Raw genomic sequence first — 1153433 nt, 5'->3', positions numbered from 1 at the left:
TTAGAACTACAGACTGGGCCGAAGTTTTTGTTTTTGAATGGCCCTGACTTAAACCCAATTGAGCATCTCTGGAAAGACCTGAAAATGGCTGCCCACCAACGTTCACCATGCAACCTGACAGAACTGGAGAGGATCTGCAAAGAGGAATGGCACATGATCCCCAAATCCAGGTGTGAAAAACTTCCCAAAAAGACTCATGGCTGTATTAGCTCAAAAGGGTGTGTCTACTAAATACTGAGCAAAGAGTCTGAATACTTATGGCTGTGTGATATTTCACTTGTTCTTTTTTAATAAATCAGCAAAAAGTTCAACAATTCGTTTTTTTCTGTCAATATGGGGTGCTTTGTGTACATTAAGGAGGAAAAAAATGAACTTAAATGACTTTAACAAATGGCTGCAATATAACAAAGAGTAAAAAATTTAAGGGGGTCTGAATACTTTCTGAATACTATCGCGGTAGTTAAAAAGCTCCTCGGTGGCAAGGCCCCGGGGGTGGATGAGATTCGCCCGGAGTTTCTAAAGGCTCTGGATGTTGTGGGGCTGTCCTGGTTGACACGCCTCAGCAACATCGCGTGGACATCGGGGACGGTGCCTCTGGATTGGCAGACTGGGGTGATGGTCCCCCTTTTTAAGAAGGGGGACCGGAGGGTGTGTTCCAACTACAGGGGGATCACACTCTTCAGCCTCCCTGGTAAGGTCTATTCAGGGGTGCTGGAGACGAGGGTCCGTCGGGAAGTCGAATCTCAGATTCAGGAGGAGGAGTGTGGTTTTCGTCCGTGCCGTGGAACAGTGCACCAGCTCTACACCCTCGGCAGGGTCCTCGAGGGTGCGTGGGAGTTCGCCCAACCAGTCTACATGTGTTTTGTGGACTTGGAGAAGGCGTTCGACCGTGTCCCTCGGGGAGTCCTGTGGAGGGTGCTTCGGGAGTATGGGGTACCGAACCCCCTGATACGAGCTGTTCGGTACCTGTACGGCCGGAGTCAGAGTTTGGTCCGCATATCCGGCAGTAAGTCGAAATGAGTTTCCTCCGCAGGGTGTCCGGGCTCTCCCTTAGAGAGAGGGTGAGAAGCTCGGTCATCCGGGAGGATCTCAGAGTAGAGCCGCTGCTCCGCCACATCGAGAGGAGGCTGATGAGGTGGCCGGGGCATCTGATTCGGATGACTCCCGGACGCCTCCCCGGTGAGGTGTTCCGGACCCCGGGGATGACCCAGGACACACTGGAGAGACTACGTCTTTCGGCTGGCCTGGGAACGCCTCGGGATCCCCTCGGAAGAGCTGGATGAAGTGGCTGGGGAGAGGGAGGTTTGGGCGTCCCTGCTAAAGCTACTTCCCCCGTGACCCGACCCGGATAAGCGGTAGAAAATGGATGGATGGATGAATACTTTCTGTACGGACTGTAGCTCCTTGGATCATTGGGACACCCAAACCCTCCACCACGATAAGGTGATGGCTCAAGGAGGGGGGCTAATAACTTCAATAAATAAATCATAACATTTGTAAGTTGGGGTCCTCATGGTACCACTGAATTTAAATTTTGAAGTGCCATCTGCTCCATTTGAAACAAACAAATCCAGTCGATCAAATTAGAATAACCACCAGTACTCAGTTATCTTTTTCTGTTTCTGTCTCACTTGGTAGAGTTTGCAGGGCGATTCTGAGTACTCCTCTCGTAGAACCTGGCAGAAGGCCAGAGCACTGGCAGCTCCCACAGTCAGGAAACCGGTACCATGCATCAAAAGCTTCTCTCCTGCTCCCCCTGTGATGCAGAGCAAACACATTAGCACACCGATGGGTTGAACGTTTAAGGAGTACATCACTTTTTTGAAAGGCTGCATCTCAGGTTCGGAAAAGTGGGTAGCTGCTATTATCGGTCCTGTTGCGTCACACATTGTACTTATTGCTTATGGGCTTCAGAATTCTTAAGTTTCTTTGGAATGGACGAAAGGACGGCATTGTCAGTAAGGTATCGGTGATGTCGTAAGCTCCCTCCTCTGCTAAGTCATGTTTCTTCCACCTTTGTGGACTGTATATGGCCTCTCTCACCCTTCTTTCAAGCCATCTCTCTTCCCTGTCCAAAATATACACATTTATGTCCTCAAAAGAGTGCTGTTTCTCTTTGAGGTGCAGGTAGACAGCTAAGTCTTGATCTGAGGAGTTTGCCCGTCTGTGCTGTGCCTTGCGTGGTTGCTTGGTTTCCCCAATATATGTATCTGTGCATTCCTCACTGCACTTGACCGCACACAAGTTAAGTTCATTTTTTTCCCTCATTAATGTACACACAGCACCCCATATTGACATATTGGCTGAGTGCTTTAGGGTCATTGTCTTGTTAGAAGGTGGACCTTCGGGCCGGTCTGAGGTCCTGAGCACTCTGGAGAAGGTTTTGGTCCAGGATATCCCCGTACTTGGCCGCATTCATCATCCCTTCAATTGCAACCGGTCGTCCTGTCCCTGCTGCTGAAAAACACCCCCACAGCATGATGCTGCCACCGCCATGCTTCACTGTTGGGACTCTATTGGACAGGTGATGAGCAGTGCCTGCTTTTCTACACACGAGCCACTTAGAATTAAGGCCAACAATTTCTATCTTGGTCTCATCAGACCAGAGAATCTTATTTCTCACCATCTTGGAGTCCTTCAGGTATTTTTTTTAGCAAACTCCATGCAGGCCTTCATGCGTCTTGCACTGAAGAGAGGCTTCCGTCGGGCCACTCTGCCATCAAGCCCCGACTGGTGGAGGGCTGCGGTAATGGTTGACTTTCTAGAACTTTCTCCCATCTCCCATCTCCCGACTGAATCTCTGGAGCTCAGCCACAGTGATCTTTGGGGTTCTTCTTTCCCTCTCTCACCAAGGCTCTTCTCCCCCAATTGCTCAGATTGGCCGGACGGCCAGCTCTACGTCGTCCCAAATGTCTTCCATTTGAGGCTTATGGAGGCCACTGTGCTCTTAGGAACCTTAGGTGCAGCAGAATTTGTTTTTCTTACTTTGGCCAGATCTGTGCCTTGCCACAATTCTGACTCTGAGCTCTTCAGGCAGTTCCTTTGACCTCATGATTCTCATTTGCTCTGACATGCACTGTGAGCTGTAAGGTCTTATGCAGACAGGGGTGTGGCTTTCCTAATCAAGTCCAATCAGTGTCATCAAACACAGCTGGACTCCAATGAAGGTGTAGAACCATCTCAAGGATGATCCGAAGAAACGGACAGCACCAGAGTTCAATATATGAGTGTCACAGCAAAGGGTCTGAATTTTTTTGTTTACTGTCAATATGGGGTGCTGTAAGTGCATTCATGAGAAAAATAATCAACTTAAATGATTTTAGCAAATGGCTACGTTATAACAAAGACTGAAACATTTAAGGGAGTCTGAATACTACCCACTGTGTATGTGTGTGTATATATATATATATATATATATATATAGATATATATATATATATCTATATCTATATATATATATAGATATATATAGTCTCAGGGCACTGAGGACTGAAGCTTCGAGCTGGGAGACCACTGGCATCCCAGACTGCCACAACCCAGAATACATTGTATGCAGAGGATAGGATACTGTATTGTATGGAAGTATTGATGAGGTCCTATAAAACCGGTTCTCACCTGTGATAAAGGTGTAGGTACATTTGGAATCATCCTTGACCAAAGGAAAGAAGGCCTTCCATGACACAAACGTGCTAAAGAGTAATGACTCAATGACCTGGAGATTTACAAAAACAGATAAGACAGTTGTTCACCAGTAATATTCAATATCATGCACCCTATAGACAAAAAGGATTACTGTCCCAAAAGGAAATGAAAACAGAAGAAATGAAAATAAAGCGTTTTTCCCCCCACCGGGCTCTTTAACCACTGCCTCTGTGTGTACATACCCAGTGCAGATCTTTGAGGGTCTGGGTATGCGGGGGTCCTCCCTGCCACCAACTGAAGCCCAGAGAGGAAACGACATCTGTAATCTTCCCCACCTTCTCAAGCAGGGCCTGCTTTGCCTGCTCCACTCCGTCTTCTGAGCCTGACACCGACAGATTTGTACCGGCATGACCAGAGGACTAGCAACCCGTTATCGCTCTGGGACAGTTTTTTTTCTTTTCTCAATGTCTTTCTGTCTCCAAAGTGTTCCCTGTCAATTGGCTGTCTCTTGTCGTACTAGAGCGGCTCCAAGTACCGGAGACAAATTCCTTGTGGGTTTTTTTTTTTGGGACATACTTGGCAAAATAAAGATGATTCAGGACACATTCAAGACTTCAGCAGCCCTAATCGGGTACATTCAAGTCTTCGACAAATGACAAAAGACAAATTTGTGACAGAAATCACTTGAAGGTTACAACTCTGCTGATCCTTTATACTCACTCATGACAATGTCCATCACAAAGCAATTCATGAGAATGAAAAGTTCTTCAAAGTCGGCACGGTGGCGGACTGGTTAGCAGATCTGCCTCACAGTTCTGGGGTTCGATCCCCGGCCCCGCCTGTGTGGAGTTTGCATGTTCTCCCCGTGCCTGCGTGGCTTTTCTCCCACTTCCCAAAGATATGCGTGGTAGGTTGATTGAGGACTCTAAATTGCCCATAGGTGTGAATGTGAGTGCGAATGGTTGTCTGTTTCTATGTGCCCTGCGATTGGCTGGCGACCGGTTCAGGGCGTACCCCGCCTCCCGCCCGAAGATAGCTGGGATAGGCTCAAGCAGCCCACTAGTGAGGATAAGCGGTAAAGAAAATGGATGGATGGATGGATGGATGGATGGATGGATGTTCTTCAAAAATTTTAATACAACCGTATGCTCCTCTCGCTTTCATTCCGACCGACCAAGGAAGGGCGCATTTGGAAATTCATCCTGACGCCCTAACTCTACTCTCAGTCCCGAGTGTAGCAGCGCAGCACTGGAGGATATTTCCGAACGGGTCACTTTTCTGTTTCTGCAAACATTTATGATAGTATTTTTTTTATTTCTATAAATGTTGCCCAATTTACGACAAAGTATCATACTTTTTCTGTATTAGCCCTATATTTCCTTTTTTTTTTTAAATCTTGCAGTAAAAACCCACAATAGATAATGATGGGTTAAGTTCAATCCAATGAAATGTTGTGTGACTCACCCACATCCCCCACTATTGTGATGAGGCTGTCTTTCACGTTGGCAGAGATGAATGATCTCAGTTTCTCCAGCCGGTTGCTGTCTCTCGAGATCACTGCAACTTTGAAACCTGCAGGAAGGAAACAAAAAAATGCCAACTGTACACACACACGCACAACTTTATTTCTAGAGCACTACAAACAACAACTGCAGCACAACTACATTTCTCTTTCTCTATTTCAGCCGCTTTTAAATTGCAGTATATATAGTACAACCCCAATTCCAATGAAGTTGGGATGTTGTGTTAAAGATAAATCCCAACAGAATCCATCCATTTTGTGAGCCGCTTCTCCTCACAAGGTTCGCGGGAGTGCTGGAGCCTATCCCAGCTGTCATCGGGCAGGAGGCGGGGGACGCCCTCAACTGGTCGCCAGCCAATCGCAGGGCACATACAAACTCACTTTCACACCTACGGGCAATTTAGACATTCATCATCATCATCATGAACTCGGAATTTGATGGCTGCAACACGTTCCCAAAAAGCTGGGCCAGGCTCATGTTTAGCGCCGTGTTGTGTTCCATCCCCTTTTCTTTTTAACGACATTCAATAAACGTTTGGGAACTGACGACACTTATTGTTGAAGCTTTGGAGGCGGAATTCTTTCCCATTCTTGCTTGTCCGGCCGGGGTCTCCGTTGTCGTATTTTACGCTTCATAATATAACGCGCCACACATTTTCAACGGGAGACGGGTCTGGACTGCAGGCAGGCCAGTCTCGTCCCCGCACTCTTTTACTACGAAGCCACGCTGTGGTAACACGTGCACAATGTGGTTCGGCATTGTCTTGCCGAGATAAGCAGGGGCGTCCTTGAAAAAGACGTCAGAATATGACCAAAACTGCATTTTTTCATCTTCGCAATATCGCTAAGATGCAGCTCCTCCTAGTCGCTCGTGAAGCAGCGATCACAGTCCACGCGGTCTACTGCGATGTGCCGCTTTCTGGTCTTCCCATGTCTTTTATCCAGACGTTTGACGAGGATGAGAAAGTATAATATGGTTTAGTACGATGCAAAAATAATGTGAATTGCAACTGCAAATTTCAAATACAGGTTATCTTGTCTTATGTACAGTGAAAGGAGAAAAGTAAGAGAGCATCAGCCCCGCCTGTATGTTTTACTTACGGCTACGGAAATTGGGAGGCGTACGCAACAACCCGAGACCTTCAGTCTCTTGGAGCCGTGCCTGCCATTTTGAATTGAACTTAACATGATGTCCCGTGCGGCACGGCGGACGACCGGTTAGAGCGTCTGCCTCACAGTTCTGAGGTCCGTGGTTCGATCCCCGGCGCCGCCTGTGTGGAGTTTGCACGTTCTCCCCGTGCCTGCGTGGGTTTCCTCCGGGCACTCCGCTTTCCTCCCGCATCCCAAAAACATGCATTCATTGGAGACTCTAAAAATTGCCCGTAGGCGAGAATGGTTGTTTGTTTGCATGTGCCCTGCGATTGGCTGGCGACCGGTTCAGGGTGTGCCCCGCCTCCTGCCCGATGATAGCGGAGATTGGCTCCGGCACATTTAACTAAATCCTCCAACAGATTTAACCCATCAAATTCTAACTTTGGGTGTTGCACCTAACATGTTGAATATGAAAACTTCTGACACGCTTTGAATTTTTGTTCAATGCTGCTGCCGTGATAACGCCACAAACTTTGTTTGGCCACGACAACAAAAGCTGTTTTAACTTGACCGCAGACGCTCGCATCTTTTCAATGTGACGAGTCTCGGCCGTAAGACAATGATTTATCCGGAATCATAGGGCGGGGCGGGGCGGCACGGTGCGCAACTAGTTAGCGCATCTGCCTCACAGTTCTGAGGACCTGGGTTCAAATCCGGCCTCGCCTGTGTGGAGTTTCACAACCCTAGTGAGGCTAAAGGGTATGGAAAATGGACTTTCAAACTTCAAACACACATGGAACGTTCTTGATGTTATTCCTCTAGGAACAATGCCTTGGAAAAGCATTCGAACGACTCACATTGGGTCACCTTATAATCACAAACCTCCATGTATTTTGTGAATATACCAACATATAGTAGCACAAAATGTTGACGCGGAATGACAATGATATCAACTTTTCAATCTGAAAAGTGTAGTTTGCATTTCTATTCCATGAATCCGCAACGTGCCAGTAGCCCAACGCGGCCAGGGGCTTAATAGCTGCTTGCTAGCGCTAGTATTGTATATTTATTGGGATATACATTTACCGGCAGTCGTCCGGTCGTATCCACATCTGCTTAATTATGATCGTATTGATCAGTTACAGTAAATCGCATTACTGGACGTCAATACAATTCAAAAACCTTTTGGCATTTATGATTGTCAAGTAACACGAGAACTAAACAAATACAGTATGTATGACTGCTGATACGTACAGTTCCAGTTGACATACCTTTGCAGAATCTGTCAAATATATATATATATATACTTTTTGAATATGACTGAGGCCTGAACAACGGCCATCTCGGTATTTTCTTTATTGTTGTGTTTTTGTGAAATGCCTTATAGTTGAATTTGAAATGGGTTTCCTTCATGTTTTCTTGGAAGAAGGGTGCACATGTTACAACTTCTGACCGGCGAATCAAACTTATGATCACCACTGCGTAATGCTCCCTCATTGACTAAATGAACACAGGGCTGCATTTCAAAATGAGAGTAAGTAGATAAAAAGTGAAAATGATACATGCTCAGATAAAGTGCTTCATTTCAGAAAACTAATGGAAAGCATTTGAGTTTCCCCTTTTCTCTTTATCATCGCAACACAACAGTTAAGTCTCAAACAATTTCATATTTTGCAATTTAACAAATCCTAACAATTGAACAGTTTCCGAGGTTGTGTTTGATGTTTTGTCTCAAAACTGGCAACCTAGGACAAAGCAACAGGTCATCTCCACGATGACCTGAAAAAGAAAAAGACAGCACGAGGTAATGAGATACCGCTAATAAAAATGAGTTTACAAATAAAAAAAAAAACCATAACAACTAATTCTTTTATAGTAAATGTGTACAGTCTCAGCATGTTGCTTGCTATAGTGAGCAGGAAGTTAATTTTACCCCAAAAAGTTGTTGAGCGTCCAATTGTAATGTCTTGTCATGTCGATGTCTCGATGCATATTCTACACCGTCTACAATGAGCACTTGAGCTGAAGAACATTCGAGCTCCGGAAAACTCCACAACCAGACCCACTGTGCAATGACAATGACATGGGAATTGTTCATTCTTTCTGCCTTTTAAACTTAGTATTAACCGGATACTATATTGGTATAGTAATCGAATCAAGTCCAAGAGTTGCCAATTGTGATGCTGTATTTGTTCTGAATTAAATTGCACCAATGTGCCGCAGGAACGTCAAATATTTCTATGAATCGTAGAGAATATACGAATGTACAGCCTACTGTCAACACAGCGTACATAAATCATGGTTGAGAATGTGTCTCAGTCAACTGGGTGTTACCTTTATCCAGCAGCGCTTTCACGATCCCAGAGCCGACTGCCCCTGCTCCCCCCAGAACCAGCACCACTTTGTCTGATTTTGACATGACTGTCGAGTTCGCCTTCTGGATCCGCGCAAGCTGTCAAGTTGCGAAATTGTCAGCAAAGTGGCTTGGAAATGAGCGGCTCATCGTTCCAGAAGCCACGCCCTATACCGTCTGACTGAGTTTTGAACCAGTTCTAGATGATGTACGTGCGCGTTGATATGGAAGCCCATTCCCGGGCGCCACGGTGGACGTCTGATAAGTAAAGTTTCTGGAAAAATCTTACTTGAGTAAATGTAGCGCATTACTACCCACCTCTGAGTTGAAGAAAAGTCGGGTTCCAATATTTCCTCTTAGAAATGTACTGAACACTGAGGAAATTCAGATCCAAGCCTAGTTTGAGTTTTGAAACGAAACAGGATTGACAAAGACAATATCGTCTAGTTTCTTTGATTTTGAAGTATTTATTTTGCTCCCTAGTCCTAGACATATGTACACTCCAGCACAACAGATGGTGGTAATGCATCTTGAACGTTTGATGCCACCCGCCCACAAACAAGAAGAAGAAGACGAAGAAGACGAAGACGAAGAAGAAGACGACGACGACTAAATACGGCTGGGAAACTTTGCATCTCTTTTTGACAAGCGTCTAAAGGGAAAACGTACAGGTGAGTTCGCGTTCTTTTTCTCTCTCCATCCAACCAACCACGTCTGTCGATATATGTGCTGCATAGCATAGCTGCGAGTCGGTAGCTAGCAAGCGTTCGGGCGAATACCTTGGAATGTAGTTTATATGTCTCGACTAAAAACCAGGAAATGCAACCGGTCTGGGAAAGGGCCACGCATTTAAATCTATCCTACTGTACAAGCAGTTGAACGGGACGAGGGTAAAAGTTGCCTTGGTTTTGGACGCATAAACTCCAACATATAATACTATCTCGGTGACAGTAGCTGTTTAATGCGCCGTCATACCTAAACCGTTTCTTTAAAACACCCACACACACGTTGTCAAACATTGTAAACACTAGCTGTTATTTCCCAAATTGGCTGAGGGGCTTCCTAAAATTATTATGTTTTATTTGTTTTTAAAGTGTTCCTTAACCAAAATGGAGAAAGACTTCGACCCTTCTTGAGGTCAACATCTATAGCACTGGAACCCAAACAGCAAGCAATGATGAGTAAAGGCCTCTTCATACTCCCCCGCCCATGCATCACGTGAGCGACGAATTGGCCCGTCTACGTCGCCTGACGCGCACACGTCAAAAATAGTTGCTGCGCGTCGAACGCCACGGAGTTCAACTCTCGTGATTGGTCCGTTTTAGTCACATGCTGTGATGACTTACTCAGCGTGCCCCTTGGTTCTTTCTACATACCATCTACGCCGCCGCCTTCTCGATCGATTTTGCAGCAAAATGAAACGTATCATTTGTTCTAGCAGACACTGTTCCACGGTCGCCATTGTTGTGGCTTTGTTCCTTGTTATGGAAAGGAAAGGAAAAACGGCTACCGGATATGGCCACAAAATGCAGAGGAAACTCCACGCTGTGGCGTCCTCGCCAATACCAGCCGTAGCGACACCCCTGACTTGGAGGAGAACTGCAGCACACTTTCGAAACAGCGCTCGAGTAGAAAGTCAAACTGCGTGCGGTATAGCCGCAGTGATAGCTTGTGTAGGAAGGGATATTCAGCAGGCTATGTCGCTGTAACTAGTTTCACTTTTGTTTTAAATACTAACAAATTATGCTTTCATTTTTACTTTTTGAGTGGATGGGTGATTCAAATTCATCCATCCATCCAATTTCCGTACCGCTCACCCTCACGAGGGTCGCGGGCGTGCTGGAGCCTATCCCAGCTATCTTTGGACGAGAGGCGAGGTACATCCTGAACTGATCACCAGCCAATCGAAGGGCACATAATAAACAAACAACAAACAATCATTCGCACTCTCATTCACACCTACAGGCAATTTAGAGTCTTCGATGAACCTACCATGCATGTTTTTGGGATGTGGGAGGAAACCGGAGTCTTCTTCTTCTTCTTTTCCTTTCGGCTTGTCCCGTTAGGGGTCGCCACAGCGCGTCATCCTTTTCCATGAGAGCCTATCTCCTGCATCCTCCTCTCGAACACCAACTGCCAACATGTCTTCCCTCACGACATCCATCAACCTTCTCTTTGGTCTTCCTCTAGCTCTCTTGCCTGGCAGCTCCATCCTCATCATCCTTCTACCAGTATACTCACTCTCTCTCCTCTGGACGTGTCCAAACCATTGAAGTCTGCTCTCTCTAACTTTGTCTCCAAAACATCGAACCTTGGCTGTCCCTCTGATGAGCTCGTTTCTAATTTGATCCAACCTGGTCACTCCGAGAGCGAACCTCAACATCTTCATTTCCGCCACCTCCAGCTCTGCTTCCTGTTTTCTCTTCAGTGCCACTGTCTCTAATCCATACATCATGGCTGGCCTCACCACTGTTTTATAAACTTTGCCCTTCATCCTAGCAGAGACTCTTCTGTCACATAACACGCCTGACACCTTCCTCCACCCGTTCCAACCTGCTTGGACCCGTTTCTTCACTTCCTGACCACACTCACCATTGCTCTGGACGGTTGACCCCAAGTATTTCAAGTATGCCACGCAGGCACGCGGAGAACATGCAAACTCCACACAGACCAGGCCGGATTTGAACCCGCGTCCTCAGAACTGTGAGGCCGCCGGGTCATTCAAATAATTAAATCAAGTTAATGACTTCCGTCAAGTAGTTGTACTTTGATGTAGTGGGTTTGCTTGCGTGCCAATTTGTGCAGTTTTTCCTAATCACGTTTTGGTGATTAGAATGGTATGAAGATTTCATCCAGATCTTATTCATAATGCACATCTAAACTGAACAAAAATATCAATGCTGAACACTTTTGCTTCTGCTCCCATTTTTCGTGAGCTGGACTCAAAGCTCTAACATACATAGAATATTTGAGGGAAATGGCCTTTTGTGCATGTAGAAATAGTTTTAGATCTTGGAGTCCAGCTCACGAAAAATGGGAGCAAAAACAAAAGTGTTGCATTTATATTTTTGTTCAGTGTGTATTTAACATTGCATTGCAAGCCAGCGTGACTTGTATCGGTTCAGAAGTCCATTCCCAGACCGCCAAATTCGGCCCGAATCCGTTCCAGTGTCTTTGAACAAGGGGCTGGATGCGCTCTGGGCAACGAGCCCTGGATCTGCAACAACTTTGCACCAGAAGTGGCCCAGAGCAACAAAAAACAAGTCCATATATGGCCCAATTGTGGTCTAGATTTGTACCAAAACTGTTTTTAGTATTGAAAATGATGGTCAATTTTTAATCCTACTTTCATCTAAATAGTCTTTTCAAAGCAATAATGAGAATATTTTTCATTGACGTTTCAATAAAGTGACATTTAAAACCGTATCATGACATTACATACAGCATGATAAATGCTTAAAATCAGTAAACACTTGAAAACTACAATGCTGCACTATTAACAAGTATTGAATTTTAATGAAGATGTAAACATGAGAATTGAAGTGGCGCATGTTCGCTCGATTCTCAATGCAAAAATGAAAAATCTTTTTAGAAGCCAAAAAAAGAAAAGCTCCGCAGACAGATTTTTCTATTTAAAGTAAAAATGTGCTTGCGATACGTGAAATGTATTGCAGAAAATAAGTTACTTTTTAGATCATGAATCTTTGTTTTCAATGGAATGAGTTCTGTCAAGAAATGAAACATTATTATAACATGACTTGTTCTTTTTCAAATGAATGTCTTATGTTTTTGATACAACACATGTCAAGTTCAAACTGTAATATATTTGTTTTATTTATTTGTTTGAAAGAATCAATCTTGTACTGTATTTATCTTTTTATTCACGTTATTTACCAATTGATCAGCACACAGCTCGGTTCTATTTGACATGATACCACATTCTTCTTCGTGTCCTTTTCTTCGCCTTTTTTGACATATTGTACACAGTGCCCCCTAGTGTTCCGACTGAGACACCACAGTTGGATACAATTGTGCCTTTATAACATGACTTGTTCTTAAAATGAATGTCTTATGTTCTTGATACGCACAAGAATTACCAAGTTGAAACTGAAATATATTTGTTTGAAATTGCCTCACTAGAAATGTTTGTAGACGAAAATACAGTTTCCTGCCGCAGGCACAATGTGACTTTACGAAAAATACTGTTATCTAAAAGAGGAAACCAATTGGTTGTTCATTATGAAGTGAAATGTCTCATTTTCTTTTGTGAATTCGTAATTGCTCTTTAACTAAGGCAAAATCTATTTTATCCGATGCGATACTCGATTACTAACTGCAGCACGACTGGATGTAAAATCTCATTTGTGACAGGTCTGTTTAATGTAACTTCATAAATCAAGTCATAGCGGAGCATTTTCATAGAATAACTGAAAACGAAAAAAGGCTATCATACATGTCACATGATGCACAATGATCAATATAATGCATATTGCACCAAGAAAAAAAAAAAAGATAATGACAATTGAGGGAATTGCTACCAAATTCCACTTTTTACCTGTACTATCAAATTTGAACACAAATTGTATGCACAATTTTACTATATACTAAAATACAAAAAATTAAGTCATTATAACTTGCTTCAACATGTTAAGTGCTCATGTTAGAATATTCCTAAAAATGTCCGAGGAAAATTGTAAAAATCTCCATTTTCTTTACCTTGATCCAGGGCGTTGGGAACTTTCGGAAGGTTGCCATATTGGATTGCCCCATGTACCGTGTCTGAATTGTTGTCGTGATGAAGGTATCAGACTGCATACAATCAGAATCAGAATCGTCTTTATTTGCCAAGTATGTCCAAAAAACACACAAGGAATTTGTCTCCGGTAGTTGGAGCTTTTCTAATAAACTGAGAAAAAGTAAGTCATAGCATAGCGTTTTCAGGGAATAACTGAAAACGTACGATCGATTTAATTCAATCAATCAAATAGTGCAGGATGAGACGGTGTGTACTGTTAAAATGCACTTTGGCACACCCTCATCTTGGATTGAAAGCACACACATTACAGTGCACAAAATGCTAGTCCTCTTTTTTAAATGCAGGGAGGAAAATAGCGTTCGGCAGTTTTCATTCAGCAGCAGATCATTTGGATCGGCTGATGCGCATAAAGTCAAAACCGCAACCGGACGAGGCCATCAACCTGGACAACGTGGACAAACAGACGGGAATATCATTGTGAATTCCCAAACGTTTTTCAATCCATTTGGAAGCGGGCTTTAAAATCGATAGTTGGCTTGGTTTGTATTTGTTCTGTAGTTAAAAGAAAACATTTGACTAATAGCTAATAATGAGTTGCTGTGACTGTCCGTGCAGTCCGAGTGTAATTGTTTTTCTCTTGATCTTTCTTTCATTCTCAGCCGATAGCCCGAGATGAGCATCTTTCAAGAAAGCGTGCGACATTTAGTGGCCGCTTACGATCACACATTGGAGCGGCAAATAGTGAGGCGAGGCTCCTACCTGGCATGCAGCGATAAGGAGCTGTGGAAGCAGGTGGGTGAGCTCTTGAGCGACAGAAATGCTCAAGAAACCCACTGCCTGAATGTGGACCCTCTGAGGGTTATGGAAGAGTCGCTCAAAGTGGAAGCGGCATTAAGAAAAGCAGCGAAAGCAGGTAGCGCCAAGCAAGTGAAAGCGAGAGGAGGACTGCGAGGCCTTGCCAAAGCGTTTGAGGTTCTCGAACAAGCCGCTTTGAACCTGTACCTGGGGCCCTGGAGGGAAGAGTACAAAGTTGTCAAGGTTCATTGATTAGCGTTATGTATTAGCCGTAGTAACTAATGCAGTATTAGGTTTTCCATAACGTTTGGTTCTCTCGTCTCCCAGATGTACTCAGGCATGTTCACACACTACATCAAGCCGGCGCTGTCCCAGGCACAGATCGAGAAACTCTTCGGTTTGCTAGGATACCAGTGCTCAACACGGCAGGAGCAGCTTCAGCTCCACTTCCTCACAGTCAGCCCATTGATTTTGGACGATTTCCTCTCCCTGTCGTGTGCCTTTTTTCTGGCACGCTGCGAGTGCCGCCTCCTTCTGACGGCCCTGGGGAATCACGGCGGCGATCCCCGGTGGGAGCTGTGTATGGTCAGGGAGAGACTGCGGGGATGCAGCATACAGGTATGTTGTAAAGGAATGCCGGGCTCTCAAACTCAATTTACCCGGAGGCGGAGTCTGGCCGAGGCCGGGGCGCAGCCTTGGGGCGCAATTTAAAATTAGAAATTTCAAAAAATCGTTTGAGCAATACTGTGCCACGCATGGCGTCTTGAACGCAGCCCTCGAGAGCTGGCCACCTTCATTTTATAAAATGATCCTTTTCAAGTTATTAGGAATGTTCCAGACCCGAGCAGTCTTTAGAGGATTGCTTAATAATGACCGAAAAAAGTGCATTTCCTTTGAAAGCTGCTTATGGTGTGTGCCTCCAGGTTGCGCTGGACAATACTAAAAGGACAGTGGGATTCAAGCAGCCACTGATGGGCTCTGATGAAGAATCAGATGTGGATCTGTATACGGACAAGCAAGTTAACGGGGGCCAGAGAGGGGTGCTTGTTCCTGTCGATGAGAGTTCCCGCTCGTTAGCGTGGGGGACTCTGCCTGTTGCAATGCACCACAACGGAGCACCGTCCTCATCCTCCCACGCCGCGAGAGAACGTGTTTGCGTTTCAACACTCGGCCGCCAGGTTACCAAAAGCTCAGAATCCGAACCGTGTGGGGAGACGACCGCTGATTTGGATCTAGAGCTTTCCAGCCGACAGGCAGATACGGTAGTGATGGGAATGTATGAGGTGGAAAGCAGCCACCTTTGCAGCTGCCTCCGATCTCCTCACCTCTACTTGAACCAGTGTCTCGAATGCAACACACTCCACAATATCTCCTGTCCCGTGGTTCAGCGCTGCTCCCAGGACGGGCACAAAGTGCTCTCGTCTGAAGAGATGAACGAATCGGACGCGACGTCACCTCAGAGCCGAAATGTCAGACCGCGAGCTTTGAACGCGTCCCCGACTCTCAGCGGCAGCGGTGCGGCGATGTCGTCTCTATCTTTGCGCGATAACACGAAATCACTGAGCCCCATTTATCATCCAATTAGTTATCACGACTGCTGCGACCTCAAGCGCCTTGATCCCCAGGTTTTATGCCTCAGTTGCAGCGTTTTCCACTCTGCTACCTGCAAAGGTTTAGACTTTTGCGTAAGTCAACACACACTCAAAACACTGGGTAACTGTTCCTGCGGGAGGTCTTGTTCCAGAAAGCCCATGGTTCTGTGCAGATATTGTGGAGCAGAGTATTGTAATGATTGTTGGTATCGAAATCCTCTCTCGTGCAGCTGCGGCCAAACATTTGATCAGGCATCTTCTCTGTGATTTGTCAGCACAGTAAGGCCAAGATCATTCGATTTACAGTGCCTTAAATATGCAGACAATGAAGCAAATGCGCAAATGTTGCCTTGACTTAATAAAAAAAAAAAAAAAAATTGTGTGCAACTTTATTTTTGTTCTTTTTATTTAGCTCCTCTGTACGACGACCTTTGTTACTCATTACCAGGCCACGGTATACATTTGGTTTTGAATATGTAATTCACGGCCATGCAAATTGTTGTTTTTGTTGTTTGTAGCCAGACCATATGACAGTACATTGTATGGTCCTGTGAACGGGGCACTACAAGTACCCAATTTGCATGTTTAATAAACTCAAAACTACATCAGACAGATCTGAATCCAGGATATGCACAACCTAGTTCCACATTTGGAAAAACTGGTAAAAGCACTTCTTCCTTGCTCGGGCGAATGGCGAAGGGGGCCGTAATATGGGGTAATGTCTTTTTTTTTTCCTTTTTCCTCCCCTCACCATAGAGCCAACAAATATGACAAGAGCTGGTTTAGACTTCAGTTGTGTTTACATACATCCTTTGTGTAAATCAAATATATACATGTATCTAACTTTTGTCTGAAGACAGCAGCCATAAAGAAAACAAAATTTGAGTTCAGCTTCAAACAATCATGCCATCAATCCTAATTATGCTCGCGAACATAGCATACACGGGAAGTCGGCTATTCCATTGTCCGTGTTGGTCACGTGACATTCCGCATATAGCGGCTTAGACGGGAAGACTTGAGATGGTGGCCCTCTTGACATATTTGGTTTGCCCAGTTGCGAAGGAAGATTCATTTACCATCAGAAAACTCATACTAACACAATGTTATTCTAGCAGTGTAATTGCCCACCAAATTTATGGGAACTTGAGAAAGATATTGGGGTATGATCACAGAACCATCAAATGTGTTTTTGTGAATAGTCAACATATTTGTTGCAAGAAAAAGATGCAAGTTAACTGCAAAGCATTTAAGAATCAAGCGTGAAGCTACCAGGAACCCATTCTCTTCAAGTTCTGTCCTATTTCAGAACTGCAACCTACCTGGAATACCTCAGTGTTCAGAGACATGGCGAAGGTAAGAAAAGCTGGAAAAACAATACCACCACTGAACAAGACACAAGATGAAGTGTCAAGACCGGGACAAGAAATATCAACACCAATTTGTCAATGTTGATTTGGACGGGGCCGTGGCTGTGGCTGTATCGCTAATGGACTCAAGACGGCAGGAAAGTGGAGGTGGGATACTGGCATTATTAAAGATGAGCTGGTTGCGTTGAAGGTGGGCTCAAAATAAACTCCCAAACATTCTGGCAGTTTTTGAAGATATTTTCTTCAGGCAGTGGTACAGGAAGAAGTCTGCATCTTTTCATGCAGGGCAACGCTCCATTACATGCGTCCAAGTACTCGTCCGCGTGGCTGGCCAGTCAAGGCTTGAAACACGAAAAACCGACGTGGCCCCCTTCCTCACCTGACCCGGACCCAATTGAGAATTTCTGGGCGGTTCTTAAACGGGAGTTATACAGCGAAGGAAAACGGTACACCTCTCGGAACAATGTCTGGGAGGCTGTGGTTTCTGCTGCACAAAAACTACAAATCAAGAAACCGACAGAATCGATGCATGGAAGGCTTATCGCCGATATCGAAAGCCATATCAAGCGTTTGCGATAACTTGCAATGAGTCTCCTACAGCGCTGTGGAGGAATTCTGTATCACCAGCGTTGTCAGGAATGTATGCGCAACGGGTTTGGTTCAAGAGAGCCCGAACTCCGCCCTGAGAAGCCAACAGAAGAAGATCAACTGTCATGCGCTTTTGGACGAATTGCATTCATTTCCACACAGAATGGTCAGGGTAGTGTTAACAAAACCCGACGAGCGACAACCTAGAGTTTCACATCATAACATCAATTTGCCCACCCCAATTTGAGGAAATAAGAGCCTCGGTACCGGTTCTCCAAACCTTGTGATCGGTGGGGACATCTGTGGCCCGAACTGGATGGCGCTCTTTAAATTGGGCCCGTCTGCGACGGCTGGAACGGGGCGTGGCGGAGATCATGTAGGAGTGGTCTGTCAAAGCAATAGCACTAAATCATACCACGTTGACCTAATGACAAACGTGCACAATTTAGTCTATATTGCTTCAATTGTCAACCCAAATAGGTGAATGTTCCATAATGAGTTAATTCATGTCATATTCTACGTTAAATGTTTGTAGAACAATCATCATATAGATCACTATGATAATGCCAATATCGGTGCTGTGTTTGCAGCCTGTCGAATTGGCTCTCAGCGAATCTATAAATTCAGATTTTGTGGCAATCAATTACGTGTGATGCAAGGCACAGAAATAAAACAATCCACACGCACACAGATACATACAGTAGCCACAGCGAACAACAGATCTTCCTGTAATCAAACACTTGGCCAGGATTCCAACATTCATCTCTCACAAAGGCATAAACATGCACGCAATCAGCGAAGTTCAACACGTCAGTCAGATCGTCTTGTCTTCAGTCTCAAATACCTTTCAAGCTTTTGTCATTTTAATTGCTGTGAATCACTTGGTGTCACATTTCAAATTGATTCAAGGTGCTATATAAATCCATTTGCTTTGATCGTTTGACAAACATGAACCTTAACACCGAGCGCAAACCAATCGTGGCTTTGAACTCAGCGCTGTGAATTGCGCATTTTCCCCAAACCGATACTCACCCCTCACAGTAAGTAGTTAACATTTTGCTCTTCACATTTGTGTTCATTTAGTTATAGCAGTGGAATTAACCCTGAGTTGAACCAGAATTGTCATTTATCGAGTACCAAAAAAAGAATAAACCTTGGTTTATTTAAAAATGACACTCATCCATTCAAGATATGCTTTTTTCATTCTTTTTCCCCACGAGCGAATCGTTTCTGGAAGGGTTGAAAAATTAACAAATCGTCTTCCATTTCGGGTGTTTGCTCGATCACCTTCCCTTCGTCCACCCGGGTGGCGCCCCAGCTATCTGCGTGTATATGGCATTGCTTTTTTTCGTTCCGCAACAACATTCTACGATGACATGTCGTCACTGATTGATGTTAATAGCTCGTTAATAGCTGTTTTTTCCCAGTTTAATTGAATTGTTTTCTTAGCGGTAGCTAACCTGACAAGTAATGATTGTGAATATTTATTGGGGATCACAGTTCCTTCGGGATTTCAATCCCTCCCGATATTTTTAAACATCTGTCGTCGCGAAGTTTGGGAATCTCAACCTTTTAGAATTTGCCAATGTTCGAAGATTCGTACCTTCAGCTGAATCTAAGGATTTGAACCTTTTTAGGCGGGAACGCCAGGGACTCGGACCCGAGGCTTTAACGCGTTTTTCCACACATAAAGACGCAGACCGACACACCTTTCCCAACCTTTTCAATTCTTGAAAACGTACCCTTACTTGTAATTTAGTTTGTGCCACTTAAATTTCAACAGCACTGGGAGAGAGCGAGGCGAGACTGTCCAGCAGAAATTTAGAGAAAGGCTTTCTGCTTACCTTTATTTTGCTGCAGTTTTCGGACAGCCTCTTAAGAATCCGGCTCACGGCACTATTTGTTCGAGGTTAGGAAAAGAGAACAACGAAAAGCCGCCGCCGGGCGTGCAAACCTCAATTGCCCGCTTCTTTTATTCTGACGTCGATGAAAAGTTGAACAATTTATTGGAAAATCCAAAGTCAAACAATAAGGTTGGAAACGGTTCAGCACTGGGCTTCGCCTCCATTTGGTTCAGAACAACGCCCACGGAAAAGTTTTATGGCCAAAACCGCTTCCCGTCGTGACGTCACGCAGCCGCCGACCGATCGTAGCTTCGGCCTGGTGTTTGGGGTCCATTCGGAAATTCAGAGACAGAGCGTGCGCCACTTCCTGTAACTTTACTCTTGAATGCGCCAGTACATCCGCCATATTGAATGTGCCAGTTCTACAGATATGGAGTGGCGCACACGCACTACCAACGCTCCGAGTTAGCGATGGTTCCGGGGAGCGGGAGTGAACTTCCCAACGCACCCTATGTGGATGTGGTGTGCGTTTGTTGTGTCGGTGCGACTAATTTAGAAGGATATCTGCATGTGCATCTGTAATAGGATGCATCAAATAAAAGTGTCTTTTCCGTCATTGTAAACGTATTCTTCTCACATATCGCTACGGTCAGCGGACATGGAAAGATTTTCTTCCCACTTGGTGATTGGTAAGCGTAAACTTGTACTTTGCGGGAGAAGCGTCACTATTTGCTTGGCATTTGCAGTTTGAGGGTGCTCTGGAGAGTTGGTATTCTTTGGGTATTGCTGCTTTAAATGGATTTCCGCCTGTTATTTGAAATTCCCGGAACACTTCATCCCGTGTCCTAAAAACGTGATCGTTAAAGAGTTGTTGTCGGTGGTCAATTGCATGGTGTTCCCATTTACTAAAGTGAAGGGGTATGTTATTCATTTTGAAATTTTGGGGCGAGCATACTGGGAGATTCTAAACGCCGCCACCGATTTTTTTATTCATTGTATGCCAGCCAGTTGACATTGATGAAAGTCTTGCTGTCCATGTGGTCAATGTAAAGGACCCCATCCAAGTGGTCCATCTCGTGCTGCAGGATTCGAGCTGGCCAACCGCTGCCTTGCCAAGTTGTATCTTCTCCTCTTTCATTCAGACCTAAGGGGGGTCACCACAAACACCACAAATGTTTTTCTCAGTTTTAGCAGATTATACTTCCAACAAAATTGACCTCATTTAGATCTCAAACGGTGTACCTGATACTTCCACAGACAGGTAACGTGGAACTGTGGCAGAAAAGCCACAGATGCTCTCACAGGCCTCTCGAAAGAGCACCGTCTGCCAATCTAGCACCCTGAGCTCGGGGTTGACAAATATTCTCAGCGGTTGAACGGAGAGTCCGTGAACTTTCCTCGACACAGGTGAACTCACATCCAACATCTTCTGAGGATACTCCAGGGCCAGGATTCGAAGTGGCACCCCAATCTGAGGAGCACTAATTCCAACACACTCAAATTTACGCATGACTTTGACCAGAGTGTTTATTACCTTCTGGACCTCAGGTCCCTTAATAGCTGCGCGGTCAACTGCCGCAGCTCTCGATCGCAGCACTGGGTCCCCTACCTGGCACACGTGATCGAACGGAGGACTGGGAGGAGCTATGATCTTTTGCTTAATGTACTGAAAGTAGGAACGCGCCTTGACGTTGGTGGAGTAAGCGTTTGCAACAAGTACGTGTGGAAAAGGAGTGGAAAGAGCTGCACAAAGTCTCAAACCTAAGTGAGACAGATGAAGTCTTGAAGAACATCGGGCCATAGCGGGGCCAGAGCCAGGAAAAGATGCCCGATTCTGCAAGAATAGGATACAGAGGAATTGATTTAGAAATATGTACTCCGTAAACGACTCGCGCCTATTTTCCCAGTCGCTGTATGGTCAGTCAGGCAAAGAACAATGTTCAAGCTCAAAATTGCTGAACCCCGGAATTCCTGTGAGATAGGGCCCCCCTTCGTAAAGTCGAATCTTTTCCCACGTTTCCTTCATCTTTGATGGAAAACTGTGCATCGGAAGGTCAAGGAGAGATGAAAAGGGTGCCTCCTTTTGAACATCAATTCCACTCCACTTTTCCTACACGATGTTATGGAGCGACGGAAAGTCTCTACCTTGCATAATTTACCTGCAAAATATTTGCTTAATGATAAACTGAAAGAAGCCTCTTTTAAAATATTGTAAAGTGTTCTACAATGATTACAAATTTACAACCCCAATTCCAATCAAGTTGGGACGTTGGGTTAAATATTAAATACAAACAGAATACAATGATTTGCAAATCATGTTCCACCTATATTTCATTGAATACACTACAAAGACAAGATATTGAATGTTCAAGCTGATCAACTTGATTGTTTTGAGCAAATAATCATTCACTTAGAATTTGATGGCTGCAACACGTTCCAAAAAAGCTGAGACAGGCGGCAAAAAAGACGGAGAAAGTTGAGGAATGCTCATCAAACACAGGTGAACTGGCTAATTGGGAACAGGGGGGTGCCGTGCCGTGATTGGGTAGAAAAGGAGCTTCCCTGAATTGCTCAGTCAATCACAAGCAAAGATGGGGCGAGGTTCACCTCTTTGTGAACAAGTGTGTGAGAAAATAGTCCAACAGTTTAAGGACAATGTTCCTCAACGTACAATTGCAAAGAATTTTGGGATTTCATCAGCTCCATCATATCATCAAAAGGTTGAGAGAATCTGGAGCAATCACTGCATGTAAGCGGCAAGGCCAAAAACCAACATTGAAGGCCCGTGACCTTCGACCCCTCGGGCGGCACTGCATCAAAAACCGACATCTATGCATAAAGGATCTCACCACGTGGGCTCAGGAACACTTCAGAAAACCAATGTCAGTAACTACAGTTCGGCGCTACATCCGGAAGTGCAACTTAAAACTCTCCTATGCAAAGCAAAAGCCATTTCTCAACAACACCCACAAACGCTGCCGGCTTCTCTGGGCCCGAGCACATCTAAGATGGACTGACGCGAAGTGGAAAAGTGTTCTGTGGTCCCACGAGTCCACATTTCAAATTGTTTTTGGAAATTGTGGACGTCGTGTCTTCCGGGCCAAAGAGGAAAAGAACCATCCGGACGGACTGTTATGGATGCAAAGTTCAAAAGCCAGCATCTGTGTTTGTGCCAATGGCATGGGTAACTTACACATCTGTGAAGGCACCATTAATGCTGAAATGGTACAGACAGGTTTTGGAGAAACATATGCTGCCATCCAAGCAACGTCTTTTTCACGGACGCCCCTGCTTATTTCAGCAAGACAATGCCAAACCACATTCTGCACGTGTTACAACAGTGTGGCTTCGAAGTAAAAGAGTGCGGGTACTAGACTGGCCTCCCTGTCGTCCAGACCTGTCTCCCATTGAAAATGCGTGGCGCATTATGAAGCGTAAAATACGACAACGGAGACCCTGGACTGTTGAACGGCTGAAGCAAGAACGGGAAAGAATTCAATAATGAGTGTCCTCAGTTCCCAGACGTTTATTGAATGTTGTTAAAAAGAAAAGGTGATGTAACACAGTGGCAAGCATGCCCCTGTCCCAGCTTTTTGGAATGGAGGAATAAAGTTGATGAGCCACACAGTGAAGATATGGGAAAGAGTAGTGGAGGCTAGACTCAGGACAGAAGTGAGTATTTGCGAGCAACAGTATGGTTCCATGCCTCGAAAGAGCACCACAGATGCATTCTTTGCCTTGAGGGTGTTGATGGAAAAGTACAGAGAAGGTCAGAAGGAGCTACATTGTGTCTTTGGAGATCTAGAGAAAGCCTATGAGAGGAACTGTGGTACTACATGCGGAAGTCTGGAGTGGCAGAGATGTATGTTAGAATAGTACAGGACACGTACGAGGGCAGCAGAACAGTAGTGAGGTGTGCTGGAGGTGTGACAGAGGAGTTTAAGGTGGAGATGGGACTACATCAGGGATCAGCCCTGAGCCCCTTCCTGTTTGCAGTGGTGATGGATAGGCTGACAGATGACGTTAGACTGGAATCCCCGTGGACCGTGATGTTTGCAGATGACATTGCGATCTGCAGTGAAAGCAGGGAGCAGCTGGAGGAACAGTTAGAAAGATGGAGGCATGCACAGGAAAGGAGAGGAATGAAGATTAGCCGAAGTAAGACAGAATATATGTGCATGAATGAGAGGGTTGGTGGGGGAAGAGGGAGGCTTCAGGGAGAAGAGATAGCGAGGGTGGAGGACTACTTGAAATACTTGGGGTCAACCATCCAGAGCAATGGTGAGTGTGGTCAGGAAGTGAAGAAACGGGTCCAAGCAGGTTGGAGCGGGTGGAGGAAGGTGTCAGGCGTGTTATGTGACAGAAGAGTCTCTGCTAGGATGAGGGGCAAGGTTTCTAAGACAGTGGTGAGGCCAGCCGTGATGGACGGATTAGAGACAACGGAAGCAGAGCTGGAGGTGGCGGAAATGAAAATGTTGAGGTTCGCTCTCGGAGTGACCGGGTTGGATCAAATGAGAAATGAGCTCATCGGAGGGACGGCCGAGGTTCGATGTTTTGGAGACAAAGTTCGAGAGAGCAGACTCGGATGGTTCGGACACGTCCAGAGGAGAAATCGTGAGTATATTGGTCGGAGGATGATGAGGATGGAGCTGCCAGGCAGGCAAGAGAGCGAGAGGAAGAGCAAAGAGAAGGTTGGTGGATGTCGTGAGGGAAGAAGACGTGAGGGCAGTTGGTGTTGGAGAGGAGGACGCAGGAGATTTACAGGCTTCCATGGAAAAGGATGACGCGCTGTGGCGACCCCAAAAGGGACAAGCCCAAAGCAAAAATTGGAAATATGTATCACTGATACGTAATTTAATCAACGATACGGTATCAGCGAGGTTTTTTTTTTTTTTCTGTTCGTTGGCACTATTTTCCCCATACAGTGCTAAGGTTTAATTTTGCGGTTCTGAGATCTGCTCAATAAATGTTCTCAATAAATCACATCTTTGTTTTTTTTTTTTAAATCAATTTAGCTTTGCTTACAGACTATATAACCCATTTTTATGCTTAAATTTATATTGCTATATATAATAGCACCATAAAGGGATTCCACTGATACCTTGATATTGCCCAGCCCGAGTGTCTGTAAATGGTGAAATAAGATTTTCTCCCTCCCACTTGTCTTGTTGCAGCCAAACACAGCACAGTATTCACCATTTTTTGACATTGCCATTACTGACATTGAAATTGTTATCGAAATCGAGTTAAACACTCAGGAAGAACCAGAACAAAACAAAGTGTCGACCTCCAACATGGCGGCTGCAAGCTTGTCCAGATAAGCGTGATAAGTTTTCATGGGAAAACTGTCTAGAATAAGAGCTTACTTGAGTGTAGAGCATTAGCAAACTAACACGTTGGCAGTAATTGGATACATTTCAAAACCTTTGATACTCACATATTGAAATACAAATACCAGCGACATCAATTTTCCATACATTACATTGTGGTGCGTTGTTTTTGTTTTTTTTTACACTTCCAGCCATGTCATTTGCAAAATGTGAAGGCATTCATTCATTACAAAGCAAGAAATAGTGGAGAACTGCCCTTGAAAAAACCAAGTACAACCGGGATCCATGAAATGCAAACCTTGAATGCAGTGATGCAGTTATGCAGTTCCTCAGTTCGATGGGAGGCCTTGATAGAGATCGAGCACAACGTGGGTTTTTTATTGTATTTTTTTTAAATCAATGCCTACCTGTTGTTTTCCTAATTTGCTGCTTGAAACAGCAGAAGCAACGAAGCTAACAAGTTCCGGGTTCAACAATGTCACAATAAAGGTGTTTGACTCGGAGCACCGTAGTTAGTGAAACCGCTTGACTTACTTTGACGAGAAGACGGAAGTGAAACTCCCGCACAGATATGGACCGAAAACTGATGCGGCAGTGCAACGGAGCAGCACCAGGCTGCCACTGCGGTCGAGCCAGCCTCCGCTCGGAAAGAAGTCAAGCCGGCCGCCCCTAATTTGGGTCAGACGAGGTCGCCAACGAGCGGCGAAGGCCACCTTCAAAATAAAAGCCTATCGAATAATAATAATAATAATAATAATAGGCCGACAGGGACGTCAATGCTTCAGATTTCAAATAATGACCTTAAAAAGCCTCTCTGTTATAACGCAACCGGTCCACTTCTGAGAGAACGTCAACTATGCCAAGATTGCAACCAGCAAGTTTAATTCGAATCTTGAGATGCATTAAAAAAAAAAGAAGTTTATTTGAAATCTGCATACATGACTGCATATATTTTTTGATTGATGATTTGCTCACCAGTCGTCCACCGTGCCGCAGCGATGAATCACTCGACAGCAATAACAATAATACTATAGTACTATATATAAAAATAATACGATAGTACTATATAGTAATATAGACCAGTTGAGTTAAAAACATATTTTAAAAAATCCTTTTGGGAACACAAGAGCAGTGGTTCTCAACATTTTCCTATTGTCACTCAGTCTAGACCCAATTTTATATAATTCAAGAACAATAAAGAAAATGTATTGTTAAAAAATTGCATTTGAAAATATGTGTATTGTGTCATATTTTAAACAAACACAATATCACAGTAGTAATAATTCCTAAAGTCCTAATTACATTAAATAAAGTATTTGTGTCATATGGCGGTACCGTCATAAACCAAGGACCCGCTATATATTTGTTTCCTATCTGTCCGCTACCCACCCATAACGGATCCATGACCCGCTTTTGGGTCCCAGCCCACCAGCCAATCGCAGGCCACATAGAAACAAACAACCATTCACACCTACGGGCAATTTAGAGTTTTGAATCAACCTAGCATGCATGTTTTTGGGATGTGGGAGGAAACCGGAGTACCCGGAGAAAACCCACACAGGCACGGGGAGAACACGCAAACGCCACACAGGCGGGGCGGGGATTTGAACCCCGGTCCTCAGAACTGTGAGGCAAATGTGCTAACCGGTCGCCCACCGTGCTGCCGGACAAAACTAAACTAAACTAAACTCTGACCGAATCAATGTAGGGATGCCATACCCGGGGATGAGTTCTTTGTTAAGCAATTTGATCACTTCTTTGGCTGTGGGGATTCTTCTTCTTCGTGTACTGTGTCTTCATTGTCCCCTAGCAAGCCTGCTAGGTTAGCTTGTGTCTTGCTTGGGAAATGTAGGTTGGTTTGTCTTAACAGATGTCTTTTGGGTGAGAGGAGTGTGAATCCTTTGCTGTTCAGGAACGATGTTACCACATGGTCGGTGTGTGTGTATGTGTATGTGTCGCCCCCTGTTGTTATGTGCCAGTGAGGACTTCCACAAGTGCTGACACTTCTCTTGCCCACGTGTTTGGCCTTTTGCAGCAGGTTCTAAAGATCCAGAGTTGTAACGAAGGATCTTCGTCCCTTGAGGACACAGCACAGCACTCACCATACCTTTGTTTTCAGACACATCAAGGTGAAAAGGACTCCTAAAAACCTCTCCAGGTGTGTACAGCATCATTTTCCTCCATGATATGTGATTTTTCTTCTTGCATTAATTATACGTGTGGCGGTGTGTACGACCGAGATTAAGAATCCACGGTAGCCATTTGTCAACGTGTTTTTTGTGACAATGTGTCAAAATCGGTTAACGTACCCCACCACATCACGCACCGGTCTCGACCAGAGCCTCCTCCGCGGCCACCTGCAGCACGCAGCGGCGGACCTTACCATTTGGGAAAATGATCTCTGTTGAAGATTTCTTGCAACACCACTGACGCCTGGAACTCATGAAGCAGCGCTTGGGCACACAAATGAGTTGGACAGCACTTGTTTGCAAGAAACTGATTGGTGTATATCATGGTATTAAAAGGACATTTCACTGGCAGTTTTCAGGTTTACCCGAAAGCCCAAACACACAGGATTTTCATAAAATGGAAAGAAAAAAAAGATTTGACTATACTAATTGAATAAGTTGCTCCCCGCAATTTCAGGTGTCACAGATAAGCTGCTTTCTTCCAAGCGGGCCTGCTGTTCGAGACAACCACTAGAAGACGCCTACTGGACCCTAAATTAATGAGCAGAAATCGAAATCTTGGTTTGCAGTCATCAAAGAGTCCTTTTCTTCGTTTGAACTGACAGTATGTACAGCAATGACACTTTGCCAGCCCCCGACAAACTTCATTAGGGTCTGTGAAATACAGTATTAGCCATAACTCTTACCGTGTCAATCTCAAATTTCCTCTTCCTGGAGATGCGGACGTTTGGTTGTCGAGATCCGTGACCATCTGGGCGCCTACCCTCACCTATGGTCACGAGCCGTGGGTCGTGACCGAAAGAACAAGATCGCGGATACGAGCGGCCGAAATGACTTCCCTCTGCAGGGTGTCCGGGCTCTCTTAGAGATAGGGTGAGAAGCTCGGTCATCCAGGAGGGGCTCAGAGGTGAGCCGCTCCTCCTCCGCATCGAGAGGAGGCAGATGAGGTGGCTTGGGCATCTGGTAAGGCTGCCCCCGGACGCCTCCCTGCGGTGGTGTTCCGGGCACGTCCCACCGGTAGGAGCCCTCGGGGACGACCCGGGACACGCCGGAGAGACTATGGCTCCCGGCTGGCCTGGGAATGACTTGGGATCCCCCCGGAAGAGCTGCACGAAGTGGCTGGGGAAAGGGAAGTCTGGCTTCCCTGCTTAAGCCGCTGCCTCCACGACCCAACCTCAGATAAGCGTAAGAAACTAGATGGATGGATGAATATGACCCGCAAATGTACCCAGCTAATGCAATATTCAAACATGACAACATTTTCAAAAATATAACTAGGTGACCTACGAGAGTAGCCATGGGTCAACAAAACATGTTGGTTGGCTTAGTGCTTGCCGGACACAAGCCTCCAGAATAGTGACCTTTTGAAATCAATACTGTAGCGGATGCGCCCGATGGAACATTGTCAACGGCAACAACTAAGAGTTGATAACCTTGCATTCGTCCCCTCTGACCCTCATCGAGCAGGTCTGTTTTCACAAGACACAGGAAATCTGGTTTATATCACCCGGACCATAAACTACTTAACAGTCCTCCCCCAGCCACTCTTAACGGTTTTTCCTACAAATACCTTCTTCTACGGACTGATCTAATGAGCAAGAATTTGGGAAAGCTTCTTTTCAAAGGAACTCAAATGGAGTACGATGAACCATTTTTATTGTCCCGCCGGACGCTCTGGGATCATTGGTGGAACACGGGCGACACCCACTGGCCTTTAAGAGTTACTATAAGCTGGGGACTATTGCCCACAGTTTTCACCAAATTTAAACGTCTGTTTTGATATTTTACGAACTTTGCACGAATGCTCCCGTCGTATATCATGACACCAATGTCACTAATGACTGTTTTCCCACAGGTCTGCTGCCAAATCTGTTTATTAACCGGATAAGTGGATTGTGTTTAGCTCAGACAACCCGGAGATGTTAAGTAACGGACCTTAAGTGTTATTAGCCACCAAATAAGGTTGAAACACTCATTGCATAGATTCACCATGGTGTGTGTGACAATGCAAAAGCTGGGAATTAATTTCTTATTCCACTGGTTTTAAACCACAAATAATTCTAGGGTGAAATTCAATACTAGAGGCGTGGGCTCTCTTTTCTGCTCTTGCCTTTGAGGGCAACCCCTTTTTTTTTTGCTACGCCTTTTGTTCTCTGGTCTCTTATTCTCCTTCTCCGCCGAAGATGCTGGCTCCTAGCCAGGAAGCCCCACCTCTCACCACAAGGTGGCGAAGGCGCACCGAAACGGGCTAGGCCCGGCCAAACCTTCCTTGCCGTTCCGACAACCGCTGACCGCAGAAACATTCTGCAAAATCCCAAATCACATTTTTGTGTGAGGGTGGGTCACCACCAAGAGGAACCAGGCAGGAAGACGTTTTCCCTGACCACGCGGCGAACAACAACAGCCAGGCGCTCGGCCAGTCTCCCTTGTTTTCCCTTTTTCTCCCTCTTTTTTCTTCAAACCAACCTATCGAAGTCCTCGCCCGAGAATCTGTAGCTGTAGATTTGTGTTTATTGTCATTCTAAACGTAGTGTTACCTATCTGTATCCAGTAGTTATGGTCAGCGGACATGGAAAGATCTTCCCATTTAGTGATTGGTAAGTGCATTGATTTCCATCCATCCATTTTCTGTCGCGCTTCTCCTCACGCGGGTCGCGGGCGTGCTGGAGCCCATCCCAGCTGTCATCGGGCAGGAGGCGGGGCGCACCCTGAACTGCTTGCCAGCCAATCGCAGGGCACATACAAACAAACAACATCCGCACTCACATTCACACCTACGGGCAATTTAGAGTCTTCAATGAACCTAGCGTGCATGTTTTTGGGATGTGGGAGGAAACCGGCGTGCCCGGAGAAAAGCCACGCAGGCACGGGGAGAACGTGCAAACTCCACACAGGCGGGGCCGGGGATTGAACCCGGGTCCTCAGAACTGTGAGGCTGACGCTCTAACCAGTCAGGTGCATTGATTTAGTGCATGAAATTAATTTAGAAACTCCGGCAGTTCTAGGGTACTCTGGAGTGTTGGTATTCTTTTTTTTTTATTGCTGCTTTAAATTGATTGTATTGAAGAAAGTTTCCGCCTGTTATTTGGAATTCTTGGAACAGTTCATCATCAGTTCATGTCCTAAAAACATTATCGTTACATAGTTGTTGTATGTGGTCAATTCCATGTTGTTCCCATGTCCTAAAATGAAGGGGTATATTCTTCATTTCGAAATCTGGATGATGCCAGATTGGGGAGAGCATGCTGCGAGATTCTAAACTTCGCCAGCGAGCCGCCCGGGGTGGATGCGATTATTGGGTTCTTGAAACATTTATGGCATTTAAGACTTGTGGAAAGAAATGGGAGTTTTGGGAGTTTGATTCTGTTCCAATTGTAGCCAAGAACGAGGCTCCTCATTGTGATGCATCCATTTGACGAGGCATTGGAATCGGTTAGCTAAATAACAGTTTGAAGTTTGAAGTTTGAAGTTGGGAGCATTTAGGCACAGTTTCACAGTTCCCTCCTGTTTCTGAAGAGTGGATAGACTAATTGTATTTTTCTTATTTTTTTGAATAAAAATGTATCACAAGCAGAGTCTAAGGTTTAAAACTATTTCCATGTAGTCTGAAATGGAATCATTGAGAATAAGTCATTGCTTTGAGGTAAGCTTTTCATTTTTATTTTCCCCTTTCCACACTGTCAGTCGGTGTTAGTCAGACATGCCCTTTTGACCACTCGCATGGAGTTACATCTGCTCGCTGTGCAAAGTTACGTTTATCTACCGAATCAGCCAATGAGCTTATTAGACCTCCAGTGGCTTCCAAACTGCATGTTGGTCGACTATTTGCACACAAACTGGTACATACGTAACTGTCCACTCACCAAGGGTCATCACTTCTAAACGCTTTCGCTCTGGTTGCGTCCATGTTTACAGAGTGCACATGCACGCAATCGTTTGGAAAAAAACAAGGTACCTGATCCAGGATAGACCGGCGGTTAGCCCGCCTGCCGAACAGCTCTTGAGCTTCCGAGTTTGAGTTTCTGCTCAGGCCTTCCTCTGTCAAGTTTGCATGTTCAACCTACCGCTAATTTTGAAAGGCCAACTCGGCACGCACGCACACACACACACACATTTACTTGAAACGTTTTTTTTGTAAGGCAGGAGACCAATTGAATTTCACCTTCAAGCTCATCAATTAAACAAGGGCGGGCAGCATTTATATCTTCCCCACCAAATGAGCTAGAAAAAAAAGTATCCTTCGTGCTCAGAACTCGCCAGCAACCTTGAAGTAAATCAAACTTAGTGACCTTCTTTGCAAAATCCCCCGATCGAGACAATCCTCCATACGGTAGAAAATGTGCTCTGTTTTGGATCTTGCTGTAAAGCTGCGTTTGCACAATGTTCCCGGCAGCCACGGCAGCTCTGGTTCAGGCCACCGTGGACAAACGGGATGGCCGTGACATTGCACAGCGATAGGACGGGCAAACATGACCGAGTCTTTCGATCGTCAACACAATCGCCGCTGCAGTCGCTGTGTTGGGTGAGAAAGCCGGTCAAACGGGGTGCACGCAATTCCATCTGTAATGTAATACGGCGTAACACAACTCGGAAGTGATCCGTAGTGTGGTGGGAAGCATTGTATTTCCCAGCATCTCAAACTTGCCGCCCCCCCCCCCCCCCCCCCCACAACTCTTCTAAAGAGAGAGAGAGCCAGAGAGACGAGCAGAGAAGACTGTTTATTAGTATTCCAATGACTATTTTTTTCATATTTACGTGAAAAAATAAAAAAATTGGGCAGCAGAAATTAGGGTTGTTTATTTTATTATTATGATCCCTTCCACTTTTGCTTTGATTCATCATATATCGTTTATCGTCAGATGTGATGCTTTTGTCACAGACTTCCCCGGCAAGTGAAATGCTTTTCTTTTCCAAACGTGGGAATGAAATTGAGAGAGAGAGAGAGAGAAGCTATTTTGAAGGAGCACGTCAAATAATCGTTAGTTTCAACCCTAATCGATAGAAGGAATATATCATTGAATATACTGTATTAGTACGGGCCAAAATGTTGCTGGTTCTCCCTCCCTTACTTGCAACGTGCGTTCAAAATATGAGAGCTTTGAAATCAATTCGGGTGACATACTCATTGCTTTGTGTCGCTGCAAGTGGCTCTGCCTCCTTAAGCCAAAAACACGATTCGCGACGAGTTGACGTCACGCTCGAAACATCATTGTAGAATAGCAAAGTCGCCAAATGGACCAGTTGACTTTTCGTCAGACCTTCCTGGGGGCCACGGACCGCGCACGTCCGACCCACATGTATGACAGAGATGCCATTTTACATATGGACACAACATGTGCATATGTCTGTTAATATATTTCATGCTTAAATGCATGTATAACAGATCCACTCTTCGACAACAACAAGAACAAAATATCCATGTATTGTGATTGTTTTTTTCTCCCAGTGCAAAGGGATCTCATGCATAAAAATGACCATTCAAAAATGGCACAAAAATGCTGGACAGGACACCAACATGAATTTTGCCCATGCTTGCACCAAAAACAACTCGTGACATTTCTCGTCATGACATGTCAGTACTGTTGGTGTCTTCACTATGGTAGTAGAGTGGCCGTCTCACAGGTTACTCGCCTGTCAAGACTTACACTCCACACTGTTTGTTTAACACAACTACAGCCTCGGGAGTTTTAAGATCATTTGACATGGAATAAATATTCATTCATTCATTTTCCATACCGCTTATCCTCGCTATGGTTGGAGCCTATCGCAACTATCTTCGGGCGAAAGGCGAGCTACACCCTGATCTGGTCGCCAGCCGATCGCAGGGGACATATAAACACACAGCTGTTCGCACTCACATTCACACCAACGGGCAATTTAGAGTCTTCAATTAACCGAGCACGCATGTTTCGGGGATGTGGGAGGAAACCGGAGTACCCGGAGAAAAGCCACGCAGGCACGGTGAGAACATGCAAACGCCACACAGGCGAGGCCGGATTTGAACCCCGGTCCTCAGAACTGTGAGGCAGATGTGCTAACCAGTCGGTCACCGTGCCGCCATGAAATAAATAAATAAATAAATAAACATGGGTAGCTTATGCCAGTCTCGTAGGTTGTAGCTTTGATCCTTCGTGCCCCCTCAGCATCCCTTGAAGCTGCGTACGAATGAGGTATGCGCATGAATGTATCATTACTCGGTCATTGTGCTGTCTTCTTCGCAAAATTGTGTGAATTAGTGAATTTGGTAAAATTGTAAATATTATTTCAAGTCAACAATTTTCGAGTGCGTATTCTGATGGATTTAAAATGCAGCCCTATGGGGGGCGCAAGCCCGGATAAATGCAGAGGGTTGCGTCAGGAAGGCCATCCGGCTTCAAACTTTGCCAAACAAATATGAGCGTTCATCCAAAGAATCCCATACCGGATCGGTCGGGGCCCGGGTTAACAACGTCCGCCACCGGGGCCGTCAACCTGCAGGGCGCCGGTGGAAATTCAGCTACTGTGGGTCCGAGTCGAAGAAGAAGAAGAGGTGGCTAGAAGTTTAGGGGCAGGGTTGAAATGATTTGACCATGGTGTAGATGGGAAGAGAAATGGAGTCGGGGTTATTTCAAAAAAAAGAGTTGGCTAAGAATATCTTGGAGGTGAAAAGAGTATCAGATCGAGTGATGAGGCTGAAACTTGAACTCGAGGGTGTTATGTGTCATGTGATTAGTGGCTATGCCCCACAGGTAGGATGAGACCTAGAGGTGAAAGAGAAATTCTGGAAGGAGCTAGACGAAGTAGTTCTGAGCATCCCAGACAGAGAGAGAGTCGTGATTGGTGCGGATTGTAATGGACAAGTTGATGAAGGTAATAGGGGTGGTGAAGAAGTGATAGGTAAGTACGGCATCCAGGAAAGGAACTTGGAGGGACACATGGTGGTAGACTTTGCAAAAAGGATGCAAATGGCTGGAGTGGACAGAAGAGGCAGGAACATAGGGTGACCTACAAGAGCGGAGGTAGAAGCACACAGGTGGATTACATCGTGTGCAGACGATGTCATCTGAAGGAGATTACCGAGTGTAAGGTTGTGGTAGGGGAGAGTGTGGCTAGACTGCGTAGGATGCTGGTGTGTAAGATGACTCTGGTGGTGGGGAGGAAGATTAAGAAGACAAAGGCAGAGCAGAGAACCATGTGGTGGAAGCTGAGAAAGGAAGTGTGTTGCGTGGTTTTAGGAGAAGAGATGAGACAGGCTCTTGCTGGACAGGAGGAGCTTCCAGAAGACTGGGCCACTGCAGCCAAGGTGATCAGAGAGGCAGGCAGGAGAGTACTTGGTGTATCTCTTCTGGCAGGAAAGGAGAGAAGGAGACTTGGCGGTGGAACCTCACAGTACAGGAAATCATACAAGGAAAAGGGTTAGCTAAGAAGACGTGGGACACTGAGAGGACCGAGGAGAGGCGAAAGGAATACATTGAGATGCGACACAGGGCAAAGGTAGAGGTGGCAAATGCCAAACAAGAGGCATATGATGACATGTATGGCAGGTTGGACACTAAAGAAGGAGAAAAGGATCTAGACAGGCTGGCCAGACAGAGGGATAAAGATGGGAAGCATGGGCAGCAGGTTAGGGTGATTAAGGATAGAGATGGAAATATGTTGACTGGGGCCAGCAGTGTGCTAGCTCGATGGAAAGAATACTTCGAGGAGTTGATGAATGAGGAAAATGAAAGAGAAGAGAGAGTAGAAGAGGCAAGTGTGGTGGACCAGGAAGTGGCAATGATTAGTAAGGGGGAAGTTAGAAAGGCATTAAAGAGGATGAAAAATGGAAAGGCAGTCGGTCCTGATGACATTCCTGTGGCGGTATGGAAACATCTAGGAGAGGTGGCTGTGGAGTTTTTGACCAGCTTGTTCAACAGAATTCTAGCACGTGAGAAGATGCCTGAGGAATGGAGGAAAAGTGTGCTGATGCCCATTTTTAAGAACAAGGGTGATGTGCAGAGCTGTGGGAACTACAGAGGAATAAAGTGGATGAGCCACACAATGAAGTTATGGGAAAGAGTAGTCGAGGCTCGACGTGAGTATTTGTGAGCAACAGTCTGGTTTTATGCCTAGAAAGAGTACCACAGATGCATTATTTGCCTTGAGAATGTTGATGGAAAAGTACAGAGAAAGTCAGAAGGAGCTACATTGCGTCTTTGTAGATCTAGAGAAAGCCTATGAGAGGAACTGTGGTACTGCATGCAGAAGTCTGGAGTGGCAGAGAAGTAGGTTAGAATAGTACAGGACATGTACGAGGGCAGCAGAACAGTAGTGAGGTGTGCTGGAGGTGTGACAGAAGAGTTTAAGGGGGAGATGGGACTACATCAGGGATCAGCCCTGAGCCCCTTCCTTTTTGCAGTGGTGATGGATAGGCTGACAGATGAGGTTAGACTGGAATCCCCGTGGACCGTGATGTTTGCAGATGACATTGTGATCTGCAGTGAAAGCAGGGAGCAGCTGGAGGAACAGTTAGAAAGATGGAGGCATGCACTGGAAAGCAGAGGAATGAAGATGAGCCGAAGTAAGACAGAATATATGTGCATGAATGAGAGGGATGGTGGCGGAAGAGTGAGGCTTCAGGGAGAAGAGATAGCGAGGGTGGAGGACTTGGGGTCAACAGTCCAGAGCGTGGACTGGAGTGTGGTCAGGAAGTGAAGAAACGGGTCCAAGCAGGTTGGAGCGGGTGGAGGAAGGTGTCAGGTGTGTTATGTGAAAGAAGACTCTCTGCTAGGATGAGGGCCAAGGTTTCTAAGACAGTGGTGAGGCCAGCCGTGATGGACGGATTAGAGACAACGGAAGCAGAGCTGGAGGTGGCGGAAATGAAGATGTTGAGGTTCGCTCTCGGAGTGACCGGGTTGGATCAAATGAGAAATGAGCTCATCGGAGGGACGGCCGAGGTTCGATGTTTTGGAGACAAAGTTCGAGAGAGCAGACTCGGATGGTTCGGACACGTCCAGAGGAGAAATCGTGAGTATATTGGTCGGAGGATGATGAGGATGGAGCTGCCAGGCAGGCAAGAGAGCGAGAGGAAGACCAAAGAGAAGGCTGGTGGATGTCGTGAGGGAAGAAGACGTGAGGGCAGTTGGTGTTGGAGAGGAGGATGCAGGAGATAGGCTCTCATGGAAAAGGATGACGCGCTGTGGCGACCCCAAAAGGGACAAGCCCAAAGCAAAAGAAGAAGACGGTGGATTCAGAATGTTATTGATCTAATTTACAATTATGAGCTGATCATAATCATGATTTTATGATAATTGTAATTTAGGTCAAGTAATTATGATCTGATTATAATTGTCCATCCATCCGTCCATTTTCTGAGCCGCTTCTCCTCACGCGGGTCGCGGGCGTGCCGGGGCCCATCCCAGCTATCTTCGGGCGGGAGGCGGGGTACACCCTGAACCGGTTGCCAGCCAATCGTAGGGCACCTACAAACAAACAACCATTCGCACTCACATTCACACCTACGGGCAATTTAGAGTCTTCAATGAACCTAGCGCGCATGTTTTCGGGATGCGGGAGGAAAGCGGCGTGCCCGGAGAAAAGCCACGCAGGCACGCGGAGAACATGCAAACTCCACACAGGCGGGGCCGGGGATTGAACTCGGGTCCTCAGAACTGTGAGGCCGACGCTCTAACCGGTCGTGTCGCTTGATTATAATTGTAATTTAGATAAAATAACATCCCGAGTCCATCAGAATAAGCACTAAAACATTGTTGACTTGAAACAATATTTGTATGTCAGCGTTTGTATTTTCTGTCTTCATGTCCAATTATCTTAATAATACTGTGTTATGTAAACTGCATATTAGAACAGTAACGCTTATTTACCTTGGTGTTCACTGTTTACAATTTTAGGGAATTCATGAATCCACACAATTTTGCGAAGAGGACAAACCAGTAACGCTCATCCCGCCTTCACACACAGCTTGAAGGGATGCCGCGGGGGCAACCTGCGAGACTGACACAAGCAACCCCGGCAGCTTTTTTATGGACTTATTTATTCCACGTCAAAAGATCTTCAACTCCCGAGGTTGTTGTTTTGTGAAACGTTTTGACAGTTTCATCTTCGAGGACAGGCCAGTTGAAAAATCTACTTCTGGAGACATTTGAACGACACGCTCCAGACACGAAGGTGCTTCATCCTTTTCAGTGTTTGGATGTTCCATCCATCCATTTTGTGAGCCGCTTGTCCTCACGCGGGTCGCCCATCCCAGCTGTCATCGGGCAGGAGGCGGGGTACGCCCTGAACCGGTCGCCAGCCAATCGCAGTGTTTGAATGGGTTAGTCAGCTAAAATAGAGGAATGATCTTTGGTATTTTTAGATGGTTTTGTGGCATTAACATCATGAGAATACTCTACACAAAATAAGAGTAATGCAAAGCAGATTTCATCATTTAGTTGAATGACAAGATATTGAGTTGAAATACCATGAACCTTTTGAATAAGAAAAAAAGATATATATTCATAATCTACTGTACTCAGTCACTGGTTTGACTTAAGTGGGCAATGTACGGCACCAAATATCTGAAGTAAATATGTATTAATGAGTCGCCGGTGAACATTTGTGTTTGATGCACTTCTTGCAAGAGCAACAAGCGTGCGGTCTGCGGAATCCACCCCCGCCCCCCCCCGTCGCGATAAGGTGCCGGTGAGGGTTGGAGGCGGTATGGTTCTGGTTAGTGATGTAAGGGGGGTGTAGCGGCACAACCCTCTCGGCCTCCACCAATGGTGATATGGGCTGGGCTCAACACCCATTTTCGGAAGGCTTGCTATAAAACGGGCCAATCAAATCCCTCTGCTCTCACGAGCGCAGGAGTCCCTAACTGACGCAATCGCTGCCTTTGGAAAGCGTAAGAGTCCATTTATCATGAGGTAAGAATATCTTGATTTTCCTGATATTGGAGTCACATTTTGTTGTTGCGTTAATAAAAATGAGGCATCGTATTATATTGTGCTGCTGCTGCAGATGATGATGATGATGATGATGATGCTCATCTGCATTATAACGAGTGCATTGAATACAAATATTTCCTACTTAAAATACTTTGGTGGAGGGAACTTTTATAGCTATCGCTTCAGGAAAAGGTACTACAATGGCTCCTATCATCATCATCATCATCATATTATTATACTGTTGACTCGGGAAACGACAGTGTGTTCATAAATATTATTTATTCATCCTTTTTTATTTATTACATGTACTTAAACAACTACTCCCAGTACTACAACTCCTACTAATTATAATAAAACAACACAAGTGCTGTTTGCATGCATTCAGAAGATGTTATCATCATTTTTGGTGAAGTAGAGTATATGTACATTTCTATTGTGTTCTGCTGGTTCATTTCAATCTATTATTAAATAACACTAATAGCATGGATGAAAAGCAAGTCAATAGATGAGATGAATGAATATAGGCCAACATCTATTTTATTGTTCTAACAATCATTCTCCACAACAGTGCCGATGATACCGAGTCTTACTCGGTTCAGAAGAACGAGAATGGCGTTCACAACAGAGCCAGTGTCAACGGCAAACCCCTGAATGGGAACGCAGTCGGCGGTAAGGGCCTCGACCGTGTCGGTGTCAGCGGAAACGGTGTCAATGGTGTCCGAGACAAAGCCCACAGGGAGACATGGGAAGTCAAGCCTTCCTCGATGGCTGACAACACCCTCAATCCCATAAGGGCCATTGTGGATGGGATGAAGCTCTCCCCAAACCCAGACAAAGCCATGATCGCCCTTTCGATAGGTGAGAAGCTTCAGATAGTACTGACATTCCATTCATGAAAAAGCAAACCAAAATCATTGCGTATTCCTAACAGAAGCGACTTCTAAAACTGGCTCTTTCTTTGAATCAGACACTGTCTGACTCTGTTAACGCGTTCCTGATTTCCACGTTCTCCTTAGGGGATCCCACTGTCTTTGGTAACCTTCCTACAGATGATCTGATGCTTCAGGCCATGAAAGATGCCATAGATTCGCAGCAGTACAACGGCTACGCTCCTTCTGTTGGTGAGTCTCACGTGTCGTAAAATGCATCCAGACCCGAGCAACATTGGAAATATGATCGGGCACAATGATTACAGACATGCAAACATTCACATTCACACCACCAGGTATATGATATATATGTGCGTATATATATACATATATACATATATACATATATATATATATATATAGTGACAAGCTAAATGAAAAAGGCGGGTCATGGGCCTGTTCTTAAAAAACAAGAAGCTTCTCTGCAGCCCTGATGTTCTTCTGCAGGCTGTTACATAAATGGGGTGCGTAAGACTGAAACAATGCCTCGATTTAAAAGATGATTCTTCTTCTTCTTCTTCTTCTTCTTCTTCTTCTTCTTCTTCTTCAAGGCCATAGGATCTTAGAGCTTGCGAGGTATAGCAATGTGCGAGCTCCAAATGCAGTTTGTTTTCTTTACGTCTGTGTAGATTGTCCGTCATCCAGGTCAGTAATCTGCAAAGGTTGAATCGAGGAAACTGGACTCTTCTTGTTAGTTGAACTTGCTGTGCTTTTTCTTTTGTCTGAAAATGATCAAACTCATCTTATTTATTTTTAAATAATTACCTATTTAAAAATTAAAATGAGTGAAGTTCAAAGGTCAATATTGCACTGCGTGACCACACCAAAGCATTCGTGGAGACAAGCTAGCGGCCGCAACGATGATGAGATTATTTACCCCCTAATAATTTGAGCAGGCGGCACGGCGGGCGACCGGTTAGCACATCTGCCTCACAGTTCTGAGGACCCGGGTTCAATCCCCGGCCTCCCGCCTGTGTGGAGTTTGCACGTTCTCCCCGTGCCTGCGTGGCTTTTCTCCGGGCACTCCGCTTTCCTCCCGCATCCCAAAACCATGCGCGCTAGGTTCATTGAAGACTCGAAATTGCCCATAGGTGCGAATGCTTGTTTGTTTCTATGTGCCCTGCGATTTGCTGGCAACCATTTCAGGGTGAACCCCGCCTCCCGCCTCCCGCCTCCTGCCCGCAGTTAGCTGGGATAGGCTCCAGCTTAGCCACAACCCTAGCGAGGATAAGCAGTGTAGAAAATGGATGGATCATTTGAGCAAATGTGTTATTTCAGAAGTGAATATCAATCTGCATGAATCAGTACACTGTCACTTTCAAAGAGGTTGGCTGCTGTAGACATACCGCCATTCACACTCACACTCACACCTGACGACAATTTAGAGTCTTCACGTAATCTAACACGTAGGATTTGGAATGTGGAAGGAAAAGCCGCACACGTAGAGAACACGCAACCTTCTAACAGGAAGGCCCGAGCCCGGATTTGAAACTCCCACCCCAGAGGCGGATGTGTGAACCGCTCTTCAACCCAAAACTACTTCTCCGTCTTGGTCATTTTACTCGTACCTGTGGCTAGAAGAGTGAATCGTGGAGAGTCTCTGTCACCGTAAAGCGCAAGTGCAGTCGATGAATCGGAGTTGTCGACAGCCTCTCAAATGTCCGCCGTTAGTTCCACTCTTTGTGTTATTATAATGTAGCTAACAATCCGCTTCTTCCTTGACAATTGTGTCATGTTGTTTGTGCGTCAATAAAATAACTACGTGCTGGCGCAAAAATGCGATTTCCTGATGAGAACACCAGAGGTCACAGTTTTTCCGTGCCGGGGCCGTAAAAATCCATCGTACTTTTTAAAAACATCTTTGTGATTTCAGGTAGTTATTATCACCCCAATCTATTTTGAAGAGTGCATTTGTCCAGCTGAGATGCTTTTCATGTGTTCTGTGACACACGTCCTCCTTACGTCCTCAAGCTTTTGTTTTGATGCTTCCGCTTATCGGCAATTAGCTAAATATTTAGATTTATAGCCAACATTTTGTATATGAATATTTCACATTTATGTTTAACATTTAAAATTTGGATTTTAGCATTTCATATACTGTATCTCTAAGTTCCCAAATGTGGTTGTAAATGTGCTGGCAAGGTGACTCTCCGAAATTCATTCCAGTTTTTTTCAAACTTAATTTGACGCTAATGTGGCAAAACGTGCCGTGAAACGCTTTACAAACGGCACCCCATCATATCTTCTCAAGAGTCATCGTTGTACCTGGTCAAAAGGATTTACTAAGTATGAATCATTGCAAGATCTGAAAACAATTCTTATTATTATTATGGGCGTACTTCTGTGAATTGTGAACATCAATGGCTCTCTTTCGTTTGCTTTTGCTTGCTGTTTCTTCGTCAAAGCGTCACTTTAAGATCTCTGTGTCATTTCGGGCAGGTTACCTGAAGAGCCGACAGGCAGTAGCCAAATTTTACAGCTGCTCCGAGGCTCCTCTCGATGCAGAGGTGAGTTCCGCCATCTTGTGACAGCGGTGTAAACGAAAGGTGACATCCTGATAAATACATGAATTATTAATAGGTCTGCAATGTGATGTCCTACTTGCGAATTGCTCCCCCCCCCTCTTATGCAGGATGTCATTTTGACCAGCGGCTGTAGCCAGGCCATTGACCTGGCGATCAGTGTCATGTGTAATCCAGGGGACAACATCCTAGTTCCACGTCCAGGGTTCTCCTTATATAAGACCTTGGCTGTTTCCCTTGGCATCGAGGTCAGACTCTACAACCTGTTGGTATGTTGGTTTTTTTTTTTAAAAAGGCCCCCAAATGTCCTTCAGATTTCAAAAATCTGTCCTTCAAAAATCACATCGATTGAATGGTTACGATAACAATAATGCACAAAAATAAATGCCGAAGGTACCCGAGTTTAATTGATTCGACCTTGATCGAAAAATACATGACTTGCAAATTCAAAGTTTGTGACATTTTCTCCTTCACTTCTTTCCTCGAATGCAATTGCTCTCTCTCTCTCTCTCTCTCTCTCTCTCTCCATGCATGTACAGTCTCCGAAGAAAATATGAGAGCACTTTCGTTCTTCAATTTCTCATTCATTTGAATGACTGGTGCACGGTATATTTCAGGACGTATACAATACACATGACAGCTAATTCCGTCATACTTTGCCCGATTTCATATGGTTTGCCATTTTGCTTTGCATCAAGAAAACCATGGGAAAGGGCCAGATAGCAACTCTTAAAATCAAACTATTATGAGCTATTTTTGTTGTCAGCATTACATTTGTCCAAACGACCAGGCATTCCAAATGAACTAAACACTGACAAAGCGAGGGTGGTCTAATATTTTTCCCCTTGGGTGCATGAGTAGTTGTGTGGGTGTGTCGTGTAGCCAGATGTGTGAGCAGTTGGCCTGAAACAACAAACGACTTTGCTGCCATTCGTACGTACAGTCTCACTTCGGACAGCCGACGCTCTGCACGAAGCGGTGAAGGGATTTGATTCGAGGCGGCGCAGCGTTTGTTTAAGGGGGCCGCGGCCCCTCTCGTATGGGCTCTCTTAAATCCAGTGGGGCGGGCGGCGGAAAAATCCTCTTGACGTTACCAGGATCATTTTTAGCCCCGCCCCTCAAATCAGGAACATTTAGAAGGCGATAAGAGTTTGAAGGCATGTCTCAACAATGCAGTACGATATTGTTCTTCGTCTTTGCACGCGTTTTCAGCGCTTATCGTCAAACATACTTACTGTATTTACAAACAACAAAAGGATTTGCGTTTTGGGGCACTTTATTTTCTTAACAGCGGTCGCCCGGTTAGCACATTCGCCTCACAGTTCTTCGGTCACGGGTTCAAATCTGGCCTCCCTGTGGGGAGTTTGCATGTTCTGCCCGTGCCTGCGTTGCTTTTGTCCTACTACACATCACGCGCGTCTCATCCCACATTCCAAAAAAACACGGTCAACTGAGGACAAAATGTTCCGTCGGTGCGAATGGTTGTGTCTCCGTATGCTGGCGACCAGTTCAAGGTGTATCCCGTCTCTCACCAGAGTCAGCTGAGATAGGCACACACCCGCGACCCTCGTGAGGATAAGGGGTTCGGAAAATGGATGGATGGATGGATTCATAATTTAGTTTTGTTGCGTGTACTGTGAGGGAATGTTCTATCGTGTTTATTGACGTCTCGTGTCTTGTGATTGGCGGCAATTAGCTCATCTGAAGTGCAGCAAAGCAAATGCGAGTCCTTCAATGTAGGAGCACAGAGTGACTTTGAAAAGTAACGTTAATAGGATGACTGATTTTGAAGGATTTGCCCTTGGGGATCAAAAATAATGAAACTTTCCAGGGCAAATGCAGCAAGTTATTTGTTTCTCGTGTTTGTAGCAGAGGTGATTGATTCATGAAGTCTTTTGAACTTGCCAGCCGGAGAAGTCGTGGGAGGTGGATCTGCAACATTTGGATGGCCTGATTGATGACAGAACATCCCTTCTAATTGTCACTAACCCATCCAACCCGTGTGGCTCGGTCTTCACCAAGGGACACCTACAAATGATTCTCGAAGGTCGGCAGAAATATCGCCACGACTCCTCCGCAAATCTATAAAATAAAGAAATATCTATTTATCGATTGTTCTTTTTCACAGTGGCTTCTCGAAACCGTCTCCCCATCCTGGCAGATGAAATCTACGGTAACATGGTGAGTCCGTTGTCGTAAAGGTCGTAAAGAGTCGCGTTAGGCGGCAAGTGGTCTTGGCGGACTCGACAGTGCCAACCGGTAAGGCCGTCCGCTTGGACCTTCCGGGAGTCTTGGTGTCAAAAGAGGATCCAAATGCACATTTAAAAGGCTTTCGCTCACAGGATTTATAACATACGTATATATATGCGGCTGCGGTAAAGTTGGTAGAGCGGGTCGTCCAGTAACCGAAGCGTCAGCGGTGCAAATCCCGGCTAAGACTGTCTGCTGTCCAACTGTCCTTGGGCAAGGCACCGAACACTGACTTGCTCGCTTGCTGGGCCTGGCGGTGCGGCGGCTGTGAGGCTTTATGAAGCGCTATAGAAGTGCCATCTATTTACCATGTAAAATGGCTGCAGCTCATCCATAAGGACGTGGGGCTTTGGAACCGGAAGGAGGGTTCGAGTCTTAATGAGGGATGTTACCGGCTGTGTGTTGCCTCATTTTGAGGGGGCACTAGACAGTATTTCCACTCTTATATAAGCTGTACACTTACTACTTTCCTTGAGTGCTGTTCCATGAAAATAATAACTGATATAGCACTTTTCGAGACACTCAAGGACCTTTTTGTAATTGCCTCCATTATTCATTCACTCCATAGTCACACCTAGCGGTGGTAAGTCTGACGCAAGCGCGGCTGCCATTCTGCACCTACGGCCCCTCCGACCACCACATCCGACCGCATTCATTCACGATTAAGTGTCTCGTGTAGGGTTAGGGACACTGTGACGACATGCGGTCGTGCGGGATACGAACCGGCAACCCTCCGGTTTCGGGCAACTTTTTTCTGTGAGGGGTGGACTCACTTTTGTCTCAACTGTCTGTTGTTCTGCATAGAATTTCACCGAAAATGCTCTCACAATAACATTGAATTTGATTTAATTCAATGATGTAGCCGTTTCAGCATCAACTTCGTCATACAAACTACCTATGAAGTGAAAAGAACGTGCCTTGTACCCTTGTTAAACTACTGTACATTGAAACACTGGTAATCATCCAACAAATGATTCTGTTCAAAGACTAATTGGGGTCTTTGACTCAAACATTTGAATAAATAATGATGCATATTATTTGACTGAACAGGTTCTACTCAATGGTATTTGGTGAGTTAAACAACAAGTCAAGGTTAATGTTAAAGACCCACAAAAGAGGCCAAAGAATGTCTTGTAAATTTGACACACCACAGAGGAGAGTGTTTTTAAAAAGCCTGCCAAATGTGAATGAATACAAAAATAATTTCTGTCAAATAAGGCTCTGCAATCATGAACAAACGTTGGGCTTCGAGCTGCCGGACTGCGTGGGCAAGAGACAGCTCTTCACCTGTCAATCAAATATGTTTGTTTGTATTTGGTCAGGCGGCGTCAGCCTCACTGTTCTGAGGACCCGGGTTCGATCCCCGGCCCCGTTTGCATGTTCTCCCCGCGCCTGCGTGGCTTTTCCCCAAAACATGCGCGCTAGGTTCATTGATTGAAGACTCTAAATTGGCCGTGAGTGCGAATGGTCGTTTGTTTGTATGTGCCCTGCGATTGGCTGGCGACCGGTTCAGGCCGTGCCCCGCCTCCTGCCCGATGACAGCTGGGATGGGCTCCAGCTATAGTTTTAAGCTATAGCTCAACAATTCAGTACTAAATTGTTTGTTATTGACTTGGGTTCGTCTTTAAAGACTAACATTGGTTAACATTAGTGAGTAAAAAGCGTCATTCACAGATAACTGCTCTGTGTACAATGATTTCTGCTAATATCACATCTTCATTTTCAATTCTAAACTTATGTTATCGTCCCTAAACCTTCTATTTTACCAGTTGAATACTGCAAATGTCACTTCAGAAAAGAAATATCCACAGATGTCGGTAAAATAAACGGACAGTTTTGGGTGAGAAAGGCGACTGCACAAATCTGTCACATAGCAGATGTATGCATCTCGTGCTGAGAAGGAATTAGCGGCAGTGGAAAGGTTGGGGTTGTCGGGTGCGTTCAGGAAACCTCCCCACACCGCCCGTCTGTAATCATTCGCCATTTTACAGCAGCAGAATGACTGTGCACTTTTCGCCTGCATGTGTTTGCAGTCAAAACATAGGTCGAGAAGAAACCGCTGAGGGAATTGGGGGTGGGGTGGTTTATTTGAATCGCTGAGGGGAGACGGTCAGCGAAGATCATCAGGTCGTCCGTGGGAATGTGCTCTCATTCTGAAGGCAGCGGATGTTATTCAGTGGTTTTCAAAAATGCAGTACGACACACCAGTTGGGTTACGTGCCTGATTTCAAAGGAGTATCGGCGTGTGACTTCAAGGTCAAACTTCTTCGGCGGCTTTTAAAAGGCATCATCGCTATGAGCCTTGTTGGGTTTGGCAGCTTTCTGTGCCTGCGTGACGGATATTGTATCGCTTTCTGAATGTGAAACTCACAATGGGGTAACCATACCGTCGGTCTCATTGTACTTTCACACTGCCTTTATTCTTCCAGACATGTTTCCTTCACCTCAACAATACATCGTAACAAAATAGACAATTCTCTGCTGCACTGGAATTGCAAATTTCAAATCCCAAAGCAGAATTTGCGATCTCATCGCCCCAACAGCCGAAATCCAGCAGCAAGGCGAAAAAATTTTAAATAGGATGGCTGCTATAATCCTCGACCCGAGTGGTATTATAACTAAGGTCAACTGGGAACGGTTTTAAATTGTGAATTTTTTTTGTCTTTAAAGGTCCGCTTCCATTATTTCTCTCTTTATTTTTTGGTATAGTCTTTGAAGATCCTTTTTTGGGTTTGAAAGAGAATTGGAGTTGGAAAAGCCCTTTTCGAGTTATTGTATTTTTGAGTTGGTCTTTTCCACCTTTCTCATGATTATGCGACATGCAAATGAGCTTTCCTGTGACTTGATCGCTGCTCATCTTCCGCAATTTAAATATGGAAAATGGCTGACCGCCGTGGGTCCCTCGGCGTGGGACGTGGCTGCTCTCAGGTCAATCGGTCCCGCCCCTCGATTGATCGAGCGGGGTCCTCGGCCTCCGTGGTGCAGGCACAGCAATTACAGGACACTTCTGTCAGTCTTTGTGCATGCGAAACGGTGTCAGGGTCCTGTTTACCACTGTGTTACATCACCTTTTCTTTTAACAACATTCAAGAAACGTTTGGGAACTGAGGACACTAATTGGCAGCTGACAGGCTGAGGATGACAGGCTGTAGGTCCTCACGTGAGAATCCACAGGCAAGGAACTCCTCCAGAGACCAAAGGTTTGATTGCGCCGCAGTGTCCGCAATGGTGGATATCTTCACCTCTCTGATAGAACCACGGCCACTGGTGCCGCCACCCCATTCGAACAGCTGGTAAAACGAGACGACTACTGACGCACGCGGGTGGTCTCTCAGCTTGGCGCGTTTCCACTCACCCTTAGAAAAGATGTGGTGCTCGAGTTTGATGGGCGAGTGTCCGTGGACCCCGTTCTGTTTCGTAGGGATGTGGCGCCGGCGGCTATGACATGGGCCCGGGTGGGCCCCGGATTGGATTGATTAAATCTAGGAGATAGGCGAGGACTCCATGGCGGCCTGTTGACTGTCCGTAGATGTCTGCTGTCGCTTCTGCCGCCAGCGGGACCTATAGCAGTCACTACAAACTTGGTGAGGCTTGGTGTTCCAACCACGAAATCCCTCTGCGAAGACCTTGAAGAAACGCTTACAGTCCAGACATGACGCTTGCTTAGCCTGGTCTGCTGGGGCCAGGGCAGCGCCCATCCGTGGAGTCGTCTTTTGGCCCCGAAATTACGACAATGCAGATAGGGTGGGCGATGGCAGAGCGTTACGAGCCATCTCTTTATTTTCAACGAGTGCAATCACATCGTTCACCGGTTGACATGGGACATCAGATATTCCCAGTGTTTTGCGGCATATGTTAGAGTCACAAATCCCGTTGATCAAGACATCACGGATAAGGTGGTCGGTACAGTCCACATTCCTGCCACGCTCACAAACCGCATTGTAGGCACATGTCTCAGCTTATCCCTGCACCCTGGCAGAGAAGGCACGGAATGCTTTATCACGTTTCTGATGCAACTGAAGCCGCTCGGTGCACAGGACGCATGTGGCCACTGGAATGACGGCAAACGCACGCATGGCGGTTATGAAATCCGGCAGGGGTCCGGAAGCGGCACTGGGATAAGCTTTCAACAGGCTGTTTCTAGATCGGGCCCAGCGCACTGAAATAGCTCGAAGGGGGCCTGGGCATCTCCTATGCAGAAGACATCCCAGCGACGGGCAAACACATTTTATTCCTCTATTGATATGCCAATGTCCACCCTAGGTCGATTGAGCTTCGGGGCTTGAAAAGTCTGGACTTGGGCCACTGCCTGGGCGGGCAGGGTCTCATGGGCAAATCCATGATTTGTCAACAGAGCGATCGCAAGGGCCTCAGACACAGCCTCAGACCAGCCAGGGACGCAGTATTTGACGACAACCGTGGCTCCGTCATAAAGAAATGTACTCCTTCATGTCAAGTTATATTTCTTAATGACAACGATGGAGGAGCCCTGTAGAGATACAACAACATACAGTGGGTATGGAAAGTATTCAGACCCCCTTAAATGTTTCACTCTTTGTTATATAGCTCAAATATATATATATATATATATTATCCACACAAGCAAGGCCCGATTTGAACCCAGGTCCTCAGAACTGTGAGGCCGACGCGATAACCAGTCAGCCATTGATTGTGCCGCCTGCAGTAGTTCAATAGTTTGTGTAAAAATGTTACACGGTTGTCTAAATGTATTATTTTGCCATCGAAAGCACTTTTTCATCTTTGTTGTTGGTGTTTTATAAAAGAAAACCACTGTTCAGAGATTTGAGGTGTCACTGAAAAAAAAATAATGACTAAGTCACTGTTGTGCAAAAATACAGAACCCATTTCACCAAAAGCTTCTTTTTATTTGTTTTGTTCCAAAATATTTGGGTGAAGCCAACCTATTTCTAATCTTTCATTTGATAGTGTCTGTGTGTTAAAAAAAAATAATAATAATACAAGATTCTGTGGGCCTTCAAAATGCTTTCAATCGGCTGGCACACAAGAGGTTGTCTTTTTGGCTGGTATTGAAAGAGTTAAGGTCATTCAAATTCATTTTTGTGCTCTTGGGGATAAACTCTTACATGCAAAAGATTTCAATAATATTTTGACCTTCTGTATCTAATTATGAAAAGCACTATTTGGCTTCTATCAGAAATGCAAAAGTGAACTAATATTGAATGACTTCTGTTTGTTTTTCTCAGGTTTTCCCAGGTTGTGACTGCCAGTCCCTGGCATCTCTCAGCAGCGACGTACCAATCATTTCCTGCGGGGGCCTGGCTAAGCGCTGGCTCGTCCCCGGTTGGAGAATGGGATGGATCCTCATCCACGACAGGAACAACATCTTTGGATCTAAGGTTAGCTATAGAGTATCTTATACTGTGTAATATACAGTCTTGAGTGGTCAGGGCCAACAAAACCTGGGCAAAATACTATTTGAAGCACTGACCTACATTTACAACCGAAATTCTAATGCGGTTCATGAACTTTTTTACCAGTCTTTATTTTCTAGCATTTGGAATAGTTCACAGGATGGCTTGAATGAGCTGAACACGAAGTTGAAACGGTTCGAATTGGTTGAGAAAGTGTAAGTAAATTAGTCCAAAATTTTGAATTTCAGGCTTTTATTTTGAAAATTTGGGAAATTTGGGGTGGATGAGATTCGCCCGGAGTTCCGAAAGGCTCTGAATGTTGTGGGGCTGTTCTGGGTGACACGCCTCTGCAACATCGCCTGGACACTAGGGACAGTGCCTCTGGATTGGCAGACTGGGGCGATGGTCCTCCTTTTCACCGAAGGGTGTGTTCCAACTACAGAGGATCACACTCCTCAGCCTCCCTGGTAAGGTCTACTCAGGGTTGCTGGAGAGGAGGCGCCGTCGGGAAGTCAAATCTCAGATTCAGGAGGAGCAGTGTGGTTTTCGTCCTGGCCGTGGAACAGCTCTACACCCTCAGCAGGGTCCTCGAGGGTGCATGGGAGTTTGCCCGACCAGTCTACATCTGCTTTGTGGACTTGGAGAAGGCGTTTGACCGTGTCCTTCGGGGAGTCCTGTGGGGGATGCTTCAGGAGTATGGGGTACCGAACCCCGATATGAGCTGTTCGGTCCCTGTACGACCGGTGTCAGAGTTTGCTCCGCATTGCTGGCAGTAAGTCTGACTCGTTTCCGGTGAGGGTTGGACTCCGCCAAGGCTGCCCTTTGTCACCGATTCTGTTCATAACTTTTATGGGCAGAATTTCAAGGCGCAGCCGAGGCGTAGAGGGGGTCCGGTTTGGCGAACTCAGTATTGCATCTCTGCTTTTTGTAGATGATGTGGTTCTGTTGGCTTCATCAAGCTGTAATCTCCAACTCTCACTGGAGCGCTTCACAGCCGAGTGTGAAGCGGCTGGGATGAAAATCAGCACCTCCAAATCTGAGACCATGGTCCTCAGTAGGAAAAGGGTGGAGTGCCCTCTTCGGGTCGGGGATGAGATCCTGCCACAAGTGGAGGAGTTCAAATATCTTGGGGTCTCGTTCACGAGTGAGGGAAGAAGGGAACGAGAGATCGACAGGCGGATCGGTGCAGCGTCTGCAGTGATGTAGACTTTGTATCGGTCCGTCGTGATGAAGAAGGTGCGAAGCTCCCGATTTACCGGTCAATCTACGTTCCTACCCTCCCCTATGGTCACGAGCTGTGGGTCAAGATCCCGGATACAAGCAGCCGAAATAATTTTCCTCCGCAGGGTCTCCGGGCTCTCCCTTAGAGATAGGGTGAGAAGCTCGGTCATCCGGGAGGAGCTCAGAGTAGAGCCGCTGCTCCTCCCCATTGAGAGGAGTCACATGAGGTGGCTCGGGCATCTGATTAGGATGCCTCCCTGGTGAGGTGTTCTGGGCACGTCCCACCGGGAGGAGACCCCAGGGACGACCCAGGACACGCTGGAGAGACTATGTCTCTCGGCTGGCCTGGGAACGCCTCGGGATCCCCTCAGAAGACCTGGAAGAAGTGGCTGGGGAGAGGGAAGTCTGGGCTTCCCTGCTGAGGCTGCTGCCCCCGCGACCAGACCTCGGACAAGCGGAGGAGAATGGATGGCTGGATGAAAAACTCTGCTTTCAACCGTATGTACAGTGAAGCATAAAAAAGCACATTGTATACACTGTGTAACATCTGCAGATTCGACATGGCCTTGTCAAGCTGAGCCAACGTATTCTTGGACCCTGCACCATCGTCCAGGGCGCCCTGGAGGGAATCCTCAACAACACACGTCAAGGTTTCTATGATGATACCATTCATTTTATCAAGGTAAACAGAAGGCAGATTAGCAACATGATGACATTTAAGGACAGTGGAACCTCCAAAGTTGAATGCCCAGGTTGTACAGTTTCAAAGCAGTCCAGGGTGTCAGATGGGTTAGGACCCGTAGGCCCTAATGAAGACAGCGGAGTGGACAATGAATAGAGGATATCGTCACAGTTTGACTCGCAACATCTGATTGAAATTGTAATGAATCCCTATGAGCGAGAGATCGTTGCGAAATCGATGAGTGTCACAAAATGACATCAATTTAGAGAGGTTCCACTGTATCTTGCACGCCATCCTGATGATGTCATATATGCATCTTGTTCTTCCGCAGTCCAACGCTGACATTTGTTTTAATGAGCTGTCCACTGTGCCTGGCTTGAACCCCATCATGCCCTCAGGAGCCATGTACTTGATGGTCAGTATAACAAATGGTTAGGATTGCTGGATGTGCAAAGAAGTGTTTTCATAATTTTGCAATCACAGTAACATTCCACTTAAGTAAGCATATTGTGTCAGAAGTCTCTTTTGTCAGAGAATTCAGTTTTGTCAGAATTATGGTACATTTACACTACTGTACTGTGAAAAACTGTTAGGTCACTACTAACTTTGTTTTAATGATCAATATTTTGTAAAACATTAACTAATAGAACAAAGGAGGTTTACACAAATGAATGGAGGACCAATGTGGACAATATTGATTGGTGCACGAAGGAACAACTACCGTAATTTCTCGTGTATAATGCACATTTTTTCCCCCCCAAAAAATTGTCAAAAGTGTGCGCATGGTACATAGATAGAGGGAGAAATGGAAAAAACGTTCCCATTTTATAAAGGTGTGCCACCATCTAGAGCTTATGCAAACGCTGTACACTTTCATTTCAAAATGCCACCGCCCCCGAGAGGTTATGAAAAAGTTGCACACTTTCATTCTCATATGCCACCGCCACCTAGTGGTTATAAAAAAGGTGTAGCCGACACTTTCATTCCAATATGACAGGGGTACGTACGTATGATATACGTACTGCATATATGTCCAGTTGTGCTCATAAATTTACACACCCTGGCAGAATTTGTGAAATATTGTTTTTTTTTAAATATATGACTGATTACTGAACAACAACAATCATTAATTTCTTTATGGTTATGTTATGTTTTTCTAAAATGCTTGACCATTTAATTTGCATTCCATAAAAATTGAATTAAATGTGTTTTGCCTGGCCTTTCATGTTTTCTTTAAAGAATTGTACACATCTTACAAATTCTAAATTCTAAATTGAGGGTCTGTCCTGACGTTTGGTTGCCTGCTTGTAAACAAGCATTCAAATGATCAAATCTATCGCCTCGCCTAATCGAGAATAAAATGTGTTTTTGGCTTTTCAGATTGGAATCGACATAGACAGCTTCCCAGATTTTCAGAATGATGTTGACTTTACTGAACGACTGGTGACCGAGCAGTCCGTTTTCTGTCTGCCCGCTACAGTAAGTTCTCACTTTCAACATCTTCGGATATGATTTGTCATAAAAATATCACAAAACCATTAGCAGCGTGACATTCCTTGCCTCTCTTCTCACAGGCTTTTGAGTATCCCAACTTCTTCCGCATTGTGGTGACTGTTCCAGAACAGATGATGGTGGAAGCGTGTGGTCGGATCAGGGAGTTTTGTCAGCGCCACTATTGGTCAGGCCGCTGTAACGAACACTCCCTACAAGATACATCTGTCTGATGGCATTCGGAGAGGCCTTCAAACCACCGGACATCTGTTTTAACTCAAGTGGGCCCATAAAAGTAGATAAAGGTCCTCCTTTGCGAAAACAAAGACCTTTCAGCGTGGAAGGCTGCAACATGACCAGACGTGGAAGTTCGGAATAATTGACAACAATGGATTTATTAGTTCAACTGGCCTCAATGAATTGAATAGTTTACCAACGTCCCCATGAACCCGCCAGAGGAATTCGAAGAGACCCTTTTGACATTCTTAACGTCTGCTCATGACCCCCGCCCGCAGCGTGATTGGGGGAAGGAATTGATTGATGACTGTTGAACCCTGGAACATGGTCACTTACTTGTCATTAATGGAACGTGATCACCCCCAGTGGTGATTGCAGACACTGCCAGTTGGACTCCTCGTGGTAGTGTACCATGCGGTGGCAGTGGACAATACAATGACATGAAAGAAATCTTACGTTTGTACCAAACAAAACAAACCTACATGAATATTCTAAATGTATACCTTGATTTTGGTGTCATTAACTCATTTACTGCTAGCTTTTCTCAGAAAAGAAAACCCCCTTGGTGCCGGCCGTTTTTGAAGATTGTGAACGACTTTCAAAGGCTTACAGAATATTTTGTTCAATTAATATATTCATACCAAATGCTCCAAATTAAAGGATAAACTCTCTTCTTTCAGCAGGAAAAAAAGCTAGCTCCTGCCCTTTTCTGTTCTTGAGTTGTGTGCAGTGAAACATACTGTAGGTAAGTTTTAGGTTTGTTGGTCGTGTCTCACAGGTTATGGAGATAATAAGCTTTTTGTCAAAAGCAGCATTTATGCAACAGTAACTTCGATGCTTGTATATTTTTTGGCTTATGTCACGTTACGTGTTTTTATTGCATAATCCAGCTAAAGCAACATTTAGGGATGGCTTTTGATTGAAAAATAATCACGTATTTGGCTATATAATCTGCCGTGAGTGATGCAAACTCACCGGATATCACGTCTGCCATGACACTTTGTGTCGTTTCCTGGCTGTTGACATGGCAACCGTGATCCTCGCCATTTCTGACACAAGCACACCATTGTGCTAACTACCGCAGTACATATTCTGTGAATACTTGACATCTACTTTTGTTTCTGAGTGTAAAAAAGTCCGACTTCCAGCCTGTCTGCACCGCTCAGCAGTGCCTATCAGGCTACAGGGTCAAATCTAAAAATGGTGCATCGCTGCCCTCGGCTGGGAGTTTCACTATTAGTAGGCTGTTGAATCTTTGTGGGGAGGTACGTCAAAGTGTCCGTGAAGAAACGGAAAGTATTCAAATGTGCTCGGCACCCAATATAGGCTTTTAAAACTACGCATTAATACGCGTTAGGCACTAAATGAGTTAATGTGTTGATTCTACAGGTCTAACTGCAAGACTGCTTGAGAAGAACTGTACCTCTTGGTTTGAAACCAAACAGTATTAAATGTTGTATTGCACAATAAGGAGTTGATTTGCCAAGACTAAGGTTTAAACAATCATTTTATGTGCTTGATCTCTGCGTGAGACAGTTTCAAAGTTGGGAACCGTTTATTAGAATATGTGCAGAGTTTCAACCCAATTTTTTGGGCGTGACTTACGCAGATAGAATGAAATTTAACATGGAAACCCGAGTCGATGGGTGTGGTCTCCTTCTCCGCCTCAGAAGATACAAAAAGCCTCGACATCCTTTCTTCTTGGCTCACTCTCTTCTTCCAGCCAACATCCCTTCAGTTCCTGCGCTTGGCTCCGGCCAACCCCCTCCCCCCTTTTCCTTTGTTTTGTCACCACGTCGAAGGCGCGCGTGACCCCGGACCCCGGACCACGTCGAAGGCGCTGTCAAGATGAAAGAAGCCTGCCACGCAGCTTCTGTTTTTTTTTCCCAGCCTGGACTTGTTCTCCTGGCATGAGCAAAAGTTACACCCGCAGTCTAGCGCAAGAGCGTGGCCTGCAATAAGTCCAAACGGCAGGAAACGTTACGAGTCCACCCGCGTGAACTGCAACTTTCTTTTTGTTGTCCCTCTTTTGTTTGACTTTTTGTGCACCTTCTTCTTCAACTAAACCGGCCTCCTTTCCTCTTGAGACAACTGAGAAAAGACCATCCCCGAACCATGGAATCCACGATCGTGAGTAAAACATTGCAGTGATTACTAGAAAGTACAAATTGGTGCATAGTAACTTGGGGTTAAGTTAACGACCTCACACGAGTCCCAACTTTATTCTCTCTCACTATGCTTCAAATCATTTACGAGGTCAGTCGTTCGCCCGATATCTTTTTCTTTACATACGTTTGCCTGTCATTTTTGTAGTAAAGTCCCTATGCATTTTCCCCCAAATTCCCCTGTAGGTTTCATTAAATTTTCTCTAAACGAAACCTCCTGTTGTGTACTGTGTGTTTGAGTGCAACATTTGACCGCTGAAATCGAGAATGATCATCCTTTTCGAATGTAGAGAGAGCAGAGATTGAGAGAGGTTTTTCGTCACTTTCCCTAAAAATTGAAAATATAAGAGACGTGGTGCCCTATACGAGACAAAGATAGCTTTGATTGTAACCTTCTAACGTTCGTTGAATTACCCCAGAAGTAGACTCGGGCGTTGATTGTCCGACCCTCCTTTCCAAATTAATTACGCTTTTATAGCAATAACAACCTGGGTTAGTGATGCAGAAGAGAGAGTCAGACTAATGTGATGGCATGAAAATGAAAGCGTATCCCACATACTGAGCAGGAATCTACATTTGACCTATTTTACGTGACTTACCCAAGATGTACAAATCAGGTGCTGTTTATTGTCATCACATTTTGAATGGTCCTCTAATTTGTCTTTTAAATCGTTTATACCTTATATTTAAATTATGTATGCACCTGATGTTTTTATATATGAATCTAATTGTTAGTTATACTTTTTTTTTTTATGTCAACGTAAGGACTGCAGACCACGCACATGGCAGTAAGAGCCTTTATATGTAACTTAAGAGTCTTAAACCTGAGTCACATGAACGTCAATGATCAGTTTCAGAGGATCAATATGATTACAAAGAAATCTTAAGAGAGCAACCTATAGACCGAGCTACAGGTCCATAAAGACCCCATTTATGATTGCGACTTCAGTTGATGGTGAGCACGTCACTCTGGATTTCGTGGTTGAGCTGTGCCTGCAGCTCACTCAGTTTCTTCTTCTGGGCGGCCAGTGCAGACATGACAACGGTCTCGGGTCGTACAAGACTCCGAATTGTAGAAGAACCCGCAGAGGGAAAAGTCAGACGATTTGTGAGTTGATTCTATGCTCAAATACGATCATTTTCCATAGGGTCAACCTCCTCAATTTCAGAATAGTCAATCATGGGCCTAGAATCAGCTTGGTAACAAAGCAGTCACTGAAAAAGCAGAACATATTGTAAGTATTCATCCAGCAGTACTAATGATGATGATTTTTCCATTTAGAAACTAGTAATGCAGCATTCCTCGGGTCAGATGTTCCTGAACACCTCCACCCCCGCAATGGATGAAAATGCGTCAAGTAACAACCATAAATGTACCTATTTTCTTTATACACAGTGCCTTCATACCCTACAAACTTCATTTTGTCATCTCACAATCACAAACTTTAATGTATTTTGTTGAGATGTTCTATGATATTTAATGTTTCTTTTTAAAAAGGTTTATTTGACTTTCTTTTATCTTCTGTTACATGGTTATACATTCAATAAAAAGGAACATCTGCTCACTCATAAATCTTCTTTTGCTTTGGGCCACAGCGCGTCATCCTTTATACATTCATTATATGTATACATTCAATAAAAAGCAATGAATTGACCAACACAAAGTGGCACAGAATTCTGAAGTGGGGGGGGAAAAAAAAGATATACATTTTGCACCCTTTTGAGTGTGCATTTGTATTCAGCCCCCTGTATTCCGAGAGCTCCACATACAATCCAGTGCCTTCAGAAGTCACCTAATTAGTAGAGTCCACCTTTGTGAAGGCCTCAGTGGTTTGTTTACAGAATACTATTGAACAACAGCATTATGAAGGTCATGACAGGTCAGGGATACAGTTTTGGAGGAGTTTAAAGCAGGGTTAGGTTATTAACAAAAAATGATCCCAAGCTTTGAACGTCAAGAGCGACATTCAATCCATCATCCATCCAGTCATGGGAAAAGTATGGCACAACAGCCAAGCTACCAAGACATGGCCGTCCACCTAAACCAGGGGTGTCCAAACTTGCCGCATCCAGAAAAACCAGAGGATGCAAGGGCCACTTTGAAATTCTTCAACTTTCCTTGCTTAAACACGCTTCAATCAATCCATCCAGTAGTAATTGTTTGTCCTTATAAATACTGCTGTATCGAACCGAAGCAAGGGCAATCTGGAGTAAGCTTTCACTCTTTTATTTATTTTTAAATAAATGTGATATGCTCACACATCGGACCTTGACATAAGAGCAGAAAGTGGAGGAAACCAATTTGGCTTTGGAACAGAATGATCCTTATTCACCAGCGCAAAATTTGCTTACAATTTCATTTGTAAATACACTAGCTTGTATCTTTGCATAGCTAGAAGAGTGTTGTGTATTCATGTACTCCTTTAACAACACTTGGTGCCGCTGGAACAGGCTAATAACTGTTTGTTGGAAGAAGAGGGGGGGGGGAAAAGGAGGTTGAATAAAGTTCCTGGTGCAGTCTTGCTGCCTTATTTCACACCGCTATTCCTCTTGATACTGAGAAGAGAAGAGCGCAAATTGGCGACGAGGATGGCGAATGTTGAGCCTTTCCCTGCATTGTTCCTGCCATCCGCCGCCGGACAACCTACTATTCCACAACTACGTGCTTGCTATTTGTGCACTGCCGGGCACCGAAGGTCAACCTGCATTTGACACAACGTATGATTCGGCAGCGACTGCATTCCGTGCACATTTCAGCCCAGCAGCAAATGTTGTAGTGGAGCGACGCAAGTTCAGGCAAAAAGTACAGAGACCGCATGAGACTGTTGGAGAGTACATGGGCGCATATAGCAAATGCTTATCAGGTGTCGCTGACAGAAGAGAGCCGGGACATAACTGCATTAATAACAAATGAAGGACTAGTCAGGGTCCGCCGAGTCCCATACGGACTGCGCTCAGCACCAAGTGCATTCTCCAAGCTCATGTTCCTCATGTTCCTCATTTGGCACGATTGTTTATGGCAGGGACCAGAAGGAACTTGACCACAATCTGCAGGTGGTGCTGACGGCACTGAAGGAAGCTGGTCTCCAGCTCAAGACAGAAAAGTGCCACTACAAGAAGAGAAGACTGCAGTTCCTTGGACACACAGTTTCAGCACAAGGTTTGCTGCCAAATGAGGATCACCCAAGAGCCATCACAGAAGCTCCACCACTCTGCGCTCATTCCAAGGGCTCACAGCATGCTATGCAAAGTTCATACAAAACTATGCGTCTCTGGTGGAGCCCATGCTAGAATGCCTACGTGATGACACATTCAAGTGGACTGCAGCGGGACAGTCAAGCTTTAACACATTGTACCCCTCCCATGGACTCCAAAAAGGGTGGGTACTCTGAGCTGTTGTGTGGTGCATAGGCACAAACAACATTCAGGACGCGTCCTCCCACCCGAAGGCGGAAGGAGGTTAACTTTTCGTCTACCGGGGTCAACATACATGCCAACATACAGGCACTGAGTCGGGAGGGCAATCAGTATGCCCACACCTGCTCAGCGCCTCTCACCGTGGGCAACTTCCGAGCGGAAGAGAGTCTCTCAAGAAGACTGGTACCGGAGCCCAAGCTCTGCGTTGAGATCAGCCAGACTATGTCCAGTCTGAAGTTCTCAACCTTGCACAGCAGCTCAGGCTTTTCCATGTCCCTAAAGCCAGCTCCCGTAGCAAGGTCCCTGCCTCACACAGGACGACCCCCTTGGTCCCTCTCACGGGTGGTGAGCCGATGGGAAAATTTCATGAATACTATGAAATCAACATATTCTTCATTTTTACCCCAGATAATTCGCATTTGAACGCACCGCACACATTTCTGAGTTTGTCATGTTGACAATCCTCGATCATTGGCTAGATTGCAAAAGTAATATTTTCTTAAAGTAAAACAAACACAGACCCAAAATATGGAATAATCATTGCAACTTACCATATTCTATCATCAGTACCTGTTCTGACACAGCCACTACAGCTTGGCTCATGTTGGCCCCACAGGGCCACCGCTCAATAAAGCCTCACGTTTGACGGTGGACAAGAAAATGTTGTCGGGGGGTTATGATCCTCAAGCAGTCTATTAAAGGGGCAAAAGGCTGATATAGCACTCAAAGACATGTTACAACTGTCAACAATTTTATTTCAATAAAATATGATGAACATCCAGCCAGTCTTAAATACAGACTCATTTCACTATTGAAGACGTATGGTCCGAATAGAAGAGTTAATATTGCTGAGTCGAACAAAACACAACAAAGCTACCTGTCGGGCAAATGACCATCAAGAAATAGGCAGACCGCAGGCCACATCAAATAAATATGAATGAATATTGAATAATCATTTTCATCTAATGTTAAAACAAGAGGATTTGGGATCGGTTTGGTTGTCTTGCATCATCGTCTCTGGTTTATTCCGGTGAGATTCTTCAGCTGCAGAATCAAGAACAATTTTGATCATTCGGTTACAATGAGTTGCAGTGAAAAAAAGGTGGACTTGAAAACGGGTGCTTTTTATGCAAATGGTATAAACATCATAGAAGACTTACAGTTACAGCTGCTCCCATGAGCCCTTGCAACACTGCTTCACCTGTTGATTGCACCTGCAGCACCAAAGAAAACCCCCCAGTTACAATTTATACATGTGTTATCCTCTCTTCTGAGCTCCTTTTTTTTTGCAGAGGCTGCATTTTTCTGAATGTATAAAAGACTTCCCCCTCCTGGAAGCTGTCCCCTTATCGTGGTGGAGGCGTTTGTGTGTCCCAATAATCCTAGGAGCTAAGTTGTCTGAGGCTTCACGGCCCTGGTAGAGTCACCCATGGCAAACAGGTCCTAAGCACGGCTAAAAGACCCCTATGAAGAAAAATATTAATGGATTAAGGTTTCCCTTGCCTGGACGCGGCTCACCGGGGCCCCCCTCCGGAGCCAGGCCTGGAGCTGGTGGGGCCCAGCCGGGCAGAGCCCGAAAGGGTAATGTGGGTCACCACCTCTGGGAAGGGCCACAGGGGTCGGGTGCGGTGTGAGCTGGGCGGCGGCCGAAGGCAGGGACCTTAGCGATCCGATCCACGGCTACAGAAGCTGGCTCTAGAGACGTGGAATGTCACCTCTCTTGTAGAGAAGGAGCTCGAGCTGGTGCGTGAGGCCGAGAGGTTCCGACTAGATATAGTCGGACTCGCCTCCACGCACAGCTTAGGCTGTGGTACCAGTCCACTCGAGAGGGGTTGGACTCTCTTCCACTCTAGAGTTGCCCACGGTGAGAGGCGCCGAGCAGGTGTGGGTATACCTATTGCCCCCAGGCTCGGCGCCTGTATGTTGATGTTGGGGTACACCCCAGTGGACGAGAGGGTAGCCTCTCTCCTTCCGGTGGGGGGGACGGGTCCTGACTGTTGTTTGTGCCTATACACCAAACAGCAGTTCAGAGTACCCTCCCTTTTTGGAGTCCTTGGGGGGCGGGGGGGTGCTGGAGAGCGCACCTGCTGGGGGACTTCAATGCACGTGGGCAATGACAGTGAGACCTGGAAGGGCGTGATTGGGAGGAACCGCCCCCCCGATCAGAACCTGAGCGCTGTTCTGTTATTGGACTCCTGTGCGGTGTGTTTTTCGTCCTGGCCATGGAACAGTGGACCAGCTCTACACCCTCGGCAGGGTCCTCGAGGGTGCATTGGAGTTCGCCCAACCAGTCTACATGTGTTTTGTGGACTTGGAGAAGGCGTTTGACCGTGTCCCTCGGGGGGTCCTGTGGGGGTGTTTTCTATCACTGCAAGGTCATTCATGTGCTGTAGCTAAAACTAATTCAACACCCTTCCAAAAGTTTAAACCTCCTATTTTAATGTCTCCGCTGAAGTCTGTGGGCGCACTATACCTGTTTGGCAGAAGAGGCCATGCTGATTATATCCTGAATACGGTTGTCAAGGAAGTTCCAACTGTCCTGGAAGTCTGGGGAGGAATCCTCAAGCATCACTAGCTCGGTGGTGTTATAGATGCCAGTCAGTGCTGCTCGTTTACTGTACCAGTTCATCTACATAGATGGAAATGGGAGAGAACTAAAAAAAAGGGAAATGTCTCAAAACAAAGATCACTCTTACACTGGGGAACACAATTTTTGTTGAGTTAGGTTTTTAACAAATTTTTGGGTGCGGAATCGAAAAGTTTTTCTCTATCACGTCAAATTTTTTAACTATAGCGCCCTGTTTTCTTAAAAAATATGAAAAATACTGTACTTAGCAGATATTTGCTTGCTTTGTAAAACTTTTCAAATATTGACATACAATGAAATATGAAAGAATGTTTATTTCACACTATTATCTTTTACAAAGGCTATGGCACAAATCCCCTTAATTCCTACTATGCTAGCTTCCTGTTTGCAATTATTGTTAGTACTGACCTATTGGGAGCTGCACACACCTCTCACCGCACTGCCTCAATTGTGACTGCACAAACAAGTTGCCACGTAGCTGTCAATGAGTCCAATCATAATCAGCTGGCAACTTTTACTATAGCTAATCAATGGAATTTTGCTTCTCTGGAGGGTAAGCTGTGGAGAAAAAACTTGATGTGCTATAAAAAAAAATAAAAATAAATAAAAATGACTGCAATTTTGGAATCAGCATGCCAATTTTAGTGTTAATCAGCATAAAAATCTAACTCCACAGAATTGTTTTTCTTCAAATTGTTAATAGTTTATGATTACGCCAAGAGGAACCCAATAGTCAGGTGAAGTGCTTTCCTTGCAGTAAATGGTGAGGACATAAGGGGTGAGCAAGGTGGAATGTATGGGGAGAAAAGGATGCACGGGAATCGACCCACTCACATCTATAGATCTGTCTCCAGCATGGTACCAGATGTCATCCACCAGGGTGGAAAGGTGTTTCAGACTTTTAGGGATGTTGTGAGGCAGGAGCAGAATGCTCATTGCCTGAGGACACAACAGCAAAGTCAAGAATCTAGTGGAAGAGTTACATTGGTCTGAAATTCTGATGTTATGAGGAAGGTAGCATGTCCCTACGCTTATTCATGCTATGACTTTACCTGTGGCCATGTTTCTATATAGGGGATTTGCATCCTCAGTCTCGTCTCGACGGCATCTCTTAGAAAGTCAGCGGTCTTCTTTGGTCTGCAAGAGAGCCATCAAATATTTCTGGAACTTTAAACTCAATTATTCAATTGTTACATTACAATAGCATTATACAACCCCAATTCCAACGAAGTTGGGACGTTGTGTTAAACAGAAATGAAAACAGAATACAATGATTTGCAAATCATGTTCAACCTAGATTTCATTGAATACACTACAAAGACAAGAGAGTTCATGTTCAAGCTGATCAACTTGATTGTTTTGAGCAAATAATCATTACCTTAGAATTTGATGGCTCCAAAAAAGCTGGGACGGGGGCAAAAAAGACTGAGAAAGTTGTGGAATGCTCACCAAACACCTGTTTGGAAGATCCCACAGGTGAACAGGCTCATTGGGAACAGGGGGGTGCCGTGCCGTGATTGGGTAGAAAAGGAGCTTCCCTGTATTGCTCAGTCAATCACAAGCAAAGATGGGGCGAGGTTCACCTCTTTGTCAACAAGTGCGGGAGAAAATAGTCCAACAGTTTAAGGACAATGTTCCTCAACGTACAATTTCAAGGAATTGAGGGATTTCATCATCTACAGTCCATATCATCATCAAAAGGTTCAGAGAATCTGGAGAAATCACTGCATGGAAGCAGCTAGGCCCAAAACCAACATTGAATGCCCGTGACCTTCGATCCCTCAGGCGGCAAAACATCAAAAACCGACATCAATGTGTAAAGGATATCACCGCATGGGCTCAGGAACACTTCAGGAAACCAATGTCAGCAAATACAGTTCGGCGCTACATCTTTAAGTGCAACTTGAAACTCGACTATGCAAAGCAAAAGCCATTCATCAACAACACCCAGAAACGCCGCCGGCTTCTCTGGGCCCGAGCTCATCGAAGATGGACCGATGCAAAGTGGAAAAGTGTTCTGTGGTCCGACGAGTCAGCATTTCAAATTGTTTTGGGAAATTGTGGCCGTCATGTCCTCCGGGCCAAATAGGAAAAGAACCATCTGGACTGTTATGGGCACAAAGTTCAAAAGCCAGCATCTGTGATGTATGGGGCTGTGTTAGTGCCAATGGCATGGGTAACTTACACATCTGTGAAGGCACCATTCATGCTGAAAGGTACATACAGGTTTTGGAGAAACATATGCTGCCATCCAAGCAACGTCTTTTTCACGGACGCCCCTGCTTATTTCAGCAAGACAATGCCAAACCACATTCTGCACGTTACGACAGCATTGCTTCGTAGTAAAGGAGTGTGGGTACTAGACTGCCCTGCCTGGAGTCCAGACCTGTCTCCCATTGAAAATGTGTGGCGTATTTTGAAGAGTAAAATATGACAGCGGAGACCCCGGACTGTTGAACGGCTGAAGCTGTACATCAAGCAAGAATGGGAAAGAATTCCACCTACAAAGCTTCAACAATTAGTGTCCTCGGTTCCCAAACATTTATTGAACGTTAAAAGACGTAATGTAAAAGAAAAGGTGATGTAACACAGTGGTAAACGTGACCCTGTCCCAGCTTGTTCTGAACATGTTGCAGCCATCAAATTCTAAGGTAATGATTATTTGCTCAAAACAATCAAGTTGATCAGCTTGAACATGAACTCTCTTGTCTTTGTAGTGTATTCAATGAAATATAGGTTGAACATGATTTGCAAATCATTGTATTCTGTTTGTATTTCTGTTGAACACAACGTCCCAACTTGATTGGAATTGGGCTTGGAGATGTGTGTGTGGTTACTTGCACCTACTCTTCTTGGCCCAACTGGACCTGCTTCTGTTGTTCTGCTAGTGTCTCTGCCAGTTGTGAATTACATTGAGCGATGAAATGTAGGACCAGGTCTCCAGCTCCATTATAGAACATACCAGTGGAAGCAGACGACAGGCCTAGGGTCTAGTACCAACATCCAACATAGAAGCCAGGACAAGTAGTCAAGTACAACATGATCAGTTATGGATCTTGCTCAATCATTTGAACTCATTCAGTGCCAGCTGTTTTCACAGCGGTCAACTCCTCAGCGCCAGCCCTTGTAGAGGATTTCCACTCATCTCCCGAGGCTGCACGATTTTGGCCCAAAAAAAACCTCACGATTATTTGGATCACGATTCTTTCTAATGTTAGGGGAAAGTATTTTTATCGCACTACCTTACGACAAACAATGACCCAAAAGAAAATCTACTTTCTACAATAAATATGGAATCACAAATGGAATGCAATTTAATGGAAGCAAATACTGTGAATCCATAAAACGCACTAACATTAATAAACAGCGACTTTTTCATTTGAACTCAAACTTCTGAATGCATCTCACCTCAGCACCAGCCGCAATGGCCTCCATAGTCCAGCCATGCTGTGGGACAAATTCCAAAGCAGCGTCGAGGATTTGAGCTTGAAGCTGCTCCTCTGTTTTATACTCCTCATCTTGCTCACCACCCTGATGCTGGTAACTTGCACATGAACAGGGAGGAATCAAATTCAACTCACGCAAATACCAGAAACATGAGCAAAATGAAGTGACAATAATAATAATAACAAACAACAATTTGAACTTCAGTGCACAGAAATCCTGCAATGTGTTCACGCACGAACATTTCCCATGACTCGCTCTTGCACCAGACTGACCTACTTCTTGGTCCGGTGGACTCATCCGCTACCGGCTTAGCTGCTGCGTCTCCCGGTGAAGCTGCTGCTGGGCCGTTACCAGCAAAGCGCGTGTATTCTTTTGATTTGGATTCATCTTGAAGCCTCAGAGCTGCACAGCTGAAGCCTCTTTTGGGACTGACGCGGTGACGTTTTGCCGTTGGTACCACCACGACTGCAATGAGCAATACCGTCAATGGACTACAAGGGATTTAGTTCGGGGAGACCTGACCATGACCTGCTGGCCAATGTCATAGTGGCCAAAATGGAATTTTCTTTAAATGCCGATATGGTATTTTTGGGGTGTGCACCTGGATCATGACGAGCATACTAACACGTGCATTTCAGTCTGAAACACTAAAAGAAGGCGATGATTTTTGGATCCGGTCTACACCCTGAATTGAAATATTTGTATATCTATATATATATATATAGAAGTGGCGTTGGTGACAGCCACATCTTACACAAGCAGTGAGCAGACCACCTTCTTTTGCACAAATTTGCCTGATTTAGCATGCAATCCGCACCACGCGATTATGAGCTGGGCAGCATATTTCGTTCTAGAATACCTTGATAGTCTTGGGATTTTATTGTACCCTGCACAGATTCAAGACACACTCTGTCAGATGAAGCAAAACAGCCCTCCTCCAGGTTTCACAGTACTGACAGTGTGCTTTTCTTAGCGCGCTTCATTTTTTCATGTGCGAACATAGAGCTGATGTGCCTCGCCAAAAAGTTCCAGTTTGGTCTTTTTATTGCACCAAAAGATTTGTGGTTTCTCAGAGAACGTCCTATTATAGACGAACAAAGCACATGAAACACACCAAGAAATGAACACTGTCCCTACTGTGAAAAACGCAGGAGGCTCTGTTATGTTCAGGGGCTGTTTTGCTGCATCTGGCACAGGAGGTCTTGAATGTGTGCAGGGTACAAGAAAATCTCAAGACTATCTAGGTATTCTTGAGAGAAATGTGCTGCTCGCTGTCAAAAATCAAAAAAGTCTCACTCGCAGGTCAGTGTAAGGACCCCAAAACACACAGCTAAAACCACACAAGAATGGCTGAGAGCAAAAGATTTGACTATTCTGAAGTGGCCTTCTTTGAGCCCTGATTGAAAATCTGCGGAAGGAGCTGAAACGTGCAGTCTGCTCCAGAGCGGGCCAAAATGCCTGCTGATAGGTGCAGAAGTCTCATTGAAAGTTGAAAAAAAGGCTTTGATAGCAATCATTGCCTCTCGATAGTTCGGGTACCGTCATTTTGGTCAAGGCCTGTTTCATGACTTTGTTTTTTGAAAGAATTCTGTTGAACCAAAATTCAAAAGCAAGGTCTGATTTTCATTGGTTCATTTTCATGACATTTTGATTCCTTCTTACTTTTGTCAGATAAAGTTATTTCTCTGACTACTGTGGGTTTTTCTTTCATTAACAGAGGGGTAATCAACAATTTTGTCCATGTGTGTACCCTAGCAGAGTCTGTGTAATTTTGGCAAATTTGGGGAAAAATATGACTGACGACTAAATGGGGACCATCTTATTTTTCTTTATGACTGTTTTGTTGAATGATGGTGTAGGTTTGTTAATAAATCCAGAAAAACAGCTGTAATTTTCTTTTCATTTGGCTGTGCCAGGTCTCGGGCACGTGAATTTAGCGGCGGTCCAACCAAAATCGAGGTAATACTTGTTCTTTTTACATTTCGTCGTTCGTTGTACCGAGTTCTTGACATGTTCAATTCAGTCGAGATCTTCTGTGGTTCTGACAAAGACGAAAATCTTCCTGGATTTCGGTGTCGAAAATCCCGTTCGTAGGATTCGTCGACGATAGAAGACTTTATGTCCACGACTCACTATTGTTGTTCTTGTTTTCTGTAAAGTTTGAAGTAATTCTGACGATGCGCTTGCTCTCCGTTTGACTCGGAAAATGAGACGCCATTGAAAACCTGAAAACGGACGTTTAAACATCATATTTTCATCTCAACTCATAAGAAACATATGAGCATTTTCTACCAAGGAGTCAAGGTTTCAGTGACAAATTTCCAAATGGTTTACAATTATTTCTGGGCAAGTGAATTTGGGCCAATTTGTGACATAAAAAGTGGCATAAAATCCTTAATCCTTATCTGATTCTTACAAACTATGGCTTGTTTTATTCGTGTAGCACTCCTCTGTTCAATGACATCGCCTATTTTGATATAGAGGTATTTTTTTAAATGTTAGTAACATATCACCAATACTGTGCTATTCTGAAATGCCTTATAGTTTAACTTGACTCCCATTGAAACAAAATAAATGTTGAGACCGATCACTTTTTTTCTTTTTAAATGGTACGCATTTACAAATTCTGCCAGGGTATGTCAACTGTAGCATAACGTTTACCTAAGCTATACTGCCCTTCACCATCAAGTAATGTGACTCTGCCTAGTTGGCAAGTATGAGCTTTGGACTCTGCCCCATAATAACCAACGGCATATCAAATATTTCTGAAAAGCTCCGTTTTAATCACATATGTGAAATATAGCATAATTACCGCTACGCAGCCCCCGAAATGCCCTTCCTGTACTTAAAGCTCGGAGAAGCGCCGCCATTTCTGGTCGTTTTTGTGCAACACAATGCTAACGCCATAGAAATAAGTACGCAGATACAACACGCCCCTTTGAGCTGCGTGCCCATGCTGATGCTGAGGTAGTAAGGGCAAAGTCGTCAGCGCATTCCGTGTAGTGCGAAAGAACAAGAATGCCGGCACGTTGTGCCACATACAGTTGCGCATAACGCTGTACAGTCACAACAAGGGAACTGGGAATAACTTTTCACACGTTAAAATAGTTTTTCCTTTTTCAATATATATTGATTGCACACGGCATTAATTGGCATTAACAACAACAACAACAACAAAAGTAACCCTAATGAAAAGTCACTGATGGTGTAGTGGTCCACTCACCTGACTTTGGTGCGGGCAGCGTGGGTTCAGTTCCCACTCAGTGACGGTGTGAATGTGAGTGCGAACGTTGTCCGTGTCGAGCTGTGCCCTGCGACCGTCTGGCGACCAGTTCGGGGTGTAGTCCGCCTTTCGCCCAAAATCAGCTGGGATAGGCTCCAGCGCCCCGCGACCCTAACCAGGATAAGAGAATGGATGGATGGAAACCGAATGAAAATCGGTTGAGAAATGAGCATGTTACGACTTACAACGTCCATGCATTACCTTTTAGGAACGTCGCCCTTGCCAACATGGCCGCCACGTAGGCACGTCGGTTAGCCTGGCTGCAATAGCGCGCTGGTGTATTTGAGGCGACTGGTACGTTAGGAAATTCACTCCAAGGGCGGCCCTCTGTACACTCGGGAACGGATTATACAGACCCGCACTCAGACCGTGGCGCTAATGCACCAAAAGTTGTTTGCCAACCGGAAGAAGAACATAGATTTGACAGCTAGATGAATCAGCTTTCTGTACCAACTCGGCAAGATCACGTGTCTACGTGGCGGCCATGTTGGAAAGGTCGACCTTCCCGTGGAAGGTAATGCACGGACATTGAAATTAAGCCCCAATTTGGTAATTTCTCAACCAATTTTCATGATGTTTACTTTTTTTGTCAACACCAAAGCTTATGCTACCAACTCGTTTTTTTTTCATAAAAAAAAAAAAACCTTGAGTAAATATGACTTTTCCGCGTGAAAGGTTACTCCCAGGTACTGCGTTGTATGAAACCATATGCAGCACAATGTACCGGCATCCTTGTTCTTACGGTTTCTTGTCGTCCACACACATGGAATGCGCTGACAACAATGACCTTCCTAGCTTAGTATTGTCGTCGGCACGGAGTTAAAAAGTTCAGTGATCAATTTACCTAGCCATGTCTGTGAGGAAGAAGCAGAAGACGAAGAAGAAGAAGCAGAAGAAGAAGAAGAAGCAGAAGAAGAAGCAGCAGAAGAAGAAGAAGAAGAAAAAACAAGACTTGACTGCAGTATAAAACCCTAAAGTAAGTCACTACGTGTAACATTTAAATTACTGTAACAATCACTTATTAAATATTTTTTTACAAATGTGTTAAACGTATTAATATTATATTTGTGTTTACAATTGAGTTGACTTGCCCTACCGCCGGTTAGTTTGTTCGTCATTACGGTTTGATGCCAACTATTATGTCGCATTAATAAAAAGGTTCGTGACATGATCTGGTAAAATATATGAGAATTGAATGGGTAGCTGGTTATTTAGGCACATGAGTTATACTGAACAAAAATATAAACGCAACACTTTTGTTTTTGCTCCCATTTTTCGTTAGCTGGGGCCTCATGTACAAAGACTTGCGTGGATTTCCTACTGAAACCTGGCGAATTTCAAATCAAGAAAACGTCGTACGCACAAAAACGTGGCGTCCGTTCTTTTTCACGGCAAAGTTCCGATGTATCAAGAGTGACATAACCGTGGAAATGTGCGGTGCCTCACGCCAACTGCGTACGCACGTTTCTGCAGCTTTTGGTGTTTTGGCAACACTTCGAGGTGATGCTGGGAAACTGAAAAAGATTTTCGATCTTAGGAGTTCAGGGGCCTCACGTATAAAAATGTGGTGTACGTTCTTTTTCCCAGCAAAGTTGAGCTGTATCAAGAATGACATGACCGTGGAAATGTGGCTGACGTACCCACGTTTCTGCAACTGTTGGAGCTTTGGCGACACTCAGAGGTGATGCTGGGAAACTGTTCTCATAAATCTGCGCATCAGAGACGCATGAATAATTAGCACTGATGAACAATTCATGCCCGGCAACATTTGATTTCAACAATGCAATTGAGGCAAGGACTGAGAATTCATTTGTTAACCAGCGTATTTAATGAACCACTGATATTTGTGAGGACAGCTATTAATTGATCGAGGCGATCATTTATGCCGCCTATTGCCCTCACGATCGCTTCGTGACTCCAGCACGTGCACTAAAAAAAAAAAAAAAAAAAAAAAAAAAAAAGGGTCCTTTTGAATTTACTTCATTTGAAAATGTACGTCGGTTGCACATGATTCAAATGTGTTCTCCGAAAAATCAAACATCATTTTTTTTTTGTCCGTGTCCGTGTCCTCTCCTGTGTATTCAAATAATAAAAGGAGTCCAAGTTTTTGATATCCTCGTTGATATGCTGATGTGCTTCTATTTGAATTCAAAAGATTTATTGCAAATACCACACACACAACATTTACGCATGAACCTTTTCTCACAGGGCTGAGTGAAGGTGGACACATTTGTTATGAGTTGTAACAATCCATAGTATTAACCTTGTGGGCTGATCATAGTGATTAGGCTCCGACAACCGGCTGGCTGCTGCACACGGCCGTGCAGACTGATAAAAAGAGTCCTTTGAATTGACTTCATTTGAACATGTACATCGGTTGCATTTGATTAAAATGTGTTCAAATGACATAATTTACCCCTCTAATTTTAATCATGTACAACCAATGTACATGTTCAAAGGACTCTTTGGAAGCGATTGTGAGGGCAACAGGCGGCATAAATGATCGCCTTGATCAATTAACAGGCGACCTCACGAATATCAGTGATTCATTAACTACACCGCTTAACAAAGGAATTCTGAGTCCTTGCCTCTATTACCTTCCTGCAATCAAATGTTGCTGGTCATTAATTGTTCATCAATGTGTCTCCGATGTACAGATTTATGAGAACAGTTTCCCAGCATCACCTCTGAGTGTCGCCAAAGCTCCAACAGTTGCAGAAACGTGGGTACGTCAGCCACATTTCCACGGTCATGTCACTCTTGATACAGCTCAACTTTGCTGGGGAAAAAGAACGTACACCACGTTTTTATACGTGAGGCCCCTGAACTCCAAAGATCGAAAATCTTTTCTACAGCCACAAAAGGCCGTTTCCCTCAAATATTGTTCACAAATCTGTCGAAATCCGCGTTGGTGAGCATTTCTCCTTTGCCGAGATGATCCGTCCCACCTCACAGGTGTGGCGTATCAAGATGCCGATTCGACTTAGACAGCGTGATTGTTGCACAGGCGTGCCGTAGGCCGGCCGCGATAAAAGGCCACTCTGAAATGTGCGGTTTTATCACACGGCATAATGCCGCAGATGTCGCAAGTTCTGAGGGAGCGTGCAATTGGCATGCTGAGTGCAAGAATGTCCACCAGAGCTGCTGCCCGTGAATGGAATGTTCATTTCTCTCCAAAGGCGTTTCAGACAAATTGGCAGTACAGCCAACCGGCCTCGCAACCGCAGACGAGTTGCACGAGCGTACTGACTGCAAGCAGCCAACCGTATTGCAGCTGCAAGTGTCCCGCTCGGGAGTCATAACAACATCTTGGAACTGGAACATTAGATAACATGGTCATGTTGAGTCATTGGCAGCTTTTGTAATGTTATTTTTAACCTCAAACTTGATGCCGTTTTTATTGTTGGCGTAAAATGATCTGAAAGGAAAGATGTTTTTCTTCCAGGAGCTCATGGCGGACCACGGTATCAGAATGGGGGATAAGGTGCTGTTGGTTTGGGCTCAGCCCTCATCACCTACCACCTTAAAACAGTTAGTAGAGGATCTTCATGCCATTGTTGGTGCAAAGGGCAGAGTGTCAGTGGAAAACATGGAAATGCTGCTGTTGTGTGAGTAGAACCTATGACTCTTCTTTTGCCTGATTGTCATGTCACTCAAGTTGAAATTGGATCTACCTCTCCTTAGCCTCCCATGCTCCATCCGCATTCGATTGGGTGCTCTCTTGTCTTCTTTCGGACAGCTTTTCTATCCACAATTCAGAGACTCTGGCAGAGATGGCCAGAGTCCTCAAACCCGGCGGGAAGGTCGTTCTGGATGAAGCCGTTACAGGTCAGATGCAATTCTCATGCTCTGTATTCATGTACGGCATACTGTGGGGCTGTGGGGGAAATAATTACAATGCCTTGAAACTAGGGGTGTCAAGATTTGTATTGACGATTCGATTCGATTCGATTCGATGCAAGGGGGATCTTGCTGCATCTAGAACGATACAATCTGTAACAATTCAGTGGCTTGAAATCGATTCGGTAACCTTTGAGCCAAAAATTCGACCAAAATTCTCATTGGGACAATGAAACAAATACCTCAATACTGGACATTTCTCCAATTACCTTTTGTTTCTTGTAAAGGTATCAGCTCAAATTAGTTTTGGATATAATAAACAAACCTTCACGGCAAATGTATGAACACTTCTATTTGACCAAAGAGCACGTAACATTTCTTCAGGTTGGATTAACAGTAGTGTTGGGAACAGTGAATCCATGCCACCGGATGTCAGTTCGTAAAGGCGAGAGGTACGACTGTATCAGACTCCGTTATCGATCCAAAACGCGCCAGGAATCCTCAGATACATCGGTTGGATATTGCGAGGATAAGAATCGCTTTATGGTTTATTAATATACAACCCCGATTCCAATGAAGTTGGGACGTTGTGTTAAACGGAAAGAAAAACAGAATACAATGATTTGCAAATCATGTTCAACCTATAGTTATTGAAATACACGACAAAGACAAGATATTTCATGTTCAAACTGATCAACTTGTTTGTTACGTTATGTTGTTTGTATGTGCCATGCGATTGGCTGGCAACCAGTTCAGGGTGTACCCCCGCCTCCCGCCCCCTTCCAAAAATTTAGAATATCATGGAACAGTTTATTCCATTCCAAAAGTTACACTTTCATAGATTATAGATTCACGGTCAACCATTTCAACTATTTGTTTATTTTTACATAATTTGGGCTTCCAGCTCATAAAACTTAGGAAATCAGGAATTAAAAAAAATTAGAATACTGTGACGAAATCAGCGTTTACTTGTCAGTTTTTGTAGAAAAAAAGAGAGAAATGAGGGTCACGAGTCAATGAAAATAGGACTTGGTTGGGAAGTCGATGCACTGCGCTGTGGCATTGCTCGAGAGTTATGGAAGCCCCGATTTCCTTGATGCTTGCTGTCCGTTCTTCTTTGTTTTCTCATTTTCCTCTTGATAATACCCCGTCGATTCTCAATGGGGTTTCGATCCGGCGAGTTGGCTGGATGGCATGGGCATCAAACCAGGTTTCGGTGCTTCTTCGGTATAGCATATAGCAGCCGCGCCCCCCTCTTCACCCGAGTGTCCGAGACACGACCGCAAAGTCGATCATCGAACTGCGACCTAGGGTGTCCTGGTGCCAAGTGCCGTAAGGGTGTGGACACCCTTATGCTTGAACATGGTGTTCGTTATGGCTCCTAGGATCGTTCCATTTTGCTCTCATCACTCCTCAGGGTTTTCTTGTGTATTTGAACTCTCTTTCTGTTTCAGGGGTTGATGCGCAGAGTGTGAGGACTGCTGAGAAGCTGACGTCCGCTCTGAAGTTATCAGGGTTTATGTCAGTGACAGAGGTGGGTATAGTTGGATGGAGATTGCAGTGCACAGTCACCAACCAATATACAGTAGTACCTTGAGGTTCGAACTAGACTGATGGGTTTGATCGGTACCATCTGATAATTAGCATTTTATGCTGATCGGCTTTGTCATAATTCGCTCATCTGATCAATGACGCCATTGATCGGCTCCGAGTAAAAGACATTTACTCCGCGTCCCCATCATGTAACCTACCGCCAATAGTCCATCCATCCATCCATTTTCTGAGCCGCTTCTCCTCACGCGGGTCACGGGCGTGCTGGAGCCCATCCCAGCTATCATCTGGCAGGAGGCGGGGTACGCCCTGAACCGGTTGCCAGCCGATCGCAGGGCACATACAAACAAACAACCGTTCACACTCACAGTCACACCTACGGGCAATTTAGAGTCTCCAATGAATGCATGTTTTTGGGATGTGGGAGGAAACCGGAGTGCCCGGAGAAAACCCACGCAGGCACGGGGAGAACGTGCAAACTCCACACAAGCGGGACCGGGGATTGAACCCCGCTCCTCAGAACTGTGAGGCTGACGCTCTAACCGGTCGGCCACCGTGCCGCCCCCGCCAATAGTCACTTTTGAAAAAGAACAAGTCGGTGGTGTGGGACTGTCTGAGAAAGGCAACACGTAATGCGTGGATCAGACTACAAGACAAATTTGGTCTTTCACGATCGCACTATGTCAGACTACTGCAATCAGAATCAGAATCGTCTTTATTTGCCAAGTATGTCCAAAAAACACACAAGGAATTTGTCTCCGGTAATTGGAGTCGCTCTAGTACGACAACAGTCAATTGACAGAGAACACTTTTGAGACATAAAAACATTGAGTAAAACAGTCACTGAGCAATAAAGGGTTGCTAGTTATCTGGTAATGCCGGTACATTCTTCTTCTTTTTTTGGTGACAATTGTGCAAAAAGACGCAGAGTCCTCTAGCACTTAGAGCAGTTCCGATGACTAATAAATATTGCAATAGTCCGCTGCAATGGCCATTGTGCAAAGGGCGCCGAGACTTCAAGCGAGTGGTACGATAGTCTGGGACAATGTTGATTGTGCAAATGTTGCAGATACTCCTCAGTCAGTGTGCAAATGGAGCAGATGCTACTCTGGCATGAATGGCCAGTATTGGTCAACAACAGATATGCAAACAGTGCAGCGTGTTGAAACTACTACAGTGAGTGCACAAGTAATATATCATTGGCCCCACAGAAATGTGACGACGAACTCAAGACAAAAGGACAAAAAATTGCCAGCATGTTGTGATGGAATTGTAGGTTAGCTGTTTAAGAAGTTGATTGCAAGATGGAAGAAGCTGTTGCAATGTCTGCTAGTTCTAGTTTGCATAGATCGGTAGCGCCTACCTGAGGGACGGAGCCGGTGACCGGGATGCGGAGGGTCCGAGAGGATTTTCCACGCTCTTGTCTTAGTTCTGGCAGCGTGAGAGTCCTCAAAAAGTCTGTAGGGGGGTACCGACAATCTTTTCAGCAGTTTTGATTGTCCGTTGAAGTCGGAATTTGTCCTGTTTTGTAGCAGCACCAAACCAGACTGTGATGGAAGAACACAGGACTGATTCGATGACCGCTGTGTAGAACTGCCTCAGCAGCTCCCGTGGCTCTTCTGGGGGGGGGGGATCACGAGACATTCCCAGGCAAGCCGAGAGACGTAGTCTCTCCAGCGTATCCCGGGTCGTCCCCGGGGTCTCCTCCCGGTGGGACGTGCCCCGAAAACCTCACCAGGAAGGCATCCGGGAGGCATCCTAAACAGATGCCCCAGCCACCTCATCTGGCTCCTCTCAGTGCGGAGGAGCAGCGGCTCTACTCTGAGATCCTCCCGGTTGACCGAGCTTCTCACCCTATCTCTAACGGAGAGCCCGGACTTCCTGCGGAGGAAACTAATTTCGGCCGCTTGTATCCGGGATCTCATTCTTTCGGTCATGACCCACAGCTCGTGACCATAGGTGAGGGTAGGAACGTAGATCGACCGGTAAATTGAGAGCTTCGCCTTTCGGCTTAGCTCCTTCTTTACCGCAACGGACCGATACAAAGTCCGCATCACTGCAGACGCTGCACCGATCCGCCTGTCGATCTCCCGTTCCATTCTTCCCTCACTCGTGAACAAGACCCCAAGATACTTGAACTCCTCCACTTGGGGCAGGATCTCATCCCCGACCTGGAGAGGGCATGCCACCCTTTTCCGACTGAGGAACATGGTCTCAGATTTGGAGGTGCTGATTCTCATCCCAGCCGCTTCACACTCGGCTGCGAACTGCTCCAGTGAGAGTCGGAGGTCACGGCTTGATGAAGCCGACAGAACCACATCATCTGCGAAAAGCAGAGATGCAATACTGAGGCCACCAAACCGGGCCCCCTCTACGCCTCGGCTGCGCCTAGAAATTCTGTCCATAAAAGTTATGAACAGAATCGGTGACAAAGGGCACCCTTGGCGGAGTCCAACCCTCACCGGGAACGAGTCCGATTTACTGCCGGATATGTGGACCAAACTCTTGACTCCGGTCGTACAGGGACCGAACAGCCCGTATCAGGGGGTTCGGTACCCCATACTCCCGAAGCACCCTTCACAGGACCCCCCGAGGGACACGGTCGAACGCCTTCTCCAAGTCCACAAAACACATGTAGACTGGTTGGGCGAACTCCCATGCACCCTCGAGGACCCTGCCAAGGGTGTAGAGCTGGTCCACTGTTCCACGGCCAGGACGAAAACCACACTGCTCCTCCTGAATCTGAGATTCGACTTCCCGACGGAGCCTCCTTTCCAGCACCCCTGAATAGACCTTACCAGGGAGGCTGAGGAGTGTGATTTCCCCCTGTAGTTTGAACAGACCCTCCGGTCCCCCTTCTTAAAAAGGGGGACCACCACCCCAGTCTCCCAATCCAGAGGCACTGTCCCCGATGTACACGCGATGTTGCAGAGGCGTGTCAACCAGGACAGCCCCACAACATCCAGAGCCTTTAGGAACTCCGGGCAAATCTCATCCACCCCCGGGGCCCTTCCACCGAGGAGCTTTTTAACTACCTCGGTGACCTCAAACCCAGATATAGGAGAGCCCGCCTCAGAGAACCCAGACTCTGCTCCCTCATGGGAAGGCGTGTCGGTGGAATTGAGGAGGTCTTCGAAGTATTCTCCCCACCGACTCACAACGTCCCGAGTCGAGGTCAGCAGCGCCCCATCCCCACTATACACACTGTTGGTGGTGCACTGCTTTCCTCTCCTGAGACGCCGGATGGTGGACCAGAATTTCCTCGAAGGCGTCCGGAAGTCTTTCTCCATGGCCTCACTGAACTCCTCCCATACCCGAGTTTTGGCTTCAGCGACCACCATTCCGCTTGGCCAGCCGGTACCCATCAGCTGCCTCAGGAGTCTCACAGGCCAAAAAAGGCCCAATAGGACTCCTTCTTCAGCTTGACGGCATCCCTCACCGTTGGTGTCCACCAACGGGTTCGGGGATTGCCCCCACGACAGGCACCGACCACCTTACGGCCACAGCTCCGGTCGGCCGCCTCAGCAATGGAGGCGCGGCGGGACATGGTCCACTCGAACTCGATGTCCCCCGCCTGCCCCGGAACATGATCAAAGTTCTGTCAAAGGTGGGAGTTGAAACTCCTTCTGACAGGGGATTCTGCCAGACGTTCCCAGCAGACCCTCATAATACGTTTGGGCCTGCCACGTCGGACCGGCATCTTCCCCCACCATCGGAGCCAACTCACCACCAGGTGGTGATTGGTTGACAGCTCTGCCCCTCTCTTCACCCGAGTGTCCAAGACACGCGGCCGCAAGTCCGATGACACGACCACAAAGTCGATCATCGAACTGCGACCTAGGGTGTCCTGGTGCCAAGTGCACGTGTGGACACCCTTATGCTTGAACATGGTGTTCGTTATGAACAAGCCGTGACAAGCACAGAAGTCCAATAACAGAACACCGCTCGGGTTCTGATCGCGGGGGCCGTTCCTCCCAATCACGCCCTTCCAGGTCTCACTGTTATTGCCCACGTGAGGATTGAAGTCCCCCAGCAGGACGATGGAGTCCCCAGCGGGAGCGCTCTCCAGCACCCCCTCCAAGGACTCCAAAAAGGGTGGGTACCTTGACCCGTCCCCGCACCCGAAGGCAGAGGGAGGCTACTCTCTCGTCCACCGGGGTGAACCCCAACGTACAGGTGCCAAGCCGGGGGGCAAGAAGTATACCCACACCTGCTCTGCGCCTCTCACCGTGGGCAACTCCAGAGTGGAGGAGAGTCCAACCCCTCTCGAGAGGACTGGTACCAGAGCCCAAGCTGTGTGTGGAGGCGAGTCCGACTATGTCTAGTCGGAACTTCTCGGGCTCCTTCCCTGCCAGAGAGGTGACATTCCACGTCCCTAGAGCCAGCTTCTGTAGCCGGGGATCGGATCGCCAAGGTCCCCGCCGTCGGCCACTGCCCAGCTCGCACTGCACCCGACCCACGGGTGGTGAGCCCATGGGAAGGGGGACCCGCGTTACCCTTTCGGGCTGTGCCCGGCCGGGCACCATGGGTGCAGGCCCGGCCACCAGGCGCTCGCCTTTGAGCCCCACCACCAGGCCTGGCACCAGTGGGGGACTCCGGTGACCCGCGTCCGGGCAAGGGAAAACGAAGTCCATTGTTTGTCGTCATCATTAGGGGTCTTTGAGCCGTGCTTTGTCTGGTCCCTCACCTAGGACCTGTTTGCCATGGGTGACCCTACCAGGGGCGTGAAGCCACAGACAACTTAGCTCCTAGGATCACTGGGACACACAAACCCCTCCACCACGACAAGGTGACGGCTCAAGGAGGGGGATTTTCAAACCATGACTTTTTAAAAACCGCAGTACAGTATACCGTGAAACCGGTATCCAGCCCTTGCCTACGTGCAACACATCTTAAACAATGTTGTGGATGCGCTTTGTAATTTTTTTTTGTCATCTGTTTTTTTAGAATGCTTGTTCTTTTTCAGTATATTAAATATTCAGATTCAAATGCAGGGTTTACAAAATAAACAATTCATTTTGTTGAGACTAAAACCTAAATTACAATCCTTGTAAAAATGTCATTTGAAATGCAACTTATGTTGATAATCGGTGGAATAATTGCTGTTGTTTGAATCTTGTCTCCCTCTAGGTCAGTAACACAAAACTGAGTTCAGAGGCTTTCAAGTCCCTCAAGACAGCTACGGGTTACCAAGAAAACACGCTGTCAAGAGTACGCTTATGTGCAGCCAAACCAAATTTTGAGGTGGGATCATCCACTTCAATCAAGTTGTCATCTGGGAAAATGACTCCTCAGCCAGGTATTGTAGATCAAGAACAAAAACTGAGCCTTGCCTACATATTGACATTAGTTCTTAAACATCACACAAAGGGTTATCCCTGGCTACTATTGTTCTTTGCTTTGCAACTGAATGGAAAGTGATGATTCTTAAAAACAGTGTGTCAGTCGTGGGTCAAATCTCACCCCAGGCTCCCCTGCACCTATGGCACCAAATGAGTCCTGACCGGCTCTCCGTTTCAAGGGTTAAAGCTCCCCGTTATCTTTGCATGTTACACAGTGGACCGTATACAGCGACAGCTCCCGTCGCTTAAGCTGGTGTCGGGAAAGATTCGCCGAGGTTCTCGCAGCTGCCTATGAAGCGCCAGCCCTACTTAAGTTAGCCCAGACCTCGACAGAGTAACCTTAGCACGCTTGGCTGGAAGCGTACCTGGTACCTTAGTAGCAGCTGCTCTGATCGCCAAGCGGTGGCCCACGGAGAGGCTGGGAAGCCGGGTCTCTATACCCAAGGCCCGCGATTACCGAGCCGTGTGCCCGAACAAAAAAATGGCAGGGGGGAGGGGTGGCCGAAGCTCGCCAGCCAGAACACTTATGAAGTCAGAGGAGAGGACGGTAACTCGGTTAAGTACGCCGGCGGCTCCAAAGCGTCTTGTTGTGGGAGTCTCACAGCAAGGCGGCTTTGGAGGATGCAGTTTATCAAACCGTGGGGAGTCACTGTGTCACCTCCGTTTGCGGGGAGCACGCCCTCTACATATCCCCCCTTTCGGCGGCTGAATCCGGCTCCATGGCGGGTCTAGGGTGACGACTCCTTGGAAGGTGGCACAGGTTGGCGGGTACACGCAGCAATGCAGTGACCAGAGTACAACATTAGTGCATACCAAACACCCCTTTGCGGCCTCCTTTGAATATAGCTGTCAATGTGGTCAGGTCAAGCGATTGCTCAGTTGAAAGAAAAAGGAAAAGGCTAATGCGAACGTTAACGGAGAGTCTTTGTAGCGTTCTCTAGAACAAGGAAAAGGACAAAAAGAAAAATAATTCAGCCCAGCTCCTTCCTAGCAAAACAGAGGGAGTCTTTATAAAAAAAAAAAAAAAAACCCCAAAAAAAGTACTATTAGGTGTGAAACCTATTCAAGGAGCAAACCAAAAGAAGAGGTGAAAGACAGGGCTTCTAGTCTGGGCAAATGAAAGAAAACTTAGCCTAAGTAAAAGAGGAAACAAGGAGGTCCGGGAAAGTTCGGTCAGAGGGGGGCCTCCTGCGTGGTTTGAGCTGGGTCACTTTCCAGCTCAGCCATTCCTTCCACCGGAAGACCTCAGGCAAGCATTGGAGTTTCGGTAGAGAAGATAGGCTATGCTGAAAATCATGTAGTGGTGGAGGATGGTGAGGGCCACTAAGTTAAGGTCTGTAGCAGTGGCGGAATGTGCAAAACAGGGGCGCTGGTGTCTTAGCATTGGTCATGTCAATTGCCTGAGTTCCTTCAAATTGAACTTGTTCAAGCCTTTTGGGGTCAAATTCAAATTTGTGCTGTTTGAAAAACTTGCCTGTCGTAACCGGGTACAACGGCAGGTTGTACCCAGATTGGAAGGAAAAACGCGAGGTGAGCCAGATTAGTGCGGCCTGTCAGGGCCGTAGACCGAATCATTTCAATTAAGACGAGGGTTCCCAAATGTGGGAAGATTTGATCTCTTGTTAATTTGTCGAGAAAGGGAGCAATTTCATCATTTCATATAGCCTGTTAGCAATCTGGGTGTGAGCATAAATCGTTAGGAGCACAGACAACAGCGTGGTTATGGCCTGACTCTTTTGGTTTGAAGTTACACAGCAGATGTCGAGAACGAAAATGGCTACTTTTAGCAGGTTGCTAAGCAACCAGGACTTGCCTACTTTGTTAGCCACGCGTTGTCGTGTGGTAGGGATTGTGCACCGCAATTCCAGAAGTTGTCTCTCGATAGTAGTAAGGCTACAAATGTCACCGGTGGGGGCGCTGGGGATGTGTTTTATTTCAGTCGTTATGTTAGCGGTTTGCGTCGGCGCAGCGCGTTCGGTTTCACCTGTGTCTTGGTTGAGCAGCAGCAGCTGCGTTGGCGGACTCGGTGTAGCGAGGATGCTGTCACGGACGTTGGACCTGCTTGACCGGTCCGGTCTCACTGTGTTGACCATCCTTTGTTTGGTGTATGGTGCATCGTAGCGGAGTCTCGTGTGCACTTTGCAAGGTGTAGGGAACAAGTGCACGGGAAGTCCGAGGTCTCTGATAAGTCCTCAATTAAAGTAAACGCATCCTCTGAGTTACCGTCACTAACTCCATCAAAGACGATGTCACGTTTAACCGTGAAGTTGTGGTCTGTGATTGGTGAGTGTACATCACCTCGCCATTCATTGTACAGCTACGTTGGAAATCGGACATGGACAGCCCTGAGTGGGTACTGTGCTGAACACTGTACACTGAGTACTTTATCACATTTGTTAAACCTTAAAAAATCAATAATTATGGAAGAGAGGACGGGCGAGAATTAAAGCAAGAGTGTTAGTCTCACTGACACCATGAATTTGAACGTGCGCTGGGTACACAAGCTTTGCTTTTTTTATCCACAGGCACTTGATAGATTATGAATAGAGTTATATATGATGTAAAACAATATCGGATGCTTTATATACTATTTGTATGGCTTAAAACCCGGAAATGGATTTTCAATGTTCTGGGCATTTAGCTGTAAGCTGTCGTTGGCTGTCTGCCAGCCTTGAGCTCGGCAGAGGGCGGCAATGTTTTTTCCTTTTTATTTTATTTTACTTTATTGCAACGAAAGATGGTTTGCAATACAAGTGTGAAATAAAATTGGGATTTAAAGATTTCACTCTTATAAGAGAGGGCAGCAAACGGCAACCATTATATGTCATCCATCACAAAACGCTTTGCGCACGCAAAAGCGGCGGCCACAAACAAAAACTCTTAAAGACTTGAAAGAATCATTTATAAATATATAACACTGTATTTCAAAAGTGATTGTATTTTAAGAAGTATATGTCATTACAATCAGGGTTCACTTTAATGTGGCTCTTTTTAACAGTACTATTATCATAGTAATAACAATATCAGATAGATACTCGAATTATTCTTAATGTTTTTTGTTTTAACTTTTGAGATTGTCCATGCAAACAATTGTGCATGGTACCAAACTCACTTTAACTGTACTAACCGTGGATGAAGTGGTTTATGTGCCACATCTGGAATTCTGACGGATTGTGAGCACTTGAATTTTATTTGCGATAAGTCATGAAGCTTGAGAGAATGGGAGTAATCATTGCCAATATTTTTCTCAGCAGCGAAATTAGCTCTGGATCCAAACACAATCAAAATGTGGACGCTGTCAGCCAACGACATGAATGACGACGATGTGGTAAGTCAGTTTGCTACCCTACGTGTAGAACATAGGCTACAAAAAACCAAATTGAAAACGGCACCATGCTTGGCCTGTGGTGTCCTTGAGCAAGACACTGATACCCAGAAATGCTCCCCGGGCGCTTCAGCTGCCCACTGCTCCAGTGTGTTCCACTAACGTGTGTATGTGTTCACTGTGATGGGTAAAATGCAGAGAACACATTTCGTGTGCATACATGCATGTTCATGACAATAAAAGATGATTCTTCTTCTTTCTTCTTTTTCTTCTTCTGAACATACTTGGCACTGCCACGTCCTCTCCTTTCTGCATCTGCCACATGTGTACTTGTAGCAATCAACACAGCGCATAGTGGCGTGATTATTCTTGCACCGAAAGTTCACCTGGGACGTTGCTCTTTTCCCTTGGCCGGGTGTGGGAGGTTGTTGTCGAAGAAGGTTGTCCTTATTCGCCTTCTTGGCTCCCACATGTGTCTGAATACTTATGGCTCTGTGATATTTCCGTTTTTCTTGAAAAGATCTGGAAAAATTTCAACAATTCCATTTTTTTTCTGTCAATATGGGGTGCTGTGTGTACATTAATGAGGAGAAAAAACGATTTTAGCAAATGGCTGCAATATAACAGAGTGAAAAATTCAAGGGGTTCTGAATACTTTCCATACCCTGTGTGTGTGTGTGTGTGTGTGTGTGTATATATATATGTGTGTGTGTGTGTATGTATATGTGTGTGTGTGTGTGTGTGTCTCAGAATTATCTTTATTTGCCTAGTATGTGAAAAACACAAGGAATTTGTCTCCGGTAGTTGGAGCCGCTCTAGTACATCCGCAATTCCAATGAAGTTGGGATGTTGTGTTGAACATAAAAAAAAAAACAGAATACCATCAATTTCTTGAAGTCTCTGCTCCCTTTATGTCTTTATGTCTCAAAAGTATTCTCTGTCAATTGACTGTCTGCTGTCGTAGTAGAACGGCTCAAACTACTGGAGACAAAGTCCTCGTGTTTTTTTGACATACTTGGAAAATAAAGATGATTCTGATTTACAGTGACCATTGTGCAAATGGCGCAGAGACTTCGAGAAATTTAAGCAGTTTAAAGTGACTAGCAGTGCGATAATCTGGAACAATGTCAATTGTGCAAATGGTGCAGATACTTCTCAAGCACATGAGTGACCAATATTGGTCAACAACAGATATGGAAATAGTGCAGAGTGGCGAGACGACTACAGTGAGTACACAAATAATGTATAATTGGCCCGACAGAGATTGGCGGCATGTTACAAAGGAATTGTAAGTTAACTGTAGAAGAAGTTAATGGTAAGAGGTAAAAAGATGTTGGAATGTCTGCTAGTTTTAGTTTGTTTTGTTCGATCGCGCCTACCTGAGGGAAGGAGCTGGAAGAGGTGTTGACCAAGATGTGGAGGGTCCGAGAGGATTTTGCATGCTCTTGTCTTAGTTCTGGCAGCATGCAAGTCCTCAAAGGTGGGTAGGGGGGTACCAACAATTTTGTTCAGCAGTCCTGATTGTCCGTTGCGGTCGGAGTTAGTCCTTTTTGTGGCAGCACCAAACCACAATGGGATGGATGAAAACAGGAGTGATTCGATGACTGCTGTGTAGAACTGCCTCAACGGCCAAAGCTAGCCCGTGGGGCTAACCCCAAAGGTCATAACGCCAGACGTGTGTGCTGGTCACCGTTTTTGCTTGTGTCATCGCAACATCCTATTTCGAAAGAAAGTCACTTTTGCCTCACCTCGCACCACACGATAATCGCTCAGGATAATCTTTCAGAATCATGATTTTGCTGACTTTGATCACAAGGGCAGGTAAATGCTAAAATGTAACTTGTGCTACACGCACGCTTTAGTAACTCTTGCGAACTGCTCGAAGTGCTAGAGGACTCTGCATCTTTTTGCACAATTGTCAAAAAAAAAAAATAATACTTGTACCGGCATGACCAGATAACTAGCAACCCTTTATTGCTCAGTGACTGTTTTTTTTTTTTTTTTCATTTTCCCCTCGAGCGGCTCCGACTACCGGAGACAAATTCCTTGTGGGGTTTTTTTGGACATACTTGGCAAATAAAGATGATTCTGACTAGCTGTCACTTTACTACAAATTGCACAGTATACTTTGCTTACTTAGTTTTTGAAATTAAAAAACAATTCAGTGGAATAAATTTCTTCCTCTCCTTTGTTGTTCATTTAACTTTTCTAAGGTGTAAGTAGACAGTATTTGTTGTTTTATGGTCAGTGAAATGTCTTTATATTGTCACTCCATTATATGTTGAGACTTGAATTTTGACTTGCCTGAGTTTTTGCCAAAGTAGCTTGGGACTTGCTTGAAACTTCAAGGTTAAGACTTGAGACATTCACGCACGTGACTTACTCAAACCTCATTTGCCGTGTTGTTGCCAGGACCTAGTGGACTCTGATGCTCTGCTTGATGAAGAAGATTTGAAGAAGCCAGAGCCAGTGTCTCTTAAAGCTCCCAGCTGTGGGACCCAAGCAAGCAAGAAGAAGAAAGCCTGCACCAACTGGTAAACGTTATTGCAGGGGTCCTCAACAAGTGAATTGCTGTCCAGATCCGGATACCTTTTTATACGAAATCATATTTGGTTTTTTTAGGCACGCTTCTATATTTAATGACAGCAACTTGTGGTGGATTTACCGCAGTCTTTTCCGGGATTTATAGTCGTAAATGTATGCACCCAGGAAATACATGTTTGCAACGTAACTCCTCCCACATGATTCAGCTTAGCTCCGACTCAGACTCAAAGACTCGGCCAATCAAAAAAAGTTTTTCAGAGCACCGAGAGGAGTAATGCAGGCAAGCGGTAAGGAAGGAAGTTCAGGGTGAACTTTGTTAATTTCATGTCATGAATAAACCTTTTTTTTTTTTTTTCCAACACGTCACTGTTTGATGAAAACAGAATTTTTTTTTTTTTTTTTTTTTTTTTTTTTTTGTAAAGAATGTTACGATCCAAATTTAAAGACCCTGTACAGTTAATTCAGAGATTTGGTTCTAAATACATAATATATGAGTATACTGCTGAAAACATGCAAACACTGAGAACAATGTAGTACTGAATTGTTGCGAAATAGCATAAAACTCTTTTTCACCATTTTAGTTGTCCTGATTTTTGGGGCGCGGCAATAACAAAGCCCAGTGATGGACTTGGGCTTGTCGCATTAACCGGCCCTACCTTACGATATAAAAACTTCTTCTCCTTTACCTTCTCACATGAGTGGTTTTCACGCACATTTGCGAGTTTTAATTTCAATTTTTTGTTGTTAATTTGTTTTTATTTCAAAGCCCTTTTCTACCACACAGCGTGCAATTAGCAAGGAAGCGACGCCCAACCCAAAAAATGCTTCTTCCCTGTATGCCACAATTTACAGAACAGTATTTTGTGTTATTCGGACTACCGTAATGTTTTGAAAAAATAATAAGAAAGGATAATGTGAACTAAAATGTCTTTGAAACCTGTGCTTTAGGGTCCCTGAAGGTGTGAAAACGACCACTGAAAATTTCTGACTGACCAGTTCCTCCATCGTACAAAAAGAACTGTGCCGCCTGTAACAAAATCTTCATGCATGAAAATATTTGGAGCATTCTCAAGCACAAAAGATCTGTGAGGGTGGGAGGCAGTAGCAAAAGATATATAATAGACTTTCCTTTGAGCTGCGTGCCTAAAGCGACGCTAAGCTAGTGGGGGCAAAGTATCGGCGCGTTCCAGTCTTGTGGACTCCACGGTCGGAAACCAAAGTCGCAAGAATTTCTGTGCTGCATACGGTTGCACACACGTCGTGCAATCACAATAATGGAACTCTGGACAAGGAATAATCTTTTATACGTAAGAATATTTTTTGGCTCTGTGTTTCAAAAGTGCCTACTAACCACGTTAGTTTTTTAGAAAGCTAGCTTGTTGAAGTGTGGCTTGCTGGCAGTAAATAATTTCACATTTGAGCATTAACATATAATATTTCCAACACATCATGGAAAGTACAGAGCCCTTATAGTGTGTCGTTATCCAATCCGTTCTACGTGTTCATGAAGAACACGGGTCACCAACCTAACAAATGAAAATCACACATCGCTTTTGAATTATGAATGAAACAGGCCTGTGCAAAAATGATGGTACCCTAAATGTAATATTTTGTTGCACATCACTGTAATCAATCCATTTTTGTAACTTTCAATGAGACTTCTTTACCTCTCAGCAGGTATTATGCCTCGTTCTTCATGAGCAAACTGCTCCAGTTTCTCAGGTTTGAAGGGTGTTTTCCCCAGATAGCAGGCTTCAGCTCCTTCCACAGATGTTCAATAGGATTTCAATACAAGCAGCACATCGACGGTCCTACCAGGGAAAATAACATTTTGGACCACTGCTATACTACGCTAAAAAACGCATCCCGTGCCATTCCTCGTGCAGCTCTGGGCTCGTCTGATCACTGCTTAATTCACTTAATACCGACATACAGGCAAGAACTTGAATGCGCGAACCCTACGGTGAAAACCGTGAGAAAGTGGACCAATGAAGCAAAGGTGGAACTTCAAAGGAGTCAAGACTGCACAGACTGGAGTGTCTTTTTCAAATTCAGCTGGCAGCCTGGATGAATACACGGACACCGTTACATCCTATATCAGTTTCTGTGAAGATGTGTGTGTCAAAAGAATCATTCGCAGTGACAATAGGTCTCGCTGCGAGGGCCCTAAAAAGACTTGAGTACATTTAGAGCGTCACCATGTACAACTATGATGTTCCAGACCTCGACTGAAAAAAATGTACCTAAATTGGACTTTTGAATTTGATTACCCCTTGTATGGTTGAAAGTCTGTAGTTGTGTTCTGCCCAGGCCTCAGTGATGTATCATGCTTATGTCTGTGCAGCACATGTGGCCTTGCAGAGGAAATGGAGGAGAGTCAAGGACAACAGAAGACAATTCTTCCCAAGTCTGCCTGTGGAAGTGTGAGTTCATTATGATAGTTTAGCAGGGAGAGTTTCAACATGTATCCCACTGCCATGGGTCCATGTTCCATTTGCTTTTATTTTATATTGTACCAATTGACAAGGGTTGGGGGTGGTCATAAAATGGACCAAACGGGTGGATATACTGTACAATGCATCCAGAAAGTATTCCATCTTTTTTCCTCAAATTCTACACACAACATCCCATAATAACTTAATTGGAGTCTACCGGTGGTAAATTCAGTTGACTGGACATGACTTGGAAAGGCGCACACCTGCCTATGTAAGGTCCAACAAGTTTATCCGTTCATTTTTGAAAGGGGACGATGCAATTTCATAAAACACATGAAGCACACATGGTTAAAAAAGCCAGAATTAGCCAGAAGGCGGGTTTTCATCTGTAGTCCCCTGGCCGTGATGGGCCCGCCGGCAGTTCTTTTGAGTGTACTGTATCATTCGACTCAGTTCATTCAAACGATTCGTGGAAGAGATTCGTTCACTGAATCGTTCAGTTCTTTTTCCCAAAATCATTCAAGTGCTGGCTGTAACAGAACAAAATGCGGAACAAGTGAAACACTGCGAATACTTTCCGGATGCACTGTGATAATGACTTAATTCTTAGTTCTTGGGCCTCCTTCGCTAATAAATGTGTAGAAATGTTCTTCATGTGAGCCAAATCACCCCCGTGCATACTGTATTATTATTGGAATACTGTATGTTATTTCGTCAGAATTCATTCTGAATGACAAGCATCCATTTGACGCATCGAATGCACGGAGGTTTAAGGTCGAGAGATGGCCCCAAAACCTGCATAATATACTTCATCTTAAAACATTATATCATCAGAAAGATGGGTAAACACAGAAACTGACAACATATAATAACAATGTTCATCAGAATTCCATCGTTAAATTAGAGAATGTGGAACAAAACATCCCTCTGTGAAAAAACAAATAAGGACCTGAGAAGGAACACTGCCTATCCATCCGTTTTGCATCCCACTTATCCTGACGATGGAGCCTTTCCCAGGTGACTCTGGGCGAGAGGCGGGGTACACCCTGAACCGGTCGACAGCCAATCGCAGGGCACATATGAAGCAACAAGCATTTGCGCACTCACATTCACACCTACGGGCAATTTAGAGTCTTCAATCAACCAAGCGTGCATGTTTTTGGGACGTGGGAGGAAAGCGGAGTGCCTGGAGGAAACCCACGCGTGCAAACTCCACGCAGGCGAGACCGGGGATTTGAACCCGGGTCCTCAGAACTGTGAGGCTAACCAGTCGTCCACTGTCTGGAACACTGCATAAGTTGTTAAAATACGTGGGAAGGAATACAGTAACTATAGCACATCAAAGAGGCATTTGTAGTTCATACAATTAATTAAATAAGCATTGGAAGTGACAGAAAATCGTCCAAAATCAATTTTGCAGAATCACAGAAAAACAAATCCTCATCGGGATTTGAACGCCTTTGGCCCGAAGATAGCTGGGTTAGGCTCCGCGACGCCCGCGACCCCACTGAGGAGAAGCGGAACGGAAGATGACTGATTTTGACGCATGTTTGTCAACTACACATTTCAGGAAATGTTCAAGACTTTTAGTGTGTGTGCTTGGCCGCCAGCCAAGCACACACACTAAAAGCACATACTTGCATTTGAACAGAAAGAGTGCAAGTTCATGTTTATTTAGGATATTAGTCAACCGTTTTTATAAATGACTTATTGATGACTCCGAGATTTGCGCGTCAAACTAGTCGTAATTAGTCTGTGATGAAAAGTGTGTCTTGCCTCTCTTTCGCTCTCGCAGTGTTACCTTGGGGACGCATTTCGATGTGCCAGCTGTCCGTACGTGGGGATGCCAGCATTCAAACCGGGAGAGAAGATTGCGTTGGAAAGCAGCACACTGACCGATGCTTGAAACTCCAATTGTCACACATCCAACTTAACACTTCAATATCGTTTCAATGTATCACAACACCCCCCCCCCCCACCCCCACCCCTCCCTCCAACCACCTGGTTCGCTTCTCAACTTGACAGAAAGCTGTTAAGTGGCCCATTGCTTGTTGAAACCGTGCCATGTTTTGGTTTGTTCCAACTGAACTCACTTTTGTTCTTTCTTCAGTGCTCTAAACAAATCGGATGACAATGTTTTGCCCGTTCATTTGTGCAAATCATGTTGAGTTGGGTGGAGGATCTATAAAAGGCCAAAAGGGAAAATGTTTTTGCAGTCGACAGCATTCAGAACTCCGATGTCTACAAGTGTGCAGCAAATAAACACTTTACCGTCTAAATTACATTTGTACAGCCCATTTCCGTGGTAATAATTTAAAGTGTTGCTTTCATCAATGAACCTTATGGAACTAACGGAAGCCTTTTTGTCACAGGAAAAGTGTTAGTTATCAGGATCTGTTCACTTTTTTACATTTAAAAAGTTTTGGCAAGTCTTGGAGCACAGTAGACAATTTATATAGTCCGAACCAAATCCTGCTGAGTTAGGTTTCTGCAGTGTCAGCATAAAGGCCACTTTAGTCTTTCCCCAACTAATATAAAACGATACAACATTTTACAGTCTGCACTGGCTCCATATCAATGAGACCGGATATTGACGTGCATCTTGATGTCTCCTGAACTTTAAAATACAACAGCTCAACAGCTCTGTCATTGCCTGAGCTCTCCCATTCTGATATGAAAAATACACTCCCTGTTTACTATGACCACTCCACTCACAGTGGCACGCAAGTGTTCAACTTTCCAACATCCTATATTTTGTGATCATAGTAAAAAAAAATATATATATACCTCTGACATACCTGCTCAGTGATTGGTTTTCATGTTTTCCCTGGTCTTCAAGTTCCAATCTTGCTTGGCTCGCCTCGGCTGAGGCTCCATAACCCCAGCATCGACTGGACCGTGTCCAAGAGCACCTCATGGAGCAATTTCTGTCATGAGAACTGCCCGCGAGCTGCTGCGGTGACCCCAAGTGGCCGAAGTCGGAGTAAACCCTCAATTTACCATGCCCTTGCTCCAGTATTCAGCAAACACCATGCCACTTCTCTACTCCCTCACAGGCCTTACGATTGAGCTATTGAACTACAGCCCGGTGCACCGCTACCTAGCGGCCGTCTTTTTAACATCTCTCGTCCTGACCGGGAGGCCATGGAGACCTACATCAGCGAGTCATTGGCCGTAGGTAGTATCCGGTGGGGGCAGGCTTATTTCTTGTGGACAAAAAAGACCAGACCCTCCGTCCATGTGTGGACTATCGTGGCCTTAATAACATCACCATTAAGAATAAGTACCCCTTGCCCCTGATTCACTCTGCCTTTCCCCCCATTCACGGGGCAAGAGTTTTCACCAAGTTGGATCTGCGCCTGGCCTACCACCTTGTCCGCATTCCAGAGGGAGACGAGTGGAAGACAGCATTTAACACCCATAGAGGGCACTACGAGTACCCCGTTAATGCCTTTCGGCCTGACCAATGGCCCTGCTGTCTTCCAGGCACGAGTCAATGACGTCCTGCGTGACATGATCCAAAAATGTGTTTTTGTGTACCTGGATGACATCCTGGTTTTCTCCCGTTCCGTCGCAAATCACGAACGACATGTTCGACAAGTAATTCAGAAACAAGCTCTTTGTTAAAGCGGAAAAGTGTGAGTTCCATGTTCCAAAGACCACCTTTTTGGGTTACGTCATTGCTGAGGGGCAGCTTGAAATGGACCCAGCCAAGATAGCTGCAGTCACCGAGTGGCCGACGCCATCCACAAGAAAGGAGCTGCGGCGATTCCTTGGCTTTGCCAACTTCATTCGAAACTGCAGTCGGGTGGCAGCAGCCCTCGCTGCGCTCACATCAGCCCTAACGTCCTTCTACTGGTCTGAGAAGGCCGACATGACCTTCTGTGAGCTAAAGAAACTTTTTTCCTCAGCTCCTATCCTCGTTCATCCGGAGCCACAGAGGCAGTTCATAGTTGAGGTCGATGCATCAGAGGCGGGGGTTGGTGCGGTGCTGTCTCAGCGATGGTAAGGTCCACCCTTGCGCCTTCTTTTCTCGCAAGTTGTCTCAGGCGGAGAAAAATGATGGGATCGGCGACCGGGAGCTCTTGGCGGTGAAGGTGGCGTTGGAAGAATGGCGGCATTTCCTGGAAGGCGCCCATTCATCGTGCGGACCGACCACAATAATTTGGACTACATCCGCTCTGCTAAGAGGCTGAGGTCCCGTCAAGCCAGGTGGGCATTGCTTTTTGACCGGTTCACCTTTACCTAGTCCTACCGCCCAGGGGCCCAGAACACCAAGGCGGATGCCCTGTCCTGTCAGGGCTGCTGTTTCAGCACCCTGAGCCCAGCCAGTGTGTGTGTGTGTGTGTGAGCTACAGTTTGTCATACACTGACATTAAAAAAAACTCAGGACAAAACAAATAGGGAAGTGAAAGATGCCTGTGAGTTGTCCTTCTGCTTTTCATTCAAAAGTCAATCAAAATGTACATACGATACTGGCGTGGGGAAAAGGGCGATACCCCCGAAACCAAATAAAGATCACACAAGTAGGGTAACCTAAAAAAATAAATAACATGCACAGCAATTAAATAAAGAAAATGAAAAATACAAATCTAATTTTCCTGAAATGTTGAACTGTCTAACAGCTCATTGATTTGAAATCTCCAATGGGCTGTTTTTAAAGTGAAAATACCTTGTGTTAAACGTTATAACATTTATTGGTTTCATATGGGGTATTTTATATATTATGGGGTGTTAACAGTATTTTAGAAGAAGGCAAGTGTTCATAAGTGCAAGGCCTGGGGGCCAGATCCGTCCCGCCACATCATTTTATGTGGCCCGTGAAAGCAAATTATGTGAATATTTATTTATTTTTGCTATCGAACCACTTTTAACAGATACTTGAACAATAGTTGAGCAAACTTATCCTTGTTTTATGATTTAAAAACTAGGTATCTTTCAATTTCTTGTGTCTATGTAATAATATGATGAGGTGATTAAACATTTATATGATTACACATTCATAACCGCCATCTGAGGGAAATCGCAATTCAAATATGGCCCGTGACAAAAATGAGTTTGACTCCCCTGCATTCTGATCGGCTATTTCACAGCTTCACAGTTTTTTCTCTGAGTTACTCACCGGTGGGGCGGCCGTCTTCTATGGTGAACGGAGGCGAAGGCGACAGCACAGACGGAAGCGAGCCGGAATCCAGGCCAACCTCCGTATGAGAGGACTCCGAATGCCGTGCTATCCGCGTGGGGCTCTGGGCTCGTTTGATCACTGCTTAAATTCACTTAATACCAACACACAGGCAAAAATTCAAATGTGTGAAGCCTGTGGTGAAAACAGTGAATAAGTGGACCAATGAAGCAAAGTTAGAACTTCAAGACTGTTTAGACTAAACCTCAACTGGCAGCCTAGATGAATATACGGACTGTGTTACATCCTATATCAAGTTTCTGTGAAGAAGTTTCTGTGTATGTACGAACAAAGACATTTCGCACGTTCAATAACAACAAGCTGTGGTTTACTGTTAAACTTCAGAAACTTCGCCAGGCTCCAGAGGACACCTATCGGAGTGGGGACAGAGCCCCGTACAATCGAGCTAGAAAGCAGTTGACAAAAGGAATTAACATCGCAAAGAGAAATTTATGCAGAAAAAGCGCTAACAACTCGAAGTCAGTCTGGCATGGATAACAACAGCGACCATCCTCCCAAGCAGAGAACAATAAAGGACTAGCTGACAACTTGAACACCTAATACTGCAGATTTGAAAAGGACACTCTCAACCACCCAGCCGCACCATCGACCACCATCACATCTCTGACTCCCCCTTCTGCATTGACCATCCATGAACAGGATGTGAGATGTATCTTCAGACAAAAAAAGATCAACAAAGCGGGAGACCAAGACCTTGTGTCCCCATCCTGCCTCAAAGTCTGTATGGACCAGCTCCCTCCAGTCGTCACGTGATCTTCAGTAGATGTCTGGAACTTTGTGAAGTACCATCCTGTTTCAAACACTCTACCATCATCCCAGTCCCCAAGAAACCTGTAATCTCTGGTCTGAATGACAACAGGCCTGTCACCCTGACATCTGTGATCATGAAGTCCTTTGAACGCCTGGAGCTGGATCACCTCAAGAGCATCACAGGTCCCCTGCTGGACCCCCTGCAGTTTGCCTACTGAGCAAACAGCTCTTTTGAGGACGCAGTCAACATGGGACTGCACTTCATCCTAGAACAGCTCGACGACGCGGGGACCTACGCGAGAATCCTGTTCGTGGACTTTAGCTCTTCGTTCAACACCATCATCCCCGAACTCCTCTCCTCCAAACTTCTCCAGCTCAGCGTCTCGCCTGCCATCTGCCAGTGGATTTACAGCTTCCTGACGGGCAGGATACAGCGAGTGAGGCTTGGGTACGCCACCTCATCCACACGCACCACCAGCACTGGGGCACCCCAAGGATGTGTCCTCTCTGCTGCTGTTCTCTCGCTACATGAATGACTGCACCTCAACACACCCAGGTGTCAAAACTCCTGAACTTTTGCAGAAGACACCACAGTCATTGGCCTCATCAAAGATGACGAGTCTGCATATCAACAGGAAGTGGAGCCGCTGGAGCCGTGATGCGGCTGACACAACCTGGAGTGCAGCTGAACACGCTCGAGACTTTAGAGATGATCGTGGACTTCAGGAAGCATCCTTCACCACAGTTGCCCCTCACGCTGTCCAACTGCCCTGTGTCAACCATCGATACCTCCAAGTTCCTGGGAATTACAGTCTCTCAGGACCTGAAGCGCGAGACTAACATCAACTCCCTCCTCAAAAAGGCCCAGCAGAGGATGCACTTCATGCTGCTTCTCTGGAAGCATGGCCTGCCACAGGAGCTTTTGAGGCAGTTCTACACAGCAATCATTGAATCAGTCCTGTGTTCATCCATCACAGTCTGGTGTAACGGACACGCCATCAACAAGATTGCACCAGCAGCCCCCCACCTCTGATAGTTCTGCATTCTCGCCTTCTGCCCCGCTGAGACAGACAGGCACAAGAAGCCTGGTTTATTTCACCACGACCCTAAACTAATTAACAGCTCCCCGAGAAACCCGGGGTTCCAGTCATCAAAGACCCCCCTTGGTGCGCAGGACAAAGATACCGAGCAAAGGTTTGAAAATAAAGATCAAAAAACCATTTGCGCCTTTGAAATGCATGCAAGACCCTCTGGGACAATTGATGGAACACAAGCGACACCCGCTGGCGGTGGAGAGTTACTGCCAGCCGCGACCTATGCCACAGATTTTTCCAAATTTGAATGTCTGTTTGATATTATACAAACTTTGCATGAATGCTCCCAGTATAAATCATGACACCAATGTCACTAAGGATTGTTTGCCAACCGTCTGATGTCAAATCTGTTTGCCAACTGAATCAGATGAGATGTTTCACCTCAAACAACTCAAATGTCACATCAGAAATATTAAAGTGCTCTCAATTGAACCACTCATTGCATAGATTAAACAGGGTGTGTGCGTGACAATGCAAAGCTGGGAATCCATTTCTTTATCTTAGATCCAATAATGAATCTGTTATTTCCACTGGTTTCAAACCACAAATAAAACCTAGGATGGGAATGAATACTAGGAGGCATGGTCTGTCTCCTGTTTGGTCCCTGGGCAAGCCCCCTCTCTCTCTCCTGTGCATAAAAGGCCAAAGCCCCTTTTTTTTTTTTACCCACGCTCGTTTTTTTTCCAGGCCCGCTTTCATTTTTCAACTTGCCGAAGAAACTGGCGCACAGCCGGGGAAGCCCGCCTCCTGCAAACTAAAACTAGCAGACATTCCAACAGCTTCTTCCGTCTCGCCATTAACGTCTTCAAGTTCATTTACAATTCCATTGCAGCATGCCGCCAATTTTGGTCTTGAGATTGTTGTCACATCTCATTCGGGCCAATGATGCATTATTCGTGCACTCACTGTAGTAGTCTCGACACGCTGCACTATTTGCATATCTGTTGTTGACCAATACTGGCCACTCATGTGCTTGTGAAGTATCTGCACCATTTGCACAATTGACACTATTCCAGATTATCGCACTACTTGTCACTTTAAACTACTCAAATTTCTTGAAGTCTTTGCACCCTTTGAACAACGGTCAGTGTACCAAATTATCGCTCTATTGGTCATTTCAAACTGCTCTAGTTCGCTAGAGGACTCTGCATCATTTGGACAATTGTCAAAATAAATAAAATGGATCGGCATTACCGCGTTCCCGGTAACCTTTCATCGCTCAGTTATGTCTCCAAAGTATTATTTTCTGTCAAATGGCCGTCTGTCGTCGTTCTTGAGCAGGCCCAACTACCGGAGACAAATTCCTTGTGTGTTTTGGACATATACAGTACTTGGCAAATAAGGATGATTCTGATTCTGATAGTCAAATCTTCTCTTCTAAAACTACGTAGCTGGTTGACTTTTTTCCTGAATGAGACTTTGAAAGACTGTCTGTCATGTCAAACGTAAGATATGCTGTCAGTGGTGGTGGAATTCCGCCGTGTTTTCCTTTCCCTCATCTGTTGGCCATTCCAAGACACTCACTGAATCATTGGCCATTACGTTTGTTGCAATCAAACAAACATTGTATATATGTTAGCTTACAAGGCTAACAAAAATGTTGACGTTCATCCATCCATTTGCACCAAGCAAAATATTCTGTTAGTTATCTTCCACGATTTTTGGGAATTCAAAGAATTTGAATAGTCTCCTATGATCTAAACCTATGAATGCATTCTTGATTTGACTGAAGACGAAGCGAAGACGGCGAAATCCACATGCAGGCGGCAGGGAAGCAAAGCCAGACAAAGCCTCTCCAGGTCGGAGAGAGTCATTGACTGTAACTGATTGTCATCCAAAATATACAAAATTAGGGTTTTGTATATTTACAATTGGGTCACTTTGTCCCAAAACGTTTTAGCTGCTCTGCATAAAAAAAAAAAAAGGTATGCTCTTAAATGGTGAATATTGAGAAGCATACTGCGCACACACCATTGCGAAGTACTCTCTGATGACACGTGACATGTAGGAGGTGAAAGTAAAGGTTGGTTTTTGTTTTCAGTCTGAATCCTACGCGGAGAAACAAGATTGAAAAGAGTACTTCCTCCTTTGCCATTGTTGAACTTATCCATTACGAGAAGTGAGATGAACTTGGATGAAATTCAGACAAAGAAAAGCCATACATGGTGGTAAACCCCCTAAGACAAAGAGAGAGAAATTCCCAAGATGAAGCTGGGGTCTTCCCCAGTCTCTTCTCTTCTCTTCATAAGGTGGATGCGAACGATGTACACTGACAGACCCAAGAAGGTTTAAACGCACCCACTTGACGATGACTTGTCGCCTTCCTCTGTCTGTGTTGGCGACGCTGCTCGTAGCTGTCACTTTGACTGAAGGTAAGGAGGCCTTTTCTACTCAACTTTTTGGGGGAGGGAGACAAGATCCCATCTCCAAAGTCATGCAGTCTTGATACTTTCTGGATATGGTCCAATCGGATTAGCATGTTCCAAAGGTAACAGTGCTGAATTATAAAAGGTAGCTGTTTCTATAGTTCATATGAAGTAAGACAATGTCAAAATAAGCTTAGGTTAAAGTAGTCGTAGTATGAAGTCAAGACCTGCATGTAGGGAAGGAGTCGCCGGCACCGGGCACCCAAATGGGTTTGGGTGGCCGTTAGACCCGACCGCCTCCGTCGACGAAGGTTTTTGGATCAGCAAAAATTCCTCAGCCCCCGTCGAAGATCAACGTTGTGTGGCACACCTTTGCACGCCGCTATACGTACCAGTCGACTTCTACCCAAAACCGTCTGCCTGCTAAAGCTGAAGAAGAACTTCTTTCACCTTTCAGCATTCCAATTCAACAACGGAATGGGGCCATCTGATGAAAATTCAAATCGGTCTTGATTTCACAAAATCAAGAGATACCCAGACGACCAAACCGATCTGGATTGCAATATTTATAATAAGAATATAGTCTGTGTAAAAAAAAAAAAAAAAGATTTGTGAGCAGTTTAAAAGCAACAAAGGACCACCTCTTTTTCAATTGAAGTGTACAAGTAATCGGTCACATTATTTTATTATGATGTTAAGGTTTTGAAAATATTGATCAAGATCTCTTACATTAGTAAAAAAAAAAAACGGTATCCTACTGTAAGTATCGGCTAAGTAAGTCCCTTGTGTTATTGAATTCTATGCTCTTCTTTGCTCTTAGGTCGTGAATTCTTCTATAATAGTGAGTTGTTCTCGTTTGTAGGTTTGCGAGGTTCTGGACCGAAGGGCTGCTGCTATCATTTCAACGAGAACCCTATTCTCCCAAAAAGAGTAGTCCGTTATGTTAGGACTCCTCAGCAGTGCCCCATCGCCGCTGTGAGGTCGGTACCCAATCTCGAAGACATTTAGCATTATCTATCATCACAGATGTGAATCACAATCAACCTCACCCGCCGTCTGGTTTATATGTTCTTCCAGACTGAAGACCGTGATGGGTCGTCACATGTGTGCGAGGTCTTCGGCCTCGTGGGTGAAAGACCTCATCGACCGTATTGATGCCAAAGTAATCCTAGGAAAGACAACTAACTTGTAACCTTCACTACACCCCGAACCGACTGTATTTTGAATATATTCTGGAAATGGAAAGTGTTTGATGATGATTACGCCGAGGCTGAAATCATTTTGCTATTATGTCAAAGTAAAAGAGATGAATAAATCAATCCAAAAGTGGCTCACAGCTTGGAATCATTCTCGCTGTTCTGGGGCGTAATGTTCTGAAATGGGGAATAACTCAACAAAACCAACAATACCCACAGTATGACAGTACTTGGCGTGTGTTCTTTATTCGCAATGAAATATCTATTTAGGGCTTCTTTTATGGACCTCGAGTTTCACTTCTTTCCATAGATTTTCGACCGGATTCAAGTCAGGTGATTGGTTGGGCCTTTCTAGCAGCTTTCTTTTATTTTGTTTTCTTTGAAACCAATCGGGCGGCTCAGTGGACGACTGGTTAGAGCGTCAGCCTGACAGTTCTGAGGACCGGGGTTCAATCCCGGCCCCGCCCGTGTGGAGTTTGCACACCTAGGGCCTCCGAATCAGATGCCCTAGGGGCATCAAGTTACTTTGTATAGCCCTTAATCACAAAAGAGTCTCAAAGGCCTTTAAAGGCCCACAGTTGACAAGGCCTCAGACAATTTTTGCCTTCGTGGACAGAAAGTCCATTTCGGATGCCCGAGCGCTGCGAATCCTTCCCCCGAACGTCAGCACCAAGGGCGTGGGACGCGGCGAGAGCGGCGCTAGCTGCGGGACGAGCGGCATCTGCGTGACGGGGGGCGCCGCCCGCGACAGGGCGTCCTCCAGCTCGACGCTCAGGACGATGGTGCTCCCGAAGCGGAGCAGAGCCGGCTGGCGGACGGACGGACGGCTCCTTACCTTACGCCCGACGATAACAACGAGACTCAAAAAAATTGATCAGAATCAACAGAAATATGAAAACACAGTATTCATTTATTCGCAACAGGCTGTTCTGGTCATTGTGTCGCATTTCTCTTGGCTGTCGTGCTTCCATTACGTGTATGTTTAAAAAAAAAATAAAAAATGTGTCGAATCAGATTTGAGTCTCTATGTGTAGCCCTGTCAATCTAATCTGCCCAGGGCCTTCGAAAAACAATGGGACTGATTCTCAAACTCAGAAACATGTGCAGCATTGATAGGTTCTGTACTAGTGACCCGATAGCGGCGGCATTTAAGGGGTGGATTCGTGTAGTTAAAGCAGGCGCAGGTACAAAATGTTCGCCCCGACGACGTTCCTGATCTTGCCGCTCAATCAGACCCTCAATCATCAACTACGCGAAACGATTCATCGATTATCAAGTGACAGTAGTTGCCGATTAACGGATTTACTGTTGCACCTCTTGAAAGCGCCGCATAATCTGTCGCACAGGGCTCGAAGCTCGGTGTAATACACTTTTCCAGTAGTCTTGAACGCACCACATCAGTCAGAACAGTATAACGAAGTCGTAGAATTTAGAAATTAGCTTCAAAATTTCTCTACAAAAATTCACATGCAATAATTCCACAATGCCGGCAATTGTCCAGACTTATTTTGACGACGTAAAACCCTGGCGATGAACTTAGCTTTCCGATATACTTGAACGCACCCCAAACCCTTCTGGGTTGTCTGAGCGGGAAGTTGGATTGTCGAGCTAAAATTGAACAAAAACCAAATTTAACGAACACGGCGGTGAATAGTATAGAATAGTACGTTAGTGCGTTCTAGGGGACTTCGTTCCATACGCGGCAATCTTACAAATGTTGTAGGAAGCTTTAAATGGTACACAAGTCAAATTCTTGCGTCGCTTCTTCGCCCACTTTTGTTAGTCATTGTTGGCTCGGTGTTGCCTCCTGTGGCCGTCGAGGGGACCTTTAACTTCTCGTAGAGTGTAGTTGTGTTATTCGGTGCGTTTCCCCTGTCTGCCGCAGAGGGCAGTCGTGAACTGTTCGCTGCGTATCAAGACGAAGCCCATGACAAACCGAAGAAGACGTCGCGGCGCTCTTCAATTTGAAAAATGTCGTTTTTTTGACCTGTAGCTTCACTCTTTCGAATTCGGCTTTTGTTGTTGTTGTTGTTGCGCTTTTAAAATGTCCAACATTTCCGAGGAGAGGAACGCTTCTCCCAAGCGCTTCGGCCAGGTACAAATAACGAGACGCGACAGTTTCTCCTTCCAAACTTGCATATCGCCATGCAGCAAATCCTGACTTATTTGTACGGTATGACGGTATGACGGTATTCTGTCTTTGTCCCACGCCAGTGTGCTTACACAGCCGAAGAGCAGCAGGCCGTTCACAGTGCACTGCGACAGAAGCTGGGGCCAGAATTCATCAGTAGCAGACTGGCTGGCGGAGGACAGAAGGCGAGTTTTGCAGCTTGGAAACCACTTTTCACGTAAAACCGAGACGTCTCCAAAGGTCAAGAATTGTAGGACAGAGCTCAAGAATCGCCATAGAGCTTGGATTGCATTTTGCCTCCGATCATACTCTTCGGAAATATGCGGCGCACGATATCGCACTCTATCACAAAAAGACAAATAGCCTCCACCGGCATTGGCCAACAATCGAGGACAGACAGATACTTTATTCATCCCACGGAGGAAATTAAATTTCACCCATATAAAGGGAATTTAGTGGGAGGTCTCTGGACGGCCTCAGAGACCCAACAGTTTGTATAAACGCTGTTAAAAGGTTTTCCCTTTTCCCCGAATGCAGGAGTGCCGAATAGCACATTTGACCATTTCATCGTTGCAGGTGTGCTACATCGAGGGCCACCGTGTGATCAGTCTGGCCAACGAGATGTTTGGATACAACGGCTGGTCTCACTCCATCTCGCGGCAGAACGTCGGTACTGTACGCCTCGGTCCCCGGCTGTTGCCATAGTAACACGTTTGCCAGCGTGCTCTGTATCCGGACCGACACGGCCTCGTGTTTGCTTTCCTAGACTTCGTGGACCTGGTCGACGGGCGGTTTTATGTCGGCGTCAGCGCTTTCGTCAAAGTGCAGCTGAAGGTGGGCAATCAAATGCAAATAGTCGGTCGTGTTGGGAATCACTCCCTGTTCCGATACGGTGAGTTTGTCCCATCCTTTGCCGACACGTTTTGGGAAAGAAGAAAAACGGCGCCGTACGGTACCGCGTACAATAATGAGCCTTTATCGACTCCTTCCGCTTCTGTGTCGTACGTGCCGTCGAAGTTCTACACGCGCATCTCACTCCTGTTTTTCCATCTTCAAATGAACTGACATCATCCGCTTCTGCTCAGCACCGATTGTCAACCAAAAGACATTGGAAATCTGAAACGCCAAAACTTTTCCTCTCGCTGCGAGGTAACCGCGTGAGCTGAGGCTCGGCGGGTGTCGCGAAGCTCGCTGCCGTCATGCCGTTCCAGTTTTCGCTTCGGACGCAAATACAAAAAAGAAAGTCAAGCAAGCGGCAGCTGGTAACTCCAAAAACTCCTGCTTATAATTCAAGGTCCCACCGTCCGCTCGGAAGCCCAAAGGTCTCCATTTATGACTGAGCTCAACCTGATGTATCGAGTACTTTCAAAACAACTAGAGCTGCAGCTCAGAGAGGCAAGGCAGCGGAAGACCATTTCAAGATTGAAAATAATGGCACACATCTTAAAATGACCTCTAACGTTAGTGCACAGGCAGCCAGTGGAAGGAATTGGAGTTAGGCGCTCCAATTCTCTTAGGCGTTCCAGTCGAGAGGCGAGGAGCAGCAGCGTTTTGAGCCAACCGGAGACGTTCGAGGCGGGGCTGGCCGACTCCAAAATAAAGCGGGTCACGGTAATCGAGCGGGGGATGTGATGATTTTCCGTTCGACTGAGGATTGCACTGCATAGTTTGCTGCAATCCGAATCTCTCTGGGTTAGGGTCAGAGTAGGGAATGATTCCCAACGCAGCCATTGGTCCTGTGACGCTCATCATAAATGGATACGTCTGCATGTTGTTTTGTGCCAGGACGGAGCGTTCCACGAGGATGTGGGCTACGGCGTGAGCGAGGGGCTCAAGTCCAAGGCTTTGTCCCTGGAGAAAGCCAGGAAGGAGGCCGTCACCGACGGCATGAAGAGAGCGCTCAAGTAGCGGAAGATGACCATTCCAGTCGGTAGCTGTCGTTGCAGATTTTACTCCGGTTTTTTTTTCTTTTTAAGGTGCTTTGGGAACGCCCTCGGAAATTGCATCCTCGACAAAGCATACCTTCAGGCTATTAACAAGATCCCCAAGCAGGTCGGAAGATACTGACAGTCGTTCAAACAAAGAAAGAAAGAAAGAAAGAGAAAAAAAGTCCACCATTGCGTTCGGAATCCAATTCAATCTTTTTCCACACGCGCAGACGCCGCCCGCTTTCGATCCGGCCCGGACCAAGTGCTCGGAAAGCGAACCCTCCGTGGAGAAGGCTCGTTTCGACAGTCTGGTCCGCCGGGCTCGACCGGCGCCCGCCGTCGCGCCGCCCGAGCCTCGAATCGACAACTCGACGGACGAAACGCACGCTCCTCACGCTGGCGACGTCCAGAGTGAGGACGCGGGCTCAAGGTAAACGCGATCGCGTCCGTATGAAACAAAGACACAATTTCAAACAACGCTGCCAAGTGCATCATCGAGAGAGCTTTAGCATTAATATCTCCATGGAAAAAAAGAAAACGTTGGAATGAACTACGTCAAACTCGCCCGAGATGGAATGTAGTGATTTGTGCACAGTGATCGCTACACGCCCGTTGTTGCTAGTCGTGGTTGAGCGGAACAGCTTTTGCTCTGATCGACGGAAACATTCCGACATCATGGAGGGGCGGCGCGCTGGCCCTGTGAGGACAAATTTGATTCCCAAACAAAAATGGAGATTTCATAAGATTTAGCACAATGTCAAGCACTTTCTTACAGCTGCGTTTATTTTCTTCAAGTTCCGTCGCAATGATTGTAAGCCAATGCAACAGTTTGAACATCAGCACTGCGCTTAAAAGAACGATTTCAAGGCAGTGTAAATACTTTTGCCGCGCTGATAGAAACCAGACATTCACGCCACATACATAAAGGATTTTCTTAAAATTTATTGCGCACGCGTTAAATAATAATCCAAAAAACTAAATGAACGCCTGAAAGCAAACCTTTCTAAAAGATTCAAGCGGCACTGAAACTGGAATGTAAATTCGACGCACCACAGAGAAGAGTCATGTTATCGAGCCTGCCCAATTTCAAGGAACTAAAAAAACTTGGAAGAATAATCATCATCATCATCATAATAATAATAAACTCGCCACCTCTCAGCTCACAGACGCTGTGGGCGTGTCCAATGGATGCGCCAAATAGGGCGATCGCTTATACGACCTAAAATCACATCGGGAGGCTCAACTTCAAAACTGAATGGCTATTGTGGACTAGAAGCAAAGAAATAATAACACTTGGAGAATCGACGGGTTACGTCGGCCTTGTGAAGACATCGGCACGGCAACACAGAGGCGCGAAACCGATTGGACCGAGAAACCAAACCAAACGAAATGAAATATCCTCATTCGCGGACTGAAAGCAGTGCAGCCAAGAAAAACGCTCCCAAAAGAAGAGAAGAGAATAAATGAATCCAATTTTTGTTGAAAGAAATCTTCAAAGTGAGGTTGTGCTTCTGCTTGTTCTCCCAGACAGGCGGCGGCGGCGGCGGCGGCGGACACGTCGTCCGAGTCGCACACGGACCTCAAGCAGCTGCGCAAGCTGCGGCAACAGCAGCTGCAGCAGAAGTTCCGCAGGGAGATGGAGGCCAAGAGGCTGCAGCAGAAGCAGGACGACGTGGAAGGAGGTGACGGATTCAGCTGACCTTCTTTGTCGCGCCTACATTTTTGAACTAAACTTGAACAGCGGAACTCATTATTTGGAACTCGACACCAAGCGATTATGCTCAAGTATATTTCCCCCATCTATATTTAAGCCAACCTTCAATCTGTTTATTCGCTTTAAGATGCCATAAAATGGCACCAAAGCTCATTGGGCAGTAGCAATTGGTATCAAGGAAGTACAGGTATGTTGAAGTGAGACATCTCGACTAATAGATTAACGTCTCTGTCTGTCAGGGAGGGTGTAAGTTTAGCCAGGGTTGTTAGTGGAAGGTATGGAGAGTCTTTGCTAAATGTGCACAATTCTCATCTGTAGGACTTTTTTTATGGGTAATGTAAGACGAGTTTGAAATCATGAGAATGCTTTAAGATCATATTGTTTGGTACATTTACTGTTGAAACCTTTTCAGGGAGGTTGTCAATGAATGCAGCAGGGCTCTCTTGTCAGCAGTCCCTTTATTGTAATAAAGGACCTTCAAAAACTGCAGGAGGCAGTATTGTGCATTTAGCTTGTGCGGGCTCAGGCATGGGACCTTCAAATTGCCGGATTTAATGCCGCCAAATGCATTACAATATGCTAGAAAAGTTCATTTAGCTGTTCCATCGGAAAGTGAAACACGAGAGAAACTCTTTCGGGACTATTTCTTAGAATTCTAGCCATCCATCCATCCATCCATCCGCTTGATCCTCACAAGGGTCCCACGCGGGCGTGCCGGAGGCTATCTTCGGGCGAGAGGCGGGGTACACCCTCAACTGGTCGCCAGCCAATCGCAGGGCACATAGAAACAAACAAGCATTCGTCAACCTACCTCGCATGTTTTTGGGATGTGGGAGGAAACGCACGGCGGCACGGGGAGAACATGCAAACTTCACACAGGTGAGGCTGGATTTGAACCCCGGTCCTCAGAACTTTGAGGCAGATGTGCTAACCAGTCGCCCAACTGTGCCTGTAACTAGATATTCAATAATACAGAAAATGGATAGATGGATGCATGGATAGCTTACAGCTACCAAAGACCCACAATTCACCATATGAAGAAATGACTTTTTGGCCTTGGACCCCGAAACCGAATGTTTCCAACCTCCATACTTGACGGGGGGGGGGGGGGGGGGGGGGGGGGGGGGGGGGGGATGGTGTTGTTCTTTGGGTTATAAACTTTGATTTCTTTTTGTAATCCTCCAAACACGGCCGGTGGAGTCGATGCTGAAGAGCTCCACTTTGGTTTAGTATATAACCATTGCACTTTCTCCCAAGCCTTCCGCGAGTCGTTTACAGCAGGAACGTCCCGACGTTTTCCACCCGAGGGCCACATACATACATACAGTTCCATGAAAGGAACCCGCTTCGTCTCGGTTCGGAAACATACTAAAACCAATCCAACATCTGCGAAGCAGTTAAACGTATTCAAAGAGAAGGAATGGTGAAAATCGCAGCTTAGTGTTTTCAGTGTGATATCCGAATGAAAAAAAAATTGGATATCTTGGATCATTCAAATGTATTTAAACAAAATCATGTGACATATTTTTGTATATACACGTGCACTTTTAGTAAAAAGTGTAACATTTGTGTTGCAGTTTTAATTTGGGAAAAAAAACAACTGTTCTCTGTTCATTTGAACTTTTTTTTTAATAACCTTTTGATGTGGCCTAAGATGAGCCCATAAAAGGGCCTTCTTCAAACCATTCCGGGGCCGTCCGTCTTCTTCGTGAGTTGAGCTAGTTTTCAATCTTTCACGTCCGGCCTCTTGTCCTCCACAGACGATCCCGAACTCTGGAATTTCCCCCTGAATTTTGAGGAGTCGGACACCCCCGACAGGGAGCTCAGGCCGAGCACACCCAACAATCACAAGATGCTGACGCGCAGCAAGACCCCGCAAAGGAGCTCCGCCACTGTGCCTGTGCCTGAGCAGCAGCCGCCGCATCAGGACAGACCAGGTCTGCTCTAGCAGAAACACTGCATTTGCCTTAAGCCACGTACCGTACACCATCATTTGAGCCGTCCTCTTTCCAGTTGAAGCCTCGAGTCCATACCGAGCTGGGCGGTCCATGAAGAGACGCAGACTGGATACATGACGTTGACCTCCTTTATTTCGATTTATTTTAGTGTTTTATCTGAATCGTTGCTGTTACTTGTATAAAGGTTGTCAAGTTTTTGCCGTATTTCCTCACTTAATTCTCCACTATTTTTTGTACGTGTTCGAATGTGATTTAATTCGGAGCACAGCCACATCACCCGTGTACACTTGTGTAACTACGGTACTTGACTCAAATTAATGTTTACTTTAACTTTAGCTGTACAGGTTGTAGGCCACAATAGTAGTAGAATCCTAAGTTGTTGTTTTTTTTTTTTTTTTTTTACAAAAACCTGGCATTTGAAAAGGGGTGCGTTGACTTAATGCTTGAAATTTAATGGTGACTCAATTCATAGAAAATGTTCCAAATGCAAAGACATTTGACACTATGGGCAATTTAATTCATATTTTTAATTTGTTTTTACATTTTGTACAATGTGAAAAACATACACAAAACCAGACACCAAATCACAGAAGTCAATACAGAGAGTAGAATTGTCAGTAGCCTCACGTGTTGTTTTGAGGTCCTTTGCGGATCTTTTAGGTTTGTGCTGTACAGTGGCTGTCAGATTGAACACCAGTGAAGCTGGCATGCAGAAAACACAGTTATATACGCCGCTATTCAACTTGTGCCTGTGACATTGGCGGATGCGGATGAGGGGAAACCTGACCCCGAAAGGCAAACAATCCTAAGTAGCGTTCCCCTATCAAAAAACTGAAGTCGGTAACCCTCGTCGTCAGGCAAAGACTCCACGAACCCTCTGTCCCTATAAAACTTTGCATATTCTGCATTGCAGGAACTTATTTTTTTCTCTAGAGAAGTTTTAACTAGTCGTCCAAACTATGAGCGGGCCACTGGAGCGCCTCTGTGAAATGGGTTTCATGAGAAATCCACCCAAAAAAAAAGCCAGCCAAAAGCACAAGAATGAGCCAAGTCAAAGCAGAAAATAACCAGGAGAACATTTCCAACCTCTACATTGTTCGCGGTGCATTCACATTGCGTACGGGGCCGACTTGGGACGTGCAGGGAAAGCCGTTTGAGCGTTTATTCCAAATCCTTAAGGTCCATGTACTAGTACACTCTTGGTCCTGACTAGTAAAACGACTGTTTCCTATTAGGGCGTTAACCTCAGTCCTTACTAGGACGACAATTGCAGGTTACTAGTCAGGCAAAACAACACGTGTCTGTCTACTAGTAGTAAGTTGACCGCTTTGTCCTCACTACGAGGGCAGCTGCATGCGTCTAGTGAGGCAAATTTGTGCACTAATTGACAACTGGATGCTACTCGGACTACTAGTGACATGATAACATCTAGCTTATCACTAGTAGTACTGGTAGCACATGCAGATATCAACTAATGCACAGTTTTGCCCCACTAGTAACAAGTGGTCGCCCTATTAGTATGTCAAAGTTGTTCTACTAGTGTGCAGAAATGTCATGCAGCAGTTCTACTAGTGCGGTCAATTAGTAGGGGACAAAGAGCGTACAAGTGCATGGACCTTAAGATGGATATAAAAAAAAACAAAAAATGCTGTTTGCCAAGAAGCCATTTGAGTATTTAGTTGACATGCAGTAGTACTTGTAGTGCTCAGATGTCAACATTTTCGCCCCACTAGTAAAATGTCATTGTCCTACTAATGAAGACAAAGCTTGTACTAGTACATGGACCTGATGCTGGTTCTCAAGGATATCGTATTCATTTGAGCATCTATCCGATATCCAACTTAAGGTCATACTAGTAGTAGAAACAACATTGCCAGTAAGACAGTTGTTCTTCTAGTGCGTTGTATTGCCTTCCTAGTGAGGACAAAAAGCGTACTAGTACATGGCCCATTCGGAATAAATGCTGAAGCGGCTTTTTCCGTAAAACTTATCAACAGTAAGGATGCAAGGCACTAAAGTCTTCCTCACGTTTTGCGGGGTGCGTGTGCGTGCGTTCTCTAGTCACGGTGCATCACATGTAATAAAAAAAAAAAAAAAAAAAAGTAGCAGCTAGCCGCACATTAAACTACAGTATGTACAATCAAATAGAAAGCCAGAAGCTAAAAAGCTTGTTGGTTGGGCAGTCCGAGATAGAAGAGCTTCATATACAGCAGGATGAGAGAGTACATTGAGATAATAATAATAATAATAATAATAAACCCTGCAATTGCACTTTTTTATATTCCTTTAACTACATGTTGTTTAACAACCTTTTAATAATTACAGTGAGACAACATCAAAATCTGATGGTTGAATACAGGTCCATAAAGAACATTTTTGTTTATTAAATAGATGTGTACAAAAAAAAAAAAAACGACCACAGAAAACGAGGGAACCCCACTAAAGAACTGGCTAATCATCGCATACGCTGTCTGAAAACTACAAACCCAAACTATTTGACTTGAGAGTTTGGTGGTTTTTGCGAGGAACCGATGTGGGATTAGTTCAATTCAAGTGTAAACCAACAAATAGAAAATAAGAGAAAAAAACAACACCCGAGCCAGATCGTGATCGACAGCAGCATCGCCTCCATTTCGCGGTGCTCAACACCGAGATGCCTTTTGTGGTTTTTTTCCTCATAGTCGTTCGTATATTCAACGCGTGTAGAAAACACAAAATCACAATTGACACCAGACATAAATATGCCGAATATCTATGTACAAAAACGTCTTCAGGGAATAAGGCCACAGTTACAAAAAGAGGGGGGGGGGGGGCAGTTGCTTCTCTTCTCTTCTCTTCTCTTCTCTTCTCCTCTCTCGTTAATTATTGCATTGACTTCACCGTGTACACATATATATATATATTTTTTTTTTTTGCAAGCCGCCGTCACACTCCTGCTCAACTTACCAAGTCTTTCTACTTGCTCTCTCGCCGACACAACTTAACCTCGTACAAGCACGTCAATATTGACTTCGTCCCGCTTTTGGCTTGGAATGACAACAACTTGCAGTACGCTACTGACAAAAAAGGGTTAGGGACGTTGGGCTTTCCGGATGAACCTGAAAATGCCCTCGAACCATGACACGTTCACTTACTTTGGACTTTGCCTAAACTTCTGAATGTTTCAGTACCTTTTGGCAGAATTTGCTGGACTAGAATAAAGAGCTGAACTGCAAAACTTCACAACGGTTTCCAAGGGGATGTCCACTTCTATGCCTTTGTGTGACTTCCAGTCTCTTTTTCTCTCTGTTGCGACCTGCTGGTGACACTCGAAGCTTTAATCCACGACGCGCCCAATAAATTGCCACTCAAAGGCCATCAACTCCCGATAGTCTGGCAATGGCGTGACGTGACGTGACGTGAAAGAGGCCGCTGAGCTTATGGCGTCATCAGCAGGTTGCGACAGCGAGACTGGAGGAGTCGCAGAAAGGCACACGAGAGGACGTCCTTGGAAACGTATCGTTAAATTCATCGAGCGAAGCGAGTGTCGTCAGAAGGTTGAAACGGATGCGGAGAGACTGGACGAGTCCCAGAACATTTAGTAAAGAAAAGTGGATTGCAGTGCATTTTCGGCTCATCCTGAAATGTTGCCCGAAAGCCCAACATCCGGAACTTTTTGCGAGCGGCGCACGTCTGCCCTCGACGACAAGAAAACAAAGACATCTTTGGCTGACCGATCAGCTCATCACAGCTCAATTTCACAGCTAGCGGGCGGGCCGAGTGGACGCCGTGTGTGTGTGTGTGTGTTCGTGTATTGCACGCTCCCTCCGAAGGGGCCCGGCAGACTTCAATCTGCCCGAGAGGACGACATGTAGCAATCGTAAAAAAGAAAACTCAAGTGGGAAGAAAATAAGCAGGAGAGAGCTCGTTGTTCCGCGTGCGCTTCGAGCTGGACCGGGCTACGTGGGCCTTAAATTGGATCCTCTCTGGCTGACCGATTTCTGGTTGGCCGACGCGGTCGTCCCCATGTTGTACCCTTGGTGCGTGGGCACCGGGGGGGTCACGGGCGGCTGGTACTGGGCGGGATTGAGCATGCCGACCTGGCAGTTGCCCGTGGGTCCCGCCCACTGAGGGGCGCCGTACGGCGCCGAGGCGTACCCGAAGCCCGGGCCCAGGGAGCCTTTCCGAGGGCCCAACGGGACGGAGGGGTTGGCGGGGTTGGGGAGGTGAGCGCTGGCGGCGGGGCTACCGGCGGCGGTGCCGGGAGGCGCGGGGAGGGTCGGGCAGAGGTAGCCGGGAGCCGAGAACTTGCGACCCATGTTGGCGGGAGGGATTACCTGGAATGGAGAAGCAAGAAAATGTGATCAGAGAAAAGCAATAAAGGTTATTACCTCGCTACCATCTGGTGGGAATCTTGCGCTTCTTGCTAGCTTGACTTCATTCACGGTGTTTGTTTCGTCTCTTCTGGAATGCGCACCGTCAAAAGTGAAAGGAAAAGCTTTCCCGATGCAGCTAACTGATATAACGGCCCGTGTGGTCTACTTGTGTTGCCATTTGCCTCAAATGGGCCACTGGGCCTCATTCATGAATTTGAATCCGATCTGGCACAATATGTGCGGTACACAATGCGTACACACAAATAATGCAGGATCAGCTTTTGAAAAAAGGCCAAACATCTTTTACCCGAGATGGACGTATTAGAACTACAGTCACTTTGCTAATGAGTTGACCGTCCTAAAGGACACTCTATCACTTTGAGCCCTGTTGCATTCAAGTGTGCGTGTCCAGTATGCGCATTAATGTGCGCCGCGGCCGTCTGCGTGCAATACGTCCAAGTTGTCATTCAACGAGCAGGAAGCGCAATCGGACCGCTTGCACTTCCTCCTTCCTCTTTCTTTCGAATCCATCAAATAATCAGGTTCATATATTTTTCTGTCATTTTGCATGCGCAAATGCGATGTCATTTGAGACACGCACACACAACCCCCCGACGCGGTTGAACTGCGACGCACTCCGGTCGGCATATGGCTCACTTCTTTTCTTTGCGCCTACAAACTACAAACTACAAACGCCTCTTTGCTCTGCTTTAGTTATTCTTTACTCTGGTGTGTTTTTTTTTTATTAACAACGTGTGCAGAGTTTGTTTGCGCTCCATACATTCATTGCTGTAACATGCGTCCATGAAAGTGTACATGCCGATACATGGTGTTGGTGCTTTATGGTCCTCTCAATTTGAAGTACTTTGCTCCCATCTTGTGGCAAATATATGAAATGACGAACCACTTTTAGGGGGGAGCGTCACTTAATGCCACATTTTCACCAACTTTTGGGGACATTTTCGTTTGGTGACAAATGTGCCGTGAGCTTTTTCTAACGAACGCTACGTGCCTTGGCTAAAAAAAATAACAAATAAAAAATCAACGGTTGGGAAACACTACTGGAATGTGTTTGGCCGTATAGGTTTCACTGTAGCAACACACACAAACTGATCCAAAGAGATGAAATGGTTGCATAGCTTACATCATGTCCCTGAGCTGCCTGCGCTCCGGTTTTAGGAGCCCTCTTGCCCTGCGAGAGACTGATGTCTTTGGCCCAGTTATCCACCAGCTGGTGCAGGTCATCTGTGAAGGTACCCTTGCACTTCTGGGTGTTAGCGGCAGCGACGGCGTTAGGCGCTCCGCTCGCACGTGTCAGGGAAGGCGAGTGGTTCCGGCAGGGGCCCGAGCCGTTTGTGGAGGTGGTCCCACTGGCTCCTTGGAATCAGAGAGAGAGAGAGAGAGAAAAAAAAATATGAGTTCGGGGGGGAGACAAGCAGCGGTGCGAAAAACAAAGCACGAATGTTTCATTATTGTCCTTTTTCAGGTATCTGTTCCTTTTACACCTCCCATTCGAAGAGAGAGAGATCTGGACTTTCAACTGAAACTTCCTCTCATGCCTTTTGTCCTTCTCATTACAAGCACCGTGTCAGTAAATACAAGGCAACTATTTTGTCCGCAGAGGTTTGTCATCGTGCCAAATGATCAAAATGGGTATTGTATACAATTGGCAGTCAAAATTCAGTTTTACTTTTGCACACTTTAGAGTCTCCACTTTTGTCCTATTATTTCCAAACAGGAGTTAAAGATTGCAAGTACTTCTGCCACCTCTGGGGACAGGGCATGTATGCAGCCCTCAGTAAGTGAGGGCTGTTTCAGAATTTTCACACACACACACACACGCACCTGTGGAGCAACTGCTGAGACTGGGCAAGGATGGAGAGGGTCTGAGCTCTGTTAAAGGCGTTTCCACTTCTGTTTGGGAAGCCTCCGCAGCCAAAGGTGCACTTTGTTTCGGGGGAGACTCGCAGCCGTCAGTACTGTGAGCTGAGGCCAGACATCCTGCAAGTCAGACGGTTTGTGCTTGAATAAGAACTGACGCACACCATTGTACAGGCTGTCCCAAGAGTCAGTTATCGTATCAACTTGACGGAAATCTTGCAAAGCGCATTCATCTTTGCTTCACAAATGTTGGAAAGCATATTGCAGATGTGATTTGTTCCTAATCCAACGGAATACAACGTTGACAATGTCATTTCTCCAAAATGTGCATTGTCGGAATGAGAGCGAGTGAACCATAGTTTGATGATGTATCCTGTATTATATTGTCTTGTAGATGTATTTTACATCATGGCCAGGGGATTACAGATGAAAACTTTTGGCTTTTTTAACCATGTGTACTTCATGTGTTTTATGAAATTGCATTGTCCCCTTTCAAAAAGAAACTGAACGGAACCCCGCACATTCCAATGACAAATGCTATTCTATTGACGAGTAGAAGCGTTGGCGTTTTTTGAAATGTGTCCAAAGTGTAGATGAGCTCACCTATCCAGCGGCGTGTTCTTTCTTACCGGAGAATAGGGGGCTGGGCTGGCCACTGCTGCGGGGGGATTTCTGGCTTTTGCTCTTGAGCCTTCGTCGCCCTCCGGCCATGGCCACAGCGGGTGAAAGGACGGAAGGAGGAGCGCTTTTCCCCAGCCGGGTAAAGAGCGCCTCGATTTCCTCTTTCTGACGGGTCTGCAGGGCTTGGACCTCCAGCATGTGTCTGTAAAAGCAGCACAGGGGCATTCGGCGGGATCAACAGAAAAGCTAGCGTAATACAGGGCGGGCAAGATGCCAAGTACCTCTCTCTGAGACGACTGACTTCTTTCTGCAACGCTTCGTCCTCCGTTCCCGAGTCGTCATCGTTGTCGCTGCTATACGGGGTGTGTGCTTTATGAGGGTCCGTGGAGGGCCCGTTTTGGACACCCGAACTGTGCGATGGACTCGAACCTGCCGCTGATGTCACTGAGAGTAAACAACCCATCTCCTTTACTGATTGAGGCGAGGTTGACCGCAATATGTACTGTAGATGAAGTAGGATCCATTTTTCAGGTCGTACTAATTGTGTCATTTACTCGACGGTGGGCCGTGCTTTCACGCATTTGGGGGACACGATGACAGCATTTGAAAGCAGAAAATGGCTTCATTTTTTACGGTTTTGACACCTTGTTTCATACACTTTGCAATTCAAATTTGATAGGGTTTTTAACAACACTTCTTTGGGATGTGTCCAAATTTTAAGGCATTTATTTGCACTTTACAGGGAGTTTAAATTGCATTTTTCTTTTGAAACTTATTTAGCTCGGCTGAGAGGTAAAATTCATAGCAAAAGCTATTAGTATGTGAGCCAATTAGGAAGTGGGACTCTTCCACAAGTCTGGATGCCCAATGACACCGTGCTGCCTCTCACAGGTCAGTCTGGGTACTACGGCTGACAATGAGTTTGAGGGAGGCGACTCCCAATTAATTGTCTGTGGAGACCTGATTGTGTGCGCGGTGTGCCGTGTTGGTCGTGCGGAGTATACAACACACACTAAAAGAGCAGTAAGCGCGCACAGACATTGTTCCCTTGTTGTGTTAAAAATCACTTAAGATGAAGACCAAGTAAAGCAAAATAACTCGTCAACGATGAAGCCGCTACACACCTGTGACTGAAAAGCGTCCCACTTTGGAGGGAGCCGTTTCTCCTGATGCGGCGTTGCTGCTGGTGGAAACCTGGAAGCGCCCTATTGCTATGGTGGGGGGTTGGCTGGCAGAAGTGGCAGGGAGAGACACGTCTCCGCCGTTGTGGTCCGTTTCACACACTGCGGCCGGCAGAGCGGACGAGCGGTGGAGGGTGTTTTCGGGGCTTGAGGGGGGGGAGGAAGAAGAGGAGGAGGAGGAGGAGGGTGTGAGGGAGGAAGAGGAGACGATGCCGGCTCGATCTGGAGCGACAGACACCTGGGCAGAGAGACGGTGGAATTTTAGTCAACCTTTTTTACGGGGTTTGATCACCTCCTTCTTTCTTGAGCACATTTGCCTCGCGGCAGTGAACTTACTTGGAAACGACCCAGAGTGAAAGCCGCTACGGGAGGCTGGACTGTGTTGCCACCCTGGACGGTCTCCGGGCTCAGAGCTCTCCTTAGCTGGGCATCCAAATTACCCAGAGGTGGCTGGGACTGTTGAGGCAAACAAGCAGGAGAAGATTTGACCATTTTTGGCATGTAATAGCATCTGATATAAAGTGGAAGAAAATCCAAGCGAGAAAGCAGCATTACTACGGATAGAAGTGCTCACCTGATTTGGTCCAGGGAATGGTGGTAAAGGGTCCGAGGGCAGAGTAGCAGCTTGGTCAAAACCAGTAGGTAACGTCTACAAAGAATCATCTATTATGATATATAGCATTTAACAGCAGAGAATGATTCAATGCATCTACGAATGTTTGAAATGATTGGATTGGCAATAAAAACACCAACTTGTTTGTTTTGAAAAATAGGACTATATTGTATAAAATCTCACACACACACACACAGTGGGCACAGTAAGTATTCAGACCCCCTTAAAAGTTTCACTCTTTATGTTGCAGGTTCATTTTTTCCCCTCAAATGTACACACAGCACCCCATACTGGCAAAAAAAAAAAGAAAAGTGAAATATCACACAGCCATAAGTATTCAGACCCTTTGCTGTGACACGCAAAATGCGGTCCATTTCTTCCCATCATCCTTGAGATGGTTCTACACCTTCGTTGGAGTCCAGCTGTGTTTGATGACACTGATTGGACTTGATGAGGAAAGCCACACCCGTCTATAAAGACCCCACAACTCACAGTGCATGTCAGCGCAAGTGAGCATCATGAGGTCAAAGGAACTGCCTGAAGAGCTTAGAGACAGAATTGAGGCAAGGCACAGATCTGGCCAAGGTAAGAAAAAAAAATTCTGCTGCACTTAAGGTTCCTAAGAGCACAGTGACCTCCATAATCCTCAAATGGAAGACGTTTGGGACGACCCAAACCCTTCCTAGAGTTGGCCTCCCGGGCAAACTGAGCAATTGGGGGAGAACAGCCTTGGTGAGGGAGGTAAAGAAGAACCCAAAGATCACTGTGGCTGAGCTCCAGAGATGCAGTCGGGAGATGGGAGAAAGTTCTAGAAAGTCAACCATCACCGCAGCCCTCCACCAGTCGGGGCTTGATGGCAGAGCGGCCCGACGGAAGGAAGCCTCTCCTCGGTGCAAGACGCATGAAAGCCTGCATGGAGTTTGCTAAAAAAAAATACCTGAAGGACTCCAAGATGGTGAGAAATAAGATTCTCTGGTCTGATGAGACCAAGATAGAAATTGTTGGCCTTAATTCTAAGTGGCATGTGTGGCGAAAACCGGGCACTGCTCATCAGCTGTCCAAGAGAGTCCCAACAGTGAAGCACGGCGGTGGCAGCATCATGCTGTGGGGACAGGACGACCGGTTGCAATCGAAGGTAAGATGAATGCGGCCAAGTACGGGCATATCCTGGACGACGAAAACTATAACTAAGCTATAACGTGTGCCTTTAAGAGGCGTTGCCTGGCGGTCTGCGTGGGAGCTTCTGGGCACGGGTTGTGGCCTACAGAAGTTCTGAATGAACTGCTGAAAGTGCCTCTCCTTGCCCACATGCCAGGGCGTTCCAGTCCCTTGTAACTTTCAAAACTCCCAAGTTGGGCCACTAGTCGGTGAACACAACCGGGTATATACACCGAGACTGATTTAATAGAAATTAAGTTTTGATGTCTTCTTTGGTTTAGGCTACAACTTCACTGAAATGAACCTTGTATATTGTGGCACAGTTCTAGAATGGCTATTCTGTACAACATAATCACGTTAGTAAATGGATTAGCAGTTGAGCAGCCACTAACCTGTGCCCTTGGCTTGGATGGAGGGGTCTGGGTGTGTCCCCCTGGGGTGCTTGTAGACAGTGGAGTGACGCCCTGTACCCCGGATGTGAGAGGGAGGTTTGAGGGAGGCACCAGAGCGGCACCAGGAGGAGGGGAGGATGTTCCGGCGGGAGGGGAAGAGGTCCCGGTGTTCTGACCGGGATCCACTGACGTGCTAGAGGAACTTGTACTCTGGTCTTTAAAAAGGGATCGCAGCTTCTTGTCGAGGGCTTGGATATCGTCTCTGCCCGCCGTTTTGGTCTGAAGCTCGGCGCCCTCAGACTCTACTGTCTGGGGCTGGTTCTGACCGGGCACGGGCTGAGATGCAAGTGCGGCTGAATTCATGGGTTGAGAAGACGTGGCGGCACTGTTAAAAGGTTGCGGCTCGACGGCAGGGACAGTGCCTGTATTAGCGCTCGGCTGGGGCGGGGGCAGCACGGGGGCGGAGGTCTGCGCGGCCGGTGCGGAAAGGGAGGAAGAGGAGGCGGGGACACCGACAGTGGGTGCGATCTGCGAGGGCGCCGTTTCATGGCAAGCGTGGGCCGGCGGAAGGGGCTCACTGGGGACGGGAACGGGAGCTGGAGCTGGAGCTGGAGCTGGGGACTGGGATGATACAGCTGGAGGAGAAACTCTTCCACTTGGGGGGCGGGGCTGAGGCGTCGCAGTTGAAACGAGCCCAATACGGGGGAAACTACAACTAGCGGTGGAAGGTACCGTTTCGAGAGGAGCCAGAGCACACTGGGTGTTTGGGACAAGTCCGGCGTCATTGGACGGGACCGTGCCGGCGTCCTGATCGGCGCTCGTAGATTCAATCGCGCTGCTGCCTCGCTCTGCGTGATCCTGCCTCATTTGGTTGAAAGCCTGCTGCAGAATCCCAGATGGAGCGGATAAAGAAAGGCCTGATGTCATAGTGGGCCCTGGAAAAAGAATCACTTTGTTCAAATGTGAGATCACAGTACATGCAGTTAACATGTGGTAAACATGGCTCCTCTCCTCCTGGTGTATATGAAATACACTGGAGTTTATTGGTGAACGTACTTTCCTATAACGATCATGGATGCCATGCCCCCCAAAATGAATTGAAATGTCAATCTGTTGCAGCCCCCCCATCTTTTTAACAAAGAAAAAAAATCCCTGTATTTTCTAAAAACATGAAAAAACAAAAGGCATTAACTGGTTTCACAAAGTGTAAATAAAATACTGTGTATACTGTCCACGAGGGCCGAGTAAGTCAGGTTGCCTGGTTAGTTCATCGTGAGCGTGAGTTGTGGCCTACAGCAGCTGCTTGTGCTTTGTTATGTATTTGTTATGTTTGACAGTGAATGTCCACAGGTGACTGTGACTTTCCATTCCAACACTAAACAAATCTACCAAAGCCACAGCTCATAACGCGAAAAACCTTTAAGTTTGAGCACTCGTAATTCAAGATACCGCTGCATACTTGTACCTGGGCCAGGCTCATCACCAACAGAGGTATTAGCCGAGGGTGCACCGAAAAACTGTTCTCTCAGACGGGATTCGGGTACTGGGCTGACAATGAACCTTCGTCCCGCTGAATGGACCACCTGGGCCGTAGTGCTCGGGGAGATTCCTGTGGGAAAGTGCACAACAAGTCAGATGTGACGTCGGAAAGAATGCACATTCGTATGGGAGCGAGGAAAGTTGGCGTACCAGGCAGCATGGGAACAGAAAGCTCTGGCTGCTGTTGAAGCTCACTCATCTGCGGACACACCAACAATTACATGAGCCCGGTGATGACCGAAAACCAAACTTTGGTCGGATTCACACATTTACATTGTTTGCACTTGGGAAATATGCACCATGGCACACAAACAAATCTCTCAGGCCTCTTCCAAATAAAGTGTCTAAAAATGAGATGGGTATCGGATATCTGCCAATGCGAGTAAACACAGATTGGCTGTAGCCCGTCAAAAACAGGCATTACATTGGAATTGGACATTTAGGCCTGTAGTGTCAATCGGGCCTTTTAACTGTCTGGCTTATAAAACCACAACATTACCTGAGGAAAGGCTTCCTTCATGCCCTCCCCTTTCTCATCAGCCATTTCGATGACTTCACGGACCTGCTCGATGAAGGATTCCCGCTCACTTTCGAGGATGAACTCACTCTCAACCTGAAGCAGCAAACAGTAGCCAAGTCATTTTTGTACCAGAGCTAAACTACCAACACGGACGCGGTTAAGCAAGGTCAGTGGCTTGGGTAAAGGAAAAATAAGTCACCATTATCTGTGCAATCTCTTCCGCATTATCGCCGTCCAAATCAAATCTGAAGGTCACCATCTTCCTGTTGTGCGTTTCCAGCTGGCACTCTGCAACTCTGTCGCCAGCATTTGAGATCTAAATGAAAAAAAAAAGGTTTACATTCAACTGGTACCACAACAAGTGGCTTAACAAGAAATACATCTGGAAATAGATTTGAGATGCCTACACTGAGAACATTCAGTTTGGCCTTGGCACCCTTGTCGTGCCGAGAGCGGCTGCGGACAGACCGCCGTTGGTACCGTTTCAGTGAGCGGCCTTCGTGGCGGCCTCCTGATGTTGAAGTGCCCTCGTTGCCGTCACTTAGGCCTGAAGCTGCGTCTGACAAACAGCTTAAGAGGGACACGTCCATTAGAAGAAAACTACAGCAGAAATGGCGCCGATTCAAAATGAATGAAAATCCCGCTCACCTTTCCACGGACGGCAGCACAAGAGAAGATGGCGCGGGCGACTGCTCGGCCGGTGTTGACTGACCGGCAGACGCCTGAAACAGAACACCACTCATTAAACCTCATTTCCCCATTAACACCGATGTTGTCTTTTAGCATTTATGTTCCAGTTATCGGGAATCGGCACAGGAGCCTTTTTGATATCCAGCGAAATTAGTGAGCGCTAATCAGAATTTTTAAATGATGATGATGATAATAATAATGGAGTTTGTAATATAGTGTTACTTCCATTGTATAGACCCAGTGGTCTGATTCTTTGGGTTGAGGTTTATTTGCTTAGTTCATTTCAAACTCCAAATACTCACCAAAAGCTACTTGCTTTTAAAAAGGGCAACAATAGAGGGCACAGCTTTCTTACCATTCGCTATTCATTCGACTTTACATCGGGCTGATCGGTATCGGCCGATATCGAGCATTTTACGCTGATCGGTTTTAGTGTCATAATTCGCAGATCCGATCAATGCAAGACATCGCCATCGTGCACAGTATATTTGAATCCAAAAGCTAGTTTATTTTTAGCCTTGTCGTGCATCTTTTGACGTAGTAGTGGACATATCTGACGGCCACTAAATTTTAAAAAAATCAGCAGTGTGGAACAGTCAACACGTAATGCCCAAAGCAGACTAGAAGACACATTTGCACTATATGTCAGACTACTGCAATAAAATAACCACCGCATCCCGTTTTTTACCATCATTGGGCTTTATCTTATCTTAACTCAAATGCGACCGGATACACTCGTTACCGTGGCGACGACAACAAGAGTGGAGCACACCGGCTTTGTCTTCAAAGGACAAAATGGGGAAAAATGTGTGTTGGTGGTCACCGGTGCTCAGCACAGGAGAGGACGTTGGTTTAAGGCATGCTCCCGTACTTTGAAGACGACACGCCTCGCAAGCAGGCAACAAAACATCATGTAGCCTAGCAAGCGAGCGGTACCACGAACGGTTGGACGGAAACATGCCGCCGTTCAGTCAAACCATGCTCTCAAGTTTTGGTGTGGGTGAAGTCATTTAATGCCAGTAAGTTAGCACCCATTATTTCTGTCATCTAATGTCGGTTTGATCTGACTGATGGGAATACACGATCTGACGAGAGCAGTGATTTGCAACCTTTATGGAGCCAAGGAACATATTTTACAATTGAAAAATCTCATGGAACACCAACAAACAAAAATGTCACAAAAAGTGGGTAAATTAATTACTGTAATAGAAGACCATTTATCATTTGTTCTGTCTATGCATAAATAGATGAATAAAGATACATTATTGATTGTAAATATACATTTTTGAGCAATTAAGTACACAAGTATATACAGTAAATGAACAGGTCATTTAAATAGACACATTCCTCCCTTTTGTGATCGGTTATGGTTTTTTTAGACTCGCCCAATCACACACTTTGACTTAATGCACCGGAGTACCTGCAGTGCAGAGGGGCAAGACGCCTGATAGAGGAAGAATAGGTGCTCTCCGTTGGGTGGTGGAGACAGGATGAAAGAATTTGGACTACTGGCCCAAGACTAACAGTCATGAAGGTAGCGAGCAGCGTGCGGAGATGACAAACAAGGAGGAGAAAAACCAAAAATAGGATAGCCATGGTAATGACAATTGTATACCCAGAGAAGCGCACAAACAAAAAATAGAGTGAGAGGAATATATGGAGCAGAATGAGGTGTGAATGAATGAATGCATAATGTCAACACTCTGACCTGCAACGGTTGAGTTCCAGCCTGTGCCTGCGGTAGAGAGGAGCCTTGAAGGACCGTGTTGTTCTCCGGTGGCTGCTGCTCTTGCGGCTGCTGTGGTGGTGGTGGTGGTGGAGGGGACGACTGAGAGGATGGAGGCATTATCACCTGCTGCTGGGTGGGAATCTGCGAGCCCAAAAGATATCAGGGATGAATTAGGGATGTCACTCCCTCGCTGCTACTTTCTCAAACGTTTGATTCCTTGAAAATTAAAGCTTTATATGCAGAAGCCACATTGACCGCACTTACCTGTTTTTATAAACACAGTACTCAAATCAGAATAGTTTGTCAACGATCCTGGACATTCAACAGGTATACAGGTTTTTGTGTACATTCACAGTTACCCGATTTTAAAACCTGTATTTCGAGACTGTAAATGGTTTCATGGAAAGCCCCCCCCCAAAAAAAAAAAAAAAACAAACAAAAAAAAAAAAAGGGCACCAAACATCAGTTAAAGGTATCCACAAAAAAAATGAAGGAAAATGGGACATTTTATGTACCTTAGGGGGAAGTGATGGTTGGTAGTATACTCCATACTATAAGAAACAAAACATAAGACAGGGTAAGCGTGGGAAAGTTGAAAAATGAAAGAAAAGAAAAAAGAAAGCAAACGAAGACCCTGCTCAATCACTGCCACCCGGCGCAGCGCACAGCGGCTTGAATCGTTAATGTAACATTCACCAGAAAAGCAAGAGCAGCAAAAGCGGACCCCCGCTTTCTGGAGTTATATGGACGTACTTATGACAACTTCCTATTGGTGCAATGGAGTGCTGGTATAATATGACTGCTGAGTGTGTTACTCGCAGGCTATTATTGAATGCTTTTCTTCTCAACTTGGTGTTAAGACTACCCAGAATGAAATTAGTATATACAGCCTTTGTATACCTGCTGCGGTGCCACTGGGAGAGACTGGCTGGTGGGAAGAGTGGGGACAAGTTCTGCCTGGACACCTGGCATCTGGGCTTGAACCTGTAACCCAAAAGAGAGAAAAGATGAGCATGAATTAGAAGCTCTGTTCACTCATGAGAGAGGGGTAAGAATTCAAGTTTATGCGGCTGCATGGTGAAATGCAGCTGGTTGAACAGGTGCGGAACACTGATTTAGCAGCGACACAGTCCACACACGGGGGGGAAAAAAGGGACAGGAATACAAAAATAGATATGGATCGGTGCTTGTGCTTCACCATCAGTGGAACAGAGCCTATTTGGAAAATGACTCACCATTGACACATGCTGCTGTTGCATTTGGTCATTTTGTGTCTGAGGGCATGCCACTTGGGGGTGAAGCTGTTGACTGGGAGGGGCGCAGTAGGACATTCCGGGCTGAGCGGGCTGAGCTTCGGCGAGCGCAGACGAACCAGATGCTCTGTCGCCTACGTGAGGGACTGTGAGACACAGAAAAACAATTGATTGATTGTGCGATGGCCTAAAATTCATATACACACACATTCTGTCTTATCGCATATACCGCACACCTCTACAGTGTAACATACTCATTTGCGATACACACCTCCGACACTGTGCTGATGCTGGTCAGCCTCGGGCTCCTCTGACTCCGGATGACTGGCAGCCAAACTCGGACTTTGAACAGGGACTTGCCCAGTCGACTGGGGGACATAAGAGACCCCCTGTGTCAAGCCCGTCAGCTGGGTGGGTTGAGAAGTGTTGTAGGGAGCGCTGGCAAGGCTCTGCTGAGACGCAGCTGGGATGGGTAAGCCGTGTTGGTTGGCTTGCGGAGCAGGAACATAGGCGGCTGGCTGCGGCACCGACTGGGACACGGGCGCCTCTTTGCTGGGCGGGTGGCTCGGTTGCTGGACTGTTTGTATCGGACCCTGTTGTTGTTCTTCTTCAATGATTCTCTTCTCCTGATCTTCTCTCACCTTTGAAGGCAATCGGCAGCAAAAGTATTACAATCCCTCACTAGGTATTTGAGCTGTGACTCTTGTGAGAAAATGTGTAAAGAAAAAACGGTGTTCAAAAACCAACCTGCTGTCGTTGTGCTCTCTTACGACTGATGAGAGACACTCTGTCCTTGATGGCCTTTGCAATAGTCTTGTGGTCACCTTCGCACACGTACCCAGACTCAACCTAGAGCAGACACACAGTCAACCTCGGTAAAGATAATTGCCGAGTTAGATTAGTAACAACAGTCAAATTCACCATTTCCTGAGCGACGTCATCCGGGACGTCCTTGGTAAGGTCGAAGGAAAACTCGATCGCTTCGTTGTCTTTGTACTTTCCCTTTAGCTTCTTGATGTCCTCAATTCTCAGCCACAACTTGATCGCTTCCATCTCTCCATCGTCCTCTTCAGCCAGCTCCACACGCACACCCGTGTCCTCCTGGAAGAAGGCGTGGTTCAGAAGGTCCTTGATCGAGTACCTAAATACACGAGAAAAGATGTGAATGTAAGAAGCCGATGTGGACCGTAGTTTAGAGAGAGAGCTTGTCCACTCTAAACGTTGCGTTGCGTGCTCTTCTTTAATGTGACACCTCTCATCCTTGTTCTGGCGAATACACCCCTCGATGATCTCTTTCACCTCAGGAATGGCTACTTTGTCGAAGCTGCCCGGCTTCACGCCCTACAGGAAACACAGAACATTGAATGAGAATCAGTCTCCCTCAATGAACTTCTTCTAATCTAGGAGACTACCCCATAGCTTTTCTTGGAACCCCTTTGTACCTCTAGATAATTATCTAGGGCCAGGCCAACGAGGTTATATTTGAACAGTAACAGTTTGATTGATTGGCCTTCCGTTACCAGCGTTATACAAACAGTTCAGGGCTATTTATAAATTAACCTGATGATCAAGGAGCACACTACTGTTTTTTTTTTGCTCTCCCAGTTGTTTTATGGTTAAAAATAGTCTATACCTGATTCTAACAACTGCACAACAGTGAGCAGCGTCATTATCGAGCACAAGTTGATGCAAAAATTAAGTTCATGGTAGCAGAATAGTGCCCGGCCGGAGTTGATCAACTTGAAATCGGTGAATGGAACAATGAGCTCCATCTCCTCAGGCAAGAGCAAGACAAATGTAACACTAGCCGCCACCTAAATGTGGGTGCAGCAACACGAGACTTTGTTTCTCGAGTGACTAAGCTGTCTTTGATTCCCCGAAGCCTTTTCAACTCGTTTTACTTTCAGATACTGCCAACAATAAATTGAGGACCAGGCATATTTCCTAGGTTATCGTGTGAATCATGGGACTGAAATATGACATCTTAAATTCTTCGGCTGTTACTACTTTTCAGTAATGCTGCCAACCGGAAGATTAGTCATCGGTACTTAACAAAACAGTGTTTGCCTCACGTTGAAAAGGGTTCAGCCTCTTATCAGTTATCCATGCCAAAAGTCTGCATACTTTTCCAACACACAACTATTAACTCATTCACTGCCAGACGTTTACAAAGCAGAGTTTCCCCATATAGCCAGGCGTTTAAGAGCATTTTGGCTCATCTTTAAAGACTCAAGACTGTGTTCTGTGACAATATAAGAACCAAACCTAGCAAAAGACTAGACGACTCTCTTCTTTCACCGGGGGTGGGGGTTGGGGGGAGGGAGTTTGTTTGTAGCTTTTTCCGTTCTTTAGTAAACACCAGTAGAACATGGGCTGGTTTCACCAAACCTCGGATTTCTGACCAAATAAAGAGAACGAGCTTTGTGTGAAAAGAAACTTGTTTAGCAGAACAGTGACTTTGAAACTTTTTTTTTTTGCTTTTGTGACACCTCAAACTACAAAACAACAAAAACAAGACTGAGAAATGACTTTTGGTGGCATAATTATGTTTTTCAGAAGAAAAAAAAACCAAGATACGCACTGTGAGCGACACAGACTTAAATGTCTCAAAGAGTGGCTTTTTTACATAGCGTTCGCCATTCACTCCACGAATTGCGCCATCTTCTCTGACAACCGTAACACATACAGTGGAACGCCGCATACTTGTGATTCGGCACCCGAGGATTCACCTAAATGATGAGATGCCTAAACTAGTCCGACTTTACACGTTGGCACCCCCCCCCCCCCCCCCCCCCCCCCCCATTTATAATCGGGACATTTCAGATACACCCTGTAATCTTTAATTTCAACTCAAAAGCTGTGCTACCCTCAAATTCAAAGTGATGCACTGTTGCCATCTACAGGTGTCTGTTGGTCATTACATTTTTGTAGAAGCTTCAATTTCACTGGCGAACTGGGCAAGACCCTCTTCCACACCTACCCAATGAAAAACGTACTTGACAAATACATTGGTCAGTGGCAGTAGAAGTTGGATTCCAGTTAAATATAAACATGGCAGTGAATGAGTTCAGAGGGGGAAAAACAAGCCAAGGGCTCGTTGGCTTCTCTAGGACGTACACAGGTTTGTGAGTCACTCAAACTCTGGAATGTTTATTCGTCTTAAAAGATACCGCATCACAATTCACTTCAGCTGAGAGATGAGATACAAAAGAAAGTTTCAAATGTAAAAAAACAATCTTGGTTGTGAAAAGACAATGATTCCAGAATGGGACATTTGCCTTCTCGGCACATGGGAAGAAGGCGGGGCACAGGGGGAGAGACGGAGCACTTAAAAAAAAAAAAAAAAATCTATAGATATTTTTTTTTTTTTTTTTTTTTGGGGGGAAAAAAGACTTACGCTGGTCACTCTGCGGTAGATCTGTGCAGCATTCTGGCACTCTGAGTAAGGGTACTCTGAGGTGGCCATCTCCAGCATGCACATTCCAAAGGCATACACATCCACTGACTCGTCGTACTTCTCCTCATACATCTCAGGCGCCATGAACTCAGGGGTACCTTAAATCAAAACAACTATTCAGAACTCTCTTCCTTACTGACAGAGTGGGCTTCTTAGCCCACTGCCCCTTCTCTGCTCCTCTAACCCGTGTTGGGTTGAGGAAGAGGAGGATGAGAAGAGTGACCAGCCCGGCGACATCTCCTGAGGTAGACCCTGCGAGGTGGAAGTTGGAAGAAAGAGGAGAGAGAAAAAGGGGGAAGGAAGGCAAAAAAGAGAAAAAACAAAAAAAGGAGGGAAAAGCTGAACTCAGTTAGACTGTAGAGTAGAGGGCACATGTTTGTCTGTGTAGGACCTTCAATTTTGGAACAGGAAAATGTGTTGGAGGTAACTGATGAGCAGAACGCCAAAGCGCCAGTGAAATGCCCTATTTGAAGCAATATTTGGAATCAAGCGGTTGACCCAAAATAGAATTTGTTCCAAGGCCATGTTTGAAAAACAACTAGCTATGGAAATAACTTCTGTCAAGAGTGTACCTTCAAACCACACGCACGTGGCATTTTATTCCTTACCTTATCTTACCTTACCTATTGAAGTCTGACTTACCAGCTGTACTCAAACTGCAGATGAAACACGTTATTTATGGTCAAGGCTGAGAGAAGCATCTCCCATAGCTAGTTACTGTTCTCAGCAATGGGTCTCTGAACATCAGCTCCTAGTTATTAACAGTTCACCCTCAATCTTAGGTCATACACAGAAAAACTCATTGACTTCATTGAATGCATTTTTGGGTTGTTCAAATTGATGTGTGTTCCAGCACACTGTCAAGACTTACCAGGCCCATAACAGTTCATACTTTTCTTCATTGACCAGCAGTACCCTATTTATTCCAAACAGCAGAATGGGGCACAGCTGTAGCTAGAGCCTACATTTTAAGCAAAAGGCTAACAAGAGAGAAAGTGGGGGAGAGCTCCCTGGAATACGAATGACAGAAAAAAAACAATCGGCAGTCCTGGAATATTTTTAAAAGACAAGACAAACGCTAGTTGGGAAACCTGTTGAGGCAAACCGATAAAGACAGATTTGTTAAACATGATGAGCCTGATTGGCAAACAGACCACATATTTCCAAACCACAGAACAAGACCAGTCAGTCAGTCAGTCTAAGACAGAAGCAACGGCCATACCTTTAGCCATGGCCAGGTTAGCCTGCAAGAAGGCATAACAACTATTATGGTAATATTATTGTCTAACAACAGAAGAATATTAGGCGCTACTTACATTCAGTAGGTGCCTGGGAAAAAAACTTTCTTTTGGATAAACATCGAAGTATTCTGTACAATGACCGATACTTGAATGGACAAAGAGTGAAATCCCTGTGGTGATCTATTTAAGATTACCACAGTAATTGGCCTCCAATTGAGCTGTGGTTTGAGAGACAGCTGAAACGCTGTGGTCTGTTTTTGAACCACATCGTCAAAAACAATAAGTCGTCAGGTCAAAAGACCCCCCCATTAGACACCATTTTCAGTATAACAACATTTCATGACCCCAGAAACAAGAGCTGCCCCCACAGCGACAGAAGCAAAAGTAGGTAGAAATGATGTCGGGGTCATACCTATAACACTCTTGGCGAAGGATGCGCGCTTTAGTGTGGCCAGTCCGAGGTCTCCAATCTTAACAGATCCCGTTGGGCCTGTGATGAAAATGTTGTCGCATTTCAGGTCCCGGTGGATGATGGGCGGTGCACGGGTATGGAGGAAATGGAGCCCCTTGAGGATCTGGCGACACCAGCTCCGCAGCACTTTAATCTTCATCACCTTGAACCTCTTCAGATACCTGTGAGAGAAATCGTCTTCACTTCAAATATGTTCGGCTTGTACAAAATGTCCATTGTATTTATTGTGTGTGAGAAAAAAAACACGTGCACCAGACCTAGTTTTAGTCTGTGATCATGTATGTTATTAACGCTAAGGAAAGTTTGTGTGTGTACATACGTTTTGAGTGTTCCAGAAGTCATGAGTTCAGTAACCAGAACAATGCATTTCTTGCCCTTGGAGGGTCCCTCCCAGGAGTCGTAGAAGCGGACAATGTTAGGATGTTGCAATCCCTTTAACATCCCCGCTTCCTCCTTAAAGCGCTGCCGCTCCGTCTTTGACAGTTTTCGGTCCTGCGGGAGTCAAAAAGAAAGCGTTGGAAGATTTGACCCAAGGCAATTAAGACAATTCATTCATCAAGCCAGTTGTACCAAGGCGCTTGGGATGGAATATTCATTAAAGCCGCTGTTCTATTATCAACATTTCACCAGTGTTTATGCACATTTTTAATCGCATGGCATGGTAAAGCAAAACAATGGCAACATTCACAACAGGCGTTTGATCCGTGAACATGTTCAAGGACGTCCACTTCCATCCCTTTCTGTGACTCTTCCAGTCTCTCTGTTGCGATCTGCTGATGACACGCTGACACTCCAAGCTCAGTGCCCGCTTTTGCAAGGCTTCAAACTGAATGTTTAATCGGAACATTCAAAAAGGGGAAATGCCCACTGAGCTGAGCGTGTCACCGAGTGTCAGCGGTTGCAAGAGAGACGTAGAGAGGCTGGGAAAGTCGCAGAAAGAACGCTCACAAATATTGTTAGAAACAAATATTCCATCCAACGATTACTGTTGTTCATTTGAACAAAAACACAAAAAACAAATATCATACGAGTCGGAGCGAGGTTGTACTCGCCAAACCTTTTTGAAAAAGAGATACTTCTTGCGTACTTATTCATGCGAAGGGCTACGAGTTTGAAATACACTTTCTGGGGCTTCTGAATTCTGCCGTTCAGTTCCTTGTTACAGAAAAGCAAGTTGTGCAAAAAGTACTAAAGCAGTGAAAAGCAGGGAATCAGCATTTTAGGTTCATCCTGAAATTTCAGCCCAAATATCCCAAACATTTTGTGAATAGTGTAGGTTGACATAAGCGCACAGAACCTCACATCATCAATCAAACATGTGAGTGAACATGGCTGTGGCTATTGTGCGCGCACACACACACAGAAAAACAAAAAACATTTCAATAAAATGCATTTTTGGTTTAGTCAAGGATTCCAAACAAACCAAAATGAGAGCAGTAACACACAGGATTTCTAAGAACTGGACAAGAGTGTAAAAAAATAATAGATAGATAAAAATGCGAGCCTTTAAAATATCCTTTGGATCCAGAGTTAAAGCTCTGGAATGCAAGTTATTTCCACAGCAAAAATGATGGTAGGGCGTGAAAAGATATAGTATGGCAGAGCTCCCAAGAAGCTTCAGACCTCGTTTAGACACAGCTATCCATGACAAAGCGAGGGACGAAAAGAAAATATTGTGTGAGCAAATGGGCTTGATAAAGCTTAATAGCTTCAGTGACGCTTGTAAACTTGTCAGGAATGGGAACCAAAAATATTACTGTCCATCGGACGCAGAGTCGGCAGTACACCAAAAATCTGGAACGCGTACAACCGCCCTTCTCAAATTTCCCGAGTAAGTCCCGGTGTGACCTACATTTACAACGTGCAGAACTTTAGTTTGAGGAACGCGAGTCCAGTAAGACTGGCCCACTGAATCCCCACTCCCAAACCCCCCCCCCCCCCGGCCAAACTGTCCAGGAAATTCAACCCACCGTTGAGAGAAGAATGAGTTCTGACCTGTATATGCATGCACGAGAAACACAAAACTTGGGATTGTGACTGATAGCGTATGGTATTTGATTGCAGTCATTTGGGTTTTTTCAAAGCTGAATGTTTGGAATGTCCATGGTACACAACTACTATGAAATTGACAAGTCAGAGATGACACTAATTCAAATATGCACCCAGACCCACTGACCTACTTTCTAGAGTGTTTATCTGGTGGCGATGCGGTGCAGTCCTTCCTCTTTTTGCACACCACGTGATGACAGCCATGTCAAACATCCACAGCGCACACAGGCTCAGGGTTCCTACATGAAGCCCAACAAATACCAACCTCGACCATTAATGGTCGCCTTTCTACTAACGGTGCACTTTTACAGACGCCTATAAACAAAACCTCACCAAGCCCCAAGCTTATATTACTGTCTAATGAGCCACAAAGCTGTGGTAATGTCAGGTTCACGAAAACATGCTCGTGGTCGGTAACGAGCCTTCCATTGGCAAAAGGTTTAGCCATTGTTGACCTATTGGAAGCAATTGTCCCGTGGTTAAGAAACATTAGCGCAGTAAATTTGAGTGCTGTGCTACTTTTCTGTACTCCCTGCAGGGCTGATAACTCCAATTGGATTATCAAAAAAGTTCAACCAAAATCTCTGCCTCAAAGCTTCGCAGTCAGCGTTTCTCTCCACTTGGACTAATGTTACTGCAGACTCGCTTAGAAATAAGTTGGTGTGAAAGAGATGATGTCCGAACTTATAAAAAAGATTAACTGCAATGTGTCTACAGCAAAGCAGAACTGGCTTACACAACAGCACATCTACGATAGCCCACATTAGGTAACGTAAACATCGTTAGCTAATCTTACACACAAGTTTTCCCCCTTAATGTGGGCCAGACAATCATCAGATCCTGCGGCATTTGCTTCGTTCAGTGCGCGAGAAAAGTTGAGGCAGAACATGCCTGTTAACAATCCAACAATTTCTCGCCGTGCCGGAGCAATCTCCCTCTTGCGATTCCCCCCCTTTCCCGAGCTGAAGCGGGCCATCAAAGGGACCGGTTTTGAAGACCTCAAGATGGCGTTGACCCAGAGCTGCGGAGGATTCCAAAAGAAAACACGTGGCAGACAAGGCTAGGAAAATGCGTGCAAAAACCTGCAGTTCGGATTTGAAATATGTCTTTTGTGAAACCGGTCTTGGAACCTTTTTTGAAGCACCTCGTTTGTGACTTAAGTTGGTAATACTATTGAAAACTAAAGCTTTGATTGTGACTGAAGCAGTGAATGAACCAAAGTAGCCAAACAGGAGTATCGATGGATGTAAAAATAAACTTCAGTTATTCAATAGATTCAAAAATTCACAAAAAGAGGAAAGATGAGTGGATGGGCTTGGGCTCGTGGATGAGCACGGACGGGCGGGTTGGTCGTTGGCTGTATCACATGGCAGCAGCCTAACCGAAGACAAGTGAATTGAAAACTTTCGCCACATATACGGTAACATTATCCGGGCTACAAATTGATTTGTTCTACTTACAGCTAACTGTAAGTACTTTCTGAAGAGAGTCAACCCCAGTAGAGCAGTACAGCAGAGCAGAAAATGCTTCTAGGCAAAGACCATCATAAATAACCCAACAACCCCTAAAAATAGATGGAGTGAGCAAAACGGATCATGCTGAGGGCTGGCTGTGTCAGGTCCTTTGCTCTGAGGTTGACACTGAGGGCTAGGACGAAGCCCTCGGGGTAGCAAGAGTTGGGTTCTGGCTCAGACGATGGGTTAAATAAAAGTTATGTTCCTCAGTGATTGCTTGTGTGCAACGTTGTCGTGGATGACACGTAGTGATGAGGTTTAAAGATGAGTCTAACGGTTAGTCAAACAGTCAAACGACAACATGACAAATCACAGCCATTTCACAATTGACACCATGAAATGGCGTCTGCTTATCATGGGGCAAGCACGCCTTCAACGTCAACAACATACGCCAGGCCTTACAATACAATCAAGTGTCAGATTTTGTCTTCCCCTTATTCCCCGCCCTTTATACATAACCCTTAATATGTTTGAACATTTTTAATGCTCAAACATGTAACATCAATACATTTGGATTTTTATAAAAACAAAAATGAAAGTGGTCAGCACCACACGTGAAGAAGGAAACGTGGTTCTCCAGCACATGTTTGAAACTTGGGTCAAATGGTTTCGACCGGCCTTCAGTGGAGATTTACCCAACTTCATCCGCAACTATCACGTCGCAATTCTACAAACCAAACGCTTAAAACAGTATACAATTGTGCCATGTAAACAATCCGGAGCAGTTCAAAAATCCGTTTATATAATAGCATGACGAAATACAAATATACATTACATACTCATCAGAGACGCTGAATATTAAATGTATCAATGTGAGCAGATGGCGATAGACATTCTGGCTAGTCAAAGTTGGCCGTAACAAATTTCTGCTTTTGACGTAGCAATATTGGCCTGCTCTCTGGCCTTGAGCAGATTAGAATGGCATGGCAGCACACGGAGGCTGAAATCTCATTGGGCAAAAACAAATAAAAGCACCTTTTGAAAGGCGCTAACAAGTGAAGAGAACACATTGTTGAGAAGAAGTAATTGTAGGAATGACTGTCCACCGCTGGGTTTCATCACATCATAAAATAAAAATAGCGCTGGGCCCAGCTGCATCTTGAGTCATTCTTCATCACATTATGACTTTGTCATTCGAAATTAAAGACTACAGTGTGTGTGTTATAGTTTTTAAGCCTAAATGTTGAAAGTGAGTATACTATTTCTGGACTTGTATGGACATTTTTTTTAATATATTACTTAAAACCTTTCCTGTACAGTTCATGTTTTCAGCTGGTGACAGTCATACAAAGGGATTATTTTAACCTTCCATTAGTTTGGTATTTCAGACAAAACAAATGCCAGATACTGCGTAATACAACTCTTGGACGGACGTGAGCAACCAGCTGGACAGGTGGCCATGAAAGCCTCTGGGGTGGATGCCTGGGGCTCTCTCGCTCATTTCTGAATGTTCGGCATTGGGTAGAGCTGGTGAGGAAACAGGTGGGAAGGGAGCAACTGGAAGACGACATAGATGAAGATGGAATCGGGAGTCCCCTAAATTCTATTCCTCCTACTGACTGATGTGACCTACTTACTGTAAAAGCGTGCCTGCAATGTGAAGTCCAAAACAAAATAGTGGGAGCTAAAAAGGGCGGAGGTCAAGAACCCTTCTCTCAAAATAGGTGTTTGCAACAGTTTTGAATGCAAGACGTCGGTTGACAAGTGCCATATTCCTTTCCAGTAAGTAGGCCTTTAAAATGCTTTACATTACTCCTGTCAACCGGCGTTTACTGAGGCGATTCAAGTGTTAAATTCATTCCTGTGGTTCTCCCTTTGGAGTCTTTGTACACAAGAGACATTTTCAGTGTCGTCATGTTTAATAAGCATGAAACACTCACACGCCTGCTGCTCTTTGACCGTTTGTTAAAGACAATTCCAAAGGATCGACGGAAGCAAAACCTGTCAGACTTGTTGAATTAGCATACAATCGCTAGGCCACTGCTTCCATCTGGCACCAAACTCCTAGGGAACAGCTCAAGCCGATTCGTTTCTGCTTCACGGACTAAGGCTTCAACAAGAACCGAAGCAACGAGCAAATTAGATGAGCGCCTAGCTTTTTAAGTCTTTAAAACTCAATAACCGGGTGTACGTTTTCCACAGTCAACATAAAGCTTGTCAAGTCGTACATTAAGATGTACATTGAATAAATAGCCCCGAGGGATGTGTAAAGATGGAAAAACAAGAACGTGGGTGTGTGATCACGGGACAGCTTTAACAATCATGTGAGAGGATTTTAGCTTCACATGTGCAACTGGAACGTTTCCAGTAAATGAAAATAATCAGAACAACCACAGGCATTTTGAATGTCATGTTTGCTTGTATGTTCAGAATAGGCCGAGCTTGCACATGATACACACCTGCTTATGATTAAACTTACAATTAAAACAATTAACACAATCAGTTGAGTGATTTTATCATGCCATAATAAAACACAAATGAGCAAAATTTGGCTTTTTTTTTTTTTTTATGTTGCAGTTTCCCTACATTTGTAGCAGTTCATCACAAAGGTATCTGCTCACATGAAATGGTACCTAATATGCATTGCGACTTATCACTCAATGCACAGATGTATACCGAGAGACGCTATGAGTGAGAGTGATTCAGGATGGCTCATGTACAAAAGAATAGGTTTAGCAGCACATATTTCAAGTGGGGGATGATGACAGATACATCTTAACCACAACGCGCAGAAGACAGGAAAATTGCCACAAATCACAAGTAGACAAAAATACATGCTTGAAATAACTTTAAAACCAAATACTTTTCTGTGGCATTGATGCTATTTTTAAGGTCATTGAAAATATTCCTTTTTTAAATAACAAATTATGTGGGATTACAACCTATTCTGTGGAAACGATATTTTTGTTCAAGAGTGACATTGCCAAATAAATTGAGGTTGTATGCCACCAGATTCTGGGGATGTGTAAACCTTCATATTTGTAAAAATAAAACAAAGCAAACAATATACCCAGAATTAATACTTCCACATCAGCAATAACAATCCAAAAATCACACATATCCACTCGCTGTAATAGAAAAACTGCAACCCCTGGTGCTCTTATTTGGAACACCGCCTCTTTTTGTCGGTCGGACGCGACAAACAACATCGTCAATCAAGTGCGCTTGTCAAGGAAGTGGATTTCCCTGGCTGCTGCTGTTCTATCATAATAATACAACAAAGAGAGGAAACAGGTGAGAAGAAAGAGACTGGCTATTTCAAAGACAGTTGGCTATGCTCTCGCCATTCATTGACTGCACTCGTGCGTTGCGGCACCAGAGACTCTCCCCGTGCCTCGCGTTTTTGCCATCGGTACATAAGATATTATAAATATAGTTAAGTATGATAGTAAAACACAACATACAAACTGTATTGGTTTGGCTTGGCAATGGCCGGCCGGATGTCGCTTGGTACCAAGAAGTTGTCATTTTTGTTGCTTAAGCTAATATGACGACATTTTTGATTGCCCGTCACGTATGCAATGTTGCGACGCCATTCCGCTGTAATTCAAATGTATTAAACCCAGTTGTAGAATCCCACACGTGACAGTTCGGTCACTTTGCTTTGGTATGCGGCAAGCTTCACCAGCCAACCGGTTTCCAGCTCCTGATGTCACTTACTCGGCCACGCCCCTTTAAAAGGCACACATGCAACAGAGGAATAGCAATCACACACTATGAAACCAGTTTATTTCGTCACATTTTGTGTTTGTTTACTATTTAGCTTTGTTTAAAAACAAAATGTGAATTTTTTGGGGGGGGAGGGCTGGAACAGATTAGTGGCATTTCAATTTGTTACGAGTGAATTGAGTTATGGGCTTGGTCACGGAACAAATTAAACTCACGAGTCATGGTACCAGTGTATTTAAATCAGTGTATAAGGATGACAGCATATTGCTGTAAAAACAACCCTTGACTTTGCTTGGTGTGAAATAGTTAAAAAAACGAAACGTGAACTGGGGCCATTCATGAGGAAGATGGGGGGGAGGACAGCTAGGCCGAAACAAGCCTTGGCAGGCCAGCCTGCTGTGCTTCACACAGGAGATTCTTCTGTCAGGAATGTGACCCATTTTACATTCACACAAGCATTCAGAGCTTGAGCCCAAACGAGCATGCGCGCCACTGGTGCTGTGTAGGGGGGAGGGGCACGTGCCTGTAATCTTCACATTGTTCCAAAGTGTGCATGTGAAGCTAAGGTTGCTATGTATGTATGTGTTGCTGTTGGACAGGCTGAGAGCGTGACAGGAAAAGCCAACAATCATGTGGCGAATGAGGTCAAACTTTGCTCAGGGCCATGGAGCGGCTTCAGCTGGACACACAGCAGAAAGCTACTGTTTTTTAATGTTTGTTCAATCTGTTCAGCATATTTGGCTTTGGCCACAGCTAATTGGGCGAAATCTAATTGAAAGCCAATCGCGCACTTGGCACAAAGAAAGAGAGCCATTACATGAAGTGCCCATTTAACAAATTTCCTAATTATATTCAGGGTAGGAGTAATTTAAGAAACTAACTTTGTCCAAGTTTGAATTGCTTTTGGACTTCTTCGGAGCACTAACTTTCATTTATGACATTCAATATTACCTTGTCCATTCTTTCCTTGGTTCCAAAAAGGAGTGCAAGTGTGTCAGTGTTCGTAAATCCTCATTGGAATTGGGAAATTGCAATGATGAGCAGATTGTGTACGCTATCAGTGCAACCGCTCTAAACTGGCTCCACTCCAAGGTGTTTCCCAATGACTTCATTGTAAGCAATGTTTTTGTCACAGGAACATTCATTGTACAATCATTTGGATAACATCCTGCTCCTACCTATCAGGAGGAAGTGACTTCAAGTGTGTATGGATCAGCACCAAAAGAAGAACACCATGGGGGGAAATGGCAGGTGTTCTTATGCTGCTCATCGTGTGAAACAATCCGAAAGGAAATGCGAGTGAGTGTGGTCTCCGAGAGGAAACGTCAGCGGATGTTACTCAGGTAACTGAAAAGAAATGGCATCGGCTGTATGCCAAAATACACAAAACTGGCTTGTCTAGGATAAATGTTCATTGTTGTATGAGGCCAGGAAAACAAAATCAATGTCTGGTTTTTGTACAAAAATATAGCCTCTCCAAATACAGAATACAATTAAGCCGTACCATGAGGCAAAACCGAGAGGCTGGCAATTCATCAGTGGACAAAGACCATTACCCCGCCGCCAACGGCAGCAGTTGAGTATGGCTATCTCCATAATGTATGGTTTTAAATGTGAGCGTAAAATATGGTCAGAAGATCAGGGAGCACTGGATGCAAGCAGCATGGAATCTTTTGCACATTAACCCCATTGGCGTCGCTCGTCATCATCAACTTTGCCTTTGACGTGGTTAGAAAAAAAGTCAATTGATCATTGAGTTGTATCATTTCATGAAATACATTCAACTTGTGATTAGAACTCCACTAGCATCACTGAAGAGATTATGGTGGACGTTGGAGGTTTCACTGTACAGGGTTAGGGTGAGTGAGACACAATGAACCCTAACCCTATACCGTGGTTCATCGTTCTCTCTCCCGCTTTTTTTCCTCAAAGACCACAGTGAAAATATTGTTGCCTACTTATTGTATGTGTTGATGCTCCGTGCATGTAAAACTAGCATTTGATTGAAGGTTTGTAAGGTAGTAACATCTATGCCAGTTTCCGTTAGCCCGTATTTCACATAATATCTTAGTATAAAGCTAGCGGACTTTTATTACATGAAATCATACAACATTTTGGTGTTTCAAAATACAATGTTTAATATTCTCTTTTGTTTTGTGTGTCAGTTTGAACTTACTGAAAGCGACAAATGGACTGAAGCAAACGCGCTTTCTCTCTTATTTAGAGAACTGAGTGAGAACAGGCACAAAGAAATACTTGAAAACTGCGCTTCAATAAGCTTCTTTTAAAAATGACGTGCTCTCTCTCTATATAATCTATCATATAAATCTATGACAGATTTTCCCCTGGTCTGGAACAAATGACAGTTCGCAGTCGTTTATCGTGTCATGTAAACTTGAAATGTAGCATGTCAGTACCGTGGTAAACTGTAGAGACAATATTAAGTGAGACAAACTAAAGATGCAAAAGAAATCATTTCTTACCTGCAACTCACACCAAGCCACCTCCACTGTGGTTTCCGTATCTAAGCCCTTGTAGACCGTCTTGAACGAGCCACGTCCAATTTCAATGTCGAACTTGAGGAACCGTCCGTCCGGCGATGTTCCCACTGCTTTGGTCTCGGCCTCTTCGATGTCCTCCTGCACTTTCTTCTCCGCTTCCCTCTGCTCCGCCTCGGCGCGAGCTTTGGCGGCGTCTTTGTCCTCTTCCTCCCCCTCTCCTTCGCGCGGTACCTTTGCGTCGGCAGAGTTGTCCAGCTCGCTCTGGCTCAAGTCTGGCGACGACTGGGTCTCCGCCACCAACTCCGCGTCACAGACATCTTGTAGGATGGCAGACGCCTGATGCGTAGGCACGATGTTCGCCTTGGCAATTTCCGGGTCTTTTCGCTTTCCCCTTTCCAGAGACTCGGCGGACTCCTCTTTACGAGGCGCGCTTTGTTCAACCTGCGGCGTGCGAACAACGGCGGCCTGTTGCCGCTGCGCCGGGGCCTCTCGCGACTGGTTCCGCTGAGCGGCGGGTATAGGGATCCTGCTGGGCAAAGGGAGGGCCAACGCCGTGGCATTGGAGTCGCTGATTACGCTGCGGCGCAAGAAGCGGTGCTCTGGGTTGCAGCGGTCACGCTCCATGGTGTGATGCCGCCGCCTCACCTCGGTCGGACGGGATTCGTTGACCATCGAATCTGAGCCAGAGCTGGGACCGTTTCCACTCTTTGGAGGGGGAGCCAGGAACTTCACCATTTTGTCATCAGGCTTTTCCGACATCCCACACAAAGAGTCCAGGAAGACTAGAACTGAAAAATTAAAATAAGGAGACTTCCATGACGACTAGGGGCTTTTGTTTGAGCGGTACCAGGGATCTAAGGTGAAAAAAGAAAGTCTCAAATTTCCTTTCCCTGTTGCTTAAAGTCCGTCTTCATACACATAGTGCAAAGATTGGGGGAGGTCGACGGGAGGCGTTCTTTTGGAAAAGGCTTGAACACCACAGCAGGGCACAGAGTTATGATGTTTGTATACAAATCTCTCTAAGCCCACACCACCCATTCTGTAAGACACGGGCTGCAGCTTCTGTCAAGCATAAGGACTCGCTGGTGAGGAACAAACGCACACAGCCTTCTTACAGATGCCCGACTTGACTTCTGAGCAAAGGCCCACTGGTAAAATAATCCAAATTTACTCTTGTCCAATTTCACTGCAAGAGAAAAGAAGAAAAAAAAAATGCTTCAGATTGGACAAAGAAAAACATAGCATAGCAACAAAACATAAAACTGAAGTATTTTGGCAATATTAAACAAACTGCATGATAGAAAACTGATCCAGCATGTTTTAAAAAGCCATGTGTGTGCAGAGCAATGAAATCACAATGCTGAGACGCTACTGTTGAACTCTTTGATCAGACTCTTGTATATTTTGAGCTTCAGCTTGCCACAGACAATTTGTTTCTCTTTGTTGTTGTTTCTGTTTTCGTGCTTTAATAATAAAGCGAGACAGACTAGTTACTACACCCACTCGTCACAACATTAGCTGCACATTCGCAATTAACTAGGATCCAATGCAAGAGCTGCATCTCCAAATCAGCCTTTACTGAGCTACGATAACATCACATTAATTAGAATAATGGCTGTGGCTGGAGTTGCCGGCGCTGCATTTTGATGATCAGATTCAACAACATCATTTGGCAAAAGTTATGATCCCGTGGCAGAGGGTTAGCAAATAACCATATCAACCAATCAATTAGCTTTATTATTTATCCAAGCATAGACAAAGACGATAGGATTAAATAACCAGGTACGAGTGTACAGATACACCAAGATAACCATCAGAAAATACATATTTACTAAAAAGCATCATACATGAAATAGGCAGCGGTACCAATGTCTCCAGATCAGGGACTGCTATTGTGTAGCACTTAACCATATGTTCGACAAGTACGAAATCATTCCATTGATTGAGTCCTTTATCCAACAGATACATTTGAACAATAGATGCATGCCTAGTACTGACTCTTGCACTTAAAATACATTTCACTTGTTGACTTAGTGGTACCGTATGGCAAATTCTTATATTTTAGCATAGTTTCCCCACTTTGAATGTTTAAGAACATCCACAATGTAAATATCAGACAAAGATAAGCCAAGTGAGCAATTGGTTTTTAAATGGTGGTTTTATTCATTCAGGAAAAATAACTATCCAAAGCTACCTGGCCGTGTGTGAAAAAGCAATGCCCCCCCCCCCCGTTAACTGTGGCTAATCACATTTTGGTTCACCCAAGCCTGATTAAGACAAAATCACTTAAACAGAACCTTTTTGACAAAATGAAGTCAGCGAAAAGAGCTCAAAATGCTGCAACAAACCGCCACGGTCCAAAGAAATTCAAGAACAAACGAGAAATAAAGTAATTGACATCCATCAGTCTGGAAAGGTTTACGAAGGCATTTTTAAAGCTACAGGATTCCGGCGAACCACAGTGAGAGCCATTACCTTCAAACGGAGAAAACATGGAACAGAGTTGAACCTTGCCAGGAACGGCCAACCTACAAAAATGACCCCAAGAGCAGAGCAACGACTCATCCAGGAGGTTACAATGTAACCCAGGACAACATCTGAAGAACCGCATTTCTCCTTTGCCTCACATAAGGTCACTGTTCATGACTCAACAATAAAGCCGAGAATGGGTAAAATGCCATCCATGACAGAGTTCCAAGGCAAAACAACTTCTGACCAAAAACAACAAAGGCTGGTCTTACCTTCTCCCCCAAAAAAGGGAGAATATTCTATCTTGAGTTCAGGCCTCTCTGCAGAAAAACATCTGGAACTCAGGAATGCGTGGACAATTTTAATTCATATTTCGCCTTTACTGAGGCACCAAAGAGACAATATTACCCAAATACTAGAAAAAGTTGCTTTGGCAAATAGGGGACCCTTAAAAAATAAATCCTTTAAAAACTGCATTTGATCTTTCCATATGTTTTATTATCTTAAATAAAGTAGGGAAACTGTGCAAAAAAAAATACTTTGAGAAGGTGGCCAATATTTTTTCACAGCACGGTAAAAATAATCTTTGCTCGTGTCAGTGATCACTCATCTTCTCAATTGAAATATGGAAAAAGGGTTTTCTCTGATCCTCGGCGCTATGGCGACGTCTTCTGGCTTGTGGCGGCCAATCATTTAAAGGCCTCTTTATACTCCAACGCCCGCATTGCCCCGCGCGGCCCCTCTGCGTAGCTTGCGGTGCGCACGGCAAAAATTGTAGCTGCGCGTTGAACGCCGCGGAGATCATCTCTCGTGATTGATCCGTTTTAGTCACATGCTGTGATGACGTACTCGGCGTGCCCCCTCGGTTCTCCGTACCATCTATGCCGCCACCTTCTCGATCGATTTTGCAGCATAATTAAACGTATCTGGTCATCTGGGTCCATTTGTTCTAGCAGACACTGTTCCACGGTCGCCATTGCTGCTTTGTTCCTTGTTACTGAAAGGAAAGGAAAAACGGCTACCGCCAAAAAATGCAGAGGAAACTCCACCCTGTGGTGTCCTAGCCAATACCGGCTGGAGCGACACCCCCGACTTGGAGGTGAACTGCAGTACATTTTCAAAACTGCGCGCATGGGTTGCACTCGAGTATAAAGGCAAACTACGCGCGGGGGAAAGCCGCAGTGACGTCAGCGTGGTCGCCGTCCGTGCGAGTATAAAGAAGCTTTAAAGCGACCTCGTGCTTTGATCATTCGATGTGGGGTCTTACTATCATTGTGAAGCAGAGGTCACCGAGTGTTGCATTGTTGGCCAAATATTCACAACCCCGCAGAGGGCACGCGCTTGAAATAAGAGGATATTTGGATAGGTGGGTCCCTTTCAATCACTGGAACAAAACCGGCTCACTGTGTTCATCTCTCAATGACCGCAAGCTCCGCTATTTAATCCAGCTATATTCCACATTGTAAATATAGTTAAGTATTGTTGTAAACCACAACAGATGTATGCTCGCATATACTGTATATGCCTGGCTTGGCGGCCAAACAGTAGAATTTTTTATTATTATTATTTTGATGGGAGGGAACCTTTTAAACACACCTCGTATGCAACTAGTTTCTCACACTGCCCCACCCCGACATCTGGATTTTGGCCTGTTTTACGGCCGCCCGCCCCCCCAGGAACTGTCCTGAGGTGCGCCACTTCCCTGAAGGTGTCGACTAACAGCATTTCATTTCATTTCATTAAATGGACTTTTAGGCTGTTTAAAATAACCCTGTATAGCATCACATCATCTGATTAATGTTGCCCACTCAACATCCTGATCATGATGGAAGGGGGATCACCCCATCTGTGATCCCTTCTCAAGGTTTCAACCCCCATAGTTTGTTTTCTCTGAGTTGTTTTCTTTCCCAGATGGGAGAATCTAGAGACGGGGATATCATTGATCTTTTGTGAAATGTAGCCTTTTGAGATGAAGGGCTATGTATATAAATACATTTACCCGGTCCATCTAGATCTACAGAGTATTAATCTCAGAGCATCATTACAGGATATTTTCATTTTCTGCAGGGCTAGCTAGTTTTACTATAATTTTAACGAAACTCTGCCGTATAGAGTGGAATTAAGTATGCGTGGAAGAAAGACAAATGTATATCATCTGTAGATGCACATTAAAGCCGCATCCAAACATTGCTTATATATATATACACACAACCCTACCATGTCTTCATCATCTGTCAATTGATGTCCAAGACACCTTATCTTAATACCTAATATACACATTGTTTAATTCATATTACTGACAGTGTCAGTAAAAAGTGCACGTTTGGCATTTTTGAAGAGGCAGAATCAAATAGAGGTCTGGGATGCATCTCATTACCTTGTGCACCTCGAGAAGTGCATACACATTTAAATGTAAAACTACGTCCGCTGTACAGAACATGAAATACACCAGCTCCCAAATCCCGACCATTTGTTGGTTTAACGTGCTCTGGCGTTTAACTAATTGACAGCTACTAGTAAGTAGGTCATCGGCTCAGATCTCAAACGAGGGAAGGTGTCATTAAAATGATCACGTTGCATTAATAGTCTCAGAACACTTAACGATAACGCCGCACTATAGAGGTAGAAGGGATTTAAAAAAAAAAAAAAAAGGCGTACTTGAGAGATCGTTATCGGTCACAGCAACCACCAACCATCAAGGCCGTTTTTAGTCCCGTAGTAATGCAGTCAGTGACCATCGATTCGGTTAATTAGGCATCCATCGCCTACCGTGTCCGAAGCACAACATACAACACCAACCGAACAGGGCGCAGTTTATGTCCGACCGTACACTCGAAAGGCACAATAATGAGTACAAGCGTTATTGTGTGTGTGCGTGTGTGTGTGTGTGTGTGTTGATAAACTGACACTTCACCTATTTGTCACTCGTCCGGTGCAACTACGTTTCCTCCCGGCTCTTTATATGACGACGAATGCACTTTAAGCGGCAACATTTTCAAAGACACAAAGCCTGAAGGCGCAACCGGCTCTTTGTTAGCGTCTGAGCACCGAGCTAGTTAGCTCCTAGGAGCTAATCCCGTTTTCCCGGCGGCCTAACCAGTCAAACGTCACGTCGCCTAGTTTAAACAGGATGCCCCCCGCCGTTAGCGTTCCACCATAGCCTAGCTGGCGTATGTACATCTATTGTCGAAAAGCGGACAACAACTATCGATGGCGTTACCGTATCGGGGTCCGGTTTCCATCCCTGAATGATTACCACGGCGAGCCGGGTACATCCGACCGGTGCAACGCCGGCTGGAAAGCTACCAGGTGGGCAGGCCGGCGGTGACAAGTAGCGTCACTTAGCTTAGCGTGCTAACCATTAGCGAGGCGGGTCTTGCAGATGGCCCAGAGCTATGCTAGACCCGCCCCCCTTTACATGCCCCCGCCCCCGCCCCCACCCCCACCACAGCACAGCACGATTCAACGTAGGCTCTATTTGAAATGTCAACAACAAAAATACTTGAATTTTTATAAGACACACGGTTACATTTCTACTGTATTCACGGAGCTGCTAGTCGAGTTCGTCTTAACGAACCGGTAGATAGACGGTGACCTACCTCGCATCCACCACACAAGCGGCATTGAAATGCTTCTCGCGGCGGGAGTCGTCTAAAAATGAATACATGGTCGGTATCCGAGTATTTGACAGAGAAACCGGCCCAGTGTACCAACAAACTAAGACATTATTTTGGTCCCCGAAAATCCCCCAGCAACGCAGTTCCTTCGTATTGACGGAGAAACGGGGGGGTTCCGTCTGCGCATGCGCGAGTGCCCAATGACCTCATAACCACCGCGCGTTCACATCCCGAATTGCAAGATGAGTTCAATCAAAACGTTTACATTCACCTCGTCACGGAGCATCGTTTACAAATGTTCAGTTGCCATAGTGTTGCTGCTACCATTATTTATTATTATTATGAGGAAAACGACCGCAAATCATCCTTTTTTTTAAAATGGGGGTTTCTTTGCTGCGTAGTTTCAAATGCACGCAATGGGCTTTTATTGCATGTGAGGCAATACTGGGAGAGCGGGTGACGTTATCTTTTGAAAATGCTTCGCAGAATTGACATGACGGTTATAACGTGCAGTCGAGATCAATAAAGGGGGCGTCTTTTTCTAGTTGAACACTACTCCCTGCTGGTGGATGTTTAATAAAACACGCTCCTTGTTTATTTTATTGAACGCAATAAATAGCACAGATGGTCAATGTTCAAAAGTGCATAAAGTTACAACTACTACTATTTTTTTTTATTCTAATACGGTAGGGTATATTTGTTGAGTACAGTTCACTTGTTGCTAACTTTTAAGTATAATACAATTGCATTTAACCTTTTCAAACTTTTCTTTACATACATTTTTTTCAACTTATGAGCAATACATTAATGTTTAAGTATTTTTTTTGCTATAAAACCACAGTGTTGATGTTCAAGATGTGGATAATGCTATAGTGGCTTAAACTTTTTTTTTTTTTTTTTTAAATCCAATATACCGGTAGTATATTTAAGTACAATTAAGTTGTATTTCACTTTTAAGGTCAATACAATTGGATTTAACCTTTTCAAAAGGTTTGTTTTCATTTCATTATATTTTAATTTCATCATTGTTTAATTCCAGGTTTTTATTTGTTGTGATGTTCAAACTCTGCATTACGCTACAGTGGCTTAAAATCATTTTAGATATATTTTGTATAATTAAAGCTTCCATCTCGTTTTTTATTATTAACACTTGGGGCTACTATGCTAATGATTTTTGATATTGGTCATGATGGTGGTACTCCACAATTTTCCACCAAGTGCCACCTCAAAAAATACTTAGCCTTCCAATATGACCAACATTAAAATACAGTAGCGTAGTAGATAAACAAGTCAGTTTATATTCTTAAAAAGTACATTGAATATGTTGTAATCCACTTATTACAACAATATTGGGGGGGGGGGGGGGGGGGGGGGGGTAAATCATCTCCACCTGCTAGCTTGTCTCAAATATAGACCAAAAATGGCATTTGGTCTTACCTTTATTTGAATATATAATATAAAGTCCACGCGCCTGTGCTTCTCCAAGAAGATCTCCGTCACTCAGTCATAAAAATCCTCCTTTGCCTTCATTTTTAAAAGTCTGGCTGCTTCAGTGGAGGCTTTGCAGTTTGGTGTCATGAAATGCTTTTGAAATTTTGGGCAGTCGACAAACCAGGAAAAGCTAGCTCAGCGAAATGGTGAAAACGAGCTTTCATCTGAACACTGATGTTGTCTGCAATGCTGCAATCTGAAACTTGCCTTGTATCTCTGTCGGCATGTATTATTACATCCACAGTGTCAGGTCAAGCGCGGTGCATTTTTTATTTCATTTTCTTGGGCTGAAATCGCTGCTAGAACGTGTCAAACGAGTCCTGCTGGGTTGCGGATTCGTTCACAGCAATATCCAATATCAAACACTTTGTTTTGCAGCGCTGAAAAGTGCAGCAGTTTTACTGAAAATGTTCTCATTGGCCATCATTCAAAAGCTTCGCGTTGTGGATGCTGATGCTGATGCTGATGCTGATGCTGATGTTGAGCCCGTGGATATCATTGGATTGAAATAGGAAATCAATATAAAGCATGCACCGGAGAATGAAAATGGAGAAGCATCTCATGTAATTCTTAAGGATTTCATTTAGGGAGGCTGAGCTTCCCCTGATTGCACATCCCTGCTGAATAATGTTATGGTTACTAAACAAGTTACCTTTTTCTTGTGTGTTTGTTATGTGGGGACCCATCTGCACGCACACAACAACGTTTTGAAACTACCCCGCTCGCTTTGCCTTGAGTGTCCCTGTTGTGCGGATGGCCGTGCGTTGCATGCAGCAATGCTGTGAATTGTTCTCAGTTTTTGGACACGTGTTCAGCACTTACATTCAAACATAGTTCATGTATTTGGAAGCAAAACACGAAAAGGACTTTGGTGCGACTTTGATTATTTTATTTTGTTTTTGTGTTCCCATGTCAATAATCGAAGCTACCCATGGCCTTCAGAATCCGCAGCGCTGGCCGATGTAACTTATACTACAGTACTGTGTATTTGTAATGGCGCTTGAACCCAGGAGATTTCAAATTCGTCCTCACAGGGCCAGCTCACTGGCTCTCAGTGACGTCGGCATTTTTCTGTCCTCTGGTTGGTTGGTCAAAACAAAACTTGTTACAGCCAATTTCGACTACACACATTAATAATAAGCATCTATGGTGAGTATGTATTATTCGCGACGGGATAGTTTTGGTATTAAGGGGTGGATTAAGCCGCGTGAGTCCCCAGTGAAAGACCGGAAACCAAAATACACCACCCGCCACTCATAAAATGACAGTAATGTACCTAATGTTGTGGCCGTCTCCTTCTCGTGACCGCGCACGTTGAAACAGAAGCGTGGCGAGGTTAGCGTGTCGGGAGCGCGCAGCGGAGGCTTGCTGACGTCACCGAAGCGCCCTGGCTGGCTCTTGTGAGAAGAAAAAAAACGAACAAAAAAAGATGGCAAAATCTGATAGACAACTGTCGAGCTACTAGCATCTAAAATCACGGCGTTTTGCCGTCGAATGCCCATTGTGTCAGCGTTAGGGAAGCGCTGCTGATTTTGGATGCTAGCAGAGGAAGAAAGCTAGTTTATTGCAGAGGTTCTCACCACTGGCTATTGTGTTGTTAGTAGCGAGGAAAAAAAGAAGAAGAAGAAGCAGAAGCAGCGAGCACCTACACGGATCACACCGGCCTCCATATGTCACAGTGAACGCGCGTTGACGGGAATGACAGGTATGTAAACGCCCTCAATGACAACCTAGCGCGTCTAAAATGATTCATACAAAATACTAAATGCTGCTTCGATTGTAAGGGCGGACCCGTCTTCGGTGTCGTGTGGGATTGTGCCAAATACAAAAAGCTGCCCTTCTGCTTTCATAGGACATTTAGAACGTGTGTTGACTTGAGATAAACTAACTCAACGACAGTCGAGTGTTTATGTATTTGTCCATTTGTACAAGGAGGGAGGTTATTTTTTTCCCTCCCCCCTCGCCCCCTTTCCCTCCCTTCGTAAACGTCAGCAAAGCACATCACGTTACATTTGGTTCCACCGCTTATCATCCATCATACCTAATGAGTTTTGAACACGAAAAAAACCCCAAACCAGCTAGTTGTGCGTTGATCAAAATGGGGGAAATGTTCCATATTTGCAAGGGAACTGTGGTTAGCCGCTAGCGAGGCCACGCAGGCTGAGGGGTGACACAAAATCCAAGCACACCCTGTCTCACCCGCTACGGATGGACGGGAGGATGCGGGAGAGGGTTGACGCTACCCCAAAAATGAATGCACTCTTGTCACATCATGCATCTTTGACCTTTGCTAGATGGACGGGGGAAAGAAAGGTGAAATGTGATCACACCCTCCTTAAACACAACACCGGGTCGGGTTCAGTTGCAGGACTCAGTTGCATGGATGCAGATTAGTAAGAGGAAGGTGAAGTAGCCCAAATTGTCGGGCCTGGACATAAAGGCACCTGAGATGCATTTTCTAGAGATGCATTTGAGTGTGGTACTTTGCCACTTGACATTCTTCACCTTGATTTTTCAAACAAATTCATCAGTGTAGTTAAAGGTATACAAAGCGTTTATAGATCGTTTGTATATGGAATATACGTGTAGAAAAAACAAAAGAAAAACAGCGAGTTGAGAAAGCAAAAAGGAAACTTGTGGATTGAACGGATGTTTGACTAAATGTGTCCTGCGATCGGCCGGCGGCCAGTCCGGGTTTGTACCCTGTGGATTGCGTAAAGTCAGCCGGGATAGACAGTGTTTCCCTTTTTGTGAGCGTGTGATTGCCTTGGCCACGGCTGGCCAATTGACATTGGAGCAGCGTTGCAGAAGTTGCAGCCTGGCAAGACGTTTTTCTGTCCCCGACTGCAGTTCAGTGACAATTTGAGAAGCTTTATGGCTGTTACGCTCCTCCAACGCGTAGTTCCGTTTGGTACAAAGTTCAGAGGCTTCAAGCGGAAGATTATGACGCTCAACAACCCGAAATCAGTACGGCTTAAACATTCTCAATGTCCGAATGGAGACATTCTGCAGAATGGAGCTTTTGTCGATGTAGTGTTCCAGTGCAGCCCTCCCTCCGCCTGCGCTAATAGTTCAACGTGTTCAGCAGCGGCGGTGGTGGTTAGGGGCAGGGCTTCCGCTGCACCATTTGTCAAGAAGAGAGCCCATTTCAGGAAACTTGCTGTGGATAGCATGCATTTTGCTACATTACACTAGTTGCAGCAGTGTGATGGCGCTGAACCGCAGTCGGGGACAGACACATCTTTTTTGCAACGCTGCTCCAATGTGAGTTTGGTGAGCCATGGACAAGGGAACGACACGCTTACAAAAAGTGCAACGCTTAAGCTGTCAAATGCTCATGGCCTCACGTCTGCCCGAATGATACCTGAAACGAAAGGAAGTTTATAGTGAATTTTGGGTCACCCTATATATACAAGTACTGTATTGAAATCATGACGATCTCGTCTGCCCGTACTCGCGATTCAGTGTGAAATCTGGGCCTGTTCAGTGGAACACAAAGCTATGATTCTGTTGTATGAACGGCAACAGGTGGATACGCGGGGTAATCGTAGCTCGTGACATCTAGTGGAAGCGCATTGACTTGTTCTGCCTGTCACTGTACGTTGTTGGCATAGATAGATGTACCGACATATATTATTCATATAAAACATAACATTTTTGGACACCAAAAAGTCCAATTGGATAACTTAGCAGTGGTTGGGAATGGATGCATGTACAGAGGTACCTAATGTTGTGACTGGTGAGTGTACATGCAATCACAATGCATACAAAAGCGCCATTTACAGGAAAGGACTGTTCCATCTTCTGCAGATCAGCGTCACATTTAGCATCGGCTCCTGTCGGAAACGGGACGTCTGCTTATGCCGCCTGTCGGTCGACGTGGAGAGACTTCTTCAATCATGAACATTGTGCCTTTGGCCTTCAGCTGAGCAACACCAATCCCAAGCGCAAAGCTGCGTGATTATTAGCAGACGCGAGGAAACCAAGCCCACTTTTGCTGCTAGCCTTGAGTCCTCTGTTCAGGAGAACATGTATGGTAGCGCTCGCTCTGTTGGCAGAGGCGATGCCAACCACAGCGGCGGGAGGGATGCAGGCGGGGGTGGAAATCAGGGATCCGGTCGCTCCCCTCGCCTCCCTCGCTCCCCCCGCATGGGTCACCGTCGCACCAACAGCACCGGCGGCAGCGGAGGAGGTCCCGGAGGCCCGGGAGGCAAGACGCTCTCCATGGAGAACATCCAGTCTCTCAACGCGGCGTACGCCACCTCAGGACCGATGTACCTGAGCGACAATGAGGTGGCCGTGGGGGAGCACGTCCCCAAAAGCGGAGGCGTGGCAATGACCACCATGGGACGGCAGCGAGTGACCTACGGATCGAGGAGCGGCGGCGGAAGCGGCGTGGTGGCGGCGAGCACGCCCAACATCTCCGCCTCGGTGCCTTCGAGCGCGGTGCTTCCCGTGGGCCTGATGGCGGGGGACGCTTTGGCTTTTGGAGACCACCACATGGCCTCCACGGTACCCCATTCTTTAAGGCAGGCAAGGGACAACACCATACTCGACCTTCAGGCCCAACTCAAAGAGGTATTTCTCCCCTTCTTCATCTTCATCAGATGCCCTCCCTTGATTCAATGCGGGTCAAATTAGCAATCAGCTAATCAATTGCAGGGGGTTCTCGATTTACGACGATACCGACATGCAACATTTTGTCGTATAGGGATTATGAGCGTATTTACTGTTTTTAAAAATGTCTTTCATATTTATGGCGTAGAAGTGTTTTTCATATAATTATTGGCTAGGAATTTGACCGAGGTTCCGAATGGCGCAGCGTGTCAACATTGTCACGTAAGAATAGAGAGAAGGAATGCTCAGGGGCCGCCATGCTTACCATAGTTTTCCATTTAGGGAGCACTTTTTTTCAGAGCCAGGAGAACGACAAATACTTTTCTTCAATATGGCCTAAGCTTCACTCAGATATAGAACCTTTGAGAGTAGCAACTTTTCATGACTGATATTTGAACATCCAATTGCATGTTTTTTCACTTAAATGTAGCCAGCAATCAAACACAAGGCCTTTTTTCGTTACGTGGCGTCTCAGTCTGAACACTAGTGGGCACTATGTAAAAGGAGTACCTAGAGAGATAAGAGGAAGACGAGCAGAGTCTGGTGGCTAGACTACCAGTAGAAAAACGGATGCCATGTTACCTCTGCGTGTTAACTACAAAATAGCGAGTCAAAAGAAATAAAGGACGTACCAAGTTAAACTAAACAACTGAAGTGATGCTTTATCACACCATCGCTGACTTCTCGTTATGCGATGTGCCACGTCGCCGTGCTTCGTCCGCGTCAGTGTTGTGACGGGACCGCGGCCGGCGCATTTCATCATCCATTTTGCGACGCATACAGTCATTTGCAGCCGGCTCCAAAAGGTGTTGTTATCCGTGTTTACCTTAAAGTATCTCCGCAGGACGTGCACAGTATGTCAGGCCGGTGAAGTGGTATTGGCGTCGGAGCATTTTTCCAAGTACAAGTACAAGTACAAGTATCGGCATTGATATTAGTATTGGTATCTGCGTCCCTAAATATTTGGATGAAAACCTCTTGTGGAATATAAATATGAAAGATTCAAATGAAGAACAGCAAGTTCAGGGTTAAGTAAGCGGATCTCCTGGTGCCGCGTGACCATTTTTCTTATCCCACTGCTCAAACTAGTTCACTGCGCGCTGTTCGGAACCTCGAAATGTCGTATATCGGGACCGTCGTAAACCGAGGACCCCCCTTTTACGTGCAATTATTGACATCTCGTGTGCTTTTATCTCCGTGTCTTAGGTTCTGCGAGAAAACGAGTTGTTGCGGCGGGAAGTGGAAGTCAAAGAGAGCAAGCTGAGCTCGTCCATGAATTCCATTAAGACATTTTGGAGCCCGGAGCTGAAAAAGGAGCGGGCACTCCGCAAAGATGAGGTGTCGAAGATCTCCGTGTGGAAGGAACAATACCGTGTGATTCAAGACGAAGCTCAGGTGAGTTTTCATACATTTCTGACTTGAATATCTTAGACCATGGGTATCCAACTCACTTTCATCGCAGGCCATTTCCTAGTTAGGGTTTCCTTCAGAGCGCCTTTATGACTGTGAAAATCAAATAAAGGCATAGAGGGTTGAAACAATTCATCAAATAATTTGATTACAAGAAAGGTCAAAGCAAAATCTCTGCATCGAAGCTTCGCAAGATCAAGCACCACTGCCTGTTGAAATCAGTTGGTGCGATGGCAGCGAACCAGTTCGGTGCTGCATCTACCATGCAAGTTGAAACTCTACCATGCAAAGCAAAAGCCATGTATCAACCACACTCAGAAACGCCGCGGGGTTCTCCGGGCCCGAGTTCATCTGAGACGGACTGACGCAAAGTGAAAAAAGGTGCTGTGGTCTAACGACTCCACATTTCAAATTGTTTTTTGAAATCATGGACGTCGTGTCCTCTGGGTCAAAGAGGAAAAGGACAATCCGGATTGTTATCAGCACATCGTTCAAAAGCCAGCATCTGCAATGGTACGGTGATATGTTAGTGCCCATGGCATGGGTAATTAATGGGCACCGTTAATATTGAAAGGTTTTGGAACAACATATGCTGCCATCCAAGCAACGACCCTTTTCTTGGATGTCCCTGCTTATTTCAGCAAGACAATGCCAGGCCACATTCTGCACCTGTTACAACAGCGTGGCTTTGTAGTACAAGGGTGTGGGTACTAGACTGGCCTGCCAGCAGTCCAGACCCGCCTCCCATTGAAAATGTGTGCGGGCACATTATGAAGCGCAAACTACAACAACGGACACTCCAGACTGTTGAGCAACTGAAGTTCTACATCAAGCAAGAATGGGAAATAATTCCACCAACAGAGCTTCGACAATTAGTGACCTCAGTTCCCAAACACTTAAAAGAGAGTGTTGTTAAAAGGAAAGTGACGTAACACAGTGGTAAACATGGCCGTGTCCGAGCTTTTTGGGAAGGTGTTGCAGGCGTCAAATTCAAAATGAGTGAATATTTGCAAAGAAACATGAAATATCTTGTCTTTGTAGTGTATTCAGGATTTGCAAATCATTGTATTCATTTTTTATTTTTAAACCTGACCATGCTTGTATTGCGTTTAGATTTCTAAATGAAATATGATGATGATGTTCTTGAGTTCGACACATTTCTGAGACAATGCGAAATGTACATTTCCTACAGCCAGCTCGAGCGTGCTTAACTGTCTCTTTGTACAGGTTGCAGGCAGTTTTGACGCATCTCGTTAGCGCTCTTCTATACGTATGCAGCGATATGCTCCTGCGGAATGGATGAAATAGGCTGCAAGTCTCATGCCTGCTTTAGCGTCTCTGTTTGTTATTGTTCAAGATGCGTTACTATTCCCCAAAAGAGTTAGTTCTCTGAACTTGAATAATATATGTTGGTACGTCTATCTACATCTCTCTGAATGATGGTAGAGCGAGCCAAGCGGAATTGAAAGGAAGTATAGCCATCTTTGTTGCGCTGGGATCCTTAATGAAAGGGCAGATGTCTCTAATTTACCCCCACTGAGCCGCAGATTCACTGTGGACTCGTTCCAGTGATGCCCGAGCAGCTGCGGTTGTTGTCATTTCAAGAGGTTTGCTTTCAATTGGCGGCCTCCCACCCTGACACACACGCACCTTCAAGGCGTTTCCCCCCCCTCTAATTACAACTGCTGTTTGTTTACTTTTCATTTGTTTTATCTTGACATTTTTGAAAAACATCTTTCATCTTCTCCTAAAGCATTTTCCTAGTAATCTGTACACTCATTCCTTTCCTCTTGTAATGTTACCTATTGGCACAATGATAAAATGAAATAAATGCTGTCTTTCTGTTTGGTGTACAAAACAGTTGTGGAATAAAGCATTGATATTTTTGGAGTGTCTGGCTATGAACGCTGAACTGCAGGGCAAGTTTGTTGTTGGGGACTAGCGGCGTCACAGCAGTGACTCAGCTGTAGTCACGGGATAGAAAAGGCGATAAAAAGGGAGGTTAGTGTGAAGATAGATGAAAAGTATCGGAGGTGAGAGATAAGGAGGAGGAGGCCGAACATTGTGCATTGATGGGATTGTTGGGGGCAAGGGGAGGAGGTGCAACAAACGAAGAGCGGAGGTTGAAAGAAAGGCAGACTTGTCGCTTTGTTGTGCCTTGTGAAATGGCTCACCGTGTCTTGGGACCAGCGTGCGACACGGCCTCGCTCCATTTACGACCTGGCGGCAGCGCCAAAGGCCGCAGACCACGCAACGCTACGTTGGCCTGATTGGGTTTCACCACCCGCCTCGCTCTGGGCTGCGCAATGTAACACCGCTCACAAATGCGTCACTCAGGGATGGCCCTGCTGCTGTCTGGATCCGAGGCCCGCATTTGCTCATGTTATGACCTCGCCGAGCCATTTGTTGAACGCTAAGGTAATTAGCAGCGCCTCATCCGCAGCACGACGAGAGCTCAGAGTCCAAGTCAAATGTCCGAAACCATTAAGAGCGTAACCGAAAGTTTCAAAAGAAATACACCTCTAAATTTACACAAGAACCATGAGAATTCTTAAAACAGAACCTGTAATGTTAATCAAAGGTATTATGATGGAAACAGTTTGACCCCAGTCATGGATCCATTTATTTTCCAGTATTTCCTTTGGAGAACATTCCTAAAAAATGGCTACAACTAGCATCTCTAGCAATGGATTGTGTTCGACTCTACTTTGTATATGAGAAGACTCAAAATGGTAGTCGGCCCCTGTGTTAAGCACTGCGTCAGCCTACATGAACCAGGAAGTGGCCGGCCAACTAATATTGCGATGGACAAACAAGTGCAAATCGTTATTAGTTGTGTGTGTGTGTGTGTGTAAAACAAAGTACACGCGGAGCAGCAATCGAGTGCTCATGCACAAAGCCTTGCGCAAAACACAAACCTGTGTCGTCTGTAATGGCCCTGCCAACTCCCATCGTTTGTGCCTCCGTTCCAGATACGGCCATATTGGCTTACAGTGCTACCAAACTTTATGAAATAATGAACATTATTTTTTTTACTTTTTTTCAAAAGTTACTAAAAACATCTAAGCCCTAGATGGGAAATCCCTTTCTTCAGCAAGCCTCATCCAACTGCGTGTCGTGACCACTTTCTCCAATGACGGTCGGCTAGCCGCTTGAGAACAGAGATGGAAATGGCTTAGGCCTGGTCCACACGTCATGATTTTTTTACTCTTAAAAGATGCAGATCAAGTTAAAAAATCGGCCATTGAACAGTTTTGGGCAGCTTTGGGTGTTGTCAGAAAGAGCGTTAAAACTAAGAGCAAATAGCTGAGGATAGGCTCCACAGAAGAAAACCAGAGCAGGGGAGTGCGCGAATATGCAAGGGATTACTGTACCCTGCTTTAGAAGGAAAGCTGGAATAGGACAAACAATCAGCTGCGTTAACCCGTGGTGAAAACGGTCGAACTGTTATCGCTCGTTGCGTCTGATGCATTGTATTTTTTCCCCTTCCCGCAGCATCTCCAGATGACCGTGCAGGCGCTCCAGGATGAGCTGAGGATCCAGAGGGACCTGAACCAGCTGCTCCAGCAAGACCCCGCCGGCCAAGGCCGGGACCTGGCCCTGGCGTCGGAACCGACAGAGGAGAACTTCAGACGGCTCCATTGCGAGCACGACCGGCAGGCCAAGGAGCTCTTTCTCCTCAGAAAAACTTTGGAGGAGATGGAGCTGAGGATTGACACGCAGAAGCAAACCCTGGGGGCCCGTGACGAATCCATCAAGAAACTCCTAGAGATGTTGCAAAGCAGAGGTGGGTGGGAGATGTAGAACACCACGTCGAGCTAAGCGTTGTTTACAGTGAAAGAATTGAATATCTGGCGTATTGAAGATATTTATGGCCAGGGAAAACACTTGCTCCCTACTGGTTAAGATTGCAGCTTTTATGCCTTCATGGTCTGTCAAAACCCAAAAAAACCCCACATTTGACGGCCTGAATTTATGGTGTTCTTCTATGAGTCTTGACAATATTTCCACCATATGTTGCTGCATGTGTATTGGAGACATTTAAAGCATCATCTCCTTCAATGATACAAAATCTCTCCTCGCCCACAGGGTTGCTGCCATGTAAGCGCTCCTATTACAATGGGCTGTGTTTTCAGGTCCATCTGCTAAGGCATCAGAGGAGGACCAGGAGCGCACCAGGAGGCTGGCGGACGCAGAGATGCACCGGCATCACCTTGAAAGTTTACTGGATCAGCGAGACAGAGAGACAACCGCATTGAGAGAAGTAATGCCATGTTCGACTTCGGGAAGCCAACGCTATACTGAACTTCCACGTTTGTTACTCAGAATAACGCTGCCGTACGTCAACATTTTGACAATCTTCAGTACATTGATACATCTGTGGCAGGTGAACATACTGTAGCTTTTTTCTCCACTAAGTGTGCCGTACATACACTATCTCTATTTTCCTCATAAAGGTGTTGATTTACTCAAATGCAGAGAGTGTGTGTCTATTAGGGCTTTACATATTTGTATTTCTCATCCTGACGGGAACAAAAGAGGTCTATTTTAATTTAGGTTTTCATTTATTTCAAGTCGATGACTCGATTCGAATAAGTTGTTAATGGAGGCGTGATTGGTGGCAACGCAAAGAGGTGTGAGCGTTAAGTACCATACGCTTGTTTGTCCCTATAAGTAACTTTATGCAGATTTGGTTACACAGGATTATGAAGTAAATCTTGTCTATCAACAGGAGCTGCATCGCAGATATGAGGGAACACCAGAGTCCACCAAAACTAAGGCTTTACAGACGGTCATCGACATGAAGGTGATGATCTTTTTGCATTAAAAGAACTGAATTCCGTGGATCCTGTCGTGCCACTTGTGTTGCACCCTCTTCGTCACCCCAGGATGCGAAGATCAACTCGATGGAACGCAGCCTGAGGGACATGGAGGAGGAGCTGCTCATGATGAAGTCGAACGGACTTCTGAGCTGTGAGGAGCGTCAGGAGGAGATGAAGCAGATGGAGGTCTACCGCAGCCACACCAAGTTCATGAAGAACAAGGTCGGACAAATTCCGGGGTTTTTAGTGGGGGGAAGTTAGAGAAGTGGTTTATGAGGAGAAGGGTTGCTCAATTCTGGGAATTTTCCAAGTTGGAAACTTTCCACGGGAGTTAACAATAACTCAATTGACTTTATTCCAAACCTTAACTTCCCAGCGCTTCGCAAAACTTCTAAGGAGCTGTTGTTGATTTTCCTGTCCACTCTCCACCCAGATGGAGCAGGTGAAGCAGGACCTCTCCAGGAAGGACACTGAGCTGCTGGGCCTGCAGACCAAGCTGGAGACGCTCACCAACCAGTTTTCAGACAGCAAACAGCACATTGAAGTCCTCAAGGAGTCCCTTACGGCCAAGGAGCAGAGAGCTGCCATTTTACAGACAGAGGTACAGCAGAACCACAATCAAAGCACGGCTTATGTTATCCGGCGTACGCACGTCATCGGCTGGCTAAAAATGTCTGAACTTGTTGAAAACGGAGCATGTTTTTTTTTTTTTTTTAAACATCTCCATGTGAGTGCTGCAGTGACAGCCACTTGTAAGCGCTCTATTCTTTCCTGGTCAGGTGGATGCCTTGCGTCTGCGCTTGGAAGAGAAAGAGGCCACTCTGAATAAGAAGAGCAAGCAGATCCAAGAAGTGTCCGAAGAGAAGGGCACGCTCAGTGGAGAGATCCACGACCTCAAGGACATGCTTGAAGTGAAGGAGCGCAAAGTCAACGTGCTCCAGAAGAAGGTGATTGGAGCTGAAGGTCCATAATGTGAACACTTAAAGGTTGCGCATTGGGGTGTCCAAGCTTTGTCCTCTGAGGGTAGGAAAAAAGGAAGGATGGAAGGCTCGCTTTGACATTCTTCACCTTGAATTTATTGAACAACGTTCAAACCAATCCATCAAGCAATTATGTGTATTTTTTATGTCCAAAAAAATGAACGGCAGGCCAGAAATGGCCCCCGGGGCAGTAGTTTGGACACCCATGTTCTCCACCTTTTGAAGACTGTATATGCTCCTCCCTCTGAAGATTGAGAACCTGCAGGAGCAGCTTAGGGACAAGGAGAAGCAGATGAGCAGCCTGAAGGAGAGAGTGAAGTCTTTGCAGGCCGACACTTCCAACACGGACACTGCTCTCACAACGCTGGAGGAGTCTCTTGCTGAAAAGGTAACGAATGAAGGCATTAGCACGCACCTGGACGCTAAATAAACACCCGCCGCCTGCATTAATACACCAAATAATCTATGAATACAGAAGCTGTGAGTTTATATTGGCATCAACATTGCACGCTGGAAAAGTGAAGCCTGCATGAATTTTCAAAGCCATATGTGATCTATTTTTATACGCGGATGTCTGGATCGGGCGGGTTTTATTACCGCTACCGTTTGTTGTAGGAGCGCATCATCGAACGACTGAAGGAGCAGCGAGACCGAGACGACCGAGAGAAGACGGAGGAGCTGGAGTGCACCAAGAAGGAGCTGAAGGAGCTGAAGGAGCGGTTGACCTTACTGCAGGGAGACCTGTCAGACAGAGAGGTGTGATAAATAAGCACAAATGCACTGAGAGGGGTGGTGGGGGGGGGGGGGGGGAACTGTTTCAAAGCAACAAAAAAAAAAAAACGTCTAAAAAAATCTTTGGAGTAATTCCTAACTTCTTTATGAGTCGTCATGGTTGCTGTGCCGGTTGAATCAGGTGGAAACGCTTTGCTTCGTGTGCTCAGACGTCTCTGCTGGACCTGAAGGAGCACGCGTCATCGCTGGCCTCCTCTGGCCTGAAGAAGGACTCCAAACTCAAGAGTCTGGAAATTGCCCTTGAGCAGAAGCGGGAGGAGTGTCTCAAACTGGATAACCACCTCAAGAGAGTAAGATGGCCATTTGCTGTTCTTTGGATTGACACCATTTGGTATCATGAGACCACGGCGGAGCGCAGGAAAAGGCACATCCCGTTTCTCTCTCTCTCTCATTCCCAGGCTCAGAATGCAGCTCTGGAGGCTCAGGCCAACACCGAGCTGGCGGAGCGCATTAAGAGCCTGCAACAGGAAGTGGTCCGCCACAAAGAGGATTCTGGGAAGGCGCAAGCCGAGGTGGACCGCCTCCTGGAGATCCTGCGGGAAATGGAAAATGAGAAAAATGACAAAGACAAGAAGATCAACGAGCTGGAGGGGTGGGTCTTTCGTTACATTTTTCAAATTCCCTCCCATGAACATTTCTGGGGGAGAACTTGGACTCACTTGCCGAAAAACCTTCGGTTCCAATAAGTGCGGTAGAAAAAAAGCCTGCCTTTTTCATTGTTGTATGTGTACTGTTAGTTTACAGTTGGGTAAATAAACACCTCCTTTGATAGATACATGGATTTGAGTCACCTCGTGAAGGAAACTAAATGGTCAGAGCGGCAATTTTCAGATGCATACTCTGCTTCTAATAATACAGACACAACCAACGCAGTAAAAACAAATAAAACGGCAGCATCACGGAGGAATTGAAAGAAAGAAAGAAAGGGTCATCTAATCCAAACACAGTCTTGGTTGCTATGCGGTAGTAACTTGATTGCGTCAATCACAATTGAGAATCAGCATCTTTTTGCGTTTTGTTTTGTTTTGTTTTTGAAAAATGCGGCCCTTCTGTGACTTCTCAATAGTTACTTGATGAAGTGTCCGGTGAGTAATGTCATTGGTCGGTCATTGTTTTTCGAAGGCAGTCTCTGTGTTGTTAAGCAGCTCAACCAAAGCTGAGAGCAATTCACGCGAAAGGGCAAAATGGGAAGACCCTGACCAACTTAATGATTTCTCACAATGATTATGGAACAGATAAATATCAACATGCAAGGCCTTATTTCTTTACATCGCTGCCAGTGTTACTATTTTCATTCCTAGCAAATCACAATGTGAGCTATTTTCAGAACAGCACATTGGCCGGCTGAACTCAACTTCCTACTGGCGCTTTTTCTATTTGACATGTTGTTGTCGTTGTTGTTGTTGTTGTTGTTGAGATCGTTAACACTAGAGCACAAAACGTGATTTTACTTCTTGTGCTTTCCTTCCCCTAATATGTACACGTCCTCTTTGAATTCTCTCTTTGCTTTTTCAATGGAAATCCTTCGCCGTGACAGTTTGGCCTCCAGGTTGGTACATCTCCTCACTTTGGTCTCACACCTTTGCGTCGTCATTCACAACAATGAATACCTTTTATTTTTTGTAGAACCTTGCCAAAGCATGACTTTTGAAAAGGTCTTTATGTGGACCAGTAGTTCTTGTCAAATCATGAAGAAGAGTTGCATCAAATGGATGCAATGTGAACTGAACCAAACTTTTTTGCTGGTATTGGACCCGCAAAGAAATGTATGTCCAACCTCCTTTCCTCACTTCAACATAGTGTTTAGGCACCAAGCTGCCTCAAGATGATAGCAAAGCACTACTTTTATATTAGACAGGGCTTTGGCCTGAGCACAAAATCTTCAAGTAGGCGACCTTGTGAGTTAAAAGGAGGATCCCGTCTCACGAACCCGCAAATGTACTTCCTCTGTTGTGGGAATGCTAGCAGGTGGTTACACAGGTAATGAGGTAGCTTTCACCATGTCGTAGAAGAGCTTTTATTCTCTGTTCCGCCTCTCGTTATACATTGCTGGCATCGATAGATTTGTTGTAAACTGGATCATTTCCCCCGGCAATCCTGCTGATCTCTGACACCCTAATGTTTCTCGCTCGGCACGTCGGTTGGGGATCACCGTTACGGAGAAAGCTGATTATCGGGGGGAAACGCTCATATTTGTGTAATCGGAATTTCCCGGGAGTAACCCAGCTGATGCCGTCGTTGTCCCTCTTTTGCCCCCCCCCCCCCCTGTAGGCAAATGAAAGACCAGACAAAGAAGGTCGCATCGCTGAAGCACAAGGAGCAGGTGGAGAAAAGTAAGAATGCTCGGCTGATGGAAGAGGCCCAGAAGCGCGAGGACAACATGTCTGAGAGCTCCTCGCTGGTGAAGGTGAGGCGCGTGCGTAACTCGGGCAACAAACCCTTCGCACGAACGCGCTTCGATCGCCGACTGCCGCTCGACAGGACTCTTTGCGTCAGAGGTCGGAGCGCATCGAGGAGCTGGAGGAGGCGCTGAGAGAGAGCGTGCGGATCACCGCCGAGCGAGAGATGGTGCTCGCCCAAGAGGAGGCTGCCAGGTCTCTGCAGGAGAAACAGGTACAGGCGCGGCTCGCGCGAGATCCGGCATCCCGAGGAAAACCGGCGGCGTGCTCGTCATCCTTTTTTTCAATTGACATCCTTCCTCTGTGCTGGCCGCCACTCCTCTTCTTTCAGTTCCTTTGTCATCTTTTTCTCTCTCCTTCTTCTCCCTCTCTCCGCTACTCACCGCCTGTCAGAAGTACTCACTCAATGCAATGCATGAGTCCAAGGTCGCCCACTTAAAGTGGTCCAAGGTATGAGCCCTGTATGTGTATGTGTATGTGAGAATCTCGTTCAGAGGTGACAGAGCAACAACACCTTCTGCACATATGCAGCCTGAAAGCGACTTCTAGGAGTTCTTTGTTGTACAGTGCCCCCCCATTTCACCATTTGTAAATGGCTTTTTTTGGGAACCTATTCTCTTTTCAGGCCGAAGCGCTGTCTAATATAAACGTATTTGTTTTCGGCGTCATCACGTGGCATCACTTGGCACCAAGGAAGCGAGTTGAAGTGAGGAGAAGCGTGACGTAGTAGTAAGTAGGACTTTGCCGCCATCTTGTGGCATACATAGGCAATTGTTAACCTTCTTCGGGGGAACGCTGTTATTGATTGACATTGTGTTGGACTTGTTGCTGTCTACTTGTCATGTTTGTTTACCTGCTGCTTGTTTATAAAACCTCCAGTGTTTAGGAGTCAGCCGGGACGCAAACGGAAAAGCAAAATATGAATTTTCTGGTCGTCTCACGAGTACTAAAACTCACTGAGCACAATGTTAGGTACACTAGGTACACAAAATCTAAGAAGAGCTACATCCCAAACATGTTCCCCGTTCGGGCATAGCGTTTGTTTGTACGGTTGTCGTTTGGGACTGTGAGGGCTTTTCCAACATTTTGTCCGTTAAAGCCAGTTGAATGTTCCACATATTTGAAATATCTCTTTGTAAGATGCAGTATTACAAACAATAACATAGTTTGATACATTTCACTTTCTGGGCGGGATTTACCCTACAGGTCCAAGTGCCCAATTCCGATTGAATGCATGCATCGGTCTATTTCCAAGCACATTTCAAGTGACACAAATCTGGTACGCGTCGCCTGTGTTTACGCCGACTGAACATGTTGAACAACCCGAATTTCAGTTGGGTACCGTGACTTACGAGTGACCCAACAGTTTGAGATTTGGTTTCGAGACAAAAATGTGAGTTTTATGGGCGATAATGGTGGCAGGCAACTTCACAGCAAAATAGAAGCCAAGTGCTTTTATCAAGTTGTTCATTGCCACTCACAGTTGAGGTCTACTGAAAACCGAAAGAAAGAGAATTACGCGTGTATTTAACCCGACACTGCATACCAATGGCTGACAAAAGTCCGCTGGCTCAATACTAACTAACACGTGCTCGAGACGGGCTAACGGAACTAGTAACGATGTCAGATTTATAACCTTTTAAGCAATGGATGTCTGAACACAAACGGTGCAGCAACACATGTAGACAGACCATAGAAAATAGCCACAGGCATGTATTCTTTCACTTAGTTGTGAAACTCTTCTATGTGTAGGCATGTGTTATGCTGCGGCAAAGGCACACACATCAGAATGGCCCGCACGATGAATGCATGGAATTGAGATGCACAAACTGGTTAAGTCTTTACATTCTATTTTATGTTATTACTCCATAGTGGTTATAAAGTACAACACTGTAGAGTGATTTTGTTATTAAGACATTCCAACGTGTTGTGTTGGTTTTTCATGGGGAGCCGGAATGGAGTCGTGGCATTTCCATTGATCGATTTCAAGGGAAAGCTGGGCGGCTGCCCTGACACGTCTCCCAACTGCGCGAACCGTGTGAGAAATGAACCATGTGGTGTACATGCAGCCTCATTTAGTGCCAATCTAATGCATCTTCCAATGATACAACAGATAACTAGAATTCAGCTATAATATGCTATTAGAGTCACTTTGTGCCTAATTAAGTGTCCGGTGAGCGTCTAGAAGCAGCAAACACCAGGTAAATACAACTTCCACCGTGACCGAATGCTACTTCGCTCACCCGTTCCACCTCCACACAAAACCAAAACCTGTCTTGTCAGAGCGGTTGTATAATTTCATTTTTAACTGATGTGTGTGTGTGTGTGTTTTTCAAGATGGAGGAGCTGCTAGGGGCCATGGAGAAGGTGAAGCAGGAGCTGGAGTCCATGCGGGCCAAGCTGTCGTCCACCCAGCAGTCTCTGTGCGAGAAGGAGGCCCACCTCACCACACTGCGAGCCGAGCGCAGGAAGCACCTCGAGGAGGTGCTGGAGATGAAGTAAGGACTCAGCGCAGAGCAGGTTATCGATTGGACAACGTTACCCGGTTCCCGCCGTCCCCAGCTGAGCTGGCCAGAGGGTTTTGGTGCCACGAATAACGCACCGGTCCCGCTGGACTTCCGTACTGTAATGTCCTCACGTGCGGGCAAGGAGAGCCACGGGCGCCGATGCCGGGGAGAACGCTCAAATGAAAACACAATGAGAACACTCACGCGCACACACGCGTGCACACAGACGCTACAATGCGTACACAATTTTAGATGCATTTTATGTTTCATGTGCGAGGTGTAAAGCTACACAAAATGTTCTCTATATATCGCAGGTATTTAAGTTGGCCGAATGGCGACACGGCAGACGGCTTGTTTCACTCTCTCCCCCGACAGGCAGGAGGCGCTGCTGGCTGCCATCAGCGAGAAGGACGCGAACATCGCCCTGCTGGAGTTGTCGTCCTCCAAGAAGAAGAAGACCCAGGATGAAGTGTCTTTGTTGAAGCGAGAGAAAGATCGACTGGTGCAACAGCTCAAGCAGCAGGTGGGTGGGACAAAGTCGGGATCGGTGACTCAAATCCACCGCGGATGAAACTCATTGCTCCATCAAAAATAAAACACAATTGAAAAGTCATACAATTCTAGTCATACAAATGTACGATTTTCTCATGAAAATATGCTTCTTTAAGAAACAAACACCGTGTTTCGACCCAACTGTCCCAGTCCTTGTGCCGGCGGTCTGATGGGATTTGAACGGACTCTCCGGCTCTCAGCGCAAAATGCGTAACACGGATCGGGTGCACTTTCACTCCCTCCAAAACATTCTGCTCCGTGTCGAAGGTTGTCGTCATTCTCGAGTGCTCATTCCAGCGAGACTTGACGAAGTTATGGAACAAATTCCACTTATTTGCATAGACTGTACTGTATTTGACATTATTACAAACAACCAAAATTGGAAACCTTCGCAAAGGGGTTACAAAATTGGTAAATTGAGGAATTGTATTCAGTCGGAACTGGTGACCTTTGGGCAATCTCTACACATTCACGTGTGGTTAATGCATTTTGTTCTATCTCCGGCAAAATCCATGAATAGCGTCCCTGCACTTGTTCTCAGGAGCCCCCGAGGACTCCTGCGGCAAGTGCCGCACTTGCCGAGCTAACTGGAATTGGATAAATAATCGGTGTAGAATTGACAGTTGAAGTGAATCCTATTTAGCCAACTGAAAGGTAGCATTTTGGGATGCCAATTGGGATGCGCTGTATTTTTTCCTTTGAATCGATCGCCGAGGTATCGGATTAGGACTCGATGTCGGCAGCTCCTCCAGATTCAATGCAAAGATGTTTGATTGGGACATGGCAAATCACGCAATTCCAATCTTCTTCTTCTTGTGTTTCTGCGGCTAATGGTCAGACTCAGAACCGCATGAAGCTGATGGCGGACAACTACGAGGACGAACACCTGCAGACGGCCCCCGACCAGACAAACCACAAGCCCTCCCCGGACCAGGTAGCGCACGTCGCCGGCGGCTTTCTGTTGTTTTGTTTGTCCTTGAGCGCAAAAGGTCACGATGTTTGCTGGTGCTCAACTTTGTTCCAAATGTTCCTCCCTAACGCTGCGCCTGGCTTACGTCACGGCCCAACAGGACGATGAGGAGGGTATTTGGGCATAGCCAACATTGTGCCCGCCCCACCCCACTCTCTCTCTCTCTCTCTCTCTCTCTCTCTCTCTGCCACTTTGTTCCGAAGGGTGAGCTCGTCTAAAAAAATTCTTCCAATTTGTCACTGCGTCGTTGCACCTTTTTACTAGCCATTCGTCTTGTTGTTTTATCCCGCCGTGAGCGTTGCTGGTCTCAAGTGCTTTTTCCGTCGATGATGCGCTCTGCGTGTCTGCATGCGCAAGGCTGCCTATGGCAAATAAAGAGGTTTCTATTCCTCGGGTTGGACAGAACACCCCGGATTTGCATGTCGATGTGACCCTCGCAAAAAAAAATGTTTGCCTTCTGATCAATAACGATGATGGTACCAGAACACCTAAGTTACTTATCGATAAATATTTTTATCGGTGAAACAAACATTGGCTCTGATAAAGATTCAATTGAAAAATCAAATACGTGTTTCCGGTCTCACTGTTTTTCAGTTGCAACTTACTCGTTTCTTTTGTTGACCTTCAACTTCATGGCGGTCGGTAGCAAGCTCAAATTGAAACAAAGCCCGGCGGAAAGGCGACCATCGAGCACAAGGGCGAAGGCTGACATCGCAACGCGGGGCTACCTCGACGTACGTTTTGCGAGTTACGAGCCATCGCTTGGCGTGTGCCAGAATTTGAGCTCCTGGCCCCTTAGACACACGTGATCCAACACGTGAATACTGCAGTATGTAAAAGCAGTTCAAAAAGTTGACGTTTATGTTCTATTATGTTTTGATGGCCTTTGTCTTGATTGACAACTCACTGGAGAAAAAAACGAATCCAAATGAATGATTGTATTTTACTTTTCCTATTTTCAGTGCCTCTACTTGTTTCGTCGCTAGTGTTCTGGCTCCATGTAGTGTTTTTAATTGGACGGCGCTCAAATAGTTTCTTGGGAAAACGGCGATGCTTACGTGGTCATCACGTTCGCCCGCTTAAACAGAAGCGTTAACATCTCCCCCCCGCCCCCCCCCTTACAGATGATAACCCCTGTTGTAGCCCTGTGCCAGAACCGCAGCAAGCTCAAGCTCTACATCGCCCACCTGACCGACCTCTGCCACGACCGCGACCCGAGCATCCTCGGCCGGCTCACGCCGCCCGCCCACTACCGCCGCGGCGACCCGGACGATTGGGAGGAGGAGCTCCCGAAGATGACGGCCGAACAGGTGGAGGAGGAGCGCCCGATCCCCGCCGTCATCTCGGGGAGGATTTACGCCGCGCGGCTCAAGTGACGCAATTCTGTTTTTTAACTTCGTGAAAATTGGATAGCTTAAGATTGGAATCAACCTTTTTCAGATGCGAGTGCAGCGTCACATTTTGTACATAATAAGCAATTAAGAGACTCATTTGGAAAAATCGAACTTTTATGGAAAAGGCCTTTGAAATATTGGAAACCCCTTCTCAGTACAAACTACGACCATCCCAAAATATCTGTAGTGCTCTTGGAATGGTTCTTATTAGATTTGGCAAGTGTACCTAATGTTGTGGCCAGGAAGTATATTCTTTTTTCAAATTCTCCCAAATGTTTGTGCGTCCAAGGAGAACACAGAAAGACTGTAGCTTTATAAGCCAATAGCAGGTCAAGTCCAAAACGATATGCACCAAATCACAATGGGCCGCTTGCGCCTGCAGTGTAAATCCGGCCGAAGAGCAGAATACGTGCGTTGAGGATAAAACCTGTCGAGACTGACCCTGTGCCTTCCGGTGTCCAGTTGGAGAAGGAGCTTGAGCTGTGCGAGAAGGAAAGCGCCGACCTGCAGGAGTACGCCAACTGTGTCCTGCAGCAGATCGCCGACCGCTGCCCTGACATCTTGGAGCAGGTCGTCAACGCGCTGGAGGAATCGTGCTGACCCCGCGGGAGCGGCTCGGAGGTGCTCGCGTTTCACCTCCCGCCTTTACGAGGCCAAACCCACCAAAACTCCCCTGAGACTGCTTTCCTGTCCCATTTCCGCACCTTCATGTGTTAAGACACAAGTGGGGGGGAAAAAAAAACCAGCCCAATATTTTACATAACACAACATGATTGCGCAATTTGAACTTCGAGGGTCAAACACATTTCATTTTTCTCCAGCGCTTGACTTCTTTCGCGTCGCAGGTAACCGGAGCACGTCCCGGATTGGACTTTGGAGTGCACCATTTAGACAAACACCCGCAGTCACGCCTACGGACAATTGAGTCTTTCAAGAATAGCAAGATTAGATGATGAAAAGCCACTAAAGGGAGTAGGAAGGACTGCCCCGACAAATACTTCGCTCTCCAAGTACCACCGTAATGAGCGACGTTAACCTAGCTTAGTCGCGTAAGTCATTTTAAACTTAGTGATCCCAAATCAATAAATACAAAATCATGTACTTGCTAGAAATATGACGAAATAAAGTAATGTCGTGGGTCAGGTGGTAGGTTTTATTCCTAAAATGTAGTTTTCATATTATTGTTCCTGTAACTTGTGCACAATTTGAACATTCAATGTTGAAAAAAATGTGCGCTTCCACGAAGATTCAATGCAAATGTTTCCTGCGTAAAAGTTGAAATGTAAACCAAGCTCTGTGACATTATGCGCACTTTGAACATTTCATTCAGTCATTCGTTTTTGTGCCACACTTTAAGAATGGCCGGTCCGAGTGTTGCAACAATCAACCCAAAAGAGTTCTCACTCACAAGGGCAATTCAAAGTCAAACTTTCACAGCGCATTTCCCGCAAAGTTGTGGCCCAATTCAAAATCTCCGCTGTCTTGAGATCTCATACTTGAGCACAAAGTCTGAAAGTTTACTGAATGGCGGCACGCACGGTGGAGTCGAGCACATTTCTGGGACCGTTACGCATCTATTAAGCTTTTGTTTTCCAAATTGTATTTTTGGAATGAAAAGGGCTCGATCGGTTGTTCACGCGGGACAGGAAAGCACTCCTGCGGGCTGCTGGCGAACCGTGGGAGTCAGAATTCCGCCGGTGGGAAAATCATTCCATCCGTGAGCTGCGGCTCGTTCGGATCGGATCCGCCGGGACTCGTCCGGCTCAGGGGCATGCCGTCCTTTTCGAGGAGACATATTATGCTTTTTTTGTTTTTTTTCCTCTCCACAATTGAAAAGGGGTCTTCATCGAAGCTCGCTGACATTCTTCGACTTTTGTTAAGATGATGACCACAGCGGCAGTTGAGCACGCGGGGAAGCAAGCGGCTATACGGCGACGCTTCGAGATGCGAGTTTAAAAAAAAAAAAAAAAAAAAAAAAGTCCTGACACTTGTATTTCAAATCCTCTTTCCCCTTTGAAATGAATGCAAATCCCTTGAATCCATTCCAGCCTCCCAAGCAAATTCAACAAAAAGGTTTCCATCCATCCATTTTCTTTACCGCTTATCCTCACTAGTGCGACAATGAAAACTTTGTAAAACCAAACAGTAAATGTATGACGCAATGAAATTTAAAGAAATGAGACAGTGTTTGCCACATTTTTAGCTTTGATTCAATGGACATTGTGCTGCTCCTCCTGGTGTGTGTGTGCCACCTGGTGGCAGTATAATACAGATATACAATACTGTGCATGGAGGCAGTCTCAACTCTTCTGTAAGCTGCAGTAATATTAGTTGATGTCTTCACATTCACTTGTATTATCTGATTGTGTCACCATGTTTTTGTCGGTGGCATTTTTCAGAGCTGGAACCGATTGAGGGCATTTGCCTTCATTTCACTGGGGAAATTAGATTTTAGATACCAGTCAATTGCGTTTCGAGCTTGGTCACAAAACAAATTCAACTCATAAGTCAAGGTTCCACTGTGTTTCTATACAAGACATTAAATCGTCAATTTTCATAATATGTCCCCTTCAATGTAAGGATGAGCGAGAGGGAGAGAGAGAGAGAGAGAGAGAGAGAGAGACAATTCAAGCATTTTGAATTTATTTTGTCAGTGGTTTTGCACATGGCGTCCACTTGTTATGTGGTATGCAATGTTTCTTTGGAGAACGTTCTAGTGGCCTTGGAGCATGCGAGGGACGGGGGGAGTCGGTTGCAGACCTAGCCTACGGATGTGTGTTCCTCTGTGCTATTGGTGCTATCAAGGCTTGATGTAAGAATTTGTCTCCGTTGTCCGTTGTGCATCAATCCAAAGTTCCTGTTCGAAGTCCCACAATGACCAATGTTCAGTTGGACAAAATCAAAACAAAAAAAGCAAGCAACGGCTCCCTACTTTTTTTTTTTTTTGTGATTTGATTTTCCAGTGATCTCTTCAGGGCTCTTTCAATTAGACTTTTTAAGATCCGTTTGTAAATAACGTGATATTTTACACGTGCCGTGACTGAATTGAGGTAATTAAGTGGGCCGTGTCGTGTGTTCTTTTTGGAGACTTTAAAAAGCAGTGCTGTTGTCTACTTTTGTCACAAAGACAAAACGTGTGTGAGTACTGCTGACTTAAGTATGGAGAATCTTCTACAGAAATATATGACTATAAATGCATAGATATGTATAAATGTTACCTGTATGGCTATACATTGAATGTCTGCACAGAATCCCGATGAGCGAACGGCTCCCGACAGAAAGTGACTTGGGGTCGCCGGGGAAAAGAACATTCGAAACGTTTCCAAACCGCGTGATTGTTTGATGGGGAGAGAGTACTTTTTGTGTTTTTGTTTTGAATCTTTCATGCTGATTGTCGCTGAGCTCCGTGTAAGCCTGACATTAGTGTCAAGCTCTTCAGTTCAAAGTCCCGACACCCCCCGAAAGGGGGCAGTTTGGACTTCAAACCAAACCGTTGTGTACGTTTTGCTTTTTTTTCTAGGGCTGCATTGATTCATTGAATAACGTGAGTCATTTGTTTTCCAAAAAAGGGCAAAGCTAAAATCTCTGCCTTGAAGCGTCGCACACGCGCTGCCGATGGCCAAAGGTCACCCCGAGTCACTCAACGTGGACTGGCTCATGAGCGAGGCACCTAACAGCCCGCCAACTTGACGCTCTGCACCTCACATGCAGGTTATTCTTTCATAATACAAAATCCATTTTTGGCCGATTACCCTATTAATCGTTGGGATCATTTGTTGAATACTTGATTCAAAAAATATTCCGTGGCTGCAGCCCTGCACAGAAGGGTACAAAGTGATGGGAAAAAACATAACCAGAAATGGAATTTCGGTTCTGTGAACAGCTTCCAATTAAAATATGTCAGGCATCTTCAATGAGTGGTTTGACGTCATTGTTGTTCTCCCCCCCGCCCACTGTGACAGAATGTTAGTGAAAACATTGCCCGCTGAGTTCCTGGAATAATAGTTGTTTAATGAGAAGTCTGCTATAGACTTTCTTCTGTGGAAATGACAAGTTCACTGTTGGACTTTGGACGTTCCGCTGTACTGTACCGTGTGGCAGGCCCGGGAAGAAAATGCGTCTCCATTCAACTACTTGTGTGTGCTTCATGAATCGGAAGGTGGACTCCCCACCACAGTGACCAAGTGTGTGTGTCCTTGCATTTGCCTTAATGTCTCATCTCGTCTGTTGAGGAATTCAAGTGACTTTATTTTTCAATTTTATATTATTACTCATAGGAATTCCTTTCTTTTTGGCATTTGTAGAATAAATGTGTTCTACTTTGGATTTGTTGATTTGCTCAAAAGAAAACCCGGCCATGTTTGTGAATTGTTTGGATTTTGTATGTATGTATATAAATAAATTATAAGCCTTGTTCATGTTTTTGCTGAAAAACACTTCCCTGTAATATATGTGTGTGTGCATATATACACACACACATATATATATATATATATATATATATATACACATACATACATACATATACACATATATATATATATATATATATAGATACATATACACACACACACTTGCATATATACACACACATATAAGTAAATATATATATATATATGCACAGGTATACATACATTTAAATTACATAATACACATGATGTAACTGTTCAAAAACTGCACATATGCAAGTGAAACATAATTGCCATCTTTATTCATAAATATCACTACAGTATGAATATAAAACATCTTAAATTACTGTTATGTTTTTTTTATTTAAAAACAAATACTATTGAGATTCAAGCTCTTGAGAAAAATCAACTGGTGAACAGTTTTGTTGTTTTTGTTTCTTTGTTGCATAAAGCCTTTGCAGCTGTCAATCACAAGGCCATAGTACTGTGGAACGGTAATTTTTCTTTTTCTTTTGGCGTGTCGTCGTCCTCCACCTGACACCGTCGTCGCCTTGTACACGTTAATGTGAAAACAACTTCAATTTGAAGTACAAAAATATTCCATACCCAAAAATATTGCTTGTTAAAAAAATACATCAGCCAGAAAAGGAGTAAAAATTCCAGCAGCTACGCCAGCCTTAAGAATGAAAATGCCTATCTATTATTATTAATATTATGACCATGATTTAATTTTTTTTAGTTTGTACAAAAAGCAGAATTAGTGCTGGAGTTGCAAAAATATGCAATGTCATTTCTGGTGTATTGCGCTGTAGGCACTGCTGTGTGTGTGGGAGAGGTAGCTAAACAACTATACACACAAAAGTCGCTCTGGCAGATTTTGGGCGAGAGGTGGGTACACCCTGGGCTGGTCGCCAGCCAATCGCAGGCCAGATAGACAAACGGGCATTCAGGTTCTCACCTCAGCACAATTTTGAGTCTTCAGTGAAGCGAATATGCAAGTTTTTGGAATGTGGGAGGAAGCCGGAGTACCTGCAGAAAACCCACACGAGCACATGGAGGACATGCAAACTCCACACCGGAAGGCAAGAGGTGGGAATCGAACCCTGAACATTTGACTGCGAGGCGGACCTGCTATAATCACGAGCGAATCGTGCTGCCCAATCTATTTTCCTTGCTGCGTTTACAGTTCAGGATCATGGGGAAGCTGGCATGGCAAGCCTTCTTCACATTTAAAAAGGTCAATTTGACTAACCGCGGCACGGTGGCCGACTGGTTAGAGCGTCAGCCTCACAGTTCTGAGGTGCGGGGTTCAATCCCCGTCCCCGCCTGTGTGGAGTTTGCATGTTCTCCCCGTGCCTGCGTGGGTTTTCTCCGGGCACTCCGGTTTCCTCCCACATCCCAAAAAACATGCATTAATTGGAGACTCTAAATTGCCCGTAGGCATGACTGTGAGTGCGAATGGTTGTTAGTTTCTATGTGCCCTGCGATTGGCTGGCAACCAGTTCAGGGTGTACCCCGCCTCCTGCCTGATGACAGCTGGGATAGGCTCCAGCACGCCCGCGACCCTAGTGAGGAGAAGCGGCTCAGAAAATGGATGGATGGATGGAATTTGACTAACCACATTTAACATACCGTAATTTCTCATGTATAATGTGCATTCCCCCCCACCCCCTCCCCCCCCAAAAAATGTCAAAAGTCAATAGTGCGCATTATACACAGGTGTAGGGGAAAATGGAAAAAAAAAAAAAAAAAAAAAACAACTTTCACATTTTATAAATGTATGCCGCCATCTAGCGGTTATGAGAAATGTGTACACTTTCATTCCAATATGACAGGGGAATGCATGTATGTATGACGGCATATACTGTTTGTACAGTTGTGCTCAGAAGTTTACATACCCTGGCAGAATTTGTGAAATATTGTTTTTTTTTTTTTTTATTATGACTGAACAACAACCATCGTTCATTTCTTCATGGTTATGTTTTGTTTAATGATAATGCTTTTCTGAAATGCTTGACAGTTTAATTTGAATCCAATTAAAATAAAATTAAATGTGTTTTGCCTAGCCCTTCATGTTTTCTTTCAAGAATTGTACCCATCTTACAAATTCTGCCTGGGTAATCAAACATATGAGCACAACTGTGTGTTTTCTCATTTACTAAATAAAAGTAAAGCTGTGAAGTTCAAAATAAGAGCAAGTAAATAAAAAATGTTCAAATAAAGTGCTTAACTTCAGGATAATTCTTTGAAAAAATACTTTGTTTTGATCATATGGGTAGAAGCAAAATCATGCATTGTAAAAATGCATTCTACACAGGTAGAAGGGTTTTCCAGAATTTTGAGGTCAACTTTGGGGGTGCGTATTATGCACGAGAAATTACGGTAGTTGATATCAACAAAGTCTTTCTGACCAGTCCTAGTAATTACATTTTGCAAAATTGGAATTAGAGAGCTCTGTCATGTGATTGTGAGTAGTTGAAACGTATTGTAGATTGCGGTTCTACAATTTGATTCTGACTCGTCATAATTCCAGTCACAGATATCGACAACTTCATTTCGCCTACTTAAAACGACTTAAGATATCTGAAAGGGGACGTGTAAATATCTTGAACCGGAATTAAAAGACTCAAATTGTAGCTATCTCAAACTAGCGTCAGATATCCGCAAATGAATTTTAGATATCTGTGACGACAAACGGCGTACACATGAATATGGAAAGTCTTAAAAAATGATAATCGGACATTTGAAATATTTTTTGGGGAGAGGCAAAACTGAATTAGATATTTGCAACACACAACTAGCATAGCTGTTCAGTGTTAACGAAGGCTTGCCATCTGCTGAAGCCTATCCCGGCGTACCAACGACCGCTGACACTCGCATTCTGAGACGTTTTCGAGCCTTCAATGAAGTTGATATGCCCTTTTTGGAAGAAAACCCACGCAAGCACAGGGAGAACCTGTAAACTCTACATGGGAAGGCCATAGTTGAGATTCAAACCCTGAACCTTTGACTGCGTGGCAGACGATCTCAGCAAATTTTTAACCGCGCTGCTGAAAATAGAAACATCTCTCTCCATTTTGTGCAGCGCTTATTCTGACTAACAGCCACTCAAATTCACACCTCTGGACAATTTAGAGCCTTCAATGAGCCCAACATGTTTTTGGAATGCGGGAGGGCGCCGGAGTAGGCGGAAAAAAAAAGCCACGCGAGCAACGGGAGAATCTCCGAGCTGCGCCAAAGTTCGCTCGGCATCCCCGGGAGATGCCTTTCACCTGACGCGCTCGCTGTCCGTCATCTGCCACAAGCCCAGATTGAGCACCTTGAGGCAGGGCAGCTGCGTGATCCTCTCCAGGCCCCTCTTGGTGATCTTGGTGCAGCCGTACAGGTCGATGCCCGTCAGCTGCGTCAGGTGGTCGGCGATGAGCTCCAGGCCCTTGTCGGTGATGCGCACGCACTGCCCGATGTTGAGCGTCTTGAGCTCGTGCATCTGCCTCACCATGCGGTCGATGCCGTCGTCACTCACGTGGCACGAGCACAGCGACAGCGACTTGAGCCGGTAGAGGCCCTGCGCCACGTACGCCAGGCTCTGGTCGCCGACTTTGTCGCAGAAGGACACGTCCAGGCCCGACAGGCGCAGCGAGCCCGTGGCCAGGTGCATGATGCCCGTGTCGCTGATGTTGTCGCACGAGCGCAGGTTGAGGCTGCCCAGTCGGCTCATGCGCGACACGTGGATCATGCCGGCGTCCGAGATCCCGCCGCAGAAGCTCAGGTTGAGCACCTTGAGCCCGCCCAGACCCTTGGCCACGTGCTTGAGCGACAGGTCGGTGAGCTTCTGGCAGTCCTGCAGGGTGAGCTTCTCCAGCGCCAGGCAGCCCTCGGCGGCGCTGCGCGTCATGCCCGACAGGTGCCCGATGCCCACGTCCGACACGTGGCGGCAGCTGCGCAGGTTGAGGCTCTTGAGCCGGTGCAGACCCCAGGCCACCAGGAGGAGCCCCGTGTTGGTGATGTTGCTGCAGCCGCCCAGCTCCAGAACCGCCAAGTTCTTCAGGTACTCGGCGATGCGGCCCAGGCTGGAGTCGCTGATCTGCTTGCAAAGGCTGAGGTTGAGCACCCGCAGCGACGGGATGTCCTGCACGAAGGCGTGACCCAGCCCGTTGTCGGTCAGGTTGAAGCAGCCGCACAGGTTCAGGCTCTCGATGTGGGGCATCCCTTGGATCACGTAGCTCAGGCTGCGTCTCAGGCTCAGGATCTGGACCTTTTTGATACCTCGGGTCTGCAGGCTAGGGAAGAGGGACGGGTTGGCCCGGCGGAGGTGCAGCTTGGCTTCCACCCCCCGCCACACAGACTTGTGGTAGGACGCGTCCCTCCAGGCCGCGCACACTTGGGCCACCCGGCCCTTGTCTTTCACGTCCAGGTAGCTGAAGATGATGGCCAGGATCTCGGGGAAAAGGCACGAGACGTGGGTCTCCATTTGGAACATGAGAGGGAGGAGGAGACAATGCGGCCGTTGTTAGCGACAAAAAAAAAAAAAAGAACAAAAACAAAAACACTTTAGCGTTAGAGCGTGTAAGTCAATATAAACCAGTCCATGTCACACTTCGCTGTGGCCCTTCGAGTAACAAAAGGCAAAAAGTGAACATTTACCAAGCCGGCTAGCGAGGCCAACACCACCGAGCTAGTTAGCATGTGGCGGCTAAGCGTTTCGAGAGCCTTCCTCGAAAAAAATATCCCTTATCCCGGCGCATAAAAAAAAAACAAACACTTTTCGGCTAGTGGAAATGCATTAATATTCCCCTTTCTCGTATGCCAGGCTTCTGTAATTTTGGGACCTCCGGAGGCATTCCCACTAGCCAGCCCGGAGTTCCATTGACTAAAGTCGGTTAGCTTGGGGCCAGGCGAGCCGCTTTAGCCAGCGACACCGAGTGGAGGAAAGGGACGCTACACCCTCACAGTCCGGGGAGTTAACGTAACTGGGGATACAGTACACTCGTGGCGAGTTTTTTTTTTTTTTAAACATTTTTTACGTTTACCGATTTTTTTTTAGAGGGGATAAAGGCGCGTTTTTGCTTCATGCTCTTATTGTGTGCGGCGTACTCCAGAGGAGCAACACACTGGATAACGATGTGTGTTGTAGTGCCAAGACTGACCTGTGAGTGGCAGCCCGGTACCACTGGGGGGGCTCAAGACTGCCGGGAAAACACAAAAGAAAAAGAAAGAGTTGTAGTAGAAGAAGAAAGAACGAGGCTGCTAGGCTAACTGTTAGCTTTTCTGGCAAGTACGTTGCGGTTGCAAACTCCTTTTTGACATTTTTGGTCTAGTGAATGTCTTTTTAGACACGTTCTACTATCAAATATATACCAATTACTTTTTATCAGTAAAATACGGCTGAATTATTTTGTTTAAAAAAAGTATTTTATTAATTTGTGAAATGTTTATAATTGAAATAGTTATAAATAATATTTAAAATGAGAATGATTCGAGCTATTTTTTTTACGTTATATACACATTTGCACTTAGAAAATATGTTTACCCAATCTATGAATGAAGTAGCCAATAAATAATAATAATAGTATTTGAAATTATATTCCATTTGGTTTATATACTGAAACATTTCTAATAAGCTAATGAAGAAATGTCTTCAGAGCTTATTTGGAAGCTCCATTTTCAAGTTACCACATGAACAACAACTTCTACATCTCACTGAATTGTATTTTATCGTATTTAACTTATACTATTATTGTTAGGATTATTATTAGGGATCAGTCAGTAAAACAGTACTAAGGAGCAGTCGGTTTATTTTAGTGCATCATAGTACTTTACACACAGGACCTGGCACCTTACAGTAAATATTGTATTTATTGTGTATGTCTTACCTTTTCTTACCTTATTTTCACTGCATTCATATTTCAAATGCTACAGCAACCTGCCAAGGGACGACAGATGGAAACTAGTATATGAGTATAATCTGTCATATTTACATGTAAATGTTCATTGATATGCACTGTCCCTTTTTAAATAAAAAATGGAGGAAAGAAAACAAACACTACTATAATACATATGAATAACAATAGATTTAAATGGTATATAAATTATGATTTTAAAAAGGTACTCCCAAAAATGAATTTGTACATTTAAAAAAAAATGCCTTTTTTAAGTAGCTGCCTCCGAAACACTTGGATTTTGTTGTTATTGTATAATGTTTTATATTATTATATTTTCTATTTACCATTGTATTTATTATATATATATTTAAAAACATTTATTTTCAAATTATTTTATCATATCAACGCTATAAAGGCTTTGCTTGACTTGTAGTTGCAGTCGTCACATTTGTCCACCAGAGGGAGGCAGAGCTCTGACCAACTGATGACAACTTTCTTCACCATATTCGGAGAAGAAAACACCCTCCACCTGTCCTCGGGGTACTAAAGCACTCTATTTAAAAACGGTTGAGTAGAAACTTCACAAGTCTTATAATAATAATAATGGTGGTGATTTTTATTTACTTATTTATTTTTGTAGCAATAAAAGGTTTGATACAGAGGAGGAGGAAAATGTGGGGAATGTGTGATGGTGTTTCCCTTGTGGCTGGACGACTTGTGTCTGCTAATGACCCTGTCTGCTACCGAGCTCAGCCAGATGGCCAATTAACTCCAATTAGCCCACTCTCAGCACATCTCCGTTAATGGCTCACCACACACACATGAACATCCGTAACTCTTTGGCCATTTAGCTTGTCTGCACTAAAATCAGTGGTGGCCCTAAACATTATAAGAAGAGCCGACCTACTTTTACAAGCTACATTCTTATATTTGTTCCAGGAAATTGTATTCATTCCCAACAGTCTGTGTACCCTTCATTTCATAGCATTTCTCTTGGCTGGACCGGTTCCAATAACAATGAGTGTGGATGTTTGATTTAAAAAATAAATAAATATATATATATATATATATATAAAATTTTTTTTTTGGCCCAATCAGATTTCAGCCTGTACGTGTGTCCATGTCAGTCTAATCTGCCCAGAGCCTCCAGAATCAGTAGTGCTGGCCCATGTAAATGAAGCTATTTTAGCAATGGGATTGTTTCTTTAACCGAATGGAATTCCCAGTTCGTCCTCACAGGGCCGAGCTCTGGCCCTTCGATGATGTCGGCATTTTTCCATCCTTTGATTGGTCGGTCAGAGCAGAACTTGTTACCGCCAACTTTGACTAGCAAAGCATGTCCGTTGCGATCTGCACGCATGAATACATTTAATAATCAGCATCTCTGGTGACAGTGATGTAGTTGATTTACATTTTTTGTTTTTGTACTTCGAAACCCTTGTTTAAAAAACCTAATCCAGGCTTGAAGCCATGATTAGAAAGCAAGGCTTTAAACTGTCATTTGAAACCCTAATCCTAGTTTAAAAGCCTAACCCTGTCTTTAAAACTCTTACTTGCAACCCCAACCAAGGCTAGAAACCTTATTTTGAAACCCGAACGCTGGCCTTGAAACTCTAATTTGAAACATTTACCCTTGTTTAAAACTCTAACCCTGGCTAGAAAACCTAAGTTGAAACGCTAACACTGGTCATAAAGAGTAATTTGAAACCTTAACCCTTGTTTAAAACACCAACCGTGGCTTGAAACCATGATTTAAAACCCTAACCCAGGCTAGAAACTCTGCTTTGAAACCCTAAACTGGTCCTCCAACCATGATTTAAAACTCTTAACTACTCACCTTTAACCCTGTCTCGAAACCCTACTTTGAAACCGTTCTCTGAAACCTTAACGGTGTCCATCAATCAGCCGGACTTGATTTCTGTAGCACTCTTCATACATTCAAATGTAGCAGAAAAAGTTATTCTTTACACAATAACAGCAAGGACAACAAACAAACCCACATGAAGAGACACACAGCCCTCTTCTCACACATAACACAGTATATGCGAGCAGTGAAAGGAATGCAACAGAAGCGCTACGTCTAACTCTAACTCAGCAATTGGCTGCTCCTGAAACCAGAACCCTGGCTTGACCCTAGGATTGGAAACCCTATCTACAAACCCTAACTTCTTAAAACCTCACTTTGGATCCCCAAGACTGGCTTGAAGCCCTTCTTTGGAACCCAAATCCTGTATTGAAACCTTGCTTTATTTCACGAGATAAAACAGCATTTAAATATACTTCTAGTAAATACATGTAATCAAATGCACATTTGTCTATACTTCTTTTTGTCCCACCCTGTATTGTGTGCATATTGTTAAGCAAATACCCCTTCATCAAAACAAGTGAGGTAATCTGTGCCGCAATAGGGCACAGTTCTCTCTGACTGACCTGGGATCAGCGCTGAGAGGTCAACTTGAAGCCAGCCTCTGCGTGCGCGGGCGCGTCTTTGTCGTGATGGCCGTGACACGGGGGTGAAAACACAAGTTGACACCGACTCGCAAGAGAGCGGCGCGAGTGCGAGCGATGGGCGAATAGCGGGGTGAGATTGGTGCGCGTGCGTGATGCCGTGACACGGAGGTGAAAACACAAGTTGACACCGACTCGCAAGAGAGCGGAGCGAGTGCGAGCGATGGGCGAAAAGCGGGGGGAGATTTGTGTGAGAGAGACAAAGATGGAGGCAAGTGTGACACAGCGCCGTTACAAAAGACTTTTGAGTGCTTTTCAACGGTATAAGCGAGCCAACATCATAATGACTAAGCATCCCGTTAGACAGCTTGTACACAAACAACCACCGCGATTTTCCTTTCCAAGGGTAAAGCCGCAAAGTGTCTGATGAGCGGCGACACGTCCTCCACTTTAACAACTTGGTGGTAATTCACATTTTGATAGAATGAGTCAGTTTGGCGTCATTGCGATCGCCTTCACGATGAGCTTTCAGCTGACGTTGGAACTCCTTCACTTACTTACTAATTACAAGTAACCCTGTTATTCTTAGTTCAAATATGGACAAGACTTTCGCTCTGATTGGTCCTTGGCGATACTGATTACTGTTGTTTGTTTAAGGACGAAACCAAACCCAATCAACAATGAATCAGTATCATATGAGCTTTTTGAAACGGAAACTGGCGACTTTCTGAGGCTGCTTCGGGTTCAACGACACGTCAGTTACACATTATTCACGCTATAGCTGCAAATAACGGTCATTTTGAAACGGATCTTTTTTTCCCCATAAATTCATTATGACTGGGTTATTGGTTCGGTTCGTAATGTGTCAGAAAATAGGGGGAAAATGTTGATCATTGTTTTCCAAAGTGAATGCAGATGTTGGCAAATGTCTTGTTTTGATTAAATACAAAGACAATAAGTCTGCCTTCATGGAGGTAGAAAACAAAGCTAAAATGATCATTCAAGCCTTTGAAGTTGTCTCAATTGCTCTGCCTTGTTCCAGCGACATGTAAGGATTTGTTTACGATACGAATGCATGAGCTATTGCCACCCAGAAGTTTGTGTGACATCATGGTGAAATGTTGTTGTTGTTGTTGTTGTTGTTGTTTTATTGTACTTCCCCCCCCCTCTTCTTCCCTCCTCCAGAGCCGACGCGCGTGATTTAAGGCGAGACGGACGACCGGCTGCCCGGCTGTCTGCCTGCCTGGCTGATGCGGGTTGTAACTCACGCTCCGTGCCGGCAGACGGGAAAAGCGGTGGGATATGAAGATTAACAGCTTGGGCTCATAAACATAAACGCATGTTGTGAGATAGATAGTAAAATGCAGTCGTAGGCGGTCTCAGCTGCCCTAAACTCAGTCAGAAGCACAGCAAATTCTAGTAATTCTAGTATCGCTTGCGTCCTAACAGTCAGTTCTCTTCATTTCATAACGTTTCTCTGATGGACATGAATGTTCCGTTTTATTGGCCAATCAGATTTCAGCCTGTACGTGTTGCCATGTCAATCTCATCTGCCCAGGGCCTTCAGAATAAACGGCAACTGTTGTAGCAATGGGACTGTTTCTTCAACCAATCGGATTTCAAATTCATCCTCACAGGGCCAAAGCACTGGCACTCAATGACTTCGGTATTTTGCGGTCCTCCGATTGGTTGATCAGAGAAAATGTATCTTCTTTACCTTTTTTTCACGGTTTTGTAGTTAAAAACCTCATTTTGAAACTCGACTTTGAAACCTCCCGCGACCCTTGTGAGGATACGCCGCTCACATAATGGATGGATGGATGGATGGATGGATACTTTGAAACCAGGACTTTGGCCTTAAAACTCGAATTTGAAACCTTAACCCTTGTTGACACCATGATTTTGAAACCCTAACCCAGGCCTAAAATAATAATAATAATAATTTAAAACCTTAACCCAGGTTTGAAACCCCAACTTTCCCCTTAAAACCCAAATCTAAAACTCGAACCCTTGTTTCAAACTAACCCAGGCTTGAAACCCAAGTTTGAAACCCTAACCCTAAGAACTTGAAACATTAACCCTTGGTTAAAAACCCGACCCTGGCTTGAAACCTCATTTTGAAACCCTAGCATTGGCCTTAAAATTCTAATTTGAATTCTTGACCTCTAGAAACGCTCTTTTGACGTTGAAACGCTGACATATGATCAAATTGAATAATCGACATTCCTGGTTAATTTATTTACGTTTTCATGTTTGTGTCACGTTGCAGTGTGATTATGGATTGCGTACTGCTGCAGATGACGTACGCGGCACAGTTTTTCGACCGTATTGATGGTTTGCATAATGGCGACGTAACGCCGATTAACTACGAGCCCACCGATGCCCTCCGCATTGGTTTAGTTCCCTGTGAAAAATCTCGTCTTCCTCTTCCTGCCACCCCCGCCACGCTCTCGCAGCCGTGCATTATGTAGACGTCAAATAATTCCACACGAGATCGGGGAAGCGCGCGCCTAACAACAGGTTACGACGCGGCCCGTAAAAGGCATCAAATCTGCATTTGTGAATAAAAGATGACTGCGAGGCGTTCAAAGCGGCCGGGAGCTGTCAAGGCTGCCGTTCGTGTGGTGACAGTATCGCGGCGAAAAAAAGTGACACTCGAAACGCTGGCTTTTGTTTTTATCTTGGCAGGTTTTCAATCTTTGCTCTATTTTGGCACGCGGCGTCATTCGCTAGCCGTTGTTTTGTAGACGCTCGTTTATCTGGCGGAGGGCCTTTTGTTGTTGTCGCCGCCGCCGCTGCTGACTTCCTCTTTTAAAACCTTTTTTTTTCTCTCTCTCTCTTAACACTGTTGTCACATGTTGTGAGCAACACGAGGCCAAAGATGATACTAACTGTGCTCAAAGCGCAAATGTCCTGCGTGGCACAGGACACCTGAATGCACCACTCCTACGGAAAGCCGCTTGAACATTTATTTCATTTCCTTGATATCCAGTTTAAGCTCCTTGTACTCACTAGTCAGACAATTCAGCACAGTAGTAGAATAACCTTGCCATACTAGTAGGACAACTGCATGCTACTGCTTTAAGACTCAGTCATTCGACTAGTGCGCTGAATCGTCTTACTAAAGAGGGCAAAGAGTGTACTAGTATAAGGACCTTAAGCTGTATTTCTTGGATATCTTAAAAACTCCACTATAGTTTATAGTTATAGTACTACTAACGAGGGGCTAGTTAACTAGTAGAATTTTATAATGGCAACACTAATACTAGTACCAGTACTTTCCCCCCACTTCTATTGCCATTTTGGCGTACTAGTAAGACCTTAAGCTGGATATAAGTGACATTCTCAAATTCTACTAGTTGACATCTAGCGCTTGACTAGTAGTACTGTTAGCGCATGGACTGGTTCACATTTACTAGTACATGGATCGGCTGCCTTTCCTTCCTTCCTTCCTTCCTTCCTTCCTTCCTTCCTTCCTTCCTCCTCACACTTTTCTTCCTTTCGTCTTTCAAACCTCCCTCTTCCATCCATCCCTTCACCTCCTACATCCCTTTTCCTTCCTTCCTTCCTTCCTTCCGTCCTCTTCCAACCCCTCCCCCCTACTACCTCATCCAACAACCCCCTCTTTTTTTTGATGCCACAGGCCTGCAGATCCTTCCTTTGTTCCTGACATCTGTTTTGCTGGGTGATTAATTGAGATGAGCATGTGGGGTGAAGGCCTGTATGGGGAGGGGGGCGGGGCTAGCTGAGACCCCCCCCAGGTAATGTGTGTGTATGCGTGTGATGATCAGGAGCATGGGAATAGAGGGAAATGTTTTTTGTAATAATTCAACATTCTCCTGCGATTGGCTGGCGACCAGTTCAGGGCGTCCCCCGCCTCTTGCCCGAAGATAGCCGGGATAGGCTCCTGTAGGCCCGCGACCCGAGTTAGGATAAGCGGAACGGAAGATGAATGGATGAATACTAAATCTTTTGCCAATTTCCATTTGGTTGATGCCTCAAAGCTGAATGACATGCGGCAGACACACATATCCCGTACGCGCAAATATATACTGTATATATCACGAGGAATGTATTTGAATCCATTATATGTGTTCATTGCATGGCATACGTTCTGGACAAAAGGTAAATATAGCCGCAATATGTAGAGACCATATTTCCAAAATAGTTTTAGCCCACACACATGCTTTAAACAACTTGATAAAAGATACTTAAGCTTGTTAAAATACACTTCTTAAAGAGACTCTTTCGCTCTCAAGAAATGGGGCAATTGTATAACATCACTTTGAGGAAACGAAAAGAAGACTCTCGCACAGTTCTCCAAATAAGAGGGAAAGTGTGCATGCTTCAAGTTGTTTATTTGTCACTCTCAAATAACGTGTAGTGTAAAACTGACACATCAAACCACAGAGAATGACATTTTTCATATATTAACACCCAACTCTTTCCACAAATCAAGTCATTTTGTCTCACGAAAGTCTTCTTGATTCATGCTAACATATAATATGAAACACCATAGACAGGCTAGCGAAAGTTAGCCGAGATCTTACTGTAATTCTAAACCTTCAAACAACTGCTACTTTAACACACGTGGCTATTTGAGCATACACCGAAAGAGCATTAAACGTTTTATGATGACACACCAAACTATTCAACCAAACTCATTTTGTTTCATGAAAGTCCTCTAGCTTAATGCTAACATATAACACAAAAGGCCATAGTTGCGCTAATGCAAATGAGCATCGGTGTTCCGGTCATTCTAAACCTTCAAGCAACTGCTCCTTGAACACACACAAACAGAGCACGCAGCACGCAGCAATGCTCACGGTCACATCTTCTTTCGGCTCGGCGGCGTCAACAAATATCACTTCAATTCCGACTTGCCTGTATACCGGCGAAAAAAGACGCTTAAAATGTGTGTGATGGCGATGGCGGGAAGGAAGATCTATGAAAATGTGTTGAGCCGATGAGACGTCGTATTGCGTCAAATCCAACTTAAGGAGAGACCTTTTTCCATATCTGCAATATCAAGTGAATTGCCTCATTTGGATTGAGGAAACCTCGCGCACGCGTGGAACAATTTGGCAGCGAGGAACAACTAGGACGTCTTCCATCCCGGCGATTTATGATGCGCCGAGGTCGCGAATCATCCGGCGGGACAGACGCGTGTTGAAAGGTCACGGAGCGGGTCGGAGGAGGTCGGGGGCGGGGGAAGTGCGCTGAGAGGAGTCGGAAGCTCAGCTCTGTCCGCCATGATGATGGTGCAGGTGGGGAAAATCAATGGATTGATCATCACTCACCCATCCGTCCGTATTCTATCAGCACTTGTCAGTCATTTCAAGAGGGATTTGAGTTCATTCGAACTTGGTCATGGAACAAATTCAACCTGCAAGTGAAGGCAGCGCTGTATTTTCTCGCATCTGATTCCTGTGTGTCCCTTTTCGTCTCTTCTCCATGAGGAAGAAGCGCGTGGTTGATTGTGTTACCGGCACATCAATACGAAATGGTGTGACGCGCCGGGCCTGCTGCTACACCTGTGGACAAAAGTGTTGGGACACATGTAAAAGCTATCAAATGGATGGCTGGGCCATTGGGCCCTTGACGTGGCTAATTTGCTTCAGAAAGTTGCAAAAGAAATATATTTTCAGGGATCGAAATGCAAAAGAAAATCTACCTGTCCATCCATCCTTCTATACAACTTATCCATCCATCCATCCATCCATGAAACAAACTGCCAGTTTCCACTCTGGCCCAACGTACACGTTGCAAACGGAAGCCGTCTGGTGATGCATTCATTTCGACATGATCAATAATACACCCATGTACCGCGACTGGTGTCAACCCGCCAATGTTTCATTGTTTTTCCCGCGCGGACCCACAAGCAATAACACGGCCATCCCAAGCGCAGCAAGTACTGCGCGCGCTTGCAGGGCTCTTCTTTGCGGTTTCTGCCTTGACTGCAACACCGTTTCGCGTTGGGTTTGAACGACTTTTTCACCTCCCTTCTTTGCATCTTTCCGAACACGTCAGTGTCGAATTAAATGTCTCACGATGCGGGCGACGGGGAGGATGATGAGAAAGATTGGGCTTTCTGTATCAAATATGTGCATCATGACCTCTGCTGACTATTTCTGATACAATGCAGTATCAGTACTCTCCCCCTCCTGTCATCCCTTGTCTCTCTGCCTTCCTTCCTCCTCCTCCTCCTCCTCCTCCTCTTTTAATCTCCTTTCCTTACCGCGCGTCACCTCTTTTTAATGTCGGCCGCGCTGACATTGAGAATGACAAATATTACTAACACGCACAAACACACACGGGTGATACAAGTGTGAGTGGTTAGGTAATGAGGCTCGCTCGCTCACTCGGGGGGTCACGGGGCTTACACGAGTGTGTGTGTGTGTGGGTAGCGAAAACAAAAAAAGGGAGGAAGTAGGGGAGGATGCGATGCGTTCTCTTTTTCTTCATCATTTGGCTGCGCGTTTTTGTCATCTTCTCTGTGCGGTCGGCGAGGGAAAGAGAGGAAGTGGTGGGTGGGGGTAGAAATGTTTAAGTGCCGATGGCAGCCCCCGGTTACTGCAGCGAGCGGGGTGTCGTCTCTTATTCCGCCACAGCGTGCATCTGACAGGCAAGTGATAGAGAGCCGAGGGAGGAGGAGGAGATGGAAGGCGGCTTCACAAGCCTGTGACGGCGTCTGTTTTGAAGGCGGGGAGAGCCGCTCCCCTTGGAAGGGGGGAAAAAAATGATTTCAAGGTTTTATTGACCTCATCATGAGACTCTCTTCTCCCCCTCCTCCTCTTCCTCGGGCTAGATTGACTTGTACGACTCCATCGGTGACAGGCCTTCCCTGCTGTTTCCACGGCGATGAGGTCAGGGGTGGCCGCTCGTTATTGGCTGTTGTCTGTAATCATCGCACGTCGCTCCGCGGCTTTGTCGGCCCTCCTCCTCCTCTCTTGACCTCGCCGCAGCAGAGCGTGACCCCACAGGGGGCTAGAGGGCCCAGACTGTGTCCAACTGGAGTTGAGAGGTCTCCAGAATCCCACTGGTCTTCTAGGCGGGACACGCTGCGCCGCCGTGTCCCGGCAGAACTCGCCCTACCGCTTCCGGATGGGAAAAGAAGTATGTGACTTCTGTGTGGCGGCGTTGATGTGAATCCCACTAACCCCAACCCTAGCCCTAAACCTCACCATAAGAAACTTCTTTGTTCCATCTGCGTCGCCTACCCTTCCCGCGATACGGGAGCCAATCATGTTGCAGCGGGGCGTGTGCTGCCTCGAACTTCAGTGGGATTCCTAATAACACGTCTCTTGGAGAAAAGAATTAAACGGATTTTATAAAGTGTAATTACTGTGTGTACTGTAGTATTTGTGTGTTGGGCGTATGCCTTTAAGGGGCGTGGCCTAGCGAGTGACATCAAGAGCTGGGGTCTGCGTGTGAGCGTCTGGGTGTGAGTTGTGGCCTACGGCAGCTCATTTGTTTGATGGTTTGTGGCTCTCCTTGCCCGCAGGCGAGGGCATCGCAGCGCCTCAATGATTTCCCTTCCACTTCACTCGAGCGGCGGCGGCGTATCTCAAGCTCGCTCGGAATTGGAAACACATTTTGATGTTTTTTTTTTTAACTTCTTAGTGAGAGCACTACGCAAGTTAATGAAAGATGGAAAATATTATGTTTAAAGAAGTTTTTGATGTTATAGTAACGTATCAAAATGGGTATTAAATGCAATTGAATTCATTTCTACTTTATTTCAGATGCAATTATTTTCACACAGAGTCAAATCTGCACCTCTATTTTTACCACACTTTTTTTTTTATATCTGTACTTCTATTTAAGTACAGCGTATGAGTCCTTCTGCCACCTCTTCACCACTGCTTCATCCTCTTTACCGTTTCCTCCCTTTGCTTTATCTCCTGTCCGCACACGGCCGCCATTGTCAGTTTGTGGTCGGCTAACGTGTCGTAACTGCTCCCACAACTGCTTATCAGCCCCTGTACTGTCATATGCAGAAAAGTGTTGGGACACGTGGCCGTTCGCAACCTACACAGGAAGTGAACATTGAAAAAAATAATAAATAATCACCTCAAGTGTCCAAACTCTTATCATTATCAAACGTTTAGCAATTGTCCGAGGTAAGAAAAGTACCGTACTCACACTCTATAAAGTCATGACTGTATTTAGCCATGAACGATTTTTTTCCCGATTGTCTGACTAAACCTTTCCTGTTTTAAGTCAATTAGGATGACTTTGGGGTCGTCCAATACAGCCGACTGTCCATTCCGGTGAAGCAAGGGCAAAGGGCACCCATATTACTGTACAGTCCAAAATGATGTTTTGTAGGTTTTTGTCGCGGCCTCAAACGCCCAGTATAGTACAAAGTTATTGCAAATGTGGGAAAGTTTCACATTTTTTTCCCCCAACTTACCACCCAGTGTGCTCGGTCATCATGACATTGTTGACGTACATTACTCATCATAGGCGAGTCGCTTTCATGAGCCGCAAGGAATTAGTGCGCTTCCTAGTCCCAAATCTGTTGTCAAAGGTGAACAGCTTTTTTGCTGTACCACAAATAGCATGTTCCATACTCCCGAACTTCTGCTTTGTACTCCTCAGAGTCTACCACGTGGCCTCCACGTCAATGTCCCACATTCAAGATGGCCACCATGTAGGCACAGGAGGATCTAGTATTATTGTATATCTGTAACCCGGAAATACGTCAGTCCCATTCTCCGCCTGCGTTGCGCTACAGCGCCAGTAAATTCTGGAACTAACGGACTTTGCAAACTATTTTCGGACACGTTGTTCAGTCCAGACGGTCCGTTTTATCCGATATCCGTCATATCGGGGTCGGTTGTATCGAGGTTCCACTGTATTTGCTAAATGCCAGAATAATAAACAGTTTTTTTTTTCAGACAAATAGATACAATACACAATACAGTCTTTGTTTTTACACTTTTATCTGTACTGAGTACAGCGTGTGAGGACTCTTGCCACCTCTGCGCAAACACAGTGACACACACAGGCATGCCCGCCCGCACTCACACACACACACAGGCAGACACGCACGCACGCAGTCACATGCTCCGATTGATTAGACAGACCTCGTACTGTATGACACATTCAGTTAGTCGGGCTTTCCGTCAATTACAGTCCACTCAGAACTCAGATCCCATCTACTGACAACGGGACTCCATTTTATCAGCATCAGACACGCGGCGTCGCCGGCCGGTGGGTCTGTGCGAGGCGGCGGTGGCTCTGAGACGTCCGGTGACACTGCGGAACCGCGGTCCCCTCGTCCTTGGCAGCCTAACAGAACCGGGCTGCTCCATCACTGTCTCCACCTCCATCTTCCTCCTGTGGAATATTTTCTTAACGCTTCTGTGTATCCTTTTTCAAAGAGCAAGATTGATTGCAAGGAGTCTGCGAGAGCTATCTATAACTCTCGTCTGTCACTGGTGGATCGATAACTGCGTGACTCACCGGGCCTGCTACGCGTGTGGGCAAAAGACTTTGGACACACAGCTTCATCAATCCAGTCAGGGGTCAGCTTCCCCGTGACCTTTCAGAGCAGGGTCGTCACATTAAATTTAGTCATGGGCCACATTGTAGTTCTCAAGTCAAGTTTGTTTATATAGACCGTCAACACAGAAGTGAATCAAAGGGCTTCACAGGCCCACAGTTCGCACAAATCCCCTGGTCCCCTTGCCATCCAGGCAAGGAAAAACTGGGGGGAGAAAATAGACGAAACCTTGACAAGGGATCCCTTTCCGCCCTCCAGAATGACCAAACTGGAATGGATGCCAAGTGGGCAACATTCATCCCATGGTACAGTATGATGAGAGCCCAGTAATGAAATGAAGCGGCGCTAGTAGACGCGTCAGGTTTTATTCCAGTAGGTCGATGCGGAATCTTCCACAGCAACCTCCTCCCCTCGCTCCTCGCCACTGAACCCTACTCCGCGAGCAGGATGGTGGGCGGGGGTGGGGTCGATGCGGCAGTAAAACAGGCCAAACTCCAGATGTGGGGGGGTGAGGCAGGGAAAGAGACGGGTTGCATAGTTGCAATTAGTTCCTCCATATTACGTAAAACAAAAAACAATTACTTGTAAGTCCAGCTGCAACTGTACCAAGTACAGATTCAATGAAATAATGAGGTTTTTGTATTTTCTTACTTTCCACCACTGTATGTGTGAGCGTGCGTGCGTGCGTGTGTGCGTGTGTCCCATCCAGCAGCAGCAGCAGTACACTGCAGGGAGGTCGGCACAGAAGAAGAAGAAGAAGAAGAAGCGAGCTGAACCAACTGAGTATGTACACGCTCACACACGCACACGCGCACGCACACGCTCCCGTGATGAATCAGCTGTCACTCAGGCACTAGTCCAATGTACTGATAATGAGAAGTGCATCAACAGCCTCACTCGATCGCTGCGCTTCCTCTCGCTCAACCTTTTCACACACAAACTCATTCATCTCTCCCTCACTGGTCCGTCTTGTGATTCCCTCCCTCTTTTCTCTTCCTCCTCCTCTTGGTTGCCCGCTGAGCTGAGCAGTCACTCGTGGGACCGAGGAGGCAAAAGCAAGGAGGATAAAGCAGAATTGAGGCAGAAGATACGGGGAACGGAGAACAAAAAAAGAAGCCGCTGAATGAATAGTAGCGAGGAAGGGATTGAGAGGAAGGAGAGGAAGGACCCAGCCTGGCAGAAGCCTCTTCACTTCCTTTTTCTCTCTATCCATCCATCCTCCCTTCCTCACAGACAGTCAAAGGGAGGAATAACCGCACGGCCGCTCGTTCTCCGATCAATTGTCCTCCGCCTTCTTTGGCCTCCGCGCAGGTTCGCTCTACCGGGGGGCAAAAGGGGAGTAGACGGCGCTTGACCTCTCACCTCCTCTGACCTCCTCGCCACCCCCGCGGGACCCGCAGTGTCAGAGGAGGAGGAGGAGGAGGGGAGGGAGGCAGGGGCGGATGACTGACGCCCGACGACGAGCTCTCTAACCTGACGCCCGCTTCCAGCCCGAGCGGAGGCATGTTCGGGCTAAAGGTGCCGCACTACTACCTCCCAGGTACGTCTCCTTCATTTTTTGGGCTCTGTCTGTATTCAGCGCACTAGTAGAACGACTGGGTCTTACTAGTAAAAACATTTTCCACTATTCCCCTACTGTATGATATTTCTGCACAACAGTAAGACAACTTTGGCATACTAGAAGAAGAAGAAGAATCACCTTTTATTGTCATGAACATGCATGCATGCACACAAACTTCATTCTCTCTGCATTTTACCCATCACAGTGAACACATACACATGTTAGTGGAGCAGCTGAAGCGCCCGGCGAGCATTTCGGGGTATCGGGTCTCGCTCAAGGACACCACAGCCGTGAGTCCGGGGGATGTCGGCGGACGGTCCGGTCGGGGTCTTGAACCTAGCTTTGGGCCACGGCTGCCCGTTGGCAGATGTGGGGAGTAACAAAGTACTTGTACTTGAGTATTTATTTTTCTGGCGACTTTTTGCTTTTGCTCCTTACATTTTTAAACACAAATATCTGTACTTTCGAATCAGTACATTTTAACAATGATCCCGCTACTTTTAAAACATTTTAAAGTTAGTGATGACGTGACATAAGAAACAGAAAGCCGAAAAAACGGAAATCGGAAGGAAGAAAGCGAGTCAAGCGCATTGATCATAGAGATCGTAGATACTTTTGAGCCGTGTGAATACGGCGACGCTAAGCTAGTGGGGGCTAAGTGTCGGCACATTCCATGTATGGAAGCATGTGGGGGCAAAGTGTTTGTGGACGACACGGTCGTAAACCAAAATAACAAGGATGCCCACACGTTGTGCTGTGTACATTTGTGTGTGTGTGTGTGTGCGTATGTGTGTGTGAGTGTGGTTGGTTGTATAAAGGAAGTTAGTGTACCCTAATAGGAATGCAGTTAGGAGACACTCTGCTGGATTATAATGAAGCATTTATTTGGACTCTTTTTGCATCTGGCATGGACCTCCTTCACACAGTATGTCTGGATTTGGTTGTTAAGATTGACGCATTATTCACTTGGAAAATAAGAAACGGTGTCTTCCGATGTCGTAATGTAGTTAGAGTCAATTGCATTTCATTGTAAAAGTATGCGCTATATCTTAGATCTTAAGATTTTTGTAGTCTTTTATTTTTTTTTACAGTATACAATTACAGGCAAGTACACATTTTAGAGTTGTGCACCGTCAGTGTAGTAGCGTGTTGTGCCGGAACATGCTGGGCAGCACTGAGGTCTAATGGAGGAGAAGCAAGAAGAAGAGGCAGAGAAGGTCTCCTCCTAATCTCCCGTAATACATGTTCCCACAGAGCAGAAAGAATATACGCTTGTGAGTATTGTTGTGTTCTCTGTTTGTATGCGTTGCCGCTTAGGTTGCGTTAAAATAGCAGTCGTTTCAAGCTTTATAATGAACCTAACATCTCTGCTCGTTTCTGTTAGCCCGTCGATGGCGTTTCACATTGTAAGTTAGCATTAAGATAGCTGACTCTTCAGTTGAAATGATATGGTCCCTTTTCTTGTCAGTGAGGGGGGGGGGGGGGGGGGTGAGAACAGCCGCTAAGGAATACTTAACTTTTTAATCCTAACTTTAGCTGTGTGGAAGGGGTAACCCTATAAAACAACATTTGCAGTACCGGGAGAACATTTCAATTCCGTACAGGAAGGCTTGAAGTGACATTCAAACACAGATTCTTAGAACTTTGAGGGAGACGTGCTAAGCCCAATGGTACCGAGCTGCTGGTAGAACGTCAGAAACTTTGATCTTAAGACACCAAGGGAACCCATCGAAGGGAGCCAAGAAATGACACGACCTCGCTCCGAGTCACGCCGGAGGTTTTCAACGCGACTCGTTGACGTGAAGCAGCAGCGTGCGAAAGAGCGGCTCTGTCACGCGCCGCCGTCCGTGTCTGCCGGAAAATGGCCACGTTGCAATTTTCAACCTGCCAGAACTCCACTTTGTGTGGTACAAAGTCAAGTTCGTGCAAGATCAAGTTGCCTCATTTATAAAGATAGAATATGTATTGTTTTACTTAACGTGACATTGTTGGGCAATATACAAGGTGGACATTCCTAGTTTATATTTTTGTCTATGTGAAACGTATGCTCTGATTAAAAAAATGTTTTTAATGAAAAATCCAAAGTTACTCACTGAGTACTACATACTGAAGTACTACTTTGTACTTTTACTTGAGTCCTATTATTCCATAACAGGGATGGGCAACTTCAATATTTTTGATCAGCGTATGACCGCGGATTTCCCAGCCGAGTATTTTGCCCACTTCTGGATGTTCCCCGCGAGAGGCGATCACACGGCGATCACAATCGTCTCGATAAGGCGAGAAGCAAAAGGGGGAAGGGGTGGAAAAAAACACTTGGAGAGCGATGACCGAAGAGGACCTTTATGATGCGTTTCCCTTTTGACGATGAAGCCCCCCCTGCTGTTGTACCAGGTGAGGCGTGCGCGTGCGCGTGTGCACGTGTGTGCAGTATGGGAGGTGGGCAGATGAAACAAATGTTGGGAATCTTTCATGCTGCTTTTGGAATTATGCATCTGCTGTCCTAAATGATTGAAGCGCTGTGATTATGTCAAGGTTTGTCATTGTTTGCATTTGTGTGTGCGCGTGTGTCAACTATCACTAGTTGACAATCATAGGCACTCCCTGCTTTCATCATTTCTTCCGGCATACTAGGAAACCGTTCAAGTGTTAATATCTAGCTCAACGTCCATGTACTAGTATACTCTTTGTCCTCACTCGTACTACTGCCTTGCACTGCGGTATGGCAGTTCTGCACACTAGAACCTCGGCATACCAGTAGAACTACTACTATGTGACTAGTGAGGCAAAACTGTGCACTTGTAGAATTGTATCACGTCACTAGCGGTACGAGTGGCACGTAGATGTCAACTAGTGCACCTTTTTGACTCACTATCGAAGTTTTTCCTACTCGGGAGGAGTCGTGCAACAAAAGAATTCGAGCACGCTTGTTTCTTTCGTGTTTGTTTCATTCCTTTTTAATGCCTCGTACGACGAAAGGTTGTTTTGGTGACAACCCAAATTGCTGCTAAGAATTGAATTGATGAGCTGATATCTCATATCATTTGTCCCTGTTTTTCTTGACAAGAATCCGATTGACTGGGAATACACGCTCAAGCATGTCAAATTGGACAAAGTATCACGGAATCGGCCGCATCTCTGAGGGTCATAAACCCTCAGTGGTGCGAGGCTTCAACATGAACACCGGAAGAACGGAAGAAATAAAGGGTGGCCTCATCATTTTTTTGCCCCCAAAGACTTTTCGATGGATATTGAATAAATGCTCAAAAACAACAATTACTGTATATTCTACTAGTGCGCTGAATTGTCTTACTAGTGAGGACAAAGAGTGTACTAGTACATGGACCCCATGGATATTGAGGATATGAAATCAATTCTCAAATGGCTTTATGGCCCGCCGATGGAGCGTTTCATTTGCTACTAGCTACTGTGTGCACTACTGCCTTTCACCACTATAGGACATTTCTGACTTTGGCATACGAGTAGGACGACTACATGTTACTTGTGCGGCAAAACTGTGCACTAGTTGACATGTCTTACTTGTGAAGACAAAGCACGTACTAGTAGATGGACCTGAGGCTGGATATCAAGAATAGAATATGATATGCTTCGACAGATGCATGTCTGTTACTACGTGTGTGTGTGTGTGCCTTAAGAGAGTCCGCTAGCTTACCGCTAACACACAACGCTAAACGCCATAGACGGGCTAACCAATAGCATCGATTGGCACACTCAACACACGCACGCCAAGTCAAATAACAGCATGGAGAACACATGCAGTACAGCAAAAGATGGGTTTGTTTGTCTTCTTTTTATGTATGGGGTATTATTTCAATCTATTATTATTTGGAGTATTCATCATCATCATCCTACAATATTGTCCTTTACAATTCCTCAGGGAAATGTCGGCAGACATTTATCATTTATCATATCCCTTTGGCCAAATAAAATAAGATACATAAACAATTTGGAATATTTGTGCTACTGATTTGAAGTATTTTTTTCCAATTGAACATGACTGAAATCTGTTTGTATTCATACTGTTATTCACCATATTGTCATTTGAATTCCTCGGTATCGTATCTTCCAATTATTAGTAGAACCCTTTCTGCAAACTAAAACAACATGAAATCAATTCAAATACAGTAAAAAAGCAGTGGACAGCCGCTACAGGAATTAGCATTATTATGTTAGTTTTTCAAAATCCTTTATTCATTGTGTATTATTGAAATCTATGATATTTCTATTCTTTTTAATTCCTCAGTATAATGCCTTCCCATTATTATCACAAGCCTGTACATGAGAAAAAAAAATCAAGGCAACACGGAAAAGAATTTTTCAAAATACATGAAAATGCCATTTGAGTTTGATTGCACGTGTGCGTGCGTGTTACTTGTTATTGTGCTGGCGGCTCCTCTTTATGGGCTGCCGTGCTGTTTTGCGCTTCTGGCTCGCCTCGTTCGACTTGACCTCCGCATTGATTTCTATGATATGTGTTAGCGCTGCAAGGGCACCGTGCCGTGTGATTTATGGCACATGTCACGTGAAGGCGCACACACACACAGACGCATTACACACTCGCCACTCCGCCTGAGGCTCTCACGCAACAAATTCTCTTCTGGTTGAACTGTAGTCGGCCGGACTCAAGCAAGCCACAATTCCTAAGCAGAGTCCGTCCTGCGGTTTGGAACCGCTGAAGTTTCGTTTAACAAGCAAACGGCGTCAAATCATAATGCGAAAGCGTCGATTGTTTTTTTGCGGCGCACGGCGACTAAAACAAGTGGTCAGGCTCCGTAATGATAGCGTGAGGATGCCACGCGGTGGATCGCTGACTCTCTCGCTTCCCACTTGCTGGTTTTCTTTGGCGTTTCGACTACAGCGTGAGGCGATGACAAATATCAGAGACAGAAATGAAAGCGATAATGTGCTGCCAGTTGCACGTGAACATCATACCTTCTATTACTCTCATATACTGTTGCGCACCCATATCAACACAATCACCATTTGAATTGGCAAAAAAAAAAACAAATCACGCATCTATTACACTTGATTACAATGTGACGAACACGTGGCCGTCAAAGTCTACGCCCCGGCAAGAGAAAAGGCTTCAATACAAACGCTAACGGCTGCGGTCGGGTCATGTTCCAAAGGTCGAAGAGCCGTGTTGATGCAATTAGGGGGAAAAACAGCAACAAAGAGCTGGTGTAAGCTAGTGTAAAAGGCGGAAATAAAGTTTACCTTTGTGGCTGACCACTTCCTTCTGCACAGAAGCATTGCATTGATCCATTTTTAACAAAGCAGGCGCACTCAAATGAATCTAACTTGACAATTTTCACTCGTTATTCTCTCTAAAACATCCAGACGCTGAATCTTGAGGCGACATAACGCAAAGTGAGGGCGAGGTTTGGTTTTGTGTCCGAGATAGTTCCTAGATTTGATCTCGAGTATTGCTTAATACTTTGTACAATCAAATAACAGACCGCGTGGCGACTGATTTGGGAACAACATCAACTCGACCGTATTTGGACATCGGAGGTTTCCGCCCGACAGCGACGACGTGGCCTCTCTATGTCATGGATTTTCACCTATTGTGAGTGGTTCATTGTACAAACATAACGATATATCCGCACCGGCAATCGTTCCATTTCATGTATTTGCCATCGTAAATATTGAACAGGTTTATCGACCCTCCCGTTTCTCGAGCAGATTGCGCTAGGAAAAAAATCGAAATCGCTCTTTACACATCCCACACCACAGGATAATCGCTCAGAGACATTGCTGAAATGTGGCCCAATTATCAGCATCAGGTGATGCCTTCCCGTGGCTTTGCAAGCGTTTCATAGGCACAAGAAAAGATGGCGGTGGGGTTGGAGTCTTGCGTGTGCGTGCGTGCGTGCGTGCCGACGAAAACAGGGTCACACTGTGCTTCACCTCAAGGGCACTGTTATTAATGAGATGAATACAACTCCATCTTGATAGAAGAGATTACAAACCAAACATAATCCATCCCAAAAAATCCTATCCTCTAGCGATGTGAAAGAGACTAAATAAAAGGAATAAATGAAACAATGTTTTGTCACTTTTTTTTTTTTTTTTTTTTCTAAAGCAAAAAACCAACAACAAAAATCGCTGGTCGACAGAGCTGGTGTCGCTAATGAGCTCTTCATGAGCAGCGGGATTCACTTACAGGCGCACGCTAATGACACACATGCTGCACGCTGCATTGTTTACATCCAATTACAAGAAGCACATACAGTGACTTTGTTGTGAAATCTCACGTGGGAAGCACACGCACGCACGCTCACACATACGGACACACATGCAGACAGGATGCGTGCTCACTGAGCTGCAGAGATTAGGATAAATGCCAGCAGATTTTGACCCGAGGTGATAACTCCTAGTCTATACGCACACACACGCACACACGCACGCACGCGCGCACATCCTATATGGGCTCATGCAAACGCACCTACACACACACATAGTAGGAAAAACAAATCTGCTGCATAGTGTGTGATAGCAAGCAGATGGCAGGAGGATTAGCCAAAAGGAAAGATTCGCAGCTCCGTCCAATGTGACGCCGTTAATATTATTAGTTCCAGGAAGTAAAGCGCTTCAACGACGATCACGTGATGAAAGTCGAGTCGAAGTCGATTCATCGATGATGTCGTTGATGTTTGTTCAGCACAGTTAAAAGCGGTCGCCGAGGTTTTTTTGGTTTGTTTCACGTAAAGACGCTTTTGAACAGACTGGCATTGAAACGAAAACAACTTATTGACTGCCAGCTGGTCACAGTTTTTTGACTCGTGGGATTTTTGTGTCGCGTGACAATAGACGCATCAATCCTACCAAAAGAACAGGGAGAGACTCTTTCATCAGAAAAGTCCATTCTTTAGTAATCAGCAGTAGAACATGGGTTGGTTTGACCCGAAATGCCGCTTTCTGACCAATAAGCGGCAAAAGATAATGTATATGTCAAGACTGAGAAAGGCAAAATAATCCTTTATTTCGAGATTGACTACTATGAAACGTGCCGTGAGTGACGCATGGCTCGAGTTGAGCGCCAGTGGCTTTTTTACGTGGCGGTCGTCATTCACTCGTACTTTGTAATCTTGTCATCTTCGGTTTTATCATACGAGTGTCCAGAAAAGGTCCCTCTGACAGTTACTGCTGTTTGACCCAGTTGTGTATCCGCTTTGTCCATATTTGGCTAGGACCACCCCTTTCCTCTGATTGGTTGACTCACTTGCGAGAGCGCCCGCGTTTGTTTATGTTGCTCGGGAGCGGAGAGGTAGGCAGAGAAGTCGGCGGGTGACGTGGACGAGCGCGAGAAATTCCAAGAATGAAATTCATTTGGGATTCAATTTCAGATTTCTGTGTAAAACAGGTTGACACCAAATCTATATTTTTTTGTTCATGAGTACAACATATACATCTGATCTGTTTATTTATTCATTACATATTTTGTTTTTGTATTGATTTGTATCACAAATGGACTTGAACATTTTTACATTTGATGTATTATTTATTATTTTTGGGAGATATTTGCACTAGTGGATGGGTATGCTATTCATTTTTGTATTTTATTTTTTCAGAGTGATTATTGAATTCTTAATTTAAAGCCACCGTGCTTAGATAATTATTAGAATACACTACTTAGCCGTTGACCTGTTAATAAACATTCAAATCTATCTCAATTTGAATATCATAATGACAATATAGGTGGCACAGTGGATGACTGGATAGCCTCATCTGCCTCACAGTTCTGAGGACCGGGGTTCAAATCCCGGCTCCGCCTGTGTGGTTGTTTGAAGTTCTCCCTGTGCCTGTGTCGGTTTTCTCCCCCAAAACAAGCGCGGTAGGTTAAACGAAGACTCTGACTTGGCCGTAGGTGCGAATGGTTCTTTGTCGTTATGTGCCCTGCGATTGGCTGGCGACCGGTTCAGGGCGTACCCCGCCTCTCGCCCGAAGATAGCCGGGATGGGCTCCGGCACGCCCGCGACCCGCGTGAGGAGAAGCGCGACAGAAAGTGGATGGATGGCTAAAGATAATATAATGACATTCCTCTGATATAATGTTTTTTTAACCCCGTAGTGAGGCGCGTCGGGTCCCTTTCGAGCAACCACACGCAGGATGCTGCTCTCTTGTCCACATGCACGTTTTACTTTGACAAATTACAATTTGTTGAATCAAAAGGGGCCGAGTCCGAAAAGTGATCTCCGCTGCGGTGTCGTTGAAGCAAATACAGCATGTCGTGTCTGGTGATCACCTGAATGTCCAAAATCCTGTTCATCAGCTCTGTGCGGACACACACACACACACACACACACTGACGCACTCAATCAATTATGTTTTGACATGGTTGGTGAGCATGCAGCTGGTGCAGCACCACTAGGGGCGGATGAGTTGAGTTTCCCACTCTCGAACTACTCCAGATATGTGTGTGCGCGTGTGTGTGTATGTGCGTGCGCGCGTTTAGCCTAAAGCGGGTACACACACATACCGATTTCCAAATCCGCCATAACACAGCCCGCACCACAGGAAAATCTTTCATGGACATCAAAGAATCGGGCCTTTCCCGACTTGGATCGCGAGGGAGGACAAATGCTCTAATTTGTGGCTACGCGGGTACTACGGGTCCAAGCGACCGATCGAGCGATCGATCGATTTGACTTGAAATGAAACTGACACTTTTCTACTAAGTCCATGTTAGCGGGTCACTCTATGGAGGTCTAAAGAGCCAAAATAGGGGACCTTTAAAGTCTTCTTTTCTTTTCTTTTCTTTTCTTTTTGGAGCGCAGCAACAGTAAAATCCAAATAAAATAAAAACATGAAATTGAATTTAAAACGGATTCAAAATCGCTGAAAATCTAATTCAAGATATGAATGAAATTGCCGGGATTGGCCCCGCGTGAGGAGAAGCGGAACGGAAGACGAACGAATGAATGAAATTGCCAATTGTGGCTCTCCTTTCCCACATGCAAGGCGATCACGGTGAGTATCGTACAGGATCGTGTAGTAGTGCTAGCATCGCGGGAAGTGAAATGGAGTTTCTTCCACTCTTTTATCTGTGATCGACACTCGACGAGAGAAGGAGGCCGATGTACTGCAAAAGACGGCGAGTTGCAGAACATAAACCCAGCCGTAATCCGCAAACGTCGCCGCCTTCTGTTGCACACGGTTCGCGCCGCGGGGGGCGCGCCTTCGCCGGGGCTCGTGCGCCCCCTCGTTCCGCTTCTGCCCGCATTTGCATAATCTGCATAATGATGCTGGCTTTAATTGCCTCCGCCCAGGTAAGGGATCATGTGGTTAAGTGGGAGATCATAATTATGTAAATAATTGGCCTGACCGCAGCAAGCTGCTCCTCTCTCCCGCCCATCTGGAGACAAACTGACACCGAGGAGGAGTGAGGAGTGAGGGATGAAGGAATGAGGGCAGGTTGAGGAGAGGCTGGACGCGGACGCGGACGCGGACGCAATCGGTGAAAATCCGGTTGCGGGCGCAAGAGCTGGAAGCCTGCTGCCGATTTTCTAAATCTGGTCGCGTTCAGTCGGAGGCGAAATGATTCTTGAGTGAAAACTAGGAATGCGGTGTCCTAAATGGCGGATGTCCTTTAGCAATTTCAACGCCAAGAATGAAAATCCAGCGCAGCAGACAGGCTGTCAAAGCGCTCCACGCTTCGCCTGAAGCGCGCTTCCAAACAGTCTCAACGGACGTGTCGCTCCGAAACTCCCCCAGGTCCGCTCGATTGGTCGGACCCTCTGCATCGTCTCCTCCCCCTCCTCGTAAATAAAACGGTGATATCCAAACTGAAGGGAAAATGCACCAAGCTGGAATAACACTTCCTGCGAACACGGGCACGCTCACGCCGCACCGGCATCGTGTCTGCACCGTGCGCCGCTCTACCCGCGACGGGTTGAACCGATGAGTTGACGCGTAAACTTTACCACCCCGCGACGATGGTTAGATCTTAAAGTCGCTAAGTTGCCCATCGCGCGCTTTGGCCTGAACAACACGGAGGCCTCGCTGAAACTAGCAGCGGTGCTTTCAGCGGGTGGGAATAGTTGACTCAAAATTAGACCAGTACCGTGGTCACTTGCAACATATGCAAGTCTAGCCTCAAATATAAGTATGACATAACATGTGCTTTGCTTGCCCATCTGAAAAAGTAGCCGCGTGGGAAAAAGTGTGTTGATTCGAACCACAGTAAGGAAAGGAGAGCCCCGGTCGCTGATGCATTTTATGATGTTTATTAAAGTGCTGCAATAACAGGAAAAGACATTTCAAAATGAGCACACTCACACAGGAGCTGCTGTCGGCCACCGCTCACACCCAGACCCTCACGCGCCTCCCCGCCACGCTTCCAGGCACATTATCTAAAATGCGCACAGTATCTGCTATAGATTTTATGCTTGTGATTTGATTTTTGGGGGGGGGGGTCCAAAACATTGTTTAAAATATGTTGAAAGCGTGTGGGAGGGGTAAAACTATAAGAAAAATATGTTTTGCATGACCTCTCTATATCGTCAGGAACATAGACTTGGGGTTCGCTCTCGCCCGGAACTGCGCACGCACACACACGCGAACATCTAGACGCGCACACACGCCGCACAGATGGCAAAGGCAGCGGCCCTTTCACACAGACAAAGGGAAGGTAATTCTCTCTGTAGGACGAGGCTGGAAAAGATCAGCGCGCATCTGCGCTCCCCTCGCTTCTCCCTCAGCTCAGCCTCCCGGGCCAACAAACATCGCGGGAGTGCACTGACACAACACGCGTGTGTGTGTGTGTGTGTGTGTGTGAACAATTTAATAGGCTTGAGGAGGAGACATAGAGGGGAGGTGTGTGCGCGTGCGTGTGTTTGGGGCTGGTAATAAGAGAAGGAGAAAATGAGCAAGCGATAAGATGCAAAGGGGAAAGTGCAGAGAGGAGGGGTCGTAATAAACAGGATTAGTGCTCATCTTTACAGCACTCTGCGCGTGTGTGCGTCTGCGTTATGCATACGAAAGCATTTACACGCTACGTATACTTTCTAAGCATGCACCGGAAGACAAAAGAATGCCAACACATGACCACCATGAGTACAGGGGTACTCATGGTGGCAATGAAGGCACCGGATGTGGCATGCCCTCGTGTGTGGGCGTTCGCCAATACTTTCGGCCATTTATGGGAGGGGACAGTCAGCCACGCAAACACAAAGTCACAACGCTCGCAAGTAGCCGCTGTAGGCCACAGCTCGCGTACGGGCGCTCGCACGCCAACCCGACTCCAGCCCCTGATGTCACTCACTAAACCACGCCCCTTAAAGGCACTCACACAAATACTTTCTCGCACGCAGTCTTTCAAAGAGGCACCGTGTTTGTCACGCCCACTTGAAGTTTTGAACTGTAAAACTGAATCACAAAACAAAAGAGAATGAAACATTCTCTATTTAAACGTCCGAATGTATACCTACCTTTTTTGCCTTCGAACCATTCATTTTTAATACATTCATTTGCTTTCAAACACACCCAACATTCCCTCCCGGTATACTCTCAAACGCTCAGACAACATCTGCGTTACACCTCCTGTCAAAAGTCAGACTTTCAAAACGAAAGTCCACATGATCATAGCACAGTTTAACCACATGTTCTTTGGCCGCATGCTGATGTTTTGTTTTTTTAGCAGTTGCACTCGGTAAACAAGCACAAAATCGTTTGAGGATGACTGCTAAATATGGCAATAAAGTGTGGCGAAACTTTTGTTGTACTGGTGTGCTTTTATTTTGAAGGCCTGACTTTTTACAGGATGTTAAACTGACGTTTCCCCAACTTTTCGAGTGCTGCCGAGCAGACCGGGAGACTTGTTGTTGCCTGAAGTTGTTAATAAAAGCCCGAATTGAGGACTACGCCACGCCCTCTGTTGAACGCTTTCTACACAATATGACGCAACGTTCCGAAAGAACTCGTAAAATGGCTTTCCGCTCTCACCTCCTTGCTGTATGGGTCATAAATAGTCCTCAATAAGAGGTGGAAGTGATTCATTACTAGCTTTATTTCTTTCACCCTGTTTTTGTATGTAACACTATAGTCATTCTCTAAAAAAAAAAGATTTGTTGTTAATATTTTTGGGTGTGTGGAACAGATTCAATGGATTGACAGTATATTATTTGCTCCGGGATCTTGTGCGATTCGGTTTCAGTCCGAGTCACGAAAACGGAAGTTCCTCTGTAAATCTGCTAGCTTAATGCTAATCTGATTCTGAACGCCGTTGATAGGCAAATGGCAATGAGCACCGATGTAACGGTAATTCCAAAACTTCAAACAACTCCTACTTGAACACACGGAGCAGCGACACATGCAAACGGAGAGTGCCACGATACTTGCATGCGTTTACGGTGTTCTCTCTGCTCCGTGGGAACAAGTATTATCTTATTGTTGTGGGGGCGCAACAAAGAAGCGTGATGTGGCGGGGGGGTTCGCTGTCGGCGATAGTGTACGGGCTCTCGAGTCTCTAAAAATATATGTCCACAAACTGGAGGTCGTCTACGTGTCCGCCGCGGTCTCCGTTGCGCCGCGTGCCCGTAAATTCCGAGTTCAACTGGCACGTCCGCCCACGTCTGCGGCACGGCCCGGTTTGTGATCTCCCGCCTGACCGGAGCGGCAAACAGGCGTCTCGTTTTCATCGGGGAAGGGAGGAATACATTTGAATAATCAGGGGCTGCGGTTCACGGCCCATCATATGCATCTGTGTGTTGGGGGGGGGGGTCCACATGCACAAGCAGCAAGTGCATCCTTTGTTTTTTGTTTTGTTGTTGTTGTTGTTGTTGAATTGCCGGAGCATCCTCACCTGACGTGAATGCAGCGTGTGTGTGTGGGTTGCATACAAATGTGTGCGTGCTCGCGTGTGTGATGGATAGAAGACTTTATGAGAGAGGAATAGGCTAATGAGCGGGTCTCCAGAGGCAGTAAAGAATCCTGCAGCTATTACTGCCACACTTCATAATAGCCTCTATGCTCGGCCTCTTTTATATGGAGGGGGGTCCGGGTCGGGGGGGGGGGGGGCCGCAGTGTTACCCACCCTGACAATGCACGGCGCTGTGCGTTTTGACCCACTTGAAAAACACACACGCAGGACAAAGCATGTTCCGTGGGTCTCTCGTGCACCTGCAGGAAATGTGCAAGCTCTTGTGTACATTTACAATCGATCAGTCGCTCTGAGAATTCTGTCGGACTCCTCGCACGCGCACACGCACGCAGCAGTCAATCTGGATAGGTCACAGAGGATGGAGGTGAGACACCGCCCACCTCAGAGTGTCTGCCTCTGCACAGCAAGACCATAAATCAAGTCAGGCTACACATGTCCCCGTAGACACACGCGCGCGCACACGCACACACAAACCCCCCCCCCCCCCTCCCCCTTTGTGTCGGTGCGAGCACAACAGCGACAGATAGGGAGGGATTACGAGATTGCCTCCTTCAAGGCGCGTCTGTTCATCTGGGAGTTTTTTGTGTGCGTTCATCGGAGAGAAGCCGATTGTCGGTTGCAGATGCAATATTTGCGAGTGGGGCGAGGTCGACTTGAGCTACCGGCTTCGTGTTCATTTCGACCGATTTCACTGAATTGGTCTGAAAATTTTGACGAACGCATTCGCTGCCATCGACGGCTTTCCAAGTCAAATATCCGTGTTGACTGGGAAGGCTGAATTACAAATGGTGCCAGTGACCAAAAGTGACGGACAGAACAATTACATGTTGTTCCACTAGATGGCAGAAGGTAGACATCATCTGTGCGTCCACCTGTTGCCATTCATAAAACAGACGAATCGCTGCGTTCAACGAAACAGGCCCAGATTTAAAGTCAGTTTGGGATTAAATTGAGACCAGATCATCATTCTCTATTTTTTTTGGGTGCCACCTATTCTCCGTTATTTACTGACAAACTGACTCATTCGCTCTTTTTGTGCACCATCTTGTGGTGTCTTGGTGCGGTAGGAAGCCGCAACTCTAAATGGGGCATATTATGAAAAACGGACATTTTAAAGGCTTACATTATCGAGTCTAAAATAAAACGACCGAGGAAATCTTTCCCTATCTGCTTATTTGTGAATGCGTGTCTATGAGCGACTCACTCTGCACTTCCACCGCACTCTTAGTTAATGGTGAGGCTAATTGGCATCGTAACCAGTTTCTCCGTCCATGACTTGAGCAGCTAGGCCGGGTGAAGCTCCAGAGCCACTTTCACGGGACGTCTGATAAGCAGCATATTTGCAATTTGTTGCAATTGTTCTAATGTACATTGCCTGGGTTCCCCTTTCTTTAACTGTAAGCAGCGGCTGATTGAAAAGTAACTCCCCATTTTGAAGTACTTTAAGCAGTGTATTTCTGAACTATCAAAGGAACATGGGAAGAAACTGGATGGGATGGAGTTGGATTGAAAATGAGATTTTGGGTCACCGGTTTCTCCAGCCGATTTCACAAGGAACTCTTGCGGGATGGAAGACGGAACTTCTCGTATTCGCCCCTCAGGGTCTTCCAAAGAATAGACTATAGACTCCTTTAAGCATGGAACATACACAAAAGAAATGGAGACAAATATTACAACATAGGAATAAATCCTAAGTATTTTCAAATAGGGAGTTACTTCTCAATCACCCCGTGTATTAGTTTTTCTCTTTTTAAATTCTTTGTAAAAGTGGAGGGAGACGAGCCAAATAAGAGCGCAGTGTTACTTTTGTGTTTTTATTGCACCTGACAAATGAACATGTTGAATCTTGACTCATTTTGAATGTATTTTAATAGCAAAAAGAAGTTAGCACGTTCCTGTAGTTTGACTTGTGCTTTTTTTACTGCGTGTAAATTCAAACCAGGATTATCACAGGATACATACAATATACTGCGCATATATAGATATAGATATAGATATAGAGAGAGAGATATATATACACAACTTATTCAAACATCCTCAGCGCCTGTTCTTACTCTGGCTGCCAAGAAATGAGAGACTATCAACAGAAGACAAGAATCTCCAAATAAGATGCAAAGTGCGCTTGCTTCAAGATGTTTGTTTATCAGTTCCCAGCCGAAGTTTACTGTGAAACGGACACAAAACAGAAGAGAACGAACGGAACATTGTAAAGTTAAACAGCACCATGCTAACCAAACCGTGCAATTTTGTCTCCTGAAAGTCTGATAGCTTAATGCTAACATATGTTGCAAAATGCCATATGCGGGCTAACAGAAATCAGCATAGATGTTCACAAGCACGTCGCAGCAGTGCATACGGCAATACTCACAGGCATTGATTCTCTCCGCTCTGTCTGCTTGCATTGACAGTAAACTTTCAAAGCAAAAGTGTGTGAGCACCGACACAGCGAGATGAGCGCTGACACCATGACGTCTCCGATGTCCTGCCGGCCCGTGTGAGCAATCGGCGGCGTGCGCGCGTGCATGTGGAGAGCGGAGGAGGAGGAGGAGGAGGAGGAGGGCGGGGCGCCGTCTTCCCTCCTCCCTCCATCCCTCCATCCCTCGTCCCCCCCCCGGGGAGCATCGGCGGAGCAGGTGCTCGCTTCCCCGCCCAAGTCTCTCTCTCTCTCTCTCTCTCTCTCTCGTCCTTGCCACATGCACGCCGCAGCCGTGTTTTGTCACAGTCAACAGCGAGATGGGCTAAAGCCGGGGACTGCTTTTGTTTCTCTCTTTTCTTCGAGGCGGTAAGTTGTTGGTTTCGTGTATTTATTTGTCCGTTTTCTTCCGAGCCCAATCTGAGGGTTCTCAGCGATGCCAATGCACAGCTTTGACTTGTCTGCTGGATATTGATCAGGGCTGCACTTTTCTATTGGAACAAAATCGATTGCTGCTCGCTTAAAGGGCATTTGGCTTTCTTTTTAGGCAGCAAGTTGTCTTTTTTTTATCGAAATGCTGCTTTTCCTATCTGAGGCCTCTTAATGATGCCTACACAGGGTTTCAAAAGGGAACAAAAGTAACCCAATTAGGAATAGGTACGACTTACTCCAAGTTTTCTTTGGACAGAAATTTAGATTTCATTTTATTCATACGTAACAAAAGTTCTATGTGGAGAAAAGTTTTGAAATTCTCTTAAGCAAAAAAAAAAAATAGAGGAGCCAAAGCACAAGCATATTTCCCCTCCATTTTCAATATTTCATTGTGGTTCGATTTGAGTTTTTGCAGGGAATGTAACAGCTTTTGTGTTTCCTGTGTTGACTCAAGTTCTTTTTCAGCGTTCTTTTCACTTTTCTCTTGCAACAATTTCACCCTAATGCGTATTGCTTCTGGTCGCTATTGTTGCGTTTTTGTTCCGTTGCAGTGGAAATGAAATCAGCCAAGCGCGACGTGTGTGATTTAACGAGTTGGAGAATATTCCGTAAAGACCGAATCCATTTCACGCAAGTGCGGGCACAGCAACAGGAAGTCGCTTGGAATCTGTCGACTGCGTGTGCCCGTCATAAATCTCGGAAAGAAAAAGCATACAAAAGAAGTCCGTCATATTTGGCCGTGTCTCCGAGCACGTCCGAGTGCGTTTCGAGCCCTAACTCGAGCCGCGCCGCTTTTATTGCGAAGTCACAACGCAGCGTGTGTCGGCTCGTCAGGCAGCTTCCGCTCGACGCCATCTTTCCCGTCCGACCTGTTGCTGAGCAAGCAAACGCTCCCGTTTTGGGCAAACCAAAGTTAACGGACGTGAAAAGGGCGACAGGGCCGGTGGTGTTACGCTTAGGTTAGTTACTGTCTTAGGGTTAGAAGTGAGGATTCTTTTAAGAAAAGGTTTTGGTTTTTTTTTTAATACATTCACATTCTTCTTTGCATTTTCACAAATTGTTCAACAATTTTCCCTTTTTAACCATTTCTTACTGATTTTCTTTTTTTTTTCTTCAAATTTCTAACGTCACTAATTGTTGGAAAAGTTTTCACTATTTTCGTCAAATTTCACTATTAACCGTTTCAATTTTCAATTTCATTTGTATTTTTTTTTTCGTCAATTTAGAAGCATTTTTGTGACTATGTTTTTTTTTTAAAAATGTTAATTTTCCCTTGTAATTGTAAAAATGCTTTCAATTTGAAGAGCGCTTTTGCTTGAAATTGAACCCGGTTTGTCCAATTCCCAAGTTTCGATGATGTCGGCGGTTTTGAGGCAGGAAGAGCAACGCAACTCAACTCGACTCGACTCGACTCGACTCGTTCGGCGTCCTTAACGCCTCAGTTTGTGTCCCTTTTTACCGCGTAAGTGCACAACCCCATCACGCGAGGGGTTAGGGTTCGGGTTAGTTACTGTGCACCGCATTTCCCCACCCTGGTGTCTGCGACGCAGGGTGTCATCCCGCCCGCAGCGGAGACCTTTAACAGCGACCGTATTGTCGGCATGACATAGACAGACGCCACCGGGTGCGTCAGCAGCAGCCGAGCGGATCACTTGGCTGCTGTGCGTGTTTGTGTGTGTGCACAGCCTTCAGGTGGAGTTGTGTGGCCCCCACGCACCATCTGACCTGCCACGGACCAGCTGCTCTGCAGGGGTTACCCAGTCCCCCTCCAATCTCCTTAATGATCCTCGTCTCATGTTGATATACTCACGCACGCACGCACGCACGCACGCACCCCTCCTCCTCGCTTTTGGCTGTCGTAGTAGTGCGTGTTTGTTAGGCATTCATGCGTTGAGTGGCGGTTTTTTTTAATTGACATAGCAGGAAAACACGTTTGGTGGCAACTTGTTGCTAGGCAGAATTTGTAGGACGAGACTCACCGCAGGTGGACAGGTGTTCATTTCCAGTGTGTTTGCTTTTGTGGTCTTCGTTTCTGGCATCCTCTCCTGAGAGCTGTTTCCAATATATATATATATAAAGATGACTCATACCCAGTGTCAATTAAAAGCGAGCATGACTATCTTTATAAAGGCTTTATTTGATTTGATTGGATCTCTTTCGGGTTTCAAACAAAGTGACCTGTTGTTTATGTACTGATGGGATCCAACTCAGCTTGCTTGGGGAATTCTGACCTAAGCTATTGTGATAAGTGACAAATAATAGCAGCACGTCTCGCAGTTCCGGGTTTGAATCTCTGCTTCGGCCGTCCTGTGCGGAATTTCCCCAAGCTTCATTCGAGACTTTAAATGTGCGAATGTCACAATGTGTTGTGCTGCATTTCAGCTGTTTTGAAATGCTTTGAAAACATGCAAAGCACATTGAGTTACCTTGTGTATGAAATGCGCTACGTAAATACATTTGCTTTGCATTTTAGTTCGTTTGACTGTTTTTTTGTTTTTTTTTACGTTAGTGTAAAACCTCAGAATTGTGAGGCCGCTGTGCTAACCACTAGTTCAAAGTTCACAAAACAGCCCAAAAAGGCCTCCAATATCCTCACCCACCATCTCCTCTACCGGTTTGCGTTGCGCTTGACGAAGGACACACCCCGGTTGACTCCGCGCGCCCCCCCCCCCCACCCCCGCCCAACACCTGCCTGCGTGCATCTGCTATTTTGCGTGTCTTGGGGCGCCCTCGTGTTTGTTCAGATGGTCGAGGTCAAGCCGCCGCGCTGTCGGCACCTGGCGTGCGGGGCGGCCCGGGGGCCGTAGGACGACGAAGACGAAGAGGAGCAGGAGGAGGGGGGGGGGGGGCACTGAGACTGTCCAACCTGCCTGTAAACAGACACATTGAAATGATGGGGCCGATTGGCGAAAAGCCACAAGATTCCTCTCGTAATAATAGCGTGGATTCCATTTTGGCAGGCATGCAGATCAGGTAGCGCAGACTTGCATGAAATGGTTCTTTTTGCTCTTAACAGTTTTGTTAAATGTGCGAATAAATGTATGAATTAGGGCTTGGACTCTAAAACCCCAGTGGCAAGTTTGATTCCCAATCAGAATCGAATCATTACTCCTTGTGCTAATCCAGTCAATGAAAAATCCAATTTGATGATTTGAAAACTATCCATTGAACTGGAAAGCGAGTACTCTGGCATGTTTTAGCTTCCGTGTCTCCCTCTGGTAAACGTTCTCGTTGTAGTTTGAACCGGGCGGGATCCCTTGCTCGCCGCAAAGCTGCCGCCTTTCTACTTAGCCGGCTCTCGTCATCTTTCACTCTGTGTTGGATAAACTTCCTCCCGTTCATTGTGCCACGGTCGCTGTCCACCTGGGTTGCGGCGCTGCCATGAATATCTGCGCGACTCGCCGGGGCTAGGCTACCGGACGCCTTCTTCCGCAGAGTTCTCGTTTTTTTCCCTTTTTTTTCTTTTAAACAAACTTTACGCGGAGATCTCTGTGGCGCTACAACGCGTACGTGCGTGGAAACTATGCGCAGTAAGTCCAAATGACGAAATGTGAAACATTTTGCATTTTTAAGTAAATGTGGCGTGGCAGCAGTTGCAGCACTGCTTGAGAATAAAGTTAGTAGTATATTTGTTCTTTGATTCGTTGTGATCTGAATCGAAAAATTCAGATTCGCCGTTCGTTTCCTTTTTCGAATACCAATTCGAGTCACCGCCGATTCGTGCACAGTCCAAGGACTTCAAGTCCCTGCACTGCAGTACCTTGACTTACAAGTGCCACAACGTATGAGTTTTGGGAGCCATTTTGCTTCGTGTTAGGAGGACAAATTCAGATATGCCGCCTATCGAGGGAAGTGACAAAATGGCGCACTTCAGGTACTTGTCATGCCCTTTCATGGGGGCGAGGAGAGCCACAGTCACCGATGAACTTTGCAAAGATTTATTGAAACCAGATAAACAATTAAACACAAAATGAAAACACTCGCAAGGAGCTGCTGTGGGCCACAACTCACGCCCAGACACTCACACGCAGACTAACCGGCCAATCTGACTCCACTGTCACTGACTCGGCCACGCCCCCACCAAAGCATGTACGTATAGTAATGACACTTCACAAAGCCCCTTTATTTCTTTACATTTCCTTTTAGAATTTATCATGATTTGTATTTGTCTTTTATTTTGGATTTTATTATGATGATTGTGCTGGGCAACAAGTCCATTTCTGTTCCATGGCGCTTGTCCTCATTTGTGTCACAGCCAATCCCGGCTGACTCTGAGCAAGAGGCGGGGTACATCCTGGACGGGTCGCCGGCCAATCACAGGGCATGGCATCCGTGGACCATTTAGGGTCTTGAATAAGTGTCACGTTACGACGGTATCATTTTTACTCTGGAGCCAGAAGCAAGCGGCGGCTGAGAGGGTTGTGGTGAAAGACTGCAGGGCACAGCTCATGACAATCAGCCCAAAATGGCTTTTGGGAATGTGAGAGAAAGAATCACCGCCCGAGGACAGTTCAGTTATGTTTAACTTTTTAGTACAATACATTTGCATCTAATGTTGAAGAAAATGATGATTCTTTTTTTTAAACTTTCGTTTTGGTGCCACTTTTTATTTAATACATTTGAATCAAGTCAAGTATTTTTTCCCCCCTAAATGGAAAGTTCATTAATGCTCAAGCGGTGCCTAATGTTACAGTGGCTTACAAGATTACGAAACATAGCCTATTTTTGAGGTGGTTGAAAAAGGAATAAATGAATTGAGAAGCGCTGACCTGACTTCTAAGTGGTTGATGATGAGCATGGATGAACCAATTCTGACTGTCCAATCCGATGTCATGGTGATACCGCTTACAGCCACTAGAGGGGGCATTTCGAAATAGTCGGTCGGAGTTGTGAGAACGCAAACTCGCAAGCGGCAAACTCGAGCCACTGATGCTTATTGTTGCGTACCGAACGCAACCGCTGCGTCCGCGCCTCCGCGACTCACCGCTTCCGAGTCCTAATTGTCTGCGCCTGTGCTGGAGGTGTTGCCTCTTACACTCCGTGCTTTTTCTGCTCCATTTATCCCAGCAGCACAAATGCGTGCTGGCTGTTTGGTCCCCCGGGGTCGCATGCATATATTTCACAGAGAGCAGCGTGTGCAAAGTCAACGTGTGTGAGTGCGTTGCAAAGGAAGATCGCCTTTCCTCGTGGATGTCTCGCTGCATGTTTTTTTTGGGGTGGCTTTTCCTTCTGACATTTATGTGCACTCGCGGGCCTGTTTGCGTGCGTGCGTGCTGAGGAAGTGTTAAGTGTTGCTGTGCGAGCGAAGCTAGTAAAGCCATTTAGCATCCCCGAGAGGAGTCCTGAGCGCTGAGCTGACGCCACTCTGATTGCTATTACAGACGACTTTAAGAGGCCATAAAACGTTTGGCTACTTTTCCTCTCATTCGCACTCAGTGCGTGCGTGCGTGCGTGTGTCGAATCCGTGCATGTCCGCCGGCTATTGTAACTGCTATTAGCGTCAGCTGCCAGAGGAGCAAATAACAAAGTGGAGAGCATGTGTACAAGCTAACTAGAATAGACTCGAGAAAGATTGTCGAGCTCAGCATTTGTGTCAGCGGACGCGTGCCCGCACGAAAAAAAAGCATTTTTTGTAGCGCACGCTAAGGCGATGACAGTCGAGTCGACGTCGACTCAACGACGACGTCGCTTACGGTTCTTGAGTTATCGACTCGCTATCGCCGCAGCCGTTTGCCTTCACTTTCCAAGTGCGGTGGCGCATTGACTGTTTTTATGACAGGAGCCATTCGGCGGAAATTTCTTCTTTGACGCGCACGCAATAATCGGACATACGAGCGCTGCGTGGTGCCAGTGAACTCAGCTCAACTCGCATGACAACAAGCGGCGGATTTCATCAAAAAGTGGCGTCAAGCTGTTTTTGGGTTTAAACTGAACAAAAGAAAGGGAATTACACGTGTATTCAAAACAACCGCACGACTTTGCCTTCCGCTAGCTTGTGCAAAACGCCATAGACGGGCTCACAAATCGCTTCGGGTGTCACAGTGTCGCAGATTCCGCCCAGTGTCCATTGAATTGAAGCAAACGTGGCAAAAAGTGTTTCAGTTGCAATTGAAAGAGCTCTCGGCCTCACGTTTTCACGCTAATAAACAAGCAGAGTGGATTGAAAGCACTCACCGATGTGTGCTGATGCCTCTTGAGTTGCAACCTGTCTTCCGTCCTAATGACCCATCCCTACACACACACACACACACACACACACACACTGGCTTCTTTTAACGAGCTGACGTAGTAGGTTATGCACCCCCACTGTCCTCATAGAGGGGGAGTCAGGTGACTGCGTGCGTGCGTGCGTGCGTGCGTGTTTGGAAGGAGGAGGGAGGGAGGACAGCAGGCTCGAACATGTCCTACTGTATGACATCACGCTGAGCTTTGCTATTGTTCACTTCGCTACTGTACTGCATATGTGTGTGTGTGTGCGCGCGCGCGTGCGCGTGAATGGAGGAGAAAAAGCGGTTACAATTACGGCTCACACGGAAGGCATTTTATTAGCTTGTGTTGTGGATTTATTTTTCGGCACTATCTATCTTTCATAGAGGCGTCCATCCATATCTTCATCCTTCATCCCTGCATGCATCTCTCCATCCACACATCCATGGTCACCGGCCAATCGCAGGGCACACGCAGACGATCTACCATTCGCACGCACATCCCTACGATGGAGTCTTCGATGCACCTGACATGCATGTTTTCGGTATGTGGGAGGAAACCGCAGTACACTGGTAGAAATTCCCCGCGAGCGCGGGGACGACATGCAAACTCGAACCCAGAACCTCAGAAGCTTCAACCGCTAGGCCGCCGTGCTCCCTCCATTCAAAGTACATTTTCAAAACCAAAACATTCATGTAGAGACTTTGACTTTTTCTATTGTTGTTTTTGTCCTCCCCAAACTTCCTGCTGGCTGTGGCAGCAAAGGTTAGAGGTGAGGGGTGAAAGGTCACTGTCAGGAGCCAACACACAACACCCAAAGCACCCCCCCCCCCCCTCCCCCAACTACCACCCTTTAACCCCCCCCCTCTCCTCGCATCCCTGTCCCGAAACACACGGGACTGACTGGAAGAGAAACAGAGTGATGGACGGACGGCAGCTTAACACACACGCACACACGCACACACGCACACACACACACACACACACACACACACACTAAAGCCCAAAGCAAAAAAGGATGATGAGAGCTCACTTTAAGGGAGAAAACTGGAAGGCCTAACGAGTGACAGAGACGACAAGGAGGAAGAAGAAGGGGAGGAGGAGGAGGGTGATATATAGTGTGGGAGGGAAAGGAGGAGGGGGGGTGCTAGTGGATGGAGAGGAGGAGGAGAAGGAAGAGTGGATAGAAAGGAGGTCACGTGACCACACGACAGCTGCAAGGCTGAGAGCGAGAGCGAGAGAGAGAGAGAGAGAGCGTCACAGAGGAGCGCATAGACGACAAACAGGCGGAAGAGCGAGCAGGAGGGTGAGTATTGGCGTGTTTGAATTACGCACACATGCGCGTGTTACTACGAAATGTGCATGCGTGTGCGTGCGTGGTTGGAGCGTCGAGGGAATATGGGCGGCAAGATCGTGGCGGGCAGAAAGAAAAGAAAAAGCAAGCGGCGTGTTGTCGTGGGCTTTTGTGAAACGAGCTCCCGGCGTGCCGAGTTAGATGAGAGCGAAGGGGGAGGAGTGGGCGCGAAGGAGGGATGGCGAGAAAGAGAGAAAGAGAAAGAGAGCGGCTCGTGACGAGATCCCATCGTCCCCGGCCTCCCCGTCCGTCCAAAAAATAAAGTCCAAATACTGAAGTAGGTTTGTCGGGCATCCGCATCCAGCTCCCGCGCACGCGCGACCTGATGATGTTCACTTGCAGGTTGACAGCGCATTTCGTGTTGCGCGTGAACTTTCGTACGCACACGCCGTACTTCAGTCGGAAAAAAAGGGAGTCCTAACGTAGAGCTTAGACATTTGCTCATCCAAAAATCCCAGCGTGTTTTTGCCTTGAAAATTTGAAGAGGCATTTGAACGTAAATGTATTCGTACGAAAAAGGTGACCTTCCAAAACGTCTTCATTTAATACGAATGACTCTACCGTTCGTCCAAAATGATGAAGAGACGTCGAGCCCAAAAGTCCTTTTCTTGCGTGCTGGTCGCTTTGAAGAATAGGGCCATTTGTCACGACTCCATCCGTACAAAAAAGACACGTTAACAAAATACACTTTACTACTAATTTCACGTCAAATCCTACTACAAACCTTTTTTAGCTTTTCAAATGTAAGCTTTTTATAAGGGGACAGTTTAGCTTAGGCTCTCACATTTGACATAATGTATATGCTGAGCGATAGATAGATAGATAGATAGAATGAACACCAAAATGTTCAACCAATGCATAAAATGTCATCAAACGAAGGTCTGCTAGCTTATTGCTAACATATACTGCGAAATTCCACAGACGGGAAAACAGGAAGGAGGTTAGTCGTTACGGTGACGATTCATCTTCAAAGAGTTCTCCTTGAACACACACGGAGAAGCAACACATTCACATACAACAATCCTAACAGGGATTTATTTTGTCCGCTCAGTGGGAATAATGACAATTACTTGAGCTTAGTTGGGGACCTTCTCTGCGTCTTCCTGTGCTGTTCTTCTCTCAACTCTAAATTCGGAATTGTCTGCACACTGTCAAAATCCATATCGGGCACCAAAGAGAAGCCCCAAATCTGCTCGCTACTTTCCCAATGTCTCTTCCGAACGCGGCAGCCCCATCTGCTGGCCCGGCATGCACATTACAGCCATTTTCCAATTTGAGAAAGAAAAGCAGGCTTGTTCGGCCTCGCTTAGCATGACCAAGAAAACATCGCATCGCACGGTGTCCGAGTGTTTACCGCCGTTTGTTCCTTGCGCGTGTGTGGCGGTAATGAGGTCATGGCTGTAGCGAGCGGGGCGGGGGGTAGGGCGCTAGTTGTGGTGTTGGGGCTGCTGGCTAATTCCAGCTGTAATGAACATTATTGGGTCAGTTAGAGTGTTAAGGGAGGGCTTCGCGGGGGGATTGGGACGAAGGTCGCTCCAGCCTATGTTTGCTCCGAGTGTGCCCGCAAATCAATAGATCCGAGATGCAAGATCAGCCTAATTGGCCCCGGGGAAATTTGGGTTTGGGCGTCGCATGAAAAGATACACGCAATTACGTTGCATTAACGGACACAAAAGCATCTCCGCGCACACGCGCCTCCTCGTGTTCGCCAGCTTTTCTGCGGGAAGCACCCAAATAGACTTCTTATTGCTATTCAGGGGTCTCGTATGCAATCAGAGACTTGGAGTGGTTACCTCAACGATTGATGTGGGCAAGCAAAAATGGCATTTGTAGCATATGAAATGCTACCTTGACATAAATCCAGTGGTTTTTTTCCCCTTTGAAATTGCTTAAAATGCCATTCATCTGTTTGCCCCCCCCCCCAAAAAAAACCCCCAAAAAAACAATCAAAAAGTCAATCCATCTTTTTTACCGCTTTATCCTCACCGGGGTCGCGGGCGCGTTGGAGCCTATCGGAGCTTTCTTGGGGCGAGAGGCGGGGCGCACCCTGAATCGGTCGCCAGCCAATCGCAGGGCACATAGGAACGAACGAACAACCGTTCGCGCTCACATTCACACCGACGGGAAAATTTAGTCTTCGATGAACGTACCGCGCGTGTCGCCCAATCAAAACATCATTAACATAATCAAAGAGAATGTAAAGAAAGAAGCTGGTTTTATAAAGTGAAGTTACATTCCAGACCAGACCCACCCACGGCCGAGGTGAAAATCCGCCATTCGCGAAACCAGACGAACGTTCGTTTGGATACTTTTGGATGGCCTAACCCTAACCCACCTGCTTTAAAGACATTTCAACCCTCGTGAAAAACACTTTGAGCATTGAGTTTTCCAAATAAGAGCCAAAGTGGGCTGGCCTCAAGCTGTTTACTGGAAAGCTGACAAATACAACAATTCAACATAGTTTCATATTTAAACAACAAAATCTTCAAAGAAATGTATATTTCACGTTAACGAAAGTCAGCCAGCTTAACGCTAACATCGGATTCTGGTTTACCGACTCTCCTCGAAGACAATGGAGAGTTTCACACCAGAGACTAAAAAAATAAAAGAGTTTATTTGAATAACCAAATAGTACGGAACAGTAAATATACAGAAAGCAAACACGGATCGAGGTTGCAGTCTTGCAGAACAATAGCAAAGTGGACGGCAAAATAGCTTCAATAATTGTACGACTAACATTACTAGCCTGGAGAAGTGAAGTCCAATTCCCGTGAAACGGCGCTCTCCTTTCCGATGTTTGAAAGGCAGCGGCTTTTCCTCTTGCCTTGACCCGGTGACCTTTTGCACAGAGGTCAAGGAAAGGCGCTTTTTCCGAAGAGGCGTAGACGGGCCGAGGGACGTTCGCGCGGCTATTCTAAACCTTCGCACGGCTGCTGCTTAACGCACGCGGCGCAGCGACACGTCCGGACAGAGCGTACGGCAACACTCGCCGTTGTCTCGGCTCACGATGTGGCAAAGCAGAACCTTCTTAGCACGATTCGGATCGTTTCTTCCCATTGCCAAACGTCCTTTCCGCTTCTTTCTTCAGCAGTCAGACACTTTGTAACAATCGGCCTTCATTTGCGATTGTCGCCCGTGTGCGTCAGTCGGGCTCGGTCAGTGGGCGGCGCTGCGTCGAACGGAGCGCTGACCCTAATAGCGAATCACGCACATGAGCGCACACGCGTCCCTTTCCTCCAGCGCGTGGGCCGACGGCGTCTTTAAGACACTCGGGATCGTCCGCTTTTACGTGCGAAGGCCTTCCGCCTTTCAAACGGATTTTCACATGCGGCTGACAAGCATTTATTCTTTGAAGAAGGGAGGTACGCTCATCATCGTATTCAGTTTGATGTCAGAGGAAACAAAAGTTTCGTGTTGGAAGTCCAAATAGATATCAGCAACATCAAATGGAGCGTCATCGGTTTTGGCCCAGTGTTGCACTGCTTTTTTCGTCTCTTCATATCTGCAAAGCTGGAGGTCGTTTTGATACAACAGAACAGTGCTGTTTGTCTTTCTTTCAAACACCCAACGGAACGTGTTTTGGAAGGGGTGGCTATCATAGAAGAATACATGCAGAACATTCATTCAGTTACTGCGAATTCGAGTGCATTACAAATCCTGCAAAATGTTGAACTCGATTCAATATGGGGCCGAGGGGACTTTGTGGGACTTTGTGGGACTTTTGGTTCAACGTTCTTCTCAATTCTCCAATGGCGCCAAATGGTTAACGCTTCTCCTCGCGCAGGCGTGAGCCATGACTCCAACAAGTCGGCGTCATTAGGAATGGTCTCCACGGCGACTCGCACCGCGGCCACCGTCAGTCCCCTCAGCCCTCTGACCAATGGGAGCGCGCTCGCCCCGTCTGCTAACTCCGGATTCGCCGCCGCCCTGCGCAAACTGGCCAAACAGGCTGAGGATCCCCGAGGTGAGTGGCGCCAGACGAGCCGTGTTTGACCTGTTCGGCTCTTTCAGATGCCTCTTTTTTACGAATGTCTTTTTGAAACATGTTTGTGTACCTGAGGGGAATTTCACTTATTCTTATGACATCCACAGGTGCCTTGACTTACAAGTTAAGTTAATGAAGTCATTCAAATCACTCATTGCACCATTGCAAATCATTGAAATCAATGGAAATGCCGTTCATCTATTTCAGGCCCCCAAAATTTCCAACGCCGTCGGAACATACGGTCGTAAGCGACGAGAACCGACGGCGGCCGGATGTCGCGAAGTTGGCCGCCGCCGTGCCGCGGTGCGCCGTTTGAAGCTCATCCTTCGGTCAAAAGCAAAAAGCAAAAGTGCGAATTGCGAATTCAACCGAGCGAGGGCTTGTCACTCGAATCATTCTGGAGCACTTGAAAGTCCAGGTACCGCTCTATTAGGAATTATTCCCAGCAGTTCTACATTAAAAAGAAAATGTCAGCTGTCCCTTTGAAAGGGGCTGTAACAGTAGCCCTCCGTCAGCGGAGCCATCCCGAGCGCTCTGTCGCTGGCTTTTTGGCTTTCCGTTCGTCTCCTAATAACAAGCGGCTTCAGCCCTCCGCCGCCTCGTTGCGGTCCTCCCTTTTGGGTTTTGCCGTGTGTACGAAGTTCAGCCGGCGTTGCAACACCTGCGTAGAGTGCGTGTCGCTTTTGTTGCCTTTGCTCACAATGCGACTTCTGACGTCTCAGAAGTCGCATTGTTTTTATGACAAATCCAAAAATAAAGAAATAATACATTTTCATCACTTTTCATTTCTTTTCAAATTTTGTTCAATGAAAAACGGATTTATTTCTCGAATATTTTCCATGTTTGAAATCACACTTTTCCAATACTATTTTCCCATTTTTCAGCACTGTCCATGAAAATCCAAATGTATTTTTTTTTACAATTTCTTTCAATTGAATTCATGTCCAATGAAAATTGTCTTTTTTTTTTTTTTTCTATTTCAATCTGAATTTCATCTTTCTTTTTCTTGCCAGTTCCCCCATTCCATTCCAATCTCAATCAAAAGCTTTGCCCTGGTGTTTGCCATTTTTCAATGAAAAGCGTGATTCTTTCAATGGTTTCCATCCCAAACCTGACAAAAAACGTAATTGTGGTTGCTTTTCCAACATTGTGCCAGCCACACATGGAAACACTGTGAATGTTTGGGTTTGGGTTTGGGTTTGGGTTTATCCATTTTCTTTCCATTTCTCATCACTGTCGAATAAGATTGTGCAATTTTTTCACTTTTCATGAAAATCCCCATTTTTTCCCCCCATTTGTTTTTCTCCATTTTGAAAACGGAGGCACGGTTTCTCTCGTGACTTGTCCGTCGCTCCCCCGCTCAGGTTCGGCCGTCAGCGGCGAGTCGTCGCCCGCGTCTTCGCCCGCCGCCGGCCGCGGCTCGCCGGTCGGCGCCCCCAAGCGGGCGTCGCTAGGGCCCCTTCCCGCCCAGTCCCGGGGCCACGCCGGCGTCCCCGGCGCCTCGCCCGCGGTCACCATTGCGCCCACCAAGACCAGCAACGGCCTGTGGAGGGCCGACGGACGACAGGTGAGAGAAATTTGGAACAATTCCGTGAATCCTTTGCGACGGCCCCAAAATTTCCGGGTCTATTGAATACAAATGCTGAAACGGATTCTAGTGGGTATTTTAGTGCGACTAGTAGAGTCCAGATGTCTAGTAGTGCACTAAACATACTAGTTGCCCCTTCTAGTGTTCCTAGTGCAGCACAGTATTGTTTTAGTAAGGTTGAATTGCCAAAGGTGGCACTAGTAGTGGACACAACATTACTAAGAAGACAGTCGTTCTACTAGTCACGTCACCTCGTCATTGGATTACTGCTCTGAATTTTCTTACTATTAAGGGCAGAGTGTACTAGTATTTGTTCTCTAAGATAGAGTTGAAGGTCCATATACTAGTACACTCTTTGTCGTCACTAGTAAGACAATTCAGGGCGCCGCTATAAGGACTGTGTTTTACGAGTCACCATTTTCCCACTTTTGGCCTACTAGTATGAGCTGACGCTTTATGAGGAGGCCTTTTTAGCCTTTCTTCATTATCCTTGATATCCAGCTTAAGGTCCATGTACTAGTAGGCTCTGTTTCTCTGTCAAGTGCGGAGTTTTGCCTGTAGTATGCCAAAGTTGTCCTACCGGTGTGCCGAAATGTCATGCAGTCGTGGGGAAAAAAAGGACACTAGTAGGACAGTTCTTCTACTAGTGTGCTTCATTGTCTTACTGGTGAGGACAAAGAGCGTACTGGTATGATGGATATCGAGTATCTCGGATAAACGGCTTTGCACGTGTGTGCGCGTGTGTGTATATTTGACCCTCCACCCCGCAAGGCGTAAAGACACGAAGAGGGACTGAAGACGTACACTTGCGGACTGGGTGAGGCAGCGGGGCCCCCCCCCTCCCCCCCTCGGGATCAGAGCTGCCTTTCTCCCCCTTTCACAAAGACCACTCTGTGGCCGGGGGGGGGTTGCATTCAGACGCAAAGACACGACGGGAGGGAGGCGGCACTGGAGGCGGACGGCGTGTGAAGAAGAGGAAGAGCGAGAAAGACGAGCAGCGCCGGGAAGGTCGCCGTCCGTCGGGGGGACGCGCACTCGGTCGGTCGGCCCTGTTCCGATGGAAATGAAAATGGTGACAAACCAAACCAAAAACCAGAACGAGCTCGCAGCTTCTGACCCCGAACACAAACGTACAACGATTGGAACAAAATATATATCAAATCTCCATCCACCCATCCATTTTCTGTACCGCTTTCTGCTCACGCGGGTCGCGGGCGTGCCGGAGCCTCACCCGGCCGGCTATCGTCGGGCGGGAGGCGGGGTACGCCCTGAACCGGTCGCCAGCCAATCGCAGGGCACATAGGAAACAAACAAGCATTCGCACTCACATTCACACCTACGGGCAATTTAGAGTCGTCAATTAACCGAGCGCGCGTGTTTTTGGGATGCGGGAGGAAAGCGGAGTGCCCGCAGAAAAGCCACGCAGGCGCGGGGAGAACGTGCAAACTCCGCACAGGCGGTCGGGCCCGGGGATTGAACCCCGGTCCTCAGGACTGTGAGGCAGGAAACTATGACCAAGAAAATCCAAACAACTGAAGACAAAAATGAGGAGATACAATAAGATTTGCCGGATAATGTAAACAGCAACGACAATGTGTGGCAATTGAAAAAATAGAAACATTTCAAAACAAAAGTAAAGTGCGCTGTAATTCAGCAATAAATAACATACATGGCAAAAATAAAGAAATCCATCACATTTTCATTTCATTTTCTGTAGAATAGATATGGCAAGAAAAGAAAAAACAACTAACTGTAACCCATTAATTGAGAAAAAAAATAATTAAAATAAATCCAATTAAATTGATACAGCTACAATAAACCCCAAAGAAAATGCATGGCATAAAAGAGTCAATGAAATTATAATTCATTCAATTAAATGAAAGTCTATTCAAAAAGCTAAGATAAGCAGCAAAGAATATATATTGCAAAAAAATACATTTAGGTCCAAAACGCAGCACAGAAAATACATAAATAAATAAATGACATTCAATTACATGAAGCAGACAGGAAAAGCGGAATCACAAATATATAGCAGCAAAAAAAGGATACAATCATTTAAAGTAAAGTATCCACTCATGTAGAAAATGATCCAATACAGTAGAAATCAATCAATAAAGTGCCGTGTAATTGAGAGAGGATAAGGAGCAAGAAAACACACGCCAATCAAAATAACTTGCAATCGATCAAGTGTCCCGGGATTGACATTTGGAAAGCCGGCCATCGGAAATCACATCAAATCGCGTCGGCACGTCAAAAATCGGATCGCCGCATCTGCGCTTGAAGAGAGGCTCCTCCCTCATTTGGATGCGCGTGCGCGCCAGCGCGGAAGATTTCACGTTGACCGTTGCTGTTGTTCTTATGAGATCTTCATCTTCATCTTCATCTTTTGAGACGTTCTTGGTGTTCATCGCGGGGCAGGGCGCGGGGGCGACGGCGCCCATATTTGGCGGTGGTTGTTAAGCGGCCAACCAGGAAGTAGCATGGATTCTTTCCCCCCTGATTGGTCTATTGCTGTGAAATCGCTCCGCCGTCCGACGAGCATTTTTCAAGCGCCGCCGTTGAATTTCCCCTGCCAGGTGCAGTGTGAAAAGACCTTCAAATGCCCAAGACCTGGTTCGTAGGAAAGTAGTAATTGGTGTCATGTGAAGGAGGAGCTAAGATTAGTTCCAGAGAGTCTCGGCCCCATGTTTATGTTTTTTGCTCTGCTGAGGACTTTCCGGTGATCCTGACCCATCTGGGAAGTAACAGCTAGTTTGTCATTCTCTGCCAATTCTGCCTAGCAACCCGACCAGGAACGAAAATCAGAGAGTACGAATTCTAATAATATATACATCATTATCATTATATATATTTTCCTCTCTTTTGTCCTATTTAATCATTAGATGCGGTCATCATCGGACTGATGCCGATCGGTTAGTACGTTCGTCCGGATAACACGTGGCCGCGGATTTGGAGCGCAGTGAGCAGTGGGCACCGGCCGATATTGGCATCGGCTCCTCCGCTTCGATCTCCGGCCACTGCGCCGCTTTTGCCTCGGGGTGCAAACGCGGAGCGTCACGAGGCTTTGGCCTCAACTTTCTGTTCAACCGTTCGCTCAGTCCCAGCGGCGGGACGAAAGAGCCTCTTGTGACTGGTGCTTCGGGCGTCTCCACTTGTTTTTCCGACATTTCGGGCGGGGTCCGTGCGTTTTGAAAAATGTTATCGAAGCGACGAAGTCGAACGAGCCATCCTGCTTTTCCCCGAGTCACGATCCGAACCCGCGACGTCTCCTTCCGCTCAGGTCGAGCCGAGCGTTCCGAGGTTCGGCGGCGGCAGGGAGCGGGCGTGCGCCGACGACGCCCGCCCGCCGCGGGACAGGAGGACCCCGCCCGTCGCCCCGCCTCACCCGCTGGCTCACCCCTTCGGACTCACCCCCGGCTCCGTCATGCAGGACCCCCGAATGCAGAGCCTCAGGCAAGACTAGTAATAGAATACGAGACGAGTAATAATAATAATAATAATAAGTATTATCATTATTGTTATTAGTATTATCTAATTATAATCATAATAATAATACCTATTTGTAACACTCATATAAAGTACTTAATTCATTGAATAATTACTCAAATTCAAACAAACTAAATGTAACTAGAAATCCATGAACTAACCTAATAACAATAGTCTACACACCCCTGGTGAAATGCCAGGTTTTTGTATATAACAAAATGAGAGCAGGATAAATCATTTCTAAACCTTTTCTACTATTAAAGTGACCTACAACGTAGAACTCAATTGAAGAAGACAAAACTAGAATGTGGTTGCATAAGTGTGCACACCCTCTTCTATGTGGAATGTGGTCAGCATTAACCAATCACATTAAAACACTTCTGCCACTTCTGGTAACCCCAAATGTTCCAGTAGGCTTCAATTAAATCATGAAATGGTAAATAATATCTCCATTATAATTGGTTTGAATGAGTCAATTGAAATATTTAAAAATAATAATGAAATGTAATTGTTTCATTCCATTTACAAATGATTTATGTAATGATAATAATATTCAATGTGAGTATTTTTCATTATTGTTAGATATAATCATATTATAATCAATTAGATTTCATTTCATTGTGTTTTGTCGTATTGGATTTTTTGTCAGTGTTGTCATTTGGGTCAACACTCAAGTCACCAAATGTTTCCTTGCCATATCATAATATTGATTAGAAACAACCCAAAAGAAATCAAATATAAAAAAAATAAGAATATGCTTTGTAGCATTTGGCCTAAATCGTGCTTGTGTCGGGCAGTTTACCTGGGCAGATGCACCCTGCGGTTCCCTCGGGCGCCATCCCTGAGGAGTACCTGAGAGCGCTGCGTCCCTTCGCCACCCGCGACGACCCGCGCCTGACCTCCGTGCCTCTCGGTCTGGATACCGCCGCCGCTCACGCGGCCGCCGCCGCCGCCGCCGCCGCTTACTACCACTCGGCCTTCCTGCACCACCCTCTGTCTTTGCCCAGGTACAACTATTTATGATTTATTATTCATCGGATTGTTTGTGGGGTGATAAAGTCACATTTCAATCGGAAGACGTTATTCCCAAAAAAAAACGATTTTATTGTGTGCCTTTAAGGGGTGTGGCCTAGAGAGTGACGTCAGGGTCGGTGGGTCAGTCTACGCCGTTGGCGGCGGCACGGCAGGCGACCGGTTAGAGCGTCTGCCTCACAGTTCTGAGGACCGGGGTTCAATCCCCGGCCCCGCCTGTGTGGAGTTTGCACTCCGGTTTCCTCCCGCATCCCCAAAACACGCGTGAATTGGAGACTCGAAATTGCCCGTAGGTGTGACTGTGAGTGCGAATGGTTGTTTGTTTGTTTGTTTGTATGTGCCCTGCGATCGGCCGGCGACCGGTTGAGGCTGTACCCTGCCTGATAACTGGGATTGGCTCCAGCACTCCCGCCACCCACGTGAGGAGAAGCGCGACAGAAAATGAAAGAAATGGACTCTCCCGTTTAAGAAAGTGCAACCGCGGCTCTCCTTGCCCACATGTGAGGGCATTACCTACAGTACCTGAATTGCTGCAATTGATTCTTTCAGATGAGTCAAAATGGTGGCATGACCAAAGCTGAGTATGACACAAGGCCCACAAAAAGGAAAATGTGCCAGCGCTACTGATATGTTTAAGACCCTGGGCAGATTAGAGTGACATGGCAACACAAAGTTGCTGATTGGATTGGATAAAAAAAAAAATAAAATAAATCGAACGTCCACGCAAGTACACATACGGGGAGGGGAGCAGTGCATTCAAGAGAAAGGCTATGGAATGGAGAGAAGAAATATGTAAATGAATCAATATCAATTAACCTCGACCCCACCGCTGACCTTTTCCTATGTTGACGCGTCTAGGATGGAGGAATCCTTGTGTCTGTCGGCGCTACGATCGCAGTTCTACTCCGTGCCCGCCGGGGGGGGAGCCTTTCCCCCGCTGCACCCGTCCGGCCTTCACTTGCACCTGCCCGGAGGCCGCTACCCCGCGGAGCTAAACCACGGTTTACTCGCCGAGAGGTAAACTTTTAGGAAGATGAATCAATGAACAAATGATTTCACGAGATAAAGCATTTTTGAAACATGAACGAATTGAACATTTTAACATCTTCATGACGTCGGTTCCCCTTCACGCTGGCGTTCCCAAAACAACAGTGCTTGCGTGCAGCACAATACACGGGGGGAGTCTGTTTATCATCTGCTTCCGTAATGGCTCCCGCATATCTTTTTTTTCTTTCCGTTATCGTGTATTGTCACGCTTTTCCTGTGGCTTCCCATTAAGTGTTCATCTGTTCTTTCTCAGTCGTGCTGCGCACGGATATTATTTCCCTCGTGTTCGGCGGAGGCCGTGCGTGTGTTTTAGAGTGTGCGAATGTTTGTGCGAGGTTGACCGCGGTGTGTGTGGTTAATATCTGCCTCACGCTGGGTGTTGCATCTCTCACCCTCCCCCTCCTCCTCTCCCATGTGTTCATACTTGTCAACCTCCCCCGCAGGCTGCAGATGGAGAACCAGCTTCGCCAGCGAGAGAGGGAGAAAGAGAGGGAGGAGGAGAGGGAGCGAGAGCTGGACAGACTGAAGGAGAGGCAGAGGGACAGACAGCAGCAGATGGCGCGGGCGGCGGAGGGCCGCGGCGGGTACCGCGCCGAAGGGCCGCCCCGGAGGGCGCCCGCGCCGGAGGACGGGGCCGGGGCCGGGGCCGGGCCGACCCCCGACGCAGCGGGTAGCCGCGCTCGTTCGCATTTGTAACCCCGAGTTCCCTCGGTGCGCCTTGAACGCGTCACTTACAGACGAACGCAAATCAACTCGCTTTTATTTGCAGAGCACCCAAAACAAAACCAAACTAGCACGGCTTCAACAAAGGGCCGCACATCAAACGTCAAACAATTCAACCATTTAAGAGCGATGACGTTCAAGGGAAGAGTCTCATGCTCCATTGAAACCCAAGAAATGAAAGTATATATATTTGTATTTATGTTGTTTTATATCAAATTCCATCGGAGACTGGCGTCTCTCCAACAAGTAGACGCACTTTCCATATTTTGAGTCCACTTTTGATGACGCGAGTAGCGTTCCCTGTCCTTCTGTGCGCCTCCCGTGTTCCACTTTGGAACTTGGCAGCGGAAAAAAAACCATCTGAATACGAATACGTGTCATTTTTTTACCAGCTGTCCGCGACTCACTCAGAATTGATCCGCGAGTTGAGAATCGCAGCTTGAACGAATTGAAAGCGCGCAAACTCCTACGTCGTCGGATTCAGTTGTAGCAAAGGTCCAGCGTCCGCTGTCTTGACTCGCTGCTCAAACGTCTGTCCAGATGCAGCCGAGGAGTCGGAGCACCCGGCCTTCCTGGCGCATAAACCTCTTCCCTTGAGCCTCCACTCCTCCAGGGGTTCCGTCCCGCACCCCGTGCCCAGTCTGGTGCCTTCTCACCTGGGCCAGCACCACGCCGCGCCGGGGGGTAGTGGCGTCCACGGAGCTCTGGCGCCCGTCGCCATGACTCGGCGGGCTTGCGAGGAGGCCTGGATGAAAGACAGCGCGAGGTGAGGATGATCAAGGAGAGAGGACCGCGTTGTTGGGAAACAAAACCCCAAACGATATAGAGGATACCCCAACTTCTCATCCCGAAACCCTTCTGCAGTGGTACCCGCTCCAACTTCGAAGTTTTTTTTTTTTTTGTTGCTTTCTGGTAGGAGTCTGAATGTTTTAACACGGACCGGTATTTGGAACTGTTCATAATTCTCTCCATCTGGACTCTTTTTATTTTACGGCCAAAAGTTCCGCCTCACTGTCATGATCGTGTGACACATTTTCCCACGTGGTGTTCGGGAGATTTCAAGTGTGTGTTCGGGTTCGGGTTCGGGTTCGGGACTTTGTTCGTCTTACCGCGCTCTCCCATAGCCCTTCTCGTTCGTCTTTTCATCAATTTTAGAGGGAACTGGATGCAGTTCTTGGCACTGCCATTGTTGTGCCCTATTTTTTCCACTTGATGATGATGATGACTTTTTGTCCCGGTCTTCCGTGGTATTTTGGTTTTCTTTTGTACCCTTCTCTCCGCAGACCAGGGCTTGTGCTGTAAGGTGTGACGAGACAAAATGTAAGGAAAAGCTCGACTTTATTCGGGGTTCATCGGAGGCCCTTTAAATGGCGGCGGGGTCGACCCGACATAAGTTTGAACGTGATTGGGCAATTCTGAACATAGCCACATCTCCGCTCGTAAGAGTTGCGGTTGTTGTTTTTCTTCAATTGAGCCGTACAGGTTATAGGTCACATTCACGGTGGGAAAAAGTTTAGAAGTCATTCATCGTGGTGTTTTTTTTTTTTTTTCATATCACAAAAGCTCGCCATTTGAACAAGGGTGTGTAGACTTTTTAGATCCACTGAAAGTCAAGGTAGCACCCTGTCAGAGTTTAGGTTGCAAGCGTAGGCCCGTGTTGGTCTGAGCAGCTTCTTCTTGTGTGCTCCCCAACAGGACGGGCCATCCTCAGCGAGGCGGCAGGGAAGCACCTCCTTCCCTGGGCACGCCGCCTCCTCTCATCTCCCCTAAAGCTCCGCAAACCACCCTGTGGAACCCCGCCTCTTTCGTGGAGCGCCCGAAGCCCGCCCCGCCGAGTCGCCCCCCTCCCTGCCTGACCAGGGCTGAGCGCCCCCCCCTGAAGATGGAGGAGGGAGCCGGGAGGAGGCACCGCCCGGCGGGGGAGGAGGCCGAGCGGGACCGCCTCGCCCGCCGGAGGCACCGCGCCGACGACCTCCGCCCGAGGCCGCGGGCGCCTCTGCCGGACCCCGACGCGCGCCGGGACGGCACGCCGGTGTACGACGAGGCGCTCCGGCAACACCGGCGGCTCCTCAGCAAGCTGGACCTGGAGGAGAAGCGGAGGAGGGAGGCCCGTGAAGGAGGTGAGCGCAACGGAGGATGCCGAAGTGCCGGTAAAAGGTTGGGAGAAACAGCAGCCCAGCATCTCCTCCTCCTCAGGCTTCTACTACGACTTGAACGAGTCGTACGACGAGAGCGACGAGGACGAGGTGAAAGCCCATCTGAGGAGAGTGACGGAGCAACCGCCCCTTAAGCTCAACACGTCCTCGGAGGTACTGGACCTGTAAATCTTTGTAAATCGGCCCCTTGTCACCGATCTCGGTGTAAGAGTTGACAAAGGATCTTACCTCCTTTCATCTCAAGCAGGTTAGGCCAGCGATTCCCAACCTTCGGGGCGCAACGGGCGTGCTCCGGCAAATTCTGATTGCTTTGGTTTCTACAAACCCCAATTCCCAATGAAGTGTCATAGCGATCGAAACAGAATATCCAGAAAGTCCCTGGCAACCTATGTCCAATTGAATACACGACAGAGACAAGATAGCTCCTGTTCAAACGGATCCACTTTATTGCTATTTTTGCGTGCGTGTGTGTGTGTGCAAAATAACAGCTTCCAAAAAAGCCAGGACCGTCCGTGTACGTTTCATTTCAAAGAGGAACATTGAAAACTCCTGTTCTTCTTTGTCCCTCACTGAAGAAAGTGGACTTCCTGCGCACGTGCGGCCTGGTCACCTTGGCCCACCGCGACGAGCTGCTGCAGCGCAAGAGGAGGAAGAGGAGGCGGATGATGAGGGAGCGCAGCACCTCGCCGCCGCCGCCGCCGCCGGCCGTGCGTGGGAAGAGGAAGTCCCCCCCTTCGCTGACGACGCCGTACACCGCCGAGCAGATGGACGGCGCCCCCGAGCTACAGGAGAAGAAAGACTTCCTGCGGGCCTTCGAGCTCTCCCACGTCAGCGCTCAGCAACGAAGAGGTAGACGCGTTCGATTCGATCGTGAATTTCAATGCGGGGTACGTAAAAGAGGCGCAGTCCAAATGAAATCCCCAAACAATTGCCACAGCGCCTGGAAGGAGTCCAAAGATGGCGGCAAAGCACTTCAAACGGAGAGGACCGCAAAGCGTCAACAGCGTGCATCTCGCGTGTGCACAATCGTGAGCCCGCGTCACATCAACGAGTGTGCTCAGTGGCCGCATGATTCAACACAGACGAGGCGGCTCGTCAGTGCTATTAGCAAGCGTCCGAGCTTCTTGTAAAGACGACGCCGTCCCGTCTGAAATAACACACCCTCATTCGCATGGTTTGGAAACACATTCGCCAAAAAGGAATCCAGTCAGCCTCAAAAAAGCTTTTCCGTCAAATTCATCAAGGGATAACACGTTATGGAGCACAAGCAAGTCAACACGTCTTGCTATGGAAGCAGGGCGGGCGGGGCACATTAGCAACACCATAGAGGCGGAAATCTTAGCGGACGCGCATCCACGTAGCGGAGCCGCCAACTGTCATGTTGTGTCGCGTGCGCTTCAGATAAGGAGAAGACGCAAGAGCTGCTGAGGGCCGTCGAGGAGAAGGTCGTGACGTCGGACACGCTCCGATACGACTCGGTGCCTCCGTGCAGCGGCAGCCCCCCCGCTGCCGCGTCCTCAAGCGGTGAGAACGACCGCGTGCGCGCTCGCTCTATCGGGTACACCGTGAGCACGCGCTCAAACTGGTGCGACGTTTCTTCGCAGGGAGGTCCTCATCCTGTCCATCAAACGGACATCTTGATCCAGACTCGCCGAGCCCCTCGCCCCCGTATTGGCACAAAGCGAGGCGTGCCCCCCACAACGACGCCCTCGGGCAGCCGCCTCCGCTCTCGGCGCCGCCGCTGGTCGCTAATGTGAAGAAAGAGCCCGGCGCGGGGGTGAACGGTCGCGTGCGGCCCTGGGAGACCTTCACGCCCGAGGCCTTCGCACAGCGCTTCCACCGCGCTGTGCTGCAGTCCACACAACACAAAGGTTACACACTCCTACCACTTCGGTGAATTGTAAATGTTTTGCGCCATCGAGTAGCGTCTATTTAAGTAAAACAAATGTACTGTTATGTTACGAGTCAAGTTCAATCTGGATGTGATCCAGATTTCAATGGAACACGGAACGATCCAGTTCACGTGTTTGGTTTGTCGCAGTCGAAAGAAATACGAAATCGAACGTGCCATCAATTTTGCATGGCCAAATCCAAAGATTGTTAGACATTGAAATCTCTCAAACTTGATTTCATGATAAATGTGCTGTGTGCGGATGCTGGCTCAAAAGATGGGATCCCAAGTGAAGCTCCATTTAATATTTGTATACACCTATTGTGCGTCCTTGTCAAATCGGACTGTATTGGATTCACTATTCACTATGGACTGTTGGAAGCTAAAATGCTCAACCAAATTGAATCCGGATCTGAAACACCCTTTTTAAATATAGAATCAATGTAACATTATCTGGGGATTCAATTTGAACAAAACATGTCTTGGAATGTGCGGTTTGCAGGTTCGCCAGCTGGTGTAGAAGCAAAGGTTCATCTGGATCGGATCCGCATTGCATACTTGACATGAATTTGAAATGTCAAATCCAAAGAATGGTAGACATTTCCATCTCTCAAACCTGATTTGTCGTGATGTCTACGGGCTGTTGGGCTAAAATGCCAAGGAAAATTGAATTCATATCCGATCCGGGTTAAACCCTATTTTTTCTGCAGAAATTCAATGGATCAGTTCATCTGTTTAATATGATTGAATTCGAAATAATCCTATTTTTGCAGTGTATCCAGGTTCAAATGAATCCAGGTTTAATCCAGATCTGCTCCAGAGTCAAACTCCATTTCACATTTTCAGACACCCACTGTACAGCTCTGAAATTGGATTGTATTTGAAAAAGCATTCACTGTGCGATGAACTGTTGGAAGCTAAAATGCTAAACGAAAATGGATCTGGATTGAATCCAGATTGAAACTCCATTGAACACTTTCAGACATTTGTATCTCTGCTAAATCTGATTGCATCTTAAAGATGGAAGCTTAGGCGCCAAGCCAAACTGAATCTGGATCTGCTCCAGATCGAAACCCCGTTTGGGGCCTTTCGTTCATCTCGCTCGCCATTCGAGCCTCGGCGGAGGCCCGCGCTGTTATCTGAAGTTTGACAACGAGCGGCGCTCTCTCCTTGCCGGCAGTCTCGAAGGCGGCGAAGGGTGACGGCTCGCTGCCTCGCGACGCCTCTCCGCTGAAAACGCCGCGTCCGAGCCACGCCGCGCAGCACCTCGACGGCCGTCGCCCCCGCTCCCCTCGAGCCGGCCGGCCGGAGCGCCTGACCGACGAGGACGCGGACGAGGGCGACGGCTCGTCCGGGGAGGAAGCGGAGGACGAGGAGGAGGGGGAAGCGCCGAGGAAGTGGAAGGGCATCGAAGCCATTTTCGAGGCCTATCAGGAGTACGCGGACGGTGAGTTCAATGTTATCCGGAAAGAATGGCTGGCTGTCCTTCTGAATTCCTTCTGAATCTGATCCGGGTTGCGTACTGGGCAGCAATTTATGTTTCACATGCAACAAGCCACTTTACATTTCAGACACAATGCTCACCTTTCCAATCAATGCGTTACGTGTAGGCAGGGCCACAAACGACAAATTTCATCCCATCGTGATTCCGCAGTTGACAACTATTTAAATTGGCTATTTTTCTTTTGTTTCCTTTTGAAATAAATGTAGCAGAATGCGATGTGAGCAGGCTCCGATGGACAACATTGATCACATCGTATGATGCCGCGCAATGCTAATGAAGACGGCATAGGAGACCATTTAACGAGACGCGTCGCAAGTAGATGCCTTCGCCAAAGCGGTCTGGCCTCAGGACCGGAGCGGAATCCTCAATCGGGGGCGCGGTCGGTCCACCTCAGATCCTGATCGGTTGGTTCAGAATTCGGTCCCCCCTCGCCGAGCAGCAAAGAGGAGAAGCGGCAGTGAAACAGCCTAATTGGCGAATGTGTCGAGACAATTTGAATCTGGATCTGATCCAGATTACCATTCTTTCAAACTTCTATTCAATACTTTTAGTCTGTTGCAGTATATCCGACACTCAAAGCTGTGACATTTCCATATGTGTACAGAGGTTCCGAAGATTAAGTGTCAAGACAGTTTGAATCCAGATCTGAATCGGATTAGTAGTTTCGTTCCTCCTTCAACATTTTGACACTTTGACACTTGACTGACGCTGACTTGAGAGGTGACAATGTGTCCGGCGAAATTTAATCGCGATCGAATCCATATTTTCGTCGCGTATTCGACCGCAATTTAGAGTTGATAAGGAAAATGGAGTATTTGAAAAATAACCAAGCCACTTTCATCCGCATCCGATCCGGACTGCACATTTTCTCAGCAACTGCAATCAATTTCCGATTTGCCGACTCTTAAATAAATGTGCCACATCTCAGGCGAAAACGGGACTTTATTTCTTACAGAGCACAGTGTTGAGAGGCAGGTTCTCCACAGTCAGTGCAAAAGACTGGAAGCGCAAAACTACAATCTCAGCAGAACGGCGGAGCAGCTCTCGGTCACCATGGCGGTAAGCACCGCCGGCCTTTTCTCCGCGCCATTCACTCGTCTTGTTCTCCGTCAACGTCCGCCTATGAAAACACGCGCCCTCCAGGAGCTGGCGAGCCAGAGGCAGCGGGTGCGGGAGGAGCGCGAGAGGCTCCACGCCCAGCTGGAGCACTTCAGGAGGTGTCTGACGCTACCCAGCATGCGCTGGGGCAGAGGGGGGCACGTCAACGCCCGCGCGCCCAGGTGACCCCGGGACGCCACGTGTCCAAAGACTACCGGCTTTGCGCTTACAGCAGATAACACGAAGGAAGTCGATCCCCGGATCCGGACTCAAAATTCGACGCGCCTGTTGCCATGGTTACCGTAACCCCTCACTTCTTTGTTTTGTTTTTTTTGTTTTTTTTACCCGATCTGAGCTTTGTCAAGTCGATAACCACATCTGGAAGGACGTGTCATCATTTTGTCTGTCCAGAAACGTAGCTGACGTCGCTAGACGAACAAAGATACATTACAGTGATCCCCTGTTATTTGTGTGTGTGTGGGGGGGGGGGGGGGGGGGGGCGATGGCGAGCCTGACCACGAATAATTGACACGCCCCCAAAGGTTTTTTACAATTTAGTTTCAACTGTAAATGTACCGCAAACTATGATCCCAAAACAGTTAAATATCATTTCTGACTCACTTGATAAAATCATCTTTCTAATGGAAATGCTTACTGCTTACTGCTTACGTTTGATTTACAAAGAAAAAAGGCTCCTAACTTCCACTGACAACCCAGGCTAAATTTAGCTCCTCCTCAATACACAAAGCTTGTCTCCGGCACAAGATGTGTCACTTCAACATACTTCCTCGAGACCAACTCCTATGGCTCCATCTTGTGGCATTTTATAACACTATAGAAAGAATCATTTTTATTCTTTTTAAACGCAAAAAGGTGAGGTAACGGAGGATAGGTTCCAAAATAAAACACTGTGAGGTGAATTCACAAATAGTCAGGGGATTACTATAATGGTAGTCAATAAATCCAATCGGATCATTTCCCACAGCACACTCGATAGTCGCTCAGCACACGGCGCTTGGGAATCGCTGATCTCATTCATTCATTCATTCATTCATTCGAGACGCTTGACCAGGCTGAATGGAAAAGCACAAAACGGGAATAGGATGCACTTAGTGGAAACACACCCACAAAAACAACAGATGAACTTGGGTTTTTGTGGTTTGTTTTTCTTTTGGCGCTTCATAGATTTGACACTGCTTCTTTTGCCAGATGAATCATTTTCTGTTTTGGTGGTTTGATTTCAAAAAGGGGGGGGGGAAGAAGCCATATGCTGTGTTTAAAAATGAAGGATGTTATAGCATAAATGTATTGATTGTTGGGAGGCTGGTTGTCATGACAACCGTACGGTCACATACTACAGGTACAACCTTTACATGTCTGTACATGTGATAGAACTTGAACTTACATTTCAACTTCTTTTTTGTCCACACCTTCAATAGAGTATAATTGCCTTTCATTTGAGAGAATATACTGTCAAAGATGGATCATGTCAAATTTTGCCGAATTGTTTGAATCAGCTGTTATCGAATGGATTTCTTTTCGGGAAGTTGGGGCTGTAAATTTGCAGTGAATTATTTATTAACATATTGCTGTACATGAAAATAGACATTTGCATTAAAATGTTGCATCACGCAATATACATTCATTTGGAATCTCCTGATGACTTGCATGCACTAAAGGAGATGATGAAGCTGGCTCCGTTTAATTGAAACGCACACAAACATCACAGTAGAGTTCAAAGCTGCGAGCGGCGATCAATGGCCCCCCACGGCATCTTCTTTTTTCATGGCCCGTCATTCAAATCATCATCACTTTGATGCGATTGTTTGCCCACATTAGATGGCATAAGTTTAAAAAAACAAAAACAACGCAGTTCAGGGTTGAGCGTCTGTCTTAGGATAGAATTGGAGCTCATTGGGGGGAATGTGCTTATTATAATCCGATTCAATTGAAGATGTGTTTTGAAGTGATTTTTTTAGAAAAACCTCCAAGGCCGAGACATCCGCGCATTTTGTATCACGCTGGTCAAAGGTCAAAGGGTTTTGATGTCATTTCTTAGTACGAGTACAAATGAAACGAAAGCGTGCTCCGGGGTCGACAGCGGTGTCAAATCAGAGTATTCAAAATAAGAAACAACATATAATAGCTAACAGCAGCAGGGGCCATTATCATTTGAGTCTTCATTCATACTTCAAAGCGCTGCACCTCTTATGATTGTTTTGACTGCAACCCCATCAAGGAGGCTTAAACTGCGATCGGCGCGCAGGACCTCTCAACTGGAACGCGAACATGCTAGCCACTCGTCCACCGCCGCTACCTAGCAGGTGAACGAGTGGATATGATGTTCCTGAAGCCACCCGGGGGACGAGCAGTTGATTTTTCTGCCTGTCACTATACACCGCTAGCGTAGATAGAGGAACAAAGATACATTATTGCTACTAAATATTTGTTGTGCAATGAAGTGAAATCGGGCAATTTGCCGCGGCACGCCGATTGGGAATCTCGGATGGACACAAAAAGAGGAATCGACACCAAATGACTTCTTTTTATTTGCACACGTTAGTAGCGTGTTTCTAGAATAATCCGCCACCCGGCTGCCTCTCATGTACGTGCGTATCGCTCATATCTCTGGATCAGTATGAGAAGGTAGGAGTTCTCTGCAAGGGGAAACGCAATTCAAAAAAAGTAGATACAAACATGGCTCCAATACCCAAGACCACCACAATAGTCAACTTGTGTACCGTACGGAGCGCGCGCACACACATTTCAGTCGGTACTTTTGTACTTTTACTTGAGTACAGACGTTGAATCAGTACTTCTGCTTTTGTTTTTGTTCCTTGTATTTAAGTGCAGCGTGCGAGTACGAGTGCTTATTCGACCCCCCGCTTTACCTGGCGCGACCATAATCTCTTGGTTCTTGGTGCTTATGCGCATCACGACGAGATCGTCTTGCGGGTCCACATCCCTCACCGTGCTCCTGGCCAAGGCGGTGAGGTGGCGAAGGACCTCCACGTACTTGCCGGCTTTGGAGATGTCGAACGTCGATCGGACGGGAATACCTTGGTATTTGGAGAAATACAAAATACCCATCCATCCGTGATCCCTTTTCTATAGCGCTTGTCCTCATTAGGGTGGTGGGTGAGCCGGGGGCCTACGCATGTCCACAGTCGACTTTGGTGGCCTGCCAAAACGCAGGGCACGCGTGGGCAAACAACCATGCACACTTAAGGGCACACTTTAGTCTTTATTGAACCAAACATGCATGTTTTGGTAATGTATCCACAGTAAATCCGTGCAAGCCGGGCGGAGAACACGCAATGTGCCTGAGCCGAGATTCGAACCCTCAACCTCAGAAATGTGAGGCAGACGGGCTCGCCATGAAATTCAATGTGCTGCCCCAAATATATCAAATCAAGTACAATTTGTTTTACCATCTGCATTAGCAACTATGGTTCCAATCACACTCCCGTGGGCTTCGATTCTCTGCAGAGTTTCCTCAACTTCAGCCTGGAAGAGATGCAAAGCTAATAATACAATAATACAATAACAACAACATTGAAATGAACACTTCCAACTAAAAATATTGTATTATTGTCATGAGCTAAATCTAAATATGAGAAGAAATAAATGATTTCAAGACGATGTATTTGTACCATCTTGTAGGGCGCGACAGCTCCAAACCCGGAAGTGGCTGTTCCTCGTTCCGACGGTGAGTGGTTAACGTCGCCGTTCTTTAGGATTAGGTTTGATTGTGGTGACGCCTCATTCTGATGTCATAAGTAACGTCTGCTTGTGATATTTGCCGGAGCTTTGCGTGTCGTTTCGACATACGACGACGTTTCGAGGCTACGAACTCGTCTGCGAAAGGATACGTCGTCACAAGATGGCACGCTCACTTACTGCCGTACTGACTGATTTCTTTGAATTTCATTTTCTCTTTTGACGTGCTTTTCGTACAAATGTTTTTGATCATTTTAACTTGACTGCGGCCTTCGTGTAGGTTCGTGATAGACTACAAACGCATTTGGACTCCGTTGTAAACTCGCGGCGTGACCTTTTGTTTTCCCTTTTGGCCAGGCAACAGCAGAGGGGTATCGTTGTCCTTTCAGGCTTCACTTTTCCCTTTTGCATTGGCGACTATCGTTCCAATCACTCCCATGAGCTCTGCCTGCAAGAGAAATATGAAATATGTCATTTTCAACAATAATTCCTCTAGAGAAACACACAATTTAAAACTAAGTTGAAACCATTTTATCTGTGACTCTCTCGCGTCCTGAAGTCGCCAATGGAAACGGAAGTGACGCGAGTGCCCGAAAGTGACGTCATACGTCAGCGGAAGTGACGTCGGACGTTGGCGGAAGTGCTGCTTGGCCGCCGTGGTTGTTTTCAGGGTCTTGGTGTTGCCGAGCGTCGGAACAGCAAAGAAGAAAATGCCGGAGCTAGCGGTGGAAAATGTGGTCGTTCACCCTTTGGTATTGCTCAGCGTGGTCGACCATTTTAACAGGTCGGTGCGTTAAATGCGCGTATTATAACTGCGCGAATCGTCGCTGTTAAAACAAAATAAATACAAGTATCATAAGTGCCCTTTTGGCTAAGCTAACTTTAGCCCTGCTGAGTCAGAGTGCCATTGAGAATGAATGGAGACGAAGCTAGCGTAGTTAGCTTACTCATGCCAGCTGAATACGCCAGAAATACCATGCTAGTAACAGTATAGAGCTGATTTCGCTACAGTTTTATTTTTTGGGGGGGTCATTTAGAAGCAGTTGTACATGAATACTAAGAGAAAAAATACAAATAACATAAGGCGACAGTCAGAGGCTTGGCTAAGCATGTAGCATCGATGACCTCTGCAACGACAAATGATGACAATCTTTGTGTCCATGGTGTCCACTTCCATTATGCAGAATAGGGAAGGTTGGCAATCAGAAAAGAGTGGTGGGAGTCCTCTTGGGGTCGTGGCAGAAGAAAGTTCTTGATGTGTCAAATAGCTTTGCAGGTGAGCGTGTTGACAAACGTGCTCCAGACATACTGGCAGTTATCATATTCTTTCATACGAATCAAGTGACATGTTTAATGCCGAGTTATTACTCAATGTTTACGTGCAGTACCGTTCGACGAAGATGACAGGGATGACTCCGTGTGGTTCTTGGACCACGACTACTTGGAGAACATGTATGGCATGTTCAAGAAAGTCAATGGTAAGATTTGTTTGCCGGCTAACTATGTACGTCACGTGTCAGCTTAGCCCCATTTGTATTTCATGTTTAAAATTGCACTAAACGTGTACTCGTACATATTCCCCTTTCAGCCAGAGAACGAATTGTGGGATGGTACCACACGGGGCCCAAGTTGCATAAGAACGACATCGCCATCAACGAGCTCATCAAGCAGTACTGTACAAATTCAGTACGGAACTATACGGCCTTTGATTTCTTTGCGCCGTGCAGGCTTCACATTGTGCCTCTCGTACCCTTCCTAGGTGTTAGTCATTATTGACGTGAAGCCCAAAGACCTCGGCCTTCCCACAGAAGCGTACATATCTGTCGAAGAAATACACGACGTAAGTGAACTTGATGCGATGCAAGTGAGGAAATCCCTCATAGAAAGAAAGACGGTATACAAAAGCTTTTTTAAATATATATATATATATAGTTTGTTTTAAGGCTCCCGCACACCTTAACCACATTTAAACTTATTCAAACTCACTTAGAGTTGGTCAAACTGACTTTTTCAAGTATTCCTCGGTGCCTCGCTGGCACGGTCCTCCAAAGAAGAGGCAACGCGTGCTCGCTTCCAGCAGTTTATTAGCTGAAGTTTACTGTGAATCTGACACGTCGAGTAAAAGAGGATGCGACATTGGACATTTTAAACACCAAAATGCCAAACTACAGCAGAGAGTCCACTTGCTTCATGTTCACATTTAATATACAATGCCAAATATGGTCTAAGGGAAATTGGCATAGGTGTTAGATTAACTGTAAACATTCAAACATTGCTACTTTAACACACCCGGCGGAGCAGCAACACATACAAACAGAGCATAAAGCAATACTAAGTGGGCAAATATTTCCTCTGCTCTGTGGGAACATTGGCTGTTACTGGCAGCGTTCTCTGCTTTTATGTTTTCAAGTAGACCTCGGTACTTCCCGAAGGCGTGCAAATCAAAATTGGGACTCGCTTACAAAATGTGCATGGTAGCCAGAGCGCGAATGATGAACCGCGACGCAGCTCGATGTTTACACGGCAGCCGACGTGTTGTTTGTTTCTAGGACGGAACGCCCACGTCCAAAACGTTTGAGCACGTCACCAGCGAGATTGGAGCCGAGGAAGCCGAAGAAGTGGGAGTGGAACACCTGCTCAGGTATTCGGCCACGCCGATTACACGATATTCAGAAGTAATAACTGTCAAATGAGTAAGCTATTAAGACCGCCCCGCCCCCTCCTCTAAATGTCGTGCGTGCAGAGATATCAAGGACACCACGGTGGGCACGCTGTCGCAGCGCATCACAAACCAGGTGCACGGTCTGAAGGGGCTCAACTCCAAGCTGCTGGAAATCCGCTCGTACCTGGAGAGGGTGACCGCCGGCAAGCTACCCATCAACCACCAGATCATCTACCAGCTGCAGGACGTCTTCAACCTGCTGCCCGACGTCAATCTGCTGGTCAGTTCCTCGTCGTCGGCACACTCGGGACACAAAAAGATCTCCCGACGTATGGCAAAGTAAACACGTGATTTCCCCCCACTTTTCTTCTTTGACCTCAAGTTCTCTGTGTGTTCTTTGCCGTCGTTCGACCGTTGCCGACTTTGTCCGGGCAGGAGTTCACCAAGGCGTTCTACCTGAAGACCAACGACCAGATGCTGGTGGTCTACCTGGCGTCGCTGATCCGCTCCGTGGTGGCCCTGCACAACCTGATCAACAACAAGATCTCCAACCGGGACGCCGAGAAGAAGGAGGGCCAGGAAAAGGAGGAGGGCAAGAAGGAGAAGAAGGACGACAAGGAGAAGAAAGACGACAAGGAGAAGGACAAAATGGACGGCGCCAAGAAAGACGAGAAGAAGAAGAAATGAGCGTCTGGCGGGCTATGAGTCGGACTCCATACGGGGGACGGACGGGGTCAACGGAGATACACGCGCGCTCGTATAGAAAGACTGTTCTTGATGACGACCGTGGTCATGTTGGCTTCCTCTGTGTTCTGAAAGACCGGACGGAACCTGCTTTTTTTTGGTCTTTTCCTAGTTGCCATACTATTACTACTACTACTACTACTTTGGGTATCATTTATTAAATTGGAATCCTTTTCAATTGAGTGGGTTCTGTTTTTAGTGCCCGCTCTTTTTCGCTTGCTCAAAATCGTAGACGGACGCAAGTCGCGGTAGTTGCCCTCAGTATTACACCACGTTCATTCCATCTATCCGTGAGGCCGGAGCCGGGACTCGGACCCTCGCTCCGCTAGCCCGCGTACAAAAAAAACAACAAAGCAAACATACGTTCGTAGTACATTCTTGTGTACCGGCGCGACAGCGTTTGTGCACACTGAGGCTGTTTTGGGTCCAATTTCTCAACTCAAATGATTTTGAGATTCACCCAACGTGCAACGGAGGATTTCGTTTCTCCGGGTGGTATTTGTGCATTCCCGAAACTTGCACGTCGGGTCCTTCGAAGTGTAATCGTCAGGTGTCGGCGGGCTCGGAAATCCATTCTCAAATGAAAATACCCACACTTGAGGCGTTTTCAGGTCACGCTTATCACCAACAGGAACTCGGTGGAACGTGAACTCTCGAGATCTCGGGGTACCGCCGGTGGCGCGTGGACTCCCCCTAGTGGTACGGTTCGGTTCAGTTCAGTTGTACTGTTCACTTTCAAGTTCGATACATTTGTATTTGTTTCCAAGCACTTCTATGGCTGCAGTTTCTAACTGAAGTGCATTTCAATTGAACCACTTGAGTACATGTTTTGATTTCCCTAAATTTAATTCAAGGTGGTACTTGATGTAAAACGTTTGCGAACCGCCGGTGTAAGTGACGCACGAACGGAGTTTGCGAAAAACGGCGAGGCTTGTGAAAGTTGAAGCGAGACCCGGAATACGAGCGCGGGCAAGGCGGTAAGTATCCGGGTACAGATGGTCACCGATTGACGCGGCGCTCCGCCACTGCAAGGAAGCCGATGTGAATCGACGGAGGCCTGTTGCCAAGTTCGCTTTCGCCCTCTAGCGGTGGGGTCTGAAGCGCACTTGTATTTCAAACGTGTGCATGCACGCATCTTAAAAGACAAACGCTTGGAAGTCGATGCACCTGCATGTGTATATTTTGTGAAATGGGTCAAATAACGTGGAGAAAAAAACAAGGCCATTTCTCCAATGTTGCGCTCGTGTGCTGTTCGCGCACACCCCCCACGAACACTAGGTTCATGTTTTCGTCAGATTTCTTTCGAGTCGTGCGTCGCGTTTGGGTGGAAAAAGCTTCCAAGTGAACAGAATAAAAGCCCAATGACGACGGCGCCTTTCAACTGCGTCATTTCCAGCCTGTCGCTCGCTCCCGCACTTCGCCAGCGCCGTCTGCCGGTGCCGGTACCGGTGCCGCGAAGGACCAGGAGCAGGACCAGGACCAGGACCAGGAGCAAGACCAGGAGCAAGACCTCGCGTCGTCTCCGCGACGTCATTGTCATTAGGGCAGGAAAAGGGCGTGCTGACGTAAGAGGCTTAAATCCGCCGCCGGCGTATTGCGGCCTTCGTCATCATCCACGCCGAACGCACAACATGACTCGTGCTGTGCTTCTTGTGTGAGACGAACCGGGGACGGAAACCAGTGAGACGCCGACGCCGACGCCATGTCGTCGTCGTCGTCGCTGCAGGTGAGGCCGCCACGCGAAAACACGTCCCCTCCGCGAACTTCGTGAATTCGCTTGGCCGCGCCATTGTTGCTCAACGAATTTCTGCGCGATAAACGTCGTGTTCCTTGTTATTATCGGCGCGTGCTCGAGGGGGGCTAAACAGGTGCTTGACAAGGCGCGTGCACGCATTTAAACAAAACAAACAAACGATTGAGAGGTTTCTCCCAATTGCTCGGAGAATACAAAACTAACCATTTATGACAATTTGCATTTTAAATCATTCCAAAAATGAATAACACTCAATCATAACGACACGTGTGCTTTTCTTTGAATTCTCCCAACATTTTTATCTTTTTTCTTTTTTTTTTGCTCAGATCTCACGAAACGTAACATTCATGATTAAAATTTGAAATAATCCGACAAATAAAAGTCTAAACAGGCCCAGCAATTGATTAGCAACACAATTGGTGCACCACTTGTTGCTAGGCAGAATTTATAAATCCGCTCTGGAAATGGCGTGGCAAATCCACTTAAACTACCAGTATTTGTACAGAAGACTCACAGTAAGCACATTCAGAAAAGTTGTAATGCGCGGAGTTGGAAATGATGAACTTGGACTGACGTTGTGCAAAACCGTACATTGAATTTTCAGTTTGCCTTTGCACTGCGTCGCGTCTGCTGCCAGAGCGAATTCCGTTTGCGTTTTGGCCCGTTGACAAAGCTGCCGTGCCGTTTGACCAGAACAGTCAGACCCGCGCCAAGGAAATCATATATATCTATATCTATATCTATATATACACACTCATTCATTTCCCAGAAGAATCCCTGCTCTGTATTCAATATAAAACCCGCCCGTCTGGCGGAGGACTGGCCCAAACGCAATCACCGCTGTCCACATAACTAAATCACACAGAGCCGGCCGGTGCGAATCACAAACTGGGTGCGTGACGGGACACGTAGTTGACGGGCAGCGTGATGGCTGGAACGAATTGGCGCCGTTTTCCCAAGCGTCTCCCTTCCCGCATTCAGATCGCCGATGACCAGAAAGGCTACGACCTGGACCTTTTCTGCGTGCCCAGACATTACGAGAAGGATTTGGACAAGGTGATCATTCCTCATGGACTCATCATGGATAGGTGAGCGACACCGTGGGGGGGGGACGGACGGACGGACGGACGTTGCCGCGGGTTTGAACGAGGGCTTTGGAAGGCCGCAGTGCAGCGGAAGTAAGGCACGCGGGGATGCTTTTCATTTTAGAGCACAACTCAAAAGTCCAGGTGCCTTCGCGTCAACGCGGGGGTTTAAAATCCGTCAGCTGGAGCCCATACGCGCCGACTTCGGACTCGTCGCGCTCGCCAGCCAATCGCAGGACAAATATCGGCGATGCGTCACATTCACGCCTACGGACGATTGAAAAGCTTTGGGCACGTTTTTGTGGGAGGAAGTCGGAACAAACGCACGCAAGCGCAAGGGGGAACGTGCTAATTCCGCACGGTAAGGACCGGCCCCGGGTTCGAACCCAGAACTGACTGTGAGGCAGATGTACGTCTCCATTCCAAATTTGGTATTAATATGCCAAACGATCATTACCAGAATCATTTTTGAGTTTTCCAACAACTCAACATGTCAATGGCGCGTGGTCGGCTAAAATGTTCTTACAGGTAGAAAGAAGTCACAGCGCCACCTGTTGCACTGGCATGCAAACACAGAAAAATGGACTTAAATGATTTGAACAAATGGCTGCAATATAACAAAGAGTGAAAAAATGGAAGGGGTCTGAAAACGTTCCATACCCACAATTATTCTGTGCATCGAATCCCCGTTTCTCACAGGGATAACCTTCCGCAGCCACGATAGAACGAGACCATATTCAAATATAGATATAGATGCTTTTAAATGTGTTCCAACGCATTGAAACATGTCAACTTTTGAAAAGTACCTGTTCTCACAAACAGGGAGATCGTCGTATGACATCACTGAGGACTTGGAAGACTCTCTCGCCGACAGTTGTCCAAATAAGAGGCTTACTTTTTATTTCTCACTCCCACTTAGTTTACTGTTCAAGTGACATGCAACAATTCAATCTTATTTATTTGAAACAAAGGCCGCTAGCATAATGCTAATATACCGTGTGAAATGCCACAGACGGGCTAACAAAAGCAAGCATGGATGTTATGGTGCTTGTGAACCTTCCAACAGAAGGTTAACTCGCGCAGAATACAAAGTGCATACAAGACGCTCTTCACGGGCACATATGAACAGAATATTAGTGGAGAGGGCGGCGTTCGTTAGCCTTCATTTTATTCTGCCTGGCATGTTGGGGCACAATGTGCTACTCTACATTTGGACTTTCCGATATACCATTTAAAAGGATGGCTTAAAAATGTTGCGATATAGCCGCTGGGGAAAGATCAATTGCAATCTTCTGTGTTGGGGAAAGATTTTGGCTCTGGAATTCTCCTCAGATGACATTTGGTCTGCGCTGCATTGTGGCTCCCTGAATATTTTGCTCGTGCTGCAGGACGGAGCGCTTGGCCCGCGACATCGTGCGCGACATGGGGGGCCACCATATCGTCGCCCTTTGCGTGCTGAAGGGCGGCTACAAATTCTTCGCAGACCTGCTGGACTACATCAAGACGCTGAACCAGAACAGCGATCGATCGGTGCCGCTGACGGTGGATTTCATCCGAGTGAAGAGCTACTGCGTGAGACGTTTATGGACGCGACTTCAAAGTAGAAAGAAAGTCTGATGCGGCGGTCGGTCGTGAAACCTGCCCGAGTCGGACTCGATCAAAATAGGAAAAATGAATGATTATTTCGGCACGTTAGACCGACTCCGGGGCGTAGAAACATTTTCAACCCACCAAATTGCGACTTCATTTCTAGATTAAAAAGAATTCTGGAATTTGGGGTTTTCATTAGCTGGAAATTGTCATCATCCAATTTGACTTTTGTAATTGAACTACTGAAAGAAATTGGACACCATATTCAAATTTCTCGACATCTATATCTAAAAGGAAAAACGGCGTACGCAAAAGCGACACATTTTTGCTCGCAAAAAAATGGATCAAGTGACACCACCCTGTCACTTGAACCGCTCGTAAAGTCTACTAGTCGACTTGTATTGCGGCGATAACAAGAAGTACACAGAATGACAGTGTAACCTCTCGCCGACCCCCAGAACGACAAATCCACCGACGTGGTCAAAGTCATCGGAGGCGACGAGCTGTGCAGTCTCTCGGACAAGGTCTGTTCCCTTCGCCTGAATTATCGCTGAGCTCTTCAGTCATTGGTCTCATTAACCCTTTTTTTTGGTTTTGTTTTTGTTTTTTTTAAAAATCTCTCCAGCACGTTTTGATAGTTGAGGTAAGAGGCTCTTCTCACTCGACTGACACAAGGCGGGGTTGTGCGTGCTCGGAAAAGGAGAACACGTTTATCGGCCTCGAGCCTTTTCATCGTCACCTGTCACCTTTTTAATAGAATTATTTGAAAACTAGTTACTATCAACTCTTAAAACGGAAAGGCTCATTTGCATTGGATCGTAAAGCAATATAGCAATGAATATTACTCAAACAGGATGTCTTTGTCCAAATGATTATTGTGCCATTATTATTATTATTATTATTATTATTAATGGCCCACTCCAGACATTAGCGTTCCCAGGTGTCATATGAAACTAGTTTACTGATTCTTTGCATCTGCTGATCAACATTTCGGTGCACAGACACAGTTGTCTCGAATATGCATTTTTGCATTTTGACATTTTTAAATGATGATGATGATTTGAATTATTTAAAATTGTCTGCCATGTTGTCCATGCTTTTAAGGGGGTGCAATATAAAATCTCCCCTTGGGCGTTAGAGACATTGGACTTGGCGTGCTTTTGCTAAATTTGATGCCTACGTTTATCCGGATTATCGCCACGCGTGTACCTGCGGAAGACGACGAGGATAATCTGTTGTTGTGTTTGCCCGATCGCATACAAAAGGACATCGTGGAGACGGGACGGACGATGCAGACGCTGCTCTCGCTGCTCAGTGAAAGCAGGCCCAAGATGGTGAAAGTGGTGAGGTGAGACCACGCCCTGGAAGCACAACACGAGCTCGTGGACGCGCTTGCATCTTAAGAGTTCATCTCCGCTCAACAGAGAGTGTGTGTGTGTGTGTGTGTGTGTGTGACACCAGGAAGTGTGTCTCAAGCTTTGCGGTACAGTTACCTGTGATGGGTTTTCGTCCTGGATAGACGTAGCCACTGCGTTCATATGCAGAAAAGCAAAATCATTTTTAAAGCACACAAAATAATAAAGTAGACTAAGACGGTGAGCCCCAAAATTCCGCTAACGTAACGTGTGCCAAATGCCATAGACGGGCGAACGGAAATGAGCATAGACGTGACCATAATTGTAAACTTTCAAAACAACTGCTTTTTAACACACATACAAACGGAGTACGCAAAAATTCTCAAATCTAAAGTCAGTCTTGTGTACTGTAAAAACATCCAAAACAAATCGCTTAAAAACCTGCGCTATAGCAGGGGCGCAGCATAGCGGGGGGAACACAATTACGCTTTTGTTTGAGCATTTTTTTGTTTTTTACCTGGTAAAGTCAATTTTGTCCACTGGAAAATGTGAGGACAGTTACTAAAAATCTCCACAGGTTTGGTTTGTGCGATACCCTCCGACCCCAAAACACAATAGCGTTGTGGCGCGCGAGCTAATTTTAGCCGTGTGAACTGATTGAAGTGCCTGCAGCAGAAATGAGACGCTGCATTGAAGTTGGACGCGACACACTCGAACCTGTTTCTGAAAACATCAGCATTACATATTTGTTCACTGTAACACCGTGTTTGCACTTATGTGCCCATTTTGAATGATGTGACATTATCATGCTTCACGATATTGTGTATTCGGTGTCATTTCTCATGCTCGCCCACCTGCTTGGTGTTTGCAGCCTCCTGGTGAAGAGGACACCCAGGAGTTCTGGGTATAGACCAGATTGTGAGTACATCTACTGTCCGTTTACGTAATGATGCAACGCGTCGCTATTGTTGCACGTTGTTATGTCATGTTTTTAGCTCCGCTAAGCTCAAGATTGTCTCCTAAGGACGGTCGCCAGCGTGTATTAATGCTGATTGCATCCCAGTCGCCACACTTAAACGGATACCTCCCAGCAGACGTCGGACGACTTTTAACACATTGCCAAGTCGAGTCAAAAGACTTGGACTTGAGCAGCAGTGAGTCGTGACTTGAACCCGTTGCCTTGAAAAGACTTACTACTTGGAGCAAGCACTGAATATCCAACTCTTCGTAGCTTTCTCGACTTCCAACTGTTTTGTGCAACTCACTGCTGCTTTACTGTAGGAATACATGATCAGAGTCAACATAATGTTAAGAACTGAACGACGACACATCGGGTCGACATGTCCACGCATTTTCTTATTAACTTTCAACAGTTGGCACCGCGTTGGGTCCGCTCCGGCTGAGGAATCGAAACCGATCGGTCGTTCATTACGAAGTGATGAACCTTTTCTCCTTTTCTCTCGTGTATTCACGATTGCTCTTTCGCCGAGCAAAATCTATATTTTATCCTTAGACTTGATGATTCCAATAGAAATGTTCGATGACGACACGGTGCAAATTCTTATTTGTGGGAGGTCTGTCATGTCACTTGAGAAATAAAGTGAGTCATAGCTTAGCACTTTCATAGAATACCTGAAAACCTACTATCAATTGCTTTTGAAGGGGCAATAAACGAAGCCCCCCCCCCCCTTGACGATTGGTTTTGAAGGGGCACAAATTTAGATCTAGTTTTCTGAAAGGTTTAATGACTCTAAACTCAAAGTTTGGGACTGGCATGTTTTGACTTGTGACTTGCAAAGCAATGACTTATTGCCGCCTCTGCCTTCGAGACCCACCCGCAATATAGAGAGACCGTTCATTTGCAATCGATTTTTTTTTTTTGGGGGGGGGGGGATGTTTTACCGGAGCGACTGACTTGAAACTCGTTAGAACTTGCTAAAACGCAGTGCAGCCGGCGGGCCTCGCTGTACTCCGAGCTTTGCTTCCGTGCCTGCGCTGTTGAATGCTAACAACGCTAACGTGCTTTTGTACTGCAGATATTGGATTTGAGGTTCCCGACACCTTCCTGGTGGGTTACGCTTTGGACTACAACGAGTACTTCCGAGATCTTAGTGTAAGTCTGCACTTGTAAAACATACATGAACTATTGGAACCTGAGAGGTGAGTCTCTTCGCATTAGCACTAAAGACCTCTTTTAAGATCAATGTCAGTTTTTTTGGTCAACTTGTAGTACATTTCACATGAATGGCAAACAAAATGACTGCCTCTTTCACACAAACACCCTGCAAAATCACCGCCGCAGAAACGTCGCTTGTTTGCTAGACGTCCTGCAAAAATGCCATCCCGCAGTTTTTCCGCCGCTTTCGCACGCAGATCTTTCGAAATTGCCTCCTTTTTCCACACAGAGATGCTGCAAAATTACAGCCTAGTTAGAAAGTTACCACAGAGTTCCTGGAAAAAGTACCACGTCTTTCACACAGAGGCGCTACAAAGTACTGTTTCACAGAGAGCCTTTGTAATTGGTGCCTCTTTTGCAAAATTCTCAACCCTTTCACACGGACACCCTGCAAAAGTACCACCGCTTTCACACGGAGAGCCGGCAGAATGAGCATCTTCCGAGAACGCCTGTGTAATTACTGGCGCTTTCGCACGAGCAGCTAATGTTTCTTGGCTTCCGCAGCACATCTGCATCCTGAACGACGAAGCCAAGGAGAAGTACAAAGTGTGACGCCACGACGACGTCCGGGACCGGCTGTGATGTCCCTCCTCCTCTCTTCTTTATTTTTATACATAGGAGTCCACAAAATGTGCAAATAATAATTTCTTACATTTATTGACTTATGAATAATGGCTATTTTGGTTGTCTGGTTTATTTATTGATGTTACAGGTTTTACGTGTACATTTAGATTTATCTTCTTATAAGGAAAGACGATGTAACTCTTTTGCTGACTCAGGCTTTTCAGTGAGTGGAACGTAGCCTTTTGGTTTGCACATATACCGTTTATCGATGGAAGGGCATTGTACTGTATAGTCCCACATAATGCCAAGTGGACTGACTGACAAGCGACGTATTGGAAGTTTGATTTGGCAAATGTCATTTTCCTCCTCATCACCAAGGAGCTGCAATACAATTCAGTTGAAAGCACAAAACAATCGTGTGTTCTTTACGCTGCACGCAAGACCCTTTCCCAGCAGGGGGCGGTATAATGACATTAGTCCAAAAAAAAAAAAAAATGGAATCTATGTAGACGCCGGTAAAAATAGTGAAGCCTGTTTGTTTCAGTTCAAAAAAAAAAGGGAATAATGTCAGAAACGAGACAATTCACATTCTCGGTCCACAATACCTTCATAAAGCGCAACCACAGCGACGCCAGGGCTGGGACTGATTTCAAATGCAAACAGCTTCCGGCTTGATGCACATCTGAAATAACAATTTGGCTCAAATCATTGATTTAGTTTTCAATCAATCAATGATATTCACCAATGTGATGACACTGATCATGTTATGGCTTTAACAAGGTAGGAAACCTTCTAAAGGTTTCTGCCCCATTTACCCATTTTGTGAATACTTGAACTTTCCCTATTATTTCCACAAACAGAAACAGACTTTTAATAGGCCTACATAAATTATCATGAATACATTAAAAAAAATATGAAATGTGTCAAACCCCTTTGCAGACAAAAAAAGCCAGAATAAGTTTATCAATTATTATTATAGGAAATGGATAGACTTGGAGTTGTCCAATGTTAACAATTACAAGTGCAGTACAGTCCCAACGGTCCTCCGATCGTAGGTGGCGCTGTGGGGACTGCTCGTCGGTAACACCGCTTGTCATTCATGACTCCATTCATCACCTTCACCTTCACCTTCACCGTTGACGACGACGTTTAGCATTGTAGCACTGCACAAAAGCTTGCTAAATGAATGAACTCGTGTAATAATGACGTTGCTCACAACGAATGGACAAGTTGACTGTGGCGAATAGCAGTTCGTTGGCCGTCGTGACTTTTTGTCCACCTGCTAGCATGAGCCTCGAAGAGGAGACGATGGCGGCGTTCGAAGGCCACGACGGCAGAAGTCAAGCAAACACACTGGACGAGGCCGAGCAGCTGCCTCGGGCCTCCGTGTTGGTCCCTCTGTTTGTGAGGAGCGGCAAGATGCACACACTCATGACCCGGCGCTCGGCACAGGTAAAACCGTTAGGCACGGGGGGGGGGCGAAAGTGCTCAGTGCTCAGTGATGTTGTCAGTAAAAAAAAAAAAAAAAAAAATATTTTTGTAATGTTTTCAAATGAAATAGAACTAGTGTTTTATAAAACAGGAAGGTCAGATTAGAGTTTTCCGTACATCTTAAAGAAGAAAAAAAAAAAAAAGCCTTTACAGTTGTGGAACAACAGCCCATGGACAGATGAGACAAAGATCAACTTGTAGCAGAGTAATGAATGGGAAGAGCGTATGTATGGAGAAGGGAAGGAACTGCTCATGATCCTAGAACCAGATAGCACTGAAGCCATATTACCTGCTCATCTTCAGGCAAATACTTCAGAACTCACTGGAAGGCATTTCACAGCGTAGACGAAGTTTTTTTGAAGGCAAAGTGGGATGTTACACAATGCCCGAGCCAATCCGAATGAGCATGCGTTTCACTGGCTGAAGACAAAACTGAAGGGAACATTCCCCAAGAACAAGCAGGAACTGAAGACCATTGCGCTAGCGGCCTGGCAAGAGGATCACCAGGGATGAAATCCAGCATCTGGCGATCTCTGTACGTGTCAGACTTGTGTCAAGCTGTATTTGACCGCAAAGGATTTGCAACCAAGTGTTAAAAGGTTCACGTTTGATTTATGATTATTCATTTGTCCCATTACCTTTAGTCCCTTAAAAAGGGGGAACTGTTGTAATTCGAACAGCGTTGACGACTCTCAAATTAAAGCACATCTTGTCGTTTCATATCCATTGTGGCGGTGTTTCGAAGCCAAAAGGTGACAATTGTGTCCCATCCATGTCTCAATATTTATGGCCTTGACTGTAGGTTTGTGACAGACTACGGCATACGGCACTACTCTGCGAACAAATGCTGGTAGGAGAAGAACTCCACATCATAAACCAAGGACCTAATGTGTCGACTCGTATTTTTGTGCGCGTGTAGCTGAGGACCAGTGCGGGCGAGGTGTGTTTCCCTGGCGGCAAGCGAGACCCCAGTGACAAAGATGAGGTGCACACCGCCTTGAGGGAGGCTCACGAGGAGATCGGCCTGCTTCCCGGTGACGTTCACGTCATCTGCACATTGCGACCCGTTATCGCTAAGGTGCAGCGAACGCTGGCGAGATCGAGGTTCACGTGCCACGCCTCTTAAAAGCACACGCATGTACACAGATAGGACAATACGTACAGTATTCTCTCTACATTTGACTTTTCTTGTGACCAGAATGCTCTCCTGGTGACTCCGGTGGTGGGCTTCATTCCTGAATGGTTCCAAGCTCGTCCCAACCCGGCCGAGGTTAGCGCCGTGCTCGCGGTCCCGTTGGACTTGTTTGTCGGACCCGCCGCTGCCGAGGTCACGTCGGCGCCGTCGCTCTCCTTTGACTTTGTGGAGCCCGACACGGGAGCCAGGTATCGCATTTGGGGTCTGACCGCCGTGTTGGCCTCAATGGTCGCAGTCGTCGCTCTCAAGACAAAAGCGGAGGGTTACGCGGCTTTTAACGCGCAGGACTTGATGTGCAGCCTCAGGCAGAGGTTACGACGAAGAATGAGGACACTCAGTAAACTGTGAATTGTTATTTCATTTGCATGTGTATAAAGGACTAGTAGGCTTCATTTTTAGTATATTTAGTTTTTTAATCAATACAATGCACAGGGTGGTAATGTTTCAAAAAAAGGTGTCATTTCTTTTTAGTTTTTTAAAGTTGTACTTAAATGAAGTTATGATAAAGCAATATTTTTGACATTTTGTCATTTTCAGACTAATCCTTACAATTTTGTGTATAATATATATACATAGTTTTATTTTTTGCATGTGGCCCTAATGCTCCTTTTTAAAGTGTAATATACATTTTTAAATATATAAAAACAATATATAGTGCTGGAAGAAGTTTAGACCAAAAGAACACTGGACCTTTGATTATATTGACTTTTTCATTTTCTGCAAATAAATGCTCACAATGACAATATTTGTTTTAGCCTAACAGCATAATTGGCCACGTCATTTTTGAAAGTTTTTAGAAAACAAGAGAAATCTGCAAATTCAACAACTCGAGTTGCCTTGAGTCAATATTTGCAGGGTAACATGACTTGGATGACTGAAAATCATTTGTATTGATAGTGACAGGTAGTTAAAAATGACTTCATTATGCTATTCGGCATATGATTTGTACTTTGGTATTCTTTCAATTACTGACAACATAACTAAAGTGTTAATTTTACATACCTTTTTTTTTTTCCCCCCCCCCAATCACCTTTCAAACAATTCAATGCATGATGTACAACAACATAGCAGCCCAGACTTATTCATTTTTATTAATTTAATGTAGCAGCAGGATTACAGATACAAACTGAAGAGTATACAAATGTCCAGACCAAGGCAAAGTACATAATTAGAATAATTCAGACGAATGATAACACACAGGAGGGTGGGGGCTTGACCATTATCCCTAAAGGTCTAAATATATACTACACGCAAACAAACGCGCGCGACAGTGGAAGAGTGTGAGAAAGCAAACTGAGGGCAAACTCCTTTTGAGTACAACATGACATACGGCTCACGCTATTCCCAATGAACAGTGACTTTTTTTTTTTTTTTATGCGTTTCACAGCAACAATAGAGCAAATGCGGAGAAGCACAACACAAAATCACTCTTGTAAGGAAACAATCACCATTATTTTGTCCCTTTTTTTAAACCTCAATTCAATCTCATGAGGCATCCAAAAACAGGTAGAATATCATGCAATGGTTGTTTAAAAAAATATTAGCACTAAAAGATAACCAGTGTGGGCTGTATTTAAAAAAAAAAAAAAAATTGCAGGAGATAAGGGGGGAAAGGACAGTAAACAGCAGAGATTATTTTTTTTTTGTCAAGGCACACAAAGTTCTGTTGAAAGCGCCACCATTGAAATTTAACATACCCCTGCATTCTCATTCACTTTTAAATATACACGGTTATTCATTTGCACAGGTGAAGGACAAGCGTGTGTCAAAGGTTTGTGTGCTTTCATTTCCCCCCACGCTGCAGTTGAGAGGCTTCTTTTTCAGGACCGAAAATGAAGTTTAAAAAATACAAAAAAAATTATTAAAAAAACGGACGTAGACGTTAGCCGCAAAACGTTCTCTGCAAATTGCTCTGATGTGCGCACAGCATGAGGTAAAACAATTACATTCATGAAACCGAAGCCCATTTGCCGCCTTCTTCTAGTATGGCTTTAAGAGGCATACTCAACTCAAATGTGCTCTTTAGCTCCCCCTATAGTCAAGAGGAATGGAATGCTTGGAAGCACCACTGACAAGTGCGCGCTAACCTGGCCTACAGTTTCTAGATGAGTTCCAAAATAAAAAGTGCCACTTTTGAGATGCATGACCGAGGATGGAGGATGGGGGGGGGGGGGCGCCATCAGACCACATAGCACATGCGGCATTGGGTTATTAGACGGGGTCCCAGGTTTACGACGTACATTTCCAGGTTACCAACGGCACACTGCACAAGAAATGCTCAGTTGCCACCTTACAAGTTTTCATTTGTTATATATTGTTGGCCAATAAGTGTTTTAATACAATTATTTACTGTAATCATGACTTTAGTAAGTTAGCATAGGTACTAAGTCAAAATTTACACGAGAAAGTCAGTGTACAGGTGCATCTCAATAAATCAGAAAACTTATTTCTGGAGTTCAATTCAAAAATACAGATTCACTACACGGTAAACTACTATGATTTTGATCATTTTAGCTTACAGCTAATGAAAAAAAGAAATTAGAATGTTAACTAAGAAACAGTCAAAAAGGTTTTAATATGCAAATTAGGTTGGAATTGGCCTTTTGAAAAATCATTTCTTGTGTTGAATTCATCTGTATAATTTATGAGTTTCACTTTTGGAACCGCAATGCTGAAATACAATGAACTCTCGTACTGTATTCAAATTTATTGAGATGCACCTGTATAGCTCGGACACCCGCATAGTTGCGCTTCGGCATTCGCAAATGTACCTATTCGTGGAAAGCTCTGCTTGTCGCTTCTTTCTGTATTCAGTTTTTTCTAAACATTACATTTTTCATGGCAATTAACTCACACATTTTTTCTATTCACGAACAAGCTCCGTCACTGTCCCCCACGAATAGCGGGCTTCCGCTGTATTGTACTTCAACAAGACTATACCATTTACTTCAAAAAATATGAATTCAAGCTGTAATTTGACAAGAATACGGTCCTCAAAAATACGAGTCATCCTCCATTAACAGTTGATTTATATTTATGGCCTACAAGTGTTTTTCATAGAAATATTTAATCTGACTTTACAACTGTGTTTGCGCTATCCAATGTATGTACAAATTGGTCAGTTACGTTGCCACAGTAGGAACGGAACGACATCGGAAATCGAAGACCCCCTGTAGTAAGTAGAACATCTGGAAAACAAGGTTTTACGTTCTAAAAGTTGGAACCAGTTGAGGAGACTGGAGAAGTCAGAGAAACAATGTTACGATAGTTGAAAAGTTGTCTTTTTTCATTTAAAAATGTTTTCCCGTAATTATGAATTGATTACTGTAGGTTAGTGATAAATGACATATTAGGTACAAGTTCCTGTTAGGTCACCGCCGTATGACCATAAGTTCATCATAAACCGAGGACCCCCTTGTATACAAGATCAGGCGGGGAAAAAAACTGCTTATCTGGACTTGTTTTGAGCAAAAACACACCTGCGCTAGCTTTCGGGCGACATACCAGCACGGATACTATTCTGCACTGGGAGAATCAAACAACACCTTTTGTTTGTTTGTTTTTGAAGTTACAAAAATACTTTACACTTTGATACATGGATACAAAAGTTTAAAAAAGATAATTTATTTTAAAACGGATCACAAACAGCGATGGGACTAGAGTAAAGATGAAAAATGTAAACAAATGAGCGAGACACTGTTGTTTTTCTTGTTGGAGATATGCTTAAGTACGTACAGCAGTGTGATGTTGAGATTTCTTTTGTTAATGATCAAATTGGCGTAAATGTTCTTAAAAGTACCTTTCTCCGGACTGTACATGTAAGAGCTGCAAGTAGAAATGAGTAAACACAAGGACAGGGGCGTTTTTTTTTTTTAAACAATACGAGACAATTTCACGACAGGAGCTTTGGTTTGACCACTACTTCAAAGCAACAACCAGATGGCAATAAATATTATTACTGATTGTTATAGTGCCCGAACATTGCGCCACAGAACCAAAATGGACGCCTCAGTCTCCGCAGTTACTGTTCACAAAAGTCAGGAAGGTGCCAACGTTACATGGTACCCGCCTACTCTTTAGAGCGAGGACAAACACAAGGTCAAATAGTATGAACAAAAAGAGTAACGATGATAATTCTTCATTTCATTAAAGTGTTACGCATGTGTACAAATAAAAACAAAAAACAATAGTAAACAGCCTATTCACAACTGTGAAAAAAAAATATTAAAAGGACAACAACTGCGCAGTAATGGCCAATATATATATATATATGTACATGCCGGGCTGGACAACGGAGCAGTATTAGGGCCACACGGGGAGAAGAGGATTTTAAAAAATGTACAATGTTTGATAATAAAAGTTTGACATTTTGAGAAAAATATTGATCATTTGACGAGAATAAAATCTGTCTGTTACTATGGTAAAGCTGGATTTGTTTTTCTTGAGATTTTGAGGAAAATAAAGTAAAATATTGTGAGGAAAAACAAAAAGTTTATTTTACAAGATTAAAGTCATAATATTACCAGTTATATTCTGAGATTTTTGTCATTTAATGAGAATAAAATTGTGCTGTAACTACGATCAAGTTGGATTCTTTTCAGTGAAATACGTCATTTTTCCAATAATAAAGACAATAGTGAGAGTGATCTTGTAATTTTACAAGGATAAAGTCATGTTACCAGAATAAAGCAGAATTTGCTGTATGTAATACTGAATTATATTGTCATTTTACAAAAATTCTGTATTGTTACGATGAGGAAATTGGATCTTTTTAAGGGGATTTTTGGGAGAAAAAGAAAAGAAGTTGTAATGTTACCAGATTCAATTTCGAACTTTTTTTTTATATGCACAGATTTTCAGTATAGGTATTTTTCAAGGGGGGAAAAAAATGTGAATTCTTTTTTGTTTTTCTTCAATCAAATCACTGTTACTGCAACACATTTAGATATCCTTTTAGGGTAAATTTTGAGGAAAAAGTAATTTTACAAGAAACAGGTAATGTGAGAATGTTTGTTGTTGTTCTATTGTTACTCCAATAAATTGGGTTTTTTTTTGGAGGGGGGCTTTAGGAAGGTATTATCTGTAGATAAAAAGATGTAATTTGTGAGAAAAAAGGTGTGATGTTAACAGAATAAGATTACTTTTTTTTTTTAATATCTACACTTGGGTAGAAAAAGTATTTTTCCAAGAATCGTATTTTTTATTTTTATTTTTTAAGAATGACTGTTACAGGTTAAAGGTTGAATATTGCTAGATTCATTTAGAATTGTGCGAGAATAAAGTCCTATATATAGTCCTATTTTCGCCAATACTAAAAGGCGTTACATAAGGATTTCTTCTTGCAATTTTATGACTATTCGTGTAATACTAAAACTTGCTTTTCAAAACATTCAGACTTTTTGGGGGGTTAATATTGAGATTTTATTCTCGTAAAATTGCAACTTAATTCTAAAATTGTTTTCTTTACAGTGTGGCCCTCATACTCCCTCATACAGTACAATTTGGGATTCACTTTTGAATCTTTCAATACTAAGTTGGTCTGGAGGTCAAAACTACTGAGAAGATGCTCTGCTATGTTTTTAATCCTACAAAAACATACCCCCCCCCCCTCCATTTTTATGCCGTGATGGATGTTTATGTTTCCGCATGTGGATGGATGGATGGATGGATGGATGGATGTAAGGATTAGCTGGTTACACAGAAGAGGTTATAAAGTGCTTGAGATAAAATGTCTATAAAACCACACAACACTCACAAGTGTAAAGTTTATATCCACATCGAGTCAAAAAGACAACAAAAACAAAAAAAAGTTAAAACTTCATTCGTCGTTTGGAGGCCTGCACGCACGGAAACATCGAGAAAAGTCACAGTATGCAACCGGGTTCTATCTCATTCAGGAGTGTTGAACTTGGAACAATGAAAACTAATGTGCTTCGTAACACTGGACTATTACAGTGAAGCCCGCCAAATGGCAATTCCTGCAAACGTTATGTTTTTACAGTATTGGGGGAAGTCAGAATTTAGAGTTGAGTGCCTTTCGTGTAGTACCACATCGTAATAAAGCCGAGGATTATTGTATGCTCCGTTTGTACGTGTTCCTGCTCGGTGTGCATTAATGTAGCAGTTGTTTGAAGCTTTATCATTTTTGTACCATCTCTGCAAATTTCCTTCAGCCGGTCTATGGTGTTTCGTATTACGTTAGCATTAAGACAGCGGACATTTGTTAAGACAAAATGATGTGGTTTGGTGTTTAATTCTCTTGTTGTATGCTCTGTATGTGTTACTGCTTCAAGTGTTTTAAAATGGCAGTTGTTTGAAGCTTTATAATGATCTTAACATCCATTCTAATTTCCTTTAGCCAGTCCATGCCCTGCTGAATGTTAGCATTAAGCTAACAGATTCTCGTTAAATGAAATTCTATGGTTTGGTTGAACATTTTGGTTAAATGTGTCACTTTTACAGTCAACTTCAACTGCGAGTGGCAAACAAAGAGCTTGAAGCAAGTTTGATTTGGAGAACTGAGTGAGTCTTTTTGTTTCCTCATAGTGATGTTATCCGATAGTCTCCCATTTGTTGACGGCAAAAGAGTGAGTGTTTTAATAAGGGTGTTCTATTATTTTTCAATACGGTTTCTCTAGATTGTGGATTTTCACGAATGGCTCTGGACCGATAAACGGGCGTTCACTGCAATAACATCTTCAAAGTGCCTTCCCTTCAAATGTACATAAGAGCATTTCCTGTTAGAGGAGACTTGAGTGATTAGAAAAAGCAAACGAGACGCTCCTTAAGCATCACCTCACCTCAAAATTGAGAGCTTCTCCAACCCCCACCCCCACACTCTCACACACACACACCGAAAATGAGATTCCGCCCAACTTTTGTTTACTATCGGATGTTTTAATCCATGGCTAACTTATAGCAACTTTTGCCTGCTCACCGCTCATGAAGTTCCGCAGTTGTGACATTCTTCCTTCCAGTTTTTCCATCCAAAAACCAGGTGGGTTTGCCCCCCCCCCACGTAGGCCCGCAATATTAAAACACTTTTGAAAACTAAACACTGCATTTTTACTAAAGCAGTTATTACAGGCCTCTCTGATCCTGCAAGAGGGGTAATAACAAAAGGCAGAGCATCAATTCAAGGACAATGGATATACAAAGGCTATAATTTATGATAAATAGTTAATAAAAGTGAGTTACATAAGATCGTCATTTTTTTTTTTTTTGTTTGTTTTTTTTTTTTTTTTAAAGGTAAAAGGGGAGGGGATATTTACTTCTTAAATATACTTATTTTAAAATTTTGGGGCATTGGCACAAAACACCACGCCGGTACCGGCAAGCCTTGCCGACTTTCGGCGCATAGGACTGACTACCTTCTCTCCATGTGGTCCACACAAACGCACGTCACTGCTTCTGTAGACTTTCAAGTAGGTCCTCAATTTTGCCCATGTCGGACGCTGCCGATATGGAGCCCTGCAATGTATTCTGTAAGCTGCTCCGTATCTGGAGATTGGTCTGCATGGGAGTCGGGAGGCTTGTGTCAATGGTGGCCTGTAAAGTGGGCTGCAGGGTCACCTGGCTGTTGGCCTGCAGGGCATTCTGAAGGCTAGTGTGCATGGCACTCTCCATGCTGGACTGTATCTGTGCCTGCAGGCTGCTCTGTAGGCTGCCGTGCATGGAGGACGCCGCTTGGGTCATGGGCTGCTCCATGAGGGGCTGCATGTGACCCGGGTTCTGGGCCTGGTTCTGAACCGGAAGGGTTGTGCCGGAAGAGTTGAGCAGCCGCGGAGTGTCTGGGAGGAGGATACAGGGAGCGGGCCTTATGAGTTTCATTTGTTCACTGACCAAGCTCATAACTCAATTTACCTGTGTATCAAATCAGAAATGACTTCAAAATGCCATTTATCTGTTCCAGCTCCCCCAAACCAAACCCCAAATGTTTTGGTCAGTATATTGCAGAAAAATATACAAATGCTAACTATTGAAAAAGGCCATAACCTTAAATGAATCAACCTCAAAAGTTTGTATATCAGAGCCACGGTAAGTCGAAGACCCAAAGCAATAGATTTTTTTTGGGGGGGAGAAAAAAGTCATCTTCAAAGAATAGTCTTATTTTTCCCAATGGAAAATGTGCACTATTGTGTTGAATTAGAATTTATACAGTGACTTTTTTTCTCAAGTACGCTTCTACTTTTGTCTGAGCTTATTCTCTTAAGACTACAATTTATCACAAAAATCGACTTTCTTTTTGCCCACTGTATGATTTTATTCTTTTAATTTAGGACTATTTTTGTAAGATTACAAAGAAGGCCTTTTAAAAAAAAAAAAAAAAAAAAAAAGCTGCACAAAGTATGGTGCTAAGTGCACGTGTATTCTTGTGACTCGTGAGCTTCCACAGCACCCCATTCGTAACGTCAAAACACTATTTCCTGACAGGACAGTCGTAAAGCAAGGAACCCCTCTACGCTGAAGCAAACCCAGATCCGGCTTGTTGGTAGTTTATAGTTTCAAATAGCTAACTTTTGTGAGTCTGGCTCAAGATTAAGTCCCACTCGCAATCCTGACCAGTCCAGTTTGTAGTCAGTCGACTGGGATTATCTGTAAAAGCCCTTGCTGCGAACAGGATTAGGGGTGTGGAAAATGGATAGACAATTAAGACCAACTTACCATTCTGGATGCCAAACACGAACAGGTTGGCCGGTCCTCGTTGGGTCACATTTTCACCGTCATTTGTCTGGAAAAGCTGCTCTGGGGGCTGCTGGCCAGGGCTGTCCACCACTCCCACAGCCCCCTGGACCACAAAGATGGTCGTACCAGGGGCTGCCGTCTGACTGCTTAGCTCCTGTGAGCCGAGAGTACTCTGGAGGCTGGACAGGGACGCCTGGGGCAGGAACAGCTCCACAGGTTGACTGTCAGGGACACTCGAAGAACTTGTGCCCACTTGCATGGGCTGCTGTTCCTGGAAAATGCTCTGCTGTTGGTTCTGAGTGGCTGTCGAGTTGTTACCCAAGGAGCTCTGATCCTGGAAGGACATTGGCTCGGCTGTTTCTGGTTGGGAAAGTCCCACTGTGATGCTGCCCATTGGGGAAGAGCCTTGGGTCTGGGTGCTGAAAAGGATAGTCTGGGGATTCAGATCTGTGGTGCAGAGGAGCAGACCTGTCTGCTGTTGTTGGGAGAGCTGATTCTGGGGGACTGGATTAGGCTGCGAGTGGTTGGGTATGCTTTGGAACAAGGAGCTCTGTTGGCCAATGGAAAGTTGCGGTGACTGTTGTTGATTTTGGTGCGGTGATTGCTGTTGCTCCATGGGGGTGCTCTGCTGCTGCATTTGCGAAAGCTGAGCTTGAGGCTGGTTATGAAACAGCTGGGGCTGGCTGGCGGACGTCTCCATGCTGGAGATGAACGTCAACTGCTGCTGCTGTTGAGACTGAGGGCTCGGCGAGAGGTACAGGGCCGACCCGGTGGACTGTTGCTCTGGGTTGAGGCCGCTGCTTGTCAGGGCTGTCAGTGTGTTCTGGAGCAGGGCGGCATCAACCTGCTGTTGGGAACTCTGGCTCTCTGCAATAGGCCTGGGGGACTGGAAAAGCTGCTGTGGGGGGGACGTATGGGATGGGGGCTGTGTTGGGAAGCTGGTTTGGATGGTAAGCATCTCACCAGGTTGCTGAAGGAGGGAGACCGGCTGCTGCACTTGGGGATTGGAATGGATCTGAGGCTGGAGCAACTCCGCCTGAAGCTGCTGCTGCAGGTTCTCCAAAACTTGCTGTTCCTGCAACTGTTGTTGCTGTAGGTTGCTTAACGCTTGGTTCTGTTGCTGTTGTAGCTGATGCTGTTGCAAATTGCTCAGCATTTGATTTTGTTGTTGATCCTGAAGCTGGATGTTGTTTATGACTTGTTGATTCTGTTGCAACTGCTGTTGTTGAATGTTTTCTAGGATTTGTTGCTGCTGCAGTTGCTGTTGGTCTTGTGGCTGTAGTATAAGTTGTTGTTGTAGCTGCATGTTTCCAAGGACTTGCTGCTGTTGCTGCTGGAGATGATGATGTTGCTGTTGAAGGTTACCAAGGATTTGCTGCTGTTGCATTTGTTGCTGTTGTTGAAATTGTTGGATCTGCTGCTGTTGCTGCTGCTGCTGTTGTTGATGTATCTGCAGCTGCTGCTGCGGTGACAGTGAATTATCTGTGGCTCCCAACCTAAGGCTGTTCATGTTCTCCTGGACATGCTGTTGAAGGGAGTCTGCAGAGGAAGCTGGGCTGTAAAGCACAGAATTTAGCTGCTGCTGCTGCTGCTGCTGCTGCTGCTGCTGCTGCTGCTGGGCTACAGCCGCCTCTATAACCTGCTGGAGTGCTGTGTTACCTCCCGCCTGGAGCTCCCTTACTGCCCTCTCCAGCTGGGCTACACCTTCCTGGGCAAACAAGGGAACCTGTGACTGCTGGGGCTGTGAGGGTGCTGCTATTTGGGGCATGGCTACAACCACGACCGCATTACTGTTGTTCGAACTTTCAGGGGGCAGATTTTCCTGAGGGTCTCTAAGGAACTGCTGAGGGACTTCTGGTGTCACCGGGGGGATTGTTGGATCTCCAGACATGGGGAAGGACGCTGTTGGGGCAATGTCTTGCTTTTGTATTGAGTTGAGAGACTCTAGGCTAGGAAAGACAGGAGGGGCCTGGGGTAGCTCCACATCCTCAGGTTGCAGGGGCATTGAGCTCTGAAAGGACTCCCCACCTGAATGAGGGCTGGAGCTGAGCTCAAGTGTCTGCTGCACTGAGACAATCGGGCTAGGGGATTGCTACGGAATGGATTAAAAAACATGGATCAGCCAAAATGATTGATCCGTCTTCCTTGCACTATATATCAAACCTCACCTTGAACACATTTGTGGGCTGTGGATTGCTAGACACTTCCATCGGTGTGTCCTCTTGCCTTTTGACAGACTGACCAGAGCAGTCAGTTTGGTCAGAAGACACAGATTGGATCTGATCAAATATACATGTCTTGAAGGAAGCTTCCTCGGTTTTTACTGCATGGATATCTGCATTATCAGCTGAGCATAAGTTTGGGGGGGAAATGATAGCGTTATGATTCTGCAAATAAATCATTCGTAATATAGATCCTTCCTGTGACAATGATGTGATACCCAATGCTAATGATGATGAAAAGACTTTAAATATAGCAATATATACATGATTCTATGACAGTGTCGTATTCATGGAAACCCATTAATGAATAATCTCAGTGGTTAACAGAGCTATAAAAAATTAAAAAAAAAAAAAAGTCATGAAAAACAAGTGACTTGGTTCTGACTACCTGATTCTGGAGTATAGGTGAAAGGTTGGGCTTCGTGTGATTTACCAGCATTGGTCATCACAAAAATTCCCACAGAAGCTGGGGAAGTTATTGACTGGTTGTGGAAGGGAGGAACTGTCACAATCAAATGGTTCTGCGGAAATTAGAGATCCAAAAAGCAGTCACAATTGTATTCACATTGAAATCCTGATCCGTGCTGCAAGCCCTTCCATTTTCATTTACCTGATGGAAAAGGTCCATGTCAATATTGGCCTCAGCTTGCCACGAATTATCATCTACAAACATTCCAAATATTATTTCCCTCTTCCATTGGGCAGAAATGTACATGCAAAAATCTGGATAGTGACAATATACACCTGCTATATTCTCCTGAAAAATAACTTTGGTTCCTTTGAGGAAGTTCTTTCCGATTATAAAGACTTCCTCTCCTCCTCTTACTGAGCAGCAGTGGAGACTCTTCTTCAGGATCTCTGGTACTCCCGCTGGCTGGGCTGGAGGATGGGAGTAGAAGATAAGACATTCATATCTTTGAGCTTGTATTTATCACAGGGAACAACATTCCAAAAGTGACCGGCCAACAGTGTATATTTGACACAATTCAAAATGCAAAAGTGTTCCTGAAGCTAAACACAGATGGTTTACGGTGAACCTGCTTTCCTACTCACTGCAGAGAATGGGCGATGAAGGGACTTGTAAGGTGAGGACAGATCCGTCTGTCTGGGGGATGTTGACTCTAAAGGCCAGCCGAGCCCGGGTGCTCTTCTTTTTGGATCCCGCCACACCAATACGTGCCTCTACATCGGCGTTGCGAAGCTTCAAAATTCCTACACAGTCCACCCTTTACAAATACAAGCCAGAGGAATCATTACTTTCTGTTATATAGGAAAAAACAGCCTCATAATAGATACAATAAATACATAAATCCTACGCAAGTGTCATGTCATTGCTGGGCTCCAGAGGGATCTCGATAACGGTGGTGCCCTCAATTTCCACTTCCGTACAGGCCGTGGTGTTGCGACCAGTCACCCGGCATGCCTGGTAGAAACCGTGAGGCTTCACTCTGCCTGCATCATTTGCTACGAACACCTGCAGCACAACGGGCTCGTTGACACCCTCCAACTGGGAAGAAAAAGCAAAGATGTGATTAGAAAACAAAACAGGGCACCTGGATTCATTATTTGTTCTCAAGGGGAACCTCAATAGAGCATGAACGATCACTTTCATTCAATTTCTGTACTTTTATATACAGCATACACCCGCTATATGGCAGGTCATCGTTCGCGACCCCGCTACGTCACAGATTTTGATCCAGATTTTCTTTCTTTTAAAAAGGCCTTCAGTGTAGTACCATGTTGTGCCGTGCCACTACATGCTGGACACCACTGGTGTCTACTAGAAGAACACTACTTTCAATTTTTGCTGTTTTAATGTTCGCTGTTCCCACAGAGCAGAGACATATGTATGCTCTGTTTGCTCTGTGTTACAGTAGCAATTTTTCAAGGTTTATAATTACTGTAACATTTATGCTCATTTCCCTTAGCCTGTCTATGGCATTTCGCATAACGTTAGCATTTCCGTTAGATGAAATTATATAGTTTAAGATTTTGGTATTTAAAGGTTCAATTCCCTTTTGTTTTATGTGTCAGTTTTAGAGTAAAATTCAACTGGGAGTGGCAAACTAGAAGGAAGCACCCTGCCTTTTATTTATGACAACTGTGAGCAAAAGTGTTTCCTCCATTGATGTTGGACAATAATCTCCCAATTATCAACAGCTAGAATGAGAATACGAACTAATGAATACTTTAAAAAAAGTGTGTTTTAAGAAGTTCAAATGTGTTTAAAGTGCATGGGAGGGATACGACTAAATAATGGTCTCTATCCCAGATTTTAACCTATCACGGGTGGGTCTGGATCGTATCAACTGTGATAAATGGGGGTTCACTGTAGTTCTTTTCGAGGCACGTTCATCTGAAGGCCTTTCTGCGGGCTACATGGGACAACTACATGTAGCGTTAACTCACGTTCCTGCTTGTATTTATAACTGTTAAGGGTCCAAATGGCATCCTTTTTAAATTATGTGGAGTCATCACAAAGTTAACCAAGGAACACGTGTGTTGGACTTGGTGTTAGTGGGATGTTGACTGTGTACGGTGACCATTCCAATGCCAATAAGGAGCTAGTGGCCTCCTTTGTCCAACCTTGATCGTAGGAAATCCCTGCTGTGTGCGGTCTTTGACGGAACCGCGGCTGCCCTCAGTTAGATATCGAGCTCTGTGCTGGGTCTCGGGCTGCACCAACATCTTTAGCTCCTTCCCGTTGCTTCTCTGAGGGAACTGAGTAGATAGCGATCCACCCTTCGCTGCCGTCCCAGACTCACGAGAGCTGCAATGAAAGAAATGATTACATTACCTCAGTCATAGCTGCAGTAATACCTTAGGACCAACTACCCAACTTTGCAGTTTTGAGTTACAAGCCGTCGCTTGGTCGTTTGTTCTTTTTACTTGGCAAATTCTGGGTTACGAGCGAGCTTCTGATATACCGCTGCCCAGATGACATCAAAAAAAGTAAAAGAAATGACGTAACTAAGGTACTGTAATGGCCTCGCGAGTGGGGAAGGAGAGCCACAGTTGCCAATGCACTTTTAACCATTTATTGAACAGAAGCAGCAGCCAAACAAATTGAAACAGGAACACTCACAAGGAGCTGCTGTAGGACACAACCCAAGTTGGCCACGCCCCCTTACAGGCAAACCACACAAAGTACCAACCTCAATTCCGATGAAGTTGGCACATTGTGTAAAATAGAAATAAAATCAGAATACAGTGATTTGGAAATCCTTTTCAATCCATGTTCAATTGAATACACTACAAAGACAAGCTAGTTAAAGTGCTGAACATGTGCAAAGACTGACAAACAACAATCTGGTATTGAATTCTTCAGATATGGCTTAAAACTCTTTCACCAAAATTTTACTGGTTTCGTGGGCGGGACAAAAAAACTTGGCCCGTGACGTCGGGAGGCTGGGTCGCATAGCCCACTATATAAACACCAAGTGCCCTTATTGCACACACTGGCCATTCAGTGGAATTGCCACTTCCTTGTTCATAAATCATTTGACCCAGCAGGGTCTGACATTAACGGTGGCCCGGGGCCACTACGCCGCTGTCTCTGGCCACCACCTGCGCATAGACAATGGCTTGCTTTTTGTCTGCTTAAAATGGCCCAAAACTGCGGTCTGAAATTCTTTTGTCATCGAAACATGCCATCCAAGACAGTTGTGATAATGCAAGAAGAAATCACAACCGGCACTCCCTGACTGGCGAAAATGGGCACAAATTCGGGTTGGCCACAAGAGTCAAAGCTAACGCTGCTAGCCTCGTACGTCTAAAGGCTTCTTTATACTCGCGCGGACATCACCGCGGCTATCCCGCACGCAGTTTGCATTTATACTCGAGCGCAACCCACGCGCGCTGTTTTGAAAGGGCGCTGCAGTTCTCCAAGTCTGGGGTGTCGCTACGGCTGGTATTGGCTAGGACGCCACAGGGTAGTTTCCTCTGGTAGCCGTTTTTACTTTCCTTTCCGTAACAAGAAACAACAATGGCGAGTCTGCTAGAACAAATGGACCTAGATGACCAGATGAAGAACGCTGATTACATCACAGCATGTGACTAAAACGGGCCAATCACGAGAGATGATCTCTGCGGCATTCTACCCGCAGCAACAATTTTTGCCGTGTGCGCGTCGAGCTACGCAGAGGGGCCGCAAGGGCCAATTTGTCGGTCACGTGATGCAATGCGGTCGTTGTTGGCCGCGCGACCGCGGAAGTATAAAGAGGCCTTAACATTCATCGCTCATCCCAGAGCGGCAGTGGGCGCCGCGCTGCTTTGGCCGCTTATTGCGTACCATTCGGCGGCCAGAGAAGCGCGTTGTCCGCTGAATTTAAAGGAGGAGAAATTGTCCTGGCGGCACGGTTTATGGTCATTGCGCCAGCTCAGAGGCTGCTTCTCTGCAGTCCGTGAAAGCGTGTGATATCTCCGTCGATGGAAAAGAGCGCGGTTAGCACATCTGCCTCACAGTTCTGAGGAAAATTCAGCCTCGCCTATGTGGAGTTTGCATGTTCTCCCCGTGCCTGCGTGGGTTTTCTCTGGGTACTCCAGTTTCCTCCCACATCCCAAAAAAAACCTCTTAAGTACCCGAAGGTGTGTATGTGAGTGCAAATAGTTGTTTATATGTGGCCTGCGATTGGCTGATGACCAGTTCCCAGTGTACCCTGCCTCTCGCCCAGTCAACCTGGATAGCCGCCAGCACGCCCGCGACCCGAGTGAGGATATGCGGCATGGAAAATGGATGGATGGAAAAGAGTCGTGAGGAGGAGGAGGGTGGTATTTGACTGACAGGAAAGGCGGAATTTTCAGAGCTCTCAGCAACATGCCCAAAGCGTTTGAGACCTGAGAGGTGGGCCCCCCCACAATTTTGAAGCCTGATTTCATATACTTAGCAATTTTTTTACAAATCATTAATTGCACAATTGTCACTGTTCCCTATTATTCCACTACTAGTCACGTTAAACTGCATACATTTCTTGAAGTCTCTGAATCATTTGCACAATTGTCAATGTACCACTGCAATTGGCTGGCGACCAGTTCAGGGTGTACCCCGCCTCTCGCCCGAAGATGGCTGGGATGGGCTCCAGCACGCCCGCGATCCTAGTGAGGATAAGCGGTACGGAAAATGCATAGATGGCCACTGTACCCAGATTATCACTCTATATTAGTTATTTCAAACTGCTCTAAATTGCATCTGCATCATTTGCATAATTGTCACCAAAACAATTTGTATCAGCATTACTACATTACCTGCCGCTGTGGTTTCTTAGTATTATCATTGATATTTATCAGTAAGTCAGCCTGGTCAGTGAGGTGAGTGGAACTCAGTACCTGAGGAGGTTCAACTGCTTACAACATACAAGGCCTTCACAAAAAAACTGAAAATGTGGCTAGTTAACACCTATAGCTGCCAACACTAAAAGACAAGTATGTTATGTTGTCTTTTTGTTATGCTCAAAACAATTATGGTTTTATTCTCTCTTAATAGTATAGTTTGATTATGTATCCTGTATTATATTGTCTTGTAGATGTATTTTACTGGGGACTACAGATGAAAACTAGCCTTCTGGCTAATTCTGGCTTTTTTAACCATGTGTAGGTCATGTGGTTTATGAAATTGCATTGTCCCCTTTCAAAAAGAAACTGATAAAACAATCCCCGCCCCCGCCTGTGTGCAGTTTGCATGTTCTCCCCGTGCCTGCGTGGGTTTTCTCCGGGCACTCCGGTTTCCTCCCACATCCCAAAAACATGCACGCTAGGTTCATTGAAGACTCTAAATTGCCCGTAGATCTGAATGTGAGTGCGAATGGTTGTTTGTTTATATGTGCGATTGCCTGCGATTGGCTGGCAACCGGTTCAGGGCGTACCCCGCCTCCTGCCCGATGATAGCTGGGATGGGCTCCAGCACTCCCCGCGGCTCAGAAAACGGATGGATGGAGTTACAAGCTTGGTCACGGAACAAATTAAATGAAAAAGTCAAGGTACCCATGTAATCCGAAGGGGCTTTTGTGTATTCAAACTTGATGACTGGGATACCCACCTGGTCACGGGACTAGTCTTGTCCGGGCCAAGCTGGGACAGGACAAAGTGAGGTGCCTTGGCACTGTCAGCATCAAACACATCCATGCTGTCCTCTGGGGGAGCAGGCTTGGGGCCCGGCCGTTGGCGAGGGGTTCGTTTTCTCGACTTGCGCGGTACCTCCGTGTTGTCGTTATAGGAGAAGGAGCTGACCAAACTGAAGTTGGAAACGGATTCATCGGCCCACATGCTACTGCTATGCTCGGAGTCTGGACCCGGTGCGCTGGCTACGGGGGGCTCTTCTAGGCAGGACATCTGACTGTCATCAAACAGGTCCTCAGGAGGCGGGGATATGCTCAGTACGGGCCTGCGCTTTGATGGGGTGTTCTGAGGCTGCTGAACTCCTAGCCCTGGCAAGATCCCTGACCCAGGATCTCCCAGCGCAGTGCCTGCTCTGCTGTTGCTCCTGTTGGGAGCAGATACAGCTCCTCCCTCCATGACTTTGACTTCTGACGCTACAACTCCATCCCCTCCAGCCGGGTGAAGATGCTGGGGGGCCTTGAGATGGTCGGAGGACGGGCCAGCGGATATACCAGAGCAAGGGGCTCCCATGGCCGAGGAGGAGGAGGCAGAGGGGCTGGAGGTGGAAGACGTGGCATCTGTAGCAGCATAAGACATACAAGTCAGTAAGGACGTTCGGCATGGAGCAGGCTAGCAGTCCCACTCAAGCAGCTGAATTTGAATTGATTTTCCCCTCTTCCCAACTGTAATTTCTAGAATCTTATGGGTCCTATGCCCTCACTGTGCATGCGAGAGCTGTCAAGCATTGATCACAAATTCTGAAGTTAAAGTTGAGAAGGGTACTATAGGTCCCACATTGTTTTGATTCCTACAAAACCCCTTTCTCCCATAAATCAATGTGACAAAACTGACATGCTTCGTTTACAAAAACAAAAGCAAGCTACAAATTCGTACATACACATTGCCAGAAAGAAACTTAACAAAATCTGGTCAAAACTTTCATCTATAGCCCAATTTGCAAGCTGGTAATGTGGAGTCAAATTACATTTGCCAGGGTTGCCAGGGTTATCTTACACTTTGTGCAATGTGCATTCAGTAGTCAAAAGTATTTTGCGCATGCCAATTGGAAGATTTTGTTGGGACTGAGCGTAGCCATAGAGACAGAATAAACAAGCCTCTGACCTATGGAGCAGTGAACTGCAGACCATTTTATATGCAGACACTCCCTGCCTCAGAGGGAACTTCCTGCAATAAAAACGAGACAGCCAATGAGCAACAAGAGAGCTGATCATTCAAGACTCTGTCAATCAGTAAATTGGATAACTTCAAATTGTGGAGGGAGCACTGCTTTGTGATGTTTTGAAGCATTCATTAGGTTCCTGATCCTCAGAGGGACTTTACAGCATCTCATGCTTCCGATCAGCACTGTTTAGGGTCAGGATAGAAAAAAAGATTCATTAACAGTGCAGCTGTCTCAATAAAAATATATATGTTGACCAGTTTGCTCTTAAGATGCAATACCAGACCCAAATTCTTTCCATTTGTAACTTATAGTGGATCTCCTGAACCACGATCCAAGATCAGACCACGTTAATTTGTCCAGTCCAATGATTGGGCAACTTCACTATTTCATTAGGATACATAGATCCTTTATATGCGAGAAAGTGGCAGCTTCTCTCAAGCACAAGAGTTATATCTTTAAACGTCAAACTTTCAGAGTATCTACTGTAGAATTGAGAACTACACATTCTTGAGTCGAGTTCCTAAAATACCTTTACCTTTTTTTTTTTTTTTTATTAAAACACTACCACTCATTACATTGACACCTTCAGAAAGATGTGTAAATGTGTGGTGGTAACTGAAAGAATAGCACATTGGCACAAACTAGAGTACATTTACTACACATTCCATCCTCTTGTAAGAGTGATGCCTGAATGAACGCTTATTTGAGGCAAAGGGCAGTCTCCTGATCCGCGGCGCCAGATGATGCTGCATTGATGTTTCACTGCACTGTAAGAGTGGATGACCCAAATATTTATTTTCAAACGCCTAAAAAAAGCCAAGTGACAAAAACATCAAGCACAAGCATCAGAGGGAGACGTGCAGCAAAAGTGAGTGAAATGACAAACAAAGTGTGTCAGTGCAAAACAGCTTGAATGGACATCATTTCACTTGAGTCTAAGACAGCTGAAATGATGCACAGGCCTTCACACAAATGTAATTATGGGTCTTTTAACACAGAAAAGGCCTGAGGCCCACCTCGGGATCAACTAAAGAATGGCTTCACCAAAAATCAGGACAGACGCTTAGTTGAAAAATGTCAAGGCTGAGAAGGCAGGACAGGGAGGACAAAGGCGGAACAGCCACAAGCAGGACTGGAGACCCCCCCCTGGATGTCGCCATTTAATTCAACTCTCTTTTGTAAAAGTACTGTGGTACCTTGAGTTTAATTCATTTTGCGATGTACTCGTATGTCAAATACATTTTCCCCATTGTAATATTGTTAATCCAGCCCTCCCCCAAAAACCTTTTGTCAGTATAGAAAAATAGTATTGTATAAAAAAAAAAAAGCAATGGTTTTATAAAGTGTAATTACTCTACATCCTGTACTATTTGTGTATTTGCCGTTTGCTTTAAGGGGTGTGGTCTAGTGTCAGGAGCTGAAGTCAAGTTGGCCAGTTGGTTTGCGTGTGAGCCCCGAGTCGTGGCCTACAGCAGCTTGTTGTGAGCGCTCATTTGGTGTTTCACTTAATGGCTGAAATTTTTCTGTGAATCTCCTTGTCCACATGCGAGGGCATTACTACGGTGGCCAGGAAGTGCAAAACAATATAACAAATTGTGAAACACGAATATTTCAGAACACACAAAAACACAACACAAAACACTTTAACATTTCAAGGAAACACAAAAACAAAACAAAAAACAAAAATAACATTTCAGAAAACACAAAAACAAAAGACGAAACAAATTACAATTGCGGAAACCCGGTAAGGGAGGAGCCCATTTCACAGACCTTCTCGGAAATCCCACGGCCTTTCTCGGCAAGACCAGCCCCGCTTCAACATGATTGGCTCCTACATCGCGGGAAGGGTAGGCGATGCTGGTGGAACATGTTGTCCATCCCAAATAGCGACTATATATACGGACGCCCTGAACAGCGAGCCTTTATAGGCGTTTGATGCTGTATATACAATATCTTGTACATTTCTTTAACCATAAAAATATAGATTAAGAGTAAAGGAAGAAGTAGGTTGCTAAAGAGAGATGATGCTGGCGAGAATTAAAGGGAAAGTGTGGATATTAGCAAGGAAGCTATTCCTTTTTGAACGTACCGAGTGAGGGATCTACCTTGCATACATTCTGGTCTGGCCGATCGGGAAGGAAACAGTCGCCTAACCACTCACAATGCGCCATAGTTCAGTCGGGTGGTTTTCTTGAGCGGCCGATCGGCCGTCCACTGGTTTTGACGCGATTCAAAAATTCTAATCACCGTTGCACGGCGTCTTCACGTCCCAGTTTACATTCAATCAAAATGCACAAAAGCTTTCCCCTACGGTCAAAATACATTTCTGGGCTTGCGAGCCGTGCTGCCGCATCACCTCGGCTCAAGCCATATGAATACTACGTAAAGCGTCAAATGTTGTTTAACATCAATGCTAAACTATACTCATAATGTATGCAAAGCTTGTGCCCAGAATGTATGCAAGGTAGATCCCTTACTCGGTACGTTCAAAAAGGAATGGAGCTGGTAGGTTCCTTGCAAATATACACACTTTCCCTTTAATTCTCGCCATCATCCTCTCTCTTTAGCAACCTACTTCTTCCTTAACTCTTAATCTATCTTTTTATGGTTTAAGAAATGTGATCAAGTACAAGATATTGTATATACAGCATCAAGCGCCTATACAGGCTCGCTGTTCAGGGCGTCTGTTTATACAATCGCTATTTGGGATGGACATCATGTTCCATCTGCGTAGCCTACCCTTACCGTGATGCAGGAGCCAATCATGTTGAAGCGGGGCGGGTCTGGCCGAGAAAGGCCGTGGGATTTCCAAGAAGGTCTGAAATGCTCCCTCCCTTTCTGGGTTTCCGCAATTGGAATTTGTTGTTGTGTTGTGTTTCTGCTTTTGTTTTTGTGTTTCCTGAAATGTTAACTTGTTTCGTCTTTTGTTTTTGGGTTTTCTGAAATGTTAGTGTTTCGTGTTTTGCTTTTCCTGAAATGTTAAAGTGTTTCGTCTTTTGTTTTTGGGTTTTCTGAAATGTTAGTGTTTCGTGTTTTGCTTTTCCTGAAATCTTAAAGTGTTTCATGTTTTGTTTTTGTGTTTTCTGAAATGTTAGTCTTTCACAACTTGTTAGATTGTTTTACACTTCCAGGCTACCGTACATTACAGTACCTTAACTGTTCCATTTTTTCCACCCCTTACTCGAGGAGACCCATCTGAAGCTTCCTCATACTTCAAATCTTTTGCTCACAATACAAAGCAAAAAAAAATAATGAAAATTTCATTCCTTCATCTTCCGTTCCGCTTATCCTCACTAGGGTCGCGGGTTTAAAAAAATGAAAAAAAGAACTAGAATAACTAGCAAGTCGGCGCACTCGTAAGTCAAGGTACCACTGTATTCAAGACATTTATTGACCCTCAGTGATAAGAGAAAATAACATGGTTAAATGTGTCTTAGTTAGAATCCCTTAAAAAAAAGGTCGATAGGTTAAGAGCTGCATGCACACATTGTGGTTGCAGTATGGATGAACATGGCATCCTCAACGAAAAGGCTAACAGAGAGCCATGCCTCTGCTGCTATGATTGCGAGGTCTGTGACAAGGATAGAGGGGGTATGAAATCAGCGCGGTAATCAGTTCAACAGCTATGGAAGGCAGCTTAAAGCTTTAAATGCATCATATGGTCACAGATTAGTCTGTCTCGGGAACCGGTGAAAGGGTGAAGTTGCCCTCAGTCACCGTTAAAAGGCATATTTGTTGTTGTTCTCCCATGATTATTGAGGAACAATCGGGCAAGTAGAACCTGATCCCAGATCATGGACTTTCCTCGGCCGATTCGGTGGCTCACCTGAAGCCAAGGCTGCCGACGGAGGAGGCCCCGCCTCTCCCCCGCTCTTCTGGCTCATGGTGGTTGGGTCGGTCTGGGTGGACGACTGCTGGAGCTGGAGCTCTTTGGGGAGGAGGTCATATACAGACTCTGAAATGAAAGACAAGGCGGAGACATGTTTTAAAAAGGAAAAAAAAATGTGCAACAGTAACTCACTCACTGTAAAAGATCTGAAGAGCTGCAACCTTAAGCGTAACAGTACATGAATCACTAAATAATGGAGTTCTAAAGAAACAGGACAAAAACTTTGGGAAACTTGGCTCTTGCACCAAAATGAATTTAGAAATTGAGTAGAAACTGTTTGTCCCTTTTTATTGCAGCTAGGCTACCACAGCCATGGCAAAGTATCTTTGACCGAGATACTAAACTTGCAGCTGCTCCCGTATAAGGGCGCTATACAAGTGAAAGCCCATTTATACAATTGATCAATTTTCAATCAATCTTAATCGAAGGATTAAAATATGTTCTCGCTCATTCATTCCCGAGAGCCTTTTAAAATTCTGAGACAAACAGGCTAATATTGGGCGACAAGACCAGAAACTTTGTTGTAGTTCATCACCGAGGTGTTTAAAGTGCTCGAGGGGAGTATTCAGTCAAGTTCACCGAGGCACACTTTTCTTTGTACATAGTCATACTGGAAAAGCCTAAACAAGTCTCACATAGCTGGAATCGTAGCTGTTCAAATGTTTGTTAAATTGAAAATGAGTGGTAGTCTAAGGAGCCCATCTGAAAACAGTCAGGTTGATCAATTAAAAAGCCACTAATAGAGATGACAGCAAGGCTCATTAAGCCTATCGGCTTCTCTCTCACCATTTTTCAGTATCTGAGCTGTGATATTTCGTGTCGACTGCGGACATTCCCGCACTGGCCCACCCAAAGTACCGTTGCGGAAACGATATACTGGAAATCACGCATTTTACCTAGCAGTCGGTGGGGTGTGGCCCCTTGTCTCCCGTTTGTAAAAAGCTATCTACACATATTATTTTGCATTTCTGTAGCAGAAAAATAATTACAATAATTACTGTGTTGACAAAGATGTCTGTCTGGTTTTGTCTTTTTGTAAATTGAATATCAAAAAAAAGAAAGACTTTCCAATGACCACCTCGGCTGCCCGACAAGGTGCCGGACAAACGTGCACTGAACAACGCATGCACAAAACGGAGCAACAATAGGGAATGACTCATTCTGTCTGCATTGTACTGCCTGGGATATTTTCTGTCTGGTATCTTCGTCACAAACGCAGACAAGAAAATAACTGCCGTCTGCTGCACACGAAATTTACACATATTTCCGAGGACGCGGTAGCTGTCCAATAAGGTGCCGGATGTAAGATAAATGAAATTCAGCGCTGTCTGGACAAGGCATGCACAAAACTTGGAATTTACAACAATTGCCTCTTCCAAATCTTTTTCCACCTCACTGGCTGTCTTTCAAAACTGAATGAAGATGTTGCAGAATGACATAGAAGGGGCAGCTTACATCATGAATAAACAACGGCTATGCTATTGTAATGCTGAATTCCAGCCTGGGGGGCGACAGAAACATATTCTAGCTTTAAACAATTTTGTTCTTAATCAGACAGCTCAGCATGGATGTTTGTTTTCAGACAGTTACAACCAGTCACCAAATTTCTCCATACAATATGATAGTACAGTTTTTCCAATCAACTTACACTTGAACTCTTCCCTTTACAAAAAGAAATCCTGAAATAGCATGAAAGAAGACCCGGGCATCAAGAGCCAAACGTTTCCTACGTCTACAAATTCTCCTGGGGAAACTGAAACAACAAATGGCATCCCAGGATTAATACAATTATCCACCAGTAAAGCAGTTTAGCGAGTTGAAACCCAGAGACGCATTCCTGGATACTTGATAGCAACGTGATTCCTAGAAACCCATTACCAAGCAGCGCAGCGCAGCGCCAATGGAATAAACCCCACTCGATGGCCTACATAGGTGATTAGGTTGTCTGGTTGCTAGGAGAATTGGGTGTATCAAAACCCTGGCATGGCTATTTCAGCTGTGCATCAGCGGCGCCAGGCATGTGTAGTAGTCATCTGATACTCACCAATGACTGACCACCGGCAGAATGTTGAAAGTGACAAAGACACATGATATTCAATGACATCAGCAACCCCACTGACTGACGGACACAGTAAAGTTAAGATGGCTTACATGAAGCCCTTAGAGCCAACAAAAGGAAAAAAAAAAAAGCACCCTCTACTGCCTATTGTTTATCTCAAGCTAATCTGTTTTAAGAAGTGAGTCATCTAAGAGCTGCAAGCTTGTGTCCAGAGAGGCTTTGAGGTATTGAAAGCAGGAAATGGAAGTTTCTCAACTTTATGCCATTGGATTTATGAAGCTTCAAGTTCCAAAATGTGAACGACCCAACAACAACAACAAGTAAAAATTAAAAAAACAAGCAACTTTATGGGCCGAGCAGTAAGTGATTTTCACCGTAACCTTGAACTGCCAACAACAAAGCTTCATTCACAGGGTAAAGAAAGTCGGTCTTCGTTGTTGTATAAGGATGCAGTCCAGCTGAACCCACCGTGAAGTCAGTCTTGATGATGACCATTTCATTTCAGAGCCTTGTGTATATGGTTGGAGGCCTGTGGATGTGCATTTACGTCTCCGTACCTGAAGACCATATTTGATGAGAAACACACTATGCAAGCAAAACGCATGATGTAATTAGGACAGCGGAAATTCCGTTTTGCCAAATTTGGGCCGTTAGATCAGACCTATATTATGAGTCCAGTGAGGAAGACATGTGATATGATGTGTCAACACTGGATTAATCCATGTCATTGCGCCGGTTTGACTGGAGCGCAAGGCGCTTGAGAATGCTCAGTAGCATTAGTCAATAACCAAATAAAAAAAATTCCTTTTATTCATGTGGCCTGGGGCAGTTGTGACAGAGTGGGGGTCTGCGTGCCCGGAATCATGCCACTCAACTTCCCATAGCGGATGGCCAAGCGGTTTCTTCTAATTGATTATAAAGCAACTGCTCCTTTAAAGTCCCTGTAGAGTTATTTGATAGAGGTTTCCAAATAATTGCTGAAACATGTACTGAATTGTTGAGATATACCTTTAGACCGTTTTTCACCATTTCTGTCTGCTGATTTTTTGTGTGTGGGGCAAAAACGGCTCAGGTCGGTCATTGTCTTCTGGCTCGTTTAACTCAAACGTAGGCATAGGAAAGTTGCTAGACGACGTAGCATCCATTTTTCAGTTTGCAGAGTGATATTTGATTTATAGTTGAACTTGATCGGGGTGTGGTTTCAACAGACACGCCCTCAGTGTTTGTGATCGTAGACTAAGGCTTAATTTTTCACTATTTTCAAGCTTCATTCATTTAATTGGCAAGATTTGGCAGGTTTGTTAACAACTGTTCTTTGTGGTGCGTCAAATTAAAAAAAACATTTTAAGCATTTTAATTTAAGTAGTACATTTGCCCTAAAACCTTAACATAATATCAATGTATTTTTTCTTTTGAAAATGTATTAATTCTATACCACTTAATTGAAAACCCAGACAGATCCCCAAAACCCATCTGACAGCTTTGGGATTGCTTTACATTCACATTTCCAGTTGCAGGAATGTTTTTGGTGTTTATCATACCTGTGCTTTTTTAGCTGTCAGAAAACAGCTGCATATGTTTAGTTCAAGGTTGGTCCGAATAAGCAAACGGAAGGTGGAGGGACTAACAGACTACATTTAGACAAATTAAATTACCTCACGTTAGAAGCATGCACAGCTGATATTGCGCATACCGAAAAGGTTGTCAAACCGCAAGGGTCACTGCTCCATTTTTATTCTTTACAGCTGGCTTTGTGGTTCAGACAGGGGGGGGGGGGGGGGTGCCAGACGAATTAAGCTATTCACAAGGACAATGTTTTTGATGCACAGAAGAAATATGCAGTGCAAGAATGCATCTCTGCACCCAAACGCCGCGGCTTTAATTTTATTCTCGAACAGATAACGATACACTCGAGATGAAAATAAAGACAAAAGAGCAAACTCGTTCCTCTTTAACTCCGCTGATTTGTTAGTTTTGACAACAAATCACTTACATCTAGTTGACATTTATCACATATACTGTATATTGTGACCTTGCTTGAGAAAAAAGAAATACACTCTACTGGGTAAGAGTTGCTGTTGGTTGATACTGGCAGAAACGGATGTGTCAATGAAATGTGTGACGGCATGCTTTTGAAACATGGGTTGCAAGTAAGTGGGTATTACATTACTTTATGTACTGACGCATGTGGCGGACCAAACAAGAAATCATTTGTTTTCTCAGTCTTTCCAAAAAAGCAGTTTGTTGTTTTACTACTTGTACATTACAAAGAAAGGGTCAAAAAACAAATTGCTTTTTGGGGACATTCAGGATGATCATTTGGCTAAAATGTCCCTCAACTATGAGGGAAATTAACAGATTTTTTATTTTGACCTATTTTTATTCTATGAATGTTGTGAACTGCCAAGCAGTGCACTCCATTTGCCTCAGTTGCTTTAAGACACTATAAACAGTAAAGCTGCTGACATGATTGGGTTATCATACCAATGCTATTCGCTGAGGCTAGGGACTGAGCCACACTGAAATAATTGATGCCTTCCCTAAATAACTGCCTCTATTAATAGTTTAAACCTACGATTCTCAAAGTGTGGTACGTGGGCTCTCTCTAGAGGTACTTGAAATAAGCACCGAATTAAAAACACTAATACAATTTATATATTTAAAACACGCAATTCAATCAAACATAATAAAACGAAGATCGTTAAGTATGTATACAGCCTGTTTTAACCTTCTTTTGGTATTTATTTTTTTAAATCCATTACAGTACTTTTTTGGGTAACTTCCAAGTACAGTAAAGTTCAGTTGTATCAGAATCCGAATCAGAATCATCTTTATTTGCCAAGTATGTCCAAAACACACAAGGAATTTGTCTCCGGTAGTTGGAGCCGCTCTAGTACAACAGACAGTCAATTTACAGAATACTTTGGACACATAAAGACATTGACAAAAAAACAATTGTGCAAAAGGATGCAGAGTCCTCTAGCACTTAGAGCAGTTCGATTGACTAATATTGCAATAGTCCGGTGCAATGACCATTGGGCAAAGGGCGCTGAGACTTCAAGGAGTGGATGCGGTTTAAAGTGACGAGTAGTGCGATCATCTTTTGGAAAAAAAATAAACTTTGGCGCCATCTTGGGGCAATTTATAAAGAGCACCAAAATATGCATAGGTGAGTTTTTCCACAAATAGCTGGGGATAGGTTCCGCAAAAAAAAAAAAAAAAAGGCAAACAGTTGAATTTGTGAGGGTTCAGTGTCAATCAAAAATCAATACTGGACAGTCTGCCAAATATAATGGATAAACCGATTATTATGCCGAGCCACGTTTGCTGGGATGTTAGCTGTTAACCAAGTTTGCATTGGGTCGTTTTCTGCTTTGAATACAATTATGCTAGCATTCTCTTTTGACTCGTCATTGTGAGTAATAACACAGTCACTGTGTGTGTGTGTGTGGCTGTGTGTGTTTTGTTTGTGTGTGTGACTGACACTTGTGTTTTGTGTAAATAGGGGAAGACATGACAGTTAATCAAATGGCTACCGAACAGTGTATGAACATTTAAATGATTACATATTCTTTATAATATTGTAATTGTCATTCAAAAGCTTTGATAGTGAATAAGCTAAACAAAGAAGTGAGGTAGTCTAAATCAGGTTTAAGTGCCACTGGTGCAAGGACATTGGCATGTTGATGGACAGACGGTGGACAATGGAAAATCAGGCTCAACCCCAAGAGCAGTTTTATTTCTGTTGTGTTAAAGCCCCCATGGTCTTTCCGCTCATTAACAGCGCTCTACCGCGTGAGTGTTTCGTGCACATTTGCTGCTAAAAATAGAAGTGTGAACCGTGCAATGCAATTAGGAGTGCGTGTCCAAATTTAAAGAAAAATTCAGCCCAGGACAAAAGGGTGACCTGCAGGTAATTGGCTTCCCATGCATCGCACACAATAACTGTGTGATCCACTTGAGCACCGAAACGCGCGTAACGTAATGGCTGCATGGCTGACTTTAATCATTGGCTCCATTCATTTGGCTGAGGTTTCTCTGCTCTGAAGAGAACTCGGTTAGCTGTTTTTAACCGCCCTAGAGTGGCCATTACCTGGGCTTTGTTTTCACTGAAAAGAACACACACACAGATCACCTTGATCACAGCCTTGCTTGAAGTCGTAAACTGCTATCCTAATGCTCAGTTTGCTGATCTACAGAGTGTTTCAACTTGGGAACGCTTTGTTCAATTATCCGCATCGGCAGGCGTATATTAAAGGTCCCCTTACAACCATTTTTTTAAATTCTACTTTTATAATCTTTAAATGATCTTTTATCAGGTTTGCAAGATAATTTGGGTTGGAAATGCCCAAAATGTCATTATTCAAACTATTCTAGTTGGTCTTTTCCATCTGGCATTTGAGACTCCTGGCTTTCTCATTAATATGCGACACGTAAATTAGGTTTGACCTGATTGAATTGCCCATCTTCCCCAATTTAAATATGGAAAACAGCTTGGCTCTGATTGGTCCATATTACGGCAGGATCACTATAGAGGCCCGGGGGCGGCCAACCTTTCACAGCGACATTGCATTCTTTGATAATTTCTATGTTCAGATTCTTCTTCCTCGCAAGAGTTTGATTGTGGGGTTAATTATAAACACTGAATGAGCATTCACTTTATTTGCGCCACATTGATATGGTCCTCCCACCTCGGTCCTCTTGCAGCGAGGGATATTTTGAGGTTATGCTCGTCATCCGCTCCCATTTATTTATCTTAATTGAACCTGCCGCGACGATCATTGCTGGTGAAAATGTATGCAAGCTTTTGCCATTTCGTCCACTGTTTTGGAATAAATTATGTACCGTAATTTTGTGTATAATGCGCATTTTCCCCCACAAAAAATTGCCAAAAGTCAATAGTGCGCATTATACATGGGTATAGGATAAAATGAAAACGACTCACATTTTATAAATGTATGCTGCCATCTAGAGGTTATGAAAAAGCTGTACACTTTCATTCCAATATGCCACCGCCCCCTAGAGGTTATGAAAAAGTTGTACACTTTTCTAGTATTCCACCTAATGGTAATGATCAAGGTGTAGCCTACACTTTCATTCCAATATGACAGGGGTACATATGACTGCATATATATAAGAGCAAGTAAATAAAAAGAAAGTATTGTGTTCAAATAAAATACTTAACTTCAGAATAACTATTTGAAAAAAGTAACAAAATACAGATAATGTTTTGATCATATGGGTAGAAGCAAAACCATCCATTGTAAAAATGCATTATACACAGGTTGAAGGGTTTTCCAGAATTGTGAGGTCAACTTTGGCTGTGCGCATTATACATGAGAAATTACGGTATATGGTTAAGTATAGTTTTAGTAATTTTTTTCCCAAGATGGCACCGTGAAGTAGGCACCCGTTTTCAAGAGCTCCAGTGTTTGTTGTTTTTTTGTCATTTGGTCTTTGTGGTTGAATGACAACATCCCCTAATCTAAACCCCCACAATCGGGCAAGGACGAACTCATGCAAAACAGACATTCATTCAAGGAGAAGGTCTATGCTTGCACTTGGTTGCATCCTCTTGGCAGCAGGCTTACAGCAGCACGGTTTCTGATGAGGGGAATGTCAGCGCTGTTTGAACGGTGGACTGCATACGATGGAGGCCTACGACTGGACGGATGCAGGGGGGTAGGCTGAGCTGAGTTGAGTGAGGAGCGTCGGCAAAGTAGCTCGAAGGAGTTGAGGAGTAATGCGGAGCTAGAGGGGACTGGAAAATGGAGACATTCTCACTCACCAACGGACGCTGCAATTGCTTGTTTACTTGACCATGGCTTGTAGCGAGCGCGAGTGACATGTACGCTGTGATCGCAACATCCATAATCCACTGGTGAAGGTTGACTACAGACCTCCACTTTCATTTATAACCGCTTCATACAACAGACAGCATGTATGAATGGATTTTATTTTTGTAGTTTTTGTGACAGTGGCCTCTTGGAAAAGTAATTTCAGCCCTCTTTATGTTCCACATACTGTATCTTGAGGACTGACAATAAAATGCTACCATAACATATGCTACAATACGTATTGTTGTAAAACACAACATATGTATACTTTATAGACTGTATTGAATGGCTTGGCAGCGGATGAGTCGAGTGGGTGTGTACGAACCACGAAGAGGGCGGGTACTTGAATATTTACTGATAAAAGTATGTCACACTGTCAGCGATTTCAAATCCACCCATTTTCAAGCATTATGCCATTTATTGCCTTTTCCATTCAATCGACAAACTGCATAGATGTCAAACTTACACCATGTCACAGACTCATTTTGACCTATGTTATGCATAAAGCAACAAAATATTGATTCGATGGAAGGGGACCTTTGAGAGATCTGTGGATCCAGTACACTATTAAAGAGGCCAGTGAACAACAGCTACATTCCAATTTAAATCAAAGTGAAGACTTTTAGTCTACTGAAGAGGTTGAGGTCTCCTGGCATCTGTTGAAAGAACAAGAAAACCAAACAAAGGGATATTTTGCATTGGTAATCACATGAACAACAACAGACGCATTCAGCTTTTTGCTAGAAATTCTGGTTTACAGTACCCAGGGGAAGACCACTATTCTGTGTCCAAGTGTCCCATGCGTTACGACGGGAGGACATGTGAGGTTTTCCAAGTTACGAACAGGGCAGAGTGAGCTAGTTTGTGCAGCGCCGTAAGAAAATGTAAGAAGACTCACACTTGCTGCAGTACTTACTGTTTCGCATTTGTTTGTAGTTTCTTTCGAAATGGAGTTTTTTTTTTACATTTCTTTTCAGATAGCCATGGGAGGTAATTTAACCAAGGACCGACAAAAGTGTCAAATCGAACAATATTGGAAGACAAATAATGCTGAAGAGATGCAACAAAAATGGGTTGAAGTCAGCCACATACATATATATATATATATATATATATATATATATACATATACATATATACACACACACATATATACATACAATTAAAAATGTTGAACCAAGTTCACTGTTCCAAAAATGAACTAGTTCATAGTTCTGTTTTCCCCCCAATATTGTATGTTGCTGACAGGCCATTACCCTTAAAAAGACTCCGATTTCATTTTCCCATTGTTGCCACCCATTCAATCCACACTAGTAGCCAACAGCTTGAACCCTACAAAATAAAAAACATGAGGCAATACTTGTTGCTGGGTCTTTTTAAAAAAGCGAGGAAATAAAACAAAAACAAGACTTTTGTCCTTAATGTGCAAACAAAAACACGCAAAACACTATACAGGAACAATGGGGAAAGGACATTACTAAGTGCTCTCCTAGCAGCTGTGGCTGACTATATTAACAAAATATTTCATCTAGTCTTATATTACAAAAAAAAAAAAATTCCATAGTATGACAGAGTGACCATACAGTGTTTTAACTAAAGCATTCTGATACAAATAATTTTCCGAACAAAGAACACATTCTCTCCCTTTTACGGAGTGTCACTGAACCCACCTCGCGCATGTATACTGTATACTTACTTCAATGGCGGCCGTACTGATAATACGGGATTTATCCCCCAACATATGAATGCTCGTACATCGTGTGTTCACATGGTTTTTGTCTTGGACGTCCCTAACAACACTCTTGAATGAAATTGAACTTTTGTTTGTAAACCGTCCTTTGACGCCACAATGAGCGTGTTCTCAATTACGTTCATCAGGCAGAAATGAACTAAATTCACTGTATCATACAGTATATGACCACAGCAGTTAGTTTAGGTACGTTTTGTACAGTTTCACGCCAGTAACAAGACGCAGGTGGTGTGCCACGTCAGCCTGTGTTAACGGCACAAGACATAAACAACCAGGCGGTGACAGCGGTACGACCACTGCGGTATCTGTTACTGTGTAAATAGGATGGGCAGATTTGTGTTGACATATCTCCCGTTACGGAATGCCGGACACCTATATAAAATTCACACGGCAGGTGGCGTGGCACTCTGCCTATGTTTACAAGTTCTGATAACATAGGCAGTGTGAGGGTAGGCACTACTTTACAGGACATTGGGCAATAGATGTGTAAAAGAGGTTTTTTGTCTTCCCGACAGTGCCCCATCACCATTCTGTTGATAGTAGTTTTGGGCTTCCAAAGAATATAAGCCAATTATGACGTTTACTAATCATGGGCAGTAGAACGTAAATGTAGAACACAAAATACGAAATGTAGTACAAAACGTGGTTAAATGTTGTTATTAATTAAAAGTAAATACCAGATAACAGCGCTTTAAAGAAAAACTATATTTATCACGCCCATAATTGGGGCTAATTTGAGCATTTTCCCATCCCTTCGGCTCAAAGTCAGCAAAGGTCTGATTTTGGATGTCTCTGAAAGATTTTCCTGTGGTGTGGGGTGTTTCAAGATTAGATACGATTTTTCCTTCCCAGTCTAGCCTAAAATGGATGGAGCCGACAATTGTAAATTTTACACCTGTTCACTATTTGCCATGGCAAATTCTTGTGTGTTTGACTGTCAACACTAAGTTGGGCTGAGTCATGTGACTGTGACATGAACCTGAACGGTTGTCACTCAAGAAGCTTGCGCTGTCGCCAGACACAATAGAGGAGCAACTGGTTGCGTTGAGAGTCAAGTCATTCACCACAAACAGAAATGACAAGGAGAAGAGTTCGCAACCGCAATGTAGTTACCAGATAAGCTAACATTTAGTCAAAGTTCTTCTACTTCATCTTCTATTACTACTCCTTCTTCTTCTTTGTATTGTCCAGGATCTTGGACACTTTGCCGCACTACATTCCCTCTCACAGGTCAGTCTTGGTACTACGACACACATTTTGCATGTGCTGCGTTGGTCATCTTGAGTACAGCGCACACTATAAGTCTAAGTTCACACTGCAGGGCATGAAACCCAAATCGGATTTTTTGTTAAATCCGATCTTTTTATGTTACATAAATAAACACGGCTTGTACTGTGGATGGAACGCGTTGGTGACGTCACACGCATGCGCACAAGAGAGGACATCACATTGCGCGTGCGCACAACCACGAGTCACAGTGTTGTTGGAAGTAAATACGGCCCCTCGCGTAGGTCTTTTGTGCAACCAGAGCCAACATTTTCTTAAATTTATCAGTTCTAAAGCATCTTCTTTTCGCCACTGAATGTTTTCTGCTCCTTCTTCCGCTGTTGCCGTTACCTGGTAGGTTAATTGAAAACTCTTAATTACCCGTAGGTGTGTATGTGAATGCTGTTCAAATTTGCATGAAAATACACGTGGCATATGTTGCAGCGAGCCAAAATTCAACTTCACCAGCTGCCCCTTCACCCACTGCACGATAGACATGATGTCTCTAACCAAATCTTTGATTAGACAGTGCTGGTTTTGACCCTGATACACATCCATCCATCCATTTTCTGTACCGCTGTATCCTCACAAGGGTCGCGGGCGTGTTGGAGCCTATCCCAGCTAACTTCGGGCGAGAGGCGGGGTACACCCTGAACTGGTTGCCGCCCAATACACAGACATACCAAATTTTTGATTAAACAAGACAGAAAAAAACAAATCATGTGATAAAGACGGACTTGACCAAGCAGCTTCACGGTCATGGAACGTTTGTTTACTGCCAGCTCATGAGCACCCTTCACATTGGAATCAAAGTGGAACAGCACCAGTGGGTCAGACAGTTAAGGCAAAGGTTATAAGTAGACTTTACACCGATTTGATCGGCATCAGCCGATAATTAGCATTTCATGGCTTTAATGTCATAATTCGCCGATCCGATCAATGCTCCGCAAAAGACATTTACTCCGCGTCGCCGTCGTGTACAGTATATTAGTACTAGCAGACATTCCAACATCTTCTTCCCTCTTGCAATCAACTTTTTAAACACATAACCTACAATTCCATTACAACATGCTGGCAATTTTTTTGTCTTGAGTTTGTCACATTTCTGTGGGGCAAATTATACATTGCTCGTGCACTCACTGTAGTCGTTTCAACACGCTGCACTATTTGCATATCTGTTGTTGACCAATACTGGCCACTCATGCCAGAGTAGCATCTGCTCCATTTGTACACTGACTGAGGAGTATCTGCAACATTTGCACAATCAACATTGTCCCAGATTATCGGACTACTTGTCACTTTAAACTGCACACACTCCTTGAAGTCTCGGTTCCCTTTGCATAATGGTCATTGCACCGTACTATTGCAATATTAGTCTTTCGAACTGCTCTAAGTGCTAGAGGACATTGCATCTTTTTGCACAATTGTCAAAAAAAAAAAAATGTACCGGCATTACCAGATAACCATCAACCCTTTATTGCTCAGTGACTGTTTTTTGTCAATGTCTTTATGTCTCCAAAGTGTTCTCTGTCAATTGACCGTCTGTTGTCGTACTAGAGCGGCTCCGACTACCAGAGACAAATTCCTTGTGTGTTTTTTGGACATACTTGGCAAATAAAGATGATTCTGATTCTGATGTTCATGTACTTTGAATACGAGGTGGCTCGCAAGGAGGCAACAAAATGTTATGTAGCCTAGCAAGCTAGTGCTAGCACTAACAGTTGTACGTAAACATACCGGCGTTCTGTCAAATCATGCTCTAAAATTTCTGTGTCTGTGTTTTTACAATAAAGTAATTTAATTATAGTAGGTTATCACAAATTAATTCTGTCATGTTGTAATGTTGGTTTGACCTGACTGATTAGAATACATGACCTGACTAGAGAACACTTAACGATACTCAGTATACAGTACACAAGTACATACATTAAATGAACAAGTCATTTAAATAGACACATTGCTCAATCTTGTGATCGGATGGGTGATCAGTTTTTTTAAACGCTCTGATCGGTGATCGATCCCAAAAATCCTGATAGGGGTAAAGGTCTAGTTATACGTGACATGCGATCAAAATGTGCAAGATCGGTGGGTAGAATTAGTAGCGGGATAAGGTCTGCCATGCATCAGTGCCATCTGGATACAATTTTCAATGCAACATGCCTCATTCATATGAATAAGCAGAAACAGAGGTGACTGCAGTGTGAGCGACAGTCAGTAGTGATTGCAACTGTGAAATGGGAGTGGCTTCGCTTATTTAAGATAGCACCTTCAGTCCTTGCACTCTCACTCTGGTAAATTGGGCCATGACAGCATTTTTCATCAATACATGTTTGAAATTACTGATATTGCTCAATTAATATAGTGGTGCCTTGACTTACCAGTTTAATTTGTTCCGTGATCAAGCTTAGTAAATCAATTTTCTTGTACATTTTCCCCACTGAAAAGAATTGAAATGCCATTAATCTGTAAAAGTACCCCCGAAAATGTTTTTGTTTGTGTTATTAATAAAGAAAAATAAACTATATTGTGAAATCAAAACGCACTAAAAGAATATTGTATTTACAAAGTGCAATTACTGTACGTACTGTGGCATTCGTGGGTTGCATGTGTGCCTATAAGGGGCGTGGCCTTGCGAGTGACGCCAGGAGCTGGAATTGGCCGCTTAGTCTGCGTGTGAGCATCTGGGAATGAGTTATTGCCTAAACCAGCTCCTTGTGAGTGTTCTCATTGTGTAGGTTTTTTGGCCATTTAGTCTGTTCAATAAACAGCTAAAAGAGCAGTGGCGACTGTGGCTCATTTTATTTATAAAAAAAACAACAACAAAAAAACTTCTTTCATTTGAAATGGGGTAAACGGAAGGCTGCTCTCAACTCAAATTTTGACCAGCCAAGCGATAGCTTGTTACTCGGGGCACTAGTAGATAAAAATACCATGGTCTGCGTCTGTCGTGGCTGCTCACGACAATATGGCTTAAGCAACAACAGGTCGGCAGTAATAAACAACGGAATCTACACAGCAGAGACCACACCACCATAAGTGCACAGTTTGCAATTGTTCTTGGTCTCGTAGGAAGGGTTTCCCTTCCTATGGCAGAGACATAGCTTTCATTTCTATATTCGTGTTAATGCAGCGGTTAAGTCAAAATTACAGCAAATATTTATATGAAAAAGACTTCTAGGCCATAAATGTGAAATAATCAAATGAAAAGCACCAAGTATGGCGGTAACTAAGCGCGCCTTCTTGTGTCGTCATACGTCAGACCAGTTGAAAATGAAGCACCCCCTGCACAGTCTTAACGTCTTTATCTTTTATGACACAGAATGGTACAATGACTGAAGCTTCAGCAAGCCTCCCTCTTAGGGTTGGGCATCGAGAATTGAGAACCGATTGGAACCGGGACTAACATTCCGTTTCTCCCGGAATCGTTCAAATTAAAACATTTCGGTTGCCAGTTTCGATGCCTACAGTCCGCCCACCTTGAAGAAGTGGCGAAAAGCAACGAAGAAGCGGTGAAAACCAACAAAGAAGAACGTGCACGAAGGCATGCCTGTGCCCAATGGCGGCGACGAACAAGTGTGTCTTCATTTTGTTAAAATTAATGACCAGTCGCCTCAGTGCAACACTTGTAAGATTACATTGTGCAAAGGAGGCTTTCACAATGTGTAGCGTGGAGCTTCAGTGACGTCAACTCTCAGTCAATTGGGTGAGTGAAAAAATAAAACACTTCTATGCCAACACTGAGACAGCTAAGAAGGTAAACGGTTGCACTTTCGCAACTGATGGTTTTTAGAGTTTATTTTAGTCTTTCAAACCAACGTAAGAGCCGATGACGGAAAAAAAAAATTAACATTAAGCTAAAACTTTACCATAGCAACTTGACAAAAACGTTGTCTCACAGTATCACAAACACTAACCTTGCACCTCATCGGTGAATAGCGGGAAAGGAATCAGCGTTTTATAACATTTGGTTCGATTCATTTTATTTTACATATAAACCATTTGACGTGATGAAACAGTCCCAAATAACTATTTTAACAATGCTATATTTAACTTTTAGCTGAAACATGAATTAATGACTATTAAGTCAATTGGGTTAGTTCCGCACACAGTGCCTTTTAGTTCACAAGCTTGATATCGCTCAAATTCAAAACGATGCCCAACCCTACTGCCACTACACTTAAAACCTACGCGTCATCTAGAACAGTTAATATTTTTGACACTTTTAGGACAATTAAGGCACTTAAAACACTGCCAGACCATTTCATTTTTCTGGATCTCCATTAATTTTTGGCTAACAACATTGCTATGCTTCCTTGAGTCCACATCCACCATAAACCACCATTTAAATTGATTTTCAATTGTTTCAAAATGTAAAATCAGATGTCAACTAGCGTACCAGAAGGGCTCACATTCAACCTTTGATGTTCTGACATACAGTAATAGAGCGACTGAAATCCAGCACAAAGCTCCAAGCTGACCACAATAGCTTTGAGAGTGTATTCTGCATGGCTTCTTCAAAGGTGATAAAGCGACCCCCCTCTGAAATTAAACATCACAGCTGTCAGGACTCTTGTCCACAGCATTTAAGGTGCTTTGGTCAGAATTAATGGTGGCATTTGTGGGGCCACCATGGCAACACCTCCTTTGAGTGTCAAGGAGATGCCAGCCGTGCGGTGTGGCAGCACCTTTGTGAAATCAGAGCATGTGACTTGGATACTTCAGATTGAAGTCAAGTCTAGCAAAAAAAAACAACAACAATAGAGAGGCTTGTCAAGCCAACAGCTTGAAGCTACTTTTTTGCATGGAGGAAAATGCGATAACAACATCAAAAAACATTATGGCAATTGGTTGGTAGAGTGCAAATTTTATGTCAACTATAACTAATCGCGGTACTTGGACACCGAGCGCTTGATAGCCACTCGCTCGCTCACTGGCAAACTTCAAGATAGCACACGTCAGCTCGTCCTCTCCAGATTGCGGACTATTTATTTATTTTTTACTTCCCCTTTAACATCGGAACACATGGCAACTGTCCATAATAAATTACGGCCAAAACAAAAACAGAGCTACTTCTTGGGTACTAGTCTGATATAGACTTCTTAGGTTGCTTCAGGTTCATCTGCATGTCAAGTAAAGGTTATTCATAGTACGATTATTTTTTATAATACATTAAACTGACTATTCAAGTATTTATTTAAAAAAAAAAAAAAAAAAAAAAAAAGTTTAAAACACTGCATCTACTCCCCGACATTTTTACTTCATTACGTGTGCAAAAGTGAGTTTGCGGCGTGAATCCGCCCCTCCTTCCAAAGAAAGTGAGGAAGTGAAATCACAGGTTATGGAGCGACTATATCATTGCCTTACATTTGAGCAAGCCTAGTTTTTTAACACATTCACTGCCATTGACGGCTTTAGAAGTCAAATATCAAATAGTTAACTGGGATAGCTGGCAGTGATTAAGAATGGATCAGTAGGAACTGCAACTGGGTCAGGATGTTAACATCAAAGGTCAGTGTGCCCATTCATTTTCGCCAAATAAATTGCCCTGGAAAAGTAGTCCGCCGGCTGTCGTGAGCCTACCGAGCACTCACCTAGAAGCTAGCTGCTAGTCGCTAACACCAGCAAGCTAGCGCCGTAGTCTACCATTTTGTTTTATAACAGTGTAATAAATTAACGATTTTTTTAGCATATTAAGTTAGCGACTGAACAGGATTATGGGATGGTGTTGTGTTGATAAGGCTATGAAGGTAAATTAAGATGCGGTCAGGACCGCCTCCAGTCAAGTCAACCACCACGATTGTTCATACTATGCATTACAGTAACACGCCACCTCACACTATTAAGGGCCAACTTCAAAATAAAAGGCTAACAAGGCATTGATGTCCAATGTATTATTGGTGAGCCTTTTGGTAGCCCCCCATAGGAAAGTAGAAGCAGTGTTTTAAACATTTTTGTTTTAGAATACCATGTAGATATAAGTGAGCGGCATTATTTAAAGAAGATATCCACATTTACAATATGATACAAATTTGACATCGAGGGTTTAGTCGCTTTAATTAAATTTCGAAATAATTGTCGTTCTAATAAGACTTTGTTTTAATGAGTTTAAATGTGTTCGTGTCAGAAGCAAAACGAAATATCCATCCATCCATTTTCTACCGCTTATCCGAGGTTGGGTCGCAGGGGCAGTAGCTTTAGCAGGGACGCCCAGACTTCCCTCTCCCCAGCCACTTCATCCAGCTCTTCCGGGGGGATCCCGAGGCGTTCGAAATATATATGATGAATATGATGATGATCTATGATTGAAAATCCGCGATATAGAGGGTTATATCTCTATATCTCGGATTTTCAATGGAAGGTACCCCCCGCGATAAACGGGGGTTTGTGACTTTCCCCCACAGAATGAGATGCTAGCTCGATGCTAGTGATTAGTATGGGCGCCAATAGCGACGTCTGTGTACTCCCGACTAATATCATCCGGAGCGAAGCACCCACGAGAACTGTGTTTCAGGTAGATAAGCGACATGGGGCGCCGTTATCGGAAACGCAGGGAGTTACAACGAGACAAAAACGTCGGACCACATCCGTCTCCTCCGCACATGTGAACAAACAGGGGACGCACAAGCACGCAGGTAGCAGGCAGCAAGCGAGCCAATTGGCGGCTAACTAAGTCAGCTAGCTCGGCTAAGTGGCTAACGGCGAGAAAAGCTAACCCAGCTAGCTAGCAGCTTAACGGGGGCTAGCTAACGGCAGGGGGGTTATTATCCGTATTTAAACCCAGAGACAAAACCAACTAGCGTCGCGTTCATTTGGCCGATACTTACCTTTAGAGTAGAGAGATTTGGGGGAATTGAGGTCGAGGTCCGAGCTGAGGAGGGAGACAAAATCAGAGGGCATCGCAGAGCTTCATCGAGGGGAGGGGAAGCGGACACTCTTCGGCAGAAACCAAGTCGTTTTTCTTTGGCCAATCAATTGTGCGTCCCCCGGGGCGGAATGAGTCGAAATACGGCATGAAAAGAATTCGCTTAACAATAATCATAAAAGTTTCAATACAAAAAAAAAAGCACACACAAAAAGAGTTTCTGCGGTCGAGCCAGCCTCCGCTCGTAAAGAAGAAGTCAAGCCAGCCGCCCCTAATTTTGTGTATATTCGGCATTACGGTAATAAATCGCCAACTAGCTGCGAAAGCCACCTTCAAAATAAAAGCCTATCCGATAATAATAGGGACGTCGATGCTTCGGTTAGAACGCAACCAGGAATTCAACCTGTTAATTCGAATCTTGAGATGCATTAAAAAATAATAAAGTTTATTTTTATATCTGCATACATGACTTCAAGTATATAATTTTTTTTTGGGGGGGGGGGGGCTTATAAAAAGGAAATGGACCACTTACTTACACCATCACAGTGCCCAAAGCACATTCACACACCGATGGGTGACTGCTGCCATGCAAGGTGCTGCCAGGGCCACTGGGAGCAAATTAGGGTTGAGTGTCTTGCCCAAGGACAGTTTGACTTGCAGACTGTCGTAGCAGGGATTTGAACCAGTTACCCATTCGGTCACGGGATGACCTGCTCTACCCACTGAGTCACAGCCAAAATAATCCCATTGGTATCGCAAGACCAGTCCAGATCTGTGTAACTGGACTAGTGTTGCGATACCTCATAAAATAAAAATACAAATGAATGAATGTTTTATAAAATCAGTGGCAGTGAGAGTGAATATGCGTATCTCAGATACTTTTATTTTGAAATACAAGATCTTTATCAAAAAAGATCTTGTATTTCAAAATAAAAGTATCTGAGAATAGGAATAAGAACAGTGTAGTATGCATGAGTGGTTAAAGTGTTCATTTTGAAAGCAAAAAAGCAGTACAGACAACGGATGGATGGGGGGGGGAAATCATATTTAATGATAAAACAATCTTTTTTTTTTTTTTTTTTTAAACTTCAGATATACTCCATGAAATGGCGATGGCAGTAATGTGGTAACATGCTGGGATTGGAGGGGAAAGGTTTTGCGATATTTCTAATCATTTCTTAAAAGATCTTTATACAAGATCTTTATACAAGATCTTTATCAAAAAAGATCTTGTATTTCAAAATAAAAGTATCTGAGATACGCATATTCACTCTCACTGCCACTGATTTTATAAAACATTCATTCATTTGTATTTTTATTTTATGAGGTATCGCAACACTAGTCCAGTTCCGGCGGACACTAGACCACCCCAGGTCTCCAACAAAAGAGGTCCCACCCAAATCTGATGTGGCATTTCAAAATAAAAATCCCCTCAATGTTACTGTCACGACCACTTCTTTTAAGAAATGATTAGAAATATCGCAAAACCTTTCCCCTCCAATCCCAGCATGTTACCACATTACTGCCATCGCCATTTCATGGAGTATATCTGAAGTTTAAAAAAAAAAAAAAAAAAAGATTGTTTTATCATTAAATATGATTTCCCCCCCCCCCCATCCATCCGTTGTCTGTACTGCTTTTTTGCCTTCAAAATGAACACTTTAACCACTCATGCATACTACACTGTTCTTATTCCTATATATAATTACAAAATGTCACAAAAACAGTCAATTATAAAATTGTTTTCTGTTTCTGCAACACAGAAATCTGTGTTCAGATCTGGTCTGAACATTTATTGTCGCTGATCTGCCTGATGCCGGAAAGAGATGAGCGAGTAACATCTTCTATTATCCGTCATTTATCTGCTGCCGCTTTGCAAAGCGCACGCGAGATGAATCATTTCCTTATTTTATTGAGCTTTGTGTAAAACCAACGAGTTACAAATGGATTTTTATGTGATTGCTGTAATATTTTTGTTTTTCTAGTTTTCATGGTGTTCTTTATCTAAATAGCCATAAAGCAATGGCAGACATCTGTAAGACAGTCGGTTTATTTACTGAGGTAAATACATTATTTACAAATGCAAACAAATATACTGTACATCCATCCACCCATTTTCAGTAACGCTAATCTTGTTTTCTTTCATTGTGTCATTAATTATGATGACATGATTTCTTCCGTTATTCACATATCATGCAACACTATTTCTCTCTTCATTTGCTCCAAGTCCATCCCAAGGCAGTCGTCACACTGGATCTATTCAAAGTAAACATTCAAACACAAAACAACGTAAAGCAATATTTTGCACGTGAGAACTTTTAACAACGATAACCTGCTTGATTATTGTTATTCTTCCAAAGCTAACCAAATCTCGTCTCTTTGGAGTTAACAAACCATAATAAGATTGCAAAGTAAGCCACCAGGAACAGGTTCTCCCGTGACAAACTGGCTGGCTGAGTTGTACTTCAAAACTCGACTCGACTTCATGAAGCACAATTGTGCCGAAAAAAGATTCCAAGTTTCAAGGCTTCGGTGACAGTGACATCTGGTGGACAACTGCAGCCATAGCAGCCTCTAAAGCGCACGACTGAAGCACGGCCACTGTTTCCCATGACAGGAATAAAAGTGCAGAAAAGTCATTCAAGTGTTTTGCTGATTTATACCAAATGATGAGTCATTTCACCCCATGTGAGGAGATTTGACCACGTAATTACCAGGATGAGCACACCGCCATTTTAGATTTGATAAGATGCCATGTAATGCGTCGCTCACCTTGCAAGGGAACTGCCAGGAGGTAACTATATCACGCATAACTCACAGTCGGCGTGATGATGATGAGGCTGAGAACTGAAGTCAACGCGAGAAGTATACTGAAGCTGCCAAGTTTTCAAATCCAAAGTACAGCAATTTTGCTTCTTCACAAGAACCGTTGACAGCTTGTTGTGTCAAGTGGATGAGGAGCTCCTCAAATTTGGGTTCTCCCAAAACACGGACATATTGAATATCTTTAAAAGTGTTGCAAACGCAGAATGAATACTGCAAAGTCAGTGCGCCTAATCATTTGGGGATTTTGAATGACATGCAGAACAAAGGCCAAATTCATGTTGGTTTCCTGTTCAGCAGTTTTTCTGCCACCTTTGACTGGTCATTTTCACGTGAGAGCCCTTTGCACTGGGAAAAGGTCTTATGTGGCCCCCTGGCAGCGCTGATGACAAAATACTGGCCCCCTTCCCTCATTTAAGTCGCCCACGCCTTGTCGAAGCTTTTTGTATTTGGATAGCTTACTTCCGTTCTGCGCTGTTTAAACAAGCACCAAAAAGTGATGTCAGTGTTGAGTGTGCACGGTATGACGTAGAAAGCTCGTATTGTAGGGCATCGCAATTGAGTCAGCTAACTAAAGGGTCTGCCACAAGACAGGTACCCGTGTCACCATGTTTGTGAAATACAATGACTTGTATTTCCGGAACCATAAAAGCTGTTTATTCTCTTCGGAATGTCCTTCGTTTTGAAGGACATGACTTTGTGTTCACGAAGCCAATTCTCCCTACTTGTTATTTCAAACACTCCTTTAACTTTGTCCTCTGTTTGAGAAGATTTGGAGGTCAAACTGCACATTTGTATGTGAAAGAACGAGCGTGAATGTGTGTCTCTTGACATCTGTGCTCTCTCAGGGTGTGAGGAACAGGCAGAGGCCGAGGCCAGAGCCGCAGTCCCAGGTCTCAGACCAGTGGGGTGTGAAATGAATTGGAAGTCCAATACACGGGGCCCCCCCGAGCCCCCCTCCTGCACTCACACAATCGCTTGAGAGTTTGTATTAAGCGTATGAGTGTGTTTGGAGAGGTGATCTAAAAAAGCAGAGCAGAGGGAGCGGACAATGACAGCGACAAGAAACTTTTCACAGACGGTATAAATATTTATCAACACTTACGACAGCTACAACGTTCAATAGCTGGATCACTATTCCCCCCCCCCCCCCCCCCCCCCCCCCCCCCAACCCCCAAGGCTGGATTATCAAGCACAAACCACATTCAAAGACCCTAATGCTTTCAAATCACCCAAAGAATGTTCCACACACACAGTGTGTTCAGTACTACAAGGATATATATTTAAGTTAAGGGAACATTCCCGTATTGTTTAACAGGAAAGGAATTGAATTTCTATAAATGACTGCACCCAATAGGTTGAATTTGTCACTATGATTATACAGCAGGACGACCGGTTAGAGCGTCTGCCTCACAGTTCTGAGGACCGGGGTTCAATCCCCGGCCCCGCCTGTGTGGAGTTTGCACGTTCTCCCCCGCGCCTGCGTGGCTTTTCTCCGGGCACTCCGCTTTCCTCCCACATCCCAAAAACATGCATTCATTGGAGACTCGAAATTGCCCGTAGGTGCGAATGTGAGTGCAAGTGGTTGTTTGTTTGTATGTGCCCTGCGATTGGCTGGCGACCGGTTCAGGGTGGACCCCGCCTCCTGCCCCATGACAGCTGGGATGGGCTCCTGTATAGAATAAAACAACATATACCCTTTTTCTCACTGTCTGACATGAAATCAGTTTCCTGTTTTGGGTCAATTAGGATTACTAAAAGGCACTTTCTTCAAAGTCAGAAATTGCCTTTAAACAATTTGAGATAACCCAGAAGATGATGTCATTTCTTTAAAATTCTGGTTGAGTGACAACATTTGAGTGTACGTATACAGTAAATGTGGCATCTGTACAGATACTGTAAAGACCTTAGAAGTGACTAACCTCACCTGCTGACAATCAGAAATTACATGCTGGGGCAGATTTTTAAATGAGGTGGTGAGGTGACACTACCTATCACATCTTAAAATAAAATACAGCACAGGCATACATGCTTCACTTGTATCGCATCTCCTCCTCGTCCTTATTGTAAGAAAAGCGAGGGCTTCAAAACAACACGTATTGTACATTGCTGAGCTGCGGCCTACTTTATGTCCAAACGACCACGAAAGGGCATCGACCAACTTCCTGTTCGGTCGCTTAGCAACCAGTGCCAAATATGTGTAAGCTTGTGCCGTGCCCCGCACGGCCCCGCACGGCCCTGCACCCTAACTCGCGGTGGTAAAAGCAAGTGCAGTGTGTAAGTGCCATAACAATATCCTCTGACTGGAGAATGTCCTATTCTCTAACCAGATATCTTTCAGAGTCATTCGATTTACATCCGAGAATGACTCAAATTCGGCTGATCATTGGCAGGTTTGTGTGTCTGACTGACTTCCTGCTCCAGTTGGCTTTATGACAGCCCCCTTTTTTTTTTTTTTTTTTTTTTTTAGCAATTAAATAGCCTCATGAGTGTGACTAGGAAATGCCAATTTTTGCATTATTATTTAGGGACCAAATGATTTTTCTCCACAAATTCTGCGTAGCAAAAAAAAAAAAAAAAAAAAAAGCAGCGCTAACGTCTAATCTAATCACAAAAAAATAAAGGAATCTGTAATTCTGTTTACGTGGCTGGGTATCCATAAAGTCTCTGTACATTTTAACAAATGAATTGCAAACGTATGTTGAAATAAAAAAATGAGTAGCTATTCAAGTTTGTTTTTGCTCCTTTTACTCATTTAATAGACCTCCTTATTGGCACCATTAGTTGCTTGAAGCAGATCAACACTGTACTCGATTTGAAAAAGCACAATCGATGCACAAATGGATTCAATACAACAGTTTAAGAGTTACTCACATAGGCCCTCAGTGGTCGGGCTTGTCCATATTTGACGGTCTGGTGTCATTTTATTGTCCTCTTAACTCATTGTGGTCTGCTGAGCGCACTTTACTTGCTCTCCGTCACACAAAAAAGAAAGGTGAGCCCTGCAGTCCACTGCTCCCAAATTGTGGAATGCACTTCCATTTGAGCTTCTTTGGGCATTTCTAAAAACCGTTAGAAACACAGACATTGCAGTAAGACTTGACTGCTTTGATTTGTTCTTGCTTGTGTTCACTGTATGATGTTTGTGAACGGGGCGGACCCGGGTTCAAATCCGGTCTCGCCTGTGTGGAGTTTGCATGTTTTCCCCGTGCTTGCGTGGGTTTTCTCCGGGTACTCCGGTTTCTTCCCACATCCCAAAAACCTGCATGCTAGTTTCATTGAAGACTCAAAATTGCCCGTAGGTGTGAATGTGAGTGTGAATGGTTGTTTGTTTCCTGCCAATATGCAGCAACTTCGCACAGCCATTGAAGAGGAGTGGACCAACATTCCGCAGGCCACAATCAACAACCTGATCAACTCTATGCAAAGGAGACGTGTTGGTTGCACTGCGTGAGGCAAACGGTTACAATTCTTGAAAGAAAACATAAAGGGCCAGGCGAAACACATTTAGTTTTATTTTAATAGGATTCAAATTAAAAGGTCAAGCATTTCAGAAAAGCATTATCATCAAACAAAACATAACCATAAAGAAATTAATGATGGTTGTTGTTCAGTCATCAGTCGTATTTAAAAAAAAACAATATTTCACAAATTCTGCCAGGCTATGTAAACTTAGGAGCACAAGTGTACATATGCAGTCATACGTACGTACCCCTGTCATATTGGAATGGAAGTGTAGGCTACACCTTTTTCATTACCACTCGGTGGCATCCTAGAATGAAAGTGTACAGCTTTCCCATAATCTCTAGGTGGCGGTGGCATTTTGAAATGAACGTGTACCACTTATTCATAACCTCTAGATGGCGGCATACATTTATAAAATGGGAAAGTTTTTTTTCCTTTTCCCCTATACCTATGCATAATGTGCACCATTGATTTTTAATATTTTTTGGGGGGAAAAAATGCGCATTATACACGAGAAATTACGGTATGAGAAAAAGTTGTTCTTATTTTTTTTTTCATGAAAAATTAAACCTCCCCTTTAAAGGCCCTGTAAAGTGGAAGTAAAATGTTTTCTAAATTTGACCCACCACAGACAAGAGTATTGTTAACAAGGCTGCCAAAATTAAATGAATAATAATAATTACAAAAAATCGCCCATTACTGCATATAAAATGAGGTTCCAAAATCATGAAATATATATTCGCACCGCTCATTTTTCAGCTGTCAATCAAGTAAGTTTGTACAGTAAGCAGTCAAATGTCTGTAGTCACTTACAGGCTGAATAACATGCCATATTAATCTAGCAAGCTGGTTAGCTAGCGAATGTAATACTTTACGTGAAGCGTCTCCGTTGCGTGAGGCCACAAGCGGCTACTAGCTACTAGCGGGCTCGCAGACCAGCACGGGAGCCATCCAAATCCCCAAGACTTCAGGGAAAATTGATTGATTGATTGATTTTTTTTCCCCCGGGTTGTAGGGATAGCTTGACGGCTAACTACACGCTGTAATGTAACGGCTAAATGAGAAAGTCCGCTCGCGATTGGTTGAGACCGCCGCCAATCATCTGTCGCGCCTCCGAAGCACCGCCCACAGTGGCCGCTCCGCAGCGCTGCTCGCGCCGACAACGCTTTGAAGGCGCTCCGGTGATTGGAGAGCTGAGGGGAGAGAAAAGGGACAACCTCGCCTCGTCAAACACCGAGCGAGGTTGTGTGGGGGGGGGGAGGAGGAGGAGGAGGGGGAGGAAGGGGAGGAAGGGGAGGAGGAGGAGGAGGCGGCGGCGGCGGCAGTAGAAAGCGGCAGAAGAAGGGGAGCGACAAGGAGAGGAGGTGACGGCCGGGGAGTTTTGAAAGCAAGACCTCAAAGCGGGGAGGAGGAGGAGGAGGAGGAGGAGTGCTTTTCATCGCCTGCTCGTCGTTGGAGAAAGTCACTGATCTCCAGCCGCAGTCGTCATGTCATCGTCCGGTAAAGACAACAGCGGAGGCCCGCATGCCAATTACGTGGGACCGTATCGCTTGGAGAAGACGCTGGGCAAAGGACAGACAGGTTAGTGGGTTAGGGTTACCGGCCGGCCGGCCGGCCGGCTCGGCACCCGCACCCGGTTTCGATTGCTCTTTTGGTCTGCCGGGAGCACGGGCGCGTCGCGTCGCGTGGCGTGGCGTCATGCAAGTGTTGACTTCGAACCTCCTGGTGATCATTGCTGAGGCAAGTGGGCAGAGCTGTCGTGGATTTCGGCGATGCTCGTGGACGCCGAGTTTTTCCCCTGACGATCAACTTATTTAAAGTGCGCGTGTTCAGGTCGGAGCACAGCGCCGTTAATCCCCATTTGCCCGATGCGTTGATCTATTCTTAGTCCCGAGGCAAGCAAAGCAGGCGGGCGGTTCTGCATGACGTTGGGTTTCCTCCAACATGGTGCCGTGGGTACCACCCTGACAGGTGCTGGGAAATAACAGCGATCCCCCTTTGGCGTGTTAGAAACGCTGGCACATATGTCTCATTGACTGCAGGGACACTGCGGGTTGTGCTTGCTCAAGGTAATTCATGACAAGTTCACTCCGTCATGTTTGATTTGCGGGCATGTTTGGTCGCGCTGAGCGTGGCCGCTGTGAGGCCGACGTGTGTGGAGCCAAGCATGCAAAACAAGAGGAGGCGAGCTCCGACGCAGTGCTTGTGACCCTCTTAGAAAAAAGATTTCCCTCACCCATCAGCAAATAGGTGTTACTTGCGCTACCTGGCGCAGCCGCGTATGCGTGTAAATTTGCTTTTTCTCCGCCAGTGTTTTCCTCAAATGCGCCCCCGGTCAGTTCATGTTCCGGTTGTTTGCGTATGTCATATGCTTTCACCTTTCCCCAAACTTTTCCATTTGAAATACCTCGTCCAATTTCAATGGCAAACTCTTACGGCAACTTAACCCAAGCAACAGCATTCGGTAGGCGCTCCTGCGCAATTTGGGTAGTAGGTGAGTAGGAGGAAGCCGGAATACCCACACAAAACCCACGCAAGCACCAGGAGACAAATGTGTAGTGCACCTCTCCGCTAACTCCGATGTCCCACCACGCTGCCTGCTTTCGTCACCTTGAATTAACGATATTGTAGAATCTCTTTTGAGCGGTTGACCGTCGAGCTCCACTCTCCACAGGGGTACTGAAGTATCCAAAGTGCAACCCCCCCCCCCGTCCCCTTTAAGGTGTACCGTAAAGCAGGACAGCTTTGCAAAGGAGTAACATTCGTACCGTGCGAACTGAACTGAACCGCATCGGTTTGCGGATCACATACTCAAAATATCTGCACGATAGAAATCAATGTGGCATGGTGTTTTCCACAAAAGATGAATTCTGACTATATTATTACCTCAAGTAGCTTTGCTCTCCGTCCTCTGTGCTGCTGCTGCTGCTCCCGTATAATCCTTTTTTGGCGATGGATGGAAGGATGTGTCACTTGGAGAGAGACTCCGTTTAGTTTGCTCTCAGGAGAGGCTTGCCGGTCTGCCGGGTTCAGGCCGGCCGTCGCGCGGTCTCGCCCGGATCATCCGTGCCTCATGACGCATTTATGAGCAGATTTTTGTTCCAATTTCTGGCAACGCTACTTTGTCAGACTCGTGTAAGCATAAAACGCTCAAGTGTCAGAATTGCGTCCGAAGCTGTCTGTTTTGACATTTCACTTGTGAAAGTTAGAATTTCACAGAGCAAATTCATCAATAATTGATGTAAATGTTGAACGCTTTTAGCCTTGACAGGACATTTATTTGTGCTCACACATCGTTCGTGTGTTCTGTTGGGGAACACCCAAAAATGACATAACCAGTGCCCGTGCACCTAATCCACGCTAGACCCATTTAGATGAATGACACGCCTAATATCCCCCAGTGAGGTCTTTCCGAACGGGTTGGCCTGCCACCGCGCATGCCTCGACTCCGGACCCAGTCGCCGGTCTCCGTGGGCACCTTCCGTTGGGTGCTATTATTAGCGCAGAGGAGTCTGTCCTCTGGTTAGCTGCTCTTCCCTGTTCATTAGGTGATTAGTCCTGACACAAACACACACACACACACACATGGTTAGCAAAGTGGTTCTGGTTTGGCTTCCTGATTTAATCCCCTACGCAGCCAAAGTCCCCAGTCCCACACACAATCACGTGGGCCAATGGGCAGGCCCGCTCTAGCTTAGCGACGTAGCTCTTGCATATTGGCAAATGCAGACACATCGCACAGACTACGTGTTGTGTGGTCTAATCATGTTTTCTTACGGTCGAGTAACAACAGACGGAAATGGCATTTGCTTGGTGTGTACCTAGCTTTTCTGTCTGTTTGTGCTGGCATTTTCTCTCGATTTCCTCGGGTTCTATTGCTTTCTGTCCAATGTGTGCACCCGTCCGGGCCAGAACAGGGTCCTCTAATGGGTTGTGTCTGCTCATTGGGGCCGGAGCCGCAGAGGCGTGGAAGCCAATCTTAAACCAATGACGGTTATTGTGCTCGAGGGTTGGGACCGAGTGAGAGCGGTGTGTCTGCTCGGTCGGTGATCATGGAGGTCCTGTCTCATGTGGGAATATGTCAAAACATGCTTCTGCCTGGAAGATTCAGTATTACTACTAGTGTGTGTTGCGACTGTGATATTTCCATTTGAGCGTAGACGGTGAAGAATGTTTTTGCTCCTTGTGCTTAAGATGTCCATTGGTATGAATTGGTAGCTTAAAAACATTTGTGCACTTGCAGAGCATTCCATTTGTGAGGCAAATTACATTTGACTTGTCTTTCTTGCAATTTCTGAGACTTTAATAAATGTCACACTTATTTGTTTTGTCCTCACAGTAGCTGAATCGCTGCTTTGTTTGTTCATGCATCAGGAAAAAAAAAGCCAAATGCCTCTCTTGCTTTTGATTAGTGCAATAAATGCTGCCTATTGTTTGGCTAAAACGGCCTCTTAATCCAGTGTAAATCCTTTCCCTTGCAAGACTTCGATATTGACAAGCTGTGAGCCTGGTGTTGTGTCGGCTCCTTGATTCTTTTTTGGACATTTAGAGAGTGAAATGGTCTGCTTCATTGTGACGTATGCAACCAACAAAATGCTCCCTGTGATGTGTTGTTGGTCTCGATCTCGGTTTATGTATCTTCTAGGGCGTTCTCTTTCTGGGTTTACTGGATTGAATCCGGAATGGAGAAGTTTCACTTGTCTTTGTGTCAGCACTGCCCCCTTTGTAGTTCATACGAGGACTTTGCAGCGCGGGACTACGCACAGAGAGAAACATTGGGTAGATTGCCGAAGGATGGTGGTACAGTCCATGATAATGCAAAACCGTTAATTCGGTTTTGATTGATTTGCTGGTGAGCCGGGGAAGGTTCATTGAGATCAATTTCAATGATTTCCTGTCTGGTGGAAGCGATCCATAGTGTTTCACAGTCCGTGATATTCCCGACGATGACAAGTGAAGAGGGAATGTTCACTCAATGCTGTCAATGGAAACCCCTTGGCCAAAGCATGCAAACGCCTCCGTAACCTGTTGCGGATGCCATTAAAAGACACTCCAGTAAAGCAATGCTGGGCTCTGATGTGGGTGGACATACCCGCCTCCGGTGTTCACGCGATGAGCCTTCATTTTTCGTCCGGTGAATGAGGAAATGAAATGGCAAATCGGTTTGTGGGTTTGTTCAGATCTTTAGAAGGCTTGAACCCCGTGTTACTCTTAGCTGGGAGCGTGCATATGTTGCAGTCCGGACCTGATCAGGGCAGCAGCCAAAGCCAAAGCCTTGCTCCCTCGGTTCTGAAATGTACCCTAAATGGTTCTCACTTTGACTTGGATTACTTTATGATGACCATTTCCATCACAGAGCCCCTCTCCTCTCCCATTCTCCGGTGGCTTCCCCCGGCCACTCAAGATTCTTACAGGGGATTCAACCATGTGGTAAATCAGACGAGACCTTGGTAGAATTGCATCGATTGGGGAAGCATTTATGTAGCCAATGATTTTTAGAGATGAATGATGATGAGGAGGAAAAGCAGTGGGGAGTATCGTGAAGAATGAAGGAGAAGAAAATAAGGGACCTTGAGTAGAAGCACATTAAGAGATCTTGATAGTTTTGACTGCATTATTAAGGAAACCAAAGTATGGATCATTCTCTTCATTGTGCCCAGTCCTACCGGCTTTCTCATGTCTGTATTGCTGACCTCCAGAGGCAGAAAGGGCTTGAGCTTTTGACCGCAGGTCAGTCAATCAGTGACGCATGGTTGAAAGAGTGGGCTTTATGGGGGGTGAGTCCACGTCTCGCACACTACAACGTTCTCAAATTGTGCAAGTAGGATGATGGTCCCAAGGTCTACATAAAACATGCTACATACATGAACAAAAACTTGCAAATACAAATGCAGTCTTTCCTGCATTTCCACCGAGTGTTCCCATTGAGTTAAGGGCAGCATGGTTTGGAAAGGTAAATCTCGCTAATGTTTCCATTGCCGGCTTGGGGCTGGACTGCTCCTAACAGCGTCGGCTACGTAAACGGTGTGTGATCATTCCAGTGGGTGCGGAAAGTTTTCAGACCCCCTTCAATTTTTCACTCTTTGTTTCAATCATTTCAGTTGATTTTTTTTCCCCTCATGAATGTACACACAGCACCCGGTATTAACAGAAAAAAAACGAGTTGTTGAAATTTTTGCAGATTTATTAAAAAAGAAAAACTGAAATATCACACAGCCATAAGTATTCACACCCTTTGCTGTGACACGCAAATATTGAACTCGGGTGCTGTCCATTTGCTTGAGATGGTTCTACACCTTCATTGGAGTCCAGCTGTGTTTGATGATACTGATTGGACTTGATGAGGAAAGCCCCCCCCCCCCCCCTATCTATATAAGACCTTACAGCTCACAGTGCATGTCAGCGCAAATGAGAATCATGAGGTCAAAGGAACTGCCTGAAGAGCTCAGAGACAGAATTCTGGCAAGGCACAGATCTGGCCAAGGTTCCCCAAACATTTCTGCTGCACTTTAGGTTCCTAAGAGCAAAGTGACCTCCATAATCCTTAAATGGAAGACATTTGGGACGACCAGAACCCTTCCTAGAGCTGGCCGTCCGGCCAAACTTAGCGGTCGTGGGAGAAGAGCCTCGGCGAGAGCGGTAAAGAAGAACCCAAAGATCACTGTGGGTGAGCTTCAGTCGGGAGACGGGAGAAAGTTCTAGAAAGTCAACCATCACTGCAGCCCTTCACCAGTCGGGGCTTTATGGCAGAGTGGCCCGACGGAAGCCTCTCCTCAGTGCAAGACGCATGAAAGCCCGCACGGTGTTTGCTAAAAAACACCTGAAGGACTCCCAAGATGGTGAGAAATGAGATTCTCTGGTCTGATGAGACCAAGATCGAACGTTTTGGCCTTAATTCTAAGCGGCATATGTGGAGAAAAGCAGGCACTGCTCATCCCCTGTCCAATACAGTCCCAACAGTAAAGCATGATGGTGGCAGCATCATGCAACGGTGGGGGTGTTTTTCAGCTGCAGGGACAGGATGACCGGTTGATGAATGCGGCCAAGTACGGGGGATATCCTGGACTGCTCAGAACCTCAGACTGGGCCGAAGGTTCACCTTCAAATGTCGTGTGGTGCAGTTTATAAAGAAAAAAAAAAATTTGATGTGAATAAGTAATTTATGGTCGCATACAAAACCTTGGACATAGTTTAAGACCAAGCTGCCCAGTTGAATTTGGTTCGCCGTTGTATGGTTCCGATCTGTAAATCCCAACTCGTTACGTGGTGGCGACAGCTGCGTTAGCTATGTACATAATGTTATATCATAGCAGCGAGACGATCTGCCAATAGATTAGAGAAGACAAAACCAACACTTGCAGACATTATTTGTCAGCAAGCAACCAAAATCTGTGTACATTCCTGTCATCAGCCAGTATATGGATGGATGGATGGATGGATGTTTCATTTCATTGTAACAAAGGAGTGAGTCTTTTTTTTTTTGTCAACTAATCAATGACAGTAGCCTATATTTAGCTCGACTTTCCAATAAAACTACCACAAGTGGGAACCTTTTTAAAATGGAAATGCCTGAAGAAATTGCAATTGCAGAGTTTCTCCCCCTAGCAGTGATGAGCGCAGTCCTGCGCTCACCAGGCTCTGTTGTTTTGTGTTCTCGTGCCATTGCTAATTTCACGGGGATGGTCCCCTAGCTTCTTTCTCTCCTGCCGGTCTCAATTGTTGCAATATCTCTCTTCATCTTCTAGCGGCGGTATAAATGTTGCATTTTCTAAATGGATATCTTTTGTAATTGTGCCTTGTTTCAATAGAAGTCAGCTACCGTGTCTTTCACGTCAGCTCAAATGAACCCTCGCATGGCCGCCTGTCTGCCTAAGACCGTGCGAATGCCGGGTCAGTTGCCAAGGTCGGTCGTCTGGTTGTCATGGTTTCTCTGCCGCTCGCTGGTTCCCAGTCTGCCTTCACGAAGAACGGAAGGGATCTCTCGCTCGTCTTCCACCTACGCACTTTTCTTTCTCTTCTGCCGCTCTCGCTCAAACTCCAATCAGCATCGTAATGTCTGAGAATGACCTGCGAAATACAGTATGCAGCCTATTTCCGTGTGTGTGCGTGCGAGTTGAATGTAGTCACACTGAGCGTTTTGTCCAGCTTCGTCACTGGCGTATGTGATGTGCGGTTCACATATGCTGGTGCAGCGTGCGTGTTTTTGCGTGTGCTCAGACATACGGCCGCGCATCAGACAGGCTCGTCCCGCCCTTTGCTCTGCGCTCTATTCTGTGTTCCCGTTTTGAAATCTGCGAGACGAGCACATGCGGGGAGCCTGGGCTTTAGTGGCTCTCGGCTCGGCTCGCCTCGGCAGGATAGCCTGTGATTGGGGGGAGCTCTGTCCTCGTTCCCCCGGCGCTGGCTGTCCTGCTCTACTTCAGCCATTAACAAATAGATGGGAGGCCCATTGACCTTGACATTGGTACCGTTTTCTCACCGCGCCACCCTTACACATCGCACACTGGCGCTGCAGAATCCATCATAGGCCTTTTGAAAAAGGCCATTCATCAAAGCAATATGCTCAGTGAAAGATTCTTTTCATTTTGATCGATACTCATTGCATTACTTTTATACATGACTAAAGCTCAGTATAAAATTCATGGTGAGTTGCTGGATTCTTGTACTTATTATATATGTTATTTAGATTGATTTGTGTTCTATTCTTACAAGAAACGGTCACTTCATTTTCTTTCTTGTATTGACGATGGGGAAAATTTAGGAATGTATTCATTTTGTTTTCTATATAAAAAGTCTTTTCTAAAAGGTAACAAAACATTGCCATTCATTTTATTTAATTTTAAGGAAAAACACTGGCTAGATCTTCATCAGGATATAACGTTTTGTCCATATTGCACAGCACTAAGTGCAAGGTTACTGTGGACCTTTTTTGCCAATGAGGTCAAATCCTGTAATAAAGTGATCCATTGTAATAACTTTTAAGCCAAGTGCCCCTTTTACCTTTGAGTGCACTATCGTTGCATCACTTTACTAATCTCATTTTATCAGGATTTCTATTTTCCTGATATTCTTTACTTGGTTTAAACTAGGCTTTTTGCGATCATGATTTTTGAGGCCGATCACAGATCAGCGAGTTAAAAAAAACCATGTGTCTCTTTACATGACTTGTTCATTTACTGTATATACTTGTGTATTTAATTGCTCCAAAAATTATTTACAATAAATAATGTATCTTTGTTTCTCTATTTATGCCAGGGAGGCGTAGTGACAGACAGAACAAATGATAAACGGTCTTCTATTAGATGGCAGGAAGTAAATACAGTCATGAATGTATCCACTTTTTGTGACATTTTTGTTTGCTGGTGTGCCGTGAAACTTTTCCATTGTAAAATATGCGCCTGGGCTCCATAAAGTTTGGAAATCACCGTTCAGTCGAGATGACCGAAATAATGGGTGCTAACGTACTGTAATTAAATGACTTTATTGTAATTCAATGACTTCGCCCACACCAAAACTTTCCAGCATGATTCGACAGAACGCCTGCATGTTCACTTACAACCGTTGGTGCTAGCTGGCGAGGCTACGTAACGTTTTGTTACCTGCTCGCGAGCGATATCGTATTCAAAGTACGTGAACATACATCAAGCAAGCCTTAAAGGAACATCCTCTCCCGATCACCGGTGACCACCAACACACGTTTTCCCCATTTTGTTCTTAAAAAAAAACAAAAAACACACGCCGCGATCCATTGTTGTTGTTGTCGTCGTCGCCGCCATGGTAATGAGTGTATCCGGTCGCGTTTGAGTTGACAAGATGAAGCCCAGTGATCTTAAAAAACGGAATGCGGTGGTATCGGAATACAAGATTTTATTGCAGTCGTCTGACATCGTGCAAATTTGTCTTGTCTCATCTGGGCATTAGTTGTTGTCCGTCTCAAACGTGTTGTCTGTCTCACACCGCTGACATGTTTTTTAAAAATAACTTTATTGGTGGTCAGATATTTACAGTGCTACATCAAAAGATGCGCGACAAAGCTAAAAATAAGCTTTTGGATTCGAATATACTGTACACAACGGCGACACGGAGTAAATGTCTTTTGCGGATTGATCGGATCGGCGAATGAAGACATTAAAGCCGATCAGCGTAAAATGCTAATTATCGGCCGATACCGATCAGGCCGATCAGATCGGTGTAAAGTCTACTTTAAACTCACCATCACTAATAGAAATGATTACGTGACAAGGCAACAAACTAACATATTGGAAAAAAGGGCCATTGCTTCATCTTCATCCCAGATGTTTTTTTTTATTTTTTTATTCGAGGCTTAAAGCTGCTTATTCACGGCGATGTTAGTGGTGTGTGTGTGTGTGTGTGTGTGTGTGTGCGCGTGTATTCTTTTGCGTGAGTTGGTGTCTGTGCACTGCATCCTCCTCCTTCACATCAGTCTGATGATCCATACTAGCTCCAGAAGGATATAAATCACGGGAGTTTTAGCACATGAGATAGACAGAGTGGACTCACATAGGAGGAGGTTTCCGTATGAGACAAAAACAAACCTCAGGCTCAGTGCCTCTATTATCATTAAAATCCACGACACAAAGTGGTTCTCTCTCTCAGGGCTCATCTCTGAATTAATTAATCAACCAGGGGTCGGCCACATAGTGGCTTATCACGGACAGTTGCGTGGTTCTGACTTTGTGGGGACAGTTTGAAGAAGGTCCGTTTCTATTGCAGCATGCCCCAGTGCACAGAGCAGGGTGCATAAAGGCACGGCTGGATGAGTTTAGTCTGGAAGAACTTGAAAATATTCCGATTTACTCGAGTATTGAGAGGAGCCAGACGAGGTGGCTCGGGCATCTGTTTAGGATGCCTCCCGGACGCCTCCCCGGTGAGATGTTCCGGGCACGTCCCACCGGGAGGAGACCCCGGGGACGACCCGGGACACGCTGCTTGGGAACGCCTCGGGATCCCCTCGGAAGAGCTAGAGGAAGTGGCTGGGGAGAGGGAAGTCTGGGCTTCCCCGCTGAGGCTGCTGCCCCCGCGACCCGACCTCGGATAAGCGGAAGACAATGAATGGATGGATGGATAAGAGCCCGGCTTACCGACTTATAGTCGTCATATCTATGCGCAAAACCGCTACACACGTGTCCAGCTGTGTCCACGCTAATGACCATGTCATGCTTGATTTACAACCCTGACATGTATGAAATGACAGTTGACCACACGGCAGGGGCTTGTCATGGTGCATACTGTGTAGCTATTAGCTTTTGATGTGAAGGGTCTGTTGCCATAGTCACATGGTTGTACCTGGCTTCGGCTGTCCTTGAGCAAATCAGTTTTTGTTTGGTATGGTTAGTTTTTGTCCTCCGTGCTACTTTGGTGGGTTACAGTTTGCATAATGGGGGCAAAAATGTAAGCAAGCAGTGGCCGTTGGTCCGTTTGTTTGTGCTTGTCGTGCTTTAAACAAAACGGAGGACATGCGCAGGTCACCGTGTGACGGAGCATCACTCGTATGAGTGGATTACGGTTATAATGATTCGAATTACTTCTTTCTTTGCATAACACTGCTGCTTCTACTGGTGCTTTATTCAACATAAATCTGGGTTTCTGTTGAATTTCAAGTTGAGATATTTTATCCCTTCATTGGTGCATCTTGATCGTGATTCTTCTGACTCTGATTTTGAATACAAATATTGTGACCCTTAGCCATTTTTACCTGGAAAACTTTGAAAATTGAATGACATATAGAATCAGATTAGATGTCACGTTAGATTTTGGAGTATTTCTGTCCAATCACCCAAAAAAAAAACCCATTTGTGAGGGTTAGCACTAGGGCTCGGACTCACCCTCTAAATCCAGATTTCATTTTTCGTGTGGACAGTAATGAATATATTCCGAATCAGCCAGCTAGCTAGCTAGCTAGCTAGCCCTCGTCATCTGCCACACTGTGTTGGATCAACTTTCTCCATTCTGCTGTCTACCTCAGTAATGGCTCCTTTTTGGCTTCGCTTTTGGTTGGCGCTGCCGTGAATATCCGTGCAGCTTCTCGAGCCAGGCTACTGGACGCCTCCTTCTGTGGAGATCTGGGTGGAGGGCGCACATGCACAGAAACTATGCTCAGTAAGTCCAAATGCCGTCGGCCATGAACAAAGGCTAAAAATCGTGAAATATTTTGTATTCTTTGAAATGCGGTGTGGCAGCAGTTTCAGCTCTTGTCAGAATAAAGTAAGTAGTGTGATACTCTCTTTGATTCATTGTGATTAGAATCTGAATTTTTTTTTTTCTTTTTTTTTTCTTCTTTTTGGTGGACTCAAATGCCAACAGCCCTAGTTAGCACAAACGGTGAATCCATCCATCCATCCATCCATTTTGTGAGCCGCTTCTCCTCACGCGGGTCGCGGGCGCGCCGGAGCCCATCCCAGCTGTCATCGGGCAGGAGGCGGGGCGCACCCTGAACTGCTTGCCAGCCAATCGCAGGGCACATACAAACAAACAACCATTCACACCTATGGGCAATTTTCGAGTCTCCAATGAATGCATGTTTTTGGGATGTGGGAGGAAAGCGGAGTGCCCGGAGAAAAGCCACGCAGGCGCGGGGAGAACGTGCAAACTCCACACAGGCGGGTCGGGCCGGGGATTGAACCCCGGTCCTCAGAACTGTGAGGCAGATGCGCTAACCAGTTTTTCCACCGCGCCGAACCGGTGAATATGAAGTAAAGAAACGTCATGTTGACAATTTCAGCCAGCCTATTTTCAAATCACCTACTTAGTGATAACCAGCTCCCTCTTGATTTCTGTATCCATTGCTCTCTTTTCCTTCATGGTCTTATCACCCACTTTCTTCTTGACCCTTGCTCTTCCTGCTCGCTTCATGCCTAATGGATCTTTCCCTGCGGTCTCCAGACCTTACACTGCTGTTCTGCTCAGCTAGGCCTCATTTCACGCGGAGGTGATTAGATCTCACCGGAAGCAATTCGGGTCCGATAAGCCGCACTTTTGTGGGCAGTGGCAGAAAGAATTCAATTCAACCATTACACACCGTATGCTCCCTTGCAGCATATACCCGCCAGTCACAATAATCAATATATCGACTTATTGTTCAATGACAAAATGGGCACGATAGTTTTTTCAGACTGGCTAAATTGTCGTTTACATGCGTGTTTGTTCACATACGTTACGTTACGACATTCAGTTGCGCAGCTGCGTTCACTCTGCTGTCGGTCAACTTGCTCAGCGCTTTGCGAGGCGGGACTCTCTCACCCTACGTCTTTGACCAACTGGAACCTTTATTGGCAGTTGCTAAGGTATTAGGACTTTCAAATACGTCTGCGTCTGCGTCTGTTTTATCTATATTTTTGTGTTTATCTTAGCTGTTTGATATGAGATGATCAAACCTGTGGCTACCGCTGTGTGACGGGTCTCACGAACGACAGTGTGTATCGCCATGACAATGTTGCTGCCCCCAGCAGTTCCTCCTCTTTTTTATTTTGCTCGTTATTGTCAGATTAGTGTGTTGTGTAGTGTACATTTTGTATTGTACGTGAATCCAAATACGGAACAAATCGCGTCCCGTATCGGTTCAATACAGGACGTGACATTTAATGGCCAAATACGGGACGATTCCGTGTTTTACGGGATGGGTGGCAACCCTATTTACAGCACAGACTTTCTTTTTTTCTTTTTTTTTGTGTGTTCTAAAGAAACAGTCCTGTTTTTGCTATCATAATGTCTCTCTTTTTTTGTTTGTTGTTTAACCTCCCCCCAAAAACAAAACAAAACATTGAACCACGGGTCAGAAATCATGATATGTATCGAATTATGACCTTGGTATATTGTTACAGCACGAATGCGCACACATTAAGGGATCTGGAATACAACAAATGAAGCCCCCACACAGTATGATTCCAGGCTTTGTCTCGGGGCCTTTCTAATAACAGAGCAAGCATGTGTGACGTGTTCACCCCCCCCAAATCTCACGGTTCCAGCTTTCCCACTGCTGTGAAAAGGAGAAAACAAAACAGTTATTCGAATAAATCTAAAAAATCCCACACACAACCATGTGCAAGCATGCATATAAATGGGCTAATTTGATGCGTAGGTAGGCTAATGGAAGAGGAACCTTCTTTTATATTTCTAATTGCTTGTGAATATTGGATTGCGTACAATGTATCATCGTACTTCAGCTTACAAGGCGCAAAGGTCAAAATAACAACCGGGTGATCATATACTAAAAACTGGATGAAGACATTTTTTTTTTTACAGTGTGAGCTGTAATTTTAAGTCAAATTGTGTTTCATTAGCCGGATTCTGTTCTTGGTAAATGGATGCTGAGCCACCCGCAAAAATACACACTGACCTGCTACAGTCAAGGAGGCTCACTAAGGAGATACTCAAGACTTGAATATTTAGTGTTACAACCTTTTTTACCGTTAGTGTTCCATACTCAATACCCTTAAGCCAGTGGGTGTGCCTCAAACGTGGCCTAATTAGCCTGACAATAACCTGAATTTATTACTCTGTCTTCCCCAGTGTCACTACACTGTAATTTATTACCTTCTCTGCCTAATGAGACCGGATCAAATATTCAAAGGACCTGTGTGCCTTTGCGTGTATGTGTATATATGTCTGACAGCTAAAGTGAGTTTAGCAAGAGATGGAAACACAAAAGAAGAAACAACTGACAGACATAGGCACGGTTCCAGTCATCATAAAAACATGTTATTCCATAATTTGCCAAACTCCTGGAGTCTCGTTAATCCCCAGGAAGACGCGTGTTGGCTAGATCTGTGTGTATTAGCCCGGCTCACAGCTTCCTGTATACCGCTCTATAAAAACAACACGAAATCAAGCTGACTTGTCCATAAAAAGACATGTTTTATTTGCCCTTAAGACACTATAAACTGGGCATTGATGCAAACACAGTGCACGCACAGCGTCCCTCTCCTTCCTCTCCATAGGATTTCTATAATCATACATCAAGAAGACAAGATCATTTCTGATGTGCTTAACGCTCCCATTTGTCCAAGAGAGGAAGATAATGTCCCTCTCATTTTGTTTGACTTTACGAAAAGATCCTTCCCCGTGCTCGTGTTCCTTTTACAAGCGCTTTTCACTGAAGTGCGCTTCATTGCCAATTATACAACTGTATCTGTGTCGCACGTATGAAGGCAAGAAGAAAGATGAGCTCACAGAGGGTCGGTCCCTCCTGGGGTTCGAGCTACGTGTCCATCCTCGGAAGTGATTCATTAGGCGCCTCCCAGACAGACTCGATGCTTTGCGCACACTCCTCTAATGCCTCACGCGCAGACCGAGAATGATGGAGTGCCCGGCAAAACCTCTGCCTGGACATACAGGCACTTTTGCATCACGTGATCACTGCACTGCCTTTGGGCGCGTTCCCTGGAAAACGACGGAAGAACACAAACGGTGTTCATTATAGAATAGCTTGTAGGTCGGTTGTTTTGAATTGATTTTTTAATTGGAGTTGGTATTCGAATGTAGTGAGAGGATTTGTTGTTTGTTTGAACAGAAGTATAGGTGTTGTCATTCCTTGTAATCGGAGCGGAATTGTGTATTTGCCCCTTTGCAGTGCTCCGCAGAGTGTCTTGCGATGGCCTTTGTGCAAATTTGGTCCATTTGATAGTTTTTCCCAAATCTATGCTATTGCTCAGTCCCCACATGGGTCTTTTAGTTTTACAAATTATTAACCAATCTAAAGTGTTGAAGCGAGCTATGCGGCGTTAATGGCTCAAAAAACACGACTTCTTTTGCTTTCCTGAAAGTGAAAATGCACAAGCATTGAGTTACCTTCTGTGCAGCAAGCTGAACATTATGGTTCAATATAGTAAGGTATGCTTTTTGTTTTTGTTTTGTTGTGTTTGAAAAAGCCATCAAACCTTCTCGCATCCTTCGTCGGTGTCCAACGACAGCGCAATGGTATGTTCGTGCTTGATTGTAGCCCGACACGTCATTATGATCCAACCGCTTTTGACGTAGCGCCTCCGCTTCTCTGCGGTGGATAGGGTTACCGGCTCGGGTTTGAACATTCCTTAACTGTACCGCTTTTCGGAAATATGGCTTCTGAGTGAATTCCTCACGCACCAGCAGATTGTCCTGTAGAGACTTCATGGATTGTGGAAGAAGGTCATCTATGCCTATGGCAACCATTTTTGTTTTTCTTTTGGAGTATGTGCACGTGCGTCAGTGTTTGCTTCTCTGTGGATGAGAAGCGATAGGGTCAGTGCGGGGGTGCCTGTTGAGTAAATGACAGTGATTAAGATAGGGGTTGGTGGGCTCTGACCTTCATCAGGTTCTCCCCCTCAAGACATGGGTAGTAACCTTATCACTGGCGCTGTGAGGGAAAACGAGCAGACTCACTGCACCTGGATTGATCCAACAGCTCGTGCGAGGAAGAACCAAGAACCAAGATCTTGCAAATACATTCAAAGGGAATCATTACTTACCATCAGGTTGTTCAGCAGGCGTTTAGATTTTTGGATTGTTTAAAATCTTTTTAAAGTGCCGTGGATGTTTTCATTTTTTCTCCCTCTCCCAAACTACAAATTGAATAACGTTTATGAGGTGACAACTCTAACACGCGTGGTGACGCAATGTTCTAAGTAGGAAACACGGCGCCCGTGCGGCTCAAAAGGATGACAACCGGCTCAAACATTTTCTCAAAGGGACGAAATACGAGCAATATGAATTTGGCCATTTGCACACATGCCAATCAATAAATTTGACAGAATGTCCTGTTTTCGATCTGCTCCGGGGAAAATCTTGGCTATGTCCTCTGCTGTTAATACTGCAGGTAACTACCTACCTGCCTACCTGCCTACCGAACTAACTTAACTGCCCATCACGTGAGCGTCATTTGTCCTCGTTGTAAAACCCGCTACGACTAACATTTAACATGAAACGAATGCCTTCACGTTCCACGCCGACTCCGAGAAACCGTCTGGCTGGCTCTGAGGCTGGCCTTGCTCGCTCCATCCAGTTCACGTGTACCTCGAGCTTATCCTTTCACCGAGGACCCAGACCAGGATAGACCGATGTCACCGAGCAGTGACTCGCTTTGTGGTAAAAGGCTTCATGTTCGTTGTGAACTACGCAAAGTTGATGCTCATCGACCCGTTGTTGTCTTTTTTCCAAATAAGAATCCATAAAGAATCAAATCGTTAAACCGTATCAAAAGGAAATGGGAATCAGAAAAATCTCATCAATTCCCATCTGTCGTGAAGAGTGACGCTTGACATCTCTTATTATGCCTCTACGCCATTGAAGTTCAAACTAAAGGTGCTTTTATTGTGGTCTTAAACTATATTTTTAATTGTTCCCCCCACTGTTTGGTAATTAAGGATTTCAAGATGTTACATAAATGTTCCCTGTGAAGCAAAATGTTTTTTTGGGTGTGTTTGTTTGACTCGAGGGCTTCCGCTGTTCCGAGTAATAAGATGAATGCGTGTTTTGACACCCGTGAAGGCATTCAGATGCTTGGACATTTCATGAAGTGTTTGTCTCAAGTTAAGTGATTCAGCTATTTCATTTGACATGTGTGGATACTTTTGCATGAACTTTTTCCTTCTAACAGGAGGACCCCAAACCTCAAACAGCCTCATGTTGCACATATCATCTTCGCTAGTATTTTATGGTACATTAAATCTGCGTTACTAGCAGCAGTTGTCATTTTATTTTCATAACACAAATGATGGCGTGCACATCATTCATCCATGCTGTTATTCAAATGTGCTAAATGAAAAAGCCAAGCAACTTTAGCCCTTGAACTATTCAAAAGATTGGAATAGCTTTGCGATGGATGGCCGCAACGCAATCATTTGAAATGATTCGTATCATCTCCAAATCGCCTGACGGTGCTTTAATGGGGCGTCGTCACATTTCCCACGCCTGCCTTCGTATGAGCCGAATCCGTCTGTGGAATCCTGTGCTGAGGTGAATCTGCTTCTCATCATTCATGACCAAAGGTGCTTATTTTCTGCTCAACTTCTCCCCTTTCCACCAGCTTCCGTCCTCTTTTCTTCTCCCGTCCCTTTCCCCGCCACTCTTCTCCACGTATCTTCCGGTGTCACGTCTCGTGTGTCTCGTCCTCCGTCTCTGTATTCCTGCCGTCTCTACCTAATGAGATCACCACTGAGCATGCATCCCGCTCTGGCTTTGCTCTTCACTATTTTCTCACGTAGTGCTTGAAGTTAATGAAATGGAATACCCTTTCTTCCTTTGCTTGCCTAGTTTCTTCATCCCTATTTTCTCGGGCAAAATGATTCTTAGTAATATTTTGCTCCTCCGTCAACCTTTCGACAAGCATTTCAAGGTCCTGGAGTGGCCTCGCCAGTCTCCGGATCTCAACCCCATAGAAAGTCACGGGAGGGAGTTGAAAGTCTGTGTTGCCCAGCGACGGCCCCAAAACATCTCTGCCCTCGAGGAGATCTGCGTGGAGGAATGGGCCAAAGTGCCAGCAACAGCGTGTGAAAACCTTGTGAAGACTTACAGAAAACGTTCCACCTCTGTCATTGATAACAAAGTATTGAGATGAACGTTTGTGATCGACCAAATACTTCTTTTCCACCAGAATTTGCTAATAAACCTAGGATGAAAACTACAGGCTTCGCTCATCTTTTTAAATGGGAGATCTTGCACAATTGGTGGCTGACCAAATACTTTTTTGCCCCACTGTATACCATACCATACCATACCATAATCAATACACGGGGGGGAATAATCACCCAAAGCATGACGCTGTTTCATGAGACTACTTCTTGAGACTTCCTTGAGACCACCTTAATTGCTTCATTTGCATTTCCCTTCACTGGAGCAGTGAAGTGGGGCTGCGTTATATTGGGGGTGGGGGGGAGAAAAAAAAATCTATTTCTTTGATTTTTTTTTTTTTTTTTTTTTTTTTTTCCCCTCCCCGCAAGTATGTTTATATCCACAGATATAATTTTTGTTGTTGGTACTTGAAACAAAAAAACAAAACAAAGGGCGTGAATTTGAAAGGAAAGACAGAATAGATGGATGGATGACTTCGTCGAAGGCTGAGATTAAATCTCACTCTGGTTTGGAGCAGAGAGATTAGCAATTTGCAGAAAAATGCTAAAAGATTAGGAATGCACACACGTGACTGCATGCACGCATGCCATTACACACACAGAAACCTAGACGCGCATTAACCAACAATATTGGGCATCACTACTGACCCCGGCGGGCCCAGGGTGAGGCAGATGGCTGCTCTTTGGGTTGTTATGTAAGCTAAATGAGTGTGTTTTCTTGCCACATATGCAAACTGTTGCTATACTCTATGATCATCATGAATAAATACATAGTATAAATATGGATTGCTCACAAGGATATAGAATCCACAGAATTGGGGTGAAGTCCAATGTTGGCGACCTGGCTTTTCAAAATCGAATCCGAGCTTGAGCTGCTAAAAGTAGGCGTAGAAATAAGACAGACAGACAGACATTGTCAAGAAGTGGGAGGGCAGTGGCACGGTGCCAGGGAGAACTAATGAATTGCCACATAAGCAGACACGCACACATGCGCAGCAGTCCCATCAGTCAGCACCGTTGGCATGGCGACCCTCCAATCACCTTGTGTGGTTGGTCACCTTGTCTCGCCTCATCACCCTATCCTGGGAGTGTGTGTGTGTGTGTGTGTGTGTGTGCGCCTGATGGAGTAACCCTTTCAGTACTTTCTCACAAGCTGAAATTCGGCGTGTTGACTGTAGGGGGCTTTTGCAGGCCCAAAACGTGTTGAGCATTGCAAAATGTACCTCTCGCTCATCGTGCGGACTAATTTGTTTCCCACGTCCTCGCTGGTTATTTCAGTTATCTACAGGTACAAAAAGACTTCTGTCTGATGAGCTATGCACTAAATAGATAATACATCTAGCATATAACCTGTGGTAGATAATGGCACACGCCGCACGCAATAATAAGCGCTTTGCTAGTTGACTATGCCACGTTGCACTTATGCCATCTCTGTATCCTCAACCTGGTGAAGTAAGACCGATAACAAAGCGTTACACTCGTACTCGGGGACGATTTAAGCTCCCAAAGGCAAGACGGTGCAACGGTGCCTGTGCAGAAGCATGGCAGGCAGCCTTCCAGTCGTTCGCTGCCACACTTCGCACTGTTGTCAGTGGTTATGCGCACTTGCGACTCTTCCTGAGACCCGATGACTCCGGAACATCCTTGAATCCTTCTGCTAGCGCTTCAGCCCTACGGTCATCAGGGAAATCTGATTTCTGTAAGCGGCAACAGATGGCCAGTTCCCACTCATCCGTTCTGAAATGCATTGCGACTCGACCACGTGGAGTTGTTTTTCCACATTTCTGTCTCATTCAAGTTTTTGTGTTTGGAGACTGGCTGGCTGTTTGCGTCGAGCCCATTTTAGATGCTAGGACAAATCGCTTCTGTTACCTTTGTTTGCAGGCACTGTCACTCAACACATTTTCTGCTCACTACCCAAAGTCCAAACCGAGTCCAAATGACTTTTTTTTTTTTAACCAGCTTTCCTTTTCCATTTTGTGGACGCATGCGCTATCACCAATCTGTGAATGGCTGAAGAAGCCAATATCCTAAAGGCACTTTGAGTAATTTGAAGGTTAGAAAGGCACGATAGTCCATTTGCCCGTCGAAACTGTAGCGCCAGCTAGTGTTTTGTTTGTGCATAGGGCACAAGCGCTATTGATTCCAGGGCCGCTTTTAAAAAGAGCAAATGGGTTTGCTTATAGAAAGATACTGCTCATTAAGAATTGTGTCGATTATGTATTATGTACGGTTATGATGAAGTTTATGTTCACCTCAATGAAGTTCTCATGCATTGTCGTATCGAGTCCGACGAGTTTTTTCTTTCCGTTCGGCAGTGAAGGAAGACCAAAAAGGTCTCGGTTTGGGGTCTTTGGTCTCATTATGTTTAAGACCTGTCAAGGTAACAAATGATTGAGGAGGATATATTTTCCCATAAACTATCACTAGAAACCATAGTCTTGTTTTTTTTCGATGCCATTAATATAATGATATTAGACCATAATAATTCAAGTACGAGCAATTAGATTTGAATTCTAAAGAATATCGAACGTTGGTGTTGAATACCTCACCGGCCGACATACTGCCAAGCGGGTTTCCGGATGCTTGGCAACAAAGTAGTTCAAGGCGACCTGTTTCGCATCAAGATTCGTAGCGCCTATCAATGCGTCTGCAGCATTTCTTCAAACTCTCGTTGAACGGCTGCATCTTTTTCGAATGGACTTCGAGGTTTGCTGCGTTGCCGCTGCCGCTTCCTCCAAATACAAACCCGCCGGCTCGTTGATGTTATTGGCGGCATCGCCGTTTGCCACCTCCATCTGGCTGGATGGAGGTGCAATTCGCAGCAATGTTCCCACAATGCTGCTGTGCCATTAGACTTTGGAACTAATTCAACTTTCCGGAATTGTACGGCCGTCAGAAAGCTGCTTCTTTGTTTCTCTCTGCCTGCTTCAACACTGTCCAGACGTGTGCGTGTGTCTGTGTGTGTGTGTGTGTGTGTGTGTGAGTCCCGCCCCCCACAGCAGCGAGCAGGTTTACTGACAAGAAAGGGGAACAAGTCGCGTGACTGATGTTGATGACGCATGTCAACAAACACGTAAATGAGAATTGATTGAGTCCGGAAAGACGTGCGTGCGTTTTATTCATCGAACGATAAGTCGGTATAGTCGTATGCGTGATGAAGTGATGAAGTGTGAAGACAAGTTTGTTCTAGAACAAAGGAAACCGGTTAAGACTGCAAAGGTTACCGCTAAGGTTAGCTCGTACTCCAACCTGACTGTGAGAAAGGAAGGAGCATTCAGCAGCCCCCCAAAGCCCCCTCACTATTTTACCCTGGCTGACTCTTGAGTGCTGTGGGTGTCTGCTTTGCGTTCATTTCTCATTTATGGATGGATACATAATGTGCATACTTATTATGTAGTACCACCAATGTGGGGGAATCTGGGGCTCACTTGTCTTGTCTAGTAACCAAGTAAGGCAGTCAAGCAGAAGAAGCATATTTGAAATGGAAGCGGACACGTTCACACACAAACGCGTTTCGTTCGACACATCTGCACACATCTGCAGCGTGCATTTGTGTTGGGTGATCATTATTTTCAATACTGCAATATACCAAACCTTGGCTTCTTCATTTATATTTGTATTCCGCTTTCCCGGACATGACAGCGGGCCCCACGTGGCCGCCCGTCAACCGGGTGACGAGCTGAACCATGGCACAATTTGCCTTTCGAAAGAGGCACTGCTGCTTCACCTTTCTTTCTTCTTATAAAGCCCCCCTCCCCTCTCCTCCCCATCATTTTACCTTTGACTTTCTGTCAAGGAGGATACTAACTCACTAACATGTCACAACTGTGTGTGTGTTTGTGCATGTGTGTCATGGACAGCACGATCAAAAATGTTGTACATCATAATCATTTGGCTGAATATAGAGGGCACTCTTTTTGTTGACTGCCCGACGTCCATCGGAGGCAAATGGTGGAATATCTTGATGGTTTTTTTGGTTTTTGCCACTTTCTTTTTTGGGCTCGGCGGACTGTAGGCATCGCAATTCTTAAATTTGAACGATTCCGGCACGTCAGTCCTTTTTCCAATCGGTTCTCCATTCTCGATGCCCGACCGTAGTCCTCGTTCATGTGCGTTTGTGCCAAATGCACCATTAACCAAATATTGAGAGCGGATATATAAAGGTCACCGCAGAGATCCGCCATGAACAACTGCACCCTTCAGGGAGACGGAATTACGTTTCAACCGTGATTTAGACCGACGCAGGTACGGCTTCATTTTTGATCCACATGCTCTTTGTGACAAATGCCAGACCTTATGAGCGTGTATATGTATGAGAGAGCGAAAGCGAGCACGTTTGTGTGCACGTGCGCTAACCCGGGCCTCTTAAGTCTGAACGCTGCGCCGCATCAGGACCGAGCGCCGCTTAAGGCCGGTCCTCGAGCGTTTGCCCCAGGCTCTCCTTCCTGAGTGGTCCCTGTGTGCTCCTCAAACTGACACTACTCATGCACGCTCACGTTCAAGCACTTGTGCCAGCACACCTGGGGAATTGACACGTCTGCGTCAATGCGCGCACCGTGCGTAGCCTACGCCAATGCACAGTATGGATGGAGAGCACTTGTCATGCTGCGTGTTCTTGTGCACTCTACCAGGGTTGGAACAAGACACCTGTGACAGGCCCGCGTGCACAGCGTGGCCCCCCCCCCCCCCCCCCAGGCAGTCGAGATCCGGGTGTCGCTTAAGATGGCTCTCCTCAGGCCGTGGCTTCCATTGATTTCAATGCTGCAAACGTGCCCAGTAAGCCAAGTCATAATGTCAGAACATGATCAGCAAACCATATTGTTTACAGAATTCAGGGTTTCCCACAGGACCGGAATCTATTTGTGGTGCTGAGAGAGAGAGAGAGAGAGAGAGAGAGGGCAATGGGTAACAAAAATATTGTACAGACAGTATAAAAGAGCGGAACAACTGCAGTGGAAATAATAATAGGGGGACCGCGAAGCAAGAATCGTGATATCGCGGAGGATTACTGCATCCGTATTCCGTGATGATAAATTGCAGGGACTCGTTGTTCCGGGGCTGGGATTCATTGTTTCCATGACGCGCGCATCGCAGGACTCGCGTAGTCTCAAGTGTCAAATCATCTATCAACTTGTAGTAGATAGAAATATTTCTATCAAATGAATACAATCACTTAAATAACGAAATAAATCCAAAGGAATATAAAATGTCAAATCAAACACGGGGCTCTACATGAACCTTTCCGTCGGTAGCAGCAGACCGCGCATGATGTAGTGTCTGTCGTCTTATGGAGTTGGCATACCGGAGCTCTGTTTTTCAGGAGGCGAAAGTTCTCTTTGTGTCTGGTGTCAACGCATGGTGTTTTATTTTACTCCTCGTCCCCTCCAAATGTGTTCAAGTGGAAAGGTTTCACGTTACCATGACTGCGAAAGGCAAAAGTTTGAGGCCGGAAAGACCACCGATCAGCATGCTTGCGCTGATGAATCGCAATTGTAGAAAACGATGACTGACCTTTTTGTTTTGACCGGCTCACCAAGGTGTCTGTGCTTCAATTGGTGTTCTACACTTCCCATTCTAGTTAACGCATGCTGTTTAGAAACGGCCTGGTCTTTTGTTTCTTGCATTAAATCCCGCTTTTCTACAAGTTGAGCATTTCTTTTTCATCTACACCTTCAGCTCCATAACAAACATGATGTGTGTGTGTGTGTGTGTGTGCGCCACTGGACCTGATGATTGTATTAGAAATGTGTGCAGGAGGAAATCTGATGGGAGAGAGACAGAGCCATCAAAGTATCAAAAGGAGCCACAAGAACTCGATTGGATGGTGAGGGTGCGGTGTTGCTACGGGCGATTGGCTGGGCAGATGCTTTGTGACTAGTGACGCACGCGTGTTGAAGGCAGGTGCGTGCGTGCGTGCGTGCGTGCGTAAGAGAGGGAGACTAGAGCAGAGCCGGCCGGAGAGGGATAGACGGGAGGTCAGTTTGATCTCATCGGCCTCTGCTGATTGAAGCTTTAAGATTGAAAGGAAACGTGTGTGTGTGTGTGTGCTTGAAGTCCCAGTAAAGCAGGAGCGGGTGGGGGAACGGTGGACTTGTCACTTTAGAGGTGTGGATGCGATGTCCGTGATGGCGAGCGTGAGCGTAGGTTTGGGCGCTGGCCTTCACAGGGCAGAAGCTTCGAGAATGTCACTCGTCCACTTCGACAGAGGCATCTTGCGTTTGTGTCAACGTGTGGCTTATTATCGGTCTCCTTATTTACCAGTCCAACGTGCTTACACGTTTTGGGACTTTTTACATCCGGCTGCCATGGCGAGATTTCAATAATAGAGGCTCCATTGACCCTGAAAAATGCTGCATTAACCGCGCGTGTGTGTGTGTGTGTGTGCGCACCTGCCTCTGTCTCGACTGGGGAAGTGAGGTGAACACGCCTGTGTTAATTTGATCGACAACATGTTTCGGCTTTTGACTGTGAACACTTCCCGCCCGCACGGCTTTTATTGGAGCGAAGCAACCCCGCCAAGCGGCTCGCTGCAGGACAGCCCCAAACATAAATGATACATACATACATTTGAATTTTTTGGGTTTGTGTCAGACAGTACGACTCTCCAAGGTCAGTGTTTTTTCTTTGACATCTTCACTCAATTTCTGTGTCAATCTGCCAATTTCTATTTAGTGCATGTGCTTTTTGATGACTTCTTTTCCACTTTCTGGGTCAGCTCTACGTAATTTGTGTGTGTATTGCTGACCCCTCCCGTCCCGTCCCGTCCTGGATAGGTTGCTCCAGCCTCCTTCCCAACTGTGCCCTCCTGTCCGAATGATGCACGAATCCAGGTTCCTGGCCCAGCCTGTTGTTTATGCTGCACAATGGCCTCGCACATGCACGCATGTTTGCTGACAAATGCTCCCCTTGTTTTAGCAGGCAGAGAACAAAAAGACCATTGGTGCACTGTGTGTTGTACAAAATCCCAGATCGTCACTTACAATACACGGAGCCATCGTTTCTAGTCATCGTCAATCGGAATGTCTGAAATGAATTCGTAGCATAGTTTTGTGATGGGTTATTGTGGAGGTTTTGGTGACCTCTGTGCTGCTCAGTACCTCCATCTTGTTGTTATCGTCCTTAAAGAGTCAAAGGTGCCTTGCTGCTATTTGCTTATTTTACATCCCGATGTCAGCGTCTATTTCTCCGCAGTCGTGATTGCGATGATGCGTGCTAAAGGTCATACGGATAAGAAACCGTTTGATCAGTATTAATTCAACCTCAGATATTCACAATTAGCCACTCGGGTGTTTAGAAATCAGTGGAAGTTGTATTATTTGCAAGAGCGATTCATTTCCTTTGGACGTATAGAACTCAGCGTCTGCTCGTGTGCGATTTTATTTTATTGTTGTCGTTGTTTTTTTTGCTTTGTCCTTTTAATGGGTTTATGGCCACAGTTACGACATGTTACGCCGTCCACAGTTGTCCTACGTCTGCTGAATATGTGTGGGAAGGAGAACTGCGGAGAGAAATGCGATGCAGAGCTGCAGTATAGCGAAGTCCGACAACGGGAGCGCCGATGAGTGTTCTGTGAATACAGCCGCCACTATTCCAAGTGTGCGCCAGCATTTCTGGCATAAAACGACTTAGTGTTACAGTGATAAACTGACCGTAAAGGTAGTAAGCGCCCTAGCCGTGTCTGTGGAAAGTGAAACTAGATGGGCGCTGCCGTCATCGAGGCTGCTTGAAGTCGCAGGGACGGACGGCATGTTGTCAGGTTGCCACGGATTACAATTACGCGCTAATATTGAATGAACATGAAATGAAATGAATGAAGCTTCGTTATCCATCCATCCCATCCTTTCCACTCATCCTATTGGCAGTCAATTAGTGAGCTCGCGCTGACTTTGGGTGCGAGGGGAGGTCTGTCCTGGACTGGTTTCAAATATATATTACAGTGAAGGCCAGAAGAATGCACAAGCGCTCGCTGTACAGACGCTGCGGCCGCTCAATCTGATCAGATTCGGTGCGTGAACTAGATGGGGAATTCCACCTCAGAAATAATTCTTGCCTTTTCGCGGTCTTGTCTTGTCGGCGATGGATCTCGTGCTGTCGTCGTTTCTGCCTGGTTTTGAAAGATTCTGCGTTTGAATCTTGGCGCCGATGACGAGGATAGGCAGTAGAAAAGCGATGGATGAAATATGTTTGCGTCTGTCATTTAGCTGCGGCATCCTACAGATGTACAAGCCCAATCCCAATGAAGTTGGCAAATCAAAACAGAGTACAATGAATTGGAAATCATGTTCAACCGATTTGGAATTGAATACACTACAAAGACAAGATATTTCCAATAGAATTCCAAGATAATAATTATTTGCAAAGTTTGAACATGAAATATAGGTTGAAGATGATTTGCAAATCAAGGTCCCAACTTCATTGGAATCGGAATTGTGATTTGCACCTGTGTCGCTGTTTTGTCACTATTTGCTCTGGCCTTCCGCCGACTGCAAGAACAAGCAGCATTTTGGTTTGTAGTGTTGCTCGCACTCATGCTCCCCCCCCCCCCCCCCACCTCATGTGCGCACACGCACCCGCGGACATGTGAACAAGGACACGCGTTTCCTTCGGGCCCTATTGCACTTTTAGCCGCAAGTCAATTCTTACGAAATATTCTGAAATGATTTCTCCAGCTCCTCCTCTCTCATAGTCAGTGCACACATGAAATGAAGGGGAGTCTGACCTGACCACTTCAAGTCATTTGGGCAGCTTCCTTTTTGTAGTCGGTGAAAGTTGCTCTGACAAAGGTCGCGTCACACGTGTAGCGCACGAGAGCAGCCGATGCACCTCTCAAATGTGTTTGTTTCATCTTGTGACGATTTCACGGTGCCTCTGAATGAATTTGCCATCTCTTCTTTCAAGCGCGGCATCCTCCGCTATTCTGTTTTGCACGCCAGTCGTTTCAGCGGTGCATAGCCAGCTCTTCTGCTGCGGCTGATATTAGCGATTCGTTGCCATGTCGCTCCCCATCACCGCTCCTATGGAGCGCATCTTACAACGGTGTATCTAAGCTCAATTAGTAACCCTGAGCACATTTGCTACTATTTTTCCCAGGCTTCACGCATACCTTAACAACTCCCTAATCCCTAATTAGCGCTTTACATTGCGGCAAATACGCCGACGTGTTCATGCCTCAATGGAGGGATAAACAAAGTGATAATCGGGACTGGCAACGGCTCTCGACCTGTGCAGGAAATTGAAGGCTAATAATGAGCGCACGTCTTTTCGCCGTGTCTCTCGGGGGGCACTGCGCTTGAAAAGAGCGAGCAAGGCATCGTCAAAGAATCAGTCCCTTTTTAGTGCTGCAGTTGAGCCCGTCACAAAATACGAGTCTCTTAACTTTAACGGGCCTTACTGGCTCTCTTTTCATTGTCCCACTCACTCATTCTTTGCAAGCGGTGTTGTAGAGAGGCCGAGCCGTTTCCATAAAGGCGATAAGAACGCTCCTGATAGGGCGACGTTGTGTCCCTCGGTCGCTCCCTAACCTGCCATGCCCCAAACCACTTTGGACTCTCATGAAGCTTGGAAGAAACACAAATGTACTCCAGTTTCCTTGCGCGGCACGCATATTGTGAAATTGCTTGTCCGTTCTTGGTTCTTCCTTGTAGTGCTGCGTTTCTGCCCGCTGGATCTAAAAGTGGGCAGTCATGCGTGCGGCAGGATTTCAAGAGATCGGGTTCAATAGGGCAACCGTCTTTTAAGCGTCATCGTTTCATGGATCCATTCACGGCGTGAATAACGATCAGAGAAAATGAGACAAACGTTCTGTCGTCTTTAATGCAGCCCACTAGTAGCCGATCAAGCAGCATACTGTTAATAGGTTTGTGTTTCTTGCTAAAGCCGGTCAAGGGCCAAGTGGAAGAAACGGGCGCTCTTGTCCTCAGTTTTACGCTCGCTGAGATGGATTTGCCATATTTTCCATTCTTACACATTCTTACATTCTTTCCTGGCAATTCCAAATATTGGAAACGGCATCTACTTTTGAATGTCATTACCTATAAAATGGATTTTGAAATTTGCGACAATCTCCAAGCCTCATCGGGGCCTGTGATGTTCTTGGGAGCGTTGTGCCCAGCGTTGCACTCAACGGGCCTTAAAGAGGGGAATGACTTTGGTTTCAGCAGGAGATCCAGAAACCGCTCAGCCGCTCCCTTTTAGAAGGATGAGCTTCTTCTCTCTGATCTAATTTTGTACCCATCTTTACCTGCGACCCGAGGCTAGCGCACACTCTGGGAGGCAGTGCAAGAAAATGGGGTAGCTTTTCAACATATTCACGGCGATGAGATAGCGGAACAGGAGGGCTCACTCATCAGCCACGATCGGTCTCGACAATATTTGATGAACCTCAGCCTCGTCTTTTAATGAATGTATTGTGCTCACCATAATAATCGCAATGTGCTTCACACTTTGGCTAAGGCAAAAACATCCAATTCAGTGTAAAAACAGCGCCTCCTTTTGAATGACACGCGCCTGTTTGAATTCAACTGCTTGCTAATGTCATAGGGTATGCTTTCTTCAACAGCCATTATTATTCAGCTGTCAGAAGCCATTGATTCCCACAATCCACCCGTCATCCTGCTCGATGTGCTGCGCAGCACTTAACCCGTCCGGAATGTCACGTGAGAGCGCTTGACGAGCTGCTGTCTTTTTAGCGTGGCCACATTCTTTTTCTTTAAAAAAAAAAAATACAAAAATCAAGCGAAGGCACATACACCCGCTTAAAGACTCGGAGCGAGTGCTGTGCATTGATGATGCGCTTGTCATGTTGTGGCACAAACAAAGGAGTGCGAAGAAGATGGATGAAAAGATCACCAGGGTCACTGTGGGTCTGCACTAGCAAATGTCGCAGAACATGTAAAGAGCACGAAAGGAGGATAAGATCACCACTGACCCGCAGAGCCGATTATTCAAAATAACATGGGTGACATACGGTATTTGTTCAGTCTTCTCATTTCCTTTGGCATTTCTCTTGTGAATATAGATTGGATTTTAGATGAATTTACTGAGGGAGGCAGCGTACAGGTGGTTGAGAGAACTCCTAGATGGACCTCATGCAATTTGGAGCGGGCCCGTACATGACACCATAACGAAAGTGCTGGGCGGAGGCCAAAACCCATTTGCACCTTAATACAGGAAGTGGCTTATCGTTCCAAAAGGGTTCATTATTTGTTTTCCTTCCTTTCTGGAGCAGCAGCAATAGTGTTCTTCTTCTCTCTTCCCCTCAGACGAAGAATTGATGCACGAAGCGGTGCCTCGAAAGTTGAACATCTCTTCCGTCGTGTCAGTTGTTTTCCAAATTGCTCATTTCCCAGAGGAAATAATACGAGGTGAAAAGAATGAATTTACTCTCCGCTCCAACTGTCACCATCACAAAACCTGAAAGGGACTGGAAAGTCATTTTCATGTTTTATTTCGAAATACATGAATTACGCTTGAACGTAAGCGCTGATAACGTGCAAAGACTGCGGACAATTTCGTACTGACTTGTTGAGATAAAGTGTTCAAACGGCTTTTTACCGATTTTTTATTTTTTTTTTTTTTTGGGAAGGGCTAAAAAGTAGCCCGATGACGCATAGAGACCGGGGCCTGTTGGCCCTCCGCCACTCTGTACCGCGTACTGAGCGCCATCATTTTATGTGTGGCTATTCGTCGCAACTATGAGTTGTGACTTAAACATGCTAACAAAACATCGGCCAATTTCGACCACTACAGTGTGCGGTTAGCCATCTAGCTACGCCCTAAAAAAAAGCATCTCACTGACTAACTAGCCAACGAGCTCGCTTGACCGCTGCCGCTTCATCCGATCGATCGGGTCCTCGCGTACTCCGAGACGCATCAGGCAAAGTGAAGTACAGCGCCACGCGTTTTTCAGGCTGCAGCTGACGACAGACACTTTAGCACATAGCTATTCATTCAAAACACTTTTGTGGTGTGTCAAATTGACTCGATTCCCCCTTTGAATCCTTTTCGACAATACGCCGTTTATTGATGATATTTCCTGATCGGCACGTCTATGGCGACGCACGATGGATGATGACTGAAATGAAGTTTTTCCTGAATGTTTTGTTGAAGGACATTTGATTTTGGAGATTGAATCAATCCCGCTGGTTTGCATTGAGCATGTTCCGGAAGAGGAGCGCCTGACTTTCTAATTTCCCCTAATTAGCGTGCGGATGTTTAGCAGCACTCGCAGCTCTGTGAGGACCCCATCTGATAAGTGCTCTCCCGTTACTTTCTGACGGCTTGATAACAACAGCGCGTGTGTGTAAATGCTTGTGCCTCGACAAGTCGGAGCTCCGTGTATTTGGACCAAAAATCTGCAGAATAGTTGCCTTTTAGCCGTCTGATTTCAGCACTGTTGCCGTTGGATTCTGAGCTGCGCTGACAAATTCACGTCGCAGCGCAATATTCCACACTGGACCTCCCGGACCTGTGGGTGCTGCACAGACTTCATGTGCAATTTACATGTGAATATGCTGCTGAAAGCTGCACAGTGGCTTTTTATTTGTGAGCAAGTGTGAAAGTGAAACCTTCGTGAGTTTTCCTTTCATCCACATCTGTTCATTTCTGCTCCTCCGTTCCCTGTTGCTGTTAGCATTTCCAACTTGGTAGTCCTTTTTCCGCCTTCCAGATGTTTCAGACATTTGCACTCTGCTAATTTGAACGACGATCGAGCTCGTAGGAATTTGACCTGACACCTCAGCATATATCCAAAAGATGAACTCCATGAGTGCGTTTTTGTCTTTTATTGAGCTTTTTGTGGCCCAATCTAAAAAGAATAGGGTGCTTCCGCATGCGGCCAAACCGCCCCCGTGTCGGCTCGGGCTACTAAGCGAGTCCGCCGCTTCGTACGCCGCCGGCTCTCGCCGCAAGCTGCTTTCCAAATGACGTGAGCGACGTAGTTACGAGCTCAACATCGCTGGATGCTCATCATTTCAGCTGATTCACTGCGGGTGTTGACCATTTTGGGTGTCGTGGGCGAAGAATTTTGGTCATAATATCCATGACTGTACGGACGGAGCCAATGAAAAAGGCTGGCAAGTGCGTAGCTTAAGAATACGTTCCTTGTTATTGGTCTACTTTTTGTTATCGGACCGATGAGTGTCCCCCGATATCAGTCCGATAGTTATCATGCATCCCGACTCGGAACGGATTGTGTTCAGCTTTAGCAAAATGAACATCCTTGTTTTCCCTTTATCCTCAATGGCCTCAAAGTAGGCCATTGTCATCCGACAGTGGTAATTGTCAGCGCACACTCTGAAGGTCACGGTGCGCGCCTCCTCATCTTGGCTTGTCCCCATTTATCCAGTATATAATGGGAAGCGCCGACTGGTTTAGGACACGCTTAACAGCCGCATCACATCTGTGAGTTGCAAATGTAACCTCGGCGATTGAAAGATTTTCATCCGGACTACAAATATAATATAATGAAATCAAATCTTCAGCAGATCTATGCAATGATCCCACTGCGGGGCCTCCAGTGCTTTCCCTCCTTTTGTAACTAAAATGGCTGCTTTCGTGAGAAGGAAAACATTGGTTTTGTGATGGTCTGCGGTCGAACATGGTGGTCAGTAGTAGCGGCGGGCGCACCTCAAGGGGTTTACCTCCTCCTTGCTTCTTTCTTTATTAGCTGTGTGTACCTGCATTAGGATTGCCCCCCCCCCCCCCCCCATTCTGGGAGGAGGGAAAATAAATAAAAAATGAGGAGAGTCAATGGACCTGACCGACATTCATATTTATTGTGCCTCCCTGGACTCAAACTGCATTGCTGTGTGTGTGTGGGAGTGTGCGTGCGTGCGTACGTGCGGACGCACAAATACAGGGTAACAACTCCCGAGCCCCCGGGTCTCAAGCTGCTGTAGCCCAGGCAGTTAGCGAGGCCGGGTAATTACTTTCGAATGACAGGTCCGCAGGGCATTTTGTGTGCGTGTGTAAAAATGTCTTTGCAGGATTGTGCCTGCATCCTATCTTTATATATGCAGCATAGGTTCATGTGTGTGTGTGTATTTGGGGTCGGGGGCTGTGAGAGATAAGCGATAGACGGTGAACCGCAGCATTGCGTATTCAATTCAATTAGACAGGATAAATTGCGGCACGGCTCGACATCCCCAGACCAAATGCGACCCCGTGAGATCGGCGCACATAGTTGGCGGGAGGGCAATATTTTGCCCCAAACAATCTGCCTTTTGAAAGTCTGACGTGAATGCGCCGCCACCGACGTGCACGATGTTTGACTTACGTTTGTACCAACGTGGGGGAGCCGTTTGTCGAATTCAAACAATTCCTTTTTCCTGTTTGTCGGTACCTCGGCTGAAGAAAAGCCATCAGGGACATTTCATGAATAACCTCGACTGTATATGTGAGCCTCCACAGGCCGTTTGTTTTTTTTCTCCACACTGGATGCTCAAGTCAGTCATCTCCTACTTTGCCATCTTTTGTTTCTAAATGTGGGTGTGTGTGTGTGTTTGTGTGCGAAGACTCAAAGCAGAGATGTAAGATTCTCCGCCCTCGCCGCGGTTCCGCTGAGGTGGGATTTTGCCCAAGTGCGTGTTCAAAATGACGCCTCCGGCACAGCACATTGCAACACCTTCATCCGCAGTGGTTCATACAGAGGCCGGGCAAGAATGGAAGGCGCAGCGGAAAAAGCCAAGGAACGGGATTTGGCGGATAGGAAGGAATTTTGAAGGTCACGCGTAATCCCAAAGAAGGACCTTCAGGATTTGATTCAATTAAAATTCACGGTATCGTGCAGCGTTACACCATTGCTTGCAAGAACAACAATGAACAGATTGTGCAAATATTCGCCATTTTGACCGTATGTCGTATTAAAGCAGAGCGTCGTTATCTTGGTAAAGGCGGAGTTTGTGATGTCATCCCATCGGTTTACTGATTTATTGAATTGCACAAACGTTCGGGTTTAAAATGCTGGCTCGCGTTGTACATGCATGGCGTCAGATCGATGGCATCTTGGCGACTGTGTTTGTTGCCGAGATAAAAAGTCAATGGCTGTTTTTTCTGCCCCCGACTCAATGGTTTGTGTCCGTTCTCGCGGCTGTAACGTTCACGTGCGCGTGGATGCCGCTGGCGGCAGCAGAGAAATGAACGGGTGGGAATGCACCTCCTTCCTGAAAGTCATTTTTTATAGGAATATAGCATTCCTCTCGCAAAAACAGCCAAAACAGTGTTCAATCAATTTTATGGATGATTGAAAGGTTCGTACCTTGTAAAATGGAAGTAGGATTTCTTTTCGTCCTATCCCATTCTGCCTCTTTTTGGTCAAAACTCCAAGCATCCGTCCGTCCATTTTCGACTGTGCTTCACCTAATTCGAGTGGGAAAAGCACCAGTCTGTCCCAGCAGACTTTAGGTGACAAGTGGACCGCTTGCTTGCCTGCCTGGTTATGTACAGATGGACATTTACATTCACAATATATGCAGTGTTCCCTCGCCGTTTTGCGGCTTCAGTGCTTCGCGGGTTTTCCCCGAGATATTCATCTTAAAAAATACAAATGCAACCATATCAGCAGCCATATTGCGGAAAGGTTTCTCTGCATGCCAAACAAAGAGATGAGTTGACTCAGAGGCTTCGTACATGCCTGTACTGTACTGTGCCTGCCACGGGCACGTGATTGGTTCCCGGCGGCGACATCGACCAATGAGCGCACGAGTGGATTTATCCCGTGAGCTGATTGGCCGGGCATCATCGCGGCCTCACCCAGCATCTTCCCTTGTCGTCTCGCCAGTCTCGTCCACGCTGTTGACTGTCTCGCATACGGTATCTTAGCGTTGTGTTGGTGCTAACTTTTTTGGGGGCCCTCGCAATGCCGCCTCAGCGCTGTGCCCCTGCGAAAGCGCCCATGAGGAAGGAGAAGACGATGACCATCAGTGAAAAAGTCAAACTTTCAGATATGATCAAAGAGGGCAGACGTCATGCATCTGCGGCACCCGCGGCAGGCCGTGCTTCCTCAGAAGCCGCAGGAAGTACATCCTCCGCTGGGCCTTTTTGAGGACGGAGTTGATGTTGAAGGCGAAGGCGGGTGCTAGGGCAGCCGAAGACACGGGCAACCGCGCTCACTGGACCCCAAGTCATCAGCCTCTGCTACTCGAACAGGGAATGGCTGACATGGGGAGTTGTGCTAAATCCACGCAGACTCCCCCAGACCTCATTGTTCCGCTTACTACTACTCTGGCATTAAAACAGGTGCAGGAAAAATGTTTCCGTTGTTGTGATCAACTGGGGCATTTAGGATCGTTAGTATCCGTCTATTCCTGACAAATAATGCTAACAATATTGTAGGCGGAATTACAAAATGCCCTCTCTACTGCAGAATGACTCACGCCCACCCCCCCTCATATAAATCTGGGAACTGTGCTGAAAAGGAAGAGTGAAAGGTTTTCTTTATTTTTTGGACAGAAAAGACGGGCTCTAATTCAGACTCCCTTTCCGCCTCTCTCACTGCTGTTTCCCCGGAAAGATTAGGGATCTTGGAAGGCGCTCGAGTTTCAAAATGGGGGCCGCTGGATTGGATGGAGGCAAAATTGTGTGTGGGAGATGAGAATTGCTGCCGCAGCGTGATGGGAGCTGAGAGGCGGCTGTCACACAGGGAATACCGCAACGAATAGTAGGAGTCTTGATGTCCCCGAAGAACATGTTCCACATTTTCAGGTAGAGTCACACTCCTCCTGCTTACACGCAATCCACTCCGATATTTCGTTTCTATTTTTTGTGCTTGCGCTCACCCACACACTCCCCTTCAATCACTCCCTCATGCTGTCTAAAACGTCCCCCTAGAGAGCACCATTCCCCCTTCGTGGAACGATGCGTTCAAGGCAGCCGTGAGGGGAATCGTTTTGTTCAATTTATTCCGATTCTTTTATTTGTTTGTCCATCTGATGATGCGTATCTGTGTTGTCGTTGGTGTACACATGCTTCTGATTGTGTGTGTGTGTGTGTGGTCAATTAGATAGTCATAGTCAAGTGTGTCGAGATGTTGTAGGCTATGATTGAAATGATGTGCGGGTCAGAGCGGGTCCTCCTCCAGCGTTCCTCCCCCGAACTTCTGCACAGTGTGAGGTCAGGACGAGTCGTGAACGGTTGCCCAAAAGCGTATGCATCGGACTTTTCCTCTGCATAGGATGTTCTGTTTAAACTTATCAAAAGAGGCTTTTGTTCAAAATCTGATGATTTGTCGCTGAAAGTCCAAAACGTTGAGAGGTTCACGTTAATATTAACCAAGTCGAGGGAAAATACCTGCGAAGAGGCGGGAACTGAAGACAGAGTGGCAGGGATGAAATCGGGCATCTGCTGAGGCAATTACCCGAATGTACGGTATATCCAGGACCATTCATTGGTAACTACTGCAGCCCCCCCCCCCATATCAGTCATCACATTCAGGTCACAATGTCCATTCTGGTTACCTTTCCTCTTCATTTGCCCATTAGCCATTCATTCAAACTTCTTGTACCTCCCAGGCGCGATAATACCCACAATGCAACACGTTGTTAATCCTATTGGCTGCTGACGAATCATTACCATTCTGCAGTATGCGTCACTGCCGAGGAGAGAGCCATCACCAGACGCGGCTAAATGCTTCACTGCTGCTTAAGCTTGTCAGATATGAATGAGCGAGCGGGAGGACACAGAAGCAAGATGGGTTTAGATGAGTACCATTTTGTTTGTGTGCAGAAAGGAAATGTCTACAATATTTTAGCATCGTTTTGGTTGGCTCGAGGGGACCGACCCGCTCCTCCAGCGAAGTTGAATTAGTAGAGTTTATGGAATCATTTCCAGTTAATACTTGCAAATGCAGTTCCTTAATCTGCCATAATTCCTGTGCAGCATGGATTGACATGCTTAAGAATAGCCTGATTACTCTTCTATCGTATACATTAACTTGTACTCCCCTCTGGAGTTAAAAGTTAATTTATTTCCACTTGCGCGGTAACGTGGGTGCTGTGGGGCAGCGTTCGGGGTGAAGAACAAGAAACGGGGGTAGAGGGGAAGGAGGAACATTCTGGGCCCAGGATTTAATTTCCGCTTTGCACTGTGAGATAAGTCAAGTTTAATGAGCTGACAGAGCGAGATGGGGGAGGCGGGCGAGCGACAAGAGCGGGGGCACGCAGAACAGGGCAAGGGACCGGAAGAAGGTTCCAAGGAGGAGCGTAAGAGATTGGGTGAAGAAGGGGAATATCCTGCACATTTGTCGGGGCCAAGGGGGAGGTGTTCACAGCCTTCCAAACGTTTTAGGGATTTCATATTTTCAGCTTTTCCACCAATCCCTGTTATTGAAGACAGACACAGTTTGTGTGTGTGGGTGTATATTCTGTTCCCCCTATTGTCTGGGAGTTTTAGGTTTGCAAAATGACCCAATCAAAAAATGACATCAGACATGCCTCCAAACGTTGGTACATTGATACACTTTGCATTCAAACGAATGGAATAGCATGACTTTGTGAAACGCTTTGTAGCACACGTCTACTTCCCTAGGTTGACATTTCTAACGACCTGCATCCGTGTACAGACTACTCTGCTGTCCTCCGTTGTTGTTTCCGTTTCACTGCACCGCCGCTGTCGGCTGATGACCGTGTTTTTTTTTTCTTTCTATCCCAGCGTTCTCATTTATGCAACAATGTTCACAGGTAACAATATTTGCACACACATGCTACACGAACAATCTTATTTCGGCAAACCTTTCAATGAGTTAATGAGTTTTCCACTCAGCCATTCCCCACTTCCAACTGGATCGTCTGTCCAGTGGAGGCTTTGGTCGCCCAAAAGGGGATATTTTGCCATATTTTCCTCTGTTTTCCGTTATCTTTGAGATCGGAAAGCAAAGGAAAATCAAAACAACCAGGACCAGACGGGCTCAGACCGGATCTAAAATCTCCGATTTTTACCGCTCTTATTCCATGCTTGAATACAGCGGCGCCCCGACGGCCAGCAAGAGCCCACGGGGTCACGACGACAGAACAACAGGATGCTGAGGTGCTAACAGAGTAGAGTTAATGTCGCTTGCTTAAAGTCGTTTATTGACACTCCGGTTTAAGTTCACTGTCAAACTAAACTCGCGTAACAAAATAATGACACCTCTTGAATGTTCAAATACATCCCAGCCTTGGTTTCTTTCTTTGCTTTTGTTCACAAAAATCGCGAGCTCAGAGCTAACACGCAATGAATGAAAGGCACTGTTGACGAGCTAACGTAAGTTATTTCTTTTATTGCAGTACATTCTTATTTTTGAAGCTACTTTATGTAACAGATTGGCTAATAATAAACGGGTGAGTTTTTCTCCTACCTACTGTTGCTGATTATTGTTCTCTGTTTGAGTAATATATCGCTTCATCCAGCCTTTTTCTAAGATTCCGTTCAACAAAATAAGTCGGCTGCGATATCGGTACCGGATCGGAAGTGAACAAGTGGGATCGGCGCATCCCGGGTTTTCAGCAGCTGTAGGTATCCTGGCGGCATCCTCGCTAATGTACAAATTGCAGCACATATTTGTATGAAAAAACATTTCGAGGCCATAAATATAAGAAAAACACAATTCAATGAAAAGTAATAAGTAAGTTAGGAATTGAGCATGCCTCATTGTGCCACATGACGACATATCGTTATGCCGCTGACCAAGCTAGTTCCTTTCGCCTCGTTTGAAACCTCAAGACGTCGTCATGTCGGGACCACCGTCAACCGAGGAACCGCTGTAATGTGTGACAGTGACACAGAAGAAAGTTGAAAAATGGAGGACTACGTGAGCTCGACCCCTGCAAGGGTCACATTGCGGCTGAAAGAGGGTGACGGTTTCGCTCGGGGAGATTCGGGAGCGCTCCCGCTTCTGGTTGCCTAAGCCGCCGATCCCCAACCGGTGTGCCGTGAGCGCTTTTTAGCTGTGCCGTGGGAAATTAGAACATTGGACTTAATTGCTCAAAAAATTCCCTTTATGCCAGTGAGGCATAGTGACAAACATAACAAATAAATGTTCTTCTATTAGATGGCAGGAAGTGCGTACCGTAATGAATGGATGCGCTTTTTTTTCTGCCGTCTTTGTGTGCCGGTAAAATATGCGCCCGGGCTCCATGAAGCTTGGAAAGGAGAGCTCTCCTTGGTGCTGAAAGTAGCATGGCTGCTTCCATCCGTTCACAATTCCTTTACCTCTTAAAAACACTTCTGAGTTGTATTGACAACGTTTCAGATTATTGCCAATAGGTGCCAATAAATCCTCCCTTTATTAGACCCTGGGTATCGACCCATTTTTTCTGCCTTTCTGCTAGCTCTTGCTTTTTCATTCAGAGGAAAACGTCAGGCTCCTCCTCTGTCTGTTCGCCGACTGCTCTGTGGAGGAGGGCATTGGCGGGGGTTTGTTTTATGAACCCTTTTTCGTGGTTTCAGGTCAGCAAGTCACTGGTGGTGGCATCAATATAACGGAGGCAAAAGTAATAAGATTTGCTTTTTATCACCGTGGCTCATCACGGGAAAAGATCTCACCAAATCATTGCAGCCCCGCAATGCTGATGATTTGTGTTTGCGTTGTATGTCTCTTCAAACACATTCATCTGAATCTATTCCCCATTTCCTTTGTCTCTCTTGATACTGATACGATGTTGCATTGACACGCTATCAGGAAATGCTTAACAGGTGGAAGGGAAGCTTGAGCGATTTTGTGCACACCGGTGCTAAGGTTCCCCAGAGATGTGACGACACGTCTGTGCGAGAGAGCAGGCGGGGCTGTGACGGTTATCTGGCTGTCACCGTGTGACCGATTCCTGCCGGGAAAATCCTGTTGTGTCTGGAGTTCTCCATCGGGCTACCCTCATACATGCGCCACACAGAACAACTGCTTTCTTTGGGATTTCCTTTTGTCGTCGTCCTCCTCTTGCCTCCACATGAAGATGGTAGCCAAAGATACAGTGGGCCCTTGATTTGTGAGTTGAATTTCTTCCATGTCCAACCTTGTAACTCGGTTTACCCGTATATCAAATCTAGTGGTGCGACGGATCATCTCGCTCGCCACGGTTCGGCGCACACGTGGTCTGCACTTAGCAAAAGTACGTGCGTGCAGCGTGGAGTCGCCTCCAAACCTCAGATCCCACAGCTCACAACTAAGTAACCCTAGCTATTAGCTAAATTGAGCTCGTCTACATTTGCAGATACACTCTTGCGTAATAACGCAACTCGCCCGCGACTATTTTGAAAAGTAAAATCTCGCCAAGTGAGCAGAGAAGTGTGGAGGTGACGCAACGCAGCATGCGGTCGACGGTAGTCATGGCTAGCGTAGTGGAGAAGCAGAGAAACTTGAACAGCCTCCGTCCTGTGTCGTGTAAGTTGCATAGAAGACCACGGCTGCCCAACAACCGCTTGTCCTCGCGGAATTTAAGCAGCACAATCCGACTGGGCAGGAGGCTGAAGCCATCATAGAAGCCATTGCCATGTTTTTTTGCTGAAGACATGAGCACGTCGTTGTACAAAACACATCACGCAATCCTGTCGCGCGCCCTCGTCAGTGCGACGATCTGTCCAGCCAAGTCTTTCTGAGCGGACAAACGATCCCTCATATGTCCTTTCTCGTGTTCACCACAAATTCGTTCTTAAAGGTCCCGTGCTTTGGCTATTTAGATCTCCATAGAGTGCCTCTCTAACATCGACTTAGTATAAAAGTGTCAATTTCATGAAAAACAAAGAAAACACCCTCGTTTTGTCCAGAAACGCTCCTTCTGTCCGATCCAGTTTTGGATCCGCTTTGTCCATATTTGGCTAAGACCGCCCCCTTTCCTCTGATTCGGTTGCCTCCGTGCGGAAGGCACACTTATGTTGACATCACTCGCTCGGGAAGCCAGGGATCTTCGCTTGGAGAAATGCAAGTCACCTGATTTCAGGCTTCTCGCCAGAAAAACGTCTGGCGCTACGGAATGCGCGGATGATTTAAATTCATATTTCACATGTTTACCGAGACACCGCAGAGCCGATATTACCTCCTGAATACTAGGAAAAGTGAGTTCTGTAAAATATGGCACCTTTGAATTACTTCATTTCCAATGATGTGGACATAGGCTAGTGTTGAATTCACTGTCCACTTTTAAAAGGAGGAACGTATTCCTTAAATTGCACTTTGAGATGTTTTTCATTCACAGTCCGTGGCTAAAAGGAGAAGGTATCATGCCTTGTATCGCGCTTTAATATAATTTCAATGCCATCTTTGACATTTTGAGTCGAATCTTGTTGTTATTTAATGATGAATTGAATTGTCTGTGAATGTTCTCATTCTCAGGCCATTGAATCGATCACGACTGGACTGTTGTGTTCGTCTTAGAAGACGTTTCGCCTCTCATCCGAGCAGACTTCGTCCGTTCATGCAGCAAGGCTTAGTTAGGATACACTAGCCAGTGTTTGTGTGGAAGACTCAACTATTTATGCTCCAACTTGGAGGCATGCCCCACACCACGTATGGAATCATTCTTTTGGAAAAGTTTGGCTCTCTGCAGAAAGCAAAAAAAAATAAAAAATGAAAAGCTCCAAACTTGAAAACTTATAAATCGGGGTACACAGAGGTCAAGGTACCACTGTACCACTGTTGTTTTTCTTCTTGTATTTCTATTGCCCTTGTCATGAAGGAAAAATCCATATGATGTCATAGCAATACATCCAGTGACTGATTAGGCTTGATGAAACCAGTTGGAAGTAAGAAGAAATCATGAATTCAATTATTAATTAAAAACGGGCAGCCGTGGCCCAATGGTTAAGATCATCGCTTGCCACCGTGGGGGACGTAGGTTCAAGACCCCGACCGGACCGTCCGCCGACATCCCCCGGACTCACGGCTGTGGCGTCCTTGAGCGAGACGCCGATACCCCGAAATGCTCGCCGGGCGCTTCGGCTGCCCCCTGCGCCAGTGTGTGCCCCTAACGTGTGTACGTGTTCACTGTGAAATGCAGAGAGAATGAATTTTGTGTGCATGCATGCATGTTCATGACAATAAAGGCGATTCTTCTTCTTCTTCTTCTTCTTCTTCTTCTTAAGGGTGTTTTCAACGCCTACGGCTGTGTTTCACACGGAACAAAAAAATCCAAACAAGTCAAAGTGCATCACAAGAAACCACATACGGGAAGAGTACGCACATTTCTCTTTTTCTTTTTCTCTCAGTGGCAGGTACTGAGCAATAAACAATATTAAGGTTTTTGGTTTTTTTGGTGCAATGAGTGAAACGGCACATAGAAAAAAATGACAAATAGCGCAAAACTAGGCTTTGTTGGTAACGTTAAGAATTTGAAGGACGACCTGCCATGCGACAGTACATCAGCAACTAGCCAAATGCGCTTTCAGTAAATGATTCTCCTTCGGTTAAAAATGTGCTTCCCGACATGCTAAACTGAAGACATCCGACACGACATCCATTTAGTACCTGTAATTACATCACCATCAAGCCGTTTAAGGTCAAACCTGATTCATTTGCCAATTTCATCAAGGTCGGGTGTTTTTCTCAACCGAACTGCGCTGATTCTGTTTGGTCCGCGCCCGACTTCAATTATCGGTTCCACTTGACTAAACAAACAAAGATAACGATACGGAACAAAACAACAAAAGCAATTAATTGAACAAAAATAATTGAAAAGCTCTTTGCCAAATGTGTGTCTGCTTGAAAGTCAAGAAATTGGCTGGTCACATTTGATCCAATGCCCAACCCAGCGAAAAAAGCAAAACTCAATTTACAACTTTTTGGAGATATGAGCCGTCGTTTGGTCAATTTATTGCTGTGATTCGCGAACAAAAACGGCATACGAGCGCCGTACGGTTGCAGCGAGCTCGACGCGCTTCACAACAAGCAGCAGGTTGGCAGATTGTGAACCTTTCTTCAAAAAGAGGCTTCGCACTGTTTATTGCCACTTGCAGTTGAGGAAATAATCTCAAGCTAAAGGTAAAACGATGACACGTTGTGTCATTGACACAACTACATAGCTCGTGTTTGCGTTCACACTGTGCACACTGTACACACACCTGCAGGGGCGGTCGTCAATTGGGCCACCTCGACTTACACGCAAACACGCTTGCACGGAGTACATGCTCCCGCGGGCGCTCTCATTTGTCTTCTGTGAATCCATTAGTGTGGATGGACTGAGTAACTGAGAGGAACCAGAAGCTCCAAGTGAGAAGTCATACAGGGCTATGCTGTAGTTTGTTGGTCGCTGCAGGTTAGAAAAAGTACGGGAGCCGGAGGGCCGATGACTGCGGGAGCCCCCCGCCCCCCGTACGCCCGCCCTGTGTTGAAGTCAGTTGTAACAGACGGCAAGAGCCAATGTTGCAAAGGCCAGCGAGCTCTCGGCATTTGCATGATCCGTTGTTCACTTGTAGGTTGTTCTTCAGCTGTCAGGGTTCCGCTCAAGAGCATTTCTGACTGTCCAGTGAGCCCGCAGGTACAAAGGAGCTCTCCCTTTGGTTTCGTTAAAGGCTGCAAGTAGATGCTACTCGATACACATGCGCATATTGAGGCCCACCTATCGCCTGCATCCATCCGTTTTATATTGCGCCTTCACTCATTAGGGTCATGACTCTCTCTCAGCTGACTTTAGGCGACTGGTCGCCAGGCAATAAATCGCAGGTCTTTGAGGGCCATTACATTGTTACATCCTTGTTTTCTATGAAAAGTCAACAATCTTAGAGACCCCCGAATTTGGAAGTTGGCTTATTAGGACAACTGATCAAACAGTTAGTTAGTCTTTTGCGCGCGCGCGTGCGTGAGTGATGACAGCAATGCCCAACAATCACATTTTGACAAATTGCTCTTAGCTTGTCTTTGCTCTCTTCTTGTACCTACTTGCATTAGACATTTGAGCCCAAAGATAAATGGTTCATTAGGCATGTTCCTGTTGCTATGCTTAATCACCATCATTACTGTCATATCATCGCTGCACTTATCAAAGTGAGGCTTCATCCTTCTTCATAATTTTATCAGCGAAACCCGCACGTGTCACTCTACTGCGCTATTTGGGCAAACGTTTCAGGACACCTGGTCATTACAACTACGGCATTCCAATGGAAGAACATCTGGAGTTTGTCTTCCACTGTTCCCAAAAGCGGAAGTATTTTGCGCTGTCTGTGTGAATTTCTGTCCGTCCGTCCGTCCGTCCATCCAGATTCTGGAACGGGGTTGTCCAAACGCTTTTTTCCACCGAGGACCGCGTACAGAATTCATGAAGGATGTGAGTGCCGCTTTGATGTTGTTCACCTTTTGTTTATTAAATGTGCTAAAACCAATACATTGTAGGTCAGGCTATGCTAACAAGTTAAATATATTGAAAAGGTATGTAGCAAATAGTCCTAACCTTTAATTTTTTTCTTATCAATGCGGCCCTAATCCTCCTCTTTATTTTTCTGTCGTGGTCTGTGTCCATAGTGAAATATTTGAAATAAGTTCTTCCACACCAAACTCATCCAAGCATGCTTGCATGGAGCTTTCCCACAAAGTCGGAAGCATACAGTTGTTGAAAATATGTGGATTAAGGACAAACGCAACGTACGGCGGAAACTCACGCCGTCTTGTGTTGCGTGTTGACGACGTCTTCTTAGGCGACTGTGCAAACTAGTTCTTTAACCGTTTGTGACCTCGAAACGCCAGTCCACCTGGACTGCGGTTATTGGTGTCTGCCCCCGAGCGAGCCGGCACATCTCCGCTTCACCGAGCCCATATCCCACACTACTTGTCTTGCTACGACAAGGCGTTAACGTGACAGCTGCCCCCCGCGGGCTCCATACGGCGCTGCGACACACATGAACGGCGACACAGAGGGAGGGACGCAGCTATCGATGGTGAGGCAACACGCAGGACTGGCGTCATAGCACGCAGAGTTGCTCGCAGCGATGGGTGGGAGTACTTGTAAAAGTGATCCAACCTGATGGCTGACCTTCTTACCAAATCGCTGCATGCCTGAAATATTTTCCCTCACGGGCTCATTTGTAAAAAGGAGACTGGACATTGTCAGCCGCTGATATCACGAAAAGGTCGCATCTTTTCTCGAAATAGCTTTCAAACGGGATTCTTTATTTGACAAATCTAAAGTTTAGCGTAGTAGTTTAGTGGTCCACTCTAACTTTCAGTGAACTTCAGCGTGCCACCCTTTTAGCCGGCGGCTTCTTTCCCGCACCAGATGGTGCGGCCCATCCCTGCTAACAGGCAGCGACTGAGGAAAGAAAGCAGAGTGAGGGAGGAATTTCCAGGGAGGAATAATACATCGACTATGTATTATTAATTGGGAGTAATGGGCACATTGTGTGGCTGTGTACGTTATTTAGGGCGCATTCTTTTGAGGGCAGTTCATCTGAAGTGGCACTTGTCTTCATAGATGGGCACAGAATCACATTTATCCAGTGACCAGTTCAAAGTTTTCACCTCTATAGAATGCTGCAGTAAGACACGACATAGAACAAATATTTAAACTGAGTCGTCATTCCCCGGCGTGCGATGTAATGACGAAAATAAAATGTCCTTCAAATTAATTTGAAGTTCATCAAACAGTAGTCAATTGTGCCAGTAGTGGTTCACATAGCTTTGCGTAACAGGCGACCAGTCCAGGGCGTAGTCTGCCTTTTGCCTTCGGTTAGCTGGGATAGGTTCCCGCTTCCCCGAAAAGGATAAGCGCTTGGAAATAAAATTAGCAGGGAACATTTGCATCCCAATTAAAGTGAATCCAATTCCTCAAATAAACCTTCACGAATATTTGCGAAGGTTGCCGGTCAGCAACGTCATGGTATCCTTCGCGTTGAATTGGAGAAAGATCATGAAACTTCGCCAGTGAATTTAGTGGAACTGTTGTGGCGTAATGTCAGTCATTTGTAGATGCTACCCTTGGCTCAAATTCTTCAGAACTTTAATTTTGACTATCGTGGCTATGCCGATGACACACAGTTGTATCTAGCGGTGTCTCCGGATGACTACGGTTCAATTAAGGTTTTGTGTCACGGTCTAAAACAGAGAAATAACTGGATGAGCCAAAATTTTCTTCAATTAAACCACAACAAAACTGAGATCATTTTTTGGGGCAATAAAGAAAAGAGGATTGCTGATAGTATATACTTGGAGTCACTCTCTTTAAAAACCAAAGACTAAGTCCGAAACCTCGGTGTTCTGACTTTCAACAGTCCCATCAAATCAATGACTAAAACTGCCCCTACCATCTGAAGAACATATCCAAAGTGAAGGCTTGCATGTGTCAAGCTCATCCATGCTTTGATCTCAAGTAGACTTGACTATTGTAATGGTCTTCGGACTGGACTCCCTACAAAGAGCATTAAACGGCTGCAGCTCATTCAGAATGCAAAGAGGTCCAATTCTAAAGTCTTTACACTGGCTTCCAGTCAGCTTTAGAATAGATTTGAAAGTTCTGCTACTGGTCTATAAATCACGAACTGAATGACTTGAATGAAATACACTGTCAGAGCTTGCTCACTGAGGTTTTTGTCGTTTGAATTCCTGTTTTTGTCACCATGCCAAGAATTCTGTCCAAGTAGCGTTGCCATACAACTTTGGCTGCCAGGGACCACAGCCCATACCGTTTTTTCAGCCGAAGCCCGTTTGATGAGAGCTGAAATGAATCCCAATCCCAAGTCATAAAGTCCAGTCCAGTTCAGCTTCGTCCAAAGTATCATGGACTTCATTCATTCCAAATTCCAAGGAAACTGGACTTTCTGGCTTGACTGAGTCTTCCCGTAACTCTCGCATCATTCGCATACTGTACTTTGGCCGAACCTTGCCCGGTTTGGCGTACCTATGCCGTAGCCTCACACAAATCTTCACTTGCTGGACCTACGACGGTAGTGCGATGAACCTCTGTCTCTTTACTTTTATTATTCATATTTCTCTGCTTGAACGGACAGTGACACCTACAAAGTAGTTTGCAATTTTGTGCTCACTCCACAAGGGAAAAAAAAAAACCCAGCATATTTTCAGGGTTGTGCGTTTAAATGTGGAGAAAGCGAGATATTAACATGCGACTCAGCACCCTGTTGAGCCATAACGACAATCTATCATATTTACCGCTTGATACGATCCGTTTGCCGCTTTTAATAGCGTTCATGCGTTGAGCTAATCGCATATGAACGGTATTGTTTTCAAGGCCTAGTTTGCACGCAGTGCCACTTTCCTTGCCCTTCCTTCCGAGCCCGCTTGAAAACGAGACCCCGTTGTAGAGAATCTGAGCTCGAGTTTGCTGTTGCATGAGTAATCTGCTACCAGCTGACTTGACAGGCAGACACACTAAGCTGTGTGCAGCCAGTGTGAATGTGAGTGTGAATGTTGCTTTTGGGAGGGCGGCGTGTCAGGGATCCTCTCCACTTGCTGGCAGGTCCCGTCATCGCGAAGAACAGTATCGCGATGCATTTACATTGATCCTTATTAGACCTAGTGGAGATTAAACTCTGTGAGTACGAGCCTTGTTGCCTTGGAGTTTCACTGTAGACCCCACGCACACACAAACGCGCACACACACGCGCACTGCAGTCATGCTTCAACGTTAATCTAGGACACAGTCACCAGGAGACATTTCTCTGTCTGGACCAATTTTCAAATTCAGCTACACAACAAGTCAGTGGTATTTTTATGATATTTAGTTTGCAGCGATCTGACCTTTTGCAATTTCATTCTTCTTTTTCTTTTTGCCATCATTTCTTTTGAATCAACCCGAGACGGATTCTTTTTTGAATTGAACCAGCATTAACTTGTCCTTTTCTTCTCAGATTTGGCTTAGTATTATGCTGTGTGTGGCGGTCTCCTTTTATACGTTTGAAAAATGTAGTTCCTTGTCATATTGTGGCGTGCAAGCAGTGATAATCAGTCCGTGACATTTCCATTGGACACTCACTCGCTTGATGAATGAATCATTTATTAATGGAACAATGTATGAATGTTGCCCCCACCGGACGGCCGGCTGCGGCTGTACACTTTTATCATTGACATAATGAATGCCACCACACTGGAGTTGTACAGCCGGGTTCACGACCCTTGTCCTGCTGTCCTTGTCCTGTTCTATCCTGTCCTGTCCTTCCCTCACAGGCTGTAGCGCTACAGCCCCATGCAACATTCAGATTGAATGTTTTATTGTTGTAGATAATGTAAGGATTTACTTCTCTCATCCTGTTTACAATTAGTGCCTTGTCTTTTGTCTTTGTTTCTCTCGCCCTTCTGGAAACTTCGTTCTGTTCGACTGATCAATAAACCTCCATTCTAATACCACAGCGGAAGCTTCAAAACTCCACTGTGACACAGTAAAGCTGTTCCGGCATAAAAGGGATACGGAGTTTCCATTCTGCTTGACCAAAAAGCCGAACAGGACAAAAAATAAAGGTTGGAACCGGATAAATCTATGCAAGTGTTTACGTTTTACAATAATCACTGGTGACTTCATTTTTCCACCAGTGAACTTAGTTACAAATGTTGAATTATGAACTGAACAAGTTCATTTTGGGAATGATGAACTGAACTTTGTACTAGTTCACACAGAAAATGAACTTTTCCAACACTGATCCTGTGTTATTACCCGTCGCAATATACATCGCAGGGTTTCCAAAAAAGAAATCGCAATGTGATTTATTTATTTTTTTTTCCCCCCAATATCGTGCAGCCATCGATCGTCCAGTCGTAGATGTAAGACAAGCTCAAACTGAGAAAGCGGCAAGCACACAGGTCAGAGAGCATGAGCACGGAGATGTAAACAAAGGGCAGCAGGAGACATTTGAGTGCCGACTCTGCGGGAGCATTGGGAGCAGGGATCAGCCCGAGACGTAAATGTCAAGGACTCACCGCGTTCTACGGCTCAATGGAATGGAGAACGAAGCGGTTGGTCTCATCTGCATTGTGCAACTTCCGCCCCACCTCGCTGCATCATTAAAGATATTCAAAGCGAATGTAAGGTGACACGGACATTTAAATAAATGCAAGGTCCCGCAAAGAATAACCATTCATCTAAAATGACTCCTACATCCTATTCCTATTTTAAACATTTCCAAACAGAGTTATGAAAAAAATCCATACATTTCTTATTGAAACTATATTTTCCATCACCCGTTATTGTTAAAATAAGTGTGTTTGTTCCATCTAACATCTGCCACGGTATGAAATCATTCAAGCAACGTGCTTGCTGCGTGAAGTTCTGCCGTGGTCAAGATGTTGGGATAGTCTGGTGGCCCTCCATCCCTCCATCCCTCCATCCGCCCCTCTGACCTTTTAAAAGGTTAGGAAAAACATTTCCTTCAGGTTACTTCTTCCTTATCAGTAAACTGGTCCATAGAAACCACAATTATTTTGTTCCGATGACTATGTAGTAGTGAACGTTAGAAACTACAAAGTAGGGGAAAAAAAGGACATTGTGATTTTCTTTAACCCCGAGGTACGTATTGCAATGTTAAAACAAGTTCAGGATAACATACAATACATGTAACATATGTAACATATAGCACACATTTCTTTCTCTCTCCCTAGAAAAACGATGCTCAGTCGTCATTAGCACATTCCTAACACTATTCGTATGTGTTATTCCACGCCTATGCATTTGTGTTTCCATATTTGAGTTTCAGTTTGTCCCTACAATCGCGTAATCCGTTGCAACGTGCATTCGTTCGTCACATTCTCGAGAGATACAGTAAATACAGGCACGTCATTGTTTCCGATGTCCTCATTACTAGTTATCGTACAAAAAATAATCATATAACACTCAAGGGCTGCTCTGTGTGTGTTGTTTGACGGGGTTCTAATTTACCCTAACATCGGTGCTATTATTAGCATGTCCGACCAGGTTCCTCTGCTGGCCACTTATTAATATTACAGTTCATTGACTGCATATGAATACACTGAGATTGCACAGGACATTGTGACGTGACTATTGCGATGATGATGCTCAAATATTGTGCGGCCCTACTACAATAACTTAACCTTTAGCCCAAACCTAGTATGACTTTGCGAGCTAACTAGCTTAGCGAATAATAAGTGCATTATTTGTTCAGCCGTATGAAAACATTCCCAACACAGCTTGTAATGGTGTTTTCATTCACATTCGCAAGAGATGTATATGAAATCTTTCCGTCTAATACGAGCTAAAGAAGGCAAGGCGCAAGATTTGAATACAGGCATTCACAGCTCGAGCTCTGCATAAAAACCTTTTATTTTCACTCGAAACCAGTGGGAGATGTCGCCGGGTATCTCCCTGACACTTCGTCACTGTTATTTCCAGTCCGTTGCCCCTGGAGACGAGTGGCATGTCGCCGCGGGTGGGTGTAGAGGTGGGTGTCGATGACGTTCAAGAGCAAGGTCTGAAGATCACACGCTGATGTCTCCCTTGTTTGACAAGCAGTCACAGAGCCTGGAAATATTGCTGAATATAGCTGAAATGGGATGTCATAAGATGTTCTTTTTTTAATCCTCCTACCTGTTAACGTGCCTCGCAGTCTCCCTCGGTCCAATTTGCGCGTGTGTTCATGTTGCTAAGCAGAAGTCTCCTCTCAGGCTCTTCATTGGCGGAGCTCATCTTCGGCCGGCGTTGCATAACTGCTTGATTAGCGGGAGCACAACTTCGCAGGGAAATCAGCAGTCCACTTTTCAAGTGAGGCCAATGATTAGTTTTGATCCAATGTACGGCTTTTCGGAGCATGTTGAGGAAAGCGCGGAACAATTTCTTTGGATGGAATTTCTCTTCTTTTGTAGTATTTATTTCTTATTTTTTTTAAAGCTGACCTGAACTTTGGCTATCACACCTCCTTGGGCTGTCAGAGGTTTTTGGTTGCTCAGGTATTGAGGTTTCGATCGGGCTTGCACGCTGGCTGTTAGGACCAGAAGATCATTTGGGAGGAACGCTTTTTGTTCATTTTTTGGGGATCTACTACACTAGATCTGGCCTTTCTGTGACTGTCAGGTGTGTGCACCATCTCTAAAAGCACAGACGCCTTAAGGCAGGAGGTGCAAGTCACATCAAGCAGACAGCTCCTTCAAAGCACTTCCTAGTGGAGTAAATGCAGGCTGACAAATTTGTGACTGGTGTATACTATTATCTGAAAAGGTCCAACTTTAACTAGATTTGACCCGCTAGAATCCTGAATGTGCACCTAACTCCCCTTTTTTTCCACGTTGTCTTCTTCTGTGCTCCAGACAAGGCGCACATTCTCGTGGTCCCTTTGAAGAATAATAGGTGTGCACTAGGAGCGCTATTGATTTGCTCTTGTCTTGTTCAGGGGGTGGAGAAAAAAAAACAAACCCAAAACCCAACCATGTTTTCGAAAGCCCTTTGAAATCCAATTTGTGTGTGCTTTTCTTCCATCATGTTCAGCTCTTTTGCCCACTTGGTTTTGCATTGTTTTTCCTTTGCCTACATCTTATAAAATGGTTTTTTTTTTTCTTCACAGCTTCTGTGTTCATTCAATAGAGAACGTCTTCTATATTGGAGTATTAATAGTCGTCGTGGACACTTTTTGACTGGTACCTGTTATATAATGATTCCCTATTACGACTGCTGGCATGAAAATCATTGGATTGATTAATGGAATCGTTTCAATTGTGTGTACTGTAGTTTTGGTTATCGGTTGTTCATGAACACGCCCATGTTGAATTGTCAGCTATTTCTGTAAGGGGGAATAATTACACGACTTTCAGTTTGTGCTTTCTCAACGAGTTTGAGTGTAAAAGCAGACGAGACCCCAAATAACCCCGAGCATGCGAGGCATGCAAGTTCGGTGTGGTTGCCTATCAAGTTGAGGGGAAGCTCACTGCGGATAGTTGAGATTTTGTTTTATTAGTGTTGCAGTGTTAGTTTTAAGGGGCTTTCAAGTCACCATGCTCTTCGAATGTTTAGTTTTGGCTTGTAAAAAAAAGCCAACCCATTTGATAGGCATCCCTCTATCCAAAGGGTTTGGGTGATTTGACTTTGGGCGAAAGGAGGGACTTACCCCGGACTGGCGGCCAGCCAATTATAGGGTAACATATTGTAAAATTGATAGTAAGTAATAAATATGGCCTGTCGTCGGTTAGCACATCTGCCTGAAATCCGACCTCGCCTGTGTGGACTTTTTTTTACGTTCTCCCCGTGCCTGCGTGGCTTTTCTCCGGGTACTCCGGTTTCCTCCCACTTCCCGAAAACATGCACGCGAGGTTAATTGAAAACTCTAAATATGCCGTAGGTGTGAATGTGAGTGCGAATGGTTGTATGTTTATATGTGCCCCGCGATTGGCTGGCGACCGCTTGAGGGTGCACTTGAAGTCAGCTGGTATAGGCTTCCGTTCCCCGTGACAATGAACAGGATGAGCGAGCGGTATAAAAATAACACAAATGCATGAATGGATAGATACAAAATAATACTAATAAAAGAAACCTCATGGATTATCATTGATTGGCGATTGATTTCCAAATCGTTATATGTCTTAGCACACCATAATATACCGTATGTTGCACTTACGTGTAACAAACGCCTGCTAATGCTCAATGCTGGAGATGCACGTGCACGTGCACGCACATCCACATGAATGCACATGCACACGTGGTGCATGTGCAAGGGAACCTGTGCACTTACTGAAGCTCCCGTTCGGTGTTCCAAAATCATTTTGCCCATTTTATGTGCTTCGGGCAGGACAACGCGCCATTGGTACACGCTCACAAAATGCCTGCAGTGCCACACCAATGCAAAAATAGTACTGTGCTGTCGACCGCAGGCTCTCCTGAGTTGAGTAAGTGAGTAAGCCAAGCCTCACCGACGAGGGCAGAATGCGGCCGACTGCGCTAAATTAAATGTTTGCACATGGAAGATTAAAATAAATGTTAAGGTGAACAAACGCGAGCGTCGAGGTGGTGGGTTCGGGAAAAGGAATGTTTGACGCGAGCAGTTTATGACGTGAACGTTACGACTCCATCAAACAAGGCTCAATACGGGATGGGAAAAAAAAAAAGAATTATGCTGTGTTACGACTTAGTATTGCTGTTACTCAACTGCTTAGATACAGTTTCGACTAAGTTGGTTTTGCTACATACGATGCATGCTAGCCTGACTTTGCCATTCATATCTGCATATATGGTATTTATGGTTCATAAGCAGCTGCCACATTGTCTTTGTTTGCATTTCATTTTACTGTATTAGTCTTAAGTCTGAGCCAGTTGACAGTGGCCTTACATAGCCTGTCCATACAGTACTTGTAGCAGTAGACACAGTGTATAATATTATGTAATTATAGAAAGAAAATTATTTAGTACTCATTTCTGGCAAAAGGGGGGGACAGTGGTTGTGGCAGCCCACACTGCCATTAGCAATGTCCCCCCGTCGGCAGACCATGCGCACGCCCGGCGACCGTCACTGCCGATGAATGCGGCCGTTTACGGGGAACTTTCTCGATTGCTGAGCGCCACTCACGAATCCATTCATGATTGCTTTTGATTATTGTTGTTGATTTGCTTTTGTTTAATGAGGAAATAAAACCCAATAAACAACAATTAAGCAATATCACACGATGGAGTGATGTGGTACTCGCCCAGCTTTTTCAAGCTGAAAGGTACTTTTTGGGTACAGATTAATGCGAACAAAGTGCTACCGGTATTGAGTATTGAGTCAGCCAGCCACCAGTTGTGCAAGTTCTCCCACTTAAAACGATGAGAGAGGCCTGTACATTTCATCGTAGGTGTACCTTACCTCTGAGAGACAAAATGAGGGGGGAAGAAAACATCCAGAAATCCAGACATCACATTGTCTGATTTTGAAAGAATGTATTAGCAAGTTATGGTGGAAAAGGAGTATTTGGTCAGATTTCTGGCTCTCACAGACCTGTGACTTCTTCTTTAAGAGGCTCCTCTGTCCTCCACCCGTCACCTGTTTGAACTCATCAGTATCAATGACAACCTGTCCGCAACCTCAAACAGTCACACTCCAAACTCCACCGTGGCCGAGACCGAAGAGCTGTCAAATTGTAGACCTGCACCGGGCTGGGAAGACGGAATGTGCAACAGGTAAGCAGCTTGCTGGGAAGAAATTCCCAAATCCAGGTTGCATCATTCCCAAAAAGACTCATGGCTGCATGAGCTCAAAAGGTTGAATACGTATGGCTGTGTGATAGTTCAGGTTTTCAGAGTCAATCTGCAAAAATGTAAATGATTCAATTCCCCCCCCCCGTCAATATGAGCTGCTGTCTGCACATCAATGAGGAAAAACACGAATTGAAATGATTTTAGCAAATGGCTGCAATATCACCGAGTGGGGCCTGAATACTTGATGCCTTCATCCTCAAAGTGAGTTTTATCCGCTCCTCATCGCTGTGTTGCTTCAGTGTATCAGAGACATTTATTCCTTCACACGCTCATTGTCTTTGCAAATGACCGACAGATGCGTGAGTGCGAAATCTGCTGCTGCGTTGCGACCACAATGTGGCGTGAGCGTGCCAGACGGTCAATAGCGCGCGGATATGCGCCCTGCTTGCAGATGTCATCTCCTTCCGAGTCCCATTCGTATGCACTTCCTGGCCCAGCCTGACGCAACAGTACCAAAAATACTGCGAGCCAGAATGAGTGGCAACGCGGAGGCGGATTCAGTCATGAAGAGGCTCTTTTTTTCTTCTTCTTCTTTTTTTTTTTTCTTGCTGCGAGTTTCCCCTGTTTTATAAGCAGCTACTTTCATCATTGCTCTGATGAAGTTGCATAAGAGAGTTCAAGCATGGCCTCATTTTGTTCCCGCGGGACGGGCAACGCGTGCTAGAGGTTCCGCATATTAGGGAACAGGGCAGAGAAATGGAAAACAAGCAGTTCTTGTGATCAAATTGCTGCACTTGGGAATCTTTCATCATTTCTCCGGTCAGCAGTTGAAAGGCTCTCAGAGCGTGCGGGAAGACGATGACGGCAGAAAGTTCCATGAATGCAGACGGAACCGACCGGAACCCGTCTTGGCTGAATTTCCACTTTGATTGAAAATGAGCCCTCCTCGGTGGCATCTCCTCTGTAAGCGACTCAGGCATAGAAACTCTGGAGACCGGGCGCTTGCCCAAGCCTTTATGGCGTGGAGTCCCAGTTAGAAATTGGGGGGTGGGTTGGGGTTCCGCCTCCCCTGATTGGGGGCCCGTCGCCCCGTATCCCACTGAACAGCTCTCCATTTTCAGAAGCAAAACAAGAGCAACGTTTAATAAGATGACAAGCTTGAAAGCGCTGTTTACTTGACGATCACAAGGGATCATTGCGATATTGACAAAGAGCAGCAGAAAGAGGAGGAAAACATTTTTTGCTTCTGGAACGGAATTATCTTCATGCATGAGGCATTATAAGACGAAAATGATCACACTAAATAGCGTTGCGGGCCGTGTCAAATGTTGTTTTTGGCCAAACCAACGAGCATTGATCACAAACATGTTTGATGATAATGAAGCGTATAACATTTTTACAGGCACTTGTGTTGTGAACAGAAACGTTGGATTTCGTCGACAGCCATTTCCCAAGAGCAGTGCAACCGTCGTGTCTGTGTGATCAGCAGTTGGTGCACAGTTCAGTTTGGAACTTTTGGGTATACGATTTGCATTGCCAGGCACCGGAGTGCTCGGATGCGCTTTGGACTTTGGTAAACTCTCCCTGTAGTCTGTTGTAAACATCAGCGCTCAATCTTACGAGCCCGTTCTTCAAACAGCTTCTTGTTATTGCTCAGGAGTGTATAAGGGAAAACGAGATCATTATGGTTCAGCGCACAGTGGCTACACTGCGGGTGTAGCTAATATTGAGATTTCACCTCAAGGGAAGGGTTTCAATTTTGGTTTTAGTCGTGTTTTGCAGTATGCAATGCAACACCTGCTGAAAACTAAGACCACACTGGTGTAACTTCCACAACAAAACTAACACCAGAATTCGATGCACTGGCAAAAAAAGGTGATCAACGAAACAATATTATTAACACTACAATGCCTTTTTTTTTTTTTTTAAATATTTTGCCCACCTTGCCTTGCTCAAGGGCACCTCAATTGCATTCCTCAGCATGACCATTCAATTCACTAAATCCAATTAACATATGCGTTTGCAGAGCATATTAGCATATAATCTACTGTACGCACTCTTTGCTGTGATATCCGTGTCATTTCGAATGAAGTGTAGAGCGAAGAGGCTGCATCTGGTGACCCGTCGACAAGATGTTACGCTGCAGCGCATTCGCTCTTTGCATTTCGGGACTCGGCCTTGAATCTCCTCGTCGTCCACCTTTATTGACGCACATGCTACGTGCAAGTCTGACCAAGTCATGCGGTGGATGAGAAAGTAGCTCCCACTTTGGGAATTCTGACGTGCACGGGCATCCGTCCGTCCCCGGCTGACCTGGAGGATCCGCAGCCTGAATAGCGCCACGTGCAGCCAAGAGTCAACTCGCTGTCTAATGACGATGGCGGCAACTTCCAGTGCGTTTCCAAGCCGCAGTCAATGGCGACACAAGTGCGTGGGCATTTGCTATACTCTGGTTCTACTTTGATTAGCAATTGATGAATAGGAGTTGCTCATCTACGCCTCTGTCTTTCTTTCATGTTTTCTGTTTGCTGCGGAATTCTGACGCAGAGATGTCAGAAGAGGAAACACGGAGAGCGTGACAAGAAAAGATGACGCATGAAAGCTGCCGAGCCTAACGGGCAGGATAGAAAAACAAGACGACTGCTCTCATTTGACGTGTTGTGTTTGTAAGCCTTCTGCTGATGATCAGCGAGTACGGATGTGCTGCTATACCCCCCCCCCCCCCTCCAAACCTGGATCTTCTTATTATTCTTCCCTCAGCCAATCATGGCACCACACTGCTGTATTTGGGTCACTGCAACATGTTGCTGCCGTCTCCACCGGCAGATGCGTTTGACTGTAATCTCCCCCAAAAATTGACTGTGAGAAAGTGGTGAAGGGATAACGGCAGAAAGGGAAGCTTTCGCTCGACAAAAGCTAACCTCAATGTTTTGATTTGAAATAAAAGTTCGTAGGTGAGCTGGAGACTCGAAATTGCCCGTAGGTGCGAATGTGATTGTGAATGGTTGTTTGTTTCTATGTGCCCTGCGATTGGCTGGCGACCGGTTCAGGGTGTACCCCGCCTCCTGCCCGATGACAGCTGGGATGGGCTGCGGCACGCCCGCGACCCGCGTGAGGAGAAGCGGTAGCAAAAAAAGGGATGGATGGCTGGATGGATGGAATAGTAGTCGTCCACTTTTTACGCCCTAAGGCTGTCTTTGTGCTGAGTTTTTCCGCAACTTCCTATTGACACTTTTGGATCCACCTGGTATTTAGTGAGATTTTCAGATCTTGCAAGAACAGAAAAAATGTTGACTTCTGTGTGTTTTGGCAATTTCTTTCCTTTCTTTGATGTTCTTCAAAGGGTGTTTAAAAAAAAAAAGAAGAACACGAGGAACGAAAGGTTTCAACTGGAAGTTGCATAAAGTAGGTTGCTAAAGTAGTGGCCTACTGCAACTGGGCCGTTGCAGTAGGCTTAGTCCGGGCTCCTGCCATGGATTTGGATCCTACAGAAGAAACAGAAAGACTTTCAACAAATCGACGTTTTCGCTTTCTTATGGCGGCCCCGCGCTCGGTCACATGGTTGAGCGTCGGCATGGCTTGCCTTACTGATCTCATTGTATTTTTGTGGAAGTCGTTGTTTTGGTGAGGTGGAGCGCAGCACCAGCAGAGGTTACTCTTGTGTCTCTGGTACGATGACGAGGTTTCTTTTGATTGCTTGATGACTAGTCAGGCCCAACTCGTTGAACTAGTTTTAGATAATAAATGTTGTCATGTTACCGTCTCCATTTGTGTGTTTTGGTTGAAAGTGGTTATCTTATTTTTACACTTGTGCAAGGCCTTCAAAATGCTAAACATTCGTTTCATGAAAATAATATGCCCTATTCCCAAGCGGCGACACACCTCTGCGTCAAAATATGGCCAGCGCAACACGACCACCGTGTTAGTACGTCTTGCCGCTTGGTTTGAGAGCTGCGCATGCTGACAGACTTGGAAAAACAATGTTGCCCATTCCATTTCTATGCCTTACGGTAGCTGTATTTTGTCCCGTGGTGCACCCTGGGCAGGTGCCTGTCCATTGCGGGAAACAAATAGCCCGATCATTCGCACTGGCATTCACACCTTGGGGAAGTATAGGGTTCAGTTAAGCTAACACACACGTGGAGAATATGCAAAGGGCCATCAGAAAGCAAGCCGAGATTCATATCCGGATTGGGATCCTTTTGACTGTGGCGCAGAAGCGCTGAGCAAAGGTTCCACGTTGTCAAATAGTCAAAATGGGATCAAAAGAGCGGCAGATTCTCGAGGCTTGTGTTCTACCAGCCTCACCCGTAACGCATCGCTCCGTATAGCCTCTCTGTGCACCGTCGGAAACGCGGACGTCATCGCAGAACTCGAGCGGAACGATATAAGACTTTGTCAAACTTAACTTTGTCAAAGCAGTTTCTTCTAATAGGGTCATGAGTCACAAAGCGTTGAGAGCGAGGTTTGTGTGTGTGTGTGTGTGTGTGTGTGTGTGTTCGCCTGAAGGCTCCTCCTCGCAGGTTTTTACACATCAGTCCCATAGCGGCTGATGACGCCTTCTCTCACTTCCCCTCGTCCTCCGCCTGTTGGTGCTTGTCCCCTCCATCCCTCCGTTCCCAGCAGCAGTAACAGCCAGGCGCTCGCTGCCCCGTATGATAATTTGCTCTCTTCAACATCCTCCCCTGCTGTATGTCTCACTCTTCCTGCTAGCGGGGCGCGGCGGGAGGTGGGGGCCGCCTCACTGCTTTCTGTGCATCATTGCTATCTGGTGGCCGCGATAATGACAACAGAAGAGCAGAGCAGAGGAACGGAGAGAGGGAAGTGCAGAGACCAACGGCTGCATTGAGTAACCCTCAAATGCAGCAGAGGGTCTGATGGAGGACTCGCTCACAGCTCACAAAGCAAATTACACATATGTTTTATATGTCATATGTTAGAGTGGAAAAGTCAAACGTTGTCCGAAAACTAAATACTCAAGTGAAATAGAGATAGCGGAAACATACTTAAGTTCATTTCCACCACTGCATACGAGAAGATAAGTGGCTTCCCGAATCCTATTTGTTCACTGGCGCGGTGAGCTGCTACTTGTGCGGCGGGGGCTTCCCATCATGTGCGCGCATGTGCAGGCGTGTTCAAATTCACATTGAGATGCATGACGACGCCGAAGACGTTTTCTCCCGGACGTCCACGCGGCACTCTAACCGACGCCGCTTAACCCCCGCAACCCCTCGGGTCATCCAGAGGGCACGACTGCAGCGTGCACAATCTTCCGTGTCCTCGTTGCGACCGATGGTGAATATCTCAGCTCGTGTGGTGACTCCAAATGTTAGAGCGGCAGCGAGCAAGGAGGTGCTTGACCCCATTTCCCAATTTGACTGGCACGCGCTGCTCCCCTCGGGGGAAAGAGCGGAAATAGTTCCAGCTCTCTTATCTTTCCTTCTTTTGCATCGACTTTGAGCGATGGAGAAAAGGGATCTGCAATGGTTGTTGCAATCGTGGCTTACAAGCGCCGCAACCCAGCGGACGGCGTCGTCTTTTCCCAGCCACAGTTTTTGAGTAGTTGCGGCACTTTGGGGAACGTTAACACCAGCCCAGGATCAAATGATGAATTTCACTCTTTCGCCTGTTCGAATATCGATGCATGTCTGTCTCATTTTTGCTTTTGCATTTTGATAGAGGAGAGCAGGAGAAGGAACGCAGAGGAAGAAGTTGGGAAACAACATTTGGGGTGTTGTAGTTGTGTCACAGCACTGCAGGAGATATTTTTCAATTAGTGGGCATTTTATTTTCATCGCTATTTGTTTTTCTCCTTGGGCTGCAAAGCCAGCTGTGCAATTTGATTGCAGCAACATTATAGACGACAAAAGCACATGAAAAACAAGATGAGATTAATGAGGTCCACAGTGGTCGCTCTCCTTATTGTTTGAGATTTGCCTCACACGATCGATTGATGAACGCTATTTCGACGAGCCGGTTTTCTCTTCTGTGTCTCCCAGCATCCCATCCCAAACAGTGGAGCTGTTTGATTTGTCTTATTGGCATTATTACGTCGAATAGGCACCCTTTGGCCGCAGTCACCACAATCTTAGCAAACTGGGTCGTGTTCAAATTGAGTGTGTTTGTAACCGTACTCGAAGCTCAACATGGGCCGCAATATGTGTCTTTTGAGGTTCTCACATTGACACTGTTAGATTTGAAGTGGCAGCGATGTTACTGTAATGTGGGATGAGGAACAAGGTTATAAGACATTTGTGTTTGCCGAAGAGGAGTATGCACGGTTGGTCATTATTTGTGGAGGAAAAAAGAAACCCATCAAATGAGTGACCGGTTGCCGACCGTATTATTATTATTATTATTATTTTATTTATTTTTTTCCCGGCACCGTTTACGGCATACTGTATATGCGGTATCATGAAAAACAAAGGATGCTTGGGGAGCCATTGTGTTTGTCTGCCATTGCCATCTTTTAAGCGAGTTCCTTTCTTTCCCCCGTCCTCACGTTATGTCTCAATAAATACGCCGCACGTCTCCTGTCTCCTTGTGTATTCTCCTGATTTGTACTCTCTACATCCCCTCGGCCCTTTTACTGGCTGACTTTTGGCCAAACAGTGTGGAGGAAGCGTTTCCAGAGCCGCAAGTTTGAACTGCTTGATCCGGCTTTGGTTTAGGTAGAGCACGGGATTTCGATTTCTTGGGTGTAAGGGTCTGAAAGTGCGACCATTCCATTCACGAGGACTCAGTGGAGGTCGAAGAAAAGGCAATGAATGACCTGCAATGCAATGCAACGCAACAAGGAGTACATGAAAAGAAACAATGACGGCAAATAATGTGCCATTTATTTCCGCAGTGTCAAGTCTTGCATTGCAAGCATATGACTGCACAGGGAGTAATGCGGTGGATGGATGAGCTGTTTGCTAAACATCATGCGGGACTGCTTGGAACGGCAATTTGAAACACAACAGCGCTCTGTTAGCAATTGATTTTTCTCTTTTGTGCCGTTTTTCTCTTGGGGCGGCCACCTGTATTTTCTTCTCATGTTCACATCGGAGCTGTTTCTTACCTCGGGTAAGAAATGTAATGTCCAAGTAAAATATGTACACAATAAATGCTATTTTCCTCCCCATTCTATTATCACGTAACAAGAATAATAGCAATGGCTTCAGGGACCCTGAGTCATCTTATGTAGCAGTTTGGAATATCTGCGAACAAACCCAGACTCATCTTAGTGCTCGCATCGGTGCGAGTGATACCGCCGCCGCCGCCGCCGCTGTTGTTGTTGTGGTGGTGCCAATAGATATTTTGACACCCGTTGAAATGATGACAAAAAGTCTTTTAGGACATGATGCTACAACGCAGACAAGTTCCGTTTAGTATATGTTAAATATCCGATATTTATCTCGGTTCACTTTGGTCAGCTTGTCAACGCATCGATCTCGGCTTTGTTGTTTGTTTTTCTTTTCTTTTCTTTAGTACAGTGGCTTTATTTTTCGGACATCTATCGTGCTACCGTACAAACCGGGATCCGACATCGAGTCTTTTTAGGAGGTTTCCCGATAAAGTTGTGGCGGCCCTGTCAGAACTGGTACGCACGTGGTCCCAAACGTTAAGTTTGAGTGATTATTTCGAATGAGCGTCTTTATACTGTATGATTTAAGCCCCTTTAAGAAATGATTAGTACAATTGCGTTCATGGCTGCGACTGTGCACTAAACTCACTAAAATTCAAGTCAAGCAACAAAACAGTTACAAAATGATTCAAATATTGTGCCTTGATGTTGCATACACGATATATTTTATGTATGAATATATATGTACATGGATTTGTATAATACACCAACTCATAGCTGAGTAGACTTTGAAAGCCGAAGTCGATCACATGATCTAGGTAGAAAATGTCCAGCGTGAACGGAAACACGGTAGACCAAATACGAGTCTGTTCAGTCTCATCTTTTTCAGTTTTGATTTTCAAGCGCGGCGCCTCGCTTCATCCTGTCAACCGCCGACGCCGATGTTGGAACGCGACGGCATCGTCGAGTCCAGAGGAGCTGCTTCCGGAGCTGTTTAAGTCACGTGGTCGTGCAGGTAGAGGACGGACGGCTTTAACGTCCCGCGCGAGTGCGTATGGAACCGTATCGGGACAGAGCGGTCGATTTGATCTCCACCAGAGGGTGTGTTCACGCAAAAATCCCCAAATCTGCTCGGTGCCAAATAGACATTTCCTTTTACCGTATCCTCAAGGCTTTGGAGGAGCAGAATTTAGCTTGTGCGCTTTTTTTGTTGTTGTGCAGTTTGGCTCAAGTCGGCAAAGCAGTCCTACGATATCTTAATCGTTTGTTGACTCATTTGCGAATTAAAAACTGTTGGAGCCAACATCATTTTCCGTATAATGCCCATTAAAAACATCTTAAAGGACTGGAAGGTATAGTAGTCACAAGGCTATCACCATGTTTTTAGTATTATTAGTTTCGCAAATGCTGAATTAAGTGTGACAAACACGTCACGCTTATAGTGGGGGGGGGGGCATGAATAGTAAATTGCATTTCTAAGGCTCCTTTCTCCTTTCAAGATGTTCAAAGCATTTTCTATGACCTCATTCACATTCATACTTGCCAGAGAAGATGGTGAGAACGGAAAGATGGGGGGAAAACATCTTGTTTCATCAATGCTAATTAACATCAATGTTTATTGACAGAATCAGTGCTGTCAATTGTTTGTATATGGATATGCTTGATTTCTACGTTATATAATAGACAAGTAGTAGTGTGTGCGTGTGTGTGTGTGTGTGGACTCATTTGCACTGGACACCCCCGTCGACCACCCCCCCCTGCGTGCACATCATTTTCATTCATTCAATTCAATCATTGATTTGCGGCTGGACCGTTTGTCACCCACTTGAGTCAAATTAGGAAGCACTCTGTAGGATCCGCAACTCAGTCGATGTGAATGGGGAAAGCTCTCCCGAATCAACACAATACACATACTGCTCACTGGGAGCGAAAGCCGTCATGGATGGCGCTTATTTGCTTGGAATGAATGGGAACTATCCAGTTCGGCAAGGAAGGCGTGAGTTATCCATCGTGTGGGCGGATGGAAAGGGAAGGGTTGGTTAGTTCCAGTCACTTATTCTGAAAACATTCTGGCTCTGTACTGCATTGAGGGCAACAGTAGTGTTCTGTACTTCTTGAGCCTACTTGTGTATAATACATCATTTTAAATGTCCCCTACCCATTTTTCTAAACGGCTAAAAAGAATATCAACGAAGGCCATTACTGGAGTTGACCGCACTAATGAATTCCCTTGGCCAATTACAGGGATTACCTGTGTGTGTTCGGTTGAGCGACTGGATGAATTTATCATTTTCTTTTGCTATTTTGATGGGCTTAACTCATTAAATTATAAACTAGCGGGGAGCGTACCTATTCCATAAAACAAGTGATATGGCAACCACAGCGTTGGAGTTCTGATGATCTGAAACGTGAAATATTGCAAAATATTCTTCACAATAAGACTTTCCTCCCGTCAGTTTGCCATCCGACATATCTTGCGAATGAGGTAAACCCGAAGTATCGGTACAGTAATGGTACAAGTCCCCCCAGACCCCCCTCCATTTTTTTCCATGCCTTTGGTGTTTGCACGTCTGAAGTAGCTATCGAGACGCTCACACTCAGTCCTACGATATGACAGTGAAAAGTCGTCTTAATGAATGCCTTCCATGCACGTGTCTTTGGGAAGGTGCCATGCGCAGGACCTTCCCCCACACCTCCCTCCACCCCGTCACAGGATCCCATTACTGCCAATTAGCTCAGCTCTCACAGCCTTAATGGACCCTGACACACACACACGCGCACACTCACACTACTGTGAGCTACTGTACTGTACAACTGGGGGAAATGGCAGCCTAAATTTAGCTTGGGAGCTGTAAGACTGGGGAAGAAACAGCAGCGTGATATCATAGTGTGAATGTAAATGATATTAGAGACCTGTGTGGTTGGGAAGAAGCACAACTTGGACCTTGGGCTTTCTTCACAGATGTTCTCTGTGGTCATAGCTTTGTTTTCCTGTCCTGTTATCAGAAAACAGTCCATTTGGTGGTTGCAGGACCCTGTGTTGAAGCTCTATTGCAGGCTGATGTTGTTTTGTATTTATTTACAGATGAGTTCTCTCTACGAAGTTATTCAGATTTCAGTTTCTGTAATTACCTAAGAAAAACTCCCCTTGCAGAAAGCACGAGAAAGCTATTTAGAAGGGAATTAAATGGCAGCGAGAGACGAGTCATACAAGCGAACCGAAAGTAATCCACTTTCCGTCGAGGCCATGAAGCAGAATTTTAGCGAAGCATTTAGTAAGACTAAGCGATGAGACTGAGAGTGAGAGTGAGAGGACAGTGAGAATGTATAATAAGTCTTGAGAGGAGCAGATGAGCTGGACAAGGTCATTACGACAGTTACACGCTGGAAAACTATAAAGGGAGTAAAAGTGTGATGGAAGCTTTTACAATGTGTGTTTGTGTCTCATCCAGATGCAAAAGTGTGCACATTACCTTCAGTCTGCCCATTAAAATGAAAATCTTCTGAGGGCAGTTGAACAATGCACTGGTTGTTGCTCTGTATTCAAATAACACATTCCATTGAAAACAAGCTGACACAGAATAGTAGAAGTAAATACGTTCTCCATCAATTATTATTATTATCATTATTCTGTCATAGCAAGTTTTAATGCTATTAAGCGTGAGCTGTTTTGTAGACCTGGGTTTCATATCCATACGTGTGCTTTACAATGAACATCTGCCGATCACGCCATACGCTCTCAAATCACCCACAATCGGTGAAAATCTGCGATGTAGAAAGACGATGCAAAACAAGATTTTGTCAGTCTGTGGAAACAAAAAGAAGACTCACACAGTTCCTTAAAAAAAGGGGCACAGGGTGCTCGCCTAAAACTGTTTATTTGTCACTAGAAGTGACAAATAAACAGGTAGGTTCACCGTTAAACTGACACATAAAACGAGAGAATCGAGTTCAACTTTGTATATTTAAGGAGAACATTTTCAACCAAACCTTACAATTTTGTGTCGTGAACGTCTGCTAGCTTAATGCTAACATATAGACGTAAGAAGTAAATAGAATTAATATTTGGTATGTATGAAACAATCATTTTCCAACTCATGTGAAACACTGTAGACGGGTAATGGGAATTAGCATAATTGCTACTTAATTACACATGGAGCAGCAACAGATACAAACAGACGATACGACAATCCTAAGAGGTACCGTAATTTCTCGTGTATAATGTGCACCCATGTATAATACGCACCCCCAAAGTTGACCTCAAAATTCTGGAAAACCCTTCTGCCTATGTATAACGCATTTATACAATGCATGATTTTACTTCTACCCCTATTGATCAAAACAAAGTATTTTTTTCAAAGAATTCTTTTGAAGTTAAGCACTTTATTTGAACACGTAAGACTTTCTATTTATTTACTTGCTCTTATTTTGAAATTCGCAGCCCTACCTTTATTGAGTAAATGAGAAAACACACAGTTGTGCTCATATGTTTGATTACCCAAGCAGAAGTTATAAGTTGTGTACAATTATTTAAAGAAAGCATGAAGGAACAGGTGAAACACATTGAATTTAATTTGAATGGGATTCAAATTAAACGGTCAAGCATTTCAGAAAAGCATTATCATTAAACAAAACATAACCATAAAGAAATGAATGATGGTTGTTGTTCAGTCATATTAAAAAAACAACAACAATATTTTACAAATTCTGCCAAGGTATGTAAACTTATGAGCACAATTGTACATATATGCAGTCATGCGTACCCCTGCCATATTGGAATGAAAGTGTAGGCTACATCTTTTTTGTAACCACTAGGTGGCGGTGGCATATGGGAATGAACGTGTACACCTTTCTCATAACCTCTAGGGGGCGGTGGCATTTTGAAATGAAAGTGTACAGCTTTTGCATAACCTCTAGATGGCGGCATACATTTATAAAATAGACCTATGTATAATGTGCACCATTAACTTTTGACAATTTTTGGGTGTCAAAATGCGTATTATGCACGAGAAATTACGGCGTATATATCCTTTTTTCTGTAGGAACAACACATTTGCCTACTGCTTAGTATGGATTCTTCTCTGCCTTTTTTGTCTTGCTCTTAATTACACGCGACATCTACATCCAGTAAAGCCCAGTATGCGGCGCTATCTGGTTCTACACTGAAGGCACGCTTCTCTAAATTCGGACTTGCCTGTGTGCTGTAAAAAACAATACCAAAAAATATTTGCTTACAAATCTGCAATATACTGTATTGGTGGCCCAAACGATGAATCACAATATGCTGGGGATTCACTGTACCAGTTTTAACCACAACTAGATTTTCCTCACGATAATCAGAGATCCACACAGACTTCTCACTATCTCATGGGAAAGTTTACACGATTCACTTCTCAGAGTTCTTTATTTGTTTTTAAATTGGTTGGGCATCATATGCTGAACATTGTGTTAAGTTCTCATAAGATTCCCTCCACAATTCTGTACACTTCACAAGGAGCACCTGAGCCCAACTCTCAAGCAGTCCGATTTTTGTTCTTCTGATCAGCCACCAGCCGTTGACTGCGCTGTGCATGCGAACTGGACCCGGTTGGGTGTGTGTGACGAGCGTGTCAGATTGTATGCGGTAGACAAGTGACAGCCGCTGACCCCTCTTCGCGACAAGCGACGAAAGCACGCAACGGGCTCGGAGGCAGGGGGATAATCACGTGTTCAGAGAAATTTGGACTAAACCTGAACGTGGACAAGAAATACTAGGATTTCTCCAGTAGCATCAAATGGGGAGGGCCATCAGGAATCAGGGTACAGTCAAATGAAACTTGCACTAGGTTTATCACAACATGTTGTTCAAAGCATTGCGGAACTAATCCTTTCTGCTTGTGTTTGTGCAAATTATTCAGGCCCTCTGGGAAGCTTCATACTTTTGTTGCAAATCAAATCAAACGCATGATCAATTCTTTCTTATCACACATCGATACATTGATTTGTCATGCCCGACCCTCCTCCTCATTCCTGAATGGGTTGCGTCAACCCTATCAGCTGATCCTTGCTGAGCGGTTGTGGTCAGACGTTGCACAGCGCCGCTCGTTCCCCCTCTTGTGGATTAGAGTGTGACGTCTGAGGCCGGGGTCGGATTAATCTCGAGAGATACACGACTCGTTTGGATTACGCTCCAACACGAACGCATAACCATCCACGTTTCCTTGACCAAATTCAAACCCAGACACGGCCCAGGGTACGGGCGGCCGGGGCGCAGTAGGTGGAGCGTGTCGTCCGCCGGTTCCCATCCCGGCTGCGACTGTCCGCATGTCCGCATGTCAGTGTCCTTGGGCAAACCCTAATTTGTCCCCAGTGCGCCTGGCATCGCCGCCCATTGGTGTGTGAATGGGTGAATGTGAGGCTTTGTAAAGTGCTTTGGGCGCTGTGATAGTGTCGTTTAAGTGCAGTCCATTTACCATTTACCCTCCAAAATCTCACGCTGTTATTGCCACTCCTTTCTGCCTCTTCTCGCTTTCATCCTTTTTTTTTTTTTTTTTTTTTTTTTTGCACTTTTAATATGCTAACGTTTTTTTCTAGACATATAATGAAATTTGTGTTCCAAAAACCTCCAATAGTGCAGGTAGCTCCTGAAGTGAGCCCCCAGCCACAGCCCCTGTTCGTCTTACATCGCCGTGGCAATGCTTCTCTAAATATTCACCGTGGCGAAGCGAAGCTCATTTTTAGGACGGGCGCAATCAAAGCTGGCCCCGTTTCACTCTGACAGAGGCCTAACATTAATAACAGTCCTAATTAGCCACTTGAAGTGCTTTCACCTTATGTTTTTTTTTTACAACCTTTCGGACGCATATTTCATCATATTAGCGAGTAACATAGCAGCGGTTATTTCTGCTGTTTCCGTAAATCAGTTTTCACAATATGCGAAACATATTGTGCCTGGATGGCACTGGATCACCGTCAATGACACAAATTCACACGCACGGACAAATTAGCATCACAGTACTTGGTTTTGTGCTGTGGGAGGAAGTGGACACGACGCACACAAGCATCATGAGAACATGCAGTCCATAAAGAAATCCATCCATCCATCCATCCGTTTATCCGTTTATCCTCACTAGGGTCACGGGCATGCTGGCGCCTATCTCGGCTAACTCTGGGCGAGAGGCGGGCTACACCCTGAATTGGTCGCCAGGCAATTGCAGGGCAAGACCTAGATCATATCAAGAACAATCAATAGCTTTTGTTTTCGGCATTCCCGTGATGCAATTTAAGAACCCCACGGATTTTGAAGTTGTGTGAATTCATGTCTGATAGGAGTTCAAATTGACTTTCTTTCCAGCTCTCTTCCTTTGACAATCAATCATTTTGAATCAGTCTGGTTGATTTTTACTTCAACATGATTTGATTGTAACATGTAGAGAGATGTCAAGAAAGTCCATCTGTTACAACCAATCAGTTTGAAGTAGTCTGTTTTCTTTTTGGATATTGATGCTGGACTGAGATGCTACCTGAAGCAAGATGTTTAGCTGGTGTCAAAACGAAATATAAGTTCAGATCTGCTTTCTCTACGTGCTGTTGTCCCGTCTTTCTTTGCATATATATTGATAGATATCATCACTCTGAGTCAACAAATGCCTTTTAAGTGCATTTTCGGACTCCATTTTTTTTCTTGTGAAGAACCGAGGCAGAAACCTTTCAGAAGGTGGCAGATGAAACGTTTCCTCGTGATCACGGTGACGAGAGCAAGAGCGAGAGGGAGACAGGTTTCGGGGGAAGTTGCAACATCGGGCTGTGCAAGATAAAAAATCTCTCACATGAAATCAGGGCTCTTAAAAAAAAAAGAAAAAGAAGACGGCAACATCTGTGCAGCAACATCAAACGGACCTTTGAAAGGCAAAATATGATTTCATTAGGGATTCCCCCACTTGGTAAACAGCCCGATTTTGTGTGTGTGTTCAGAGGAAACCTCTGAAAATGTACTGGGTTTGATGACGGGAAACACCAAGTCTGCAATGATTTCTTTATTTATTTTGGTAACTCGCCCCGACTGCGTGGCAGTTGGATGGAAGTGCCCGCCCGGCCTGTGTCATACTGCATTTCACTACGCCTGGAAAAAGAGTCCAGCACCGATTGTCCTAATGTGTTTTGTCGATTCGAAATGTGTTCTGTCATAGGTCATATGATGTGACTCCTGACTGTGCCTTCCTCCATTTGCGTCGAGGTCAGCCCTTAGATCGTTCCGAAGCTCAAAATTGATAGGTTAAGATCCCCTTTGTTGGCATTTCCAAAATATTTGCACCAGCGGATATGATGCGTATTCCTTGTCACTTCTCATTTTGCCTGCGCTACGTCGGCACGACCGGTGCCTTTCAGGCAAACCATTTCAAGACACGACATCAAGTGTTGATCTCAGCCCAAATAGGAGAAGAGTTACACAGTTAAAGGAGGATTTACAGCCAGGGGCAACAATATGGTTGGAAATCTCAAAATGCTCTGTTTTGATTAAGTGTCAGACCGCTTTTAATTGAACAATATGACTCTTATCGTACATTGCAAAAAAAAAAAAGTCCTTTTGAATGTATAACGGTAGCACGTGTGAAATGTGTAAAAGTAACATTTGATTATTTTTTAGTAAAAAAGGGGTAAATAGGGTCAGTTTACTACATTTTAATCATGTGCAAATGAAAATGAAATCCTTTTTTTCCAGTGTAGTTGTCATTTTCCATGGTTGAGAGCACTATACGTTACCTAGAAAAACATTACATTCAATTCTCAACATGTTTGAACGATTTAATTTGACGTTATCTACTTTGTGAACTATTAATATATTCTGGACCATTATTTCACTAACATTGCTTTGTTTTTCTCTGTTTTCTCTTTCTGCCTGCCTTCGCTGGAAATGATCACATACTACATGTTCACCTACCATTAGGTAAGACAACAAAATGTTCAAGAAATATTAGGAAGATATATTACAAGCTTTTTCTTTGAACATTTGGGAGTGTGTGTGTGTGTGTGTGTGTGTATACATGGATCATTTTACACTTAAGACTATGTGAGTCCCGGGATGCATATGTCATGGAAGCAATGAGTCCCAACCCGGGAACAGTGAGTCCCTGCAACAATCGTGATGCATAATCGTGATATATCCATCCATTTTTTTCCCCCCGCTTATCCGAGGTCGGGTCGCGAGGGCAGTAGCTTTAGCAGGGACGCCCAGACTTCCCTCTCCCCAGCCATTTCATCCAGCTCTTCCGAGGCATTCCCAGGCAAGCCGAGAGACGTAGTCTCTCCAGCGTGTCCTGGCTCATCTCCTGGGCCCCCTCCCGGTGGGACGGAGGCATCCTAAACAGATGCCCGAGCCACCTCATCTGGCTCCTCTCAATGCGGAGGATAGCTACTTTTCTTGTATCGCTGATTCATAATTTTGGGCAATTAAAAAGAAAACAAAAAAAAACAAAAAAACCCTAAACGTTCGAGAGAAGGAGGCAACTCGGAAGAGGTAGAATAGAGCCTTCCTGGATGTGTACCACATCGATCTTACACGGAAAAAGAAGGCGAGCATGTAAGCTCCCGTCGGCCATTATGTCGTCATCCTCTATTACAACATGTAGCACAATTGAACGGAACCATTGGTTGTTCCGTGCCATCGTTAATGACTCATCAGGACCGTTTGAAATGTTTATGTTCCTTCTTCACTCCCATTTCACACCATTCCCATTCTCTCTTCCATTGTTCTTCTTTAATGGCTGTGCGCGCGCGCTTGCGTTTGTGTGCGTGTGTTGGTGGAGCAAGATTCTGCCGTGATGTGTTTCATGTGAATTCACAGACATTACTGGAGGGTTGTTGGTAGGGTGGGCGACGGGTGCTTTTCTCACCATCTCGTGCTCCTCTAATGGACAAGAGCAGCCCCTGCGTAGCACGTCGCCATCTTCCTTCTGTCCAACTGTCTGTCCTTCAAACATCATGCCTCTTCTCTTCATCCTCCCCCCGTATCACCTCTTTCCTAGCAACAAGTCCGTTTCTGAATGCAACATGACGTGCACATTTTTCCATGTTTGTGTAATTGTCTGCATATTGTTAATGTTTTATACCTGGACAATACCATGAATCCTTTTTGTTCAAACCCTTTTTCTGTGTCTGTTCTCTCTGCATGTCAAGCTCGGTTGGTCAGTGCTTTTGTTCCTCTCTGTCTCAGCAGTAAACTAACAATCTGGGCAGTATTGTGGTGCTTGCAAAAAAAAAAAAAAAAAGCAAACAAAGAGAGGAAGACAGAATAAGGCTAAGATTGAGAGCTAAAAGAAAAGGGACGGGGAGGCAAAAACGACAAAATCAGGTCGAGAAGCATCATATACGATGTTCCAAAGCAAATGTAGAAGTTTCCTCAGGCGGATTTCCCAATATATGAGGATTATGCTATAAATAAAAGCATGATGACAGGCGCACTTGCAAAAAGAAGTTAGAATAAAAAGCCCCTAACTGGCGGAGCTGGTGCAGGTACGCCTCTCTATGCCTCCATTTCTCTCTCCCCTTAGAAGGGTTATAGACGATACTCATGCACATTAGTGGTAATCTCCCTTTCCCTCAAGGCCTTTACGTCTGTGTGTTTATGTACTGTTTGTGAGACATTATGCATTAAGGAAGTTGCAACTCCTTCGACATCTCCGGCCGGTTCTGTCTCAGTACTCTCGATCCCTTTATACATCCTCGCTAGCCGCACTTAATCACTGCACCGAGCCAGAGTTATAAGGCCATTTGCGTCATCGGCTCCTGGGTCAGTGTGCTTGTGTGTGTTTGGGTCTTGATTGGTGGCCATGAGCATTTGACACGAGCTTTCCACACAAACGATTCCAGAATTGAACTCTGCAGCAAGTTTTTCCCCGGTGTACATTTTAGGCCAGTGGTCCCCAACCTTTTTTTAGAGTAGGCATTTTTTTTCACGGACCGTCTGTCAAGGTGTAAATAAACTAAGACGACCGGCTTAAAACAAATATTAAATGCGACTCACCGTAACGCATAACGGATAAAAGCTTTCTTTTTCTTTGAGGTCGTAGGCTCTTCTTCCGGCTCCTCAGGTGGCCTTTATCCTTTTGAAAAGAAGCTCTCCGCAGACGTTTTTTACTCATTTTTGTTAGCTTCCGGACTTATCTTTGTAGGATCTCAATATGGGTGGGCCAAAATCTGGTAGAAAATCAAAAACGTCATCAGAAAACAAGGCTAAAATTGATACGGAGTCTCTTTTGGGTCGAACCTTTTCTGTAGACATCGTTTTCAACAGCAATGAAATGAGTGCCAATGTTCACAGCATTAGAGGGGTCCAAGTTCAATACTGCATTTCATAATAATAATAATGATAGTGACGATGGTGATGATAATAATAGTAATACTACCTAGCTAATAAAAAACTAAGTATTTCAAGCACCTTTCAAAGACCCCAAGGACACTGAACAATAAAACAGAATAACATACATACAGGTACATACATGCATACATACATACATTCGCGCAAAAGAATAGCGATACAATATACATAAACAAATACAGGGCGGTAAAATTGCAACTTTAGGATAGGGAGAAAGCAGTCTTGAATTGATGAGTTTCGAGTCTGGTTTTAAAAAGAGGAAAAGAGTCAATATTACGGCTGGCTGGGAGTTCAAGAATTGGGTAGCAGAGCAGCTGCAAGCTCTGCTTCCCATGGTACTCGGGTGAACATATTATACACCAAGGTGAAGAGAGGAGGAGGGTCGGCGGGAATGAATGATTGTGGATTTTTTTTTTAACAAGTGTCTGTAAAGGCATCATAAGGAAAAATGAACTGTAAGATTGTCTACAATAGGAGATGTTCTCGAGTCCTTATAAGGCTATGATACCATGTAATTTGGTTTGTTGATCAGATTCGGCAACACTGGATCTTTAGAGCTAGCCAGCCAGCTAACTATACGATATTGCCAAAAGTATTCGCTCACCTGCCTTGACTCACAGATGATCTGAAGTGACATCCCCTTCTTAATCAGTAGGATTTAATATGACATCGGTCCTCGTTTTACTGCTATAACAGCTTTAACTTTTCTGAAAAGGCTTTCCGGAAGATTCAGAAGGTATTTTTGACCATTCTTCCAGAAGTGCATTTGTGAGGTCACACAGTCTTGTTGGACGAGAAGGCCTGGCTCTCAGTCTGCACTCTAACTCATCCCAGGTTGAAGTATGGACTCTGTGCATTCATTCATTCATCTTCCGTACCGCTTATCCTCACTAGGGTCGCGGGCGTGCTGGAGCCTATCCCAACTATCTTCTGGCGAGAGGCGGGGTACACCCTGAACTGGTCGCCAGTCAATCACAGTGGACTCGGTGCAGGCCAGTCAAATTCATCCACACCAAACTCTCTCATCCATGTCTTTATGGACCTTGCTTTGTGCATTGGTGCATAGACATGTTGGAACACGAAGGGGCCATCCCCAAACTGTACCCACAAAGTTGGGAGAAATGAATGGTATGCTGAACCCTTCAAAATTCCTTTCACTGGAACTAAGGAGCCAATATTTTGGACAATTCCATGCTCACGACTTATGGGAACAGTTCTTAAATTTTTAACATGGGTGCGCACCAGTGCACAAAGCAAGGTCCATAAAGACATGGATTAGAGAGTTTGGTGTGGATGAACTTGACTGGAATGCACAGAGTCCTAATCTCAAGCCAATAGAACACCTTTGGGAGGAATTGGAGACTGAGAGCTAAGCCTTCTCATCCAACATCACTGTGTGACCTCACAAATTCACTTCTGGAAGAATGGTGAAAAATTCCCATAAACACTGCAAACCCTTTTGGAAAGGCTTTTCACAAGAGTTAATGTTGTTAAAGCTGCAAAGGGTGGACCGACGTCATATTGAACCCTATGGATTAGGAATGGGATGTCACTTAAATTCATATGTGAGTAAAGGCAGGTGAGCGAATAGTTTTGGCCATATAGTGTGGATAGCTAGGTAGAGTCTGCTGAAGAAAAGATGCATGTTGCCCACAGTGTAACTATGCCACAATAAACCAATTCCCCCTGTGCCTTGTTACCATAGCAATGCTATAGCAACCCTCTGTCGACCCCTTCAGCGACGAGCAGAGCCCTTGACATGAGCTCAAACTGTCCCCTTTCCCCCGATGACAGTCATCATGAAATGAGAGGACTGTCGATCCTCCACCCTGCCATGTTGATTGTTCCGACATTGAGGATATACTATAGGAGATGATTTTCCTGAAGCGAAACTCATGGAAATGTGGCTCTTGCCATGACCCAACAAATGAAACGGTGGTCGAGGGTTTCACTGATGTCGTATTGTAGGATCTCAATATGGGTGGGCCAAAATCTGGTAGAAAATCAAAAACGTCATCAGAAAACAAGGCTAAAATTGATGCGGAGTCTCTTTTGGGTCGAACCTTTTCTGTAGACATCGTTTTCAACAGCAATGAAATGAGTGCCATTGTTCACAGCATTAGAGGGGTCCAAGTTCAATACTGCATTTCATAATAATAATAATGATAGTGACGATGGTGATGATAATAATAGTAATACTACCTAGCTAATAAAAAACTAAGTATTTCAAGCACCTTTCAAAGACCCCAAGGACACTGAACAATAAAACAGAATAACATACATACAGGTACATACATGCATACATACATACATTCGCGCAAAAGAATAACGATACAATATACATAAACAAATACAGGGCGGTAAAATTGCAACTTCAGGATAGGGAGAAAGCAGTCTTGAATTGATGAGTTTCGAGTCTGGTTTTAAAAAGAGGAAAAGAGTCAATATTACGGCTGGCTGGGAGTTCAAGAATTGGGGAGCAGAGCAACTGCAAGCTCTGCTTCCCATGGTACTCGGGTGAACATATTATATATACACCAAGGTGAAGAGAGGAGGACGGTCGGCGGGAATGAATGATAGAATGGATAGATGGGAAAGAATGGCTAATGGCAGTTACGAGAGGAAAGCCGTGACTTGACGAGGGTTGTGGGTAGGGGGATCAAGCTGACATGTAGATGTTTTGGATTTACTGATATCATAAAATGTAGGCGGATCAGGCAGTTGAAAGCAGAAAAAAGGCTGCTGCCATGGAAAAGCTTCTAAGGAGGCTAAGGAGGAGTCGGTGATTGTAAATATACTTGTTGAATGAATATCAGGCTTTACACGAACAGGATTTTTGGGGCCGATCAGCGAGTTTAAAAACACGATAACCGATTACTGATCCGATCACAAGATGGAGCAATGTGTCTATTTAAATGACTCCTTCATTTACTTAATTGCTCCAAAAATTATATTTACAATAAATATATCTTTGTTCATCGATTTATGCCAGTGAGGCATAGAGATAGACAGAACAAATGATAAATGGTGTTCTATTAGATGGCAGGAAGTACATACAGTAAAAATATGTTCCTTGGCTCCACACAGGTTGGAAATCACTGCTCTAGTCGCGTCATGTATTCTAATCAGTCTGGTCAAACCAACATTACAACATCACTGAAATAATGGGTGCTAACTTCCTGGAATTAAATGACTTTATTGTAATTACATTACTTCACACACACCGGAACTTTAGAGCATGATTCGACAGAACGCCGGTACAACCGTTAGTGCTAGCACTATCTTGCTAGGCTACATAACGTTCTGTTGCCTGTATCGTATTAAAAACCTGGACACTACTCTTCTGTATTTTAATGTTGATAATGATGGAAGGTTAAGTAATTTTTAAGGTGGTATACTTGGTATGAAAAATTTGAGAACCACTGCTCTAGCGCGCTTGTGTTTGTGTGTGTGTGGAGTGCATTCTCAGTGTGTGAGAGTGCCCTCTCCAGTAGTGTCGTACGTGGTGCCAGGGAGACACCTCGAACTCCTGTTGAGCAGATATCTGTGCACCCTTTTGGTTCTCCCAGTGGTGGAACACTTGGACACTTATGCTGTTATCTCGTGTCACTCTCCACTCTGTCGGTCTCTCTTATTATTGGCCTCTTTCCTTGTGTTGAGGAATCTCTCCACATCCCTTTCATTCATGGCATCGCTTTTTTTTTTTTTTTGCTTTTCGCCATTCAGGTAGTTTTCACTCACAGATCAATCCTTGGTCAGTTAAAAGGCCTTGTGAAATAGACTCTCGGTGAAGTGCCCTTCCTTATACTGTAGCTCTGTTTTACAGACTTGTTTATTTTTTTGTGTATTGAGTTTTTTTTCTCTGTGTCTTTATATGACGTGAGTGTTTCTTCCATGTTTTCCCAAAAATGTGGCGTGAGCCCATTTTCTGAAAAAGAAGACAATCTAGGTCGTGGCTTCCCTCGAGATCTACTTCATTTCCATTTAGTGGTGGGATGTGACTCCATGAAATACATGGCGTGCATGAGACAGGCACGAAAGCACGTACGTACGTACGAACGCACGTACGCACGCCCGCACTCACAGACACACACACACACACACACACACACACACAAATGTATGCCCGGTACATAGCAAGCAACATAAGCCCTGATTTACTAAGATCCCAAATAGCAGGCACTAATTTACGTGTTAACTCTCGTGATATGTTGTTTTCAGGGCCAATACCGATTTATTAGTAGTCAAGGAGGCCAATAACCGATAATTGGAGCCTGTGTTTGTTTTGGGGTAAAAAGGCAAATATTCAAATTTGAAATAATAAAACTTGACTTCATTTAAATGCCTTTAAGCACGTTTATTAAACCACTTTTTTTTAATCTTAGAAAATAATCTTAAACAAATAATAATTTTAAAATTCTAACAAAAAGTGCAGGGAGCTCCCACGCTCAGCAGTATGTCTTAACACAGTTAAATGAAAACTTGAACAAATAAATAGCTCCCTGAAGTTTTCCAACATTTCAATGCAATTTAAATGTTTTACATAATAATAATAATAATAATATTTTTGCTTACATTTCAAAAAGAAAAAGGGCAGGGAGCCTCTCTTATAAAGTTAACTGCAAATTGAAATCAATAGTTCCCTAAAGTTTTATACAGTAAATAAAACTGGAGTGGGTCCCATTTCCACCTGTCGTGTCAGGTACATTTGTAGCTCATCCTCAACGCAGCTACTGGCCAGCAGCTCACCTGTATGATGTTCCGGCAGAGAGCTGGAGAGAAGTCTCATCAACACGGCTGCGGAAGGTTCACGTCCTCTCCGTTGACTATTGTGGGTGTTTCCATCGTTCCCATGTGTTCATTTGCAGCTGCCTGCTCCTCCTGTAGCAGCAGAAATAGTTAATCAGCCCTTATTTCCCGACAGTTTTAGACATGAATGGTTTGCAGTTACACACACAAACACACAATTCTCTAGCCATCCCCTCAACGTGCGTCCTACCCTGCAATGAAACTCAATTTGTCTCTCTCTCTTTCTCTAACTCTAACTCTCTCTCTCTCTCTCTCTCACACACACACACACACACACACACACTCAGACATAAACACCTCTTTGATCACTGACTATTTTCCTATCAATATTATGAGCAACCATGTTTCAAGTGGTTAAATCCCTCCCTGGAACCACTAATATGGTTGATGTGGCAAATTCGCAGCTAGCTAGGTGTTAGCCTGCGAGCTAACCTCTTCCTCCATTGTCTACTAGCGGTGGTTAGCTCAAGGCAAGGCACTGGCAGCTTTATTTATACAGTGCATTTAATTCGGAAGGTAACTCAATGGGCTTTACATGATTGAAAGTACATTTCAATTCACACGATTAACACTAAGAGGCACGTCTGCAGGGACTGTGAATAAGCAGAGCTGCCACGTGTGTTTATATATACAGAATATAGTATATAGTCCACGCGTGCTGCTCTTTTGTTGTTTAAAAACACATTTCACATCCTGTTCGTGAATGGTCAATGGAGAAGGGGGACTCAGAGGTGTGATGGTGGTCGGCGGTGGTGTGGGTGCGGGTGTGAAGGTGTCCTTTTCAAATCTGCAGTAGAAGGTACTCAAGTCGTCAGCCAGTCCTTTATTGTTCTCCGCTTGGGGGGATGATCGCTTATAGTTGGTCAGTGATTGTAATCCTCGTCAAACTGATGCAGAGTCTTTAGCAGCAAACTGGTTTTCCAGCTTCTCTGCATAATTTCTCTTGGTAATTTCGCTGGTAAATAACTCCTAGAAAAAACTTTGTTGATTTGTGAAAGTTGGCAGAGGGTACTCCCAAGTGCTTAGCAAGTATTCCCTCGTGTAAGTATGTAGCATGGTTTTGCCAAAGACGAACGAACATGACAAACAAAAGACAATACTAGACAGGCGGAATGAAGGTTGTGGTCCCCAGAAAGTGAGAGAAGTGGAAAAAAAACAACAACAACGGTATATGGCTTTTAGTGACAAATACAAATTATTTTGTTGTCTCATTCAGAATGCAGTAGTGGCTTGCCTAGTGAGAAAGCTGCCTCGGATGCATTGATTTAAACAGAAGACTTCTGTTTAAAATGAACCTACTCCCTGAGAGAGGTGTCAACAGCCCCACCAATGGCTGCTGGGATGATTAGCAACACATCCTCCCATCCTAAATACCTCCAGCCGCACTCATCTCTTTATCTTCTTTTGGATTTATTACTTTCTCCCTATGGATGTCCCATGACTCAGTGGGTTCCTATGAGGAATCAAATACTGATATAGAGAAGAATCTCTTTTAAACAATGCAAATGATTGAGTCTGAAGTTAAATGTTTTTTTCCTTTAGGGCTCTAATATTCTCCAGGCAAATTCTGGAGCCCATAATTTACATGTAGAAAAAAATTGTTTGTACGCTACCATTAAGGAAGGAAAGCTCCACAATGGTTACCCTTTTAACCAGATGCTTGGCTTAAAAGATTGTGCAAAAAAACAACAACCCCAAAACAGTTTGACAACCGTCATTTGTACCCAGCCGAGTGAGTTTAAAAAAAAAAAAAAAAAAACAGTAAATCTAATCTGTTGGCCCACAATACAAAAGCCATGCTCAAACCTCGGCTCGGGCCTTTCCGTGTGGAAAACTGGAAATAGGCCTTCCTCCCACACATTCGAAAAACATGCATACATGCAAACTAATCTAATTGATGTATGTGTGCCCTGCGTTTGACTGGCAGCCTGTCTTAGCATGGCCTCAGAAAGGCCTGAGCCGAGGTTCGATCCCAGGTCCTTTTTGTGAGGCAAACGTGCTAACCAGTATGTTGCCGCAATGAAATTCCTTGTATGAATAATGCATTTCGTGCTTTCGTTTCACAAATATGGTATGATGATAAATATTGGCTCGAAATATAATTACGCTCGGGCATCTCCGAGTGAACATGGATTTCCGCACCTTGAAGTCTTTGGAGGAAAGCACATTTTATTTGAACGAATATATTTATCAATTCATTTTTAATGAAGAAACACCTGTACATAGCAATATGTCGAGGTCTTACAAAGGAGTTGTGCATTATAATTTAATGAAGATAATAGCACCACCGTTTTGACTGACAGGATTGAGAAGCATTGATTTAACATTATGTACTGTTGTTATAGTTTGCAGGTTGATGTCGAACTATACGACCGTATATCCTTCTGAGAGCAGTTTCTGTCATACGTCGTTACCCCATGTGGTTACTTACCTGACTACTAATGGACAATTAGTTGCTTTTAAGACTTGGCTTGGGGGTGGGAGGGTCAGAGTTTTGAGACCCGCTGATGACCTAACACTGACAGACCAAGGAGAATGGGGGTTACTTTAAAGATGCTTACTCAGTTTCTGACTCCTGGCAAGGTGCCCTTCAACAAGGCACTGAAACCCCAAATGTTAGTGACTGCTCTCTTACTGCATGCATATGATCTAATTGTACGCGTGTATTTTGGTCTATGTGTATGCACGTAAACAAAACCGTAATTTGCATTTACCATTGCTTGACAGGAATAGATAGAGAATGACCCGCAGAGAGCTGGAACCAAAGTAACAAAGGCTACCATCAGTAAACACACTACGCCGCCAGGGGATCAAATCCTGCAGTGCCAGACGTGTCCCCCTGCTTAAGCCAGTACATGTCCAGGCCCGTCTGAAGTTTGCTAGAGAGCATTTGGATGATCCAGAGGAGGATTGGGAGAATGTCATATGGTCAGATGAAACCAAAAATAAAACGTTTTAGTTTTTGGTAAAAACTCAACTTGTCGTGTTTGGAGGAGAAAGAATGCTGAGTTACATCAGAATACCCGCGACAGTGGGTCAAAACCTTGGGATGACTTACAGAAAGCATTTGACCTCTGTCATTGCCAACACAGGGTATATAACAAAGTATTGAGAGCAACTTTTGTTATTGACCAAATACTTACTTGCCATACATATAGATACTGAACCCCCAGGTGCTCCTGATGCCGTATCATCAGTCGGTGAACGACGACTGTGTTCAAGTGCTTTTGAGTACCGTGAAGGTAGAAAAGTGCTATACAAGTGAAAGCCCATTTGGAAAAATGTGTCAATATTTATGATGTAAAACCTGATTGCGCTATATAACAATTGAATATCGCACGGTTAAATACATGCATTGTATCAAATGACATTCATTGCGTTTATCTCGTTCAAGTTTCACTAAGACAAAGGAATGTTCCAGTTTACTTTTTCGATCTTTGCTAAAGTGTGTAGCCCCCTCATTGGCAAATAAAAGTTAATCAACAAACGGAGTTGGAGTGAGACATTGGGTACCATCCAATATGCTCGCCCATCCTCAAACTTGTTTGCCAGCCACAAATTAGCTTACAAATGAAGTCTGTGAACATATGAGGAGATTAGCTGCCAGGTAAAAATCAAATAACATCCTGCCTCCTTCTTGATGTGTCATTCCAACTTTGATCAAGCTTCCCGCTTGCTCTTGATGTGCAGTGAGTCCAATTTTGTTGTCGGTTGTCAATCATCATTTCCAGTACCGTTCTGAATTTGTCTCATGGGGCCTTCCTGATTGAACCATCTGTGATAATGAATGTGTATCAACAATGAAGTAACTTGAGGTGAATTCTAGCGTGTTTGATCATCTCCTTTCTCATGTGCAGGAAAGACCATTAGTTTTTCTTTTTAACTAGATAGTGTTGCTATGTATTACATATTACTATGCAAGATTTTTCAGTCACTATCAGCATATCCATATTTGCTACTCATTATGTCTAATAGCTGAGTGGAGGTTAGCCAATACACGAGAGGCAGACGTCCTTTGTTTCTCGGTGTTGCTCTCACTCAGTCAGGCAGAAAGTCAAAGGCAAGGCACCGATCCTTTGAGTGGACACTCGCATGTGAGTACACGTTTAGCTTGCACACCAACACATGCTTCGCACACTCCGCAGCCTTGTATCTACGGCCGTCCTTCCTTTCTCTGGATATAGCAGGGGTGTCAAACTCATTTTTGTTAGGGGCCACATCGTAGTTCTAACTTCCCTGAGAGGGCCGTTATGACTGGGAACCCGTACAAATGCATTATCGCCTTCTATAATTACATACACTATACACGTATGCTAGTTTTGAAATCGGAAGCCTATCAAAACATGTTTTTAACTATTACATTTCTTCTCAAAGGGGATTGGCAACAAGAAATGCTTGCAATATCTCAATGTTATAAAATAATGAGCAATTTTGATATTTTGCGAGCAACGAAGCATCATTTGCACATCGAATGATGTGGTGGGCCAGATCCGGCCCCTTGGCCACCAGTTTGACACCTGTGCTGTAGAGGAACGTGTGTGTCTGTCCACATGCGTATGTATGCATGTTTTTGTCCCACCAACTGCGGCCTCTGCAGTGTGCCTGGTGTGGCTAATTAAAATACATCAGCTTGTATTATTCATGAGGCTGTAATTATACATTCCTTTTGCTGATCCCCCATCAGTGGCATTAAAAATAGATCTGAGTGCCTCATTCTCCTCTGCCTGGCTTTCTCTCTGTGTTTTGACTCAGTCTCCGTTGTTTATCTACGGTTACCAGCGCGTCGCCCTCTCCTTGCAGCGGCCACGTGGCCGCGCGATACCTCTCCGCCCTCTTATCTCGCCGTTATCTGCCACCCAGTTTGCTCTGATCTTCCCGTTTTGGTATTTTCACAGTACATCCCTCTGACAGTGTCACTGCTGCTCAATTCTGGCCGGAGCCCCCTATCACTTCAGGCCAGGAGTCAGAGAGGAATATTTAGAATTTGCACCGACATCTAGGCAGCGCGATTTCAAAGAGAAGCGATATCGCTGACTGTGATCAACTTAATGGGTGACATTGCATTCTCAAAAGAGGCAGGCACTATTTCCAAACACTTGACCTAAAATTCGGAATTGAACTTAATATATTCCACTGAATCTATGTTGATGGTGATCTACCACTGAGCGGTGACCAGTGGATGGATATATACATTTTGTATTTAAAGCTGTAGTAGTCGGTGTTGCGGGAAATAGCCACTTGGAGATCATAAGGTCTTGGCTCCTTTTATTTGCATTTCACAATTATATTCTCACGAGCAAGGATATATATACAGGCGCATCTCAATAAATTAGAATACTGTCGGCATGCATGGGAATTCCAACAGTGCAACTCATTAATTTTACAGATTCATTCAACACACATGCTTTTCAGAAGGCCAATTCCAACCTCATTTGCATATTCGAATCCTTTAGACTTTCTTATGCAACATTCTAATTGCTCGCAGATGGTAAAATGTGGGGTTTCATTAGCTGGAAGCTGGAATCATCAAAATACAAACAAATGCATCATAGAAAAATTACTCTTGGTAGTGAATCTATATCGTATACGGGTTTTCTTGAACTGTAGAAATACATGACATTAACTAATTCAAATGTATTCAGATGCACATACCGTCACACCAAAGTCCATCCTTAAAATGTTGGCTGTGATAAATGATGCCTTAACCAATAAATACAGATAGCTATAGTTTATAACATAATAGTTGATATTATTTGTAATGTGTATTCTGCTTTATGCCTGAAGTCGGCCGGGATGGGCTTCAGCTTCCCGCAAGCATGAACATGATAAGAAGTGTACCAAATGCGTGGCTGTAGGCTAGGAGATTTGCAATGGACTTTTACATTCACATGCGGTGTCAAATTTCACATTGGTGAAATGGGGTCTCTGACTTTGAGCTGGTATTACGTTGCACTTTTGCACAGTTTTCTGAAATGCAGCATTAGCAACCTTTCAAATTGGGTAAAGTTGGAGTCCCTTTCTTTGTATCCCTATAATTATTTGTGATATTGGCCAGTTGTCTTTGAAAGAGGTGAAATCTGGTCGAATCTTCTGCTTGATGACCTGCGACAGGACTAGTGACTTACAGTGCCGTGAAAAAGTTTGGCCCCCTTCTCTCAATCTTAGATTTTTGCATAGTTTCCCCCCTTTAATGTTTAAGATCTTCAAACAAATGTAAATAGCAAACAAACATAACCAAGTGAACTTAAAATGCTGTTTTAAAATGGTGATTTCATTTATTAATGAACATTTTTTTTTAATAAACTCGGACTCCGTGTCCCCCGGGACGTTGTCAAAGCTCTTCTGGAGGTGGGAGTTGAAGCTCCTTCTGACAGGGGACTCTGCTAGACGTTCCTAGTAGACCCTGACAATATGTTTGGGTCTGCCAGCTTGGATTGGCATTTTCCCCCACCGTAGGAGCCAACACACCACCAGGTGATGCTCGAGTTGACAGCTCCGCCCCTCTCTTCACCCGAGTGTCTCCGACATGCGAACGTAAGCCAGATGACACGACCACAAAGTCAATCATCAAACTGTCTTAAACAGAGATGGGAACCTTATTCAAATGAATTTTACCCAAACATGGCAGACTATCTAATCATATTAACCGCTAAACAAACCTCGGGTTTAGCAAACAAACTTATTAGCAGACCAACTGAACCCCACACGAGCAAGCACTAGGCTTCGGAAGAAACCTCGAGCAGACCGGTGGGCGTCAGTTCAGGTACACAAGTTTGCTGGCATAGGCACCCAAGTGCATCTAAACAGAAATACGCGGCGCTTGCATGAGCTCTACGTAGTACAGTTCCAGCTGATATGAGAGAATCGAACTATGAGGCAAATGAGAGAAACCTCTCGACATTAGGCCACAGTGCCAATGCACTAATGTCGAGCGGCAAATGGCATCTTCACGTCTTCGCGTACATGCTCGGTTACATCGCGGCCGCAGAAATGGAATGTTATCATAAAGCCACAGAATTTAATGGAATGGACTGATGTGGGATACATTGCTTTGCTGGTGTAATTAGAAACACTGCGCGGTAGGATAACCCACTGCGTGACCGTTATTTCGTGTCATGTACAATATGTTCATTCCAACTGACAGGCGCACTGGGATGTTGTGGTTAATGATTGGTCTTAACTCCTGTCCTTTGACTGAAAGCATGGGATTCCCACGCTCTACTCTGAGGGCTTTCCATCTGGTCAGAAAAAGCTGAAGTAATAAGCCCAGTTTGCACATTTGATTTCCTTTCAAACTCTGATCCCAATGCAGAGCTGTAACCCGCACGTCAAGTATTCGGGGTTAGAGCGCCGCGGTGAAAAGTAGCTCACAGATCTGCGTCTAAGGGCATTGAGCTTCTCTGAGCCCGCGCCTCTTGGGGAGAGAAAGCTAAGCCAGTATAAGCTAATACCATCTGCCAGCATTGGCTTAGGGCTTCTCAAAGATCAGGATTCCAAGCGGGAGAGGTGCGGAAGTGGATCTTTTCCATTTGTCCTGCGCCTCTCCGTAGGAGTTACTTTCGGATGAAATGAAGCCGTCCAACAAAGAGCCTAAGAAGCACATTCATCTTTTTGTGGTGACCGACTGCGTACCCGTGTATGCATTCATGTCATGTTTATAAAAAAAAAAAAAAAAATAGATCAATAAATAAAAAAAGTGCATTTTTGTCATTGTCCTGCTGTGTATAACCTCTATGTGGGATCAATGGCGAGGCAAATTATGTTGGCAGTCGGTCCTCCTGCCACCTGGATGTTCAAGAACAATCGACCACTACATTTGACAAGGAAAGAGCTCTCACAAGTTCACTCCATGACCGACCGGGAAAGCGCTCCCCCTTTCCTTCCTACACTCAATTGTATGAGGAAAAAGAAAAGAAAAAATCTGAGCAAACACAACTCCCACACTAATTTGACAGCGCAAAATAGAGCGGGCTATTTTTTTCCAGAAACACCTCACCAAATGTGTGTCCGTTCACAAGTACGTCATTACAATGGAAATAGCTTTGCAAAGCCCTTTCTTCTCCGACTAAAATTCCAGCCGCGCAATGGCGGAATGTAGCATTCATTCATATGCTGCGCAGTTGTGTTGCTCAGTGAGCTGCGGATCCGAGTTCTCCTTCTCCGTTCCTCCAACAGCTCCTCCACACGCACACGCACACCATTCATCATTGAGGCACAAGGAAAAGGAGTAGAATGCCGGGATGAGGCTGGAGGTCAGTCGATGGTGGCCCCTGCGGCCCACAAGTCCCGGGCTGGTGCCATTATTCTGACTTTGTGTATTAAAGCCAAGGAAGGGCTTTTGATGCTATTGATTTGGAAGGAGGGCGAACGAAAGGAGAAATTGATGCACTCCGCTGATTCAGTGGAGAGTTGCAAACCCAGGTCAGCCTCTCTGTATATTGTTCCTGTGGTTGTAAATAAAGCTACTGCGTGGCGGTGTCTGTCTGCGTGTGCGCTTATTTGCCCCCGGCCGGCCGTGTTTATGCCAAAGCGAAACCTTCGAGCGCAACTCCCCCGAGAGACAACGCAGACACCACTATACCAACAATTTAACAATACAAAGGAACCACTTAAATCACAGGGTGCAGTCATATGCTTGTGCAAATATTTGAGTATGGTTATTGCTTTTGTTATTTAAATAAAAAAAAAAAGAAGAAAAAGGCAACAACAAAAGACCAAATTGAAGTGAAAATAACTACGTATCCTCTGGCAGAAAGGTGCCAGAAAACAACAAACAGGTTTTACTGTACGTAACAATAATAGTAATAATAGCGTCAATGACATCAACAAATCAAATGAAGTGAAATATAATAATAATAACACGACACTGTCAAAGTTCTTATTTCATTCTGTGGTCAGGATAGAAGAAATATGAGCACGTGGTTCACCTGGCCTTCATCAGCTTTCTTCCATAATTGGTAAATATGTGTTTCAAAGGCAAAAAAGATTCTTAATTCTTGTATTTGAAAGGAGCTATAATGTGTCTACACTTGACTTGCCACCATAAGAGCTTCAACACAACACAGTAGGAAAACACCCGAAAGAGTGCAGTGTGTGTCTTCCATCCATCCATCCATTCCATCTACTTATCCGGGGTCGGGTTACGGGGGGCAACAGCCCAAGCAGAGAAGGCCCGGGCCGCCTTCTCCCCGGCCACTTTGTCAATCCCAAGACATTCCCGGGAGTGTTGGGGCATCCTAAGCAGCTGCTTCGGATTTCTCTTGATGACGGATAACAGAGCTTCCCACTCTTTCTTCAGGGGAGTCGTGGAGGGACCTCATTGCAGCTGCTTGTATCTATGATCTCGTTCATACGCTCACTACCCACAGTTTGTGACCATAGAGCGACCGGTATATTCCAGAGCTTTCCCTTTTGGCGCAGGTCCTCCTCCTCCTCCACGATAGACGGACGCGGCAATACGTCTGTCGCTCTTTGCTCCGTTCGGCTCTCGCTAATGAACAAAATACTCTCAAAACACCGAAACTTTTCCCCTGAGCGAGTCACCGTTTCAGCTCGTGGACTCACAAGTAGAGCAGCCCAGGCTCCTTTTCCATCTCTCGAGCACCACTTTTGCACTTAAGGATCGGAAGGATCAGACTGCGTGAATGTGTCGCGTCCTCGAAAGCCATGCACTTCATGTCGATCTGTAGGAATAGCCATTCATTCTATCGATATTTTTTTGGAAATGATGCATCTTTATACAGAGGAGCTTATTTAAATCAAAAAACCATAATGGATAGACTTTTGTCACACAAACAAACAAACAAACAAACGTTAGATATGAGGCAATAATCATGTTTTCCGAAGGATATTGTATTTTGAAGGCATTTATCAAGACTCACGAGCTCGTTTGGCGTCCGTCAGCACGTGATAATCATCACAGGACAGCTGTTCCACATCTTGATCAACTGCGTTACGCTCTCACCCGTTTGTTCAACATGATGTCCTCCTCATCCTCGTCTCTTCTCTGGTTCATCTATGGCCCTGTGAAACCTCGGGGCCTGGCGACCAGACTTCTCTCCATTATTCCTCCGTTAATGACCATCCATATCTGCAAAACGTCATCTTCATCTTTCTCTTTTGCCTCCTGATATAGGTCCTCCCTTATTTATTTATTTATTTATTTATTTATTTATTTTTGAAACAGCCCGCGAATTGAACCACCACCTTAACAAAACTCTTTGGCTATCAGGTTTTTCAGTTTTGCAAACTGTAAGAGTGATGGCAAGATTAAGCAGTGACAGTATAATTGGCTGGCGAACGGTACAGAGCGGCTCCCGCCTCCTACCCAAAGTCACCTGCACTATCGAAGATGTATGAATCGAGGAAATCCAAACAATTATTCGGAAATCACGATTCGCTTTTTTTCCAAATCCCCAAATTCAGACACCTCTAAAATACAACGGGGTCTGGGTGCACACAAATACCGAATCTGAGCGATTTTCCGGAGAAAGTACCACTCCGAAGTCCCACACAACTGCCAACTTGGGTGACTTCATACGAGACTTCAGTCGAACTTAAGTGAAAATCAAAGCATTGAATCGGTACGTGTTCTGCGCAAAAGAATAGCATGGTTCCACTGTAAGTGCACACCCATATAGTTGTTTTCCACTTTGCCTGTGACTGATGTTGTCAGGGGATCTTTATTAAGGCAGAGCGGGCTGACTTGAATTTTCTTTGTGCAGCGAATAACCGGATTTAGTTGAGTTTGCAATGCCATGTTAATAGCGGCGCCAGCGTCGGAACGCTTGCTGAGAATCATTGAAGTCTTCTCAAGTGAAGCCTTTGTTTTTCTGAAATGTCAGCATGTCTAATTGGTAATAACATTTTTGCCATGTTATTTCATTCACGTACGTCGTGTATGCCGGTCTTTCGCAGGCTGCGTATGCGTGTGCGTTGGATTGCGGCTATTTAGCACGTTATAGGAATCAATAACACCAATGGCCCGCTCTCGTGCGGTTTTTACGATTCAAATAAACCCGGGGAAGTGTCACTTCAACATCAACATTATGGACTTGAAGTCACAAGGCATTTTACATCAGTGTGGTCAATAAACAGCTTCACACATCACGATATATCACATTTATTGCAGCATACACCAGCCCATTAAAAGCTATAGTAGAGGTACTTTACTTTGAGTCTTAGCGCCGAGACACCCGCTGTTTCTTGTCCCGTGGCAGCCCATGCGTTTGGTACCTGGGCCTTCAGTTCGGCCTTATCCGCCTAATACCGCCCCTGTCATAATAAATAAATATAGAAACCGTCAATATTATACAAAACGCAATACACCAGCACTTAACTATGCTACATCCATCATATGGAGCAGTACAAATCATAACGAAATCAAAATAGAACAACACTGTACTCAAAATCGGGTGCTGATTATTAAATGTACAGTATCAATGATCAATGTGCGCTGATTCAGAGTTTTGCTTATGACCAAGCGTTCGGAAGATGGAAAAATGCTGACATCCTTGCAAGAATGAATTTGAACTCTGCCCTGTTCTTCAGCATTTGCAGAAATACGAGTTTGACTCGATGAACCGTTTTGTTTGTTTTGTAGGATTGGTCAAGCTCGGAGTTCACTGTGTAACGGGCCAGAAGGTCGCCATAAAGATCGTCAACCGTGAGAAACTCAGCGAGTCGGTACTCATGAAGGTAAGTCACCCTCTTTCTCCGTAAACACGTTGGGTTTGTTGGAAGGATTGTGGCGCAACATGGAAGGGAGAGAAGCAGCACCTCTGGTCTCAATTTGTGAGGAAGAAAGCATCAAATGAACGCCGCCCACTATCCCATCCTCTAGCTTTCTTTTTCTTGCTACTTTGCACGTCCTGGAAAACTTGTCAGCGCTTCTAGCACATCGAGTAGTTAAGGCTCCCAGTTGCGTCTATATCTCTTTGTGTCAACTGGCAGACCGAGGGGACGCTGTGGAAATCAGAAGGCTGTGTCCTCAATTGAGGATAGTTCTTTATGACCGGCTGCGTGTTGCTTGCCGCTCGGCAGAATAAATTTGGGACGATCAGACGCCTCCGTCATGCTTCCCCGATGGTTATGCAATCGTGGCCTTCTCAATTCTGAGCTCCAGTGTGGCAAACACACTCTCCCCAGACCGAACCTCCCAAAAAGGCCTCCTGTCCTTGTCTTTGAAGCTGCATGATTTGATCAAGATTCAGCGAGAAGAATATCTGCAAACAGATGTCCAAATCTCATAGCGGGTTTGTGGTTTTCGATGATGTGTTTACTGTGATCTCATCACACTTGATAGTCCTACATGAACTTTATGGTTTGTTAATAGAAGTCATGAGTGAGTTTATTGTGCTTCGTGGAGAATAATGTGACGACGTGTATTGTTTTTTCCTTTTTTTTATTTTATTTTACTGTAGTGTGTAAAGAGCTTTGGGGTTCCACTCATCAGAAGGCTTTTGATGAGAAAATGATGTTCATGTTGTTTATTTGTCATTAGGCAGATGATAATATACTGTAATGGGAATGAACACTGGTTTGTGCTTCCCCCCCCCCCCCATGGGAAACTGTGCACAGGAGTCCAAAAAAAAAACCAAAAACACATTAATGTAGAGTAAGTATTTATCTTGCTCAACTTTGGACATTAAACTGGTTGAATGACTAATCACTCAAAGATACGACATATACTAAGAAGTTATAGTATATTAATGGGCTGAAACTGATTTTGTTTTGTTTTTTTATTGAACCCAATGCATTTTATTTTGAAAAAAAATGTATGTTTTTTCAAAATAAAATCAAAATAAGTGAGCAGAAACCTACTGCTTAACGAAAACAGCAAATAGTGTCCTTAAGTTACTTCAGTAAAAAGAAAGAAACAAAAAAAAAAACTTCAAACTTAAGATATATGCAGTCTGTAAAAAATGAATGTGAATCTAGACTAGAATCCCCTTTTATTGTCATGAACATGCATGCATGCACTCGAAATGTGTTCTCTGCATTTAACCCATCAAAGTGAACACACACGCACACACACACACACACACACGTTAGTGGAACACACTGGAGCAGGGGGCAGCATTTCGGGGTATCGGTGTCTTGCTCAAGGACACCACAGCCGTGAGTCCGGGAGATGTTGGCGGATGGTCCGGTCAGGGTCTTGAACCTAGGTCCCCCGCGGTGGCAGGCCACGAGCTTAACTTCAGCCTTAACAGTATGACCGTCCAGGAGGCGGGTTCCACCCGATCTACACAACAACAATAATAACAACATGCGTAATTAACAAAACCAGATCTGGCCAAGCTTACAAAAAAAATGTCTGCTGCACTTTAGGTTCCTAAGAGCAAAGTGGCCTCCATAATCCTGAAATGGAAGACGTTTGGGACGACCAGAACCCTTCCTAGAGCTGGCCGTCCGGCCAAACTGAGCAGTCGGGGGAAAGGGTGAAAGATTTAAGGGGGTCTGAATACTGTCCGTAGCCCCTGTAGTTCATGGAGCACATAGCATCTGCTAAACTTTTCTTTTCTTGGATTTATCCATGATTTACCTAGCGGAGGTCGAACAGCTCAAGTGCCAGGTGTCGCAAATTGGCACTTGTGACGCATATTTTGAGCCATCCTAAAAAACCAAAAAAAGTTGTATTTTCATGTGACACAAACACAAACAAAATATTCAAATTCAGAAACAAACGAAAATAAAATGACTTTTAAATGAAATCTTTATTCCCCAAAGTCACTGAGAACCACAGCTCAAGGATGAAAGAGCCCCATGCGGCTCTGGAGCCACGGGTTGCTGACCCCTACTCTTGGCTGCACCCTAGCGATGACCTTCACTTTCTGTCTTTGACGACGGTATGATGGAAGATTTTAGTGAAAGCGTGACTTTTTCCAACTGCGGTGTGCCTTAAAACCGCTAAACTGCCCATCATACCCCCTTTGTGACTGTTTTCAGTGATTCTATTATTATGTGTTGCACTGATAGCAAATGTTAGAGGTTTTACATATAATACAGGTTTTTACCGACAAACCGTTTGTGCTTGTCAGCGCTCCTGCCGAGCAGTCCTTTTCACTTCCCTCGCAAAAATTGCTCCTTGTTTTGACGGAATACTGAGCCACAGGGATAGAGGACAACAAGATACTGCCGTCAGAAAAATTGCGCTTAACAGGACTCGCGCTGAGGCCGCGACGTAATTGTTTGCTTCGGAGATGGAAAGCGGGGCGAAGACTTGCTTACACTACAGATTCTACAAATGGAAAAGGAATTCCTTCATTTGCATTTCTTCTGCGGCAGAATCTTTCACTCTCTCTCAATGAAATGTCATTGCTGCTCTGATAAGCAGTCAATATTAATAATTCCCTCGGTTTGACAATGTCTCCCCAGTTTACTCACGACTCTCACGCTGCAGGCGACATCTTTTAATTGTTGCTTTCCTTGGTTTACGGTGGTCCCAACATATATTTATAGGTTCCCAAGCTCAGTTATTACCATACTTCCAGTTTTTCCTTGAATTGTATATCTCATCGAGAAGTGGCACTAGGGAAGTCCCGATCCACCTTTTTCACTCCCAATCCAAGACCGACGTTGCAGCCTTCAATTTTGGCCGATACCAATATCGGTCTGATCCGATAGCAGCAATAATCATTCATACATTACTTATTTTTCAGTATGGAATGTTAAAAAAGGCTTGAAGAAGTGATATTACTCAAACAGAGAACAATAATCAGCAACAGTAGATCTGAGAAAAACAGACCCATTTACTAGTAACCAATGGGTTACATAAAGTAACTTTAAAATAAGAATGTACTACAATTGAATGAAATCAATACAAATATTAAGAAATCCTGAAAAAATAACTTCAATCAAACAAATAACAAAAATCTATACCGCTATTTAAATTGCAACATAACCACTTCTAAACTTAAACATGAGCATATTCTACATTTAAATCAATTTAATAAAAAATAAATTCGAAACCCATGAAAATTCATCTCAAATAATAAATTCAAACTATACTTTTAAAGTGCAAAATAACTATGAAAGTTCATTTCAGTTCTTTTTGAAAATTGTCAGTATATGATGGGAACATCATTTGCTTTCTCCACGTTTTCAACTTCTTGATGCAACTGGGGCTCAGTTTTCTTGGCAGTCGCTGTTCCTGTTGTGCAAGGCCTCTGATTGATGAAATTATTTTGTTATCTAAGTTTAGTTTTACACTGAACTTACAACCCCAATTCCAATGAAGTTGCGATGTTGTGTTAAACATAAATAGAAACAGAATACAATGATTTACAAATCATGTTCATCCTGTATTTAATTGAATACACTACAAAGGCAAGATATTTCATGTTCAAGCTGATCAAATAATCATTACCTTAGAATTTGATGGCTGCAACACGTTCCAAAAAAGCTGGGACGGGGGCAACAAACACGTGTTTGGAACATCCCACAGGTGAACAGGCTCATTGGGAACAGGGGGGTGCCGTGCCGTGATTGGGTAGAAAAGGAGCTTCCCTCAATTGCTCAGTCAGTCACAAGCAAAGATGGGGCGAGGTTCACCTCTTTGTCAACAAGTGCGGGAGAAAATAGTCCAACTGTTTAAGGACAATGTTCCTCAACGTACAATTGCAATTGCAAGGAATTTCGGGATTTCATCATCTACGGTCCATAATATCATCAAAAGGTTCAGAGAATCTGGAGAAATCACTGCATGGAAGCGGCAAGGCCGAAAACCGACATTGAAGGCCCGTGACCTTCGATCCCTCGGGCGGCACTGCATCAAAAACCGACATCAATGTGTAAAGGATTTCACTACATGGGCTCAGGAACACTTCAGGAAACCAATGTCAGTAAATACAGTTCGGCGCTACATCCGGAAGTGCAACTTAAAACTCTACTATGCAAAGCAAAAGCCATTTATCAACAACACCCACAAACGCTGCCGGCTTCTCTGGGCCCGAGCACATCTAAGATGGACTGACGCGAAGTGGAAAAGTGTTCTGTGGGCCAATGAGTTTTACATAAAAAAAATAAAAATAAATAAAGAATTTAAAAAACCTCACAGTAAACCACCAAACACAAATATCATAAAAACTATCAAAGTTGTTGAATTGAACACAAATGTGCACCAATGCACAAAGCAAGATCCATAAAGAGATGGATGAGACTTTGGTGTGGATAAACTTGACTGGCAACATTCCCTACACACACACACACACACACACCTAAACCTTGTGGAAAGCATTTTCAGAAGAATTAAAGCTACACACACGCATCCGCCTTTGCCGATCTGTGGCCGGCAGCGGTTTCTGCTCTGTAGAGGGGAAACACTGTAGCATCAAATGTCCATATTTAGTTTGGCTTCTTGTCAGTGTGTGTCCCACTGTCCCAGGTGTCTCAGTTCTTTTGTCCATATAGCGTGTGCTCGTTTTATCACTTGTAGCAGCAGTGGTTATTTTCAAACATAGTTTGTTGATGGTCTAGCACAGTATTGCCTCGTCATGTTCCAACTCATGACGGCAAACGTTTTTCTTGAATCCAGAAAGCACTTTTTCTAAATTGTCTCACTGCTGCACATTTGCATCGAGGCGTGTGCTCCTGCCAGGATGTGAGAGCGATCGGGTCACTTTTTTTTCTTATGCTAATATCTTGGGTCCCCACCGTACCATTAGAGGAGCGAATGACTCCTCATTTATGTGCGTGTGCGTGCGTGCGTGCGTGTGTGTTTAACGCCACTCGAGTTACCCACATTTACAGTACTATACGCATTTTGAATCGCCCTCCTGCCCCGTGCCCCGTGCCCTTCGCCCGACTGGCCTTGGGAATTGGAAGTCCGTGCACAGGACGAGAGACGTTGAATTAATTGTCCAACTAATGTTGACCTCTTTAAGTCCACAGCCCCGCAGACTGTAACGCCGCATGATTGCATTGCTAGATGAACTTTGCAACAGATATTGAGTTTTAGCTTTGAAGAACGGGCACCAGTGAAGGTTTGACGAATTGTAGTCTTTCCTCCAGAATAAACCATTTTGAGTTTTTCAATACTGATGGATTCATGTTCAAAGTCATCCTCCTGGTGACGTAGAGGTTGACTGCCAAATGAATAAAAATGTTCCTGGGAAGAATTCAACATTGGTGAGGTCTTCGTGCTAAACCCATTATTGAATGGCTGTTCCTGTGAGTGTTTGTTACTTTATTTTAGCCTCTCTCGCTGCTTTAAATGCCCCCCTGCCATCCAATTTTATTCCACAGTTTTAAGCCTAACGAAGGTCAAAATGAGTCTGACGTGGTGGTTTAAGTTTGACATCTATGCGGTTTCTCAATTGAATACAAAAGTCAATAAATGGGCATAGGCGAAGGCTTGCAAAACAGGTGGAATTGACTCCGTTACTCCGATACATGCCCACTCAGCCGCATGGCAACGCGGCATTCCCAGGTTTTAAGCGAACGAGTCTCAGCCACTGCCGAGCCATAGAAATATCCATCCATCCATTTTCTGTACCGCTTATCCTCACACGCGTCGTGAGGCGTGCCGGCGCCTATCCCAGCTATCCTCAGGCGAGAGGCGGGGTTCACCCTGAACCGGTCGCCGGCCAATCGCAGGGCACATATAAACAAACAACCATTCGCACAATTACGTGCAATTTAGAGTCTAATCAGCCTACCACATGTTTTTGGGATGTGGGAGGAGAGCGAAGCACCCGGAGAAAACCCACGCAGGAACGGGGAGAACATGCAAACTCCACACAGGCGGGGCTGGGATTTGAACCCCGGTCCCAGAACTGTGAGGCACCTGTGCTCTACCAGTCACCCACCGTGCCGCCCCATATAAGTACAGTCTATGAAATATACATAGGTTGTGTTTTACAACAATGCTTCAATTCCCTTTTGGCGGGCCAACAATTCAACGCTTGGCGCATTCTGCTTCACGTCGATAGTAACGGGGACAGTCGCCAGCCGCAAGGGGCGTGGCGTGGAGAGGAAAAAAAGACGCACACATTCCAACAACTCCTATAACAGGCAGAGTGGCATGCGGCCGGGGTGACGCGTCGCGCCGGCCGTGGCCGATTACAGCCCGCCTTCACCGATGAAGAGAACCGAGGTGGGAGGAGCACATCAATGTGCCGCAAATGAATGGAGGGAGGGAGGCAGTTACTGCGCACTTAAGCACAGCGAGGGGCGCTGGCCGCCCCAAGCTGCTGTCAAGACTCGAGCAGACGCCGTGATGTGGGCCAATCGGAGCCAAGCTGTTTTCCATATTACAATTGGAGCCATCCAACCAGAGCAACAGAAAAGACCAACGAGAATACCTTGAAATAATGATTGCGATTGTGAGACGAGAATCTTGTTGCCGTTAACTGCACTCTGACGAGCTTTACCATTGAGATCAGAGGTTTCTCTGTAGTAGCTCTGTGACTTTTAATCCGCTGTTTGGTTTCAGGGCAGGTTAAATTGTTGCAAGCGGCGACTTCCATCATCTCGCTGGGAGACCAGAGTATCTTTAGAGCGCAGCAGTGTGTGTGTGTGTGTGTGTTTGCCGTTGATATGATGCTGCCACCGCTGCTGGGATAGGAGCAACTCATTTGCCAGAGTGACTCGCTCTGGTCCTCAAGCAGCACAACTTCAAAGTTCCTCTGCGGTACCCGAATCGAGATAGAAAAAGAGGGGGAGGTAGAAGAACTGAGTTGAGGATGTGTGAAGTGGATGGATGCGGTGACTTTGCACTTAAGCAAAGTGAGAGTCCTTGTTTGCAGACCCCTGATGTTTGACATGTCCCATGGTTTTAAAATTGAACAGAGTAGAAGACAAAGAAGGATTCCCACCTGTAGAATAGTCCACAAAAGCGCCAGGAAAGCCGGTTGAAATACCTGGAACTTGACCCTCAAGAACGGATCAACGCTCTTTTTCCCGTGAGGTCAGAATGAACACGATCAATTGTGCTTTTAATTCTACACCTCTTTTCCACGAGAGAGTATTTCGCTTCTTTTGTGAGACTACATTTGTTAATTTTGTACATCTGTCTAACACAGTTTGTTTACGCGTGATAGTTGGATCAATGGCTGCGCTTGAATACACCTCATCTCAAACAACTAATGGACTCAAGACACACAGCAAAGCAAGTGATAAAGTAGCTACATATATTGCAGCGGGCGGCCGAGGAGCAAAACGTCGGAGGCGAAGATGAATCGCACTTGCTTTAATCTTGTTATCCCGACATTTCTGTGACACCACTGCAGCTTTGTTTTCTGCCATCTCTACCTGCCCTCCTAACGATTATGGATTGACCATTCCCTCCCATCTGAGCTGTGCCGCAGGTGACGAGAGGATATAGGAATGCTTCCAACACATACATTAAGTATCACACTCTCTCGAACTATATGTTGAGCGCGTGTGTATACGGCAGCTTTAATGCCGACAGGGAGTAAAATAAATGTCTTTCGTATGTTGCAGCCTTTCAAGTTGCAGTTTGCTTCACTACAAAGCCAGAAGCCGGGGTTTTGCGCACCATTTATACCTCATAGAATGGAAGCGCAGATTGAGTGTTCAATTGTGGTGTTGCAGAAACAGCTTCAAGTCATGCAACAACTAACCAGTAGGACAAGAGGAGAGAGGACAGAAAAGGGCAGGACAGGAAGTAGGAAATGAGCAAGGCAGTGCTGCTGATGAGTGGTGCGGTGGGATGCTTTCATAGTGTCTAAACACCTGTAAGAACCTGTGAGTTGATATCTCAATACAACCTGTGTTATTATTTGAACGAACACAATATCACATGCACGTCAGTCAACTGGCCGGCACGGCGGTCGACTGTTTAGCACATCTGCCTCACAGTTCTGAGGAGCGGGGTTCAAATCCCGGCCCCGCCGGTGTGGAGTTTGCATGTTCTTCCCGTTCTTTTCTCCGGGCACGCCGATTTCGTCCCACATCCCAAAAACATGCGCGCGAGGTTGATTGAAGACTCTAAATTGCCCGTAGGTGGGAATGCGAGTGCGAATGGTTGTTTGTTTGTATGTGCCCTGCGATTGGCTGGCGACCGGTTCAGGGTGCACCCCGCCTCCCGCCCGATGACAGCCGGGCTAGGCTCCAGCAGCCTGCGACCCATGTGAGGATAAGCGGCAATGAGACTTAGTCAAGCGGTGTACAGAGTGGCTGAGCCCACACATGAGGAAGCCCCTCCCCATCCTACAGCTAGCTCTAAATTCCTCTTTTATTTGTCATTGAGAGTGTGTAGCTGTAGATTTGCACCCAGTATGCAGTAGAGACTGAGAGGTCTTTTCCCATTTTGCGATTGGTAAGTGTGTTGCATTAGTACTTGAGATTCATTTGTATGTATCCTTGAATGTATACTGAAATGAGTTTTTGGTTTTGTGGGAGTAGTTGTCCTATTTTCTGAACAAAAACGGGTAGTTCTAAAGCGTTTTTTTTAGGATTGCTATTCTTACTTTATAGTATGGAATGACGTTACCACCTCTAATTTGAAATTCTTGGAGTAAACTTTCACATGAAATGAGTGCATTGTTTTTGATGAAGTGATATAGGGGGTCAATTCTACTTTGTTCCCATGTGCTGCAGTAAAGGTTTATTTTGTTCATCTCCAAATCGGGAGCGTGCCGGATTGGGAAGGAACGATATGGTGCTGACTGAGATTGGGTGGTTTCTAGACTTTTCCGCCAAGACGATGTGCCTGCAATAATCGGATTCTTAAAACAATTGTGGCGTTTGACCACAAACCACAAACGGATAAATGGGAGGTCTATAAGTTTGGTGGTATTGCAGTCTATGTGTTCTAGTTTCGGCCAAGATTATTGTTCAACATTTGGATGTAACCATTAATGAGGCACCGTATTTGGCTAGCTAAGTAATCGCGTTGGAAGTTGGTGCGTCAAGTCCCCCTTCTCTTTTACTTTTCTGAAGGGCAGATGGTACGGTGGTCTGGAAGCGAAAAACAATATAACAAATTGTGAGACACTTTTACATTTCAGAAAACAAAATAACAAAAGATCAAATACTTTTACAAAAGACCTTGCAATGCTTCTTTCGCTGTGCTACGTTTCCGATTTCATACGGGTCATCTCCGTTGACCAGTCTTACACCGCGTAGCCGGCGTTATTGAGTGGATGACCAGTATTGAGCAGACTCGGCTGTCAGTGACCAGGCTTTGTATCCGGGTAATGTTCAGAGATAATTAGTGAGCTGACTGAGCCACTGTCAGGTCATCACCCTTGCCTGCTTGAATTCCTACACCAAATAAGAATCATTGTTCAATCATTGCTCACTTTCTTTGTTTGGGTTGTTTTCTGTTGTTAGCGCTGTGACATGCATTCACACCCAAGTTGCCAGTGGTGTCCTACATTAAATTAGACATCCATCCAGCCATTTTCTGCACCGCTTATCCTCACTAGGGTCGCGGTTGTCTTCGGGCGAGAGGCGGGGTACACCCTGAACTGTTTGCCAGCCAATTTGCACATACAAACAAACGAGCATTCGCACTCACATTCACACCTACGGGCAGTTTAGAGTCTTCAATCAACCTACCACGCATGTTTTTGGGATGTGGGAGGAAAACCGGAGTACCCGGAGAAAATGCCACGCAGGCACGGTGAAAACAAACAAAAACAAACTCCACAGAGGCGAGGCCGGATTTGAACCCGCAACCTCAGAACTGTGAGGCAGATGTGCTAACTCGTTGGCCACCGTGCCACCTTAAGTAACACATTCCTGTTAAAATACATACTTTTTTTGCGACACAACAACAGAGCAGGTTTCACTCTACTTGATCCTACATTCCCAAATCATCCTTCGAAGGTTATTTGAAAACTCTAAACTGTCATTAGAATGAGAGTGTGAATGGTTGTTTCAGTCTACGTGTGCCCTGCGAATGGCCGGCATCAAGCCCAGGCCGCACCGTGCCTCGTTCCCAATCGGTCAGATGCGCTGTATATTTTGGGCGGTTGCGATGCCAAAACAAAGCAAAAGAAAAAACCAAAAATTCAACTTTCTGGCAGACTTGTGAATAGTTTAGCCATTACTGACCGACTGTTCTGGCAATTGTTCATGAGTTCCTCCACATTGACTAAAGCCCCAGTTAAAGTTTAGAAAAAGCTAGCTAAAATCATGATACTGTCATCACCATGCTTCGTGTGTGTTGTGTTGGAACATGAAGTGTGAGGGAAAATATGCAATCCCCCAAAATCCCCTTTCCCAAAAACAAGCTTGAAAGGTAGCTCTTATTATTTAGGAAGTTTATAAAAACTGTATGAAAATAATATGGCCTAATCCTAATCCCCTTATCACTTTGAAGGACAAAATGTGTTTTTGTGAAAAAATGTGAATGCAGTCTGCGCCGTGTTCAGAATGTGTTACAGTAGGACTAGTTTGTGTAGTGCACTGAAATTTGCAAGAACCTATACTGTATCCGAGTTCAAATGATTTGTGATTACCCCCACGCCCGCAAAAGTCAGAAAGGCTTTTCTTTTTTCACCAGTTTTCCTCATTATAATTAGTGACTGCCTCTTGTGAACTGCAAACTGTTGTCACTGGAAGCAGTCGACAAATTTGTTAGGGATTTTTAGACATTATTGTATGGCATAATACATTACAAAACTTGTTTCAAACCCTAAAACTCGAAATGAATCATTTGTGTACGATCTGTTTGACTTTCTTTTTCTACTTGCCATCTCTGAACAATTCAAGGTCACCTTATCAGTCCCGTTGAGTACAAGATCTCTCACGAGAGGAGAAAGAGACTGAAAAGCTGACAAAACGACATTTCAGATGAGCGACTGAACAAAGCCAACATAACAAAGCCTTGCGCTGCCTGACAAATACCTCCTGTGCACATACTCAGTTCACACAAACCTCGGCCTGTTGCACTGCATCCTAACAACCTGTACTGGGGATCGAAAGGATTCACGATCACACCCTTTGACCTCGGGGGTCTGGCGGGCCTCTCCCATTATACTCTATGATGACCAAAGATGTCCAGGGACGTGTCTGTTCGTGGTAAATAACGTAGTCTGCCAGCAATGTAAGTGACCGTCTGATTTGTCTATCAGCGTCCCAGATCTGCTCAAAACCAAACAAAGTTTGACAGGAATATTGTATGGAGGTGAAGGAGGTCAGTCAAGAATTGAGAGAGATAATGAGCCAGATTTGAATGGGTGTTAGATGGATATAGGAGATGACGAGCAGAGACACTGTCAATATGGATTTACACGTCTCTGGCATTGATCAAACTACCCCGTGCGGGTAAATGTACCTCCTCGTCACAAAGGATCGCTGATATAATCAGAATGAGAAAAGCCTGCTGCTTGTCTCGTTGACAACCCGACAGACACGAGGCAATAGTGGCCAATAGTCAAGAGGGAAGTCGGGGAGATTCATTCATTCAATGGAAAATAAAGCTGAAATTAGTAGGGACAAACATGACCCTTAAACAAAAAGTGGGAATGTTGTTACTGGAGCACCTTCATTTCGTGTCAACACAATTGTAGCAGCGTGTAAAAGAGAACAGGATAGTTTCATTTGTGATTGGAACTGATGTCAGCCACGGAATACACTTTAACATTGCAGTGTGTAATCACGCACACATTAGTAGCTACACATCAGCGTGGCTACCTTTTGTCTTCTGGTGTGTTTGTGGGATTTTGCCCCACCGGCTCGCTGACTGACATATCAATGGCCGGATGAACGGGCGGTTGGAGGTGGCTCATAGCCGAGTGGCAGTGATTGCTGGGGTATGCAGTCGGGTGTGCGCACTGTGTAAATGTGTCCGCATGCCAAAAGCATGGATGGATGACGAGCTGACTGTTTTTGTCGAGGAGACCAAGCTGTACTGTCGCCTCTCATTCTGCTCGCTGATAGTTGAACACTCATGTGCCAAAGCTCTTCTTTTTCTTTTTTCTTCATCCCTTCGTTTTCTGGTCGATTCTCTAAATTTCCCTTGTTGTAGGTTTTTTTCGATGTATGTATGTTCTCATCCATCCAGCCGTCCATTCTCTGACCGCTTACCCTCACAAGGGTCGCGGGAGCGCCGGAGCCTATGTAGGTTATCATATGTTGATATAAAATATAAACGTAACACATTTGTTTTCACCTTTGTTTTTTCTGGAGCTAGACTCAAAGATCTCAAACTTTTTTCGACATCCACAAAAGGCCATTTCCCTCAAACATTGTTCCCAAATCTGTCTAAATCCGTGTTAGTGAGCATTTCTCCTTTGTCGAGATAATCCATCCCACCTCACAGGTGTGGCATATCAAGATGCTGATTCGACAGCATGATTATTGCACAGGTGTGCCTTAGGCTGGCCACAACAAAAGGCCGTTGTGAAATGTGCATTTTGGGGTCCGAAAACCAGTCAGTATCTAGTGTGACCACCATTTGCCTCACGCAGTGCGACACGTCTCCTTTGCATAGGGTTGGTTAATGATTGCGGCCTGTGGAATGTTGGTGTACTCCTCTTCAATGGCTGTGCAAGGTTGCTGGATATTGGCAGGAACTGGAACACGCTGTCGTATAGGCCGATCCAGAGCATCCCAAACATGATCAATGAGTGACATGTCCGGGGAGTATGCTGGCCATGCAAGAACTGGGATGCTTTCAGCTTCCAGGAATTGTGTGAAGATCCTTGCGACATGGGGCCGTGCATTATCATGCTGCAACATGAGGTTGAATGCACAACAACGGGCCTCAGGATCTCGTTACGGTATCGCTGTGCATTCAAAATGCCATCAATAAAATGCACCTGTGTTCGTTGCACATAACAAAAGTGTGCCCATACCGCCACCGTGGCCCACTCGATCCACGTTGATATGAGCAAACCGCTTGCCCACACGACGCCACACGCGCTGCCCCTTCCATCCGCGCTGAACAGTGAAAACCGGGATTCACCCGTGAAGAGAACACCTCTCCGACGTGCCAGACGCCATCGAATGTGAGCATTCGCCCACTCGAGTCGGTTACGACGACGAACCGCAGTCAGGTCGAGACACCGACCGATGAGGACGACGAGCATGCAGATGAGCTTCCCTGAGACGGTTTCTGACAGTTTGTGCAGGAATTCTTCGGTCACGCAAACCGATTGTTGCAGCAGCTGTCCGTCCGGGTGGCTGGTCTCAGACAATCTCGGAGGTGAACATGCTAAGTTGATATTTTTGTTCACTCTATATATGTGAAAGGAACAATACATGGGTCTGAGATGCAGACTGGGTCTTCTCTCACTTGGTTGTTTAATTTCTCACTTGAACTCCGGAGACTCAACTATTTGTGTACAAAAAATTCAAAAGTCCATTTCCATATGTCCCCCTTTAAAGCCTTCATGGGATGCTTTTCCTGGTAGGAGTTTTATGATGATGCCTCGTGGCCTTAACTACTAATATTTCACTGGGCGTTTCATGCGTGGCACAGCTAACAGGCTTATCCTTTAGGTCTTGTGCTAAGTAGCTACCAAAAGGCTGCAAGACAAAGGATTGGGTGGGTGTGCGGATGTCGTGGTGCGGGTAGCAAACTGGCAGTGCCACCGTGCTCTGTGTCTATCTGTCACTTGAGCGTTTCCCTTTTAGCCTTCTCCGTTACATTGCATATGCTTTAGGCCTCTCACATTCCATTATCTTTTGTTTTACATTGCTGGGACCCCCATGCAAGTGCAGCCACTCCAGTGTTTTTAATAAGTGACACACATGAGCGCCTGGTTGACTTTGATCTCCAGATTTCAGCATCGAGAGACCTTTCAGTTGTCGGCCTGGGGGGGGGGGGGGGGGGGGGTGACAGAAATGTCTGTGTTTTCCCTCTATGTGCACGAGAGCGACTCGTGCACCAAAGGCTACAAGATGCAATAAGCGGAGAGTGTGAGATGACAGAACTTGTGATCCAGTATTTTCCCCCCAGAGGTTTTTGGAAGGCTGTGACAACGTCCTTGCATCTTTGTTGCCGCCTGCCTGTCTGTGATCTTCTCTTCTCACTGACCTCAGACCATGATATTGATGTTCTCCATCATTTGTTTGATCATGCATGCTGAGGATGGCCCATGATTTACAGAATCAATATCAGGCTAATGGGGCAATGCTAAGCAGGCTTTTATCTTTTTAGAAATGACTGACATTTATGGCCACCAGTGCATGCAGCATCTTATTTGTCCCATTTGTCCGCGAAGGCACCATCTTCCTGGTCGCCCCATAAGTAAGTAAGTAAGATTAGCTGTAATTTTTCACATGATGAATCACGTAGTATATAATTTTGACTGACAAATGCCTGCATGAAGATTGTGAAGGAACCACCCAATCAGAAGTGCTGCCTGTTATAATTTTTATAATGCTAATAATGATAATGAATAATGCTTCTCTACTGTCACCTCATTCAGTACAATGCTCAAGGTAGTTGACACAACCTTTAGGACCGAAGCTGCACAGAGACTCATAGACTACCCAATGATTGCACAACCCCAATTCCAATGAAGTCGGGACGTTGTGTTAAACATAAATAAAAACAGAATACAATGATTTGCAAATCATGTTCAACCTATATTTCATTGAACACACTACAAAGACGTGGCACGGTGGACGACTGGTTAGAGCGTCTGCCTCACAGTTCGGCGCTACATCTGTAAGTGCAACTTGAAAGTCTACTATGCAAAGCAAAAGCCATTTATCAACAACACCCACAAACGCCGCCGGCTTCTCTGGGCCCGAGCTCATCTAAGATGGACCGACGCAAAGTGGAAAAGTGTTCTGTGGTCCGCCGAGTCCACATTTCAAATTGTTTTTGGAAATTGTGGACGTCGTGTCCTCCGGGCCAAAGAGGAAAAGAACCATCCGGACCGTTATGGACGCAAAGTTCAAAAGCCAGCATCAGTGATGGTATGGGGCTGTGCTAGTGCCAATGGCATGGGTAACTTACACATCTGTGAAGGCACCATTAATGCTGAAAAGTACATACAGGTTTTGGAGAAACATATGCTGCCATCCAAGCAACGTCTTTTTCATGGAGGCCCCTGCTTATTTCAGCAAGACAATGCCAAACCAACTTCAACAATGAGTGTCCTCAGTTCCCAAACGTTTATTGAATGTTGTTCAAAGAAAAGGTGGTGTAACACAGTGGTAAACATGAGCCTGTCCCAGCTTTTTTGGAACGTGTTTCAGCCATCAAATTCTAAGTTAATGATTATTGGCTAAAAACAATAAAGTTGATCAGTTTGAACATTGAATATCTTGTCTCTGTAGTGTATTCAATTAAACATAGGTTGAACATGATTTGCAAATCATTGTATCCTGTTTTTATTTCTGTTTAGCACAACGCCCCGACTTCATTGGAATTGGGGTTGTATAAACAGTGATTGAGATGTCTGCCAGTGACAGCAGAGAGGCCCCTGTAAAAGAAGGCAACTAACCCAAGACGAAGACGAGTCGGCATAATTGAAGAATACATGCTGACTTTTTATAACCCGGGATGATTTGAAAATCTTATCTGGTGAGCTTTTAGGCTGCAACAAGTGGACATGCCCAGGAAAATGATGTGTGGTCCCCCTAATTTGAACATCAATGGCACTGCATTTTTTTCCTTCCTTTATTCGGACGTTCTGTGATTACTTTCCTGCTGGCAACAGCAGCATCCATCGTGTTGCCATGGTTGTAATTAAGGCAGCAATCCTCATCTGCGCAGGTGCCTATTGATCCTTTTAATGTGTCCGGATACGAAGCTGATGGATTCCCTGTGGGTCGAAGTGTTGCCAGTCAGCCAATCCTGACGGGTTCCTTTTCTGACATGTTCATATAATGATGTCCAGCCAAGAAAAATAACCACACACTGAAGAGAAAAAGGATCTTGCTGTCAAATAAACACTTGGGCTTTTACATTCATGCGATCAGACCTGAGCGTATGGATGTGCTACCTATTCTTTCTCATGAGAAGCTGCTTGGTGATTAGTTAAGGTAATCATTGAGCTGCAGAAAGTGCCGTAGAGTCGCAGGAAGGACGCGATTAAGAAAGTGCTGGTATCCAACTAGCAGAATGCATGCTTTGCCTTTGCACTGAAATAATACTTAACTCGATTTGCAGGTGAGCCTGGGGGTGTTTTGCAGACCATTTCTACCATAAGCTACAAAGAAGATCTGGTGCCGCAAACACCTCACCTTCATGAGTTAATGAATTGCTTAATCTCGCAATAATCATGCGGTTTTACAGTTAAGTCTTCACATTAACCTAAGCCTCGTGCTTTGTCTTTCAATTAATGAAGAGTGGGAGGCTAGAGGTAGCTTAACAAGCCCGCTGCTGGCGTTGTAGCATCTCGACAGCTCATGACTCCCGTGTAGCATTAGTCTCTCTGCAGGGATCCCGGCTGCCAGATACAGAGGCGCCGTCAGCCCGTTCTTACCCACAGAGCGCAGTGCCAGGTGAGAGTGTCACGATGCACTGCCGCTCATTAACGCTCATTAGTCGAGATTAGCCCGGATAAACCAAGTAGTTACACCCACTGAAGCCCAATTCACAGCTGTACGAGCACTTTGAAGATGTTAGAAGTTGTCCCATGTTCAACAAGTGGGCAAATCCAAACTCTGCATGCGTGCTCTTAGAAGCAACTCACATTCCAAGACACTAAAGCAAAGTGAAAGCTGTCAAAGGCAAGTGAGGTTGTGTCATTGACATTGAGGCAATTGAGATATGGCAGAGGAGTCTTCCCATCTCCGTTTGTCAAATGTACACACGTGATGGAGGAAGGAGGAGGAGAAGGGGGAGCGCACGGCTGTGAGCCCGGCGAGGGCGGCGCAGGGGCTTTCGATAAAATTCGACCAAGGAGGCTCCGTGCTGACATTAAGCGGCAGCTGTTCATGCTGACTCCAGCTTCCAGAGATACAAATCCAAACGGAGCGGCTTGATTTGAGTGAAAGCCAGCGCTCACTGCCCTCCCGCAAACATGTATTTCTTCAAGTGAAACGAGAAACTCAGAAACCTGCGTGGAGTCAGCTGTCAGCTCGTTGTGGACCTGCTACCGTTTCTGTACAGTTACCATCCCAAAGAACGCGACCATCCTCAGAGAGAAGTTCATGCAAATGGCCGTTTTGACCCCTGTTCACCTGCTAGCGGTATGCCTAGTAGAGAGAGACTCTTGCCACGCTCATGTACTTTCGGTTTCATTTCCATACACAGTGGTGGTTTCTATTACGTCGGACAGACGTGCGCAATTGATGTTACTCGGACAGGGCGCCATTTGGTCCAGGACCGTCCAGGACTGTCCATACAAATACCGCAAGCAAGAAAAACAACCACCAAAAAAAGATTGATGCAATGTGTGTGACTGTGGCAGAATCCGATGGTCCTGTTTTTCCTCTCCTTTCCAAAATCTCTGTAACGCAGTGTTCCAAAAGTTATTTATTCGTTATACTTTTCGAAAAGTTCCATGAACTGCATTGTCGTAACATCAGAATGTTCTTATGAATTCATGTTTAGGAACGTAATGCTCATAAATTCATGAAGAAAAACCATTAATCCAGCAACAAATTCCGTGTATGCGTGTTTGGGCAAAGGCTGCAATTTCCAAAGTCGTGACTGAATTGGGAAACAAACACAGTATTGTTTGAGAGTCATTTCTGTCCTCCGTCAGCCCTCGGTGATCTTTCTAACGGCCTATTGGACTTGAATGCCAATTATTTCATTGGCTATGGAGTGCAAATGATTTTGTTCCGTTCGTTCTGCCTAGCAACATGTGGCTGTGCAAACGTGACAAGGGATACGTTATGCTAGCCATTCTGTTGAACTGCTTGTGCTAGATTGTTAACATTTGATCTTAGTTGTCAACTTTTATTGTAAACGTGTGTCTTTGAAAAGTATATTGGAAGGAATAAAAGCACACTGTCAGTGTACTGTAGTTTTCTTGCCCACCAAATGGTTTCATGTATTTGGAAGGTTCTACCTCGGCAGACACTTTGTGTCTTCCCATCCAGTTTGTGACGCAGTGAGTGAGGTTGAAGCTTGTCTCCGCTAGTTCCATGCAGACGTTTGCGTCGTCTCCTTGAGCCCTTGTGTAGATTGCTGCCTGTCACACTTGTGCAGTGGCCTTCAAAGGTTTAAAAAAAAAAGATTGGGGAAAAAAAAGGTTTCCTCAATTTTCCCGACTGATCAGATTGTGCAAATTAGCGTGATGACACTTGTCGAGTGCCGCTATTACATTCTATACAGTATTTTGACATATCACTAATCAAATACCCTTTTCTCGACCTCCCTTTCCCCTTACCTGCCTGTTCACTCCTTTTCCCCTTTTCTTTCATCCAGGTGGAGCGAGAAATAGCCATTCTGAAGCTCATAGAACACCCACATGTTTTAAAGCTACATGACGTCTATGAAAATAAAAAATACTTGTAAGTATCAGCTTTGGAGTTCTTACAAATTGTCCTTTACACCGATCTATTTTTTGTTATGTTGTATACAAAGGTTTGTTTGTTGAGTTATTGTGGGGTGTTTTCCCCCCACAACTCTCAAAGATGATATTGTTGGCCTGAAGGAGCACTTTTAATTGGCTGCGCTTGATTTGAGGCCTTGGAGGGGCCGCCAACGCTCCATTAGTATTGGCACGAGGCATTTAATTTAGTTGCTCATGCTTGGGGAATGCTAACAGGGAGAGAAAATATCCATAATGTACACAACATGATCCACTCATCTGCCACAGCACCATTTGCAGTAGGATCCATTAGCCGTGGAGAGCGGCAGCTGTATTACACACTCAAGACACATGCAGACACATTCATTCATAAAGCTGTTTGCTAACATCGCCATCGGTCATTTTCACGGCAGCCTCTTGAGCCACAGAGGACCATTTGTCAACTAAATTCAATTAGCTCTCATCTTGAGTTTTACAGGCCGAATGGGATGAGGCACGCTTGGCTTGCTACATGCTTTAAGATTGGAAAAGGAGCCGCATAAGCAGAATATTGTGATTTGCAATAGGAGTGGATTATTGGAATCACGTTTCAAACCATTTATCTTTGACAGTTGGTCACGAGTAGCATGACCCAAAGGCTAAAGCGCTCATGCTAATACTGCCAGTTTGCTCTCAAGTTGTCTTTAGTGAAAGATAAACAGTGCGAAGGGTGCCAGCTATCCAACAACTCCACATTTATGAGGCCATGGGCATAAATCCGCAGCAAGTGGTTTACCGAGTGGAAGTTGCGTTGATACGCTGTTGCATCAATATTCCGTTGAGGAGTACTTGATTGGGACAAGCGAATGATCGCATCATGATGTTAAAATACATGACGCCACTAAGAAGGACCAATCGTAGCCATAACTGTGCTCAGCAGATGTGCCAATGTGATTTACAATAGAATCGATGAAATGTCTCCATTTTAATCTTGGCTGTCGCTGTCGGAAAGACATATGACTTCACATTTACTGCCTTTTTATGTTTACAAAGGTCTCAGTGACACAGAAGGAAGCCATATTTTCTTCTTGATCACATTAATTGCATGGAAATTGCTAACAGTTGGGAGCTAATAATATTTACACAACTATTTATATGTAGTCGTGTCATACAAATGTCGATAAATGACCTTTTTAAGCAATTATGCCAATTTCTTTGAAGCTGTACTGTGGAAGCGCTAAGGTCAAATATGACACTTTTAAATGGCCATTATTCTAATGAAAATAGAAATCATCCTTTCTGGGGTCCAACTGTCCTCGTCATAAAAAGCTTTGTTAATAGTGCAGTTAAAAACATTCTGAACAGTCATACACATATGAAAAGAAGTACAAATGTTAATGGTGAAGTCACGGAAACAGCAACAAAACCCTCAATGATTGTAAGTAACACTGCTTGAATCTTCAAGCTCGTACTGCGTCTGCTTCCCTTAACTTTTGGCGTACAGTCCATTCATTCCCCTCTCGTGTTGAGACCAACTCCATGTTTTTTTTTTTTTTTCCCCCCTACTGCAGACGTCCCATTACTTTTTTTTTTTCCCCCATAGAGTTTATATGGAGTGAGCAGAAGGTGTGTATTTCACCTGCTGTCTGACATTGCGGTTGCGCTGTAGGGAAGATAAAGGGAGGTTGATAAGAAATGAGGGAAGGCCAGTTCAGAGCAGGACAGGGCACAACTGGCTCCGTTTCATGTGGGCCTCAGCAGAGATTCATCTCCTCGTGTCCCCTTGGAGCACGGGAGCACGACCGTGCAGTCCTGATGACAGACTGCTCCCAACCCCACTTGCTCCTCCTGAGTAGTGGCTGCCCAAAAAATGAGTAGGAAAGTAGGAAATACTTTGCGGTTGAAAAAGAACGCACAAAAGATTTACCTTAAGTCCATTTGACGCGATGGACTGGAACCCATTATAAGCTCCTTGAAGCTCCTCCTCTGTCATCCTTCTGATGCCTCCCACAGGAGGCGGGTTTGTCGGGACCCTTCACATTTGAGTGCACTGGGGACCGTTTGGAGATGAAAAAGTTAAACATGAAAACAAAGCGTTTAATGTGTGTGACCTTTGGGTTACAACGTTACTGATTTGGACATTTTCATTCTATGAGTCCATCTCATACAAGCCTCTGGATGGCTGAGCTCTACACTTTCTCTTTAGGATCGTTTCTTGGGGGACTCCGAAATAAATAAGCAATCATCTTTGCCATCAGCGTATCTATTTTGTTTTATTGATTGATTGATTGATTGATTGATTGATTTTTGGGTTAGGGGCAACTTTCCCTGACTCCCTCCGTCTGTCATTCTTTTTAGGTACCTTGTACTCGAACATGTGTCCGGTGGAGAACTCTTTGACTATTTGGTGAAGAAAGGCCGATTAACGCCGAAAGAGGCCCGGAAATTCTTCAGACAGATCATGTCTGCGCTGGATTTTTGCCACAGTCATTCCATATGGTAAGTGTCTACTAATGAGTGTGTGTGTGTGTGTGTGTGTCATTTCTGTTTGTTTTGGGCCAGGAGCAAATGAGTTGAACTTGTTTGTTACACTTGGGTGACAGATTTTGGGAGTTTGTTTGCTGAAAGCAATCTGAGTGGCCAGTAGGCCCCATTGACTATGTTGGCTGTTGTGAGGTTTAACTGTCCATCTGCTGTTTGTCTGTGTTTCTGATAGTCGGGAATTTGGCAAGAATACAAATTGGAAAACTAAATGGGTAGCAGCAATTTGCAAGAAAAGCAAGTTGGAAATGTGTCTGCACTATTGTGGCAGGAGTTAGAAATGGTGTAGAACTGCACTACATCGTAATGACAGGTGCTCCAAGTTGAAAACAAATTCAAAATGTAGTGGAATATAATATAATATAAATGCAGCAATTCTGTTTTAGCTCCCATTTTTCATGAGCTGAACTCGAAGACCTAACCGCCACCTGTGAGGTGTATTTCGACAAAGGAGAAATGCTCACTAACACAGCTAGAGACAGATTTTTTTGGGTTGTCTTAAACAACGTGGGGAAAGTATGCAAAAATATAAGAATCAGAATCATCTTTATTTTGCCAAGTATGTCCAAAAAACACACAAGGAATTTGTCTCCGGTCGTCGGAGCCGCTCGAGTACGACAACAGACGGTCGATTGACAGAGAACACTTTGGAGACAGAAAGACATTGAGGGAAAAAAAACAATCACTGAGCAATAAAGTTGATCGCAAGAGGGAAGAAGATGTTGGAATGTCTGCTAGTTCTAGTTTGCATGGATCGGTAGCGCCTACCTGAGGGAAGGAGCCGGAAGAGCCGGTGACCGGGATGCGGATGGTCCGAGAGGGTTTTGCACGCTCTTGTCTTAGTTCTGGCAGCGTGCAAGTCCTCAAGGGTGGGTAGGGGGGGTACCGACAATCCTTTCAGCAGTTTTGATTGTCCGTCGCAGTCGGAGTTTGTCCTTTTTTGTAGCAGCGCCAAACCAGACTGCGATGGAAGAACACGGGACCGATTCGATGTCCGCTGTGTAGAACCGCCTCAGCAGCTCCCGTGGCAGGCCGTGCTTCCTCAGAAGCCGCAGGAAGTACATCCTCCGCTGGGCCTTTTTGAGGACGGAGTTGATGTTGATCGCCCACTTCAGGTCCTGAGAGATTGTAATTCCCAGGAACTTGAAGGTTCTCGACGATTGACACAAGGCAGCTGGACAGAATTTGAGAAGGGGGACAATGCTTTTTTACTGCACTGTAGATTTGTAGATTTGTATTTGTTCCTGAGGCAATTAAAAGAAAGCGCACCAATTGCATTGTTTTTCAAGCAATGAGTATGTAGAGTTGGATTTATATTTGATTACATGCCAGTGACTTATTTGATATGCTTTGTACACGTCATTTATTGCGAAAGCAATTATGTTCTGGCTGGCGCTATTTAATAATTAACACTATTGGGGGGGGGGGGGGGGGGGAGTTATATACAGCAAAAGCCTCTGCAAAAGGGTTTGTTTACCTTAGATGATACATGTTACTCGAGTTAATGTGCAGGTAGGGTGGAGTTCGTCTCAAATAATAAATTATTAAGAGTTGAATTAAGATTTTTATACCACTGATCTGTCTTGCCTGGGCAAAGAAAGTTTGAAGTGAATAATTAGTGGGGGTAGTACGGATTAATCCAATTAGGGTAAAGCTCCTGACATCTAATGCATGCACACATACAGATTATCACGGAGCTTTTGCGGTGAGATTCATCAGCAGATTTATTTGCCATCGCCTTTTTTTCCCCCTGCCTGCTTAAATCGGCTCACTAACGCTCTTCGAAAAGGATGCCTCGGAAGTCGTCATGAGGTGGATTCTCCCTCATTCTGCTCCTATCCTCAATTAGAGGCAAACACACAGGCATACGCAGGCAGCCCTCCTCACCTCGCTCGCCATCCCAGCAACCCCTCAATAAAAAAAGCGTTTCTGCAATCATTTCTTCAATTTTTTCTTGACTGCACAGGAGATGTACGCAGACCATTAGAACTCCTGTTGTTCCTGTGTGACTCACCATAGACAGATATAGAATTCAGTAAATGACAAATTTGATGGGTGATGATTTAAGACCTTATGCCGGAAGTGATGTCTCCGGTACTGGGACTGGAAATCCGGCCGGAAGTCAAACCGGAAACCAGAAATCCCCCACCGGGATTCCCACCGGAAAGCGGGACGGAAGTCATACTGGAAATGGCAGGGCGGGAAACCTGGCCCGGAGTCATACCGGAAATCCACCACCGGACATCTGGCTGAAAGCCATACCGGAAACGGTATCATCAGAAGCCGCAAACGGCGTGGCCGGAAATTCCCCAGCTGGAAGTCGTACCGGAAATCCCCTGATGGACGACCATATGGAATAGACGGGTCCCCAAGGCATCCCCTCAGTGGTCCCTCACATCCGGTCAGATCTCCAAACACCAGTTGATAGATTGATAACACACTTTTCAATAGATTCACGACCTTTGGGAGTGAACAAAACCCCAAGAGGGCCCCCGCCAGGAAGTGATGATGTCAGCGGAAAGCCTAAAAATCCCCAGAGGAAATCCCAGGGAAATGATTTCCGACCTTAGGGAATAGACAGGTCCCCAAGACACCCCTCAATGGTCCCTCACATCCGGTCACCTAGCCAAACACCTGTTGCTGGATTGATAACACACTTGTCAATAGAGTTCCGACCATTGAGTGTGTACAAGTCGCCAAGAGGGCTCCCTATGGAAATTCCGTAGACGCCTCCCACCTGCAGGAGGCCTCTTTCCGCCAAGTGGGCCCACCTCACTTCCCGTCACATCCTCAAACCTCACCCCACCATACATTCTCAGCCGTGCCCCCAGGACCCTGTCGATAGAATGATAACGCAGACCCAAGGTGTTCACTCGTGTCAGAAACAACGATGATGTTACCACAATCCCTTATTCCCACGCCTTCTATGGGTGGTCTCTTGATCCATATAGCGCCATGCAAACAGAGCACAAACCTGCACCTCTACAGTTCTTCGTGTTAGTCACGTTTCCAATTAGCATCCCGAAGGTTGTAAGTGACCTCTTCCCATGCCGTTTTGAGCGTAGAAAATTGAGTGTTACAATCCTCAGGGGATTCCGCTCCTTCTGTTTACAGGAAGTCATCCTTTAGAAACAACAATACATTTCAGCCTTGTAATCTGCGGTCTTGTAAACCATAGCAAATGCAAATTTGCATAACATTTCCAGAGGACCGCCCTCAAAAGCATGTCTGGAGTGAAAATGATGGCCTATGAAGTGAAATGTGTAAAAAAATAATTGAAACTAACAAAAGCAGCAACACTAGTTAGTTGATGAACATGGAAATGTTGAAATATTGTAATATCCCACTGCAGTAAAGTGATTGGGTATTCCCCTTGGGAACTGAACATGGGGAGACCAAGCTCCAAGGTCAAGGGCAGCTGCTTCACTCTGTTTGCCGCGCAAGGTCACAATAACAGGATTTTCACTCCTAAAACTAATTTACACTTTTACCTTGGGGTGGGTCCCTTGGCAGAATCTTTCATTTTTGCCAGAATGCACCGATAGTACATTTATGTATAACGTGTTTTTTAACGGTGGTATGCTGTTACTCTGTGTTTACACAGCTTTTGGGACAAATTCTTTATTAAATCATTACAATGTTGTTTTTCATCATGTACATACTGTTTGAAAAGCTAAGCACTGTTCGGATCAAAGCGGCGGCGAGCGCCATATGATATGCTTCAACTGCATGCATAAAACCCTTAAAGACTCGAACACGGTCACTTCTGCGATGCTTCTTTGCATTTGGAAACAACAGTAAAAGGAAATGCATGAATAATTAAATGCTGGGTAAACGGTTGCCGTTATTTAAGCCTTTATTACCTCTGCAAGCTTTTTGAAATTGATTTGTACATTCTTACATGTGTACAAGTATAAAATAAAATAAGCACAGAGAAAAACATACGCGCAGTTAATCCCTTGATGCTTGCTTTTTCGAAGTCTCCAAGGTCTACTGCCAACTAACTGATTGAGTGACTGACTGACTCCACCCATCCATGTTCTATATCACTTCCTCAGATTAGGGTCGAAGGTGAGCGGGAGCCAATCCCGGCTGACTTTGGGCCAGAGGCGGGGAACGCTCCGGACCGAGCACCGGTCGATCGCAGAGCACATACAGTGGATATAAAACGGCTACTCAAATGCCAGGCTTTTATGATTTAAAAAAATGAGACCGCAATAAAAAAGTAGGTCTGTGAATTTCAAAATAAGAGCAAGTCAATAATAATAATAATAAAAAAAAAAGGATGACGTGTTCAAATAAAGTGCTTAACTTCAGAATAATTTTTTGAAAAAAACCTAACAAAGGACGGATGAGCATGATGCTAATTGCCAAGCTATCGTGTCATGAAGTTGCAAAACACCTAAATACGAAATACGTGATCGGGTGGTACAATACACTTGTTACATTTCCGTAGGTCTGGCGGCAACCCCGTTATAGCAGAGCGTAACCGACTTTGAACAACGAAATAACAAGCCAATTAATGGGGGTCTGGAGATATAAATGTCAGATCAATAATGCCCTCGCAACCAGAAATGAATTCATAAGTCACTGGAGACGTCGTCTGAAAACAGGGTCAGGTTAAAAGTATATTATTATCAATAATAAAGAATTGTAATAGAAAATAAGATCACCTTTATTAGTCCCACAATGTGGAAATTTCCATCATTTCAGTAGCAATAGTGGATGTAGGAATGATACATTTTTGATATAAATAGCATGCAAGAGAAGACATCTATACAAGTACATTCAAGAAATAGAAATCTAAACTATTTTCCATGCATAACTTATCAAATCAAAATCTATCAGCAATGTTGTTTGTTTGTTTGCAAAATAGTGCTGAGTTTTAATTGACTTTTGAGATCTGAATAATCTGATTACATTTTTTTAAACAGAATCGGTAAAGGCCAATTAATCCATAGCCACAGATATTTTTGATGATGGCATGTGAAAATCTCATGGACTTTGATTCAGGCTAAAACTTCGTCCGCAACGATGATGCAATAAGAACATTTAAAATAACAAATATCGAAGCCATCGTTTATTAACGATTACGATGATAGAGTAATGATTCCATTGTGCAACTGAACAGTATGCCGAATTATTTAGATTCTATTACGTAATATACTGCAATAACTGTCCCGCGGTAATGTTCCTGACCAAATTTTGCAAATACGGAAATGAAGAAAAATGTGGACAAATTGTTCTGGAAGTGAATTTCTGTGGGTCGGCAGCTCATCATCAAAAGTATGGCAGCAATGTTTAGTAACTGTGAGCGCCAAGAGGTCGAAGCCACGGCAGGTTACAGTAGCGCGGGAAAAATCGGCACGGTGCATGTGCGCATGCATCATGGTCACAGGCAATTAAGTGCTTGGTGTTATATTGCAAGAATTCTGGCGAACTGACCCACTGGGACGTTGACCTTGCTCAAACAGCATGTAGCATGCGCATGCTACTTACTGCGTGGTGCAATTCATGTTATTGAAGCTGCTCTTCATCTAACTGGAATAGTGCTATTCCCTTCTGTTTCTTCTTGTGTTCATTTTTGTTACTTTCATATTTGATTTTGTGCAGGTGTGTGTAAAATGTATTGTTTTGGCATTACTATTTTTTTTTCTAGGAGGTTTGCATATTTCTGCCAAGCAACAAAGTCGTTTTACATCGGGCATAGCAGAATATTTAGGCATAACAGGCCTGCTGTCTTGGTGAGATTATAGGACAAACGTGCAGCCAACTCTGTCTTTGTGACACGGTAATGTCCCATTATGGAGACCCTAAATCACATTATAGAAAACCGCCAAGCAATAGTTCAGCTTCCCTCATGATTTAGTTGAGTTTCTTCACTGAAGCTGTCAGCAAAAGATTTTGTTGGTGCCTCTTGAGGTTTTTGTTTTGCATAAGTTTGGCCTGTGATCACACACTGAAAGAAGCGGTGTTTATCAGTCTTCCACATCATAATTTAGCGTGCTCGTTTGCATCTTGGACTCATGGTCAGAGTGTATGAAGAAATTCACGAGTGATTTGATATAATGTGTTAAACACTGAAGATTGAAGAACTTTGGCCACCCTCTTTGGGTAATAAAACCATCAAAGCGATGACATGCTAAAGCGGTGAAACATTATGGATGTTTACTTTGAGACAGTCTTTAAGAGAAAAAACCTGCCAAATGCCACAGGACTCTTGATAATGTAAATGCATAGTGGGCTGAATTAAAGAATGTAGCAGGCTGTAAGTGACCCATGGGCCGTAGTTGCTTTAGCCCTGTTTTACATTAGTTGTCTCATTTTATTTCCTATACCGTGACAACACGAGCACCTTGCAACGCAGTACGGCTTTGACGTTATCGCGCATATAATTATCCTAATTTGGGAAACCACGAGGCGGCACGGTGGCCGACCGGTTAGAGCGTCAGCCTCACAGTTCTGAGGACCCGGGTTCAATCCCCGGCCCCGCCTGTGTGGAGTTTGCACGTTCTCCCCGTGCCTGCGTGGCTTTTCTCCGGGCACTCCGCTTTCCTCCCACATCCCAAAAACATGCACGCTAGGTTAAATGACAACTCTAAATTGCCCGTAGGTGTGAATGTGAGTGCGAATGGTTGTTTGTTTGTATGTGCCCTGCGATTGGCTGGCGACCGGTTCAGGGCGTACCCCGCCTCCTGCCCCATGATAGCTGGGATAGGCTCCGGCACGCCCGCGACCCGCCTGAGGAGAAGCGGCTCAGAAAATGGATGGATGGGAAACCACGATGACGCACCGGAATATTCCAGAGTAATTCCAGAAGAACCTCCCTCTGATGAGCCAATTTACAGGCAACGCAGTAAGCGGCTGTAGAGTGCCAGTGTGATGCAAAACCACCTGACAGCTAATCCCTCAGGATAAGAAACAAGCTGTACAGCAGCTGATGCCATGTTAGGTTCCATGTTTATTGTGACGTTCCAATGTCCAAAGGCAACTGTGTACACATGTTCTGCTTCTTATTTCGTTAGTTTGAACTTGTGACATTCTGATAGCTTCCAGTAAATGTTCCTCTCCTTGCAAAAAGTATAAAACCTGGTTGGTGACATTGGGAGATTTGGAGGGAGCTTCCTTGGTTCCGGGTAGGTCTGCTTTCCAGGCTCCTTACGGTACTTTGAGTTGGTTAGTTTTTGAAGGAGGCTAAATGAAACTTATGTACTCATCAAACTGCATGGATTCTTTCCCGTGCCACCGACCACAACTGTACTATGTAGATGAATGCAACTGTGTCGTAGCTTTTCCTAATTAACATTTATTACATTCCAGCAACATTTACGTTTATACGCTCCATCAATTGAATGAGCAAGAACTTCTGCCACAGGAATGAAAAAGCACTTCCTTCTTCCCTTTTTTTTCATCTTCCCCAAGACAAAAATGAGATTACAATGTCGCCAATGGAAACTCGAGAGTAGTGTTTTTTTTTTTTTTTTTTTTATTCTTATTATTCCAGACTTCAACTAAAAAAATAACAGCAAAAACAAATTCAACGATTTTTTGTAAATCTTTATATTGGCTGGTGTCGATCCAGGATTTGTTATCCTTAAAGGATGGTGGTGTGCACTCCCACTGTTTGCACCGCTTGCTTTTAAGCTTTCAGTATGACACGGACGACTTAATGGCGATTGACACCTATTTGTACCAACTGTAGGAGGGCAACTTTGCAGTTCAGAGGCTCTCTCAATTGTCCGCATTTATTTAATTATTTATTTTTACAAATCTATTGCCCATCAATTGTATGAAAGGGGAAGCGGTAGGAGGAGGAGGAGGAGGAGGTACCTCTGCTAGTAAGGACAGGCTAGTGGGCAGTTTACAGTGTTAAGCCTTGCAATGCCATATTGTTTTGAGGACCTTTACTCTTTAAACTGCTGTCAACTCCAACACGGAATACTTTGGCAGCCAAATATGTATTTTTCCTGTCGTCTCTTTCAAGGAAGGTAACAGGTTATCCCCCATGCTGTGTTTAGTGATCACGAATGACAGTTAATGAACTCCGCCTCCCTTCGGTGTGCTTTACTCAGCCAGTTTGCTGGTGGCTGTCTGCGAGATGAGAGCATTGGGAATTAGGGGAAGGGAAATGGAAGAAGAAAAGAGCGCAGCAGGGGGCTGTCATGCCTTGGAGCGTTTCAGCGTAAAGGTGGGGGCCTCTGGTTTCTGAAAGGTGGAGGTGATGCAGTCAGCTGGGGTCTACGTGCCGAGTTGCGAGAAAGGATGTTTGATCGACCAAATGGGTCCCTTCACCTTCATTTAGTTTGTTGAACAGGTGTGAACACGGCTCATTAACTTGTACATACGTCTTGCTTTCTGTCCTCTTTAAGCCACAGGGATCTGAAGCCAGAGAATCTGTTGCTAGATGAAAAGAATAACATCAGGATAGCGGATTTCGGCATGGCCTCTCTTCAGGTCGGAGATAGTCTTTTGGAAACCAGCTGCGGGTGAGTACTGTCGAAAATATTCTCATGCACGCTTCCAAATGAAAATGAGAGGGTTGCGAGGGCACAAACTAATCTGAGATGGGCGGCCGTGCACGTATATTGCGCCCTCCGCTTACTGCCGTGTTCTCAGCGCATCTGTCATGGCGGGTTGAGCTCTTGAGCATGGACAGACGGTCTCTCTCACAGATTGCGCCATGGCTGCTGGCAGGGCCAGGGCCGTGGCCACGCATTACTGTCTCCTCACATCACTCGCAGGTTTTATGACGCGCTAGTCACGACCATCAATCCCGCAATGGCTGCAGTGAAGTGGAAAAGTCACTTTCAAAGTGGGAGGACTACACACACGTTTTATTGAACCCCAAAGTGTTTTGAGGAGTGTGCACGCTCAGGGCGCTCCGAAAATCAAAAAGAAATATTGACAGTGGCTTACTTTCACATTTTTGGTACAAAAAAAGGTAGCGTTGCGACGTCGTTAACATAAACAATTCATTTCATTTATGTTCTATACACTGGAACTGAAACAAAACAGCAATGACAAACTGCAAGTTGTGATCTACAGTACGGGTACATGTACAGTGGAACTTTCAAGGTCCAACAAATCATTTCCAGGATCATCCCGATTTTCTTAAAATGTATTTTATTCTAGCCCAAAGTCAGCTGCTATGGCTGGCTGGCTGGCCGAGTGGCGAGAAGTGGTTCAGAGACTGGAAGGATGGATGGATGGATGGATGGATGGATGGATGGATGGATGGATGGATGGATGGGGGGCTCTATTTTCAGGACGAGCGCAAATCCAGCGCTGCGCTTGATGTAACTCTGCGAGGAGGGGGGCTCAAGTGGGCTTTGCTCATTTCATAAAAGTGGGACGTCTGCGCCGGTCTGGGAGTGTTCGCAGCCGACTTCAAACCTGGAAGAGGGTTCTTCCTTCCCTTTCGAAGTGGCGCAATAGTCTCTCATGGAGACGCCTCTATATGCCGAACTTATCCTCTTGAAAATATTGGATTCATTTTTCAACTGAATTGTTCAGGATATAAATCACATTTTTGGAATGATCACAAAAACCCGGCATTTGAACAGGGCTGTGAAGACTTGCACATTCTTTTTGTTGGAATACACATTTCTGGAAAGCCACATAAAACCGAAGTCATAAGACCCAGTATGTGATCAAATTAGGTGTTGAACGGCAACTGCGTTTGTTTTTTCCTCACATTTTTGTGATCCGATCCAAATGGAATGACTTCAGTGTTTGTGTGATGATCTTTGGAAGAACATTCCCTCAGTGGCTACAGCACGTGACGGCAAGCGTGCAAGCCCTGCGGCATCTGTCCCAAACTCGGCCTTAATTCCGCCGCCGACTGAAACTCGACACATTCAAATACACGCGACACCCAAAACACCCAGCGCAAGTTTTGTTAATTCATCCCTTAACTATCCTTGCATACAACGTGTAAAGTCGGACCACTTTCCTCCTGACAGCGCACATACTGTATCTACTGTATCCGTTTCTTTTCGGTATAATCTCTCATGACTCCTAGATGGTGCGTCACACAGAGATGTGCGTCAGAGGCGTGTCCTTTTTTCTAGAGAGGCCACCAAACTTTTAGAACTTCTATAAATCACATGGAGACAACTGAATTCCCCACAAAATAGCATCTGACGTCTAATGCGGAATCCACACATTTGCAAAGTGTCTGATGCGGCGAGACCACGTTTGCGAGCACCATCGGTCCATGCGTTGAGTTGATTGATTGGCCATGCTCCCCTGACTTTCTCATGTCGAAATGTTGGCATGAAATACATTTATCCGGCCTCCTGGTGCCATTCAGCAGGCCGGCACAAATGCATTCCATTTACCGCCGCTCACGGAGACGACTGCCGATGACACCGGTTCCGCGTCGCTTTGGGGGAGTCCCCAAGCGCATACGTTCATACGCACAGACGCTAGATGAGCAGAAGCGTTGCCGAGTGCGTGCATACACTGTATGCGTGCATTCTGTCTGTCAGCTGGGAGTTCATCAGCGCTTGCTGTTGTTGTTTTTACTATGGCTTATGTTGCCGTGGACGTTATGCACGAAGACGCTTGAAATCAGGACGGCTGCATTTGTATGAGCTCGCGTGTACACTTGCCCGTTGACGCGACGGCGGGCCGATATTTCGCCGGCCAGAGGGAGCGGGGACGTCAGCTCCGCTACACACGAGTAAACGCAAACAAACGAGCCAGCTGATGGAAACCGTGATTAGACATGTTACTCTCATTATTGCTATTAAATGAGACTGGAGGAAGTGAAAAGTATTTGCTTCCTTTGACTTTTTGTAAGATGTCAAGTGAAGATGAAAAGGTGATGTCCTCGTTATTCACCATGTACAATCGAATGATCGAATACAGGAGCTTTTAAATAAATGTTGCCCTTACAAATGTTTTTACCAAACACTGTCACCTCTCCATATTTAAGTGCATGAGAGTGACAAAATATCCAAAAGATCTCCCAGTGTGACACAACTTACAAGACAAAACAATATTTGTAAAACAGCTCTCACCGTATTGGCATTAGCACGACACTGTACACCTTCCTCCAGTACACAATGTGCTCGAACAACTGTAAATCTAAACCCAATATCGATGTGTCAATCTGGCAATTGGCTTTCCTGTCAGCACATCCAGGAACTGTAAAGACGAGTGACTCCGCCACGAGGTGCCGATGCCCTTGCCGGAGCGAGTCGGACGACTTGGGATGGTCCAAAGTTCCTCGAGTGGATCTTGAGCCGTGTTCACGTCAGACGTTTATTGTTCGTAATTACCCCAGTTTCCCGCGTAAGCCATTTTAACGCGTCATGACTTCATGAAGCCGAGTCACGAAGTCAGAAGTCGGGAGAAGCGTGACATTTCTCAGTTTTCTTTTCCTCACACTCGCTCTTTGTGTTTCTGCCGTCCCAACAGCTCTCCGCACTACGCATGTCCAGAGGTCATCAGGGTGAGTCAACAAACTTCTCAATGGGGAGCTATTCTGTGGTTGCACAAGTGTGCACACCGTCTTATAACTGGAATGAGGCTGTGTACACAAAGAACCATTCAAACTCATCTTCAAGCACACACCAATTCAAGTGCCTCTGATGAACCCCAAATACATTTAGAAATTCCAGCAGGATTTTCCTGTCATTCTTTTGCTTCCTAGCAGAAGGCAGAAAGGTTTTTGCTCGCGCTGACTCTTTGGAACCGTTCCAAATAACAAGACTAACAGCCCCAAAGCACGACGCTACCGCCGCCGCCATGTTTTGGCGATGAGATGTGTTGTGTTTGGGAGCTTTTCATCCACAGGTACACGTTCTTATGTACCTGTGGAAGAAAAAGCAAAGCTTGCGGTGCCTCTGTAGCCAATTGCACACGACATTATCGCAGTTGTTGATCTAGGAGTCCCCGCTCCAAAATATTTCATTTTCCTTCCAATTGAGTTGCCAGGTTATATGTCTCATTAATGCTGGAACAACATTTTGGAATTGATTATCTTGGTCCCCTTTTTTATATACCACAAAAACGTTGAATTTGAATTTGAACAGCGGCGCGATGACGTGACTTGCTGTGACGCATATCCAAATTGTGCCGCTTGAAAACTTGAAGCATGCAATGCAAATTGAGCCTGATTGAGCTTCACGAATGTGTGTGTCAGTGTTGTGGTGTTACATCGTATCACATCGTACTTTTGTAAGTCCCGTATTGGTGCCCACAGTCTTGATTTGCGTTTTGAACCCTGCTTCAGACCCTTATGAACGGCGACACTAAAAGATCATTTCATTTATGCCAGCTCATGATGCTCACGTAAATTTAAGCAGTGCACACGCATGTTGTCGAGCTTGGCCATTCAAAATAAAGCCGGCTTTTAGGGGCTGTGGCTTATGCAGAGCTATGGTGACAAAGAGAGTGCCCGAGCTATGTAGGTGAACAATCTCTCCCCTTTGATTATAAGGCTTCCTCTCCGCTGTCTCGTTTTACTCATGGCAACATCGACACTGTCATCCTCAGGGGGAGAAGTACGATGGGAGGAAAGCGGACGTGTGGAGCTGCGGGGTCATTCTTTTTGCCCTGCTGGTGGTGAGTGTGTCAGCTTGTTCTTTGCCGGCAGATGCAAAGTTTTGGACAATCGAGTGTAACAGTTCTGCCGCTCTTTACTCGAGGTTGACTAAAGTTGGACAAGATGGGTCTGAGCCTCGGAGCCAGTCGCACGGGCCAGCGTTAACGTCACATTCCTGAGACAGCCTGGAGCTAATTTTGCATCCACAGATGCATTGCGGGATCTATAATTAGCGCCTTTTGGCCCAGCTTCATTATGTATGCCGTTTCCCAGACATGCAGCCCCGCAGATTGGTTTCATCGGCAGCTGTGCTTTAGTTCCTACACACTCCTTCTACATGAATAATTAATGCTCCAAATGAATACCATCGCCGACATAAGAGTGACTCTGGCTAATGGCCTTGTGCCTGTTTTTTTTTTTTTTTTTTTTTTCTGGCTTTCTTCTCCTCAATCTGTGCGTATGTGTCACACCCCTGCATTGCATAAAACGTATGTTGTCGAACAAGTTTTTGCCACCGATTGCTCGCTCCCTTTTATCCTTTGCGGCTGGACATGGCGAGATTTGCGCAGATGCGTGTGACACTTGTACTCTCCAGTCGTTAGACGCAGCCCAGATCACGCTTACACAAGCAGGCCCTTATTTTGTTTCTTCGCCATTTTTCTGTGTTTCTTTTGATTTTCCTCACTTCTTCACGCATCCCCCTATCTCGTCACCCTGCGGGGGTTGCCGTTCATCGCACAACCGCATCTGTGAGATCTGTTATCAGCTCACTCTGATAAATGACCGATAATGCCAAAGTGGGGTAATTATTAGAAATGCCCCGCTGTCTGTTAAATTGCACAGGATTAAAAGTAAGATTATTATTATTAGTTATTCCTATTGCAAAATTCTTACGCCCTTTTTCCATTAAAGCAAGTGAAAATCGATTCTTCTTCACTATTCATTTGCTTCATCGTCACTTCTAATTTCTTTCCGTTTTCAGGGAGCGCTGCCGTTCGATGACGACAACCTGAGGAATCTGCTGGAGAAAGTGAAGTTAGGAGTGTTTCACATGCCTCACTTTATCCCCCCAGACTGTCAGAACCTCCTGCGGGGCATGATAGAAGTGGATGCCTCCAAAAGACTAACGGTCAGTGAAGTGAAGAGTGTACGCTGCTTGAGCACCTTTGCTTTGGGCCGCTGTTGATCTGTCAGCCGGTGGCATGTTTCCACATACAAAATAGTAGGCCGCATAGCGTGACAACTTCAGGAAGTTCTCTTTACTATCGGATGGACTTTTGAAATTCCATACTTTCAACCAAAGCCAATGTTCGAAATTGCACAAACTTACATTCAGTCTGTGGGTCAGCGGAATTATCCGTTTCTTTCTGCAGGGCTCTGCACAATAGGACAATTAACAAAAGTGAGGCTATTACTCCAAAAACAATCCTACAATGATTGCGAGAAGATTTATCGACCACATTATTTTTCAATTGAGTCTCTGCTCTCTAGAAACTATCAAATTTGAACGACAACGCAGCAAATCTAAATCCTGAAGCTTTATTTGCTGCGGATTTGTATAATGTGTCTAAATTGAGTTCTCATCGAGAATATAGTGCAAGTACTTTTCACCATGTGAACCGCAAATGTGACACTTTTACACTTTCGCTTGTGCCAGACATGGAGACACATTGTATGTGGTGGAACTGTGTAAAGTCTGCATTAGTGATCCTCAATAAGGTCAAGTGACGGTGTTTCAATGAACCTCTCGTTCACAATTAGAACGAGTCCTGAGCTTGTTGCTGAACGTGCCTCTTCCGTCGACCTTTGGGGAGAAAATGTCAAATCGTTATATATAGGTAGTTTTCTATGCTTGATGCTTTCCACAACCGCTCTGTCTTTTGACTGAAAATATTTTCCATAGCACACAGCTGACGTTGTGCAAGAGGGGTAGGGCGCACCCTTGTTTGGTCACCAGTCAATACAACCCCAATTCCAATGAAGTTGGGACGTTGTTTTAAACAGAAATAAAAACAGAATACAATGATTTGCAAATCATGTTCGACCTATATTTCATTGAATACACTACAAAGACAAGATAGTTCAAACTGTTCAAACTGATAATCATTAACTTGATATAAGATGGCTGGAAGACCTTCCCAAAAAGCTGGGACAGGGTCAAGTTTACCGCTGTGTTACATCACCTTTTCTTTGAACAACATTCAATAAACGTTTGGGAACTGAGGACACTCATTGTTGAAGCTTCGTCGGTGGAATTCTTTCCCATTCTTGCTCGATGTACAGCTTCAGCTGTTCAACAGTCCGGGGTCTCCGTTGTCGTAGTTTACGCTTCATAACGCGCCACACATTTTCAATGGGAGACAGGTCTGGACTGCAGGCAGGCCAGTCTAGTACCCGCACTCTTTTACTACGAGGCCACGCTGTTGTAACACGTGCAGAATGTGGTTTGGCATCGTCTTCCCGAAATAAGCAGGGACGTCCGTGAAAAAGACGTTGCTTGGATGGCAGCACATGTTTCTCCAAAACCTGTATGTACCTTTCAGGATGAATGGTGCCTTCACAGATGTGTAAGTTACCCATGCCATTGGCACTAACACAGCCCCATACCATCACAGATGCTGGCTTTTGAACTTGGCGTCCATAACAGTCCGCATGGTTCTTTTCCTCTTTGCGGGGTCATTCTTTTTGCCCTGTTGGTGGTGAGTGTGTCAGCAAAGTGGGCAATACTCTTGACACGACGTCCACAATTTGAAACGTGGACTCGTCGGACCACAGAACACTTTTCCATTCCTCAACTTGCTCAGTCTTTTATGCCACCTGTGCCAGCTTTTTGGGAATGTGTTGCAGCCATCAAATTCTAAATGAATGATTATTTGCTCAAAACAATCAAGTTGATCAGTTTGAACATTAAATATCTCGTCTTTGTTGTGTATTCAATGAAATATTGGTTGAACATGATTTGCAAATCATTGTACTCTGTTTTTATTTTAAGTTTAACACAATGTCCCAACTTCATTGGAATTGGGCTTGTACATAGATAAACAATCATTCATGCTCACATTCACACCTAGGGACAATTTAGAGTCTTCAGTTAGCGAAATCTCGATGGTGACCTTTCCTCCCAGGTATAATACTGTATTTGACATTAAAGTCTGCAACCAACTTGTAAACATTGTTCATGTGGAGCAGTGTTGTAAGTCAGACATTATCTCCAACAACATTCTTATGCTAAAGCCAGTCCTGGGAAGGCAGTGGAATTACATGATGTGGACATAAGCAAGAACAACTGAATGTGCTGATGTCTTTCAGTCAACTTGTCTTTTTGTTTCTTCTCTCCTCGTCCCGCATTCTGTTGGAGTTCTTGATCAAGTACAACATGTGAATGCGGGAGAGGACCGCTGACCGCTGTTTCTGTTTACTCGCGCCACAGTGCTGCCGCTCCCTTTACAAAGCTTGACCCTTTCGACACAGCAACTGATCACTTTTCGAAAGGTGACAAAAGAGTCAGCCGGGGAGCGTGGACCAAGGCAACTGGAAATGCTCAGAAACCTCTGATAGGCTTGCGTGCGCACACACATTATTAGTCATCATTTCAACATATTATATTGGATTATCCACCCATCCATTTTCTGTATGAATGAATGAATACATGAGAAATAATGAGTGAGGTCGTGAGGCTCCTGCTCTTATCAAACCGATGCCATTTTAATCTTACTGCCACGAGCCACTCGTGCATTGGAAAGCATGCCAAATTTCGAAACTGTCCAGTTCAAGAAAAAGCATTTCAAGTTGCATCTGTCAAACAAATACATTGACACAATCAAGGATACATTTCATTATCATGATCTGCCTAAGTGGTTGTGTGTGATTAGAAGTGGCTACGCATGTTATTACAAGTATGATATCGCCTCTGACCAGGTGCGACGTCCTCACTACAGCTGAGCTTTTGATGAAGGCAGCAGACAGAAGAAGAAGAAGAAGAAGAAGAAGAAGAATCATCTTTTATTGTCATGAACATGCATGCATGCACACGAAATTTGTTCTCTGCATTTAACCCATCACAGTGAACACATACACATGTTAGTGGAACACACTGGAGCAGGGGGCAGCTGAAGCGCCCGGGGACAGACAGACAGATGTTCTCTGGCGGCCTTTCAGATTGACACAACTGTCTCCGTGTGACTTGATCATGTGTACTGCCCAATTGTCTGTGCTTGTGGGGCATTTCTAGATATTTTGATATTTAGATATTTTTTTTTTTTTTACTGAATTGTCTGGAATAAGCAATCCAACTTGATGAGTCTGTCTTTGCTCGTGCATTTGCTCGAATAAGACGGCAATTAAAACTGTCTATTGATGATAGTCTTGTCTTGCAATCCATTGTAGAGGGATATAATTGGTCAGGATACAAGACTATTGCCCACTTTGCTGATACATGTTGATGAAGATGATTTTGTCAAAGTTGGACCACTACAAGGGGAAAACAAACACTTTGGCATCTTGGTTTGCATGCCAAACCGCTCATTTTCACGAGAGCCGCGCAGATCATTGAGCGCTGTGGTGTGGAAGATGCGATGGTCAAAATCCGAAACCTCAAAGGCTCCACTTCTTTTGTATGCTACGTAAAAAGATCTTTTTGAATTTTTGGATTTATTTATTTTGTGTGTGTGCCTGTGCTGGACAAGGACGGGTCACCCTGAGTACCCTTTTAGTTATGTCAGCCAGTCCTCTACAAAGTGCTGCACACGGGCCGAGCCACTGGGGACAATATGCTACCTGTCCCGCCCCGTCGCTCTCGTGCAGGAGAGGTCTAAACGGCTGCGGGGATGTGTTGTGACCTAGCAGAAAGTCCAAAGTCAAATAGCCCCACTGGATGAAGCGTCCAAATCCAAGAACCCAAAGGAAGATGTTGACGTTCACGTAGAATCAAGCTGACAGGGCGTTGAGAGCAAAACTACTGCCGGGCTTCATGCTCCGCTCACAGCACACGAATGCCTAATCACCCTTTTTATTAAAGAATCAATCAGAGGTTGGGCCAGATCCCCATGCCCTCCCTGTTTTGTAATCGTTTCGCACAAACGACATTTTTCTATTGCTCTGTCTAATTGTAAGGTTCCAGCTTCGTGGGATCACTTTGGGGAAGGTCGTTTTTGTTTGCCCGAGTGAGCAAAGCAAAGTCCGTAAAGGCATGCTTGGATGAGTTTGGGGTGGAAGAATTTGATGGCCTTGAACTTTAAGACTGATTGTGAGCCAGGCCTCGTCACATAACAAATGTTCTTCTGTATGAATACAAAGTAACCTTTCGACAGTAGTGGAAGATCATCGGCAGTGCAGGCCTGGATATCGTCATGGATGCATTCCAGACCACCCGCAATACAGAGACCATATTCAAAAAAACAAAAACATTTTTTCCAGATCATTTTAGATCTCCCACACATTTACAGTCATTAAAAAACACCTGTCGTCACTCTCTTGCTTACACAGTCCCCAGAACAATTGGCAAAGCTTGCTCCAAAATGTCGTTGGTCACTCCCAGTTGAAGTTTACTATAAAGCTGACACATCAAACACATTGTATGGCGCGGCTCACTCCTTAAGGGCTTGACTTTGGATGAAGAGGGTCAGCGGGCCTCTGGAAATTGGAACTCTTTGTTGGAGAGATTCATGTCTGCCTCGCCTGACCTCTCGCCCTCTCCGCATGCCTGATTGTCTTTTCATGGAATGTGTGTGTGGTGTGATGCGCGCGACACAAACAATATACAGCAGAGTTGACGTTTGTCTATGAGAATGACATTTAGTATAATAACAAATCATTCGAAACGTGCATGAAGGTTTTCCCCAAAATTGTGAACTTTTTTCTTGCTTTTTTTTTTTCACGGTAGTCTGCTTTCTATTGTTATTGTTGATGTAGCGGTTCACATAGGTTGCCCAGGTTAAGTAGACGAGTGTTCTACGATTGCTCTGCGGTCGGTTGCTGAGCAGTCCAGCATAAGTCAGCCGGGATAGCTTCCAGCTCACTTTTGACTCCGAACGAGAGAAGTGCTACCGATAACGGATGGATGTTTTCTTTCCTGGGAACAAGAGCTGCATTCACATTGACAGTTTCACAGTGGGAAATCGTTTTCTCTCAATGGACAATCTGGTAACTTTGAAAATATAATGGTTGAAGAGTGGCGTGGGTGGTAGCTAGGTGTGCAAGGCTTACAAAAGACTCAGCCAAATAAAGACATACAAGGATGCACGCTTTGCAGGGTTAGTCGTAGCCAGAGGTGTGTCGTAACGCGCTACATTTACTCAAGTAACATTTTGGATAAATTGTTCTTGTCAGAGCACTTTGAATGCATCATACTTTTTACTCGAGTATTTATGTTAAGAAGAAGCCGGACTTTTACTCCGTTACAATGATCTACATGCCGCTCGCTACTTTTATTAATCAATAAAATAGAACGCGTGCACGATCTATTTTTAGACTTTGACTTCCACTTCCGCGCTGTTTGCACTAATCCAATATTAGCGCTGGTTTCATTTGACTCTCGTTCACAAATCAAACGGCACAAGGCGCAGACCCCACACAAAGCCTTCGCGGGCCAATCAAAGGGACTCGTATTTGGGGGAGGGGGGGGGGGGGGTCAGCAGCACGACTTGTTTACATTGGATGAATGGATGACTGCATGAATCGAGTTGTGCAAATTCTAGGTCACATTTGTGGTGCAAAAAGTTATCAAATGATTTGTTTTGGTGTAAATTCTTCCCATAAAAAAACTGGCATTTGAACATGTCGACTTTTTTGCAATCTATGCCCGGTGATTCGATCGTGTGGAAAACAAAATAGTATCCGACTATTTCTTGGAGCTACATGTACCTTAATCTGTTATTGTACAAAGATTTTGTTCATGTGCTATTTTATAAAGATATGATTTGTTTTGTTTTACATTAAGTGATATTGTTCCACAATATCTGAAGTGGCACAGAGTTACTCGGTACTTGAGTATTTTTTTTTCAGTGGGTACTTTCTTACGCTTACTCAAGTGATTCTTATGAATAATTATTTGAGGGCCGCGTTTTATTTTGACTTGAGTGGTATTATCCTAAAGTAACATGACTCTGACTTAAGTCAAATATTTGGCTACTGTACCCGTGTGTGTGGTCGTAGCACAGTAACATTCCTCCATTGCAAGTTTGCGCAATCGGTGCTGTCGCATCGACTGACTGAAGGATGAACGATCGCGCTTCACACCTCGTCTCTTTCAGCCCGAGTGTGATATTGCTTCTTAGCCTGCAGCCTTTCAATAAAAGTGGGACACTCGCGCTCGTATCCGACTGCCGCAGTGTGCGTCAATACTCTGAGCGATGCCGTGACCTCCGTGGAAGCGGACTTGCGCCGACTGCCTGTAAGCGCTACCGTTGGGCCAATATTTCGCCGAGGTTGCTCGTCCGGGATACGCCGCGAGAGCGCCAGCGAATAATTAGAGCTGCTATGCGTGGCCCCCGCGGTTCCTCAAGAGCAGCGGGAGCAAACGGAAGGCCCGGCAGATACAGTGATCCTGTTTGCCTCTGCGGCCAGTCGTCTCCTCTCGTTGCTTTTTGAACGGGCACTTTCTCTCCGGTTCTGGACGTTGGCCTGGAGCAAAAAGGCTGTGCTGACAGAAGCATATTCAAATGTGTGTGAGAACGGGAGATTCCCTTCAGAGCCAGAGGGCTTGTCAGGGTCAGCAGTGTGTACGAAGGAGATAATATTCTGTTTATAGCTGGGCGTTATCGTCTGCCTCTCTTCTCCACGCCAGCATATCCTCTCCCTCATTCCCCTTTTAGTTTTCATTCTTCCATCGGCACCATTAATATTTGAGAGGCTCGTTTTATCCTTACGCATTTCAATCATCCGTTATGTAGCCCAATCGCATTGCTATTAGCACGCCGAACGTATCGGGGCCATACGGCACTCACCTCAATTCGATTTTCTGTCACGATTTACCCGGCAGTCACCCACTTGATTTTGTTTAGATGCTAAGAAAACAAATATCATTTCGAGGTTATTTTCAAATAAACGCCTTGGATTTTCACCTGCTTTCCATCTCCTTTTCTGTTTTCCAGCTCGAACAGATCCAGATGCACACGTGGTACATGTAAGTATGCCTCCATGTTTACTCCCTCCTTCTCCACCGCTGAGATTGCTGTCCTGAGAGCAGCCATTATGTGATAAATGCGACTCAGGGCACGTACAACAAATTGCATTGGATCAGGCCATGATTCCACTCTCGGGGACTGTGGGGGTAAATTGGTGGTGCTTGAAGAAGGATGCAAAACAATGGGGGACAGGTGTTCACTCACTCACTTTAAGTTTTACAACACCTAGGTTGGACTTATTGAAACAAATTTGCGGTGTTTGTCGCAGAGTGAGCCGCCATATATTGTGTTTGCTGAAAGGAACACTCGTAGAGTTTTTCAACAGAATGCCATGCCGTTGTTGAGCAAGTAAAGATCAATTATGCTAATCGGGATAAGCTGTAAAGAAGACGGATGAACGGATTGGTTGTGAGTTATTGTCTCTCGTCAGAGAAAGTTCAACTCGTAAGTGAAAAAACAGGAGGTGATTAGAAGCGGATGCAAATCAATAGTGGTGAGCGCTTAGGGCTGCCATTGGCTGACTTAAGTCTTACGAGCTCATTTACACGATTGTGGCTAGTGATGCGATCTATCCATTTCAACTTTTTTAACAAAGTGCAATTATTGGAATATGATTTTACTATGCACAGTATTCGCAAGGTTGTAATTCATAAATTCATGCTGGCTATATTCACGCTTTTAAAGAATGTTTTTAATCAAGGCGGTGGCCGTTCCCGCTTGACGCTCAAAAGGTTTAAAGTCAAGGATACGTGCACTCTTCCTCCACTGCAGGAAGACGTTGTCACAGACTGGTTGTGGTTCCCTCTGTGAATCCATCTTCTCCATTGTTTACATGCAACACGCTCTACATAGCAACATGGCGGCGGTCGACTCATCCAGTTGTGGCTTTGCGCAAATGGAATTCACTTTGTTTGGACACCGAGGGGGTGCACATCTCCACGCTCTGACTGCATCTTGGACGGGAATCTCGAGAGTCTTGTTTTCTTTTTTTCACTTATGCCTTATTTACAGAAATTATGTATGTCTTGGCTTAATGCTACCAGGTTAACTTATGTTTAAACTTGCATGTTTAGAATGTTACGGTCTTACTGTATTCACCTTGTTCCTGGGGGTGCTCTTGTAGAAACCGTTATGGGCGCAACTTCCTGTGAGACAGGTAGCAGTGAGTCATTTGTTGCTAGCTGTTCTCGTTCTCCAGAGCGGTTTATTAGAATGTTTATTCTCGGCTGGGAGGGTTGACAATTGTCTGGGGGGAGGGGGGGGGGCGTAATCTAGGGGCGTCGCACAGGGCGCCATTCGGTCCAGGACCACCCCTGCACAGAATCAATCCAGGAAGAAAGATGGAGGTTGCAAACTCGTAGCTCAGCGCTCCACATTAACTATATTGATCTACTGAGGTGAAAAATATACACAAGATGATGCAACATGGGGAAAATGCAAGCTTACAATGGGGCCATAAGAAGGCCAACATAATTTAAAGGAAAGTGGTTAACTTTGCTAAAGTCTGTATAATCTCATTGGGTCAATACAAGATCTGTAGCTAAAATGCTTACTTTTAGAAGAAGATAATGCTCTGTTTGGACAGTGTTAGTGAGGTACCATCATTTCTCGTGTAATACGCTCTCAAGTATAATGCACACCCCCAAAATGGACTCCAAAAATCAGGAAAACCTGTATTCCTATGTATAATGCACAACCATGACTTGCTATCAGTTAATATATTGATATGCAAGAAATGTTAGTGGTGATGCTCTCCTAATTAGTTTTTCTCATTAAGTTAGATCAGTATTACTATTAATACCAAGGTTCTCTTGTTTTTTTTTTATTTTTTTTTTTTTTAAGTAATGTATATATTACTGTGGCGGACCCTAGTGTTTAGTTTTAGCACTGCAGCTTTGCGGAGGTACTTTCCACCTCCCCCATGACCATTGTCAGCCAGTTTACACAGCATAGTGAAATCTAGAGCGGTCATGTGCCCATATAACACGTTCACTCCTGGTGCAAGTTAATACAAATATAGTTAAGCTGCACAGGAGGAATAAACACGCATAAGATCGATTAACATTCACATTATTCCAACTGTTTTGGGGATTAGGGGACTAACTGACTTTAAACAGCATTTGAACAACTACACGACGGTGCGAGGCATGCCGGGACATCCTCTGACAGCGAGCCGCCACAGTGACGTCATCATTAAAACATGGCAGCTCGCTATCAGAAGGTTTCCCAGCGTGAGTGCATTTTAAATGTGCACCTAAATATGATCCCAAGATTGAGCTTTTCTTCAACACATATGTACTCGTATACGTCATTTGACTGTCAAGGAATTTTCTAACTTTGACTTTACTTATACTTATACTTACTATACTATAGAAGAAAATTGCACTTTAACCGTGCGAAATTACATTCTACTGTCTATTATTGTGACAAGTTGCAGAGATGCTCCAACACCCGTGCCATTGTGCCTTCTCAGAGGGGGCAAGAACGAGCCAGAGCCCGAGCAGCCTGTGCCGCGGAAGGTGACCATACGCAGCCTCCCATCTGCAGACGACGTCGACCCGGACGTCCTAGACAGCATGCACTCTCTGGGCTGCTTCAGAGACAAGAACAAACTGCTGAAGGACCTCCTTTCGGATGAGTGAGTGCACTTTGCAACCTTAACAGAGGGTTAGGAAAAGACAAATGGAAAAGGGGATGATGAAATTGGATTTCAAAATGATCTACACCGACAGCAGTCGGTAGTTGTTGGCGCTTTTGAAATCTTGCGTGGCTGTCGAAATCCAAGGATCACTTTCCTCTTACGGCACGGTGCTTACAGCAGGCAGTGTGGGATCCAGACAGCAGCCTAAACAAGATCAAGGCTCACATTCTCTAGGTTCGCTTGGAATGCGAAGGCCTGCGGTGTTAGAAGATAAATTAAGAAAAAAGAAGTAAATAGTGACTGCAAATTAATCCCTTTTTCATCTAAAAAAAAAACAATAAGCAAATCGGATACATTTTAGTCCACAAATGGACATACGGTGTGCAACATAAATTAGTTTGCAAAGCTTTTTTATGCATTTCCCAGTGAACAGCAGAATGTTTACAATGATTAGAATCGCCAGTGGTTGAAGGATGATAAAAAAAAAAAAAAGAGCTTTTCTAAACTTGAATAGCAGGCCACAACACACTCAGCACGCAAGCAGATGTTGAACTCATTTGAATTTGACAGTGCAGTTGTAGGAATATTTTTCAAGCTGTGGTTTGAGATGACAATATTACCTAATTCATCGAAGTCTGCAAACCAGCTTTACTATATTCGAGCTTTTATAGGACTTTTTGTAAATTCAAGCACTTTATCCTGCTGCAAAAGAGGCCATAAGAGTGCGATTTACTAACTTTAAGGCCATCGGCCTCAGAATCCCTCCCTCTATTTCTTTTTGTCTTTCAGCCAGACAGACATACATGCATGACTCATATGTCAGCGTTTGAGGCTAACGTTGGCTCTGGTGCCTGCGTTCGTCGCCGCATCGGCTTGAAGTCTTTGTCGCGTTGCTCTTTTTCATCCGGCGGGCCAAGCAATGTGGCCTCGCTCGTTCCGTCGCATCATTGGCCGTGCACCTCCCTCGCTCCCTCACACACGTACAGTGGAATTGGGCCACTAAGAAAAGTTCAGCGTTGCCCGCCTGGAATGCGATGCGGCTTGTTTCTTCTCCGATTCCATCCACGGGGAGAACATGCAAACTCCACACAGGCCGGATTTGAACCTGGGTCCTCCGAACTGTGAGGCAGATGTGCCGTCTCTTCTGCGACTAATGAATCTAAATTTCCGTGTTAAAAATACCGTCCCTCTAAAAAACGCAGCTATTCATTCACAACCTTTTCCTCTGTCCGCACGCAGTAATCGTGCAGGACGGGGGGGAAATGTGCTGTCTGCGTTCCTTCGCCGTGATTCATTTGAGCTGAAACTGCAGGTCCTCCTCTCTTTGCCTCCTGCTGCTCTGCAGTCTGCTTTTATTATACAAGGCCAAAGTCTTGCTGCTCTACATTGCAAAAAAAAAAAAAGATATATATATATATATATATATAAATAAAATAAAGTGGCCCACAGGGCAAAAAGATATATCTGATGTTCCGATCCACTTTTAGAATGTTTCCAGACTTTCAGAGATCCACGAGCCAACTCTGCCCTGTAGTATATACAGTATGCACAATATCCTAGGAGGATTTTTTTTTTTACAACTCAACTTTTATTTTCGGGAGCAAAATAAAGTCGAAAATATTACGGGGTTTCAATCCTATTTTGAGTTTAATAATGGGTATGGTAACATACAAGAAGAAATTGCTCTAATGCGCATTGCTCTGTTTTTTTTGAAATTTGTTTTATTTGTAAGTTGTTTGGACAGACGCAGGTGTATGTCGGCGACACATTTAAGCTGCACTCACTTGTTGCGGATATCCGATATGTATCAGACATTATGTATCTATATTTGGAAGCGGCCTGATTCCCATCTGAGGATATCCGATTCCATGTTTTTGTTTTTTTCTATTAATGCTGCTATTGTGCCACTTAAGAGCAAAAACATTGAGTTGCGTCCATGCAGTGTAAATCCAGCCCAAGATGATTTCTTCAGCAGTCTTTTTTTTTTTTTTTTATGTACCCTTTCTGCAGTGACAACCAAGAAAAGATGATCTACTTCCTGTTACTGGACCGTAAAGAGAGGTACCCCAGTCAAGAGGACCAGAACCTTCCCCCTCGTAATGAGATAGGTGAGAAAGACAAAAGTGGTGATAAATAATGCCGCTCAGCAGTCTATAAATAATAGCATAACCAGAGGGAATTCACTCAATAATGTTTCAGCCATTCCAGTGTGTGCCGAGCACTGTAGGATACTTTCCACATTGTCATTAGCACATCATAACTCTGGCTTCACTCTAACTTTTGAATTCTCCTTGCGTGCAATCTGGGACACTTGTCATCCTTCCTCCGAAGAAATTGGATCAGCTTCCAACAGCGGTGGATTGGCTCAACTGTCGACATTGTTTTGTTTATTTCTTGCCAACAGGCACACTCGGGAAACATAATTGTTGCAGGAGAAAAACTTGTAAATAGGGCAGGCTTTTTTTTCCGCCTTTGGAAAACTGACCGGTGAAGATCTCATCCCATCACATTTTCCTACCGCGACACATACCACTGTTATATTCGGGGGCTGTCGTCAATCTAGCTGACAATTTAAACAATTGCTTGTTCAGTCACATACACTTTTGGCTCATAGTCTTTAATGTGACTCTCCGTCTATTGACACAACATGTGATCAGCTGCCCATTCATATATATATATATATATATATATATATATATTCCCATACACACGATTTAAATGTCTCTCAATTTACATCCACACATAATAACATAAACACGTGTTCATTCACATACACACACACACACAATGTAAATATTTTTGACAAAACGCAAACAAGTTCCTTTGTATGCAGAGTTGCACATAATAATAATAAGAATAAAATAAAAGGTCAGGTGCAACTTTCCTGACTACCGTCATGAAGCTATGAGTTGTTCAAATGTGACATTTGGATTAATGGACCCCTCCTCATTGAACGTGACACAGCCAGTAGTGCAGGCATTAGTTTCAGGTCTGCGGTGGAAAGCAATACTTAACGCGATTAATGCGATGAGCAATATATAGCACTCAAATATTACGTTACGTGAGGGAAGATTCTGACCAAACGGGCCCTGCTGCTTGTCACGCAGATCCTCCAAAGAAACGGGTGGACTCGCCCATGTTGAACCGACACGGCAAACGGAGACCAGAGAGGAAGTCCATGGAGGTCCTCAGCGTCACAGATGGAGGCTCACCGGTGCCGGCCAGGAGGGCCATCGACATGACGCAGCATGGCCAACGGTACGCGTTCACTTAGGCTCCTCTGATCTGAGAGTCAACTGAGCTAACGGGTCTCAGTGAATAAAGCGATTTTTAGGCCGGGTCATGTCGAAACAAAAGCCCAAGTGGCCATTTTCCATTCAATGCCGATATCATATGTATTTAAAGTCCAGTCGCGTGTCCATTTCAAGTGGCACATATCCGCTATGGCTGTGTTCAAACAAGCGCTTGTGCGCAGATGCCCGAATTGCAACATTGTCAACACCAGGCGCTGAAGTCGAACCCGTCCATCCATTTCCTATAGCGTCTCTCCAAAAGTTAGTTGGCCTGGCTTGGGCTGCCCCGTTGATTTCAATGAAGATAACCTCCCCATTAGTCCACTGGTTGCTGTCGGCAATTATTTTGCTGACTTAACAATCGACACCATATTTGCAACATAATTGTCCAAGGTTTTCCTGTAGGTCAGATTGGCATTTGTTTTTTTTTAATTTGTGATGGTCCGGTAGACTCGGCGCACGTACAGTATATTTCAGTGACGTTGAGCTCGCATCGATGGGGTATATCTCGTCAGTCCATTCGCGTATCGCGTTTGATCCGGACGACTGATGATTGATCTGACGATATCCGATGTGATGCCTTTCCTTTCATTGACACTGCCATGACTCGTATCTGATTTGTGCCACTTAAGAGCAAACAAATGGCAATTGTATCACAGGAACCATGCGGTATACATCCAGCTCTACGGATTTCAATGACGACGATACAAAATGTGTGAGGTTGCAGAGGTCCTCATTGTTTAGATTTAATGAGCGAGCGAGCGAGCGCTGTTCTTTCTTTCTTTCTTTATTTATCGAAGGATATTCAGCCGCGTTTCTTGTCAGCAACTCTGCCGATTGCACGGAGCAAATGAGACGCTCAGTGAGAGCGCGTCACAGGGATCGCACTCTTTTTTGCCTCTGTGTGAAGTGGAAGCATCTTGACGCGAGTGTGAGGCCAGAGGTCTCTGGGCAGGTGTGACGGCAGCTTTCGCAAACACCCGAGCATTAGCGCGACCGTCTGCTCGCTCTCTGTCTCCCGTCGGTATACAGTAAAAGCTTGGAGATTCCCCACGCCAGGAGACAATGCAGCGAAGAAGAAAGCGATTCCCTTCTCACTCTCAACCTTCCTTTTTGCTGCCTGACCCGAGGAGATGTCCACGGCCGGAGAAAGATGCAGAAGTGCGCTCTTTAAACAGAGGATTTGTTTTCGGGTCTTATTTTAAACAAGAAAGTAGGAGTTGCCCACTTGTGGATGCAATGCACGGCAGAGCTTCGAACCTCCACGCACTGATAATCCGTTCCCGCCACGCCGTGCCCCACTTTCTCTCGGGATGCGGGAGGTTCCTTCCGCTTCGGAAAGTGCAGCCTGAGCCGTAAGCCCGCAAGGCATAGGCGGCTGATTTCAAATCTATTCGCACGTCTTACTCCAGCCGCCAATAATATCATCACAGCGCACATTTGTGACAGCGGCGAAGATGGACTGCGAGTTAGCGCGATCAGCCTAATGACAAGAGTGCCGCTCTGCGAGGGAACGGACATGGATGCAGAGCCAGCGAGTCATCTAACATAGCTGCACTAGAGAGATTTGCGAACTCAGTTATGATTAATAACTCCTCACTTGAGCAGTTTGGCAACAAGTGCACATCAAGAATTCATCTCCTACCGCTTGAAACTTCCATTCACAAGATATTAGCTGCCCACCTTTGAATTCTATGTTAAGATTGCTGTGCTTGTCTCCTCCCCTCTGACTCCATCCACTCCGTCATCCCTTGCGGCCAATCCCAGTCTTTATTTAAAGGTTGTGTTAGTTTGGGCGCTGTCTTGCTCTGCCGTTTTTACTTTTTTTTCAAAACAGTCTTCATAAAGCGAGACGTCGGAATCATGTTTGACTTGCCATCTAGATCGAAGCGAGTGGTCATGTCACGTACCGCTATGCTATTGGCAAACGTATCGGGATGCAAGACAAAGAGAAGAAAATATGGAGCTGCTCTGGGAAGACGTTCTCCAAGGTCGTTGAAGTGTGTCTGTGTTCTCGCCACCAAATGTATTCAAGTGTGCCTTTGTAGGCTTTATTTATTGACTTTTTTGTGATACCTTGTCTGCCTCGCTCACTGGCTTTGCCGCTCATCCTCAGGCCCGCTTGCGCCCCTCTGTTAGCGTGGCATCACTTCCCCAATGTACAAATGCTGCTAGATTGCCTCCGTCGACGGCGCCGATTTGGTTGCTGCAGTTTTTCTGAATACGCCGCAGCTTCCTTGCCTCCAAATCAAATATCTCTCGGTGTATTTCACTCCCTCCGGTCTCTTGTTTTCTAGCTAAGCAGCAGATAGCTGTGGCAAAAGTCAACCAGGCATCTGTGACCCAAACTTCGGAACTTTTTCAGCCTGAACTCAGAGCGTAAGCTTACTACTGTGTATCTGCAATGACATAAGAAAAATTCCAATGCTCCGTAGTCATCATTTTTCCTTGCATTTCTCGTGTTAGCAGTTGCGATCCACCGAGGCCACATCCTCTGTCTCATAATCAATAATGCGTCAATGTCGCAAGCGTGTTGAGCCACAAGCAAGAAATGCCATGGCTTTCGGGCCGCAAAGAGAAATGAAGGCAGGTTAATGATATGGAAATGAAATATGAAAAGGTGCGACCGTGCGAGTCTTAGCTTACTGAATTATTTACTTTTTTCTTTTTGCTCCCTTCGCTCGATGGTGTTGTGTTAGTCGAGCAATTTTCAGAAGTCCTAAGGTTGATGCTAATTCTCGACTCTTAAGTGTTTAAGCTACTGAAGGAAAGCATGTTTAGCGCGGATCTCTTCAGCAGACTCGAGGAGCTGAGCTGTGGATATGAATTTGGTTGATCTTCAGGGACTTTCTCCAGCCTCGGGGAAGGAAATGACTTTAAATAGTGCGCCGATTGATATGGCTATCTACTTGACAGATAGGAGACCGTGCTGAAATAGAGCCGAGCGGTATGCTTGTGTTTGGGCTTCGGCGTGCTCGCTCCTGGCGCCGCTCGCTAGATTTTTTTATATCCGTTTTGTTTTATTTCAGTCCATTGCCTTCTCGCAGATCCGTCAGGATTCTTTTCATCCCGCGGAACGTGTCACCAGACCCCCCTGGGTGCTTTGGTCAGATCTCTGAGCAAAGCCTCTGGTCACCCACGCGCACGCACACGCACACCAGGACGTAGGACTTGTTGCAAAGTAGAAGTCAAAAATAGAAAGCAGCGCATAGGTGCATTTGATTAAACGGTGAGCTTACTTAAATTGACCTGGGCCTCTTGAACTCGAACCTTCTCAACCCTGAAGAATTACAAATGAGCCGTTCATTCTTCGGCAGGACATTACTGTCCTGTGAATTGTGTGGCCGCAATAAAGGGCAATTACTCTACAAGTATTTTTAGTCAGATTTTGCCAAACAGTCTGCAATTACTAGAAGCGTGTGTGCGCTGTATTTTATAGAGTGCAATAATCAAAGATGATTCAAACATAAGATTGCCCATTCCTATTGGTCATATTCAATCAATGAAAAGTCTGAATGTTGTCAATGCGGCCTTGAAAAAGGTCTCAAAGGTCTTTAAATTTAGGCTTACTTCAGGAAACGTACATCCAATCTGGGATTTAAACTTGAACGGTGATGATTCTAATGTCTGTTTTTAAGAATATTTCTTGGAAAAGTCCAACTCCGACTCGCAGGAGAATGTAGTTTTGTGTGCGGGTGTTTCCACCAGCAGTTCTCCGTTGTCATCTTGCAGCAAGGGGACCTCTGCGATGGCGCATTACTGCGCGGCATTGCCATGTGTATTCTGAGCTCTATAGACCCGCCGCTCCAACGCTAACAGATGCGGAGTACGTCCGACAATGTGCTCCTAATGGGCCGAGGAGGCTGAGTGCGTCTGTGTCGACGTGAGGTGCGCGTAAGCAATGTGGGCACCTGCGGCCCTTCGATTGAACTGTCTGCTCAGCTGCTCTCTCAAAACGAGTCTGAGCCCGTTTGTTCCCAGCGTGCGTGTGCGCGCATTGCAGCGTGCAATCGCCGCTGAGATGTTTATAAAAATAACTTGTGAGGGGGAGTATCTTTTATCTACGTATCTTTTCACTGTGGCATTTTTAGCATCTCGGGATTCGTGCACTTATGAATTCCAGTCTTCTAGCTCACACTTTTGTATGGCCGTGTCTGCCTATAGCACATGTTCTCTTTTTGTTTTTATGTCTAAGCATGTGCGTAAGCAGTTGTGTGTCCATATCTGGAAGCCCAAAAATCAGACCGATCCAGCACCCGGGCACGGCGTCAGTCTCCATGACTGCGCACAAATGTGCGGGCCAGGTCCAGCGTGCTCAGCGATACGGAAGCGGGAAGAGGGCGCGGTTGTAGAGTGAATGACAAACACGAGCAGTGTTGTGACAGGAAGCAGCTGGTGTTGACAGGCACTTTGCGCGTGTCGTGCTGTGTGCATTTGTGCACGATGGGGACAGATTGGCCCGTGATTGTTCATTTTGGGTCTCGCTCCATCTCACAATGGCATTGATGGCATCTGTGTGGAAATGGCAAATGAATGGCGTACCCCCAAATCAGAATCCGAATCAGAATCCTCTTGATTTGCCAAGTATGTCCAAAACACACAAGGAATTTGTCTCCGGTAGTTGGAGCTGCTCTAGTACAACAGACAGTCAATTTCATTTACAGAACACTTTGGAGACATGAAGACATTGACAAAAAACAACAACAAACAACAATTGTGCAAAAAGATGCCCCACTTCACCCCCCCCCCAAGATAATCTGTTGCTGATCTGGTGCAAAAAGTCGCCATGTTTTCTTTATTAGCAAAGCGTAGAACAACAAAGAAAGCTAATTGGAATGCTAATGTGTAGAAAAGCACTGATACATTTCCAGGCGAGGATGCCGTCGTGTTTCCAACTCTTCTGTGCACGCTGAACGCAACCTCGTGCTCCACGTGATGGCGCCGTACGTTCTAGCGCTGCCCGGCGCGACATTTGACCTCCGAAGCCTGTGACCTTTGCCTTTGTGGAACAGCTCGACATGTTCGGCGCACCAATGAGCCCTTCCCTTGCGTGTTTGGTCCACAGGTCGCGGTCTATTAGTGGAGCCTCCTCAGGCCTCGCCACCAGCCCGCTCAGCAGCCCACGGGTAAGTCAAGACCTTCTCTACGCTCACAAATACACGCACGTTTATGGCACTGTACCTCTTGAGCCGGTTGTCAGGTTTCTGTGTGATGGTCATTAGGGCCGCCATTGCAGCACCTCCTGACCTTTAACGATATTACTGCACATGCCATATGCCTTGAATTTGTCACGATATGATGTTAGTTTCTAAAACACAATAGTATAGCGACTCCATTTTGCATCATTAGTGAATGCAAGCGAGAACTCACAAGGAGGTAGTTTGAGCAGTGTTTTCCCCTCAAAGCCCGTAGCATGGCCTCGCGCCGTCCTCTCGGCTTATTCGGTCTTACTGTTTTCGGCAGCCTTAGCACGGTGGAAATCCAACTCATGGAATTATTCCCCAAATCCTACTTTTCAAGCTCGGATCAGATCGACGTATCCAGCCGACTAAGCTTGAGAAGACTCGGGGTTTTCCGGGAGCCTCGAACAAGCTCCTCACGCCACATCTCATCTGAAAGGGAAATTGATTTCTCAGGCCAGATCGCTCGGAACGATTCTGTCCATAAAAAGTCATCATCCATCTCAATGCGGCCCGCAGCTTCAAAGTTCAAAATCGCCACTCGATCAAGTGTAGTCTTGTTCCTTATTAAGATCAGCCTTCCTCGCTTGCGTGTTTCCACTTGCATGTTATTGTCTTGTTTTGATTTGTCAAGTGTCTTTCTTTGGTCCTTGTATGTCTTTGCTTGCTCATTTCATTGTTTCTTTCGTACATCACATTGCTTTGTTTTCTAACTGCATGGTCTTTTCTCTTTTGTCCCCCCCCCTCTCCCTCCTCCCCCCGCCCCAAACTTGTGCACGCACTTTTGGTTTACGTCCTCTGCATCTCGCTGTTTGGTGGTTGTATTTACTTCATTCGTTCCTTTGCGTTGCGTCAAAAAGCCTGTTAGAAAGTTCGGTGTTCCACCTCAATCCCCTGATTTGCCGCAGTCCCCCACCACCAGCCCCAGTTCATCCCCTGAGCCGATTCCAAATCGTAGCGGTCCTCGTATGTCTACACCTAACTCGCTGGCCCCGAGCGCCGAGGCCCTACCGACAACTCCGAACAAGACCCAGACGCTGCCGACCAAACCAAAAGTCGCTCCGAAGCCGCTTCACGCTACACGATCCAACCCGCTCCCTGAAGCTTCATTAGACGCGGCATCCTTGTCCGAGTCCTCGGCTTCCTGCCGTATCCCGTCACACCCCCCATCTGCCTGCGTGCCCCCCGCCGCACGCCCCGTTGCTTCAGTGCTAAACAGCCCCCAAGTACGTCGCTCCCATTTTGCTGCCAACGCCCGACTCTCTGTGCCCTTCAGCCCAGTGGTGCCGCCGTCCCCCATCAGGCTGCATCACTTTCACCCTTCTTCATACGCAGACCACCCACCTAAATCTATCCCCCTCATACAGGTTACCCCCCACCCTTCCCCTCGAGGCAGTCCCCTCCCTACCCCAAAGGGCACACCGGTGCACACGCCCAAAGACAGCCCGGCCGGGACTCCCACCCCGACGCCGCCTCCGAGCCCCTCCATTGGCGGTATGCCGTGGAGGACGCGGCTCAATTCCATCAAGAACAGTTTCCTGGGCTCGCCGCGATTCCACCGCCGGAAACTCCAAGGTGTGTGTACTCGATTTGGCCTATTTTTTTGTATTCTTCTTTTGGTTCCACCCTAAAAACTCCGATGTATCCACAGTTCCCACACAAGAAGAGATGTCCAGCCTCACTCCAGAGTCTTCCCCAGAGTGAGTAAATGTCATAATCATGCATAACCCACCGGCTTGCGCAGCCACTCTCTCGGTCAGGCCGGCATGTGCCAATCTGTTATTATTATGAAGAAATGTTCCTGCTGAGCTTCCTGCGCTGCCCTCAGCCTTTAGCAAGAGGTGCTGGATTATGAGGAATGGCGTGCTGCCTGCGTGATGTTCCTCAGCCTCCTGAAGGGTGATTACTCAGGTTTTTGGCCAACGTGTGTGTGTGTGTGTGTGTGTGTGCCCGCTTGGCTGGTCATTTCCCACCTGGGAGGGAAACATCAGGGTTGATTGGAAAGCTTCCTGCTGCAGTAGATGGCAGACGAACACCGGCGGCAATCAGCTTCTTCTTACTGCAAATGCACATAGGGTTTATCAGTGGCCGGGATCAATAGTGACGCGAAAAATACCGATACTGCAATGTATCATATTATCGCTAGTATCGAAATGTAAGTGTCAATAATCGATCACACTTAACGCTTTGATTTGATAATTGAATTCAAATATCCATGTTAACATGGAGGACTAGCAGTGAATGATACGATATGTGCTCCTTCCGCCAGCACTTTCTTGATGACAGAGGACCTAAGCACCTTTCACACTGGCCATCTATGCTGACATTTTCACAGCTTCTTCCCAGTTTGCTTCGTGTTATGCACGATACGAGAGGCAGAACATGCCGCGACATTGCCTGCTGCTGAGAGGCCACGACCAGCGTGCGCATGTGAGACTCACCGCACGTGCTCCTTTTTGTCGAAAGCAGTCGTCGCTGTGCCAGGCGCCGCCGCCGCCGACGTCGCTGCGCATCTAGTTATCTGAATGTGCGGAGCCACGACGGCTCCGTGAACGTGCGCATCGGACACGCCGCTGTGAGATCACTTTGAAAGGCTCGAGCTAATGAAGGCCGACTCTTCTGTCCCCCGAGGAGGCCCCTTTTTGACGGGGGGGTGTGAAAGGGCTCTTGACTCAAGTGAGGAAATCCCAAAGCAAAACAGACGCACACTATCGGCTTTAGAAGTTCCATTTTATATCAAGTCTTTGACTTGTCTAGAAATGGAATTGTATCTTTCTTTCATTACGTAGGTATTGTCCCATAACAAATACATTAACATTGTACAGTCACTGTATCTTGGTATTCATTACCCTTATAGTATTACCCTGTGTGTGTGTCATGATACTATGGTCCAGCGGTCTACACACTGAATCCATCCCCTTCGTACCCTTACAATTGTGACTCACAGAAAACACACAGCTCCTTGTTTTCTGACCATTCACTTTACATGCATCAAATACTGTTCATTTGGGATTGTCTCTTGTGTTCTCTCCACCTAGACTTGCCAAAAAATCCTGGTTTGGTAACTTCATCAATCTGGAAAAAGAGGAGCAGATCTTCATTGTCATCAGGGACAAGCCTCTCAGCTCCATCAAGGCCGACATCGTTCAAGCATTTCTCTCGGTATTGTCAACTTCATTTATTATTCATGTTCGTTGTCCGCACAGTTCGGAAGCTTATTTACTTGCGCAATGACACTTTTCCATTGGCAACACTCGTAGCTGCTTAGCTCAGGATCAGAGGATCCTGAGCCAATACCACATACCTTCGCGAAGTGTTTCTCAATTGTTGTCACCGTGGGACCAATGTTGCAAAGTCAAGAAAGACTTTTATAGAAGTTAAGAACAATGAAGAAAGGGTATTGTTCAAAAATAGCCTTTGAAAACATATGTACTGTAGATCATAGATTTACTGTTAACTCCACAATGCTAATGTACACGTTCAAATAGCATTTCAGAGCACCTTATTAGGAAAGCGAGAAAGAGAACTTGAGGGAAAAATGAATCAAGTCAAATTTGTTGTTGTTTCGGGGTCCATCTGAAGAGCCTGGGAGAAGCTGTTTAACTCCTTCACTGCCAGCCTGGATATTTGACTTCTAAAGCCGTCAATGGCAGTGAATGTGTTAAATGCTGCTGGAAGTTGCGTCTGCGTCATGCTGCAGCGATATTCGTGTTCGTGTGACGCCGCTTGCTAGCCCATGGTTGAGCTGCACTGTATTTGTTTACGACGGAGACGTGTGCCTCGAGCGCAAGGCCGTTCCAGACGCTTCCGGTCCTGTACTGTACGTTCCAAGGGGAAACAGAGGCGTACTGAACATGAATAGAACGTTACACCTGTAGTAATAACGTTTCCGACGTATACCTGTCAAAATAACGTGTTTAAGACAAATTTAACCCGGGATGCATAAGAAATATTTTACTGTAGGGGAATTCCTTTGTTCGCAATGGAGTAATGTATGTACTTATCAATTAGTGCATAAGTCGGAACGCCCTGTAGTCTTTCACTAACCTACGCTATCTCTGTAGTGATGTCACAATTAAAGTGAATATTTTTGGGATGGAAAACACATCTAGTCCATAAATAAGTATGGTAATAACTGAGTGTGCCTTCTTGTGCTGCGTAAGAGCTTCTTCTTGCGTCGCTGGACAAACGTGTTCATTTGTATCCTCCTACCTAAAATGGCTGCGTGACCTACCAGTTGAGGACAACTCGTATAAACCACTTTTCATTTTTCATTCCAGGGCTTAGTAAGGACTAAAGTAAACACTAATTCCCTGTAGCTGCGCCTTAGTTTTGTACACTGCCGTTTTATACGCCACAGCCTCTACTTCATTGCAGTGGTCCTTTTTCTTGCTGTCCTTAGTCTCCTCTCTGATACGATGTGTCGGCATACTTTGGCCAACAACCACTTGTCTCGACGTCAATACAGCAGGTACTCGTTCTCATCCCTCTTTTTTTTTTCTTTGCGTTCGTCCTCCCTAACTCTCCTCACATCAGCCTCCTGTGCCCTACCGAGTGTGGCAGTGGTAACTCTATTTGCTGCCTTTCTAACAGCAGGCTGGATATGCGTCTCATGAGTATGTGGCGGGCCCAAGCTCTGCTAACATCTTTCAGATTTATGTAGCAATTCAACCAACTGCTTGTGTTCATCGCTTCTATTTTCCCCCTGACCGCAGACTCAATGGAGGTTGATACGAAAACTGAAGGCATTCATGATTTGCCTCTCCAGTAGATGCTTTGCCCTCAGTTTTATATATTGAACGTATGTTTGTGATGCTGTGGTGTGTGTGTGTAAATAGAATAAATATGCAACTGTATGTAGAAATGCAGGCAGCATTAGCGTCTCACCGCAGCATTTAGTCAAGCGCGCAGCGCGTGTGACTGAACGGAACCTATGCTCACCCCAGTTCGATTTGTACAAAGTCTTGAAGTGAATGCAAGCAAGCTGGGCCTTCCTTCTGAGGTCAATGTCAAATATGTTCCCCCATCCCAAGAGGTAGCTATTATCCCTCGGGGGCCGCACTCGCTGGTATTCCCGACAGGAGATTGGCACCAGAATCAGTGGAATTATACCTTGAAGCGCACTCACATTAATGGAATGTCAACCCGTCCGCGGAACGCGACAATTTTACCACTCACCTGTTCATTGGGCAAACAAATTCATTTTAGGAGGTGGAGTGCAATGTTGTTGGATGACTGAACACTACATTAGCTTAAGATCCTCACATGCGTAGCAGCTCCCCGAGGTATTAATTGACTGCGGCACATATTTCATTGAGGGCTGTCTCACTTGCTCTCATTTTTAGCATGTGGGTGAAAGATTAAACATCGATGCTCTCCGTGTTTCATTCCATCACTCGCCTTTTCCAAAAAACCCAAACCAATTTTTCCTCTTCGTTTCCAGATCCCAAGCCTGAGCCACAGCGTCATCTCACAGACCAGTTTCCGGGCAGAATACAAGTCCACGGCCGGCCCCACGGTCTTCCAGAAGCCGGTCAAATTCCAGGTGGACATCACCTACACGGAGAGCACAGCTGCCACCAAGGAGAATGGCATCTACTCCGTCACCTTCACCCTGCTCTCAGGTTAGCGTGCTGCTCGGTCATCATCCATCCGATCCGTGTATTGTATCTGCAAATAGCATTCTTTCGCAGCGCTGCACACACACACACATACAAACAAACAAACAAACAAACATACAAACCACTACCGACGCTATTTGCTATGTGTTGAATCCAGACAAGGAAATGACATACTGTAATGAAAAAAGTCTATTCTCCTAATGCAATTGACAGTTTGGGAGGTATGCACACATTCTACAACAACAACAACAAACACATTTCTTCATGGAAAAAAACATCTGCCAGCCTATCAACAATGATAAATGTGAATATGTTGACATTTATTCACCCTATAATAGCTCTGTGTATTATTACATATCATGATGATAATATGAAATTCATCAAAGTACAAATATTCTCAGTGAAATCTAGTAGGGAGCATGTTGACTAGCATTTCTGCCTTTGAGTCATGGTGTTGTGAGTTTGAATCTCTACTCAGGCCTTCCTGCCTCGTGGGGAGTTTGCAATTTATCCCCATGATTTTCTGTTTTGTTTTTTTTTGGTCTCTGGAAGCAACGTTGCAAAATTGGCACCTGGCAAGAAGTTTTTCCGTCACAGACTGCGGTTCGATTCAGTTCGGTCCGCTGCAGCCCGTCGAAAAGAAATTTTTTTGAAGATACTGAGTGTACAGTACACACAAGTATAAACAGTAAATGAACAAGTCATTTAAAGAGACGCATTGCTACCTGGTTTTTTTTAAAAACTCTCTGATCGTGTAAAGCCTCGTTTCCAGTCGCGTCGTTGATGTGGACCGATGTCCGCCATCTCTCAGGGCCCCCTACAAGTCACAGCAGCTAGCGAGGGGCCCCACGCGGGGGTTTCCCGACACGTTGCCGCAGTCGTCATTGTTGTGTCATCGGTATGGGCAAACGGCAGCCGTCTCTCGGGACCTGCTTGCCCGCTTGCACCATCTCTGCCCCGCAATAACACACCGCGCACACGATTTGGTTCCCGTCTCTGCACATCTGTATAGGGGGTACCCGCTCTCTCGCCCAAAGTCAGCTGGGCTCAAGCTCAACACTTTCTGCCTCCCACCACTCGTGTACCCTCAAGCCAGCGTTCTGTTCTTACTCTGGGTTGTGTGTCTGTGTTTTAGGACCCAGTCGGCGCTTCAAGCGGGTAGTGGAGACCATTCAGAGCCAGTTGCTAAGCACACATGACCAGCCTGGAGTCCAGCAGCTGTCCGGTAAGTAGGACCCCCTCATTTGACCAGAGCCCAGCAAAACCTCACCACCACCTTCACAGAAAGACTTCCTTCTTCTCCTCGTCTCTGCTTGGCACGTTTGCCCTCGCGGCATTCAGAAACTCTGAGGGGCAGAATTTGGCCGAACGCTGAAAATTTCAGGGAAGGTACGAAACGGCCGTTCGCGTTCTTATTGAGGCTTTGTCACCATGGCAACAGCACACCAGCACCAGACCTGGGCAAACGCGCCGTGTGCTCGACTTCCAAGTCGATGATTGGTGAGCGTGTTCTGCTTCACGTGGGATTTGTTGCACCGTGTCTCAGTAGTGAAATGTTTGATTCTGAGTAGCTGAACCGAGAAACAAGGATCAAATAAGCGCCTGAGTCGTCCTCTTCTGCTCTCAGCTTCTCTTGAAGCCTTGCTTTGTCTCACTTGGCATCCTTGTGGCAGTGGCTCCCCCTGCTGGTGGGATAGGGAACACATTCAACACATCCGTCCATTTTCCACCAGTCTCCCAACCTTGATCGAGCCAAGGCACATATTTAGTTACATGACAAAATCGCTGTGGATTTTCTGGTATCCAGAAATAACGTATTGAGCTCAGTAATTTGTCTTCATTCAAGGAGCAAAGCGCAGCAGTGTGCGCAGTTCCAGCCACACACTTGCCAGCGTGGTCACCCATTTCCAGTTTCCCAGCACACAATTTTACACAGACATTGGTGTGACGTCAACGCTATGTGGGCAGTTCATGCAAGCTCAAACAAGGACATGTGGGTATGTGACCCTGTGAGACTCCAATCCGGAACGCAGGACACTCGTCAACCTCGAGAACGGCACGGTTTCAAAGGAATATAGCCCATTCATATCATTTATGCTCACATTCGTGGACAACAACAACAACAACACACGAGCAATGGCCACGATGAACTATACAGACCATAAAGCAACGAGGTAAAAAAAAAAAAGATCAAAGATCAAAAACCAAATGCTTATATTTACTCATTTATACAGTGGAGGAAATTCTGATTTGATGTTGCAAGTTCACCCACTGACAAAGACACGAACCGTCTGTCATTTTAACGGTAGGCTTATTTTAACAGGGAGAGACCAAATATCCATGTGGAGTTTGCATGTTCTCCGGGTTTTCTCCGAGTACTCCGGTTTCCTCCCACATAGCACATGAATTCATTAATTGAAGACGCTACCTCACGGGTGTCAAACCGGTGGCCCGGGGGCCCGGTTCGGTCAGATGATTCGCGTCATTTTAGCATTCGCGTCGCCCGGGAAACGAAATCACGTGCATCCACTTTGTGTTTCCTGCTGAAATACCAAAATTGCAAATGGTTTTCACGTTTAAAAATCTTGCGATATTGCAAGCGTTTTTGTTTGTTGCCGATCCTCTTTTGAAAAGAAATCCGATTCAAACTGATAGTCGAACAAACACTTTTTACTGGCTTCTGATTATCCATCAATTTGTGCGTCTGTAATAATATGAGGCGATCATACCTTCGTACGGGTTCGCAGCCGTGACGGGCCTCCAAGAGACACCATAACTACGTTGCGGCCTGTGACAATAGTGAGTTTGACACCCCTGCTCTAAATTGCCCGTAGGTGTGAACGTGAGTGCGAATGGTTGTTCCTTCCTATGCGCCCTGCGATTGGCTGGCGACCACTTCGGGGCGTGGCCCGCCTCTTGCCCGGCGTCAGACTCCACCATGCCGGCAACCCTAGTGAGGAGAAGCGCTATGGAAATTCTGGCTCTCGCCGTTAAAATTAGAAGAGCATTTCCCTCAGCACAGCTCATGATTTCTGACGGCTTTGTGGTTGGGAATCTGTACAAATTGTCCTCATTAGGGTGAAAGGTCAATCGGAGCCACTCCCAGAGTCGGTGTACACCCTGGACCGGTTGCCAGCCAATGGCAAGGGACACGATTTCACTGTTGTGCCAATTTCTTGAAATGTGTCCCATTCCATGTGTTGTCTAATCCTCTCTGTTAAACCCAATAATGGCTAAGGTTTTTGCCATATTTGCAATACATACTGTAATCGACAAGCGCACGCCTGCAATATGGCGTTGAATTGGCTCAGCAGTCATGGGCAGCTGTAAGGATTAGCAATGATATTTTCAAACGTGCCTCTAATTCATAGACTACGGCCTGGGTACAAACGAGAATCACTTCCATCCATCCATTTTCCGGACCGCTCATCCCAGCCAACTTTGGGGGAGAGGCGGAGAACTCCCTGAACTGGTCACCAGCCAATTGCAGGGCACATACATACATACAAACAAACAACCAACCAACCATTCACACCTACGGGCGATTTAGAGTCTTCAGTCCAGCGACCGTGCATTTTTTGGGGGGCATGTGGGAGGAAAGCGGAGTGCCCGGAGAAAACGTCCGGCAATCAGGAGCAGTGTGATGGTGTGGACGTTGCAAAAAGGAAAGGGCGTGACTGCCCCTTTGACGTGTTAGTCCAAAATTGATCACAATGATTTAACACTGTGATCTCACTGTGGTCAATATGCACAGAGCAATAACTCAGACCCACATTAAACGTGTCCCTTTGGTCTCCTCGCACACATTGAGAGCTTCTCCACCGTGGGCCCTTTCAAACCAGGTAACGGCTGTTAGAAGGAGAAGCGCAAAGAAGAGGTTTTGTCCGATGAAGGACATGATGGAGGCCAGCGGAGGAAGACAAAGGCCAGGCGGGGCGGTCTGTGGAATCAAACTACAGTTCACAGAGGAGAGGCATTCATGTTGGTTTATGTCTTTGCAGGCTGTTTTTAAAACGCAGAGGTTACGCATGTGAAGGGGTCACACCTGAGAGAGGTTTTGTTTTGCTGCATGGAGTAAAAATAAGAATAATAATGAACGTATTTTACACGTTCTACATTCAAATATAGATGAGATTTCTTGTCACCACGGGTTGGCGCTATATCCATAACAATATGTTGTCATACATATGTCTTCAAGACGTGACTCGCATTTATACATGTGAAGTTTGGGAAGTTTCAGACCATGTGAGGCAAATTCGAAATCCAAAAATGGATGCCCCTCCCCCTGTAGCAAAATGACAAGCTTTCTTTTTCTTATTAACAATGGACAAGATGTCCCGTTACATGGACATTTCGCATACAGGAGGTGAAGACTTTTCTTCCCTCCTGTTGTACGTTGTGTGTGCGCGTGTGCTGCGCGTTAGCAGATGACCGAGCTAATCGACACCGGCACGGCATTTGTGCCCCCAGCAGTCTCTTTCCTCCCCCATGGCTCCTTTCCTTCCCTCGCCCCCGTGCGCCTCGGCGGCCCTTCGAGTGACTTCTTTGCCGTAATCCAACACCTCTTTTCAGACGAGAAGAACGGCCAGGTGCCATCCAAGCGCTGCCCCTCGCCCGCGCACGCCCGCAGACACGAGCAGGAAAACAATACCGGCAAATGTCCGCTCGTCAAGTTGACGTTACAAGAGGAGTCGCTCGATCAGAACTAGACAGACAACCAAACGGCGTCCCCTCGTCAACTTCATACATCTCCCCTCCTCCTTTCTCTGTGCTGCTAAAGTGTGTGCTAACCTGACTTGTCTCTCATCCCAGGACTTCTTCAGAAAACCTATTAAGTCCCGTCCCATCCCTCCCCACTGATCCCACCCCGAGAGACGGACATGCACACGGAGGACTGCTTTGGAGAGGTTTGGGTTACCATGGCAACAGAGCCTTCACGCAGACTTCTACCTTCATCTCTCCCCACCCTGTGTGCCCGGACAGTAGAAGTAGATACAAATACCTTTGGTGTTCACCCCCCCCCCCCCCCCCTCTCATACACACCGGGCACCCTTGCCTCAGAAAATAACATTTTGCTGAGACTCAACATGCATACCAGCACATGTCCAGTCTGCACACTAAACTCTGGGATATATTCGTGAGAAGAAGAAGATGCAAGCAGGAGCCAGAGAAGAGCCGACACAGACGCTCGCCGGATTGTATTTCTTTATTTTTTGTTCCTTTTATGTGCATTCTTTGAGAAGAACTCTTCTCTTAAAATTCTGACTTTATCCCATATACCATTACTGCTGCAAATGAACTGGAACTGTGATTTCAGAGAGACGTGTATGGGGGGGGCGGGGGCGGGGGCGGGGGCGGGGGCGGTCGTAACAATTGTGGACGGGTGGGTGAGTGAGTGTCTGAAAATGAATGATTTATTCCGTTGGACAGACCGCTATCATTTCTGATGTACAAAGTCAAAGAGTCGTCTCGTTGTGACCTAATGTCTAGGTAGCCAATGCGTACTTTTGGTCACATGATCCTTTTTGTCTTTCAATGTTCTCTGCAGCACTTTGTCTTCAACTTCTCCATCCTGACCTCTCACACTTACTTACCAGCAGTAGGAATAGAAGAACAAACAAACATTATAATGTGATACATGTGCTTATTTTTATATTTTTGGCCCTTATTTATTCATCTCACATTGTCATATCCTAATTTATGATAACTTGACTATTTATATGAACAAAGCTGTTAGGTCAGTTGAATGTTATTTATTATTAGCCTCTTGTGTGTTTGTAAATGGGGCACCATTTGAAGAAAAACAAGATCTAATTTTAGCCGAATGATGATGAATCTTTTCCTCAATTATGAGGGGAAAGATAATTCTTTTGATGAAAAAAAAAAAACATACCAGTGATTGAAGAATGTAGACTTAGCCTCTTTTTGGAGAGAGGGAATGCTCTTTTATTGCTATTTGTCAGTTTCTCTCTTATTGTTTGCATAGGCTGGGCCTGAGAAAGATAACATTGATCCACAGATGATCTCTTTGTAAATAGACAGTTGAAAATGGGGTTGATTGTCTTCTTTACCATGCTGGGGATTCCTGCTCTCTACGTTTAGCTTGTGTTGCTGTGTGCATGTCAAACATGAGCTTTTCTTTGCATGGCTTTGGTGTAAATGTTCCACCCTGATCAGTCGCCACAAAACTACCTTTTACATTGTCTGACCTTTGCTGACTTTTGACCCTGGCTTTTATTTCTAGCCTTTTTGCTCATTTTTTGTAATCTCTCCACCCAGCCGCTGATCTTTTCCTTCTCCTCTTTATCGTGCGCACAACGTTTTTGAGCAAGCCCTCCTTCGACCTGCCTCGCTCCGCGGAGGACTCGGTCGGAAGTCTGAGCTGTCCAACGTGCGAGTACGGAAGGCACAAGGAGAGGATATCAATACTTAGAACTACAAAGCAATACCCTCATGTCAACTCTCCTTTGTTTTCTACAAATGGATGGCAAAACGGCTCAGAGGACAGTCGGTGATTCAGCGAGCCAGAGCAGGAACGAAAGCGACTGATGTAATCCCCATATAACATAACAACTGTGAGCATCATCAGTATTGAAAACAAATAAAATCGTTCCGTTATGGTGTCTTTCTTTTTCTCCCGTGAACACGTTTGAGGCGAGTGTGTTGCCGTGTATTTAGTTACTTAAAAAGTACGTATTCAATTCCATAAAGACAATGAGCGTACGCCAAGTGTATATTTATTCAAATATTCAAGACCACTTTTTTTATTTATGTATTTTTTAAATCCCATATTATGACTCTGTCGCTACATGCTACGTGTTCAGCCTCTCTAGAGCTAAGCTTAAGTGACGGCTAAGAGTGTACTTCCAAGAGTGAACACAATAGAAAAACATAATTTGGATTTCAAAAAAAAAAAAATGAAAAGACCCTGTTAACTACTCGTCTTCCCCCCCCCCTCATTAAATACAAAACTCAAAAGTGTGGATTGTGTGGTCACTTTGGAGGAAAGGAAGCAAAACGCATGTCGCTGGGCTCCTTGCATTCTGTCGCAATGGGACAAGGCCACAAGTCCAGCATGGCCTCCGGCGCTTCAGTGAGGAGGAGAGCTGCTGAGCGGCAAGGCGGGTATTTACAGTTTTGCCCACGAGGGGGCAGCAGTGTGTCACAGTTTCACTTGCGCTTCAGCCATCAGTTTGTTTTCCACAAGAAGCTTCCCGAGCCCTTTCCTCACACCGCAAATAAGTCCAAGCGATGTGCTCAGCTTACAACGTCAGTCACTGTGCTGGTTCTACATCACACGCGTGTCGCCATGAGGAAACCGCGTGTTGTTTTCTGCACGTCCTCACACTCTGGAGGTGACGTAGAGCGAGCGTAGCCGACGGGCCAGAGTGACCTCCAGCTCCTCCAGGGGTGATTCTCCCTGGTTGAGGGTCAGCGTGGAGGTGGAGCCGTTGCCTTGCCGGCATCCCAGCAGCAGACACCTGAAGGTCTCCCTCTCCATCAGCGCGGGCATCTGCTGCAGGAAGTAGCCTTCGCAGAAAGAACTCAGCTCCGCCGACCCGTGAGCCTGAGACAAGACGGCGTCACACCATCGTATGTCCTCTTTCTTTACAAAAAAAGCATGCGATACAGCAAGGATCTCTGTGCGCGTGTTACCTTGGCGGTCTTGTAGATGCTGACGGCATTATCCAGGTTGATGTGCCGAGAGCAAATGAGCTCGCAATGTCTTTGCAGCGCTCCCAGCTGGAACACACAAGCGGCCGACAACAGCTGAAAGAAACGACAAGACCATTAAACAAACGAACGGACTTTTTAGAATCCAATGCACACAAAGAAGGTCAAAGAGCGAATTGCTTCAATGCATTTCAAGGGCAATCTTTGAAGTGGTGCACTGACACATCGGACGATGCCATTTTGTGGAAATGGAAATTGTTGAAGCAGGATCATGCCGTGACATGAAAAGAACGCTCACCTCTAACAAATCAGGCACTCTGCTTTGAAGTGACTCTGTCCCTCCACAGTACAGGTACGACATCATCATCTGCATACATGTCAAAGTAAGTCCATCATTAAGTCAGATTCATCAAATGACTGACTTGAACAAGTCGATCGGTCACCTGGAAAACATTGTACGTCACATCGCTGATCTCAATCTCTTTTTTGGCAGTTGTAGCAGAACCGGGGGATGCCAGCAACGATTTGAATCTGGAAGAGCGAGAAAGTCACAAATGCGTCGCTAGCTCAGGAGCGTGCGCAAACCGACCTGTCCGAGGCGGTGACCAGCAGGACTCTGTGGCCGTAGAAGGGTTTGCCTTCCACCGAGAAAGTCACATCGGACATCTCCTGGTTATTCAAGAAGTGAGGGTCTACGGGGAAACAAAACTTTATTGGGTGCTTTACTTTCGGGGTTTCTCTCTCTCGACCGAGCCGCAACCATGGCAACATGTTATTTTGGGGTTTAGTCGTACAGCGTGTCCACGGAACCTAAAAAGTCTCAAATGATTCTTTCCCAACTCAAGGCCTGGATTATTTCTTTGTTGAGTATAGACGATGTACCTTTAGCTCATTTGCAGTAGTAATTGCAAGCAAAGCAAAGCAAGCAAAAATAGTTGCATACTTCTGGTAGATAGAATTGGGAAAAAAATACGATTGTGACATAATAATGAGCCCGTCCGTGTAGGCCAGTCCCAATGGTACATTTCTTCACTTTTGACGATCCTTTCGGCTAATGCATCGGGCCGACCTTTGCTGTAAATCGGCACTCTACAAATACAATTGTCCAGGCTTGATCACCATAAGAATAAAGTCCCACCTCTTTTTGACAGTGTTAAGCAAGCCTGAGCCTCGCTTATCTTTGTGCCGGATGTCATTGGACTTTGCAGGTCCACTTAATGTGGTAAAACCAGAAGAGTAGAGCTCGTACCCAACTGCGCTGAGAGAGTCGCCTTCATCTCGGGGACGGCGGGAAGAGGAGCGGGGCCAAAACAGTGACTAAAGATCTGACACAACTGTTGTATGATGGCATCACTCTGTAAAGAGGAAAATAACAGATACGTGAGGGGGGATCAGGCAAATATCAGCTTTGTTCCGTAAAAGGTCGCGGCGTACCTTGGTGGTGCGCAGGATGCCGAACATGAGGGGAAGGCCCACGGTGAGCAGCTCCTCACAGTAATCTTCTTCTCGGATGGAGGTGAACTCTCTGAGGAGGGACAAGGTAACGCCCGCCCTGGACTGCAGCTGGGCGCAGCGCAGGGACTCGAGCCACACGTGCAGCTTCCACTGGATGCCTAGCGACAGCGAGGGGAGAGCGCGGCATTACGCGGGCGAAAGGCTCGGACGCTGGAATTGGTGGGACTCAACTAAACTGAAGGTGGGCTGTTCATAGGGAATTTTAATATGGCTGGGGACATTAAACAAATGGATTTCTTTCAAAGACAGTTGAACATGAAGAACCCGTTACATAAGTCGAGCGGAAATGCACAGGCTCGGCTCGAGCAAAGGTACTTTTTTTGAAGAAACATTTTGAAGTGAGGATAAGCGCTGCAGAAGATGGATGGATGGATGAATGGGTTAGCAATTGGCCTTTTAGATGGGGGGGCTGCATTTCTGCTTGAACACATCTTTGAGTTTTGATACATTTCGACTTACAAATAAATACAACGTTGAAATGTCAAGCTTTTGGAATGCATCTGACAAAACAAATAGGATTTCCATCGAAATAGCCTCAATTATATCCAGCCGTGCGTTAGCTACCCAGCGCTCGCAGCTCCACGGTGACGTCCAGGTATCCGTGTTCGGCGCTGTAGTAGCTGGCCTCCTGCAAGGCCTTCATCCTGGCCTTGCACAGTCTGGCTACGCCGCCCTCTGGTGGAGCCCCCTGGCCAGAGGAGGAGGCGGAGAGAGGGAGGAAAGTGCAGATCACCGCTTCCTCCCCCTCCACCCCCTCGGCGAGTATCTCCTCCAGAGACAGGACGTCCTCTTGGACCTTCTGAGGCTGAGTCAGGAGCTTTCTCAGCACGTTCCTGACGTAGAAAGGAAGCGGGTGTAAAGGAAGAGGACACGGAGGAGGGAGGCGGCGGCGAGAGATTTACGGGCGCTCGTGTCGCAGCGCATCCGTCCGCGGCTGGGACCCTGCGGCCTCCTGCTTGTCCCGCTTATTGTGGAATGTGACGTGTTGAGTCTATATTGCGCTCACACGTACTCCGAGGGAGCAGGTGCAGAGATTTACGCTACCAGCCGGTGCTTCCGGAAAAATGGATAGGAAAAGCAAAAGGCCCTTTCAACTGCAAACCAAAAGTCGCCACATTTTCCACCCAAGGAAACAAGTTACGCGCGGGTCCTATTTCTCGTAGGGCCAGAACTTTCATTTGTTCACTGTAATTATTTCCATACTTAAAAAACACACATTGAATCAGTTTTCTAACCTTAATGCAATCCATGTTGCAGTAAGCACGGACAGCGTCAACTGTTGTACTGTGCAAGGCTAGTCTGTCTGTCTGTCTGTCTGAAAGAGGAGAAGTCATAATAGACTTATAGGCCAATGGGTGGTTTTTTTTTTTTTTTTTTGGGGGGGGGGGGTAATTAAAAGACACGAAAACGTTTGTCACATAAAAAAAATCCCGTTATGGCCTACATTTTTGAGTTTACAAAACGGAGCCTGGTGAAGATTGCGTATGTAGCAGCGAGATTCGGTTTTGTTGTTTTAGTGCACACGTGTCGAACATTTATTGTGTGAAATATTTCGAGAGCATTAATGTGTGATTCACTTTAAGGAATCCGATTCATTCATTGTTGGTAAATCAAGTCGCACCTATAAATACAATTATGAAATGATCCTTATTATTTCGAAGTTGGCAAGTGTGCAATTACTGATGTTATTTTTCTCTATTTGCGTTTCGCCAAGTACCTGTGGCCGTGTGCCGCGGCGTGACTGAAGCAGTTCATGTCTTCGTAGAGGGACGACGCCAGGGCGCTTCCGTCCTGGGCCTTCGATAAGGGGTCAGCGCCTCTTGCCAGCAGCAGGGTCACCATCTCATAGTTGCCTGGACGCAGTGCAGTTGCCATCAGCAATAAGTCAAAGCAACATTTTCTTGCACCTAACAACACAATCTTGTAACTGGACTGTATAGCATCATCATCATCATCATCATCATCATCCTCCTTTTTATTAGTAAATGGCGCTTGACACATAATCGCACACCAATTGGCAGCTGCTGCCAGGCCCACCGGGAGCAAAGTTGGGGCTTCTGTGTCTTGAATGATGATATTTGGAAAATGATGTTACACAAAAGGCAGTCTCATGTACACATTATTTATTTGGTGTATTTTATGTTTCCAACCATTTCAGTCATTGAATAATTACAATTCCAAACAACTTACAAGGCCACATTACATTTGGAAGAATGTCAAGCATCTCGAGCGGTGCTTGTCAAACTTACAAACTTACTTAAGTTGTGTAAGTAGCAGCGACATCAGGCAAAACCAACAGCAGCAGAGTAGGCCGCTGTGGTGGAGCTTTTAGTTCTAAAAAGTTCACTCATCTTAAACACTGGACTTTAATATAGGGAAACAAACAGAAAACCTGACAATTGGTTCAGGTCAAATGTGCCTAAGTAAAAGCAAATGTAGGAATGTATGTCAAAGTTGACGACAACTGAACTCTACTTAACAAATGTACTGTATTGAATTGAAAACATTTCCTTTCTTCATTCTTTTGCGTACCACGCTTTGAGTATCACGGATCTAAAGGAACCGCGCTACACTAACCGGCCCAAACATTACGAGCGCTTGATACAAAACCAAACATTATTTGTAAACGCACCATTTTGGAACTCTTGTATTGACTCTCATTATGGTCACAGTAGTCACGATGTTGTGGTTTGAAAGCAGCAAACGCGGTCATATTGAACTTTTCGCACGCTGTCAGCGCGGTCGTCCGGCCTGCAGCCCCGTGCGCCTCTCAAATGATCTGGCAGAGGAATGTTGCCCCGATGCTCGTGAACAGCCGCAGGCAGCGCAGCGCTCCTCTTCCTCGCTAAGCCTGCATTTAGTAGTCTCTCATTTTCGACTACACTGCCCGCGACTACTATATGAGTGACTGATGATGATGATGACGATGACGATGACGATGAAACAGTCAGGCGTTTGTGGGAATACCATTGGCTCTCGTTTGGTCACCTTTAGTTAAACATGGCAATTCGATTCCCACAAAAGGGGATAAGAACCGACAGACGTTGAATGACAGTTTTGGCTCGTGTAGTGTATTTACGCGCGTGCGTGTGCGTGCGCGTGCGTGGCCACCTGCTGCTGAAGCCAGCTGCAACGGGGTGTCCGCCGTGTTCTCCTGTCCATTACGGACTGCCGCTCCCTCCACGCCGGCCCCGGCATCCAACAGTAGCTGCAGGGACACACCACGTCTGTTCCATGAAACGATGTCTGACATCCGCCTTCTCGTTTGCGGCCCGACCGCCGAACTCGCGCTTTTGAATGGCTTAGCATCACGGTGTGTACAGTTCACTCTGGACACGACACGATACTTTATACTTTCTAACGGTAGGGTGTGGACATGAAAGCCACAGCCATCGCGAGAACGTGTGCGCTTGTTTCCCACCTGCACTACGGAGATGTGTCCGTGCAGCACGGCAAAGGTGAGCGCCGCCCAGTGTCGACTGTCAGGATGCACAGACGGGTGCTTCGGGGAGCACGGTGGAACCTGTCAAATCGACGCCAAGTCAACAAAAATACAACTGAAGCGCTGTTGCTGCTGTCATTTCATATCTGCGTTTATATGGCACGGCGCAGCATTTGGTCAGCACGTCTGCCCCACAGTCGATCTCAGCTCGGGCCTTTCTTTTTTAGAATTGGCCGAGTATACCGGCTTCCTCCGCCAACCCAGAAGCACGCACAGTGCGTTAATTCAAGACTTGAAATTGTCTATATGTGCTCGAATGCGGCCTGCGATTAACCGGCGACCAGTCGAGGCGCGTACCTCGCTCCAGCTCACCCGTGGACCGTCTTTGTCTTGTGTGGAGGGAAATGATTTGAAAGTGCTTTTCTGTGTGTCTTCTGTTTGGATGTAAAGACTACGTGAGATTCAAATGTAAGTAGGAATTGTTCAGGAATAATTACCGCCACGTCGAGATTGGCGCCAGCATCAATCAGCATCTGAACGAGGGCCTCGTCTCCAGCGGCGCAGGCGTACATCAGAGGGGTCATCCCCTGAGACACGGGGAGAGGGGGCAACCAAAGAACCGAATATGACAAAGAGCTCTTAGTGTGTAATTTCTCTATGTTGCTGTCCTCTCAGCACAGGTCCTGTACTGCAGTCGTAAAACAACACCAAAAAAAAGAAGGCTGGTCAGCACCTGGTCGTCCATGCTATTGACGCCATCGGGCCCCAGCAGATGGATGGCTTGCCCGATGAGATCTGTGCGGCCGCAGTTGAGCATCCGGAAGCCCAAGTCGAGGTGGAACTTGTCTGTGGCTGCCTTGGAGTCCAAACGCTTGAAGGAGCTGAAGCAGCACTCGGGCCTGACGAGGACGCAAACAAAGACACCGATTGTCAGCTGAATGCGCGACGTAGCCTCCCAGTCACACCCCGAAATGAACTGTTCCAAATTCAGAGATGCAATTTCACTTTTGTTTATCTTGAGACCAAATTTTGTTTCACAATCTTACCAGAACAAGCTCAATCCCAAAATACTGTTTTGGGTTTATTCATATGCATGGCTAGTAATATTGCAGTGTAACGTCATGTGACCGGGTGCGGCGTAGACATTCCACAGCGTGGCTACGTATGTGTTCACACGCACTTGAGCTGTCTGGGTTCACAGTCCAGTCCGGGAAGGAGCAGCCTGGCGGTCTGTCTGACATCATCAGTGTCCACCAGCAGACTCTTCCGATGTTCAGCGTGAACTATGGCCACTCTGATCCACTCCATCAAAGGCGGCAGCAACAGGAAGGGCCTGCGAAGCAAAACGGATGAACAATGACATTTTCAAGTCTGACGCAATTAACTCTAACACTCACAAACTCACTAAGGCTCACAAACCAGTTTGATCATGTTTTCGGTTTCTGTATCAGCCAGCGTGCTCGAGGAGGACCAGCTCGCTTCTCATGATTCAGACACATTTCGTACAAACTCACAAACCGCCTTCAAACTCATGACGTGTGTGTCTGGCAGCTCTTTCCCTGAACTGTGACTCGTCTATTACAGTTTCTGTTCCCTCCCATACAGGCACTCTTGGTCACATATTTACCATCCGCCTGGTTACCACAGATTCACGCGTGCTACTGTTCCAGACTGGCGACGATACGGACAATAGAATCAAGAGCAACTAAAAAAGAACTCAAAGTATACAAATAGATGTGACAGACAAAAAGGATCTAAACCTGACAGCAGTTGAAGAAAGTAGCTTTGGTCACAAAGGAGTATAAAAATAAACACCAGTAGACAAGTGTGCTATGAAATGTTCCCCTTCAGACTGTTTGATTGACTAACAACCTCTGCCCTTTGCCCTTTGCCCTCTCTCTCTCCATTGTCCATCACACCTCTTCTTCTAATAGCTTTGGGAACTGACCATGTCTCGTCTTGTTATCTTTTATCAGTGGCTTCTGCTCTGTATTCCTTTTCTTCTCATGTAGTGTCTATTTGCACAATGGCCACTGTGGGTCTTCTTCTTGTTTGCTTTTGATCCAACTAAGCAGTCACAGTGAATGGTAATCACTGCTTGAACAGTGTTATCAAGACTCCCTAAGCTGCAATACCCCTGCTGGGCCATTATTCTTAGCAACAGCTTCAACATTCCTTTGGGGTGATGTGAAGAACTACAATGCATACAATGATCACAGGTGGAGGTCAAAGAATCAGAACTGTGTGGACTCTATGCACGGAGCACTTCCGCGTTTGGGATGGGGTAGCGTGTTAATTTCACAGTGACAACACGGCGTCAACGCAAAACAGAGTTGATGGTGAACATACTGTAGAACCACGCCGCAGTGATGGTGGGAGGAGCTATCCCTTCAACATTAAAGTAAAACCAGCATCAAACTATTGCGAATATACCCATGACACAACCCCACGTTGTCACACTTTTAACAGATGAGGTTATTTTTGTGTCAAATGGCATCCTGGCGGCTCGACACATACGGAATACGCAATCTAACCTTTCCCCCGGAAATGTTTTACGCGATGCCGTGCATACACTATGATCCATACGAGTCACTGTTGTGCAGCTGTTCTAGCAAACGTCATTACTATTCATAATATTTGTACTGTACTACCATTTTTCCACTCACTGATTATTGTTCATTCATTCATTGTCCGTTAAAATGCAAGGTAACGTGTATTTATCCAAACAAAATTCTCAGAACATTGATGGTACGTAAGAAACTATTGCTGAAGATCATTTGTGTAAGTAACGAATACAGTCTCTCCATTGGGTTAAATGTCTTTCATTTAGCTATTTATTGCACATCCAGCCTGTCAAGGAGGAGTAGGAGAAGTAAGAGACGGATGGTCGAAAGGGGGTGTTGGGAACCTGCAGGGATTGTCTGAGTGCCTGAGGGGAAATGGTTGGGAGGCAGCAGGTGTGGTATGTCTATATGAAGAAATGGGGGTGGGTGGCCATTTTGGTTATAGTGCTACTGGTGTAGAGTGATAAGAAAGCCACGTTTCAGAGGCAAGAGATGCAGAGCAGCCCGGAATCAACGTCAAAGCTCTCTCAACACGTTCTGTTGCGCACGATTGTCTGTCTTCCTGTTCTGCCGTCTCGCCTCATGCATGAAGCAAGGACTAATGCAGAGTCAAAACACAACATTCATTGATCCATTAGATTCATTTTGTCAGTCGATATTTTAGTGTGGGTATTGAGTGCGTAAAAGTAACAAACTCCTTCATCAGTACAAACAGATCAGTGGAGTTTGTAGTGTGATAGTTAGTGTACAGTTTACACCTCTGACCCACAATATCAGATTAAGGTCTGTGCCGTAACCCCTCGCTGCTCTCCTGCGTCTCTTGTCAAAGAAAAGGTCATCGAGTCTATCTCGACCTTCTTTCGTATTTGGACACCCTTGTACACATCTGACTTCAGGTCTGGGTTATGACCCTCAGCATGAAACACAAAACCCGGCTTTGTCAAAAGTCGTTGCAACATTAGAGTCTGGATGCCTGTTAACAGTGAAACCAGATAGCCCTTATGGCTTGTTGACTGACCCAACGTGCAAAGGCTACATACAGAGAACAGCAGGACAGACAAACTTTCATCCACTCGTTTACATAGAAATATTAGCTCGGAGTCAAGCCGCGTTCTTCACTACAACCTGGCTGACGACAAACTGACAGTCTAACTCGTTTTTTCCCAGGTATGCTGGAAAAGTTCAGATCCTTTATTCATCGGCGTACCGCCACACCTAAATGACCCGAGTGTGCTGAAGTCTACATTCGAACCAACTTCACATGCAGACCCCATCGTGGGCTGTAAATGTACCCACTGATCTGGAATCCGATTACTCTTGTAAGGACAGGACACCATAGAAGGAGTGTAATAGTATCTAATGCAGGAATGACGGCATCATTAACATCTTATCGTTGTACCACATCTATCCATTAGTGCTCCCTAGAGGGCGGAGTGTGTCGTATGTCGAGATTTCTTTGATTGAGTGAGCTGCACTTTGTAAACTGGCGATTATTCCGGTCTCTCCCATTCCAACAACGATTCGGCAATTAGGGCGCTCACCACATAATACTCGATGATTTGGTGGTTTGGGGGTTTCCAGCCACAGATCTTGAACGAGCGATCGTCTGTTTCGTTAGCACGCGCTAGGCTTGCAATGGAAACCGACCCTGCCTGACCTGCCGCGCCCCCTCAACATCAAAAACACGAAAAGCAGTAAGCGAAGGAAGCAGAGATCACAAAACGTCTACTCATCTAACGCTCCGCATAGAAGCTCGGCTGACATACACCCAACATCAAAAATCAAAAGCTGAACACTTGTTAGGACGTGCCAGGATGAGTAAAGCAAAGCAGGAGTCTTCATTTGCTACAATGTTTGCTTCGATACTAGCGAGGTGGCCACCTTTGCTCGCGTGGAATGCGTTTGGTCACCGTTCGGTGCACTTCTGGGAGCCGCTCGGCTCTCTGGGCGGATTCGCTGGTTTCATCACAAAAACCTAACACGGATCTTCCCACATATGCCATATCCTCATCCAAAATGCACATGCTCCCCATTTAAATGTCGAGATAGGACTCGGTTTGGCAGCCTTCACACGAGAGACGCTTTGAATGACTTTGAACGCGTGTCACACAGCTGTATTGGATGCCTGCATGTGTATTTCATTTCATAACACACGCTCAATTTTGAGTTGGACAGTTACTTTGACTGACTGCATGTAAAGTATGTCGTGAAAGCCACATTTTCTGAGTTCAGTTACTACTACGAAACAATAGAAAGAAAACGTAAACTCTGGGGACTTCGATCACCTAGATGCTCTTGCTTACCTGTAACTTTTGAAGTGGACATTTCACACGAGGCTAAAAGCTACCCAGCTGCAAAATGGCACTTCTCATGCTTAAACACCCTACGTTTTGGCAGTGGTTACCGATGCTTAAATCATTTATGTTGCGTCCATCAATCTTTTATAACGAGAGATTATAGGAGGCCTTATTAAACAAAACAAATTTTGTAGTTGGCCTCAAAAGCGAACGTGACAAAACGGTCTCCAATTCGGACATCAATTTGTCAAAAACTAAAGCTCTTGCCTCTCTTTGCTGAGTGCCATACGTGGGGGATCTAGATTGGGATTCTCCATGGACTCCATTTGCGGGCAGCGCAGGAAGTAGTAGAGGGTGTGGAGGGCGTCAGGCGACCAGGACACAGACTGCTGGGGGCGTGAATGGCGAGCTGGACTGAGCCCCGGACGCACCGAGCTCAGGCGCTGCATGTGGTGCATGGCGCGAGACACGAGGTCACCTGGGAAAGAGACATTGGACGGGTTGACATTACATTCATTGAGAAGACTCGCATATTCACATGTGAGGCAAAATCAAGTTGACGTGTTCAATACGGTATCGAGAGTGGGCCAGTGTTCAGGGAGATAATATGTGATCTCAGCGTGACCATTGTGGCTTTCCGATCTAACCGGAACTCCCCCTTTTCCTAAACCACTTGCATTTGACACTCCTTCCTTTATCGCTCTCTCTATACCTCGCCTTCAGCAGTATCTGTCATTAGCGGAAAGGATAAATCTTCACTTCTCTTTAATTCCTGAAGGAGTTAATACATTGATCATAGAGTTGATCCATTTCTGCACGATTCCATTTAATCACTGCATCCTCCATATACTGTAAGCAAGCAGCGAGTTAGTCAATTCCTGTGGGGATTTTGAGACATTAGTATCACTCAAAACCTGGACGGCTCGAAATGGAAAAGCCCATGTCTTAATGAGTTCAGTCTTGAAGTGTGCATACAGTGGGCAATCGGCGCCTCCCGGGTGTAACTTTGCACTGGCAAACAGAAGTGCATTGAATCTCAATCGAAAGGGAAAGCGCGGAGCGGAGCGTGAGGAGAGCTTGGAGTACGAGTATCCGAGGAAAGGAGCAGAGGCTAGACTAGATGAGGAGGGGTCGCAAGAACAAGCAAGGGTGAGTGAAACAGGCCTATTCCAACTTGGCATAATACAGCACTCATTTAGTACGATTACCGCGGGGCTCATTTCTAAGCGGATTAGCGCGAGTGGGGGAGCACAGAGGTTGGGGCTGCGGGGATTGTCCAGTGTGCGTGGGCTCATTAAAGGGATTGGGCGAGCCCTGCTTAAACAGCCCACAAGTCAAGCTGAAGGGCCTCCTTTGTGTTAGCCACTAACAGCGTTCGACCCAGGAGGTCTCCTCAGAATACTTCCCCAAGATGGGGAGGCTTTCTCTGGCTTTACAGCCCATTTTGTGCCTGGGGGCCTAAACTAGCCGTCAGGGGTCAAATGCATAGGAAATGGTGGATTGCAATCTCTTCTTTCTAGAGCTCTGTGGGGTCACTGGGGGATCAAATACTCAGTTTTACTTACATTTACTTACAAAGTCATCCATCTTCTGGACCAAATTATCCTCACTGGCGTCGCGGGCGTGCCGGAGCCTAACCCAGCAATCGCAGGGCACTCACATTCACACCTACGGGCAATTTAGAGTCTTCGATGAACCTGCCACGCATGTTTTTGGGATGTGGGAGGAAACCGGAGTACCCGGAAAAAACCCACGGAGTCAGGCGAGGCTGCATTTGAACCCGAGTCCTCAGAACCGTGAGGCAGATGTGCCAACCGGTCGTCCGCCGTGACGCCCACGTTTGAAGATAATTGCCGAGTTTTTCATCATTTCCGTTTTCCTGATTTCTGAAGTGAGGCTAAAACTCACTGGCTAGTGGCTGGCGCCTCTCGTCACGGAAGGAGGCGGGGCACACCCTGAACTGGTTGCCAGCCAATCACAGGGCTAACCAGTCGGCCATCGTGCCGCCCAACATGTGAAATATGAATTTAAATTGCTCACGCATTCTTGGTATCGAAAGGGGGGGCGGATACAAAACTGGGTCAAACAAAAGTAGCTACCAGCGGGGGCTTTTCTGTAAACTCGGATGACAAAATCAAGGTGTTGTTTTGTTTTTTTTAATGAAATTGACACTTTTATACGAAGTCCATGTTAAAGAGTCACTCTATGACGGTCTAAAGAGCCCAAATACGGGACCTTTAAGGATGTTTAAATGTAGGTTTTCACAGCAAGTCTAGTCCCGTATCTCCAAATTCTTCTGAAATCCAGTAGCCAGCCATCCGGATTCCATCTGGTTTAACTACGCTTGATGGGCCCGGCCAAACCCAGCGTACTGAGCGGTCGAGCACAGATCCTCCTGTGTCTGTAGGGCCTCGCTGGCCACCGATTAGAGATATTTTGGTTGTGTGTACGGGTATCGGTGAACACGCTGCCTTGTGTGTCTGTTTGCGTTTGTAGGCATGAAAGGGTGTGAAGCATGCCAGCAGCCCTGCCCAGAGCAGCTCAGATTCATACCGCTCGAGTGGTGCGGCACAAAGAGTCCACTGAGCAAGTGGGAGAAAAACTGTCTGTGTTCGAGAGCACGTGTTCACTTTCTCAATGTCCAGTTGACGACGACGACGGCGGCGTATGAACGTGGCCTTGTGCTTGAGCAACAAATGGCAAAGTGTTACCTCGTTTGGGGAGGGGAAACCTAACCTGCACTTGCACCAACACTGATCTCTATGACCCTATTGCTCTTCCTCGTTCACTCTTTTTTTTTTTTATACTCAGACCAAAACATAATTGATCCACTATGTACACAATCCTACGCTACCTTTTCATCAACTCTGTTTCTTCCCCAATTTGGGTGGCCCCTTAAATAGAAGCTCAAAATACTTTTGAGTCCAGCTTTCATTCACTATCACATGACATCAGTTTTAGCAGACCATATGTCCATCCGTCCACTTGTTGTACCGCTTCTCCTCACGAGGGTCGCCAACGTGCTGGAGCCTATCTCAGCAATCTTCGGGCAAGAAGCGGGCTACACCCTTTACTGGTCGCCGGCCAATCGCAGGGCACATAGAAACCAACAACATTCACACCTACGGGCAATTTAGAGTCTTCGATCAACCTAGCACGCATGTTTTTGTTTTTTGTGGGAGGAAACCGGAGTACACGGAGAAAAGCCACGCAGGCACGGGGAGAACATGCAGACTCCACACAGGCGGGGCCGGGATTGGAAACCCCGGTCCTCAGAACTGTGAGGGAGATGTGCTAACCAGTACATTTTGAATAGGTTATGATTTGATGTGAACATACCTTCCCCGTGAAACAACTCACAAAGAGTGGGCCGAGGCTTTGGCAAGTTGAGGCAAGTTGACTGAACCATGCCCCGAACGGGGTGACATGTTCCAGACCCACCCGCAATGGGAGATATAGAGAGAGCGGTGGAACACTCCACAAAATCCACGCTTGGGTTCGTATCTCGGTTTTCAGTTTGGTATATGTTGACTCTTGAGAAAATCGGATGATTGCGAATCATATGTTGCTGCAGCATCCCAGTCGAGTATGATAGTCGAGGCAGGATGCACCCCGCGAAGATGATTGGCTGTTGCATCGCTGGAAGCGCATGACGCGCAAATGGTCCGTCCTGCCCGCTCATCTCCTCAGGCGGGAGTCAATGCGATGCCGCAAAAGTGCGTGCTGCCATCTTGGCTAGCATTAGCGCTACTGTATGCTTTGTCTCGATAACGAATTCGGGAGAACAAAAAAAAACAAAAAAAAGTCGCGCGGGCCGAACCGAACCGTTTAGACGGTTTTCAAAAGCTGTTCCACCCCTAAGAGAGACCATATCATTTTCAATTTTTGTCAAAATTGTTCCCTAAAAAAAATTGTTCCCAGTTTGTAAAGCAAACTGAAATGTATTAAAACACACTCAAAATGTACCTCAACTGCGTATTTAATTTAAGAGGCGGGGCCTGGCGGGGTGGCAAGTCTGCTCGTGAGTGTCTGAGTGTGAGCTGCGGCAGACAGCAGCTCCTGCGTGAAAGTGCTCATTGTGTTTGTGTTTTACTGTTCTCCCGGCATTCAATAAATAGTTGAAAAGTGCATCAGCAACTGTGGCTCCCCTTTTCCACATGCGAGGGTATTGCAGTAAGTAAAGAATACTGCAAAAAACAATCCAAGTGATCTCAATGAGCCACACATTTACACCACAATGTGTGCGGAATATCCGCGACAGACAAGTTGCACAAAAGTGAATCGAAATATAGCAGGGGAACACTGCAGTCCAGTACACAGCAAGAGGAAAAACTTGCATGTTATCTTTCTTCCTGTCTTTTCCTGAGTTCAGCCCTTTATCATTCATAGCATTTAAGACACATGAACTAGCCGGTCCCATTTGTAATGCTTTGCAACAGGACAATGTTTAACGTCACAGAGGATCAGTGTGCTGAAGTAGACGTGACTTACTGAGTTCAGAGATGCTGCCCACGCAGGTCGCTAGCAGTGACTGTTCCAGCGTCCTGAGCTCCAGCTGGGCATAGGCATCCTCCCTGCAGTCCGCAGACGTCTGATGATTCTCCGTATAGGGACTGAAATGGGCCGGCAGTGACAAAACACCTGTGGGGCAAACACGATGGGTACATGTTTTTGAGGATGGCAAACAAATCTCAGCGTTGTCTCCGACAGAGGAATTGTCACTGGTATTTACTGGGTGGATGTCTCAGCCTAGTAATGTGTAACCACGCCACTGAGGGGGAAAGCAAAACAAAAAGGGAGCATGACTTGCAGTCAGGAAAATAAACGTAGTATTGTTCACACCTCATGTGGTTACAGGGGGACGGACGGGGACAGTGAATGCAAGGTTTGCCCGGGATCGAGTCAAAGCCAGCGGCGTCTTAGCACACGCCCCCAAAACAGACAAAGACAATCATATGTGGGATTTGCAATTTGGTTTTTTACAAGACAACAGATTTCCCAAACAAGTTATTCATTATAACAATAAGCTTTGAGTCCCAAATCCTGCAACAGTAAACACTGCGAGCCCGTGGTGGGAAATGCCTGCTTCTCAAGAGTTGAGACGTAGCATTAATGTCAGCGGAATGAGACAAAATGATTCTCTCCTATACGACACTGACATGAGGGTCAGTCTCGTCAGGGATCCTCTTCTCATATGAGCCGCAAATAGTACGAACATCGTTGAATCTTGTTTGGCTGTGGCGGCTATTACCCTCCAGGCAAATGAACATTGAACAGTATCAAGCTAACTTCTTGAAATGTACTTCGGTTAACTTGATACGCTACATCGATGTGCAACCGAGTCCTGTCAGATCGCTTCTGTGACATTTGCAATACAGTTCAGAACTTGTCATACAGTATACTGACGCCAGAGTGAACACAAACTGAATCGGAGCTCATGAGTCATGATCATGCCAAAAAGCATTCCACCTCTTACATCATAGCGGCTCTCACCCCCTCCGTACGTTTTATTCCTTTGGGCGCATTCGACAATCGACACGCCCGCCGCTGAGAGGTGGCCCTCTATTTATGTTCGGAAACCCAATTTGATATACTTAGCGATCGGTTTTACTCATTGCAATTGTTAACATTACTCTTCTCTGCGGAATTTACATGGCATTCTTTGAGCCTGCTTCGTGCCACTTGACGTGAACGGGCTCACGCGTTTCATTTCATGGTTTATTTGATTTGATGACCTCATACAAACACACCCAGCTACATTACGCACGCAGTCATCAACAACCATCGCAGCTTTAAGCGGGTGTCAACTGGAGACTACCTCCGGCATTGACACATCTCTTTAGCGCTCCGTAAAAGATAGGTCAACTGCGAGATCAAATAAGTTGCATAACGGCCATAACTTTGCATGCGATGGTTAATGTGAGCTGTCGTCCCGAAGAGTCAGGAAAACGAATGAACGAAAAGCATACAGATGTCAGAGTACCACCGATAAAGGGAACGATGGTACTTCAGCTCTGTGTGTGCGCCTTTGTCGCACTTTCCATGGATAATCCAACATGTATAATGTGCTGACTCCCCATTCCAAAACAAAGGAAAAGGCTGTCTCTTGCAGAGCGCTACCATTACAAAGAACATGTCAGACAAACAAAAACACTTTCCTGTGCACAAACAACTACACGCCATGCTACGGAGAATGTTTTTACTTCTCTCGTTACTTCAATTGAATGTTTTATTTTATTGCACTGCCTTAAACAAACCCAAGCGTACGTGCAGGTTACTAAAGCATCGAGACCTCTAAAATGTTTAACCGTCTGTGCTTTCAGGGAGTTGTTATACATTGATTTGATGATGGTAATGCTCCTATACTGCAGACTCTCCTGGAATGCGTTCCCCTTTAGATAAGTAGACCACAGAAAATGTGTTGTATTGTTTTCAGAGAGAGGACTACCACTAAGGCTTAATAATCACTCGGACATATTGTCTCTCAATTGAATGCGCGAAAGTGTGTGCAAAAGTCGACTGCGATTGTGGATGTGTGCAAGAATAGGCATTGATGGGACTGAGCGGACACTGATACATGAATTCACTCGTCTTGCAAAACAAGGAGCATTCGAGGAGATCAAGTTCTCTCGCTGAGATGAGAACACATTACTACATTACTGTCAAAGGTTATTACCCTTGGAAGGCAAAATGGAGGACAACTATCTACTGTCACCTTCTCAAGAGTTCCCACAGCCCCACCCCGTGACTCGCTTTACCACTAAAGCCCGGCCTGCGTCATCTGGACCTGACAGAGATTTACAATTCAACCGGGGCCTGTCGCCGCATCCACCGCTATTAGAGGAGCGTCAACAAACAGTAATACACAACACAGGGGAATTGGTGAGGGAGAAAAACCTTTTGTGGCCATTATGGTTTCATTACTGAGGTTCGCCCTGAAAATGCCATGTGGGAATCATGGCTACAAATTATAACTCAGACATACCACAAAGCGCATGGTAGTGCCCGGCCATCAAACTATCTCTGGAAAGAAATACCGTACATACATTTCAGCCAAACTGTCTCGTGAACTGCAGTCATGCAAGCCAAATGGTGTAAAGCGGCACAAATGGGATGCGTCAAACTTTAGCAAGTTTAAGGCAGACCTTTCTTTATTCTTTGGAAGTCAAAATGTGCATTTCGTAAAACACAATGAAAAGCAAAACTGCGAATCACAGATTTTTAAGTTTGTCCGATCATTGAACCGAGTGAGATTCGCTGGGCTGGACACACGGCCGTTAACGCGCCACAGCGTGCTTTACGTCGCCTAGCTCCAGGAAGTAGAAGGCAAGAAGGAAGCAAAGCTATCTGGTTGACGAGTGGAAAAATGATGGAGAAAAAAAAAGGCAAGAACAAGAGAAAATTGTGCGAGCATTTCAGACAAGGAAACGCAAGGAAGCACCGGGTTGTGTAATTGTCATCACATGGGCCTTGCTCCCCGTAGAAGATGCCCAGTATGAAGCCGCGTCGGACTCGAGACCAGGTCCAAAAATTGGTGAGAACGCCGTGTACCTTACTAACATAACGTTAGCCCTGCAGAGGGCTAGGTCTCTGTTAAATAGGACCAACATCACATTTGTGGCCCGCTCATTGCAATAGCGACACACGTACAGTAGAACACAACAATAGCAAACACGACGTTCCTTCATAAGTTTTGCTCAGTGTAGGGCTGTAGACGGCGTGACCTAAGTGGATCTGTAAGTGGCTCCATTTTGAGTCATGTGGGGGAAAAACGTGGAAAAGAGGAATAAGAGTCAAATGGATCATGGACCCAAAGGGACTTTTGACATTGTGACTTTCGGTGCAGTCACAATGAAAGCAATACACGTATTTGTGTCCTCTCGAGGGGTCTTCGTTTCAGTTTGAAAACTTCCAGTAGTATAAAGAATGCGTCTTATTCCTAGTCAGCTGGTCTAAGCTCATAAACGCACAGCCGTGAAGCGACTGCATTATTATGTCGCATGCTAAAATACAAGAGAAGAAAACACAGTTAGCTGCTATGGACAATGTGAATTCAAGAAATAAAAACAGTTGATTATATAAACAAGGAAACCAATTTGTCGTTCGTTATTAAGTGAAATGTTTTATGTTCTCTTTTGCATTTATTACTGCGCTTGAACAAAAATATAGTTTATCTGAACGCTGGATTAATCAAAAGAATTTTGAGTAGGATACTCCAAATACTGCAACTCCCGTGACATTGTCGTGGTTTTATTGTTTCATAAAACCCTTGCTTCAGGTCCCTGTGGGATTAACCTGCAAAACATTGTGCCTCAAAATTAGAACGTTGCCCCGCAATTGCAGTCATTGATTAGCAAAACTGCTCCTCAAAGAAAAAAATAAATAAAATATATATATATATGTATGTATGTATGTATGTATGTATGTATGTTGAGCCTTGTGCGCGTCCAAACACACAACTGTCTGTGTTGCAACGTGAACAACCTCTTCATTCACAGGGTGGATCAGAGAGGCAGGAAAAAGGGGCTTCAAAGTCACTTCCTCTTGCGCAAATGGGGCAGTTATTTAGGACAAGGAGGCTATAAGCTTGCTCCTGTTTGGAGGGCGGAGGAGGATGGAGAGTCAAAAAATGCAACATCGGTACACTGTTTAACAGGGCCGTTGCTCCACATCGACAAGAGCAAATACACACGTTGTCATGTTTGTACGATCGCTGGGCGAGAAGCGATCCTTCACTCACAGGCCTTGACTTTTCCCATCGGCAAGGCCTCCGACCACCTTGTTTTAGACCACCTTCATTTTCATCCATAGCCCTTTTTTTTTTTTTTAATCAGTATATGTCCTCTCATAAATCTTTTATTGGAGTATAAAACAGAAAATATGGGTATGCACTGGACGTGGGTACGTGATTTATGAAGTTGTGCAATTCGCTTTGCTTCAACTACGCGGTTGAACACAGAAAGATTCACCATGTAGGGTTAAAAAAATAAAATAAAAAAGTGCTCGGTTAGCCTGGTGGGTCCTACTTATGATCCTTATCTAAACAGACTTCAAATGGGACGGAGGAGCATTTAGGAAGCCGACGTGGTCTATTTGTGTTTGGGCTAAGAATAATCATCCGTTTGAAAAGTAAGCGCGTCTACAAACTGAACCAACTTTTCTGGATACAGAGAAGCATTCATACATTCAATGACCTTACACTTACAGTTTGGATTGAAATGGCAAGAACCTTTCGAATGCCCTTTCACGGACAATGCTTTGAAGATGATGATGATGATGACGATATAAGGTCGGGATGGGTAAAATACAATTCAGCAATGCATTGCAATTCAATATTGATTCAGCAAAACATCTGAATCGATTCACCTCCTGGCAAGTGGGGGCCCTTTGCATGTGATTGGCGTTGTGTGCAGGGAAGCTGCGCTCAACCAAACAACAACAAAATTGCCACTAAAGCAGCGGCAGCAGCGGCAGCAGCGGCAGCAGCAGCGGCAGCGTGAAGTGGGTGACTTCTACTTTCAAATCTGAAGTTCGGGCTCATTTTGGATTACTGTGTAAATCCGGAACACAGATAATGGACGACACACAACACCAACATGAAAACGTGTCTAAGTCACCGTCAAAAAGCTGAAGGCAGCGGTTTTAGAGTCGTTGAATCGGGCAGACAAAGTAGCTCTTACACGTAATGCTCCGACTCCCAAAGCAACCGACCGGAACGATCACTTCTCGTTTCATTTCTAAAGCGTCAAATATTCTGCAGGCAAAAGACCTGCGTGGAAGCCACACGGGGAGCAATATAGCGAACTTGTTGACAGAGGCAATCAATGACGTTGAATATGGAACCTAATCGAGTTGCAACCTAAAGAATTGAATCGGGAGGTTCTTAACATTGAGAAGACCTTTTATTATGCAGTAGCTCTGCACAATGTCTTCTAGTGACATGGGTCATGGGTGAGCTGGAGCGACAAACACAAGTAACCTCATCAGCTGTTTCCCCAAATCACTTGGCCAATAAGTGCTTCCTGAAAGAAAGGCATATACCTGTATGGTGCCATTGGAAATATGAATTGGGATTTATAGAACCTTAAGCACGTTGGGAGTTGGGCTCGGCCCCAAACAAGATGAACATTACCGTACTTTAAAATAAAACCTTTTCATGAGCATTAACTCAAAGACGACATTTGTATTTTGCTGGGTCTCTGCTGTTCCTGTTAATGAGCTGCGCACAGTTGGTTGCATGAAGGGAAAAAGATGAAATCCACTATTAGTCACCCTAAACGTGATGGAAAGATGTTGATGTCGCCCGTCGAGGATCGTATTCTGAGTTTCAAAAGGGATATTTCATTTGCTCACTTAAGGAAATGATTGCAATGTATTCTAATAAATCAGCATTGTCAAACTTTTCAGACATGAAGAGGCTCACTTACCATGACATTGGCCAGAACCTTACAACATAATGAATAATCATAAAGCTGTGATCACAATAATGAATTTCTGAGTATGTAAAAAAAAAAGGAAAGAAAGGAAAATCCACCGTAATTAATTGAGTGTTTGAAACGCATGCAAATGTAACCAATCGTTTCAAAACACATGCTTGTACATACCGCATGCGCACAAGCAAGGTGGCGTTGCATTTGTCAGCCTCGTTGTGGTTACCCACAGTCCTGGAAAATATCATCGAAGCTCCTCGGCACAACCAACTGTAATCCTAAACATGACTTGAAAATCCCTTCTTCAAGCTCTTACTTTCTTCTTCTTTCCTCCGGACTTCTCTGTCCCTCTCTTTTTCTCTCTCTAATCATGTTTTATAGAGTTGACATTCCAGGCCAAATGTGGTGCCTGTGGGTATCTGCTCTCATTCAAGAGTCCCCTGTTTCCATGTGTGATGCCACTACTTCACATGGCGTACAGCAAAGGGACGGCCAAGCACCGTTATCGGATCGTGCATTTTTGATAGTCTTTGCTAGTTTACTGTCCAGTTCCCCGGGCGCTTCAGCTGCCCCCTGCTCCAGTGTGTTCCACTAACATGTGTATGTGTTCACTGTGATGGGTTAAATGCAGAGAACAAATTTCGTGTGCATGCATGCATGTTCATGACAATAAAAGATGATTCTTCTTCTTCTTCTTCTTCTTCTTGGGGGGGGGGGGGGGGGGGGGGATATACATCAATAAAAAGGCTGTTTTTTTTTCCCCCTCTCCTGAAAACCTACGGTGGCTATTACAACCATCGTGTGCATTCGCAAAAGCACATACACATTCGACCTCAAACAACACAATCCACCTTTAATAGTGAGAGGATGTGACCATATAAAATGCAGCCAAGCGCTGGGCTTGACAAGTAAAAATACAATGAAAATGGAAATTCAATGACAAGGGGGGAAAAAACCAAGAATTCGCCTCAAGAATAAACCTTATTGGCCACAAGAGTGGGTTGTTTTATGCGCGCTTTCAAGAACAAGCAACACTATTCAGATCTGGATGGACTGTGGGAGAGACACAAAGCATACTTTGTTCGTGAAAGAGTTTTATCCAAATTGTTCCCATTCTGTCAGTGATCCACTCCTCCTCAGCCTGATCATCAACCCAAACAACAGATAACCACTGCATCCTCATTGCATCAGATTCTATTTTCATCCATTTCTGGCTCTCACTTCAATCGTATTCAGCACTGGCGCGCTACGACAGGTGACTTAGCACGTCCGCTCTCAGGCAAATCCGTTCACAATAACAATCCTTTCCAACTTTTACTTCCGCCTGTACTGTAGGATTTTGTGCCGTGGTTCCCACAAACGAGTAAGCGGTTTTGATACAGAGACTTAGAATGTGACGTTTCAAAGAACTGAGATTCAAAACCTGTGTTGCAAATCGAAAGCAGCTTTTTCCTGATTAACATTCCGTGGAGAGCATAATCGTGACGCAGATCACACGGAGTCAAATGAGGAGAAGAAACTATGGAGACTAGGGTCGGTGGGGTCTAGGGGTCCTGTGGAAGGATTAGGATGCTTTTCAAATCCTCCTTTTCCATTTTCTCCAAATAATATTTGGAAGAGTGGAAAAAAAAAAAGGGTAGATCACGGGGAGGTCCGTTCATATTATTGCTGCGCACTACTGTTCCTTTAAAAGAATGTGACACATTGAATGGACAAGCCATTGTTTAGAAAGCTTTTTTGTCTGTCATAACAAATGGGACCAGTCTGTATATACGCCACACCTACTGTCTCCATGCCATTGTTCACAAAAACATGGTGCACTGTGTAATAAAGAAGACGAGTCGTAACCCTGGCTAGTTGGACAGGGTGGGCAGGGTACCCCGGGGAATTTGTCTGGAAATCAAGGCCAGTGATGGAATGCGGAAGAATGCACAAAAGTGGCTATCAATAAACGGACCACCCAAACGCGCACATTAAAGCGGTACCCCACTTATGCACCGGTCACTGGGAGTTCATTCGATGCACAAATCAAGTAGCCGCGTGTCGATGTGGCCGATGACAGCAATGTGCGACTCGAAACAATGTGTGTGCGTGCGTGTGCGAGACAAAGTGACCTGGCTGTGTATGGGAGCTGCAGGGCGTGTCGGATTCCTTGCATCTCTCAGACCGGGCCAGTCCCCTCATTCAGCAGCACCCGACACCCATCTGACACCCGAGGGACTTTAGAGCTCACCCCCCTGACCCTTTCACACACCTTGTCTATGCACACACACACACGCACACAACACAAGCAAGGGGGGGGGGGGGGGGGGGGGGCGCTTCCACACGTCAAAGGGACTGTGCTCCAAGTAGATTTGCCCCACGCTGCCCCTGAAACCATTGCATTCAGCACACATTTATGGTAGGCTCTTCTGAGAAAATAGGGGACATGTGTTGATTACTTGACCTCGTCGCACACACTAACATTTGAACAAAGCCCTATTGTCTCACAAAGCACCCATACTAAAATAGCACACTAAAAGTTGCGGTCGCACGTGTCGGCCCCGTGATTGACTGGCAACCCGTCCGCGGAACAACAACGCCCCTTCCGCCCAGTAGGCTGCGGCTCCCCTGTGACACTGAAAAGGACACGGGACAATACAAACTGAATGGACGGAGGTAAAGTTGTCCTTTATTTGATGAATCACTTCACATAGGGAAAACACTTGACTTTTGCCACTTGTATGAGCAACAGCACAGATGTACAAACGTGGTCTGAGTGGTCGCAAAAGCATTGAAGACATTATCTGGAACAAGGCCGGTCCAATGATCACTGTTCCCTCATTGAGCTTCCTGTGGAAATGAGAATCTCTGGACTCCATTGTGAAGCACAATGGAAGCCAAGGAAGACTTATCGCTGAAGCAACAACAACACAAAGGAGAGAAGTGCCCACCGGTGAAAATGTGTCATGAGGATTTTAATGGGCTTCCTGCTGACTTGGCCATTAGAGATGGGTCTCAAAAATGTTCTGCTTGCCGAGTACGCGTTGATGTACAAATTGAAGATTACAATTCAATTTGCCTCATTTCTTTGCTTTTTTTGTTCTGGCCTCCAACTTGAGCCAGGCCCATCTCCACCTGCACCTGATGCCCGCTTTCAAGCTGTGCCACATCAATAGCATCCTCCTCCTCTTGAAGCACTTTCATTCTGGAGAACAATTGACTAAAATCCTCGGCCCTTTCACTTCATTTTTCACCATGACCAACTTCAAAGGCATCCTCCAGGCAAATATTTTTCTGTTTTTTATTGGCCATTCTTCAATTTGAAGTTAGTTCATTCTGTGTTGTGACATCATCCCTAACATCGCTCCGTCGCTTAATACATTTAACATTGACATCCGTAAACCGATTATATAATTGTAGGCGCGTTTCCTAATGAATACGAGATGTACTAGCAGATCATCTCTTATACGAGGGGATCAACTCTTGAGCCCAGAACCAGGACCAAGACCCGCACCACCTCAACGCGAAAATAGAAAAGACCAGCGCAACGAATACGACACTGGCTGATCTTAAACGTAAGAGTAGCAATAGAGGATAAAAAAAAAGAAATTACAAACTAAAATGTGAAAGTGCAAATTCTGATGTTGCTGTGTGTGTGTGTGTGTGCAATTTATTACACGGTGTTTTCGCAAGTTATAATTGAGCTGAAATATCCACATTTGAGCAGACAGTGCCAGTAAAATACTACAATACATGAAAGCTGTTGTTTTTGCCTCCGTGGAATGAATTGGCTCCAATACCTTCGGAGGGGACTAGTCGTCTGTACAAGGAGTGCGTTTGTTGCTGTGGGTTCCCAGCTTTTGTCCCTCCAAGTGGTAAAGGCAAGTTTGACTCAGTGTTTGTCATTCAAAGACTTGATAAGGTCGTTGCAAAAACTCCGTTTGTGCCAATGTCTGAACATTAGTGTAGCGTGTGACCACCCACTTAATGCTCCATCAGCACGAGGAAAACAAGCGTTAAGGAGACCAGATGACACAATATATCACCTCCCGTGCTACCTGGATCCATCTGTGCTTCATGTTTGTTTTCACTATAAAGCCAGAATGGTTGAGCTCTTCAAGAATCGGAAGGAATGTCAAACCATTTGCCCTTCGAAAGAGGAGAAAGCGGCGCATGTTTGTGTTACTGCATTTCTTTCTGAATGTGGGAAAAGGCCCATGTCAAATTTAATTGAACAGATATTCCCACTTTGCTCTCCAAACCCACAATGGTTAAATAATTGCTCAGAGTAAAGCTCTTTCGAGAACAAAGAAATACATGCCCCGGGAAACACATGTACACTAAATATTGTAGCAAGGCCCACCCTGTACAGAAATAGCCAAAGTTTGACGGGGAAGTGCTGATCGATCATGGCCGCACACCATTTAAGAATGCCTCTGTTACAGCTGGACACGGGAAGAGGCAGAACATGGAAAAGTTGCCATATCTTGGAGCTCTTGACTTCGTCTCAGCACTAACGGCCATGAGCGCTGGGAGTAAATGAAGGCGAGCGAAAGGTGCGAGCCACATCCTGACCACACACACACACACACACACACACTTGAGCACACAAAACCCTTACACTTCCCAGAGGGAGCAGACAAGCGCGCAGAAACCCTTTTTTTAATGCGTGTATGTGCGAGAGGACTATTTTCCCTCCCGTTCACATGGCTCCCACACAAACAGCACATCGAGCGACAAGCGTGTTTTCAGGCTTCTTCTCCGACTGTTGCAGTCATCAAGCTCTTCATTTGGCGGCCACCCTCCCGCACAATTTCTTTGGCATTCTGGCTCCTCTAACCTTCCAAGATGGAACAATGGGTCTGACTTGATCGCTCGGGAAACCGTGTGACCAGGAAGGGCTGAGCAGTGAGGAGAGGCTCATGGGAAAGTTCATCCAAGTGATCAGATTTTGTTTAGTTTCGCTACCCTTGGATAACGTTTGCCCCTGTCGCCTGTCAAGTCGAGGGGCTTACAGTAAAAAGCGCAGTGTGACAGTTAACAGCCTTCCCTGTTAAGATTCTTAGTCGACGATTCTTCAATAGGCCCTGCAGCCGTCTTCACAACAACTACCCTGAGATGACAGTGTATATCTAAAATCGGGCTGCGTTTGTGGATAACGATGCCTTCCCCAGCTGCGCGGCCTTGTGCCGGAAGTCTACGGCTGAGCGTTGGCCGCTGGAGGCCTGGCAGAGATGAGTGCCGAGATGGACACAGGGAGAGAAGAGGGAACAACAGTTTGGAAAACTTTCACAACCATTGAAAGGCACACGCCTATGCATGACGAGACATGACCCTGTTGCACGAGCCGGCAAATCGCTGACCTCTCTTTGTAATGATAGCCTTCATGAGCAGAAGTCTACTCGAGCCGAGAACCGGAAGGCAGGTTTACAACTTTGCTCTGTGCCTATTTGGGTTTATTTGCTGCCCGTTTGGAACTTTCATCCTTCCATCTATTTTCTGTACCGCTTCTCCTCACTCGGGTCGCAGGCGTGCCGGAGCCTACCCCGACCGATTCTGGGCGCTGTAGTACAGAGTAGATTGGCAGCAGAGTCTATCTGCGGATTCTTGGAATCTGCAGTGACCTTCAGTTTTCAAATACGGCCTGGTCTCTCTCTGGATCCAGCCCGCATCCCGTTGTATCGTAACAGCGCCTTCAACTGAAAAGCAGAACAAGCGAATACCAGTCAATACTGTACCGAGCTCGCCTGGGGCCTCTGTTAACACATTTGCTGGGTGCTATCGTATTTATGGCCTCCAGAGTGACCTCTCCCCTCTGAGCGCCAAACACTCCTGCCACATCTGCCCTCTTCACCCCGCCAACACGTACACACGCTAACTGAGCTGTGTTGGACATCTGAAAGCTTCTTCTGTGATGGAATCCACGGGGAACTTCCCAAAAGCCGACTACTAACAAAGCACGGGATTGTCGTTAGGCGTGCTTAATAGCAGAAAGTTGTAAATCTCACCTTCAACTCAAAGTCGACGCAAAGCTCGTTCCAATCGGACACCTTATCAACAGCGCGAAAGGTCCGGTCAGCTTCAGTGCCCACGTGTAATGTCCACGTCACCTCATGTAAAACACCTGCGATATAATGAGCATGCATGTTCAATAAAAGCGGGCGCACATGCGTCCACAGGCCAGATGGGTGGATTGTTTTCCATGTTTCAGTCCTACTCTCATCCGGCTCGTGTAGAATGAAATAGTAACGAACGTGCTGCTGCTGACCATTGGCTATCTCCAATGGGGAAAAGGTCGCAAAAGCATCGAGGGGCGCGTTCACCTTACTTCCTCTGCACTTCCCTGTTAGACACACCACAACCGGAAAGTAATCTCAGATAATAATAGACAAGACCCACTGCACAGTTTAGCAGATTGCGATGGGTAAAATAAGACATGATCGTCTGGGGGGGAAAAAAAAAAAATAAAAAAGGGCTATCTTCACAATGACTTATCTGTTTGACAAGAAATCCAACACGACAAATGACCTTTTTGTTTCTCTGGACACCCAGAAACAAGGCCTCCGGTGTGAAATTCCAGCACATACTGAATCGCCAATTTAGTACTTTTTCAAGCTACTCCCGCCGCCCGTCTACAACTGAACGGGGAGCTTATGTCAAAGCTCGACGTAAATGGATCTCCCGCATCTGAAAATAATAGTCGTAGCACAACAGCTCAAGGGGAGAAGCACACAAATTCAAACACTTGGCCACACGTGAGCGGTGTCACAAAAGAAAAAAAAGGCGAGGTCAAAGCCCTTAGATATGTTCTATATCAAAACAATCACGAAAGGTAAGAGTCATGCACAGCAGAAAAAGCCCAGATAATGAAATTCAACGCCCTAACAAGCATTTTAAAGAAATGCACAAAATACTGTATATGCCTGGAATTTTTAAAGTCACACTTCCCTTCGAACATGTACGATGTTGCTAACTTTCACCAAAATATGATCGCCATTTGGTGACCAGTGTTTATTTTGTTTGAGATGTGGGGCTTTGCCTGAGGTCGTCACGTCTGTTTGTCCCGTGCCCGCACATGTGCTCCATATGGAAGTGCTCGAAATGTCCTCCTTCCCACCGCTGACCGCAACGGAATTCATGCGAGTTGTACTGTTCGTGGTTTTGGTCTAATGCCGCGGTGTGCTTTGAATTACGATGTGCCAATCGAGTTGACAGGTGATGTTTCTGAGAGACGACGATGATGGTTTGCATTCAAGTGCATGAACATGATTATGGTAAACTCAAGCGGGAATTTGGAAGTTTTAGAACGCCCGGCCGGGTGTGAAAACGCAACAGGAAAAATAATGTGCATTTCTTGAACCCAATGTGGTTTGGCGCTTCCGTGGCTACACAAGTAGCTTACCGCCTCTAGGGTGTGACTGTAGAGTTCAGAAATAATGAGTGCAATTCTAAAGTGCTGAAAAGCGCTATATACTGTAAGTTGAATGCATTATTAGTATTATTATTATTATTATTATTATTATTATGTCCAACAAACGGCTTAGTCATGTTGTTACAGATAGTTGTATTGTCAAAACGAAACACATTCCAGTGAGTGTATTGGAAATAGAAATGGGTGTACAGTAAGATAAGATAAGACAGAAATATTTGAGTAAAGATCTTCTAAATGCGCTGATAGCTTCTTAAGTGAAATTGCATCCGTTTGATCCACAAGGTTGCATTTCAAGGATGGAATGCTGTGGGGAAAATGGTTAAAGAAAAGGGAGCTACAATGTCCTCCTATGTCCCCTTGAGCCAAAATATTCCTCGAGCTCGGGTCCAAATATGCGTACAGTTTCAAACTGGATCTGTCCGTCGGGACGCGTGGCAATATAAATACTACCTAGACAAATGGTTATAGATGACTGCAATGTAGACCACTAGGCATCCAAACATTAACGATACTGCATAAGTACCAGAAAGGTTCTTCAACAAAAACAAGTCAACGAAATCCACAAAAAAGAAATGTTCAGTTTCAGATTAAGCTCGGGAAAATGTCATTAACTTCAAGGAAGGAATTTTGATTTTGGCCCATGTTATGAAGTGCCGTTACTGACACGCATCATGTCGCCGGGGTCCAAATAAAACTGTGGACAAAGTTAAACCGTTAACTCATCATGAATCACCCAAAAATGATCACATTAATCATGTACTAACTCGGAATGATCACACAATTTATTTTGACCACTTACGCTCCTTTACCTTAACGGCGGACGGATATTTGAAATGCGGTGCAGGTTGCTAGAAGGTCAGCGATCAGCGCAAAGATAAGTGAGGAGACTCGGACCGGCCGGTGTGCTCGACGACAAATTTTGCTTCCAAAGTCACTGCGGTGGGATGACAGAAAACAACGGTCATTTGCGTATAGTGCAGCGCTGAACCCTTTTCATCAAGGCACAAGTTTAAAATGCCATCTCAAAGCTAAATGTGGTACTGTGTGTCCATGTGTGCTATATTTAGCGCCTGCGATTAATCGCGATTTGTCAAAATCCAAAGGTGTGATAATAATCATCGATTGACAGCCCTAGCGCACACGCACAAATATGCAGACGATACAGCTTCGACAACGATGAATTCAATCCATCCCCTGGGTTCTCCTGGAAGCAACAATATGATACTTCTCATAATATTTCTTATTGCGCTCGTGACTTTGCTAGATGAGGCATTTACTCGGAAACAAGTAATAAGAATAGGCCTGGCAAACCAGCTTTTAAAGGCCGGACGGACTGCATCGCGTCACTAAATAAGAAAGCAAACTTATTGGCATGTTTGGGAAAGTCAAGATTATTGGGCCCGCCCTTTTATGAGGGCCCAGGGCTGACCCTCCTTCGGACAGACATTGGATCAACCAAGCTGAGAAGAAAGGAAAACCCATGATCCGGGCAAAGATCATTTTTACATGAAACAAAAAAAAAAAGCAGATACACACACACAACACGTCCTTCTCAAAAGATTACATGTCATATTGTGAAAGAGAATCAGATATCATCCAAGTAAAAGCGCACACTTTCAATGTCAAAGGAAGTGATAAATGAAACACACACGTACAAATGTACCTTAGCTAACTTGTAATAATGGCCACTTTGCCAAGAAGTTGACATTTAAATACTTTTGACTTATCTGCTCTGCTTGTTTGTGTTTTTCTCTCCCTGCATCTCATTCCCAAATCTTCTTAATGTGGAAAATTGAAAAGCAATTTGAGATGCCGAGGAAATGACCTTTCATCTTCATGTAAACAAACTACTATTACAACTTGCAATTATTCCACAAAGTTCTCAGCAGGTACAGTGTAATAAATGAACCGTCTCTAGGCATCTCTACCCCCCAAAATATAAATAATAATAATAATAATAATAATGATAACCGTGTCCTTTTCTGGAACAAAGTTTGTTTACTCCACTGCTAGGGAGGAAGGAAACGTTTGTTTTCCCCATCGTTATACGACTACCATATGCTTGCCTATGTGACTATTTGAACATTTCGCATTGTCGTGTTGCTGTAGGTTGTCTAATATGTGTTAGCAGAAAATGTAATGCAGTTCGACAACTGCAGATGTTTTTTTTTTTTTGAATATACTTTTTGGGTGGGGAGACCACCCCCATTTATCATGGAAAACATTTATTAGCAGTCTATCCTCGTTTATTCACGATTTTGGGGGGTTTAAAAAAAAGAAAGAAGGTGTGTTTCTTTTTCAGTGCAATTATAATGGCGTCAATTATTTGTGAGTTTCCGCTCTTTGCGATGAGCGGGGGTCCACTGTATTTTTGTGAATATCTGGAATCCCAAATAACGCAATCGAAAGCGATCATTGTCAGCGTATACCTATCGCGTATGCTAATGAATGTTATTGTACGCAATTGGATCAGAAGAGAGTGGGCCGTGTGTCGAACAGTGCTGCTACAGAGGAGTGGGTTTACTTTAGCAGTGCAACACATTGAAGTTGTTCTGCCTTAGTACACTGCCTCTCTGATTCCACTGGACAAAGAAGTCTCTTAGTGACAGCGCCACAAAAGCTCTCTATACCAAAGAGCTTCCAAAAAAAAATACAAAATACAGAAAACTGGGGAAAGAAATCACCTTTGCCACTTGGCTGATAAACCTCATTGTAGAATGGGACACTGAGAGTGGCCGCAGGAAATGCAGAGAAACGCGTAGCTACATAAATCCAACCCGGAGAGAATGATACGGTTTCGCTGCTGCATGTCGCCCTCGAATGCGTCCTGTCGATTTCACCAGAGAGCACAGCAAGGGGTTATTACATCCACTTCTCGCTCAGACAAATGTGTTTCCACTTAAACGACACACTCTGTGCCCCGCCTCCCCCACCCTCCAACCTCATCACTTCCCCTTCTTCTGATCAAATCATCTGTTTATGTAGTTAACGGATTCGGCACTGACTATAACTGACTTTGGAAAGTTGCAGAAGCACACATGCAGGGAAGCTTGCTAGCTCAGATCAATAATACCGTTAACTCTTGTTTTATTAGAAGAAATGACTAAAAGGTATAACAGTGTATTGGCATTTTTTTTTTTTATCTGCAATGATGTTTAAAAAGGTGGATCTGATTATGGTAGCCACTAAATCCAAGAAATCCAGATGATCGTCACGCGAGCCACACTCCTCCTCAATGCAGATGAAAACAACTGGATCGGCATTTGGAAGCAACGACGATGTCGGTGAGAACTGAGTGCACTTACTTTAGGACTGGGTGGGAGGTTAAAGGGTCATTCTGCCGATTTCTGTAACTGGATGGGTTCCTTCCTGTGCCTTGAGTTTGAAATGACTAAACAGCCTTTGTTACATAATGGCATGACTGATTTGCTCTTTTTTTCTTTAAATGTTAACAATGGACAGTTTTGCGATTTGGCCTAAACTTAGTAGACATACACGCGCTCCCCCATAAAGGAAGGCATGATAAACGCTTGCTTTTATACTGTGATATAACACAGATGGCGACGTTGCGAACGGAAGAGAATGACGTCCGCAAAGCGGAACGTCGTACATTTGACATGCTACAGCTGCTCTAGCCAGCCGGCATTGTGAAACTGCATTGAAAGTTAAGCGAGAAAGCGAGATATGCTTCCACGGGCTACATCTGTGAAATTACAGAAAGGATGCAGCACTCTCTCTTAAGCGTTGCAACCCTTTCGGCCCGCTGTGAAAGCCACAACGCCTAACCGTTGGCACGTAATGGTTTCCTGGCACGTTATTATGACCAATCCAGATGACAAGACAGGTGCACGAAGTATTCTCTCCTTCACTCTCCGGGGTCACCCTCTGACTGTCTGGTTCCATTCCTTGTTTCCCTATTAAGCTACGCAGGCTGAAAATCCATTCCACAGCACTGGACAGATTGCCTCGAGAGCCACAGCCAGGATGCTGTGGTAATGCACGCTCGCTGCACAGTTTCCAATTTAAACAAGAAAAGGAAGCCCAAAACCACTGTGGGCTACACAGACTCAAACTCACTTCACCGTCATCCAAGAATTTGTCGTGAAGGGTTTAATCAAGATGTATATCTAAGGACACTTTGGAGACCGTTGCCACTATTTCTGTTCCCCTATTTGCGTCGATTGCCTTTCTGTATCCGTCATTGTCAACCTTTATCCTTCCGTCCCGGTAGTGATTTACTGTAAACGATGTTGAGAACCATGACTCATGCGGCCGAAATGCATTGGAAGGAGTGTGACGGCATCAAAAAGAAGACCGACATTTCCGAGCGAGTAACGACGCTGTGCCATTACTCGATGAGCTAATTTGCCAAAAGACCCAAACTCATGATTAATTAAGGGGACTTTCCCCAATCCTTGTCATTGGTTCCGTCATATAGCTCAACAAATCATGTGTGAGGTCATATCTGTGCAAGCATTCTCTGTCTTCCAAGAATCGTCAGAAGCCACACAAACACATTTCTACAGCCACACATGAGCGCAATAAAACACACGTGCAAAGCAGCAATCCAATGGGTGTGTGTTTTTACAGCTGGGCCCAGACAAGAAGCCAGAGCTAACAATGACATGCACCATCAGTGCGCTGGTGGAGGCGAGTTCACTGAAGATAGAAACATGGGCAACACAGAGCCTGCGCAGACACAAACCAATCAACTGGAGGAGTGACCTCTTTCTATTCACTAAAGTTATGTGACTTGCAACCTGTCTGCAAAGTTCCTCAAGGCAAACACTGAACCGTTGTCCAGTCAAAAGGTGAAGCATGTTGGGCATGTATGCTTCATACAACGGCCATGTTTTCTCAAACTGCATCTGATCCCGATACCAGATGTGCAGAGCAGGGCAGTGTATTTTCACAGTGCTGGTTTCCCCATCTGTGTGACCGCAGTGCTGGGACGTTCTCCCTGCCTCTTTCTCCGCGCTGTTCCCACGCCGCCTCCTTGGCTAAATACATACTTTGGAAAATACTGAGCAGCACAACATACACACAGCTATCTTGCGCCCGAAGTCCATTACTCGTTGCCTTTTTACTACCTTTCAAAATCTGGACCAGAAACATTTTTCGTTAGTACCGAACCAAACCAAAGTTTATTTATCCAGGTCAATGTTGCGTGCTATGAATACAGTACTTTCTTTCAGTGAAGTCCAGCCTCATTGTACAGCGACACACACACACACACACACACACACACAGGTGGAGGGCAGCACAACATGTGACACTGCGCTGCAGTTGCGAGTTGTTGACATCACGTTTGAAACGCACGTTGCTCTACAACTAACCTGTCGTATACTAGGGCTGGGCGATTAGTCGGACGTTGATTTTTTTGATCCTAAAAACATTACAATCGAAGAAAAGGGATGAATCTGCTGAACGGCGTGGTGTGCGTGTGTTCAAAAAATATACGTACATATACACTCGCGTTGCTTGCCGCAAGCATGTGTGTTTTGGTAGTTGAATGCGGCTAAATACTAAGCTTTGAAATCAATGAATAATCCATCCATCCATCCATCCATTTTCGTCACAAGGGTCGCGGGGGCGTGCCGGAGCCTATCCCAGCTATCTCCGGGCGAGAGGCGGGGTACACCCTGAACCGGTCACCGGCCAATCGCAAGGCACATATAAACAAACAACCGTTCACAGTCACATTCACACTTCTCTTCAATTAACCTACAATGCACGTTTTGGGGATGTAGGAGGGGACCGGAGCGCCCGGAGAAAACCCACGCAGGCACGGGGGAGAGCATGCAAACTCCACACATTTGAAGGCAGATGTGCAAACCAGTCGGCCATCACGTGAATTTATTGTGATTTCGCTATCAACCAATGAATGATCGTGCATTCATCGTACTTTCAATATCAATTATTTTTTCCCTAATCGCCCAGCCCTATATACAGTATGTCAGTGGGCCTTTATCTTTGCATCATGCAATGGCAGAAAGGCCTAAGTGGCGGGATAAAATTGCAAAAACTACGTCAGGGGTGCTTACAGATTGTGAGTGGAAGAACAACATGAGAAATATAACAATGCATTGGTAAATGCTACTTAATGCTACAGAGTATATTTATGAAACTATTCATACAGATTGCTGACAAACGTGCCAGTGAAGAATTGGACTGCCCTGGTCCAATAGTGCACGCTGGCCAGATGATGAAATAAAAAGCTGAATTATTATTGACGTTGGACTTCAGCGCTGTCGGGATGTAACTAATGACTTGATCAACTCAAATGCTATGGTGTTAATTCTACTGTTTTGTCTAGGATGAAGACAAGACTTACTGTATCTGGCAGAGAGTATATTCTCATGGACGCGTGTCTGATAGTAAAGTATTGCAGTGTGGGATCCCTCAAGGGAGCGCTCTAGGTCCTCTCCTATTTTCTATATTTACAAATGATTTACCACTACTACAAAATAAATCAAGAAGGATTATGTATGCAGAAGATTCTACAATGTAGTGTACAGCTCCTACACATTACATGTTAAATGATTATAGCGAGCACTGAGCTTGAGGCAGTTGCAGGTGCTAAATACGAATAAAACAAAATCCACGGCGTCGGGGTCGAGACGTGTCGGACGGCGATCCTCGACCGAGCTTATCACTGGCAGGGCAAACAGTCGAACAGGTTGAGGGACATCATTTTGGATTCTTAATTAAAATGCTCAAAACATATTGATTATGCAGCAAGTAAAATGGGAAAGAGCATTGCTATAACCGGGAAATGTTCCAAGGACATACTGTAACTGAAAGAAGTCATATATATACATAAATTGCAAATAGCTCGAAATAAGACTGGCCCTAAACTGTTCAAAGTATACAAATATTGGAAAGCTTTCATGGATTTGGTTGAGAAAGGATGACGCTCCCGCCTCGTCTTTTTCTTCATGAACAAAAGTACTTCTCTGACCAAGCAGTGTACATAAGAAACGCACACAATCATACAATTAGGCAATCCAGCTTGAACTGTCACACTGTTCATCAACCGAGAACAAACCCCCTTAAATCTTCCGTAAACTACTTGATCAATGCTTCAATCTAACAGCCAATAAAGGAGTTGACATGACCACAAAGATCAACGACTCCCTTAGTGAAGCTATTTCCAGCCGCTATGACAGAAAGGGCTCCTTTATGCTTGTGGGGAGAATTGAACGGCAAACGGATTCTTTTCCACAATGACGCCGCACAATGAGTTCAAACTGTGCTGTGGAGCCATTTGAAGACGGATAAAAGGCAGACTAAACAAGTTCAGGGTCGACGTGTGGACAACAAGCGCACGCGTGAGGAATGAATGCGATCCTGGCGCATCCCGACCAAGTTCCTCTAAGGCACTCACTCTCTGTAGACGCGGAGAAATAAACAGATGAAAAAAAAGATGGAACCAAGCACAAAAGAAGCAAGAGAGGAGTTTTCAGAATTGTTATTGGAGCCCTGCAAGTCGTTGCTTTCTTAAGGACTTCCAGATGTGAGCTTGCGCCTGGGAAAGACTTGGCGAAATCAAGACTAAGGGAGGAGTATTTCTCTGAATGTGGCCTTCCGAGTGAATGATCCCGCAGCCTGCCCTCCCATTCATGAATTCAAAAGTAGGTGTTTGCTTTTCTAAATAACGACTGTTGTGAGGACATCAGCTCAAGCAGAAGAAGAAAGAGGGCGGCTGAGGCTGCGGGGTGTCGTGTGCTCAGCTGGAAGAAAAAAGATGGGCTGCTCGGAATAACGGTCTGTTGTTATGGCATATGTGGACGGACACACACACACACACACACACGTTTACACTTCACTAACCAACCAAAGGAGGGCAATCCAAACCCAACTCAAATACATCTGCTTAACTGCAGAATCCAGTTCATATGCGGTTCTGTAACTTATTCTCTGATTAACCCCAAGCGTGTGACAACACGCCAACTGCACTTGATGGTTTGAATAACGGAACACACATGCATTCATAAGAAGTTTGCTGTGCACGACCGTATACTGGGAGATGATGGTTTATTTACAATCGATCGGGGAACGAGAGCGTGGGAGCGGTGTTGCCCTCCTTCCTGCTCTCATTTTCCAAGCCTGGCACGCTTGCACTGAAAGCATCTTCTAATTGCAGCTCTGCAAAATCAGCTCGGTCAAGTGAATTTCCATCCCCCTCTCGGTGCCGTATGCGAGCGTACTCAGCCCGTGTGTCCGGCTTCCCCGCCGTTTGTTTTACTGCCTTTATGTTAGGCTAAGCCGCGCGATCGTACTACAAAAGGCCATTGTTTTGCATTTAAAAAAAACAAAAAAAACACAAAAAAAGCTCTGCCCTACTGAGCTTGTCGGAGGCCAGAAAGGAAGGCTATAAATCCACTCGACACGGAGTTACCCAAAGCACCCACAAAAGACAACCGAGTGGAATCGAGAAATTAAAAAAATAGTGCAGCGATTCCTAAAACTCCAAACAAATCAAGCATCTGTTTGGCTGCTCAGTGGAAACTACAGCAACGTTATACAATATACATCAATTGTAACAAAAGGCTGGAATCTACATTGTACAATTTGCTATATTTTAAATGAGATTACTTCTTTTTACACTTGCATGACAGTTAAGGAGTCAACCTGTCTTCCGTGATCCTGTCGCAATCGTCTGTATGTCATCAAAAGATGAGCAGTTATATATATATATATATATATATATTTTTTTTTTAAGTAGTCTCAAGCATAGGATGATATTTTGACACTTGTGTGAATAGCGTTAATGACGTCAGAATGTTACTTAAAAACACATTAAGCCGACAGTTTGACTTTGGAAGCAATTGGTTTTGTTTTCTGCGCCCATTTCTTTCCTTTCCAGCGTCACCATCGAGAGACCGAAAAGGCCCGTGTGAACTCCCAAAGCAAATCAAGTCGAGCTCTCATTTGTTCCCGAGCAAAAAAAAAAATAAAAAAAAAAACTTTTCCTTTGTTCTACGTGACTTCCCAATCGTGTCAAGCGAACTGGTGAAGTGGTGACCGCGTGAGAGGAAAACGCGAGGTGGACGTCGGACGTCACCGCAACCCCGAAGGAAGGCTGCCATTCGATGCACGTACCGTTCGCGTTCTTCCCGCAGATGATGTGCTCGTAGTGCTGCAGGACCCCCCACAGCTCCGCGTCGTTGTTCACCACCCCGTCCAAGGCCTCGGCGCTGACCGGGGCGCACGAGCGGCCCCAGTCCGGTCCAGGCTCCGGGTGGCCCCGCTCGGACATCAGCACCCGGGCCGCGATCTCCTCCGCCAGAGCTTCCATGCAGGCGGTCAGGCATATCGCGGCGTAGTCGTGGATGCGCACGGATACGCGAGTGTCCACCATCCAGCGGAAGAAGCGGCCGACGGAGAAGGCCAGGTCGCAGCGGGCCGACTTGCCCTTGCGCAACATCTCCCCGGCGCTCATGCTGTACATGGAGATGGCCTTGACCGTGGCGGAGACGCAGTAGTCGGCCAGGGCCCAGCTGAGCACCAGCCTCGTGGCGCTCTGCACCTCGAAGCGCGTGCAGCGGCAGTGCACGACGCTCAGCCGCTGAGCCTCCCTGGAGATCCGGACGAGAGCCTTGCGGAGCAGAGCCGACAGCCGCCGCACGGCCCCCGGGGCGAAGGCGCCGGCGCCGCCGCCTTCGCCGCCTTCGCCCCCTTCGCCCCTCTCGGCCACGCGGCCCGCTATCCGGGCCACCTCGTCCTCGCTCCAGGGGAACTCCTCCAGCTCCGGCAAGCGGGGACATTTGGAGAACAGGTCCTCCGGGTCCTCGGGGAGCACCGTGTTGACCGTGTCCCAGCTGTTGTTTCTGCTGTTCATGGAGCCGGAGTAGTACCACCAGTTGCCCCGGTGAGGGGTCGCCGTGAAGGCCTGGGAGTTGGACTTGGACGAGGACAGGCTGAGGGATTTGCACGAGTCTCCGGCTCCATAGCCCGAGTCCAACGTCAAGTCCTCCAGGGTTTTCACGCGGAGGTTACCCGCAGCGGCCATGACGACGTGAGGAAACTTCTTCCGATCTTCTGCTAAACGACCTCCGAACTCCCGGCCGACACCATTTGTCGTACTCGGCGATCACACGTGACGGACTTCGGCCATTTCTCACGCGGCGGTCGGCGAGTCGCAGGTTACCGGCTCACCTTTCTCCTTTCTCCTTCTCCCGGGCAACTTTCCTCCAACCACCGGCGCCCAAGTGCTCTCTCGCTTTTGTTCTTCTTCTTCTTGTTGTTGTTGTTGTTACTCCAAACCGAGGTCTTGCAAAATGTGCCAAAACACGTCTTTTGTTGTTGAAAGTCACCAGTTAGCTCATCTCGCCTGCGTCCTGGCTGCCGAACGTGCGAGTGCGCGACAGACTCAACAAGACGCTCGCGGGTGCGGGAGGAGGAGGAGCTAAAGGAGAGTGACAACGCGGAAGTAAGTCAAGGACCAATCGGGACACGGCAGCGTTTTCCCACCAAACGCTGCATATGGCTCTCTTTCTGTGCTGATCTTCACGTGTCTCCTTGTTATCAGTGGCCTCAAAGGAACATTGGCCAAATTAAAAACAGAAACAAATACAAATAAAAACTGTTAGTAGTTTTATATGACAGAGCCCAGTTAGGGGAATTCCTGTTTCTGAAATGGTGCACACTGAGTTTAGTTTGCCATGTTGACGAAGTGACTCGGCTCGGCCTTTGGACGATTTTACGCACCAATCTTAATGCGCACCAAAGACTCGTGACCTCACTTGGACTTGAACACACTGACTTGAAAATATTGACTAGTTTGACCAAAGCGCTGAGATATGCGTGCAATTTGGGTATTTTACTTAACGAAAGCGTAATTGAAGACTTTGTTCGCTGTTCGTCAGGTCAAAGTGTCCCACGATACCATCGACAACATGAAGCGAAGTCGTATTCTCTTTTACCAGGTGACACCTGACCGCCTCACTGGGTCGTTTCGGTGCTTTCCAACCTTTCTGGAGCCACGGCACATATTTTACCAATGAAACCGACTCAATCACTCATCTATTTGACGTAAAACTACATTCTTCTTTCTTTTCTTCGCCTCTTTTTGACGTCATAGTGCCCCCACTGAGATACCACAGCAGGATACAATTGTACCTTTATAACAAGATGATTTTTTTTTTTTTAAATTAATGCCTGAATGTTGTTGAATTGCCACGTTAAAACTGCAATCTATTCACATTTGTGTTTGAAATCGCCTCACTAGAAATGTTTGGAGACTACAAAATGCAGTTTTCAACATCAATTGCAGAAAAAATACTGCTGATTATCTAAAAGAGGAAACCAATTGATCATTCATTATGTTTTTTTTTTTCTCGTGTATTCATAATTGCTCTTTAACCCAGCCAAAAATATATTCGAGCCCTATACTTGATACAGTTACTAATTGCAGTACTACTGGATGCAAATTCTGATTTGTGTTGAATGTCACTTCAGAAATAAACTGAGGAAAAAGTCAGTGAAAACCTACCATCAATCAGTTTGGAAGCCACTTCTCTGCGATAGGCCCCAGCATGGATAAGCGGTGTGGGAAATGGACGGAGAGAAATGCACTATATCATATATACAGCTTCGTAAAATACGAATATTATTTCTATTCAAATAGATTTTTATTTTGTTGGTAAGATGACTCGAAAGGGCTGGAAACTCAAAGCGTAGGACTTGCGTGCCTCGACTTTGAACGTGACTTGCAAAGCAATGAGTCGGTCCCACGTCTGATCCTTCGTGTCTTTGAGAAAACCGTGATTCTTGGAAGCCTTTGTAAGGATCTAAAGCGCTATTTTTTCACGTACATAATTCAATGCAGTTTTTAAATGGCTAGTAAACGTAACTCTGAAGAGGCTGTCGAATAATTAGTCTGCATAGGTGTGTATTCCTCAGGGAACTGCATACTTGGTTCAGTAGAGGTTCAACTCGTAGGTTGTGCCTTGAAAACGGCAGTTTCAAGTGTGTTTTTTCAGGTCAGGTGCCATAAAATGAGGTGAAAGCAAGCCAGAGTGTTTCCAACGCTCACAAGCGCAGTGTGCCTCTATTGGGACGGAGTTGGGCAGAGCATTCCAAAATGTGCATAATGCTATGACTACAGCATTATTTTGAGATGACAAGAGGCCACTTTGTTTCCGTACTGCATGTTGCCGGGTGCAGCGTCACACAACTTTAGCACATTGAAATTCTCGAAGAAGGGAAAAAATGGGTTGTTTTCTGCTGGAGTCCAAGGCCGTGATGAGATGAGAGGAAATGGAGAAGCCTCCGAGGGCTTAGCACTTGCTTCATCCGGATCGCACGGAACTGCGGCCGGGACATCGCTTGCGTCATGTCAAACAAGACCATCACCCGGAGCATTGTTGACACGGGGTGCAACAATTTCATAAAAAACGAGGAACCGTGGCCAAACGCATGACTTGCTGCTGGCCCTGAACATGATGTCATTAGTTTTGATGCATGTGCTTGCTATAGAGATGCACAATGAGCTCAGACTGACTCACGTGTCGGTGACGTGTACATTTAAGTTGCTCAATTCTTAAACACTGAGGCAACAAGCAGTAACAAGTACAGGCGAGCACCGTGCCGACCGGTTAGAGCGTCTGCCTCACAGTTCTGAGGAGCGGGGTTCGATCCCCGGAGTTTGCGTGTTCTCCCCGTGCCTGCGTGGCCTTTCTCCGGGCGCTCCGGTTCCCTCCCGCACACCAAATGAATTCATTCATTGAAGGCCCTAAATTGCCCGTAGGTGTGAATAGGAGTGAGAATGTTTGTTCGTGGATGTGTGCCCCGCGATTGGCTGGCGACCGGTTCAGGGTGTACCCCGCCTCAGGCTGGGTATGGGCTCCAGCGGGCCCGCGACCCGCGTGAGGACAAGCGGTACAGAAAATGGACGGGCGGATGGAGGAATCCGTGCTCTCAGGCCTGGACGCCCCCCCCACCCCCCCTCCGTGTGGTTACAGGTGACGAATAATCGTGTACATGAAATAGTCCGAATATAAATAACGACAGAAAAGGGATCCGGGCGTAAGCATACAATTTTATTTGCAAAAACAAACAAATGTACAATACATTCTGAAAACCTTTTCTCTACAAAACAATTTCACAGAAATTACCTTGGAATGTATATACCTATTTTTTCCATCAATCTTTCTAAATATACAGTATATCTAGTCTAGTGTTATAGTGTTTATTGATTCTGCTCTTCAACTTTCCCCGTGTGAATGTTACGCGACTTTATTGAGTTGAGAGAGGGCATTTCACAATCGCGCAGTCAAGAAGAGATCATGAAGCGTTCCTCAGACGAGTCCAGCCTGGAGCCCACCGGCCCCTCTTCATCGGGATTCTAAGTACCGCGCCGTATCGAGAGGCGTTCGGAAGCGAGCAAGTGGGAGTCGCCGGGGCCCCTGCTGGACTGCAGCTGCCACTGAGTCTCCATTACGCCTTCCGGTCCTGCTCAGTCGTCCCTCAGTTTGCAACGGCAAAAGTTTGAAGCTGACACTCGCATTTGCTTTCAAAGTGCTACTTCAGCAAACACGCACGGATAGCCGGATGGAGTCCACTGTAGAGTACTGTCGTTCCTTCGGTGATCGTGCAAGTGACTTTCCAGCCTGCTTAGAAATACTTTTTGACAGTCCTCTCCTGCTTGTGTCAACAGTATGCCACTGCATACAAACTGCCTGCAGCTCAACTCTGTCGAAGGCACACAATTGAGAGGAAGTAAATGTTCTCGCTTGTTTGTCATGTACAGATAAATATTTGGAAACCCCTTAAATCCAAAATTTGCAACACAAAATGCTCACGGTACCAACGTAACTACTGTATATATCGGCCCTCTGCTTCCCTCCTTCGGGTTTTATGTTCCATTTGAGGTTAGAGATCGAGATTCAAGCCTCCATTCGGCTTGAATCTGTATACGAAAAGGTGTAAACTCTTCCCAAACCAGTGTTTGAAGGAATTCAAAACACAACGGTTAGTGCATCCATACTCAGTCGCCATAATCCAAAACGACTGAAAGCAACTAACGGCAGAACAAATGTAGTTAATGAGACAGTGAAATGTCATAAATGGCAACGAGCAGTAGGATGGCAAAACGCCAGTGATACAAAACAGCAGGGCTTTTTAGAAAGTTTCAAACTGTACAAAACAACATGACGCTTAAAGGTGACTGAGGACGCCAGAGGCAGAAGTACATCCGCGAATGCATTCAAGAATTTAAAAAATCTAAACTCAATGACAAGGACCTAAGAGAGACAGGTCCATGTAAAGAGGATGCATATATATATATATATATATATATATATATAGTGTATCTACCGGATATGGGGTCCATAATATTAGGTATCAGGAGAACTTCAGCACCACGTACAGGATAACCAGTGAGCAGATCATTTATTTAGGGATGTCCCCACGACGGACTCTATCGGGGCGCGCATTCACGTTAGACTGGCATGTGTGCGCAATCCTAGGAAAAAATAAATAAATCCTTATTAGAAAGAAAAAGGTGCTTTCTTAATCTTCATCCACACACACACTATATATATATATATATATATATATACTGTACATGTGCACTTTCATACATACAGGCTTTCCAGTTCTTCCGAAAACATTGCACTGGTGTTGGGCAACGAGAAGGAGGGGGGGGCGGGGGGGGGGGGGGGGGGGGGGGGGGGGGGAAAGCATTTCTTTTCCCTCAAGTACTCCAATCGATGACTGAAAGTTACGCGGGATTATCTGTGTCAACGGCTCCCTCGCAAAGTTCACATCTGGACTTTGTTCCCTCAAAGAGACAACGAGACTACGAAGGATGCTGAGACATTGGCCATCAGTGAGCGGGCACTCTCAGCTCTCCCTCACACACACGAACAGCAGAGCTGCACGTAGATTAGTATGCAGGCACGGCGTTATCCCTTCGCAGATTTCTTGTTTTGGGCATTCCACATGCCACGTTTGGAGTGGTAGTAGTGAAAGAAGTTTCTCAGGCGGAGTCGCTCGACTTCCAAGCCATTCTGCAATACCCTGTACACATCAGGAGAAAGAAACACAGGACTTACTTTCTAAACACCAAATGAGCCTTTCAAAAATGGGATGGCAAATATGTATTGTCAGCATGTGTGGAAGTTGTCATCAAACACGGGCTAGCGCAGCTACTATGAACGCAAACCTTTCTGTAAGCTGATTTCAGTAGTTTGACAAAACCCATTCTTCTTTTTTCGATCCACATTTACATTACGTGAAGTGATAGTTTAGAGAGACAGTATGTTTTAGCACATAAAGCTATGTGTACCATCCCATCCCAATTATTCGGGAGGCAAAAATGAAGCCAGGCATCGTAAACTGAACGTGGTTGCTGCTATAGAAAATCGACGAGTGGCACATAATACAGCTCGGGTGAAATAGATTTCCTGAATTAGCACTATCAGTGAGTGACAACTTGTAAAAAACTGGAGGTACCGTATATAAAAATAACAATGGATAAGAGAAACCTAAAACGAAGCTCAAGTATGTGATGGGTTTTCCGATGGGTTTACCTGTCCAGAAGCTCCCAGTCTTCTCCACCCCAGCGGTCTTTGAATTCTTCTGTGTTCATCCCGCCAATTTTTTCAAAATCAGACTTGTAGATCCCAAACAGACCAAAGCCGTTCACCTCCCAATAACCTGTGAAAAAGGAAACGCTCGGATCAAAAAGCGAGGAAAAACATCAGCGAATACTCGGGAAAATTGCGTTACCGTCAGGCTCCTGTGGCGAACTCCCGCAGCCGAGTCTCATAACAATGGGAGCGAAAGCAAGGCGTCCTTCAACACAGTGCTTCCTGATGCTCTCCAATATGTTGAAGGGGAAATGAATGTGCAGGTCACACAGGAACACAATGCTGTGGCTATCCTGCCGGCAGGAAAACAAATGCTAATTTCCATTGCAATGTTGTCAATTAGGCTTCACAATCTGTGGCGCGTCTTAGCTTGCGGTCTCCACGGCACTCGGTAGCGAATGACAGGCTCGTCACTGCACAGCGGCAGCACTGACGCTCAGCCGACTGATCCGTCTATCGAAAAATGGGCAACCCCCCCTCATCGTCGGGCGGGAGGGCGGTCGCAGACACGTCCAGGGAGCCACGGTGTGCACATGATAGAATTGCAGCAATTTCAGTGGTCAGTGGGAAGGAATAAACGGAAGCAGGAAGAGGCTTTAACAACTCGAGACAAGTTTCCTTGGCAGTCTGTTTTGGATCGTTATCCTGCTGCAATGCTGCGGCAGCAGATTTTTGTCAAGAATGTCTCCGTAGATTTGCCCATTCATCCTCCCTTCAATAATGTGAAGTCTACCAGTACCATGTGCTGATAAGCAGCCCCACACCATCATGTTCCCACCTCCGAACGTCACTGTAGTTGTGGTGTTTTCAGGGTGATGTGCATGGCCATTTCTCCTCCAAAGGTGGTGTGCATCATGGCATCCAAACATTTCAATTTTCCTCTCGTCCAACCAGACTCTATTCTCCCAGTATTTAAATGCATTTTCCAAATGTTGTTTTAGCAAACGTTAAATGATTTGTTTTTGCGTGCTGAGCGTGGATACAGGCCATGGCGGCGAGTACGTTGCTCACTGTTTTCCTTGTGACAACAGTACCTGCTAATTGCAGGTCTTTTTGAAGCTCTCCACAGGTGGTCCAACTCTTCTGATTATTCTTTGCACTCCTCTGTCAGAAATCTTGCGAGGAGCATCTCATTGAGGCAAATTTATGGGGCTATTATCGGCTTTCCACTTACGTATTACGGCCCCAACCGCGCTCACTGGAACATTCCGAAGCTTCGATATGCGCCTGTAACCAATGCCGACGTTTTTGGTTTTGCAACATTTAGTTTGCGATGGTCTTGAGACAGCTCCGTGCTCTTAACCATCATGAGATGGCAACGAGACCTTTTTGTAGGCCCTCCATGAGGACTGCCCCATCTGATATTCCTTTGCACTGACATGGGGCTGGATTGCTGTTTGATTATGGATCGATTTCAGGTGTTGTCTTGGCTTGCCGTGCCTTTTTGCACCACCCTTTCTTCAAGTGTTCAATACTTTTCCCCGGTGTCATTTCCCATTTTTACAGACAACTTAATTTCCGAGTTTATTTGATCTACTTTCTATTTATATCTGGATGATTTGGGTTATTCCGCACATCTGGTGATATTTTCAGGTCAATAGCACCTTTGGAAGTACGCGTTAAATCATTATTTCAGCCACTGTGTGTGTGTATATATATTACACAGTATGGATATTGTCATTGTCTATCTCACTTCAATGGTATCCACTCCGATCTGTAGTCCCGCCGAGCGCTCAAAGTTCCCTTTTCTCCTCAGATACTCATATCTAAACAAAACAAAAAAGCAAAGGATTGCTAAGTAAACAATGAAAACGTAATAATGGAAGTTCTGCGATCTACGAATGTCCACGTCTGGTTGCATAGCATGCACTGACCTTGGAACAGTGCTGTCTCGAAGTGCCTGCTCCACATCCATGTCTTCACTCTCAAAGTCAACGATGATGATGCTGAAATTGTCATCCTTGGTCCGATGGTGAAGGTTTTCCATGTCCGAAATAAACTGCTGGACCCAGCGAGCTTGATTCTTCACTGAAATACAGGAACGGAAGAACGACGGTGACCATCGGCTCTGCGTGGAACTAATGAAATCTCTGGATGAAAGGATTTTCCGACTGACCTGGTACCACAAAGTGCACCATCACATCTTGCCTCCACTGTAGCATGACCGGCCGGCAGAGGAGAGGTTTGGCATAGGCTGTGCTCCAGGCCGTGGCTCCGGGCCGTGAGGGAGATTTGGTGGGGGGCGGGCGCGGAGCGGCGCCGAGGTCGGACGTGGCAGCAGAGGGGCCCGAGGCCGGGGCGGTCTCGGTGTTCTCGAGGCTTTCGTTGACTTGCCTGCCCCGGTGGAGCATCAGATAAATGTATTCGGACAGTCGCACCACGCTGCGGCCCCTCTCCATCAGCTCCAGCTCCACAAGGTAGCGATTCCCCCTGGCAGAGTCTCGCCGCTTCTCCACATTGATGATTCGCAGCAGGGTGTAAATCCTGGGGCATCGAAAAACGCATGCACAAGAGTCACTATTCACCAGACAGACACGTTAGGTCAACTTTCATAATATACTGAGAATTCCAACAACATTTTGAAAATAATTATGTTCACTCGAATCGGGGAAAAAAATAAATAAACAAGCTGCTTGCAGTGGAGTGTCTAATATTTTGCCATTATATGACGGTAACCATTTTTAGAAACAGCTCAATATGGAACATCATTCAGACTGAATCCTATTTGAACGGTATTGTATTCGAGAGTGGGACATCAGCTTCCTAATTGTCCATCCATTTTTGTCATTTTAAGTGCCATCCATTCTCAACACCCTGAATATCTTCTCTTCTTCGTCATTATACTGTAATGCATTGGCACAAAACAAAGCATTATTATGTCTTCAAAGACAACATTTGATGAGACTGCATGCGAACCAGCTGCAGAGGTGCGTGAGTGCACAAAGCAAAGTGAAGAGGCGCAAAATTCATGTTTGGAAGTGCGTGGTAAGGGACAGACGGGGGACTACTAACGTGCACCGAAAGCGCCGGCGCACGACTCCTTCGTTCTTGGAATTGCGTTACACAGCAGCTTAATAAGGCAGCACGTTGAGTCGGTATTCCGCATCGCATTCGAGGGTTGTCCTTACCCGCCGTTGCGATCGTTGAGCTTCTCCATGTACTGAGCCAGCACGTCCACCACCTCGCTCTCTGCCAGCTGGAGGTTACCGGACACGTTGCAGCGCAGGTCGTTCCAGTCGGAGCGCAGAAGCTCAAAGTCCACGGGGTTGACGGAGAAGGTCCTCTGCCAGTTGATACTCTCCTCTGCCCATCCCGGCCGCGCCTCCACCTCCTCGTAGCTGTAGTCCGACATCTCGCCCTCCTCCGGTTCTGCCTCTGGGTCGGGATTCGAGTTGTTTGTGTCCCGCTGCAGCTCCGCCGCTTTGGGGTCCGGCTGCGACTCTGTGATCTCGGTGGTCCTGAGGTAGGAGGTCACTCGCAATTGACCTCGGATGTTTCCGGTGGAGTTCAGCCAGTGAGGAGAATGCCGGGTGGCGTCTCGGTGATGAGACCTCGAGGTTAGTTGGTGTGATTTGTCGGGCGAGCCGGTAGCGGCGGTCCTCCTCAAAGCGAGCTTGTCCCCTTCGCCGTGTCGCTCACCTGGCTGCGTTCGAGCCGTTTCCTTGTCGGGAGACTTTTGAACACTTGCATTTGGAATGTTGATGCTTTGATTGTGAAGCGACGCCTTAGCGCCTTTTGCGGGTGGATTGGGCCAGAGCTGAGGAGCGCTTACTGGACTCCTTCGTCCGCTCTTAACCCCCCCTGCATGCCCTTTGTCCCCAGGTTTGACCAGTCTTGTGGTCTTCCCAGTCTGGTACAGAAAGACTCCAGGGAATACGTCTCTCGGGTGGCGAGGGGCCCTTTCCTCCCTCCTCTCTCGACGCCACTCCCGCTCCTTCTCTCGCTCCCTGTTGGGCCGAGGCCTGGTGATGTAGATCTTATTCTCCTTATTCTTCTCTTTCTTGCTCCCAGCAAGCTTATTGTTGTTGTTTCGGAGAGCGTTGGCGTGGGCAGAGTTGCTCTGAATCCGCTTGGCACGAGTAGCAGGAGCAGGGATGGAGGACTTTTTGGGAAAGAAGAAAGATCTCGTCAATTTCGGTGGCGCCTCAGCCTCCTTCTCTCCTCCTCCTCCTCCTCCTCCTCCTTGACCGGTCGGGCTGAGCCCCGCACGACTGTGACGGCTCCAGGATAGTGAGCGACCCAGGACCACGCTATCTGTGTCAGAGTCGTGCATCCTGGATTGGAGCTCTGACAGCTCCTCTCTAGTATCATGACTCCCATTAGTCCTTGTCTGAGCTCTTTTCCAGTTCGTGTCCCTCTCCATCTCATCATCTCTGGAGGCAAAGCGTCTCCTATCGACTGCACCGTCTTCCTTCTCGTCAGGATCCTCCTCTTCATCCTTTACTTCTTTACCTGCAAAAGTAGGTGCAGGTTGAGGGTGCTGATGGGAGGCTTTGGAGGCATGGCTTGTCGGAGGCTTCCTGGGAGACTGCGTGCCGACGATCTCCGCCTCGTCTTCCATATCCACCATTTCGCCTTCCTCGAGGAAATCTGGAGACGTAGAGGAGGCACACAGTGAGAAACGGCGATGTCAGTATTACAGTAAGAGTTTGTTCGCTGTAAGTTACCGTCGGGGTTGGGGAAAAAGAACGGTCTGTCGTCTTCCTCCTCATCCAGCTTCATATACTTGTAGAAGCCGAACCTTGCAGCAGAAAGAAACAATACCTTCCTTTCAAACATGGCCGCACCATGCTCGTTTTTTTTAAAAGGGGAAGCCCGTGCCGTTAAATCAACAGAGCAGCTGATCACAAAAGGCACATCGTCTCCGAGGGCCACACACAGTAGTATAGCTCATGCCCGGTGCGTGTGTCGGCATCACTGCCGTCGACTTCTCACACATCAATATGCCGTGTGGCATACGAGACACGGAAGAATGTTTTCTCAAGGCCTGAATCCACCCCAAACCGAGGCGCACAAGCACCTTTTATTTTCTGCGATTGACACGTTCCACTGAGTCAGAGTGGTATCATTTTGTAATTGGATGTTTTGCATAGCTTGATGCGGCACGCTCAACTGAAGACTCTCGCTCGGTGCAAATGTGGCTTTGGAACAACGTACTTTTCTAAGTAGATGGGGGACTCTCTGTAGAAACACTTGTTCTCTCGCTCCATGTGCGTGAGCCGGGTGAAGTCGTTTGGGTAGACGAATGACAGGTAAACCTGGGCAAAAATCAGAGATAAATGGCAGAGAATTCCACCATTATGCTCATCAAATGAGTTGGAACTTTCCTTTCATCTTGACGTAGTAAGTTACATTGTAAGACAGGGGGCGGCAGCGTTCAACATTTCCCGCAACTTACTAATGTCGAGTGATTAGAGCAGCAGATGAATTCAAGTTAAACTCGCTCTTCTTTTTTAGAAGGTCAAAAGTCATCTCCATAACTGGATGCACTTCAGGTGATTAAAAGAGCATTTACACACGGCGAGTAGCGAGCCTGCCGGTCCAGAGGGAAGATGATTGAGAGGTCACTTACAAACTGCAGGCCCTGGTATCTCGCGATGGGGAAATCTTTGACCACATAGGTGGGAGAGTAAAGACAAGCAGGCAGCACGTTTTCCAGACGGGACGGGTCAATCACGGGAGCTGAAAAAAAGAGAGACGAACAATTTGACGAGGTTACCTATTCGGAATGACAAAAAAAAAAAAAGAAAACAAATGGTTTTGTGTGTGCGTGTAACACTAAGAAATACAGTGCTTAACAAAGTTATTAGACCCCCAAATTGACGTTTCTGCAATATTTAATAAATATATGTCGGTAGGTTATTTCTTAAAATTGTCAAATTATAGTTATAGTTGAACGTTTTGCTTGAGTTCTGAATTTGTGACTTCTCTGAAAAGCCCAGTGAGCCGACTCAAATTTGAGCATCGTATAGAATTCTTCATTCAAAAAGAATGAAATAGAAAGAATCTGCATCGACGGATGCTTTCCGAGACAAATCGTCTCAATGATTTTATACGGTCCTTCGCAAACTGAAAATGTTTTTTATTTATTATTCTAAGCCACTGAAACATAACGCGCCGTTTGAACATTACCACCGCGCTCAAATATAAGAAAATGAAAGATACTTGTACTTGAATGTTTTAGAAGATTAAACGCAACAGCATAATACTTAAGATACATATGACTGAACTGTACAAACATTGACTGTAAAACCGAAAGAGCTTTTGATTGTTCTTCATGTTTTCTCTAGCGCAGGGGTGTCAAAGTCATTTTTGTCACGGGCCACAATCGCAGTTAGGATATAAATGAAAGATGACCTCATATACTGTAATGACAGTATACACAACACATTGACGAATAACCAGTTTTCAAATCAGAAGCCTATAAAAACACGTTTTTCAACTATTACATTTCTTTCCAAAGGGGGGGATTGGTAACAACAACAAAAAAATGCTTGTAAATATCTCAATGGAACACAATTAGCTTTCGCGGGCCACATAAAATGATGTGGCGGGCCGGATCTAGCCCCCGGGCCACCGGTTTGGTACTGCAAGAATCACTGGTCTAATACATTTGCTTAGCACTGTACATAAATGAAATACAGCTGAAACAATGAGACCTAAAACAGACCACGAAAAAAATCCAGATAGTCTGAAATGATGGCGAGATTTACTGCTATAGAAGGTGTCCCTCGGGTCTGGCTTCAGCATATCCGCTCCGTGCTGCGGGGTGCCACCTTCTTCCGCCTTGGCGGGCAGGAAGTGTTGCGGGAGGCCGACGTGACTGGCGAATGTCTGAGGGATGTGACCTACGCTGTTCATCTTGAGGCTGGACTCGTCTGAAAGGTTCAGAGGGCAAAAAAGACGGCTCGGAAAAGGGCTGGGGACACATTCATTCGCAGGTCTGTGAAGGATTCGCGAATCCCCCACGCTCGCGCGGTGACCATCGTTAAGTATTAAGTAAAAGGTGGAGCTGGAAGGAGGGAGACAAAATCCCTTCTGAGGCAGAGCTGGACAATCTAATGCGATCAAATCACATCCCAAATTCAAAGATACAAACATTTTTGAGACCGAGAATGTACAAAGACCGCCGAGCCTTTACTTTTCAGCGTGTGCAAGTACGAATTTCACCGAGTTGCATTTGCGAAAGCGCACGCGTTTCAATCGTCACAGGGACTGAATTAGACATTGTACTTGACGGCTTTAGACTTGCACGCACGCCGCGACAAACGCACGTTTCCCTTCGTGCTGCATTTCAGGGTTTCTTTTTTTCCGCACGCATACGCATTTGGAATCCAAACGGTGACCCCGGGAAATTGAAAAGAAACAGAGCTCCTCCAAACAGGCCTCCATTGCTCTGGGCATCTGCGGCCAACGCATTTGTATGCGTGTATGATCTTGTCGCGGTTTACCGACAAATTGACTAACTCGGTGTGAAAGGCGGGCCCGCTTCATTGAACTCAGAGGTGAAAGTCGCGGCAAGCCGTGACTGGCGATTGTATGAATGGCATTCGGTCGTTTATTGTACCGTCTTCCGTCAAACGGACAAAGCATTTGTCAGGTTTGTTGGAAATATTTTTTTTAGAATCTTTGGTGTCCTATTATTGGGTTTGCAAGACGATTTGGATTGAAAATGTCCCGAAAGTTCTCTTTCAAGCTTTTTCCACCTGGCGTTTGAGATGAATGGATTATAGCGGCCGTCGGCCGAGCGTTTCTAGCGACCTCTCATTGGTTTCATTCGATGAAGCAGATTCCAACGAGCATCGGGCGGTCGGCCCTCCGCTCACGAGTCACAACGTACAGAGGAGGGGACGTGAAGTCAAAGAGAGGAGGACATTTTGACAGCACTTCCCATTCAATCACGACAACCTAACCGGCTGCGAGCAGCGTTCATTCGACGCATACATTTTGGCGGTTACGTTGGACATTCAAAATATAGTTGAGCGTTGGTGTTAACGTGATATTCTGCATCGGTATGGCTGGGTCGTTCGCCGCAAACCCAGAAATCCAGCAGTGCGTGAAAGCTCGTTTTGCCAAGTCCTCCTCCACAACTCTGGTACAGAAATGCGTGCGAATTTATCCTCAAATAAAGGGAAGCCATTTATTCCTCTACTTCTCTGAGGTTGGCAGGTGATGCGACGTTGAAACTTTGCACAAGACGCAGCCCGGCGTTGTCACTCGGCAATTCTCCCCGAGACGAGAGGGCGTGCAGCAACCGCGAAGAAGAATGGGGGGAACGTTTGATGTCACAAATGGACTGAAATGCGATCCGGTCATTTCGCAAGCCTTTTGCGTCTATCGTCTTTTGCATTCCATCAACAAACCGCATAGATTTCAAATGTTATGAATAAAACAGGTTTTTTTCTGATGGCATTGGCACCTTTGTTTTCTGCTCTTCAATATAAGTCCCTGGCACAGAGAGATGAACAATGATACATTTGTCATTAATAAATCCTAGTTTGTGAAATTGGATGATTTCCCGCACAACTCCACGGCCTGGCCTTGTCTCAGCCTTTGAACTGAACAAGCAAAGAGCGGAGATCCTCTCATCCCAGTGGGCAGCCATGGTCAACTCCTGGCTCAGTTTTGCATAACCTGTACCTGGCGTTGGACTGAAATACTCCATCCCAGAGTAACGTCATAGTCAGTGAACCTGCGAGTAGCTGACATTGGAAATGATTCAGCTATTTTGGCTTCTCACAAATTGCGCAGGTGTACAAAATTGTAGCTGTAACGGCGGGGGAGAAAGAAAGTTGGAAGAAAAACCAAATAGTGCAGAGGAGAATCATAATTACACCAATCGATAGCAGGGAGGAGGAGGAGGAGCGGGCATGCGTGATGAACGGCGTGTCAGGTGCAAGGCCTGACGAGAGAAAGGCCATGTAATTAACAAGTTGGTCAGCAACATTTTCATCCTTTAGGGAGAGAGATTGGTGGTGCGCGTTCACAGTGTGCGCACATACTAAACAAAGGGGAGCTATTTGCAAACTTCGATATCCATTGTTCAGTAAAAAACCTGCTCTCCGCGATGACAAACAGATGGAAATATCTGCTAGCTCCCTATTTTTGTTGAATTCAAGGTATGGCCTTGGTCTCCGGAGGTTCCGTCGCGCCAATATTTCACAGACAATCGCTTTAAGGAGCTCAAAAACGATATCTAACGCAAGATGCTAAAAGTCAAATCATAAGTCATTTATACGCAGGGGCTTTGCAAATAATCGACCAACTTGAAGACCGAGATCTCTGTCAATTGACTGTCTGTTGTCATACTGAAGTCATGTGATCATCGTAAGGAACTTCCATCTCACAGCAAACCATTAAAAACCACCAAAACTCCAAAACGCCCATGAGTTGAGCCGTTCCCAGCTCGAAAACAATTCTTTGATTTATTCACCAACGAGTGCAATTTAGATTGTGGGCACCGTGCTGAATTCGACCCAAGAGATGCAATTGTTTCTGATACAATATATTCATTGATGAATTCATTTTCACGAGGGTCGCGGGCAGACTGGAGCCTGTCCAGCGATCTTCGGGCGAGAGCCGGGGTACACCCTGAACTGGTCGAAGGCCAATCGCAGGGCCCATAGAAACAAACAAACATTCGCACCTACGGGCAATTTAGAGTTTCCAGTTAACCTACCGTGCATGTTTTTTGGGGGATGTGGGAGGAAAGCGGAGTGCCCGGAGAAAAGCCACGCAGGCGCGGGGAGAACACCCAAACGCCACACAGGCGGGGCCCGGGATTGGACCCCGGATATTGTAAGTAAGGGTATTGCCACCAAATATTCAATATTCACTTGAAGTTAATTTCATCACATTACTTTTGCTCACTTGCCAAAGTGGATTCTTTAACACATTTAGATGTAAATGCCATCAAATGAAACCTGGAATTCTGACGCTTTTGTCTCATATTCATCTTTTGATCTGAAATCCAAACGTCTTCAGTATACAACCAAAACAAAGCAATTGACCTTGCCGTTCCAATACTTTTGGAGGGGACTGTGTGTTTGTACGTAGTTTTTCCACGCTCAGCTCCCATAATTTTCTTGCGGGGGGGGGGGGAAACAAAAAACAAAAGTCCTGAAAAAATCCAAACAGAAAAGTTTACAATGACCATTTAAACAAATAAGAGGAAACTTTTACCTGCGTACAGTGAGATGTAGGCCGAGTCTATCACTTCGTATTTCAGACCGGGGAGGAATGGACGCCACTGTGTGTAAAAAAAAGAAGGAAGGACAAAGGGATGGAGTGAGAAGCGCCAACCTGCGAACGAGTCGAGACCAATTCGATTCCCCACTGACACTCGGTGTTATTGATTCGAGCAACTTCATCAAATGGTTGAGCTACTGGAGTTTTGTACCAACACATTAGGAAACACAATGGCTTGGGGCAATAGCATCATCAAATACTGTACATGAAATTGATATGAAACAATAAACAGCGGCAATCAGTGATTTCAACCAGCACGAGTATGTGACAACAGAGAGAAATGCAGAGAGGAGTGCGAGAAAGGGAGTGACAAGCGCCAATTCTTGGAAATAGCAAAAAACAATTAACGAGTCACTTCTGGTTAGCTGGGCTGTAATTACAGGAGTCAGGTCCTTTTTTCGGTGCCTTCTTGAGAACACACATCAATGCACCCAAATGCAAATCACGCAAGTGCCGACGCGCATTTAACTCAATAAATAAACAGTGGCTTTTATGTGATTGCGTTCTATTCCGTGCTGCGCCTTCAAATACATGCTAACCGCAACCGAGCAAAAAAGCACACATGTAACGCTGACAAACAAGGTTAGTGAAACGTCATGCTGTGCAGCGGCAGAAAGAGACTTGACAGGCCCCCCCGGGGTTTGAGGATAATGCCATTGTTTTACTAGACTGTCCGCAAGGTCAGGTAGGACAGGTGGCACACCTGGACTTGAAGAACAAATACAAACCGAAGGGCTGGGTTTTGCAAAATGAACTACCGCTAAACATCAGAAGAGAAAACTGGAGAAACAAGAGCTTCTTTTCGGAGGAATGAGCCAGATCCAAATTCCGCCAGCGTGCGTGGGCCCTGGCGTGTGTGTAACATTGATGACCTTTCGCAAAGAAGGTCATCATGCTTCACACATGCTCGCTTTCCTCAAGTTAGTCATCATTCTCTAATTATAGCGTGTGAAGCCTCATGAGTTTCAACAGACTGCGGGGGGAACATTGGATTTGTCTCGCCGTGTGCAACTTGGTAGGAAAATAACATATTTAGGCCTGTAGAGGTATTACAAAAAGAACACAATCAGAGAACAAATCACTATCAAACGGAAAACAATGGAACATTGGAAGCATAGTGTCAATTCTTAGTCATAATAACATTTGTAGTGTGACTAACAACCACGTGCAGCACGCAGCAAAACATTTGGATAACTTGGCATTTGGCAGGAAATCGATCATGTTGAGATTTGTCTTTCTTCTTTACACATGCTTCCTGACTCATTAGTTGAGGAATTCAACATTTCAAGACAAAATAATCATGGGAAATTGCAGGGGTTCATGCCAGCTGACCTTTTGCAGTGCTGCAAACAGTGCTGCCCGCTTCACTACCGCTGCCCTCTTCTGTCCTCTTCTTGTCCTGTCCTGTCCTGTCCTGTCCTGTCCTTTCCTATTCCATGCGGTCCTGTTCCTAACTCACAGCGTGCGGCACTACTCTTCAGAAAAAAGCCGACTTTGGTGCCATATTATGTTTCGTCTTCTTTGTGTCCCGACGTGGCTTTCTCTCTCTCCTCTCTAACCTCGTTATGCGCGACTGCGACTGTTGAATAAATAGCCATCATAATACAAGTAACCATAGAGGCAGATTAGAAAACGCTTCTGTTGCGCAGAAAAACTGCTCCGGTATAAAACTAGGTTTACAGATAATCCATTCAACATAACCAAGCAGGACAGGTTGGAAAAAAAGAAGAAGAAAATCTTGACATAGTGCCTCACACCGAAATTAGTTTCTAGATTGCCTTCTAACGTTTCACAATTTTTGGCCATTTTTCCCACCATCTCTAGCCGACATAATCAAATCTAATGGTAGCTCTTTTCAGTAACACACAGATGACATTATGTGTGCGGCAAAATCAAAATATTATTAATATGGTAGATTTGTCATGACCCAGTTGAAGCAGTTCTTCGTCATGTTTTGAAATCATTAACATTGTAATATAGACATCTACCCAGAGATTTTCACGGGATTGTTAATAGCCATACACCGTATTTTAAACATCAAAACAATCTTTGAAAAATAGAAATACGTCATCCCGCCTTCCATCTTCTGCCTGTCTTGATACGCTCCAATTTGTAGTAAGAAATGGACAAACAATAAGAGTTGTACCAGCGGCGTGCAAAGCTCCGCTGCTGCCGGGGGCGCAGTGATGCGCCGTATGCCCCCCCACCCCACTGAAAAACAATTGTTGATATTAGCAAAATTGGAGGTGAGGTGATACCATGAAATTTAAGTCGTGTGACATACAAAAGAGTCAACATGTATTCAAGATTGAATGGCTTATTAAAGCATCTTGAAACGGGGGGGAAGACGAGGATTAAAAATGCATGCTTGACAGGTGTTGAACTTGAGGTGAACCTTAACAGAATTATCGTGATTCAAAAGCAGGTGGTATCAAATGTACTTTTCCACTGAAAAGGCGCACTATATATTTGAATGGCTACCTGCAGGTGGCACGGCGATTCATAGCGAGGTGGGAATATGTGAGGCAGATGTTGAGAGGAGCGTATACGTTATGTCTTTCCTTGCGTGTGAGTTTCCAAGGTGCAGGTGAGAGTGCACACGGAATGAATGCGTGTATATTGATTGGTAGACGGTCAGAGACTTGTCCTGGCAGGCGCAATAAAAGAGGAACCTTTAAAGCCTGAATTGAAATCCTAAACCTTTGCCGCCACTGCTAATCAAGTCCCAACTTTCTTCTCTCTCTCAGCGGTCCCATTTCATGACCATTGCTTTGCTTTATACTGATAACGACAGTCACTTTTCCGTTAGGTCGGCTTGTGTCTCAGAAAAGAAGATCCAGAAAGCAATTGTACACCAACAAAACAAATAAATCACTTCATCTGGAGTGTGTAAATGTTTATACAGATGCCTTACATCCTACACCTGCCCTGTCACCTCAGCTACGGTTGTCGAGGGCCAATTCAATATGAATTTCATTATGTACATGAAGCCCCCCCCCCCTCCCGCTGTGAGAAGAGGAGGAGGCGCCTCGACCGCAGCCGGACGAAAGCAGGCCCGCCAGGTAATCCGCCCCCTAGAGGTCGGGGAGGCATAAAGAAAAACCCACGCCCGCGAGCGCAGGGTCAAGAAGAGAAGATCTCCAATCCATGCATGTGTCCTTTCATCGTGCCAATCAGTCTAAAGTGTGACAAAGTCAAAAAGTAAATCAGTATATCAATAAAACAAATTCGATTGAAAAATAAAGCAACAACAAGTAATACAGAAGGCAATAGTTTACGTTTACATTTCCAATATAGTATTGTTATTGTCAAATGACACTCTCGCCAGGCAGAGGAATCAAAAATCGAGATTCAGCATGTTGAAGAAGGGTGACCAGCTATCAGTGTAATTATGTCATTGATTTTTTCATTCTGCAGATATTTTTTCGAATGTAATATACTCTATGATGAGATTTAGCCACTAAATAACATTAATAGATAGTTTATTTTTCTAGTTTAATACAATTGATTGTTGTTTTCTTAGTGGCAGCTAACGCAAGTATTGATTGCGAATATTTATTTGGGAGGTCATTGCATATATCACTGATGTATATCATGAATAATTTCGGCCCCAGTATTGACCCTTGCGGTACACCACGTAATATCTGCAAGCAAGCGCCGACTTATATTCGCCTAGCTGTACAGACTGCTGTTTATTTTCAGTGGAGCTTCTAAACCAATTCAACCCTATTCCCCTAATCCCATATCGCTGTAATTTATTGAATAATATAACATGGTCTATTGTATCACGAGCTTTTTTGAGGTCTATAAACACACCCACTGCATACTCCTTTTCATCAATTTTCTCAACCAATTCCATTAATGCTAATGTAGTTAAGCTATATGCTCTGAAGCCATACTGATCCTCCAAGAGCAACGTGTTTTTCAAAGAAGCTGTCCAACCAAACAACAAATATTTTCTCTAATATTTTCAAAAATTGGGAAAGTAATGATATAGGCATATAACTTGATTTGATATAACCTGATTTCTACACAGGGTTCACTATGGCCACTTTCCTTTTGCTAGCAAAGCAGCCCGATTTGAGAGCTAGATTACATACAGTATATATGTTACAGGGTCGACAATGGTATCAATCAGTTGTTTTACGACAGTCATGTCAATTCCATTCCGATCTTGTGATGTTTCAGCTTTAAAACTTGCAACAATGTCCCCAATTTCATTTCTATCTGTATGTCTTAAAAATAGTGGCTGCGTTGCTTCCGTTGAAAAACGTTTCAAAGCCTCCCCCTTGTGGATATTGAATTTCCTCTGCCAGTTTCAGCCCCCCATTCACAAAGTCGTTTTTGAAGCGTTCCACCATTTCCTCATCCTTGCTTTTATCATCATCAAGAGTTGGGGAAGCAAGAACGTTTTTTCTTTTTCTTTTTAATAATTGAATGAGGTATTTGTATGGAAGGACAGCCCCACCAGTAAAAAAAACAAAAAACAAAAAAAACATTTTAAACTAGGGCATGCGTTTCTGCCAGTTAAAATTATTCTTATTTTTTTTTAAAAAGGCGTAGCCCGTTTCACAGAATCAGTCTTCTACTTCTTTTCTCGCTTCAACTTCTGTTGCTGCGGCCCCGCCAAATACTTCCGCTGTGACCTTATATATCTTCTTTGAAATTTCACTATATTCCACAGAGGATGGGCATGAGAATGCTTTTGTTTTTGTAGGAGACATCTCTGAAAACGAGCAACCGAACCTGGATGATACACTGCCTGTTTCACCACCAACAATTCCATGCAGTGAGCCAGTGAAGAAAATATTGGTTGTTCATGGAGGGCAGGTACTACAAGAGCTCATAGCACAATTTCTCTGAGGCTGACCTTCAAGAGGCTGACTTTAAAATTCAGCTTGTACTGCCAGACGGAACACCTGAGATGGGATATGATGAGGGAGGAGTCATAAGAGACTGTGTCACCGAATTCTGGTCTGATTTCTACAATCAGTGCAAAACAGGAAAGTCTTTTAAAGCTGATTTTCTAAGACATGATTTTGGACAGGAGCAGTGGGAAAGTGTTGGCCGAATAATATCGTTTGCTTTGGGGAGGGAGTAATAGCTTCCTCTGAAGATAGCACAAGCTGCGTTGGGATATGTGAAGAGTGACGATGTGGAAGATTTCCTCAGTTACATGCCTGAACATGAGCGTGCAGCGTTTGAGGCACGGCCATCTGAATTCAATAGCGTTGACTAAGAAGAACTGACGGAAATCTCGGACAACCATAGCCGCAGACGGATCCCCGCACAAATCGACGCAAACGAGATCAGACAGAGGGACGGAGCGGACGAGGGGAATAGTGGCGTAAAGCACAGCGGAACAATAGTGAGACACATTTGAGCACAAGTCACATGACAGCAGGCATTCAGATTGGGGGTCATGCAATACAATAACTAACCAAGAGAACAAAGAGAAGAGACTATTTGTACTTAAGCTCGCTACTCAAGTTAGATGTACAGTAAATAGATATTTCCATGTACAAGAAAGAGGCGCAAAAACATATGTTTGTATCACTTTAAGGTAAAGATTTTCAGCAGTCAAAACTATATATTTTTTCTATTTTTCTTTTTGAGCTCTGAATTTTTTTTAAATAAAGTTAATACTACAAAAGTTACATTTTGAACCTGCATTTGTTAATGCCACTGGAGGCCTAATTATGCTGCAATGGTAGATTGACCGTTTTAAGTTCATTTGGATGAATACTGTACATGTCCCCAGTTAAACAAAGTCAGAGTCAGGGTAGATATCACATCATATCATAATATTTGCCAGTCCTCTTGACATAATTCTACTTTCATTTGATCAGCTGGCTGCAAACAATTCTGAGCGCCATGAAGGTTTGGGACTGCATACGTAAAGGAATGGAAGGAAGGGCCCTTTGTTTGGTGATCTCCTTCCAAGCAGTTACAACTTCATTAAGCGCCTCCTCATTGACAGGAAAGGAGAGAAACGTATTTCGCGTAGTTATCGGTTTTGGAGACAAATGATGAGCAATTTGCTTTTTACTACCTGTATGGTGTTTTGGAAACAAAACTGGATCAGTGATTTGTCAGTGAAGCTGTCAACAAAGTATCCATCTGCCTTCAACTGGTCCATCCGGAACTGTGCACATTCACGCCACCAACGTTCAACCCTTCGATTGCCTGTGCTCGGAACCTAGAGCGACAGACTCCTCACAGTTCTCACTCTCACCGCTGTGCAGAAACCTTTGCATATCTGCAACGTGGATATTTTCCGTTCCGTGATCTAACGTTACTTTTTGAGGGCGTCCATTGTTCTCAGTAACAGCATCAATAAAATAACCCGCTATGATATGAGGGTTATTGTGAGTTTTGTATGCTTCTGGCCATAGAAATGTTCTTGGGAAACCATTGATGTAACCACCGATGCATATTCCATAAGGCTTTAACTTGTCATAGCCGTATACAAGCACCGAGTTCTAACCCATTCCCATCCATCGCATCAGTTGACGCACAGTTTCTGTCGGTAATAATTCGGACATTTTTGGTGCATCCATCGATTGCTTGCCAGACGTTTGCAACTGATGGTCTATGAAGCTGAGCTTCATCCGTCTTGTTTTGTCTCCTCCACAATTGGTTCTTCTGTAGCCTTCTTTCCAGGGTCCGGTGGCTGACTTGGACATTATGACATTCCTTCAAAACCACTAATATTTCACGGTTTGTGAATACACAAAGTACTCTTCTATCATGACATCCATTCCATAAAGATCTGGAAATTCCAACTTGTAGCTTTGGCCCTACACATGGCATGGAAGATCTTTGGAAGAAAAAAAAATCACTAGTGGGGACGGGCTCCGCCGATAGTTTTTCTGGCGGAAACAGGCTTCCTTGAATGGATCTTTCCGTTCTTCTGCAAGGAGCGAGCCATCTTGGTTCTTCTTGGTTAAATGTTCACTCACATAAACGTCGTTTCCCCGTAACTTGCCTTTTTGCTTTAGCACTGCGATCTTGTCCTTGCGGTTTGTATAGCGAACTCTTGCCCACTCACTTGGCAGTTTGGAAACAAGAGGCTGTTGACACTGCGCCCATGGACATAGAGCTACCAGAAACAAAGTCAGACAGACACACACTGAGGAAATGATTCCCAAAACATCAACATAAGGATTCTTTATTTATTGCACATATCTGGCAAAATTATCACTCGTCTGTATTTAATAGAAGAATATTCAATATAAAGTATTGTTTTTTGGTTTTTTTCCCATGCCCTTCTCTAATGTAGAGTGGCCACTGCTCCGCGGCACTTCATCAAAGATGGAAAGAAAACAGTTTCATTTCCACATCCGTAAGTGCTATTGGGATATGACACGACATATCCAGCGTTCAGCGTTAATAGAGACGTTTAACTCTGCTAACTTGCTTACTCGAGCTAAAAAACAACAAGCACCTCATTCGTAGGCCCGGTGCTCCATACAACACGTAATTTCCATCCTTTTGGGAAGATGTCGTATATTCCTAACCTGCTTCCCCGTGCTTATGTTGCCGTCACGATCCCTCCTTCCTTCACACAATGGGGGGGGGGAAGGCCGGTCACGAAAGAGCAAGGTTTCATTTCTTTCTCGAAGGAAAGACTGCACATTTGTGTTCTTTATTCTTTATAACAAGAGCTGCAAAATAAACATTCCCACAGGAACAACCCACCTTAGACCACACAATCACAGCTCGGCATACAACACAGAGGGGGAAAAGCTGTGAATCCAGGCTATGCTACACAACAAATGAGCGTCTGCTTTTATGTGGATTTACGTGAGCCCTGTGCTTGCGCTGATGTGGGCCACTTGCAATATATCTGCTGTTTTTGTAGCGCTGTAAAATATACTTCCTGTTAAATCTCAAAAGGGGGCCGTAATAACAGAGTGCAATGTACATCACGCACACACCCACAGATCGTGACTTGCTGCGTGACCTTTGTAACTTTCATTAGAAAATAAAATAAATACAAATTCTACAAGTTTCAAACTGGTTGCTTAACATCTATCAATAAACAGACGGGAGCAGTAACGGCGAAGGGGGCAGGGTTTGAATTACTCGTGGTACGACAAACATGTACGGACATTAAGGCAAAGGGAAAAAATATATATATATCGAAAGACATAGACAGGTAGAGAGTCAGAGTGACACAGAGAAAGGGAGTACAAAAATGGCACAGAAGCTCTGGGAAAGAAAGAAGCAGCTCCAGTAATACCGGTCACCATGACGATGATAACCTGAGGCTTGTGAAAAAAGAGAGGAAAAAAAATGTTCCATACACACACAGCGGTGATCTCTTTTCATCATCATCATCATCATGTGCCATCCCACTCCAAGTCGAAGCACATAGGAGGTATTTCAAACTTTAGCTTGAAACAAAGCCCCGCTCATCTCTAAGCTTTGCCTCAGGTGCCGAACACCACCGCGGCGAGAGAAATGATGCAGAGGAGTCACAGAAAAGAGAAAAAGGAACGTTACAGGTGGACAAGTAGACACACGCTCGCATTGGAGCTTAACATCTTCAACGAAGTTCATGCTCATCGCACTCTGGAAAAAAAACCGATGATTCATGCCAAAACGGTGGAACAATGCAGTCAAATGAAGATTGAGGGATGGGATGTGAAACATGTCATTCCACACGATAATCACTGAAAAGCAAATGCAAATGCGAGCTTTCCCATATGCAGAGGTGAAGAAAAGACGTCCGATGCCGCAAGTAGATAAATGCATGTGTCTTGTGGTTTTCACTCACCCCGACCTCCACGTGATCTGAGCCCTTGTCATCCTGCTTGTGCAGAATCTCAAAGTAGTAGCGTCTGGACGACATCAGGCTGAGGGGAGACACAGAGACACTGTTCTTACTTGAAACAAAAAAGGCTGGGAAAATATCAGCGCACATCGAAAATCTTCCAGTTGTGTGTTGGCCAAAGAGGCCCTTTGAAAGTTGCGCAACATGTCCTACTTGGAATAAATGGGCTAAAATGCAAACCCCTGTTACTGTCAGGAGTAAGCTAGAACCTATCCCAGCTAACTTTGGGCAAGAGGCAGGGTACACCTTGTCCTGGTCCCCAGCCAATCGCAGGGTACATGCAGACAAACCATTCGCACCCACATTCACGCCGAGGGACAATTTGGAGAGTTCAACTAACCGACTGTGCGTGATTTTGGGAGAAAGTGGGAAGAAGCTGGAGTACCGACAGAAAACCCATGCAAGCACGAAGAATTGACACATCAGAGGGCCAGAGCCAAGATTTGGACCCCGAACCTCACAACTAAATTATTGATCACTCATTTATACAATTGTACAATTTCCGACAGGAACATCTCTTTGAAATCGTAACAAATTACGAGGTTGTGTCCAGCGTCCTGAAACAGCGTCCTGTGCGCAATGACAGGTTCCACTGGTGTTAGCTAGCTAACTGACTAATTGACTGCAACCATCAAAATCTAACCCATTAACTCCACTCGACGCAATGTCCGTTCGCGTTTGTTAATCAACAGACTTTGGTTGAATATTCCTGTCCTGGTTCTCCACTGGCTCATGATGAACGATTGGCGCGAACAAACATTTTCTCATTTGATACTTCAGACTCTCCACATTTGCATGCCATTCACTGTGTGGAGGATTTTTCGCTCTTTCTTTCGATGCATCTTTTCTTCGATGCTGTTCCCCTTGTCCGAAACGAACACTACCTCATCTTTGCTGAACTGTTTGGACTTGACATTCATTTAGGCTCAGGCTTCGGGACGCCAATGTTAAAGGAAGAGAACATATTAAAATGCCCGAAGACCAGCTCAAGAAAACTGGGCATTGCTTTTCAATTGTGGCACAACATAATGATTCGAAGAAACGAGAATAATAATTCACCTGGACACACATGATGGTACCCTTAACTTGATATTTTGCCACACAAACTTTTAAAGCAATCCCTTGTCCGCCTGTAGACAGTTTTCTTTGGGCCCACCACACTTAGCTCAGGTTTTCCTGGTGCCTTCTATACGTTTCAGCTCTTTCAACAAACATTCAATAGGAACACATTCCTCTGTGTTTAAGTAGATGCAGGATTATTTTCTTTGTGCGTTTCATTTTTGCATCTGTAAACAGCTGAGATGACTTGCCAAAAATGTCCAGTTCTGTCTCACGTGTCTCCCAGAAGCTTTGGGGATTGTCAATATGCATTTTGGCAAATTCCAGTCTCGTCTATTACAAGTTCTTTCAGTAACCAATGTCACTTTTTCTTTCTTTAATGTAAGCATAACAGCAATTTTGCCTGTGATGCGTGTACATGGAAAATCACCATCTACTGCATGGAGAGAAGGCTCGGTTGTGTTGTGGGACGGCTTCGCCGCATGTGGCAGTCTGTCTGTCGGAATTTGCCAACGGAAATCGGAAAGCTTTGTCTCAGCATCTGGTTATTGATCATCCAACAGGATAACGACCCAAAAGACAAAGCTAAAAACCACCTAGAAACAAAACATCAGACTATCCTGAAGTGGCCTTCAATGAGCCCCGATCTAAATCCCATTGAAACGGAGACAGCTAGAGCAAGTTGCCTTTTTCACTCCAGGTCATATTGACATACACTATAGGACCAATACGGTTACATACAGCAGGACTACATGAAGAAGACACCAAAGCATTTTCCACAAACCCTTGGAGAGGGGTAGTACACAGGCCGAGGATGTATAAGGTTTTCTTCCCTGGTGTAGGAGAGTTCAATGAAGAGGGCCAAGGCTCCAGGAGGAGGGTCACATGTTGGGCCATGTGCACACGCTGCGTGATCCATCACAGAAGGTGCCCGAGAGGTTGAAGCTCTCATGAATACCGCTCGTCTCTCAGAGTGAGAGACGGCTGAGACGCCATTTTCAGCAAGTGGCCCCCTGTTTGACCTTTTCCAAATCATGCCACCATTGCAGCTCTCGGCTTACACTCTGGAGACTATGTTAAAAAGGAAACCTGACACATGGCCACGACAAAACCGAAGTCAAAACGATCGGATAGACAGAAAAAACATTCCTAAATATGTCAATGCATAGCTAAGAAAACGATCTAATAATTAGGATGAGTCCAATTATGCGTACGGGTGGGCGTGGCGGGAAAGGCAGTGGCCCATTTCGTTGACCCTCATTGCAGCTCTCCGGACCTTGACTGAATTCTCACACACCGACAACGTGACAACGTATGACACACGCACACGCACGAATGAAGGTGGACTGGGATGAATGTAACGGCATACTCGATACATTTGTATTCCAAGTCTGTACACATAGAAACAAACAATCTTCAATCAACCTAGCACGCATGTTGTGGGGATGTGGGAGGAAAGCCGAGTGCCCGGAGAAAAGCCACGCAGGCACGGGGAGAGCATTTCGAACCCCGGTCCTCAGAACTGTGCGCAGATGTGCTAACCGGTACAGATTCAGTGAGCACTTAAATATCACTTTTATCTAAACTATACTTTCAAATAACAATTTCATCATTATGAATACCACTTTTGCTGATATTTTCTGGAAATTATACAACATTGAGGAAAATGTAACAAGGTGAGCAAGAAATGCAGAGGGAGGATTGGGCCAAACATCACAGATGGGGATTTTTGGGAGTAATATATTATATATTTTGAATATATAATATACTCTATACACTATATACATATAGAATTTAAAAAATAATCATATTTAACATATCATGCAGAAGCAGTTATGTATGCAAATGTGTGTGAGAAAAAGGGTGACACCAGTCTTCCTGTGATGGATAAGGCGCTCGCTGGGTGAGCTTCGGTTGAATGCCATGAAGACACGCTCAAACGAGTGGGACCAAAGATGAGGGAGGAGCGCTGGACACCAGATGAACGGAAGAAAACTTCAAATGAATAAATCCGACTGAGACGTGATTTGATTCACAGCTCGGAAGACGGAAAAGAACGAGCGAAGGGCGAATGAAAGACGAGAGAGGAAAAGAATAGCTCTTCACGTGACCGTCTATCAGAAGAGGACAGAACAAGAGTCTCATTTCCTGAGTCATTTGCTTCATTTGGAGCGTTTCTCATGCCGTATTCCGGAAAAGTCTAAAAGTGCAATGGAATAACACTTGCAGTCAATGTTCCTACTCACAACGTTGTTTTCAGAATAATAGCAGCGTTTGAAAAAAAGAAAAAGGAAAAAAAAAAAATCCTTATCCTAGCTGTTATTCCCGTACATGCAAATGTATTGGGAAAACGGAACTCACATTTTCTGTATGATGCTCCAAAAATAGCACCGCCTGCATTTCCGTTCCATCCATCCACCATCGCTTGGTTCACAGGAGCGCTGGCGCCGATCTCAGCTGACTTTGGGCAAGAGGCGGGGCCCATGGCCGGCCAATCCCAGGGCACGGATAAACAAGCAGCTATTCACAACTACAGACATTTTAGTGTCTTCAATTAACCTCGCATGCACGTTTTGGGGATGTGGGAGGAAAGCGGAGTACCCGGAGAAAACCTGCAAACTCCACAAGGGCAAGGCCGGATTTGAACCCGGGTCCTCAGAAGTGTGAGGCAGGCAGATGTGCTAACCAGTTGCTCACCATGCCAGCCTGCATTTTCTTTACCAACTGAAAGATTTATCGGATTGAAACAATGCTTGAACATTTTTGCTTTCCTGCAAATATTTCTGTTTCTGAGAACTGCTTCACATTTGCCTTGCATGAGAATCCATTTTTGGCACCTGTGAACTGCTATTCTAGCCCAGCACAATCGGACTGCATTCAACAATGTGTTTGGATTTCTTGAAAACTGCTAAGGTAAGCCAAGCTATAGGAAAGAAGCCCCTGCAAAGTCCCACTGTTGAAGAAATTCAACGTTCTGAAGAGTTTGGGTTTATTTTGAACAGAAAAGCTCTGAGGGTGGATCATGTAAGCTCCGCGTGGGATACGTCCTGTTCTCCTGAGGTCTCAAATGGAGAATAAAGAGATGGACAAAGAGCTGCCCCACAAGTCTCATTGAAGGTACCTGTAAAAGTGTTTCAAGACATTTTAAAAGCAGCTGCTGGACTGACTGCTAGTGTCAAAGATACAAAAACCAGAGCACAGGCCATGGGCGCACTTTTGATCCACAGTGACACACACACACACACACACACACACACACACACACACGTGCCCACCACCAAAGCAGAGCAGAAGAGCAGACAGAGCACAACATAGTGCAGCGTGAGACCATACACAAAAAAAGCCCAGCAAAAACTAGCTGTCTTCGTTGCTCTCCCTGTCACCGCACATCTCCGATATGTCCTCCAGCCTCAGCAATTTCCTCATTTGGCTTTTGCAGCTCTGTTGCTCATTAACGCTATCTGACTGGCCACCCCGGCCGCTGATATTGCCTCCTCCTCCTCCTCCTCCTCTCAACCACAGTCATGACTGCAGTGTTTTGTAGCTGCCCCAAGGAGATGCACAAACTTCACTTTTCTTCAATCCATTTCTCATGCATTCCTCTAATCCAGAGAACTGCTCATGCTGCTCTCCCCAGCAGGCTCCATATATCCTTGCCTGTGTCCTCTTTCAATGTGGCTCTCACACATTCTCGTCTGCCTATACTGGAACTCCTACATTAAATTTACCAACACAAACAGTAATCATCCAAAGGTTTGTTTTTTTTCATACACCTCCGATTCAGCTTTCCTCACTTTGATTTTGGATGACTGGCTGAAACGAGTGTTGCTATAACTGCCTTTATCACCAAGTTGTCTTGCAGAAGTGAGAACCCGATGAAGCAGTATTAGAAAGTGTATCAAGGTCACAGCATAGCAGAACCGTAGCGGTTCTGGCACTTCAGTGCTGGCCTTTGGGGTAGTATCCCGGTCCCCTTGGCCCGTCTCTTGGGGGCTGGCCGGGGTGCTTCGGTGGTGCTGGGTGACCACCCTGGCTCCCGGAGAGTGGGCGATGTCGCCCCGACCGCATCCCCCGCAGGACGGGCGCGCACCCACCCTTCCTCGGCAACTCCGTACACTAGTCGACTAACACGGATGTGAGATGGCGTTCATTCACGAAGGACTTTCCGGAGACACGGTAGAATTTATGCTTGTGCTGGGGCTACTAAGTTACTGTATTAACAATGACACAGCTTGTATTAAGATGTCAACTCCCCAGTTGTTGCAGGTGTTAAGCACTGCCTTGCTCATTACCCCCCATCCTGTACTATCCTGTCCTTTCCTGTCCTCTCTCATCCTGTCCTATTGGTTCGTTGTTTCATGTCCTCACAGCGTGCCCCGTCCACAAATAAGAACATGACTCCTTTGTAACGTTACTTGTAGTCATATAATCGAGATTGTTCAACTGTGGTTGATTCCACTATTCCCCTTGTCTGTTCTGTCCCTCTGTCTGTCCTCTCAAACTCTTTTTTGCCCTGTTGCATTTTCAATTATCCATCACAATAATAGTAATAATAATAACTAGAGCTACAATCGGGCCCTCGCACCCCGGCCCCGGTGGGGGACTTGCAGCTTGAGGTCCTGGCAGGTTGGGGTATGAAGGAAGATGCCGCCGGGCGGTAGGTTGGACGCCACGCTTTAGGACATATGCAAAGTTATGGCCCATATTGAGTAAATGCAGGTCACGCAATAATGGGGGATGGCCCCCAAATGTCCCCCAGTTCATAGGTAGGACAGTAATTGTCAGTAATGATGGTCGGACTTCTCTAACTTCTGTGAATGTTACATTTACAAGGCCGTAGATCATTTTCTGTTGCGTTTAAGACGTGGGTTGTAATTACAATTGTGTTCATGTGGGGGTGCTACACGCGTGTGTGGAGGAATTTTCGTAGGCGTAGGGGCAACGTAGCGCAAATAGGTCCGATGAACTGTCACCATGTTCTGTTTTCGGCGACCTCAGAAAAGCTACGGTTGAAGAGCCGCCACCGGCATATAGTATGTCCGACAAAAAAAGCTTTTGATAACTTTGAATGTCCCAGGTGTTCAGATGGTACTGACCACGTTTGAAGTCAATCGGATGAAATCTGTAGGACAAGTTGGCAAAAGTGTGACACCTGTACATTTTCCAAAAGTGTACCTTTAAAAGGTCCTCGGTCAGTTCCTGTTGAGTTCAGGATTTAGTTTGTAATTACAATTTTGTGCCTGATATTTTGCTTCAGATATTAAAACAGTGACAAAGCCCAAATACATTTGAGTACATACATGGTGTTCACTTATTTTGTTAACTCATCCAAATTTGGCAGTCTTTCAGATCATTGTGGGCTTCTTTTGTGGGTTAGTGTCTCATGCCTGGTGATGCTGAAGCATTAGTGCCAATCAGACATCACACAGGCTTTCACATCAACGGCCCCGAAATATTCTGATTGCACACAAGCTACTGTGCCTATCGACACATATTGTCACACACAGAGATGTGTGTCATATGTGCGCTAACAGGCAGGCAATGCACAAAGAGAACAATCGGAAAAGACACTTTCACTCTGTACAGTCGATGACTTTGAATGGAACAATGTTGGAAAGTATACAAAGGTGCATCACAATAAATCTGAATATTGGAGAAAACTTCTCTCAATTCAGAGAGTGATAGGCATTTTCGATTCTTAAACTCGTAGCAAATAGTTTTCAGTGGGCCGATTGTGTTCCTTTCGGCTTGTCACGTGAGGTGTCGCCACAGTGTGTCGTCTTTTTCCATATCAACCTACCAACCTTCTCTTTGGTCTTCCTCAAGCTCTCTTGCCTGGCAGCTCCATCCTCGTCACCCTTCTACCGGTATAAATATTGACGAGGCTTGTGGTGAGGACGGCACCCGCCGCCATGTTTTTGCCCTCGTGAATTTGATGCTATTGTTATGATATTTGGGTGCTGGCTATTGTGTTCATGTCAGAGTGCAACGCTATATTATAGCAAAAAGGAATAATACCAACTTGAAGAAAACAGTGCTTGAAAACGCAAGCAAGCTGTCAATTGTTCATTTTTTTTTTTTTTAGAAAAGTTATCATTTTGGAGGTGGGGGGGCACGAGTAAATAGTGCCCTTCTATAGTACAGTACATTCCCTTTTCCACAGCGGCTCTGCAGGGAATTTGGGCTCCACTTCTGCCGCTGACGTCACACCAAGACATTGGGAGCGTGTTGATTTTGGCGATTAAAAAAAGCATTCCAGAGGCAATTGGTTATTTGACAGCTGCTCCAGATTGGATTGATATTATTGAAAATGACTGCCAGTTCCATTATCTTGAGCGAAAAAATACGTAAAATCAACTTGTGAGTGAAATCTGGCCTATTTCGACGCCGTAGCTCCTTTAATGTTTCTCTGCAAACTCCATCAGTATTCCTATGACGGCCCGTGCGGGTATTATAGTTTCCTCTTTACATGCTTGATTCTGCACACCAGCTAATGTCCAGCAGTGCTTAAAGGATTCCATTATAGATAGTAAGATCTCACTGACTGGCCACTCTGCTTAAGGTTTTACGCACTGTTGCTGACTGGGCTTTAAAGCTCTCCATCCAACTTTAACAAGGAGATTTTCTAATACGTGATCCATGAGGAGAGAAACCCCAAGTTTGCAGGACACAAAGGTAAAGACATGAGAAGATGCTAGAAGAAGAGAGTGCACACATATATGCATACACACACACGCATGCACGCAATGCAGGGAGAAAGGAACTCACTTCATCGCCCATGTCTAAAGATGCTAGTGTGTAAAATGCCACTTCCTCCGGTTTTCGGACTCCTTTCAAATGTCAGCTGAAGCATCACAGATAACCTCGGGATGCTCCCCCGTTCCTCCTCAGCACGCCGCAGTCAAAGGGTCAAAGGTCAGCTCGCGCTTTGCAGTTTCACTACGAGAACACGAAAATGCAAAATCCACCATGCTTGCAAATGCCTGTCTGAAATGATCACACGTTTCCCCCCCCCGCCGCCCCCCTTAACTCTGGCTCAAGATTCAGTCATCGCTAATTGCTTTCCAGTATGTTTTACAAAATATTCCCTCTGATCTTCAGCTCATTGTCAATCACATCCCGCCGTGTTGCATAAATGAAGAAGCAGATACAAAGTTAGTATTCAACACAGCACGTCCGCATACGGAATTGCCAGCTAATAGTCAGCCGTGCCTACGCGGCCCGAGGCGCCGACTGCTGCGTCAGAGAACGCAGAGAGCGTCGTCCGGCTCGTCTGGGTTCCTCATCTGACTGCTGAAGTGTCGCCTGTGACCCCAAGCAGACACTGTCCAACGATCCCTTCACTTTCAAAACACAAAAATGACAAAGGAATCGTTTGAAAATTCATACTTTGAAATAAAACGCGATTCTCTTCTCCACTCATTGTAGGAGACACATCAAACGTTCTGCCTTTAAGAAGATACTCGTCCTTTCCGCTATGACCTAATTTCTCTGACCGGGAGGTTACGATTCATTGCTGTATCACTGATTCCATTGCTTTTGGTGCAGATCCGGTCGAAGGAAAGGAGATAACAAAGCGATGCCGTGTTGACCCTTGTCAGGTTTGGTTTGATTAAAGTGAGCCCTTTTGCAATTGTACTGATGCACTTTTCAATATTTTAGAAGATGTTCTCAGTGAATAAAAATCCCATCATATGCAATAATGAGCATATCGAACCTTAAAGATGATTATTTTTGATGTTTTAAAAAATGTGAGTTTTATTTACTGGGTAATGATATGGTCCCACAACAAAAATGCCAAGCGTGCACGCTGACGGAACGTGATTCAAAATGTGCTGAACCACACACTTTATTTTGGATTTCTTTTTACCAGTGAATAATGAATCTTATATTTGAAATTCCAGCATACACACGTGGTGTGTATCAAGGTATACAATTTGTCAACGGTCATAATTGGGACCATAATGTCTCAACTCGGCGGCACGGCGCGTGAGTGGTTAGCACACCTGCCTCACAGTTCTGAGGAGCGGGGTTCAATCCCCGGCCCCGCCTGTGTGGAGTTTGCATGTTGTCCCCGTGCCTGCGTGGCTTTTCTCCGGGCACTCCGCTTTCCTCCCGCATCCCAAAAACATGCGCGCTAGGTTCGTTGAAGACTTTAAATTCAAATGAATTTCGTGAGTGCCCTGTGATTGGCTGGCAACCAGTTCAGGGTGTACCCCGCCTCTCGCCCAGAGTCAGCTGGGAAAGGCTCCAGCACGCCTGCGACCCCAGTGAGGATAAGCAGTACGGAAAATGAATAAATGAATGAATTTGACGCATTTGTTTTTCAAATGCAAGTCTATATTTGAAGATTATGGTGCTCTTGTGAAATGAAAACATTTTGTCGTTGTTGCTCAAAATATACGTCACAACCGCTGAGGTGCGCAAACCGGCGCCAAGATGTATTGAGCTATTCGACCACCAGTAGGTAGACTATGGATGAAATCCAACGAAAGAAAAGAGACCAATCAATGCATGAACCACATTCCAAACCGAATCGCCCACAAAGGCTCACGGGTGACATCTTACAATCAAGTGTTAACCGAAGGGGACATGTGCCTGACGCCGTACGCTGAGATTCAAATATTTTAATTGGCTATTATTTTGGCAAATATATACTGTATTTTACACTGTTCGGCGAAGTAGTGCTTTTTAATTCCAGTCGACAGTTGACTGCGTGCTCCATACACGATCAAATGATAACAGAACACAGAAGCAGATGTCATTTTCGGCAACACAATATAGTTTTTAAAAAAATAATAATAATAATGTAGTGTTATCCTCACTTTAGATGTCAAAAGCTTTTAGTGGCTCCTGGTGTTTTTTGGATTTGATTTTGTATTTTCCTGTGAGAGACGGTCCAAACGGCTCTTTGAGCATTTAAGGTTGCCGACCCCCGATCTCGGCCGTGTGCGCTGGCACGCGATCATGAGATCATCAGAAGCAAAGGGCCTTCCCCAAACTGTTTTCACAAAAATGAATTGGGCAGCCGTTTGATGGATGAACTGACTCAAAGGCTCGTCTATATTCCGTCCTGAAGAGGACACAACCTGTTAGTGTGTGCGTGTGTGTTGGGCTTCCACACCTCTAGACTGCATTTATGAGACTTGTGACAGGCGAGTCAATTGTTTCCACTGAAGCACTATGTCTCATTGCCTGACAATATGATTCAGGCCTACAGAAGCCATTCGTCACTGTTGGCTTAACTACAGCTGCAGTGCAGCTCCAATGATCTGTGACATAAATAACCGAGCTGCAAAGCATGAGAAAAGAAACAGAAAACATAGCAGAAAGTTTGTTTTCCCCTTCTTCCCTTAACTACATCTTTGAATGCTGCTAACCGCTCGTCCGTGTTCTTGTGCAACCCACTCAGCCGGTTTTCTTTTCTGCTAATTCAGCCTGCCAATGTCATTCTGATCTGGAACTGCAGGGCATAAACTGAGGTTTGATTAAGACTGTGCAGTGAATGGAGAGTGTAAACATCCCCTAACAGCCTTGAAGCTACAATAGTGAACACCCCGCACGGGTGTGCATGGGTATCGCTAATGAAATTCTCATTTATAAAGACTGATCATGATGCCTTTCAATCCTCCTGCGTAACAGTGTGACTCATCGAATCGATTCTTTGCTCGCTTAAGCGCAGTGCAAATTGCCATGGGATAAAATGTTTCATTACTTTTGTCCTACAGATTCTTGGATGCAAAGCAAAAATAAGCATCAATCTGGCAATGCTGAATTTTAGATGACAAAAGCACAGGTGAGTCTCAAATGTATTTTGGTTTCGAAATGGCTCAAAATATTCTTTAGATTGCAATAAGGCAACTGTGAGCAAATGAATGAATGAATCTGATTCTGATTACGTTATCAAAACAATTGGAACTATTCACTGGTGACCGACTGTCACGCATGCTGAACAAATCTCTCCAATAAGTGTGAAACATAACACAGTGAGCATGGCAGATGCCGGTGTGGGTGGTCATTGCCCTTCGAGCCGCACTGACACAACGTCAACCCTGACCTTATCAAATACGGTTGTTGACCTTTCTCCTGTTCCTTTGAATGCAAAGAGTGGCATTCGGGAAGGAGACAGCAAAGTGAAAAGTCCGACGGATCTTTTCCCGGCACTACTGCATTCGTGAGATAACCACCTCAAAAGAAGGTATTTGTTAACAAGCACACGTTTGCTTGTGCGGAGAAGCATGAATGTGCTCTCCGACACACGCCCACAAAGAAAAACATCACACAAGATGTTGCCTAATTATGTTCACGGCATATTTTGAAGCCGTTCTCCTCGGGTACGATGCGAGTTTGGATGCGGAGGCCAATTAAACTGAAGCCACCTTGCACCTCGACCCGCAGCCCTAAAACCAATTTCTCACATCCGTTTCATCTCTGGCACATGATATTTGGTGACGTGACAGTGGAATGGCTTTGCACTTGCTGATATTAACGGATGGGCTGCGGGGTAGAGAGCCTTCTTCTAAAGCGTGTCATCGAACGGCACAGATTTACAAAGGGCTCCAATTTTCAAAATATATGCACAAGTTGTGCTGTTGGTGAGATAACTTGGAAAAATGACTCAAGTGGTTATGCAAGGTGCTACAGGACTACGCTGATATATATATATATTTTTTATCACTGTATAATGTGCGCAGTCAAACAAGTATTTCATGTACAAACTGAATCCAGACAGAGTTCGGCCATTTTATTGAGGGCTTGCTTTTTATAAGCGACTTCCAACAATCAGTGAGAGGTTTCTTCTGGATTTAGCGAGTCGGTTACATTTAAAGGGACTGCGCGCACACACGCGCACACACACACACACACACACACTGGAGGAGAGAACCTGGTGAAAAGTTTTCTTTCTGGTGAAAGAGCGCAGCCACACGTGCACACATGAAAAACCAACAATTCCTCTTGCATGGTGTGCAAAAAGGCCGGTGGAAGAAATAATGTTATTAACAAGTGCATTCATGTTGCACACTACTTAACCGAGAATATGATCGTTTAAATGACAGTTTTGAAAGTTGCAATTTTATGTGACGAAGCTTCAATTCCATTTTAAAACGGTTTTATGTCAGAGCAGTTGTGGCTCTTTCACTTGCGTGCCTGTTGTTATTTGAATACTTCTAGTCTACCTGTGGTCATGAAGTCCTTTGAACGGCCTTGCGCTGGACCCCATCAAGAGCATCACAGGTCCCCCGCTGGACCCCCTGCAGTTTGCCTACTGAGCAAATAAGTCTTCGGATGACGCAGTCCACATGGGACGGCACTTCATCCTAGAACACCTCGACGGCGCTGGGACCTACGCGGGGATCCTGTTCGTGGACTTCAGCTCTGCGTTCAACACCATCATCCCCGGACTCCAGCTCAGTGTCCTGTCTACCATCTGCCAGTGGATTTATAGCTTCCTGATGGGCAGGACACAGCAGGTGAGGCTGGGGGACACCACCTCATCTACACGCACCACCAGAACCGGGGCGCCCCAAGGATGCGTCCCCTCTCCGCTGCTCTTCTCTCTCGACACGAACAACTGCACCTCAACGCACCTGGCTGTCAAGACTGTAGAGATGATCGTGGACTTCAGGAGGCATCCTTCGCCACAGTTGCCCCTCACGCTATCCAACTGCTCTCTGTCAACCGTCGAGACCTTCAAGTTCCTGGGAATTTAGTTGCTCAGGACCTGAAGTGGGAGCTAAACATCAACTCCATCCTTAAAAAGGCCCAGCAGAAGATGTACTTCCTGCAGCTTCTGAGGAAGCACGGCCTGCCACAGGAGCTGTTGAGGCAGTTCTACACAGCGGTCATCAAATCAGGCCAGTGTTCATCCACCACAGTCTGGTTTGGTGCTGCTACAAAAAAGGACAAACTCGGACTGCGACGGACAATCAAAACTGCTGAAAAGATTGTCGGTACCCCCCTAGCCACCCTTGAGGACTTGCATGCTGCCAAAACAAAGATAAGAGCATGCAAAATTCTCTTGGACCCTCCACATCCTGGTCACCACCACTTCCGGCTCCTTCCCTCAGATAGGTGCTACCGATCAATGCAAACTAAAACAAGCAGAGACTCCAACAGCTTCTTCCCCCTTGCCATTCATTTCGTAAACAGTTCAATTACAATTCCTTTGTGACAATTTTGCTGCCAATTTTGTCTTGAGATTGTAGTCACGTCTCTGTCGGGCCAATTATACATTAGTTGTGCACTCACTGTAGAAGTCTCGCCACCCTGCACTCCTTGCGTATCTGTTGTTGACCAATACTGGCCACACATGTGCTTCAGAAGTATCTGTACCATTTGCACAATTGAAATTGTCCCAGATTATTTTTAATTCATTATTAATTTCTTGAAGTCTCGGCGCCATTTGCAGATGAATCACTGCACCAGACTATTGTTCTATTAGTCATTTCAAACAGCTCTAATTGCTAAAGGACTCAGCATCGTTTTGCACAATTGTCAAAAGAATAAATATTGTACCGTCATTACCACATTACTGGTAACCTTTTATTGCGCAGTGGCTGTGTTTTGATGTTTTGATGTTTTGATGTCTCAAAAGTATTCTCTGTCAATTCAGTCGAGTGTCTGTCATACTAGAGCAGCTCCAACTACCGGAGACAAATTCCTTGTGTGTTTTGGACATACTTGGAAAATGAAGATGATTCTGATTCGTCACACATGAGATTACCGATATACATACAGTCCCCTCCAAAAGTATTGAAACGGCAAGGTCAATTCCTTTGTTTTGGTTGTATACTGAAGACATTTGGGTTTCAGATCAAAAGATGAATAGGACACAAAAGTTAAGAGTTCCAGCTTTTATTACATGCTAATTACATCTAGATGTGTTAACTTTTGTTTGAAGCCACCCACTTTCCAAGTGAGCAAAAGTATTGGAACAGACATGATTAAATTCACTTAAAGTGAATAACATTTAATATTTGGTAGAATAACCCTTACTTGCAATAACTGCATCAATCCTGCGACCCACTGACTTCACCGGACTGTTGCATTCTTCGTTTGAAATTCTTTTCCAGGCCTTTACTGTAGCCTCTTACAGTTCTAGTTTGTTTCTGGGGGTTTCTCCCTTCAGTCTCCTCTTCAGGAGGTAAGATGCATGCTCTATTGGGTTAAGGTCCAGTGAGTGACTTGGCCTGTCGAACACCTTCCACTTTTCCCCCCTGATGAAGTCCTTTGTTGTGTTGGCAGTGTGTTTTCGGTCATTGTCTCGTTGCATGATGAAGCTTCTCCCGATTAGTTTGGATGTATTTATCTGTAAATTGCCAGACAAAATGATTGTCCAGACTTCAGAATTCCATCACGAGTTAAATCATCAATAAAGTCTCGTGAGCCTGTTCCAGAAGCAGCCGTGCAAGCCCAAGCCATGACATGACCTCCACCATGCTTCACAGATGAGCTTGTGTGTTTTGGATCAGAAGCAAACCTGTCTGTCTCCATACTTTGGCATTTCCATCACTTTGCTCGAGGTTAATCTTGGTCTCATCGGTCCATAGAACTTTGTTCCAAAACTTTTGTGGCTCATCTCTATACTTCTTTGCAAAATCCAAAGATCTGGCCTTCCGATTCTTTTTGCTGATGAGTGGTTTGCATCTTGTGGTACGGCCTGAATATTTCTTCTTTCCGAGTCTTCTTCGAACAGTGGATTGTGATACCGTCACCCCTGCCCTGTGGAGGTTGGCAGTGATGTCACTGACTGTGTTTCTTCACAGTTCTCACAACGTTTCTGTCGACAACTGTTGTTGACACCCTTGGCCGACCTGTTCGATGTCTGCTGCTCAGTACACCGGTGGTTTCTTTCTTTTTCAGGACATTCCAAATGATGGTATTGGCTATGCCCAATGTGTGTGCGATAGCTCTGATCGATTTTCCCTCTTCTCTCAGCTTCAAAATGGTTGGCTTTTGTCCCATAGACAGCTCTCTGGTCTTCGTGGTTGCGTAACAGAAAATGCAGTTTTCACAGGGGAAACTCAAAGCCAAAGACAAGCACTATCTCATGTTTAAGCAATCAATCTAAAAGGCAACACCTGCGCTACAAGAAACACCCATCAGTCACCTGTTCCAATACTTTTGCTCACTTGAAAAGTGGGAGGGTTGAAACAAAACAGGTGCTCTGTCCTGAGTTGTTTAAAAGCTGGAATTCGGAACTTTTTTCTCATATTCATCTTTTGATCTGAAACCCAAATGTCTTCAGTGTACAACAAAAACAAAGGGATGGACCTTGTCGTTCCAATACTTTCAGCGGGGACTGTACTCTTATATACCAATGCACTTGGAATGAGAGCCTCAAATTCTGCCTTTTTCAAGATGGTAACGTTTAGTTTCCATTTCCCAGTGCATCGTTTGCTCCTAATATTTCCTAGCTAAATGTTTATCATCAACAATTACGGATTTCCATCCAGCCATCCATTGATTTACTGCCGCTTCTCCGAGGTTGGTCACCAGACAGAGAGTGGATGTATGCTGGTGTATCCTTTTCAATCAGAGGTAAACATACAATATAGTTCCTGACAAAGAACTAAAGTGACTATAAAGTTGTGCGTTACGTGCAGTAGATAAAATACAGTATGGGTCATACAAGTGTGTCTCACACAGCAACACAACACAGACAAAGTGGACTTCAGCCATAAGACTGTTGTTATTAAACGCATATAACACACAATAATGCAACCTAGTTTTCTCGGACTAGTCTAACATTAAATTAGATATTAGATCAATTTATTAGATCAACTTTTGCTTTGGCAGCATTTCACGAAAGAAAACAAAGAATCTACCAAGCCTTGCCAATGTATATTCCGATATTTGTGCCAACTACTCACCACTTTTGACAACAAAGAGTGCTGTTGATGCTAAGCAAAAGTTAACATTTTGTTGCTTTATAGTTATTCGAGAGAGTAAATTGACCGCTTAAAAACGGTGAGGATGTGTCAGGTACTTACTGCACGGACTTTGAGGACTGGGACCTGAACTTGTTGAACTCGCCTGGAGCTGTCCACTCTGTACCCAGCTGCAAGAGACAAGCCAGGACATAAGGGATCAGAGGTCGTCGTCGATAAAAGAGGCGAGGATATGACAAATAGAGGAAACGTGGAAGGCCAGAGTACAACTCAGTGGAATACAGTAACACTGTGCTACCCATCCAGAATACAGCATCAGTATTTTCTCAAGTGTTTAAGCAAGAAGCTTTAGGTGATGGACAGAAAATTCTGGTTCTCCTGGGTTTCAATTTGCATATGCAAATAAAAACACATTCCAATTAGCCCTCAACTTCTAATCCAGTAGCAACCACATGTGGCTAAAAATCACAGAGTAATCTGATGCCTCCAATGATAGTGGTCAGTGAAAGTGGAAGATTCATCAATGAATAAAAGAGCAAAAATCAGAGCAGCCACAATGGAGCAAAAATAAACGGAAGTGGTTGCTGGAGAGGATTCGGTATGCTTCCTGAGAAATCCACGAACTTGGCACTGATCGTAGGGCAGTGTGCAGTCCCCTTAATTTTACATTTTGCATTCCTGCTCGTCGACAGGATCCCATTGTTCATGTGTATATACTGTATATCTGGCCTATGATGCATTCAATGCCTTTGTTTTTTCTGTTGCCGATGCTTGGTTAATGTTGTGTCCACCTGGCAGACTTTATTTTTTTATTGACATAAACATTTCAGAACTTTTTCTTGAAAGAAACAAAATATGAAAAATTGACTGAGCTAAGATCTGAAAAAAAAAAAAACATCGAGCCAGTCGAGCCACCTGACAACCTAGAAGTATGATCATGTGTTTCATGTGCAACATTTACGCACAGGATTATGCATAAAGTGCTGCGTTCAAAAGTAAAAAACAAAACGTTTATTGTCTTTGTGGGCACTCGCTTATTTTTTCCTTCTCTAGGCTCTGCGATCGCAAATACCTATAAACTGTTTAGAAAACACACAACATGTCTCCTCCGGCGTAAATATGTGCAGACCAGCGTTCGCCACATGATCTCCAGCTGTTTCCTTTACAGTGAATGTGTATGTGTGTGTCATTACACATAGATCATTTTACACTTGAGACAATGTGAGTCCCGGGATGCGCATGTCACGGAAACAACGAGTCCCAACCCGGGAACAATCCTTACTCTTGTTGTCTCTCAATATATTCTAAGTGTTGAACAAATCTTTTAGGACGATATATTTTCCCCAAATTTCTCCGGACAATCGCTAGCACCTGTAAAATGTAAACCCTCTAAGGATACTTGGAAGTTTTCATGATGTTTTGATCAGCTCACTGGTGGCAGGGACAAGTGCAGAAAGTAGACCATCAGAAGGTACTCTGGGGTTTTTGGCTTTGGAGGAATAATCCTTAAAAAGACTACAACACGCTGGTGGTTTCGGATGAGAAACACGGCAGACCTTCAAGTCCGCGCTGCATAACTTCCTCATCTGATCTGTCAAAGTTCAGATCAGAACTAAATCAAACCAGAAACTCAGCAGAATTTAGATGAGCAGAAAAACCTCTCTTTCAACATACATGCAGGGAATACAAAATATTCAGTACAGTATTTTATTTCAGTCTGAACAGCAATGACAATATGAACAAGTCAGGAGCTATAAATGAAATTGGATTAAATTATACACAAATAAACCTAGGACTGCATTCGCGATTACGAGGGATGTCACAATATTCATGATATCCCCAAATGAAAAGTGCCTTGATATGGTCACGGTCTCTTAGAATCAAATGATGAGCCGTTGTGCTTAAAATGTAGTTTTGGGACGGCGATACGAAGCCACAGCGCTTCACTTCCTCATTTGAGTGGAAACGCACCCGATTGGTGGCGTAACCCATGTGACCATGTGGGTATGTCGCAAGAAATTATTATTTGATACCCGCAAGGACATTGTAACACTAAGCCTTAACACTCAACATCAACCTAGTACAAAAAGTTGAATTAGAGGTACGGCAAAAAGGAGTGGGTTTCTTATGTTTTCTCTTTTATTTGATTCTTATGCAGTTGATTTAATCTGTTATTCATTTCATCTTCCTTGGCTGAAGGTTAATGGGCTGGAAGTGATCAAGGCGGCACTCAAAGACATTGTTGCACATACCTCATTACTTGAGTGCAATATTCAAATGTTTCCGCACCTGCAATATTTACATAAACGCGTGCATGATATTTCCCTCAGTGTGAGTTACAGCTTACTGACAGCATCGATCTTGCACTGGAGTAGGCAGGAGGTAAATGAAAAGGAAAGTAGCCAGGAAACGTGAAGGCGACAGGCAGGCAGGCAGACAGACAGACAGACAGACACACACCGCACATGCATATATTGCACGTAGATGAACACCTACACTGGAATGCCCTGAGGTTAGGTTGTACTATTTGGAATTAGACAAAGATTTTTGTGGAAAAGACCCCTCTAAACTTACGCAAGCAGTAATCCTTACTCTTTGACTATTTGCCTACAGTAATTACACTTTTGTTGTTTTCACCTTTCAATATTAAAACTGCTTGAATTCTTTTTACACTTGACAGCTGAGACTGCTTAAAAAGCAGTTGATCTCTTGATGCAAGGCTATCCCGCCATCGGTATTGGTGACTTTTAGGATACGTTGGTTTTGTATTCGGACGGACCCCAGGAAGATTAGTTTGAAGAAAGTTGCTAAAGCTAATGGGGATCCATTTAACAATAAACAATACAGAATAGCTACCGTAATTTCTAGTGTATAATGCGCAGCCATGTATAATACGCATAAATAAAACATAAATAATAACAGAATACAATGATTTGCAAATCATGTTCAACCTATATTTAATGGGAATACACTACAAAGACAAGATATTTAATGTTCAAACTGATCAACTTGATTGTTTTTAGCAAATAATCATTAACTTAGAATTTGATGGCGTCAACACGTTCCAAAAAAAGCTGGGACAGGCTCATGTTTACCACCGTGTTACATCACCTTTTCTTTGAACAACATTCAATAAACGTTTGGGAACCGAGGACACTCATTGTTGAAGCTTTGTAGGTGGAATTCTTTCCCATTCTTGCTCGATGTACAGCTTCAGCTGGTCAACAGTCCGGGGTCTCCGTTGTCGTATTTTACGCTTACATAATGCGCCACACGTTTTCAATGGGAGACAGGTCTGGACTGCAGGCAGGCCAGTCTAGTACCCGCACTCTTTTACCACGAAGCCACGCTGTTGTAACACGTGCAGAATGTGGTTTGGCATTGTCCATGAAAAAGACGTTGCTTGGATGGCAGCATATGTTTCTCCAAAGCCTGTATGTACCTTTTCAGCATTAACATTAGCTTACGGATGTTAACATTTAACATTAACATCCGTAAACTAACTAGAAAATTGTAGGTGCGGTTCCTAATTGTACTAGCGGATCAACTCTTGTCACCGATGTTACGCGTGCTTCGCGGTCCCGCAACCAGGGCCACGACTCGCAGCACCTCAACACGACAATACAAAAGACCAGTGCGACAAATACGACACTGGCTGATCTGATGAGCACAAATGTTGCTTAAACGTAAGAGAAGCAAAAGAGGATGTCCGCTCCAGAGGCGGGGAGAGTAGCCAAACATTGTACTCAAGTAGGAGTACTGTTACGTGACAATAATGTGACTCGAGTAAAAGTAAAAAGTAGTCCTCCAAAAGATTACTTGAGTAAGAGTAAAAAGTACACAGTGAAATTATTATTATTCTATATTATATGCTGGAGCCTATCCCAGCTGTCTTCAGGCGAGAGGCGGGGTACACCCTGTACTGCAGGGCAATTCTTTCATCTGTATTTTTCAAGAAATACAGGCACAACTAATGTTGCGGTAGGACATCTTCATGAGGGCAACACTGTGACTAATAATTCTTTTCAATGTCTTTAGGTGCTAGGTGGAGGCAGGTGGACAATTTATTTGGAATAAAGCTCTCTTGATTTGATTCAAAAACGGCTTCTTATACAATAAATGGAGGGTAAACATAGAATCCATGAAAGATTTAATTCAGAAGCCTACGGTCCAGTAACTGTTGGATTACTCACAGCTACCGCTCAAAGACAAGGGTATGACAATTTTCTATCGCATTCAAATTACGGTAAAAGGATAAACTATACTCTAAATGGATGACAATAGAATTTTTGTTATCCTCCAAAATGCCTCAATTCAATAACCGAATATATATAGACAGGCACGCACGCACACACTTGAAAGACCTAAACTCATTGTCTTTCGATTCTCATAAAGGCAGACGGGTCACAAATGAGGACAGGCGACGTCTGAGAAGACAGGAGAGGAAGCCTCTGGCAAAATGAAGGATCCCTGGCCACAGCTCCTCCAAAATTACCGCTATCATATTTCTCCATTTTTAAATGTCACATCAATATTCACTAGCGGCTAATTAATCTCAGCTCCCATGGAACCTGGTGACATGTCACATCTTGATGGAATGCAGATTATCGCAAAGCTAGACCTTTACACTCAACACAATTGCCTAGAGCACTTCTTCTGTGGTACTTTGACCTCCCGCATCCCTCCCATTTTGACTGTATTTAGAACGTGATAATGATTTCGTACTGGTGAAGGTTGGCAAGCATTTGAGGCGTTGATAGAAGAAAAAGTAAATTGTGTTGCATTTCCTCATTTGATGTGAAGTGAGAATTTGACGAATTAGGACAAACAAGGTTAAGATGCGCTTTGTCCTCCCTGTTTACTGTGTGTGCCCTAGCACTGACAAAAGAACAGATGATATTCCATATGCATGGGCCATGCTCAATCAAACAGCAGCTGCTAGTGCTCCACAAATTCACACAAAACTTCTTCAAGTGCTCTCTTTTGCATCAAATTGTATCCATCAGACCCCATGAAGAAGAAAGTGCCTCATTCATCTCCATGTTAAAACAAAACAATGCAGGCTCCAAATAGATGATCAAGTTTGCCTGTACGTCAGCTTTCCTGTCAACTACGTGTTTTTGACACTGAAGACTCGCTGCAGAAAAACGTGGTTGCGAAGCAATAGCATTTGAAACAAATGACTATACTGTATGTACAGCGTGTAGGCCCTTTCCGAAAGATTTTAACAGGTTTATTTATTTCCATAATTCCATTCAAAAAGTTCAAACTTTCGTAGATTATCCTGTAGATTCAGGGCCCTCAATTGAAACAATTTCAAGTATTTATTTGTTTATTTTTCACATCATTTGGGCTTCCAGCTCATACACCCCACGAAATCAGGAATTCAAAAAACATCCAAATATGGTACTTTTTACTTTTTAAAAACAATATGTTAATCTTCAATACTTGGTTGGGAACCCCTTTGCTTTAATCAGTGCCTCGATGCGCCGTGGCATTGAGGCAATCGGCCTGTGGCGTTGCCTGGGAGTTATGGAAGCCCAGATTTCCTTGATGCTTGCTGTCAGTTCTTCTTTGTTTTTGCTCTTGATAATACACCAGATTCTCAATGGGGTTTAGATCCAGCGAGTTGGCTGGCCAGCCAAGCACTGTGATGGCATGGGCATCAAACCAGGTTTTGGTGCTTCTTGTGGTATGGGCAGGGGCCAGGTCCTGCTGGAAGATGAAATCTGCATCTCCATACAGAAGGAATCAGCAGAAGGAATCATGAAGTCCTCTAAAACATTCTGCTAGACTGTTGCAGTAACATTGGATTTAAGAAAGCAGAGTTTACCAACACCTGCACTGGACATTGCACCCCAAATCGTGACTGGCTGACTGACTGGATATTTCACACTGGACCTCAAAAGCAGCTTGGGTTCTGTTCTTCACCTGTCTTCCTCCAAACACAAATTATGTAAAAATAAACAAATGAATGCTTGGAATTGTTTAAATTGTTGGCCATGAATCTATAATCTATGAAAGTTGAATTTTTTTTAAATGGAATTATGGAAAGGGTCTGTATAGCTATATAACTGGTCGCCAGCCAATTAAAGGGCACTCATGAACAAACAACCATTCGCACTCACATTCACACCTATGGGAAATGTATATATATCAGAGGATTCGCTAAAGAAAAGAGAATCATGGCCGCAGATGATGAATGGTAACGGCAAACGGGCCTTCAACATGTTCAGAGGGCGACTGGGTATTGAACTCGCAATTTTCCAACCCATCTACCAGTTGAGCCAGGCCACCCCTTTGTCACTGTGGGTGAAATGTTGATATGAAGAAGGCACGACAGTTGATCGATCGCTTACCTGTCCTACATAGACCAGCAGCCTGGCGTTGAAAGGACTTTCGTCAGGACTCAGCCAAAACTCTGAATTATCATCAGATGATACTGAAAACTGGAAATCACCTGGAAAAAAAAGTGATCTGGTTCTAGTCACCAATATTGGCACCCACAATCTTTGCCATAGAGGTTCAACTATAACACAGTTCTGCCCACGAATAATCTGCACCGATGCTCTTTGCCAAAGAGTACCTTGACAACCCACAGTCAAGCACGGAAAATGTTACGAGGACAGATAAAACCAAAATATATAGTTTCGTTTGAAATCTGCAACAGTGTTTGGATTACAGCAGATACGTAAATGAAGCCTACAAGGGGAAAAAAACCAAAACAACGTTAAACATGGTGAAGGAACCATTGCGCGGCAGGATTGTTTGGGCTCCTCAGGTACTGCGGGCCTTCAACGTATCGAAGGAATTGTGAAATTACATTTCCGAGGGCTGGTGAATGGGACTGCAGCAGAAAATGCGCTACCCACTGTAAGACAGGTTTGGGTGAAAGTTGATGGGTTCTTCAGAATTCGAAGGATCACAATCGTGCATTGAAAGCACTCATAATTGTTTGAAAGAATACACGTATGTGTTTCAAACAGGCAATCACATCGAATGCCTACAACAATCAATTATGGAAGGCCTTTATTACTGCTCAGCAGCTCTTCTTGAATTCGCTCAAAAATCCTATGACTAATAATCTGATCACATCAGTTTGGCACACATGAATATATTTCGGAATATATTGTGTATGTTACACAAACAAATTATAGGTTGCAATTAATGGTGTTCAGAACTCGATGAGGGCTTTGAGTAATGGGAAGAATTATCGTGACTAACCCTGTCAAAATCAGAGGCAGCATAAAGTCGTTTCAGATTTCAATAAACCGTGGTCATAGGAGACATACTTGACATGTTTTGTTTTGTTAGCAGAGATGGGGGGACTCGAGTTAATTGACTTGACTCGAGTCGAATCGAGTTGCCAGTTTTATGACTTGCGACTTGCTTGCCAAATACTTGACTTGACTTTTGACTTTCGACTTGAACTACGTCCTGACAAGTCATCTCGTTTAGAGTTGGAAATCTGCATATTAATTGAGAGAAACGTTAAAGAAATAAACGTTTTTTTGTCATTCGCGCCAACCTGGCAACCCAGTCTGCATTGTTGCGCACTTGCAAGTGTGACGTAGCCACCTGCATGAACAACAACGGAAGGCGCTCCAAAGAGAATCTCATTTTGATTTTTGGGATTATGTTGTTGATCAAGTGGAAAAAAGAGGATGGCAACCTGCATGGCTTGCAACTCACGCAACAACAGCGACATGGAACTTCATTTGTCACGACAAAAGTCACAAAGACAGGTATGCTAATGGAACAGATTAGCCAGCTGGTCAAACATTAAGTTTCAGAGACTGGTTTGGGACGATTCAAAATAAAAATGATTTGATGGTGAACATGTTAGAACAGCTAAGTAACGTAAGTAGGGGCTGGACGGTTTAGGATAATTGTCCGAACCTTTCATTTTGGTTCATAGGTATGCAAAACACTTCTCTTTTTTTTTTTTTTTTTTTTTTCCCCCGTCTCTCTCATTTGCTAATGAGGCGAGAGCAGAGCAGAAAGTAGCGTCTCAAATATAATGCCAACCACTGAATGCAGAAGAAGTGAAGCAGCGTTGCTAGCGGTCAGTTGTGGAGAAAAAAAATGTAATAAATAATAACCAAAAAAAAATTTAAAAAAAAAAAAAAAAAAAAAGATGCGGAGACGTTTGCGGGCATGACATGCAGTATATCAATTTGTCCACTGACCTTAGCTACCTAAGGCCATCTTGTGTCTGACATTCTTTGGTGTGAATGGGTTCTTTTTTTGACACAAAACATGAGTGAAAGTTTGAAGACAGTTCAAAATATGACAGTATGGCTGTCAAAAACAACTACAGTGTACTCATCGGAACTATACCCTCGACACTGAACAGAAAAGTGCTGTCAAACACGGATGATCGAACTTACTTACTAACAAAGCCTTCAAGACTAAGCTCTTTCAAAATAATAATATTCTGGCTCCAATATTGGATAATAATCCCCTTTTTATTATTTGTCAATGTTAGAGAACTGAAGAGGAATTTTTATATGTCAGCAGCACATGGACCAATACCAAACAGGTTTTAGAGGTGTATGATATTTTGGGGACTTCATTTCGTCAAACTACGTCTCAGTATGACAGAGTTCTCCTGACACAAAACCACAACATTATGAAATTCATGTCAAAATAAATACCAGCATTATAGGGATTTTCTATAGCTCTTATCGTATATCACATTAGATCGTGCAATGTGCATATGTACCCAAGATGGGTATATACAGCAATGGCATGAAAAGGGCCTTCGGACTACAGCTGTTGTACTATTCTATGTATTATTTATGAGCTTATGAAATACTATGGATACGCATCTCCAAAAAGAGAATGCATTTCAATCACCGTTGAGCACTCTGCCTCACAGAGGTATTTGTTCTTGACTTCTGAGATGGAGAACTTTTGACCAGCCAACGAATGCCTTAATATTCAGGAATTGATCGACTAGCGTGTTGAGGCTTCTCTGTTGCCGAAGTAACAGCAGTAGAGCGGGGCTTTAAGATACTCGAGAGAGAGAGAGCGAGAGTTTACGCTCAGAGATCTGTACAATTGAACCCCAATCAAATGAGGATTGACTATAGCAGTGATCCCCAACCACTCTCAATTTTAGGTCTTTGGGGATGGGCTATATTCATTTGAAGGACACTTGCTCTAAGGCCCATAGCGACAGATGAGGGACACGCTAATAAGATGAGCTGGTTACCATCGCGATAAGGGTGAAGAAAGCCGAAGATTCTCAGGCCATAATTCTTCCACTTCGGAGCCACGGCCAGCTTCTTCAAAGTCGTTCTTGTCTGCAGCAGGAAGCAGAAATCGAAGCGAAAGCATTAAAAGTCCTGTGAGTGAACTCAAGGTGACTGTGTGCTAAACCCCGCCCATGAGCAGCGAGTGTCCAATCAGAGCTTAGCAACCCTAACAAGTTCACGACCCAAGTTAGACCCAAGTTAGACATGTAATATATTCAAAGATCGCCTTTACACCAGGCGGCCAGTTAGTCTGATAGTTAAGTGGAGGGGAAAAAGTTCAGGATTTTCTTTTTAGTCATTCAGGCACATTTGTTGTTTTGTGCAGTAAAATCAATCTCATCCTAAAATATAGTGCTTACGCAATACGTATGTATGCAATGGAAAGGTGGTTAACAAAAAGGCTTTCTTCAACATTAGTCGGAGTAGTCGTGGTGACCATTTTGATGGTTTGCTTGTGCTGCACATCATCCAGGGCTGAGTGATGGAATCTGCAGCAGATGTCATGAGTTTTAATCCCCTCATATGGGAATCCCGAGGTCATAAAATAAAATCCCATCATGCATCGCTTGAAGCGTTTGAAGCAAAAATAGCAAACGGTTTAGAATTACCCAATAACTTGTCTTGCACTAAGTTGTCCCTTAAGGGTTAGCGAGCGACACTCGCAAATCCCAAGATAAATGTTAACTTGCTAATTCAGAAGGGATTTACAAGATATTTGCTCCCTCTCCTGAAACTGATCAGTACATACACTTGTGTATTTCTTCATTCCAAATCAATGTTAAAGTAAAGCTGTGTAAAGTTTCACTGTATTCATCCTTGACGGGAGCAAAGGAACCCAAGGACAGAGATTCAAACCTGGACCCATGTGCTGTGAGGCACTCTTAGATAAATCAATGAAATCCATTCAATGTATGTTTGTTTGAAGCTCTGAGACCGCCCCCAGAACAGAAGAGGAAGTATGGTCCTTTCTTCTTACATGAGGGTAGAGGGGGAAGTGCAGGTTCTTTCGGAGTTGGGCTACAGAGGAGCCACACCAGTCCTCGAACACATGAAGGTTGGCTAGGCCCTTATGCTGCAAACAAGACAAACACACAGAACGAACAATTAGTGGAGACAACAACAGGACAAAAAGAGAATCCTGCAAGTTCATTAGTAGGCTGAATTAAAGCTACACCCTATTCATTAGATGGTACATCCCTCTACTTTTGCGCATCTTGTGTATTGACATGTTGGATCAGAGGCAAATACTGTATGTTTGTATTTCCACTACACAAGAAAAAATAAGTCAGTGCATTGGTCATGTGATCCCAATGAGAGAATGTTGACCGAGCATATCCACAGCGTCATGGGAGAGTGTGAAATGAGAAAGGCCAGCAATTAGTCAAAGCCCATCCCCTGACCATACGCTGACATTTTTCTGCATTACACAGGGAGCACACGGGACACAAATTGTTTACACACACACACACACACACGCATCCTCGCATGTACAGCTAGAAAACAACTAAAGGAGTGTGTTGGAGGGCTTGCACGACCAGATTCTTTTGAGTCAACACTAATGTGATTAAAGTTCAGTTCACGTCGACGAGTCCTCAATGCTGTCATTGATATTTTGTCAGTAAGCTAGTGTATTGTAGTAAACAAAATTAAAATACAGGAGGAGGGAACGACTTGCAATCATCTATATTCCCTGATAATGGACAGCTCCTAGACAAAAGGTTGGAACACAACACTATCGACGGGGCTTACCCGCTGTAAAGCCATAAAAAAATAGGAACCTCTGTCTTGGTGTGCTTGACAATGGGACAGCCATGTCAAGTTTGCCCAACTTGGCCAAGCGGGGCATCCTGTCATTGTTCTGGGCCCACCGCAGCAGCCGGTTCTGCTTGATGGGGATTTGCAGCATTTGCAAATAATCATGGATTGATTCGTGTGCAGTGGAATTAATTTGCCACTCTCCTTCCACTTTGATAGTGTGTTTCTCATTGTTTCTCACAGGACTGTAACACAGCAAGGCGTATTCCACAGTGGAAGCTTTTATTCACCACCGCAGGTGACAACAACCCTCCCGGTTCACTCAGCGACACTCAGGCATCATCAGCGTGAACATCCTGTAGCTGGTAAAGTCAGGCATTCAAAATAAAAGCACGCCAGTATAACAACACGGCCAATCTTTAAGCCAAATTCACGTGATTCGCGACGAGTCGACGTCATGCTCTAAACATTGTGGAGTAGCAAAGTCGACTGGTCTGCACAATCTCTAGTTTTTTGTCCGCTCATAATGTACTAAAATAACAATAGCTACTTCAAAAAACACACATGCTCAACAACGTTTGTTTGGCCTTGGTTTCTTGCTCTTGCTCTCGTACAGTGCAGTGGTTGCTTCGCTTTTGTTTACATTTTTTTCTTGTTGATAAGCTTGTTTTTCTTTTTAAAAAAGTTGAAAAGTAGCGACTCCTGGATATTTCTAAACATTGTGGAGGCTGTACTTTTTTGTAGATACAGTCAGTTGTTGCTGTATTCCAATATTTTCTGATACTCTCTCACCATTACGTGAGCGTTAGCACAAGCCTGCTATTAGCAGCAAGACCAGCAATCAAGATGCCTCCCTTTTCCACCGAGGACTATCACGGACTGCTGCAGAGGATGTCAATCCTGTAAATGAAAATCCACCGTCTTGAAATATATGTGGATGGAAATGGGCAGTCGGGAATGAAACCACTCTACCGATGTCTCAAAATGGTGTGCTAACAGACAGCCACTTATCTAAACAAAGAGGACGGATGTGGACTGTGGAAACGGTAATGGACCATCAAGCAGTTCTCCCTGGAATTTACTGGGAGCAAAGCCCAAAGATATGTGACAACATCTAAAAAGGGAGAACACAACACCGGCGGATTCCCGAGGAATCGGGCCGGCCTGCGTTGCGGGCTGCTTCAACGCCGAGTGAGCGGCCGTGGACGGTCGCTACAGCGAAGGGCAAGAAAAAAGGATGTGAGTCATGCAATGCAAAACATTGACTCACAAATAGATTTGAGACACTTTTACGAGACCCTGGCCAAAAATGCTCATCCCCCACCGCCCCTGAAAGGAATGAAATTAAATCATACAAGAAAAAAATGGCACCCCAAATGTTAATAGTTGGTGATGGAGCTGTCAAGGATGGAAAATGTTTTTGCAGTGAGAAGAACACTTTTCTTTTAAAGTACTGTGTTTTACCAATGCCATGTTGTCTGATATCTCTAAAATAAATCCTGGAGATCACTAATCAGAACCCTACTGTGAAAAAAACGGCTTAAGTCCCGAATACATGAATGAAACGCTAATGGGATATAAACCCAGTAGGGCTCTGAGATCGACAGACTCAGGTCAAACAGTCCAACGCAAACATGGTGAAGCAGCGTTTGGCTATTATGCTGCACACAAATGGAATTAGTTGCCAACAGAAGTGACGTCAGCCCCAAGTGTGAATGTTTTTAAGGCCAGGTTTTTCCCATGCTTTTTTAGAGCATTTCTACTTTTAAATGATATTTCTCGCCCTGTATGCTGTTTTAATTGTATTTTTATTTTTTTAATTGAATTTCATTTCATAACCTGTTTATAAGCTGTTTTTTTTTCTTTGTTTTTCAATGCTTTTAATCATGTAAAGACCATTGAGTTACCTTGTGTATGAAATGCGCTACATCAATAAATGTGCTTTGCTTTGATTTGCTTTGCTTTGCTTTGCTAGAGGTCTGCACTCTACAAGTACTGTGTTGGTGTTTCATCCTTTTAGATGTTAGCTGCTTACTATGATCTATTCATCCATCAAGCCAAAGTGACCTAATAAGATTAAACAAAAAAAAACTGATAACCGTGCAGTGCTTCCATCCGAGTGGCAAGCTTGTTAAGAGTTCTCTATCGGGTCAGATAAACGCGTCTCTACCTTGTACTCGGCCTCCGTTTCTCAATTTAAAGCAGAAACATGTTGACAGGAAGTGTCACGCACCTCCAATATCACACAGGCATTTCAACAGATGGCCTAACCTGAAGGGGAGCCTCGCATTTCTCCGGCGTCTCGGTACGGGAAGCTTGTATCAAGCTTTTCTGTTTGTTTTTTTAAAAAACAAATATGCCAGTTCAGTTGAGCCACAGGTTCTTAATGTTTGTTTGTCAAAGATGTCTTGCGTCTAAATGGTTCAATTAGGACACCGTAAGAGTTTGGGATGATTCCAGTCATCCCAAAGTAAGGTGTCAGAAAGGAAGTCCGACAGAGGTCAGAGGGATTTAGCAGATGGAATGAGGACGTGTGCAGATGAGCCTTTGAAAGAGATTTTGAAAGGGTTTCAAAAGCAAACCTTTTTTTGGGTTGTTGTTCAACAGGCACTATTTAAAGGTCAACAGAGTGAGGGGAGGCCCTGGGTTGTAAACTTCCTTCGGAGGGGGTGATGGCGAATTGGTGAACAGGATACACGCTTCCCAGCTTGGCATTTGTCATTTGTGCAAACGCACACGCACGGCAGGGTTATAATGTTGGAATTGAGTTATTGTTTTCATTTGAATTCGTTTTTACAGTGTGTTGGTTCATTTTTATTAGTTTGTATTGTTTTCAAAATGCTTCATTTTAGTTTAGTTTTCAAATGTTCATATTTTTTTTAATGGGGTATTTTGTCAGGTGTGATATTAAAAAAAAAAAATTATAATTGTGTCATATAAACTTAAACGATTTGTTAACTTACAACGAGCAGATGAACATCCATCCATAAATCAAACACAGGTACTTCATAACAGTCCGCAGACTTAGAAGTGCAATAGTGCATAAAGTTTGATGCATCACCAAATACAGTCAACTCACTTGCTGAATGGGCTCAAGTTTCATACGGTCCTTCCTTGCATGTTGAATGAATGAGGTCTGAAAATCATTCCCGCTTTCCTTCCCTTGCTGCCAAATTGCAAACTTCAAAAGTCGACTTTCAGATGATTCTTTTGTCATTTAACTCATTTAACTGTATGAAGTACAAGTAGAGCATTGGCTAAATGATGCCAAAATGTTTACTTTGTTGCAAATAACTGAAATCTTCCAGACCAGCATTGAACCTAAAAGTTTATAAAATTGTTTTCACTCACGTACAGAAGGCAAAATACTCATTTAATGACTGTACTGGTAAATTTCAAGCCCAGGCACAGTACGCCGGAAGAAAAGGACGCCCAGACGTTCTTGCTCACGGATAAAGTACATGCAGTGAATGAATGAAACTAAAAAAATGTGAAATATTAAGATCCTTCCTTTATCAGTGGTTGTCTTATATAACAACACGCAGAGAGAGGAGCTCTGACTGACATTAAGTGTGGTGGGAGGAGAGGGTGGCAGTTAATCCCATCTGTCGATGAAAAGACATGGAGCCACAGAGAGGCAAAACGATAAGTGCTCAACACAAGTCGCTGTTTGTCACTTTCCGCCTTCATTTGTCTTGGCGTATCTCCCTGTGTGCTGCTGCCCAAAATCTGGATGCACTATCAAGAGGAGCACCAAATCAGACCTTCGCTGTCCTCCAAGCCTGGTGCAGCTCGCTGCATTCATGCTGGCAGCGAACACTGACAAACGGGCGCTCGGCGCACCCGCTGACACGCTGAATCCCATTTGGATAAGGAAAGCGAGACATGATGTTCCTGGCAAAAGGCACACTGGGATAAAGAGAAGAGCACTCAGCGCAAAGCCCTCAGGACATTAAAGAGCATCACGTCATGTGCTGCACTTTTACACTTTGTTGAAATTTGAAGGGCAGAAGATCAAATTGGGAGCGTGATTCCCTCTGTGACCATGCCGTGGCTGTATCGGAAGCCCCCGCAATCTAACCTGGCTACTGACTTCGGTCTTTATATGACAATCGAAAATATAACAAGACAACGAAACCAAGACAGGTAGCAGGGGTGCTCAAACCTGGTTTGAAAGAAGCACATATTCAACTTTACAGTGAAAGGAAAACTGAGACGTCATCTAAGAAAGACGAGCCGTTCATATGATTTACTTGGCAGCCGAATCAGCTTTTGGTTTGAATAATCTGCCATCTGCTCCGTGACTACGTCTATTCTGTCGCGGCCAGCATTTCACACCAAGGAGATGACATCCATCCGTCCATCAGTGGACCGATTGCAATAAGACACTTATGGCAAAATAAGACTCCTGTAATCCGTTTTTTTTTTTTTCATCCAGTATTTGGATAGACAGATGGGGGACAGACAAGCTGCAGAATCCCCCCAAAAAAAGAATCCTAGCCATCACGGCCTCTTGTTCTCCACTTGAGTCCCACTTGCGTGTCGAGTAGTGCCTCATGCGTTGCAGTTGTGCAGTATTGTTACATCCATAAAAGCACGAGTGTGCTTGTCAACAGCAGCAAGGCTTCTTCCGTCTGCCCGCCGTATGCCTAACGAGACTGCATTGGGAACACGCTTCAATATGTGCTTGACATGATTGCATCGTTACACAGCATTTGAAGTGACGGTTTGACGATGATGATGATGATGATTATTATTATTATAACAACTCTTTGTGCCTCTAAAACAAAGAATGATATTGTCAGTGTCTGACATCACTACCCAATGAGGGTTGTGTTTTTTGTCCATTGTGCGCTGTCAATGGTGGCAGTTGTGAATGTCTATTATACGAAGGTGGATGAGGTATTCATCCAAAGTTCAACATACATCCATCCATTTTTCCCGAACCGCTCACCTCCCTCGCAGGTAGGCTGGCGCCTATCCTCGCTGACTTTAAAAAACAACAATGATTCGCACTCACATTCACACCTACAGAAAATGTAGAGTCTTCAATGAATCAACCATGCATGTTTTTGGGATGTGGGACGAAACCAGAGTACCCGGAGAAAACCCACGCAAGCACGGAACATTGAAACTCAACACAGGCGAGGCCGCATTAGCGCCCCCAAAGTTTTGGAGGTAAAAAAATGATGGTCGGGGATGAGATCCTGCCCCAAGTCGAGGAGTTCAAGTATCTCGGGGTTTTGTTCACGAGTGAGGGAAGAACGGAACGGGAGATCGCCAGGCGGATCGGTGCGGCGTCTGCAGCGATGCGGACTTTGTATCGGTCCGTTGTGGCGAAGAAGGAGCTGAGCCGAAAGGCGAAGCTCTCGATTTACCGGTCGATCTTCGTTCCTACCTTCATCACCTATGGCCGCCACGAGCTGTGGGTCGTGACCGAAAGAACAAGATCGTAGATACAAGCGTCCAAAATGAGTTTAATAATAATATAATATAATAATATCATAATTATATATATATATATATATAAAAAAGCCGCCTAGCTGAGAGGCCATTGTAAAGTCCACCAGAGTCGTTAGGTGGAAACTTCCACTATCCGTTTTCTTCTCCTCACTGGGGTCGCAGGCGCGCTGGAGCCCATCCCAGCTATCATCGGGCGGGAGGCGGGGCACACCCCGAACTGGTCGCCGGCCAATCGCAGGGCACATCTAAACAAACAACCATTCACACCTACGGACCTTCAGTCAACCTAGCGTGCATGTTTTTGGGATGTGGGAGGAAACCGGAGTGCCCGGAGAAAAGCCACGTAGGCACGGGGAGAAACTTCAATGATCTTCCATTCAGTTGTAAAGTGGTCGTGGAGTTACCTCACGGTCAAGCAGGCTGTGCTGTTGTTGGCATCTTGGCAGCATTGTTGGTTGCAAATTGCGGCTGATTTCTTTGAAATTCTCAGCTCAAGCGGACCAGCCTCTAGTGTCTCTTTCCCGGAGTTCGGAGTTCTTGGCATGCCTGTGGCTTTCGATATCCATCTCCATTGGATGAGTTCACCACTTGGTGACACTAATTAGGGCCCACACCAGAAGTCATCAATACGCTGTCGAAAACGAAATCTCCACGTGTGCACGGAAGTCGGCATCTGTGCATTTGGCGATAGCAGCGTGAGTGTGTACGTGGCTTATACGAATGCCTCCGCATGCCCGTGTGACCTCTGTCGGGCCGTGACGGCTGGCATATGGCCCCACTCTACCTCCACCAGACACGGTGTACGCCTCTGACAGCGCCGGCTCGGTGGCCCCTCGGACCTCTGCCATTTTGGCCGTGCGCCAGGAAAACAAGTTAGCGTCAGTAATTAGGACCGATAGTGAGCAGAGAAAGCAGAGGGGGAGCCGCTGTGCTCTGTCATGTCTGACCGAGTAAGCGCATCCTTCATTTCTTACGTGAATTATGAGCCCCACCCACAAAATCTACAAAAAGATCTGACATTTTTTCCACATAGTAGGTTTAACAAAGGCTACATATTACACATAGTGTGCTGCCCACTCTGGTGTGCCCTCCTTAGCCTGATGGTGGTGCAGCACAGGTAGATTTGATCAATTATGGCAACAAGAAATAGACAATCAGCAAATTAAACTCAATAGTTTGTGCTTTTTTTTTAAAGCTTTTATTTGTATTTGTATTTTTTTTAAGAATACTGTGTAGGCGGCACGGTGACCGACTGGTTAGCACATCTGCCGTAACACAGAAGCAGAAATACTGCTAGTGCCACACAAAAAAAACAATGTCCAGAAGCTCTTTCGATTTGGCGGCGAGATTGTGTTTTTCCGCGGCCAGGTCCATCACCTTCAACATGAAGGCTACCAGGGTAGGCAGCAATAGCAATAGCGATACGTCCGCTTTTTGGCTTGATGAGTGTGTGCGCTAGAACAGAGCAGATCTGCATACCAATCCGGACGCTTCAATGGGTGCGGATTTCATTTAAAAATGTGAACATTTCACTATAAATGGAGCTCGATTTTGGTGAGTTAAAAATAAGGTAAGAAAAGAAAAGAAAACATGACGCTCTTGCGATCTGGAAAATATAAAAGCTGGTGTAAATGCCATGGCTTACAGTCTGAACTTCACAGAAGCCAACGGAACTACGTATAAATACACACCGACCTGTTGCAAAACGATGCCCACTTTTAAAAGCGGATGAGGCCGATGCAAGACCGAAACGAAAGATGTTGCCTTTGAAAAGATATCTACTGTATGGTAAAAGGACAAAATGCGTAGCAGACAAACATATTGTTAATTGAACGCGTGCATTTTAAAAGGCAGATGATTTGATACAGCTCTTGTATTGCATCGAATCAGAGTGTACATGTGGTCATGACAGAGTCAAAAATGACAATTGTATGTCATTAGAGACTGCAATAATATTATCAGTAGGTCCACACGCAATCATCAGCTTCTCCTGCAATTGACATTGTTGACAATGTCAATATTCCTTACAGACTATTTACTACTTACTCAAATTTCCCGGAAAAACACTGCGGTCATTCGGAGGGGAGAGCGGAGGGAAAGGTTCACGTTGCACGCAAATGCACACTCGGTTCAACAGGTTGCAGATTGGTCCTTATCGCAAAACCCCGTCTGTCATGCTTGAATAGGTTTTGATGAAATATCATTCCAGTGCAATCATTTAACAGTCATGTACATATTTTCTGAGACAACAGTTCAGATGGGAATGATTAAGCGTCTTTGTAACACGAAGGACAGAACAATAAGACATTTTCAGTGAAATGATGTTCATGTGTCCCAGAATGCCAATGATATACTAACATTTTAACGTGTGTACGCTATGAGTCACCAAGCAAAGTTGAGGTGATGAGTCACACAAATACAACAAGCAACTGGACCTGAATGTTTCAAAGATTGGTGGCCCTCAGAGCTCAGTGAGGATACAAAAACAAAAGAGAAAGGTAATTAATTACCTCTGGTTTCCATGGCAATTTCTTATAGTGCTCGGTAAGAAACTTGCGGATGTGGGAGTGGCCTCTGCTGTCGGGAACTCCTGCAATGGTCTCGTCATCCTTGAAGAGAGAAGGAAATGCAATGCAGTTATTCTCCTCAAATTCCAAGATAAGTCACCCAAAAGAGACACTTACGCAAGGAAATCCTGGTTTTAAGTCAACGATTTAATCCTGCCATTGACTCACACATCCATCTGTGCACAGAGGCATAAAATCCATCCGTCATCATGAATCCTCTCCATAACAGAGATGAAGTACCATCATTAGCTCAAAGCGCGGGCCTGTCTCACTGATGGGCGTGCTCGAAGCTTAAACTGTCCATTATGCTCATGTGAGGACAGCCCACACTTCCACACATGCTGAGGGTTATTCCCCTTGTTAAAAGTTCCTCGATGGAACTCTCTCCGACACCCATTCTTACGCCAGCCTTTGACTTGAGCTATTTTTACACTGCAACATATTTTCAAGTGGAAACGGGCAAAAACTAGAATAGACTGACTTCATCTCTTATCCACCACTTTTGGGTGGTCTGGTCTCAAACTCAAACATAGGAGACTTGAGATTTACTCTCAAGGCCAGTCAAGACCCAAACTGTAGAGACATCAATGATTCTGATTATTATTATCAGTTATCCCTATTATTATTAGCCATGCCTGGAGTGAGGCAGCACGGTGGACGACACGTTAGCAGAGCCGCCTCACAGTTCTGCGGACCCGTGTTATATTCCGGCCTCGCCTGCGTGGAGTTTACATGTTCTCCTCGTGCCTGCGTGGCTTTTCTCCGGGTACTCCGATGGACCAGTTGGGAATACAAAGTTCTCAGCAATGAGGCGATAAAGGCCTTCTGTTCCTATGGTAGGACCAGGGGGAGCAGCACTGTTAAAAAGGTGACGGTCCTCCACTTAGCAGAGATTTTAAAAATGCGTACCTACCCTGTGACAACTTTGAGGGCTTTTAAGCACCTCACAACTGAGGGTCTTGGTAGAGAAGGTGGCAGTTTCTGCAAAAGTGATGCGACAGCTGTCAGATGCTGAGTCTTTGATCACTTTTTTGACTTCCAAGGGAGCGAGATGAAGGAGGCCACAGAAGGCAATGAACAATAGGCTTCCCTCCTGTCAGCTACCAGAGTAACTCAAAGAGCCAGACCTGTGTCATTTGCACTCACACGCTGACCTTTAGCACCAAGTCACATGCGGAAACCTTTGTGGAGGCAATTTCTCGCTTGGTAGTTAGGAAATATTTTGAAACGGCTGCACACATCGAAAGCTTTCAAATGCGTTGCTCATGTCATTATCAGATTACCTGTGACCTATTTTTTACATTTGTAAGATTTTGTTTTCTCGCTTTCTTTCTTTTCATTGTACGACAGTACTTGTGTGGTCCAAGCAAAGTGCTTGTCAGAGATGAGCATAATCATCAAATGTAGAACTGACTGTCTACTGACGATGAGATCTGGAAGCAACTGGAACGGCCTACTTGACTGACACCGCGGGGGGAGGCCCGATGGAGAGGCCCAACAGGTTTGCGGCTTGAAGGAGAACAGCCTGACATCAGCTCTTCAAAGGCGAGTTCTGAACATTCTAAGAGGGAATGTCCCGTACTTGGATTCTAATGCTGACTTACAGTGAACAGAGGGAGTTTCACCTGGCTAGCGAAATGATTTGTTTGACCATTTGATTCATTTGGACCTCAATGGAAACTTCCACTCCACAGAATGACAAAGGGCGCTCCTGTCTTGTTTGTCATCCTCCATAAACCACAAAGTAGGCCAACTTATGAATAGAGGGACAAACCAAGCTTAATATGGCGTGCCGCTTCCTTTTGTTCGCAGTTCAGCGTCTGCAAAAGTCCTGATTGTATACAGTATAAAACGGCCAAAACAACCAATTTAACAATCGAGGTTTGAATATACTGAATACTAACAAAAGCCAGCATTTCTATTAGAATGATCAAACAAAAAAAAACATCTTAAATGTGATGACTTCTTGCAAAAGTTGATGTGGAATTGGTGTATCCGAGATAAACCAGGATGCATAGGAAGACAATTGAGCGTAAACAATTATCAGGCCTACCAGACTATGATGGCTGTACAGCAGATGATATATGATTATCCTTGAAACGTTATGATGTTGTATATTCATTGAGCAAAAATGCTTGCGCCGCTTAATCCCCCCCCCCCCCGAAGTCTTCTTATCGATGAAATGAAAAAGCCTCAGATTAAGTCATCGACATAAGGTTGCACCGCATTCTTACCTCGGAAACGGAGTATCGACTTCATGTTGTCGAGCTCTTGTCATCGCTTATTGCAAGCTACACGAGTTTAAGATTGTTTTAGTCTCTAAATTAGAAGCAGACCTAATGTTTCCTGGCGCTGAGCCCAAAACTGGATCATCCTATTTCTGTGCTAATTAAAACTGATGTTAAGGAGCATGTTCAACTGTCTCATGTATTCAAAATTGCATAATGGCAAAACAGGTGAACGCAAATGCTTATCAAATCTTAATAATGCTGTCAACTAAATGACTCCCACTTACAACAATTTGTGATTTAAAACACAGTGAACTAGGAGCATTCAAGCTCAGGAGACATAATGACTAAAGTGAGTTGTTGCATGTATTGCCAAATGACTGCGTGATAGATATGCGGGCTGATCAGGAATATTTGGACTCATCAATCCATCATACCACTGCGCTGGGAGTTAGCCGTTCCCTTCTCGCACGGTCGCACAATACACGCGCGTCCTTGCCGATCGGAGCCCAAAGGAAGAGCCGGAATATCGATGAGCTGGATGAATCTCCCTTATTAAACACAAGCAAGCACAGGTCTGCAGGGAAGTGGAAGTCCACGTGCTAGACGGAGGGAAAGGGATGAAGTAGAGCACAGATCTGGGGCGCCTCACATAAATGGCTTCATCAAACTCCCACGCACGAGTTCAGTGTTTTCAAAGTCCACACACACTTTCAGCTAAAGAACAACAAATTACGAAAATCCACTGGAACATTACCCATTCCAGGAGGCTGGATGAATTTACTCTAGGGCGGCGGCACCATGACTTGAACTGAAAAGAACGAAACGTTCACGAACAAAACGACACTACATCAGGAGTCCTGCTTCAAATACAGTCGTAGCTCGCTGCTCGACACAGGCAGAACTACTTTTACCGAGTTAAAGGTCGACTCTCATTGAGGAGCTACGGAACTGCAGTCCGGTCCGGCTGCCTACGATAACTCCGAGCCCCGCTGCTGCATCGCGCCCACAGTGGATGCGCCGCGAACGGCGAAGGAGGAAGCAGAAGCGAGGCAAGAGCGTGTGCGTGCGTGTGCCACAGCCGGTCTGTGAGACAAATGCCGGCCCCTAACCCCGTCCGCGGTGCAAAGAAGGTTGGGGAACACTGCTGTAATATTACTCACCATACTGGTGGAATTCAGAGTTACAGTCACTCAGTGTATGGCATCAGAGGGGTTCAACTGGAGAGGTTCAGCTGCAAAAGGATGGGCTTGGCTGTCTCTCTGCTTTCAGTTTTGATAGGCACATTATTGAACATGTCAGCGGAATAGAACTGTGGAAATAGGGCAGCTCGTAATGCATCCACGCCATGAGAAGAGTCGCTGAAACTGACAAGAGAAAACGAAGCCATAAACGGTGGTAGACGGCAAAGAAAGAATGAGCAAAACACTGAACAGCTCGAAACACTGGACAACGAACAATCGATGGCTGTTAAAATCTTAACACCGACTTCGCTTTGCTGGGAAAAAAAAGTCTGCTTGGTTAATTTTGCTTGTACAATTTGAAGCTAAAACGGTGACCGTGGCAAAAGTGATGCTCATGCTCATAAGCGCCATGATTAGCACTCACAACACCGCTCACTATTGGAAATAAACTAATTGGAATGTCGATCCCGGGGTGGCACGTTGGACAACGCCGTTCGGAGGAGCGGGGTTCAATCCCCGGCCCCGCCTGTGTGGAGTTCGCATGTTCTCCCCGTGCCTGCGTGGCTTTTCTCCTGGCGACCAGTTCAGGGTGTAACCCTCCTCTCGCCCGAAGGTAGCTGGGATTGGCTCCAGTGAGGATAAGCGGTACAGAAAATGGATGGATGGAATGTTTATCCCCTCAGCTTCTCAACTCACAATTGCCCTCATTTATTGTTATTTAATAATAACCACTGACAAATTAATTCTATACGAGCAGGAAAAACGACATTGCTCTCTCAATGACTGATGTGCATTCCAATTTCTCACTTCAGACATTTGAAACGCCACTTGTTGCTAGGCAGATTTCATAGGGCTCATGAGAGGCTCATAGGCAGTGGTGTAATGGGCATGTGCAACGTGTGCAGTCGCACAGGGCTGCGTGGCTGGCCCACAAAAAACCCTATGTAAATTGGCATACAGCATGACACAGCTGTAAAATATGTACCGCACGCATTTGTAAATAACTGGAGGCCGAACGAGGATGCAGCAGACTCGCTGTACAGCGAGCGAGGAGGGACACTCGAAGAACAGGAACAAAAGGAGGATTAGGAACTGCTTAAACAGCGCGATGACAATATTTGGCTGTCAGCAGAACCACGCAGAGGGGCCCCTTACTAGTGGCGCTGTCTGGTGGGCCTCACAGCTGATATGTTCTGATATATAATGGGACCCCCTATATAATGTTCAATTCAAGTCGAGGGTTTTTTAGAGCGAGTCGTGTCACAGAAACGTCACGGTAATTTTTAGGGGGTCAGCTTAAGAGCGCAATGGAATTTCGGCCCGTATGAGTTGAATGGGGGGTCATTCTGGGAAGTAGCGGACGAAACGAAGAAAAAACGATTGTCGCTGTGGAAATCCTCACATGGACCCCAAAGTAGACGTAGAATGTGTCTTTTCTGGTTGAGTATTGACATGCTGTGTAATATATTCATTTAAACCGGTCCTATCCTGAAAATCAAGGTTCATCAGGTTTTCCGGCCATAATCCACTATATGCGGAACGTCACGTGACTAACTCAAATGTTGTTCTCTTTATGGCTAGTGTCTTCAGACACAGGTTAAATGCACATATATCATTTATTCGTACAAATAGGATGTCATACATGTCAACATGAACAAAGCCTACACACCGTCTATTGTCTTCTTTGATGGCTCTGTGGTGACATCTTGTGCACACGTTCAAAGTTCCTATGGGTGCTTTGAAACGGTTCCCTTCCCCCTTCACCCGAGCGAGGTGGAAGTGCTTCTTCTACCCGGTTTGCCGAATGCTGAAATAGTTTGCGCATATACCAGTGTGAAAGTAGAAACAAATAACAAACTAACCCTTTTCGCAAGCTAGGCTACACCCACTTTATTCGTACGTCCTCCGGTCGATGAAAAAACAAAACAACATTCCCTGAAATTATCGGCGTGGTTGATTTATTTTCGGTACCACAGTAACATGCGTGTTGCCTCTTCCACCAACAAAGCACAAAATCATCTTTTAAATGGGGAAAATGCCATACGCGATCCCGTCCTCACCGCCTCCTAAGTGTCCCTAATGAAGTGGCCAACCCCCGATCGCTACTCAGTCACCACAGAAGAAGAAGGGGAAAAAACCGAGAGAGTGTTGTCCTCATGTAGTCTGCGTTGCTTGTGCTTGTTAGTCAAATGTCAGTGATTGTGTAGTCTTTGACCAAAGAATGAGCATGAACAATCATTAGCTAAGTTACACGTTGAACTAATGTACTGATGTGGATGAAGTTGCTTGAATAATACTACTCACGTCGTTCAGCGAAATATTTGGTATCTTTTGAAGAATGCTGTAATTTTGCACGGAGATGATCCTTAAAAATTCTAAATCCGTGGCATAACTATCAACTTATCTCCTGTACATACCTGCAACTTTGCAACAATAGGAAAATGCCCATTTTAAAGAAGTTAAGAACAGTAAAGATTTGGTTTGTTTCAAAATACCCAGGGAAAACACTTACAGTATATTATATTTTTCAATGCCGTTTCAAAAAAGTACAGCCAAAGGCATATTGCCAGCCATGACATGCGCCAGCCAGAGACTGAGCTGCACTGTATTTGTGTACAGAGAGGGCAAGGAAGTACTATATTCATACCATGTTCTGTGTGGGAACTTGCTGTGCCTCTGTACTGTACCGGGAAAATAAAAATCAGAATACAAATACATGTACCTTTTTTTACTAGCTGTCCGCGAGCCACTTTTGAGAAATCACCGGTCTACTATACGCTTGCTCCTCATCCAACAAATCTCAGCCCTAACCATTTGCTATTTTATCAGAATAAGGTGCCAAGGCTTAGAGAAGTATGCAATATTGGTCATGAGGTCATGAGCAATGTCAATTGATTAGTATCAATGCTAATTGGTAGTAGTAATCAATTGTCATTGCTCAAGACACGTAATGGATACTAGATCCATCATTTCAAAGTCCCTTTTTATATATTCCAACGTCACAACCTGCTTAGCAGCAGTTACGTCTTGACCTATATCCTGATTGGTGTAATTCACTGTTGATTATAAATAGGTCATCCTTTGATGTTTCTTGAAGAGGTTAGGTCTGATTGGTTCATGCCACTGTCTACATTAAATATGGACCAATGGATTGACTAATGGACTAAATTGTGGGCCGGTCTCTTGGAAAACAACAACAACAACAACAACGTCACAATCAGCCCAGAGGACTTCCGGCCCATCGGCCATGTGCCCAGTGTGCCACGTGGCCAGTCCACCCCTGCCGTGGACTCAAAAGGGCAAACGAACAATACAAGTGGGAGAGAAAAACAGTTAACAGCGCATGTGCCGGAAAAAATTCAAAAGAAAAAAATACTCAGTTACAACTAGTCTGTTAAACTCTTGCAGAATCTGAGCCAAGAGAAAATCAGTGCTTCTATTTTTGTTCACCGTCTGCATTATTCATACAAGACATTATGATGGCGGTCACTGAGACAACAGCAGAGTGGCTGTGTGAGGAAGAGCTGTGAATGAAAAATGGAACATAAATAAGAGAAGACTGCAGCAGTCGCTAATGGGAATGAAAGAGTCTGCGGCTCCAATTCATTGTTTTGAAGATTAATGGCCATTGCGAAGACAATGGGAGAAGAAGAAGGAGAACAAGAATAAGATGTTTGGTTTTGACAGGAGAAAAAAAGACATTGCAAGACAATCAAACTCTGCCAAGAACAGCAAGGAAATTCAGCTTTTTGTTGTTGTTGTTGTTGTTGGGACACACCGCATAAAATCTACTCAAAACCCCAAATCGACCAAAATAAAAAAAATAGTGAAGCAAATCTCCAGTTGAAACCTCACCTTCACGTGATATTTCCACAGTGTTCAAGATAGGGCGAGAGTGTGAATTGTCTCTTTGGCTTATAATAATATAAAGAGTCAATTTGGCTTCCTCAATAAAAAAAACATTTCCTCTTATATTTGTACCGACAAAATACCTAAGGCCAAAGAAAACGGCACCAAATATTACAGGCAGCTTGTACAAGGTCCTCCAATGGAGGGCTTTGTCTCCCCAGTCTGAGTCCTAATGTATGTCAAAAAGTTGACCTCTGTAAAAGGTTTTCACAGGTAGTGTTCAGGGTCCTTTTTCCCATGCTTCGTACTATTAATGTCTGATTTTCAGGGGGAGGCCACGGAGCTCCTTGAAATCAGGAAAAGTCATCTGTGTAGTGCAGGATGAGGTGCAGCTGCGCTTGCACAGCTTTCTCATCCAGAGCTTCAGACTCCGAACAGATCAGCGTATCTGCATCAGTGACGGGCTGCCCCGCCGCATCCATCGCAGTCTTTGAGCTCCATAGTTCCCCTGTCAGTCCTGATATGGAATGGCAGCTCACATCAAGTTTGGCACCGTAAACTAGAGGCTTCATTAGCAACCAGTACAGAGTCCTCTGCCATCCCTTCTCAGTTGGAAGTCATTCCGGCGGATGACTTTCTCCGTAGCTCCTCTCATGTGGATGGATGGCTAAGGCCTTAGGAAACAATCTTGTAGGTCATTCAGAGGAACAAAACAGTGCCAGAGTGGGACGACTCCCCTCCTGCAGGACAGTCAATCTGTGACCAGACTTTCATTATGGATGTCTGACAGGTCGTGAACTATAATGTACCAGTAAACTTTTCAAATTCTACTGTCAGACCATCAATTCCAGGGGTCTTGTGTCCCTGTATGCTATGGAGGACTGTAAAACGGTTTTTAGACCGACACCTAGTGGGATTTCTCGCTGTGAATGAGTGTCCTCAGAGACCTGAAGTAGTTCCCTATAGAACTCCTCTTTACTCACATTCTATTCACTCTTGTACAAAGGGTAGAACTAAGAAGAAGAAGAAGAAGAAGATGAAAGGGAAGGGGCGATGGATAGACTGATAAGGAGTAGACAAACAAAACGTGCTGAGAAAAGTATGAAGGAATGACAGTAATATGGCGTATACAATTTTACTAACATTGTGATTATGATGTTTATTAGGGATGGGCGAGGTGTACAGACTGGCGTGCGCCGGCCGTCAATAGAGCCAGTGTTTCCGATGATTGTTGTATACACTACATTTCTACATACTGTACTTTAAAGACAATTTAAGACTTTTCATTAAGGCTTGATGTGATAAACTCTCACTCTGACGGGAAAGTAGCTCTTAAATGAAACATAACAAACATTCTTAAAGATTCTCTGCAGGTATACCAAACAAAATGGAAATTTTAGAGGACGTTGTTCGCGTGCTGCAAGCCAAATGCATTACCTTCATAAGAACATTGTCTCGTTTTAAGCTCAGCTGTTAGCGAGAGCTCCGCCGAAGATTGTAATCTTTTGACAAAGTAATTCAAATGATCAAGGGTGTGCTTCAGGACGGCATAAATGTACTCGAAGAAAGGTAGGATTAAAAGCAGCTTCAACCTAATGTAAATAGAGCTTACAGGTTGGATTAGTAGGAGAGGAGACCTAGTTGAAAGGGATACACCAGGACTGTAGAACAGTTCAATCTGGATAACAACGCGCATGACTCCGTTTGCTGGACGAGTGAGTTTGTAACAAAGCGAAACCAGCAGACGTTTGCCATCTGTATGAGGCCCGTGCTCTCAATCCAGGGTGGTTACGTGTGATGGGGTGTGACAGGGGGCAGCAAGCAAACACAACAGCTGCCAATCATCTTAGACCTTCTTGGCTTTTAGCGTCACCTAATCATCACTCAGTCAGCTGCAAGAAACAAAGGCACCTTGGGACAAACTGACCGTGCACTCAGGAATAATGCACATTCCTTGTAAAGGTGTACTGACATTTATGGAGTATGACCCCCAGTATTTCTTCAACTTTAAATAGAATAGGCTTACAAACTACTTTCTGATGGTACTAGAAAGAAGCTGTTTCCCAGCAATTTTTAATGGTTTAACCTTTTCAGACCATTTTCCGCCAGATTTCTTTTAGGAGTTAGGGTTAGGGGGATGGCTATTTCCAGAGAGAGAACCGAGGACGTGTTAAAAAAATCTATATGGGGAAAAAGGTATTGGGCCACCTACACATTACACCTACAAGAGCTTTTCTGACATCTCTTTCGAAATCCACAGGCACAGTTGTGTAGCGGAGGCAGTTAAGTACACTTACTTGCCTCCCCTAAAATCGAGGGAGGATACGTAGCTCTCCTTGGGGCTCTTGCACCAGTCCAATATTAAACTGATTTTAGCCCAATAAGCATGCCCTTGTATTCGCCAAAACACAAGTACATACAGAAATATTACACACATTGTATACATTGTCTTCCAAGATATACAGTATGTCAAATGTATGCATATAGATTATAACTGTAGAGCCAGTCAATAGCTGTTTTGGCATTGGAAAGTGTATAATCATTTACCATACATTTTCCGTAAACGAAAAAAAAAAAAAAAAAAAAACATTTGAAGTGAAACAAGTTAAGCATTTGAAGCGTGAAATAAAAACATAAGTGTTCTGCTTCTCTGTTTGTTTGATTGTTTTTGTTGTTGTTGTTGTTCAGACATGGCAGGGATAGGTCACGCTCAACACTCACACTGCACAGAAATACAAGCTGTCGTCTGCAAGTCAAAACTGCATGCTGTATTTCTCTTGAATACACGCTTTTTGCTCGTCTTAGCATAAACCATATACAAACACGCAGACAAACAACAGCCTTCTCCCATTTGTGGCATTGAACGCGTCTGTTCGTTTACACACACACACATACAAGTCAAATCAAACTTTATTTGGATAGAACCTTTCATACATAACAATTTGTGATGCACCAAAATGCAAATTCTTGACCGAAACCGAAAACAGAAACTGAGGGACTCGAGGCCGAACACCGAAAGCCGAAACACCGAATGAAATTAGCTATCAATCAAACTAACTTAATTTGTAAGCGCTTTTTATGAAAAAAAAAAATGCAACACAAAGCTCTTTATGTGCATTCAAATATGATTGTTATTATTATTATTGGAGCCGGGAGGCCGCTTTGTGTCCTCTCTCTCCCCCCTCCCCAATCTGTTTTCAGCACCTGCCTCCAATGCGCCTCATCACCGCCGGTATTGAAGCCCGCCTGTTCCCGGAAAGCCTCGCCAAAGTATTGCGGCCTCTCCTCGCGGTACCACGGCCCACCTTATGTCAAGTAAGCTATAGCGTTCCTCGCTTCCCTTGTTAGCTCTTGTCTCCTCGTTCCCAGTGCTCCCGTGTGCTCCTGACCCACGTCATTCCTGCCACCAAGCCAAGCCGCCTGTTCTGTCCACTGCCCGCCGCCTGCCAACACATGCAGGACCACCTCCATAACCTTTCCTCAATAAACTGTTCATCATTTTACATCTGCCTCCGCCTGCTCTTGGGTCCAGCTACGCCCCGCACGTGACAATTATGATATTATTATTATTATTATTATGTAATAGGATGTTTAAAAAAAATCGGAATGCTGTTCAATTTCACAACATAATCATTAGTCTATAATCATAATTGTGGCTTCAATATTTGTTATTTTCAAATAGCCATTGCATCAACCCTGTTATGGCAGACCCATTTGCAACCAAGTATCTTCTCTTGCATGCTAGTTTTGCATTTCCTTGTATCCAGTATTGCTGCTGAAATGATACAAATTTCCCCATTGTGGGACTAATAAAGATCAAGATAAACCCCAATGAAAATGAAGTTGGGACGTTGTGTTAAACATAAATCAAAACAGAACACAATGATTTGCAAATCATGTTCGACCTATATTTCATTGAATACTCTACAAAGACACACTTTAATACCGAACACTGTAAAGCTTTTACTTCCTACCCACTAGAAATTGTAACGAGTCTTGAACACAGCATAGATACAGACACCCTCACAAGGACTGCACCATTGATTCCTTCGTTCAATTAACACAAAGTTGTTCCTGTCCGCTCAGGCCCAAATTGAAAAAGCCAATAAAAACGGGCCGGTCGCCATCTCACAAGAGCCGAGAGCCGCCTCGCCGGATCCAACCGTGCCTCCCAGACATTTGCTATCGACTAGTATGTCGATACACCCACAAACCTTTACTGGCTCAAGCGAGGAAAATCAAGCCACTTGGATGTTTAATGACAGAATAAATCTACCAAGACACTTAAAGGAATTGATATTCTGACAAAAACAACAGAGGCAACCCGAGCGCTATCGCAGTTGTAGACAAGAGAGACTCGCTCAGCCTGTTTAGTCTGTTCGAACAGGGTGAGGTAAAGGATTAAATTAAACCTTGAACATTAACAACTGTGCAGTTTGTGACCACTTTTACTGATGTAATACCCCTTTTCGAAGCGCAACACGTCCAAAAAGGTGGCTGCATTAAACGAAAGTATCTACTGTATGCGTGTGTGCATGTCATTGGACGGACCGACATTTGTGTTGTGTGTATGTGTTTTTTTACACTATGTCTGAGTAACAATGGACAGATAGTATATGTTATATTGTTTGTGCATGCAAATGGCTGGCAGATATCGACATTATCTGTGTATGTGAATAGACAGGTGTTTGCATTACTGTGTGTGTGTATGTCAATGTTTAACATTGGCTTAGGGCCAAAGCCCCCTATTTTAATTTAATAAACTTCCGAATGTAGTAAATATTACATTATTTTCATCCGTCAGTCCCTCGTGGTGATGTTTTTTTTGTGTGATTTTTTTTTTTCCCCAAAATTACAATGCAACCTCAATTAAACGGACACTGATATAACGGATGTTGGATAAAACGGATCATCGGGACTGAGCAATGTGTCCAAAAATAGTTTTCATTTGTCACTTAAAATGCCATTGACAACGTCTGTCAGTTCGAGAATTGGCCGCTGTTGCTTCTGCCAAATGGCGTACAGTGCAAGAAATATCATTTAAAAGTGAAAATGCTCTAAAAAGCATGAGAAAAAAAGAAGAGTTTTTCACCTGGACTTAAAAATCTGCACACTTGGGGCTGACGTCACTTCTGTAGGCAACTTCTTCCATTTGTGTGCAGCATAATAGCTAAACGCTGCTTCACCATGTTTGCTTTGGACTCTGTGCTCCACTATTTGACCTGAGTCTGTCGATCTCAGAGCCCTACTGGTTTTATATACCATTAGCATTTCTTTCATGTATTCAGGACCTAAACCATTTAGCAGTACCAGTAGCAGAACTCTATTCTAAAGTTGACTGGGAGCCAGTGTAGACACTTTAGAATTGGAGTAATATGCTCTGACCTCTTTGTCCTGGTCGGAACCCGAGCTGCAGCATTCTGAAGGAGCTGCAGCTGTTTAATGCTCTTTTTGGGGAGTCCAGTCAGAAGACCATTACAATAGTCAAGTCTACTTGAGATAAAAGCATGGATGAGCTTCTCCTGGTCTGCTTGAAACATGCAGCCTCCACTTTGGATATGTTCTTCAGATGGTAGAAGGCAGTTTTACTAATTGATTTGATATGACTGTTGAAAGTCAGGTTGGAACACCAAGGTTTCAGACTTGGTCTTTGGTTTTTGAAGAGCAAAGTATTTACTAACAGCAATCCTCTTTTCTTTATTGCCAAGAACAATTATCTCAGCTTTGTTGTGGTTAAGTTGAAGAAAATGTTGGCTCATCCAGTTATTTATCTGTTTTAGACAGTGACACACCACCTCAATTGAACTGTAGTCATCTGGAGACACTGCTAAATATAATTGTGTGTAATCTGCACAGTTATGATCGTCAAAATTCAAATTCTGAAGAATTTGACCCAAGGGTAGCATATACAGGCTGAACAAGGAGGGGTCCAAGAACTGTGAGCTACCTACCTAGACACACAATAAATGTACACGCTAATAGAGGCAGGTAGCAGTGCAAGTAAGGTCACAGGTAAAACATGGAATGCATCTTCAATATTAACGACGTTCTCATTATGAACACGTTCTCTCGGTGGAACAGATTGAAATAAGGACACACGAGAAGCGCTTGCTACCTTACACTATGAAGTGAAGGGAAACATAGATTTATGAACATATTTAAGCCACTTTACGTTGAATTTGGTGGTACTTTTTTGTTGAAAAAAATAATAATAATATTAGGGATGCTTAAGAAAATGTTAGTGTTGCTGAAGACCTCTAAAACAGGCCTAACGCCACCACTGTGGTCATTGTTTCTGCCCATAAATATAATTCATAGAAAAAGTCCAAGAATGTTGAATTCAATAGATTTTGCGGATGATGATTCTTAGTACATACTTCATAATATATTATCGTCATAACTTCAACTGCCACATTTTTTTCCCAGTGTTGTATCAGCTTCACTTTAGTTTCGATCAATGGTTCGCAGACATTTTAACACCGAGCACCAAGTCAAAGAATGCTTGGCTCTCCGAGTACAACAACGATGACCAACATGGAAATACAAAAGTATAGTAGGCCTAGGTGTTCCCCCCCACCCCCACCCAAAAAATGAGGCAGAAGTTTTATTCCCTAAAAATCATTTCATATTATTGTGAGCCACAGCAACATTATGTCAAGTTTGAACATTCACTTAAGTAAGTTGAAAAACTGTACTTAAAAATAATGATTTAATTCAAATGTATAGAGCCTAAAGGATATACCAAAATCATACTTCAATATAAATCTTGAAAAAAAAAAAACTGCGAAAGACTAAATGCAAATATATCATGCTTAAAAGTGAAGTAGAACGGAAGTGTACTGAACAAATTGTATATTGTGTTGGGTTGAAAAATGTTCAAGCCAATGTGACATTGTGCACAGCTTGAACATTAAATGCAGTGATTATTTCACGTGCCGCCACAGGGAGGCTGCATTCAGCCACATAGTAGCAGTATGCGTAGCACACATTGAGAATCACTGGTTTCAACTTGTTGTGCTCGAGGGCCGCATTTGAGTTTTGCGTCATGGCAATCGATAAGGAAAGAAAGGTAAAATATGTGAAGCGGTTTATTTTATTAGAAAATAAGCAATGATCATTTCTAATGATGTTAAATATGACTAATTAGGGTAACTTATGTTTTATATATGATATATGATCAAAACACTTACGATAACAAACACATTTCCATGATATTTGGTGATTCAGGCATGATAGTGTTGATAGAACTGAAAGACTGTTTTGCTGCATGTCACCTTCAAATAAACGCTTTCAGTACAGTCATGATTATCGAGAAAATGGTCGGCAATAGAATTGGCACCGATAACACATTCAAGGCACACGGTGGCCGAAGGCGAGTGGAGAAGACACGAGCGATTGTGCGCAGCGAAAGAGTCAATAGATCACGAAGAGATCAATCAACAGGCTCCCAGAGTCTGGCCCCTGTCCGGACAGTGTGGGAGCAGCAGAAATCAATGAGGAGTACGACTCACGCGACCTTACCACAGGCGCCGAGAAACCACATCATTGCGAGAGAAGGACAGACAAGGACAGAAGATGAAGGAAACTGAGAAAATCGAGGACACAAATTGCTTTGCAGAAGGACAAACACAACAGACCGACCGTCATGCAATGCAACGGTGCCGTGCGATCAAATGGTAGCGATGACAGGAAAACTAACGCTTGTGTTTGGCGAAAAAAGTGCAAGAACTAGGCCTTCTCTTCTTGAAACCCCCCAAAACCCAAATCTGGTGCACTCTCTCAGTATTGGATCCATCCATAAAACCGCAGACTAATGATGCTTTTAGGCCCTCGCTGCTTATCTGTCTGGGGGGGGGGGGGGGGGGAAATCAGTCTGAGATTTGTCAGAAGACGCTTTCTTTTCCTGTTACAACTTTCTAAACGGGTCTTATCCTTCCCTGTTTCTATTGTCAACTTATTTTGAGCACAAGACACAATGGAGGCGTTCACAGTCTTTGTTCTCCTGAATCAAGCAGCAAGAGCAGCAGGATCTGCTTAATCTGACAGGAGCGCTTAGACGTTTAGATAACTACACGACTACTTGACTCTACTTTATAGACCAGGGATACTCGAGTACAATTGTTATAGGGCCACGGATCGTTTTTTCACACTCAAAGGTCCGTTCATTGAGGTCAATCAGGCCACATGCAATGATACTGTAATATTCAAAACAAAATGTTCTTTTCATTCAAAATCAAATACAAAATACAAAAATACAAACTCCAATAAAATATAATTTGCATTTGGATCTGAATTAAAATAAAGAGGTGAATACAACAATACATGACCCGTGTCATGAATCCCACACAAATATATCAGGAGGGGGTTAAGAACATTAAAGTTGACCTACAACAAAACGTGTGTGTGGTAAGTGAACCCAAACAAAGGATAAACAACAACATTCAAATGAGTACACTTAAAAATGATATCTATCGAGAACACTGGCAATTTATCAACATTTATACCATTAACATAGCATAGCTTATAGCTTCTTGCACTGTACTCTTATTCGGAAAGAAACAGCACGCTGCTTCCTGTATCGAAAGTAGCTGACTTAGCTTCTAATACACAGTCTCTTTTTGTTTTTTGAACACACTCAAATAATGCATTCTGCTGTGACAAGTCAAGGTTAATGCTAACAAGGCACATACAAATTCATTTGTTTGTCGCTACTGACTTTGTCATTGACGAACACAGCCCAACGAAATTTCGAATCGGGTACGTATGCTACCAACCCATTTTCCCTAACGATGAATTGTTGGCATAGAGACAAGTCCCGGTCTACGTGTGCTGACATAACAGAAACACACAGAGAAGGAAAACATTTTTCAATTTGGGCAATTTTTGGAATGGGCTGTGCCAAGCGATGTGTGGCTTGGAGCCAGACCGCTACTCGGAGAACGCCCAATCTCGTCTGATCAGTCGTAACGGCCGAATGTGGTCCGGGGGCCAACTCTTGAGTATTTTGTCAATCGTCAAACTAGAAGCAACTACTTCAGTTTTAAAGTATTCCTTAGTGGCTGTGGGGCGATTGCTGATGGCTGGCAGGGAAGAACATACATTTAATACAAAGCCTTCTGCTACAGCCATGAACAAGCTGAGTGGAAAGCAATGTGTAGAAGTCAGATACATCAAACACTAACGCTGTATATTTAATGTTTTCCCAATTCAATGTATTTGACAACTATAAACACTCAGCTCATTAACCTCTGCTGGGAAGTTGAGATAAGCATCTATTCAACCTCGCTGATGCCACTGAATTCTTAGAAGAACAATCCGGTGCCGCAATCTTTCGAACTTTTTGACTGGCGACACACGATCGCTCCGTAACCATTGCACTTGAATAACGGACATGTGCGAATACAATAAACAGCCTCACAAGATATGTGGCGTAGCCTTCAGCCCGGGCTGATGTAAGTGGGAGAACAAGTCACGACGATTCTAGGGGCCCATGACTGACAGGTGCCCTCAAAAGTAGTCTTTTAAATTTGCGGCATTGAAGTCATATTTTTCTCACAGGGGCCCAAATCTGGGACAGCACCACTGGCTCTTAGTCACCAATCATGCCGCGGTACTTCGAAGGCGATGCAACACGCACACAGGTTGGCAGCTTTGACTGATTGTCAATTAAAAACTATTTGTTGACAGTTGTATATCTTTGTGGCAGCTTTTCCTTGGAGCTCACCGTGGCATCAGTTCATGTGTCTCCTTGAATTGGATGAAACATTCAAGGAAAGCATATGCATGATTGTATTACCAAATGAGGCAAACTGTTATTTGTTAGTCGAGTATTAAACGTGTTGGGAGCAGAAAGGCACAGCAGTTCTTTATTTAAGTGTAAAAAAAGCATTCCAGTTCCTTTGGTACAAGGAATGATAGCACAAATGAGAGAAAATTGGCAGGCAAACCGTGTGCAAGATGCAGACATCCACAGGAGGGGCAGTTGGGCTAGCGGACCCGATGTCTCATGGGACATCCATTTCCACTTGGCCGGCTGCAGATCCAATCATCAACCAACCAGCAGGGAACCGAGAGCTCTGCCAATGAACGGATTTTTCAGAGCATGATCACATTTAAAACGCAAAACCTGCAGAAACGAGTCCCGTTGCTCATCGCTAAGGTCGTTTGTAAGCCAGGAAATGACATTAGCATGCCAATTTGGTAACCTAGCAGTGTATCGAGGGTACATTGTGTGTTTGTTTACTAATCAGTTGAGGCTGCCCGCTTCTGGCCAGGCTCAGGGTCTGCCTCCGACTACTGCTCCCTCCCGTCGCCCATAAACGATTCACAAGGCCAGAGAGGTATGTTGCGGCCATATTTGCGGCCCTGAGAACGACCGGAAGTTAACGTGGCAGGGCTTCTGCAGTTCATTTGCGGCTGTAAAATTGCCACAAATATTCAAACATCTGCCTGTTTAGACGCAACAGTGAAGTTTCTTTGAATACTGTTCAAAAGAAACACACCCCTTTTTTTCCCCAACTGCCATCTCCTCCTGACCTTGGTTGCAGACCTTGACCTTGGATGACACCCCTGGGTGTCATTAACATGGAAGAAGCATTGTTGGCCTTCACTTTGTGTGTAACACAGGGGACGTTACATAATAGGCGACATATGATTGATCAAAATAAAAAAAGGCCATTTTTCTTCAGTGATTATGTGCATGAAATATCTTAGAACATAAAACAGGGAGTCGGTGTGTTCAGTCGCCCCCAAAATTCCCTCAATCGCCCTCTGACTTTAACACACTGAGCTCGATAGTTTTCTCCAGCCACTGGCGGCCATACACATACTGTACGAACTGTACACTTAATCGGATTAAGACAAGCGGGACATCTGTGCAGGCTTTCTCTGAGTGTGAACATATCACAATGTTAATGGCAGACTTGGCGAGGGTGTCAAAGTCACAGGTTCTGGTTTTTAAACTCAGCTCGTCACACAGATAACGGTAACGACTTCGCAGAATAATGACAAACAATTCTTTCGCAATGTAGGAGACCGATAAATATGATTATGCAACACTTGAGTTCTATACATCTACGCAAGTGCTCTTCTACAACATTCCTAGAACGTCACAATGACCCATCATGATCCGGAAAGCTATTTTAGCAACAGGCCTGCGGGCGCCTAACGTGGCTACCTGGTGCCGGTGAGCAGCATGTGGCTGACCCCTGATCAAGAGCGTTCACTCACAGGGCCCCTACAGAAATAGACAACTACTCACAGCAAGAGGAGATTGAAACAATGTTTTAAGAGTGTGAAAGCTTACTGTAGCTATACATGATACATAGTGATGAAGACGTCTGATATATTTGTCAGGGAGGTTTGATGAAATAGCTATGTCTGAAATAGTTTTGTCTCGCTTGCTAAGAAATGCGAGAGAATGTCCTTGGAACTTCTTAGATTCAAAGTACAAAAGCTCCGTCATGAAGCCAAATCCTTACGCTGCTCTTGACATTCTTGAGCGATGTGAAGGAGAAAAGAAGTCAAAAGAACATTTCCAGTTTTTTCCTTTTTGTAAATAGTATCAAAATATTGGCAAATGTTTTCAAAGGAATTATATAAACACAGATGTGGTCTATTTTTGGAGTCACTGGCAGAACTGTGAACGTGGTTAGCTGGTCAAAAGGTTTGACTCCTGGTGCGTGTGTGTGTGTGTGTGGTGTTTGCACGTTCACCCGGTGCTAACAATATGTGCTCCCGGTGCTCATCACTTGCCAAATGTCAGCCGGGATAGGCTCCAGCTCACTCATAACCTCTTATTGTCAGAATAAGCATTTATGATAACAGTATAAAATGAATGAATGAACAGATGAATGTGGGGGAATAGCTGAAAGGAGGTACCGTTTTTTGTTTCCCCAGGCTAGATCTGAGGGAACAAAATGTTTCCAAAGAATGGGGTTATTGCCTTACAAATGTTTGAATCTTGGTGTTATCTGCCTATTCTTGTGTTTGTATTTTTGTCATCCATCTTTTTTTGCCAAATAAACATTTGCTTCTCAGTGTGAGCCTTTCAAAGCTAGGCGAAGAGCAATGGAATTGCTCGAGATCTTACTCCAACCTTCAACTTGTCACTTTTGATCTGAGATGACGTCATTTCTTCAAGCAGCTCAATCAGTTTTCCTTGTGGCATGTACTATGAATGTTGTCATCCACGCCAAAGTGATTCCATTGTGTGAAATGTCGAACATGAGCGATTAGTGTAGCGCACGAGAGGAACTTAAGAGAGCAGGCAAATAAGGGAGAAGGGGCTCTGTCCCCGTGACCCATATAACAGTACATTAAACACACTGAATAATTCCTCGCCTTGTGTCTCTCGCTCCCTTAGAGACAAACACACACACACATACACGCGACGCACTATTGGTGTCTGACATTCAGGCCCCAGAATGTGAACAGCTTTGACCTTTGGCACTGACATTTGGAAAAAAAAATGGGCTGCTCCCACTGGAATGCTCTAATAGTTAGTTTCATCCTCTGGACAATGTTGCTGTGTGAGCTGCCAGATGAAGAGAACTGTAAACTATGCCACCATAGGTCACGTGCACACGCATTTTGCACAAGCAAGCGCACGCACATTCGCAATCAAAGCGTTTGTGCTGAATGGGTATCGAGAGGGTTGCAGTTGCTGTGAGGGATCCAAAAAAAAGAATAATTCGGGTTCAGAAAACAAATTTGTTGCTTTGTTGCTCATTAGAGTGGAAAGGCGAAACACAATCCATCCTGGGACGCTGCTCATGCACGATTCAATTTCAATTTTCCCACGGTAGATGATATGTAAGTTGAAATACAGTGGTGCCAAATCACTTTGATTCCTTCTTTGACCATGCTAATGTGTTTTTTCTAATGAGAAAAACAGCACTCAATATTATATTTTGTAAAAACATACTGTAATGACATAATTAAATACAATTAAAAGAAATTAAACGTTTTTTTTTGGTCACACTTTCTCCTTAAATTGTGCCGTACGCCCCTAAGCCAGCCACCTTGGGTCAGTTTAAGACAGACATACGGGTATATATAGCGTACCGGAGGCTCAGCTCCTCTCTCAGCTTTTCAGTATGGCTGTAATATTAGTCAAAACTATGATGTGAATGTAACAGTTGGGCACAAACAGCTCACTCGCAGATCTTTTGAATTTCACACGTGACGGGTGGCCAGGCACTTCTGAGACAAACTATTTGTACTGTACACTAGCCATTAAAGTCCATTTTCAATAATATACTCTCTTAAGGACATTTGGCGGGGTCTTACACATCTGAAAATTCCTGTGTGTTTTGTTTGTTGCCGTTTCCGACCTGTAAAACGTATTTGTAGTTAATTGTTTTGTTTTTGTGTTCAAAATAATACTTGTCGGCACGGATGTTGCTGTCGTTTAACTGAACAATATTGAGATAATACTGATGGTCACTATAATCGTAATTAGGAATTTCATGACATGTTCAAATCCTTAAATGTCATCCAAGTGAATCAAGAAAAAATGCAAAAGTAAGGAGAGTGGATTGCTTAAGGTGTGCATGAATTGCACTTTTGAACATTTCTTAACTATCGCACAGGTGTAGTAAAACAATCCATTGAATGTAGTGACAGTTAACTTTCGCGATATGTGCCAAGCGTCAGCACGTGACGCACTGACAAAAGTGAGGAAATTGAAACACCCTGTAAATTCTTTTGACATTTATCAAACAGAGCTGACTTTGCTTCATAAGAATCCTTCCTTCAGCTGGCTGATTCTATGCTGCGTGTCATAGCAGTGCCCTCCGGTACTCATCCCCTGACCTGAGGTCAAATGGCAAAGTGACACTTTACCATTTTTAAATAGCAGGATATGAAAACTTTCTTTAGTGACTTCAGCACAATTATTACAGTGCAGATGAATTTCGCAGCTCGGTCCCACAAGTCAGACTGACTCATCTAAAACGACGCTATCAATTTGGCCGTCACTGAGACAAAACCAGGCGGATTTAACCCTTGGTTTCCAAATATCCAATCATCTTCCCTGCATTTCCTCCAGTGTTCTTTCAAATCAATTTTTGAAGCCCGACACATTTCACGAAATTGAAGACTTAATTGAAGTATCCCCTCCTTGAGCCGTCACCTTATCCTGGTGGAGGGATTTGGGTGTCCCAATGATCCTAGGAGCTAAGTTGTCTGGGGTTTTATGCCCCTGGCAGGGTCACCCGTGACAAACAGGCCGTAGGTGAGGGACCAGACAAAGTATGGCTCAAAGACCCCTTATGATGAAGACAATAATTGAATCTCGTTTTCCCTTCACCCGGACGCGGGTTACCGGGGCCGCCCTCTGGAGCCAGGCCTGGAGGTGGAGCTCGAAGGCGAGCACCCGGTGGCCGGGCCTGCACCCTTGGCACAGCACAAAAGCGTAATGTGGGTCCCCTTTCACATAGGCTCACCACCTGTGGGAGGGGCCATAGTGGTCGGGTGCAGTGCGAGGTGGGCGGTGGCCGAAGGCAGGGACCTTGGCGATCCGATCTTCGGCTACAGAAGCTGGCTCTAGGGACGTGGAATGTCACCTCTCTGGCAGGGATGGAGCCCGAGCTGGTGTGCGAGGTCGAGACGTTCCGACTAGATATAGTCAGGCTCCCCTCCACACACAGCTTAGGCTCTGTTACCAGTCCTTTCGAGAGGGGTTGAACTCTCTTCCACTCTAGAGTTGCCCACGGTGACAGGCGCCGAGCAGGTGTGGATTGTGGGTATACTTATTGCCCCCTGGCTCGGCGCCTGTACATTGGGGTTCACCCCAGTGGACGAGAGGGTAGGCTCCCTCCGCCTTCGGGTGGGGGTACGGGTCCTGACTGTTGTTTGTGTGTATGCACCAAACAGCAGTTCAGAGTACCCGCCCTTTTTGGAGTCCTTGGAGGGGGTGCTGGAGAGCGCTCCCGCTGGGGACTTCAATACTCACGTGGGAAATGACGGTGAGACCTGGAAGTGATTGGGAGGAATGGCCCCACCGATCAGAACCTGAGCGGTGTTCTGTTATTGGACTTCTGTGCTCATCACCGATTGTCCACAACGAACACCATGTTCAAGCACCAGGACACCCTAGGCCGCAGTTCAATGATCGTGTCATCGGACCTGCGGCCACATGTCTTGGACACTCAGGTGAAGAGAGGGGCAGAGCTGTCAACTGATCACCACCTGGTGGTGAGTTGGCTCCGATGGTGGGGGAAGATGCCGGTCTGACTTGGCAGCCCAATCGTATTGTGAGATTCTGCTGGGAACGTCTGGCAGAATACCGTCAGAAGGAGTTTCAACTCCCACCTCCGGCAGAACTTCACTCACGTTCCGGGGAGGCGGGGGACATTGAGTCCAAGTGGACCATTGCTGACCGGAGCTGTGGCCGTAAGGTGGTCGGTGCCTGTCGTGGCGGCAACCCCCGAACCAGGTGGCGGACTCCAGCGGTGAGGGATGCCGTCAGGCTGAAGAAAGTGTCCTATCGGGCCTTTTTGGCATGTGGTACTCCTGAGGCAGCTGGTGGGTACCAGCTGGCCAACCAGAATGCAAAAACTCGAGCATGGGAGGAGTTCGGTGAGGCCATGGAGAGTTCCCACTCAGTGATGGTGTGAATGTGAGTGCGAATGGTCGTCCGTGTAAATATGTGCCCTGCGACTGACTGGTGACCAGTTCAGGGTGTAGTCCACCTTTCCCCCGAAGTCGGCTGGGATAGGCTCCCGCACCCCGCGACCCTAAACTGGATAAGCGGTCATGAGAATGGATGGACTATGACAAGGCTCCATCAAAGATGGGTAACAAAACAACAGTTCCTAGATTGTTATATTCATGATTCTCCATCAGTTGCTATATTTGGAAGTCATTTTAATGTGATGAGTTGGTTTGTGGGCAGCACGGCCATCAAGTGGTTAGCATGTCTGCTTCTCAATTCTTAGGGCTGGGGTTTGAATCTCCGTTCCGGATTGCCTGTCTGGAGTTTACATGTTACCCATGTGCTTGTGCGGGTTTTGTCCGGCTTCCACCCACATTCCTAAAAAACCTGAATGTTCGGGTCATTGAAGACTCCCATATTCAGGGTTCCCAAGGGTCTGGTGCTGGACAATGGATTGCAGCCGATGGACGGGGTTTCAGCACAATTGTGCTGTCCCCTGCTCCAGCTGCTTCGCTCCACTCCTCTGTCCAGCCTGTTCTTTGGTTTTAATGCATTTATTGCTTTACAAGCAAAGACAAGCAAAGTGCAGGCACAGTGATTATCTAGTGAGGGATCTGGTGAGTCTGTTAATAGGTTGCGAGGTGGGTAGTCACTAGCCTCATGTCGGCTGGCTGTGCGCCACACCGCCACCCGGTTGCCAGGCTTTGGGTCGGGCTGGCAAACCGCCTGGGTTCCTGGGTGTGGGTGGTGTCACAGCACAGAACTTCCAGGACACTTCTGATGACTAACGTGTGACCGTGTTGATTCACTAGAATGTCTCCACAGACATGCTCATGGGATTTAGGCACGCCCATGGTATTTAGTTGCTTGTTGTAGGGCCATTCCCTAAATGCTATACACGACCTTTAAGATTTTGTTAACTTTCCACCACACACTGGAAGCACTTCCTGGCTCACTATCCCTGTCCTCCTATTTGGTACTTATTGTGGCCATTCCTCACAAGGTGTACCACTACCTAGATGCAACTTCACTACTATGTAACATTATAGTAGTCCTATACTGTTTTACACTGCTAATGTTCTCTTGTTGCGTGATTTTTTTGCTCTGTTCTTTTCTCTCTCTCCCCTCGCAAACCTCATTCTGTCCGACGGCCTTTCTAATAAATATCCATCACAATATAAATATCCACTGAGGAAGTATATCAAACGCCCCTGTTGCACAGAAAAACTGTTTTGGCATAAAAAGTCATACAGCTCCCCCTCTTTGCATGACCAAGCAGCCAAATAGGATGCCCATGGTCGCCCTGCGATTAGCTGGTAACCAGTCCAGGGTAGGATGGACTCGGTCTTTCAACTAAAGTCAGCTGGGATAGACTCCAGCTCACCTGACCCCAACGTAGATAAGCGATCTAGAAAGTGGATGGGCATGTGGACGGTTTGTTACCAAGGAGTTATCCATATTTGGAAGGTTTTGGTGTACTGAGAAGTCAATTTTATTTGGTCCCGCTCTCCTACGACTAGCCATTACACCGATTTTATCGGGCTGATCGGTTTCGGCCGATATTTAGCATTTTATGCTGATCAGCTTTAATGTCATAATTCGCCGATCCGATCAATGACGTCATTGATCGGCTACGATTTACTCCGCGTCGCCATCGTGCACCGTATATTTGAATCCAAGAGCTAGTTTATTTTTACCCTTGTCGCGTGTCTTTTGACATAGTATTGGAACTATCTGACAGCCAATAAAGTTTTTTTTTTTTTTTTATTTAAAAACGGAACACGTCTAAGACTGACAACACGTAATGTGTGGATCAGACTACAAGACAAATTTGCTCTTTCACGCATCCGTTTTTTTACGATCACTGGGCTTTAGCGTCTCAACTCAAATGCGACCGGATACACTCGTTACCGTGGCGATGACAACAAGAGTGGATTGCGCCAACTGTATTCTAAGGACAGAATGGGCCAAAACGTGTGTTGGTGGTCACCAGTCTCAGGAGAGGAGAGGACGTTCGTTTAAGGCTTGCTTGAGGTATGTTTACGTTCTTTTAATATGATACGGCTCGCAAGCAGGCAAGCTAGTGGTATCACGAACGTTTGTACGTAAACATGGGTTTTGTTGTGGGTGAAGTAATTTATTTAAAAATAAAATAATTCAATTCCAGTAAGTTAGCACCCATTATTTCTGTCATGTTGTAATGTTGGTTTGACCTGACTGATGAGAATCCACGATCTGACTAGAGCAGCGATTTCCAACCTGTGTGGAGCCAAAGAACATATTTTACAATTGAAAAATCTCACGGCACACCAACAAACAAACATGTCACAAAAAGTGGATACTTTAATTACTGTATGTACTTCCTGCCATCTAATAGAAGACCATTTCTCATTTGTTCTGTCTGTCACTATGCCTCACTGGCATAAATATAGGAACAAAGATACATTATTTATTGTAAATATATTTTTTGGAGCAATTGAGTACGCAAGTGTATACAGTAAATGAAACGGTCCTTTAAATAGACACATTCCTCCATCTTGTGATCGGATCGTCTTTTTAAACCCCAAAATCCTGATCGTGTAAAGCCGACTAAGACTTCTGTGTTTCCATTAGTATGCAGCCGTATCATTTAAACTCCCATTTCGGCTTTTGTCTCCTGCACAGCAAACAAATTTGAACTTCAAAAAACATTAGCACACATTATTTAGTACATTTTGTAAGAAATAAAGCACAAAGGAAAACTAGGCAGCACTACTGTTGCCTCTCGGCAAGAAGGTTTGGCTCGGCTGTGCCATATTCTTGGTTTGGGCCCGTAGGTGTGAATAGGTGTCTGTCTCTTGATGTGTCAGTCCTGTGATTTACTGGTGACCAGTCCAGGGTCTGCCACACGCCCAAAGTGAGCTGGGATCAGCTCCAGCCTTTCAGTGACTCTCAACAGGATTAGCAGTCCAGATTAATGCATAAAAACTGGACAGCATCCTGCAATTTAACCTCCATTCTTCCGTCCATCCATCTATCCAGCTGTTTCGTAGACCACTTGTTTTAAATCAAGGTCACGGGTGACCTGGAGCTTATCCCGGCTGAGCGTCATTAAAAAAGGACCACAAGCAAACGCACGCCGCCGAGACTCACCGCCACTTCATCCTCCCCACTGTCGCTGGTGTCCTCATTCTTGTGGTGGCTGGTTGAGGAGCGAGTGTCCCTCTTGCGGCTCGTGTCCGAGCCGTCCGTCTGTCTCTCTCCGTCTAGAGTCAAAACATGGACACCGCTCAGAAAGCTGGCAAGCGCGGCTGCCGAGATCGTCAGCTCCATTTTAATCAACTTAGTGTAATGATGATGGGAATGAATATAAAGTGTCATCCTGATTGCGCTACCTTCGTTATCATCATTTTATGGTCAATAATAGTTTTGAGCTATTACTTTTTTTTTTTTTTTTGAACTTAGACACTTTATCAAACCCGTATAAATTCAAGGAGGAACGCCGATAAAGAAATAAAAAAGGCAAAGCATAGAAAAGCAGTGAACATGACGAGTAGGGGGAGATGAAAAAAAGAGTAGGCCCACGTAAGGGTTCCTCTGAGTTCATATGACAAGGAAATCCATACCCTATTTACTCTCAACTTTGGGATTTGGATTGCACTGCATTTTAACGCATTTGGCTGACAGCGCCGCTGCTGTCTGCTGTTCAGATGGGATGCAGTCAAATGTGGTGCCTTCATAGCATGTGTGGGTTGCAGGGGAGGGGCTCTTCGGTGTTGGGCGTGCATTATGCAGAGAGTGGCTCATCGGCTGCTGGAGCAGGGGCGGCTACGAGGTTTGGGAATGGAAAACACACATACATGCTTGCATGCGCACGCACGCACGCACGCACGCACGCCAGGGGACAGTTTATGATTAAAAGACAAGGTGGCGAGAGCATAATGAGAGCTAATGGTTTTCCAATGTCCCCTTAACAAAGAGTCTGTGTGTACTGCATCGGAGGGACCAAATAGTGAGTACGCGTGGGTCAAAGATTTCAAATAGAACTACAATGACACGAGGTTGACCTCCACACCAAGGTACTGCATACAATGTAATCTAGTTACATTTTTTATTGCTGTGTGACAATTCATACATTTGATAATGAATACATAGTTAAAACGCAATTCAAAATCTGAACAAGTCCAAAGATAGAATAGCCTCCTAGAATGGATTGTGTTCTGTTTTTTTCCCCACTTCATTAAAGATTCCTACATTGCTCACTGAGAAATCAAAGGGGGCGGGACTTAAAACATCCAGGACCTTTAATTTGACATGATCTGCCTCAAAATTAAACACGCCACGCGCAGATTGCATTCTCTTTAAAACTGCTCGACCATCATTCTCTCCGACCGTGAGGCTGAATTGTGTTCAGACTCACATTCACTCTGGACAGAGAAAGCCGCAGCTTTTAGAGAAAAGGAAAGTCAAGGCAGCTTTCAGTGACAGCGACTTCCAAGAGGGCTCGAGCCACAGCCTGCGACTTTGTAGTCCAACTGGTCACGGTGCATGTAAGTGGAACCTGCGGGGTCTTTCAAAGCTCCACCAGATCAAAGCGAAGCTCTATCCAACGATTTCTGATTCCCGGCCCATTCTCTCCATCTATTGTTGAAAAGAAATCTCAAAGCAGCGGGACACTTCCAACTTCCGAGCTTGCTATTCCGTCATAACGTATTTTATGTCTGAAAGTTCAAGAACCTGCAAACAAAGCAGGTGACAAGGATATAGTAGAAAATACATACATACATATATATTGATAGCAACTAGACTTTTGTTGACAGCCAATTTGTCCCAGACAGGTTTTAGCGTCCCATCGAGGGTTGTGATAACATTTTAGGTGGCCGGGGAATCTGAAAATGACAGTTTTCTCCTTTAGATTTGCAAAAACTTTGCATAAGGGCAGCACATCCAAGAGGTTATGGGTTCGAATCTTAGCTCAGGCCTTTCTGTGGGCCCTCTCGTGCGGTGTTTGCATCAGCTTCCTCCCACAACCCATAGACATGCATGTTAGGTTAATTGAAGACTAAATTGCCCATAGTTATGAATGGTTGTTTGTCTCTTTGCGTCCTTTGCACAGGCATTCGACTGGCGACCAATCTAGGGTGCACCCCACCTCTAGCTAAATGTAGCTCTCGCACAGCCTTGATGAAGACAAGCGGTAGAGAAAATGGAAACATTGCTGCCCTCGCTAATATCAAGCCCGCTCTGTGTGCTTTACCTCGATCATGGGATTAGTAATTTACAATTATGAAAATGATTTGGGCACTCTCCAAAGCTCTCCCCAACAATGTTTGGATTCTAGAAAGACTACAATAAGACAAGTACACAAGGAAGTGCCTGGAAAGTTGACATAGTTGAAGTAAAACATATGAAATGCTTGGAGCAAATCCCGGTTTTGTGTCATAAGACATCTGCATAAAGCCCAACACTTAAAGGCAAGCAAGCAGGGAGCATAGCAACATCTACGGAAGTGGAGGCAGACTTACTTCATTCATACCTGGGACAACCTAAGTCGCCTGATTCAAGATAGAGCCTAGTGATATCTGTATGTGTCACAGTATATCATTGCAGAAGCTGTGCACTGCAATGCATAACCACATTGATTGAAAATTTAGGGTGTGATCCATCTCCAGGAGGCCTTGCCATTAAACAAGACAGTCCATCGCAATTGATTTATTTACCTAAGAGTCTTATAGGCGACGAATGCAGAATGAAGAAAGGTACGCCGCCTCCTTTTGTGCCACCCACGCATGCTCATGCGGCTGGAAAGCGCGAAGTTCTCCACCTGCCATTTCCATTCCTTGGCCGTTCCCGAGGCGCAGTGTGCAGGCGGCCGAGAGAGGAGGGAGGTGGTGAACTTCAGAGGAGCCGGTACCAACTGCCGGACTGTGACGGGACTTCTTCAAGCCTCCGTGATGCCACTAATAAAGTAATAAACAGCTGACTGGCAGGTTAATTGAAGCCAATCGACTACGAGTTGTGCCAGCAGCAGGAGGCCATGCGGAATACTGATCACTTAGCAGCTTCCTCTCTATTGTTCTGCCTAATCTGTTCACGTCCCACAGTCCAGAGGCAGCAGCAGTTGCCTGCAGCTAGAGGGCAGAGTAGAGATGTTTCTTTTACATGGTGAATAACCGTGAACATTGAGTCTGTGTCATCATCAATGTGAGTTTAACATCGCAAACGGAAGGTAATACTTTTAGTTCATGCACTGGATAACAACAATCACAGTGTAGACTAGCTTTCCAATGAATTTACAAAACTGTGGTTTCATCTAAACTCAAACGCACTTGCAGAGGCTGCCTCAAATATCCATCCATCCGTCCATCCGTCCATCCGTCCGTCCATCCATTTTCTACAGTTTAGCTTTTGTTCTCATTAGGGTCACTGGCAGAGCCGGACAGGGACGAAAAAAAATTGGCAGCTCGGGCCCTCATCATTAGCGGAGCATGACCAACTTGTAATTTATATACAGTATGTGTTTACTTGAAGGACTGTATTTTGCTATTATCCCAAACCCGACTCTGTGGTGTGTGTGTGTGTGTGTGTGTGTGAAAAAGTGTTTGCCCCTTCCTGATTTCTTATTTTGTTTCTTTTCATGAGTATAACATAACAGTTCGAGCAGCCAGGGCAATCCACTTCTTCACTGACAATTGAGCCGTGTTGTTTAGGTTTAAAAAAAAACCAACATACAATACTATTAAGTGGAGGCTCAAAACATTGATTCGCGATAAGAACACCGGCTGTCGCACTTTTTCAGTTTCAGCGTGTTTTGGTTTAGTGTATGTGTGAGGGTCAGTTGCCCGGTGCTGACTGTATTTTTTTCCGCTGTTGTTCAGTTCAGTCGCATTCGACCACATTGCTCGGTGTGCGACAAGCCTTAGGAGAATAACTACAAACTTAGCATGACCCAAAGAACCACAAAGACTACATTCAAGGAGTCTGCCAAATTGTTCTTTAAATACCACATTGTTTGATAGCCCTAAAAGTCGCTCTGGTAAACAATGACAAATCATGTTTCAAGGCATGATCACAAACTGTGTGCATCGAGAGGATGCTACTGGGTCTCATTAAAAGTACACACGTCCGCTGTAGCAAGAGAAGAAATGTATTAAGAACAGCCTTAAATAGGATGCCGTGCAGTTTTTCAAAACTGCAAACTACAACCACAATAGGAAACATACTGTCAAATTAATACCTCCCTAATAGTGCAAACCAAAACTGAGCTGAACTAATGAATACATACTTGTATAAGTAAGTAATATACTTTTTTCCTCTCATGTAGCTAATTCAGTAAACCAAAATATTAGAAATACAGTGGAACCTTGGGTTACGAACGTCCCGTTTTATGAACAAATAAGGTGATGTCCGAAATATTTCATGGAAAGATTTCCTCCGTACATATACATATACATTGGATTTCAAATATATGTTTTTTTGACACCTTGTACACAATCGCCGGTCACAAATATATGACTCCCTGCACACACTAATGGGTTGTTAAAAATGGGCTGTATGAAAAATTCTACTTTTTAAAAAGGTGGGGTTTTTTTTTTAACCACATGTATATTATTGTGTTTGTAGTTTACAACGATGTCCAACTGCACTGCATCACCAAGATGTTTCCACTATTTTGACTCTGTAGCTCAAGCCAAAGACTACAAACGCCTGTCTCTGTCAATAATCCTGTACACGTCTTCACAACTGCAAACTACAAACACAATCAAAAGCCGAATGTTAAATTCATACCTATTTGACAGTGTCAATTGAAAAAAATGAGCTTTTGTTTGTTTTTGTTTTTTTTCCGCAAATACAAGCAGATATTGTATATCATATATTGTAGCTCCTGCATTGTGTTTCATTACTTTGCGCAGATGGCCATATAGCTACGGATCCAAAGGGAGATTCCCATTTTCCCGCTTGCACATGTCAACATTCAATATAAAAAATGAAAACAATTCAGAGCTTCAAATGATTCCTGTTTTAGTCAAAGGGCAGCACCCTCGAACAAAGCGCACAAAAGTCAGCGCCCTTGTAGAACATTCGCATTGTGCTCCTTTCTTCGACCTGTGACCTTTCTCACCGTCAAAGTGCTTTGCTGGCTTCACTGGGAATGTCTGGGTTAGGCCCCGGTGTGTGATTGCTTCAAAAATGCTGCTGTAACCACTGCCACTACAAGAATTGCACCTCACTTAAGACATCATTAAACGCTTCTTATTAGTCGCGCTGTGCTTAACGTATTAAGCACCAAATTAACCTCTTGGTAAGTTCCTGATAGCAACATCTTGTAAATTGCTTTGAGTGAGCTGATCTTCTATTTGACCACAATGACGGAGTACAGTTGGGTTTGACACATGGAGGTGGGGGTTGGGGGGGGATAACAGGGTACAGCAAACCGTATACTTTCAATAAATGATTGATAAGACCCATCTCCTCTTGCCCTCAGCCATACCACCACACTGTGAGCTCATCTCAATGACGTAGGCTGCACTTGTGCTAAATGCTCAATTCCTTTCCTCTCTTCCCTCCAAAGGGAACATGTTGAAAGATGTATAAGGCTGTGGCAACATTAGGCTTTTTTTAACCTTTTAGAAACAGGAGCAGGAGAGAGAGACATGAGGCGGCGGGCAACAAGGATAGGGATTCCGAGAGGCTTCGGAGGGGTTGATTCCAATAGTCTCACTAATGGGGGAGAGGAGCTCGACTGGGTTGGAAGAAGGAGAACTCGTGAGACGGCGTAAAAGAAGAACCCTGCGTTTAAGAAGAAAGGAACCTGACTAATTACTCAATGGCTGTCTTTTACAATACACTGCTTTTAACAGAGCCAGAGCTCAAAGTTTTACAAGGGTAATGACAATCAGGCATGACACAATGCAAGATTTGACGCTGAAATCCAGTGTAATGGTTGTATTTGGCTCTTTTAGGTCTGACAGTGACCGGTTCAGGCACACAGACAGCGTGTGCCTTGGCGGGGGATGGGCAGCAGTAGGCAGTGCTGGCCCAACAGAGAAGGCTGATTATAACAATTACACCGGACCGATGTGTGCCATTAACCGCGCCGTAATGAAGCCGAGCGGCGGGCCGCCGTGACGCTGACGAATGGGCACGGCTCCCTCTAGCCATTCAGTTCACGCAACCTCTTGAGGAAAGTGAGAGCACCTGAAGAGGTGGTGGTTGTTGAAAACAAAGAATCAAAGACATTTCATATGGAGTGGCGCAACAGGAGGTGTTTGTCGACTAAGGGCATGCGGGGCAGAACAACACGCCTTATGTGCTGTCATGCGGGTCAGGGCCAATGAGGCCCTCCACCCTCCATCCTCACTCTTCAAGGCTCCTCTGCAATGTTCTGGACTGCACTAATAACTCACTAAAGCTGCCACTGAGGGAACATTCAAATCTCAAAAAGAAAATCATGTTTTGGTTGGAGACAAATAGACGATCAAAGCCCCAAGGCACAGTGCACTCAACGATTAATAGGCAGCCAGAGACAAAGTGGAATGACCTAATTGCATTGATGGAGCATAACCACAATCACGCACATACAAACTGGCAGCGAGAGAGTATTGCTTTAGAGCTCATCTAATAAATACAATCAATAATGTTTGCATTAGCGAGTTAACCAACATTTGGGTGCTAGTTTCAGACTAAAACTAAAACGGTGTGTAAAAAGCTCCTCGTGATATATTTACAATGCAGCTCAATAGTTGGTTAATTGTCAATGCAGCTTTACTACTGCTGCGAACATGGAGGAAGAACTTGAGCAATGAAATGCAAATGCAAATTTCTTGTTCACGGAGGGACTATGTGCGTTTCACTGCAACACAAAGACAACTGACTGTGCCATGAGTTGATCTGATATTCACCATTCATCTTAGATTGGATATAATTATGAAATCCATAGGGGTAATAAGAAACATGATTGAAAGAACTGAAACTGTTAAAAATGTTTGTCCTCAGCATAATGCCTAACCAGCTTTGCGCCGCTCTAGTCACTAATATGCAGAGGCGGGACCAAGTCATTGCTTTGCGAGTCACACGTACTCCAAGTATCAAAGTCTTTCCCCTCAAGTCCCGAGTCAATCACGTTATAGAGCCGGGGGCCACCGACGTTTTGGAAGCTGAGAGCTACTTCTTGGGTACTCACACACTTCTGAAATAACACATTTGCTCAAATTACATTGAATAATATCTTATTATTATAACTTTGTATTAATCATGAATGACATTCATTTATATGAAGACACTGATCACGTTAATGGAGTCAAGACATAAAAACAATCAACATTTTTATAAATCTCTGCCAGTGTTTACATTTTCCTATGATCATTTCTACAACATTCCTAGACAATCACAATGTCCCATCACTAGTAAGCCCCGCGCGATACCCATGGGGTCCTCGGGCACTAGCTGGTGACCCCCGTTATAGAGCTTTTTAAGAGCTGGAAAATGCACTCTGGTTCAGTTAACAACATATTCGACGTTAGACATTCAAGTTTGCAGCAATGCAGTCACTAGTGGCGTTCATGTAAAGTTCTTAAAATATTAACTCCCAGTCGAGTCACAGACTGTCTGATGAAACCATGTCTGGTCGCCCGTTGGTGTCACTGTTGCCTGTTCCAACTCCCGAGTGGCATTACTCAACAGGGTGTTGGTCCAATCCTTTGACTGGTGGGGAGTTAATTAACTTAGCGTCTGGGGGCAAACTCGGCATCCTGGTGTCTCCGCTTTGAAGGGCCAGGCAGCCGTGATTCACTTAGCGTCGGCATGGCAAAGCAAATGTCTGTGTCTTGTTGAAGATAGTTTGTGGTGTTGATCCGTGACTCTGGAGTTAACGTCCACCTCGGCGGGGAGCGGCGGTATTGCAAGGCCGGGGCGCCGGGTGACATCTTTTGCGTGGCATGTCCGCTACAATGGCATGTCCACGAGTGGGGGCTAGCATTATGACGTACGGAGATGGCGGCAGATTTCACAAACTCTGACATAAGGAGGAGGTTAGCAGAAGGAGTAATTGATTCTGGAGAATTGTGATAATGCTGTAGCGCGTAATTTCTTTCTTGTATATTAAGTTGTAGACTTACAAGCTGTTGTTGATTTGCTGTATAGGTGGAAACTCACTCCCTTTTCCGTAGCCACAAACACAATTACAGCGCAAGAACAACATACCAGGACCCACAGTTAATTCAATTTGTGAGTAATGATAACTACCAAATATGATAACGAAAGTATTTTTAACTTAACAGACTACCATACAGCACTGCTAAACACAGTAATCACAATGTGTTAAACAGGATCATCTGCTTGTTTCAAACTCTTTGGCACCTGTCTGGCTTTGTGGTGTTTGGGAACGCACACAGGGAAATTTCCCGAGTTGGTGAGTATTTCTCATGTCACTTATTTAAAGAATCAATCATTGTAAATCTTTTGTAACTCTTCTGTAACATTCTTTTTGTTTTCCGATTCAGCAGTGTACAATCCAAAGGAACTAGGAAAGGTGGCAAACATGCTGGAGAACACTGAAACATAGTCCATCAAGAACAGGAAGAGAGCAGTTTTTTCTTTCATGCCGTCACTGAGCTTATAAACCTCGTAAACGTTATGAACAGAATCGGTGACGAAGGACAACCATGACGGAGTCCAACCCTCACCGGAAACGAGTCCGACTTACTGCCGGATATGCGGACCAAACTCTGACACTGGTCCTACAGGTACCGAACAGGGTGCTCGGTACTCCATACTCCCGAAGCACCCCCCACAGGACTCCGCGAGGGACACGGTCGAACGCCTTCTCCGAGTCCACAAAACACATATAGACTGGTCGGGCACCCTCGAGGACCCTGCCGAGGTTCTAGAGCCGGTCCAGTGTTCCTCGGCCAGGAAGAAAATCACACTGCTCCTCCTGAATCTGAGATTCGACTTCCCGACGGACCCTCCTCTCCAGCACCCCTGAATAGACCTTACCACGGTGTGTATACCGTTTAAAAGTTTTGTGACGATAAAAGTTGAACTGGATTGGAAGATATTTCTAAAAGCCTGAGGTAGTTGAAAGTCAGACAGTCTTCTGGAATGGAAAGATGTATTTTCTGAATGAAAACACTTTTTTAAAACTCTGCAAGATCTCTTCAGGGGTGAAAGGTCCTTTTCATCTCAACACTCGGTTGTCATAGAGAAAACACAGGAAAAAGAAAACATTCCCTATGAGTGATAAAATACCTCAAATGTGGTAGTTAGAGAATATAGCGCCAAGGTATTCATTGTGAGTCCCCACGAAAGCACACTGACGCTGTGTGAACACAGAGCACACCCAGAGGAGGCTGCGCCGATCCCAGCTGCAGAGATAAGGAGCCCAAAACCACCATCGCAGACCGTGTGTCACCAGGGAAGCATTAAGAGGGAGCACAAAGAGGCTGCATGCTTCCCGAGCCCCCCTTGCTCATTTGCATACATTTGTAAAGGCTGAAACGAGGGCCATCACGCTAGGCTAATGCGCCGGCACACGTTAACTTGATTCGCAGCAGAACGGAGCGGCCAAATGAGGTGAAGGCGCTAGCTGTAAACTTTGTGTGATACTTCATCCATCTTGTGGGCTCCTGACAGGCGAGAGACAGCGATGCAGACAGTCAGTGGGCGCCAAAGCCTCCTTTCAGACAACATACAACAGTTCAACTTAAATACAGAGCCGAATAAGTACGTGTGTCTCCTGGCACTGAAGCATGTGTGCCGCAAAATGGGGGAGAAGGGGGAAAAAAAAAAAATCACATTGTTGTTACGGAAATAATGAGAAAGAAGAAAGAGATGTAAGAATATTGAAGGAAAACTGGAGAGATTAGATATGCCCGACTTGAACACAGACCCATATCGGTGAAGCCTCAAAATACTAAAGACTGAACCCCGAATAACCTTCCTCGCTTCACATCCCCCTCTGCCTTTCTCTCTCATTGTGTGGTTCTAACGTTGGTGGTGCAGTTCTCTGCTTCTTGGTCTTATTTGTACTTCCAAAATGGTCCATCTTCTCAAACCAACTCATTCGTTCGTCCCCTTTTTTTGTCAACATCCTTTCAATCATATACCCGCAGGCCATTAATATCTTGTCTTGTTCCCTTGCAAGGCCACAGAGGGGTCATTGTCTCATCATCATTCCTAAGAGTCATTACACTTTAGATCACGTTGCCTGTGTGCCGAAAGCGAGAGATGCATGAAAAAAAGAAAGGTGAGGGTGGGAGGACAAGGAAAGAAAAGAGCAAAAAAGAGGAACGATGAGGACAGCAATGGTAAGGCTTTACAGCATGAAAACAACAGATAAGAGAACACGGGGAGTGGAAAGGCGGACAAGGGAAAGATGAGAGGGGAGAAAAGAAGAGGCTGATGTGCTGCATACAAAGAGGAAGGAGGCAGAAAAGGACAGAAACAATAATAGCCTTGTCTTATCACCGCGCAGTGATGAATTCCCTTCTCGGTGGAGTCTCCCGGCCCGGACCGTGCCTGATGACAAAGCCCCTCCATCCCTCACGGCACCCATTGCTATTTATGACTGCCACTCTTCCACCAGCAGCCACGCAGGGACCAGCCGGGCTTCATTTCATCTCAGGTCAGCGTCGTCACGGACCCGATGACGAACCTCAAACGAGGCCTCGCTGCCGCAGGCCCTTCGACTCCGGCAGCCACGCAGGGACCAGCCGGGCTTCATTTCATCTCAGGTCAGCGTCGCCACGGACCCGATGACGACCTCAAACGAGGCCTCGCTGGTCACGTCCTCGCTGCCGCGGGCCCTTCGACTCCGGATTCCCAGGCTTTAACGGCTTCATTGTTAACTGATACGCGTTACGGCGACCATGGAGGTATAATATGATGAAAACAAACCTTTAACACAGGCTGCTCAACCACACATCTTCTCAATACACAGAAACAACAACCTAGTTAATGAACATTAATTGACAAGAAGGAACTCCCAATTTGGCACATGTATACACATGTATCCAAAGAGAAGTCCAGCAAACAGGATCACGGCCCGACAAATCCAGCAGATGAAGATGTCGTTTGTGTCTTCTTTTGTTACAACTCCCGTTTTCTGTTGAATGCAGTGTTGCTGATTCCATTTGTAAATGAATTTGTGTACAAACTGCACGTTGTGAGGCATTGTTTAAATAACTTGTCTGTCTTTTTTTTTTTTTTTTTTTTTACATCTTCTCTTTGTGGCAGGGAGCTCTGTTGCCTGGGTGAGCCTCATGCAATTTTCTCCCAGTATCATTCTCCAATCGAAATCTGGGCCTGAATCAGCCTCAATAAGCAACAAGCAATAAGCACTTGGCCAGGCAAATAATTCATGAAATCTGCTGCAATTGTTTGCATTTTGTATGTAGTGTCTGTTTATCCGTTCACTTATTCCTCCTTGGAATTACTTTTTGTACTGTCCAGCGACGGTACAGGCCCGTCACAAACGAGAGGCCGAGCCATTGGTGGACACCGCTAACGACACTTTGGAAATGAAAAGGAGATGTGAAGCGGCAGGTTCAGCGCTCGGACAAATTTGCCACTCACACGCAGGAAGCAGAAATAGGAGACACACTTAGTACACAAAGGAGCAGAGCAGGAATGATGGAGGCAAACGTGCGACACCAACTGGTGACGTTAGCAAAGACGTTGAGGTAGAAGGCCGCGTCCAAAACACGTGCTGAATGATGGCACGATCGGAATAAAGGAAAAGGTCAAGAATTGTATCTTTCTCAATAGTTTTGCCGGTTACTGTGCCGCAACTGACCCTCAGAAGAAGACTGGCCTTGTTTATTTATGATAGAAGGGTTACATTTCCTACGATGAAGCATTCAAAAGAGTGTTTTGTACACACACACATTCATAAAGCTGTCACATATTTAGCCAATTCAACACTTTAGGGAACCGTTTCTTGTGCTTAAAAAAAAAAAAATCACTTTCAAAGAAATAACCTAGCCGACATGAAAGAGGATGCGACCGACCGTCAAGTTAAAAGGGAGCGTGTTAGTCAGTAGGCTAATTGGCAAAGCATTCTGAACGCTCTACTTTGATAGCGACAGGATTGTCAGGGGAGAGCAAAAAAGAGGCGAAACAATCCGCATAATGGAACAGATGCCCGGCCGGCTTACTTATTCTTTGAGAGCCCGCAGTCCACATCGCACCGTGTCCAACACGGGTGTGGAAATAATTCTGCCTCGTATGCGTCGATGCCTGGCAACCTCGGAAACAGTAATGAGCACCCATCCTGTGCTGCGACGGGTGCAGTGTTCGCTCTTGCTGCGCAGGTTTGCAGACCTTGTGGCTGCTTTCAGAATTAACCAATCACATTCAAACTCATTCGAAACCCCAATTCAAGTTCACTTGTTCTAGTAGGCTTTTCCTGACATGTTTGGCCTTCTGAAGGTTTTGTTCTAACATTGAAGTTTGAGTTGAGTTGACCGGTACTCGGAACTGTTCATAATTCCCTCCAACTTGACGCAATCCCCAGTTCCAGCTGAAGGAAGACCGTCCCGAAGCACGACGCTATTGCCACCAGGCTTCATTGCAGGTATAGCTAGGTGTTGTTCTTCTGTGTTTGCGCCAGAAATAACTTTTGGAGTCATGGCCAAAAGGTTCAACCTTGACTTGTAACACTCCAACCACATTTTAATCAGCATAGTATAATTCCACACACTTTAGCTACCTCCAGTGTAACTGAGAAATAATAAGTCTGCCAAAAATGCATTTTATATGTAATACAGAGGAAAAGGAATATGTACAAATGTTTTTTCACTCTCCCTATTGTTCTATGTTCTATATAATGTATCAAAACATGTCTTGTTTAGTACGTTGCTTCTGAAAGAAAAGAAAAAAACCAGCAGTTTAATTGTCTTGCTTTCCGGCCCAAGTGGTCAGGTTAGACGGTATTCATATGAAACTAGGAATGGAGTTAGCAAAAAGCAATGCACTGTATTTTTGGGGTGACTACGGGTATTTTAGGTTCCTGAAAAAATGTACTAGAGTTTTAATAGTTTGTTCATTTATATGTATGTAGGGGAAATGCAATGAAGAGCACAACAACAATGGTATTTATTATGTGTATCATTTGTTTCTATGCAGCTTTCTTGCCTTTTGTCTAACGGTTTTTCTGGCATCTACTTTCATTCCCGACGCTGATCTCCGCTAATCGCCCAATTAATTCCCCCCATGCTCTATTTTGGGTTTCCATTTCAAGTGCTAATTGCTTGGTGAAATAAAATGGATGTTTTCGATTAAATAATATGTATTTTCTTTTTAGAAAAATAGATTACAAGGTGTACGAATAAAAGATATATAAGGACTAACCTTGAGTTTTATTCAGTCCTTTCATTGAGAAATGATGTCATTATTTCAAAGCTACATGAGAAAAAGAAGAAACAACAACAACTTTTTACACCGCTGAATGTGCAAAAAAAGGGCAATTTTCTCATTGACAGTAATGTAAAGCCACAGAAGAGGAGGAGAGCTGCTGACAACAATAAGATTAAACCTCCGCTCTCTCTCATGGTACACCAGAGGCTAGCGGGCAGTTCCGTGGGCAACCAATCATTCTCATAGTAGAATGACTCACGTTCAAAGTTAAAACTATCACCAGTAGGCCAATTGGACAAGAAAAAGTTCAAGACAGTCACGTCAGTCAACATACACAGCATGTTACAGTTACATACAGTGTACAGTATGTATAATTCTAAACAGAACTGTTCTTGGCTTTGCATTGGAGTATCTACATATTGTTTTAAGTATTGTTTCTAAGAAAAAATTTGGTTTGGTTGGTGTGTGTACATATATATATGTGTGCGTGTGTGTGTGGAGTTTGCATGTTCTCTCCGTGCCTGCGTGGGTTTTTTCCGGGTGCTCCGGTTTCCTCCCACATCCCAAAAACATGCATGCTAGGTTCATTGAAGACGCAAAATTGCCCGTAGGTGTGAATGTGAGTGCGAATGGTTGTTTGTTTCGACGTGCCCTGCGATTGGCTGGCGACCAGTTCAGGGTGTACCCCACCTGCGACAAACTGGTTGGATGTACTGCCAAATTGTCCGAAACGCCTTTGGGAGAAATGAACATTCAATTCACGGGCAACCGCTCGGGTGGACATTCCTGCAGTCTGCATGCCAATGGCACGCTTATGAAAAGCAAAAGCTAATCTGCACGTTCAACAATGCAGCTCTGCTAATCTTGCATAAAGCCACCACTGGCTAACAGGCAAGGTCTGATTATGAAACACTCAAATGACCTTCTCCTGTTAGTAGTTGACAGTTAAAGAAAAGACACATCAATGATGTATTTGATTAAAATTCTTCTCACAGTTTGAGACAAAATGTTAATGAGGGAAGTCTCACGGGATCAGCATTCAATCAATAAGGCGGACGAATATGGATTCTAAAGACACATTTTCCACATTAAAGATGCAGCTTTGACTGGGTAACGTCTTCACACGCGAGATGTATCATTTACTGATTTGACACACTTAGCAGCTATTAAATGTTAACTAGTATGAAATTCTTTTTTTTTTTTTCCTGAATAACAATGGCCAAGGAACAAAAACAATTGGGCAAAATGAACAAAATATGTCTGCCATTTTATTGTGTACACTCTATTATCTGCATGTTAATGTTTTGTGTCGAGCAAAACCCAAATGTTCTTCAAGCTGCGGTTCCATTCCTAATTGCAATAAGCACTGTGCGTGTTTTATGGCAGGCTGCCTTCGAGTAGAATTATGGGGGGGGGGGGGGGAATCCTAATAATCAGACATGGCGACACCCTAAATCCTGATGCCACCTTTCATATTTCTTTATAAAACACATATTTTTGGATACTTTTGAAGTATTAATATTTTCAACACATCAATTTAATCATTTGCGTCAACTTCCATGATTCTTGCTCAAATCTGGACCAATATTTTGAAATCGTCATATTTAATAGATAATAGCGGAGTATTTTTTTGTTGTTGTTACAAACCCCTTTTTACAGTAACTTGAACAGTAGTAGAACAAACTATTATGCTTGACTAACCAGTTTGTTGTGTGTGTATGCACTACTATGAAGAGGCGACAAAACATTTATATGATTTCACAGTCATAACGGCCCTACGAGGGAAACCATAACCATAATGTGGCCCACAACAAAAATGAGTTTGACACCTCTGAGTCCTCGGTGTAATAAATAGCAAAAAGAGCCATCGATATTTTGCATTCAGGTGGCAGCAGTGGGCTATTTGCTATGAGTTCTGAGTTCACAGAAGCAGCAGAAGTGCACACTCGACAAATAAACGCTGTGGTTTTGTTGCCTCGCCGACCGGTATAGTGCTTGTCCGTGTGGGGTTAAGTTCTTTTCCTTAAACGTGTGCGGAACGTGCTTCTAGATCTGCTTCCGTAAAGAAGATTTTTAGCTAAACCCAATTAATGAGCAATATGTCAATGACAAATACAAATCTAAATACCGAAGCAAGTCTTGACTTATTATGTTTGTCCAAAAGAAAATAGAATCAGAATTAGGGCTGCACTGATGACGCACCATTATGCATGCATGTCGAACAGAAAATGCAGAAGCAATGAGCAGAGAGAGGCGGAAGCTGAGAGACAAAGACCGACCAGGAAAGAGACAGCGGAAGGAAGGAAAACAGATGAACGCTAGGAGACAGAAAAAGGAAGGCAGACAGGAGGAGAGAAGTGCTGGAGGAGAGAAGTCATGAGACGAGAAGGTGGAGGGCGTTAATCAGTCACTCTCCAGCATCTGCGTGCACACGGACACGCAAACGCTTACAAATAAATGTGCCTCGCGTGTGTGCGCTCGCACAGCGATGCTCTCGGTTTCATTACAGGCCCATTTCCAATGTGCGCACTCTCATTTGAGCAGAGGAAATTGGAAAGAAAAGGAGAAAGGAGAAGTGCCTGCAGAGGTGAGAAGGGCTGAAAAGACGAGGGCTGAAAGGAGTGGACGGAGAAGACGGGGATAGCGGCGACGATTGGCCGAGCCCAGATGAGCCCCGTCCGCCACTCGGAGGTAAAAGCTGTGCTTCTGTGATTAAGGAAGGGAAGACTGGTGATTGTGAAGTAGCCAAATTGATGGCGTAATGTTGACAACAGGCAGCAGAGTTATATTATTTATTGATTTATGTCTTTTTTGCAGTCAGCAGGATGGCAAATATGGGAATGAATGCAGCAGGAGGGAACTACAATCATAGCTCGGTAGAGCACAGAGCTCCACAGAGGCAGAACTATTCTAAAATGCCCCAAAGCACCAAATTGAACACTTACTTCTCCACATGCCTGCATTTTGTCAGTAAGACTCATGCATTATTCAGTGGAAGAATTCTGGAAAATGCTCACGACAAAATATCACACATACATCGAGAGTTTAGACCGTTGTATATTCCAAAAGAAATTGTCATCACTTTTGCTGTTGTTTGCCTTTTGCATTGTGCACCGACCGCCAAGGGGTGGGGGGCATAGCACGTACAATGTAAGTTTGCTTTGTCAGCGCATGTGTTCGGGTTTTTACTTCCTGGTTCACGGAGGGCGATGGAAGACCACATACTGTATCATTTCTTTATTTAGCGGTGAAGGGGGATGCTTTCTTTGCGACTCAACAGCAAAAACAAAAATACAGTGCATGCATCTGTGAAAAAATGTGTTTGCTCTGTTTTGGAAGGCAAGGTAGGCTAATTGCATTGTGGGACTGCGGAATGGTTCCATCGTGACTCAAACAGCAAAAGAAAAACGATATATTATCCGCATTTTTGACGAATCTGCATAAGAAATTCATTGTCATGGGCTGTGTTTTTCTTGACAATTCGTATGTTTCAAGTATTTGTCACGTTTTCCTGTGTCTCTTGTTTTCTTCTCCACCTGTTCTTGTCAGCCCTCTACCTCGTGTCAACCAATCAGCTCATGTCAGCCGGGCGTGTCAACATCACCGCAAACCATGACAGAATGATCCAAACACAAACAAATATGGACCCCGCAGAAACAGAAACGTTATGTCGTGATGAGCGCAGCATCAGTGTCAACAAAAAAGAAGTTGCAATGCATTGTTCGGGAGAAAACGTCATCAGCACTCACACTTGGACTGTGCTGGGGGTTCAAGGACAAGACAAACTAAATCATGAGAAAAATCCGCCACACACACACACACACACACACAATGTAAGTGGCGCCTCCACCAGTGAACATGCATTTTAAGTCTTTACGCGTACTCGCTTTTTTACCCACACTCTCTGGCCTCTGCTCTTAAACAAGGACCCACTCTATTCCAACATTTGGGCTCTGGCCTGGTCATCCCGCTGACATAAAATGGACTTGTCAATTGGGTGGACCCCGAAAAACTGGCTAATTTAGGGGAGACAAGAAGCCTACTGTGTAACATGCTATTATTCTGGATTTTGTTTTATAAAAAGGTATTTTGACAAAAGCATGCCACGGATAGGTTATTAAAACAACTGTTTTTAATTGTAAAAAAAAAAAAACAAATTTTTTTATTTATTTGTTTATCCAGAGGCGGCACAGTGGACAACTCGTTAGCACATTTTCCTCACAGTTCTGAGGACCGGGGTTCAAATCGCATGTGTGGAGTTTGCTAATGCTCCCCGTGCCCGTGGGTTTTCTCCGGGTACACCGGTTTTCTCCCACATCCCAAGAACATGCGTGCTAGGTTCATTGAAGACTCTAAATTGCCCGTAGGTGTGAATGTGAGTGCGAATGCTTGTTTGTTTCTATGTGCCCTGCGATTGGCTAGTGACCGATTAAGGGTGTACCCCGCCTACCGCCCAAAGATAGCTGGGATAGGCTCCAGCACGCTCGCGACCCACAAAATGGATGGATGGATATTTCGCCAGGTTAGCCAATTGAGAACAGATTCTCACTTGCAATGCCGACCTGACTGCAGACAGCAGAGTAAAACAAAGCAAAAGAAAAGCAATTACAAATCAATACAATCATATAAATACATATGTAACAAAATGTACACTATCATATAGTTACATATTTACATAATACATTACATAGCCAAAAAAGCAGACTCACCACGGCATAAAACAGTTTTACTTGAAAGAAAGAACTAGACTGTATGCCCACAAACAAAGCCCATCCAGAGCAGCCTCCACCCATCTGCTCCACAAAGTAAGGCATCCATCTCATGGCCTCATGATGGACTGGTGTTGTCAAATACCGACTGCTCGTGAATGCGCCGCACACACACGCCACCACAGACCAGAGCAGCAGAAAGCAGATCAAGTGGGCAAAGTATGGAGAGCGCGGCAAAGTAGACACATAGAAGATAACAAAATGATACGCAGGGTAGTATAGACCCACACAAACGTGTACAGTCCGCCTGTGTCATATATAATACACAGCAAAGAGCGGACACACAGGTAACTGCTGAGTTGCGGCGGAGGAAGCGATTCCTCTTTCCGATTTACAATTGATGCCTGATAGTGTTGTGAGGTAGCGCCATCTTGCATCTTCGTCACCGAACCGATAACATCTTACTTGGATGTCTTTGGAAAAGCAGGCAAAGGAGAGGCGCTGTTATTATCAGAGCTTCAAGGCAGGATTACCGACTGACAAGGCCAATTACATTGAAGCCAAGATTGACACTATTCGGAAAAGGAAGAAAGATGCTTTTCAGACAACTCAAATGGTTATTTTGACAAAGGCAAAGTGGGGAACCCAGGAAATCATTCAGCACGTCATCCATGAATTGGACAGGAAAAGTCTTCCTGCATACTATTTCAATAATAAAGTCAAGTGAAGACAAAGCAAAAGCAAAAAGAAAGGAAACAAACACTCGTTTTCGTCCTGATGCAATACGCACAATTGTGAGTATTCATTAACCAGACCAAATTTTGACGGCTACGCTGCAAGGTCAGATCAGCAACCCCGATGCTTTATTTCCTCCTCCTCCGTCATTATATATATATATTTTTTTTTAATTACGGCGCTGATTATTATTCAATACTTTTTTCCAATGCCTGCTGACGCCACCGTCGTGGAGCCGCTCGACGATTTCATCGTCGGGTCTTTCGATCGCTTCGTCATGCAAGCTAGCGGATCCCGCCGTGACGACCGCAGCGATCCGCTGAAAAGACGAAAGGCTAATTCGTTTACAACTTTGCTCTCCCGACGCCCATATTCAAGTCCTCTCCTCCATTGACAAGAAGCTATCACTTCTCGATCTACACCAGGAGATTAAGGAACTCAAAACCAGCTAGGACTTTACGCACCAACAAGTCAAAGAGCTAAAAGAAGACAATGCCGAGCTGCAGTCAGTCAGCCATGAAAGTGATGACAACAGAGGTAGAAATTCTCAAGAAAGAAAACCCCCAAAAAACCCAAAGAAGCAATGCTGACACTTACAGTCAAGAAGCATGCGAATAACCTCTTCTTTTTCGGCATTTCCGAGAGTACATCTGATAATCCACAGGCTCAATGAACAAACTTCATGTCAACAGCGCTGAAAATCCCCAAGGATACACTCGCTAACATCACTTCCCAGCGAGCACACAGGCTCGGAGGACCGTGTCCCTGTCCGACATTTCCAGCAGAACGTCTTTGTAAAGTCAAAAGGGACGGGAGCTGAAGGGTGCACAGTTTGGGACGAATGACCAGTTTCCACACGAAATCAACGAGCGACGCAAAATCTTGTATCCTCTCATGAAAAATGACCGGCAACAAGGAAAACGCGCCTCACTGATTGTGGACTAGCTATCCATAGACGGTCAACTGTTCCGCGATTCCAAAGTCACCCCTTGGCTCTTCTAATACTAGAGGAGTAGTTTTTTCAAGTATGCTCTAATATTTGGTATATAGCGTGTAGTCATTTGTTTCAGGGGGGGAAAGCGCACATCCTATTGCACTGGCATGGCTTCTTTCCCTTGTTTTCTTTTGACTTACCCTTCACTTTCTCTTTATTGCACCCCCCGCTCTGCCACTTACCGAATGCTGCCTCCACCATACGCATCTATATTAGTATGTGACCTGTGCTTATATGTTTAACTTGAAATATATTCCCTTGGCTTACCTATCCGATTTCAATTTCAGTCCGTCCTTTTCCACTAGCTATAACAGCAAACAAGAAGGAGTTTCCATACTAATTCATTATAGACTACTTTTTACACTAAAAAGCACAATAATTGACCCAGAAGACCGATGCAACTATATGTAACAAATTATACGTATTAGTTCATGTATATGCCCCTAATATTGCTGATCAAACTTTGATTCACACGCTTTTTTCAAATTTTTGACCAATTTGTCAACTAATTCAACAATTATTATCGGTGGCAACTTTATGATAGTATTTAATCCAACCACAGACCGCTTAACTCAAACATTTCCAAACAATCCCAGTCTTCTTGAATATATTCATGATTTCGCATTCGTCAACATATGGAGAATACAATTTTAAAAATAGAAAGGCGGTGGTCCGGTGCCTGTGCCCCTCCCCTTGGGACTGGTCGGGGTGCTTCGGTCAGGCTCAGGTTACCCTGGTTTGGTCTGCCGCTGGACAGGCTCGGTGACTCGCGACCCCACATCCCCGTGCGGGCGGCCGGGCTCACCTTTCCTCGATGTGCCGGCTCAGCAACTCCGCGCACCAGTTGACTAACATGCCATCGCTCGTTATGGCGAGCCCTTTTAACATCTAACAGCTAGACTGGATTATGTGTGACAGATAACTGTAATTCCGTTTTTCCAAGTCAAAGACAATCCTATCCACAACTGTCATTTCCCCTCAGACAAACGACGTCATTCTTGCCATTCATGTGTACGGGGTTTGTCACTACAGATATCTACAGTTCGGTTCCACATATGCGCTATGTGAATTACCGGTATCTGCAATGGAATTGAAATATAACTATAATTTGATTTTGACTATTCATAATTCCAGTTCAATTGACCTCAATTCAAGATACAGGTATCGGCATGAAAAGTTGAAAAGTTTTCAAGAGTCAAAAATATGTTGTAGATTTCTGTCACTGGAATGATGTCTCGTCAAAACGGTGTGGTAGATATCTCAAACTGAAGTTACAAATTAGTTGCAGATATCTGAAATTCACTAGTGGCTCTCCGATAGCTACTGATCTGTAGAATTCCTTCAGGAAAAGCCCAATACACACCAATGGCAAAAGGGACTTATGTCGTGTCCCCGAGGTGAAATATCTGAAATTAAGTTTTGACGAGGCAAAAGTGAAATACAGATATCTCTCTCTCTTTCCAACTAGTCACAATTTCAGATATCCTGAATGTCAATTCCAACTATTTTATAGCAAAATGTAATTACAACTAGTCCGAGTCCACTTCTTGCCAGGCGCTTTGCCGGCGTAAAGATGCGGACTTCATGTAGGTCTGGCTAGGAGCCACGAGGAGACTCTCAGGGCACCATCTTTCTTTTCACAAATATACACAAAAGGAGGCTTTGCACAAAGCCCTCAGAGGTTCTGTCTAATCCTTCTCAAACCCTCCCGATGCCACTCAAAACTATTGTTCAATCATGAAAAGCACCAGCAATTTCCACAAACATGTTAGAGGCCTGAGCAGCGTGTGCTCATTTCCGTGATGGCTCGTAGACGCGTCTCGATACATTATCTTGACATATTGGTAGGGGCATTTTTACAGTCTTTTCTCATTAAAGAGAACAACTTCACATTTCATTGGAGCAGTTTAGTGCACGCGTGTATGCTTGTAAGGTTTGTGATGCAAACAAATCACCATTGCCTGTAGCGGAATGGTTTATGACACAAACTATTCAAAGATTAAATAGGTCTATATAAAATACATTGTTGTTCATTCAGGATATTTTTCTCTAACCTTAGAGCATTTCAGTAAGTTCCTCATTTATCATAAATTATTATTATTACTCACCCGCGACCCTAATTAAGACAAGCGGTATAAAAAAAAAAAAAAAAAAACGGTTGGTTCGATGAATCATAAAACAGTTGTATCAAAAACTCTAAATGAAAATAACAATCAAAGGGGTATTCAATTAACAATATATTTATTATTGTGGTGGTTATTACACCAAACTGATGTTTAGTGTAAAACTACGCTGCATCATCTGGAGGGTGTTTCCAATATTTTGGGAACCTCTTTTCACACCATGTCAGTCAACCACAATAATAAACAGACTGTTCAATGAATGTCGGTACCCCCCTACCCACCCTTGAGGACTTGCACGCTGCCAGAACTAAGACAAGGGCGGATCCTCCACATCCTGGTCACCAGCTCTTTCAGCTCCTTCCCTCAGGTAGGTGCTACCGATCAATGCAAACTAGAACTTCCAGAACCGACATTCCAACAGCTTCTTCCCTCTTGCACTCAACTTCTTAAACAGCTAACCTACAATTCCATTGCAACATGCTGGCAATTTTTTGAGTTTGTTGTCACATTTCTGTGTGGCCAATGATATATTACTCGTGCACTCACTGTAGTCGTCTCGCCACGCTGGACTATTTGCATATCTGTTGTTGACCAATACTGGCCACTCATGCCAGAGTGGCATCTGCCCCACTTGTACACTGACTGAGGAGTATCTGCAACATTTGCACAATCGACATTGTCCCCGATTATCGCGCTACGAGTCAATTGAAACCGCATCCACTCCTTGAAGTCTCGGCGCCCTTTGCACAATGGTCATTGCACCGGACTCTTGCTAGGTTAGTCATTCAAACTGCTCTAAGTGCTAGGGCACAATTCTCCCCCAAAAATAATAATAATAATTGTACCGGCATTACCAGATAACCATCAACCCTTTATTGCTCAGTGACTGTTTTTTGTCAATGTCTTTCTGTCTCCAAAGTGTTCTCTGTCAATTGACTGTCTGTTGTCGTACTAAAGCGGCTCCAACTAGCGGAGGCAAATTCCTTGTGTGTTTTTTGGGCATACTTCTGATTCTGATCTTATTGGAATGCACAAGTAGTAATCATGGAGGATTCAAGTAAAGACAACAGATCAGCAATGACAACATCATTATCTGCATCATTGTTTTCTTTCTTTATCACTCCTGTAAAGGATTTACTGCCTGACCTCAGATTGTCCAAGTTGACTGTTAATCACAGACCCACAGTGAAAAAGTATGTTTGTCATGTTTTCCCATGAGCATTTTTTTTAAGAAAAGACACAAATGTCTCACAGGTGTCTTCCAATGTATACACATGAAAGTGGACACGCCGTGCTCAAAGTAAAGAAGAGGAGAATTGCTGCCTTTCACGATCAGCCCTCAGGAAATAAGGCTGTGATGCAGTGTATGTGACACATGTTGAAAGAAAGGAAACAAAACGTCCTGGAGCACCAAAGACCAGACATCAGCCTCTACACAGCATGATCGTATTGGCACGCAAGATTTGAACCGTGTGTCTTCTACAGTCAACCGCTTCATTGGCTCAAATATTCAGATGACCAACAGTCACTAAGACCACTCTGACTCAACTGAGTTCATGCTAAGTAATTGGCTTTGTACGATCTAGTCACCGACCAGTACACCGAGCTGAAGAGGGATCATTCAAATGTGAAACGTACTGCAGCATATGTAAAGTTAATAATCTAATTGGGACAGTGGTGGATAGCTACTGTATTAAACATCAGAGATCCTATTAGAGAATTTTGCAGTGTGAAGTGAACAAGCTGTGCGCTTCTCTGATGGGCAGTATTTCATTAAACGCCTGCCGCCCATCAGTGCTTCGGTTAAATACCATCGATTGGCCACATCAATTCCTCAGCAGAAATCGGAAGAGGAGAAAAAGTGCGAGACACAAAAGCTGACTACAGTCCACTCCATTGATTCCCTGTTAGCATAAAAGAAATCTTGGCACATGTACAGTGGCTAGAAAGTCATCCATCTCTACAGCATCTTGAGGGTGAGAATGTACTGGACTCGGTTCTGTTCAGAAATATCCTGCCAAGAGTTAAAGTCCATCCATCCATCCATCCATCCATTTTCTGAGCCGCTTCTCCTCACTAGGGTCGCGGGCGTGCTGGAGCCTATCCCTACACGCTGAACTGGTCGCCAGCCAATCGCAGGGCACATACAAACAAACAACCATTCGCACTCACAGTCACACCTACGGGCAATTTTAGAGTCTCCAATGAATGCATGTTTTTGGGATGTGGGAGCAAAGCGGAGTGCCGGAGAAAAGCCACGCAGGCACGGGGAGAACATGCAAACTCCACACAGGCGGGGCCGGGGATTGAACCCGGGTCCTCAGAACTGTGAGGCTGACGCTCTAACCGGTCGGTACACCGTGCCGAAGAGTTAAAGTGACCCTGCTTAATCCAAAAATAAAGTTCCGGATATTTTGTATGATTTCCTGACATTTACTTAGCTTTACAGACCAGCTCTCGGGAATCCACATTAGGTAGTACGAGTGTAAAAAACTGTCAACGTGGCACGTCAAAGACGTTTTGATGAAAACACGATGCCATACATGATACAGTCTCAGTTTTTGGGGTTCTGTGTCGGATTAGAGTTCGCAAGGCTGATCTGGCGTGTAGTCAGCTTCCGAGTAAATTGTGTGACGTCATAACAATGTAAATCAAAATGAATTTAATATAGACAAAGCCGAATCAAGTGCTGGGTGCAGGCTGAGTTTATCTGTAAACAACAATGGCTTTCAATCCCAATTTTGTCATAAGCTGCAGTCTTTTCTACGCAGTGCTTTGGTGTTTTTGTCCTGCTACAATCTTACAATCAATGAAGGAACAAATATCAGGGTGTTAAGCTAAAGTCTACACTTGCATGCCATACTATACTGTGACCAGTACTGAAAAGTGGAACACACTGGGTGGACACTTCGCGACAATTGTCAACAGAAATGCCAAACTATACCGACAATAATGAAACCTACTGCTTTGTCGAGAAAAGGCTTCGGTCCTTGTGTGTGTTTTCTGACATTAACCCTTTGCCTCTTCGAGAACCTAGATGTTAAGTGAGCCTTCTACCAAAATTGGTCCCAAAAAAATAATTTGGAAGAAAATCAGTCATGGAAGCTGCCAAGAAGCTTTTGGCAACATAGAAGGCTCCAAATTTCTGGCAGGTACTGGTTGTGTTTTATTACATGTGAGAACATTCTGTCATGTTCTTCCATAAATCAGGCCATGTGGTATGGTCACAAGACTCAAGGAAGCCTTTCCTTTCAATATCGAAATGTTTCAAAAAACATCTGAAGAGTCCTGGGCACAGGAGATCCCCTCACAATCTGGCAGATTTTGAGAGCTTTTCCAGGAAGTGGTGAGCAAAAAAAATGTTTTTAAAATATTAAAGACAGCACAATTACTTTGGCTAATTATTATGACCGTTTTCAGTTATATTGTAGGCTTTGGCATGATATGTGAGAATAAAGCTTATTTGTGTCTTTTTATTATGCCACATTATCAGGGGCCTGTCAACATTCCAGAATACCCATTGTAGTGGGACATAAGGACAGTCGACTCTTTCCCCTCATAACGGGGGGCAACCGATTGACATGACAAGCCGAGCATGCGCCAGCAGAATCACACCATGCGCTTCTCTCATCTTGGCCGAGACCAACACCAACATTTTACAGACTATCTAATCGTGTATCCCCCCTGCAAAGGGGGATTTCACTCTTGAAAGAGCACCAGCAAAGGAATGAATGCATCAACATGCTGGGTTAGATTTTGGATTCTCGGGTGATTAAAATCTAGCACACACAAGTCTGGCACGCAAAAGAGACTAATGATTTTCAATCTGATCGGCCTGATCGGTATCGGCCGATAATTAGCATTTTAAGCTGATCGGCCGATCGGCTTTCGTGTCATAATTCGCCGAGCCGATGAATGACGTCATCCATCGGCTCCGCGCAAGACATTGAATCCGCGTCGCCGTTGCGTATGAATCCAAGAGCTAGTTTATTTTTAGCCTTGTCATGTGTCTTGTGTCGTAGTACTGTAACTATCTGACGGCCAATAAAGTTTTTTTAAACCTTGTCAGTGAAAAAAACACGTCGTTGGTGTGGGACTATTTTGCAGTGTCTCAGACAAACAACACGCAAGTTATTTGTTGTCTGTGCACAGCTGAAGTACGTTCTGGGGAACGTCATCGAAATGCTTCAACACAACAAATTTGAAGCGTGGAAAAAAAACACACAAAAAACAAAGAAAAAAGCCAAACGGACACAAACTCTGGACAACACCCGGATGTCCATATAGCTGGGACAATGAGAAAGTTAGAGTAAGCATGTGATTAACAGTATTTATTAAAGTAATTTAATTGCAATGAAGTAGGCGGCACGGTGGGCGACCGGTTAGAGCGTCAGACTCACAGTTCTGAGGACCCGGGTTCAATCCCCGGCCCCGCCTGTGTGGAGTTTGCATGTTCTCCCCGTGCCTGCGTGGCTTTTCTCCGGGCACTCCGCTTTCCTCCCACATCCCAAAAACATGCATTCATTGGAGACTCGAAATTGCCCGTAGGTGTGAATGTGAGTGCGAATGGTTGTTTGTTTGTAGGTGCCCTGCGATTGGCTGGCGACCGGTTCAGGGCGTACCCCGCCTCCTGCCCCATGATAGCTGGGATGGGCTCCGGCACGCCCGCGACCCGCGTGAGGAGAAGCGGCTCAGAAAATGGATGGATGGATGGATGGATGGTTGGAGCTGCTCTAGCATGACAATAGACAGCCATTTTGACCCAAAACATACTTTGAAGACATAAAAACACATAACGGCGAGTCACTTAGCAATAAAAGGTTACCAGTAATGTGGCAATGCTGATACAATTACAGTTGTCATAGTTCATAAATCAAAAAATGAACTAGTTCATTGTTCTTTCTTTTCCCAAATAGGCTATTACGATGGCTTAAAGTGAGAAAAATCTCTGGGCCTGAAATTTGTTTTTCAAGCTTTTATTGATTCGACAGGGGGAGAATACAAAAACAATGATGTACTATAGAGTAGCTTAAGTTGTAGGCTAATTATAATCGATTTAAAAAGCAGGAAAATGTTTGCCTAAATGACACACAGTACTCACCCTTTGTCGTCAAAACTGAACTGAGGTGGACGAGTTCACGTGGATGTGAAAGGCCCGGGTCGACTGGGTTTGCCTCGGACCACGCCACAGTGCCTAGACCGTGGCAGCCAGCCCACAAACCGTGACAGCATGGTGGATCACTTGCTTGCGCTTTGATTTGTTATTGATTGATTGATTGATTTTTAAACACACACTGCTGCCTGGCAGCCCCTGCCAGTCGGGGACCTGGCAGTCATGGTAACAGTGGGGAGGTGGGTTTTCACTAGCCTCCTGTCGGTGCTCCTGAGGCCAGCCCTCGGGCTGGATGGCCGATTGGTGTGGGGGGGGCTCTCGTCACATGCCCCGCGGCTGCTCCCTGTGTCCCCCCTCTACCTTATCGTTCCCTTGTCGGGTACCCCTATCTGCCCTCCTTTCCATCAAACAAGCGACCCAGTCTCGCCCTTGGTCTGGGCGGGGACTGGCTGCATTGTGGGCCCTGCGGGTTGGGGGGGGGGGGGGGGGGGGGGGGGGCGTCTTGCTCTCCTGGGGGGTGGGGGTGGCATTGGGTCCCTGCGGCCTCTTTCGGGTGGCGGGTTTTCGGGGCGTCTCGGTGGGGCTGGTGGACCGCCTGGGTCCCTCGACATATGAAGGCTCGTATACAGTGTGTAGAGACGGATTTACCCTGTCCCAATCTTGAATGAAAATGAACTTTCGTTCAAAAACTGTTGACAGACTCAGTTCCACACGGACCCACGGCATAGCCAAAAATGTAGTTTAGTAAAAGATGGCGAAAGATCAAAAATTGACTGTTAAAACAAGAGAACATTTGGAATAAACGGTGCTTAAAATGGAACGATCCGTGTCATTTTTTTTTTTTTTTAAATTTATATTATACAGTATTTGAACTGTATCGGAAAGTAGGGCTGTGCAATATGGCCTCACAATGAAATCCCCCATTTAATTTTGTTTTGTTTTTTTCCAAAAAATTCAACTGGGTGTACGATTTTAATAGATTTTTCCCCATTGACTTATCGGAAACGTTAAACTTGAATTAATTGTTAAAATGTATTAATTACAAATCCCTTTTGGAAAGTAAATAAAATATCAGTATACTGTAGGATTTGAAATCAAGAAATATTAGTTTGTCCTTTGTTTGAATGGAAATAATTAACCTAGATCAGCTTCCATATTAAGTATTAGTGGGTCAATATGTCACCCTGTAATCTCCCACCCACTAATGAGTGTCAGTATGTTACTGAACACAGAGGACAGTACTCATGCAAGCAATATTGATCGGTCACATGGCCCAACATGACACGACAACATAAAACCCTCAAACATAAAACGCGCCCTTTTGGTCATGACTATATGCCCTCACAGTGTTTTGGAGTCTCAACGCTTTCTTCCAAACAATCCAGTTATTCAGGACATGCATGCAAATGTTAAGTTGCAGTTGCATCATAACCAGTGTTGCGTACAAATCACTTCCCACAAAATTAATACAGTATATTATATGCAGAGTTGCCAAATTAGTATGACGTATATATTCAAATACATTGATGATCTTTAGCTTGACAACAACGCCCAGATAAAAGATAATTGATATTTTAATAGGCTTATTTTCGTTTCACAACCAATAATGATTTCTTTTTTTATATCCAAAAATGAAAATGAAATAAATGAAAATATGTCATAGTCTGTCTCACACCGAGTGACGCGGCTTAACGCAGCTGAAGTGACTCATCGTGACCTTTCGCAGCGAAGCAAGCAAATGACCAACTCACATCTTATGACGCTCTTCAATGGAAAAACTGCGACCCTCTATCATCTTTTTTAGGCTCCACGTGCAATATAGTGTTCTGTATTATTATTATAAAAATGTGGGCGCGATCGGATCGGGCGGTAATAAAGGAGAGCGTGAGGATATTTTAAGAGGCTGTATACAAAGTATACAGCGTGTTGCTGGTGGCGCGCTGCCGGCCACCAGGGTCTCACTTGTAGAACCTGGAAAGATGTTCATGTGAGTTTTGGATTGGCTTTTCTGTCAGTAAGCTGGAGTAAGATGGTGATCATTTCGAGTTGAAAACTTTTACAATGCAAGACAAGAAAGCAATGAGATCACCGTCATTGTCTCATCGCGGTACCCATAAGAGCTCAGTTACATCATCCGAGTTTCCTTCCTCTGGCCTTGAAACGTCTGTGTACCACTCAGTGTGCATGAGGGGGTGGCGACGGCAAAGCGCCACAGAGGGCACACCCGGCGGGAGAGCTCAGAGCTTTCTCTGTGCGAGTCAATGTCACGCTTGTGCACTCACGAACGGATGCCAGGACGTCGGCGTTCCGAGCCAAGGAATCGAGTCAGAGCCACAGAGTGTTTTCGACTTGGGAGAGCCATGGAACATAGCCCCTCACTGAATGTGTTCAAAATGTGGCACATAAAGAATGAGCTGGACTTGCTTTGCTACATATATTTGGTGAAAAAACAACAACAACAACAACAACAACAACTCTGAAATGCAAAAAGTTCAAGACCTTGAAGCAGCCGCTTCGGCTGCAGCAAAAACTTCCACCAGAAAATACGATCGTTTTTGAAAGCAACAGCTCACTCGACACTCAGAGCAGCCAAATCTGCAAAAGCTTTCACCCCTTCTGCTCACACATCAGCGCACATATCCCTTGATCCTCTGCTGCGTCCAACTTGTCCGGCAGGTAGGAAAGAGAAACTAGGAATTTGGAGTACAAGTTTAGAAGGAGACACATTTTCCACCAGAGGCGCCGGATAAACACTGGAGAGAAATGCCGGCTTCAAGAAAGAAGAGTATCATGTCCAACATGAAGAGATCATGTGCATTTGGATGAGAAAAGGACTCCTTTTCATTCTTTTTCAATAACGGAAGCTAAATTTCCCAGCCCCAGTTTTCACAGGAATGTGTATCCACATGATGGTGGAGAATGCCATACAGGTGGCAACCTCGCCCTTATTTTGTCTCGTGGTCCTCTAGCTCCAGGTCCCATTCCTCATGGTTTGTGCCGAGAGAACTCATGTTGTCGTGAACCCCCGTACGACATCCTGTTTTAGGTTTTTGTTCTGGATATGTTGAGCGTAGAGAGCGCAGTTCATTAGATAAAACTGAAACCAGCACGAAGCATAGCAGATTAACACAGATTAGCATTAGCTAAAGGTGTTACCTTCTGATAAGCGGCACACACTTGACTGTTTGGCAAAGGTGTCAACATGAGGGTGGGGCGTATTTGTGCTTGACAGTGTGTGTCTGCTGCATATGCCACGTGCGCAGATCCTCTACGGTGATGGGCGAGTCACATTAGTAATGAAATGCAGGTGCGTTGCAATTCTTCTTGGGGTATTTGAACAAAACCATGTCACAACGCTTTGTTAAGACACCTGGGAACACTTTTAATTTGTGAAGGATTATCCTCATCAACTATTGGCAGGAAATGACAGCAACGCACACCAACACAATTTGCATTTTCACAGTTTGAATTTAATCGCGAGTCGGCACGGTGGACGACCGTTTTGCACTTCCGCTTCGCAGTTCTGAGGACCCGGGTTCAAATCCAGCCTGACCTGCGTGGAGTTTGCATGTTCCCTGGAAATTAGGAGCAACAGATCATGGATGGATGCATGTGTTCTACCGTTTAACCATACATGAAACCAGCGTCGGCCTGAGACGACTTAGTCGCATTGTTGTTTTTGAATCATCACCGCTCAAATTATGAAAGGCCGGAAGGAGGCTCCTAATCCAGGACAAGTCATTATTTTTAGAGCATCAGAAATGCAGATAAAGGCCTGTAGCCAAATAGGGACTTTTTCATCTTTGTGCACACCTTTAGCAATTATTTTAAAACTGCACATGTAGTATATTCCGAGCCTTGGTTAATCCAAGCCAATGCCTTTAGTCAGTTACCGAGCAAATGACCTTCAATATTTCTCATAGCTCTTAATGATTGCATTAAAGCGCATCTAATTTGAGCCCCTGCTGCGCTGGGTGCTGTCCGTCGTCGGTAAGCTTCGAAGTGTTCTGCAGCTACAAAATTCCTCAAGCGTTTCGCCCTGAAGTGCGACAAGACTGAAATTGGTAGCTGGGTGTGGGAATACGCTGCATTCTTGAACTTGAAAATCACAAACATCAGATATGGACACTGTGACGCTGAGAAGCATAAAGCTGATACGCTGTCACGAGGACGAAGACTTGGAGCCAAAATATTATTTGATATCGAATATGATGTTGCATTGTAGGTACTTTGTTGTAAAGGCTGGTATGGGTGAATCATTCTAATAGTGCTAGAAGGTGAAATTCAACAAATGACATAGCGCTTATTTCACAGTGATTTGTGGAGAGTTACATAATAATACATAATATTGTTACAAAATCCACTGCACTGCATTGAATTATTGTGCCAAATGTTTTGCATGAGCATCCACTCTCCTTGTTGATCGGGGGAATGGTAAAGCATGAAACCCTGACAGAATTTTTAAAAATTCATTCATTCATTAAAAAATTAAATCAGAAGAATATATATATATATATATATATATATATATATTTTTTTTTTTTTTACAACAACACTATATTCATCGCACAGCGACATTGCGTTTCATGCAAGCACCAGGACCCTCGTTCACGTTTAGTGGAGCTTGAACACCAAAGAAGACAAAAGTTTGTCGGACTTTGACGTGTGGCAACGCCGCAGCGGGACTCCTGCGTGTCGGGATAACCAATGCGGTGCTGTGCACACGTGTAGTCTGCAGGCCAGAGGGTTGGACATCTTTCCCAATCATTTACAGGCAAACATCCATACAGATACAATATCAATCTATACACAAGAGACTGAGCTGGCGACTCCATCAATAATTCATCACATCACATCATTCAGTGCATTTGTTGCTAATAACAACAAATGGAATTCACATTTTCCTGTTTCTTTTCTCCCTTCGTTCGGAATGTTTCTGAAGATTGCTTCAAAATTTGGTATTGAGACAAAACATTAGCTGATGATGTTGCCTTTAATCCGTAACAAGTTTGTGGACAGGCTTGAAAATGAATGCTAATCACAGTAATTAAAGGAAAAGCCTTCACCCTTGCCAACAGCTCCATATACAGGCACCGACACACATTTTCAGTCGAATTACGGGATTCCTGCTGCAAATATGTCCTGACGTTTTAACTCCCAGAAGCCCCAAAGAGTTAACACATGTTTGCGTGCAGCAAGGACATGGCCACACCGCCCCCGAAGCTCCCCTGATATCCCCAACTCCCAATCAGTGATTCGTGGCTAGTTTATATATATAATCAACAAAAAACAAACTAGGAGAGACAGAAAGAGGAGAGAGAAAATGTATTTTCAGCACAAAACACCAAAGGGCACAATGGTGTTTTGTGTATTATCACTTTGTCACTATTAAAACTATGTATTTTTAGCTTTAACATATTTAACTCACAATTAGCTCTTTTTCTTTTTTTTTCTTTTTAACCTTTTTTGGCAGTCATGATTGACAATCGATCGTAACAGTAGCCTTTCAGTTTGCTGCTGCTTTCTCTGCCACTTTGAACCGGTGAATAACTTTGATTCAGCAATGTTGAACTACAGAACGGGGGACACCTATTGCTTGCAGCCTACGTGTACGTGATTATTTCTGGCTCATTATTCTTTTGCGCTGGCTTGTCCTTGAAACATCTTTGCTTTCTTGCTCTATTTTGTTCCTTCAGTAAGAGAAAAGGTTTACCCGGTTGAAACTACATACAAACTGCTACAACACAAGAAGCTCATCAAAAATATCCCCTTGGCAAATATACTGTAATAATGGTGAGACAAATATTAGACACGGCTATCTGGGTGATGCAGTGCAGTTCGACACCAGTGGGAGTTGCACCCACAATAATAATAAGTATTCATAATTAATCATAACTAATGCAAATCATGTTCATTGAATACATTTCTGAAGCTGTCAATTAAACAGGGCATACAGCTCATGTTGTTCAGGTGGTCGTATTGTTGCGGCCGTCATTTTATTCAATTCGTGCAATACTGGTATTTAAAAACAATCAATGCTTAAAGACTATGCTCGAGTTCATGGGCGGCATAAAACACATTTGAACACATGCTCCACTCCAGGGAGCTATGCATGCTTTATTTTTGGAGCTGACAGAGCTGTTATTTAACATTGTGGACATTGAAATCTCAACGGAGAAGAGCGTCTTCTTGATTTGAAGGACGTGTTGATGTTGCTGAGGGCGGCGGAGAGTTGTCATGAGCCTGTGAAACCAGATTGCCAAAGATTCTCTGTCAAGTTCAAGTTTGTGTGTGCATAAGCGTGCGATTCGCTGACTCACACGCAGCTGCAAGTCAAGCTGCTGACAGGCGAATGCCACGGCGGAACACTGATTTCAGGTGGTTTCACTGTCATTTGTATGAAGCACGCGTGCACATTGCGCACACACACACAAACGCGCCTGCCCTGATTTCATTTGTATGAAACTTAACTGAAGTTCAGCACTGATGCTCACACGTTCCTGCACCATCATCATGACACCGTGAACATGGCTATAAAAAGACCTCGAGGTGGAGAAACAATGTGTTCTCGTTGAAAAGCGATGAAGCTTCATTGTGTAATCTCGTACTGTATTACACATTAAGCCCCATTTTAAAACACATTTCAAGTGACAACTAAAACCTGAAAATGTGCCATTCCCTATTATTTCTCTTTTATCTCGCTCCTCCTAAATGCAACCCGTGGGGCACATCTAAGCGCTTGCAAGCTCTAAAGCAGCTGAAATGGGAGATAGTCACACAAGAAATTATGTGTGTGTGCATGCGCACGTGTGTGTGGTCCCCAAGGGTGCAGATTACCACAACCCGAAAGGAATTGAATGAAGACAGCAAACAAGGATTCTCTTGTAGCATATGAATGAGCAGCACGAGCTTGAATGAGATGGGTGTGCCGGTGGTCTGTGTGTGCGCATACGTGTGTGTTACCAGCGGGGGTGTGGCCTGCAGTGGGGCACAGGTGCTACATTCTACATGCACATCACACATGGACAAAGTATTACTACTGCATCACAGACAATGATAGGTGGCCTGGAGCGGAAGGCGGGTGCAACATAGAGAGTGTGAGAGTGCACTGCTGGCACACCCACCAAACCGCCAGTTGAAAAGCCATCCATCCATCCATCACCCCAAAAAATGAAAACAAAAAAAAAATCATCTTTAATAAATGGTTAAAGAGATCATTAATTGGAATTGGAATGCACATTTAATGTCCCTGTCTGTCGTAAACAAAGGAACGTTGTGATCGTCTGGTCCATCCGGAATGCTGCATTGTGACTTGCAGAGGGTAAACTACATTCAAGCTTCCAATCATTCTTGATCATTGAGAATTCTGTTGATTTTGTGTTAATTCAGTCTCGAATCGTTTTCAATTGAAAGAATATGTCTTCCACTCGGCTATTTGTGAAATCCTAATTCATATTCATACAAAAAAAATGACTATTTCAAGAAAAAAAGATGTTACGCATGGAAAAACATTCATTGTCATTTGTAATTTGAAGTGACAATTTATTGAAAGTTATTCATAGTTAATTTTCTCCATTGTTGATAAAGTAAAAGTTGTCAATCCATCTATTTCCTATACCGTCGCAGGTGAGCTAGAGCCTCTCCCAGCCAACCTTGAGCGCCCAGTGGACTACACCCTGGATGGGTCACAAACAACCATTAGCACTCCCATTCACACCCACGGACAATTTAGAGTCTTCAATCAAGCTAACATGACCCGGTGAAAGAACAACAAGCCGGGTCAAATGGATCCCCCGAACTTTACGACTCTGAGCCTCAATTGTTTTTTTTTGTCATTGCAGTTAATAGTAATACAAATAATAATAAGAATTGTTATTATTATACTACACACTGTAATGAGGCTCTCTTCTTCCATGCCAAACTTCAGCTTTTGCTGGCCATAAGCAACACAAGACAAAACTTTCCTGCTGTTTTCAATCAACTGCTGGCACCATAAAAGTTGGACTTCCCAAAGATTCACGATTCAGCAAAGGCGCATAGAGTAATGGGACCCACACTGGGCGTGAAAATCAAGATTTAAAAAGCAGATTTCATTTCCTCCATTCCCAGCAGAGGTGCCGATTGTCCCAAAAGGAAAGCGTCAGTGTTATTGCTTTTAGGACCAGCTTTGATTAAAAAAAAAAAAGAAGAAGAAGAAGAAGAAGAAGAAAAAAACAAAACAAAAAAACATTCATGGCAGGCTGTTAAAACAATACAATTACCTTGGCAGGCATAACCCACAGTTGTACAGCTAATTGTTCTGGCACTTGAATGGGAAACAACCATTTTTAAAAATTAGTAATGCGGGCACACCGAGCGGCCCTGGAGAATAGCTTTGATTCCATCGACATGAAAACAAAAGAGACCTTTTGAGACGGCAGCAGGGGAAAACGGTTATCACAAGTGGGGCAATTCTGATCATGTGGAGGCGCTGCCACCGGCGGACAAGCTACAGCCGATTGACTGCAAAGATGAACGGATGATGGTGAACAGGATTGACAGGGTAGCTACTACAGAGCTGCGCTACGTTTGTTCATTTTCTGACATTGCAGGGTCTGTGATTGCCTGGCGACCAGTCCAGGGTGTACCCTGCCTCTGCCTTAATGTCACCTGGTATCGGCCCCACCTCAACCATTGCAGCCCTAATGAGGAAAAGCACTATAGAAAATGGATGGATAGACATTGCAAAGCCGTCATCTTCATGAGAAAACGTCTGCTAACAGAGATTTTATGAACTCATCGCAAAACCCTAATTTCTTCGAAATCTTAGCTCATTTCTGTTTATCCATGACTGTTTCGTTTCTGTGTACGGACCGCAAAGATCCTGTCCTGTAAAGACTTGCCCATAATATTTCCAGCTTGATTATCAGTAGAGCTACCAATCCATTTCCAGATCTATGATCAATATAGTCTTCAATGGACCTAACATCCGTGTTTTTAAATGATTGATTGCAAATCTGAAAAAGAAAATACAGAAAGTAGAAGAATACAATGACAAATCAAATGTCTTTAAGCAAAACTACTGTATGTGATACTTTTTCCGATGAAATTGATTTGATCATATAGCCAAATTGCATGGAGATACAGTGTCTGCGTCATTTCCATGGAGACGCATCAAGCGATACATACATCGTGGCTGAACGCAGAGCTGACAAGGTAGGGCTACAATTACAAATACAAGTCCTGATATGAAAAAAGGCCAGATTATCGCAATGGACCGTTCCCGAATTTGAACGCACCAAGACGTCAAAGAAGGAACAGCAACCAAGGCCAACTGTGGCGTGACCTCATGTCTCCTATGTCTGAGCCAACAAGTCGCACTTCAACACACCGCAGCAGATGGTTGACTCCCATGTCCAGTATGCTCACATGAGAGGAAATAACATTTTGTTCTTGAAAAAGAAACACGTTAACATTTTGAAGCTATTGGTGCTTAACGATCCAACAGAATCTCAAATGCCATGAAAATGAAATGTATTCATGAGAAAATGACTGAGAAAATGCAACATAAAAGTTGCTTGCTGCTTGACTCGTTGCTCCGCAATTGGGATCTTTTATGGTTTTGTCTTTGAAATAGTTGTACAAAAAAGGCCCACGAGGTCAGACTGCTCAGGACTTCCACTTGATGTCTTTGTTTTTATTTATTGTGAAGCATGTCATGCCGCTCCCACAGTGTATGGGCATATTGAAAATGAATGATGGAATAGAGGGAACTCATTCTTTTACGGTATTGTAGGTCAAACGTTAACACAACATTGGGATGAGACAGCGGTTAAATGCAAATCAGAAAAATATTCAGGGGCGAACATTTCTTAAAATTTGGAATTTCTTAATAAACAACTGGAATAGTCCCAAAACGGTTCAATATTTATACGTCCTATAGTGTATCTGCTTCGTTATGACCCCCCTTTTTCTGTCGGATGCCCGGGGGTATTGTGTGCAAACAACTACATGAAGACAAAATGGGATTTGAGTGCGGTCATAGGAAAGGAAGCCTTTATACTGCAGATTTTGCACTTTTCATCTGCATAATTGAATCGGATTTTGATGTTGAGTGTGTTCTTTGTGTTCACCGTTGTGCAAGCACGCACACAGACAGACAAGGCACATTCAATTCTTCTTCTTCTTCTTCTTCTTGAGAAACTACTTGGATGCAGTGGACAGAGACAATTCAACAAAGGAATAAGCACGATTCATATTTCGGTTTCTTCCAAAAAGGGGGGAGTCCTGTGAGAACTGGCAACCCCCCACCCAGATCCGGTCCACAAAGTATTGTCGTCATAAAACTAGGCAGATGGCAGAGCAACTTCAAACATCTTCAAATTCAGCAGGGTTTCGCTTTGGCAAACAAGCAGAGAAAGTTGCAAAACGATGAAATGACTTTCAAAATGTGAAAACTTTGGAAACTATATTTTTCTATCTGACGATAATTCCATCATAATTCTGTTTCCAGAATCAACACCTTTTTTTTTTTTGAAAGATAACGGAATCCGGCGGCACGGCGGCCCGCCGCATCATTTGATGCAAATCATGCTCGTCAACGTACGGGATTTTTGCTCAAATCTGTACCCAAATTACAAATTGTCATCATAATAAACAATAATGTTGAGAGATTGCATTTTTCTGTTACCAAACCCTTCCTCTACAGTAACTTCAACAATACTTGAACAAACTATTATCCTTGTCTTCTGATTTCAAAACGAGCTATCCCTCAATTTGTTGTGTAATGGTCCTATGTTTTGGTGATGATTAAACATTTATATGGTTTGACTGTTCTAACGCGCCTCTGAGGGAAATCAGAACTACGATGCGGCCCGAGACCAAAACGACTTTGACACCCCTGCTTTAAGGTGATCGCTTTATTTCAGGAAAAAATCCAGACATGACAATGTGTGGGGGGAAATTTTGTTCGCGTTCTATTGTATCTATTTTCCTATTATCATCATATCATATATATTTTCCATTTCCAATAAACATTGTAATTCTGTCCTGGGGTTTAACCATTTAAAAATAAAAAAGGAAACATCACAAAAACACTTAAAAGTCATGGAAATGAATTGCCATTGAGCAATTCGAGGACGCATCTACCTTAAAAGCCTCGAAAAGAATCGGAGTGTATTTACTTATTTACTTGCTATACGATCGATACCAAAATATGCACACCACCCGTGTCGGCTTTATTCATGAGAGCTGCTAATGGAAAACTCTGCAAAGCTGACCCAACTTGACGAACCTACCTCATTTCATTCTTCAACGTGTGCGTGCGTGCGTGCGCAGAAGCTATCATTGCCCCACGCAGACATGACCTTTTGCAGAGAAAGATCATTGAGGGCAACAGGAAGCGCCTAGACTTTAGACTTTTTTGGTGATTGATTGAAATCCCTCCAAGCTCCGAATCGCTTACAGAAAAGCAAGACGAGAGCAGATACCGCCCGGCGTTGCGCGCAGACCCCATGAAAGAAAATCCCCCTGTAGAAGTGAGCTTGTAAAGACCAGGAGCGAGCGAAAGCACAGGGAAGCTGACAAATCCCATCACGACCAGGATCACGCCTGTCCACAGTCAATACTCTGACGGCAATCCTGCCTCTCTGACACTTCTTTCCTCCTCTCCCACTCTGACATTATTTGTCAGCACCTACACTTGGTAATTAACACCCTACTCCTCTGGATCCCTCAGCGGGGTCGGTGTAAATTGGCTAAAACAGTTTTCAAGTTATCGGTCTTACAGTAACTAGGTCTTCCTTGGTAAACATACCATTGTGAGCACTTATCAATTTGATATTAATTATGTAAAAACATACCAAAAAAAACGGACATTTGAGAGACCCATTTTATTGTATTCCACTCAGGTAACCCAGGGAATACAGCTGGATTCATTGTTGGGTTCAGGTTTTATTTATCACTGACCAAATCTGTGTTCTACGAGTACACGAGCGCTTGACATGGATCCAAAATGGATTCTCTTTGCACAATTCTGAGGAAGTCATGACATTCAACATTCTGCCTCGAGCAGATCACGATCAGAATACGGCCGTGCATGTACACCTAGTCCTTGAGTGCGCAAGACAGTCGAAGAGTTCATTACAAGGCACAGCTATATCCTCTCCTGACGCAACGTGCTCAGTGCTGTGCGAGACGGACATCCAATCTTCAGTGCCGTTCTACTCCCCGGGTGCAGCGAGCATGCCAGCAGGCGCACAGTGCCAGCATTCAGCTGCTTCCTCTGCTGCTTGCCAAAACGCTGAGGCCAAAGCGCAGAAGGACGGAGAGGGAAGGGCAGAGTAGCACACAAAATAAAATTCAATCATTCCCATTAAGGTAGAGCCGGTAGCTTCAAGTTCATTAACACAAATTTTAAAACGTGTTGTGCTGGTTCATTCATCTTGCACTTAAACTCCCATTCTAATATTGGCATCATGGATATTTTCGTGAATTGCAGTGCGATGATAAGCGGTGTATCAGACAAAGACAACAAAAACAACAATGCAATGGGACACCTAGTTAGTAGTTCTTCTGGAACTAAAAATGTAAGGAAATGTCAATATTTGGTCCCCTCAACTCCCATGTTGTCCGTTAATCTAGAAGAATATTGAAGGGGTCAGTCGTCAGTGATGTATTCCCATATTTCCAAAAGATCTCAGTATGCCGACACATTTCGATGAAGGGGTCTAAAGCAGCGATTGATCCAAAGGTGTGTTTCATGACTTGTGTCCATATCATGTCATTATTTCTATTCAGAATTCCCTGCGTTGTCTCAGCCATCTTGTTTGTTGGTAAATGAGTTCCCTTCATCCTCACGTTGGAATGACTCAGAGAGAGTCTTATCTGACCGTGCGGGTCAGATAAGCCGCGGTGTAGATTTATTGTTGAGTCAACGACAGACCTCACCGCAACCTCCTCCACCTCCGCTACTATTGCGCTACAATCCAATCAAATGTTGGCTTGCCTCCCACATGGTGACTCTTATGACACTGACCTTTTAACCAAATGAGACCAAGGTTTAAATGAATGTTTCATATATAATGCATTTTCAATGATTAGGTCCCATTGGTGTCGTCCCCACAATCTGACTGTTACGGATTTGGGACAGGTTCTCTGGTCTCCATCTGTCATCTTTCTCTATGACGCAACAATGAAGTTGGTGGAGATTTTACATTTGTCAGAAATACCATGACAAACAGCTTGGTTGCTTCCCATTCTGATAGGTCCTACAACATAAGGTTTAACTAGGCCACAAGGGAGGAAAAAAACATTGCAATTTTGTCACTTGAACCATGTAGCCTAAGAATCTCAACCCCTTCAGTAGCCCACCTAAAATATAAAACATGACTTTCCCGGAAATTGCTTTTCACTGAACACTCGGGTTGTTTTGTTCCGTTCTCCTCTCTCCATTTTACTGCTGTTCATTTTCATCACATGGAAACAAGTTTCCCCTCTCTTTTAAGAGACTCACTTTCCTGGACCAATACAGGGTTTCCAGTGGTTCTTAATACCACCAGACAACTCTTCCACCCAAGCAGCTTTTTATTGCACCAAATTCTCTCTTTCCTCATGAAGAACATGTCCCGGGTTTACACTACGCAAAGCAAAGGCCGAACTCCACAACTGGCCTCCTCCTAACAAAAATCTTGACTGTGACTAAAAAGTGCCTCTGCAATGATATTAGAAACTCAATTTGAACAACAATCTAAGTTTTAAACATTTGTACCCATATCTATCAATATAATGTGCAACCAACATAAGCTCTTCGAAAGAAAACCGGCCGATATTTACCATTTTGTGCTGATCGGCTTCAATGTCATAATTCGCCGATCCGATCACCGCAAAAGACATTTACTCCGCGTCGTCGCGTGCACAGTATATTTGAATCCGAAAGCGAGTTTATTTTTAGCCTTGTCGCGTGTCTTTTGACGTAGTACTGTAAATATCGGACGGACAAAGAGGTTATTTAAAAAAAAAAAAAAAAAAAACCTCGGCGGTTTGGCACAGACAACACGTCGGAGACAGCCAACACGAAATCCCCGTATCAGACTACAAGACAAATTTGCTCTTTCACGATTGCACTACTGCAATAAAATCCTGTATTCCGCATCCCGTTTTTTTACGATCATTGGGCTTTATCTTGTCAACTCAAATGCGACCGGATACACTCGTTACCATGGCGACGACAACAAGAGTGGCGCGAGCAGACGGTATTATAAGGACAAAATGGGGGGAAACGTGCGGTGGTGGTCACTGGTGCTCAGGACAGGAGAGGCTTTCGTTTAAGGCTCGCTTCAGGTATGTTCACGTACTTTTAATACGATACGGCTCACGAGCAGGCAATCAAATGTTATGTAGCTTAGCAAGCTACTGCTAGCACGAACGGTTGGACGTAAACATGCCGCCGTTCTGTCGAATCAGGCTCTAAGGTTTCGGTGTAGGTGAAGTAATTTAATTAAAAATAATTTCATTACAGTAAGATAGCACCCATTATTTTTGTCATGTAACGTAGGTTTGACCTGACTGATTAGAATACACAATCTGACTAGAGCAGTGATTTTCAACCTTTATGGAGCCAAGCAACATATTTTACAATTGAAAAATCTGACGGCACACCAGCAAACAAAAATGTCACAAAAGGTGGATACATTAATTACTTCCTGCCATCTCATAGAAGACCATTCATTTGTTCTGTCTGTCACTGCCTCACTGGCAGAAATAGAGGAACAACGATATATTTTTTGGAGCAATTATGTACACAAGTATATACAGTAAATGAACAAGTCATTTAAATAGACACATTCCTCCACCTTGTGATCGGTTATCGGTTATTTAAACTCGCTGATCGGTGATCGGCCCCAAAAATCCTGATCGTGTAAAGCCTGGTGTTCAATGGCAATGATCACTCTCATGTAGTCATTCCTCGGAATCAGCTACAGTGCATAGTTGAGGTAAACCCTACAGCTCACGGTGATTACTGTATCATAAATCTGGCCACGAAATAAATCTGTTTAAGTGGAAGACCAAATCAAATGTGCATGAATGATTACCATCACTGTGCATGTGATATATTTACCAACAAATGTGTGCTTGTGGCTCAAGACAAAAGATTTGTTCTGCTCACCACTGGTGTTCCAGCAGCTGTACAGACTGTCATGGGTGTGGAATGTCATTCAAATTTTACAGGAACAAGCAGAAAAGTCTTGAAAGAAAAAAAAAAAAAACATCATTCGCTTGATCTTTAGGGTCAAAACGTAGGCTTTACATGTGTCGAAGATTCATGGAACATAGGAAAGGGGAGTCAACATGAATGAAGCACAAGGCGCTCTGAATGAATTAAGGACTTCATTTAGCATTTGACAAACACAATGCTTCTGGTTGAGGGAAAGCTGACCAACCGTCAGACACACACACACACACACACACACACGAGCTAAAATTAGGGAAGGTGACATCAGAGGGCATGGTTACCATGACAGCAAGGCAGCCTGCGGGTATTGCTGTTGCGATGCAACAACAGGCCAAGTTCAACTTAAACTGCAACAATATTAATTGTTGAAAGGTGTGTGTGCTGTTGTGTGAATGAGACGTTTGTAAATCACTTTTATACCAATATGACGCATACAATTTCCTTTTATTGGGCCGTTCATGATGTTCTATAAAACCTTCAAACGCTTCAGCTGTCCTAAAAGAAATAATCTTCCCATATGTTTCATCTGACTTCATTTGTCAAAGGAGTCCATTTTTACTACAGTACGTATAATATTCCACAATGTAGATAAGCAGTTTTGTATTAGTGTTTGTGCACTTACAGTATGCATGTGATAGTTAATCAATGGAGGCCTGTATGCAGCATTCACAGCACCCCTCCTCAGAGGACCTGTTGATGCTCGGAGACAGGGGGGCTGTTGTGCAGCTGGGCGGCCACATAAATGTGCCACTCATCGAATATGCACTACTGTGCTGCCTGCCAACACATTCCTCATTTAAATTCTGATTAAATAAAAGGACAGTGGAGCTAGCGCACATTCGGAAAACAATGTTGATATACTTTAAAGGCTTCTGCTTCTCCAATCCAATCATTAATTATTTTTTTTGGGGGGGGGGGATGGAATTGACAAAAATATGCACAAGTGCCCTGCTTGAAATTGCTCAGTGCTATTTTTTAAAGCTTCAGGAGAAGCGAACAGGCCGGGTAATCGACTCGCAGAGTCACCATCTTTAACACAAACGTGGGACATGTGACAAAAACTGGTACAATTTGGTATTAAAACAACATCCGGCACCCTCAATGCGCCCCCTCAGCAGTCCAGCGCTGAAGTGTTTTATCTTTCAATCAATCACAGAACAAAATGAGTGGCTAATCATTATGCTATCAGAAAACACATTATTCTGTCATGCAGTGCCATTTGCTATTTCTTGTAAACTTGTATCTTACAATTTATAAGTCATAGGCTCTGATGGGGAAAAGCTTAGTTGTGCTGAAAATGACTTCTGAATTTCCACCACAAAACAATACAAAAAACAAAATTTGGGATACATCCACCGATGCATTTTCTAGTGCTTGCCCTCATTGGTTGAGCTGGAGCCTGTCCAAGCTGAAATTGGTCAAAAGGCAGGGTGGTGGTCGGCCAATCACAGGGCACATATAGAAAACAGTCACACTTACAGACAATTTTTGGTCGAACAATTTTTGGTCTAACATGCATGTTTTTGGGATGCAGAGGATGCCTAAAAGCCACACGAGCTCAGCGAAGCTGCACACAGCACGGCCTGAGCTGAGATTCAAATAAAGACTTGTACTCTAGCTGTGAGACAATTGTAACGCCTTTTAATGGTAAAATGTCATGAAGCGTACATCATCCAAGCCGCTGAACAGATTATGTAGTTAAGAAAAAATGATGAGCTTGCTGGGGGGTAAATAGCAGCAAGAAATGCTACAAAATGGGCATAGCATAGCGCAGCTTCGCTTACTTGAGTTGTTCTTGTTTAATTCAGTTTAGTTTAGTACAAACTGTTAACATTAATCTGAATACCCTTGAATCATGACTTAGCATTTTATTTTTAAAGGCAACATTCTGTATAGATCCAAATTCCAAACAAAGATTGTGTATTCCACATTCGATAGCTTGCTTGAGAAAAAGAACACTTTTTGGAGCATTGATTTTTTTTAAATAATGAGGACAAAAATATGTTCCTATTTTCTATGCGCAAACACACTCACACAGTTTGTTTTGGAGTGAAAAGGTTTGCCATGAAAACTTAAGCGGCAGAGCGCATGAAAGGCCCCTCTTGAAGTTTGTTGACCAAGCTTGCCCACGCACACACCTGCCTGCACACAGAGGTGAAATGTGAAGAACCTCACAGACTGTGGATGAAAACAACTTCCTCAGACATGTCCCGCCACCCCAAATAAGTCACAGTCAAGCGAAATTAAATACATATGGATTACACCCTCACATAGAGAACCGAAAAGGTTGTACCGCTATATTCGTGGGTTTGATAGAACGTTCCTTAAAGTAACTAGAGACATCGTCATAGACATACACAATTCAATTATTTCTTGTAATATGCAAAGATGCACTTTCATAACAATGCTATTGGATTTTGCCTCGACTCTCATCAATTATGTAATGCAACTGCCCTGCAATAGTATGGTAGGATGTAATTAAGCTGAATTTAAAATGCAAGATAATTATCACTTATAGAGACTTGGACAAATGTTCCTAAGTCATCATTAACAGCTAGACCAGTGATTCCCAACCTGAGGGAAATTGTCCAACGTCACTTGATCAGTCTGAAAATTATTCTTTAGTAATTACACATATCTTTGTTCATCTACCTTTGTATCTACCTGTTGCCATTCATGGAACAGAATAATGGCTTCATGCGAGTATATCAGCTCTGTGTTAAATTAAACAGGCCAAGATTTCACATCAATTTAGGAGTAAATTGAGACAACATCATCATTATTTCGGTATTCATATTTGTGACATTTATTTTGTATTATTGGTGCTGTCCCATGAGATTTTTCTCATGTAAAATGGGTGTAATGACCAGAGGTGGGTAGTAAATGTATCCATTATATTTACTCAAGTAATATTTTGAAAATAATGTCCACATCCCAAAAACATGCATGCTAGGTTAATTAAAAACTCTAAATCGCCCGTAGGTGTGAATGTGAGTGCGAATGGTTCTTTGTTTCTATGTGCCCTGTGATTGGCCGGCGACCAGTTCAGGGTGTACCCCGCCTCTCGCCCGAAGATCGCTGGGATAGGCTCCGGCATGCCTGCGACCCAAGTGAGGATAAGCGGTAAGGAAAATGGCTAGATGCATGGGTGGACTTTTTACTTTTTACTCAAGTCATTTTTTTGGAGCACTACTTTTTACTTTTACTTAAGTCACATTATTGTCAAGTCCCAGTACTCTTACTCGAGTACAATATTTGGCTACTCTAGCCACGCCACCTCTGGTCTTGGCTTAATAAAAGTTGGGTACCACCAAGCTCGAATCAGAAAATACCAAACCAGTAAAAGTACCAAACCACTGAGACGCAGATGTGTGCAGGGGTGGGAGCAGTGGAATCTTGACTGTAGACGTCTGTAGAGCTGTCACTTCTACAGCCAAAGTAAGTTCATCATTTCACCTCACCAAGACGGGTACCGATGAATACTCATGCGGCGGTACTGCAAAACAGCCTGATATGAATATTTACGCGCTTCTTATGGGCCCATTTTCCGTAATGGCTACATCTCATTTAGAAAGCCCTCGGTGCAAGAGGGGACGTGTTTTTCGGAAGAGGTTAAGTGAGTTGACCTGCTCAGACGCCTGCTTAATGGAAGACGGTCAATTAGACACACACACACAGACCTGCAGAGCAAGGAAAGCTCCCTCCATTAACAGAGGGTTGCAGCAAGCGTGTCGAAAAGACTTTTTCTTTTTTTGTTTACGACCCAGAAATAAAGTTCCTTTAAAGTTAGAGCACTTTGCCATTGATACTGTCTAGGTTCACATTACACACTGCCGTCATTCTAAATCAGCGGCCGACTTCAAAACCACAGGTTACATAATGACACACCTCCTTTCTTGATCAACTGTTTGTTTAAGTTCTTTTTTCTGTTTGTGTTCAAAGGAACATTTCTGATGTATGGCTCATACCTTTTAGCTGCAATTCTTTTTCAATGCAAATATGTAGACAGTCATTGGGGAAATGTTGCGGCCGAGATCACAAGTAAAACAGGGAAATGAACAATGTGTACGTGTGAGTACGTGCGTGTGTGTGCGCACACTCAGGGACAACTTAATCATTGTGTATCACTTTACACCAATAGCTCCACATGACATGCTTCCATGTGAAATGTGTAATAGGAGTGAGTATATTATATATTTATCATTAACAGCAGCCTCTATTCCACACTGCACGATATCAATCAGTCAGAAGAACCAGCAGCTTAGAGATGGAAGCGTCACACTTGGAAGGCCTCCCACATACCAATGACATGCTTGCAGCAGTGCGACCACATCATCAAAGCTCGGATTCATTGATTTCTAAAGGCACTTGTTTTGCTGTTGCTGTTTGATTTCAAAAAATAAGATGTTCATTTATGAGACAAGCCAATCTGTGGTTCTTGTGAAATTTGTGTGACACAGGCTTGTCAAAAATCTACGTATTGATGGAATAACCGTGGTGAATTCTCTGCTATTATCTGATCGCATCCGGTGAACTTGTCATGAGCTGGCCTGCAGTACTATTGTTGGAGCCCGGGTGGCGCCTCTCTTTCCAGCACGCCCTCGCCTGCGCACCTGTCACCAATCACCCCTTGTTAGCACCTGCATTTAAGCCTGCCTGATCCCAGAAATCCTCGTCAGAGTATCGAAGGTTCTCCAGCGGTATAACGGCTCCACAGTCTCCCAAGTAAGATACACAATTCCTAATCATCGTTCTGACCTCCGTGTTTTTCCTTGTCCTCAGTGTTTCCTCCCCGTCCCTCGCCAAGTGGATTTCTGCCACCACGGCGCCAAGCCAGCCGCCTGTCCTCATCACTGCCTGCCACGCATTCTCTGCCTCAACAACCCGCCAGCGCATCTCAAGGACCATCTCCATTTCCCTTTTCAATAAACTGTTCATCACAACCTCTCAGCCTCCGCCTGCTCTTGGGTCCAGTCTCAATCCATTCGTGACAGAACGTCTATTTACCTTATACAACATACCAGTATACTGTACATCGAGGAGCCACACCATTATGAGCACATGCACAACAATCTAATGAGGTCCAACAACAACAGCTGGACTCACCAGCGTCTGCCGACCAGCCTACTCTAGTAACACCATTGTGAGGTTTTCAGACGACATAACGCTGTTGGGGTCGAGACGAGTCTGACCGCAGGAAGAAAGATCCGCGGTCTGAGGGGTAATCTGCTAAAAACCTGGCTCTGAACACCACAGAGACAAAAGAGATCATCCTAGACATCAGGAGGCACAGGGCAGATCCAACTCACCACTTCCTCGATGGCAACCACGTGGAGATGGTCCACACGTTCACCTTCATGGGCACCGTGATCTCTGCTGACCTCGGCAGCACTTCCTGAAGCTGCTTGTGACCTTCGACCGTTTGACCATCAAGAGCATTCTGGCATACTGCATCACAGTGTGGTTCTCCCACGGCACAGGGACAGATTGAAAGAGGCTCCAAAGAGTGGTCAACACAGCGCAGAGGATCATCAGCTGCTCCCTCCCAACCCAGGAGAACATCTACGGGTCTGGTCGCCTCAGAAGAGCTGAGGCAATCACAGGTGACAATACCCATCCAGCACCTCTTTGACTGCTGTCCTGTGGCAAGGGCTTCCAGTCTATTCGGCCCACAGAGAGAGCTCAGACATTCAGAGACAGCTTCTTCCCACAAACCATCACTGCGATGAGCTCACATTAACACCAACACTCAGCCCATATTGCTGCTACTTGTACATTCGACATCCCTAACTCTGCTGCACTGCACGAAGAACATGTGTGCCTTACTGCCATTTGCACTGTGCATATAGTACAGTTTACTTTGTATAATCAACACCCCTGACTCTTGCGCTACTGTACATATAACATGCGCCTTACTGCCATTTTCATTGTAGCTGTGTAGATAATAAAGATTGACAGTGACTCGAGTTATACCTGCAAAATATTTGACTGTGAATGTGAAGTTTGTCTGCTACAACCAGTGGCTGATTAATCAGGTCAGTTCTTTTAGATCATTTTAAAAGACATAATCGAAACATATTCAGACAAAAGCAAAGCATAAAAGGCATGCATGTGTTTACGTTTCCTATGTATTCTGGGTTTTTTTTTATTTTATTTTCATATATGTTGTACTTACATTAACGCAACAGCAGCATAACTAACTTAACTCATTCAGTGCCGAACACGTATTACTACGTCGTTTAAAACCCATCCATTGAGTGCCGAACACGTATCAATACGTGTTTTGCATTTTTTTTCACGGGAAGTGGTAGAGGAGGCTCTGACGCAGCTCTCCAGGGAAACAGTTTGGGAGGAATTTTTCTGAGGAGCAACTGCCAGCAGAGGGCAGTGTTGCACCATTTTAGATTTGACCAACAGCCCTATGAGCATTGACAGCACTTTTTGTGGGCCAAAAGTGGCGACGCGCACAGGCTAGAAGTCGGACGAGATGAAGCATTTTTACACTCAAAGAGACAAAGTATATGTACAGTATTCGCAGAATTTGTATTGTGGTAGTTAGCACAATTGTGTGCTTGTGTCAGAAATGTGGATAACTGAGAGCTTGTACGACGAGGATCACCGTCTCCATATCAACAGCCAGGAAACAACACGAAGCGTCATGACTGACGTGATTTCCAGTGAGTTTGCGTCACTCACAGTGCATTATGTAGCGAAATATGTGATTATTTTCCAATCAAAGCTATTCCTAAATGATCTTTTAGCTGGATTGTACAATGAAAACACTTTGAAATCCGAGATGTGACAAAACGCAAAGAAATATACAAGCATCAAAGTTACTGCCGCATAAATGCTGCTTTTCACAAAAAGCTAGTTTTCCCCATAGTCTGGGAGACGTGACCAAAAAATGTCAAATTTACCTGTTTCATTACACATAACTAAAGAACAGAAAAGGGGTGGATCTATCTTTTTTCCCTGCTGCAAGAAAGAGAGTTCATCCCTTAATTTGGTAGATTTGGTATGATTATAATCAGAGAACACAATATACCCTGTAAGCCTTCAAAAGTCGGTCAAACTTTTCTAAAACGGCTGGCAACCAGGGGTATGGCTTTTCTGAAAACGGCTGGCACTGATTTATATCGGAATAGATGGGGGGTTTGGATTAAGGGAGGAAAAAAACAATGGGTGTGATTTGAAATTAAAACGTTCATTTGTTAACAAATGAGCTGAAGTTGATCTTTGATAACAATGTAGTTGTTTTCAAAGCGTGCAGGACTACATCAAATTACAACTAAATACGTTTGTTGGAATTTTTGGGATTACAGAATGGGTGCCGGGCAATATGAAGTGGGACGCAGACGCTGTCTTATATTAATGGTGGACATGAGACTTAACGGTTGCATATGTATCCTTTTTTACATACAGTCACTTTCAAACTGTGTAATTGTGGACAAAGGAGCGAACGGAGTTAACTTACGCGTGGGGGCCGAGTCGCCGCGCTCAGGGCTGCAGCGTTGGTTCACTTTCTGTAATTAGTCTCTTTCTGGTGTAATTCTAAACTCAAAAGTTCCTGATAACTGCACATAGGCTTTGCCCAACATGGAGTAGCGTTTCCAAGCGAAAATACACACAAATACAAACCAAAACACAGGGTTGGCACTGGGTCATGAAACCTCTAAGGCAATGTGGCTAAACAGTATAAAAATCTCCTAACCACACTGTGTTATGTGTGTTATGTGGCTAAACCTTTAGCCACACTCAGCCAGTCCTCCTCACTGGGAAGTCGATCAACTTTCATGGTGTGGGCCCAATTAAAACTACCTAGTCATCAATCAGGAGTAGAGCTGCACGATAACTGCGAGGTTTTTTTCTCTCTTTCTTTCTTTTATACAAATAATGCCATTGCGATTTAGCACAGGATTTTTTTCGAGAGGAAGTTTGTTATCTTCAGCGTTCTTCCCTAAATACAAGAAATCAATTATTCTATAGTATGACAAACACAACACTGAATATAGCCCAAAGAAATAATACTTTTTCCTGTTGGCCAGGCCTAAATGTTATCATAAATTGATATAAAGACTCAATCTTTATTTTACTATGGAATTGTAAAAAGAAAAACCTTCAATCACAGTAGAATATTGACTTATTGATTGAACTTCATGCCTTGTAAAAATGTAATACTGTATAGTGATGCTCTTGCCAGTAGCAGTAGTGCTGCTGTCAGAGTCAGCCGAGTATAGAGATAAAGTGGTAACAGGGGTAACGCTTTTCATAACCGAGATGTGAGACTAAAAGCCATTCAAATGGTAAACTATATTAAATGTTAACCTTCTTATTGATCATAGTAAACGTGTTAAATGGGTTCAATCCTCAAGAAGGACCTTAAGGACTTTATATCGAATTTTCTCAAATTCAAACTTAGAAACATTCTCGTTCTTTTCCTTTGGGCTTGTCCCCACAGCGTCTCATCCTTTTCCATGTAAGCCGATCTCCTGCATCCTCCTCGAACACCAACTGCCCTCATGTCTTCCCTCACTACATCCATCAACCTTCTCTTTGTCATCTGTGGTCCTCTTTCTAGGCATGAAGCCATACTGTTGCTCGCAAATACTCGCTTCTGTCCTGAGTCGAGCCACCACTACTCTTTCCCGTAACTTCATTGTGTGGCTCAACAACTTTATTCCTCGATAGTTCCACCAGCTCTGCACCTCACCCTTGTTCTTAAAAAGGGGCACCAGCACACGTTTCCTCCTTTCCTCAGGCATCTTCTCACGCGCTAGAATTCTATTGAACAAAACTCCACAGCCACCTCTCCTAGAAGCTTCCATACCTCCACAGGAATGTCATCAGGACCAATTGCTAAGATAAACATGAATATTCCAAATTTTGGCTGGTAAATATTAGTCGGCTAACTTTAGCTGTCAGATCATTGTGACAGATTTGAAAGCAGGACAAAGTGGTGTAAATCACATAAGGCGGCGGGGGGGAGGCCCTGTCCATGTTCCAAATGACGATCAAGCTACTTACGGCCCTGGTTCAAGCGAGCTGAGGATGACAACCAAAGTGGGATTAGTGGCTCGTGCGCGGATGAAGAAAGCAGCTAGCTAGCTGTGAGAGCTAACGTGAACAGCAGGACACATTCACCGTCGACACTTCAAACGGACGTCGCGGTAATAAATATACATCGCGTACAAGCAGTATCGCGTCTTGTCTTCCCCGATGCGCAGCTGGGAAAGTCCGTGAGCCTGACTGATTAACCAACAGCAGCTGGATGGCAGATTGAAGAATTGTACGAAGCGGGAACAAAAACTAAACCATTACCATCACCTTTCACACACGACAGAATGAGCGCGCTCACTTTTATCGGGAAGGGCTTTTGAGTTTGGACGCTCGCAATTTTGATTCGCCGTCACGGCAAACGTGGCCAATATTCACTTCCTGTGTCAATTAGCCATTGACGAGGTGGCGAACGGGCAGCGCCAACCCTGAAAACAGCACAGAGTTTGCTGTGACGAGATGCCATTATACGCCAGCTGGAGCAGCGTCACCGGTGTGGGGAAGGATCAATACTGTCTGAAATATCGATGCCGCTCATACCAGAACATCGATTCTCAAAATTAAATATCGATACTTTTCATACTTGTTATTTGAGGGACTCTATTTTCAGTAAAACATCAGATGGGATGGGCTCCAGCTCACCTGCAACCCTAATGAGGATAGGCGGTGTAGAAAACGGACGGATGGATTTTCTTTTCGGTGGCGTAGAACTCGTAAATAATTTCACTCTACACAGGCGGGGCCGGGATTTGAACCCCGGTCCCCAGAACTGTGAGGCAGATGTCCTAACCGGTCGTCCACTGTGTCGCTCAACCAAAACATTCGATGATTATTATTATAATTCTGACGATTTTCCTCATTTTACTCCGTCGTCTCTCCACCGATTCAAAGCGTTCCCACATTGACCTTATTCAGGACATTTGAACAACTATTTTTCACATCCCACAAAGTCTCACCTTTTCCAGAATTCTGCATTTTCCACACACACACACACACACACAAACGTCAAGTCAATGGGACATTCAACAAAAAAGTTATTTCCCATTTCCCGCTTTCAGAACATTTTTGAACTGTTTTTCACCTTCAAATAATTTGCACATTCCCAAAATTTCACACTTCTCAGAATAAAATTCCCACATTTTCACACACGCACAAAAAAAAAAATCGATATTAAGAAATGTTTTACACATTTACCTCCTCCGTCCACATTTCTTGACCGATTCAAAGCAACCGAAGATAATATCTATATTATATCTATATATTTATATATATTCAGCTCAATCAGGAACTATTCCTGACGTTCCCAAAATGGTCCCGATAAAATGTCCACATGAAGATATTTGGCACTGACACAATTCTTGAGCGATACAGAGCAAACATCCTAAGGTCAAGTGTCACGTTCTACATGACAACAACACAATTGGTTCAACTCTTAAAAGTTCACACGCAATTCTTTGGTTGAATGAATACCTTTTTTTTTGGGGGGGGGGGGGGGGGGGGGGGGAATCAAATGAGCGTGATCCTACCTTTGCCGTAGTTCAAGTGGAGTTTGATGGTCTTGCCCTGGTGTATGTGCAGGTAGGTGAACCACACGGCCGAGGTCAGCAGCACCAGGAGCAGCAGCAGCTTGAACTGCTTCCGGATCTTCTTCACGGGGAAGCGCAGCATCCTGACTCCAACATCCTCCGCGCGGCGGCCCGAGAGAGAGTCACGACGGATCCGGAGGAGAGCGTGGAGGAGCCCGAAAGGTGGCTCTACACTCCGCGTGCCACGACGGCCTCCATCGTGGGAACAGTAGCGTGGACAGCCGCTATATGGGATCTCGCGGGGCTGCAACCACGCCTGTGGCTCTCATGTTGCAACGCTCGAGCCTTCGGCTGCTGCTGCTGCTGATGATGATGATGATGATGATGGCGGGATCATCTGCGTGGAAATGTCACGGAGCGCGGGACAGTTTGACGGCAAGATGTCCCGCGTTGGAGGAAGACGAGAAGCTAACCAGACGAGGAGAGCTGTCAACATGTCACAGCTCCATCTCGAGTGAGGGGAAAGCTTGGGAAAGTGACACCGGAGCCGTGTGGGGTGGGGTGGGGTGGGGGGGCGGTCTTTTTTTTTTTTTTTTTTTCAAGTCCCGGGAGAGGAGGGGCACTCAACGCTTCACACATGCACCGCAACCACCGGACTCGCGCCGTCGCCCGCCAAAGCAAACATTCGATTCGGATTGTCCCGCTTCAAATCCACGGCGGCTGCTGCGTTGTGCTTCAACGAGTCCGAGATCACCGCGGCAGGTGCATTTTAGCCATGACGGGAAAGGGAGCCGGCGTCGTCCCTCGAGATTACGGTCAAACAAACGCATTCAATTAACGCTGGAGCGGTAAAAAAAAAAAAAAAAACACATCATCATCATAATAATCAACTAAACTAAAGTAAACAAAACGAGGATGAACAGCTCCTGGAGACGTGCAGCGCTTTTTCGTGGTAAATTGTCATGAAACGCACAGCGTCGTCCAAATCCGCCTGAGGAAAAATAAAATAAAAATTGTAAAAAAAAAAAAACCTGACGAGCTTCGTGGACGTCAGCAAGTAAGCTCTACCAAGTAAACGTAGCGCGGTTGAGTTTGGTAGCGATAAAAGGCGTCAACGGAGCCGCTGAAGCTCCGGACGCCCATCAATTGAGCATCTGAAAGGTGCAGAGCAACCTACCCTGGGAAGATGAAGAGTGACACGTTCAACAGCCAATTAAAATGCGGAAAATCATCAGGGGCGGAGCCAAAAGGTCAGTTATCAACGTTGTTGTTGAGTTTGTTTGTTTTGGTGTTTTTACCGGTGGGCTTCCTTATCCAATAGCTGAGCGAGCTGAATGAAACTTGCACTCTGACATAATTGATTGTGGACCTTTTATTCCATAAAATGCCTTTTTGCGTTTAATGAATATGTTATGAACCTTTTATGAAATGTAAAATGCTATGTATTTACAACCATAACGCGCGCAGTATGGCACAGATTCATTTCACCTAAATATATACCACAACTCTTTGCCATTCTTGCGTGCTTTTGCAATTCAAGCTACAGCTAAAATGATTACTCCACTTTGCAACTCATTAAGATGCTCGTTAAAGGTAATTACATAGGAGGTAGGGAGTGAGGGAGGGGTGAGTGGGTGGCAACACTTAAAGAGGACGCGCTCAGGTTATCTGCGCACTGCTGCCGCCCTCTGGTCAAACGGTAGTAAACAAGTCAACTGAGCCAGGAAAAGTTTGGATCCAAAATTGAAACCTCTCAGACAGGTGAAGCCTGCGTGGAAAAGTAGACTTTCCGTCATTACTCTTGGCACAAACACAAATTTAGGAGTACTCGGCTTTCAGGTAGAATGACAAATGCACTATAAGCATTGCAGGTGACTTTATTTTTGACCTCTAAACCTTTGACTGCACGTGTTAAATGTTTCAGTAACAAGGAGCATGAACGATGCTGCGTTTTTATCTACGAATTGAACAATACATTTCCAGGTATGTTTACTTCTACGCCTTCCTGGGACTCCACACAGGTGAGGCCGGATTTGAACCCGGGTCCTCAGAACTGTGAGGCAGATGTGCTAACCAGTCATTCACCGTGCCGCCTCAGCTCGGTCTCATGATGTCAAAATATGAACAGAATGATGACGAGGACTCTCGGAATGCCGATTTCAATCGCACCAGGAATTTTTGTCAATTGTGAATTGTGAATTTTGGCCGTTCCGCTCCCTGTTAGAAAACAGCAATTTATGCAAAAAGTACGGAAACACAGAACAGTCGGACCTGTGCGTTCCAAAGTTTAAAGAAGGCCAAATGAATTTCACCTTTGAAGACTTCCAGTACATTTGAGCTTTGTCCTTTGGAAACTGTCGTAAGCACGGGGGTGGGCAGAAGCCGCTTTGCACCCCTTTGGAATTCAAAGACTGCATCTTTCAAACAAAACAAAACAGTCTGCATTTTAAACACAAACATAAAATCAGTCCTGACACTGATCAATGAAAAAACTTAAAACATTCATTAATATATGGGTGACACAAATCTTACACATCACTTTCACAAAATTACTAATCAAGAACTTTGGAACAAATCCCATCAGCATCCATCATCTATCAATAGTGCATTTCCTGATTTTCACAAGCAGTGAATGTTAAGAGGTGCTTTACGTCATCGGTTGATCACCACGAGCGAAAGGCAGAGTACATTAGCGCCCACATATGAATAAGGAGAACATGCCAGCCTGCGAGTGCAAACCGTCTCTCCGTAAAGTGACCACAAACCCTTGTAAAACGACACTACGTCAATCTCATCGAATAGGCAATGACCTCTGGGGTCCCTCAAGGGTCAGTTTTTGGGCCCCTCCTGTGCAGCCTGTATATGCTACCCTTGGGTCAAATTATTCCAAACTTTAATGTTTACTTTCATAGCTATGCAGATGACACACAGTTCTATCTAGCAGTGTCTCCGGATGACTACAGTTCAATTGAGGTGCTGTGTCACTGTCTAAAAAAGAGAAATAACTGGATGAGTCCACATTTTCTTCAATTAAACTACAACAAAACGGAGATAATTGTTCATGGCAATAAAGAGGATTGCTGTTAGTAAACACCTGGAGTCACTCTCTTTAAAAACCAAAGACCAATTCCGACACCTTGGTGTACTGATAGATTCCGACCTGACTTTCAACAATCATATCAAATCAATTACTAAAACTGCGTTTCACCATCTGGAGAACATATCCAGAGTGAAGGCTTGCATGTGTCAAGCAGACCAGGAGAAGCTCATCCATGCTTCTATCTCATGTAGACTTGACTCTTGTAATGGTCTTCTGACTGGACACCCCCAAAAGAGCATGAAACAGCTGCAGCTCCTTCAGAATGCTGCAGCTCGGGTTCCGACCAGGACAAAGAGGTCAGAGCATATTACTCCAATTCTAAAGTGTCTACACTGGCTCCCAGTCAGCTTCACTCTCGATTTTCAATTTCTGATGGTGGTCTATGAATCACTAAATGGTTTAGGTCCTGAATACCAATGGAGTATAAAGCCCGTAGGGCTCTGAGATCCAAAGACTCAGGTCAAATAGTGGAGCACAGAGTCCAAAGCATTTAGCCATTATGCTGCACACAAATGGAAGAAGTTGCCTACAGAAGTGACGTCAGCCCCAAGTGTGAATGTTTTGAAGGCCAGGTTCAAAACTCTTCTTCTTTTTAGTGCATTTCTACTTTTCAAAGATATTTCTGGCACTGTACTCGGTTTGAATTGGACTTTTATTCTTGTCTTTGTTTTAAACGTTTATAAGCTGTTTTTTTTCCCCTTTAGTTTTAAAATGCTTTGAATCACGTAAAGCACATTGAGTTACCTTGTGTATGAAATGCGCTATATAAATAAATGTGCCTTTGCGTACTCATGAGAGAATGGCGAGTAATTTAAAGAAACTACTTCTGTGTCAATGTTGACAATGAATTAAGAAAGAAATAACGTGAAGACATTCAGCATGCATATACTGCAAGGGAAAAGGCGTGACGCTTTCCCTGCCACAACACAACACAACACAACACAACGATCCTTAGGCGTGCAGTCTTCCTTCCGCAGCAACGCTCCGGTAAGTTATTGGCGCCTTGATACAGCCAGACAAAGGAGAAAAGGACCCAAAGCTGACTTTGAAGAATATGAATATGACCTCAATTTGTCCCACATGTGCCTTCCCAATCAAACCATAATCCTTGGCCTGTGTGGATTACTATTGTAATCTTCGGCGCAAACACTGCACAGACGAAAAGCATCGCAATTCATCTGGACCGTCGGCCTATTGGAATAAGTACACATTGCGTGAGCGCAATGAGACGCCGTTTGTGCGCGATCTGAACCGGAAACTTGTTCCCCTCACAATGAATGGTGTGCTGTTTTGTTTCACCTCCTCCGTTCTTAACATAAATTGAACAATAGGTCACCATTGAATTGCCACTATTTTACATTTCTAGACGTTACAAATATATTCCGTCGAGTATTCTGATTCCCCTTGTCGCCAATTCAAAATAATGCGAAGTAAGTAAGGTATTGTGTCTTCCACAGACACAGCGATCCCAGCCGCGAGGGACAAAATCACTCCGGCGCTCGCGTTGTGTTCTGCGATATGCATGTGAGAGGAAAATGTAGGTCGCTTCTCCGTCATTAGTATGCCACAGCCAGGTGGGGCACAGAGGATTAGAGGAGAGCACTTTCAATGGGGGGCTCTGTCTAGCTCTTATTTCTCGATACACTGCATTAGGGCAAGAGGGGCTCTTTTTTTTTTTCCTTATACTATACTCGGATGCGCGTGATGGAGCCTTGTCCTGCATACAAATCATTGTCTTTTTTTGGAAAGCCCCAGACTTCCTAAAGAAAGTGTCGTTTAAAAGCCGGAGTTCATTTTGAGCCAATCTCGGACCTGCGAAGGGCCGACCGGCCCCAACCGGTATCCCGGCTCCACTCGGCTGGCGTGGAGCTCGGTGCCCGTTAGTGCTCCATCAAGAGTCACTCACCTTTCATCAGTCCATAAATCTTTGGAGCAATTAGTCTTCAGATCTTTCTTGGCCCAGCCTCGGCGCTTCACTTTATGGCTCTTGTTTGTTTGTTAGTTTTTCTTCAGCTTTTCTTACCTCGGCCACGTCTCTAAACGCTGAACATCTTGTATCTCGAGGTTTTCCAGGTCAGCTGCGATTCTGCAATATGATAATGGCTTCCTGGTAGCTTCGCACTTGATTCTTCTCGAATCCTTGGCAGGAAATGTGCATCTTGTGAAATGTGCAAACTTGGAGGCTGTGAGAGCTTGCGTACGTTTTGATACAGTGACCACGGACACTGAACAAAAAGGAAACACAGACGCATTTTACAGCATCATGTGGGTCGAAACAGAACATTACTGTCGCTGAATTGGACCGGTGTACCCGAAGCCCTAAGCGCCGTCTATATCCATCGTGGGGTTTGTGCAGCGAGAGACACCTTTGAATGGGAAGGCGAGCGACGCTTGACTCCTGCTGGCGTTTGGCAGCGACCGGCTGCAATGTGAGAAATCTGCCCTTTGCTAGGCTGTGAAAGTGTTGCACGCGTGACGTAGGCTGAAGCGGCTCTCGTGTTTGGAGTACAGCAAGGATAAGAGCGCAATATGATTCCAACATTCGTATTGAACATGAGACAGAAAGAGCTGAAAGAGGGAAGCGCTGATTTATCTCACACAGCAGCTGTGTGAGGATTATTATTTGAATTAGATGAGGATGTTTGTGTATGCCTCACAAGCAAAGCGCTATTGTAGTGGGGGATGAAAAGGGGAAGGTTAGCGCAGGCAAAGTGTAGCGAGAATAAGGGGAAGGAAGGTTTGGATGCGTACCGCTAAACACCAAGACTATGGAGTGAAGTGTGATTGTGAAGATTTAAGCATGCACATGATGGGTGATGCCAAAAACAACTCCATGACGCTTGTTGGCCTCGTGTGCATTTTTGAGCCTTCCATCAACTTACCCTGTGTGCTATTGCGCAAGGAGATCATGCACCTCGAGCACACGAGCGAGCGAGCCCAAGCTGACGCCGCTTAGCATGGCCGACGTGCACGACGCTCCGGTAGTGGCGTGCGCACTGCTGTACCGCTCCTGGAAGGAAAATCTCCATTCAAAAGCCCTTCCCTCATTTGAAGGAATTTGTGTTGAACTCGAGCCGGCCGCCATTTGAATCGCACCCAACCGCTAGCTCCGCGGAGGCCATCGGGGCAGAACGGAACATCGGACGAAGATATCGACAACGCAGACGTCCGCCTTCGGTTCCTCCATCGGGCTGCGAAAGGTTGGACCTCAGATGGGAAGAATCTTCATAAGGCCGATTCATCTCGATCCAAAAACTCAAGCTCCTGCCAGAATTCAACCCCCGAATATTTGGGATTTATTGATTTGTTAGGTGTCAAATGTCTTTCACGCTCCATTCGGCACAACTGGAGTGCAGCGTCAGACGTGAGCTGTGGCGGAGCTCCTCATTCGGGTGCAGAAGTCCCCACTCATCCCACACGGGAAGCCTGTTGGGGATTTGGAGGAAAAACTCCGTAGACCCGAGAGGGTGAGGCGCTCCAATCGTCGTCCAGTCAGTTCCAGCTGCTCATTGTTTCCCTGGCGCTTGACGGCAAACTGTGAGCTCTTCTGGAGTTTGAAGAAAAATGGCACGTCCAATTAGAGACACGTGCCTAGCGTTCGCTCAGAAACACGGGAAGTCAAATGCTTAACTCCGCAGCGGGGGGGGGGGGGGGCATCCAGCATGTAATTGTAGAAAACACAACAGTGTCAGCTCAAGAGAAGAAATTGTCTCTCGGGACGGAATTCTTTGAAGTCCATTCCAACAACCTCCGAGAATCTGTGACGCAACTTGTCCGATGTCCATGAAATTGCTGGTCTTTCAGTCCCGTTCAACATGGCTCCACATAAGGATTCTAGATCGAGGACGTTTGGACAAGTCACATTGTGGAACATTGCAGGAATTGCCGTAGGCATCGACAATCCACTCAGGAAAATTCCTGGGAGTCTCCCGAGAGTCTGTGCGGCATTGGAGGCCAAGGTGTCGTGGCGGCCCGAACCGGCTGTCAGATGGGAGCGAGCCACCGTCGGATGCCGCCAACATTAACGATCAATATTTTCTCAAAGCTTTGCCACCCACACGTCTCCCATCGGACCGATATTACTTCATCCTAATTCTTTAAAGATGTTTGTTTGTTTGTTTGTTTGTTTGTTTTTCCTCAAAGATCAACCTTATTTGATTTCACGGTGCCCAAATATTTACTGTCAGTTTGATGTATACTGTATATAGACTAGAATAGAGCTTTATTGTCACTGTCACAGGAACAATGAAAACCAGTGAGTTAATCTAACGTGAAATGACGACGCATTTGAAACGAGATTTTGTGTCGCGCTCGACCTCATAAAGGGTGACGGGTGAGCCGGAGCCTTTTCCATTCTAGGCAACTGATAGCAAGCCAGTTCCGGTGCACATGTCGACATTCACGCTCACGTTGAAAATGTAGTCTTCAATTCAGGGAGGCCTGATGTTCTAAGGCCGAAGCTTGGAACTGTAAGGCAGACATACTAACCACTTGCCCGCTAGTGGTGCTGTCCTACTTTGATACACATTTTGTAAAATTGTGGTGGTTTCACACACACACACACACAAAGTGAGCTAAGCACTTCTGTAGCGGGCGGGGCTTTAACAACTTGCTGCTGTCAGATGAGACAGCATCCAGGTACAATGCATCAGGATGAGAAGTAGGTAGACACTCAATGCTCTGCACCTCTCCCTGCGCCATCTTAAGTGAAGCTTCAATAGCTACTGTAAAGCAATTAACTTGTGGCTGCTGACATCTCCCCGCATCGTCCCTTCGCCGTCCGCCTTCTGAGGCGGATGACGAGATGATGACAAGTTGCACTGCTGCAAAGTCACCAGTACATTACCGGCACTGCACTGCCATCTGTAGCCTCAAAGCAGTACTGCAATGAGCAGCTTACGCTCAACAGTTTAATGAGCTTTTTTTGTTGTTGGTGACGAATCATGACACTGCATTGCATTTCAGGTCAGAAACCTAACCCTGGAGGATCCACAGATCGACAAAATGCTTTGAAAGAAAGAACGTGAGTCCAACCATTGAATAATAGTACAGAATGTGAACCTTCCTTCAATAGGGTTTGTGGTTGTTGTTTTCCTCTCCCAGATCCAGCTCTGATGCCAAAGAAACGCTAGGCTGTCTTTGACGAGTTTTGACACTCCCGGAATCTGTCAACGTTCAAGGCTCTTTTATCCTCCCCCGCACCAGCCCCCTTTACGCTTCCATAAATATCCACAGGATGAGATCTAAAGACCTCCCTGTGCACTAGTGTTGTCGCAGCGGCAGAGGACGAGGCCTCCGAATGAGCTGTCGTGTGCAGTGTGCGCATAACGTCCAACACACACGCAAAGCGTGCACACTCCTCTGCACATGAACACAATGTGTATATGCCAACAGCAGCCACAACGTGAGGTACCCAATTCTGCCTTTCGAAAATCAATCATGCCCAGTTTGAGTGAGCACGTGCAGATCATTCGACATATTTGGTGTAATGGAAGTCGAGAAATACGGTCCATCGTTTCAATCAAGACGTTCCGGCTTCTTCTTCCTTCCGCAGCAATGCGGAGAAGAACATCTTGTCTGGAGCTGACAAGGACGACTACGAGAGGATCTGTGCAGTGTACGCCGTCGGCATCGGAGACCTCTCTGCCCCTCGACCCCTTTCCAGGGAGCCTATGGAATACGGAATCGTTGGAGTCATGTTTTCACTCCTGAGAGGCTTCTGTTGGACTGCATTTAACAATCCAAGAACACGAGATCAAACATCGGTAGACTGTGAGCTGCTACATCTTCGGTCTTCAACGTCTGAAACAAAAACCGTCCCCCGAGCATCCAAATGAAGTCGCGCGATAAATGTTCTCCCTCATGCCGAGTTGAAAGAAATCCAACCAAGTCCCCGCTCACAACGAGCTCATTTTGTATATAGTGCGCGGAACAAGATTTGGACTTGACTTGCCAAAGATGCAAGTTGGGGCATGTAGGTATCTTCCCAAGCACATTTGTCCCTTGGCGGCGGTGAAGGAAGGCAAGAACACTCATTAAGATTGTGTTCAGTAGTCACAGTTGAGTGGCTTGGTTGTCATTTCCCTTTTTTAAATGAGGATACACTTGGTGGGCCTAAAACCTTGGCACAGTACTGTAGTTCAACATCCTCAACATTATTGCCGGCTCAGACTTTTTATCACATTTATCACCTGGGTCATTGGTGGTGGAATGCTTCATTCGCACTGCGGACGTGTGCGCTTCAAAGCAAACTCAACGGCAATTTAGTTAGGCTGTCATTTATAGGTGATGACTCCAAGGTGAAGTGGTACACAACATGAATACGTACAGTACAAGACTATCATTTGTATGTAGATGGAAAACTCTCTGCTACTGGACCTTTTTCTCCTTGAGTAATTGTTGTTCTTGTGCGATGGGACAGAGGGGAGTCAACAAGCTGATCTTTTCGGGAGTGACTGACGCTCATGAGGCCCAAAGCCCCTTCAGAGCCAAGGGCGCAGCGAGTGTCCGCCTGTCTCGCTGTCACTCTCATTCATCCCGAAAGCAATCCCTAAACGCCATTATCCGGACGCTGCGGAGATCGACGCGTTAACAACAAACAAACAAACAAACTGAAGTTTCTTCACTTTAATGTTTAACATCATCAAACAAATGTAAATGCCAGACAAAGATAACATAAAATGCCATAAATGCTCATTTTATTTATGAAGGGGAAAAAAATGTCAATGTGACCCGCGGGGCGGGGCCTTGTGCGAAAAGGTCAAGCAGCGGACCGCCAATGGAGCGTGCGCCCCGGTTGCTCCTATTTGCGGCACCAAAGATGTTGGCGAGCACACGCTAGCGCCGGAGAATCCGCTTGGGATGACAAAGCGCTCCTGCAACCTGATAGGATCTTCGGTGCGTTTCGAAGAAAAGTTGCAAAAGCAACTTACGGTTGAGGCATATTTGATTTTTAGTATCGGTTGCCGGTGTACTTCCAGATGAGGACGACAAAGTCCTGTTGGAGAGTCTCGTTAAAGGAGGAAAGTTGGCAACATGCCTTCTGCATGCATTCGTCACAGCGCTTTGGATTTCCGGTAATGGACACTAGATGTTATTGATTGATTTGTTTTAAAAAAAATGTCCACATGAGCAAGTGTGGGGCGTCGTCTTTTACATGCCATCCAACAACTGGTCCAGCGGCAGTTGAATGGAGGAAAATCGGGATGAATTGGAAGAGAAGAAAAACCATCATCGGGAATAATCCCTAAAGGGGCCCAAAGGTGGGACGGGGCAAGAGGCCACTTAGTAGCCTACTCGCTGTCGTTGGCAGAGTGTGGAAATAAGTCTTAAATGGAGATGTAAAGCTTTCTGCAGAGCGAGCCGCTCTAATTTCCACGGGGAGGGCCTCCCCGAGTCGAGAATGTTCTCCAAACGAGCGACTTACTTGGAGTTTGTGGGAGTCAGCGAGACAGGTATTATTATATGCTAAGCCGTGTCGTATTTTCTGAGAGCCCGTGCGAGTTGGCCAGTATCGGAGGAACTTGCTCAAACTTTGTCGTGCGAGTCCGAAGTCTGACTCTGACTGCAGCATTTTGTGCAAACTGCAGGGCTTCTTGGGACGAGCGGAGAGCGGGATATTGCAATAGTCAAGGCGAGATGCAAGAAACGCATCCGCTCCACTGCGGCCTCTGTGTCACTCGGGGATAAGAATAGGGCCAAATTGTAGCCATACTACAACCTGTCGCTCTCTGACAATTTAGGAACCGTTTCGATATTGAATCGAAGCGAACCAGGAAACGCATCGCTTGATCCGTGAATATAACGCCTGTTGTGTTCGAGAACAGCAGGTTGTGCAAAAAGTGTAGGGCATGCATTGCAAAGTCTACAGCACCAAAGAAGTAAAGGTCGCCGTGCATTTTAGGCTCATTCTGAAATTTCACCGCAAAGCCTTGCAGTATTTCGCTAGCTTTTTTGGAGTAGCGGACTTCAATGCCTTTATGAGTTACAAGGACAAAATGTGTTCTGGCACTGAGAGCAACGTGTGACGGCGTGCGTGAGGTTGCAGAAGGCCTGCGACATCGAGCGCGCGTTCCGGTTAGCGGCGACCGCAGAAAGAAACTCGTCTCCGGACGTCATCGGGCTGGCTCGCACAAACGCCGTGTCACGTTGCCGAGTTTCGATCCATTGAGCACCGAAGGGGCTTCCTGCGAGCCTGAACGGTCGATCTCACAGAATGTGAGAGAAAAGGAAGGATGCCGCTCCGAACGGAACAAACTGCTCCAGCATTTCGGATTAGTTTCTGTGTTGCTCAAGTGCACTGCGTTCACATGACCCAATTGCACCTCACTTGCTGCCATATTGTCCACTCTTGCAATATCAGTCCTTCGAACTGCTTCGAGTGCGAGAGGACTCTTGCATCTTTTGCACAATTGTCCCCAAAAATAAAATCAATGGACCGGCATTAGCAGACATCTAGCCACTTTTTTGTGTGTGTGTGTGTGTGTCAATGTCTTTCTCTGTCAACGGATTGTCTGTTGTCGTACTCGAGCGGCTCCGACGACCGGAGACAAATTCCTTGCGTGTGGTTTTTTTTTTGGTGACATGCTTGGCAAATAAAGAGGATTCTGATTCTGATTCTGATATTGATTGTAAGTTTTCTATTGACATTTCAAAACAGGTTTGTTACACAGACGCCCCATTCGAGGAGGAGAACGGAGCTCGTTGGCAGCGAATGAATGACACGCATTTAGAGAAAACCGGCCACTTTGTGTGGGTTGAAAAAGCGAGCGGGGGGGGAACAAAAAAAACAAGACGAATGAAAGAAGTTGGGTGTAAAATGAGAAAGAGGAAGCTTGGTGGGCAGCGCAGCAGCGTGGGTGGCCTTCCACAGGCTTTGCCACGTTAGCCACACAACAAAACGGAGCAGCTACTAAAACAGAGCGTGTGCAGTTTTTCCCACCGTACCTTTTGACAAGCTTAAGGGTGCTACGTGAATCAAGTTATTATTATTCAACATTTGGATTGTGGGACTTTTGCCTCCGGCAGTCTAGGAAACACGCCGTTTGTTGAAGTTGCATTGCCATTGCGTTTATTTCTCCACTACACATTTCACATTCACATTCATAGCAGTTTCACTACAGCAAAGGAACTATTTGGTCTATACAGTCTTGAAAGAAACAAGAAATCACAAGTGAAAAATACAGTATCATAGCATAGAAATACAGGCACACATTTTTGCCATTAAATCAAGTTAAATTATACGCGGCCATCCGAAGGGGGGAAAAGCATGCTTTCTTTTTTTGATTTCATAATCATGATTCCCCCCCCAAAAAAACACTGACAAGTTTGAAATACCTCCCGAACGATACGTGCTGTGAACTAAAAGTCCGACTTCCACGTTGCTTTGTTGCATCTTTCAAATATTCTTCGTCTTTTCATCGCAGCCCTCACGTCATATCGTAGCAGCATATAAAAGATTCAGTTGAAGAGTTGCGCGACATTGATGGCATTGTTTTGAGCGAATCGTTCTAAAATGATTCTCGTAGTTCCGGCAAAACTACTCCGACAATGAAACGTTGGATATGCATTCAGTGCCAAACGTTGTTATAGATTTGTCAAAATGTAAACAAAATAACAATGTCAAAAAACTCAACTTTCTGAACACATCTTTACTCTTTCATCTCCAGGTAAAAGTATTCAACAAACAAACTCGGCCAGCGTCGACGGTTCTGTTTTACCTTCATCGGGATATTGTAAGTTTGTCAGTCTTAACGTGAAACACGCGCGCACGCACACAAGATCTGAACTTGATTCATGGAGATGAGCGTTGTTGACATTGTGGATTCATTTCAGCCTACGTTGTCATGCGCAGGTCAAGAGAGCAAGTCAGGAGAGTAACGGCAAAGTGCAAGTGAAAATCTGGACCCCCGTAGTACACTAGCTACCGGTTCTGGACGACCCGAAAGGCCTCCTACAGCTCTCACAGGTTTTTTTGTTTTTTTTTTTTTTCTTTCTTTTTCGGGACGATCGACAGGCCGAGGCGAAGCGGCCGAAGTGGCCTTCGTGTCCGTCTGACCTGCTGACGGGCAGGCGGGGAGGGTTTCATCTCATTTCAATCCGGCGACATTCTCCGTCAACACCAGCTTCCGAAAGACGCCAGCAGCACAGCCAAACGTAACCGGAGTGGCTCGCTGCCGTCCATTGCGTCGGGAGTGGAATACAAGCAGCGGTTTGATAGGAATGATACCTCGCAGCTTTAGGATTTTCAGCACGCACCGCCTTCTAGAGTGGCGGTTGCCGCACAAAAAGAACTGTAGAAATAGTTCATCTTGTCTTATGTATTGCAGAAGGGGACAAATCCTCATGCCTTTATTCGGCAGAGGGCAAAAGGGCTGCTTACATAAATTGCCCACAGATTAGCAAAAGCGCTTGACTCAAGTCTTTCTAGTCCCGATATGGTTCGACCTGATGCTCAAGACAAAACAAGGAGACAGAAGCACGGATGAGGGAGAGTCCCGAGCGGGACGAAGCCGCGACGCTCGGTGGACACGTCAAAAAATAGACACGCGCAACCGACCGACAGCGCGAATACGCCGACGGCCGTGCTGACGTGTCAAAAGCGGATTGAGGAACCGTCCGGCCGAACGGCAGCCACAAATATCGTCTTGGCTTATTTGCACTACTCTTGCTGTCAGTAAATTGCAGAAGTCCAAGTCATCGCTGTGCTCTGTCTGCAGTTTCGTTCTGGTGGAATGGAAACACAACAGTGTGTGGGTGAAGGTTCCTCGCCCACATGCGGAAAGCCCTCATCCGGGTTGGATTCTTTCCCATTGCCGTTTGTTTTGTATGTATCAATTCCCTTATCAAAAGAACTAAACGTGACCTCTGAATGAGACTCGCAGCTAACTGCAAGAGTACATTTGTAATGTACAGCGATTCTCCTTTGAGTGGTATTAATCGTCATCGTCAATTCCAAAAATCGAAATCAAGTGGAACCTCTACGGTCGAAAGGCCCCGAAGGGATACAATTTGTAATTCGAGCCCAAAATATGCTGCTTCTACTGTAGGTCACAAGGCTGACTCATCTTCTACATCACAAAAACAAGCAGCTGGATGGAGACTTTTGGGGATCTGCTGTACAGGAGACATTATGCCAGCGCAGAGAGAGATCAAACTCTGGCCTTAAGCCGGTTCAAGTGTACATACAGTAGATTTTCACTCTGACATCCACAACTTGGCAATTCACAGACACACACACACGCAAAGACGTATATAGTGTATGTTTGTGTGTGTGTGTGGACAGCTGAAGAAAGTTGCGATGTTCTAAGATAGTTGACACTTCATTCGAACAGCCCAAAAAATGATGGATGCATGTCAAGACGGTGGAGCGCCGAGCTCTGCCAAGGCTGGACTGTTAACAAAAGAAAGCCAAAGTCAAGCGCGCAGCGACTTCAATTTGTAAGCCCATCACTTTGTTCCTTGGTGCACGGGCGGGCATGACAGAAGACATTAGGAAACGGCAGGCGATGCCATTAGGATTTTGTTGGGTTTTTTGAATTGAAAAGAATATTTCATCTACCTTGGCCTTCGTTTTGTGAAATAGGTTTCGGCATTGCTTGCATTTGTTCGTACAACCTACACGGGTTCGGAAAGACTTTCCTCGCGCGACAGGCCGGCTGCCCAAATATGGGACAACACACATTTCAATAACAATTCAGTCAATGTGAAATCAAATCACTTTTCTCTCATAATGTGCACCGGCGACCTTTGCAGCCGGGGTTTGAACCCATCCACTACTTCCTGCCTTTTTCATACGGGTCTAAGGAGAGCTGAAGTGAATCTCAGATGAAATTGGCACAGAGCTGGACTTTGCCCTAGACAGGTCAGCAGTTCCTCCCAATGCCGGCGAAAAGCATTCCCATGCGAGTGACCAATGAACTTTACCTGCCCCACATACCGACTCAACTCCGCACAACGGCGATTGTGAATCCTACGACAATGAGACTGGCTGTGTCGCTGAGCTTGTCGAAAAGCAGACCAAACAACAGCGTCGTGGTTATTTGTGAGTGGAATGGAAGAGTTTGCAGCTCATACAATTGCTCATCACACTATCATTGTTTTTGTTTTAAATAGCACCCTCGATACAGGGGAAGACAGAACAAGAAAAGGCGTCGAGTTAAATACGAGCAAGTCGGTAGGAAATCCCTTTTGAGAGACAACTAAAGCTTCACCACAAATGTTAAATTGAAGGCGACTTGACTTCTTGGCATCCAGTTGCCTTTGATTCAACTTTTGAGGATCATCGTGACCTGGTTGTGATGTGACAAAAGCTACACATTACCTTCTTAGACAGTTCCCCCCCAAAAATACAAATAAATAAAGTCACAAACATTGATTTGCAATTATGGACCAAGTTAGGGTGATTTCTAAGTGTCTTGAGTCAGGAGGTGATGTATTGCTAAGGGACAGGTGAGGGTTAGGACTACAACAAAAAAAGACATATATCCAGAACCCCAGCCCCCTAAGACGTTCCTCAAATGTCTCTAATGACACGTTCTCCTTAAACGAAAAGAAACCAAAGCAATACTTTGTCGGGCAGATGAGCAATACCGTGCACATTCCAGAAGAGGCAGGTAGCACTGGAGATAATACAACCACAGCATCATAGTGAGGGAGAGGTGGGAGACTGTGGCGGTCCAGTCGCCATGGCGACAACGGAGGCGAGGGCTGAGGCTTGGGGATGCGGTAGTGAAATGTGTCCACGACCGCCCGGGGAGCAGCTACCGGCAGCTTGTCGTCACAAGAGACAGAGAGGCCCCTCATATCCTCTTGCGCGCGACCTCCGCATCCTGGCATTCCACGGCTGACAGAGCGATCAGCATCTGGGCGGCGTAGTAGGTTGCCATGATGATAGCCCGCGAGTGGGGCACAGGGAAACAGAACTTGTTGACCGCTATAGTGAGGTCAGAGACCATGAACAGCACGGCGCCCAGGCAGGCTGACAGCTTGGTCCAGGTCCAAAGGTCATTGGCCAGCTGCAGGCCCGCGACGGCCCTCCAGCCCATGAAACCGATCAGAGCGATGTAGACGGCCACCAGGTAGGTAAAGGGGCCTGACAGGTAAGGGTAGAGCAGTATGTAGCTCACACTGGACACAGCAGTGATCAGCAGGCCTGCGCGCGCATTGACGGGCTTCATTCCAAAGGCGGATGAGTAGAGGATGTGAGTGATGGCAAACATCAGAAGACCTGCGCACAAATGCAAACACCAGTTTCAATGCGAGCCTACAAAATGCCATCAAAGTACGGGACTCCGTGGGCTGTACGCGCAATACATGTGGGAAATCGAATGCGTCTGCCAGCGCTGCATAACACCGTGTTTCAAATTTGGGGACGGAACGCTTGAAACACGACTCTGACTGCCGATGACCGCGGTGTGCCGAAATGACCGAGACACGAGATAATGCAAAGTTTCAAAAGGTTTTAGCAAAGGTGATATCGCATGACTCCTTCTTGTGACTGGCTTCAAGGCAGCCCTCAGATCGTTCGGAAGATCCAAATTGGCATTGCTGAATAGATGATGTCGTCATTTTTGTTTCTGGCAAAATGTTCACACGAGTGTAAAATATCCGTTTTCCTCGTCTCGTCGCCTCTGATTTGGTGAGTGCCTCGCGCTCGCCAAAGCTACCGCAATCATGAGCGTGCGCAGCGCTTCCGAATTGCACATGCCTAAACGACGACGCATTTGAAGACACGAACGCAACCGTCGTTGATAAGTCACGCCCAGGATGCACGGTTTTTGCCCAAGACAATCTTGAGTATGACCAGTTAGTAGGTGAAAGCGGAGGGTCGGCGGTTTGTTTCTTCGCCCGAACTTGCGTCGTCGCTGTGTCCCTGCGCAAGACACTTCGCCCACGTTGCCCCTGAATGAATGTTCTTTGATGTTTGCTGGTGATTGGAAAGTGCTACGCGTAAGTGTAATGAATGATGATTATTCTCTTTTTGCATAAGCAAGAAAAGTTGCACCTTTTTTGCACAAGATAACCTTCACTGAATCGGGTTCTCAAAAGAAATCTATATGGGCTGACAGGGGTAACATACAATGAGTACTTCGTCTACGAAGTCTCAAAACGCAATCCGCACGTTTGCACGTGCGCCGGACGACAAAGCAGCACCGCGAACTTCATTCTGACCGTCTCTCAATTTGCAGCCAGGAAGAACGAGTTTAACCGTTTCTTTTTGTCAGGGTGCTGACAGACTTTTTTCCGATCGGAAGTTAATCGGCCGTGGCGACTCCGCACCTCTGACCCCCATTGACGGTTAGCTTCCCTCAGTCAGAAGCTAATCGTCGATCAGGGGACGGAGTGTCCGAGTCAGACGGTAATCATCAACGGGGTGGGGGGGAAAAAGATGCTGCGCTATACAATATATCGACTCCATCCATTTTCTACACAGTTTATTCAGTTCAAGGTCATTCAGTGCTCTTCCATTTCCAGTGTTTGCTGTCAAAGAGAAGTGACAATTCTCTGTTGACCAATCAACAGTGCTGTCGTCTCGGTGAAAATGTGCGCACCCCCTCCACGGCAAAAACGGTACAGGTCAGTTCCCGAGCTGTCAAAATCCCTTTTCGAGTACTTCCCCAGCGACAAGCCAATTGTATGTGCAGTATAATGAGAGTCAAGTAACACAATGATTTAATTGAACCACTTTCCAAGACAACATTGTCTTGGAAGTACCTTGAGAAGTAAATTGTCCTTTAAGGAGTGAAATTCCTTCCCATCTGCGCAAGTCAGCATGTAACATATTTTCTCACCGTGGACGAAGTAGCCTTGCTCCTGCCAAATGAGGAAAGCGTCACCCAGAGCGGAAAAGATGAGGCCGGCGAGGATCTTGCGGGCACTGGAGTGAGCCCCCAAGAAGCTGAAGCCATGTGCCAGCAGAAAGACCCAGAGGCAGAAGATGGGCAAACATTTGATAAGTGCGCTAAACCAGGATGGACTTGAGGTTGGCAGCCAGAGGACGAAGTAAACACAGGTTGCCTTGAAGAATGGCACCAGCTTGGGGCCTTCGCTCTTGACCTGAAAGCAGATTAAATACGGAGATCATCATTCCGGTCTTGATGTGATACTCTTCTGTCTCTGGCCTATTATTTCTTTATGCTCATTCAAAGAACACAGGAAGCACTTCCGAGTAGAGTACTACTAGACACATGCGCAAGAGTGCTTTGTGTTAGGACACGGAAATTCTGTCCTCCTTGTGGTCTTTGGTCAGACATGCACATGATTTAGTACGCAACTGAAACAAGAGCCATGCAGTAACGGTATATGAACAAACACGCTACGTCTATGGAATCACATGACTCCTTAGAACCTTTTCCCTTCCTCTTTTTTCACAAACCAGACATCTTTTTGTTTGGTCTTTCTTACCTCCTCCTCTTCGACACTTGAGTCTTGTGTCCTTGAATACTCCTGACTGTGTAAACAGTCTTGCTTGTTTCTGTTCCAACGCGTGAGCCTCGAGCACATTGTGTTATACACCCAAAAAAAACAAAGGCCTGTTTCCGAACACTTCTCGATCCGACATGAGAATTGAACATCCCACGGCAGAAAACGATGGGTGGTCCGCGCCGATAAAGGTTGTTGATTTCAGTGTGAAAGTGGAGAAAGATGAGATGCGTGGGGAGAAGGGGCCCAAAGAGCAGAAGGAAAACGGCCGCTACGAGGGGATGTCGCAAGACCAGCGACTTGATGTCCGTCCGTCCATTTTCCGCACTCCAAAACCATTCAGTGGGAGCATTTTGTGACAAAGCAAAAGTGACACTTTGCCTGCACCGTTCATAAAAGAATAAGTGGAGCAGAAGAGAGCATGCACGGAGAAGGGACGCTCTGAAGGATTTAGCAATGGTCAAGTGACATGGGGGAGGGTTGAGAGACGATAGCCCCCTTCACAATGGCCATCTAAGCCACCTTTTTTTCCCCCAGACTCGCTGCCCTGTCTGCGAGGTACCGACGCGGTACATTCGCTGGCTGTCCACAAGCCGTGATCAGAGTCAGTCAGTCAGACTCGCTTCCCACACCACTTTGTGTTGAAAGCAATTATCACTCGCACTGACATCATCAGAATTTGAATTTGGAACACAGCGGTCCATTCACTTATTATTATTCACGAGTTTCAAGTGGCACTTACGGATGTAGCGCCGAACTGACATTACTTTTCTATATCCTTTACACATCGATGTCGCTTTTTGATGCAGTCCCGCCCGCGGGATCGAAGGTCACGGGCATTCACTGTCGGTTTTCGGCCTTGCCGCTTACATGCGGTGATTTCTCCAGATTCTCTGAACCTTTTGATGATATTCTGGACCGTAGATGATGAAATCCCTCAATTCCTGGCAATTGTACATTGAGGAACATTGTCCTTAAACTGTTGGGACTATTTTCTCACACACTTGGTCACAAAGAGGTGAACCTCGCCCCACCTTTGCTTGTGAATGACCGAGCAATTGAGGGAAGCTCCTTTTCTACCCAATCACGGCACGGCACCCCCCTGTTCCCAATGAGCCTGTTCACCAAACACGTGTTTGCTGAGCAGTCCTCAACTTTCTCCGTCTTTTTTGCCACCTTTTGGAATGTGTTACAGCCATCAAATTCTAAGTTAATAATTATTTGCTAAAAACAATCAAGTTAATCAGTTTGAACATTAAATATCTTGTCGTTGTAGTGTATTCAATTAAATATAGGTTGAACATGATTTGCAAATCATTGGATTCTGTTTTTATTTATGCTTAACAGAACGTCCCAACTTCATTGGAACTGGGGTTGTGTATATATATATACACACACACACACACACACACACACACACACACACACACACACACACACACACTGCCATACTGCTACTCTGAGAACGTCCCACCCTGTCTGATCTTGTAAAAGGCTGTATCAGTTCGGGGACCAGAAATAGGCGGTCGGTGGGCCGGATGTGGCCTGGGGGCCGCCTGTTGAGTACCCATGTTCTCGACCCGCCTGTAACGGCAAGTGATGTAACCACATCGTCGCAGGAACGATGAATTGCACAGAAGAATGGTGGTAATGGTTGACGTATGCGCAACTCTAAACATGCACATCAGGAGGTCATTTGACGACTCGCGCTCGTCCGCTATTGTGTGGACTCATCAGCAGTTCTTTCCTCCTCCCTCTGCTTGTCACCTCAGCTTCTTCCTGTCCTTCCGCCATTCCCCTATTCCATCAATAAAACACTTTCCTGACGTCTGCATCGACATCACAAACTGAGCTGTTTGCAGTCATCTAAAAGCAGGTTTCCGCCCCCTTTTCAAATTCGGCAGGTGTGCTCCCAACACTTTAAATAGCCTGGCAGAAGTTGTGAAAATAGGAATGATGATTGAGAGTAGCTCATTTGATTTTCTATGTTGCTATGCTTTGTTGAACGATTGCGCCATACTGACATGCCTCATACAGTAGTTGAATTTAAATCCAATTCAGAATCAAATGAATGCGTTCCTGTTTTCTTGAAAGAATGGTACACATCTTCGAAATTCTGCCAGGGTATGCAAATGTGTGACCACAGCTGTAGACTCGACCGTGACTTTTACCAAGGACAAAACACTTTCTGCCTCCGCTCGCCTCCTGATACCGTCGTGTATTCCAAAATATGATTAAGCATGGCTGAGAGATTTTGTCCTCCTTTAAGCCGTAATTCAACTTGCAAATTAGAACACACACTATATTGCCCAAAGCAGTCACTCATCTGCTTTGACCTGAAGCAACATCTCCTTCTTCATCAATACAAGACGTTACCACTATAACAGCTTTAATTCTTCAGGAAAGACTTTCCACAAGGTTCAGGAATGTGCGGAGGGACTTTTTGCCCCCTCTTCCAGAAGCGTATTTGTGAGGTCACACAGTGATGTGGGACGAGAAGACCTCTAATGCATCCAAAAGCTGTTTCAGCAGTTTGAGGTCAGGACTCTGTACGGGCCAGTCATGTTTATCCGCACCAAAGTGTCACCCGTGGACCTTGCTTTGTGCATCGGTGCACAGTCGTGCTGGAACAGGAAGGAGCCGTCCCCAAATTGTTCCCACAAAGTTGGGAGCGATAAATGGCACGCTGAATCCTTCGGAGTTCCTTTCACTGGAAACTACGGAGCCAACATTTTGGACAACATTTTCCGTGCTCGCAAATTTGTGCGAACAGTTCTTCCATTTCTAACACGGGCGGGTGTGCACCGGTGCACGAGGCAACGTCCATCAAGAAATGGATGAGAGTTTGTGGCAGATGAACTTGACAGAGTTCTGACATCAACAGGACAGAACACCTTTCAGATGAATTAAGAGCCGACACTGAGAACCAATTCCCTATACACATTCCTAAACCTTGTGGACGACCTGCCCAGAAGAGTTGGAAGTTTAGTTGAAAGTTAAATAATGTCTGTCCCATGGGAAATGGAAAAGGAAGGAAGTACCTTTGCTCTCATTGATGCTGTGTTACACAGGAAGGAGTAAGTTACTTCTTCCTTTCTATTGCTTGCGTTGAGTAAAGCTACGACAAAATCCACTCAACTGAGACAAAAAGGCTCCGTGCAACGTTGAGAAGGCCAACAGGAGTTTGCAAAATAGAGGAAACCTTTCAAAGCAAACCATCGCTAAGTCTTTAATTGCACAAATGGGTCAAGTGCATTCGGTCTTTTTTATGACTGCTACAGTATAATGCTTTCTATTGATCCACTCCTCACTTAGTGAAGTTCAAACTGGCAGCGTCAAATTGAAATTGCGTCGAAAAGCGTAGCAGACTCCACTCAGTCTGAGTCAACCATCAACTATGTCCGCAGGAATACTAGTAAAAGAAAAAAATCAGTTCATGCGGCATAACTTGGGAAATAAATGAAATGTCATTACTGCTGATAGCACATTGCTCTCAAAGATCCGTTTCAAAAGACAAAATAAGAAAAACGGAAATAGAGGACATCTTTGCACACACACAAAGCAAATCCAATCACATCACAAAAGAAGTGAAGCGATCACAGCCAACAAGTGTAATCAAAACGAATGACTTGTTCTCAGCTCGAGCTATCGTCAATTTGAGGTTTGGGGGAAACTGTCCGGGTATTTTTTTGCGAAATTCCAAATACACACTGGAACATACATACCATGACAAAACGTGCTACAGTGGAGACAATACATAGTACAGACACATTGTGTTGAAATGTATCACACTGCATAGGATTCGTCTTCTACAAGGTGCAGTACTAACCAGAAGACACACGCGCGCCACTGAATGGCATCCGTGACTAAGTCGTCCATTATTCAGTGTGACTCGTATCACTCAAGTGTTAGAAACATGATCCCGAGAAACATAAACCACCTGTAAATGTCTGTATAAATAGAGATGTGTAACATAAGGAGGGTCTTGGCAGACAGGCGGTACATGTAAAGTCATTCCCACGTTACATCACGCGACGTTGTTTCCTCATACAGTGTGTTGAGTCAATGATATGTCAATGTCGGGGCTCGCAAACAAATGCATTTGAAATGCTGTGTTGGGAACGAGCGAGAAAGAGAACAACGGGACAACAGTTGATTACGGAGAAGGCTTGTGCAAATCCAAAATATCATTTCAAGCCAGAGATAAAGCTGGCTTATCTCGGACGATGCGGGAGCAGTCGAACGGGATGAGCGTGGCAATATGGGCGACCTGCGAGGTGAGGCGGTATTTGGAACTTGATATACCTCAATGGGAAACATTGACCTCCGTTTAAAACCTAAATTCTAATCTTTGTTCCATTTCTCATTCGCTAGCTCGTCATTCGGGGCCCCACGGCCCACAAACTCCTCCTCCTCCTCGCCCCCCTTATGTCATTTGGACAACTTTGTCCCGCTTTTTTCAAATCTGTTACAATTATCTGAGAGCATCTAAAGTGAGCCTAGTAATATTTATCACCAAAGATTCACAATATGAACGTTTATCTTCGACTAAAAAGTTTGAATTTGAGAAAATTCTATATAAAGTCCTTAAGAACCTTCTTAAGGATATTTCAATAGCAAGTGAATCAATTTAACGCCTTTACTGTAATTGATAAGAGCATTCATTCATATCTAGCATAGTTTACCATTCGAAGCGCTTCGCCACTCACGTGAAAAGCGTTACGCCTGTCACCACTTTGATCTCGATACTTGGCTGACACTGACAGCAGCGCTACTGCTCCTGGCAAGAGCATCATTATAAATATGACATTTTTACAAGGCATGAGTCAATATTCTACTGTGATTTAAGCTTTTTCTTTTTTTACAATTCAATAGTAAAAATGGAGATTTGTTCTCATATCAATTCATCGTAACATCCCTCGTTGTGTTGGTCATACTATCGATGAATGGATTTCCCGTGTGGCGGGGAAAATGCTGAAGATAGCAAACGTCCTCGCACGCTACATCCCAATGGAAATATTTGTTTGAAAGAAACGAAGAGTCTTTTCCCATATCGCTCAGCTCTACTCCTGACTGACGACCGGGTGGTTTTAATTGGGCCCACGTCGTCAAAGCTTATCGGCTTCCCGGTGACGAGGACTGGCTGAGTGTGGCTAAAGTTTTAGTCACATAAGCACGCGTGGTTTTGTGTGTGTTTGGATTCTTGTACGCTGTCTCGCCATAAAGCTCTGTGCCTCTACTTTCCATCTCATTGTAATCCAGGGGCCAAGGCTGGGTCGAAATTCATTTCCCAAATTCACACTGCTTGGACAGCATCGCTGTCGCTATGGGAACAAGTCCGCCCGGCGTGCATTCCTTCACACAGGCTGCCCTCACGGTAATCCCAGGCTTCGCGTGAGGCTCGGCTTGCAAGCGGCCAAGTTACAACGCCCCATCCATCCTTCGTGGCCCCTGCAAAGGAACTAGAACCTTTCATAGCAGCTCAGTTGTTCATTGACACCAAAGTTGAATTATTCATGTTGCCGAGACAATTAATCGTTGAGTTTAACTGACCATCTCCCCCTCATTGGCCCGTTGATCAACAGCCGATGCCATTAGTAGACTAGGCTAAGCACCACAACGCTACATGCAGCCGCTGCATCAGACCTGAAAGAAAGCTGGAGTGGCGTACGGCGCATGCGTCATTGGAAGCGCAGCAAAGAAAACACACACGCAAAGGTCGTCACATGACATTTCCCCTTGAGTCCGTGGCGGCCTTTAGGAACTGGTGGGGAAATGTCTCGATGGTGCTCTTGCTGGTGGAACTTCCCAAATAGCGTCGGACGCGGTCGTCGCACATAATTTGGAAACTGCGAGACTGACAACATAGCGGATGTGGTGGAAGAACGTCACTGCAACGCGAAACTGTTAACCATAATATTCAAGTATGACATGGCGTGACGACAAACGGCGCAAGAACGCCTCTGGTTTACCGGCGACGCGACGGTGTATACAACAACAACACAACACGGCGGCACACGCGTTCATAAGCATGCAGCGATTTATGGGACGATTGTGCTAATCAAACTAGCAACCACTATTCGTGGCGAGCGTTATGTCAAGGCTGGTTTAGACGTGATACTCACCACAGTCACTGGGGAAACCATGTCGAGCACGTTAGTCAAGACGTTCGGCAGGTCGGTTTGGGTTAAGTCCTCTTGTTTATGTTCTTCGGCGAGAGAGATGCCGATTGTTTTTGTCCTCTCTCCGGTGGGCTGGCGGACATCATGGAGGAGGCGAGCGGCTCGTCTCCGCTGACCAATAGGGGCGCTTAGTGGGCGGGACAAAGGTGAGTGACGCCCACGTAGGAAGGGCCTGTCTCATGTTTACATCTGGGAGCAGATGGCCTTTTATTTACATCTGACATAGAACGTCTTCAGCTCGTTGGTAACATTCGTCCGCGCTTATCGATCGATTCGTCACAATTGCCTCATGAACGTCACCTCGAAATCAAGGTGCTACTGTTGAAGTTGGGTCAGTAAAATAAAAAATAAAAAAGCAAATCTCAGTTCTGTTGCATATATGTTAGTATCAACGATATAGGACCAGTCGAGGTTCTTGTAACACACGTATACATACACACATGATTTTAATTGTTAATCCCATTCTAAAGCCATATGGTTTAATGTGATGTTGCAGCTACAACAGCTTCAACTCTTGTGCGAAGGCTTTCAACTAGGTTCGGGAGTGAGTTGATGGAAATGTTTGCCCATTCTTCTAGGAGCATATTTGTGAGCTCACACTGACGTTGGATGCGAAGGCCTGGCTCACCGTCCACTCGAAATCAACCCAAAGGTGTTCTGTCAGGCCGAGGGCAGGACTGGCCTGCACAATCCTGACCTCAACCCTATAGAACACTTTTTAAGTGAATTAAAGTGGAGACTGAGAGCCAGGCCTTCTCGTCCAACATCAGTGTGTGACCTCACAAATGTGCTTCTGGAAAAATGATCATAGATTCTCAAAAACACACTCCTAAACCTCGTGGAAAGCCGTTCCAGAAGAGTTTAGGATGTTGTGATTGCAGAGGGTGGACCGATGTCATCTTAAACTGGATTAAGAATGCGATGTCACTTAAATTAATATCTGAGTCAAGGCAGGTGAGCGAATACTTTTGGCAGTATGTTGTATATACGCTATTATGTCTGTCTTCCTGAAACATGGAGCATGTCATGACGGTGACATTTAGCAATATTTGTGATATATGATAGTTAGGTTTAATAGGCGAATTATTCTAATATTTTGAGATACAATGCAGTTACTGTGCTGCACACTTCAAATGCTTTCAAGTGGACCGTAATGGTGTTTTAATGCGAGTCAAGAACATACATTCGCCCATTCATTTTTTAATTTTTTTTTTTTACAGTACCGCTTAATGCTCACTCAAACAATCTTATGTACTGTAACTCAACTCGGCTCAACTCACCCCGTTTGTTGATAGAGCTCTTTAAAAATTGCATGTCAAAAATTAATGAAACCCAATTGGAAGAGAGCTGTAACAAATATAATATAATAAAATAAAAGGACAGGAAAAAAATCCACCCATCCATTTTTTTGTACCGGGCTCCATCCAGAACTGGTTGCTGCCAGTCAAAGTCAACAATGAATAAATATGTTTATATATATATATATATATATATATATATACACACACACACATTTTAGTGAGCTCACTAATTACCTTCACAGAATTGTTCTTTCTATTGCTAACCAAGGCTCAGGATTTATAAAGTGAGTTGAGCTCAGTAAAGTGAAAAGTTGGTTTGGAAGCCATTTTTGGATTGTTTGTTTATGAATAAAGAATTGCCCTCCCGGAAGCCGTCACCTTATCGTGGTGGAGGGGTTTGTGTGTCCCAATGATCCTAGGAGCTAAGTTGTCTGGGGCTTCACGCCCCTGGCAGGGTCACCCATGGCAAACAGGTCCTAGATGAGGGACCAGACAAAGCGCGGCTCAAAGACCCCTTCCGATGGCGAAAAACTATGGACTCAGTTTTCCCTTGCCCGGACGCGGGTCACCGGGGCCCACTTCGGTGAGGCCATGGAGAAAGACTTCCGGACGGCTTCGAGGAAATTCTGGTCTACCGTCCGGCGTCACAGGAGGGGGAAGCGGTGCACCATCAACACTGTGTATAGCGGGGATGGGGGCGCTGCTGACCTCGACTCGAGATGTTGTGAGTCGGTGGGGAGAATACTTCGAAGACCTCCTCAATTCCACCGACACGCCTTCCCATGAGGGAGCAGAGTCTGGGGTCTCTGAGGCGGGCTCTCCTATCGCTGCGGTTGAGGTCACCGAGGTGGTCTCCCTTAGAGATAGGGTGAGAAGCTCGGTCATCCGGGAGGATCTCAGAGTAGAGCCGCTGCTCCTCCACATCGAGAGGAGCCAGATGAGATGGCCGGGGCATCTGATTCGGATGCCTCCCGGACGCCTCCCCGGTGAGGTGTTCCGGGCACTTGCCATCGGGAAGAGACCCCGGGACGACCCAGGACACGCTGGAGAGACTACGTCTTTCGGCTGGCCTCGGGATTCCCCCGGAAGAGCTGGATGAAATGGCTGGGGAGCTAAAGCTACTGCCCCCGCGACCCGACCTCGGATAACCGGTAGAAAATGGATTGACGGATGGATGGATGGATGGATGGATGGATGGATGAATAAAGAAGAAGAAGAAGAAGAATCACCATTTATTGTCATGAACATGCATAGAAGCACACGAAATTTGTTCTCTGCATTTAACCCATCATCAAAGAATTGTTCAACTCAAGAAAAAAAAAAGGGAAATATGAATAAAATAACTTGCTTGATGCGGGGTACACCAGTCCTTATTTCCATACTACCATGCAAAGCCATCCCACTCAGGGAAAAACAAAATATTTTGAAAGAGTTTAAAAACGTTTCATCAGCATGCCCACAAAAAGTACGTGAACGTACAATCATTTTGGAGATGTCAGAGTTTGCAAGATGTATTTTGTGAAGAATTTCGGAATGAATTTCTTTTACTTTGTAATTCATATCATATTTGTGATGTAAAAGGCCACGCGCAGTTCTGGAGAATTCCATGCACAACCTCTGACGTGTGCTCGATGACAGCGCCCTCGCGTGGTGGAGCTATGTCAGGGCTCCCGGCGGAAGTGCTTTTTATCGAGCTGGGCTTGTCATTTTAAAATGTAGTTCGTTTCGTTCGTCACTACTTTGGTTGCACTGAATGGCAAACGTAAACATTTAATGTAACTTAATTTACATCCCGCTTCATGTATGATTTATGTCAGAAAAAAGCGGATCGTTTTTCTTGTGGGTGGAATGGCGCTGTCAAACACGGAAGTACGTAACACTGAACGGTCTCGTTTCCGCAGAAGGGTCTCATCGCATTTGGATGTTTGTCGACGCTTGCCTCTTATTGCGGTTATTTAGCTTTTGTTTCAGAATGACCTAATTTTACTTACGTGCCTCTCGTGGGCTTCCGTAGCGGCGACCTCACATCCCAGGCGCCTTGGTTAGCTACCTTTGCCACTTCGTGCTGCTAAGCTAGGCTAGGCTAGGCTCAGCTCAGCTCAGCTCAGCTCAGCTCACAAAGTCATTTTACACCAAACCAGTTGCCACTCCATTGACTCATTTTGTTCAGGTTTTTTTTTTTTTTTTTAAGACACACGTGGCGCTTACGTCACGCCAAATCCAGCGTTACAGCTGTGTGAGCTGCTGGCTGAACGCTAAAATCAATCTGTTGAAAAAGACAGCTGACACAGACACATACATGCTGCTACAATGATGGACTTTGACAACGTGCTGTCAATCGCCACTCAAAACAAGGGTGTCAGCAGTGTACAGGTAAGTGAAATGAGCAAATGTCTTGTTTTTTTTATTTCCTGGCACACAAAGGCCAGCTCGTCTGGGCTGTCACTGAGTCCCTGAGTCCCCGAAAAGCAGTAGCAAGATTGCTGCTAAATTCCACCTCGTCTGTTTGTTGTCGCTCTAAATACACCGCTTAAATGAACGATATTTATTCGGTAGCCAAGGTTGTCTCAGCGGCAGAGACGAATTAGTTTTAACAAAAGTCAAATTGAATAAAGACTGAAGTTGCGTAAACACGTTGTGACACGTATAGACATTCGTGCAAAGTTTCCACACTCAAGGCCCACTACTTCATTTGATCAGAACTTAACGTAATAACGGTTCTCGCTCTCAGAGAGAGTGTTTAGAATCAGTGTACATGGATCTGGTCACTGTGCTTAAACATTTTGAAACAAAAGTGAATGCACCTCGCACATCTCATTTTTAAAGATTAACTATCGTACAAGAGCTTGAGGTCAGGGTGTATTTTCCAGCAAAATGATGGCCATATTCCAAATTGTACACCATTCGGAGCATTTGCTCTGTAAAGTCCCACTTTACTTGAATGCCACCATCAGAGTGCCATCTTAAGAAAAGAAAATACAGGGGCACTGGTTGCTAGTTGGGGACCTGGTACCCATAGTAATAGGAAGGGTGGTGGGGTCTCTTGGCTTTGGGACTGGCCGGGGCGCTTCGGTTGGGCTGAGGGACCGCCCTGGCATCCCCCTGGCTGGGTCCCCCACAAGAAGGGCTTCGCTGGCTTGGCCCACCCTTGCGAGTGGAGGGGACCGGGCCCGCCCTTCCTCGATGTGCCGGCACAACAATTCCATGCACCAGTTGACTAACATTGCGTGTGATATGATGTTCATTCACTAATCTGTTTTATAGGCTTTAATTGCTTGCGATGGGACTACTAGTAATAACACAGGTCGTCTGTATTAAGATATCAACTCACAAGTTCTTACAGGTGTTTAGACACTATAAAAGCCGATTAAAAAAAGAAGCGGAGAAAGTATTTCAAACTCCCCTGTTGCACAGCAAAACTGTTCCACCACAAAAAGGCATATAGATCCGCCATTCTGCACAGCCATGCAGCTGAACAGGACAGGTACTAACTAACTAACTAACTAACTAACTAAATGGGTAGCTAAGTCCAGTGGTCATGTAGTAGTTCCCAATGGTGGGTTTCACTTGACTTCAGCCACATCAAGGATTGCACCCTGCTTTGTCTTTTTGTGTTAAATGTTGACTGAAGATTCGCACTGCGTATTTTAATGTTGTCCTCTTTTCAACAGAAAAGATATAGTTTACAAACTGGTCCACCCAAAAAAGACCTGAAGTCAAAAGGAGTAAATCCCGCTGCTGTGCAGGCACTCCTGAAGAAGCGACAAAATGAAGCCAGAGTGAGAGGTAAGACATGCAAATTGTTTTTTGTTTTTTCCCCCAAAAGAGTTTATACAATATTTATCTGTTTTCAGAAACTGAATTGAAGAAACAGAAGGAGGATCTTCTCGCTAAAAGGGTTGAGTTGAAGTCTGATCGTAAAGCGAGAGCCATGGCTTCCAGAACGAAAGACAACTTCAAAGGTTACAACGGCATCCCAGTGGTGGATGTTCCAAAGAAGAGGAGGTCAAAGCAGGAAATTGAGATGGAAGAGAGAGGGAATGAGGAAACATTTAGAAATTATTCAGTTGACCCAGAGGAGGATGAAGACAATTATCAATACGAGCAAACAGATTCTGAGCCCGACCCAGATCCGGAACCTTTGAGGCCTGGGAAAAACTCAAGTTTTAGTGGACACAGTAGTAACTCCAGGGCCTCCCCTAAAAAACCTAGCGGTCCTCCCAAGTCTGCTCCACCCTGCATGAACTTTGCAGACTTGCTCAAATTGGCGGAGAAGAAGCAGTTTGAGCCAGTTGAGTTAAAAGCAAAGATAGTGAAGGATGAAAGGCTCCACACGGCTGAAGAGTTAAAGGAGCTGGAGATGGAACGCAGAGCAAAGAGCCGCAACAAAGACTTGAAGACAGAGCGAGAGCACAGGCCTCAGTCTAGTTCTGGTTTTGTGAGGAAAAACACGTCACAGAAAGAGCCGAAGAATTGTAAACCACAAAAGAGCTTATCAGAAAGGCCAAATCAGTCCAATGGGGTAATGAACAAGTCTGTAGCAACACCGTATAAGACGACCACTGGTGAGAGAGAAAGAGACAGACCCAAGATCCCAGTTACTTCAAAAAGCACTTCTTCTCCGCTTTCAGTCAAACAGGGGGGTTTGACTAAACCTTCATCTCATCGTGCATCCAGTGTTTCAAGCGACCCTCGGTTAAAAAAGGAGAGCTCTGTATCTGTTCAAGGAAAGCCCTCAGGCATACCTCAGTCCAAGCCTCATGGCACATCTGGCAGGGATCTCAAATCTCCAAATAGCAACCCACAAAAAAACAGGCCTACCCAGGCTAGCTCAGCAAAGCACGAGCGTCCAGTTGTAAATCACAAGTCTGGAATGGGAGAGCCGCCAAGGTTTGGAAGCAATCCTGCAGTAAAATCTAGTGCTAATTCCTTGGTCAGACCTTTATCAAGTGGCCGTCCCAAAGAAGAGAACCAACGTCAGTCAAGGCCTTGGGTAACACCGCAGCCAAAAGCTAGTGGTAGTGGCTTACAGGGTCACCCTGCGGGGAGAGTGGGCCGGCCACCGGGTTTCGGACAAGGTCGAGCCACAAGTGGAGGGCCGGGGATTGGACCGGGCCGAGGTCCTAGCGGAGGACCCCCGCCCAATAGGCAACCCTCAGGCAGCTTTGGATCAGGACCTGGGAGACCCAAGTGCACTGTGGTGTCTGAGACGATCTCATCCAAAAATGTCAGCGGAGCCAGACCGGGAGTTCCTCCTCGGCCAGCGATACCACAAAGACCTGGTGTGGCCCCCAGACCAGGAGGGCCAACAAGACCTCTGAACAGACCACCAGGTAAAATACAATACTGCACAGATTTACTACAATAGTAACAATGGTAAAAACTTGAAAGTGGACATTTTTCACTCAAGCGGGACAGTTTTTTGTTTGCTGGTGTGTAGTTTTAATCATTCTTTTGTTATTGTGTACATGAAAGTTCTTATTTTCTTTGTTTGAAATCAACTACCTACCTGCTCCACGTATTCGCTGATGTCAACTTATCTCATCTGCACACTCGGCCTGGTATTGGTGTCTTACACAATTCATTAAAAAACTTTCTGTTTCTAGGGCAACATTCGAATTTCTTGGACATTGTTTTCTAATTTGAATTTATTGAGATGCACCTGTAGTTTCAAAGAAATCATGACTTTTTTGACTTGTAGAGAACAAAAGTGACAATGAGACACTCTGTTATTTGCTTGAATTCCTGATACCAAGCAATCTTTGAAACTGTTTTTCCCCCCCAGAATTGTTTCAGTAATAATATTGATGAGCTTCATGTGAAGGTGGCTTGTTTGGTTTTAATTATTCAACAACTGGACAGTTTTTTTATGTAACGTGGGTTCAGGATTGTGTACATGCTTGTCGCATGAAGTTGATACTTTATGGTCTGCTCCGTTTTTAAGTGTTTCTGGCATCCATATGCGGTTACGCACCCTTCATCAACTTGCCCAGAAATGTTAGGAATAGATTTTGTGACTTGACAAAATTGGTTAACAAACGTATGTAAACATGATCCTTAAAGGAATATTTTAAATGTTCAACAATGTAATGATTCATATTTGTATTTATTCATTATTATTATTATTAGAAAATGAGCCATCAAACTCCATGGCTCAGCTGCTGAATATGTCTATAACGCTGTACTTTTGTCATTGTTCTATCTATTATCCAGGTGCAACACTCCCACCCATCACCATAGCGTACAAGAGAAAATATGAGGAGGAAGAGGAAGACGATTCCGAAATGGATGACTTTATTGATGATGGCGATGATGAGCAGGCGGAGGTTTCCAAACACATTAAGGAAATCTTTGGCTATGACAGAACCAAGTAAGGGTTTCGAATATCCTTTTGTCTTTTACTATCCAGTCAATGTGTGTATATATATATGTATATATCTGTTTGTTTTTTTAATCCCACACAGATACAAGGATGAAAGTGATTATGCTCTCAAGTTCATGGAGAGCAGCTGGCGAGATTTGCAGAAAGAAGAAGCAAAGAGGTACCTGAATGAAGGATTACCTTGATTTTTGCATGTCTGATGTGTATTTTGTGTGTTTTGAGCTGCCTTTACTTACTGTAATGTTTTTTCCTCCCCCTTGCCTGTGTTAGTCTAAAATTGGCTGTGCAAGAAGATTTGGAGGAGGAAAGAAAAGAGCAAGAGGAGATGAAAAGGATCAATGCCAAGAGGAAAAAAATGAACTGAATCACTTTAAATTGTTGTCATGGACATGAAGGACTCTTGTCACCTGGACAGAAATAAGACAATATGTTTGACATATTTGCATGTAAAGCACTGTGGCACACATGACTATTATGGGACCCTTGTTGTTATTTTCCCTTTTCTCCCTTTGTTTTCACAAACATCGGAAGGAGTGATACATGACATTGAAACAGAAAGCCCTTCGACGATACTTTTTGGTTGACGTCGATCCAGAAATAATCTTTAAAGGCAAAATATGTACAGATGTTTCTGGCGTTAGATGCAAATGACATTTTGCCCCTCGTTCTCCCCGTTATTTATTCCCCCCCCCATCAAAATCAGTCCCGTTTTCAAAAACAACGTTTAAAAAGTCATATTTGAGTGTGGAAGACTTGTTTAAAGCTATCAGTGCCAGTGATAGCTGTTCTTGAACAGAATATGTAACATTTCATCTGAATTTGGATTGTAACTACGCAAAATGTGTAATGTTTCTTTTTAAAAGATTTTGAAACAAAGAAGGGTTGTGTCTTCTCAATTTGCTTTGTCGCGATAGTGCAGTCAATCTAAGGTTCTGGGTTTTGAGTATCTGCGATTTCGTGCTCTCTCCATTCAATGCATCCTTCCATTTACTATCACTTGACACCGATGGAACATTTGGAGTCTGCGGGTGGAAGCAGCAGTACCCGGAGAAAACCCAAGCAAACATGGGGGAATTTAAAAAAATGAAACCCACAACGTAAATCCAGACTACAAACCTTGTACAGTAATTCCTAATCAAAACTAACGCTTTTTTTTTTACATTTATTTTTATGCCTTTCGGCCACCGTACTTGGGGAGTGGCTTGCTAATTACCTTAGCTACGAGGAAAAGTTTGCGGAAGTTAAGTCAGTCCAGGCTGTCAGAAAGAATAGTTCCATAGATGGACCTCCGTTCGGAGAAAATACAGCGGGTCATAGCCAAGGTGAGGTCAATTGTCACACTTTGATATTTATTTAGAACTCAGCGTAAGAGTGTAAATTGCCGGTTGGTTAGCACAGCGTGCTAACACGAGCTGGTCGCTGTCAACTGGCTCGACCAGCTGCGTGACTTACAAAATTCGCCGAGTTAACACGGAAGTCTTGAAACATTTTAAACACGACTAAATGTTTTCTTTTCTTTCTTTCTTTTTTTAAATCGTGTGTTTTACCTTAGATTTGCGAAAGTAATAATCCATACGTGGTTCGTTTAGCGTTCGTTCATGCGAGTGCCAAAGTTGTTGGTGAATGTCAGCCACTAGTACATTCAAATCGAATTACACCAGAGCTACAAATAATAATAATAATTGTCACGTGCTAAAAGAGCTCGTACTACACATTTTACTTTGGTTATATTTGCTACAAACGTATTCATCATTATGACTACTGCCTTATTATTGTGAGGTAAACCTTTTCCAGTTTGACTTTGGGCGAAAGGCGGGTGCACCCTGGACCGGTTGCCAATCTCTCGCTGGGCAGTGGGCACATGGAGACCAACAACCGTTTACACCATGCGGATAATCTCGAGTCTTCCATTCATTTATCCTGCATGCGGTTGGACTGTAAATGGGCTTTAACCTCTATAGCAATTTTCCACCTTTAAGGAGCTTTAACACGGTCACATCCTTAGCCTACTGATGATGCAGCTGTGGGGGTTCAGTATCTTGCTCAAGGACACTTTGGCATGGTCACAGGGGCTCAGGTTGGGTCATGGTCACTTCAGGTTGGGAGGCGACCGCTCTACCACCTGAGCCACGGTAGAGGAATCCCATGCAAGCACGAGAATAAACAATCTCGATACCAAATCTGAATTCAATTGATGAGCTGTGTGTCAATCTGTACGTCTCGTCTAATTTCAGTACAAATTCCACGATGTTGCGCTTGAGGAGTTGGACAAAATTGAGGAAGCCTTCCCTGGGATGATCCCTTCTGTAGGCACATATAGTGAGTTTTGATTCTCTCTCACCCGCATGACGACGACCGTGACTCTCTAACCTTTTTTTTTTTTTTTTTTTTTTCCAACAAATCGCAGCATTCAACGATGGCTCCCAGAAAGAGCTCCTGAAGTTGAATGGCAACCTTCCGGTCAAGTACGAAGGTAGGACTTGTACTTGGGATCATCTGGTGTGATTGAGCACGCTGATTTCTTTTGTTCCTAAAGGCCGGTCCTACAACTTCCCCATCCAGCTTTGGCTGATGGACTCCTTCCCAGTTACCCCTCCCATTTGCCTCCTGAGGCCCACATCGGACATGATAATCAGGGAGGGCAAACACGTGGACGCCCGAGGACGCATCTTCCTGCCCGTGTTGCACAACTGGGATCATGTATGTATGTATGTTGTTGTTGTCGTCTGGAAATGTTGCGTGTCGCTTGCTAATCATGAGTCGGTCCCCCTGGTGCAGCCCAAGTCGTCAGTGGTGAATCTTTTGGAGGAGATGATTTTGAAGTTTCAAGAGGATCCTCCCCTGTCCGCATCCACCGCAGGACAGAAAGACCCGCAGGAGCTCCTGGCGTTTGTCAATAATCTCCAGATTAATGATCGTGCGTCGCTCAAATTGTCTGCCATGTTTGTGCTAATCCCTTTCCATTTAACGGCCTCCTTTTTTGAATTGCAGGTGCAAGTAGACACCATGATCACCCGGTCCACAAAGTCTCTGTTATCGGAGGAGGGGATTTAGGAATGGCCACAGTGATGAGCATTTTGGCAAAGGTTTTCACCTTTCAATAAAGGACTGTGCAAAAGTGTTAAGACGGACACCCTTTGGAGTACGCCAAAAACTATTTTACAGTATAATCGTATATCTGTAGAAAGGTGCAGATGGCAGATATCCCCCCTACATTCCAAAAGCATGAATTTAAATTGCCCATAGGTGTGAGTGTAATGTGAGGGGAAATTCACAGTCACAGCTTTTGCACAGTCAAAGTCTCTGTTGGATAGTTCAATTGATTTGAGGCTTTTTCTAAAGAAAAGCTAATCCCCCTTTTCCGGTTCCCCCACAGTGTAAAGTAGATAAGCTCGTCTTCGTTGATGTTGCTGAAAGTTCCACCAAGGGGGGCAGCACAGATCTGGAGATATTCAGGCTGCCCAAGGTGGAGGTGTCCAAGGGTATGTCGTTTTCTATTCACTCACGCCAAATGGTCGCACGAAACCGAGGGGGGGCCTGTGGCCCACTCCATTCTGCCCACCGAGCAGTCACATTTATAAGAGTCATGTCATATTCGTTCCAATAATTTTGATTTCTTAAATCATACTATCTATTCATGGAAAGTTAAACCAATGATTCATTTATTGTAACCAATTACGAAATATAAAAAAAAAAAAATTTAACAACAATGTTTACATGTAACAAGTTTTTACATACTTTTATTTACATTTAATAAAATGTATTATATATATATATAATCCAATCAAATTCGAATTATTTGATTAAAACTTTAAAATGATTCTTCTTCTTCTTTTTTTTTAACCTCATCTACGAATGAGCCGACCCATCCCTTTGTTTTCAAAATGAAAATGTGTCCTTGAGCACAAACCGCCGCTGCCATTCCCATGGAGGAATTCCCTACATTGTTCCTCTGCTCTCGGTCCTTTTTGACATTTTGACTCGGCTCTTGTCAGATTTGTCTGCCTCCAAGGGCTCCAGGGTCGTCGTGGTGACCGCCAACGCATGGAGCGGCGAGCAGTCGTATGTAAACGTGGTCCAGACCAATGTCAATTTGTACAGAGGGATCATTCCAACATTGGCACATCTCAACCCCAGCGCCATCATGCTTATCGCTTCCCAGCCAGGTGAGAGGACCGGTTCGCTGTATTGAAACAACGCTATTGTGGACAATGGGAATTTCTTCCACCTGTAATGCTGTCGAGCAAGAAAGTTGAGTACAGGGTAGTTTGTGAGCTTGGAGCCCACTGATGTTGGATGCGAGGGCCTGACTCACAACTTCTGTTGTAGTTCATCCCAAAGGTGCTTGATGGGGTCGAGGTCAGAGAAAATGATCTATGGCAAATAATGTATCTTTCTTCATCTAGCTATGCCAACGTCGTTTAGTGACAAGAACAACATTTAAATGCTCTCCACTAGATGGCAGAAAGTAAAATCCACCCATGTGTATCCATCCACTTGTTGCCATTCAGAAAAATAGCTTTGTGTTTCATTAAACAGGCCCTGATTTCACATCGAGTATATACATTGGTGGGTCAATTAAGACGAGATCATCATTTCAGTTTCTATACTTTTTGTTTGCTGTGCCGTGACATTTTTCTAACGTAAAATATGTGCCTTCGCTCAATAAAAAGGTTGAGAACCATCGTCTGAAGTCATTCTGGTATTGCTTAAACAGCAAATCAAATGATGGACTGACTGCACAGCAATGTTCATATTTTTTGTTTCTTCTACATAATATAAAAAATATATGCATGGACAATATAGCTTCCATACCATGGAAGATACAGTATATTAAGCTGTGTAATGATGGTTGTTCATATGTAAATATATTTTCCAAATTTTTTCAAGTACAGCACTTACCTCACAGAGTTGGTCTATAAAGGTAGTGAATGGTACTTGAGCATTATACTAAAAAGAATCATCATGATTCTCGTTCACTGCCAGCCTTCCCGGTTAACATGGATATTTGACTTCTAAAGCCGTCAATGGCAGTGAATATGTTAAGGGCGAAATAAGGCCTTCATTTAATCAAATAAGATTTGTCCAAAAAGTGTATATTGTGCCTTGTCTCCAGTGGACATAATGACCCACATTGCATGGAGGCAGAGCGGCCTGCCGCCGACACAAGTCATCGGAGCGGGCTGTAATCTGGACTCGGAACGTTTCAGTCACATTCTGGATATCACCTTAAACGCTCCCAAACAGGCCTGGCTCATTGGAGAGCTATCGGACAACAAAGGTGCGTGCGTGCGTGCGTGCGTGCATGCGTGCATGAAACACTTAGTGAGCTGTTTCCATGCGTTTACATTTTGTTGTGATTTCAGTTGTATTGACTTTACCAGCTCTACCCGCTCGTTCTGGGCTGCTTTCCCATTGACTCTAACTTGTCAGCGCTTTGTCACACAGTGCCTGTGATGAGTAACAATGAAGGAGGCTCCAAAAAGCCACTAGAAATCTCAGGATCGGGCTCCACCAAACCACTGCTCAGCAGGTAAAGTCATCAGTTATTAGTTTAACTCCAGCACAGGAATCAAGGAAGGACTTTTGAATATAGTGGGTGAGTTTACATGCCCATGATGTGTCACTCCAGAGCCTTTGACATGATGAAGAATCGAGGTCAGCGTTCATGGTCTGTCGGTTTGTCTATTGCTGACATCACAACCAGCATCCTGACAGATAGGAAGAAAGTCCACTCCATCACCACTCTTGCCCAGGTGATGGTTCAATTGGTCAGAAGCATATTCTGAGACGAAACTTAAGCACATTAACAAGTTCAAAAATGTTTGGGAGGATAGTGTGCTATTTAAAAAATAAATAAAAAGAATGTAACAAAAGTTGAATGGTAAAAGATGTCACTTTAATAATTTTTTTAATGAGTCACATTTTTGGGTTAAAAATGTGAACCAAATTTGTACAGTATCACACTAAGTTGAATGTTAAAATGAACCACACTTTTTCAATTTAGATATTGTACTGTTTTTGTTTTGTCACCAATTGCACCTTTGCCCCCCCCCCCCCTTTTAAATACATTTTTAGCTGATTAGCATATATCTTTCCCTGCAGTGTTCCCCAACCTTTATTGAGCCCACGCACATACTGTAGTTTGCAAAATCTCATGCCATTCTCACAGAAAGTATATCTCCTCCCATGTAAATGAAAGCATTTCGTTGTTCTGCCTGTCACTGTACATTGCTGGTATAGATAGATAGATGAACAAAGATGTATTGTCATAAATAATTTTCCCCCAGCACACCGGTTCGAAACATGTTTCATTAAGACAAGGTGAAATTGGCCCCCCGCTTCCTTCCCTCAGTGGTAAAGGTTTGGACATCCCTGACGTAGAGGAAGAATATAGACACATCCTGTATTTCTGGGTGTAAAATGCAGAAAAAATAATGTGCGTTTGTTTGAGAAATCTACATTCAAATGATGAAATAGTTGTGTGGTTCATCTGCACCGTTTGCCTAGGGGTGGAACGGCATAGGAGCAGAGGTGTTCTTCAGTTTGCCGTGCCTCCTGGGGTCGAGCGGTTCCACGCGCCTGGCTGGTGTGTCACTGGGGAAGGAGGAAGACTCCAAGCTGAAGGAGAGCATCAGTTCGCTCACTAACCTCATGAGTCAGCTGCGAATATGAGGGATGGTGACTGCACCGGTTTCAGTGGGCGTGGCTGTTAGTTTGCTGGCCTTCCTCCGCAGATTGGACTGACGTGCAAGTTCGAATGTATGGACCGCCTGTCTTTAACCGTCCTGTTTTCTTGTTTACCTTGGCTCTTGATCCTGTATATTGACTTTGAGTGGGAAAGAAATCACAAATTTGTACAAATTACATATTTATACTAAACACGGAGATATTTTGTTACACACTAATTTGTTACCTTTAGCTATGCAAATATATTGAATGCAAAAAATAATAATTCTGAAAAGCTGTATTTCTGCTCAAGATCATTTTGAAGGGTTTGTAAGTATAATGTGATTTATTTTCAAGGACACAAACTATCTTTTGGGGAGGAAGTCATTGGGCGCAGTGCAATCAAGGTACTTTAGGGATTTTTTTTTAATTATTTGAACAAAATTTGCTCTTTGCACAGCTGAAACAAGTTATGTACACTAACATTTACATATGTTCGTGGGAGTGCAATAAACCAAATAATCACCAGGTGTCTGAGTGAGAAAAAAATATATACAAAACTTTGTTTTTTTTTTCAGAAAATAAAACGTTTGGCGCAACAGTACATACTTTTCAGTGGAACGTGACAAATATTGACTAGACATTTACATTTGGTCTTCTGCCAACCATGCTACCACAATGGATGACCAGGTCTTATTTATGGTAATACAACTACATAAAGGTCCATATTGAAATTCTTGAGGATTATTGTAGAATCATCTGCATAGATGTGAATACATATAGAAACTAGTTTAGCACCACCAAGGAAGGGCTGGTTTGTGGGTTACAAAAATGTTCACTTGCGGACTCTCTCTGATATGACAATGTAACATTTACAGCAACAATGTACAGTATATAGTGGGATTTTGCATCACTCCTGATAAATATTGGAATCCGTTCCAAACTGAGTTTCAAATTTGAACATGGCTTAACTTCCTTTTCTCCAGAACATTTTTTCTGAGCCATTACAATAACGAGCTTTAAGTGACCTAAACTCAGACTGTACATACACACAGAAAATATTAAATATGTCCTCATATTCTCACAAAGGTGTTTGAAATGCGTTCATATAGAAAAATAACTACGTGCCCACGCAGCGCGTAATCTTGTCAAACATTCACAATTAAAATACACAAAAATAAAACCACCATAGGGAGATGTTGTTCATAAGTGATCAGCCTGACAGATGTTCCATCTTTGGTTTACACATTGTGAAATTACTCTCCAGAGGAAGCTAACATTGTGACCAATAAAAAGATAACCATAGCGTATCCGACGCTGTCTTGTTTATGAAATGAATGAACTAATTGCACCATAACCTCCCTTTCTGATGTTAGCTTACTCAAACTATGTCATAGCTCTTTGACCTGAAGATACTCAATTCATTTTGACATTAGAACGACTAGTTGAGAGCCGGCGGCACGGTGGACGACTGGTTAGAGCGTGAGCCTCACAGCTCTGAGGACCCGGGTTCAATCCCCGGCCCCGCCTGTGTGGAGTTTGCATGTTCTCTCCGGGCACTCCGGTTTCTTCCCACATCCCAAAAACATGCATGGTAGGTTAATTGACAACTCTAAATTGCCCGCAGGTGTGAATGTGAGTGCACATGGTGGTTTGTTTATATGTGCCTTGCGATTGGCTGGCAGCCAGTTCAGGGTGTACCCCGCCTCCTGCCCGATGATAGCTGGGATAGGCTCCGGCAGCCCGCGACCCGCGTGAGGAGAAGCGGCTCAGAAAATGGATGGATGGAGCCAGCTCACCTTTCACCTTAAACAAAGACTTCAGGGGAACCAACGGACCAAATGAGAGAGCCGAGACCCTACTTGGACTCCATTTAAGACACTTTGGAGGAAAAGATTCAAGATAACCGTACATGAAGCACTGGTGGCTTCATTTCTTTGTAACTGTTGATATGGTATAAAATGCCAATTACAAAAAGCAGGAACGTCAATGCACTCGCCATGTGTGTGGCAGTGCAAACGGTTTTAAGTACAAAATGACAACTCGAAAAAAACCTTCCAAAAAAGGTTCTATCCTAGAAATGTGGGCATATTGATAAAACTAGTGCACTAGTAGAACAACTGTCTTTTTAGTTGTTTGTTCCACTACTCTATGACAATTGTGTGCGTTAATGAACTGCACGTTATTAGTGAGGCAAAACTGTACACTAGTTGACAACTGCCCGCTACTAGTACTACTAGTGACCATCGAAAATTCTACGAGTTGACATCTAGCAGTTCACTAATGGAACTAGAAGCATGCAGATGTCAAGTTGTGCAATTTTGCCTGACGAGTATCATGTAGTTGTTCTACTAGTGTGCAAAATAATGCCATACAATAGTGAGAAAAATGTTACAAGCAAGACATAGCGAGTCGTTCTACTGGTGCGCAGATATGTCCTACAGTAGAGGCGGGGGAAAAGTCACTGGTAAGACAGCGGTTCTACTAACGTGCCCCGGTTGTTCTACTAGTGCACAAAAAAGTGTATTCAGTAGTGGGGGGGGATCACTAGCGCCCCGCCTTACGAATGAGGACAAAGAGCGTACGAGCACATGGATGGACAATTCAACAATTCAGCACACTATAGGTTATCGAATAAATGCTCCAATGCCTTGCCGCCGAGACGCAGCGAACGGCTACTGGCCTTTGAACTGAAATGCTTCATACTGGTAGGATCAGTCGATACGTTGATTCCACTTCAAAAGGTGATTGACTTCGGCAGCCGCCGTCCGCCCGGAGGCATCCCGCAGAAGTCTGGGCTGGATCCAACGTCCGGCACCCACAACGCAGACTGTCCCGGGGGAGACCTGGTGTACAAGAGCGGCGCCGGGAAGGCAGAACGGTCCCTGGGGCCCCGAGAGAAAGCCTTGGAATAGGCGCCGGGCGAGGTGGCTCTGTGGCACCGCAGGGGAGAGAGTCTGTCGGCAAAGCTGGGCGGAGGAGGGGGGATGATGACGGAGTCCTCCGCCCAGCGGTCCTCTTCTTCATATTCCGGCTCCTGAGGCAAACAGGGAAGAGCGCAGCGCGAGGGAAGGAGAGGAGACGGTGACGGCGGGATGAAGATGGGGGGCGGAGGCAGCGGGTAGCGAGCGGGGTCGTAGTCTCTGTCGAAAGAAACCTCCTCGGGGGCGGAGCCTAGCAACCTCTCAGGGCAGCGGTCGTCGTCATCGGCTTCGGACAGGTTGTCGTACTGGGAGGTGTTGGACGGTCTCCTGTCGGCCGAAGACGCCGGCACGTACAGAGACACTGGGAACTTGGTGGGCTTGGGGGGCGCAAGCCTGGGAGAGGAAGATGCTGTGAAGCCGCGGGCAGGGGACGTGAACGGTTTGGGGAGTGTTTTCGGAGATGGCTTCAATGGAACCGCCAATTTGGGAGGGGAACGGTGCTGGGCCGGCGGACTGACTTTTTGCTCCAGCTCCGTAGGGTACAACAACGGTGGAGGCGGCAGATCTGGCAGGTCCAACATCTCGTCTGTATTCGCGTTCAGCTCATCCGGAGGAGGGGGCCAATCTATAGGCTCCTCCTGGACGTCTGGGGAGCCACAAAGTTTGCCTCCTTGTGTTTTCTCACTTTCCTTCACATCTCTGCCATCATTGACCTCAGCACAGGGTTTTGCTGGTTTGGGAGGTAATGGAGGTGCTCTACAAGGCATCGAGGGAGAAGATGTCGCTTTCGTGAGCGCTGCAGCTGGGTGCGGCGACCGCAAGGAGAGTGTGCTGGAACTGCTGGGACTTCTTGAGTCCTGCGCCTCGGTGATGCTCTCCGTATTTGAGCGGCTGCGAGGCTGTAGATCACTTTTGACCTCTAGAGGAGAGTCCCGCTGCAGAGGGAGCAGGAGAATCGGCCTCTCTTGACCGAGGGGCTTCTTTGGCAGCTCTTCTGACTTGCCTTTAAAAAAAATAATAATAATAATAAATAAAGTGGGACACACACAATGATTATCAGGACAAATTTGAGCCTCTCTTGCCATCAAAGTCAACAAATGCCCAAGTGTCTCTGAAAGATTATCATGAGCAATTATGCGTACCGTTCCTAAGCTTGAAACGTCGATGTAGGAGCATACAAGTTTGCTAATATGGGGAAACACTGTACCTGGAGGAGGCTGGTGCAACTTTTTACTGCGTAGCTCAGACATGGCGGCCTGTAGTTGCTCCACCACGACATCATCCGGAAGCAGGAACGAAGCAGCCAGCTGCTCCTGAAGAAACTCCCTCAGGTCCTCCAACTGGAACCTCAGCAAACGCTCTGATTGCGCACACACAATAGGGACACGTTTCATTCATCAATCAAAAACAATGACTTATGGCAGAGGGGCCAGAGTGGGCACTTTCCTGAAAAGTGATGACAATATGTAACAATCAATTGCAGGGACAGTTGCGTATGCAATAATAAGAGGTGGCTCTACATTTACAGTGAAACCCCCGCATACCCGCGCTTCGGCACCCGCAGATTCACCTATTTGTCATTATTTTTTGGGAGGGGGTAGTTTATCCCCACTTATTCAAGATCCCCCCGATGCACTTAAAACGGGTGTCAGGTATCCTTGGATTTTCACTGTTCACCGTCTGGCGCGGTCCCTATTCCCTGCGGCGGTCCACTGTATATGATTTTCACAGCCATAATGGCCCTCCAAATAAAAGCAAAACTGCGGCATGAGTTTGAGACGCCTGCTATAGCGTAAGAACAGTTCAAACTCAGTCACTGCCAGCGTTCCCAGTTAACGTGGATATTTGATTTCTAATGCCGTCAAAGGCAGCGAATGTGTTAAAGGTGGTTCTACCAGAACAGGCTTGTCAAAGTTGTTAAAGTGATGCTCATACTTTAAAAGTGAGCCTCCTAATCTTCTCCACAGCAACCACTTGCATTATGTAAGCTATCCGGAAAGAAGGCAGCCAACCAGATGGCAGCGTGTGGCGCTATAGCAACAGCAGCCTCGTTGCGTGTCCTGTGTTCAAGACATACAGAGACGAGGCGAGGCACGGGAGACCGGCCGATGGGCCTCATACTCACTCTTGTGTAACTTGAGCGTCGTGTAAGCCATAGCAGTCAGCATCTTCTCCCCTTCCAGAATATAGATGTCCCATAAGCGGAGGGTGAGGGTGAAGGGGCTCTGGTATGCAACGAGACCATTTGATTAAAATTGACCATCGTGTACTGTGATAAGGGTTGGCCATCATTGATTGATTCTCCATTAATGAATCACAAAAGAACTTGTGTACAACAGATTGCTCATTTTAAATCTTTCTGCAATGTACATTCCTGGTGGTGGTGGTGGTTTATATCACTTATGAGAGCGGAGGGAAAACAAGAGGCCGTTAGTAGTGCAATGGTTCACATAGCCAGGGTGCCAACTGGATAAGCGCTATCGACAATGGAAGGGATGAAAACCAAAGCAAACACTCACTCTGTCAATAAAGCACTGAAGGAACCACTTGGTGGTGTAAACCCCACATGACATCTGCTCCTTGTCCTGTGAAGCAGGAGTTAATGAAGAAAAGTCTTGAAAAATGGAAGGACCTTGTAAGATGTCCTTTGGTCCTCCAACACTGGAAGAGAGAGAGAGAGAGGATCTGAATGCGCTGTCACTCACCAGGTGCTTCCTCAGTTTGGGCAGCATTTTGGAAAGTATCCGCTCATGGTGGGCCTGGAAACGCTGCAGTTTGGGAAATCCCGGGATAAAGAAACCTAGCCCGGTGGGAAAAACACACATCATGGAAATGGGTGTGTGGGGGAGACATCATAATATTTCAAATGCAAAAATATATACAGTCTTACACCAACTGCACCGAGGGGTAGGAATCGGATTATATTGTTGACAAATGTCTTTTCACAGGTTCAAAACCTATAGCTACACCCTACACCCCTCCATAACATAAGATATAGCTCAAGGCATTTTAACGATATTTTCCCCAATTTTCCTAATGTTGAGCTTTAATCATTTGATGTATTGTTCATGATGATTATTTTGATTTGTGTCCAACTTTTTTCTAACCATCAATCCATGTTCTACGGTATATCACTCGTCCTCCTTGAGGTCGAGGGTGACCTGGACCCTATCCCAGCTGACTTTGGGCAAGAGGTTGGAGTGGTCCCCAGTCAATTGCAGTGCACTTATATTAAAAAAAAAATAAAATAAATAATTCACTCACATTCACGGCCAATTTACAACCTCCAATGAACCTAAAACGCTTGTTTTTGGAGGTTAGGAGTAACCCAGAGTACCTGGAGAAAAAAACCCACACAAGCGTAGGGAGGACTTGGAAACTGTCTCTCAACTGTGAGGCATGCACGCTAACCACTAACATTTTGAAATATTACTAATCATAAATAATATAAACCCTGAAGCACAGCGGCTAATGGTTGTCTCAAAGTTAAAAAGGAGACCTGGCTTCAAATCTGCGGTTTGAAGACAGCAGGTTCTCCCTGTGCTTGAGTTTTCCTCGTACTACTCGTTCGTATATACCGCACGTTAGAACACAAGTTGATCTGATGTACATTTTACATTTAAATTGTTACTACACGTTCAGAACTTGAACTCGTGTTTGTCCAGTCATTTCTCAAGTCCGATTGAGCTTCAATTTGTGTCGTCTCACCGTGCATGGCGTGCTTGCTGTCGGTGAGGAGCTGGGAAAGAGCCCAGAAGGCGTCCTCCTCATTCAGGTACATGAGCAGGATAGCAGCGATCTGACTCATCCCCTGACAGTAGCTCACCTCCTGGGAACAGGACACAGGAGACATTTATCCGAACACACGCAGGGCTTGACACGAGGCTTTAAGAGAGGAGTAAATGCCTGATGTGGATGTGTGCAGGTTTGTTTTTTTAACACTCAGACCACACAGACCACCTGCACACACTGCAACAATAATCTAAACATTTCCACCAAGGCTGTTCAAATATTTACTGTAGTCAAAGGTACACTTCCAGAATGCTCATGTCTTCATGTGAAATTTCTGCTACTTTGAATCCACGGTTGGCAACGTGAACAAACTGCCCTTATCCATATTTGGGCCTCGGAATGACCCATTCACAGGATAAAAGTAAATGCACTTACACTGAGGTTACAAAACATTCTTCACATTCTTCTCTGCTGTCACATAGGCGAAGGGACAACTCCCCCCCCCACCACCATCGCCAAGAGTACCCTTCCTCCCATTTTCGCTCGTGCTCTCCCACTGACCCAGTTTCGATTGAGCAGTTTGCGAGTGGTGGGAAATGGGCAAAAAGGGAATAATAACGCATGCCTATTTCCTATGGCTCAAACACCTCATCCACACAGGAACTGCCCACACATCCCTTTCAAAAAAAACCAACAACTGGACACTTCTTTGGGAGCACCGACATGTTCTGCGTACCGTATTTACAAAGGAAAAATAAGGCAATATGAACTCGCTCCAAACGACGGCAATCTGCGTGTTACACACAATATAATAGTCTGATATTGTACGTTCAGTCATTCACTGAGTCTTTAATTGTAGTTACTTGTTAAATGTTCACAACATTGCACTCCAATTGTGGTTAAACGCGTCATGAAAAATAGCAATATAGCCTATATGGAAAGTATACAGTGACACTTTTACGGTCTTTTTAAAGACAGTACACGCAAGGAATTACAATGTTGAACCCGAGCACCGACAGCCTGAGACTATACGTCAATATCAAGACTACAGTATAATCAATCCAAAGCAAATTGGATAACCTTTGTGCTAATGGCTTCGTTTGCATACTGTCGGACAAGCAGTGTAAATGAGCAATGATAAGCATGCATATTCAACCGTTTGTTTCGTTCTACTCCCGTAACACAACAAATTGCACCGAAAAGATTGATGGCAGTGACACTTCTTTTTTGCAATACTAGAGTTGTTTGTAATAACATTACTTATTGATTGATTTGTAAATCCTCATCACGACTTGTAAACGCAGCACCACTGAGGTACTTTGGTGATGGCTCTGTAGCAAGGCACATGGGATGGCATGATGTTATGTTCATGCCCTCGTGTAGTCCTATGCTAATCCACATATCTTACCGTGTTGTAGACCGAGTAGGCTGCTAGTACATGAAAGAGTGCCTGTTGCCTGCATAGAAAACATAGAAACAAACAGTTACTATGAGAATGTGCCCGTTTTGCATATAGAGACGCTGATACAGCCCTCGGCGGAGTGGAGTCTATAAATCAAGATTTAAATGGCCGTATCTTCAAATTAACCCCACCAGTCAGCGCATATAGCGCTTGACAAATGTATTAGATTCAATTGAATGTATAGTCATAAACACAAGGAGACCAAGCAGCATCATGAAGCGCTTCAAAGCTCATATGCTTAACATTTTCAGCGTGACCATTCATGAGAAATTTCAAAGTGACATTTTAGCCGCCATCTCTGTAACATTCAACTCAAATGTATTGGTTCAGGAATACAAGTAAATAACCATGTCACAACATTGTTAAAAATAATAATGGTGGTCGACCGGTTAGAGCGTCAGCCTCACATTTCTGAGGACCCGGGTTCAATCCCCGGCCCCGCCTGTGTGGAGTTTGCATGTTCTCCCCGTGCCTGCGTGGCTTTTCTCCGGGCACTCCGCTTTCCTCCCACATCCCAAAAACATGCATGGTAGATTAATTGAAGACTCTAAATTGCCCGTAGGTGTGACTGTGAGTTTGAATGGTTGCGTTTTTGTATGTGCCCTGCGATTGGCTGGCAACCAGTTGAGGGTGTACCCCGCCTCCTGCCCGATGACAGCTGGGATAGGCTCCGGCACGCCCGCGACCCGCGTGAGGAGAAGCGCGACAGAAAAATGGATGGATGGATGCATAGTACATTTTTATAAATGAAACTTTGTAAAAATAAAGACAAATAATTATATAATCAGCATTAAAAATATACATTTGATTAAAGAGCTTCTACATATGTATTAACCACTACAGAAACATTGTAGGGAAGTTGTGGCCGTATATGGATCCTAACCTGCCTACACCATTTTTACACCTTTTACGATCCGTCAACTTTGCCAATTGCATAAAGTTACAAATATCATTCTATGCTAATTAAAATTTGTAGAAATGACTGTCATCAAGAGTCAAGCATGTAAGCTACTATTAAAAGAGAGAACTTACTCTTCTAGTGTGTTTCCAGTTCCCCATTCAAGTGAAAAAGACCCCGAGGGGAGGCAATAGTCAATCAGTCAGTGAAGCAATCCACCAGTCAGTCAGTCATTCCATCGATCTTACTTACAGCCTGTTACCACACTAACTCAACCCCATTACAATAATGCATGCTTTGTTTATTATCCTGTACTGTTCAAGATGCAGTATAAAGCCGGAAAAAAATGTGCGCGTGTGCGGAGCTAATAAATGCAATGCGGACAACAGAGGATGTGTCCCCTCCGGGCCTCCATAGAATATACACGTCTCACAGACACTGACGGAGACAGGAAAGGAGCTTTAAATAGCAACCGATGTCGACGTGTGTGTGTGTGTGTGTGTATTGGGGGGGGGGGGGGGGCAGCTGTTGACTTGTCGGGAAAGAGTGGGCAACAAAGCAGGATGAAGCCGTGTTTTGGTCTCAATTGTGAGGGAGAGCAGAACACCCTGACACATGCTCGCACAATCGAATCCACCAAGGAAATGACAGGAGACTAGTGTAAAAGTATGACATGAAATCTATTCCATACCCAAATCTATATCTTATGTCTCATTAACGCGTCATTGTAGATGTGATTGTTCTGTATGCGCATTTGATCTCAGTGCACATTTTAGAATAAATGCCATTTCCTGTGGGCCTTTGTGCAACTGACAGGAAGGCTAATAAAATAGAGCAAGGAGGAAACTAGCACTTTGGTCTATGTGCCAGTGTGTGTGCGCCCGTGCGCCTCAAGCCAAAGGTCACGCCCAACCGGACACCATGCATGAACAGACCAACCTGAACATGCGAGTTGAAAAGAAACAAAAACAAGAACTCTGGATGGTCCCGTGCATAAAAAACAACCACCACCAAAGACATTGGCGATGAAAACTTTTAGCTCTGTCAGTTACTTTGCAGGGATAGAAAAATGTTAAACCAAACCAAACGTTGCTTTGTGTATGTAATTTCATTCAACGCAGAATGCACTTGAAATGCTTATCTTTTGAGAGCTCAACTATAACCCCAAGAAGTTGGCACGTTGTGTTAAAAACACAATACAATGATTTGCAAATCACGTTCAACCTGTATTTAATTGAATACACAACAAAGACAAGATATTTCATGTTCAAACTGATAAACATGATTGTTTTTAGCAAATAATCATTAATTTTATGGCTGCAACACGTTCCAAAAAAGCTGAGACGGGCGGCAAAAAAGACTGAGAAAGTTGAGGAATGCGCATCAAACACCTGTTTGGAGTTTAAGGACAATGTTCCTCAACGTACAATTGCAAGGAATTTAGGGATTTCATCATCTACGGTCCATATCATCATCAAAAGGTTTAGAGAATCTGGAGAAATCCCTGCATGTAAGCGGGGAGGCCGAAAACCGACATTGAATGCCCGTGACCTTCGATCCCTCAGGCGGCACTGCATCAAAAACCGACATCGTTGTGTAAAGGATATCACCGCATGGGCTCAGGAACACTTCAGAAAACCAATGTCGGTAAATACAGTTCGGCAAGTGCAACTTGAGGAAAGAAATTGTGGACATCGTGTCCTCCGGGCCAAAGAGGAAAAGAACCATCCGGACTGTTATGGACGCCAAGTTCAAAAGCCAGCATCTGTGATGGTATGGGGCTGTGTTAGTGCCAATGGCATGGGTAACTTACACATCACATTCATGCTGAAAGGTACATACAGGTTTTGGAGAAACATGCTGCCATCCAAGCAACGTCTTTTTCATGGACGTCCCTGCTTATTTCAGCAAGACAATGCCAAACCACATTCTGCACATGTTACAACAGCGTGGCTTCGTCGTAAAAGAGTGCGGGTACGAGACTGGCCTGCCTGCAGTCCAGACCTGTCTCCCATTGAAAATGTGTGGCGCATTATGAAGCGTAAAACACGACAACGGAGACCCCGGATTGTTGAACAGCTGAAGCTGTACATCGAGCAAGAATGGGAAAGAATTCCACCTTCAAAGCTTCAACAGTTAGTGTCTTCAGTTCCCAAACATTTATTGAATGTTGTTAAAAGAAAAGGTGATGTAACACAGTGGTAAACATGAGCCCGTCCCAGCTTTTTGGGAACGTGTTACAGCCATATAAGTCCAAGTTAATGATTATTTGCTAAAAACAATAAAATTGATCAGTTTGAAGATTAAATATATTGGCTTTGTAGTGTACTCAATTAAATATAGGTCAAACATGATTTGCAAATCATTGTATTCTGTTTAACATAACGTCCCAAATTCATTGGAATTGGGCTTGTACAATACGTTTCTCAGAGCCTTGTGAAAAAAGGACTTACTTGAGTCCAAAGCGGTCCATGAACATGATGTGGTTCCTGAAGGTTCTGTTGACGTCCAAGTCAATTTGTTTGATCTCTGTGGAGAAGTTGCGAGCCTGCAGTTTCATTTTCTGAAGAAAGAAAAGAACAAATGTCATGGGACATGCCGGTGGGAGCTAATGCAGGACAGATCTCGTATGATTCATACCTCATATTTGCCCTCATTGTCTTTTTTAACCTTATCTATTTCCAAAAGTAACGCCCAGGCCTGGCCTCTGAGCTGGAGAGGGATGCCTTTATATACACGCTTGACCAACTGAAACACAGACAATACGAACAATGACATTTTATGGGTAAAAGGAGATTACGGCTTAAATGGCATCAATTCTAGATAATTATTTTTACAAGGTTAACAATTTCCATTGCACAAGTTTACCATTTACTGTTTAAACTAATCTAGTCAAGTGATGTTGTACTGTAGATGATGTGTTTTGTCTGCAGTTGGTTTGCAGTGTGGTGACTGCAAAAGTGAATGAACACTCAACACCAGGCAAGTAGTTCATTAAACAAGTACTGTAGTTCACCTGACTAACTGCACATGAATGAATCATCACTCACGCTCATCTGTTCTTCAAAGTCTGTTTGCAGTTTGTGCCAATAGTGGCTAAAGAATGCTATATTAAAGTTTTGCGTCCAAGAGCAACCGTCTCAAATTATTGGCATGTCCAAAGCAGGATGCATAACACACCTTGTCGCTGTTCTTATACTTATTCCAGTTCTTCACCATCTTCAGCCACTTCTCCACACGATCAATCTCTTGCTGCTTTTGCTGGCGAAGAAAAATACGGACAATGCCTAAATGGCGGGACATATAGTAGATAAGAAGGTCAGCTCCACTTTCAATACATACCTTTTCTTCAACCACACTGGGTGTCGGTAACTCTTTCTCACTAAAAAAGAAAAAAAATTGACATGTATAGAAGATTACAAAATAAACCATATGTGGCCTGAATTGAAAAGAAAACAGGAATACGACCTTCAAGGGGGGAAAAAAAACCAATCAGCCCTTAGAGCTGGTTAACTTACTGCAGGAAGCCGAAGCGGTCCGTCACCTTATAGATGCTGTAGTCAGCATCCTCCCAAGGGTCAATACAGACACCCTCTTGCCTGCCCTGAAACAAAAACATGCCACGAACATGACAAGAAAATGCTGTGTTTGAAATAATGGGTTTGCCTGACAGGGAAATGGCTGCTGTATTTTCAAATCCATGTTCGCTAAAACTAAAATAAACATGAACTACCTGGGTTTCTGTCTGTCTCACCTTGTCATATTTGGAAATGGTGTCTGCACGTTCTTCTGCTATCAAGGTGTCTATGTCCTTCTTCATGTCTAAAACTGAAAAAAAAAGAAAAAGAAAACTTATCATCAGAGGGTATTTTGTAGCACAAAAAAGTAATTTTGCTTTAAATAGAAACCTTTGGATACCAAAGATCCCAATTATCTTCTTATCAACATATCTACAGAGAAATAGTTACGGAGCATGTCAACACGGACAAGTGGATGAAACCTCAGCTCAGATGCTTTATAGATCAACATATCCAACTAGTGGATATTATGAACTAGTGCCATAAGAGTATAAGCATAAACACCTACTCTCTTGACACTTCATGTTTATTTTCGACAACGTTCGTGTCCCTCTGACAATGTAGTACGATGAGGAAGACTTTCACTGACGTTTGGCAGCATGTGTTGCCAGCTGAGACCTCAGAGAATACGTGTGGCATGTTGTGTAGGGACAGTTGTCGAGACATCTGTCAAACACACAAAGACCGCTTCACTTGCGTCTACGAACCATGTCAAGTAAAAGAATGCACTTCTTGGAACACAAACCTTTGTCTTTGGTGAAAAATTGTGTCTTAAAAACCCATTCCCATTGTGCTTTCATGAAGCATTTTCGGAAGGACCAAAAGACAGACTAGAGCAGGTGTGGGGAAAGTATGGCCAAGAGCTGCTTTGGTCTGTGGTCCAACCCACAGGGATTTCTCCCACATTCCAAAAACGGTCTCAGCCTGACGAGGACGAGTGGTATAGAAAATGTATAGTTATTTAAGAAATGAGAATTACCAGGTAATTATCCATCCATTTACTGGACTGCTTGTCCTCGCGAGGGTCACGGGCGTCCCAGCTGACTCTGGGTGAGAGGCGGACTACACCCTGAAATGGTCACCAGCCAATCGCAGGCCCCCGGTAAATTATTTTATTATTAAAATATTTTACATACAGATTTTAACTAGTTAGTTCACCTCATACAAGAATGAAGAACGTGAAATAGAACAACCAGAACGTACACAGACTTTGAATCAATGCCGACAGGGGATGTTGAGACAATGAGCCATTTAATGGCCGTTGATAGCCGTAGGGGGGACTGAGGGTAAGTAAGAAGCCATCCATTTTCTATAACACTCGTCGAATGCAATGTGAGAGAAAGCAGCAATACCTCCAGAAAAACCACACAAGAACTGGGAGAACATGCAAACTCCACACACGAAGGCTGCAGCTGCGATTTGCACCACAAACCAGAGACATGCTCAGAATCAGAATCAGAATCATCTTTATTTGCCAAGTATGTCCAAAACACACAAGGAATTTGTCTCCGGTAGTTGGAGCCGCTCTAGTACAACAGACAGTCAATTTACAGAACACTTTGGAGACATAAAGACATTGACAAAAAACAATTGTGCAAAAGGATGCACATAGTCCTCTAGCACTTAGAGCAGTTCGAATGGCTAATATCGCAATAGTCCGGTGCAATGACCATTGTGCAAAGGGCACTGAGACTTCAAGGAGTGTATGCGGTTTAAAGTGACGAGTAGTGCGATCATCTGGGACAATGGTTGTGCAAATGTTACAGATACTCCTCAATCAGTGTGCAAATGGAGCAGATGCTACTCTGGCATGAGTGGCCACTATATGCAAATAGTGCAGCACGGCGAGACAACTACAGTGAGTGCACGAGTAATACATCATTGGCCCCACAGAAATGTGACAACGAACTCAAGTCAAAAAAATTGCCAGCTTGTTGTAATGGAATTATAAATTAGCTGTTTAAGAAGTTGATTGCAAGAGGGAAGAAGCTGTTGGAATGTCTACTAGTTCTAGTTTGCATTGATCGGTAGCGCCTACCTGAGGGAAGGAGCCGGAAGAGCCGGTGACCGGGGTGGGGAGGGTCCGAGAGGATTTTGCACGCCCTTGTCTTAGTTCTGGCAGCGTGCAAGTCCTCAAGGGTGGGTAGGGGGGGTACCGACAATCCTTTCAGCAGTTTTGATTGTCCGTTGCAGACGGAGTTTGTCCTTTTTTGTAGCAGCACCAAACCAGACTGTGATGGAAGAACACAGTACTGATTCAATGACTGCTGTGTAGAACTGCCTCAACAGCTCCGGTGGCAGGCCGTGCTTTCTCAGAAGCCGCAGGAAGTACATCCTCTGCTGGGCCTTTTTGAGGACGGAGTTGATGTTGGTCGCCCACTTCAGGTCCTGGGAGATTGTAATTCCCAGGAACTTGAAGGTCTCGACGGTTGACACAAGGCAGCTGGACAACGTGAGGGGCAGCTGTGGCGAAGGATGCCTCCTGAAGTCCACGATCATCTCTACAGTCTCGAGCGTGTTCAGCTCCAGGTTGTGTCGGCCGCACCACAGCTCCAGCCGCTCCGCTTCCTGTCGATACGCAGACTCGTCACCGTCCTCGATGAGGCCGATGACAGTGGTGTCATCTGCAAACTTCAGGAGTTTGACAGTCGGGTTCGCTGAGGTGCAGTCGTTCGTGTAGAGAGAGAAGAGCAGCGGAGAGAGGACACAACCTTGGGGCGCCCCAGTGCTGATGCTGCGTGTGGATGAGGTGGCCTCCCCCAGCCTGACCTGCTGTGTCCTGCCCGTCAGAAAGCTAGCCACTAATCCACCGTGCTGCTCTTGTTTTCAAAAGGTAAATTGACTTACTCTTTTAACGTTCCCATTACGTGGTAAACATCTTTTTACTTACTTTTATTATTAAAAACTTTGCTTGTACAGTTGATAGAGGTTCTTCGATTGCCAATGTTTGACCGTGGCGCTATTTTTTCCCCCCATTTCTCTAATTTCCCATGGGCAAAACGGTTTCTAAATCATTCTGAAATGTATTATGTTCGACCTTAGCAGTTCCACTGTATTTCCCCTGCCTTAAATAATATCTATTTGGACAGACTAAGTTGTGACCCACTATGCTACAATCTACATTAGCCTTTCAGTCAGTGCATTTTTGTATTTTTTTTTTCATTAACATCTAGCTCCACAAACGGCAAGATTTGTGAGAGAAACATGACAACATCCGTGGCAGTTTTCATCCAAATCTAAACAAGAAATTTGAAAACCATGATCCCGAATATATCATAGTGTCGTAGGGCGGTTCTGCTTCATTTTATAGGTTCAAGCTGCTTACTTCCCTTGTCGAGTGTTCTGACTACAGACAGTATTGTGTAGGGCCCAGGAAGAAAAGGAAACCAGTGACAGCCACTCCTTCCTCAACAGGTTCAACGAGAAATTAAAACAGTGTGAAACAAAACCTTTTGCTGGATAAAGTCTCAAATTATCAATTTGAATTTTCACTATGGTTACAGTGCCGTGAAAAGGTATTGCTCGGCCTGCAAAGATGATCCCAAGAGAACAGCAATGACTCATCCAGGAGGCCACAAAGGAACTCAGGACAACTTCTAAAGAACTGCAGGCCTCACTCGCCTCAGTTAAGGTCAGTGTTCGTGACACAACAATAAGGAGGAGACTTGGCAAAAACGGCATCCGTGGCAGAGCTCCAAGGGGAAAACCACTGCTGACCAACAAGAACATAAAGGCTCGTCTTACTTTTGCAAAACAACAACAACAACAACAACAACAACAAAAATATCTGAATGATGCCCAAGACTTTTTGTGGAATGACGAGATGAAAGTTGAGCATTTTGGAAAGTATGTGTCTCGTTACATCTGGTGTAAATGTAGCACATCATTGCAGAAAAAAATCATCATACCAACAGTCAAACATGGTGGTGGTAGTGGGATGGTCTTGGGCTGCTCCTTCAGGACCTGGGCAACCTGCTGTGATTGATGGAACCACAAATTCCTGAAGGAGAATGTTCATCCATCATTTTGTGGAAATTGATAACCCTGAAGCGTACTTGGGTTCTGCAGCAGGATAGCGATCCAATACACACTAGCAAATCAACTTCTGAATGGCTTCAAAAAACAAAATGAAGGTTTTGGAGTGGCCTAGTCAAAGTCCAGACTTGAATGTGATTGAAATGCAGTGTCATGACCTTAAAAAAGCCGTTCATGCTCGAAAACCCTCCATTTTTGCTGAATTCAAACAATTCTGCAAGGAAGAGTGGGCTAAAATATCTCCACAGATATGTGAAAGAGTCATTGGCAGTTACAGAAAACGTTTGATTTCAGTTTTTGCTGCTGAGGATGGCCCAACCAGTTATTAGGTTTGGGGGAGCCATTACTTTTTTACACAGGGCCAGGTAACTTTGAATAGCTTTTGTCGTTAATAAATGAAATCACCATTTAAAAATAGCATTTTAAGTTCACTTGGGTTATATCTGTCTGATATTTACATTTGTTTGATGATCTTTTATATTAAAGTGGGGAAACTATGCAAAAATATAAGAATTGGAGGAAACCAAAAAACCGGCACATTACTGTAGGTGAGTCATTAACATTGCATCGTCGGAGAGAGCAAGCCATTTTCAACACTTTCAATTGGTCAATAATTTGTAAAAATAACAGACCCACATGGTGACCATAGCGTATCCGTTCTTGTCTGTTTTCACCAGACAGTGACAATATTTATTTAGCACACAAATACAAACAATCTGTACATGTCACACAAAGCAGAAAAATGAAGTGCATGTCAAAAGAAAGCATTGCGAATGAGAGGTTGTGAGGAAGTGGTTAGGTGGGCCTTTTTCAAAAGAAAAGTCCCTTGAGTATCCAAGCAATGACAGTCCTCTGTTGACTAAATAGTGAACACCTGGTTTCTTAAAGGATAAATGACTTTGAGCCAGAGGCCTGAGTGACATCATGTCCTGTTATCACATAAAGTTCCCAATCTAACTTGTTCTCAGTGCACCGTTGTAACCACAAACCGCTTGCAAGGTATTCGAAATTCTGCCTGCATCGTTATGGGGGTTTTGACAACAAATGGTCAGGTTTTTAAAAAATATATATTTTATTTATTTATTTATTTTAAATCAGAAAAACTTGTTGGTGCTGGTAATTGACCAAATGTTTTTAATTGACTATTAGGGAAATTAAAGGTCGATTAATCAATTAAGTGTGAATTTCCATAATTTAAGTATCTAAAGGCGTGAGAGAATTTGTTTCCGAAACATCGGAACCCCCGTTTCCATTCCTTGTCAGCGTTGTGTTGAGCAGAATAATGATGGCTGGAGTGGTGAGAGTTTCTGGATGTTCCTCAACTTCCCATGGATGACCTGATTTTTTGTTGTTGTTGTTGTTGTAGTGCATAGCATTTTGCCTCAGAATCGATTGACTATTTTGCAGAGTCCCAGCAGCAGCGCTATTAATGCATGGGGACTCAAACATGCTATTTAGTTCTCTTGAGGCTAATGTTCTTCAAAAATAAAGCGCGAGACCCTAATCTGTATACAAAGTCAATGTGCACCATGTTAGTTTGTAAACACAAAAACGTCAATAGACTAATCCAAAATGTAAGTAATCACTGCAGCTCTCTCCATTGCCTTCATCCCCGACATCTATTTTTATGTCTATAATCAAACTTGAGCTCATTTGGGATTTACAATTGAGGATTACATGAGAGAAAATGAAAATCTTGGATTAAGAGTCTGGCATTGGTGAAGGAATTGGAAGACCCGAGAAGACCTTTTCGCCATGGGATGATTAGTCAAGCCTCTGTGGGCATCCAAACGCTATAGTGAGCCATTAACCACACATGTGCAGACTTGCCTTGGTTGGAGCACATTAGCTTCAACTCTGAGAGCATTTGTCTCTCTATTACAACAGGGATGCCCATTTGAAGGCTGGTTTGGAGATGCACAACATTCTTAACAACAAAAGCTCTTGATTAGTCACAAAAAAAAGCCACTTTTTTTTGTAGAACAGAGGGAGAGAAACAGTTATCACCATCTGGTCCAATCAAGCCCAAAGGCTTTTGTCTTGACGGTGTCGTTCACTCTGCTCTAAACCAAAAAGAAAATGGCACCAATGCAGTCTGAAGCAGAACTATGGTACGTTTCATTGACTCTTCTGGTGGGCAACGGAGTGACTCTTTACAAAGTGGAACACAGTAACTTAAGTTTCATTGATTGTTTTTCAGTATTGACCGTACATGCCAGCGAATGTGGACATTCCATCCCTTTTTTTAACTACTCAGGGCTCTACACTAACTTTTGCACTAGTAGCACTGGTGCGACCAACTTTTTCAGTTCGTCGCACCGGCACATGATTTGGTCGCACCCTTTTTGGAGGTACAGTATGATTATGGCATTTCATTTCACAGTTTCATAGAAATTAAACATCGACAGTGACTTGAGATACATTTGCTAAATATTTTACTGTGAAAAAGACGTTTCTCCGCAACAAGCAATGGAAGACAAAACAAGTCAATTAAAAAAGGCTTTACTTTTATTTGATTATTTGTTCAACTCAGTAGTGAATGCTCCTAACCCTCTTCTGGTAAAACCAATTAACTTTGAGCATTACCACAGCCATATGTTTGACATACATTTTAAAACGAATGCATAAGTGTGCATTACCATATAAACGTATCATTGATGATTAGTCACAGTAATTTGCAAATTATTTACGAGCTCAACAAACCAATTTACCCATTTAAAAGCGTAGTCCCAAACAGAACAATGATGAATCATTACTAGTGCAACTACTACACTTTATTTTAATGATAGTTTGTTTTCCTATACAATTAGATAGATAGATAGATTTGTTTTAGCTTTGCTGGCTTCATAACTAAGTTATTAAAACATTTGCACATGACTGTTATAATGAGTGAAATGAAAACGACAAATTAAGCAGGCAATCTTACTAACTAACTTGCAGTTAGCGGTATCGAGCCCCCAACACACACACCCACACCCACACACACACACACCCCCTGGGAAATTTGAGACGATCATACGTGACTTTCTCCGGGAACAACTTTTGGTTTTATTCCCATAACAAATGTAGCAGCATTGATAATGATAATGTGTGTAAAAGGAAAAGCTGTAGGTGACTTGCAGCAGGAGGAGTTTACCGTCTTACAAGGTAGGTGCAGGCTAGCTAGCTTGCTCACCAGTAGCCCACAGGAGTTAAAGGCTCACAGTTGTCATTTAAAACAAATAAGTGGATACCTGTGATCATACCAATTACCGGTTTGAGTGGTTGAGTGCAAAATAATAGAAATAACCAGTTGTTTGGTCACTATTTGTGAACAGACGGAAACTACAAGGTTTCCTAATCAAACCTTTCAACAACTTTTGTCATTTTATACATATTTTTTAAAAGTATTCAATTCAGTCATCCTTGCAATCATTTGGGACATGTACCTCCAAAGCACATGTTGTTATGTCGACTTTCCCAACAATATGCTGGTAAAAGCGACCACGTGGCTGTAATTTACACGACCAAATCTGAGGTCCTACATGGCTGCAGCTGATTTGAATCAATATCAGAGACAAAGTGAGCACACGACTCGAGGGAGTCAAAAGTTGGTGATCGCAGGGATGGGGGCAGGAGGATGTACAATTTCAGCAAGGCATGTAACAATGATTTACGTAGTTGTTGTGTTGGCTTTGTTTTGCTCCACTGTATAGATGATGGACAGGAAGCTGGTCTCAAGGTCTTAACTACAATATGTCCTGTGAATGTTGTTCATGGAAGCAAATTGTTTTTCAGGCCCTACATGCAGCCTATATTTAGTCACATGTTTTGGTTATGCATTCATCTTGGCGATCACTGAGTGGGTAGGTATAACAAATACAAATTTAAAATAAAAAAAGCCTCTCTAATAGAAAGGGTGAAAATGGAGATCCCAACCAGAGGTGACACCATCCCTTTTTTGAAAATAAGTATGGGGGCCAGGTAGACGCGTTCAACTTAGGCAGACGAAGTATAATAAATACATGCTCGACACTTCTATGTTCTCTCAAAAGAACTTGAACATTTTGTCTATTGACTCAAAAGAAAGCAACTACAGTAGTTGTTGGAGATATCCTAGTTTGTTTCCTGACTACTGCTGAGGTGCCTGTGAGCAAAGCGCTCTGCAGTGTTGGGAAAGTTTATTTTCGAAGTGAACTTGTTCAAAGCTCAGCTAACAAATTCTAAAATGAACACGTTGCATTCAAAGATCATGATGAAACTTTTTGAACTAATTTCACCGTTCCAAAAAGGAACTAGTTTATATATATTTTTTGTTTTGTTTTTCAATATTTTGCTGCGAGCTATTACCATCAAAATCCTGGCATTTGCCTATGGTTGCCACCCATTCAGTCCACATTAGTAGCCAGCTGTAGCTTTCACACTACAATGTCAAAAAGTGTGTTGCTTGAATGGTCTTTTTTAATTATTATTATTAATGAGGAATTAAAACAAAAAGGCAGGACACTAAGGATGTTCCCCAAACTGCAATATTCATCGTGCAATTCTTGAAAATTATAATAGGAGGGCAGAGGGAGTGGTGCCGTTCAAAGCGCTGCTGTGAGTTGCAAGCAAGTGTGTCTTTACTCTTTTTTTCCTCCGGACATTTTTTGTTCATTTCTGTCAAGCACTTTGTTACGGTTTAATGTATGAAAGGTGAGATATAAAACTTAACTATAAAACTGAATTGATGCATCAAATTTTGATGAATTTTTCGTTCAGGTATATACGGCAGCCCTGAAGTGCAAAGCCCAACAGCAAATAACGAATCACAATGAAAAATAATTAAACAACAGCAAATCAAAACACACAACAACAACTATCTAATCAAAACAACAAATAACTAAACACGACAGAAAACGAAAAAACGAAATGAAATTAAGTTACCGGAAAAGGTGTGGGGGAGTTAAGACTCATCGATGATTGGACGAGAGGGACAACTTGATTGGACCACACCTCTTTAAAATGCCTTGTCAAGCATGTGCATATTTATTTGAATGTCGTAATTAGTCCTGGGAATATCTATCCATCTCATACGTATATGTAACGGGAGCATGCTAGGTTGTGTGGATGTACGTTGAAGAAACCCCACCCCGCAATCCTTAAAAGAGGGTGCTGCCTGATGGCACTCGTCGCCCAATACATGACACGGTGGCAGTGTGGGTTCCAAGTGTCGCCGTAGTTACGTAACCCAGCGCACAATGTAGTAGAGGCGCACAATCAGATGGGTTACATATATCCCGAGTGAAACTATTCTTTGACAGCAGCAGCTCCATCTGAATCATCGGTAACTCTCATTTCAAAGCATCCAATCAAGTCCACCCCTCTTGTCCAATCCGCGATGAGTCTCATCTCCCCCTCCGGTAAGCAACTCTTCCAGTAGATTAATTTTGCTTTGTTTTTTTATTTGCTGCTATGATTTTTCATTGCTGTTGTATGTTTAGTTATTTGTTGTTGTGATTCATTATCTGTTGTTTTTTTTATTTTATTTGCTGTTTTGTTTAGTTATTGTCATTTTGATTAGTTATTTGTCGTCATGTTTGTTGAACTCGCTGTGGTGTTTCGTTACTTGCTGTTGTGTTTTGCCCTTCAGGGCCACCGTAGGTACAACACTGGCACTCAAGCTTAAGAGGAGCAGCACTGCTTGCTTACCAATTCACTGCATGCCTGCGTATGTGTGATCTGGTTCCCTGTATGGTGTGCAACACAACATATCCAGAGTTGAAATAGAATTTCCCTTTCAGGGATTAGAATTAGTACAATTGGAAAAAAAAAAAAAATGTTTGAAGGCCTGGCTAGTGTTTGACTTTGGAGATTCCACTACTCTCATTCGAACCCCCATTGGAACTGGGATATTTTTTTAATCCCACCCCCCATCCATCTCTTTTTATGGCAAAACTGTTTCTGTTTTTGTCATGAGAATAGTAGCAACACAGTCATGGTATGACCCGTGGGTGAATCATCCAGAGGGTGACAGTGGAAAAAGAAAAAGGCTCAGAATAGCTTGTGGTGGTCCCTAAAGGAGCGAGAGCCACCACTGTGGCAGAGGCTGATAACACAGCTCGCACCAATTTACCACCACCCTAAAACATACCCAACAATTTCCACATATTAAGGTTTGTATGGTGAGGCTCGGTCGGGGTGGGCTCTTTCACGTCACTATGCATACGTGTTAGGCCAGAACACCCTGTGGTCCTGTCCCTATCATTACCTTGAGGAGGAGGTGGGCTGTCTAAATTTAACCATGACCACACACAGTTTTAGACACTGGAACGACTGGCCAGCCAGTTGTTTCCCAGACTTAAGAATATTGTAGAGGGGTGGTATGAGAGGGTCAGGAATGTCAAGGGAACGTTTGCTTAAAAATAAAACCGCGAGATCATACTCAAGGAGCCACACTCTCATACGCGAAGCATCTTCCTGGCAATGGTGCAGTCACCATAAAAGAAAAAAAAGCAAGTGAAGTGAACAAAAAGCTATCATCTACAATTTTAATGAGAATATAGACCATCTTAAAAATATTCTCGGAAACTGGCCAATCTTGCTACAGCAAGCCCAACTCCTAGATCATGCGACATTGTTTCACTTTTGGTATATATCACAATGATCTTGTAACTATACCACACGGTGGATTGTCTTTCAATGCCAAACAGACTAAATAATTCACGTAGCTAGGGGAACCATATCCAGACAATGTTACTTAGTTCAAATGAATTCAACCACTTCTGCTTTTGCTGCGCTGGTGATGGTGTATATTAGGGGTTTCATATTCAATGACGTTTGCAAGCACAGAACGACGATTATGATACCATCCATGGGAAGGGGCATTCCTAATCTGGAGCGGAATGCAATTTCAACATGATCCTAAACATGATGTACTCCCCGGCAGAAACAAAATAAAAGAGTGGAAACAATCACAGAGGGAATTTCCAAAATAGCCCAACTTAGCCTCATTACAAACCGTTATTTTGGATATCATGTCAGGGACCCGTTGGGCTTTTCAGATGAAAAACCGTTATATTTTCTATCATATTGACTCGTTTAAAGATACATCATGAAATCCTGTGGTGTTTTGTTGCTGCCCAATTAATGTGGTAGCATGCCCACAGCACAGCTCGCTCATCACTACGTGGCACAAAGAGCGCTAAAAATAGACTTACTGTTGTTAATTCAATTCAGTTTTTAGAAGGTGGGTTTGTTACGACATTTTCAGAAGAGTTGCCAATCTAATGTTCTGCGGATTGACTGGTTCATAATTCATGAAATCAATTCAGTCATTTGAGACAAATGTGAAATTGGACAAGGATTTGTTTGCGTTTTATAACTGCGATTTCATACAATTGTAATCTTTTGGCTTAATGAGGTGGGGAAAGTGATTATCTTCTCTTTTCAGATCCATACTGCTGTGGCTGTTTGTTTACTGGCCACTATAATTGCTTTACATCAGGCGAAAAAGCCTTATTGAAAACCAATATCCAAAATGTGCTGATCATTTCCATCCTTATGAGGTGAGGATTTACGGGGAGGCTTCCTTTGCTGAGCAGGAATGGCTTACAGCGTTCAAACATGATCAGCGAACTCAAAATAGCATAGGTGTTCGTGAGAGGATGACAAGTACTGTGATTAGTTAGTTTGCCATTATTAGAAACGTGTTTCAAATACTTGTGACACTTACTCTTTGCACACAAGGCTATTGCACCTTTTGAACAACAAGAAATCTTCCGAGCGTAATTATAGAAAATGACTGAACTTCTTCCTTCAGCTTGAACAGAATCGAGCCTCCCACACAAAATTGTGCAGAGAAGAGACAATACAGCACATCTGTGTGCTAGCATATACAGTACAATGGAACCTGACAATTCAAACACTGTAAAGGTCATACGGTTGGAAAGTAACCAAAAGTCAAAAGGTGGAACTGCCATCGTGCAAGACGTCAGCAAAACGTGCAAAACGTCAGCACGCCCCGTGGTGAATTCAGCTCAAGGACTAACTCCACAAGTGTATGTTGCTTTTCCTTTGGTTTTTTTCCTGTGATGCCAACGCAGAACGGTAATGGTGGCAAAGAGGAAACCGTGATGATTGACCAGAAATTGAACTGCAATGTAGGAAACCGGCTACGGCCGAAGCGATATGATAGAAAAATGGAATGTGCAGCGCGAAGTGCTGTGGTTTCCTGTCAATGTGAAGAGACTCACTTTGTGGGCACATTAATGCTCCCTCCACCAGCCAACGGGGGCTGCACAATGTATTGTTTTGAAGTTTAACTATACAACGGTTAACTTTTTTTTTTTTTTTTTCTTAACGCTTGAATGCATGAAGTCGACTCACCTTCTGCAAGCACCCTTTTCCACTTCAACACCACACAGGATATTGCTTCAAAGGGTGAGTGCTTTTATTTTAACTTTACAGAGATGAGTTTTTTTTGTTGTTGTTGTTTTTTTTTTTTTTTTTTTTTTTTTACATAGGAGTGTCACTTAAGTCATTTCCTTTAACGTTTATGATGGCAAACCAATCAGATGTTGACCAGTGTTGCTTTTTTGCTTCTGTCATTTGAAATTCTCCTGCAATTTTACAGTCTAGGCCAGGGCACACCTACAAATAGCAACATGCACATCTGCTACATCACGCTGAAGACAAAAAAAAAACAACACACACACACAACAATGACATCTGGCATCGGATGGAGGATGAGAGCTGGGTCCTGGAGGAGATCTCCCATTCAAAGTGTCCCCCCCCCCCCCAATGAACCAGTTAGACACCCAGTTAACATTGTAAAGAGGTCTGGGCATGGATGACATAGTACATCAGATCAGCCACTGGCCTACTTCTCATGTTAAAGCATTTGTGGCCAGTGCACAAGCTTTTTCAGTATCCACAGTACAGTGTGACAGGGAATAATAAGTCATCACACAGACTGTTGGTTTCTTACTTCTCCATGACTTCAATGTCCGGTAAATCCACCCTGTACACATGCAGTGACGTTTTCATGCAAGTTAAGTCTGACTTGACAGTGCCTCCAAACTACACGGGGAACTTAGCGTTTTTAAAGAGATGGCGATGTTCCATGGGAGCGTAACAACAACTGCACTTAGGAAGTTCAAGTCAAGAGTTAGGGGTTGGTTTTATTTCTCAAGTCAAATTGTAAATGCTTGTCAAGGAATATGGAGCGCCGACGGGTCGCCTACGTCAAGTACAGTATAGGCGGCCACTCAAAAACACTAACTAGCTTTAGCAGTTCCGCTATCCGATATTTATCAAATATGCCGTGAGAACGCTTGTGCTTACCTTTCGAGTAACTTCCCTTCTTCTGCGCCGTACCAACGACAGGACACAAAATCCACTATTCTCATCGTCTCCGTCGCCGTCCGGTGGAGTCGCTCATGTCACTCTTCGTATGCTTACAAAAACAAACACAAACACAATTCGTCTCCCAATCGATGCTAACCGGGCAGTCGAGTGATGTGCACACGCGGCGGCTCTTTGGTGACAGTCGCGAGGCGCGCGCGCCCTCGACCAGTGCGGGGGCGCGCCTCAGGCGCACAGCGTTGGTTTGATGCGACTTCTCTTCCGTCTCAAATTGACTTCCCTCCCATCCTGCATTTAAACTGTTTTTTTTTTTCTGAGCTGGTCTAACTACTATTTATTTTGGTTCATGTTTTTCTTTTCACATTTATCTGCCCAGTTAAATGTTCGTTTTCCAGTAGGAGCTTCTAAATACCGTGCGTATACAATGCGGTGGCCTGGAAACTCAAATAAAATGATTTAGCGCCCTCTGTTGATGAAAAGGACAAGATACACGTTCAGGTGTTTGACCTTCACTTCCGAGTTTAATTCGTTCCGTGACCATGAAGCCAATTTACGTCGTATATTAAAATCGTATATTAAATCAATTTTACCCATTGAAATGCCATGCAAGAGGAAAAAAAAGGAAAAAGAAATGCATTGGTGTTCGGAAGTGTAAATCACAGAGCACTTTTGAAACAACCGCAGTTGTAACTAAGTGCTGTACAGTGGGAGGGGAAAAAAAGTGAAAAAAAAAAGAAACTTTTGGAATTTCTTAAAGTTCTGCATAAATTGGTCATAAAATGTGGTCTGATCTTCATCTACATAGCAAGAAAAAAAGCTTCAACTAACACCACACAAACAATGACATGTTTTCATATTTTTTTATTGAAACATTGCTGCACGTTTGAAGTTTGCTAAAGAGCACTTGGTTGTTCCACAGCACTACTGGCAAAATATTCTGAGGACAGAAAAAAAAACCAAAGTTGAATTGTGTGGGAGGAACACACAACACCATGTGTGGAGGAAAAAATGGCGCAGCAAACGACATCAAAACCTTATCCCATTTGTGAAGCATGCTGGAGGAAGCAACATGGTATGGGCACGGGCACGGCCACGGGCACGGGCAGGGGCGTGCTTTGCTTCCTCAGGGCGTAGACAGCTTGCTATCATCACTTGAAAAAGGAATTTAAAAGTTTGTCAAGATGTTTTGTAGAAGAACGAGAGGCCATCTGTGCAACAGTTGTGGCAAAATTTGCTCCGACCAAGCAAGCGGAGCACAGAAAAACGCTGATGTCATCGAGGGCCAGGCCCTGGCTCACAGGAAAGTAGCAATCGGTGCCAAGGAAGTATGTTTTCCTGAGGTTGGAGGTTCAAATCCGGACTCTGCCCTCCCTGCATATGGAGCATGTTCTCTCTGAGCAAGCAATCCTGTCTAGGTCATTATGAACATTTTTAGGGCAGGGGGCTATAGTTGCGGCAGGCATGGGCCACATAGCCAGCGAATAGCGGCGTCTTCGTGTAGAGTTCTGCCTGCTGCATTGCTGGCATAGATAAATGAATAAACATTATTTCCACGGTTGGAAATCACTGGAAAAGACACAGAACAGAACACAGAAAAAGGCCTCCGACGATCAAGCAACATCCTGACGTCACCATTTTTTGCTCTCCTCTCCTCTCCTCTGTTCACTCACTTCTTACAATACCGATACAGTCCTCCGCGCGGCGCTGTTGCGCCCGAGACGAACGTGACGTAGCAAAAGAAGTAGGCGGGTGTCCAATCAGCAGCTCTCATTCACGTAGCTGCTGGCAACGTTAGCGGCTCAGCAGCCGAACGGTGTCACATTGTGGGCCAGACGCGAAAGTCTTCCGCGCAAAGTCTCGGATTCATAAGAAGGCTCGGTGAGTACAAACCGTCCACCGAATTGCGCCCTTTTACGCGCTTGGTCGCGCCCGCGAGAGCTCATTCAATTTGGCTGTGACGGATTTGAAAACCACCGATTTCAGTTAAATGTGGAGGAATATGCTCCAAATCGGTTTCTGGGCCAGTCCTTTCCAATATGTGCGTTGAATCGTCGCTCCAGTGACCGACTCGTGTGGGCTTGCTTTTAAGGCTGAGGGAAAATAATAAAAGTTTCGTTTTGAGTCGGAACAAAGGGGAAGAAATGTTGAACTCAATTTGGAACCCACTCGTCATTCTACAGGCTGTTAAATGAAGTCGTCAGGCCTTTTTAAAAAAAATTGTATTTTTTTTTTTCTTCTTTTCTTCCCCCCCTCGTATTAAAACACTGATTCAAACTATGTGTTACATGCTCTTGGTAAGATGTCCTTATGTAGGTAATGGTGCAAATAAAGGTCATTCATTGTTATTACCATCGGGGCAAATTTGAGAAAGGTGGCCGATTTAGCTCAAAATAATGGAACGCTTGTTATTCCGTGTGCACACAGCGACACATGCTTGTAGGCATGGGAGGGTTTGTTTGGGGCCGTTTCCAGTTTTTCCTCTGTATCCAAACGAGCGACCTTTCCCCCAGTTTCCGCAGTGGAGGCTGGATCATGTGACCTGGGGGGGGGGTGCTGAGTCGCTGCTCTCTCCACGCGCCCGGCCGGCCTCTTATTGTATAGTGCACATAAGTTATAATACAACGTTAAGTGGCATGTTTATGTGTTGATTGTAATGATCAGACCAAGTAAGGCAAATGCAATGAATTATACTGGGAAAATGCACTAAGGCTGGATTTGCACTGCAGGCCCACGTGTCCAATTCCTTAGCATGTCAAATCTATATGCACTTTATGTGAATGTCGAATGATGATGATTTTATTTTTTTTTTTGTCTTACAGCAAACCCACTCATTTCAGTTAATCGTTCAGCCCCCCGCTACACTATATCGCAGATTTTTAAGTTATTGCTTTTTTAATGGGTTTTTACTCTACACACTGGCAAATCCTAATTTGGTTACTCGTTTTCAGTGTTCATTCATTCATCTTCCGTTCCGGTTATCCTCACGAGAGTCGCGGGCGTGCTGGAGCCTATCCCAGCTATCTTCGCGCGAGAGGCGGGGTACACCCTGAACTGGTCGCCAGCCAATCGCAGGGCACATATAAACAAACAACCATTCACACTCACAATCACACCTATGGGCAATTTAGAGTCTTCAATGAACCTAGCACGCATGTTTTTTGCCGAACCGGTTTTCATATGAGTAACGGTGTTGTGGATAATGACAACCTTTCTGGGGCATCTCGCTCGGTCTCAGCTTGCAGGAACCAGTTAATAATGAACACTGTTCTATCAAGAACATCTCATAAGGTGCTCACGGAGGACTATGAAAAAAAAAGTTGCCTTAAATCTCTTCAGCCTCCTCAGTGGAAGATGCAAAGGAAGACCTTTTCGTCATTGATTATTCTCAATGTAAACTCTTAATTGAGTATTGTTTTCAGGCCATAAGATGATGAACGCCAACATTAGTTTATGTAAATTATGGCTGTGATGTTTTGGAACGATCGATAGTATAACATAATGTAATCTGTTTCACTCCTCCAGTTGTTGACACAAAAGCACATTGATATGCAACAGAGGGTACATCAACTTTATACCCTAGCCAACCACCATATATCATTTTCATCCCGGGCCACGAGAGTTTCAGTTGCCCTCAGACGACTGGTTATAACCGTGAAATCATTTCAATGTATCAACTCAACTCCTTGTCATATTAGTACATACTGTAATTTCCCCTTAATAATTAAACCTTCTTTTTTTTCTGATCACTAACTTGTTTGTAATCAACAGTCAAAGAATATAACTGCGTGCAGATATTTACGTCTATTCTACTATTGTGCAATTTACCAACTCAGAGTTTCGTGCAAACAAAATTCAGTGGGAGTATGAATTTGTTGCAATTTTTACGGCTGCGTGAAATTATGCGTCAGTTTATATTTGGCTTGTGGGCTTTGACTTTGACAATTGTGGTCCAAACGATACATAATCCGAATCTACGAATATTTGACTTTTTCAGATCAGAAAGAGGCATTTCTGTGTGCAGTTTCAAGAGAGATGCTGCTTGAGGAAACAAAGCCGCTTTGGCACTGCCCATCTTTGTTTCCTGGCTTTTTCACAGGTCGCTGTAGTGATGCGGTATAGTGGGTTAAAGTCGACCCCCAAATGTTCTGGTTTTCGACACTGTATTGAAGGTGAAACGCCACCAGTGTCTAACAGCATAGCGGGAAGCCGTGACCCACTCACCTTTGTATTGAAACCAATTACTGTCGCAGACGCTGATGCCACTATGCATCTAATTATCTGAATGCGAGAAGTCACACCAGCTACAGTACAAAATGTGAACACGCATTATGGTTAAAACAATGTCCCGCTTCGGTAAGTGCAGTCTGAAAGAGGCACAGGCGGATACATGCTTTACCTTTAAAGGTTCTACTGTAATACCCGTTGTGCCAATTTACTGGGACAGCAGCGTTGTGAAAGTTCTTCACATTTACAGAAAATGAAGATGTGAAGAATGACGATGATTTCCATCGTGCCAAACATACTTTTGAAAAACACTTTATGCATTCCACCTCAATGGATGTGTGTCTGAGAAGGTGGAAATAAAAAGTGAGTTATGCAACTGCATCTCAGTGTTTTCTTGGTGATAAATAATGAGGCATTCGCTCTCGTTGTGTTTCCTTTCAGTAACTTTGTACAGAAGCAGCCACCATGGCAGAAGCTCACCAGGCAGTGGCCTTTCAGTTCACTGTCACCCCAGATGGCATCGACCTGCAGCTGTGCCACGAGGCTCTGCGCCAAATCTACCTCTCTGGTCTTCACTCATGGAAGAAAAGATTCATTCGCTTCAAGGTGAGAGGCACTACGTTTGCATCATAGGCAAAGTTAGACCCTTCAACCAATCCACGATATGCAGAACGTCAGGTGACCAACACAGAAAATGGGATAGCTGACTTACTATGTATGCTACGCTAATGAGCATAACAAGGATTGATGACTAGACTTTACACCGATCTGATCGGCGTGACGTCATCGATCGGCTCCACAAAAGACATATACTCCGCCTCGGCAACGTGTACAGTGTATTTGAATGCAAAAGCTAGTTTATTTTTAGCCTTGTCGCGTGTCCTTTGACGTAGTACTGTAATATCTGACAACCAATAAAGTTATTAAAAAAAAAAACATGTCGGCAGTGTGGGACCGACAACACGTCTGAGACAGACAACATGCAATGCGCGAATCAGACTACAAGAGAAATTTGGTCTTTCACCATTGCAGATGTCAGACTACTGCAATACAATTTTGTATTCCGATACCACCGCATCCCGTCTTTTACGATCACTGGGCTTTATCTCGTCAACTCAAACGCGACCAGATACACTAGTTACCATGGCGCCGACATCGTGACGCGTGTATTATAAAAACAAAATGGGGAAAAAACGTGCCTGGTGGTCACCGGTGCTCGGGGGATGACATTCATTGAAGGCTTGCTTGAGCTATGTTCACGTACTTTTAATACGATACGGCTCGCAAGCAGGGAACAAAACGTTATGTAGCCTAGTAAGCTAGTGCTAGCACTAACGGTTGTGTGTAAACATGGGGGTGTTCTGTTGAATCATGCTCTAAAGTTTCGGTGTGTGTGAAGTAATTTAATTACAATAAAGTAATTCAACTACAGTAAGTTAGCGCACATTATTTCTGTAATGTTGGTTTGACCCGACTGATTAGAATACATGAGCCGACGAGAGCAGGGATTTCCAACCTTTATGGAGCGAAGCCACATATTTTACAATTGGAAAATCTCACGGTACACCAACAAACAAAAATGTCACAAAAAGTATATACACAGTAACTACTGTATATACGTCCTGCCATCTATTAGAAGAGCATTTCTTTGTTCTTTCTGTCACTATGCCTCACTGGCAAAAATAGAGGGACAAAGATACATTATTTCTTGTAAAAGAAGAATTTTTTGAGCAGTTAAGTAAAATTAGATAATTTCCCACGGGACACCTGAAGATTGCGCATTGCAGACTAATGTGCCACGGCACACTGGTTGGGAATCACTAGACTAGAGAAGATACGCAGTATACAGTACACAAGTATATACAGTAAATGAAAAAGTCATTTAAATAGACACATTGCTCCATCTTGTGATCGGATCGGTAATCGGTTAGCGTTTTTTTTAAACTCGCTGATCGGTGAATGGCCTCAAAAATCCTGTTGATGACATGAATGTTTGAAGCCGAACTAAAATTTTGTTTTCTTTTGGTGTCTTTGAACAAAAGTAAAATACATGTATATGATTTACAAACCCCCATTCCAATGAAGTTGGGACGTTGTGTATAATGTAAATAAAAACGGAACACAATTCTGCAAATCCTTTTCAACCTATATTCAAGCGAGTACACTACAAAGACAAGATATTTAATGTTCAAACTGACAGTTTATTTTTTTTTTTTTTTGTGTGTGTTCAAATATTCACTTATTTTCAATTTGATGTCTACAACACTTTCCAATAAAGCTGGGACAAAGGCATGTTTACCACTGTGTTACATCACCTTTCTTCCTAACATCACTCATTAAGCATTCGGGAACTCAGGACACTAATTGTGGAAGCTTTGTAGGTGGAATTCTTTCGCATTCTTGCTTAAAGAATTTAAAGTTCCTGTTTTTTTACCAATTACAGATTGGATTAGATTACCAATACAATAACCGATCGCTTATTCATATTTTTTTATTTAGTTAACTGTAGTTTGTGCTCACCTGGAGGAAAGATCCTAAGCAAATATGACATCATTATTAAAACAAATGTCATACACACACGTCTCTAAAATTGCACGTTTATTTTTTTTTTAAAGAAAATACTTTTTCAATGGCTTATCAAATGTAAAATTCAGTTAATTGCCCAATAAAACATGAGCACACAATAGACTTAGACCTGTGATTGAACATGCAGGAGCATAAAATTGACAATAGCATTGATCACCTTCTCGATGTGCCACTGTGCGCTCAGAGCTATCAAGCTAACTGGGCTAACATCACACGTCCATAAATCAGTAGTGAAGCTTATGTCCTTATTTCCATCTATCAGTGTACGCAAGAGTGCGGCAATCAAATCGTATTTTGCTGGCAAACGTACAACTGAAAAGTAGCGGTGGCTCAGAAGTAGAAGTACAAACGGTGGCCTCCGAGTGGTTGATTAGCCGACGAAAGCCAGTGTCCTCAACGACAGAAAAGGGTGGGTCATTTCCATGATGAAAGCACATATTGTTAGCCATCGGGTCATCTCTGGCAAATGTTTTGGACTTTTCGAATGCGTTTGCGATGGAAACAAGCCACGCTTCTTTCGTGGCCGGCTTCGGGCCAGTAGCAACGCAGGCGTCGTCGTAGGCGTTCAAAACACCGTCACGACGATGCCGACCTTTTAAGTGGCTGATAAGATTTGATGTGTTGAAGCTCGATATTGTTTTTGTTGTTGGATTTATCGATATGACGTCACAATTCTTCAATTCGGCCTGGTAATTATCTGTCCGATAAGCATCTCTACTGTAAAGCTCTATTTAAGCAATGTTTGACATCATTGTTCTTTACAATTGTGTGGATTGGTGTACATTCACATGCTCCCATTTGAAGGTCATCCGCTCACAAATACCTTGCCCGTGAGTTCTCTCTGTTACGACCTTTGCGCTTCTTAGCTGTTTACACACCACCATACGAAGTCTCTCAACCACAATGAACTGATAACATTGTCTTCATTATCAGTGACACTACTTGGACTATAAATTGGCATCAATCATTGCTTCCTGGCTCCCCGTGACTTTGTTTGTCCTGTCCAACCTTCCACAGAATGGAGTTATGACTGGCGTGTACCCAGGCAGCCCTGCTGGCTTCATGGTTGTAGTCGTTTCTTACATGTCGTACAATAAATACAAACAGCTGGATCCATCTCTTGGCTTGATTGCTAAACTGGGACAACACATGCCTATTAGGTAAGCCCCTGAATGACCACATGCAACAACTGTTCTTTGCAAGCAGTGCAGGACGCAGAAGTTTACATGCCTGGAAAGATGCCAAGCATGATAAAGGATTGAATTCTTTCACAGTTTATCATTATTTTCATAATGCATGTTAACCCCTTCAAGTGTACGCGCTCTGTCGCCGGTTCATGTCCCCGCCTGACAGGCGCATGTCATCGTTGTGCCCCTGGGCAAGACACTTAACCCACACTTCCCATGAATGGATGTGGTTGGATGTTTGGTGGTGGTCGGAGAGGCCGTAGGCGCACAATGGCAGCCACGCTTCTGCCAGACTGCTCCAGGGCAGCTGTAGCTCCACAAGTAGCTTACCACCACCAGGGAGTGACTGCAGAGTGAATAAATAATACGTGCAATTTTAAAGCGTCTTTGAGTGCCTAGAAAGTGCAATGCATTATTATTATTATTGTTACTATTATTATTATTATTCAAGCTAAATAATACAGAAACCCCCTATGTTTTGGTATGCTATTCACAATTCCCCCCCCCCCCCCCCCCCCCCTGCCTTTTCTAAAAGATGCCACCAAAACGCATATCTAAATAGTAGTACAATAATTGGAGTCACCGATTAGTAATACTTCTTGACTGAGACACAAACTTAGTATGTCGAGGAGGAACCAAGTTATGGAAAGTCTTCGCCGCATCTACACGCGCGCTTCAATTCTTTTTCTGAAATCAAGCGCGCCCGCGACGCTTGTGAGGATAAAGCGGTACAAAAGATGGATGGATAGAAATCATCGAAGCTTTTTATTTTTGAAGGATGTTCAATGTTGTAAGATGAATTTGAGTTGATGATAAACATTTGGTATTGTAGTTTGTAATATGTCAGGTTTGAACCTTTTAATATAGGCAATTCAAAACTGTACTGAAGTCAACTCGGAACCCTGATTTAGATTGAACCTGCTTGCCCGAATACCCCGTTATCTGTTACAGGATGCCAAAAGTAGCTAAGATACAAAATTACTTAATCTGTTATTGTGCTGTCAGTTGATGCGCTACCCAATTAATTTTCAGTCCTTCAGGAATGATTGAATTATGGAATTAAATAGAATAGATGTTATATACCTGCAAGTAGCTGAATACTTAAATGGCCCGTGTGTCGATTATTTTTCCGTCTTTTTTTCCTGTGCAGTAAATATATGTCCACAGACACTCAGAAGATTGTTGGTGGGGTCTTGGTGGGCACAGGTCTATGGGTGACCATAATCATGATCATGAGGAATGTCCTCAAGTGCCTCTTGTCGTGGCATGGCTGGATGTATGCACGCCACGGCTCTGTATCCTGGTCAACTCGATTGTGGATGGTGAGACATAAGCGTCGGGCAATGTTCTTGTACGAGCCCTCTCCATATGCTTAAACAATACAGACATTTTCTCAATATTTTGCATCGTTTTTGCTTATTCAAAATGTCCACAGCTGTATCCCTATTTGCCCTTACTTTCCATGATCTTTTACTTTTTTTTATACTATACTATAAATTTGCAGTGTCAGCGGAACCTGATGTGTAAGCCTTCTATGCACCGTTTTAGCAAGATGGCAGTTTTGTTGAGTGTTCTATTTGGTGGTAAAAACACATTTAAATGAGGTGCACTGCTTTTCTTTTCCAGTTGTTGGTTAAGGTGTTCTCTGGAAGGAAACCAATGCTCTATAGTTTCCAGAACTCTCTGCCGCGGCTACCTGTTCCACCTGTTAAGGATACCTCCAGAAGGGTATGTTCTGCCTCGGGAAAAGTGGTATTGTTTACCTACCCGAATTTTATTGAAGCCATTGGATCTGACAGAGGAGATGAAAGTTTGTTTTTTGCTATTATAGCCAAAGATGAACAATGAATATAGTATGTATGTCAATGCTTAAGATAACCTTTATTAGTCCCACAATGGGGAAATTTGCAAGGCTGTGTCATCTTAGCTTATTTTATCATCTTACCGTTGGAGCTCAACTTTTTTTCCTCACGTACCATTTATGCTTAATGGTTTTTTTTTTTTTCTTACATGTCCATCTTAATGCTTAAAGTACCTAGAGTCGGTCCGCCCACTAATGGATGATGAACAGTTTAAACGGATGAAGGGACTAGCGAAGGACTTTGAGATGAATCTGGGTCCTAGACTGCAATGGTACCTAAAACTGAAGTCGTGGTGGGCCTCCAATTATGTGAGTCAAAAAGAATTATTCACACAGTTGATTTTGTTGTTGTTGTCAAGTAATATTACGTCTTTCCTTCCTTCCATGCATCACCGCAGGTCAGTGATTGGTGGGAAGAGTATATTTACCTTCGAGGTCGAGGGCCCATCATGGTGAACAGCAACTACTACGCGATGGTAGGTAGTCTCAGTGAGTTATTTGTCAAGTGTCTAAAGTCTGAATAGAGAGTTTCATTCCCAAATCATACCAACTTGGCTTTGTGAATTCTTAATACGCTGTGTTAACAATGTCGATTTAACTTTTGAAATGAGTTGACCACAGAATCCAGACCTGAAGCTATTGACGATTTTGGGATTCTGCCACAGTCGTCAAACTCTCCCTTCATTAAGACTTCAACAATAACATCATTTGGTTTCTTGTCTTTTTTTTTTTTCAACACGTAAGCACATCTCAGATGACAAGTGTGCGATCCCTCTTCTCTCCTCAGGACTTCCTTTATGTATTCCCCACTTCAATTCAGGCTGCCAGAGCAGGTAATGCCATTCATGCTATCATGCTGTACAGGAGGAAGCTGGACCGAGCCCAGATCAAACCAGTAAGTATGGAGCAAGGTTTTTCCGTTCTCACTTCTTTTACACCAATACCTGTCAGTTCAGTGCACAAGATTTACTTTCTAAATGATTCAGGAGTCAAATCAGTGCTACTTTAGTTTATGTTTTCATGTTCACAATGTTCTATATACCATAGATGTAATTTTCAAGCTGACTGATTGTGGAGCATGTTACCGGCGTACAATGTTGCTTGTTTGAATTGAGACTGTCCTGATTTCTGGCAAAATGAGGCATTTTTGAACTTCTCCTTCTGTTTCTTCAGCGTGCAAGTGACAAGAGCGAATTGTAATGATTTAGCTTTCCCTTAACTTCGTCCTGTCCTTTTCTTTCTCCAACCCGCATGAAGCCTATGTACAAATCTGTAAAATCCTGATGAAATCTTGGCAGAATTTCGACAGTGTATTTTGTGAACTCACACTGACCTCAGCTGCGAAGACCCACTGTCTCTATGAATCTGCACAAATTCCCATGCATGGGCTTGCAATGTTACACACTCACATTCGGTTGTCTCTGTGTTATTGTCTTGTCCTTTCGCTTTGTCGGATTCTGCGTTAGATATACTTGCTGGCAAACAAGGTTCCTCTGTGTTCGGCTCAGTGGGAGCGGATGTTTAACACTACCCGCATCCCAGGTTTGGAGACAGGTAAGATGAGGGCACCTGCGCTGTGCCCTCTGAACCATACCCTTCCCTGTGACCCAAGTCATCGCAATGGCAGCAGTCATTGGAAACCCCTGACTCCTCGACTCTTTCTCAACAGTAAAGCCCTGAAGCTATCTAATCTCTTGATTGGCGGTCCCAGCGATTCAAATTCTAAAATGAATGTAAGTCATGTGACGTATTAATTTCTGAAAAGTATGAACATTGGCGATGTCAGGGCTTTGCTGTTGGCATTGAACGGGTTGGCCACTGGTTTCTGGTCCCTATGTAAATCCTCTCCTCTGGCAGCCTTCTGAGGTTCCTCCAAACCAATCGTCCTCATTTCCTCTCCACCTCATTCCTGCTTCCGTCCCTGTAGGTGTGTGTGCGTGTCTGCTGCTCTATCTGGATTATGGTGATTTAGAATGTCATCTCAATTTGTTTGACTCTCCCCTCTTGCTTTTCAGCTCATGCTCCTAAACACTATTCCCATGTGTTCCGCCCAATACGAGTATATGTTCAACACCAGTCGTATCCCAGGTGTAGACACAGGTAGAGTCTGCAGTGTTACCGCCGCCACGCTACTCTGACTGTATTTCTCCTTGGGACATTTTGTGTGTCTATGGAAAAAAATAAATAAAAAATCTGACCAAGTAGAATTTGTAACACCTGGTGAATAATTTGCATGTGGCTGAAGTCCTGGTTCTGTGTATAAAATGGCGGGCAAGACCAAATATCCTGGGCCGGCATGGTAACTGTGATTCATGAGAATTAACATACTTAAGTGCATATCGCTAAATTGGAAATTGAGAGGTGGAAATACTTTCCCAGCCTCCTTATTAGTTGTACGTTGCCTTTACCTACATGACCTGTTGTGCCGTTTTCATGGTATGAAATCAGTTAGTTGGTGTATTTTGGTTCCTATCGAATGGCATGCCACAGTTGTGTCATAATGATTTGACCGCACCTTGATAGCCACATCCCAAAGGAGCTCTACTGTGTCGGATTGAGACGCGTTCGTTGTGCAAGCCGTTTTCTTAGTTTTGTTTCATGGCGTGTTGTCATAGGACTGTGGCGTTGAAATAATGCGCACTTAGTACGACAAAGCCCAAACGGTGGCGAAAGGAATATGCCTCACTCACACCACTATCACGAGACAAAACTGTTGATGTGATGCAGCAGTGACTCACTGTGCACTGCAAGCTCACTTTCCCGCCTTCCTCTTGTTTGTTCTTCCGCGGTTGCTCATTTTCTTCGGGTATTCATGTGTTGTGTGTTCAGAGACGCACTTGGGTAGACATCAGTCATTGACCTATTGCTTTTTGTCAGTTTTAACCAGTCTTACCAGTCTCTTGATGCCCCTAGTTTATTTTATTATTATTTTCTTCTTCTTCTTCTTCTTCTCACTGCACGGTACCTACGCTGATCGACAATTGCTGCTTTCCAGTGATAAAACTGGGTACTATGAGATGTACTATTTGATATGGGCAGACATAACGTAAACCTCCTTTGTCGTCTTCGCCATTGGTGTGCCATTCTAACGGTTAACGACGCATAGCTGGGAGCGGCTAAAAACACACTCACGTTAGGTACCTTCTTTTTTTTTTTTTTTTAACTATATGCTATAGTCCATCTCTAAACTCTCAAAATTTGTTGCTGCACTCACGGTCCTGTGAAATAAAAGTTGTCTCCTTGTTCTCCAAGGGTAGGTTGGTTTGATCTGATTGATGTGTTAGTGTATAGTTGTCTACATATTATTATTATTATTATTATTATTATTTTAGAGTTGGCATACCTAATAAAGTGGCTGGGGAGTGTATATTCCATAGCAAGCACTTTTAATGTCAGGACAGTGATTGAAATCTGAGAGGGCACAAATGAGATGATATGCTGGATTCCATTTTGATCAATTATAAAAGTACTAATATGCTTTGTAAGTTGAACCGCCGATGCATGAATCTAATACAGTCTATTTTTCTAATATCCAGTCTATTTTGTCAAAGAAAAAAAAGTTGAATTTGCCGTTATTTCCTTGGCACGCAAAACCTGATAAAAGGCCTCGATCGTGGTTAAATGTTTGGCTATCTGAGGTGCTGACCTCGTCTTATCTGAAAGATTTCTTCAATAAACTGAAAAGGAAAAGTTTACTTTTAAATTGCTGCAAATTTAACATTTAAATTGAATTCATGTAAGGATTGAATGTTTTAATGGTCAATAAATGTTTTTTTTTAAGGTGCATTTTAGAAAAGAAGATGGGAGTCAGTTGACTGTACAACAAATGTATTAGGTTTACTGTTAAGTACAATGAAGTGTTCCTGGTAGTCGGCACAATAAACATTTAAATTGCTGGAGGTGAGAAAGGAGAGCAGACGAACTAATCTGCATGTGTAGTAAGTAGTTGGTGTTTGAGGCTCTTTTCCAAGTATAGAATGGGAGGGGGAAAATATGTGAATTTCTTTCTGTAATTTCTTCAATTTCGACATAAATTGGTCACCAAATGTCGTCTGATCTTGACCTAAATCGCAAGAATAAACGGAATAATTGCACGCAATATGTGTTCACATTTGTGTCGAAAATACCAAACATTCAGAGGACAGAGGAAAAATGAATGGCAGCAATAACCTCAACCGCATGTTTCCTGGACAGGAGTTGCAGAGCAGATGCACACAATGATCCGGATGAATTTTGGACTGTTCCTCTTGCAGTTCAGCGAGAGTCCTGGGGTGTCTGGTGTGAATAGCTCTCTTGAGGTCTTGCCACAGCACCTCAATCAGGTCGAGGTCAGGACTTTGACTGGGCCGCTCCAGAACATGTTTTCTTCTTCTGAAGCCATTCTGTTGTTGATTTGTTCTTCTTCTTTGTTTTGGATCGTTGTCCTGTTGCAACCCTTTGAGCTGTAACTGTTGGACAGATGGCTTCGAGTTCTTCTGCAAAATATCTCGATGAACTTGTGAATTCCTTTTTCCGTTGATGATAGCAGTCTGTCTAGGCCCTGAGGAAGCGAAGCAACCCTAACCGCATACCGTGATGCTTCACAGTTGGGATACGGTTTTGACGTTTTTCCTCCACACGTGACGACGCGGGTTCCTCGCGAGTTGTTCACCTTCGGTTTCATTTGTGCGCAGACTATTTTGCCAGTATAGTGTCATGGAACATCCAAGTGCTCTTTCGGAAACTTCAAACGAGCAGCAATGTTTTTTTTTTATATAGACAGCATCTGCTTCCTCCTTGGTGCTCTCTATTTCTATTGTTTAATGTTTTACTTGTGGTAGATTATTCAACAGAGATGTTGGCACATACCAGTGTTTTGTGCAAGTCTTAAGATGACACTAGGGTCCTTTTTTTTTTTTTTTTTTTTTTTTTTAAAGCTCATTGAGCCTTCTGCGGCGTCATCTTTATAGGAGGGCCACTCCTTGGAAGAGAAGCAACGGTGCTAAACTGTTTCCATTTATAGACAATTTGTCTAAACACGGACTGATGAACATCAAGACATTTGTAACCCAAGTCAACAATTGTAATTGGTATGGGCATGGTACACATCAGGCAGTGGTTCTTCACTCGAGACAATTCTAACCTGGTGTGTGTTTTCTAGTGGCCAGAGCAGCTTAAAGCCAATCGAACTCATTGATTGGACTCCAGGTTGGCTCACACCTGACTCCGATTAGCTCTTGGAGAATACATAGGCACGATGTTCACCTAGCTTTTCCTCCTTGTCCTGTGAATGTTTGTAATTGTCATGAAAACCCACATTTTTTTTGGGTGTGGTATTAGTTAAAGCACATTCTGGTTGTTGAAGCTCACGTTTTAAGGCGCATTTATGCAGCAATGAAAGAAATGACAAAAGGTTTGACATACATTATTCCTCCCGCTGTATGTGCTCTCCCTCGTTTGTAGCTTGTTTGAACAGTATGAGCATCACAAAGACAATATCATTTAGTATGCATTGAACGTTACCCAAACGGGTTTGTCTGGATGTTGCACCGTGCTGTTCAAACAAGCTTTGCATCCAATTCTTCCATGTTACATCCTCCTTCCTGCACGTCCTCCATGTCAAGCCACTTTTTCACTCGGGTAGTCCCTTCCTTTATCCATTAGATTAGCCACTGACTTTATTTCCCGTTAATGTGATGTCAGTTAAAGTGATTCATGTGTTTCAATTATGGCAGTAGATGTTGTTTCCAAACATGTACAGCTGTCTTTATCGCTAAGATTAAGTTGAGCGTTTGGTGCATTCAGAAATTATTCCGCTCCCATTTTATTTTTCCATGTTCATGTTGCAGCTAAAATTGGTGCCCGGAGTATCCCATTTAAGGACTAGTTTTTTAGACGGTAATTCCCAAGTTAACAGCTCTCATTTATTTTCCTAATCTATATGGCCTCAATGGGAGTAAAATTGACCTGTCTGCCTAATGCCTAAGGCCAGAAATGGCGACTCAGAGCAAAACATGTTTAGTTTCATTTAAGAATCTGGAACCCAAGTGCAGATCTGGGCCATCCCGAATACATGCTCCTTCCTTGAATTTTGCTCTAAAATGCTTTTTTCGGCCGCGGAGCCTCATACAGACGGGTATGTACCTTTCGAAATCATGGCTGATCAATTTGTATGAAAGCAGGTGGTCTCCAGTCAAATTGTACAAACATCTCAAAGATTAGAATGAGGGTCTGAATACTTTTGGAATGCACTGCAGATCTAGTTGGTTTTAGTGAGGCTGTATAGAGTGCGTAGACAAACTGCTTTTCTTTGCCCTGCTGCACCTTACCATTGGTTCTTCTCCTCTAGATATCCTTCAGCACACCAATGAGAGCAAACACATAGCCGTGTACCACAAAGGCCGATTCTTCAAGGTGTGGATGTTTTACGATGGCCGACTTCTGTTGCCGCGGGAGATCGAACAGCAGATGGAGAGGATCCTGGCTGACAAGTCTGAACCCTTGCCGGGAGAGGAGAGGCTCGCTGCCCTTACTGCGGGGGACAGGTGCATGCATGGCAGCTGCAGTCAATTGTGCAGACATTGTGCTTCGGAGAGAAGAGTGCACGTGCGAAGATACAAATTTATTTTTTGGACCACGTTGTGATTACAGTACAGCTGCATTTAATAGCGCTTTAAAAAAAAAAATCTAATTGCTTGTTTCCATCGATACGAATGCACTGGAAACACACAGCACATTCTATTGAAAATCAAATCATGACAAAATATCGGTTTGTTACTCGTTCACAAAAAGTGAAGACAAAGCAATATGAGGCTGTGCGAAAATGAAAAAAAAAAACCGTTTTTTTTCTTTACAAACTCAAAATTTCCAACTTATTTCCAGCTTGAATTATTCAACAATCCTTTTTTTCTGTGAGTTACTTCACATCTGTGTTGCGTGGCGTCGAGCGGCCAGGACGACTCGGACTATGTAGTATTCCACAACGAGTCTACGATTCTTAAAGATGATATAAAGCTGCGCTATTGGCCCCCCCAAAAAGGATTTGCTCGAACACATCAGCTGGCGAAACTGTTTGCGGACAGGATACATTTGTACTCGTGCTATTGTTTGTAACAGATTTTAGATTTTGTGTTTGTGTCTACATGACTTAACAGAAGGAGTGACCCAAATGGCACTTATTTTAGTGGCCTCGTTATTAAACCTCTGGGTATGTCGCCCTGTGCTGCTGCTGTTTGCTTCCCGTCCATTATGTCGGCGCAGGACCCCATGGGCAAAGTGCCGCGACGCCCACTTCGGCCGTGGCAAGAACAAGCAGTCTCTGGACGCCATCGAGAAGGCGGCCTTCTTTGTGACCCTGGATGAAACGGAGCAGCGGTTCGAAGAAAGCAGCCCAGTCAAGTCTCTGGATAGTTATGCGAAGTCTTTGCTCCATGGAAAGTGCTACGACAGGTTAGAAAGATGAAGCAAAAGAAAAATATTGGATGCCGCACATACCCGTTGACCACACTGAGGGTATTTCTCCCCCATTGAACTCAGGTGGTTTGATAAATCCTTTAACCTGATAGTTTTTAAGAATGGCACCATGGGTCTGAATGCTGAGCACTCCTGGGCCGATGCTCCGGTCGTCGGTCATCTGTGGGAGGTGTGTCATTTCCGGTTGTTGACACTTTTTGTGTTTGAAAAGGCCTCGGTCTTTGTCGCCATGAATAAGTAGTAACGCTTGACCTGAAATATCGTTTTTTCAGCATGTGCTCTCCATGGACCCGTTTAAGCTTGGATATACCGAAGACGAGCACTGTTGCGGCGAGCCGCATCCCAGCCTGCCTGCCCCCCAAAGACTGCAGTGGGATATTACTGATGAGGTAGGCTAAGCTATGGGCAGGGGTGCGCATGCAGTGGCTACGGAAGGTATTCCGAAGTTTTCACTCTTTGTTATATTGCAGACATCATCTCAAGTTCCTGTTTTGTCCTCATGAATGTACACACGGCACCCCATATTGACAGAAACTATTGAATTGTTGAAATAGTTGCAGATTTATTCCCAAAAAGCCCTAAGTATTCAGAGCCTTTGCTGTGACACGCAAATATTGAACTCGGGTGCTGTCCATTTCGTCTGATCATCCTTGAGATGGTTCTCCACCTTCATTGGAGTCCAGCTGTGTTTGATGATACTGATTGGACTTGATGAGGAAAGCCACACCCCTGTCTATAGAAGATCTTACAGCTCGCAGTGCATGTCGGCGCAAATGAGAATCATGAGGGCAAAGGAAGTGCCTGAAGAGCTCAGAGAAAGAATTGTGGCAAGGCGCAGATCTGGCCAAGGTTACAAAAAACCAAATCTGCTGCATTTAAGGTTCCTAAGAGCAAAGTGGCCTCCGTCTTTTTTTTTTTCCCCCAAAGGAAAAAGGAATGTTGCTAGAATGGTCGGAAAAGTCACTAAATACAGCGACAACATCTCTTGAAGTTGGCGACACCGAAGACGAGCGGTTGCACTGCCAACACACGTGCACATTGGAATAAAAGCAGCACGTGCCTTAATAAAGGGCGCGAGGGCCGGGCAGAAGAGAGCGTGGCCCACGGGCACTGCTTTGCCAAGGTGTTCTGCAGTGCAAGTCTTTAAGTTCAGGAAAGAAATGAGCACCCCAAAATTGTTCTCAGAGCTCCCGGTTGTAGTTTCGATTTGCATTAGCCCTCGCCGGTCGTGCTAATTACTTGCACCAGTCTTAGCGACACTGATAATCGCCCAAAATATCCGCTCACCTGCCTTGACGCACGTATGATGTTAAGTGATATCCCGTTCGAAATCCATATGGTTTAAGATGATGTCAATCTACCCTTTACTGCTAGAACTGCTTCAACTCTTGTGGGAAGGCTTTCAACGAGTTTTAAGGAGCGAGTTGATGGGAATGTTTCCCCCTTCTTCTAGGAACGTATGTGTGTCACTGTCTGCTCGCAATCAACCCAAAGGCGTTCTGTCGGGTTGAAGGCAGGACTCTTCCATTCGAAATTCTCTCATTCATCTCTTTCTCATTCAGCTTTCTTTGTGCACAGACATGTTGGAAGAGGAAGGGGTAATCCCCAACCTCTTTGACTGTCCAAAATCTCTCGGTATGCTGATGCATTCAAAGTTCCCTTCATTCTAATATTTTGGACATTTCCAACTTTGTGGGAACACTTCCTGCTCCAACATGACTGTGCATCAGTGCACAAATCAAGGTTCACGAAGACACGGGTGAGTGTTTCATGCGGACGAACTTGACCGGCCTGCACAATGCTGACCTCAACCCTATAGAACACGTTTAAGTGAGAGCCAGGCCTTCTTGTCCAACATCAGTGTGTAAATTCACAAAAATGGAAAAATTCTGGAAAAATGGTCATACATTCCCATAAGCCCACCCCAAGACCTTGTGGAAAACATTTTCAGAAGAGTTTAAGGTTTTATAATTGCAGAGGGGGGACCGATGTTTTCTTCTATCCTGTGGATTAAGAATGGGATGCGACTTAAAATTCATATGTAAGTCAAGGCAGGTGAGGGACTACTTTTGGCAATATAGTGAGTGTATATGCCAAGAGCAAAATGAAATGGTGTACTAAATTGGTTGTCGACAGTGTTGCATGTTGCCTTTGCTCTTGTTTTAGTGCCAAGGGATCATCGACTACTCTCTGACAGTTGCCAGGACTCTGGCCGATGATGTGGACAGCCACATTTTCCCCTTCAATGATTTTGGCAAGGGTCTCATCAAGAAGTGCCGTACCAGTCCCGATGCCTTTATCCAGATTGCCCTGCAGTTGGCTCATTACAGGGTTTGTACTTTCCACTCCCTCAACTGAAATAGTGCAACACGGTGCCATGAAAGAACACTGGCAATTCGGGACTTTTGGGTAAATGTTTTTTTTTTTTTTTGGGTACATTTAATGCTGTATTTTAGCTCTGCTCAATGTCCATTTCTGATTTTAAAGCAGCCCGATCAGCGCCTCTGATATACTCCTGCACGTGCATATTTGCAACAAAAAAAAATGTTTGTCTCAAATACAACAACACAAGTTTACTTTTGCTTCATTTAGACTTCATTCTAACAATTGTGACCCCGAGCCGCCTTAGTGCTTATTGTGATCTATATTATATTGTATGATGTTATATTGTAGTTTGACCCAAGACCCCTGAAGATGCAGATGAAGATGTCCCCAATGACGGTCACGTATCCTTAAAATTCCAGCAGAGGGCAGTCACAATGACCATAGGCTGCTATAAATAGCCATTGAGCAAGTTTTGTCAGCTGTGTATTTTAGGAGGGTATTTATTTTATATTTTGGAAATTAAAAACACAAAATAAATAGATGCACTAGTAGGATAACATCCTGAATTTCATGTGACCAAATAGGACAAAGGCAAGTTCTGCCTGACCTACGAAGCCTCCATGACTCGTTTGTTCCGCGAGGGCCGAACCGAAACGGTGCGTTCCTGCACCGCCGAGACGTGCGCCTTCGTTCATTCCATGATCAGAGATGAGACCGTAAGAAAGGGCTTTCGTTGCAGTTGCTTGTCCCGTTCCATATGACCCTGTGCCTAAGCAGACCCACGGCTCTCGTCGTCTCTCTCAGAGAGAAGAACGTCTGAAGTTGCTCAAACTGTCAGCAGAGAAGCACCAAAACCTGTACCGCCTGGCTATGACTGGCATGGGCATCGATCGCCACCTCTTCTGTCTCTACGTGGTTTCCAAATACCTGGGAGAAGACTCACCCTTCCTCAAGGAGGTATGTGCTGTCAGGACTACAGCGGACTGTCAGACGCTGACGGCAGTTCCTTCCACACTCAAGACTGTTCAACCTTTCATTTGTCCATATTTGTTGTTGTTTTTTTCCCCCCATAAATTTGTGCCGCCATATATTCCAACGAGGCAGCAAAATGTCGTATTTAGCAGTTGTTCTGGGTGGGAGTTTGCATGTTTTCTCCGTGTTTGTAGAGGATATCAGAATCATCTTTATTTGCCAAGTATGTCCAAAACACACAAGGAGTTGGTCTCCGGTAGTCGGAGCCGCTCGAGTACGACAGACAGTCAATTTACAGAACACTTTGGAGACAGAAAGACATTGACAAAAAACAAAGAACAATTGTGCAAAAAGATGCAGAGTCTCCAGCGAAGCTGGCTTTCGTCCACATCCTACAAACGTCTTCGGTTCATTGAAGACTAAATTCTCCATGCCGTAGACGCGAGTGTGAATGTTTGCAACTGGCAGGCAACCACGCCGGGGTTCTCGGATTGAAGTCAAATTCATATTTTGTTCTCTTTGATCCACTAACAACAATATAGCAAATTCCAAATACATGTATTGTCATTTAGAGCATTTGTGTAAAATGAAAAAAAGTTCCAAAAGTGAAAAAGGCCCCTCATTTTTTTCCAGAGCTGTATATCATTTTCAGGTCTTTGGTTTTAGGTCCTGTCTGAGCCATGGAGACTCTCCACCAGCCAGACGCCGTTGCAGCAGGTGGAGCTGTTTGACCTGGTCAGACACCCCGAGTACGTGTCCTCCGGAGGCGGCTTTGGACCGGTAGGTTCTCGCGCAACTCAGTGGAATCCGCCGAATGCCGATTATTGCAGAACATAGCGAGATATTCCTTCGTACAGATCGGGATGAACCTAAGGTGTCTTTGTCTTCTTCTTCTCTGGTGTAGGTGGCTGATGATGGTTACGGTGTGTCATATATCATCGTTGGAGAAAACCTGATCAACTTCCACATCTCCAGCAAACACTCCAGCCCAGAAACTGTACGCTCACTTGTATTTTCCTCTGGTGATTTATTTGGAATTCAAATGTTCCTACTATTTGTTTTTCTTAACAGGACTCGCACCGCTTCGGTGGCAACATCAGACAAGCCATGTTGGACATCCTCAACCTCTTCCAGCTTGAGAACAAAGCTTCCAAGTGAAGGGCTTTCTCTGGTGGATCTAAAGGCGTGCGTTCTTCCTGAAGCTGTACAGAATCAAATATAGGGTCGGGTTATTTTCCTTCATGTTACAGTAAAACAACTGCATATTTGAGATGCATTTACAAACCTGGCTTTCATTTTATTTGTGAGGTGTTTATGTGGACTGTAGGCATATGGCATATTGTGGATTGTATTGGCGTTTGCTCCAGGTAGTGCGCAGATCAACGTTTCTCTTCACGGGACTGTACGCGCCGGTGCCTTAGTGACGGTGAAGCATTTGTGTAGAATGGGCGGAAAGGGAGGAGAGGTCCGACCGAGCTGACATCAGTTTTATCTCCCCGTATCTGAAGCACGAAGCCGTATGGAATATTTAAGGTTTTTACGTTGCGATGTAGCGCGAGGTCGTTTGCTGCTTTGTTCCTTTGTTTGATTTCTTATTCGGGCTTCTTTCACGAGTTGCAGTTGCACGCGACTGTCCTGTCAAACCTCAACATCGTGCTGATCGGCAACCATTTCAAAACTCCCGATCAGGGTCGGGCCAGTGAGCGAGCGCGATTGTAGAAACTGTTGCAGAAGACAGCCGTGTCCGTCGTTCGGCCCCACGATGCCTTTTGGAATCATGCCCATTCTATGAACTTGTTGCGTTTGATTGTATGACGTAGCGACAAATGTTTGTCTTCATCCTCAGGTTTTGCTAGTGTGGCGTACGTAATATTCACGGGGCAAGCTTTTATTTCGAGCATGTACATGCGCAGCAGCAGTTGAGATGCAGTACGATGCGGCCATGATGAGCCGTAATCGGGGGGGAAAACGGTCCCTCGCATATTGACAGCGCGTGCCACAATTGTTCATTAACGAGTACGCCGTTCACTCCAAGAATGAGATGGTTTTATCACGCGACTTGAATTTCAATTATTTAGTTGTCACATCGCGGTGTATAGTTGCAACTCATCACCCATGGAACGCAAAACGGGGTTTGTATATTTCTCCAGTCCTTCATGAAACACCCACACGGAGCGGTTGTCTCGCATAGGGCTGCGTTTCTTATGTGTATATGTTGTCAGTACATTTTATTAATTTTTTTGGCCAGGTTCGAGCGACGCACAACAAACGGCTGTAGACATGCATTTTTACCACGCCTCTTTACTTTTCTGGTTGAAGTCTATTTTTGACGGCCTTTGCCGTTATGTAATTGTATGATTTATCAGTACACCGTGTTTACACTGCTACATGGTTTTTGAAGATGATGCTGTATATGTTCGCTTCTAATTTAAGGTAAAATTGATGAGCAGCTGGTGGATACCAAAACAAGTTTTAACAATAAAGTGAATGTCAAACAGCTGTATGAGAACTGGGTATTCGAGTCTTTTTTTGTTTGTTTGAAATCAAGTGAGCGGGCATGTCACTTTTGGTTTCACCTTAATCATACAGTACATGATTTGGCATTTTCTACTGAACATTAGCCAGAAGATTATCTGGAAGGGCTTTTTTACAAACTTATATCCTTTTTAAAAAAAGATTTTCGTTACTGGATTATTTTCAGCTTTTCCACTCAACAGTGATGACAACCTTACATTTATTAAACATTGCGTGTCTTCGTTGACTTTTTGCCTTTTCCTCTGACGCCTCATCAAGCGGTCGCGCTCGCAGCACCGAGGTTTTCCATTCCCATTTGGGAGAGTCCTGCATTATACGATTACAAGTGTCCCAGGGCAGGTTCAGCCAGTCACTCATATTGAAGGAAGATGTTTAAAGGCGTCCCAAGGTGACAGATGTCCAAGGAGGGCACGGGCAGGAAGTGATTACACGGCGACAGTTGTCTCTGGAGCTCCTGTCCACCACGTGGCCAGAGTCGCCTTTTCGCTCTCACACACCCGCCCCGATGTCACCCTGGCTTGGGCTTTCCGATAGCAGGCTAATATTTCAAGACCGCATACCTGAGGTCCGCTTCCTCCTTTCGTGCTTTGGGAAGCTTCTGTTTGGCTGATTTAAGGAAGTTGGGGGGGAAAAAAAAAAAAAAGAAGGCCTCGCTTTCATAGCCAAATTCATGTGTTTGTAGTTAGTTTTGTTTACCTAAAACAATGTTTATGCTGAGTCGCGATGACCTCGGGTTATTGCACCTTAGGAAAACAACATTGCAATCAAGAAAAGTTAGACAAATCCTTTTAAGCCCCCCCCCAAAAAAGCCCCCCTATGAACCAGAACTCCAATTGTATACTTAATTGGCGTGCTGGAAAAGTCATTTGCTTAAGAGCAGAAACTGAAACCTCAAGCCTTGACTTGCGCTTTCTAAAAGTAGCCTTTGAGAGATGTGCGGCCTGCGCTTGTCACCCTCTTAATTCCTGTTCTGCTTTTGCTCCGTCAAAAGAAAAAGAGAAATGATGTGACCTTGTCTGTCCTGTGTTTTCAAGGCGATTCAAGGGTGTTGTCAACCTTCATTTTTGGTTATGCTGGACAATTTGATTCATTATTTTTATTTTTTGGGCCCTCTTGGACAACAGTTGGGATATGCCTAGTTGTGTTGAATGTTACATGTAACGAAAATTAATTGAACGTTAGTTCACAGTGGTTATCTGGAAGACATTATGTTAATATTATTACATGCAACAAGATGATTTATTGAACGTACAGTGAGTTAAATGAACTGTTTACATAATGCTACAAAGGGCTTAAGGGAATTGCACCAAGGAACCTCCATTTGTCTGCTTTCTCATGTCTTATCTAGTTTTTTTTTTTTTTTTAAAGTGCCTTCTGAATGCAAGTGATTAAAGCCAGGGTGTAAATGGAGAGCGTGAGCTTGTTTGTTGGCACTGTGGGACCACGCGTGACTCCAGCCAGCTGCACCTGTCTCAGTGTGGGAGAGGAGCGAGGCCCCCGTTGGCCTCAGGGTGGAGGGGACCCAAGACCGGAGGCGGGCTCACTGGAGAATGGGATACGTGAATCCTTCCCGATGAATGCTCCCTTAACTAACATTTTTGGGGGATTGCGAGGAATTAGTCGAGATGCAAAATCATCAGCCATCTGATATGTGATGCGGGAGATGTGAGCTTGCTGACACGCGAAAACACAAGAGTACAATTTAAAAACAGGTGCAGCAATGAATATTTGGTTATACACTCGGAAATATCATTACGTACACCTTCACGTGTGCTAACACAGTGGTGTCGAAAACAGTACAGTGCAGTAAAAAAAGTATTGCCCCGCCTTCTCAAATGCTCATTTTACATACATTACATTTGCATATTATCCCCACTCGCGGCACGGTTGGCAACTGGTTAGGACACCTGCCTCGCAGTCCTGAGGACCCGGGTTCAAATCTGGCCTCGACTGTGTGGAGTTTGCATGTTCTCCCCGCGCCTGCGTGGGCTCCGGTTTCCTCCCACATCCCAAAAACTTGCATAGCACGTTAGTTGAAGACGAAATTGCCCGTAGGTGTGAATGTGAGTGCGAAGCCACGTTACGCATACCTCAGTTTTGACAGACTCAAACGTATTTGGACATTTGACATGATTGTAAATAAAAGCGATTGTTTATTTTTGTAATACTTGAAAAATCATGAAGAGTCAATTAGTGCTTGAAGCCGAGAGCACGCAGACCTTACAGAAATGAAAAGCATGCTCCATTCGTTTGGGATCAGATCACTGACTTTGTCATTGAAGGATATTCCTCCTTTCCTTCAGTTGCTTTTCACAGTAACTCGCAACAATACGACCGAAGTGCAGGAAAACACCCTCACAACATCAAGTAGGAACACGATTGCTTTCGATACCTTTGTATCAAACTGTGTATTGTCCACTGAGTGAATGCACGGACTGCTCCATAAACGCCAACTGGAAGACTCGAGGTAGTAAGAAAATGTAAACTTTATTCGCAAATTAGTCATTCTAGATTCTCTGATTTACAGAAGAGAAAAAAAACAACAACATTTGTAATGGCACAGTCATCGTAATATGTACATTGCTGATACTACAATAATCCAGGCACTCGTGTTGTCCAGATTAAATGAAGGCGTGAACGGCAGCATGTCCGCTCAGTCTGTAGAGCAAATAACAAAGCATTTCCTGCAGTTTATACCACCCCGATTCCAATGAAGCTGGGACGTTGTGTTAAACATAAAGAAAAACAGAATACAATGATTTGCAAATCATGTTCAACCGATATTTCATTGAATACACGACAAAGACAAGATATTTCATGTTCAAACTGATCAACTTTATTGCTTTTAGAAAATGATCATGAACTTGGAATTTGATGGCTGCAACCCGTTTACCACTGTGTTACACCACCTTTTCTTTGAACAACATTCAATAATTTGGTTTTTGGAACTGAGGACGCTAATTGTAGGTGGAATTCTTTCCCATTCTTGCTTGATGTAGAGCTTCAGCAGTTCAACTGTCCGGGGTCTCCGTTGTCGTATTTTACGCTTCATAATGCGCCACACATTTTCAATGGGAGACCGGTCTGGACTGCAGGCAGGCCAGTCTAGTCCCTGCACTCTTTTACGACGAAGCCACGCTGTTATAACACGTGCACAATGTGGTTTGGCATTGTCTTGCTGAAATAAGCAGGGACGTCCATGAAAAAGACATTGCTTGGATGGCAGCATGTTTCTCCAAAACCTGTATGTACCTTTCAGCATTAAGGGTGCCTTCACAGATGTATAAGTTACCCATGCCGTTGGCACTAACACAGGCCCATACCATCACAGATGCTGACTTTTGAACTTTGAATCCATAACAGTCCGGATGGTTCTTTTCCTCTTTGGCCCGGAGGACACGACGTCCACAATTTCCAAAAACAATTTGAAATGTGGACTCGGCGGCCCACAGAACACTTTTCCACTTCGCATCGGTCCATCTTAGATGAGCTCGGGCCCAGAGAAGCCGGCGGCGTTTCTGGGTGTTGTTGATGAATGGCTTTTGGTTTGCATAGTAGACTTTCAAGTTGCCCTTACAGATGTAGCGCCGAACTGTATTTACTGACATTGGTTTTCTGAAGTGTTCCTGAGCCCATGCGGTGATATCCTTTACGCATTGATGTCGCTTTTTGATGCAGTGCCGCCCGAGGGATCGAAGGTCACGGGCATTCAATGTCGGTTTTCGGCCTCGTCGCTCACATGCAGTGATTTCTCCAGATTCTCTGAACCTTTTGATGATCTTATGGACCGTAGATGATGAAATCCCTAAATTTCTTGCAATTGTATGTTGAGGAACATTGTCCTTAAACTGTTGGACTATGTTGACAAAGAGGCGAACCTCGCCCCATCTTTGCTTGTGACTGACTGAGCAACTCAGGGAAGCTCCTTTTCTACCCAATCACGGCGGCCACCTGTTCCCAATGAGCCTGTTCACCTGCGGGATGTTCCGAACACGTGTTTGATGAGCATTCCTCAACTTTCTCAGTCTTTTTTGCCACCTCTGCCAGCTTTTTGGGAACGTGTTGCAGCCATAAAATTCCAAGTTAATGATTATTTGCTCAAATCAATCAAGTTGATCAGTTTGAACATGAAATATCTTGTCTTTGCAGTGTACTCAATAAAATATAGGTCAAACATGATTTGCAAATCATTGCATTCTGTTTGGATTTCTGTTTAACACAACGTCCCAACTTCATTGGAATTGGGGTTGTACTTCAACGTAGCGCAGCATCGCTGCAACGCATTCGAGTGGGAACTTTGCAGCTCCTCCGGTAAATGGCTCGGCGGGAATATCACAGTTTATCCATTGTACATTCATTGTTAGGAGCGATTAAGACATCAATGTGCTGCACTAAGACATACGGTGATTGGATAAGATTCAGTAGACCTGAGTGTTGATACAGTAAGCGGGGCAGTCACAGAAAATGTTGTGGGACAGCAGACAGTCCGTCTGTATCTCCACATCATTTAAATAAAAGCCAAAAGAATACCATCGAATATGTTGTGTAAAGCATTGTCTCATTGTGCAAAGGTGACTACTTCTGTACATTTGATTAAGATTGCAAAACAGCCAGACTATGCAAATAATGAGGATCATTTACATCGTATGTAGTCCAGGAAGCAAATCAAAATGAAAAAGTTTACGGAGAGAAAGAAATGAATGTGATGTCGAGAGAGTGCGATCGAATGCAATTCGTCAAAAGGGCCGCTGAAAGCCAGTTGTTGTCGCTTGGACAATCAATGAGGACGTTACATGACCGCGACTGAGCCTTACAAATCATTTGCCGACCACATTTACATCCGCGCGAAGGCACCACAGAAATCAAATACGAAGAAATCATGACAACAGCAATGACTATGGCCGGGATAGCAAACAAATGAAACACTAACGGGAAGCTCGAAAAGCTGCTGGTGGCTTTTGCCTAATTTCCTCCACAATCTCATCATGTATAATTTACACAGTCTTTACGACGATGACGACTCTCACTTTTGATACTCGTTACCACAGCGAATATCAAATGTGGACACGTCCCCTGTTGAAATGCCAGGCTTTTGTGATGAGACCAAAATGAATCATTTCAAAAGCTTTTCTACTATTAATTGATCTGTAACCTTTGCAAATCAATGAATTCAAATTGCTTTTTGAGTGGGGAAGTTAAAAAACAAAAACAAAAACAAAAAACAACTCAGATAGTACGGTTGCACAAGTTTGTACACCCTTTCATAATTCAGAATAACCAATCACATTCACACTTACAGTATGTTAAAGTGCACCATCCCACAAAACGTGGGATAATGAGATCCGGTCCGATGAAACAAAGGTTGTAATACTTCGAAAAGGTTTGGCACAAACGCAACACTGCTCATCAACCAAAGAACACCATACATACACCGAAGCATGGTGGTGGCAGCGTGGCGCTCAGCTGGACTTAAAAGACGACTATCGAATGCCCTCGCTGCAGCAGGTTAGAAACAAGTTCAAAGGGAGCAGATATATTCCAATGTTACAATATCAACGGCTTGGCCTCCAGTTCATGTGGCCGACGGTACTACGGGACATTCAGGTGTCAACAGAGTGCTACACTGATACAATTAGCTTCAACATATTTAGATATTATTACATTAAGCGCTAAGGGGTTGTTGTACTCCGGCGTGCCCGTCGATTCTGTTGAAGGATTAGGTACAGCCATTCAAACGTCAGCCCGTTGGCGGAAGAAGTTCAAGTAAAAGGCTTCTTTTCAAAATGTGTGAGCAAGGCACCCAAATTGTGTCCGCACAAAGCTTTCTGCGAGCTAAAGTTCCCTCCATAAAGCCCGTTCCCATTTAATTTCACTTCGTTTGGTCTTCTTGAGAGATTCCGATTCATTTTAAGCAACGAGGGGCTTGCTTTGCTCCGCCTTGTCAAGAGCGACAGCAGCAGCTAAGAACTTTCTAGGCTGTAGAAAGGCAAAAAAAAAGATTTCTCCAGAACTTATATACAAAGAAGCAGAACAACAACACAAATCTAAATTAGCCAAGAGGTAAAACTGATTAACATTCTTTTTTAAAAAAAAAAAAAAGGAAGAAAAACGAAATTAGAAGTCATGTAGAACAGTAAAGTGCAAGTATAAGAATACATTTTTACAAGTTGTCTCAAAACAAGGCAATGAGGCAGGGTCAATGGTCTCTTGTGGAAAAAAAGTGCAAGTTTAAAACAGCACGTGTCAAAAATGAGACAGTCATAGGATAAGTCACATGTCACTCATCTTCGCCGTAAGAAAACACCCACCGCCTCCAAGGGCACAGGGTAGTCCTGCAGGAACGTCCCTCCGTCGAACACACGCGCGTTTTGGCTGTCCTGCCACTGGAAGCCCCCGTCAGGTAAGTAAATATCCCTGCTCACTGCCCCCTTCTCCACCACCGGTGCCACCAGCACCTGCAACATGCCCCAAAAAGCTCCCGTGTCTGCTTGAATGCACAGCAAAAGATTGCGATGGAAGGTTACCTCGTCTCCGATGAGGAACTGGTCGTCAATGGTGAAGGTCGCGGGATCCTCTGGACCGAGCCACCACAAGGGTCGGTAGATGGGGCTTCCCGTCTCCCGCCACTCCTCGGCGTACTTCTCGATGAGTGGTGCCACGTCCCTCTGGTGCTTTGTTATGTATAGCCGAGTTAGGTTTAACACCTGTGAGTCACGGACGAAGACCACACAATATAACATTCGTATGGAAGCATGCACGCATTCTGCATCAAAAGTAACTAAATACAGATGTTTGTTTTTTGGGGCGAGGAGGGGTATTAAGTAGCGTTTTTCTATCCTATCTTCCACTTCCTCTCCCGTGTGGGCTCTAGGGGGGTGGCAGTGGGAGATGGGGCGGGGGCGGGGGCGGGGGCGGCGCTGATGGGTCCCTGTGTTTTCCTCCCGGTGGCCGGTCGGGACGCTTCGGCGGCGCTGACGGACCGCCCTGGGTTCCGTGGCGCGGGTGGTATCCTGGCGGACACTTCCGAGATTGATTGTGCATGCGTGACGGTGACGTTGTCTGACCTCTTTGCTAGGTTTGGGGCCACAACCTAATTGCTAAACACAACTCTTCTGACTTGGCGAATTTGCTGGACTGCCCTCTCACTTGCACTCTGGATCCACAGGTGTTTAGCTATTGCATAGTTACTCCCACCAAACATACACCATACTCCAATTGCACTGCTGAGTTCACTACCCCTGTCCTGTTCTCTTTCTGTCCTGTCTTATCTTGTCCTATCCCGCCCTCACAGGGTGTAGCACAAGTGTCCTTTATAAAACCTGACTCCAATGTAATGTAATAGCTAGTGTCCTGTCGTTACGTGTGCTTATTTTTCTCTCTCTGTCCCTGCCCTCTAAATCCTCATTGTGTCCAACTGCAATTTTCAATAAATATCAATTAAAATAACCACAAATAACCACAGAGGCACGATATAAAACTGGCCTGTTGCACAGGAAAGCCTGTTCCAGCATAAAAGCTATACAGATCCTCCTTTCTGCATGACAAAGCAGCCGAGCAGGACACGTTGAAAAAAGGGTGTCGAATTTTGTAACTATATTATGTAGTGTATAACTTGCAGAGGTAGTAGAACCGGGGCGGGCACTGGGGGTTCATGCACCCCACCGCAACTTTTTGCCCTGTGTGTGTGACGTGCCCCTTTTCTCCATGAATCACGTGCTACCTCACAAATGATATGTCCCAGGCACACACTATATGACGACGTGTCCCGGGCACAATACCCTTTTTCAGGAATGGGAAATTTGGACAGCCTCACACCCACAAGCTGAAGCCTAAGGTCCAACATGAAAGGCTACAGGACACACAAAGTCCTAGAAAAAGGACACAAACAACTGCTGAATAAGATAAGTAAGAAAACTCCATTTTACCATTTCAAGGCTCAAAGTCAAATCACATTCACAACTAAAGCCCAGCTTGCTCTGCACGACAAACCCAAAGCAAGACGAACAACACCTGGAGGCAAGAATTGTGAAAGCTACTAATGAAGAAGTGCACAACACTTGGCTAAAAACATTTGACCCAATCAGAGAAGGATGTTTTGGTTAAAAGGTTGAATTTTGCTGTTACGCCACAACACGTTCGACTGAATCGGCTATCGGGAAGACTAACCTAACAGAAACTGAAGGGGAACACGTTGCTTAAAAGTGTCGGAATCTCTGTCCAATGCTAAAGGCCCACTTCCTAACTTCTCCCTTGAAGAAAGAAAAGCTGTGACATGGCTGAGTAAGGATGATGGACACGTCACAATCCTGCCAGCAGGCAAAGAGACAGGCACAGTAATCCTGAACACAAGAGACCTAACGCTGGGTAAAAATGAAACTATGGTTTCGTTCGATGTTACCTTCTTGTTTGTGTGCATTGCAACCCAGGATGCAGTGGAAACGGTTGGGCAACAGCTACTGCTTGATTACAGCCTCCAAGACAGATCCATACTGAATCCGGAATACATATTCCGCTTGGCAGAACTTTGTCTTAACAGCACATCTTTTCAATCCATGGGAACATTTTACAGACAAAAAAAGGTTGCACTACGGGCTTCGCCGTATCCCCAATCATAGCAAAACCTGAACATGGAAAAGATGGCTCTGAACTCCTTGTGGGTAATAGCTCCAAGTCATTGGTACAGATTTGTGGATGACACATGGGTTCAAATCAAAAGTCAAGAAGTGCAAGCCTTCACCGAGCACATTAGCTCAGTGGACAAGAACATCATGTTCACGCATGAAGATGTCAAAGACAATAAGTTGCTTTTTTGGACTGCCTATGTCCACATTGGGCCTCCTTGTGAACACAAACCTGGTTTTATCAGAACTCGAAAACACATCGGTGATCATTTTCCAAGCAGCCCACGGGTCAAAGAGAAAGAGCATAGGCACCTGAGGGAGGCCTTCAAAAATGTGTGGTTACCCCAGCGGGTCATTTAATTCCAGAAGGTACAAAAAAGCAAGGTGGATGAGAAAGAAAAGCTTGATAGATGATAGCGACAATACTGTAATCCCGTTCGTATCACGTCTGTCTGAGGAACTCCGAAGGATTTTCAACAAACAGAACATTCCTGTACACTTCAAACTCGGTAACACCCTGAGACAAAGGGCTGGTATACCCCCAAAGATCGGACACCCCGTACACAGAAAAGCAATCTGGTGTATGCGGTCGAGTGCAATGAGGAATGCATTGGGGAAACCAAGCAACCACGGAACAGGCGCATGTCACCACATAGACAGGCCGCCTCCTCCGCTGTCGAGCTGCACCTCGAAGTGAAACAGCACTCCTCTATTGAGGACCAACACGTGCATATTCTGGATATGTATAGCAAATATGAAAGAGTAGTGGGAGGGGCCATCTACATGAGGGTGGAAAGACCACCTGTGAACTTAGCGATACCACCTAGCTCCCACATACAAAGCTTTGGTCCGCTCCAAAGAGACAAGAAATGACAAACATCTTTTGGCCTTCATGCATTTCCACGAAGCTTTTTTTTTTTTTTTTCCAATCCAACAAAATGGATTATTAACAAGGGAGTTCCCACCCGACGATTGCTGTTCACTGACAGTGGCATCACCGCGAGCCACCTTAACAACGCTCCTTTTTTGGTGTGTTCCCAAAGAGAGTGATGCCGGATTCGCAGTCATTATTTGTATTTATTTGAACTTTCTTCCTTTTCAGGTTATTTCAGTGGCCATTGTGGCTTTTTCATTTTGTCACTTCAAGGCAGTCGATGCACACGCAACTCCTTCCGCTTTCTCCATTTGGCAATGTTACTTGAGTATTTCCAATTACGGCTCACGTTCTCCAGTATCCCATGACCCCCCCCCCACAAAAAAAATAGTTGATGCGCCTTTAATAAAATTAAAAATAATTGAAAAAACATCAGCGAGAACATTTCTAGGAATGTGCTGGGTTTGACTAGACTAGAGTGTTCTCTAAATGAGAAGCCAGATCTTTTACAACGGTTCACTTCCAATGTGACACCGTGATTCTCACATGATGTGCTCGGCTCAAACTACCGTGAAATGCCCATAAAAGTTTAGCGTAGCGGTCTGCTCTCCTCTAACTTGTCTCCTCTGTCTCACCTCATCTAAACTTTACGACTTGAGAGCTGTGCGAGAGGCAAAAAATGGAAAAGACTGACGAGCTTCCCAAAAAGCTCTATTTTTATCTCTGACATTGCAACACAAGTCACAACCAATATAATTAGCTGTCTTGCAAAGGGAAAAAAAAACAAGTCAATTGTCACGCTTGTCAAATACTCATGGAATGTTTAACTAGCACAATAAAGCCAAGTACTTTTCCGAGCGCGGTCCTCAAATTCATTATCATTCCTGCTCCGGTGGCTCTCCAGAGTGTGAGGGAGCTATAAATCTAGAGCAGGCATTATAATTCAGAACAGATGGAGCCCAAAACCACAGGTGAGGTTTGGATGGGGCCAGTCGATCGCTCCTATTACATGCGCCAGGAAGAAGACGCGGTGCGGTGCGGTGCGGCTTCCCCTCTCTTGACAAACATTGACCGTTGTCTGTTCAGGACACTCGAACTCTGGTCGACATTGTAAGAAGTATCGATGTCTGTCACCGGATTCTCGGAGACTGTAGGACATGTTTTGATGCCATGCAATGAACAGCGGGAGGGACCGAGTCGATAAGTGATTTTCCTGCAGGGGGGCAAAGCCTGTGTTTGGTACACGACGGGTATGAACTTGCACGGCTAAGGAGAGGCCATTGGCTCACACAATAGCCCGAGTCGCTCTTCTTTCCATTGTGTGACAAGAGTGGAGGAAATATTCCACTCCTTTTTAGAACACCTATTCAAAATAGTCAAAATATGTTTCTATCATCTGGAAGTAGCTTTATATTTTGTGGAGGAGTGGCACGAGACCAAGGAAGAATATCTTGTGGATTCATAATTCGAATTTCACGATTTAGTTTGCTGCCCAGCCTAGAATTGAAATGGTTAAGTCTCATCTTCCAGTATACAGTGAAGCTCGCAAATCCACAAAACTCGGATGGTGGATCGGCCAAAGAAGAATTCATGACACTTTGATGAAGACCCTGATTAAGGTAAGAATTACAGAAATACATTTTTGCCATTGGAATCTCCATGCGGGAAACTAGGAGTGAGCGTTTCGATAAACTCCATTCTTGATCCACAAATCTGTAAGTTATTATTTGAATGGGGCGAGAATCCAATCCGTTGTACAACTTACAATGAGTACATGCAAATTTAATGTTAAAAAATGAAAAGTAGTTTGAAAACACCAAATATTTTCTAGCGTTAACTGCGATTGGCTGACGAGCAGTTCGGGGTGGACCCCGCCTCTCGCCCAAAGTCGGCTGGGATAGGCGTGACGGCGCTCCCGCGACCCGAGTAAGGATAGACGCTTCAGAGACTGGCTGGATAGTAGTACTAATAATATCCTCATCGTCCACCGTTTTCACATACCCATGAAGGTGTTGTCCAAATTGTAATGGTTTGGCCCTGGCAGAGGGGGGGCCGATATTCGAATTCAAACGAGCGCAGGGTTAAGCTGGGGGGGGGGGGGGGAACCACATCATCTTTTTACCCGGTCCTCTCCGCAGACCCACGGGGGGGTGTGGAAGCTGATCACAGGGAAGAAGGACACGATCTCCAGCCACCGGATGTACAACTCCTCATCTGTGACCGCGTCTCCAGATAGAGAGCCACCTGTATGGACAAAAAAGATGGTAGATCTGCATTGTAATGGATGAAAGCGGAAACGACTGCATTCCTACAATATATGCAATTCATTTGAACAATCTGTTTTTATTCAGCATACCAACCACTTAGACTGTACGATGATATGGGCCATGGCTGGATGACTATAGATCTACGTATCTGGCAGACGTAGCTGAATTTCATTTCAGATTTCCATTGCTTTCCTTTGGATTCATTTTCACTTTCTGTCTTTTCCTGTCTGCATGCAGCCATTGTGAGTCATTATTTTCACCTGGTCTCGTCTGCTCTTTGTGTTCAGACCAGACCAAAAATGAACTGGACCAAAGTTGAGAAGATGATCACATTTATTTACTCCGTCCATCCATTTTCTACGCCGCTAATCCTCACTAGCTAACCGCAGGCAGGAGGCGGGGTATACCCTGAACTGGTCGCCAGCCAATCGCAGGGCACAATAGAAACAAATTCACATTCATACTTATGGACAATTTAGAGTCTTCAATGAACCTACCGTGCATGTTTATATATAAATAATACACCTACAGTCAACGAATGGAACCAAAATGTTCTTTTATTTCTTTCCCATTTCCTCTCTTTGTATTATTATAGTAGCTACAGTGGCCAGGGTAAACCACTTATTCCTTTACAATTCCACCATGCTGTTTACAAAACAAACAAAAACAATAGAGCACAGTAGACGCCGGTATGCGTGTTGTTTCACGTTTTCCATTGCATCGAGTAGGTTCATATTTGTGGGGGTCACCGACTCTATTTTTTCGCCCTTGTCCCGTTTCTTTCGGCCGCAAGGCTCGGTGTGTGGCGGACCTTAAGTTAAATGGAGACTGCAATTGTCCATAGGTGTGAGTGAGCTGTTAGTGAAAACTTGATACTTGTCTATGTTTTCCCAGTAATTGGTTTGGACCAGTCAGTACAAGGTGTACCCCACCTCTCGCACAAAAGTTAGCTCCAATAAGGCTTCAGCTCACCCACGGCCCCGTTGAGGCCAAGGACGGATGAATAGATGGATGGAATTTCGCCGCCTGCAGTGAACCTCTTGGAATTGTGCCCATTTTCTCATAGAAATGGGAAAAGTGACCAATAGGACGCAGTATTACCTACTGCGTCGGGAATGAGGAAGTTGTATCCCAGCAGAGTGTGATGTAGCAGAGAGGGAATGATGCCTTTCAGGCCCATTGGACTCCAGTCAGATTGCAGAGGGGTCATCCTCAGAAATACTGGCTTGTGGCTCGACCTGAGGAATAAACAGTATTATAATAAGCAGAACTCTGATTTCGAAAGAGCTGGCAAACAATTGTGACACAGTGCACCTTGTCCCGGCTGACATGATCGTGGAGTCTCCAATTTTGGCAGCCACATCAGCCAGCAGGCCGATGTACGCGTCCCCGCCCAGAGCCTCCGGTGGCCGCAGGGCCTGCTCCTCAAACAGATTCCTCTCACCCCCCTCCAGCAGAATGTACTCCATTCCCAAATGGGCTTGTAGGGATCCCACTCTGTCCAGGAACCAGCTCACCGCTGCTGGGTTTGTGACATTCAGCTTTACACAGAATTTCCCTCGCCACTGAGTCATCAACGGGACCTTCGCAATGGAAAAACATAAGCGGCACGATCATCCGCGAGCCTCAAAGAAGACGAGAATAAGCCGAGAATAAACAAAGATGGCGGGAAACCTTTACACGCACACATACTCCCACTCACCAGCTGTCCATTGGGCGCCGAGGGGAGGCTGAGCCAGAAGGCCTCGGCGCCATCCGTGAGAGAGGTTTGGAACTGCGTGGTGTCCACGCTCAGGAAAGGGGACAGAGTGACGGAAATGTTAAGAAGCTTCACAAGTGGGAGGTCCCTGCTGAGTCTCTTCGACGCCTCCCTCTTCCTGCTGTTGAGGTAGTCGTGGTCCTATGGAGAGATAAGCAAGTTGAGGACAGAGAAGTATATTTTGTGTCACACAAAAATGCGTTCGATGTGTACCTTCTGCAACAATTTGATGCTTTCATGACACATTTTCTATTCCGGCATGATAGTGCCCACGTAGCCATGTTTTGGGTGAGTTTGGTGTAGAACAACTTGAATTGAACCCCATCAAACACCTTTGGAAGAGCCTGACCCGAATGGCAGACATTTTCCGTTCTTCTGGTTGAATGGACAAAAAGTCCCACAGACTTTGGGAGACTTGTAGAAAGCCTTCCCTGAAGATACAGCTGCAATTTCTTTTCAGGTGTCACAATATTTTAGAGTCAGTCCAGCCTTCTTTTACAATATTTCAATAACAATTTGATGAACAGACTGCCAACACATTCAGATGTCCTCAATCTGTTGTTTGTCCACATTTGTATGTCTCCCAGTTCGCATTGCAAGCCCGGAGCTACGTCAAATGACCTCTGCCACAATCACTTAACAACTAAATTCATCCTTGGGAATGTTCACGGAACGTCAGATACTCATTCTATATTACCTAACAGGTTAATCCCGGGTCGTTCCCAGGTCGTGAAGCAGCAAGGCAACGAAAAGTGACATTGGCATCTATTATGCAATTGCCTCTGAATGTTTCAAGTCAGATTTCCTGGCACGCTTTTGTTTTATAATTTGGATTCACAAAGGAAATCCTATGCAAACACTCAACCAATTGTCCCCCCCCCCCCCCCCCTCCAAACCACGCACAACTATGCACACTTCAGTCATTAAATTGAGAAATACTGCAAAATGATTAAATGACCCACATTTTCCCACGTCGACCGTAATAGGGGCATACAATGTGTTTTTCTTTTTTCCTGCATAAAACTGCTATGGAAAAGAACTGACCTGTGACTGATAATTTTAGAATACCAATAAAAATGGAGGGAAATAAAAAGGTCATTGTTGGTGTCGAATTATTTCCATCATCAACACTGCATGTTTGGCCGATACAACTGGTTTATATGTCCTAGAAAGTACTAGAAAAGCTTGTATTTATTTTGTCTCACCAAGCCAATGGGTTATTCCCCTTCCATACTTTCCTCTTTTCACGGCTCCTGGAACGGGTCACGGGCAAGGTGGTGTGCATGTCTTTGGTCAAATGCTTGAACTCAACTGCTCTTTTTGACACATTATGATGTGAAACAGTGCTTTTTCCCTTTTTGAGGTCCCCGCGCAGCACTGAGCTGGTATCTGGATCCCACCATTACATGAAGTTCTTTCCCATCCAGTGTTCCTGTTACATTCCCAGTGAGCAGTCGGATTGTTATCTCTTTTCTAAAAAAAAAAAGAAATTAAATAAAATAAAAACTTCCGCCCGGTATTGACTTTGAAACACTTGATGGAGGTCCTGCTGATCTTGTTTTTTGGGAGCGTCAAAAAAACATTCAGAGAAAGAACATGGAGGGGCACAATATTGGGTGTAATTGCACAATCTCATAAAATCCCTCCAAGATACGGATAAAACCGAAACAAAACAAATCTTATTTTACAAAGACACCAGCAATCAATTTTTATTGACACTGCCCGCAAAGTATGAATCCAACATGAACCTAATATTGTGGTTGCTGTCGTCAGCAGTGTCGAACTTGACTACATCGCAATAAGAGGCCTTTTCAATATTTAGGGAATAATCAAAATCACATCTCATTAGTAGAGTAGGACACGCCACAAAACGAGGGCCCGAGTCAGAAATGATTATTATCGTTGTGAAGGCTGCGAAGTTTGGTTTTGTTTCAAGGATATTATTCGATTGTTTATCAACAGAAAAAAACCCGTGAAATCATAATGAGTCGCATTTTGCTCTTGAAGTCCCACTCGAATCGTGTCCTCTTTTTGTTTCCCGATGTTGACTCTTCGGTCAAGCGGACTTTCCTCAGCCATAACAGTGCTTGTTATCGTGTCTCCATTGCTACGAATTGTACTCGAAGTCAAATCTTTCCTCTCCGCTGAACCCGAGAATTTCGAGGAGCGCCGGTGAGTGGCGGACGACCCCGTAATTAAGCTCCTTCTACGACGCCGTTTGCGCTACTTCCTGTGAGATTATACGCGTGATGGATAACGTACAACGTACAGCGACATCGGTTAAAGGAGGCGAGACGAACATTGCCCGTTAAGCGTCAAATCAGAGTTGTTTTCGATGCTCTAAACCACATTTGGTGGCAAACAACAACAACAACAACCATTTGGAGTAAGCTTGATTTGGAACTCCAAAAAGCTGTTTTCTCCTTTATGCACAATTGCACATTCCCGGGTGGGACAGGATTTAGTCTAACCCAGTGAAGATACAAATATGTTTCGCACTACACCGCACGTACCATTTCAGAGAGGAGATTGGTGGAATGTTCGTTAAGGCTGATGATTCCATCCCCCAGCTGGTGTCTTCTAAGACGATTAGAGAAGGTCCTTAACTCCCTCTCCACTTTCAGGCCTGAATCCACATTGCTAAGTAGCTTCCAGGACGGTAGCCTGTGGGACACGGGGGAATTACACACAAATGAATTTGAGCATCTTGTAGAATGAATTTGAGATCAATACCCGCAAAATGCAGCGTAGGCTACCTTTGGAAATGAACGTTTCCTCTAATTGTACACCATTTAAGCGTCTCATGATGGTTCTACCTCAGGCACTTGACAAAATGGCCATTAGTTATTTGTAATCCAAGCAAATTCAATATAGAGCAGCCTCATGAAACGGATTGGGTATAAATCCATTCTCTTTGCGCTTTGATTTATGCTTAAGTGTGATAAAAACCCCACGAAATCCCAAATGAATCCCAATCCTGGTAAGGAACGCCTCATCCCTCTCTAAAACACGTACCGCAGCGCCTTCATGTCGGGTATCTCCCGAGTGAGCTGGGAGAGCTGTCGTATTGCTACTTGGTGTACAGCCTTCACGTCGTTGGCCACACAAACGCTGTATTGCAGCGGGAGAAGATCCATACTGGGCAGTGACTGCAAGCAGAACTGTTGTCTGCTGTCCAGCCCCAGCTGCAGCGGGACATCAGGAGACGCCAGCACAGCAACGCCTGCATGGTAGAAGACAGGCGAGAGCTCGGTTCATTGACTCCTACTCTCATCTGTCACATTTTTTTGATACAGAAAACAAATATGACCTTGATGTTCAGAACATGAAACGGTGCAACTGTGCTTCACTGCTTAAGCTCGACCCGGCCCTGGATAAGCGGAAGAAAATGGATGGATGGATGGATGGATGGATAGTGTGTCCTGAATTAATTCCCATCCATGGGAAAATATGCCTCCAATTTTCCAGGGGACTGAATGATGCACTCATCCAGGTTTGGGAATACATCCCACTGGGCACTCAGGTTAATGATATGGATTTCCATTGATTGTTTTGTTCTGAACAAATGACACCATGGAATCGATCATCTTGAATAATTCATTCCTTGAGATCTGGGATGTGTAATATTCTGTTCCCTTTAACGATGTTAAAAGTGTAAAAGTGTCTTGAAAAGTGCAATGGCTTCTGGATGACCCTGCACAGAATCAGGAATAAGTGTACATTCCAGCATGTGTTCGATCGCATTGTACACTTAGTGCAGGTGTGTCAAATTAAGAAGAAATATTTATTTTATTTTTTCAATCGTGTCTTCGAATGCAGGTGCCCTGCAAGGAACGCCGCTTTGGTCTCCAGCTACGCCTCTACCTTTTGCTGCTTCTCACCTGTTCTGACTCCTCCCATTTTTAGGAGCACGACTCCCCCTTTTCTCACTTGCCTCTCTTCCATGTTTTGTGGTTCTCTGTTCTCAGACAGTATCAACCTGATACCTAATCTGCGATTTCCATAATCTTTTCACAAGTAGCCAAAACGGGAAATTAGAGTTGTTAAACATATTAGGGCGTAAGAGTGTTTTCCGGAGCCGGCAGACAGTCTGAGAACTCACTTATGCTGCCCTCTTTTAATTTCAATAGCTGCACTGTTCTCAGGCAGGCAAGGACCAGGAACAGGCAGGATACATTTTATAATCCATCCATCCATTTTCTGAGCCGCTTCTCCTCACCGGGGTCGCGGGAGTGCTGGAGCCTATCCCAGCTATCTTCGGGCAGCAGGCGGGGTGGGGTACACCCCGAACTGGTCGCCAGCCAATCGCAGGGCACATACAAACAAGCAACCATTCGCACTCACATTCACACCTACGGGCAATTTAGAGTCTCCAATGAATGCATGTTTTTGGGGATGTGGGAGGAAACCGGAGTGCCCGGAGAAAACCCACGCAGGCACGGGGAGAACATGCAAACTCCACACAGGAGTTCACCTCAGTTGGGCATCTCTCATATGTCTGCAACGGATAATGTCAACGCGATACTTATATCAAGCACACTTCCTCCCCTTCCCACACAGGGTATCGAGTCCCCCTTTAACTCCTCGTCACATCTACCTCAATGCAGTTCGCTATGGACAAAACTAAACATGCAAAACATGAATTCAAGTGGACCAGTGGAGAAAATGTTACAGCTTTACGGAAGGATGGAGGTGGAATGCAGGCAGTGGAAAAAGAGGCGACCGGCGTACACCAGACACCCAGTAGCCTTGCGCAATAATGTGCAGCTACGGCACGCCGCGCCAGTGTGTTTTACCCGAGTGCACGCGAGGTGGAAAGTGTTTGCAAGCGTGGCTTCTTGAGTCATATTGAATTTTGATGGGAAATGACATGGTGGGGCCTCAAGGGAACCGGACAATCTAATCAATAGAGGCTGTCTTTTGACCACATGGCTCCAATGCAATGTCAATACCTGAAAAAAAAATATCAAGTCATCAATCAAAATGAGCTCCAACGTGTGATTTATGTAAGTGCGCTAGTGTAGAACACAAACAGCTCTTAGCGAACAGTATCCCGCGATCGCCAGCAAGAGTGGGACTCTATTGGTTATTTAAAGAAAGAAAGAGAAGCAGGTTTGGAGCTTTGGGTTACAGCCAAGGTGGTGTGCCCCAAGACTGAGAGGGGAAGCAAATGGGGAGGGGGCTATTTTTAGAACAATTCCTTAACCGCTCCAAGTTTCCCCTGAATATTTTCCAGCAGCTCTCGGAAGAAAATCAAAGGAGTGACTGACTGTTTGCGTGCCTTCCGATGTGCAGGTGACGATGGCAAAAGCCTCGAGCCGAATCAACTCTGCAAACACCATTCAAGGAAGGGCCGCCTTCCCCTTCATGACACGCTCATTCCCGTAGGATTTTAGGACTGGAAAAGGATCTGTTCTTCCTCTTTTGGGAGCGGGACGCGTGCTCGACCCCACGCAGCTTCTGAAGGGTCAACGCCGAATTGTGCGGCAACAAGAGCGTCGCGCAGCACTGCCGCCTCGCGCTTTTTTACCTTGTCACATATCGGTGCGTGGTTTATCATGCACGACACCTGTGTATACTTACGCACTGGACTTTGAAATATGCGAGCACATGTGCGTCCTCAGCATGAATTCCCTTCCAATGGAAACTTCGCCTCTGCGCCTAACCCTCAACAAAGTGATGGCCGCATAACTTTGATGGCGCTCCAAGTCTTACATTTCCAAACCCACTTATGGAAGACACAGTCCCACACTCAATAACCGTATACGATACTCTGTTCCGATCATTCATCTGTTTTAATATGAAAAGTGTGAGAGAACTCGGTTTCCTGAAGTGCGATCACGCAAGACGTCGCATGAAGTACATTTTTGGTTTGCTCTCAGCTGAGGATTTATCGTGATGTTAACGTCGCTCCTGTCGAAGCGTTATACAAATCCGAGTCCGATCATTGCGTACACAATCTTACGTGAACGTGTATTCATTTTGCTTTGTTACGCACGATGGAAACGGCAAATGTTCTTACAGTAGCCTTTGCATACAGGAGATGACAGCTTGCGTTGAACATAGCGCTGGCTGGCTAAACGAGTCATTCTTGAAGTGTTTCGCATCTCTCCAGTGGGCAGCTGCTCAGTGACCTTCCGAATGACACATAGCTTTCCTTTGTCGCTGAGCGGTAGTTGTCTTGTTATACTGCATTATATTTCTTTTCCTACTGTATGTCAAGCATTTCGCCAGGCTTAGTAAGTCCCGGGACGCACGTCATTTTTGTTACGTATCGCTCTTGCTTTTGAAATGTATTGTGTTTACGCTACGTCAAGATAGCACACATTTTTAGAACAATATATTTCCCCCCAAATGTTCACGATACACAATAGTATTTCCGAGAAAAACGCTTGTCATTCCTCTTACTTCCCTTGATTTTTACGGTTAGCACGTGGCAGTTAGCACTGTCAAGGCTACTTTCCGCTTCGTCTCTATTCTTCTTCGTTCCCTTTTCTACACCCCAAATCTAGTCACTCTTTTGCATAGTGCCCCTAGTGGTTGGACGAGACGCCACAGTATGTATGTATGTATGTGTGTGTGTGTGTTTTGTTTTTGTCTGGTGGACGGCAGATGAAGAGGAGGGGAGCAAGAATGTTTCTGGCACACGTTTGCGCTATAAAGAGCAGGTGTGCTCATTTATTTAGCGCCCTAAAAGAATTTCCTCATGAAAACCTCACAGTGCTTCGTTTTAGCCATTAACATTGAACTGTTTAGTCCAGGGTTTCTCAAACCGGGTCCAGCCGGGGACTCCTGACAGCGGAGGCATTTTTCCAAGGAGCCCCTCGTAATTCTAACACCAATTAAACGTCTCTTTTCTGTTCAAAAGAAAGTGGCCCAAGTCAAATCATAGTTGAAATAATGTCAAGAACAATAAATTGCTGTTTCCCTCTTTGTTTTAATGCAAAGCAATACAATCAGTCGACTTTTATGAAGCAGACTCATTGTCCATTAAGTATGGTCCACAAAAAGACACATAAAAGGAAAGTACATCAGGAAAATCTTTGTATTTAATGACAATAATTAGTTTTTACCCGATTCACTTACAAGAAAACAACAAGCATCCCAAAAATGTCACCTGCACTGTCCAGTATGCAGGTTTTTATTTCACAGTCACACAGGATGAATTTTGGGATAAAAAGTTACTGAATCAATTTCCAGCCACTGAATCGTTTTGGATGGTATCGTTCTAAATGAACCGATATTGGCCTTCAATCGAATCGTGATACGAATCGAATCATTGCTAAAACGAATCGTTACACCCCAAATATATATATATATATATTTGTCATTATGGGGTGTTGAGATGAATTTATTCAATTTTGGAATAAGGCTGTAACATATCAAAGTGCGGCAAATGGTAAGCAGTGTGAACACTTCCCAGGTGCACTGCATGCACCTTCTATCTGATTATAAAATAGACAAAAATATCAAGCAACCATAAGCACTTTTTGACACTTGTTAGAAATTGCGATCAAAATGATTTTTCATGCATGCAAAATCAAACCATGGGACATGGATCTCCTCTTATTTGTCCTAAAATGGCAAACAGGAGCGTTAGTTGTACGGACGAGCCAGTTCGAAAGGAATAAAGCATAATCACTGAACACGAAACGGGGCAGGACTGGCCTTTGTTGATAAATGTAATGACTACATAATGGAGCTGGCTACAACGAATGAATTCAAAGTGCCCCATCGGGACTCATAATTGAGAAATGTAAGCTCAATCCTCTCGAACATTGGGACATTTCCGCCCGCTTGTTTTTAAATGAATAAAGACACGGGGATCTATGACAAGTTCCGAAAGTTGGCAACACTATGAATGAAATGTCATACTCTTAGTCTTTTGTGTTTCCACTCGGTCTTCACTTTATTGTTCGCTCCCTTTTTTGACTCGGTCGGGGCCCCCGCTATCTTTAGCCGATACTCAAGGATCTCATTCACACTTTCCGCTTCCCCGCTGCACTGGAAATATCTTTGGCAGTGAAAGACAAGCCTCACAGCAACGCAGCGTCGCACTTCACCAGATGATATCAAACACGTTTGCGTTCCTCAGAAGACAGGATTTAAGCTCGGGCCAGGGATTTGTGCCCGGATGGCATCCTCAGCTTTTCCAGTTAAATGATCAAGACCTTTTCGTTGTTTTATGACCAGGACCTCATTTTTTTTCTTGAATGAGGGTTAGGGTTTTTTTTGGGGTGTTAAGGTGAGGGGGCTGAGGATGCAATATCATGGACTATGTGGTAGAAAGACTGTAATCAATGTTCCATCCATCCATCCATCTTCTACCTCCAGTATCCAGTATCCAGTTCAGGGTCACGGGTGACACACTGGACTGGATCACCCAACGTTCACAGAAAAACAACCGTTCATACTCACATCCACACCAAAGGGAAATTCCGTGTTGAATTAAGCTAACGTGCATGTTTTCGGAACGTGGGAGGAAACCCGAGTACCCAGAGAAAACCTACGCAAACGCATAAACATGAGAACATACAAACCGAATTCAAATTGAAATGTCAACATGTGCCAAACGTCCAAAAGTCATACATAGGATTTTTGTTCCCAATATGCTGTGCCCGCTTTTGCACGGCACTGTGACGTGGGGCAAGGGTCATGACTGCTGAGGCAGAGGCGCTGACAATGACAGTCAGATTTACAACTTCCTGAGCCAAACCGAGTGTCGTATTTGCCATCGTATTAGCGGCCCGACGTGAAAAAAAAAAGTCCTCATCAGCGCATGATTTTACACGGTAGAATGGAAGCTAGCTTTGTCTCCGCATAGAACAGCGGCAACGTGAACCCGTGCGCTGTCGTAAGCTCCCTTCGGTACGGCGCAGTACTGACTTCCTCGTCTCGTGCTTTTTTTGTTTTGGCGATGGGCGAAATGAAATATGTAACATATATTAGCGTGACTACAGAAAGTCAGAGCGCATATTCACAGTGTCTGCAAACATGATCTTGGAAAAGTGATGAGAGACACAAAGACACACTTGCCGATTATAAAACTCATCCGGTCGTGGCAGCGATCGACCTTTTTTTTTGAACACATTTAGAATGTTCAAAAGTCAAAAGTGAGAGGCATATCTGCAAAGTCAGTTGGGCAAAAATGACACTTTCGTCACTACAGTTAAGAACGACTCTTTCATTGCTTTTATTTGTGACTTTGCCCGTCTTTGGAAATATGTCCTGACGTGGAATTGGTCAGTGGCGCAGAATACGTTTGGGGACCCCCTGCAATGTGCTGAACAAATATCGGCGACATCATCCTTTGTTGAGCGTCTTCATCTCATTCCAGTAACAGCACTTCATCAAATACTGGCGATATCTAGACATGCATCCAGCGAGAATTGACAACCATGCGCAGCAGTTTAAGTGCGACAGTTACATACAATGGATTCTACCACAAGCAAAACCGGTTCCTCCTCAGTCCCGTTGAAGCATTCACCTCCACCAGTGGCCCATGTAACTCCCTTTTTCCCTCCAGGATCAAATTCAACACCTGGAAAACAAAAGGGCCCTCGTCCAGCCTAGGCAATTACCCCAATGTCGAAGAACTGATTCAAGATGCAAACGCTTGCTTGCTTCTCTTTGTAGTGTAATCTCTCGTTTTTGTGTCTTTCGGTCTATTGGTGGGCCACGTCCCCATTCAGTGGGGTTGTATTTCGAGGCGTGCTTTTTCCAGTAGCCACTAACATTTTTTCCGACACTCGCACACAAACGAACAAGTATATTATGCGGGGTGTGGGCGCTGGGCTAAACGTAACATCGTCCCCACGGGGATTCGCCGAGGTGGGGCCCCTTTTCTAAAGAGCACCAAGAAGCACAAAACATCGCAGCACCGCAAAGGCGTGAGGCCATTTACGGATAAACATAACATGTCGACCGACAGGAGTCACTTGTGAGCTCTTACCTGATGAGCCAAGAAAGTAGCGCTCCAGAGCTGAGCCGAACGCTGAGGGATTCTCCTCGAGATCGCTGACGACGAAAGGCTGCATGCTGGCGTTTTGATCATTTATAGGCCACGTCTGACCGTTGACACTGGCGCCGCCGTACCACGACACGTTTGTCATGGAGAAGCAGTCCTGACAGGCCAAAGGAGAAAGAGTATAAAGTTGCTTTATTCCAGATTGAGTGTTGGAGTTTTTCTGTCAGGTGAGAAACTTCACCGCTACATTTCCGCAGAGGAGGGAAACATGCACATGGCAGTGATTTTTCAGGAAATCTCGAGTTTGTCCCAATGTTTCATTTTGGCCCGCCGTGAATTGGAGTTTGACACCCTCGAGTTATGTGATGCCATAAATGCCGAAGACACGCGTCACCCCAAAAAAAAGGGGATGTCTTGTTCCAACAGCTTTCTATACTCAAAATGAATGAAGGTTAATTGGCTTCTGAACATGCATGTCCTTTTATATAGTCATACACCACTTCATTAGGTACACCAGCACAGGATTCAATGTGAGAACTGTGTAATGAATGCTCCTGCTTAATTATGGTGGTTATAGTTTGCAGCGGAGTATCACACCAGAAAGCTTTCAAGAACAAAAATATAATATATCCATCCATCCAGGGGCACAGGGCGGGTGCCGCAGCCCATCCCAGCTGAGCACACCCTGGACCGGTCGCCGGTTGTAGTCCCGGACGACTGAACGCACGGTGCCTGCACCGATCAAGAAAACAATAATACAAATATTTTGCAATCCTAATCTCTGCAAGGTGAATGCTTTTCTGGTGCTGTCAATCGAAAGAGATCTTTATTATCTTTGTCAAGGCTGCTTTTTGACAATGGGACAAAGCTCCTTTATGCTCTTTAAATCTGAGCCCTGTTCAAGAATTTTAGGAGGGCTGCCCAGTGGTCAGCTGAGCGGCACCCAGCCGGATTTGGGAAATGGTGTGTTTGGAAAGATTTTCCGAGCTCATGCAGCTGTGCCACATGACGGGGTGTTACGGTGGGCGGGCACGGATTAACCTCGCCGAGCATCCCGGTGGTGAAATCTGTTGGAGAATTAAGCTTAGGGAAAGTACAGCATGTGCCAGTCTGGTCAAAAACATCATCGCTTTCCAGTTACGGTGCTGTGAACAAGTATTGGCCCCCTTTTGCATCGTTTAAAAACAGCATTTGAAATTCACTTGGATTATATTTGTCTGATATTTGCATTTGTTTGATGATCTTAAAGATGAATAAAGTGGGGGAAACTATGCAAAAATATGAGAATTTGAGAAGGCACACGATGGCAATCGTAGAATTCAGCAGTTCAAATGCAATAATCAGCAGATTCTCATTTCTTGTCAATACAACTATCAGAAATGGGAATTGTTCTCTTCTATTGGTTCTGTTCTGATGAGATCAGTGTGTCATTGCGAATTCAATCGAGGAAATGCCATCATTCGACAACAGAAAAAACAAAGTCCTGAAGTGTGCAGCAAAATCCAATACAAAAAGAACAAGTCATTGGACAACAGTTGGCAATTAAGTGTATGAAGTGTATACTCGGTGAGGTTCTGAATGCTTGGTGTGTAAGATTTCAAAGTTTGACCTGAGTTACGTTGATCTTTGAACTTGTGACGTATGACGGGCGAGCCTTCTTTCTCGATCGTCGGTGCGCACGTGACAAAATATCCAATTATGACTCACCCTTCCACCAAACATCGTGGATCGGTAGAACCGCGCGTGCATTACGCTGCGAATTGGCTCATTCGGTAACTTTGTTTGGGCTTTGGCTTTCATGCATGCGCGCACGGTGAAGGAAATAGCGGGGGAAGGGAAAACGCAGCCCACCTTGAGCCGCACGTGACACCGCACCGGCGTCCAGGTCACGCTGTAGCACTCGGTCTGCGTGTCCTCCTCGTTCGCATCCAGGGAGATTCTGATCTCGGCCACCGCCTCCCACGTGTAGCAGAACTCGGTCTTGTTGAGCCAGCACAGGTTCCTGACCAAGGGAACCTCCAGGTCAGGGCTCCCCACGTCGCCGACGTCGATCTCCACGTAGGTCTTGTCCTCCGTCAGGGTCTGGATGACCAGCGAGTGGGTTCTCCTTTCCCAGATCAGTCCGCTCAAGGTCCCCTTCAGGATCCAGTTCTTGTTGGGCTGGTCCACCACTTGCCAGTATATGATCCCGATGGTCATGACAAAGAAGACGGCCACCCCGAGACACGCGATCGCTCCTTTCCACGTCTCGTTCATCTCCTTCAAGCCCGTGTCCCATGTTACCTCCGGAATGGGGCTCGGGTTCCTATTTCGAGCGTGAGGCATGTTGATTTTCACGTCAGCGAGACAAAAACAAGCAAACACCGACAAATGCTGCACAAAGCTCTGTGCGCCAAACCGCTCTGTTGCTGCGGCATCATGCCATCGCGGTACAAGTGGAGCTATAGATTGATATTGACATTGGTTTTTGCTTCTCTCTGTCTTTTCTTATCCGCGCTCGCCCTTACACCGCGTGGCACTTTGTCAACTGTGCCAGCAACAGAGACATGCCCATGTGAACACAATCGGTGCGGGTAGCAAAAAAAAAAACAAAAAAACAAAAAAAAAAACTGCAGGAATGGATAGTTGACTTACCACATAGCGCCGAGGTTTGAGGGGGGAACAAAAAAAACAAAAAAAAGTGCATTGGCCGCAGTGACGTGTGGAGCTGCCCCAAGCTGAGTTTGGCAGCGGTGCCCACGAATAGCAGCGAAGACGCGCGCGCGCTCGCGCCCACGCCGGCTGACGTAACGCCGCGCTCTCTCTTCACATGCAAGGTGGAGAGAGAGAACTGGTCGAGCTGCGGTGTGGGCGAAGCGGCCAAGGTCGACTGGAAGAGGGAGAGAGACCCCCCCCAACTCCCCGCCACCACCCCCAGGCGTGGCCGCGCACTATCCGTGCGTAAAGAGACAACAACTTTGGACACTTCGGGTGCACGCTCACAGGCGTCATGCGGGAATGGACACTTCGCATCCCTGATCCACATGCCACAGTCTTTTCTTGTTTCAGGGGCGATTCTAGGAGCAGAGGTCGGGGTGCCCTACGCCCGTCCGAAAGCTATTCAGTCGCACCTTGGCTTTAATAGCGCCACAATCACAGGTCGTCAAAACAACGAGCTTTTCTCATTCCAATTCAAACAGAGGACTGCGGCGCTGTGTTTCACCACCCGAAACGTTTTCGCGCTAAAGGAGGAAAAAAAACAAAAACCAAATAAAAACTCCTACCAAACATACATGAGCTTGAGAGACTTCGCACAGTACATTCATTTGGACTTTGGACCACCTGTACATATTAGTAGTAACTTGATTAAAATGATTCTTCAGAAAATGCTTTATTTCTTTCAAATCTATCTTTCTACGACACTGAAGACGTCCGGTATACAATGAAAGTGAGTGCAGATTAATATTGCACGTTGCATATTGAGTGTCAGATATATGTTGGGTCATTTAGTCATAAAATAGTGGAGCTTTGATATGAAAGGAAGACGTTTGCAGAAATAGATTTGAACTGGCATTTCCGAGAGCATCACATTGTACTTTTGCATCCGATTGTAAGCAGTGCGACTGAAATAATTGAGTGTTTGTGCTGACGTCCCTTGAAGAGCAGTCGCTCGTGCCCCCGTTTACGTAGGTCAGACCCCCTCAGCTCCCGATCCATCGCATAACTCCGTCGGGGGCAGGACGACGGGAGAACGCCGTCACGCGTGCGTGCCTGTTCGTGTTCGTGCAGCAGTCAGGCTCCTGGGTTAGAGGTCAAGCTCATGACTTCAACGGAACATCCAGGGGAGGGGGGGTGTCTGAATTTACACTATTCCCCCCCCCCCCCCCCCTCCTCCATCCCTTGCAGCTATAAATAGGCTGAGGACTGTTGAGTGGCATGCATCCACTCCCTTCGAGTGTGTGAACACGGGGCATGAAAAATGAGGAATCAGTCCCGAACGAGGCCTCCAGTATCTTCCACCACTTCTTTTGTTGACAACTTTATTTAAGATGATCTCATGTGCTCGTATGCATATATTGAATAAATAGATTCTTTTCTCCGAATAAAAATATTTGTTGATCCGGTGTTGGACCTTTTGAAGGTACATTTACACTGCATCACTGTCCAAATCCAAAAAGGTTCCCCACGTCCCCTAGCGCCGGCCCAATCCCCACATGCCGCCAGGTCTCGTCCGATCTCGGAAGCTAAGCGGGGTCGGTCCCGGTTAGTACTCGGATGGGAAGTCTGCCGAGGAATAGCAGGCGCTGGGGTCGGCCAGTCGGCCCATCACCTGCTCCCGTGGAAAACTCCACGCGACAGAAAGCGCAATTGCGGCCTCAAGTGCCTCATGGCGTGGAGACCTCCAACTCATTAAGCAACTTCCCCGACCGGTGAGATTGCTTTGAAATGATAGCTGATGAGGCACAGGCGAGGCCGGATTTGAACCCGGCGGGGCCTCAGAAGCGCTAAGCAGTCAGTTCAAAATATCTGATTGTGGATTATGGATATCTGCAAATGAATTGTAACAATGTCATTTTGCACGGTTAAAACGTGATTTAAGATATCTTGGATGGAGGTGAAATAAAGAGAACTTGAACTGGAATTATGACCAGATAAAATGATGATATTCCTGTATATCCACACTTCAGTTACAGATATCTGTCATTCAAATAGGGGATCTTTGCAATTGAATTGTACATATCTGTAATGAGAAGCCCATTACACATGAGTGTCAAAGGTCACCTCGTTTGTCCTATGCGAAATGACATTGCAGATGTCTGAAATGAAAATTTGGGATAGTGCTCTTTTTGACGAGGCCAAACTTAATTGGAGATATGCGCAACACAGATGCAGTCCAGCTGTCGGATGTGCAGCGGGCCTGTCGTGCAAGGCTGTTCGTTGCAAAACATCAGCTATACTCGATATATGATCTCCGACTGCCTACGATACAAAAGGCCCCGTGTCAGAAATCAGACGTGTCTCATCACATAGGAGCAAAAAAAATAAGAAATCAATACAAATCAAATCAAAGTTTTACCAAAACTTTGTCCGAAGATGCTCTATTGTTTGAGGGGAATCACTCAACGCTTCCCATCTACATGTCTGGATCTTTCATTGACAACTTGCCTTTATTTCCTCTTCAGGATATTCAAAACCAACAGTTTGTCCCCGGCTACCTTTAAGATGGGAAGTTTCCAAGCGCCCGCTCCCGGCGGGACAACCCCGCCGTAGATGGGACTGTTTCCGTCTCACTTTCTGTCCACCGACGTAAACAGCCGCTTCCCACTGCCCCGGACCTGAACCTTCATTCCAGCACAGACTAGCGCTGTCAGTAAAGTTTTCAATTTGACATTTCCCCGGTGAGCATCGCTGTGTGTGCCTGTTCAACTGCAATGAGTCCAGGCAGTGTGAGAAACCTGACGTGCATGTGTTTGAGGGCGTCACATACCCTGCCCTTTATCGGGCCATTAAACACATTATGACACCCGCAATGCTGAAGTCTCAGCAAGGAACACTGAAAAAGGAGCTCATTCCAAGGTAAGAAGAGCAGTATTCCCCCACAGGCTTTTACAGTATAACAGTCACGTGACAAGCAGTGCGTTTCACTGCTTTGCTTTGTGGTGTGCTCAACTCAACTCAACTCAACTCAACAACAACACCAACAACAAAGAGCTTGAATTATAGAGCATCTCCGTGATACTTCACATTATTAATTCAACGGAATCGAGACAGTGAACATTATGATAACTAATTGTTATTATCGGTGGCAGTGCCAGTGACTCGAGAGAAGTAGCGGGAAAAATACACGAGTCCTTTTCGGGTATCGGTTGAAAGGAGCAAGCGTGGCTGAAAATGTGGCAATAAATGCTTGAAATATATCGTGTATGTCTGAACATGTAAATGAATGAATGAAAAGATTGCCCGTAGCTTCGCGTGTGAGTAAGTTGGAATGGTCGTTTGTCTATCTGTGCCGTGCGACCAAATTCCCAACAGACGAGTGTGCGCACTGCCTCTCGCCGCCCATGTCATCTCGGAGGAATTTGCAGCTCGTTTGTGACCCTGGACAGGACAAGCGGTAAAAAAAGGGTGATGATTTGGATATTATTCATTCCATCATCAATAATTATGACATATTTAGCAATATTTTCACCATCCTCGGAGGATTACCTACTGATAATAACACCAAAGCCAAGAAGTTACAAGAACATAAAATAAGCAATTTTGGTGCTCCTAACGACCTCGTATGGCTATCGGAGCGACTAACTCTACTTGGAAGCCTGAGGATTTGCGAGTAGCAGAAGACCACGTAGGTAGTTCCGTCTATCGCGCGTGCTCTTCAATGCCTGCGGTGAGGCCATCGTGAGGCGGGTGAAGGAGACCTGTGCAGAAAGGCCTGCCTGCATGGCCGGTGGAAGAGCAACATGGACTATCTGCTGAGCTGATGACACCACATCGATTGCACGTCCAATTGCCGAAGCAAGCGGAAGCTCTGGAGGAATTTTTTTCAACACGTGAACGCCGGCAAAATTTGTGGAATGCTGCATGCGAGCAAAGGACAAGTCTTCCTTGGCAGAAATGGAATCAACCAAGTAGACCATTTCAAATTCCGTGGTTGGAATTGATGCAGACTGTGCACCGGAGATGTCACCTAACATCAGCTAATCGGTGTGCGTAAGGTAAAAGAGATTGGACTGAAAATAAACTGCTCAAATCTTTAGTGTGGATGGAGTATTTGGACTTTTATGGTGGGGAAAGCTGGACTTTGAAACCAAGTGTCTTGAGGAAGCTAGAGGCCTTCGAGATGGGGGTTATGGTGCAGAATGCTGCAGAACAGTTGGAAGGCCAAGAAAGCAAGAAGGCCAATGTTTGGAGTAGGAATAACAAAGATAGAGAAAGAGAAAAGGAAGCCCTGCATGAACGGACATGTGAAGCGACTGTGCACATCTATTCTCTTTTTTGGGGAGAGTGCAGAGAATTCGTCTGAAAATGTTCAAGATTGCTGCAACTGGCTGGAGACCAGTCCAGGTTGTGCCTCTCGCTTCTTGCCCAAATCACCCGCAACCTGATGAGGACAAAGGGGAACAAAAAAAAACAAAAAAAAAGGGATGGATGTGACTGTACGCATTGCCTTGCCTTGGTAAGGACAGAAATGAACTTTGTCTTGGATTTGTTCTTTGGTCACACCCAAAGATGACAGATTCCTATTTGCCCGTCAAATGTATAAAAACTGGCATAATTCTACTCATACTCATCGTATCAGCCTTGCATTTTGAATTTTGCAACTGAACAAACAGAAACAATTAGGCTGTCACTGGGGGTTATTTTAAGGCGCCGTTCCATTTGTGAGTAGCACAATGTCTCCCTCTGCTGCCACCTCTTTAAGAGTACATGTATTGAGTGATAAAGCGATGATACCGGTTGGAACGTTCCAACAATGTGAACTGTTCTTAAAAAAACAAACAACAGTTTTGTTTCCTGGTTTGGATAATATGATCATGCAAATAGCAAACCATTGAAAAATGAGTTAACAAGTAAATCAATGTCAAAATGCAATAAGATGTCACACACTGGCACAACAAATTACAAGAGCCATTATTACAATAAAATAGATGGGGGGGGGGGGGGAGGGTTAATGATTTATTTTTTTAGATTACAATTGTACTGCCATGAAATTAGTTTACTTATATTTTGTGATTGTTTCACCGCCGTAACTGTGTCTTTACAGTTCAGGCCTAAAATGTTCTATCATCAATAACCTTTTGAAAATAGGAAAAAGAAAATCTAAAAAAGTGTATTTACCGTTCTAAATAAAATTATATTAAAATGCCCCATATATATATATATTTATATATAAAATGCTGTACAAATATGATACTTGCTTTTCTTGAAAACATATCCAAATTTGTAAAATACACGGTCCGTTGTTCAAAAATGTCAGCGCCTAAATTAGGCTACATATCAGGGTATATCATAATTCCACATTTTACACGAGCAAATATCAAGCTTATCATCATCATGCATGCTCATCAAGCAAAAGTAACGCGGCATCAGCTCCAAGTATTGGTGCGCATGCGCGGTGATTTTGTTCCCGGAAGTACGCGCACATGTCCTGCTGAAACAACCTTGGAAAACATTTTGCTTGTCAAGCCAACAAACCCTAACGAGGATGCCAGTGACGAGACTGCTGTAAGTGGATCGTGCTCTATCGCACTTCAAGTGGAATAACAAGCGCGAATAAATAGTCATCCGACCCAGTTTTTAGTTCATCTTAAGTCTCCCATCTAAAGCAGTTGATAATGCTTTGAGCTCGCAGATTTATTTCCGAGATTCCCGTCCAACTTCAGCCAAAGGTCGAGTTTTTTTTTTTTTTTGGTGTTGGCTTTGCGTGCTGTAGACCGAACTTTTAACAGCAACAAACATGCAAACATGGCTGTCACCCGTGTTAGCCCGGTATGCTAAAAACAAGCAGCACCCGAACGGAGTAGGACTGGTGGGGTGGGGTGGGCGGCTAGGGTTCTATTTAAATGACCTGTTCATTTACTGTATATACTTGTGTACCTAATTGATTTAAAATAATCTACTTATTCTATTCTATTCAGATCGTGTATTCCAATCAGTCAGGTCAAACCAACATTACAACATGACAGAAATAATGGGTGCTAACTTATTGTAATTCAATTATTCTTTTTAATTAAATGACTTCACCCACACCGAAACTTTAGAGCATGATTCGACAGAACGGCGGCATGTTTACGTTCGTGCTAGCAGTAGCTTGCCGACATGTTTTTTTTTTTTTTTTTTTTTTTTTTTTTAAATAACTTTATTGGCCATCGGATATTTCCAATATTACGTCAAAAGACGCGCGACAAGGCTAAAAATAAACTATCTTTTGGATTCCAATATACTGTGAACGATGGCGACGAGGAGTAAGTGTCTTTTCCGGAGCCGATCAATGACGTAATTGACCGGATTGGCGAATTATGACATTAAAGCCGAGCATCATAAAATGCTAATTATCGGCCGATATCGATAAAAATTACAGTGAATAAGCACCCATTATTTCTGTCATGTAATGTTGGCTTGACCTGACTGATTCGAATACACGATCTGACCAGAGCAGTGATTTCCAACCTCTATGGAGCCGAGGAACATATTTTACAATTGAAAAATCTCACGGCACACCAACAAAGGAAAATGTCACAAAAAGTGGATACATTAATTACTGTATGTACTTCCTGCCATCTAATAGAAGACCATTCATTTGTTCTGTCTGTCACTATGCCTCACGGGCATAAATAGAGGAACAAAGATACATTATTTATTGTAAATCAAATTTTTTTTGAGCAATTAAGTACACAAGTATATACAGTACATGAACAGGTCCTTTAAATAGACACATTCTATTCTCCATCTTGTGATCGGATCGCTGATCGGTGATCGGTCCCAAAAATCCTGATCGTGTGAAGCCTAAAAATAACTGCAATTGAGGAAATGAGAAAACGCCATCTTACTTTAGTTACCAAACATTGCATCATGCAAGTTGGTATTGTAGCTTTTTTGCTATCATAGTACTAATGTCAACACACCACCACCACAAAATCATGGGCAATTGCTCATTTAACACACACACGCACACAATCCAAATTCATTACACTGTCATTGATTAAAATGGTAGGATACTTCACCAGCGCCAGCTGTCCACATAAAAGTTTGTGCGCACGCCGACCCCCCCCCGACCAGACACAAAGCCTTTACTGCCACAAAAAGCAAAGGACTGTGGTTACACGATCTTCCCATTCTCAAACTCTTTGTTGAAGGACTTAGTTGTGAGTGACGCAGAAAATAAAATGGTGTGCTGACAAAGCAGTTCAATAATGAATCTGCACCCACTTACATTCGTGGCTGATCAGTTCCTTCTGCATCAAAGCATTACAGCGTTCCATTTTTGACGAAAAAAAAAAAGGATTACTCAACTGTATCTAATCCACAGTTTCCACATATATATTTATTTCTGCCGGGCCACCGCAATTAGATTTTGGTCGCCACAAATCAGTTTTGGCTTTTGCTGTGTGGAAATTGTTCGCAAGCGATTCAAAAGTTCATGCATCCTTCTATTTTATATACCACTTATCCTCATTATGGGTACAGGTGAGATGGAGCCTATCCTTATCTAACGTATGGCCAGAGGCAGGGTACACTCTGGACTGGTCATCAGCGAATCGCAGCAAATAAAAAGTAATTTTTCCATTATATGTCTCCTTTAGTAGACTTGACATTGTTCTCGCTGCAGATATCCTTTCTACCAGCTGGGTAACCCGCAGCTGAGACTCTTCAGACCCAACTGGTTCTTGACGCTGGTGAGGCCTGGAAAAGAGCAGCCTCCTGACACTGTCCAGTTCCGCGTCCCGATGGAGTAAGTCTTACTGCTCACTACCTGCAGAGATCCGGTTTAGGCTTTGTTTTCATTTGGATAACTTTTGCTCCTTAATAAGTTATAGTGTAGCAGTGTAACTTTTCACCCAACCTCATTTTCCTTTTTAACTGGTAAATGTTAAGATAGTAGAATATCAACACATATAAACCATATATACAGCGGCTGAAATACGTATTTAACACGTCACCATTTTTCTCACTACATATATTTCCAAAGGTGCTATTGACATGACATTTTCACCAGATGTTGGGAACAACCCAAGTAATCCATACCTACAAAGGAAGTAGAACAAATAAGGTCAGAAATTAAGTTGTGTGTAGACGTGAAATGACACAGGGAAAAAAGTATTAAGCACATCAAGAAAGGGAAGTGCAAAAAGTCATAGAAAGCCACGGCAACACCTAAAATCTATCAATAATCAAACAGCAATCCAGCCCCTTGTCAGTGCAAATGAATATCAGATGGTTCAGTCCTAATTGATGCCCTACAAAAAGGTCTCATTGCCAAGGTGTGAGTCAAGACACATCTCATTATGGGGAAGAGCAAAGAGCTGTCTCGAGACCATCGCAAATTACCGTAATTTCTGGTGTATAATGCGCACCCATGTATAAAACGCACCCTCAAAGTTGACATAAACATTCTGGAAAACCCTTTCACCTATGTTTAATGCTTTTTTTTACAATGCATGATTTTGCTTCTACCCATGTGATCAAAACATAAAGTATTATCTGTATTTTGTTATTTTTTTTTCAAGGAATTATTCTGAAGTTAAGCACTATATTTGGACACGTAAATAAAATATTATATGGGTAAATATGTACACACATGTACATGTACAGTCCCCTTCAAAATTATTGGAACGGCAAGGTCAGTTCCTGTGTTTTTTTTCTCTCCGGGTCAAGGAGGAGATCCGGCGTCAAGTTGAGGAGTTAATGTATCTTGGGGGTGCTGTTCATGAGTGAGGGAAGAATGGAGTGGGAGCTTGATAGGCCGATCAGTGCAGTTTCTGCAGCGATGTAGACTCTGTATCGGTCTGTTGTGCTCAAGAAGGAGCTGAGGTGAAAGGCGAAGCTCTCGATTTACCGGTTGTTCTGCGTTCCTACCCTCACCTATGGTCATGAGCTGTGGGTCATGACCGAAAGAACAAGATTGCGGATACAAGCGGCCAAAATGAGTTTCCTCCGTAGGGTGTCTGGGCTCTCCCATAGAGAGAGGGTGAGAAGATTGGTCATCTGGGTGAGGCTCACAGTCGAACCGCTGCTCCTCCGCATCGAGAGGAGCCAGATGAGGTGGTGTGGGCATCCTCTTAGGAGGCCCCCCCCGGACACCTCCATGTAAAGGTGTTCCGGGCATGTCTCAATGGGAGGAAGCCCGGGGATGATCCAGGACACGCTGGAGTGACAATGTCTCCGGGCTTGTCTGGGAACACCTCGGGATTCCCCCTGAACAGGGGGACGAAATGGCTGGGGAGCGGGACGTCTGGGCTTCCCTTTTTAAGCTGTTGCCCCCGTGTCCAAACAACGGAGAAGCGGAAGACAATGCATGGATGAATGGAACTCAAATGTTCACTTTTTACTACTTGGTTGCTAATATTTTCAGTCGCCTCAGTGCAACACTTGGAATAAGATTGGATTGTGCAAAAGGAGGCTTTCACCATGTGTAGCGTCTGACGTGCTCCGAGCCTCGGCCTACACCTCGCGGAGCTTCAGTGAAGTCAACTCTGTCGATTGGGTGAGTCAAACAATAAAATACGTTTATCCCAACATTGAGACAGCTAACAAGGCAAACGCTGCACTGATGGCTTTTATTTTGGTCTTCAAAACCAACATAAGCGCTGATGACAAAAAAACAAAACAAAACAAACAAACAAAAAGCTTTATTTAACACTGGGCTAAAACTTCACCGTAGCAACTTTTCATCACAACGAATTGGGACGAAATTCACATAAACGTTGTAGTTTAGTTTTCAGTTCTGTTTTATTGATGTGACTTCATGTTAAGAGCAGGTCCAGAACTGTGCTTCTCCCACATAAATGACAACCAACAGAATCTCACGTGTTCAATCTCAGGAATAAACCTTAAATAAAAACATCCATCCATCCATCCATTTTCTGAGCCGCTTCTCCTCACTAGGGTCGCGGGGGTGCTGGAGCCTATCCCAGCTGTCATCGGGCAGGAGGCGGGGTACACCCTGAACTGGTTGCCAGCCAATCGCAGGGCACATAGGAACAAACAACCATTCGCACTCACAGTCATGCCTACGGGCAATTTAGAGTCTCCAATTCATGCATGTTTTTGGGACCGGAGTGCCCGGAGAAAACCCACGCAGGCACGGGGAGAACATGCAAACTCCACACAGGCGGGGACGGGGATTGAACCCCGCACCTCAGAACTGTGAGGCTGACGCTCTAACCAGTCGGCCACCGTGCCGCCTAAATAAAAACATGTTTCGCCTTTTTTGGGAAGTAATTGCGACAGTCAGTCTGTTGTTTTGATATACATTTTGTGTAACTCAGAGCTAGCATGTAATGGAATCATTTCACACTAGGCCATAATACTGTACTGTATGTTGATTTATTGGGATTTTGACATAAACTGCACTTTGTATCACGTCAATTTTCAGAGCCTTTTGGTCCTCTTTATGAGCTGTGTTGAAATGATGACTCGTGAATGGCTGACACAGGCAGTATAGTGGAATGTTAAGTCAAAATTGTTTATTTGGTTGTAAGGCTTTCTGCCAGACATCACGCTTTCGTCACTTTTAGGTGCCAATATTAATAATGTCAATGGAGTAAAGGAAAGCAAAATGTTATTGCTCATTCTCTAAAACCCATGTCCTTTGGAATATGCGATGCAGACCTCGACTTTACCCCACCTTGGAGGGTCTGGCATTTAGTGCTTTAAAGCGTTGGCCCTGTGGTTCCACCATGAGCAAAGTTGTGGTGGCCCTTTCAGGGTACTGGCCCTGTATATTTTTATGATATGATATAATACAACCAGTTTCAATGAGTATTATTTTTTCATATTTCACATCTTTCTGTTAATATTATTGCTTTTGTGTTAATTGCCTTGTATTTATTTAGGAAATTTGTACTGGCCCTGGTAAGCCAGCGTCTGTAAGGTGTGATAGCCCGACACGGTGCCATACTGCACCGTTCATGTCGGACCTTGTCCTTTTTCCTAACTGTGCATTCCAATTATACATTGTATTTGCCATTTATCGGGTACATTATGATTGTAAAAATGTAGTATAATGCAACAATTGCGAAATAAATTCACTCTTTTAGCTTATGATTTTGGGAGGTGATTACGATATACTTAATGAACATTTTTGTCAGTTGCGATTTGCACATCATATTGTACTAGGAGAGCTCCCCGCTGTTTATTCCATTTGTCTGTCCAATTTACGTCATTAAGGCATCACATCCAGCTGTCTGTCCTCATGTGGTTTTACCGATTTAATCATTCAAATCGCAAAGCGCCATATTACAATATTTCTGTATGTCATCAAAAACAAGGGAAGATTGTTGTTGTCAAGTGGATTCTGATTAACTGTGTGAGCTGAGGTTACAGAGGTTAGCAGAACTGAGAGGTCCAAAGCCTGCGCTTGGGAGAAAAATAGAAGTTTAAGGTTTTTGTCTGTAATTTGTTCATCCAGGTACTTGGCCTCCTACTGATGTAACTCTTGTCTGCTGACTTCCAAGAATTCTTGTATAATTTGTATGCGTGCGTGCGTGCGTGTGTACCAAGTGGACATAAATGTGCTTGTGTATCCTAATGATGTAAATCACTCGAACTATATATCGATAAGGTCGCTAAAATCGGTGTTAAGTCTAATAAGCACACAGTCATGCTGCTAGTGTAACCTCTGAAGTCAAACGCGGCTGATGTACAATTCAAAATATGAGCCCAATTTGAAAGAAAACACATATAGTCACACAACACACATGCATGTTTTATTGTTTTTGTATTTTAAAACAGTGGTCAACATCTTTTTATACTTGATAAACTGTTTAAAATGTACATTTTTTAAGTAGTTTTAAAATTGCATTTAAAGAAATAGTTGTTACAGTTATTAAGGTTTTATGGTGGCACTGACCATTTGAAAATCTTTCAAAATCTGAACAAACTGGAGGTTGACCAGCCTTCCAGAACAGATTTTCAAGTTTTCACTATACCCATTTTCTTGCACTTCCTGTTACAGGTCCATGGCTCATTGATATACACAAAGGATTTATTTAGATGGACAGATAGGGACACATGAAATATCACCTCCAAATTATTCATGAGTTATTATGGCAGTAAAAGCTGTTGTTTAGGGCTGTTTAGCGTTGGCAGCGTTTGTGCTGTTAAATTGTAATGCTGAACAGCTGTTAATGAGAAGTGGTAATGTTGGTGTTCTCAGGGTTTGAACACAATGTAGCCTTTGTCTCAAAAGCCGCTTTCACACATTCACAGCAAACTTGAACTTATGAGGATGTTTCCTCAAAGGAGCTGCATTTGGAAAAAAGAAATGTCTGAACTGTTCTCACCGTTCATGAAGACACGAATGAGGAAGTTTGATGTGGATGAACTTGACTGGCCTGCACAATCCTGACCTCAACCCTATAGAACAATTTTGGATGAATAAGAGTGGAGACTGAGAGCCAGGCCTTCTCTTCTGTCGGTGTGTAACTTCACAAATATGCTCTCAGACAAATTGTCAGAAAATTCCCATAGACTCACTCCTAAACCTTGTTGAAAGCCTTCCCACATGAGTTTAGGATGTTGTAGATACAAAAGGGGGACTGATGTCATATTAAACCCTATGGATTCAGAATTGGATATGACTTAAATTCATATGTGAGTCAAGGCAGGTGTGTGAATACTTTTGGCAGTATAGTGTACGTTAGCTATTAGCAGGCTACGTGTGTTATTGACTCATGGGAAAATATAAAGTCAGCTAAAATGAACCTATTTTAAACATGCATTCATACAAGAACAGGCATGTTAATGGTGGGTAATTTTTATTTATTTATTTAAAATTACAATTCAGTTGAAAACAATAGTGGAAGCTAGACCCAGGAAAGAAGGGAGTATTTTTGAGCAGCAGTATTGTTTCATGCCAAGAAAGAGTACCACAGATGGATTATTTCTCTTGGGGGTGTTGATGGAGTAGTACAGAGAAGGGCAGAAGGAGTTTCATTGTTTTTGTAGCTTTAGAGAAAGCGTACGACAGGGTACCCAGAGAGGAACTGGTACTGCATGAGGAGGTCTGGAGTGGCAGAGAAGTACTCTATGTTAGAATAGTACAGGGCATGTATGAAGGCAGCAGAGCAGTAGTGACGTGCGCTGTAGATGTAACAAGGAGTTTAAGGTGGAGAGTGGACTGTATCAGGGTTCAGCTCTGAGCCCCTTCCTTTTTGCAGTGTTGATGGATAAACTGACAGATGAGGTTAGGCTGGAATCCCTATGGACCATGATTTTCACAGATGACATTGTGATCTGTAGTGAAAGCAGGGAGCAGGTAGAGGAACATTTAGAAAAGCGGAGCCCTGCGCTGGAAAGGAGAGCAATGAAGGTTAGCCAAAGTAAGACAGAATATATGGGCATGAATGGGACAGGTGGAGTGGGAAGAGTGAGGCTACAGGGAGAAGAGATAGTGAGGGTGGAGGACATTAAATACTTAGGGGCAATAGTTTCAGAGCAATGGTGAGTGTGGTAAGGTGGTGAAAAAACAGATCCAGGCAGGTTGGAGGACACCTGAACAGGTGGAGGAAAAGTGTCTGGTGTGTTATGTGATAGAAGAGTCTCTACTAGGATAAAGAGGAGGTTTATAAGACAGTGGTGAGGCCAGCCATGATGTACGGATTAGAGACAGTGGCACTGAAGAGACAACAGGAAGCAGAGCTGGAGGTGGAAATGAAGATGAGGTTCTCTCTAGAAGTTACCAGGTTGGATAGGATTGAAATTTAGGTCATTGGAGGGACAGCCAATGTTAGATGTTTTGGAGACAAGGTTAGAGAGACTTGGACGGACTTCGATGGTTTGGACACATCCAGAGGAGAGAGAGTGAGTATATTGACAGTAGTATGATGATGATTGAGCTGCCAGGCAAGAGAGCTCGAGGAAGACCTAAGGAAGGTTGATGGATTTAGTGAGGGAACTTGGTGTTAGAGAGGAGGATGCAGAAGATAGACTTAAATGGGAAATATACAGTGTGTACGGAAAATATTCAGACACCCTTAAATTTTTCACTCTTCATCATTCAAGTCATTCAAGTTCATCCCCCCCCCTCATTAATGTATACACAGCACCCCATATTGACAGAAAAAACGGAATTTAAAATTTTTGCAGATTTATTAAAAAAGAAAAACTGAAATATCACACAGCCAGTATTCAGACCCTTTCCTGTGACACTCATTTTTAACTCTGGTGCTGTCCATTTCTTCTGATCATCCTTGATGGTTCTACACCTTCATTGGAGTCCAGCTGTGTTTGATTATACTGATTGAACTTGATTAGGAAAGCCACAAACCTGTCTATATAAGCTCACTTTGCGTGTCAGAGCAAATGTGAATCATGAGGTCAAAGGAACTGCCTGAAGAGCTCAGAGACAATTGTGGCAAGGCAAAGATCTGGCCAAGGTTAAAAAAAAAATCCACTGCTCTTAAGGTTCCTAAGAGCACAGTGGCCTCCATAATCCTTAAATGGAAGATGCTTGAGACGACCAGAACCCTTCCTAGAGCTGGCTGTCCGGCCAAACTGAGCAATCGGGGCAGAAGAGCCTTGGTGAGAGATGTAAAGAAGAACCCAAAGATCACTCTGGCTGAGCTCCAGAGATGCAGTCAGGAGATGGGAGAAAGTTCTAGAAAGTCAACCATCACTGCAGCATCTCCACCAGTCGGGGCTTCATGGCAGAGTGACCCGACGGAAGTCTGTCCTCAGTGCAAGACACATGAAAGCCCGCATGGAGTTTGCTAAAAAAAACAACTGAAGGACTCCAAGATGATGAGAAATAAGATTCTCTGGTCTGATGAGACCAAGGTATAACTTGTTGGCCTTAATTCGAAGCAGTATGTGTGGAAAAAAACCAGGCACTGCTCATCACCTGTCCAACAGTGAAGCATGGCGGTGGCAGCATCATGCTGTGGGGGTGTTTTTCAGCTGCAGGGACAGGACGACTGGTTGCAATTGAAGAAAAGATGAATGCGACCAAGTACAGGGATATCCTGGACGAAAACCTCCTCCAAAGTGCTCAGGACCTAAGACCGGGCCGAAGGTTCACCTTCCAACAAGACAATGACCCGAAGCGCACAGCTAAAATAACCAAGGAGTGGCTTCAGAACAACTCCGTGACTGTTCTTGAATGGCCCAGCCAGAGCCCTGACTTAAACCCAATTGAGCATCTCTGGAGAGACCTGAAAATGGCTGTCCACCAACATTCACCAGCCAATCTGACAGAACTGGAGAGGATCTGAAAGGAGGAATGGCAGAGGATCCACCAAATCCAGGTGTGAAAAACTTGTTGCATCATTTCCAAATAGACTCATGGCTGTATTAGCTCAAAAGGGTGCGTCTACTAAATACTCACCAAAGGGTCTGAATACTTATGGCTTTGTGATATTTCAGTTTTTCTTTTTTAATAAATCTACAAACATTTCAACAATTCCGTTTTTTTTTCTGTCAATATGGGGTGTTATGTGTACATTGAGGAAAATAAATGAACTTACTGAAAATTAAAATAATACTAATACTAATAATACTGCAAATAAATGAACTGATTTTTTCGCAAATGGCTGCAATATAACGAGTGAACATTTTAAGGGGGTCTGAATACTTTCCGTACCCAGTGTACATCTATACAATGGCGCTAGGCACGTTTGGAAAATCTTGAGCCGCCATGGTTTTATGAGGATGTAATTGCTGACGTCCTCATGGCAGCTTGCTGTTAGAGGATTTCCCAGCGGGCCTAGCGCCATTGTATAGTTGTTAAAATGCTCTTTTCAGTCAGTAAATTCCCTAATCCCATAAATAGTTGTAATAATGTGAATAATCAAGTTTGTGTGTTTATTCCCCCGCTGAAGCTTTTGTTGTCTTGTTGTGTTTAAAAAAACTAAATAAAAAAAAAAAATATTCATCTTGCACCAGGAGTAAACGGGTCATCTGGGCACATTATCTTCTCTAGCTTTCACAACGTTGTGCAAGCCGGCCAAGGTGCCAATGGTCACGTGGGAGATGGAAACTATTGCCGTAAAGCTGCAGTGTTAAAACTAAGCACTAGGGTGCGCCACAGTAATACATACATTCTAAAGAACTGATGAACCTTAGTATTAATAACGATACTGCAGTGTCAGAACTATTTACTAGGGTGCATCACAGTCTCAATACTTGCACACAATACAGGAGTTGATGAATTATAGTTTTTGTCAACCTAAATGTGATGTAAATTTATAAATCATAAGATTTAAAACTAATTGGCTTTTCTCAAACATATCTGCTGTATCTCATTTCACTGTGACGTAATTATCTATCTTTAACCATACCTATGTATAATGCACAGTATTGCGTTTTGAAGATTTTTTGGGGGGAAAAAAATCTGCAAAATACACAAGGCATTACGGTACCCGTAAATGTTTTATGCCCTTTTTATAATTTCACGATATGGAGTTTGCCTCCACTTTAAAGTTGATAACGTCACGCTTCTTTGTGGGTGTTGCTGCTTGGGCCACAAAGTTGCGCTTTGAGTGGACAGAACCTCACAACTGTTACAGGTATTTTTCACTTACACACTTTCAGTGTGAATAGTTTTGTTTCATAAGTCCCCTGAAACTTGGCTGAATGCCTTCATATTTATTTTAATGCGTACACGTTCACTTTACAAAATTATTTCTGTTAATATGTAGACTATAGTCTTTCCACTTTTGCAGAGGAATCCTTTTCCGGTTTGCTCTTCCCCTAATGTTCATGATTATTTGCAGTTTTATTAATTTTAGCTTTTTTCTCCTATTTTTGTCCTTCGTGTGTTCAGTCATCTTTTTTTTATTTAAATTCATTTGCAAATAATCTTAAACCTGGTTCTCTTGTGTACTTTTTGTGCCAGACAACTGATTGTCCTACCAAAGAGATGCATTTCTTTGTCATAGGATTGTTCTTAAAGCTTTGTGCTGTTAGCATTTCCCATTTGCTCTTGAAGGAACATCCTCAAATTTCTAGGTTTCTTCAACTTATTACCCTCACCTGGCATGGGAAAAGACACATACACACAGCACAGAAATACAACGCCGAACAGTATGTTCAATCTACTTCTCGATCACGTTTTATGCAACTATGCTGACTAATAACTATGAAACCAGATCGTGCTGTGGTTTCTCACTGTAATCTGACTTGAGAAAACTGAGCCTTCCTCACAGCCGCTACCATTGTCTGGCAGCTGTATAGTACTGTACCTGTTTGATCAAACGATGCTGCTGTTACCGTGGTGATCACTCTGTTTGTGTCTTCAACTTCACAAATGCATGACTGAAGTGGAAAACACTTTTCACCATAGTTAACCTGTATGCATGTCATAATGGTTATCTGAGCAGGTTGATTAACAAATGTAATGACTACTTCGTGCTGACTTGTCTTTCTGCATGCCGTCACGCCTTTTCAGATCTTTTCAATACGGATGAGCTAGTTTGCTGAATTTGTTTTGGTCCCGACAGTAAACACATTCACTGCCATTATAATGAGGCGTGTTGGCCGACAAATACAAACGTAACACAGCAAAATGGTGCACGCCCACAAAAAGTGTAGTTCGCTACATTCCTGAAGAAATACTACCCTTTATTAATACAGTCGAGAAGCCAACATTTTGAGAAATGAAGCAACACGAACTATTTGCAAATAAACTAATAATACAATTCCCTGATGAATTAAGATAATAATATTTTAGAAGCAAAATAGGGTTCCTCCACTTTCTGGTCTGTGTCAAGGTCTGATTTGTAAACGCATTAATGGAACTTCAAACTTAAACGAGTGAAAGCTTACTTGAGAAAAATCGAATAAAATTGGAAATAGTATTTTTGTGAAAACAAAAAAGGCTATGTTTATTTTAAGGCCATATCGCCCAGCCCTTCTATTCCGACTGGTTGGTGGGTCCTCTCTTTGTTGCGTGTGTAACATTTCATACACAGAAGCGAATTTGTAAACACATAAATATAACCACCGCTTTTTTTCCGTGTAGTTTTACTGCATAGACAAGGCAGCAATAGATGAAATTAAAATGTAATGCTAATTTTGAGACATGTTAAAGAACTGCCAACTCAACTCATGTCCTTTGTTTATGAGGAAGTATTCCTGTACTTGTTGCCACCGGTATACTTGTCTTTGTGTTCATGTTGTACTTGATGGCAAACATTTTAAAGCCCTTTGACATATATGAGGAGTGCATCTTGGGCAGCTTGGCTTGCTTTAAACTTGCCAAGATAAATGACCATGTCTGTATTGTGACTTCTAGTGTCCACTCTTTGATCTAGTTCTGTTCTTTTGTCAGAGCAAACCCCAAACAATAAATCTAATCCTTCACACGCTGCTCTTATATTCACAATTTCTCAGCTGTCTTTTCTCTCGACAAGTCTCAGGTTCGTCATTGGTTGGCCCTCTAGACAAAGTTTGCGATTATCATGCTGATACTTAATGTTGAGCAATTTCTGTGGACGTATTGTCCGGTAGAGGCGATTGTTGTGGTAGTGAGTGCGCTGGTCTCCACCCAAACCTGACAACAGGGCATACTAACAGTGAGTGCCGGCTTTATTTGGCCTTTCATCTGTGCAGGAAGGAACTCTCCTGTTTCATTCTTAACTCTAAACCACTGTGATGTGATTAACTTTAATATTACAGTGTGTGTGCATTTTTGGTACATGTATGTATTGTACATAATGATGTATGCATGCAGGTATGTTTAGAGTTGCTAGCAAAATTAAATCTTTGCAACCCACACAAACACAGGCAGAACATGCCTAGATTCGAAGGCCCAACCTCAGAGCTGTGCTAGCCATTCGTACACCATGCCGACCCACTGTATAAATACTTTTGTAAATTAGGCGTTTTCTACACTTTGATCTCTCTACACTACAATTGCTGACCAAGCGTTTCAGATTTAAAAAAAAAAACCCAAACAAACACACATTTAGTGCCTATATCTGATTTTTACAGTGACACACATCATATACACAACCCGCATGACCTGAAAATCCAGGTAGACAACTACACAAGTGTCGACATTGCCCAGTGACACTAAGAAGTAAGCAATAATAAATAGTAATGAAAATATTAAATTATCCATGTCCTGGGGTAAATCTACAGAGATGCACTATATTGCCAATAGTATTCACTCACCTGCCTTGAGTCGCACATGATTTTAAGTGATATCCCATTCTAAATCCATATGGTTTAATCTGATGTTGGTCTCCTCTTTGCAGCTATAACAGCTTGAACTCTTGTGGGAAGGTTTACAACAAGGTCTAGGAGTGAGTTTCGCCATTCTTCCGGCAGCATATTTGTGAGGTCAGACACTGATCTTGGATGAGAAGGCCCGGCCGGCTCACTGACCACACGAAATCTACCCAAAGGTGTTCTGTCAGGTTGAGGGCAGGACTGTGTGCAGGCCAGTCAAGTTCATCCATACCAAATTCACTCATCCATGTCTCATACATGAAAAATCGTTGGCGTTGCTGTCATCGCCGTCGTCATAGGCTGTTTCGTACTCCTTCAACGCTGACAGCTAGCGGTAACTGTGCTTTTCCTCCGTTACAATGATCTCAATGTTGCTCGCTACTTTTATGTATCAGTTATTGCTTATTCATCAACTATTTCACGCGCGAGAGCAGGACTTCGACTTCCGCATTGGCCGCCGTTTTGAATTTAAGCGCTAGTGACGTTATGCTCTAATTAACCAATCAAACGACACATAAAAGTCACATGACTTCCCGGACATGGGTATTAACACTAGATAAGATAGCCCGGCTGATTGTCGTGCCTACATGACGGCCATGCTGGGAAGGTCGTCGTTACTATGAAGGCAACGGCGCGCTACGCTTGGTTACATTTAGACGAACAAAAACAGCATCCTTCATGTATTGTAGTATTTGTCTGGCTGGCACTGTCTGCCCAAACGTGGATATTACCGCTCACTTGAGAAAACACCGCGGAGTAAATTGCAAATGCTTATTTTTTTTATTTTGTTTGTGCTATTTGCTCAGTACTTGAGTAATTATTTCACTGTGTACTTTTTACTCTTACGCAAGTATTTTTTTGGAGGACTACTTTTTACTTTTACTTGAGTCACATTATTGTAAAGTAACAGTACTCTTACTTGAGTGCAATGTTTGAGATAATTGTTTTTGGCAATAAAGAAAAGAGAATTGCTATTAGTAAATACCTGGAGTCACTCTTTAAAAACCAAAGACCAAGTCCGAAACCTCGATGTTCTGATAGATTCCGACCTGACTTTCAACAGTCATATCAAATCAATTACTAAAACTGCGTTTCACCATCTGGAGAACATATCCAGAGTGAAGGCTTGCATGTGTCAAGCGGACAAGGAGAAGCTCATCCATGCTTTTATCTCAAGTAGACTTGACTACTGTAATGGTCTTCTGACTGGACTCCCTAAAAAGAGCATATATTTTAAAGTTCTGCTACTGGTCTATAAATCACTAAACGGTTTAAGTCCTGAATACATGAATGAAATGCTAATGGGATATGAACCCAGTAGGGCTCTGAGATCGACAGACTCAGGTCAAATAGTGGAGCACAGAGTCCAAAGCAAACATGGTGAAGCAGCATCTTTAGCTATTATGCTGCACACAAATGGAAGAAGTTGCCAACAGAAGTGAGGTCAGCCCCAAGTGTGCGTGTTTCTAAGTCCAGGTTAAAAACGCTACTTTTTTCGCATGCTTTTTAGAGCATTTCCACTTTTTATGACATTTCTTGCACTGTATGCTGTTTTAATTGTATTTTTATTGATTATTATTATTTTTAAAATAATTTTCCCCTCTTTGTTTTAAATGTTTATAAGTGTTTTTTCTTTGTTTTTAAATGCTTTTAATCATGTAAAGCACATTGAGTTACCTTGTGTATGAAATGCGCTATATAAATACATTTGCTTTGCTAAAGAGGAGGATGCTATTCATGTGGCACAGCTTGAAGCAGGCATCAGGTCCAGGAGGAGTTGGGCCTGGTTCAAGTTGGAGGCCAAAACAGAAAGGCAAAGAAATGAGGCAAATTTAATTTGAATCTTAAATTTGTACATCAACATGTACTTGAGCGGCGTGAATACATGTTTTTATGCGTGAAGAAAATGTGTTTGATTTTGCCTTATTGTACTCTTCAGAGTCTTCCAGATTGCTTAATTTGTGTTAAAATAGAAATAATTCTCTGCGGGGGCCCGGGGAATCCCCCCAGACCCCCCATAATGTATTTTATTTTATTTTCTGGTCACCTTTTTCATGTCTTTGGTGTTTGCATGTCTGATGTCTTTATAACCTTGCCTTTTGCACCTGTGCACAGACATGTTGGAACAGGAAGGGGTAATCCCCAAACTGTTTGACTGTCCAAAATCTGTTGGTGTGTTGAAGCATTCATCGTTCGTTTCAATGGAGCTCAGGGGCTAATATTTTAGACATTTCCAACTTTGTGGGAACAGTTTGGAGATGGCCCCTTCCTGTTCCAACATCAAGGTTAATGGATGAGAGACTTTGATGTGAATGAATTTGACTCGCCTGCACAATTCTGACCTCAACCCGAAAGAACACTTTGGGATGAATTAGAGTGGAGACTGAGAGCCAGACATTCTCATCAAACATCAGTGTGTAACCTCACAAATATGCTCCTGGAAGAATGGTCATAAATTCCCATACACACACTTCTAAACCTTGTGAAAAGTCTTCCCACAAGAGTTTAAGATGTTATAACTGTAGAGGGTGGACCGATGTCAATTTAAACCCTGTGGATTAAGAATGGGATGTCACTTAATTTCAATCCGAGTTAAGGTAGGTGAGAGAATACTTTTGACAATATAGTTAGTGTAAGTTCAGTAATGGTTGGCTTCACCTTGGCAAGTACTACTACACATTTTTGCAATAAAGTTTTTCTTATTTTTTTTATGTCTACTATCCTCAAAGGATCGCTCGCAGATACATTATGTTTGAGTATCTCAAAGGCTTTCTCCAATTTGGTGACACCAAAAGGCTCAGAATTTTGTTGTTGTTATGAAGAGTGGGGAACCGCATGAACACACACAGACGTGTGTGTATTGACCTCCGCTGAACCCCTGAGATTGACTCACTCAACCCTTTGGGTTTGATCGAACCCAGGTTAAAAATCACTGTGCTGCCGGCCGCCGTTGGCAATTTCATTTTCTTGTTTCATGGTATCGCTATACTGTAAGTGTTCACACACACACATTATTGTTCATTGAAAATATTCTGTCTCTGACAGATTCTTGGCAAAGTACGGCTCGCGGGACACATCTGGTGCATCCGTAGTCTCTGACCGGCCCTTGCACCGTGTTTCTGAAGTAACAAAACAAAACAACGTAAAATATACTGTACGTTTATTTTGTTGTGCACGCATGTGGACAGTACAAGCAAGAGCTACAACAGGTTATGTTAACTGACCTTTGTCCTGTTTTGTACTTTCCGGGCTGTAGGTACCCTTTCACCTACCTTGTGCTTTCAGAACACAGGTGTAATGAGACCGTTCTATACTACTTGGAAGTGATACTCTTAATCTTGTTGGCTCAATGTGAGTAAGTCCACCTTTTATAAACACCCAAAAGCTTGAAAGGTCACAGCGGTGGATGAATTTCATCTGGGATTGTCTGTAAGAAGAATGCAGGTTAATCTGTATGCATGACAGAATAGGGGGACAAACACAAACAATCTGCTATAATGCCCCAAATACTGTCAAATAATGTCACAGAGGCATCATGTTTATCCAGTTTCCGTCTGTATTTAATCAATGAGCTGTGTATATTTAGGCTTTAGACGATCAGAATTTTTGGGACCGATCAACGAGTTTAAAAACAAAACAAAACGATAACTGATCACCAGTCCGATCACAAGATGGAGCAATGTGTCTATTTAAATGACTTGTTCATTTACTGTATATACTTGTGTACTTAATTGCTCAAAAAACGATATTTACAATAAGTAATGTATCTTGGTTCTATTTCATCTATTTGTGACAGAACAAATGAATGGTCTTCTATTAGATGGCAGGAAATACATACAGTAATGAATGTGTCCACTTTTTGTGACATTTTTGTTTGTTGGTGTGCCGTGAGATTTTTCAATTGTAAAGTATGTGCCTGGGCTCCATAAAGGTTGGAAATCACTGCTCTGGTCACATCATGTATTTTAATCAGTCAGGTCAAACCAACATTACAACATGACAGAAATAATGGGTGCTAACTTACTTTAATTATTGTCATTAAATTACTTCACACACACCAAAACCTTAGAGCATGATTCAACAGAACGCCTGCATGTTCACTTACAACTGTTAGTGCTAGCACTAGCTTGCTAGGCTACATAATCTTTTGTTACCTGCTTGCGAGCGGTATCGTATTAAAAGTACGGGAACATACATCAAGCAAGCCTTACACGAACGTCCTCTCCCGAGCACCGGTGACCACCAACACACGTTTTCCCCATTTTGTTCTTATAAACACACGGCACGATCCATTATTGTTGTCGTCGCCATGGTAATGAGTGTTTCCGGTCGCGTTTGGTTTGACAAGATAAAGCCAAATGATCATGAAAAAAGTGATGTTTTGGGGCTGTCGCTGGGTAACAAAAGTTCTATTTTGGGTTAATATGACCATATGACATATTCTCAATCCTCTTCCGGATCATCCAAAATGCTCTCTAGCAAACTTCAGACGGGCCTGGACATGCACTGGCTTAAGCAGAGGGACACGTCTGGCACTGCAGGATTTGAGTCCCTGGCGGCGTAGTGTTTACTGATGGTAGCCTTTGTTACTTTGGTTCCAGCTCTCTGCGGGTCTTTCACTCGGTCCCCCCGTGTGGTTCTTGGATTATTTTCTCAGCGTACTTGTGATCATTTTGACCCCACGGGGTAAGATCTTGCGTGGAGCCCCAGATCCAGGGAGATTATCAGTGGTCTTGTATGTCTTCCATTTTCTAATAATTGCTCCCACAGTTGATTTCTTCACACCAAGCTGCTTACCTATTGCAGATTCAGTCTTCCCAGCCTGGTGCTGTCCAATTTTGTTTCTGGTGTCCTTAGACGGCTCTTTGGTCTTGGCCATAGTGGAGTTTGGAGTGTGACTGTTTGAGGTTGGGGACAGGTGTCTTTTATACTGATCACGAGTTCAAACAGGTGCCATTAATACAGGAGAGTGGAGGACAGAGGAGCCTCTTAAAGAGGTTACAGGTCTGTGAGAGCCAGAAATGTTACTTGTTTTTAGGTGACCAAATACTAATTTTACACCACAATTTGCTCATAAAATCTTTACAAATCAGACTGATTTTCTGGATTAGTTATTTATTCTCATTTTGTCTCTCGTAGGTGAGGTATACCTATGATGAAATTTACAGGCCTCTCTCATCTTTTTAAGTGGGAGAACTTGCACAATTGGTGGCTGACTACTCCCCCCCCCCAACTGTAACTGCTGTATGACCGCGAGTGTTAAAATATTCCTGAACCATGTGCTTAAAATAAGTATTGGTTTTATGATTGCGACAAACCCAAATCTGAACAAATGGAGATGAACACGCATCCTGCAACATGTTCACTGTACATGTCTAATACTCTCATGTCTGTACATTGACAAGTAATAAGAAATAAACTCCTACATGGAACTATTAGTGGAATAATAGTAAAAGCAGAAAGGATTTAGAACATGCCGCTATTCCTCAGTATTAGTATTCCCCATGCTAATGAACTACAGGAGACCTTGCAGCCCCCAAGCTACTTTCCTCTATTCCGTCCCCTGCTTTCTAGGAAAACAAATCACTCATCTGCAGTCACTCTTTCCTCCTCTTGCTATCCGGTGCCACCAGTCATTATGCTTTGTTTCACTGAGTTTGGTGGTTGGGGGTGCATATGAAGCATAGAGGTTTTAAAATGTATTTATTAAAAAAAAAATGTTTTGTCGTAATTCTGCCAAGGAGGTTATTTATGTCGGGCTGGGCATTGTTAAGAAGGATTTGATTAGATTTTGATTCTTTAGGTTGCAATTCGATTTGATATCAATTGTTTGGGATGCAGTTTGATTCGATTGATTATTGATTTCAGTGGTCTGTCAGTGATTCACTAAGAAGTAGAAATATACAAATAATTAAGAGTAAGTTTGACAATTTTGAAACATTTATTTTTCATGCCATATGTTGTCACGTCACAACCTCTTGTTGTTATTAAACCTCTCCTGTTCAGCTGCATGGTCATACAGAATGGTGGATCTATATGCCTCTTGTGATGGAACAGGTTTGCTGTGCAGCAGGGGAGGTTGAAATACTTCCTCTGCTTAGTGCTATTATTTTTGTAATCATTCTGATGTTTATTGAAAATGCGCCCGGACAGAAAAGGGTTTTAGGGGATAGACCTTGGGACAGAACGGACAAAGGGGGAATAGGGGTGCGAACCACAACATAATAATAGTTAGACCTTCTAGATATTTGACCACAAATAATGTCACAAAGTCAAATCGTGGTCTTATTTGTGGACGGTGAGGACAAGACAGGACAGAATGTGGGAAATGAGCAAGGCAGTGCTACTGATGAGTGGCGTGGTGGGATGCTTTTCTAGTGTCTCAACACCTGTAAGAACCTGTGAGTCGATATCGTAATACAACCTGTGTTATTATTAGGGGTCCCAGCTCAAGCAATTTAAGCCTATAGTGTGTCAAGGGAACTTATTAGTGAATGAATCACATGCTTGGTAGTCAACTGGTGTACGGAGTTGCTGAGCTGGCACATTGAGGAAGGGTGGGCCCTGCTCCCTCCACCCCGCAAGAAGGGGTGGAGGGAGGGGCAAGCCACTAAGCCCATCCCGTGGGAGACCCAGCCAGGGGGACGCCAACCACTCCCCAGTACACCGGGCGGTCTCCCAGCCCAAATGAAGCGCCCCGACCAGTTGCAAAGAGCGGGTTAAGGGTACCGGACCAACACCCCCCCACGCCCAATCTCCCCCACCCTCCACTCAGTGCGCCCCAACGCCCCTGGAGAGCATGGTGGTCCCAGCCACCATCAGGGCCCAGCGCAGGAGCCAGCTGCCACCCAAAAAGGTCACAGCCTGCCAAAAGCGACCCCATGTCATGTGACAATTTTTAAGCAATAAAACATCTGTAAAAAAAAAAATAATAATGTGCGCATAACTTAATTGTGCACATGGAGTACAAAAGTAGAAAGCGTGACAGTTGTGTATAATCACTAAAAAGATAAAGTGCATATAAACTTAATCTTTTTTCTTCTTGGAATTTGTAATAAAAATGTGCACAATAACTTTTTTTGTGCATATGGAGTACAAAAGTATACACATATTGAAAAGGTGAAGTGCATATATGATTCAACAATATTTCTTTACTTTTGAGGGTAAGAGTTACTATTATTATTTGCAGGGTTTTTAAGTAATACCTAATTAAGTAGCATGTTTTGCGGCATTGGGACAATTGCCAGTACTTTCTCCGTCAAACCCCATTCATTCATTTATTGCCTCTGTCAACAAGTTCGCTGGACTTATAGGGTTACCCAAAATTACCCCAAACGTCAGATTTAAATGTAGAAGTCACTTGCTTCATGCTGACATATAGTGCAAGCACCGCAGATAGAAAAGGCCATACCTTCATTTCTCATGTATAATACGCATTCCCCCCACCCACAAAATTCATCAAAAGTCGATAGAGCGCCAAAAAATCTTTGATATTCTATCAACATATACAACAAATATTTGGGATTTTTTTTTTTTTCTCTGATTTTCAGAGGTTGAAGTGGGCATAGGTAGAGATGGCCAAATAAATGTGGGTGACGATTGGTCACAGCTTTGTGACTGTTAATCTTTTTCCACAATGAGCGTCTGTGGAGAGGAAAACACTTATCACAAGCAGAATACTATATAAAATATGGACTTCATGTTTTGAGCATATAGATAGTAGCAAGTCGATTATGTGCATTATACTTGGGTAGGTTTTCCTGATTTTGGGTGTCAATTTTGGGGGTGCACATTATAAAGCATATTTTACATTTTTCCCTCACCTAATATTTTCCAACAGTTTAAGAACTTGTGTTGTACCCTTGTGAAATTCAGGCATACACATTATCCCACTAAATCAAAGAAGTGTATGATGTGATAGAAGACGCCATATCCGAGGTACTTATGTTAGACCACGGAGTCACTATAAAGCACTTTGTCAGACGCATTTGGGAAGTGCTCTCTACCTGGCTAATCCAATTCGCTAAATTGATGAGCAGTTAAAAGCCTTTCTTCCTCTGGTCAAAGCAGTACGTTTCAAATGCTGCCCAGTGGGCTAACTCGAGTGTGAATGGTTCAGCAGATTGGCTGGTGCCAGGCCTGCTTCCTGTATTGGGTTTCACTGCACTCGATCAATACATGCAGAGAGCTAATTGGGCAAAGACCGACACTCATTTCTATTCTCCTGGCTTTTTATGCTGCAAAGGGATCAAATCTAAATTATAGAATATGTTTGATGTAGCACCTTCTTTTCAGTACTAGATTTAAAGGAAATGTCACTGACTTAATTATGTCTATCCAGAAACATCATAAATGAAATGCTTAAACACTGCTCAAAATGCCTTATAAAACCTCTGTTTTCTTCTCGCTCTCTTCCGGAACCTACCTATGGGGGTTTCTCCCCTCTGTTGGGCTGGCATGTGTGAGCAGGATGACAAAGTATGATGTCAAAAACTACCTGGAGAAGATATATAATGTTCCAGTGGGAGACGTCCGCACCAGGATACAGTTTGGTGAGTGTTTCTTTCACTGTCGAAACCTAATACAGCCTAGAGATTTACTGTCTAGAGCTGAAGAATAACTCTTTAAGTATGTACTGATTGTTCAGAGTCTTCTAAAAAAGGTAAGTGATACAGTGGGGCAAAAGGTATTTAGTGCAAGTTCTCCCACTTCAAAAGATGAGAGAGGTTTTCACTCAAAATCCCATGATACATGGGCCCATTCATTCTTTCCTTTACACGGATCAGTCGTCCTGGACCCTTTGCAGAAAAACAGCCCCAAAGCATGATGTTTCCACCCCCATGCTCCACAGTACGTATGGTGTTCTTTGGATGCAACTCGACATTCTTTCTCCTCCAAACACGACAAGTTGATTTTTTTACCCAAAAGTTCTATTTTGGTTTCATCTGACCATATGCCATTCTGCCAATCCTCTTCTGGATTATCCAAATGCTCTCGAGCAAACTTCAGACGGGCCTGGACATGTACTGGTCTGCAATTTGGTTTCTGGTGCCCTTTGACAGCTCTTTGGTCGTGGCCATAGTGGAGTTTGGAGTGTGACTGTTTGAGGGTGTGGACAGGTGTCTTTTATACTGATGAGTTCAAACAGGTCCCATTACTACAGATAATGAGTTGAGGACAGAGGAGCCTCTTAAAGAAGAAGTTACAGGTCTGTGAGAGCCAGAAATCTTGCTAGTTTGTAGGTGACGAAAAACTCATTTTCCACCATAATTTGCTAATAAATTCTTTCAAAAATTTTTTTTTTTCTCATTTTGTCTACCTATGATGAAAATTACAGGCCTCTCTCATCTTTTTAAGTGGGAGAACTTGCACAATTGGTGGCTGACTAAATACTTTTTTGCCCCACTGGATAGAGCTGCATGATTATGTCCAAAATAATAATCGCGACTATTTTAATCAATATTGTAATAACGATTATTAGGGTTAGGGAAAAGTCTTTTTTATTTTTATTTAATTAAGAAATCAGTGGGCAGCACGGTGGACGAATTGTTAGCACATCTGCCTCACAGTTCTGAGGACCCGGGTTCAATCCCCGGCCCCGCCTGTGTGGAGTTTGCATGTTCTCCCCGTGCCTGCGTGGGGGGCTTTTCTCCGGGCACTCCGCTTTCCTCCCACATCCCAAAAACATGCATTCATTGGAGACTCTAAAATTGCCCGTAGGTGTGACTGTGAGTGCGAATGGTTGTTTGTTTGTATGTGCCCTGCGATTGGCTGACAACCAGTTCAGGGTGTACCCCGCCTCCTGCCCGATGACAGCTGGGATAGGCTCCGGCACGCCCGCGACCCGCGTGAGGAGAAGCGGCTCAGAAAATGGATGGATGGATGGATGGATGGATTATTTTTGCGTTTCTTGAGTTGTGAGAAAGAATATGAGTTATGAGCTGTAACTATGGTGGCAGCAAACATCACAGCAAGCAGGAGTTTGACAGATAAGGAATAATTGTTCCAAAAAAAAAAAAAGGGCGAAGTGCTTGCTTCAAGCAGATTATTTCCCCTTCCAGTTGAAGTTTACTGTCAAACTAAACTGAGAATTCCACATTGTCTTTAACCACTCCACCTTAGCTTCATCTCAGGAAAGTCCACTATCTTAATTGTAACACTCAATGCAAAACGCCATCGAAGATCTAGCAAACTAGCGTCGATGCCGAAGTAATTATAAATCTTCGAACACCGTACATTTGAACACAAGCAATAGATACACATGCAGACAATGCATACAATACTCACAGGCATATAGTCTTTATCCTCTGCTAATATGAAAAAGGAAGAATGGTATTGCAGCTTCGTGACGGTTATCTCTGTTTCGTAATCCAAAACCTATTTTTAGTAAGTCTGTGCATTACACTGCCCCCTGGTGGACAAGGTGCCCACACCAGAAAGAGCAGCACAATGCCCTTTGGGTTGTTGTACAAACTTTTTAATACTTTACATTAAATCTATTAAATAATGTTATTCCACTCTATTCAATTATGTTGTTACTATATGTTGTTATCAAGTAGAGTGCTATTTTTCTAATCAAATAGCATGTTACAAAGATTTTTCTTGGGATGCTGGAACAGATTCTTTCATTTAAATGGGACAAGGTGCCTTGAGATACAGACAAATGTTTTGCGTTACAAGCAAGGCCACAGAGCAAATTAATCTTGTAAATCAAGGCACCACTCTACACACACAGTTTGAAAACAACATGCAGGCCTTTATAATGATCTTCCCATTGACATGCTCCAGCCAGATTGTATTCTTGCAGAAAGTTGCTGTTGTGGTTTGCTTAGCTGTCTTTCCAGCTTCCAACTTACACAGACTGCCGCTGATCTCACAGTCTGCTAGTTGGACTCCAGCCTCAAGATATCCCAAGGACAAACTTTATGCTTTACACACAAACACAGTTTATGCCTACGGACATGTTGTGTCATTGCCCTAAGCGCTTCAACACCCGCGCAGACATCGTAACCCTTGAACCCCAAAGTCTGGTCATCATCGTCAAAGCATCTTTCTTTAACAAATTGATTTAATATTGCCATGTTGATTTGATTTTTTTTTTTTTTTTTTTTTTTTTTTTTAATTTAATATTGCAAAAATGTTGCAAAAATAAGTATAGCTCATAGGACCCCAAAAATAAAATTCACAAGAATTTAACCATTTGCCAGTCTAATCAACAAACTTCTGAAAGTTCTTGTGTTCAGAGAAATTGATACAAAGCTTACTTTTCAAAGAGGGTTGTACTCATTTATGTTAAGCACGATGGAAATGGCAATTGTGTGTGCATCCAAAAAGGACTGCGACCACCTTCAAACATCCATCCATCCATCCATCCATTCTCTTAACAGATTATCCTCACTAGGGTCACCGGTCGGCTGGGGCCTATATCAGCTCACTTCTGGCAAGAGGTCGGGCACACATAAAGAATCATTCGCACTCACATTCACACCTATGGACAATTGATTCTTCATTTCACTTACCATGCATGTTTTTGGAATGCGTGAGGAAACCGGAGTACCCGGTGAAAACCCCAGCAGCCAGGGAGAATATGCAAACTCCACACAGGAAGGCCAGATTCGAACCCGGGACCTCAAAACTGCGAGGCAGCTGTACTAACCAGTCATACACCGTGCCTCCCACCTTGAAACAATATATACAGTGGCTGAAATAAGTATTTAACACGTGTCCGTTTTTCTCATGAAATATATTTCCAAAGGTGCTATTGACATGAAAATTTCACCAGATGGGAACAACCAGAGTAACCCTAACATACCAAAAAGGTAGAACAAATAATCTAAGAAATTCAGTTGTGTGTAATAATGTGAAATGACACGGGATGGGGGGTAAAAATATTGAAGGCGCCAAGTGGTATTTATTTAATACTTTGTACAAAAGTCTTTGTTTACAACGACAGCTTCGAGACACCTCCTGTATGGAGAAACGAGGTTCTCGTGTGATTTTGGCCCATTCCTCCACATAAGCAGTCTTCAAATCTTCAAGCTTCCGTGGGCTTCTTTAATCGACCTTGAGTTTCAGTTCTTTCCATCGATTTCCGATTGGATTCGAGTCAGGTGATTGGCGGGGCCATTCTCGCAGCTTTCTTTTTGTTTTTTCTCTTTGAAACCAATGGAGAGTTTCCTTGGCAGTCTGTTTTGGATCATGATCCTGCTAAAATCTCCACCCTTGTTTCATTTTCATCAATCCCCGTAGATGGCAGCAGATTTTTGTCAAGAATGTCTCGGTACAGTTGCCCATTCATCCTTCCTTCAACAATGTGAAGGAATGACACCAGTACCATTGGCTGAAAAGCAGACCCACACCATCATGTTCCCACCTCCGAACGTCACTGTTGGTATGCTGTGTTTAGGGTGATGTGCAGTGCATTATGCCATCCAAATAGTGGCATATGAATGTTAAACTCACTCAAATTCCTTGTTGTCTTCCAAAATGTACTTTCAGCTCCATATGATGATAAAATGTTAATTAAGTAACAGTTACAGAATGCTTGAGAAAGCTGAAATATGACATGGATTTCAATTACATGTCAAAAGCTTGGGACAGCCAGGATTCTCCCTAGAGCTGGCTGCCCTGGCCAAAAGGCCTTGGTGATAGATGTGACCAAGAAGCCTGGGCGTTCTGATTGAGCTCCAGAGATTCTGTGTCGTGTTATGCTGCGTTCACACCGAACGCGAAAGTTCACTTCGCCCTGCGTCCCTCGCTTGAATTCCAATTCATATGCATATCATACTGAACATTGTCTGCTTTTATATTTTATCCATGATATATATTGTATTTAATCTATTGTGACGCAGTAAAGCATCACTTTTGAAATCGCTACACGGTCAAATCTATGGTCTGCATTTAGCAGGTAATCAAACAAAAGGGTAATATTGAAATAAACCCGACATCGACGTGACATCATGTCATAAGGTAAGGCACATAAGGTTGTTTATGTATGTAATAACTATTTTTGTCTGCAAAATGTAAAAGACAAATTAATAAAACAAAGTGGATTTATTCTTAAAAAAAAACAACAAAAGTTTTAACGAAACATCCATCTCGAACAAAATAACAACAACAACAAAAAGTATAAAAGCCTGAATCCTTCCTGGATAAGATTGCCACCTGGACATTATTGATCCAATTGGTCCAAATTTAGAGTAAATGTGCTTTGTTCATACATTAATTTAGGAATTTAAAATTTGACATATTCCTTCTGGAATCAGAAGGAAGGAATCATGCTTGTCATGAACAGTGGATCCTCGCAGTGGGGGCCCGAGGGTGGAGGAACATTTGTACTGTCCTTTAGGAAACGGAGAAAATGCTCAGTCTTCTCCTCAATTGCTCCTCTCCTTTTCCATTTCCTTTTTTTCTGTACGAAATAGAAACATTTTGTGATGCAAAGCAGTTTATAAAGCTTATATTTGTTAATTATATCAATGTGTTTTATTTTGGGCGCCTTATGGTCACCTACACTGAGTTAAAGCCACAATATAAAATGAATGCATTAAGAATAAAAAACAGCACCACAGTAGACAAGAATCCATAATCGATAAGTAGTTAAAACCAAACCAGTTCTGAATATATCTTAAAATACTGAAGCCCAGACAAAAAAAAAGCCCAGAGGTTAAAAAAAAAAAAAAAACCCTAAAAGGAAAAGTGGTGAAACACGGACCATAATTGCTTATACAGTTGGTACGCTTGTACCCTATATGATTCAATCCAAATGTTTTATGAACATACTCACAGGCAAGGCGGTCTTTGAGGTGGGGCAGAGTCAACAGCGTCCTGTTCTCATGACCCCCCTCCTGCTCCCTCTAATCTGTCCAATAAAGTTCATCTGTAAATAGAAAGAGCGTGTGTCCGTGTAATTAGGTGGTCGGTGGTTGCGCTAAAGCTTTGGCTAATGCTGTTGCTAGCTTGACTCACAGTTCAACAGTTGTAAACAAGTAAAGGAATAAATACACTTACCAGGTATGCCAGCTTCATTCCTTCACGACTTTCCAAGCCTGCTCCTCTCTTGTTTGGTCCCGGCCGGCCGGCACTGATAACGTGTCATACAGCTCAGGGTGCCCACAGTGTGCGGCGTAGTCCATTCTCGATGCTGATTCGTTGTCACGAAGTGAATGTGGTTTGTAGGTCACCTCTCCCAGCTTTGACCGAATGGCGCAGGAGGCGAATTTTCGCCTGCCCGCCCCACTCGCGCCACGGCAAATGCGCTGAGTAGCTAGACACAACTGCCTGTCCTTGGTGTAATTCACTTCAAAGCCCACATGTTCTAAAAAAATAAGATTCTTTGATCTGATAAAAACAGATAACTGTTTTGCCTCAAATCTAAGCAAAATTCTGGAGGAAACTGACTCACCTTTCCAAGATTGTATGTTTGTCCTTCTGGCACTTATTCCCATCTTTTCAGAGAAATTCTGGGGCTTGGTCTTGGTCACGCTTCTTACAAAAGCTCTTCTACCTCTTTTGCTCATTTTGGCTGGGCGGCCACCTCTAGGAATAATCCTGGCTGTTCCAAAGTTCCGCCATTTAAGAATTGTAGAGGCCACTGTGCTCTTAGAAACATGAGTAAGTACAGCGGAAAATTATTTGTAACCTTGCCCAGTTCTGTGCCTTGCCACAATGCTGTCTCTGAGTCCTTCCTTGCGCTCCCTTTAATCCCATGGATTGTTTTTTACTATGATATACTTTGTCAGTCTTTCCAAATCATGTCCTGTATTTGAATTGAACACAGATGGACTCGCGTCACACACATCACTGAGGTTTGTGTACAGTCGTGCTCACCATTATTGGTACCCATGAAGTTTTAAGTACTAAATGTGGTATATCTTCTGAAGAATATGAATCAAGTAAAACAACATTTTTGTCTCGAGAACTTGTTTGATACAAAAGAGCAAAGGATAACATTTTATGGACAGATGAAACAAAAATAGCGCTTTATTGGCAATGCACACAAAAGACTGTGTTTACAGACCACGCAATGAAGCCTTAAAGGAAAAGATCACCCTGCCAACAGTCAAGCATGGTGGAGGATCCATAATGCTGTGGGGTTGCTTTACTAAATCTCATACTGGAGGCCTTGACTGTACCGCAGGTATGATTAAATCAGAGAATTATCAAGAGATTTTAGAGCAAAATTTCTTACCCAGTGTAAGAAAATTTGGTTTGAAATGAAGATCATGGGTCCTCCAGCAAGACAAAAACCCAAAGCTCTGTTTTAAAATGGCCAGCAATCAGTCCTGATCTCAATCCAATGGAAAATCTGCCATTGGTGAAAAGAACCATGCAAATGTTCAAGCGCTTGAACAAATTGTGAAGAGAGAGTGGGAGAAAATACCATCTGAGAAATGCAAACAGCTTATAGATACAAGAAACGTTTGGCGGCTCTCATCGCTGCCAAAGGTTGTGCAACCAAATATTGAGGAGTGCCAATATTGCTGCACAAGCCATTTTGTGTTTTTTTTCTTAGAATTTACATATAAGTTGAAAAAAAACTTTTTTTATTATTATTTTTTTGTTAAATTACTTAGGACCTCCAACTAAAAGATCCTGATAAGTTTTTTAGTTGCATCACTAATTGTGAGCATTACTGTGTGTGTGTGTGTGTGTCCATGTTTGTGTGTACTGTGTATTAAAGATGATTGGGAGAATGGAAGACCGAGTTTAATATTGAATACAACTCACGGTAAACATCGAGAGTACTTGTTTGCTTAGGTTTATTTTTTACATTTTTATTTTTTTTTAACTGGAAAAAAACTTAACAGCGTGAACGTAAAGCTGCAGCATTTATAGGAAAACACTGAACAGGATTATAAGTAACACTTCCTGATTGTGCCATATAAGTGTTTCACTTCTATCCCCAAGTTGATGACTTGGCGCCCCAGGCCTATACTGTATGCCTCCCCCAGAGCTTCCTCTGAATTTTGCCTTGATCATACATTATTTCTCTTTCAAGTCCTATATTCCACGCGCTGCGGGTCTACTTCTCCGGTAAGGCATCCGTGTTTATGCAGTCATAGGTCATTTGAAAAGCACGCAAGCATCTGTAATTTTCCGAAAGCACATTGACAGTGAATTTTGTCTCTCGAAGGATTTGAACCATCTCTAAGTCCCCATTGACTGAACTACTCAGAATCAGAATCAGCATTATTTGTCAGGTATGCTACAAGACGCACAATGAATTTGCCGCCGGTAGTTGGAGCCACTCTAGGATAACAACAGACAGCAAGTATGGAGAGTCATCGAGCAATGAACGCGTACCACTATTGTGGTGATGCTGATTTAATGGCATAGTGCAAATGATGCAGTCCTCAAGCAATTTAGAGCAATGTAAAGTGGCTCATAGTGCGAAGATCTGCTAGTTCTCAAACACATATGGTGCCGTGAAAAAGTATTGGCCCCCCCTTCTCAAATTCTTATGTTTTTGCATAGTTTCCCCACTGTAATGTTTAAGATCATCAAACAAATGTAAATATCAGACAAATATAACCTTGAATATTTTTTTTCCCCCCTAAATAAATGAAATCATTTGAAAAGAAGAATTTGAGGTGGGGGGCAATACTTTTTCACGGCACTGTAAGTGGCCAGTAATAATCAAATCACTGTGACGGACATGAATGCCGTGTGTGTGTGTGTGTGTGTGTATGTGTTAACTTTGCATGTCTGCCTCCCAGATTGGGTGTTAAAGTTTGATTTGATTGTACAGGCAATTTGAAATATGCTGTCTATAAATGATCATTTGAAAAAAAGACGGAAGTCGCTGCTTACTAGAAAGCCATTTCATGAGCTATGCCACATCTTTTTGAGAATTGTATTGTCATTGAATTTGCTATAATACTACAGAAGACAGCCAACTCAATTCAAATGTGTAACCATATCATATTTGTAAACTTCTGGTACTAATGGAAAATGTAATTCATTCAACCTTTTAACGAAAGTAACAAGGCACGATATCCCCTATGCCCAAGTTGTGAAAGAGCCATCAACACTGTTTACTCGGGTGGTGTCATTAAAGCTTGGCAAAAATGAGAGCCCCTTAGGAGTGTAGGTGGAAACAGGAGGAGTGGTGCATTGGCAGAGGCGGCTCGAGAAGAAAGGGGTCTTTTGGGGCCCATGTGATCCTGTAGTGCGTCAGAGAAGGTATCCCTGTCTATGTTGAGAGTTCCACTCCATTGGCAGCATAAAGACACGAAGAAGCAGAAAAGAGTGAGGGGCGCAAACGACCCTTTCTTCCCTCCATGGGTAGCAGGGGTATTTTGGAAGGGGTTGCCATGGAGACCCCTCTGGTTTGGGATTTGTAATGTGATATCTGGCTGCCAAACCGCAATCTCTAAGTGGGAGAAAGTGGGAGTGGTTGCATTTGCGAGCGTTCTAGGAAAGTGTTACTTGTATTTCTGTATATGTTGGGAAAGGATTACCTGAAGATGAAACGTTTTTCCAACATGCTTGTGTGGTTCTGTGGATTCACTGGGTAGTTATTTGATTGTTTATGGAGAGACAGGTCAGTGTCATATGTCCCTGTGGATGATTAGAATGATTTGTTTGCACCACACACATCTTACCTCTGTCTCCCACTCACACAGGGCCCTCCGGTTGGCTCGGGGCAGCAGGGTGTTAGCGTTTTACAACTTTGCTTACGGCTTTCCCTGAGCAGTGGGCTGCCATTCTGGTGATTACTTGCTACCAGGCGCTCACGCGTACATTTAAATGACCACAGCGGAAGGTTTGGTTATAATTTATAACTGTTCCCATGGCAACGTCATTGGCATCGACTGCCTTTTGACTTGACCAACGGCAAGTTGTCAAAAGGATTTCACATCTTGAAGACCCGGCCGTTGGCCTGTCATACATATTGCTCGATGAGTTACTTTTGACCTCCTTTTATCTTCTACATACTGTACTAAATTGGTACCAATTTATGAAAGAAATGGCATTTGATTTATGTAATGCAAAGCTGACAACTCTGCTCCCCGCCTTACCAACGCACTCTCGCGCACGCACGCACGCACGCACGCACGACTTTTACTCCCCAAGTCCCCTGTCCTCCCTCCACTTGGTGAGATCTGACAAGAAAGAACATGATGTTATTATCATCTCCAGCTGGGGAAGAGGTTAACCAGCATTCCCTAGTCAACAAGAGCAGTCTCTTGTTTTTCCACTTAGACGCAAACTATGCAGACCTTTTGTTTGAACAGAAAATGAATCAACACATTGTCTTGCTTTTCAGATAACCCTTGGAAGATAACTTGATAATAATGCCTCTATGGGTGGTTGTCACAATATTTTAGATTTTAATTTTGCACTCAATAGGCAAAGCCCATTTACCATTCACAATTAGCAAAATATCATTTCCACACACAATTTGTACTTATTTTTAATCGGTTTATACTACTGCCACATTATTCTCCTAAAACTTGGCTTGTCCAGTAAATAAAGCTTTTTTGGATGGCAACAACATCCATTTTTTTCTATGTATTTGAGTTCGAAGGTCGACCAGCATCACTGAACTATTTACATTAGACTTTGTAGGTTACACTTTATGTATACGTGTCCTGTTTTCAGAAAATTCAAGGAAATGTGAGATTTTATCAGCTAAATGATGTCTCACTCTCATACGTTCTCACTCTCTCTCGCGATCTCTCGCGCTCGTGCCCTTTGGCCCTCCATTTCAACAGCAAGTTGACCCTGCACCAGTTCTTTTTCAGGTTTCATTTCCTCTGTTGCCATAGTGCTTTCTCATGTGAGGAGCATGGCTCTACATCCGTTTAATATGGAATGTGCCTTGAGATAATGTCATTGTGAACTGTCGCAACTGTATATAAATGACATTTAGTTGACCTGAATTGACTGTAAAGCACGAATGAGCTGATCTGCTCTGCGTTCCGAAAGGACGGGAAAATTAAGAATCTTTGGATTATGTGTGTTGCAAAAAAACAATACCAACAATTCCAGGAGACGCATGTATGATGTGTAATTTTCAAAGCCTGCAATCGAAATGCCTTAAGAAATGTAAAACATGCATTTCATGAAGGTACAAACCCTTGATGACACACTCAAGATTCAATTTACTAAAGCTAGTCTTGACATGAAGCGCAATGATAGCGTCTTAAAGGGTAGAGAGAAGGAAACCAATGCCTCATGACGAGCTCGTTTGCACATGATTAAGGCCAGCCGCACAGCAACTGAACTGTCTTGCAGTTTGCATGGTTCGGCAACTAGTTTTCATGCGTTGGCCTCTGGTCTGGCTGTGATTCCAAATTTTCATCGGAGGGGATCGCTGTTGAAGGCCGCAGATGTAATGGCCAATCCAAAATGCATGTGCAATTTCACAAAATATTTTTCGGGGTGTAAGCCAGAGCCAGCCGGAAATAAGGACAATTACAATAATACTTGACTATATTCATAATTTCATATGTATTGTGGCTGGAAAATAAATAGGGGGAGTCTCTGTTGCCGAAACGCAGCGATGCCGTCAGTGGATGGGGCAAGTGATCGTTTCCTGCGGCTTCTTAAAATAACCACACTCTCTCGTTTATTGTAGCATGCTTCCTCTCTTTCTGGAAATTACTTCTTCCTTGACAATTGTGCCATGTTTCTATGGTGTGCGGCCAAGAGTTGCCAAGTGTAATTTTTTTCGGGACGGTCCACCTCAGTCGTGTTCCGCTGCCGGGTCCAAGATTGCAAGTGCAGTCAATGCTTGGCAAAGCATATAAAAGGGGTGAAAATGCGGTATTTGGTGATGTCCCTGGGTGTCAGTCTTCATGGACCCTAAATGGTCTTGATTGCAACTTTTTAGAAATGATTCATATTTGAGTTCAAATAAGGATTCTGTTGTTACCTAGCGGCCGCTTTTACCGCAAATAAAACCACATTTTTGGGAACGCTGTTTCCTTGTCTCCTTTCATGTTCTGCCTATTTATTTGTTGTGTTTTGGGGGGAATGGCTGTTATGTAATACATCACAATATCAGTATTTTAACATTTGTCGAACACCTTAAATAAATTAAGGTACAGTTGCATATGCATCAACAGACAATATATTTGAAATTTTGAATAAACAAACATGATACAATGAAGCTTTACAGACATGACAAATGAAGAAATAGTCTGCATTTGGTCTGATTTGGGTTTTCTTGATTTAGCATCTCTAAATATATATTTTCTTTTGTGATGGCGAGTTACTAGGTATTACAAAAAATATATAAACACTTTCATAGAGATGAAACGGTGTTCTGCAGTATGTATGTAAGAAAGATGAAATAATCAAGACCTCTGAGTCCGACGAACACTGTGGCTCTTAACCTGGGTTCGATTGAACCCCAGGGGTTCGGTGAGTGAGTCACAGGGGTTTTGTGGGCGATAACGCACACACAGTGTGTACGTACGTCTGTCCGTCCGTAAAAGCCTTCTCACACTGCATTTAGCATTAGGAGCCCATTCATTGTGTATGTCCGCTGAAAACAAGCATTCTCTTCGTTACTCGTGGAATTTTTGTTTTCAGTTCATGTGTCCCATCTTTGAGCCGTCACCTTATCACGGTGAAGGGCTTTGTGTGTCCCAATGATCCTAGAAGCTAAGTTGTCTGGGGCTTTATGCCCCTGGCAGGGTCACCCATGGAAAACTGGTCCTAGGTGAGGGACCAGACAATGCATGGCTCCAAAGACCCCTATGATGTTTAATAATACAGGAAAACATTTTCCCTTGCCCGGACCTGGGTCACCGAGGCCCCCCTCTGGAGCCAGGCCAGGAGGTGGGGCTCGAAGGCGAGGGCCTGCACCCATGGGGCACAGCCCGAAAAGGTAACGTGCGTCCCCCTTCCTATGTGCTCACCACCTGTGGGAGGGGCCATAGGGGTCAGGTGCAGTGTGAGCTGGGCGGTGGCCAAAGGCAGGGACCTTGGCAATCCGATCCCCAGCTACAGAAGCAGATGTTCTGGTTCTGTTGGCTTCATCAAGCCGTGATCTCTCACTGGAGCGGTTTGCAGCCGAGTGTGAAGCAGTTGGGATGAAAATCAGCACCTCCAAATCTGAGACCATGGTCCTCAGTCGGAACAGGTTGGAGTGCCCTCTCCAGGTTGGGGACGATATCCTGCCCCAAGTGGAGGAGTTCAAGTATCTTGGGGTCTTGTCCACGAGTGAGGGAAGAATGGAGCGGGAGATCGACAGGCGGATCGGTGCAGCGTCTGCAGTGATGCGGACTTTGTATCGGTGCGTTGTGGTGAAGAAGGAGCTAAGCCGAAAGGTGAAACTCTCACTTTATCGGTCGATCAACGTTCCGGGCCTCACCCATGGTCACAAGCTGTGGGTTGTGACCGAAAGACCACGATCCCGGATACAGGCGGCTGAAATGAGTTTCCTCTGTAGGGTGTCCGGGCTGTCCCTTAGAGAGAGGGTGAGAAGCTCGGTCATCCGGGAGGGGCTCAGAGTAGAGCCGCTGCTCCTCCACATTGAGAGGAGCCAGATCAGGGAGCTCGGGCATCTGATTAGGATGCCTCCCTGACCCCTCCCTGGTGAGGTGTTCCGGGATGAGACCCCGGGGACGACCCAGGACACGCTGGAGAGACTACATCTCCCGGCTGGCCTGGGAACGCCTTGGTATCCCCTCGGAAGAGCTGGAGGAAGTGGCTGGGGAGAGGGAGGTCTGGCCTTCCCTGCTAAAGCTACTGCCCCCGCGACCCGACCTCGGATAAGCGGAAGAAAATCGATGGATAGATGGACAGCTCGGTTGTCTTCAAAATCTGGTTTCAGTTGGCCTTATGCAATTAATGTATTTTCTTTTATGTCATTTAAGTGTAATGACCATCCGAATTCATATATGCATTCTGTGATGATTCTGCACGCAAGTAATATCAGCTGTTCTTTATTTGTCAGGTTCCAACAAGAAGAGGAATCACCTTAACCAGAGGGTGAAGCAGCCGGACTATAAAGTAGCATATGTTCAGCTGGTAAGAAGACTTCTTCCCTGTCAATGTGTTGTTTGCCAATTACATTTAGGTGATGGTGAATTGAGTAAAGCACATTGGTATTTTACTTCATGTTTCTATGAAGCAGAATCTCATTCATATATTGAACACCGAAAGCTCCCTGAGGCAGTCTCTTTACCACCTCACACCCTGCCAATTTTCTTTTGAATCTGTGTCCACACCAATCGCATTCAAAGGCCTTCACAGCAGTAGATACATCAGCAGGCATATGCTGAAGTTTGCAATGGTGCACACAATTGATCAGCAGTCATTTGATCAACAGGCCACAATGTTCAGGGCTTACTATCTGAGGGGAAATTGCAATGGTCAGACAGCAAAACAGAATATGATCACCTAAAAGAGCCCAACGTAAGAGTGTTTACAGTGCATAACCAACCCCCGACTGTAGCTCACTCTAACCACGAACAATAACTCACAGATTTAATTTACACTAAGAGTAGAGTTCCTCCATATTACACACACCAATAACCATAAAAATACAAAAACAGAAACGGTAGTAATGCTTCTCACAAGGTTTGCGTATGGACAAAAGGCCAAAATGCAAATGATCTCAAGAAGCCTGTGTCTCTTAACATTTTTGAAACACCTTGTCAATGTATAATCTCACCATCTATAAAATCAAACAGTCCTTCCTCAAAATGTCAAAACCTTACAATTTCTAATTCACCATATATCAAGATGTAAAAGCATCAACCCTTGTTTGGTGACACCGGTGCTTATTGATGCAGCCCTGCCGACCTGACAGACAACCAACCATCTGTCTCAAAATGGAGGCATCATGAAAATTGTGAAAAGGTAACAATTTCGATACACAATTGAAGAAGCAACCATCTTTGCTCTGTGCTGTCACCAAGGAAGTGGTCTGGAATTCCCAGCGGAGTGTGAAGTGTTGCCTCTGCCTCACCCTTCAATGTGCGCGCGCATCATTCATGCATGCTGAGCCCTCGAGAACAAGTGTTTGCGTTCCAAGTGTCAATTACTTTGTAATTGCAATCCTGCTCACTTGATGGTGAATAGCAGCCATAAATGTCAAAGTGCTGGCTCTTTGCTCTTAAAATTGCTCGATATGAAACCGATTTCTCTGCTTAGGTTTCACAAAAACATGCTCTCTCACTTACTCTCTCAACACAATGCTTGCTCTCTCTTTCTCTCTCTCTCTCTCTCTCTCTCAGTTACACTCGCACACGCAGACACACACACACACACTCACTCTCACAGAAAACTCTCTTTTGCGGCAGTTGGTACAAAACAAGATTGTTCCTAATTGACTCCACATGTGGGAGTGTTCTGTAGGTCCACGCTCACACCGAGGTCCCCCCCATTCTACCCTCATCCTTCCCTCCATCAGCAAATATTTCAGCTTTAATGCATTCTCTCTCTCGCTCTCGCTCTCTCATTCCTTACTCAGTTTGTGGTTGAGGGGAGGCCTCCTGTTAGCGGGGTTCCGTGACGGATATTTTCCTCAGACTAGGGGGTGACCCAACTATTGGGTAAATGGCCTCTGCGTGCGTGTGCGTGCGTGTGTGTGTGTGTGTGTGTGCAGCGGGCAGTGGAGTTGAATAAGGTCATGATGGAGTCATGCCAGATTGGGGAGGTCCAGAGACAGGGCAAAGTTATCACGGGGTGCTTCTTGTGTATTCTATATGGCAAAAACCAGCAGTTAAGCATTGAACCATGTTTTGTCGATCAGGTTGTTTTTAGGTCTGGCTAGTGGCTCCACTTCACTGGGACTGATGTTTCGGAGTCAGACTGCTTTCATGCACTGCTAAAGGCTATGCTCAGAGTTAAAAGTTGTTTAAAATGTTTGCACTCAACTCACACACTTCCGTCTGTTTGATTCTCCAAGAGGCTTACTCAGGGAAAACTAATTTGATATTACACTTTTGACCCAATTTTCTTTTCAAATAGCTTTTTTTGGGGGCTACTTTGAAGATTCTCTGTTTTATAATCTAGATGTGACTCATTGACAGGACCTCCTTTATTTTCCAAATCACTTTTAGGTGTTGACTCATTTGATGACTACAAGAGAATAGGCTATAACTGACACATTCTGTACATGTCAGACAACCACCCATCTCTGAGAGAATCCTACCCTTCACTTCGAGGTTGCCTTCTTTAAAAAAACAAAACAAAAAAAACAATACGTTCTGTCAAATTTGAATTCATATTACGGCAAGCCGTCATCGCAAAAACATGGCGGCTCGCTATCAGAAGATTTTCCAGCGTCCCTAGCGCCTTTGTATAGTTGTTAAAATGTTTTTTTTATAGTCAGTTAGTCCCCTAATACATAGTTTTAATAATGTGAATGTTAATGGAGCTTATTTGTGTTTATCCACCCTCTGCGGCTTTTGCTGTGTCTTCACTATTTTTAATAAATGATTATGTTGCACCAGGAGTGAGCGAGGTATCTGGGCATACAACCTCTCTAGCTTTCAGTGCGTTGTGGAAGCCAGCTGACGTGCCAATGGTCATGTGGGAGGCGAAAAATACCTCCGTAAACCTGCAGTGTTAAAACTAAACACTGGGGTGTGAGACAGTAATACATACAATACTAAAGAACACGCAAACCTTAGTATTAGTAATAATACTGATCAGACTAGATTAGAAAAACAAATTAGGAGGGGCTCACCACTCACATTTATTGCATATAAATAAATCGATGGATAGAAAGTCACAGGTGCACATTATACAAGAAGGGTTTTGGAGTCAATTTTGGGCGTGCGCATTATACTCGAGAGTGTATTCTACATGAGAAATGATAGTACTTGTTGGAAGTGATACTTACAGTATTTGCTGCAATTTAGGCCAGGATTAGTAATTTAGACAAACGGCTCTGCACCATGACACTGTTTAGCAGCCGTAGCTCGTAGATAGCTGGTGTGGCGCAAAATAGCGTAGCACAAAGCATTCCTACGCTACTTCCTGATTAGCAAGGAACGCTGGAAGAATGGCGGTGGAGACACTTTTTTTTAACCAGCCCCGGTGCTGGCAGATCCTCCAGCTCCATAGTCAGTCGTACTTGAGCCATTTCACACTGATGTAGCTATACAATGACATCATCAATAAGCATTATCGTGATTGGTTGTCAGAGTCCAAATCTATACCCTAGGCCAAATTTGAACACTGTGTATATCGCGCACCCTCACTCTGTACTAATTCTAAATGTTTGGTACTTAAATACGCAGTAACACACTTGAATGTGGTGCGCATTTGATATTTTCAGCGCGCATGTGCACCCGTGCGCCACTTATGTCTACCTCTGATGATATATTGTACATATTGTATTGTAAAAAAGAAACCTTGCTGAGTTTTAGGTGTGATTGTTTTTTGTTTTTTTCCTCTCTCGGCAGGAGTAAGCAAGAACGCTTACTCATTACCGGCTGCAGCACTTAAGTAAGCTGAGTGATGAGGAGGGTACATGTTGAAAGCTCCGGGAGAGTGACGCTGGGAATATATGAATGGGATGCTGGATGGCTTCCAGCATTTCTGAATGATACAGTTGAATGTCAATCAGCAGATTCCCCTTCGAGGATTAGCTCATATACAGTGGATATAAAAAGTCAACACACTCCTGTTCAAATGCCAGGTTTTTGTGATATGAAAAAATGTGATGATGATGGTTTCGAAATGTTTTCCACCATTAATGAGCCTATAAGATGTATAACTGAATAAATACCATAATATACCTTGGAACACAGCAAAGACAGTCATTATCAATTAGAGAGAATTTGGCACAGCAGTGAGCTTACCAAGAACTGGATGTCCCTCCAGAATTGATGAAAAGACAAGAAGAAAACTCTTTAGGGAGGCTATCAAGAGGCCGACAGCAACGTTTAAGAAGCCGCAGGAATTTCTGGCAATACTGTCCGTTTCTACATGTGACAACAATCTCCCATCTTCTTTATACAGCATGTCTGGGCTATGGGGTAGGATGGAAAGAGGGAGGCCATATCCTCCAAAGAAAAACATGCAAGCCTGGCTACATTTTGCAAAAACGGACTCTTCCAAATGCACGTGCATGTCAAGAATTCCAAAAAGTATATTTGGTGAAAACACAACACTCCTCATTTCCAAAAGAACAAGAACACCATACCTACAATGAAGCATGTTGGTGGCATCATCATACTTTGGGCCTGTTTATTTTCAGCTTGAAATGGGGCCTTAGTCAAGGTGAAAGCAGTTATGAACCGTTCCAAATGTCAGTCAGTGTTAGCACAAAACCTACAGGCTTCTGCTAGAAATAATAATAAAAAAAAAAAAAAAAAAGTCAAGAAAAGCGGACTACGTTTTCTGAAACTTATTTGGGGTTAATTAGAGGCACGTTAAATATTGGCAGAATGACGTCAGCGCATGCACAAAGATCTGAGTCTTTTATTTGTTTTAAACTAAGAAAATATGGATTTACTTTGTTTTGAGCATGATAGCAGCAAGTTGATGGTATGTATTGTATATAGCTAAAAGGGTTTTCCTGATTTTTTTTATGGGGGGGGGGGTGCTGCGTATTATACACGAGAAATTACATTTCTTCAAATTGTGTTTGTGTACCATAAGTTCTCGTTTATAATATGCATTTTTGCTAAAAATTTCATTAAAAATCGAGGGTGCGTATTATACAGAGAGAGGTATAAGAAAAATTGCCAAAATTAGTCAACCTTAAGCTGCCGAAAATCAACGCAACAAACTATCCTGCTACTACCTCTTAGACGTACACCAGTACCAGGGGGTTTTGACGTAGCACGCCGTCAGATTTAGCGTCTTAGTTTACTAGATGGCAGAAACGCTCACCCGTGAATTTGTAATATACCTTCCGTACACAAGTAATTATAATTCCTCGACTAATAGAATGAATATGAACTGCTTCTGTAGACTGAAGAACCATTGTTGTCAGCGCACGCGAACAGAGGAAGGCAAGCATTGTCCACTTTCGTTTTCTTTGGACCATGCGCAAAGATAGGCTTTTCCGGTTTACTTCAGAGAACTTGAAGATTTCTTTGAAAAACCCATTAGAATACAAATTACTCTGTGGCTAATACGGTACTTAAAGTTTTGAGCATGGATACCGCCCATTCCGGGGTGCATATTATAACTACGTTGAAGCAAATTTCAAGTGCAAAAGAGCAATTTTGTGGGTGCGAATTATACTAAGCACATATTATATACAGTACACACGAAATACCGGTACCTACTTTTTTTTTGTACACACCTAAGGAGTAGCATTCCAATTTCATTGTTCTACAATGACAATAAATGAATAGAATGGAATTCTATTCTATTCCATTGTTGGCTATATGAACAGGGGTGTGTCGATTTTTATATCCACTATATGTGGCAAGATTTGACATTTCGTTTGCTATTTGCTATTCATGAACAAAATAACTAGTCTAAACGAAGGACATTTGTGCATGGAAACTTGAAAAAGAATCTCAAACATTTTGCTCATGTTGTTTTCAGAGGAGGTCAAGAGGGGAGGAAGCACAGTTTGTGTTCTCTGCGTGTTGGGTGGTGCATGGCACATCCAGACACCTGTGGGATGCTTTCTTTCAGCCATGTAACATAGAAATTCACACAGGTTAATGTTTGCTTGACAGTTGTTTTGCACCCACTGAAAGCAAGCAGAGGTGAACTAAGATGTGTGCCTAACCAGTCCTTTGTGCTCGCTGGGAGCATTGGAGTAAATCTCACCTTTATCATTGATGCAAGCGGCACAGACCTGTCCACCTTGTGGTGTTCGAAAATAGTCCAATCAATGATTGGAAAGTTGATAACAGAAGGGAGACCAGGCACGCAGATGGTCGAATGTGGTCCGACATCGTCATCAAGTGGGCAGCTGATGTTTCTCCACATTGACACATCATCATGTCAATTACAAATAAGAAATTCAATCTGAACAAAATGGCCCAGATCTTTGTTTAAATTGATCAAATGTTGCACTTGCAGTGCCTGATCATAACATGCACACTTTCTCTTAATCTCGCTCAGTGTAACGTGTTGTGTTTTGTAACTCTGTGCAAAGGGCGACAAAGCATTGGCCATTGACTGCCGGGCAACAAACTGGAAGCGCTAGCCAGATTATTTTGTGGCTCAGACAGAAAGATGACAAACATAGAATGCAAATAGAGATTTCCTGTGTCTCTTTCGATCTTGTCCCAGTTTGAATGAGAGACAGCAGAAAAAATGGAAAAGGGAAACGGCCTTGTTAAGCAAACAGGCCTGAGATCTCAGTTTGACTGACACTAGATGGCAACGTTTTGCCTCCATCCTTCGATTACCTTCTTCCATGCAGCTCATGTTATTGCCTTTTTGCTGCCACAAAGCAGATCCTTTGGAGTTTGTGTGCCGTGTAGGTTTGGGAAATGAGACAAATTCATGGGCAAATTTGAAAGGTCTTGTTAAGGTGCAATAATAATTCCTCGCTTCAGCTGCCCCCTGCTCCAGTGTGTTCCACTAACGTGTGTATGTGTTCACTGTGATGGGTTAAATGCAGAGAACAAGTTTCGTGTGCATGCATGCATGTTCATGACAATAAAAGATGATTCTTCTTCTTCTTCTTTATTTTAGCTACTGCCTTCAGAATTAAGCATTTACCCTTGAGCTACATTGGCGTGGGTGATCACATCTCCATTAAAAAATAAATAATAATTGTATTGTGTAGCTGCAAAAACGCGTTTTGTTTGGTGGGGCTAGTGTTAGTTTTTTTTGTTTTAAGATTTGCAAAGTTTTCATTGTTGTGGCTGATGTTGTTTTTCAATTGGATACATCCACATTCAATCATTGGCAAACGCCAGTCGTAAATAATATTCACAGTACAATCTTCCCCTTGAGATCGCAAAGCAAGTACTCTTGTTTTCGACAAAGGTGACTCATTTGATTCTCATTTGATAAATAACACGACACAAAGCTTTGAACTCTTAACTGGCCACCTTGAAAAACAAGATCTGAAGAAGTAGACATGCTTTGCATGGACGACGGCAGTTCCTGGTCCCTTCGTTCACCATTTCCTCACGAATACGGTGCCATTCAATTGTTGATGAGTAGAGTAGCTGATGCCCAAAGGTTTGGGCTCATCATCCAAGTCTACTGCAGATGTAATGTAGTGGTGGGAGGGGCGGCGAATGTGGGTGTCCAGCCCCAATGCTTTGTGTTGCCGATCTCGGGTCCGAGTGAACCTGCCGGGTCGAGGGGGAAATGTTGCTTATCTGTGAGGAATTGTATTATTTTCAACTATTTGGATTGCTGTGGCTCCCACTCTCCTTCCCTCCCTCTGCTTCCTTTTCACCTAGTCACGCAAACACAGGCTTTCCTCACACAGGCCTGTCTGTCTGCCTGGCTGCCGCTCTGCTTCCTTCCCTTCCCTGTCCTGCCTCACCCTTGCTTATCACATCAATTAACATGTTTAACTTGTGCCACTTTGCCCTCATCGCCCTCTGTGTGTTGGCGCGTTTTCATCAGTTGCAATGGGACCTAATTATTTCAAAATGCCCTTTTTTATTCTAATGTGCACTTTGTTCCAAATTATGAAGCATTTCAAATTAAAGTTGAATAAACATTTGATCTTTATTTTTACTGTGAAGGTTTTTGCATATGTTGTCCCCTGCGCTTTCTGTCAAATCAATAACATAAACCTCAGAAAAGTTGAATTGATTTGCCAGGTGAGCCTCAATGGAAAATTACATCCAGTGGTTGTTTCACAGCATGTAGTAAGTCATAGTTTTGGGGGGAAAAGAAGGCTCTCTCCGTTGATGAAAAGTGCAGAATAGTCCGATGCCTTACCAAAGGAATAAAAACATACATTTGCAGAAAATCCTCATCGTACTGTTAAGGAAATTGTGTATGATTCAGAAAGCAAATGAGTTACAGTGCCACCCCTTCACTGAGCTTGAGGTTGATGTCATAGCAAAGGGTGTGAATACCTATGTAACTGTTATGTACATTTACAGAAATGTCTGAAAATAGGGTTCTACTTTGTCATTATCTAATATTTTTTGTAGATCCTTTTGTCGAGTAACGATACTCAAATCAGCTTTAGAATACGTCTTTAACATAGCAAAATGTGGAAAATGCGAAGGGGCGTGAATACTTTCTGGTGGCACTGTTGTTCAGATGAAGGTCTGTCATGCAAATGCTTCATATGCAGAGAGCAGCTTTTCCAAATCCACTTCATGATTTGCAAGCACCTCTTTGAAGCTCCTGAATGTCGGTAGAGTCTCAAGAACATCTCCATGCAGGGTCCTTCAAATGGGTGCGGTCCGGCATAACGCGCTATTTCAGCCACCCTTAACAAACATTTCAAGTGGGCTGAGAAATACATGAACACTCATTTTCAAGCAGTTGTATGAACTTGTAAATTCTGTGCTACTTTGGATGGTTCAGATGGAATTAGTTGTGGATGACCCAGGCTGCGACATCAGCAAGGAGCTGGTGACGTGTTGTTGCTTTGGACTGGAATGATGGGACGTTAGATAGTAGGCCCCTTCAAAGTGACTGAAGGTGTCAACATGATACGGTGTTTCAAACTGACCATCTCCTGTCAGGGTATATACAATATGAAGCGAAGAACTGTGTCTTCCACAGTAAAATCATCATCCTCTGACCTCAACCCTATCGAAAGCTTGTGAGGCATCCTTAAGGGAAGATTTGACTTTTTGATTTTTATTTTAGAAATTGCTTTGAATCCCTGCTCTCACTTTCCCTCTACCATTCTATTACCCTTTATCTATGTGAGGAAGGCCGATACTTGAATTAGTGTGTTTACATTTTGTAACTATGTGTGGAGTCCAAGAAACTGAGATGCTTTTCCCTTGCAATCAAGCTTTGCTGAAAGCGCTCATTTTCCGTTGTCTTCTGATTTGGGGAATCTCACAAAGTGTGTAGCTGTGGAATGTATTTGTAGATTTAAGAAGAGCTTAGTGGAAAGAGAGCATACATTACTGAAAACCACCATAAAACCATGCACTTTGGAATGTCAAATGTAGAACTATTGACTAGTTAGTTGTCACACCTATTCTACGACACCTAGCAAATCATGCATCACCGGTTTTTGTGACATTCTTCTCATTGTGTCAATGGTTTAGTTTTATTTTTAGCATCCAGACCCCAAACTATTGAAAATTGTGAAATGTGGTTTTCATTAGGTACCCACAAAATGAGTAGTGATTATTTCCATAATAGAGGGCGAAACAATGTATTGGCAAGTGAATTGCCCTGACAGCTGCATCCTTGTCTGTTCTTTGACTTTCTCCAAGTGATCCTTACTTTCTCACTCAACCAGTAGCATCTTCTGGCATCTTCCTCGTTTCCTTGCATATTTCCTCCAGCTCCCCTGCATTTAGATTGCCGTGGCATCACACACATGCACAAATGTGCATGCTCGTAACCTTTCATGATTACCCCCTGACCTCATGACCTGTAATGACACAGCTGCCGCTTTGATCAGCCAATCAGAATGCGGCGCCACCCAGGTTCTCAGTTGAGCTGCCACTGGCCTGATAAAGCCCTCTGATAGGCCCCTGCTGATGCATTTCCTGTTTTGCTATGTGTCTTCGTTTTTTATTTCCTCCACCAGCTGGCCATGCATTCCTGAGAGTTGAAGAGGGGGGCAGGGACATTGCCTGGATGTTTACGTTGCAGTTGTATGTAGGGGTGACTGTATGTGTGTGTGGTTTTGTGCAGGGGTCTTAGCGTGTGTGTGCATGTGTGTTTGGTAGCCTAGATAGTTGGAGCTGGGGTGCTTGACGGAGGTGATTGAAATGGAGAGGGTGGGGCTGTTGTTTACATGAGTAGCAGGGGGAGAAATGGGGTACATTGTGGGGGTTGGGGTTGACATAGATGGAAGGGATCATGAGAGTGAACAGCTGTTAACGTGTGTGTACGTGTGCGTCATGGTGGTTAGGTTGACGACAGGCAAGGTTTAGGCGTGAGGTAGAAAAGATAGAAGACGATCAGATTCACCGTTTGTTCTTCACGGCATGGGAATATTTGGTTGTGTTGTTGTTATCAGCTGAGTGTCCACTTCAACAGCAGATGGATGTCAGCATCTTTGTGGGTGGTTGGGTGTGTATTTAGATGGTGATGATCCTTTTCCTGAGAGCTCTGTTACCAAGGTCCAATGTCTCCAGTAGAAGGCTGGGAGTAGACATGCCCGGACATGAAAACACACACACACACACACACACAAATATACACACCTTCATACGTGCACACACCCACGCACACACTTTGTTACCAGGCAGAAGTATTTACTCATGTGTATTTATGTCTCACTGGACACAGTGTTCAGTCTCTCTCTTCCTTGTGTCTTGTTCATACACCTGTCTGACTCTTGATCTCTGTCCCTCAAAGCATGCATAAATAAGTTATGGAGTCTTTTATGTTTACAGTGCGTTTATAAGAGTTTAAACGACAAAAGATTTTTCCTCTTTAAAGTGATTAAAGTCTGGTTGAAGACGATTCATTGATGACATCGTTGATCTATTTGAAGCGCAGTAAAGCAGTCCACAATCTTTTTTGCACCACGGACTGGTGGCATAGAAAGGCATCCATCCATCCATCCATCCATCCATTTTCTGTACCCCTTATCCACACGAGGGTCGCGGGAGTGCCAGAGCATATCCCAGCTATCTTTGGGCAAGAAGCGGGGTACGCCCGGAACTGGTCACTTCCCAATTGCAGATAGAAAGGCATAGAAACAAATTAAAATACAACCCACAATTGTCACCCTAAATGTCATTAGTGGGGGAGCCCTGCACGTTTTTCTCTTCAATGAGCCGTCCGGATTCATCTAGTGTTGTGAGATGGGACATTGTCGGCAGGCTCCTATAAATTAAGCATTTCCCTGTTTCACTGTGTCTATTTCACTTGTGCTATTGTATTATTGTATTATTGTGTTTGAGGATGGACTGGCATATTTGACCATCCTACTGGTCTCATTTTGGGTCAATATTTTCCACACATTTGTAGCCTCATACGGCTATGTAGTACTGCGGCGAATGTTGCGACACAGTGTCGTAAAGCAACACTAGTGTCGCGACGTTGGTTGGCGCGTATCGTGATTTTGTCATTTGTCACCATTTTTTTTTTTTTCCTCCTAATGTCGATATTCAATATGACTCAATATTTATCGTATGAAAGTTTAGAAATGTATAAAAGTGGACCAGACCAAATTGATTTAAATGATAAAGCAGGTTTATTTAACAATTATAAACATCACAAATAAATACATTGCTTTTCCCTCCGGGTATTTCAAAATATAATGATCTCAACATTAGTAATGCACCAAAATGAAATTACACAGATATACTCATGTTTTGTAGACTACGGTTGTTCCCAAATGATAGATGTGCCCTTTTTTTTAAAGGGCTATTTATGGCTCGCTCGTCGCTAGCATCTTCTCCTCCGGGTTGGCGCAAGTCTCATGGATTAGCGAAAAGAATAGAAAATCAAATCGATGATCCCTTTTTCCATATCGACCATTAATAAAATATTGATCGAATCAAGCTTCTCGATACAGACCAGAACTTTTTGTGATATGAATAAAGTTCTCATTATCACACAGTTGTTTCCCACCCTATTATTGAATGTAACGTTTTGGCGAGAAGAAGTAGCTTAAGTTCGCGCCTCTGCGCTCGTTCCTTGCTGCTAGTTCCGTGGTCCCGTTGGTATGAATATTTTAAGAGGCTAACTCGTATTCTTATCCACTTATTCTTGTAGTCTCTGACCAGTGCCAACTTATGGAGACTGTGTCGACTTGTTAGCCAGACATTTCACTGCCACACAGAGCCTTGATGGCCCGGCGATGGCTGCAGACGGGCCAGTCATAAATCGGTTCTGTAAATTGGCAGATTGGGAGACGAGGTGCCAAAAACACTTTAGCAGTTTGTCGAATTCGAGCTTTAAACGTCGACTTTAAAAGTCAACTAATTGCGTCAAACCCTAGTTTATATCTTGATGGCTCGATATTTTTCATTTATTTTAATACATGTAATTAAATCTAATATGCAAAAAAATAAACAAGACGAGTGTTTGTGCCCAACGGCGGCGAACAAAAGTGTGTCTTAACTTTGTTAAAATAAATGACCAGTTGCCTCAGTGATTATTAGTTTTTAGTTTTTAGATTATTAGTGTCTGACGCACTTGGAGCCTCAGCCTGAGCTTCAGTGAAGTCAACTCTGTCAATTCGGTGAGTGAAACAATACAATATGTCGATGCCAACATTGAGACAGCGAACAAGGCAAACAGTTGGTTATTTTTATTTTATTTTTAATTTTAGTTTATTTTAGTCTTCAAACCAACATAAGCACCGTTGACGACAAAAAAAAAAGCTTAACATCACAATGAATTGGGACAAAATTCACATAAACGTTTCACAATATCACAAACACTAACCTTGTGCCTCAGCGGTGGGTCGGGAAAGGAATCAATGTTTTATAGCATTTGCTTCCATCCATTGGGGAAAAAAATAAAAAATAATTCAAAATCACCGGTGCCGTGTGAAGTTACTTTTTGTGCCAAAATGCTGAGGTCCGGTGCATACCCTTCAAAATAAAAGGCTACAATTTTAAAACAGGAAGTTAAGTTAAAACATGCACATATAAACCATTTGATGGGATGAAACAGTCCCAAATAGCGATTTTAACAATGCTATATTTAACTTTTAGCTGAAACATTAATTAATGAATATTAAGTCAATTTGGTTAGCACATTGCCTGTTAGTTAATAGGTTTGATATTGATACTGGTTATAAAGAACCCCGAGTCAAATGTTCATTTTAGTCGCGGCTATGAGCTGCTAAGAAAATTGATTTTCATAATTTGGACACTCTTTATTTAAACCATGCAAACTTTTTTTGACCCAGCCCCCTAAAAGAATCGGAATCGATAATCGTTTGGAACCGGAATTGAAATAAGGAACCGGAATCGCTCAAATTCAAACGATGCCCAACCCTACCGGCTGTACAACTCAAGAGTGGTGTGAGTGGCTATGTTAATTCTAAACGTCTATAGGACCAAAGTGTGAGTGAGGGGATGGCCAAGCAATTCACATATTCATGAGTTATTTGTCGCAATAAGTGACTGGCCCCACACCCAGCGAAAAAGTCCCAGCGGTGTGTGCATGCGGACACATACAAGTGAATTTGCACTGTTTCGCATGCACAATGACTGACAGAAGTGTCCTGTCGGTGCAGTGCCTCCACCGCAGAGGCTGAGGACCCCACCCAATCAATCGAGAGACGGGATCTGGCCCAGAAATCCACTCGAGAGCAGTCTGGCAGACGGGGCACCTCCCACGCCGAGGGACCCAGGGCAGTCCGCTGGCCCCACCGAGGCGTCACGACAACCGGCCACCGAAAGGAGCCTGCAGGGCTGCCGCCTCCCCAGCCAACCCCCCCCCCCCCCCCCCACTCCCCCTCCACCCCCAGGAGAGCAAGACGGTCCCCCAACCCGCAGAGTACGCGATGCAGCTAGTCTCCGCCCAGCCCGAAGGTGGGACAGTGTCCCTTGTTTGTTGGAAAGGAGGGCGGATAGGGGTGTCCGACAGGGGGGACGATAAGGGTGGGGGGAAGCCGCGGGGCATGAGAGGGGAGACCCAATGCCAAGCAGCCATCCAGCTCGGAGGGCCCGACCTCAGGAGCACCGCCATCAAGCTAGTGAAAACCCACCTCCCCCCCAATTACCATGACTGCCAGGTTTCCCACAGGGCTGCCAGGCACTGTTGCCTAACAGCCAAATCCCCCCCCCTCTAGAGATGGGTGTATGTGGTGCAGTAAAAGAAACGGGATGAGTGTGTGTGATGCATTAAAATCCTGGGGGGCAGGCAAGGCAGAGGAGCAGGACGGAATGAAACCCGGTCCGACACCCGCACTCTCCCGACCCCACACCGGTCCCCCGGGGAACCCTGGATATGTGTGTGACTAGTGAGAAAACTATTTACAGTCAGTGGTGTGAGTGTGTGCTTGGTAGTGATTGAGAGGCATGGATGGCTCTTGCGGGTCGGGCCCATCAGGCAGCACAACCACAGACAAAGAGGGCCGCCGTACCCAGCCCCGCAGCACCGCAACCATTTAAAGTAACAGGGAAAATGTCAGTAACATGTCAGGATCCTTACATTTTTTCCCCCTTGGATCCAGAATCCTGTGGTGCCTTGAGATATGAGTGATCGAACAATTCGAACAATTCTACAGAAAAGAGGCTTCAAGCTGTTTAATGCCACGCGCAGATGAGATTTACTGTCAAAATACAAATAAAACAACGAAAATGACAGGTTGTGTATTCCAACTTCAGAAGAGTCAAACTCATGATGGAAAATACCATTGATGTGCTAACAGTTAGCATTGATAGTCACTGTTAGTTAGGCCTGTCACAATATTTTTTTAAGATGATATATTTGCCCAAAAACTATTACCATAAATGATATTGTTTTTTTTTGTTTTTTTATTTTTATTTTTATGCCCCTTAAAATCATGAAAAATAAAGCCCGCCCTCGAGCTTCAAGACTGTGCGGTTGGTGGGCTGAAGACGAGAACTTTCCATGCCAATCAAATATATGGTGACGTTCGCTGGCTGAATAACGTGTGCCCCTGAAGTTCTGTTTGATAAACAGGCAACTTTCCAGTGTTTGTTTTAATTGGGGACTAACACGCACAACAACTCGGCGAAAGGCACTGACGTTTTAAACGACTGAACTCATTAGCTCGTGGCCTGGCTTCTTAGATCGCGGGCTAGCTCGTTAGCGAGCTAAAGGCTAGGCCCGAACGGATTAATGGCACTTCCATTCATTTCAATCTGAAAGATGATTCTGAGTGTTTTTAGTTAAGAGTGTGGTCACGGAACGAAATAAACTTGTATCTGAAGGCGTCACTATACTAGATCTGAATGAAACTTCCTAACTTTTACCCGTTATGTTCATAATTATGGACTCACTCAATGATTTGTCAGGTGACAAATGTCTAAACTTTAGCAGACATCTGCTCTCTGAGTGCTTTTGTGTAGTGGTACACTCGCCTGACTTTGGTTCAGTTCCCACTCAGTGACGGTGCGAATGGTTGTCCGTGTCTATATGTGCCCCGTGACTGACTGGCGACCAGTTCAGGGTGTAGTCCTCCTTTCGGCCGAAGTCATCTGGGATAGGCTCCAGCGCCCCACGACCCTAATCAGGAGAAGCGGTGTGGGATGTACACTTGGCATATTGGATGCCCTCACGCCTTAAAAAAAATACACTAAGAAATGATAGAATTTATGAAGTTTGTTGAATTTGTCAAAGGTAAAACTTTCAAAAAGTAAACGTATGTATTCTGACAGTAATTTGCTGCTTTAAAGCTCAAATGAGGCAGCCGATTACCCAGACAACTGAATCAACGTCAACAGAGCAATCTCGTCTGACCTTTCCAGGCCTCCCTCTTCTACTCAAGACTGTTTTGACACACTGGAACACCTCCAAATGACCTCACCGGTGGTCATATTTGCTTATGATGGTTCCAGCAAACGTGGAAGAGGAAATATTTTCTTCAGAACTAATCTGAATCAGATTTTGTGAAGGGGACAACCTTCCCCACTAACCACGCTTCACCCCCACACTGACGCACACACACACATGCATAGGTACACACTCCCCAACACCAGCACTTCCTCATCTTCATATATTGTCCCTTACTCATCTGTTTTTGGAATGTCGGACAGAGGTCTGGACAGAGGAAAAACAGTGACGACAGATTCAGAGTGTGGATGTGTTTCTCGGTGTTATTGAGAAAGTAAGAGTGAATGTGTGGGCCACCCATAGACCTGCCTGCTCAAGCTGTTCACAATCATCTGGCCACATCTCTCCAATTTTCACATCTTCTTTCCTGCCTCTCCAACTGCTCCTTAGCTGTTTCTTTTCTGTGATTGTGGAAAAAAAATATTATGAAGAATGCGCCTTCTGCTTTCGGTCTTCGGCTCTATCCGGCGCTGTGACGTAACACGAGCCAAACGGCCTGTTGTGCGCTATTGTTCCATGCCGTCCTTCCCGTCCTTATATATTCGTTGTCATATGATTTAGCGATTTCACCGTGGTGTACTGTGTGGCATTTGGTTGTGCAAATGATTCAGGCAGTGGCAAGAGGTTCTTTGACTTTCCAAGTGAAAAAGGAAAACGTGACCGTTGGATAGGGAAAGTCAATCGACAGAAACATGCTCAGCTACGGGTGCCTCGCAAGCATTCCAAACTCCGTGCTGATCACTTCGAACCGGAGTGTTTTGAGGAAGACTTTGCAGAAAGCATCGGATACACAAGTGTAGTTCGGCAGAAGCTGAAACCAGCTGCGGTGCCGACTATTTTTCCTACAGTCATCTGGACCTCAACCGCCAGCAAGAGAACTAAATCTCGCAGCCGCCACGGTGCAGAAGAAATTCAAATTGAAACCCACTGAGACCACTGTCTCTTTTTCAAGAGATTTCTCGCCAAGAAACCCAAAGAATACTGACCAGATGTACATAATGCACGTACAATAAAATACTCATCACAAATAAATATAAGCGGGATGGCTGACATTGGACGGATTCCTGATTTCGTGGGTTTCATGAGCTGGAAGCCCAAATTCTGCACAAATAAACAAATACCTACTTGAAATGGTTTAAATTGTGGGCCCCTTAATCTATAATTTAGGAAAGTTTAATAATGGAAATAAATAAACTTTTCCATGATATTCCCATTTTTTTGGAAAGGGTCTGTACATGAATGAATAATATATGAACAGTCGTGAGAAGTGTTGGTTTACAAAGTCAACCGATGATCGAACACTGTCACTGCTCTAAGGTTATCGATAAGTCAGTATTTATCTGACAAATATATATCCTTACACTGCAAAGCCACATAAGAAATCTGAAGAAAGTTGCCAATTTGTGCTTGCCAGGAACCTTGGTGGCAGCACGGTGGCCGAACGGTTAGAGCGTCTGCCTGCCCCGCCCGCCTGTGCGGAGTTTGCATGTTCTCCCCGTGCCTGCGTGGCTTTTCTCCGGCCGGGTACTCCCAAAAAACATCCATGGTAGGTTAATTGAAGACTCTCAATTGCCCGCAGGTGTGAATGGTTGTTTGTTTGTATGTGCCCTGCGATTGGCTGGCAACCAGTTCAGGGTGTACCCCGCCTCCTGCCCCATGATAGGCTCCAGCGCTCCCGCGACCCGCGTGAGGAGAAGTGGCTCAGATAATGGATGGATGGAAGGAAACTTGGTTGGGGAAAATCCACTCAACTGTCAAACTTGTTTTTTCCAGCTGAGAACAATCTTTAAAGGGAATAAAATATGGAATCACTAAAAGGGAAAAACTGTTGACTCTTTTATGAACAGGTTGCCTTTGTGTTTCCATTTTTAAATGTATTCTTTATTCAAATAAGTACATAGCTGTTGATGTCAGAGAGAGCAATTCGTTCTTGGAAAGCCACGGGTAACAACATGCAGAGGTTTGCCCCGACACACCACATAAACAGCTACTTCTTTTATCTGTTGCAAAATGCATCAATCATGACAAGTACAGAATTGGAATCAGATTTTTTTTAATTCCCTCAGCTACTTGCCTGCCAAAATCTGTAACCTTGATACATGGCCAAAAACTTTGTCCAATAAACAAGCTACTTGAGAGTCCATCTGACCTTGATTTACTAGCTGCACTTTTCTAGCAATTGGTAATGTGACCTTAAATGAACTAGATCCATTATTATTTTTGTTGTTTTTTTTAAAGCAGCTATTGCACCCACGCATGGTCAGGACCAAGAAAGCTGACGTGCAAATGTGTGATGGCACCTTTATCCGCAGTGGCGCGGACTTGCACATCACCTTCCCGACACACACGCGCACACACACACGGACGTAGACGCATGAACTCACCCAGACTGGGGTCTCCCCCGGCCGGCTCTAATCCCTGTAACCTCTCCCCCTGTAGTTCGCCAGACTCTCCTACCGTGTGCTGAAACTGGATGAAACCACAACTTGAATACCTTCTGTCACCGTCATTCACACACTTAAGCACAACACACACTCGCACACTCCATCAGTTGTCAAAATGACTCCTCTGGTATGATTCATCCCACCACACAGCCACCACAGCCGCAAAACCCACAGACTCAAGAGATTTCTCACTGTGTTCGTCAACACCTCTCTTTCAGTGTACTGGCCAGATATGGTCATAGTTAAAGCCCGACCGCCAACATTTGGTTGCATTTATTTAATGAACTGCCTTGTGGATGCTATTTGGCTTCAGAGGCTTTTGGATTATCCCTCCCCAACAATTGCTATAAAGTCAGTCGCATTGTCAGACTGTTTAAAGCCTTTTTAAGATTGACCTCAGTGAGAGTTCCTCTTTTCAGAAATTCGGTCATGTGCGGTCACCCGAGAAGTCGGAGTACGTAACCCCACCCCTCATTCAACAGGCTGTTCTCAGATTGTGAAAGCGGTCTATTTTGGATGTATTCGGTTTTATTGTCTCAGATTATCTGAGTCCATGTGATCTCAAGTGGTTTTTGCAGATGTCCGATTTGTAAAGTTAATGTCAAATACCGTAGGGGTGAATTTCATCTATTGGAGATTATTTATTTATTTTGTTTTCTTCTTCTTCAAATTTGACAGTTGTTGAAGTATGAAACATGCATGAGAATTTTCCCTTTAGCTTGTCTGAGATTATCTGATACCTCTTTATGACTTTTTTTTTTTTTTTTTTTTTTCTTTCACAGCAGGTTAAATCCGCCTTTTGTGCCCGCAGCAGGTGACTGTGCCATAAAGTTCTATTCAAACGCAAACTGGAAAAGAGACCTGCACAGTCACCTTCCTCTTTTTAATCAAAGACTTTAACACATCAACTCAGAACAACTATATCTTCTGTATTTCATACTTAAATCTCAGCCTATGAATAATAGAAGACGCACCCTGCTCACATTTTCCTCGTATTGATTTCACATGCATTCCAAGGCTGCCGGACACAGTATTTTCTCTGCTCTTTTTTTTTTTTTCATAAGGAAAAAGTATTATACTTGAATACACACAAACCTTTCCCCTCCAAAAGCTATTTTTGTACTTCGTGGCCATTTTGTGGCAAATTAGAAGCAAAGGTCAGCAAAGAACAAAGTTGTTCTTTGTGTGCGTCTTTTCATTTCTTTTCACTTCCCATCTTTCTCTGTGTTTGCAAACTGGATTTGTCCGGCTTTGGCTCTGACAACCTTGTTCACGAACAGGAATCTTGATTCGATTTTGATTCGACATTTTTCCGAAGTAATAGACCTAAAAGTGGACACAACCCAGTGAAGCTGCGTAATAGTCGCCTACGCAGCAGGTTTCCGCAGACTGCCGGAAAGGTGCTCACTTCTCCAGTGTGTCACCCAAAGACATTTGCTTGCTATGTTCACAACTGGAACAAATGAAAGAAATAGTGAAGTCAGATTGTTTTTCCGAGGCTAACAACAGATAAGAAATGTGCTGTATTGGATACTTGAACATACAACACTGTTTGGAAACAAATAGTGCAAACTTGGAACTTCAAAGTGTTGACAAACAATTGCGTTATCATTCCCATGTGAACAATGAAAAACATTTTCGGAAACCGGGACGTTTGTTCAATCTGGGCACGCGCAAATACTTCCCAGTCACGACGGGGGAGGTTGAACAGAACACGTTGTTGTAACGCTTTCTCAACGAAAGGTACATTTATTGCATTGCTGCCGTGTCCGGCAGAGCTACTAACGTACAAAAGTCGTCATTCTCATTCCACATACTGTATACGACCGAGGGTATTCGAAAGACTCTTTCATTTCGTGCGTGAAGAGCACTTGGTACCATCGCCAACTACTGTCCAGCGTGCTGTTCGTGTTTGCTTGAGCAGTTTTTGCAGATCTGTGTAAGTGGGAATCGTTGTGACGAGGTTGTTGTCGTCGGTATGTGAAACTTCAAAACAAAGGAAAAGCATTTCTTTAAAGTTGTAGTAAAAGTGCTCTTAGTCTTAATCTTAAATGTGTCTGCAGTCTCTTACGGATGGCAAGAAAGTGTTTCAGAACCAGTTGATTTGGTTTCTTATCGCCATTGCACCTCAGTTCTTCACCAGACGTCTTTCTGAGAGAAATTCTCTCGTCAAATCCAGTAACCTATTCAAATCAATTCCAATCTCAAAACTTGGATGGGGCAATTCGAGTTGGAACCACTGTTTTATTTTCTTTCTTTCTGTCTTTCTTTTCCTCCATCTGATGTTTGTTCCCTGGTTGTTTTGAACATTACTTATGCATTTTGCATTGAATGCACTATGACCATAACTCACTTCCACTTTTAACTGCACACGTTCTCTGGAACATGGCAAGCTTTAAATTAGAAGTTGAGACTGACTTCTTTCCAATTGAGGCAAACTGGGGGTGTAATGGGTGCTAAAGAGGGGTATCGTTACATGGCCTGCAGTAGGAGCCTCATCCCGCTATTGCAGGATGGCAGCTTGATTCAATTGAGAGCTTGGTGAAGATGATGGCTGGATGAGGAAAAATATCTTCTTCCATTTCGTGATGGGCACAGCAGTTCTTTTGTGTGTATTGAATCACTAGAATCGGTGGCTTAAAAAGATTCGTTCAAAGGATTCGTTTACCGAATCGTTCAGCTCTTTTTCACAGAATCGTTCGAGTGCTTTCTCATTCAGTTAATGGTTCACGTTCACTCAACACGTTCACCGAAGGACTGTGCGTTGTTGTTGTCATGTATTGTAAACGAGGAAAAAGATTTGAAAACTAAAAAAAACGTAAGCTAAGTTATCAGCAAGCTCTCGAACAAACGGTTTGCGTCGTGACTTGTTAAACATCCTTGCGGTGAGCTAAGCTACGGCACACATCCTTCCGACGTGCAGATCGATGCAAACATCGCATTTTTTTTTTGTCTTTTCAAGATGGAGGTCAGTTGTCTATTTAGCACAGTAGTCACAACTTTAATTAAAGCAGCAACTTGGTTAAAAACAAGTTACACGTAGTTAAAAACATCTCCGTCAGAGAGCAGCTCTGGTAGGAAGCTAGGAAGTGCGTAAACGATGATCATCGCGTGTTTATGTCAAGACGAGCATGCGCAAACAGAGCGCAGCCGTTCCACTCTTTAACATGATGAAACTTGACTTCTGAAAAAATGGAATACAAGCCTCCATATAAACCCGTCTCAGTCTTCTCTAAACCACTCTCGTTCTTTCTCTCTCTCTCTCACCCACCCTTCCTCTCTTTAACACAGACGAATATATAAGGTGCGATCGGCAGACTGACGCAGGACAGAACGTTTCCGCTGGGAGCGCTCGGAGGCCGAGGGGGACAGGTTAAGTCGTGGTGTGGTGCGATGACTATATTTGTGTCTCACTATTTTCAGTGTCAGGGCTTAGGCTCACGTTCACACTGCAGGGTATGATGCCCAATTGACATGTCTTTTGTTCCAAAAAACAAATGTGACGTCCACTGTCAACGCAATGTGTGGGTGAAGTGACACGCACGTGTGGCGCAGTTTTACGGAAGTAAAATGTGACAGCATTTTTATCCTTAGTATTTGTCGCTGTTATACATTGCAGCCAGGTAAATAGAAAGTAGCTGTTGGCAGTACTAAGTAAACGACTAAGAATGTAGGAATGTGTAAAATAGCTTCATTTGGCAGGTTCGACCATATTAAACCAGTTTGTACACAATCATACACGTCCAAAGCGAAAACATCACAGGATTGCTCATGTTAAAGAACGTCCACTGACGTGGAAAAAAACAACCTGTTTTTGCATGTGTGACCTGACATCAGACATGAATTGATTAGAGTTGAATGCCATTCTGTTATTCTTTGTATTTCGAGTTGAGTCATTGTTATTGCTTTATTAGCAGCTGAGATAAACCAAGCAGCTGGTGCCTATTAGTCTCATATCAACTGAGAAAGAAACATGTACACAACATGTACTTGCACCTGGCCACATACTACGTAATGAAGCAAAGTAAATATACAATGATGATACCAGTGAAAGCTGCCTCGACACTCTCCCACTTGAAAAGGTTTTGGAAGCCCACTCCAGTCCGCCTCTCGGGAATCAAACCAAACTATGTGGTAATGAAAGGCTTGTCTCTCTCGGTATTTATTTGGGGGAAACAGACAATGTAACATTCACATCAGAGTGGGCCCATTCTTTTATGCCTACTCGCTGAACCCAAACTAAATACTTGACATATTTAATCAGAATATTTGATATACAGCGCTGGCAATTGATTTCATGATAATGAAAGTGGATTTGTCAGGTGGAAGCTGTTGCTGGTGTCAACTGGTGTTTGCAACTGTAGATCACCTTGGGGGATGATTATTGGTTTCCCACACGAACCAAACAGGGATCCCCGGTTAAGTTCTGGCTGTGGATGCAAGGGAGTCGTTTCAGGCTGCAATAATCTGGCTCCCGTTGAAAGATGCTGTCCGGCGTCCATTGGAGAGGATGAGGACAGGCGCTGTTGGATGTGTGCATATTGCTGCACCCGCTGACCTGAGTGCGTGCGTGCGTGCGTGTGTGTGTGTGTGTGGGTGCTGTACTGCGCACTAACCTGACAGACTGGTGAGCCAGCAATGCATTAGCCATGGCTAGAGATTGGTATGGAATAAATAATGGATACCATCCTTTACCTCTGAATAAATCAGGACCAGAGAAATGGAGAGAGACAGGAGATTACGTCCAGAAGAGAGCTGGAAAAATTGAAAGTCGGAGCGAGAACAGTGTTTGTCTAACCGGAGGAATAATATTGCGGTGTAAAATTTTGTCCTGCTTTCCAAATCTCACTTTTGGTATCTGCATTATTATCATTAAAACATCTTTAGAGGCAAACGCGCGTTTCATTGTTTTTTTGGGATGAGAATGCTTGGTTTTCTTCAATAGTTTTCTTTTTTGCTCTTCTGACTTTGCATTTCAGTCTCAAGGCCAGACGTTCGGCTTTCCTGATATCTTCCCAGCAAAGACCGGCACGCCAGCAGAGGGTTCCATGGAGGAGATTCAGGAGAAGTTCATGGAGGACGAAAAGCAGAGGCAGAAACCTGACCCGAGGAGAGGAGGGGTCACGGAGTGGTTCGGACTCTGAGGCGGCTCACCTACTAGGGACTCTCTGTCTGTGTGTGTGTGTGTGGGTCGGAGGCTGTTTCATTGGGAGAAATACATTGAAGAAGCGACTGTTGGGATGTCGCTTCTACTCTTTTTCTGCATACATAGCTCACAAGCGCACAGGCCTCTTCGTGTGTGTACGACATTTTTTTGGGAGACCGGTAGCTGGAGCCAGAACAGAATCCCCCGGAGGAGGCAAATGTGTTTCATGAAACTGTCCCGCCCTACAGAACCTCACTCACCTCCGATGACCTTCTCTCTTGCCTCCTCCTTTTGGGCCACATTTGTTCTCCCCAAAAATCACGTTTGCTCAGAAGTCTCATTTTATGTCAATAATAAATGTGAAAAAAAAGACTTAAGTATTTGTACAGTCCATTTTTAAGTCACATGTTAATAAAACAATTAACACGAACACAGTAAAGCACTCTTCAATTTGTTAAGACAAATGTGTCACCTGTCACACAAGACTTGTGAACCACTGCTAATGTATGCTGTAAAACATTCAAACATAGTACCTTAGATTTTATGAGTGAATATGTCACCCTGGACAAAAGTACTGGGACAATGCTGAAGTCTGCAGAGGTCTTACGCAAGTATGGAGAAGTGCGGAATTTGATTTCAGAAAATGTATAACGTGAAATTTTTTACAGCGAAATTGGGGTCTGGCGTATGGCATTTTCAAATCTCCAATGTGTAGGAAAATAACAAGCAAGTCAATCTTGAATGATCTGCCTGTTGGTGAAAATGTGTGAGCAGGCCGTTCTGTGCTTCCACCCCACAGTTAGGCACCATTGAGTTTCTCAGCTTGGCTGGCTGCAATTCCAGAGCAAAAGTTCCACTTTGAAACAGCAGCTGATGCACCATCATCATGTAAAAGTTCAAAGGTAAGCAGATCTGAAGTGTTAGCACAGATTAGCATGAGCTAACAGTGTTCCCTGCATTAGTTTCTGATAAAAATGTTCAGCTAAGTCGGTGGGGGGGGGGGGGGATTGTTTGTATTTACCGTTGCCGCTGGCCCTTTTTAAAAATGTCTTTTTTTTTCTTTTTTTTAACATTAAACCTTTGAATTCTTGTGTAATATGAAATCCACTTGAGGTGCGTTTTTTTTTATCAAATACAATTCCCTTCCAAAAGTATTGGAACTTACATCATCAATAAAGACAAGTGAGCCCGTTCCAGGAGCTGCCATGCATGCCCAAGCCATGACATGACCTCCACCATGCTTCACACATGAACTTGTGTGTTTTGGATCATAAACAGATCTTTTCTTTCTCCATATTTGGTCGAGGTTAATGTTGGTCTCATCAGCCCATACATCTTTGTTCCAAAGCTTTTGTAGCTCATCTCTGTACTACTTTGCAAAATCGAATCTGGCCTTCCGATTCTTTTTGCTGATGAGTGGTTTGCATCTTGTGGTACGGCCTGTATATTTCTTCTCTCCAAGTCGTCTTCGAACAGTGGATTGTGATACTTTCAACCCTGCCCTGTGGAGGTTGGCAGTGATGTCACTGACTGTTGTCTTTGGGTGTTTCTTCACAGCTCTCACAATGTTTCTGTCATCAAGTGCTGTTGAGACCCTTGGCCGACCTGTTCGATGTCTCTTGCTCAGTACACCGGTAGTTTCTTTCTTTTTGAGGACGTTCCAAATTGTTGTATTGGCTATGCCCGATGTTTGTGCAATAGCTCTGATCGAGTTTCCCTCCTCTCTCAGCTTCAAAATGGTTGACTTTTCTCCCTTCGACAGCTCTCTGGTCTTCATGTTTGCTGAACAGCAAATGCAGTTTTCACAGGTGAAACCCAAAGCCAAAGACAAGCACTATCTAATGTTTAAGCAATCAGTCTAAAAGGCCACACCTGAGCAACTAGAAACACCCATCAGTCATGTTCCAATACGTGAATACAATACTTGAAAATGAAAACTACCTTCACCTCCAAGACATTCTAAGGTAACTCTTCCCTTAAAATAAGCCCTACTACATTTCTCTTCCCATCTACACTATGGTAAAATAATTTGAACCCTGCCCCTAAACGTCTAGCCTTACTGCCTTTCCACCTGCTCTTGTGGACACAATACAGTAAGTATATCAGCAGGTTTTAAGCCGGATGCCCCTCCTGACGCAACCCTGTGCATTTATCCGGGCTTGGGACCGACCTGCACTGGCTTGTGCCCCACATAGGGTTGCATTGAAACCAGTAATTACACATACACTCGAAATGCATGTTGTATTTTCCTGCTACATTTAGATGAGGGGTTTGTATTCCAGCTATCAGGCTAAGCCCCCAATGGTTTGGTGTTTATACAATGCTAAGTTGCCTATGCATGTTTTCACCAGCTCTATTTTTTTTGGTTCACAATTGGTTTTTTTCCACAGGTGTTGCTACATGGAGTAGAATTTATGCATCATGCAGAAAGGCTTTCTATGATGATGTAGATCGTCGGAACCTGCTGTGAATGTGGTAGGCTGTATAAAAGCAGCACACCTGGTATCCTGTACATCTTGATTACATATCATTACACGCGGTATTGATGTCTGGTGTCCTAACTAGTCCTATAAACACACTGCACTTGATCTTAGCCCATATGCCATATAGTCATTTGTCCTGGGTCAGTATGATTTTGATTATTTCTTTTGCAGGATGTGTTGTGACAAGGGAAAGGTGAATGCGGCAGGCTATGTACTCTGAAGACCCTCATCCAGGATACTGTGCAGTCACTTGTGCAGCCAAATGCACTAGGTAAACATAAGTTTTGCACACTTTGAAATATGTACAGGAGGATGAAGCTCTAAGAAAATGGAATGGACTCATTTATTAGAAGAGCCTTACAATGAGTTAAAAGTATGTTGATTAGAATATTTAACTTTTTTTAATTTTTTTAAATTTATTTCTTGATTGTACTTTTTTGTATGTGTAATTTTTACACTTCTTGAACAGGGCATGGAAATGTAACAAAGATATAACACCTGTGTATGTTGTCTTTCCTCCTCCTAAAGCTCCGAAATGCAACACAAAGCGTATTACATTCAATTAAAATATGAAAATTAAACAAAATTAGAAATAAAAGCAAAACTCTATTGATAATTATAGAGGCCCTGATTACATTGGATTTCTTTCCTCTTTTACATTCAGAAAAGTTAACATAGACCGTATATTTAAAGCCACCGTAAAATTACAGTAGTTAGTTGTAATTCTCTGTACTTTAAATGAAGGCAAATATTCGAGGTGAACTGAATTAACAAACGGGGGGAAAAAAAGGAAACCAAACCTCGAGGGGCTTTTAACGCAAACACATCTCGGTATCGGGTCGATACAAAAATTGGCAGTATCGCACACCGCTAATCTGACGATCGCAATGTAGTTTGTGCGAGTGGAGCTGCCGTAGTGTGACGTCATCGGCAAGCGCCGCAAGCCACCGAGGAGTCTCAATTTACGCGATTTGCGCATATGTGCCGTTCAAGTGAAAAGTGAAAAGTGAAGCTCGCCCAGCGGCTTCACTTTTTCAAGTCAGAGTCCGCCACTGACCACGTGTGCAATTTGGAGTTTCAAAATAAGAGCGTCAACCAGAAGTCTTCTGTTTGCTGCTTAAATGTTGCTGTCTTGACATCATTTTGACAGAATAGAACAGAATGCCTTCTATTGCCACTATACAAAGATTGGCTTTGTAAAGTATACTTCTATCTTAGAAAACCAGGCGCACACAACTAAGCATGTATTCATGAAGAGACAGGAATTGTATTCAAGGGAAAAACTGAGGTAAAGGAGAAGTCCCACTTTTTTTAATGAGTGCCCTGTGAAAGGTTAATCTATTAAGCATTTTCATTTGTGCATTACATTACTGTTATTTAAGCTGTCCCTGGATTTGTGCATGGGTGGTAATGTCACAGTGGCTGGAGGAGGAGCGAAACTTGCGATGCAGTTGCTAGAAGAGAAGGTAAGTAGTGAAAGATGCTGTGTAGCCATTGCTAAGTTAGCGGCCAAATCAATAATCATCTCTTTCTCGCTGTAATGCCTCATATTGTGCTTTTGTATATTTTGTAAAATTGCAACGTGATAGCGGTGGTGTTTGGGTCACTTGAACCTCCACTGAAGGACCAGGTCCCAAATGCACCACCTGTTTATTATTTGTGTCAAGAACAAATATGTCATAGTAAGTTATCTTACTTTGAGAAAGTAACTGAATTTGTGAAACTACATTCCCAAGGTCATCTCAGCAACACGGGTGGTAGCATCGTGTCGTGCAGCTTTGACCTGCAACCTTTTCTTTTTTTTTTTTTTTATGAGTTTGCCTCCGATGAATTGACCAATTTAGGTACACAACATTTGAGATGTTTCAGCATCGTGGAGTGTTTTCTTATTTAGTTTGAGCACCTCTTGCCATAAATCGAGACCATCTTATTGTTACTACTTGTTGCAATAAGAAGCAATAAACAGTCACTTGTCCAAGTGGTGCGCTTGCTTTTTCTTGCTCTCCTCGCCTCATCTCCCATGACTGCTGCAGTCAACAACTGGCTCTGCAAGTCGCCGCTCGCCACACGAGCTGGCCCGCACGCGTGCCGACGTGGTCTGGTAGCTGTTTTGACAAAGTAATGATCTGTGATTGAATCGGGCCACCGGAGGACTGAGCTCTTACGGTAAAAAGACCCAAAAAGGGGAAGGAGCGCTCCCAGGCGCACTCAGACCCTCCATTATGCCTGCGGGCCAAGGTTACAGTAAGTGTCCCCCAGCCGTGACCGCAAAATGCTGGCTCATACAAAAGGTCTTGTCCCTGCCCCGCGGCAAGCCAACTCTGCTATCACTAAGGAGAACGTCAATATTGATCCTGTTGGCCCATTGTGCGCTGCCTGGAACCGCGAACCCCCTGCACTGCTTTCAAGTGAGCTGATTTTCAACTGGACGATCTACTTATTACTCAGCTCTTCTGTCTGCCGTCTTCGTACACTTGCTTTCTTCTTTTCTTTCTTTCTTTCTTTCTTGTTTTCCCGTTTGGAGTGTTGCTGTTTTTTTAATTTGACCTCCAAAGTCGTCCTCTCACTCTCTGTCCAGTCTGAGCCCGATAAAGTTAGACAAGGAGCCTATTTGGTGACACATTTGAGTCCAAATGGAATACTGAGAGTAATCCTAAGGATTTAAATAATGCATGAAAGGAATCTTAAAATAGTAAAGAGAAAATATTTTTAAAAAGATGATATAGTAAAAAAACAACTAAAGTTTGGGTTATGATTTTCAATTTCCAACTGTTTCAATGTGTAAAACTCTTCAGAAGGGTTACGTAATCAAAGCACAACTGTATGTGCATGAAATTTGAATGCAAATTTGAAATGTGTGTGATTTAAATTATATGTAATGTACGTACCTATATGTATATGTACTTCCACTTTAGCCCTTCAAATGCAATATGCTTGCACAATTATTTTCTTGTTAATGAAACTACAAACTCCAATTCCAATGACGTTGGGACATGGTGTAAAACAAAAATAGAATGCAATAATTTGCAAATCCTTTTCAGCCTACAGTATATTCCAACGAATACACTACAAAGGCATTCGATGTTCAAACTGATGAACGTTTGTTGTTTTGTTTTTGTTTCGAAATATTCTCTCATTTTGAATTTGATACCTGCAACATGTTCCAAAAAAAGCTAGGGAAAGACTGGGAAAGGTGAGGAATGCTAAAAGAATGACCTGTTTGGAACATTCCACACGTGAACAAGTTAACTGGAGAAAGGTGAGTGTCATGATTGGTTATAAAAGGAGCATCCCAGAATTCCTCATTGTTCACAAGCAAGGAGGATGGAGTGAGTTGCACCACTTTAGAAACAACTGTATGAGCAATTAGTCTAACAGTTTAAGAAAAACACGTTTCTCAATGTGCAATTTCGGGATTTCATCATCTACGGTCCATAATATCATCAAAAGATTCAAGAGAATCTGGAGAAATCTCTGCACGTAAGCAGCAAGGCCAAAAACCAACACTGAGTGCATGGCATGGCATGGCACGGCATGGCATGGCTTGGGTAACTTGCACATCTGTGAAGGCACCATCAATGCTGAAAGATACATACAGGTATTGGAGCAACATATGCTGCCATCCAAGCAACGTCTTTTTCAGGGATGTCCCTGCTTATTCCAGCAAGACAATGTTGAGTCACGTTCTGCATGTGCTACAACAGCGTGGCTTCTAGACTGGCCTGCCAACAGTCCAGACTTGAAAATGTGTGGTGCATTATGAAGCACAAGAAAAGACTGTTCACAGAGACCCCGACTGTTGAGCAACTGAAGTTGCACATCAAGCAAGAATGGGAAAGAATTCCACCTCCAAAGCGTCAACAATGAGTGTCCTCAGTTCCCAAACACATATTGAGTCTTGTTAAAAGGAAAGGTGATGTCACTCAGTGGTAAACATGACCCTGCCCCAGCTTTTTGGGGAATGTCTTGCAGGCATCAAATTGAAAATGAGTGAATGTTTGCACACAGCAAACAAATGTTATCAGTTTGAACATTCAATATCTTTGTCGTGTATTCAATTAAATATTGGTTGAAAAGGATGAGCCAATAATTTTTATTTGCATTTTACACACCATACCAACTTCAATGGAGTCGGGGTTTGTAATTGACACTTCTGCCAAGGAAATAGTTTTGATCACAATACTGACCACATCTGTGGAACTCAAGGGCATTCAAAACAATAATTTTCTATGTGCAAATGCACCATTTGAAAATGTATGAAGTGAATAGATGAGAATTCACATAGTTGGACAGTTGTCAACCGCTGTGATTTGTCTCTGTTTTGGATCAAATTTCACTTGCTTATGTTGAGTAGAGGGGCAAGAACAAAGGGCATGTGATCAAATTAGAATAATCTGCTTTTACAACGTTGGCAATCATCAAGTTGGTCTTGAAACCGTCCCGAGTAATATGAAAGGAATGTTTTGTGATGGTGGTTTTCTTGGCCAAAGGTGATCACCGGTCACCGGATTGGCCGAACACATTTGCGACGATGACACGCGGAGAAAGCGATGATTTCAACCTTGTTTGCGAGCACGTTGTCAGACAGTCAGTCGATGAGCTCACTGATGAGTAAGTCCGTGAACACAATCAAACTGAGGCTGCAGGAGGTGTGAAACAATCGAGTGACTCATTGGTCGTCGAGACATATTAACAGTCTCAATGGCCTGACGTCTGTTTTTAATTTCAGGGAATTCTTGGATTAAAATAACGATATGCTCGCATTTGTAGGGATTGACTGGGAATGGAATAATCGGTACTGCTTTCGATGTGTTTTATCTTTTTCATTTCATATATCATTTCATATTTTCAATAATAAGATGTGGAAAGTCAGCCCGAATTGCTTCGCGTCTGTCTGGTTGTGAATAAACCAGATGACAGGTAATCTTGCCAGAAAAGAACATGGGGGGGGGTCAACCACTAAATGCAACATTTCCCCCCAAACTTATACAGCAGGAAAAAGATCATTTATATAACATGTATACATCATGTTCTTCAACATTTGCGAGACAGCTTTATGCATCAATAGTAAGCTTCATTTACCGTCGCCATAGTGGCTGCTTGTCTTTAACTGATGAGCGGAGGAGCAGACCGGAGCACCGGTGCAAGACTGAGTCATCGAGGCCAGGGACCTGAATGCTGACAAAGGAGCGTCGGCACTCGGGCTGTCGTGTGGGGGACGTGAATTCACACTAATGCCGACGTCCATCGCTTGTTTCTGAAACGACCAGAAGAATTGCGTCGATGAAAAACGTGCACTAAGCCAACAAAAAGTTCCAGGGATGTTTGGCTTGCGGTGAAATGACAGGATCATCGTAAAATGCTTCTCGAAACTTTGAAACGCACATTTCCAACTGTTCAATCTTTGAGTATATTTCGCCCATCTCGCCGTTCTCGAACAAGGAGCTGAACGAATGGAAAACCTCACAACAGCTGTGAGATCCATGAATCGACTGATACATTTCCTGATTCAATGACAATTGTTATTTAAACAGTCCTTTTCACATCATTAGACCTCGACAACACCTCGCAATTGATCAACTTGACCTTGCCATTGCGAGGTTTCAAACAGCCCCTAATAAGGGCTCTTCGGTCCCTGTACGACCGGTGTCAGAGTTTGGTCCGGCGTCTGCAGCGATGCGGACTTTGTATCGGTCCGTTGTGGCGAAGAAGGAGCTGAGCCGAAAGATCTACGTTCCCATCCTCACCTATGGTCACCGAAAGAACAAGATCGTGGATACGAGCAGGTGAAATGAGTTTCCTCCGCCGTTGCTCCTCCCCATTCTGAGGAGCCAGATGAGGTGGCTCGGGCATCTGTTTTGGATGCCTCCCGGACGCCTCCCCGCTGAGGAGTTCTGGGCATGTCGCTCTGGGAGGGGGCCCAGGAGATGACCCAGACTACGTCTCTCGGCTGCCTCGGGATCCCCCCCGGAAGAGCTGGATGAAGTGGCTGGGGAGGGATAAGTCTGCACCTGACCTCGGATAAGCGGAAGTAAATGGATAGATGGATGGATGCCTGGAAGCTTCATTTAATGAATTGGAATGAATGAATTCCATTATTTTCACTGTAGCAATCATATTAGTGACAGGTTACATCCAGACCTGCAAGTCTGAATATTCCTTTGACAATGCTGTGGTTTTAAAGTGACCGCTTCGTGGAGAACCTGGCTTGTATCCAAAAGGTACTCGTAAGTTCCTTCAAAGCGCGACTTTGCAAAGTGTGGCTCGCCGATCATTTGAATTTTTCGACAGACCCGAGTGTGTCCACCTCCGACTCACTGCAAGCCTCAGCAAGAAGCTCTTTAATTCTAATGTAAGGCAATTTGTGGCGATAAGTGCCTCGCCGTTTAGTGAGCTCTGGAGGGAAAGGTCATCGTGGAGGCAGACTGCGGTGCGGTGTGGCGGCGCGGATGCATAACTAAGACGAATGTAACAGGCCTTTTGACTTTGAGGTTATATATTCTGTGTATACTATGCGAAGGACACGCGCAGATCAATAATGCAAAGAATCACGCGCATCAGCAAGAAAATAGCCTATCCGTGACGCTTCCCCAGCAACGTCCTTTACATGTAGCAAATTAATGTGACCGCCAGCCGTATCGCAGTTCATCATCTGCGCCGCCGCCGTAGCGCAATAAGCAATCATTTTTTACGCAGGTCATTTAGTTAGCGCGACTTCAGCGCAGTACCACGTTGTGCTGCAACGTGCCGTGCAGCACGGAGGTCTCTTGGAAGAATGTCGTTAAGAGCAAGAAGAAGAGGACGCAGTACTGCATTTGACCATTTGTTGCCTCCGAGCAGAGAGAATATATGCCTGCAACTCTTGTTGGATGCTCTATTTGTATGTGTTGCTGCTCCATGTCTGTTAAGGTAGCAGTTGTATGAAAGTTTATCATTACGTATCGATGCCAATTTCTGTGAGCATAAAGCTAATGGACTTTCCTTAGACAGATGGAGGAATGAACATTTTGGTCTTTAAAAAATCAAATCATTTTTTACAATAAACTTAAACTGGGACGATCATTTCTCTACATCGCATGTAAGCACTCACCTGTGACCCGAGTGGGTCTTGAATGTGATAATGAATGTGGGTTGTCCGAGGAAAGTGACAGTCAAACACGCAAGGCGGACATCAAGCTCCAAACTGGAAGCTGTCCGGCAGCTCTGGAATGTCAGTATTAAGAGAGACTCTTGGTCTTACCCCACCAGAGTTCAGAAAGGGTCTCTATGGGACTATAACACAAGGATTCCTGCGGCGACAGATGGCACGAAGCCCACTGATGCCGGATTTAAAACCTGTCCATTCAAACAGGTTAGACAAGTCATCTAAGTAGACACAAGTGAAGTGTCAGAAAGAGAGGAACTGGTGCTCTTCTACAGGACACCCAAAACAAATAAGTCTGACAACACTAAGTACCTCCAACGTTGTATGCCTTTGAGTCACAATTTACAATTTGGAGTTCAATTTGGCGTTCCGACATCATCGATCCTTCCGAGGGGAGAAATAGAGTACCGCAGAAACGTCTTGTGAGACTTGAACTCGGTGAGCGTCTCGAGCGGGATTCCTCAAGAAGCACGGTGCGCTCCCGACCGGGACGTAGATGCAGTTCTTTAGGGACCCGGAGCCATTGCTTTGGTCCTTTGAGGTACAGCATGCTTGCAATTGAACTAGCACAACTTTAGAACAAAAACGCCAAGGGCGATAAACAAAAGTGCACGTCCAAATATATTGCACGGATGGAAAGAAAGGGACGGACGGATGTGATGGAGACTGAAGCGCAAGTGAAAAAGAGATGACATCACTGGGAAAATGCTGAGCTGGATTTCAAGGCTCCCACTGAGCGCCATCCGTCTCACGAGATGCGCAGCGCAGGTCGTGTTCTCATCCGTACGAGTTGGTTAATGGAAGGGAGGTTGAATATTTTAAACAACCCCTCCACTCTTCTACTTTTGCCCGCCTACTCCTCTCTCTTCCTTTCCCCTGTTCAGTTGTGCATTAGTCAAGGGAACACTTGACCCCGTTTCTACGACTGCAGTTGACATTAGAAAGCTGCATGACATCATATTCTACTCGGAGGATAAGTTGCGTACAGTAGAACAGCAACGGTTCAATAGAACCTCTTCTAGGATGTTGCGTGAGCTCCAATTTGTGCACATTTAAAAAGCCATCGTAGAACTGGGGATAATGGGAATCTGTCTCAATTGTGTCCATCATAAAACAAAGAAGCAGTTAACACTCTCAAATGTGTAAGAACAAGTTGTATGAATGAAAATGACAACTGGTGAAGGCGCCTAACAAACCTCACTTGTTGTCATTCTTCACTGTCACACAATTGTAAAAAGATGTCAACCAAATGTATTTCGATCAACATTGACAACACATTCGAGTTTGTTGACTTCCAATGTGTCGCGTGTTTATCTTAACAGAGATAATTCTGGAATCACATGAGAGTGAAACTATTAGCACACATTATGACGTGCTGCAGTTCTCCACTTCTGCAGAGCACAACCACATTAATAAACAGATGATTTTTACATGAATAGCTCTCAGTCAATCACAATGGAAATAATGATCTTGTATACACGCATCGGTTTCGAATGAGCTCTTACACTGGATCGAATTCAAGCGGCGACGATGTTGCGGCTGCGAGTGTTCCGGCCTGACGCCGGCCCGAAGGCGAGAGTGTCGCATAAACGACATGGTCACAATTCATCTCAATTCAATGACCGTTACGCAGAGTTCCACCGTCTCGTACGCAAGCAGACTCGCACACACTCGCGCTTGTGTTCGCTAAGACGACCGGGATAGCCCGCTGAGGATTCTGAAGGCCTCTCTTGGACGAGCGCCATGCGCATTCCTCCTTCCCCAGGTTGCCATTGGCTCATCAGCGCGCAGCCAGTGCACTCTGTCACCCCCCTAAAGTGTGTGTGTGTGAACCATTCGCTGATAAAATGTACCCTAATGCGGCCCCGCAGCGCCCGTACAGTATAGTCTTACTGTACTCCCGTCTATACACTTGCTGGCTGAGAGCCAGCGGCAACAACTGAGGAAGGATCCGCGTACGAATCCATGTCGGCCGGCTATTTATTGTTACTTGGAGTACAAAGAAGCAGCGCGTTCCGCCATGAAAAACGATTCAAATTTGGTCAGCTTTGGAGCCCAAAAAGTCCACGTTTTGACCCTTTAATAGCTGACGTTGCAATTGTACATGTCAGCTATTGAAGGACATCTGCTCCACCTCAACCAGCTGTACAATTAAGAAGTGAACCTCCTTGAACGGAAGGAATTGGGCCCGCTCTTATAATGGGGACTAACTTCTGCTCGGTGCTGCTCTATATTCCGAACTGCACCCAAATATAAATGAGTTAGAAACATCGGTTTCTCTGGGACCTGCATTTTTCACTAGCACAGAAGTTAGGATCAATACAAAACACGTATTGGTAAACAACATATTTGTAAAACAGAACTACTCATGCTGACATGTTCAAAGTGCCTTTTAAGAAACTGAGGATGAACATCGCCGCATGCATGAAATCTTGTATCTTGGAAGGGATCTCTTCTTTTTAAGAAAGTCTAAGAAAGTCTGCAGACCAAAGAAACTTGTTTTAGCAGTCTGAATTATGCTATAAACGTTTTATGACCTGCCCGCGACCCACCCAAAATGGTTCCGTGACCCGCGTTCAGAATCACTGAGTTGAACAGTGTTCAAAGTCAAAACATGAATGACGGCGTAAGACGAAGTTGCTGTCATGAAGCCGTGTCGCAGACCCGCCTCGCATGCTCCCCTTTTTTCCGATTGGGAAAAAAGAAAAGCTTCACTTTGAAATCGTCACTCATCAAGTGTATGGACTGCCCCTCCTTTCATGTCCTTCTTCATTGAACACCTCCGAAAGAGGTTGCTTCTTCATTTGGAATAGAAAGGAAGGAGATGTAATCTCCGATGCTCACTGAATGGAGGACTTGCGTGTTTTCGTTCGATATGTTGAAGTGCAAACCTTTTGTGACTATCAAGGTCCGTTTTTCCTCAGCGCTCTTTGACTTAAGTGGCACACAATGTATGATTCTGTGCATTTAAGCAAACATCTGGATGTCTTTGTTTTTTTTTCATTTTGTAGGATGCATAACTAGTAAGTGATGAATTAGTGAAGCGATTTTGCATGTACTAAACTATTTACGACAAGCCTGGGAAACACTTAAAGAGGACATATCATGCTTAAGACAGTTCCTAGGTGTCTATTAATTGCACGCCATGCAGACCAGCTAGCTCGCAGAGATAGTTTCAGATATAGGCAGATAACGAAAGATGAACTTATTGCGTTTATTGTGACACTTGATGAATGGGAAGGCACTCCGGAAACCTGCAGAGAAGAAAAGAGTAAGACTGAATGGTTCAAATGGGTTCAATTATCAAAAGAGAATAACAGAACTCAACTGTGGCCTGGCCACCCATCTGGGCTGCAGAGCACATAGCCTGGTCTGGACTATGAAGATGCTCGAGGGAGAACACACACACGGGCGCACACACACATGCATCGACGTGCACTTTCGGAGCCAGCGGAGTCCTCGCTGCTGGAATTGTACTGGCCGAAGACCATGCCAAGTCAATAACAGAGAATATTATCCCTGATGCTGAACTTCCTGAAAGTGCTGTCTGGTCCCAGCACTTCATGTACCTGTTTAGTGCTCCATCTACTGCCTGGCTGTATGTATGGTGGTCTGGATTGGGATCAGGGGATCTATCACTTCTCAGTAACTGCCTGCGACTTACTCCAACTTAAAACATGATAATGGGTCTCCAAGGACGGTTGTATTATTTTGCTCTGAGCAGTGAGCTGTGTACTTTTTTTTTTGTTTTTTTTCCACCACGCACAGTGAAACATGGGTTGCTCGTGTCTTTACATCACCCGCAGAGCAGAGCCTCAATTGTCCAAGGTTAATTGTCCAATGGAGACATGGCGCAGCTTCAAGGGTGCAATGATCATAGCGTGTTACCTGGAAAGGGGCGAAAGCGGCATATGCTGACAGGATGTTTCCTCAGGGGATTCTTCGTGGGCTACGTACATACAGTCTGTTGGAAACTATAACGCATCCCAGGACAACGTACAAATGCAGTCAAACTAACATTTACTGAAACATTGAATGCGCTCATTTAAAAACCTCACAAGTGCCCACGTACCCCAATAAAACGTTGACTTCTGAGCCGTAGCTCTTCCGATTAACAGTAAGAGTTACATCATTAGATTGATCATTAAGCAGATGGCCTCAACTGGTAGTGTCCAAGGGTGTTTCCTGTCAACGGCAAAAATGTGTTAGCTGGCAGACTACTTCTCGGTTCATGGAGGATGACACACACACACACACACACAGGTGGTGTTATTAGGATTATGGGAGGTGGACAAATACATTGATGACATATTAAATCAAACGCTTCACATCAACACCTGTATCCAGATTCTTGTCAAAATGGACTGGGTTTCTTTCCTAAACCCGTACTCCACCCCTCTTTATTGCTTTTTGGAAATCGCCTTAGAATTTGTTGCATAACCCTGCAAACCGTATATGACCTACGATTTACTATTTTACTAGATCAAACTGGTTATGGTTACTAAATCAACAAAGCGAATAGTGGCCCAAGACTTTTGCTTTTAACACAGTAACTTTCTTTGCTATGAATAAAATATACAGTGAAACCTTGATAGAACGGACCAATAGCGGCCGGGGGTTGTCCAATTGAACTGATTTTCTGTTTCATCGAAGCACTTTTTTCTTTTTTAGGCCTGTGCACCCATATTATTGTACAGTACAAAATGTATTGTTTTGTAGGTTTTTTTCGTTCCCTAAAACACCCAGTACAGTACAGAGTTATTGTAACTAAATACCAAAAAAAAAAAAAAAAAAAGATTACAAATGTTTGAAAAGTGAACATTTCGTCTTAACTTACCATGCCGGTTTGCTGGGTTATTGTGACATTGTTGACGTCCAGTACTCATCGTAGGAGAGTCGCTTTTGTGAGCCGCGAGGAATTAGTGTGCTTCCTACTTCCAAATCTGTGGCCAAAGGCGAACGGCTTGACAAAAAAACAAAAAAACTGTTACTGTACCAAATTCCTCAGAGTTAAAACTGCCGCCATGCCTGGTTCTCTCTCTCTGCGCCGCAAGTCTATGTACAATCGACAATAGATATATCCATCATGACATGGCCGCCACGTCAATGTCCACATTCAACATCCACTTAGGCACGGGAGGCACGTCTTTTGGAATTGGATGTATTTTTTTTTTGTACATCTGTGACCCGGAAATATGTCAGTCCCATTCTCTGTCTGCATTGCGCCACAGTGCCAGTACACAACAGTGGCCATTTTTGGAACTAGCAGACTTTGTCAACAGCAGTTCGACTGACAAATGGCAACTATTTTTTGTTCAGTCCCGACGGTCCGATTTATCCGATATCTGTTATATCGGGGTCCGTTTTATTGAGGTTCCACTGTAATTGTATTTTGCTTGCCCTTGTCACTTGCATATTTATTGAATCATGAAATAATAGTGACTAGGAACATACCAGTACTTCAAAAGCAGAGGTGGGTAGATATTGTACTCAAGTAAGTGTACTGTTACTTTAGAATAATATGACTCAAGTAAAAGTAAAAAGTAGTCAGCCAAATATTTACTTGAGTAAGAGTAAGAAAGTACTCAATGAAAAAAACTACTCAAGTAAAGAGTAATTTGTGAGTAACTTCTGATTTATTTCTTTTATTTTTTTAGATCAGAGCATGAACATCAAATAAAAAAAATTCAAATATATATATATATATATGGGAGTCGACACACACCTGCCACCATTTCAATTTCCAACTGCCCAAAAACCAACAACACATGCATTGGGCCCTACGGAAACATTATTTGCTTTATTCACTTAAATGACTTCAGGAAGAAGCTGTTGGCTGACCAGACTTAGTGATTTTGTGTGTGTGTGCATGTGCTAATTTTGCCACATCCACTGCCAAAACAACAGCAAAAACATCTGCAACTTACCGCAAGGTGTTTTCTGAAGTTACAAATGGGCTGAAATATCCAAGTTTGGGCAGTCACGATTGACGAGCTGCATGACAAAGCTGTTGTTTTTTGGTCTGTAAACACACTCGCACGGCTCCATTGAATTGGAGTCAAATGGCATTCGTGATCCCGTTTGATTGGCGCAAGAAGTCGAAGATGGAGTCTAAAGATAGACGCGCGCACGCTTGAATGGATAAATAAAAGTAGCGAACGGCATGCAACGGAGTAAAAGTATCGCTCCTTCTTCACATAAATACTGAAGGAAAAGTCAAAAGCACAGTGCATTTAAAGTACTCTGACAAGCACAGTTTATCGAAAATGTGACTTGAGTAAATGTAATGCGTTGCTACCACCTCTTCAAAAGTTCAACTGGTGAAAGAGTGATTTGGAAGTGTCAGGCCCCATTTTTAAGGATTTTTCAGGATAGATGGAGTACGACAACTGCTCTTACTTATCTTTGGTTGAAATGGCTTCTGGTCTTCTGCCTTACATTTGATTTGGCGACCCACCCTCAGCTGCACACCACTTACGTCAGAGAATCCCACTGTTAGCCAACCCAATGACAGAAGCGCTCACTCGGCCAAAAATAGATCAGTCTTTTCTGGCTTAATTTCAACGAGCATGACTGGACTTTTGTGACCTGGATTTATTTGCAGCGTTTCAACTTCTCTGTCCAATGTGCGGCCATCGGGGCTTGATTAGAGCGGCCTGGCGTGTTCGCTGGCCCTGTTTCAGCAACCCTTAGTCAACTAGCATGACCTTGATTTGACTGCTTGGCTGCCATTAATGTGGCCCGTCTTCTGTAGATAGAGCACGACTTGTATGGGCCGAGTGTACCAGATGGAGCCCCGACTTTTTTGGCCGGGGCTTGTAAGACAGGGCTCAACTAGTGTGGCCTTGGCCAATGCAGGGGCCTCTGTGTGATTAAGGATGTGTTTGTTTCCCAGGCAGCAAGCAGGCAAGGTGGCGACATTGCTCCTGCACAGCCAAGGACTTAGTGTCGGGGTAGACAGCGCCAAAACAAACTTCTGTGATTGCCTCCCATATGCCCTTCTGACCTTTGTGTTTCAATTACCAGGCGGAGTGGAGGAAAAGCGGTAAAAGGAGAGGGAAGAGGTGGATTTTAAGATGCAGGCGAGCGGGGGGGGGGGGGGGGGGGGGGGGGGGTATGACAACTTATGGTTTGGGTTTGAGATGAGGAGAGTGCTTGAGGCCAAGAGAAGTCAGCACAGAAGGCTGTCTCATGACCTTTATCGCGACCTTTGACCCGTGAAAGCACCGGGGTCAAACTGGTGGCCCGGGGGCCACATCCGGCCCGCCACATCATTTTATGTGGCCCGCCAAAGCAAATCCAAATTGCTCATTGTGTTCTGGTGTCATACCATTGAGCTATTTATTGATTGATTTTTATTTTTATTTTTTGCCAATCCCCCTTTGAAAAGAATTGTAATAGTGGAAAAACATGTTTTTATAGGCTTCTGATTTCAAAAGTGCCTAATCATCAATGCGTTGTGTATTCCGTATGTAATTACAGGATATGAGGTCATCTTTCATTTCTGTGGGTTCACAGTTGTAGCGAGGGAAGCCATTGCTACGATGTGGCCCGTGACAAAAAGGAGTTTGACGCCCCTGCTTTAAAGGGTCAAAGGGTGTGATCTATTGATGTACAGTACAGTTGACATAATAGGAAGTCACAAGTCAATCCAAAACCGACCCCTCCTACCCCCAAAACGTTTAAGACGGGTGACGCAATGGACTCAGTGAGAAGCCGTTCCATTTTGGTGATCATTTGGATAAAGCTGCGAATACAGGAATTTATGTTCACTGTTTGAGTCATTGTGGCATCAACGGAAGCATCCATCCCGTACAAGCATGTATCAATGAGCCAATTGTGATCATAGCTTTTTTTTTTTTTTTTGAAAGGCTGAAAGGTCAAGATGACAAAAGAGGAAAGATTAAGTAAGAGAAATGGACAGCAGTGAAAGGGAGTCTTGTCGTCTGAGAGGTAGTGTGGTTCGGGTTAGATTGCGGTTGAAGCCTTGAGAGAGCGATGGGGGTCGTGGCAGCGGAGGGCGGGGGCACAAGGGGCGAGCAAGGCAGCGCATACCCGCAGCATTCAAATGGTGCTCCCATCGGGAGGTTTTACGCTTCAAAATGGTTTCCTGTGACGTGGATTGTGTGTTTGATTTGAGCTTTGAAGGGTTTGTGTTATTCTCGGGAGGGGAGAATCTAGCACGCTCTCATTTCCGCACTACCAACAGCCAGCAGAAAGTTGGCAAGGCGAAACGGGATTGTACAGACAGATTTCTCTCTCCTTCCTCGTAAGAACCGCATTTTTTCTTTCTTTCATTCTCCTTCGCTTTTTCCCCCATGTGTTTTCTGCTGAGTCTGCTCCAGGACTTGCTCTGCATATTGATGGATTGTTAGTAATAATTGGACTTGCCCAAGTCCTTGTACATCTATGGGTTTCCCAGGCTGCCTGATTTTCCTCTCATCACATAATGTTTGGGCCGCTCTCCCAAAACGTACAATGCAGTTGGAGCGCATGCATACCCGTGTTCGTGCTGTCAAACTCCACAGGGGAGCCGAGAGAACTGATGCCCGGCCAAGACCGAAGACATAAAAGTGTGGTCGATAGGAGTATGCAGACTAGTGGTATATAGGGGTCATGACAGAGGGAGGGAAGACGCATACGCTGAGGCAGCAGGAAGCCACCTTTAAGCCCATGACAACAAGTTATACAAACCACCAGAGAGCTTACTGTTCTGCCAACTAGTGTACTTGACAGAGCCAAGAAAATGACAAAAATCAACAGTGGATGTGTTGGTGTTAGGGGAAAATCTGTGGAACCCCACTCACTTTCCTGCTCAGCACTTTCTCCTTCATTTTCCCCTCACTCTTTTTCCTTAGCTCCCTCTCACATACCCCCTGTCTTTATTTTCTTACTGTAAATACAGTACTATATGTCCTCTTCTCGTGTATGAGGGCAATTGTTTGTAACGGCGCGTCTACTGTGTGGCGCACACGGAAAAAAACAAACTCCTATAGGCCAATTTTCTCTATGTAAACAGTGTTGCTGGAATGAGTGGGCTTTCCCCACTATGAGGGAGTGTAGCAAGGTCTGAGGGGTTCCGCTGACGTCCCAGTACTTCAAGCCACCCCTCCACGTACACTATCACTAACTCTTTTCTTGCCTTTGTAACAGAATTTCAGCATTAGTGAAGGTCACCGTCGGATATCCAAAGATCATTAGAGTTTAGGTATTTGTTTAGAATTTCCGTTAAATCGTGTCAAATCGAGGAATGCTGCTGTATCCCAACAATAAAAAAAAAAAAAAAAAAAAAGGTCGACGGACTGTTAAAATGCCTCACTTGGTTTACAAGTTTCAATCGAATCTCAGTGTGAGAGTTTTGAACCCCTGCTCTTATTTGGCACTGAGAAATAGCAAAACTCTTCAATCTCATAAGTCACGTATCCTCACTCTCAAATGTGTTCAAAAGAGTGAGAGCAAACAGCGGAACCCCTTCAGGCACACAATTGGAACTGACCAAAAATGCCTGTAAAAATACACGACTCCATCACAAACCGCTCCCATGCGTGACTTCAACAAATTCCACAAGATTAACTCCCCACGTGTCTTTTTCTTTTTCTTTGGCTTTTGGGTGATGTCAACACCGAAGGGTCCCAATAATGGCGCAAATGACGTGCGTTTATCCAGGAATGGAACATACTGTGACAATGGAAAACCTACAGTATGTGCTAGGCAATCCTCCCTCTGCACATTCATTACTGTAGTCAACACTTCTCGCTAGAGACAACGTGCACGCTATCATATTTTGTACAATGGATAACTTATTCATACACATGCATAACCGTTAAGAATAACACAATGGTACTTAAAACATTGCCTTTCAGTTTTGTGTCGGAGGCAGATTGACCTTGCCGTGGATATATTGAATTTTGATTCATTCCAAATCAAACATGGAGGTTGACTGTAATCTTGGAAAAGATTGTGGTCGACCTTCGAGGTTTCACTGTATGAATCTTCTCAATGAATGCGCGAGGCCACCGATAGGCCCGAGGAAGCCATTCGCTTCAGCCAATATAAAGGGCGTCGCAAGGTGGTCACGTCCCGCAGCTTTTCGCTCACATTTCAATGGGATTGCTCTCGCTTCTGTGAATGTGAACAGTGTTCCAGAATTTGGAAACGCTAACCTTTGTCTTGTCGTTAGGAATCACAGATCATCATCCCTTTAGCCCGATGTGCTAACTCCCCAAATGCAATGACCCAGTGACTGTCGAAATGAATGTTTGTTTGCATAGAAGGAGAATCATTTCTAATCTATATCGAGGTGCGACACTCATTTTCACCACGGCCACATCTCAGTTAGCGTTTCCGTCGCCGTTATAACTGTGAAAATCATATAACATGGTGTTATTAGGTACACACAATGTGCCCGGCATTTCATTGTTGTTGTTGTGTCGATTAAAAAAAAAAAAAGAATTTAATTTGAAATCGGAAGTCAAACAAATAACTATACAACCATTGTTCAATTTATGTTAAGAAGACATTTGGTGCAAAAAACAAACAAACAAACAAACACACAAAAACAAACAAACAGAAAAAAGTAATATCTGTAAAAAGTCACGTACATTTTGCTACAGATTTTTTTTCATTTTAATTTTTTTCAAAAACGAACACAACAAATCCATTTTGCGGGAAACATGAAGAAGACAAATGTCTTTTGCTCGAATGGACCACAAAAAAAAAAAATCATGTGGCAGACAGGATGTGGCCCTGGGCCTTGATTTTGACACCTGCGATCTTTAGATCTCTAATTTGCTCTGATTTAAACATTCAAACCAACATCTTGGTGAGAACATTGGAAATGTTGAAATCTCTCCACCATCCAGAATAAATGAACACCTCCTTTAAGGAGGAATCATGTCTGGACAGCGGGCCAACAAATGTGCGAGGAAATTACCAACTGGATTCAAACATCTGGGTCTCATTGAGCAATGTCCTTTTCCCCCTTTAATGTATAATTACAAATGCCCCAAATATTTTTCAATTTTACAACTGTTATGCTAATTCTATCTGTGTTCTTCCTGAATTTGTCCGGTTCAGATTAACGTGCATTTCTATTGATCATAAACTTCATATCTAAATTCTGAGTGAATGCACATTCGACTTCTGTTCCAGGTGCACGCTCTGAAGTCCCACCTGAAAGATGGCGTAGAAAAATTGACAAAAATACCACCATCTGGGATAGACCTTCTTAAAGTGGATTTCGGTATTTCAGGTCTTGCTGGAATACTTTATGTTGCGCTCCTGTTAATCATTTATAAAAACGGATACTGATATCATTAGTACTTAAAGATGACATCTTATTTTTGTTAGAATCGATATCTTTTAACTTGTCTATATAGAGCAACAGAGCACAGATGACATGGGAAAGGATTATTGACTAATATGATTACTCAATAGGCTCACAGTTCCAAACAGTCCAGTGCCCTGAACTAGGCAAAAAGGCATTTTACTGTTCCACATCTAAAGCTTTTTTTTTTTTTCAATAATTACAGTATATATTGACTGTCACATTAGTGAGTGTTTAATGAGGTGAAAGATTAAGAAGTATGCTATTGTATATACTTAATTAGGGAAAGGCATAGTTAATCATAATTGATCATTGGTCAACCACATCTTGGAGCAATTGAGGCACAATAGAGAATACATTACGTGACTGCAACCATTCTGTCTCAATGAGTGTGCACGCGAACAAAGAAGAAAAACATGATGCCTGCTATGGGAAGCTGAGCTACTGTACATCCACACAGATCTTCACTATGCCTCAACTACTCCGGGCAGCATTGGCTACAATGGAAATGAATCTGTAGTTAGGAAGATTCACAGTGAGATTCTCCCCTCCCTGAGCCATCATCTTGTCATGGTGGAGGGGTTTGTGTGTCCCGGTGAGCCGAGGAGCTAAATTGTCTGGGGCTTTACGCCCCTGGTAGGGGCACCAGCGGCAAACAGGTCCTAGGTGAGGGACCAGACAAAACACGGCTCAAATGACTCCTTATGATGATGAACATACATGGACCTCAGTTTCCCTTGCCTGGACGTGGGTCACCGGGGCCCCCCTCTGGAGCCAGGCCTGGAGGTGGGGCTCGAAGGTCGGGCCTGCACCCATGGGGCCCATGAGGCAGTGTGAGTCCCCCTTCCCATGAGCTCACCACCTGCGGGAGGGGCCAAGGGGGCCAGGTGCGTAGTGAGCTGGGTGGCGGCTGAAGGCTGAGACTACAGAAGGTGGCTCTAGGGACGTGGAACATCATCTCTCTGGTAGGGAAGGAACCCGAGCTGGTGTGCGAGGTTAAGAAGTTCCGTCTAGATACAGTTGGGCTTACCTCCACGCACAGCTCGGGCTCTGTTACTAGTCCTCTCGAGAGTGGGTACCGGCTGGCCAAGCGGATCGCGGCTTTGGTGGTCGCTGAGGCAAAAAGTTGGGTGTGGGATGAGTTCTGTGAGGTCATGGAGAACGACTTCCGAGGGCCTGAGAATGCCTCGCGATCCAACCCCGGAAGAGCTGGACGAAGTGGCTGGGGAGAGGGAAGTCTTGACTTCTCTGCTTAAACTGCTGCCCCCGCGACCCGACTGGTGATGGGCATGGCAGTTCTTTTGAGTGTAATGAATCACGACAAGCAGTTTGTTAAAAAGATTCGTTCACAGAATCGTTCAGTTCTTTTTCCCAGAATCGTTCAAGTGCTTCCTCATTCAGTTCCATGATTCAGGCCTGAAGGTCACGTCACCGAAGGACTGTGCGCTGTTGTTGTCATGTATTGTAAACTGGGAAAGGCGATGAGATTTAAAAAAAAAAAAACAAAACCAAAAAACTTAAGCTAAGTTATCACCTACCTAGTATCGCTCTCTCTCAGCAAGCTCTCAAACACCTGGCTCCGGTTGTGACTCGTGAGCTCAGCTACCACACATAACCTTCCGCGTCCCTTTTAGGTCCACACAGGCTGCTGCCGGCCCCCGAGACTTGTCTGGATTCCAACGCGGTGGACAGCGTCGCTGGCACCAGCACCCGGGCTTCCTGCTCACTCACCTTACTGTTATTGTCATCGGATTTGTGAGTTTCACGTCTGAGTTTCTTGAGAAGGGCCATATGAATTGATTGTATTATTATTATTAAACAAAAATCTTTAATCATCGCATTAGAGACACAGAGGGGATGATATGTATGTGTGTCTTATTATTAATTTGCATTTATTTTAAATATGTGTGCTTGTTTTCATGTGCTCGTCTGACTCAACATTAGCCGTTGGCTTGGGGAAACGGATGCTAGTGAAAGCTATCCCCGTGAGGACGAACGGTTAAAACCACTCTGAGTACGTTCATTGCATAATATGTCGTTCCTTGCGCGAATGAATCACTCATCGTACTAGTTCGCAGTGAACTTGTGCCTGAGTCACTCATGGCAGGACAGTTCCCTGCATACTGTATGTACTAGTACGTCTCGATCCACCAAGGATCGCCAACGAAGAAGCTCAACGAACGAAGAACTCTGAGCAAACAGTACATTCAGTTCAATTCAGTCCCTCCCCCACCTGCTCAGCGCTACCTGACGCTGGCTGCTCATTGGTCATTCGCCGAAAATTCAGAATGAGTGACAGTACGCTGCAGTTCTCATTTGGCGCAGCTGAGCTCAACTGGGGGAAACAAAATCCCACTGTTGTGAGTCACTTCCCTGATTATGTACAGTATTTATATATACAATTATACACAATTAATATAATATGATGTATTCCCTTGTGGGCCTGATCGACCTCCACCGCGCATGTCTGTCAAATCGACAAATAAAGTCTATGTGTAAATGTCTGGTTGGTAAATGAGTTTTGATGTACTGAAATGCAAACAATAAGAAAACAACACTCGTCAAACAAGTTTTGATATAAAAGTATAATTTAATAGCAAATCAGTATTACAGGGATAACATGCTGCCAATTTTGTCTTGCGATTGTAGTCACATCTCTCTCGGGCCAATTATACATTATTCGCGCACTCACTGTAGTAGTCTGTTGTTGACCAATACTGGCCACTCTTGTGCTTAAGAAGTATCTGCACCATTTGCACAATTGACATTGTTCCATTCTAAACTGCTTAAATTTCTTGAAGCCTCTGCGCCATTTGCACAATGGTCACTGCACCAGACTATTGTTCTATTAGTCATTTCAAACGACTCTAACTTGCATGTCGGTTTCCTGTCCTCTCATGACTTTATGTGTAGTCTGTTAAGACACGGTACGTCCCACACCTCGTGTCTGTGCTTGTTTTCATGTGCTTGACTGACTCAACATTAGCCGTTAGCTTGAAGAAACGGCTGCCAGTGAAAGCGATCCCCGCGAGGACGTCAGGACGAACGGTTAGAGTACATTCACTGCGTAGTACGTCGTTGCTTGCGCGAATGAATTACTCATCGTAATAGTTCGCAGTGAAACTCCTCACGAATCACTCCATACGGACTAGTGCGTCGTTCCTTAGCGGATTGCGAACGAAGAAATTGAATGAACGAATCACTCCTGGCAAACAGTACATTCAGTTCACTTTCAGTTCATCAGTACATTCAGTTCAGTAGTGCATTCAGCTCATCCCTCTGCCGCCTGCACGGTGCTGCCTGATGCGGCCTGAGTGACAACGCTGGCAAATTGCAAATCTTCCGTTTAGTGAAGTCTCACCCCTGCCTCCACCCTGGCTGCTCATTGGTCAATCGCCAAAGATTCAGAAGTGAGTGACAGAACGCTACGGCAGTTCCGTTTCCACTCCCAGCCGACTCACTCCTGGCGGCGGCCAAGTTGAAAGAGCGAATCATTTCATAAACTGATTCAGTTCAGTACGTTCACTAAAAAGATTTGTTCTTTGAACGAAACCTTCGCGAACAAAACAACACTGGACCCAACCTCAGATAAGCAGAGGAAAATGGATGGATGGACACTGAAATTCTTCCATTCGATTAAAAATATAACATTTAAGAAATCAATTATTAATGAATTGATTGGTATTTTACCCCATTGTTGATTAAGGAAATGTATCGTCTCCAGCCATAATTGCTATCACTTTAATGTGTGTTTTAAACTTTTGCCTTGGAGTTGTGTTTATGTAATTCCTTTATCATCGAATATGTTTGCATTTGCCAATAAACGAACAAAGACAAAAAAGATAGTTCCATACGGCTTGTTTACTGGACCAGTGATATAATAGTTGTTGTAAATGATGTAGAATGCTTATCAGATTATTTTAATTTATCGGCATACCAAAAACCACCATTCATATAAATCTCCATCATATAAATCTAGTACTAGTAAAATGTGCCCTTGTTAGTCATGTTCTAAAAAAAAAAAAAATCTTCCCTTGTGTGTTTATACGAGGTAAATATCTTTGCAGACGAGCTAGACAGACATTACTTTGTCCATAAGGTACCTTGTGGTGGTTGATGACGCACAGCAAGAAGCGAGCAGAGAAGGTTGTCTGACAATGACTTGCTGCCTGAGGAAACACAACGAAAAAGATCACCCACCCGCTCCTTTAGCAAATTGGCTCCTGATTGTCCACAGGCATCAATGTTGGTGCTCCCCTGTACCAATAAAGCAGAGCACAGAGAAATGAACATGCCCTCCAGGTCTTGTTATTGCACTTTTTGGCAGGTACTGCCGGTCTCAGCACGAAAAACAACAATAACAACATCAGCCCACAGCTCTGGGACCTGGACCCGAGTCAGATGTAGCCAGAGAGAGGGGGTGCATGCCCAGTTGATGTTGCATACTGCGGATCCAGTGTGACACTTTATCTGGTGCTCTGAATTGAAAACTTTGTATCATCCCTTTGTGTTTCCACTCAAAGGTTTTCCTGTTGCATATGTACTCGAGTGTTTGCAAGGGGCTACCTCTGTCCTCAGAAACTGGGCTCCCATTGCAGAGAAATTCCTGGGTCTCCTAAAGACAAACAAAAAGGGGGGGAATCCACACAAGTTTCTAAACAATTTATTGAGGAAGTTTATATAAAGACCACACAACATCATCGTGGGCTCAAGCTAGTTGTTATTGAAAACTTTGTTCTGTGATGTCTTCAACAACAGATCCATCTTGCCTCGGTCTGCTGTGATCGTGGCCTGTTTTGTTGTTGTCGTGCTCTTTTTTGTGTGTGTGTGTGTGTGTGTGTGCGCGTGTGTGACTGTGTGTGTGTGTGAAAGATCTATCTAATGTATTGACAACATCTTGAAAACGCCTTCCATCACCGACTACATGACTCATCCACAAAATAGTATCAAAGGGCTTCATAGGCTCGAAGTTGACAAAGATCGATGACGTCCCCTTATCTAAGCCTCCCAATCAGGCAAGGAAAACCCCAAACCTCATTTGGGAAGAAAAGAAAAGACTACAGATGGAGGGATTCCCCCTCCAGGATGACTAGGCTGCAATGGGTGCAACATTTATCACATAGTATGTTGCTGTACAATGTTGGGTGAAACAGCATGAAAGTCCATTTAAAGAGTTTAGAAGAAGTGCCACCACAGGTTGCTGCCCTCAGGAAAGTGGTTATTTCTCAGGACCTGGCCCGGTCGGTTGATGCAGAGACCTCCACAGAAACACCTCAGGGGCAGTGCTCCACCTCAGATCTGGTCCCAGTCAGTCAATGCAGAATCCAGAGGGCAACAGCCTCAGATTTGGTCATCGCCACAGAGCCACCACTAAGAAGCAGGAGAGGAGGCTGGAGGACAGAGGAGAATCGGCAGTAAAACAGACCTACGTGTAGTTGAACTAAATGCCAAAGTGTAAAAATAAGTCTTAAGTCGAGATTTGAACATTTCTACTGAGATAACAGCTCTAATATCCGCGGGTAGGGCATTACAGAGTACTGCAGCCCGAACAGAAAATGCTCTATAACTTGCGGACGTTTAGTGACACACTTACATTTAGGTTTTTTACGTTAGAATGTTAAAAATCAAATCTTTCAATATGCCGCTGATGGCGTATCGCTGGCGCGGATGCGTTCATTCATGAGCACAGTATAGCTTATGAAGCGGTGGACACGTCATCAATAATGTGGCGATTAACTCCGTATCAGCTACGGATGTGGAGTTCACATTTGGGGTCTGACATGTTTTCCAGATCGATTTCAAAGGCATTCACGTCTCAGGAAAAGTACCTAATCTGGGAATTCTACCCTCCCGTTGACTTCAATGAGTCACCACTCTCAAGCCGATATGCGCAAATAAACCGGGTACGCACATGGGGTGTGCCAGAAGTCATTGCGTGAGAAGTAGTGCGCCTTGAGGGCGCTTAAGCCAGGCGCGTAAAAAAGAGACTCACGCAAGAACGGGAGAATGTGGCCCTATGTTCATTGCAGACTGTGCATAAGTTGCTCATGAGCATAAATGTGAATGGTTGTTTGTCTCTATATGTCAACCCTGTAACTGACTACTATTGATCAGTTCATGGTCTGCCCAATCTATCTCCCTAAGCTCTTATTGACACTCACAGGTTTAAAATGATCTGTGTTGCAATTTTAGTGTAGTTTATTGGATCAAGGTTGAACGCTATCGTTAAAACCAGGGGCACACAAAACAAGGAGGAACCCCGGTGCATTTTCTATCAGTTTCCCATTTGTACAAGTAGTGGGAGTTGGATGATCACTTACGAAATCTTCTGATTGAACCTCTTTACTCATTACGGTTGACTTGACCTACTGTTCCAGGTGTTCTATGCTTGCATTATACTGTATGTGCTTACAGTAGATGTTTACTCCTTTCCTAGTCATCTGTATGTTTCTTCTTTTCCTGCCGGTTTGCAAGTTGCTCTTCGCTTCGGCGCTGTGATACAGAATTTAAAAAACGTGCCGTCCTACAAAGCGTGTTGAAGCGGTGGTCATGTTAGCAGTGCGCACATCTCACTGCCGATGATTAACTTCCGTAATCCGCAATGGAAGTTAATTTCCCACTTCAAGTGTGACTTATTTTCCAAATGGATTTCTATGGCATTCGCATGTCTCAGAAAAACCTGATGCTCCGGGGATTACAGCGAGCCTCAGAGTTCAATGAGTCATGCGTCTTGGATCGTTGCCCACATATAAACCGCTTATCCACGGTGGGTGTGTCAGAAGTTATTAGGTGAGAATGTGCATACCTTGAAAGCGTGCAAACCAGATGCATGAAAAAAAAGACGTATGAACAGGAGAATATGGCCATTAATGTGTAAGCAACATGCTTCGAGAACTCTGTATAGCACCCTGAGACAATTCAAATAGATGGAAAGCATTTACTGTCATTTTATAGACAGATACAAATTCTGCTGTGAATTGTCGCTATAAAAATAAAATTGAATTGGATTGAATTGAAAAAATGTCAACGCTACACACACACAAGGGACAAGGAAACGATCCACTGTTAAAACGGCAGCAGAAAACCATGCTGGAAGCACGTGGCCTAGAGCTGGGAACCAAATAAAAAAATGTGAACAGCATATTGTACGGCTTGCCTGTGACCCTGAAAAGGATAAACTGTATTGAAAATTGCGCACATTTAATCTTTTATGATCATCTTTTCTTTTCCGCACAGTTGCCTGCCTCTAAAGCCAAGGGAGAAAGAACCTTTCCAAAAGAACTATGAGGAGATGGATAAAAAGAGCTGGAGGCCACAGGCAGGCTCAGGTGACTCAGCGTTCCCTTTCTGAAACATCGGACCTGCGGGTTTGAACCCCCCAAAGTTTTATAAGAACACGCGGTTTATTAACAGGAGGGAAAAACAATGTTATAGCGGCTTCCTGCACTGGAGTGATCCCCAGCAGTAAATATAACAGGGATTGGGTCATAATGATATGATCTGGCATCAGGTGAACATAATGTGCCCCCCACCCCCCCGCGGTCACCCAAAGACCTCTCCTGAGAAATATTAATTCATTCATTCCTTCTCCATACCGCTTATCCTCACGAGGGTCGCGGGCGTACTGGAGCCAATCCCAACTATCTCTGGGCGAGAGGCGGGCTACACCCTGAACTGGTAGCCAGTCAATCGCAGGGCACATATAAGCAAAACAACCCTTCACGCTCACGTTCACACCTATGGGCAATTTGGAGTCTTCAATTAATTTAACACATTCACTGCCATTGACGGCTTTAGAAGTCAAATCTCCATGTTAACTGGGAAGGCTGGCAGTGAATGAGTTTTAAGCTACCGTGCATGTTTTTTGGGATGTGGGAGGAAACCGGAGTGCCCGGAGAAAACCCACGCAGGCACGGGGAGAACATGCAAACTCCACACAGGCGAGGCCGGATTTGTACCCGTGTCCTCAGAACTGTGAGGCAGACGTGTTAACCCGTCGGCCAAGGTGCCGCCTTGAAGGAATATATTTAATAGAAATATCTAATTATATTGTTATTGTCCACCCACTTTCTGAACGGACAGCTGTCACTTAGGCTACATTTAGCCCACTATGTGCTTGCTTTTGTGCCTGTTTAATGTCTGACATTGCTGTTGAACAATTTTCTTAGGAGATCCTTTTTTTCATTCATGCATGATTCCATAGCTTCACGTGGAATGTTGTAGTCATGTGTGTGCGTGACCTACGTAGCGCAGTTTGCAAGCCACATTTATGATACAAAGAAGCTCTGTCAGAGCTGAACTATGAATCAGAATGCAGGGCAGCTGAATGTGTGACAGTAGCAGTAAAAACAAACAGAAGTTCTCCACTCTGGAAAAATCTAACACTATGAAAATGGCAGTGATGGGAAGTGATCCATGTTAAGTTTCCAAACTCTGTTGTGGTTAGTGACTAAGGAAAATGGCAACAGAGTAAAATAACATATCTGTAGTGGGATAGTCAGCAGCCAACCGTTTACTGTATGTACTGCATGTGTGTGCGGTTTGGGTACGCAGGTGCATGTTTGTGAGAACATGATGTGTATGATGGTTTTTTTTTACTGCATGTTTGCTCATTAAATTTATGTGTGAGATTTACTTCCCATTTATGAAATCCTCCATCTGTGATTACTATACATGAAGCCAATGAAGCAAACATAAAACATGAAGCAATACTTTGCCAGTTCATTAGCCTGCAGATGTATGATTTGTTTAGCAAATTGGTGACAGGATGTGGTGCCCTGATTAAGCGTACATAAACAGCTAAGCAAATGAATGGATGGCGTGTGTAAATTTCCTCTCAACCATATGCAATGGATCACCCACACTCCGGCTCATGTGGTTGTTTTGGATTAAATGGACTGTGCTACAGCCGAGCTGAAGGGGCGTGGGTTGTTTGTCTATTATTGTGTTTGCACCGGTGCATGTGCGTATGTGCAGAAGACTGCAGATTAAGGAACAGGTCTCGGGGAGGCGGGGGTCAGGAAGACAGTGATTGGATCCACCTTATCTCATGTCTGAAACTTCCAGATGAGAGCTGCGAAAGCAGCATGCTGACATTCTGCTGCCGTGAATCATGTCGCGTGTATGTTTGTGGATGTGCGTAAGGCAGAAAGTGGGCCTGTGCACATTGTGTGTTTGCCCGGTGGAAATGCACACGTGTGGCACTGGGTGCACATTGCAGTTACTAAATTAAACGACATGTAACACTAACCTCACCCACGGAGAGGTCTAAAAGATTCACGACAGACGATCGGTGCTGAACTGTGCTCTCTAAAACGGCAACACTTAAAACAACTTTGGCATTTGGTTACATTAAATAAGCATGATGTCAAGGATAAGCTCCCACTGAGCAACCGTGAACAGTCCTGAAACAAAAACAGTCCCGTGATCGTGATACTCAACTGATGAAGCCTTTTGCCATTTGTCTTCCGATTTTGAGCTTGATGACAGGAGTTCTGGAGTTTTAACATTCAGGAGTTTTGGATTATAAAAACAGCAGGTTCTTGTCTTGATAGTCTAACTCCAAAAAAATAACACAACCTCCCATCGACTCTTCAGAAAGTGACCTCATCTCTGTCTGCCTCACTAATAAGTGTCTTATCATTTCAGAGTTCCTTCACTTACAACAAAAACACTTCAACCCACCGACAGGTCTGTCCGAGCACTTGCTCTGGTTCTGTCTTAAAATGGACTCAAAGCTTTTGGGCCTGTGTCAGGGTATGTAACATCAATGAGCTTCTTCATTTGACAATAACAGCTCTTAAAGACAAACGTAAGGCCTAGAGCCCTAAGAGCCCTTGGTGACAATAAGAGAAGGATCACTTATTACGTATTTGCAAGTAACAAAAGGGCAAATGCAATAGGATTAGAAAAGGTTTCAGTTTATAGTGGCTCAACACTTGATTATTACAGCAAAGGGCGATAATGAGTTCACCTTTTTAAAGTTGTACTGGGTAATACTATTAAAGAGTCATGCAATTATTCTCGTATGTGTCTCCCCTAATGAAAAAGTATTTTCCAAGCTAGTTGCTGACTTTCTTCCATTTACTGGTGTGATGCCAAAGCTGGCAGTGGTGTGGTGTGCTGGTTAGAATGTCTGCGTCATAGTTCTGATGTTATCTGTTAGAATCTCCTCTCCGGCCTCACTTGAATGTTCTCCCCATGCATCCATGGGTTTTCTCTGGGTACTCAAGCTTCAAGCTTCCTCCCACTTTCGAAAAATTCTTCTTCTTAAAAAAAAAGAGGCTTCAAGATTTTTACTACCACTCTTAGTTGAAGTTACTGTGACAATAAACATAAAACAAGAGAGAATTACATTTACAACCCCAATTCCAATGAAGTTGGGACGTTGTGTTAAACATAAATAAAAACAGAATACAATGATTTGCAAATCGTGTTCAACCTATATTTAATTGAATACATTACAAAGACAAGTTATTTAATGTTCAAACTGATAAACTTGATTGTTTTTAGCAAATAATCATTAACTTAGAATTTTATGGCTGCAACACATTCCAAAAAAAGCTGGGACAGGGTCACGTTTACCACTGTGTTACATCACCTTTTCTTTGAACAACATTCAATAAACCTTTGGGAACTGAGGACACTAATTGTTGAAGCTTTGTAGGTGGAATTCTTTCCCATTCTTGCTTGATGTACAGCTGGAGCTGTTCAACAATCCGGAGTCTCTGTTGTCGTATTTTACGCTTCATAATGCGCCACACATTTTCAATTTGGAGACAGGTCTGGCCTGCAGGCAGGCCAGTCTCGTACCCGCACTCTTTTACTCTGAAGCCACGCTGTTCTAACACGTGCAGAATGTGGTTTGGCATTGTCTTGCTGAAATAGGCAGGGGTGTCCGTGAAAAAGACGTTGCTTGGATGGCAGCATATGTTTCTCCAAAACCTGTATGTACCTTTCAGCATCAAGGGTGGCTTCACAGATGTGTAAGTTACCCATGCCATTGGCACTAACACAGCCCCATAGCATCACAGATGCTGGCTTTTGAACTTTGCGTCCATAACAGTCCGGATGGTTCTTTTCCTCTTTGGCTCGGAGGACACGACGTCCACAATTTCCCAAAACAATTTGAAATGTGGACTCGTTGGACCACAGAACACTTTTCCACTTTGCGTCAGTCCATTTTAGATGAGCTCGGGCCCAGAGAATTTCTGGGTGTTGTTGATAAATGGCTTTTGCTTTGCATAGTAGAGTTTCACGGTTTGATGACATGAAGCTGAACTTGCTAAAATGTAGTTTTCGTCATGGCAGGTGTCCACGGACAAAACTTATATATGATTTAATTTTACAAATATGGGTGCGAGTGGGGCGGCACGGTGGGCGACTGGTTAGAGCGTCAGCCTCACAGTTCTGAGGAACCGGTTTAAATCCCCGGTCCCGCCTGTGAGGATTTTGCATGTTCTCCCTGTGCCTGCGTGGCTTTTCGCCGGGCACTCCGGTTTCCTCCCACATCCCAAAAACATGCATTAATTGGAGACTCTAAATTGCCCGTAGGTGTGAATGTGAGTGGAAATGGATGGATTTATGAATGTTTATTGACATAACGAGACCACCCATAGATGGCGTGGGAATAAGGGATAATATCGTAATATCATCAAATTTTTTCTGACACAAGTGAACACTTTGGATCTGTGTTATCATTCTATCGACAGGGTCCTTTGGGCATAGCTGAGAATGTGTGGGAGGTGAGGTGTGAGGATCTGACTGGAAGTGAGGGGGGCCCGCTTGGGGGCCCACTTGGGGGCCCACTTCGGGGAAAGAGTTCTCTTGCAGGTGGGAGCGGTCTATGGAATTTCCATAGGGGGGTTATAGCAGTTTGGCAGGGGAGAAAAAAAAACAAAAAACAAAAAACAAAAAAAACACTTGGGGACTTGTTCACTCCCAAGTCGTAAATCTATTGACAAGTGTGCTATCAATCTAACAACAGGTGTTTGGATAGGTGACCACTGAGGGGGTGCCTCGGGGACCTCTCTATTTCCTAAGGCCGTCAATCATTTTCTTGGGATTTCTGGCGGGGGATTTCCAGTCCTATTTCCGGAGACCACGTCCGGCCGGATTTCCGGAGACCTCACTTCCGATTATGTCAACACTTACGGCAAAAGGTCATAAATCAACGCCTGTCAAATTTTGATATGTAGTGTGTTCTCTCTGGTTTGTATTACTGTTGGCAGAATTCTTAATTTGGACCAAACCTAAAGTCCCCGAAAAGTTCAAATAATGATCTTTTACGGTCATGTCATTTTGACACACATCAACGAAGAGTGTTGATAACAACCCTGCCAAATTGGACTTTTTTAAAACATCACCAACTATATTAAATGATGCTTCAAAAGTCGTTTTCTCCATTCTCAGACGTAGTGGGCGTGTCCGCTACGACCTACAAAAATCGCATCTTTTTTATGCCTACGCATGACTACATGTTTGAGCCATGAAAGTAGATCCCCTTAAAACCTGCGGTGGCTGGCGACCACGACAGCGGACGATCCAAAGGGAAAATTAAATGAGCTAGGCATAACTAGCTCGCAAACTACATATCGCAATTGCGCAATTTTCAGTCGGTCACATGTAAACAGCCCCTTTGACCCTCGGTGTTACAGAGTAGCTTGTTAATTAATTGTGTACCAGCTTTTTGTATGGTCAGTATAATACTGTATATTGACCATACGACCATGTGATTAGATGATCCTTCATCGTTCTGTCACCCAAAAATTTGGGCCCCTCATACACCATGGCATCCCGATTTTGGTTTGTGTGTGCGTGTGCGTGTATGTGTGTGCATGTGTGTGTGCGTGCCTGCATGTGTGTGTGCGTGTGTGTGTGTGTGTATACTGTATCTCTCTCTATATATACTGGTTATATATGTGTGTGTGTGTATATATATATATGTATATATATATATGTACCAGAAAGCCAAAGTGTTCAGACACGCTTCTTAATGAGTGGATTTATCATCCGATTGTACGCTTCCAACTTTGCGGGAACACTTCCAGGAAGGCTCTTTTGGGTTCCTGCAGCCTCAGTGCGCAAAGCAAGGTCTATACAGTAAATGCATGCTCGGATGAGCTATCTATTTGACCTTACAAATGTTGCTCTGTATAAATGGAAACAAATTTCCACAGACGCACTCCAAGAAAAAAAGAGCTGCAAAAAAATTGAATGAACTGCATATTTTCTCCCATTTTCCCTTTCCGTGTGTACAGTGATAAGGTCATGTGGCCTTTGTCTCTACAGTATAGTGTATCTCATAAAACTGTAGCCAAATGTGTGAATGTGCCTTTCACCTAATAGACCATATTACAGTCATTTCTCAACAAAGGTTTGAATGTGCCAGATTTCGTGTTGGTTACATAATGCAAGTGCTGCATTAAAAAGAATCTCTGTATGAATACTGTATGTGTACTTGATTAATGGAAATGTACTGAAGGATGTCCCACACTACAGTAAAGTTAAAATGAGGACACAGAGTCCCAAAACCTCCATGAGTCTCCTACACACACACACTACTCTAAACCTAGTAAAATCTGTTTTGAACAACCATCTGTGAATTTTTGTCTACGTACTGTATATGTGTACATCCTTTGAGTTCTGCCAAACACAGATCCATTTAAGGTCATTAGTCCACCTCAGATGTCTCTGCTTTGTGTCTTAATGGCAACTTCCTAAACACTCAGATCCACTTGAACGGGACTTCCTACAACTTACATTTTCCAACACACACACACACACACACACATTTCAAATTTTCTGGGCTTCACAAAAAAAATATCTGTCTCAGTACTTGCCAGCTGTTGTGTTCACTAGATATTAGTTGCCATTACTCAATTGTTACCCCCCCCGCCCCCTTAATTTGTCAGTAAAGTGATGACTTATGCATCAGTCTTCATGAGAAATATTCAGAAAGTGGTCATATTTGTTGGTGTACAAGCCAAAGTAGAATTGTTTTTTTCCCCCCCATGGAACTGTTCCACTTGCCCCAGAATGCAGATGGTGTTGCCCAACTATTCCTAATATTGTACGTCATTCTCCTTGAGCCAGAAAGTAGCCTGCTAAAACTGATGGACAAACACAAATATGGTACTTTACAATTTTTCCACTTTAGCACAGGGATTTTTTTTTTTTTCTTCCACAAGCTGCAGCTTATGGAATTTCTCACACGCTCATAGTCACGTTCATTTCGGGCCATCACAACCTGCTCGAGGTCAGACTTCTGATGCAACAGGATGTGTCTGAGCAATTTCCTGCTACTTTTGCTTTTGGGCCAATATCTATTAATGTCAGGGGTGCCCACCGTGGACCCAGCTGCAGCTGCATCTGCATCTGCATCTGCCCTTCCCCCTCTCGCATCCAGGGAACACTTTGCAGGATACCACGCAAGGTTTGATGTCCTTTTGTCAGCCAGTGGATTAAAAATGAGGCATAAGGTTTATTTGATTGTGTTGTGATGTGTTTTTCAGGTGCTGTATTTTTTTTTTCCCCAGACATTGTGGTCGTTTTCCTTTCCAAATCTTTTTCGAGAGCTAGTCTTAGGGGAGGTGTTGTCTTTTCCAAAAGCTTGTGTAGTTCATGACTCTGGATTGTCACACACTTAGAAGAAAGTAAGCCATCAAATGCAACAGAGCTGCCAAGGCTAAGTATGAAGTTTCTTTTCATGGCTGCAGTTGGTGGCTTCGTGCCACTGTAGAGCAGCGCGAAACAACAACTTCACTTGTAGCAGCCTGGTCAACTGTTTAACTCAAACTTGAAATAACTTATTTCTTTTTATTTGGAATGACCCGCAAGTTCTATACAGAACTGCAAAATCCCACCGTATCCTGCTGGTGTAGAACTATCTCTCTTTAAATGTAGTTGTGAGCATTTGAAATGTTTTCCAACTCCGATTGAGTCAAGCAATCACTGTGATGTGTCCCTTGGCTAAGTCCCAAAGTCTAACATTACTGCCTGTTGTCCCCCCATTTCCAGCTATTCCCGTCTTTCCACAAATGATCAAGAACAGAAGGAAAATGCCAGAAAAAAAATAAAAAGCAAAATGTAAATGTTTAAACTTTTCCATTCAATATCCAAATTGGCCAAGACTGGCAAAGAGCTGAGAAACAGCAGCAGTCCTCAGTCTCTAAATGAATCCCAGTTGCAGTGTTATGGTGTGAGCCTTGACATTCAAATAATGAACAGCCCCTGTGTTACACGTGCACACACACGCACGCACACGCGGAGACATCACAGCCACAGGGGACACCCTCAGGAAAAAACACATCTTTCTCTCCTTGTTGAGCAGCCAGTATGACTGGATAGTGGCAGAGGTGCTTGAAGTTGGGCTTGTTTTTACAGGAACCACATGTTTTGCGGATGACTGGTGACTGCTGAGGATCTGTTAACGTAGCTCCCTTCTGACAGCAGCCTCCAGTGGCCACATCAGGACCTAGTGACTTGGACTTTCCCTGATAAAATGCTTGTTTTTCCCCTGGAAGCTCATGGAATTTAGCCCCCCTGCCCATACCAGCGAGCTGAGCTGTACGATTTAAGCTGTGCCCCCCCCCCACCCACACACACAGACACACTTCAATTCCCTTCATGAGCTCTCAATAACTCATAAATACTTTCATGGGACCCCATAAGCCATACATTACCAGAACATTGTAAGCATGTATGAACTCAGCAGAGGTGAAAAATCCACTTTTTTTTTTTCCTTCTTCACAGACTTGTTTAATGGGCCTTTGGTAAAAATATTTAATGAGGATTAGCACATGTTGAAGTGTTTGATGTTATATGCATATAATACATTGGATTTAAAGAAAAAATAAATAAATAAAATTGCGCAACATGAGCTATGAAAGGTGATACCATGAAGGAAACCAGTTGAATTGAGCTTTATTACCCATTATAGGCCAGAGGAAATGTTTCCATATACAGAACATATTTTGGGGGTGTCCGCAACCCCTAAACACTGCAATACTGTTGATGGTATGACTAGTCGCTATTACAGTATCTTCCATGAAAATAATACTGACGGGAAGTCAACAATGATCCTTTGTTGTGGTTAAATACCTTCAAATTCAAAGCGCAGTTTTGTTTTACACTCGTGAAATCATCAATTCACCGACAGGATTGGTTGAGTTCATCTTTAATTTCAATGAATAGTAAAACATTTTGTCAGTGACAGTGTGCTGTGAACATGCGAGACAGAGCGTCAGGTTTGCTGTTGCGGGATCCAGGACGGAAGTAGAGGCTGAAATTAAATCGGCTCAAGAAGAGGGATGTCATTGAATCCACGGTAATCGATGCAGGGCCCGAGAGTGGTATCTCTCTTCTCGACGGAGAAGAAGCCGGCCCCTAGTGGAGGCGAGGAAGGTCAAATGAGTCCAGAAGCCAGAGAGTCACAGATATAGTCCTCCATAGCCTTTTTCTCAGAACGGGAAAGGTTGAAAAGACGGCTGGAGGGAACAGGGGCTCCCGGCAGAAGATTAATTGCGCAGTCATAAGGGCGGTGGTAGAGAAGTGGCCAGGTCTTTACTGAAAAGAGAGATCATGAGATTCTTCAGGCACCCGAAAGGTCGACTGGTGTGGCAGGTGGTGGAGGTTTACTGGAGGGCAGCATGGCAGAAAGCAGGCAGTGCGAATAGCGGTGAGGGCTCCATCCAGTGAGTGACAAGTGAGTCCAGTCTATGGCGGGGTTATGCTTCTTGAGCCAGGGAATTCCGAGAACTCGTGGGGTCTCGGGGAAGAGATGACAGAAAGAGGAATGTCCTCACAGTGATTTCCAGAGATAAACAGGGTAAATGGAACTGTTTGGTGGGTGACAAGGGAGATGAATCGCCCATCCAAGGCTGTGATTTTCTTCGGTGAAGGGAGTGATTGGAGAGGGAGTTGGAGCTGATGTGCCAGTCCTTCGTGAATGAAGTTGTATGGGGGTGTGTTGTAAATGGGACCGAGAATGCAAGCGGGAACGGTCATAAAGGGAGGGAGATCTTGAGGAAATGGTGGTTTGGCTCACCACGGCGCTCTCTGGTCGTGGTGAGCCTGACCTTTTGGTCGCAAAGGGCATGTGGCAATGAAGTGGCCTGATTCGCCGCAATAAATACACAGACGCTGGTTGAAATGGCGTTGACGTTAATGGAGATCTAGTCTCATGCTACCAACTTGCTCGTCTGGTGCAGTGTCGGGCTGACACAGGGGCAGTTGGAGGTGCAGAACACGGGTAAGGGCCTGACAGTGCGGTGCCCACGGTGGAAATAACTTTACGCGCTCTAGCCCCCTTCTCACGTGCTCTTTCCCGTAACCGGTTTTCAAGGCGAATGGATAGCGAAATGAGATCCTCGAGTGAGGAGGGCTCGTCCTTCAGCTGCTGTTAAAGACCGTTAAGGAAAATCCTCCTCAGTGCGGCGTCATCCCATCCCCATTCACCCGCAAGTATTCAGAATTCAACTGAGTAGGAGGCAACGGAACTAGCGCCTTGAGTGAGCGTAAGGAGGCGGCGAGTGGCTTCCCTGCCCTGAACAGGGTCATCAAAGACCTTCTTTAGTTCAGAGTTTAATGACGTCAGTACTGGGGAAGAGTTGTCCCATAACACGGTTGCCAATTAAGATGTTTTACCGTGGAGGAGGTTAAAAGTGACCTTGGATTGTCCGGTGGGATAGCTTATCGGTTTTAAGTTGAAGACTAGGGAGCAATTTAGGATGAATTGGCTGCATGCACCTAAGTCCCCAGAGTAGGGCTCTGGCAGAGGGACATTAGGCTCTTTGTACGCGCGGTGGGGTGGCTCAGAGGCTGCGGGGTCGGAAGGACTAATTACGGAAGGGTGGTGGGATTGCATTTTCGAAGAAAGGAGGGAGACCGTGAGGGAGTGTAAGGATTCCATGATCTCTTGAAGAGCCTTGTCCTGTCTCCCTATGTGGGTGCCTTGGAGGGTGACTTCATGTTGTAACGCTCCAGGGTTGCTGGGTCCACGGGTGCCCAAAGTATTCTGTCACGATTCGATTTCAACTGGACCCAGAAGCAAGCGGAGGCTGAGAGGTTTGTGGTGAAAGGTTTATTGAAGAGGATATGGAGATGGATCCTTGAGGCGTACTGGCGGGTTGTCGAGACAGGGAACGTGCGGCAGGTGGTGGCGTGAGCAAGTGGATGGCTTGGCGGCGTGGTGGAAGAGGTCAATATGGCGGGGAACACGGAAGGACCACTGAGGACACAGAAAAACATGGAGGTCAGAAGTGTTGCGAGGACTGGCGTAGCTTACGTGTTGGTCAGAGAGCACGGCCGTGTACCACGGGTAAACGTTAATACTCTGGCAGTGGAGTCTTGGATCTGGCGGGCTTAAATGCAGGCAGAGTAGAGTGCTGATTGGCAGCAGTTGCGCTGCCGAGGTGGTGCTGATTACTGGCAAAAGAGAGAGGGGGCGAGAGAGAGGGCAAGAGGTGCGCAAAGCGCCACCCAAGCTCCAACAACGGAACTGCAGGGACAGACCATGACAATTGCTGTACAACTGAAGATGAGGTTTTTCCTCAGCCATGGTCTGCCGTTGTCGTCGTGACCTCCGTCCTCCATGAAAGCAAGTTATTGTTTTGACTTTTTTGTTGGCTGAGTTGTTTGCTGATTATGCAACAACTACTCTACGTAAACCAGTGGTGTCAAACATATGGCATGTGGGCCAAAACCGGCCTGCTCGGGGGTACAATCTGGCGCATGGGATGAATTTGTAAGTGAAAAAATACATAAGACATTGACAAGACATTGTAGTGGACTAAGGTAAAAATGTGGACTTGTGGACTACACACTTAGTGGATGAAGGATCATTTTGAGAATTATTATGCTCCTGTAAAAAATGGAATGGTAATAATTCCCAGGTCTTTATAAATTGATTACATTTTCAAGTGCAATGCTATGTTTGACTGTTGCAAATACCTGTGACTTCAAGTTTTGTGCCTTAAAATACAATCGCTGCGATCAGTTACTATGCACACGTTGAAGCAAAATATTCTCAAGAAATCTGAGGTTGTTTTGTGAAATGATTCAAAAACAAAAAACTTTCATTAAATATAAAGATTTTCCGAACATATTTAATTTGTTTTGCATTCAAACAAAGAGTAAAACTGTTATTCATCACTTTATCAGGTACGGTAAGATTTTAGTGCTCCTGCCTCTTTGACATAAAATTAGGCTTTATGTGGCCCTTGAACTACAATGAATTTGACACCCCTTGTCATAAACAATTACCATGAAATTTTATGACAGTGACGCACGCGCTGAGAAAGAAACCATTCATTCTAACCCTAACCCAGGCAAAACCGGATTCAAATGTGGATATAAGGAATTGTCTTTGAGATGCTATGGAAGTGTTCCAACTCTCCTAAAATTCAAATGGTCTTGCCAATATAGTCCTAATATGACACATCCATACTTCATTCTCCATGACCCATGAAATAGTCAACAAACACAAATATCTCTCTTCACGAGTTTTTGTCTATTTTCCATTTTAGAGAGCTGCTTCAGATATTCTATGGTCGCCTTATTTTCCATCGGTCTCCTTGAACCAGGACTTCGAACAGACAAACAAGTTTGAATGGCTTCAATATTTATGTCCGCTGTTGTTCAACACATCTAGTTGCGAGAATCAATCGGACTGACCCGTTTTGTAGTTGTACTATACATCCTAGTGTTTTTCCAGACAATGTGTGTTTCTTCCCTTGTACGTCTCCAGATGTAAGTGTCTTATCCGGCGGGAGCGCTCCCTCCAACTCTTCCGTATCAGCCGGGACACAGCAGGCCTTGCAGGGAGGCCTTCACCCCCCCTGACGGCCTTCCCCCAGAGGTTGGTTCTCTGCTAGACACTTGTGGGCTACTGTTGGCAGATACGGTATCTGTGCATGGGAGGCCTGGGAAACCTGAGTGAGTCAGATGTGGAGAAGATGAAGAAAGAAAGAAAGAAAGAAAGAAACAGAAAGAAGGGTTTGAGGAAAAAGTAGGAAACAGGGAGGCGGCAAATGGGGGGAATCACAGAGGGGAGTAAGTAAAGGAGGCTCATTCAGGGGGAGATACAGTTCTCCCTTTTCCCTCTTGTTTTTGACGGGCCAGTTGATGTTTTTTCTTTCCTTCCCTTCTCTTTTTTTTGACACAGGCAGTGGAGACTGGATCTCCCGAGTGAAACCACCTGGTGTGTTGCCCTCCCTCCTTACCCCGTTTTCCACCCATATTTGCACTCAATGACCATCTCGATCTCTGGCCGCATGCCAGGTCACCTTGGTAACCCCGCCCCTGTTACAATTGGAGAGGAAATATTTTGCCCATTTTCATTATCTCTTTATTTGCTGCGGACTGTGGTTTTTGCTAATGTCTCAGTGTGTGTTCAAGCATTTTTGTATTTTGCTCAAATCTCCGTATCCATTTTTGAGGCTTGGCGCATTAACATACTTGTGTGTTTCCCTGTTCAGCACAGTGCCAGAGAGCGGAGAGAGTGTGCAGCTTGCTTTAAGTGGAACTTTAAGAGTCACACAACATGCAGCTGGTCTTTATTACTTCCCCTTCGGTTCATTGAAGCATAATTACATTCTGACTTCATCCCAACCTTAGCATGACCTCTGCTCTCCTGTCAGACACACTGACTGCACCTCCCCCCCCCCCCCCCCCCCCCCGCCACCCCCCGCCACCCCCCACACACACACACACACAATCATGTACTGTACTGCCAACATGCAAACACTAGTATCACACGTTTTGTGCGTGCGCATGAAGGTGAAATTCCAGCATGCTCACAGGCGAGCGACAGAATCCCACCTACAGACAAAACTGACAGACATTTAGCATCAGTCTGAGCTGAGATCATTGCGCCTAATATAATAGTGTAAGTGAGCCCAAACACAAATTGGGCTCTCGCTGGAAAACTCTGCTCCATGAAAAAGTCTTGAGTGTGTGTGTGTGTGTGCGCGCGTGCGTGAGGCTTGCCGGATGGAATCGAGCCCCGGCGACCCCTTTCTTCCCCGCCTCTATTTTTCCTGTCGTCCAGCGCCCTAATTGGAAAGCGTCGCCAGTCAGTCACAAACGATGACTTTTCGCTGTCACCTTTCCATCTTCCGCCTTTTCTGCCTTTTGTGTTCTCCTGCGTGCTGTTATTTCTCTTGATCCCGCTGTTTGCAGGGGTGATGTTATGGGTTTTCCATTCATTTGTCGGTGTTGTTTTTTCCTTATTTTCTAATTATCAGACAGGGTTTTCCTCACATGAAAACAGCTGAGCCACGTTCTTCACTAAGCCAACGCAAAACAGCCCCTCGCCTGCAACAACTCAGTTAAGGTGGGAACATTGAATTGAGGTTACAAAAGGTTGCGCTGAGCCACGTTTGTGTTTTTGTGGCCTTAAAATAACACGGCACACAACCAGGTTAAGTGGGTGTTGGGTTCTACAGTGCTCCAAAGCCGTTGAATATGGGACTAAAAGGTACATCAGGCTTGTTTATGGGGTGATGCTGGACTGGGTGGGCTTGTTAAATATCATTAGGGCCTCCTGATGTCACCGGCCTAGTGTTTGGGAAACACAAAATGTCTCTGTGATGTACTGATGCCATGCAACTCAACTAACAGCAAATATTTACCAGCACAAAGCCGCACCGCTGGCAAGGCCGAGACAGCGCCGAGCCAAGTAATCTGCTTGATTATTCTCGGTTTATTCCATAACAGCCATTACAAAAATGTTCCCTCCTTCATCATTTAGTAGGAGGAAAAACAACCATGTGACATCAGTACTGTACTGTGTGTGTGTGTGTGTGTGTATATATATATATATACACACATATATATATATGTGTATATATATATATATATATATATACACACACATATATATATATATGTGTATATATATATATATATATATATATATAGGGCGTTGTCCTTTAGCTTCAAGGATTGAAGCACTGACATCACATGGCTTCTTGTGTTTCCAGATAATAACATCAGTCGGTGTTGTGAGATCATTATCATACATGGCCGAAATGTGGGGGTACCCTGCCACTGTTCCAATATATCCATCAAGGTTTTGGAAATGAGCTCACCTTTTAAATGGCAACATGAGTCAAACGTTAAACCTGATTGGGTCATCTGCAGGAATATCACTCGCTCTGAAATCACTGACTGAGTTTGTGTGCGTGTGTGTGTGTGTGTGTTTGTGTGATTGCACACAACGGCACAAAAGGGTGTGCGTGTGTGTGTAAGTTAAAATAGAGTGTGAGACCATCACATAGTCCAAATAAAACAGTTCTGAGAGTGTGGAATGGAAAGCCTCTGTGAGTGATATCAGATGCATTTTACACAGGACTGACTTGGAAGGTCATTGCTTCAGTCATGGAACACACTTGAAGCTCCAAAAACATTTTAGCACCTCTTCTTCACTTCTCAATTGACATTTGAAACTGGAAAGACTTCTGCCACCTTCCTTTTTGGTTATTTGACCCAAGCAGGATCCATATTCATGATGCTCTCTTGACGTCGCCTCCACCTGATGTCTTTGTGAAGATGCTGCTGACTGTGTCAGTGTCCACCGCACGCATGTCCAAATTTAGCCCGCCACGGTTGGCTGATCATTTTTGATGGCGCTTTGTTACTGCAGCTGGTTACTATCGGAGGAGAGCAAAGCCACCTTGGGCTGCTCGATGCATTTGTCACTACTGAATGCTGCCTCTTACTTGTGTTATCTCTTTTTTAGCCTGTTTGCTTCTTCTATTTCAAGCCGCTTACCACAGCCAAGGCCCATTACTGGGAGAGAGTGTAAAGGCAGATTTATATGTCTGCGTCAGGGTGTTGCAGGAGCTATGAGTGGAAGCTCTGGCACTATTGTGCATCTATTCAAGCACAAGTGAGAGACCACGCAGGGTTTATACTGTGTTTTCTCCTAGATCAGGGGTTTTAAACAGGACTGCTTAGGATTTGCCAATGTTTGATTTTTATTTATTTTTAAGGGATTGGCTTTGGGCCTTCACTTATAGCATTTCCTTTTACAGCTTTAAAACTGAGAAGCAATAAATATGTTGCGAAATGTGTAGAATGAGTTTGGCGTCTTCATCACTGTCCCTTCTAGTATTGACGTACGCAATAAGGACACTTCTATTTCAATTGATGTCGACACTTACTGATACCAATTTGGGTCCGCACCAGCATAGATGCCTATATCTTGTCCTTAAGTGACACAGGCAGCTGTCACATCTCTAGACACGGACACGCACAATTTAGTCGAACACTCTCGTATGTGCCCGTTATCGGAAGCTAACTATGAGCTACTGGTAATCTGCGCTAACACGGCAGCTCTGCTTACCATTTGGTTTTGACGGTGCTTCAGAAAGTGCAGTCCACCCATTGCTCGACAGCGGCGTATCCTTGCCCAGCGCAGCTGCTACATCATGGGCGGGGAAACTCGGTGTGTGAGACGTTATTATGTAACTCTGTGGCCACGTAATAATTGGGGTGGAAATTTTGAGAAATAGAAAGCTCACAAAACACGATTTGTTTTTTCCTTTCTTTTGCACTGGGAAGTTTGCAGTGCCCAGAGATTCAACTATTTGCATACGAGCATTTCAAACAAAATAATTTCCATAATATGCCTTCTTTAAGTATAGGTTCTAAGTACACACCCAGACCTAATTTAACTTGTCGGCGTACTTGCCAGTAGTAGTCAGTATACTAAAAGTCAACTTTAAGCATACTAAACGTTGCTTTTGAGTTTGAAATAAGCACAGTAATCGGCACTATTATTTTTAGTTGGGGTAATCACTAAGGACTTAAAGAAAACGCCGGATTTTGCGAACCCGGTCCTGGATAGGCTACTTGCATCACAATCTCCAGATGAGGATGTGTACGTGTCGTGTCAAATGTGTGGCCTTCCCTGCGAAATTGATTCAAGAACCTTCACTACATTTGACAGATTTAGCAATTGAAAATTACGACTCACTGTAGTTAATGTGTTGAATTTTCCAACGTTGAGAGTCTTCTTACAGCAACTCTTTGCACCGATCAAATTCGGCATTGACCTGTACATCAGGTCAAAGGTGGCCGAGCCTAGCAACCTGTCCAAGCATGTGGGTGTGTGTCCTACAGCCTGCAGGTTGAAGGGCCTTGCGGGGAAACACACTTCAATCCAAAACGAATGTGCCATTATGTGAGTGCTTACAGCATTGAGAAATGCCATTATGTAAACGGCTCTGTTGCTACACAACAATTCCCCCCCTGTCAAAACATAAACAAGATTGCACCAATGACCAAATATTCACAATGTTGAAATATGATGAAATCTTCCCAGTGGTAAGAAACATAGTATGGAAAAGTCTTCCCCTCTCCCATGAACATTGAAAATAACCCTGAAATTCACATTTTTGGATGGAACTCCCAGACTTCCATGTCAGCATGGATAAAGCGTGACGTGTTTAAAAGATTTGTCCAAAGTTCAAGTAATTCTCAAGTCGTACAATTGTGAGTTGGATTTCTCGTTGGGTTTCAACTGTTAGAGGTGGCGTGGCGCGGCGGGGAGGTCCAGCTGTGAGCTATCACTGAACACAACGTTATCTCACCTCATGCACCCTTAATGCGTCACTAACTGTTTGAACTTCACAGGCTGTTTTTATTTGGTTATGCATCTAAATCATCAGGGGTCAAGCAAACTGCTCTGGTGGAGGTAAACAGCCTGAGGGATCGGCTTTTTCCTCGAGGGGCCTCCAGCCGATGAGCTTCACACACACACACACACACAAGCACGCACAGGCAGGCACGCACATGCACGCACGCGCACAGGCACACACACACACACACACACACCAATCTGGGTACAGATCAACACGCTAGCACCCATTTGGCACTGAACATACTCAAATACATGGTCATCCACCTCCTCGGCAGCTCGGGAGGAGCAACAGACGAAGCAGGGTAGAGAGTGAGAGAGCGGATCAAAGATGGCGAGTGGGATGGATCCTCTGAAATGAATAGCGCTGGGGGATATTGCTTTAACCTTTGTTCAAAGCACTGTGCTCGGGGACCTCCCTGTTCGTTTGAATGGCTCAGAGTGAGCACAATTCTCTGTAGCTGCAGAAACAATCCATGCTAACAAGACAATCACTACCTGTAAGTGGGGGTCTCGTGTCACCAGAGCTCAGTCATTTACTGGCTGTCTGCATCTATTTTAAGATATTATCTACAATAGAATTTAAGATCCCTCGAAATCCCCCTGGAAAACATTGCATTCATATAGGAATTATGTCAGCAGTGTAGAGGTGGGAAGTAACGATACGTACAAATACTTTCTTTCTGGACTCGACTATAGCAGCTTGTGCTGGTATCTGTACTTCTGTATTCATTTTTCTGAGGACTTTTTTTTACCTACATTTGGAAACTGCGAGCTGTACTTTCTACTTCCTACTTTGTCAAAATAGGCTGACAATACTTTTTCAGCCTCCATGGATGATAACGTAAAAAGAACAGAAATAGAAGGAGGTAAACTGTGGTTAAGATCTTCATTGATTGGGAAAACAAACAGGCACAGCAGAGACATGGGAGAACCATTAACCAGGGTGCATTAACCAAAAATAACGTAACAAGGTGCTGTACTCCCCTCCTTGAGCTGTCACCTTATCATGGTGGAGGGGTTTGTGTGTCCCAATGATCCTTGGAGCTAAGTCGTCTGGGGCTTTACGCCCCTGGTAGGGTCACTCATGTCAAACAGGTCCTCGGCGAGGGACCAGTCAAAGCACGGCTCAAAGACCCCTTATGATGACGACAAACTATGGACAAAATTTTCCCTTGCCTGGACGCGGGTCACCGGGGCCCCCCTCTGGAGCCAGGCCTGGAGGGGGGGGGCCTGCACCCATGGGGCCCTGCCGGGCAGAACCCGAAAGGGTAACGTGGGTCCCTCTTCCCATGGGCTCACCACCTGTGGGAGGGGCCATAGGGGTCGGGTTCAGTGTCAGCTGGAAGGTGTTCCGATCCCCAGCTACAGAAACTGGCTCTATCTGGCAGTAAGTCGGACTCGTTCCGGGTGAGGGTTGGACTCCGCCAAGGCTTGTCACCGATTCTGTTCATAACTTTTATGGACAGAATTTCAAGGCGCAGCCGAGGCGTAGAGGGGGTCTGGTTCGGTGGCCTCAGTATTGCATCTCTGATTTTTGCTGATAATGGGGTTCTGTTGGCTTCATCAAGCCGTGATCTCCAACTCTCACTGGAGCAGTTCGCAGCCGAGTGTGAAGCGGCTGGGATGAGAATCGGCACCTCCAAATCTGAGACCGTGGTCCTCGGTCGGAAAAGGGTGTTGTGCCCTCTCCGGGTCGGGGACGAGATCCTGCCCCAAGTGGAGGAGTTCAAGTATCTCTGGGTCTTGTTCACGAGTGAGGGAAGAATGGAACGGGAGATCAACAGGCGGATCGGTGCAGCGTCTGCAGTGATGCGGACTTTGCATCGGTACGTTGTGGTAAAGAAGGAGCTAAGCCGAAAGGCGACGCTCTCGATTTACCGGTCGATCTACGTTCCTATAGTCACGAGCTGTGGGTCATGACCGAAAGAACAAGATCCCGGATACAGGCACAAGCAAATGAAAAAAGAAAAAGGCACTGTATGGTAAAACAAGCTTAGCTAAACGTTGATGATTACTTACGTTTGTTCCTTCTTGTATTATGAGTGTGTCAGGTAAGGTTAGCAGGCTGTATGTGCATTTCATTTCATAAAACTGTGTCTGGAAAACAATGATTTCTCAGCCATCCTCAGGTAGAAGGTATCTGTATAAGCGTTCTACCGATTAGCAAGTTGAAGCTTTCTGTAAGTCTTTTGATGGTGTACTTGCATTAAAAGACTTTACACTGCCCAAAAAAAAGGCAGACTTACATCTGTGAAATACATTTACTATGAGAGAACACAGATGTTGACGAACACAAAGTATACAAGCTATAATGTGGGGGTCACGTGCTCCCCCCCCCCCCCCCCCCCCAACTTGGTTGCTGTGGTTTGAATGTAATTAAAAAACTGTGGTAAACTTTATCCAAATTTTGTAAGTATTTTGTAACTATTGAAATAAGATATACTTCACCCAAAATATGTGGTTTAACTTCAAAGCTGTAAATTGTTGCACTAAATTTATTGGGTAAATTCTATTGGTTCTTTGTTTACAGTGTAGGCCTGTTGCCGTTTAAGAGGTTGAGTTGCTTCAGTTTGGTACACATTAGTTGTGTTTCCATTGTAAATTGTCTGCCCACCTATTGTTGAGGTGCTGGTCTTCGGAGCTACAATGTGGTTCACTGGGGTGGAGATAGTCTCCATTGATTTGTTCATCTGGAACTGTCACCTCTGTGCTGCAATGGAATGTAAAAATGTGAAACTCAAAACTCAAAGCTATTTGAGTAATGTTCGTTGACGTCATTGCTTTTTTGTCTTTTGAATGCACGAGGAGCGTGGTGCTGAACGTAAAATGCCTTTAGTGGGTGCTGTACAAAAAATAAAAATACAAAATTCAATGGTGAAATCCTGAATTTCTATGGTCAGTGTGATATTCTTGGCAACATGAAGCAGCTTGACAATTCGCTGATGCAGAAGTAAAAAAAAAAAAAAAAGTGTTTTATTTCAGGGGTAGATCAAAAGTCCCTTCACGCTGTGTCTAAACACATCTAGGATTATATTAGGATTTATTTGTGTTGGGCCTATCCACTTCACAGGGAGGCCCAGCCATCAACAAATCCTCTCCACCACTCCCTGTTTTGATCGAAATCTGCACATGAATCTGGATTCTGGATGCACATCAAACTGCTCAGGTCTGTTATGTACTTATCACAGTGGGCGCAGCTCTGTTCTCCACTGGCGTTGAAAGGTCCCATTGTACCACATCGGAGCCAGCCGCTGGCAGATGTTGGCTACTTATGGCTGATGCTTCCTCTCCTCTCATCACCGTCTGTGTCACTGCCCTCCCCTCCCATTCAGGCCACTGGAAGGATGTTGTGAAAGCACACCATCACGCATGCACGCAGGCAAGCCTGCTATCGTTTGCCGAACCAGATGCTTCATTTGGAGTGATTTCATGTTTTTTAATGGGAGTAAGCAATATTTCAGCTCCCTCTCACCGCTTTGTTCAGAATGCGCTGCTCATTGACAGTACTTCAAGTTTTTTTTTCATGTCATAAACGGCAGCTGACCCCTGTAGAGTAAAAAAAAATGGTGGGGGTGTTGCAGAGTGGGTGGTTAGAAAAACAAGCTTTAAGTGCACCATAGGCCAACTGCTTGACTCGCTCGGCGTTCTCTTTCGCCGTCGTAGTAATAATCAGCCTGCTCTCTGCTGGGCCTCCCTCCATCGGTGCATGGACAGCTGCACCCCAGCACCCATCAGGCCGGCTGGGACCAGGTGGGGCTGCGTGGAGAAGAACAAAAGCATTGAAGCAAAGGAAGGCAGATACTGGATGTAGAACCAAGTATCGTATTGTTAGAAAATAAAATACTGCTACTTGATGACAAGCAGAGCTGCCGGTTTACGATGTGTAATTACAGTCAGTATATGAGTACGCGCTGTTCATGTGCATGGTTCCTCAACATTATGTCTTGGAGGAGACAGCTCATACCTGCGGTCATGGCTTCGATGATCGTGGTTTCGCTTGGGCGGGAGATGATTTGTGGCACATGTTTCCCTTAGCTCCGTAGCGTACATTAGGCAGACACCCTGCACATGAATAGCAGAACATTGATCATATCTCCTATTAGCCTCTCGAGGGGTTGGATGAGGTGCATACGCTCACACGAGGGATGAGCAAAATATTGCCCGGGGGAAAAATCATTCATTAGTTCTGAACTCCTCTTTCAATGCAAGTCAAATTGACCCATTTGTGGTTGATGTTTTGTGGACATATCGTAACTATTGGCAGAAAGTATTACGAGCACGTTAAGTTAGTTAAGTAAGTAAGCCAGTAAGCGAGTACGTCAATCTTATTGATATAGCACTTTCACAGGGAGGATTCGTAAAGTGCTTCACGTAGTTAAAGTCATACGTAAGTACTGTATGCCAGTAAGTAAGTAAGTCAAATAAGGAATCACATTTGGCAGCTCATTCAATGAAAAAACAAATACAAAATCAACCCACATCAAAATAAATACAAATCAAAACAAATGAAAAACTGGAATGACAGCCTGAACAAATGTGTTTTTAAATGCCAACTGAAGAGGCAGGTCAAAACTTAAAAGGGAGGAGTGCATTGCACAATTTGGCTGCAACGGACAGCAAGGCTCGATCACCTGCACATTTTCATCTTGTCTAAGAGACCCAATGGGACAATAGTAGATCCGCCAAGTATGGAGAAGCCTGATCAGTGACTGTTTCAATTTTGTACCGAATCCTGAATAGAACAGGGAGCTAGTGCAAGGACGTCAGAATGGCAGGGATGTGGTTGAACCTACGAGAGCTGCGCAAAAGTCCAGCGGGAGCATTCTGACTTAATTGAAGACGCTCTAATGTAGTTTTGTCGTGGCAGGTGATGAGAAAATTGCAATACTCAAGACAAGGCATGAGTGGTCATTTCTAGGTCAAAATGAGATCATGTGGACCCAAGTTTGGAAATATGTTTGAGATGGAAACATCAGGAATGGGTAACAGTTTTAAGATGTTCATCAAAAAACGTGTGAAAATGCTTTAGTGTGCATGAACAGTGACTATGCCCAATCATAGCTGAACAGTATTTATCAGTAGTGACTGGTAGAGGGCATAAGGGCGCCGCCCTACCACTCAGCTGAATCACCTTGAAGAGGGCAAAAATGAAATAGTGAAAATTAAACATTACAATGCAAATATTTAGAAATATATCTATATCTATTTTTAGATGAGCAGGACGAATGGTATTTATGATGAATAATATAATCGATGATGAGCTCCAGCCATTTTCAACACCCCTTATCCTGGTTAGGGTCGTGGTGCGCTGGAGCCTATCTCAGCTGACTTCGGGCGAAAGGCGGACTGCACCCTGAACGGGTCGCCAGTCAGTCGCAGGGCACATATAGACACGGACGACCATTCGCACTCACATTCTTCAATGCAATAGATAGGACCAACATTCCAGCGACCGTCAATCAGTGACAGCCCAAAGTGTTGTTGGCTCCATGGTGGCAGTGTCGCCCGCGTCCCTAATGAGGAAAAACTGTGTAGAAAATGGATGGATGGATGAATGGATGGACACAGAGGGGAAAAACTGCACCAGAGCCTAACTGAGTAATACAGAAACAAGATGTGTCGTTGTCTACCAGTGTGCCTGAAAGTTTTATAGTAAGTCAATCTATGACAAATAATCAAGGCACCTATAGAATCAAACAAGATGTTTACAATTACTTTGCACTGCACCATATTTACACCATTGGCTGCCTTATCTTTACAATAGCGCACAGTGCTTCAGTTTGATGAAGCCGCTTGCCACACTATTTGTCATGGTCAGAACAAAGGACAGGCCCCAAAATGCACAATTTCAATACAATGGACAGTTTCAAAAAGAGCAGACCAGAGGGGACTCCTGGGCAGGCTTGAGCAGGCTGACATAAAATGCGGGGTGGACCCGCATCGACTTCGGGAGCCTAAGCTTCATGGTGACCAGGTTGATGACCTTTGTGATGAGGAAGTGCCCAACGAACCTGGGAGCGAGCTTACGGGACTCCACCCGGAGTGGAAGATGCTTGGTGGAGACCCAAACCCACTGACCTATCTTGTAGTTTGGGGCCAGTGTCCTCTTATGGTCAGCTGTGGTCTTGTAGGATTGTCCTTGGCATAGCAGCGTTTGGCGGGCTCACTCCCAGGTCCTCCTGCAGCATCTCATCAAGGCCAATGCAGATGGAACCGTGGACTCAACGGGTATGCCAGGAAACAGGAAAGGTTGATAACCATGCGCGATGTGAAAAGGCGATAGACCAGTGGATGCAGAGGGGAGAGAATTGTGAGAGAACTCGACCCAAACCAGCTTCTGAGTCCAGGATTGTGGCTCCTGTGAAGCGAGACATCGGAGCCCAGTCTCGCTTGTCAGTGGTTTCGGGATGAAACCCAGATGACAAACTGACGGTAGCAGCTATTAAGCTGCAAAACTCCTTCCAAAATTGTGAAACAAATTGGGGGCCCGTATCGGATACCACATTCTTGCGAAAATCATGAAACTTGAACACATGGTTTATCATCACCCCGGCAGTTTCTTTTGCCGAGGGGAGTTTAGGCAGTGCAATGAAGTGTGCCATCATATAGAACCTGTCAACAACAGTGAGAACAGTAGTATTCTCTTTAGAGGCCAGTAATCCAGTCACAAAGTCTTTGGAAATGTCTGACCAAGGATGTTGTGGTATTGGCAGGGGTCGCAACTCCCCAGAAGGACGTTGACGAGAGGGCGTGTTAGCAGCGCATACCTGGCAAGCATTGACATAATTGATAACATCCCTTCTAACATTGGGCCACCAAAAGCACTGTTCGACGACAGATTGCGTTTTGGCAATGCCTGGGTGACAAACAGTCCTGTTAGTGTGAGCCCAGTGGAAAACCCTTCCCCTTAAGGAAGGGACCACATAAAGCCTGTTTTCAGGGCAAACTTCAGGGCTAAAATTATTATTCAGAGTCTCTTTGACCACAGTTTCTATTTCCCAAACAAAAGCAGAAATAAAATATGACTCAGGTAAAATAGTTTTAGGGTCAAACAGATATCACATCCATCCATCTATCCATCCATTTTCTGAGCCGCTTCTCCTCACTCGGGTTGCGGGCGTGCTGTCATCGGGCAGGAGGCGGGGTACACCCTGAACTGGTTGCCAGCCAATCGCAGGCCACATACAAACAAACAACCAGTCGCACTCAGTCACACCTACGGGCAATTTAGGGTCCCCAATTAATGCATGTTTTTGGGATGTGGGAGGAAACCGGAGTGCCCGGAGAAAACCCATGCAGGCACGGGAAGAACATGCAAACTCCACACAGGCGGGACCGGGGATTGAACTGTGAGGCTGACGCTCTAACCAGTCGGACACCGTGCCGCCAAATATCACATATTTCACAGAAAATATGTGATAGAACATCTGGTTTACTATTTGTAGAACCAGGTCTGTAGGATAACATGAAATTAAATCTGGTGAAGAATAGAGCCCATCTAGCCTGCCGAGCATTTAAATTTTTTAGCAGACTTAAGATCATCAAGGTTCTTGTGATCTGTCCATACCAAAAATGGGGGCTGAGCCCCTTCTAGGCAGTGCCTCCACTCCACCAAAGCCACCTTGACAGCCAGCAGTTCACGGTCACCTATGTCATAATTTCTTTCGGCTGGAGTAAGTTTCTTAGAGATATAAGCACTAGGATGTAACTTACCATTTCTGGGAGAGCACTGCTCCTATTCCAGTATCAGACGCATCAACTTCCACGACAAACTTGAGGACTCGGGCGGAGGTAAAGCTCGATTTAAGTTTCTGAAAAGCTGACTGACAAGCCGAGTTCCACACAAAGGGTCTGTGTGGCGAGATAAGATCATGCAAAGGCGATGCTACTGAACTGAAGTTTCTAATGAATTTTCTGGAGAAAATTTGGCAACCCTGAGAACCTTTGTACGTCCTTGTGTGACGTGGGGGTGGGCCAATTAGTCATGGCATCAATTTTGCAAAGGTCCATTTTGATTTCACCTTGAGCCACCACAAAACCCAGAAAAGAAATGGATGCCGTGTGGACCTCACTTTTCTCAACCTTGACATATATAGTAACCGCTGCAACACAGAGCAGATATGAATAATATGAGTCTCCTCAGCCGGGGAGAATATCAAAATATCGTCTAAATATACAAACACGTACACATTCAACATGTCACGCAAGATATCATTGACAAAGTTTTGGAAAACAGCTGGAGCATTAGTTAGTCCAAAAGGCATTAACAAATACTCAATGTCCCGTTGGTATGTTGAATTCTGTTTTCCATTCGTCCCCCTCCCTTAACCTGACAAGATTATATGCATTTCTTAAGTCTAGTTTGGTGAAAACCTTGGCTCCATCCAGGAACTCAAAGGGAGTGGAGATGAGAGGAAGAGGGTACCTGATTTTCACAGTTATTTCATTGAGACCCCGGTAATCGATACAGGGTCGCAGGTTCTTGTCCTTCTTGTCCAGAAAGAAAAATCCTGCTCCCGCAGGTGATGAAGATGGGCAAATGATCCCGGCTGCCAGTGACTCCTCCGCATACTCGTTCATAGCCTTGTGTTTCGGCCCTGAAAGAGAGAACAACCTCCCTCGTGGAGTTGAGGGCCCAGGCAGCAAGTCAAAAAAAAGTCTGTGGGGTGGAAGGGATTTGGCCTTGGACTTGGAAAAAACTTCTTTAATGTCATGGTAACAGCTGGGCACTTGAGACAAGTCAGGATCCCCAGATGGGGTCTGCGGAATCTCATTTGAAACATATCCCTGAACATTTCATGGAGGCTTGAAACAGTTCAGGGCACAACTGCTGCCCCATGACATAACATGCCCAGAGGACCAGTCAATGTGGGGGTTATGTAATTTCAACAAAGGGGTCCCTAAAATAAGGTCATAATTCATAGCGCCAAAAACATGAAAACTAATGCGTTCTGAGTGAGAGTCAGGAAATGTCAATGTGAGAGTTTGGGTGCGGTGGGTGATCTTGCCCATAAAAGTGCCGTCTGCAGCATAAGCATTGCGGTGCCGTTTTACTTGAAAGGTTTTAAGGTGCATTCCCCTAACGAGGAGCGTTGTGTAAATTTGCGTCAGAACCAGAGTCAATAAATAAAGACTTATCTCGATCTGGAGAGCATAGTGCCACTTTAGGAAGAACATGGGTAGGGTTACCTTAATGAGATTTTGACTCATCGCTCCCATGCCTTTGTTACCGGCACCGGCAACTTTGACGTGACAGTTGCTCACGGAATGACCCAACTGCCCGCAGTAGAAGCACCGCCCTTCCCTCAGCCGGCGTCGACGTTCCACAGGGGAGAGACGGTACCTGCCCAGTTGCATGGGTTCATCCGTGGTGGCGCTAGCCAATGGAATGGGATTGGCAACAGGGGATTTGCCTTGGTTTGGCTGATCACCGAGGCTCGTCCTCCAAGCACGCGGCGACGCATCCTTCCGCCGATCTCAGTCCAGCTCGCGATCCAAAAGACTTTTATCCATCTTTATGGCGAGAGCGATAAAGAGTGTCCAAGTCAGTTGGTAGGTCTAGTGAGACCAAAATGATCTTTGAAGGCGGGAGCTAGTCCTTGAAAGAATGCGTCAAATAGTGCCCTGTTGTTCCACTGACGTTCAGCTGCCAGAATGCGAAACTCAATCGCGTAATGTGACACCCTGCGCTTGCCTTGTTGTAGGGTGACAAGAGAGCGAGCTGCCTCACGATCTGGTGTGGAATACTGAAAAACCTGCTCCATAGTCTTTACACAAGATGCCCAGGAATTACACGCGGCATAATTGCGGCTCCATTCAGCAGTAGCCCACGCCACCGCACGACCAGTCAGTTGGGAAATGCCAAAAGCGATTTTAGCCCGCTCGGTGAGGAAGGCGGCTGCAGTTCGCACTGGGTGATGAACATCTTAATATTCCCGGAATCTCCAGAGAACCTCTCCGGTCGAGAGAGCTGTGAGCAGACCGCAGCGGAGGTGACAGGTGGCAGCATGGTGACCGGTTCACCTGGAAATAGTGGTACTGTGGCGGCCTCGGGTGCTGTGCCAGCTGATTCCTTCTTCTGAACCACATTCATTAAAACTTCAATCTGTGAGGCCACCTGTCTCATCATCGCATCCTGATGCTCCGACAATTCAAGCTGCTCAACCTGCTTTGCGATGCGTTGCAACCTGCTCTTGAAGGGCTTTACGCACTGGGTCCGAGTCTGCTGGGTCCATGTTTTGGCCACTTCTTTCTGCCACAGTCAGAACAAAGGACAAAATGCACGATTCCAATACAATGGACAGTTTCAATAAGAGCAGGTTAATAAACGTGCAGGGGTCAGTACACAGACAGGCAATAAGCAAAGGTAACAATATCCAAAAACGTGAGGCAAAAGGCAAGGTCAATAATCAAAACAGGGTCTAGGCTTACTAAAAGTGAGCGACATGGAAATAAGGCATGCTGCAACGTGACAACAAGGTACAACGAACTGGCGACCAGAAAGAATGAGACATGAGGTTAAATGCATTGGTTAATTCGGGTTAACCAGGCACAGGTGGGGAAGGTGCTCTCAGGAGCAGGTGTGTACGAGGGAGGGGGAAGACAACAACCATAGCACACACACACCCATGACACTATTGAAAGTCGGAAAACCCCTTAAACTGGCCGACTGCTCTATGGTGGGGTAACAACTTGCAGGTCTCACTCTTCTTTAAAATGCAACCCTACAAAAACAAGACCAACCAACATCAAGGGAACCTGCAGGAGGAAATGAGAAGAAAAAAAACAAAAAAAAAAAGAAGAGAAAAGTTCACGTTTCCAAATTATTAATATTGTTTTTCAAATAAATCCAAACACTCTCAGAGGATTAAGGGGAAGGGGGTAGGGAAAAAGAAGGAAGGAAGCAGGTAGATTATCCACCCCCCCCCCCCCCCACATCCTTTTTTTTTTTTTTTTTTTGGTTCAGCTGACCTGTCAACATGTGAGAGATGGATGAAAAAAAATCAGTCGTGGCCTTGGTTATATGTCAAACTTAAAGCTGAATGAAACGCTATCTTCATAGCGGTGTTACAGCAAGAACTGGGAAGTGTTTCTAGAAAAACATCCTCCGCTCTAAGCATGTCGTTCTCATTGTTTCGCTTCGGTTAAAAGCAAGCTCCCCTTCCCAGTCAGCTGGCTAGCGGTGGACGCAAAGTCACACAATGTCCTGCCACTTTCAGAACACACCACAAGACACGCAAGCGCTACCTGCCTGCCGCCCACTGTACCACTGTAATGCTCATAAGTGTAATGCAAATAATGTCATGCAGAAGGAGCAGCTGGTGTGGTAGTAAATAGCAGTCTGGAGTTGTTTCAACAATAATAGTGCTCTGAAATCAGAGGGATAATAACAGCCCCCCTAGATTTGCCTCATTGAGGGGATGTTTTTCTCACCGGCCCGTTGGGAAACACTATTGTAGTGATGGGATAAGCTGTCGCATTAAGCCAGTTGTGTACAACATGGAGGTCCATCTTGCATCAATTAAAAGCTCCAAGGCGTATGGTTTTGATTAGGGATCCTAGCAAAACCAAGTTGATTCCTTTCTTAATGAAAACCACCAGAGAGGCTGAGCAGTGCAAAAAAAAAAAGTGTTTAACCAAGAATAATAGCTGAAAAGGGAAGGTATCCTGCACTCTCATCCTCTATCTTCACATGCCAGAGCAGGGGGCCAATGTTGAAGGGCTGCAAGGGGTGATGAGGCGAGGGGTTAAGCAAATCTATCCTATGAAATGCTCGACATTTTTATTCCTGGATCTTTCTCCCCGCTTGCTGTTGCCATCCCTCCTCTGTGTTGGGACCCGGGAGAATCGTGTTTCCCTTCTAAGGAGCTGAGCTTTCACTGCCTGTGGTGATTTGAAGCTGAAACGTCACTTTCTCTTGGCTGCTGCACAACCAACAACCACCTCTTGACTGGTATTTCTTCTTATTTACATGTGCATTACATCTTGATAATATGTGACCTTGTCACATGGTAAGTTGATATCGATCGATTGCTGAATTGAAACAATTAGGCTTCATCTCTCCCAGTAGTGTGACGACACCGTGGAGAGCACGCCAAGAGGAAACACGGTGACCGGTTAACGCTGACAATATCTCTCTGCTGCTGCCGTTATCCCAAAATATTCCACACAACGCGACATTGTCTCGGCCCCTCGAAGGTTCCTGGAAATGCGCCGGTCACCGAGAATGTGACCGGTGCTGTAAACCGAGACAAAAACGTTTAGACGGGAAAGATCATCATGACGCAGGGCGTTTCCCAAGTTGGTGCCTGATCTAATGCGACTCAGCTGGTGACGCAGCTTTCACCTTCTTTCATCTCAGCCATTTTCTTATCTTTGTCTGTCCCTCAATGCGTCATCTCTATGATCAGGTCCTCTATGGGGCAGCGTATCTATGTGTCATCCTCTGGTGATTCAAAGGAGAGGAAGGCTGGAAGAGGCCAACATAACCACGAGGTCCAGTTGTCTCTATCTGATAAAGACGCTTGCATAAGAGTATGCAAGTTCTCTACTGAGGAATCAGTAAGTTTTGTAAACGCAGACATTTCATTTGACTTCTTGATTGGATTTCAGGTGTACCTAATGTTATAGCCAGTGAGTACCCGCTGTCTTTGTCAGTCTGTGCTTAAATAAGCGATAGAGTATTCAGATTTGTATGGACATAAATCATAACTCATGGATCTTTGTTTTTTCTCTCTCTAGCAAGCGCTTTCTAAGTCAAAGTACAGTACATAATATACTGTATGCGTTCTGCTGTTAAAACAGGAGCAGAAATGTACAGGTACATTCGTCCTATGATTAGAAAAGAGGCCGATTGGGGTGGGAGTGAAATGTTCATGCTTGTGCGAGTTAAACTGAAGTGCCACAAAGCATCCTGGCTGCTTTTGTCACACTGATGGATATTTGTCATCAAATTCCCTCCCGGTAAATAAAAGGATCTCTCACTTAAACATGAGCTGCTTGAAATGCTCGTGTACGTCTAAATTTTCAAACAGATCTGGGTCTGTCCCAGCATGCGCGACAACGTGGACAATTCATTCTTTCACACAAATCTTGCGGCTGCCTCATGCGTGTGCATTTCGGGCGTGCGTATGTATGCGTGTGTAGCACAGGTTTCATCTTTGGCTCATTTTTTTTCTTTATATCACTAAACTTCGATCAGTGTGTGTGTCCACTTTTTATACCCACTGTATATCATTTCATATGCTTTGCAGGTATGCATAGAGTTACCTCTCCTCAGCTTTTCTACACACCCACTCTTTAAAAATACAGATCGCCATGTGCAATTGGACACAGACTTGGACACACTCTCCCAGGAACCCTCTCACCTTAGCTGTCGAGCTGATTTCCTCTACGGAGCACGCACATTGTTGGCTGCTGCTGGAGGAGTGGAGGCAGGACGCGGACATGCTCTGGTCCCATCTCCAGTCTTCTTCAATATTTCATCGGGAACCTTTCTCCCGTCCCCTGGAGCCCAGCGGCCTTCTCCTGCACGCCAAATCAATTCTTTATTCTTCCAGTGCACGGAGCTGTCACTCGTCTGCAAAAGGGGAACTAAAAAAGCTTCCAAAAACCTGTTTGCATACCTTTACTAAACTATTTGCCTTGATTATTTATTTCCCAGGGTCCTACAGCGTTCTTCTTCTTCTTCCTGTCTTGTGAGTCTGATAAAGCAGCCACATTTATGTTGAAACCTCCAGCAATTGAATAGTGTGGTCCTTAAAAAGTTACTTTGACGCTGGTTGCTGGAGAAAGTTCTTATAGAAGCACTGATGTCACAAGATGTCACATTCTGTAATTGTATATTTCTTGGCAACAAGGCAAATATTTGTCGCAATTACTGCAGCACGTGATCTTGAGTATCACAGCACTCTTTTTTTCCTCCTTTGTTTGTTCAAACATGCTCCAGTATGTGTGACAGATACGGTGGCAGTGAATCTGCTTCCCATGTCGCAAAATGTTTCAGTTGCAATTCTGGTCAGGATCTTTGCAATCATCAATTCCCGTGTGTCTTTAAAGGTGTGTCTTTCACACCGCACTTAGCAGAGGGCAGTACACCGTCGGCCAACCCTTTATTTGTGTAGTATGTACTGCCGTTGGTGGCAGCGCGCAAGAATTGAATTGAAAGTAACTGTATTCAAATAATGAGAAATGTTTGATTTTGGGTAGAGGAATTTCAGTGACAAGAGATGTGGCTGGAGTTTTGCAGCAAACAATATTGAGAAATTAATTGGAGAAAATACAAATAAATGTGGGGTCCCAGTGCTCCGTGCTTTGGGACACACAAATGAAAAAATTATGCACAGTACAATGAAATGTAAAAGAATGCACATCGATGGTGGGAGATCTCGTTGCATATTTATATTGTACTAAGTTGGTAGAAACGTGTGATTTTTTATCATTTTTAACGATACAAATGTTAGCGTCAAACAAAATACAGCATAGCCACAGATATGGGGTGCCGTTTGTAAAGCGTCTCAGAGTGAAAATAACAGCAACATTTTGTCACGTTTAGCTTCAAACGGTGTTTAAAAAAAATGGTTCGAATTTTCGATCAACAATTGCTAATTAGTTTGTCGGAGTTTCGTAAGTAGCAACCTCCTGGGTGGAGCTCAGATGATTAGTACCCGTCTGCTTTATGTAGTTTCATGCTATTACATGAATAGTTTTTTTATGCTTTCCTTAGTAGACTTTGGGGGCAGAATCATTTCAATGTAGCGTGTGTTGTGACAAAAAGTCATTTGAGACTTGAATTTTCCTATGAAAAGTGACTTGCAATAGTTCAGATGGCAATTGAGATAAAGATACAAATGGAGTGAAGAGGTTAGTTTTCCATTTGTCTCATGCTTTGAATGCTCGCACAAACCCAATTAAAAGATATTCACATGGTAACGGAGCGATTTTGAGCACCATAATTGTCTGTAATTAGTTGTGAAGGTCCCCCAATCAACAATGGCACGAACAGGATCAGAGGCAGCAAAGGCAGGCAGATGAAACGCACGGGGATTGCGGATGTATTTGTTTGGGTCATTAGGAACTCATGATGACCCAGTGAGCCACGACATTATATCAGCAACAAGGCCAGGGCTCTTGCAAGCGGTGTTAACTGTGCAAGTCTGTGCGGGGCCAATTGGCCTGTACTGCTATCCCCCAGTTCCTAGAATCACAACAATCGTTCGCATGCATTGCCTCACCCCACCAAACAGGAGGCAACATGAGGGCAATTGGACACAGATGGCCGTAAATTGATTTGGTGTGAAAGTGGGACAATATTAATTCACTGCTTGGTCATCATTAATAAAATGGTCTAGACTTTGTCAAAATGATTAACAATTGAACAGCACGGCAGTCCGCCTCACAGTTCTTAGGACCCGGGTTCAAATCCGGCCTCACCTCTGTGGAGTTTGCATGTTCTCCCCGTGCCTGCGTGGGTTTTTCTCCGGGTACTCCGGTTTCCTCCCACATCCCAAAAACATGCATGCTAGGTTAATTGACAACTCTAAATTGCCCGTAGGCGTGAATGTGAGTCCGAATGGTTGATTGTTTATATGTGCCCTGCGATTGGCTGGTGACTAATTCGGGGTGTACCCCGCCTCTGGCCCAGAGTCAGCTGGGATTGGCTCCAGCACCCTCGCGACCCTAGTGAGGGTAAGCGGCACGGAAGATGAATGAATGAATGTTGTGCAACCTGAGGTAGAGTGTGCATTGAAGGGTCTTGTGTTACCTGTTTGTTTACAAGGTCACATACTGCAGGCGTCTGGCGTCAAAGCATAGCTTTTTCGTCCTTCAAAACAAACAGACGTTTGTGAGGCCAAACTCTATGTTGTTAATTACCACTAAGACAACCAAGCACTGCTTTGAAATAACCTTTCAACCCAAGTTTCTAGCTCACATTCATTTAGGTCTGTGAGCATGGAGTCTGTCAGGGATTGCACCAACAAAACAATAATCCAGCGAGTTGCACTGGCGAATAGGGTTGGGTATCGAGAATCGAGAACCGATTGGAACCGTGACTGACATTGCGGTTCTCCCGGAATCGTTCAAATGTAAACATTTTGGTTCCCAGTTTCGGTGCCTACAGTCCACCGACCCTGAAGAAGAAAGTGGCAAAAACCAACAAAGAAGAACACGCACGAAGACGTGCTTGTGCCCAACGGCGGCGGCTAACAAACTTAACTTTGTCTTAACTTTGGTGAAATAAATGACCAGTCGCCTCGTTGCAATAAGCCGACAATAAGATTCTATTGTGCAAAGGAGACTTTCACAATGTGTAGAAGTCTGACTTGCTCCCTCCGTCCCGCGCCGAGCCTCAGCCTGCACCACGCGTCCATGCCAACATTGAGGCAGCTAACAAGTTAAACGGTGGGTTGCACATTTGCACTGATGGGTTTTAGCGTCTTCAAACCAAGGTAAGAGCCGATGACAGAAAAAAAGAAAAGCTTAACATTGAGCTAAAACTTCACCAAAGGTCAAACTAGCAACTTGACATCCCAATGAACATAAACGTTGTATCACGAACACTAAGCTTGTCCCTCATCAGTGGATTGGGAAAGGAATCAACGTTTTACAGTATTCGGTTCCGTTCATTACTTAAGCTACAAACTTCAAACAGGAAAGTTAAAACTTGCACATATAAACCATTTGATGTGATAAAACAGTTGCAAATAGCTATTTTAACAATACTATATTGAACTTTTAGCTGAAAGTTTTTTTTCTCAACGAATATTAAGTCAATGGGGTTAGTTCCACACACATTGCCTTTTAGTTTATAGGTTTGATATTGATACTGGTTCTAAAGAACCCCGAGTCAAATGTTGATTTTGGTCTATGCTGCAGGCTGCTAAGAAAATGGATGTTCATATTTTGGACACCCTTTATTTTAAACCATGCAAAAATTGTTGACCCAGCCCCCTAAAGGAATCGGAATTGAGAATCGTTTGGAACCGGAATCGGGACAGGAATCGCTGACATTCACACGATGCCCAACCACACTGTCGACGCCTGCACCCTGCACATGATAAGGGATATTGCAAACGGGTGTCTGGACAGTACCTTTTGAGCCTACCAATGTGGGTTTACTGGTGAGCTGGACCGTGAATAAACAGAAGGAAAGTGGTGACTACAGTGGTCCAAAGTTGACCCCCAATGAGGTTTCAGCATTTGGAATTGAACTACCAATCAAGCTCAAACTACCATCAGCTCGTGAGCTTCTGAAACTGTGCTTAGGCTGAGCCATGTTTTTAAGCCTGGTTTCGAGACAGCTGACTCAATTGTCTTTTCATGAAGGATTCAACTGACTATACAATCACATTAATCCAGAGCCTGTATTATTTCTTCTTCTTCTCGGCCGCTTTTCCCTATTGAGGGGTCACCGTTCTAGATAAGCTTTCTCCGATATTAAGGGTTTTGGCATAGGTTTTATGCCAGACTTTAGGACGGGTACTTGTTGTTGATGTGGGTTAAATTTGGGTTAAAATAAATAAATAAAACCCCTTCAACCTCTTTTGAATAATGTATGTCAGGAGTGCCGATGCCCCAAGCACATTGTGTAATAATGTTCATTCAAAAAGAATTTTGAATTCCGTGAAGTTTTGCCAGGAGAATGTCAAGCCTCTGTTCTATAAGGTGCTGGAATTTGCCCGTAGAAATGTCAAATGTCAAGTCTATGTTCCAAGCTTAGCCCAGTGTTGCTAGTCATGCCGTGCACAGTGGGGATGAGGCTCGATTGGCGGCTCCCCACCGGTCGTATGACGGACGGTCACATTGAATTTCTGTCGGTTGGCCGTAACTCCAATCTCTCCCAGATTTACGGCTAGATTTTCCAAACTCGGAGCCCTTTTACTTTTACAGCATAGAGTGGATGAAGCCTATGTCCAAATCCTATTACAAAGGATGCTAAACCTGTATCTCTTTGTTGTATTCGTTATAAAATAAAAGCGCAACCGATAAGAGGAGTACAACATTTAAATTAATTGCGACAAATGTACAAGTCTGTCTCATCTGGCCACGGCTGAGCAAAAAGTATAATACTAAAAGAACGCAAAGTCAGTTGCATTTAGTCTTAGTCTGTAGCAAATGACCTTTGAAGCAGTAAACCTTCTTTATAGTCCTCATAAGTTAAGTCGGCTGCCTGTTTTTACTGTTCAGAGCAGTTCCATTGTTTTAATGCTTGTGTGACAGGAAAGTTTAGATGTTACTTAAATCAAGGAAGTCGATCGCGGTTTTAAGATGGCGACACCGCGTTATTTCATAGGAGGAATCGGAACAAATGAAAGGTCAACCAGCATCCTACAATGGAATGTGTTCGATCTTAGCGATTCCAATGTCATTTAAATACAAGATACCTCAAGTCTAGTCGAAGAGTGCTTCAACCTGACTTTTGGGAGCTCAGTTGAATCTGGGATTAAAAGAATGAAATAACAGAGATGTGAGATTTGCATCTCACATGGTAAAATGACACGACCCCAATTAATACGTTGACTTTTTTGCTTGTTGTCGTTTGTTCCGACAAGGCCGCGACGAAGGCTCCGTAGCCGTGTGTCCGCTGTGCGAGCTGAGTGCGGAAAGCCTATAACACCTCCGACCCAGCGGTAGCACTTTGACAAAGGAGGTCAGTGCCTAATCAGATCACGTTTATTTGATCTCTCCACGTCTCCCTTTCATCAGTGTTCACGCCATACCAACGTTGCTTATTTATTCACAGAACCCTACCTCTGCACAGCTTTCATTCAGCACTAAATGTCCATAACGCCTTGGGTAATTGTTGTTTTCCTCTGCCTCTGAAATCTTACCACTTCACAAGACTAGGATCCTGTGTCCTCTTGTTTATTTTCAAAGGACTCAACCAGGACAAATACCCTTAGGGCAACTTCAACAGGCTAGCAGTCTTGTGTGCACCTCCAAAGTGCCCTCAAAATCTGTTGAGCTGACAAATTTGTTCCAGTTGCATGCGGACGCAGGAAGAATTTGACCATGTGTGAGAAAGGTTCTGGTAGCGGGACTGGGGCTTACAGCGGGGATTTCTCAGCTCCGTTCGGTTCTTCCTCGCTTCAAAGGCTGGGAGGAGAGGTTCTGTGAAGTCATACAATAACAGCGAATATAACCACCCTTTCAAAACACAACTGGACTCAAGTGGATAGGTGGGAACAAGACAAGAGGAAGGGATGGTGTTACACTGCAGATACAAGAAAAGCTATGGCTACATATGGCTGGCTGGCTTCTGGGCTGAGGAGACATATGGAGAGGGTACGCAAACATTTGCACGCCTATTGGAAAAAAAACAAAAATCAAACAGGCTTTTGTGATTTTTGGTGACTGGATTATTCTTATTATTATTCTTTTGGGGAAGTGCAAAAGAATGATGTGTCAATGGTAGTGCTCCATGTGATATTCTACAAAAGTGCGTAAAGTCGAAGCCTGGAAGTCACGAAATAACATTTGTCTAGAATCCGTTGCGCGATGCTGGTCAAGTTCGGCTCTTGAAAAGCGGGCACTTCCTCCCGCTGCCGCCCGGCCAAGGCGCGCACTCGACGGGAGTCGCACAGGGTGCGCCACCCCCACGTCCCGCCAGTTGACAATCGCCCAAATTTAATTTCAGGATCAAATAGTTGCCAGCATCAAACTAGGACTGGGGAAAAAAAAGTCGACGCACTTGGTGAAGCCAACCGCAAAAACAAGTCGACCTGAAATGTTTGCCTCGCAACGCCGCCAGAACCACGTTTGCGCCACCATCCATGTTTCCCACACGGACATTACTTGCAGCCGGCGTATTTCATAAAAAGGGCTGCCTGCGCCGATGTGCGGAAACACAGCCGACTTTATTCACCGCAAAGCAAAGCGGCTTATTTCACTCATTCCCTTTAAGTGAGGCACAATGACGGTCGCGAGCGATCTGTATGTCGTTTGGTCGGCGTGGTAACAGGCAACATGATGAACACAGTATGAGCGGGCGATAACCACGGGCAACTGAAGTATGTCCGCAGACCTGATGCATGTATGTGGCGACATCCCCTCAAATGACGTGGACATGATGACTGTACAACCCGCAGCAGCATTGGGGTAAGCCAGCGGTGGGCAAACTACGGCCCGCGGGCCACATCCGGCCCGTTGATCATTTCAATCCGGCCCGCCAAAGAATCGCCCGAATCGTGACTGCATTCATTTGACCTTGTCCTGTAATGCCCAGTGGTTCCACCAGGTATCGCAGTCGGCACAGTGATACGTTGACTTGACTTTGGCTGTTCTGTTTTTACTCTGCTACTGCTCTGAACCCTTCTTCAACCATGAGCGGGCCAAAGAAAAGAAAAGTCGACAGTGAGTGCCAACTGTTTAATATACTGTTTTTTTCGCTGAAGTCCGGTTTAAAGGCTGTATGTCTAATTTAAACCATTGCGGTTTTAGAGGAATATAAACTCAGCTGTCACATTTCTACCAAGCATGCTGATTATGCTAACAGCCAATCAACGCAGGAACTGATGGCCGCAGGCTCAGCAAAACACCTTTATCTGACAAACTGCCATCTAAGATCCAGTCCCTGAAACAGCGCCACGGGAGCGGCAGATGGAACTGACTGATCTCCAATGGGACACTGTCTTAAAAGAGAAGTTCAACTCTCAAACTGGATGAGTTTTATGCTTCATTAAGCGCAGACAAATTTCCCCAAATCCGGAAGATGGCACAGAGGATGCCGGTGATGTTTGGCCGTACATACTGTATGTGTTTGAACAGACTTTTAGTGTGACGAACACCAACAAAACATCCTACAGATCCCAGCTGAGTGATGAACACCTCAGATGTCTTCTGAGAATTGCCACAACAAAGCTAACACCAGACTTCGATGCACTGGCAAAAAAAGGTGAATCAACAAAACAACGCTGTTCCCATTAAAAGTAAATCTAAGTATCAACACCACAATGCCTTTTATTTTGTTTATTTTTTATATGTAAGCATCTGGTCCTGGCTTGGCCCGCCTGTCAAATTTTAAAAGTCAATGTGGCCCCTGAGCCAAAAAGTTTGCCCACCCCTGGGGTAACCCATGCTGAAAATGTATGACCTCATCTAAGTGAGCGTTTTATGGTTCCTTTTTCAATGGTGGCTTTTCACAGGAGGAGGCATTTTGGGGGATGCCACAGTGTCGGGTTGCCCTTCCTCTGCCATGGAAAAAGGTACTTTTCATCGCAGATACACAACACATGGAAGCCATCAGCAGAGGCTGGAGGCTCACGTTAGGGGGATTGGCAGTGGGAGCTCGCAAGCGCATGCACACATATGTACTGTATGAAGGAAGTAGATAAATCAAAGATAGCAGGAAGACTTATTGATTACAAGCAGTGTGTTTGATAAGTGTGTGAATTCTCTTCCTTTTAGTCTCTCTCTCTCTCTAAATCATCCACATCACTGAATGTAACTTCAGGAGATGATGACTTGATACGTTCCCCAAAATGCATGCAACTGTCCCTCGTGGCGGGCTGTTATTTGTTTTTGTCGATATGCTGCAAGTCACCCCTTAAATAGGTCAGTTTCGTGAAGTGCGATGTATCGTGTACGCCTTTTCAACTCAGGAATCTCTTCTCTAATGAGCCTGGTGATTTTGGAGAGGGAAAACACCACAGCCCTTTTCCAATAAAGCCTCTTTTTGCTTCTGCAATCCTTGCACGACAAAAACAAAAGCTGTTTGTCCTTTGGGAGATTGGGGTGGGAGTGCGGCAGTGCGTGTGCATGTGAGTCCAACACGACAGCTCTGCCGTAAATGCTGCCTTTACAGTAGGAGCGTTCTCCGCTAAAATGCGGTCAAAAAGCACAAGGTGCATGCACAAAACATTCAAGCAGGTCAAAACACCATTTTGGCTGCTTCGTATTTGTGTCAACCATTCATCCGCAAGTACATCTGAGAGATGGAACTGTAAACCTAGGAAGACAGATAACAGTGCCAGTCAAGTCAATTTCGTGTTGTCGTAATAAAGCGACAATCCTCAACAGACGTTATCTTGAGGCACTTTAAATATGGAGCAGGTCTCCAAACACATTCCTCACACAATGCAAGAAAATCAACTGAACCTCACATGAGCAAGCGCTCGGTGACAAGAGGGATGAAAAAAACGGTTTGGTTTTTGCTTTTTCGGTTTGACTTTGCGAGGCTTTGCCAGGCCTTCGCTTGCTGATCGCTTGAGCGTTCTTGCTGCCTTCACACGTGCCTTCAAAAGGTGAAAAGCATTCTCTTGAAATCAGGCCACTGATTTCCGCTGACGTTTTTCACGATCAAAAAGTCTGTAACTCATGACCGTGTTTGTTCCCTCTCTATTCTTATCTTGTTTTCTTTATGGAAAAGTGTAATCAGGATTTCCTGTGCATAAATCTTACCAGTGGTTTGCACCTTGCTGTAAACGCTCCAAATGCACGAAGGCATCGGCAATTACGTACTGCATATTTGTTGACCACAGTACCCCTACCTTCTTCAGAGCATAATTGACTTCTGGATTTCCCCCCCCCCCCCCCCCAAGGAAAGCATTCTCCCATCATCCACTTTTGTTTTACTGTGACTGTGAAAGCAACTCAAGACTTTTTGAAGGAAAATGACCATTTCCATAAACTCTAGACTCCAGGCAGTCATTGACAGTTTCATCGAAGTATTAGAAATGACGGTTACGCTTACGACGATGTCAATTACTTTGAGCCCCTGAAAATGCGGGTATTCCGTAGAAGATGGCTGTAATTCCATAATGGTAAATCATCAACTGTAAAGGCATCTTTTGGAGAAACCTTTTCATTTAAAGCTAATCTGTTACAGTGGTATACAGTATAAAGGCAAAATTGTCATCGTCCAAATACTTCCCATATGCAGGCTTCATATTTTTGGAAAACAAAGACGCCAGCTATGGGCAGGCTTCAGATGAGCTGGAAAGGCTACTAGAGCTTGGAGAGTTTTGACAGCATTTTGACAGCATTCTTTGGCTATAGCTCGGGCAGTGACGTCACTCCTCGGAATCCTTGGAAGGACGCCGGGGTCCGCTAAGCCGGCATCCTGGTCTAACAGCCCAGCCGTTGGTGCGCTCGACTCGCAACCCGGGGCATGGTGGTCGCCTGAGTTCGAAGCACAAACGGCACCGTGCCGTGTAAGGGGGGCTTCAACACGGTTTGCTTTTCTCCCATAGACAGCTCGCCGGTCTTCACATTTGCTGAACAGCAAATGCCGTTTTCACAGATGAAACCGAAAGCCATAAAGAAGCACTAGCTAACGTTTAAGCGATTCGTCTAAACACCTGGGCAACTAGATACACCCGTTAGTCACATGTTCCAATTCTTCTGCTCACTTGAAAAGTGGGTGGCTTCAAACAAAAGGTGCTGTTTTTTTCCCCCAACACATCTAGATGTAAATACCAGGAAATGAAAGCTGGAATTCTGAACGTTTGGCTCATGTTCCTCTTTTGATCTGGAACCCAAATGTCTTCAGTTTACAACAAAAACAAAGGAATTGACCTTGCCATTCCAATACTTTCAGAGGTATGTTTGTAAAAATGCTGTCTAGCATGGACAGACTGCTGCACCAGAGCACTGATCATGCACACTCTTTCATGTGATTTGGTCATTTCTCTTATCATGTTTAAAAAGCGACACATTCAGTGTGTCTCTATTTGAAGTGGTTTGGCCCTTGAATCATAAGGTTTAGCGCTCAACTTATTTCCCAGAACGTCCACTGTTGGCCTGTGAGAGAGATGATGATGATGATGGGAAATCTGTGTTTTTCTTTTGATAGTTGGTGTTTTCGTTTTTCCTCAACCTCAAATTTTTTGGGAAAGCCGGCAGTATTAATCAGTGACACACATGTGTGCAGGGCTCCCCGGAGCCTTTAGTTCAACAGGCTTTGCAAAGAATTTCCAGATTTGACTCTGATTTGCATGAAAACAATGAAACTATTGGATGATTTGTTATGAAATACTTTGCAGTCCTAATTGCAAATACAACACCTCAGAGTGCTTACATAATGAAGACAAAAAGTAAAAAGTGATGTGGAGATAAGTAATGCATCCGTTCTTATCAGATGAAACACTTGTGGGCTTAATCATGGTGTTACTAACAGCATGGCACGTTGAAACAATATGCATTGCACTTGATTTGACGTCTTGGATATTAAAGAGGTTCAAGGATTCAAGTGGTGCGTTGGTTTCTAAGCGTCACGCTCGTCTGACGTGTCGTCTCTGATTGGAGGAACCGTCATAAACACGGGCGCTCAAGAAATGGACCTGAATAAGCCTCGGTTCAGCATGATTGACCTGGGTCACAGGAACGTGGTTGAAGTTTATGGACCGATAATGTGACGTGGAAGGACCCTATAATTGCGGCGCAGGAGATGTATGGCTACATAAAACTTTAGTGCCACTGAGGAACGTACTTATCAACGACGGCCGTGACGCAAAGTGAGCGCCGACCCAGCCAAGCGGCACCCGGTGGCCGGGCTTCTGCAATGATTGGAACTGAGAGCATATTCTGCAACATAAGCTAAAGGTCACAAATGCATTTGCATACAGTCCCTTTCTCCCCATCCTTCACTTCCATCACCCTTCAGTCTCTCATCTCATTTCCTCTCTAGCCTCACTGTGATACCAAACTCAAAATGTAGATCCAGATTGATCATCTCCGGTGACATGAATGTGCGATGTAGGCGGCATTGTTTCAGGGATCCAGCATGCCGGCGTCCTGCGGATCCCACCTCGTAGCCCCCTATTCATTTCGTTCACTGACACATTAACCTCTAAATGAGCTCTGCTGCGGGATCTTAATCTGCCTTTGGCCACACAGACACTTTCATTCCCTCACACACGCGCAAACACACACACACACACACACACACACAGCTGATGAAAGGCACCCGAGGGGTCAAGGAGCAGAGTTTGACAATTAGTGCTGCCGACACTGAACTCATTTAACTTCACGCTAAGTGATGTTTGCATTGTGTGCATGTATTATTGTGCTCATGTGGGCGAGGAGCGACGACCTTTGGCCTTTAACAAGCAATTATTCGTTCAATTTATGCTAAAAGCAATCCATCCGTCTTCTGTACCGCTTCTCCTCACGCGGGTCGCGGGCGTGCCGCAGCCTATCCCAGCTAACTGCAGGCAAGAGGCGGGGTTCACCCTGAACTGGTCGCCAGCCAATCGCATGGCACATAGAAACAAACAACCATTCGCACTCATTCACACCTACGGTCAATTTAGAGTCTTCAATCGACCTACCGCGCATGTTTTAGGGATGTGGGAGGAAACCGGAGTAACCGGAGAAAAGCCACGCAGGCACGGGGAGAACATGCAAACGCCACACAGGCGGGGCCGGCGATTGAAACCCCGCTCCTCAGAACTGTGAGGCAGTTGGCCACCAAGCAATACAATTTTTAAAAGTAGCATAGCACAATTTTTAAATACGATACATTTATTTATACATCCATCCATCCATCCATTTTCTGAACCGCTTCTCCTCACTAGGGTCGCGGGCGTGCTGGAGCCTATCCCAGCTGTCATCGGGCAGGAGGCGGGGTACACCCTGAACTGGTTGCCAGCCAATCGCAGGGCACATAGGAACAAACAACCATTCACACTCACAGTCATGCCTACGGGCAATTTAGAGTCCCCAATTCATGCATGTTTTTGGGATGTGGGAGGAAACCGGAGTGCCCGGAGAAAACCCACGCAGGCACGGGGAGAACATGCAAACTCCACACAGGCGGGGACGGGGATTGAACCCCGCACCTCAGAACTGTGAGGCTGACGCTCTAACCAGTCGGCCACCGTGCCGCTTTATTTATACAGTGGAAGGAAAAATAATTTCTTACAGTTCTAAATATATTGGTCATAAAATGTAGTCTGATCTTTATCTAAATCACAATAATAAACAGAGGCTGCTGAAAAGTAATACCACACAAACAAGTCAATATTTTCACATTTTTATCGAAAATAACGAAAACATTCACAGGACAGGGAGGGGAAAATGAATGGAACCCTTGGATGTATCAAATGGTTGACTCTCCTTTGGCAGAAATAACCTCAGCCAAAAGTTTCCTGTATTTTCAGATCAGACGTGCACAACGATCAGGATGAATTTTGGACCAATCCCCTTTACAAAACTGCCGCAGTGCAGCATGACCCATGGGATGTCCGGTGTGAATAGCTCTTTTGAGGTCATGCCACAGCATCTCAATCAGTTTGACTATGACCTCTCCAGAAATCACATTCTCTTGTTTACTTGTTTATGTGTTTTGGATCATTGTCCTGTTGCAACACCCGTCCTCTTTTTTTGAACTTCAACTTTGAGGCAAATTTCTAGTTCTTCTGCAAAATATCTTGATAAACGTGAATTCCCTTTTTCCATGAATGACAGCAAGCTGTCCAGGTCCTGAGATAGCAAAGCACGCCCATATCACGATGCTCCCTCTAACCATGCTTTCCACTTGGGATAAGGTTTCGATGTTGGTATGCTGCGCCATTTTGTCCTCCACACATGGCGCTGTGTGTTCCTCCCAAACAATTCATCGTTGGTTGCATCTGTCCAGAGAATATTTTTTCCAGTAGTGCTGTAGAACATCCAAGTGCTCTTTAGCAAACTAAACATCTTTTATTGTCAAAACTCAATTTTCCAACTAGAAGCGAGAAGGTGGTGAATTCGCATGTGTAAAATGCTGTCAGCACATGTAGTGTTACAATCAATAGGTTTTTGGGAGGGTTAATCCTCATTGAAACCGGGGGCTCCTTTCATGTCAGGACGCCAAAGTGACCCCCTGTGACCTTTTGTCCTCTCACATTGAGCCCTCGCTTTAACCATTAGCCTACGTTGACAATGCCCACGCAAGAAGAGATGGAGAGCAGTGTCCCGAAGGCTCCAATACCCCTCCAGGTTCTCGGCAGCTCCATCCTCACTCCCCAAACGGGCACATAATGAATCAAAACAGGGGGCAAGAGAAAGAAAGGGAAAAGGGGAGAATAGTGTGAAAAACACGCAAATAATGGGGGCAATACAGAAAAATAGCAGAACACCAGTCGGCATGGCACATAAAGGCTGCTGTTAAGATAAGGCTGGCTGGAATATGTTTTGATCAAGTCACAACCACATAGTGTACGTGTCCAGATGTTCAAGATATTCATGCCCCAAAAGATGACAGACAGAGATACAACTTCTCTTTGGTTGTGTTTGTTTGCCAGACATCTGCAACCATGAGGCATGTAAACCCAGACACCAAGAACACAATTTGCCCAAATGATGCAAACACACAAAAGGTGTATGTCAGTGTGCAAACTCGAACACAAATACATTCATTACTCGTGTGTGTGAGTGCTTGCCAAAAACCCTCCTGTTCAAACAAAGGCCATTTCTCAGTGTGTGAGTTTGTGTGTGGCTGTGTGCACTTCAAGAACATACACTCACTGAGCTCCCGTCATACCCTTCCAACATATGGTTTGGCGTGCGTCCCGAGGACTGCCACATGACTCAGAGCCCAGACAGCCCAAAACAATCAAACAATCCAGACACTCAATTGTATTGAATTGGAAATCGGACACCTGGAGTATAGGATTCGACCGTCTGGCCGCGTATTCTTCAGTCGGAGTTATCTCTTAGCTCTGATAGTTTTTCATCCTCATGGCTTAAATTCCGTGCCCATGTGACACAAATCTCATGCTGTCCTCAGTATCAATTGCACTTTCACTAATAGTACTAAATCTTAGCGAGAGGCCGAGTAGGAGCACAAAGTGTTACATAGTGTGGCTAAATTAGGGTTTGCGGACGCAAAATTACACACAGCCACATGCGCACACACACACACACACAGTGAACAGCATCGACTGATTTCCTTCATTCGTTTGTCTTTCAGCTTTTTCATCTCCTTTTTTTGAGTTACTAACGAGTGTATCAGAGATAAAATACCTAAGAAGACAATATTAAAATCATTTTTGGGATTTGTTTCCAAATACATGAAAGATGTTTGAAGATAAGTGCTGAAAACATGCAAAGACACCGCCCCCCCCAATTGCTGACATACAGCATTAAACTCTTTTTTTTGTCCGTGGCTAAAAGCGGGCCAAGGCACCCACTATATACATATCGAGCGCTGTTATTTCCACCAGTGGCTGTCTACCGCAATTGCGGGTTACTTGGTAATAGTAACTAGGGCCATTTCTACCACGACTGTGTACTGCAGTTGGCCATCAAGCGCTATGCCTCCAACGTGAAAAAATACATTTTCTCTGTAGATGTTTTGCGTTATTTGAGCTGCAGTATCTCTGCCGTGTCGCGAGTGCGAGGCTTCGGCTCCGGCCGCCTCGCACCGGCCCGCCGGCGGCTCGTTAGTAGCAGCCTGCGGTCTGGCGCGCAGGCGCTGGGGCCTGTCCGACTCGCCACAGCCGCGCCCCGCGCAGGCCCTCCAATCGGAAACGCTTCTGGGAAAGTTCACGGTTTATTACGTGCGCGAGCTCGCCAGCTAATGAGCAAGCGGGGAAAATTCGCTACAGTGACAGTCAGCTTGCGGCCGCGTCAGCCACACACACTGGCTGTGTGAGCCGCACAGAGCCACAGACATGTACTGTAGACATGTAGCCCAACGTTCCGCGAGCTGTTGTTTTGAGAGCATTCAGCGGACATGCCCACATAGTCCGGCAGCTTTTTTTGTTTTTTATAATTTCGGAGCCATATTTTAGATGCATAGCGGTTTTATTTACTGTATACAAATTTAGCAGACTTGTTGACAACACTCTTCTCTGTGGCGTGTCAACTTTGCAAGACATTTTTTTGGTCACTTTACTGGGTATTTAAGGTTCAAGAGGTCAAAAAAAAAAAAAAAAATGTTGAGCCAGCCCGTACTTTTTTTTTACACTCCCAGTCAAGAGCATTTTTTCAAAATAATATACCATGCTAAATTCATTCAAACCTTCAGTATTATTTTTACAATATATCTTATGGGGTGGTAGGTTCATTGAAGTTAAACTCTAAATTGCCCGTAGGTGTGAATGTGAGTGCGAATGGTTGTTTGTTTGTATGTGCCCTGCGATTGGCCGGCGACCGGTTCAGGGCGTACCCCGCCTCCTGCCCGATGACAGCTGGGATAGGCTCCGGCACGCCCGCGACCCGCGTGAGGAGAAGCGGCTCACAAAATGGATGGATGGATGGATTGGGGAATTCAATTGAAATAGGCTTCCTAAAAAAAGGTTGTGTGCGACTATCATCAATAATTGTACGATATAGTTCATCTTTAGCAATGAAGTTACTGTATTTCTTTCCAGATTGGGAAACGTACCTGTTTGTTTTGTTTTTTTGCTCCTGGAAAGGGGACACAAAGTTATCTTGGACTCTCATAGGGACAGAAATGGACTCCTATTGGAACCCTTCTGACAGTGGACCACAGGCCAAATGAAAGACAAGACAAGACAAAATGCATTTATTTTGAACGTTTTTTGCTGATAGCTGCTTTGAAAAGCAACAGCCAATGTGACTCACATCTGTTTTGAATATATAGTCAAGTTAGTCATATCAACTAAGGCTTCTCTAGTTAAACGCCTGTTGGTGGTTACAGGCGACGTGACCGTAGGGGAATGACGTCAGCGAGGCAGCAGACGGGAGCTGTTAGGGTCCAATTTCCAGCTACATGTCGAGACTGTTTTTGGCAAAAAGCTGGTGCTGTAATGGTATATATTGCTTTTCGCTTCCTGTTTCCAGCCATAAGCTTTATGTCTCCGATCGAAGTGACGTCATTGTGGTCGTTTCTTAATAACATGATGAAAAGGGAGTAACGCTCTAGGAAGCAGTAACTTTCACCAAATGCACAATCTTTCCTTACCTGAACAAAAGTGTTGATTTGACCTCAAATGATATTTTGCTAAATGGAGACTGCCTACCTAGCAGACCACAGTCTTGACACATCATAAACTAGCATTATTATTCAAGGAAAATTGAGGAACTTGTCCCATATGGGTGCTAACACTGTCTGTCTGCAACTTTGAAGAACACCATTGGGGCAGCACGGCGGGGAATGGTTAGCACATCTGCCTCACAGTTCTGAGGACCCGGGTTCAAATCCGCCCTCGCCTAGCCCCGCCTGTGTGGCGTTTGCATGTTCTCCCCGTGCCTGCCTGGGCTTTCTCCGGGTGCTCCGTTTTCCTCCCACATCCCAAAAACATGCGTGGTAGGTTCATTGAAGACTCTAAATTGCCCGTAGGTGTGAATGTGAGTGCGAATGGTTGTTTGTTTGTATGTGCCCTGCGATTGGCTGGCGACCAGGCTTCAGGGTGTACCCCGCCTCCCGCCCGGAGTCAGCTGGGATTGCCTCCAGCTCACCCGCGACCCTTGTGAGGATAAGCGGTACGGAAGGGGAAAAAAGGTGAACCCTACTGGCTCAATAGGCTGACACCAATCAAGGTGGGTGGGTCAGTCGACGCAGCAGGTCTCAGACGTCTGCCCTCTCCCAGACCTGATATTCGAGGCTTTTTTTGAGCAGAGGAAACAATTAATGTATTGATTCAGATGTTAAGGTGAGTTTGTATCTTTCGCAATTCAAACGTCTCGCTTGTCAGAACCTTCTCCCAAACAAACACGCAGGCCGCACCTTGCTTTGGTAGCTGGGCTCGCTTTGTGTGTTTTCAATGACACGCCCTGTGATCGCCCTCTCCTCTGTTGTAGATTCCTCTCAATCTGAAGTGTGGCCGCAAGATATGTAGCCATATTGTAGGCGGGGAGAGGAAGAACAGAATTACAGAAGGACCGTGTGGCAATGGCGCCTGCCAAACTGAAAATCCACCAAGGAGATGTCGATTCCTTTTGGAACAGTGGCGCAGGTTGTGACAACGCTGATTCCACAGCTGGGAGATTTGTATATTTTTCTGACATACGCTTAATCGTGTGCATTCCAAAAAAGTTCATACACAAATACAGTACACGTGTAAGGAGTGTACTGCAAGAGTTTTTGGTTTTTTTTTTTCTGGTCTGAATCGGTTGATCGGTTGCTTTTGATGCCAATCTGTTCCCCACACAAAAAAATATGTGTATGTGTGCGTGTGTTTACGTCGGTGTGTGTGCACGTGTGTTTGCGTGTGTGTGAATGAGAGGCATTGACTTTCTGTACTTTGTAGGTTGCTGCTTTCTAAGTTCAGTCCTTTTTCTTGCATGAACTGTGGCAGACACGACACTTACGAGAAAAGCCCCTCAATGTGAAATCCGTGTATACACGCACATGCTCAAATTTGCGCTCTTCGCTGTTTAATGATACGGTTTCCGGATTCCAGTCTCCATATTGTCTATCACTTTATTGTCTTCTACTCTCACTTGAATGCATAACTGGCATGAAGTTAGCTCAATCACTGACAGCTGTTGAATTCAAATATCCATGTTAAGGCGGGGCGACCGGCAGTGAATGAGTTAAGTTTATCTGTGATCAACTCCAGCTCTGATGTGCTAAACTGTGAAGCCAACCAAGCCAGTTTACTTGCATCAGACAGATCAGTAGACCTTGTTGAAACTGGTCTTTTATCTTGGACTGCCATACCTCCTTGCATGCTGCTCTTGTCTTTTCCCCAATTTCATCAAAAAGACAATCCGTGAATCCAAATGGAATCATCTTCGGAGCTTCCTCCGTGATCCTCGCTCAGCGCTGTGGCCGGCCGGGGCATACGATTGGTGGCGTGCACGACACACACACACAAAAAAACAAGAATAATGTTTTCTTGTTACTTCCCAAACATAAGGCGCACAATATTGGCAGTATGACTTAACAAATGATGTAGTACAAGTCAAGAAGTCAAGACGAGTCTCATGAATGCCAAGTCTGTCAAGTCAAGTGGAGTCTTTCACACTTTTTAGCTAAGCAAGTCGCAAGTCGGAAATTTGAAGTTGACCCAAGTGTATGAATATGAAAGTAGTCTTTATCGCTATTGAATCCTAGAATAGCTTCTGTGTCTCGCTTGCAACAGGATAAGTGCCCATCGTTTGTGTACTACGTCAGAAACTTCAAAGTTATGTCAACACCTCCAAATCTTCTTTAATCACGGCTCGATGATCCAGCGTGTACGTCTTACATTACACCGTTCCGATAAATCTAATCAACGCCAAAGATACAACTAATGCCGCAGCATCGATGAACTATCTCAGCAGCACAACAAAGCGTGCCCCGTCTCCTCGCTCGGCTTGTGTTTGTCAGCCTTAAGGAAGGAGTCTACACTGAATTAATGAAGGGTTTTTTGAGGACTCCCTAGGGAAGCCTACGTGAGAGAGTGAGAGAGAGAGTGGTGCACGCGCGCACAAAGACAACCATTTTCTTACGTCGCACTGTGCATTTCTGTGAATGAATCTCTTGGATGTAAATCAACGACTATATTGGCAGAGTCAGTGCAGACTGTCTGGCAAAGTACCCAAAAAGTGTTGACAGATAAGTTGAACTGAATTTAGAAGAGTCATCTTCGCAGCCAAGTCAAATATCTGGCTTCATGAAGCATATTGTGAGTTATATACTTTGGTTTGGAAAGTTGTTGTTTCTTTTTGGCCGTCTGCAATTCTTATCAGTGCCGATCTCACACCCTGACGGACTATCGTACGCTATTGTGCTCCCTCGAATCCTCCTAGAGCGAGTTGAAGAGTTGTCATCTGGAAGGACACCTCATACTGCCTCGTTCATACGCCCTTGTAATAAACCCTCCTTTGATGAAGAAGTTGATTAAAGACGTCTTTTTAGGGTAAGTTATTCAAAAGGAGCTTTGATGGTTGGCGGGAAGAACCCGACCGGCTCATATTTAAATGCAATGACAATGTTGGTCAAAAGCCCGACACCAATCAAAGTGCGTTCAAATCACACGGCGCTTCATGGCCAGACCTCCTCCTCTTTCTTCGAGAACTCCTCTCTTTGCTTTTCTGGCCTTGTCCTTCCTTTCGTATCGGGTTTCTAGTGAAACATTTCTGTCGACATGGGCCAGCCCACCCATCCACATCTTATCTCTTCTTTCAGTGGCTACGTTGCCAAGCGAGAGCCCCCGGAACTGATTTGTGCAATGGCCATGATAAGACAGCTGTGGCAGCACAGAGATAAAACCACACTAGAAATATAGCTTTCAGCCTCATTCGGCAAGAGCTCTTACATGCAAATGCATTCTTAAGTCCCACTTAGACTCCTTCCAAGAAATGTAGGTTTTAACCAACACTCTAATACACAACCATTCCAGACCACGCTGACCACACAGAAAGATTCAAATGGTTTTCAGTTCTTTCATTTAAAACAATCTGCAAACGATGGGTGACTGGTTAGCACGTCTGCTTCGCAGCAGAGAGGTCTCCGGTTCAAATCTTCAGCCGAGCGTGAAGCGGTTGGGATGAGGAAACCACGGTCCTGGGTCAGGAAAGGGTGGAGTGCCCTATCTGAGCTTGGTGATGAAATACCACACCAGCAGAGTCTTGTTCCTGAGCGAGACAGACGGAGCGGTGTGGTGCGGTGTCTGCAGCGATGCAGACTCTGCATCGGTCTGTCGGGGTCAAAAGGGAGCAAACTTCAAGCTTCTTTGAAAAGTACCTTCAGTAACTTTTCAACACAAAGTCTTCTCTGTTCTGTGGCATCTCACATGACGGTGGTACTGTTGGACAAAATAAATTCACTCGTTAGCTCTCACTGTAACATTGTGCAAAATTGTAGGAGTTCAATTTGAATTTATAAACAGTTTTTAAAACAGTGGAATTGTTTATATATGTGTTTGGTCATTAATAAATGCCTGCTAATTCCTCTCGATAGATCGAGCTATCCGTCCGTCCTTTCCAGCACTTTTCCTGCTCAGGGTCATTGTGAACTGGAACCAGCTTACTTCTGACCAAAGCTGGACCGCACCTTGGGCTGGTCACTCAATCACAGGGCACACATAGAGACGGACAACCATTTACGCAACCATATTTGCGCAAAAGTCAGGTGAATAATCCTAAATCTGCAACCTGGGTACGCACACACCACAACAGCTATGTGTGAGAAAGCCTCGTTTTCTCAACTCAACAAGGAACGCAGGGGGTCACAAAGTGCTGTAAAGGTCCCTCATGACAATATAGAGTCGATTGGTGACAGATCTCCCTAAAAAAGTCAGAAACTCAATGTGCTGATTGAAAGCAATCGTAGACCCGAGGGTGCTGTGGGACAAAAAGAACTTTTTCCCTTGTCCAAGGGGTGCGGTATGGTGATAGAACCTTTCCGCCGTTAAATATAACTGATTTTAGGATTTATGTGACTGACTGGCAAGTATGGTGGCCAGTGGGGTGGCCAACAAATTCTCTATATTATTGGGGGGTCCAAATTTTGCCTGCTTTTCTTTTAAAATATTTCAAAATAAAAGCCCATTTGGGAAAAATGGGAGTAACTCCAAGCACTGTAACAGATTTAATGTGAAATAAATTAAGTGTTCAGAATCAGAATCAGAATCATCTTTATTTGCCAAGTATGTCCAAAACACACAAGGAATTTGTCTCCGGTAGTCGGAGCCGCTCGAGTACGACAGACAGTCAATTTACAGAAGACTTTGGAGACATAAAGACATTGACAAAAAACAATTGTGCAAAAGGATGCACATAGTCCTCTAGCACTTAGAGCAGTTCGAATGGCTAATATCGCAATAGTCCGGTGCAATGACCATTGTGCAAAGGGCACTGAGACTTCAAGGAGTGGATGCGGTTTAAAGTGACGAGTAGTGCGATCATCTGGGACAATGGTTGTGCAATGAGTCGGGGTGGTTTTTTTCAATTTCGTTGACTTGATCGGCGAGCGTTAGCAATGCGGCGTTCGTGTTAGCTTGAGGCGGAATATAGACGCCGGCGAGAATGAATGATGCGAACTCACGTGGCGAGTAGAACGGTTTACAGTTTAAAAATAGCGACTCCAAATGCGGGCTGCAGTGTGTGCTGAGCACCGTGACGTCCGTACACCATTTTTCGTTGATATAGAGGCATATCCCGCCGCCGCCCTTGGTTTTCCCCGATGATTCCATGTCGCGGTCCGCTCGATGAATGTGGAAACCGGGAAGCATGACGGCGCCATCGGGTACAGCGTCGCAGAGCCAGGTCTCCGTGAAGCACATGGCCGCGGAACGTCCGAAGTCTTTACTGGTCTTTAACAGAAGATGAAGCTCGTCCATTTTGTTGGGTAGGGAGCGTACATTCGCGAGGTGGATCGACGGGAACGCCAATCTGTGTCCTCTCTTGCGGAGTTTCACCTGAATGCCTGCTCGCTTCCCTCTGTGGCGCCGCTTCCGTCTCCATGCGCCGAAAACCGCGGACGCCGCTCCGGTGAGTAACTCGGGGGAAAAAACTGAGCGGATATTCGAAAGTTGGTGACAGAAAGTCCGGAGTAGACTCCTTGATGGTTAGCAGGTCTCCCCTTGTGTAAGGGAGTCGTGTAAGGTCTCCAAAGACGGACGAAAAACACAAAAAACACAAAAACAAAGACAATACTAGAGAGCGCGTTACCGAGGCGACCACACTGGTAGGCGCCATCTTGAATTTGAATCTTTGAATTGTTGAGGTTTTATCAACAGAAACAATAACAGTGTGATGTTTCAGTGTAATGTGTCATTTCAGTAAATACGTTCCAATTGAGTTATTCATGCAACGGCTACTTTGTTCTTGTTTGAATGCACCATTCTCGATTCAGGCACAACATGTTTTCGCTCAAAAAGAAGAAAAGAAAATCTGGGAAATACTCACGCTTACCGAAAAGAATCCAACATTGTTGGGCAACTCTGATGTCCTGCATGCCAACCAGATTAGTGGGACTTGACTCGGGTCTCTTGAATCATTCTCTCACACTATTGGTAAAAGCACTCGGCGATGATGCGTTTGTTACAGCGGGGCGATTGCTTCAAGTCCCGGTTCTGTCACGCAGGGCAGGAAATTCCACCTGGTATATTCATACGTGGAGTCACACTGGTCTCGATGCCCCACCTACACCGCAACAGCCCATTGAGACATTTCCTTCTTTGCGCTCTCTCTCTCTTGTCAACAGGGTTTCTCGCTTTTTCTCAGTTTTTGAAATCCTGAAGACCAATTGCAATGTGAGGTAAACTGCTGTGCAAATAACCGAGCGAGCGTGTTAGTCTCGTAACGGTTGACCTTACGCAACATGACGCCGATCTGGATTTGTGAAACATGTTGAGCGAGTGAGTTAGGAGATCCAATAGAAATGAAAGAAAGGAGGAAAGTTCAATTCACATTGCAGCTTAGAATTGCTCCCGTGTTGATTACATATTTTCAAATCTGTCTATCTATCTATCTGTCTGTCTATCCGTCTGTCCATCTATCTATCTATCTATCTATCCATCTATCTATCTATCCATCTGTCTATCTATCTATCTATCTATCTATCTATCTATCTATCTATCTATCTATCTATCTATCTATCTATCTGTCTATCTATCCGTCTGTCGATCTATCTGTCTATCTATCCGTCTGTCCATCTATCTATCTAGCTATCCATCTATCTATCTATCTATCTGTCTATCTATCCATCTGTCCATCTATCTGTCTATCTATCCATCTGTCCATCTATCTGTCTATCTATCCGTCTGTCCATCTGTCTATCTATCCATCTATCTATCTATCTATCTATCTATCTATCTATCCATCCATCCATCCATCCATCCATCCATCCATCCATCCATCCATCCATCCATCCATCCATCCATCCATCCATCCATCCATCCATCCATCCATCCATCCATCCATCCATCCATCCATCCATCCATCTATCTATCTATCTATCTATCTATCTATCCGTATGCTGTACCTAACCCTACAAGATTACTGGTAAACGTAAGTACATTTCAATTTACAAGTTAACCTGTTGAAGATGTTATTATAGTCGTGTCCCTTTTCCAAGCAATATAACGAGTTCCATTTTGAATACCTTTGGATATTTCGTCTCCCCAAAACTGGATTCAAACCGATACATCTGGGGTCGGCAACTCATTTTTTCCCGACAATTCCGTCACGGGCCGAAATGACCTTTTCATCAGGCAAACCCTGCTTTTCCTACTAAAAAAAAAAAAAACATTGTTTTTCTCATGTATACGATTATATTGTGTACAAAAGCATAATTGAATGAACTTAACTTAATTGAAAAGAAATGAATTTGCTACAGGCTGTTATTGCTGTGTTTCTTCCGTGGCTCTCCACGGCATTGTTAACCAGATAGCAACCTGGCGACAACGAGGCGGCCGCCTTAAATCGCTTACGCGCAGCGTCTTTTAAGACCGAACAACCATCCATCCATTTTCTGTGATGTTTAAACAGGCCATTTTCATATTTTTCCATGGCGAGCTCTCATTCCTGACCACGCCAAGGACAAACTAATGGTCAGATTTACATCAAACCTTACAGAAAACAAGAATAATAATAATAGCTCATCGCATCACTATACCTGCGAATTGTGTCCTAATCCTTTGAACGTGTGATTTTGGACGTCAACATCGAGGACTATTTTGATCTTTGTGGGAAGTACAAAGAAGAGTGGAAATAAAAGTATGAGTTCATCCTGTCACGATCTGCAAGCGGAGGCTGAAACGGTTGCGGTGAAAGGTTTATCGAAGCGGATATCGAGGTGGATACTCGCAGGCGTATCGGCGGCTCGTCGAGACGGGGAACGTGCGGCAGGCGCCGGCGTGAGCAGGCGCGTGGCTAACCCTAAAGAGAAGAAAATGTTTGTTGCGTTATATGTGTACAGTATGTGGAAAACCACCATAACATACCATGTTGACCCAGTGACAAATGTGACCAATTTAGACAAACCGTATAAGTGAATTTTCCATGAAAAAAAGTCCAAAATCATCAAGATAAACCTGTTCAAAAGTCCATATTATTTGTTCAAAAATGTAACTGAGTCTAACATTTTCCAAATCTCAGACAAAATAATAGCTTGCACCGTAATCCGGTCACATGTAATTAGCTTCCTGCCCGACGCCGCTAAACCTGCCCGCCTGTCCCTGTTGGCCTCCGTCCGTCAGCGACACGATCATTTCTGTTTAAACGTCTTGAAAAGTTCTCTCTTCTGGTGCTCGACCGTACATTCTCATGAACAACATGCAGACTTTAGCAAAGCTAATTCGGAGCAGCGAACACACAAGAAGACTCTTGAACTTGACTTAATGCAAGTTTTCAGAAGAAAATAATGACGAAAAAAAAAAAAAAAAGCCACAAATTATTTCTGACTTTTCAATTATTGTTGACATTGCTGTGCTGGCAGCAATTTGGTTTTTCAAGACCTGATAGCAATGACAGCGGAAAAAAACAACGCGGCCTTGCAGCTGAAATAATGCCATTTAAGGCTTTTTTTGGGGGGGGGGGGGGGGGTGTATATTTAGAGGTTTGCTCAGATCTGGTCAGTTCTCGTCGGTTTCCGCGGGGGTCACTTCTGTGTTGTTCTCTTGTCTGAGACTGCCAAGAGGACAGATGCCGGTCGAAGTGAATCACGCAACGCTGAATGCGCCACATGTCTGAAATACAATGACCGCTTAGCCCCGACACAATACCCACACGCAAACATGTCAAATGTATCAAGTCACTGGCGGCACAAGGGCAAGCGTTGGAGTATGATGCGCACAAACCAAAACAAAAACAAAAACAAAGAGGCTACCCTATCAACTCATCATTATGAAATTCAGATTGCAGACATGCATCGGTTTTTCTGAATCACCTTGCACAACTCCAAATAATATGTCATTCTTTCTGTCTGAACTTCTCTACCCCCGCTATGTTTTCCTTTCCTGGAAGCTCATTTAGAATCCTGGCCAGACGACAGTGAATCAGTAAGACGCTTAGCCATAAGATAAATGCCAAGCCATAATGATGTTTTTGTTGTTCGAATGTTACTCGCGCCGGAGGTGTGGGGGTGTTGTATGGTCAGAGGGAGGCGTCGCTCTTTGGGGGCCTCGGGGCTTGCGTAAGACATTTGCAGCTCCGCGAGGAACATTTCACACATCGGTTATAAAAGGCATTTAGTCGCTTGCACCCTGAAAAAACACACACAAACACGACGGCTAACGTGTCACGAGTCGTCTCTCTTGCTTTCTCACGCAGATGTACGTCATGTTCACACAGACACACACGCACGTGTGCGCACTCGTACGAGAGCCTGATTACACACAGAAGTTGCTCAGGCCATTTCCAAGAGGTTATTTACACTTGTATTTATTTGTCTTTTTTGTCAAATATTCGATTTATGTCTCAGACTTACTGGAATCGCACGTCGGCGCGTGCCAGAGAAAGCATTTGGGTCCACTTTAGAAATGATATGAGGCCAGACAGACCGGCAGATGAAAGGAGTCCTGAGGAAACAAACAGAACACAATGAAATGCCATCATACTGATGTGAATGGGAAGCGGGACGCGGAGGGGGAAGAGATGAAGGAAAAAGGAGAGGAAGGAACAGATTTGCTGTAAACCTCTCTCTTCGTAAATCACAACCAAATGGCCCACGGAATGAGTAGTACAATGGTGAAAGTGCAGAGTGATTCATTGCCGTAACGGCTGCATGCACGGATGACAGCGGCCCGCGTGAGATAATCAACTAAGAAAGATTGCCCATCGCTCCAAGAACGAAGGAATTCACCAGTTAATGCTGCTCTCCACCAGAATGCCCATTGAACAAGTCTTGTTGTTCTTCTTTTATACGCGTATATAATGAAAGGTGGTATCTGTCAAAGTGTGATGATGTCATCAGGTGAGGTCATTACGCTACACACGTTAAAGAAAATACAATGTAGGTGGACGTATTGTCAAGAAAATCATCTCCGGTCACTACTTTTATATGTAAAGTTACGTGCTAAGCCTATCCTAGTGTGTCTACAGCGGCATTGCGGCTAACGGTTATGTTATGTTAATTTTCCCCTTTGGTGGAGGACCAGACGGATGCTGGGCTCTATAATGGGAACTTCGTGCGGGCAGCATTCCACTGTCTGGAAGTCCGCAGCAATGGTTCTGTGTGGGAGGATTGTATTCATAGAAGGAGTCAGGAAATGCACAGCTGAATTAAGTTGTTCCGTCTGCAAATGGGCTTTAGTATTATAATGCTCTCTCCAGTCCAACATGATCTCAGTACATGGGCCAGCCTTTGCTCAGTTCAGTTCTCGAAGGTGTTATGAATGGAGCTGTGGCAGCTATTCGCATTTTGTAAAAGCCCCCAGGTCGGTTCCTACTGTTCAACGTGTGCGACAGTCAATTATTTCATTCGGTATATTTTAATTCCTAGGCATGTGAACGTTTGGAGAGGTAAATGATTCCGCCGTGACAGTCAGAAAGGCAGAGGAGCCTTACTATCTTCTGCTTTTAATGTAACATCACATTGTCAGTCATCGTTCACTCGAATCACTTCAAATGACGGAAGCAATTGACCTCAATTGGACGGATTTAGTTCTTATGTGCCTTTAGCAAAGAGTCGAGCAGGACTTGAAATTTGTCGGCCTGACCCCTTTTCTCTGGTGTGGCTATGTGGACTGCTGTGCGTGATTAGAAGTTTGTATTTGTTGTTGGGTGAACTGGGGTGAACTAGCCCCCTTAATGATCAATGAATACGCTGTCCTCCAAGCTATTCGAGTATCTACATCGGAGAGTATCGCACCATCGCCGTGAACAGAAACAATGGCTCATCCTTACATAGATTTGGAAATACACACACACAAAAAAAAGCAGAATTTCCAGCACTGCGGGCTTCGTAACTTTTGATGGGTTAGGGCCCGCTATTCTATGACCTAATAAATCTGGCAGCAGCTTATAAGGGCACAGTACCAGTGGTAACTTTCACAGCTCTGTGTAACCTACACATGACCTTTGCGGCAGCCGAGAGGAGGCATGCGTGACCACCCCTGGGTGTGTTTGTACCAGTTGTTCAAGGCCATTTTGGCAAAACGGCTTCTGTGGTCTTTCTCAAGTCAGCAAAAAGATTTACTCTCCAAATAGTTTAGGAAAACTAGATCTGGGCTGAGTTGGTTTTATCCATTCACAGGCGATGGCAGAGCTCACTGTGAATCATTACGCTGACCTATTACAGAACCATTCCGAGCTACAGACGCTTGATGTGGCCTGCGAGCAGTCGAGCCAGACCGCGTCTTCCTACTCGGCATCCACCGCTCGCCACCGACTTCTCATAAGCACAGAAAATGGAAGAAAAAAAGACCCATGGCCTCAGTTCTCAGGTCATAAAAAAAAATAAGCATGTTTAGCAAAGGGTATTGGCTGTAAAATACGTTCTAGTATACTCGTGACTTAAGTGTCGCAACGTCATCGACACCGTTCTGGAAATCAAATGTCAGGAAGATAATACCTTGTTTTGTGACACAGCATGAAATCCACCTTTTGAAAAGGTTTCGCTAAAAAAACACATTTTAACTAAGCTAAAGTATGGGAGCAGTTTCCTTAGTCTTCGTCTTTACTTTAAAACCATCATTTGAAAAAAAAATGACTACTCATTATTTGTGTTAACTTAGAAGTGCAACAATGAATCGATTCATTGACAACTCATCAATGATCAACTTCATCTAATCAAACTATTTTGATCATCGATCAATAGTTTAGAGCCATTGTTGAATTTCAAATTGTCCAATTCCTCAGAATTTCAAGCTCCCGACAATAAATATTCTCTGATGTCCGCAGCCCTCTATGACTTTTGCAAACATCTGCTTTTACTTCGGAAAACAATGATCAACATTTTTGCACATTTTTGGACATGTTACGGAATAAGCCAATTACTGACTCATAATCAGTTGATAGTATTTCGAATAAAGGGGCGGAAGCTCAAACGTGTTTTAGAATCGGATTCATGGAAAGGTTAGATTAGTCGATTGTTCAAATAATCGGTCGTTGCAGCGCGAGTTGAACAGTTTTATTGCAAATGCATTGCTGAGTTCATTTTCCATTCCCGTCGAGTCTGTCTACTTCAGGAATTCCGATCCGAGGTCTGAGAGAGGTTGAGCAGAAAATAGCTTAAGTTCAAATCAAGTGACGACTTCAGCCTAGCATTTGGAATGTCTGCTTTGAATTGCTGCATGTTTGAAAAGCACATTTGGGGCCGCACAGCTCCGACCCCGTCAGTCTCCGGCGTGACAGATACGCTAATGACCCGGAGGACAGAAGCCGCCTCCAAAAAGTGGTTTGGAGAGGGAAAAGAGCTGTGACAGCGACAACTGCAGATGGCAGCATACCACTGCTGCCTTTGCCATGACATAAGCGAACCCCTCTTCGCTTTTCGCTGCCGGCATCAAGAGGAATGCCATTAATGATGTTGTAATGGTGTTAAAACTACAACTTGTTGTACTGCTGCTGCTTGTACCACAGCCATGGGACTCGAGGTTACTGTGACCCAGACAAAGTCCTCCCGAGGGAGCCAAAGAAGAAGACACGGTCTGCATGGAAATCCTTTGGCTGGGGTGATGAAACAGCCACTCTGGAAACCCGTTAGTGGTCAGAAATTCTGTCTCATTCTCAAGCAGTGTCACATGCTTTTGCAAAGCTCTTCGCACGTTTTTGCTACGATAAAGGCCGCAGCCTACTTGACCTTGAGAAGGCCGAGGCATCGCGCAGGTGACAGCTGCTACGTAAGCTGTGCTTTTTTTGAACTCACTTTTTTCTTGGGTGACGTCAGGCGATCAGGATCCTTTTACAGTGCAAATATTAGCATGGAATAATGACTTCATCCCTAAATATTGTTGTAATACACTCTGTCAAAGAATGAGGGCATTGAAGGGCTGCGAATGCCAGAATACAACAAGTGACAGTTGTTTCTTTTCTCTGCTTCTGCTCGTAAATGTTCCTCGATGAATGCTTTTACGATCAGGAAAACCAGAGGGAAAACGTGTAATTCCCCTCCGTGGAAGAAAGAACAAAAGAGTAGAACTGAAATCACTTGAAAACTGACAGACGTAATGAGAAACACAAATATACGGACAATTGACGAATTCAAGGGTTTGAATCGTCCAACATGCGTAATTGTTTTGCAAAACAAAAGTCACGAAAGCTTCCCAGGCAAAAATGATAACTTAGTCATTTGTTGTGAAAAACGCTCCGAGGCCACCACTGCAATGAAACGAGTTCGGTGACGCTCGCACGCAAACTGCCCCAGCTGTGTCCGGTTTACAGCGTACCTTCTGAAGACTGCGTCTCCTTTAGGTCAGGGAGAAGACCAATGTCGCGTCCGTCCCCATTCCGAGGTGTTTTTAAATGCATCTCGGCTCGGGAAGAGCCGCGACCTGCCCCTCGAGAGAGAGAGCAAGCTTCCCGACACCGGGCGGCACATTTAGCTCCAGAATTTCTTACTCGTCTTGAGACTGAATTGCACCGTGCCGCCCTGGAACAACGTGTTTCACAATAAGCACAGTGTTATTTTCCTTATATGCTACGTCGTCGCCTCAATCATTTTTGCCGGCGGGACTTCCCAAAAAGCTTCCCGATGTTGTCTCATTCTCCCACAGGCTTTGTAGACTGGGACGATTCATTTGATCGAAATCCAGTCTCCCCAACTTCTGGTGATTTCGGTGACCGTTGTGGGTTTGTCTTTCTGTAACACGTTTGTCAGTGAAAGAATTAATGAGCGAGGTAAGTCGCAGTCGTTGGCGAGGCTAACGCTTCCTCCTTTTGCGTCTTCCATCTTAGCCCTGAACATAAGTCCCTTTTGCTCATTTCCACATTATGTCAAAACCTTAATTTCCCAGACCATCCCTGCATCTAAAGTCCGAAATGTAGCTAAACAAACAGAGTTATCTGCTCAAGGGCAGGCTGTGTTAAGCAAAGTTTTTTGCTCCCTCCCTGGAAGTATAGTTCACATGAAAGTCAAAGGGAAACGCGTGTGCATGAACCTTCAGATTGTGCAAACATGCCAGTGTGTCATGTTACACGCATGCATGTAGATTGAGAAACACGCCTGTGACTGAGAAACAGTTTTCAAATCTTGATATAATACATCGATTTGGCAGTCATTACTTCCTTTTAATTCATACGTTAAAGATTGGCTGATCAACTGATTTTTAAATGAATATATAATAGTATTGCAGATAGTTTGTCCTCATTAAAAGCACGAAGCATTTCAATGAAGGGCTTGAGTTTGATTCCAAATCTAATCGTTCAATGTTTTTTTTTTGTTGTTGCTTTTTTTTAAGTAAAAAATAAACCATAGATCATCATGAATGTTGCTGTTGATTTTTATCAATGAACTAAAGTTCATTTTATGAATGGAGGCTTCCAAAACTCAACCAAAGATCAGCATGGCGCTGTGTGGGAGGGACTTTGAGAAAATGAGTGGGCGGAGTCAGATTGTTCCACAAGACAGCGCCGCCGCTTTCCTTCGAATAAAGCTGTCACTGAAGTTGTGGCAGGCTTCCCGAGAAATTAGGACAGGACAGGATGCAATTATTTGCACACATACCGCAAATAATTACTTGAAATGTGCTTATTTTAGACTTTATAACACAAATGAATGCATCGGGTCATGTGGATTGGAGGAGCACAAAATTAGGTATATAGATATATAGATGAGTGTGAAAAATCATCATTGAATCGGTTTTAGCAAAGCTGTGAAGACCATGTGGTACACTGCAGTGTACCTTTATTGAGGCACCAATTTTACGTCAGAAAAATCCCGCATTTAATTGTTTTGCCTGTCATTATACATCGCTGGCATAGATACACGACCAAAGATATATTTGTGATTAATAAACAAATCAAATGAAGTGAAATGGGATCATTTCCCGATGAAGGAAAGGGACAGATAGAAATCTGCAATACAGAGCAACCGTATGATCGTATAGTTGGTTAGTGAGGCACACACGGGACACAATTACGTTTTCCGTAACCTGCAGGTTTTTACGGGAGCAGGTGATTGGCACACTGCCCGACGCCAGCGCCTGGTATTTCTCGATGGCCTCCCATCCAACTACAAAGCCGGACCGACCCTGCTCAGCTTCCGGCATCGGACGACATCGGGCACTCCCGGGGTACCGCGTGGGGCGTACAACTATACCGTACATATATTCAAGTTTTACCCATCTCAATTGCTTTAAAAATTTGGAAAGTATTTTTAGCGCGTTGTGGCACAAGGTGGTACTTGCAATTGTCAGGGTGGACAGTTCCATTGGAAAAAAATACCACCAAATCCCACAAATGAAATGGACTCTTCCTTCGTTTATTTTAGAGTTTAGATGTGGATGTTGCTGATGTAGTTATAGATCAATATATAGATGTAGAGTATAAATTGATACGCAGTAGATATAAATAGAGGGTAGATGTATATACCGTCTCTCCCGGTCAGAGTCACAGGGAAGCTGGAGCCTATCCCAGCCGTGGGCGATCGGCAGACAACACCCCGGATTGGTCATCAGTCAATCGCCGGGCACACCGTCAAAACCATTTCCACTCACATTCACACCGTCAGTTCACTGAGCAAAAATGGATCCCATGATGGTCAGCTGTGTGTACCACTACACAGGGTGCAACTGCTTATTACTATTTAAATTTAAATATCTCCTCATATTGATTTTCATTGATGTATTATGTCGCCGCAGTGTGTAAAGACTTCTGAGGTGGTCAGAGGTATTTCCTATCGCTGAATATTCTTCCAAAGAGTCGTCCTAACTTGCCAACAAAACTTTTTTAGTTTTTTTTTTTTAAATTTTGTTTCAATAATGTGATAACACTATCACTCATGGTGACTTTGGTGCGGGCAGCGTGGGATGAATTCCCACTCAGTGACGGCGTGAGTGTGAATGCGAACGGTTGTCCGTGTCTATATGGCGACCAGTACAGGGCGTCGTCCGCCTTTCGCGTGAAGTCAGCTGGGATAGGCTCCGGAACCCCGCGACGTTGAAAATGGATGGATGATAAGACTGCCATTAAGTTCTGGTTGGATGAATGCACAAGGATGACTGCGATGGGTTCGGGAAAAGGTTCAACTTTGGCCTTAAAGCCACCCCTTCCTCAATATAAGAGGAACTTTGTTATCATGATTTCAGCAGAAACAACTTGGTTACGGTGAAGGGGATATTCCTGTTTTGTTTTGTTTTTTTACAACTTGCAAATGAGAAACAGACGTCTCATGGTCACAACTGGTAACATCCAGCTGTGACCTCTTCGTTGAATGTTCTCTCTCGTATGAGAAGAGGTTTTGCAATGATTATTGTTTGACTAAACTTTCAAAGAAATGCAGACTCCCTCGTGTTTCCATGCATTTTTATGTTCAGTCTTTGCGCGTCTTTATCATCCTCATTCTTCATCTCTTTTTTTTCTAGTTTCAATACAGTTTTGTTTATTTCAATTGGTGGACCTGAACCCCAAGAGGACTTTCTCCCAGCAAACACGTGCTGTAAATTTAGTATGACTTTCACTAAAGTACAAGTGGTGTTCTGGTGAAGGTTTACAGTGCTGGATGGAGAGATCAATGGTCATCTCACATATCCCATGCACGCACACACACACACACACACACACACACGTGCGCACAAACACACAAGCGATAAATCAACCATTCACTTCTGTGAAAAGACAGGTTACTGCAGAGGCAATGGGGTTTCATAATGCTGGCTGGCCAAATGTCAATGATCTCAACACAAGAGGATTTATCAGCTCAGCCAACAGATCTTATCACCGCTCTGGTGAATCAGTGACCATGCCGAGCTAACTGGACACTGTGATACTGGAAGGGTCAAAGCTGGTGGCTTCTATCCGCCATGTGGCAAGGGTCTCCAAGAAATTCCATGAAATACTGCTGGACAGAACATTTCATAACTTAGGTTTTTTTTTTCAAATGCAGTAAGTTAGATTTTGATCGATATCAATATTTCTTTGGATTCAAACTCAAGATACCATCTTTATACTGTATATATAAGCAAACAGTGTTCACTGGATATATGCAGCCATCCATGTTTTGTACCTCACTAGTGTCGCAGGCGTGCTGGAGCCTATCACAGCTATCTTCGGGCGAGAGGCGGGGTACACCCTGAACCGGTCGCCAGCCAATCATAGGGCACACTTAAACAAACAACCATTCCCACTGACATTCACACCTACAGGCAATTTAGAGTCTTTAATCAACCTACCACGCATGTTTTGGGGATGCGAGAGGAAAGCGGAGTTCCCGGAGAAAAGCCACGCAGGCACGGGGAGAACATGCAAACTCCACACAGGCGGGGTCGGGGATTGAACCCCGGTCCTCAGAACTGTGAGGCATACAACCCCAATTCCAATGAAGTTGGGACGTTTTGTTAAACATAAATAACAACAGAATACAATGATTTGCAAATCATGTCCGACCGATATTTAATTGAATACACTACAAGACAAGATATTTAATGTTCAAACTGAAGTCAAATTTTATGGCTGCAACACGTTCCAAAAAAGCTGGGACAGGTAGCAAAAGTTGACTGAGGAAGTTGACACCTGTTTGGAGCATCCCACAGGTGAACAGGCTCATTGGGAACAGGCGGGATGCCGTGATTGGGTAGAAAAGGAGCTTCCCTGAATTGCTCAGTCAGTCACAAGCAAAGATGGGGCGAGGTTCACCTCTTTGTGAACAAGTGCATGAGAAAATAGTCAAACAGTTTAAGAACAATGTTCCTCAATGTACAATTGCGAGGAATTTAGGGATTTCATCATCTACGGTCCATAATATCTTCCAAAGATTCAGAGAATCTGGAGAAATCACTGCATGTAAGCGACAAGGCCGAAAACCGACATTGAATGCCCGTGACCTTCGATCCCTCGGGCGGCACTGCATCAAAAAGCGACATCAATGCGTAAAGGATATCACCGCATGGGCTCAGGAACACTTCAGAAAACCAATGTCAGTAAATACAGTTCTGCGCCACATCCGTAAGTGCAACTTGAAACTCTACTGTGCAAAGCGAAAGCCATTTATCAACAACACCCACAAACGCCGCCGGCTTCTCTGGGCCCGAGCTCATCTAAGATGGACCGATGCGAAGTGGAAAAGTGTTCTGTGGTCCGACGAGTCCATATTTCAAATTGTCTTGGGAAATTGTGGACGTCGTGACCTCCGGGCCAAAGAGGAAAAGAACCATCCGGACTGTTATGGATGCGAAGTTCAAAAGCCAGCATCTGTGATGGTATGGGGCTGTGTTAGTGTCAACGGCATGGGTAACTTACACATCTATGAAGGCACCCTTAATGCTGAAAGGTACATACAGGTTTTGGAGAAACATATGCTGCCATCCAAGCAACGTCATTTTCATGGACGCCCCTGCTTATTTCAGGAAGACAATGCCAAACCACATTGTGCTGAAGCTGTACATCGAGCAAGAATGGGAAAGAATTCCATCTACAAAGCTTCAACAATGAGTGTCCTCAGTTCCCAAAGGTTTATTGAATGTTGTTCAAAGAAAAGGTGATGTAACACAGTGGTAAACGTGACCCTGTCCCAGCTTTTTGGGAAAGTGTTGCAGCCATCAAATTCTAAGTTAATGATTATTTGCTCAAAACAATAAAGTTTATCACTTTGGACATTAAATATCTTGTCTTTGTAGTGTATTCAATTAAATATCGGTCGGACATGATTTGCAAATCATTGTATTCTGTTTTTATTTATGTTAAACACAATGTCCCAAGTTTATTGGAATAGGGGTTGTACATATATATATATATATATATATATATGTGGAAAGAGAGAGAGAGAGAGAGAGAGAGAATAAGTGGTAGAAAATGAATGCGTGAATTAATGTATTTGTCATTGGTGTGCCTTTACACCCTCAAGGACTAACTACACACAGGGACATATGTTAATTTTATTATTGATGTTGAACAATGCTATAGCAAAGCAATTGGATTTAATTTGGCAATGCATATGATCATTCTGATGTGCATTAAATAATATGGTGGCCATCAAGCCAATAATCCATCCATCCATCTCCCACAGCGCTCGAGCCTATCCCAGCTATCTTTGGTACACCCACAGCCAATCGCAGATCGCATACTACCATGATTTAATGTTTATTTCATTGTTCAAAGGCAATGGTACTGGGCAGCCTCAGTACGGAATGTATCACAAGTCGCGAGCTAGCGAAGCTTTTTTGGGTGTGGTGATCTAACTCGAATGCCGGTAGTAAACCAGAATAATGAGAAAATAAGTACCATCCATGATGAATAACCGTTCACCAGGGATAAACGGATGTTCTCACACTGCTTCACAAGACTAAACTACAAGTTGCGTCACAATGCTGTGTTAGACACTGACTTTGAGTGAGGTGGACATCATTCGGGTTGAAGGTCAGCAGCTCTCAGCAGGTTCTCTGCGGGTTCTATGGTCTGTGGCTGGAGGTGAGTAAGACACACAACCACATCCGCAAAGAATACCAGGAACCTTGTTAATGCCTCTCTCTGTAAAGATGTGAGAAATGTGTCTCATTAGCAGATTGAGCTGAAACTCTTCGCTAGAAGCTGTGTGCAGCACAGTTCTCAGTGGCAGGCGTTAGCACTTCTCTGCGTGAGTCAAATGTGCGCACACACGTGCACTCAAACACACACCGGGAAACTGTCTGCAGAGACGACTTATTTACAGCCGCTCATTAGCTTTCAGAAGGCAGGATGTTGGACGGAGTCGATAACTTCCTGTTGTTGGATTTACTTAAGACATCTCCTCATACATACATTTGGTGAGCGGATGGCATTTGAGGTGAGTGCTCTCCTCTTCCCAGCACACTTACTTCGTTAACATCTCAGGAGAGTGAGAGGATGTTACAACAGAAGCATGGCATACGCAGGAAATGCTTAGGGAAGTCAGAAGTTGCCTCCGTTCATAATGTGTATATTTTAATGGGTATAGACTTTTTGGAAATTAATTAGATGACGATGAATGATTAGTGTCGGTTTTTCACACTTTTATGGTTTTGTAAGTGGAGCAAAGGCTATTTTCCAGGAAAGAAAAAGCTGCAGATTCAGCTGGCTCACTGGCACAAAGAGCAAGACCGTGGCGTGCAATTTCAGTTCCCAATTGCATTGAAGGAGCCTCTCTGATACTTCGGTGTTGGGCAACATGACAGCCGATATGAGACCATTCTTCTGAGATTACACATTCAAAAGAAGCCCACAACCCTCATTGATTCTCCTGACAAAAAAACAAAAACAAAATGTCTGTCTTGCATCAGTTTTAACATTAGATTAGAACAGGGAGGGGGGGGGGGGGGGAACCTTTTGACTCAGGGGCCACATCGGCTTTGAAAAATTGTTTCAGGATCTTGTCGATTATTCCAAAATCGCAGAATTCTCCATGATTTCCTGTATTTTTTTCACATGTCTAGGATCCTCTTTCAGCGTAGCCAGTGTGGGGAAATGAACACATGATTTGTTTGACATTTGCTAGCTTGGTTTGGAAGGCTCTCACGTTTGTATACATTTCATGCACAAACTGCTCTTTCCCTGGTAGCTTCACGTTCAGCTCATTCTTGTGTGTCAGTGTGTCCACAGCCAATCTGTGTCACTCAGCTCGGGAAAATCTGAGACTTGACACTTTCCCCAAACTTAGCCAGCGGACATATGAGTAGTAAAGCAAGTCCTGGTGATCAGCATCAGTTTCGTCCAGAAACTTAAGAAGCTGACGATGCCGAAGTTGGCCAAAAACTCCCCCGTTGTCTCCAAATAGTCATTAATAATAATAATTCATCATCAAAATGAAATGCTGAGCGGTATCCTTTATGTCAGTACTTTCGCCCAGTGCCAAGGAATACAATGTACATGACTCTGCTTTTTTGTTTGGCAAAAATTAGCTCCACGCGTTACCCTCTGGTTCCAAAGCCCAAATCCTTATACATGAGCTCATACCACCACCAATATAGACAACGTATGGTAAATGCATTAATATGCAGGTTTTTTGTTGCCCAAAAGTTCAGCAAAGGTTCACCTCACGCAAAGTGGAGAGTTGTCACGACTTGCTGAGAGACTGCTGTAGGTGTATGGGTGCAGATGTGTCCCCCTCAGCACCATGGACAGAGACACAGACAAGCGCAGTCAGTCATTGGACTTTCCCCAATGCTCCAGCCCTCCCACCATCCGGGTCAACGCCACTCTTGTCGTAACGCGCATTCACGACACCAATCAAAGACAAATTTGAGGAAAGCTGCTCTCCTTCTTCCATGCACAATTTCTGCTGCAAGGTCAAAGTGCTGTATGTCTTTCGATTACAAATGTACCGTCAATATATACCGTACTTGATCTGCTGCCAATCAGTCCAGGGTGTAACAAATTCCGCTGGGATAGTCTCCTCATCAACCACAACCCCAATGAGGACAAGTGCTATCAGAAATTGTTTGTTGGATGAACAAACTATACAGTATACTGAAAAGCCACATGATACACAATCCTCTTCGATCCAAACATTTGAGAAATGACCACAGTAATGAAGCGCTTTCTTGGAGCGTTGCTACTGTTGTGTTATTCATTGTGCTTTTACACTGTAAAGCCAGAAGTGCATCACCTTAACTTTGTACGTTATCGCTAAATATTATGTTGTTTTTACAGGAGGAGTGCGGTGTATTGTTTATAATAGTGTTATATAGTTATAATAATGAAATAATCATGTTAAGCTGCGATAACCCTTCCGTTTCTGCAATGGGCGGAGTCAGATGGCCCCATGCCCGGCCAACTTTGAATTTCCACCATTGTTCAAGACTCGTGACAGTGACGCGGTCATTCTTAAAGAATACATTATGGGAAAACAGAAATGAAAGCGAAATCTGTCCCCTCAGTCAGAGCGACCGGAGCGTCAGGCAGGACGAGACGTCTCCAGGCAGAACTGGCACGTTCGATACGGCGGCCGGGGTGACGGATCCCTGCCGATGGCCGACACGCTAGTTGGTAAATTCGTAGAAGATGGACCGCGCTCTGCCACTCTGCACACTGCACAGTCAGCGCGCCAGATTGAATTTCCGAACGTACCCTGGTACTAGATATGCCAGCGCCCTGTAGCAGCCCGGCTAACCAACGTGCCTACGCGGCGGCCATGTTGGGGAGCTTGTCGTTCCCATAGAAGACAATGCCTGGACACTGAAATTAGTCGTAACTTGCTCATTTTCTCAACTGATTTTCATGAGGAACACTGTGTGTGTGTGTGTGTGTGTGTGTGTGTGACTCCCCGTTCCCTAGCTATCAGAAAGCTATCGGAATTCAACCGTATAACGTGCCGGTATCCTTGGTCTTTTTGTTTTCTCACCGTCCATACACATGCATTGCGTTGACGACTTCGACCTCCCAAGTTTACCGTCACCGTCGGCATGGAGTTCGAAATGGCCGTGTTGTTTTGGTAGGCCCTGGACAGGAAGCTTGTTGACATTTTCCTTAAACAACATGTTTTGAACAATTGAATTAACATGTTGTTAATGATTTGTAGCAATGAATGCTTTGGAAACTAAATGTGTCCCTCAAACGTCACTTTTTTTTAAGGAACTCCACTGAGGATGACTCCTACTCCCACACGAGCATGTGATCCTCCTCGAGGAATCTTCATCAGTGAAAATAGTTGACCTTGAATACCCAAAGGCCATGAAACAAACATTTGATTTGATCTGATCGCAAAACAAAATACAAAAAATAAAAAGCTTGTAATATTATTGTAATGTAGACATCCTTTTAAGGATGAATCGACTAAAAAATGTGCTATTTTTTTCTGGAGCATTTTGCGAAACCAGCTGTTACGTTGCGTTGAGCTATTCAAATGGCACTTTTTCAAGTTGTTTATTGAAAACAGTTGAAAGGTGGAAATGTATCCGATACACCAAATTTGCAATATGGTTTTCGTTATTTTGATTGCAACTGAATGATTTTCTCGAGCATTTCGTGTTTTGACGCGGACCTTCTGGCTTCCACGGATGACGTGACGCATGCTTTCACCTGGCGCTCCATCCTGGAGGAGTAAACAGACAGTGGGAGGCGCGGTCGCCTTGCCAGATTGAACTGGGCGACCACATTGTCAGGTTGATCCTCCAGGATTGAACGCAGTTAAGAGTATGCGTCACTTCATCTTGTTTGTTTTTAATCAGCGGTGTTGTTGTTTATAATCTGTGTATTTTGAAATGCATTTAAAGACTTGACAAAAGCTGCTTGAAGTCTCTAGGGCATGTGAAAGAAAGAACAATCCTTTTATTGGATTGGAATATTTGCATATTCACACACGAAAGCAATTGAAAACTTTGAGTCATTTTAGCTCGTGTTTTACTGTGCCGTGACAAAAAAATTGGCCCCCTCCTCAAATTCTCAGTTTTTTGGCATAGTTTCTCCACTTACAGTAAATGTATAAGGACATCAAACAAAGACAAGTCAAGTCAACATAAAATGCAGCTTTGGAATTGTGATTTTATTGATGAAGAAAACCAAATATCTGACACTTGGTGAAAAAGTAATCAGCCCCTTGTTCAGTCAACAATTAACTGGCTAATCCCATTTTTTGGGGTTCATTTGAACTGACCGCACTCCAGACCTTCTCAATCGAGAAATCAGTTCATTGACAAAATGATGTTGGCCAAAAGATGTCAAAAAGCTGCAACACAATGCCACGATCCAAAGAAATTCAAGACCACATGCGAAATAATAAGTCATTGACATCGGTCTATCAGTCGGGAAAGGGTTACAAAGCCATTTCCACAGTGAGAGCCATAATCCTCAAATGGAGAAAACGTGGGACAAGTGGGGGAACCTTCCCAGGAGTGGCCAGCCGACCAAAATGACCCCAAGAGCACGGCGTCGACTCATTCAGGAGGTCACAAAGGAACGACATCTAAAGAACTGCAGTCCTCCATTGCCTCAGTTAAGGTCAGTGTTCATGACTCAACAATAAGGAAGTGGCTGGGCAAATATATTATCCGAGGCACAGTTTCAAGACCAAAACCACCGCCAAACCAAAAAGAACATCTTACTTTTGCAAAAAAAAGAAAAAAAACAACAACATCTGTATGATTCCTAAGACTTTTGGAGGAATATTTGATGTAGCTGAACTTTCTGGAAAGTGTGTGTCTCGTTACTTGTGACGTAAATGTAAGAACGTATTTGAGAAAAAGAACATCATACCAACAGTGAGACATGGTGGCGGTAGTGGGGTGTTCTTGGCCTACTCCTCGGGGACCTGGACAACTTGCTGCGATTGACGGAACGCTGTGAATTCTGCTCTTTATCAGCTCGTGGCCTGAAGCTGAAGAGAACTTGGGTTTTGCATCAGTTTTGTCGTGGCCTAGTCCAAGTCTGGGCTTGAATTTGATTGAAATGCTGTAGCATGACCTTAAAAAGGACCTTTATGCTCCAAAACCCTCCGGTGTTGCTGAATGGAAACATTTCTGCAAAGAAACGCTGGCCAAAATATCTCCACAGAGACGTGAGAGAGTTTTACAGCAAATGCTTGATTTCAGTTGTTGCTGCTGAGGTTGCCCCGAGGGTAACTAGGAATAGTTTTCAAAACGTTCACCCCTCAGAAGACCCTCCATCCACGCTCACCTCTCCCTTCCTGGATGAAGCTATTCCGGAGTAATACATGCCCGTACCAAAGGAAATCAGGCTTAGCTCAAATACTTGGGTATTTATCGATTAAACAATTCAAAAGTAAGGCCTACACTGCTAGCCTCTTTCAATAGAGGCCTACATCTATTATGTTGCTATACAGGCCAAATAATAAAACAATGATGAGGTTGAGCCACCAGCTTTAAATGCATGAAGCCCTACAGCTCATATTGTGCACTTTTTTGCTAGCTTTAGCGCCCATTTTCGCAGCTCAGATACACTCACTGATACATCAAACAAATGCAAAACAATCTACTTTGGTCACCTTATGATGAAGTCAATTTACATTTTTGGGGGCACAAACGTCAAACCATTTCAGTCATGTGACTTACTTCCACAGATCCCATGAAATGAACTCATTTTCCCGAAAGATTGAGTCACATTTCTTTTTCATATATAGTTGCTTAGCAACAAGGCGTGGGTCAACTTACCCATCGGCGTACCCCGCTGTCCCTTGGCCTAAAAGGCAGCTTTTTAATTTGATTTAAACTTAGCACTTCCATCGAGAGCATTTTAGGGTCAGCTCGTAAAAACCTACAACAGCCCGCCCGAAAAGCGAGGCTGAGAAAGATGAGTTCATTGAGCAACTCAAAGCAACATCGCGACGTCCACATTCAAATCATTTTCCAATTTGCTATAACATATACAAAACATTGTCTTTTACGAATCGTATACAGGTAACTGTCTGTGTACTCACTTGGAGAATATTTCAGCACCTCCCATTTGAAAGTACACAAGTCGAGTCAAAAGTACAAACTGCTCCTTTTCGTGCCCTCACAATGACTCACCGGATGACACACGCTCAGGACTATATTGATTCTATAAGTTTTACAGAAGTGAAACAGCTTTCAAATGTCAACTCATTCGTTAGTCAATAGTTTGAGGACATCATGCAAGCGCTTTGCTGAGCTTGCAGATAAAAACTGCAGTTGCACTGGGGGGGGGGGGGGGAAGAGTATCTCCTCAGATCACGGGAAAGAAATAGCTCATGCGCATGCAGTGGAACGATCATGAGCAGAATATTCCACTTAACACATTTGTATTGGGCATAGAAAATGGGCAAAATTGTTGAAACACAACTTAATTAATCGATTAGTCAGTTAGCGGACTGCAGTTATTTCCTGCAGGATATATTAATCATGTATATTACGAGGATATTTTGGACAATTTGGTGTTTCCGACTTTGCGCGAACTAGATCATGGATAACGTGAGAAATGTATTCATTTTACAGGAAGAAGAGGAGGAATTATTCTTGTTTGTTGTCAACACATGCACACGTCAATTTTCCTCTGCATTTTAGCCATCACAGTAGCGGACACAGCAAACACGCACATCAGTAGCGGCACCCGCTCGAGCAGGGGGTTCCCGACGTAAGCGCCCGCGAAGCGTCAGCGTCTCGCTCAAGGACACCTCAGCCACATTTCGCAGTGTGTTTATTGGAACGTTTCAAAGACCTCTTGCTATGAGATATTATTCTGTTGTACAAGTGCTCATAATACTGTGGCTGGCCCGTGTATATACGTATATAATATATATATATATATATATATATGTGTGTGTGTGTGTGTGTGTGATGTTCTTATGCGAGGTTACCTGGTCAGTGAACTTGAGCAGTTGCAATCAGGTGCACAAATAAAGTTACACACTGTATTCATCGAGCAGACATATCAGCTTGGACGAATAAGCCGCAAAGACTTTGTTTTGTATTGTTAAGAAAAGGAGAAAGAAAAAAAATCTTACAGGTGACTTTAAGACTGGATTGGCACCTGCAAGGGGGGCTCAGCGGACTCACTTCGTCCATTTGAGCGCCCGTCTCTCTCGCTCATATCAGATCACAGTGCCGCTCTGTGTTCATCAGCAGGTCGCCGCTGCTCATTACAGCCGAACATCTGCTCTCAATAACGGGCCACACTGTGCATGAATAACCGCAGTGTTGCAGACATGAGCGAAATGTCAGTGGAAGTCTTTATTACCGGTGGCCCGAGGAGCGCGCGCGTGTGTGCATGTTGGAGAGCGTGCTCGTGTGTCCGCCAGGCCTCTCTCTGTCGATCATTCTCTGCTACTCTAGCGCACGGGCTCGGGGTAACCGAGCTTAACCTCCGACCCCGCTCGTCCCCTTGTGCGACCCTGCCCCTTGGCCCCACCTGAACCCCATTTCTGGCAGAGATGGATGAGAAGGAGGCCGACAAGAGATCACACGCATTCTGTGGCCCTCCTCAATGAAAACAAAGCATGTGGCATTTAAGGACGACTGGGAGAGGCCGGCTTTAATCTGACAGGCTGACAGGCCGCAGACAGACCTGGGGAATGGCTGAGGAAGAGAGTACCACACACGGAGGGGGGAGAGGAAGGGGCGGGGGTCAGTCATTAACGACCGATAGAGACGTTCCCTTACATTCCTGCTGTTGTCCGAGTGAGCTGTAAATATTTGTCAATGGCCCACGACGTGCCTTCACCTTTCCCTACTGTTTCTGTCGAACGGGCCACATATCTAGCTGCGTCTCAGGTGGCGCCCAGAGCTGTTTGCTTTCCCCAAAAGTTTGTTTGCCTGCCCTCCAAGTACAGAAGTAAAACTTGGCCTTTCACTTTTACAACATGATATTGTGGGAATAATGGTGCAGATCTGGAGGAGGATGCAGAAGTGTGACCTGCCGGTCACTATGTCTAAACAAAGTGGGAGTGGAGTGTCAGTCAGATAGACGCGACCTGATAAGCTCAGTCCAGGCCTCCGCCAGCCACTGTTTACTCTGCCAACATACCACGGACTCCGAGTCGCTTCCCCGCGAGCAGATCTCGGGGATGCGCAGGATGCGAGGTATATGCTAGCATCCAAACTGAGCAGTATCACATTCACTTTTCAGGGGGCAGCAAATGAAGAAAATGATATTGCTCTCGCTTGCAGTCTGACAGGCTACAGCTTTGAATTCAACATTCTCATAAAACTCCGCAAATATCCAACTATCCATTTTCTCCTCTGCTTATCCTTGACAGAGAGCTGGAACCTATCCCGGCTGACGTCTGGCGAAGGGCAGCCGTTCAATCACAGGGAAAACCCTTTCGAATGGAAGCATTATTTTTGGGATGATTATGATTCTTTTTTGTATTCCCTTTGAACTACCTCGTAGCAGCAGCTCATATAACCACGTTGCCTGGATTCTTGTTGCTAAGGCAATGCACAAAATGAAAACATGAACAAATGAAACCATTGTTTTACTTCAACCGAAACCACTCAATGGTATTTTAGTACTTTAACACGCACTCACAAAATGTGTATTAATGATCAATGAACTTAATTCTGTTGTGTTAAATTAAGAACATGCAAATGGCTGAATATATTATTATATATTCAGTAAATTCATTTTTGAACCAATTATTTGTGCGCCACAGGCCAATGAAATGGCAAAGTCGTCGGTGGTCGCACAGTCGGCCTACGCTAGATTCAAGTCCATTCAAGTCCAACCTCATACAGCAAACGATGTTTCGGAAAAACATTTGACCTTTTTGCCAAATGTTACTTTCAAGGTGGGCCCTGTTATTAAATGTGACGCCTTTCAGGACCACGGCAAGAGAGTCAACAGGAACAGATTGTCAGACACGAAGGGAATTACTTTCAAAGCAACACCGCAAGGATGACTAGACAAGTCTATTGCTACATATCCCCTACCCATTGCTAATGCAGACTCATCATGTCGGGTCTTTCTACTTTGAACTCATTCATCAGTGAGTGAAAAACGTTTCATCTCATGAATGCCAAGAAGAAGAAAAGAAAAAATGAGGAAGTCAACAAAACATTTGGAAGTGATATTGGTACGGAGAAAAAAACAAGAGGTGACTCAAGCATGAGCTAAATGTCCGTTTCACCGCTGGACTCTGGGAATGTGATGTAATTGAGAGAAAATGTTTGTCGTTGTACTGGCCCCTCCCCTGGCTGGCTGTGGAGAAGACGGGACTGTAAAACCAAACAAAGTCACATCGTGAATTAGGCCAAAAAAAGCTCGGAAATAATCATCCGTAATAGGGAGAAGCCTTTGAATACGTTGCTGTAAGAGCATGTCATTTGGAGTAAGAGCTTGGCTGCTGCTTATCTTCATCTACTGTCCCGGTGATTATTTTAGAAGGTCTCCCAAGAAACTCCATCGCCTCTGGACGTTTGATCGCAGACATAAACCAGCAAATCCAGCAGATGATGTCTGTCTCATATTCCCTCATTCTTATTTTCTTTCTCGGCCCCGATAAGGCATTATTTAGTGGCCGAAGACGTCGACAGGAAACAAATTCCCAGGGACGACAAAAGCTTGGAATGTGCTACAAGGAGGTCGTCTCCCACACTAACACTCAGAGACCCCCCCTCCTCCTTCCGACCCCTTCTCCCCCGTTACTCCCCCATCCCCTTTCCCTCTGAAGGATGTTTTTGTAGGGTAATTGATGCAAAGGTGCTATTGATAAGAATGAAAGGAACATCAAACCGCTTGAATCAAACGTCTTGAGAACACCGCCGCAAGGGAGGATTTATCCGCCTTTCTCCCCCATTTCTATTCCCACGTTTTCTGTTTTTCTTCTCTGTAACCCCTCCTCCATCAGTGTCTGTTGTATCCCCGCGTATGTGTGTCTAAGCGCACAATTGCGCGTGTGTGTGTAAAGCCTCATCGATTTTGGGGAAATGAGCGTATAAGCCTGAAATGCAAATGACGTCCTGCCCGGATTTCTATTGGATTATGTGGCAAAACTGTAGCACATTTAACATCATTTGAGCCGTGAATGGAAGCTGGAGGGTCAAGGTTCGTGTGAGGTTTACACCGTTAAACTGTGGTTCATGTAAAGAAAAGAAAATATGGCATGGATTAATGGTTGTGGCTGAAGATTGAGAGGCTTTAGTCGTGGCTAAACAAGAAACGACAAAACATTTCTTTTGTCTGTTTCTAGTCATGTGCCCGTCACATAATCCTTTCATGAAAAAAAATAATATATATATATATATATATATATTTGGTCACTTTTTGGGCTCAATTAGTGACATTTCAGGATATATTTAATGTCTCCTGTTTGTCTGCACGTAGTGTGATGAATGAGAGCGAAAGGAGGTGATGGGAAATTCCAAACATTCAAAATCTTTAAGATAATCTGATCTGGACTTTACCGGGCCTATGTCGGACAGCTAGACTTTGGCCTCTTTGCGGCACACTGATGTCACAGGTCGAATTCCTGCGCAGAAGTAGGCCAGGGCCTTGTATGATAGCAAATTGCTGACTAATCATAGCGAGCAAGCCAGGGGAGCGACAATGCTCAAGCTCAAAGGAGCTTTGTATTAACAGCAGCTCATCCATGCCTTGATGCTGCCGGAGCCACAAGTTGAAGCGGAATTGTTTGGAACGAAAGTCCAAGGCGGGCAAAGAGTGTAGCCGGTATAGCTGGTGTTTATTGTTGGACTGCTGAGCAAATCTCTCACTGGCCTCTTCAAGAATGGAGATGCCTTTCCATTGTGAGAGGGGGAGAAGAGAAAACAACAACAACAAAAGAAAGGGGGTAGGGGACTGTCTGCTTATTGATGTGTGTGTGTGTGTGTTTGTGCGCGTGCGTGCGTGTATGTATGTATGTGTGTGTGTGTTACAGATGTGTTGTATAGTCTGAAGTTCCCCAGTGGGGGGTTTGGACTTGCCTGCTCTTATGGCTGGAGTGTTCCTCGAATACCGGCCCTGGAATTCCAAGGCCTGGGGGGTTGCGCCATTCCCCAATACACACATCACGGATCTTCACCAGCTCGGTCGGGGAAGCAAATAGTTTCTGTCAGTGAAGTGTTTTACTCATATGGTTAAAAAGGAATTTGCTGCTGGCTGTTATGCATTCTAATGCAGCGGCGGCGCTATCAGATAAACGAGAAGCGAGTTATTTCATGCGGTAATTTAGGAATTTGGCAGGGGATTTGGAATTCACACGACAATTTGGGAAATGTCAGAAATGTGTTGCCCCAAGGTTTGAAGGCAGAGATTTGAAGAAGTTGCAGGTAATCCAAACAAGATATTGTCATTCGTTTCATACTGGAACAATGTCAAACTTTATATTTAGATCAAAGAAAAAATACAAGATGGTCTGAATTATTCATATTAACAACTGCATTTGACGGCCACCATATGAATTGGAATGAGGATTCCGTTTTTTTCGGTCATCATCACTGGCATCCTTCGCTAGCGGTATTTGTAATGTTTGGACCAACAACAACAAAAAACACGGAATCGGCAAAGAAAGAGCACTTGTGCAATTCTCCAAAGAGATACTAAAATCATGCATGACAACTAGTTAGAAATTTAGTGAGACGCTATTTCCATGGCGCTAATAATAATAATAATAATAATAATGCGGCTACAATGCAAAAGGAAAACCGTTATATATCGCGAGCAAGATATTTACAGAACAAACACAAACAATTATTTGTGAAAAGCCATCAAATGGAAAAATGAAACGCAACCGGTGGAGATGATGCTGCGTTCAGGCTTTGCATGCGGTCTGGTGACTACGTTTACAATTGTACTTCCTTTAACGTAGCCAACGGCACCTGCAACCGATCACGCTGCAGAAGAACTTTCAATCAGCACTTTTATCCAGCGGGGCCTTCTAAACTCTGCGAGGGAGGAAAGATGTACTCTTTACTCCGCCGAAGGTGCTGAATGGCAGGCAAGCAGCTTGATGAGGGAAAGCACTTTCCCTGCTATTAATGACACCACTAGGGATCGCTGCTCCAGGTTGTGTCAGGACAGCATGTTGTTCTCTTTTACTGGGGAATTGGATCTTTTTGTGACTGAGGTTATAAGTGTCCATAAAAGAGCCCAGTCAACCAATTAAAGGAAGGAAAAAAACATGCTCAGTGTGATGTATTTCATCACCGCTATCGTGGCCATTCTTATACTGTATGTTATGTGATATATTTTGGTTGTAAAAGTCAGCAATAGGGCAGCAAGCTGTATGGCTGTCCGCGTCCTAAAGCTCTCGGGTGTCCAAGCAGCTGAGGACAGCCAAGGCTCATATGGAAAAGCATTTGGATATAATGGTGTGTCTAACAAGAACCACACATTTAATAACCTGGCGTTAAGGTAGTCAAATGTGTTTATATGATATGATCTGGCACAAAAGATCAGTAATCTTTGTCTCAACATATTCTACTGAAGCATAGAAGTTGTATATATATTGAAGGGATTGCCAAGTGTCATGACTAATTAGGATCTCATTTATGTCCACTAAATGCAAAGGGGAAAATGGCCTCTGTGAGGAATGAAAGTTCATCAAATGTTTTGTCATAGTCCTTGAAACTAGATTGTGCATATTGCCACTGCATCTGAGTTATCGGAGAAAGACAATTTCCACCATGTGTAATACGCACCCCCAAAGTTGACCTCAAAATTCAACTCAAAACCCTTCTACCTATGTATAATGCTTTTTTACAATGCATGGTTTTGCTTCTACCCATATGATCAAAACGAAGTATTATCTGTATTTTGTTAGTTTTTGTCAAAGAATTATTCCGAAGTTAAGCACTTTATTTGAACACATTACTTTTATTATTTAATTGCTCTTATTTTGAAATTCTCAGCCCTACTTTGATTTAATACATTATAAAACACGCAGTTGTGCTCATATGTTTGATTACCCAGGCAGAATTTGTAAGATGGGTACAATTCTTTAAAGAAAACATGAAGGACCAGCCGAAACACATTTAATTTTAGTTTAATGGGATTAATTAAACGGTCAAGCATTTCAGCAAACCATTATCATTAAACAAAACATGACCATAAAGAAATTAATGATGGTTGTTGTTCAGTCATCAGTCATATTGAAAAAAAAAAAAAAAAAAAAAAACAACACTTCACAAATTCTGCTACTTCCCCCGCGACCCGACCTCGGATAAGCGGTAGAAAATGGATGGATGCCAGGGTATGTAAACTTATGAGCACAACTGTACATACAGTGGGTATGGAAAGTTTTCAGACCCCCTTACCTTTTTCACTCTTTGTTATATTGCAGCCATTTGTTAAAATCATTCAAGTTCATTTGTTGTCCTCATTAATGTAAACACAGTCCCCCATATTGACAGAAAAAAAGTAATTGTTGAAATATTTGCGGATTTATGAAAAAAGAAAAATTGATATATCACACAGCCATAAGTATTCAGACCCTTTGCTGTGACACTCATATTTAACTCGGGATCATCCTTAACATGGTTCTACGCCTTCATTGGAGTCCAGCTGTGTTTGATCATACTGATTGGAAAGCCACACACCTGTCTATATAAGACCTTACAGCTCACAGTGCATGTCAGAGTAAATGAGAATCATGAGGTCAAAGGAACTGCCTGAAGAGCTCAGAGACGGAATTGTGGCAAGGCACAGATACGGCCAGGGTAACAAAAACATTTCTGCTGCATTTAAGGTTCCGAAGAGCACAGCGGCCTCCATAATCCTGAAATGGAAGACGGTCGGGACGACCAGAACCCTTCCTCGAGCTGGCCGTCCGGCCAAACTGAGCAATCGGGGGAGAAGAGCATTGGTGAGAAAGGTAAAGAAGAACCCAAAGATCACTGTGGCTGAGCTCCAGAGATGCAGTCGGGAGATGGGAGAAAGCTCTAGAAAGTCAACCATCACTGTAGCCCTCTACCAGTTGGGCCTTTATGGCATAGTGGCCCGACGGAACCCTCTCCTCAGTGCAAGACACAAAGCCCACATGGAGTTTGCTAAAAAAAAACACCTGAAGGACTCCAAGATGGTGAGAAATAAGATTCGCTGGTCTGATGAGCCCAAGATAGAACTTTTTGGCCTTAATTCTAAGCGCCATGTGTGGAGAAAACCAGGCACTGCTCATCAACTGTCCAATACAGTCCCAACAGTGAAGCATGGTGGTGGCAGCATCATGCTGTGTTTTTCAGCTGCAGGGACTGGGAGACTGGTTGCAATCGAAGGAATGATGAATGTGGCCAAGTACAGGGACATCCTGGACGAAAACCTTCTCCAGAGTGCTCAGGACCTCAGACTGGGCCGAAGGTTCACCTTCCAACAAGACAATGACCCTAAGCACACAGCTAAAATAACGGAGTGACTTCAGAACCGTGACTGTTCTTGAATGGCCCAGCCAGAGCCCTGACTTAAACCCAATTGAGCATCTCTAGAAAAACCTGAATATGGCTGCCTACCAATGTTCACCATCCAACCTGACAGAACTGGAGAGGATCTGCAAGGAGGAATGGCAGGTGATCCCCAAATCCAGGTGTGAAAAACTTGTTGTATCATTCCTAAAAAGACTCATGGCTGTATAAGCTCAAAAGCGTGCTTCTACTAAATACTGACCAAAGGGTCTGAATACTTATGCTGTGTGATATTTCAGTTTTTCTTTTTTAATAAATCTGCAAAAATGTCAACAATTCCCTTTTTTCTGTCAACATGGGGTGCTGTGTGTACATTAGTGTGGAAAAAAAAAGAACTTAAATAATTTTAGCAAATGGCTGCAATATAACAAAGAGTGAGAAATTTAAGGGGGTCTGAATACTTTCCGTACCCACTGTATATGCAGTCCTACGTACCCCTGTCATATCAGAATAAGGTAGACTACACCTTTTTTTATAACCACTTGGTGGCGGTGGCATATTAGAATGAATGTGTACACCTTTCGCATAACCTCTAGGTGGCAGTGGCATTTTGGAATGAAAGTGTACAGCTTTTTCATAACCTCTAAATGGCGGCATACATTTACAAAAATGTGAAAGTTTTTTCCATTTGCCTCTATAGCTATGTATAATGCGCACTATTGACTTTTTTTTTTGGGGGGGGGGGGAAATGCGCATTATACACGAGAAATTACGGTATGTATTACACAACAACCAAAGAGCACATTTATTTCCGTTTACAGAGTGTCCCTGAACGCACCCCACACACTCATGCAGCTGTGACATGAATGGTGGTCGCATTGAATCGGTTGCCAAGTATGGCGTTTATCCCCTGACATACATTTGAAGACTCAATATATAATGTGTTCAGCCGGGTTTTCTCCTGGAAGTCCTGAACCAAACCTGCCACTCTTGAACAAAATTGAACCGTTGCTCAAAAAACGTTCACAGATGCCACAATGAATGTGTTCTCAATTATGTTCATCCAGCAGAAATAAAGTACATTCAGTTCACGTTTGCCCCAAATAGGAACGAGTGAACATCACAATGCTGCCTCAAAACAAACTGTCCAAAATATATATCACGCTGCTGCACAGATGCAAAGAAGAAATTTCAATTGTGATCAAAGTGCCAAGCGGGCCAAAGATAAGCTAATCCACTGGCGTGTGAGCATCTCTCTCACGTCTTACTATCGGTGATGTCATACCAACAACACTGACAACAAATCCTCGAAAACTGTGCAGGGAACCCTCTTCATAACGTGTTCTATTTCCTAGGAATTTGTGTTAAAGTCAAACAGACACACTTAGGCAAACACAAACACTTACACACGCTCTGTGTTAGGGTATAAATGACAAAGCAGAGCAGCGAGCATACCTTATTCATTTCCTTGGACTGTTTTTACTCATTGCACACATACAGCTGCAGACGCTGGCACACGCAAGCTCACAAAAGCACCCGAACATCATCCAGGCGCACTCAAATCAACTCGTGGTCCCGGTTTTGTTTGTGACTCTGTGTTAGCGGGAAGCCCGGCTGTGAGCTTGCGCCACCATGTTTTTCTCATCTTCTCTGTTTTGTTTGGCACCTGTTATGAGCTCAAACCTCTTACACGTCTCTCCCGCAAAGTCCCACTCGTTACCTCTTTGCTTTGTGCTATTAATAAACTCGCAAAATCCCAAATTCTGCGTTCGTTCGTCGACCCTTACCACAAGAGTCATGTTTCGGCTTCACCGTCAGGTGCATCTTAACTTTCAGATAACAACACTGACATGGCATTTCCTATATTATACCAACTTGAAATAGTGTTGTTTATGAATGTTGATGAAGGGGAAACAGCTTCCACAAAAACAAAGTGACCTCTGCCTGTGATTTTCCTCCAATGTGTTGTTTTTTTCCTCTTCCTTTCATCCCGTGGAAGGCAGACGTTTCGAGTAGACATGTAAAGGATGCGAAAAAAGTGTTATTGTATTCCTTAATCTCCCTGTTTTTCTGCTTTGGTCCCCCTCACCCTTCCCCCACTTGCCGAACGGGCCTCTGATACGTGGGAGCTGAGCTGTTCCTGTGAGCTGAGCTGCGAGCCGTCATCTCTCCGTACGCCGTCGGGCTGCAGGCCAACCGAGGAGCCCTCGATGATCTGCGTTCTCCCCGCAGGGAACACACATCAGCATGGGATGGTGCTGGAATGTGGTGGGGGACAGGTGGACGAGGACATTTAAGAGGGAGGACTGGGAGTCAGCCCACTGGTGCCGTCCCTGCTTAAAGTCCTCCAAGTTCGTTTGCTGCCAAACTTCCAACAACAACTCTGGAATGTTTTATTTGGCCAAAGTTGTCATAGAACAACATCTTTATTAATAAACTTTGACGACTGTGCGGGGATGTTACTCGCTTTCATTGTTTGCTTTGACAGCCAGTGGCGAGAACTCTTGTCTTTCTCCTGACTCGTAAAACTTTTATGACGAAATTAGAAGGGTATCTATAAGAGGCCAACGTTGCCACTCATCGAGGAGCGCAGTCACCCTTGCAGTATCACTTTTGAAGTCGTGCATTTGAACATGTTTCAGGCTCTTCCTCATCCAGATTGTTCTTTCTTTTTCTTTTTCCTTTTTTTTGTCAGGTAATATGTCATTGGGCAAAAGGGCTCACTGGCCCGTCCAAACCCTCTGCCATTCTCCCACAGCAGATGGTCCTCATACAGTGGGAGCAGATGTCTGAGCAGTTACAGGTGTTAAAAGAGACCACAGTTCACGGACAGGTACAGTTTGTTCCACACAGACATTTGCAGAAGTGGGAGCTGAGCAGCTCTCATTGTTTATCGCACTGGGGCAGCAGGTGGCCAAACCTTCAGGGCTAACAGCTGACGTCAGAAATCTTCAAAAAGCAAAAGGGTTTTCTGCAGCTATCGGGACAAGGACGAAGAGACCAAATCAGAGACAAACGATACGAAGAAATAGACAGTAGATTTCCACGTTCCTCAGTGAGGAGCTCAACAATTGACTTCGAAGGTGTGTTTTGTTTTTTCTTAGTTTTTTTTGTGTGTGTGTGATACTTATTGTGATAAAGGTGTGGAAAAAACAAGCAGAAACCTTTGTGACTTGAGTTTTATTGTTTTGGTTTTACAGTGTTACAGTGGTTAACTTGTTTCACACTTGTCTGACAGGAATGAAGAAAATTGAAATGCCTTATAGGAGACATGATGCATTTGTTTCCCTATTCAAAACAGTTGTCACGTGTCCTCATAATGTGTTTTACATACTTCCTTCGAAATACCTCAAGGGAGAATTTAAGCACACTACACCCTATGATATGGGCCAAGCAAAAATGAGCCTGTTTTGTGAGAGTTGGTCCTGTCTCGTGAAAATGAACTAGTGCTCCCTTTACTGCGGAGCCTATGTCTAGTACGGCTTCAGTTACCACGGCGCAGAGCTGCGGTCCTGCAACGAGACGAGCTGCTACTGCTGGCCCAGTGTGGCTGTGTGCGTGCGGATGCAGAACTTCATCGCCAAACCTGTCGGATTACACTTGTAGCGGGTCCATGCATATGGGGGCATGCGGCAGACACATCGCCAAGCACAAATACCCCCAAGAGTATAAAAGAGGTTTCACACTTGATGGGGACCCAACTATATCCATCCATCCATCCATTTTCTACACCGTTTGTCCTCACTAGGGTGGCGGGTATTCGCACTCACATTCACATATGGAATTAAAAAGTCAACTTCCCATCTGTCTCCTCCGAGTCTTTATCCAAGGTGACATGCCTTCCAAGCCATCTTCCCACACTCCACTTCCCCATGTGCCTGTCAAGTTCGCAAGTTTGGTTAAGGTCCAGCAATTAGCTTCGAACAATACGATCAAATCACACAGTTATTTGCATTCATGAAATAACTGTTATGGCACCGCAGTTGATTCACTAAACACACGTTTGCAAGCTTTGTTTCTGTCAAGGAACAGCTCCCCATTGAGACTAACATCATTTGCTTTAATGATAATAATAATGAGCCCAACATTACGTAGCCTTTCTCCCCCCCTGAGCCCACAAATACAAAAGTGTAGTACACTGTGTACGCACAAAGTCTGCCTGGGGAGCAAGCCTCTGGAAAATTTCTGCTTACCTGTCAACACACGTAACATTTATTTCAAATTGTGTGCGAGCTACAGCACAATAAACGGAGTGCACGTCAACAGACCTTCACCCGAGAACATACACACCGCACATTACCCATAAATCATAGCCAAATAGGTCATGGGAGCCAAATGTGGATTACGAGATCATTTTCAAGCCTAAACATCAAGATTTAGGGTGAACTTCCTTCTGTTCCTCACCTCACTGCTCTGTGCTGTGGGCAAGAGGCGGGGTCCACCCCGGACTGGTCACCAGTCAGTCGCAGGGAACATATGGACAAACAACCACCACACTCACATTCAGGGGAGTGCGCGGTCAGGGGAGGAAGAGCCCCACCTGCATGTGACGAGTCAAAATAAATAAATAAATACATAAAATAATAATAATAGTAATGTTTATGTATGTCCTGTTTTTTTTGTTTTTTTTAGTTTTTTTGGTGGGGGGGGGGGGGGATTTCTGATTAAGCAAAGGGGGCCCAGCAAAGAAAGTTTGGGAACCACTGCTCTACCCTTTGCAGCTGTAACAGCTTCAACTCTTGTGGGAAGCCTTTCAACAAGGTTTAGGAGTGAGTTCATGGGAATTTGACATTGAATGAGAAGGCCTGGCTCACTGTCCACTCAAAATCAACTCAAAGATGTTTTGTCGGGTTGAAGGCAGGACTCTGTACGGGCCAGTCAAGTTCATCCATACCAAATTCTCTCATCCACGTCTTTATGGGCCTTGCTTTGTGCACTGGTGCACAGACATGTTGGAACAGGAAGGGGTATTGCCCAAATTGTTTGACTGTCCAAAATCTCTGAATCTTTCAGATTTCCTTTCACTGGCGGTCAGAGGCTATTTTGGGCATTTCCAACTTTGTGGGAACAGTTTGGAGATGGCCCATTCCTGTTCCAACATGACTATGCGTCAGTGCACTAATCAAAGTTCATACAGATATGGATGAGAGAGTTTTTTGTATATGAATGCGACTGACCTGCACAATCTTGACCTCAACCCTATGGAACACTTTTGAATGAATTAGAGCTCAGACTGAGAGCCAGGCCTTCTTGTATATCGATCTTCCACTTTTTTAAATGTTTAAAATCTCACAGAATACTGGTGCAGAGAGCAAAAATGTCACATTGTTGAAGTATATAAGTGTTTTACGACATTGTCAAAAAAAAAGAAAAAAAACAGCAGCTAGAATTGTTTGCTGCCAAACATGATGAGGGAAAAGATTGAAACTTGTGGAAATGAGCAAATGATGTCGACTTTATATAGACACTATATATCATCTGGAAAAAATAATCTCAAGTGATTTAAAATACTGGAATAATTGACCTATATCGCTCCTGGTAATAATAGCTACAGTCAAAATGAAAACCTTACCTCAAATAAACTATTTATTCTCAATGATCCCATTTAAGACCACATTACAACCTTAGATTCTGCCATCATCATTTTTTACTCAAAGGATAAGATATATAGAATTAGTGTATCCACTCTTCAGAAAAGTAAACAGGAGGGGAGGCCTCATTGCTCCCAACTTTAAACACTATTATTTAGCTAACCAATTTCAATACCTTATCAAAGGGATGCACCACAATGACGAGCATCATTCTTGGCTAGAATAGAAAGATATAGACTGCAATAACATCAAACTCTCAAACTCCCATTTATTTTATTTATTATTAAGTCTCAAATGCCAAAACTGGTTCAAAGAACCCAATAATTGCATAATTATTGGGTTAAGATACCGAATCTCAATTAGCTCCCAGTCTGCTCTCCTCAATCCGGCACAATCCAGATTTTGAAATTAACAACATATCCCTTCATTTTCGCACATGGGAACAACGTGGAATTGACCACCTACAATAACTATCTAACAATAATATTTGAATGAGACGTGATGGATTGTTCCAAGAATGTCAACTAAGAAGCGGAAACCTCCTTCAATACAATAAATTCAAAACAGCAATAAAAAAAAAAAAAAAGAATCCCAATACAACCACCGGAGTTTGTTAAGCAATACTGAAACTTCTCTCACAAAGGAAAACATTTTTTTCAAAAGTTTAGAAAGAAATCTATGCACTTACCAATCACTCAATGGAAAGAGGACCTTTCTATGTCTGCTGACCGTAATTACTGGATGCAAGCTATGTAACAATCAATTTAGGATGACAAAAAAAAATACACATTTACATCTTATATGATCTAAAGTAGGCCATCAAGCACACCTTACTCAATACGCTCTGCAAAAAGATGGGCTTCTCTCCATCTAACATATGCACGGATTGCACTAGAAATACACCCATTTTCATGCTATATGGGAATGCACGCCAATGCACGGCTTCGGGACTTCAGTTACGCAGAAACTCTCGTGTATTTTGAACTGCGGAATTCCACTTTACCCAAGATTGCGCACACTCTGTGACTTAAGCGCCATCGACCTCCCGCATACATATTCACTATCAATACTCGTTGCGTTAGCTATAGCTAAGAAAACAATTTCACTCAAATGGAAAAATAAACAAACTAGCAATATGAACCACTGGTTAAATCTCATCATACAATATATTGCGTTAAAAAAAAATCAATTCTATCTTTACACAGATACCTGGCCACCCTTCGTGCTGAACCTAGATCTTAGATTCCTCTACCTGTGAAGAATGCCATCTGACAATAACAACATTATATTGTAAATGTAATAGTAAAGTTTTGCCTTCTGTGTTCTTTGTTGTTTTTATTATCTGCTTTTTATCATTTATTTATTTACTTTTTCTCTTTCTCATGCTTTAGACTGGGTTGCACGATGAAAGGACTCATGGATTGGAAATGTTGTCGTCTTTTTTTTTTTTTTTGTCCTGTTCGGCTGTTAGGTCAAGCAGAATGGAAAATCTGTTTCCCTTTTGTGCCGGAACAGTTTTACTGTGTCACAGTGGAGTTTTTAAGCTTCGTTGTGTTTTTTTTTTTGGGGGGTATTATAATTGAAGTTTATTGAGAATCAGAGTCGATCAGTCGAACAGAACAAAGTTTCTAGAGGGGAGAGAGAAACAAAGACGAAAGAAAAAGCGCTAATTGTATAGAGGGTGAGAGAAGTAAGTCATTACCTTATGTACAACGATGAAACATTAAATATGAGTGTTGCATGGGGCTGTAGTGCTGAAGGACAGGACAAGATAGAACAGGACAAAGACAGGAGAAGAAGCATGCAGGACAAGGGTCGTGAACCCGGCTGTACAACTGAAGTGTGGTGGGATTAACTATGTAAATTCTAAAAGTCTACAGGGCGAGAGTGAGAGTGAGGGGATACACAAGCAATTTGCATATTCATGAGTTATTTGTCGCAATAAGTGAGTGGCCCCACACCCAGTGAAAGAGTCCCAGGGGTGTGTGCAAGTGAATTGACAGTGTTTTACATGCACAAAGACTGACACAAGTGAGATGTTCTCTTCTTGATCCTCTGCTTGTGGTGCCGGCGTCTGTGAGGGCGGGATTTTCTTTACTCCTTCCGGCCCTTGGGGGGGGGGGGGGGAAAACTGGACGGGCCTCCCGGCATGTGCTGGTGGTGGATTCGCAAATGTTCTGCAGGTGCTAGCGTGAGGCCAACTGGCGTCAGCTTAGGTCCACGTTCCGGCTGCTGGTGGGGGACGGTGGGGCCCCCTGTCGCCCCTCGGGCCTGCTTCCTCCTCATCTCTCCGAACCTTGCGTCTGGCTGCGGTCGCCTCCCCCTCTTCTCGCGGGGGGCTGGGGGCTCCCTGCTGGCCGTGGGGCCCGCTGCGGGGTTTTGTCGCTGCCTGGTCTGAGGGCAGGTCCACCTCCTGCACTCTGGGGTGGGTAGCGGGCGCTGGCTGGGATGGGGGACGGTTGTCCTGCAGGGTGGGCCTGGCCTGCAGGAGCTATGCCTCTTAATCACTCACTTAGCACACACTCACACCATTCACTGTGAAGCACACATACTCAGTGTTTGTTAGGGGGCTGGTGCGGGGTCAGGGAGATGCGGGCGTTCAGTGCATCAGTGTTGGTTAACCATCTAGACGCTTTGCTTTGCTTGTTCTGTCCCTATCCCTGTCCTATATTGTCCTGTCCACTAGTGCCCCATACAACACTCGAATCCAATGTGTCATTGTTTATACAGGCATATAATGATTTACTTTCCTCATCTTTATTACAACTAATGCCCTGTCTTTTGTTGTCTTCTCTTCCTATATTATTTTGATATCTTTTCACTCTCTCTCCCCTTTGTTTTTCTTTTGGGTGCTCCTTACCATGGTGGACAGGACCACCAGGTGGCCAAAAGTTGTTCCCCTGTCATTTAATACTGCAGCAGAGGTAGCCTCGGCGTTCATTGCGTCCTCGGCTGCCCGGTTCGGCACGCCGGCTGACCTCACCTCTGACGGGGGTCCACAGTTCACGTCAGCGCTCTGGACAGGAGTCACTGAGGCTCTGAGATTCACCGCATTACTGCAAACAATTATAGAAGGCAAAGGCCTCTGTGAACCTTTTCATCGCTCTATGAGTCGCAGGGACTGCAACTGGGCTGACCTCCTCCTGTGGGCCATGCTGGGTCTCCTCTCTGGCCCCAAGGAGGACCTCCAGACCCTATCTGGTGAGTTGGTTCCTCCCAGATGCTGCAGTCCCTAGGTCTGCCGCTGTGTCCCGAGGGGTCGCAGATATCTTCGTCTCCATCCTGACCTCTCACAACTGCCTCCCCTTGCGTCTGCCAAGTATGTCTTTATCCGCAATGACGGCCATCGTACCCCGCTGCAGCCCACCTACCAGGGGCCCGTCTATGTCATGGAGCTGGGGGATAACTGTATCCGTCATGTATGATTCTTACTGCCAACAACTGTTCTTTCAGGTAAGGCCAGTTTCTTAGCTTTCGGTCTCTTTGGTATCATCTTCGATGACTCTGTCCTGTTCGCTTTCCTCCATATCGACTCAGACTAGCACAGACAGCTTGTCTAGCTTACTTCCTCGAGTTTCCGTTTTTTCAGCGTTTTGGTTTGACCCAGTTTAACGTATTTTACGTCGTAAACGTTTTGGTATTAAAAGTTTTCAAATGCAAGGCGTATCAAGTACAGCTATTGTATTTGTATTTAAAAAGTAAGAAGGAAAAGTAAAAAAGTCACCAGAAACATAAACACTTGAAATAAAGTACTGATACCTGAAAAATCTACTTAAGTACAGTAATGGAGTACAATTACTGAAATACTTTCTACCACTATTGGTAAAATGACTACAACAGAGGAGACTATTGGCAAGTGCCTGTTCTGTCAGACACTACTAATATGTATTCGGATTTTATTGAATACTTACTAAAGTAATTCATATCAAAAACTAGATTTTGAACTTCATTTATTATTTTTTAAATTCTTTTGTTGACCGGTCTGTTTTTCAATTCTTACCGCATTATGATAAAATAGTTTCAAAACCGAAATAAGGTTTCATAGGTCGAAATAAAATGTCATTGTTTGAAATTGCATCGGCTTTTACGCTCTCTCTTAACAGCTGTAAGTAACATTCCCTATGACCAAATATGTGTGTGGAAAGAATGCCGATATCATTTAGTCATTTCTGGCTGTTAATTCAATTGTAAATACGCTACTTTGTTTGTTTGGCCCATAATGAATGATGCTCTCAATCAATTCGACACAATAAAAACAATTTGAAAGAGTTCCAGTTTATAATGAAATCAAATTCAATTGACGGACTGGACGATGACGAAGGTGTTACTTGGATGGGAACGTGAAAGAGAAACAATGTTGGAGCAAAAGTACGAAGTGGGTCATCTCTGATCGAATTGATCGAATTGGCGTTTTTGGAGTAGCATCATGCACAGCGTGCGGTTGGGGTGAGGACGGATGTCCACGAGGGATCAACTGTAGCTGTGCGCAAGCGTTACAACCTCCTGCTGCAAATTGCATTGCTCACGCCTTTTCTGTCATTTGAATAACCTTGGCAGTGCACGAACACCAGGCCGCAATGGCTGACTTGCCCTTTAAATTATGAAAATCATCACATCACTGTCAAGCGGCTGCTTTGGTTGGCTCGGAAAATGATTTGGGGATAACGATAGCCTGGAGATTGATTTGATTTCATTCTTCCTAAACGTAAACTATAGATGCTTGCCAGTGTCGTTCACAAACACACACACACACACACACACACATTCCTCTCTGAACTGTTATTACTGTTACAAAAACATATTTGAGAAGAGAAATGAAGAAATTATGCCCTGATGGGATTTTATGGCTCCCAAAAATGAATGTATGAGAAACAATGGATGATTGTGCAGCAGCCTGAGAGAGCTGGATGGTAGGAAAGTATTTGATGACTTTGATGGCCACAATGGAAGCAATGACATTGGCCTGTGTTGCAAATAAACGGTTTTCATACTGGCAACTTTCCTGTCAAAACTACTGTATGTCTTCATTTTCACGAATGGATGACAGTTTTTCAACACAGGGACGCTGGACCCATCACGCCTTTCTCCTTTGTGGCGAGCAAGGTACATGAAAGACACGGCTCGATGAGTTCGGTTCCGTTAGACCTCGAGAGCCCCATCGAACAGGCCTCCGACGAATAATAAATAGCAATAAACGTCATCACAATATACCGGTGGACTCATCAGCGTTGTTTACACAGCGCAGCGCAATGAGGAGCGCTACGACGGTTACATGGGAGCGACTGAAGCGACCTTGGCAAACGTAGAGAAATCCCCCATTTTCGACGAAGCACCTCTCCTTCCGGAAGACGAGGAAAGACAAACTCGTTGCCTCGCCTTCCAGCAGTTCTACACCACTTTTGCGCTACATCATTGTTTCTTGCTAATGTTCGACATTAGAATAGTGATTTGTTGAAGACATTTATTTGTCTGTGAATCATTGGTTTGATTTATTTTACATTAATGTTGTTGCGGTTGCAAGACAAGTTCGTTTATCTTTGAAAAAAATGAAGCAGTGTTACCGGCAATTCTGATATTCGTTTTAGTGTTTTCTAAAAAAAAATGTAAAAAAAAATAAATACCCTTAAGAATGCAGTTAAAATACCGGATCGTTAAACAGTATCGTTAAGATTTTAACGATACTCATCTCTACACGATACAAATGTTTCCATTAAAGACCCTGTGAAGTCAATTCAGAGACGTTTCAATCACATTTCTGAGAACTGAGAACAATGTAGTACTGAGTTGTTGAAATTAAAGTAGTGTTAAACTCTGTTGTCTTGGTTTTTGGGGGCATGGCTAAAACCGAGCTAAGGTACGCAATTGGGCCCCCACTATTTAAATACATCAGTGCTTTTCCTGCAAAATTGTGACTTACTTAGTTTAAATACAAGGGCTTTTCTACCACTAGAGCGTGCAGTTAGCGAGCTAACTACGCGTAAGAAAAATGCATGTCGAAGGAGTGGGAACACAGCGGTTTCAAGATACCACGTCACGCTGAATTGAGAAGGGGGGGGGGGGAAAGACAGAAATTGGAAAAACCAATTTGTTGTAACACAAACTTTTCTCTCCGCCGGACACGGTGCATCGTGGGACCGAAGTGTGAAATTAGCATCTTTTCAAATCAGTGAGATTAACGCTTAATGTAGATGTAAGTAACATTCGTTTTCTCTCGAGGTTTCGTCATTTAGTTCGAAGAAGTTGAACGCTTCCGACTCTTGTGACAGCACAAAGAATACTTGTCTTACGCCTGCTCAGCCGGTCTGAGCTCATAAATGTATTAATATGTCACAAAAAGCTCAAATGTTAGCTTAAGTGAAGATTCACAAAGGCTGTTAATGCTTTTTTTGAAATGAATGCCTTATCTTTTATGCACAGTGTGTTTTAAGAAATAAAACCTGTTGATGTAAAAAAAAAAACAAAAAAAGGAAACCGATTAGTCGGACATTATTAAGCGAAAGGTCTAATTTTCTCTTTTGTATTCATAATTGATCTTTAACCAAGCAAAAACATACTTTTTCCAAATACTCGATTGTTCGATAGAATTTTCAGCAGGATATTCGAGTACTAAAATATTCGATAGCTGCAACCCTACATTTGACTCCCCCGTTATATTGCTATATTTTTTATGAATATAATTGGTTTTAAAACTTGCTCCGGTTCCCTGTGTGATTAACCTGCCAAATGTCTTTTTCAAAAATTCGAAAGTTTCTCCTCAAATGAAGAAATGATTAGCATTTCATTTAGTTTATTTTGAGTAGGGTCCATTTTTGACGCATTCAGCATCTGACAGCTGAAAGAATGTTTTTCCCATTTTGAAGCCTGCCGTTATTTTATTCATTAAAATGGAGCCGATTTGTCAACAACACTCTCCTCGGTGGTGTCTGAAATCACAAGATGTTTTTATTTTCACCCGACAAGGACTTGAATTGTTTTTACGCCCCGCGATTGGCTGGTGACCCTTGCAGGACAACCGGTATAGAAAATGGAGGCATTTTTTTTCAGGCAATATTCTAATGCAGCAAATCAATTGAGAAAAGAAACAAATCAAAAGAGAAAAGTTGAACGCAATCCATTGCAGATTGGTCACACTTCGATTTCAGTGAATTTTGAAACCAGAAATAAGAATAATTCTGGCATTCCAAATGATTCGTTCGAGGGTCAAACTGCTGCAAACTGCTGTCCCCTGTTCTGTTTGTAGGGTACAGCAATTTGCAGATTAAATGAACATCCATTATTTGCTTGGTCCCGCTGAAGAAAGAAAAAAATGGGAAAAGGCAAACAAAGAAAAAGTTTTGTTAATAGCTCGCTGTTGGCTGCAGATTTGATCCAAGTAGTAATGCCAACTCTTTGGGAACACACACAAACATCATATACCCACCCATCATTAGCGGAGTCGTGCGAAAACAACCACATTCTGCATGTACAAGTTTATACGTATGTTGTCGTTCCTTTTTTTTACATCTGCAAGTGTGTGGGTTTAATATATATATTGTGTTGATGTTTGCGTATGCCTGTTTATTTGTGTTGGTACACATTTCTGATCACGTGTGGTGCGAGCACTTTCACAGCCAAACTGCCGTCATGTGTGTGGCCGCGTACACACATTCGTGAATTGCCCTTCAGTTGTGCTATTTCTGGAGCCCTTCCCATCAACCTTACTGAACCATGAGAATGAAATTGACAGTCTTGGGCTAAAAGATGGCACAGAATACACAAACAAGTGTTGCCAGCTTCCATGGCATGTCTCAACAGACAATGGTTTGGAGCAGCCAAATGGCACCGACGCAATGGCCTCCTTAAGCAAATATTTGCACTCCTTCTGTGGTGTGTTGCCTATGCATATGTGTGGCGGGCAGGCTATGAGATCAGCGGATTTTCTATTTAACAAAATCATAGCCAAAAGGAAATCATCATGTGATTTATCTTTTTTTGTGTGTGTGCGTGTATATTTGTATTCTTTCGAGCAATGATATTTATGTTTGTCTGCTGTCTTTAAAAACACATGATGGATCCTGCTCGCGGAACAAAGAAGCTGCCAAAAAAACAAAGAGGAAATGAATCAACGAGAGGAAGAGGGAAAACGCAGAAAAGGGGAAAGAACTCTCTAACCTCCAAGGTTCTGTTGGGGGCCAACGAAATGGAGCTTATCTGGTTTTTGTGGGGAAGATAACCAGAACGCTCAACTGGCGACAGAGAGAGGAACCTTCACTGTGGCTGTCTGCTTCAACTGTTCACTGTGCGTGCGTGTGTGCGTGTGTGCGTGTACGAGACAGACAGACAGACACACACACAGAGAGAGAGAGAGAGAGAGTGTTGCACAAAGGTCCAAGTCAACACTTGTCATTCACAAGCGCATAATAACATCCACAGGGATCTGGGTATGGCTTATTAAACTGGCAAGATATGCAGAACAGAAGTTGGCAGTGATCGTTGTTCCCATGTGGCAATTTTACTCGTTAAAAGGACAAAAATACCTACAGTGTACCGTACGAGGTAGGCACACAAAAAATAACACAAAATCTCTGGATCTTACTTGATAATGGACCGTTGTTTGTCTTAAACAAAGAAATAATACCGACAGCCACTCCGACCGAGTTATTTTGGAGTTGTAGGTATGAGCCCTGTAATTTAGAGAGATTGCTATTTTCCTCTCAGAATGGGCTCCCCTATGCTGATCTAAAATTATATGTTGTTCAAACAAAGAGGGGAGTGTCCTTGGTCATTCTACAGTCTGCTTTATTTGTCATCTTCCAGCACAACATCACAAATGATGTCACATCTCCTTCGATATTATTTGAAATGAGCCACTGGATCCTGACATTAATCAAGTCAATATTCCCTTTTGCATATCTTCAAATGAGCCTGACAAAAAATCGGGCGTGCGTGCGTGCGCGCGCGTGTGTGTGTGTTTGTGTGTAGTCCAAATAGTACCCTGGTGACCTCCACATTGTGACACTGACGTGCAACAATGATGAATGCCCTGGGAGAGTGAAGTAAGGACCCACCTGCATAATGTTGGCGTTACAAAGTCAGAAACCTTAAACGTTGCAAGATGCTGACCTCCCTGTCTAATTAAGTGCAGCGTTTTGCTTTTAAAAGTGCACTGCCGAGGACTTCTCTCGACTGGGAACACCTTTAATTCTGTTTTCGTGTGAAATGCAGATTGTGTAGAACAAGTTTGATCAATATGCAAAGCGTAAAATCTGAAACCTGGGGCTTTTGACTCCTGGGAGAAAGTGAAGTGCACACCACACACAGAGTACATTTCAGTGTTAAGCTGTGACCCCTTGTTTTCCAGTGAAAGCAAATTATCATGCAGTGACCCAGTGACCACACAGAAAACCACTTCCTCCACTCTTGGGATTTTATATGGCTAAACTGTCTTCCCAACACAAAACGGCCGAGCACACGTCCATGTCAAATCCACCGAGGCTTTGACAGTTCAATGGTGTGTTGACACCAGAACCCTCAAAATTGCAATATTTCAAGAAGCGGCATCCAAAACACTATGTTTAGGTTCTGAGTGGGTTTTATGGATCCTTCTCATTTGTTTTTTGTTTTCAAGTCCAGACTAGCGGCACGGTGGTCGACTGGTTAGAGCGTCTGCCTCACAGTTCTGAGGTCTGGGGTTCAATCCCCGGTCCCGCCTGTGTGGAGTTTGCATGTTCCCCCCGCGCCTGGGTGGCTTTTCTCCGGGCACTCCGCTTTCCTCCCACATCCCAAAAACACGCATGAATTGGAGACTCTAAATTGCCCGTAGGTGTGACTGTGAGTGTGAATGGTTGTTTGTTTCTGTGTGCCCTGCGATTGGCTGGCAACCAGTTCAGGGTGTACCCCGCCTCCCGCCCGATGACAGCTGGGATTAGGCTCCAGCGCGCCCGCGACCCTTGTGAGGAGAAGCGGCTCAGAAAATGGATGGATGGATGGATGGACAATGGAAGTACAGAATATAAAATGACATGCAGTTGTTTTCATGATTGTGAATAATTTGTTATTGTCATATTTTTCAAATTGGAAATCATTTTTCATTTGACAATTTGTCAGGATTTATTTGTTTGGATGAATCAGAGGAAAATTCCAGACCCTCATCACACAAATGTTAAAAACTTAAACGTTCACTTCTTCGTAATATGCACGATATTGCCGAAAGTATTTGGTCACCTGCCTTAACTCACATATGATTTCAAGTGTTACCCCATTCTAAATCTATGTGGATTAATATGATGTCGGTCTACCCTTTGCAAGTAGCTGTAACAGCTTCAATTCCTGTGGGAAGGCTTTCAACAAGGTTTAGGAGTGACTTTTTGGCCCATTCTCCCAGGAACATATTTGTGAGGTCACACACTGATGTTGGACAAGAAGGCCTGGCTCACTATCCACTCGATAGCCACCCAAAGGTGTTCTGTCGGGTTGAAGGCAGGACTCTGTGCAGGCCACACATACCAAATTCTGTCGTCCATGTCTTTATGGACCTTGCTTTGTGCACTGGTGCACAGACATATTGGAACAGGAAGGGGTACTCCCCAAACTATTCGACTGTCCAAAATCTCTGAAGCTTTCGGAGCTCCTTTCACTAGAGCTCAGGACATTTCCAACTTTGTGGGAACAATTTGCACGAATCGAGGTTCGTAGAGACATGGACGAGGGAGAGAGTTTGATGTGGATGAAATTGACCAGCCAGCACAATCCTGACCCCAACCCTATCGAACATTTTGGATTCACTCGAGCGCAGACTGAGAGCCAGGCCTTCTCGTCCAACATCGATTCCCATAAACACACTCGTAAACCTTGTGGAAAACCTTTTGCGGAAGAGTTGAAAATCTTATAACTGCAGAGGGTCCACCACCCTATGGATTAAGAATGGGATGTCTTTTAAACTCCTATCCGAGTCAAAGCAGGTGAGCCAATACTTATGGCAATATAGTGCACATGAGAATCAACAGTTACATAATTAGGATAGCCTCCTTGCAGTGACTGGTTGATTAAGAAGCAACAATTAGGTAGTTTTGCGGGGTGCTGAAGAAACACAATCCCCTCTTTATACTCCGAGCCCGGCCGAGGGTTCAGACCGAGTTATATTTTGGATTTGAGGAATACGTCGTTCCTTGAAAATTAGCCAAATCTTTGCGATATCTGTGTAATGAATGAACAGAGAGGTGATTCATGCTCACATTCATGTTCCACCTGATGCACACCGCGCACAGCGGCGTGGACTCGTCCCGAGGCCGGTACAGTTTGTCCCGGCCGTGTACGGTCGGTGGTATGACCCCCTTTTTCCCTCTCTCTGTCACTTTCTCTCAATCTCATTTCCCCCTCTCCATCCCTCTTTTCAGCCCGCTGCAATTAGAGGGGCAAAGTGGAATAAGAGGAATGTGTCAGCATGCTTTGTGAAGGTTGAAGGAAAGAGAGGGAGCACGAGAGAGAGAGAGAGAGAGAGAGAGAGAGCGATGAAGAGAGGGGGAAGATGAGAGAGCGACAGCCGAGGGGAGGAGAAGAAAAGAGAGAAGGCCCGTCTTAATTGGCCTGTGTGGCCACACTGGGCTGCGATGGTCTGTGCTTGACGAACCCTGCGCCTCAATAGTTGGCCCGGCCTTACATGCATCCGGCCAACCACAACTAACTCTAGTGTGCTCTTTGGCAGTTTCCAGTGTCAGGCCTGGGAGAGTTGTGCCACCCACATCTACACTCCACTCTGCCATTCAGGAGGCCTCTCTGATGGGATGAATGCGGTCGTCGGAGATTATTCTTTGTTTCGCTGCCGTTTCTTGAAATGAATTATGCTACATGCAGATGTACATGGCCGTTTGTTAGCATTTAAGACAACGCGACATACCGTACTTTTGGCCCTCGGTTCAATTGAATCGTAAGCCGTTTATCAATATCGCGTTTTGCCGTTATGTCAACGTGTGCCGAATGTCGAATTGGCCGGAAAAGACCGTAAAATGGCTAAATCCTCTCCCGAGTTGGCTCAAGAGATATTCACTGATCCCACTGCGCAATTTCGAGGAGCGTCCTGGTGGTGACTTCTAGCGTTCTGATCCACTTTATACGTACAACACTGTATATGCCTACATTAAAAAAGGACACGAAGCGTTTGGGAGGAATGATTTTTTTTTTTTTTTTTGTCGTAATGCCAGCTAAAAGAATCCAATTCACAAAATAGAGATAATGGCCTTTACACTGTATTTAAACTACTGATGAAGATATGGAAGTACAGTACTACACACGATGAAAAATAAAATCCCTTTTGTAGAGATATTGTGCGCCAGCCTGATTTTAAAAAAATAAATACAAATCAAAATACAAATAAATGCTACGCTCGACAACCAGTGACCGAGCAAAAACGGCCACTATGTAAATAATGTTCACCTCGTCTTGACCGTATGACCATTTCTGACCTCTATGTTATTAAGGGTTTCATCAAATGAAGCACTTAAGTACAAGTGTTGTTTGTCGGGTTGAACTTAGTAGCCAAACCGACCGAACAAAGCGGCGACCCGAACACCCCCACGCGACGAGCAAGGGTTAACCACCCTCATGTGGTCACACTTTCATTGCACAAACGCCCGATGGCTACGTCGCGAAGCGCAGCGATGGAGAAAGCGGGAAGAATTACAATGACAATTGCATCACGCGGGAGCACAAGTCGTTTGCGTGATTTGAGGGAAGGTTAGAACACAATGACGCTCGCACAGAATCCCGCGGAGACATGAAACAGAGCTATGCAATAAAGGAAATGTTGCGTTGCTCATTTTCGGGCTTTCGCTCTTTGATAGTAAAATGAAACAGCAGTGACAGCTCAACGTAAACACCAGAACGAAACATTGTCCAGAAACGGTTCCATTCCGGGAAGATATTCAACTGTAACTCTGCCCGGTAACAGACGAACCATGGGTGGGTATGCGCGTGCACGTCAACAAAAAACAGGTCATGCCGTTTTCCAAATACGCAAGTGATCATTTGAGACGTCGGCCTCCAAACATAGCTACAGAATGGGAACTCGCTCCATTAGTTATATGCCACTGCAGCACGGATGTGACAACAGGCCACATTTAGTGCGGACGCACGCAGGAGAGGAAGGACTGAAGTGCATGCAGCCTCTCCGCCTGCTATACGTGGGTGGTGATGTGCACACTTTGCCCTATCGCAGTACAGAAGACAGAAGGGCAGATATGGAGGCAGGCAGAGGTGGAGAAAAAGCGGGGAGGGCGGCAAGATGAAAGCTGCAGAAAATTCTTCGGAAAGCCTCAAGACACAATAAATCATTTAAACGGCACAGAACCTTTGACTGCTTCTGAAAGAGGTCCAAAAAGGCAAAGTTGAGATTGCACAAGCGGCAAGCCCTTGCGGAAGGTGGACAACGCACAGGATACAACAGTAACTATTCTACATATTGCATGTTTGATCAAATGTTTTTTTTTTATTGATATTCAAATCAAAGTACATGAATTGTGCATTTCGGACGTTCTAGCGTGCGGAGGTTAAATCAATCAAATACACACAGGCTGAGTGAGCGAGTGACACAGAAGAAGTTGCCGTCGCTCGGCATGAACTCTCTTCGTATTCAGCGAAAACAAGTGGTTGTCTTTCATTACAACAACACCAGAGGAGCCGATTTGAACATTACAATAGTGAATGGATGCAGTCCCGACATAATAATCATCATCGTCAGAAGAATTGCACTGTGTTTCTTTTTGCACAATGGAAGTAGAATATAATCGGAGAACTCAATGGAAGATATCTGACAGAAGTATTGGCCTGAGTCTTCGCGTCAGTATGGCTAGTATTGATGAGGTCTCCGATCGGGTGATGTCTAACCCGACACAGGACGCAGGAGGAAGTGGCGGCTGGCGTGTCAGTCGTAGGCTTCGGTGGTTTGCCACATGATGATGGAAGGTTCTAAATAACAACTCTAAAAACATCCCCCCCCCCCCCCCCCGCCCCAAACGCACACGCGATTATCTCTTATGCTCGGGAAATATTACTCTTCCCTGCAGAGCACTTATTTCTTTACCCCGATCCTACGACTGCATTAGCCCTTCATTCATTCATTCGAGCCATCGATCCATCTGGCGAGAGACTCAACGACCGTCGACGAAGGCGCAATGTGCGAGTTAAGACCCTGTCGTGACATTTGTTCTGATCGACACAATATCCGCCGCAGCGGTGGCACATAGACAAGCTGCTCCTTAGAACATCAGAGGAGACCGAGCACAATTAGGAAGACGTTATTTAATTAAGGACTCAGCACTTCCCCGCCATCAATACTAAAGTGGCTTCAAAACATAGTGGGTTGAATACAACTGAACAGGGTTGAACAGTTTCGGTTAATGGCGTTACTCACTCGTACTTTGCGTTTCTCTTGTAACCTTGACAAGCTTCTGGAAACCCATGCAGATCATTATTATGAAGAGTATGTGACTATTTCAGTGACATAACATGCCTACAAAATTCAGACTACATGATGCTGTTAAAATATTAATTTATAGTAACTATGGCAAATGAAAAGGGGGATAAAAGACATTATTTTTGGTACAAAGCATCTAGAAAAAAAAAAAAAAAAAAAAAAAAAAAAGCCTTACAGCTCCAATTGGAAAACAGAGATCATACAAAATAAATCCGTCAGTTGAGCATCAGTGCTGCGCATATTATTTGGACCAATTTTCAAATATATTTTATAACAAAATAAATAATGCCTTTATACAGTGCCCTTATTTGTATTTCAACAAACAAACAAAAAAGCTTGACGGCTCATTACGCAAGATACAGCTCAGACTATAGGAAATAACACAACGTCCCTGGAAACTAATTATATATCTAAATATATATATATATATATATATATATATATATATATATATATAGATAGCTATAGTCAAGTATTTGTTTTCAGGCAAACGCATGTGACTACTACTGATATACAATAAAAAATAAATGTTAGTTGACATTATTGCTGTTTTCTTCCCTTTTAATCAAAATGTCTGTGCCTTTTTTTTTTTTTTTTTTTTTTTTTTTTTTTAAGAACAGTTTAATAACATCATGACATAACCATGAAAAATGCCTAACTTGGAAAAACAGGAATGTCATGGTACCAGAAACAGGTGGGGCGGTTTCCTTTTTTCATTGAAATATTAAGAAAAGAAAACAAGAAACAGTAAGATCAAACTAAAATAAAATCCTCAATTATCCCACTTGTCCATGCCGTGATACTTCCTGTCAGAGCAGTCCGCAAAGCCACAGTAAACAGGAAGTAGTGTCCCAGAACCGTTGTACCGTCCCAATCCAGGCAGTCCACGGTGTCCCATTTTATGTTCCCTGTGTCCGTCTGCCTCTGGGAGACAGGAGGGCCAGGGCCAGGGCCAGGGCCAGGGTCTCTTGTCCCCCTTGCCACGTATGCCGGCAAACTAGTGATGAGCGGCCACGAGCACTTCCTGTGAGCCTTGATGCCATCATCACCCCCGTAGTTTCTCAGTGACACTTCCCCCTTGACATTACCACTGCCAGGAGCGCCCCCATATCCGTAATCCCTTTTTTTTTTTTTTCTTTTTTTTTTTTTTTTTAAAAGTCACACTTTCCTTAAAACGGAAAGTTATAATATTTTCAAAGAAAAAACAAACGTGCTTTTCAACCTCTTCTTTGAGTCCTTTCCCAAAGCTAGCACCATAGCATTTTTTAAGCTACACGTTCATTGTTCATAAAAAAATAGTGCCATATATTTTTCTTTACTTTGACGTAATCCGTGGCAATGTGCAATTTTGCAGACTCTTTTCTGCTTTTTGTTTGTGATCAAAAGGTGCTGGAACAGGAATCTAATTTTACAAAATAATTCCTTACAGTGTGGAAGTCCCTTTATAGGTAGAGGTGCAAACTAAAAAAAAAAATAATAATAATAATAAAATTAAAAAATTTACAGATTTTTTTTGGGGGGGGGGGGGGGGGGTTGCCTCAGGGAAAAAAAAAAAAAAAAAAAAAAAAGTATGTGGAATGGATTCTCTCCTGCAAGCTTCTCCTCGCTTTGAGTTGTTTTCCACAAGGAGGGGAGAAAAAAAAAAAAAAAAAAAAAAAACATTCCGTTGGGTGTCCTCTTGACACTTGCAAACCACAGATCGCTTTCATCTTCTTGCTCCCTTCCATTTACTCTTTTGCTTACGGGTCCACCTGAATGGCATTCAGTCAAATTGTGAACTTTTTGTTCGTCATTCGTGTTTGTGCCTTTTGTGTCAGTGACTGAAATAGCTAGCGAAAACAGTTCAGACAGGAAGAATGTGAAGGCATGTTTGTGTTCCGGAGGATGGTGGTAGGGTTCGGGGGGTATTAGAAAGGGGGCAGGGGGTCAAGAAGTAGCGGATGAGAATGGGCTGGGCGGGGGGGGGGGGGGGGGGGGGGAAATCGGTGGGCTCGGACAGGGCAGGGGAGGTCAAAGAGGACTGCCACAGAAATGACGTCAGAGACAAAGCTATAATCCCTAGGCTTTTTTGTCCTTCCAAACCCTCGTCTGTGCAAAGGGCTGGCAACAGGCTCATTTGTGCTTGACATAGTTGTTCGTGCTGAGCAAGACGGGCGGTAGTTTGCTGGGCAGGCTGATCAGGGGCCTGCGGAAGCTTGCTTCCTCCTGGGCTTTCATCTTCTCCGCCTGCCTTCGGAACTTTTTGGATCTCAGGATGGCGGGGACACCCCTCCGGAGCCGCAGGGCCGCCTTCCTCTGCCACAGCTCGTATTTGGAACACTTCACGGGCACATGCTGCTTCCTCGGGGCTTCCTTTTGTGGCGTGCCGGCAAAAAAAAAACAAAAAAACAAACAGAAGCAAAGAGGAGAAGGTGGAGTCAGTTCATTACGGGTGATATGCTTATTTTCTTCACTCATTGTTCGGCCAATCAAATGTCATTTTCAAAGCGGCGAGTCATAACAGCCTCGGCTCGCTTCCAAACGGTGCTTGTTTTGGTCTCGTCGACTGAGAGAAGCTGTCAACAAGCGCTTAGTTGGGCCTCTTTAACATTCCGTGAAAAGGATTGGCGCTTGCCTCGTATACATACGAGGAGCCGAATGACTAAACTGCTGCATATTAAATGACAATCTAAACACTGCCAAGTTAACAATGCTAGGTGTTTTGCTGAATGAGAAACAAGAAGGAACGGTAGCAAGGGGGCTGGAATTTATGCGCCAGTGGCCAGTGATCCATGTGAATGGCTTGTTTTGGTCCTGCCACTTGAAGAGTGTTTATCCCCCTTCATTCACTTCAGGGCCGCTCAATAGCTTAAGAACAGCCGGCCCTCAGAGCAGGCCGTACCCATCAACTCTCCTTGCCCGGACAAACCGGGGACATGTCCAAACTAATTCCCTATCGGCGTTCTCCCCCTCCAGACTCGGAGTCCTGTTACTTTTCTCCTATGCAACCGCTTGTCACTGACACACGAACACGACCGAGCATAAACACAAAGGGATGGCAGGAATCGGTACGACGTCGTTAACACAGCCATTGCGGCGTGTTCCCGTGACCTCGGTGAAACACGAAGTCGATTCCCCGCACGTGTGACCTCAGTCAGGTTTTTTTTTGTAACCACGCCTGCCAGATTCGGAGAGGTCGCAGCTCCGTGACTACTAATCAAATAATCTGACACTCAGGAACACACTGTTTTGGTCACGGACCGGCAGTCTCGGCCATTGGCGCAGTGTGCGAGCACGTCCTTTCTTGAGCGCAATGTGCTGCGACTATCTGGACGATTCCCATGACGGTCAGCACTTTGCACGGAACTGCTTATCGCTAGACCATCGAACAAGATAGAGCGCTTTGTGCGTACATTTGGCTCTGCACAACGTGTCAGGGATATAGGGGTGAGGCAGAGGTGAAGGGAGGAGTAGAATTTCACCGGTTCCCATACCGCCGTGTCGTCGCTGCTGTGACGCGTACCTGTTTTAATGGAGGCATCGCCGGTACGACCTGTAGAGTTGCAGACACGTCCCTTTCCGACTTGGTGGGTTTGGCGCAGTACTGCTCCAGAAGGTTGAGGTCACAGCTACGGAAACAACACTCCTCCACTATCCCACGGTTCTGGGTGCGCCTGGTGTTCCCCCTGCTGGTGGGCCTACCTGGGGAGAGACGCAGAGTCACGTGAGGCAAAGAAGGCCTGACCTGACGCAGGGAGCGCAAACTCTCCGCAGCAGAGACGAATCCGGGTTGTTTTCGCGGGATTACAATGAATCGGTGACCGACTGCAACAAATCTCTGTCTTTCGCGGAACATAATCTGATGAGGGCTATCTGGAAGCCCCTTAATGAGCGAATGCGCATGGAAACACCGCGCAGTGGGACAGAGAGGCCCGTCCCTTAGGTGAGCAAATACATAATGGAAACTCCTCGCTGACCTTGTCGTTTGTGGAGTCAGCAGAGATAACTAGGATGAGGAGGGGCAGAGAAGTAGAGAAAACAGCCCGGAGGATCGGCGCGAGAGCGTGTGAGCCTTGAAACACAGGAGGCCAATGCAAATCCGAAGAGCGAGAGAGAAAACGAGGTGAAAGGTGGCGAGTGTTTGAATGTTCCGCAGGGAACGCATTCCGCAATCAATAAAGGGCTCATTTGAATGTTGGACAAATCTCACGAGATTTCCGCTGCAGCAAGAGGAAGGAGAGAATGAAAAGAGGGAGGAGAAAACATCCAAAGTGGACCGTGATCTGCGACGGTCAAAGGTCAAAATGTGTTTTGGGTGCGTGTCTGCCAATATCTAGGACGTGTGCCGCGCCACAATGCAAACACACGAGGCTTTGCAGGGTTGCCCGTCATTATGCCACATAAGTTTAATGAGTCGGCCTTTTGGAGAAAAAAAAAACCTCCTCGGACCACGGCGGTCTCGGCGGTCTCCCGGCCTGCGAAGGCGAGGGCGGCGGTGACCGGTATGCCTCTCCAGGCGCTATTACCGGAGTGGCCCGACGCGGCTTCACGACTCGCCGGCCGCTTCTGTGCTCTCGCGCGCGCGACACCCAGAGCCACAGACGGTCGTCTCGGCTATGCTGGGGTTTTGGTTGTTGTCTTTGTTTGTTTTAGGCGCACGGGCACTCAAATGATAAGAAGCCAGGCAACGGCGCAGCGCCGATACGCGCGCATTCACGTACTGAAATAGAAGCCTCTGTCTTCGCAGACGAACTGCAGCGCGTCCACCAGCTCCCCCCCGCACAGAGTCTCCGCCGAGGTCATCTCCACCGCATAGAGGGCGAGAGCCAGTGCGAAGAGCAACGAACGGCCGGATGAAGACATCTTCTTGATCTGCGAACACACAAACGGCCGAGATGAACTTGCAGGCAAATCATTTCATTCACGACGATCCTGCTTTTTGGTTTGTTTGTTCTTAATTTCTTACGTCTAAATGAAATCCCCTCTGTCGCAACTCGGCACAGAGGAGCGAGGAGAGCTTATTGAGGAGGAAAACCACTAGACGAGTGCGATTTTACCTCTTGCACAACATAGCAGACTTTGCGAGTGCGGCTGTTCGATGGTTAACTACCAGAAAAGCTCGACTCAGCATGTCCCCCCCCCCCCCCCCCCTCGCTCACTCTTTATTGAGCAGTGACCCTCGCCTACCGCCCCCTATCTGCCGGCAAATAAGACCAGCTGCTCGCGCCAAGTCCTGCACCATCCCCAGGAGGACCGCGTGCAGTTTGGAGTCACCTCCAAGCCTGCGCCGCTCACGCACATGAAAACACAACATCACTTCAAACACTTGATATTGTCATTTACTGTCCGCTCAACGTCTCCATTTACGGATGCACTTGCATAATAACGCCACCCGTGACGAGTCGACATTCTTTGAAAAGTCCAATCTGGAGGTGAGCCGAATGTCCCCTTCACGTTCATCCTTTTATCTTTCGCATTAAATGTGCCCCGACGCTGATATTGACTCCGCATGACATGCACTCTATGCACCTTGAACTTTTGCATGTCAATTGTAAGTTAAGTCGAGCACCTATATATATATATTTTTTTTTTTTTTTGGGGGGGGGTGAATTATTTTTTTTAAAAATGTTGTTTTTTTTTTTTTTGCTTTTTTTTTTTTTTTTTTTTAAAATGGCCTTTATGCAAACGGTCTATCAAAAACACCAAAAAGTGCAAGAGTAATAGTGACTTCTTTGTTGCTGACCTTTCTTCTGCTCTTCTCCGTTTTCCTGCAGGTGTGGCAAAATGAGTTGTGTCCGGGTCTCGATCGCAGGGTCTCCATGACAGTCGGCAGTAGTCACAAAAAAAAAATACAAAAATGAAAAATGAAAAGTGAAAGAATATGAAGGTTGGTCTGATTTGGTGGTCGGGTGCTTGCAGGTGAGTTAGTTTCCCCAGTTGGTTAGTTAGATGATGTGTGAGAGGCTGTCCCAGAGACCGAGGCGACAGACCAAACTTCTGAGGGAGAAGTGTTATATACCAAAACACGCCCACTTTACACCCAGACTCCACCCCTCGCTCCTCCCCCTCCTCCTAATGGCGCGGTTCAAAGAAATAAAGAAAGAAAGAAAGAAAACATGGAGATGTCTTGCACAAAAAGTGCTTGGAGGAAGAACCACGAGGAAAAAGAGAGGAACCTCGACGTATGATCATGTGGCACGGGCGTCAAATGGAAGACATTTCTGCACACCGCTGCTCTCGGTCGGTGTTAAAACAGTGCGTGTGCTTGACGAGGTCAACTTTTGTTCCCTGACCGAGGGGTCAAATGTCAATGAGCGGCGATACGCTGCCAGGAGGAGAGCGATGCCGCGGCGCCTCTCGGTGACCGAGCCGTGCACCGACAAAGTCACGGTGAGCGAGCCCGGGAGGGGGTCAGTCCCTCCCGAGCCCCACACCCCCACCGCCCTCCTGGGAGCGAGCACGGGCGAGGCAAGAAAAACAAAGCTTTGGTTGTGTTTGAGCAACTCCACTGGGGCGACATCACTCGCAGAATTAGGTAAGCGTGCCGAGCAGGTGAGGTCGTGAGCATGATGTTATCCTCACGACCCCCCACCCCCTACCTCCAGCCCCACTTGTTTGTCAACCGTTCCCTCTGGAGTACCACGGATCCCAATTCTGACATACATACATACATATATATATACACACACACACACACAACCCCCTGTACAAACACACACTCTAATGGTTATTTACTGCCACCAATAAATGCCACTTTCATTGCTTCTGCTTTTTTTCCATTGAGAACACACGAATGACATCAGGATCGTTCAACAAAAGGCCGTTATATTCCCGGAGGTCCATGCACTTCAAATATTGGTTGACATCACCCTCCTGTGGCTACACAATATAATGCAAGTACGTGGCCACGGGTCACAACACTTTGGTCTACTCCAGAGCAATTGGACTTAATACACCATTACAATTGATTTAAAAAGAAAAAAACAACAACGACGACGACAACATTTAAGGGTTTACGACTGGGAATACTTGCTTAGCTTGGTTGATTGTATCTTCTGCTATTGAGTGAAAGCATTTCATTGTCCTGAATGCAGCCCAAGCCGGTGCAAAGTGTAAAGTGTAGGCCGGTCCCAAGCCCGGAGAAATGCGGAGGGTTGCGTCAGGAAGGGCATCCGGCTTCAAACTTTGCCAAACAAATATGAGCGTTCATCCGAAGAATTCGATACCGGATCGGTCGTGGCCCGGGCTTAACTACGTCCGCCACCGGCGCCGTCAACCTGCGGGGCGCCGGTGGAAATTCAGTCCAAGAAGTGGAAAGCAGGTAGGTTCTTCGGCAGAAAGAGAAGAGGAAAGTACAGAGCCTAGAACTGAATGCGGGGACTTTGAATTGACATGATGATTAGGAGAAAGGTTGATATATTGTGTGTCCAGGAGCGCAGGTGGAAAGGCAGCAAGGCTCCAAGTTTAGGGGCAACAATTATTTTGCCATGGTGTAGATGGGAAGAGAAATGGAGTCGGGGTTATTTTAAAAGAAGTGTTGGCTCGGAATGTCTTGGCGGTGAAAAGAGTATCAGATCGAGTGATGAGGCTGAAACTTGAAATTGAGGGTGTTGTGTGAAATGTGATTAGCGGCTTTGCCCCACAGGTAGGATGGGACCTAGAGGTGAAAGAGAAATTCTGGAAGGAGCTAGACGGAGTAGTTCTGAGCATCCCAGACAGAGAGAGAGTCGGGATTGGTGCAGATTGTAATGGACATGTTGGTGAAGAAGTGATGGGTAAGTTCAGCATCTGGAAAGGAACTTGGAGGGACAGATGGTGGTAGACTTTGCAACAAGGATGCAAATGACTGGAGTGAACACTTTTTTCCAGAAGAGGCAGGAACATACAGGGTGACCTACAAAGAGCGGAGGTAGAAGCACGCAGGTGGATTACATTTTGTGCAGACGATGTGATCTGAAGGAGGTTACTGACTGTAAGGTAGTGGTAGGGGAGAGTGTGGCTAGACAGCATAGGATGGTGGTGTGTAAGATGACTCTGGGGGTGGGGAGGAAGATTAGGAAGACAAAGGCAGAGCAGAGAACCATGTGGTGGAAGCTGAGACAGGACGAGCGTTGTGCAGCTTTTCGGGAAGAGGTGACACAGGCTCTCGGTGGACGGGAGGAGCTTCCAGCAGACTGGACCACGGCAGCCAAGGTGATCAGAGAGGCAGGAAGGGGAGTACTTGGTGTATCTTCTGGCAGGAAAGGAAAGAAGGAGACTTGGTGGTGGAACCTCACAGTACAGGAAAAAGGTTAGCTAAGAAGAAGTGGGACACTGCGAGGACCGAGGAGAGGCGAAAGGAAGACATTGAGATGCGACATAGGGCAAAAGGTAGAGGTGCCAAAGGCCAAACAAGAGGCATATGATGACGTATGCCAGGTTGGACACTAAAGAAGGAGAAAAGGATCTCTACAGGTTGGCCAGACAGAGGGATAGAGATGGGAAGGATGTGCAGCAGGTCGGGGTGATTAAGGATAGAGATGGAAATATGTTGACTGGTGGCAGCAGTGTGCTACCTCGATGGAAAGAATACTTCGAGGAGTTGATGAATGAGGAAAATGAGAGAGAAGGGAGAGTAGAAGAGGCAAGTGTGGTGGAGCAGGAAGTGGCAAGGATTCGTCAGGGGGACCTTAGAAAGGCATTAAAGAGGAGGAAAAATGGAAAGGCAGTTGGTCCTGATGACATTCCTGTGGAGGTATGGAAGCATCTAGGAGTTTTGGACCAGCTTGTTCAACAGAATTCTAGCGCGTGAGAAGATGCCTGAGGAGTGGAGGAAAAGTGTGCTGGTGCCCATTTTTAAGAACAAGGGTGATGTGCGGGAGCTGTGGCAACCAGAGAGGAATAAAGTTGATGAGCCACACGAGCAAGTTATGGGAAAGAGTCGTGGAGGCTAGACTCAGGACAGAAGTGAGTATTTGCGAGCCACAGTATGGTTTCATGCCAAGAAAAGAGTACCGCAGATGCATTATTTGCCTTGAGGAAGTACAGAGAAGGCCAGAAGGAGCGACATTGTGTCTTTGTGGCAGGACCAGGGTTAGAAAATGGATGGACTGAAATGTAGAGTTGCTTTTGCAACTGCACTGTCTTATGTGTTTTGGTTGAACGTGAGCAGAAAGTGTCGCACTTTGCTTCCCCCTCACAATTCCTCTTGTTCATTCAGTCACATCATCAATAAACACCAACGAACCAGTTTGATTGGCAGCCTTTACGCACACGTAGCAGAACATTGCCAAAAAGACATCCTTGTCTGTTCCTTGTCATTTTCTCATCCGATCTTTCGGAAACAAGTTGACATTGCTTTCATCTGACTCCAGAATATGGGACGTCTTTTGTTTGTTTGTTTTTTCAATTCTGGCAAAGTATACTGCGGCTTTGCTGTTCTTGAATATATGCCCGGTGGTTTGCACCAAATTCTGTATTTTTATTCAAGGCATGTTTAGATTTTGACAGCGATACTCGTTGAAAATCTGTTTAATACGGTAAATTGGTCAAGATTTCTGGTTTCTACATTTTATGGAGAGCTCTTTCTATTGTCATGTAACTGAATGAAGTAATCCAAATACATTTAAACAACAGCGACAATAACAACGCATCAGAAGGATAGGTCACGCTTGACACCACTGCAAAGCATAACCCAAATAATGTGTTTCATTCGTGCATAATCAATCACGTGTGAGGGTAAAATACAGAAAAAACGTGGGAAAAAAACGGAATGATGAGGCAGAAGGTTGACCGGTGATAAGCAGGTGTTGCCTCACAGTCAAGAGGTCACAGGTTCAAATCCCTGCTGAGGTGGAGTTTGCATGTCGGCAACCTGCGCTGCCGTGGGTTTTCTTCAGCCACGCCGCCTTCCTTCCACATTCCAAAAAACAAGAATTGCAATTGTTTGTTTGCACTTGCATGTGACCTGCGATCGAACGGTGACCCGCCGGGGTATAGCGCGCTTCTCGCCCAAAGTCAGAAGGTCCGGCTTACCCTGATGTAGAAAATGGATGGATGCAATTGAAACTAAGCACAAAATAGGAATTGATTCTGTCTCAGTAGTGGACATGTTTTAATATAATTGATGGTATCTTAATATTTTCCATTTTTAGTAAAACAATAATCCAGGACACCTCATCTGACAGGTGGATTTATTTTCTTGATCATGCATTGACACTGCAGCACATAAATAGAACAAAAATACATGGTGAGTTTTAAATAACAACAGACAAAATACTTAATTCACAAGCAACATTTGTCATATAGCAGACAGATGATCCAATTTTATACGATTTTAATATATACAGTCTCAACTTACCCAATTAGATATGTATGTTCATGCTGTTGATTTTAAAATAATCAAACCATACTCTTCTTTTATATACATATATTTGATTTTGGTTTGCATTTCATTTTATTTTTAACAAGACACACTTTTTTTCATTCTTCTTCTTATTATTATTATTTTAAACAGCCTGTATGGCCACACTTGCCTCTACACCCAGAAAGGCAATGAACATCTTAAATATCGACATTGAGGTTTAAACGGTTGCAGTCTTTTTTTAGCCAGCGACAAGGAGATGACAATTCATTCGAAACGGCATCAAGGTGGAGGCGCAAGAACGAGAAGTCCCCGGCGCACTTCGAGTGTTGCAGAGCACAGCAGAGACGAGAGAGCAAGCGAACAACGGCAAGGTGGCGTGGGAGGACAACCAGTTAAATAGGCAACGTTCAAGACAAAACACTGAGAGCATCTGTCAGCATCTTCAGTTCATCCTTCACTCCTTCCAGGCCTCCTTGGATCTTCAAGGGGTTGTCCAGGACCTCGATGCTACTGGTGTATGGATCAAACATCACGGAGAAGGGGCGGTGGATGCCAGCGACATATGCCCTGGTCAAAGATCAAGTCAAAGCGAGCATGAAAATACAGGCGCTCTGAATGTTATGCTACGTTAGGTTAGGTTCATTGAAGACTCTCAATTGCCCATAGGTGTGAATGGGAGTGAAGGCTTGCCTCGAGTCAGCTGGTATAAGCTCCAGTTCACCCTTGACCCTGAACAAGATACGTGCTGGGAAGTGGCTCAAATGTTTCCGATGGCCTCAGAGCACACTACGCGTGTGTACAGAAAGTGAAATGTGCACAAATATTCCCCCATGTCGTGATATTCATCGCACTTTTGTTTTGGATCAACATTCCCCTTTGCTGCTCTTTCCACGTGGAGTGTGACTAAATACTGTCAAAACACTCACCAAAGCTACTTGTTTTGCAGCGCGGCATTTGATGTGTTGGCCAAATCAAACGGCAGTATTTTGCTATGGTAAGAGGCTCTCCATTAGTAACAGCTGTCTTCTGGCTGACCTATAAAGGTTTGTGGCCTCCGGGGTTGGATGGCTTTTTTCTGACCTTGTCCTTACGTAACCTTTTCTAACTCCTCTCTGTCTGTCTCTTCTCTTCGTCCTTTCTTCGAAGGTGTATTTGCAAATGGCAAGACCGCAGTACCTGAATTTCTCCTTTGCATCTGAAAAACTCTCCGAAATGAAGTAGACGGGCTGGTACGTCTGGTCTTGGTAGGGCTGCGCTGCCGCAGCTTCTGGATCAAACTCCCTTATCTCCGGTTCATCGGATAGAGAATGCTGCGCGGCGAGGAAATGAATACAGGGCGGATTTGATTGCTGCGTCATCTTTAATCAAGTCAAGATAAAAACACAGAGGAGGGTGTAACCTACCACAAGTTCTCCATAAGAAGAAAGTAGCCCTGCACCATAGGCCCTCACTTCACCATTTTGTTTGCACAAGCCATACTCCACAGTGAACCAGTAGAGCTGTCAGACGAAACACACAAAAGAAGTGCAACAGATCGGAGTCACAATTATTGAACTACTACATTCGATTTTACACATGCGCTGCTGGTCTTACTGTGGACAGTTTCTCAATATCTTCATCTGAAGCACCCAGCGATGCCAGGCCAAGATTCTGCAGAAAAGAATGAAAGGATGTGCCGAGGCAGAGGTTTTTTTGGCACGTATACACTCTCATGAGATTGAAAACGAGCACATGAAACATATTTTGGCTTTATTTATACCGCCATAGAGTGACTCTCCAACATGGTTCTTAGTATACAAGTGGTTTTGTCCTACGAGTGTCCAAAAAAGGCCCCATTTCTGTTTGACCCAGTTTTGTATCCGCTTTGTGTGCTTAAGACCGCCCCCTTTTCCTCTGATGGTTGTCTCCGTGTAAAAGAGGCACTTGTGCGAGCACACTTGCAAAAATACACAGATTTTAAAACGTTACCTGAAAATTCTGCCGTAAGTGAACATTATCTCGGTGGAGGCATATTTGAATACGGGTCTTGTCTTTGGACTGGCGCGCAACTAAGTGATCATCTTGTTGCGGCTGTTCAACGTCAGGAGTCATGATCTTAAACAGGATCGATCACTATACCTTACCTGGGAAAACTGTGCAAATGTGCGGTCCGCCAGCATCGGGACATGGCCTAAAAGCTCGTGGACACAGTCACTGAACGGAAAGAGAAATTAAGACCAAGCATGACATATATTAAGATACTGTGATGTACATTGGTTCAATAATAAAATCAGACCTGCACATATTTTGACCATATTCAAAATGGCCTTTTTAATCATACATCGTGTTGGCAAATTCACAGTCCTACAGGGCCCCCTACAACTTCCCAGGAATGACTCTATTACCATGCCAGAACTTGATACAAAACGGTTCAGCAGCTGAAACTGTCGACTAGCTGTCTTGACTTACTACCATTTGACTTTTTCCAAACTATTGTGAAGTCTGTGCTAGCTGATTTGCAGCAAAGAATTCATTGTTCACATCAGTTAGGTGAGTTTCCTAAACCTCTTAAAGTAGCTGCCATAGAGCCACTTCTAAAAAAAATTAAAAAAAATAAAAAAGAGAACACTGGACGCTTCCGTGTTAGCAAACTATAGACCCATCTCAAAACACCAAGATTGTTGAGAAAGTAGTTTTTAATCAACTCAGCCATTACTCAACCTCAAATGGACTTTTTGACAAATTTCAATCAGGTTTTTGAACTTATCAGAGTAAAGAATCAGCTCTTACCAAAGTTCTAAATGATATACAACAAGGTTGAACACTGACTAGGGAAAAAATGTCAGTTCTTGTCTTGTTGGATCTCACTGCGGCTTTTGATACAGTAGATCATGATATGCTGCCGAACAGGTTCGGAAACCTCGGTGTGCTGATAGATTCTTTCAGTAGTCATATCAACTCAATGACTAAAAAAAAGTGCCTTCTACCATCTGAAGAACATATCCAGAGTGAAGGCTTCCATGTCCCAAGCAGACCAGGAGAAGCTCAGCCATGCTTTTATCTCAAGATAAGACTTGACTATTGTAATGGTCTTCTGACTTGAGTCCCGCAAACGAGCATTAAGCGGCAGCAACTCATTCAGAATGGTGCGGCTCGGGTTCCGACCGGAACAAAGAGGTCAGAACATATTACTCCAATTCCAAAGTCTCTACCCTGGCTCCCAGTCGACATTAGAATAGACTTTAAAGTTCTGCTACTGGTCTATGAATCATTAAATGGATTAGGTACTGAATACGCAGTATGAAACAAATACTAGTGGAACACAAACCCAGAAGGGCTCTGAGCTCTACAGACTCGTGTCAAATAACGGAGCGCAGAGTCCAAAGCAAACATGGTGAAGCAGCTTTTAGCTGCTCCGCTGCTCACAAATGGAATAAGTTGCCAACAGAAGTGAAGTCACCAGCAAGTGTGAATGTTTTTAAATCCAGGTTAAAAACTCTTGACCTTTCTTGCACCGTATGCTTCTTATCTTATCACATTGGATTTGAACTTTTTGAACTATGGCCACATTTCCGCTTTTTCTTCGTCTAGGTTCATGCACTGAATTTTGCACAATGATGACATAACATTCAATTTACAGGTACTTACTTTCTTCATTTCTAGAAAGTAATGTTTGTAACATTTGATTTATAAACTGTTTACAGATGTCATTTTTGGATTCAGCAATGCAAAATTGTCCTAAATGAAACATTCAAATTTTCCCAAAAATATATTTTGTAACCCAGTGTAATCATTGAGAAACGTCCACATTGTGTAACATTATGTAGCAGAAAAGAGGATTATGAAATTGAGTAGGTGTTCCACAGGCACACTCACGGCTCTGGGGAATGCATCGGAGCGGAGCCATGTCGGATGTACTGGGTGCACTGAAACACCCGGAATGCCAAACTGGCCAGGAAATCTCGAGCCGAGAGGAGACCTGCCACCGGACGCAACAGGAAGCCAGTGCGTTCTGTGTGTTGAGGAGATCAGTGTGCTCATCGCATATTGTCTCACCTCCGCGGTGTGTCTTGAAAATGATCATCCTCACCTCGAAGGAAGCGAGACACGTCTTCCAGCTGAGGAATGTTGCTTGGACTGTACCCGCAATGCCTTTCAAGGAGACGGAATGACTCAAGGTACTCCGTGCAGGCGTGGGTGGAGTACAAGTCCCTCAGTGTTGTGTAGACTTCCGTCCTGCAGGAAATGAAGAGTCGTGTGATTTCTTCCTACTGTTATGACCAAATATAGTCTCTATTCTTTGATTATATTACCCCATAGTTTCTGTGCGACTTGTATGACTTCAATAGTAATGGAAGTTCTTGTGTGACTTTTTCTAATGTACCTAGTAGCTTAATTGTTTTTTCCTCCCTTCTCAGTGGCTCTGGGTCGTGTGTTGCCACTTTACTTCCTTTGGAATCATTGTTTTGGAACCCATGTCAAGTTCAAACATAATACAGTACTTCTCAACTCAAAACCACGTTGCATGAAATTGGCTTGAAGTGAGCAGATAATGAACTCCATGTCTGAAGAATCTGCTCAAATTACAGGCTGCCTACTCTAATGGACTGCTCGGATAGTGGCGTTCATCTGTAAATAATGGATCTGAAATAGCCATGAAAGACACATCACACAGTCCACAGTCCACAGTCCACAGTCACAGTAACGCCCTCTGTGCGGGCGGTGAGTGGAAACAACAAAACAACAGGAACATTTACGGCTGACCTTCTTGTGACTTGCATGCATTTTACAGTATCTAAGAGTTGGAAGAAGGATCTACAACAATCCTCACCAAGTGCCAATCTCCTCGTCTGTATATTCCACTGTGGGAATCGGCTCTCCGCTGTGGACAGACAAACGTACACTTCAATCAGCGGCAACATTTGTTGTCTTCTATATTTTATGGCTGTCTGGACAGTATGCAGCCAACTACAGAGTAGACATCTCTCACTGTCTGTATCCAAAGGCAATGTCTCCGATCATTTTCCTCCTCTGTCTGTAGACTGGGTCTGTGAAGCCCTATTGAAATCAAATTCATCATCAACGCTGATCTCATTTTCTTGGCCAATGGCATTAAGAGCAGTTGTTTCCCTGCATTTGTCAGGCGACGTCTTGACTTACAGGATGATCATGATCAAAGTCAGGATCAAATTTGGTGACCAGATGGTGACATTTATCCAAGTCTGCTATTTTCTTTGGAAACCAGTGAACTGGAAGAAAAGGTCAGAATCAGTCAAGTTAAATATGGCTGTATTATCTGAACATGGACAAGGAAGCAATGTGAACGGAGAGCAAAACGAGGGACAATGTTGTGCTTCTGGCTTGAAAAAGACTTGACAGTTTAAGGCGGCATAATTGTTGCGGGCAGTGCATAATGCATGTGGCATGACTCTCGGAAAGGGAAGTAAAGTCAGTGATTCACTCTCGAATCACTGGCTATTGTCGGGACTATTGCCGGTAAGCCTTATGCAAGGGCGCCGTCGCGGGGGGGGGGGGGGGGGGGGGGTGGAAAGGGAGGGCGATTCTAAGGGCCCGTGAGTGGCAGGGGCCCAAATAAATCATATTTTCAATTTGCGGCATTGAAAGGGGGTGGGACCAAATTCCCTCAAGACCATTGCTCTATGCACGAACCATTTATCTACGGTCGATAGATATAAAAAGTCTACACACCCCTGTTGAAATGCCAGGTTTTGGTGGGAAAAAAAGCGAGACCAGAATGAATCAAAATGAATGTGACCGCTAACAATTGATTTGATCATCTTTTCGAGAGAGGAACTAAGAATAAATGACTGAAATAACGTGGCCTTACTCATAACTCGAATGTGGACGTGTTCAAAATTAACTGGGGGTCAGCACAGATTAACATCAAATTCATTTCAGATGTTATAGTAGACCTTTCCTGATTGTTTATTTTATTTGTTTTGGTTTTTTTTTGCTTCCTAGCAGAAGTCTGAAGGTTTTGCGCTCACGCTGACTGCCATTTCCAACTGTTCATCATTCGCTCCACTCTGTCTCGGGCCCCAGATCAATCGGAAGAAAAACAGCAACAAAACGATATGTTCCCACCACCGCGCTTCAATGTCAGTATGGCGTTCTCGACCTTTTTCCAAAAAGGAACGCTTGGCACAAGCACAACAACTGCGACTGCGACCTTAAACAAGGTGGAAGGAATTATGAGCAGTTTGAAATAGAAGTAAGTTAGCAAAAAAAACAAACCTTTAGGCTTCTCCAAGGAAGAAAGAAAAAAAGTCACGGACAGCCTCCTAGAACATCTGGAATGTATTTGGGGGTAATCAAAGGCTCTTTAAATGGCGGCATGTTTGTGCTGACACCCGTGAATATGAGTTTGAATGCGATTGGTTATTGAACACACCCACATACGAGTTATGCGAGGGACCGCACACTTGTGGACTTTTTCATTCTGTCTCACTTTTCCTGACATATCTTTTTATTTTCGGTGTTTATTTGGATTTGATTCTAATCATCTTTATCCTGTTCTGCTGTAAAAGCTCCAACGTTGAATTGCTCAGTTTCTTATGTCCAAAGCGTTCTCCGTCAACGGAGCGTCTGTTGTCGTACTTGAGCGGCTCCAACAACTTCCGGAGACAAATTCCTGGTGTGTTTTGGACATACTTGGCAAACAAAGACGATTCTGAGGATTCTGATTGAACAATATATATGTGTAATATATGTACAATATCCAAAGACATACGGAATCAATGTAAGTGTCTGTTCGACAAGGAAAAGACTGAAGACTGATGACAAATGTTTGATGACTTGAAATAAAATACTGTTTTGCTGTTTTGCCAATCCTTGGAGAAAGCGCTGTGCCGTGTGACTATTTGAGGTTTCTGTTTCCAACAACCTTACACCTCGAGAATACAAGATGGAAAAAGTTTGTAACCCAAACACATTTCGACGGAATATAATTTCATAGAGAGCTCTGCAAGATTCGACAATTTCCAGGAAAATAAGTGGACTTGCAAATCAACGATGGACTTTGTGTAACAGCGCGTTTCCAGAAGAAGAAAAAAACATTTGGGCATCAACCGAATCTGTCAGAGTGGAATTTTTATTATTATTATTATGATTGTTTATTTTTGCAGTGCCGCATATTCCAGAAATGCTTCTGTGTGCGCGCGCGCGTGTTTCGAACAAACTTACATTTGACTTCCTTGGTGGTCTTGACGTCGTCTGCATTTCTTCGGATGGAGCTGACGAGAGTAGCGACGTCCGAGAGGTGCACCTCGCAGCGGACGAAATACTCCAGGCTGTGCAGGCTGTCCTTCGGCTTGCGGCACGGCCGCGTTTCCAGATGATGGATCTTGGCTTCAAACGTCTGAAACACACGCAGGCGACGCTCTCCCAATCACAAGTCGTTGGGTGAGGAGGGAAAAGACACTTTTTTTGGGGGGGGGGGGGGGGGGGGTTGTTGTTGTTGTTTTTTTTTTTTTCCCAACTACCTCAAACACTTTAAGGGTCCTCGACAGCGCAGGCGTCTTGTTGGCGGCCAACGTGAAAAAGAGGTTGACGAGGGCTTTGCCGTCGTCCTCTTCGAACACGATCCGCTCGCCGGCCTCCGCAGCCTCGGCCGCAGCGGCGGCAGCGGCGGCCGCCTCGCGGTCCTTGCGCGCGTCGTCGATCAAGCTCTGCCGTCTTCCCGGGAAGCGTTGCGACTGCGCCGGAAGAAAAAAAAAAAGCACGCGCAAACATGGACCGACTTCTCCAAATGGGCCACAAGTCTGCTTTGTTTATTTTTTTTTATTGTGGTTTTGTTTTTGCAACTTAAGGAGAGATCGCAGTCATGCGGCATATTTAAACATTGGAAGCAGCTAAAAGAGTAGAACAAAACATCCAGCATGTGTTCGTCGTGTATGATTACGTGTTTATTTGAGGATTTTTTGAGTTTTTTTTTTTTTTTTTTTTTTTTTTTTGCATAATGATCACCATAATCCTACTTTGGGCGCCCTTACGCCGGTATCTCTAAACGTTCCAAGAGTTTCCGTTCCCTACCGTGATGGAGTCCGACCTCTCGAGCTCGGATGCTGCTCTGCGGATGCTCTTAGAGGACGACGTGGAGCTGCTCGAATGTGGCATCTCGTCAGAGTTTCTCTTGTCTTCTTCTTCTTTTTTGTCTTTTTCCTTCCCCACAGGTACAAGTGAGTAAATGTGCGTGTGAGTGCGCCTTCCACCGCCTTTTGTTTCCCACCCCGGACAGAAGCGTCCTTCTTTTTATACGCTCGTTTGTTGGCAGTTTCTGACGTCAACCTAAGGTCAGTTCTCTTGTTATCAATCAACGTTTTCTCTTTGCTGTTCCTAAATCTTGCACGTGTTTTGATGAGTAAACCAAAATAGGTTACATTTTAAACAGAAACATATATGGACGGCACGGACAGGTTTTCAGTAACAATGCATACACTGGCAACATTTATATGATTCCGTGCACAAATATGACGAACAAATATCGTATAGTCACACAATAACCAGAGTCTTTACTTCAGGCCTAAATGTTAGATCGGGGTAAGGGGGAAGTTAACCGTGCAAAATGGAGTCACTTTATCAGGTCAATTCAATCTGAGCAGCTCCTGAAAATTAGATTTCATTGTGGAGGGGGGATAAAACACACTCATAGCCCCCCTGTTTAGGTCTGCCTCTGTCTTAGCTCGGTAACCAGCGCATCGCATGGATTTGTAGCCTATCGCTTTTGGCTGAGGACTTTTAGCCGCTTAACATGATTGTGAAGTGATGTACCTTGCCCGTAGGCAAGCAGAGGTAAAAAGAGGACCTGCGGTCAAATGGCTGCGACCTCGCAAGGGCGCAGGGGAGGCAAGTGTGACTCAGCCTCAGATGCTTTTTTTTTTTTTTTTTTTTTGGCCGACCTGAGCCGAGCGGCTCCAAATGCACGAGAGCACTACTGTTCCCTCGGGCGTGCGACAACTCTGCCCCCTTGTTCATTGTGTAATATTGTGAGTGATGAATATAAAGCTCCTAAACTCAGCTGATGTCACAAAAATTGTACATTTGCAGTATTTCAATACTTCTATAGTATAAACATACCAAAGACTCTGACAAATTTTGTTGTGTTATTTACGGAAAACCTATATATATATATATATATATATATATATATATATATATATATATATTTAAAAAAAAAAAAAAAAAAAAAAGCCCATGAAGGCCATTGTTGAAATAGTAACAGAACAAATGAGTGTCGTCAGAATATGAACATTTAAATGCTTCTTTAAATCTCCAGAAGATAGTTAACTTTTATACATGAGTAAAGGTTTAGGGTGAACAATTGAATTGAATCACATACTGAGGAGATATTCGGCGTTTCCTTTTTCATTATCGTGACCTTTTGTTGAAAGTGCGCTTTTTTTTTTTTGAAAGACTAAGCAACGTGGAGCTTGACATTTCTTTGCAGTTAGGCACAATTATTCCCGTCATATCTGCTGCTTTCAAGTGTGTGCGTGTGTTTGTGCGCGTGAGTATTGCATGCTTGTGTAAATCCGGAATTAACGGTCAATAAATGCGCAAGCACAATAATGATGGGGCAAAGAGTCCATAGTCACCCCAGTTCAAGCAGGTTTTGCTTGTCGGAGGAGAGTCATCAATGTTTCTCTCCGCAATTTTGATCCTCTTCGATGTCCCTTTGTCACGTTTGCGCGACAAATCCTTTTGGTGGCAAATGCCTAAAATGTCCTTTTTTTGGCGAGCTGTTTGACTTGGTCTTTTCTGCTTGCCATTCGACCTGGTCGGACTTCTCACTGTGATGTGAATTGTGGATGAGTGTTGTTTATACACACTAAAAAAAAACACCGCTGTTACGTCATAAATTATGCGTATACTTTACACGCTGTATTTTTACGGCTGGACAGCAGCTGAGACTCGGGAAATGCCGCGTTGGCTTTCGGCTGACTTGAGTGGGCGGGTACCAAACGGGAAGTGGGCAGGTACTTGAATATTAATTGCCCAAAGTATGTCACGCTGTCAGCGATTTCAAATCCACCTTTTGCAAGCCTTACGCTGTTTATCGGCCTCTGCATTCAGTCGACAAACCGCGTGGATGCAGAACTGAAATTACATTGACCAGTAGAAACTATTCTGATGGAAAGGGACCTTTAAGATGATCTCCTGTTTATTGACACTGCAGACACTGCAGTATTACGACGGCTCGAAACACAAAGAAAATCTTTCAAAGGGTCTCCAGTTTCCGTTTGCATGACCCTGAATGCCAAACCAAACTCCAGAAGCATTCGGTAGAGTGAACCTCCGCCAAAGCTGAACTGGGAAACCAAAGTCAAAAACAATATAGTGTGCCATGCGGTGGATCCTTTCAAGTAGAATGGCCCTGGAGTTGTACAATTTTCACAAAGCGTCTGGGTTTGACTATCTTGTTCATGAGTGAGGGAAGAATGCAGCGGGAGATGGAAAGGAGGATCGGTGCGGCGGCTGCCGCATCGATCCGTCACGGCGAAGATGGAGTTGAGCCGAAAGGCGAAGCTCTCAATTTACCCGTTGATCTACGTTCCTACCCTCATTTATGGCCGTGAGCTGTGCGGATACAAGTGATGGAAACGAGTTTCCTCCCCAGTGTGTCCGGGATCTCCCTTAGAGACGGGGTGAGAAGCTCAGTCAGCCAGGAGGGACTCGGATTCAGCCGCTGCTCCTCCGCATCGAAGAGCCAGATGAGGTGGCTCAGGCACTTGGTTAGGATACCTCCTGGACGCCTCCCCGGTGGGTTTGTTCTGGGTACGTCCCACCGGGATGAGGCTCCGGGGATGACCCGGGACACGCCGGAGAGACCGTGCCTCTCGGCCGGCCTCGGGATCCCGCCAGAAGAGCTCGAGGAAGTGGCTGGGGACAGGGACGTCTGGGCTTCCCTTCCCCGTGACACGCCCCGGGCAAGTGGAAGGAGATGGATGGATGGATGGATGGATGGATGGATACTGAAATAAATGCCTTAGATGAGTCATTTGCGGCAACCCCAGCCATTGCTCGTCCGGTTACGAGGCTAACGTTTGTCAGAATTGTGAAGAGGTGACGTCTCTCCGCCATTCATCCAATCTGTGTGCTTATCGAATTCTATCTTCTTTTTTCAAAGTTCGACACTGGAATGATAATTATTACAATTATGCATTGATCCTTTGGTGGCATTGTGGCATTGTAAGTGTCAGCTTTTTGCCTGCATAATTGTGGGACCTCAGACGGCTTAATTGTACCTAACGACACCAGCTGGGCTATTACCCATCATCCTCCACATTTCTGTCTGTGGTCACCTTTGAGTTGAGCATCGCAACACATGTTCATGATGACAAGGAGATACACGAAATACTTTCCAATTCTTGTGCAAACAGTTGGAGCTTGTGGTGCATTAGACAATTTTGTGTCTATTATGTGTCCAAAAGTGTGGTACACACCAATACCAATCATCTGGCCTAACTGGAGTTGAGGGATCATGCTCAGCTGCGAACGTGCCTGCCGGCTGTGTAATTTCCGGGTTGTGTCACTCACTCGACGCTGACCGACGAGGCGGCCGGCGTGATTTGGCCAGCCTGATTTGTTCACTGCATATAAATGGAATGTACGGGGGAACCACCACACCTCTGAGCGATACATTCCCTGCAAATGAACAACATGTATCACTCCCTCTGATTTTTTTTTTTTCTCAAATGAAGGACATGTTTCACTTACTGAACAAGCACACCCACTGGTTCTGTGTGTCTGGAGAATGAGAATCTTTGCATGTGGATCAATTGCTGGGCTCTTGCCTGCTACTGATTTAATATGGGAATAGTGTCGATCAACAGCGGCTGGGATTTCCTCCCTGTCATTGCTGAGCTTCCAACAAAAAAAAGTTCAATGGAAGTTAAGGTACACCATTGCTATTTGTACATTTTGAAGCAACTGCAACCGACATAGCTTGACGCTCTCACAGATTGAAGTTTCTTTGTCGGGTACATTTTCCTCCAGAATAATTGCCCGTGAGGCTTAGTGACAGACAGAACAAATGAACGCTCTTCTATTAGATGGCAGGAAGTACATACAGTCATTCATGTATCCACTTTTTGTGACATTTTTGTTTGTTGGTGTGCCGTGAGATTTTCCAATTGTAAAATATGTGCCTTGGCTCGAGACAGGTTGGAAATCACCGCTCTAGTGTCACAGACGCGGAGGATTCACAAAACACACACACCGTTCCTGGTATCTCCTCCGGCATCCCCGGCGTCTCCCACGCAATTACACTCCAACAACCGGCTGCTGACTGGCCGTGTCCTCACCCGTGCTGGTGTGGAGTCACAAGAGATCGCGCGGGCAATAGGCAGCATAAATGATCGCCTTGATCAATTTAGAAGCGTCATCACAAATAGCAGTGATTCATTTAATAAACTGGTTAACAAGTGAATTCCGAGTCCTTGCTTCTTTTCCATTGTTGAAATCAAATGTTGAATTGTTCATCGGTGCTAATTGATCTCGTGTCTCTGATGTGCAGATTTACTATAACCGTTTCGCCCGCATCAGCGCTAAGTGCCGCCAAAGCGCCAACAGCTGCAGAAATGTGCGTACGACAGCCATGAAGTCGGCGTGAGCCATTTCACTCTTGATACATCTGAACTTTGCCGTGAAAAAGAACGTACGCCACGTTTTTGTGCGTACGCACCTTTTGTGCATGAGGCCCCAGGAAGAGAACCATTCTGCTTGGCTGCTTGTTGTTCCCGGCGAAGATCTCCTAGCTCTCTTAGCCATTACTATTCTCTACTAGTCAGCTTTGGGATTGTCGTCAACCCTCTTTAAGAGCATATGCTCTATGATTTCGGATGCATCCAAATACTCCTCCTACTTCAGGGTCATGGCTGCATCGTGGCTGTTGATTTTCCAAGTGACAGGAGAGGTCTGCATTATCCGCATTGCTGTTAGCGGTGAATAAATAAACAAAATAAGACATACATTTAAATACATTTTAAAAAAGAATTTTAAAAAGTCATCCAAAACAACCCTGACAGAACATAAAGATGCATATCATTTATAATTTCACTAAAGTGCTTTTGTTGATGATGTGATGCATCCACTCTGCACATTATCAGTGCCTGCGGCAACATTAGCTGCGCCTCTCTCGAGCTTTGTTTCACAAGGGTGAAAAATGTCCCATTTGATAAGCCTGACTGCGGTCCTGATGCGGCCATGTGGCTACCAAAAGTGCCATGTTCCGTAAGGGAAGAAAAAAGAAAAAAAAAAACTCCAGCGGAGGAGTTACAGCAAATCATCCATGAAAAAGAGTTCCATCAATCTCAGTATAAACTTGATAGAAAAAAAAGAAATGTTCTTGGTTCCAGCAAAGATAGCTGGGATAGGCTCCTGTACGCCCGCGAGCCTCGTGACGATAAGTGACACGGAAAATGAATGAATAAATAATGCAATTGTCCTAATGATTAAGTGTGAAATTATTTGTTTCGACTGAATAAAAATGACAGAAAGGTGGACCAGAACACTGGGAAATAAAGTACTGCCGAAAACTAGCAGCTTGCTAAGGACACCTCCGAATATTTAACAGAAAACCCAAGATCCAAGTGACGACAGCTTGTTGACATACCAAGTTAGTTGGTCTAGCAGCTGAAAACAATTGTGGGGACTGACAGGCCAACTTTGCTTGCAAACCTCCGTATAGTCACTTGGCGGCAGATTTGCCATCAAAAGAAGAGAATGTTCCGAATTTTTGGTTTAAAACCATAGTTCTGTTGAGATTTAATGCGATTTAAACTCGTTGAGACTAAATTATTTGGCTCCCACTGCGAGATTTCACAGAGCGCACAAGCTAGATTTATTAATACAGATGGCATATTGCCAGAATTCCACACAATTGGGAACATTCTAAAATAAAATCAATCAATCGAAAGAACCAATCAATGTTATAGCTATTGTTGCAACCCTTGTCGGTGTCACAACATATCTACTTGTTTTTATAAACAGTAAATAGGTTAAGCACAATTTGTTCAACCATTTGCACAGTTGTGGGGTCACGGCAGTCGTAACAAGAATATGATGTGGGAATACTGTGGCCGTCTCCCCTCCAGCAGCGACACACAAGCTCTGTGGATTTAGAGACTGCCAATTAGATTTACCTTTCCTTAATGGCCCGCTGTCAACCAGCAGCCTGGAGCGTCAAGCTAGTGCTTGATGAGCATCAAGCAGCTGGGGACGCAGATGAACACCACCTGCTTGTGCTTACGTATCGACCGACACCTTTAACAAGTTGCCATGTTTTAGAATTGTCGGTTTGTCGGTTGATATGCAGCGGTAGAGAATGAAGTGTCTTCCTTACGCTTTGGCGACTGACTTATGTTCATTTCAAGTTCATATGTGTTGCCCAAGCGTTATGAAAACATACAGTTGACTGGCCATCTCTTTGTTGAAACAATAAGCAACCTTTTGATTTCTTGCCTAGCATTGTTTCTATCCCATCACTATTATTATTATTTGCAGTCAGCAAACGCAGACACTGTCCGTCCTTTTTCTGTCCGGCTCATCGTCTTCGGGCGGTGCAGTGGTTTAGAGCGAGGTGGTCTGACTACAACATGGACTGAGCACCGGTTGCTGGGATTTACACCGTGGTCCACAACCCTTTTTTCAGTACTCTTCTTCTCTGATCTTGGCCAAAGCAGAAAGCACGAACACGCTTCCACGCTTCTCTCAAGACATTTTGTTTTAACCAGATCGACGGGGTTTCGGCGTACGAGTTCTTCCCCACCAAACCCATCCAACCATGCTATAAGAATATGAATGAAGTAGCAGATTATGATAGATTATGATAGGCACCGGTCAATCAAGCAACCGTTCACACCTACGCACAATTTCGAGTTTTTTTTCATTAACCTTGTTTTGGGATCATTATAATGTGCGTGTCCTGCATTACTATACATTGCCTTCGCGTTATATCGATGTATGTGCAAAGCTGCCTGTTAGTCAGGTACAGTTTTGTTGTTGTTATCGCAAAGGAGCCTTCAGACCCGGGAAATATTGTCTAACCCAACCCCTGATTAACTAGCGCATCCCTAATACTAATACAGTATTTCCTTTTCTAACATAGGCCTACCTTATACTGTCCTTTTTTTTTTTTTAGACCATTAACAGTTACGGTGGTTGAAAGTTAGTTTGCCCTTGAGTGAAAATCCTTAACTGTCAAAATATGGATACGCTCTGTTTTATTGTCGAAAGTGTTCTCCTCAAATTGCAGGGAATCACTAACCTTGGTCTTTTACATTTTGTCAACTCCCTGTCACGCTTTGTGTATTGTTGCGTGTGCGCAAAGGAGTTTTAGGTGATTATCATCGGCGGCTAAAAGGTTTAGTCATCAAATCTGAATGACAGATGCTGCGGAGGGAAAGGAATACAAAATAAAGATGTCATGATTAAAATCGCTTATTGGTGCGGGTAAAAGTCAATTGCATTCAAATTATGAAAAAGCAGAGATTTCAGTCTGCCATAACCTGGATCGATGATTCTGCTGAACGTATCATGCACGTAGAGCTTTGTGACGCGGCCACATCAGATGAGACATAGCACTTCCGTTTGCCATCATTCGACCCCCCCCCCACACAAGACCTCCTCTTGTGAGTAATGACTGCAGCTGTGTCGATGCGGCTGCTTGGCTGTGTGTCTTCTTTTGATGGCTTTCTACAGTCAGTGGAAACGTGTGTCTCTGATTATGGCGTACAAATAGGCCATTACCCATGCGTTAGGGAGAGAGGGGCTTAATGGACAACAGAGAATGCAGGGGCAGGGCGGCTCGTAAACAGCGCCCTGTCCTCCGGTCTTATCAATAACACCATCCGTGCCATCTGGAAGATTGGCCACTTCATTCACAAAAACCAATACCGCAGTGGAATAAGGTGGGCCACGTAGCATGCTCATGCTACGTGTCGAAGCACCAGAAACAGACAAGGGCTATCACCCCGTCGTTTTTTTTTTCTTTTCTCTTCTGACGATGCTTGTGCAACATCGTTGCAACTTGTACTTTAACTTTATCAATTTTATCCCAGACCGTGACTGAAATTAGGTCACAAAAGTGGTAAAAAAGTAAGTGTTCAAATCATTACAATACACGGGGAAAAGATCACGCATTACAATATTTATTGTGTCTTAAAGACAGATTGATGTCGACAGATTGATTACATTGACCAAAGCTGTCATATTACGTACGGATGGGCATTCAATAAAATGGCCGCAAATGAAGTGGGAATAACAATACGTGTCTAGCAGATGAGAGATCAACAAGACAACATCCCAAAAGAAATGGAAATTGCAGTCTTGAAATGAAAAAATAACAAACATTGTTTGCATATAAATGCTGAATTGGACACGCTATGGATACAGTGCAAAAGCTAATTTTAAGTTTCTCCAAAAAGCAATAAAAATGTATGGTGATGCATCTCAGACAATGTGTGATAATCTTCAGCCCTGCACCCTGTACAGAAAAAGCAAATATAGAAAATGGATCAATGGATGATGGCTCAATGGACGCCTGATCGGTCAAGTGGTCAAGTGTCTCTGGCGTCAACCCATCTGACTGAATGCATGGACCTGTGACCAGATCTTGTCTTGGACAGCGAATGTTTACACAGTTAAAGTGAGTGCATTCACGTAACCCCCGCAAATGGAAATGCACCATCATATTTTGCATCGAAACAGCCTGAGCCCATTCAGGGAGGGGGCATGGTGCAAAATAACAAGAGGGTTGTTATCTGGGCGTGGAACTGAAAGACCCACCGGCTGTAAAGTATGGCTTTGTGCAAGAGCTGCAGGTGTTACTATTGTTTTAGTGAATTACATGGTGCCTGCCTTCAATGTCAGGTTTGAAGGTTTTAGTTGTGTTGGTATGGTAAAAGGTGGACTCATAAGCAGGAGACGCAAGTCAGGGGAGCAGGCGTTTGCATTTGCTTTCAAAAACAAAAAGGCAAACAAGGCATGTGGAAAAATCTAAATATAACAAAGTCCAGAAAAGCAAGATTCAAAGTATAAAAAAAAAAAATCACACACTCAGCATGTCAGAAAACATAACACGATGGGGGTAAGGAAACGTGATGTGTGATGGCAATGCACTGACACACACTGAAAGAAAACGGGGAACTAAGTTAAAAAAATACAATAAAATTGACGAGACAATGAGGCACACATGGACAAGAAACGAGTAGCTGGAGGGAGCTGATTGGTAGAGAGGGCTGACGAGAACAGGTGAAGACGAAAACCTGACGAGTAGACGTGAACAAGGGACACAAAAAAAACCACGAGATAACATGAAGCTAAACGAAAACAAATCGAAACAAAGACAAAGATTTTATGAAAATAGGGCAGTCCTTTTGTGTGGTCTCATACCATTATTATAAAAACTGGCCTGGACAAAATATATATATATATATATTGTCTCAGTGAGACTTACACACCTGTCAACGTGCATTGCAAATATTTGTGTGCAAACTACTGGACTTGTCTCTGGTTTGGAAGGTGCCGTGTCCAAACTATGTTCCTGCGCCTATTGCAGATGTTCAAAGGGCTCAGGCCAAAATTTGGTTCCTTGGGTTTTAGGTTTTTTTTTTCGAGATGTTTTTGTTTGTTTGTTCTTGGGAGACATGGCCTGCGGCTGAGATTGAGCTTTCTGACACTAGGGGGTACATTTTGCTCCAGAATGCCTAAATCCACTTGATATTTCGATGTACCCTACATTCAAGACCCCGAGTGTCGGATGCAGCAAGGAGCTCCAAATCATAGCCAAGCTTCCTCCACATTTCACAAAAGGTACGATGTTCTTTTCTTTGTATCTTTCACTTTTACGTCTGTAAATAAAGGGCTAATGTGACTTTTTCTTTCTTGAACCAAAGTGCACCAACATTTGTCCATGTGTGAACATTTAGACCAATTCCATATATAAACGCACCACTATGATCTGCAGTTTTCCAAAATTAGCAATTAGTCTAACATTTGTCTACATCCGTGGCTCGATCCAAATTGCTACAATCACATTTGATTTCTTCTCTGAGTACAGATCTGTTCTGGTAAATGTCACACTGTGACAGGCACAAAGCCTGGTCACCACAATCATACCCTGAGGGACCCCAGTACTGTCACTTCCTCTCAAGTGTGCGCACGTTGCAGCAGTTGATAGCAAACAGAAAGAGGTCCTGATTTTAGTGACTTTATGCCTTTTACGGAATATGCTATTTCTGTAAAGAACACATTTTCTAGACAAACCCCCCCCCCCCCAAAAAAATACAGATGTGTTCGCAATGTTTCACATTTGAATTATTATGAGGTCTATTGTACAATTAAATAGAAAAAAAATGAAACTGAGTTAAAATGTTACCAAAACAAGTTTCGGAAAAAAAAAAGAAGCTTTAAATTCATTGCTTGATTGATTTTAGTTTGTTTGCGGTCGGCTATACTTAGTGAGGCCTGGAAACAGGTCTGTGACAGCAAGTTTACATTAGCATCGCATAGCATGAGGAAGATTCCTTTTAACTTCCTTGACTCTAAAGAAAAATAATAGATCGAAATAGATTCAAATGCAGAGTGGATTAGATTCAAATGAAACGTTCATTACTAAATGACGTCATTATCATCTGGATTCTCCTTGAAATGCAATGCGATCATTGAGTGAATAGCTAAATCATCATCATCATCTTTACCATCATGGGGGGGGGGAAAAACATATTTACATGTTTATTGATAGATGAGAAAACAAAGCAAAAAAAACTAAACCAATTAAAACATACTTTTCTTATCAAAGTTAATAACCATCCATGAATAATCATAACAATGCAACCATCCATCCATTTCCTTCCGCTTGTCCGGGGTCACAAAGTAATTTTAATATGACTCGGTAGAGGGCAGTAGTACATCGCTGAAATATCAGTTCAGTCACACCAAAGAAGAAAAATCGAAGACGCGTGAGGGCTGCGACTCGCTCGCCAAACGTTACAGGTAAAAACAAAACAACAACACAAATCAAATCGAATCCTTTAATCGGTGCTTAGTAAGCGTGACGCGCAGTTAATGTACGGTGAGCTATCACACTCTTGAAAAGATTTCAGCCGTCAAGTTACTTTGCCTCCACTTTTAGCAACTGGAGAGGGAGTGCTAGCACGATAGCCAACAAGTAACGAGCTTCTCAACGCTGCTAGCAAAGAGCTAACAGCTGTATTTTAATCGGGCAGTTGTTGTTGTTTTTTTTGTTTTTTTTTAACCTTGTTAACACAATGCAAGCGTGACGTAGTTATAAAGTCAATCTTTTACTGTTACTGACCCTACCCGACGTTTATGAATGTTACACAATTATTAATCCCCCCCCTACTCTGTCAGCGTTAATCGGTCATAGCACGTTGCCTCGGACTTTGTTGTTCGTCAGCTAGCACTTGAATTGCTGTCAAACGTGTCAAACGTTCGAAATGGTGTAGTTTGTGTTGTTTTGTTGCTACTGTGTGACTGTCACTTTCACTCGCGAGTTAGACGCTAACTTGTTCGTCGTAGGCAAGCTGGGCTGCCAGCAGCGTGTCGGCGCGTCATCGGCCTGCGCTTGTTTGCCTCTCACTTCCCGTCACACCTGTTTGCTCAAGCGTGGCCCGCTTTGTAATAACGTACTTTTTTCTTTGTGGCACATGTCGGACTTCATGAGTCAGCGACCGGCGGGCTTGGGCGTGCGAATGTTTGTGAAAGTCCTACATCGATAGATGATATTCTTGAGTAATTTGGTGAGGGAAGATCAACTCTTTCACTTTCGCTACTCGTGTTCGATTGACCTTTTTGTAATCACAGGAAGGAGCAGCAACTCTAATGGATGTCACTAAAGGTGAATATAACTTATTAAACTAATCTGTATTGTACACCCTTGTTGTCTTAATACACAATTATTATTACAAAAACATTTGACCTCGTGAATCGCATGCATCTACAGTACATCATATACAGCCCCAATTCCAATGAAGTTGGGGCGTTGTGTTAAACATAAATAAAAACAGTCAAAGACAAGATATTTAATGTTCAAACTGATAAACTTGATTGTTTTTAGCAAATAATCATTCACTTAGGATTTTATGGCTGCAACACGTTCCCAAAAAGCTGGCAGAGGTGGCAAAAAAGACTGAGAAAGTTGAGGAGTGCTCATCAAACACCTGTTTGGAACATCCCACAGGTGAACAGGCTCATTGGGAACAGGTGGGTGCCGTGATTGGGTAGAAAAGGAGCTTCCCTGAATTGCTCAGTCAGTCACAAGCAAATATGGGGCGAGGTTCACCTCTTTGTGAACAAGTACGTGAGAAAATAGTCCCAACAGTTTAAAGACAATGTTCCTCAACGTACAATTGCAAGGAATTTAGGGATTTCATCAGCTACGGTCCATAATATCTTCAAAAGGTTCAGAGAATCTGGAGAAATCACTGCATGTAAGCGACAAGGCCGAAAACCGACATTGAATGCCCGTGACCTTCGATCCCTCGGGCGGGACTGCATCAAAAAGCGATGTGTAAAGGATATCACCGCATGGGCTCAGGAACACTTCAGAAAACCAATGTCAGTAAATACAGTTCGGCGCTACATCCGTAAGGGCAACTTGAAACTCTACTATGCAAAGCGAAAGCCATTTATCAACAACACCCACAAACGCCGCCGGCTTCTCTGGGCCCGAGCTCATCTAAGATGGACCGATGCGAAGTGGAAAAGTGTTCTGTGGGCCGACGAGTCCACATTTCAAATTGTTTTTGGACATTGTGGACGTCGTGTCCTCCGGGCCAAAGAGGAAAAGAACCATCCGGACTGTTATGGATTCAAAGTTCAAAAGTCAGCATCTGTGATGGTATGGGCCTGTGTTAGTGCCAACGGCATGGGTAACTTATACATCTGTGAAGGCACCCTTAATGCTGAAAGGTACATACAGGTTTTGGAGAAACATGCTGCCATCCAAGCAATGTCTTTTTCATGGACGTCCCTGCTTATTTCAGCAAGACAATGCCAAACCACATTGTGCACGTGTTATAACAGCGTGGCTTCGTCGTAAAAGAGTGCAGGGACTAGACTGGCCTGCCTGCAGTCCAGACCGGTCTCTCATTGAAAATGTGTGGCGCATTATAAAGTGTAAAATACGACAACGGAGACCCCGGACTGTTGACCAGCTGAAGCTGTACATCAAGCAATAATGGGAAAGAATTCCACCTACAAAGCTTCAACAATTAGTGTCCTCAGTTCCCAAAGGTTTATTGAATGTTGTTAAAAGAAAAGGTGATGTAACACAGTGGTAAACATGAGCCTGTCCCAGCTTTTTTGGAACGTGTTACAGCCATAAAATTCTAAGTTAATGATTATTTGCTAAAAACAAAGTTTATCACTTTGGACATTAAATATCTTGTCTTTGTAGTGTATTCAATCAAATATAGGTCCAACATGATTTGCAAATCATTGTGTTCTGTTTTTATTTATGTTTAACACAGTGTCCCAACTTCATTGGAATTGGGGTTGTAAATGCCTCCTAATGTACTGTGTTTAATTAAGCAGCTAAAGGGGAGCCGGGATTGCAGACTCCTGCCGGGCAGATGGACAAACCTGTGAACTATCATGCGTTGGAAAGGTTGGTTCAGTTGCATTGAAGGTTACATGAAAATGCATGAATTACATAAGACTTGTGGTGAGGTCATGGGTTCGTTCCCATACCCATGCTATACTATCAGTGTGGCTCAATGTCGTAAAGTAGTTTGACTGTACACCAAGAGCAACGCTGTATGTGCTGTTAGTAACTGGAAATGTTTTGGTGTTGTTGACGACGTATATTGAGCATATTGTTTGTTTTGAAGATTGAAGGATGACAAATTCACATCAGTGCCTCCTGAAAACTCATTTGCTATACCGTCTGCCATATAGTATGCTTCCCAAAGCGGTGAAGAGGCGAGTGCATGCCTTGAAAAGGCTTCAGGTGCAGTCTGCCCACATTGAAGCCAAATTTTACGAGGAGGTCCATGAACTGGAGAGGAAGTATGCTGACCTCTATCGACCATTATATGACAAGGTACTCTTCATGCTTCTGTGATGGCACACCTATTTGTAAGACATTTCATTGCAGATGTAAAGACACACTTAGTCTTGTGGGCACTATAAGGTTGCACTAGATGTGTCTCTGATCTGGCATGAAATCAGCTAGACCACATCCTTGGTGCTACATTTTACACTAGTACAATGAGTAGCCAACTGTTATTTGGTCAGTCAAGGCTATTTCCAGAGCTAGTGACAAGGACCCAGCCGTTCTCAGTTGCTCTATTTGATTGGCAGTTAAGTTTTGCCTGCACCTGTGCGTGCAGAACTTAGCCTGTCTAAGGCCCGGTACACACATAATCAGGTTTATCTTATCGAAATTGTGATTTCTGACAACACGATCATGTGAGTGCCAAAGCGTTTTTTTGTTTTTTTTTTTGCTCTCCCCTTTCTCTCCCCCCAGCGCTCCCGACTGACCCAGTGTGTGTGAAATTAGCCAAATTGTATTTTAATCTTAAATTTGTACATGTAGAGCGGTGTAAATAAGTTTTGCTGCATGAAGAATTATTGTTTTCTTATTGTACTCTTCAGAGTCTTCCAGATTGCTTAATTTATGTTCAAATAAAAACCTCTGTGGGGGATTCCCCCCCCCCAGACCCTTTGACTTTTTATTTATGTATTTATTTAATTTATGGTCACCTTTTCATGCCTTTGGTGTTTGCATGTCTGAGTCAATAATGGTCATTGTCGTGTGTGTTGTGTTTCACAGCGAAGAGATTTTATCACGGGTACAGTGGAACCCACAGATGCTGAATGTGAGTGGACCAGTGACAAAGATGAGGACGAGGAGCTAACTGTAAGTAGCGCTTTCTTTCTGTCAGTATAACTCTTGCTCCTGCTAGTATAACTCTTACTACTACTAAAGGAGACACTATCCATTTTTCACCACAAGTTTCCAGGTGTTTTAATAAATTAAGATCTCTGACACACTTCAGTCAAAATGTGAGGAAAACAAATGCTAGCATCTAGTGCATGTTTGGGATGGGCAAGCGCTGTTGATTTAGTTCGAACTTGTGTTTCTGAAGAACGTCTGCTATAAGTAGCAGTATGCCGATCCGATTTTCCGCTCCAGCACTTCTATACAGCAGAGCCCATGTGATCACAACAGGTTGCTAAGGTGCTAGCATAGTAGCAAGCAGAAAGAGTAAATGTCGTTTCTTGAAACTCCAGTTGAAGTTAACTGTAAAACTAAAAAGAATTTCACCTATTGAATGTTCAAATACATTACAGACCTCGTTTCTTCGTTTTTGTCCACAAAAATCACTAGTTCGACGCTAACACACGATGAATGAAAAACACTATTGACGAGCTAATGAAATTTAGCATCAAACTCTTATCTAAAAAGAATGAATATTGGTGCACAAATGCTGTATAAAGACATACAAACAGGCAATATAAAAATACTCTCCGGCATATATTTAAATTCTGTTTAAAAAAAAAAAAGAGTCGTTATAACCTTCGATCGTGACTTTGTTACTGCAAGTGTGCATCTCATTGCCTGTATGTATCACACTGCCCCTCAGAGACCCAAGACGTGCACATCAGGAACAACGATTGGAAATCAAACTAAACCCCAGTTGCATCAAGATGTTCAAGTGTATTGCCTCACCTTTGGAGAAAGCAAATGATGGTTCCCACCATATACTGACCAGTTTAAAAAAAAAAATAAACTGAATTGAACTTGAATTATTTTTCATTTTAAAAGTATAATTTGTATTTGAGATTGTTCATGGTTTTCCAATCAATTTTTTAATTTAATCTATTCAAATGTAGAATATGCTAATGTTTAAGTTAAGCAGTGGTTATGTTGCAATATAAATAGTTTCCATTGGTTAATAAGGAGTAATATGTGCCTTTTCCGACATTCAATACTACAAAATAAGTAAAGCACGTATGGTTATTGCTGACATCGGATCGGACCGATATTGGACAAAATTCAAGGCTGCAATATCGGAAGTGAAAAAGTTGGAACTGGACATCCCTAATAAGAAGTTGAGCTACTGTACATTTACATAAACATCTGTTCTGGCATCTCCTCCAAGCAGCAATATTCTGATCAATAAAACAATTATCGTAATTTCTCGTGTATAATGCACAGTGATTTCCCCAAAAATCTTCAAAAGTCAATAGTGTGTATTAAACATGGGTATAGTAAAAGTTAAATTCCTTTGAAGTGAAATGTGGTATATGAGATGTTTTGCACAATGCGTCAATTAGTTTTAAATCTTGTGATTTATCAGTTTACATATTTAGGTTCACATTTCAAATGTTATAAATCATCTAGTCCTATATTGTAAGTATTGAGGCTATGATGCACTCTTGTTTAGTTTCAACACTGTAGTATTGCGGAGGTATTTTCCACCTCCCACGTGACCATTGGCACGACAGCCGACTTGCACAACGTATTGAAAGCTAGAGAGGTCATCGGCCCATAACCTGCATATGCTGAATTAACATTTACAATATTACATCTATTCATGGTGTTAGGGGACTAACCGACATAAAAAAAAAGCATTTTAACAACTATATAACGGCGCTAGGCATGCTGGGTAATCTTCTGATAGCGAGCTGCCATGTTTTTTTTGATGTCATTGTTGCCGTTATCATGGCAGCTTGCTGTCAGAGGATGTCCCAGCATGCCTAGCCCCCTTGTGTCGTTGTTAAAATGCTGTTTCAAGTCATATATATATATATATATATATATATATATATATATATGAGAAAAACAAATAAGGAGGGGATCAGCACTAACATGTATTGGATCTAAATGTATCAATGGATAAAAGTCATGAATGGACATTATACATAGGAAGGAGGGTTTTCCCTATTTTCGGAGTAAAATTACTCGCACACATTATACATGAGAAATTACAGTACTTAAGTCAGGGATTTTAGTAATTGTGAAAAATTCATAGGGTCGTATGCAGGGTAACAGTCTCTTGGTTCTTTATTAAAGTTAAGTAAAATAAAAAGTCCTTGAAACATAGCCTCTCTCTTATACAGCAGGGTCACCAACCTTTTTCAAACTGAGAGCTACTTCTTTGGTACTGAGTAATGCGAGGGCTACCAGTTTGACACAGATTTCTGAAATAGATTTGCTCAGATTTTTGACTTAATATTTCTGTCCTCTTGCTACAGGAGCAGGTAAAGAAAAAATTAGCTCTCGACCCTGCCAAGAAGGAAGATGCTGCACCAGTGGAAGACCCAAATGGCATCCCGGACTTCTGGCTCACCATATTCAGGAACGCAGACATGCTCACTGACATGATACAAGTATATTTAACTATTTACTTAGCTGCCAGAATCCTCGCACCACATTTTTTAACTTTTGTCTAAACTGTTTGTCTTCTGCTAGGAACACGACGAGCCCATCCTCAAGCACCTGAAAGATATTCAAGTCAAGTTTTCTGAACCAGGACAGCCCATGGTCAGTATTGATGTGTTCAGTGAAAACACCGTTATTAAATGTTATAGCAAATGTTCTAATTTTCTTTTGGTCTTTCAGAGTTTTACACTAGAGTTCCACTTTGAGCCCAACAGCTACTTTGCCAATGCAGTCCTCACTAAAGTCTACAAAATGAAGTGTGAGCCTGATGCTTCAGAGCCTTTCTCATTCGAGGGCCCAGAGATCATCGACTGTGGCGGGTGAGACTTGAGTGCGCTTGGGAGGCTCCTTACATTGTCCTTTGGGCTTCAGAATTATTATTATAAATGTTTTTTTTTTTTTTGCCTTTCCCCGTGTGACATATGTTTATTTTTTCATGTCAATGGGAACAGTGCCTTGGATTTAATTTTTATTTTTTTCATGTCCGACCCAGGCATCTTTGATATGTGGCTATAAATCGGATATGTAACTGATACGAGTGCAGTATGAACACACTGTTTGCACTTTTCTGGCCTATATGTCATCAAAAGGTGACAAACCTCACAGTTGTTCAACAAAACAGACACGTGACGAAAGCAACAGTAGCAGAAAACAGTCAGTGGCGAAAAGATGCTTTAAGAAAATGTTTGCTCCGGTTGTGCAAAGTCCTTGAAATTGTGGGTGGTGATGCTGTTGCTTGGGTGGGTATTTGGGTGGGGCGGCGGTCCTCCCGAGCGTTCATGCCCTTCCAAGGTCTCGCTAGCAATACCCATGTGGGTATTGAAGTCCCTCAGCAGAACAAGGAAGTCCCCAGCAGCAGTGCTCTCCAGCAACACTTCCAAGGACCTCCCAAGAGGGTTGCTACTCTAAGCTGCTATTTGGTGCATTGGCAATAACAAGAGTCAGGACATGGGGGGGCCCCCCCAGGAAATATTTTTTTAGAAGCTTATAAAAGGACTGTAATTTTGATCTTGTCAAAAAAGTGGATCTACATGGGGGTCTTTTAGTTGTGCTTTGTCTGGTCCCTCACCGTAGATTCTGTTTGCCCTGGGTGACACTACCAGGGGCATAAAGCCCCCGACAAATTAACTCCTAGGATCATTGGGTCACGCAAACACCCCCACCAAGATAAGGTTACGGCTCAAGGAGTGTGCAGACCTGACCATTGTAAAATACACTCGCGGTAGTTAACATTGTTGAATTAATGAATGTTCAACAGTCAATGAAAACTGAAATGTTACTGTATTTGAGGTATGTCTTGAATTACCCTGTTGTGGTAGTCATACAGATGTTGGCAGACAAATATGCATATATATATATATATTTTTTTTTACTTTAATGGTGCATAGAGCATATTCTACAGGCACACGAAACAATTGGAGGATGACCTGTGGGGTACAATGTGGTAATGTTGCTGTCTACGATAACTAATATAATGCTATGAATAAATGACCTTGTTCTTGCCGCCTGCAGCTGCGTGATAGATTGGCACAAGGGAAAGGATGTGACTGTGAAAACGATCAAGAAGAAGCAGAAGCACAAAGGTCGTGGCACTGTCCGTACAGTCACCAAACAGGTTACCAACCTGTCCTTTTTCAACTTCTTCAACCCCGTCAAAGGTGAGTGCAGAGCAGGTGCGTAGCCACATTCACCACTTGTTTCTATATTACTTAAAGCAAAGCAATACAGTATTTATCAATTCTTAATGGCCGAGTTTGGTAGCTTGAGCAAGCTGTCTGCATGCTTTGAGCAGACAAACTCTAATGGGAGGAGCTAACATTTTACATGTCCACATTTGCTCACAAGCAACTCAGTGCTCGAAGTTAAACTCAACACCAGAGGTCGCCACATTATTACCTTATTTAAAGTGGGCTGTGTTGTAGGTCCCAGACAAACTAGTGCAACTTCCCCCCCCCCCCATTTAATTCTTACAATGTATTTAAGCAGCAACACAAGTCAGTGTGTGTACATTCTGTGTATAGTCAAAACATTGGATACAGCCAAAAAATAAACTTTCCTGTAGGCCATGCCTAAATGTTATGATGAATTGATATGAAGAACAAACCTTTATTTTACGGTTGAATTGTAAAAAGAAAAATGCAGTAGAAAATGCAGGTGTGCTGGAGCCTATCCCAGCTGACTTTGATGAGAGGCATGGTACACCCTGAACTGGTCGCCAGCCAATCGCAGGGCATATATGAACAAACATTCACATTCACACCTATGGACAATTTAGTCGTTAACCTACCACAGATATTTTTGGAATGTGGGAGGAAAAAAGCCACACAGGGATGGGGAAAACATGCAAATTCCTGTGTGTGTGTGTGTGTGTATATATATATATATATATATATTTTTTTTTTTATTCCTCCACAGGTTCACCAGATGATGAAATGGTGAGTTGAGATCATAATTGTCTGGCATCCATCGTACTGTTAACTGTACTATTTTAACTTCTTTTTGTGTGTGTGCCTCGAGGACGAGGACTCTGACCTAGCTTTTGACTTTGAGATTGGTCATTTGTTCCGTGAGAGAATAATTCCCCGAGCAGTGCTGTATTTCACTGGAGAGGCAATGGAAGATGATGAGAGCGTGAGTCTAAAGATGTGATTCTTGCTGGAATTAACATGAGCTGATGACTGATTTCAGTTTTTTTTAATACAGTTTGATGAGGAACTCGAAGAAGGCGATGAGGTTTGTCAATTTTCTTGTTAACTCATTGGCCACATTCACTGCACAATCCGGCAATGAAAGAGCTGTATCCATATTCAGCTTTATAAAAAAAAAAAAGTTTGGACAATTTGACACTTTCAGTTTAGTTAACATTTTCATTATAGTTGTCTAGGGCTGCCAAGATTAGTCGACTCGTCACGATTACATGGATGATCAAAATTGTCACAATTTAAATCGTTTTGCAAATGAGCTACCTTAGGCTAGCGTCAATGTCTTGTGCCCTGGCCCCAGGAATGCAGTTTAGTGGCTGGAGTCACCTATGACTAACATACAGTAACCGGTAGACTGAGGAGGAATGGGACTAGCTAAAGGAGAGAACCTGTTATGCGCCTGAGGAAGCTCGCCACGATTAGCTAGTTGCTTGGGGCTAATTCATCTTGATTTCAATATCAATCCAAAAAAAAGTTGTTTCTGTAATCACCCAGCCCTAGTTTGTATTAATTATTGGAAAAATAATGTGATAACAATACTGAGACCTGTTTGTCTAGATTAAAGGTCTTAAAGTTATTCAAACATATTTTATTGGACTTCCCTAAACCTGCAGATATCCTGGCTTGACTTCATCGTAACTTTTTGTTTATGTATATCAGGAGCAAGATGATGAGGGTGATGACGATGACGACGACGATGACGACGATGACGACGACGAGGGAGACTTTGACCCGAAGGTCTGTATGAATCCATACATTATATGATCACTTCTTATTTTCTTTTGTCAGTACAAGGAGTCCTGGGTTTACGACAAAGTTCTGTGCCAAAAGCGGCGATGTAACCCGGATTTGTATTGGTCTATCACTAACCTAAGCTTTCTAGATCATATTCTAAAACATCCATCCATTTTCTGCACTGCTTATCCTCACGAGGGAGCCTATCCCAGCTAACTGCAGGCAGTCAACAAAAGTAAAACAGTCAGATGAAAGTCGGTAAAGTACAGCTGTAACTTAGAACATAAAAGATAAAGTATAAATGGAATCAACTTGATTCTCATGAACGTATGCACACGTTTTTTTCTGAATGAATGACTGAACAAGGACCATCTTTTTGTTTTGAGTGTGCATTTCTGAAATGCTTTAGTTTAATTTGAATCCCGTTAAAAATAAAATTGTGTTTTGCCTGATCCTTGGTTTTCTTGAAAGAATTGTACACATTTTCCAAATTCTACCTGGGTGGGTAACCAAATATGATTATAACTGCAATGTTCTCATTTACCAAGTCAAAATAGGGCTGCATTTCAGAATAAGAGCTAAATGAAACAAAGATCTGTTCAAATAAAGTGCTTAACTTCAGAAAAATCAAAGTTTGAGTTTCCCCTTTTCTGTGTGGGATCTTGGCACATTGAAATCTCAAACAATTTTACATATTTTAATTTAACAAATCTTGGTATTTAACTTTTAGAGGTTATGTTTGTTCAAAACATTAGTTTTTCTTCATATTTGGGGTTCCACATAATGCACTTTTAATAAATTCCCACGTCAAAATGACAACAAAAATGACTTGCCGTTTCATTTTAAGCGGCATTTGTTCCAGATGTTATTTTCTGGTCTTTCTACTCAACTTCCACGCTGAGTCTTTCTCGCTCCCCTGCTACGTTTCATCGTCTGTGTGGTCTGTGCGCAGTTAGTGATTACTGCCTGAGATGGAGATTTGATGAACGGAAGGCTGGCTGAACTCGTTTGTGATTGGTCGGCACGGTTCATCGCTACCGTAAAGCCTATAAATTGTAATGCTTATCGCATAAAATGAAAGCACCCCACATGTCTTGAATCATCAACTTGCTTTTCTGGGCTATGCTGTGGGTCCATGTGGGACTGCTTCTGGGTCCGGACTCTGGACCTCGGGAGTGAGTGACCTCTGCTAGAGCAGAAATTGACAGAACACCAGCATGTTGACATACAAACATTAGTGCTAGCATTAGCCTAAGCTAATGCGGCCAGCAAAGCGGTCTTGTGCCGTTTGATTGGTCAACTAGTATCAAACGTCACTATTCGGTTACATTGGATTGGAGCAAACGGTGCCCAATGCAGTAATCGTAGTCTAAACAGAGATCACGCACGAAATAATTGATGAGCAATAACTTGGAAACAAAACTAGCAAGCAGCAACAGGGCTCAAAGTTGACAGATTTCCGATTGCCTGTGTCGAGTCACATGCAAGCTAGTGAAACATACTAGCATCGGGAAAGCATATGGAAAAACATTGTTTTATGTAGCAATCTCACTATTCACGATATCATGAAATTAAAAGTGCCTTAATCTCATCGTCGCCCTATCTCGGCATAAAATAATGAGCCATTGTGCTTAAAATGTTTTGTACGAAGCCAAGTAGTGAGGCTCCGAGAGCTCTTCACTTCATTTGAGTGTAAACCCACCCGGTTGGACGCATAACCCATGTGACCATGTGTGTACGTCTAAAGAAATGCAATGGTTGGATGACTGGCCCACGCACGTCTCCGCAGCGTTTGCGTGGGAGCTTGTTAGCGCTAAAACTTTCTACGGCGTTCTACGCCTGTCAGAGCGGCCCAGATAGGGGCGCCTTGTTCTTCACGCCGGTCTCTGTCCCAGTAAAGGCAGACCCACAGGCCGGGATGCCGTCGACCTCCTCTTCACGAAGCCAGCGCCTTGGCTCGTGGCGGCCCCTACCCGGAAGCCCCATGAGTCGTATCTTCGCGTTTCACCGCTGGAATCATTGAAGCATATTGTAGCAGTATCACTCTTTAGTGGTGTTCTACTGAGTGGAAAGTCGTGGGTGAGTGAACATCACACAGAGAGGGAATAACGATTCTAACCCACGTTAAAACATATAGCTCTGCGATCACATTCCATTCGTCCCAGAAATGAAATAACAAAATAGGTCCACTCGATATCGCTGCAAAAATAAATCCTCTTGCATACTTTCATCTCTTCACGTAATGTCTACAAAATAAAAACGTATGACAGAGGCTGCACAGTAAATCCTGATTGTTACTTGGCTGTTTCTAATCCTGCGTTGCCTAAAGAGTGTTCCTGCCTTCCTGACTTGACTTGAAGTTTTGGACTCAAGCAAATCACTATTAGTAGGCAGTAATATTTGTTAGCAGCAGTTTCTAATGTTATAACTTCTGTTGAATTTGTGAATAGAATTTCTCAATTGACAGTTTTGTGAATAGCATTATTGCTGCAGCAGAGTTTTGGAGCTACTGTACAGGAATGTGGACAACCGACGTGCACGGCAATATATGTGGGGAAACGCACAAACTACTATAGCCTATTAAGACTTGGTGAGCAAGACCGAGGTCTGGAGATCTGGAGATCTGGAGACTGACTCGGCCACTCCAGGACCTTGAAATGCTTCTTACGAAGCCACTCCTTCCTTGCCCGGCGGTGCGTTTGGGATCCTTGTCATGCTAAAAGACCCAGCCACGTTTGATCTTCAATGCCCTTGCCGATGAAAGGAGGTTTTCGCTCAAAATCTCACGATACACGGGCCCATTCATTCTTTCCTTTACACGGAGCAGTCGTCCTGGTCCCTTTTCAGAAAAACCAAGCATCCAGTCAGATTACACTCTAGGTCAGTGTTTCCTAACCCCTTTACATTCAAAAAGTCACACACCACCAAGCAAATGACAGTGTTTATATACAATTATGTACTTTGTCTTAAGTCAGGGCCTATGTGTTCCAATTCCAATGAAGTTGGGACGTCGTTAAACATAAATAAAAACAGAGTACAATGATTCGCAAATCATGTTCAACCTATATTTAATTGAATACTCTACAAAGACAAGATATTTAATGTTCATCATCTACGGTCCATAATATCACCAGAAGGTTCAGAGAAAATAGTCAAATAGTTTAAAACAATGTTCGTCAATGTACAATTGCAAGGAATTTAGGAATAATATCATCAAAAGGTTCAGAGAATCTGGAGAAATCACTGCATGTCAGCGACGAGGCCGAAAACCAACATTGAATGCCCGTGACCTTCGATCCCTCGGGCGGCACTGCATCAAAAACTGACAATGTGTAAAGGATATCACCGCATGGGCTCAGGAACACTTCAGAAAACTAATGTCAGTAAATACAGTTTGGCGCTACATCCGTAAGGGCAACTTGAAACACTACTATGCTCTATTAAAGTTCAAAAGCCAGCATCTGTGATGGTATGCGGCTGTGTTGGTGCGAATGGCATGGGTACTTAAACATCTGTGAAGGCACCATTAATGCTGAAAGGTACATACAGGTTTTGGAGAAACATATGCTGCCATCCAAGCAACGTCTTTGTCATGGACGCCCGTGCTTATTTCAGCAAGACAATGCCAAACCACATTCTGCACGTGTTACAACAGCGTGGCTTCGTCGTAAAAGAGTGCGGGTACGAGACTGGCCTGCCTGCAGTCCAGACCGGTCTCCCATTGAAAATGTGTGGCGCATTATGACGCGTAAAATACGACAACGGAGACCCCGGACTGTTGAACAGCTGAAGCTGTACATTAAGCAAGAATGGGAAAGAATTCCATCTACAAAGCTTCAACAGTTGGTGTCCTCCGTTCCAAAAACCAAATTATTGAATGTTGTTCAAAGAAAAGGTGATGTAACACAGCGGTAAACATGACCCTGTCCCAGCTTTTTTGGAATGTGTTGTAACCATAAAATTCTAAGTTAATGATTATTTGCTAAAAACAAATCAAGTTTATCAATTTGAACATTAAATATGGGTTGAACATGATTTGCAAATCGTATTCTGTTTTTATTTAACACAAGGTCCCAACTTCATTGGAATTGGGGGTGTACTTTTGAAACCAGTTAAGTGAAATTGGTCAATATTCTGTGTGGCACCTGATCTCTCGCACACACTGGTTGGGAATCGCTGCCCTGTTGTTCTACGCATCCATCTTCTTACTTCCGCACACCATGCGATGCAGCCGACCCCAATTTAGAATGGACCGTTGCAAAAAAAATGACCTGATTTGATCTATGGTTGCCCTGAACGGCGTGTGTGTGTGTGTGTGTGTGTGTGTGTGTGTGTGTATTTAGGCTTTTGAGACTGCACACAGTATATTGTACCTTATCTTTGATTAAACCATGAAAAGAGTGTTGACAGTTTAGAAGCAGATTGTTACAGAGGACGTGCGCCAGAATAAAGAGAAGACGGGGGGTACATTGAAAAGCTCATTCCCTCGAAGGTACCTGGCGCGGCACGTACATCACTTGCACACATTTTGCACACCGTCCAACTGTGAAACATGGAGGCTCTGTTATGTTCCGGGGGTGTTTTGAGGCTGAGCAGGGTCCAATAAAATCAAGACTGCCAGGGTGTTTGTCAGCAGAAATCTGCTGCACTGTGTCAGAACGCTCGGCCTGAGTCACAGGTCATGGGTCTTGCAAGAGGATAATGACCCCAAAAAAAACAATGGCTAAGAGTAAAAGATGGGAAAAGATGAGTCCTGATCGAAATCCTATTGAACATTTGCGGAAAGAGCTGAAACGTGGTCTTGGGAAAGCACCCGTCAAACCTGAGACAACTGGAGCAGTTTGCTCACCAAGAGTGGGCCAAAATACCCCCCGGGGTGCAGTAGTCGCATTCAAAGTCATACAACTCAAAAGGTTGTGCAACCAAGTATTCGATTAAGGGGGCCGTCATTTCTGTTCGAATGTCGAACGTTGTCCTCGTGTGTCGCGACAGCCTGCTTGATTTCTGAAAGTGTCAAAACGTGTGCATGACATTGTCTCTCCTCCCACCGCAGGCCTAATCAATCATGCATTTCTAGGTAAGGGAAAACTAACAATGCCCCCCACCCCCCGCACACACACACACACACTATGTTCTCGGTCCATTTTAAACTGCCTTTAAGATTCTGTCCCTTTTCGCTTGCTTCTTTTGCTTACGTTTCTCTGTAATCAATGGGAGGTGTTTTGGGGATTCTCAACTCACATCTTGGGTGTCCCCCTCTCGGGGTTCCTGCGCAATTCTGGAAAAGTATGGAATTTCATTTCATACATTTCCAGGTGGAGAAAAGTATGGGAAACGGAAACTTGTATGGACAAATATTGTGTACAAGACTATTGTCGTTTGTAAAACAAAACAAGAGCACACAGTATTATGCCACGGTCTTGGGGAATACTCCCGATTGGCTCAAGATTCCATCAGCGTAGATTATTAGCCGATGATGTGTACCCTTCAAACGTCGCAAGTAGTAACGGCACCCTTAGCCGTTCAATTACGCAGGCAAACATAGCAAGCTGACCGTCGGATTTTCTGATAAGTAAACTTCAAGTCCTCTGAAGATAGAAATGAGTGAAGTTAAGAGCGTCATTTCTGATTCAATCATTTTCATGATTTGGTGCTTACAACACCTTTGACTGAGATGTTGCTGAGGAATTGAGGGAAAAGTTACGGGACACGAGTGGCACAAAGCGTTCACGCTGCTTTAAATAGGAGGGTAAAGGATCAAATCAAATAGGCGATGAAAACGCCTCCTGGCACAAACTGCCAAATCTGTACTAAACCCTTCTGTTGTTTTGAATTAATTGGTTGTTACAGTATAAGTGGGTTAATTGAGGTGTACGATTTTCTAAGGAATTAATGGATTTAACGGAGGCAAGCATCCTCCGCTGCGTGTCAGCATTTGAATTGTGTCCTGAAAATTCTTCAAATTAGTGTCTGGGGAAAAGTGTGGAATTTTGAAATCTCAAATGTGTAGGAACCCTGCACTCTTTTTTTTTTTTTTTTTTTTTTTTTTTGGCTCTGTTTGCACTAACCCCCAGCAAACCAGGTTTAAGCTAGACCCATTCTCTGTCCCTTTAGCTGAACGCCTGCCTCCCCCCCCTCTTCTTGACAGTGTAATGTTTGTGTCACACAGAAAGTGGTACCCGCCCAGCCTGCTGAATGCAAGCAGCAGTAACCACGGTGACCACTGGACACAGATCAGCAAGTGGTCCTCTTGCAGCCCCCATCGTCCTTCTGCCTCTCTTCTCTGAACGGTCATCTGAACGCAATAGGATACAAACCAAACTTTTTGCTATGTGCATGACTACCCCCCCCCCCCCCCCCCCCCCCCTTAACACACGTTGTCCTCCTTTGTTTGGCCTCTTGTCACCCTCCAAACGGGGAAGTGTCCTCGCCCTTGCCATCTTTTAGTAAGATGGAGTTTAGTGGATTACTGCCAGAAATCTCAGCACGTCATAAGAAAAATAGAACAAACTTGAGTTGTCATGGATCTGTTACTCAGGGTTTATTTTTATTTTTTTATTTTTTTTGAGGGGGGGGGGGGGTTAAATCAACATAATTTCAGAAGTTGTCTGATGAACTAAGTTGACTTTTGCCTGGGCTTTGGGGGCTTCCCCCCGCCCCCCCCCTTTTGTTACAATGCATAACTAATTTAGTTTTGTTTTCGTACTCGTGCTTGTCGTTGAATTATTTATTGTGGTGTGTTGCAGCGGTATGCATTTCAGCAACCCACAGTGTGGAGGCTCACCTCGTGAAAGAAACGACAAACTGCCATGTCCTGATTTGAAACCTCAAACCGTTGTGGGGTAGTTGATTTAAACAAGCATTTAAACATAACGTGAGCACTTGAATGAACGAACTTCTTCACTTCTTGACCTTCCCGTTATGTGACCGCATTTCGGTGTTTTCTGCTCCAAATTGAATGTTCTCTCTCTGAATTGTTTGCCCACTTACACATTGTAATCAACATTTAAAGTTGCGCAAATATATTTTGTTATTGTATATGGGTTTGTTATTGAAAATTTTGTTGAAAACATGTTGCCAATGTATTTTGTACTACCATTTAGATTGAATTTGTTTGGTGTGGATTCCAGCGTTGGCAGGTCATCAGAAGCAGTAAACCAATCGGCCGCTTCTCTCGCTTGCATCCGAGCAAGTGCTTGTCATCCTCAAATGTGTCACACGGCGTCCTGTGCTTACAAATGGCCTTAACGTAGCTTGGCTTACTCTCTTCAATTTGTACAGAGTTAAGATATTCTATTAAAGTTGTGCACAGTTGAAAAGTGTGTTGTTTCTGTTGGGTGTCCGGAGCTCACTGATTTAGCTGTTGTCTTCAAACTAAAGTGAACTCAGCTAGGTGCTGGAGGTTTCCATTTTACATTAGACTGCAGGAAACATTTTCTACTTAGGAGACTGGAGGACTAGTAGTTCACGGTACTCGCAAAAAGCTTTCGGGTGAAATTTTAGGATGAACCTAAAAGCATACAAGTGTCTTGAGAAATATTTGTCGGTCCGCGTATCAAACACCGATTTGCCGTTCATCTTGTTCGAGAACAAAGTTGTGCAAAATGTACCGAAACATTGAGAGAGATCAAATTGACGTGAAGGTTATAGTGCAGGCCATCCTGAAATTTCACCAGAGAGCTGAATATTGTTGCAGTGTAGTTAACATTTCACTCTTTCGACTGCAGAGGCTTCCTAATTCTTATTTTGCATAACACGGACATTGCATTAAAAGTGAGGCCATTTGAAAATTCAGCCATTGGGCATTTTTCTCTGCCAAGCAAGCATCAAAGGGAGCTTGAGCCCCTGAAAAGTGGTTTTTGTTTCTTTTTCTTCCTTTAATAAATGAATGTTTCTGTCTCTTATATACATGTACATTCCTGCTTCGGCACAGCTTTCCTGTCCAATGTGAATTTCAAAAAGAAAACCTGTAGACTCCATCTTAAAAGTGTGTTGGATAGTAATTTGTCAATAGAGACAGCTCTCCTTCAAATGTGAAAGGTACACTGAATAGAAGTTCATGTCAAAAGGAGAGAATTCTAATTATATCTTAACAATAATATAATTATTCAAATTCTAAGTAATAATGAGAGCAATAAAATCATAATTTTGATCATGTTTCATTATGTTTTCTGTTGCATAGATTACGAAGCACAAAAGTAATAACAATTTCAATCCTGTCTGCAGCCCAATGCCAAAAGAAGAACCTGTCCAGAAAAGGAGGGAGGAGGAATGTCAGCAAACAGCGAAGAGTAGCAAATCCCTCAATGCATGGCGAGAATAAAATGCCAGCATTATTTATTACACGAGCAGAAAGCAACAAGGGAGGGACGAGAGACGTTGGGAGTGATTTTCAGGGAAATGTACAAAATGAGCAGGAGAGGGATGTAGATTGCACCGAACCTAACGTTTACAGCTATACATTGGCCTAATTGCCGTTTCGAGCGAGAAAGGTTTGTTTGCTGATTGATGAGAGAGTCTTTTTTTTCATTTTTGTGTGAAGATTGGGTTCAATTGAAAGTACCATTTATTTAAACAAGGCCAATAAATGATTTATATCTTGTGCAATAAAAATCAACATTTCAATGCTATATTTGAAAAGTCTTACTTCACCATGTACAGTACAACTCCTTGGTGCAGTCACTTATTCTAAATATTGACGCTAGACAAGTAGCATACAAGTCACACACATGGTGTCTCAGCTTCTTTTGTTCTTGCTTACTCACGTGATAAACTCGTCAACAATTATGAGTGCAAGGGTATCGAAATAGGTATATCAGCGATACCCTATTTTTGATAGATAAAAGAAGTGCCCTTTTTTTCTCAATTGAGCCGCTGCCCCCCAAAACGTCTGTGCACGTCCCTGCTGCCGAGTACCTTTTTTCCCCTGATTCCTTCAGATCAAACTTAGCGGAGCATGCCTGTATGGCCCTCGCTTTGCACTGGGGATACATTCGTCTTTGTAATACGATGAATAAGATTCAGGGGTAACCCCTGATTAATAAAGTACCCCAAAACCATGACTTAATAAGTCTATTCATCCAAAGCGTGAGTTCTTGTCATCAGGGGGCGACTGACCATTTGTACATGTCACTCAAACGTCAACAAGCAGAACATGATGACATAAGGAAGAGTGGACCATGGTCTTCCTCACTCACAGCAAAGCAGGCTTCACCCTTGAAGAATTTGCCACGCTGCCAAGCATCACGCAAGAGAAGCAGAATGTCAGGAATCTTGTCCCGGAGATAGAGAAGAGTGTGTCCACTCTTCTAAGAGACCTTTGTAATGCATCACGGGAGATACGGCCGAGTGGTCTGAGCTTTCTGGAGGTGTAGAAGGAGGCGGGCCGGGCCGGGCCGGGCCGGGCTTGTGTCCTATATAGCAACCCAAATGTTTGACTTTCTTATCCTATCACCTTGTGCAGAATCACTTCTCAGCTGTGTGCGTTCACACTTGAGGCGAGTCGAGGTGACTGTGAGAAAGCAGGCCTGGCTCAGATCGAGATGACAGCCAAGTCCAAACTCCAGAACCTCCGTCAAAACACCTTTTAATCCTGTATTTTATCATTTCATTTTGTATAGTTTAGGGTCTGTTTTTATCATCCACAGCAAATTGAAATTTCTCCTTGTGATTTGGCGTTAAGGAGCAGAACAATGTGCTATTGATGCTGTGTGCGGGGGTTTAATAATTCCTCATTCAAACAAAGAATCTCATTCTATCCGAAGACTCTTCTGTTCCGTTTTCCTCTTGATCAGATGGAAATTAAACATAATGATGTTTATGGTTTTCAGTAACAGACGACATACGACATGGGTGCTCTACTGTAAAAATAATAATAAACATTTTTAAAAAACTCTCTTTCAGAGAGTGTATCCATCAGTCTAGGAAAGGACGTGAATTGGATGATGAAATGTATTCTTTTTTAATGGCAGTAAGGGAGCCGCTTCAGTACTTCTACTTTTATTACTTACTGAAGTACCGAACACCTGTACTCTTGTTGACATCTGTGCAAATTCGTCCTCACAGGGCAACGAGGTTAGCTCTCGATGGCATCGGCATGTTTCCGTCCTCTGATTGCTTGCTTCCAGGAAAAAAGCCAACTGACTTTCATAACACGTCTGCAGCAATCCGCACATAACTACAAATCAGTGGTGAGTATGATGGGTGTCTTTTATGATTTTGTCATATTATTTGATATATATATATATATATGTCTGTCCTGGTTAACACGCCTCTGCAACAGGCGTAGTTCAAGTATCTCGGGGTCTTGTTCACGAGTGAGGGAAGAATGGAACGGGAGATCGACAGGCGGATCGGTGCGGCGTCTGCAGTGATGCGAACTTTGTATCCATCCGTTGTGGTAAAGAAGGAGCTGAGCCGAAAGGCGAAGCTCTCGATTTGCCGGTCGATCTACGTTCCTACCCTCACCTATGGTCACGAGCTGCGGGTCGTGACCCAAAGAACAAGATCCCGGATACGAGCGGCCGAAATGAGTTTCCTCCGCAGGGTGTCCGGGCTCTCCCTTAGAGATAGGGTGAGAAGCTCGGTCATCCGGGAGGATCTCAGAGTAGAGCCGCCGCTCCTCCACATCGAGAGGAGCCAGATGAGGTGGCCGGGGCATCTGATTCGGATGCCTCCCGGACGGCTCCCCGGTGAGGTGTTCCGGGCACGTCCCGCCGGGAGGAGACCCCGGGGACGACCCGGGACACGCCGGAGAGACTACGTCCTTCGGCTGGCCCGGGAACGCCTCGGGATCCCCCCGGCAGAGCTGGAGGAAGTGGCTGGGGAGAGGGAAGTCTGGGCGTCCCCGCTAAAGCTACTGCCCCCGCGACCCGACCTCGGATAAGCGCTAGAAGATGGATTTGATATAAAATCTGCATTCGGAACTGCTCCAGATGATACGTGGCCCAGTATCATGCTGTCGTATCCTGTGTTGCACAACTTTATCTGCTCCAATGAAAGCAAGTACTTGTATTGCTAGTGCAATAATGGACAGCTTGTTAAGCACAATACTAACAATATGATATTAATTAGTGATGCGGCGAAATGAAGTTATTGACCAAAACTGAGGAACCTAAGGCCGAAAGATATGATCGATGAATCAATCAGACTTTATTTGTAAGAGCTTTTAATACAAAAAAAATGCAACACAAAGCATTTACATTAATTCAAATACAAAAATTAAAACCTGCCAATTATTAATGATAAAACTATGCCAATCTTTTGTAAAATCGTATTTATTGCTGTGACTGCAGAGCTGCCAACCTATAGAAATTCACTTCCAGAACAATTTGTCTGAATTTCCATATTTATAAAATGACTGTATGTCAAGAACATTACCGCCTAACTTTATTTGTGTATTACAGAATAGATAATAAAAGCCATCTTCTCGTCGTCGTCGTCCAACACAAGTGGACACAAGGGCACTCTCTTCATCTCTACCAGCTGCAGTTGCAGCCTCTGTTGTGCTCTTGGCTCTAAGGTGCATTTGGCAGCACTTCTATACTGCGTGTCTGTGAACACAGAGTATGCGAACAAGAAGGCTTGTGTGGCCTCGGAAGTGATGCGAGCCAAATCGGGTTCCAGAGATGGAGGCTCGCTTATGCAGATGACCTCGCGTTGCTCTCCACAAGTCAACGAGCGCGACGAAGAGCTCATCGCCTCTCAGTTGTGATCGCGTTGCTGCTGACGCCGACACGCGGATCAAACGTCTACACAGACACGACAATCGCAGGTAGTATTGGATGTGGATAAGTGTGTACCGCATCTGGCATGAAAAAAAGAGACCTCAGCGGACCAGACGTGCTGATGATAATCCTCTCAGTCTGAGTTTGTGAAAAGCCAACATGCGGCCAGTCAATATAAATGCATTTGTCCTACCTATGCGAAGAATATGGCAATCCCCAATGTACAGTTAAATTCAGAAGTATGGAATATGCAACGGAATACCAAAATACATTTGCATTTGAGAATTACAACCATTTACAGCCTCCATTTAATGGGGCTCAATAGTATTTGGACAAAGTGAAATATTCCCCCCGTAGTTGGAACACACCCTCCGCCCCCCCCTTCTTAAATTTGGATTTTTTTTTTTTTTTTAATTGTAACAATAATTTTCACGACTCGGATGAAAATCCTTTGCAGACAAAGGATTTGAAGTTCAGAGTTTTTTCTTCACTTGCTGTTGCTACTTTGTGAGGGTTGCTGCCTTCCCTTTGGTCTTCTGTAAGTGAAAATCATGCTCAATTGGGTTAAGGTCAGGTCATTGACTTGGCCATGAAATCATATTCCAGGTATTTTCCTTCGAAAAGTTGCTGAAGTGGATCCTTTCCCAGAAAGAAAAATCTGTAGGAATGTAAATACAGATGGTTTAAACTTGGTACAAACTACCAGCAACTTTCAAAAACATGAAGCTGGTTTAAGTTTATACTTTGTCATAACATCTTAAATCGACTCAACAACTTGCATCAGAACAAAAGGAATATAACATATTTTACATGATGAAAATCTGGGCCCGTTCATTTGAACACAAGGCTTTCATCGGTTGTATGAATGGCAACAGGTGGACGGATACACAGGATAATTGTAACTTCGGCCATTATGTGATGTAATGCGCACCCATGTATAATACGCACCCCCAAAGTTGACTCAAAATTCTGGAAACCTATGTATAATGCATTTTTACAATGCATGATTTTGCTTCTATCCATATGATCAAAACATGAAGTATTATCTGTATTTTGTTAGTTTTTTCCCCAAAAATTATTATATTATATTATTATATATATTATATGATATTATATTAGTAATACTTTATTTTTATTTACTTGCTCTTATTTTGAAAGTTCACAGCCCTACTTTAATTTGGTAAATGAGAAAACACACAGTTGTGCTCCTATGTTTGATTACCCAAGCAGGATTTATAAGATGGGTACAAATCTTTAAAGAAAACATGAAGGGCCAGGCAAAACACACTTCATTTTATTTTCATGGGATTCAAATTAGGCGGCACGGTGGCCGACTGGTTAGAGCGTCAGCCTCACAGTTCTGAGGACCCGGGTTCAATCCCCGGCCCCGCCTGTGTGGAGTTTGCATGTTCTCCCCGTGCCTGCGTGGGTTTTCTCCGGGTACTCCGGTTTCCTCCCACATCCCAAAAACATGCATGAATTGGAGACTCTAAATTGCCCGTAGGCATGACTGTGATTGTGAATGGTTGTTTGTTCCTATGTGCCCTGCGATTGGCTGGCAACCAGTTCAGGGTGTACCCCGCCTCCTGCCCGATGACAGCTGGGATAGGCTCCAGCACGCCCGCGACCCTAGTGAGGAGAAGCGGCTCAGAAAATGGATGGATGGATGGATGGGATTCAAATTAAACGGTCAAGCATTTCAGAAAAGCTTTATCATTAAGCAAAACATAACCATAAAGAAAATAATGATGGTTGTTGTTCAGTCATCAGTCATATTAAAAAAAATATATATAAAATAAAAAAAAATTATATATATATATATATATATATATATATATATATATATTTGACAAATTCTGCCAGGGTATGTAAACTTATGAGCACAACTGTTCATATATGCAGTCATGCGCACCCCTGTCATATTATTGGAGTGAAAGTGGAGACAACACCTTTCTCATAACGTCTAGGTGGTGGTGGCATTTTGGAATGAAAGTGTACAGCTTTTTCATAACCTCTAGATGGTGGCATACATTTATAAAATAGGAAAGTTTTTTTTTCCATTTTCCCCTATACCTATGTATAATGCGCACTATTGATTTTTGACAATTTCTTTGGGGGGGAAATGCGCATTATACAGGAGAAATTACAGTAATTGTTCTGGCTGTCACTATATAGGTGCATTATTTGTAATAAATCAAAATTATTTCCTACCAATTAAGGGAATACAGTACATGCCTGTGGCACACCAAATCAGGGCACACTAATGTGAGTTCGGGAATCACTGCGATAGTTAAATCAAAAAGTGTAGAACTACTTTTGGTCCACCCTGTATTTCTAGTCTTTTACACCATACCCATATTATTTGTTGCCTTGGCTGTAGGTCGCGCACAAGGGCTAAACCTTTCAAGTGCAAAAATCCCACCCATGGCCCTGCTTCCGCCGCGGATTACCTTCAGTAATATGAAAATAGTCCACGTTGATCACATGATCTCCTATGAAGCTTTGCAGACACTTCATTGTATGGCAGGCGGGGAGACAGCAGACCTGCATAGCTGCCATTCTTTCACAAAGTCACTGGAACAAGACTGAGGTAGTAGATCTCATCACAGTAGCTCTCACCGGGAACTCTTCACGGTCTTCACTGTGCACATGGAGGAAGTGTCACGCCTGCTTAATTACAGATAGGCACGTGACAATTAATGCAAATAATATGGCCTGACATCCACGACATACTTTCCAGCGTCTAATGGCATTCTGGCGCTGCACATGTTGTCCGCAACAGTCGACCTAAGTAGGATCACATGCAGAGAGATTAAAGTACAATACTGCGCTGTGTCAGAAGGAAATTCTGCACATTTTACTCCACCGCATGTATGCGACAGCTATCATTTACATTTTTTCAGCCGGATCTTACGTTTACAAAAATGCATGACCAATATGATGTGCAAAACAGAATGTGGAACTTCACTGCTCACGTAACCGACTGGTGCAGAATGCATGACAGAATTTGTTTTTTTTTTAGTAATTTTCCTCTGGCAACACTATGTTTGACACTCATCAGCCATTTGTTCTTTTTCCCACGCTGCTGAATGCCACACGCACACACACACACACACACTGGGCTTATCAGAACAATGCTCCAAATAGCTCCCACAGCCTCATCACGAGGGCATGTCACTAAAGAGCAAAGGCACAATTACGACTTTACAACTGGTTTCTAAGAGTGTGCGTGTGCGCGCGTGTGTCTGTCACAGTGCAGCTGTTACCTGCGGGCTGTGCTGTGCATGTCAGCAGGCCGTCACAGCAAGCTCATCCGCACTGCTCCCTATTGTTAAAGCAGCTATGTATAGCTCGGGAGGCTTTCACCGGATATTACGACGGATGTAAACACACGGCCTAGCACTGATTTAGCAGCATCAATGTGTAGAAATTCAAAAGAACGTGACTAAATGTATTGCGGCCAAGCCAGTATGTGCTTTATGTTTACCTTTAAATAACTTCAGTAAGATGGCTTTTCATCAAAAGCGTAGCATCCCCGCATAACCTGCTTTAATGATCTATATTCTATAATATTGGTGGACCTGCCTCGCATGGTGTGTTAGTGTCACTACTAACAACACTGGGGAGGGGGAAAAAAGTTTTTTTAAATGTATTTAATTCGAACATGTACATTGGTTGCACATGAATAAAATGTGTTAAGCTAACAGGAAAATAATGTCCGTTTATCACATTTTAATCATGTGCAACAGAGAATGAAGTACTTTTTTTTGGGGGGGGGGGGGGGGGGGGGGTGATGGAACTTCGAAAGGTGAATGCCCCTGATGTGATGAAAAACATACGTGTAAAGTTCCAACTCATCAGGATTGAATATATGTACGCATTTGGTTTTTCCTTGAGTTTTCAAGACTCACATCCAAAGTAGCAAGACTGCAGTGTTATTACAGAGGATATAAAAAGTCTACGCACCTCTGTTCAAATGCCAGGTTTTTTGGTGACCTATAATCTGCACAAGTCAATTGGAAACCACCACCTCGCCTATTTCCTACATGTGTTTGGGAGATTTTATTATGGTACAGTGAAACCAAGGTCGAACTTGTTGGCACGAACACAGCGCCACTAATCCCCAAAAGAACGCCATACCTGCACTCAAGCGTGGTGGTGGCAGCATCACGCTTAGGGGCAGTTTTTCTTCAGATGCCTTTAGGGCCTGAGACAAGGTGGAGGGCAGGGGTGGAGCTACGTGGTGGCCAGCGGTGGCCGCAGCCGCTCCAGACAGAAAGTCTGCCACCCAGCCGGTGTCCTCAGTATTCCACCGCCACCCCGTGGAAAAAAATTCTGGCTGTGCCCCTGGTGACAAAAAGACATGAGGAAAAATGTCAAGCTTCTGCGAGAAAGCATGTGCCCTGCGATTGGCTGGCGACCAGTTCAGGGTGTAAACCCTGAACTGGTCGCCCGAAGAGAGCTGCCATAGGCTCCAGCTGGCCCGCGACCCTTGTGAGGATAAAGCGGTACAGAAAATGGATGGATGCTAGAAAGCAACTAAATGGTTTATTTATTTGGGCTTAATCAGACGCACTTTGAGTTTGAATGTGAACGGTGAATTCTGTGCCAGTCGCGAGGGTATGTACACTTGTGTATCTCAGTTGTTTATTTGGAAATTCAATGAAGTTGTACAGTCTGCGAGACATTCATGGTGGAAAAAGCTTTGCAATTAAATCTTGGTCTCATGTTTTGACATCACCTGACATTTGAACAGGGGTACGTGACTTTTTATACATGCGTCATCGCCCATGATGAAGTAAGTTAAGTTGTTCTATTCTTTTTGCATTTTGCAGTAGGTGCCTTCTTTTTTTCACGTGTATGTTACGTTGGAGTGGTATATTCTGTTTTTGTTTTACTATTCACTTATTATTACTTGTATGACTCATCAAACATTTGAAAGAGCTGCTTAAATCATTGCCTGTAGAATGTAACTAAGTTTTAATGTTAGCAACAGTTGGATCCTTGAAGGGGGGATTTCTTTTTTTCATTATTTCCAATGGGAAATTTGAGGTCAGCAAGGATCTCGTTATTATCTTATGAATCGGTTATTACCACACAGGCTCTGACACATAAGGATAAATATACTGTAACGCCCCGAGTTATTTTCAACACTAACTATTTCAAGTTAATGAGAAACAATCTGTGTTTTGTATGCTGTGAATCATAATAAACAAAACGGGGACTTCGTGCCCCAACATGACAAGCAAGCACCTCTCACCTAGCATGTCACACCCGTTGCCCCCGGCTGCAAAACTCCCTCACTACGAGGCAAAAAAGAAACAATCAAAACAAGCTTTTTTCTTTTTGTGTCACGATTAGTCGCCTCCTCTGTATTCGCACCTGGCACGTTATCATGTTTCTGCTGTGTGTCTCGGGGGGCTTCAGTTTAGTCTACGCAGAAAGAGTGAGAACCGGAAAGTGCTGATGTTAACCCGAGGCTGCCACAACACACACCCCCACACACACACACTTCCTGGATCCGTGTTACACACTCAGAAGAAACAGTTGTGCTTTCCCACAAGCGGCGACATGTTCTGTTTTTGACGACTGCTGCTACTCAGCAGCCACGCAACACGGCTTGTGCGCCTCGTTTCTATTTACGCCAAATGATGTCAGCTTGGTGCAATACAGCACTTTTGGAAATCTTCAAAACGATGATGATTAATGATTAGAACGCTCTCGATCGGGGACGTCCACATTTGTTTCCACTGACGGCCACATGCCGAAAAATGAAAGGAACAGGGTGGCCCACTCCGCCTTGTGTTTATAAAACACCATAAACCCAATTCAATATGCAAAACCAATAATAACACATTTAATATAGGAGGTAAGAATATTAGTGTCATATCTTTTTTAACCAAAAATTGTGTCATACCTTGTAATATTCAATTTAAGACATTTTTCATTATATTCTGATATAAGATTCTAATTTATTCACAATTGACTTATTTATACAAGTTAAAAAAATTAATCTGTGACAAATTTTCATTACCCCGACCCCCAAACAAAATATAAATAAAAAGTGGTATCTTTAACATCCAACTTTTGTTACATTTGTATTTTTAATTTTAAAAAATATAGTGTGGCATCTTTAAACATTTTCCCTTTTTCCTCATAAACGTTAGATGTCGGTTGTATTATGAGAATATGCGGTTAGCCACAAACGGCCCCTAACTTTGGACGCGACCGCTCTGTCTGGATTGCGTCGGCTGTCAGCATCCTTGAGAATGGCGCAAAATACCAAAAATGTGGCTGGGAATATGAATAATGTCATATAATAATGTATATTTCCCCATTCTTATCTCCTAACACAATTTAAGGATTTCTTTCTTGTGTCATTTTCAGAAAGAAAAGGCCCATCTAAAAGTCCTTTTTGAACTGAAACTTTAGATATGACTAATTTTGCCCTTAACTGTAAATAATATGTCATGCATTGTTGGTTTGTTACATTTGAGCTGCTCCCTTTGGCGCACCCACTGCAGTTGTGTTGGCAAAGCGAAAAAAATGAAATGGAAGGAACACAAAAGGAGCCGCTTTCCGAGATAATCTCGATCTTGCAAGCACAAGAAGTAACAGCACAAAGTTGTGCATGTCCTTCAGTGTCTTTTGTTTACTCTGTCATTCTCGTTCTTGTCATGATTCCTTGCTCATTTGTGCTGTGTTTTTCTGCTACGATCAGCAAAATGGAGGCGCCAACTTTTTAGGTAGGCTACGTGCCAGAACATCATAGCTCTATTATTCATTGATTTGCTTTTTTTAACCCCATTTTTTTTAAAATGAAAATAAAAGGGTTGCTATTTATTAGCTGCAACAACGTTTGCTTCCATTCCTCCTCTGCCTGTCGAGTCTTGCCGTTGTAATATTTATGTCTTGTCATTCAAGACTCCAATTTGTCTGACTTTGTTCTATATTTAAAGTTGACTTTATTTCCCCTGTTGCTCCTTTGACAAACACACATACGTTCGACGGAATCCGACTGAGTCGGCAAGCAAAGTGTTCCAATGGAGTACGCTGCAGCGCACGCTGAGTCATGCCTTCACCACAGTTTTCCTCCGAAACAACACCGAAAGCCCCTAAAACGAAATCGGAGAGGGAGGATCACCAGGTGAGTGATGCCACTTCCTGAGTGAAAAAAAAAACAACGACAACACGATTATAGGATTAGAGAGGGCCACATGAGATTCCTTGAGGGGGTCGGGGTCGGGGTCGCTTGGAGTCGAGTACTGGACAAACACAAGACGTGATGACACTCGTCTTCTTACCGGCCTTTTCTTTTTGAAAGGAAACGCCAGAAGACGGCAAACATGAGTCATGTGATGAAGTCAAGTTGTAGAGGGAAGGACCACGTGAAGATAATAACACAGCAAGAGGAGAATGGCGTCATGTTGACTCACAATTCTTACTTTGGATGTGGATCATTCTTTGCGTCTCGTGAACGAGTGAAGCATCAGTGGCCTTCCCGTCTTGTGTGACCTTTCGGACCCGTTTTTTTCCCGACTAGCGTGCAGTCTGGAAGGAAAGTGCCGCTGACTCGTTCAGCTGTGGCTTTTCGTGGCTTGACAACCACCGACACAAAAACAGTATCAGAACAATAATGAGAAAACGTTACAAAGGGGACACCTTGCTTTATGAATCTATTGCGCATGATCAGGAAAATGCTTTTGTTTAACGTTTAGGGGTGCAAGTGCTTTTGGACCCGCACCTGCACCTTTATGTCGCTAGAAAAGGTAGCCAATTATTAGAAGTACGTTGTACATTAGTGTAGATTTGAGAAACTATGAATAGTTTCCTACTACGCCGCTATTCTGGACAGTCATAAGGCTGGTTCAACCTTAGTAAGTAAACTGTCGCCATTGTTGAACATGTGCAAAGTGCAGTTTTAAGAGGCTCAACTATCATGTAAGTGCAAAAAGAAGTTGAGCTTTTTAATAAAAGCACTTTAAAAAAACAACAACTGTGTATTTTCACAAGTGTGGGATCCTGTGCCCTATTGTGACCCGAGCCATATTATACTACTATTAAGCAACCAGGACTGAGCACAACTTTCTCAGCCACGCTACCCGGTGGCGGTCGCTGTTGTGGGCGAGATGGGCAGTCGCCCAGGGTGGCGTTCTGCGGGGGGGCGATCGAGCAGAGGTGCGCAATTGACGGTCGGCGCACATGGCACATACACTTCGAACCTCTGTTTTGAAAACAAACCAAACCAAAATCTCCGCCAGCACCAAGCCCCCACCCCGTTGACAATCGGCCAAAGGGGGCGCAATCGATGGCTGTCGCATCGGGCACCGTTCGATCTTTGATGCTAACCCTACGCCACAATACAATTTGGACAGTTTGGACTTGAGTTCAAGTTACCAAATATGCCCCCCCCCAACCCCCTCCCCCATGCTGTAATTTGATGCTTCTTTCTTGGCCAGTGTAAATGTATGATGTTTGATCCACAATCGGTTTCACAGCCACTGCTAGAGAGGGCGCATGTTTGGCCTAATCTCCACAGTAGTAGGATGAGGGTTAGTAACTAATTAACATGTTGGGTGTGTGCGTGGTTTGGTCCACCTTTAGAACTTCCTCTGGCCTCTGAGCCTCCAGCTTTCCGCCCACACACACACAGCCTTGAATCAGCCCACTGGCAACTGCTGATGCATTCCCCGACCAAAGTGACGTCATGTGGGAAGGGCCCAGGCCGGGGCCGGCCTATAAAAAGTGCTCCTCCACGTTGTGGTTCATTCACAAATAGCCGCCGTGGATTACTCCGACCCGACAAGAGGCTCCTTCCTCGGGCTGCTCTGACCCAAGTCAACCCAGGCAAATTCCGTCAAAGCATTTTGCAGAGAATGAAAATGTCTGCGGCTGAGATCTCCCAGGTGCTCAAAGAGGGTGAGCTGGAGAAGAGGAGCGACAACCTGCTCCAGTTCTGGAAGAGAAAGACCTGCGTCCTGACCCCCGACAGCCTCAACATGTACGCCGACACGCACAAGCGCTCCCGGGGCAAAGAGCTCAAGTTGCAGTGCATCAAGAAGGTGGACTGCGTGGAGCGCACCGGCAAGTTCGTCTACTTCACCATCGTCACCACTGACGACAAGGAGATCGACTTCCGCTGCCCGGGCGAGGACAACTGCTGGAATGCCGTCATCACCATGGCCCTCATCGACTACCAGAACCGCAAGGCCATCCGGGACTTTAAGACGCGCCAGGACAACGAGAGCGCGTCGCCGGGCCAGCAGGAGCGTCGCATGGCGAGGGCACCCTGAGACCCCCACCCCAAGCCTCACGCTCTGTATGGTGAGTCTGCATCCTCGGAATCATAGCTTTCCAAACAAAATGACAAAGTCTTTCACACTGACAACTGCCAAGGAACAAAATACAAATATCGCGAAATTCAAACAAAGTAACAAAGACGAGAAAAAGTAGATTAACTGCAATAGAAAAAAGGGAAAGTCTTAAGAGATTTAAAGTGACTTTGTTGGGGGGCTCCTTGTGTAAAGTTACGTATTTCAAACGCTCTTCTCCTTGTCCCCCCCCCAGCGTGTGTGCGTGTGGACCACACAAGAAATAATCATTCAAGGACCAACCAGAAGGGAACGATGACGGCATCCGGTCCAGAGATGAAGGATTGTGGACTGAGCTGTCACGACGACTCTGACAAATCCAGCAGACATTTTCCAAACTCCGCTCTCATGGATTGACAAGTGAAGTTTGCTCTCGTTGGAGAGAAGAAAAAAAAGAAGATGATGTTTGTTAATTTATTGGTTTCCAGGATATGGTGTCTACTGGTAAACTGCACTTGTATTGTTTAAATTATTTGCTTGTTTCAAAGCATGATACGTTGATGTATTTATTTCAATAAATATATGTGCATCTTTTTGACAAAATCTGAAGCTTTTCATTACTTCTGCAAAAGAGGTTATGTTTGTTAGAATTACTCATTTTAAAAAAACAACAACAACAAAAACTACTGATTTCCACAAACCCTTCAGGAGTGGTGAGGAATTTTGGTACAGATCTCGTTAAAGGTGCAAAATTATTAATTTCTCAATAAGTGATTTTGATTTTAAAAAAAAAATAAAAAAAACACCATCAGTGACTTGGCCTGTTGTTTTTTTTTTTTTTTTTTAACTTTTACTCTACATCTGAAAAATGCTAACTGTGAAAATAGGCTTGTTACTTTTTTCAGCCATTGCACATGATGACGTTATGTACGTTTTTTTTCACCCGTTGTGCCAAGTTGTCAAAACGGGTAATGTGTATCAATGATAGTTACAAAAATAATAATAATAATAATTGCCATTTTTACTTTTGTACTAAAGTACATTTCAGACTTTGTACCTTTCTTCGTGGAGGAGTTGAAAACGTACATCTACTTTTACCCGAGTATCTTTTTACACAAGTATCTGTGCACTTACTTTTGACGACACCTCTAAACCATTAAGCGGTGGCTTTTGTTAACATTGCGAATGAAGTCTCTTAATGGCAAAACTGGGTGGGGGAGGTGGGTACTGTAATTATTAAAACTATCTATCTGTCGCAGATGACGCCTTATTAGGCTGCAACAGAGGTCCGCTTTCCACACTGAGTGGCATTCTTTCGGGTTTTCCCCCTGCCCGTCGTGTGAAGCTCTGCACATATCTGACGACTTAAGAGGCAGTGACGGTGTGCGCTTCACTCTGGGAACGTTCTCGGCAACCACATTTCTCAGTAAATGCCAGACATGCTGAGTCAAAGGAGAAGGGCGGACCGGAAAGTCCCTTTCCTTTCCGGAGTCAGGTGGAATGTGGCTCCTTATTGTCAGCGGGAGCCTTTCAAGAGAACTGATAAGAGCAGGGTTGAGCCTTTCTCAACACACCTTAACTACTACTTCGAAGGTGTGGGGTATGGGTGATTTGGCACCTTTATGGTGTTTCACAATGTGCCTTACACGATCTGAAATGTGTCGGGTGATTTTTTTTCCCGGAAGTGTTGAATGATGCATTCCTTCCGTTTGTCTGAACGTCATAAGATAGTAAGCGAGTGAAATGTCAGCGCATTTGTTTTTTTTCTAGGAAGCCCAACCTAAATGAATGAATGCTGCCCAGTCATGAAAACAACACAAACAAATTAAACAGAATTTAAAAAAAAAAAAAAAAAAAAAAAGAAGACAATAGAATGAATGAATGAAGCCCTTGAGAATCAATCCGTGGTCCATTAATCATATTGACAGTGATATTGGTATGTCGATTAGCAGTATTTTTTGTATTAATACTCCTAAATTTGTTCTATAATATAAAAGCAGGTGTAAAGGTTTTCCCATTGTTGGCTGCCCCTTTGGAAGCACATTCTATATATAAGCAGATGAGAGTGAAACGTACACCAGCAAACCCGTCAGCAGTGGATTGACAACTACACGTGAATATTATTACTCATTTTTAGAACATGATGTAGTATGTTGTAATAATATCATGTTCCTGAAAAGAGCGAGACCGAGAAAAGAACGTGGTGTAAAGGCATGTTGCGAGCACACATGTGCCGAGGTCAGAGGTGAAGGAAAGGCTAAAGCAGTCGGGAAGTGCGCGTCGGGGTCGCGGTCCTTTATCCGGCTTTTGAAGTGGGATCACGCCACGATGAAGGCGGATGGGCCTCCCCTCTAAAAATACGGACTCACAAGTTGGCACCACTTTAATCTCATGCACAGAAAGCAGCGGTGCCGAAGCCAAAGGGCCCGCGAGGTCGCGTGGGCTGAAGGGTTTGTGAGCTGCTGCTCATTTTTCGTGCTACTCACGGGGAACATTGCTGACTCAGCAGCAGGTCAGGAGTTGGACATCAGGCGGACATTGTAATGTGTGTCCTGAACCCTGGACACACACAATGTGTCTTTGCTCTAAGTGGTAACTATTCAAACATCCTCTCATGGAGCACCATCCCCATTTCCTACTTGCAGCGTCACAGTGAATGCTTTGTTTCATACTGAGGGAAAAGATCAGGGCGCTAAGACATGCAGGACACTTTTGATTCATCCCTCCATTTTCTGTCCCGCTTCTCCTCACGTGGGTCGCGGGCGTGCCGCAGCCTATCCCAGCTATCTTCGGGCGAGACGCGGGATACACCCTGACCTGACTTTTCATTCAATTAAGTTTCAATATTCACACAGACACTACTAGGGCTGTCACGATGGAATCTTTTTATAATCGATTATGATCGATCGCCCACTCCCCCCTGAAAAGAAGAAAAAAAAAAAAAAAAGAAAATCCAATTTTGATGTATTTATTTTTAAATGTATTTTAACATGCCTTTTATTGTTATTTATGAGGGCTGGACTTCTATCCTTAACATGCATATGCTGGTGCCGAGTGTGTGGTATAAACTCTGTACAGAATTTCAGACAACAAAATCAGCCTATGCTAAACAGTTAGCATTCGCAATTAGCATGAACGCGCTACCAATTACCATTTTAGGTAAATTAAAAAAACAACCCGCTAACTACCAATCAGCTCACTCATATATCATGTTATATGTACATTACACATCCCATAGTGTCTTAAAATTACTTACAGACATTATAGGCAATGCTTTTCACTGGTACGGCAGTGCTTCCATCTGCAACAAAAGTCCGTGCGGTAAACATGGACAGTGGCCAAATGGTTCCGGGCGGCGCAAATATGCTTTCATTAATACTTTTGATTGCCTCGAGGCAGAAATGTTTGCATCGACCAATTTTTGGGGTCGACTTAGCTGATGCTTGAATTTCCAAACACAGCTTTTTTCAACTTTTTTTTTATACCTTATATTGCTATCCTTATATGTCATTGCACTCTCACATGAACACAACAGCTCAAGCACCCAAAAATGATGGTGAAGATTTGCTAATTCATGAGGGTGTCATCGGGAAAAATAGACGATAGAAACATGGCAGGCAAGCCTCATGAACACAAGCAATCTTATGCATGATAATGTGACACAGACCTGTGATCGAAACGCCTGGGGACTTTTTACATTTTTGAAAGTACTGTCAAATTATATCAATGTACAGTATATCATTTTCACGGGAAGCGCATTAATTAGAAGACTGCACTGGTTGCCACGTTTGAAGAGCGCGTTGCTGCTCGGGCGGACACGACGCCCAGCTTTTTTTGTACCATTTTCCTGTCATTTTCCCAAGATCATGTTTTACGATAGCCGGATGACGCGACAGCTCCGACGGGGGTGTCACTCTGCTTACAGGAAGCCAACAAACAGACGGTCTTCCTGTAAGAAGATGAAGGTGATGCCGGCAGGATCAAACATCGGCGGCGTCATGTGTAAATATAAACACTCTCAAACCCAAACGTCACAGACCACCAAGATGTGACGTAAAAGCCCAAGAGGATTGCGCAGTACCACCGATCTTCCAGAGCCGTTTGTTTGTGAAGTCATCTCCTCCGAGAAGAGATGTTCACCAGCTTGTTTTACTGGAAACGACCTTCTTTGGTATTTTACTGTGATACATCACTCAGGTGACCACATACCTGAGCCTCTACGTCAGTCAGACACACACCCTGAAGTTGCGGCTCGGGCAATATGAGGGCAACGGCTTGATCAAGCGACGCATAATTGATTGTTGGCCCAAAAGTCTTTTTTTATTTATAGATATATAATTCATTGGTGTTCGCTTACATGGCTCCTTGCAGATAAAGGTGTCCAAAAAGCCCTGATTCTTTATTGTGCGTTGTCATGACAACAACGTTTGTTTATCTTTTTCATTTTTGCCCAGTGACTCAGGAGGGGGAAAGCGGTCCGCACATCCACTTCTCTGGCCACGTCAGCGAAGTGAAGTCGGTGACATGAAGACACAACAGAGACACGACAGATTACAAAGTACGGCTTCATTGCGGAACAACATCCTCAATAATGACTCCACGTTGTTTGTGAGCATTTTCCCTGACACTGACATTGCTCTTTCTACGACAGTGTTACCAAGGAAACACTGCAAGTAAACACCATCCCCAGAAACAAGCATTTACATGTCAAAGTATGGCAATATTGTCCTAAATATAGTTAGTAAGCCTGTTTTTCCAAAGGGAATCTTGTGAATGTGGCACGTATACACACACACACACACACGTACACATTCAGTATTGGGATAAGGGCAGCCTGCGGGGGGATCATGTTGCTCGGCCTCAGCTGTCCGGAGAAAGGCTGCAGGCCGAGACAGGAGACGCTGTCAAGAATGTCTACAAGGCAGCCAGGAGGTGGACGGCCGAGGACGAGCACATGACGGCGTCGCAAAGATTTACACCAGATAGAGACTTCAGAGGAAGGACTTACAGTAAATCTGACCGCATTTGAAATGGAAGTTAATAGTTCAATATATACTGTACGAAGATACAACGTCAAAAAGTCCACAATATTCTGTGAGTGTTGCTTCAACTCTCACTCATCACAGCATTAGGTAGACCGTGAAAAATCATTATCAGCATCATTCAATCCAAATGATGCAGTGAAACGTTTTGATCGACAAGAGTCTGCTATGTATTCATTTCATGTAAATATATAGCAATTCTTTTTTCCCCGGTATGAAAACTACCTTGAAGAGCAGATTTGAGTTTATTCGATTGGACTGGTGTATCTAATGTTGTGGCAAATTTGACCGGATTTTGATGAACATTAAAAAAGGTGTCCTGCATATTGATCCAATTGCATATTTAATAAAAAAACATTTTTTTTTTTTAAAAACCTACCTTTGACGGCGGGAAATTGGTATTTGCTGCTTGTTCCCGCTTCCTAAAATGACACTTTATTACCATGAAATATAGTCACTTCAATCCTTTGCAAATGTTATATTTGTGTTACTCCTTATGCCAACAATATTTGAAATGAATTTTCTTTTGAAAAATGTCAACAACAAAAAAAAGTTGAAACTCCTACTTGAATCGCATCCCAAGGTTTTCAATCAGTCTTTTGAACCCAACCCATTGAAAAATGTTGAGTATTTCACAAGTTGCATGCTCCACGGGCAAGCAAGTTCATTGCGCACAATTGACGACTCTAAATTATGTGAATGCTTGAGGGTCTTCACGTGTGTGAGTTTTGTTCAGATACAAAAGGGAAAACCAAACAACGCATCTGTCGGCATTGTTTTCAAGCACACGTGACATATCGCAAAAGAGGCGAGGGATTTCCACAGCGACTGAGTGAGGAGAGTGCTGGTGGTTCAGAAGGTTTGCGTTTGCTCACACAGTCAAAAGAGGCTCCAGAGACACATTCTTCTTGCTTGCACCTGCCTGAGTGGGTGTATAAACAAATGACCAAGAGCAGAGCAGCTCCCTCTCTCGATGTCAAATAGGAGAAACTATTCCCAACTTTCTATTGAGTCGTGTCTGCAATATACGGCAGTTTGGACAATCCGATTCATCAAGCGTCGAGCTTCAGGCATGTTGTTGCATCACAAGCCATTGGATGCAAGTCGATCCCATAAGTGAGTAACTTAAGAAATACAGATAGCTATAGAAAGTGAGACCAGGACAGGACAAGTGAGGACAAGGTGACTAAGAGTCATCGAGGTGAAGCTCAAAAACTCCAACGCGGCGCATTGTGTAACCGACCTGAAAGTGAAGGTGAAACTAATGCCTCCAATATAGTGCAATAATGACTCCGATGGTGCACTAAACAGTCAAGTGCAAAGATACTGCACCCTAACAAGGAATCTGTGCAATGCTTTCTTGTAGGAAATGAACTTGGGTGAGCAAACAAGGACTCGTTACCAAACTTTTGTCCAGATACATTCCTACTTGAATTGATTATTTGGTATTTTACAGCAGGACATTTCCAGATTACAGAAAAAAAAGAAACAGTGAGGGGATTTGCATTAGGGGGAAATCATAGTTTGTATTTCATGCAAAGAAGTGATTCGTATTAAATTATACTGTATCAGAGCTGAAACGCTACGCTTCAATCACATCTTTCTTTGAGCAATTATTTCTGGACCGACAGTAACTGTCAAATAAAAGAAAGAAAAACCCAGAATGGTCACTGTAATAACTACCTACAAAGCTTCTGGGAGAATGTCCTTTGAACAGATGAGACAACAGGGCATATCAACTGTATATTCACCGATGCATAAATGAAGCATACCAAGAAAAGAACACTGGCCCTACTGTGAAACATGGAGGAGGCTTGGTTATGTGCTGGGGGTGCTTTGCTCTTTTCTGTCCGGCTACATTTTCAATAGACATCAGAATAATGAAAACAATAAAAAAAAAAATAATCAGAGGGAGTAGTTCAAACTCCCCTGTTGCACATCAAAACTGTTCCAGCACAAACAATCACCCAAGCCTGCTGAACAAATAGTTAGGATTGAATTATTCATTGACATGATTATAAATAGTGTGCATCATAGATCTGTGAGTGTGGTTACATGGAACGGCGAGTATTGCTTATGATGCTCGAAGTCAGGTTTGGCACTATTTGACCCTAATTTGAAGCCCCATCACACTTTGAGAATCCACTTTATAGATCCTATGCACATAGAGGAAGGAAATGCGAAGACGAAGCCTTGAAAAAGGAGGAAATGCTATTTTTCTTTTCATGGCTTAAGGGTCTTTCCCAAGAAGAACAATGGTCCCTTCAGTCCAAATGCAGCCCTCATGACAAGCGGCAACCTTTTTGGCAAATATTCAACTGTTGTTTTGCATGCAACATTAATCCAATCAGACAGCATGGTTCACAACACACTTTATGAGGTGCGCCCGTGAATTTGAACGAGATCCAGTTTGACGGTCTTTTGTCTTTTCAAAGGCAATAATGCCTTGTTTTAGGTCGGACAATGTCAGAGTGGTATCAATGACTGTGATTGTGAGGGTGGAGAACAGCAATGCTACTTCCTGCGTTGCGATGATGTAGACAGACAAAATACTTGAAGTCTAATAAACAAGCAATCATTATATTCATAATCATATATATATATATATCCAGACATTTAACTACTACTGTTTGGGTAACGTTGGCCAAAGTGTCCAATGGGATTGCTACACATGCATTTTCAATTTCTTTTCTCAGGGCCACCAAGTGGGCTTCCTGCGATACGCAACATCCTTTCGGGCCCCCCATAGCCGGCAAGTCTGCAGGTGTTAAATCAGGAGAATGTGCAGGGAACTGAACCGCACCTCTTTGTCCTAACCGGTGTCCTTGCAAATTCTCATCCAGATAAAAATCGCACAGCTCGGTGGCAGTGTGGCATAGCGTGGTATGATGAATTTGACTTTCAGCAAGACGGGTGCACTGCCACACTACCACCGGACATGGGCGCACATCTGGATTGGATTTTTTTCATCTCACTTGTATTAAAGCTCAGTCTTCAGCTGTCCAGAAATGTCAGTCTTTTCGATTTTCCCCTATTGGAAATTTGGTGTGGAACATATAGGAAAACGGCATGTCAAAAGAGTAAATAATTGAATGCTGTATATATTGTGTGGCAGTTTGGGGGAAATCCATGTCAGAAAACTAAGCGCAGGCCAAGTAGTTGACACAAAAAGTGATATTTTCCCACAGATGCAATTCAAATGATGCGAGGGTATTCTGAATCACCGGTTACTTGGGAATGTAATTTTGGGCCTTGTGTTCCAGACAGGAAGTCCCAATGAGATCATCTCCTACGGATGTCATCTTTAACGCGCGCAGCTACATGCAGGCACATGGCAGGATGTCAAAAGCATACACATCTCCTCAGCCAATGGCTAAAACATGACCACAAGCGTCTGGTTTTGATCCCCAAGAGGTACGATACATGTCCACAGCTGTTAAAGTGAAGAGCTGTGTGAGTTGTGGGAACCCGATTTCAAGGTGTACCTTTACAAAGCACCGAGGGAAGCATGAGGAGGCAACATTTCAGGCATCTGCATGACCAGTGAGAAGAATCAAGATGGAAAGTCAGCACTAGTTACCTTATGAGCAATCATTTAAGTAGATTTTTTATTTGCCTATACTGTACTTAAGCACAGTGTTGATGTTCAAACAGTGCATAGTGTTGCAGTGGTTTACAATAATATCAAACATACTTGTTTGCTCAATAGTATTTTAACGTTGATCATTGCGGCAGCACTTTGATAGCAATGTATTTTTTCGGTGCCACTTGGTGCGCTAGGCTATTCGAATCAAATGACAAACGAGGGGCTGATGACATTTTGCCCCTGGACAGACAGCCGGAAGTCCGGAACAGGAAGTCGGGAAACTACTTCGAAATCGACACTAAAAACGATGACAAAGATATCATTTCTCAATGTCATCAATTCTCTGTGTTAAATATAAAATCCATATTCGGAAGAAAGAAAAACATACCATCTGCTGGCCGTGGCAGGGTACTGCTTTCTACCCCTAAAGCAGAGAGGCCACTGGTCAGATGTCCTACAACACAAAACAACACACATGAAGACAGAGGAGCCTTTCACAGAAAGAATCTGAAACACAATCTGCTTTCTTCAGCCAACGACCGGCGAGCGTCGGCTATCCGGGCCTCGGGGCCAGGGGTTTTGGCCGAGGTGAGTAGAGAGACGTTTTCAAGGGGGGAGATGAAGGGCACATGGAGGCTGGGTGGATTGTTGGGTCATGAGTCACTGGAGCCTCCTTCAAAGCTTGCTGCGCAACCTCCACAACCTTCTGCCTCTCGCACCCGAGCAGGGAGGTCGGCAGGAATCTGGGCTGAGTGGGAAGTCCACATAGGAGCGAGCCGCGGAGAGGTCAAGTTTTTGCTGCAAAGGACACCAGCGCTGTGATAATGGCCACTACTGTCGAACATTTGGAGGATGAATGTACAGTAGCACTTGTCTATGCTTTGTGGGCAATGCAGTTTATTATCTTTCCACATGAAGCTGGGTTATGTGCTGTAACACAAAATAGATGCTGTTTTGAGAACTCCCCTTAATACTAATCAAAATAGATACAGTACCAACAACCTTCAGTGGCGGTGCTGCGGCTCATAAAAGCTTAGAATTAGCGGCCTGGAAAGTAATATACATACAGTGCCGCCAGAAAGTATTCACACCCCTGCACGTTTTCCACATTTTGCTGTTACAGACTTAGTCTATAGCCGTTTTGACTATAGTTTTCTTTTTAAAAAAAATAAAATCTACATAAAATATCCCATAATGACAAAGTGAAAAGACATTTTCATACATTTGTGTCAATTTATTCCAAATCTAAATACTCAAACATAATAGGTGCGTAAGTATTCACACCTCTGCTATGACACTCAAACCTAAGGTCAGGTGCATCTGATTTCCACTGATCATCCTTGAGATGCTTCTACAACTTGAATGGAGTCCACCTGTGGTCAATTCAATTGATTGAACAGCATTTGGAATAGCACACACCTGTCTATATAAGGTCTCATAATTGGCAGTGCATATCAGAGCAGAAACCAAGCAATGAAGTCTAAGGAATTGTCTGCGGACCTCTGAGACCAGATTGTGTCGAGGCACAAATCTGGGGAAGGATACAATCGAATTTCAGCAGCATCGAAGGTCCCGAAAAGCACTGTGGTCTCGATTATTCGGAAATGGAAGAAGTTTAGAACCACCGGGACCCTTCCTAGATCTGGAAGCGTCCCAGACAAAGAAAGAAGGGCCTCGGTCAGAGAGGTGAACAAGAAGCCTATGGTCGTTAAGGCGGAGCTCCAGTGTTCCCTTGCGGCGATAGGAGAACCATCCAGAAGGTCAACCATTGCTAACGCACTCTACCAGTCAGGCCTTTATTGTAGAGTGGCCAGATGGAAGCCACTCCTTATTAAAAGGCCGATGGCAGCCTGCTTGGAGTTTGCCAAAAGGCACCTTAAGGATTCTCAGACCTGCAGAAACAAAATTCTCTGGTCTGATGAAACCAAATTGAAACTTCATGCCCTGAATTGCAAGTGTCATACCTGGAGAAGAAGAGGCACCGCTCATCACCTGGCTAACACCATCCCTACTGTGAAGCCCGGTGGTGGCAGCGTCATGCTGTGGGGCTGCTTTTCTGCTGCAGGAACTGGGCGACTAGGCCCCATAGAGTGCAAGATGGCGGCTGCCAAATATCGAGAAATTCTCCAAGAGAACTTGCTCCAGAACACTCTGGAACTCAGACTTGGGCATCGATTCACCTTCCAACACGACAATGACCCAAAGCACACAGCCGAGATAAGAAAGGAGTGGCTTCAGGGGCAGCCTGTGAATGTCCTTGAGTGGCCCAGCGACAGCCCAGACTTAAATCCAATCGAACATCTCTGGAAAGACCTAAAAATGGCTGCCCACTGACGCTGCCCATCCAACCCGACGGACCTTGAGAGGATCTGCAGAGAAGAATGGGAGAAAGTGGTGTGCCGAGCTCATAGAGACATACCCAAGAAGACTGGAGGCTGTGATTGCTGCCAAAATATTCAGCCAAGGGTGTGAATACTTATGTAACTGTCTGAAAATATGGTTTTACTTTGTCATTATGGGATACTTTGTGTAGATTTTTTCAAAAAGCACACTAGCTTTCGAACAAGTCTGTAACATAGCACAATGTGGAAAAACTAACGGGGTGTGACTACTTTCAGGTGGCACTGTACGTAGTCCTACAGATATGACTACCTTTGCAGATTGCAGATGTAAACTGTTCAAATGACCGCTGAACCGCACGTGGGATAAACGCTGGATTTTGCAACTGATTCGGTGTGGCATTGGGTGAGAGGCGGGGTGCGCCCTGGACTGGTCGCCAGCCAATTGCAGGGCACACTCACATTGCCACGGTCCTACCTGTGGACCATTTGGAGTCTTCAACGAACCTGCCACAAGTGACAGCCGCGCGTCACATCATTTGTGTGTCGATGCCAATAATGATCCAGTTAGCGTGCGTGACACGCGTGCAGGATTTCAACCAGCTGTGCCACTCATTTTACGGCTTTCGAGCTTTGCTTCAGTGGACCACCACCGGCGGTTTACCGCTATTGATGAGGGAATGAGTAGGAAGACGATAAACGGCATATGCCGCACTTACGCCACGCTAATGGTGAGAACAGGAAGTGGGTAACCGCATCGAGCGTGCTGCGAGTAAATAGGGTGAGGCGGCAAGATCAAAGGAGTAACACTCACACAGCTGGCTCGTCTATCTTTAGTAAGTATAACCGCGTGAGGCTACAGGAACGCGTACATGCGCTTTACGTCAAAGGTCATTTAGGCCACAACACAGTCTATAAACCTTTAGGAGGTGGGATTAAAAAATGATGACAGAATGTTCCCTTTTCCCTGGTTGTATTTTGTGCTTAAACAGACACAACATCGTAGCCAGTGATGGGAAGTAACGAAGCAAAATGAATTCGTGACTCTACTTCGGTAGATGAATTAGCTAGCTGTCTTTTTACTAGATACTCTTTTTTTTTTACTTGTACTTAAGCGCAGGAGTTAAATGAGTATAACTTTGAACCAGTCTCTTTTTTTTATGACACAAGTAAACTTCTCCATGAAGTAGAGAGTGTGAGTCCTTTTGCCACCTCTGTTAGTTGCTTACGTTTTCCATGATTCATTGGAGCGATGAATGAGTTTGTGGTCGTCCATCCGACCCAGGCTATCGTTTTTGTCCTGTAAAATTCTGGGACGAGACTCGGTCAGTGGTCCCGTAGCTCACGATACAGTACGTCGTTTTCCAATACGGCAGGCAAGCATGCAACTCGGCGCCGTGAAAGCAAACGCACCGATTTCAAAGAAAATACAGCAGAGCTAAGAGGTGATATTGTTGCTTGCGCAACCGCTGGGGTGGCGGTGATTTATCAACATTCCGACTTTTCTAACTGATCCTTATCACATGATTTTCACCGCTTTAAGTGTACGGTTGATCCTTCGCCTCCGTCTGCACAGGACCGTCTCCAGCAGCGCACAACTTTCCTTAATAACCGCACGAAACCTCCCACAAGTGGACACGAAGAGGCACCGCTCTATTCCCAAACAAATAAGTGCCCAACCCTGAAGGGAAACGATTGAATGTCAGTGATTCATCTTTCCGATCACGACACATGAAGCTTTGGTGAGTCAACTTTGAACTTTGAAACTAAAAGGGTTGTTCTCGCTATCTCTTCGAGGGGAGGATAAAAAGGAATGACTAAAACACAATACTGATCGTTCTAAATGACGTCTCTTTTTAACTTGAACCTTTTCAATTCCTCATCACACCAACACCGAAAATAATTTTCCAATTGAAGACTACAATGGTCGCTACGTTGTAATCCCACAACAAATGACTCCATCCATTCATTTCCTATTGGGCTTTTCCTCACAAGGGCCGCAGGTGAGATGCGGTCTATCCGAGATGACTTTGGAAGGAGGCGGGATGCACCCTGGTCAATGTTAGCTGACAGGAATCTTCAACTCTGGTCTTGGGTAAACAAACGCCTCGGAGTCAAACAGCAATTTGTGCTCGTTCGTCGAAGCCAGTGATTCTCAAAGTGCGCACGAGTAACACGCGGAATCCCTCCAGTGCTATGCAAAAGGAAGCATCGAATTAAACGTTCAAACAAATCCAGAACAGTACGTTTGTGCAATTCGGTTGTATCTCATTCTAAAGTACAATGTTTTCCAACATTTGGGTACAACTTTTATTGAACTTTTCCGTGCTAGAATTTCATCATTATTTGAGTGCAGTTTTTTTTATTTTCCTATCTGAGCAGTGATGTTCATAACTGTGCATAATGTTAATAGTGTCGAACGATAATTGAAAATACTGTGCAGGATATGAAACTTCTGCCTGTTTTTTTAATTTGTATTATTATTTATTTATTTGTATTTTTTTATGAATACTTGGGCCTAGTCCGCTACTGTATTATAGTATTTTCAATATGGTGGTACTTCGAGAGCTAAGTATTTTTTGAGGTGGTATTTGATTATTTCATGTTTAAAAAGAGGTGGACGGAAAAAAAAAAAAACCTTGACGCAATAAACAAATGTATGTGGAGCTTTTATATATTCAAAAAACCCCTAAACGGGTCGCTGCTGACCCGAACCCAAGAGGAAGCTTCAACATTTTCCCACTCAGGCTGACTTGGGGCGATAGGCCGGGTACCCGAACTGACCACGGGGGGCACATAAACAAAGCACCACTCAAACTAGCATTCACACCTATGCACAATTTACAGTCCTCAATGAACTCGCGTGGATGTTTTGGCATGTGGGAGGAAGCACAGCAAGAAGTTGCAAACTCCACAGCGGAGGGTGTGAGTCAAGATTTGAACCCGGGACTCAACTGTGACGCAGACATAAGCAATTATTCAATCATTTCAATTGTCTAAAAGTATGTGTGGCACAAAACAGTAGGGATAAATGGAGTGTACAGAGATGATTTCAGAAACGGGCTGTTTTGACTGGATCACAGCCACATGAGTAACTATTACAGGAGACGTGTGCCCTCAGCAAAGAATCTTGCCCCTACATGTTCAACTGGTCGCCGGCGAGTTAGATCGAGAAAGACAAAAGAGACACATTACACACAAAACCTCAGGGAGCAGCACGCAGCCACACTCCACTCTTTCGTCATCCTGCTCTACTTTGTGAAAGACAAGTCCCAACAAGTCCTCTGTCTCGACTCAAAACGTGGTCTGGCTTTTTTTTTTTTTTTAGGATGGGCCCAAAAAAGTGAGCAAACATCCTGCGCCAGTCCAAAACTAAAAGGCTGGAGCACACCTCTTAGATCAAGCTGCAGAGGTTGGAACTGGTCCTGGACCACTGGCACTAAAAGATAAGGTCGACTAAAGCATTAGCTTAGCTTAGGGCACAGGTGTCAAACTGGTGGACCGGGGGACAGATCCGGCCCGACACATCATTTTATGTGGCCCGCGAAAGCAAATCAAAATTGCTCATCGTCTTCTGGTGTAATACCATTGAGATATTTGCAAGCTTTTTTTTTTTTGTTACCAATCCCACTTTGAAATGCAATAGTTATGTTTTTATAGGCTTCTGCTTACAAAACTGGTTATTCATCAATGTGTTGTGTATATTGTATGTAATTACAGTATATGAGGTAATCTTTCATTTATGTGGGTTCCCAGTTGTAGCGGCCCTCCGAGGGAAGTCATGGGTACGATGCGGCCCGTGACAAAAATGGGTTTGACACCCCTGGCTTAGCACAAAGACTGCCGTCAAGGACATTTTTACTTGAGGCCTTGCCAGCACAGTGACTCAGAGATCCCAGGACCAACAGCTAAAGACTCTGACAGACTGAATAACGGTGCTATTTTGCACATGAACTCCCCCTATAGATGAGAAATATAGTTGTACTGAACTTGCATGCATAAAATGCGTAGAGTACCTTACATGAAGTTGTTACAGGTGTTGTTACGCGTTCTTATGCACCCGTGTCTCAGTTATTGGCACAAATCATGGAGGAGGCACATTTGCTTTGTGAGCTTTTGCATTTCAACTCCAAAGATCACTCATTTTTATGGTTGTAAAATTAAAATGTGAGCCTTAATCATCATTCAAGTCTGTTTTTTGCGTTCCGTATATTTGACCACACCAAATAAGGTTCTTTTATTCCTCATGACTTTCCATCACAGGCATCTCAGACTGTACTTAAATAGTGTGAGTTGGAATTGAAAAAACTCGTCAGCTTTAGTTAGATATTGAATTATGGAAAAAAGGTTTAAGAAAGAAGATGCAATGGAACCTTTCAGCTCAAACATTTTTATTTTCTTCTGCACGTAAATATGCTCCAAATATGTGAGAGTTTTTTTTAAGGTTACTTTTGACTCACTGTGGCGACCCCTGACAGGAAAAGACAAAAGTCACTTAGCGTGTGAAAGTCTAGTATGTAACTAACCACTCTAACCTGAAGGAAATGAAATGACTCCAGGTAGTTACGGTGAAGGAATCTGCGCTTGGGGGCCATTTGATCGCACGTTAGCGCCGCCACAAACAAACACGCGAAAGATTTTGGCACCGTTAAAATACATTTGCTCCAACCACAGACAATTCAAGAGTTTGTCTCTCGTTTGTCTAACAAGCACACATTTACTCCTCCTGCTGCATTGCGGATCAAACAGCCACGATTTCAAGTTGAAAAATCCAGAAGAAATATATGACAAATGTTAAAACAAATAAATATGTACATGTGATACAGTGTCTTCTTCTGGCCTTATGTTATTTTTTTAAAAATAGATTTTTGTTTAGCGAACACATACTCATGGATAAAAAATACTTCCACCAGTCGTGACACTAGGGGGGGAAATCACAATGATACAATTTCTGTCTTTGCAAATATTACGCATCCATTTTTCCATTTCCATTTTAATTCTAAGCGAAATGAAAAGCTATTATCCATCCTTCCCGGCACTTGGATTTAGCAGAGGTCCGCCAAAAGAGCCTTTTCTCATAGTTTTGCGCAAGGTAATCCTTGTTCTTATCCAACGACGTTGTCGGGCAAACCCTTCACCACCTTGTTTTCGGAATGTTCAATTTAGGTGAGATTTTCCGTGGTTCTGACGAAGATAAAAATGTTCCTCAACTTCAGTGTCCAAAATCAGACATGATTGAAAACTATATGGAGGTGATGAACTATTATTATTATGGTTTTCTGTCAAGTTTGAAAATGAAGAAAATCCATAATCCTTCCCCGATTATTCCGATTTTATTCGTATTTCTATCCTCTATCCAATGATATCATTTGATATACAGGTGATTTGAACATTTTAGCAACATACCTACTTACAGCCAGCTAGCTAGCTAGCTAGCACCGCCGTAGCAGTCCCGACAACTTTGACAGCTGGCACTTTTCTTTGTAAATACCGCATTACTTAAAATAAGTAATCCGATACATGCATTCCGTTACTCCCCAAGCCTGACAGAGAGCCCTTAGAATCCCCCCCACCCCCCTCCACACACTTGAAGTCGCCCTGAAAGAGGATGGGCCTCCCACCAGGAGTGCGCCTCTGGTATCATCATTGAGTTATCAGTGCAAGGGACGGACGGACAGACGGACGGGCTCAGGAGACAGCAAACACCCACAAGCTGATGGGTTCCACATGCAAAACTGCAGATGCGATAAACCCACCAAACGCATGTTTAAACAATTTGACAAGGCTACAGACATGATGAAAAGGAAATGTTATATGCTAAATATGCAGATGTCAGTTAACATTATTAACAAAAAGGAATTTGAGGGGGAATGCTGTAAAATACTATATACCATTACTCTAAGTTACTTTTAACTTATTGTTACAGTATTGATAAAAATACCAGTGTTTGTTTTCTTTCTTTTTTTTTGTTTTTTTTACCCGTCCTGTTCAGCTGCATGGCCATGCAGAATGATGGATCTGTATGCCTTTGTGCTGGAACGGTTCTACTGTGCAACTGTCTAGATATTTGAACACAGGTAACGTTACAACAGTCAAATCGTGTTCTTATTCGTGGATGGGTGGGGAAACCCCTGGTGAGCACATGCAACAAGACGAGAGAGGACAGAACGTGGGAAATGAGCAAGGCAGTGCTACTGATGAGTGGTGTGATGGAACGCTTTTATAGTGTATAAACATCTGTAAGAACCTGAGAGTTGATGTCTGCGTTATTGTTCGTTGTCCCAGTATAAGCAATCCAAGCCTTTAGCGTGTCTTAGTGAATGAACACCATATCGCATGCATGTTAGTCAATTGGGTACCCAGCCCAACCGAAGCGCACCGACCAGTCCCAAAGGAAGGGGCCGGGGTACCGGACCACCCCTACCACCACCAAGGCAACCGTGAAATCGCACTGACTGTACTGTACACCTAATAATGCACGGGTCAGTCACTCCCCAAAAATGCAGTTATTCTCTCAGGGGGGGCCTGCAAGGGATTTTCACCCGCTCGAGTTCTACTCCCAGGCCAGCAGGGGGGTTCGCACTTATCGCCTTAACACAATCATCTTAGTGATGCGCTCGCTCGGTATGAGCTCGCAAACTGCTGCTGTACAGTATTTGGAGACGGGTAGCTTTCATAGTTATAGCGCAGTCCCCCCATCTCCGTCAACTGAAAATGGCAACAGAGGGAGACTTCCAGCATTTATCAATCAATGAGCTTGTCTTGTGTTGTCTTAAGAGAGGAAACAAGCCCAATACTGTATTTTGAAATCGATAAGGACATTGGACGACAAATACAAGAGTGTGACTTTCACAAATGAGTTGTGTATTTTGGTTGATTCTGATTTGTCGACAAATGATCTTTTGAGCAAATCAAAATAAGAGTGAAAGTTTGACTTTCTCAGGCAAGAATACTTTTGATGCACAGCATTTCATCAGTCAGACATAAATAAGGACAAAAGGAGTGTCAGGGTTAAAAGTTTTTACTGTAGTGCTACAGTGTGCAACAAGTGTGAATGGAAAAAATTGGGCGTCATTGTGTTCGAAAGTTTTTGTTCAATATAACAAAAGTAAATGGCATATACAATCCCAGAAAATGGTGATTGAGTATAAAAACAGGAAAATAATAATAATTAAAAAAAAAAGACATTAAAAAGCACACAGAGTCATTCAGCGTCGACTTTCATCGCAAACATTTGCTCCCGTTGGATAGATCAGTACTGGCACTGGACTGTAAAGTTACTTAATTAAAAAAAAAAAAAAAAAAAAAAAAAAGCAAGGTCACAGACATGGCTTTGCTTTTAGCATAACCCAAATGGCTTTCTCACACCCACAAAACATACACGAGGACAGCACGCAACTCTGTGAGCACGATTGTCGTCCCTGGTCTCTCTAACCGCTAACCTCCAAGATTACTTGAGTCGCCAAGGGGGGTAAACCACAAAATAAATACATTCTGAAATCTCTTTTTAACAGAGTGTAAAAGCACTGCAGACAAATATGTACATATCTTCTACAAGAACAGAAATAACAAATCATAATTAAGTGTTTACATTTTCAAAGTCGCTAGAACATGTGGACCAAGATGAACACCAAGCTCAGTGTCTGTAACCTGTAGTCTCCCCAGAAAATAACTTCATTTCAAATCCTATCATTATAAACTTGACATTCACTGTCAATCTAATTGGCCTTATCAAGTTATTTACATTTGTGTGTTAACATGGCGCGATACCAATCTGTTACAGATAGCTTGTTATCAGACTAAACGGATCAAATCGTACGAATGTTGGTGCTAATTATGGGTTATGAGTGTTAAAGTACATTTGTAGATAATTTTTCAGGGTGAGTCAAATGGTCAAACACGTCTATTAAAAACGAGACACCTCTCAGTATGTTATCTAGGAGGCGTAAGCACAAATGATTCCGTTGGCCAAAGCAATTTGAAGTTACAGTTTAATGCTATCTCCACATGCTTCTTTCAAGCTAACCCAAAAAACAGTGCTACACAATTGTCACTTCCATTATGCCACAGCAGGCACACAAATATAAAGACACTTTGTATGGCTCTCACTCTTGACCTACATTAGCCTTCCTTCCTACAGTATGTGTCGCTAGAAACACACACACACGCACACGCACGCACACACACGCACACACACGCACACAGTGCTCCCTGTAAACAAGAACTCTTTGTCCTTTCGGATTATAAATACTGTTTTGGTAAAATTCTCATTAAAAGACGAGACGGTGGATGTGTGAATACAGTAAATATAAAACACAGAATTGCACTGTTGAAAGATGTTCCTTCTTTCGTTTGTATGTGACATGTTTTTCATCTTATGGTTTTTTTTTGTTTTTTGTTTTGGCATCAGCGGTTAAGGCCCAAAATCTGGAGTGGAAGGTGTAGGAGACGTTGGCGCAGTGATCGACCAACGCACATAGGGCCTACAGTACATGAAAACAACACACAGACACACTCACAGGTAGACAGTATTGCAGGGCAAGTAGAAACAGACACATGAACCACTCTCTCTGTTAATCTTCTTACAAATCATTTTTCATTGTACAATTCTGCTTTTTTTGTTTTTGTTTGTTTTTTGCTTTTTTTTTGTTGAAAGACCCTCTTGTTATTCCTGTCATCCCTCCTCTCATCTCGTGTCCAAAGTGCGTGGGTGCCGGTGCTCTTTCAGTCTGGCTACACTAGGGGGAGTCATTTCTATTATTTTGTGGACGACAGGCATTGGCTGTGTTTATTGCTATAATGTTCATGCTAAGCCACCTCCCTATAAGAAAAAGAATGGGACTAAATACCTCATCCAACACTCATCTGAGTTGAAAGCCCCCCCCGGCTGATTAGTTTGTGCTTGTGAGAGGGCTCAAATGTCAGATCAGTGCTGGACAGAGAACCTTCCGAGGTTCTCAAGCGAAGATGTAGCGGAGGAGGAGATGCGAGAGGAGCACCAAACAGACGATCACACAGTGACGGCCCATCCATGACATACTGTCATCTGCTGCCCTCTGCTGAGTAAGCTGACGACTCAGAGCCGACAGGTTCCTACAAAGACAGGCAAGGTGTGCTTTAAATACAAATAAATGGGGACGGCAAACCCTTCTTGTCACATCGCCCGGGGGCTGACAATTTCAAATGTGAAACTTGTTTGTGTGCGCGTGGTCAACACCCATCTCGGCCAGCCGACAGACTTAGTGCTTATGACGGGAACCTTAACGCTAGCCAAGCATTTATTCCAAATGTTTGATAGCGTTATCAGGCATTTTCTGAACTTTCTCCCTTCTCCGCCTTGAGTCTTCTTGCTTAACTCTCATGTAATTGGTCTGTACGTTTCGTCAGTACCGCAAAACCTGCGATGCAGCGCCACTTAAGAGTGTAAAGCAGTGGTTCTTAACCTGAGTTCGATCGAACCCCAGGGGTTGGGTGAGGCGGTCGCTGGGGTTCGACGGAGGACTCGACACACACACCCCGTGCGCCCGCGTGCTTTATCCGTAAAAGCCTTTTTCCGCTGCATTTTGAATGCCGTGTTCATGCCGTTCAAAACGCAAGGGAGCGTCAAAATTGCCGTGTGCCATTGTGGCGCTGCGCCTAGACTTGAAATGCTTTGTTCTTTTTTTTTTTTTTTTAAACTATCTTTATTTAACAACATTTCTTCGATACAGTCGACTTGAGTAGCATTGCTGTGCCGTCAGGCAGCACATCCAATAATAAAAAAACAATGATAACAGCCCCAAAAATGTCCTCTTACCAATGAACCCTTTTCGAGGATTGTAGAAACAACAGAGAAAAGGAACAGCCTTTGTTGTTGTTCATTTTAACAACAAAGTCCATTCCTCTGATACGAGAGTGACACTTACAAAGGGGAATGGCAACAGCAAGATTCACATTCACTTACAGTAAATTTTCATTGAATTGAATTTTGGTTTTTTTGTGTGAAATTCATGTTTTGTTCTTTTAACACAGCGATTTTGTGTGCAACTGATGCGTGCGTCATTTTGTGCATGACCTGGATGACTGAGAATCTACACAGACAATCATAATAAAATATAACCGTTTTGAAATTGAAATAAGCCATGTTTTATTTTTCAAATTAGGAAGGGTTCCGTGCACTCCGTATGAAACTTGCGGTGTTCCGTCCCTCCAACAAGGTTAAGAACCACTGGTCTAAAGGAAACCTGTCACTCTACAACAAAAATGAACTGTTGTTCAAAAGCCCTTCACAGATGCCAGAATTAGCGTGTTAGCCATATCGTTCATCAGGCAGAAATACAAAATATGCAAAAGGTAATCATTCACTTTGGGTCATCGAACTCGTCCGGGAACAACGCTGACGAGCAGTAAGCGCACACGCGACCCATTTCTTCCTCGTCATGTGTGTGGGTTCGCTCCCGTTTTAAAAGTCGGTTGAGATGTTGAAATCAGTATGTGTGTACCCTGGCGAAGCAAATTCACATCATAATTCACCTCTGCATGTCTTGCTGAGTCTTCTGTATGGAGGTGATGGACGTCTGGAGGAGGGCCACGTCCTTGCTGCACCGTGCACAGTGGTTTGAGAATTCTGAGCACACCGTGGTTACAAATGTTAAACGCCAACATGCAGTCAGCGTCACGGCCATTTGACAATATCGTAACGACAAAATCTTACACGTTATCACAAAAAGTAACCTAATTTCTAGCTCAATGGGCACTGTCGGGGCTGACTTCGGCACTGCGCTCAACCTGCTAAAATATCAGATTAGTTAAGAATTTAGAATGACGCACAACGAATTCAAGAATGTGGCTGAAATGAGGCTGTCGTGATGAAGCAGAACTTACACAGCAACTTACAGAGAGCTCAAATTGTCATCAACACCAAAATTGAACCAATAATTGTTAGAATTGCAATCAAATCAAATCTTTGCGTCAGACAGCAAAATTGTTCTAGTCACAAAATGAGAATACCCTTCTACAGGGGTCCTCGGCTTACAACGGAAAAAAGCACATTTTGACCTTAAGGCACGTATTGAAGTCATAACTGCAGTAAATGCTTGCATGAAAAACCCCTATATAGGTAATTAATATATAACAATTACATGAAAAACAGTAGGTACAGCAGTAACTCAGGGTGCCACGACTACCACGGTGCAAACTAGTTAATTGAGCGGCATTTGTAACATCAAAACTTTGTATGGCAGTACCACCGTTTTATAAAATATTTCTCTGAGAACCCAAAAAAAATAGCTGCTTAAGAGAGCGGACTTGACATGAGACCAATGCAGAAAGGCAAAGGCGCACGTGCGCACACACAAACACTCGCTTTTATGTTGAGCTCTCATCTGAGCGATGTCATAATTACTGAAACATCACTTCCCCTCACATGCAATTTTGTTGCCGTGTGCTGATTGAAGTGTGACTGGGTAGCACATCCGCTTCAGAGTTCTGAGGACCCGGGTTCAAATGCGGCCTCGTCTGTGTGGTGTTTGCATGTTCTTCTCCCCCGTGCCTGCGTGGGTTTCCTCCCACATCCCCAAAACATGCATGGTAGGTTCATTGAAGACTCTAAATTGCCCGTAGGTGTGAATGTGAGTGGGAATGGTTGTTTGTTGTGCCCTGCGATTGGCTGGCGAGCGGTTCGGGGTGGACCCGCAGTAAGCTGGGATAGGCTCCAGCATACCCGCGAGCCTAGTGAGGCTAAGCGGTGTAGAAAATGGAGGGAGGGATGATTGCAGTGTGTCAACACCTCACCTTCGTTATCAGAGGACTCGCGTGTCGGTTCCGGAGTGCTGCTGCTGCTCTCAGTGTTCTGGCTGCAGCTGGATGGCTGACTGCTGGCTTTCCTGCGTGTCCCATGCACCTTAACCTGGTAAAAAAAAGAAGACTTTATTGGTCAGCTGACCATGCTAAGAAATAGAAATGGAGCATGTTACAACTAGAATTTAGCTACTGAAGTGAATAATACAGCCAGCTGATGACACTATGACTCGTCTGTCAAAAACGATAAAGAGCTGTTACAAATGTTTCAAGGTGTGTGACTAACATTGCGTTGGCTGGGCCAGCTGTCGCTGTTCGAGAGTCCATTGTGCTGCCTTTGTGTTTTCTCCAGCGTTTGAATGACTCCATTCCTCTCAAACTGAACTAGACAAAGCTCTGGCTCCCACGGCTGGGCTCTAAAGCAAACATCATCAGACTGGTTACTCTACAGGTCAGTCCACACTACACGTGTGAACCTGAAAATGAAGAGACAGGTCTGTGCTTTCTTTAAAAGTGTTCCTACTCCACATGCTTGTAGGTCCACTCTGTGGTCACTGGGTCCTGGTAGAAAAGTCGTGGGGTCCAGGGTTTTTCTCCCCTCTCCCTGGACTCTTTGCGCTGAGCTTCTTCCAGCACAAACTTCTCCTGCGTGGCCTGCACCTGGTCACGCTCTCTGATTGCTCTGGTCACATGCTGCCACAGCCTAGAAGCGGGGAGAACGCAACTGAAAATGAAATACTGAAAAACAATACAGAAAAATAAATGGCAACTAATGTAGGGTTTTTTTTTTGACCTCATCAAGCACAGGTGAGGTCAATAGTAACAATTCCTTTTAAACTAGATCACCAAAATCTACAGCAATGAAATTGTGGGATGTCGTCATTCACTTCTTGGGAGATCCACTGAAGAACATGGAATTTACCTTTCAGACTCAAACTCCCCCTGCTGGTCAAAGTGGACCACTCGTCTCTTGAGACGACTGCTCCGGACATCGGGGCTTGGGTTCCACAGTGTTGCCTGCTGTCCACAGCGCTTCTCATGAATAAAAACCTCACTGTCCTGATTAGATATAAAATACAAATAAAACTGACTGTCATGAAAGGCAAGAAAATGATGAAAAAAAAGGAGGTTGAGCACCTTTTTGATTTACTCTTATCTGTATAGTAGGAAGTGAACAAGAATGCTTCATTGCTCCTTGTTGAGTATTGATTAATGTCACCCTATTTGAGCAGACTTCTGGAATAACAATTTTGCTCCAATTATACATTATTAATAATTCCTATATGTGAATGATCAACAATGACTTCATTTCACTGCTGAGCTATTTTTGGAACAGACCCTTCACGTGCCTGCAGGCACCATGTAAGTGATCTCTGATCTCATCCAAATACTTTTTTGCCCTTTATTTTATAAATAATTCTTATTATTATCTAGAAATCAATTATCAATCATGCCTATACCCAATTTGGACAATAGCCAGACTGGTTGGTTGCTTGGTTGTCAGGCCCAGTGATTACAGTATATTGCAGAATTTTAATGTTTAGATAACAGGTCTATAGCTGACATTATTTATTGAAGTGGTAACCATCCCTGTATAAGTGTTTATTTATTCATTCCATTTGATTCCATTTATTTATTTGATTCCAAGCCCTGAACACAACACAAAAAAAAAGAACAATGAACAACAGCAGAAAAGAGGAAAGATTTTGCACCCAATGTCCATAAACAGTGGCAGCGAGCTCATCTCCCACAAAGATTTTGCCGCTGATCTGATTCACAGAGCAGGGGCCTCCCAAGAAAGGCTGCAGTGGACACAATCAAAATGAATTTGACCAAGAAATGAACAGATGTAATGCTCTAATAATTGAACAGCAAACGTTAGCACTGTACCTTTAGCTTGAACTCCAGCTCAGTGAAGCATTTAGTTTTTTCACATTCAATGGTAATCTTTCCACCCAGCTCGAGTGTCATAGTGCCATAGAGAATACCTTTAGAGGACAGACATACCTGTTAGAACGTCATCTCAACAATGTGTAAAGTGAAAAGTTTGAAGGCCACGCCAACACTCTTTTGTCTGAGTGGAATAGCTAAACGGATCACTGCAGCTACCTTTGCAATGAGCGTAGGGCATGGTGATGACATACTCCTCCTCCCTGCTCAGAAAGAGCAGCCTCGCTTTGCCCTCCAGAATAGCAGACAGAGAGTTGCCTGTCGCACAGAGCAGTAGAGCACAACTTGAACAGTGTTCGCACTGACAACTAACCTTCATTTCAGACAAACATTTACTTATTACATAATGTAAAATAAGTACAAATGTTGTCCAATAAAAACGAATACGAAAGACAAAGTCAGCATCACCGGAGAAAGTCTCATCATTTCAACGTCTACGAATGAACAACGGATATTGAATAATAAATGATCAAAACACAAGAGGAAATGTGTTTTGTCTACTGTGAATATCAAGCACTGTGATGCAAAACAACTGAAAGTGTTGCATATTATCTACCGTAGAATTTGGACTTTGCCAGGATGCTTCCACTGATGGAAAAACCGTCCTTCCTATTGCAGACATAAAAGGCAGAAACGGGTGGATGGTGCGAAATCTGGAAAAATAAACGGGGACATGTGAGTTGGAGTGTAAAAACGGGATGACAAGACTCCATCGTGCATGTATCGGTTTTAAACTTGGAACTTTTGCAAACGTGTGTGATGAGCGGGTTTGCAGAATCGTACAACCTATTTGAGGCCTGCACATGTTTTCACCTGTTCAGCTACGTAGAAAGTGCAGCTTTCACTTCCGGGATGAAGCCAGCAGCAGCGAAAGGTTTCCCCCAATATTGGGTTGTAAGGCTTCTTTAGACCCTGGAACATTCAAAGATGCAATGTGTAATACAATCAAGAATACGTTAATATGTTAATTGAGCAATACCGTAAATGTGGAACTTATTTTTCAGAAATGTGTATTGGGCCAATTATACAACTCACTTTTGAGGACCGTAGACATCAGCAATAACTTCATTAAAATGTATGCAGCCGCAAAGTCTTCCACCATTTCAGAAATCTCAACACGAGCAATAAGTCAGAATATATTATTAGATGTTGAAATAAATGAAAATGTGAATGCCGTTTAATTTTCAATCATTAGCAAATCAGTTTGTCATGTTTAATTGAAGGTGGTTTAACATTCCCCGTCTGGTGTCAAAACTTAAGGTGTTGCATGTTGCAATTTAAGGTCGTCCTGTACTAGCGCCAACGGGGGATAAATGATTTGACCTGGAGCATATCTAACCTTGGGCTTCTTGTAAAAGCCAGACAAGTACCATCTGACTACCTGCTTCATCCGGTCATATGCGCTGTCCTCCTGCGCAGCTCTAAGGGAGTCAGTCACTAAACATTAATGACAATGACAATCAGACATACGTTAGTTACAATTCTATGGCGATACTGACTGTGAGAGCAGATCAGCGTGATAGTAGTAGTCGGATAGCTTGTCCAGGAAGGAGCGAGGCTCCAGAATGAATGTGGGCAGCACCACCTTTGACAGGTCCATGCCCGGTCGTAGCTGCTTCAAAATACCCCAGATTAGACCCTTGTTTTCCTCTGACACAGTCTCAACTTGGGACGCCTCGCCAGCCTGTAGTAGCACACAAAACTTATGTAGACATGAGAGCATAAGTGATGGCTGCAAGTTTGTAGTTGTAACTGTTGGAACAAAATTGGAATGAAGACAAGGTGGGACTGCTCGCGTACGCAGGGTCTCACCTCAGCCATCTCTTCTGTGCCCTGATCGACATAAACTGTCGCTTGTGGCATGGGAGACATCGCCTCATCTGATTGGTCCACATCACTCTCCTCTGTCAACCTTCCTCCATTATCAATTGCAGAGGTGTCCCAGTCATCATGACCATCGCGCTCCGATTTGTCGGAAAATCTGTCCTGGTCCATGTGGTGATTGCCCATCAACACTGACTCATTCAACCTTATAGTAAAACAGATAGAGGAACATCAGGATTAAAAGTTACGTCTAACATAAACTATTCAAACACTTACACTCTAACTAGTCACTCAAACTTTTGCAGACTACTGAGTGTTCTGTTGGCAAGCAAGCGCATCTTTGTTGTGAAGCTTGCAAAACAAGCTGGGGAAGCCCAGACTTCGCTCTCCCCAGCCACTTCAGCCAGCCAACAACCCATATGAGGGGTCTGGTACCCCATCCTCTAGGAGCACCCACCACAAGACCCTGCTGAGGATGTACAGCTTGTCCACTGTTCCACAGCCAGGATGAAAACCACACTGCTCCCGTCTAATCTGAGATTCGACTTCTCCAGAACCCCTCAATGGACCAATGGACCTACCAAGGAGGCTGAGGAGTGTGTGCCCTCTGTGGTTGGAACACACTCTTTCGGTCCCCCTTCTTGAAATGGTTGAAAACATCTTTTTTTTTTTTCTACAACACAATATGTCCGTCTCCCTTGAAGTTAGGATTCCTCTGTCCTCCAAGACCCCGACAGCCACTAGATGGCAGTGTTGAGCTTTTAACACGTCGTTTAAGGATCCACAGACTCGTTTTAAAAGACTTATTAGTGTTACAATACAGATAGGAGTTTGTAGATGCCCAAAGAAAGGGGAAGTGTAAATCCAAGTTAAAAGCCAATTCAGCCATCTAGCAATAGATGTCAGCGCACTTGCTGCGTTCCTGCCTATCGATAAACTATGATGCCTTTAAAGACAGGAACACAAATCAAATGCGCATAAAGAAATGTCTTCTTCCAATGTACACTACTCTTCGTCCAAAATTAAACGACAAGAACCGAATGATCATCACAAAAAGCTATGAAGCCAAAAACAAGGAACTCAAAACGCTCAAGTTGGCAGACGCACATTCCAGAACAAAGTAACATCAGAAAATAATCCAATTTTGAATGAACAAACTCTAAAATGTTCTGCAGCAACGGTGTCCCTTCCTTGCCTTGACCCCAAAGCGCTCATCGGCACGTTGACAATCTCATTCTATTTAAAGGAATATAAATTGTTACCAGTAAATCCTGACGCATACGTGAGCAGGTGTCCTCCTTCTTCGTGTACGATAATGTCTTCAACCAAAAAGTGTTTTCTTAATTGCTACAGATCTGTGTGTTCATTCATGTGTGCTGGATGGCAACGCTTGTTCTTACTGAAAGGTTCATAGCTCACATTTTTCATGAGTTTCCTGCTTCTCAGTCATGTGACCTTGCTGGCTCTTGTCATTGGCTGGAAGAGGCTTGACGATAATGTAAATACAATGTGAACAGCTGTTTCACGATTCATTGTTTCAATGGCTATAATGCAAAATTACCCATAAATGCAAACCATCATAAAGAGATTTTAAGTATGCTGATGCGCACAAAGTGACAAAGCACAAAACTATGATGCAACTGCTGCAGAGCGTAACTTTCATCTGGGAAGGGCTGTGAGCTTCCCAACCTTTATTGAGCCAAGCCACATATTGTTATTTAGGAAATTTAGGGGGGGGGCTTGGAAAAGCTCACAGCACTAATACCAAACAAAAATGTCACGAAAGTAATCCACTGCAATTTGCGATAGGGACTGAGCCATTGCATGAATAGCAAAAAAATCTTCAAGTAATTACGACCCCCACAAATTTTTTTTTGTAATTGTTCATAGATTCCACATGACAGGAGCATAATAGTGTGTTTGTCAAAATGAAAGTGAACTCACTTTAACATAGTTCCTTGAATGCCGAATTACAAATATATATGAAGGTGTTTACTGGACTGAAATATTATCTCATCACAATTTGCTAAAAAAAACAAGGCTTGTAGGAATGGCAACAGGTGCATAGATCGGTTAATTGAACCTTCTGCCGTTGGGTGGAAGCGCATTTAATTGTTCTGCCTGACACTATTTTTTTGAATACTTTTTTGAAAATCCTCTCTTTATCCAGGAATTGTTCCCTTGAATTGTTCCTGGCCAGTATGTCACTGGCATAGGCAGATGAAGAAAGAAACATTATTTGTAGTGAATAAATCCTAACTTTCAAAGCAATTGAGTGAAATTGGAACATTTGGATAATTACCGCACACCTGATGATTTACAATGCGCTGCAGCACAGTGGTTAGGTATCACTGCTGTCGAGTAGGCAGTAACATCAGCGAGTGCATTACTTACTGCAAAAGCTCCGTGTCTGCTAGTGTGGAAGACTGCAGAAGATGGAGGAAGTGGGAAGACTCAGAAGTTGCGTTGATGTCCCCGTCTTTTCCTGACTTGGCTGTTAGCTTGTAGAGGCTGGAGCAACTCAGAGCAAGCTCGAGCGCATCCATCCAGCATCGGCCTGAGGAGGCAAACAGTTGAACAATAAAAACCTTTAGCTTACACACTGACAAACATTTTCTCACCATCAGACTCTGAGGACGCTCTGAAGATCAGGTAGTTACTTGGTAAAGGCTGTGTGATGGAGCCAACAGTCTCTCCTTTGGGACCCTAAACATACATATTAAAGATTGTGTAATGCAGTGGAAAAGAAACAGCCAGATTGAAAAGGTATTATTTGTATTGTGTCTTCATGAACGACTAATAAATGAATGACAGAGAGCTAAAGTTACCATTGTTAATGTTAATGGTGCTGTTTCATGGTCCAACATGCATAATTTCCTTCAGCCATACCATCTAGCTGCTCAACTACTGTTTTACACAGTCTTTTACGTAGGGGAGAGGAGAGCATTGACCCAGCAAGATCTATTTACAAGACAAATTGGTGGCCAGTCAATTGGGGCACCTTGACTATACGCATTTCTGACCTTGACAGCCCAAATGGACTTGTCCAGTGGATGGTAAAGCTTGAAGCAGAAGCCATCCTTCTTAGAGGGCCTCTCAATGAGCTTGCAGGCACTCAGCAGGACGGTACCAACCCAGTGGTCAGTTTTAGGGGTCTTATAGATCAATAGAACACCAGGCTTCAAGGCACACCACAGCTTGGTCCAACTCTTTAAAGAGCCACGGATCTTAAAAAGGGCAAAGGAGGGACATTTTAAATATTACACCTCATTATCACATATGGGAACACATGATAAACATAGAAATGGTATCCAGTAATGAAAGTGGAACCAATAAGGATTCCTACATATGTAATGTAAATACCTTGCATTTATGCATTGTACAAAAATATTAATGCTACACTTTTGTTTTTGCTCCCATTTTTGCCGAGCTGAACTCAAAGCTCTAAGGCAGTTTCTATGCACATAAAAGGCCTAATACTGTCAAATGTTCACAAAGCTCTCTACATTGCAGAACAATCCATACACCTCAACAGTGTGGCCTATCAAGATGCTGAATAGACAGCATGATGAGTGGACAGGTGTGCAGTAGGCTGCCCACAATAAAAGGCCACTCTGAAATGTGCAGTTTCAAATGTGCGGGTGGGCAGAAGTGGGGTCCGAAAACCAGTCAGGATCTGGTGTGACAACTATTTGCGTCACGCAGCGCAACACATCTCCTTCGCATAAAGTTGATCACATTGTTGATTCCGCCCAGTAGAAGGTTAGTCCACTCCTCTTAAAGTTGCTGGATATTGGCAGAAACTCGAGCATGCTGCCGTATACACCAATCCAGAGCATCCCAATTACACTCAATTGGGGATAAGGCGTAGTCATAAAATGTAAACGAAAATTGCAGGAGTTCACCATGAAATATTCCATGAACTACTAAAAACCTAAAATAATACAGTTACGATTGTGGATAAATGGCACAACAATGGGCCTCAGGATCTCGTCACAGTATCTCTGTGCATTCAAAATAGCATCAATAGAATGCATCTTTGTTCGTTGCCCATAACACCATGAACCACAATGCTGACATCAGGAAACCGCTCACCCACACAACACCATACGTGTGTCTTGAGAGCACCTTTCCAAATTGCCATAGGCCATCCAATCTGAGCATTCGCACACTTAAGTCGGTTACGAAGACGAACTGCACGCAGGTCAGGACCCCGATGAGGTCTCTGACGGTTTGTGCAGAAATTCTTTAGTTATGCAAACCGACTTTTGGAGCAGCTCTCTCGGTGGCTATTATATACTCTAGGAGGGATTCTTGGACGTGAAGATACTGGATGAGGAGGTTACAGTAGATGTGGTCCATGGTTGTGAGACGAGTTGGCCGTGTTAACAAATTCTGTGAAACCCCGTTGGAGATGGCTTATGGTAGAGATATGAACATCAATTCATGGGCAAAAGCACCGGTGGACAGTCAGCATGTCAACTGCACGCACCCTCAAAACTAGCGACATTGTGGCGTGTGATAAAATGGCACATTTCAGAGTGGCCATTTACTGCGGGCAGCTTAAGGCTTAAGGCAGTAAATCATGCTTTCTAATCAGCATCTTGGGAGGTGGATGGATTGTCTCAGCAAATCAGAACTGCTCACGTAAACAGATTTAGACAATATTTGAGTAAAATGGGCATTGTTTACATCAAAAAGTCTTCGATCTATATGTTGAGCTCATGGGAAAAAAAAAAAGGGAACAAAAAAGGCATTTATATTTTTATTTAGTATAATGACAATAATTGTCATTGGCTAACAGATGCAGCGTCCCTGTTTTTTTTTTTAAATCCGGTAATGCATCATATACATTTATGTATACACTTTAAACCGTAAGTACAAAGAATGATCACAATCCACGCACTGGTCGGAAAGCTCAGATTGACGCAAAAGACAACTCGCCATACCCTTGTCTCTAACATGTCTGAGGTTGCCAAAAGGAGTCCCAAAAAAGTCTGACAGTGTGCCTACAAAATAATTATTGCTAATGCCACAGCAAAGCTTAATGGATGCACCTTGATATTATGAACAAGAATAAGGAGCAATACCAATACCCTTAGCCCTCGTTTCACCCCTAAACCTCGGTTTTGTGCGTTCACGAGAACGAAGGAGTGTCTCAATTGTCTATAAGGCATTAGGTGGAGGGCTCAGGTTAAGGGCTACATACTCCTTGACAACAAGTGTGGTTGAAAGCGAGGGGTATGTGACTCGGCCTCTGCTGAATGGCGAAGGGCTTGCTTACAAGACAAAGAAGGAAGTACATAAATGTAAGTCATCATAATTATTGATATTCATACTAATGACAGTCAGGTTTTTAAGCAACGTAAATAGCTATGTTTTGAAGTGTCGATAAATGGCTTGTTAAAACAACCTTGCGCATCGGTAGTCTCCTGTCATACTACGGTGATAAATTAACAGCAATTGGACTTTACAACAGTCATATCCTGTTTTGTTTGCTTGTTTCCTGTGTGGAAATTTCCTGTGTTGCATGCAGTTCCTTTGCGCTGGTCAGTGGGCGGAGTCTCCTGTGACACAGCTGCCGGTGAGTTGTCATTATTTTTGTCAGCTGTTTGCCACTTCTGAGTACGGTGATGTTTGTTTTCCATATAGTTTAGCTGTATGATCACTCATGTAATGCAGTATTTTATCGTTGCGCAGCCGTTAGCTGTGAACTGAACACCCTAGTCTGACATTATTTCACTTCATCACTCACACACGAGGCCACCGTAATAACCAGATGCATTTTCCTCCACAGGGACCACTTCTTCAACAGCACACAAGAACTACAAGCCCAGTGCCAAAATAACAACGGACACCCAATGTAAAATGAATGCCAACACCTGCCTTTGATGCTTGACAGCCTGACGCAGTTGCAATGCCTACAGCTCCATTTATTTCCACAAACTAGGCTGGCTCAAATGTAAGGACATTCGCTCGCGAGTAGCTACATTAGCTGTGACGAATGAGGGACAATGTTAACGTCACAATATATATATTGTATATTATATATATACACACACACACACACACAAAGCAATTTATAACAGAGTGGTAAGATGACATCTTGGAAATGTTAACAATTGTTGCGTCTGCCTACGACAGCCAGCAGGCAGCTATTCAAGTGTTCTCCCAATTCCTTTGGGGCATTTTCTTCACCATTCATCTTGGCCCTCGAAACAGAGGGCTAAGGGGAAAATGAAAGGTAAGTGCAAAGGAGAAGAACTGCGATTGACGCTAAGTCTTATCAAGTTCAAATATGACCGCTGTGATGGAAGTTCGTTGAAGAGGCCGCTGATTTCTAGGATGTTGTCCTTCTATGCACCTCTAAAATCATTCCTACAGTTGCTGAATCTATCTGCTCAGAGAATGCCAACGTCAGAACAACATAAATAATACCTATATCTTTGTATGATCAACATTAACAAGTGTACATAAGTTCAGCAACCTCACCTTTAGCCAGTTGGACATGATGACAACACTAGGGTCCTTTAGCGCGCTAAACAGTTCTTTGGCAGCCCGCTTCTTTTCTTGCCGGTAATTCTGCTTTTGGACCTACCAAAGAAGAAAACGACAGATAAATCATCACACTAACTGGTGAGACAACATGCTACAAGATGGAAGCAGAATCCAATAAAATAATACAATTAATCAGTAGCCCTTGGAAAAACTTCCATAGTACAATTTAGCTTTTCAGGTGGAGTTTGTAATGTTATTCTAAAACTAACACCTGACTAGGGTTGGGCATCGAGAACCGATTGGAACCGGGACTAACGTTCCGGTTCTCCCGGAACTGTTCAAATTTATACATTTTGGTTCCCAGTTTTGATGCCAAGTCCTCCAGCCACGAAGAAGAAGTGGCGAAAAACACCGAAGAAGCGGTGTAAAGTAACGAAGAAGAACGCACACAATGACGTGCTTGCGCCTCGGCTGGAGCGAACAAGTGTCTTAACTTTGTTCCAATTAATGACCAGTCGCCTCAGTGCAACACTTGGAATAAGATTACATTGCGCAAGGAGGCTTTCACGATGTGTCGTGTCTGACGCGCTCCGAGCCTCAGTCTACACCCCGCGGAGCTTTAGTGAAGTCAACTCTCAGTCGACTGGGTGAGTGAAACAATAAAATAAGTCTATGCCAACATGGAGACAGCTAACAAGCTAAACAGTTGCTTGCACTTTTGCACTGTTTTTTTTATTGTAGTCTTCAAACCAACGTGAGTGCCGACGACAAAAATAAATAAATAAATAAAAAAGCTTAATTTAACATTGGGCTAATTTTTCATCGTAGCAACTTTACATCACAATGAATTGGGACAAAATTCACAAATGTTGTCTCACAGTATCACAAACACTAACCTTCTACCTCATCGGTGGGTAGGGAAAGGAATCAGCATTTTATAGCATTTGGTTCCAACCATTTAAAAAAAATAATAAAATACAAAAATTAATCCACCGGTGCTGTGTGAAATTACTTTTCGTGCCAAAATGCTGAGTTCCGGTGCGTACCCTTGAAAATAAAAGGCATACAACAGCATATCAAGTTAAAACGTGCACATATAAACCATTTGACGTGATGAAATGGTCCCAAATAACTCTTTTAACAATGCTATATTTAACCTTTAGCTGCAACATTAATTAATGAATATTAAGTCAATTAGGATAGTTTCTCACACATTGCCTTTTAGTTCATAGTTTTGATATTGATACTGGTTATAAAGAACCTTGAGTGGAATGTTCATTTCAGTCTATGCTGCAGGTTGCGAAGAAAATGGATGTTCATAATTTGGACACCTTTTACTTAAAACATCCAAACTTTCTTTGACCCAGCCCCCTAAAAGAATCGGAATCGAAATAAGGAACCGGAATTGCTCAAATACAAATGATGCCCAAACCTACACCTGACTAAGATAAATTGACATATGATAATTTCAAGTTTTTTAAATTATGAATGGGAAACTCATCTCATTAAGATGATAATGATGATATGACGATGCATCTGGGTACCTTAAGAGACGCCTTTCGAGCAAGTTTTTCTGTCGGGGAGGGACAGTCCTTCTCCAGACCATTAAACATCCTAGACTCAGACTGGAGCAAAGAAGGAAGAGACGCGGCTTTTACTAATGGGCAAGTAGAAAAAAATAAAACACTACTCTTGCATCTCAGGTTGGTTGTAAATGTATACAGTGCAATGAGCTACATAGTCTGAAAATTCCAGAAAATTGTATGATGATCATTTTTCATATAGAATGACGCTTCCTTTTTTTTTTTTTGTAACAATTGAATAATTTGTACAATAAACTAATAAGTTTGGACGGGGTATTTTGTACTTGTTCTCAGTAGTAAATATTCCCAAGGCAATGTACAACATGCATGCAAAAGCACTCTCTCTCCCATTGGCCTGGTACACAAACAACGAAACGGAAATGTTGAAGTTTTTGCAGATTGATTATCAAGAAAAACGGAACTATCACACAGCCATAAGTATTCAGACCCTTTGTTCAGTATTTAGTAGAAGCACTCTTTTGAGCTAATACAGGCATGAGTCGTTTTGGGAATGATGCAACATGTTTTCCAGACCTGGATTTGGGGATCCTCTGCCATTCTGTCAGGTTGGATGGTGAACGTTGGTGGACAGCCATTTTCAGGTCTCTCCAGAGATGCTCAATTGAGTTTAAGTCAGGGCTGTGGCTGGGCCATTCAAGAACAGTCACAGAGTTGCTCTGAAGCCACTCCTTCGTTATTTTAGCTGTGTGCTTAGGGTCATTGTCTTGTTGGTGAACCTTCGGCCCAGTCTGATTCTCATTTGCTCTGACATGCATTGTGAGCTCTAAGGCCTTATACAGACAGGTGTGTGGCTTTCCTAATAAAGTCCAATCAGTATAATAAAACACAGATGGACTCCAATGAAGGTGTAGAACCTTCAGAAGAAATGGATAGCACCCAAGTTAAATATATGAGTGTCACAGCAAAGGGTCGAAATACTTATGGCTGTGTGATATTTCAGTTTTTCTTTAATAAATCTGCAAAACTTTCACCAATTCAGTCAATATGGGATGCTGTGTGTACATTAATGAGGGGAAAAATGAACTTAAATGATTTTAGCAAATGGCTGCCATATAACAAAGAGTGAAAGATTTAAGGGGGTCTGAATACTTTCTGTACCCAATGTATGTATTGACCAATCCTAGTTGATATTTGCAACATTATTCAAACTAATAAAGACATAAGACGACTTGAAACAAATTGAGACAAAGAGACAGCACGGCAGCATGAGGGGCAGCACAAGGTCTAAAAGGTCCAGGTCACAATTAATTAGCCTGTGGTTCCCACATGGCCCTGACAAAAAACTATTCCAGGTTTATTTCCCACCACAGTAATGTGCTGCAAATTTACCCGTCAACAATTGATCAGGTGTTACTGAAATTTAAAAAAAAAACACCATATTGGGGAAGCTTTTGTGGAGTCGCCCAATCGGGAATAGTGTTCTTACCTTGCTGCCTGGTGATTGGGCAGGACTAAGTTCATTAGTCATCATGGAGATATCGTGCCTGTCTGTCTCACTGCCTGGTGGCAACCCACAACACACAGTCACACACACAGACATGAACTGTGGGAGCCAATCAGCTGACAGACTGGAAAAGCATGACCGGGCCAAAATTGGCTCATGTACAGCTGCTCGAGTCTGCTCATTTGCATGTGGCCTCTTACCTGAGCTGAGGTTGTAGAGGTCATTGTCTCCTCCGTAAGACAGGTTTCTGGTGAGGGTGCGGGGGTCAATTTTGGGTGGGGAAGTGGCATTTGGACACAAAGAAAACCTACGGTGGTACAAACTCTCCTCCTTCATCCTAACAATTAGCTTGCCCCCTCTGCGGAAAGGAGGAAAGGGAAAATGACAGAGGAAAATATGAATCAAATATGTAGTTATTGCAACATTTTGCATAAAACAATTAGATCGTATACACACACACACACTGATCTCTCAAACGCAAGCCTCCCTCCCTATGTTGTGTCTGTCTGGGCCCCAACCCTTTGGTTCGCCAACAAAGACATACTGTACAGTAACTTGTCATTCTCACTACATGACACGATTGGTAGTGAGACAAGCTGTTCAGAAGGCACACTGGCTGTAAATGAAGACAGAACGCGTCACACCCTCAGATCGCTTCATGTTCGGCCCCCTCATCACTTTCAACAGACAGCCCGCAAAGCTCACCGTCTCCAGACTCGCTGCTGCACATACACAAGCATAGCGCTGCAGATTTGGAGTGCCTCCATTAACTAATGGGTTGCACATCTTCATGAGTAAAAGTCCAGTCAATTGATAGTTTCCAGACAGACACAATGGCATCCCAATTTGCATCACCTTCATCACTTACTCTCAGACTGTTTGTTGTATATCATCTTCTCCTTAGTTTTTTTTTTTTTTTTTGCAAGAGCACTGACATAATGCTAAGAGCTAGTCATAGCCCAGCTTTAACGAAAGTTAAGGGTCAATGCTCTAAGCATATGAATAATTACACTTATTTACAATTGATGATGGACAATGGCGGCACGGTGGGCGACTGGTTAGCACATCTGCCTCACAGTTCTGACGACCCGGGTTGAAATCCGGCCTTGTCTGTGTGGAGTGTGTTTGTTCTCCATGTGCCTGCGTGGGTTTTCTCCGGGTACTCCGGTTTCCTCACACATCCCAAAAACATGCATGGTAGGTTAATTGAAGACAAAATTCCCTGTAGGTGTGACTGTGAATGCAAATGGTTGTTTGTTTATATGTGCCCTGTGATTGGCTGGCAACCAGTTCAGGGTGTACCTCGCCTCTCGCACAAAGATAGCTGGGATAGGCTGCAGCACGCCTGCGACCCCAGTGAGGATAAGCGGTACGGAAGATGGATGGATGGATGGTCAATCAGAGCTGACTGTAAAATATATGGGTAAATGGAGAATAGCCGCTGTCATACTGTGTTCTTCTAAGATTAATAATTTGACTCCATGCACCTCACCTGTATGCAGCTGAACGCTGTGAAAATAAAGTAGCTCCTCTATGTGCGGCCAGCCAAGTTTTCACATCCAAAAAGCACTTTATCCGGACCATGGGTAAAGCCATAAACAATTTTCAATGGCATGAGGAGAAATTAGTGGTCCAACTGTAATCCCCCTACTTATGTACAGTACATACTTTACATAATAGAAAAGACATACACAAAGACATACACAACTGTGTACCGTATTTTCACGACCATAAGGTAAAAGTATTACATTTTCTCCAAAATGGACGGAGGAACATGGGAATCGAGCAGCCGCGAGAGAATTCAAGATCAACGAATCCATGGTTCGCAAGTGGAGGAAGCAGGAAATCGAGCTTTGCCAAGTCAAGAAGACGAAGCTGAGTTTCCGCGGAAACAAGGCGAGGTGGCCCGAGTTGGAAGACCAACTCGAGCAATGGATTAATGAGCAAAGAACAGCCGGGAGAACCGTCCCTCCAGTCACCATTCGACTGAGGGCAATAACGCTTGCAGAAGAAATGAAAATCGAACATTTTCACGCAGGTCCGTCTTGGTGCTTTCGTTTTATGAAACCGCGCCATTTATCCATCCGGGCAAGGACTACCGTGGCGCAGCAACTTCCAGCGGATTACAAGGAAAAGCTGGCGTGGGCGCGATGGATGACAGATGGCGAACACAGCTTTCCTAAGACTGCGAGGCAACGCCGGGCGAGTTACGCCACCATATGTGATTGGATTGTGGATGCTCCGGCTAACGTGTCTGCTTGCACTGTTGTTCGAACTCTCGTAAAAGCCGGCATCATTTCTCAGGAGTCGCACGGCAACGAGACTGACTCCAAGAGGGAACCTGCCGTGTTTGATGGAGAACTTGCCCAGCTGTTCATTTCGGATACAGAAGATGAGGATTTTGATGGATTTGTGGATGAGGATTTATCAAAAAATAACGTGAGTACATTGTTAAATACTTCAATAAAGTACAACCGAACTCAGTTTTGCTAACGCTGCTTTATTAAAAACATTGTTTTAGTGTGCATGCATGCTACCGTATGTTTTAAGCTAGCGTATGTTTTACCATGCCTGCGCCCAATAATGCGGTGCGCCTTATGTGCGTGTTGAATACAGAAATAGACCCCGTAACTGAGACTGCGCCTTTTAATACGGTGCGCCCTATGGTCGTGAAAATATGGTACTTCAATATGTGCTACTCTTCCTCTTGACTCATTCCCTCTCCTTTCCAATCTTTTCTTTCTAATCTTGCACTGTATCTGTTATTTTCCAACATCCCACTTTCTGCTCTTTTTTTAAAGGCAGTCAGTCATATGGGAAATTGATTTTTTTCTTCTTCCAAAAAACAGGAGCTTTATTTGTCCTTGTAAGGAAGGTCTATAAATAGCATTTCGTTGCTGCAGTGCAAGAGTAGTTGAGGGTAGCCTGCATAGAAAGCTGACATTGAAGCTTTTGCATTACACAACAGCAAAGAGAACTGTCTGGGCACACAAACAGTGCAGGACTCAAGGCAGGTAAAGATACAGAGGGCAGACATGCAAGGCTGGTCCTCACAGCTGCAGGCTAAGATTTTTTTCTTCAAAGGGAAAAAGCACTATTTCAGTGCATAATGTGAATGGTGTACAGAGTAGTGAAAAGGTATTCTCAAATTCTTATACTTTTGCATAGATTCCCCACTTTAATGCTTAAGATCATCACACAAATATAACCCAAGTGAACTTAAAATGATGTTTTGGAATTTATTAAGGAAAAAAACTATTTTCACGGCACTATCTAAAGACAGGAGCTACGTTAGGTGAGGGTTAAAAAAAGAGACGCAAAAAAGTAATGAAAACCTTGTGATGTGTACATTGCCATTCAAATATGACTTATGCTGATTTCAGTGAAAAGAAAAACTTTCATAACAGCATGTTGTTTAAATGTGGTTTTACTTATAAGAAGATTAACCTTCTTTTTGGTCTTCCACTAGCTCTCTTGCCTGGCAGCTCCATCCTCATCATCCTTCTACCAATATACTCACTCTCTCTTATCTGGGTGTGTCCAAATCATCAAATTCTGCTCTCTCTACCATCATCTCCAAAACATCTACCATATTTTCACGACCATATGGCGCAGTCTCAGTTACGGGGTCCATTTCTGTATTTAACACATAGATAAGGCGCACCGTATTATTGGGCGTAGGCATGGTAAAACATACGCTAGCTTAAAACATACGGTGGCACGCATACACGCTAAAATAATGTTTTTAAAAGGGCAGCGGGAGCAAAACTGAGTTCGGTTCTACTTTATTGAAATATTTAACAATGTACTCAGGTTATTTTTTGATCAATCCTCATCCACAAATCCATCAAAGTCCTCATCTTCTGTATCCGAAATGAACAGCCGGGCAAGTTCTCCAACAAACACGCGGGGTTCCCTCTCGTCATTGTCAGAGTCAGTCTCGTTGCCGGGGGGCTGTTCAGCAATGATGCCGGCTTTCGCGAAAGCTCGGACAACAGTCAAAGCAGATACCTTAGCCCAGGCATCCACAATCCATTCACATATGGTGGCGTAACTCGCCCGGCGTTGCACTTGGCTTTTCACAGCGGCTGTGAGATGGGCGCACATGGACGGGTGACGCGTGGAAAAAAACATCCGGTCTCTTTACGTACACCTCACTCAGCCACTCTCATTTTCTCCTCGTTCATCCCGCCCTTTTGATTGGCCTTAACGATGACTTCGGTTGGAAACTTTTCTTTAGGCAGCGTCTTCCTCTTAAAAATCACCATAGGTGGCAGTTTCTGTCCATTACCATGGCAACCAAGCACAACAGTAAAAGCCGACTTCTCGTGCCCCGTTGTGCGTATCGCTACCGTGGTGGTCCCCTTCTTCTCTACAGTGTGGTTCACCGGGATGTCGAAAGTGAGCGGTACCTCGTCCATGTTGGTGATGTGGTTGGGCTGGATGTGTTTGTCGGCAATCTTTTTACTGCAGTAGGAGCAGAAGATGGCCAGCTTTTCCTTGTAATCCGCCGGAAGTTGTTGCGCCACGGTAGTACTTGCCCAGAGATGGATAGATCGTGCCGTTTCATAAAACAAAAGCACCAAGACGGACCTCCTTGAAAATGTTCGATTTTCATTTTTTCTGCTAGCGTTGTTGCCCTCAGTCGAATGGTGACTGCAGAGACGCTTCTCCCGGCTCTTCTTTGCTCATTAATCCATTGCCCGAGTTGGTCTTCTTCTTTTCCTGCTTCCTCCACTTGCGAACCATGGATTCGTTGATCTTGAATTCTCTCGCGGCTGCTTGATTCCCATGTTCCTCTGCGTAACTGACAGCTTGAAGTTTAAACTGTGTTTCGTAAGCGTGTATCTTCGTAAGTGCCATTTTCCGGGGTCCTTAGCCAAAACCGATGTCGTTCTGCACAATGCACACGCCAGGGCTATATACCTACTTCGGGCGTGCCTTTAGCGTCCTCCTTCACGCGCTCCATTCCCCCTTGACGTCCGCATCCTGTACTCAGTCACGTCCACCTTTCCTCTGTATAAGCAGCGTGTCGGCAGGAAATGCTCCCAGTCAATCAAGCGGAGCACTCATCAAAGTCACACATAAGGCGCCTCGTCCATTTTGGAGAAAATTTAAGACTTTTAAGCGCGCCTTATGGTCGTGAAAATACGGTAACCTTGGCTGTCCCTCTGATGAGCTAATTTCTCGTCCTATCTAACTTGGTCACTCCTAGAGAGAACCTCAACATCTTCACTTCTGCCGCCTCCAGCTGTGCTTCTTGTTGTATCTTCAGTGACACGTTCTATAATCCGTAGATCATGGCTGGCCATACCACTGTCTTAAAAACTTTGCCCTTCATCCTAACAGAGACTCTTCTGTCACATAACACACTTGACACCTTCCTCCACCCATTGCAACCTGCTTGGACTAGTTTCTTCACAATATCATCTGCGAACATTAAGGTCCATGGGGATTCCAGTCTGAGCTCATCTGTCAGCTTGTTCATCACTAGTGCAAACAGGAAGGGGATCAGGCCTGATCCCTGATGCAGTCCCAACTCCACCTTAAACTCCTCTGTCACACCTACAGCACACCTGACCACTGTTCTGCTGCCCTCATACATGTGCTGTACTATTCTAACATACTTCTCTGCCACTCCAGACTTCCGCATGCAGTACTAGAGTTCCTCTCTGGGTACTCTGTGGGCTGTCATGGGCTTTCTCTAGATCTACAAAGACCCAATGTAGCTCCTTCTGACCTTCTCTGTACTTCTCCATCAACACCCTCAAGGCAATGAATGCATATGTGGTACTCTTTCAAGGCATGAAACCATACCGATACCCCCAAATACAGATCCTTTACAAAAAAATCTGAATATCATGGAAAGGTTTATTTATTTACATAATTCCATTCAAAAGGTTAAACTTTCATAGATTATAGCTTCAGGGCCCACAATTTCAAGTATGTGTTTATTTTTACATAATATGGGCTGCTGGCTCATAAAACCCATGAAATCAGAAATTAAAAAAATTTGAATACTGTGAAGAAATCACCATTTAATTCTCAGTTTTTGTAGAAAAAGAGAGAAAAATCAGGGTCACATTAAATCAATCAAAATATGTTACTTTCAAAACGATATGTTTATCTTCAATACTTGGTTGGGAATCCTTTTGCTTTCATCACTGCCTCACTGGCATTGAGGAATCAGCCTTTGGCATTGCCTAGGAGTTATGGAAGACCAGATTTCCTTGATGCTTGCTGTCAGTTCTTCTTTGTTTTTGGGTCTGGTGCCCCTCATTTTCCTCTTGATAATACACCATATTCTCAATGGGGTTTAGATCCAGCGAGTTGGCTGGCCAGCCAAGCACTGTGATGGCATGGGCATCGAACCAGGTTTTGGTGCTTCTTGTGGTATGGGCAGGGGCCAGGTCCTGCTGGAAGATGAAATCTGCATCTCCATACACAACCTCAGCAGAAGGAATCATGAAGTCCTATAAAACATTCTGGTAGATTGTTGCAGTAACATTGGATTTAAGAAAGCAGAGTTTGCCAACACCTGTACTGGACACTACATCCCAAATCATGACTGACTGACTGGATATTTCACACTGAACCTCAAGCAGCTTGGGTTCTGTTCTTCTCCCGTCTTCCTCCAAACCCTTGGACCTTGATTCCCGAATGAAAGGCACACTTTATTTTCATCAGAAAAGAGGACCTTGAACCACTGGCTAATAGTCCCAGTTCTCTATAGTTCCCACAGCTCTCCACATCACCCTTATTCTTAAGGGTGAGCACAAGCACAGTTTTCCTCCAGTCCTCAGGCATCTTCTCATCCCCTGGTCAAAACAAATAATTTTATAAGAAAGTAATAATGCACAATTTGTATGGGTACATACGTACAAGACCTCATATTCACAAGGAAAGACTAACGTTCATATCAGCTAGCACTGCCTGTTCAATTTCTAAGAAGGACGCAATGCAAAGCACGTATGCGTTGTGAAAAACCTGTGTTCTTTTACAGAGTTCAACAAAAAATTTGCCAAATTAGTCCTGCACCCACAGATAAACAAAAGGTTTACATCCTTCTAATTGCGCTGAAGTTTGCTGCGCCAGAAAAATGTGCAGCATTTTTGGTTAGGAGACAACACAACACACACACAAAAAAAAGAAACATTAGAAAAGCTTCTCAAAATATCCAAATGCAACATACATTTTCCAACTCATAGCCTACATTTATGCTAATATTTACCCAATGATATGAGCGCCTTGTGGAAAGATAACAGCACAGCGGCAGCAGCTACCCAGTCAATACCACACATTCTTATGTCATTCATTAACCGTGAACTACAAATATGAGGAAAGATAAAATAACAGGCAAATGGTGGAGTAAAAGATCAGATTTGTGTCACATTGGACATTGAATTGAATATCTAAGACAACTTTGTTATTAAAACCGTCTATAACAAATGTTTTAATCAAACTCTAATCTGTTTTCCTCTGACCTTGACGTACATATGAAGTGCTTTACCACCAACCAGCTCAGGAACTTTGAGTTCCTCGTAGCAAAATGTTCCTGTGGTCCATGTGGTTTGCGTTTCCATCGCACGTATTAGTTCAGGGTCGCTTCAGCAAATGAGTCTGATGTTCCGCATTACCGACACCGTCTGGATGTAAAAAAATAATAATTGTTGGCAACACAAGCTTTCAAGTTAATGTCTTTATGTATTTATACTGTTTACTTGGGTTATATTTCTCTATTTACTGTACGTTTGTGAGATGATATTACAGATTAAAGTGGGCAAATTATGCAAAAATATAAGAATTTGAAAAGGGGTCCAATACTTTTTCAGTTGAGCACCACCTGAGTGCTCAACTGAGGGGGGGAATCTGAATTTTACTGTTCACATTGACACGGGAAACAAAGACAAAGATACATGGTACATATGGGCAAAAAAATATATAAAAACTAAATCTGAATTGACATGCAGTGTGAACACTCCCTATGTGCACTCTGTAAGGTAACAACATCTCAACATGTTACAACTTGATATGTTTCATAGTTGGTCTTTCTATGTGTTACTGACTGACACAAAAATGTAAGCAAAACAGAAACATCTGTTTACATTTCCATTAAAGGACTGAAATTCTGGATTCTGGACATTATGTGCCAGACAAATACTACGATACATGAAACGTATTGTTTTCGTTCATCCTAATGTAAACACGACGAGTTGCGTGCCGTTGCCTTCATGGTAACGACGACCTTCCCAACGTGGTGGTCACGCAGGCACTACGATCAGCCGAGCTGGCTTATCTAGTGTTAATACCTATGCCCGGGAAGCCCAATAGAAGACGTTGTGTGAGGTCATGTGACTTTCTTGTGTTGGTTTGATTGGTGAACTACACTTAAAACGTCATTAGCGCTTAAATTGGATTGGAACAAACAGCGCTCAATGCGGAAGTCGAAGTCGTAGTCTCGCGCACGAAATAGTTGATACATAAGCAATAATTGATAAATAAAAGTAGCGAGCGACATTTAGATCATTGTAATGGAATAAAAGTACCGTAGCTTTTTAACAGCAGAAGCGCGGAAGTGTTTCTTCTGGTCTTGTCAACTGCTGTGACTTATCCAAAGCAGGTCCCGAGCACACAGGCGGAACCCTCAGGCCGATGCACTTGGATGTTAGTCCCCCACGGAGTAATATTCAGAAATTACATCTGTGTGTGGATGGTGGATGTGTGGAATGGATCTAGCTGCGAGCGTTCAAGGAGTACGACAAGGCCTCTGACGACAGCGAGCACCCCCCCCCCCCCCCCCCCCCGCCCCACCACCCACCAACCCAGAAAAACTCATCATATCTATACGATTCACGTAAACTTCCTATTTTGAGTTCTGATTTGCATGTATGCTTTTCACTCAGTCATTTGTTCTTTTTGTGTGCATCTTTCTGATATTTTGACTGGTGATTTATGATGCCGACTAGAATAAATCATATCACATTTACATATAGAGTGGTGCCTTGAGCAGTGTTGCCACAGCGCATTAAACCAGTTTACAGTCCGGACTCCAGGCGAAGTTGAAAGCTCTCACTTTTCATTGTAAATATTATTTAAGCTAAGTATTGTAAGTCCTTCAGTGAGTCAGTCCTTACCCTCCATGACTGATTTATGACCGTGCACTTTGGCATGAATAATGAACCCACAATGCAACGCGCGTTTAACACGCCAGTAAAACTGTATTCTTAATATGTAAATAAAAAGTAACAACAATCAAATACACTTTTTACTAAGGAAAATAACAAAAATAGTGTGACAAGAGTGCAATTGTGCATTTATTTGCACTTTTATGGTACTGCACCGTCACTGTGCATTGGGTAATAAATAATTACTTCCCTATAACTTTCTTTTATTTTTTGAAAAAAAGAGCGGTCTCGGTTAAATGCTACTGCCACATTTTTATTTATTCATTTATTTTTATTTTTTTAATAAGGAGAAGTAGCAGCGTAGCAGTATATTGTATTAAACAATAGAAGAGATGTAAGTGGCAACGTGACAAGATTTGGAAAAAATGACAGTCTGTCAAAAAGTTGAGTGTGGTTGAAACAGCCACTTCAACCTGAGTACAAAGCAGCAAGAATTTTGAAAATCAGACGAGGGGTTCCAGGATATGGATTTTTTTGTAAATCGGAAAAAAATTGCCTTTTTGGGGAAGGTTTTTGTGTGACACCGCTTCCAGAAAACCTGGTCAAAAATACCTTCAAATGATGGGAAAGCAGTCAAATGAATTATTTGTCAACATATCCCCTTGTCCGTTCCATTTTGTCTGCTACAAGAGGAACCTCTTCTCCAATTGGTTGACAAGTTTCAGTTCAAACTATCCACCAATCGCTTGTACAGGACAAAATTACCGTGATGTTTCTAAAGGCCTCATTTGCCCTAAAAACTCGACTTAACGTAGCGCAAATGGAACATTGTTGGTGAGAAGACCAGTGTGGGCAGTAGAATCAGTAGTGTGGGCTTCCGCAAGCTTTTTTTCCTCGTGAATTTATGTAGGATTTTAGAGGCATTTGAAGTGGTCACTCCATGCTTTTTTTTTTTTTAGAAAATTCCACAAAGATGGCAGCTACTTGTCATGTTACTATTATAAGTGTAATAAAGCGCTGCAGTAAGTGTAATCAAGCCAAAACTCTCACACGCACACGCACGCGCGCACACACACACACATACACACACACACATACACAATGTTGTCCATTCACCTGCTGTGCCTTTAAAGCAGGGGTCTCAAACTGGCGGCCAGCGAGACGATATTTTGTGGCCCCCACCTTAATATGAAAGTTTCATGTTCGTGCGGCGCTCGAGTTTTATATGAATGACACTTTTGCAGTGTTGTGTGCGGAGCTGACCAACCTACCAATCACGGTGGGGTATATGGCCCTCGGGGGCGTGACATCGACCGGGCTTGATGCAAGCAGCGAAACATTTTTCAATGAGTGAAAGTTACAGCGGCGTTTCCGTGGAGATTTTTCTTCTGTGCCTAGCTAGGCAAATGCGGACATTCGTCCCAGCGCGCTGTGTTCACAACACGTCCAAAAAAAAGTGTTTCAAGTTGCTGGCCAGCGTGACATTATATGACGTATGTAGGTTATGCCTCTCTCAGAATAAATCAAAGTGATGCGTGCGCGGCGAGATAAAAGAAGGGTGGGGAACTCGTTGGTGTGGTCTGAGGTGTGAGTCCGGTCGGATCTCTGTGGGGGTGGGCTGCAGTCGGGCTGAGTGCACCGCGCGTCCTGGCCCCCATCCACTCTCGTGTTAAATGGAAAAAAGAAAAGGCGCTTGGACGGCATGGCAGTGGATGGGGGTTGCGGCGCGTTCGGTCTGGTGGTGGCGTGGCCTCGCGTGGCCTCGCGTGGATCTAGTCTGGTCAGCGTCCTTGTTTATCTGATTTTGTGTTAAAAAAATAAAAAAGACATTTGAGAAGATGGGATTTTTTTATTTATTTATAATTTAAATTGCGCGCGCGCATGTGCGCAGAGGTTGCGGCCCAGCCTCAGCCAGACTTTGCCTTCAGCAGCCCCAAGGTAACTGCTTTAAAGTCTCTCTCTCTCTCTCTCTCTCTCTCTCCCTCCCTCCCTCATGTGCTCCTTGCAGTTGGCTGTCTTTCAGTAGTGGATACATTCCACAAACTTCTGTTTTACTTTTAAGAAGAACATTTAATAACATTTGCACACCCACCTAACCTGCAGCTCTTCTTTAATAATGTTATGCGTCTTGAAGCCTCTGCTGTTGTGTAAACCTCCACGTTCCATTAGTGCGAATGGCTTGCATCTTCTGAATACTCAGAATGCAGCATACTGCATGCTAACTGCTAGCCCGTGTGGCTGTGGCGATTACCATTGTATGCTTGACGGAATTTGGTTGTTTCAAATAAATAACATGTATTTCTCTTTGTTTTAGGGTTAGTTTGACATTAAATTCCAACTGGTAGTGGCAATTAACAGCTTCAATCTACTTTTTGCAAGATTTATTATTTACTAATTATATCAGCCAAACTGCTACTTTTTGTGAAGTGAGTGAAGTCACTTGCCGCCACACAGCACTCGTAGCTCAAGGTTGGGCTCGCAAATCAAAGCTGAAAGTCGTCTGATTGACAGCTCGTATCTCCAAAAACTCTTAGGGCGGGTCACTTGTATCTCAAGGCACCACCAATGACTCTGTATAAACTTATGTCGTGGTTAGGGAGCAAACAAATTGTGGAATCTGCTAGTTTCTTGCTGCCAATGAATGAAATCCATGAGGCCTCTCTTGCCACAAGACGCGGTAACTGACATGACATGACCTTGATAAAAATGTTGGGTCAAGAACATTCCACACATTCAAACTAAATGATTCATTATCCCAATCCCTATGCTGAAGATATTGTTTCCCAAGTAAGGATCACAGTATGAGAAGTTCATTTTTTTTATAGTGTCAATAAAAATCTCTTCACTGCACATTACTATGTTCTCAAAGCTCATCTTTGTTGCTGTGGTGTGATGCTGCCAGGTTCCATTCTAAAACTTCCCAGTGCAGTTTCTTCACGTCTCAATATTAAGTGGAATATTGCCACAAACACACACAGATACTTGTAGAACAGGCTTTGAATGCTGCCATTGCAGTTTGGATTTTCTATTGACAATTCTTTTCATCGGTGACGCCTAGAAGCACGGGTATATTGAGCAAGTAGCCTCTCGCTGCTTGGCGACCTTTTTGCTTTTAGTCTTGCTGATTCATGTAATCTAAAAAATCTGACGCAAGGCCAAAATTTATGAGGTGTTTCTCTGCAAATCAATTTCTCTCCATCAGCAGTTGTACCCTTGCACCCGTATCAAGCTGGGATTGGCTCCAGCTACTAAGCAGTATAAAATAATGATTTGTAGTTATGAGGTATAGGTGGATGTATACAGTCTGTGCAACAGCTAATGGTAATTTGCAAGGTAAAAAAAACTTTCAAGATATAACATTCTTTGTGGGCAGGTTAAACAGTTCCAAAAAGAGTCCTCAAGAGTTCTATTTTATACTTGAACATAGTTGTCTGATTCAAGTGGTGTCTTTAAAACTGTACAACTCCAAATTCAACAGCTACATTTGCAAGAAAAAAGTATGTGAACCCTTTGGAATTACCTGAATGAAAATGAATTCATTCATCGGATTGGTTCAATATGTTATCTTAAATGAGATGCTCCTTGGCATTTAGATCAATGATTAAGTTTTTAGTGCCTTAGTAGCCCAATAGTGGGAGTAGCAAGGGCTAGCAGAGGCTCAAGATATTTGTCCAAAGAAGATGGTGTGACAGGGGCTAAACTCAGCTGGGCGTACATAATTTCACTCAGTAGGTTAAGATCATATGTAAGCAACACTGAAAGGCATCTGTTCCTCATGGGATGGTACAGATTAAATGTGTGCATCCCACCCAGCGCTCTACCCACTTTTCAGACCCCCAACCCTGTTAACCCCAGTCTTAAATAGTGACATGGCCAATGGATGACAGTGTGACCTACATATAAACTCAATAGGGCTGCTGTCAAGTACAGTATGTGCACTCAAAATTCTACCTTGCAATGTTCAATAGTGGCGTAGGCATGCAGGCGTACAGAAATTGGCTGATTCACTTACTTGTACTTTCTGCTCTACTAAAGAATAATCACATACATAAAGACGTGGGCCACCATCACATTTGTTGTTTTAGCAATGCCCTAATGATCATGAAAGGTACAATGCCACTAAGTAGAGCCCAGACCTCCACCAAGGATGAACTATTAATACATTCGAAAACAATTCATAGAGCTTTTGCATTTGGGCTTGGGCATCAGTTAGTTAGCAGGTTATTGCCTGGTTAACGAAAGATGATAGGTGCCAATATGATTCTGGGGGTTCGACAATTCCAAAGGTATCATATTGACTAACAACTCACAGGGTAGAACAAATAAAAATGCACTCTTTTCAAGAACCCTAACCCATCACCAAAAGGGATGAAATCAATATAATTGGTTGTCACCATTGGTTGTCTGCAAAATATTTGTGTATTTGTGTGTGTGCAAACCTGCTTTGTTTTTTTGGTTCCTGTTTCACAAGTCATGCTGACTATTGTGAAGTAGGCACATAAAAACAAAACTAGTGGTGGCCTAAGACTTTTGCACATTAATGTACTGCCTATTTAGAAATACCCATAAACTATGATTTTATTGAGGTGTATTCCCTAATCTAACAGTGTGCAGCTATAAAACATTGAAGTGTGCAAAGCATTAACCTAGTTTCAATCCGAATATTTAAATTTAGTGTTATTTAATAGAACAATCTGAGACACACAAATGGTCATATCCTCCTGTCCCATCGCTTTGTAGTGGCTACAATTAAATACACCAGGACCTAGTAAATCCAGATGAGTGTAATTGCTAGGTCATTGATACATGGTGCACCTCAAATAGGTGCCTCCTTTTCCCCCTGATAATTTCCGTTACTATGACAGACACCAGCATATGTCACTGTAGACCTGCAGGGCAGATATGGCATTTGTAAAGATGTCGTACACTGCTGTCTAAAGAAAACATGCTGATGCAAGCAGTGAAGAATGATTTATAAAAAAAATAAAAAAATAAAATAAAATAAAAATAAAAAAGATCTACCCTTTAATGAGTGAACAAAGTGATGGGAGACAGTAAAAATGTAATCATTATAATTACTATTAGAATAAAAATGCATTTGTGTCTCCTAGTGCTCAAATTGCATTAATAAAGACACCAAGAGAAATCAAGAGAAAAGAAGAGAAATCCCAGTTGTATTCAACTACTAGATTAATACACGAAATTGGCATCTATACAGGGTGTTCCAATTAGCCTTACGTAAAACTAATTTCCTCTGGAAAAAAAATAATAAAGAAAACCGAAAAAGAATGGAAGTAAACTGTTAGAGAAAAGAAGAGACACTGGATAATTTGTGGTGCTCTGTGGGTGGATACTGTATGTGGTCATGTTCTATTCTGGGTCTTGCCAATAGTGAAGGTATATTTAAGGGATTTGAATGAAGAGATTGCCTACGAACCAAAACTGAACTTGAAAAAGGACCACCTTTGTTCTATAGGACTGTGGCGAACCCTAACTATGGTAAATCTTTACCACTTCTACCCTGCTGCAGCTGGTATGCCCCTCCCTGAAGGCACATGTGAGAGAGAGAGAGAGAGAGAGAGAGAGAGAGAGAGAGAGAGAGAGAGAGATATATATATAGATATATATATATATATATATATATATACACATACACACACACACACACACACACACACACACACACACACACATACACACACACACCAGTATACACCAGTATGGTAGCCAATGAACCAATCGACTGACAGGTGACACAGTCTCTTTAATAAGGACACGGTATTCTTTCACTGGAAAGGAAGCCCTATGAACACAGCCTTGAAACCCAACCATTACTTGATATTTTTTCTCCTGTGAAGGGTTGCAGGGAGCTGGCACGTCCAGTAAATACTGGGTAAGGACACTAATAATGCCCCAAGGCGGCTATGTGAAGGTTTGAATTCGAGCGCAAAGTGCAACCTGTGCAGAGATCATCAGAGCCAAGTTACACTTATGTACACCTAACTTAATAACTTGCCTAACTAATCTGTTACATGATATTGGTGTTATTTGGTACTGTGACCACTGTACTCCATCCATCCATCTTCTATAATTGCTTATCCCCATCACTAAGGTCGCGGGTGAGCTGGAGGCTATTACCCTGGACTGGTTGTCAGTCATGGGTGTACTCCATAATGGTCATCTCGTCATTTCTGTATGCAAAAAAAATGCTTGACTGCAGTCATCACAGTCACCCCAAAATCGTACTAAAAGTAGTAAAATCAAAGCGGATGCCAAAAAACAAACTAAAAGGAAGGAGCCGTATTCTTTAAATAACGGTCAGGCAACACTCAACTGACTCCTTTCGAACATAAATATAGATGGTGCACAGTGCAATTATCCTGTCAGAAGACGCCAAAATACACACTCTTCTAAAGATAGGTGGCTGAAAAAGAAGCAGTACCTAGTCATTACACTTTCTAACGATATGCAACATGAACAAGGACTCTCAGTTAACTTCCTCTTCATCTTTGACAAATCTTTCATCTCATTTCTCTATCTCATCAGTGCAAAACCAAACATTTCCCGCCTTCCGATTCCAAAGAATAAAGCACACAACAGTTCTTAATTGTGTGAAATAATTCTTCAAACCATCACAAACATCAACCCTGTATCAGCACTGAAAGTTTTTTTTTTTTTTACTTGGAAATGCTGAAATCTTTGTGGAGTTAATTTAGTTATTTAGTTTATGGACAATGTGTACATTAATCTCTATCAATAGACATGCAGAAATTAGCAGAAAGCTAATTTCCATCTGGAAAGCAGAACATAAAATATAGCAAACAAAACAAAACCCAAACCTGAACCACCCCAAAATTGGGGTGCACAGCAACTAACACAGACTCATAAAATATACCCAAAAAAATGCATCAGAGATTAAAATATCAAAACATAAAGCGCATGGATAGAGACCATGTAAAAAGGCCAACAAATGAAAAATACCAAGATCACAGTGTGAGAACATCAATACTCTTCCATGTTTAATTTAAAATATCCATCAACCAGAGTTTCAGGGAAATGGAATGACAGAGAATATTTTAATACCAAAGCTAATGTACAGTAACAGGAGGATATTTGTATTTATTTTTTTAATAAGAGTTAGTTTCACTCAATTGACCATGACCATTTAGATCATAGAAATGTACTTGAAGTAAAACATCAACAAATGAGCTTCAGTCAGCAAATGCCTTCAAAGGCAAAAGATAAAGTGTAACGAACAGAAAGTAGCAGTCATTTCCACAGCGGATAAATCGTAACAGCTGTTAATTTATCTGAGTTCATTCATTATTACGGTATGAAAATGAAGGTCAAGTAAAGGGAGAGCTCATCTTACCTTTCAACTGAGTTGCAGCACACCGCATCCAGAGGCCTTTGTCAAAGCCGCCTGTCTCACCTGTAGGGATGCACAAATACAAAAAGATGTCACTTAAGACTCAAACCACGAAGCACATTACATCCTCGGCTACTCCTTTCGAAAGGTGGCGCCACACCCCTCCCAGCTCCGGGCTCAATCCTAGGGGAGGTGCCTTTCTGAGACTATTTGCCAACTGTACACACACCACTGGTAGTCAACTAGTAACTCTGGAAAGCTGCAAATAAAGAAGTACATGAACAATGGTTGACTCGCTCATTGAGGGTAACAGTCCAACTGACAGCAACGGTATTCACAATGTCTTTACTTCATTAACAATAAACAGTAGACAAATATGTACTTATCACATTCAAGGTTTTACGAAACACACCATTGGGTGGAGGTCAAGTGAGTCCAATGCTGCCTTTTTCCACTGAACGACACGAAGCAGTAGCGTCATTCATACTGGTTGTCTGCAATCATTTTCCAAAGCTGCTGATTTTGTTGCCTTCTTAGTGGCAGAACATTCTGTGCAACAGATCCTCTAATTGCATTTTGTTCTCAATGTCAAGCCATAATAACAAAACATTCCTTGTACAGCCTGTAATTTAAAAAAAGATATACTTAATTTGAAAAATAATGGTCAGCACGGTAGCCGACTGGTTAGCACATCTGCCTCACAGTTCTGGGGACCGGGGTTCTAATCTAATCGGAGTTGGCATGTTCTCCCCGTGCCTGGGTGAGTTTGCCCACAGGCCCCCGTAGAGATATATATTTTTTTTAATTTAATTTTAACAAATTAAGCAATCTGAAGTCTCCATATATACATACATATATATATATATATATATATATATATATATATATATATATACATATTTTTATTTATATATATATATATATATATATACACACACATATATTTATATACACACACATATTTATATACACACACATATATATATATACATATATATATATATATATATATATATACACATATACATACATATATATATATATACACATATACATACATATATATATACATATATACATATACATATATACACATATATACATATATATACACATATATACACATATACATATATACACATATATACATATATACATATATTTACATACATATATACATACATATATATGTATACATATACATATATATATATATATATATATATATATATATATATATATATATATACACATATATATATATATATATATACATATATACACACACACACACACACACACATATAGGTAAGTAATGTGTCTGTTAAAATTTTAACTCATGCTCATTTGTAATTTCAATACTCTTGATAAGCACTTTTCATATGACGAGAATCCGAGGAAACCTTAACAACCTTTTCCTCCTCGTTTAATAGTGCAACTGCATCTACAACACCTACAAAAGAAAAACTTTTTTCTTTTTACTTAAGGAGACTAAATGGCTATTTAAATTGCTCCTGAGATCGGTGAGACGTGACTATTGATGATAAAACGTGCAAACTGGTGAGCAGTCTCTCTCAAGACATAAAAATGTACTGTGAAAGAATAACTGGTGAAATAATGACATTAAAACCGGTCTAAAAATACACATGCCACCCAACCCTGCAGCCTAGGAACAAACCTCAAGGGTCACCAGGTTATTTGCGCAGCCTGAGCGTGAATGTGTGTGTGTGTGTGCATGTGCGTCCCTACGCGCGCGCGTGTGTGTGTGTGTGCATGTGCGTGCGTGCGCGCATGCAAACCAATAACATCAATAAAGAGTTCCTTGCTGGCTGGCGACCGGTTCAGGGTGTACCCCGCCTCCTGGCCGAATATAGCTGGGATAGGCTCCTGCAGCCCGCTACCCTGGTGAGGATAAGCGGTAAAGAAAATGGCTGGATGGATGGATTTAACAAGGGGGCAATTACCTTTTCACACAGGGCCAGACAGCTTTAACTGTTACTGTAATTGAAATACTTTATTGTAACTAAATTACTTCACACACAGCGAAACGCAAATTCGACATAGCGCCACCATGTTTACGTACAACCGTTAGTGCTAGCACTAGCTTGCTATGCCACATCACGTTTTGTTGCCGGTTTGCGAGCCGTATCGTATTAAAAGTACGTGAACATACCTCAAGCAATCCTTAAAAGAACATACCGTAATTTGTCGAGTATAATACACATTTCCCCCCCAAAAAAATGTGTCAAGTCAATAGTGTGCATTATACATAGGTATAGGGGAAAGTGGAAAAAAACTTTCACATATTATAAATGTATGCTGCCATCTAGAGGCAAGGAAAAAGCTGTATCACTTTCATTCTAATATGCCGCCCCCTAGAGGTTATGAAAAAGGTGTAGCCTCCACTTTAATCCTATAAGACAGAAGTACGTATGACTGCATATGTACAGTTGTGCTCATAAATGTACATACCCTGACAGAATTTGTCAAATATATATATTTTATTTATTGACTTTTCTGTGGGAAAAGTGACATTTGAAAGAGAGGTACTTTTTTTGTATGAACCACATACAGCTGTTGAGTCGCTTTAAGTAAATACTTTACTAGCCAAGGGAGCAACAGGAATTTTACCACAACATAGATGGCTAAAAGAGTATTTACTCTCTGGGGGCAGTGAGACACATCTAAGATGGAGCAGCATCAGCCCATATTTCGCATACGCTCATGAGAGGAAAACAATTAAGTCTCTGAGGAACATCACTGAGCCACAAACGACCCTTGAGTGCACCCACTGTTAAAGCAAAATGAGAATCAAAGTAAAAGTTTAAAGAGCAGAGGATTTGCTGGCGCTTTTTTTGCAGCGGAAGCATTCAAGTGCAATTAACATAAAGTGTTTCATAAAATGATACAACTTTCTTGGCAAAGCAGTCTGTCAAAGAATGCTACTTTGTACTTTGAGAGCTAACGGCAATCCCCTAATTATCAAGATAGCCTCTTGAAGTGGATGCAAAAAAAATAATAATTTAAAAAACCTGCCGTCCTATGCATGCATAAGGCTTTTTTTGGTATGGTTTTTTCCTACTCATAAATTTGGAAGGCGCTCAAGCCCCTCCACCCGCTTTCGGGCGACCGCCAGTTTTAAAACCTTGGATGTCATGAAAATTGTTATCTGGCCATTGTTGTGTTAGTTGTTTTTGGTTGTTGTTTTTTTAACTGCAGTTGCAGTGTTACGCTACGGCAACAGATGATCACAAACAGTTGGAAGACACTCGTAAAACAGTCAAAGAGGATGAGAAGAGGGGTAAATTATGTATTTTCTTTCATACTGCAAATGTGTCATACGATTTTGTGGATTTTCAAACAGTTTTTTTTTGTAACCAACCATATCTGATAACTCAGAAAAAAAAGTACCTTAAACGAACGTTACACTTTATGTTTTGGGCTTTATGTCTCTTAAAATAAATGAGTATTTTTCAAGGTCACATGGCAACAAGCACAGGTAACACAGCGCAGATAATTGGAAGGATATGGAAGCGAAGTTTATCAATTGTTAAGATTCTATCCATCCATTTTCTATAATCCTCATTATTACGGGCAAGCTGGAGCCCATCCCAGCTTGACTTTGGGCGAAGGTTGTGTACATGCTGGACTACATATATAACTGGTCAGTATGCAAAAATAAAACACTGCCTGTACAGTTAATATGGGTGTTATAAATGTGTCAGTTTGATCGCAGAACAGATAATTTGGTAAAATTGCTTCAATCTGAGCAAAAAACTGGTCAGTCAACATCCATGAACGGACTATGTTCAACCTTTAAAGACCATATGATTCAGAGATGTGTTTCTAAATCCATTATAAACTACTGTATGTAGTACTCAATTGTGAAGATAAAGCATGACTCTTTTTTTTCACCAGTTCAATTTTCCTTATTTTTTTTGGTAATGGCTAAAACGGCGCCCAGTGACGCAGTCGCCCATCCCCCACTATATAAGAACTTGAGGGCCTTTGTACACTTCAGCGACTATCCGACACAATAACGATGAGCAGTTCGCTAGCTATGCCTACACCCCGAAAATGCATCCATCCAGATATCCTACTGCCGGGGTTGCTTTAGGCCTCGTTGTCGGCCTTGAGTGCGCATACATTGCGCAGAGTAAGCCAGAAGTGAGAGAAGGGAGGGGGGGGGGGGGGGGGGGGGGGGGGGAGTCTGACTTGACCCAGCGTGTGGACCGGTGCTTTGGGCTGGAGTGAGCACTAGTTTAGAGCACCTTGTCGTCGGCGGAGAGTGCGTGAACGTGGCTGCTTTAGAATGCCTCGTTGTAGGCCGTGACAAGTTAAGGTGGAAGAGCAAGGGAAAACTAAAAGTCTGACATGACAGCCAGCATGCGGACAGGGGTCTTCGGGCTGACGTGGCTTCTTGATAAGAGTGCCTCGTTGCTGTGGCAGAGAAAAGCCCGGCATATATTCCAGCCACAGAAGGCTTTAAGCAGATATAATTTCACGCCTTAATCCTGACGTCATGTGTAGGGAAAAGAAAACTGCTAAATTAAGTAGGATCCATTTTTCCAGGTTGGAGACATGCTATTTGATTGACAGTTGAGCTGTGAGAATTGCTTCATTTTTCAAAATTTTAAAGCTTCATTTCATATACTTGGCAATTGTTCTAATCATTCCAATTTGTAGGGTTTTTAAACAACTGTTCCCTGTGGTAGTCAAATGAAGAAGACATGTTTATTTTCACCTTACAGGAACTTTACGGTTCCACTGTATGCCTATAGTGCACACACAGTCTGTTGAAACGGTTTTGCGGGGGGTGTCAAGGAAGGCACCACAAGTCCCAGCAGGTTTCAGAGCAGGGACAAGGGTGTAGAGGTCAGGTCTTAAGTGTCTGCTTGAACATCTTTTAAGTATTTAGCACTGCACAGCATGGGAGCTGGGACATCTGTCGTGCCTTGCCGCTAGAAGGAGCAGTGATTAAAACACAGCACAAATCACCCACGGAACGCGACTCAAACAGAGCTTTGAATTCTCAGCAGCCATCATATTCTCCTCCATCACTCTCTCCTCGTTTATCATCCTGCGGCCAAGCAGAGCCAGAGTTCTAGTTGATAGGCTTAGGGAGCAACACCATTAAAAATCCCCGCCTGAGCAAGGTAGCGCGTCACACGTCACGAGCAGACGTTGGCATTAACAGATCAACGTCGGGAGATGTTAATCATTACTAAAGCTATAATGGGGAAAAAAATTGCATGGACTATTTTGTTGTTAATGGAGGATTTAGCGTTCATCAAAAGGACATTAGATGTTCAGTGTATAAAGCCACACAGATGTAAGCAGAGTGGATTTTTATTGATCGCTTGACCTACTTCCGTTGGCCCGTCAGTATTACTAATCACAAAGGCATTCTAGTTTTGCAGGGTGTCATGACACGGTCATTCAATAGTAGATTATTACACATCCACCACTAGTCATTAAGCCTGACTCACTCTGGATAACAAACAGGCTTGAGTCAAATCGTGTGCATATGTCATTAAGGCTTTGATAAGAGAGATGGACATTTTCTTAAATGTCCTTGATCAACATTGATTAGAATTGGTTAACTGTTTTTTGCAGGAATGTGCAAATCTTTCTTTGACTGCTCTGAACTCCTCTTTCAAGGCCACGCAGTAACGAGCAGAATAACCGCCTGGAGGACTTGCATAGTGAACGTCTACGTCGTTGCCGCTGAGCATCCAATAGTTCATATCATGTTGTCTTTCTTTCGACAAACAGGCTAAATCAACAGCGCTTCCTCAATTGCTTCAAGACACAACTAAGCAAATTCTTAATGATCAATCATTGTACCATGTCATTTTTTGAGATGAGTTTTAGTGACATATTCTTCAGACTTTTTAACTTAAGTGTTGTTCTCATTTCAAGCGAAGTCCCAGATTTCTATATGACGAGCTTCTTATCTGTGTCAACACCCGAGGCAGAGCAGAGCTAGTACTGAATGGTTTTTCTTCTTCTTCTTCTTCTTCTTGAACAACATTTCAAAGACCTCAATATGGCGATGGGTGCCAAAATAATCGGATCATATTGTGAACATCTGCAAAGAAGGCTACGGCAGATTTGAAGAAAAAGAAAAGTTGACACAAATACTTGATGTAAACAGAGGGAAGGGGGACACCGCAGACAAGCATTTGCCATTGAGAATCCGCTTCTGCTCGGTCAACCCCCCCAATCAGAAAATGACAACGCCTACACGTTACACCATTTTCATGTCTCCCAGTCACTCCGTGATCTTTGGAATCGCTCGCCATGGCACACCACTTTATTTCTCACATGACATTGGCGCATGGCGTTGAAGGACGAACCTCCGATGCACATTCATCCTCGCTGTTTATCTCGAGGGATTGGCGTGTCACATGTGCCTTGATGGGGCTTCGCGTTACTCGGATGGAGACGCCATCAGTGGGTCAAGCGATCATTGCTTTCCACGGATCAATGGCCAGTGTTGGTTGTTGACGAATGTAGCAAAATAAACACAATAAAAACAAACAAAACAAGAACCTTGGTCAGAAGGCTGGGCTAATTCGCTAACGTGGCTCGTGTGGCTAACGCTAAGCTAGACACGTTAGCCTGTGCCCTGCCTCACAACGGACAAAAGTGGGCGAATTCCTCCAAACGGCGAACCGTTACGCACTTCGAAATAACCGTCGCTTTAAAGGACGGAATCTATATCATGTCATAGACTTGCCACTTAGTGCAATTTTCGCAAGTACGGGACGGAATAAGAGCAGCAGCAAACGCACATTATTCCGGAGAAATACTACAAGTGACGTGAGCTAAAAATAGCAAGTTATCTCAACCGACGTCATGTAGCGAGGAAGCCTCCCCAAAAATGCAAACTTACTCTGTGGCGACCGGGTTTCGGTGTTCATGCGCTCGTTTGCAGGCTCCCGTCTCCGTTCGGCGTCATACCCACAAGGAGCGAGGAGAGTGGAGGGTTGCTACGCTGCGAGACTGGAGGACTGTTGTGTTCCGGAGAAGTTGCTCCGTCTCAACGTAGACAGAGCGGAGACGAGGGCTGTCGGAGACCACTGCGGCCGCAGCGGGGGAGCATTGGCGCCCCCTGCTGCACGAGCGGCGTACAACATATGTACAGCCCAGAACAAACCTCTTTAATGGACTCAATTATCGAATAATACTACATACAGACTGCAGTCGTGTTGCGCTCAAGACCACACTAAACCGAGACTTGCCCGAGACCAGACCAAGACTTTTGGGTGTCGAGACCAAATCAAAAGCAAGACCGACACAAGACCAGGACCATCAAATTCTATTTTTAAGCATGATAAGGTTGAACATATAAACAACATCTAAGCATCCATTTTCAGTTCCACTTGTCCGCACTAGGGTCGCGGGCGTGCTGGAGTCTATCCCAGCTTAACTCCGGGGCGAAAGGCCCTGAACTGGTCGGCGCCCAATCGCAGGGCACATAGAAACAAACAGCCATTTGCACTCACAATACAGGAAATTTAGAGTCTTCAATTAACCGACCACGCGTCTTTTGGGGATGTGGGAGGAAAGTGGAGTACCCGGAGAAAACCCACGCAGGCACGGGGAGAACATGCCAACTCCACACAGGCGAGGCCGGATTTGAACCCGCAAACTGCGGCAAATGTGCTAATCAGTCGCTCACCGTACAGCCCTCGTAATAAAGGGTGGGGGTGGAGGCAGTGTCCAGTCACAACACCTCAAAGGTTTCAGTCATTGCGAGGTGGTGGAGGGCCTATAGTAACACATGAACTGAAGGTATTTGTTGTTTTACCAAGTGCTTCTCCTAATTATCTCTTGAACGAAGTTGAAGAATGGTAGATCAGTGCTGGTCTCGACCGATCTCAACGGAAAAACGACAATGAAGGCTATTCCAGAATCCAGAGTCCGAGACAAGAGTGTTACAAGTGTTACAGCACGAGACTCTGTGAGGGGCCGTTAGCCTCATTATTCAGGATTAGCTCTCACACTTACTGCTCAAATGCTTTCACACACAAGCTACCGAAAGGCTCTCTTAAACACAACTCAAACGCTCTCATACACACGAGTGAAAGTCTTGCTGTCATAATCACTACTCAAACCCTCGCATACACACTACTCAAACCCGCTCATAAACGGCCTCTCAAACGGTCCCTCATACAAACACTTGTGTCTGAGTGTCACATTGATGGACAGCTAGCGAAATAAACATTTCTCTTTCTCTCTCTCTCTAGACAAAATGAACAAAAGATCGAATTTGCATCAATTATTTGTGCGGTGAACGTCAAAATGAACAAAAGAACGGATATGCATCGTTTATTTGTGTGTGAGCCCATGTGTTTGGACACTCATTCTCATTCTTTAAACCGGCACACGTAGATAGCGCCCTCTGGTGACATTCACATAACTCCAATTGTAATACCATTCATCCCCATTTTGCTTCTTTAAAAATCACAGTAATCATAAATTCGGGTCATTTACAGATTTGCATTGTACCAGCAAGCATCTCATAGCAAATAATACAATCGTACACTAAATTCTACACATTTTTTTCTGAGTATGCACTTCCTGATTTTCTTAAAGTGCTTTTGACAGCAACAGACTGGTAGGCTGACAATTTGAATAATGTTTTCAAAGAATGTACCGGTCTCATAAAAAAAAAAAAAAAAGATCTTTTCTAAGAGCAGAGACAAAAATCACAACAATGTTAATCCCATCGACACGAATGTTTGACATTATGCTCGGCAAGAAGAGACGTGAGAATGCACATGAAAGATGACATTTAAAAATAGCGTGACCTCATAAAACGATGAATGTTCCAAACTAGGCAAATAATACAGCCGATAAAAAAAAATGCCTCTTTACTTACAAATGAGTATAAGAGAAACATAAATGCATCCAGTGCATTAATCACATCACTGTATGAAAATACCCCAAAAAAAAAGCTATTAAACAAAAAACTTATCATTACACAGTTCAAAATAAAATAGGATGTGCAAAGCCATAATAAATCTGTTATATTATTCAGTTCTATTCTATTCTATTTTGAAATGTGGGTGTCACTTGAGTCCCATCTGCCGGTTTTAAGACTCATAGGGAAGGGACATCCATCCATTTTCCGTACCGCTTGTCCTCGCTAGTGTCGGCGGCGTTCTGGAGCTTATCCCAGCTGACTGGGTGAGAGGCGGGTTACACCCCGAACTGGTCGCCCAGCCCATCGCAGAGGCACAAGACCAACAGTTCAATTTAAGACAATTTCTTCTTTCCGCTTTACAAGTGTCAGAAATACCCATAAACCTGAGCAGTCATATACAGTATTAAGCCAGTATAATTACAGTAGACAGCTACACAATTCAAATATGTTATAGCAAATGACCTCACCAGTTTAATATTTGCTTAACAATTTACATGATTAAAAAAAAAATACAACATTTTTTTTATTTGGAGAACGAGAACAGTCCTAAACATATATGTGACAGGTGGCATTTTAGAAAAGCATTCCCTTTTCCTTTACATACTTTGAATACAAATGAAGTAGAAGACATGAGTGCTTCAGCTGGACTTATGTATTGTGGTATCCGTGTTTATAATAACCTTTTCTGGGTTCCACATTCTCATAAATGGAGAGCGCGGCAGTGTTTTGGTAGATTAGATCCACATTAGTTCCAGTTCTTGAGCGGATTATATCCATTGCACATTGGTTTAAAAAGACATACTGGTCCTGCACAGACATCAAATGCAGATGTTAACCACATCAAACAATTAGACAAAGAACGCTGAATGGAGGTGTGTCGTATATGCACCTCTGTCTGCACCATGAGCGGGCGGTGCACGCGGAGGTCATGGACGACGCCGTATACATCCACCACGTTTTCCCTTTCAATTTGGAAGATGAGACGATCTATGGCTATGAAGGTGCCAGTGCGGCCCACCCCGGCGCTGACAGGGAGAGAACCACAATGCCAGGTTAACATTTACATACAGTAGCACAGGAGGGGTACCATTGCATCACTGGCCTCCAAATTGCTACGTGCGCCTGACAGGAGCTGAATAAAATTGGGTCGGAAAAATCTTTCTTTAACCCGGGACCTCGGAACTGTGAGGCAGATGTGCGAACCAGTCGCTCGCTGTGCTGCCATGTCTTTCACCTGCGCAAAAAAATGTTTTCAAACATCGTTGTATCATAGAGAGTTCAAGGACAGTCCTATGAGGATGTACCGTACGTTCGTATGTTCAATGTGTAGCTGACATGGTGGAATCCCTTTTATTTCATAAATGCTGTGAAATTGCATTTAGATGTTCTCAATTGTCGGGCCGTCGGCAGTGAGTGTAGTGGCACATAGATGATTTCCATGCAGCTGCCCTGGACTCAAGTCCCACTCAATGTCCTATTGAATGGTCTTAGTTTGTCAGTGAATCCCCCCCAAACTACAAACATTTCAAAAGTGTCCCTGACTGTTTGTTCTGACAAACCTGCAGTGGACCACAGTGGGAGAGTTGGTGGAATATTGATCCATGTGCTCTCTGACCAGGTGTCTGAAGCTGATAAGGAGCTCGGTGGTTTCCGGTACGCCGTGGTCGGGCCAGGCTGTGAAGTGGAACTGGCGTACTGAACGAGTCTCTGCTGTTTTCACCTATTGGACACACAGCTACATGGATGAGCATCAACAAATATGACAATCCCAAGTTTTCACATAGTTTCAACACTTATTTCCTAGCGAGAAAGCACTTTGCCTTATACATGGTAGCGTCTGGACATTAACTCATTCACTGCCAGCCTTCCCAGTTAACATGGATATTTGACTTCTAAAGCCGTCAATGGCAGTGAATGTGTTAATTTGCAGTTAGTCGATCTTGAGTGGAGTCTTGCCCATTCACTAACACGATTGACTTCTCTGTATTACATAGATGAAATACTTTAAGCACTAAATGATGATAGTTGCTCAAATTGTAAGAATTTGACTTTTGGCCCGAAGGTTGGAAAGTATCTCACTTTGGAGTCTGTAGAAGCCCATAACGTAATAACAGCCTATAATGTAATAACGGCCCATAACATAATAAAAGTGCCTTTTTTAAACTGTAATAGGCCAATCATGTAATACAAGTCCTGAACCTATACCATAATAACGTTTTGCCAATAACGTTATTGGATGATTACTATATTATTGGCCTGATAAAAAAAAAAAATTGTAAATGAAATAACTGATTTAATATTAGGTTCTGGGGCCAGTCACTGATGGTGTTGTGGTACACTCGCCTGACTTTGGTGCAGGCAGCGTGGGTTCAGTTCCCACTCAGTGACGGTGTGAATGTGAGTGCGAATGGTTGTCCGTGTCTACACGTGCCCTGCGACTGACTGGCGACCAGTTCAGGGTGTAGTCCGCCTTTCGCCCCAAGTCAGCTGGGATTGACTAACCAGGATAAGCGGTGTTGAAAACGGATGGATGGACGGAGGTTATGGGCCCATTACATTATAAAATTGGCACATTTTAGGTGAATAACAATAACGAGCAAGTAACGTAAATGTCGATGGAAACGTTATTCCGGTACATGTTCAAGACTTTGATTAGGTTATAGGCCGTTATTACGTTATGGGCTTCTACAGGCGTCTCTCCTGCATTGGATTCAGCTTGTAGCATGTTCAATATTACATACTGTTGAAAAGTGAGATTTCAGGAAGACAAACGATCCCCTTACATTTTTAATCTCAAAGTCCCTAATGGTCCAGTCATCAAGTGCTATTTCAGAGGTTGTTGTTACACGGATGTATTCAAAGTGCTTGGTGCTTGAATGCCAGTACTGCTCACACTTGATCTGTAGAGACAAAGCAAAGACTGAGTTGTAAAATACATTTTTTTTAAAAATTATTTTCCAGTGACAAATGTGCATATTTGACAGTGTTGATTCAATAACATGTCTCTGTAGTTACATGCTTGTGGGATTTCGTGGCTTGCTATGCTCAGCCATTATGATGACGTTACCTTCCTGAACTGTCTTCTCATTTGCACCCAAATGCTTGACATGGATGTTTGCCACCACCCACCGGTCGCACAGCCTGGCTAACTACCTCTCCGTCCTGTCCTGTCCTGTGCTTCCCTTCCTGACAGGGCGTAGCACTGCCCTCCTAGTCCACATAATATAGAGAGAATCCAAATCCTATGTAATGTCAGAGGGAGTATATCAAACTCCCCTCTTGCGCAGCAAAACTGCAGCACAAAAAGACATCCAGATCCGCCACACTGCCTGACCAAGCAGGACAGGACAGGTTAAAAAAAAAAGAACACATTGACACATTAAGTTTTTTAAGCCACATTACATTTTGTAACGCGGTAGCATCACACAGTTACAGAGATCCCTGTGGTTGCGTGCACTGTATTTCCATAGGAATAACGTCAATCAGGAATGAGTCCCAGTGGCATTTCTCGCTGAAAAAAATGTAAACAAAAATGTTTCTTTTTGAAATGTCACAAATGCAATCCAATTTAAACTACATTTAGCAGTCTTTTTGTAGACAGAATTGCTCTGATTCTATTAATTTCTCCATAGGTCCGAGGGCGCAATCATTCTCAACGTGAAATCGGTCGCCGTTCTGTGATTGAAGGTGTGAATGTGAGTGTGACATGAACTGATGACCAATCAAGGGACGACCTTTCCGGTAACCCTGAACAGGATACGTCGTAGAAAATTGATGGATGGTAGTAAGAAAGAAAGAAAGAAAGAAAGAAAGCAAAACATAAGTTATAAGTTCTCTGCAGACTGCAGCGTCAGTAACGGTCAAATGTCTATACCACTGCGGTACGGTTTATTGCTTTATTTTAATATTATGCAATTGAATGTGCCATGGTGTGGCAGTATACAACTAAAAGAGAAGAGGCCACAAAATGGGAGCACCTTATTGGCAACGTATCCATAGAAATGTTCTTGTTCAGCATTATTTCAGACGCTTCCGTGTGTGGTCAGCGTGTACTCACTCTGCCCTGTTCATTGCAGCGTGTCAGCATGACCAAGGTGTGCACATTCTTTTCCCATATCATCCTCCAGAAATCCTTGACAGTGATGGGCAACGGACCCTGGGCTGCAATAAACTCCTTTTTGGAGTTGTGACCCTGCCAAATGACACGGCAGTCCATGCACAAACGTCAACACCGTTCATTCGGGTAACAATATGAATGGAGGGCTGAAGGCAAAGAGTGTAGAATGAGGAAGCAATGACTTAGGCACAGGGAGTCGGTACGCACCGGCATGTAGTTAGCATTGATGTAGTCGTCATATGGACTTCCATGAATGATAGAGAGTTTTACTCGAGAAGAATCATCTAGGAGGCATGAGAAGTGGTAGCATTAAACAAGGGAATGATGATGAGAGAACGAGTGTGTTGTTTCATGACTGCAACAGACCGTCGCACGAAACTTCATGAAGTACACCTCTACAATGTAACAACATCCCATATTAGAGCTGTAGCAAAATTCTTGGTTTTGCGATGATAACATTTCCCGGCATGCGGAGTATTAATTGAACACCATGTTGTTGCAGTGCGTCATACTGACATGCATTTGAATGCTTTGCGCGTGGAACATAAGATTCAGGTAACGAGAGCACCTCCCACGTCTATTAGCCAAAAGTACTTTGGACTGACATGAAGCACACGCTACTCACAGAGAGGAAAGAAAACACAGAATCAAACCAAGGACCTTCTTGTCGTGAAGCAACAAGGATGCCACTGATAAACATTAGATGAAATTATTATTTATATGACTTTGATTAGATTTTTTTTTTGTTACAACTCTTGGACTGGATCTCATTAGATTCTGCAGGTGTAGCTAGTTTGATGGTGTAGAGTATTTCTTTTTTTGTGGTCTAGGGCAGAGGCATGAACGGTTATACTGATTATATGGACGAGCACAAGGTATACTAGTTTATAGACAGTTTATAGAGTTGGATCCATTTAGGGGACTCACAGGGAAGCACATTGTTGTAGCGATTCTTGGCCTTGTTCTCTTGAATCAGGGCACTTGCTTTTGAGTGACATGTACCGACCAGCCTTAGTTCCTTCAAAGAATGTAAAACCCTTGTTAGTAATAGTGTGCCTATATTGAAGGGATTTCAATACATATATTATCAAGCTACACAGACAAGACAAATACCTATTTGTAACCATGGAAAAGTGAATTGGCTGACGTGGTTAAGATGTCGAGCGAATGTTTCACCTCAAACTCCTCGGCAAAGCCGCAATTGGAGTCCGCCTTCTGCTTCTTGTAGTAAGCTTCGTAGTCCTCAAGCCTCACCGCTGCGCTTCTGCTCAGATGACAAGACAAGACAGTAATCATGAGTACAAATGTCTTTTGCTGAACTTTGATGTCAAAGGTTCGTACTTTGTCTCTGCAACAAAGAAAGAAAGAAATCAAGTCCTATTGACTGAAAGTTATGGCAAAGCTGGAAATGAACATTTTTACCTCATGGAATGAATCTGGATGTCTGACGATTCTTTTTTGGATAACCTACAGCATACAGACAATGAGTTGAAAGCTGTGTCCTACACACACACACACACACGCGCGTTCGTGACTTGACATGACTTCATGATGGTGACAAACCTTTTCCAGTAGACAATGAAGCCAATGAGAATGATGAAGAGAATGATGAAAATCCCCAACGTTGCTCCAACAGCAACGCTGATAACAACTATGACATTGACGAAGATTATGAGTGGATGTTCAAGTCATGGAAAGTGAGCACATGATGAGACCGTTCCATATTGAAACTGCACGGTACCTGGGTTTTGTGGGAGTTTTATCGCTGGATAGACATTTGTGATTGATGCATGTGACCCCACCTGTATTCGGTGGTATTGCAGACTCATTCGAGTGAACAAAACAATGGCATACCTGCAGGACAAAACGACGACAACATGTAAAAGCAAAACAATGAATGATGTGAGCTGTGCTGCATAATGGTGCTATGTGGAAGTCATAGCCAGGGTCAATATGAAGGACTGCATGTGATTAGATTCTGTGTTTTGACGTTGCAACTCAAGCAGTTATCATCGCTTTTGGGGAATTTCTATACAGAACCCAAGTCTACGTATACATTGTGTGCAGGACCGTCAACATTTCTGTATATTCATGGTCAGAATCCAAAACCTGTCAGGATTTGCGGATTTGCGGATTTGCGGATTTGCGGATTTGACCTTGACGCAGAATACTGCGTTTTTAGTTTTCTCCAAAGAAAAGTACATTTTTCAGATTGGAGGTTTTGCGTTTCGGCCATCGACAAGCGACTGTAACATGCGCACTTTGAACATTAACACTGTGCTTAAATATAGGAAGACAAATAAAGGGTACTTGAACAATGACTCAATTAAAATGTATTACGTATAAGGTAACAAACAAAATGACTTCAATGTTTAAAAACCAACAGCTGTAAGTTACTTAAATTGAAAAAAGAGTGCTGTAGTTGAAAAGTACAAATGTTTGTAAAAAAACTGAACAAAAAGTACTGCACATGGAAACTAAAAGTACTGTACTGAATTTCAAATAAGTCCAGTTGCATCTAATGAAGTGGACCACTAGAAAGAGTGTGCGCCCCGCGAGTGGCACGTGCGCCGCACTTTGAGAATCACCGATCTGCAGGCTTTATTGCTCTCTAATTCATTTTTGAGCAGAAGCCACTATTTGTAAACATAAAGTAAGTGTAATTACAGGTCTACAGCAAATGTTCTGTCTTTACATAGTTTATTTTTATGTATTTATTTGTAAATACTACTTTGGTTACCTTATTTAGATATGTGATAAGAGAGCAATATTCAGAACACATCTTGGTATGGTGCACAGAAGGTCTTCACCACTACAACAGCTATCGCTATAACAAGAATGCAAAAAGGCTGAATTCATCTTTGTAAAGGTATATTTGATTATTTTGCTCTCGTATTACAAATGCCGTTATGAAAGTCTTACTGGTATCGTCGATTGCCACGAAGGGCTCCGTTGGTGTAGTCCTCCCATTGCGAACCATCTCCAATGTCTACGGACAACATGTTCTCGTCACTGCGCGATTGAACATTTCTCTCCTTGACTGTTGCCAGGTATACCGGAGTCTGTTTGTCGAGCCACTGTTGATGTGTTTTCCCCAAGTAGGCGCTCATATTAGCCATGCCAGATTCTAAAGGCACATGCATAGGAGACGGATTATTACTGCAAATTAATCGTCATTTCGAGTGAGGATGATGAAATTACCTTTGATATTGTCTGTTAGCAGCACACCAAAATGAGTGATCGGCCCACTGGTCTCCACCATCAGGCTGGTGTTGATCTGAATGGTGAATCTGTTGTATACTTTTTCTTTCACACTAGCCAGGGACTCATAGTTTACTGGAATGGGTGGGTCTGCCAAAACATGATGGGAAAATATTGATTTTCTCTTATGTTTTATGAAAACAAAGCTCAACATTAAGACATGCGCAACCTGTGACGCCAGTCCGGCAGTGGCGAGACACCGGAGGAGCAGGTTGTCCACAGCTCAGCGTCTCCATCGTTATGTTGTATGGAGTGTAGTGACTTAGGTTGGAGATGGTCTGACTGCAGCTTTGGTTACAAGTGCGCGTCCCGTTGATAACTTCTGTATTATTCGTAGTGATGCGAAAGTCATTAAACTGGCCACTGGGCTTAGCCCAGGACAAGACGATTTCTGCATTTGGATTGTCCGGACTTTCACATGTTACATTTCTCACTGGGCTTGCACCTGGAGTAGACATGTAAGAATTCACATTGATCAAATACAAAGGTTATCTAAGAATTTACAAGTTTCCCCGTTGGAATAGATATACACCTACAACGCCTGTTTATTACCCTTTTAAATAATACCTCCTTTGTTTTTCAACTCGAAAGAATGGAGTGGCCCGTTAACAAAACGTTTTATGGAATCAGCGGTGCAGTTGCAACGTTCAGTGCACAAGCACGCCGGCAGACAACTTCTTGCTTCCTACATTAACCTCTACAATATTCTTACTAAACCTGTAATCATTAAGACCAGTAAGAAAAGTAAACAATCGAGATGTTGTGTCGTGACCGTACCTGTGCAATTGGAAATCCACCTGGGAGCGCTCCGAGTTCCATCCCGAGTCTCGCAGATGACCGAAAAGTTATACCTACTGCCAGGCACCAGCTTTTCGATAGTATGCATTGTTTGCTCAGTCACGACAGTGCCATTGATTGGCCAATCTGCGCTTTGCCAGGTCAAATGATAAAGATAACTTTCTTTGTATTCATCTGGTTGAAGCCATGTGACTGTGATGTCATCCTCCTCCGCAAAAGTGTTGAGAAACTTCACGTGAAAGGGTTCTAAAAGAATTGGAGCGGTCTAAGAGTTAACACAGAGGAACAGGCACGTCTGTGTAAAGAGAAAAAAGATGCTTACTTGTGGTGACTAAAAAGGCTTGAATCACTTCACTCCTAAAACCCAAAAGCCCAACGGTTGCTATGGAAATGTTGTAGGGCGTCCCAGACTGCAGGGGTTCAAAAGTATGACTTGTGTTGGCGGTATCAATATATTCGCTTCCCTCAGGTGGCGCGCTCGTTAGCTGGTAGTAGAACGATGATGTGTTATCCATCAGGGGAGCTTCTGTCCACCTCGCTTCTATTGAGTTTGCTGTCTTTGTGAGGATCTCAATTGGCCCGGGTGGGTTTGGAACTTTGGGGGTGGATAAATACAGTGTGTTAACGTCAACAAGCAACGTTACGTTACGTTACGTTACGTTACGTTACATAGGCTAATGCGAATCTCAAGAAGACGAATGACCGGTCATTGGGTAAAATGAGCTCAAATTGAAATAAAACAAAAATAAAAGGACACAAATAAAGTTGCAATATTATGAGGGGAAAAAAGTCATAATATAATGAGAGTAAAGATACAGGTTGCGACTTACAATCACAAACATATGCTTGCGTTACGTTGAGGACGTTTAGAATCTAAAGTTTCGCAAACTAAAGTCAATGTTTTGACACATGGTCATCAGTGAGAACAGTTTGTGTTTATGCAATTGTTTGTGTCTGTTCCCGAGAAAAAGAACACAGAAATCGCTTCTTTTGTTGAGATTGTGTGATTGTCAATGGCAAGTGTTCTAAACCCTTATTTAATGAAATGACTCAAACAATAGGTGCCAATAGGTCACTGCCGACACAATTCTTGTAATGGATGTCTTGTGCAGTGTGCGGGTGTACTTCATGTGGCTGGTGAGTGAAAATTACATGAATGAATTTGTACTTACAGGTCGCATTAGTAACATATTCAGATGAGGCAGTGAATGGTCCACTACGGGACGTCACCTTGGCGCTGTACAGCCTTCCGGCAGACAGCCCCTTGAAAAGCACGGAGTTGTCGGTCGACTTTACTGGCTGTGTTTGAGCCGGAGAAGAGCTGTTGAGGTGAACACTATACGACTCTACGTTCCCGGCCGGTCTTAGCCAGGACACCAGGACTGACACATTTGAGCCTTGACTGGAGATGCCGAGTTGCACTGCCTCAGGCACTGATAACATATGAGAAGAAAACACTTACTTACGTTCACGAAATGAAGGGGAAAAAGTACAACTGGCCAATTAAAGTCTTACTTGTGTACTGAGAGATGCACCGTGCTTCCCCTTCGATGCCATCTGGCGCTTGGACAAAAACACAGAAAGTGCACTGTGTCCCAGGATTGAGATCTACGATCACTGCAAGTTCCTCCGCCACAGTTTTGTTTTGGGAGCCACAGCCAGTTGTCTCAACCCTGTAGGTATACTCCGACTTGTGTCGCAGCGCTTCCATCCAAACCAGGCGTATTGCAGTTGAGTTTAAAGTGTGCGCCTCCAGTATACTAATCTCATACGGTCCTAGAAAACACAGGCAGAATGTTCTCTTTGGATTTAGACGAGGGAGGCTGACCTAGAAGCAGCAATTAAGAATTTCCCAAGAATATTTTTCAGCAATGTGGGAATCGTGCCCCAGGTAGTGGCATGACACGCACACAAAACAAAACATTTTCTCCGGGTACTCCGGTTTCCTCCCACATCCCAAAAATATGCACGGCAGGTTGACTGAAGCCTCTAAATTGCCCACAGGTGTGAATGTGAGTGCGAATGGTTGTTTCGTACGTTCCGTACCTCACACCAAGAATCATCAGGCGACTTGCACATTTATCTTTGCTTCATGCTGTTCTGCTCGTTTTCTTTTTGTTCAACCAATACATTTAATGTCTAATTTAATTTGCTTTGATCTCAATGAGTACAGATAGAATCTTTTTTTTTTTTTGTCGAATTTAATTAGACTCCGTAAGATGTAGAAATGTATCCATCTATCTATCCGGAAACCTAATTGACACTGTTTCTCGGTACCAAATTGTCACAAGAGGAGGCCCATGCAGTACATACGTGTAAAGAAGGACACGATCTGAGGAGCTGACCGAGTGCCATCTTCTGCTTGTGTGAAGACGGTGAAAGTGTAGTTGCTGCCAGAGAGAAGGCCAGTGATATTGGCGTACAAGGTTCTGAAGACCTCCTCAGATGGTGGAAACAATCCATTGGTGACAAGCACCACATAGAAGTAAGTGGGCTTCTTTTCTTCTTGCTCCCACACCAACATCACGGAATTGGTGGTAATTTCTGCTGCTTCCAGCCTGGTCACCGAATGTGGTCCTGTGAAAAATGTAATGGGGAGGGGGGCAACAAAATAATCAGTTATGACTCTTATGAGTTGACAGTTAGCCTCCCTCGCTAATTTCACTTACTTGTATAAATTTGTGCTGTTACCGCTGTGCTTTTATAGCCCATCACGCCAATCGTTGCAACAGAAATAGAGTTCAGGGTTCCAGAATCAAGATGATTCCAAAGAAACCAGTTGTTTTGGGTTGTGGAGAAGGCATTGACACTGAAGTTGTATTGGTTACCATCCATATCATCTGGGACGTTCCAGGTGAAATTAATGGAGCTGACATTGTTCCACTCCACTCGTATGGGTCCAGGAGGGTTTGGAACTGATCATGAAAAAAACAACAACGCTTATATTAGTTACTATTAGAAAGGAGAGTAAAAATCCTTTTCAAACCATGATGAGTTAACTCACAGGTTGCATTGCACAAAGTTGAATTGTCACTCTCTAAATGTCCACTTTTGCTTATCACCGCCACACAGTAAAGCATCCCTGGCTTCAGGTCTGTAAAGAATGTGCTAAGAGTGGAGTTCCAGTCCTTCTCCGAACTTTCCGATTCTGAGCCCTTGTTCAACAGGATAGTGAAGGAATCCACCCGCCCCACCGGAGCGCTCCAGGACACAGACATATTCGTCGTTGTCCCTATGGCCCTGATGTCGGAAACTACCTCGGGCCCTGGGAAAAGAAGACATCTATCATATTTCCTTATATAGTGGCAGGGAAGCATACTGTATATTTACGTAAATGCCAAGAGTACCGGGTAACTATCGGGATAAGGGCTTATTTGTTTATTAGGTGCGGGGGCCTCTATTTGTACAAACATACATTTTAATATATTTTAAATGTTCACCACTTTTCCACTAATTGTGTAAATACTTGGTGCAATTTTATGTTCCAATTAACCTCCCACTCATGTCTTTGGAATGCGGAATGCGGGAAGGAGTCGGACTACCCTGAGAAATTGAATGCAAGAATATGCAAATTAGAAGCTCTCCATTATGAGGCGGGCACGCTAAACGTTACTTGCTGCTGGACTACCTTCCTAACTATCTGTTTGGAGACATAAACAAAAAAAATGATAGTTGCTAGCGACCAGTCAAAACATGATGATCACTTGCACAATATAATGAGATCCAATGCAAGAGCTGTATCTCATTAGGCTAAGTTTTAATTGCTACCTGACTGCCGGAGAGGAATTAAGAAAGTCATTTATAGGCAAGATCTTTGATAGTTTGATATCATTATACTGTGCAAGTGGTCACGTTGTTGCTGTTCAGTGTATATTAGTCTAAATTTTGTCACAGGATAACGTCCTATGTGGACGACTGGTTAGAGCGTCCGCCTCGCAGTTCTGAGGACCGGGGTTCAATCCCCGGCCCCGCCTGTGTGGAGTTTCCGTGTTCTCCCCCGTGCCTGCGTGGCTTTTCTCCGGGCACTCCGGTTTCCCCAAAACATGCACGGTAGGTTAATTGAAGACTCTAAATTGCCCGTTGGTGTGAACGTGAGTGCGAATGGTTGCTTGTTTAAATGTGCCCTGCGATTGGCTGGCAACCAGTTCAGGGTGTACCCCGCCTCCTGCCCCATGATAACTGGGATAGTCTCTAGCACGCCCGCGACCCTTGTGAGGAGAAGCGGCTCAGAGAATGGATGGATGGATGGATGGATGGATGGACGTCCTATGTGGAATAAATCGAACAACTCGCCATTTGTTTTTCTCGCCCCTTGAAGAGAGGCTCGCTGTCTTGTTAGCCAACATAAGGTTGTTTTGTTTTTTCCAATCCTTCATTCTAATTCTTCTGTTAATGTCCTATTCACAATAAATTGGCGGCGGCATCTGTTAGACCCAAGGCCTAACCCTATTATTAAAAAAAACAAAAAAAACATAAATGAGTGAGCCGTACTTGTGTATTGCGATGTTTGTTGCGATGTAGACTTCAGCACCGCTACTACTGTGAACACATCAAAATTGTAAAGAGTTCCAGGGATCAGATTGAAGACAGTGTACATTTCTGTTTTAGTTGTCGCATTGTGAACCACTGCGTCGTCCTGGAATGCAGTTAGCAGATAGATGTAGGTGTCCTTGTAGTCACTTGATCTGTCCCATAGCAACTGGATGGCTGTTGTGTTAAAATCCTGAACTCTGAGATCAGTCACAGCTTTGGGCACTACAACAAACAGAGATGAAGATTTTGTCAGAATCCTCGTAAGGAAACTATTTTTGTCGTCATCAATATGACCATGCAGGACGTGGCTAGGGGCAAAGTCAAGATTAGAAACTATTCACGTATCAGCAGATTTCAAATAGCATGTCTTACTTGTATAAGTGAATGTCTGCTCTTCTGTGGATTGACTTTCTGCTGTTGCTAATGTGCTGACACTAACGTTGTACTTAGTTCCCGGTTCCAGGTCATGTACGTCAGTGTTGTTATCACTGACTGTTTGTGCGTCCACAAGTATTCCTGTGCGGTTGTAGGTTTGAACCAAGTACTTGTAATATGTTCGCGCTCCGTGCGGTCTCGACCATGCCACTTTTATTGAGGTTGTATTGAAAGGACTGGACACCAGGTTGAACACAGGGTTGGGCACTAGGGAGAAGAAAACATCATGGATTGTTCAACTAAAGAGGCTGACACAACTATGGAAGGTGGGACCAATCAATACATACGAGAAAGAGGTGGTAGTGTGTTCTAGATGTCCCCCCCCAAGCTTTTAAGCAATGGATGAAGAGAATTCGATGGATGCTGCCATAACAGCATACCAGCAATTTTGGAGCTTTATAGTTCTAAATGGCCTCCAATATGCAACAAAGACCGATCAAGAAAAGTTAGCAATATTCGGCTTTTAGGTGACATTTAAGGATGAACCTAAAATGCACTATGACCTTTACATCTTTTCAACGCATCAGTGCGTTTTACACAAGGTGGACCTGAACGGCAAAATTCACGTGTTTGCTCCATTAATCTAACAATACGTTTCCAAATACTTTTGCTTCTATGCCTTTCTGTGACTCTTCCAGTCTCTCCGTATCTCTGTTGCAACTCTGGCGCGCCAAGCTCAGTGGCCACGTCCCACTGAGAGCATCCTGTTGGTGAGGTACTATTGAATTGAATTGTTAGGTGTTGTCTTGGTCTGTGTTGAAATATCAATTCCAATAGAACCAGGGAATGTATTGTTCCATTCATGGAACAGACACTTGTGAATTTTGCAGACCAGCAAAAAGTATTCAAACATGAAACAACTGGACATGTGCATTCAAGTGTCAAGAGAAAGTCCAATTAAGTTGACATGTAAAGTTTACAGTGCACTTTGGGTTCATCCTGACATTTCACCTGAAAGCTTATTATCCCTTACTTTTTTTGTAAGTTGTGTACTGTATAGTGTGGACTAACCTGCATGGACAAATAGATGCATTTTTAATTGTAGATCATCTAAAGCCTCGACAGACATATGCTTTACTGCTAAAGCCAACTGACAAAGGTAGAATGCTTACATTCTAATCCTAATAATTGTTGTCCTAACAAATAGCAATATAGCAAGCTGAGGACAGAAAGCTAAAGATTTGACATCAGGCATTTAAATGAGAATTGCTGAAATGCAAATATGCTAGCAGTTGTTATGCGAACATACAGCAAGAGGTTAAGACAGATCTTTGCGGAGTACTCACAGGTGTATGCTGATGTATGGACAGCAGAGCTCGTCAGATTTTGGGGTCCGACTGTGTCCGCAGTTACATTGTACAATGTTCCAGAAGAGAGCGCTGACAGCACCGTGCTGTTATTGGTGGTGTTAGCAGTTTGCATTGTACCACCTGGTTGTTGGTAGGCGATGCGGTAACTGATAAGAGGAGCGCCCTCCATCTTGGTGGGAGTCTCCCATCGAAGGTGAAGTGAAGCATTTGTCCTTCGGCTGATGTTAAGGGAACCGGGTGGTGTAGGAACTGATAGTTGGAAACAACACCACCAACAACAACAAAACAACATTGTTTCAGATGTCCACATATTTAGAGCTTTTCATGCTGCAACTATAAACACTCATTCTGATCACGATCAGTATGAAATCATTCAAAAAACTTAATGAACTTACAGGTAGCGAATGAGATCTGGTTTGATGTGTCGCTTAGGTGTCCAGCGAAAGCAGTGACTGTGATGAGATAAACTCTACCGGGATACAAACCACTAAAATTGGCTGTGGTTACTGTTGTGTTTTTGCTGCAGGAATACAACAGATTTGTATTTGAGATATTCACCACATAGAAATCAGCTCTCCCTTGGAGTAAGGTCCAGTCAATGTTCATGTTGTCAGTTCCTGGTGTAACCGTTATATTTTCAGGCCTCTCAGGTCCTGGAAAATAAGAAAGCAGAGTGTTAGGCTAAGTTAGGCAACACTGTACTATAAATTAAACATGACGCCCTCTTGGAGTACCGTAATTTCTCGTGTATAATGCGCATTTCCCCCCCAAAAAATTGTCAAAAGTCAATACTGCGCATTATACATAGGTATAGGGGCAAATGCGGGGGGGGGGGGGGGGGGGGGGGGGAACCTTCACATTTTATAAATTATGCCGCCATCTAGTGGTTATGAAAAAGCTGTTCACTTTAATTCCAAACTGCCACCGCCATCTAATGGTTATAAAAAAAAAAAGTGTAGCCTACACTTTCATTGCAATATGACAGGGGTGCGTATGACTGCATATATGTACAGTTGTGCTCATAAGTTCACATACCCTGGCAGGATTTGTGAAATATTGTTTTTTCTTTTTTTTTCTTTTAAATACGACTGAACAACAAACATCATTAATTTCTTTATGGTTATGTTTTGTTTAATGATAATGCTTTTCTGAAATGCGTGATAGTTTAATTTGAATCCCATTAAAATGAAATGTAATCCGTTTCGCCTGGTCCTTCATGTTTTCTTTAAAGAATTGTACCCATCTTACAAATTCTGCCCGGGTAATCAAACATATGAGCACAACTGTGTGTTTTCTAATTTACTCAATAAAAGTAGGGCTGTGAATTTCAAAATAAGAGCAAGTAGATTAAAAAAAGGATTACATGTTCAAATAAAGTGCTGAACTTCAGAGTAATTCTTTGAAAAAAAAACCCAACAAAATACAGCTAATACTTCATGTTTTGATAATATGGGTAGAAGCAAAATCATGCATTGTAAAAATGCATTATACATAGGTAGAAGGGTTTTCCAGAATATTGAGGTCAACTTTGCATTATAAACGAGAAATTACAGTATATTGTGGGTGGAGAATGAATCATAGCATCTATCTATCTATCTATCTATCTATCTATCTAGCTGTCTGACTGTCTAGCTTTAATAGAAGAATACCAGCAATTTTGCCATGCCGGCTGATGAATAACGACGTGTGAAAAATCTTACTTGTGAATGTGGCAAATGTGTAGCCTTCTCCCTCCGTTTGGTTGTCTCCAGCAATGCAAACAATTGCGACAGTGTATGATGTACCAGAGACCAAGTCTGATAGCACAGCGAAGCCGTCATTTGTGTATTGGGTGAACTTCCTTCCTCTGTTGATCCACTTCACCTGGTACATAAAGACCTCACCATCAGGCGGGGTCCATGTCAAAGACATTGTGGAGGTGTTTGTAGAAGCGGAGGGTTCTCGAATGATACCTGGTTCTACACACGAAGAAGAGAGATATTCAATAAGAAATAGCAAGTAGCCAAATAAGTCTTCTCTAGCAGGTGTGTTCATTAGACTCCTAGTACCTACTCAAGGCTCATTCATGCTTCTTGCGTGTACAAAAAAACGTAAATATAAACTGCCCTGATGCTTCCGTGTGTGTGCATTGAACTTTCAGCAAATGAATCTACATGTTTTTTCTTTGGCTACAAACACGGCGATGGCAGACAAAGTAATAGAAGAAGATATTTTCAACAACCATATACTTCCAACTTTCTGGGGAACACTTCAAGGACTTTATGTTAACAGCTAACAAATAAGCTACTGTGCTGCCGTTTTGTCAGTTATCTATGATTTTGTAAACCACAGTCAAAGATGTACTTACTTGTATACTGAGACACAGATGCAGTATCGCCTTCAGTCACTCTATCATCCGCCAGTGTAGTCACGCTTATATCGTACAAGGTCCCAGCAGACAAGCCAGTAATGTTTTTGGACGTTGTAGTCACATTCTCTTTTTGGGGGACTTTTCCATCAGTCCATTGTACCACGTAGAACGAGTAGTTTCCTTCTGGTTTGGTCCAGCTCACCGTTATGGAAGATGTTGTGAAATTGTTGACAACAAGATTGGTGGCTTTCTCAGGCTCTGAGCAAAAGAGGAGATGGGTTATTTTGGGCTGTCATCGGGAACCGTCAGGTTAGCAATGTTGAGCATGTCCTTACAAGAATTTACTGGGTCTTTTGTGGGAAGTCATGCTATAATTCATAGGGGGAGGGGAACGTGTTGTACATAACAATTTGTGCTATTTAACAAACAAAACAAAAAAAGGATAGAGAAAGAGAAAGCCCAGCAAAAGTTCATGTGATGTAAATAGTGTTGCTCCTTTTGTCCAGCATTAATAAGCTGGTTACCAACAGCTTATAATGCTAGTGTTGTATTTGTAGGTTATGCTTTAATGTTTAGCCTTACATTTGTTGTCAATTTCAATGGATGATGACGGTTAGGTTTAGTTAACAGTTAATATTAGATTGAGATTTGTGCAGTGTATCAGCGACACGATGCTTTTTCCTTTCCTCATTCATTATTAAAATGAACGAACTGTATGATGAATAATAATGTTAAAACATTACCTGTACAGTTGATGGTGACAGATTGGACTCTGGAACAAAATATCCCAAATATAATTGGAACATTTTGTTGAGATCCGATTTATACAAGTATATTCTTTCATTATGCTATACTGTATATTGCTATATCAGTAACCTAATAGCGTAATTGCGTTGGGTCATTTGTGAAGATTTCCCCCCCAAAAAAGAAATAACACAATGAATTCAACAACCAAGAAAAGTCCATGAGTTGCCTCGATTCAATTACCACGACCCGGATGATTGAGAATCGACACCGACATAATGAAAAAAAATGATCATCATCATTTTGCAAGCACGTTGGTATTTTGTATTGATATTGTGACAGTAAATTCAAAATGATTTGGGGAATTATGCTATTAGGATAACACTATATTCATATTTTGCAATCATATATTAGTAGTTGAATTCATTCAACTATTCATCCATTTTCTGCCACTCATCCTGTTCAGGGGCACGTGTGATCTGGAGGTTATAGTCCGACACTCACAGGGCATATTGCTCACATTTTCATCCCACTAGCAAATGGTCTGTGATGTAGCTCTTTCCTGCTTTCAATGTAACTCACTCATTGTGACCTGTTGACAGCAGCTTGAACAGTTGAGGGAGACTTGATCAGCGGCTCCAGAGGTCGACCCAGTGAGTGTACCATTTGCGGGGACGTTCCCAAGGGACGAAATGCAACTTGGAGGTGTTGTTGTTGTTGTTGTTTTTGTTTCATTGCTGTCACACGGCTTATCTGCGAGAGAGGAATGACAAACATACGAAGAACAGAAAATGAAGATCCCAAAGTACTTTTTCCCATTTGAATTCACACTACACAACACTAACAATTCTGAATCCAAATCTATATTTTCAGAGGAATATACTGTACTCCTAGAAATGAATGTGTTTACGCACCGTGACAGTATGCATGGGAGCCCTGCAAGGAAACAAGGGAAAACACCTTTTAGCAATGACTTTGAATCATCAAAAAGAAAAGCAAGGCTGATCAACCATGTGTGGCAAAAGTCCATGACAAGACGCAAAATTATTTTACAAATGCTCCCCCCCCCCCCCCCCCCCCGGTATAAAAATAACACAGATCTTGAAAGACCAAAAACACGAGAGCACTGTCAATGCAAACGTTCCAGAACAAGATGTGTGTCATATTGATTTGACAGAATTCCAGAGTATTACAGCCCCAACCGCGCTCACTGGAACATTCAGAAGCTTCCATATGCGCCTGTAACCAATGCCGACATTTTTTGGTTTTGCAACAATTAGTTTGCGATGGTCTTGAGACAGCTCTCCGCTCTTACCCCTCATGAGATGCGTCTTGACTCCCGCCTTGGCAACGAGACCTTTTTGTAGGCCATCGATTAGGACTGAACCAGCTGACACTCATTTGCACTGACAAGGGGCTGGATTGCTGTTTGATTATGGATAGATTTTAGGTGTTGTCTTGGCTTTCCATTCTTCACGTGTTCAATACTTTTTCCCTGTGTCATTTCACATTTTTACACACAACTCATTTGTTCCACTTTCTTTGTATGTATGGATCATTTGTGTTGTTCCCAACGTATGGTGACATTTCAAGGCCAATAGAACCTTTGGGAGTATATTTAGTGAGAAAAATGGTGACGCGTTAAATACTTATTTCAGCCGCCGTGTGTGTGAGGTATAAGTAGGTTATTTGTGACTAACAAATAATGCCCGACAACTCCAGCATACATGCATGCAATTGTTTTATGTGCAACCTCCTCACTAGAGTTTTTGTGAAATATCAAACTTAGCACTTGGCCTACTTGAAACGAAACTAACTAAAGTTCCTCAATCGTGGACTTTCAATTTTTGCAGGTGATCTGTTTAAGCCTTTGGGAAGTTTGGTGCTGTGTTTGCAAAGTAAAAACCCGATTTCTATGGAATTCATGAAGTTTTAATGGTCATTGATAATATTACATGTCATCTATTTTGAAACGGACACTGAGACCGAAGTTTGTTAATATATGTATGTGGAAAAAAAGTGTCTTTGTAACTGATTAAACTTGAAAAAAACAACAAGGAAGTAGATCCCGAAATGTGTTGATTTCAGTGCATTGGAATTTGATTGCAACCGGTTCACCTAACATGCGCCTCATTGGTCAATAAATAGCCTCATTCTTACAAACAGGCACGGACATGACTTGAAGTGCATACACTGTCCTTACTATATGTACTTTAGCGCTGCATGCAAATGACTGATTAGCCGGAATCCCTCAGATGTTTCCTTTCAATTTGTCTATCACGAGACCACACATTTAAACATGCCTCACTTCTCCAAAAACCCAGGAAAGTCCCATTTGGTAACTAAATATTAACTTTGTCTAACAGAGAGCCAACTGAGCAACACAACGGCTGAACCAGTTATGAACGAGCACCTGATATATATTGTTACATATATATATATATGACATATATATCACACCTGAGTGTGCAGCTCAAACATTTATGGAATATTCTGCACTTCCATAAATCTTTCATTTTCGATGATCATAGAATGATCTGTTTAGAAAGCAAATGTAACGAATGACGTTATACAAACTGCTTCCAAACTCTTTAAAATCAAACCTTACTGTCCATTAAAATATTTCTATGAGTATAGTGTTCTAAATGTCTGTTACAGCTGAGAAGTTAAATAGCTCAAATATAAATGAAATATTTGCTTCTTCCTATTCCTGAGAAGGAGCACCTCAAAAAGTAATTGACCTTGATTTGAAAAAAGGTCAATCGCTATAACTTTAGCTGAATTGTCTTCAAAGAGAGTCCCAGTTCCAAGGTTTATCTAACGAATGCAGCACGGCCCCCCACCTCTCCCCAGAGAGCGGACTTTGCATTAGTTTCCTTTTTTTCTTCACAATGCTGACCGTGGCCTTCATCCCAAACCCTCTGGGCCGCTATATGACAGCGCCACCTCAGCTGTCCAAGGTTGCCGAGTTGGTCGAGGCAGTGGTGGCAGGCGCTGACTTTGTGTATGAGCAAGGCATACACTCGTAAGTACATGTGGAACCCCTAAGGCCGAACGCAATCTGTTCTGCGTTTGACGCTACTGCCGAAAGAACAAAAGATAGTCGTGAAAGATGCATCACAATACTTTTACAATGATGTTGTTTTTATGGAAACATTCATGTTCGACTATCTCCGAGCAATCGGACTTCTGGAAGTGTGCTTTGTATACTTGAATTGTGTGCCAAAGTTTCAAATATTTTCTTCGGCCTAAATAAACAAAACAACGTTTCAAGTCATTACGCCTCGGAAATGACTGAGACAAGATGGAAGCCCCAGGGGGGAAATAATGTCCTCGAAAAAGTTATGTTTAAATGCTGAAATGATTTTTGATTGGTCAAACATGTCTTAGCTGGGCCTGAGTCCTCAGTCTTTGCCCTTTGACTAAGTCTGGGGAAGAGGAGGAGGAGGAAGTGGCCGCACTGACGACTATATAAACATTACATCAACCCCAAAGGCAGCCGGCTGGCCTGCCGCTCTGGGACCCATTCGGCCCATCTTTGCTGCGTGCCTCCAGATAACACCCCACTTCCTTCCTCTGGAACAAGACTTGGACCTCAGCACAATCAAGACATCACCTTCAACGCTGTCACCCAAGGGCGGGCCTTGTTGACATCAGCTTCTTACACTCGGATTACTTGAAAGAAAAACATCGTGAAAAAAAAATATACTGCTAGACATTGCGTGACCTGGCTGTACATGGCTGCATGTCTGCTTAACATGCTGTGGAAAAGGATTTCTCTGCTATTGGTATTGATAGGGTACCAAATCTAATGTGGCATTTTGTATTGCTGGGTTTAAATCCCAGCCCCGCCTGTGTGGCGTTTTTTGGATGTTCTCCCCGTGCCTGCGTGGGTTTTCCCTGGGTACTCCGGATTCCTCCCACATCCTAAAACATGCATGCTATATTTAATCGAATACACTACAAAGACAAGATATTTAACTTGATTGTTTTGAAACTCTACTATGCAAAGGAAAAGCCATTTATCAACAACACCCAGAAACGCCGAGAAGAAAACGCTTCTCTGGGCCCGAGCTCATCTAAGATGGACGGATGCAAAGTGGAAAAGTGTTCTGTGGTCCGATGAGTCCACATCTCAAATTGTTTTTGGAAATTGTGGACGTCGTGTCCTCCGGGCCAAAGAGGAAAAGAACCATCCGGGCTGTTCTGGACGCAAAGTTCAAAAGCCAGCATCTGTGATGGTATGGGGCTGTGTTAGTGCCAACGGCATGGGTAACTTACACATCTGTGAAGGCACCATTAATGCTGAAAGGTACATACAGATTTTGGAGAAACATATGCTGCCATCCAAGCAACGTCTTTTTCATGGACGCCCGTGCTTATTTCAGCAAGACAATGCCAAACCACATTCTGCACGTGTTACAACAGCGTGGCTTCGTCGTAAAAGAGACTGGCCTGCCGGCAGTCCAGACCTGTCTCCCATTGAAAACGTGTGGCGCATTATGAAGCGTAAAATACGACAACGGAGACCCCGGACTGTTGAACAGCTGAAGCTGTACATCGAGCAAGAATGGGAAAGAATTCCACCTACAAAGCTTCAACAATTAGTGTCCTCAGTTCCCAAAACCAAATTATTGAATATTGTTAAAAGAAAAGGTGGTGTAACACAGCGGTAAACATGAGCCTGTCCCGGCTTTTTTGGAACGGGTTGCAGCCATCAAATTCCAAGTTAATGATTATTTGCTAAAAACAATCAAGTTTATCACTTTGAACATGAAATATCTTGTCTTTGTCGTGTATTCAATTAAATATAAGTCGAACATGATTTGCAAATCATTGTATTCTGTTTAACACAACGTTGGAATTGGGGTTGTATATATGTAAATATGTATATATACGCAGGGCATGTGAACGATCTTTAAGCACTTGCAGCTTCTAGTCCAGCAGGCGTTTCATTTGTGTGCCTGTTTAAAGATTGATTGACAAGCTTTCACATCACAGAGTGGGACAATGTGCACATTTATCACTGCAGCAAATGTCACATTTCACTAATTCATTTTTAAAGGTCAGAGTCAGTCTTTGTATATACAGTTCATTGGCTCAGAAGTTTCTCCTGAGAAACATGTCCATTGTTTCTGCGCTAACATGACTTCCTGTACCCACCCAGAGACCCCAGATAACAGATCAAGATAAATATTTTGCTGTACTTCAAACCTCAGTCTCATTAAGGTCAGATACAAGAAGAAAAAGAACCACGAGACTTTGGAGAACACATTTCAATGATGTTCAAGCCAGTGTTTCTATTTCCTACATGCACCACTGGTATGTGGGGAATGAACAAAAATTATATTTCCCATTAGCTATATTGGCCTCTCCTTTGAAAATTGCCTACATTTATAAATTCCGACAGTATGTGTGACTTACTCAAAACTTTGATGTTCATTTCATTTTCAGGCTTGTGAAACTTTCTTTTGACTTTCTTGAGAAAATTGAACAGAATGGGCAGTTCTCCCTTATGATTGGCCACTTGATCCATCTGGACCGATATCTGTGCTATGTGTTGCGATTCAGATGCTCAATGTGTGTTCGCACTTCTGTGAGAGCAGCATAGTGACGCTGTGTGTGCGTGCGTGCGTGCGTGTGTCCAGGTATCCTCCTCCCACAGCACAGCCCTGACTCCTCCGTCACCGTGTAGCTTAAAGGACCTGGAAATATGGGATGTCCTGTCCTACCGTACACAGTGAGCTTCAAGAAAACGTCCTACATCACATAGGGGACCAACATGCATACAAGCATACATGCATACACACTGAACATAGATTGGGTTAACTTTCAAAACCAAATTTCGATTTACGATTGTACGGTACCGCCGTACAATGTTTTTATGTTCCAAATGACTCACAATTGACTTGTTTGTGCCGGGGCGTGAGAATACATCGTTGCACGACACAAGAAGCCGGCCTAAATTACCGCCGTACTTTGTCATTTCAGAATTGGAGGACAATTAGGTGCCAAGAGTTTTGAAAAATTGACCATTTATTTCATTTTTTTTTTTTTACTCATTGATGTCTGAAGCTCGCTGTAATTCCGGGACCGTGGAGTTTTCCTGAGACAAGTGAATGCCGTAGAAATCCAAAATATATCATATCACGCTTTGAAATGTGACAAACGTGAAATGAACTTCCCAAACGGATACGGAAGTAAATCATCGTGAGCGAGACATGAGCACCGCTGACGTGTGCACCGCTCGTCTAACACGCTGTTTTTTGGGGTTTTTTGGTAATAAATCCAATAAAGGTGATTTAATCAAAATACCGTGCTTATGACTAAACACCTGCTTAGAGGTCCATCATAGAAAAGCAAATGAGCCCGCCGTTCTTTATCCTTAAACATATTGTACGACTGACATAGATCAAAGAAAAACAAATGAATCCAAATCTAACTCGCTATTGCGCCATTCTGATCACTACAGCCCCTTTGGAAGAAACTGAGCCGCCAGCAGCATGTCTGAAGCGAAAAAAACAATATTTTTCAGCAATTAATTTGATATCAAATGTCGACGTTTGGCCCTCGGCGCAATATGGCAAGGCCGTTGGGCATTCGGTGAGTGCGCATCCACACCGGCAACGCAAGTCAGCCGCACTGTGCCATCGCCGGGCACTGAAGTGAATCAAAAGGTGCAATACGATGTTTCCCCTTTAAGAGGCGCTAGTCTTACGACAGTCCTGATTTGGCAGAGAAAGTTACTCCGCCCACACGGCGTAGCTGGCATGTGGGTGCGTGAATGTCAGGTTTGACTTGACCAGAGAATGCGCGCAAGCCAGAAAAGGCAAATGGCTGCGCGACCTTTCTGACTTACACGGGCCAATGTTGCACCTGTAAGCAATGCCATCGTTATGTCTTGAGACAGCACTTTGCTCTTCCCCATCATGAGATGAGTCTTGACTCCCGCCTTGGCAACGAGACCTTTTTGTAGGCCCTCAATTAGGACTGCGCCAGCTGATATTCATTCGCACTGACAAGGGGCTGGATTGCTGTTTGATTATGGATCGATTTTAGGTGTTGTCTTGGCTTTCCATGCTTTTTTGCACCCCCCCCCCCCCCCCTTCTTTATGTGTTCAATACTTTTGCCCTGTATCATTTCCCCTTTTTTACACACAACTTAATTTCGGAGCATATTTGTTCTACTTTCTTGGTATGTCTGGATTACTTGGGTGGTTCCCAACATCTGGTGAAATGTTCAGGTCAATAGCACCTTTGGAAGTATATTTAGCCAGAAAAGTGGTGACGTGTTAAATACTTGTATATGTGTGTGTGTGTGTGTGTGTATCCATCCATCCATCCATTTTCATGTATATTTTCATATATTCCCCAAAATAATAAGAAATAAATACATCAAACAAATTATTTAAGCTGGCTTGCGAATATTTTAGGAGGTCTTCAGCCAAGATTTGAAGCCCGAATCTCAAATCTCAAACCTCCTACATCCTACTCTTAGGCAGAGCTCCATTTTTTGGCAGTAAGACGTATTACGTCCGGGCATTGAATTGTGACTGAGCAGACAAGGAATGAAACGAGGAATAAATTGGGACCTGACTGGCTCGTTTTGGCCGCGACCTGCTGGGAGGTCACTGATAAAATGATCTGCTATCTGCTGACAATAAGGCCTTTGAGGCGCAGGGAGGAGCCTGTGTCTCATTTACATGCACTGGGGGAACTGTGACTCTTTGTAATTCATCTTTTACATGCGCAGCCTCAAGTAGCCCCCCTGGTTAGAGGCGACTATGTGAATTTCAAACTGGACCGTCCTCGTGCAGTCTCAAGTGAACTTTGCGAGTGGGTGGAGGCTGTGGCATTCCACAGAAAAAAAACACTTGATTTGTGACTTGTGTACATACTCCACACCATTATGTGACACATTTTCCTCATTGACATACATTTGAACCAATTGGATGTCTCTATTCTAGTCCTCATTCAGTCATCAGCTGTAAGCGAAGGAAAAGTAGCAAGAAGAAGATGAGGGAAGGTTGCTCGCGACTGACATACGGAATAGTGTCAGTCACACACTGTTTGTAGTCACTCCAGGCCGCTTCTTGTGAAATTTACTAAGCGTCCCATTTCCTTGTTCCAAGATGTTTCCCACTGATAGCAGCGTCACCGGCTTTTCATTTCTCATACAGCGACTGGGCCCGACAGAGAGAGAGAATGTAACCATATAAAGGCATGGCCAATCTCTCCATACCATGATAAACTCATGCAAAGTCTCGTACTTCGCCTCGGTCATTTGCGGGCGAGGCTCACGTGGGTTCGAACGTGCCGCTGTCCCATTTCGTGTCGATTTTGGATGATATTTCTGGAACGTTCTCCGTGTTGTTTATCATTAGTTTATGAGTAGTATATATGCCGGTTGTCGTAGCAATCTATCATATGTTTTAGTACGTTTGCATCCCAATGAAGGGAGGACCAAATTTCCCACCTGGAATGAGAAGGCCAGATGTCCTGCTAAACCTGTTTGGATGAAAGAATCTCTCTGACCTCTCAGAGGCTCAAAGGCCTGGTAACTAATTGATCAGATGAAGGGACACAAGGAAGCATTGTGCTTATTTTCAGTCCTGGTCTGAGCTAACCACAAGAGTTCAACTGAACAGGAAGAAGTCATGACATAATGAATTTTTCCAAACATGAACAAAACATTTGTTTTTTGGGTTTTTTTTTTTTTGCACCATTAAACGCTGAATCCATTTTCGAATGGATCCTCAGAACTGTGAGGCGGATGTGCTAACCGAGTCGTTCTGTACCTCCTGAACACTGGCGATAACTTACATGATAATCACCTTCACAATGAGTTTCTCCGCCAAAGACATGACGACACGACCAGCGAGGCTGGCCAAAGTTCCAGAGCCACTTTCAATCGGCCAGACTCCAAAATCTATCATCAACGTTGGCCCTAAAGCGTAGAGGGCGGGATGAGGGCTGGCTCACTTGAATGAGACGGCGCCGCCCTCTCAAATGGCATGATTTCAGCAAGACAAGAAATCGGGTGTGTGAAGTGTGTGCCAATACTTTATCCTTGGGCTATTTTGAGGAAATCCCGTCACAGATGGGGTATTCGGTCAACTGGGAATTGTTTTAAATGGGAAAAGAAAAAAAGTTTCCTTTAAGTAAGACTCATAATCCAAATAACGGCATAGGCGGCATATAAAACTCCACAGTTGCACAGTAAATTGCTCCGGCGTAGAAAGATTGCATCCACGAGTACCAACACAATGAATCTCTCTGGCCGTTTGCTCGCGTGTGTGTGTGTGTGTGAGGGGGGATTTGGTTAAATTAGCCAGACGCTGGGCTCTGCTTCCACCAGTGGAAGCCAGCAGCCAGACGCAGAAAACCAGGTTGTACTCACCCGGCTGGCTATTGTGGTGGCGGGTTGCACACTGCGTGGGACAGAGCCACCCACCCCTCAAACAAGCTCATTTCGTCATGGCAACAAATAGCCTGGAGCAAAAATGTCTACAATTCTTCATATTTTGATAAGAGCGTGTCGCTAACACTATATGAAGACACATGGTGAACTGTTTGCAATCGTGAAAGATAAAAGTCCAAGTATGTCTCCTTTAAAGGGACACCAGAGTTAAGCGGACTCTTCTTGTTTGTCTTTGAGACATGAAGAAACACAATGCGACGAGAATCAGTATGCAAACCACCCAAAAATGAGGAAGTTTAAAATTTCCCCTTTTTCAGGCTGAACTTCCTTTCTTGCCCATATATATATATATATATATATATATATAGCTAATAATGACTCTTTTTTTTTTATGACCTCATCGAGCGCAATACAATGTCCCTCATACCACACTATGTATCGTGAGAAGAAAATAGCCAGTGTCTTGAAAATATTCGATGCATATGAACACAACTCGTGATTTAAGCGGTTGTCAATGAAAGCGTTTCGACCAGTGTTCATATCTTTTAAAGACAAACGTGTCACTTGTGCTTTGCAGAAGAACATATGCAATCAAATGTGTTGTCTCTCACTTGAATGTTACACAAAGGCCCAACAAAATGAGACATTTTGTTGGCATACTGCGAACGTTCCCTTCCTCCGTTGCAAGTGCTGCACTACAAAAATAAAAGAGCACTTCTGCATTTGCTGAGTGCACACAACTGCGGTTGTTTCATCGGTGGGAACGCGTGGCCCGAAACGAGCACAAAAACTGCACAGGATGTCATACTGATTTGTGCAACGACCGTGGCCACCGGGTGCTTTCCGATGTAAGACTATGACACAATGGGCACTTGTCAGTGTTGTCACTGCTTTGTGGTGCATATGTAAAATCATTCCAACAAGAGATAGCGGCGCACGGGCTGCGACCGGGAACATTTAGAACTTCACGTCGCTAAACGGCTTAGCTGCATCAAATAATAATCACTTGCGGCAGCGAAGAGTTGACGCGGACGCCGAGCGCTCTCTCATTCCAATCGTGACCCCTCTGTATTGGCCGCACACGTCCGCATGCCATTCTCAAGCCCTCTCCCCCTTTTTCCCCTCCAGAAAGACCAGCGCAGCGAGGACAGGTGGGCCAGTCCACACACACGCAATTACGTAATCCTAACTTCACTGGGATGCATCCTTAACGCTGTCTGCTGTATAACTCGTATCAATAGATTCATTCCGGATTTCATAGCCACAAACCCAATACAAATGTGTATGTTTCTACCCGAACACACTCACAGGACACCTCTTTAGGCGCACCTGCAGTGGCAGGTTCATTTAACAATGTGTTTATCATTGTGGCCGTGGTTTAGTGTAAATCCGAACTGCATCATGGTGAGAGATGTTTCTAGTACTATAAATATATATATATATATATATATATATACATATATATATACACAACCCCAATTCCAATGAAGTTGGGACGTTGTGTTAAACATAAATAAAAGCAGAATACAATAATTTGCAAATCATGTTCAACCTATATTTCATTGAATACAAAAGATATTTAATGTTCAAGCTGATAAACTTGATTGTTTCTAGCAAATAATCATTACCTTAGAATTTGATGGCTGCAACACGTTCCAAAAAAGATGGGACAGGCGGCAAAAAAGGCTGAGAAAGTTGAGGAATGCTCATCAAACACCTGTTGGGAACATCGCGCAGGTGAACAGGCTCATTGGGAACAGGTGGGTGCCGTGATTGGGTAGAAAAGGAGCTTCCCTGAATTGCTCAGTCAGTCACAAGCAATGATGGGGCAAGGTTCACCTCTTTGTGAACAAGTATGTGAGAAAATAGTCCAACAGTTTAACGACAATGTTCCTCAACGTACAATTGCAAGGAATTGAGGGATTTCATCATCTACGGTCCATAATATCTTCAAAAGGTTCAGAGAATCTGGAGAAATCACTGCATGTAAGCGGCAAGGCCGAAAACCGACATTGAATGCCCGTGACCTTCGATCCCTCGGGCGGGACTGCATCAAAAAGCGACATCAATGTGTAAAGGATATCACCGCATGGGCTCTGGAACACTTCAGAAAACCAATGTCAGGTAAATACAGTTCGGCGCTACATCCGGAAGGGCAACTTAAAACTCTAATATGCAAAGGAAAAGCCATTTATCAACAACAACACTTCTCTGGGCCCGAGCTCATCGAAGATAAACCGATGCGAAGTGGAAAAGTGTTCCGTGGTCCGACGAGTCCACATTTCAAATTGTTTTTGTAAATTGTGGACGTCGTGTCCTCCGGGCCAAAGAGGAAAAGAACCATCCGGACTGTTATGGATTCAAAGTTCAAAAGTCAGCATCTGTGATGGTATGGGCCTGTGTTAGTGCCAACGGCATGGGTAACTTACACATCTATGAATGCTGAAAGGTACATACAGGTTTTGGAGAAACATACGCTGCCATCCAAGCAACGTCTTTTTCATGGGAAAAGGGAAAGAATTCCACCTCCCAAGCTTCAACAATGAGTGTCCTCAGTTCCCAAATGTTTATTGGATGTTGTTAAAAGAAAAGGTGATGTAACACAGTGGTAAACATGAGCCTGTCCCAGCTTTTTTGGAACGTGTTACAGCCATACAATTCTAATTGAATGATGATTTGCTAAAAACAATAAAGTTGATCAGTTTGAACATTAAATAACTTGTCTTTGTAATGTATTCAATTAAATATAGGTGGAAGACGATTTGCAAATCATTGTATTCTGTTTTTAATTTATGGTTAACGCAACGTCCAACTTCATTGGAATTGGGGTTGTATATACAGTAGAATGAAGTACTAATATAGTTATATTACATTTCTAGAGAGATTTTAAATGAAATGATTATATGTAGCTATAGTATAACCCTTCATTTACAATATATTGATGTTATTACCTTCACTTATTGTGTGTTTGTAACATCACTTCTCATCTCAACGTGGACCAAGAATGTCTCTCTATTTCAATTTGGGTACAAATGTTTTACTCGATTAAATATCCTGTAAAGATAACACGATTATTGAAATAATCATTAGAATATGGATGAAATAATATCATTGGAGTATACTGTACTAATCTCTGTTAACCCTCCTGTTGAATTGTACAAAAAAAAAATGCTGCTCTATATTTTTGATTTCATTTTAAATACACGATACAAATTCCAATTCTTAAATACAATTTTTGAACTGTGAGTTTTCATTTGTATTTTTTTTTTTTCCAATGTTTAACTGTTGGTGCAGGTGGAGCTCATAGTTTATTCTCGACTTGGCTCAAGCGCACAAAAGCAGCCAGCGGCGTCTCGTGGCGCCGCACTCCTCCGCAAACTGCGCACCGGACGCAGACGCTGCGCGACAGGTGCGCTCGCGAGCGCCGCTGGTTTTCCGTCGAAGACGCGCGCAAGGAGCCACGCTTACCTTGATGAGCACGCTGGGCGGAAGAAAAATCCACAGCGAAGCGATCAAGCGCAGCGGGGACGTTTTCATGATGACCGCTAAAAAAAAAAAATAATGTTAAAAATAAACTGTTTCTACCCACTTGGCATGCCCCAAATGTCTTTCTTCTTCTTCTTCTTCTTCTTCTTCTTCCACCGTCAAAGTGACACGACACGAGAAAGGCAGAGTGCGATGGAGAAACCTTGTTCCTCTCTGGGAACAGGGAGGAGCGCGTCATTCGGTGAAAGTTTCACAAAGTAGTTTACACTCCTCCTCCTCCTCCTCCTCCTCCTCCTCATCATCATCATCATCACCGAGGGCAAATTGGTCAGGCAGAATTGAAGGAGTCGTCCCACATTCCGACCATAACTTGGCCACAATGGCCGAAGGAATGCATCGTCCCCTCGAAAGGCCGCCGAACACGCCAATATTTGCTCCCTTCGACTTTGCGGTGGACACACGGGATTGAGTTCGACTGTACAGACTGAAGGAGGGATGCACATGTGACTTTTGCATGCAGAGGAAATGGATGGGGTGCACAAAGTTGCTTTGTCATTCAAGAAATATATTGACGAGGTGTCTTGTGCTTATTAGCCGCTTGAATCGCAAACCATTTGTGTAGTTCGGGCACTTTGTTGATGGTTCACAGGTTGTTTTAAGTCTATTCAGATGTGCTAGCCAGTCGCCACTGTGCTGCCTATTATTATTATTATTATTATTATTATTATTATTTAGTAATATTACAGAAATACGCTATGTTGAAGTGAGTTGAGGAATTTCATTTCGACATAAGTAGTGATACGCCGCCATCTTGTGGCATCCACGGGCAGTTCTAAGAGTCCAAATGGGAGTGATCGGAACACAGGCTCCAAGGCGGTGTGGCCGCTTTTGCCAGGCTGCACTGGAGAGATTGTGTCAACTTTATTTATATTTATAGTTTTTAAAAAAACAATTTTTTTTTTTTTTACTATCCGCTTTCTCACAGAGCACCGTGCAGGAAAGGGCAAGTGACACACATACAATATGCTAAAATTGAAACCGCTGCAACGCCCCCCCCCCCCCCCCCCCCCCTAAATTTAGTTTGATGTGGGGAGAGGGGTTTGCCATAAACACATACTACCAAATACTGTGGTTTTTTGGAGGAGAATTTTTTTGGGCGGGGCTTCAGACCCCCTAAAATAGAGACGCCCCTGAGGTCTTCACAACAATTGCACTTGTTTGCACCTCACGCGCGTCGGTGTGTGACACTTGCAGCCGCCATGTTGCCAAAACGCCAATACACACACACACACAAAAAAGAAGCTAACGCTATCAGCTAATGCTAACCTGTGCATCCAATGCAATTGACCTTTTGCCTTTGACATGATAGTGTTTCAGGCCTTTGCTTGAAAGTGGCAGATCTTCACTGACCCGAGCTGCCAAGTCATGGGCAGACAACTCGGTGTTGGGGTCGAATTACATACAGTGCCTGGAAAAAGTATTCATACCCCTTGAACCTTTTCACATTTCCAATCACAAACTTGAATATACTGTATTTTGTTGAAACACAAAGTCGAACGTTTGTGCTCTTTGTGGAATGTCTCGAGATGCCACGAGATGGCGCCAAAACTTGATTAAAAAAAAATCTTTTTACGTCGGTTCAGGCGGGACTGTTCAAGGAAAATGTTGGCTGCATGTGTATGTTTTAGGCCTGCGGAGTGGCAAATTGAACGCGCTCAAGCTAACAAACGATGGCGTTCTCGTGATTGAACAATTGCTCTTTTTTCGGGATTGCGAAGCGCCACGTACGTGCTTGCTCTTTCGATGCATTTTTCAGAATCGAATAATGTGTCAATTGCAAACCATTTACGTTTTACGGGTAATTTTGTCAGATGATCTTAAAATGATATTGAAGTGTTTTGGGACCATCGTTTGGAGTAGATTTACAGTTTTAAACTACATCGTAACACTCTGGACAATTCTCCAAAGAAATTGGGGGGAGGTTGTCAATTACTCCCGTTTCTTCGCTATTCAAGTAAAATGTTGGCTAAATCGTACGCAGAGTAGTTTTAATGAAGCGTATTTTTGTATTATGTCAAGAAGAAACTGTACTTTTACTCTGCTACAATAATCTACATACTGCTGGCTACTTTCATGTATCAAAAATCTTTTATTAGTCTTTTATTGGGCTTCGCGGAGCCATCGAAGTGAGTCGCGATACGTGTTTACATCAGAGTCTAGGAAAAACAACCGCTTTAACAGGCAGCGCCATTTTGTCACTGCCCCAACGTGGATATTTCAGCCCGCTTCTAACTTGAGTACACGCCTTGCGGCGAGTTGCGGATGCTTTTCTCTGTTGTTTTGGCCGTGCATATGGCAACATTGGCACTATTTTATGGTCACAAGTAAGTGTAAAGCATGCATCTTCATAATCTACCATCATTTTGTTATTTTCCAAAGCTTTTGTTTGATAAATATAGGATCTATTATGTTTTAGATTAAGATAGATATTGTTCAGCAACATCTGAATTTGCACATTGATATTATATTCATTTATGTTTATGTTATTCGACCTTCATGCTCTGATTGAAACTATGTTTGATTGGACATGTGATGACTTGGACAAAGCGCACCAAGGGGATAGTTTGACTGGAAATGACCAAACACACACTCTTATTTCAAACAGCAAATGAGTCGAAAAACAATGAATGAAGTGAGCACATATATCTGCCAATTCAGACTCTTGTCTTGACTGCTGCTTTGTTACGTAAGACTTAGCGCAATCCAAACTCTGCTTTAGCAACGCGTTTGGGGAGGGCTTCAAAGAGACGCACGATGACCTCGTTGGAGTTCCAACAACAGGCTGAGAAGGTGAGTGTTTTCCCTCCTTCAAAGATTATAAGCAGGAAGTGTTTAACATTCCAAATCAAATAAAGAAGACGATGGAAGAATGTACTAATGCATGCTTGTATGTATTGGCTGTCTGCCATCGGCTCGTAATAGATGTTTTATCAAAGACGGAAAATGAGGTGTTCCAGGGAGGATCAGCGTCAGCCTGATGAAGGGATGAAGTTACTGCAGTTCCTCAGTCTCAACCATCCCATGCGTTAAGGTGTTGAAACAATGTGGGAGGATGCCTTTGAAGCGTTTGAAATCAACGTTTTCCACGGCCTTCAGTATGCCGGAAATGAGATCGTTCGCAAATGGGGTCGCTGGCTAGGAACACGACTTCCCAATAGAGCTTTTCCAGTTACTTTTTTCGAGTGGAGTTGATTTCGTAGTGTGGACAGTCAACACGTGGCTACTCGCTACTACCGCCGCTGACGTCGACGTGTCCTTTCAAATAAAGCCCACGACGAACGGATCGCTTTGCAAACATTATGCAACTGATCTGTGCACGCCTTTGCGTCTGCCAATGTGGAAGTGAACCACGACAAAAAAGTCAGTCTGCGTGCCGTATCCATCCATTTCAACACAAATGTAGGAAAACAGACGACATGAACATGAAGCGAGCGCTTTGTGGCTTCTTCTCTCGAATATTTGCCACGAGGTTTTTTTTCTCCCTGGGTGGACGGTTACTATCGTAGGATGGCTGGCAAGGAATCAGGACCCTGCAGGCAGGGCGGTGACCACTTTCTACTTCCTTTATTTCACAGGAAGTACACACGCACATACCCACGCTAACAGTCAGTGTACCAAAAAGGAGAATACTGTATATTATGCAAATGTCCCGCTTCCAATACACACTAGTGGCACACAAACCCTTGTGTGCAAGTGGGACCACTTTCCTGGCGAAGTCACACCGTCACACCCAGACCACGATGCAGTCGCGGTTTTCATCGGCACGCTTGCTCTTTGTTCAGTTGCACCATCGATGAAACGACACTTTCCCGATCGTCTTTCATTTCTGTCACAGAATATTGTATCAATTGCAGAAGTGTGACATCGTGCGGAAAATTGACTGTTATGGCATCGCCTGTTGCTCAACGCGGCTGCGGTGTAAAACCGATTATGGACGCCGAAAAGAAATGTGGTTTTTGGTTTTGTTTTTCCCGCTTAGAAGAATACCTCTTATTTCATTGGTTTTTGTGTGTGCGTGAGATCTCTTTGAGCAGACAATACCCAAGCAGCAAATGACAACTTTGCTGGGCCCAACAAACTCAAGAAGCTTTGTATTTCATACAGAGCAGTTAACAGTTGAAATGTAAAAAAAAAAAAAAAAAAAACGTTTTGTTTTGTTTTGCTTTGCTTTTCCCGCCAGTGGACTTGGCATCTGAATCCCGAGAGATGAAAAACAAAGACGAGAAAGAAATTGGCGTGCATGCCACTGTTTATAATAACATCCTATCCTTAGAAATACCAAAATATGCACACGAGGCGGCTGTGATGAGCGCAAGACGCGACTCGTTACTCTTTGTGTTGTCTTTCCGATATTTACGTGAGGCATGAGTAATCTCCCGTTGCAAATGTGCTGTCTCACCGAGCGAGATCGACTCGTGACTCAAAGCTGAGGCGCCCCCCACCCAGCGTTCGTGGAGAGACGGTCAAATCCAGCTTTTATATGCTGCGTGTGTGCGCGTGCGTGTGCGTGTGCGGTCCACTCGAGACAGACAGAAAGATGGAGGTGAGCCAGTCACGTTCAAAGACATGAGGAGGATGTGCAATACCAAGAAAGAGGAGGTCATTGGCCTGATTTGGACCCGCGGAGAGAGACGGCGAGTGAAGGTGCGAATAGTGTGAAGGAGACGGGGACGAGCTGTTCGAGTTTGTACTTGGGTCACATTTCTTGTGTAAATGTCAAATCTGGTGAAGCGCCGTCTGTATTGTCTTGCCTTTCATTAGGTGATACTTCAATGGTTTTCAAAGGTTTATCAGGATTACAAATCAATATTGCGAACACTCATTTGATAGATAATGGATTGTGTTTGCTCAAAAGCTCCCCTTCCATCAGAATCCTTGTTTTGTTTTTTTGATAACATGGGTCCAAATGAGTGTGTGACATGCCTTAAGTTTGCGGTCTACTGAATGCAAATGTGAATAAACGGCATAAGGCTTGCAATCCCAACAATCCCATCAGACTTCCGCGTCTTTGTGGTGTGAAAAGTTAGTTCACTCTTTACTTCGCGTTTGGCACCCGCCCACGCAACTCAGCTGAACGGCAACACGGCATTCCAGTATACATTCGTTGTGTTTTACGACGATCCTTAACCGTATTCATAATTGACGATGTAAGAGTGGATGAAATGGGGGAGGTTGCGGTCATCGATTCCAACGAACGGGAGCGCGTGATGAGCACCGCCTCAAAATATTTCCGTCTCCTTTCATTTTCACCCATGTCCCCTTTCAGATCACGTTCCGATCAAAACGCGAGTCTGAACGTGGCATCGAAGAACGCTCGGCCGCCCCGAGCTCCTACGCGAGCAGACGCCGCGATACGGACCAATCGGAATCCGAGCTCTTTTCCGAAATGAGCAATCGGAGCAATTACATATCGCATAATAACGAGAAATCCGACCATCTAAAATAGCTTGAAAAAGGACATTTTGGGCATTTGCGACCAAAATGATCATGAAAACCCAATAAAAAGTCATCAAAGATGATCAAAAAGAAAAAAGCAAATTCAGTCAAATTTCTATACCGAAAAATTTTGGGGATGTGATAATGTGAGTGTGGTCACTGATGGTATCGCGGTTTATCGGGCAAACTCCCATGCAGACAGTCGGTCGAAAGCCAATGCAAATGGTTATCTGCCGGCTTGGCTGGCGCCGGCCGGTCCATCCTCGACAGATTTTCACTCCAAATACTACGTGAGCAGCGACTTTACATTGTAAATCTTTTTTGTTTTGTTTTGTTTTTTTTGGAAGAGCTATTTGTAAATTATTCAACCATATAGAACGTGATTATTGCTGAGAAAGTTTAGTTTAGCAAAAGTTGAGCACCAGTAACTTATTTGGAAGATTGATGTCCCAACAATGTGATCTCTCTCTCTCTCTCTCTCTCTCTCTCTCTCTCTCTCTCTCTCTCCCCTCCACTCTCACTCGCTCTCGCTCTGTTGCCAAGGCTACCGCACAGCCTCTCGCCGCACATACCTAGATGAAGCTGCCGCCTGTGGATCTCGCTCTGCTCCGGGATCCAAACAATATAGAATCCACCGCATTTGTCTCACCCGCCGCACGAGTCCGCTCGGCCTCCGCTAACCTCGCGCGCATCTTTCAGCCCGGCGCCGTCGGTCTGTCTCCTCCTCGCACGCGAGCACGCTTCCGCTGCGGCAGGCGGAGGAGCAGCAGAGGAATCGGTGTTTGGCTGCTGCTCTTTGGCTCAGAGGCAGAAGAGCACCAGATGGCCATTTGAAGAAAGGCTCAGTCAGGTAAGAGGACTTATCCTAACCGCAGACTTAAGGCCGGGGATGAGTGTTCCGGCCCTCCCTCCCCTCCCTCCCGCTTTCTCTCCCCCTTTGTGGTTGTGCGACATGAGGTGAATGCCAATAGCGCGACGAAGTCCCCTGTGGTTTCGTATGGCCGCTGTGCAAAAAAGGTACGGTGATGTAGCCTACATGAACAACAGGTTGGGTCTTCATCAGCCTTGCATTTTCACATCCCTCTCACATCACTGATAGCTTGACTGGTGCGTGCGTGCGTGCGTGCGTGCGTACAGTATGCGTACGTGAGACGATGTGGGAGTTACCAACCAGAGATGCAACAGTCCTCCTCCCTTGGCGATTCCTTACTAATCCATCCCTCTCCGCTCTGTGTGGTCGCTCGAGCACAGCGTAGCCAGCGACGTACATATGAATGGCCTTTTGTCGAAGTATGAATGACTGCCCGGGATTGCCATTTGTGCGTCGACGTTTCGATGCGCCGCACTCATGTCGTCCGATTTCCCGTTGCCTCAAATCCAGATTGAGCTCCTTCGGCCCGTCGATCCATTTGCCGTGCGGCGTATTTGAATGCATCCGTGCAGTACGTTTCGATTTTTTTCATCGAATTCCCGCAAGCGTATCTGAAGGAGTCTAGTAAACTCATCAACCTGATTGATTATCTCCCCGCCCCAGACCGCGGCACGTCACATTTCAACTTTAAGGTCATTCATTGGTGACTCAATCTCATGTTTCCGTTCTGTCATCGCTTTCAGCGTGCGCTTCCTCCTTAACCCATCAGCAAGCACGCTTGATACTCAGCTTTGAGTCAGCACGAAACAGGAAATGCTAGCGTACCTGTTGTACATATGACTCCTCAAACTATAGAGATGGACATTTGAGATCCACCAGATGCTGCAGTTTTTCATTCAACATAATGCACACACACACACACACTTTATGACAGTTCCAGGTGTTTCGATAGCACAGCCGACGGATCAAAATGTTCGGCTTTTAAAACTATTTTTGCCATAGGAAATCATGGAAATAGAATTAAATGAAACCTTTATTAACTGTACAGGTTACCTTTTGTGATTTTATTTTATTTTTTTGAATAAAACATATGGCGCCCCCTCGAAAATGAGATGACAGATCTGAAGGGGTTTATCCTAATTCTGAACAATTGGTACGTCCTATGTTTACTATCGTAACATTTAAAAAAAAAAAAAAAAAAAAGAATACCGGCAGTAATAGCAGTCAAAGAAGAAATACAAGCAGCTTCGGTAACTTTGAGTTTTTCTGTTCTTGTCATTTTGATGCTGGCATTATAAACACACACCACGCGATAATCGGCCAGGATAATCGGGCCTTTGCTGTCTTCCGGCTGAAATCTCAAGGAAGGGAACGATGCTCCGATTTGGCTTGATTGTCGACACGTGCGTGTTTAATCCCTCGTTCCGCTCGTCTCTCTGTTCAGCGGGCATGACAGCCATAGGCTATTTCTGAACGGACATATTGACATTTAAGACTCATATCTTGCAACAAGTAGCAAAGCAAACCAGGAAGAAGTAAGTCTGCAATGCTGTACCTGATATATAGCCCAAAAGTGCTGGTTGCAGCCTGTGAGTGGTTGATGCTGAACTTTTATTTATGTATCCCCCCCCCCCAATTGAAAAAAAAGCCAATGACAAGGGTGAGTAAAACTTGCAGAGCAGAGCTTCTGAAAGCAAAAGAGAATGGCCACATGGTGACGTGCTGTTATGCTTCCATTATTTTCCAGACAGAGGAAGAAGATGATCGGGAACACCCATTAAAACACGAGCCATCTGTCACCCAAAGAGGAGAGGGGGAAAAAATGAAAGTCATCCCCCTTGTTCATGAAATGAAGGATCCCGCTAACTCAATGGTTTTGCTTGCGCTCACTTTGATGTGTTAATGGCTGCAGATCAATAGAACGCATACGATCTGTATGAAGATGAAGGGGGCGGGGGCGGGGGGGTTGTATGGATCCAAAGACAGAGGACCCTCATTGAGGAATCAGACCTGAATCAGCTCTCATGTTCAGCACACCATAAATCCCTTTTGTGATTTCACCTTGTAAGCACGTCCCCACATTCATATTCATATCAGGGCCAGATTTGGGCTAGATCTTATATATTTTCTGTTTGTTCAATGGTTATCTTCTGTGTGCGAATGACACACAAGTAGCAGAAAAAAAAATACATATTTTAAAAAAAGTTGTGTAATGCAATGAAAGAAAATGATTGTCAATTTTCATGACTTGTAACATTAGGAAAAATCAAATGTGTCTGACGAAACCAGATTGGATGTTTTATGGCAGCGGTCTGACGGCGAGACAGCAAATTTGTCTTGTCGTCTGATTCTGGCATAAGACTTTTTTTTCACCTTGAAGACTGAACGCAAAGACAAGCAGTATTGTTTGGCAAACTTGCACATCGCTTCTCTTCCGCTTGAGCCCGTGTGTGTGTGTGTGTGTGTGCGCGCGTGTATCGGGTGTGCGAGGGCTCCATCCAATATTTGGGTTACCACGGTGACCGAAACGCCGGCCTCACTGCGTCACCGCCTCGCCCTGCTTCTTCATCTCCCATTCATCCCTGCATCCGCACATCTGCATCTTGCCACATTTCACAGTTCCTCCCACACAAGACTATTCCTCACCGTTCTTTTGGCGATTGGGTGAATGCGTGCATGTTGCCATGGCTACGGGCTGCACAAACTGGTGTCGTCACTTCAAAACCACCTTCACGGCGAGCGGAGATTGAAAAACACTCATAGCTGCGCGCATCGCCTGTATACAGACACACGCACGCTCACACAAGCGCACATGCTGACGTGGTCTCATTTTGCACCGAGGTCATCTATTGGTTCGCGGCAAGGCTCAGAGGAAAAGGTCGGGGGGGAGAAAAGAGAGCTCATGCATGCATACCGAGCGCAACGGAAGCAATCGCAATGTTTTGGGATTCCTCTCCGCCTCTTCCAGAAGGAGAGTGACGAAGGCGAAGGAAAAGAAGGAAGAGAAGGAAGACATATTAACAGTTGAGTGCGTCACCTCACATCCCGAGCAAATGGAGAGTTGCTAACACCGCCTCAGCAGGACTGCTAGTGCTTGAGTCACAACGAGGCTTCAGCGCGGATTTTGGGACATGATCGGAGCTGTATCTCTTTAGTCACAACTTTAGAAAATATCCAAAGAAATCTTTTCCATCTTCTGCCTTACAGGTTGCTGCTCAATGGTCAACCGGGTCCGGCTGCCGCAAAATACAGGATTTGCCTTCATCATGTGATCTGACTCCCACGCTATCCTTTCCTTCGCTCTATCTCAAGTGAGTGAGCCATGTGACGCCTGGATGCTTTCCAAATATTATCCTTCAAGTCGTTCTTTTCCTTGTCTTGTTCGTAGTCAGCGATTTAAAAGGTTATGAACAGAATCGGTGACCGAGGTCAGCCTCGGTGGAGTCCGACGCTCACTGGAAACAAAATGTGGACAAGACTCTTGACGATGGTAGAACAGGCACCAAACAGCCCATATCAGGGGGTTCAGTACTCCGTAGTCCCACGTAGACCCCATGAGAGACATGCTTGAACTCCTTCTCCCAGTTCACAAACCACGTGCAGACTGCTTGGGAGAACTCCAGCAGCGCACCCACCAGCACCCTGCTGAGGGTGCCAAGCTTGTCAACTGCTTTAGGTGTTGTTCAGTTGTCAGCTCTTTCCCCAAATGTCCAAGACATGACGAGCACAGACGTCCAATCACAAAGCACCGCTGGGGTTTAGATGCGGGAGTAGCGTTCCGCCCAATCGCACCTTTCCAGGTCTCACTGTAGTTGTCCATGTGAGCATTGAAGCCCCCCAGCAGAAGGAGGGAGTCCCCACCAGGGGAGTAGCACCTCCTTTCCAAAAGGGTGGGTACTCTGGGCTGCATACTCACAAACAACAGTCTGGACCCTTGCATCCACCCGAAAGGGGAGGCTACCCTCACGTCCACCGGGGCGAATCCCACCGATAAGTATAACGACACCTGCTCTGCGACTTTCACCGAGCGAACTCCAGTGGAAGAGAATCTAACTCCTCAAGGAGAATGAGGAACCCCTGGACCTCACCCACCAGTTCAGGCTCCTTGGCTCCTTCCCTACCAGAGAGGTGACATTCCATGTGCCTAAAGCCAGCTTCTGCACTGCAGCTGAGTAAGTCTGCAACCCAGCTCTGAAAGCGTCAGACCCGCTTGGCCTTTCTCACAGGTGGCGGGCCACTGGGAAGGAAGACCCGTGCTGTCTCTTCCCGGTGTCCCCGGACTGGCCCCCCTGGGTGCAGACCGATAAGCCCCGCCTCCAGGCCTGGCTCTAGGGGGACTCGGCCCTGGTGGCCCACATCTTGAGGAGGCAAAACATGTTCAAATAATTGCCTTCATCATAGGGATTTCAGAGCCGTGTTTTGCCCTGGTTGACCCCACCAGGGTCATAAAGCCCCCAACAATTTAGCCCCTAGGATTTATGTGACACACAAAGCCCTCCACTAGTGGTCTGCGATACCGCATATTTTGGTATCGATCCGATACCGTGTCAATACGGGGGGGGGGGGGGGGGGGGGAATCCCCATTATACACGAGAAATGACAGTAGTACAAAATAAGAAACCTCCTTGCTTCGCTCCTCCTTGCTTCGCTCCTCCTTGCGCCCCCGACGGGAAACAAAGGAAAAAAATAGGGAGGAGCTAACTTACATGCAGAACAAAAAAAACTCAGAGTGGATCATGACAGGAACACAATGACGGGGATGTGCGCGCGTGTGCGTGCGTGTGTGCGCAAGCGTGTCGCCGGTAGATGATAATGCTCAGGATGGATGACAGGAATGAGAGCCACTCTGTTGCCAAGGCGACGCTCAGGGCTGTAAACACGTTACCCCTGACTCATCTCTCCACAATGGAGAATCTCTCGCACCCCCCCCCCCCCCCCCCCCGACACACATACACACGTTTTAAATATCACACCCATCATGCGCACAAACTGAAAACTGGAAAACATCGTACGATGTACAACGTTCGTCGCTAAGCAGCAGATAGAAGCAACTGAAGATTATTCAAGCTATTATTCTTTCTTAAATCGGTAATATATTGTTACTAATTAACAAAGGATGGAACCTTTGGAAATTTCTCATAGAAAATAAAATAAATAAGCAAAACTCTGTACTTTCATGTGCAAAATTCAGCAGACATGATCATTTTAAGGAACTTTTTCCTATCAAATTTGAGTGCGGATCTTGATAAAGGTGCACATGCGGCAATTGTATTTCACTGTTTGAGTCGCAATGCTGTTATAAAAACGGTGCGCTCACCAGAATCACGGCACCGCGCGTTTGCCACCCTCTATCGAGCAAGAAGTAACGTACTTTCTCCACTTTTGCTAATATTTCACCTTGGTGGAGGTCTGGGCTGGATATATGTGGCCAATATTGTATTGCTAATACAGCATATACTGTGTATATATATATTGCATCAGTGGCAGGATGTTCAGAACATTTTTTTTTTCTTGACATGTTCTTAAGGTTGCGTTTAAGCAACGTTCATGTGTCAAATCCTTCCCAACACATAGGAGCCTTCATCATCAGCAGGAGGATCATGACCCGCCGCCTGAGCAGCTCCACTCGCTCCCACACTGAGGACTCCATCTTCCTAAGGCCGGACGAGGACCCCGTTTGGCTGGATGAGCCCACAAAGCCAGGAAAAAGAGTTGACGCAGCCCCGAGGAAGGAAGAGTTGCTGGGGCGCAAAGATGGAAGCACAGGGGGGCAAAGTTCACAAAGAGAAGACGTTTTTTTGCACAAAGTGTACACATTGGTGATTGAGTTCCAGTACTGGGCCTCGCTTTTTGTCGTCTCCCAAGTCACGGTATGTGAATGGATGTTAGCGAGTGTAAAATGAAACTGAAAAAAAAACCAAAAAGAGAAATATTCGCTTATATGTATTTGTTCACTTCAAGTGGAAAGACGAGTCACGGAGGTTGTAAGTGGTTGACTCCGCCTGACTTCTGGGCTGGCAGCTCGGGTTCAGTTACCTACACAACACGACGGTGTGAATGAGAGTGTGAACGCTTGTTCCTCGCGACCAGTCCAAGATGTAGTCCGTCTTTCGCCCCAAATCTGCTCGGATAGGCTCCGGCGCTCCGTATCTCCGAACGGCACGAGTGGCATAAAAAAATCAACGACGGCCGATGATAAGACTGTAAAGTGCGCTCCGAATAAGATAAGGCTTCATATATAACGGGGCTTTGGGCGTCTATCATTTCCTTTTGAGGAAAATAAACCGGAGCGCAATAGTTGTGTCAACCAGCGCATTTTTGTTTTGAATGACACAGTTTTCGTGTATATACAGTAACCTTGTATAAGTCGTTCTGCGACAGAGTCAAGTTCCCATGATGAGGTCGCTTGTTTTAGAATACCTTTTTGCTCACGTTGCTGTTAAAAGCACCCACGTGATAAATGAGAGCCAAATGATCAGAAGTCAACAGAATTCTCTTCAATCGTGTGCAGTAAATGGAATGCAAACGTTTGCTTAAATGCGGAAGTCCACTCGAAAGCTTTTTTTTTTTCAGTGCCATTTTTTTTTGCTTGATGCTTTTCACCTGAAATGTGCCTGAAGGGCGACACACCGACAGTCCGCCTTGCCTTTCTCCTCTCAGGGCTACTGGATCTTCTTTGTGGTGGAAGGAAACGGGCCGTTTGCCTCGATCTATAAAGCCCTCCAGGTCATCGACTTCTATCTCGGCTTCGTCTTACCCTGCCACCCAATATTTGGAATGGATGTAAGTTTGAAAATTATACCATGTCATTGTTTTCCCTTGATGTACAACCAAAATAGCTTTATTTGTTACACTGTAATTATTTGCATATGTTATTTCTTGCTTCATTTAAGACAAAACAATCAATAGGTGACTTAACATATATGGACAGCATTTAGCAACCAACAATAGTCAAAACAGATATTCTGTCATTAGCGAGCAGTTTTATGAACGAGGAAAGTCTCTTGCCTACGTGAAAGCGGAATGCAAAGATGTGACCAATCCAATGTCTCTCTCTCTCTCTCTCTCTCTCTCTCTCTCTCTCTCTCTCTCTCTCTCTCTCTCTCTCTCTCTCTCTGTGCTCTTGTCAGTCCATGGCGCTGATGAAGGCTGTGGTAAACACAACACAGCAAACGTGGATCATTTATGTCACTGCAGGCATTGGAGTGAGCATCTGTGTTTTTATGGTATGCACAAACTGTATCACACAATTCTATGCCAAATTTCACACTTTGGTCTTATTTGATTGTTTTTATTTTTTTTTTTTTTTCAATCAATGACTGTTTATTACCTTAATGCAAGTTGACATGCACATTGGTAAATGATTGTGATTACTGTGCATATGTGTAGCGTGTTTTAAGTGTGTTTTGATGCAACGTAACTGATTTTATCATTGTATCAGATATATTTACAGTTGCAAAAACTAGGACTGTAATGATACACCTAAGATTTATTTTATTTTTTTTTGGGGGGGGGGTAGATTTTGATAGCAAAACTGGATTACTTATAAATGATTAACAATTATAAATGATTTTAAAAAATTAATAGTGTCTGAGGTAACAAACTTCCCATCTGTGCTACAAATCAAATTATATAAAATAGAAAAGCAAAATCATGAAGAAAAAAATAGACAGAAATAAACTCCATGCACTGTGGAGATTAAGAAACAAACTTGCTGTCTGGGCTGTAAACTACAAATGTGTAAAAATTGAGGTCACGGGCCTCCTTTCTGTGCTGCATGCCAGAAATTAAATAACAAAATAAGTAAACAAAAAAAACAACTTTCTCTTACAAAATACTATTCAAACTTCTTTGTGGAGATGATTTGACTTTAGGTAACAAACTTGTCGTGTCGTCCGTGCCATAAAGCACAAATATGTCCAAATGAGCGAACAGCCACAAACCTCAAAGTAAGCCAATTAACTACCAACTTTTTGGCAAGGGCATTGCAGAGCTGATTTAAGAAAGTTGACAATTGGTCATCAGAAACATCGCTGATAACAGATGAAAGATAGGTTCTACATTAGACAAGAATGGATGTCATGGGAGGACACCATGGAGGAAGCCAATGCTGTCCAAAAAGGCATTGCTACAGGTTTTCCCTTTGCAATCAAGTACCTGAATGTTCTGTAGCACTACTGGCAAACTATTGTGAGGACAGATGAAACCAAAGTTGAGTTGTTTGGAATAAACACACATGATGGAGAGGGCATGATTGTTTTGGACTGCTTTGCTACTGCGGGGCATGGACAGATTGCTATGACCCATGGAAAAATGCATTTCTAAGTTTATCAAGAAATTTTAAAGGAGAAGTTCAAACCTGGGGCAGTCTGAGGGAAGCGTAGCTGCCATTCTGCGCCTACGACCCCTCCGACCACCACCAAACATCCAACCACATACATCCATTGGCGATGTGGGTGAAGTGCCTTGCCCAGGAACACGACGACGACATGTGCTGGTTGCTGGGCTTACGCTTACCCGCCGTCCCACGCTGCTCAATGTAGCAAGTCAACAACAGAATTGTTTCAACGGAAGAAAATACTCTTTCTGAGGTGTCCTGACCTCAACCAAATTAAAATGGTGAAAAGGTTTTGTGAAGAGGAATGGCCCAAAATGTGCAGGCCTCATCTGCAATTCCAGGAAACTAATGGTGTTTGCTGGATTATTAATGACAAAAGTTTCACATACTGTACGTTTTCACCATGCACTGCGACATGTGCAGTAATTGTTAGTGTGGTATTAGTTTACAATAGCTGTTGTTTTAATGTAATGTTGATTAAGATCAGATAACATTTTATGACCAATGTATGTAGAAATCCATGTCATTCCAACGAGTTTTTCTTGGACCTGTACTGTATATTTGACTGCCAAGTGGCGACATATCACGTTCTCCTCCACTCATGTCTGCAGGTCATCCACATGGTGTGTAGGTGGCGTTACGGTACTGGCTTGTGGTCATCAGGAAGCGCTTCGAGGGACGTCGGCGACAGACGTCAGTCAGTGAGCCGCCAGCCCTCCTTCACCCTGTCAGAGTGGACGAACGCCCAGGAGGACCTGATCGATCTGGATGCCGTGCCTCAGACTCCGGTCTTTGAAATGGGAACTGACAGCAAGCCAGAGGGAGATGCCGTAACGCTCACCGTCACACCAGTGGGGCTTCAGGAGAGGTTTGTTATCGTCTTTAAAGAGGTTGCTGTTTCATTTATGTGGCTTACTTCATCGTCGGTTTGGATACCACCTTTTTGATAGGCATACGACTCCCGATACATTTTGTTGAAAATCAACCCTACCGTACAAAAAAACTGTCCGCTGCCATGACATTTGCTCAGGCCAATGCCGAGGTCCAAACTGTTAAGAAAACCGGGAAAAAAATCATCAGCGGGCCATATTTGGGTTTGTTGGTCAGCAGGCTACATCCTGGTTCATGGAGAGTGGCAAACAGATGGGATTATGGTTCAGAGCATTGATCAGTCAAATTGACCTTTCTGTTTCCACACTTTGATAGAGACCCTCATCATAATCGGTTCTTCCTCGCTCCATGTTCAACCCTTCCCAAATGTTTTGTGGTTAGGGTTAAGCATTGGCTTTTCACGGGACCGTACATAGTGCGTTTGGGCGGTCGTCGCTCAGATAGTAGAGCGGGTCGTTCAGCGACCGAAGGGTCCGCAGTTCAAATCCCGGCTCCGACTGTCTACTGTCGAAGTGTCCTCGGGCAAGACACCGAAGCCCGAATTGCTCCGAGCGGGCCTGGTAGCGCCTTGCACGGCCGCAGCTGCCCGTTGAAGGGGTGATCGTGAGCCTCTGTAAGGCGTTTCGGGCACCACGACGCCCTTCTATGGCAGCAATGACTTGAAAAGTGAGTTTATTTAAGCTTTCAAATAGTTCCGTCTTATCTTATGTGATCTGAAAGTTTACATCCGAGCCATTCGAACTGAGATTATAGTCGTTCCGTCACTGAAGAAGTGAGCGATGTTAAAGCCTTGGTGCTCTTTTGATTTGTATTAATTGGGCACACAGAGTTAGTTACTCGTGAGCACAAGTGTATGCAAGTGTTTTATCTGAGAATACATTTCCCCCACAGGAGGGGCTCCAACGTTTCCTTGACCTTGGACATGTGTACGCCGGGCTGCACAGAGCCATACGGCTATGGAGCCCAGCTTTCCCCGAGGGACCAGTCAGCGCAGGAGTACCTCCGGCAGGGAACGCACATCCTCACCCCCGCCATGCTACACACACGGGCCATGGATGACCAGAGCCTGCAGGCTGAGTTCTATGTGAGCAGCTCACCCACCTACACAACTTGTCAGATACAGTACACACAAATATGAACAAGGACTCACCCTCTCATAGTGTACACCCAATGGACCTCTGCACACCCGTAAGCTTTGCCTCTGGCTGATAGTGGGCGAAAGAGGGAAAGATTCTTGGCCTAATTTGCATCCAAACTCTCGGAGGATTTTCGTGCCCGCTGGGCAAATGGAGGATGTATCGAAGATTGCAAACGAGTCAGACAATCCCCTCCGTGATGTCCGATTGCTTCACATCACAAGTTTTCTCGAAAACGGAATCTTTGCCACTTGATTATCTTGTGGACGGATTGTACCTCCCACATGACATTGGCTAATTGTTGCTGTCCACTGCTTGTTCCTGTTTGTTGTTTTGTCCATTTGCAGGAAACTCCCATGAACTTTGTGGCCCCTAAGGACTACAACTACCCGGGACTCGTGAGAAAGAACCGCTACAAAACCATCTTACCCAGTGAGTGTGTCTCTTTTCACCATAATATAATTGGTACCAAACCTTGTTACGAGGACTATACACTAACATTATACTATTCGTATACGATCCAATACAAGAGCTATGTTCAAAAAAAAGCCCCCAAGTTTTCTTTTCTTTTTCCCTGCCGCATTTTGGAAAACAATGCTCAGTTTGGATTGTCGCTGCCGTAGAGCTACGTTTATTATTGTGGTTGCGTTGTACACTCGGCAATGTTGTAGATGCACCCTGAAAGCAGAACAACAACAAAGATCAAATAAACATATCGTTGAATCACGATGATAGTGTCAATCAAAACTGAGCATGATTAGGATGAGATTTGGAAAGGCAGAGCTTTTTTTTTTTTGTACCCAGGATGGAGAAGTAAAATGTGCTTTTTCCATTCCCTGTGTCTGTTGATAATACTGTCTGCCTTCAGACACACACAGCCGGGTGATCTTAAAGTCACAAGACGAAGATGATTTCCTCACTACTTACATCAACGGCAATTATCTCAAAGTGAGTCCGATGTGTCCGTAAACAATAGTGGCTCAGCCATGGATGACTTCACTTTCTATTTTTTTGCAAACGTCGTCCATAACTAAATATCACAATTTACAAAGAGATGATTCCATTTTATCCAGGGTTACGGGGGTGAAGAGCGGGCGTACATCGCCACGCAGGGCCCGACGGTCAACACAGTGGGGGACTTCTGGAGGATGGTGTGGCAGGAGAGGACCCCCATCGTTGTGATGATCACAAACTTGGAGGAGAAAAATGAGGTGTGTAATGATGCTAATATTGGATGACGCGTGCGTGCGTGCGTGTGTGTGGGTGATTTATTTTGTGTGTTTTTGTCTTTTGTGTCCTTTCCAGAAATGTGCCGAATACTGGCCCGAGGACACTGTGACCCATGAGGGGATTGAAATCACTGTTGTCACGGTAACGCAGGAGGATGACTACAGTCTGAGGGTGTTTACGCTCAAGGTGAGACAAGCAAAGTTCAAAGCAAATAACACAAAGAGACAAAGCGGGAAATGTGAAAGGAAAACAGGCAGCGCAATGGCGCACGTGTTTAGCAGGTTTGCCTCACAGTCAAAGGTACACTGTTCAAAATCCTTGTGACTTTTACTTATTGAATTGGACTAACTAAATACAATTGATTAATACAGTATATCCATGCAATTGAAAATACCTGAAGTTACAAGTTCATTCAAGATTGCAAGGATGGATGGATGGATGGGTCTTTCACAATAAACAATGTCGTTGTAAAATCGTAGAATTGTCTGTTCATTTGTGTTTCGGCTTGTAATTTCAGTGTTTCCGTAAAGGGGCCTCAAACCTACATTTCTGAAGTGCTATTCATTTTTTTAAGCATGGTCAAATTGTTTGAATGTGATCCTATTGTCAATGCTGAAAACCGAAGGTCTGCCATCCTGACATGTTCCAGGGACATGCTAGCTCATTATTTAATACCTAACTAGTAACCGATGTTTACATGAGTGGAAAAGCCTCATCAATAATCATTGTTCTAGAGCCAATGGATGTGATTGAACAGCCAAATCAGAACAGGAGATGAATTTCTATGAGTGCTGTCTCGCTCTGCTCTCATTGTCGCACAGAGCTCACACTTTGAATGTGTTGAGCAACTGGCTGATGAGAAAATCTTCACCGTGCTCCTAAATATCATCCCATCTGTTCATCTGTAATTTCATGTCACTGTGTGTGTGTGTGCGCACGTGCCAGTGCGGAGATTCGGAGCGAAGTCTGCGGCAGTACTGGTACACCTCGTGGCCTGACCAGAAGACCCCAGACAAAGCGCCACCTCTTTTGGAACTGGTACAGGAAGTGGAAAGAGCCAGAGAGGAGGCCCCACCCACGAGCGGCCCTATAATAGTGCATTGCAGGTATGTCTTTTAAATGTGTTTCGCTCGACGTATACAGTATGGCGATTGTCCTGATTTAATAAAGCAGCTACAATATCAAATCATCTGCTTCACACCATCTTCTATTGGTTAAATGAGTCAAATTGCGGCGTATTCAAGTTGGTGGAAGGACACACATACATTCCCCTTCGCCGTTGTATCTGCAGTGCTGGCATCGGTCGGACGGGCTGCTTCATTGCCACCTCCGTCCTGTGCAAGCAGCTGAGGATGGAGGGCGTGGTTGACATTCTGGGGACCACCTGCCAACTGCGTCTGGACAGGTGATATATTCTCCTCCCCTTATCTACAGCGTGCCAAGTAAGTGTGGATGGAGAGAGCACACCCACAGGACAAGCAATTGTTGCACACCCACAGAACAAGCAAATGCAAATGGTTGATTTGAGGTGGCGGCACGGTGGACGACTGGTTAGCACATGAGCCTCACAGTTCTGAGTACCGAGGTTCAAATCCCTGCACTTATATAGCGCTTTATTTCAATTCAATTGTGCCGAGGTCCGGCGGCTCTGCTTGGGAGCAAGCGACTGCTTTGCTGAAAAATCTCGCCGCGTCCGTATCCAGTGGTTTTACCTCGCGGCCAAAACCGGGATTCCGCTTCGGCCTTTACGGCCGGGAATGCCGGCGGCGCGGACCCGAAATGCGGCGGGGGAAAATAAAAGATAAATATAGAAAGCAAAGCAAACCGCATGGGGTCTCTTCTTGTTAAACCGTCTATCTTTTGGTAGCAGTAGGACGTCCGGATTGTTGAGTTACTTTTTGTCAAGAGAAGGGAGGACGGGGTGTGCCGGTATGCCTGATGGCCATTTTGGAGTGCTGTCTTTTGGGGAAGTTGGCGATAGTCGTTACATATTTATATTTATTTGATATTTTGTGGAAGGAAGAACAGATGTAGGGACATTTTAAAAGGAAACAAAGAAATTCCGTCTCTTTAGGAAAGTGTCCAATCGATGTTGTTTTTCTTCTTTTTAAGACATGAATGATGCAGACACTAACACCTTGAACAGTGTGAATGATATGGATATTTTTGTTTTGTATTACCTTGAAATCTCCACCTGCCTTTCAATTACAGTTCATATGCATACGACTCCTGAACAAAACATACCAAGCTAAGCATTCCAAGTCAGAATTACCGAGTTGTATCATCCACCTGCAAATCCTCACAGTCAACCTCAATTCGTTGTGAATGTGTGTTGTCAGGGGTGGGATGATCCAGACGTGCGAGCAGTACCAGTTTGTGCATCACGTCCTCAGCCTGTACGAAAAGCAGCTGTCTCACACCTCCGAAGAGTAGTGCTCGAATTCCGGCCACGCGCACCAAGACACGCCACTGTACGCTGTTCCGCTTCTGGCGGTACGCACCACTGTACCAAGCATCATCTCGTGTGTCACCCTTTCAACGAGGTCGCGCCCTTATCTTCGTCCGGCAGGATTCTTCAATAGAAACCTGCGCTTATTCACATTGCCCTCAAAATAAAGTTAACGTCAATTGCTACGTAATGCCCAGAAATCTTCTCATCTTCCTTACAGTACGGAGGTTTCCACATTTATCGGCATGAGACGCCACAGACTCATCACACACTTCGAAGTGTTTGACTGGGTGTGATGTTGGAATCTTATTCGATACATTTAGGGTTTAAAGTGCGGGGAATTGTCCAAGTTGGAAACTTTTGGGGAGCTCAATGGGAATCAGTGCCAATCGACCAGAATAAATGGGAATCCATTGAAAACTCATTGAAACTAATATTAAAGTTATTAAATTAAATTATTTAGAGCAAAAAAACTTAAATGTGTGCATTTGAATTTTCAAAATGCAGCTTTATGTTGTTTAAAACTATCCGTTCACATTCAGAGCTGTTCCCAGGCCAGCCAGGAGACATAGTCTCTCCAGCGTGTCCCGGGTCGTCCGCGGGGCCTCCTCCTAGTCCGACGAGACTGGAACACCTCGCGAGGGAGGCGTCCAGGAGGCATCCTAAACAGATGCCCGAGCCACCTCATCTGGCTCCTCCCGATGCGGAGGAGCAGCGGCTGGACTCTGAGCCCCTCCCGGATGCCCGAGCTTCTCACCCGAGCTCAAAGGGAGAGTCCGGACACCCTGCGGAGAAAACTCATTTCGGCCGCTTGTATCCACGATCTTGTTCTTTCAATCACGAGCCGCCGCAGCTCGTGACCAGAGGTGAGGGTAGGAACGTAGATCAGCCGGTAAATTGAGAGCTTTGCTTTTCAGATCAGCTCCTTCTTCACCACATCACGGCAGACACTGCACCGGTCCGCCTGTCCATCTCCCGCTCCATTCTTCCCTCACTCGTGGACAAGAGCCCGAGATACTTGAACTCCTCCACTTGGGGCAGGATCTCTTCCTCGACCCAGAGAGGGCACTCCACTCTTTTCCGACTGAGGACCACGGCCTCAGATGTGGAGGTGCTGATTTTCATCCCAGCAGCCTTCACACTCGGCTGCAGAGCGTTCCGGCGAGATTTGAAGATCGGGCCTTGACGCAGCCCTTAGAACCACATCATCTGCAAAAAGCAGAGACATAATACTGAGGTCAACAATCCGCACCCCATCAACACCTCAGCTGCGCCCAGAAATTCTGTCCATAAAGCCAATGAACAGAATCGGTGACAACGGGCAGCCTTGGCGGAGTCCAATCCTTGCTGGAAACAAATCCCACTTACCGCTGGCAATGCGCACCAAGCTCTAACACCGGTCGTACAGCTGGTAATAAGGGCTCCCCACGAGGGACACGGTCGAACACCTTTCCAAGTCCACAAAACACATGCAGACTGGTTGGGTGAACTCCCATGCACCCTTGAGGACCCCGCTGAGCGTGTAGAGCTGGTCCACTGTTCCACGGCCAGGACGAAAACCACATTGCTCCTCCTGAATCTGAGATTTGACTTCCCGATGTAGCTTCCTCTCGACACCCATGAATAGACCTTAACAGGGAGGCTGAGGGGTGTGATCGCTCTGTAGTCTGAAAATCCAGAGGCGCTGTCCCTATTGTCCACGTGATGTTGCAGAGGCATGTCAACCAGGACAGCCCCACAACATCTCGAGTCTTTAGGAACTCCGGGGAGATCTCGTCCACCATCGGGGCTCTGCCACCGAGACGCTTTTTAACTACCTCGGTGACTTCAAACCCGGAGATAGGAGAGCCCACCTCCGAGTCCCCAGACTCTGCTTCCTCACGTGGAAGGAAGACGTGTCGGTGGAATTGAGGTGATCAAAGTATTTTGCCCACCAACTCACAACGTCCCAAGTTGTGGTCAACAGCGCAGCGCCCCGTCCCCGCTATGCACCGTGTTGATGGCGCACGGCTTCCCCATCCTGAGACGCCAGATGATGGACCGGAATTTCCTCGAAGCTGCCCCGATGTCGTTCTCCACCGCCTCTCGCCGTTCTGCGTCAAACCAGATTGGATAAAACTACTAGTCACTAATTATTTCAACACAAACGGGGGGGGGGGGATTTATCTTGCTGCTTATCTACTTCGGACAATAGAAAATGCTTTTTCATTATGATAGCATAGTTTTTTATGAATTTCCTGAAAATTGCTAATATTGTTCCCATGAAGAGTGTCCAACTGAATATTTCCACAAGTCGTAGCTGGACTTCCCATGGAATTGACTGAAACCGTTCGCGCCCTTGGTAACTTGGCCGGTATTAGTCTCAGTTGCTGGTCAATTCTCCCAAAGTTCGGATGAAGGAAAATCCCAGTGTCCTAATAAATACTATGACATTCACCTTAATGTAATCTTGGTCGGTTAACTTTTTCTTACTGCTTATTAATAGTTGAAAAAAAATATATATATATATATAATCAAATGGAAAACACACACACACAAGGCCTGTTTCTACATTCGATGCATTCAGGAGCCGCCTCGTTTTCAGGTTGCATGGTGCTAAGTGTTCCTTCAAGGCATGTGCAATGTAATGGAACATAGGAATGTACAACAGTTAGGTTATTATTGAACTGATTATGAATTTTGTGCAATCTATAGTACACTAGTTTTACCGCGCTGCCTGTGCGGTTCTCACGTTTACGGCGAAGACCTCTTGCGTTAAGGCCACATACGCGAACTTACAGAGGCTTCACAGAGCCGGCGAGGTCGAGGCGGAGCTGGAATTCCCACCGATTGCTTTGTGTTGAAAAAAAACACCTCCCGTGCTTGTAAATGTCCCATTTCTATCGTGCAGCTCAGAGCCGCTGGCTCTGTGATGCCTCTGCTCCCAATCGTAGCTTTAACACATGCGTAAAGTAAGATGCCCACGATTGTTGTGTACGCAGCCTAATCTGTATGAAGCACAATAGAACAACTAAGGTTGTCTCTCTTATGTTCAGCTGGAAAGCTTTTTTTTCCCCCCCTTGTATTGTTTAATGGATTGCATGTGCCGTATGGGACTCCGTAGGTCCACAATCAAAGCGACGCGATTGGTTGTCCTGCTTTTTGTTGTGTAAAATTGCGTTAAAGCCTACTATATTGCTTGCTCTCAGCCAATGCTTTTGATACCGTTTGCTTTTTGTGAAACCAACCAGAGATATTTTTAGAACATTTTGATACAATCCTTTTGTGTAGATGCCTCGTGTACATTTCCATCCCCACCATGATGTACAGTATGTAGCTCATGCTGTGAATTAAAAAAAAAAAACATCCATTTTTATTGCTAAGATTGAAGACGGAACAAAAATGTACGTTACCTTACAGTACACAAAAATGAGATTAGGTTCGGTCTTCAGTAGTATTATGTTATGAATTTAGGCTTTGCTTTAATATGCTTTGCTATATGTGTATGTTTTTATTATTTTCTTGGAGAATTTTACCTCAGACTGAGTAACACAGTCCCCACTGTTGTCCATCTTTGACTCTCAAACACATCGAAAGTAATTGCTATGTGCAAGGCAGCTAAAACGGTTAAGACTTACATATTTTTCCTTGAATAAATGAATCTGCTTAGAATTGACTGTGTAGATTCCTGCATTAAAACAAGTGGCAAATAAAAATGTGTCAGTCCTTTGAGCCAGTCCTCTGATTATGGCCATTCAAATTCACAAGAACTACGTTGCTTGTTGAAAATGCTTACATGATCTCGTTGTGAGAATAAAAGAAGAAATGATGAAACAGTAAGTAAACCAGCAATCAGTATTGCTGGTTTACTTACTGTTTCTTCCTTCCCTCTGCAACAGCATTGCTTTACGTTGTGAATTTTTGCAAATAAAGTAGATTTTCATGAACCTGCATTGTCATCCACTGGATTTTGTTCACGTTAAAATACTCATGTAGCCACAATTAAACCCCATTTATTGTGAGACCTTCAGACTTGCACAACAACAGTGCAGTTAAATAGAAGCGCCACTAGAGGTCAGTGTATGAATATGTAAAAAAAATAATAATAATTGGTAGCCATCATACTGCACCGTCATCCTTACTTATGTGTCAGAATAAGTGCTTGTGTATGACTTTATTTAGCAATATCATACAAAAAATGCAGGATAATTGTTAAGTATTCATTCATTTATGTATTTATTTATTAAGGGCGGCTCGGTGGCCGACTGCTTAGACAAACAACCATTCACACCAGCAGGCAATTTCGAGTCTTCAATGAACCGACCGTGCGTGCTTTTTGGGATGTGGGGAGAAACCGGAGTTCCCGGAGAAAAGCCGCGCAGGCACGGGGAGAACTTGCAAAGTCCACACAGGCGAGAATCATCAATATTAGCAGAAATTAGAGTGGCCTCAAATCAAATTTAGCTTTGGGCTCCATGGAGGCGTGGCTCTGTTTATATAATAAAATAACAGTTGTGTTTTTGTTGTTGTCCAAATCACATTTGGATTCTGTCACGAAGTAAATCACAACATAGAAATGATACGAATTCGAATAGAGAAGGTTCTGATTTTACGTCGACAGCGTTACTTATTTGCGAGCGACTGCAGTCGTCATCCGTACTACGTTTGTCTCCTGTAAAAAAAAAACAAATCCGGCAGGCCCTTTAATCCGTCTTTGACGTCATTCGGCCCTCGAGCCGCGAGCGCTGATTGGCTAGAGGTGACGTAAACCTCATATTTTCCCTTTTTTTTCTCTCTCCCTTTTTACGAAACCATGACCTCATCGAGTTCAAGAAAGTGCTTAAGTGTACCTTTTGTACCCACCCCCACATCCCCTTTTAACCTACACACATGCACGGCTTCGCTAGCAGGCTAGCCGTCAACATATCCGTGTTTCTCGTCTTCCCCCAAACACAACTCAAATGTTTAGCCGCCGCTCGCTCATGTGCGGCTCGCTCCTGGCGCTGTCAGCCGGCGTCAGCTGTGCTGTGCCCCGGGACGCGGCCAGCCACGAGCGGCCGCACTCATGACGACCCCCGCCGCTCTCCTCCGTCACACGGACGCCGTTCGGTGAGCGCAGGACACACACCGGATACCGACGAGGTGAGGCGCGGGCGCTTGTGTGTCGCTCAACACAATGCTAGCGCCAGTTAGCCGTCGTTAGCGCGCGCGTGTGTGTGTGTGTGTGTGTGTGTGTGTGTGTGTGTGTGTGTGTGTGTGTGTGTGTGTGTGTCGCTCACCACAATGCTAGCGCCAGTTAGCCGTCGCTAGCCTGTGTGTCGCTCACCACAATGCTAGCGCCAGTTAGCCGTCGCTAGCACAATGATCTTCACCGCCCCCTCCCCGCTCCTCCCCTCCCCTCCCACATCCACTGTCAGTGCGTCTCCTCCGAATGAAACACGCTTGAAAATGATCGCATCGTTTATTGTGAGCCAGAAATTATTCGATTAACAGCGGCCGGTTGCAAGGTAAGAAGGCCATTCTTCCTATTTTACAGCAAGCACGTGAACTAATCAGCTCAAGCAGGCTCTGTGATCAATGGAGCGTGTTTTATATTTTTGTTATTATTATGATTATTTTGCATGCGGACATATCCACGCGTCATAACCAACACACCGCAGCTTCCCTATGAACGCCACTTAACCCCTAACAAAGCCGCCGATTGCGGTGGGAATCCCAGCAACTACAATCGCTCCATGCTGAGTTTTGTTTGTGAAGGTCGTTTTATTACAATGGCCTTTTATCCTCCATCTTTGACTGTTGTCAAACAGCTCTCCCTTGTACATTTATTTGTGCACGTTTCCAAATGTTGCGGATATGAGGTGAATACACGTAATTGCGTGTCAATGAAGCTCCAATGTCACGATGAGCAAAATACTGACTTACTGCTCGTTGCTTGTGCCTTACCTTTCCACATTTATAGTATGTGGAGTATCATCTCAAAGGATTTGCTGAATTTGTATTTCGATTTCCGCCACAGAATTATTAAAGCTTTCAAGGTTATTCATTAAAATACTGAAAATAAAAATAATAATCATAATCGAGCTGATAATGGTAATTCATCGGCTTCAGAATCATAGCGGAATGTCCACATTCAAGTAGGCCTACGTAATGTATATCTGTTCTCAAATTCGAAGAAGCTACAGCTTCTTTAATTCTTTGTTGAAAGGGAATATTGAAACAGACCCACTAGGTGTATTTGCAAAATGCACGAGAGCCAATTACCAACACAATAATAATGCTGTTATATTTTTCCCTGCCATAAACATCTGTCAATGTGATCATGATGCAGTGCAGTTCTTCGCTACTGAAACACTAAACCATAATAAACATCATGTCAAATTAATGCATATCTGAAAATGTGAAACAAAACTAAACCGTGCTAGCTTTAGCTTTATAAAAACATCTAATCAATGGGTCTCAACATATGCAGCTGCATATACTTACAACAAAAAGTTGCATTGGTTTGCTAGTGCAAACATTACCGTGTTTGATCAAAAGCCATTTGCACCCTATTCTCATTCAACCACCACTGATGACCACTTTCAATTTAAAAAAAAAAAAAAAAAAAAAAAAAGCTTATAAAATTCAAGAATGTAATTTGTATTGTTGATTCATTGTAAAGTACTATTAATTTTGTATACAACCTATTATTATTCACTCTCTCAAGTACTGGACTAGTTTTCAGTGCGACTGTGTACACGCAACACACAAAGACTATTTGACCCTCACAAACGGATGTGGTCTTCACCATCAACTGCGTTGTACATTTGTGAAACAAAGAACTGACTAACGTCATCCGACAGACTGGCCGTAGGAGATGTTGTGCATGAGTTAATGAATAACCTTTTTGGTGTTACAGCAGCGCTGGCTGCCCTCCAGTTGTTTTCTTTACACTGACCCAATGCCTGCCGTGGTAATACAGTGGACCTCTGCTATTTGCGGGGTGTAGGGACTGGGCCGGACTGCGAATAGCAAAAATCCGCAGATAATTGCCGCCCATTATAACTGCATCTATTTTTATTTAATCCAATAAATGATTGAATAAGCAGGAATACACTGCCTACAATTGGTTTGAGGGTTGTTAGTTTATAGTTTGTTCAACTATTGTTCAAGTCCAAAGGAGTTTGGTAACAAAAAATGCTTGCAATATGTCGACCTTATTATTTATTATATATGACAGTAACACATTTTGGTACAAATTTTAGCAAAAATCGTGGAAGGTCACATGCTTGATTTGCTGTCGTGGGCCACATAAAATGATGTGGCGTTCCGGATCTGGCTCCCCGGGCTGTGAGTTTGACACCTGGCCCTAGATGAATGAGAATATTCACAGGCATCTTGTTTCATTTTACTTAGAATTGATATATAATTGGCACGGTGGCCGACTGGTTAGAGCGTCTGCCTCACAGTTCTGAGGACCGGGGTTCAATCCCCGGCCCCGCCTGTGTGGCGTTTGCATGTTCTCCCCGTGCCTGCGTGGGTTTTCTCCGGGCACTCCGGTTTCCTCCCACATCCCAAAAACATGCACGCTAGGTTACTTGACGACTCTAAATTGCCCGTAGGTGTGAATGTGAGTGTGAATGATTGTTTGTTTGTATGAGCCTGCGATTGGCTGGCAACCAGTTCAGGGTGTTCCCCGCCTCCTGCCCAATGACAGCTGGGATAGGCTCCAGCACGCCCGCGACCCTAGTGAGGAGAAGCGGCTCGGAAAATGGATGGATGGATGGATGACCTATAACGACAAAGTCATAAAAAATGATTGTTGTTGTCTCAAGACGTCTGCTCTTACCTCTGTAGGGTTGTATCCTATGTGCATAAGCACTAATGACAGTCATGTTTTTTTTGTTATGAAGTAGCTTTGCAGTTCCAGTTATGTAGGGAAGTTCAGATATGCAAATTTGCCAACAAGGACTAATTCAACTAAAGATGAACCAGTTACTCTGGTTCTTCTGCCTATACTCCAGGTGTAGCTACAATGCTGATTTTGTAACCGTGTCCACCCTGTAAACATCCCGGGCGAAGGGAGGTTAAAGAACCTGGAAAATGGAACTTTCATGGTGATCAAAGTAAACACTCCTCACACAGGTGAAGAGAAAGTCAGTTCTCGGCTGCATCTCCTCTTTATCCTCAGCTTGCATGATTGTGAGAACCATCCTATCACCATCACCCTCCCCACACCCTTTCATCACCCCAGCTGGACTGTCTCTATGGCAACAGCAGAATCTGCTCCGGGCCTGCAAACTATCACTCTGCTCCATCTTACCTCAGAATGTTTTCCACCGCTCCCGACTCCCAGCTAGCTTCTCGTGCCTGCCTCCTTTAGCTTGAATAGGATGTTTGTTTTTGTTTGCGTTTTCATAATGGACATCAAGCGCCTGATATGAGTATGTGCCCTGTCATTGTGCATCAACTTATTTTGTCTCGTTTCTGTTACTACCCACATCTTTTCCTCTCTTGTCCAAACAAACACATTTCTCATTGCGCACAGGCAAGATATTAGAAATGTTGAATGATGCGGTGCACCTTGTGTAAAACTGCCCACTCCTCCCATCCCTGTTTTCTGCACAAACACTTGGAAGAGAGTCATGGAGGAGGCAGGACAGTCTCCAGGAGAAAACTTGGTTATGGGAGGGTGTGGAGCAGTCACCATTGGGCTCATGTAGCATCAGGCGTTGTGCTCGGCAGTAAGCAAACAGGAAAGCTGTGTTCTAGCTGCTCGGCTGAGCTGTCCATTATCATGTAAGGTATGCTATATGATAAATGGCGGGTATGCAGCAAACCCAACTGACCAGATGAGATGAGATGAATTCATTGAGTTTTCTGTGTTGCAGCGATATGTTTGTGATGTTGACAATTTAGATTCTTTTCCACTCTCATTCACTGCCGCTCCTGTATCAGGCAGTTTCCCAAGCAACGCACTTGCTTTGGAGCATTGCAGATGGATTTGCCAGGACTTTTAATTTGGATCCACAGCTTTTGCTTTTGGCTGAATAAATGATAGCCCCCAACCCCTCCCAACCCGGCTGTCCAGCTGAAGCTGGTTGCGCCTCATTTTAGCCATCTGCAGCTGAGCAGAACTTTTCTGCATGTTTGTCAGTTTTTGTCATATTTACAAACATTCTTCCCCATAAGATTTGCAGTAATTCGCTGTAATGATTATTTACTTATAGTCATGTTCTTGTCAGTAATTTTGTACTGTGGAGCCAGAACAGAGACGTGTTTGCCAGTTACCCAGTACTTGAAAAAGTTTCAATTATGGTTCAAGGCTATTTTTTTTCTTCCCTGTTTTTTTTTTTTTTTCAAACATGTATCAAATTAATGTAAAAAATAAAAATACAATAATTAGAAAAATACAATAAAGAAAATTCAATTGAAAACAAAAAACTGTGGCTAACAATTAGCATCTATGTGACAGTGTTGGTACTCTTAAGTAACGGCTATCTGAACACAAATGGTACAGGAGGTTACACATGCAGACAATATAACAATACTCACACACAAGCATATAATCTTTAGCCTCTGCCAATAATGACTGAAATTAGTGCCGTACTGATGAGCTTGAGTGGAATTGAGACGTCTCAGTACAGTATATCTGTCTGACTGTCTTACTGCCGAAAAGTGGCCAAGGCATGCACACCAGAAGGGGCAGCACCGTGTGCATTGCAGGAGAAAGTGTGACATGTAGTGATCAATAATAATACGCTTACTTTCCCTGTATGAATGACCTATGAATACAATATAGCTATCATTACTGTTCACGTTTTGTCTTTGCCATAGTTACTATTTTCCGGTGCTGGTATCACCAAAAACACAAAAATAGCAATCATTTTGATGCTCTCTGAGCTGGTGTCTTATGAAATACGGTTGACGCATTACCACTCAAGTGTTGTGCGACTTGAATTTTGAGGTTTCACTGTATGCAAAGTCGTATTTGTATCTTTGCAATTTATCTTGACTTTGTGTCATAATGTGACAATGTATTTATTTCTCTGTGGCTTTGCCTTCATTTGCTAAATTGTACCCTTCTGAGAAGGCCTTTTCTCTTGACTCTTTCTCTCCCTCGCTCCGCTTCCTGTTTGTACTCCTCTGCCTCTCTTTTCACCTGAGGTTTAAACTTCCATTTAGGCTTCAGGGGTAAATGAGAGGAGGCCCATCTATATTTCATGACACCATGTGCCTGTGGATGAATAAAACAGCATTGCATTCACACTGACCTTCTCGCTTGTCGCCTGACACATTGTTGTCAGGTAAGTGCCCGCGAACCTATAAAGTATTTTTTGTCATAGAGTGGTACACAAGTTGTTGATGGTCACGTGCGGACTAGCGTACGCGTGCATTGCCCCTACGTACTCCCCCACGTTCTTTGCGCTGCAAATGCTGAAGTGAACATGAACCTAGAGAAGCGATTAGCAGTGACAGATTGAAAGAGACAGTCCATCAAGTTTATGAAGAGTTGAACAGACACGCACGTATGCACACAGTCACACATGCACATATATCTCACTGGCTATTCCTTCATGTCCAGACCTGTGCTCCAAATTCCCCCGGCTTAATTTATCTCACTCCCAGTGCCATCGTTTCCTGTTTCATGAGCTGCTGTACCAGAGTCTTATGAACAACAGACCAACCTACACACACTAACGTGCATTCATATTTTTGTGTGCAGGTATAACTAAACGTAAAGATTTGAGACATAGTATTCTTTTCGATTCCTGCTGGTATTGTTGAGGTGGTCATGTTTGTTACATCTGATATTCAGTCACTTCTTGTTGACTAGCAGATTTAAAAGAGACTAATCTATCTTTTTAACCTCACTCAAGTATTTATTTTTCTTTCCTCAGGCAGAATGAATCTCTCAACACCTGCCTCCACGGTCCCCTTCATCCTCTGACACCGCCTTCTTTTGCCCATCTCTTCCTCCTCCTGTGCCACTCCTCATCCACACCTTCATCTTTGGCCCAGAGGGACCACGGCGCCCCTCCTACATCATGGCAGGGGAGAAAGGGCCAATGAAGCGAAGCACCATGGACATCAAGCGCCTGGCGAGCCTAATCCAGAGAGGCACAGGTCGCTTGCTGGTGATAGACAGCAGGACGTTTTCTGAGTACAATGCTTCGCACGTGCAGGGAGCAGTCAACGTTTGCTGCTCCAAGCTTATGAAGAGACGGTTGCAGCAAGACAAGGTGTCTGTCACCGAGCTACTGCAGCCCAATGGCAAAATAAAGGTGAGTTTGAAGCGTGGCAAACCTTAAAGTGCATTTAAATGATTTTCGCTGTCTTGCTGTCATCCACGTCTTTAAAACGGATCCCCTGATGACCGAATCCCCTTGACCTCTTAGGAAAGAGGAAAAACAATCTCACTGAGCCATGTCGTGTGAGTAGGGAGGATGCTCCAGCAATGGCGATGTTGTTCTCTGTCAGCAACTGTCAGATGTGAGGAGCTCCGTTGTCATGGTGAAGCAGCCACGAGTTGTCCCGTCAAAATGTCGAAGAATGCGATCGACATGACTTTGGAGTTTTGACTGTTTTGCTTTCTTCAGCCTTGGTGATGTCGAACTCTTCCACTGAATGCTTTGGTGTCTTCAGGTTATACTTAAAGATGCATGACCCTAGCAAGTCTGGTCTCATTGGTCGCATGTGCGAAAAAGTTGAATTGCTGCAGAGAGCTGAGGTCACAGTTACAGTATATACTCCAGGTGTAAAACTCAGTTTGTAGTTTGGATTTGAAATGTATCACTCGTTGTGACACTCGTCCTGGAACCTTTCTGACGTACCTCGTATGCGAAGAGTCTTCCACGTGCTTATGTGCCCGCTTTGCCACACTAGATCGAAGAGACAGATTTTTTTCCCCCCCTGATCACTTTCATTGCAACTTCACCTTTCCAATATTTGACCAGTTTTTGATCGAGAGGGAGCCTAACTAAGATGTCGTACTCCCAAGAATAATATGATCAAATGTTTGCAGAATTTTAGCACTCATACCAATCTAAGTTGGTGGAGGACATCTTTATGTGCACACAATAAGTCAACAAGCTCACTCCATGGATGCAGCGGTGTATTACGGACTAAAACCAAACCAACAAATATTTACCCTGCCTAAGTGCCCTCAGGCAAGTCAGTGACTCGATGACACTTCCACAGCATGATCCCTCTGCGGCAAAGAGCACCGAAGCTAGCCCAGTGCTATATATGTTTGACAGGCGCACATACTGTAGGTTTGTTGCTTTTCGGTGGCCCTGGAATTGGATCCTCTCATTTGCCATGACTTCTCTGAATATGACAACCTTTTTCCATGTTCTGTCCAGCCGTGGCACGCTGACTCCCGTATTTTTAGTCACTGTGTGAAACTCAAGAAAGTCTGAGAATGGAAACCTAAGCAGGGAGCGGGTGTTGTTGGTCCGTCTTATGTTTGGGAGGGTTGCCTACAGTATTAATGACTGGACAACAACAAAGCACCGGTTATGACACATGGAATTCTTACTAGTTGGTCGTGTTGTTTCTCCAAAGTCTATTTTTAGTTTATTATATGTAATGCAACAACTACTGACGCACCAAGGCCAATGACGGTTGAAAGATTTATTTTTATTTTTTTCCCCACCTTAGGTGTAAGGTTCTTGGAATTTTCAGGTTGTTTGTTTTTACTTCCTTGTCCTTTCGTGCGTCTTGTATTTTACATATATACAGTATATACTTTGTAAGTCTTTGATGTGAATAGCAGACAAACGTCTGACTCTTATGGGTTAAGTTAAATTGGCAAAACACTTCCTGTGCAAATCTGATGTATTGCTTTATTTAATTTTTTTCTGTTAGGATCACGTCATCTGCATAATTGATACCTGACAGAGAATCACCTTACACCATGTTTGTAGCCAATTAGTCTTAATTGGCTGTATTGCAGCAACCCTCGTGCCTGTCTTCTCACCCAAAATGTACACTGAAACATCTCCTCTTGGATAACTCTTTTCCAATCCTCGGGTGCAAACATAAAAATAGTCTGTGCTATGTCTGAAGAATAATCGGGAGAAACGGGCAAACTCCTCCTCAACAATAAGAACACATTTATTCTCAGAAATGTGTTTATTTTAGGATGTGTTATCACATGATTGGGATACAAATTTAGACCAGGAGGGAGTTGGTAGTGGAGTGTGAGTTCTAGAGGGTCCATCTCTGTGTGCAGCCATGGATTATTGGATATTTGTCAGTCTCATAACATATCAGACTGTCAAGTTTCACCCACCATTGCTTCAAAGTTGATTCATTTTCCTCCTCCTTCTTATCCCTATCGAGTGTTTCCCCGTTGCTTTGTTATTATCCCCCCCCCCCCACTCGCCCAGTAAAGAGGATAAGGCTTGTGATTAATGCGAGGCTGGATAAAGCTGGAACTAGCCGGGTGAGAGAGGAGGGCCTGACAGACCAAGACTCTTTTGTTATTGGTTAAGCATGACATCATCCCTTTTGTGTGGCCACTGGCAGACCGCGGGCTCGGCACGTGCAGACTGGCTGTGCGATGTTAATACTGGCTTCCAGCTCATCCCCAACACACACACAAACACACTACCCCCCACATGGCTCTGAGCAACGCCAAGGGCCGCGACAACCAGCCAAGACGGCATAGGACACCATTGTGGCTCTTTGTTAGGGAAGTGAATACAGGAAGCCCAGGCGCTGCTCTCACCCGCTTTCATAAAAGCTCCCAATGCTTCAGTTAACCGAGTTGATTGAACATCCATCCGTTGGTATTCCAGAAATCCAAACCGGCCGCTTTCCTCTCTTCTTTGCCATCCCTCATACCCTCTTCATGGGCGCTAGCTATCAATGTACAAACGCCAATTCCAATGAAGTTGGGACATTGTGTAAAACGTAAAATAAAAATCAGAATACAATTATTTGCAAATCCTTTTCAACCTATATTCAGTTGAATACACTACAAAGACTGATAAACTTGATTTTTCTCAAATATTCACTTGTTTTGAATTTAATGTCCGCAACATGTTCCAAAAAGGCCAGAACAGGGGCATGTTTACCAATGTGTTACATCACCTTTCTTTTACAATACTCAATAAGCATTTTGGAACTGAAGGCACCAATTGTTAAAGCCTTGAAGGTGGAATTATTTCCCATTCTTGCTTGATATACAACTTCAGTTGTTCAACAGTCTCCATTGTCGTATTTTGCACTTCATAATGCGCCGCACATTTTCAATGCAAGACGAGTATGGACTGTTGGCAGGCCAGTCTAATACTTGCACTCTTTTACTACGAAGCCACGCTATTGTAACATGTGCACAATGTGGCTTGGCATGGGACATCCCTGAAAAAGGCATTGTTTGGATGGCAGCATATGTTGCTCCAAAACCTGTATGTACCTTTTGACATTAATGGTGCCTTCAGAGATGTACATGTTACCTATGTCTTGTGGCGTAAACACCCACCCACCCATTACCATCACAGATGCTTTGGAATTTAGGGCTGATAACAATCCAAATGGTCCATTTCCCCTTTGACCCGGAGGACACAACGCCCATGATTTCCCAAAACATTTTGAAATGTGGACTCAGACCACAGCACCCTTTTCCACATTGCGTCACTCCATCTCAGATGAGTTTGGCCCCAGAGAAGCCGGCCGGCGGCATTTCTGGGTGTTGTTGACATATGGCTGTCACTTTGCATGGTAGAGTTTTAACTTGCATTTGTAGGTGTTTTAGTGTAGCAGCACATTGGTAGTGGTTATCGCGTCTGCCTCATAGTGAAAAGGTCGTGGGTTCAAATGTAGTCCTCCTAAATGGAATTTGTAGATTGTCCACATGCTTGCATGGGTTCTTCGGGTACACTGGGTTCCTCCCACATTCCAAAAACATGAATGTTCGGTTAATTTGGCTACTTGGCCGGGATGATGTTTTATTTAATATTAGAGTTCTGGACACCAGAGATTTTCCAGTAACTACATTGCAAAGTATTTCACAATGAACAACAACATGAGATGAGAGTTCCTACAGGCTTGATAGTATCAGTATCAGTTTATAGTTGATGATTCACTATATGGATTCATTCCCACATTACATAATGTGTCAACCCTGGAATTTTCATTCATGTTTCTTTTTTTTTTTTTTTGAGCCGGAAATGATGTTACTTTGATGAGGTCATAACAGCAGTCATTTTTTGACAAAAGCTATATATAGTTTACCACAAACTTGTAAAGAGAAAAAAAAAATGTGCAAGAAGGGGTTAATGGTTCACTGGTGTTTTCTGCTTTATGTACGACTGACGTCTCGGTTTAACCGGATCTGCAGCATGTATGTGTGTGTGACGTGTGTATGCGTGAGATTGAGAGGTGCTGAAAACTGTCATCATCATTAATTTTTCAAGAAAATGTTAAGTAATATTATAAAACTTCTAGCTCTCATACAAATGTGAAGATGAGTTAACCACTGTGTAGAACAAATCATAAAAAGAATGTACCACCAGCCTTTAACGTATGTTGAAGTCATAATGCAAAGCTAATCACACTTTCACATAACCATCATACAAACTTAGTTAACAATTGTTGATTTTAAAACAATCAACACTCTCCCTTTTGAATGAACGAATGAATGAATATCATATATAATAACACTGCTTTGAATGTGAGGTCACCCACTGCCACCCTTACCCCTCCCGAAAATGAAATGGTCAATTCCATCAGGGGCGACTTCAGAGATTCTTGTGTGTACTGGCATTGTCTCACACAAGGAGGACAGTCAACGACCAGTTGGCAGGTAAAGTATGTGCTTGAGGCTTACCATTCTTTTTCTTGTCAGCTACACTTTCATGAGTTTTAAATGGCTACCTCTAGCATGACTCTGTAAAAGCAATTAGTAGTTTCACGGTGCAGATACCATTCACCACAAATACACACATTCTCCCTGACCTCAAGGAGAGCATTGCAATGCCATGCAAAGCACACACAATCAGCACTGATAATCTCACCCCAATAAGAATAGAAAGAAGTAAAGGAGCCCAAGACACATTGATCATTGCACCAGTGACAGCTGTCAGTGCCAGTCAATGACATCATCTGGCCTCCGGGTCATTACAGCGGTGAGAGATGTGTGTCACACCCTGTGTGGTTCCGTCTTCAAATGACTGATTAATTGACATAGGAGGTGTATTTGCATGCAATCTTCTGTAGATAATGTTATCGGCCTGCACGGTTGGTGTTTTGGGAGTGCACAAACGTGAGGCTATCACGTTGCTAGACACAAACACATGCGCATATCTCTGGTCAGTCGCCTTGCTGAGGTCAAGATGTTTCGCGTTCTTACACCGGCTAGTCCTGTGTCATGTTCCCACAGCTCACAGCTACGTATACGTAGCCAAGCTAAATTAAAATGTAATGCAAGTAAACAGGCTTTGTCCTACACCTGAACTGAACTGAAAATGTGAGGGTTCCCGCATTTCCATTATCGACACGTCAATGTGGCATGTCATGACGCGCTCATCACATTTGATTTGTAGTTTTGTCACCTTGGACTTTATGCAATGCTTCATACATGCTACGTAGAGGTTTTATTTCAAAGCGATACGTCGTAAACTTAATCCTAGCCTGTTTCATTTTGGTACTGCAATAATGCCAGCCTGCATATGCTTTCAAGAAAACATGATTTTAGTATCACAGCTTTGCCTCCCTCCGCTTCAATGTTTCCCCATGCCCTTCCTGGCTTTCATTTCCCTTTTTTTCCCCTCTTTTACCATCCTCTCTACATCACTGTCTCCATGGCCCCTCCTTCATTCTCTCTTCCTACCACGAGCATTCCTTGTTTACCTGCAGTGTTCATGCGTCACAACGCCCGGGCCAGCACTGCGGAGGGATGGAGACTTTGTTCTAATGCTGCAGTCTGACAGCCTGCAGCTCCACACTGCTAGATCATTGACCTTTACTGCACCAAACTCATGCATACAGCCCATGTGACTTTTCTTTTTTTACCTTGAACACTTTTAGAGCTGGAAAGTTTGAAAGTCTGTCAGAACTTGACGCACATCTCCCTGAAGAGTTTTCTGTTGGTTGTCACTTTAGAATGTAAAGCTGTGGAAAACAACTGAAGGATGTTTCCTTAACAATCGGATTAGTTAGTATGTCATTTGTGCAAACGTTTAAAATGTTTAATTTTGTTGTGTAGATGCTCAATGTTGCCAGCCTGACAGCAACTAAGCACCTGATCTATTTTTATGCTGCTGCTTCGTTTTTGTTGTTGTTGTTGTTGTTTTTTTGTGTGTCTCCAAACAATAAACTTTATCCATAGACTGCACTCAGCTATGTAGCGTGTTTGCTGTGAACATAATTCACTGTAATCCTCAGGCATTGACATCAAACTCTTAAATTAGATCTGATCCTGTTAGGATTATCACTCCAAAATTAAAGATGACTGAGCGTAAAGAAAGATCAAAATCAGTTTTTACGCATAAACAATAAAATATATATTTTTTAAAAATTTCATAAAAAGTGCTAATGAGGACTTGATAAAGAATGCTCTGTACTTTTTCCAAACGTGCAGTACTTGAATACTTTTTTTTTACTGAGTGCAGTTTTGTCTCAAGTCACCTACACTTCTGCTTAGCATTAACATAAAACATGTGACAAATTGCTCCAACCAGGCTCTCCGCTTGTCTTTTCATATTCAAACAAATTACAATGATGCGTCTGTGTCCGAGCTGTGCTTGATCTTACTCGACCGGACTCGAGTAGCCTCGAACGTGACCGCACGCTGACCTTGTCCGGTCCAAATCACCTGTATGGTTGTCTGCCGAGGCGCTCTGCTACAGCTTCTATGTGAACAGAAACATAATCAGGCGCACCCGTCGCGTCTGACACTAGACACATGCCCGCTCGCGGTAAACGATGCAGCACAGCTGTGCACGCCATGGGGCCATCATCACCAGTGTATGCCTTTTGAATGGACTGAATGAATGAAGGTTGTCGGGAAGTGCACTTTTGCCTGGAAGCCGTTTTAGATGAGGACGATGGGCTGTATGTTGAGCTAAAAAAAAGAAAAAGTAATTGTAATCCTCTCTTGCGTGCCTTTTTGTCATCCTTTTTCTTAGTTTTTTTTCTTGTTACTCCACTCTGATACCCACACCCACCTCATCCCTCGTTCCTCCTTTCCCATCCAGTGGTAGTTCAGTGATGCAGCGATTCAGAGCTGCAGTAGGTGCTGCCTCTTGGTCATGTGACCAAAGCCTGCCTGACAACATGGGGAAGAACAACACTGTGGGCACAGATGCGCATGCTCACTTTTGCGTGAAAGCGCACTTGCACAACCCTCCCTTAAGCTGACATCAACAGCACCACAGTGATAAAGAGCGCACTGTGTTGTAGCAGAATAACCCGCTTTTTACATCTTATTGTTACAAATTCCCTTTACACCAAGCATAGGACAATCAGCAGCATAAATATTCTAGTTGTAGATGCAGCCGTTATGTATTATTCATACAGTAATGCTATATATTTCAAATTTACAACCAAATCACTGTTTACTGTTGCAGACATTCTCATCACTGAAGCTTGTATTGACTGCCATAAATGTCAGCAGTGTGTTTATTGGTTATTTATCTTTCCTGCTACATAGTCGAGCCAGGCTGATTCAAATCCTGCAGCTGATTTTATGTGCTCGTTCTCAGAACATTTTACAGAATTACATTTTGCCACAGCATGTGAGACTGTGACTACGAGAGTCCCAAATGTATGTTCAGAATATCAAAAAAAAAACCTGAAATAAATAAATGCATACAGCGGCTGAAATAAGTATTTCACACGTCACCATTGTTCTCATTAAATATATTTCCAAGGGTGCTATTGACCTGAACATTGCACCAGATGTTGGGAACAACCCAAGTAATCCTGACATACAAAGAAAGTAGAACAAATAAGTTCAGAAATTAAGTTGTGTGTAAAACTGTGAAATGACACAGGGAAAAAGTATTGAACACGCCAACTGGTATTTATTTAAAGCCTTTGTTTGCAATGACAGGTTCAAGACGCCTCCTGTATGGAGAAATTAGTCTCATGCATTGCTCCGGTGTGATTTTGGCCCATTCCTCCACACAAGCAGTCTTCAAATCTTGAAGGTTCCGTGGGCTTTATTTCATGGACCTCGAGTTTCAGTTCATTCCATAGATTTTCGATTGGATTCAAGTCAGGTGATTAGCTGGGGCATTCTAGCAGCTTTATTTTTTTCTTTGAAACCAATTGAGAGTTTTCTTGGCAGTATGTTTTGGATCATTACCCTGGTGAAATGTCCCCCCCCTCGTTTCAGTTTAATCATCCTCATAGATGGCAAGCAAATTTGTATGCAAGAATGTCATTTGCCCATTCATCCTTCGTTCAATAATGTGAAATTCACCAGTACCATTTGCTGAAAAGCAGCCCCACACCATCATGTTCCCACCTCTGAACTTCACTGTTGGTGTGGTGTTTTTAGGGTGATGTGCAGTGCCAGTTCTCCTCCAAACGTGGTGTGCATTATGCCATCCAAAAGTTCAATTTTGCTCTCATCCAACCATACTATATTCTCCCTGTATTTAACTGGCTTGTCCAAATGTTGTTCAGCTAACTTTAAACAAGCTGAGACATGCTTTTTTTTTTTCAGCAATGGGGTCTTGCATGGTGAGTGTGCATACAGGCTATGGCGGCGGAGTACATTACTCACCGTTTTTCTTTTTGAAGCTCTCCATAGGTGGTCCTTGGCTTTTGGACAACTCTTCTGATTATTCTTTGCACTCCTCTTGTCAGAAATCTTGCGAGGAGCACCTGATCGAGGCAAATTTATGGTGGTATGATTGGCTTTCCACTTATATATTATGGCCCCAACCGTGCTCACTGGAACGTTCAGAAGCTTAGATATGCGCCTGTAACCAATGCCATCGTTATGTTTTACAACAATTAGTTTGCTATGGTCTTTGCTCTTACCCATCATGAGATGCGTCTTAACTCACACTTTGGCAATGAGACGTTTTTGTAGGCCATCAATTAGGACTGAACCAGGTGATATTCATTTGCACTGACAAGGGGCTGGATTGCTGTTTGATTGTTGATAGATTTTAGGTATTGTCTTGGCTTTCCAATTCCATGCCTTTTTGCACCGGCCTTTCTTCATGTGTTCAATACTTTTTCCATGTGTCATTTCACATTTTTACGAGACTTTACACCGATTTTATCAGCCTGATCGGTACCTGCTGATAATTAGCATTTTATGCTGACCGGCTTTAATGTCATAATTTGCTGATTGATCGGCTCCGCAAAAGACATTTACTCTGCGTTGCCATCATGCACAGTATATTTGAATCCAAAAGCTAGTTTATTTTTAGCCTTGTCATGTCTTTTTTACGTAGTACTGTAAATATCTGACGGCCAATGAAGTTATTTTAAAAAAAAAACAACAAAAAAACATGTCGGCGGTGTGGGACAGACTACAAGACAAATTTGCTTTCAGGATTGGATGTCAGATGTCAGTCTACTGAAGTAAAATCTAAAGTAAAAAATATTCTGATCATTGGGCTTCATCGTCAACTCAAATGCGACCGGATACACTCGTTACCGTGGCGATGACGACAAGAGTGGATCACGCCGACTGTATTATAAGGACAAAATGGGGAAAAACGTCTGAGTGCGTTTAAAGCTTGCTCGAGGTATGTTCCCGTACTTTGAATATGATATGGCTCGCAAGCAGGCAGCAAAACGTTATGTAGCCTAGCAAGCTACTGCTAGCACGAACGGTTGTACGTAAACATGCCACCGTTCTGTCGAACCATGCTCTAACATTTCGGTGTGGGTGAAGTAATTTAATTACAGTAAAGTAATTTAATTACAGCACGTTAGCACCCATTATTTCTGTCATGTTGTAATGTTGGTTTGACCTGACTGATTCGAATACACGATCTGACTAGAGCAGTGATTTCCAACCTCTATGGCGCCAAGGATCATATTTTACAATTGAAAAATCTCATAGCACACAACAAACAAAAATGTCACAAAAAGTGGATACATTAATTACTGTATTTACTTCCTTCCTTCTAATAGAATACTATTCATTTGTTCTGTCTATCACTATGCCTCACTGGCATAAATAGATGAACAAATTAAGTATACAAGTATATAGAGTAAATGAACAGGTCATTTAAATAGACACATTCCTCCATCTTGCGATCAGATCGGTGATCATGTTTTTTAAACTCGGCCCCAAAAATCCTGATCGTGTAAAGCCCAATTTTTACACACAACTTAATTTCTGATCTGATAATTTAATATTTGTTCTACTTTCTTGGCTGGTTCCCAACATCTTGTGAAATCTTCAGGTCAATAGCACCTTTGGAAGTATATTTAGTGAGAAAAATGATGACGTGTTAAATACCTATTTCAGCTGCTGTACATACATACATACATCTTTCATTCATCCTTTGCGTTGAATCCTCTATCTATATATTTTCATTCTAGTTTCACTTAATCATCACTGTCTTGTTTTCTGTGCAGGTGGAGCTGGGCAGGAAGCAGGAAGTGGTGGTTTATGACCAGAGTTCCAAAGAAGCTGGTCATCTTTCCAAAGACGGCTTCGTGCACATTCTCATGGGGAAGTTGGAGGGCACCTTCCACAAAGTTTCCCTGCTTACTGGTATGGATCAGGATGGGAGTGCGATTTGGTGTGAGTGTGTGGTTTGTGTATAATTAGATTTTTATTTATTTTACGTAGTCAATTGTACATTCTACACTACATCACAATGGTCCCATATGTCTTTATTAGTGCACATTTCATGTTGTGAGCTGAAGAAGTTTGTCCTGACATAGCTTGGCCAGTAGATGTCACTGTTTTGCATCACATGTAACAGCACCTGAGGGTTGAATCTAGCTTTAATAGAATGATTCTCACTGCAGGCTCACATATTTTCAGGAATGAAAGCCTGACAACCGGAACTGTACATGCCTGCTGCTTAGCCGTGACTGCTCTCTAATGACTGTTTGATGTTTAAGCTTCTCAGGAGTCCCTCTCTTACTTAGCATCATTTGGAATAATGCTGAAGTTTAACTTGTGCCCTGAAGTATCACAGTTATTATTCTGTCATAGTGTCCACCAAGCACACTAAGGCTTAATTTAGCAGCAGCGAGACTCTTAATAGTCTTACTGAGTGGATAACATCTCATGTGAACTGTTTGCAAGGAGGCTATCTCACACACACACACACACACACACACAGCAGCAGAGGCTTATGAGTCCATCCGCAAATGTGTCAGCACAGAAAAAGCGTAATATGCCTCGGTGAGGATTACAAATGAGGGAGCAGAGGCATGCCGCTCGGGGTAAATATGTCCCTCTCCCTGCATTCATTCTGCACCTCCCTTTTCTTTTCCTCCGCTGAAAGATCAGCGCTTTTTCATGAGTCATTCATAGATGCCATGCATTGTCTCAAAGCACCAGAGCGCCTTAATTAGTCAAAAACATGCTGAGGTAGGTTGGGCACAACCAAGCATTATATTACGTATGAGATTGTTCTTCCCCTTATAAATTGTAACATCTTCATACACCTTTAATTTAAAGAGGGAAAGCGCTTGTCAGCAATTGCTGTGCTGTGTTAAGTCTTTCAGTTCTCTCCCTTTTCTGCTGTTTCCACGACGATAGTGGCAGAGAATATACTGCAGGAGAACCCAGCCAATAGAATTGTCTGCTGTTTGGGGGTTTGTATGATTGGGGCCAGTGGTGCTGACAGCCAGTGACTGTGCATACCCGATGCACTGTGTGCGTGCTATGTGACTACATGTGCAGAAGAGTGGGTGTTGTCCATACATTTCGGGATTCTAGCATGAATTTACGCATAATAACGTGGAACGCTGGAGGATGTTGTTGTGTGGGGTTTCCATGAAAGATAAGGTGACAGATGAGTGGAAATGGATGCTGGATTCTTTTTTTCAAATCTAATGCTTCTTTGTATTCCTAAAAATAGCTTCACTTATGACACCTGTAAAAATAGATCGGTATTAGTGTGCAAAGGCTTTCGTGCATGAACGTGTGTGGAGGCACCCATTCTCATCCTGGACACATTAAGAATATTGTGTATGTACTATGTGTTTGTAAAACAAAAAGGGGGGGGAAAAACCATGAAATTAAGATTGATTTATTTTTTAACTCTTAAGGAGAAGTACCAATGCAATAGCAGATTTTTCCAGCACTTTTGTGGAATGCAACAGTATTTTCAGAATGAAGCTTACTGCTTACAAGCTACAATAGAATCGGTGAGGAAAGTAATTATTTGCAGCCATCGTCTTTCTTTTGACTTATTTGGCTTGACTGCCTTCTTTCACATTGTTCAAGAAAGCTTAAAATGAAAAGTAAACATTTTTTCTGTCACTTCCATCCTCTCATCCTCTCTTTCTCCATCTCGCTATGTACTTTGACTGAACTCTAGATTTCTACTGCTAATTCCTGCAAGGACTATCCTTTATCTGACTGACCTATTAAAGGCCTGCACACATGAACAATACATAACGTAACATTCCTGCAAATCAAGCCAGGAGTTATGCGAATGGGATCGGAAAAGAGAACTGGTCACACTCCTTACATGGATGGCCAGGGCGGGAAAATAAATTAAGAAGCTCTCTGTATGAGAGGAATTTTGACTTTGAAGGTTCTGCTATTGTAAAGTGAAAAAACAGGATTCATTCCTTAAAGCCAGTTAATGAACAATTGGGGGAAATGAGTTGGGTCAGTTGCTTGAATGACATGTTACACAACCTATGGTCATGTGGTGGATAGGTATTGATTGAAAAAACAGTCAGTCACCCCTCTTGGGTTTCTGTCATTCAACTAAATGATTGATAACGACACAAAACCACTTCCGACGTGCATGATGTCATCGAGCAGGCAGAAACCCAATTGTCTTCAATGAGACGACTGCCCTGGCTCATCGATGAAGCCCATTAGAGAGTTTTTTTTTTTTTTTTTTTTTTTGCTTAAAAGACAATGTACAGCCTCACAGGATTTGTGTGTGTGAGTGAGTGAGTGAGTGAGTGTGTGTGTGTGTGTGTGTGTGTGTTTGCGTTATTACTTTACCGACTGTGAGAAAGTGTTTGTGAGAAAAATATTTTTACCACAAGTGATGTCACTCAGCTGGAGCTCAGGCTGATGTCTTGCCTTTTAGAGACTTGTGACTGTGTGTGTATTTGTGCGTGCATGTGTGTGTGTGTCGGAGAGGAGAAGCCAGCTGCCTCCCTCGTGGGTCTAAAGTTTGCATGTTTCCCACCAACCTTGCATCACACAGCCAAGCCAAAGGCGGCACTACTCCTGCCAGTGTGCGCCAAGGTGGTATGTTAGCCGATGCCATCTGGGTTGTCGTGTCACGTCACATCAGCCCCTATATTGAACTGCACGCTTAAAACATGCTGACACAGATGAACTCTGTTTAGCAGGAGAAGCTGAAGTTACAACACTGTACTTTTTTTGACCTAAAGATCCAGAATGTATTTCCCTGTGCATTTTTCGAGAGGAAGGTGGGATATTGACGTGAAATTATCCAAAGGTGTGAATGTTGAGCGTCAGTTGCAATTTATATGTGCCCTGCGATTGACTGGCCACCAGTGCAGGGTGTAGCCCGCCTCGCACCCAACGTCAGTTGGGATTGGCTATATATAGCAAAAATAGAATTAAAGTAATCCATTTCCTGTCCCGCTTATCCTCACTAGAGTTGCGGGCGTGCCGGAGCCTATCCCAGCTATCTTCGGGCGAGAGGCGGGGTACACCCTGTACTGGTCGCCAGCCAATCGCAGGGCACATATAAACAAACAACCATTCGCACTCACATTCACACCTATGGGCAATTTAGAGTCTTCAATCAACCTGCCACGCATGTTTTTGGGATGTGGGAGAAAACCCACGCAGCCACGGGGAGAACAAACGCCACACAGGCAGGGCCGGGATTTGAACCCCGGTTGTCAGAACTGTGAGGCAGATGTGCTAACTAGTCGTCCACCGTGCCGCCTGAATTAAAGTAGTTAAATTAATGGAATAATATGTCTGGTATTGACTGGCATACCCCACCTTTCGCCAAAAGTCAGGCAAGCTAGACCGCTGCTCACCGGTGATCCTTATGAAGACAAGTGCTATGAAAAAAATTAATGGAAATAATTTGAACAAAAATGATAGGCCTCATGTCAGAAAATACAGATCAAAAGAGAATGTGACATATTTTAAATAAATAAATGATAGTTTGAGGTTTCGGAGTGTAGGTCACGAAAAAAGGAAATTAAGGTGGTGAGAGATTGGGTTTTGTTTGCCCTCACTGCCCTTAATCTTTCCATGGGCCGTGTGTGTGTGTGTGTGTGTGTGTGTGTGTGTGTGTGTGTGTGTGTGTGGTGCATATTTATTTTATTTATTTATTTATTTTGCCTCTCACAGGATTACTAAAGCATACACCGCTAGCTCAGAGAGAGAAAAGGGCAGGACAAGGAAGAGAGATTTCATGTGCCAGTTCAAGGGTGGATTCTTACCACGAGACTGAAGTGACGTTATTTGACAGAAAGGTCGGCAACAGCAACTGGGATGACTCGTTCTTTGTAGTTTATGTTGATGGATAGCATTGACCCAGATGCTCACAGCTATTCAAGCAATGTCGACGCAAAACAAATACTCAAATAGTTTTCTTTGAACAGCGGTATATTTCCAAAGTTTTTCTTTATTGGCTCAACCATCTCCTGTCTATGAACCGAATAATATGTCAAGACTATTGAGACACATTGAAGGTGAGAATGTTGAATGAAACAGTCAAAAGAGCAAACAAGCAAGAACAAACATTAGAAGACCTGGCAATGACATACTGGTGAGGCGTATTAGCAGATGAAAAGTGCCGCACACTCTTTCTCTCGCTCTCAATTTTTTTATTTTTTATTTATTTTTTTTTTTTTTTGCTCGCACTTCTTATTCCTTTTTTACTTGCTCACACAGGAGCTGCTGTGTAACACAGGGCAAGCACGATGACATCAGGTTTGGGTGTGACAGCACAGGTACAAAGGTCAATTCCGTTACGTGTCATTCTTCAGGGCTGTTATACAAAGGGGCGGTGGCCCCCTGTGCGGGTTTGTGCGGGTGTGCGCGCGGGCGTGCGCACACATGAGAGCATCAGAGAGAAATAGACGAGGTGAGGTAATGGGTGGAAGGCTGAATCTCTCAATGCGGCTCTTCACAGAGACATTACAATGAGCTACACAAGGAGGTCTGCTTGTGTCAGTGTGTGTTTTTGTGTGTCTGCGTGCAAGTCGGACTGAATATGTGCATATGAAGTAGTGTGTGCATGAGGGTGAGCCAATGTTTGAGAGAGCATGAATAAAAGGAGCAAAAAAGGAGACAAAATAAAAGGAGAGCTATTAAGGAGATGAGGTAACAGTCCTCATTCTATCCAGAATGTGTGTGTGTGTGCGTGCGTGTGTGTTCAGTCAATCTCATTTGTGCACATCGGGAGAGTGTGTTGTCTTCAAGGCTGTAAAGTATAACAGGCCCTCATGCCGCTCATACTGTCCTTGAAAGCATCCTCAGTGCTCAGTCGTCATGGTGTTTGTCTCCACTGGAGGAGCACCCCGTATGAAAATGTATCGCGTCTCATGCTGTTTTAAATGAAGCTTTCTGTTAGCTCGGACAAGTGTCAGCGTTTGCAGATGTACGGGGACGTGGTCGCTTGGTACGGACCCCGGCCAACATCACCTCACCACTTTATGTGCTTTCAGAGAAACAAAACTGGCCACGGCCGCTGAAGTTATATTGCATTATCTGTCGAAATAATCAGCGTGTTGGTTTTGATTTATGGATAACAGCAGCCCACGCCCACGCAGATAGACATGCAATCCTGGAAAGGGCTTTGTGTGCGAATGTTGGGAGTCAAACACTCACACGAATGTTATTGTGCGCCATAAAACCTCGTCAACAGGTCCCTAGCAGCTACAGTGTATTTGCACAGTATTTTGAGGGATGATTTGCTGTGTTGTGTTAACCAACACTGGAAATAATCATCCATTCCAGGGTCAAAATCTTGCCATTCTAAATTATACAATTATACATGCAATTATAACGCTGTCAACTGTCATAGAAGTGTAAATTACGTTGCGTACTCGTAAAATGACAACATGGATGGTGACGCTGGAGTCTTTACAGCTTTGAATGCAAGTCTGCTTACCTCATACCTTCTGGTGTAGATGTCCTGTATTCATCTTTTCTTCTCTCTTAACTCCCGTTGGTGGTCAAGTTCCTACTTTTCAATACCTGGTGCAAAAAAAAAAAAAAAAGCTAAAACAAAAGTGAAACGGGCGCGGTGGATCCATTGATGCATACTGAACTAAGGTTATGTTTTGTTTTTTGTTTTTAAATAAAGGGATTGTCCCTTTCGGCCCGAGCATGAACATGAATGGCAAAAGGTGTACACTAGTTCATCAACTAAGCATTGACAGCAACAGTTAAGTGACATTTATAATTGACCAAGACTTTTAGTGTTTTTGAGGTCCAGCCATCATTCTCCCTCTCAATGCTTGTGATCGCTCCATCTGAACCTCCTAGCCTACCCTTTTTGCACCTTCTTCACCCCCTTTGGCCTGCTCTCATCTGACCCCCGCTTCATTACGCCATGTGGAACTGCTGCAAATCAATGACTTCATTGAGAAGGGATTCAGTGGGGCCATTAAGAGGTGAGCTCACCTTCCCTGGAGATATCTGACCTTATTCTCAATGACCCGGGCTTCCTCCTTATCCCCCCCTCCATTCCTGCTTCAGCCCCTTCACCTAGCGCCTTTTGCTCCCCTCCTCCACCTCTCGTTTTCCTCGCTTCTGTTTCACGGTGCTGAGAACAGAACTCTATTTTTAGGCCCAGACTCCTGCGGTCATCACATCTGGCGCCAGTGGCCTCGATGCTCTCGCCCTGGCCTGTAGATACACAAACACACATTCACCCCGCCCCAGTCAGCAGCAGGAGAGCGCAAAGGTCAAAGCAAATGGGCTACGGAAATAGCTATGACATCACCTTCCCGATCTGTAAAAGACGCTGAGAAGCCTCCGAGTTGCACATTGACATCATGTTGTTTCGTGCCGTCTCTTTGCATATATGTAATGAGCTCCTTCTTCAGGCTCACGCCTTAACGAGGTATTGTGCAGCTGCATAACGTGCGCACAAATTCATCCTAGATGCAAGCAAATACATTTGCATATGGAGCCACATACATTATGGTAACAGACCTTAGAAGGAGGCCTTTGCAGAGTTAGTTTTATGTAACAATGTTCCTCTGCCAGAGCTCTCGCCCCCCTTGTGTGTGTCATTGGCCTCACTTGATGTCATTTTCCTCTCTTGGCCTTGAAAAAAAAGGGAGGACGAAAACAGGCCTGTTTGTGCGTGTGTGTGTGTGTGTGTGTCTGTCTATTCATCTGTATGTGTTTTAATGTGAGCCTCTGCCAAATGTTTCCACCATGACGTTATCCCAGTCTTCTTCTCCTTCATCACTCACAAGTCCCTTGCCGCCTCAAGGGGCCAGACACACACACTCGCACTCACCCAACCACACACACACACAATCATCACTTTATAGCTTGCAAAAGAAGTGAATGAAATTTTCTCACATTTCGATGTGGATAAAGATTAAACCTGATGACTCTTAAGATGAGCTTTCAGGCAATTTCTGACGCATTTGTTAAGGCGTGCAGGGAGGATGAACTCATCATCTCACCATCATCAAGTAATATTACAATGTGAATATTTTCGTTGCTTTTTAGTCAGAAATGGTGTGTTTTTCCCTTGCAGAATTCCTAATTTGAGAATCTTTTTGCAAAACCCTATTATGAATGTAGAATGCCACTGGGTAGAGCGCAGACTTGCACCTCCTGCATATGGCTGAATTTAAGAGCCAAGCATTTTTTTTCTGAGATAAGGCCTAAAATAAAGGCCATATGTTGGAATGTTTGGGGAAAAAAAGACAAGCAAAAGAAAAGACCTATATCCTTTATTCTCACCAAGATTGAACGAATGATTGACTAGCCCATTCATCCTTTCTGCACAAAAATAGACGTCATTTTAATATTTTATAAATTGCAAATAACAGCAGCGATCATAATGAAACTTCCTCGGTCAAAGTTAAATCTTTCATGCTTAAAAAACAAGCCATAATAAATGTTGCTGTCTCAATGGCTCTTAGTGTTAAGGTCTTTTTAAAAAAAAAAAAAAAAAAAAAAAAATGTGTGGAAGTCCTGACACTGGATGTTTGTTCCACTGTGCCCTAAATATTTCAACCATAGCTGCTTTGTGTATACAATCCATTCATAGTGCATGCCTTGCGGCTTCAGCTGCATTTGAAATCTATCTGAGCGCCCTTTAAACATCCCAACCCACCCGTGTAATGCATTCATGTAGCGTCAAATAAAAATAGTTTGTTTAAACGGTTACCTAGGCAGTCTCAACACACCAGGTCAACAGAAGCAGAAGTAGAGCAGCTAACCTTAGATCAGTGTCTCCACATTTTGCGCCTTTGACGCAAGCCTCACAGTGAATGTGGGCCAAGTGCTTGGTAGCTCACTTGCATCTTTAGACTAATTACTGTTAGCCTGACGACTTTTGTGCACTTGTGGTCATTTTTAGCAAAAGCAGGAATAAGGAAAGGAGTCACTGTGAATGAAGCTAGCAAGTTTGTAGCCACTACTTGCGTGCATCCACCAGATTCCATTCATGCTTGGACTGCCCACCGCCGTTCCTGCTATGGCGTCATTCCACCAAACAATGGTGGATTCCTGTTTATCGCTGGGCTGTCTTTGATGCACTTTATCTTCGGAATTCCACAGCACTGCTTCCTTGCTTACCTTTTTGGTCAATGTTTTTTTTTTTTTGTTTTTTCCAGCTGATTTTTTTATTTTTATTTTTTCAGACTCTTGTCTGTTAGGGACATCGGCTGTGAGTCCTGTACTTATTTCCTCATGCAAAGTCTTGTAAGACAATTTGTAATGACCATACATTTTTGGACCAAAATTCTGGAGCCACTGCTTCCTGATAGAAGTGGGAGATTCTTGTCCATCACCAATCAATGAGCTAAATTTGGAGTTCCCAGCAAGCCCAAGGCCCCACGATAAGGAATGTGGTAGTTAGTTATCATTCATTTTCCTCATGATGGCTCCTTGTCTTCTAATGCATAAATAGTCGGAGGCATGCACACACAAACACACACGTACAAATAAACGCAACCCACAAACAGCCACTTCCTCTTCTGTTGTGTAACCGTTTCCTGATAAACATAACTGATAAAATGACATCAGCGCACCGTGGCTAACAAATGTTTACTCTACAAATGCTGTACTTGTGCCTGTTTTAACAGTTTGCATGCTATACTGTAGCATCACAAGGGCGTTGGCTTTGCTCTTATGGAGACAGCTTGTCCAGTTCCTCTTGCTGCATGGCGTCATACTTCCTCTATTGTTCTTTTGTAGCTGTCGGTGATGTCACTACCTGACACGCGCGCGCACGCACACACACACACACACACACACATCTGTGGGCGTTGCGATAGCCGCTGTCACCATGCACTGATAGTCTCCAGGGTGCAGTGCTCATTTCTGCAGCTTGCTTGTGTATGAGAGGAAACTGCTCAGTGATTAAAAGTTGAGTAATGCTTTTAATGTTGGGTGCTGTAGTGTATTTTATGAATGAATATTACCATTTACCATTTGTTTTATTATCTACACCAAGCTTGAAAAGCTCAAGGGTAAGTTTTCTTTGCCATTAGTCATTACGATTACGCAAACATATCACCGATTAGGCAGCTTGGCCCATCAGCCATCATTTATTTTATTTTTTTATATAAAATGATTATGCCCATCAGACCCTTCCTTTGTGGAGTTTGCACATTCTCCCCAAGATGGCGACCAGTCCAGGGTCTACCCCACCTCATGCCCAAATTCACCTGGGATAGGATCCAGCTTATCCGTGGCCTAAATGAAGACAAGTGCGTTCAGAAAATGGATGCATCAGAGTACACGCAGCAGTCGGCAATTGCAACTCGGCTAATCATATGTAGTAGTTGGCTCCCGTTTTTAAAATGCACAGTACCTCCGCCGGCAGGACCAGGCTGGAGCAGCACTATACCCGGCAGATCAGTATATTTTATTTTTTATTTTTTTCTCTCTAGTTTTTGTTCTTCAACAAATGATGTAATGTGTTGTTTCCTTAGTACTTTCAAAACGAACATTGTTTTTGCATTCAATTTGGAGTGATGCAAGTAACCCCATTACAGGAGCCTGGTCGCTGTGTTCCTTTCTGTAAGCAGCATATGACCACATGCTTTGCTTCGCCATGTGCCAACCTGCTGTGCTGAGGGTAGGTAATTAAAACAGAACAATCTGAGAACCTTAGCTCCCCTTTTTGTGCACTATGCGGTATTACGCTGCTGCCATATGCATTTGATCTAAATATTACACAAAAAGTAAGTGAGGAAAGATCAAGTGTTTGCCAACTCATCTTTTGGGGATTTAGAATCAACTGGAACTAAACAGGATTCATCTGATAATTATGCTCTGTTAAGGCAGTCACCTTGTAAAGTTGAAATGAACAAGGAAGTACAATGAAATGGGAACTTTTGGTGTTTGCCTTTACACACACACAGTTAAAAGTACAACTTCAAGGGAGCAGCTGTGATGACGCTCACGTCACGATGCACAATGTTCAGTATGTCACTAAATGCTGACACACAAAATGCTATACCTTGCTCATACTGTGGTGGCCAGTATTGAGTCTCACGCCTCATAACACGTGCACACGGTTTAATAGCGCCAACTGGGATTTTGAATGATGTCCAATTTATGGTTTATGAGGCCCATCTGCTCCTGAAAACCCCCGAACACCCCCGCCCCCCTTGTGGCTTTGATAGCTTACCCTCCTTGCATTGCATGTCTGTGTGTGTGCGTGCGTACATGCAAGTGCGTGTTCGTGCAGCACTGAACAGATTGGGGAAGTGATTTCTTTCCAGTGCAACGGCACCAATAACACCGGATAGCTGAGTTTCTGCAGGGGGTTAAGTAGCTTGGAGCACGGGGGCTCTGTTGCCAGACTGACTGCATCTCATGCATGGGCACATGCAAATGAGCCCAGCATGTAATTCATCTGCGCCTCTTCTTGTAATCTTTTCCAACTTCATCCTTCCTACTCAAGTTTTCCTCATATCTGTTTGTGGAAGTTATGACTCAAAATGTGACTGAGTGTGATTTGTTGTCCTCCTCACTGTGACTGATGATCTGCCGAGAGTGAACCCTCAATCAGTTGGGATGTGCTCCAGCTTCTCCAGTCTCACTGATCATGAGAATCAATACATGAATGAATTTGACCATACCCTTGCCTATGGTTGGGCATCGTTTGAAATTGACCGATTCCGGTTCCAAACGATTCTCGATTCCGATTCTTTTAGGGGCTGGGTCAAAAAAGGTTTGCATGGTTTAAATAAATGGTGTCCAAATTATGCACATCCATTTTCTTAGCAGCCTGCAGCATAAACTAAAATGAACATTTGATTCGGGGTTCTTTCTAACCAGTATCAATATCAAACCTACTAACTGAAAGGCAATATGTGTGGAACTAACCCAATTGACTTAATATTCATTAATTAATGTTGCAGCTAAAAGTTTAATTTAGCATTGTTAAAATAGTTTGATCACGTCAAATGGTTTATATGCGCAACTTTCAACTTGACTTCCTGTTTTAAGCTTCTAATTTATTTTGAAGGGTCCGCACTGGAACTCAGCATTTTGGCACGAGAAGTAACTTCACACGACACCGGTGAATTTTGAAAAAGAAAGTAAACCTAGAAGGCAAGAAAAAGAGTAATCAATGGTTATAAAAGGTCGATTCCTTTACCTACCCACCGATGGATGAGGCACAAGGTTAGCGTTTGTGATTCTGTGAGACAACCTTGATGTGAATTTTGTCCCAATTCATTATGATGTAAAGTTGCTCGTTTGACCTTTTGAAGTTTTAGCTCAATGTTAAGTGGTTCAAACGTTGGTTTGAAGACTAAAATAAACGCTAAAAACCATCAGTGCAAAAGTGCAACCAACTCTACTGTTGGCCCATATGTTCTCGAATGATGATATCTTCTGTTGCTTTATTCGAAGCCACTGGATTGTAGGGAAGTTTTAGAAGTGTCCATCTAAAATATGAAGTCAGTCAAACTAGGGAAGAGCCTTTACTAATATTTGGGAGATGAGAAACATTGCACATCCTTGTTGCACTTGATCGCCCTCACACACACGCACACACACACAGTCAGGTTTATAAATATTGGGACATCAACACAATTCTCATTTTTTGAGGTCTGAACACCACCACAATGGATCTGAAATGAAAATAACAAGATGTGCTTTGAAGGTCCTGGATTTTCAGAATCAAGAATCATCTTTATTTGCCAAGTATGTCCCAAAAACACACAAGGAATTTGTCTCCGGTAATTGGAGCCGCTCTAGTACACAACAGACGGTCAATTGACAGAGAACACTTTGGAGACGTAAAGACATTGACATAAACGGTCACTGAGCAATAAAGGGTTGCTAGATATCTGGTAATGCCGGTACAATTTAAAAAAATAAATAAATAAAATAAAATTTGACAACTGTGCAAAAAGATGCAAAGTCCTCTAGCACTTAGAGCAGTTCGAATGACTAATATAGCAATAGTCCGGTGCAATGACCATTTTTTATTTACTCTACTCAACCTGTATATTTATTGCACTCCCTTTCAACAAATATGTGAACAGTTTTCACTGAAAAATTAAGTCGTTTTCAGTGCAAAATGAAACTTGGAATAATAGATGAATAAAAAAATACAATTGACCTAAGAATGAAAACATTTTACAAATGGCTAACTGAATAAATATGCTCTTCCCTTTCCTTTTTCTGTTCCTCACAATGATGCACCTCCTCTCTAATTTTTGCTTTCTTCTCGACATGACTCGCTCTCATGAGTGACTTTAGGCTTGCTAGCGATTTAGGCAGCTTAATAGAGCCTGAACCATGCCTACTGGTTGTGAAAGTGCTTCATTAGATATGCAGCAGGGCCCACATTTTCAATGTAAATATTGCCGACGATTGGGTCAATTGAATCGTGGCAGCCAAAATCCTGATCGGAATGAAAATGAAATGAACATATGGACAATGACCCGAAGCGTACTGTGACAGGAACCAAACAGTTTTGTAAGGCAAAAAAGTGGAATGACCAAGTCAATCACCTGACCTGAATCCGATTGAGCATGCATTTCATTTGCTGAAGTTGAAAGTCCCCCTTGAACAAGCAAGAACTGAAGACCGTTGCTGTAGAGGCCTGGCAGAGCATCACCAGGGTTGAAATCCAGCGTCTTGTGATGTCTATACATTCCAGACTTCAGGCTGTAATTGACGGTAAAGGATTTGCAACCAAGTATTAAAAAGTGAAAGTTTGATTTATGATTGTTAATTTGTCCCATTACTTTTGAGCCCTTTAAAAAGTGGTAGGCATACATAAAAAACTGTTGTATTTCCTACACCATTCACCTGGCTTGGATTTAAATACCCTCCAATTGAAGTTGAAGCACATCTTGTTTGTTTCATTTCAAATCCGTTATGTGGTGTTTATAGCCAAAAAGGTGAGAATTGTGTCCATGTCCCAATATCTACGGACCTGACTATACATGACGATTACGTACCGCACCACCAATATCCCCTGTGGGATGACCAGATCAGCTATCATCCCCCCCTCACTCAATTAGCAATCTGCCCATCCTCCCCTCCAACACCGCCCCGTCATTCAGTTTCTCCACCCTCCCCAGCAACTACCTCAGCCCCTTGGCATGGCAGCTGTGTCCTGTTGGCATGACATCACTGTAAGAGCAGTCTTGTTACTGATCCCCTGACAACCAGCACCATCAACACACGCGCACACATGTACATTACAAGCACGTACAGTCACACACTTGTGCAAAAGTGCACTAATGCGTTTTTATAGGGCTAAAGTGTTGTCTACTTCGCCCCGAATCCCAGACACCTCTCCTTCCATCCCTCCTCACATGGTTTAATGACACACATTCATATACACACACACACACACACAAGGCAACAAACTCAATTAACTGGCAGTTCTCATTGACTTAACCTCCCCCATCCGTAAAATGACATCGTCCCTTCCTATGCAATTCTGACAGATGATCTGTATTGTTGGATTGCACTCCTGTCACTGCCCGTTTTAGCAGGAAGAAAAGGGGCGACATGCACTACCCAAATACATATTTACATACATAGTATCAATATTCGAAATGTTCCTGAATTGAATGTGCTCAGTGAGTCGGTATCACTTTGTGTTGTGCTCCTCGAGCCATCGGGGGGTGCCCAGAGTGACAGTACTACCTTCTTGTGTCGCAGCAGGGAACCCACGTGCGGTCAATAAAAGAGCCTGCCTGCCATTTGCTATCCTGTATCTCTGGCAGTAATCCTCCAATTAGCACACCTACTATTCTCAACCGTGTTACTTGGAAGAGTGGGAGAAGAGAAGAGAGTCATGTCATATTAGGCATTTTAGCCAGCCAAGAATAGTAGCCTCTGTACTGCAATCTCAAGTCTTATCTTTGTTTTCGTCTATTTTCTTCCTTTTGCCAGTCTACAGGAATGTAGAACTCTTTTTTTTTTTTTTAAGCTGTAACATTAGTGACACTTCTGGCAAGAAATTCATTCTGTGGCTAATAAAAATGTTTGTGATTCTAATTCTGTTTGACGAGAACATTGGTGCACTAGCAAGTGTGCAAGTGACCACAATGGTGTCTTATAAATTGATTGGGGTGTCTTTTAAATTGTAACGTAAATCTTTTGATTGGTATAGCTTTAAATTTTGGGCAATTTAAATTTTTAAGAATAAAGCTTAGTTTCCACAAAGACCAAAACTCAATACCATAAGATCCACATGACTTGGTCAGTGCAAAGGTTGTTCAACCCAAAAGACCTATTTCAAATCCCTTTTATGAATGATTTTCATTCTGTCATCATTCATCACGGTTCTAGTGTGTCTGTAAATGCATTGCAATGGTCAATGTGTAGCTTGTGTGTTATTGTTAGACATTAAAGAAAGAAGTACATCCTTAAAAAGGCCATCACCACCAAGTGACCGATTGAATCGCACTCCGTAGGCTTTGCTCTTCTCACCACTTTGTGATCATTCATGGTGATTGACGATGATGAGATCAGTATCCGAGCAGCTGGCCCTTGTCTTTGAAAATGACCTCATGTACTGAAGACCATGTGACCAGTGTAGGGATATCTCAACCTGAGGCTGAACAGACACTCGGGAATTGCCCGCACATCACTAGTGCAGGTTAATGTGAAAGAGACAAATGTATTTGAAATAGTTTACAAAAATAAACATACCCATAATGCAATCTAAAATTTACTCTTCGATCTTTTTAGTCTGATTTTGGTTTAACAACAAAAATTTGTAGACTTTACACCAATCTGATCTGTATCGGCCGATAATTAGCATTTTATGCTGATCGCACGATCGGCTTTCATGTCATAATTCGCCGGTCCGATCAATGACGTCATCGATCGGCTCCGCAAAAGACATTTACTCCGTGTCGCCGTCGCGTATGAATCCAAAAGCTAGTTGATCTTTAGCCTTGTTGCGCAGTACTGTTACTACCTGACGGCTACTAAAGTTTTTTTTCAATCTTGCCGGTGTGAAAACACGTCGTCGTGTGGGACTATTTTGCGGTGTCTCAGACAAACAACACGTAAGGCCCCAAAAATCCTGATTGTGTAAAGCTTACCAATTAGGTAACAATCAGTTTACACTCAGTCTCCCCAAGCAGTCGTGTAATGTCATTTGCTGCCCCCACCTCCCCAATAGCTGAACTTATGGGCTACATATTTGTCATTCCATAGTAAAGTACAAAGCGTCAGTGGCCTGTCACATGGAGAATGTCTCCTCACCACAAGCTTGTAGGCTTCTCTCTCTCCTCTTTTGTCTGCTTTGGTTCTTTTTCCATTCTGTACTCTAATTGAACATTTTCCCCAATCCATTTTCAACCTCAAAGACAAAACCACACTGGACAGGACTGTGGACTGTGGCCAGGCAGGACAGTGATATTGCACACATTCTCACATTCCTGTCCTTAAAAGCTGTCGCTTGTATTCAGTGGCAGTTTTTGCAGTTTAGTTCCCCAAACAATCTTTAAATGACTAGTTAAGTCATGTAGTTGTGTTTAGCTACTGAAGTACCTGTTCGCCTCTAACCTTCCCCAACAGAGGCCAGCTCCGTAGCTCGGCCCCTGAGGTGGCCGCATACTTGTTGGCTGACTAAGGAATGTGGTTACATGCCTTGGACATTAGCTATGACGGAGCTCTGACTCCACTGGAGAGGGAGGGTGCAAGGGGAGGCAATGGAGAAGGAGCGGGGGCAGGCGCTGGCCTCGCGGCAAGTGAGCTCATTCACCCTCCGAGCTCGGGGAGAGCGAGTGGCGGCGTCATCCTCCATTGCAGAGAGAGAGAGAGAGAGAGAGAGAGAGAGGAGGGAGGAGTTTACTCTGGCGAGTGAGCCAATGCGAGACGCGGAGAGTGGAGCAGCACAACAATAGTGGGTTGCTCTTCTTGCTGTGGACTCACTGAGAAAGAGAGAGCACTCAACAAGACACACAGAAGCTCTCAGATCAGCTGCAGGCAGAATACAGCTGGCACATTTGTGCTGGAAACGCGCTCGTTTTTGCTCTTGCTCGCTCAGTGGCCGCCATTCTTCACAAAACCACAGAATTACTAAATATTTACAAGAGAGCATTTCTGGGATTTTTGCATTCACATAGGATTTTGGCCACATGTGGACTTGTTTTGGGGCATTTTGAGGTGCAGCACCACAGATACGTTGACACGTGTGCCTTCATTTTCCATTTCCAAGGCCCTGGAACAGCTCGCATAATCAGTGTGCACTCTGACATCGAATATACTTTTCAAAATCTTGGAATTTTACCTCCCTCGGCTTTCTAAGGAGGACATTTTTGTCAGAGACTCTTGCAAGGGGTCGCGCCGGAGTGTGTCCTGGGGGATGCCACTTGATGTGGTGATATCCCCAGCGGAGGATCATTTTTGGCCGGACCTGCAGGACACGGACATGAGGCTGAAGATCAGGGTCCGTCGGATGAAGGAGGGGAGAGAGCTACGAGGTGTGTACCCACCTGGACACACGTGGAGAAGTGACGTGTGTGTGTTCAGTATGTGTGTTAGATTTAGCTCATATGAACAGCAGCCTACTTTTCGTGAACAATACCAATATGCAAAAGAAATGATTTGTTGTCATGTTGACTCCAATAGACTCACTGGTTTAGCTGGATTTATTTGAGGTCAAGGAATGTGCAAGTGGGGACTAGAAGTGGATCTGCTGCGAACAGGCTCTCTGAGCAGATCCTGCTAAACCTGCCAATAGTTGTCTCATCTTTTGTCTTCACCAGTATGCTGTGAATTGACGTAATAGGAAGGAGGATTAGCAGGATGACATCATGAAGCTAAAGTACAGAAGAGAAAGTCAAGAGAACGGGGATTGGCCCGAGAGAATGAGAGCCGTGACCCGTGGTATGACATAGTGCTCATGCTCTCACAGCGTGCAGTCATTGAGATGTAAAACTGTCCCAAAAGCGCCGTTCTTTTTCTCCTTGGCTTTTCGTGCGCTCTTACTCAGTACTCACACTCCCCCTCTTTTCAGAATGTATGTGGAGATTATGTTATCATTGTGTGTGGTGTGCACTGCAGGTGTCTAAGACAACACATTTTCACACAGGCATGAGGCAATACACGCATACTGGACAAAGTACAATGCAGCCATTCCTTCATGCACGTTTTACAAATACACTTTACATTTATTGGAAGCGATTCTGTTTCAAGCTGTTTGCAAAGCCACCCACCACTCTTTGCATTTGTGTACGTGTTTGTACACTTCGTTACATTCAGGCTGAGCTGCTGGTAGGTGACAAGCTTGTTTTCTCAGAAAATGGCAGAAATCAGAAGGTTATTTAAGGACATTGAAAATATACCAGTGCAGTCTTGATTACAGTAGAATATATATCATCCTATATATAACGTGCTGAAGCAGCAGATGATTAAAGTGACAGACCTATCGTTGCTATCTGTGCACCAAGATAGAGGAACAATGAGCGTTTAACCATTAGACAGGACGCCATGTTGTTAATCATACAGCCCTCAACTTGATGCCTGCTTGAAAAGATGACATCACCCCCCTGTCTCATCTGTGCATTGTCAGTCTTGTCTGTTTTGACACAATTGGTCAACAGCCCCCCCCCCCCTAAACACACACACACACACACACTCCATCACCCCTTCCTTTCTCCAGGCTGCAATTCAGCCTTTGTGGAGCTGAGTGGGACATGTGTGCAATGATGTCATGTTTTGGGGGCTATGTGTGTGTGTGTGTGTGTGTGAGGGGGGGCGGGGGGGGGGGGGAGGTCACCCTCATTGGGTTGAGGGGACAGCTGGAGGCGCGCACTGGATGCCGTCATGTGTCCCCTGATATGAACCAAAGAGGAGAGCAGTGGAGGTGCGTGGGGTGGCCATTCAGGCAGATCAATGTGAGTGTGCGTGCGTGCGTGCGTGTGTGTTTGGCAGGGCTCCCCTCTCCATTAACAGTCGACTGAAAGCTGCGCACTTTACAGAAGCTTGAAGAGCGAGGGGAGAGTGAGTTGGTATGGATTGATAAAGCAGTCAACGGTGCCAACAGGAGTGATGATGTAACAGCGCAGCTCCCATTAAGCATAATAGCCACATGGTGTGTATCTCTGTCCAAAATTCACTGCTGCTTTCACTCGAGCATTCACCATTCAACTCTCTGCATCGATTCACAAAAGCGCAAAGAGTGTGATCCAAACATCTGCTACTGATCCTCGATAGTAAGATTGAAGATTGGAGTTTGACTCGTTCGTCATAACAATCGAGGGATGAGGAAAAGCGGCCAAAAGGCCCGAGTGCTCCACTCTCGCAGAGAAGGGGGTGGCGCCTGAGTCAGTAAGCAGTTGCATAAGTGATGAATTGGGCAGAGGGAAACGGAAAAAGGAAGTCACCGCTGGAGACCAGAGCGCCGCCGATGGCGACACAGTGCCCTCTTTCCCGGATCTGTGTTTGCCTTTTTTAAAGCTGTTGTGTTTGTCACATCCTGTTTGTTTTGCACAGAATGCTGCCTTCAAATGTCTGAAAAGAAATATCAAGACTGTATTTTTCCTGTCACCGAAGCCTACATTCCTCAAACATTGCAAGGATAGCACGCAATGGGTTGGAAGGATGACGGCAATTCTTGACACCGGCTCACACAAATATGCGCCGCATTTTGTGTTCATGTGTTAAGTATCAGCTTGTCGCGCTCAACTGAAGATGAACTCATCCTTCCCGGTTGACCTTCTGATGTCATGTCGAGAGACAGCCGGGTCGGTGTGTGTCACAGGGTATTTTCAATGACTTCATTGTGAGTTGTGTTTTTGCGTTATGCTCTGAGATTGGAATGAGTTGTCGTTTTCTTTTCTGGAGAATGTGAGCTCATGCCTCTATTTAGTGGGTACGGCACGCATTCAGACCCCCTTAAGTTTTTCACTTTGTTATATTGCAGCCGTTTGCAAAAATCATTTAAGTTCATTTTTTTTCCCCCCTCATTAATGTACACACAGCACCCCATATCGACAGGAACAAAAAAACTAATTGTTGACATTTTTGTAGATTTATCAAGAAAAAGAAAAACTGAAATATCACACAGCCATAAGTATTCAGACCCTTTGCTCAGTATTTAGCGCAAGCAGCGTTTTGAGTCTTTTTGGGAATGATGCAAATAATAAATCAATATGGGGTGCTGTGTGTACATTAATGAGGAAAAACATTTACTTAAATGATTTGAGCAAATGGCTGCAATATAACAAAGTGAAACATTTAAAGGCGTACTTTAATACTTTTGACACTGGGCTGCGCGTACTATAACATCTTGTCAACACACAAGGGGAACACCATGATCTAACCGTCAGCACTGTCCTTCCTTGTTGTCATGACAACTCACAGGAGCGGGAGGTCAGGTGACGCGCTGTGCGCTGCCCACCGGGGAGGTGTCTGGAATTGTACTGACACCATGTAACAGCCCATTCCAAGCAAACTCGCTCCAGGTCTCTTATCTCTGTCACTCGTTCCTCGAGTCGCCCGACATGTTTCCTGTACCTATTTGTTCATCCAACACTAGATGATTTCACGTAATTGTCATCGCAAGTACAGTAGATTTTTTGTACAGTAGAGTCTGTCCAATCATGCTCTCACTTCCCCTCACACACACACACACACTTTCTCCCCACACATGCCGTTGAGCAAGCATGCTGTGTGTCCGCAGCGAAATGTCCTGTCTTGTGCACTTCTAACAAACTCTCTAACAATGTCCTCAAGGAGAAAAGGAAATGGTTGTTGTGTGACATGAGCATTTTGCTGTTGTTTCTACTGTCTCCAGGAAAAATACTGCTTCCTTGTTACAATGCACTAAAGACCCGTTGCTATATGTCGCGGCAGTCCAGGAAGAAACCCTTTTAAAGAACCACCCTTCCTCATCCACGTTATCAATGTACGAGGAACACAGCAGCCATAGGTTCGTTATGACCGGATTGCACAGAGGCCCAATAGATGAAGTATGTAGACATATTTACACAGCGGTTTGCATTAAAGCCTTAGTTCCTGGTGCTTGGGCGTTATCATTTGTTCCACATCCATCCAATCCATCCCCTCATTTCATGCACGCTGATGTCATCTCTCTGTCAGTTGCCATTAATAGCAGGAGGCTGACAGGGATCCACATTGCACTGAGAGGCACAGTGCTCCCCCTGTAGCGCTTGATGATGATAGTGACCCATCCCCTCCTTCCTTAAAGGCTATAGTTTTGTTTCTCCAAGCTGTGCCCTTGTTGGCACGTTTGGATTCTTTCTGCTTCCGTGCCTACCTGCCAAGTTCACAATGAGCACTGCTGACACTGTGCTTAGAATGTGGGAAGGCGGGTGTGCTTTTCAACCAGCGCCCTGCACAGTGCTGTGTGCGCTACTCTTTTACCGTGATGTCATGTCTCACTCACTCTGTGGACGTGTGTGTGTGTGTGTGTGTGTGCGTGCGTGCGTGCGTGCGCGTCTGTCTGTCCCAAATTTGGTCAGGCAGGGCTGAACTTATCTCGAACTAATCTCTTCTCTGAGGTTTGAGAGTTCCTTAGATTTGTCCCCCTCTTTTCTCTGCATTCGTCTGAGAGGTCATTACCCCCACAATACACACACACACACTTCACCCCCATCTCCTCCCCTTGGCCCCCACCCTGTAGTTATACAACCACAGTGCTGCAGAGTAATGATGAGTGTGTGTTGGAAAGAGATGGTGTCTTGCACGGAGCCATTGTGACTCATTGAGAGTGAAGAGTTAGTGTAGAGCTAAAGATAATCTGATCATGTTTTCAAAGAGTGTATCAATTTGTCAGTGTGTGTGTGTGTGTGTGTGTGTCATGCTGTGCGCTTGTCAGGGGGATGTTACTGGGCCTCTGTCCTGGCCGTGCACCTGTGGCCTCTCTCATTCCCCCGGCCTGACGCAATGCACTTTTACAGGACATGAGCTCATGCAGGAAACACACACACACACACACACACACACACACACAGACGTACACGTATGCCAAAAGTGGAGCCGCCTGCCTCTTAAAGGGCCAGACACGCACATTCCTGGCCACCCTGCAGTTAACCTCAAACAGCAGAACAAGAGAGCCTCTTCTTTGCTTCTGTTGCACGAGCCAGGACCCAGACGTTGTAGCCCAGGGTCACCTCTGAAAGTCTAGAAAGTGTTTACTCTGCTAATGGTGCAAGGTTCTTGTTGTTGTTTTTGTTTAACTCGTGTGACCTAAGGTGAATGACTTGAGCGCTGCAAAGCATTAGCGTAATCGAGCTGTTCTCGTTGTGTCTCTGCAGGAGGCTTTGCCGCGTTCTCCTCCTGCTTCCCCGGCCTGTGTGAAGGGAAGCCGGCCACTGCTCTTCCTATGAGCTTGTCCCAGCCCTGCTTGCCTGTGGCAAATGTTGGGCCCACTCGCATCCTGCCACACCTGTACCTGGGTTCACAGAAAGATGTCCTCAATAAGGTTTGTACTGCAGTGGCAGTCAGAATGTAAGGATTTTGACTTCGAAGGGATCCTTACCACTGTTGCGAAAGTTTCAGTTCTTGTGGGGATATGTGGTGTCTCTTTAAGGAGTGGCGTACTAAACACAGTTCGTCTAAAAAGTACCTTGAGAGGTCAAATAACTAACTCAATAAAACTGAAGTCAACTGTTTATGTAATGTGTCATGCTAATGTTTTCTTATATCATATCTGTGCAGGATCTGATGGCGCAGAATGCTATAACATATGTGCTCAATGCCAGCAACACCTGCCCCAAGCCGGACTTCATCAGCGAGAGCCACTTCATGCGCATCCCAGTCAACGACAACTACTGTGAAAAATTGCTTCCTTGGCTGGACAAGACAAATGAATTCATTGGTAAGGCGGAAGGAAATGCACCTGTTGGTTTCTAATATAGAATGGAAGACAATTCGACTCGTTGGTTGTTAAGTGGTGCCAGCGTATCTGATGCTTTTGTCACCACTGATAACGGTTCAGTGGTGCAGCCCAGCAAAGCCTTATGTCCTCTTCCAGGAAAGGTCAGCTTTCTTTCAATAGAGGCCGATTGTCGCCAGACTTTGTGCTGCTGCTATTGTGTGCGTTTGTGTGGACTGAGCCCTACCTGTTCGTTTCCTCCGACAGACAAAGCGAAGGTGTCAAACTGCAGAGTCATTGTGCACTGCTTGGCTGGAATCTCGCGTTCAGCGACCATCGCCATCGCGTACATCATGAAGACAATGGGCCTGTCATCAGATGACGCCTACAGGTACACTTACTCCTCCCACGCGGCTGAGCTAAGGTGAAAAAAGCGTATTAAAAAGCCCACTGACTTTTGTAAAAGGTGATCAATGCGGCTGCTGCCAGGGGCTATGTACAAAAGTTTTCCGTTTCTGTTATGCAGAGTGCCGTGAAACCGCTAAAACAATTTCACACCCACTTTATGAGGTCACTATTTGCCTTTTCTAACACAGTCAAACCATTTTTTTTTTTTTTGACAGGTTTGTAAAGGACCGAAGACCATCTATATCCCCCAACTTTAACTTCCTGGGTCAGCTGCTGGAGTTCGAGAAAGGCTTACGACTACTCCAGGCGTTAACTTCAAGCTCCGATGACAAGATCCTCGAAGTCCACTCGAAGCAAAATTCTGATCTCAACGGTGTCAACGCGTGTTTGGAGATGAATGGTCACCACAGTAACTATGACTCATCTGTGGTAGAGCCACAAAACCCACCCGAGCCCAAGGTACCGTCACCCGCTTCCCTCCAACAAGGTTTCAACGGCTTGCACCTCTCTGCGGAGAGGATCATGGACACGAATCGTCTGAAACGCTCCTTCTCCCTGGACATTAAATCTGTGTACTCCCCTACCAGTCCACACGCCGTTGCCATGGCGCCAACACACTCCGAAGACGTCCCCAAGCTGTGCAAACTGGACAGCCCCGAAACAGGCAGCGCCAATGGTGTGTGCTCTCAGTCTCCCGTCCTGGACAGTCCCTGCTTCTCTGACTCCCCCTTCCCCTCACCAAGCAGCGTGGGAAGCATCGGCGGTTTGGGGCAAGGAGCGAGCGAGGGGGTCCATCGACCTGGTTCTTCGGCCTCCAGACCCAGAAGAAGAGCCAAGCATGGCTCGGGCAGTCCACCAAACCATTTCCAACAACATCCGCCACAGTCCCTCAGCCTGCCTCTCGACCATAAAGATGAGAACTTGAAGAGTTCCCTGCTTCTGGCGCTGCCCTCTCTGCCCTCCATCGGCTCTGGGACCATGTGGACCAAACATAGAGACACTGTCCAGGCTACCACGCCTGTGACTCCCGTGACCCCCACCGCTGATGCCCCCTGGCACTTGGGGGCAGAGGAGGGGGGCGATATGGAGCTGGGGGGCGGAGGCGACGCCGGAGGAACGGAGTCGTCCGTGAGATTCGGTAGCAGCTCGGCGTACCTGGCGTTCGGATGCAGCGAAGGGGTGCGGTTACGAGACAAACCGCCGAAGGAGAAACCCCCGATGCCGCAACGAGAAACGCGAGACTTCACGTCATCCGGCACCGCGAACGGCAGCGGCTCGGCCACGGAGAAGCAGTTTAAGCGCCGCAGCTGCCAGATGGAATTCGAGGAGGGCATCTCGGAGACGCGCTCCCGGGAAGAACTGGGGAAGATTGGGAAACAGTCGAGTTTCTCTGGGAGCCTTGAGATCATTGAGGTATCCTGACAGATAATGGACATGAACAAAGCTGGAGGCAGAACGAGACCTCTTTAGAAGCACAGACTGTTTAAGACTCCAACTGAGAGACGGACAAAGATTCAAGCAGAGACAACGTGCTGACCACAACCTTCTGAACTCTCTCACGGCAGCGAAGGGTGGGCTGCAGGTACTGACCCTCTGCGGTCAAAGGGCCCAGAGCCCGTGTTGTGTTGCATCCTTATCATGTAGAATAACAGACACGAACTGCCAGCCTCCGGTCAAGTGTAGAGTAGATCCGATGTTTATATACGACTCGTGATCCGAGCGTCCCGCGTTACCCCAAAGCGTCCACCGGTTCGGTGTCCCCGCAGCCTCAAAACCTCCTACGTTCTCGTCCACTTCGGTCCCATTGAGCGGAGGCTTCAGAGCGCGTGTTGCTGCAGCACAAGGCGAACGGACGGCACTCCGATCCCCTCGACGCGGCCAAAACAAAGACGAGGCCTCAGCGCACGCCCGCTCCCGCCGGTGACCCTACAGCACAGCGACACTGGCCCTCCCTGGTTTCCAGCGTTAGCGGCATCGTCATCAGACTAAGGTTTCAGGTCACAGGCCCTCCCTGCCCCTGCCACTGCTCCTGAGCATGCACCACAAAAGGCTGGCAGCAGAAAGACTATATATACATATATATACAATATGAATATACTGTATATGTATAGCAACTCAAAAGGACTTTTATGTTCACTTTTAATTTATTGGTCATTCTGGTAATGAGATATAATATAATGTTTTGTGGATTTATTTCTTTTCTTTTCTTGAATGATGATGATGATTATTATTTGCTGTATGGTATTTATGGACACTCATACAAATACATACATTCATCGGATTCAAGCAAGCAATACGTGCTGTTCCTTCTTTGGGGAGACTTGGAGAAAGGCACCTTTCTGCTTTCTATTGTGGGACGGTGCAGGCAACGCCAGTGCAATCTGCGATGATGGCTTTAACACGTGAGCGTTTTGTGCACGACATAGGGAGGGGCATGCGTGACAACAACTTTATGCAAACATACGCACACTTTTTGGGATCAACGAGTCGCCCTCTCAAAGCCAGTTCCAGTGTGTCCCACCAAAGCTGAACGCATCACACACACACACACACACACACACCCTACACTGTATGCACTTATTTCCACACGCGCACACACATCTTTTTCTGTCCTCAGGGGATCTTTCAGTGAGCCAAGCCCAGCACATCAGCACAGCACATGGAATTCTCTGACATTTATCGCTCTTATTTCGCCCTCATACTTTGATTCAAAACAACAGTTAAAAAAAACAATGAAAATGTTGCTCTCCTGGTGCGAGATGCTTATTTATTCATCGTGTACAACATGTTGTCCTTTGACCCATGACTAGCATTTGACCTTGTGCTGCTACAACTTCTGATAGATTCCTTTTGTTTGCCCAAGGCTCAATCAAGCTCCTGAGTCCCTCCTCCATGTTGTTTTTAAAATTGTTGTTAGGATTATTTATATGTAACAAATATGATGCAGGCTGTCCCATTTGCTAAATCTGTTATTGAATTTCTATATTATTATTATTATTATTATTAAGTGGTTGTAAATAGCAACAACACATGGAAGAACACGGAGTTTTTAAGTGAAAAATCCTGATACCTAGGCTGCTTGATGCTAAAAATACCTCAGGTTCCATTGAAAGGCTTTTCCTTCCCCTGTACATGTTTTGTGAAAATGAGACAAAATACAGACATGACAAAATACAAACTATTTTCTCCTTTTGCTTCTTCTTGCTATTTCTGGTTGCGAAGGGGAACTCCAATGATATGTTTGCACACTTCATGATGACATCTGGAGACCTGACCTCCCCTGACCACTGCTGCACTGACGAGATTGGGGGGGGGGGGAATAAAATAGAGAAAAGTCGGTGAGACTATAGAAAAGAATCAGTTCCCATATGGAATAATATATTCCGTCATTGAATTAGTCAGTGCCATTGTCTGAGAGGCAGGCAAGGCTCTTTGTGGGGTTGACACTGGAGAAAGCAGGATGCTAAACGTCACTATTGTCAGTGGTGGACCATAACAGCTGATCAGCGGCTACGGTAAGATAAATTGACACATCCAGTGTGTCGTTCCAAAAATGTAGCTACAGTGGATATTAAGTCAGCACACCCCTGTTAAAAAGCCATGGTTTTTTTATATATATATATCAAAAAATGAGACCCAAGAAATTCTTTTAAAATCTTTGTTGGGACACAAATAGAAAAATGGCCTGTACATTTGTTTTGGATAGGCAGAAGTTGTCAGTGACAAGAACAGTACTCGTGCCGGCCAGTAGAGGGCGACTGCATGGCGCTTACACATGCCAACCGTCGGAAAACACAGAAGAAGAACACGAGGGGGCGCAATTAATGAGATTCGTAGGCTGCTGGTGTGCCATACTTTTTACTTTTACTTGAGTATATGCGTGAAGAAGGATCGATACTTTTACTCTGTTACAATGATCGACATGCCGTTCGCCACTTATTTATCCATTCTTGCGTGCGCCTGTCTATTTTTAGACTCCATCTCCGACTTCCGCCCCGGGCGCCCGTTAGACGCGCCAATTAGACGACACGAGGCAGTCACGTGACCGCAAACGTAGCCTTCACGATCCAATCAAAATGACTCATTTTGGGAAAGAAAAAAAACCCAAAACAAAAGCGCACGAGTGTGTTTCCTTTCCAGACTCCCAAAAACAACACCTTTGTCAAGCAGCTCTTAAATTGTGACTTGGATATTTCAATACTTTGACTTGAGTCCTATTATTCTCAAGTAACCGTAGTCTTACTTGAGTACCATATTTGGCTACTCTACCCACCT

At 44.4% G+C, this 1153433-nt stretch overlaps 35 protein-coding genes and 5 long non-coding RNA genes across 132 annotated transcripts in view; 20 read left to right on the top strand and 20 right to left on the bottom strand.

The window, feature by feature from the left end:
• The window catches only part of si:dkey-238o13.4 (uncharacterized protein LOC560780 homolog), a 15930-nt gene extending 5082 nt beyond the window's left edge, over positions 1 to 10848 (bottom strand). For 2 of the 5 annotated variants that reach the window (XR_009788442.1, XM_061772624.1), the window contains exons 1-5: positions 8928 to 9138; positions 5107 to 5214; positions 3885 to 4024; positions 3616 to 3712; positions 1632 to 1756 (exon numbers count right to left, since the gene is read on the bottom strand). Coding sequence is in view for 4 of the 5 variants with exons in the window: in XM_061772624.1 (XP_061628608.1) it covers positions 1632 to 1756; positions 3616 to 3712; positions 3885 to 4024; positions 5107 to 5214; positions 8928 to 9138 (681 nt within the window). In the remaining variant the exon portion in view is untranslated. Of the gene's footprint in view, positions 1 to 1631; positions 1757 to 3615; positions 3713 to 3884; positions 4025 to 5106; positions 5215 to 8590; positions 8860 to 8927; positions 9139 to 10601 lie in introns of those variants that run through there. The other 3 variants (XM_061772625.1, XM_061772623.1, XM_061772626.1) reach the window with 3 other exon arrangements.
• On the top strand, positions 9139 to 16362 carry spata2l (spermatogenesis associated 2-like). Its single transcript, XM_061772622.1, has 4 exons — positions 9139 to 9280; positions 14025 to 14403; positions 14488 to 14778; positions 15084 to 16362. Exons 2-4 carry the CDS (start codon positions 14038 to 14040, stop codon positions 16017 to 16019), a joined length of 1593 nt encoding a protein of 530 aa, XP_061628606.1. The 5' UTR covers positions 9139 to 9280; positions 14025 to 14037; the 3' UTR covers positions 16020 to 16362.
• Positions 16363 to 19696: 3334 nt separating this feature from the next.
• pdf (peptide deformylase, mitochondrial) lies at positions 19697 to 25568 on the bottom strand. Of its 4 annotated transcripts, none has more exons than XM_061772628.1 (4): positions 25416 to 25533; positions 25180 to 25227; positions 20794 to 21385; positions 19697 to 20695 (listed from the first exon to the last, which is right to left on the bottom strand). In XM_061772628.1, the coding sequence occupies exons 3-4, from the start codon at positions 21350 to 21352 to the stop codon at positions 20538 to 20540; spliced, it is 717 nt and encodes a 238-aa protein (XP_061628612.1). In that variant the 5' UTR covers positions 21353 to 21385; positions 25180 to 25227; positions 25416 to 25533; the 3' UTR covers positions 19697 to 20537. The 4 variants fall into 4 exon arrangements, with proteins under 4 accessions (XP_061628612.1, XP_061628614.1, XP_061628613.1 ...); XM_061772630.1 differs by lacking the exon at positions 25416 to 25533 and adding an exon at positions 25289 to 25384; XM_061772629.1 differs by lacking the exon at positions 25416 to 25533 and having other exon boundaries at positions 20794 to 21022; positions 21086 to 21385; positions 25180 to 25368.
• Positions 25569 to 37737: 12169 nt separating this feature from the next.
• On the top strand, positions 37738 to 55080 carry tat (tyrosine aminotransferase). The gene is made up of 12 exons (XM_061772578.1): positions 37738 to 37956; positions 38546 to 38835; positions 38994 to 39098; positions 41346 to 41413; positions 41539 to 41697; positions 43337 to 43475; positions 43557 to 43609; positions 48904 to 49056; positions 50846 to 50974; positions 51306 to 51389; positions 52355 to 52453; positions 52549 to 55080. Exons 1-12 carry the CDS (start codon positions 37952 to 37954, stop codon positions 52696 to 52698), a joined length of 1434 nt encoding a protein of 477 aa, XP_061628562.1. The 5' UTR covers positions 37738 to 37951; the 3' UTR covers positions 52699 to 55080.
• Positions 55081 to 59018: 3938 nt separating this feature from the next.
• Positions 59019 to 67284, bottom strand: coq9 (coenzyme Q9 homolog (S. cerevisiae)). 4 transcript variants are annotated; one of them, XM_061772579.1, is made up of 9 exons: positions 67131 to 67283; positions 64591 to 64783; positions 64280 to 64415; positions 63719 to 63861; positions 61924 to 62008; positions 61706 to 61810; positions 60758 to 60913; positions 59445 to 59498; positions 59019 to 59328 (listed from the first exon to the last, which is right to left on the bottom strand). In XM_061772579.1, the coding sequence occupies exons 1-9, from the start codon at positions 67186 to 67188 to the stop codon at positions 59293 to 59295; spliced, it is 966 nt and encodes a 321-aa protein (XP_061628563.1). In that variant the 5' UTR covers positions 67189 to 67283; the 3' UTR covers positions 59019 to 59292. The 4 variants fall into 4 exon arrangements, 3 of the variants coding, with proteins under 3 accessions (XP_061628563.1, XP_061628564.1, XP_061628565.1); XM_061772580.1 differs by lacking the exon at positions 63719 to 63861 and having other exon boundaries at positions 64595 to 64783; positions 67131 to 67284; XR_009788432.1 differs by lacking the exons at positions 59019 to 59328; positions 59445 to 59498 and adding an exon at positions 61280 to 61641 and having other exon boundaries at positions 60803 to 60938; positions 61677 to 61810; positions 67131 to 67284.
• A 1154-nt stretch (positions 67285 to 68438) lies between these two features.
• Positions 68439 to 88917, top strand: ciapin1 (cytokine induced apoptosis inhibitor 1). Of its 5 annotated transcripts, none has more exons than XM_061772584.1 (9): positions 68439 to 68577; positions 71047 to 71209; positions 71286 to 71429; positions 72896 to 72975; positions 78123 to 78291; positions 81586 to 81662; positions 84072 to 84193; positions 86548 to 86626; positions 88434 to 88917. In XM_061772584.1, the coding sequence occupies exons 2-9, from the start codon at positions 71053 to 71055 to the stop codon at positions 88542 to 88544; spliced, it is 939 nt and encodes a 312-aa protein (XP_061628568.1). In that variant the 5' UTR covers positions 68439 to 68577; positions 71047 to 71052; the 3' UTR covers positions 88545 to 88917. The 5 variants fall into 5 exon arrangements, with proteins under 5 accessions (XP_061628568.1, XP_061628570.1, XP_061628567.1 ...); XM_061772586.1 differs by lacking the exon at positions 68439 to 68577 and adding an exon at positions 70291 to 70327 and having other exon boundaries at positions 81589 to 81662; XM_061772583.1 differs by lacking the exon at positions 68439 to 68577 and adding an exon at positions 70309 to 70327.
• A 144-nt stretch (positions 88918 to 89061) lies between these two features.
• Positions 89062 to 97407, top strand: LOC133477633 (C-C motif chemokine 2-like). Its single transcript, XM_061772588.1, has 4 exons — positions 89062 to 90850; positions 95727 to 96057; positions 96914 to 97031; positions 97129 to 97407. The coding sequence occupies exons 2-4, from the start codon at positions 95994 to 95996 to the stop codon at positions 97241 to 97243; spliced, it is 297 nt and encodes a 98-aa protein (XP_061628572.1). The 5' UTR covers positions 89062 to 90850; positions 95727 to 95993; the 3' UTR covers positions 97244 to 97407.
• A 1451-nt stretch (positions 97408 to 98858) lies between these two features.
• Positions 98859 to 105175, top strand: rad52 (RAD52 homolog, DNA repair protein). Of its 3 annotated transcripts, none has more exons than XM_061772574.1 (10): positions 98862 to 99342; positions 99462 to 99563; positions 99916 to 100048; positions 100145 to 100212; positions 101164 to 101282; positions 101355 to 101430; positions 101537 to 101736; positions 102834 to 102988; positions 104781 to 104957; positions 105034 to 105175. In XM_061772574.1, the coding sequence occupies exons 1-10, from the start codon at positions 99292 to 99294 to the stop codon at positions 105093 to 105095; spliced, it is 1143 nt and encodes a 380-aa protein (XP_061628558.1). In that variant the 5' UTR covers positions 98862 to 99291; the 3' UTR covers positions 105096 to 105175. The 3 variants fall into 3 exon arrangements, with proteins under 3 accessions (XP_061628560.1, XP_061628558.1, XP_061628559.1); XM_061772575.1 differs by having other exon boundaries at positions 98867 to 99342; positions 99955 to 100048; XM_061772576.1 differs by lacking the exons at positions 99916 to 100048; positions 100145 to 100212 and having other exon boundaries at positions 98859 to 99342.
• A 310-nt stretch (positions 105176 to 105485) lies between these two features.
• Positions 105486 to 142084, bottom strand: LOC133477627 (serine/threonine-protein kinase WNK1-like). 7 transcript variants are annotated; one of them, XM_061772567.1, is made up of 29 exons: positions 141882 to 142084; positions 135796 to 136999; positions 126400 to 126572; positions 126021 to 126241; positions 124308 to 124465; positions 122163 to 122251; positions 121832 to 122051; positions 121658 to 121759; positions 121182 to 121551; positions 120893 to 121056; positions 120558 to 120641; positions 120173 to 120208; positions 119637 to 119798; positions 119349 to 119447; positions 117887 to 117960; positions 117646 to 117808; positions 117438 to 117554; positions 117218 to 117331; positions 116869 to 116917; positions 116645 to 116788; positions 115180 to 116114; positions 113591 to 113665; positions 113353 to 113472; positions 112960 to 113254; positions 112117 to 112279; positions 111844 to 112037; positions 111179 to 111334; positions 110478 to 110710; positions 105486 to 109294 (listed from the first exon to the last, which is right to left on the bottom strand). In XM_061772567.1, the coding sequence occupies exons 2-29, from the start codon at positions 136570 to 136572 to the stop codon at positions 108917 to 108919; spliced, it is 5865 nt and encodes a 1954-aa protein (XP_061628551.1). In that variant the 5' UTR covers positions 136573 to 136999; positions 141882 to 142084; the 3' UTR covers positions 105486 to 108916. The 7 variants fall into 7 exon arrangements, with proteins under 7 accessions (XP_061628551.1, XP_061628550.1, XP_061628553.1 ...); XM_061772566.1 differs by lacking the exon at positions 141882 to 142084 and adding an exon at positions 141503 to 141660; XM_061772569.1 differs by lacking the exon at positions 141882 to 142084 and adding an exon at positions 141197 to 141408.
• Positions 142085 to 144663: 2579 nt separating this feature from the next.
• Positions 144664 to 168248, top strand: LOC133477734 (ELKS/Rab6-interacting/CAST family member 1-like). Of its 4 annotated transcripts, none has more exons than XR_009788463.1 (20): positions 144664 to 145095; positions 147201 to 147968; positions 149214 to 149402; positions 152913 to 153204; positions 153554 to 153681; positions 154150 to 154224; positions 154307 to 154462; positions 154674 to 154841; positions 155020 to 155187; positions 155471 to 155608; positions 155836 to 155976; positions 156162 to 156302; positions 156411 to 156604; positions 158284 to 158419; positions 158494 to 158625; positions 160749 to 160909; positions 161294 to 161441; positions 162309 to 162404; positions 163584 to 163750; positions 164297 to 164433. XR_009788463.1 is itself a non-coding variant. In XM_061772807.1 (20 exons), exons 2-20 carry the CDS (start codon positions 147420 to 147422, stop codon positions 164432 to 164434), a joined length of 3336 nt encoding a protein of 1111 aa, XP_061628791.1. In that variant the 5' UTR covers positions 144670 to 145095; positions 147201 to 147419; the 3' UTR covers positions 164435 to 168248. The 4 variants fall into 4 exon arrangements, 2 of the variants coding, with proteins under 2 accessions (XP_061628791.1, XP_061628792.1); XR_009788464.1 differs by lacking the exon at positions 164297 to 164433 and adding an exon at positions 162541 to 162644 and having other exon boundaries at positions 163565 to 163705; XM_061772807.1 differs by having other exon boundaries at positions 144670 to 145095; positions 163565 to 163750; positions 164297 to 168248.
• Positions 155464 to 156231, bottom strand: LOC133477735 (uncharacterized). Its single transcript, XR_009788465.1, has 3 exons — positions 156093 to 156231; positions 155824 to 155961; positions 155464 to 155600 (listed from the first exon to the last, which is right to left on the bottom strand). It is a non-coding gene; the product is annotated as an uncharacterized LOC133477735 (long non-coding RNA).
• A 275-nt stretch (positions 168249 to 168523) lies between the features above and the next one.
• On the bottom strand, positions 168524 to 173141 carry LOC133477621 (F-box/LRR-repeat protein 14-like). The gene has a single exon (XM_061772559.1). The coding sequence runs from the start codon at positions 172721 to 172723 to the stop codon at positions 171512 to 171514; it is 1212 nt and encodes a 403-aa protein (XP_061628543.1). The 5' UTR covers positions 172724 to 173141; the 3' UTR covers positions 168524 to 171511.
• Positions 173142 to 182653: 9512 nt separating this feature from the next.
• LOC133477619 (genetic suppressor element 1-like) lies at positions 182654 to 231110 on the top strand. 7 transcript variants are annotated; one of them, XM_061772552.1, is made up of 17 exons: positions 182654 to 186867; positions 187114 to 187624; positions 214740 to 214919; positions 216305 to 216507; positions 219809 to 219981; positions 220812 to 221021; positions 221905 to 222063; positions 222537 to 222763; positions 223357 to 223582; positions 224512 to 224936; positions 225013 to 225125; positions 225548 to 225821; positions 226374 to 226496; positions 226577 to 226843; positions 228044 to 228310; positions 229323 to 229426; positions 229511 to 231110. In XM_061772552.1, exons 2-17 carry the CDS (start codon positions 187588 to 187590, stop codon positions 229649 to 229651), a joined length of 3129 nt encoding a protein of 1042 aa, XP_061628536.1. In that variant the 5' UTR covers positions 182654 to 186867; positions 187114 to 187587; the 3' UTR covers positions 229652 to 231110. The 7 variants fall into 7 exon arrangements, with proteins under 7 accessions (XP_061628536.1, XP_061628537.1, XP_061628540.1 ...); XM_061772553.1 differs by lacking the exon at positions 216305 to 216507 and having other exon boundaries at positions 182660 to 186867; XM_061772555.1 differs by lacking the exons at positions 182654 to 186867; positions 187114 to 187624; positions 216305 to 216507 and adding an exon at positions 203208 to 203331.
• On the bottom strand, positions 202401 to 203156 carry LOC133477626 (uncharacterized). The gene is made up of 2 exons (XR_009788431.1): positions 202918 to 203156; positions 202401 to 202713 (listed from the first exon to the last, which is right to left on the bottom strand). It is a non-coding gene; the product is annotated as an uncharacterized LOC133477626 (long non-coding RNA).
• Positions 231111 to 231996: 886 nt separating the features above from the next.
• Positions 231997 to 233849, bottom strand: LOC133477625 (dynein light chain roadblock-type 2-like). 3 transcript variants are annotated; one of them, XR_009788430.1, is made up of 4 exons: positions 233713 to 233848; positions 233119 to 233633; positions 232897 to 232972; positions 231997 to 232646 (listed from the first exon to the last, which is right to left on the bottom strand). XR_009788430.1 is itself a non-coding variant. In XM_061772565.1 (4 exons), exons 1-4 carry the CDS (start codon positions 233119 to 233121, stop codon positions 232067 to 232069), a joined length of 303 nt encoding a protein of 100 aa, XP_061628549.1. In that variant the 5' UTR covers positions 233122 to 233258; the 3' UTR covers positions 231997 to 232066. The 3 variants fall into 3 exon arrangements, 1 of the variants encoding a protein (XP_061628549.1); XM_061772565.1 differs by lacking the exon at positions 233713 to 233848 and having other exon boundaries at positions 231997 to 232122; positions 232357 to 232524; positions 233119 to 233258; XR_009788429.1 differs by having other exon boundaries at positions 232897 to 233633; positions 233713 to 233849.
• On the top strand, positions 233750 to 236769 carry psmd7 (proteasome 26S subunit, non-ATPase 7). The gene is made up of 8 exons (XM_061772561.1): positions 233750 to 233969; positions 234370 to 234461; positions 234571 to 234663; positions 234774 to 234871; positions 234945 to 235025; positions 235735 to 235826; positions 235929 to 236127; positions 236283 to 236769. Exons 1-8 carry the CDS (start codon positions 233896 to 233898, stop codon positions 236532 to 236534), a joined length of 981 nt encoding a protein of 326 aa, XP_061628545.1. The 5' UTR covers positions 233750 to 233895; the 3' UTR covers positions 236535 to 236769.
• A 1101-nt stretch (positions 236770 to 237870) lies between these two features.
• hprt1l (hypoxanthine phosphoribosyltransferase 1, like) lies at positions 237871 to 245453 on the top strand. 2 transcript variants are annotated; one of them, XM_061772563.1, is made up of 9 exons: positions 237887 to 238317; positions 239326 to 239432; positions 240818 to 241001; positions 241478 to 241543; positions 241645 to 241662; positions 242285 to 242367; positions 243246 to 243292; positions 244411 to 244487; positions 245055 to 245453. In XM_061772563.1, exons 1-9 carry the CDS (start codon positions 238294 to 238296, stop codon positions 245100 to 245102), a joined length of 654 nt encoding a protein of 217 aa, XP_061628547.1. In that variant the 5' UTR covers positions 237887 to 238293; the 3' UTR covers positions 245103 to 245453. The 2 variants fall into 2 exon arrangements, with proteins under 2 accessions (XP_061628548.1, XP_061628547.1); XM_061772564.1 differs by lacking the exon at positions 241645 to 241662 and having other exon boundaries at positions 237871 to 238317.
• A 142-nt stretch (positions 245454 to 245595) lies between these two features.
• On the top strand, positions 245596 to 248322 carry nudt7 (nudix (nucleoside diphosphate linked moiety X)-type motif 7). Its single transcript, XM_061772562.1, has 3 exons — positions 245596 to 246566; positions 247525 to 247683; positions 247804 to 248322. Exons 1-3 carry the CDS (start codon positions 246336 to 246338, stop codon positions 248146 to 248148), a joined length of 735 nt encoding a protein of 244 aa, XP_061628546.1. The 5' UTR covers positions 245596 to 246335; the 3' UTR covers positions 248149 to 248322.
• Positions 248323 to 248865: 543 nt separating this feature from the next.
• LOC133477618 (nuclear factor of activated T-cells 5-like) lies at positions 248866 to 287921 on the bottom strand. 5 transcript variants are annotated; one of them, XM_061772550.1, is made up of 13 exons: positions 269810 to 269940; positions 266065 to 266165; positions 265923 to 265985; positions 264742 to 265378; positions 261294 to 261477; positions 260024 to 260214; positions 259761 to 259933; positions 259452 to 259586; positions 259318 to 259370; positions 259096 to 259228; positions 258654 to 258832; positions 256465 to 258577; positions 248866 to 255590 (listed from the first exon to the last, which is right to left on the bottom strand). In XM_061772550.1, the coding sequence occupies exons 4-13, from the start codon at positions 265329 to 265331 to the stop codon at positions 255202 to 255204; spliced, it is 4140 nt and encodes a 1379-aa protein (XP_061628534.1). In that variant the 5' UTR covers positions 265332 to 265378; positions 265923 to 265985; positions 266065 to 266165; positions 269810 to 269940; the 3' UTR covers positions 248866 to 255201. The 5 variants fall into 5 exon arrangements, with proteins under 5 accessions (XP_061628534.1, XP_061628531.1, XP_061628532.1 ...); XM_061772547.1 differs by lacking the exons at positions 265923 to 265985; positions 266065 to 266165 and adding an exon at positions 287609 to 287921 and having other exon boundaries at positions 269810 to 269938; XM_061772548.1 differs by lacking the exons at positions 265923 to 265985; positions 266065 to 266165 and adding an exon at positions 287609 to 287921 and having other exon boundaries at positions 259141 to 259228; positions 269810 to 269938.
• A 7253-nt stretch (positions 287922 to 295174) lies between these two features.
• brsk2a (BR serine/threonine kinase 2a) lies at positions 295175 to 447651 on the top strand. 9 transcript variants are annotated; one of them, XM_061772865.1, is made up of 19 exons: positions 295179 to 295515; positions 382343 to 382437; positions 400997 to 401082; positions 403440 to 403580; positions 411992 to 412108; positions 415047 to 415080; positions 416127 to 416195; positions 417158 to 417304; positions 424266 to 424297; positions 426730 to 426936; positions 428950 to 429047; positions 430047 to 430197; positions 435298 to 435358; positions 436273 to 436987; positions 437064 to 437112; positions 438451 to 438574; positions 440856 to 441036; positions 442169 to 442258; positions 445606 to 447651. In XM_061772865.1, the coding sequence occupies exons 1-19, from the start codon at positions 295422 to 295424 to the stop codon at positions 445740 to 445742; spliced, it is 2628 nt and encodes an 875-aa protein (XP_061628849.1). In that variant the 5' UTR covers positions 295179 to 295421; the 3' UTR covers positions 445743 to 447651. The 9 variants fall into 9 exon arrangements, with proteins under 9 accessions (XP_061628851.1, XP_061628849.1, XP_061628852.1 ...); XM_061772868.1 differs by having other exon boundaries at positions 295181 to 295515; positions 445846 to 447651; XM_061772866.1 differs by having other exon boundaries at positions 295186 to 295515; positions 426772 to 426936.
• Positions 447652 to 447754: 103 nt separating this feature from the next.
• On the bottom strand, positions 447755 to 486781 carry abtb2b (ankyrin repeat and BTB (POZ) domain containing 2b). Of its 2 annotated transcripts, XM_061772864.1 has the most exons (17): positions 485475 to 486774; positions 463017 to 463166; positions 458793 to 459003; positions 454845 to 454997; positions 454398 to 454563; positions 454162 to 454251; positions 453644 to 453745; positions 453334 to 453430; positions 451940 to 452075; positions 450787 to 451055; positions 450142 to 450320; positions 449957 to 450062; positions 449297 to 449399; positions 449151 to 449238; positions 449006 to 449074; positions 448690 to 448803; positions 447755 to 448600 (listed from the first exon to the last, which is right to left on the bottom strand). In XM_061772864.1, the coding sequence occupies exons 1-17, from the start codon at positions 486382 to 486384 to the stop codon at positions 448376 to 448378; spliced, it is 3168 nt and encodes a 1055-aa protein (XP_061628848.1). In that variant the 5' UTR covers positions 486385 to 486774; the 3' UTR covers positions 447755 to 448375. The 2 variants fall into 2 exon arrangements, 1 of the variants encoding a protein (XP_061628848.1); XR_009788469.1 differs by lacking the exons at positions 447755 to 448600; positions 448690 to 448803; positions 449006 to 449074; positions 449151 to 449238 and having other exon boundaries at positions 449846 to 450062; positions 485475 to 486781.
• A 2613-nt stretch (positions 486782 to 489394) lies between these two features.
• Positions 489395 to 629797, bottom strand: b4galnt4a (beta-1,4-N-acetyl-galactosaminyl transferase 4a). Of its 5 annotated transcripts, XM_061773241.1 has the most exons (22): positions 551352 to 551555; positions 551132 to 551269; positions 549442 to 549645; positions 545994 to 546092; positions 537242 to 537337; positions 536223 to 536313; positions 533365 to 533465; positions 527108 to 527175; positions 510999 to 511077; positions 502151 to 502217; positions 498682 to 498846; positions 497541 to 497650; positions 497126 to 497226; positions 496636 to 496709; positions 495097 to 496558; positions 494085 to 494452; positions 493843 to 493996; positions 493662 to 493734; positions 492108 to 492261; positions 491909 to 492035; positions 490692 to 491396; positions 489395 to 490067 (listed from the first exon to the last, which is right to left on the bottom strand). In XM_061773241.1, exons 3-21 carry the CDS (start codon positions 549442 to 549444, stop codon positions 491282 to 491284), a joined length of 3507 nt encoding a protein of 1168 aa, XP_061629225.1. In that variant the 5' UTR covers positions 549445 to 549645; positions 551132 to 551269; positions 551352 to 551555; the 3' UTR covers positions 489395 to 490067; positions 490692 to 491281. The 5 variants fall into 5 exon arrangements, with proteins under 5 accessions (XP_061629225.1, XP_061629224.1, XP_061629223.1 ...); XM_061773240.1 differs by lacking the exons at positions 549442 to 549645; positions 551132 to 551269; positions 551352 to 551555 and adding exons at positions 572102 to 572214; positions 629776 to 629797; XM_061773239.1 differs by lacking the exons at positions 549442 to 549645; positions 551132 to 551269; positions 551352 to 551555 and adding exons at positions 572102 to 572214; positions 624770 to 625943.
• LOC133477899 (uncharacterized) lies at positions 587474 to 589102 on the top strand. The gene is made up of 3 exons (XR_009788511.1): positions 587474 to 587693; positions 587791 to 587995; positions 588854 to 589102. It is a non-coding gene; the product is annotated as an uncharacterized LOC133477899 (long non-coding RNA).
• A 7125-nt stretch (positions 629798 to 636922) lies between the features above and the next one.
• On the bottom strand, positions 636923 to 649693 carry tmem86a (transmembrane protein 86A). 2 transcript variants are annotated; one of them, XM_061773199.1, is made up of 3 exons: positions 649418 to 649693; positions 642662 to 642926; positions 636923 to 641097 (listed from the first exon to the last, which is right to left on the bottom strand). In XM_061773199.1, the coding sequence occupies exons 1-3, from the start codon at positions 649436 to 649438 to the stop codon at positions 640670 to 640672; spliced, it is 714 nt and encodes a 237-aa protein (XP_061629183.1). In that variant the 5' UTR covers positions 649439 to 649693; the 3' UTR covers positions 636923 to 640669. The 2 variants fall into 2 exon arrangements, with proteins under 2 accessions (XP_061629183.1, XP_061629181.1); XM_061773197.1 differs by lacking the exon at positions 649418 to 649693 and adding an exon at positions 643275 to 643846.
• Positions 649694 to 652423: 2730 nt separating this feature from the next.
• spty2d1 (SPT2 chromatin protein domain containing 1) lies at positions 652424 to 658023 on the top strand. 2 transcript variants are annotated; one of them, XM_061772608.1, is made up of 6 exons: positions 652424 to 653148; positions 654447 to 654561; positions 654630 to 656108; positions 656989 to 657145; positions 657240 to 657317; positions 657428 to 658023. In XM_061772608.1, the coding sequence occupies exons 1-6, from the start codon at positions 653086 to 653088 to the stop codon at positions 657519 to 657521; spliced, it is 1986 nt and encodes a 661-aa protein (XP_061628592.1). In that variant the 5' UTR covers positions 652424 to 653085; the 3' UTR covers positions 657522 to 658023. The 2 variants fall into 2 exon arrangements, with proteins under 2 accessions (XP_061628592.1, XP_061628593.1); XM_061772609.1 differs by lacking the exon at positions 652424 to 653148 and having other exon boundaries at positions 654644 to 656108; positions 657428 to 658022.
• A 298-nt stretch (positions 658024 to 658321) lies between these two features.
• Positions 658322 to 664356, top strand: uevld (UEV and lactate/malate dehyrogenase domains). 2 transcript variants are annotated; one of them, XM_061772610.1, is made up of 12 exons: positions 658322 to 658479; positions 659392 to 659476; positions 659565 to 659630; positions 659694 to 659857; positions 659936 to 660074; positions 660149 to 660243; positions 660534 to 660639; positions 661153 to 661323; positions 662274 to 662438; positions 662606 to 662690; positions 662790 to 662913; positions 663668 to 664356. In XM_061772610.1, exons 1-12 carry the CDS (start codon positions 658438 to 658440, stop codon positions 663830 to 663832), a joined length of 1407 nt encoding a protein of 468 aa, XP_061628594.1. In that variant the 5' UTR covers positions 658322 to 658437; the 3' UTR covers positions 663833 to 664356. The 2 variants fall into 2 exon arrangements, with proteins under 2 accessions (XP_061628594.1, XP_061628595.1); XM_061772611.1 differs by having other exon boundaries at positions 658424 to 658479; positions 659720 to 659857.
• Positions 664235 to 690028, bottom strand: si:dkeyp-19e1.3 (USP6 N-terminal-like protein). 2 transcript variants are annotated; one of them, XM_061772607.1, is made up of 14 exons: positions 689759 to 690027; positions 676597 to 676670; positions 676361 to 676446; positions 676185 to 676224; positions 676023 to 676103; positions 675483 to 675590; positions 675296 to 675405; positions 671891 to 671939; positions 670459 to 670579; positions 669456 to 669550; positions 669270 to 669335; positions 668876 to 668975; positions 667958 to 668110; positions 664235 to 667753 (listed from the first exon to the last, which is right to left on the bottom strand). In XM_061772607.1, exons 2-14 carry the CDS (start codon positions 676660 to 676662, stop codon positions 666564 to 666566), a joined length of 2265 nt encoding a protein of 754 aa, XP_061628591.1. In that variant the 5' UTR covers positions 676663 to 676670; positions 689759 to 690027; the 3' UTR covers positions 664235 to 666563. The 2 variants fall into 2 exon arrangements, with proteins under 2 accessions (XP_061628591.1, XP_061628590.1); XM_061772606.1 differs by having other exon boundaries at positions 669270 to 669550; positions 689759 to 690028.
• Positions 690029 to 691507: 1479 nt separating this feature from the next.
• On the top strand, positions 691508 to 712895 carry cpt1ab (carnitine palmitoyltransferase 1Ab (liver)). 5 transcript variants are annotated; one of them, XM_061772512.1, is made up of 19 exons: positions 691508 to 691657; positions 694445 to 694609; positions 697607 to 697749; positions 698927 to 699098; positions 699403 to 699504; positions 699809 to 699946; positions 700036 to 700113; positions 700425 to 700532; positions 701653 to 701737; positions 705966 to 706161; positions 706877 to 707065; positions 707153 to 707258; positions 707362 to 707478; positions 709256 to 709420; positions 709999 to 710130; positions 710219 to 710371; positions 711053 to 711166; positions 711291 to 711383; positions 711458 to 712895. In XM_061772512.1, the coding sequence occupies exons 2-19, from the start codon at positions 694469 to 694471 to the stop codon at positions 711542 to 711544; spliced, it is 2319 nt and encodes a 772-aa protein (XP_061628496.1). In that variant the 5' UTR covers positions 691508 to 691657; positions 694445 to 694468; the 3' UTR covers positions 711545 to 712895. The 5 variants fall into 5 exon arrangements, with proteins under 5 accessions (XP_061628496.1, XP_061628495.1, XP_061628499.1 ...); XM_061772511.1 differs by lacking the exon at positions 701653 to 701737 and adding an exon at positions 701104 to 701191; XM_061772515.1 differs by lacking the exons at positions 697607 to 697749; positions 698927 to 699098.
• Positions 712896 to 715389: 2494 nt separating this feature from the next.
• si:ch211-236l14.4 (SITS-binding protein) lies at positions 715390 to 739468 on the bottom strand. 3 transcript variants are annotated; one of them, XM_061772518.1, is made up of 11 exons: positions 739044 to 739288; positions 738261 to 738714; positions 736395 to 736566; positions 729458 to 729665; positions 728956 to 729106; positions 726386 to 726583; positions 725998 to 726266; positions 725785 to 725921; positions 724539 to 724660; positions 719446 to 719625; positions 715390 to 719376 (listed from the first exon to the last, which is right to left on the bottom strand). In XM_061772518.1, exons 1-11 carry the CDS (start codon positions 739046 to 739048, stop codon positions 719203 to 719205), a joined length of 2070 nt encoding a protein of 689 aa, XP_061628502.1. In that variant the 5' UTR covers positions 739049 to 739288; the 3' UTR covers positions 715390 to 719202. The 3 variants fall into 3 exon arrangements, with proteins under 3 accessions (XP_061628502.1, XP_061628501.1, XP_061628503.1); XM_061772517.1 differs by having other exon boundaries at positions 738261 to 739288; XM_061772519.1 differs by lacking the exon at positions 715390 to 719376 and having other exon boundaries at positions 719486 to 719625; positions 725789 to 725921; positions 738261 to 739468.
• Positions 739469 to 744477: 5009 nt separating this feature from the next.
• On the top strand, positions 744478 to 803740 carry mrpl23 (mitochondrial ribosomal protein L23). 2 transcript variants are annotated; one of them, XM_061773379.1, is made up of 5 exons: positions 744478 to 744614; positions 746719 to 746841; positions 766749 to 766831; positions 780193 to 780266; positions 803183 to 803740. In XM_061773379.1, the coding sequence occupies exons 1-5, from the start codon at positions 744595 to 744597 to the stop codon at positions 803591 to 803593; spliced, it is 711 nt and encodes a 236-aa protein (XP_061629363.1). In that variant the 5' UTR covers positions 744478 to 744594; the 3' UTR covers positions 803594 to 803740. The 2 variants fall into 2 exon arrangements, with proteins under 2 accessions (XP_061629363.1, XP_061629364.1); XM_061773380.1 differs by having other exon boundaries at positions 803197 to 803510.
• LOC133477905 (uncharacterized) lies at positions 771314 to 773827 on the bottom strand. The gene is made up of 4 exons (XR_009788514.1): positions 772684 to 773827; positions 772290 to 772596; positions 772066 to 772158; positions 771314 to 771690 (listed from the first exon to the last, which is right to left on the bottom strand). It is a non-coding gene; the product is annotated as an uncharacterized LOC133477905 (long non-coding RNA).
• On the bottom strand, positions 786842 to 793658 carry LOC133478754 (uncharacterized). 2 transcript variants are annotated; one of them, XR_009788752.1, is made up of 4 exons: positions 793516 to 793658; positions 792687 to 792835; positions 790254 to 790427; positions 786842 to 787471 (listed from the first exon to the last, which is right to left on the bottom strand). It is a non-coding gene; the product is annotated as an uncharacterized LOC133478754 (long non-coding RNA). The 2 variants fall into 2 exon arrangements; XR_009788753.1 differs by lacking the exon at positions 786842 to 787471 and having other exon boundaries at positions 789079 to 790427.
• A 127869-nt stretch (positions 803741 to 931609) lies between the features above and the next one.
• igf2b (insulin-like growth factor 2b) lies at positions 931610 to 938562 on the bottom strand. Its single transcript, XM_061773457.1, has 4 exons — positions 938339 to 938562; positions 937317 to 937467; positions 936119 to 936297; positions 931610 to 934968 (listed from the first exon to the last, which is right to left on the bottom strand). The coding sequence occupies exons 1-4, from the start codon at positions 938414 to 938416 to the stop codon at positions 934729 to 934731; spliced, it is 648 nt and encodes a 215-aa protein (XP_061629441.1). The 5' UTR covers positions 938417 to 938562; the 3' UTR covers positions 931610 to 934728.
• Positions 938563 to 942750: 4188 nt separating this feature from the next.
• On the bottom strand, positions 942751 to 951101 carry th (tyrosine hydroxylase). Its single transcript, XM_061774033.1, has 13 exons — positions 950972 to 951101; positions 950422 to 950634; positions 950123 to 950297; positions 948080 to 948168; positions 947910 to 947977; positions 947751 to 947801; positions 947010 to 947155; positions 946796 to 946931; positions 945064 to 945133; positions 944534 to 944590; positions 944344 to 944439; positions 944117 to 944250; positions 942751 to 943507 (listed from the first exon to the last, which is right to left on the bottom strand). Exons 1-13 carry the CDS (start codon positions 951053 to 951055, stop codon positions 943348 to 943350), a joined length of 1479 nt encoding a protein of 492 aa, XP_061630017.1. The 5' UTR covers positions 951056 to 951101; the 3' UTR covers positions 942751 to 943347.
• A 10719-nt stretch (positions 951102 to 961820) lies between these two features.
• Positions 961821 to 980418, top strand: nap1l4a (nucleosome assembly protein 1-like 4a). 8 transcript variants are annotated; one of them, XM_061772527.1, is made up of 15 exons: positions 961960 to 962700; positions 962765 to 962798; positions 964493 to 964568; positions 964859 to 965003; positions 965736 to 965822; positions 968165 to 968299; positions 968382 to 968453; positions 968532 to 968671; positions 969864 to 970024; positions 970767 to 970786; positions 970869 to 970982; positions 971055 to 971084; positions 971714 to 971791; positions 976842 to 976865; positions 977958 to 979107. In XM_061772527.1, exons 1-14 carry the CDS (start codon positions 962680 to 962682, stop codon positions 976845 to 976847), a joined length of 1119 nt encoding a protein of 372 aa, XP_061628511.1. In that variant the 5' UTR covers positions 961960 to 962679; the 3' UTR covers positions 976848 to 976865; positions 977958 to 979107. The 8 variants fall into 8 exon arrangements, with proteins under 8 accessions (XP_061628510.1, XP_061628508.1, XP_061628505.1 ...); XM_061772526.1 differs by lacking the exons at positions 961960 to 962700; positions 976842 to 976865; positions 977958 to 979107 and adding exons at positions 961821 to 961933; positions 980015 to 980418 and having other exon boundaries at positions 964496 to 964568; XM_061772524.1 differs by lacking the exons at positions 961960 to 962700; positions 976842 to 976865; positions 977958 to 979107 and adding exons at positions 961829 to 961933; positions 980015 to 980418.
• Positions 980419 to 982938: 2520 nt separating this feature from the next.
• osbpl5 (oxysterol binding protein-like 5) lies at positions 982939 to 1052483 on the bottom strand. 14 transcript variants are annotated; one of them, XR_009788423.1, is made up of 28 exons: positions 1052283 to 1052483; positions 1045388 to 1045447; positions 1036385 to 1036536; positions 1029091 to 1029248; positions 1028873 to 1028946; positions 1027387 to 1027467; positions 1025837 to 1025938; positions 1022368 to 1022571; positions 1021966 to 1022050; positions 1021739 to 1021901; positions 1019333 to 1019549; positions 1019020 to 1019204; positions 1018860 to 1018941; positions 1018334 to 1018432; positions 1018077 to 1018173; positions 1017680 to 1017778; positions 1017461 to 1017558; positions 1017283 to 1017372; positions 1016493 to 1016629; positions 1016094 to 1016273; positions 1015857 to 1015986; positions 1015565 to 1015679; positions 1001842 to 1002251; positions 987655 to 987861; positions 987481 to 987556; positions 986248 to 986301; positions 985965 to 986155; positions 982939 to 984172 (listed from the first exon to the last, which is right to left on the bottom strand). XR_009788423.1 is itself a non-coding variant. In XM_061772501.1 (24 exons), the coding sequence occupies exons 3-24, from the start codon at positions 1036471 to 1036473 to the stop codon at positions 1012750 to 1012752; spliced, it is 2715 nt and encodes a 904-aa protein (XP_061628485.1). In that variant the 5' UTR covers positions 1036474 to 1036536; positions 1045388 to 1045447; positions 1052283 to 1052482; the 3' UTR covers positions 1010798 to 1012749. The 14 variants fall into 14 exon arrangements, 9 of the variants coding, with proteins under 9 accessions (XP_061628485.1, XP_061628487.1, XP_061628491.1 ...); XR_009788421.1 differs by having other exon boundaries at positions 987481 to 987861; XR_009788422.1 differs by having other exon boundaries at positions 986248 to 987556.
• phlda2 (pleckstrin homology-like domain, family A, member 2) lies at positions 992265 to 993428 on the top strand. The gene is made up of 2 exons (XM_061772528.1): positions 992265 to 992838; positions 993082 to 993428. Exon 1 carries the CDS (start codon positions 992391 to 992393, stop codon positions 992805 to 992807), a length of 417 nt encoding a protein of 138 aa, XP_061628512.1. The 5' UTR covers positions 992265 to 992390; the 3' UTR covers positions 992808 to 992838; positions 993082 to 993428.
• A 1222-nt stretch (positions 1052484 to 1053705) lies between the features above and the next one.
• Positions 1053706 to 1084983, bottom strand: ptprja (protein tyrosine phosphatase receptor type Ja). Of its 3 annotated transcripts, XM_061772632.1 has the most exons (30): positions 1084757 to 1084978; positions 1072782 to 1072803; positions 1072450 to 1072620; positions 1071121 to 1071381; positions 1070474 to 1070731; positions 1069169 to 1069426; positions 1068750 to 1069022; positions 1067401 to 1067670; positions 1066987 to 1067250; positions 1065500 to 1065760; positions 1065165 to 1065410; positions 1064809 to 1065072; positions 1064011 to 1064271; positions 1063668 to 1063928; positions 1062818 to 1063090; positions 1062475 to 1062741; positions 1061867 to 1062142; positions 1061638 to 1061787; positions 1061359 to 1061563; positions 1060178 to 1060290; positions 1060000 to 1060087; positions 1059859 to 1059903; positions 1059613 to 1059700; positions 1059364 to 1059454; positions 1058644 to 1058720; positions 1058377 to 1058511; positions 1057103 to 1057219; positions 1055879 to 1056039; positions 1055209 to 1055344; positions 1053706 to 1055126 (listed from the first exon to the last, which is right to left on the bottom strand). In XM_061772632.1, the coding sequence occupies exons 1-30, from the start codon at positions 1084823 to 1084825 to the stop codon at positions 1054968 to 1054970; spliced, it is 5520 nt and encodes a 1839-aa protein (XP_061628616.1). In that variant the 5' UTR covers positions 1084826 to 1084978; the 3' UTR covers positions 1053706 to 1054967. The 3 variants fall into 3 exon arrangements, 2 of the variants coding, with proteins under 2 accessions (XP_061628616.1, XP_061628617.1); XM_061772633.1 differs by lacking the exon at positions 1053706 to 1055126 and having other exon boundaries at positions 1055209 to 1055553; positions 1084757 to 1084980; XR_009788443.1 differs by lacking the exons at positions 1053706 to 1055126; positions 1055209 to 1055344; positions 1055879 to 1056039; positions 1057103 to 1057219; positions 1059364 to 1059454 and having other exon boundaries at positions 1084757 to 1084983.
• Positions 1084984 to 1087601: 2618 nt separating this feature from the next.
• On the top strand, positions 1087602 to 1108896 carry LOC133477657 (tyrosine-protein phosphatase non-receptor type 5-like). 5 transcript variants are annotated; one of them, XM_061772641.1, is made up of 14 exons: positions 1087602 to 1087624; positions 1094349 to 1094452; positions 1096716 to 1097011; positions 1097802 to 1097924; positions 1098272 to 1098367; positions 1100091 to 1100347; positions 1101262 to 1101454; positions 1101854 to 1101938; positions 1102375 to 1102454; positions 1102580 to 1102717; positions 1102812 to 1102922; positions 1103682 to 1103842; positions 1104028 to 1104141; positions 1105076 to 1108896. In XM_061772641.1, exons 3-14 carry the CDS (start codon positions 1096742 to 1096744, stop codon positions 1105167 to 1105169), a joined length of 1722 nt encoding a protein of 573 aa, XP_061628625.1. In that variant the 5' UTR covers positions 1087602 to 1087624; positions 1094349 to 1094452; positions 1096716 to 1096741; the 3' UTR covers positions 1105170 to 1108896. The 5 variants fall into 5 exon arrangements, with proteins under 5 accessions (XP_061628625.1, XP_061628627.1, XP_061628622.1 ...); XM_061772638.1 differs by lacking the exon at positions 1087602 to 1087624 and adding an exon at positions 1090830 to 1091120; XM_061772639.1 differs by lacking the exon at positions 1087602 to 1087624 and adding an exon at positions 1093941 to 1094164.
• Positions 1108897 to 1109969: 1073 nt separating this feature from the next.
• On the top strand, positions 1109970 to 1152336 carry dusp8a (dual specificity phosphatase 8a). Of its 4 annotated transcripts, none has more exons than XM_061772636.1 (7): positions 1109970 to 1110273; positions 1116048 to 1116431; positions 1126708 to 1126846; positions 1148191 to 1148357; positions 1148594 to 1148753; positions 1149018 to 1149141; positions 1149374 to 1152336. In XM_061772636.1, exons 2-7 carry the CDS (start codon positions 1116195 to 1116197, stop codon positions 1150578 to 1150580), a joined length of 2034 nt encoding a protein of 677 aa, XP_061628620.1. In that variant the 5' UTR covers positions 1109970 to 1110273; positions 1116048 to 1116194; the 3' UTR covers positions 1150581 to 1152336. The 4 variants fall into 4 exon arrangements, with proteins under 4 accessions (XP_061628620.1, XP_061628618.1, XP_061628619.1 ...); XM_061772634.1 differs by having other exon boundaries at positions 1109970 to 1110306; XM_061772635.1 differs by lacking the exon at positions 1109970 to 1110273 and adding an exon at positions 1110525 to 1110671.
• Positions 1152337 to 1153433: the final 1097 nt, after the last annotated feature.

This window comes from Phyllopteryx taeniolatus, chromosome 5 (genome assembly GCF_024500385.1).
Source record: "Phyllopteryx taeniolatus isolate TA_2022b chromosome 5, UOR_Ptae_1.2, whole genome shotgun sequence".
NCBI classification, from domain to species: Eukaryota; Metazoa; Chordata; class Actinopteri; order Syngnathiformes; family Syngnathidae; genus Phyllopteryx; species Phyllopteryx taeniolatus.
The sequence above is the reverse complement of the archived record's forward strand: the minus strand, read 5'-3'. Positions and strand labels throughout refer to the sequence as shown.

What these genes read in the sequence shown, in the direction of transcription:
- spata2l (XM_061772622.1), top strand. Translation starts at nt 14,038, where the DNA reads ATGAGCATCTTTCAAGAAAGCGTGCGACATTTAGTGGCCGCTTACGAT. An exon ending in AAGAGTACAAAGTTGTCAAG is followed by an intron (nt 14,404 to 14,487) that starts GTTCATTGATTA and finishes CTCGTCTCCCAG; the next exon opens with ATGTACTCAGGCATGTTCAC. An exon ending in TGCGGGGATGCAGCATACAG is followed by an intron (nt 14,779 to 15,083) that starts GTATGTTGTAAA and finishes GTGTGCCTCCAG; the next exon opens with GTTGCGCTGGACAATACTAA.
- pdf (XM_061772627.1), bottom strand. Translation starts at nt 21,352, where the DNA reads ATGGCCCGATGTTCTTCAAGACTTCATCTGTCTCACTTAGGTTTGAGA. An exon ending in CCTGTCTGTGGAAGTATCAG is followed by an intron (nt 20,696 to 20,793) that starts GTACACCGTTTG and finishes GACCCCCCTTAG; the next exon opens with GTCTGAATGAAAGAGGAGAA.
- tat (XM_061772578.1), top strand. An exon ending in CATGATCGCCCTTTCGATAG is followed by an intron (nt 38,836 to 38,993) that starts GTGAGAAGCTTC and finishes CGTTCTCCTTAG; the next exon opens with GGGATCCCACTGTCTTTGGT. An exon ending in ATACCATTCATTTTATCAAG is followed by an intron (nt 50,975 to 51,305) that starts GTAAACAGAAGG and finishes GTTCTTCCGCAG; the next exon opens with TCCAACGCTGACATTTGTTT.
- coq9 (XM_061772579.1), bottom strand. Translation starts at nt 67,188, where the DNA reads ATGGCGGCGCTTCTCCGAGCTTTAAGTACAGGAAGGGCATTTCGGGGG. An exon ending in GTCCAGTTGGGCCAAGAAGA is followed by an intron (nt 62,009 to 63,718) that starts GTAGGTGCAAGT and finishes GCTCTCTTGCAG; the next exon opens with ACCAAAGAAGACCGCTGACT. An exon ending in CTGGAGACAGATCTATAGAT is followed by an intron (nt 60,914 to 61,705) that starts GTGAGTGGGTCG and finishes CCATCTATGTAG; the next exon opens with ATGAACTGGTACAGTAAACG.
- ciapin1 (XM_061772584.1), top strand. Translation starts at nt 71,053, where the DNA reads ATGGCGGACCACGGTATCAGAATGGGGGATAAGGTGCTGTTGGTTTGG. An exon ending in TCTGGATGAAGCCGTTACAG is followed by an intron (nt 71,430 to 72,895) that starts GTCAGATGCAAT and finishes TTTCTGTTTCAG; the next exon opens with GGGTTGATGCGCAGAGTGTG. An exon ending in AAGAAAGCCTGCACCAACTG is followed by an intron (nt 84,194 to 86,547) that starts GTAAACGTTATT and finishes ATGTCTGTGCAG; the next exon opens with CACATGTGGCCTTGCAGAGG.
- LOC133477633 (XM_061772588.1), top strand. Translation starts at nt 95,994, where the DNA reads ATGACTTGTCGCCTTCCTCTGTCTGTGTTGGCGACGCTGCTCGTAGCT. An exon ending in AGCTGTCACTTTGACTGAAG is followed by an intron (nt 96,058 to 96,913) that starts GTAAGGAGGCCT and finishes TCTCGTTTGTAG; the next exon opens with GTTTGCGAGGTTCTGGACCG. An exon ending in TGCCCCATCGCCGCTGTGAG is followed by an intron (nt 97,032 to 97,128) that starts GTCGGTACCCAA and finishes ATGTTCTTCCAG; the next exon opens with ACTGAAGACCGTGATGGGTC.
- rad52 (XM_061772574.1), top strand. Translation starts at nt 99,292, where the DNA reads ATGTCCAACATTTCCGAGGAGAGGAACGCTTCTCCCAAGCGCTTCGGC. An exon ending in CTCCCAAGCGCTTCGGCCAG is followed by an intron (nt 99,343 to 99,461) that starts GTACAAATAACG and finishes GTCCCACGCCAG; the next exon opens with TGTGCTTACACAGCCGAAGA. An exon ending in TTAACAAGATCCCCAAGCAG is followed by an intron (nt 101,431 to 101,536) that starts GTCGGAAGATAC and finishes CCACACGCGCAG; the next exon opens with ACGCCGCCCGCTTTCGATCC.
- LOC133477627 (XM_061772567.1), bottom strand. Translation starts at nt 136,572, where the DNA reads ATGTCGGAAAAGCCTGATGACAAAATGGTGAAGTTCCTGGCTCCCCCT. An exon ending in TGGCTTGGTGTGAGTTGCAG is followed by an intron (nt 126,573 to 135,795) that starts GTAAGAAATGAT and finishes TGACTCCCGCAG; the next exon opens with GACCGAAAACTGTCAAAGAC. An exon ending in CATCCAAGCCAAGGGCACAG is followed by an intron (nt 113,666 to 115,179) that starts GTTAGTGGCTGC and finishes GATTCTTTGTAG; the next exon opens with ACGTTACCTACTGGTTTTGA.
- LOC133477734 (XM_061772807.1), top strand. Translation starts at nt 147,420, where the DNA reads ATGTATGGTAGCGCTCGCTCTGTTGGCAGAGGCGATGCCAACCACAGC. An exon ending in TTCAGGCCCAACTCAAAGAG is followed by an intron (nt 147,969 to 149,213) that starts GTATTTCTCCCC and finishes TCCGTGTCTTAG; the next exon opens with GTTCTGCGAGAAAACGAGTT. An exon ending in AAGATCAACGAGCTGGAGGG is followed by an intron (nt 156,605 to 158,283) that starts GTGGGTCTTTCG and finishes CCCCCCCTGTAG; the next exon opens with GCAAATGAAAGACCAGACAA.
- LOC133477621 (XM_061772559.1), bottom strand. Translation starts at nt 172,723, where the DNA reads ATGTTCCAAATGGAGACCCACGTCTCGTGCCTTTTCCCCGAGATCCTG.
- LOC133477619 (XM_061772552.1), top strand. Translation starts at nt 187,588, where the DNA reads ATGTTCGGGCTAAAGGTGCCGCACTACTACCTCCCAG. An exon ending in CCCCGAATGCAGAGCCTCAG is followed by an intron (nt 219,982 to 220,811) that starts GCAAGACTAGTA and finishes TGTGTCGGGCAG; the next exon opens with TTTACCTGGGCAGATGCACC. An exon ending in CACCCTCTGTCTTTGCCCAG is followed by an intron (nt 221,022 to 221,904) that starts GTACAACTATTT and finishes TGACGCGTCTAG; the next exon opens with GATGGAGGAATCCTTGTGTC.
- LOC133477625 (XM_061772565.1), bottom strand. An exon ending in CATAGTTGCTAATGCAGATG is followed by an intron (nt 232,525 to 232,896) that starts GTAAAACAAATT and finishes CCAAATACCAAG; the next exon opens with GTATTCCCGTCCGATCGACG. An exon ending in AGAGATTATGGTCGCGCCAG is followed by an intron (nt 232,123 to 232,356) that starts GTAAAGCGGGGG and finishes TTCCCCTTGCAG; the next exon opens with AGAACTCCTACCTTCTCATA.
- psmd7 (XM_061772561.1), top strand. Translation starts at nt 233,896, where the DNA reads ATGCCGGAGCTAGCGGTGGAAAATGTGGTCGTTCACCCTTTGGTATTG. An exon ending in CATGTTCAAGAAAGTCAATG is followed by an intron (nt 234,664 to 234,773) that starts GTAAGATTTGTT and finishes TTCCCCTTTCAG; the next exon opens with CCAGAGAACGAATTGTGGGA. An exon ending in TGCCCGACGTCAATCTGCTG is followed by an intron (nt 236,128 to 236,282) that starts GTCAGTTCCTCG and finishes TTGTCCGGGCAG; the next exon opens with GAGTTCACCAAGGCGTTCTA.
- hprt1l (XM_061772563.1), top strand. Translation starts at nt 238,294, where the DNA reads ATGTCGTCGTCGTCGTCGCTGCAG. An exon ending in CATGGACTCATCATGGATAG is followed by an intron (nt 239,433 to 240,817) that starts GTGAGCGACACC and finishes CTCGTGCTGCAG; the next exon opens with GACGGAGCGCTTGGCCCGCG. An exon ending in TTCTGGGTATAGACCAGATT is followed by an intron (nt 243,293 to 244,410) that starts GTGAGTACATCT and finishes TTTGTACTGCAG; the next exon opens with ATATTGGATTTGAGGTTCCC.
- nudt7 (XM_061772562.1), top strand. Translation starts at nt 246,336, where the DNA reads ATGGACAAGTTGACTGTGGCGAATAGCAGTTCGTTGGCCGTCGTGACT. An exon ending in TGACCCGGCGCTCGGCACAG is followed by an intron (nt 246,567 to 247,524) that starts GTAAAACCGTTA and finishes GTGCGCGTGTAG; the next exon opens with CTGAGGACCAGTGCGGGCGA. An exon ending in TGCGACCCGTTATCGCTAAG is followed by an intron (nt 247,684 to 247,803) that starts GTGCAGCGAACG and finishes TCTTGTGACCAG; the next exon opens with AATGCTCTCCTGGTGACTCC.
- LOC133477618 (XM_061772547.1), bottom strand. Translation starts at nt 287,681, where the DNA reads ATGCCCTCTGATTTTGTCTCCCTCCTCAGCTCGGACCTCGACCTCAAT. An exon ending in GTCGGCAGCCTTGGCTTCAG is followed by an intron (nt 265,379 to 269,809) that starts GTGAGCCACCGA and finishes ATGCTGCTACAG; the next exon opens with ATGCCACGTCTTCCACCTCC. An exon ending in TTTTCAGGAGAATATAGCAG is followed by an intron (nt 259,371 to 259,451) that starts GTGTATATTGTC and finishes GAATGTTTGTAG; the next exon opens with ATGATAATTCGTGGCAAGCT.
- brsk2a (XM_061772865.1), top strand. Translation starts at nt 295,422, where the DNA reads ATGTCATCGTCCGGTAAAGACAACAGCGGAGGCCCGCATGCCAATTAC. An exon ending in CTTTTGGAAACCAGCTGCGG is followed by an intron (nt 412,109 to 415,046) that starts GTGAGTACTGTC and finishes CCGTCCCAACAG; the next exon opens with CTCTCCGCACTACGCATGTC. An exon ending in TGGAGTCCAGCAGCTGTCCG is followed by an intron (nt 442,259 to 445,605) that starts GTAAGTAGGACC and finishes ACCTCTTTTCAG; the next exon opens with ACGAGAAGAACGGCCAGGTG.
- abtb2b (XM_061772864.1), bottom strand. Translation starts at nt 486,384, where the DNA reads ATGGCCGCTGCGGGTAACCTCCGCGTGAAAACCCTGGAGGACTTGACG. An exon ending in CTGCGGGAAGAACGCGAACG is followed by an intron (nt 463,167 to 485,474) that starts GTACGTGCATCG and finishes TTTGCCCCACAG; the next exon opens with GTGTTTTGTCACTGCCGGCC. An exon ending in GCATCTACAAGACCGCCAAG is followed by an intron (nt 448,601 to 448,689) that starts GTAACACGCGCA and finishes GTCTTGTCTCAG; the next exon opens with GCTCACGGGTCGGCGGAGCT.
- b4galnt4a (XM_061773239.1), bottom strand. Translation starts at nt 624,911, where the DNA reads ATGCTGCGCTTCCCCGTGAAGAAGATCCGGAAGCAGTTCAAGCTGCTG. An exon ending in AATTGCCATGGAAACCAGAG is followed by an intron (nt 537,338 to 545,993) that starts GTAATTAATTAC and finishes TCTTGTTTGCAG; the next exon opens with CATAAGGGCCTAGCCAACCT. An exon ending in CTACATCTCACTGTACGCAG is followed by an intron (nt 498,847 to 502,150) that starts GTAAAAGTTTCC and finishes TGAACCTTTCAG; the next exon opens with ACGAGTCCAGCCTCAAGATG.
- tmem86a (XM_061773197.1), bottom strand. Translation starts at nt 643,373, where the DNA reads ATGTGCTCGAGGCTCACGCGTTGGAACAGAAACAAGCAAGACTGTTTA. An exon ending in CAAGTGTCGAAGAGGAGGAG is followed by an intron (nt 642,927 to 643,274) that starts GTAAGAAAGACC and finishes ATCTGCTTTCAG; the next exon opens with GTCAAGAGCGAAGGCCCCAA. An exon ending in GCAAGGCTACTTCGTCCACG is followed by an intron (nt 641,098 to 642,661) that starts GTGAGAAAATAT and finishes ATTTGTGCGCAG; the next exon opens with GTCTTCTGATGTTTGCCATC.
- spty2d1 (XM_061772608.1), top strand. Translation starts at nt 653,086, where the DNA reads ATGATGGACTTTGACAACGTGCTGTCAATCGCCACTCAAAACAAGGGT. An exon ending in AGGGTGTCAGCAGTGTACAG is followed by an intron (nt 653,149 to 654,446) that starts GTAAGTGAAATG and finishes TCTTTTCAACAG; the next exon opens with AAAAGATATAGTTTACAAAC. An exon ending in TTTGGCTATGACAGAACCAA is followed by an intron (nt 657,146 to 657,239) that starts GTAAGGGTTTCG and finishes AATCCCACACAG; the next exon opens with ATACAAGGATGAAAGTGATT.
- uevld (XM_061772610.1), top strand. Translation starts at nt 658,438, where the DNA reads ATGGACCTCCGTTCGGAGAAAATACAGCGGGTCATAGCCAAG. An exon ending in CCCTTCTGTAGGCACATATA is followed by an intron (nt 659,477 to 659,564) that starts GTGAGTTTTGAT and finishes AACAAATCGCAG; the next exon opens with CATTCAACGATGGCTCCCAG. An exon ending in AGAGCTATCGGACAACAAAG is followed by an intron (nt 662,439 to 662,605) that starts GTGCGTGCGTGC and finishes TTTGTCACACAG; the next exon opens with TGCCTGTGATGAGTAACAAT.
- si:dkeyp-19e1.3 (XM_061772606.1), bottom strand. Translation starts at nt 676,662, where the DNA reads ATGAAGAAGGACATAGACACCTTGATAGCAGAAGAACGTGCAGACACC. An exon ending in GACCGCTTCGGCTTCCTGCA is followed by an intron (nt 676,225 to 676,360) that starts GTAAGTTAACCA and finishes TTTCTTTTTTAG; the next exon opens with TGAGAAAGAGTTACCGACAC. An exon ending in CAGCAAGCACGCCATGCACG is followed by an intron (nt 669,551 to 670,458) that starts GTGAGACGACAC and finishes CCACCGGGCTAG; the next exon opens with GTTTCTTTATCCCGGGATTT.
- cpt1ab (XM_061772511.1), top strand. Translation starts at nt 694,469, where the DNA reads ATGGCAGAAGCTCACCAGGCAGTGGCCTTTCAGTTCACTGTCACCCCA. An exon ending in GGACAACACATGCCTATTAG is followed by an intron (nt 697,750 to 698,926) that starts GTAAGCCCCTGA and finishes TTTCCTGTGCAG; the next exon opens with TAAATATATGTCCACAGACA. An exon ending in GCCCTTACTGCGGGGGACAG is followed by an intron (nt 706,162 to 706,876) that starts GTGCATGCATGG and finishes ATGTCGGCGCAG; the next exon opens with GACCCCATGGGCAAAGTGCC.
- si:ch211-236l14.4 (XM_061772517.1), bottom strand. Translation starts at nt 738,734, where the DNA reads ATGCCTCACGCTCGAAATAGGAACCCGAGCCCCATTCCGGAGGTAACA. An exon ending in CCCGACATGAAGGCGCTGCG is followed by an intron (nt 729,107 to 729,457) that starts GTACGTGTTTTA and finishes CGTGTCCCACAG; the next exon opens with GCTACCGTCCTGGAAGCTAC. An exon ending in CGGCGCCCAATGGACAGCTG is followed by an intron (nt 726,267 to 726,385) that starts GTGAGTGGGAGT and finishes TCCATTGCGAAG; the next exon opens with GTCCCGTTGATGACTCAGTG.
- mrpl23 (XM_061773379.1), top strand. Translation starts at nt 744,595, where the DNA reads ATGCCAGTGACGAGACTGCT. An exon ending in CAGTTCCGCGTCCCGATGGA is followed by an intron (nt 746,842 to 766,748) that starts GTAAGTCTTACT and finishes ATGTGTGAGCAG; the next exon opens with GATGACAAAGTATGATGTCA. An exon ending in CCGCACCAGGATACAGTTTG is followed by an intron (nt 766,832 to 780,192) that starts GTGAGTGTTTCT and finishes TTTATTTGTCAG; the next exon opens with GTTCCAACAAGAAGAGGAAT.
- igf2b (XM_061773457.1), bottom strand. Translation starts at nt 938,416, where the DNA reads ATGGAGACCCTGCGATCGAGACCCGGACACAACTCATTTTGCCACACC. An exon ending in CGGAGAAGAGCAGAAGAAAG is followed by an intron (nt 937,468 to 938,338) that starts GTCAGCAACAAA and finishes GTGTGTTCGCAG; the next exon opens with ATCAAGAAGATGTCTTCATC. An exon ending in CGATGCCTCCATTAAAACAG is followed by an intron (nt 934,969 to 936,118) that starts GTACGCGTCACA and finishes ACGCCACAAAAG; the next exon opens with GAAGCCCCGAGGAAGCAGCA.
- th (XM_061774033.1), bottom strand. Translation starts at nt 951,055, where the DNA reads ATGCCACATTCGAGCAGCTCCACGTCGTCCTCTAAGAGCATCCGCAGA. An exon ending in GACCACCAAGGAAGTCAAAT is followed by an intron (nt 948,169 to 950,122) that starts GTAAGTTTGTTC and finishes CTTTTCTTCCAG; the next exon opens with TTCACTGGTTTCCAAAGAAA. An exon ending in ATTGCCTTTGGATACAGACA is followed by an intron (nt 947,802 to 947,909) that starts GTGAGAGATGTC and finishes GTCTGTCCACAG; the next exon opens with CGGAGAGCCGATTCCCACAG.
- nap1l4a (XM_061772520.1), top strand. Translation starts at nt 962,680, where the DNA reads ATGATATTCTTGAGTAATTTG. An exon ending in CAATGGAAGATGATGAGAGC is followed by an intron (nt 970,983 to 971,054) that starts GTGAGTCTAAAG and finishes TTTTTAATACAG; the next exon opens with TTTGATGAGGAACTCGAAGA. An exon ending in AACTCGAAGAAGGCGATGAG is followed by an intron (nt 971,085 to 971,713) that starts GTTTGTCAATTT and finishes TATGTATATCAG; the next exon opens with GAGCAAGATGATGAGGGTGA.
- phlda2 (XM_061772528.1), top strand. Translation starts at nt 992,391, where the DNA reads ATGAAAATGTCTGCGGCTGAGATCTCCCAGGTGCTCAAAGAGGGTGAG.
- osbpl5 (XM_061772501.1), bottom strand. Translation starts at nt 1,036,473, where the DNA reads ATGGAAACGCAAACCACATGGACCACAGGAACATTTTGCTACGAGGAA. An exon ending in AGTCCATTTGGGCTGTCAAG is followed by an intron (nt 1,022,051 to 1,022,367) that starts GTCAGAAATGCG and finishes ATGTATGTTTAG; the next exon opens with GGTCCCAAAGGAGAGACTGT. An exon ending in GGGGAGTTTGAGTCTGAAAG is followed by an intron (nt 1,016,274 to 1,016,492) that starts GTAAATTCCATG and finishes CCCCGCTTCTAG; the next exon opens with GCTGTGGCAGCATGTGACCA.
- ptprja (XM_061772632.1), bottom strand. Translation starts at nt 1,084,825, where the DNA reads ATGAAAACGTCCCCGCTGCGCTTGATCGCTTCGCTGTGGATTTTTCTT. An exon ending in CGCCCAGCGTGCTCATCAAG is followed by an intron (nt 1,072,804 to 1,084,756) that starts GTAAGCGTGGCT and finishes GTTTCCTTGCAG; the next exon opens with GGCTCCCATGCATACTGTCA. An exon ending in ATCTGTGTCTCAGTATACAA is followed by an intron (nt 1,070,732 to 1,071,120) that starts GTAAGTACATCT and finishes CTTCGTGTGTAG; the next exon opens with AACCAGGTATCATTCGAGAA.
- LOC133477657 (XM_061772641.1), top strand. Translation starts at nt 1,096,742, where the DNA reads ATGACCCGCCGCCTGAGCAGCTCCACTCGCTCCCACACTGAGGACTCC. An exon ending in TTGTCGTCTCCCAAGTCACG is followed by an intron (nt 1,097,012 to 1,097,801) that starts GTATGTGAATGG and finishes TTCTCCTCTCAG; the next exon opens with GGCTACTGGATCTTCTTTGT. An exon ending in GCCTGCAGGCTGAGTTCTAT is followed by an intron (nt 1,101,455 to 1,101,853) that starts GTGAGCAGCTCA and finishes GTCCATTTGCAG; the next exon opens with GAAACTCCCATGAACTTTGT.
- dusp8a (XM_061772636.1), top strand. Translation starts at nt 1,116,195, where the DNA reads ATGGCAGGGGAGAAAGGGCCAATGAAGCGAAGCACCATGGACATCAAG. An exon ending in CAAAGTTTCCCTGCTTACTG is followed by an intron (nt 1,126,847 to 1,148,190) that starts GTATGGATCAGG and finishes GTGTCTCTGCAG; the next exon opens with GAGGCTTTGCCGCGTTCTCC. An exon ending in CAAGACAAATGAATTCATTG is followed by an intron (nt 1,148,754 to 1,149,017) that starts GTAAGGCGGAAG and finishes TTCCTCCGACAG; the next exon opens with ACAAAGCGAAGGTGTCAAAC.